Source organism: Mesoplodon densirostris, chromosome X, assembly GCF_025265405.1.
Source record: "Mesoplodon densirostris isolate mMesDen1 chromosome X, mMesDen1 primary haplotype, whole genome shotgun sequence".
NCBI classification, from domain to species: Eukaryota; Metazoa; Chordata; class Mammalia; order Artiodactyla; family Ziphiidae; genus Mesoplodon; species Mesoplodon densirostris.
This window is the reverse complement of record NC_082681.1, coordinates 128,987,883-130,074,215: the sequence shown is the minus strand read 5'-3', so window position 1 is coordinate 130,074,215 and position 1,086,333 is coordinate 128,987,883. Positions and strand designations below refer to the sequence as shown.

Genomic DNA, 1,086,333 nt, shown 5'->3' with positions numbered 1-1,086,333 from the left:
CAATGTGGCATACTACAAGCATGGGTTGCAAGTACGATTTGGAGTCCATTTTTGATGTTAATGTGGCCACAAAACTGGCTGATAGATGTCACGTAAACCAAATGACATCTCTAAGCCCAAGGTTTTTCAGGGGACAGTTGGGCAAATTAGGGACTGAATATTCACGTCCCTCCCCAGATTCATATGTTGAAATCCTAACCCCCAATATGATGGTGTTAGAAGGTGGTATCTTTGGGAGGTGATCAGGTCATGAGGGTGGAGCCCCCATGCATGGGATTAGTACCCTTGTAAAAGAGACCCCAGAGAGCCGTCTTGCCCCTTCTGCTACCTAAGGACACAGAAAGAGGATGGCCGTCTGCAGCAGGAAGTAGGCTTTCACCACACCCAGAATCTGTCAGAACCTTGATCTTGGAACCCCTGGCCTCTAGAACTGTGAGAAATATATTTCTGTTGTTTATAAGCCACCCAGTCTATGGTACTTTGTTACAGCAGCTCAAATGGACTGAGACAAATGAAATCATATCTGGGGAAGTCTTTTGCAACTATTGCTTACTGTATGAATTTGGATGACAGACTCTGGAAAGAAGGGAAGAAATGTGTGGATACAGAAACAGAACAAATAGACAGACCATGAGGAAACTTTAAGGAGAATATATCCTAAAGGGCAGACTTTCAGACAGGACAGGGCTGACTAGTCATCAGGGCTCAATTTTAAATAAATTGAGCTTGACATTTCATCACGTGAAAATTAAGGAGTTAAAACAATCAGGTTACCTTAAATTTTAACTATAACTTACCATTTAATAATTCTATGCTTTTAGAGGTGAAATATTTTGACATTGTTTAGTTTTTGTTGATTAACTATGGCAATCCTTCGTTATTTTCCTCTTAACGATCTGATAAAGGTTTATGCATGAATTTAGCAATGGCTTTTGTGTAATTCCCCTACTGTCAAAAATTCTCTACACTCCCAATTGAACCTTCTGCTTCATGTCAACTTAATAATATCTTACTTCTCAAGAGTAATTCTTCAATTTCTGAATCATCTACTTTTTTTTACTATAATCTTACATTTAAATTTATAAGAGAAAAATTATTATAATAATTTATCTTTTACTTGTCTTATTAACCACTCTTCTAGATTCTGAGGTCATTGAGGCCTTTATCAGTCTGGGTTCTTTAGAGAATCAAAACCAATGGCATATTTAACATATCTATTGAAATGTATTACAAGGACTTGACTTATGTGATTATGAGTACTGGTACGTCTGACATCCACAGGGCAGGTGGATAGGAGCTCATTCTATAGTTATCAGGCAAAATTTCTTCTTCCTCAGGGAAACCTCAGTTTTGCTCTTCAGCTGAATGGACAAACCCACCAACACTATCAAAGATAATCTCCTTTACTTAAAGTCAACCGACTATAGATGTTAACCCCATCTACAGAATACCTTCACAGCAACACCTAGATTGGAGTTTGACTGAATAACTGTACTATAGCCTAGCCAAGGGACTGTTGTATGTCCCTTCTAACAAGTAGCACAGACGATATGATCAATCAGTCAATAAAAAATGTTCAGTGAATTGTTGTGAATAATAGTAATAATAATAATTTAAAAACCTCCACTAGTAGAAGTTTCTCTTCTTTCTAAATAATGAAACTTTGCTAATAGATTTATTATACACTTATCAACTGCAACACTAGAAGGTAGGAGCTATAAAGTTTTGAGATAAAATATGATCTTGGGCTTCCCTGGTGGCGCAGTGGTTGAGAATCCGCCTGCCGATGCGGGGGACAGGGGTTCGTGCCCCGGTCCGGGAAGATCCCACGTGCCGCGGAGCGGCTGGGCCCGTGAGCCATGGCCACTCAGCCTGCGCTTCCCGAGCCTGTGCTCCGCAAAGGGAGAGGCCACAACAGTGAGAGGCCCGCGTACCGCAAAAAAAAAAAAAAAAAAAAAAGATCTCTAACTGATAATTGTATACCAAGTCACACAATTTATCAAATAGCAGGATAAAATGCAATTATTTTCATACAAAGACTCAACATTTTTGCATCCCATGTATTCTTTCATTGGAATCCACTCAAAGGTGTGTTTTAGCAAAAGGAGGGAATTAACCAAGAAAGATAAGACAATGGGAGTCAGAAAACAGAGAAACCAACACAAAGACAAAAAAGTCCAAGAGGATAGATGCAGCAGTCTTAGAAAGGCCCGAGGCTAAATTGTACCAGGAGGATGGAGGCTTCCTGGAGGTGGGTCACCAGGGAACAAAATGATACTGAGAGATCACATTTGAGAATGAACAGATATACATAAATATAAGCAAAAGGTGAGGCCATCATTAACTCCAGGAAAAACAAAAGAATGCACAAAAAAGGAAGCATAGCATAGCATACTACTGTGGCAGAGACTACGGGTGTTTATTTGGGGGCAGAAATGTGTTCAGCTGAAGAACATTTCCCAGCCTCCCTTGCAGGTACGGGTGGTCATGTGAAGCTATTATGACCTATGGAATTTTAATAGAAGCTGCTGTGTAAGGCTTCTGGGAAAGCCCTTTAAAGGAGACACAGACCGTATGCCCTTTGCCCTTCCCAGACTTCCTCACCAGGAATACGATTGCAATGCCTGATGTAGTGGGACAATTCTGTCGCCATGAGGATGCAATACATGGTAAACCTGGAAAACAGGAAAGGTAGAAGGATCTTAGATTGCTGATGACATCTTGGAGTCTCCTAATGAGCCCTTAACTTCACGTTTTGTGAGAAAAAATAAACTGCTAATTTGTTTGAGTTAATGTTTTGGAATTTGTGTTACTAGATGAACACAATTCCTAACCGAAATGATTATATTAAGAGGAAGTGGGGTGGGGATGTGTAAGAGAGGTAATTCCTTTTTGATAGATGCAGGATGTTAAAGATAATGTCTAAAGTTCATAAACCAAGAAATAGTAGTAAAAGCACATTATGGAAAATATGAAAGTACATACCAGAGGAAATTTTACAAGTTGAAAGTGATTACTCCTAGAATGGAGTGGGATGGGGTAGGAATAGCTATTCTTCATTACATGTCTTTAGTATATCTGTACTTTGAACATGTATTACTTTGATAAAAATTAAACTAGGGGCTTCCCTGGTGGCGCATTGGTTGAGAATCCACCTGCCAATGCAGGGGACACGGGTTCGAGCCCTGGTCTGGGAAGATCCCACATGCTGCGGGGCAACTTAGCCCGTGCACCACAACTACTGAGCCTGTGCTCTAGAGCCTGTGAGCCACAACTACTGAGCCTGTGTGCTGCAACTACTGAAGCCCACATGCCTAGAGCCCGCTTTCCGCAACAAGAGAAGCCACAGCAATGAGAAGCCCGTGCACCACAACAAAGAGTAGCCCCCACTCGCCTCAACTAGAGAAAGCCTGCGTGCAGCAACGAAGACCCAACGCAGACAAAAATAAATAAAATAAATTTTTAAAAATTAAACTAATTAAAAAGAAACAAAAAGATATTCGCTGGTTATTAACTCAATTTCCTGTCCTCAAATTCACTTCCTGTAAACTAGCAATATTTTATGATTATCTAGCCCATAGTAGACCAAAGAGTCAGAGTGAAGCTTTAGAGAAGTTACACGCCTGATGGCCCATTCTGAACCCGAAGTGCAATGTCACCGCCTCATGCACATATGATCTGATTGGCATTTCTTCTCTCTCCCACCACAGATTTAACATACTCAGAGTTTATGACTGATTTGCCATGTGTAGTGAGGAACACATATATGAGTCCTGATCCAAACTGTTTTCAACAAACCTCCTTCTAGATCTCCAGGAATGAAGATTCTACAAACCAGATGTCTTAATAATTCATTAGACTAATCAAAACCCCCATTTTCTTCTTACTTCGAATTGGCATCATTCTTGATTTAAATCCTTTTTGGGGGGGCTTAAGTATGGCTAGGAATAGCTGGTTACTGTTCTTCATATTATTACCATTTTACTCTTTATCCTTATTCTTTTATCACTCTGACTTTTCTTATATATGAACATGATTTCTTACTTTTATCATATATGAAGAGGATTAGTCTCTCAAACCTTTAACATTTTAATGCCCGAAGCTGATTTTTAAATTAGACATAAAGATTAAAAAGAAGTAACTTTTGTGAATCAGAGCTCAGTTTGCATATGTTAGAAACAAGCTTATCAGGCTGGTTCATTGATAATTACATGGACAGAAGGTGAACAGAAATTTTAATCAAAAGAAGCTCCGAACAGGACTTGAGTTCCTTGCCTGTAAAAAGACAATACTTTATCCCTTAGATTGGCACTTCTCAGATGCACAGAATGATCGCTGAAATTGCTGTATTTTTTGCTGATTGATGAAAACCCTCTCGCACTTCACATGTAATATCAATACTTGCTTTAAGATGGCTTTAAGATGGTAAAGATAAAAACTACTTAAGGATCATGGTTTACATGTCTCTTTCCTTTGCTAGACACAGATCAGGGGTATGTTTTACTCTTTTTTTTTAAGAGCCAAGGAAATAATATTTGCCCTTATTTCCTTATGACTAGACAGCTCATCATGAGCTTTTCCTCTGCTGGAAACCACTATGAAAAGTCACACGTACTGAGGTAGGCTTTCCTATACTAGTCCCCTGATGCAAGTTAAACGTATAGAGTTGTGGCAAGGAAACAAAAGCAGACGGTGAACACTAGTGCCTTAGCTTTCTCCATATTTATTAAAGAGTCCTAAATGTCTGAGAAACTGCATTCAAACGAGGCTTCATTGTACTTCTCCTTTAACTTACTAATTTACAAAAGGAAGGACTTATATTGCCTATTTTATAAAGTGTCGCTATTTGAAATCATCTTAATGGGAGTGATTCAAATAACATCATACAATGAACAAGATAATTATACTCTTATTCGTAGCATTATCTATGTTGTATCAAAAAGACCTACTGAGGGGCTTCCCTGGTGGAGCCGGGGTGAAGAATCTCCTTGCCGATGCAGGGGACACAGGTTCGAGCCCTGGTCCGGGAAGATCCCACATGCCATGGAGCCACTAAGCCCATGCGCCACAACTCCTGAGCCTGTGCTCTACAGCCCGTGAGCCACAACTACTGAGCCTGTGCACCACAACTACTGAAGTCCACGCACCTAGAGCCCGTGCCTCGCAACAAGAGAAGCCATCGCAATGAGAGGCCTGCGCACGGCAACCAAGAGTGGCCCCCGCTCGCCACAACTAGAGAAAGCCCGTGCGCAGCAACGAAGACCCAACACAGCCAAAAATAAATAAAATAAAAATAATTAAAAAAAAAAAGAAAGACCTCCTGATATTTCTCCTAAACTATATCTATGTGGGGAAAAGATCATCCCGTTACGGTCATCTTTAGAAACCAACCAATTGGTGATACTTACCTTCGACTGGGCAAACTAATCTAACCCAACTAAAGGAACTTAAAACAAGCTGATACACCACACAGTAAGAGGTCTTAGTTAAACCTTAAATTAAAAAGTGGATACCTGCACTAGAGAGACATGCTATTTCATCCAATAAAACCCACCAGGAGGTATTTATGCTGAGTAAAAAGGGAGGAAACGAAAGGATCCCGTATCTATCATGGACCAGTGATGCATCAGGTCCTCTTGAGGATGCAGCCAGTTTATGGTTTGTATATGGGAAATCGGAACACATCTCTCTGACGCCAAAACCAATGCTCCTTCCAGCACGATGCTGCCACCTAGTCCAGATCCACCTCCCAAAGCTTCACACTGCGCCTTCGAGATAAGCTAGGAGTTTACCATCACATTTGAAAACAAACTGAAGCACTTTCATGACTTTTTTTTTTTTTTTTTTTGCGGTACGCGGGCCTCTCACTGCTGTGGCCTCTCCCGTTGCGGAGCACAGGCTCCGGACGCGCAGGCTCAGCGGCCATGGCTCACGGGCCCAGCCGCTCTGCGGCATGTGGGATCTTCCCGGACTGGGGCACGAACCCGCGTCCCCTGCATGGACAGGCGGACTCTCAACCACTGTGCCACCAGGGAAGCCCCACTTTCATGATTTGTATTTACCGTGAATGGTTCTCTAAATTTAGACTGTGTTCACCTGATCATTTGTAGTTAGGTGCTAAAAAAATATACACATCTATTGATAGGAGATTCCTCATTGAAAAAAATGTCGCTGTTTGTGCCATGAAGGGTAGGATGTGGATTTTAGGGCTCTTTCTTTAGGACTGTGAATGAGGTTTCCCTTCTCCATTCAAAATTCCCCAATGGATTTCCCGATGGAATACATTCCTGTGATTCATTTCCCCAGTTAGGAATGCAGTCCATGAAGTGTTTTTTTTTTTCACCTCACTCAAAGCTAATTTGTACATTAATGCTTTAACCATTGATTTCATTAGCAACACATAGTATCTGTAGATCTCTGTGAATTGATTTTCATCACTCTCAGGGCATCCAAAGATCTCAAGTGTAAAGACAAGCGCCTCCTATAAGAAAAAGATAAAGCAGAAACTAACACACCACTGTAAAGCAATTATACTCCAATAAAGATGTTAAAAAAAAAGAAAAGAAAAAGAGGCTGAGGGCTTGTACGCATTAACCTTGTGCTAACAAAACATGCACTGGTACGCCTTCCTTATGCTCGAACGGCCAATCACTCATCCAACAAGCATTTACTGAGTGCCTACTATGTGCCAGGCGGTGTTCCAGGTGGTGGAGGGGCAGGCAGACAGGTGCAGACAGGCTGAAGGCTGCCCTCATGAGCGTGCCTGTCAGTGAAGGGAGACAGAGGTCAGTCAACAAATATATGTAAAGTGGGTCTGATGGTGAAAGAGGTAAAAGGGCAGGGAGTACTGGTGGGGTTGGGAAGTTGATATTTCATAGGGTGACATTTGAGCAAAGTTCTACGGAAGGAAAAAAACCCTTTTCATGAAGATGGCGCCAAAGGCGAAGAAGGAAGTCCCTGCCCCTCCCAAAGCCGAAGCCAAAGCAAAGGCTCTGAAGGCCAAGAAAGCGGTGTTGAAAGGCATACACAGCCACAAAAAAAAGAAAATCCGGACGTCACCCACCTTCCAACGGCCCGAAACACTGCGGCTCAGGAGGCAGCCCACATATCCTCGGAAGAGCGCCCCTAGGAGAAACAAGCTTGACCACTGTGCCATCATCACGTTCCCCTCACCACCGAGTTAGCCATGAAGAAAATAGAAGACAGCAACACACTGGTGTTCATTGTGGATGTCAAGGCCAACAAGCACCAAATTCAACAGGCTGTGAAGAAGCTCTATGACATTGACGTGGCTAAGGTCAACACCCTGATCAGGCCTGATGGAGAGAAGAAGGCATATGTTCGAGTGGCTCCTGACTGATGCTTTGGATGTTGCCAACAAAATTGGGATCATCTACACTGAGTCCAGCTGGCTAATTCTAAATATAAAAGTTTTCACTATAAAAAAAAAAGTTCTAAGGAAGTGAGAGGAAGCAAGACTTTCAGCCTTGACGATGGACGGGGAAGAGTCATCCAGGCAGAGGGAACAGTGACTGCTGAAGCTCTGAGGTCAGGGCAGAGTCAGGGCAATGAGCCATGGTGGATGCAGTGAGTGAGGGTGACGGCAGTGGGAGCTGGGGTCTCAGGAATGTGTCTGACTGTGTGTGTGTGTGTGTGTGTGTGTGTGTGTGTGTGTTTTGGGGGGCAGTGTTTGTAGGTCATGTCGGGTCTAGCAGATCACGGGAAGAGCTTTGGGTTCCCCGTGGAGCAAGACGGGGAGGCGTGGAGGATTTGGAGCCGAGGGGTGACTGTTTAGAGTTCAGTGTGACTGCTGGGAGGACAGCAGCCTGTTAGACAGAAGGAAAGTCGCTGAGGAGGCTCTTGTGGTCACCCAGGTAAGCGATGGTGGTGGAAGGTGTAACAGTGGAGGTGGGGAGACCTGGCTAGACTCTGGATGGTGATTGTGAAGATAGAGCCAGTGTGATCTGCACACAGAGGAATGTATCAGATAAACAGAGGAGACTAGGATGACTTCCAAGTTCTTCGCTGGAACTGCTGGAAGAATGAAGTCCCCACTGACTGAGATGGGAACGCCGTCAGGGGAGCTGTTGGAAGGAGAGGCCACCTCCCTGCCTCCGTCTCCTGTGGGAGGGGGAGTCCGGAGGCCGTGGAAGATGGTCCAGAAAGAAAGCAGGTCCAGGCATATATGAACCGAGCCAAAATGTTTATGCTACACATGGAAAAAACCACTGCCCATAAGTACTTGGTTTATTAATCCCATTCAACACAGTATAGTACACTGGCTACGTGCACTGATTCTGAAAACGGCCTCAGTCCAAATATCAACTCTGACACTTAGTGACTGTGAATATGGCCCATTGCTTATTCTCCCTCAAAGTTATGGTGATTTGAATGAGGCGATTTGTTTACAGTTAATGTTATTTAACTTTTACGGAGTGCTTACTAGATGCCAAGTGCTTGTGAACACGCTGAATTCTCCTTTGCCCCGAGGAGAACAGGCACTCGTATCACTATCCCCACTTTGTGAGAGAAAACTGAGGCACAGACACAAAGTGTCTCCCCAAGGTCCCAAAGCTAAGAGGCCACAGATCCTGGTTTATGTCCTCAGGCTGACTAGCCCCTGAAACCTACTCTAAATCACAGAACTATGAGAATGCAGCACACACTAATTGCCCACAAATCGTGGCTTGTATTACGATGAGGTGACTACCGAAACAATGAAAACACCCAATGGTCAGTTTGTACGAATCCACTTGTAATCATCATGTGGCTCGGTTTCTACCAGGCCTCACTGACTCCAGCTGTATTTTGGGTACACAGCCTGTGTTCTTCTGTCCATGGAATGCACAGATATGCTGAAGGCTTTGCTGAGAAAATCAGAACAAAGCATTCATCATTTGAAAGTTCCCTTTAAAACCCTCCTGCACTGTTGGTGGGAATGTAAGTTGGTGCAGCCACTATGGAGAACAATATGGAGGTTCCTCAAAAACCTAAAAAGAGAGCTACCGTATGATCCAGCAATCCCACCCCTGGTCATATATCCAGAAAAGACAAAAACTGTAATTCAAAAAGATACATGCACCCCAGTGTTCACAGCAGCACTACTTACAATAGTGAAGACATGGAAGCAACCTAAGTGCCCATCAACAGATTAATGGATAAAGAAGATGTGGTACATGTATACAATGGAATACTACTCAGCCATAAAAAAGAATGAAACAATCCCATCTGCAGCAATATGGATGGACCTAGAGATTATCATCCTAAGTGATGTAAGGCAGACAGAGAAAAACAAATATGATATTACTTATATGTGGAATCTAAAAAATAATACAAATGAACCCATATACAAAACAGAAACAGACTCACAGACATAGAAAATGAACTTATGGTTACCTAAGGGGAAAGGGAGGGGAGGGATAAATTAGGAGTATGGGATTAACAGATATACAGTACTATATATAAACTAGATAAGCAACAAGGATTTAGTGTATAACACAGGGAACAGTATTCAATATCTTGTAATAACCTATAATGGAAAAGAATCTGGAAAAATATAGATATCTGAATTACTTTGCTGTGTACCTGAAACTAACACAACGTTGTAAAGCAACTATACTTCAATTTTTAAAAAGTTCCCTTTAAAAACACCCAAGGCACAGGAGTCCTTAAGAGTCAGAAAACCCATCACAAGTGTGCAAATGTTGGTTTCTCGCTGTCATTAATGACATTCAAGACTGTAACTTACTTGTGTGCTCCAGATATGGACTAGGAAACACTCGCTCAGATACACTGGCAAGTAGCTCCAGGGTAGGCAATGACCTTCAGATGCTCTCAGAGTTTTGTCCTCTCTCCGAATCTTGGAGGTCTGGCTTCAGCCCCAAAGTGCTTGCAGATGGGCCTGTCCTGCACCTCTGCACCTTATTTCTTCCAATTATAGTTTCTAAAACCAGTTTTCATTTTATTGAGGGCATGTTTCCAGATGTGTTTTTAAATTAATCAGTGCTACTAACAAAAGACAACATGACCCCTGAAGCTGCTGGCAAATATATTCCATCGCCAAATGTACTATTTTAAGGCTCATGTGTCTTAAAAAGCCTAAATGGACTATGCCATACCTATTTTTTCTTGTTGCGTATCTCGGGCAAGTCAAACTCTCTGAGCTTCAGTGTCCTTACTTGTACAACGAAAGCATGAGTTGTCTTGTCTGCCCACTGAAATCACCTGGAGGAGATTTAAAAGGTACTGGTACTTGTCTTTCTCTTTCTGACTTACTTCACTTAGTATGATAATCTCTATTTGCATCCATGTTGCTGCAAATGGCATTATTTCATTCTTTTTTATGGCTGAGTAATATTCCATTGTATATATATGTACCACCTCTTCTTCATCCACTCATCTGTCGATGGACACTTAGGTTGTTGCCTTGTCTTGGCTATTGTGACTAGTGCTGCTATGAACATACAAGTACCATATGATAACACTTATATGTAGAATCTAAAATACAACACAAATGAACCTATCTAAGAAACAGAAACAGAATCAGGGACATAGAGAACAGACTGGTGGTTGCCAAGGGGGAGGGGGGTGGAGGAGGGACGGAGTGGGAGGTTGGGATTAGCAGATGTGACCTTTTATATAGAGAATGGGTAAACAACAAGGTCCTACTGTATAGCACAAGAACTATATTCAGTATCCTATGATAAACCATAATGGAATGGAAAAGAATATTAAAAAAAGAATGTATATATATGCATATATATGTTTAACTGAATCACTTTGCTGTACAGCAGTAATTAACACAACATTGTAAATCAACTATACTTCAAAAACAAACAAAAAAAGATATTGGTGACTGGGTCCTACCCGCAGAGACTCTGATTTAATGGATCTGGGCTGGGCTTGGGCGGAGAGGTTGTTAAAGAGCTCCCCTAGGGAACTAGAATGAGCAGTGGGGAACCAGAGGTCTAGATCAGTGGTTCTCAAATTCAAAGAGGCATCAGAATCCCCTCGAGGGATTGTTAAAACACAATCACAGGGCCCCGCCTCAGAGTTTCTGATTCAGCAAGTCTGGGGTACGGCCTGGAAATGTGCATTTCTGCCTAGTTCCCAGGTGGGGCCGATGGTGCTGCTTTGGGAACAACTTCTCTAGATCAGCCCCCTTCTCCAAACTCCCGCCCTCAGGCCAAATCCTACCCACCACCTGTTGTTGGATGGTCTACCAGCTGAGGATGGTTTTTAACATTTTCAAATGGTTGAAAAGAAAATCAAAAGAATTCTGTTTCCTGTCATGTGAAAAGTATATGAAATCCATATTCAGGGTCCATATATAAAGTTTTATTGGAAGGCAGCCACAAATCATTAAACCAAGCTCGGGGTCTTGCGTGACTGCACTGCTACGTACAAAGTCAGCCCTGAATGACACTGGCTACTGCAAGCTCCAAGCCTGATGTGTTTACTGCCTGAGGCAGATCACAATATGCCACCCCCAAATATACCACTTTGGCATCAGGATTATTTTGGGCTGAAGGCAACTGAGAACCAAGAGATGTAGGCAGAGTTCTCCGCCCTCCTCTTACCTGTCTAAAATCAGGGCATAAATTTCCCTTTGAGTCAGGTCTCTCCCACCCCACCCCCTTCGCCAGGGAGAGAAGAGTGACTCTTATCATGGAAGACAGAGTGTTAACACCAACATGAGTTTGCAGAAACAGACTGCACGAAAATAGCCCTTATCTTCTAGGAGCCCCTCGATATCTCTCTCCTAGTCACTTCCTCACATTTTATTGTTCCTTGAAGCCCAAACCCTCCTTTCTTTGTGAAAAGGGTCCATAAGCCCTCGAGTCTGACTGCTTCTTTCAGTTTTATTCCTTTTCTGTGAACTCCAGTGCACGTAAATGTTAACACTGTGTGTGCCATTTATCCTGTTAATCTGGCTTTTGCTAGTTTAATTCGCAGGCCCCAGTGAATAAACCTAAGAGAGTACAGGAAAAGTTTTTCCTTCCTGACACTCCTTACCCGAGAAATGGAAAAAGGTGAAGTCTGCAGGCTCTCAGTTTGTCATCAGAGATGATCAAAAGGCCCACTCCTGACTCTTCCTCGCAGCCTATGTCACACAACGCGACCAAATAAAGGCCACTCCATCAGAGAGAACCTCTTGGAAACAGGATGACTTAGGTCAGGTCACCTCACAATAGAAAGACTGTGGACTTTTACATGATCTTGTGTCCTTTCTGGTAACAAATACCCGTGAAATGACCACCAAAGATCCAGATGCAGCAAAAGCCTCAGGCTAATACCCATCGTGTATGCTAAACGAAGGCTCTTTCTAAAAAATGGTAGGCATGCTATGGCCAGGAAGAAGATGGGGTCTGCTATTTCTTCTTAAATATCTGAAACCCGGAGTTATTTCATGGCATTTTCATAAAAAAATCCCATATGTAAGAACCCTTTGGTGATAAAGAAGGCATGAAAACACATTCTACTGGAAATAAGCACATACGTTGTAAAACTTTCTTAAAAGCCTTTCTCCTCCCGAATCATGCCCCTAATTAAATTTAAACCCAAGTAAAATCATCCACAGTTAACTAATATGGTTTTATTTCTCCCTGTTTCTTTGAAAAGATGTGTATCTTTTCAGGTAACTATTCCCTTGACAAAGAGGTTGCTATGGATACATTTTTTTTTTAATTGAGTGCTGGTATTTTAAAGCCTGTGCAATTTAGTGAAGTCTACCTGGCCTGAGGGTTATACTAATTTAAGTGCCTGCTTTAATGTTCACAGTTTTATCTTAATACAGCTGCTCTGTGCCTTTGACATGTGGTGTTCAGGAGGGGCTGGAGGCGGCGTGGGAGTTCCTTAAGGAAAAACCAGTAAGACAAATATCACACGACCCACCTAACTGCAGTTGAATAAGTGGATGTTTCACTTGCCTGGAATTTGTCTGTTCTCGGCACGTTTAATAATGAGTCACGCTATGCATTTGCAAGGCGCCCAGGGCCCAGGGCCACGTGATGACTTTCTGTGCCTAAGTCCCTCGTCTTTGTTCAGACAGGCCGCTAATGCATCCCACAAAGCTGACCTAATGCTACTTCAGTGGGTCTCTTTTTCTTCGGCGGCTCAGCTTAAACGTGATATTTAGGAAGTCGATTGTCAGGCACGCAAATCGAGAGAAAAATATGCCACATTAAATCATGATGGTTTAATAAGGCTTTACTCATCGGCAAAAGACTTCTGGTTCTCTCCTTAGTTGAGGCAAGACAAAAAGCGGAACCTGCCACAGAGAAGGAGTCTAGCACTTTCACTGGCGTTCCACCTTTGTGGAAGCATTTAGTGAAATAGGACCCAATCTGCATATTGTGGCTGTCATTATTCTACCTGAAAATATAAGCGACTAGGTATCCTACTTTAGTCATGAACTTATTAGGTGAGGATCGCTACCATTATGATTCAACTTGAGGGGAAACAGCAAACATTTCTAGGAATATAATGGCACCAAACATTCAGGAATGCTTCCTGGTACCTCAAGAATTTCTTTTCAGAGCAAAAGAAATCTTGAAACTTTCATCTGTTACTAAAAATAGAAATTAATAAAATACATATTCATTTTCCTTCAAATCCAATTGGTTTTCTTCTGTAGTCTATAGAAAAGGAAGCACATGTAAGAAGACATATACTTAAATGACACCCTTTTCAATCAGACATGGAATCGTGCCAAAAAAAAGTCTAGAATTAAAGAATTGCAGTGTTGAAATTCTCCAGATCATCTATACAGTGATGACTTTGCCTGCCACAGAACTATTAATTTGGTATTTGTCAGGGCTGTAAAACTTTATATCGTTATGTAGTAACTTACTCTCATGGAAGTATACTAATTAGGGTGACATGCAACAATAACATACAACCAGTTGCTTTCCATGGGCTGATGGGTGCCTACCACAATCGTGCCTTTGCTTAAGAAGACTGAAAGCAATTTCACATGAAGAAACTGGTTTCATTCTTCAATTAACAATTGAAATCAGTGCTTAGTTGTCCAAGATTAAATACAAAATACATTACAGGCACCGAAAGCATTTTTTTTTTTTTTTTTTTTTTTTGCGGTACGCGGGCCTCTCACTGTTGTGGCCTCTCCCGTTGTGGGGCACAGGCTCCGGACGTGCAGGCTCAGCGGCCATGGCTCACGGGCCCAGCCACTCCACGGCATGTGGGATCTTCCCGGACTGGGGCACGAACCCGTGTCCCCTGCATCGGCAGGCGGACTCTCAACCACTGCGCCACCAGGGAAGCCCAACACCGAAAGCATTTTTAATCCTTTGTCCTTAACTACAGATACTCCTTTGTTTAACTTTTGGTTTGTTTTGTTAGATAAAGAAAAAGACTTAAAGGAGAAAGACAGAGATTTAAAAAATAAAACAGAGGGAACAGCATGAAAGCAACTATACAATGTTGGTAAAATGTGGGAGAATAGAAACCATGTGGAAGTATGTATTGTGGAATAAAGTTTAAAAAAAAAAACTTCAGAAATCTTCTTTGAAAAGACAGTAACAGAGGAAAACACTGATGAAAAATTAGCAAGTGCCTGTAGGAAAGCCTTGCCCAGTTCTTTTTTACTTAAAAGAAAGAGATCAAGATGAAGAGTTTAAAAATAGAGAGAAAAGCAAAACAGTAGAGTTTTTGTCTTCCTCAGTTCCTCCTCTTTACTGTCATTAATCAACTACTCCAGCAGCTGACCACCAGGGAACTGTGCTGAGTGAGGACAATTCAAAGCAATGGAAGCCAAATCTGTCCTTACAGGTGGCCCCATTGGGATTTGGACCCAGAGTGAAATGAGGATAATGATCTCAGAGCAGCCTCTGGTGGCTGAATGTCAAAAGCTCAAGAAGTCAGAGGCCACCTTACTGGTGTTCTTGAGATTTTGTGCAAATGGAAGCTGCTAACTAAACAACTTCAAGGCAGTAACCCAGAATTGACTCGGTGGAAATTGAAATTAATTCACTAGTCTCAAAGACTCTTACAGATGATGGGGAGATTAGATGCTGACAAACTGGGCTATTCTGACAAGAGGTAGAGTTTTCCTTATGTTTGTTTGCTCATCAACTAAATTAGGAGCTTGGCATTTACATACACACACTACTATATGCAAAACAGATAACCAACAAGGACCCACTGTAGAGCACAGGGAAATCTACTCACTATTGTATAATAACCTATATGGTTAAGGAATGTGAAAAAGAATAGATACATGTGTATGTGTAACTGACTCACTTTGCTGTACACCTGAAACTAACACAACATTGTAAATCAACTATACTCCAATAAAATTTAAAAAATAAAGTGTTAAATACAAAATTACCTCCAACTTTCCTAGTATTTCAAATAAAGGATGGACCAGCAGTGACTGACACTCGAAATTTTAATTTTAATTTTAAGCGACGGACGTTTAAGCAATCCAGATATTTTCAATTCTTAAAAAGCTCTGTGTCTGTAGGAGGGAGGGAGGGAGTGAGTGTGTGTGTGCAGAGATCTGTCCATTAGAAGCATTTGGGTGCATTTTCTTGTCACAGCTGGAAAACATCTGCTTAGGACAGAGGCTCATAAATTCCATCTGGTAGGTTCCCATTGAGCTATCTCATCTGGGATGTTTCCAAGGGCCCCTTTTCAAAATCTTGAACCTTACAATGTCACCTGTGTCAACTGTCATGTCCCAAAGAGTGTTGCCATCTGTGGCATCCTGTTTCTGAGCACATCACATTGACACAGCAGGTTAGAAGGTTTTGCTCAAAAAGAGATGTTTTATGTTCTCAAAAAAGGCTTGAAGGTTTCCAACAGAGCTAAGGTGAATATTCAAGCACATATTTTAAAACTGGTTTCAATAGGGGTCAGCTTTACTTACTGTTAGCAATAAACCAGCAGTTTCCCAGCGCTGCTAGAAGCCATGGAATTCTCGTAAGACTACGTCAACCTGACAAAAACCCATGGTAAATTCTGTGCGTACAGTGTTGAAACTATAAAGCCCACTTATTGCTCATTCCCAAATAAGTATCCCAGTTCAAATATCACCCTTTGAATGACCTGGGCTTGCCAAAACCGGGTAAGATGGTTCTTTGGATACAAGTTCACCATCTTTTTAAGTCTGCTGGCTTTCCAAATAAAGTCTCTATTCCTTGCCCCACAACCCCCAAAGAATGATCTGGGCTCCTAATTAGTGCCCCCAAATTAGACAGCATCTGTTTAAAAGTACACGGAATTAACAGTAATGTACCAATGTTAATTTCTTAGTCCCGATTAATGTACCATGGCGATGTAAGATGTTAACATTAGGGGAAGCTAAAGACTTCCTTGGTGGTCCAGTGGTTGACACTCCGTGTTCCCAAAGCAGCGGGCCTGGGTTTGATCCCTGGTTAGGGAACTAGATCCCGCATGCATGTCGCAACTAAGAGCCTGCGTGCTGCAATTAAGAGTCTGCATGCTGCAACCTAAAAAACAAAACAGAAAAGATCCTGCATGCCCCAGTGAAAATCTGCATGTGGCAACAAAGATCCCATGTGCCGCAACTAAGATCCAGCACAGCCTAATAAATAAATAAATATTTTTTTTAAATTAGAGGAATCTGGGTGAAGGGTATGTAGGAACTCTCTACGCTATCTTTGCAACTTTTCTGTAAATTTTAAAATGTTCTGAAATCAAAAGTTTATTCTTTAGAAAGTACAGAAATTAATATGGGCGAATCCACTGAGGGGAAGTGGTAAAGGATGGTCAAAATTCTCTCACAGGAAAAAGGATTACTAATAGGCAATCATTTATTGTTGTCTGTTATGTACCGGGCACTAAACTATATGCCTTAACATTAAGTCGTTAAAATGGGGCCCTTTAAGCACACTGATAAAGGAATACTTTTGCCTACTCTGATTAACAAAAGAACCAGTTCTTAAGGAAAAAATCCCAGACACGCGATGTTTAGCTTTCAGGAGGAGAACCTTCCTTTATCCTTCCTCTCTGTAATCTCCCTGTTTCCTCCTTCCCTGGGGTTTTAGGCCCACTTCAAACCCTATCTTTATTCCTTCCCTCCATGACATTTCTTTGCTATTACTCATATGCTATTACTCAATTGTACGGAATAACTGAACGTCCAATTATTTCAATAGTCAAATGTTTGAATTTAGAGACAATAAAAACCAATACTCAAATATTTAAACCGGGAGATCTCTAATACATATTATTTTCCATATGAGAAAGCAAGGATGTGGTCGACGTGTTAACCCTAGTTAGAGCCAACCTCAGTCTGGTCACGAGGCCCCATTGTGAATTCTCTGGACTTGATGAGTTCCTTTTCAGCATTTGTCGAGTAACCTAATTAGTACCTCAGCTATTCTTAGCTCCAGAACAGGGTCCGAAGTTCCCATGACAGTCACACAGCACAATTTTCAAGCGTGACACAAAAACAATATTCCCTTCCATACTCAGAAAGTGAAAGATGCACAGATGACAAGCATCAACAGTAGATCTCCAAAGCCCAGTTTCCTTTTAGACCTCTCTTGACTTCCTTGTAATTCCACTGAGACTGTCTGTATCACTCTTTTTTTTTTTTTTTTTGCGGCACGCGGGCCTCTCACTGTTGTGGCCTCTCCCGTTGCGGAGCACAGGCTCCGGACGCGCAGGCTCAGCGGCCATGGCTCATGGGCCCAGCCGCTCCACAGCACATGGGATCCTCCCGGACCAGGGCACGAACCCGTGTCCCCTGCTTTGGCAGGCGGACTCTCAACCACTGCGCCACCAGGGAAGCCTTGTATCACTCATTTAACTATTGATTCTATTCTAGCTTGCATTAGCTTCTCTATTATTATCGTTATTGAAGGCAGACATCTCTTTTGAACTTCTTCCCAGACTTTATGGGCACGACTACATGGCACCCTGCTCTCAGGCTTTTTAACCATAGCAAGTACGGAGGTGAGGCAGTGCCATGTGGCTGAAAGCCCCAGGGAACAGGTAGTCAGGAACGCTGTCTCCAATTCTTTCTGCCACCAGCAAGCTTTGGGCATCCCAGGGCAACCTGGTTCACTTCTCAGGGCCTCCAAGTCCTCAGGGGAGCAGCGAGGGGTTGGACTTGACTCAGATAAACCACTAGGGTTTACTGAGCACCGTACTGGACGCCTCTTGGGCACCATGTCATTCCTCTCATGGCCCCCTCTTCCTCCAGCCCCTGCCATGGTGACCATTTCTACATGCGCTTCAACCAGTTTCCCTTGTGTGTAACAGATGGTGTCTTGCCTCTGGGTGTACCAAGGGCCTCTCGATTCCTGCCTGAGGGCTTTTCTGACTGGGCATGGGACTCCTGTATCTCAGCTCTTCTGGATGCACAGATGGAAGGACAGGGAGGCAACTCTCACAGGGCCACACAAGACTGTTGGGGCACAGGAGCCTCTTGTCCCACAGATGAGTTCTGAGACGCACTTGATAAGCTCCTCAAAACACTCCCTGGGATAAATCTCCTTTGCCCATGGGAGAAGCGAACTTGATAATGCCCTTGGCCCAGCCTTCCCGCCATCTCTGTGACTCCCTGGCCGCACAGTGCTGCCCCCTGAGACCACTTCCCATACAGACTTCCTGCAAGTAGACTGTGCTTCAGGATCCGCTCTGGGGGGTATCTAGGCTAAGACAACAGCCTACTCTACATCAGACACTGTCATCCTTTTCTGCTCTAAATTTGGATGGTTCTGCAATTACTTGCTGGAAGATTTCAGTTCTGCCCAGTGGTTCTTATAATGAGAACAGGCTGGGAAGAGGCTGAGTGGCCAGGATAACTGAAAATTACTTCCAGCTTTTTGCCTGACTTCGAGAGGCCACCGGGCATAAGGTTCTGGTACAGTCCCAGGGTGTATTTGGCTACATCACGTGGTGACCTAATATAAGTGGAAAGGAAATATAACAGAGAGTAATTTAAACAGAAATAGGTTAATGAGAAAGACCCAGAAACGGCTCCTCTTTCTTCCAGTCCCTGATGTTAAGCAAAATGTTAAAGGAAGGACATTTCCACCTGCATTTCTGCTCAAAACGGAAGTTTTTAAGTTCAGGAGAAAATTTTCTAAAAAAACACATTTTTGAAGTTGCCAGAAAATTAGACAAGTATGTCATCTCTCCCTTTAGAACAGAACGAATGGACATTAACCCTTGTTGCAAGGGGAGGGAGAGTATTTTTGGTAAATCAAGTTTGGAAAATAAGTTAAGCAGGCTCTCTCTTTTCTAGATGGCACGTTTTCTCTGAACCTTGAAAATAATATATATTGTGATTCTTTGAGAGGGAGACTCAGAAAGCATCACTTCCCCAATTTATTTTTCCACAGGTCATTTTCCAGGACAAGAAGCTGTGGAATAGGCTTAGAGAAATGAAAAGAAGGCTGTCTTTTTTGGCATGACTTGAATGTCTTCATTGGACGATGTAATAGGTAAATACTTGAGGCTTCTTCTCTCACTATGATCTTGATATAATACTACTAGATAAGATGTACAAATGACCTGGGCTTTGTCTGGTGAATTAGGCTTTATACAGCATTGCCTCACCTCACCTGCACCCTTCAATCTAAACAACAATCCGGGAGGTAGGCAAAACAGGGATCCTTACTATTTAGTAGAGGACATCAATGTTCAGCATTTGCCTACGTTTACTTTTTTTTATTATTTTTTAAATTTTTGGCTGCGATGGGTCTTCGTTGCTGTGCGCGGGCTTTCTCTTATTTCAACTTCAAGTGGCGAATTAAACTGTAGAAGTGTTGGCGTAAAAAAGTGCTACTGATTGGAACCATGATGGCGGAGCAGAAGGACATGCTCTCACTCCCTCTTGCGAGAACACCAGAATCACAATTAGCTGCTGGACAATCACTGACAGGAAGACACTGGAACTCACCAGAAAACATACCCCACATCCAAAGAAAAAGGAGAAGCCACAGTGAGACCGTAGGAGGGGTGCAATCACAGTAAAATCAAATCCCATAACTGCTGGGTGGGTGACTCACAGACTGGAGAACACTTAAAACACAGAAGTCCACCCACTGGAGTGAAGGTTCTGAGACCCACGTCAGGATACCCAACCTGGGGGTCCGGCAACAGGAGGAGGAATTCCCAGAGAATCAGACTTTGAAGGCTACTGGGATTTGATTGCAGGACTTTGACAGGACTGGGGGAAACAGAGACTTCACTCTTGGAGGGCACACACAAAGTACTGTGCGCATCGCAACCCAGGGGAAGGAGCAGTGACCCCAGGGGACACTGAACCTGACCTACCTGCTAGTGTTGGAGGGTCTCCTGCAGAGGTAGGGGGAGGCTGTGGCTCACCGTGGGGACAAGGACATGGGCAGCAGAAGTTCTGGGAAGTACTCCTTGGCGTGAGCCCTCCCAGAGTCTGTCATTAGCACCACCAAAGAGCCAGGTAGGCTCCAGTGTTGGGTCACCTCAGGCCAAACAACCAACAGGGAGGGAACTCAGCCCCATCCATCAGCAGTCAAGCAGATTAAAGTTTTACTGAGCTCTGCCCACCACAGCAACAGTCAGCTCTACCCACCACCAGTCCCTCCCATCAGGAAACTTCCATAAGCCTCTAAGATAGCCTCACCACCAGAGGGCAGACAGCAGAAGCAAGAAGAACTACAATCCTGCAGCCTGTGGAACAAAAACCACATTCACAGAAAGACAGACAAGATGAAAAGGCAGAGGGCTATGTACCAGAGGAAGGAACAAGATAAAACCCCAGAAAAACAACTAAATGAAGTGGAGAGTGGCAACCTTCCAGAAAAAGAATTCAGAATAATGATAGTGAAGATGATCCAGGACCCCGAAAAAGAACGGAGGCAAAGATCGAGAAAATGCAAGAAATGTTTAACAAAGACCTAGAAGAATTAAAGAACAAACAAACAGAGATGAACAGTATAATAACTGAAATGAAAACTACACTAGAAGGAATCATTAGCAGAATAACTGAGGCAGAAGAACGGATAAGTGACCTGGAAGACAGAATGGTGGAATTCACTGCTGCAGAACAGAATAAAGAAAAAAGAATGAAAAGAAATGAAGACCGCCTAAGAGACCTCTGGGACAACATTAAACGCAATAACATTCACATTAGAGGGGTCCTACAAGGAGAAGAGAGAGAGAAAGGACCAGAGAAAAATATTTGAAGAGATGAGAGTTGAAAACTTCCCTAACATGGGAAAGGAAGTAGCCACCCAAGTCCAGGAAGCGCAGAGAGTCCCATACAGGATAAACCCAAGGAGAAACACACCGAGACACATAGTAATCAAATTGGCAAAAGTTAAAGACAAAGAAAAATTATTAAAAGCAGCAAGGGAAAAATGACAAATAACATACAAGGGAACTCCCATAAGGTTAGCAGCTGATTTCTCAGCAGAAACTCTACAAGCCAGAAGGGAGTGGCATGATATACTTAAAGTGATGAAAGGGAAGAACCTACAACCAAGATTACTCTACCCGGCAAGGATCTCATTCAGATTCGATGGAGAAATCAAAAGCTTTACAGACAAGCAAAAGCTAAGAGAATTCAGCATCACCAAACCAGCTCTATAACAAATGCTAAAGGAACTTCTCTAAGTGGGTGACACAAGAGAAAAAAAGGACCTACAAAAACAAATGTAAAACAATTTAAGAAAATGGTAACAGGAACATACATATCGATAATTACCCTAAACATGAATGGATTAAATGCTCCAACCAAAAGACACAGGTTTGCTGAATGGATACAGAAACAAGACCCATATATATGCTGTCTACAAGAGACCCACTTCAGACCTAGGGACACATACAGACTGAAAGTGAGAGGATGGAAAAAGATATTCCATGCAAATGGCAATCAAAAGAAAGCTGGAGTAGCAATACTCATATCAGATAAAATAGACTTTAAAATAAAGACTGTTACAAGAGACAAGGAAGGACACTACATAATGATCAAGGGATCAATCCAAGAAGAAGATATAACAATTATAAATATATATGCACCCAACACAGGAGCACCTCGATACATAAGGCAACTGCTAACAGCTATAAAAGAGGAAATCGACAGTAACACAGTAATAGTGGGGGACTATAACAGCTCACTTTCACCAATGGACAGATCATCCAAAGTGAAAATAAATAAGGAAACAGAAGCTTTAAATGACACAATAGACCAGATAGATTTAATTGATATTTATAGGACATTCCATCCAAAAATAGCAGATTATACTTTCTTCTCAAGTGTGCACGGAACATTCTCCAGGATAGATCACATCTTGGGTCACAAATCAAGCCTCAGTAAATTTCAGAAAATCGAAATCATATCAAGCATCTTTTCTGACCACAATGCTATGAGATTAGAAATGAATTACAGGGAGAAAAATGTAAAAAACACAAACACATATAGGCAAAACAATACGTTACTAAATAACCAAGAGATCACTGAAGAAATCAAAGAGGAAATCAAAAAATACCTGGAGACAAATGACAATGAAAACATGACAATCCAAAACCTATGGGAAGCAGCAAAAGCAGTTCTAAGAGGGAAGCTTGTAGTGATACAATCCTACCTCAAGAAACAAGAAAAATCTCAAATAAACAATCTAACGTTACACCTAAAGGAACTAGAGAAAGAAGAACAAACAAAACCCAAAGTTAGCAGAAGGAAAGAAATCATAAAGATCAGAGCAGAAATAAATGAAATAGAAACAAAGAAAACAATAGCAAAGATCAATAAAACTAAAAGCTGGTTCTTTGAGAAGATAAAAATTGATAAACCATTAGCCAGACTCATCAAGAAAAAGAGGGAGAGGACTCAACTCAATAAAATTAGAAATGAAACAGGAGAAGCTACAACAGACACCGCAGAAATACAAAGCATCCTAAGAGACTACTACAAGCAAGTCTATGCCAATAAAATGGACAACCTGGAAGAAATGGACAAATTCTTAGAAAGGTATAAGCTTCCAAGACTGAACCAGGAAAAAACAGAAAATATGAACAGACCAATCACAAGCAATGGAATTGAAACTGTGATTAAAAATCTTCCAACAAACAAAAGTCCAGGACCAATTGGCTTCACAGGTGAATTCTATCAAACATTTAGAGAAGAGCTAACACCCACCTTTCTCAAACTCTTCCAAAAAATTGCAGAGGAAGGAACACTCCCATACTCATTCTATGAGGCCACCATTACCCTGATACCAAAACCAGACAAAGATACTACAAAAAAAGAAAATTACAGACCAATATCACTGATGAATATAGATGAAAAAATCCTCAACAAAATACTAGCAAACAGAATCCAACAACACATTAAAAGGATCATACACCATGATCAAGTGGGATTTATCCCAGGGATGCAAGGATACTTCAATATATGGAAATCAATCAATGTGATACACCATATTAACAAACTGAAGAAGAAAAACCATATGATCATCTCAATAGATGCAGAAAAAGCTTTTGACAAAATTCAACACCCATTTATGATAAAAACTCTCCAGAAAGTGGGCATAGAGGGAACCTTCCTCAACATAATAAAGGCCATATACGACAAACTCACAGCAAACATCATTCTCAATGGTGAAAACTGAAAGCATTTCCTCTAAGATCAGGAACAAGACAAGTCTGTCCACTCTCGCCACTATTATTCAACATAGTTTTGGAAGTCCTAGCCACAGCAATCGGAGAAGAAAAAGAAATAAAAGGAATACAAAACGGAAAAGAAGAAGTAAAACTGTCACTGTTTGCAGATGACATGATACTATACATAGAGAATCCTAAAGATGCCACCAGAAAACTACTAGAGCTACTCAATGAATTTGGTAAAGTTGCAGGATACAAAATTAATGCACAGAAATCTCTTGCATTCCTATACACTAGTGATGAAAAATCTAAAAGAGAAATTAAGGAAACACTCCCATTTACTACTGCAACAAAAAGAATAAAATACCTAGGAATGAACCTACCTAGGGAGACAAAAGACCTGTATGCAGAAAACTATAAGACACTGATGAAAGAAATTAAAGATGATACCAACAGATGGAGAGATATACCATGTTCTTGGATTGGAAGAAGCAATATTGTGAAAATGACTATACTACCCAAAGCAATCTACAGATTCAATGCAATCCCTATCAAATTACCAATGGCACTTTTTACGGAACTAGAACAAAAAATCTTAAAATTTGTATGGCGACACAAAAGACCCCGAATAGCCAAAGCAGTCTAGAGGGAAAAAAACGGAGCTGGAGGAATCAGACTCCCTGACTTCAGACTATACTATAAAGCTACAGTAATCAAGACAATATGGTACTGGCACAAAAACAGAAACATAGATCAATGGAACGAGTTAGAAAGCCCAGATATAAACCCACGCACCTATGGTCAACTAATCTATGACAAAGGAGGCAAGGATATAAAACGGAGAAAAGACAGTCTCTTCAATGAGTGGTTCTGGGAAAACTGGACAACTACATGTAAAAGAATGAAATTAGAACACTCCCTAACACCATACACAAAAATAAACTCAAAATGGATTAGAGACCTAAATGTAAGACTGGACACTATAAAACTCTTAGAGGAAAATATAGGAAGAACAGTCTTTGACATAAATCACAGCAAGATCTTTTTTGATCCACCTCCTAGAGTAATGGAAATAAAACAAAAATAAACAATGGGACCTAATGAAACTTCAGAGCTTTTGTACAGCAAAGGAAACCATAAACAAGACGAAAAGACAACCCTCAGAATGGGAGAAAATATTTGCAAATGAATCAATGGACAAAGGATTAAGCTCCAAAATATATAAACAGCTCATGCAGCTCAATTATTACAAAAACAAACAACCCAATCCAAAAATGGGCAGAAGACCTAAATAGACATTTCTCCAAAGAAGACATACAGATGGCCAAGAAGCACATGAAAAGCTGCTCAACATCACTAATTATTAGAGAAATGCAAATCAAAACTACAATGAGGTATCACCTCACACCAGTTAGACTGGGCATCATCAGAAAATCTACAAACAACAAATGCTGGAGAGGGTGTGGAGAAAAGGGAACCCTCTTGCATTGTTGGTGGGAATGTAAATTGATACAGCCACTATGGAGAACAGTATGGAGGTTCCTTAAAAAACTAAAAATAGAATTACCATATGATCCAGCAATCCCACTACTGGGCATATACCCAGAGAAAACCATAACTCAAAAAGACACATGCATCCCAATGTTCATTGCAGCACTATTTACAATAGCCAGGTCATGGAAGCAACCTAAATGCCCACTGACAGACGAATGGATAAAGAAGATGTGGTACATATATATGATGGAGTATTACTCAGCCATAAAAAGGAACGAAATTGAGTCATTTGTAGAGACATGGATGGATCTAGAGACTGTCATACAGAGTGAAGTAAGTCTGAAAGAGAAAAACAAATATCGTATATTAACACATATAGGTGGAACCTAGAAAAATGGTACAGATGAACCGGTTTGCAGGGAAGAAATTGAAACACAGATGTAGAGAACAAACGTATGGACACCAAGGGGGGAAAGTGGCGGGGGTGTGGGGATGGTGGTGTGATGAATTGGGCGATTGGGATTGACATGGATACACTGATGTGTATAAAATGGATGACTAATAAGAACCTACTGTATAAAAAAATAAATAAATTTAAACAAAAGATAAGTAAGTACTAGGGAGGTAATATACAAACGAGTAATATAATTAACACTGTTGTATGTTATATATGAAAGGTGTTAAGAGAGTAAATCCTAAGAGTTCTCATTACAAGGAAAACATTTTTTCTTTTTTTTTTTTTTACTTTAGATGATGGGATGTTCACTAAAATTACTTTGGCAATAATTCCATGGTGTATGTAAGTCAAGTAATTATGCTGCATAACTTAAACTTAAAACTCGTATGTCAATTATATTTCAATAAATCTAGAAGGAAAAAAATTAAGTGATAACAAAAATTAAAACAAAAAAAGTGCTACTTTTTTTTTAGAAAACCTTAAACCCAAAAGGTAACAGATGATAAACTGGAAATGGATGAATCAAAGGCATTTAGTACCCATGTTACCAAAAAGAAACAGGTTATAACTTGGGGGGGAGGGGTGGTTGTAGGCTTAAGAGGCATCTGATTCCATGTGTCCAAAGCATGTAGTGAACCTCAGCAGAACAATCCTGTCCCTTTGTGTAGGTAACTATGGAAACTACAGTCAGTGCCATTCAAATGTGGTCCTGGATGAAATCACTGAGCAGCAGAATGGTCTTATGTGCAGGTAAAAGAGAAGTGGAATTATCACAAATGACTCAGCCATGTTCTTCATTCCTCATTTTAGGGATCTCCTCCAGTTGTCAAAAGTTACTTTTCCTTTCATCTTGTACACATCATTGTGTGCCTCTCATCTTTCTGAGAAAGTATTGAACAAAATTCCTCAGTAATCTCCAGCCACAGGTTCTAACTATTCCAGTTATGTTTTATTTTTACCTTCACCTCTGGCAGAAAAATATGAGACTCCACTGCCATTAGCATTTCTAAGATTTCATACAGGTACTTATGAGCAGCATAAAAAAAGATTTCTCTGAAGCTTTCCCTCTATTGTATATTTGAGCATATGCTTTTGTAGCTATGCTTTTGTTACAATGCCTCAATGACCATGTAACTTTGGGTAAGTCCCAAAACTGCTTCAGTTTTTTCATGTACCTCTAGGCGTTAAGGTAAGAATTAAATACAACCAATCATTAAGTAGGGTACAAACATGAAGTCTACTATTCTTTTCTTTTTTACGTTAAGTGTAGTTGATTTAAAATATTGTGTTAGTTTCAGGTATTCAGCAAAGTGATTCAGATCTATCTATCTATCTATCTATCTATCTATCTATCTATCTCTATATCTATTCTTTTTCAGATTCTTTTCCCATATAGGTTATTACAAAATATTGAGTAGAGTTCCCTGTGCTATACAGTAGGTCCTTATTGTTTACATATTTTATATATAGTAGTGTGTATATGTTAACCCCAAATTCCTAATTTATCCCTCCCCTCTACTATTCTTGAATATAGGACATTGTGCTACCCACTGGAGATTCAAAGCTCAATAAGAGGCTCTTTTCCCTTGACAAGTTGAAAACCAAAACCCAAAAAACAAGTAAGCAAGTACAATGTATCATAATATTGTGATCAATAGTCTATTGACTATTAAGCAATGATATGTACATTGGCCATATATTAAACTGGCCATCAGAAAATTCACTTTTAGTCCTACCTCTACCCTTATCTAGCTGTGTAAGCTGGAAAAACCAGTTAACCTGTTTGGGACTCAGTTTATCCATCTGTAAAGTAAGGGATGAATTAAATAATTTCCTAAGTCCTTTGATTCAAACCCATGCTCGAGCATTTCTCATTTTATCTCTCATTTCTAATACTTATTAGAGGCAAGACTGTATCAGGAAGACACTTGTGGTTGACCGTCCTATAGCCATTGCCCCTTAATCTTGGCTAACAGCACCCTCCCCCAAGGTTTGTCAGGTCTGGGGCAGCAATATATTCAGGGAGGTGTGCTCTCCTCAACTCCACGTGATGATGTGGAACTGTCAAAGCCACAAAAAGGGGGGATGTGTGAAGAGTAACTCTACTTCCTGCCTTTGGATATGGCGGAGTGAGGAGGTGATGCCTGGAGCTAGGGCAACCATTTTCCAACCACTTGCTGATGTAAGTCTACTCAGTGAGGACGCAGAATGGAAAACTGAGACACATCAGGATTCTTTTTTTTTTTTTTTTTGCGGTACACGGGCCTCTCACTGCTGTGGCCTCTCCGGTTGCGGAGCACAGGCTCAGCGGCCATGGCTCACGGGCCCAGCCGCTCCGTGGCATGTGGGATATTCCCGGACCGGGGCACGAACCCGTGTCCCCTGCATCGGCAGGCGGACTCTCTACCACTGCGCCACCAGGGAAGCCCCATCAGGATTCTTGATGACACTGTCATTCCAAGAAATTAATCAATCCTTGAACTGTGCTTGAATTTGTGTGGGAGAGATTTTTCAAAAAAAGAAGAAGAGGGCTTCCCTGGTGGCGTGGTGGTTGAGAGTCCGCCTGCCGATGCAGGGGACGCGGGTTCGTGCCCCGGTCCGGGAAGATCCCACATGCCGCGGAGCGGCTGGGCCCATAAGCCATGGCCGCTGAGCCTGCGCGCCCGGAGCCTGTGCTCCGCAACGGGAGAGGCCACAACAGTGAGAGGCCTGCGTACCGCAAATAAATAAATAAATAAAAGAAGAAGAAGAAGAAGGAAAAAAAGAAAATCTCTGTTGTTCAAGCCACCCAAAGTGCCCAACTAAAGACATGCAATCTGAAAAGCTGAGTTATGGTACTTTGAAATGTTCACTAACCACAAGCCAAATTTAATACTGTAAGAAAGAGAATTCATTTCAGACCAATAAGAGGATACGATGAGTGATTCAGAGAAAGAAAAGCCCCTTAACAAATCTGATCTTCAATTTCCTCATCTGTAAAATAGAATCTAACGTATGTCTACGTCATTGAGATGGTAAGGGCATAGTAAGAATCCACTAATTATTGTTAACTGTTGTATTATACATGAGAAATCTGGTATGGCAGAGATTGCTATATGGCCACCAAATCGTGTTATATTTTGTTTTTCTTCCTGGACACACAGGAAGACCATTTCCCCCCAGTTTCCCACATGAATAGGTCTCGATCATGTGACTGAATTCTGCGTTGTGGGAAAAAGTGATGCAATCCGCCTGTGGCTGGGCTCCTGTTAATATCCCACGTGATCCTCCTGCTGGCTCTCCCAGTATCATATTACTGTTGAATTTCAAGGCATGAGACCAAGTCTTCATATTGGCCACTAGATGGACGTTGAGTAGTTTTATTTTATTAAAATATCTAACAAGGTTTACTTAAACTTATGATGATCTCCTTTCACTCATGTTTTCTATTTTCCATTTTAAAATGAAAGGCAAGTTAATAGTTAAGAAAGCTAGCTCAAAATCTATATAAAATTAAATATGGGGAAATGGCTTTAAAAATATCAGGTAAAGTTTGCAAAATCCATGGACAAATTCTTCCCAGGGAAACAAAGCAGCTACCCCTCTAAGTAGGTGCATATAAGTGGTATTATTTATACCTAAACATCGACTAGGAAGAATGCCCGTAAAGAAAATGATGTCCTTAGGCACATACATTTTTTTTTCCTTTTCTCAAGCACAGCCTAGACATCTTATCTTCTCCTGCAGCTTGTAGCACACACTCTGCATTTCCACTCTGTCTGGCAGGGCTGGTTTTAAAGGAAGATGTGGGGTTGTGAGAAAATGCCAAAGGAGAAATCCACCTCTCCTTGTAGTTGAATCATATTTACCACGAGATATGAGCAAGTAAATGTGTGTGCCTGCAAATGGCAACATAGTTTTCGTTTTATGAGTTGTATCATGTTTATAGCAACTTCTTCTTTTTGTAAGCAGGCACAAGAACAGAATTACAATTTTTATCCATCTAAGTAAAAAAATGCCATGGAAATAATTTCTATATATGTTACCTAGAAGATAAAGAAGTCTCCAGCATTTCCCAAAGAACTCTAGCTGGCATTACAATTTTTTAACGTGAACCATGTAATGTGGAATACTATTAACATAGGAAATGATTTAAAAATTTTAGTTTAATGAAATGGAATGTACATTCTCATTCGAATTTGGTTTTGCATTTCACTTGAAACAGGGCTTAAATATGAATTTACTGATTTCGATGTAGCTTGACTTTGAAAATGGTAATTTTTGAACACTTAATCCTAAAGGGTCCACCTCACTAGAAGATTGAAAAGAAACAGTCCTCTTCAGCAATAGTATGCACTTCATAACTTTTAAAAATGTATAGTAAAATAAACTGATATATATTAAAATAAATATATATTAAAAGAAACAGAAAAATACAGAGACTGCATACATGTTTAAGATAAGATTATGAAAACAAAAGATGTCAAAGAAAGTTCACTGGAAACTAAACCCACTGTCACTAGGGGGTGAAACCTCTGTGTTGATAGGGATACTTTAGTGGAAAATTTTCAAAAGCACTACACTACTTATCTGCTCAAGTCACTTATCTCCAGCTTGATTTTTGCCTCAAGAGTTTCACATCTAAGTGAGTGTGCTTGAACACATCCAGGGACAGGAAACTCATTCCCTTCCTTGCAATCCCTTCTACAGTTGGGCAGCTCTATAAGTTAGAAGATATACTGTCAGGGTAAGTAAATCTAGCTGTTACAACAAAAGACCCCCAATTCTCCATGGCTGGACACAATAAGAATTTAGTTCACGTTCATATCACAGTCCAACATGGAGTTGCTGTCCCGATTCCTCTCACGCACCCTGGCTCCCAACCACCATCTTCTAGGGTCTCAGAATTTTCCCCTGGGTCTTCTGCGCCTGGCTGGCTGGCAAGCAGGCAGGCAAGGGAACAGAGAGCATGTGGAAGGTCTCAAAGGAGGCTCTAGAGGTCAGGCCTAGAAGTAGCGTACATCAATCTCACCCACGTTTTATTGGCCTGACATAGGCCAGTGGTCCCACCTGACTTACAAGGGGGGCTAGGACATAGAGCGTGTCAGGGTCCCAAGGCTGGAGATGAGCTCACAGACCTCTGAGAGCACTAGCTGTGTCTGTTAAGGAAAGCTATCCTTCCAATGAGCTAAAGTGCTTCTTGCAGTAGCTTCTCCCTACAGAACCCAGCTTAAACTTGAGTCATATTGACTAAGTTTAATTCTGCTTTTGTACAACAGCCCTACAGATATTCAAAGATAGTCGTCATGCTTCTTGGTTCACTTTTGTTTTGGGGCTACTCCTACAATTAGCCAACTTGTTCTCATATGGTCTGTTTTTATGTCCCCACATGATCTTTTGTTTTTCTTAGCTCCAGTTGTTCTATAGCTTGAGTAAAAACTAAATGATACTGCAGTGCTTGCTTCGGCAGCACATATACTAAAAACTGGAATGAGATGGAGAAGATTAGCACGGCCCCTGTGCAAGGATGACAGGGAGATTTGTGAAGTGTTCCATATTTTTTACGTGGATGGACCTAGAGACTGTCATACAGAGTGAAGTACGTCAGAAAGGGAAAAACAAATATCGTATAATATTGCTTATGTGTGGAATCTAGAAAAATGATTCAAATATTTGCAAAGCAGAAATAGAGAAACAGATGTAGAGAATGGACGTATGGATACCAGGGGGAGAAGGGGGGAGTGGGATGGATTGGGAGATTGGTATTGACATATATACACTACGATGTATAAAATAGACAGCTAATGAGAACCAACTGTATAGCACAGGGAACTCTACTTAATGCTCTGTGGTGACCTAAATGGGAAGGAAATCTAAAAAAGAGGGGATATATGTATACGTAGAGCTGATTCACTTTGCTGTACAGCAGAAACTAACGCAATACTGTAAAGCAACTATACTCCAATAAAAATTAATAAAAAAATACTGCAATAGTGATCCCATGGCTGCCAAACTACACTTCTTCATTTTTGCACTTAGTTTAATGATAGAAGGATTGATATTCTATTCATTTCACGTTGTTGGATTTGAATACTGTGACTAGCCTAATCCAAACACATTTGCTCCTATCTGTTCCATCTCTGGCCCTTTAAATATGTGACATCCCTAAAAGCAACAGAGCATTTTAGAGCCAGCCATGAACACAGCCAGATGCTCAGACCAAAATCTTTGTAGTTATCCACGGTTTGTTTCTTTCTCTCAAATCTGACGTCCAATTCATCGGGAAATTCTGTCAGTCTCACCTAGAATCTGATGACCCCTCACCACGTCCCACCGCTCTGGTCCAAGCCACCCCCACCTTCTGACTGCACTCCTGCCGCAGCCTCCTAAGGCGTGCCTGCTCCTACCCTGCATTCGGCCTGCACCCCCTCCCCAGCCTATTGAAAGCGGTCGTTCTACTGAACTCCTCTGCTCAAAACTCTTCAATGGCTCCCATTTGCACACGAGTAAAAGCCAAAGTTCACGCAACACCTACAAGCCTCTAAACGGTCATTGCCTGGCAATCCATGACACACACCTCATGCTCCCGTGTCAGGGCCTTTGCACTTGCTCTCCTCTCTGCCTGGGATTCTCTCCCCCAGGAGGACAGCATGATTTGCACTCCTTTCGGGTCTCTGCTCAACTGTTATCTTTTCCAAGACACTTCATATGACAAGACAACTCCCTCACTCCTCTCCTTCTGCAGCCTTCTTTGTCTTCATAGCATCTCTCACTACCTGACATATCAGACACCCGTTGGTTTATTGTCTGTCTCTCTACATTAGAATATAGCCGAATGAGGACAGGGACTTGTTGAATAGACTTCTGTAGCCTCAGCATTCAGAATAGAGCTGGATATATTGTTGGTGCTCCATAAGGTTTGCTGAGGGAGGCATGAACGCTTTACTGCCCTCAGCTTCCGGCTTCACCCCCCGCCTGCCAGGTCCCTTGGCTTCATGTGTTCTTTTCACAGTGAGGTTACCTCCTGTCCCTTGAATTTGTACTTCAAAGTATGAGCTGTTTCCCCAGCCTTATATATTACCCTTCAAATGTATAAATTAATGAATAAAATGTAAGCTTAATTAAGGCACTAAGTAGTTTCAACTCTAAGTTAACTTAGGCAAGACCAACGCAGTAATTCTTGTGTTTTATTCCTGCCTTGTGACCTAGAAATCAACTCCTGTGCAATAACCAAAATTCTCTCTAAAACATATTTTCAGCACTAGGCATTGGTTTTTGTTTGTTTCTAAATTTATTTATTTTTTATTTTATTTTATTTATTTTTGGCTGCGTTGGGTCTTCGTTGCTGCGTGTGGGCTTTCTCTAGTTGCAGTGAGCCGGGGCTACGCTTCATTGCAGTGCATGGGTTTCTCATTGTGGTGGCTTCTATTCTTGCAGAGCACAGGCTGTAGGCGCGCGGGCTTCAGTAGTTGTGGATCACGGGCTCTAGAGCGCAGGGTCAGGAGTTGTGGCACAGGGGCTTAGTTGCTCCACGGCATGTGGGCTCTTCCCAGACCAGGGCTCGAACTCATGTCCCCTGCACTGGCAGGCGGATTCTTAACCACTGCACCACCAAGGAAGCCCGGCACTAGGCATTGTTAATGCAAAAATCAGCACAGCACAATTCTCAGAAAATATTTGCTCTTAACAATGGAAGACAAGGTCTATACCTGCCTTAACCTTTCTTTTATATCTCCGACCAAAAAGGTAGAAATAGAAACCTACATTTCTTTAAAGAAAAAAAGGAAAACAGGGCTTCCCTGGTGGCACAGGGGTTAAGAATCCGCCTGCCAATGCAGGGGACATGGTTTCGAGCCCTGGTCCGGGAAGATTCCACATGCCGCAGAGCATCTAAGCCCATGCACCACAACTACTGAGCCTGCGCTCTAGAGCCCGTGAGCCACAACTACTGAGCCCACGTGCCACAACTACTGAAGCCCGCGTGCCTAGAACCTATGCTCTGCAACAAGAGAAGCCACCGCAATGAGCAGCCCACGCACCACAACAAAGAGCAGCCCCGGCTCGCCACAACTAGAGAAAGCCCACGTGCAGCAGTGAAGACCCAACACAGCCCAAAATAAATAAATTTAGAAAAAAAAAGGGAAACATTGTTTTTCCAATGAAAAATCCAAGAATTGAAACATGAAAAAGGAAATTATCAGAAAATTCCCCCCCAGTGTGAAAACATAACAAAATTTAATTATTTTGTTGATGGAGGTTAAAAAAGACAGTGATAAGTTTTAAGGCCTTTTGCCAAAATCTATTGTCATTCCTAGCCATACCTTTTAAGGTTTTCCTCCGTGGGAATGCAAAAGAAATTTATCAAAAAATGTCTGTTGTGTAAGTCGTCCCTGCCAAGCATTCTCCTTGAATAACAGAAAATTCTACCAATATTTTAAGAGAACTGTTCTTTAGCTTCAATTAACCACACTCCTTAGTGAAGCATTATAAAGATCTGTGTATCATTTCTACGGTCATTCAGACAATGAATATTTATGGAGAGCATCTTTTATATACAGAGTTTGAGAAGAGAAAAAGATTATTCTCGGGGAGGGTAAGAGGGAGTACTGAGAGGGAGGGGATATAGGTACACGTATAGCTGATTCACTTTGCTGTACAGCAGAAACTAACACAACAATGTAAAGCAATTATAATCTAATGAAGATGGAAAAAAAGATTATTCTCAGCAGAGATAGTTCTAGCAAAGATGGAATTTCTGCTGGGTCAACTGAACCTTTAGTGCACGTAGATAGAGACATTAATATAGTTATAGTTACATGTAGATATAAATATAGCAGCAACCAAAAGGAATTTGGTCTTATTCTACCTAATGAATTTATTCATGTACTTCCTCTACCTTGAAAATATTACCTAAATAGGGAAAACACTTTTGTCATGAGAAGAATTTTCCCTTCCAATAGCATTAGCTACTTTTCCTTTCTTGGGTAAGTCAGTTATTTACTTAAGAACAATTTATGGGGCTCCTACACATGCCAGAGTGGGTAGGGCACTGGAGATATAAAAATGTATAAAATCCCCGAAACCCACAGTAGACATGGGGGTAGAGTCGAAGGACAACAACAGGAGTATGTGCTACAGAAGACTCACTCTGATACATTCATTCATTCAACAAATCTTTATTAAGTGCCTTCTATGTGCCCGGCACTGTTCTAGATGCTTAGGATACATCAGTGAAATAAACTGACAAAATCTCTATCTTTGATGTGCTGCCATAGCATGACAGAAAGATAAGAAACAAGAAAGAAAATAAATTATATAGTATCTTAGAAAATAAGCCCTATCGGGAAACAGAATATGGTAAGGGGCGGTGGGAGTATTGTCAGCAAGATGTGGGGTTTGTAATCTACACAAGAAGTCAGAGAGGACCTCTTAGGAAGGTAATATATGATCCTCTCAACTTAAGTAATGTACATTTGTGGGGTGACACCAGTATGCAGTGGAAAACCTTGACTTTAGAGTCCAGTTGGCTTGGATCAAAATGTGTTCCATGTTATTTAACAATCTGAGTCTGAATTTCCTCCTCAACAAAATGGGAACAATAACACTTCCATCACAAACTGTGGGGAAGATGGAAACAATATTTGCCAAACCTCTTTTTTAAAATATACACCTGAAGTATAGTAAGTACGCAATCACTTTAGACCCTGGACTTGCCCTACGGGCCATGAGACAGCCTGCTCTGTATGGCTTCCGTCTGTGGAAAGAGCCACCCATCTTCATCCCCCAACACGCAGGCCAGGTCAGTCACCTTTATTCTCAGAATTTTCTTAATTGGGCCTAAGAGAAAAGAACACTTTTCTCTCAGGTTATGATGTAGTGAGGATGTGAGCCCAAGAGCTGAAAGTGACCAGAGAGCCTCTGTCTTGTCAAGACAGCTGGCCCAAGAGATTGAAGTGGGTAGAGAATGAATAGAAAAGACAATAAGCAGAGGCTGTATCCTCTCATTGTTCTATTCCTAATTCTGTGGGTCCTCAGCTGCGCTTCTCTAGTAGATTGCAAAATGTGGCCACAAATTCCATCAAAAAGTAGAATCTATCCACTCCTTGAATCTGGGCATGGTTATACAGTTCTTGTAGGTCAAAAGGACACGAGCGAGCGCGAAGCAAGTAGAGGCTTAAAAAGTGTTTGTGCTTTGGGAGCTTCCCTCTCTTGCTGCTGGGTACCTTTCCATTAACCTATGCAATGGTCCAGGCCAGCCATCTAGAAGATGAGAGACATGGAGAGCATAGATCATATAGACCATGTAGAAGCATCATAGCTGATGCTTCCTAGACCAACCGGTCCCCAGACGACCTGCCAGCTGACTACAGACACATGAGTGACCCCAGGTGAGACCAGCAGAAGAATCACCCAGCTGAGTCCAGGTAATTGCTGGCCCACAGAATCATGACCTAATGATTGTTGTCTTAAGCCACTAAGTTTACAGATAGCTTGTTATGCAGCACTGGATAGCTGATACACTCCTCTCGCACACACACCCAACACAAACAAACTTTCCATTTCTTTCCCTAAAATAAAAGATTTTGTCTTTTGCCATTTAAAACCAAAAGACATCCAGACTAAAAAGAAAGGGCTTCCTGCATTCGTGTCAGTGCCTTGATGTTCTGTGCATTCATTCAGTTTATTCTGTGACTCGAACTAGGCCCCTAAATCCCAAGCTTCTCCTCCCAACCCCCACGTTGCCATTACCCACTTACGCCCTGTCCTCACAAGTTGCCAAAGAACCATCTCCTCCCTTCTCTCCATGCCCAACACCTGCAGGTTGGACCCCTCCCCATGGCCTTGGCCAAGGGTCTGTACCTGCCACTTCCTGTTGGCTCTTCCCAATGCCAACTGCTTGATGATGCGACTCTCCATCTGTTACTGATCATCGGACCTACGGCCACCACGCGTCACTTGTCTGTGCAGACCTCCTCCTGCAAAGAGGAGAGCTATCCGCCTGCCAAATACTGACAGCCAGCTTCCTCCTTGGATGTTCTGTTCCATTAGGCCCAGATTCCCATGCTCTTACTCTTCTGGCTTATGCTCTGTCTGAGATACAGCCGGGCCTGGCAAGTTAGGTGAATCTCCATGAGCTCTCATATCCAGATGATAAATTGTAAACAACAGAAGTAGATGGTGATTTGTAAAAACAAGTCCTAAGGAAATACTCTTTCTTTCTGGTGAAAGAATATTGACAAGGCTGTTGCAGGGACCTATGGAGTCTGTGTGCTGCCTTTGGGGTGCATAGACAGTGAAGATGGTTCCGAAAAGTATGAACTGGATAGGTCAACGCTCAACTCATATTCCCTTAAGCCTTTCCATTTCTGTGCCTGGTGGCCTGACAACTTCCAGCCCCTACATCTCTTTGCTAGAGAGCTTTCTCCGGTGCTAGAAGCAACGTTTGCTTGCTCTGGCAAGGTCAGAGGTACTGGAGAATTCAAGTCTCCCACCTCTGGCCCTGTGCAGTCCTCACCTAGTCAATGACCACAGTTGGGGTATAAATACCCCAACTCCCTTGTCACTTGGCTGGGATACCTCTGAGGAGTCTGTTTGACACTGGCTCCCAGAGTTCCCCAGTAGGATTAAGCTTCAGGTGCCCACAGTGATAACTTACTTGAAACACATTCTTTTTTTTTTTTTGAAGATGTTGGGGGTAGGAGTTTTTATTAATTAATTTATTTTTGCTGTGTTGCGTCTTCATTTCTGTGCGAGGGCTTTCTCTAGTTGTGGCAAGCGGGGGCCACTCTTCATCGCGGTGCGCAGGCCTCTCACTATCGCGGCCTCTTGTTGCGGAGCACAGGCTCCAGACGCGCAGGCTCAGTAGTCGTGGCTCACGGGCCTAGTTGCTCCGCGGCATGTGGGATCCTCCCAGACCAGGGCTCGAACCCGTGTCCCCTGCATTAGCAGGCAGATTCTCAACCACTGCGCCACCAGGGAAGCCCCTTGAAACACATTCTTTATTGGTTTCCTTCCCTCCTTTGTCTCTCTCCTCCAAATAAATCACTTGCACTTGAAATTTTGTTTCAAGATCTACATCCAGGAGAACCCAAACAAAGACAATAACCCACCTATTGAATGCCCTGAAGGACAGGAGTTGGATCTATGAAGGTGACGGCAACAGTTTAGGGGGAAAAGAGCCTAACAATGTGATGATGAACAGAACCAGCCACTTGGATGGTAAAGAGGCTAAGAGCTGCCACTGGGCCCCGTTTGCCCTCTGTCCAAGAGTCTGGGTGATTTTCCTGACAGTGGAGTAACTGAAACAGGCTGAATATAAGGGAAAGTTTTGGTTATAACCTGCTTCATCTATAACATGGGCATCAGTCACTCTGCCCAGTATCCACAGGGCAATAAACTTGTGGAATTTAATTTCTTTTCATGTGGAGCTATTCAAGCATTACTCTGCAGATTTTTATGGGAGAACGATACTCTGATATCATTCTTTGTCTAAGAGCAAAGTACAACTGAAACAGATAACCAGGGGTGTTCCAATAACTGTGTTCAAATATTTATGCAACACTGACTTTTTGAGCACACAGTTAAATGGCTTAGTTCTCTTGCCAAATGCCTTCAGACTTCATTGACTTTTTTTGGAATTAGTACAAAAGCAGAGATTATATCCAAAACTTGTACAAGGATTCTGTGTGGTCCAGAAAATGATGAGTCTTTACTGGTACATATGAATTAAATATTGAACATGTTTACTTTTCATCTTTTGGGACAAAGTGAGCAACCAAACTGACTGAGGAAAGGCTGCTACATACATACATCTTGGACCTATTCTTCTACCAAAGAGCAGAAAAGTGCTTAATAGTTCTGAATGAGGAACCGTGTAAGAAAAAAAGTGATTTCGGCATCTGGGAGACAAGGCTGACCATCTGAAGAGGGCTCCCTTTGCTCGCAGCCAGTATTGTTTTCACTGCTTTGTCAAGAATTCTGAGATCCTTCGAGCGTGACAGGGAGGGTAGGAAATCAAATCTCTCTACTTAACAGAGAACGTATTAGAACCGCTTCAGAATGAGCCTTGGCTCGGCTTTAATGAAATTTCCCTATTGTTCAGCAGTGGCCCACCAGATCCACAGCGTTCAAGCGGTAGCCCTTTGCCTGTAAAAAGCCTCGCAAATCAGAGAACGTACAAAATGAAGATGATGATTCCTCTTCCCCGGGTTCACAAAAAGACTCAAACCTGCTCAGCCTTTGGAGCAGGCTAAATATTCGAGGCATCCCGACTCAGGAGGACACGCTTTATCCTCCAATGCACAATTTAACGTGTAAAATGCCTATGATATCGAGCCAGAAATTTCTGCCATGAAACTCACCAGCCCTGCTGTCTTGAGAAATCAGTTTCGAGAATGGCAGAGTAACCAAGAGACGTGAACTGGAGTCACTCGTCTCTGGTGTCGCTGAAGTGTCTCCAGTGGGATTTTACTTGGAAGGTCTTCCCCCTGAGGACTTCTCCCCAGGTCTGGTTAAGTTAATTTGCCTTCACTGGCCTGAGATAAGAGAATTATAATTGCTTCTCCACTCGTCAGCCCTTCCACTCTGCACCCACACACAATCTTTGTGTTTCCAACCCTCCTGAACGTATCACTGCAATATCCACATGACTTTCTAGTTGACACCAACATGTGCATAAAATCTGACCCTCACAGCTCACCTTTTATGAGTGAGTACACACTCACTCTCTGTGTATTCACCTCCCTTTGGCCGAACAACAGTGTGCCCAAACTTACAGTCTTCAGGGCACCAGTCAGTGACGCAACGTCGCAAACAAAGGATCTCTTGATTCAGATTATACCAATGTCAAGTGCTGAGGTGTGTAAATCATTAACTGTGTTTTCACTGGTGAGTCCAGTTTGATCTTTCATTGCCTGGTGACCCCTGGGGTCTGCGGCTCCCCAAGAAGCAGGGACGTTTAGGATTTTTTATTACCAGCTCATAACTAATTTATAGATTACTATGGAGTCAGGTGCACAGATTCAATGCCTCATCTATCACTATAAGTAGCTCCAGTGTTAAGGGCTGGCTACTTCCCAGCAATCAACGAAAAGAACAGAGATGAGGACAAGGAACAAGACCCATATGCCACAGAAGGGATATCTTTCCGAAGGAGCACGAATGTCTCAAGGTAAAGAATTTACTACTTACAAACGACCAAGCTCTCTATCTCCTAAAGGTAAAACCCACTGTACGTCGCATAGTAAAAAAAAAAAAAAAAAAAAAAAAAGATCATTAAAATTATGTTTTTCCTCTCTGATTTGCCTTCTTCAGTGCAGTTTTTACCAGAACAGCTGCATTAGACTCAAACTTGTAGGAAGTAACTATTGCTTTTTAAAAAAGAGAGGGCTCTTTCTTAACTGGAAAATTTTATCATGCCAGGAAATGACCTTGAAAGAAAAGGAAAACATTGAAGCCTAATTACAGCTTTGATAACACATGTGCTATGTCTTTTGCACAACAGCATTGAGCGTAGAGTTTATTTCCTTATGATTTTCTAAAGAGTGTGGTATTATGTGCACATGGTGATATGTGACAGAAAGAATTGAAAAGTGCAAATGCTAAAAGGGCTGTTTACTACATATCTTCAAAGAAACCAGCGACCTAGGGATGTAGAGTACATTCCTGAGTTCTACGTGGTTTCCTCGACAGCATTAAGAGTTTTCCGCGAAGATACTCTGGAATTCCATCTCCATCACAGCCAAGTATATATTCCCACCCTCTAACCCCTCAGTCACGTCCACAACTTTGACACACAAAGCTCGTTCTCCCAGAGCAAAGGAAAGATGGGCTGCGTAAATAAAACCTAAACCCAGTGGCATCTGAAACAAGGACTAGTGGAATAAAGAAATCCCTGAACATATTCATAAGTAGGGTTCCTTTATGGTACTTTTCTCTGTCTCAGGGACAGCACCGAAGCTGTGCCACATTCTGAAACTGTTGCTATGGCAAAAGCGTCTTGTTTTATTGACTATGGAGCACATTGTTGTGTTTAAGTCATGTAAATGATCAGGATACAAAGGAAAGGGCCTCGGCCGCCCCAGCTCAATCACGACAGCGCTGGGGTCTCTCCCCCTTGACACATGCATTTACACAGCCTGGGAAGGCATTTCTTTCAGAAAGCCTCACTTGCTGGGTGTTGCTAACTGGTCTTTGGAGACATTTATGAGATCTCCATATCTTTGAGAATTGATTCTGCAGGGGAAAAAGAATTCACAATGATGAAGCCCTTGCTTTTGTTTTAAGGCCAGGATCTTTCTATAGAAAATTTGCATTCTCTACCTATTAACACATTTTTGTTTCCAGGCTGCTGGTCTTGTCTAATACTTCAACTTTCTATCAATTTCTGTCACTTAGAAGCAAAGTAGGAGAGTTTCTCTTTTGTTCCCCACTTATCTCTCAAATGTGTGTTTTTAATTAAGTATTTTACTACAGCATCAATTCACACTGATTAGACATAATTACAGAAACAAAATATGCAGAATACATTTTAATAATGCCTGCCACCTCTGAAGAAACAATGAGGATCTCATTTAATGATCTAAGTGTTGTTTGAAAGCAATGCAGAGTTAAAAAATAGTAATATATTTTGAAAAGGAGCTTAATAGTAATTTTGGATACAAATGTAATCTAAAATGCACCATTATCTGGGGTTTCAATACATGTAATTAAAAAAAAAACCATTGAGGGCAACATTTGTTTACATGAAGAATCAAATGACACTCTTTTAATAATTAAAAGCTTGATCCAATGAAAACAGTTTCAATTGTGACACTTGAGACAAGCTGTGATAACTTGCAGCCCAATTTCTCAGGGAAATTTTACCACTATGAAAATCGATTTTTGACAGTATTCTGTCAGTGTCGATTTCCAGGGTTTGACACTATATGCACTTATGAAGAATGTTATCATTGGGGGAAGCTGCATGAAGTGTACATATGAATTCTCAGTACTAGTTTTGCAACCTTTTGTGTCTTAAACTATTTCACACTACAAAACAGTTAGAGCAAAACTCCATTTTTTTTTTTTTTTTTTTCCGATACGCGGGCCTCTCACTGCTGTGGCCTCTCCCGTTGCGGAGCACAGGCTCCGGACGCGCAGGCTCAGCAGCCATGGCTCACGGGCCCAGCCTCTCCGCGGCACGTGGGATCCTCCCAGACCGGGGCACGAACCCGTGTCTCCTGCATCGGCAGGCAGACTCTCAACCACTGCGCCACCAGGGAAGCCCCAAAACTCCATTTTTGATGCCGACTAAAAATGTATTTTTCCGACTTGTAGAAAAATGTGCTGTCTTACTAGAGCTTAGATAATTACAATTACAGAGCCATATGCCATATTACTCCCAGCACTTGTGTAGGGGTCTGGAGTCAAAGGAGTTTTGGACAATAAGTTAACTTTCTCAACAAAAATTCTATTTACTCCACATTTTCAATTCACTCAGAAAAGAATTCTGTAAACAATTATAAGTGAGCACTCTATTTACTTTTACTGCTTCAGATGTCCTTCCACAGTAGTTATTAAAACAGTATTTACAATTCCCATAAACCTAGCTGTGTCACTGGATCTCTCACTTTAACTTTGTTGTTCTCTTTTTAAAAACTTGGTAGTTAAAATCCTAGTTTTGCATTCCTCCTCTTCAGGAGTGAACTTCAGAGATCAAAAACAAAGAATATAAAACATAGCACAAACCAAGATTATACCTAATGTAAATGTCTGTTCATATTTCACTTGGGTGTAACCGCGTGTGTCTGTGTATGTGTGCGGAGGTGTGTAATCATACAATGTCAGGATCAAGAGAATCATAGGAATCACCTAATTCAACCTAAATATTAACATATTAAACATACATATATTTGATATTTATAATACATACTGCTGGTTATATAATAAGTCTTTGCCTTTCCATGGCATTCTTTAAGGGGCCATGATAGCACACACCTAATTTTATCCTAATATTATTCTGTGAACTTACTACAGGTCGTTACCATTCTTCTCACTGAGAAAATGGGCAGCTAACTTCTAAAGAGGTCCAACCGCTAGCTTATTCTTGTAAGGCATGCTAAGGTGAGGTTGGGGATTAAAACCCAGACTCCATACTACTCAGCCGTCAACAAGAATGAAATAATGCCGTCTGCAGCAAGAAGGACGGACCTAGTGATTATCATACTAAGTGAAGTAAGTCAGAAAGAGAAAGACAAATACCATACGATATCATTTATATGTGGAATCTAAAATATGACACAAATGAACTTATCTACAAAACAGAAACAGACTCACAGGCATAGAGAACAGACTTGTGGTTGCCAAGGGGGAGGGGGTTGGGGGAGGGATGGACTGGGAGTTTGAGATGAGCAGATGCAAATTATTACATATAGAATGGATAGACAACAAGGTCCTACTGTAGAGCACAGGGAGCTATATTCAATATCCTGTAATAAACCATAATGGAAAAAGAATATGAAAAGGAATGTATATACATGTATAACTAAATCACTTTGCTGTACAGTAGAAATTAACACAACAACTATACTTCAATAAAATAAATGAAAAGAAAAACAAAACCAGATTCCACATCCTTGCTCAAGGTACTTCATTCTGAGCCACAGTCTCTAAAGCCAGGGTCATGATTAAATTATCTTGTTTGGCATCTCCAGTAGTGCCACTTGGTGAAAATATTTAATTAAAACAATAACAGGAGTTAGTTATCTTTTTTTTAAATTTAATTAATTTATTTACTTTTGGCTGCGTGAGGTCTTCGTTGCAGCGCACGGGCTTTCTCTAGTTGTGGCGAGTGGGGGCTACTCTTCGTTGCCGTGCACGGGCTTCTCATCGCAGTGGCTTCTTTTGTTGCGGAGCACGGGCTCTAGGCACGCAGGCTTCAGTAGTTGTGGTGCACAGGCTCAGTAGTTGTGGCACGCAGGATCTAGAGCGCAGGCTCAGTAGTTGTGGCGCGCGGGCTTCGTTGCTCCGTGGCATGTGGGATCTTCCCGGACCAGGGCTTGAACCCATGTCCCCTGCCTTGGCAGGCAGCTTCTTAAACACTGCTCCGCCAGGGAAGTCCCTCTCTTTTTAACTTATAATAAATAAAAGCATTTTGGAACACTGGGCTCTGTATCATAACTCCTTTTCTTTCCCTAACAGCTTCACTGACATACAATTCACATACCATATAGTTTATTCATTTAACGTGCACAAGTCAAGGTTTTATTTGAATATCCACAGAGTTGTAGAACGAGCAGCACAATCTAATTTACAGAACAGGCTCAGCTCCCATAAAAGAAACCTTGTATCCATTAACAATCACTCCCTACTCCCCCCACCTTCCACTCCCAGCCCCTAACAACCACTAATCTACTTTCTGTTTATATGAAGATTTACTTAATCCGGACATTTCATACAAATGGAATCACAGAACATGTGATCCCGCATAACTGGCTTCTTTTACTCAGTGTAATGTAGCATGTACCAGTACTTCATTCCTTTTTATTGCTGCGTAATATTCCATTCTATGGATTTGCTACATATTATTTATTCCTTCATCAGCTGATGGACATTTGGGTTCTTTCCACTTTTTGGCTATTATGAATGATGCTGTTATGGGCATTTATGTACAAGTTATTGCGTGGACATATGTTTTCATTTCTCTTGGGTCTATACCTAGAAGTGAATTGCTGGGTCATAAGTTAACTTCATGCTTAACTTTCTGAGGAACCGCCAGAATATTTCCAAAATGGCTGCACCATTTTACATCCCACCAATAATTCCTTTTTTTAACCTGAGCTAACAAAGTCACTCTGAGGGCTTATGTTTTGACTGTTATTAGTAAACTCCAAAGTCCCTTCTTTCACTGGCCAGTTGAAAGATGGGAGAGTGTATTTGCCTCACCATGATTTCAGAAAAGTGATCAGGAATTAGAATGGGAAGCAAAGAAATTAAGGATGTGTTTATCAATTCTACATCTAGAGTGTGAATTACTTTTCGGCAAGGAAAATTAAAATTTTAGATGACAACAAATACACATCCACACAAAATTCAATTACCCTACAAAAATAAAAAGAAACCAAACCAACCAACCAGTCAAACAGAAACTCCCAATGTGCAGGCATTTGCTTCTTTATCTCCTGAAGAATTAGGAGATATTTGAACTGTTTTTACAGTTTTGTAGTTTTCAATAGCAAGAGATATTTTGGGCTATAAAGATATCCATGCAAAAGCCCTCACACCTGCTTCCTGCCCACAGACACACAACTATGAAAAAAAATCTCCAGAGATGCATGAATAAACCTTTTATAATCTCAAGGATTCTTAAGTTTCTAGACAGGGATCAATACAGACTTTGGCTTTTCAGACAAGCTTGGACACCTTCTGGAATTTAAAACACAGGCTTGGCCCCTGACAAATCAAGTAAGAGTCTGGAGGTGAAGGAGGTTGCTTCTTTTGTGCACAAACCTATCAATGCTCTGACTAGCTCTTTTTGTGTGGCCAGAAAGGTGCGTGCCAGAGAGGGATGCAGAAGTCTCCTGGCTGGCACTGCTAGGCAGCTGGGGCTTAAGTGGCCATTTTTCCTCCTTCTTCTTGATTCTTATAAGATCCATCAGTTGGTGCTTTTGACTTGTTCCTATCTGTGAGCTATGTGGCTGGATTTCAGCGAAGCCAGTGTGTCACTCGCAACCATGATAAGTAAACAAACGTTCTGGCTGGGGAACCATCTCCAGCAGGGAGAGCTGGAAGGTGTTGAGCGAAAATGGAAGAGAAGCAGAGGAAGAAGGGATGAGTAAACAGAAGCAAAGAGGAAAAAGAGAGCGTGAAATAGGGAAAAGTGCGTCCTGGGACAAAGGTCAGAGGAGGGGAAGGGTGGCAGAGAGCAAAAAACCAAGAGCTAGGAGGCATCCTTGGGCTGAGGGTGTTGGCAGGTACTATTCTCCTGGGATCATCCCGGTTCCCACTGAGGTCTTCATGCCCTTGGCTGGTACAATGATTCATTGGTAATGCCCAACTTGAGTTTGCCAATGACTTCAAACCTCAGCAGGAGTTACCAGTGGTTTATAGCTTTGCAAACTGAAATTGAAACTCAACGTGCCTTTGATAAACTGCAATATTACAAAGAACAGAGAAGAAATCCCCTCTAGGTTATAGAACAGCACAAAAAGAGAAAAATCAAATTTTTTTAAATGGGAAAGGAATAAACAAAGCTATCCAGCTACCTAATAGCAAGCGCTGATTGTAGAAGTAAGGTGAATATGGAGATACACTACAGTATTAGCTACCCAGCCTGCAGAAATCTGGCCCTTCAAACTATTTCAAAGGTACTCTGCCTATAGTTCCGAGCGCCACAGTTAAAGAGGGGTGTGGAAAGCTTGGCAAGACTTCGGGGGAAAGCCACAAAGAAGATCAGAGAGTTGAAGAGAAGGGGCCTGAGAGGTAAGAGTCAGGGAGCTGGAAAAATTCAATCTGGAGAAGAGAAGATTAAGGACATAATTGACTTCTGGTCCTCAGCTACTTGAGGAGCTTTCCATAGGCAAGTTGGCCACCTGCCTTCCATCGCCACTACGGGCGGACAGAGAGGCAAGAGGCTTAAATAGGCAACATGGGGGATCTCAGTTAAGTTTAAGGAATTCCCTGACATGAGAAACGGCAAATAATGAAATGGGCTCCTGATCATGGATGGGAATAAGGAATATCCTCTTGTGTCTTAGAAAAGAAGTAAGACTCTCCTAGGTGTGGGATGGCTTACAGACCTTGCTACCTAGAGCTGGCGGTGGGATGATAGAGTGGGTCTATTCTAACATTCTGGAACACAATCTGGTTTGACTTCAGACTCGTGTATTCATCATTTGCCTGACCAAATTTCTCACATTTCTAGGGCTTGACACAAAATACCTTGCTTGGCATACTACTTTGAGATATAACCATTTCATCTGTGAAAAAGGACACTGGAAAAAAATCTTTGAAGAGTGGGAATTTGTTGAGGGAAACAAGTCAGCTAAACAAGACTCACCAGGGTGGGGGTGGGGTACGGCACCTCGGAGTGCATGCTGGGATTAGGGCTAATTAAGATGTTGACTGAATCTATGCTAATCATGTCCCACCAGACTCTGCTGGATTAGTATGTAAATTGGTAAACTCTGTTCTGAAATTGCCCTACCAGCTGAGGTCTAATTACTGACTAGACATAACAAATAATAATGGGATTTGTATTTTAGGATGTTTAATTATGGAAATACACGTCTGGAAAAAATACCAGTTGTACTGCACAGAAAGAGAATTCATAATGCTTTACCCAAAGTTTATGAAATTTTACACCTTTAATAAGAGCACCGCGAACTAGGATGGGTGGGGGACTCCTTTCAGAGATCTAGCATCTGGGAAGGGAGACCAGAATCACAATGATTCATTCGCTGCTTGAGTAATTTCCCCAAAGCTTCTCAAAGACTAATTGTTTCATTGCTGATACACAGCATCTTGTGAGCTTTTAGTTCTATCACCAAAAGAACTGGAACTCATCCATGAAGAATAACCAAGACGCTACAGATTTAACTCAACTACTCCGTAGCGTGCATTCGGATGCAATTAAAAGCAACAGGCCAACAATATTTGTAGGAAATGAAACCCCTGACATAGTTTTTCTTCCCAGAAATTATTCTATGATACTGTAATCATTAAATTTATAAATCAGAAAATCATTAGTCCAATTCTGAAGCAAGAGTGTGTATTTCATGGTTTCAGAGAAAAGCAGCTTAGGTCTAGAATTCACTGAACGGGTACCTCGGGACACAAACTTCTCTGCAACTGTTCACTGCCTCATTCTGTGACCCACCCTTCCCAGAAAATAACTCACATAGGAACAGTTATAAACAGAGTTTTAGACAGAGTTGTGATAGCTCTGTGTGCCCAATGTATTGCTATTTCTCCCATAATTTTAAAGGCACATGGGTGATCATTAAATCTTTATTAGGCTTTACATCATGAAATAAATTATTCATGTTGTGCTAATACATTCTGATATCTTTACGGCCCTTCTGCCCACATTTAGCTAAACAAACCTCATTTGCATAACATTTTTATTTTAATTTAGGACAGTTTTGTTATGAAAATATAAGGCTTAAATGCCTATTATGTCCCAATTACGTGCCAATTTCCCACACTTTTCTTGGGTCCATACGGTGCATGACTAATGAGGGAAAGTTCACGTAATTAACAAAGACGGATGATTTCCTTTCACTCACAAGAAGTTTTAGAATGTTTGCTCTTGCTGTTACGTGGCAAGAGGATGGGTATTATGAAACAGATTCGGTGAGTAAGCTTGTGTTTACAGTAGCTTCAAGCCTCTATATTTTTGAAGTTACACAGGTATATGGAAATTAAATGTGTTGATCACCTTAATCTGAATTAGTGAATATAAAGCGTTAACTTATCTCTGTGGGGCAGAACCACAGGGAAGAATAATACAGCACTACTGTGACCTGAGGATCTCTGAACTCTGAATGGAAATTCATTGAACACAATAATTTTTCATTGAGGGATCAGGCTTTGCAGATCTTACTGGCATGTTGATAACTGTATTTAGTTAGGTTGCAGTTATGGATTTTAGCTTCTCTGTTCGTTAGTTTTAAAAATATAAGACACGCTAGGAGATGTTTGATTAGCTAACGGTGGATGCAAAAAATCTGAACAAACTTTCCCTTTCGATAAGATACTGAGTTCTCACCGTCAAGCAGTGCTAATAAGTATGCATGATGACATCTTCCTGTAGGCAATGTATCACTGAAACATTATTTTAAGTGCTATTTCCCAATGCCCAAAGGCACCTGTCAGCAATTATGTATTATTTACTATTAAAACTAATCGTGACCTACTCTCAGCATTGATCCCAGGGTCAGGTACTCTGGGATGATCATTCTAACTTGGTCCCCTCCTTGTCAGGAGTTTTGGGAGAAGTCAACACGGGGTTAGAACATTTGGAAGGTTCACAGAGAGTGTTTTGCCAACACGTACGTAAGCAGAGTGTAAGCCTGAACAGATGTCATGTTGAATGTAAATCTCTCAGCCACTGGCTAGCAAGCTGTTGGGTAAACCTCCTATTTTTTGGAATTCTCACTTTGAAGCAAATTATACAATTGTAGAGCGTTATCCTTTCAACAAATGGGCTTTGAAATCCTCTTTCAATAAAGCAAGCTGCGGATTATTTTGATAAATAGGAATATTGATCCCCAAATGTGGCTAACATGGGAATAGGACCAAACTCTCCTAGTCTGCTCTTCCAAATGAAGAAACATCATGGGGTCCTTCTCCGGCAGCTCTGAGCGCCCATCTTAGCTCAGTAGCTTGAGAGGCATGAGAGCCAATCTTTCGGGCTAAAGGGCAGAAACCAGGAGTTCAAGTCCGGCTGTGCCATTCTCCAAGACTCTCTTTCCTCCCCTAGAAAGAGGAGCCTTCTGAACAAGAGTTGCAGGGAATAAATGAAAGCAAATGTGTGTCCAACACACAGTAGATACCAAATCATTGTTTGTGAAATAATCATCCAGTAGAAAAGGTTAAACACATCTAAAGAGCTTCCCTGGAGGCGCAGTGGTTAAGAATCCGCCTGCCAGTGCAGCGGACACGGGTTCGAGCCCTGGTCCGGGAAGATCCCACATGCTGCGGAGTGACTAAACCTGTGTGCCATAAGTACTGAGCCTGCACTCTATAGAGTCCATGAGTCACAACTACTGAGCCCACGCGCCGCATCTACTGAAGCCCGCGCACTCTAGAGCCCATGCTCTGCAACAAGAGAAGCCACCGCGATGAGAAGCCCACGCACAACGAAGAGTAGCCCCTGCTCGCCACAACTAGAGAAAGCCCGCACACAGCAACGAAGACCCAACACAGCCAAAAATAAATAAATAAAATAAATAAATTTATAAATAAATAATAAAATTTTTTAAAAATTAAAAAAAATAAAATAAAAAATAAAGACCACCTACAGTGAGCGATACTCAAATCTTCACACACACAAGGCAGCTCTACCCAACAGACTCATCAATGATAACGATACTGAAGAAGAACCATATTACGGACCAGGGCTTTTCAAAAGATCTAAACATTATTTTAGAATTCCTGAGGCATTTAAAAATTGTATTTCAAAGTCTGGTATACTGAACCCAAAGCCTTCAAACACACACTAGCAGAGTGAGAAATGAGACCTTGGGGTCCAAATGTTACTCTGGTACCTCTCTCTGCCTAAATTTCCCCATCTATAAGGCCAGTAGTTTTATAGCATTGTTGTAAGGATTAAATGGAAGAATGTACAGAAAGCGCATAGCACATGGAGGCATTGGCATAACACCCCTGCATCTGACCGTCTCAACCTTCCCATCGCCTTGCTCTTTCCCACTTCCTTTTAGAAGAAGACTGTATCCTCGTGGCAGATTTCTCCAGAGGGCCTTGGGAGCACTTCGTTTTTGATCATGTATTTTTTTTACGATTGCAATATGTTTTTCTCCATGTGGACATAAAGTCTCAAAGAGCAGGGAAATAGGATCTTTCTCTAAGGTTGCCGTTATGCCTAGTTCAGTGATCCATACCAATATTTTATTTGATCACGCATCACATCCTATCCCCGCGGCCTTCCCGTGGAAACGTACGGATGGCTCTCATACCAAACAGCCCGTAAAGTTAAAATTAGTTATTAAGTGAGGCAGTAGAGTGTTATAATTCAAGCCGTGGGCCCTGGAGCCACACCACGTGGCTTCAACTCCCTCCTCTCCCCGTGCGAATTGCTCAAACTTGGGCAAAGTATATAATCTTTCTTTCTCTCAGTTTCTTCATCTGAAAAATGGGCTGATAATGATACTAATATCTACCTAAGAGGGTTGGTATAAAGAGTAAATATAAGGTGCTTGGAGTGAGATAAAGCACTCAATAAATATGAGTTCTTGTTAAGACCATCACTGGTATCTTCATAACTGGGCTTTTTTTTTTTTTTTTTTTGCAGTACGGGCCTCTCACTGCTGTGGCCTCTCCCGTTGCAGAGCACAGGCTCCGCACGCGCAGGCTCAGCGGCCATGGCTCACGGGCCCAGCCGCTCCGCGGCATGTGGGATCTTCCCGGACCGGGGCACGAACCCGCGTCCCCTGCATCGGCAGGCGGACTCTCAACCACTGCGCCACCAGGGAAGCCCCATAACTGGGCTTTGAGCTACACGAGCAAAGAGGTATTTCTGGCCACCACTGTATTCCCAGCACCCAGCCCAGTGTACACACAGCTTCTCAGAGTCAGCCACCCAAGTTATCCAAGTCACAAACCCTGTCCTCTCAGCTGTCCTGCCGACACGCTCTTTTTATCTCCCAAACTCTTCCCCGTCCCCTCTTCTACAACTCTTCTGTCCTGCATCCTAGCTGGCATCTTAGTTGGGCCTCCATTGCCATAGGACTCTCTCTGTAAGCTTCCTAACAAGGAAACCTGATTACTTCACCTTCTCCACTTGAAATGCTTCCGTGGCTCCTCCTTACCTACAAGATCACAGAATAAATAAATATCATGTAGCTATAAAGAAATATTCAAAAGGGTGGGAAAATCAGAATAATGTCTCCCCAGTGATGTCCATGTTCTGATTCCCCAAACCTGTAAATACGTTACATGGCAAAGGAGACTTTGCAGATGTGACTGAGGATGTTGGGATGGGAAGATTTCCTTGGATTAGCCTGGTGGGTCCAATGTAATCACAAAGGTCTTTTTAAGGGAAACAAGGAGACAAGAGAGTCGGTGTCAGAGAAGGAGACGTGACGATAAAAGCAGAGAAGTCGGAAGGGGTGTGAGGCCATGAGCCAAGGAATGCCGGTGGCCTCTAGAAGCTGGAAAAAGCACGACACAGATCCTCCCCCGGAGCCTCCAGAAGGAACGCAGCCCTGCTGCCGTCTTGGCTTTAGACCACTTCAGGCCTCAGACCTCCAGGACTGTAAGAAACTAAACTTGTGTTGTTTTAAGACACTAGATTTGTGGTAATTTGTTACAGCAGTGACAGGAAACAAATACACAAGGCAGTTGGATAGACAGTGCTGACTAAATAAATGTGTTGAGGTCAATCAATGACTATACTATGGGTGCGCCAGACTAAGGCACCAATACACCTAGAAGTCTTTTTTATTCACGACATGCCACTGTTTCCTCTCTCTCAACTCACTGCTTTAGAAGGGGGCTGGGATGTATTTCCCAGGTTTCTACAGCTGTGTCCTTTCCTCAGCTTCCCTGCAGGAGGCAGGAAGTGAGGCCTAGCGGGGTGGGAAACCCACATGTCTATACAGATAGAGGAGGAGACCCACTTGCCTCCCAGCTTGCCGGCTGGGACCCCTGCTAGATATATGGTGAAAACCAGGGTAGGTGGGGCCAAAAACCAAACCAAATTGACTCATTTCCCCTAACCAAGCAAACCTAATATGCTGCCTTCTGCATTTTAATATGCTGTTTCTACTTTGACGTTTCAAAAGCAGTTTTTACACGTAAATACACACAGCACCTGTCGAATCCCTACATACATATGTTGGCTGTCAGCTCATAAAGGAAGCAGGGAACAGGGTGAAACTGTCAAGGGAGATTCTCTGGAAGCATTAAGTGAGCTGTAGGGAATGATCAAGTGATCTGGGATCTGGGAAGAAAGACACGGGTGTTAAGAGAGTGACACAGAAGTGACTAAAAAGTACCTTTGTGGAGCAAGGGACAGATCTGGGTTTGTGACCTCAGTAGCCACGTGACATGATTTCATTCTTAGTTCTCTGGGTCTCAGCGTCCTCATCTTTAAAATGGGCATAATAATACCTATTTTGCAGCACTGTTGAGAAGATTAAATGATAACATGCTTGTGAAGATGCCAGGGCAGTGTCTGCTTACATGGTGGATTCAAGAAAGGTTCCTTTCTTTCCCATGATGCCCTTTTCCGACTGATATTGTTGTAAACAATGTACTTTATTGTAATACATCGCTTAACGAGAAAAACATTTCACAAAAACCATCTAACAGAAAAAAAGCTGATAAGTCAAGATAAAAAATGAGAAGGAACGGTCATTTATAAGCTGTAAAGATTAAGCTTGTGAAAACGTTTTGGTCCATATTTTCCCAACCTGCACCATGACCGGATTAATTCATGAGAAGCCTGACTTTTGAATTCTTGAAATGCCCAGCCGTGAGAATAACACACAGTGGATCTTGTGCAGTGTGAGAGGATTATTGATTAACTCAGCTCCCGGATTCTAAGTAGCCAGTAATATATTTTAAGGCATCAATAATTCAGAAGAAGGAGCATTTTCTGTGGTTGCTGAAACCACATTTGCACTTGAACCAAGCAAACAATTGTCAGAGCAGCAAAAGTTGGTCTCTTCCCTTCCAGCCGTGGCCACCTCTGCAGGGAGCCCCAGCAAAATACAGTTTTTATCTCTAAGAGCAAATGTGGGCCACACGGGTGACACCCAGACACTCAATAAACAGAGGCCAGATGAATGACAGTTGTGTAAGGGCGTAGTGAAAAATGACCAGCAGAAGTATTTTAAAAGATCAACCTGGAAAGAAAATCAATTCTAATAAACTCGACCCTCTCGGCTCAAATATCATGAACCTAAATAGTCTTTGAAACTGCAAAGAGCAAGCAGCAGAGAAGAGTAAATAACATTGATCAAACCTGAAAACCTCCCAGGCATCCTCTGAGTTCACAGATAAATTGATTAGCTGTTATCTCACACCCAGGACCCCCACATTAACTGCCTGCGTTCCGTAAATAATTCCTAGGCAAAGATAAAACTGTTTGGTTAAATTAGCATTTTCAGCTGAAGAAGGATGAAAACAGAAGAAGAATGAAAACCAAAACTGAAAGGGAATTGGCTTTCATTTTTTTAAAGAAAGCGCATATATTTTTCAGGCATTCATATGAATATGCGTGCAAAGAAACTTTATTTCAATGGTTATATACTTAGAAAACCTGATTGCTCTGAATGAAATAAATGCCACACATGTTCAATTTTTGAATACTCTAATAATCGGGTCAGTTTAAGATGGCGCAGAATGAAGGAGACAAAACTCTAGGGGCCTAATCTCAATTGAGGTTAAAGTTGCAGACCTGTGTAATGACTTGCTGCTGAATCATTTTGCTTGAGTATCGTTTTCATGATGTACAGATTCAGCTGGAATGATCGTAAGTGTACTATTTGGTAAATGTTAAGTTTAGAAACTAAACATCTACTTTGCAGAACTTTGCACAGCTTGCGCAATTTTGAGTTTTACTTTAATGAGGAGGGGAAAAGAGGCCGTCCGCTATATCAGGCAGCAGCCCAACTCTGTCAGGGAAAAAGCACCACAGCAAGGATGTCCACCCCTCCTGTGCTGTGGACAGGAGAGGCAACAGCGTTTGCAGGGATTTGGTTCTCAGCTCTGGGGACGGGCTTCTGGGCTTGTCCGTCCCAGAAACAACAGCTGTCTGTCACTTATATCTTCCCCATGCGTACACCAGCTTGGAGGACTTCAGTAGTTTGTTTGAGGGATAAATGGGCTCCAACTGAATTCATATATTTCTAGCTCAAGTTTACCAGGATATATTAAAAGGACATATATATATATATCTCCACACAGATACCAAAATCAATTCTAAAAATAACAGAATGGAATTAGGGAGTAAGACATAACGTTTGCCAAATAAGGCCATGGGAGCGGGCTGATTCCTTGAAAACGCTGAAGGAGCCTTGCCACCTATTCTTTCTGATTCTGGGGCAGCTTTGTCAGTGCTTTCCGATTAGAACACCGGCTGAGTAATGAATAGAGAATGTAAGTTCTTCGTGAGTGACTCAAAATTCCATTTTCCTCATTTTAGTGGGACCACTGTCCCCTTATCTCACACTGTCTAGAACTTACTCTTGGGACTGTTTGCTTGATCAGCAGTGGTTTGGGTCCACCCGGCCCTAGTTACAAAACAGGTGAAGTGGGCGTCCTCAGAAATGGGCGTCCTTCCTTTCTAGAAAGGCCTGATTCTTCTCCCACCTCCGTGCAGTTATATCCTCAAACTAATCCAATTTAGATATAACTGCTTTAAAAATATGATTATCCTATAAAGAGCTGTATTCCGATACGGAGTATAGGGTCTGCGTGTGTTTTGTTTAAATCAGTTGCTCAGAAGTGATGCTAGTCAAATTTGGGAAAAGTCAAATTATGCTCTGGCTACCAGCCCTTTGTGCAGGAAACAGCGCCTTTCTCCTACGTTAGCCAGAGACAATGCAGGCTATCCCCCAGAATCGCTAACCAATTTCCCTTTCTTCCAACACCAGCACTTTAATAAAGCAGTTAGAGTAGCATCCCAAGAGCAGTAGGAAAAAAAAAAAAAGGAGCCTTACCAGTTTCTCCTACGGTAGACGAGAGAAAACCACCCCCAGCTGCTCTAGGCCGGGCAACTGGGTTTCTTAGAGTCACTTGACTGAGGGGACCAAGAAGGCTGAAGTCTTCCTTCGCTCTGTTTGGTTTCTCCCCAGCAAGCCCTCCCAGGATCTTTCTCACAAAGCGCTCTGCTATCCTCTAATCCCCTCACTAGGAAAACCGGCACATACACCAAATGACTTCTGCAGAAGCGCCTCTCCTGGGGAGTGGGAGGGGAGGGGGTGAAACGGGGTGTTTGCTGGCAGTGATTCCTGCGAGGCGGATCCTCAGAGAGGCATGGGACCCGGACAGCAAGTACGGAGCCCGGGACCGGCATGGGTCCCGGGCAAGCGTGGGGATTTGCGTTTCCTCTTTCTCGGTACCCTCGAAACGCTCAGGGATGGGCCAGGCAGCTCGCCTAAAACTTCATCTGACTTCTACACCCCTTTCTACTCCCTCCCAGGACAGAAGAATTTCAAACAAGGTAGGTAGAAATCAGCTAGAAGCTGCCCAAATCTAGCTAGCACTTTCAAAGCCCTTGACAGTGTACAGCAGCTGCTTGTTTCTCATGTATCCCCAAACTGAAAATAAATGGAAAACATCGAGAAAAGGCAGAATAGCAAATAGGAAAGCGTGGATGGACATGCGCTAGCGAGGATCCTGAAAATGACTGTTCTGACCAAAATGCATTTTTTAAAAATCATGTTTTAAAGATAGTAATGAAAAGTCAGTTGCTAAGTTGTAAGGCAAGACCTGTTGTAAGATCTAAAGTTTACCTTGTCTTCCCAAGGACAGGGGTCACCCTGGTATTTCACAAAAATGTTCGCCCCTTACAACTCCAAATCCCCTTCTAACCGAAGACAAATAGCTTGCATATATCTCAGAGATGCTATAATCAATCTGGAATTCCTCCCTTTCCCCTCAAGTTTTGAAAAAGAAGACTTACCTTTCTAGGGTGTCATTTGAAACCCCGAAACGAATAAATCAACGAGCAGACGAGCAGGTGGCACCCTCTACATTTTGCAGTGAGGGCTGTCTGCCTTGGGGTCATTATTTCTAAGGAGACGCTGCTGCGCGGGTGCCTCTGCCCGGCAGCATGCCACTTGGGCCTTTGAAACAAAATGAATCGGCTTCACACCACCAGCTTTACTACATACTAACACTGCAGAATGCCCCAACTGGGGCGGGCCGTCTCTTTCCGTAGTGACCCTGCACAGAATCAGAAGTGACGGTTTGATGGATGAGTTTCCCGAGAGACAATGCAATCTGTGACATCACGGTTCTGTGTGCACCCCCTACCCCAGGCCCCGTCCAGCCTCTCCTCTCTCGATAGAAAACTGCTCCTGCTCGGTGCCAGTGCCATCTCAAAAGCAAAAATGAGCCCGGGGTGCAAAACCAATGCTATAACTTATCTGTCCTTCTCCACTTCAATTTTCTGATTCCCCTTGGCTGGGGAAATGAAAGGAAGACCGAGATATGAATGGTCTGGGGAGAAAATTCAGACAAAACCAAACAAAAGCGCAGAATTCAATATTCTAGAAGTTTATCACCTGACAGCAAAATAGTAACCTTCAAAAGGAACATTTTATTTTTCCTACCACTATTGAACACTTCCACAGTGACACTGATGTCCTTATTACACGTGATTTAAGAGATTTTACAATGAAATTATATACAAACAACTGCAAAGATATTTCAAGTGTCTGTATGAAGACTCAGACTTAACCGCAACTCACTTAATACCACATTTTTCTTGATTATAAAAGATTTTCCTCTTCCTCACTCTCAAGTAATATATAACTCTTGAATTAACCTTGGCTATTCACTCTATTCTGTGTTTTAGTTGTTCTCTGAACCAGTACACATCACCAGTCTTAACGTTTAAAGTAATGCTTAGTGGCTGTATCAATGTACATTCCCACCAACAGTGCAAGAGGATTCCCTTTTCTCCACACCCTCTCCAGCATTTATTGTTTGTAGATTTTTTGATGATGGCCATTGACACAGCCACTATGGAGAACAGTATGGAGGTTTCTTAAAAAACTAAAAATAGAACTACCATACGACCCAGCAATCCCACTACTGAGCATATACCCTGAGAAAACCATAATTCAAAAAGAGTCATGTACCACAGTGTTCACTGCAGCTCTATTTACAATAGCCAGGACATGGAAGCAACCTAAGTGTCCATCGACAGATGAATGGATAAAGAAGATGTGGCACATATATACAATGGAATATTACTCAGCCATAAAATGAAACGAAATTGAGTTATTTGTAGTGAGGTGGATGGACCTAGAGTCTGTCATACAGAGCGAAGTAAGTCAGAAAGAGAAAAATAAATATCGTATGCTAACACATATACATGGAATCTAAAACAAAAGGTTCTGAAGAATCTAGGGGCAGGACAGGAATAAAGACGCAGATGTAGAGAATGGACTTGAGAACACGGGGAGGGGGAAGGGTAAGCTTCCCTTACGAAGAAGTGAGAGAGTGGCATGGATATATATACACTACCAAATGTAAAACAGACAGCTAGTGGGAAGCAGCCGCATAGCACAGGGAGATCAGCTCGGTGCTCTGTGACCACCTAGAGGGGTGGGATAGGGAGGGTGGGAGGGAGACGCAAGAGGGAGGAGATATGGGGATATATGTATACATATAGCTGATTCACTTTGTTGTTATACAGCAGAAACTATCACACCATTGTAAAGCAATTATACTTCAATAAAGATGTTTAAAAAATAAAATAAAAAAATAAAAGCAAAAAAAATTTTTTAAAAAGTAATGCTTAGTAAGTCCATTTGAACTTCTAATACAAACGTAGTTGCAAATAAAAGCTCTAATATCTCTGCCACTCTCATCATTACCTCCATCCTTTTCACCCATTTACATTTCAGATGTGTGGCAAAGGACAATAAAAGCCCCAGCAGATATCTATATCTATATTATGTCTGTCTCATCTATCTCATCTATTTATCTATCAGTCTATCTCATCTATATCTCTATCTGTATCATCTATATCTATACTCTTTTTCTAGCTTATCTATCTATCTACGAATGATCGGTAGATCTAACTATATAAAAATCAAAATCTTTGGCGTGGCATAAAACAGCATAAGCCAAGTCAAAAGAAATGAAGAGCTGGGACAGGGGGCCTCCCTCCTTTATGCTTAACAAGTGGTTAAACTTTGAAAAGAGAAAAACCTACCACCCAAAAGAAAAATGGGCAAAGGTTATGAAACAGAGGTGACATATAATTGGTCCTTAAATGTATGGAAAGATGTTCTTTCTCACTTGCAGTAAGAAATGCAAATGAAAACTACACCAAGATATCATTTGTCACCTAATAGAGTAGACGAAATCCAAAGGTTTGGCCTCATACACCACTGGAGAAACAGGTACTCTCATAGGTTGCTGGTGGGAGTACAAAACACTACTACAAATATGGAGGGGATGTGGCCATAAGTAACAAATTTAGAGATGCATGTACCCTTCCATCCAGCCATACCACTTCTAGGCATCTATTCCACAGAATCACCAGTACAAGCATAAAATGTCATACTTTCAAGCAAAATAATGGAAAGCCCAGCAGTAGATTGATTATTCCATAGTACGGCTACATAGCAAAGTTCTGAACAACTGCAAAAGGAAGGTCAGATCTCTATGTACTAGGATGATGAGCGCCCAGGTCACTGAAACAAAGTGTAGGAGAGGGCATGGGGCTGTGAGAAATAAGGAAGGAGCAGTGGGAGGACTAAAAGTCCTAAAGTAGCGCAGGCTAAATAAACTGTGGTGTCTGGTAGATTAGGTATGTTAAATGCATTTTCTACTAACAATATTTTCAGCTTACATTGGGTTTATCAGGATGTAACCCCACGGCAAGTTGAGGAGGATCTGTAGTTTGCCAATCCCAGACAGAAAAGGCTAAGTAAACACAGAGGAATCTCATGTCCGTTTCTTCCCTTCTCCCCCTCCTCACTTCCTTTCTCTATAAAAACTGATTTTTATTAGATTTTTATTTATCCTTCCAGAGTTACCTTTTTTTTGTAAATACAGGCACAGGCATATAGAGACTTTTAGTCCTACAGTTGGGCAAAATCATCTAACACCAAGTCTATATTATAATAAAGTATTGAATATCTCATGTAATTTATTGAATACTGTCCTGAAAGTGAAAGCCAGAATGGTTGTCTGGGTCCAGAATGGTTATAAGTGTATGGGTTGTTTCCGCTCATGATCGTGGGGCTGAGTGCGGCGGGCCGCTGGCCAGCATCACGAGAGACAATCGGACTGCATATCGCTTGCCCGGGAAACGATCAAAGTTCAAAATTCGAAGTACGGTTTCTACTGAATGTGTATCGCTTCCATACTACCATGAAGTCAAAAAACCATGGGACTTCCCTGGCAGTCAAGTGGTTAGGCCTCCGTGTTTCCACTGCAGGGGGCACAGGTTCGATAGTCGGGGACTATCTGTATAGCCTAAGGACCTCAAAGGCCCTCTGCCTGGTTTTGAAAATAAAGGGTTATTAGAACACAGCCATGCCCATTCATGGCACGTTGTCCACGGCTGCTTTCCTGCTACAGTGACAGAGCTGAGTAGTCACAGTAGCGGACTGAATGGCCCACAAAGACTAAAATGTTTACTATCTGGCCCTTTACAGAAAAAATTTGCTGATCCCCGCTCTGTGTGATGAGATGACTTTTAGCATACTGCAAGGGACAGTCTTAAGAAGATGAGGTAGATATCCCTGGTTTCTACTTTAAAAGATGTTAAATGGAGATCAGAATACGTGTGTTCAAGTCCTGGATGTCTCTGTCTGGTTACTTCACTTCCCTGGACTTGTTTTCACCATGTGCAAAGTGATGACCCCTGGCTTTGTTGTGAAGATTAAATAAAACAATGAAACAGGGCTTCCCTGGTGGTGCAGTGGTTAAGAATCCGCCTGCCAATGCAGGGGACATGGGTTCGAGCCCTGGTCCGGGAAGATCCCACATGCCATGGAGCAACTAAGCTCTTGCGCCACAACTACTGAGCTCATGAGCCACAACTAGTGAGCCTGCACTCCAGAGCCTGTGCTCCGCAACAAGAGAAGCCACGGCAGTGAGAAGCCCGCGCACCGCAACGAAGAGTAGCCCCCGCTCTCTGCAACTAGAGAAAGCCCGCGCACAGCAACGAAGACCCAACGCAGCCAAAAAGAAATAAATGAAATAAATAAATTTTTAAAAAAACCAATGAAACAAATATGAAAGCACCTTGTAAACTCTCAACTACTATACTGACCTAAGATTTATGTTTAATATTATTATATTAGAAGGTGATAGGTAATACACATAACACATAATCAGTATAGACAACTGATATTAGAATAGCCATGACATTTAAAAAATTTGCAGCACTTAACAAGAAAACATTGCCTTTAAACTTTTCTCCACTTAACATTTCTAGGTAATATTATACTTATATCAGCCATGGTCACAGGATAACTCTCAGCTCCCATCTGTTCTCCACAACTAGTCAAGTCATTGCATCTGATCACCTGACAATACTGCCTCACAGGTAAAAGCCTACTCAGGACAAGGTCTTCAGACTGCAGTAGAATTATTTGGTTTTCGGAAAGCTCTCGAAATTTTGAGACTTGAAGATATCTTTAAGTTCTAGTAGTTAAAATTCATCTAACAGAGGTTATCTTACTATGAAGTATGGCATACTAAATGTATTTGGGGTCCATCTGGGGACTATATGTGACAAATATGTACTCAGATTTGAGGAAGAGACCCCCACCCTCAAAATTCATGTTTGCATAATCACTTTTTCTTCTTTGAATGTATTATTTAAAGAAATTTTTAAATTTTTTAATTTATTTATGTTTGGCTGCATTGGGTCTTCATTGCTGCGAGAGGGCTTTCTCTAGTTGCAGTGAGCGGGGGCTACTCTTCGTTGCAGTGCGGGGGCTTCTCATTGCAGTGGCTTCTCTTGTTGCGGAGCACAGGCTCTAGGCATGCAGGCTTCAGTAGTTGTGGCTTGCGGGCTCTAGAGCACAGGCTCAGTAGTTGTGGCGCACGGGCTTAGTTGCTCCGCGGCACGTGGGATCTTCCCAGACCAGGGCTCGAACCCATGTCCCCTGCATCGGCAGGCAGATTCTTAACCACTGCGTCACCAGGAAAGCCCCTGAATGTATTATTTTTAACATAAAAACCAGAACTTCTTTTTGTTAGAACTATCAGTGGTTTTTCCTATACTCAATGATCTCTCCTTTTCAGTTAACGAACTTCTAGTAACTGATTTTGTCAAAGTATTTTAACTATTTCTAAACCATACATATCTGTGAGCCTCTAAAAAGTGAACTGCTCCCAAATTGCATCAAAAGCCCTTAAAATATGCACACCATTTGACCTGCACCTCTACTTTTGGGAAAGAATATTGAGGAAATAAGGCTACACATACCACTGTGTTCAGAGATATACATACAAGTGATGTATAAATTAGCAAAGCAACAACATCAAAATACTAGTAAAAAAAGAAATGTCCCAAAAGAAGAAATCAACTACAAAAGTTGTGGTATGGTCATTCAAAGGAATATTGCTATTCCTGCTATCTACTCCTATATAACAAACCACCTGGAAACCTAGCGGCTTAAAACAAGCCACATGCACCGTGCCCACAAATCTGTGATTTTGGAAGGGTCCAGCGTGGACAACCGCCTCTTCTCTACTTAGCATCAGCTGCTGTGGCTTGAAGGATGGAGGCTGGAGTCATCTAAAGACTTGCTTACCACATGGATAGCAGTTGATAGTGGGTGTTGCCTGAAACCTCAGTGGGGGCTGGTGGCTAGAACACCTACATACAGCCTTTCCTATGTGGCATGGGCTTCCTCAAAATATGATGGCTGAGTTCCAAGGGTGATTGTCTGAAGGGAGGACTAGGCAGGAGTCATATCCCCTTTTATGACCTCTCTTGGAAATCATATGGTGTCACATCTGGTGGATTGAGGCAGTCATAAAACTTCACCCAAGTTCAGGGTAAGGGGACGTAGACTCTACCTCCTGCTGGGGCATGACAGGTCCAGAAAGTGAAGGGGTGATGGAAAGGTTGTTGTCATCATTTGGGAAAGTATAATCTGTCATAATTATGCAGTCATTAAAATGATACAGCAGATCCAATTTACTGACATGGGAAGACATTCAAATGATAGTGGATGCTGAGTTGCTAGAGTAGCCAATATGGTGCCATCCACTAGAAAGAACATTGGCACATAACTGACACTCAACAAACATTGGTTGAAGAAATTGTTGTATACAAATGAATTATGTTTTATGCCTGCGTGTATACTGAAAACGTTCTAAGAGAAGCTACATCAAAATGTGAACATGGGCTATATTTCTGTGATGGGATTACAGTTTCACTTTTTTAAGATAGTGAGCTTATAATATTCTTTTAATGAATGTTCATAGAAAATTAAAAGGTATTTCAAAATGAACCTCAGAGGACAATAATCTGAGTTGATGGTCAGAAAGGTTGCCCTATTTTTTTTTAAAGATAATTGAAAGCTAATTAGAATGCTCCCTGCCAAGCACTTTTTCCTTTTTCCGCTTGTTGGAAGAACTGATTGTTTAGCTATCTGTAAGCATTTAATCGATGTAAAGTATAATATTTAAAGAATTTAAGGGACGTAAAAATAAAACTTTCTCTTTCCTTTGTAACAACAAAAGAGCACCAGGAACATAAAATACAATTATTTTAAAATATAAGATACCTCATTACAGTAATTTGTCTCCAAATTAGTCATTGGTGAGAATAACAGTAATCAATTCACGTTTTCATCACTGAAATAGTAGGCTATAGTTCAGTGGGGACCAGGACATCAAAAAAGAAAAACTGTGGTGTGCATGTAAGGCACCACGTTACACTATCACTACCTTTTTCTTGAACATTAATATTTTTAAAATATATGAAAATAGAACTTATTTTTGGAAGTAAAATTGCTAACTTCTCATATAGCAAATACTTTGAAAGCGCTGCTTAACCAAGATGTTAGAAATGACACATGAACCAATGTGAACGTACAATTTTCTCTTGTGGTGGGAGAGCGAAGTGTCAAATTTGGGCAATGGATGAAGCTGGATGAAACAAACAATCCTGACAGAATGAGAGTCATTTGTGTGACACCAGAAGAATATAGTTTTAGCTGAACTCATAAACTGGTTTAATAGTCATCAGCTTTTAGTAAGCCTTGTCATGTTTGTATCCAATTGTAGTCATTTCCTTTTACTTGACTCCAATTGAAATCTCTAATATTTTATGCTAGAGCTCTAACTTCATCCCTTGAAAGGTCACTCCTCTGAAAGAATGCATGGGTGAACTCAGCTCTGATTCTCTAGAAGCAAAAAAAGTTCCACGATCAACTCTTAATGACGAAATCATTAACATCCTGAATAAACACAGTTCATCTTGTCTCTGGAAGCTAGGATCTCTGAGCCTCCTTTTCGGAATCGGATCATTAATCACTTGAATCACAGGCGCGCACACACCCACACTCACACCCACCCCCTCCCACCTCCAACTCCCACAGGCAAGACATTATTCATCCAAAGAGTCAATCATTTCGTCTTTCCAAAGAGTTTTTGTGTTTTGTTTTTGTTTTTTCAGTTTGTAAGTTAATTGCTTCAAGGAATAAATGCTCAATGTGGAACTGTGGATATTAAAAAAAAATCTAAGAAAAAAAAATCACCTATAAATCAAAACCGAAGTGATAACCACTATTAAAAGTTTGCTATACATATTTATAGATAGATGGATGATAAATGCTAGAGATAACAAATTGAGTTCATACTGGATATATATATATATACATATATACATTTTTACATTGTGTTTTTCAAAAAATGTCATTATTTTTGAATCTTTAACAGCTTTACTGAGGTATAGTTTACGTATCACAAAGTTCACCCATTTTAAATGACTTTTAGAAAAGTTATCAAGTTCTGCAACCATCACCAAAAGTCCTTTTTAGAGTATTTGCATCACTCCAACAAGACCCCTGTGCTTCTTTATAGTTTATCCCCATTCCTACCGCCAGCCCCAGGCAACTACTTCCTATTTCTATAGATTTGTCTGTTCTGGATACGTCCTATAAATGGGGTCATACAATACGTAGGTCTTCTGTGTATGGCTTCTTTTACTAAAAAAATTGTTTTTGAGCATCATCCATGTTGTGACATGTATTATGACTCCATTGGTTTTTATCCCTAAATAGCATTTGTAGCTCTTCATCAAACCTAGCAAAAAGACACTCAGGTCTAACCACTCTTTGGGTCTTCACTTCTTTATAAGGGCTCTCTTGTCATGTAAAACTTTTGTCAAATAAATATGTATGCTTTTCTCTTGTTAATATGTCTTTTGTTACAGAGGCCCCAGTCAAGTACTTAGAAGCGTAGAAGAAAAAGATATTTTTCCTTTTCTCCAAGAGTTGGTTGATTCATTCAACAAATATTGATGAAGTGTCTACTATGTGCCAGTCCACTGTCCTAGATGATGAGTTCACACTAACATACAGGAAACGCAGTTGACCCTGCTTTCCCGGGGGTTAGAGTCTATTTGGGAAGAAAAACACTCAACTTGAGGGGATAATACAGTGAATAAGAACTATAGAACGAGAGGTACAGGTAGCATTACAGCATGGAATAGCAAACACCTAACCTCTTCTATAGTTCTGTGAGCCCGCACTTGGAACGCCAAAGTTGGTATAAAGATTATTTTAAGATGATGACATTTGAGATTCAACAGATACAGAAAGAAGTCTTCTTGGAGTTTCCCTTATTTGACTAAAAGCAGAAACTTAGGAGAAATGAAGACCACCATAAATTCCCTCTTGAGGGTGGCTTCTACTCCCAGGAGACAGACCAAGAGTAAACCCACCATAAATCCCCTCTTGGGGGGAGTTCGTAGTCATGCATAAGCAAACATTATCATAAACTTTAAAAATCTCCCATTTGTTCTTCTAAAAACCCATTTGAGTTTCCAAAAAAGACCTATTTGTTCTTGCCCACATATGTCTTTACTCCCCACTCCATTTCGCCTACTAAATTAGGTATATATGCCCCAGATTTTAACCACTCCTTTGAAATACTCATCACCAAGCACTCCCATGTATGTGCACAGCACATGTATATGAAGTTTGTCTGTTCTCCTGCTAATCTGTCTTTTGTTAGTTTAAATTCTCAGATCCCTCCCAATCACAAACCTAAGAGGGCAGAGGAAAAGTTTTTCCTCCCCAACGGCTTTTTTTTTCCCCCAGAAGAATCAACTTTGGTGACGAATAAGTAGGAATTAGCCAGGTAGGGTAGGAGAGATGATGGAGCGTGCTCCAGGGAGAGACTTGCACAAAGACCAAGAAATAAGAGAGAACAACACGTGGGCCCACAGAAGGAAATTCACCAACACTGGAATGTGAATTTCACAAGGGAGAGTGAAAAAATAGATGGAGTCCAATAGATAGACAGGGGCTAGACTGCGCTGTCCAATAGGACAGCCATCGGCTCCACGTGGCTAACTGATCAACTAAAATGCAGTGAGTCTGGCTGAGATATGCTGAAGATGTAAAAGTACACACCGGCGTTCAGAAATTTAGCATGAAAAAAGAATGTAAAATATCTCGTTAATAATTTTAAAAACACAGATCATATGTTGAAATTATAATACCTTGGCTATATTGGGTTAAATAAAATATATTATTACATTGAGTTTTATTTGTAATGTTGCTACCTGAAAAGTTTTACTTACACATGCAGCTCACATGATATTTCTACTGGACAGCGCTGTTCTAGACCAGGGAGGCCCTGAAAGCCAGATTAGCATTTGTTGGTGTATCGAAAAATAACATCGGTTCTAAGAGGTCGCTAGCAGCAATTTCGCCCAGCTACATCCTGGCTAAATAACTGTGTTGCCTGGAACAAACAGGAGGCTGACCTTTGCCCATAATCAAGCCAAATGTTTTTTTAAAAAACAGTTTTTTGAGAAGTCATTACTAGAACAATTCTCATCGACCTTTACTTTCTTATACATTTGCTACTAACTCCCTCTGTTTCAAGAAGCATAGGGCCTGGGGATACCCCCCAGGTTTCCAGTACCATTTATCCCATTTATAAAAGAACTGGGAGATTGGGAGACTCCATTTATTTCAGAAATCTACCAGGTGGTTTTGCTTTTCAGTTAACAAAAATCTGCTACTTCCTCCAAGAAATAGAAACAATGGATTAACAGGGCTACTCTCAGCGGGTGAAAATGCTGACTTTATTCTACAAAGGGACACCACAGCCAGCTCTTAATGGCCCTTTAATGATCCATCCAAGGATCAACATTCAAAGGACTGGATCCCAGAATGCCTCAGGGGACGTTTCCTAAACTCAAATTACAAGTCCAAACAAAACCCAAAGAAACACTGAAAGAAACCTACAGAAGCTTGGAACAGGGGAATTTGGGGATGAGAATTGTCTCTCAGTATGCAGAAGCTTTCAAAATAAGGCGAGAGAGATGATTTATACGGGACTGCCTGTGATCGCTCATCACTGATGAGGTTTTTTTCCATGAAAAATTCACTTTGAGTCTAATAAAAAAAAGAGAAGCTCAAATATCTTTCCTGATGATTCAGTATGTTTGTTTAAAAACACATAAGACTCTTAAGAATTGATTGAAGGCTTTGGTCTCTTTCTACATATCTGGCATGGTGTCTGCGGGTGTCCTGTGGTGGTGGTTTGTTTTTGGAGCCATGGCTGGGAGCCAGGGGGTGGGTGTGCCCTGACTTGTGCCACATGGTGATAGAAAGCAGGTTTTCTCCATCGTGACACTATTGACATTTGCGGCTAGATCATTCTCTGTCCTGGGGGCCGTCCTGTGCATGACAGGATGTTTAGCAGCATCCTTGGACTCGACTCACCAGATACCAGTAGCTTCCACCACATCCCGCTGCTAACAACCAAAAATGTCTCCAGACTTTGCCACATGTCCCCTGGAGGTCAGAATCGCCTTCCCCCACCTCCTCTTGAGAACCACTGATGTAATCCCTTAAAATACAGTATTTATAGAGACATAGACTTCAAAGCACTGATGTGCATTTTCCCGATTTTTTTTTTTTTTTTTGATGCAGACCTAGACATGTGTGTTTCTAAAATCTTTCTAACAAGTTGGACAGTGTTGGAGAGAACATGTTTTCCACTGAACCCTGACCCTGTCAGGCGAGCTGAGAGTCCAGCCTCAGTCTGCAGGGATCTTTTACTGGGGAGGCTCCGGTCACACGTCGACATTCTGTTGTGGCGAGTCCTGCCCCCATCCTCTGCAATGATCCCAAAGAAACAGAGAAACAAGATAGTCTCATAACCCCAATTTGTGTTCACTCTTAAATGAAATAAAATGGCCCATCTTAGTGTAACACGGAAGAGCCAAATCTGACTACATGTTGGATCTGTTTCTTTTACTTTAACCTTTGCTTCCCGTTGCTTTGGTTCACTGAAAGGATACTGTCTATACATGATGGCCTGCCTCGGGGAACCCCGCCCCTCCGCCTGAATGTTAAACTAAAGTGCCTTTGTTCAGGGGAACATCCAGACCCTGTCCACCTGTGGATGGCTGCAAGAAAGAAGAAATGAACACATCCCCTCCCCGAGGCTGCCCGTTCCAGGGGAAGTTTGCAAATCTTATGGCCTTTTTACTTTACTTTCTCATCTCCTCCCCCTCTCTGCTATAAAAGAAACTGGCATCCAAACCCCGATAAGATGGTTATTTTGAGACTCTAGTCTGCCATCTTCTCGGTCTGCCGGCTTTCCGGAGTCTTCCTTGTCTCAACACCTCACCTCTTTATTGGCCTGTCCGCGAGCTTGGACTCGGTAACATTAGTTTTTCAAAAATGGATCTCATTTAAATGGACAACCAACATCTTGACAAATGCACAATTCTGGTTGAGAGCACACATTTAATAGTAAGGTAGACTGAATTTATATGGGTGTGCTCTTGTGAATGTTGTCCTAAAAGTGATTCAGAAAGGGTAAGAGGGGGTATAGCTCAGTAGTAGATCATTTGACTGCAGAAAGGGTAAGGGGTGCCATTTTGTACTAAGGGGGTCAACATCCTGAGTGTCCCCCCCATTCACTTCTACAATCATACACCCATTGAAAAGGAGCCGAATATGCTATCCCAAAATATGCCACTTGGGCATGATGATGACTTTGAGTCAAAGGCAATTGAGAAACAGCAGAGAGAGAAGAAGCTCTCTACCCTCCCCTATTTGCCTAAAGGCAGGGCATACATTTCCCTCTGTGAAGATGTCTCCCCTCCACGCTCCGGTATCAAGAAGAGGAGACGACTTACCACTGGAGATGGCAGTGAAATCTGCATAAACAAATCTTACTGAAATAATCCTTATCTTCCATTAGTCTCCTCCATGTGTTCCTCACAATTTACCGTCCCTAGAGTCCTGAAACCCTTCTCCATTGTCTTGGCACATCTCCACCAATTTATAGCACTTTGTTAAAATAGTAATATAAGCCTCTAGGTCTGATAGCCTCTTTGGGGTTTTCACTTCATTTCTGTGAGCCCCCCATATGCATATTTAATAAACCTTTTTCTCCAGTTAATCTGTCTTTTGTCAGTTTATTTTGCAGGGTCCCAGTCACTGAACCTAAGAGGGTAGAGGAATAAGCTTTTTTCCCTCCCTGACTCCATGTTGGCACCTGGAAGAGACCTCCCATGTGGACATAACAGGTCAAAACAACAGATCATGCTGCAATTGTGCAAATAAGGGGGACTGATACCTCCTATCTAGAACAAGTTTTACTACCACTTTTATCCCACCAGTGGGCCTTGCCAGTTTTAACCATCACTAAGTAACTAAATCCCTGGACCATCCTCCCCCACCCTCCTACAAAGAGTTGCCCTTTTGAGAAGCAGCCCCATTGCAAACTGGAGTCTGCAGCTTGGGGCTCTACCCCTGTGACTTATGCTCAGAGGCTCCCATTAGACCCATCACTTGTTTCTGTAGTCCTGTTTTGATAGGTGTGGCTGGTCTTTCCCCAGAGCAGTGTCCTGCATTTGCCCCTACCCTCTGAGGAACTGTACTTCCTAGTGGTGCCACACTCAGTCTCTGTGAGGCAAAATAAATTTCTGGACATCACAGAGTCTATAATTTAACTCAAATGACCACAGATATACTCTTTGAATATGTTAAAGAATTGCCTAGATCTTTTCACTTAACAGCATGCAGTTTTTAGATAGACTCTTGGATGCAGACTAGGTAAAGTGACTAGCTCGGTACTTTAGTCAAGTTTTTTTTTTTTTTTGCGGTGCGCGGGCCTCTCTCTGTTGCGGCCTCTCCCGTTGCGGAGCACAGGCTCCGGACGCGCAGGCTCAGCGGCCATGGCTCACGGGCCCAGCTGCTCCGCGGCACGCGGGATCCTCCCGGACTGGGGCACGAACCCGTGTTCCCTGCATCGGCAGGCGTACTCTCAACCACAGCGCCCACCAGGGAAGCCCAGTCAAGTTTTATTGTAATGCAGTTGAAAGGTAAATTTATCCTACGATGTAGCAAAACACCATTATACTTTTCCTCCTTTTTAATATATTGTACATCTCATGGACTGTGTGAAATATGAGTAATAGAAATTGGGGTAAAAAGACATTTTTAGAAAGTTCTTTACATTTAGGAAAGTGGGATTTCAAGTAATGGATTACAGGGCAAAATCTTACATGGTAGCAGAGCAAAGAAAGAGGGAGGTAGCTTTAAGGTATCTTAGGGAAAGAATTAGACTTGCCTTGGATAGATAGAATTAAAGGAGAATCAATATTTTTGACTAAATAATTTAAAAAACCACAACAGGTCACTGTTACTCTATGATGCTGTGAAGCCTACCCATGCAATGGAAATGTTCTTTTCCAACACTGGTGGGAAAGTAAATTTGTAGACTTTAGCAGTTTTTTAATGTCATCTACAAAAAACTTTTTTGAAACTATGGAGACAAAAAAATCATTTTTTTAGACAACTAAAGAGAGGCTTGCAAGCCTGAACACAAACCGTTAAGAATTCAGTGCTGGAAGCTCTGTTTTTTGGGGTTTTTTTTGCTTTTTTTTAATGTAAAATCCAGAACAGGCAGACTATCGAGCTGGAAAAAGAAATTAATATAACCTCACAGGCAAGAAGAAAAGCAAATACTCACTCTAAAGCAGCTGCTGTTCATGCAAGCAAAGGTTAGAGCAACAAGGCTATTTTCTAACAAAGTGTGAATCCCATTAGTGCTGAAGTGTTATCCACTCCTTAATCCTTACATCTTAGCCTGAACAGATTTAGGATTTTACTTCCATCATGATCTCAAGACCGGTAAATAGGACCCACAGAGATGTGCAAAAATGTTGAAACCATTCAAAAGGCATTTTCATCTTAGTGTAAGACTTTGACATACACACAATAGGCAGTGGCCAAAGTCTGCGCAAGTACCTCTTTAGCATGCTTAGGTGGACAAAGTACCGAGCTGCGCCCCCCCCGTTTCCCAGATTCCCTTGCGGCCCCCATTGTCTCTTCCCAAATACACAATGATGCCGTTTCATGATTGGTACGTTAGATGCGGAGCACTTGGAAAAGTTTCTCTGGGGAGCTCAGAATTTAAATTTGTTTCATTTAAAGAAGAAGAAGAAGGAAAGTAGAGGAGTTGCGGCAGCAGCTAAAAAAGTAAAACATCTGGAAATGATCAATGACTTACTTAGTTGTGTGCCCAATACCAAGGTGATATACTAACTTTAATATTGCAGTCCAGTGGACACTGATTGTTTATTACAGCAGTTCATCTGCAAGGATCTGAAATCAAAATGCTTGCATATGACTTTTTTTTTCCTGTATCAAGATCTGTCAAGTATGTCTCCTAAGCCAGACTGTGTCATTGAGCAGAACCAAATAAAATCACAAAATGAAGTTACCTATTCTCGTAAAGAAAAATCCAATGTAAGAAAAGCTCATACCTTGGCAAAGATTTTCAACATGGTTGCAATCAAGTCATTTTCCAATTTTATAAGTAAATAACATTGACCACATGAAATATTCTGCCAGAAGTATACATAGTTGCGATGACTTTTCTTTATTAAAGGTGTAAAGCTAAGTGTTCAAATTTAAAATTATTGGACTTGGGTTTCAGCACTTAAATGTATGCGGTGAATGGGTAGGATAATTATACCACGATGTGTTTAACACAAAGAACATTTCTATCTTGAGGAAAAACTTTCTGATTCCCAACTGCACAAAGCTGTACCAACTTGCCAAGAATGAAGAAATTAAAAAAAGCTTACTGGAAATAACATTTGGTTGTTCACATTAGCACTGAAGACAACTGTGGTTTAGAAATTTCCCCTTTTTTAATTATAGCAAGTAAACTATTTTGCCAACTCTCTTTGGGCAGCTCAATTTTCATCCTAGCTGACTAGCCTGAAAATGAAGCTGTCAAGAGCCCTAGGTTAAAATTGTTTTTCTGAAAAGAATGTGTATTATATAGCATGTCTCCAAAAATTGTGGAGAATCTGTTCAGAAAGATACGTCATCTTCAAACTGAGTCTGATGCATAGTTTTATTGCTTAAGGTGAAGAAGATCCATATGAAAAGTTCTTTTAAATAATTTAAATCATATATACATCAGGACTTATTTTAGGTATCTTACTTATTTGCCTTTAAGTACACACCATTTTCAGAATCCATGACTAAGTTGAATACATGCCATTGTGGTTTTTTTGAAAGCAAACTAGGTTTGCACCAATACAAGTTCTTTCCCAACATTCACTTAATCACCAGGAAAGTTCTTTGGTAGTTATGAAAAATTCTATAGAACAGTTTACTCTTTCCTGCAATTAATGAATGTTAGGAACTGAATGTCTGTGTCTCCCCAAAATTCATATATTGAAACCTTAACTCCTAATTTGACTGTATTTAGAGATGGGATCTTTCTGGAATTAATTAAGGCTAAATGAGGTCATAAGGGTGGGGCACTGACCCAATAGGATTAGTGTCCTTATAAGAAGAGACACCAGAAAGCTTGCTCTGTTTCCACGTGCATGCACTAAGGAAAGGCCATGTGAGGACACAATGAGTAGGCAGCAGTCTGAAAGCCAGCAAGACAGCCTTTACCAGAAACCTAATCAACTGGCACCTTGATCTTGGACTTCCCAGCTTCTAGAACTGTGAGAAATAAATGTCCGTCATTTAAGTCACCCAGTCTGTAGTATTCTGTTATGGCAGCCCGAACTAATACAATGAACAACACAATTTAGTAGCACAAATATATTTTAGTTAGAATCTTGTCATTACAGTAGGATTCCTGGAGCAAGCACAAAGGATACTGGGATTTAAGAAGGAAAAGTAACCGAAAATCACACCATAAGCATCTTTAGCCTCTAAGCATTTTTACTGCTTCACACTCAAAACGGTACAGTTTGCAATATCCACACAATTAAAAGTGATATTTACCTACCAGCTTATACGGTCTCACTAAGCAACAGCAAAACATAAGGAGATAGTCATAAGTTCACTATATCCAGAGTCAGGATTTTTAGCCATTGAAGGCAATGTTTAATACATTCTTTTTGCAACACAAAATAAAGGTGATGGATAATTCACAAAATAAAATAAGACGTGGCCTAAGAATTTTAGAGGTGTTTTGAATCCTCTCTTCCAATATAATTTTCTCATTTTAAAAACGAGAAAGACCAAAAAGTAGAAACAACCTAAATGTCCACCAACTTGTGAATGGATAAATAAAATGTGATCTATCCATGCAATGGAATATAATTCAGTAATAATAAGGAATGAACTATTGATATATACAACAATATGGATGAACGTTGAAACATTATGGTAAGTGAAAGAAGTCAGTTACAAAGGACCACATATTGCATGATTCCACTGATAGGAAATGCCCACAAAAGGCAAATCTCTATATACACAAAAACAATTAGTGGCTGCCTGGGGTGGGAGATGGAAACAAGGAGTGACTCAGTGGGCAAGTGGAATCTTTGTGGGTGATGGAAAATTTCTAAAGCTGGATTGTGATGAAGGTTGCACAACTCTGTACATTTCTTAAACTTATTGAATTGTACATGTAAAATAAGTGAATTTTATGGTCAGCAAATGATATCTCAATAATGCTGTTTTATAAAAAACGAAGAGAGGGGGCTATGAAATGCTGAGAAACACACCCGCGGTCACCCATCTAAATGAAAACCCAGGGCAAAGCCTCAGAAGATTCAGATCTTCATTTAGATCTGTCAAAACTTTAGATGTATTTCGACCTAGTCTATTAACATACATTCTTGATCTCTCTAGTCTTCAACTGGAAACTGAGTTAAGGGAAAACAAATACAATGGGTGGTTCTTCTAACTCTGAGTTTTCATTCAGTAACTCTAGCATATATAACATCAATTTTTTTCCAAATTAGAGTAAATATTATTTGAGATGGTAAAATTGAGATCAGAGTGTTCTACTAAGAAATTACTAATACAGGTAGGTTACCATTTTTTTTAAACAAATAACCAAGTATACATTCTTTTAAGATTCCAAGACTCTGAACAAACTTTGTGGAGGCTTTTCAAATATCCATTAGTACTAGCATGAAAACGGAGGCCACTTTTCTTTCTTTATATTGATATGACACCAAGGTGCTTATACTGCACTCTCACCCCCTTCCAGTGCATGTACACACACACACACACACACACACACACACACACACACATACACACACACACACCTCAGGCTGACTTTTCCCTTCAAACCTTGGCTGGCCCCTCTTCCTTGAAAGCTATAACCATCCCCTTCCCACCTCGCTTTCCTCCTCCGGTCTGGGGAAATCCGCCTTTCAGATTCAGGTCTGATCTTGCCTGCTCTGGAATCCTGCTCCTCTTTCCCATCCACAACCCCACTCTTCTTCCTCGTAGCACGTTAAACACCTGTCCTCGAGGTATCACTCACATTAGACTGTGCTGAGATATGGAACTGTCTCTGCCTCCAGACAGGAAAGCGCAGGGATAATAAGGTCTTAGTCATATATGGATGTTAGGGTCGAGGATAGAAGTTAACACACCGTAGGTATTCAGGAAGTGTCACAAAAGGGAAGGAAGGGAAGGAAGAGAAGGAGGGAAGGAGAGAAAGAAGGATGTGAGGGAGTAACTCGTGTATGGCTGCCTCAAGGATTCTCTCCATTAATGCGCTTATTTGTTTTGTGCACTTATAGCTCAACCCTTCGTCCACAGCCCTGATGAGCCCCAAATCACTTCCTGTCCTGCACCTCAGGACCACTTCTCCTGCCATTGAAGGGAAGAGGCTCATGACTCGGAGGGAGAGAGCGCCCTCTTGGGAATCCCCATCAAATCAGAGGGGATCTGGGGCCCCAACGACTCTGAAAATACTTTAGAATCTTCTCAACCTAGGCAGCTCGGAGGTTTACAAGTGGGCGCAGCAGGGAAAGTGAACTTCGGACGCTGTAGGCACGTCCTGAGTTTAGCCCAATTTCCCGAGATCCTAAGGGACAACCTCAGTGGAGTGGGGGTCCTGATCAGCATCACAATGGTGATAGTGACAGTGACAGGAATATATATATAGTATGGGCTACTGATTACGTAAAGGTTTTACACAGCTTACCTCACGGGACCACCCAGAATAAATACAATTTTGGGTACAATTTGTTCCCATTTTATTGCATTTATTTTTTGTTCCCACTTTCAAGATGAAGACACAGATTCAGGTGGGAGATGTGACCTGCCCAAAGTAATAGACCCAGCAAGTGATACTTGGAACGCTCTTCTCCCAGATGGCTGCTCCCTCTCCCACGTTTCTTTACCTCTTCTCCGCTGTCTCCTTTCTACGAGGCCTCCCGTGATCTCCTTATTTAAAACTGCAGCCTCCCCCAAATCCCTTCCTTGTTTATTTTTCTTCATTGCACTGACCACCTTCTAATCCTTAGGGAGTTTACACATGTACTTTTATAACGTCTATTCACAAATGTTCCCCTACACAAGATATAAATTCTTCAAGGACAGTCATCTTTTTCTGTCTCTGTGTTGAGGGCTCTATCCCTGGCACCTAGACTGGTGGTCCGGCATACAGAACATTCTCCCGTATCTGTTGAATAAATGAATAATTCAACAAGGATTTTGATGCCTTGTTGTGCCTTCTCAATGATTTGCCAAAAGATATTACACCATTTCACATTCAACTTGTTAATTACATTCTGCTTTCGAGCTTTCACCATTTCCAATTGGTAAATTTAAGTGTCCTACAGAGAAGTACACTGAAGACAATACTGGTGCCTTCAGAAGGTTAAATTTGCAGAGAACTTAATAGTGTTAAAATAACTGTTAAAGCTTGACAGAATATTAAATGTTATATATGCAGGTACACTATCAAATCTGGATTTTCCTTTTTCTGAGAGTTAAAAATGTGATATACTTAATCTAATTAACATGAATACTCCTTTATACATGTATTATATATTTTAGGGGCTATCTCCATTGAAAAATGATGTATTTGTTTCTCTCTAATTCTATCTCTCTGCTAGGCACAATGATGACGCACCCTCAGTGTCTGAACTGAATATAAGTTAAGTTCTCTGGGGGTAGAAATAGTTGCACCACCACTTTGCCAAATGCAGCAGCTTCTAAAGTATGCTTCCTTGAGATGCTTCCTATTAAGGATGTCACTAGACCATGAACGTCTGCCACCATAAAGCCTCTGGGAGATCTGTACAAAGACACCTGTATAACTTTGCTCAAGTGTTTCCTCAATTTATGTGACCATGGTACCTACTGTGTGGACATCTGGAATAACTCGCTTTGAGAAAGCTGGTTAAAAGCAGTTACTTAAAATGCCTTTATTACATCCTATACCAAATACCCCAACCATTCTCATCTTTGAGGGAGGGAGAGAGAGGGGGAGGAGCAAGAAGAAAAAGGAGAAGAGGACGGCTTACAGTCAGGTATTTTGTTCATAATGATTTTTTCTGTCCCTTTGGTGGGTTCAGAATTGTTCCTTTTTCTTTTAAAATCGATACGTGGGAACAGATGTATATGTATGACTGATTCACTTTGTTATAAAGCAGAAACTAATAAAAAAAATAGAAAAAAAAATCGATACATAAAGACTCAATGCCAGTTTTATTTCATCTCCAAGTTCTGAAGAATGGAAATGAGATTTATTCTAATATAAATCACTAAAACAAATCTATTGCCAAAACATCTCTTAAGTACATGTTGGAGAGCTTTTATAATACAATCTGTATTGTGAGACCAGTTATTGCCTGTTGTACTAAAACCATACGGTGTTAGTTTCACAGGAAAAGAAGATGTAAAAGAATGCTTTCAAACCAGTGCCTAGTCAAACACTCGGCCCCATCCCCTTTCTTCCCCCAGTGCCTTGTCCAATAGACGCAGTAAGCTTTCTGTCAGTCATCTCACTTTTTGAAGTAGTCACAAAATCTTTCCTAACTGTTTATACTTTAGTTATTCTACATAATTATGACATTTTAAAGACGCATTTAGCTCTAAGCTTCACTTATTATGTCTTTAGCAGGTCAAAGTTTTCCTATGAATTTTATTCTTAAAAAAACGCAGTTCAATGAAAGCCCAGGGACCACTGCATCCCACCACTCCCATCACCAGTAGCTTTGTCTCCAGAACCTTCTAATGGTTGTTGTGATTTGCTTTTGTGAAGGCAGCAAAGCTCTGTCAAGCTGATATAGCATGTGAATATCAGTAAAAGTAACAGAGAATCCAAATGCTATTGTACTGACAAATATTACTGAAAAAGATGAGTTGAGAAATATTAAACTCAAAGAATGAGAGAAAGAAAGGAAGAAAAAAAAAGAAAGGTTATAATCACCTAGCTTCCTTTCCTTTATGATTTTGTTTTGATTCTCAAAACGTTGTTAAATTTAATTTGCTAAATCTTGTTAAGTATTAGATGAATGTTGGATAAGCTTTAATAAGAAATTTGAGGCTTCATTAAATCCCTTTGTTAGCATGAACCCAATGGAAGTTTTATAGCACTCTGGGGTGACTTTCTTGCACCTTAAAAATTGAGACAACTATGAAAACTGTACCTAAGTGAGTAAACGTGATTTCTCCCAGGCAGTACGGCAGTAAGTTTGCTCTGAGAAATCCATACTCAATCCTTGCCAGGAGCATTGGATGAGGTATTACCACAGAAGAAGCAGAATACAGTGCATGATTTTAAGAAGCTTAGAATCCAGTTGATAAAACAGGGAAGGAACAAAGTTACAGTATTTGCAACTTTGATTTACAAGAAATGGTACAATATGGGATCAATGATTTTATAACCTGCTAAATGTGTTGGCCAGAGTTCATTATATGTTAGATGAAAGCTCTGGAAAGTGGGATATTGCCACCTAGCTCAATAAACATTGTCAATACCACATGAGAGAAACTTTGTAAAGCCCAAGGGGATCACTTTCACACCCTTTGATTTTTTTTTTTTTGAGTCTTCGTTGCTGCGCATGGGCTTTCTCTAGTTGCGGCGAGCAGGGGCTACTCTTTGTTGCGGTGCTCTGGCTTCTCACTGTGGTGGCTTCTCTTGTTGCAGAGCACAGGCTCTAGGCACGTGGGCATCAGTAGCTGTGGCACATGGGCTTCTGTAGTTGTGGCATGCAGGCTTCAGTAGTTGTGGCTCGCGGGCTCTAGAGCGCAGGCTCAGTAGTTGTGGCACACGGGCTTAGTTGCTCAGTCTATTAACTCACTGAACAAACTTACTTTATTTATTTATTTATTTATTTATTTATGGCTGCATTGGGTCTTTGTTGCTGCGTGTGGGCTTTCTCTAGTTGCAGTGAGTGGGGGCTACTCTTCGTTGTGGTGTGTGGGCTTCTCTTGTTGTGGAGCACGGGCTCTAGGCGCACGGGCTTCAGTAGTTGTGGCTCGCGGGCTCTAGAGCACAGGATCAGTAGTTGTGGCCCATGGGCTTAGTTGCCCCACGGCATGTGGGACCTTCCGGGACCAGGGCTCGAACCCGTGTCCCCTGCATTGGCAGGCGGATTCTTAACCACTGCACCACCAGGGAAGTCCTGAGCAAACATTACTAAGTACTCACTTTGTTTCAAGCACTTTATCAATGGCTGAAGTTGCAATGATGAAGAAAACAGACATGGCCCTTGCCCTCATGGAGCTCACAACCTAGCCTAGGGTTTCTCTTCTTCAGTGTTGTTGACATTTGGGGCTGGACAATTCTTTGCTATGGAGAGCTGTCCTGTGCATCATAGGATACTGAGCAGCATCCTTGGCCTCCACCCATTAGATAGCAGGTTGTGACAATCAAAAAAGTCTCCAAACATTGCCATATGTCTTCTGGGGAGGAAACTGCCCTGAATAAGAACCACTGCTCTTGTGAATACAATATTAACAGTCTTGTGCTTAAGGAACTAGGAAACTCCTACTGAGCCTGAGGCTCTTTTAAGATATACACTTTGTCTTTAAAAAACAAACAAAAAAACGCCAGACAGAGAGGGTGTGGAGAAAAAGGAACCCTCCTACGTGGTTGGTGGGAATGTAAATTGGTGCAGTCACTATAGAGAACAGTGTGGAGGTTCCTTAAAAAACTAAAAATAGAACTACCATAAGACCCAGCAATTCTACTCCTGGGCATATATCCGGAGAAAACTCTCATGCAGAAAGATACATGCACCCCTATGTTCATAGCAGCACTATTCACAATAGCCAAGACATGGAAACAACCTAAATGTCCGTCGACAGATGAACGGATATAAGAAGATGTGGTACATGGATACAAGGGAATATTACTCAGTCATAAAAAAGAGTGCAATAATGCCATTTGCAGCAACATAGATGGACCGAGAGATGATCATACTAAGTGAAGTAAGCCAGACAGAGAAAGACAAATATCATATGATATCTCTTATATGTGGAACCTAAAAAAAGAAAGATGCAAATGAACTTATTTACAAAACAGAAATAGACTCACAGATATAGAAAACAAACTTATGGTTATCAAAGGGGAAAGGAGGGGAAGAGATAAATTAGGAGTTGGGGATTAGCATATACACACCCCTATATATAAAATAAACAACAAGGACCTACTGTACAGCACAGGGAACAATACTCAATATTTTGTAGTAAACTATAAGGGAAAAGAATCTGAAAAAGAGTAGGTATCTATGACTGAATCACTGAGCTGTACACCTGAAACTAACACAACATTGTAAATCAACTATACTTCAATTAAAAACAAAACAAAACTCAGTCATCTGCCATAATGCAGAGCCTGACATGTAACTACCACCTCACAAAAAAGTTTCACATTCCTCTATTGAAGGCTTTCTTGGTGGAACTATCTCTAGTTTGGAAAAAGAAGTCAATAAGATTTGCTCCATAGGGAATTCCCTGGCAGTCTAGTTGTTAGGACTCTGCGCTCACACTGCTGAGGGCCTGGTTTCAATTCCATCCCTGGTTGGGGAACTAAGATCCCGCAGGCCACAGGGCACAACCAAAAAAAAAAAATTTTGCTCTCTAGAAATATGTTTCATAGTCAACTTACCTGAAACAGAGTATACCATAAATTAATTACTATGTTTCCAAAAACATTGAAAGGGATATACAGACACAGTGACTCATACTACAGTTGGGGCTAATTGTAGTTTTATAATTGGGCAGCTGAGGAAAGCATTGAATTGGGGGGTGCTAGGTTCAACATTGTCAGATTTATCCCAGAATTTTCAGGTTACTGGTGGTGTTAGCCCTGGCAGGTTAACTGTTGCAATCCAAAAATGACACAGTGAAAACTTAGTTCTCTACACCAGCGGTCCCCAACCTTTTTGACACCAGGGACCAGTTTCCTGCAAGACAATTTTTCCACAGACGGGGTGGCGAAGGTGGGGAGGTAGGGGCGGGTGGGGGGATGCTTCAGGCGGTAATGCAGGCGATGGGGAGCGATGGGGAACGGCAGATGAAGCTTCACTGGCCCGCTGCTCACCTCCTGCTGTGCGGCCTGTTAGGAACTGGGCCGGTCCCCTGCTCCACACTGAGACTCAGGAACCCAGGCTTCGATAGTGTGTGGATGGTGATGGGAGGTTTTTACAGACAGTGACTAGAATTCTGATACCGTAAATCCCTTACATATGAATGAGTTCCATTCTGAGAGTGCGTTCGTAAGTCCAATTTGTTCATAAGTCCAACAAAGTTAGCCTAGGTACCCAACTAACACAATCAGCTATACAGTGCTGAACTGTAATAGGTTTATAATACTTTTCACACAAATAATACTCTGGCTTCTGGACATCCTGGGCTTGAAATAAAGATACCGTACTACTGTACTCTATACGGTCCTGAACAAGAAAGTACACAAAAGCACAACCACTTGTAGAGGATGCACGCACGTGACGATATACACCAGACACGTGAATTAACTTATGTGACTGGACATGTGAACGCACGTTCCCATCTTTGAAAATTCGCAACTTGAAGTGTCATATGTAGGGGACTTAGTGTATTCCATTGGTAGGAATTCAGGTACATGACTACTGCTAGATGCAAGGGAGGCTGGGATATGGAGTCCCACTACGTGTCCAGGGCGGAAAGGAGAATTGTTTGGTGAACATCTAGCCATACTTGGCCCATATGGTCAAAATCATTTTCATTGCCCAAGAGCCATACATTGTCTCATTTTCTGATGTATAAAATCAGAATATGATATACTTTATAAAGATTCTGTGAGGACTAATGAAAGATGTGTAAGCTACATTCTTCACAAAGATTTTGTGCTACGTGTATATCTGATATCTAGAGAATAATACGCGATGCTAATTTATAGCCCCATTATGAATACACACATTCTTAATCCCTGGCAGACATCCTGATGTGGTCAATCTGTTATCATTCATTACAGAAAGGAGAATGTGCTATGCCGTACAAGTTCATGTCCCTAAATGATGCTGTAATATTTTCTTTTGCTCTCAATGTGTGAATTATTAAAAATAAGCTAGCTACAATGTCATCATTTTTGATTATATCAAAAAATAAGGCAGAGACAGGACTGCTTCCAATCTGTGAAGTTATTTAGCATTTAATATTCCCTTTGGGAAATCAATATGGTTTGGAGGAGATTATTTATATACCACTAGTCAAGTGTGGTTTAAATAAATGCAGCATATTGCTAGTGCTCTGTGAATGAATCTTTCAATGTCAAGACCTCACTATTGAATAAAGAGATATATCATAAATTAGCTAATGGGGAAATGGTTAGCAGAAGTTATCTGGTCATTTTACTGATATAGATGAATATCTTAGGTTCTATTTTTCTCGGATTTAGTCAAATCATAAAATAATGAATGTCTGGGCATTTCATGCCAAGCTATTAACATGTATTCATTACTTAAAATGTATGTTCTATGAAACTAATTTTATTTTAGGGGAGTGAAATGTAGGCTGCTGGTTCACACATGAATAAATAATCATGCTTTTCTTTTTATCCCACGAGGTAAAAAAAAAAAAAAAGAATTAATTGAATGACAACAAAATAATTCCTAACCTTAAGTAGTCAGGGTGCACTCTGCATGGTTCAGGATACAAATCAGCATCCTGACTTCAAGCTTCATGGAAATTTGGGGCAGAGGAGGATGGTTAGCAGGGCAGAGAGAAAAAGGGCGATGAAGAGAAGTCTCAGGTCTCTGAGCTAAAGCACGTGTTGGTTAATTTCTCCTTAGGCTGCTTGACTCATATTAGGAAACAAAAATTCCTGGGAGAAATTGCAACTAAAAAGAAAGTGCAACTAAAGAGATCGACTTTTCCAAAGCAATCCTGGGGGGTATTTTTGGAGTGAGAACCCACAAACCTCAGTGTGAACAGAGAACCAACACTGGCTTTCCCTTTCCCCATTTACCTGATCTCCATACAATGAGTATGCCCTGCTTTAAGCACACAGAACATGGAACCGGAGGGATAAATTCATTTGTCATTATTAAATTTACAAAGGGATACCACTCTACTGCAACAGTCACTATAAAATGTATTTAACTAGTGACTTTTCCCCGGAGCCCATAAAAAACACTGTGGTTTATAAAAGTTATTTTCACATATTTACGTTGAACAATATGAAATGGTCACTACCCAACCATTCTGACTGGCAAAAACGGCAGTTTCTTAAGGTCCAGCAATCTCAACATTTAGCTTTCTGAGAACATATGCTTTATAAAAAGTAAGCAGTGTCCTGCTGAGAAACCCTACAACACACTGGATGGGGAAATACTTAATGGAGTAAAATAATTCAAAGGGCATTATTTTGAGGTAATTAAAAATCCTCAATATTCTGACCTCCAACACTCTCAAAGTATTGGACCATGACACTTTAAGTGTGGACCAAAACACTCAAGAAGTTCTGAACCTAAAAACTGACAGTGTCAGAAAATCAACACTGTCCAACAATTGACTGATTGCACCGGTTTGCAGGAGGAATAACCAAAAAGACAGATCAGTCACTGGCGTCACAGAAGAAAAGGAAATGGTTGGCTGATGGTATCCTTCCTTTTCCACTGTTATAAGTATCGTGTGTGCAATGCACTGCATGGCTGATATCACAAATCTGAGTCTTTTAATATTGGGGAGAGACAGAACAGCAGGCTGCAGGCGGGTTAGGCGAGTTTTGCCCTTTCTGGCTCATTTGTCTAAGAAAGAATTTGGTGAGTTGACAAGTTTCTGAAAGTAGAGGAAAATGATTTGAGTGAAGGCAGCCAGAGGCAGTTAGCAAATTCTGACCACCATCACAGTTGTCACCCACCGAAATTTAAACTCCAGTCCAAATTTATACAAGTGGATTCACTTACGTGGTACAGAATTCACGTGCTATTTATTAACCATCACTGGGTCCTTTCTTCTGAACCCTGTACATTTTTGGATGGCAGGCCATTTTGGAAGCTGTAATCCCCTTGTGACAAGTTATAAGAGCCAGGTAAAACTTTCGTATTTTGTTCTAACTTAGTAGACTCATCTTTAAGCAATGATGATTGTGATTCCAAAGACGAACTTCATTCAGGAAAGGAAGGGAAAAAGTCAGAAAGTCTGGAGAAGGTGGGAGGAGGGAGTGTGTGTGGGATGTGTGGGGAGAGAGGAAGACAGCAGATTCTTCCCTTTTTTTTAAAAAGTGATTTTTCACTTCTAAATGAGACAGCTCAATTTAACTGCCCCGAATTTATGGGTCTAACCATTGGGAAAGATTATGTGTCTGGAGTCCTCTGGGGAAAGGAGCTACCTGGCGGTCCAGCATTCATGGTCAATTGTTATTACAGGTGTGGGAACTCATTGCTGGCAAAGAGAGAATTTCTAGGGCAGGAAATTTAGGTGGGGTTCCTTGATGGGGCGGTGGGAGGCAGCCAAAGCTGTGTGCCAGTTAAGGGTATAGGTAGCTACTGCAGCTAGGATTTTCTGCTCTGTACTTTAGAATTTGGGGGCGACCCATGATTTCTCTATAGAGATGCACGACCGATTTTATGTGTCCACTGACTTAATTTTGCCCAGAAGTTACACTAAAACAAGAAGCAGCCAAGTTTTTCTCTTTTTAGAGTGATAAGATTATCTTTTATAGTTTTAATTAGTAAGTTACATAAATTAACAAGTACGTTATTGGGCAACAATCATGTCTTTGCGATCAAAACCTGTGTATAGTGAACTGACCTATCTAACAAATGCATGAGTCCCTTAGAATAACTCTGGAAAAAACCTGTCACTATATTAACCAATTAACCAGTGAGTGATCAGGATAAATTGATGAAGTGAACACACACTGAATTATTTTTACAATACTTTTTTTCTCTGAAAATTACTCAAGTAATTCATGGTCACTATAGAATGACTGGGTTGGCCAAAAAAATTCGTTTGGAAAATCCGAACGAACTTTCTGGCCAGTCCAATACTAGAAAATCCAGAGGAGTACATCAAAACCACTTATGAGCTAGCCCACCTTCCAAAGTCAACCACTAGTAGCAATTTATTTGGTAAACTTCTAGAGTTTTTCCCATGTAAATATAATATAATATAAATATTTTTAATGTAAATATTTTTAAGTGGGATTATTCTATATATACCACTCTGCAATCTGCCCTTTTAATAGTATCATTATCATTTTTAACCACTATGTAATATTCCACTGTATGGATATGTATATACCATACATTATTTCAACTAATCCACTTTTGTTGGTCCTTTAGATTGTTTACAGTCTTTTGGCTTGAATATGGATTATTGTTATCAACAACATTTTATATTCACATTAGCAATTTGTCCAATTACTTCCTTAGGATAAATTCCTGGAAGTAGGATTGACTGGTAATAGGATATATTTTTTGGTGGACGTTTTAATAGAGAGGATGAAGTGCTTTCCTTAAAACTTGTATTCACTTGCAATCTCACCAACCGTATGAGAGTTATTAGTATGTTTTAAGAGTTTCCAGCCAGGCCATTCCTGACTTTGGAGGAGAACAGGGCATATTTCCTAATTTCCTACCTTCTTTCCTTCTCTCCTTCTATTCCTCCCCCTGACAAACACTGATCCATCACCTACCACTTTCAGGCAGGGGACACCAAGTCTCCGATCTCATGAGCCAGCATGATCTCATCTTTTGCCCTCTTATGGAATCCACATAAATATCATTGAAAATTCCAACATGTCGACCTCCAATCTCCCTTTCCCAGATGTTTTTCACATCTGCAAGTAACACACATCCTTGATTTTATTCTGGAAATACTGTCCCTGGACCCGTGGGGGACAGAAACCAGCCATGTCCCATCTTCCAGCTGACGGCTCAACACATTAAGTAGCTCTTCCTCCCTTCTCCTCCTCAGTGATGATTCTATGGTGTCTCTTCACCACATCCCCACTCCTCAGGCCCAGCTCCAAAGCAGCGCAGAGACAAGAGTGCACGGGTTAAGCAGAGGCATCTGTCAGTGCCCTTCCTCCCTTATGCCAGACTATTACACTAATGAGCTACTTTCATGATGCTCTAAGAAGCCAGGATGAACAACAGTCTTTTTGCCAAGGAAAGTGACAGTTAATGAGAGTTTTCTGTATCGTTGTAAGTAGAAAGCCCCTAAGTAACTTTTAAATTAGTGAGAGGAACTTCAGAGCTTCCTCTATGCCCAGAGTGCTCTGACAAGTTTCAAATCCTTAACGGACCGCTTTCAAGCCCTTGTGATGTTTGGGCTTTTACAATGACTACTAAAGGCCAACAAACCACTCCAATAATTATAAATTAATAAAACACATTGAGCTGTATGTGACGTGAAACATGATTAAAACACTCCCAACCATACTGATCCCATAGACCGTACCAGGAGCTTAGGAATTCTGGCCAGGCCTCTTTCAAGTGGTCCAAAGTAAAATTACACTGTTTTTTACTGGGGGTTTTCTTCTCTTTTCAACTATTTCCCTTCACATAGAGAAAAAGAGAGAGCAGGGCATTCCCTGGCAGTCCAGTGGTTAGGACTCAGCGCTTCCACTGCAGGGGGCACTGGTTTGATCCCTGGCCGGGGAACTAAGATCTCACATGCCGTGTGACATGGCCAAAAAATTTAAAAATTTTTTAAAGAAGAAAGAACAAATGTTAGGATCATTGAGTTGATGAGGTAAAGGGTTAAGATGCAATAGACAGCATATGAAGATTTGCACTGGCCAAATGTTGAAAGTGAAGCTCAAGTGAGTTACGGTGGCACGTTCTTACGAGAGTACCTTCTAATTCTTTTCAACACTTCAGTGATTTTGTGAATGATTTAACTTAGTGGTTCTCAACCAGGGGTGATTTTACCATGAAGGGGACATCTGACAATATCTGGAACATTTTTGGTTGTCACAACTGGGATAGAGGTCTACTGGCATCTAATGAGTAGACACCAGGGATGCTGCTAAACGATCCTACAAAGCTTAGGACAACCTCTCACACCAGAGAATTACCAGCCCTAAATGTCAATGGTGCCAAGCCTGAGAAACTACGATTTAATGTACTTCAAACTCAGTTTCTTTGATTCAAAGTTGATATGTGAATAATTATTTCAAGCCTTATCAGCTGTGACAACATGTGATCTTAAAATTCAACTCTAGCCAAGATTATAGGTAGAAGCCTTCATTTTCTTTTTTTTTTTTTAATTTTTTTTTGTCCATACCCCATGGCATGTGGGATCTCTGTTCCCCAACCAGGTATTGAACCCACACCCCCTGCACGGGAAGCACGGAGTCTTAACCACTGGACCACCAGGGAAGTCCCAAGCCTTCATTTTCATATCAGGAAACTTCTGTAGAGGGGTAGCTAGTGCCTCATTAACATTTGAGTTCTTCTGAAAGACCATTGTTGGGGAAAGAAAACCATGAAGAGGAACAATGAGAAATGTGCCTTTTCTCTTTAAGAAACTACTGGATACATTTTTAGGTTCTAGAAAAAATCATGTAAAGTTTGGCTACTTTCCTTTGTAAACTCGTTCTAATTGTAAGGTGAGGGGTTAAGGAGGATTCCTATTGAAGGTAATTCCTTCAAATCAGCTGAAATCTTCTGCAAGTCCTGAAAGAACAAGAGACCACTATACGATGAGACTGTAGCTCAGTGGTTCTCAGAGTGTGTTCCCTGGATCTGCAGCAGCCACAGCAGCATCACCTGGGAACTTGTTACAGACGTAAATTCTGAGGCCTCACCCGGACCTACAGAACCTGAAACTGATGGTGGCTCACTGTGATTGACCACGTCTTCCAAGTGATGCTGATAACATGCCCAAGTTCAAAACAACTTTAGCTAAAAAAAAAATGTTGGCAAGATAGAGAAGACAGAGAAACAGAAAATTTCTTAAGGAAGATCTAGGTTTGTGTTACTCAAGAACAAATCAAGATATTCTCTTAACCTCAGCAACTTTTTTTTTTTTTTTTCCTGGCCGCATGCACGGCTTGCAGGATCCTAGCTCCCTGACCAAAGATTGAACCCTGGGCCCACAGCAGTGAAAGCTCATAGTCCTAACCAATGGACCGCCAGGAAATTCCCTTAACCTCGACAACTTAATTTAAAAGTACAAAATCTGAGTTGGGGTTTTCACTTAGAATCTCATTTCCAGGGCAGCCTGTGATGTCATGGATATGTAGACTTAAAGCTCATGAGCTGAAACCTGATAGGTGAAAAATGATTTCTTTATTGTATTAATTTGTATTTCCTTGATCACTAATGAAACTGAACACCTTTTAGGTGTAGGTTATTTACATTTTTTATTTTGTGAGTTGTCTTTCATATCTTGTATGTACTCTTTTAGTGATTTATCTTGTTTATATGAATTCTGTCATATATACATTGTGAATATTTTCTCATTTGATGTTTGTCAGTGTTTACCGATTACAGTCATAGAAATTTAAACATTTTATTTCATCAAAAAAAAAAAAATGCTAACGAGCTGAGATAGTCCACAGATCTTTAGAGCTGAAGTCTTGCCACTTAGTAAGTTTTAGGCCAGGGGGCGATAGGGGACCCTCTCCTGATGACATTCCTGGGCACATTCAGGCTTTTCATGATTAAAGCGGGGGAAGAGTTCATACTTCCTATCACATCTGCACTCATCTCAGTTTCAAGTTTTGAAAAAAATGTCATCATTCATGTTGGCACTTTTGGGCCCTGTGACAACGGGATTCAGGAGGCAGAGAGAAGAAAATGCCCAGTTTCCAGTTACTATTCTAGCACTGGCCTGGTTTAATCATTCTTTCTTCCCAGGTGCACCACTGTACTTAGAACACTTGGAATTTTATGCTCTGGCAGAATTCCCTCTTACAGACTCCATAGCAAGATGTTTTCTCTTTCCATTTTGAAAAGATTACCTTTAGAAGAAAATGCAAATACAATGAAAGGGTGAGGGAAAAGCCTTCTTTTGTGCCAGTCCTTGGGCACCCAAACAACCGGAAACACTCATGATCATGCCAGCATCCCAGCCTAGGGAAGAATCATGCCTTCCTGGAGCACAGCTTAAAGTGGAGCCCAGGTGAAAGTTGAGCAGAAGAGGGCACAGAAGACCCTCAATTCCAAGGGAGCCCTAAGTGAGGTGACTGTGGAACCTGGAAATCTATACAGATCCTGGAGCCTTCATGCCCAAATGAAGAATTCCTCTTCTAAAAGAAGTAGCACAGATTCATCTTTGACACTTGCTGATCTTGTGTAGAATTAGCACAGTCTGTTTATAATTCATGAGCAATCTATCTTTGTTCATCGGATCTGGAACATTCTAACATGGTTTGTGTTTCAATTGTCTTAGTGGCATTGCTGATTTAACTGTAGCTCATGCTTCCAGATAGCCATGGATAAAAGTCAGTCACAGGTAACACACCAATCAGCTTCATTTATAATACTCCAAACATTATGAAAAGAGAATGAAAATGAAACCATGTCTGGTAGGGCTTGAAAAGATTTTATATACAAGAAGCCTGCCAAGGTGTGAACATGAGGGAACAATATCATCAGACCTAAGGGGGGGAAAAACGCTGCTAAAGCAATTAGTGATAATACGTAGAATGCCAAGCTTTCATTAAATAAAATTCTACCGTTAAAATACAACAATTTCGGGAGGGAGACGCAAGAGGGAAGAGACATGGGAACATATGTATATGTATAACTGATTCACTTTGTTATAAAGCAGAAAGTAACACACCATTGTAAAGCAATTATACTCCAATAAAGATGAAAAAAAAAAAACCACGACAATTTCCCAAAGTGCTTATTGTTCTCATTTTATGTAATCAAAATATAATATTCTCTTTTGTATACTGTACATATTGTAATTTTTAAAGAAATAATTTAATCGGCATGCATTAGAAAGTCAGTTTTTTTCTCAAAAATGAAGTTAGATGTTGAGGTTTTCTTGTGTTAAATAGGATATTTTCTCTCTCTCTGTGTATATATATGTGTATATATATATATATATACACACACACACACACATATATGTATATGTATATATATATACACACACGTGAATAGATAGACTTCTCTATAATCAGAACTAAAGGACGGCTTTCTACAGTGTGAATTAAAGAGTAATTAATCCAATGCCATATACACAGGACTGAGTAGTAACAGATGTACAAGGTCTGTATGTTTCAAACTCGGAGACAAATTCATATAAAGTATATTTTTGTGAGTTTCTGGCTTATCAGATCTAAAGATACAGCCCTCTTTGCTAATGTTTCAGTGACATCAATCAATCAACAAATATTTTCCATGGTCATTCTGTGCCCAAAACACAGGATCAAATTTCCCATCACCCAAAGTTCAACTTGAAACATAAGGATTATAGGGGCAAAAAAACTTCCTTAACAAATGATGCTAGCAAAAACTAAGAACTGCTTTCTTCGGCAAAGGAGATTAAATCTAAAAACATTTCTTTCTGAAAATTAAGGCCAAATCAATAGTTTTGCACTTCAAACAGAATACTTTCTTTTATAGGGTACAGGCTTGCTATTTTGGGGATTATGCAAAGAAATATTTTCAAATTGCCACACACACACTTCTTTGGCCATATCTTTACACCGCTGAGTTAGGAAAAACATTTTATCCTACGCCAGGTGCAATTTTAAAAGTAAGCACATGGCTGCATAAAAATCATATCATAGATGATGATTCTTGTCCAGAGTTGGGAGAAAGGGGACACAAATTTCTCAAAAGCCCCTTCTAGTTCTCGTATTTTCTTTTGCCATGTAAAAGGATACACTCTGTTGGCTTATCCCACGGAAGTTCATACTGCTATTATAAATATATAGCAAATTATATAAGCAAATGTGAATTTGGAGTCTCAAAAATTCCTTTAGGAATATATGATATGATCTGGATTTTTAGTAATGCTGGCCACTTATTTATTATTAATCAACTGGAGATGATAAATCTTTAAATAGTCCCCGAGGACACAAATGACCATTCCAATGGGGGGAAAAATATGAGACAAACAGGAATTAGTCAATTGTTCTCTCCCACCAAATGAACCATGAAAGCAGCAAAAACACCTTCCCTGGTTGAGAAACATCCTGTAATTTAAGTTGCAAGCTTAATGAATATCAGCCCTCAAGGGGAAAACTGAAATTTATCTTATCATGCTAGTTTTTTTTTTTATTATTATTTACTTATTTAAGCAGAAAAGGAATTTCTGAGATGACTGGAAATCTAGCTCAGAAAATGCACAGGAACAAAGGGAACCTAGGCAGTCAGAAACGCAGCCCAAATCACGTTTTAGAATTTAGTTTTTCTGAGGAGAAAATCCCTGTAGCAACCTCTGACACTGAGAGCCCCCATTAGAAACGCAGAAGCTGCTGTTTCTGGAAAGTGTAACTGTCCCTTTCTTGTTGGTCACCCCCTCCTGCCAACCTTATCAGAAAGACTGTGTGTCGGAATTGAGGATCTAAAGAACCTCTTCTTCTAGGGGGGTCGCTTAAGTTGAGGTGGTAAAGAATGGATGGAGGTGTAATGGTGCCCTCTGCTGGAGACACTCAGTAATGCTGCCCAGTAAGTTTCTACTGGGGCTGAAGTAATTTTGGGGGCGGGGGGGTGAAGGGCACAAGGTTGTTTCTGGAACAAAAAGTCCTGAGAAGTACTCTGCAAAAAAGTAGTTGCAAAACCCCAAACCACATGAAATTAGCTTGATTCTGAGTTGACAGTAGAATTTGAAACCAGCTGTATTTCATCCTAAAATGTTAGCACTATAAACCCTTCATCAAACCTGGAGACAATTATTTTCTCACTATCTGGACAAGACCACATTTGTAGCGGCTGAATTTTTCCAGGGCAGACTTTGCTTTCCCATTTTCCTTTTGCAGAGCTCCCCTCTCACAGACTTGCATAAACAAGCCTCACTCGAGAATGAAGGATGCTCTGAGGTACAGCCTTGCTCGACCCTCCGTGATTCCCCTACTAAAAATCATCAAAGGAATTAGTTATGAAAGCACACATCACAATGGCCTTCCCAGGCTTCTTAGAAATACAGAGGAAGGCCACAAACTGATTTTAAAAAGTCATTTGAGAAAGTTTAGGAAAACAGTGGTATTTCATTCAAGGAGTAGTTTCTTTACCTCATTTACCAGTTCTGGACGCACAGTTTACATACTTAAACTACCTATCATTTAAAATAGCTAAGAGTAAATAAGGGACAGTAAAAGGGGACTGTCAAAATGCACTGCATGCTGACTGGACTTTCGGTAATATGCATACGGTCGGCTTGACTACCTTCAATGATGTCTGCTAACCTCTGAGATACTAAGGAAACATCATTTAAGTAGAAGTGATGAGTAAAAGAGACAAAATAGAATTGCTTCAAGGAATCACAACACTTTGTCTCCTGGCTAGCGTGGCTTTTTTTTTTTTTCGTGTTGCTGCTGTTTGTTTTAAAACTGAAGCCATGACTAGACACCCGAAAACCACGGCTTCGGTTGGGTAAGCGAATGGCTGATGGATTCATTCACTCAGTTACACACCTGCGAGGTTGGCTTCATGGATGTGCAACCTGTGTAGCCGCACAGGGCCCCGTGCTTTGAAGAACCGTGAGCGTGGCCTAATGCTCTACTGTCACCATCTTGAAATTCTTATAATTTGTAAACCAAGGGCCCCGCGTCCTCATTTTGCACTGGGCTCTGTGAATTGGGTAGCCTGTCCTGTACATGAGCTTATTCAGCAGGTAGTTTTGAGCACTGTCTGAGGCTGACCTTCCTCGAGAACACGGTGATGTCCAAAGTATGATGTTCTTGTCGAAGGAGCTTATAGTCTAAGAAAGGAGATAAGACATGTCCAAGGACCATGAGAGCATGCAGCCGAATATAATAATTCAATAAAAGAGGCCTGGGCGCTCTGTAGTTCAGAGGATGATGGCCAGATCATTTCCAGCTGGGAAAACCCGAAATGCCTCATGAATGGGGTGTCATTTGAGCTGGGCCTTTCGAACTGATTCTTTAGTACTTATTTCTCGGCAGGAAAATAGAAAAACAAATAAAATAAATAGAGGAGCTTTTCCTTTCTGCCATCTGGTCCACTTTGTGGTTTTACTGTTTTTCTTAGTCACCTTAGTTGACTTTGGACTTTTAATCACAGGCTTTCAGTGTTTTTGTACTCATGAAGTGTGGTCTTCCGTAGAGAAAAGAGTTTTAATTTTTAAAAATCGGGGGACGGGGTCAATTTGTGTGCCTCTCAGCAAGCTTCGTTGGAGATGTCAGACGGAACCAATGGGGGGCCTTCATTTTCCATGGAGGTTGCTCCGTTGTTCTAGCCTCATGGCAATGGCTGTGAACTCAAAATGTGTAGTATCGTGTAAGCGATTCAGGGAACACTTCCCCACAGGGGGATAAATCTTATCATCTCGCTACAAAAAAAAAGGAACCCTCTTCTTCCTTCCAGGGATGATGTCACTGTACCACTGATGGTGCCAAGCCTCTATCTAGAAAAGCCAACTACGTCCACTTTAGGGCCCTAAAGAAGCTCAATAAATAAAATCAGGCACCAAAGCTATAATTCGTTGTACCCAAACGTCCAGATCGTCTCTCTCTCAACTTCCACAAGCGCCTTCCCAGCAAACTCTCTGCTTAAGGGAGATTTTTTTTTTTTTTTTTTGTGGTACGTGGGCCTCTCACCGTTGCGGCCTCTCCGGCTGCAGAGCACAGGCTCCGGACGCTCAGGCTCAGCAGCCATGGCTCACGGGCCCAGCTGCTCCGCAGCATGTGGGATCTTCCCGGACCGGGGCACGAACCCGCGTCCCCTGCATCGGCAGGCGGACTCTCAACCACTGCGCCACCAGGGAAGCCCCGGGAGATTTGGTTTTGAGGAGAGCAAAGAGAATACAAGAGTATTCTCTAAGATCTGAGGTAAAAATTATACATGTAGGGATAAAGCTGAATGTAACAATTAAAAAAAATTATTTTTAGGATATACTGGCCACGTTAAATATTAAAAGTGAATTTTAAAAATCTTCGTACATTAGTGGACGTAACCACATGCCATGCTTAGGGTCAACATCCTTAGAAAAAGAAGAATGTACTGCCTAAAAGAAATAATACGGTCAATGAAGTTTGCAGAGTATGCAAATATTTTTTCTTTCCTGCACTGTTTCATAGTTACTCTTAATATGTTCTATAATATATTCCTAGAATTTAGCCTCTTTAATTCTTAATGGAACAAGGTAGAAGTTAAAAAAAATCCACTGCATGTTTTTAAGCCTCTCACTGTGGATAAAGTTATGTAACCAAGGTACGATCCAATACATTATATGTTCTGACATTTTTCTTCTAGCCTTGCCTTATCTAAGCTTCATTTCTCACTAGATATTTACACCAGAGCCAGCAGCAGAGAGTCTCTGTATATCGACGAAGCAGCATTTGTCATTTCTTACAAAAGTGATCATTTTGGCTTGCCCCATATAATACAATTCAGAGAGAGCTCTTAATATTTTAAGAAGCTAATAATCTAATTCCCTAGGAGGGAAAAACAGTAAACATTTAAATGACATTATTTACTTGTACTTTGTGACAAAATCGAGACAGAAAAGTAGGCATTTTTAACACTGTAGGTTTTATGACTCAGGTTAAGATCTAAGGTCAGGGATTTTACGTATTCAGTCTGTAACATAAAATTTAGTTGAGTGTTTCTTTCTCTGAGAAAAGAATACTAAAGATACATTTGACTCAAATTCAACAGCCAAGCCTGCTTGAATGAAACCACTGTCTGGCAGAATTTATGAGAGCAAAAGAAAACCGTGTAAGCAGCAGTTGGCTTTAGAAAGGGGTGGCATAACAGAAGCAAATCCAAGAACAGCAAGGTTTACCTTTGCCCTCATTTTCCATTTTAGGAACTAGCAGCATCACATGTTTCCAACTTGAGCCTTCTGGTCCTTATAACCACTACGCTTTGGCATTCTGGCAACTCGCTGACCCACATTTTTGGTGGCCCCACTGTGGTTCGTGTGGGTCAGGGAGCCAGGAATTGCTGACTAAACGCTTTCTGAAGCTTGTGGCTACGCAGGAACCAGTGGGCAACGGTTGGATTCCTCTTCTGTGCCCGGAGCACATGACATAGTGGGACTGGGAAGGGGTACAATTAGCAGATGTCACAAGACTGCTTTCTGGATCCCCATGGAATGCTCAGAAGAGCTGGAGCAAAGAAACAGGTCTGCAATCAAACCTCCATTTATGTAGTGTCTCTGTCATGTGACCGAATGAAGATTCATGCTGTGTCTATTTCACTGCTATGTCTTTTTCAACTCTGCCTTTTGACTTATGAAGAACAGGCTCATCAGAGCCATGGGTGGATCCAAATGAAATGAAAATTGGTCTTCATTCTGCTCAAGTAGAGGGGATTTTGTGACTTTTTTTAAAGTTTTTTTTTTAAGACTTGAGAGCATCGTTGTTCTGTCGAAAGAAATGGTTCTCAAAGTGTGGTCCCCCGCCAGCAGCAGCAGCGTGGGGAGGGGTTAGATGGATAGAAATGCAGCAGACTCCCAGGCTCCATCTCAGTCCTACTTAATCAGCATTCTGAGGCTGGGTCCCAACAATCTGGGTTTTACCAAGCCTCCCACGTGATTCTACCGCATGCTCAACTTGAGAACCGCTGATCTAAGGAATCAGCGCGGAGGTGACTTCTATGACACTTAAACAGTGTTGCCCTCCCCCTGGGAAATGGGCTGCCTGCTAATGTGTTACCAGGGGCACCTCAACTTTGTATTTTGTCCATGACATCAGACCACTCTAGTTTAGCTGAAGAAAATAAGCCACCTGCTCCGTCAAATACTGTCATTTGGCTGGTTCAAATTCAAATTGCCCAAGGTTTTCCTAAAAGCCCAAAGCACGAAATATCATTTGTATCACTGAATAGTCATTCTTTGGACCATTCTCCATATACTGTTGTTGGTTTCTGTGCAATTAAAACGCTTATTTTCTCTCTGAAATAAATTTTTCACAAGTTATAGGCTCAAAGACTTTTAGAATTGGAACGGATCTTTAGAATTCGTCAGCATATATATATATTTTTAACCCAGGGAGAAACTCAGGCCACAGGATGAGGACTGTGAGAGGTGATGCAGAGGAATCTTCACGGGTCAAATGGGAGTAGGTGGCCAGCAGCTAAGCTATAAATTCCTCTACTAGAATCTGAAATCAAGGACCACATCGTATTCACTTCTTCTCTCCGTTCCATATCGCAGTTCTTGGAACAGCGTTGGCATGGTTCCATCAATGTTTGTTGAAAAACGATATGAAATAAAACGTGTGTTCCTTTTTTCCCTGCTCCTACAGGGATGAGGGAAGATGAAAATTACTTCAGTTTCTATTAAATAATAGGTTACGTCTTTGAAGTTACCAACCTAGGAGGCTGTGATCATATAAAATGGATTCTATTAACAAGAGGCCCAGGACAATGAGCGGGAATTATCAGGACTGAGATCTGTCGGGAAGGCTATTTGGAGACGTTTGCACAGCACAGGCTCATTACTATGTCTGGCTCAGGACACTTTTATTTAGCACCATGAAAACAGACTTAGCTTATGATATTTTAAGCATTTTAAACAAAGCGAGACTTATGCTATGGGGTGTGACTTTGGACCTTCCACTGGACCAGGTTTTCCCCAGATCTGGAGAGGCAAGAAACTGTTTCCAAAGTGGGAAGCCCCCTCCTTCTCCCTTCTTATATCACCAGGAATGAATAGGCAGCGTGTTTCCTATAATTCAGCAATAACTGGGCTATTATTCTTTAATGCCTCAGTTTATTAATGTAACCAGTATCATTCCTACCATGCCCATGTAATTAAATTACCCCACAGACATTTGATATGAAGCTCTCAATCCCCACAGAAGCCCAGGATTTCTATGCCCCTTTGTGAGTCCCTAATGAGTGAGTGGCACAGACACTTCTGTCATCCACGTTCACTCACTGTCCCCTCTGACTGCTCTCCTGTGTCGCACGGCCTGGCTCCTGCAGACAAACTGGGGACCGTTCAAAAGTAGAGGAGGGTCACGTTTCCAACAGCAACAAGCACTAGGCATGCTATCACCTTCCTTTCTGTTTGTCCGGCTAAATCAGAGGCTGACCAAATTAAATTCTGAAACCACTGCCTGGGTGGATCAATGGTACATTCTTTAACATTGGCTCCTGAATGCTAAGCCTTCCTTGGGTCATGAGTATAAAGGGAAAATCAACTGAAAAAAATTTTTTAAAGCAACCATTGTGTCCATCCAAAGGTATGTCACCTTGTGACTTTGTGAAAAGGAAAACAAATAATTTTACTTAATAATTAACTGTTTGATTTTAAAATTTTGCAAATGGAGCTATAATAATGAAGCTTCCTCAGTGCAGATGCTATCCCAATCCAGCTTGTGAAAAGGTACCTGGGATTATTAACAAAATAATGGATTTTTCTTACACCAACTGTTTATTTCAAGCTATTAATTACAAAATACAAATCACGCGAAATGTTGTAGAACTTGGACATGAATTCTTTAAAATAATCAAAAGAGACAGTACAGTAGGAATGCCTTTATTCCTAGAAATGGCACTTTAGAGACTCTAGATGTTTCTAAAGACTTTTTAAAAACTTGTATTTTGCATTTAACAAAATGTAACACGATTATCTTAGTATGTATTTGTTATGAGGAGAGAGGCAGATTTGAATGCACACCTTGACACCTGATTTTTGAATATTTAATTACATACTTTATACATGGCAGCAAGAGTACAAGGAAATGTAAGTGTAGAGGAATAAAAATTGAGATCTGATCTCAAAAACAATTACTTTGCTTTTACATGAAAGAAGCATCAAATCAAAGTATATGATGCCCACATTAAAGAGATTAGAAATGTTTCCAAACAACCAACCAACCAACCAACCAACCAACCTTTTAGATCAGCTATTTGAGAGAAGAAATCACATCTTATTGGAATCTAGAAAATTTAAATGTGGCTAAAATCTGAATAAAAATTACTCTCTTACTTTGACTGTTCTTTAATGTTAAAGTTTGTTTATATATGATCAACATAATTTTAATTTATGTGATGTCTCAACTGCACAGATACACAGAAAAAATACTAAATTTAAATCCTGAAAATATTTGAGGTGAAAAGAATACTTATAGTTATTAGTAACTATTCTGTTAGTCTCAAAAGAACGCAATAAAGGTACAAGAAAACATCTAAAACATACACCTGAAACTAACACAACATTGGAAACCAACTATATTCCAATAAAAATTAAAAAAAGAAAAGAAAACATCTAAAACAGAGGGGACAAATAGAAAACAAACAACCAGGTAGGAAACCTAATCTTAACAATACCAATAATTATATTAAGCATGAAGGGACCAAGCACTCCAATTAAAAGGCATAAAGTGTCAGACTGCACTTATAAATATATATATAATTAATTATATGCTATGTAGAAGAGACACACTTTAAAGATAAAAACACAAAAAGATTAAATGTAAGAAGACAGAAAAAGATATACTATGAAAACACTCAGCATAAAAAATTAGCCGAGCTATAATAATGTCAGATAGGATAGTCAATGAACATTTGTCAGAGACAAATAGGAACATTTCATAATGACAAAAGGGCAAATCGTCAGGATGACATAATGACAATAAATGTGTATATATTTAATAATAGAGCTTCAAATTAAATGAAAAAGTGCCAGAACTAGAGAAGAAAAAGACAAATCCATGCTCCTAGTTGCAGATTTCATACCTCTATTTATTATTTACTTATTTATTTTTAACCATTTTTTTAAACCATTTTTAATTCAAGTATAGTTAATTTACAATTGTGTTAGTTTCAGGCATACAGCAAAGTGATTCAGTTATACATCTATCTATCTATCTATTTTCAGATTCTTTTCCATTATAGGTTATTACAAGATACTGAATATAGTTCCCTGTGCTATACAGTAGGTACTTGTTGTTTATCTATTTTATATATAGTAGTGTGTATATGTTAATTCCAAACTCCTAATTTATCTCTCTCCCTACCTGCCCCTCTGCTAATGCCTTCCTAACCATGTTTGTTTTCTGTCTGTGAGTCAATTTCTGTTTTGTAAATAAGTTCATTTGTATCATTTTTTTAAGATTCCTCATATAAGTGATATCATATAATATATTTTTTTCTTTTTTTTATCATATAATATTTGTCTTTCTCTGACTTAATTCACTTAATATGATAATCTCTAGGTCCATCCATGTTGCCGCAAATGGCATTATTTCATTCTTTTTTTTTAAACTTTTAATTTTATATTGGAGTATAGTTGATTAACAATGTTGTGTTAGTTTCAGGTGTAAGGCAAAGTGATTCAGTTATACATATACATGTATCTATTCTCTTTCAAATTATTTTCCCATTTAGGTTGTTACATAACATTGAGCAGGGTTTCCTGTGCTACACAGTAGGTCCCTGTTGGTTATCCATTTTAAATATAGCAGTGTGGACATGTCAATCCCAAACTCCCTAACTATCTCTTCCCCCCACCCTTCCCCCTGGTAACCATAAGTTCGTTCTCTAAGTCTGTCAGTCTGTTTCTGTTTTGTAAATAAGTTCATTTGTATCATTTCTTTTCAGATTCTGCCTATAAGCAATGTCATACAATATTTCTCTTTCTCTGCCTGACTTACTTCACTCAGTATGACGATCTCTAGGTCCATCCATGTTGCTGCAAATGGCATTATTTCATTTTTTTAATGGCTGAATAATACTCCATTGTGTGTGTGTGTGTGTGTGTGTGTGTATACACACTGTATCTTCTTTATACATTCATCTGTTGATGGACATTTAGGTTGCTTCCATGTCTTGGCTACTGTAAATAGTGCTGCAAAGAACACTGGGGTGCATGCATCTTTTTGAATTAGAGTTTTCTCTGGATATATGCCTAGGAGTGGGATTGCAGGATCATATGGCAACTCTATTTTTAGTTTTTCAAGGAACCTCCATACTGTTCTCCATAGTGGTTGCACCAATTTACATTCCCACTAACAGTGTAGGAGGGCTCCTTTTTCTCCACACCCTCTCCAGCATTTATTATTTGTAGACTTTTTAAAAAAATTGGAATATAGTTGTATTTGTAGAGTTTTTAATGATGGCCATTATGAACAGTGTGAGGTGACACCTCATTGTACTTCTGATTTGCATTTCTCTAAAATTAGCAATATAGATCAACTTTTCACGTGTCTGTTGGCCATCTGTATGTCTTTTTTAAAAATTTATTTTATTTATTTATTTATTTTTGGCTTCATTGGGTCTTCGTTGCAGTGTGCGGGCTTCTCATTGCGGTGGCTTCCTCCGTTGCTGAGCACAGACTCTGGAGCGCAGGCTCAGTAGTTGTGGCACATGGGCTCAGTAGTTGTGGCTCATGGGCTCTAGAGCGCAGACTCAAGTAGTTGTGGCGCACAGGCTTAGTTGCTCCGTGGCATGTGGGATCTTCCCAGACCAGGGCTTGAGCCCGTGCCCCCTGCATTGACAGGAGGATTCCCAACCACTGCGCCACCAGAGGAGCCCCATCTGTATGTCTTCTTTGGAGAAATGTCTATTTAGGGCTTCTGCCCATTTTTTGATTGGGTTGTTTCTTTGATATTAAGCTGTATGTGCTGCTTGTATATTTTGGAAATTAATCCCTTGTTGGTAGCATTGTTTGCAAATATTTTCTCCCAGTCCATAGGTTGTCTTTTCATTTTGTTTATGGTTTCCTTTGCTGTGCAAAAGCTTTTGAGTTTAACTAGGTCCCATTTGTTTATTTTTGTTTTTATTTCCATTACTCTAGGAGATGGATCCAAAAAAATATTGCTGTGATTTATGTCAAAGAGTGTTCTGCCTGTGTTTTCCTCCAGGAATTTTATAGTTCTACAGTATATATGCCTCTATTTAAGTAACAGATACAACAACTAGACAAAAAAAGTCAGGTCTTTAAAAAAAACCCAAATATTTAAAAAGTAAATAACACACTTCTAAATAATCCATGAGTAAAGGAAAAAATCACAAGGAAAATTAGAAAGTACTTTGAACTGAATGAAAAACAAAGCTCAATATATCAAAATTTGTGAGATGCAGCTAAAACATTGCTTAGAGGGAAATTTGTAGAGTTAAATGTCTATAAAAGAAGGAAAGTTTAAAATCAGTGATCTAAGTTTATACCTTAGGTAGCTAAAAAAAAAGAGCAGCAAATTAAATCCAAAGTAGTGGAAGGAAGGAAAAGTAATACATCACAAGCAGGAATATAAGGTTAATTTAACATTCAGAATCAATCAACCAATAAAATTCACCACATTAAGAGGAAAAAGGAGAAAAATCACATGATCATTTCAATAAAGGCAGATAAGGAGTTTTATAAAATTCAACATCCATTCAATGATATAGAAGTCTGGGGGCTTCCCTGGTGGCGCAGTGGTTAAGAATCCACCTGCCAATGCAGGGGACATGGGTTCGAGCCCTGCTCCGGGAAGATCCCACATGCCGCAGAGCAACTAAGCCCGTGTGCCACAACTACTGAGCCTGCGCTCTAGAGCCTGCGAGCCACAACTACTGAAGCCCGTGCTCCGCAATAAGAGAAGCCACCGCAATGAGAGTGGCGCACCACAGCGAAGAGTAGCCCCCGCACACCACAGCTAGACAAAGCCTGCATGCAGCAACGGAGACCCAATGCAGCCAAAAATAAATAAATTAAAAAAAAAACTCTGTAAACTAGGAATTGAAGGCAATTTTATCAACCAAATGAAGAGTACCTATGGAAAAACCTACAGTTCACATCATACTTTATTGTGAAAGATTGAACACTTTCTCCCAAGATCAGGAACAAGACAAAAATGTCTGCTCTAACCACTAATATTCAACAATGTACTGGATACTATAGCCAGGGCAGTAAAACAAGAAAAGTAAATAAAAAGACACAAAAATTTAAAAGGAAGTAAATCTGTTCTTTGGAAAAAAATTGCATGATTGCTTATATAAAAAATTCTGGGGGCCTCCCTGGTGGCGCAAGTGGTTGAGAGTCCGCCTGCCGATGCAGGGGATGCGGGTTCGTGCCCCGGTCTGGGAGGATCCCATATGCCGCGGAGCGGCTGGGCCCGTGAACCATGGCCGCTGAGCCTGCGCGTCCGGAGCCTGCGCGTCCGGAGCCTGTGCTCCGCAACGGGGGAGGCCACAGCGGTGAGAGGCCCGCATACCGCAAAAAAAAAAAAAAAAAAAAAAAAAAAAAAAAAAAAAAAAAAAAAAAATTCTGGGGCTTCCCTGGTGGCGCAGTGGTTAAGAATCTGCCTGCCGATGCAGGCGACATGGGTTCGAGCCCTGGTCCGGGAAGATCCCACATGCTGCGGAGCAATTAAGCCCGTGGGCTACAACTACTGAAGCCCACATGCCTAGCGCCCGTGCTCCACTACAAGAGAAGCCACCTCAATGAGAAGCCCGAGCACCACAACGAAGACGACAGCAACTAGAGAAAAGTCCACGCGCAGCAACGAAGACCCAACGCAGCCAAAAAAAAAAAAAAAATTCTGAGGAACTACAAAAAATTGCTCAAAATAATAAGTACATTTAACAATGTCACAGAATACAAGATTAATATAGAAATCAGTCATATTTTTTATAATTGCAGCAAGATAAAATACAGGGAATTGATTTAAAGATGTGCAAGACCTCGACTGAAAACTATAAACTATTGCTGAGAGAAATTTTAAAAGACAGAAATAAATGGAGAGATATACCATGATTATTACTTGGAAGATTCAATATTGTTAAGATGTCAATTCTGCTCTAATTGATCTATAGATTTAATGCAACTCCCGTTAAAAGCCTCAAGGCTGTTTTGTAGAAACAGACAAGATGATTCCAACATTTACATGAAAATGCAAAGGAACAAGAATGGCCGATCTTTAAAAAAATAACAAAGTTGGAGAACCCACCCTACTTTATTTAAAAACTAATTATAAAGCTACAGTAGTCAACACAGTTTGTTTCTGGCTTAAGGACAGACTGAGACCAATGAAACTAAATAGAATCCAGAAATATATTCACGTATATATGGTCAGTTGATTTTCAACAAAGGGGCCAACGTAATTAAGCGGGGAAAGGAACAGTCTTTTCATAAAATGGTGCTGGAATAACTGGAAAATAATATAAGAAAAAACGAACTTTGACCTCTACCTCACATTACACAGTCATTAAATCAAGATGTAGCATAGATCTAAACTTGAAAGCTAAAATTGTAAAGATTCTAGAAAAAAATCAAAGGCAAACGTCTCATAACCACAAAGTAGAAATACATTTTTCACAGAAGAAACAAAAAATAATAAACATAAGAAATTGAAAATTGTGCTTCATCTAAACTTAAAAGTTCTGTTGGACTTCCCTGGTGGCGCAGTGGTTGAGAATCTGCCTGCCAATGCAGGGGACATGGGTTCAAGCCCTGGTCCGGGAAGATCCCACATGCCACGGAGCAACTAAGCCCGTGCGCCACAACTACTGAGCCTGCGCTCTACAGCCCGTGAGCCACAACTACTGAGCCTTCGTTCCACAACTACTGAAGCCCGCACACCTAGAGCCCATTCTCCGCAACAAGAGAAGCGGCCACCTCAATGAGAAGCCCGCGCACCACAATGAAGAGTAGCCCCCACTCGCCGCAACTAGAGAAAGCCTGCGTGCAGCAACGAAGACCCAATGCAGCCAAATAAATAAATACATAAAATTAAAAAAAAAAGGGCTGTAAAAAAAAAGTTCTGTTCATCAAAGACACTGTTAAGAAAATGAAAAGATAATATATAGACCAGGAAAAATATTTTATCTATCCACCTAGCCATCCATACACACACACACACACACCTGACACAGTAATTGTATCCAGGATATATACTGAGTTGGCCAAAAAGTTTGTTCGCTTAATGAATACGTTGTTCAATAAAGTTCTTGGTGAAAATGAAATATGTCTTTTATTTTTACTTAAAACTGAAGGAACTTTTTGGCCAACCCAATATAATACCCCTCCAATTCAATAATAAAAAGATAACCCAATAAAAATGGGTAAAAAGTGTGAAGAGCAATTTTACAGTGGAAAGCATATGAACAGAATAAGTACAGAAGAAAGGTTTTGAACATCACTGTTTATCATCAGGGAAATGTAAATTAAAACCTCAACAAGATATCATTTCATACCCATGGGAATGGTAAAGATTAAAAAGACATCACCAAATGTTGGTGAGGATGTGAAGCAACCAGAAGAATCTTCATACATTACTGGGGCGAGTGTAAAATGGTACAAGCACTTTGGAAAACTGTTCTGCAGTTTCTAGTACATATACCTATGCTGTTCCCAGCAATTCTGCTCTCAGGTATTTACCTAAGGGAAATGAAAACACATGTCCTCACAAAGACTTACACACAAATGTTTAGAGTAACTTTATTCATAACAGCTCCAAACTGTATATAACCCAAATGTCCATCAGAGGTGAATGGATAAATAAATTGTGGTATGTTCGTGCAGCAAAATACTAGTCAGCTATAAAAAGGAACAAAAGGGCTTCCCTGGTGGCGCAGTGGTTGAGAGTCCGCCTGCCGATGCAGGGGACGCGGGTTCGTGCCCCGGTCCGGGAAGATCCCACATGCTGCGGAGCGGCTGGGCTCGTGAGCCATGGCCGCTGAGCCTGCGCGTCCGGAGCCTGTGCTCCGCAACGGGAGAGGCCACAACAGTGAGAGGCCCGCGTACCGCAAAAAAAAAAAAAAAGGAACAAAAAATTGATGTAGGCAACAACATGGGTGAATCTCAAAGCATTATGCCAAATAAAAGAAGTCAGACAAAGAGTTCACTAGGCATGATTCCATTTATACGGTGGTGAAAGTGAGAACAGCCAATGCCTATGGGAAAGGGCCTGAAGGAACTTTCTTTGGGTGCTAACAGTGCTCTAGTGGTTGGACTTGTGCTTCCTTGGCATATGCGTTAATAAAACTCATTAAATTGTGCCCTTCTGACCTGTGCAGTTCACCTTATGTCAGTTTTTACCTCCATTAACAAGTTTTGGTGGTTCCTATCTTTTTCATAGCAGTGGTTTGTCAGTCACTGCTAGCTTATTTTAAATACAACATAGGAATCTTGGGGGTCAATTGCTAATCAAGGTCACTTCCATTTGGTATCTCTTCCCCTCTCTTTTCCACCAAGAGTCCATCCGACATAGTAGGGATTGAGAAACACAAGCACTAACATCATAGTAGTGGCCTCCAATTACATCCTAGTTTCTCTCTGTCTTTACTGCTCTTGTTGTTTATACTGTATGCCCTTTTTTCCCCTACCCTAAAAGAAAATCTATGATCTGTTCTCTAACAGGGTTAGGCGATTTTTGTCGAATTTTAAGTGTAGGTGAGTCTCAAGCTGAAGTTCTGTTTAAATTTCTTATTCTTCAAACTTCAAAGTATTCTGCCTTTAAAGGCAAGGGATTCCTGCCTATAACTTTATATACTTAGTTATGATTCTTGAGGTACACCGTCAGGGTGTGCTACCTTCGAATATTTTTCTAACCTCTACCATGGAGTACATATTACACCTGAATTAAAATCAGTTGTCAAGGGTTAGCGGTGATATCCTTACTCTAAAATTGTTGATTTTACCCTAGTTATGATTCTCACACTGAGTTTGAAATCACAGGGTTTTTTCTGAGTTGGGTGGGAGGGGGTGTTGTTAAAGCAGCACTTCCTAATGGCTCTATTATTGAGTTTTTCTTTGGAAAGAGCAGAGAACCATTTTGTCCTAAATATTCATAAGCCATGTTTGCTGCTGTTCTTGTTCAAGATTCCAACTCCCTCCCTTCCCCAAAGAGAGCCAAGGATAAGGCTGTTCACAAGTGTTACGGTTTGATGATGGAGGTGGAGTGTTGTTCTCAAGGTCACCAGGCCGTCTTCAGCCCCTGAACATGTGGTGGAAAGCAGAAGACATGTTGGCGTGTGAACTTCGTCCATTTGTGACCAGAACATCAGACTTCTGAATTCCAACGTGCTTTGATTTTGCCAGGGCGACCTCCTTTTCCCTGCTACCAAAGAATTCTTTGAGCTAAGGCTCATTTCCTCTTACACTTATTTGTGAGAGCTACTTAAGATATTTTGGTAAAATGAAAGTGCTTAAACCTAATTTAAACTTCAGCCAAGAAGTGGCATAGTATCTCTACATAAAATCAGAAACCCCTCAATTCCTCATTCTTTCATCCCTAACCATGGTTCGTGATAACATCCTAAACAGTCTTTTTGTATAATCAAGTATTTATATACAACCACAGGCTTTAGAGGATTTGTACATATACGTGTATAGTATAGATTCCCATTCAGATATAGTTTATATATATAAAATATATTTTGAAGAAATACATGTATAGAGTGATTGTATTTACATTGTATATATACGGGTGGGTATATATATATATCCTCTCACACAAATATGTAAGCACACTTTTATTTCAAAATAGTCCCTGCATTTCCCCTCCAGATTTGGGAAATAAAGAGTCTAAGAATATTGCTTTTCATTCTCAACAAAGAAGTGGGGAAGGGCTTATGAAAACCTTATTTTGAACCCTTCAAAAACATGCTTAGGAACAAACGTTAAGCTCCAAGGATGAGAGCGACTTGACAGAATCGCGATTCTCAGAGGGCAATTTTCTCAGAATTCTCGAACAACTGGTTTCTACAAAGCCAAGCAAACACATCAAACACACACACACACACACTGGGGCCCTTGTAAATGAGGCCCTCCCTATCGATGCTCACGGGATGCTAGAAACTACTCTGTCCCTGGTTTCAGTAAATCTGCTCTCTGGATGGATCCTGCAGCCCCAACTTAAGCAGGTTTGGTGTGTAGATTGGGGCCAACCCCTCACAGAAAATGTCGCTGTTCCCAGTGGCAGAGCCTGGAAGGAAAAATATCACAGGAGGTCCCTGCCACAGTCTCAGAAATTCCTCCCCTGTAGAGTGACGCTGATGGCAACGCGTGAGACAGACAGCGGGAAAGAGGGAGAAAGGAAGAAAGGGGGAGAGGGTGGGAGGGAGGGACAAAGGGAGAAGAAGGGCAGGGCGGGCAAGAAAAGAGCAAGAGGCCGGGAGTGATGCGGTGGGCGGGGGGGCGCAGGGTGGAGGGCGGGGGCTGACGGGACCGGAGAGACCAAAACAGAACAAAGGGAGGGCCCGCAGGGACAAAGACACACTTAAAGGAGAAGCAGATAGAAGGATAAAGGGGAGAAGAGGTGCAGATGTGCAGAGACACAGGGAGGGACAGAAAAGGGTCTGAAGGGGCTTCCCTGGTGGCGCAGTGGTTGAGAGTCCGCCTGCCGATGCAGGGGACACGGGTTCGTGCCCCGGTTCGGTGGGCCCGTGAGCCATGGCCGTTGAGCCTGTGCGTCCGCAGCCTGCGCTCCGCAACGGGAGAGGCCAAAGCAGTGAGAGGCCCGCGTACCGCAAAAAAAAAAAAAAAAAAAAAAAAAAATGTGCAAGAGGGGGTGTTGGTCTGTACCCTGCAGGTCTGCAAGCCCTGTACTTGCCCAGCCTTGAGACCAAAGAAAGAGCCTGGAGACAGCAACAGAGACGTCAGTGGTCTACTGGATAGGGATCTTTAACAGGTGAAGCAAGGTCCTGGAGTCTGTGTGCAGCAGACGGCGGGCAGGATAGGCAGCAGGCTTCACTACTCAGGAGAGAAGGAGGCTGGCTGCCCTTTATAGGGGGAACTGACGCCACGTGGGCTCAGCAGTTACCAGGGATGAATGAAGCCCTATAATTAAGAGGGTTGGACAGTCCCATGAGTGAAGCAGGGACTGCTGAGCAGGGGATGTACAGAGAGCAGGAGAACAGCCATCTGGAATGACCTAACCATACGGGAGACCACGCTGGCAGCTAAGCCACCAAACAAGGCTGCAGCTGGGAGCAGCATGGGCACGGCCCAGCTGTGTGGTTGGACACCCCTGTGATCCATCCCTTGGACGACTTCTCTCATGAAATGCAAAATCTCAGAGGGCCGAGTCCAGGGAGCTTCGGGCCACCTCTCCAACCACCAAGCTGTCCTGGTCTCATTGCAAACGTAGATATCACCACTCCGGCCTTCTCAGTGTGTCGATGAGTTACAAGAGGCATTCTCTTTTCCCTCCCCAGTTATGGCTCAGAAGAAGGTCACACACATAACAGGAAATGCTAGAGTAAAGCCGGGGGGGTGCTGGAGGGGGAAGCAGAAGCTGTAACCCCAGGTAGAATCACCCGCAGCAGGTCTCACTGCCTTTCACAAGGTCATGGGCAGATTTTACCAGTCATACCATCTCCAGCTGGTAAACAGAGGGAGGCCCTGCCCAGGAAGGATTAAGACCCAGACCCGAAAAGCAAATGAGAAGGTCTCTGGGATCAGGATACTTTGTCTGGAGCCTTCCTTCTCCAAGAAGTCAGTGGGCATTTCACCCAGAATTACCAGGTTTAGCAAATACACAGACAGATGCCCAGTTCATTCTGAATTTCACATAAACCATAAATAACACTTTAGTAGAAGTAACACCGTTTGAAGATAAATATATCACACACAGAGAGGGAGAGAGAGACACGACACACTGAAAACGGGGGTGAAATGGGAAGGGGGAGGAGAGACAGTGGCAGAGACAAATGCAACATTTGGGACACACTGATACTAAAAAGTTATTTGTTGTTTGTCTGAAGTACAAATTGAACTGGGCATCCTGTAGTTTATCTGACAACCTTGGTATCAGGTCTGTTTTTTTCCCTGTTATTTTCTTAACCTATTTTTACTAATTCTACTGTCTCATCCATCCCTTTTTTTTTTTTTTTTTTTTTTTTGGCGTTACGCAGGCCTCTCACTGTTGTGGCCTCTCCCATTGCGGAGCACAGGCTCCGGACGCACAGGCTCAGTGGCCATGGCTCACGGGGCCAGCCGCTCTGCGGCATGTGGGATCCCCCCGGACCGGGGCACGAACCCGTGTCCCCTGCATCGGCAGGCGGACCCTCAACCACTGTGCCACCAGGGAAGCTCTCTCATCCATCCTTTTTATATCTGTGGTTAATGACATCTATTATGATTTACCCTCACAGTGTAGCAATTTTCTGCTAAATACAAAAAAATTTCCTAAACTTTTGTCCAATGTGCCAGGGTTTTCTTTTGTTTTGGTTTGCTTTTCATTCTAGCATCTTTTTTTTTTTTTACATCTTTATTGGAGTATAATTGCTTTACAATGGTGTGTTAGTTTCTGCTTTATAACAAAGTGAATCAGTTATACGTATACATATGTTCCCATATCCCTTCCCTCTTGCGTCTCCCTCCCTCCCACCCTCCCTATCCCACCCCTCTAGGTGCTCACAGAGCACCGAGCTGATCTCCCTGTGTTAGCATCTCTTTTGATTCGAGCAACATTTTGTCAGGAGAAAAGACAATGTGTTTACTTCTTCCAATAGCAGAAAACCTGGTATGGGATGGGAAGGACGTCAATAGGTTGGATAAGTTGTTGAGTGAAGATCCAGTGAACGGAAATAAGATTGAGGAGACTGAATTGCACAATGAGACATCCTGTTCCTGTGTGTGGGTAGCATGGACTCCCTGTCCAGGAGCTATATTACTGCCTTCCTGTAGGAGTGGTGGGTGGGAAATGAGAATAAATGACCTCTAAGATTCCATCTAACTGGGACTTTTCTGGCATTGATTTAAAAAATGGGCCCATGTGTACTGTTAAGAGTCTTCAATCCATTGAAAAACTCTATCATCGAGCCTCATCATTCTGTGAAACACCTCCTATTTGCCTTGAGAAGAAATGAGCATAGAAAACTTGGGAACCCCCCAAAATGATTAAGCTAAAGTTTTAGCCTTCCCATCAAATATTCTCAGAGAATATCAGGGCGCTGCATGGACTTTGCGATGATCCCAGCATGTCTTGGGGAAGTGCCAGTGGGTGGAGTAGAATGTGGATATTGCAAGCAAAGGATAAATGTATGAAACTGTGGCAGCAGAAGAGTGAAGAATGCAAAAGGAAGATTAGAAACAGTAACTGGGACAAAGGGGACTCTGACCATGGAGAAACAAAAACCCTATTCAACTTGTTACTTGAACATGGAGTGCAGTGTATGCTGCAGCAATACTCTCCCTATCCCCCCGTGTCCTAGAATGTAGATTCTCTTTTCTGAGCATATATAGCCGCAGCATCGGAGAACTCAGGAGAGAATTAGCCAGAGGCTAGGTCTTGGAGGATAGGTTGCATCTGTTCTGAATATGTTCACGGCCCACGTGTGGGCACTGACCTCCTGTCAGAGAGGCCTCTGAAGTGCAACCCAAGAAGATGTGTTGACCCAGAAAATGTTTATACAAAGCTTACATACTTGAAATCTTCTGTGCCTTTGGCACAGCAGTTAAAGATATTCTAGAACTGTACCGCTATCACCTTTTTTTTTTCTTCCTTAGTTTTAGAACTGGGATGCTGTAAGGCCTAAGGGGGAAAGATAAATGGAGAAAATCCAATATATGAACAGATGTTAACTTACATTTATGGGGCACTTCAGACTTTACACAGGGCTTGGGGTTGGCTATATGCTCACATGGGACCCTCCCAACACTGCAATGAGGTAGGAATTATTGATGGCATTTTCAAGATAAGGAAACAGTAACTCAAGAAGTGAAGGTCCAGCCAGGGACCAATATCAGGGCTTTAAATTTTCAAGTTCCATGCTATTCTCGCTAAACCAGAGGTACCTTCCCCAATGCCATATGATTGATATGAGGTAAATTGACCTTTATGATCTTTCTTTGTGTCCAGGCAACTTACAGAGGTTAATGAAAAGAGAAAGAAGGGTAGTATACTGATTAATTACTGAGTCCTGGAATCAAATCTCTGTTCCATCATTTATTAGCTGTACATCCAAGAGCAAGTTTCTTTCCTTTCCCAGCCTTAGTTTTTCTAACAGTAGAATAGGTTGAAAAATAATATTTTCTTCACTGAGTCATTGTGAGGATTAAATAAGTTCATATGTGTAAAGTCTTAGCATAGAAAATGCCCTCACCTGCACTTCCCTGTCAGTCCAGTGGTTAAGACTCCGTGCTTCCATTGCAGGGAGTGAGGGTTCGATTCCACACCGGGGAACTAAGACCCAGTGTGGCCAAACAAAGGAAAATGCCCCCACCTGCACATACTGTTGTTAGAATGATGATTATCTCAAGGTGTGGATTATACTCTACCCTTCAGTGTTGACTTGCCCACCAATCTAGGATGTTGCTTGTGGAGTCTCGTTTTGTGGGCTTGCTCTTAGAGCATCAGGCATTTTGAAAGCAGGGATTAAGAGCTTCACCAAAAAGTAACTTACCGGGGCTTCCCTGGTGGCACAGTGGTTGAGAGTCCACCTGCCGATGCAGGGGACGCGGGTTCATGCCCCGGTCCGGGAAGATCCCACACGCCGCGGAGCGGCTGGGCCCGTGAGCCATGGCCACTGGGCCTGCGCGTCTGGAGCCTGTGCTCCGCAACAGGAGAGGCCACAGCAGTGAGAGGCCCGCATACCGCAAAAAAAAAAAAAAAAAAGTAACTTATCTTAAAGTCCAGTCAGAGCAATCCATAGAAATATTTTCTAATGATTTTTGAGAAATGTGCAAAATCATCAGAAATCAAATGTGAGATGCGGAACAAAGCCTATTAGCAACTGAAGCTGGACTTAGAGGAAATGCACACAAAAGGGGAAAAATTCATTGAGCTCCTGCCAAGGGTATCTGTGTCTTGTCAACATCATTTTTGCTTAAATGCCTCTAAGTTTCTAAAGCCCGGAAGATAACCTTGGGCTTTTAAAGCTAGGATTTTGCTGATAGGATATTAGATGATGAAGCATTTCATGACACTGTTATTTAATTTGGAGAGAAAAGATAAACTTCGGAAATAAATTAAGACTACCAATTTCAACAGTAAGAGCCTTAAAGTATGGAGTTATTCTGAAAATGTTTTGAGATGGTGAGAGACCTGCATGCTAGGGATCTGTGTGCAGACAGGATGTGTAGATCAAGACAGCAGCCTGGGCTTCCCTGGTGGCGCAGTGGTTGAGAGTCCGCCTGCTGATGCAGGGGACACGGGTTCGTGCCCTGGTCCGGGAGGATCCCACATGCCGCGGAGCGGCTGGGCCCGTGAGCCGTGGCTGCTGAGCTTGCGCGTCCGGAGCCTGTGCTCCGCAATGGGAGAGGCCACAACAGTGAGAGGTCCGCGTACCACCAAAAAAAAAAAAAAAAAAGACAGCAGCCTTGGGCTCTCGGCTACACCCTGAATCACTGTACGTGGTAACAAGGTAGGACAAAGACATGCTTTCTTTTCTTTTCTTATTTCTCCCCAATACACTCTTTCTTTCTTAGGTGATTAAGAAGATTTCAGTCTTTGAAAATAATCTTTGGGGCTTCCCTGGTGGCGCAGTGGTTGAGAGTCCGCCTGCCAATGCAGGGGACGAGGGTTCGTGCCCCGATCTGGGAAGATCCCGCATGCCGTGGAGCGGCTGGGCCCGTGAGCCATGGTCGCTGAGCCTGCGCGTCCGGAGCATGTGCTCCGCAACGGGAGAGCCACAGCGGTGAGAGGCCCGCGTACCGCAAAAAAAAAAAAAAAAAAAAAAAAAAAAGAAAAGAATCTTTGTTCTTTTTACAGCTGTTAAGAATCTAGAGGAAGGTAGTTGCTCCAAGCCTGTCCACTGGGGGAAGGAGACAATTGTTCATAATCTGCTGAGCTTGCAGTAGGAACACCATAAAATACAGCCCAATGGAAGACTGATTCCACTGTTGGGAGTGGGGAGACATTCTATTAAAGGAGCTGTTTGTAAAATGAATTGTGTAAAATCATGTCTCAAGAAGAAGGGGGATTTAAGAAGAAAAATAATACCAAGTGACATTTAATTGAGATGCTTTGTCTTTCCAGGAAAATTAGTTGATGAATAAATATACTCAAGGTTACAATTGAGTGGAATGTCTGGAGGAATAAGTGGCTAAAACTAGCTATATTCAAGGGAATGAAAAAAGCATGTTATATTTCTATAAAGCTCTTGGTAAAAAAATAAAAAACTGGAGGAATAAGCAAACCTAGGAAACATATTGAAATAAGATGAATTTGATATTGAGGCCTCAGTCTTTCAACTTAGTTCCCTTTCCCCCTTTTCGGCTCCTGTTGCTACTAAGAGACCTCGCCCCATCTCTCTCTGTGGCCCAGTGCCTTCATTTCTCCCTCCCTCCTGTATTTTTTTTATCAATTCCTGATCTCAGATGAGAGTCTGAAACCCTGGCATTTAAAGTTATAAAAACTGATATGAGATGACCATATTTTACCTCCTCTTTTCCAGAACTGCATTTTAATAGGGATCAAAGATTAATGTTAAAGTAATGATTTTACGTGGCATTCAAGACTGTGGCCAGAAAGTGGGAAGAGGGAATAAGGGAGTTGGAGGAGGAAAGGACCAAAAGAAGGGTTTTCATGAAAACACACTATGTTAAAAATAAGAATCCCCTCTACATATGTGGAGCAAGGACCTGCCAAAGGCATTATGTGCTTACCGTAGAAGGTCGAATTTAGCCCTTCCAACAACCAACCGAACTAAATCTACTTTTCTCAGAAAGCAAAGAAAGGGAATATTGTGCAATACCTTATTATGACTTTTCTTTGGTAGTAACTTAAAAACACTTTAAATGGTAAAGACAAATTGCTTGTGGTTTAAACATCCAGAGGGCAAGATACTTTATCCCTGACTTCTTGATTTCTTCAAATAATTACAAATTATTCTCAGTAGAAAAATTAGACTCATTTTCTTCGCAAGTGTATGAGATTTTCACGTCCCCATCCTAACATAAGTGGCCCTGTGGCATTTCAAATCTCCAGTCATTGGAAAAATTGGTTGACTTTGGCAGTCTCTATGACTAATGCGTTAACTCCAACCCATCAAATGAACTAAAACCGAGTGTGTTTGAATATTTGGTCTACAGATAAGCCTATAGGGGACATTCAAACATATGAGGTGAACTTGACTTTTCTGGTCCTTTCAAGATTATGTTCAGGGGAGAGGTTACCCAACAGTTTAGTAGAGCCAAGCCAAAAACATCCACTTCCAAAGCCTTCCTTTCAACAATCGACTGTCTTTGCATTTTGCTAAATTTTGTTACTTGGAATTAAAAGCTTATTAGAAGCAACTCTTCCCTGCAAGCTGATATATTCAACTACAGTCATCTGTTCTAGAGAACAGACTGCGTCTAGACAGAAGAATACCACTGTGGCTTAGAAGGAACACGATGTGTTACAGAGGCTGAAGTCTAGGGCTGGGTGACCGTTTTTACGATCTGCGCCGGGAACACCGTTTGATAAACTGTTTCACAGCTTCCCAAATGCACGTCGGTACAAAACGACCTGAATGGCTACAGCTGAGAGCAAAAAAAACCCAATGAGATTAAATGACGAAGATTTGGTGGTGATGGGAGAAGAACGCGAAAGCCGAAGAGAAATAGGAAACAGAGCATTAAAAATGAGAAATAAAAGCAAGCAAACAACACCAGATCAATAGAAATGAAAGCCAAGATTCCAAGCTTTGCAAGAGAAAAAAATTCTAGTCTTTGTTGCATGTTCCAGGATCTTCACAACTGTGTTTAGGGCGGGGGTGTGGGATGAGTTATTATTCCCACGTACGTGGAATAAGAACAAGCAGTTGGCTGGCTATAAGAAATTAAACATCTGTCCCGGGAAGCTTCCTCCCAAACAGAACCATACTGAGTGCATACCACAGGCAAAGAAATAGGCTAGGGGAACTGGCTGCTCCTGATAGAAACTTGTAAGAAAGCAGTCTTCATGTTTTGAAATGTTTAGGCTTACATGCATGTCTAGCACTTCAGCAACTTAAAACGCAGTGGACATGTTTGATCTCAGGAAGAATCTCAGTTTAAATCAATTTTCCTAGGATGCGTTTACACGCGCTATAAATCATGCATGCTTTGCAAACCATTGCCGATAGGTAAGAATAGGATTCTGCTCCCCGAGGCACCACCCCTGGCCCGGCCCATGAAATTGATCATCATTTTGAGAGACTGAAAATACAATCATTGTCAGCTTTCTGGTTTCCAGGGCTTAGAAATCTGAGAAGGCAGGGCTTCATTTCTTACTACATTTGCCCCCTAGGTTGGAGAAGGAAGACGCAAATAAAAGGGAGGGCATGACGTACGGGTGGTTGCTAAGAAACATGCAACTGAACACAGGCTGCCACTTGATAATGGCCAGAGGGGGTGTGAGCTGTGATAACATCAGCCGTGATAGCGCTGGCTCTCACCCCAGCAGGGGCCAGTGCGGTGGGGAAAATGAACAGGAAGGCAGTCTTGTTAGGGAAAATGTAAGAAGATCTGGAAAGGGAAATGAAAGTCTGAGGCCCTTCTCATACTGAGATGGTGCTACGGGTGCCTTGTGGGTCAAGGTTAAGCTTTGTGCTCTTTTCTACTAGTAATGAAGGTGGACGGGATTAGGACTGATTCCCACTCTGCTGCTTGCTCACCTGGGAGCCTAGAGCTCTTCTTTGAAAGAACGGGGCCCTGTGAGTTCATTGCTCAGGACCCCAAGAACCAACGCAGATTCCTGACTTGATTAGCCCCATCAAAAGGAAAAGGGGACTCTAGCCCTGAGCGAACTAGCTACCTAGCTCCAAATAGCCATGGGACAGACATACTGTATCATGCAACTGCGATGATCAGCACAGCCCAGTGGTCCAGAGTATAGCCTCTGGAGGTCTGGCTAACCTGGGTTCAAATTCTGATCCTTTCGCCTGGTGACCTGGGGCAGGTTACACAAACTCAACTCTAGGACTACTCACTGTGCTTAGAGGTGCATAATAATATGCCGAGGCTAGTTTTTAGCCCAGCACCACGTGCCCCTTTTCTTCCAGTAACGGACCTCCCCTGCTCTTATTGTGGAGAAATCCCCAGCCATCGTAGGCCCTAGTGGGGTTACAAGCAAGAATACCAACACCTGCCAAACCCACCCCTGTCTCAGCTACAGTAATTGGCACAAGAATTTGGGCAATGACTCAAACCAGGTGGACCAGAATCTTGCCACTGGGATTTTAACTAGATCAGGGGATGGGGTTCACATATGTCCAGGGCAAGATCCTTTCTGTCCAGTGGTGAAGCTGGCAGGGCTACTGGCAATCACTTTTCCCATCACGTGGATAAAGCTGGTCTACGGAGGAAGAGAATGACATTGACAAGCAAAGACATGCACAGATGGGAGAAAGAAGTGCCCCAGGCCATTTGAATACCTGGCTCTAGTTCCTGAGTTCCCTGAGACCATCTTGGCTCCCACCTACCACGGATCTAGGTGACAGTTAGATGAGAAAAAAATCTTCAGCACAGTGCCTGACACAATGTATTCCATAAATGTTTATATGAAGACTCTCTCACGCCCGGGTGAAGAAGTTCATTGAACAGCTGCTTCTCACCCCATTTGTTAACTGAATCCTATGGAGAGTGGCCTGTCCAGGATGGAGGCAGGAGGACACGATGTGACTGATGTGACTGCAGAGTGATGATCTGCTGTGGAGTGGCCCCGCTGACAGCGATCACCCCCACTGTACCCCCCGACTCACTGAACCAAGTTGCTGCAACTGTCCAGATGTTCCAGCTTCCAGATGGACTTATTCTTAGTGGCCAAGAGTTCCTGGTTTTCACCAAGTTAAATGCAAACAGCTAAACGAAAAGGGCTGCACAAAAACATGACAGAGACTAGATCCTGGCCCCGATTCTGCCATGTGTAAGTTTAAGACTAAGCATCGCTTTGGGAAGGGGTGGAAATTAACAAGTATAAGCTCTAGAGAGTCTGAGAACATGTGGAAGAGTTATGAATATTTTCCTAGAGGGCAAGAGAACTGGTATTGTGACTAAGGCCATTTCTACACATGCAAAGGAGGGAGAAGAAGCAAAGATTCAGTCCAGCAATTAACGCACTGAGCATCTTCTGTGTGTCCGCACTGAGGTTAGAGAAATTAACCACAGCTGTTATTCTTATGGTGTTCACAGTCCGACCCCTGAAACAGACCCAGAGACAAGGACTAAGAGAGCTGTGAAATCCCAGAGGAAGACGCAGTGATTTACATCTGGTAGAAGGCCAGGGAAGGAGACACAAAAGAGATAATGTGTGATCTGAGCTGTGACATTCAACAGGCAGAGAAGAGCTGGGAGGTCTTCGTGAGCAGAGACAACGTGGAGTCAGGGTGGCGGGACGGGGCAAGGCATGCTTGGGAAGAGCCGAAGAGGCAAAAAGGACTGTGCTGGAACACAAGGTACATCGGCACTGATCTCCAGCTACGCAGATGAGGGAGCCACTGAAGACTGCAGAGCTTGGGAGGGAGGTGCTCAGTCTGTTAGTGGGCTCAGCGTGGGGACAGGGGAAGGCTGGAAGGGACAGGGAACACTAGAGGAAAGAAGAGCCATCCTAATCGTCGAGAACAGAGTTGACGAGGATTAGCACGACAGTGAGAGTTCACGTAGTGGCAGCTGGGATACGAAGGGTTTTTTGTTTTTTTTTTGGCTGCGTCGGGTCTTACTTGAGGCACGCGGGACCTTTCGTTGTGGCGTGCGGGCTTCTCTCTAGTTGTGGCGCGTGGGCTCCAGGGCACGTGGGCTCAGTAGCTGTGGTGCGTGGGCTTAGCTGCCCTGAGGCATGTGGGATTTTAGTTTTCCGATCAGGGATTCAACCCGCGGCTCCTGCATTGGAGGGTGGATTCTTGACCACTGGACCACCAGGGAAGTCCCTGTTTTTTTTTTTTTTAAAGCAATCTGTGAGTCAGAGGATTCCAAAACATTCACAGTCTGTTTTAAAACTCAAAATATTTGTGAATTTCAAGTGAAAGCAAATCTTCAAAAATTGCAACTTCAAGACCTCACTGACCTGCTATATAAATTTGCCTAATTAAGGCAAGGGCTGCAGATGATAAGACAATAAAAAGATCATTTGTGTGTGTATTAAAAATGTTTTCTCTAGGCTTTAAACTCATTTCTTCATGGAAAGCTTTTTCTCATTACCTTCCCTCTTCTGTGTATTTGGAAGCTACCCATTAAGTAGTAGCTTTGAACCCCAAATATGTGGGATTTATTTTATGAGAAGACGTTTATGCATTTAAGATCTGCACACACCTTTTAAAATTTTTTTTTAAATTTTTTAAAATTTATTTTAATTATTTATCTTTGGCTGTGTTTGGCTCTTCGTTGCTATGCGTGGGCTTTCTCTAGTCGCGGCGAGTGGGGGCTGCTCTTCGTTGCGGTGCGCAGGTTTCTCACGGCAGTGGCTTCTCTTGTTGCGGAGCACGGGCTCTAGGTGCGCGGGCTTCAGTAGTTGTGGCACGCAGGCTCAGTAGTTGTGGCTCACGGGCTCTAGAGAGCAGGCTCAGCAGTTGTGGCACACAGGCCTAGTTGCTCCGCAGCATGTGGGAATCTTCCTGGACCAGGGCTCGAACCCATGTCCCCTGCATTGGCAGGCGGATTGTTAACCACTGCGCCACCAGGGAAGCCCGCGCACGCCTCTTAAAAGTTCCTCACACTCTACCTTTCAAAACCAAAAGCTTCAGACATTAGGCCTGATCTTGCAGGAAAAAAAGGAGGAATTTTTTTTTTTTTAGGTGTACCAATTCTTTAAGCTTCTGGGATCCATTTAGTGAGCTGGAGATAACAATGGTTCATGAGATTCTAGTGGCCCAAATCATGAGGAACTTATACAGTCTTGCTGCCCCCGGGAATGACACTCATATATTTCCGTTGACAACTGGCTCCAGCTTCTCCCACCTGGCTGGCCTCTCCCCTGCTTGCTGTCCACAGGGCCCCTCTTCAAGCAGTCCCATTGTTCTCCGGCCCCCGCCCATCGAGTTGGCTGTCATGATGCTAAGATACAGAGCCAGCAACGGCAGGGCCAGGGCTTCACGGTCCCAAGCCTAGGTTTAATTTATAGCCCTTTCCCATGGGACAGAAAACAACTAAATGTGAAAAACTCACCTTTGATTTATGAGGTGCACTTTGTGAAGTCTGAAATTAAACAGCAAGCAAGTTGAGATCATGCTGGTCAATGTTGCTAGCCTTAAAGATTTATATACTAGCCTGAACAACTCAGAAGGAGGTCTGAGTTACAGAGGAGTGCATATTTATAGGTTATTGATGCCTTTACATTGAGAAAAAACTTCTCTTAATTTATAGGAATTGACTATAATGTTGGGTAGTTATCACCTGAGTAATTTATTGTTATGAATTAACCCACTCCCGAAAGCCAGTAGGAACTATAATAATTACAATGAAGTGAATGAACGGAAAACAAAGTAGGGTTTAGGGAGACGTAAAACCAATTTCAGGCTTATCAATACACACGTTGGTGGTCGTGTAGCACGTATGCCATGTCACCCAGAAGAAAAATGGCTTCATCCACAGTGTACAGTAGATGGTGGGTTATAAGATAAGCAGGGGTCTGACCGCTGGTACTTTCAGCCTCATTAATTCAATGTGCCAGAGAAGCGTGTGACAGGGCATGTCGGTACCATGGGGCTGGGGCTGGGAGGTACACTCTGGTGCTGTCATAAGGCAAGAGGGTCTTTGCTGCTGCTACTGCAAGAGCCCCTCCTTTCTACTGCTCCTCTGCAGTCAGCTCTGGGGTCATGCATATTTTTCACTTCTGCAGAGCAGATTATTTCTGGAAGGTTCTGACCCTATCCTCATGCATGGCCACACTATGTAATGTGGAGTGTTTCTTATACCTTCACTGCCAGAAATGCCTCTGCTAATAGTCCACCATTTCCCCATCCTCTCTTTCAACTTTATCTGAAATTCCCATCATAGGGGCCCTTCCTCAATGTTCGATTAGGCCTGAAAGAGCGCTGTCTCCACAGGGCACTGATCAATTGCAGACAGTACGTGAAGAGGAAGGCACAAAGGGTCCGAGCAGAGACGTCATCACCAGAAAGGGTAGACCAGGACCTCACTACTCCCAGCGCGGTCCATGGACCAGCAGCATTAACATCTCCTGGGAACTTGGTAGAAATGACGAATCCTGGGCCCCGCCTCAGACCTGCTGAGTCAGAGTCTGCGCTTTAACAGGATGATGGGACTGCACATTACGGTTTGCACTGACCTTGAAGAAAGAAGAGCAGTGTTGTTTGGAACAAGGATGGCCAAACCAAGGTGACTAAAGAGATGGTTGAAGACAAACTCCCTATTGTGCAAGGGAGCAATATTCTACCCAGTGATTACCGAAGCAGCGTGAGCATCTGACTATATGCAAATGTACATTTCCAGATCACGTTTCAGAGATTCAGGTTCTATTGATCTGAGGAGGTGCCTAGGAATCTCCATTTTTTAGCAAACACCTGCATGCTTCTCCTGGAGCTGGTTGTTTTTGGATCTCCTATAGATCACTCTGTGTCCCAACTAGCTACTACCTACCACTGCTTCTAAGCCACCATCGTCGTAACTTCATGGGCATCAACGTCAGGATCTGGTCGCTGAGTAACCTGGGACCACTCTCAAGTCCACAGCCATCTTCAGACTTCCTGACCATGAAAACTTGAAATTATAGACCTGCATTTGCTGTTGGCCTGACTAGAGTTATCCAAGACAGCTGATGAAGTGTGAGTCTATATTTAGAAGCGTACTAGTGAGTATACTTTTGTTGAGGGGAAATGCCAGTGATTCCAGATGTGCAGTGGACATAGGCTGTGTCCTCAGTATCACAGTCACGCCTGCTGCTGATACTGTCACTTCAGCAGAAAACGATACAAAGTCAACGCAGGATTTCTCTCAGTAATTTTCTCATTTAAAACAAAGGTCTCTACTTCCTGAAATAAGAAGGGAATTTCAGGCCTGATGCTTGATCAATGGTCAGCGTTTGCCTTCCCTGTCCCCTCCTGAGGCTTCAGAAGAAACACCCGGCTCTCCACACGGGGCCCACTTCTCTCCTGGAGTCATAGGAAGTGCTGGCTTCTCTTGCAAAGGATTTTGCCTCCCAGGGCAGCAGTTTGGAAAGAGTCTTCTTTTCCCTAAAAATGCCAACACAGGGACTTCCCTGGTGGTCCAGTGGTAAAGAATCCACCTTGCAATGCAGGGGATGCGGGTTCGAGCCCTTGTCAGGGAACTAAGATCCACATGTCACGGGGCAAGTAAGCTCGCGTGCCGCAACTGCTGAGCTCGTGCGCCTCAACTAGAGCTCACGTGCTCTGCAACCCGTGCGCCACAACTACAGAGCCCACGCGCCCTGGAGCCTGCACGCCACAACTAGAGAAGACAAAACCCGCACGCCACAACTAGAGAGAAGCCTGCGTGCCACAACGAAAGATCCCGCGTGCCTCAATAAAGATCCCGTGTGCCGCAACTAAGACCCAACGCAGCTAAAAAATAATAATAAAATAAAATAAAAATCTTAAAAAAAAAAGCCAATGTAAGGAGTATGGTGCAGGGACCAGGAGTGTGAATTCTCCGGCCAGTCTGCCTGCTTCAAGTCCTACTAGTCTCTTACAAACGATGAGACCTCGGGCAAGTTCCCCTGTGCCTCAGGTGGGCCCCTAGAAATACCTCTGTCACAGAGCCGCTGAGAGGATTAAATGGGAAAATGTAAGGCGATGGACCTAGTAGATAGCATTGTCAACCTGCTCCCCAAAGCCCCTCCACCTAGAAACGTGCAAGAGCAGATGGTGGCCAACTGCCCAGACCCCTTCCTCCATGGCCTCCTGGGTACCCAGATTTCTCTATCCTCTGCAGGGCAACTGGCACCCAAATGGGGACATTGTTCTCTAGGGCAGCCCATCAGATGAGGACATGTTTTTCTGCCTTTCTCTTGTTCCCCTCACCTTTCAGAGTCTAGAGTCCACTACCGCATTCTTCATTTGTTTCTTCAAAAGAAAAGTCTGCAAGGACTTCACTCTAACGGGCCCAGTGAAAATGCACCTGAACTTCCAAAGGCCCTGCCCCACGCTCTCACCCCCGCCAAGGCCCCTTTCATGTGGCAGTCTCTAATCTAGAACCAGTTAGAATGAACAGACCCTCCTCCTCTGTAAGTCCTGCCCTTTTCGGCAAATGCCTGCTGAATCTGGCCCTTGTTGCCTCTATTTGCTCAAATGGCTTTTGTCGTATTGAGGGGAAATGGGAATAGGACATGTGGTGGGAAGGGGTGGGTGGAAACAGAAATCTTCAAAGACAAAACAAATGAGCGCTGAGCCCCCAGTTCCATGTGCAACATCCGTGGGAGTCACGAGGTTGCCGAAACGGTGGCAGTCGTCCGCTAACTAGGAGGGTGAACGGTATGCGGTGCTGGTTTGGCTAAAAAGATTGTCTTCCCCAGTAAGCAAATTATTGATTATAAACTGTTATGATTCCATCAGAGCCGTTGTGGCCAACTGCATTATTCCATCTGCCTTAAATGTCTGCTGTGTTCCCATGCCAAAACGCTTATGAAATTTCCACTGGAAAAAAAAAATGAGTAGCAAATTTGGGTCTCAGTGCTCATATATAATTTCAGATTTCATTAATGGTTATTAAATATATGCCCTGAGGAACGATAAAGTTCCTCATATGAATGGAAAGAGAACTGAATTTATAAATAAGGTGACTCTGTTTTCAAGGACTGTTCATTAGACATATCCAGGACATACCTTTTAAAAAAAACCTTTCAAATGAAAGGTGTTTAAAATCTCACAGGATAAAAATGTTGGGAAAATGCAGTCTTGCTCAAAAAATTCAAAAAACCCCTAAGTCTGAAATATTGTTCTTTGCCTGGAATTTGAAAATGAATTTGGGGGAAATTTTTTTTTTTTTTTTTTTGTGGTACACGGGCCTCTCACTGCTGTGGCCTCTCCCATGCGGAGCACAGGCTCTGGACGCGCAGGCTCAGCAGCCATGGCTCACGGGCCCAGCCGCTCAAAGGCCTGTGGGATCTTCCCGGACAGGGGCACGAACCCGTGTCCCCTGCATCGGCAGGCGGACTCTCAACCACGGCGCCACCAGGGAAGCCCCATGGGGGAAATTTTTTTTAAAGTTGTAAAAATATTTTCATATTAGGGCCAAAAAATATCCACGTTTAGGAAATATGGATGTATCTATTGGTAGGTGGAAAACTGAATGCTAGATAGAATGTTGAAATTAAAAAAAAACTCCTTTTAAGAACCACAATTATAAAAAGACGAAAAGAGGCTATTTAAGTAATTTTGACTAAGTGAAGCCCTTTGAAGCTTTAGGCTACTAAAGCCACGTAACCTGGACAACATATTCTTAGGAGGAGTTGTCAAATGCCCAAGTAAGAAATTCAAATCCTTTTCAGACCTGTTGCAAATCTCCCTGAAAGCTGTACAAATGGCACAGTTTTAGCTTACAGGAATAAGTAGTCGGAGAATGTTTTTTTAATCTGATGAGTGCAAGTGAAGTATTTGCCTGAGTGCTAAACTCCTAAGGAGAGATACTGTTGAACTCAAGACATTTTTGAACCAGGTGAGTTTTCTGACATCTATTTACACTGAATTGTCTTATTAGCCAAGAAGAGATAAGATCATTTTTTTTGTCATCAGCTGGCCTGCTGCTGCTACATGAAGTATCATTAGAGATAAAATATACAGAAGGTCTTCAAGAGTAGTGAGTTCAAATTTCAGCTCTTCTCACTCAGAAATGAACTTGGTGATATTTTCCAGCCAAAAAAAGAGCTTTTATAAATAACCTTAACACAAATAAACTGTTGATGCAATGAAGACAATTTTTCTATTTGAATTGTATGTCATGAGACCCCCTGAAATGGAATTTTATCTTTGAAAACAAATAATTCCCAGAGAGGGCCTGAGATAAATAAAACCTCCCTCCTGCCCTATCTGTGTTCATTTCTTGAGTGAGGTGCGTGCGCTGTGTGACGGAGCAGATGTGATTAGCCCGACCTGTGGGACCAGAAGGCCATTTTCTATTGACCCTGTAATCTCTACGATCAGTCTCAGATCTAGGGAACATTTCCCTCAGAAAATTCACATCATCGCAAATGAAAAGTCTCATTATTCAAAAACAATAATTATTCAGTTGTAGAATACATCAAACATAATTCTTATTTTTACTGTTTTCTAGGTATCCAAATTCAAAGAAGTTGGCCCCAAACATATGAAAATGTTGAGCTTTATATTATCCTAAAAGTTTTTTTCTTCTAAGTTTGATTCTAAGATACAAGTTCTTTTTTTTTTTTTCCCTAAACCAGGCTGTTTCTCATACCAGAAGTGCAACGCCAGAGAACTTGTAGGAAAGGTTTGAAAAAGCCGTCTTAAAGTGACATTTATATAAGGGGATAAGCACGAAAATGCTAGTGTAAATCCTATCCAGTTGGTTATAAGGTGGACTGTGGTTGACGTTTGTTTGTAAATTGAAGATTTAAACAGAAATGCTTTGGAAAAATAAGCGAGAAGAAACATGAATGCAGATATGCCCTCTATTAGGCTACAGAGCAGTAAAAGGAATTCCTAGAGAAGATTGTAAAAAACAAGAATCAACTTCCCTCCCTGAAACAGTTACAAAAAGTAGAAAGCAGAAAACAATGAAGAATATTGAATCATTTCCACTGTCCAGTGTACAGATTTTTGTTTTTTCATTTTTTTTTTTTTTTCGGTACGCGGGCCTCTCACTGTTGCGGCCTCTCCCACTGCGGAGCACAGGCTCCGGACGCACAGGCCCAGCGGCCATGGCTCACGGGCCCAGCCGCTCCGTGGCATGTGGGATCCTCCCAGACCGGGGCACGAACCCGTATCCCCTGCATCGGCAGGCGGACTCCCAACCACTGCACCACCAGGGAGGCCCCGTGTACAGATTTTTTTCAAGAGTTGCTGATAGGAGATGGTGGCTAATCTGGCAACGGACACAGAAAAAAGAATTTTTTAAACAGACAAAATAAATGTCAAATGGTGCTTTCATGGAGCAAGGGGAGACCTGTCATTTCAGAGGGAGCACGAGAAAAAGAACAGATTTATCTGTTTCTCAGCAAAGCCATTTGGTACAAGGCAGACTAGAGCCTGGCTAAACCAGAATCTCGGCAAGCCCCAAGCCAGGGGTGCTTATCGCCCGCATAAAAACTCAGGTGGCAGCTGCGGAATCTCAGATGAACTAATAAATATGGAGCGAGCGAGCTGAGTTTAGCGGGAAAGAATGTCAGCAATTTACCAGTGGACGCCTAGGAGCGTGTCGTAACCCTCTTGTTACGGTTTTCAGAGAAACGAAGTTCCAGAAATTTCAGAACGGCAGAGAGGGCCCACTGAAGTCAAGAAATTCAAGGACAAAATTGGGGTGGGACAACTGGTGAAAAGGGGACATGGCTTGTTTTCATTCTGTTGCTAAACGCTTTCCCATGCTTGCACCCCCAAACTTACTACGAGAAAGCAGAAAAAGGTATACTTTGTAAACAGTTTCTAATGAATTGAATTCCACTATGGTGTGAATCTGTCACTAATTTTCTTGGTGACGTGACACCACCTTAAGAAATGAACAAGATGTCCAGGAGATAACCCTGTTTCTCTATTTATGCACACACTCAAACATAAAGTCTCAGAGGGAAGCAAAATTAAAAGCATACAGCAAACAACCATTTATAACATAGAAGGTTTCTGTAGTCCGTATAAATAAAGCTTCTTTGGAAGGAAAAAAAAAACCCACGCTATGTATTTATGCAGGTGTTTTCAAACAAGTTTTTCAGATTATTTGATAATTATAATGTTATCATCTACGAACGAGCAGTGAAATTAAAAATCAGGGCATTGCATGTGTGGAGCAAAGCAGAGAAATTTCATGAGGAGCTTTTAATTCTGGTAGGAACATTTTGAATAGAATATTAAGATTGATTGTATCTAATTAAGATGCTAAATCATATAGTGAACAAAGACAAGGGAAAACACTAGGGTCTGCGGACTTGCAGCGAAGGCCTTCAGGAGCCCCAGCTCCCTCCCTTCACAGACGAGGAGCCTGAGTTCCCGGACATTCCTACCGTGTGAAATCACACACACAAGCTCGGGTCAAGGCTATGTATGTCCAGTCGTTTATTCATGTATCAAAAGGGGGAGATATGCACACATTCAAACACATAGAGAAAGAAAGGATGTGAAAACAATGCAGTGCGCGGTTGTGGGAATGTATCATTCCCCCAGGAAGAAAACACACACGCTTTGCAGAGAAAAGGAATTCATCAAAGTCGAGCCTTCCTGTTGTGCGCTGAAAGGTGGGGTGGCAGATAGGGACTCAGATGAAGTGAAAATGACAAGGGGGTCCTTAAACTTGAGCGTGCATCAGCTTCACCTGGAGGGCTTGTCAAGGCAGTTCGTTGGGTTCTACCTCCAGCGTTCCTGACTCAGTCTGGGGGTGGCCTGAGAACCTGCATTTCTAACAATTGTCTCTGTGGTGAAGCTGCTGGTACACAGACCACACGTGGATTTAGTGCCCTGCACTAGCACAACTGAGGTTGGGTGAAACTGGATTACTGAACTGATGGATGAAAATGATGCTCTTTTACTGGATCACATAAAATATGGTGTGTGCATCTATCATCTGCAAATGAAAGCAGTGACAAAGCCTGAGGTTTCTAGCAGTGCCATCAGGAAAATATTGACAAGCAACCATTAAAAAATTTTTCCAAGGAGGGGTTTAAATGATCTCCATATGCAAGATCAATGGGATGGAACTTAAAAACACAGCTGTCTCAGTAATAAAAGCTAAATGAGTAATTACTGTAATTGTGGAGGTGGATGCACGCAGTTCTAAGAAGTGTGGGAAATTTTTATGTCATTTTGGGGTTAAACTAAGTATTTCTGAAACTACTTCATTAGAAAAGAACTTTTTCATTACCGCAACTTTACATCCAAGCTCCTCCTTTCTAAAGAAAAGTATTACGGAGTTTAAGCTGGACAGTCTTATTATTGGATTTTACTTTTCAGCAGAAAATGGAACTCTATCAGAATGAAGAAATTAATGTTCTGTTCAAGCCTGCTATTCAGAACAATGTAGTTATTTATAAGTCAGGTTTTCTATTTTGGCTAACTTAATATGTACAAGAAAGAAAAATAACGATCATTTAAATATAGATTTGGGGGCAACTCAAAAATGTATTAATCATGGTAATGGTGTTAAACCGTATTAATGTACATCAACTGCTCTCATAATTCACTTTAAACTTTGCATTAAAGACCAGTTTATCTATCAAGACAAGATACAAAGCTTCTTTGTTCTAAGTTGGTTTATTTCTTCTCTTGATTAACACTCATCTGAATCTGCAGGCCGTCGACAAAGAGTTTTGTTAGGTCTCCAAATGGCTGTATGTCTTCTTGAAAACAATCTTTTTTTTTTTTTTTTTTTGAGGGGGATTGAACCCGTGCCCCCTGCAGTGGAAGCGCGGAGTCTTAACCACTCGAATGCCAGGGAAGTCCCTGAAAACAATCTTTAATAGTACTTTTTACCATGTCACGCTCCTCCACATGTAATTAAAATAGAAAAGCTGCAAAAATTTAAAGAATGCAAATCACAAACTATATCTGTATAACAAGCAGATGAAGTGAACTATTGAAAATCTGTACGCAGTTAATTAATTTTGCACCGGCCGGCAAATGATTACAGATGTTCCCCACACGTAACCTTTCCCATTTTGCATCCTTCATCCTGTAAAACGCTCATTTCTTTCTCAGAAGCTCCCAGATAGTAAATACTCCATTTTCAAGGGACGTGGACAACATATACATACATCATTCTAGTTGGGCAGTGAAGAAGGTGCCTGAAATCATGTAGTATCTCTAGTCATTTTACCTTTGCAGATGGGTGACAAGACATTCCCATAGAGTCAACCTCTGCAGCACTTCCTCCTAAGCGCTGTTGCCCGGCTTTGGGCCTCAGCCGAATACTAGAGGGAGAGCAAGGGGGTAGGCTCCACTCGCATGTGGTGCCTCTAGGCTGTGGGGCAAGTGGCCTTAATGATTTGCAGAACTTCCTCCTGCAGTGTGAAGGGTTGGAAACACAGATACATCAAATCTGATTTCCCAGGTGATGTGAGGTAAGGAAGACTTCTAGTGAACGATGCCCACGGGCAAGATCACCTTAGTCACTTTCTGCTCGTCTGGGAAGCCACCTTCCTTTACCTGCTGCCTTGGGAGCACCCGTGCAGTCTCCCTGCTGCAGGGAGTACCTTCACCTTGCTTTCCAACACCCCCTCCTGCCCCCCGCCCCCGGTTTCTCCTTAGTCACTTTTGTCACTGACATCACTGTGTCGCCCACTTGATGGGTGCAATTCTCTGCACCCATTCCATCTGCCCAACTTTCCAGGTTTAACTCCTCTCTTCTGGGCCACCTCCGCACTCAGTCCTCTAATAAAAGGAGTATCCGTGTGGTTGGTAAAGTGCAACTTAAAAACCGATATAAAAAGTATTCCAGGGACTTCCCTGGTGGTCCAGTGGTTAAGACTTCACTTTCCAATGCAGGAGGTGTGGGTTCGATCCCTGGTCGGGGAGCTAAGATCCCACATGCCTCGTGGCCAAAAAACCAAAACTTAAAACAGAAGCAATATTGTAACAAATTCAATAAAGACTTTAAAAATAGTCCACATCAAAAAAAAATCTTAAACAAAAAAAAAAGTATTCTAGGCAAGTGAATTCAGCTGCCAGAAATATTAGGCAAGAGTAAGCCTAATGGCACTGTTGGTGGGAATGTAAATTGGTGCAGCCACTATGGAAAATAGTACGGAGGTTCCTTAAAAAACTAAAAATAGAGCTACTATACTATAGATCCAGCAATCCCACTCCTGGGCATGTATCTGGAAAAGAGGAAAACTCCAATTCGAAAAGATACATGTACCCCCATGTTCATCACACCACTATTCACAACAGCCAAGACACAACCTAAGTGTCCATTGACAGATGAATGTATAAAGAAGATGTGGTACATATATCTATAATGGAATACTACTCAGCCATAAAAAAGAATGAAGTAATGCCATTTGCAGCAACATGGATGGACCTAGAGATTATCACACTAAGTGAAGTAAGCCAGACAAAGACAAATCTGAAATGATATTGCTTATATGTGCAATCTAAAAAAATGATACAAATGAACCTATTTACCAAATAGAAATAGACTCACTGACATAGAAAATCAATTTATGGTTACCAAAGGGGAAAGAGGGGAGGAGGGATAAATTAGAAGTTTGGGATTAACAGATACACACTACTGTATATAAAATAGATAAACAACAAGGACCTACTTATAACACAGGAAACTGTGTTCAATATCTTGTAATAACCTATAATGGAAAAGAATCTGAAAAAGAATATATGTGTATGTATAAATGAATCACTGTGCTGTACATCTGAAAAACTGTAAATCAACTACATTTCAATTAAAGAAAAAGAGAAGGCTCAAGGGGAATCTGGGTTGGACGCTCAGCTGACCCACAAGGACACTTCTCCTCTCCAATGTGCTCCCTCACGGTGCTGCTGTGCCTGTTTCCCACAGGACTCCCCTTCCAGGATGCCCAGCCTCAAGGGTACAGTCCGCACACCATCCTGGGAAGCGCTTTTCCAAACCAGTCTGCTTTTCTTTCCTTTTTTTTTTTTTTTAAAACATTTATTTATCTAGGCTGTGCCGGGTCTTAGTTGCAGCATGTGAGATCTCTAATGGCGGCATGCGGGGTCTTTAGTTGCGGCATGTGGGATCTAGTTCCCCAACCAGGGATCCAACCCGGGCACCTTCACTGGGAGCAGGGAGTCCGCTCCACTGGACCACCAGGGAAGTCCCTGAAACCAATCTATTCTTCAAATTGAACACTTTGCATTAAGTCATCCACCAACCACAGCCCTGAAAGATGAAGGTTCAGTGCATGACAGTGATGTGAGCCCTGGATAGTCAAAGGCAGGTGAAGGCTTTCGTTCAGGGGCAATAAAAGCACACACTGTCTTTCATTAATGTACAACTGCTCACTCTCCTCTTCATTCTGCTGACTTACCTAGTTAAGTCCCCCTCCCCCTAAAGATACGAGAAGAATGGAGTATCACTATATACTTCATTCCAAAACTGTAAAATGACTTTTATTTTCTTGAGTATGCCTCAGATAACAAAGAAAATTTTAAAATTTACATTTCCTTTTTATGCTGTCCGCATACACATCTCATGTGCTTTTGTGACTGCATTATGTGCCGGGGGGGGGGGCGGGGGGGGAGAATGTTAATATGAAGTTGTCTTTGTCTTGTCAAAAAATAAAACAAAAACAAAGGGCTTCCCTGGTGGCGCAGTGGTTGAGAATCTGCCTGCTAATGCAGGGGACACGGGTTTGAGCCCTGGTCTGGGAAGATCCCGCATGCCACGGATCAACTAGGCCCGTGAGCCACAACTACTGAGCCTGAGCATCTGGAGCCTGTGCTCCACAACAGGAGAGGCCACGATAGTGAGAAGCCCGCACACCGCGATGAAGAGTGGCCCCCGCTTGCCACAACTAGAGAAAGCCCCTGCACAGAAACGAAGACCCAACACAGCCAAAAATAAAAAATAAATTAATTAATTAAAAGAAGGCTCAACATTAAAAACAACAACAACAACAACAAAACCAAAAATAGACAAAAAAGAAAACTGGACTCATCTTGAAAAAACTGGGTTGCCCTAAACTTTGGGTAATCATTGGGAAAAGTCCAGAATTATTTGCTCTTCCGGCAGAAGAATCTATAGAATATTCACACCAATCAATAATGCCTGCCTGGAAACTAACTGTCTAAGCTTCACGATCACTTTTATTTTCTGTTAATGACTGTGTAAGTACCTGAGAACGAATGGCAGGAAGTTATCACACAGCTGGCATCAACCATCATCTCTTACTCAGAGCAACTAACAGTAAGGAAATCATTCCTTTTACTGAAATACAGACTAGGACTTTCAAGTAAATTGTTACACAAGTCTAATTATGTAGAACCTGCATTCCGTTCTTTCATTCCCCCCCCCTCTAGTGTGCACACACATGCATGCACACACACACACACATACATACTACACTTGTAAATCTTCTATAGATGGAGAAGATGCTGCTTTCCTTAACCGGTAAAGACCTATTTTATTTATTTATTTATTTTTTACAAATTTATTTGTTTACTTATTTTTGGCTGCACTGGGTCTTCATGGCTGTGCACAGGCTTTCTCTAGTTGCAGTGAGCAGGGGCTACTCTTCGTTGTGGTGCCCAGGCTTCTCATTGCAGTGGCTTCTCTTGTTGCAGAACATGGGCTCTAGGCACACGGGCTCAGTAGTTGTGGCTTGTGGGATCTAGAGCTCAGGCTCAGTAGTTGTGGCGCACGGGCTTAGTTGCTCCACGGCATGCGGGATCTTCCCGGACCAGGGCTCGAACCCATGTTCCTTGCATTAGCAGGTGGATTCTTAACCACTGCACCACCAGGGAAGTGCCAAGACCTATTTATTTAATCAATGGTAACGTGCTCCACCAAGCACTGTCAGGGGCTTATTCTCTAACCAAGTACAATGAAGTGCTGGCTACTCTCGGGGCAGAGTTTTGTATAAACTAGGACTAAGGTGGTTGAAAAGGGTCCAAGGAACTCTGTGAGGCTGTGTGTCCAGAATCCTCCATGTGCACCTCAGATGTTCCTGTCGTGAGGTCTTGGTAGAGAACACTAGTTGGCTGCCTCTTTGGTTACAGGGTAATTACAATTGAAAACAAGCATAATTCTGGGCCCGGCTTTCAGATAATTGGAACTTATAACATTTGGAATAAAGTCCTTTTACTTTTCATCAATCTGTGAGTAGAAGATTGGCTCTGATCCTTCACTTCTCCCTGTGTCCCAGCCGTGTCCCTGTGTGTCCCTGTGTCGCCATGGTACACCATGAGCAGGCTGTACTTCTCTGCCTCTTGACTTGGCCACGTGACTTGTTTTAGCCCAAGGAATGGGGTCGAAGTGGCACTGTGCCAGTCCTAAGCCCAGGAGTCAAGAGGCCTTGTGTGTTTCCACTTGCTCTTGCAACTCTGCCATTGCCAGGAGAATGAGATGCCTGGGCTTGCCTACTGGTCCCAGGAGAAGAATGGGAGGCACTTGCAGCAGAGCCCTCCTCAAGCCAAGACCAGAGAAGCCAACCCTCAGCTGGTCAGCAGACTTGGGAAACATCATAAATCATCCCTGTTCTAAGCCACTACACGTGGGGATGGTTTGTTATGCGGTATTAACTAACTGATATATCATGAAATCAGTATCAGGCAGGTTTGGTTTACGGCACCAATTGGTAGTGGTCCATGTGATTATTTTTAAATGTGACATAACAATACAATCATGTTACTCGATATAATCTGGAGAGAATCCTAATAGAAACAGATTAGCTTTTCAGTCGAATGGCTCTATATTCATTCAAAGGGAATGTTCCCTCATTTTTCAGAGCCTCAGTTTGGGCATTTGTAAAGCCAGGATTATCACACTTACCTTGAAGAGCAGGAGTTAATGGGTAAAGTATGTCGTTTACCCAGCATATGGTAGAACAGTAAATGTTAGCTTTGTTTTTTTTTTTTTTTTTTTTGACCATGCTGTGCGGCCTGAGGGATCTTAGTTCCCCGACCGGGGATGGAACCCGTGCCCCCTGCAGTGGAAGTGCGGAGTCCTAACCACTGGACCGCCAGGGAAGTCCCTTAGCTATTATTTTTATTCAGTACAATGTGCAAGAGAAAGTCTATTTTATACTTGAGTCAGTATTTGTATTCCATGATTTTTTTCATCTTTTAATTTTTTGCTCATTTTCTTCTGGTTTCACTTACATAACTCCTCTCTTTTCCTTGCCTTAGGTCTTTTGAAAAATTCAAGTACAAAATCTGCCATTCTTTTTGCCCAGTGCCCAAAAGGGATGATTTATCAAAAGCGGTGAGTCCCACTGAGCTATTTATATTGCTCTGGACACAAGTTTCATGTTATGGACAAATTTTCAAACATTAAGTTCTTTTGAAAGAAAATCAAGCATAGAAGATCATTAAATGTCCTCCTTAAAAAGTGAACATTTTTTTTCTCTCCCCTCTCTTCCATAAACTCCTTCAAATAAGTATTTGATATAATTGAGATGTTTTCTAATTAAACCCATCATCCACTCTGTGTAAAGCAATGACAACAAGAAAATGCTTGCCTTCCTTTCTGTTGTAGCTACAGAAGTTATTTCACTTTGCAAAGGACTGTCAAATGATTTTGCCAGGAGCAAGCAACCTTTTTCTGGAAAGGGCCAGATAGTACATATTTTCAGCTTTGTGAGCCATATGGTCTCTGTTGCAACTATTCAACTCTGCGGCTGTAGCACAAAAGCAGCCATAGACAATATGTAAACGAATATGTATGGCTGTGTGCTAATAAAAGTTTGTATACAAAAGCAGGTGGGCCATAGTTTGCAGACAGCTACTATAAACTATAAGACAAAAGTCATGCTGATATTAATGCAAAATGAGCCACACTAAAGTTCAGATATTTTCTTTACTGTAATATCCATACTATATGTAAATATCTCTTGGGTTTGCTTTTAAATATCAGAACTTTTTAAAGCTTTTGTGTAGGACAATCATAAGGTCGGGTTTTATTCATGGTATCTATCCTCATGGTCCAAAGTTCCCCAACATTTGCAGGACAGAATATTTTAGTTTCAATCCTGCCGGCAGGCTGATTTAATTCAATTTCATTCTAATTATTCTGTATAGGACATTCATTCTGCTATTTCCACAAAGATCAACATTGGGTCTATGTAGCACCAATGTAATAGTATTTCCATCTATTTGCATGTTACTCAGTCCTGTTTTAAATGGTGACCATATTAGACAATACATTTTTTGTTTTCCAAATAAGAGCCAACAGGAATATCAAAGGAAATACATGTCCCCCCCCACCAACCAGCCCAATTTCATGTGGAATCTCCCTCTCGGCTTCCCAAAGCTCATCATTAAGGTGCACTGTAACACCACTTTTATTTAACTCCTTCTCACGTTAACAGGATCTCACACCAACCCAATAATCATTCTGGTTCACCCCCGTGAAGACTGGCTAACTAACATGCTCAGCCCATAAGAAACAAGTTAAAGAAAGGCACGCACGTCCACAGAGTTCACACGAACCCAGCTGCCCTGACACGCTATGGAAGTATTCATGTGCAAGCCGAGTTTGGTGTGCAGATGTTGGTGAACGGTTCATGAAGACGTCCACGAGAACATCAAGCCTGCCGCCCAGCGAACGAGCTAAAGGTGAATTTCTTCCAGGTTTCCATCGTTAAAAACGTTTCATTCACTAAGATGGGTTTCAGCAATCTCACAGTGTGACCTTTATTTTATCGGGTAATTTAATCTGCCCTTAGTTTCAAAGGGTGGTATTCTGAGATAAAGCTAGACTGCGCCGTGTATCCCTTTTGTGAAGCAAGATGCAGGTTCCTCTCATCTTCAAGAAGAAATGATTTATCACATAGCATGTGATAGATCAAGCCATAAGATTCCCTTTCATCTCTGAGCCTGTCTATATTCCCAGTTTTTAAGACTCTGGAGTTTTTTGACTGCCCGGATTTTGATTATTTTTGGTTTCAAACCATTCGAACCAAAAATGTTGCCAAGGTGGGCTTTGAAAAAAAAATTCCAGTTCATCACTGTTAATGTAAAGAAAGATAGAGTCAAGAAATTCATGTGAAACTAGAGTCCTGGTTTGGACAATGAGTATGTGTAGAAACATCAGTGTTTCTAAAAGCTCACTTCCTGATACCGTATGAAAATAAACGGATGTTTTTAATAGAAGAATCTGTGTAACGATTGTTAATACAAAGCTAAAAGCTGACACGGAACCCTTTCATCTACAAAGCATGCTGCCTAATGTTGTGCAGGCTGAAAGACAAAGAAAAAAAAAGCAAAACCCCCCAAAAAACGGTGCTCAATTCCCCAACGCAGAGCTTCCTGCCTTAGGGTCCGAGCAGGGTGCAGACACTCAAAAACCCAAGGGGAGGCAGACAGGGCGCAGACCCGAGGGCACTGATAGGTTATGAGAAAAAGAACGACACAGTCACGGCACAAATGGTCCTATCGCTGTGTGACTGTGTTTGGTGGACAGTCTGTTGCCCTGAGCCAGTGGTTCACAACGTGTGTGTGTGTGGGGGGGGAGGTGATTTTGCTCCCCAGAGGACATCTTGTAATATCTAGAGACACTTTTGGTTGTCACCACTAGAAAGGGGTGCTACTGGCATCTAGCGGATATAGAGGATGCTTAGGAGGCTACTACACATCCTACATGACACAGGGCAGCCCCACACCGAAGAATGGTCTGGTCCAAAATGCAGTAGTGCTGAGACTGAGAAACCCTGTCTGGCCTTGGAGGGTATCTGGGGGGCCTGTAGTGAACTGGTAGCGTACCAGCTCTCTCTAGGGGCAGCAGCTCGAAGGTTCCAGCTGATGTGGGCATGTGGGAACCTTCCATGCAGGAAGAGAACCAAACAAAGGACTGAGATTTATTCAGGATATGATGGAATGACTTCAAATTATCTTTAGAGCCAGATGAGAAGAATTAAAATATCTTAAGACTTGCTGCCAGAAGGATAACACAAAGAAAGCCAACTCCTTTCAACCTAAATCAGATGAAAGAAATAGGTAATGTAAAGGGGAGAGGGGAGGGGGAGGGATGGACTGGGAGTCTGGGGTTGGTAGATGCAAACTATTACCTTTAGAATGGATAAACAACAAGGTCCTACTGTAGAGCACAGGGAACTATACTCAATATCCTGTGATAAACCATAATGGAAAAGAATACAAAAACAGAATGTCTAGATGTGTAGAACTGAGTCACTTTGCTGCACAGCAGAGATTGGCACACATTGTAAATCAACTATACTTCAATTAAAAAAAGAGTGATTAAAGAAAAGAAATGTGTAATGAAATGGATTCAGGGTCACAGGTTGACACAGTGATTCTAAAACAAAGGATATCCATGGAGGCCCAGTGCATACACCCTGGCTGATAGCAGCCTCCCTGTCCTACACCCTGGGTCAAATCTCTAACCCAGAAGCTACCATGTTAACATCCTCAGTCAACCCATGATGGAAACTCAGTTGAGTTAATAAATGAATTTCATAACGTTCTTTTGTTTTAAATTTAGGAACACATTTAGTAACTGTAATGACAATCTGGGTATGTGATTGAAAGCATTTTTAATTTAAAAAAAAATTTTTTTTTTTTTTTGGCAGTACACGGGCCTCTCACTATTGTGGCCTCTGCCGTTGCGGAGCACAGGCCCCAGACACGCAGGCTCAGCGGCCATGGCTCACAGGCCCAGCCACTCCGTGGCATGTGGGATCCTCCCGGACCGGGGCACAAACCTGCATCCCCTGCATCGGCAGGTGGACTCTCAACCACTGCGTCACCAGGGAAGCCCAACATTTTTAATTTTTAAGAGTATTTTGGCATTTTAGAAAATGGACATATTTGCTTAGTCAGTAAATATTTGTCAAATGATTAAATGTATTCGCCTTTTAAAAAAAATGATTTATTTATTTATGGCTGCGTTGGGTCTTCGATGCTGCACGCCAGCTCTCCCTAGCTGTGGCGAGCGGGGGCTACTCTGTGTTGCGGTGCGCAGGCTTCTCATTGTGGTGGCTTCTCTTGTTGTGGAGCGTGTGGCTTCTCTTGTTGCGGAGCACAGACTCTAGGCACCACAGGCTTCAGTAGTTGTGGCACGTGAGCTCAGTAGTTGTGGCTCGTGGGATCTAGAGTGCAGGCTCAGTAGTTGTGGTGCATGGGCTTAGGTGCTCCGCGGCATGTGCGATCTTCCCAGACAAGGGCTCAAACCCATGTCCCTTGCATTGGCAGGCGGATTCTTAACCACTGTGCCACCAGGGAAGTCCCCGTATTAGCCTTTTGATTCAAATTTTAAACGTGAAATTGACTTTAGACTTGTGATTGTAAATTGAAAAGTATAACAGAATTTAACTGTTTGGTAAATAGTATTGGACTCTTAAGGTGAGCTTTCAATTCTCTAAATAAGTATGGATACTCCAGATATTTAACAAACTCAACCACTGAAATGTTTAAATGGTAAAAGTCTAAATATTTTAAAGTTTTAATGGTAGTAAGTTGAAACATTTAAAGTTATAGTGGTAATGAACTTGAATAAATTAATGCATGTATTAGATTTACAAAAGTTGTTTAAGTTTTTAAAAAAGATTTTGCCTATTAGGGTTGTAAGTTTGCCCAGTTAGATAGATACTTGAATGGTTAAACAGAAAACGGAATATATTAACTTTATAAATGTAGATTACAATGTATAAAGAATTTTAGCTAATTAAATTTAGAAATGAGAGCAATTGTTTGAGTTTAGATTGTTTAACTTAAATTAATTCAACACTAATCAAAACCCTCTGTAAAATTATTTGTTCTTATTATATACAAAAATGTTACTTGAATTATAAGCAGAAAAAGAGTATTTGTAAGTTGAACTTAAAGCTTGAGGGATATTTTGATTTTTGTCACTTAAATAAGTTAATTATCAATTTAAAGCCTACAAAACTGTATATAGCCCTTTAGGGTGGGAGGGAGGGAGACGCAAGAGGGAATAGATGCAGGGATATATGTATATGTATAACTGATTCACCTTGTTATAAAGCAGAAACTAACACACCATTGTAAAGCAATTTTACTCCAATAAAAATGTTAAAAAAAAAGAAAAATGCCAGCCTTAGACATTAAAAAAATCATTAATAACAACCCAACTTGTCTTTTAGCAATCAAGAAATAATGTTAAATATTGAGCCAAGGTGATATGTCAGAAAGGTGCACAACTTTCCAGGTTCCAAAGGTACAGGATTTCTGGAGCCAATCCTATGTACCCCATTTGCCTCAAGGAAACTGCAAAGCAGAGTTTGTAGCCCCTGGACAGATAAGGCAATGGTGCTGACTAGAATCCTTTCTGGAGGCTCTGTTACCATTAAACAGAATATAAGAATGTTAGTTCTGAAGGACCCTTAGAGATCCCAGGCCTCACCCTCCTCCTCACTTCTCCCCAGGGCTGAAATGGCCAGGACACCCACTGTAGAGGACGTTTCCAACAGGGTTGCTCATACACCCTCCCCCGTCTGTTTATTTGTTAGCGTTCATTCTACGATACTTTCCAATGTTTATACAGCAGTTTCCACAGACCTCAGTGAGTTCCTTTTCTGCATGGGTAGATGAGCAAAGAGGTGCCATGAAGCGAAGTATATGGCGACAACGCACTTATGAGAACTGTGTGACGGTGCTGGGTAGGGGAGCGCGTTTTTGAGTACAGGAGGGGAAAGTGAAGGCTGGCATCTACTTTTTCCTCGAATTTCCCATCATTTGAAAATGATTCAAGACTGTTCTGCAGTTCCATGATGTGCAGTTATTAAAAGAGGCATATGATTTTCTTTCCTTTTGTTTCCTGCTCTGAATTTAGACAATGTATCAAGATGATCTATGAGGACACCTCATAACAGCTAGAATCGGTATTTAGACAGAACTGATGACAGGATAGTAAGCTGAAAATAAAAGCGAAACCCTTTTAATCTTATTACCTAAAAAAAAAATAAAACAAAACAAAACCCAGGAAGCTCTCATTTAGCGCTAAACCAAACAGCACCATCTGCTGGCTGTTTGCTAATAAGTGTTATCTAATCAGGGCCGCCGAACAAAGGTAATGGATAGGAGAAAAGGGAGAAGCGGACTCCCTCCCCACTCTTAACTTGGTGTCCTGGGACTCCCTGTCACAGGCCCTCTGCAACACAAAGATGACAAGGCTTGCTTCTAAGAGCAAGCGTCCCCATTTCCGCTGGGACCCATTTTTCCCCCTTTCTTTCAATGAAGGACACAAGAACCAAAAATACCTCGGATTCAGCTTGGCCATCAACAAATACATTTCTAAGCAAACAAAGATTATGCTTAACTTCCTCATTTTCTTTTTCCCCTCCTGTTCTTTTCAGTAAAGAGATTAACTACAAGCTCGCCAACCAATCAACGCAAACACACTGAGACTTGGAATCTTTCACGGAAGCTCCAAAAGGAAGGCCTGGGTGGAAGGAGGTGAAGGTAACTGAGGTGCTGCTAACCTAGCACCAAGCAGGCTGTTTCTACCCACTGGCTTCATGTTTCAATTCATGCGGCATCAGGACTAGCTCTCAGCTGAGATGATATTGCTGGGCTTTTTGACTGTCTTGCTATTTCCATAGATGAGCTGGCCTGAACAATATTTATATTTTAATCAAATACAAATCCACATGAAACCGTCTTTTTCAGAGTTTCTTTTCCTGTGTAACGAAGTGAAATGAGGGGAAACACTGACCTGACTAATCAGATTCACCACTCCAAAGAAGCTCAAATGTCATCACTATGGCAACAGAACAGTCAGGGTCCACCCTCTCTCTTCCCTCAGACTGGAAACTGCATAGCGCCCTCACTAATGAAGGAACGTGGTGAACACACTAAAAACAGTGAGTCTGGGGCTATGAGGAAGGGTCTTAAGACTGATCAGCTTCATGAAATATTCTATCCTGTTTTTAGTTTTCTTTCTCCAAATTAAATTAGCCTCTGAGGACCTGCTTTGCATAAAGGATTTGCTCACTTGCTGGCTTACTCTGTGCTTTCAGAAGGATCCCATGTTATTGAGCCCTTTGTTCTGGGAAATGACAGGGATCATTTCTACTCTGGAACCCAAACTGGGCAAATCTCAGGTGAAGTAATGCAGTCCAGTGTACACATCGGGGGGGTAATTTTAACATATTAAGAAGGTATGCAAAAGACCTTCTATTCGTTAGAAGATCATTTATTGAAAATTCTGAATGAGTTTCTGACTAAACTCTTCCAAGGCTGGTGTTTATGTAGGCAATCAATTAGCTTTAGAACTCAGGAGAAATATCCCTTTCATCAATTATGTGCTTGATATTTGAGTTCCTTTTGAGGGAAAATTAACCTACACAGCTAGTCTAAACCCCTTCATTTTATCATAATTAACCATTTCTTTTTATCAATTCTTAAAATTGTAAAAAATGGCTCAAAATCTTCCTTAAGATTCTTTTTACGTCTTAAAAACCTAGCTTTCACACAAGGAGGCCAATTTGCCAAAAGCTAATTTTCCAAGAAGCCAAATACATCAAATCTACCCACTGTAGGTTTAATCACTTTAATCGTTTTGAGTGGAATGTTGGATTTTAGTGATTGATATATATTTTCTGAAATGTAAGTAAATTAAGGGCAGCATAAGAATTCTAAAAATGCTAAAAGTCTGGCAAAAGAGAAATACTGTAAAATTCCCATATGGAAAACTATTTTTAATTTAAAAATTGGCATTTTTTATATATGCCAATATATATACTGTTTCAGCTACTTCTGATTTCAGTCTGTATGTTTTTAAAAGACACTCCCTGTTTTTTTCTAATTTAAACCATTTATCTAGTTTTTAATGGACTATCAGTCTTTCCGTACTACATCTAGCAATTAAAATTTTTTTAAATTGTAAATTAAATTAAATAGAAATTAAACTAAACTTTAATTAAATAAGTACAAGTAAAATTTAAAGTACAAATTAAAAGGCAGATCAGATAAGTCAGCATTTAAAATTAAAAATGAAGTTGAAATTTAATTCAAAGGATTGACATTTAAATCCAAAAGCAAATATTCATAAATTGCCAAAGAATTCTATCATAGGTTTTGATTACACACACACACACACACACACACACACATATATAATTTTCTTTAAACAGTTGAGATTTGACATGGGAGGTAAAATCATGTAAAGAAGTGGAAAGGGGGTATGGTGGTAACCCAGGAAGGACATATGAAGAGTTGAGTGAATGGTACCTCAATTTTGAAATACATTAACTATAAATATGTAATTGGACATGAAGGATTACAAAAATAAACTGGTTAAAACAACTAAAAATGCTGAAAGATGACCGCAAAACCAAAATATTTAATTTAATTTAAACTGAAAAATGACCAATTCTGATATTTTGATTATTGATAATGAAATAATACATTTCTGAACATATTATATTTTATTAATTATTAAGTTATATAGAAAATGTACATCTAACCCATCATCAGATGCTACGGTTGAATAGTTGTGTTAAAGCTGTTTAGATACTCCTTGGAATGCTCTAATGCCATCTTTTAATAAATCAGGACATTTATATATTAGATTTAGGTGAATGGACTGCGAATCACTGTGTGTGTGCATACATAAGTATGTGTGTATTTATGTGTGCAGGTTTTAAATTTAGCTATTTCTTACCTCTCCTCCTTTAATCATTGTGTTCTGACCAGTGCAGAGAATAGCAACTCTAATGATTTTTCCATTTTAGATGCTATGATTCTGCTAATGCAGCCTCAGAGTACATTGTTTAGTCCCAAAGTCACACTGTGCCTCCTATCAGAGCTTTTAGTCAACTGATACCGCCAATTATTTTTTGCTAGAACTGATGTAAATTCAAATCGCCCTGATTCTACTGTTGTGCGGTTGAACTTTCTTGAACTTAAGCACTAGATTTTTTTCCTGGTTACACTGTATCTTGTTTTACACACTACATTGCATTGTTTGTTGTGTATTAGTTAAGTCTGTGATTTCTACCTCCCCTTCAGTCCTTTGCTCCATTTTGGCCTAAGGTAGCCTATGTAACAAATCCGTCACTGAAGAGTGATACATACTTGCTGAACACACTTGTCCTGTCCCCAGAGCAAATACTTCTAATACCTTCCAAGATTCCATTTATCCAACCCTTTGAAATTAATATTTTCATCTCTCCTGCCCTCATTTATTTGAAGTTCAATTATTGAAACATAAGAAAGATGCACTTACAAATGGCATTTTAGTAAAAACTTAATTAATGAACAAATTATGCCAAGTTAATTAAAAACTGAGATGAAAACAATCCGATAAAATCATTAATCTTCCTTAAAGTGTTTAATTAAAGCATAGAGTATATCTTCATTAATATGAATGTCACAAATATATGTTACAGTGATAGCTACACATAATCAACTCTAAGTTTTAGGCAGCTATCTAAAATAACAAAAAGAAAGTTTAAATTATTTGGGTATATTTCAATGGTGCATATATCCAGCATTCTGAGAACTCACGCTCACTCTAAACAAGATAGCAATAAAGAATCAAACCATAAAGAGAAGAAAACTTCAAACCCTCAACAATAAAGAAGAGACAACTTCTCTTCTTCAACTCTTGAAGAAGAGAAGAAATCAAAAGTTTTAAGTGACCTTCCCCATCCCAAACTCAGAATTCTAAAGGGCACTAAGAAATTACGGATTTACTGAGGGAATTCTTCTGAAGTCTCTTGAGTAGCTCTTCCTCATGTTACCAAAATTTTTCTTGGAAATAATTATGGCCTCAATTATAAAACCTGATAAACTTAAGAAAAAGTTTTAGTGGCCAGTGTCACTCATAAACTTCAAAATGAAACATTAAAATAAAGTAACAAATAGAATCTTGTAATGCTTTGAAATAAAAATAATCCCCAATCCTGGATGATCTCTTTCAGAAATATTAGGAAAGCTCAGTTAATGGAAATCCATTGACGTAGCATTGTATATTCTAATGAGAAAGAGATATGTGAACATTTCAAGAGATAACAAAAGATATTTGATAAAAATGAATGCTTACTTCCTTAAAGAATTAAAGAAGAATAGAAATAGTGCCCATTAAGATGTCACTGAAGACCCGTCTTACCCTCAAAGCTAACAGCCACGCCCTAGTGCATCACTGTCTAGAGCTTTCTGTGATGACGGAACTGTTCTCTACCTGTGCTGACCCATATACTAGCCACTAGCCACTTATGGCTACTGAGTACTTGACATGGACATTGTGACTGCAGAACTGAATTTTAATTTCATTTATATCCATTTAAAATTAAAAAGCCACATGTGCTAACGGCCATTATAAAGCACAGTACAGCCCTAGGGGGTGTTTCTTTGTTCCAGGTGGGAGGGAGGGCAATAATGTACAGTGTAACCGTTATTTTTGATAGTTTAGCAGTTGCTGTTATCAATTATTAAGACATTTTAAAAAAATAAATAAAAATTTTTTTAAAAGCTATAATTTTATGTAGATAGTATAATTTTCTATCTAAGCAATTAAAAGGAGTTACCTTTAAAAATATAGCCTTAATTACGATTGGGTAAAAGGGAGAGAGAAAAGGTAAATTTCCAGAAGTCTGTAGCACTGATCTCCAACAGCAATACTGACACGCTGAAAATGGTGGAAAGGGAATGCCATTCACGACAGCAGCCAGAAAAAAGAAAAACCACCCCTATCTATTAGAGAACATGAGAAGAATATAATATGGCTTATCCAGAAAACAAGAGCATAAGTCTATCAAAGAATATCCTACACATATCTTGGGGGGGCGCTTTTCTTCCAGATTTTCAGACTAACACTAACCTTTCAGGCCACAGAAGAAGAAAACTTAACACTGAGTTTTGCTAGATGTTTTCTCTGTCGCTGCTCATTGTAGCAGAACAACTGGATTCAATACTTACTTTGCACCTTATTTTATTTATTTATTTTTGGGGGGCTGTACGCGGGCCTCTCACTGTTGTGGCCTCTCCCGTTGCGGAGCACAGGCTCCGGACGCGCAGGCTCAGCAGCCATGGCTCACGGGCCCAGCCGCTCCGCAGCATGTGGGATCTTCCCGGACCGGGGCACGAACCCGCGTCCCCTGCACCTCATTTTTATGGATAAAGAAACTGAGGCACAAGACACAGAGCTAATAAATGGCCAACCTGGGGCTTAACTCTTTTTCCAAAGCCAGTCTCCACGGCGTGAAAACACATCTATTCACTTTCTCACCTTTTCCCCACAATATCTGTCCTATTTCTTTCAGATATCTGCACATCTGATTTTTTAAATTTTTATTTTATTTTGGAGCATAGTTGATTAACAATGTTGTATTAGTTTCAGGTGTACAGCATAGTGACTCAGTTATATATATACATCCATCTATTCTTTTTCAAATTCTTTTCCCATTTAGGTTATTACAGAATATTGAGCAGAGTTCCCTGTGCTATACAGTAGGCCCTTGTTGACTTTCTGTTGTATGTATAGTAGTGTGAATATGTTAATCCCAAACTCCCAAATTATCCCTCCCCCGCCACCTTTCCCCTTTGGTAACCATAAGTTTGTTTTCTACGTCTATGAGTCTGTTTCCGTTTTGTAAATAAGTTCATTTGTATCTTTTTTTTTAGATTCCGCATATAAGCAATATCATATGATATTTGTCTTTCTCACCTTTTCCCCCAATATCTGTCCTATTTATTTTAGATATCTGCGCATCTGATTTAGAATGCCTCATTTGGGATCACAGAGGGCATGAAGGCATAAAAGCAAAAGAAACTCCTATAACTGTTGCAAACATTAATTGAAAAAAGGAGTTTAGTGTTGATGCAGGGTATAAGCAGGCCCAGTTCACATAAGGGCCAATAGCCGACGCTGAAGCTGGTTTTTTGGAGCAGGGAATCCATGTTCCGTGAAACACCAATTATACTGAAGACACAGAACTCCAAGCGTGATTATTAATGCACGTGCTGGAACCTACATGTCTAAGAGAGTGCTGGTCCTTGGGAAGAGCCATCTTGGAAGTGCAGGTGTAAATTCTAATTAAGCTAAACTCATTCAAGAATTTCTGAATTACTCTTTTAAAAGTTCCACCAGAGCCAGTGTACAAGTAACAATAAAATTAGCCTTATAGATTTTCTGTGAGAAAATAACAAAACCAATATTGTGAAGAAAACAAATAAAATTTATGAGGAATACCTTTAAAAATGACTTTAACTTGAATTCTGGTACTCCCGGAAAAGCAGCTTTGATTAGAAGAGGAAATGGAGGCAGTCAAAGGCTTTCCTCCAATTCGGAAGGAGGCTTCTAGGAGCTTTCATGGGCTTTAGAGATTGGTGGCTTTGGCTCTTGATTACATCTAAGTCCACTTCAAATCTCAACAACTTTTATTTTCTTTGCTAAAGTGGTATAATTCTAACTACTCCTCTATTTGGCGTGGATGGTCTTGAAACTGTCTTCCAGCTCTAGAATGCTTTGAATCTTAGGAAGAAGCAAACTGCAATGGGAGTTTTTGGAGGTCCTGAATGGCAGTGAGCAGTGGGGCAGGGGATGCAGATGGAGCAAGGAGAAAATGAAAGAGAGAGGGAAGTGGTGGGGGGAGGGAGTGAGGGAGGGAGAGGGAGGGGGAGAGGGAGAGGGAGGGGGAGGGAGGGGGAGGGGGGGAGAGAGAGAGAGATGGGGGGAAAGATGACCAGGCAGGAGTTGGGAGTGAGGAAGGATAGAGAATGGGGATTATAGAGCATATGCGTATGAGAAGAGATGATCTATAATTAACTGAGCTGTAGGAAGGGCTAGTTGGGTGGGGAAAGAAGAGCAAGGAGGATTGGAAAGAAAGGAGGAAGAGGGAGAATGTGGGTCAAGAAACCACGCATTAGACATTTCCCAGCACTGGACACCAAAGACTACTCGACTCAGATGTGCTTGACTGCTACGTAGTGTGGGGGAGGGGAGGGGAAGGGAAGCAAGGAGGCAGGGAGTATCCGTGCATTTTTATATACTGGTCAGGTCCAGTACTCATTAAACTGAGTCATGAATGAATGATTTGTTTTGACATATCACACTAAGATCCTCAGGATGGAAGCACAGCATTAAGTGTTATAAAAGAGAATATTTCTGACATTAATGAAGGCCCTGCATCAGACAGAGACACTATAAATTTCCTTCTACCTGTCAGGGGAGTGTCCCATATGAGACCCTGCAAGGGAGCCTTGGCCTCCCTGAAGACCAGCAATCCTCTGGATTCCTTATTGTGGATAATGGGACCCAATAATGCCAGCCTGTATATTCAGGTTGATTCAAAAACAAGTGACCCCAGGGAAAGAGAGATGTCTTCTGCTAATTTAATCAGCAATAGCTTCAAGGGTTCTTAAACCTCAGGCTCCTACACAAACAACTCCTGACAGGTAGACAATGGAGGAAGCCTATTCTCTTTTGAACAGTTGTGAGTTAGAAGGGCCAGATGGAGGGAAGAGATTCAATTCCCACAGTAATTGTCCAGATTATCTAAAGGCATTAAGGCTTGCCCTCTATTCCTTCTCCATCAGCATGAAGAAGGATTTCCAAGAGCCTTAACCCCCAAGACAAAGCAAAACACCAGTTTTTTCCCAAAGCAGAATGCCAACAATAAATTGCACTCATAGAGCGATTTTGCCTTTTTTCAAGATGCCTTTCTACTATCCTGTTTGATCTTGGTAATATCACGAGGTAGGCACAGGCCAAGTTTTCAAAATGAGGACACAGATGTTCTAAAAGGTGAAGTGATTAACCTCAGGCCACACCAAACAAGTTAGTTACAGAATCCAGACAGAGCTCAGAAGGCTTGAGGTCTATTCCAATATTCATGACAGCCAGAATATCCAATGTCAGGCTTCTCACCGGAATTAAACTTTAATTTAACTTTATTTGAATTAAGTTCTTGCAAAGGTGATGAAAAAAGAGCAACCAATTTAACCCCATACAATTACCGAGCACCTAGAATGCTCTAGATGCTATTTTTGTGGTTAGGTTACAATAAACTAGATGTAGTCCCTATCTTTAAAACATACTGTTTAGCCTGGGAGACAAGAAAACAGGGAAATAAACAATTAAATGAGTTAGATTTTTCCAGGTGGAGAAGGTGGCAATGGGAATACCAGTCCATTCACTTATTTTCAATTATATACTCAATAAACTTACATTAAGCGGTCACTATGTGCCGTGCACTGTGCTGCCATGTGCTGAGCACACAGAGGTGGAAAGGTACATGATTCCTTCTCTCCAGAATCTAGGAAATACATATGTAACGGCCAAATGCTGTGCAATGAGGTTATGTCTAGGGCAGAGATGCACATTTGAGAAGCAATGGAATCACAGAGAAAGGAACTGAAAATCTACCTGGGGAGTGTGAGACACTTCTGCTGAGCATGTGTATGAGTAGAGATCATCGATACTGAACTGAGCTGCAAGAAGGGCAAGTTGGGTGGGGCAAGAGCAAGGGAGATTGGTTGGAAAGGATGGGAGAAGAGGGAGAACTTGGAATCTGACTCCGAAACTCCTAACACCCCGTCCTGCCCTTATGGAACTTATCACATAGCCAGAACAGGCCATATAAACAGAGAACCACAGTAAACCGTGGTAAGTGCTGCTGTGTTTGCGAAGTGCTGTGCTAACACATACTCTAGCAACTCCTCCTGCGTGAGCACGTGAGGAAGCATCGCAGTGCTGAGGACTGAGCTGGCCCTTGGAGCACGACCAAGTCTATCAGGGGGAGAAGGCAGAAAGCCATTTCAGGCAGATGAGAACATAGAAACAAAGTCTCCAAAGCATGAACATGCTTGGTAATAGGGACTGGGAAGTTTGGAAACAGGATCTGAGATTCGACTGAATAGAAGAACAGGACAGGAGGCAGGAAAGCAAAAGCTGTAGAACATATGGGACCTGGGAAACTTGCAATGTAAGTGAAGAGAGAGGGGCGGAAGATGGCTCGGAAGTTTCTAGCTTCACTGGCTGAGCGGCTGGAGAAGCATTCATGGAGGTAAGAGACACAGAGAGGAATGGTTTGGGGGTGTGGTCGGCAGAATAATGGCCCCCAAAGGTGTCCATGCCCTCATCCCTAGAAACTATGAGTATGTTAGCTCGTATGGCAGAGGGGGTTTGGCAGATGTGATTAAATTACGAATATTGAGATAAAGAGATTCTTCTGGATTCTGGAGATTATTCAGATGGACCCAGGTGTAATTACAAAGGTCTTTGAGGAGAGAGGTAGGAGAGTCAGAGGTGGGGAAAGAGATATGATGATGGAAGCAGAAGTGAGTGAAGTGGGGGAGAGAGAGAGAGAGAGAGGGAGAGAGATTGATTTGAAGATGCTTTGCTGCTGGCATTGAAGATGGAGGAAGGTGTCATGAGCTAAGGGACCCAGGTGACCACTAGAAGCTAGAAAAGGCAAGGCAACAGGTTCTTCCCCAGATCCTCCAGAAGGAAGGCAGGAATGATGAACCATTTTGGACTTTTTCCATTGTTTTAAGCCACTAAATCTGTGGGAATCTGGTACAGCATCAGCAGGAAACTAATATGGGAACAAATACGAAGATTAAAAATTCAATTTTACGACTGCTGAATTTGCGTACCTGGGGTGCACCTACTTGGAATTCACATGAAAGCTAGAGTAAAACACGTTGAATTGGGAGTCTGCAGTATATAGGTCACAGTGATGCCAAAGGGCTGAAAGGGGTTATCACTAGGAGCGAGAACCAGAAAGTGGCTGGAATTACACCCTGGCAAAGAGCAACCTTGAAGGATTTCACAAAGGAAAAGGCATCAGCTACAGAAATGAGGAGGTGGTGGGAGGGAAACTTCGAGGGCGCTGTGTCACAAAAGCCTGGGTGAGATGGCTAGCAAGGCAACTGTCAGTGAAGTTAAAGTCTATCTGAGGCCAGGTGGGAAGAGCTCAGAGAAGAGGGCGCTGGACTTGACAATATGGCAGGTCTTCGGTGACGGTGGCAAAAGTAGCTGCAGTAAAGCTGTGGGATGGAAGCCAGATCAGGTGGAAGAGTGAATGGGAGATGGGGAAGTAGAGACAATGGCAGTCCATGATTTCTAGGAGGTTCTCCTGAAAGTTGGGTGAACAGCAGGGTGAGAACTGGGTGGGTTGAAAGAGAAGCATTTGAGTACTTGTTTGCTTGCTACTTTTTGAAGTTGGGGGTTATCTGAGCATGTTGTAGACGGAGGGGGAAGATATTAAAGTGGAAGAAAGAAGAGGGAATGATGGATAAAGGCTGAATTCTCTTCTCTGGAAGTCTCCATTTTAAGAGTAACAATTTCAAGAGAGCCCATCTTTATTCATGTGTTTACTGTGAACACACAACATGAGACCAACTCCCAACAGCCTTTCAAATGTCCATTAGCTGAGAAAGTGAGATGTCTTCACAATCCTGTAGTTTTCACAACTTATCTCATGAATTTCTACCCATCACCAGGGCTCTGATGGTGGGAGGGGTGGAGAATTGAAAGTAGGGTTTTTATTTGTATATGTTGCAGGGAGCATTAGAAAGAAGTAAAAAAAAAAAAAAAAACTTAATCCAGGGGCTTCCCTGGCGGCGCAGTGGTTGAGAATCTGCCTGCCAATGCAGGGGACATGGGTTCAAGCCCTGGTCTGGGAAGATCCCACATGCCGCGGAACAACTGGCCCCGTGAGCCACAATTACTGAGCCTGCGCGTCTGGAGCCTGTGCTCCGCAATAAGAGAGGCCGTGATACTGAGAGGCCTGCGCACTGCGATGAGGAGTGGCCCCCGCTTGCCACAACTAGAGAAAGCCCTCGCACAGAAACGAAGAGCCAACACAGCCATAAATAAATAAATAAATAAATAAATAAAATTTAAACCAAAAAAAAGGCAAAATTCCTTAAAAAAAAAAAACTTAATCCAGGCACTTGGTCCTAAATAGAGAGAAATCTTCTACTTTGTTTTGGGAGTTATACTAAACGAATTGTTGAAACATTAATTTCAGCCAGGAGCATATTGTTAAATACAGCTTGGGAGGAGAGAAGCAATGAATCCAATCAGTCTCAAGGAAACACAGATGAAGGAAGTAACAATAAGTTCCCGAGTTCCTTTATACCAAGTTGAGTGTTTATAGTTTAAGCTGAGAACTGAATATTGAAATGGCCTAAATAAGTAAAAAAAAAATAGTTTTTAAAAATATCAAATCTCCTTTAGTTTGTGAACATAGGAGTTTTCAGTGATGTAAAATATAAACAGTACATTTTTCACTTTTTGAAAAATGTAAGGAGTAAGAGTTATATTTGAAAAATGAAATTTCCTTGCCTATCATCACAGAAATTTGCCCTAAACACCCAGGACAGTGATACCCTGTGATGTACAGGTCCATTAAAAATAATACTCTCAAGATGGCTGCACTGCTGTTTGTAGGTTTAAATCTGATGGATGTGTTACGCATCTTGAACAAGAAAGGAAACCATCAAATTCCTTTTAGCAACCTGAGGATATTTCCCAGAGCCTTTCTAGTGCATTATATGACATTCATTTGTTGTTGCTAAAATTCCCCAAGATTCCATAACTCCTGTTAAATTCAAAGGTAAAGTCACCATTTGCTTTTGTGGGCTTAAAAGAGTTTCTATCTACACCTCCATATGTACATGGTATTGAGGATGATCTTTTGCATAATTAGTAATACTTTCCATTAAGTTTGGTCAGTGTTATCCATTTTTCCTGGAAATCTGATTTTGTATATATAAAACAACAATACAGAGGGAGGAACCAAGTTGGTGGAGTAGAAGGACATGCTCTCACTCCCTCTTGTGAGAGCACCAGAATGACAACTAGCTGTTGGACAATCATCGACAGGAAGACACTGGAACTCTCCAAAAAAGATACCCCACATCCAAAGACAAAGAAGCCACAATGAGACGGTAGGAGGGGCGCAATCACAGTAAAATCAAATCCCATAACTGCTGGGTGGGTGACTCACAGACTGGAGAACACTTATACCACAGAAGTCCACCCACTGGAGTGAAGGTTCTGAGCTGCACATCAGGCTTCCCAACCTGGGGGTCTGGCAACAGGAGGAGGAATTCCTAGAGAATCAGACTTTGGAGCCTAGTGGGCTTTGATTGAGGGACTTTGACAGGACTGGGGGAAACAGAGACTCCACGCTTGGAGGGCACACACAAAGTAGTGTGTGCATCGCAACCCAGGGGAAGGAACAGTGACCCGAAGGGAGACTGAACCTGACCTACCTGCTAGTGTTGGAGGGTCTCCTGCAGAGGCGGGGGCTGGCTGTGGCTCACCGTGGGGACAAAGACACTGGCAGCAGAAGTTCTGGGAAGTACTCCTTGGCGTGAGCCCTCCCAGAGTCTGTCATTAGCCCCCACAAAGAGCCCGGGTAGGTTTGCCTCAGGCCAAACAACCAACAGGGAGGGAACCCAGCCCCACCCATCAACAGTTAAGTGGATTAAAGTTTTACTGAGCTCTGCCCACCAGAGCAACAGTCACCTCTACCCACCACCAGTACCTCCCACCAGGAAACTTACACAAGCCCTTAGATAGCCTCATCCGCCAGAGGGCAGACAGCAGAAGCAAGAAGAACTACAATCCTACAGCCTGTGGAACAAAAACAACATTCACAGAAAGATATACAAGATGAAAAGGCAGAGGGCTATGCACCAGATGAAGGAACACGATAAAACCCCAGGAAAACAACTAAATGAAGTGGAGATAGGAAACCTTCCAGAAAATGAATTCAGAAAAATGATAGTGAAGATGATCCAGGGCCTCGGAAAAAGAATGGAGGCAAAGATCGAGAAGATGCAAGAAATGTTTTAAAAAAACCTAGAAGAATTAAAGAACAAACAATCAGAGATGAACAATACAATAACTGAAATGAAAACTACACTAGAAGGAATCAATAACAGAATAACTGAGGCAGAAGAACGGATAAGTGACCTGGAAGACAGAATGGTGGAATTCACTGCTGCAGAACAGAATAAAGAAAAAAGAATGAAAAGAAATGAAGACCGCCTAAGAGACCTCTGGGACAACATTAAACGCAATAACATTCACATTAGAGGGGTCCTACAAGGAGAAGAGAGAGAGAAAGGACCAGAGAAAAATATTTGATTAGAGTTGAAAACTTCCCTAACATGGGAAAGGAAGTAGCCACCCAAGTCCAGGAAGTGCAGCAAGTCCCATACAGGATAAACCCAAGGAGAAATACACCAAGACACATAGTAATCAAACTGGCAAAAGTTAAAGACAAAGAAAAATTATTGAAAGCAGCAAGGGAAAAACAACAAATAACATACAAGGGAACTCCCATGAGGTTAACAGCTGATTTCTCAGAAGAAACTCTACAAGCCAGAAGGGAGTGACATGATATACTTAAAGGATGAAAGGGAAGAACCTACAACCAAGATTTCTCTACCTGGCAAGGATCTCATTCAGATTCCATGGAGAAATCAACAGCTTTACAGACAAGGAAAAGCTAAGAGAATTCAGCACCACCAAACCAGCTCTACAACAAATGCTAAAGGAAATTCTCTAAGTGGGAAACACAAGAGAAGAAAAGGACCTACAAAAACAAATGCAAAACAATTTAAGAAAATGGTAACAGGAACATACATATCGATAATTACCCTAAACATGAATGGATTAAATGCTCCAATCAAAAGACACAGGCTTGTTGAATGGATACAGAAACAAGATCCATATATATGCTGTCTACAAGAGACCCACTTCAGACCTAGGGACACATACAGACTGAAAGTGAGGGGATGGAAAAAGATATTCCATGCAAATGGAAGTCAAAAGAAAGCTGGAGTAGCAATACTCATATCAGATAAAATAGACTTTAAAATAAAGACTGTTACAAAAGACAAGGAAGGACACTACATATGACCAAGGGATCAATCCAAGAAGAAGATATAACAATTATAAATATATATGCCCCCAACACAGGAGCACCTCAATACATAAGGCAACTGCTAACAGCTATAAAAGAGGAAATAGACAGTAACACAGTAAGCGTGGGGGACTTTAACACCTCACTTACACCAATGGACAGATCATCCAAAATGAAAATAAATAAGGAAACAGAAGCTTTAAATGACACAATAGACCAGATAGATTTAATTGATATTTATAGGACATTCTATCCAAAAACAGCAGATTACACTTTCTTCTCAAGTGTGCACAGAACATTCTCCAGGATAGATCACATCTTGGGTCACAAATCAAGCCTCAGTAAATTTAAGAAAATTGAAATCATATCAAGCATCTTTTCTGACCACAAGGCTATGAGATTAGAAATGAATCACAGGGAAAAAAATGTAAAAAACACAAACACATGGAGGCTAAACAATACGTTACTAAATAACCAAGAGATCACTGAAGAAATCAAAGAGGAAATCAAAAAATACCTAGAGAAAAATGACAATGAAAACACGACGATCCAAAACCTATGGGATGCAGAAAAAGCAGTTCTAAGAGGGAAGTTTATAGCTATACAAGCCTACCTCAAGAAACAAGAAAAATCTCAAATAAACAATCTAACGTTACACCTAAAGGAACTAGAGAAAGAAGAACAAACAAAACCCAAAGTTAGCAGAAGGAAAGAAATCATAAAGATCAGAGCAGAAATAAACAAAATAGAAACAAAGAAAACAACAGCAAAGATCAATAAAACTAAAAGCTGGTTGTTTGAGAAGATAAACAAAACTGATAAACCATTAGCCAGACTCATCAAGAAAAAGAGGGAGAGGACTCAAATCAATAAAATTAGAAATGAAAAAGGAGAAGTTACAACAGACACAGCAGAAATACAAAGCATCCTAAGAGACTGCTACAAGCAACTTTGTGCCAATAAAATGGACAACCTGGAAGAAATGGACACATTCTTAGAAAGGTATAACCTTCCAAGACTGAACCAGGAAGAAACAGAAAATGTGAACAGACCAATCACAAGCAATGAAATTGAAACTGTGATTAAAAATCTTCCAACAAACCAAAGTCCAGGACCAGATGGCTTCACAGGTGAATTCTATCAAACATTTAGAGAAGAGCTAACACCCATCCTTCTCAAACTCTTCCAAAAAATTGCAGAGGAAGGAACACTCCCATACTCATTCTATGAGGCCACCATCACCCTGATACCAAAACCAAAGATACTACAAAACAAAGAAAATTACAGAACAATATCACTCATGAATATAGATGCAAAAATCCTCAACAAAATACTAGCAAACAGAATCCAACAACACATTAAAAGGATCATACACCATGATCAAGTGGGATTTATCCCAGGGATGCAAGGATTCTTCAATATACGCAAATCAATCAATGTGATACACCATATTGACAAATTGAAGAAGAAAAACCATATGATCATCTCAATAGATGCAGAAAAAGCTTTTGACAAAATTCAACACCCATTTATGATAAAAACTCTCCAGAAAGTGGGCATAGAGGGAACCTACCTCAACATAATAAAGGCCATATACGACAAACCCACAGCAAACATCATTCTCAATGGTGAAAAACTGAAAGCATTTCCTCTAAGATCAGGAACAAGACAAGGATGTCCACTCTCACCACTCTTATTAAACATAGTTTTGGAAGTCCTAGCCATGGCAATCAGGGAAGAAAAAGAAATAAAAGGAATCCAAATTGGAAAAGAAGAAGTAAAACTGTCACTGTTTGCAGATGACATGATACTATACAGAGAGAATCCTAAAAATACCACCAGAAAACTACTAGAGCTACTCAATGAATTTGGTAAAGTTGCAGGATACAAAATTAATGCACAGAAATCTCTTGCATTCCTATACACTAGTGATGAAAAATCTGAAAGAGAAATTAAGGAAACAATCCCATTTACCACTGCAACAAAAAAAAGAAAATACCTAGGAATGAACCTGCCTAGGGAGACAAAAGACCTGTATGCAGAAAACTGTAAGAGACTGATGAAAGAAATTAAAGATGATATCGACAGATGGAGGGATACACTATGTTCTTGGATTGGAAGAATCAATATTGTGAAAATGACTGTAGTACCCAAAGCAATCTACAGATTCAACGCAATCCCTATCAAATTACCAATGGCATTTTTTACGGAACTAGAATGAAAAATCTTCAAATTTGTATGGAGACACAAAAGACCCCGAATAGCCAACGTAGTCTTGAGGGAAAAAAAAAAGAGCTGGAGGAATCAGACTCCCTGACTTCAGACTATACTACAAAGCTACAGTAATCAAGACAATATGGTACTGGCACAAAAACAGAAACATAGATCAGTGGAACAAGATAGAAAGCCCAGATATAAACCCACGCACCTATGGTCAATTAATCTATGACAAAGGAGGCAAGGATATACAACGGAGAAAAGACAGTCTCTTCAATCAGTGGTGCTTGGAAAACTGGACAGCTACATGTAAAAGAATGAAATTAGAATGCTCCCTAACACCACACACAGAAATAAACTCAAAATGGATTAGAGACCTAACTGCAAGACCAGACACTATAAAATTCTTAGAGGAAAACATAGGAAGAACACTCTTTGACATAAATCACAGCAAGATCTTTTTTGATCCACCTCCTAGAGTTTTTGATCCACCTCCTATGGAAATAAAAACAAAAATAAACAAATGGGGCCTCCCTGGTGGCGCAGTGGTTAAGAGTCCGCCTGCCGATGCAGGGGATACGGGTTCGTGCCCCGGTCTGGGAGGATCCCATATGCCGCGGAGCGGCTGGGCCCGTGAGCCATGGCCGCTGGGCCTGCGCATCCGGAGCCTGTGCTCCGCAACGGGAGAGGCCACAACAGTGAGAGGCCCACATACCGCAAAAAGAAAAAAATAAATAAATAAAAAAAAAATAAACAAATGGGACCTAATGAAACATCAAAGCTTTTGCACAGCAAAGGAAACCATAAACAAGACGAAAAGACAACCCTCAGAATGTGAGAAAATATTCACAAATGAATTAACAGACAAAGGCCTAATCTCTAAAATATATAAACAGCTCATGCTGCTCAATATTTAAGAAACAAACAACCCAATCCAAAAATGGGCAGAAGACCTAAATAGACATTTCTCCAAAGAAGACATACAGATGGTCAACAAGCACATGAAAAGCTGCTCAACATCACTAATTATTAGTGGAATGCAAATCAAAACTACAATGAGGTATCACCTCACACCAGTTAGAATGGGTACCATCAGAAAATCTACAAACAACAAATGCTGCAGAGAGTGTGGAGAAAAGGGAACCCTCTTGCACTGTTGGTGGTAATGTAAATTGACACAGCCACTATGGAGAACAGTATGGAGATTCCTTAAAAAACTAAAAATAGAATTACCATATGATCCAGCAATCCCACTACTGGGCATATACCCTGAGAAAACCATAATTCAAAAAGCCACATGCACCCCAATGTTCATTGCAGCACTATTTACAATAGCCAGGTCATGGAAGCAACCTAAATCCCCATCAACAGACGAATGGATAAAGAAGTTGTGGTACATATATACAATGGAATATTACTCAGCCATAAAAAGGAACAAAATTGAGTCATTTGTTGAGACGTGGATGGATCTAGAGACTGTCATACAGAGTGAAGTAAGTCAGAAAGAGAAAAACAAATATCGTATATTAATGCGTATGTGTGGAACCTAGAAAAATGGTACAGATGAACCAGTTTACAGGGGAGAAGTTGAGACACAGATGTAGAGAACAAACCTATGGACACCAAGGTGGGGAAAGCCATGGTGGGGTGGGGATGGTGGTGTGCTGAATTTGGCGATTGGGATTGACAGGTATACACTGATTTGTATAAAATTGATGACTAATAAGAACCTGCTGAATAAAAAAATGAATAAAATAAAATTCAAAAATTAAAAAAAACAACATAGTGAGATCTCAAAACTTTAAAAACGACAACAATACATTTTTCTAGAACTGGTTATAATTTGACTTCTTGGATTCAGACAGTACTCTGGTATCTTTCACCGCTTCAATGTTGTTGTTATGAGCAATTGTCATTTTTATATATAGTACTTTAGACATACTAGGGTTGTACGGCATTCTCTAGATGTTGCTTTTGTACAAAATAAATTCCCCGTGTCAGCTTGAAAAAAAAAAAGAAAGAGAAGAAGATGTTGTATAAAGTCCTCAAGGTGTTTCAAGAACTCGGAACCATTTAGAATGAACATATACACACTACTATATATAACAGATAATCAACAAGGACCTACTATATAGCACAGGGAACTCTACTCAGTATTCTGTAGTAACCTATATGGGAAAATAATTTGAAAAAGAATGGATATATGTATATGTATAATTGAATCACTTTGCTGTACACCTGAAACTAATGTAACATTGTAAATCAACTATACTCCACTATGAAATAATAATAATAATAATAAAAAAAGAACTCTGAATGACTCCTAAATCTGCGAGCTGCACAGTACTTTTCCTAGGTGCTTTGGATTGTTAGAACATTGTTTATCTGTGCCATTTTAAATGTCCATTTCACAAACACACAGATAATCATCCTATGAGTCGCTCACCCAACAGGATGCTTTTCTGATGTGTGTGTAATAATGACTTATAAAGTACACCTCTGAGACAAGAGTCCACTAATATCATAAAGAAAAAGCACAGAGATGAACGCAGCTTCAATCTGATCTGAGGGATAACAAAAAGGGTTTATATCGGCTTCTCGGTGGAAAGTGATGGGGGCGCCTTTTGTGTTTCCTGGTTTGGTGAGTGCCATTGCCGCTGTTCCAGTTCCTCAGGATCGAAACCACAAAGTCATCATTACACCTCTCCTCTTCCTCACATCCCGCAGCCAATTAGCTGCCCAATCCGGTTGATTCTATGACCTCAACGTGTCTGGCATCTGACCTCTCCTGTCTGCCGCCCACAGTTCCTTCTGCCTGGATTCTGTCATGGCTTTGGTATTGGCAGCGTCCTTTCCCCATCACTCCTCTCTACCGCCACCACATTTCTCTTCCTATGATTTGGATGATATAATTTCCTGGCTTACAAGCCAGGAGGAATCACTATTACAAACAGCATGAAGTGCAGGATCCTCAAGCTGATTCAAACTATATCAGTATGGCCCAGGGACCAGTGTGGTTCACCGTGGGGGGACAGAGACAAACAGGGAGTAATGATTGAGAAACCTCTCGAGACATTCTTTCCTGTTTTCCTATATTTGTTCTGATTCTATTCATTGAAATGTAATTATATATCTGTTCAATCTGCTAATTTAGTTTTCAAGTTTGTAAATTTAAGAAATATTTTAATACCTTTTTTGTAGTAACTCAGTTTTACTCTATTTTTTTTTTTTTTTTTTTTTTTGGCGGTACGCGGGCCTCTCGCTACTGTGGCCTCTCCCGTTGTGGAGCACAGGCTCCAGATGCGCAGGCTCATCGGCCATGACTCACGGGCCCAGCCGCTCTGCGGCATGTGGGATCTTCCCGGACCGGGGCACGAACCCGTGTCCCCTGCATCAGCAGGCAGACTCTCAACCACTGTGCCACCAGAGAAGCCCCTCAGTTTTACTCTTGAAAAACATATGTATCAACAGAACACACACTGACAATTTAAAACTGATTGTGAAGCACTGTTCTACAATGGTGTTACACCAACTGTGGTTCCTGAACTGGCAGCATCCCCATCATCTGGGAGCTGGTTAGAAAAGCAGAATTTCAGGTCCCGCCCCAGACTTACCAACTCAGAATCTCTGGGAGTGGATACCGGAAGCCTGTGTTTTAACAAGCCCTCCAGGTGTTGGCTAACATTTGAGAGGCACTGATTAACAACCTTTCCACTGCTCCTTCAACCCCCTGTAGCACCTGGTGGCTATGAAACACTTCAAATGTGGCTACTACAATTGAGAAACTGAATTTTTAACTTTATTTAGTTTGACTGAAATCTACATAGCCACATGCAGTCACTGGCTGCCATATTGGACAGCACTGGTCTATTCCCTATACTGTATCCTTAAATGGACAGCTGCAGTGCCACCTCTGTGCCGTAGTTTTAAGCTTTTCAGTCCACCGAGGAAGAACTGTTTTCCAACCCCAGCACTCTCATAGTAATCTATTAAATTTCACCCATCTTTCAATATTTTCAACTCTTCCAAGAAGACCTCCAGGATCTTCCTTACTTAACTTCCCTCCTTGTTTCCTTTTTACGGTGTTTTTCTTTTTAATTCTCTTATAGAACTTATTACTCTCTGTTTTGTGCCCAAGTTACTTAGGGACGGGTTTGTCCTCCCCCAGATGGAGAGATGCTGGTTTCATCACCTTTTATCCCACAACAACGCCTACACGGTACTTTTCAAATGGGAGACATTCATCAACCATGTAATTGAATTAAACCTCTATGAAACCAGAAAGAAAAGTCTTCAACACCAACAATGCATCCTAGTGTTCTTAGAAGTCAAGACAGGATGAACTGGGAGACTGGGATTGACATATACAATAATATGTATAAAATAGATAACTAATAAGAACCTGCTGTATAAAAAATAAATAAAATAAGATTCAAAAATAAAAAAACATCAAAACAAAATGTTAACATATACAATTTAGTTTAGAATAGGAAAAATGTTAAAGTCATGGTGAAGCATTTGTCACAGGATCAAAATCCATTGTTATAAAAATAAACACAATGCCTGCCTCATCATTTCTTTAGCAGCAGGAAAGCATTTTCCCTTGGCCTCCATCCTCTACCTGCAACAGAACTGTTCCTTAACTAAATTTGAGATTAGAAACAGACTCGTAGCTTTAAAAAAAAAATGCCACTGCCATATTCTTGGTGATATAAAAGCAGTTTTCCTATCAATTTCATGAAAGACTTTAGACTTCTGAGTGGATCAGCATTTTGCTACAAATAAAAAAGGTAATCTTTATCTTTACAGAAAAGGTGAGGAGAAAACACAATTAATTCTGCTTTATTTCAGAGTTCTATACTTGGTCCTGTTCTTACAAAGCTATAAAATTAAAATACAAGAAATTAACCACACCAAGCCAAACGTTATGGTGGTTAATAATTAAGTATATTCTGCCATCAATGTAATGAACCTCAATAGACTTTTATATGGATTACATACCCACAATGACTCACAAATACAGCACTGCAAAGAACTTACGCTTCACAATGCCCTCACACAAAAGTGAATAGGAAACGCATGTTACTTTCTAGCAATGGGAATTGGCGGCATTCATATTAGATTTGAAAACCTGAATGTCAAATACAATTGACAGTTTTTGGTGTGCCTTTCATTATGGGAACTCACCAACTAACATCAATGCCAACTCCCCTTACAAGTTGTATTTTCAAAATTTTTACACTGTCTGATTGTGCCATGGTAGAAAAGCCCACGAATCAACAAGCTCCAAGTGTCCACACGTGACACATTTGATGCTCTTCTCAACCTGTTCTGAGAAGCCTGGAAGAACGCAGGTTTCTAGGCAATACTTTCTAATTTATTGTGGGCACTAATTTAGATGAAGAATAGGCTGGTGGTCCAAGATAAGATAATATATCACAATAACCCACCATTTATTAGAACATAATGGCAAAAAATATTTTAAGACGTGAATTAATGGGAAAAAAAGATATCACGGTACAAAAAATATATTCCTAGCTATGTAAAAATAAAGTAAATATATGTGAAAATACAGAAAAATAACTCCAAACTGTTAAAACTGGTTTCCCTTGAGTAAGTAATGGTGGTGGGGCAATGAGGAATATATTTTTCATCAATCTACTTTATGTATTTTTGCTAGTTTGAATATTTTGTAACAAGAATGTTTCCGTATACTACGTGTATAACCAAAAGTAAGAATTATTTTAAGAAAATAACAAAAACGTTCTATTTAAAGAAAAGCAAAAGAAATATTTCTTTTCCTGACAGAAGATTTTTTCCTAAAATGTAGTATAACCCAAAGCAAGTTTTTAAAAAATGTTTTGTTAGGAAAACATAATAAAAAATTAAACAGGGCTCCCTAATGAACTGTGATTAACTCTTATTAATGATAATGAATATTTATATAGTGCTTTATAGTTTAGAAATTACACTTTACATTCATTATCACAGTTACTAACTTAATGGTGAGACAGATTTCACCGTCATCATTTTACAGATGAGGAAACTGAAACTCAGGGATGTTAAACTATTTGGCTGTTACCACCCAGGTCATAAGTGGCAGGTCCAGATTTTGATCCAAATTCTGACTCCAAAGCTCAGGTGTCAGCCACCATACTCCCTCAACTCAAGGAGATACAGCTCAGAGAAACTGATTAACTGAACCTGATTAGAGAAGTTAAACAACCGAATCTAGACAATTAATGACTTTGTCGAGTTTAATGGATTTATTTGAAGCAATTCTGTATGAAATAGTAATATTTTATACAGCCTAAACAGTCTGTAATAACTTCCCCCATACTCTTTCTAGCGATCTTTTCTTTAATTAGAAGAACCAGCAGTGGGAGAGAATGACTTAAGTTTCCCTGGATCCCAATCCCATGCTCATGGTTGTATCACATTTTAGGTCCATTCATTGTTCATTCACTTGTTCCACAAATATGTATTGATCTCCCAATGTGTTGCTTATTATGTGTGCAGGAAACGGTGTCGGGGAGAAGAATGAGGCATCATCCCTGCTTTTGGGGAACCCCACATTCCTGGGAAAATAGGTAGAAAATAATAACCCCATGTGAAAGAAAGAAGGGCAATACCAGTGTATGTGCTGATCTGAAGTAGTTCTCAAGAGGGGTGACTGTGCCACCCGGGGGATATTCAAAAATATCTGGACACAGGTTGGTGGTCACACTTGGGGAAGTAGCATGTAGTAGGCAGAAGCCTGAGATGCTGCTAAACATCCTATAAAGCACAGGACAGCCTCCATGGCAAAGAACTATCTGGTCCAAAATGCTAACAGTGCCAAGGTTTAGAAATATTTTGCTATAGCATATTACTCTTACCAGATTTTAAGTGAGGAAACTTACACCAGCTAAACAGAGGAATTTATTCCACAATAATGAGTGCATTAAAAATGTAAGTCATCTATTCTTGAATAAATGCCCTAATCCTATCTTTATCCATCTGTGGGATTAAGACAAAGAATAACTTTTCTAGAGGTGGGCTAATAATACATAAGAGGATTCTCCATTTTTAAGGGAATGAATTCCTATTCTTTTGCCCCACCCTTGGCCAAGCTCCCAATCATCTCTCCTTTCTGAGACTGCTGTGCACCACGATCAGATTGTCTTCTGTTCAGCCCTCTTAACAGATCCCCACTGCACTGGGGATAACATTCAACCTGGCTTCAACACCAACAAGGTGCCTGTGACCTGGACCCTGATGACCTCGCACCGCCACCTTGCTCCCTCTGCTTTAGCCACAATCATCCCAACTCAGAGGCTTCACATATTCTGTTCCCTCTAAAGCTCCTCCCCCACCACTAAATCCTCAAGTTTCACATCACGACTTAAGCAGCATGCCCTCAAAAAGGCTTTCCCTAACTTCCCACTTCCTTTCATCCTCCCTTTCCTTATCCATTCTCCCTGCTTCTCCACCCTACTCTGTGCTCCTTGCCCCTGTGGCTCTGTATAACTCAAGCACCGTTGCTAGCGGGCTCCGGGTTGGATTCAGCCAATGGGAAGCAGCAGTGAGAGATCTGAGGGCTGGAGGAGATGGACATCCAGCTGTTTCAACCTCCTTTCCTACTTAGGTGCCATTCTGGGAGAGCTCCTCCTGCTAGCACCCCGGGTCCTGCTCTCATTAAGCCCTGGTGCCACATCCTGTCCCCTTATCCGCTTTAGCTGATATGAGTTTCTGGTTAAGGTGGCATCGCTCCTGTGTCCCCTTCACCGCCCTCACCTCTGCAAGTGGGCCCTTCATTAACAAATTTTCCTCTGCACCACCTAAAATGAATTTTGTTACTGGCCAGCACTTGGACATTCATACACCTCAATCTAAATCACTACAGATTCTTTGGATTATTTTTCATACAGCTACTTCCACAGCCCCCGGGCATTTCTCCTCTGAGCTTGTATCATATTTTATCAATGTGCTCATGGGTGGTTGTATTTTGATTCTTTGTGTACTATCTGCTGCGTGACCCAACACAATTACGTATGTTCTACAGGGATCATGGCTGCTTGGTTAATGACAGTTGAATGGATGAATTAAATGGCAGGCCATGTGATCACTGAAGACAGACACCTGAAACTGTCAGGAAATAAATCACTATTAAAAAACAATGTTAATATAAGGAATTTATGGATGAATAAAACAACGTATGTGAAGGAAAATGCTTGAAGCTTTAAGTACATTCATGCACGCAGTCAACTGACATTTGTCCAGCAACTTGCAGTGCCACGTTCTTCACTAGGCATTGGGAATAGAGGCATGAAAAGGAAACAGTCTGTTTTCTCAAAGGCTTATAGGCCAATGGGGAAGACAGAAATGTAAAGGTAATGGGGCACCTGAGACACTTGAGCCAGGGGCACAGCAGGGTCAAGAAAGAGACTGCTATCAAAGGGGGGCGATTTACAAGGGAGGCATCTGGAAATAAAAAAAAAATTAAGAGCATGTTTCAATTTTGTTCCGAAAACACGATGGCTCATATGACCGTAAATTCTTTGTTCCTCAAATTCAGGAAGGAAGAGAAGGAAGTAACATCCATGCCAAAAGGTTGCTTTGGGGTAATGTCTCAGCCCAGATAAAAGGGTCCAGTTCACGTTGGCAGGCGAAGATGCAACGACATGAAAATTGCCTGCGTTTTACTACAAGACTCCAAACATGTGGGTTCTGATCATAATGGAAACCCAAATGATGCAATCGTGGAAGCCTCCAGCTAGAGTTCCTGCATTTTCTGAGCTGAGAAAGGTTTACGTAATTTACCCGCTGTCAAGTTTGATACACATGTGTGTGCCACTGGGTGGTATGTATGGGTGTGTGATTACAATATGACATTTATAATCCTCAAGGTAACAGTTATGTTCACTAACATTCTTTCTGTCTTGAAATATTAAGAAATAGTCTAACATCTTTTTTCACTGAAGGAATACTTTTTTTTACCCTCCTGTCTAGAAGAAAACAATTATATCAACAAATGATTTTCTCATCTTCATGACTTTTGTCGATGAGTTGCCCCAGTCCAGAGAGGTCAGGATGAGTCACAAATCATTCTGATTAGAAGCAAATAAACACTTAGGTCCTGTCGTCCGTCAGACGTTAGAACAGGGGTTGGCAAACTTTTGTTATAAAGGTCAGCTAGTAAATACTTTAGGCTTTGTGAGCCATATGGTCTCTTTCAACAATTCAACATGGTCATCATAACGTGAAAACAGCCAGAGACAAGATGTACATGAATGGGCATGGCTGTGTTCCAATCAAACTTTAGTTACAGAAAGAGATGGCAAGCCAGATTTGGCCTCTGGGATACAGTTTGCCAGCCCTGCACCAGAAGGAAAGGAAAGGGAAAAAACGAACTGGGAACAAGGGAGACAGCTGAAAACAAGTGGGAAAAATAGAATCATTGATGGAAACACTGCAGTGGTACCAAGGAGAGAATGCTCTGGTTGTAAGACATACTAAGAGAATGATAATAAATCAATAAACTCTGACTTGCCATGTGAGAAAATAAAACTAATTGGTAGAATTTCCGACCAACTATAACTACTGTGCAAAAAAATCCTATTTTGACAAATATAAATAAATATATAGCTCAGACATAGGAGCTAACTATAACATAGATAAGCCTTGAAAACATGATGCTTGGTGAAAGAAGCCAGACACAAAAGGCCACATATTGTACGATTCCACTTAGATGAAACGTCCAGAAGAGGCAAATCCATAGAGACAGAAAGCAGATTAGTGGTTGCCAGGGCCTGGGGAGGAGGGAACGGGGAGTGACTGCTAGTGGGCACAGGGTTTCTTCTGGGGCTGATGGAAATGTTCTGAATTAGAGAGTTGTAATGGTGGCACAGCTCTGTGAATGTACCAAAAAACCCACTGAACTGGACACTTTAAAGGGTGAACTTTATGGCATATGAGCTATATCTCAATTTTTAAAAAGGGAGCAGGACATTCTCACTGAATGCCTCCATCTTTCCAGAAGGCAACATGAGGCAATATATTGGGCTGGCCAATAAGTTTGTTTGGGTTTTTCCGTAAGATGTTACGGAAAAACCCAAGCTACCCTTTTGGCCAACCCAATATATTAAAAGTCCTACAAATGTGAGAAGCGAAAGAGAAAGAGGAGCTAAGAAGATGTGGAAACGGAAAAGCAGCAATTCAATCAATCAACCATGTCAGCAACTGGGATGGTCCTCTGTATAGCAAGTCGAACACAAAAGGGTGTCCACCACGTCCTGAGAGCAATTAAAAGGTAATACTTTACCCTTCCACCTCCCTGGAAAGTGGCCATGGATGTGTGATCTGTTTACCTGAGTTAACAACAGATTTGCTGGGACATAAGATGATTATCGCTGGGCACTGGGCTGGGAGCTTTTCAGGCTCTGTGGATCCTTCCCCGGGTTCTGCAGGGTATGCGTTCTAAATTCCATTTCGCAGATGAGCAAACGAATTGTCAAAGGCCATGCTCTTTCCCCCATCCCTCCTGATTTCGCAGATCTCACGTGGGTGGTGCCTCTAGCAGGAGGTGGGTATCAGCCTGCCTCTCACTTCCTGAATGTTCCTCAGTTGTGTTCCTTCCCCGAAGTGGGGTGCAGACGAGGCCCTGCAAACCAGTTCACAATATCGCCATCTGGTGCTCAGCAGCGGGCTCGCAGCTGGCCTTCCTGCTCTTTCCCCTGCCCGTAACTGCCACAGGGATCTATTTAAACCTTCAAACAACCCAGTCCAAAAATGGCAGAAGGCCTAAATAGACATTTCTCCAAAGCAGATATACGGATTGGCCCACAAACACATGAAAGAATGCGCAACATCATTAATCATTAGAGAAATGCAAATCAAAACTACAATGAGATATCACCTCACACCAGTCAGAATGGCCATCATCAAAAAATCTAGGAACAATAAATGCTGGAGAGGGTGTGGAGAAAAGGGAACCCTCTTGCACTGTTGGTGGGAATATAAATTGATACAGCCACTATGGAGAACAGTATGGAGGTTCCTTAAAAAACTAAAAATAGAACTACCATACGACCCAGCAATCCCACTACTGGGCATATCCCCTGAGAAAACCGTAACTCAAAAAGAGTCATGTACCACAGTGTTCACTGCAGCTCTATTTACAATAGCCAGGACATGGAAGCAACCCAAGTGTCCACCGACAGATGAATGGATAAAGAAGATGTGGCACATATATACAATGGAATATTACTCAGCCATAAAAGAAAAGAAATTGAGTTATTTGTAGTGAGGTGTATGGACCTAGAGTCTGTCCTACAGAGTGAAGTAAGTCAGAAAGAGAAAAACAAATACCGTGTGCTAACACATATATATGGAATCTAAGGAAAAAAAAAAAGGGTCATGAAGAACATAGGGGTAAGACGGGAATAAAGACGCAGACCTACTAGAGAATGGACTTGAGGACACGGGGAGGGGGAAGGGTAAGCTGGGACGAAGTGAGAGAGTGGCATGGACATATATACACTACCAAACGTAAAATAGATAGCTAGTGGGAAGCAGCCGCATAGCACAGGGAGATCAGCTCGGTGCTTTGTGACCATCTAGAGGGGTGGGATAGGGAGGGTGGGAGGGAGATGCAAGAGGGAGGGGATATGGGGACATATGATTCACTTTGTTATGAAGCAGAAACTGACACACCATTATAAAGCAATTATACTCCAATAAAGACGTTAAAAAAAATCTTAAGTCATCTCATGTCCCTGTCCCCCCACTAACTCCAGCTTAAAAAGTCAAGCTCTTCACCGGGACTTAGAAGGGCCCAGACTCCCTGGTTCCTTGGCTAATAGCACCCATGCCGCATCCTGCCCTTGCCCTTGGTGCATCAGCCTATGGGCCTTCCTTCACGTCAAGCCTCAGAGGCTCTGCCCGGCTGGTCCCTCTGCCTGGAATGCCCTTCCCACACTGCGTCCTCCTTCAGGTCACCTCCCACAGAGACTGTCTTTGTCTACTGTGCCCAAGTAGCAACAACTCTTCAATTCCTTTCTTCTTTCTTGTTTCCTCTTTCCTTTCTTTCCTTCCTCCTTCCATAGAGTGTAAGCTCTATGAGAACGCACATTCTGTGCTGTTCACTGAAGGATCACCTGTCCCAGCCCATTGAAGGCACTCAATTATTTGCTGGAAGAATTAATGCATGAGGATGAAACCTGGCAAAGGTCCTATGTTTAGCTAATGATTAAAGATGGAAATCCCACAGCACATAGCCTTGCCTCTGCGGAGCGCTAACCAATAAATGGGGGTTCTAATGACCACAAAGTTCCATGTCTGAGACAAGTTTCTGCTGGGAGAGAGTTTTTTTTTTACAGACTCATAAAGCCCTGAATCATGTGGTTTACAGGGTAAGTGCTAATGCAGTCATAATTACATTGGTGTGAACACACTGTCATAGAAATGTAGCAAACATAGACACAGGCGTTTAAGAGAAATCAGCTGCTCCCAACACAAGATCAACTGTCACATAGAAACCAGTCAGCAGGCACGCAGCTAAGGAACTTGAACTGAGTGACTGAAGGTGACAAATCCTATAAATCAGCGAGTAAAATGACAGCTGGCACTGACACGTCGGCGTAACCAACTCACTACCCAGAGAGCTATGCATTTGGGGGAAATCTAGAAGTCATGGATACCACGTGCCCCGATACGGTTACTGCCATTCCTTTTTTGTTTAATTAACCCAAACACAAAAGAAGCATAAACATCAGTCTGTGGGTGATTTCTTTCTTTTCTCTTTGGAAGCAGATCAAGAAACAAGAAGGGACATGACTTCATTATACATTCAGCACTTACCTATTTTTTTTTCCCTTTCTAATCTTTGAAATAACCGTTGATCCATTAAGAGACTTGAAGGTGAAAAATGTCAAGCCTTTGACCTTTTCTTAATTCACACACACACTGAGCCAATGAAAACATACCCACACACCCACCCAGTCCATCTGCCCACAATTAGTAATTTCCATGGACTCCCTGACCATTCTAGAGCAAGGTTTCTCACCCGAGGCACTGCGGACATTTTGGATCAGATAATTCTCTGTTGGTGGCAAGGGGATGGGGGAAGGGGAGATGTCTTGTGCATTGTTCAATATTTAGCAGCCTCCCTGGCCTCCACCCACTAAATGCCAGTAGCACCCACCCGTCAGCTGTGACAACCAAAGATGCGTCCGGACATTGCCAAATGTTTCCTGGAGGGCAAAACCAACCCAGGTTGAAAACCGCTGTTCAACCAACAAGGACCTACGGTATAGCACAGGGAACTCTACTCAATATTATGGAACAACCTAAATGGGAACAGAATTTGAAAAAGAATAGATACACATATATGTATAGCTGAATCACTTTGCTCTACACATGAAACTATCACAACATCGTTAATCAACTATACTCCAATATAAAATAAGAAGTTAAAAAAAAGCGACTGTACATAAAAAACTAGAAGAAAAAGATCAGCAAATGTTCTCTAATTATTTTCCTCTTTCAACATACGCTGACACATTTTATCTCTTGGACACTATAAACTTATCAATCCAGAATGTGTACGCGCACTGCCCCTGTATCATTTGTTGCTGAGTCGTGGGCATTGCTCAGCATCTTACTGAAATGCCAGAAGGCCAGGACTGCTCTTGGAGGAAGACTCCCTGAAATTCAATGCAGAATGTTATGCCTTCATCGAGAACTGTATGCCAAGATTACACTTTTTTAAAACAACCAGGGCCTGTAAATGCCTCTAAGACTCGGCAGTATTTGAAATTGGTGGACGGATCTCACAACTGGTTTCAAACCAGACATTTAAAGATCATAATATTTGTACGAAGAGCTCTTTAAAGGGAAAGAAGAGAGCTGGTTTTAGTTTGAAACCAATGTAGAAATAAGTCGTTTGTCTCTGCCTTTTGCTAAAGTAACTAACCTCTCTTAATGACGATGTATTTAGATTAACAACAGAAAGAGCAGAACTAGCCCTGGTATCGGCCTTACAAGATTTTACATTCTGAAAAGGCCATTAATCAGCAAACAATCTCTAAAGACAACCAAAGAAAATGTGTTCCAACTGCCTCATTCCCTTGTCTTGGTTATAATCCAAGGGTAAATCCTCCCAGTCTAAATCTTGCTACCCATAAAACTTCTTATCTGCCTTTACTCAGTAAAGGCCATCAACCAAATCTCTGTACACTGCTTTTCCCATGGAGGAATGAGGCTGTAAGTTTGTTCACTAAAAGGCACTAGGTGGAAAGAAAGACTAAGCAAGAAATCTGCCATAAATCTTCAACAGCCTTCTTGTGTAAAGCTGACATGGATTTAGACAAAGCTTTTCTTCAGGGTTTTCATAAACTTTATTATTTGCCCAGGAATAATTTATCCTAATTGGAAAAATGCATTTTAAAAGCTGTTGACAATCGTACATGGGTTATTTCACAGTACACAGGAAGCTGACCAATGTAACACTTCTGTGGCATCGTCACACTATAGAGGGATTTTGTTTGCTTTCACAATTTTCTTGTATGATATTTTATGGGTTTTGATTTAGCGCCAGATGCACATTTGGTATGAATGGTATAATTTCTTTAAGAGGGTGTTTACAGAGAGATGAAAAGTAGATTAGTAGCATTTTTTAATCTTTATTTCCTGATGGGTTAATGATATGCATGGTGCAAACCCCACATTTTTATTGGGGCTGAAGAGAAATATATTTGACAGAGTCCATCTCAATCTAACTTGTGGTTTTGCTTTAAGCCCTGGATGTATAGCTTGCATCTTGTGATCTATTTAATACCTTGCCTTTCTTATTAACAAAACCGAAACTAGGCCATGTTCAGGGTGGTCAGCTGGAAAGAATGTGGCTCATCAGAGAGGGCGGGTGTGTACCCAGCATTCTTCTTGAGGAACAGCAGGGCTCCCCATAAATGTGGAGCGTGGGAGGTCTGGGCCCCAAGTCTAACTCTGGACTAGGGGCTGTTTGAACTTTTATTAATGACAACTTAAACACCCGTCCTTTCTATAGGTCTCCCATCAACTAATTCAACAGCTGTTTGGGGATCATACTGGCATCACAGATGCAGTTTAAGAGGAGTCTAAATGCTTCCAAGTCACCTTCATGTAATTTCTAGAATAACCGATCATGAATAATGAGCATCTTGTAGTTATAAATCAAGGAAATTAATGATTTGAATACTACCTGAATAAAGTGTGCTATTGTTTTCCCTCTCGTCCCCCCATTCAATGGAGATGCATCTATCCATGTACCTTATCTGCAAAAATGTGGTTGCTAATTTTCAGGTGACCTAACAGAAATTCATCCATGTAAACTACTGCACAGTGAAATGCCTTACGGGCCAGGCATTCACTGTATTCTTTCTATTTTCAGATGTTAAATACTACTTAAAAGCTAACCATTTAAGAAGTCTGAGGACAATCAGAGTTATATTTAGAGTGGGACCCAATAAACCAGGGCAGAGCATTTCTCTTCAGCTTGGCTGTTTGCAGAGTGATTCATGGGGGTTTAACGATCCATTTGTGGATTTCAGTGCCAATATCAGCTCCCTTTATGAAAAAAGCCAAATTGACCAGCACCACCAGAATAGAAACCCTACAAGGAGCACTCCTATTGCATTATTTTATTCAGTTCTCCACTCACTTTACAAGGAAGGTGCAATTTCTCCCATCTTACTGAGAGGTAAAGTGATTCGCCAGAGTCGTGTAGCCAGCAAGGAGCTGAGACAGGCCTTGAAGGCATCTCCACCCAAGCATGTAGTCAGTGCTTTCCCCACCACGGGGAAGAGGAAGTCATCGCCCTGAGGTGGGGAGCCGTTGGCTCCCACTGCGAGGACGTGGTGAATGGAACCACTGGCACTCCCATGCCAAACCAGACACGTGTTTGATAGGACACCAAAGCATTAAGGGCATCAGCAGTCAATACTAGTACCTGTGACTAAGTATCCTTCCTATATGTTACTCCCTCTCTGAGACAAACCAATATGCAAAACCCCATGCTGGATGCATTGCTTAGTCCTTAAAAATCTCACCCGTGCTGTCCAGTCAACCTGTTTTCTTCTCTAGCTGTTCTTTATTCTGCCAGCACTTTAAATGGCCAGAAAGCAGGCACCGAGCAGGGGCCTGGCCTTTGGAAGTGCCTTCGAGTACAGTAACAGAGCTGCACACTGGAGCGGTGGGTTCTGAAACAGCAGTTTTGTTTTGTTTTTAATTTTATACCTTATTTATTTTTAAAAGAATTTTTTTTTGATGTGGACCATTTTTTAAAGTTTTTATTGAATTTGTTACAATATTGCTTCTGTTTTATGTTTTGGGTTTTTGGCCACGAGGCATGTGGGACCTTAGCTCCCCGACCAGGATCGAACCTCCACTCCCTGCACTGGGAGGCAAAGTCTTAACCACTGGACCGCCAGGGAAGTCCTAACAGCAGTTGTTTTATGGTTAGCAGTGCCCGGGCTCCAGAGAGCATGGCAGGTGCTGCATCTGCGGTGGGCTTTGCAGATGGGGCCTTGCCAGCTGTGGCTGGGACCTAGAGAATTAATTCCTTATATTCTCCTATTAGAGTAATTCTTCTCTACGTCTCCCCTCCCCACAGTGTGTCCCCTACAGGGTCCTTCTCGATTTGCTTTGTCACCTTACATTAAAACGTCCTGAATCATCTGTCTTGTCCCCAGGACTTGGAGCCCCTCGAAAGCAGATACGCTGCTCACTGCTGTGGATTGCCTTAGTGTCTAACAACCGTGCCCGGCTCACGTTGATGCTCCCCCCTCCCCCCTCCCCTCTCCTATTTTGGTTTCTGTCTTCTGAAAGTTCTCATCTGAATGCTTTAAACTTCACTGACTCAAGCTTTACAACGGCACTTGACCACTTTGATTCCTCACTGCATTTTGCTTCTACTACTGATTTATTTCCCCTTAGATTTCTAGTGCAAGTCAGAAAGGTGAAGAAGACACATTGCAGACTCTGGAGTCTCTGGCAAGCTATGTGGTGAGAAGTACCTTTAATCATTCTGAGTTTACCATGATCCTCATTCCTATTTCTCAGGAGAGAGTGGAGTCAGGAGAAGGGAGGGAAGGGAAGAAAGGGAAGGAAGGAAAAGAAGTATAGGGAAGGAAGAAAAAAAACAGCAAGGAAGTCCATCGGTATGGTCATTGTAGGAGCTTTAGAGACTGTGTTTTGTAAGCACCTGACATTTAACAACCATTTCTTAGTTGGCAGCCATTTTTGTGTCCCTGAGTCTATCCATGAATACTCCAGGGCCAAAGAGAAGACACAACACATATTGGAGTAAGAGAAGATGTGCCTTGGATTGATTTTTTGTCACCATGATGGTAACTGCGGGTGAATTTTCTTCTTATTGGTGAATATCATTGGAATTTTTATTTATAAGGTGAATTCACATTACATTTAGTTCTTACTGGTGTTGGGATCAGCCTTCTAAAATATCTAATATTAGCAAGCAGCACTGAGATGAGGTCATCGGATCAACATTCACATCAGAGACAACCCCTCTCCAAAGCCCTCTCACCCACCAGGCCACCATTACTAAAATTACTGTGATGTGGCCACCTCCACCCTGCTTTCTGCAGACAGTTCTTTAACACAAAGTTTGTCCTCCTTCCTTTCTCCCCCTCTCAAGCAAATGTCAGTGAGGAATAATAGACAAGTAGACAAGCACTCAAAAAACTGTTTTAAAGAGAAATGTATTGAATTTGGGCAAAATGATCAATTACTGACCACCATGCAGAGTACGATGAGGGGCAACAGATACTGTAATTTGTAGGAAGCTTAGATTTCTAACCATGCATGTAGGCCAGAGCATGAAGGTAGCAGGGAAAATCTTATGAGAGTAAAAAGTCACAATCAAATCCCTTGGGCTATTTTATGAAAATATCGTAAGTGAAAACCATCATTACCAAAAAGCATTCATTTACTGAGTTAATCAGTATATGGTTTGGGTGAGATATAACAAAAATCATGACAACTCAACAGACTTCCAGAACTTCCAGGAAGTTTAGGGTGCGGTTGAGATACCAAACAGACTGATTAAAGTCTCATTTCGAGCCATGAGGGAAGTGAAGAGATAGTGGTATGCCATGAACACTTTCACCCACCGGATGGGAGACCAGCAGGCACTCTTCCCACATCTTCACAACTGTTAGGCAAAGCCAGTATGTTTATCTCCATATTTCTCAAAGGAGAAATTGAGACCTAAAGAAGGCGAGAAACTACCAAAGTCCAGACTTATTGGAAGTAGCTGAGCTGGAATCTAAACTCTTTTCTGGAGCTAGAAGTCTTTTTGATCAGGCACAATAGGGTACCTAATTATACTGTCCTTCAAACCACCAAAAGTACTATGGTAGGCACCTCTAAGATGGTCTCTGATGGTCTGTACCTGCTGGTACTCATGACTTGGTAGCTACCTTCCCTTAAGTAACTTGCCTCTAACTAATAGCATAGGGCAACATCGAGGGAAGTCACTTCCATGACTGGTCAAAAAAAGATTGTGATCTCCATCTTGTTAGCAGACTCTCTCCCTAGTTGGCTTTGATGAAGCAAGCTGGCATGTTGGAGAGGCCCACATGGCAAGAAATGGAGCGTGGCCTCTGGCCAACAGCCACAAAGGAAATAAAGCCCTCAGTCCAACAGCCCTCAATGAACTGAATCCTGCCAACAACTACACGAGTGAGCTTGGAAGCATATTCTTCCCCAGGTGAGCCTCCAGATGAGACGTCAGCCTCAGTGGACACCTTGATCACAGTCTTGTGAGACCCTGAGCAGAGGACTCAGCTAAGGTATGCCTGGACTCCTGACCGGGAAAACCTGTGTGATAATGAATGTGTATTGTTTTAAACCTCTAAGTTCTGGGGCAATTTGTTAGGCAACAATACACTCCTAATAAAAGAGCCTCACAGGAAGGCCAAATAAAACTAATTGGCTTGACACATGTAGCTACCAGTTTGAGACCCACGGAATACAGTGATGCTATTTTTTCAGAGTGACAGATAGCTCAACTCCTCCACTAGGTCATACCCCCAAAATAGGCTAAAAACAGTGCAGTGAACACATTGCCTCCTGGGCCTAATACCTTTGCTTAACTCCTGTGTCAAAAGTATAAAACAGAAAGGGTGCAACCATTAGGCAGAAAAACAATCAACAAATACATAGATGTAATGAATTAATATAAATGAACAAAGAACAAGTACATATACTGAATGATGGAAATTGTAGAAATCACTTTAACCAGGCTGGAGTTACAGAGAATTCCAACCTACACTGAGATTTAAAACCAGGGGATGGCTGAGTCATCACCTAAGGAATCATTTTTGGTAACCTGGCTGGTTAGGCTAGCTCTGTTTGGTTTAGCTTCATCAGCAGGGAGCAGTCCTTTGGATTAGAAAGTTTTCATCTTTTTCGGAGCTTTTATGTTTTAATAAATGAATAATCAAGACTCAAATTCAAAAAATTTCTGGCCTGATTACATTTAGTAATATGAGAAATTAAGTAATTTCCCTTGGCTTTAAAAATTAGTCAAAGCTCATTTGGAATTGTTAAAATTCCTATTTATTTGATTTTGTTATTCTCTTCATCTATAGATTAGACTTTATGTTCAATATCAGCTCCTTTGTGTAACTATTAGAAGTGACAATTTATGTTTGACAAGTTCCATACTAATGGGAAACCACAGCTCTAAACTTCATTATCAGAATGCAGAAATTTATAACTTTCCATTCTGATGTCAATATATATTCATCATACTAAGTTATGCTCCATCAGCACTATTTCTTAGTACTTAGAACAGTCTCAGTTTGAATTCTTGTCAATTCACTTTCTAAACAAGTAGTCTTAACCTCCTAACTCTCAGTTTTATAATCTGTAAATGGGGATGAATATAAAGTCCTTGAGATGGAGATTTCCATATAAATTAAGTGACATAAGTAAAATGCTTATATTATGCTTGGCACATAATAAGCAGCTGTTACTATATTTTAAAGATTTTCTCCTTGTCTTTGGTTTTCTGTGGTTTGAATATGATATGGCTAGGTACAGACTCTTTGGTATTTATCCTAGTTGTGTTTCACGAACTGCCTGGATTTATGGCTTGGTTTCTGTCATTAATTGTGGAAAATTCTCAGTCACTGTTACTTCAGCTATTTTTTCTGCCCCTTTCTTTCTTTCTTCTTCTGATATTCCCATTATGTGGATGTTATACCTTCTGCAATTGTCTCACAGCCCTTGGATACTATCTTCCTTTTATTTTTCCTATTCTTTTTTTCTCTTTGCATTTCAGTTTTGGGAAGTTTCTATTGGCATATCTTTCAGCTCATGATTCTTTCCTTGGCCATGTACAGTTTACTATAAGCTCATCAAAGGCATTCTTCATTTCTGCTACAGTATTTTTGACTTCCAGCATTTCCTTTTGATTCTTTCTTAGAGTTTCCATTTCTCTGCTTATGATACCCATCTATTCTCCCATGTTGTCCACTTTTTCCATTAGAGCCATTAGCATATTAATCACAATTATTTTAAGTTCCTGGTCTGATAATTCCAAAGTCTGTACCATACTTGAGTCTAGTTCTGATGCTTGCTTTGTCTCTTCAGATTGTGGTTTTTCTTGCCTTTCAGAATGGCTTGTAATTTTTTGTTGAAAGTTGGACATGATGTGTTGAGTAATAGGAACTGAGATAGGCTTTATGTTGATCTGCCTAGGAATTAGGCTGTGTTTGTTGTAGCTGTAGGTATCAGAGGCTTCAACTTCCTTGAGTATCCTTGTTCTGTTTTGTGTTGTGTCTTCTCCTGTGGTCTTTGTGTTTCCCTAAAAACTCCTGCTTAGAGTCTGAGCATCATAGTTATTTCGCTTGTAATCTACTGTCATTAGACAGGAGCCCTATTAATGCAGTGGTAGAGTGGGGGGGGGCATTCTATAATCCTATGATTAGTTCTTAATTTTTTACTGTGCCTGTGCCCATGGGATGTGATCCTCACAAGCACTTCTTAGCTTTTGCTGTTCCCCTCAAGCAAGGTAGGAAGGCTAGAGAGGGCTGAAATTGGGTAATTTTCCTTCTCTCAAGTCAGATAAAGCTCTAGTAAATTCTTTTCTCTTGCTGGTGAGGTTTTTGTTGTAAAGAATGCTCTGGGCTTGTTTCAAAATAGTTACTTTTCCCCTGAGCTTATTTCAAAACTGTATTTCAGAACGGGTTCTTTCCCCCTCACTCTGCCCAAGCACAAGAGGATTTTTCTCTGATTTTCACCATGAGAATTTGGTGAGAATCCTAGAGGTGAAACGCGCAAAAGTATGGGGTCCCCACTTACACTGAGCCTCCAGTAGTTTTTAACTCTCAAGCTAGTCGATGCTCAGCCACCAGCAATTCACGGAAGTTCTGGTTTAAGTGTTACTACCAGCTACTGGGTCCAGTGGCTTCCGCTTTAGGTAAACTGATTATAGTCTCTGTATTTGCCTGTCTCTCCAGTTTTGAGGATGGCACTTTGTCTTGTGAGTTCATTCTCTGATGGAGCTCAGTTACTGATTTTCAGTTTGTTCAGCCTTTTTCTTGTTAAGAGGGCAGAAGTGATGGTTTCCAAGCTCTTTACATTCTGGAGTGGAAACCAGATGGTTCTGCTGTTAAAATATTTTAAATTTATGAACGAGTTACACTCTTCTCAACTAGAGAGATCTATAAACCTAAAGATCTAGAAATCCAATTGTCCAAACGTGTTTCTATCACGGCACTCAAGTTCCTCACATTATCAACCATATCTTATTACATGAAACAAATCAGAAACAGGAAAACAATTGCTCCTTTTTCATAAGTACAAACATTACCGCAGTTCATTTTGAAAATATATTTTAAGTAATCTAACTGGCAATTAATGATCTAAAATAGGAAAGAAAAAAATTCTCTCAAATCAAAGGGGGAGGGATGGGGAAGGAATTCCTTTCCTACTTAGAACTGAAAGAAAAATATTTAGTTAGAATGCTCATTAAAAGAATCAGTTCCAGGAACTTATAAAGAAAGACTGTGATAAATGACATATTAGTTTTCTACTGCTGCATAACAAATTACAACAAATTTAGTGAATTAAAACAACACTTTTTATTATTTCACAGTTCTGGAGGTTTGAAATCTGGACAGGCTCTCTTCGGTTCTATGCTCAGGGTCTCACAAGGCTGAAATTAAAGTGTTTGACAGCTAGGACTCTTATCTGAAGGCTCTGGGAAACAATTCACTTTCAAGATCATTTAGATTGTTGACCAAATTTAGTTCCTTGTTGTGGTAGGACTGAGGTCTCCATTTCCTTGCTGGCTGCCAGTGAAGGGTTGCTCAGCTCCTACTGGCTGCTCTTCCATCCGTACACATGGCTCCTTCCATCTTCAAAGCCAGAAATGTTGCATCAAATCTTTCTCATGCTTTGAATCTCTCTGTCTTCCTCTTCTGCCACCAGCCAGAAAGTGTTCTCTGCTTTTAAGGGCTCGTGGGACCAGATCATGCCCACCAGATAATTTCCCTATTTTAATAGGGAATAACATAACGTAGTCATGGGAGTAATATCTCATAACATCACAGGTTCCAGGGATTAGGGCAGGACATCTTTGGGGGGGGCATCCTAAAAATTCTGCCTACCACAAATGGGTATGCAGAGGGCTCTTAGGATGGGAAAAGTCAGAAATATTCAGCACACTGGAAATTTTTCTAAGAACTAGGCCAAGTCAGTCTGCAGAAGACAAGAAATGGGTAACAGGTTCTACATTTTTCAAAGGCCATGTGTAGAAGAGATGGTATATATATAGTCACCCCACAAACAAGAATGGGTAGCTACTGTGTGCCGAAGTATGTGTCAGATGTTGAAAAAGTAAAAATGAATAAGATCCATCTCTGGTCTCATGGAGCTCACAACCTGATGTCCAGAGAGGAGAAGCTGACACGAAAGCTTCTAAGGCGTTCCTGTCTGACAGACTTCTCTAGGATGATCCTATGTTCCTTCTCTCTATGATGAACTTACATATGATAACCATCAAAACTCCTTCCTATGAGAGCCATCTCTGTAATGACCTACCATGATGTCCCTTTTTATGCTGCCGTTATCTGTGATGGACCTCTCTATGATGCAGTCAATCTACGATGCCCTTGTCTATAGAGCCCCTTCTGTGGTATTCCTCTTCATTACGCCTCTCTCCAGGAAGCCATCATCTAAGATGCCTGTTTTTAAGAAGCCCATCTCTGAGAAGCCATTCTCTTTTATAAACTATTTTTTTTACAGTGGTAGAATATTCATAACACAAAATTTCCCATTTAAACCATTTTAAAGTGTACAACTCAATGGCATTAAGTACATTCACAACACTGTATTACCATCACCACTATTGATTTCCATAAGTTTTTCATCCCCCCAAATTGAAACTCTGTACACCTTAAATAACTACTCCTTATTCCGTCCTCTTCCAGCCCCTAGTAACCTCTATTCTCCTTTTTTTCATTTTATTTTAAAAAGTTATTATGCTTCTTTTTGACTTCGCTCCCTCAGCTTTAATGAGGTACACTTGACAAATAAAATTGTATATAAAGTGTACAATATGATGACTTAACATATGTGTACGTTGTGAAATGATTACTGCAATTAATTAACACATCCACCACCTCACATGGTGACCTTTTGTGCATGTGTCTGTGTGTGCATGGTGATAATGCTTAAGAGCTACTCTCTTAGCAAGTTTCAGATATATAATACAGTACTGTTAACTATAGTCACCATGTTGTACATTATATCCTCAGAACTTATTCATCTTAGAACTGAAAGTTTGTACCCTTTGACCAACATCTCCCCACCCCTCAACCCACCCCTCTCCCCAACAACCACCATTCCACTCTGTTTCTATGAGTTTGACTTTTTTTTTTTTAGTTTCCACATACAAGTAATACCATCCAGTATTTGCCTTTGTCTAGCTTATTTGACTTAGAATAATGTCCTCCAGATTCATCCATGTTGTTACAAATAGCAGTATTTCCTTCTTTCTATGGTTGAATACTATTCCATTGTATATGTATATATATACACTATATATATGTGTATGTATATATATACACTACACACACACACACACACACACACACACACTACATCTTCGTTATCTATTCATCTGTAGGTGGACACTTAAGTTTTCTGTATCTTGGTTGTTGTGAATAATGCAGCAGTGAACATGGGAATGCAGATGTCTCTTTGAGATGCTGATTTTACTTCCTTTGGATATATATCCAGAAGTGGAATTACTGGATGATATGGTAGTTCTAGTTTTAATTTTTGAGGACTCTCCATATTGTTTTCCATAATGTCTGTACCAATTTACATTCCCACCAACACTGTACAGAGATTCCCCTTTCTACACATCGTCACTAACATATGTCATCTCTTGTGTAACATAAGGATACAGTTTCATTCTTTTGCACGTGAATGTCCAGTTTTCCCAACACCATTAATTGAAGAGACTATGCCAATTGTGTGTTCTTGGTGCTTTTGTCAAAGATCAGTTGATCATATATGTGTGGGTTTATTTCTGGGCTCCTGACTCTGTCCCATTGGTCTATGTGTCTGTTTTTATGCCAGTATCATACTATTTTGTTTAGTATAGCTTTGTAGTATAGTTTGAAACCAGGAAGTACGATGCCTTCAGCTTTGTTCTTTCTCAAGGTCGCTTTGGCTATTCAGAGTCTTCTGTGGCTCCACACAAATTTTAGGATTGTTTTTTTTCTATTTCTGTAAAAAATGCCACTGAAATTTTATAGGAACTGCATTGAATCTGTACACCACTTTGTGTAGTAGGGACGTTTTAACAATATTAATTCTTCCAGTCCAAGAACATGGGATATCTTTCCATTTGTGCCTTCGTCAATTCATTTAATCAGCGTCTAACGGTTTTTAGCACACAGGTCTTTCACCTCCTTGGTTAAATTTACTCCTAAGTATTCTATTGTTTTTGATGCTATTGTAAATGGGATTGTTTTCTTAATTTCTCTTTCAGATAGCTTGCTGCTAGTGTATAAAATCACAACTGAATTTTGTGTGTGGATTTGGAATCCTGCAACTTTAGTGAATTTATTAGTTCAAACAGTTTTTTGATGGAGTCTTTAGGATTTTCTTTACATACTTTTCCTCTCTCTAGTGTCCTTCTCTATGGCACCCTTATCAGTGGGATAAAATGTCCTTTAGGGGATGATATCCTTTTCTTAGAGGCATTTGAGTAGAGGCAAGATGGCCAGCAGTCATGGATACTATAGAGGAGAATTCTGAGGTCACTTCTGACTAGGATAGGACAGCAAAGTCCATCTCTGCATAGTGGCTTTGAGCTATTATTTCAGCATCTGTGATATATTTTCACTGACTCATCCAGACACCCTCCACATTCATCCTTTCCTACGGCCAGTGGCACACTCCATGAAAAAATGACAGGGCACAGTTTGGTGTGCTGTTTTTGGTGAGGTAAATTTTTTTCTTTTTTTTTAAAACCTGTTTTTGCTTCTATTTAACCATAGCTTTTATAGTGGTTACTCTGAGCCAGGGACTGTTGTAAGCACTTTATAAACATGAACGTATTAAATCCAGTTAATTCTGATTTTACAGATGATGAATTGAGAACAGAGAAGTTGAGAAACGTGTCCAAGTTAACACAGCTGTTAAGTAGAGATGCTGGGATTCAAACCCAGGCAGTCTGGCTAAGAATCTATACTTTCAAGCATTGAGTTGAAAGGTTACTAAATTTATTTTTGAAGATTGACCAGGTACAAAACAAAGAGACAGTTCTTGTGCTTATTAAGGAGTCAAATCAAGTCCAGAGAGGGAGAGAGGCTTCCATTGATGGTGATTTTGTCACAGAGAGTACATGAATGTGAGTGAGGAAAATTTGGGGTGGGAGGGTAGGCAAGGGGCTAGGTCACGAAGAAGAGACTTGTCAAGGCTATTGAAATTTGAAACCATGAAGGATCAGACTAGGACTGATCCACAACGAAGTTTCATATGAAGAGTAGTGGAATGAAGAAAATGTAGGTAATTTAATAATTTGTTCATAAAGCTAAATTTATTTAATATAAATGACTCCTCTTTAAGATTACATCCTGCTTATATTTTTTGATGGTAAAATGTCCATTTTTTGAATATTTTGTGTGTAAGAAGGTTTTTTTTTGTTATTGTTATGTCATTAGTGGCAAAATTTAAAGTCAACAACTCATATTAGTCCCCTGACATTAAAAAAAAAGAATAAAATACCTAGGAATAAACCTACCTGAGGGAGACAAAAGACCTACTCAGAAAACTGTAAGACACTGATGAAAGAAATCAAAGATGACACAAACAGTTGGAAAGATATACCATGTTCTTGGATTGGAAGAACCAATATTGTCAAAATGACTATACTATCCAAGGCAATCTACAGATTCAGTGCAATTCCTATCAAATTACCAGTGGCATTTTTCACAGAACTAGAACAACAAAAAAATTTAAATTCACATGGAAACACAGAAGACCCCAAACAGCCAAAGCAATCTTGAGAAAGAAAAACGGAGCTGGAGGGATCAGGATCCATGACCTCAGACTATATTACAAATCTACGGTAATCAAAACAGTATGTTACTGGCACAGAAAGAGAAATATAGATCAATGGAACAGGATAGAAAGCCCAGAAATAAACCCACGCACCTATGGTCAATTAATCTATGACGAAGGAGGCAGGAATATACAATGGAGAAAAGACAGTCCCTTCAATAAGTGGTGCTGGGACAACTGGACAGCTACATGTAAAAGAATGAAATTAGAACATTCTCTAACACCACACACAAAAATAAACTCAAAATGGATTAAAGTTATAAATGTAAGACTGGATACTATAAATCTCCTAGAGGAAAACATACGCAGAACACGCTTTGACATGAATAGCAGCAATATCTTTTTGGATCGATCTCCTAGAGTAATGAAGATAAAAACAAAAATAAACATATGGAACCTAATTAAACTTAAAAGCTTTTGCACAGCAAAGGAAACCATAAATAAAACAAAAAGACAACCTACATAATAGGAGAAAATATTTGCAAATGATGTGACAGACAAGGGAATAATATCCAAAATATACAAACAGCTCATGAAGCTTAGTATCAAAAAAACCCAAACAACCCAATCAAAAAATGTGCAGAAGAACTAAACAGACATTTCTCCAAAGAAGACATACAGATGGCCAAAAGGCACATGAAAAGATGCTCAACATCAATAATTATTAGGGAAATGCAAATCAAAACTACAATGAGGAATTACCTCACACCAGTCAGAATGGCCATCATTAAAAAGTCTACAAATAATAAATGCTGGAGAGGGTGTGGAGAAAAAGGAACCCTCCTATACTGTTGGTGGCAATGTAAATTGGTGCAGCCACTATGGAGAACAGTATGGAGGCTCCTTAAAAAACTAAAATCAGAGCTACCATATCATCCTGCAATGCCACTCCTGGGCACATATACGGAGAAAACCATAATTCGAAAAGATACATGCACTCCAATGTTCATTGCAGCACTATTTACAATAGAGATTTATACATTATAAATATTTTATAAATTTTTACATTTATAAAATGTATAAATTTATTCATTAATAGGCAAGACATGTAAACAACCTAAATGTCCATCGACAGATGAATGGATAAAGAAGATGTGGTGTATTTATACAGTGGAGTATTACTCAGCCATAAAAAAGAATAAAATAATGCCATTTGCAGCAACATGGATGGACCTCGAGATTATCACACTAAGTGAAGTAAGTGAGACAGAGAAAGACAGAGACAGTTTTGACAGAGGAAAGAGGGGTGGGGGCAGGTTACAGTGGGATAGATAATTCTCATTTATCTTTAGGCAACTAAACTTGAGTGACCACACAGAAAAAATACATTTTGGCTCCTTACATGCATGTAGTTGCATTCTGCTGGTTGTTAGGTTGCCGTCTCTTTTAAGACACATGGGGAAGAGGAGCGACATAAAGAAATTAAGTAATTTAAGCCACAGCTCTGAAGCAAAAATACTGGCAGCTCCAAAATTACTCATTTGTCGCAGTGAAAAAATCAGCCATCAGCTTTTTTACCACCCCCTCTCTTTCAGTTATGCCAAACTAGATAAACATCAGCATCCTAAAAATCTCCTCCCTGAGCATCTGTATGAGGGATCAAAGTAATGACCAGGGATGCATGTCTCCATCAGCAAGTCAAGTCATTCCACTCCTGTTCTGCCTGTTCCAGAGTTGGGAGGACACCTGAGACTGGATTTTATGTCCTTTCCAGAGTGTGTGTGGTAAAGAACACAGGCCTCCCAGCTGCCAGCCTGATCTGCTCTAGGAGAACTCATGTGGGAAGCATGCCCAAGTCCCCCCTGAACCAACGTGGAGAGTTAATCACAAGCCAGGGCACTGTAAATTGAACGTTCACCTGTGATGACCTAGCAAAGCCAGTCTCTCTGCATGCCTCCCTTCAGACTACACGATTTCAGTGAGAAGGTTGTCTTTACAATCTGAAGGCCTGGAAACATTAAAAAATAAAAACCTGAATTGGCCTATTCCTGGAGACTAGTGCTGAGCCTACTGGGATAACATCCATCTGCAGGTTTCCCCCAGCACTGAAGACATATTTCATCCTATAGTTGAAAAACAGACTTGATTTAGATTCTATTGCATCAGAGCTTACACTTGGGTCTCTTAGTGGAGAGGTCTGGGCAATAGGGAGACGGTCTCGTTCTGAAAAAAAGACACTCCATAGACACTTGTGGAGAACACTGCAAAAATGGAGCCTGGGTGATGTTTGAAAAAGGATTCTGAGACCTCTTGGTAGATTCTGGGGTTAGATTGAGGGATGTGAGGCATGGAGAGTCCAGACACGAAACAGAGCAAGTAGTGGCCTCCCATCCTGGAACTAGCATTTGTGGAGTCCCACTGCAGGCTAGGCACTTGACGTATGAGTTCACTGAATCCTCTCCACGTCCCTGAGACTGCTTATCATTACCTCTATTTGAAAGAAGTGTAAAGAAAGTCCAGAGAGAAGGGTAACAGAGCTGGCAAATGACCCAACGATGATTTGAATTGGAACCCAAGTCTGTCTTGCTCCGAGATCATATTGTTTCCTGTGCTCCACAAGAAACCTCGTTCCTGGGCCTCCCTGGTGGCGCAAGTGGTTGAGAGTCCGCCTGCCGATGCAGGGGATACGGGTTCGTGCCCCGGTCTGGGAGGATCCCATATGCCGCGGAGCGGCTGGGCCCGTGAGCCATGGCCGCTGAGCCTGTGCGTCCGGAGCCTGCGCGTCCGGAGCCTGCGCTCCGCAACGGGGGAGGCCACAACAGTGAGAGGCCTGCATACCGCAAAAAAAAAAAAAAAAAAAAAAAAAAAAAAAGAAACCTCGTTCCTTCCCTCTGAGCAGACGCCTACTGTCCTATGGGCTGAGTTTGGAAAGTTATGATGTTTTTGCCAGAAGGACAAAGCAACATAACCCAAGATCACATGCTATCAACTCAGGCATTTTCCTATGGAGTTTATGTTGTGAACTGGTAGCATCCTTTTCCTCATTTTCTCAGGGAATGCCTGGAAATCACATGTCTCTGCTCAGGGTTACTTTAGGAAACCCAAAGGACAATGGGAAGCCCTCAGAGCCTGGCAAATTCTGGGCAATGATCCCTCTCATGCAGAGGTGGATCTGCTTTTCCTGAAAAGGGTTGGTGAGTTGACGTTTTAGGCTTTATGAGTCAGTCTCTGTCGCAACTACTCAACTGTACTGTTGTAGCCCCAAAGCTGCCATGGACGATATACATCAATGAACAAGTGTGGCTATGTGCCAATCAAACTATTCATGAATTTCATATAGCTTTCACTTGTCACATAATATTATTCTTCTTTTGAATTTCTTTTTAATTAAAAAAATGTAAAAACTATTCTTAGCTCGTGGGCTGTACAAAAACAGGTAGAGACCTGGATTTGGCCTGTGGGCCACAGTTTGCCAATATCTGCTGTAGAGGATCATACTTTATTGTTTCATGTATGTTCCATAGTTTACTTCTAGAAAATTTACAAAAGTACAACAGAAGATCTGCTTACAACTAATTAACGAAAACTACTAAGTGTAACTAGGCATTTTAAATCATAGTAACACCGTATATGTATAACAGATTCACTTTGCTGTATACCTGAAACTAACACAACATTGCAAATCAACTATACTCCAATAAAAATTTAAAAAAAATCCTAGTAACACCAATTTTGGGTTTCTAGAGTGGCTCACGGAAAATGAGGTTCTGTATGACTCTTTAAAAAAATTATTTCCTTAGGTTCTTTTAATCCAAAATTGAGGTTTATTATTATTATCTTTTTATTGGAGTACAGTTGATTTACAATGTTGTGTTAGTTTCAGGTGTACAGCAAAGCAATTCAGTTATAAGTACCTCCATTCTTTTTTAGATTCTTTTCCTATATAGGTTATTACAGAATATCGAGTAGAGTTCCCTGTGTGTATGACTTTTTTAAAAGCTATTTTTTACTTGAAATTTTCATTGAGGTAAATATAGATTCACATGCAGCTGTAAGAAACAACACAAAGAAACTCTTTGTACCATTTGCCTAATTTCCTCTTATGGTAATAATTTATAAAATGATAGTATAATATCACAAGGAGGATACTGACATTGATATAATCTATTGATCTTATTCAGATTTCCCCTGTTTTACTTGTATTGGTGTGTGTGTGTGTGTATTTAGTTCTATACAATTTTATCAAATGTACAGATTTGTATATCTGCCACCAGGATCAAGATGCAGAATAGTACCATTGCCGCAAGGATTCCGTGTGTTACCCCTTTGTAACTACATACATCTCCCTCCATCCCTTCCATCCCTAACCCCTGGCAACCACTAATCAGCTCTTCATTTCTGAAATTTTGTCTTTTAAAGAACGTTATATAAATAGAATCATATAGTATATAACCTTTGGGGACTGGCTTTTTTTGACTCAGAATAATTCCCTAGAGATTCATCCAGGTTGTTGAATGTATCAGTAGTTCACTCCTTTTTACTGTTGTGTAGTGTCCCATGGTGTAGATGTACCATAGCTTCTTTAATGCTCTACCTGTTGAAGGACACTTGGGTTCTCTCCAGGTTCAGGCTAACATGAATAAAGTTTCTATGAATGTTTGTGTACAGGTTTTTTTTTTGTGGTACGTGGGCCTCTCACTGTTGTGGCCTCTCCCGTTGTAGAGCACAGGCTCCGGACGCGCAGGCTCAGCGGCCATGGCTCACGGGCCTAGCTGCTCCGCGGCATGTGGGATCCTCCCGGACCAGGGCACGAACCCATGTCCCCTGCATCGGCAGGCGGACTCTCAACCACTGTGCCACCAGGGATGCCCTGTGTACAGGTTTTTAAGTGAACATTTCATTTCTCTGTAATAAATGTCCAAGAGTGCAATTTCTGGGCTATATGGTAATTTCATACTATTACTTTTTAAAACTTCCCTTTGAGGGCTTCCCTGGTGGCACAGTGGTTGAGAGTCCGCCTGCCGATGCAGGGGACACAGGTTTGTGCCCCGGTCCGGGAGGATCCCACATGCCGTGGAGCGGCTGGGCCCGTGAGCCATGGCCGCTGAGCCTGCGCGTCTAGAGCCTGTGCTCAGCAACGGGAGAGGCCACAACAGTGAGAGGCCCGCGTACCGCAAAAAAAAAAAAAAAAGCTTTTTAAACATTATTTCAAAAATACTCAATAACAAATTATGGCATGGTAAAGGCCCTTTAGAAATTTCCTGCCGCCTTGCATTCCCATTTTATAGACCCAGGAACTCCAGACTAGAGGACTAAACTGACCCCAAAAAGTCACAAGTTACAGAATGGTCAGTGCAGGGTAAGCCAGGACAAGAACTCGCTTCTGTCTTGCCATTTAATGCTCTCTTCCTATCACACTGCACCAGTGAAATTACAAATGGAAATGGCCAAAGGTGGGGTGTCTCTCATCACAGAAGAAAGGACATAATTTTCTTGGCCCTTGGGGATGTTGTGAGCTCACATCCAACCATCCGTCCTTGACACGGCCCCACTCAATGGGGTCTTGTGTGGCTTCTCCACTCAAAACTTGAAACTGCCTCAACGGTGTGGGCGAGTGATCAGGGACAGCAAAGTGTGAACATTACAACAATGTTTAATAATTCTCCCGGGTGTGTGTGTAAACTGGAAACTCGAATGCTCTGTGACCACAGCGAACAAACCCTTTTCATCAGGCCCCCAGGGGTTATGCAGCTGCTGATTCTACTGAGTAGAGAAGGTTGAACTAGTTTGGATAAGTTAACAATTCCTCCAACCTAAAGCCTTACCGGACAAGTTCTGAGGTCCTGGACGGTCCAAAGAAGAATTTATTTCATTTCTACATGAGTTGGGACAATTGGTTTTTTCACTCCAATGGCCATGACTAGAACTGCAGATTCCCTACATTTTTCCCTCTCTCCTCAGAATCTAGGAGGCATTGAAACAGTGTGTCCATATCTTAAACTGGTTCTCCTCAAAATACCTTCTTTGGACCAGCAGCATCACCTGCAAACTTGCTAGGAATGCAGACTCTCAGGCCCCGCCCCAAGACCGGTAGAATCAGAATTGCTGCAGGTAAAACCCAGCCATCTGCTTCTTTACTAGAGCTTGCCTGGAGATGCTTAAGCTCACTAAAGCTTGAGCAGTGGTACAACTACTTCAAAACTATATTTCAAGTAGACAACGGAAACGGAAGCCATAGCTTGCAAATAAGTTTTAAAAGAAAACAGCCAACAAAAGTTTCAGTCCTTTTCTGTCAATTACAGAGTCTTTACGAGGTCAATACTGATATAAGCATAAGCCAGAGTTGTTATTTCTGACACTCAACAGATCATAGCTCTCTTCACACGTGCTATATGTACATTGTTTCTAATGAAAATGTGCAGTTTGTGCTTCTACTTAGCACCTATTTAAAATTCTTTATCAAACTGTAATTTCCTTGAGGGCAGGAAACGTGTGTCTCCAGAGCCTAATAAATGGTTGTTGAACAAATGAATGGTTTGTGCTTTCTATTATAGTGGTTTCGTCCTCCACTGAACAGTGCACTTGAAGGTTGTAGAAGATTCTGGAATTGCGAAAACATTCTGACTATCCTTAAGTATCCAGCAGATTTCCCTGAACACAAAGGACTTGCAGAAATTGTTGAATAAACAACCACCACCACCAATGAAATCACATCTTTGGTGTTAGTGCATTGACTCCAAATAATTTTACCGGGGACATTATTTCCATGTGCATGTGGGAAAAACTAATTTCATCGGTGCCATCTGGAATATTGTTTAAAAAATATTATTACCTACAAAATGGAACTTGAGAGCATGTCTGGGGAGGCTTGTGAGTAAACAAAGGTGCCCTGTGACAGAGGTACCTTCTTTCAGAAGGGTCACTCATGGAACAATAAAGCTGGCAGGCCCCAGCTTCTGCTTCTACAATTTTTCTAGTTAAGAAACCAAATTACACAGTCCTACCAGATGATCCAAATTCTGGCATTAAGGTTGGGATGTCTCAAGCTCTTTGTTTGAAGTGGAACCTTTACACTGTTCTGCCTGTTGGTTATTCTGTCAGAGTAACTGACACGACCACAGAAAGGTATTATGACAAATAAGCGCTCTTGAAGGATCAGATATGTGTAAAGGAAAACACATCTATACTTAAGGATCTGAGATCACTTAGCAAGGAAGATTTGCGCTCTTAAATTTTCATACAGCTCATCTGAAGGACGGGAAACTCTAAGTGTTCTCCTCAGTGCTCTTTTTTATGCAACACGACAAGAGCGATACAAATTTTGTAAACTGCCTTTCAGTAAAACAAGCACATAAATCATTCATCTGTGCCTAGGCATTTATTTAAGAGGAGGAAAAAGTGAAATTGCGCGTTTATAAGAAGACTTCAGCAGTGAAGTACTTTGGAAATCTACAATTATTAACAATCGTAGGATGACTTCAACATGGTTTTCTTTCCCATCCAAAGAACATTTCCTTGAGAATGACAGGAAGAGGAAATGGCTACAGATACTCATTTCCTTCGTGCAATATTGCTGCCATCTTTGCCTATTTATAGGAACAGGATTTTGTTGTTGATTAGGGTTTTTGCCCTCTTGAAATGGGTCTTCAGGACATGTAGATGTCTAAAAGGACTAACATGCTGCTGATCCAAGAGGAGATACAAAACCAGTCTGGGTAAAATATCACCTTCCAAACAAATTTTAACTTTGTACTTACTTTGTTCAAGTATTTCACAGAGAATGTGTCACCAAGCAAAACTCTTAAAAACTAGTTTGGGGGCTTCCCTGATGGCGCAGTGGTTGAGAGTCCGCCTGCCGATGCAGGGGACACGGGTTCGTGCCCCGGTCTGGAAAGATCCCACATGCCGTGGAGCGGCTGGGCCCATGAGCCATGGCCGCTGAGCCTGCGCATCTGGAGACTGTGCTCCGCAACGGGAGAGGCCACAGCAGGGAGAGGCCCACGTACCGCAAAAACAAAACAAAACAAAACAAAACAACTAGTTTTGAGCCAACATGTGTTACAAGAGTTGTTGGCAATCCCTGAATATTTTCATAGCGTTAGTTCAAATATACTGAGTAACGTTTGATATACAAAGCTTCAGGCTGATCTAGTCTCAGAAAGATTCTTTAAAGTTATAAAGCTGTCCATTGTGAACTGAATGGACAGGGTGGTAGAAAATGAATGTCCACCTTCAACTCTGGCAGGTCCCTGTCTCAACATGCTATCAAGCCTTTTCATTAGTTATATTAACAAAGAGATCCTAAGTCCCGTCTAAGTCCATGGACCTCTGAAGGAAGTATAAACAATTCTGAGCGATTTGGAGTAAAAGCAGTATTAACCAACAAAGTCAAAAGCTTGTTAGTGGGCACCCTCTCCCCCAGAGAAATTTGTTCTCCTAACCTCTATGCCATTCTGCACTTCCTAACAGGGCATTAACAGCTAGTGATGGTTCTTCAATGTGGGTTCTTCTTTTCTGTATCTTTCCTTAGCTGGGATGGGAAGCGACACTTATGTATTAGTTTTATTTTGGTTTATTTATAGGGGAATAATTTGCATCATGTGCACATCTGTGTGTGTGTGTGTGAGAGAGAGAGAGAGAGAGAGGGAGGGAGGGAGGGAGAGAGGGAGTGAGGGAGTGAGGGAGGGAGGACAGGAATACTCAGAAATATTGAAAAAGTTTGAAGACCACTCAGCTAGTCTTTTCAACTAATTAAATGAAATTAATTTGAACTCTAATTTATCTCCCTTCTCACATCCCTCTATTTGTGACTTACAGAACGTTATATTCTTTTTCTTAAACACTCCATTATAGTTGTTACATTTACTCTATGCAATGGCCTCAAATTTCTCCATCCCATTCTTGTTGTCTCCCCAGGCATGAGGCAGTGGGCGTGTTTTTTCCCACCCCTAACTGCTTCCCTTTGGTACACGCTCATTTCCTCCCTTCCATTTTCACAAATTCAATATTTGGAACCCAGAAAGAATAAGAAACAAATAGAAATCATTACAACCTAACATTTCCACATTTGTTCTGTCTGGTCTCTCAGAGCTCCTAATTAGTCTTGTCTTAATTCTTCGGCAAATTTCAGGAACTTTCACAATCTTCAAATTATCATCTTCCAATATTCTCACTTGGGAATTCCATGGGAACCTCCTGCCTCCATGCAATCCTAGGATTTCATTAAGAGCCATATTTTATGGAATGCCACGAGAGCTCTCACCTATCTGGCCTATTTTGTAACATTCTACAAGTTACAGGACCCGGTATGTACAGACATGTCCTCCCAAGCCTTTCCGATCAGTGGGCTAGGGAGAGCCATTATAGTATTCATTATACCTTCTGCCAGTCTTTTTTCAAATCTGGGATCATAATTGATGGGTTTTATTTATCCCATTGGTAGAGCCTTTGTTTCATGGATCTCATTTTCTTGAGCAGTCCCACTGGCTTCAAACCCTTACTTGCCATAAAAGTAAGATAAAATTGCCCACCAAGAGGCCCTGGAATACAGCCAGCGTGTTGGAATTTAAGTGACAGTCCTTGCTGCCCTGAAGCTTATCTGTGCTGGACACGAGCATAGCCCGGAGGGCAAATAGATTGCCTGGCACACATCAGGGTAACATAAGTATGCAGGGGAGGAACTAGCGAACCCTTGAGGGGCAAACTGAACTGGGCAAATCCACAAAGCCATGGTCGGTGAGCACAAACCAGTAGGTCGGCTGTCCCATATTCAGTAAATGAAAATGTGAGGTTTCTTTTGACCTCATGTGCCGATGTAAACCTACGGTGCACACAACCCCCAAAGACAACGCATTCCACAGCCGGCCAGGGTCCTTGAGTCATAATGTCATCCTTGAGAAAGGTCAGGAAGGTAGAAAATATGATCTTTACAATTTTTGTGTACCTAAAGGGTCCGTGATCTATTAAACAAATGTAAAGAGTGATGTTTTCAGGGAAACACTAAAAGAGTCTTTAAAAATAGTCAGTTGATTCCAGTGATTTACGTCATCAAGAAACAGACCATCTTAAGTAACACACGGGCAATAAAAGCGAGCAGATGTTTGTATTCTAACCAGGGCACTAATGGAGGTGCTATTGCACGGTATCAAAGTAAAGTCTGCCATCTTCAGAACTGCCCACTGGGGTTTTAAATTCAGCTGTGTAACTTTGACTCAACAACCGGTAAGCTTTCCGGGGCCACTCTGAACATCATGCCCCGCTGCAGGTAAGAATGAATAATTCACCGCTAACATGCTATGTCAAACTCATTTCCTGAAATGGACCTTGAAGCGTGTGATTGACTGTAAGATCCGAACGTGCCATAAAGACAATTCCTCGGGTTGCTGAATTACAAACATAAGTTATTATGAGCGAAGCACAGTAAAAATAAACGAGCGAGTCCAAACCCACAGGAGACTGGATCTGGAATTTCACGCGCAGGCTCTCTAAGCCTCGCAGTTAGGGAGTCAAGCATCGGGTACTTGGGTAAAGCTTGATAGTAGAAATGTATTCAGAAAAGACACCCTCTCCCTCCCACTCCCCTTCAGAAATTGAAAGTGTTCAATAAATATTAAGCCAGGTTCTTCTGGCTCAGTAAATGACTCCTGGGAGTATGGAAGGCATTTGGAGGATTAACTCTTTAGGCCACCAGGCTAGAATAATTCTAGGGCCACTGCCCTAGAATAATCATTTATTAAATCAGAAATAGCCAATCAGCTCTGGAGCACCTCAGAGCTAAGGAGCCGGGATTCCTGCTACTCTGGCGTTTTTTGAGTAAGGACATTTAAAAAGCAAATTGTGGGGACTTCCCTGGTGGTCCAGTGGTTAAGAATCCATCTTGCAATGCAGGGGACGCCGGTTCAATCCCTGGTCAGGGAACTAAGATCCCACATGCCGCGGGGCAACTAAGCCCGTGCGCCACAACTAGAGAGCCCGCCTGCCGCAACTACAGAGCCCACGTGCTCTGGACCCTGCGTGCCGCAACTAAGAGCCTGCGCGCCGCAATGAAAGATCCTGCATGCTGCAACTAAGACCCGACACAGCCAATAAATAAATAAATAAAGCAAACTGCATTCACACTACTATTACAGAATATGACTAATTACAAAAACCAGACAAGCCCTGCCATTTCTAGGGGTCAGTTTCACCGGGATGAACCCCGCCAGGACATTATTCCGCAGCCAGTCTCTGGCACCTACCCCTTGGCTGGCTGTCTTGTCATGTGGAATAGTGCCCCTTTCACCTGATTCCTGCTGTCTTCCATCACTTGCCCACTTTCATTTCTGTGCCATCTAATCCTCTTTTTTATCAAGACGCCTAGAGAACAATGTCTTCTCAGCCCCACCGACTCAAGCACAATGACCATTTTTGTCTCGTATCATATTTCTTGATTTTGTAATGTGACCTCCTCATTTCTTACTTCCTTCTGTAGTTGGCTTTTCCTGCCCGTTTGCTTTAACTTTGCAAGCATTTCCCGTGAAGTTTCATTCTCACCCTTTCTTTTGTGTTTTCTTTCTCTCTCTCTCACTCTCTCTCTCTTTTCGGTCCCCAGTATTTTCTAGCAATGTGTGGCTTTTGCCCCTTCTTTTCTTGATCCCTTTGTCTCCCACCTGCTTGTTTGCTAGGCTTTTGTTTATAGATGGAGGGTGGACTTGGCTGGGGAGGGGAGAGCAGATTTTCGTTGCTTTGAGACCTCCTTTCCTCTATCATCTCCTGCTACTCTTTTCTTTTCCTTTCTTTGTTTTACCCCTGACCTCTTTGGACTTCCACATAACTTTTACATCATCATATTTGGTCTTAAAAAAAAGTGACCTTTTCTTTTCTTATGTTTCATTCGACTTAAAAAAAAATATCAGTCAACAATGGCTACAGCTTATCCAAACTTTCAAAGGGAAACATAAATTTGTATACATGTAACATACACAGATACATACACAGACACGTAGAGTGTCGCTATATCATCCATCGTGACTCTAATAGATAAAACAAGAACTGGGTGTACTAACAGTAGTATGTGGAAATATTCTACAGGAACTATGTAAGCCCTGAAAAGGTCTTGGAAGTAGCAATAAAAATTAATTTTATGATAAATATATTTTGGCATATAACAATATTCATGTTTCATTGGAATTACTACTGTTATGTATTGACATCTAAAGTTAACTGTGAAACTCCTGATCAACAGCAATAAGTTATATACAACACACACACACACACACACACACACACACACAACTGTTCTTTTCCCCACAGAAGGCAGGTCATTTAAAAATAAACTTTTGTATAATTTAAAACTCACGTATTGACTTATGCTACCAAAATACAGCCTGGAGTAAGCAGAGAAACAAATAAATCAAATGGACAAGTATATATAAAATAGAGTGCTTCAGAGATAACACGGGACAGATTTTCCTAACTAATTTATGACCTACAATCTGTTGGCAGAGACCTTCCTCCTCCGCAATTTCAGTCTTCCTGAGCAGGATAAACAGATCAGAAGGCCTGATGGTGTGCAAAGCTCACATCTTTATCTTTGCAAGGCCTTTATTTGGGGGCCTGGAAACAGAAGTTCTCACCATTTTTCATTCACTGTAATGTCTGATGTGCTTTCTCTTTGCTGCAACCTTCACTTTGGATCATTCTATCAGGTTCCTTCTTTATCTTTGAACTATTGGCAAATGATTTACTATTGGCAGGTCACTACATGCACAAACAAAGTGAACTCTCTCTGGTTTGACACTGTCTAGCTCCTGCTATTGCACTGTGACTCCTCAAACATCCAGACCTGGAGCAACTACTATTGCACATGTTAATTCGAAGTTTCTACTGAGTGCTCCTGCTTTGAACTCAGCAAAACTAAAGCCAAGTGGGTCTTTATGAAGTGAGAAGGCAGCTCCTCTGGGAGAAACAATTCGGATTTAGAATCGCCTTTTTACATTGCTCTTATACCTTGAAAGGCATTTGCATCAAAATGGACCACACAGAGAAAAAATTATAAAGGCACGGAAGGTAGTTGAAAGAGGAAGGTCTTAAAAGCATGCCTAAGACTTCTAATTCAGATAACACTCCACTTCCTTCTCCACTCCACTTCCTTCTCCACTCCTCCCACACACCCAAATCCCTGCCGGGGTGCATACAGTAAACTCTCAAATATCCAGATGGAGGGGCTTCCCTGGTGGCGTAGTGGTTGAGAGTCCGCCTGCCGATGCAGGGGACGCGGGTTCATGCCCCGGTCCAGGAAGATCCCACACGCCACGGAGCGGCTGGGCCCGTGAGCCATGGCCACTGAGCCTGCGCGTCCGGAGCCTGTGCTCCGCAACGGGAGAGGCCACAACAGTGAGAGGTCCGCGTACCGCCAAAAAAAAAAAAAAAAAAAAATCCAGATGGAGAAGCAAGCACAACTTGGTTATCCGAAAAGTCATACAAATGTGTCACATTCTTCCACCCAAACAAGTGAAATAACTAAATAAAATGCCTCCCACTCTCTCCCACCCGTTTTTCTGTATGAAAATAAGGGTTCCTTGCATGGAAAAATAACTGAATGGAGTCTGGATGGGACACTTAATCTTTCTGATAATTCAGTGAGAGATAAATGTGGCTATAAAGAGACAAAAGTGGGTCAAGAACAGAGGGAAAGAAGTGCAGCCAGGCAACAGGGGGAGACTTTTCGTAGTGACTAGGAGCCTACAACACCAGAACACCTGCAGAGAGGGACGCAAATACCTGGTTTCCACGGGGGGTTTAACCCCTTCTGCCGTTTCACCTGCTCATTGTAGCGTTTTCCTAACCCGATGGCTGCAGCTTTCACTGTCTAATGGCTCCCTTTAATGAGGGAATATTTGGAAGCCAGAATGGAATTAGCTGAGGTCACTCAAGGGCAGCGGAATTACATATGTCGTATAAAATGCTCTCGCTAAACTGATGCTAGAAAAACAGAATGGGAAAGCCTTCACCCAAACCCTACAGGGAGTATGTAGTTAATCGACTGTGATCATCTGTTAGTGCAAACTCTCGGGTTACATTTTCCTAAATCCTATAGTCCTCTTACAAGTGATAAGGGATCTCAGCTGAGAAAAGCAGTGTAGCTTATTCCTGTATGGGATCCCTTAATCCAGGCTGAGAGAGAGGAGGAGAGGGGGTTGGAATGAAATAGAAGGAATTCACTGGCCAACTGAAGCCAATAGCTGCCCTGTACATTATCAACAAGGCGAAACTTCACTAAGGTAAACTTACAGAGTGTTGAGACCTCAGCTGTCAAAACTCTCACACCCCACCCCACCCCCTCGCAAGTTCTTGAAAATAGCCACTCTTCCTCTAGGCTTCATTGCTGGTCCATTTTGGAATAATAATAGTAACTCATGTAGGTAGGACCTTCGATCGTATCTGAAGTTATGGTGATTATCCCAACAACCCTGTGAGGTGGATGTTTACGGCCTCATTTTCTTTTTTTCTTTTTTGGCCATGCTGCATGGCTTGCAGGATCTTAGTTCCCCGACCAAGGATCGAACCTGTGTCCCCTGAAGCGGAAGCAGGGAGTCCTAACCACTGGACCTCCAGGGAATTCCCCTCATTTTAAAGATGGGAGAACTGAGGTTCAGAGAAACTTAGCATCACAAAGCTAGTAAATGGATGAGCGAGGACTTGAACCCACGCCAAGACTTTCGGCCCCAAAGCTTGTGCATCTTCCACTCCATCAGGCTACAAATGATTCCTCTCTCTACTGTCAAACCAGGTCAACTTTCATTGTTCCCTACATCATTAATGACACCACTATTCCTCTAGTTAGGTGGACCAAATTCCTGGGAGTCTGCCTTGATGCTTCCTGGTCCCTCATCATTGCTCATGTCCCATGCATTATTACCCACTGCTGTCTATTTCACCTGTGAAATATAACTGAAATCCACCCACTTCTCTTCCTCTCTACCTCCAGGATATTAGTATAAGTAGACATCATCTTTCCCTGGACTCCTCTTTTAGGCTCACACACCCACATTCACTCTGATGCCCTCCGATCTAGTCTCCAGGATGCTGCCAATGTGGTGTTTCTGAAAGACAAATGTCACCCCTTGTTGAAAACTCCCCAATACAGTCTGGCCGTTTCCTACCCCTCCAAACACTGACTCACATCCCTGCCTACTACCTCTCAGTTGAAGCACCCCTTTCTTGGGGAAGCTTTCTCTGACTTCCCTTGATTATCTAAATCTTCCCAGTACCATCTCATGGCAACATATAACTATAGAGCTTTGATTCTAGGCAGACTTTTACTCTTGTTTGCATGATATGTCATCAACGCTTGTCTCCTACACTAGACTGTTATGTACTTGAGTGCAGGCACCACTTCGGTCTTAGCATGTAGGGTGATGCCTGGTTCAAAGCAGGAATTTGATAAATATTGTTGAATGAATGCTGAGCTTCTCCTTTTTTGCTCTTTTCCTGCTTTCTTTCCGTTCCCATATCCTCATCCCTATCCCATTCCTTGTCCCATGGTCACAGGCTCTTGCTTTCTTACTTCATCTTAACGGGAAAGAAACCCACGCCAAAGCAGTAAATACGGCAACTACAATTGTTGCCCTCTCCAGAGCCATTAGTTTCTACTAAAACACTCTTGACGCCTTAAAAGACAATTAAATCATTCTATAATGCTGAGATTTTAGGCATCCCTGTGGGATGGGGGAGATACACTCTATTTCCTGAGTTCTCAGGGGAAATGCTTTCCAGTTTAACAAGGCTGACATTGGGATGTATCTTACACTTGTTGCTGCCCAGGGAGTAGTCATGATACAATTGTCATTGCCCACCCATGAACCTTCTTGGTAATAGAAGTTCATATTTTTGTCACTTCTATTGAGTTCTAGGCATTATTTGAAACAAGCCCCCCACATTAGGAGAAGAGAAGTCACATGCTTGGCAAAGCCTCTCAAAGAAATGAAAAGGAGGAAGGGTTTCCCCCAGGCCAGAAGGAGATCATCTTAGGGCTCAGGTGGGACTAGAGGAAAGCCGTCTGGACAGGCACCTAGGAGATCAATGGAACCCAGCAAGAGTGCTGGTTCTTAAAACATTTGTGGAAATGTGTCAGAAGGGCTAAAGAATGAGTGCACTGACAAGTGTAGTCTCTTGGTGGATATTCCTGGGGGTATGAAGGGATAACTGCATTCCCAGGTAGAACCATTTGAGGAAGGAACATAGTTCTGCTTGTTACCTTTTGGTAGAGACTCAGAGACAGTAGAGAAGCTCTTTAAAAAGAAATGCTGTGGGGCTTCCCTGGTGGCGCAGTGGTTGAGAGTCCGCCTGCTGATGCAGGGGACACGGGTTCATGCCCCGGTCTGGGAAGATCCCACATGCCGCAGAGTGGCTGGGCCCATGAGCCATGGCCGCTGAGCCTGCACGTCCGGAGGCTGTGCTCCGCAACGGGAGAGGCCACAACAGGGAGAGGCCCGCGTACCGCAAAAAATAAATAAATAAATAAATAAATGCTGTACTTTGGCACAGAACATGATGGCGTCGTGCAGAAAAGCACACACATGACAACTCCAAATGAAAAGTATTTAGCAAAGTTGGAATCTTAAAAAGTTTATCCTGACTATATTTTCCATTTTATGTACGCACAGGAGGAGTACATGATTTTTGTAAAACATTGCTCTAAATAAGCCTAGAAGAATTCTTTCAATAAAAGTAGCATAAAATGTTTCAATGCTAAGAAAACACTGTTAGGGTCTAAATGGAAGAATGTTTTTTCTTTCTTAATGCCGTATCTTACAATAGAGGTTATCTCAAGTTCAATGAAAATAAGTCAGAAATAGAGAGTCACTTGATCTACGTTTTGATAAAGCCACTTCTGTGGACTGAACTGTGCCCCACCACCACCACCAAGTTCATATGTTGAAGCCCGAACCCCCAGTGCGGTGATATTGGAGATGGGGCCTTTGGGAGGTAACTACGGTTAGATGAGGTCATGAAGGCTGGATCGCCATGGTGGGATTAGTGCCTGTATAAGAAGAGGAAGAGAGAGACTGCTCTCTCTCCATCATGTGAGGACACAGTGAGAAGACGGCTATCTACAAGCCTCCAGAACTCTGAGAAATGCATGTCTGGGATTTGACCACCCAGTCTGTGCTGTTTTGTTACAGCAGCCTGAGCTGACTCATACACCTGCCCTGTTTCCCCATCAAACCAACACCGTATGGTCCCCACTTGCCTTAGCCAGGACTGAACTTTTGGCAGGGCACATCAGCCCACAGGACACATCCCGTCCACATCATAGGAGCGACATCAGATTAAATGTTATATTCCACTGGGGTGGGATGTGATGGGTGGGGAGTGGGAGAAAGAGAGTGGGATCTGAGGATAACCTTGGGGGCATAACACCTTAGAGAAATCCATCCTCAAGACCCCTGGAAAACCACTGTTATGAACTGAAGCCAGGGAGATTTCTACTTATTGTTAATAAAACAAGTGGATTTTATCAATGAACTTACTAGCCCAGTCCCTCCCACCACTCCTGTTGGAAAGCTTTCAAGCTGTCAAATTAATGCATACCAAATGAGTATTTTTTGTTTTGCTTATAAAACGTGTTACTTAGGGGAAAACACCTTAAAAGGGGGAAACTTATGTCTGTCTGAGATAACATAGATTGCTACCGAAGCCTTTAGAACAAGGGTCTCAAACACAAAACCTACAGGGGACAAACAGGTAACACAAATTAGAAAAGAGGACCTGGTACAAGACATTAGAAAGTACATCATGCTTCACTGAAAAGCATATTTTAAATCACCGAGTGGGCAAAATGACATATGGGACACCAGTGTTCGTCTTCTACTTCTTCAACCCCTTAATTGCCTTTTTTTTTTTTTTCCGCACGTGGGATCTTTTGTTGCGGCATGCGGGATCTAGTCCCCTGACCAGGGATCGAACCGGGGCCCCCTGCATTGGGAGCTCAGAGTCTTAACCACTGGACCACCAGGGAAGTCCCCACCCCTTAACTGTTTACTCGAGGATGCCTCATCCACCCCGACACATTTCAGATCCAACTAATACTTATTGATTGGCCTCCTGCCCAGCACTGTGCTAGGTGCTTTCAATACTCATAACTGTCCAGTGAATTGTGTATTTATGTCTCCAGTGATAGATGAGGAAATTGAATCCCAGAGAAGTTTAAGATGACTTAGCCAAAGCCACCATCCACTACTTTGGAAGAAACTTGGGAAACACGGCTATTGTTTTGTTTCTTCACTTTAAGCCAAGTATATCAGTTCGAATAAACTTGTTATCTGTTCTCTAGTAGTTTATGTACTGTTTTGTTCCCCAAGGCAATACATGATGACTCTGTCAGTACAGATCGAAATGGCTGCACAATTAGATACTCATGGGGGAGGGGGGAATAATTCTGGTTTAAATAATCAAGGTCTCTGTTGCAGAACAATAGCTATAAATAATGCAGTATTTCCTGGCTCGAGCTCTTTGACCAAAATTCCAATTCTGTCACATGTTAAAACTGAAACTGTCAAATTGAGGAGGTTCTGCTTAATTTCATGTCTGTCTCAAGTTTAGATAAGTGAAGAGCAACTCACAAGAGAGTGTGCAGTTGGACCCAATCTCTATGCAGATCCAGCTATTAAGCACCCAGCATATCTGAGAATGCTATATTCCACAAAGCACTGCTATCCATTTCCATTTTCCTTTATTTATTATTATTTTTTTGTGGTACGCGGGCCTCTCACTGTTGTGGCCTCTCCTGTTGCGGAGCACAGGCTCCGGGACACGCAGGCTCAGTGGCCACGGCTCATGGCCCCAGCCGCTCCGCGGCATGTGGGATCTTCCCGGACCGGGGCACGAACCCGCGTCCCCTGCATCGGCAGGCGGGCTCTCAACCACTGCGCCACCAGGGAAGCCCTCCATTCTCCTTTTAAATAAAAAATAAAATTAACTGAACCCTGGGCAGTAATACATAAAGTAACTCAATTTCTCTGAAAGCTTCACTCACAGAAGATTCCCTTACATGTGACTGCAAGCAATTAATTAAAAAATGGAAATGTACTTTTACATTTAACTAGAAGTCCTAGTCTAGTCGTGTCTATCACCTCGCCAGCCAAGCTTTCTTCAAATATAAATATATTTTAAATTGGTTTTGCCAATGTCCTAGATACTTCGAAAATCCTACTGGCGCAAACCAGTTATTGATTCACAGTCCCTGATTCTAAGCCTCACATCTACAACCCTAGAAGTAACAGCAGGTGCTCTTGCCAGCCTCATAAGAATTGTCACTGGACAATTGGTAATTTCCAGTGGTTAAAAGCCAGTATAAAAGCTCTCGAGTTACCTAGTACTCCGGAAACCTCTCTTCTTAATGCGGTGCCCTGGGAAGCCCTGACGGTCCAAGAAAATGTGGCCTTGAAGAATACATTAGCAAAATATAAATAGGTATCATCCAGCTCCCTGTCAGTTAGAGACGCTCTGCAGGGCATCTACCGGACACGTTCTGACCTGGAAATCATCTGGTCACTGAAAGCATGAACATCTTGACCTGTGTGTAACCTGTTTTCTGCCCACAAGTTGGAAAGCTCTGACTTCAACAGTGCCCCTCAGGACGATCAGCCAAAAAAGTGAGTGGTCGAGTACGTTTGTAGCAAATCATATTTCAAATGCTGCACACCGTGCAGGCAATGAGACTTCTCTTTGCGGAAATGCTATCAGTTGCATGAAGACTTGGTTTAAACTCATCTGTCTCTTGTATACCCGCTTTTCCTCCCGAGTACTTAGCATAGGACTTCAAAAGGCACTCAATAAATATTTGCTGAATGAATGTAACAGGAATTAATAACACAAAATGTTTTTGAAAAGGTAATTGATGTCAAATGGTAGGCAGAGAAAGCCAGAGAAAGTTCACCAGGGATAGGAATGCTGTGTACAAATTTGGTACAGGGTCTAAGGAAAGAATTTACAATTGATAAATAACTTTTGAAACCAGGTTCTTTTATGTCATTGCCTCTGGACTAGGCCACACTGGCGGCAGGAGAATCTCAGCCAAACACACTGTGATAGCAGTTTGAGAAAGGGAAGAACAAATGATAACAAAACGTTAGAAAGGATGCCAGGAGGAAACACTTTGCCATCAGCTTTCCAGGAGATCTTTAAGAATAGAACAATGACAACGACAGCAACACCCGCACAAAGACTTATTTAAATTCTTTATAGAATAAAGGGGGAAAACTGGATGACATACAGAGGACCTTGACATCCCCACCGTAGCATGAAAGATGAAAAAAATGAGGGTATTTTTCATCACATTGAGCCCCAAAGCTTGGGTTAACACAGTGTAGTTGAATTTTGACTGGCTCTATCTGTATTCTGGGCCTGGATTGTCAAAGACAGTTTCCTGGCTTTTACACATCATGACAGATATAGAAATTGACCCTATCTGTACAACATACTGGGGCAAATTGAGGAAGCTATGTGGTCCATGAATAGCCTTCAGGGGGATACGCCCAGCCCAGGCACAGCTAGATGACCCAGATGCCAGGAGGGGTCAAGTCCTGGGCATGTCTGCAAACCACTGATCATCTCTCAGTATTCTGTGGCCCATCTGTTGGGAAGCTTTGCCTTAGAGAATGTTCCTCGGGATGATCGGGCAAAAATGGAGCCATCAGGTAAATCTGCAGCAAACCATACTTCATACGCTGCACTTTTTCGGGGAGCCACAACACACATTAGCAAAGGACCGCACGGATGCTCCGTTACTCTCTTTTTCCGCCCCCAGGACTTTTCATCCTCCTTCACCAGGACACTTACTAACATCTCACAGACCTAAGGAGGCTGCCGAACGGTTCCAGCGTCCACACAAGCACGCAGCGCCAGTGACTCGAAAACAGCTAATGCAACACCACCACATCCTACCTGCCTTTCACTGCAGGATTAGTTCTGACACTGAAATAACTTAAACCTTCAAGAAGGAATCTTCCTGGAAGTCTATTAATGGCAAAGTGTTAAATACAATAATCACTATTACTGCCCCCAAATGAGCTACCGAGCAGCTAAAGGTAAGTAGATTCAGGAGTCAGGGCTCCCAGTCATTGACAGTAATTCATAAGACACTGGCAATGGGGAACTGTAAACAGGAGATTCCCCAAACCCCAAGCTTACCCCCAGCACTCCTCACCCTAGGAGGCTTATCTACCTTTCTGGTTATATATTCCTTTGGCTGTTGATGTAATTACTGTATAATAACTGCGTACATATCAACTCACAGAAAAAATGGCAGACGTGCTAGTTGATTTGGCTTGGGGCCATCTCTTCGGCAGGGTGAGACAACCCGGTGTAAACATCTGTTATTAACCGTGTATTTTAACATAGTGTTTTGTGTCTCCTGGGTTCCTAATTCCCATCAAAAGCAACACAATATCAAGACTCCTGTTTTTCTGAGCAGCACCTAGGAGATAGCAAGCTTTAAAACATTTGCATTAGTCTTCTCAGTTCTGTTGCTTGTGTTATTCATTTTATTTACTAAGACATCTACTGTATTACACACACTGCTTTTCTCGGTTTCATTCCCACTGAGGTGAGCAGGTTTCATTTAAACTGTGTCACCACGAACAGTAAGGCTTTTTCAAGTCGAGAGCGCTAAATAAAACTGGCCATAGCTTTTGTTTTTATGAATAAGCAGTTGCCAATCCCTGTAATAAACCAATAGCCTCACTAGGGAATGGACTATGACTTGCAATTTTTAAAAAAGGGGCCATTCTCTCAAATCTGCTTGTTTGCGCTGATTACTTTTCTTGAAATTAATTAAAAAAATAATTTCTTAATATGAGAAATTGGAAATTGGGTCCTTGTGCCACTTGCCTGCTCCCCAAACCCTTAGGATTAAGTCGCTGCGACAGAAAACGACAATATTTCTCTGCAAGATGAACAGTCAAATCGTTCAAACAAGCTCACTCAATGAATAAAACCACCTTGCCATAAAAAAATAAAAATTTGTACCCAATTCCAAAATCACTTTGGATGGCTATACTATTAAAAAAAAATCGATTTTCTTTTCAAAAGTTTTACCTACGCCCCAGAACTCAGCTGGAATAGCTTTTTCTTCTTTCCCACTCAGTTGCCTCTGATAATTGACCATTCCTGAGTATTACTAAAATTCCCCTGCAAGTCTGTTAAACACTTTCACATTTCCATGTTTAATTACATTCAGATTTCAATTTTTGTCTACATACAGAATAGAGCCAAAATTTAACTCAATCGACTGCAATGTCTTTGACATAAAGACTTTATTCATCATTCTTGTCTTATGTATAAATAGACACACGCTACTTGTCAAAATACAAGAGTGGGCTTCTTTACATTGTCTAGAACAAAGAGCCCCGCTCGGCTTCTTTCTCTCCTCAGTGTCTCAGAAGGTGTCCTTTATTACATGTGCAGGATGCAAGGATTTTGCTGCCGCATGAATGAAAAATGATACCTTCAGACTGCCTTTTTAGTGACAAATTGCACTTCTGCAGACTATCACACTGCCTGTGGTTTTAAGAACCCCACTTAGATTTACTATTACTTCCTTGGGGAACTCAGCCTTCTCGCAAAGCACCCCAGGGCTCATTTCCACTCTTTCAGAGTGCAACAAAGATGAGAAAGTTTGCTCATCGCGGTGGGAGAGAAACTCTTGGCTAGTAAAAAAAAAAAAAAAAAAAACACTCTCTGGAATGTCTACGGAGCGAAAATCACTGCCTCTGTGGATTCTTGGGGTACAAAACAGGCAGGAAAAGTTGTCTGGAGGTATTTGCGAAGCATTGTGTTTGTTCAGGAAGGAGCTGTGGAGTTAGAGGCTGAGCGACGCCTCTCCCTTTGCTTCCTGGGTGAGAGCAATGAGGCGTGCCCCTTAGCAGAAGCAAGCAGACAGAGATCGGTAAGACTCACCGGCTTCCCCATTTTTCCTAGGACGGGGTTTTTGTTCCTCAACTGTGATCTGGAAGAGGCAAACCTGTAGGTCCTCCAAGCAGGCTGCCCGGCTCAGCTGAATGACTGGGGCGATCAGGAAGCTTGCTCTGTCCAGCTCGGAATCACTCCCCCTCTCTCCGGGCTGTGTGCTTCCACGCCTCCCAGTCAGCGCAAAAATCCGCCAAACTCAGGTCAGCCTAACAGGTTTCCTTATATAGGTAAACACGAATTGCATTCCTGGTGAAAGAAGTTAACTAGGAAGCCCGGTAACCTGGTTAACTCTACACACGCCAGAATGGCTCACAGTCAGCCAGCCTCCGTATGGTTTGGTTGCAGTACAAAGGGATTTGTGCGATTTAATTAAAATCATCTTTATCCCGGCAGTCTGTACAATTGGCTCTTCTAGTGTGAGTCAACAGCTAGTATTGTATATCATGAGCTATGACCGACCTTATACTATAAAGGCACTGTAGGGAGAAAAACCGAAGCATAGGATATAACTTGTCTCGAAATTATTTTCAAAGAAGCAAATAGAACATGTGATGGAAAATAACACGAACAAACCTCTGTCAAGTAAGACTCCAATGCCTTATTTGAGCAGAGTAGCTAATAGCTATTCAACTTTCCCAGGCCTTTAGTAGACAATGCAATAAGATCACTCTGAGTTTACTCCTTTTACAATGCAGTAATTGCTACTGTTTTTTTTTTGATGGGCGAAATGACACATAATGACATCTATTTATTCCCCGAAATAACCCTCCTGAGCACACATATTGAAGTGTTATTTGATGGTTTCAGGAAAGAAATCTAAGACTTGTGAATTTGCATAATTACATGGAAAAATGTTAAACAACCTCCTAGACTTCAGAAGATAAGAAAATGTATCTTTAAAAGTACTCTGTGGGGCCTCCCTGGTGGCGCAGTGGTTGAGAGTCCGCCTGCCGATGCAGGGGATGCGGGTTCGTGCCCCGGTCTGGGAGGATCCCATGTGCCGCGGAGCGGCTGGGCCCGTGGGCCATGGCCGCTGAGCCTGCGCGTCCGGAGCCCGTGCTCCGCAACGGGAGAGGCCACAGCAGTGAGAGGCCCGCGTACAGCAAAAAAAAAAAAAAAAAAAAAAAAAAAAAAAAAAAAAAAAGTACTCTGTGGAAGGTCTAACTCTAGGCTCAAAACAGTATTTAAATGTAAGTGTGTAACACATCAATTGTCTAATAATTGGCCCTTCCCCCTACATTTATCTACCATGGAGGAAAGTAATAATTCTTTTCAAGTCTAACCAATTCCACTGAAGTCTCAATATGAAGTACAGACCCAAGATTTAGTACCTGAGTGTTGGAGGTGAAGACTGCCTGCTAAAAAAAACTGATCTTAAAATGAATCACTTGGGCTTCCCTGGTGGCGCAGTGGTTGAGAGTCCGCCTGCCGATGCAGGGGACACGGGTTCGTGCCCCGGTCCGGGAAGATCCCACATGCCGCGGAGCGGCTGGGCCCGTGAGCCATGCATGGCCGCTGAGCCTGTGCGTCCGGAGCCTGTGCTCTGCAATGGGAGAGGCCACAAAAGTGAGAGGCCCGCGTACCGCAAAAAAAAAAAAAAAAAAAAAATGAATCACTTGTTCCTATTTCATCCACTTCTTGACTGCTCCTTGAGGAATGCCAACCTTAGCAAAACTAGCTCCGTGTTGCGTTTTAGGTCTCTGCTTGAGAAAGGGGAGAGAATGAATGTTTACACACTACGGAAGCCAGCACCAACACAAGCCAATGATGAAGGGCTTCTGCTAAGAGCAGGAGAGTGCAAAAACCACGGGGCAGGAAGAGTAACTACTCTTTGATTGCATTTTCCACCGGGTAAAGACTTTTCCATACAATTTCTCTTCATATCGCCACAGGAAGTGTGTGTTATTACTTCCTTTTCACGACAACAAAACTGACTCACAGAGATCAAGTGACTGGTCCAAAATCTCAGGATCCACTTGTGGCAGATCCCAAATCCCAGATCTTCTAGAATTTATTTCCAAGAGAATTTTCAAAAATCAAGTCAACTTGAAGAGAGAGAAGAACATTAAAATGGCAGTTTTCCACGTTCAAATATGATTTTTAGGAATCACATGCCCAGAGAGCTTAAAGGCAATACACAAACTGATTAAAATACTCTTTATAAAGTCATAAATTACTGCTAAAATGACTGCCTTTACATGACTCCAGAATGATCCTAAAATGAGATATTAAGTGTATTTCTATTGAATACAAATTTGGGTTAAAAAATATTATGAAAATATAACTTTGCAAATATTGCACACTTTCTTCTGTTCACAGTACACACGTTTCTATTATATCAAGTTAAGACTCATCTTGACTGCCCAACTGGAAGGAATAATAGTGTTTTCTACTTATTGGGTTTTCACTAATCTTAAATAAAACTCTGTGTGCCCTGCTAGGTAAATGGCTTTCACTAATATAGTCCATTTATGATCCCGCAGCCTTTAAGTTCTCATAATTCCCGCGGAAGCAAGTTCTGTTTGTGCAGGAACTTTAGACTTTATTAACATGTCGATGCAAGACAAAGAATGCATTTTTTTCCAGGGCAGGCTAAACCTTTAAGTGCCTTAAGCTGGCCTCCAAATTTGTTCTTACAATTCTAAGCAAACAATCATTTAGGCTTTAAACATAAAATGTCTTAGGCTATAATTATTGAATTGGAAGGTCAAAACGAAATTTGGATCTGAAAGGAGCCTGTTTCAAAGAGGGAATATAACCCTCTGCTAAATCCATTTTGGATGCCTCAAGAAATGGTTTGGGAAAGACTGGGTCACGGAAGCAGCATGAATTCAACCTAACCATAGAGGACCCCAATGAGAGAGTACTTACAGCTGAATAATTACACCATGCCAAAAAAATAGCACTTATGGGAAACTAAATAAAATACAAGACCGATTTGAAGGGCAGAAAATATCATTGTGGTTTAAAGAAAACATCAGGGGACAGATTTGAGAAATTCCCAATGACATATAACTAATGAGTAGTTGAGCTATAATTCAAATCTCGGTCCATCAGACTCCAGAATGTTCACTCTTTCTACTGAACCCTGAGTGTACCACACTAACCAAGAAAGAGCAAATGCCTTAGAGGCAGAAGATGCTTCCATTCTGGTTCCGTCCCTTGGTTGTGTGACCTTGCATGAGTTACTTATAATGTTTCTGAGCCTCACCTCCAAAATGGAAATAAAAATGGGTGCGTGTCTCACAGATGACGGAAAGTCATCGAATGCGGTTTTTAAAATCCTTCCACATATTTATTGATGCTTCTATGGTCCGGGCATTCTGCTAGGTTCTAGGAATACAACCAGGAGCAAGTGAGGCATGTCCCCCATTCACGAAGCTAACAATCTTGAAGAAAAGCCTGTGCACACCTATATTATGGAAGGTGAAACTCTAATGGTTCCCTAAATTTCGTATAACACAAACACGTTTCATTGAAGTTCCACCTCAGTATAGAAATACTAATAGGCAAATGTCCAAGCTAGTGCTCTCACTATAGTTAGTGCAAGTTACTGTTACTGACCAGAGGCTGGCCTTACCATGATTACACTTGTTAGACCTGGGCTGAGCCAGCATGTTCAACTGAAAAACATCTTGAAGATACTCAGGAAGCTGGATGTACATGGAGTTATTTTATCATTAGTTCTGTGTATATGAGTGGGATGGAAAAGCATAAAAAAGATTCCCTAAATATGTTAGCCAGCTATCTATCTATTAATCTATTATTCATTCACTTCTACGCACTAAACATTTAATTGGTGTGCCCAATGGATAAGGTTCTCTGAGGGATACACACAGAAAAGGATGCATAGAAAAAGAATGGTCCCTAGCTCTAATGGAGATTTCTAGAAAAATGGCACGGTGCTCAAGAGCTGTATCAGGCACAATGGGTGAGGTTATGCTCTGGTAACAAGCAACCCCCAGATCTCAGCAGCTTACAACAACAAAGGCGTGCTTCTCACTCACGCTGCACACTTATGCAGATCACTAGGGAGGGTTCTCCTACCCATAATCACTCAGGAACCCAAGCTGATGAAGGTTCCTTTCAACACGTACTTCCATGGCTGCTGAGACAGGAAACAGGGACTTGGTGAATCATGAAGTGCCTTTCAAAACTTCACTCCATAAAGGACACAAGCTTCCAGTCACCTTTCATGGGCCAGAGCAAGTCCTCTGGCCCTGCTTAACTTCAGAGAAAGACAGAAGAACTAGAATCCATGACAGCTACGGCAAGTCATCCGGCTGGAGGGACGGATCCACTCAGTAGACATATTCATGACCCCTATGGCATGATGACTGGCACTGGAAGTTTGGAAATCACTGACCAGATCCAATTTCTAGAAGAGTGTGGGCTTAAAGGTGGACTCACAGATTAGCAGTGGTTCTGGCTGAACCTTGAGGGAGAGAGTGACATTTGAAAAGGATGTCCTGAGGCAGGCTCTTCTTAATAGTTCTATCAGTTCCTTGAGTGGTGACATAAAAGGCAAGTTGATTTAATTTGCAGATGGTGCCAAATTGGATAGCTAACGCCTCAGAGGACTGTATTATAATTCAAGATGACCTTGAAGAGTTGGGGGAAAATGACGTTAAGAAAGAAGCTTGTGTTCAACAGTGATAAATAGAAGACTGGAATGAAAGGTCTACACAATGGATGGGAGAAAAACCATATTGAGCTAATACTAGCCTATAAGTTGAACGTGTTCTGGCAGCACTTTTACTTGTAAAGCCTTTGGCACGGTGGTATTAGCCATGTAAGCACCGGAAAATAGGTGTTCTCAGAATACTACTTCACTGGGGATCCACATTTTCAGAAAGAAGAAATCAGAGCAAATTCAGAAGCAGAAGCAGAAACTTCCAAAGGACTAACTGCCCTAGGTCAGGAGTGAGCTAAATGTTACTGTGAGCAGAGAGATAGTAAATATTTTTCAACTTCGCCAGCCATAAGCTTCTCTGTTGCAACTACTGGATTCTGCTACTGTGGTCTGAAACAGCCATAGATAATATGTAAATGAATGGGCGTGACTGTGTTCCAGTAAAACTTTCTTTACAAACCTGGGCAGCCAAGCCTGGGCTATACTTTGCAGACCCCTACCCTCTACATGATGAGAACTGTCCCAGAATGGCAAGGTACTCACATTTACTGCAAGTGCCCAGAAGGCAAGAGGGACCCTATTTTGGCCTAGTTCGCTTAATATTGCTTTCCACACAGCTGCTAGTGAATAAATTGGTGAAATAAATAAAATTAAATTAGCCAAAAATGTTACTACACTGGTCTCCTTATTAAATATTCAAAAAGAATTAGACTACGTAATTCTTGAAAATGTCATGGAAATAAAATCCAAAATATAATTTATCTTCTCAATTTGTTAAATATTTATCAATTATATTGTCTTTTAGGTATAAAAATATTACTGGTGAAAAATATGATAAACCTTGAAAAGAAGGATTACAATAATGAAATTAGAGGGAAAAAAACTTGCAAAGCAGAATATACGCATAGAGCCCCTTTAATTTTTTTCCCAAGTTCTTTGTAACTAGCTGAGGTTGATAAAGCAGATGTTGTCTTAATTAGACACAGGTGAAAATGGAGACAAGGAGAGGTTAACTCAGTTGTCTAATGTCACCAAGCTAGTGATGATGGAGAAGAAAATAGGAGCCGGGTTCCCTGGGTTTACAATTCTAGACCATGATAAACACCAAATGCATAGGAACTCGGAAAAGAGAGCCAATATGAAATGCAATGAAAATCCTGCGGCGTGTCTTTCTGGGTGCCTTGAGGAAAGCCCAGCGCTCTAAATATCACCTCTCCTTCCCTCCCCCAGTGCCCTGCACTCCCTCCCTCTCCAATCTAGTCTGCTTTGCAGTCAACCCCACAGCCTATCCCTCCTTTGATAAAGCCCTGAAAGCTAAAGCCTAGTTATGGGTGATTGTGTGTCCAAACGCCCCTGAATCCTGATTCTGACGACTTCTTTCTACCGCCTCTGACCCTTCCAGTTTCTCAGCCTCTGCACTAGAGGGCGGGATCATTCTTAGCAATGGGGGCTGCCCTGGGCATTGCAGGATGCTCGGCAGCATCTCTGGCATCTTCCCAATGGAAGCCAGTGGCACTCTTTCTCCCCTTAACCCCAAGTCGCGACAACCCAAAGTGTCTTCAGACATTGCCAAATGTTCCCTGGGTGCTGGGTTGGGGTGCAAAACTTCCCCTGGTTGAGAACCTCTGAACTAGATCACTGTAGTTGCTTTTTCTTTTAGGGGGATTTTAGTTCCCCGACCAGGGATTGAACCTGGGCCCATGGCGGTGAAAGCGCCGAGTGCTAACCACTGGACCGCCGGGGAATTCCCCATAATTGCTTGTTAATTGTTCTCCCTATTTCTGCCCTTGCCTCTCCACAGTCTATTCTTCACAGAGCATCCCAAACCATCTTGTGAAAATATACATCAGATCACGCCATCCTCTGCTTAAAACCTCTAGCAGAGGACTTCCCTGGCGGTGCAGTGGTCAAGAGTCTGCCTGCCAATGCAGGGGACACGGGTTCCAGCCCTGGTCAGGGAAGATCCCACATGCCGTGAGCAACTAAGCCCGTGCACCACAACTACCGAGCCTGAGCTCTAGAAGCTGAGCACAGATTCTCCCCTAGAGTATCCGGAAGGGACGCAGCCCTGGAGACACCTTCATTTTAGCCCAGTGAGACCTGTGTTGGACTTCTGACCTAAACACCTGTACAAAAATAATTTGGGCTGTTTTAAACCACTAAGCTTATGATCATTTGTTACAGCAGCAATAGAAAACAGACACACCTGGCATCTTCACGGCTAACCCCTAAAGCCTCAGAATTTATGCAAAAGTTTTCTCCAGGAAGAGGCCATCCATGATAAATGACAATCCGAAAGGACATCACCACCCATCCCACATCCAGTGGTTCCATCTCAATTGTCCTATTTTCTCAGCTTCATAGCTCTGATCACTATGGGACATTACCAAAAGGCAAAAAACGATGACAAACTAAAAAAAATAATAATAATAAATGGGGTGGTCTTTTTATCTGCCTTGGAACAGGAATGTTGGAGAAAGAACCAGGTTTGGATTAAGTGAAGAACGTTTATGTTGGATGAAAAGACATTCTTGACGGTAGTTGGAGTAATTGCACAATGAAACAGGCTGCCAAGAAGGGCCACGGAGGACTAGATCGTGGCAACACTTGCAGAAGAGATGAGATAACTCAAGTCGGGAGAGTAGGCGGAGCTCAGCCGAGAGCATTTACTTGATGACCTGCTCGTTCTTCCTCCAGCTTGAAAATGTGTGGAGCACAAAGCAATGAATCACAGGACAACATCTGCATGTAATTGCATTTCTGTTCCAATAATAAATGTTTCAACTGCTATGCTATTTATGAAAGCTGTTTCCTAAAGAGCCAAGTGGGGGAAATTGGAAACACAAACGCTTATCTTAAGAAACCTTTCCCGTGCAATTCAGCGTCCAAGTACCCAAACACCCAATTTGCTCTAGTCTATGAATTGTCCCGGGGAGTTGCTTTTCTGAAATTCGATTTGCAAGTGATTTTTAGGTGTCTAAGTCCCTGTCAAAGCCCTTTCTGTCACCCATGGTTTTCGTAATATTTTTTTGAACCCAAAGAGGAACAAAGGCTAGAAAATGGTTCATTATTTCCCGCACGGACTCATCGTCTGAATTTTGGGCCCAGGGTCGATGGGGGAGAGAAGGTGTTTTGCACTTTCTTTTCAGTCAAGATTGTTTACTCTCAAAACAGAAAACGAGAATGACAGATTCTCCCACCCACCTCACTCCCACAAACCTCCCCACCCTCCAGGATTTGGGGCCTTTGAATAACTCGCGAAATGCCAAGACAGTTTAAAATGATTAACCACCACTACAGAAAGGAACAGGAAATAAGAGAAACTCTGATTTCCTCGGATCAGCCTGGCCCTCACCTCCCCACGGTGGCAGATCATTTTCCCAGAGGCCCTGGTCTAGGACAACCCGGCTCCTTCATTCAACAGTCCCCACGCCACCAGTGCCCCCAGCAAAGGCTAGCAAGCATTGTGGCCTTTTAAACTTAGCTTGGAGGGAAGGCATGGTCCGCAAAATCAAGCAAGCTGAATTTGTAAACAGTTCGCTTTACTTGCAGTTGCGTCTGTCCGTTTGGGTAAAGCATGAAAACTCGGTCAAGCCGCAGAGAAAATAAAGCCAGAGCTCTTAAAAGCCTGCCTCTTTGCATTTTGCTAGGCAGGTGTTTCAGGATGATGTCTTTGACAGTGGCTCTTTTAATGAGATGGCAAAACACCATGCAGGAGGGAAAATCCTCAAAGAGCAATGACCATAAGCAATTGCACAATAATAATTCTAAACTGCCCCCCCCCCATTTCCCAAGGTCTATCTCTTAACTCCTACCTGCTTAGCTCTCACTATAGTAGCACTGTTCACAACACCACAGTTGAATATCAAAATCAAAAGAAAACTTCGCACATCCTTTTAGGAGGACAAAAATGTATCACAGCTTTCCGAAGTTAGTTTTCATTAACTCTTTAAAACCCAAATCGATAAGAGTGGTTGCACTGACTTCCGGGTAAGATGGCGGAAGAGTAAGACGCGGAGATCACCTTCCTCCCCACAGATACACCAGAAATACAGCTACACGTGGAACAACTCCTACAGAACACCTACTGAACGCTGGCAGAAGACCCCAGACCTCCCAAAAGGCAAGAAACTCCCCACATACCTGGGTAGGGCAAAGCAGAGAGATTCCCGCACAGAGGAGCGGTGCCGAGCGGCACTCACCAGCCCGAGAGGCTTGTCTGCTCCCCCGCCGGGGCGGGCGGCGCTGGAGCTGAGGCTCGGGCTTCCGTCAGAGCGCAGGGAGAGGACTGCAGCTGGCGGCGAGAACTCAGTCTGAAGGGGGCTAATGTGCCACAGCTAGCCGGGAGGGAGACCGGGAAAACTCTGGAGCTGCCGAAGAGGCAGGAGACTTTTTCTTCCCTCTTGGTTTCCTGGTGCGCGAGGAGAGGGGATTAAGAGCGCCGCGTAAAGGAGCTCCAGAGACGGGCGCGAGTCGCGGCTGAAAGCGCGGAGCCCAGAGACGGGCGTGGGACGCTGGGGCTGCTGCTACCGCCGCCAAGAAGCCTGTGTGCGAGCGCAGGTCACTGTCCACACCGCCCTTCCGGGAGCCTGTGCAGCCTGCCACTGCCAGGGTCCCGGGATCCAGGGGCGGCTTCCCTGGGAGAACGCACGGCGCGCCTCGGGCTGGTGCAACGTCACGCCGACCTCTGCCGCTGCAGGCTCGCCCCGCACTCCGTGCCCCTCCCTTCCGCCCGGCCTGAGTGAGCCAGAGTCCCCGAAGAGGCTGCTCCTTTAACCCTGTCCTGTCTGAGCGAAGAGCAGACGCCCTCCGGCGACCTACACGCAGAGGCGGGGCCAAATCCAAAGCTGAGACCCAGGAGCTGTGAGAACAAAGAAGAGAAAGGGAAACCTCTCCCAGCAGCCTCAGAAGCAGCGGATTAAAGCTCCACAATCAACTTCATGTACCCTGCATCTGTGGAATACATGAATAGACAACAAATCATCCTAAGTTGAGGAGCCAGGAGTCAGTGCTGTGCCTCTGAGGTGGGAGAGCCAACTTCAGGACACTGGTCCACAAGAGACCTCCCAGCTCCACATAATATCAAACGGCGAAAATCTTCCAGAGATCTCCATCTCAACACCAGCACCCAGCTTCACTCAACGACCAGCAAGCTACAGTGCTGGACACCCTATGCCAAACAACTAGCAAGACAGGAACACAACGCCACCCATTAGCAGAGAGGCTGCCTCAAATCATAAAAAGTCCGCAAACACCCCAAAACACACCACCAGACGTGGACCTGCCCACCAGAAAGACAAGATCCAGCCTCATCCACCAGAACACAGGCAGTAGTCCCCTCCACCAAGAAGCCTACACAACCCACTAAACCAACCTTAGCCACTGGGGACAGACACCAAAAACAACGGGAACTACGAACCTGCAGCCTGCAAAAAGGAGACCCCAAACACAGTAACATAAGCAAAATGAGAAGACAGAAAAACACACAGCAGGAGAAGGAGCAAGATAAAAACCCACCAGACCTAACAAATGAAGAGGTAATAGGCAGTCTATCTGAAAAAGAATTCAGAATAATGATGGTAAAGATGATCCAAAATCTTGGAAATAGAATAGACAAAATGCAAGAAACAGTTAACAAGGACCTAGAAGAACTAAAGACGAATCAAGCATCGATTAAAAACACAATAAATGAAATAAAAATTACTCTAGATGGGATCAATAGCAGAATAACTGAGGCAGAAGAACGGATAAGTGAGGTGGAAGATAAAATAGTGGAAATAACTGCTGCACAGCAAAATAAAGAAAAAAGAATGAAAAGAACAGAGGACAGTCTCAGAGACCTCTGGGACAACATTAAACGCACCAACATTCGAATTATAGGGGTTCCAGAAGAAGAAGAGAAAAAGAAAGGGACTGAGAAAATATTTGAAGAGATTATAGTTGAAAACTTCCCTAATATGGGAAAGGAAATAGTTAATCAAGTCCAGGAGGCACAGAGAGTCCCATACAGAATAAATCCAAGGAGAAATACACCAAGACACATATTAATCAAACTGTCAAAAATTAAACACAAAGAAATCATATTAAAAGCAGCAAGGCAAAAACAACAAATAACACACAAGGGAATCCCCATCAAGATAACAGCTGATCTCTCAGCAGAAACTCTACAAGCCAGAAGGGAGTGGCAGGACATACTTAAAGTGATGAAGGAGAAAAACCTGCAACCAAGATTACTCTACCCAGCAAGGATCTCATTCAGATTTGATGGAGAAATTAAAACCTTTACAGACAAGCAAAAGCTGAGAGAGTTCAGCACCACCAAACCAGCTTTACAACAAATGCTAAAGGAGCTTCTCTAGGCAAGAAACACAACAGAAGGAAAAGAACTACAATAACGAACCCAAAACAATTAAGAAAATGGGAATAGGAACATACATATCGATAATTACCTTAAATGTAAATGGACTAAATGCTCCCACCAAAAGACACAGACTGGCTGAATGGATACAAAAACAAGACCCATATATATGCTGTCTACAAGAGACCCACTTCAGACCTAGAGACACATACAGACTGAAAGTAAGGGGATGGAAAAAGATATTCCATGCAAATGGAAACCAAAAGAAAGCTGGAGTAGCAATTCTCATATCAGACAAAATAGACTTTAAAATAAAGACTACTAGAAGAGACAAAGAAGGACACTACATAATGATCAAGGGATCAATCCAAGAAGAAGATATAACAATTGTAAATATTTATGCACCAAACATAGGAGCACCTCAATACATAAGGGAAATATTAACAGCCATAAAAGGAGAAATCGACAGTAACACAATCATAGTAGGGGACTTTAACACCCCACTTTCACCAATGGACAGGTCATCCAAAATGAAAATAAATAAGGAAACACAAGCTTTAAATGATACATTAAACAAGATGGACTTAATTGATATTTATAGGACATTCCATCCAAAAACAACAGAATACACATTTTTCTCAAGTGCTCATGGAACATTCTCCAGGATAGATCATATCTTGGGTCACAAATCAAGCCTTGGTAAATTTAAGAAAATTGAAATTGTATCAAGTATCTTTTCTGACCACAATGCTATGAGACTAGATATCAATTACAGGAAAAGAGCTGTAAAACATACAAACACATGGAGGCTAAACAATACACTACTTAATAACGAAGTGATCACTGAAGAAATCAAAGAGGAAATTAAAAAATACCTAGAAACAAATGACAATGGAGACACGACGACCCAAAACCTATGGGATGCAGCAAAAGCAGTTCTAAGAGGGAAGTTTATGGCAATACAATCCCACCTTAAGAAACAGGAAATATCTCGAATAAACAACCTAACCTTGCACCTAAAGCAATTAGAGAAAGAAGAACAAAAACATCCCAAAGTTAGCAGAAGGAAAGAAATCATAAAAATCAGATCAGAAATAAATGAAAAAGAAATGAAGGAAACGATAGCAAAGATCAATAAAACTAAAAGCTGGTTCTTTGAGAAGATAAACAAAATTGATAAACCATTAGCCAGACTCATCAAGAAAAAAAGGGAGAAGACTCAAATCAATAGAATTAGAAATGAAAAAGGAGAAGTAACAACTGACACTGCAGAAATACAAAAGATCATGAGAGATTACTATAAGCAACTCTATGCCAATAAAATGGACAACCTGGAAGAAATGGACAAATTCTTAGAAATGCACAACCTGCCAAGACTGAATCAGGAAGAAATAGAAAATATGAACAGACCAATCACAAGCACTGAAATTGAAACTGTGATTAAAAATCTTCCAACAAACAAAAGCCCAGGACCAGATGGCTTCACAGGCGAATTCTATCAAGCATTTAGAGAAGAGCTAACACCTATCCTTCTGAAACTCTTCCAAAATATAGCAGAGGGAGGAACACTCCCAAACTCATTCTACGAGGCCACCATCACCTTGATACCAAAACCAGACAAGGATGTCACAAAGAAAGAAAACTACAGGCCAATATCACTGATGAACATAGATGCAAAAATCCTCAACAAAATACTAGCAAACAGAATCCAACAGCACATTAAAAGGATCATACACCATGATCAAGTGGGGTTTATTCCAGGAATGCAAGGATTCTTCAATATACGCAAATCAATCAATGTGATACACCATATTAACAAACTGAAGGAGAAAAACCATATGATCATCTCAATAGATGCAGAGAAAGCTTTTGACAAAATTCAACATCCATTTATGATAAAAACCCTGCAGAAAGTAGGCATAGAGGGAACTTTCCTCAACATAATAAAGGCCATATATGACAAACCCACAGCCAGCATCGTCCTCAATGGTGAAAAACTGAAACCATTTCCACTAAGATCAGGAACAAGACAAGGTTGCCCACTCTCACCACTCTTATTCAACATAGTTTTGGAAGTTTTAGCCACAGCAATCAGAGAAGAAAAGGAAATAAAAGGAATCCAAATCGGAAAAGAAGAAGTAAAGCTGTCACTGTTTGCAGATGACATGATACTATACATAGAGAATCCTAAAGATGCTACCAGAAAACTACTAGAGCTAATCAATGAATTTGGTAAAGTTGCAGGATACAAAATTAATGCACAGAAATCTCTGGCATACCTATATACTAATGATGAAAAATCTGAAAGTGAAATCAAGGAAACACTCCCATTTACCATTGCAACAAAAAGAATAAAATATCTAGGAATAAACCTACCTAAGGAGACAAAAGACCTGTATGCAGAAAATTATAAGACACTGATGAAAGAAATTAAAGATGATACAAATAGATGGAGAGATGTACCATGTTCTTGGATTGGAAGAATCAACATTGTGAAAATGACTCTACTACCCAAAGCAATCTACAGATTCAATGCAATACCTATCAAACTACCAATGGCATTTTTCACAGAACTAGAACAAAAAATTTCACAATTTGTATGGAAACACAAAAGACCCCGAATAGCCAAAGCAATCTTGAGAACGAAAAACGGAGCTGGAGGAATCAGGCTCCCTGACTTCAGACTATACTACAAAGCTACAGTAATCAAGACAGTATGGTACTGGCACAAAAACAGAAAGATAGATCAATGGAACAGGATAGAAAGCCCAGAGATAAACCCACGGACATATGGTCACCTTATCTTTGATAAAGGAGGCAGGAATGTACAGTGGAGAAAGGACAGTCTCTTCAATAAGTGGTGCTGGGAAAACTGGACAGGGACATGTAAAAGTATGAGATTAGATCACTCCCTAACACCATACACAAAAATTAGCTCAAAATGGATTAAAGACCTAAATGTAAGGCCAGACACTATCAAACTCCTAGAGGAAAACATAGGCAGAACACTCTATGACATAAATCACAGCAAGATTCTTTTTGACCCACCTCCTAGAGAAATGGAAATAAAGACAAAAATAAACACATGGGACCTAATGAAACTTAAAAGCTTTTGCACAGCAAAGGAAACCATAAACAAGACCAAAAGACAACCCTCAGAATGGGAGAAAATATTTGCAAATGAAGCAACTGACAAAGGATTAATCTCCAAAATTTATAAGCAGCTCATGCAGCTCAATAGCAAAAAAACAAACAACCCAATCCAAAAATGGGCAGAAGACCTAAATAGACATTTCTCCACAGAAGATATACAGACAGCCAACAAACACATGAAAGGATGCTCAACATCTTTACTCATTAGAGAAATGCAAATCAAAACTACAATGAGATATCATCTCACACCAGTCAGAATGGCCATCATCAAAAAATCTAGAGACAATAAATGCTGGAGAGGGTGTGGAAAAAAGGGAACACTCTTGCACTGCTGGTGGGAATGTGAATTGGTACAGCCACTATGGAGAACGGTATGGAGGTTCCTTAAAAAACTACAAATAGAACTACCATATGACCCAGCAATCCCACTACTGGGCATATACCCTGAGAAAACCATAATTCAAAAAGAGACATGTACCAAAATGTTCATAGCAGCCCTATTTACAATAGCCCGGAGATGGAAACAACCTAAGTGTCCATCATCGGATGAATGGATAAAGAAGATGTGGCACATATATACAATGGAATATTACTCAGCCATAAAAAGAAATGAAATTGAGCTATTTGTAATGAGGTGGATGGACCTAGAGTCTGTCATACAGAGTGAAGTAAGTCAGAAAGAGAAAGACAAATACTGTATGCTGACACATATATATGGAATTTAAGAAAAAAATGTCATCAAGAACATAGGGGTAAGACAGGAATAAAGACACAGACCTACTAGAGCATGGACTTGAGGATATGGGGAGGGGGAAGGGTAAGCTGTGACAAAGTGTAAGAGCGGTATGGACATATATACACTACCAAACGTAAGGTAGATAGCTAGTGGGAAGCAGCCGCATAGCACAGGGAGATCAGCTCGGTTCTTTCTGACCGCCTGGAGGGGTGGGATAGGGAGGGTGGGAGGGAGACGCAAAAGGGAGGGGATATGGGAACATATGTATATGTATAACTGATTAAATTTGTAAAATAAAAAAAAAAAAAGAAAAAAAAAAAAAAAAAAAAAAAAAAAAGAGTGGTTGCACTATGGAGTGGTTAGTATCTAGGCTGCCTAAGATATCTCTTTTTCCCACCCAGGAACCCTGACCTATGGTATAGATGAGGTTGGAGACAGATATAGAGATTTTCATTCACTTACCAAGTAACACTGATTAAATACTATGTGTCAGACACACATTCATATTTGGGGGTAGACAAGAGCAACCTAACTAAAGGTTGGAAGAGTTTCAAAAGTTACGTTATAGTGAAACATACAAAAGATTGCATTTTCTTGTTTTTACATTAAGAGCAATGTGCATTTAGTGGCATTAGAAATCAACAAGAACACATAACCAGTGATAAGTGATGTGGGTAGCACGTTACGATGTGATGAAAAGGGCACTTCACCTCCTTGGTATCCTTCCCCAAACCATGACCCCAGTCTAATCATGAGAAAACAAGAGATAAACCTAATGTCTTAGTCCATTTGGGCTGCTATAACAGGATACCACAGAGTGGGTGGCTTATAAACAACAGAAGTTTATTTCTCACGGTTCTGTGGGCTTGAAGCCCAAGATTAGGCTGCTGGTCAGGTGAGCACCCTCTTCTGAGCTGCAGACTTCTTGTAGCCTTACCTGGTGGAAGGGGCTAAGGAACTCTGTGGGGCCTCTTTTATAAGGGCACAAATTCCAATCATGAGAATTATACCATCACATTGGAGATTAGGATTTCAACATATGCATTTTGGGGAGACACAAACATTCAGACTGTGGCAGCTAAAGTGAGTGACATTCTATAAAATACCTGACCAGTACTCCTCAAAACTGGGAAGGTTTTGAAAAGGAAAGACAGAGAAACTCACAGCCCAGGGGAGCCTAAAGAGACGTGATGACTAAATACAATGTAGTGCTTTGGATGGGATCCTGGAACAGAAAGAAGACATTTGTGAAAAAACTAGAGAAATCCAAATAAAGCCTGTGGTTTAGTTAATAGTAATATACTGGTGTTGGTTTCTTAGTTTTATCAGAAGTGCCATGGTAATGTAAGATATTAACATTAGGGGAAACCAGCTAAAGAGTATAAAGGATCTCTCTGTACTTATTCTGAAACTTTTTTGTCAACCTAAAATGATTCCCCCCAAAGTTCTTTAAAAACAAAACAAAACAAGAACAACAAAACAACACACCACATTCATTTTACACTGTGGGCAGAGAAGGAAAAACAAGATTGAGAAAGGATCCATCCAAGAAGGACAGAGACCAGAGGCAGGGACGTACAAAGAGCAACAGACAGATACAGAAAGAGACGGGTGGGCTTCGGGAGAGGGTTAGAACTCCACTGCCTTGTTATGCGGCTCTCCGCTATTCTCTTAAGCTACAGGGATCAGAGAAAAGGATCATTCTTTAAAAGAACTGAGAGATTTGACATAGTTTGGAAACATATTAGCATACAGAGAATCTTCGCTGCCTTTTTCTATTTTTAAACGTCAGGTATAGTTTTTTCTATGTGGTTCTGAAGGTTTTGTAGCTGTGTCAATGAATAGCTTTGGTTTACCAAGTTTTTCAGGAACCTCAGAGAGACTGATCACCAAACTCTCAACAATGAAAGCTGTCATTTGCCAAAGAGCTGCTCTCTGAGAATGCCACTCTCTCTAGTGTCCCAATGCCACCAGGGATACATTTAGAATTGGTATTTGACTTAGTCCTAATAAGCACTTCTATTTAGAAATCAATCTAGTTCTTGGTCTACTTGGGAATATAGATGACGGGAAGCAAAGAAAGAAAAAAAGATAGTAAAAAAAAAAAATCCCTAAAGTTAGGTTCTGTTTTAATGGTTGCACATATGAAGTCTTTGGGGTTCTCTTCTTAGAAGAGTTGTCCCAGTATTTCACAGGGGTTTCCCCGATCATATAACCCCACAGTTGATCTGAATTAATGCAGGATAAGAATTTCTGCTGACCAGTGTGCACTCATTTACACTTTCTATGGTATTTGCTAAAAAGGACTTGAAACAGTATTAACATAAGTGAGGATAGTCTTGACCAGGTTAAGTGTGAGATATTAACAGCCAGTCAAAAGTATTTCATTAGTGTGCGCCCTATATCAGTCCAACCACATATTTCGTGGATGGGCTACACACACCTAGGTCTCCAGATCTTTTATTGAGCTTGATCGGAGAATCCACATACATATTACATGGAAGAAATCTCTATCTACAAACTGACTGAGATTTTGGTAATGGTTGCCATGTTGAAAATGGGAGAATAGGGAGATAAGACCTGGGAAGACATCTCAGGGGACTGCATATTTCATCTTGAATTAATTTTATATCATAAATGTGAAGTTCTTGTGAGCTTGGATTTAAACTTTAATTCGGCAAATTACATAAACTCTTCAACAAGAGCCAGAGTTCTAAAGTGCCCGCTTATATTTGTTTTCTTTTTCCCCTTAAACAGCATACCAAATCTGAATCTGATTAAGTCTGCTGAATTTGTTATCAGTGCTAGGAACTATGTATTCTGTACAGAAAATTAACTTCACTTAGAAATGCATGTTTTGGTGGTTTTACTCCTAAAAAAATGCTGATTAGAAAAGCAATAAATCCTGGGAGAGGCCAAACTTCATTTTTCCCAATAATGAAAACAAGGCTGGATTTTGAGGGATGAACACACATAATGACTTTACATTAAATTTGTTGTCAGTAAGGGATGTCCTGGTTACTCTCTGCTGAGCACAGTACATGGCACTTAGTATATATCTAGCTTTCTTCCTATGTATCTATGTATCTACCTATCTATCTGTCTGTCTATCTATCTATCTATCTATCTCAAAGTTTCTCAACCTCAGCACTACTGACATTTTGGATCAGACAATTCTTTGTGTGTGTGTGTATGTGTGTGTGTGGCGAGGGAGCTGTCCTATGCACTGTGACAGCCAAATATGTGTCCAGATATCAGCAGCTATTCTGGGGTGGAGGTGGAGCAGAATCTCTCTTAGGTAAGAACCACTAATTATTTCTATCTCTATGTACCTACACACCTATAAAAAAAAAAAATGAACAAACGGGTTTTAGAGTAAAACATCCAGACTTCAACCTGGCATGACCAACTAAGAAGGTGAGGAAGATTAGTGGGATTTATCTCATATGATAAAATGCATAATATACATCTATTATAAAAATAAACTATAATACTATTGGGTTGGCCAAAAAGTTCACTCGGGTTTTCCCATAAGATGGTGTGGAAAAACCCGAACAAACTTTTTGGCCAACCCAATATGTAATAAATGCAAGACAATATTTTGGGATTCCCGTATGTTTCCCTCCCCTATGCCTTCTATCTACTACTCTTCTGCGTAACAGGTGGCAACACACTTTTTCTGTGCACACTGCTTTCAGATATAGCTTAGAACACATAAGTCAATTGTTTTGCAAAATCAAGTAAGTAAAGTCATAGCAGGTCATAATAATCTGAAAAGCAAAGCTCATTTGATATATAAAAAGTAGGCTTTTGAGGGGAAAAAATGGGATTTTTTTTTAATTTAAAAAGTTTATCTTTAAATATTAAGAGCCAGGGCCCCAGCTGATTCAGACCACAGAAATTAAAAAACAAAACAAAAAAAACCCGACCAAAGAGATTTGATTTCTGAAAGCAAAGACAGTACTATCCTATTTCCCATCTAAAAGATGAGGAAAAGACAACTTTACGGGGTACCCTGCCCACTAACCCAGTGGCTTGCACACGGTAGGTACTCAATCATTATCATCTAAAATAAATTATGGCACATTTTTAAGAATATATAACTGGTATATCAATACTTCATTCTAAACTTTAATCATAAACAAGACCATAATTAGAGAATAACTTGGATCACTTTCTTTGAATCAAAAGCCCAGGGTCTGCATTTTCATAATGCACCAGACTCCTCCATATACCACAGCCGAGTAGAACACAGACATTCAACTAGGAAGTAGACAGATGACCTTGGGTACGCCATTAAAAACTCTTTGAGGCTCTTTGATCCCATCATCTGTAAAAAGGGAGAGAGCACAATTTCTACCTTTTAGGGTTTCTCTGAGGATGAAATGAGATCAATAAGACCAAGTGCCTTATTATAAACATTCAGTCATTTGCTTAACGCCCCTAGAGACTGGCTTCCATGGTCAACAGCTTTGAATGCAGTACCAAAATTAATGTTCCTCCTGTGCTTGAATCAAGAACATATACGTGAAGCCTGCTGAGAAGAGTAAAATACATTTATACATGATATAAATGTAGATACAGTGGCAGCAGTGTATGCCTTACTCTTTCAAGGTAACTCTTCCATCCTATCCCTCCTTAAACTGAAAGAGGATGCATTTAAAAATATATGACTCCTTTTAACCCTGACCATTGTTTAAGGGCCCGCAGGACACATAATCCCAGGAGGTGGACAGAGAGGAGATCAGCTTCAGCTTAAAGTCAAGACTGAACTGTTTGTCCAGAGCTGCCCTGACTGACCCAGCTTACTGACCCTTGTCTTATTTCCAAAACATGGTGGATTTGACTATTCTACTCTGGGTTGGGTGACCACCGTTAACTCGACCCCTGGTGTAAGTGACCTCCATGGCCTCATTCTCTCACTGCCTCATTAATTCACTCGTTCCTTCTCTGATGAACTATATTCAAGTTATAGTTAAACAGTGACACTCAGTGTTGCAGAAGATCAAAGGATGATTCAGGAATTTACTGTGTGAACAATCTGCGCTCATGCATACACATATACACATAATACGGATGTATGTGACATAAGAAGAATCCAACTAATATGTTTCTAAAATCCAATGAGAAAAAGACTACAAATAGAGGCATATGCAAGTCTTCGCTGAAGGGCATCTAATCTGGTCTTTGAGGCGTGGACAGAGTTTGGTCTTAAGGAGAGAGTGACTATATAGGTGTTCATTTTATAAAACTTTGTTCAGCTGAACATATACGCTTAACTTTAAAACATTTTGGCAGACTCTCTAATCATCACGTTTCTAAAGTTTGCACTACATTCTCTGCTCTTTTGACCATTCCAAAATATGGTATCTGAAATCTATATTTTAATTAGGCTAACAAAATTATTTTGTCAAACCACTTCTAACAATAATTGGGGTGTACTGATGAAATGGAAAACCGGGATTGGGATTCATCCATCTAAGTCATCTAAAACCCTGAAATCAAGATAATTTTCCCAAAGAAATAGAATCTATAGTTCTCTTCGCTTTCCTTGACTGAATATTTCCTCTTGTAACATATGGATAAGATTATTGGTCTCCCTGAGGTGTGTGGCTATTAATGGGAGTTACTAGGGCAATTTGTTCAAGTACTTTAATGAGCCCAGTGTATTTGAGATCAGTTCAGGACATCTTTCTTCCATGGGCAGACTGACCAAGGGTTCAGGAACTAGTTCATCCATCACAGCATAAAGGGCCTTAACAGAATCTACGTAATGGGTGGAGGGTGAACTACTTACCCACAGTCCCCTGGGGGAAATTGACAATTAGATTGGTAAGTGGCTTGGAGAGCCAGGGATGGCTGTGGGAAGGACAAAGAAGAAGAGGTGGAGTAAGATATAGGAGAAAGTCCAACTACCGAGTGAGAAAATGTTTCAGTGGCTGGTGGCCTTGGAGGGTAAGAGATTACGAATCAGGGGATCCAGGGGTTAAGCTTAAATATGGGGATTTGTATATTCTAGTTATGTTTCAAAATCAACTTATAATAAATGACACAGACAAAATAGAACTGTTAAGGATAAAAGAGTAAGAACAAAATAATGAACAAAAGGAAGCAGTTGGATTAGAAAGCAAGCCAGCACAGTTATTACAACTGAATACAATTATTAGCTCTAAGACCCTGGTAGCCAAGGAAGAAAGGGAAACGAGACAAATTACACAGTTCATGTGACATACAGAAAGAGACAACCATTTCACCAGCATCAAGACATAGATATTTTATTCAATGGATCTTGTGGTAGACAGAATAATGGCCTCCCAAAGATGTTCATGTCCTAATCCCTAGACCTGTGAATGTTACCTTACATGGTAAAAGGGACTTTGGAGACATTATCAAGTTAAGGGTCTTGAGATGGAGAGGTTCTCTCACATTACTGTTGTGGACCCAATGTAATCACAAGGGTCCTTATATGGGAAAGAAAGAAGTAGGAGGGGCATAGTCAGAGAAGGAGATGTGATGAGAGCAGAAGAGGTCTCAGTGGTGCCACTGCTGGGAAGAGCCCAGGACCCAAAGAATGCAGGCAGACTCTAAAAGCTGGAAAAGGCAAGGAAACAGATTCTTCTCAGAAAACTTCAGAAAGAGCTAGCCCTGCTGAAACCTTGATTTTAGCCTAGTGAGATCTATTTTCAGACTTCTAACCACAAAATTGTAAGATAATAAATTTCTGTTTTTTTCAAACCACTAAACTTATGGTAATTTGTTACAGTGGCAATAGAAAATGAATACAGATTGTTTTTATAATGGATCAAGAGAAAAATCATTAAAATATAACTTTTAGCTCACGTCCGTTGGAAGTAAAAATAATATGGCTGAGTTATATAACTTTCTGATGAGGCTGACTAGGTATAAGAATCAAGACTAGAGACTTTGGAGTGATTTCTAAACCAGGTATACATCAGAATCAGAGATGATGATGAAAAATTCAGATTCCCAAGTCCTCCAGTCTTGCTAAACAGACTTTGTGGCTAGGACCTGGGACTCTGTATTTTTAACAAGCATCTATAGTAGTTGTCATTATTACAAACAAATTACTACACATTTAGCAGATTAAAACAACAGACATTTATATTTCCCAGTTTCCGTGGGTTAGAAATCTAGGCATGCCTTAGCTGGTTCCACTACTTCAGGGTCTCCTAAGGCTGCAGTCGAGTCATCAGCTGGGGATGGGGCCTCATCTGAAAGTTTGACTGGGGAAGGATCCACTTTCAAGCTCACCCAGGTTGTTGGCAAAATTCAGTTATTTAAGGGCTGCTGGACTGAGGGTCTAGGTTTCTTGCTGGCTGTTGGTTGGAGGCTGCCCTCAGTTCCTTTTCAGACAGACCTCTCCAACATGGCAGTTTGCCTTATCAAAGCCAGCAAAAGAGAGAGTCCACTACAAAGGCAGGGATTACAATCTTAGTAATGTTATCATTGAGGTGACATCCCATTACCTTTGCCATATTCTATTGGTTAGAAGCAAGTCACAGGTTCCACACACACTCAAGGGAGGGGGTTACACAATGGTGAGAAAACCAGGAGAAGGGATCACTGTGGGGGTGGGTCTTCTTAAGAGTCTTTCCACCGCAGCATTCTGGATGATGCTTGTGTACAACCAAGTTAGGAAAAGGACTAACCAAGGAGAATAAATGATTAGAAGGAAACAACCACTTCATTTGGGCTTTTGACAGGAAGTGGACATGAAACAATTCAAGACTGTGGGCTCTGGTGATATCTCAGCTGTGTCCTTTACGTAAAAAAAAAAAATGTTATGGGTTAGCTCAGTGTCCGGACCTTGGAGACAGTCATTATCATTACCCCCAGGCCCCTCTCTGCTGCCAGCTCAGCTGCTCACTGTCTCTGAACTGACCTCAACATCTCAGGGTAGCAGCTTAAGTGGGAGGGAGAGAGATGAAGGAACGAAGGGAGATAAACTGACATGTTAACAGTGGGTCTCTGAAATTCATGAGTTTTGATTGTTTTTACTTTCTTGTCAAAAAAATGTAAATTTTGCCCTGTTACAATATAAAGAGAATCCCTTTCACAATTTATGCAGTCGATTTTAAATACTAATCCTATTTCAAGCTCCATCACATTTTCCTCAAATATTGAAATGATAGTCTGGCAGAAACACTGGCATGCGCTTGCCAAGCCCTCCTGGGCACAAAACTAAACAATATTTCCCAGCCCCTTGCAGTGAAGTGAGGCCAAGGAATGGAGTTGGCCTGTGGCAAATGGCCTGCCTCCTCAAGCCTCCTGCTTGGTCCGTGAAACACTCTCTTCACTCACCCCTTGGCCAGATATTGAGAACACAGCCAATGCCTCTGAGGCCCTAGTAGTGACGGAGCCACTAGAATGAAGGAAAATGAATCCCCAGACAACTACACCCTTTCTACTGTCATTGGCCAACTGCGCTGGAGTCAAATATGAGTAATCAACAGTTGTGGGAAGTTACTGTTCATTTCAGCAGCTGACATTACTCACCCTGACTAAAACCATTGTATTATTTTCTTTGTAGGACAAATGTCACATGCTGGGTATAGAGGGACAATGTAACAGAATAGGTCATGAGGGTGGCGATGGGGGCATACACCCTTTGTGTTCTTCCCTTCTAAACTACACATTACCCTGGATCATGCTACACATCAGTTCTCTGTCTGTGGAAAATGAGGTCTTTTCTCAGTGAGTCTGACAGAGTGGGGCCTCCTATTCTGACTCAGACACTGATTCTAAGGGGGCTGACTGCCTGGAATTGACATACTCCCACCCAGCTGACTTGAAATCATGACACTACTAGAAGCCTCTGCTTCCAACCTGTGCCCCCAGACCAGAGAGCTTTTGTGTTAATGCTAGTCTGGCCCAAGCAGAGGTTGGCTACAGCCTTTGCACACCCTTTGTGTAGTGGAAAGTTGGCTTCCGCTTGAGGGTCCAGTGATGGCTCAGGCCCAAATGAGATGGCCCTCATTGCTACATTAACACACAAGCCTGTGCCATTAAGGTACCAGCCTGTCTTGCGTCAAGATCCAAGACTTAACGTGTTTTTTTTTTTAATTTTTTGGCTGCATTGGGTCTTCATTGCTGCACGCAGGCTTTCTCTAGTTGTGGCGAGCAGGGCCTACTCTTCGTTGTGGTATGCGGGCTTCTCATTGCGGTGGCTTCTCTTGCTGTGGAGCACAGGCTCTAGGCACGTGGGCTTCAGTAATTGTGTCACACGGGCTCAGGAGCTGTGGCTCGCGGGCTCTAGAGCGCAGGCTCCGTAGTTGTGGCGCACGGGCTTAGCTGCTCCACAGCATGTGGGATCTTCCTGGACCAGGGCTCGAACCCGTGTCCCCTGCACTGGCCGGTGGACTCTTAACCACTGCGCCATCAGGGAAGCCCAAGACTTACATTTTTAAAAAGAAGAAAAAGACCATTGAAGCCAACTAGTAGCAAAGTTCTCGCTTTGCAATCACGAAGTTCTTGGAGGAAGCAACTGTTGGAAAATACACTGCTTCCCACTGAGTTTTTTAGAACAGTGATAATCATGACCATGGGCATAGCAACTACCAGGATAATAATGCCATTTAATATGTGTGAGGCCTTTGTGCTCAGTATATCATGTTTTGTACAGTTTTATTTAAACTTCTGAGATAAAGTATCAATATTAGTATAATATTGCCGTGTGCTGATAAGAAAAGTGACTTGCAGAGAAGTTGCCACACAGCTAGTAAGTAGGAGGAGCTGGAATTAGGAGGCAAACCTAATTCCAAAGATGACATTATTAACTCTGTGTGTGTGTGTATGTGTATAATGAATAGATTCTATAATGATTAGACTTTATATATACACACACACATACATATATGTGTGTGTACTGAATAATATTTAAACCATATAGATGTATGTGTATATATGTAATGAATAGACTTTAAACCACAGTTATATGTATGTATGTACACATATATGTATTTAATAGAATTTAAACCATATATGTATATACATCTGTGCATCGAATAGACTTTAAACTATGTATTGGGTTGGCCAAAAAGTTCGTTCGGTTTTGTAACATCTTACAAACCCGAACGAACTTTTTGGCCAGCCCAATATTTATATGTATGTGAGTGTGTGTGTAATGAAACAGAGTCCCCAAGGAGGGAATGCTTACTTTGCCAATGCCCCAAAGCTAGTTACCTAGGTAGAAGTCTATCCTGAGCTCCCCCCATCTATAAAAGGGACCTTCCTGAAGTCTAAGTGTTAATCTTAAAGGGTAACTTCTAATAATTTCAGCATATGTTTGAAATGCTTTGCAAAGGGACAGACATATGCATCTCCTGCATCATGCCAATAGAAAAGGCCATGAGATAGTCTAAAACTGGAGTGTCCTATGGATTATAATATTAAAGATTATTTCTAGCATTTATTATAATGTTGTATTTAAAATGCCTGGATTAAAAAATGAACACATGATATCTCATACAACTAATTCAGAACGTGTGGAACTTGTGAATTAATATGTATGCTGATTTTTAAAAGTATAATTCTTAAGGTTTTTTGATATAGAGGGTTTAAAAATGTGTAACACCTTTAACTTTAGCCTGCACATATACAGAGCTTCGGAATATCATCTCCCGTATCAGTTATGAACAATTATTTGGTAAAAATACTTAGGGCTTAGGCAGAAAATTCTCTTAGTTGATATTCAACTAATGCTTGCTTACTTATTTACTGAAGGAATAAATGAACAGATGACTGATATGAGAATCACACTACTGAACCTGATGATAATTAAAGGATATAAAGTATATGCCACAGATTTTCCTGAGTAAAACAAATCAGACAACGCTATTTGTCACACATACAAGACAAATGTCAAGTTACTAAAGGGAATCCTCCTACACTGTTGGTGGGAATGTAAATTGGTACAACCACTATGGAGAACAGTATGGAGGTTCCTTATAAAACGAAATACAGAACTACCATATGATCCAGCAATTCCACTCCTGGGCATATATCTGGAGAAAACCATAATTCAAAAAGATACATGTACCCCAATGTTCACTGCAGCACTGTTTACAACGGCCAAGACATGGAAGCAACCTAAATGTCCACTGACAGAGGAATGGATAAAGAAGATGTAGTACATATATACAATGGAATATTACTCAGCCATGAAAAAGAATGAAATAATGCCATTTGCAGCCACACAGATGGACCTAGAGATTGTCATACTGAGTGAAGTAAGTCAGACAGAGAAAAACAAATATCATGATATCATTTATATGAGGAATCTTAAAAAATGGTACAAATGAACTTATTTACAAAACAGAAATAGAGTCACAGATGTAGAAAACAAACTTATGCTTATGGGGTGGGGGGGAGGGATAAATTGGGAGACTGGGACTGACATATACACACTACTATATATAAAATAGATAACTAATAAGGACCTACTGTCTAGCACAGGGAATTCTACTTAGTACTCTGTAATGACCTATATGGGAAAAGAATCTAAAAAAGAGTGGATATGTATATGTATAACTGAATCACTTTGCCATACAGCAGAAATGAACACAACATTGTAAATCAACTATACTCCAATAAAATTTTTTTTAAATGTTAACTGATGATAAACTTGGCAGTGTGGTTGAAAGTATGAATTAAATTCTGATATGGGTCTCTGCTGCATATTCCTCAATTTGAGGACTGTCTTATGCCAACTCAGGATGCCATAACAAAACACCATAGACTGGGTGACTTAACACAAATTTATTTCCTCACAGTTCTGGAGGCTGGAAGTCCAAGATCAGGGTACCAGCATGGTTGGGTTCTGGTGAGGGCTCTCTTCCTGGTTTGCAGATGGCTGCCTTCTCACTGTGTGCTTACATGGTGGAGAGAGACCAAGTTCTCTGGTGTCTTCTTATTAGGGCACTAACCCCATCAGTTGGGCCCCACCCTCATGACCTCATCAAAATCTAATTACCTCCCAAAGGCCCCTTCTTCAAACATCATCACATTGGGGGTTAGGGCTTCAACATATGAATTTTGAGGGGACACAATTCAGCCCATAGCATAGAGTAATGAGGTCATGATTTAATTTTTATTTTTCTAACAAACAGTTGGTTACATTCTAGAATTCTGTTACACTGACCTCATATCACAAGCACGTCACTATCATGGTTGTGTGACAGTGTTTCTCAACTTCACCACTATTGACAGTAGGGGGTGCTGTCCTAGGCCTTGGAGGATATTTGACAGCATGCTTGGTCTCTACCCACTGGATACCAGTAGCCTTTCCTCTAGTTGTGACAACCAAGATTGTCTCCATTCATTACCACATGTCAACTGGCGCGGTTGGGGGGGCCTCAACTGTTCTGCTTGAGAACCACTAGTGTAGAAGAATGATGATCATGTGTGGGACGCCTTCAACAGGGAGCTGTAACCCCATGACCTGGATTCACTTGCAGGTATCAACATTTATCTGGGTGGGACTCAGGCCATTGACCTTCCTTTTGACCTTAGTCAGCTCCAAGCCTCTTTACAGGTATTCTGAAGTTAACTGGTGACCTAGTCCGATCTCTCCACCCAGTTTAGTTTTTATTGAGATATAATTGACTTATAACATTGCGTAAGTTAGGGTGTACAATGTGTTAATTTGATTCATTTATATATTACAATACAATTACCACTGTAGCATTAGGTAACACCTCTATCACGTCACACAATTATCATTCCTTTTTTTTGTGGTGAGAACAATTACGATCTACTCTTCTAGCAACTTTGACGTTTATAATCCAGTATTGTTGACTATAATCTCTATGCTGTGCATTAGATTTCCAGGACTTATTTATCTACTAGTTGCAGGTTTGTGCCCCTAAACTACATCTCCCCAATTCCCCCACCTCCATCCCCTGGTAATCACCACTCTACTCTATGTTTTCATGACTTTGGCTTTTTAAGATTCCACATATAAGTGACATCATACAATACTTGTCTTTCTCTGTCTGGCTTATCTCACTAAGCATAACGCCCTCAAAGTCCATCTATTTTGTTGAAATTGGTAGGATTTTCTTCTTTCTCATGGCTGAATAGTATTCCATTGTGTGTAGGTGTGTCTACACACACACATACATAACACCGTTTTTATCCATTCATTTGTTGTCAGACACTTAGGTTGCTTTCATATCCTGGTTATTGTGAATAATACTGCAATAAACATGGGAGTATAGATATCTTTTCAAAATCCTGTTTTCATTTCCTTTAGATATATAGCCAGAAGTGGGGTTGCTGGATTGTATGGTAGTTCTATTTTTAATTTTTTGAGGAATCTCCAGATTGTTTTCCATAGTGACTGTACCAATTTACATTCCCATCCATCCAGTTTACATTCTGGCCATATGGATAGAACTTTTTTTTTTCTCGTCAAAATACCTAAAGTTTAAACTTTAATTCTCACCTAACTCTCCTGGGATCTGGCAGAGTTACTTCAAAAAAATGTACTACTATACAGGCTACTTTTAAAATTACTTAGATCAGAACAGATATTAAATATGATACATTTCACTCTCTTGACATTGACAGCTATTAAAAAAAATTTGAGGAGCATAAGTGTTTACATGTATCTTCTTTTTAAACAGAATCTCCAAAGCAAACAATCCCTTTATGGACACTTAGATGAGGTTTTAATAATGTTTCATTAAGACCTCCATAAGACTTGTAGCGACATTTACATTTTGTTTCAGTGCTACAGGAACGAATTGTTTTTCCTCAGGGGAACAAGGCTTCCAAAAATACCTTAAGGGAATGCTTAAGGGAAACAGACACAAATGCTAAAGTTTCCTATTGCACCCCGGAGATAAAGTGAAGAACCTCTCTTATCCAAAGAAGCAAACGGAGTTAACTCTTGAATTTGCTACCAAAAATATATTTTCACTGGTGCTCCCTGTGAGTTAAGTCAATCTCAAGTCCCCCCCACCAAAAGCATTATGTAGTAAGTGGGCAGGTGTAGTTTAAACAAAGAAATACAAACAATTATGCCTCTACACGAAAAGAAAAGTTCTCCAAGTCAGCCTTGGAGGACACTCAAGGGTTTCCTCACTGTGACTCAAGTTTCCTTCAAGTTTCTGGGTCAGACTTGCCAATGCTATTGTTGACAGAGTCCTCTCAAAACCAGAACATAACATTCTATGCTTATTCTCTCTTGGTCATTCTCAAATAAATTTATTTAGAACCAACACATGTTATTCCAAGCTGCAAGGCCCTCAACACAGCAGGAGAAATCTGGGTTTTCTTCCATCTGCCCCTTATATCTTTCCTCTTAATAACAGGCCAGTAATCCGATGTGAGCTTGCATTTTACTCGGGACTCTATCAGGCGGCAGAGAATTCAGTTTGCTCACTTGCTTCCCAAGAACCCAGGCTGAAAAGAAGTCTTGTCATTGTCAAAGCAAACCACGTACTTTGAAGACTTGTAAAAGGCATTGAAAGGGTAAGAAAGAAAAGGAGGTCCTAGTCCTCCAACACGTGATCTCTCAGTTTTTCCTCTTCAGTGGGAAGCAGAAGGTGACTTTGTTTTCACTACGAAGTAGAACTTAAAAAGAAAAACTTCTGTAAATAAGGATTTTTCTCGGTTGCCCCATGGATGATGTTCAAGGGTACAGGAAAAGCATGTGTTACTACCGAGAGGATGTATTCCTGATCGATAGTTGATGCAAAAGCTTCTTTCTTGTCACCCCAACTTGCCCACGTTAAGCCTCACAGCTAAAACCACACGAGAGTGCCAGGATACATTTATCACCCCCATGCACAATTCTTAGCTTATACTGTTGGTTCAGATCATCTCCCTCAAGATATTTTAACCAGAAGAAATATTTCGCTTTAAACCAAGAGTCCCAGGTCTCGGCTTAAAATCTGTAATGTGCTCAGAACATTCTGTGGGGCAGCACTTTGCTACATCTGCCTACCAGCTGCCAGAAACGTAAATACATAGAGCAAATCTCCTATCAGAGATGCAGGTAATTTTGATATCTTAGAGGAGAAAAGGTAACGCAGAGAAAAGCTGTCGAAACAGAGCGGGAACTTCCCCTTCTTACCTCGCCCTAGACACCCCTCAACCCTATCCCATGTTTTTAAAAGTCATCCTACAACTCAGAGCTCGAAGCTCAGACTTCTCATGTTCTTGTTGTGGCTTCTGACCTTTCAGCTGACCCACTGATAACCCAGCATAAGAGAGATTAACTAACCATATGCTGAAAGGTTGGACCATCCCTTAGGGGGTATCGAACTACACGGAGAACGCTATGTCCTGGCAAGAGAAACACAGTCTAACCCAATTTTTTTTTTCACCACTACGTGCATTTCATGGGCCTGGGAAAAATGGATCTTCTTACTTGTTTAACCAAACTCCATCAAAACAAGACTGGGTGTCGCCCAAACAACTAATCAGAGCCTGGATTTTATTGTGGCTCGAGGGGAAAGCAGAAAGATCATTGACATTTTCTTGGCTCTCAAGCTACGTTAGGGGACCTCACAACCCAAACATTCCTCAAGGGATACCAAATGTCACTATAATTGATATGGAAAGGGGTATTAACTCAAGAACCCAGATATCCTCGTTCTTGTTTTGGCAAATTGACTGACAGAGATGAGGGCAGTCATCTAAAGGACATCGTGCTACACTTGCTCTTAGTGCCTTCTTAGAGTTCAGTCCAAAATACTGAGCTAATTCTCAAAACCTCGCCTCTGATGTCAGAAAACTTGCAAGAACTCTATGCATTATTATCAGCAGAGAGCTACCGCTCAATCACAAGGCAAGGCCAGCTAGGTAACCTCCCTTCCAGAGTTAGAGATCACTGTCATCCAACAAAGTAAACCTCCAACACGAGGAAGGCAAAGAGCCATAGTTCCTTTCTTAAAACCTGTAGGTCAAGGTGCCAAATTTTCCAGCCATCTCTCCCAATCATAGGTGGCATTCCCAGTTTCAAGCGCTTATCTGATTTTTATCCCCACCGCCCCTACTTTGGTTCAAGCCATCTTGTCTTCCTTGCATAATCACATCAGACTGTTTTGTTTTGGTTTTGTTTTGGCAAAAGTTATTGAGGTATAATTTACATATTACAAAACTCACTCCCTTTATGTGTACATTTCAATGATTTTTAGTAAGTTCACCAAGTTGGACAACTATCACTGTAACCCAGTTTTAGAACATTGCCATCACCCCCAAAGAGATCCTTCTTTGCTATTTACGGTTAATCCTTGTTCCCACTCAGAGAGTCCTTGGAAGCATTAAATGTATTACAGTGTGTGAAGCCCTTAGGACAGTCCTCACTGAAAGTTAGGGATGACCAACGAATTCTTCATGTTTTGCCTTAGATTTCACTCTCTTTTAGAAGCTGTCTCTGATTCCATATGTATGAGCTTGCTCCTTTAAATCAATGTTTCCATAATACTTTGTTCTTGCTGTATCATGTTATCATTGCCATCATATCGCCATTTACTGGCCTGTCCCCTGGCAGCCTCTGAGTTTTGGAAGGCAAATTAAACCGCTTCGATCACTTCTACCACATCTATCTCCCAGAGCATAACTCATAGTAAGTGCTCATTAAAATATTTGCTGAACTGAAAAACTGTGCTAGATGTTCTCTATATTCCATCTGTTCTCACACCTTTCTTTGTCCAGTTTTCTCTGCCAGAGAGACCTCCATGGACTGTGGTATCCAGACTACTGACCAGCTGCAATTTGGTTGGGTTTGGCCAAAAGGAGGATCTGGCAAGACTGAGCGTGTCATCTGATTCCTGTTGGGACCCTACATGGTACAATGACTGAGCATAGCCATTATTACACAATTCACATTCCTGCTGGGGGGTTCGGGTGGCAGAGGTTGGCGGGTCTTTGCTGTATTTTGTTGGAGAGGTGGTGGTGCGGGAGAAAATTATTTCATTATTAAAATAGCCTGCAATGTTTATAGTTTTTATTTTTACATGTATACATGTCATTTGCCATATGCCAGCATATGTTATTGCCAATGGTTTCCATATGGATTGTTCTTAAAGCATTTTACTGGTGGATCTTGCTACAGTGCACTCTGCAGTGAAGACTGGGTAGTAGCATGTGATTAATGGAAAATCGTAGTCCACCCAGAGTGCTAAGATTCTTTAAGTATCATGATTCTTTCTGGATCCAGCTAACGGTACATTTCCCAGGCAATTACTTCTAGTTCCATTTGAAAAACAATGCTGATATGTGACGCCATAAGTTCCATTACAGCAATAGGCTGTAGACAGCCATGTATCAAACTCTGAAACCAGGGAAGATCTGTAGGTCCAAAGACCACCACCCACACACCTGTGTGTCTTATGTTGATCTGTTAACATCTGTTGACCACACACTCCTTACAGAGCATGGTCTTATTTGCTCAGTTCCATAGAAATAAGAGGCTTGGACTGAACATTAAATAGTTTATCATCTAACTATGGCTTTCTGTCAAGGAGGTGTCTTTTATATGCATGCATATGAATGTAGAGTTATAAACCATCACCCACAAGGACCTGGCATTATTATCCCATTTGCATGATTTAAAATGTTTCTCTAATATGATCAAAGCTCAGATTTCAAAAGCCCTAACTAAACTCTTTTGTTGAAGCCATCAAAATGTGTCACACATTCAATGTGAGAGGCTGCACAGAGGAATTGGTGAATTTATAAAACTGTGTACTCTAAAAAAAAAATAGCTGTGCTACTTTCCTATGGCTGCTGTAACAAATTACCACAAGTTTAGTGACCTAAATCAAAGCCAACTTATTATTTTACAGTTTTGGAGGTCAGAAGTCCAAAATGGGTCTCGCTGGATTAAATTCAAGGTGTCAGTGGGGCTGTGTTCTTTCTTCAGGCTCTGGGGGGGAATCCGTTTCTTTGCCTCTTCCAGCTTCTAGAGGCTGCCTGTGTTCCTTGGCTCGTGGCCCCCTTTTCCATCTTCAAAGCCAGCGATGGCTGGCGAGCCTTTCTCACATCAATCATATCACTCTGATGCTGCTTCGTCCTCACGTCTCCTTCTCTGCCTCTCCTGTCTCCCTCTTTCACTTATAGGACCCTTCTAATTACACTGAACTCACCTGGATAATCCAGGATCCTCTCCCCATTTCAAGATTTTAACTAAATCACATCTGCAAAGTCCCTTTTGCCATGTAAGGTAACATACTCATAAGTTCCAGAAGTTCGGATGTGGACATCTTTGGGAGCCGTTATTCTGCCTACTACAGCACCTATTAAATAATTATTTAACATTTTAGAGACCTTTCCCTTTGCAGTTATAAATAATGAAACGTGGTGGAAATTAAAACTATTTTATGAGTGTTTTAAATTTTTCCCTATAGACACAAAAAAATCCCTAGACACATTCTGTTGCTTTGATGTCTTTACATATTAAATGAGTATAAAAAGAACCACTTCAAAGGGTTTAGATTTTTGAATTTTAAATGAATAATGCAGGTAAAGTTACTGTTATAGAGAAAGTGCTTGAAATAGTCCCCAGTCATTACACACCATTTTAATACATATCATTTTCCCTGAGTTAGGAAACACAAATATTTCAGTAGTAATAATGATAACCGTTTAGGTTTCAGATGTCATTTTGTGATTTGGAAAGCCCCATGAAACGATTTCAGTTTGTATCCTCTCATCTTCAAAATTAATACAGGAGAAACACAATTTTTGAGTCTACATATAATTTTTACTTATATGTAGTTTGGGGTTTGGCTTTCTACAAGATAGGAACTAGAAAAATTTTTTGGTTTCTGTGGTCGAAGCTAGGAATTCTTCCCCCAAAATAACAAGCCAACAATCATATGTGATTATCCATTTGAGCAACTGAGAAGGTAATTGCAAGATTTGAAGGTGGCCAGGTTGGACTTAGCACCATGAAGGTTATCATAGCCGTGTATTGTACTGAAAACAGTGAAGTAAATGGTTATCCAACAAAACTTATATTGATCAAAAGGTTAACTGACACTTAGGTTGCTTCCATGTCCTGGCTATTGTAAATACAGCTGCAATGAACATTGTGGTACATGACTCTTTTTGAATTATGGTTTTCTCAGGGTATGCTAACACATATATATGGAATCTAAGAAAAAAAATGTCATGAAGAACCTAGGGGTAAGACGGGAATAAAGACACAGACCTACTAGAGAATGGACTTGAGGATATGGGGAGGGGGAAGGGTAAGCTGTGACAAGGTGGGAGAGTGGCATGGACATATATACACTACCAAACGTAAAATAGATAGCTAGTGGGAAGCAGCTGCATAGCACAGGGAGATCAGCTTGGTGCTTTGTGACCACCTAAAGAGGTGGGATAGGGAGGGTGGGAGGGAGGGAGATGCAAGAGCGAAGAGATATGGGGACATATGTATATGTATAACTGATTCACTTTGTTATAAAGCAGAAACAAACACACCACTGTAAAGCAATTATACTCCAATAAAGATGTAAAAAAAAAAAAAAAGGTTAACTGATTTCCTGGTTAACGACAAGGGTGGTGTAAACAGAAAGGGCGCCTGCTTTTGTGGTGCCTACATTCTAATGGAGGATAAGAGGGAAATAATATACCAAAAGATAAGTGAGCCAATACAGGAACAATATAATTCCAAGAAGGGTAAATGCTATGGTGACGGTGACAGGATGGGCTGTGTTTGCGGGACAGGGGAGGCTACTCTAAGGGAAGATGTCTCTGGAGAGGGGACATTTGAGCCATCATTTGATGACAAGCAATTCACGCTGTATGTTCTTAAGAGCCTGGATCCCTACGGTCCCTCTCTTCATCTCCAAAGTGAGGTGTGTGTCCTACTGAGAGTGAGCAAATTAATCAGCTGGAGTACACGGGAGAAAGATGAAAACATCTCTTTGTATTTATTTTAAAATAGAAAACAAGATAGAAATTAAACATTGGGATTATTTAAATTTTTACTTTGGCACCCTACACTTGGTCCCTATGACAGAGAGTCACTCTCCCTCTGGAGTATTTCAATGTATTACATTTTATAAGACCCTATTAAGTGAACTTAAAATGGTATTATCTAATTTTAACTAGAATAAACCTCACATAATGGACCAATGGTCTTCAAAGTTTTCTGTAAGGAAACCATGGGTAGAGGTAATACTATTAATGCAATTTCAAGCTAATAAGAAGAAAATGCCAGAAGCAACTCTTTTTCTCCTCCAAGTAGGCCATCGTCAGCCACATTATGACTCTTCATTCAGAGCCAAAAAGAACTCAGCCACAAATATTTAACGTTATCAAGAAATCCATATAAAACATGTACTGACAACCACTTCCATTGTAGACAAACCATACCCAGCCTTCCCGTAGGATGAAGCCATCACAGTGAGCAACACATCTCAAAATATACTGGTTCCTGATTCATGTGTATAACATAAATTAATATACATATATTTAGGTTTTGTGTGCATTTATTTTTACTTCTAGACTTGCATAATCAAACATGCTTTGTGATCACTGTCCCAAACTATTTGATAGTTTATGGCCCTAGTCAGCGACTGTCAGCAGCCATATATGGGACAACCCAGCTTTGAACTCTGAAACGAATTTTCAAGATGGTGTGAAGTTTTGAGCGTAATCAAAGTGCCAAGAATCACATAATCCAGCAGAATCTGGGTGGAGCAGCAATTCCCTAGTGCTTCGGAAGGAACATTCCAGTTCCAGCTAGAAGCTGTAGGGAATCTGAGCCAATCCCTGAGGCAGTGCTCTAATTCCTATGCCTTCGGTTCATACAGGATATTGGCCAAGATTCCTCTGTAGCTCCATTCCTCAAAAATAGAGTTCCGTGAGTCTACACAGGGTCTGATCAGTGACAAGTTTTATGTGAGTGAGTGTGCGGTTGTGTGCATGCACGCACACACGTGTACCAAAGTGAGACCAACCAGGGTTTCCTTTGACTCTTTGTGATTTTGTCAAACACCATTGAGATACTTTGATGCTTGGATGAAGTATTTCATAAAAGAGGTTGTTACTTTCTTTGGTCAGTAGCCAAGAAAATCTAAACTGTAACTATAGGCATGTTGACCTAAAACAAATAGACTGCCAGATATTTCTCTAGCAAAGATGGGTTTATTTGGATCAGCAGAGAATTGCGATTCAGGGTCTGCAACCATGGTGAGCCTCGTGCAAGTCCCCACATGGCAAAGGAAGAAGAATGGTTTCATAGAGGGAAAAGGAAGTTGGGAGGGCTAGAATAAATGAAGAGTCCGTGGCTTTTCATTGGCTCAACCCTCGCCATGAAAGAAGAGGAGTCTTTCTTCTTCCTGCTGGGCTCTGCTATAGTCACAGGGCATGAGAGCGCCCCCTTCTTGTCTCCCAGCTCTATTTAACTGAGGTTTCTGTTTATTACTTTTACAGACACCAGAGAAAACCATACTTTGAAAAGACACATGCACCCCGACGTTCACTGCAGCACTATCTACAACAGCCAAGACATGGAAGCAACCTAAACGTTCCACGACAGAGGAATGGATAAAGAAGATGTGGTACATATATACAATGGGATATTACTCAGCCATAAAAAGGATGAAATAATGCCATTTGCAGCAACATGGATGGACCCAGAGATGATCATACTAAATGAAATAAGCCAGAGAAAGACAAATATCATATGATATTTCTTACATGTGAAATCTAAAAAATGATACAAATAAACTTATTTACAAAATGGAAAATAAATGGTTACCAAAGGGGAAAGGTGGGGGGAGGAATAAATTAGGAGTTTGGAATTAACATATACACACCACTACATATAAAATAATCAACAAGGACCTACTGTAGAGCACAGGGAATGCTACAATCAATATTCTGTAATAACCTATATGAGAAAAGAATCTGACAAAGAACAGATATATGTATATGTCTAACTAAATCACTTTGCTCTACACCTGAAAGTAACACAATATTGTAAATCAAATATACTCCAATATAATAAATTTAAAATTGCATTAAAAGGATATATGGACAATGAAAAAAAGTTAAATGTATTTTTTGCCAGTTTTTATCTTGTTCATTTTTTTTAACATCTTTATTGGAGTATAATTGCTTTACAATGTTGTGTTAGTTTCTGCTGTACAACAAAGTGAATCAGCTATATGTATACATATATCCCCATATCCCCTCCCTCTTGTATCTCCCTCTCACCCTCCCTATCTCACTCCTCTAAGTGGTCATAAAGCACCGAGCTGCTCTCCCTGTGCTATGCGGCTGCTTCCCACTAGCTATGTATTTTACGTTTGGTAGTGTATATATGTCCACGCCTCTCTCTCACTTCATCCCAGCTTACCCTTCCCCCTCCCCATGTCCTCAAGTCCATTCTCTACGTCTGCATCTTTATTCCTGTCCTGCCCCTAGGTTTGTCAGAACCAGAGTTAAATGTATTTTTAAGTTATGTTTCCATTTTACTCTAATGGTATCGATGAAATAATCTAGAGTTTTGTTTGTCCTTAAGTATAGGAACTAAGTACATCATGTAGCTGAGTCCTTTTTCGCCATGGATAAAGAATCAATGTAGCTGACAATGGCCTATGATATAAGGCAACTGCTAATCTTTAAGGATTTCTTCATGATTAGATTGTGGGTGCTTCAACATGAACAACAGAATGCATTCCTGGGAGAAAAAGGACAGTAGAAATTCAAAGGTGCCCCAGACCTACCATGTCCTATACTTCACATTTATCAAATTACTAACTGTCCTGTCATAGGATTTTTCTCTCACTCCCTTTGCCTGTCCCCTTTGTCCCCTCTTCAGTAAGGCAGGTACACCCACTTTTGGAATACAGACTAACTCATCCCATAAATACGAGCAGGGTAGAGTCACCTAAGCCTCAGCTGGTCATGGTGCACTTCATTCTCATTTTTCATCTATATCTCTACCATCCCATGCTCTGAAGTGTAATACTACAGGAAGAACATTAATAAAAGCATCTTGTGCATGTAAATCTATGTGTGAGTGTGTATGTTTTGGTCACGGTGACCACTATCTCTGAGGAGACAGATAACTTCATTTGAGCTTTGATGGTGCTGGTACTGGTGCTAGTGGTGGGTGAGCATGTATGCATGCACAAACACTGGCAGAGGGGAGGGAACAGGCTTTCATAGAAGACCCTTTCCCATACTGTGGGAAAGAAGATAGAGTCGAAGCCTCTTGAATTACTAAACAAATACCACTTGAGGGCCCATCCCAGGCAGAGGAAACTTAGGAAACTGGCTTGAATGATCCATGAAAACTCTATATTTGGACCTGATTATTTGTTCCTTGGAAAATCTCTTCTGTCCCTTTCTTATTATTTTTTTAAATTAACTTATTTTTATTTGTTTATTTTTGGCTGCGTTGGTTCTTCACTGCTGTGCGTGGGCTCTCTCTAGCTGTGGCGCACGGGCTTCTCATTGCGGTGGCTTCTCTTCCTGCAGAGCACGGGCTTCAGCAGTTGTGGCTCTCGGGCTCTAGAGCTCAGGCTCAGCAGTTGTGGCACACGGGCCCAGCTGCTCCATGGCATGTGGGGTCCTCCCGGACCAGGGATCGAACCCGTGCCCCCTGCATTGGCAGGCGGATTCCCAACCACTGCACCACCAAGGAAGCCCCATGTCCCTTTCTTATTTTTACCACATCTACCCTGAAGGTAGATTCTGGACTTTAGGTTCAGGGAATCTATGAGTTCCAGCTCGATTTTAATAAAAATATTTCTAGTTCTAAGCAATTTGGGGGTCAGTGACAAACTAGCCCCTATCTGCGGGAAGTGGCCAGCTCAGAGGGAACCTCACAGATTTGATCACCTTTGAGAAGGAAAGGGGTGGGCCTGGAGTCTCTCAATCACCTTGGCCTGCACTTTCTTCTCCACAGAGATCTACTTAGACACGTTCATCTTTGAATACTGAGGTCATAGTGGATTTCCTCTATAAAGGTCAACGTCCCACGGGGCTTCGAAAGCCCAATGTCCTAAACCAAAAATACAGAAAACCAAACACCCCGCTGCTCTTGTCATCACAATAAACATGTGCCACAATAGGATGGCTTAAATTTTTTTCCATGTGGAAGATTTTATTCAGTTTAAAGTAGACTGGGTACACAGTTCTTTCCTGCAGCTGCAGTTTAGGATGAAGGTAACCCAAAACACATGACCACATGATAGAACAATGTAATGCAGCGCTTCAAGCATTCCGAGTGGACGGAAGGTTGGAAAGCGATCCTCTGTGTAAATGAGAGCTGTGGCCTCACATAACGGTGGATACTTGTAGATTTAAAAGTCCAAAGAAACACACACTTTCCCCAGGATGTCATTCTCAGGATAATAAACACGATTCCAAATGCTTTCACACAAATATTGTCATGTGAAGTGCCTGGATGCCCATCACTCTCCAGTACTATCTATGTGAACAGAATGTCAACCTGGAACTCTCGGGAGGGGCTTTTTTTTTTTTTTTTTTTTTTTTTTTTTTTTTTTTTTGCGGTACGCGGGCCTCTCACTGTTGTGGCCTCTCCCGTTGCGGAGCACAGGCTCCGGATGCGCAGGCCCAGCGGCCATGGCTCACGGGCCCAGCCGCTCCGCGGCATATGGGATCCTCCCAGACCGGGGCACGAACCCGTATCCCCTGCATCGGCAGGCGGACTCTTAACCACTGCGCCACCAGGGAGGCCCAAGGGAGGGGCTTTTTATTTTGATGAAAGTAAATTCAAAAAACATTCCAGCATTTCTCTTTCTTCTTGATCTTGCTGTCAGGTCACCTACCAACTTGCTTCTTTCTGATGTTAGCCCAAGTGAAAGAAACTCCTTAGATGACTTTTGCAGGTTCCTCATTTCCCTGCAACCCATTGCCTCTTTTCCTGGCCAGTGCAGATACATGTCTTCAGACCCTCCACGGAGGTACAGCTTGTAGCACTGCCCCTTCCACTACCACCAGCGACCTGCTGCAGCACTTAGGAAACTTTTGCAGAATGTTCTTTCTTGCTCACAAGTATCATCCTCTCATAATGCATGAAATATTAAGAGATAAAAATAGCATTTTGGAAAACATTTTGGATGACATCGGCAGGAACTGGACTAAGCATGAAATGGTGTGATTTACTGGAGAGAAGACATGCTCTTCAGTTAGTAGCCTTGATTCACGGCACTCACTCTGCCATTCACCAGCTGGGGGAACTTGGCCAAGTCATGTGGCCTCTCGAAGCCTCATGATCCTCCTCAACTTAAAAGGGACCAAGAATATCTCTCTTACCAACCTGCAGGGTGTTTGTAAGTATTGGATTATTTGTGAAGTGCTACAAATAAGTGGGTTACTTACTGGTATTCAATGACTGGTTTCTGTGCTAAAGAGAGTTAGAGGTAAAGCTTATTTGGTAAAACCAGTTCATTTTCTAGATGAGTGATCTGAGGCAGAAAAAAGAGAAGAAACTCAAAGTTTGGCATGGTTACCTAGTAGATGTGTTTTCAAGATACACAAGAATAATACCAACAATTGTGTCGCCCTGTGTACTCACTCACTGTGATAATTTCCACGATATCTATTCAGAACCAATTTAGAGAACATGACAAGAACATTTATTTTCCAGCTACTGCTTTCAAACATTCTCTGTTCCAGCTCCCTTCTCCTTCCTCCAAGATATCCTGGGCAGATCCTTTAGTTGCCTGCCTATTCTGATATTTGAAAATGCCTGGGCCAGTCCAGTTTAAACTTCAATCTCATTTTCAATTTATCATGAACTTTTTCTCTGGGTGCCCAGTACGGGGCCTTGGCCTGAAGGGTTTTGAACAGGGGGAGAGATTTCTGACTTCTTTCATACTGCCCTCTTCTGGGTTCTTTCCTCCTGTTCTGTATCAGAGCCTAGGGAGAAAGAACAGGGGTGGTGGTACCTGGGGCAGACATCCCCGATAGAAGAGGGCTTTTGCAGTCTTCTCTGTTGACTATTCCCGCTCCTCCTCAGGGGCCTCGTGCATGCATGAAACCAAACACTCCCTCTGACCTGAGGCTCATGGATATATTTTTCTAGAAGCACCTTGGGATGGATCCTCCCACCACACAGTTCTCATGCATGAAGCATATACTTCAGCTTGAACCCACTGCAAAAATTGCCCCTGGCCAAAGAGGCAGCCATCATGAGGTGATGACTCAAGACCAAGTACATTTCTTTGTGTCTCTTTGACTCGTGGGAAACCCAAATGTCCAGGTTCACCCAGAGTGAGGGCTCCTTAGTCTCTGTTTTGCTATCTCTCTACACTGATTGCCATGCTCCTTAGTCCCAGAGAAGAAATCAGCAAGTCCGTTACACAGGCAAACAGCCAACTATGGAATTAAATGCCATCCTTCATCTCTAATAATGATGCTCTAGAACCTTCTCCAGCACTTGATCTAAAATTTAGAGATGTTCTCTGATGATTCTCCAGTGTATTCGCAGTCTTCTACCCATACAGGTTGAGGGAAGTGGTGAGGAAATTGCAGCTATTTGGGGCCCCCCAACTCTCATTGAGTTCTATGGACTTTGTGAATTGAAAGTGGGAATATTTGGTGCCTGCTCTTTCCATTCTGGTGTCTTTATTTGCTCAAATCTGTTAAGCCCCTCTAGTAAATCTTTCATTTCAGTTATTATTTGGCTTCTAAAAAATAATTTCCAGCTCTTCATTAATATTCTCTATTTGGTGAGATATTCTCATACTCTTCTTTAGTTCTTTAGACATGGTTTCCTTCAGTTCTTTGAACATATTTAAAATAGCTGATTTAAAGTCATTGTCTAGAGACTTCCCTAGCGGCACAGTGGTTAAGAATCCACCTGCCAATGCAGGGGACCTAGTGTAGACCTAGACCAGGGTTCAAGCCCTGGTCTGGGAAGATCCCACATGCCGCGGAGCAACTAAGCCCATGTGCCACAACTACTGAACCTGTGATCTAGAGCCCGCGAGCCACAACTACTGAGCCCGCGTGCTGCAACTACCGAAGCCCGCATGCCTGGATTCCATGTTCTGCAACAAGAGAAGCCACTGCAATAAGAAGCCCATGCACCACAAGGAAGAGTAGCCCCTGCGCACCGCAACTAGAGAAAGCCTGTGCAGCAACAAAGACCCAATGTACCCCCCCCCCCAAAAAAAACCTAACAACAACAGCAACAACAACAAAAAGCCCTCATTGTCTAGTAAGGCCAAAATCTGACTTTCTCGGGGACAGTTTCTATTGACTGTTTTTTTCCCCTAGTGGATGGTCCATACTTTATTATTCCTTTCTATATCTCATAATTTTTTGTTAAAAATGAGACATTTAAAATAATACTAGGTAGCCACCCTGGAAACCAGATTCTCCCCTTTTCCTAGACTTTGTTGTGATTTTTTTGTTGCTATATTTGGGTTTTGTTTCTTTCTTTCTTTTTTTTTTTTTTGGTGACTTTCCTGAACTAATTAAGTCTGTATTCTTTGTCATTCAAGGCCACTAAACTCTCTGCTCAGTTAGCCAAATAGAGCTGTATTCACTTTTCTCATACTCTGTCAAACCACAAGAGAGATGAGTCATCCAGGGAAAGGAGGGAATTAGACCCAATGATATATGTACATATGTGTATCTATATCCTTTAGGCTGAAGGCTGAGAACGTTCACGGAGTGAGTGACGGCAGTAATTCTGGAGATGTCACACCAGGACCTTGATTCCATTACTGGCCGCTAGGAGCCAGGGACGGCTTTGGGCAGATCCAGAAGAAAACTTGGACTCAGTCTAGACCTATCCTGCAAATGCAAGATGATGCCATTTCCACGAGTGACCAGTTTAATAGAGTGACAAAAAGTACATTTCAAAACTATTACAGTGTTTAGATGAAGTATAAATATGACACTAATTAATGTATTTGCCTCCTAGGTCAACCCGTGGGTCTGGTATGAACGTTCTAGGGATCTCAAAGTTCACCAAGAAGGATTACCGTCTTAATCAAAGACAGTCCAAGATGCAGTTTTTTTTCCTTAGGCCCTGAAGGATGACTCCAAGGTAGAGAAATCACAAGGGCTGTCATTCCATCAGATCCCAGCTCACTGTTCTTCCAGCCTGCCTTTGCTTTCGTTCTGGTGGTAGAGATTTCTCCTGTTCACACATATCTGCGTCTCCTCGCCCCTAGGGCTATGTCCAGTTGTTCAGAGTCATGTGACTAGTAATAGCCAATATGCTGTGGGAAGAAGTGACTTGTGTCATTTCCCAGCTGGGGAATTTTATTGTCATTGTGAGACCCTGCAGCACTCTCTTCCGACTGCTGTCATGACTGGTGATGTCCCGTATGCTGCTAAGTCTATTAGCCTGGGTTCCAGAGGCAGAATGACATAGAGAAGCACCCTTTACAGACAGCTGCTATTTATCACATGTGATTAAAAAAATAAACCTCAGACAAAGCACAAGTACTGAAATTGAAACTGTGATTTAAAAACTCCCAACAAGCAAAAGCCCAGGACCAGATGGCTTCACAGGCAAATTCTATCAAACATTTAGAGAAGAGCTAACACCCATCCTTCTCAAACTATTGCAAAAAACTGCAGAGGAAGGAATACTTCCAAACTCATTCTATGAGGCCACCATCACCCTGATACCAAAACCAGAAAAAGATACCACAGAAAAAAAAAAAAAAAGAAAATTACAGGCCAGTATCACTGATGAATATAGACGCGAAAATCCTCAACAAAATACTAGCAAACAGAATCCAACAGCACATTAAAAGGATCATACACCATGATCAAGTGGGGTTTATCTCAGGGATGCAAGGATTCTTCAATATACGCAAATCAATCAATGTGATACACCGTATTAACAAACTGAAGGATAAAAACCATATTATCATCTCAATAGATGCAGGAAAAGCTTTTGACAAAATTCAACACCCATTTATGATTAAAAATCTCCAGAAAACGGGCATAGAGGGAACCTACCTCAACATAATAAAGGCCGTATATGACAGACCTATAGCAAACATCATACTCAACAGTGAAAAGCTGAAAGCGTTTCCTCTAAGATCAGCAACAAGACAAGGATGTCCACTCTTGCCACTTTTATTCAACATAGTTTTGGAAGTCCTAGCCATGGCATTTGCATTTCTCAGATGATTAGTGATGTTGAGCTTCTTTTCATGTGCCTGTTGGCCATCTGTATGTCTTCTTTGGAAAAAATGTCTATTTATGTCTTCTTCTGCCCATTTTTAATCAGGTTGTTTGTTTTCTTGATATTGAGTTATATGAGCTGTTTGTATATTTTGGATATTAACCCCTTATCATGAAATTCTGCCATTTGAAATAACATGGATGGGCCTAGAAGGTGTTATGCTTAGTGAAATAAGTCACACAGAGAAAGACAAATATTGTATGTTATCACTTATATGTAGAATCTAAAAAATAAAACAAACAAATGAATATAACAAAACATAGACTCACAGATACAGAGATCAAACTGGTGTTTACCAGTGGGGAGAGGGGCAAGATAGGGGTAGGGGACTTAGAAGCACAAACTACTATGTATAAAATAAGTAAGCTACAAGGATATATTGTACAGTACAGGGAAATATAGCCAATAGTTTATAATAACTTTAAATTGAATATAATCTATAAAAATATTGAATCACTATGTTGTACACCTGAAACTAATATTGTAAATCAACTATACTTCAATGAGAAAATGATAAATAAGTACTAGGGATGTAACGTACAACATGATAAATATAATTAACACTGCTGTATATTATATATGTAAGTTATTAAGAGAGTAAATCCTAGTGCTTTCCCAACTGGTATCTTACTTCATTTCGCGATTTTAAGCTTGACCCACCTACAGTCCTCTGGTTTGGCCCTCTGCACTATTTTTACCACATATGTCGTATTCATCAGCTTCCTCATGCTTATTTGAGACAGTGAAGGGAGGAAAAGGGTTCATATTTTTTTTCTTTTCCTCTGAGCCTCCCACTAACATATGAAGTTATGACACAAACCATAACAAACCAGTCTGTTCTATATTTAACTAACATTCTCATTCTCTTTCTCTCTCTCCCCCCCAACTCCTTCCCTCTCCTGCTCTCTCTCTCTGAAAGACAGATTTGACATGGAAGTCAACTGTCTACAATTAACTGATGAGACTACACACATACTCAGAGTTCCAATGCCTCATTATAACTTCAGCAAACCACCATCGTCTTGGGTTTCCTCTTGCTGCTCTGTAAAGCAAGGACAAGAGTGGTATTTCCCAAGGTGGTTATGAGAGTGAGTGTGTGTGGGTGCGGGGGGAGTGTTAGGGGAAATGTGGTGTATTTTGCATAACGTGAGCTATAATTGAAACAGGCACTCCATTCTAAGGGAGTGGTCAAGAGAACTAGTATGGACCTCCAGAGCATGCTGGAATCTGTTTTATATTTTCCCACGTTTGTTTCATGCTAAACTGTTTGGGTCCCCATTCCCCATTGAGATATTTGGCCCCAACGAAACATGGAATTGCTACACTATTTACTAATTTAAGAATAGTAGCCAATCCAATAGGAAGAAGAATCATTCTTGTATCAGTCTGTGGGGTAGGAAAAAATTGTGTTTCTGCAAATTCTAAATGCTTTCATTTTTAACTTTTTCTCATTTTGATTATAAAATAACCGGCCACTTTTCATTAAAAGATTAGTATGCTTATACAATGTTGACATAATAATTAAGCCTTATCAAAGGATATGCAGGGTAAACTACATTTCATTTTTACCCCAGGCATCCAGGTTCCAGTCCTCCCCAGAAGCAACTCTTGTTACTGTTATATATTCTGTGCATACACAAACATAATATATGATATATACAATGTATAAAACCTACCCCTCCCCATATTTATCAACAAAAATGGGAGCAGACTGTGTACACTGTTCTTAACCTTGCTTTTTTTTTTTTAACTTAACAAGGTTATCTTGGCCATTGTTCCTCTTCCATCCACATAGAATGACCCACTTTTTCTAATGGGTAAGTAATATTTCATTGTACATTTAGGACTTGACTTGGTGCAGTTGGCCAAATCGGAGGTCTGTAGGTGGGTCTAATTAAAAAATCATGAGATGCAGTAGAATATGCACTGTGATAGCACAGGTTATGCTGCATTAACAATCCCCAGATGGTGGACATTTATCTTGTTTTCAGACTGACTATTACAGACAATGCCATGAAGATCTTGTTTGACCATTGCATACATGTGCAAATATATATGAAGGATATATTCCTAGAAGTAGGGTTGCTGACGTAAGGGGTGTGTACATTTTCTTTTGTTTTAAATAAACTTTATATACAATCAAATGCATCCTTTTTAAATGTGCAGTTACCACCAACACAATTAAGATATTGAACATTTCTGTTTTAATAAGCTTTATTATCATTGAGGAATGGTAAGGCCAACAGATCAAGAGATGACTGCTCCCTCCCATCTTTTCGCCTTTGCCTCCCATCATTAAGCTAAGACTTTCCCAGTCTTCCTTTCAGTTGTGTGCTCAATATATCACAGTTCTAGCCAGTAGGGTATAAATCAAAGTCTGTTGGGACCTATCTAGGTATGATTTTATTTACCTAATAAAGGGATGGATGTGCCAGCACTGCTCCCTCCCTCTCTCCCTCCTCGCTCCTTACTGACTTGATTGCAGACATGGTTCCTAACGCTATGGTTCGGGGGCTCTGGGTTGCCAGCAGCCACCTGCCTCCAAACTTCAAATTATGTGAGAAAAGTAAACCTGGACTTATTTAAGCCATTGTGCCCCACATATTTTCTTATTTGCAGGAGATCAGACTAACATTCCTCATGTTCTTTATTATTCATCTAAGCAATAGCAAAGGGGATCGCCAGTTGACATACCTAGTGAATGAGAGTGTCTATTTCCCCACATTTCTCCTAACACATGGTGTGGTTTTCACCTTTACTCTTATGTTGTTTTAACAGACACTCACTTAATCATGGCTGAAGTTGGAGCCTCATTTGTTTAAAAGCTATTCATTGTTTTTTCTGTGACTGGCCTGTACATGTCTTTTGGGTATTGATTTGTAAAAACTCTTTATATCTTAATAGCATCGGCTCTTCATCTGTCATATTCGTCTTTTGTCTTTCAATTTTCTGTATGGTAGGTTTTTCACTGGTCAGAAATTTTTACTTTTAATATAATGGTTTTTTTGAAATGAGATGTCCTGCATTCAGCATTAGGTCATCATTCTAAGGGAAATGACAACTGAAGTTTCAGAGAAGCCTGACTTTCCTAAGTGTGTATCCTTCCAACCTTTGTGAAAATGTCACTCCCTGAGGCCTTCCTGTGTAGGTTATATACAGATAAGTGGATCATCTGTCTAAGAGAAGTCCTACTTAAAGCACTGAAAAAAATTGGCTTTCTCTGGTTTATGGAAAGATGTACTCATACTTCCAATCTTTTCTAAAAAACATGGCTCCTCTATGACTTCAGCTGTATGATATGGATAGCTACGTGGTAGGTCCAAGTTGGTCTCCCAAGATCAAATTTTATCTCCCTTTTGATGATCTCTACTAAAATAATTTGTTTTCGTTCATGAAATCTTCCAATGTCATTATCAATCGAGTGCCAAAATATTATCAACAATTTAGATTATTATTATTAACATAAAAAATTGAAGAACCATGGACAATCAGCTTAGTGTGGGCTTTTCTTTCCCTCTATGGCTATATAAGGGTGGGTGTTCGTTTTTTTTAACCTACATGAAATTAGAATTTTACAGTACATGCCAAACAAAATCAGCCTTTTCCTCAATCCCATTTCAGTTTTAGACTGTGATTTTGCTTTGGCTTACATTTTAATAAAGTTGGCATTTTTACCTCTGCTGCATCTGGAAATTCCCAACTGGCTTTGTCACGATGCAAACTGAAATAGTAATTCAGTTGGACTGAATTTGCTTTGAGGAATGAACCACCACTTTTTACATTTTTCTCCCCTATGATTTATTGATTTGAAAGATGTGCTATGAAATATACATATGTGTATATACATATATATATATATATATATATACACACACACACACACATATACACACACACACAGAGACTGAAGTTAAAAAAGAGAAGCAATGCGTGCATGGTTCAGCTTACTGCTAATTTGATTTCTTTGTTTAGGGCAGCTCCAAGGAGTTAGAAGCTGAAAAAAAGTGAACTCAAGAGAGAGGACAAACAATAAATATATATGTAGATTGTTGAAAGTACAATTGTTTCCATCCCTTCACTGCTTTTGGAAAATAAGCAGTATTGTTTTATGTGTTCAGTATTTAAGAAGAATATATTCTGATAAATCAGTAACTACAGGCAAATCCACTAGATACCCTAAACCAGTGTAAGTCTTAAATGTTTGAAATATTGTGACAGCAATCAAAGATGTCTATAGAGTCCTGCTTTTTCACCATCTTTGAAAGTAAACAGGAGTGTAATTTGCCAGCCAAGAATGGCCAGCTGATGATGGCACTTTCTTTTTTGGTTTGAGGTTAAAAGCAGGCGACCAACTGTACCATTTACCCAGATTGGGGCGGTTCCCAAGATATAGGACTTTCAGTGCCTGGGAAAGTCCTGGGAAACTATGACGAGTTGGTCAGCCTAGAGAAGGGAAACCTGTCACGGGTGTTAAAACTGTACCCATCTGGGTTTGATATTGGAATACATCACTGTCCTTCATGCGCCCAGAACTGACATCATCCCTAGGACATGCTCATAGCGTCAAAATGGAAGAAAAAATTCTGAAACCACAGTATTAAATGTTTTATAAGTTTAAAATGAATGATTTTTGTAGTTTATGTCTCCAGAGTAATCAGGATATTGATATAAACGCAATATATTCTAGAACAAATTCAGTTAGAGAAAAACAACCTTCCCTAAGATATACGTCAAGTCTAAGATGTACATCAATTTAGTGTTTCGCTATGAGGGGAAGAGGGACATTTACGGTATGGGTGGAAAGGCAATATTATGTTCAGAAAGCCATTTAGAAAGCAGCTTCTTTTATCGTTATTAACATTGGACTCTCCAAGATAATGGAATGCCCATTTTATGGGGAAGAAGTCACCAGTGGCTGACATTTTGGTGGCAACTTTAAAAAAAAAGCTATACCTGAATCTGCCACTGTCGTCCACATTCAGCTAGGCACAGAATTGGGGACCGTATCTAAATGCATCGGATGTGAAGCAAAGACCTCTGAAAAGGAGCTATTAACACTCCCAGATTATATATTAAGTAGTTTACAAACAACTAGACACCTCTCTTATCTGTCCTTCACAATCGGCCATTTTGTAGGAGGTGTTTTGGTTGAGGACTTTTCCATCTACTTTTGAGTTGATGGCTAGACAAAATGCACAGATGAGGGATGAGACCTGGCTGAACTTTTTTATTCTTTAAGAAGACTCAGGGTGTAACCCAGATGTCAGCCTAGCCACGCTTTCCCTTTTGATTCTCACTAAATCAGGTGTTACCTCCATCCCAACAGCAGTACAGATCTTCCAGGGATTCATGGGGGCAGGTGGGGCTTGGACTTCTCCTAGTTGTTTTTGACTCTATTTCCTTCTTCTGATGAATTAGTGGTGTTTGGACTGCGTCACCCTTTTGAGCTTATCTTTCTGGGTGGTCATGGGGTTGTACCAGTCAGATCTCCCTTCAAGACAATTTGCTGCCAGGAATGTGGTTAGCAGACAGCCGCCAGGGGCTGTACCTACAGATATGCGATGACATTTATGCCATGGCTACACTGCCTCAGGGCCACTCCCAGCCAAAGAATTAGCAGGAAAGGAGACTAGAAAGGAGACTAGATCCAAGTCCCTATGTGACGTGGATTCCCTAATGGGAGAGCTTTGCTCAGGGACTCCCCATCGTCTAAGCCACGATGGTCTCAGAGCTGCACTGCTGGCCAGGAGGCTCCTGACCCAATCTTGCTTCCTTCCTTCTTTCGTGCATCATGGATTCAAGGCTCTCCCTGCCTCCTCCTGATCTACCTCCCCCTTATCTTTCATTGGTATTTTCTCCATCTGTGTATCTGCTTCTCAGACGACCTGAATTGACACATAGTTATTCTTACTGCCTTATGCTAGATGCCACTCAAAGTACCAAGGACACAAGGCTCTGTGTTTAGCAGTTTTTTTACTGAAGGTTGGAGGCAAAGGATGGCATTTACCCTGTAACACACAAAATGATGTAAGACTGCATCTTTAGCATCCTTGTCCTCAAAATCTTTTGTTTACACCCCATCTTAGAATTTCCCATCAACTCTTTTCCCATAGGCTCCAACCTCTTGCCCCATCTTTCACATTCCCAGCCTTGCCTCATTTCTTTGATCTCCACTCTGCACTCAATATTTGCTATGCCCCCTAGATCTTTGTTAACTTCCCCCTTTACAAATTATGTAATTGGGATATCACCTGCCACAGTTCAAGCAGTTTATTATTTCTCTTCCTAAAAGTAACTATGAGGCCAGGACAAAAAAAATAACATTTTTTTCAAACTCCACTATGCATACCATGAATGACTAAGGATAAAGGACCACAATTCTCGTATTTACAGATGAAAAGAGAGATAACTCTACCCAACCGGAAAGAGAGATAACTCTACCCAACCCTATGATGTCATGAGAAATAAATGAAGGGAAAAAAGAGTTAAATTGGGTCAAACCCATGGTATTGTAATAATGTTTTACACATTTGGGATTTACTGTAGAATATTCTTATTTGCCATAAAACCACCTTAATTTCAGTATCCACTGAGAGTCACTAATTCTAATGACACAGAATGTGGAAGAGATGAACTAGCTGTTTGCTAAACCCATTTTCCTCTTTTGTTGGGCAGTTCGGTGTGATCACATGACAGAGTGTGGCCAGTGAAACATGGGCAGGAGTGATGTACACCACACACCACCAGGCCTGGCTCGTAAAACCCCTCATTTGTAGATCCTCCCTGCTCTTTCCCCCTTTTCAACAATTGTGGAAGACAGCAAACCCACATGATGGAAAGGTCCTGGGTCTCTGAAACTAGGTATGGAGAAGAGCATCCTATCTATCAAGAATTTTGCCGAGGGCCTCCCTGGTGGCGCAGTGGTTGAGAGTCCGCCTGCCGATGCAGGGGATACGGGTTCGTGCCCCGATCTGGGAGGATCCCATATGCCGCGGAGCGGCTGGGCCCGTGAGCCATGGCCGCTGGGCCTGCGCGTCCGGAGCCTGTGCTCCGCAACGGGAGAGGCCACAACAGTGAGAGGCCCGCATACCGCAAAAAGAAAAAAAAAAAAAAAGAATTTTGCCGATTGCTGGTGAGAATGTGAATTGGTACAGCCACTATGGAGAACAGTATGGAGGTTCCTTAAAAAACTACAAATAGAACTATCATACGACACAGCAATCCCACTACTGGGCATATACCCTGAGAAAACCACAATTCAAAGAGTCATGTACCACAATGTTCATTGCAGCTCTATGTACAATAGCCAGGACATGGAAGCAACCTAAGTGTCCATCATCAGATGAATGGATAAAGAAGATGTGGCACATATATACAATGGAATATTACTCAGCCATAAAAAGAAACGAAATTGAGTTATTTGTAGTGAGGTGGATGGACTTACAGTCTGATATACAGAGTGAAGTAAGTCAGAAAGAGAAAGACAAATACTGTATGCTGACACATATATATGGAATTTAAGAAAAAAAAATGTCATGAAGAACCTAGGGGTAAGACAGGAATAAAGACATAGACCTACTCGAGAATGGACTTGAGGATATGGGGAGGGGGAAGGGTAAGCTGTGACAAAGCAAAAGAGAGGCCTGGACATATATACACTACCAAACGTAAGGTAGATAGCTAGTGGGAAGCAGCCGCATAGCACAGGGTGATCAGCTCGGTGCTTTGTGACCGCCTGGAGGGGTGGGATAGGGAGGGTGGGAGGGAGGGAGACGCAAGAGGGAAGAGATATGGGAACATATGTATATGTATAACTGATTCACTTTGTTATAAAGCAGAAACTAACACACCATTGTAAAGCAATTATACTCCAATAAAGATGTTAAAAAAAAGAATTTTGCCAATTTTTATTGGGTGGCTCTTTTTTTATTATTAAATTTTGACAGTTGTCTTTATATTCTGGATACAAATCCTTTATCAGATATATGATATGCAAACATTTTATCCCAGTCCGTGCTTGTCTTACGATTCTCTTAACAGTGACTTTAAACAGCAGAGTTTTAAACATTTGATCAAGTTCATATTATCAATGTGTTCTTTTATAGATCATATTTTGGTGTTGTATCTAAGCAGCCCTTGCCTAATCCAAGACAAAACATTTCCCTGCTATTTTCGTACAGAAGTTTTATAGTTTTAGGCATCACATTTTGATCACAGATCAAATATGTTGTGTATGTCATAGGAGATAGAGATCAAAGTTTCATTTTTTTGGTTTATGGATATCCAGTTGTTCCATCACCATTTTGTTTTTGCAAAGATTATCCTTTCTCTACTGAATTGCTCTTGCACCTATGTTAAAATTCAGTTGTCCATATATACGAGCATGTATTAACAGGTTCTCTGTTCTATTCCATTGATATATTTGTCTATCTTTCTATCAATACCACACTGTCTTGATTACAGGAGCTTAATAATAATTCTTGAAACTGGGTAGTGTTATCCCACCTTTTTTCTACTTTTTCAAGCTGTTTTGGTTATTCTAGCTTCTTTGCATTTCCATATGAATTTTAGAATCAGTTCGTCAATATCTATTTAAAAATCCTACTGGGATTTTGACTAGGATTGCACTAAATCTATTGATCAACTTTGGGGGAAGTGACATTTTAACTACATTGAGTCTTTTGCCCTTTGAACAAGGCATATCTGACTTTTTATGTAGGTAATTATTTAATTTATCTCGAGAATGCTTTATAGGTTTACCCGTACATGTCTTTTACATATTTTGTCCAATTTATCCCTAAGCATTTCACTCTTTATGCTATTGTACATGGTATTTTAATTTAATTTCCTACTGTTCCATGCCAGTATATAGGAATAGTTATTTTTGTATATTGATCTTGTATTTTGCAACTTTTCCCAACTTGCTTACTAGCTGCGGCAGCTTTTTAATAGATCCAACGTATTTTCTACATAGGCTATCATGTCATCTTTGAATTTAGACAGTTTTACTTTTTCCTTTCTACTCTTTAGTTCTTTTCCTTAACTAATTTCTCTGGCTAGCCTATCCAGTACAATTTTAAATAGAGGTGATGAAAATGGACATCCTGATCTTGTTTCTTATTTTAGAGAGAATGCTTTCAGTCTTTCACCATAAGTATGACGTTAGTTGTGGGTTTTTCATAGACACCTTTTATCAGATTGATGAAGGTCTCTTCTATTCCTGTTTGCTGAGAGGTTTTGTCAGGAATGGATGTTGGATTTTGACAAATGCTATTTTCTGTGTATATTATCACAGAGTTTTTTTTTCTTTTTTTTAGTTTGTAAATATAGTGAATTAATTGGTTGATTCTCACATTTTATGCCAACCTGCATTCCTGGGATTAACCACACATGGTCATGATGTATTATAATTTTTATATATTGTTGGATTTGATTTGCTAAATTTTTATTTAGAAGTTTTCTGAGAAGCATTGGTCTAGCACATATTAAATATTCAGAAAAGGTTAATGACCCAACTGCTCCAATGTACATACCCCTTCCACAGTTGCTATTTTTCTGGAGTGAGATAAACAAAACTACAAAAAATATACCCAGTAGTACATTTAAGCACCTGGGCAAATTTAATTAACTTGTTAGGAGTTGTCATAGGAATTTAGGTTAAATTACATTTAAACCTAAGTTGAACTTCTATTTCTTAGCTACATGAAAATAATGAGCACATGTCCCTTCCTGTCTGTAACAAAGGGTCTCTGGAGCTGAGGGTTTACTTGCAATCTCAAATTTCTCTCTGGCTTTCTACGTTCCGTTTCAGACTTATACAAGCAGCAGAAAAGCCCGCCATTCAAAATCATGGCTAACAGCGTGTCTTTACACCCACACAGGACAGTAGGGTCAGGCTTCCAGTAGAGAGAACCGGGGAAGCCATCCAAATACATTACGCTCTGTTAAATCTCACACTTCAGATCCATTCACCCCTGAGCACACATTATGTCCAACTCACATTCTATATACACAAGGCTATTATGCAAACTGACTGAATTCCAGTGCTTGTAATCTTCTACCGCATTCTTACACGTCAAGCAAAAGCAAGGACAACCTGATGCAAGAGCACACACCTCGTCTTCAGATCTAGTCCTCTGTGTCATCACCTTCCAACATTTCCTGGGTTAGTGTCATGGGCTGCGCAACACAGCCATTCAAACTGCCCAGACAAAGGAAAAGTAGTCTGTTCTGTTATCACCTATAGACTGTTTACACAACAGCTAGATGTGGACCCCTGTCCCTCAACCCCGGGTAAGCGGCTGAGTGTTAGGAGGCCTTGGAGAAGGGAGATAGCAAAAGAATCAGCAAATGTTTGTGGGTATAGGTGGGGCTGTCTGTTGGGCCATAACATATAATGTAATACAATCTAAAATCTCCACATAGCAAACAACGTTTAAGCTTAGCACATTTGTGTCTAAGAACCTTGAACGTTTACAGTCACATTCCATACTAGGCTGAAGCATTCAGGGTGTGGAAGCAATTTAATCCCAGTGGCCTCAAATACCTGTAAGGCAGGCTTGGTGGGTCTTCCAATTTGTCTTTTGACTATCTTCTGAGTGATCCCATTTGGGGTTCAAAAGTGACTACTATAATTTAATCTAGTATTTTGTAATCAACTTCAGGTATGGTGGAGTGGAAGTATATTTTTTAAATGAATCATAGCCCTACTATTTACCTAATTTTTCCCCTTCTCGTGTTCTCTATTTGCTATTATTATATTCTAGGCAAAGATAGGATGGTAAATTAGTAGAAGTCTTGTTTACTGGGAGATATTGCTAAGAAAGCTCTGAGCTATTTCTCATGAGCACGTATTTCTAAATTTTAAGCATTAAGTGAAAACGAAGCAGTTTTCCCTCAATTTCTTCTGACCAGCTTATTTGGAATGCATATTCTTTCATTCACCTTTTTTGGGAATGCTGTCTGGGTGCCCAGTGCAGTTTCTGATTTTAAAATAGTAAAGCCTTTGTGTGCAAAGATAATCTCTTATATTTATTTGTTAGATACCAGCATATCTAACACAATGCAAGTCACATTATAAAACTTCCATAAATACTTACAAAGAATTTGAAAAACTGTGTATTTAGGGTAACACTTTTTGTTGTTTGGGCATTTGGTCTAGTGGTTTCCTTAACTCTTCCTTGTTTTTCATGATTTTTATCATAGACAAATCCTTCTTTCACTCTAGCAGGAAGTAGATTTTCTTTTTAAAAATACATAAATATAAAAATATATATATTCTGTATTTCTGTATTTCTTTATGTATTGATGTATTTATTTCCTTCTGAAAACATAATTGGCTGTAAGTATGAAAGAAGGATATTGTCAGAGACCACACTGTGTGTGTTGAACAATACTTTGGCAAGACTGTGAGCTACAACCTCCCTGGAAGAAGGAAGCACAGAGTGGCAGATATGCTGAGCTGACACTGCTAATGATGGACATCTTCTTCAGATGGACACCACCAGCAATACCCCCTCCTCGCATCATCACCACCAAGCTGCCATCTCTGTCCTAGCTCTATATTTAGGTTTAAACTCTAGGATTTTCCATGTCTACTGTGTGTTTTGCTAGTCTTTAGGGCAGAATCCCCTCAGGGAATGGTGGTCTATCATATTCTAAAGATGAAATCTGCTACGCATTCCATCCTACTGGTCTACCTAAAATTGTGTAGCCTGTGTTTGTCCTTTCAGTCTCTTGTCTTAATTGGATGTGGGGAGGAGGGAAGCAACAACTCTTCCTTATGGAAGAATTCCAATTAATAAAAGTAGAAAAAATGATGGAAATCAAAAATGGAATTTCTAAATAGAACAGTTGTAAATGAATTTGAAAACCACAGTGATAACTGAAGATCCACCAATGGATGCTTCAATGAGTGGGTAATAGTTTAAGAAGAAACAGGATATTTGCTTCAACAGTATCTCTCCCAACATATTTAGTAATTACAAAGGGAAAAAACAGTAAGTTACAGTGGAGAATCCTGGCAGATACCACCTTAGCCAGGTGATCAAAGTTAACATCACCAGTAATACCTGTGGACACCATGCACCCCCAGATATGGTACCCTGAGAAGTGCTCCTCGCTTCAATAGTATTCTTGCCCCTAATGCATAACCTCAGTCTGATCATGAGAAAACATCAGACAAATCCAAATTGAGGGGCACTCTAACAAAACAAGCAACCACTAGTCTTCAAAAGTGTCAAGATCTGGAAAGAAAGAGAAACTCTCACAGATCAGAAGAGACTAAGGAGAAGTGACAGTTGAATGCAATGTGGAATCCTGGATTGGATCCTGGGACAAAAAAAGGATGTTACTGGGAAAACTAGTGAAATCTGAATAAGTTCTGTACTTTTGCGGGTAGTTTTATGCTGAAGTTAACTTCTTAGGTGTTAAGAATAGGGGGAGCTGGGTGAAGGGTATATGGGAACTCCCTGTACTGTCTTTGAAACTTTTCTGTAAGTCTACAATTATCTCCAAAAGAAAAGATTAACTGTTAAAAAGAAATTACATCTTAGGTTCTAAGGGGTATCTTGTAGCAATCATGTTTAAAAAAATTAGCTCCAGAAGTTCCCTTTTAATCCCTTTTTACTTCCCAATACCTCTACCCTTTTTGCTACTTCTCCAAATAAAAGATTCTCAAGGTTGACCAAATGATTAATTAGTTCCATAACCTGCATTGAGATGGCTTCTTCTCTCTAGTGTGAAGTGTCCAGTGCCCAGTAGTCAGTCATGAGTCTTCTCCTTTTTAGCAAGATTCGCACATTTCCCACTCAGAAAGATGGCCCCTGTAGAGAGTTCATTCTAAACAGACTCAGGCTCCAGGGGGTGGGGGACCAAACAGAAATGGAAATATATTGGGCAACCACATCACCAGTCAGAAAAGTACTTGGTGAAGTTTGGGAAGATAGTTCATGTCTTGGACAGAAAACCTAAGGAGCTATCTTACACTGCAGAAAATACTGGAAGGTGAAGTAGAATGATCGCATCTTCTAGAGAAGAGCCTCTTGATTTAAACCCTGTTGGGGCTTTTAGGACAAATTTCCTGCTCTCACCTCTGACTATTTTCAAAGAAAATTATTTGTTTAGTTTTAGATATTACCGTTAATGTTCCTTCCTTCCTCATTCAGTGGGTATTTGGGCTTCTCCCATGTATAGGGTGGATGCTGATCAGAACCCTGTGGCCAGTATTAAGTGATCCCATGGAAGAAGCCTGGGACCTCATGTTGGAGGAGCTGCCTTGCAGTTCCATCTCTGGCTCTGTTGGTAGATGAACCTGAGGTGTAGAGCTGCAGTTCCCCTTAGAGAACTGGCTCTCCAAATTTCTTAGATGTTTAAAAAATACAGATACCCAGCCCACCTTTGGAAATTCAGATTCAGTAGGGTTTTTGTTAGGATTCTGGTGTTTTCCAAGAAAGAAGAAGATTTCTAATGTGCAGCCAACTTTGAATTTCCCAAAGATGCTTGATCATAAGCCTCACCAGGGAAACATTTCAAAACACATGGGCTGGTAGAACTCAAGAATCACCATTTATTCCAAGTTCCATGGGTGATTATTATCCTAAAGTTTGTGAAACACTGATCAAGAGAATGTAGGCTTAAATAGCTGGAAAGTATGATACACACGTAGATTTTGTTATCTTTCATCGTATCCACGGATGACGTGTTTAGCATGACACAGTTCCAGAACAAGTGATGACCTTGACTGAAAACAGTATTATATTCATTTGGATCTTCTGAGCTTATAGAGGCAGGAAGAGCCTTCCCAACCCGCAAAATTATCACGATCAACCCTAGGGATTAGAGCACTGACATTTGACAGCTACCACTGCCTTCTATGCAGACCATCTGAGTAGAAAAGTAATTGTGTTCTCAGGAGATTATGACCCCACTTTACAGGGTAAAATCAACAGATTTCAGGTATTCCCTCTAAGATAAGGTGTCCCAAAGTACCTATCGTAGAGCATTAGTTCTGTCTAGGGATCACAGTTCTGTGCAAGAGGTAATTCCATGAAAAAGGAGTTGTGTGGACAAGTGGTTGGGGGAAATGTATTTTAGATTAATCTCTTGGAGATTCATAGCACACATTAGCATATTTAAGGCTCTGATAAATCCTACATGCCTGATTAACACTGTTTAATCCAATATTTTAAATTAACTTTAATATAGAATTCTTTTTTTTTAAATAGGGATACCTAGTCACATCTGGCGAATCTGCTCCTTGAAGAAACCTTGAGGAACATTGTTCTAAGGTACTAATATTGTGCTGACACCTAGGAGAATTATTTATGGGATTTAATACTGATGACAAGGAACAGACATTTTCTCTGTTCTCAGAAGATGCAATTAAACAAAAAATTAGGTACAAATGAACAAATGCATTTGTTTAATAACTGATGGAAATAACCACACAGAAAAAAGAAATGTTCTGTTTTATATGTCTGTTTATATTGTGATATTCAGGGAAACAAACAAATTATGGGTTACCTAAATTCGAAATCAAATAACAGGCATGTATTAAATACTACAATGGTTATTCTTTGCTGTTAGTTGCTGTGGACACTACAAAGCGATATGGGACACAGATTTATAATCTCTATTTATAGATTTATAGTAGATTTGTCATATTAATAGTGAATGTTTACTGAGTCTCTAATATATGCTGGGGTCCAGTCTAGTGCTTTACATATATTATCTCACTTAGTCCCCACGATTGCCATATAAGGTAAGTACTGATATTATGCCCATGTTTTTTGAGGTCTGGATCTTTTCTAAGTCACACTGATATTTAGCAGCGAACCTCGTGTCTAAGGCTTGAAGGTTTCACTCTAGAAACTCCAAGCTTGACCACTACATGGCCTCCAAACCATGTGCATGGGTCCTTGCTAGCTAAGCATGTGGAAGAAAGGATTCCTGGGCTTGGAGGCTCATCTTAAAATTCCCCACTTGCTGTGGCCTTACTTTAAAATCTTACCTTTGTTTGATTTAAAATGTTTTAAAATTTACATTTATCTTTTAATTTATTTTAAAACATGTAAGTATATTATATATATATATTATATATATATATATAAAATATATATATATGTATGTATGCAGTGTGTATCCAGTGTGTACTATCAGGTTGAATCAACATACGGTACACACAATCAATATACATCCGGTATATCCCAAACATTTGCTTTAACGTTCAAGAAAGCTCCTATCCCTTGCTCTTGTAGGAACTAGTGTTTTGAAAAAAAAGCTTCACCAAGTTCATTTTTACCATCCTACTTCAGTGGCAGGCCACATGTGAAATTTCAGCCTTGTTTGGGCTCTGCATACGGGCAGATTTCATAGTCTGTCATTATTTCTCAGCGACATGGAATTAAAGGCCTTTCCTTGTGTCTGTTGGCAACTTTTGGTTCCTCGATCATACCGAGGTACTGTAAGCATGAATGACCCTGCTGGGTTACCAGGAGTTTTAGTCTAGCGTACCAGATATGATTTCAGGTCAGCACTACTTGTTCGTTTTCTCTTGGTTGAATTTGGTCTTTTCCTATCCCTTTGGGCTTCTATCTTTGGATATTTATTTATGCTTCTGTTGTTTTAGAATGCAGCTTTCTCGTTCCATGGGATCCTTTCAAAATATTAAGTCAACCACGAAGATGACAAAACACTCTCATTGCATTATCTTTTCTCGTGTCGCCTTATTCCCTGCAGTTTCTTGGTGGGAGGCTAGGGAGAGACTTGCTCCTGACTGGGTGCCAAGCTGTTCACCGTGTCGTGTCTTTTGAATGTGCACATGGCGACAGCTCATGCGCAGGCCCAGAGGCGCCCTTGGATGAGCCCCTTCCCTTCCAAATCCCTTCTAGGATGACTTTCCCACTTCCTGTCCTGCTGATTGCACCCTTGGAAGGGGTTTGCAGTCTGGAGAGGCTTTGATGTTCTCTTCTGTCCGTGCCAAAGCCTCCCCAGGAGACGACAGGCACTCTCAAGCCTGCGCAAATGGGTTTTTAAGTCCGTGTGTCTGCCAAGCTGTTGTGTTTCTTTGCTGTCTCTTTGATGTCTATCTAGCATGGTGCCTCGTATGTCTCACCCAGTGCCTGGCTTGTATTGTAACAAGTCCTCATTACCATTGGCTTGGTGTGGAAACTTGCACGGAAAATATTCCTGGAACTCCCCCCTTACCCATCCCGAGTGTATTTCCTTCTTCCCGTTCCATCTCCTTCCCTCTCCCCTCTACCATACACACGTTTGCCAGATGTGAAGAATTTTCAATACATTAAAGTTAAAAAACCAAAACAAACAAATAAGAAAAACCAAGAAGAGATAAGACTGTGTTCCTTTAAATAACAGACTGCAGGATTGGAATAAATGTGTCACTTGACTCGTACACTGAGAACCTACGGTTTCAAGGCTTCAGATCTTCTGACAAGGCTTTGGACTCATCCAGTTAGCCCAGTTTAAATATATTCCTTTCTTGGTCTTTCTGAGGTGTGAGAAGGGTATTTATGGAGGGGCTGATCCAAAACTGAGGTGTTAACAAATCAGACAATAGCTTTCACCACCTACTGACACATACATGAAAGTCTACTGACAACTTTCACCATGTTCATTTTATTTTATGCTTACTAGTTGCTTTCCAAATGAAATTTTTTACCCTGAAGAAACTAGTGAAATAAAACACAAGGGGTACAACTTTCAAGGATGCTATGTTAAATTTAGAAGTTGGATAAGCCACTGACATCATTAAAAAATATATACATATGCGTATATTTCAGTTCCTAGACTTTCAGTCAGCAGAATGTTCCAGTGTAACTCCCTGGGAGGGAGTACAAAGGAGGACATTGAGACATGGCGAGGTTAAGGGACTTGAGTCCAAGGTCATGCATGGAGTCACGTTTTCTCTCAAGGCTTTCTTGAAGCGTTCTCTTCTCTTTCCTCCTGATGCATTATTCCAGCTGTGCTCCTTCTGGGAATGTCCGACATTTTTCTTCCTTTTCAACTTGAATTGTTCTACCTGGTACATATCATTCTTTTGTATTTGGTGTTTCCGCCCAACAATTCCAGCAGATGCTACTCCTCTTTCCTTTCCACTTCTCTGAGCTTCTGACAAGCGTGCATATCTCTCCTTCAGTCTCTGCTGTCTTGCTCATCTTGGTTAATACCTGAAATGAATGACTTGCCAATTGTAGATTATTAAGACTAGTCTAGTGTTGGCAGACTTCAGCCCTGGGAGTGTTTCCCAGGGGACTGGTCAGGCCAGATAGAGCCATGAGCTTGGCAGCATTGTGTTGCTTCGAATGATAATAAATAATACAAGGAAAGGGGCAGTGTTTAGGTGAATAAGGGCAGAAGTATTACTTCTGTTGGATCTTTATTAACCATGGAATACAGAGGAACAGAGGCACAGATAATCCAGATACCTAAACACGATATTTGTATGTGGCTTCATAGAGCTCCTTTTGCAGTGAAACTTGAATACGAGCTTTTTGACCTTCCAAACATTCACAGTTTAAACACCAGGGGTGTCTGACCACTGGACTGAGGCACCGGGCAATTGGTCCAGATTATTTCTCCTGAAATCCTCCCTGCAAACCTCATTTGCTGAATATGGGCTGCTTCCCATTTTCTGTGCTTCTTGCAGACCAAACTGTTCTGGTTGAAGATACGTGTTTGCACAGTTCAATTTGCCTTCCATATGCAGGAACAAAAGACTTTCTGGGGTTCAGAGAGTATAGGCAGAACAGGTTAAACAGTTTGATGGCAATTGGATGCTTGGTCAAAACACAAGCCATTACCAAGAGAGTTCAGACAAAAGGTGGCAGGGCCAGTGAAGAAATTCTAGAAAGAACATAGGCCAAGATCTCATGAAGATTAGGACTGGGAACTGTGGAATCTGGGTGAAAGCAAGGAAGCCAGGCAAATGTGACATAATGGGAACATAGAAAAGATTAGCTGGTATCGTCAGAACTGTTCTCTGCAAAGGGCCAGAGAGTAAGTATTTTGGGCCTGTAGGCTACGGGCTCTGTCCCACAACTCAATTCTGCAGCAGCTGCAGTGTGGATGCAGCCACAGACAGTACGTAGAGGAATGGGAATGGCAGGATGTGTCTTGCTGTGAGGCAGTTTGGCCTGTGGATCACAGTTTGCCAAGCATGAGGCACACAGAGCCTACAGCACACTTGGAGCCGGAACGTCCTTTGGGTTCCCTACGCGGTACCTCCTGGTTGGTCCTGTCTTCACTTCAAAACCTCCCCAAGAGGCAGAGGACTGAACAAATGACTACAGTCACTTCAAACAAGGCAGAATCATCTGGAGGATTCTTGAGAACGAGGGGTCAGAGTTCCCCTACTTATTGCTCTATATCTAGATAGAGGGGTGAGCATTACCTTGGAATTGAACCCAATTACTTATGTTTATAATACATTCCCCCCAATTAGATACATTATATACTTTGATTTGGAAGTTAAATTTTAGACGTGCTTTATGGTGAGGTTTCTTGAGCTATTTTGAACCAAAATTAAATATAAGCCACTATTATTATTATTAAATGGCCTCTTAACTTGAAATTTTATGATATGAGTAATTTGAACCAAGTTCTTGCCTTAAATTATTTCAGTAAGCTGAAATAAAGGGAACACTAACATTCTCTCCATCCTTTGATTCACCTCTGGCCTAGTGTTTTGTTTAATGTTCTCCTTAAACATTATACCTTTGAAATACAAGCTTTTAGAACTTATTGGTGGCTAAATAGAGGAGGATGAACCAGAGGAGAATTTCAAATCACCTTTTGCTCTAGGAGAGTTAGAATATACAGAAAACATTAAACTAACCCTTTTAGGAGTAAGATATCAATTCTATTTTACTTGTACCCTCTGGGCTTTTCTTGAATCTTTGAAATCCCTTCTCTATAACTGGAATCCCTGTGAAGATATTTCTGTATATTTATTCTCAAGTAGCATTAAAAACACTTTAGAATTCTTTGCTAACTTAATTTTATGGTATTTTATAATTTTATCAGCCTTGTAAGTTATCTGAATGCAAACATAAAGCAAGATAGGCAAAAGGCATAGCTGCTCATCTGCGGGATGGATAAAGAGAGAAAAATACCTTTCAATATTTTCAGTTTCCATAATGTCTTATTAGTTCTCTGGAAATTTAACTTCAAGCCTGTATCATACTTTGCAGATTTGATTTGAAGTAAAAGAGCCAATTTCAATAAAATATCAGGAAGATGTTTTCCCGTTTTAAATTTCATTAGACTGAATAGTGGTGTAAGACACACTTGGATCCATGTCTCAATCTACTACTTTGTAACATGGGAGTTGAAATATTAAGCAAATTGTTTTTCATGTAAGAAACTTGTCAGCAATTTGCTTTTACCTTGTGAAAAAAAATAATAGTCTCACATCCAAAACCAGTAAACAGACTATAGAATCATTTGAGTCTTAGGGCTGTGAATATTCTGATTATTAAATCCATGCATTCCTTTGGGCATAAATTAAGTAGGCCACAGGGCAGTTGGAGGGTGACCACAGCTTGACAAACCTTATGGTTCAGCAGATGTGGTTGTAAGATATGGCTTCACTGAAAAATATTCACCACTAAGCAATTTTAGAACTACACTCTGAGGTTTTGATTTAAAAACCTGGAATTTCCAATAGAAAAGGAGGGGGTTTATATCATATTGGTCGTGGGATACAAAAATACTTAGTTGCCTCAAGTAAGCAGTAATGTGAACCAACAGAGTATTTCAAATTGCAATATTTCTACAAAAGTGTAAGTCATGAGCTGAGAAAGGCTTTCAGCACAAGCAATGACCCTATTTCAGTTTCTTTTTGTTGATTTCCAGATACCCAGGGGCTTTTCGTGGTATATATATTAGAAGCCTTCATGTGGATCATTTGCTTTAAAAGATCAGCTCAGTATTTGAGTAAATTACTTGAACAGTGTATTCTTTGATTTGGAAAATAATATGTGTATTCTCACATAGGTGTAGAATTATTGAAATGTTCCAAGATTTTAGAGGAAATATCACAGCCACAATCATTTCCTTGGCTGTGGAGCTGGAAATATCATTTATAATATACACTATCATTTATAATATACATTGAGAAATTCCATAAAATCATTTATAATATACATTGAGAAATTCCATAAAATCATGAAATGCACAGGAATCGAGTAAGTACCTAGACATGCGGGAGAATAGGAACGAAGAAACTTCAGAAACAACCTAGTGTCAACCTCATGCTTCCAAGGTTTGGGTTAATAAGAACTGAGTCAGACCAGCAGTACTACTTTGATCTAGATCAAAACTTCCCACTCTAATTCCCTGGCTATGAGAGGAAAGTGGATTTCCAGATTTCTCTTTGTAAAGGACAAAAATAAACGTGAAAGATGCTGACATACTTCTTCAATGGTTTTAAAACTTGTGGTTAAATTTATGAAACTCAGTAAGTTACAATCCAACATTTACATAAAACAGGAGGGGGCTGATGAAATTAACATGTCCAAAAGTTACAAAGGAAACCTCTAAGACAGGGCGGGATTGCTGTAAAATTTCCTTAAGGGGTGCTGGTTCCCCACCTGGGGGATAATTCCTACTAGGTGAAATACTTAGTGCACAGAACCTCTTGATTTGTTCCAGTTCCTCGCTTACCTTCCCATGGAATATTCAGAGTATTTACTGGTTTTATTAGTCAGGACTCTTTGCTTTCCCAATCCTAACAATATTTATTTTAAAATATTCCTGTTTATTTGTACTGTCCTTGAAAATGACCATATAAAACTTCACTGCACTAACTCCTACAGATGAATGAAGACCAAGAAAAAGAAAAGTCGTGTTCATTGCCTAAGAAGTTGACAGTGTTTTCTCACTAGACTGTAAGTTCTGTGAGGGTAGGGATATTAAGTAGTTGTCCTTCATGCGCTAGTTATGTGGTTTGTGCATAATAGAGCAAGTCAATCAATATTTCAGTTTGATTGATTACACCTGGTGTTATCAGCCCCTGTGCAAAGTGTTTCCTCTACTTATTACCAATTACACTTCACAACGACTTTTCTAGTTAGGCAATATTATCCTCATTTTATAAAGTCCCAAGATCACAGAGCAGGAAAGCAAAAAGAATTGGGATTAGATCCTAAGTTTCTTATTCTAAGTTTATTACTTCCACATCAGCTGCCTAAAACAGTATTCAGTGGACAGAAGCAGTTGCAAAATCTTTCCTCATCCCAGCAAATAAAGGATAATATTTGATTCTTCTCATTTTTATCTGAATATCTGATATAGGTATCCTTAACCACAGAAAAGGAAGCGTTTTTTTTTTTGTTTTTTTTTTTTTTTTCTTTTTTTTTGCGGTATGTGGGCCTCTCACTGTTCTGGCCTCTCCCGTTGCGGAGCACAGGCTCCGGATGCGCAGGCCCAGCGGCCATGGCTCACGGGCCCAGCCGCTCCGCGGCATATGGGATCCTCCCAGACCGGGGCACGAACCCGTATCCCCTGCATCGGCAGGCGGACTCTTAACCACTGCGCCACCAGGGAGGCCCAGGAAGCGTTTTGAAGTTCATTATTTCTTTCAATCGTGAGGGAACCAAAAAGTCATCAGTTAACTATTCAGAGAAAAACCTTCCCCATCCCAGTATTTTCCTAATCACGTTCCTGGTTGGAACACAGGCACTGAATTTGGAACCTGAAGCCCATTTCCTGTCTAAAATGGTTTTCGTTCATTGAATGTGAACGCTTGTTTTTTATTGCAAAGTTGTTTACAAAGCTTGAGTTGCTGGAATTCGTTTCTTTAATGAACAAAAGAGTGATGGAATATGGAGCTGGAAGGAATTCACAGAGGGCTGCATGCAACTGGCAGCGTTTTAAGAAGTTTTCAGTTCTAATGGAGGCTCCTCAGTCCAAACTGGAGGAACATTCAGGTAAAATTCTTTTAATGAAAGAAATGAATAACTGAGAAAAAGGAAGTTGGTAACCTCTTCAAACTAAACAGAGCTTGTTCTCATCCAAAAGAATCATTCATTCAGTAAATATTAATGAACATAAAATCCTTGCTACATTGGGCTTCCATGGTGGCGCAGTGGTTGAGAGTCCGCCTGCCGATGCAGGGGACACGGGTTCGTGCCCCGATCCCGGAAGATCCCACATGCCGCGGAGCGGCTGGGCCCGCGAGCCATGGCCGCGGAGCCTGTGTGTCCGGAGCCTGTGCTCCGCAACGGGAGAGGCCACAGCAGTGAGAGGCCCGCGTACAGCAAAAAAAAAAAAAAAAAAAAAAAAAATCCTTGCTACATGCCAGGCATCAGGATACAAAGTTCACCAAGACTGATCTGTACTCATAAAAGGTAACCAGTAATTTTATGTTTTTATGAAAAGTGGCAAATGACTGCTATTCTTTTTTTTTTTTTTTTTTTTTTTTTTTTGTGGTATGCGGGCCTCTCACTGTTGTGGCCTCCCCCGTTGCGGAGCACAGGCTCCGGATGCGCAGGCCCAGCGGCCACGGCTCAGCCGCTCCGCGGCATATGGGATCCTCCCAGACCGGGGCACGAACCCGTATCCCCTGCATCGGCAGGCGGACTCTCAACCACTGCGCCACCAGGGAGGCCCATGACTGCTATTCTTAAAGGCAATTCGTTGAACTGAGAGCAAATTATATTCAGAACCCTAACAGGCAGAACAATAAGATCAACACATAAGGCTGAGATCAGCTGGAAATACAAGTCCCCTTCAACACCAAAACTCGATAGATAGTTGACTTATAGAATATATGCATCAAAAGAAAGCATTCTTTTGTTTTTTAATTTTTAAAAAAAATGTAATCAAAACAAAATTAACAATTCCTTAATGTTCTCTAATTTAAATTGAGATACAATTCACATACCATAAAATTCACCATTTCAAAGTGAACAATTCAGTAATTTTTAGTATATTCACAGAGTTGTGCAATCATCACCATTACCTAATTCCAGAACACTTTCATCACTGCAATGAGAAGACCCTGTACCCTTTAAGCAGTCACTCACGCTTCCCTCCTTTTCCCAGCCCTGACAACCACTAATTTACTTTCTGTATCTATGGATTTGCCTATTCTGGACAATTCATGTAAATGGAATCATACAATATGTCATCTTTTGTGATTAACTCCTTTCACTTAACATTATGTTTTTGAGATTCATCCACATTGTAGCATGAATCATTTCATTCTTCTTTATAGTTGAATAATATCCCATGGTATGGATAGACCACATTTTGTCCATCTATTCATCAGTTGATGGGCATTTGGGTTGTTCTCACATTTAGGCTATTATGAATAATTCTGTGATGAACATTCATGTACATGTTTTCGTGTGACCATGTTCCTTTCATGGTCAACTTAGAAACAAAGAAAACCAAGAGTCAGAAAGGTACCCAGCACTGTGCCAATGACAGCAAATGTATCAGTAGTCTGTTCCTTTTGTTGCTGAATAGTATTCCATTGTATGAAGATATTACTATTTATTCATTTACCAGGTGTTAGGATGCTTGGGTTGTTTCTAGTTTGGGGTAATTATGAATAAAGCCAGTATAACACAGGTTTTTGTGTGAATATAAATTTTAATTTCTCTTGGGTAAGAATCTAGGAGTGGATTACTGCATCATATATTCTACACTTAACTTTATAAGAAACTGCTAAAATCTTTTCAAGGAAACCCAACCCTTTTTCATTTCTACCAACAATGTATGACTTCCAGTTGCTCCATATCCTTGCCAACATTTGATATTGTCAGATTTTTATTTGTTTCATTTGTCTTTAACCATTCTAATAAGTGTACAGTAGTATCGCATCAATAGTTTTGATGCTCTGAATCATCCTAGGTGGGTTTTTTAATACTGTTTTTTATTTGGCAAGCATTGGGTTGGCCACAAAGTTCGTTCGGGTTTTTCTGTAAGATATTATGGAAAAACCCAAACAAACGTTTTGGCTGACCCAATAACTTGTTTTGTTGTTACTGTTGTTGTTGTTTTTCTCCCTAGCGTTGAAAAAAACTTGCACAGACGTAGAGAGAACAGTATAATAAATCTGCATAAACTGATTACCCAAGGGTCAATGATTATCAACATTTTGCCAATTAGTTTCATCAAGCACTACTACCATTTTCTGTTTTTTCCTGTAGTTCTTTAAAGCAAATCTCATACTTTATTTCATGTCACTATTAAATATTTCAATATGAATCCCTTGAGTGACTTTAAAAATAAAACAAAATGTAATCAAAACAAAATTAACAATTCCTTAATGTTCTCTAATATACAGTCTATGTTCAAATATCCCCAATTGCCTCAGAAGTGTCTTTTTAAAGGTTATTTTAAATTTAATTTCCTTATGACATTAAGTGGAAGCTAAAAAATCCGAGGTCCTACTATCTCCAAATGATTGAGGTTCCACTGAATTTTCAGAAATAGTTTGAAGTTAGTTCAGATTTTACCCAAGTTATAGTTTAGCTATTCCAAATTATATTTTTATTGCACAGAAGTAGCTGGGGATTATAAGGCAGATATTAAGAATACAGAATTGGTGTATCATTTAACTCACAGATCAAAATACTTAAAAAATGACTGCTACTATTAAACAGTGCAGCCAATTGATTCTGTTGGCAGTGAAAACATGGGTTGGCATTACCAGCCCAGGGTAGGGCAGAAAGGACAAATACAGAGGTGGGGACACAGGAAGGGGTTCTTTATTTGGCCACCAGACAGGAAGACTTGCTTCTCTCACCTGGCACTGTTCCATACAAGGCTTGTTCATAGTAGGCCCTCAAAACAACTGGAGAATTAATTAAACATCCTATCAAGAGGTGTATCAGGGGCTTCAGCCAAATAAAATTTTGGTTTTGTTTTGGAATAAAACCCAAGTAAGAAAATTTTAAGTCATGTCAGTTTTAACTTTCACTTCATTTAATAAGCAGACAATATTTTATTTGGAATTAGTTCCACTTTAGTTCACAGTTGAGTCATACAAAAATCCAGAAATCACTATGTAGATTTGAAGATAAGCAACTTGTTCTGTTCTAATTTTTAAATTAATATCTCAGTTTAAATTCCTGGTGGTAACAAGACTTTTCTTCAGTGCAAACTGTCGTGCTGTGTTATATGGCTCCCTACATCCCCTCAGCTCTTTTTCAGAGTTTGCACAAATGTATTTGCTAGCTCTATTACTGTTTGGTCCAGATAACAAGGCTCAAGTAAATGTAGCCTGACAATAAGAATATAATCGCTGTTTAAAATCAAACTTCAGAGCGGGTCAACATGGCATAATCTGCCTAAGTGATCTGTAATTCACCTCTCTAGAAAGTCATCACGGCCCTGGAGCAGTTTAAAAGGTAGTAGCTGCCAAAAACTGTTTACCATTAAACAAAGGTTTGCTTTTCTTTTATGTGGCAGAAACAAAGCTGCACTTCTAAATCTGTGTCTGAAAAATGTGTAGGTTTCAAAGACTCCTATCCACTCTGTAACTCTTGACTTTGGTATCCAAAACAAACCTTTTAAAGTGTTCTGGGGGTTTGGGTTTGTTTTCTGTTTTTTGTTTTGCCTTGGTTGGGTGATCTGAGCGATGTTATGTGGGTTTTACTTCTGGGGGCAAAGTTGACATAAAGGAAACTTGGAAAACCCAAAAGAGTCCTGAAAGGAGGGTGTATTACACTGAAATGTATTCCAACAATTGCCAGAATATTTAATAACACTGAGTCATCATGATGGGGAATGTCCCCTTCATGAGGACAAAGATGAGTTTTCATCATGGAGAATATACACCTCTCTTATTGAACCATGGTGCAATTTAGCAGTCCATATACTTGCCTTTCATGGTAGCTAAAAAGTAAACATTAGCATTTTTGTTTACTGTACAATTTCATAAAGTTAGCTCACTGTATTGCTTCCATCTTCAAAAACGTCTAGTTTCATTTTCAAGGCAACTCTAGAAGACATGACATTTTAAGCACTAGGGGACTCGACATTCATACATACATAGCCTCTCATGGATTCAATTAGTCACCATTAGAACCTGAAGATCTAAGTTTCTGCTTAAGGCACGTCTCCCCCAGGGCATTGTGCTCTGTCACAGTTACAATTGGTCTCTGCCAAGTTCTCTTTTTGGAACTTAGATTGTCTTTTTAGACCTTTACCAGTGGAAGGACAATGCCAGGCTTTTCATTAGTGTAATGGACCCATTCGCCAAAGCTAATGGAATATGATGTTACTGATTAAATTCCTTAGAGTAAACATGTTGGCAAAGTCATTGCTTGATTCTACCTATTAGAATTGTGGTTTTCTTCCTTTCTTTTTTTTTCTTTTTTTTTTTACTACCAGATGAAAGAGAAAAAGATAGTAATGTTTTATAACCAGAGTTTTTCAACCTCCTTGGCACTATGAAGATCTGGGGCTAGATCATTCTTTGTTGTGGGAGCTGCCCTGTGCATCGTAGGATGTTTAGCAGCAGCCCTGGCCTCTACCCACTAGATGTCAGTACCTGCCCCCACCCCAGTCATGACAATCACAGATATCTCCAGAAACTGCAAAATGTCCCTTGGGGGACAAAATCATCCCCTGTTGAGAACCACCATTTTATAACCAGCAAGACAAGTATCTATCTTCTGTCTTTTGAATTACTTATTCATTGATACATTCCACAGTCAACTACTCTATAAAGAATGGTGCTGGACACTAGGTGGTACTAGACATGATCTTCACATGATGCTTATCTTCACAGAGTTTACAGATTAGCCTAGGAAGTCCACAGTCTACCCTTGTTCCTAACATCCCCCTAGCAAGAGCCCTGAACCACAGTCAATATAGGCTAGGACCCATTCTGTGAACTCACATCTAGCCTTGGCTCATGACCTCCCTATACGCCCCCAAATCCCCAAAGCACAGCACCTGTGTGGCCTCAGTGACCATTCCAAAGGATGATCCCACTCTCTTTTGAGCTGTTTCACGGTACTGGGTTTGTACCATTCATGATCTACTGCCTGGTTTATAGGTGCTATGTACAACTCATCATTTTCTTATAGCACCCCCCTTAGATGGCTGGTTGGTTGCCTGGATGGATGGTTGGGTCAATCACTGTGGAGCACCTTGGTAGCCAAGCTAAAGAGTTTGGAGACAAATTTTTTTCTGAGTATGAGAATGACATGACCAAAACAATTACTTAGAAATACCATCATGTGACACTGTGCTAGAAAGACTGGAGAAGGGAAAACCTGAAGGCATGGGGATAGTAACAAAATTATTTTATATTCTTCCGATGGATCAATAAAGTACATCAGCAGAATAATGGCAATGCAAATGACGAACAAAGGAACAAAAAGGAGAACTATTTTAAATAAAAAATAAATAAGATCTTGAAAGAGGAAGTGATCATTACAAAGGAAATGGAAGCCAAAGGACTCTGAAGTTTGGAGCATGGGGATCTAAAAATATGGCTTCTTCATTGAATACAGATAGAAGTATTGAGATGAGCCAGGGATGTTCTGATGGACTGAGGTCATCATTCTTCATGTAACTTCCCTCCTTTGAAAGTAATATTCTTATGAATATCCTACTCTTAAAGTCAGCAGTAATCTAAGAGCAACCAAATTAGGGAGTCAGATGATTCACTCTGTGAACATCACATGGAAAACACTGATGAGTAAAGCAACACAATATGGATAAAAGAGGACTTACAGGATCCCTCCACTGCTCTGAAGAGAACAGACTATGGTGGGTCTAGGGTAGAAGCAGGGATATCATTTAGAAATCTATTACATTAGACTCCGGTGGCAGGGATGGGGACTATGAGAAGCGGTCAGATTAGAGATACATTATGAAGACTGAGCCAACAGAGCTGTAGATGAATTCAGTATAAGAAGTAACTTAGGGACTCCCCTGGTGGTGCAGTGGTTAAGAATCCGCCTGCCAAGGCAGGGGATATGGGTTCGAGCCCTGCTCCGGGAAGATCCCACATGCCGTGGAGCAACTAAGCCCGTGCGCCACAACTACTTAGCCTGCGCTCTAGAGCCCGCCAGCCACAACTACTGAAGCCCGCGTGCCTAGAGCCCGTGCTCCACAACAAGGGAAGCCACCGCAATGAGAAGCCCGCACACTGCAATGAAGAGTAGCCCCCGCTCGCCGCAACTAGAGAAAGCCTGCGTGCAGCAACGAAGACCCAACGCAGCCAAAAATAAAATTTAAAAAAAAAGAAGTAACTTAAAAAGCAAACAAACCCAAGTTTTATGGCATGAATTACTGAGTTGAGGAATTCAGGGAAGTAGCCAGTTTGGGGGGATATCAAAATTTCATTTTTTGACATGGTAACATTAAGGAACTTGTTAGATATCCAAGGACAGATGTCAAGTAGCCATTTGGAAATATGAATCTAAAGTTAGGTGCTTGGCTGGAAATAAAAACACGGGAATGGTATTGCACAGAGTTCTTAATTGTAGACAACAGAATCCACTCTTGCCAGTTTAAATAGAAAAGGGATGTTACATAGCTCCAAGAATTTTGGGGTGAGATGGAACAACACTTGGATGTTATGCAGCCAGAAACAATGCAGCCAGGGCAAATGTCTAACCACACCAGGGGAAAGTTCTAATGGAAACACCACTGTTGCTACTACCCACTGTGATGTTAGGAACTGGACATTGGAAATCTATCTGACTTGCCTCAGACAAGGCAGACACCTCAGCCATCATGAAAGGTGACCCTGTCTCTCCTAGGCATGACTGCACCCGAATCTAGCACTTCAGTGCATTTGAGTCATAGAAATTTGGTCACGTGTTTCCATTCTAGCTACAAGCAAAACGTACAATTTTAGCTTTACAAGCTCTCCGTTACTGGAAGGCAAGCTAGAGGAGTTTGGAATGAGTGTTGAATAAGTCAATTTGCTATATCTGCTTTAGGGAGTCATTGGTGTATAGGCGGTATTTACAGTTTTGGAAATGGGGGAGGCCACCAGGGGAGAGAAGAGGGACAGTGCCTGGGATGAGTCCTTAGGCACCCCAATACTTAGATGTCCAGGAAGGAGATTGAGAAGGGTCAGGTAGTGAGGAAAAGAAGAACTAGGAAAGTGTGGTATCCTAGAAGCTCAAGGAGTAAGTGATCAACTGAAGTGAATGGTGCTTTGAGATAAATTAAGGACAGAGAACTGCCTACTGGATTTGAAAACACTGACGTCATTTGTGACTTTGACAAGAGGCATTTAAATAGATTGATTAGAATGGGTGCAGAAGAGCTCTGGAGAGGCTGAAGTGAAGACAATGTGTATAAAGGGGCAATGACGTGTTGCTGGGAGTTAGAGGTGAAAATGGGACCAAGTGAAGATCTTCTTCCAAGTGGGAGATGTTTAAAAATTTTAAATGAGACTGGACAACCTTGTCTTGTTCCTGATCTTAGAGGAAATGTTTTCAGTTTTTCACCACTGAGAACGATGTTGGCTGTGGCTTTGTCATATATGGCCTTTATTATGTTGAGGTAAGTTCCCTCTATGTCTACTGTCTGGAGGGTTTTTATCATAAATCGGTGTTGAACTTTGTCGAAAGCTTTTCCTGCATCTATTGAGATGATCATATGGTTTTTCTCCTTCAATTTGTTAATATGGTGTATCACATTGATTGATTTACGTATATTGAAGATTCCTTGCATTCCTGGGATAAACCCCACTTGATCATGGTGTATGATCCTTTTAATGTGCTGTTGGATTCTGTTTGCTAGTATTTTGTTGAGGATTTTTGCATCTATGTTCATCAGTGATATTGGCCTGTAGTTTTCTTTCTTTGTGACATCTTTGTCTGGTTTTGGTATCAGGGTGATGGTGGTCTCGTAGAATGAGTTTGGGAGTGTTGTGATGAGTATCAATAGTTTGTTCCTTTTTATTGCTGAGCAGTATTCTATTTTATGGATGTACTACCACTTCTTTATCCATTCACCAATGATGAACATTTGAGTTGCTTCCAATTTTTAGTGATTATGAACAGAAATGCTAATTACTTTCAGTTTTTTTGTGTCGACAGATGAAGAGATGTCTTCATTTTTACTGGGTAAGTATGGAGTGGGGCTGCTGAATTATAAAATAAGTGTATGGTTATCTTTTTTTCTACACTGGTGTGGTAACCATTTTATATTCCAACCAGCAATTTATCTCATATCCTGAGAACCACCTAAACTCATTTATTAGTTCTAATAGATTTTTTTGTAGATTCTTTGAGATTTTCTACAATCATTTTGCTGAAAAAGACGGTTTTACTTATTCCTTTCTAATAGGTCCCTTTTTTTAAAAACTGCCCTATTTCACTGGCTAGGAATTTATATTGACTAGAAGTAGTGAGAATAAACTTCCTTGCCTTATTCCTAAATCTTGGGGAGAAAATATTCAGTCTTTAACAGTAAAGTATGATGGATGTTTTTGTTGATGCCCTTTATCAGAATGAGGAAGTACTTTTTTTTTTTCATGATGAATAGATGCTGAATTTTGTCAAAGTCCTACTTGGTCATAACTTATTTTTTTCACGCATTTTATTTGCTAACATTTTGTTAAGAATTTTTATGTTTACGCTCATGAGGGATATTGGTCTGTTATTTCCTCTCCTTTAAATGTCTTTGTCTGGTCTTGGTTTCAGGGTAATACTCACCTCATAATTTGAGTAGGAATGTGTTTCATCTTCCTCTATTTTCAGGATGAGTTTATATAAAATTGTGCTATTTCTTCTTTCGATGTTCATAAATTTTGCTGGTGAAGTCATCAGAGCCCAGAGTTTTCTTTGTTCGAAGGTGTTTAAATACAAATTTAATTTCATTATTTAGTATAGGATTATTCACATTACCCATTTCTTCATGGGTGAACTTGAGTGTTATGTTTATGACCTTTGAGCAGTATTTTTCATTGCACTTACGTTATCAAATTTATTAGTACGAAGTTGTTCATAATAGTCCCTTTATTCCCCTTTTGGTGTCCTTAGGACCTTTAATGATGCCTCCTCTTTTATCTGGAATACTGTTAATTTGTGAGTTCTCCCTCTTTTCTTGAACAGTTTGGCTAAAATTTTATCAATTTGATTGGTATTTTTCAAAGAAACATTCTGGGGCAGAATGGAGGTTTTGTGAAGTCAAAGGTAGGAATGCATAACATGCTTTGAAGACAGACAAAGGCCAAGCCAGTGCTGCAGGCAGTCATGACTAGAATTCTTAAGCCCTGTGAGAAATCAAGCTGTGCATAATTCTGTTCTAGTACTGGCTTCTCTTGGTTGCATTAAGTGACCACTTAGAGTGAAAGCAAAGTTTAGCTCCCCATGCTGAGCTGTACACCTGAATGCTCTGGAAACCTGTCCTTATTTTATTCTCCTTCAAAACCCTACAGCCTGCTGACCAGGTGAAAGAACAGAACATATGGTCTCTATTTAATTCCTTCGTGCTTAGCGCCAAGACAAGAGGAGGTTGAAGAGTGAAGATCTCTTGGCTGTCTCCAATGCTTTCCTTTAATCTTACTTTATTTACTAAGAGCTAATAAAAAACCTGAAGTGCTTAACTCTCGAGTGTTGTTTTTCTTCTGGGCATTGGTATTTGATTTGTTGCTTGGCCTGAACCCCCTACTCTTTTTACTGCTGAATGTGCCACTGTGAACCTCCTTTTTAAGGCTCTTTTCATTCTCCTTTCTTTGATGTATTTTTCATCTTCTCAAAGTTTGTCTTTTCCCACTCATTCAAATGATTCTAAGTTATTTAAAAATATGATAATATTGGGCTTATAAAAGTAACAATTTAATTATAAAAGTAATAGTTACATGAACAATTTTGGAAGAGAGGAGAAAATCATTTATAATCTTACTGCCCAACTGCAGTAGCTTTTTATTCTCTTTTAATATATGCATTGCATTCTGCAAACTGACAGAGAGTGTACAGAATTCTTCCCCAAATGTCTTTCATTCCATATTATCCTATCAACACGGTTCTCTGTTTGCTAACTCTCCTTTGTAATTGCTAGGTTGGATATTCAAGTGACATTGCCTCAATTTACTTAGCCATCCTGCTATCAATGGGACATTTAGAATGATAATATCTGTTTTTAAGGCCCTGTTAAAAGTGACAGGAGCTTTGTAAAGCAATCAAACCTGCACAAAATTAACATGTAAGGGCCAATAATGTGTGACATTTTAGATATGAAAATGACAAGTTGTAAAAACTTTGTGACAAATAATCAACAAGAACAATAATTCTTCTTGTTGAATAATAATAATTATTATTGTGACAAATAATTCTTCAGTTATTTTCAAGACATATAGCTGTAGATGGGGGATGTGAGCACAGACATGACTGGAGTATCAGCATCCTTCTTAGAAAAGGCGAGGATGGTTATTAATGTAATCATCCATCCCCACAGAGCCAATTGCCTGCCATATCATTTCTGCAATTTATCCTTGAAAATGTGATCCTTGATACTATATCCAACTCCCAGGTCAAACTAACTTTTACCTTTAATATTTGTACAAGATAAATATTTATTTATCAATTATGTAGTAAGTAGCTTTTTAGTTATCTTCCTGATTCTAAGAGTCACATCTTCTAATATTTTATTTGGAGTCTTTAAAAAACTGAATTGTTCTTCTCAGGGGTTCATATTTCTCTATAGACAATAAAAACTGAGAATAAGAGCTTAAGAAACCTGAATGCATCGTTACTATTAAGCCTGATCACCTTGTTTTCTGAAAACCAGGAAATTGTAAAATAGACAGAAACGTGCTCTTACCCTTTGTAAGTTACTCACTGTTCTACCTCTTTTTAAATATTGTGCTTCTTAGTATATCAACTTTTCTTTTTAAAATTATTTTAACTTGTTAATAAAATACTTAGGATAGGGTATTAAGAGGTACAAACTATTATGTATAAAATAAGCTACAAGGACATTGTACAACACAGGGAATATAGCCAATATTTTATAAATACTGTAAGTGGAGTATCACCTTTAAAAATTGGGAATCACTCTGTTGTACACCTGTAAAAAATTTAAAAAATAAAATACTTAAAATGTACAGAAATCCTTGAGATTCTTGATATGATCAACTCCTAGTCAAACACATTTTACCAATACTAAAACCCTTTAATACTTATTAGATTACTTTTTCCTTACTCATTCCATTTTTAATAACTTTTCCCTTTTTAATACATTTTAAATTCTATTTTGTAATACATTAGTATGCCTGTTTTTGTGTTTGTGTGCACACATATGTGAGATTTGATATTTCCCTGGATGTTCTTTTTTTAATCCCTTTATTTTAAAATATTTTGTATCACTTTGTTTTATGTTTCCCTTGTGAGCAGCATATATTTTATTATTTATCCAATCCGATAATCTTCATGTTTAATAAATATATTAATCTTTTTGCATTTATTCTTACTGACAAGTTAAAATTTATGTCACCTTTTACTTTTTTCTTTATTCTCTGCTACTATTTTTGTTTTCCTTTTTTGACTTCTGTTGGATTAATAACTTTTTCTGTTCTTCTTTTAAAAAGATATCATTTGCATTTATATTACTTCAGCGGCTCTTCATGTTAACGTACATTGCAATTCTACAATTTTCTAACAACTTTAAGGTTATTTGATGGTCCCACTCTTTTCCAGGACAAAGCAAGTACTTTAATGCCTTAAATTCCATAGAAAATTCCACACCCTCTCTTTTTATTATTGTTCATAATTTTACTTTGTTCCCTTTCAAAAAATAAACTTATTTCTTGTCACAGTTATGTCCATTTACATATTTTATTAATTTTATGCTCCCCTTTTTTTCTTGTATCCCACATTTCCTCCTGGGTGTACATTTCTTCGTGCAGAAGCCCCTCACTCCTTGGTACTTTAGTGAGAGTCTCTTGAGGGTAAATTCACTTAGTCTTTGTGAAACTGAAAACGTCTTTATTTTGCTTTTGTTCTTGAATGACAGTTAACTGAGTATAAAACCCTAGGTTGACATTTACCATCAGCACTTTGAGGCTATTAATCTTACATTATCTTCTGGCATCTATTTCCAATTATGAAGAAATGTCCTGGGAGTCTACCTGACAACAGTCCATTCTCTGTCTTTCTCTCTCTGGCAGCTCTTAAGACCTTTTGTATACTACCCTTCATGTTCTGTAGTTTCATTACTATGTGTCTAGATGTAGATTTATTTTCATTTAACCTCCTTAGTATGGGGGGCATTCTTTTAAATTGAGGACTCGTCTTTCTCCAATTTAGATATATTTAAGCTATTGTAACAGTCATTTCCTCTAATCTGACACCACTTCGACCAGTTAGGGGGTTGAGGTACCTCGTCCCAGTCTCGAGAGGGTGGAAGTCTAAGCTCTGCACAAGGGTGGTCATGCGCCTCCAGTCTTCTCTGTGGTGTTTGACTAGAGTGGTTAGTATCTAAAAGTTCTTTATGTTGCTAGTCTGTCCTTTTCCTGGTCCTTTAGCTAGAGAGAGATGGCTTTTCTCAGGTGTTTGGTTTTTTGTTTTTTTTTTTTTTTTTTTTTTTGTCTGTGCCTGTTAGCATTTCCAGGTATCCAGTCTGGGGCATGTGATACACAAAGGAAACCTCAGGTTCCAAGATCCCTAATGGGTCTGCCTTCTTTTCTACACCTTTCTAAGCATTATGTTTGTTTTATGTATTGTGTTCAGAGTTTTTAGTTCTACCTACTTGGAGAAATGGGGAAAAGTATGTCTACTGCATCTTCTTGGAAACAAAACCTATGTATTTTAAAGTCTTTGTCAGATTCCTCTATAAGTTAATTTTAAGTGGGAAGAACAAATAAATATTTAATTATCAATATTTCTGTCTATGTTTCTTGCATTAGATTTGCTCACTTGTTTTTGCATTTTGGTTTGTAAGATCATTTGAAGAGGAAAGTCTTACTTTATTTCTCTTTCTCCCTCTCTTTCAATTATCACCCATCTCTTTCTAGTAATTTTTGTTGTTTCTTTCTCCAGACCTTAGACACCAATTCTAGAACCAGGTTTAAAATGTAATTCAGGGTCTCTGCTCTTTGCACTAAGCAAGAGTTATCACAGACCCGGGTCCCAAGCCATTTGGTGATTTGGTTAAGCTCCTAGTTAACCAACTATGCCTGAGGTTTCCCACAGGCTTGGCCCATAGGAAACTAACTCTGAGCAGGGTCCCGGGCAGTGAGTGGCAGCAGGTTTCTCAGCCTCCTTTCATTCGTGAGGTAAAAGTAAGTCCCACCTGAGCCCCAGCTTTAAGTAATGAGCCTATCCTAGTGCATCTCGAGTGGAGATGGAGAATTAGAGAGTACTTTAGTTGCTCTTACTTTGCAGAAGTCCAACTACCTGCTATCAGACTCAGATTCCAAGAGGTCGCCTGCTTCACCACTGCCTGCCATTTTGCTCTTCTGTTATATTTCTGGACCACAGAACTGTTTAATTACATGCTCTCTAAAAAAATCTTGTTGATATCTCATTGTCATGTGCTGGGCGCACAAACTGTATACCAAAGCGTGAACTTACTGGGTCATCTAGATGGAAAATCTAAACTTCTCTTAAATACGTTTTGGAAACACTTGGAGGAAATAGTTTATATAAGATAACAAGCTCCGAAATCCAAAAACGTCTTTAAGTTTGTTTCATAACAGAACCAGTTTTTTAAAAGAGTGACATCGTCTATTTATTAGCCATTTTGATATGTAATTATGCAGTTCTCTTACATCCCCCCTTCACCTCAACCTACTATGCAAATATGGGGAGATGGTAACTTTCTGCTACATTGTTACTGAACATTATTGGGTAAATATAAGCCAATTGTTTACCATGATTAAATTAACTTTCTTGTACACTTTATTTTCTGGTGCTAATAACTGTCTCATTTTCTTTGCTTCATTGTCTTTTTACTTATGGTTAATTCTTCCAATACTGTAAAATATTATGGCAATGCAGATTTCTACATGATCGAATCTCTCAGTCCCTATACCCTTTTCTCCTTTCTGACTTTCTTCTTATACTCTTCATCTTCTTGTTCCATTAGGACCAGTTACTTTCTTGGACTTCTGACAGTTGTCTTCTTGAAACTTCTCTTTCCCATCAACCTTCTCCTCTTTCCTGTGCTGCATCTCTCATTTTCAAGACTTGAGTTCTTCTTTCTTGGTTTACTATAGTATGGCCCATGCTCCAGGAACTTCCTAAGATGCACTAAAAAAACCTTTAAATATGTCTGTGTTGCTCTCATAAAATGATGAGTTTAGCTAGTACAGCATTCTCGGTTGGAAATTATCTTCCCCCAGAAGTTTTGGAAGTCACTGCTCCTTTTTCTTCCAGTTAACAAAGTTACTAAGTCCAAAATAGTTTTCATTCCTGATCTTTCATATAGGACCTGATTTTTTCCATGGAATATTTTAGGATCTTATTTATATTCTGCAATTTCATAACTGACCATACCGGTAACCCTGATCTTGGACTTCTAGCCTCCAGAGCTGTGAGCAATATATTTCTGCTGTTTATAAATCACCCAGTCTATGGTATTTTTGTTATAGCAACCTGAATGGACTAAGATAGAAAACAGAGTTTTGTTTTTCCCTCTCCAGAGTCCAGCCCCCTCCTTGCATCCAGGTAGGCCAGATGATAAGTTCTCCCCAGTGAAGTGGGAGAAGAAGTGACATGTGTTACTCTGGGCCAGTGTAATGAGGAAGTTGGCAGATTGCTCTATTCTCTTTTCCTCCACTTGCCAGTGAATATGAAGGTGCAAATATCAAGGTGCTGGGATGGTAGAGCCACAAGATAGAAGGCTCATGGGTCCCTTAGTCATCATGGGGAAGAAGCAGGTGGTAACCAGTAACCAGGAATGTTTACCTGTTGTGTGAGTGAGAAATGTCACTTTAGTTTTATTAAGCCACTGATGTTTAGAGCTTATTTGTCATAACACTCAGTGCTCCCTGACTGATACATTTCTCTGAAATATTCTCCCAACTGCTTTCTCTGCTCTCAATTTCTGGAATGTCGATCAGTAAGATATTAGACTTCCCAGATTAATCTTCTAATTTTTAATCTTTTTTTCACTTTGTATCTCTGACTTTTTTCTTTTTCACTTCTAGCGGTATTTATTTGAAAACTTCTTCCAACCGTTCTATTAAAAACATTGGAGGGGAGAGGGAGAGGGAGGGAGCTATCATATTTTTAATTTCCAAGAGTACTTTCCTTTGATTCCTCTTCTTTTACAGTATATAGTTCGTGTTTGATTCAATATTTTCCTTATCTCTGAGGATAAGAATTATAGCTTTTAAAATTATTTTCCTGCTTTTTATATCATTTATTTCCTTTTTGTATGTGTGGATTGAAAGCTATTCCTCAATGTCTTATGATCCAGGGTAGCCCTGTTTCTTTAGATTGAAGCACTAGAAATGTAATTGAAAGTTCTATGTGTGGCAGGGGGGAGCGGTGATGGTCTTGGCAACTAGTGGGCTTCCTGTAGGGCAACTGGATGGCCAATAGCTTCTTCATTGGACCTCCAGTTCTGTGCCTTGGGTTCTCAACTTGGCCCTGATATTCTGAGAGCCATACAGGGTCAGGAGGCTGGGTGGGGGTGTGGAATGAAGTTTCCATAACTTTTTATGCACACTTGCGTTTCACCCTCCCCTCCACCTTAAGATGTGCCACGTGTTCCCCGCCCCGCCCAATCCTCCCGCAGTCTGAAGCCTCTCTAGTTCAGTGTCTCCATGGAATAAGACTCCTGGCCTTATTACAAGGATTAAGGAGAAATAATTACCAGATAAGAAAGCTAAGGCTGGATTGTGGAAGCAGAGCAGGACTGCCCAACTGGGACAGTCCAGAGTTTTACAGGTCAAGTAGCGTATTAATGATTATTTTGGCCAGGATACGGGCAACACAGGAGAGATAGTAAGTGGTGTATGGTTTGGGGTCCTATCTGATTGGCCTTCCTGTAGGATAGAAGGATCCCAGCAATGATAACCTGGATCATCAGGATATCTCACTGTGGGGTTTTCCTAAAAACAGAGCCTGAGATGATGACTTGAGTGAATTTGGCATGTGATATTTGAAATAGAACTGAGGGAACAAGGAGAGTGAGACAGGAAGGGAGAAAAAGCCACAAAAGACTGAGTTACTGATTTAATAGAGTGTGGGAAACTGGGGCTCAAGCCCAATCAAAACCATCTGAAGAACCAGTAAAACAGACCTCAGAAATGTCACATCAAATGAAATGGAAATAAAAGTTATTTGTCTATTGTCTCTCACTGCCCCTCTTATCAGGGTCACCCCTGGGAGCATTAACATCCCCCTCACACTTCAGAGCAGTGGTTGTTTAACACCTAAAGAGTCTCCCCCTGCTTTGGAGAGAGCTCCCGGCATCCAAACAAAGAGATGCTGAGAAGGAGATGCTGCTGCAAGCTGGCAGAATGCACCGAATGTTCATCCCAGCTGCACGGAGATCAGTTAGACTAAGAGTACATAGTGAAAGACACCATGAGGATCTGCTACACATGGGTGGTGGAAGATGATACAAGTGACCAAACAAAAGAGAGAAGCACCTGCCTAGCTCAAGGGAATCAAGGTCAGAGGGTTCAAATAGAGATCCTTCAAGGAGCCCTCAAAAAGGCCCACATGAAAAACAAACAAACAAACAAACAAACAAAACAGCTTGAAACAACTGTCAATCACGGCAAAAGCAAAGCCAGCTCAGAAGGGACCAACGCCATTCGTTCCCTCTTCCCTTTCCGACTCCTCCCTATGTGCAGACGCTTGAGCCATCCGGTCAACAGGCTGGAGGATTGGGGAAGAGGAGGAATCCAAGTCCATGCCTCCTTTCTCCACTGGAGGCTTCAAGCCTGGGGAAGTGATGAAGTGCTGCCTTTAAATCAAGTTCAGAGTTTTCATTACTATCCTGGACTGGACACTGATTTGTGAACCAAGACTGTTTGCAACTCTCTATAACTGTAAGAGCTACATGTTACCTAAGAAAGAGCAGAAAAGTTTCCATCCTGGGGAAGGGGACGTTCAACCCTTCCAAACAAAGTTCTATGGGGGATGTGGGAGATCAGTAAGATTGCATTTTGATTGCAGCATCGGTTGTCCTTATATGATCTAAATGTATCAGGCCATTTTTATAAAATAAAATTCATCTTTGCTTTTATTTCTGAGTGACCATATTTCCCGAAATGAAAAAGGTGATGAAGGATCTGACAGACAGGAAGTTTGCTTGAGGCTGTAAGAATCCAAATCCTTTACCATTGCTGATAAGGCCTGGTGTGGTCCTGAGTCTGCTTAGCCCTCCTACTCGTAATACCCTCTTTTCTCAAATTCTGTATCTACCTGTTTACTTTACAGGGCACTCTCTGCCCTCACCCACTACCACAGTCTCTGTAGGAGGTCGTCTGTCTGGTTCACATCTGCAGCCCCAGAAATTAGCATAGTGTCTGGCATATAGTGGAAACGCTTGTCAAATGAATTAATTTCTATGTGCATGTTCATAAAACATCTGACAAATTAAGCCACAGGTTTTTAAAAAATCAGCTTTGCAGGAAAGAAGAAAGTGACAATATATTGGAACCATCCTGGAGAATTCAGGATTTATGGTGGCTGTATATTATATCCCTTAAGAGGGAGTTTCTCAAAGTGTGGTCCCTGGACCAGCAGCATCACTGGGGAACTTCTTAGAAATGCAAATTCTCGGCACCTCCCCGCAATCAGAAACTCTGGGGGAGGGGTCCAACATGTGTGTTTAACAAGCCCTCCAGGGTACACTCAAGTTTGAGAACCACTGCCCTAAATGCCCCCTCCCCCAAAAAGCACTTAAGTCATAGTTGGAAGGAGGAGATGGTGTCTATTAAACATCCCTGAAAATCGAGACCCATGTGACCTCCTCCTTCTTGATGCCATTCAAGTTAACCATCTAAACTAAAGACCTCCCCACGCAGTCCATTACCCGAGGACTCAGCTGGAAAGGATTACATGTGAACAGCACTGTCAACGTCTACAAACGGGGTCCAGGTGCGTGCATCTGGTACTCCTGGCTAGGAAATCACTGGATTACTTGCTTCATTTAGTTCTACATTTTAACGGTCTGACATTTTAAACTGAATGGCTGAGTTTTTAATCAGATGGGCCTATATCTGTACCTATCTTGGCACGATGACTCACTTTGTGGGAGAGTTGAATTAGCAAGGGCGTTAAGCCTCAGGCTTGGCCAAAGGGAGAGGAAGTGACACTTGAAATGTTTGGCTGATCCATATGTGACCTCGAGATGTGAGATCAAAGCCTCCAGGTGGAGAACAACAGTGAAGAGCCACATAGAAATCAACCAGACCCTGCAGTGAGTATAATATGCTGATTCCTTTACCCAAGAAGGTTGTATATTCTTAAAATCCTATCAAGTTCAGGGAGGGGGGAATTCTTGTACCTTGGATCACATTCTGTTTTATCCATGAGGGCCACCAACAAGACCAATGGGACAGACCTAAGACATAGGAAGGAAAGTAAGTTTTTAAATGGGGTAAAAAAAAAATAAATTTTTAAAAACCAAAACACAAACAAAAAACAAAACTAGGAGAGTGAAGGGAAGGAAGGAAAAAGAGTGAAACTTTTTCAGTTCAGGTTAACAAAAACCAAAGACTAAATAAATAATGTGCCAGACACTATGTAGAGGAGGAAAAAAAGAAGAAAAATGCTCATCATCTTAGCACCAAAGGCGATCTACTTATCCTCTAGAGCATCTCTGTCCATAAGGAAACTGGTAGTCTCATGAAGCTATTTAAATGAAAATCAATTAAAATTAAAGAAAATTTAAAATTCAGTGCCTTAGCCACACAAGCCACATTTCCACTGCTAGTTAGTCATATGTGGCTATCATACTGAACAGCACAGATTAGCACACTCCCATCACCCTAGACGGTTCTACTGGACAATGCTGCTCTAGAACTTAACTCTAAGGTCCAACTTCCAAGGATACCCAAATTCATAGAATATGTAAAATCAAAGGTAGGTGGTCAAGGATGTAAGTAATTTTGCTTTGTTGATGAGTTAGAATTCTCCCTGAAATTCAGTGCAAACGTGGCCTGATTTGTTTAGCTACACATCTCTGAAGCATATACACAATTCAACACAACGAATGTTAACTTGAATGCCTGCTCTGGGCAAGGCACTGCGTTGGGTACCACCTGAAGAGTCAAGATGCACAGAATGTAGTTCAGGTTCTCCGGGGTCATATTCGACAGAAAATGTAAGACCAGGACACAGTTATAAGAAAAATAGGTACATTGGGAGAGGTATAAATTAAGGTGTGGGTCTCCAGCGTTGCTATGCATATAATAATAGTCTTGTTAAAAATACAAATGCTCCAGCCCCATCTGAAGAGAGAGGCTTTCAGCATCAGGAATATACCTCCTTCACAGAAGCAGACACCTGCAGGATGGCTGTTGGGTATAAAGAGAGAGGGCAGTGTAGGAGAATGAGCATTCTCCTATAGGCCAAGAGAAGGAGGATTTATAAACTAGCTTTGGCACAAACCTTTGTGTGTTTTTGACCAAACCACTTCAGCAACTTAACGAGTGACTATTGTCAAAACATCCCATCATGATTTGTTTTTGAATCTTCAAAAGCCAAAAGGACAGTTTGAATCCTTGAGTAGGAAAATGATCTCAGGAATTAGTGAGATCTGAATGGAATTAACAGGGAAACAAAGTCCTGAAGTCACCAGAGCTATTCAAAGGCCTTAAGCCAACCTAGAAGACAATATAGCCTATCATTTGGGGACAGATGAGTCATCTGTTATACTTAACAAGCTATTAATTAATCTAGGGGCATCAGCAATCCTTAAGGGAAGCACACATTTTTTAAAGATAGAATAACTTTGGATTATAGGAAAGCATCCCTGGGGATTGCAATATGTAAAGCTGAGCAAATATTATGCCCCAAGATGCTGGGCTTATCAGATGACAAAAACTCTGAGGTTCTTAGCCAGGGAGTAACTTTGTGAGCCTACGTTATCAATAGCTATCTTCTGGCCCATCCCTCGGCAGTAATGGCTTTAACATCAATGGCTGACTGACTCGGGCCAGTGAGATGTACACCTGCCCTGTGTTTGAACAAAACCAGAGAAATCAGCATTATGTTTGTAGTTGACTTTGAGAGCATCATAACCTAAAATCATGTATTAAAATTTTAACTTTTCCATTCTCATCCTGGTTTCATTTTCGTTCTTCTATTCTGGGATATTGCAAAAACTCATCCCTTCTTTTTTCTCTTTCTTTTCCTTCCTTCCTTCTTGCTCCTTCCCATCTTTCTTCCCTTTTTATTTTTTAAAGATTGGAGATGAAGGGGACTGCTCTTTCTTAACAGGATAAAGCAGGTAAAGAGCAAGAATGTTGATTCACTCAAGGCTGTCTTAACTTTCTTTGTCTGAACATATCCTGTCACCACCACCAGAATGCCTTCTTTAATGACAATTTCCTGTTGTACCAGATTCCAAGACTTTAATCCTTGTGAAGGGCCATGCGAACGTTAGATTTGTAAGTCATGTGCAGTTGTTCCAAGGAATTTTTATTGAGTTACATTGGACATGCAGGTTAAAATGAAATTTCTGGCTTTTATTAAACACTAAAAGTCTATGTTTCAACTAACTCAACAAAGAAAACTGTGGGAGCGATACATAGCACATGGGAAGACCATCAGGTAAGGCTGTACTGGTTGTATATTGCTCAACTCCAGGGAGAGCCATTCACAGCCTCTGAAGTGAACAGTGTCCCTGGGAGTTGTACAGTGTACAACCTGCTCAACTGTTCACAACAGCCTTAACAGGAAGCTTTCTAAATAATTATCATAGATTATTTGTTCACTCAATTAAGTATTTATTGGGTGTTTATCATATGTAGGCTCTGTACTAGACCCTGGTGAGCGAGACTGATTGAGTCTCTCGCTTCATGGAGCTCACACTACACAGGCAGACCTCATTTTACTATGCTTTGCTTTCCTGCGCTTCACAGATACCGCGTTTTTTATAAATTGAAGGTCTGTGGCAACCCTGCATCACGCAAGTCTATAGGCACCATTTTTTCAACAGCATTTGCTCGCTTCATGTCTCTGTGTCACATGTGGTAATTCTTGCAATACTTCAAGCTTTTAAATTATTGTATTTGTTAGCGTGATCTGTGGGTCGTGATGATCTTTGATGCTACTACTACAGAAAGATTACTGCTTACTGAAGGCTCAGATGATGGTTAGCATGTTTTAAGCAATAAGGTATTTTTAAATTAAGGTATGTACATTGTTTTTTAGACATAATGCTATTACACACTTAATAGATTATAGTTTAGTGTAGACACAACTTTCATATGCACAGGGAAAACAAAAAATTCATCATTTGTTTTATTACAATCTTCACTTTATTGTGGTGATCTGAAACTGAACCTCCAATATCTCCAAGGTATACCTTGGTGAGTCAAATAATTAAGGAGAGTCAAATAATTAGGAGAGTCAAATAATTAAGCAAGCACTCATGATTAAAGCTGGGATACAAGACGAAATACATGGTGCTGTGGAGCACAGAGGATGGAGTCCCTTTGGGAAGGGGCCAAGAGAGGTTCTTAAAGGAACTGATGGTGATTTCAAAATACTAGGAATGAATAGAAATTCGGCCAAGTGAGTGGATACGGTTGGCTTGGGGAGGTGGCAGGGGATGCTGAGAAGAGAATGTTCCAGGAAGAACATTATGCATGAAAAGGACAGAGCAATGTGTGTCACACTGAGTCATCAGCCACTTCCTGCTGCCACTTTTGCTGGAGCCAAGTGTACTTGTACTCTCAGTGGCCAGGGCAGAACCGAGCCACGGGTCCTGCTTGGGGAAGCCGTCATCTCTACGCCATCACCTGGACAGCTGTGTTTTGCCCCTACTTAATGACACTTGTCTCTCATCTTATGCTTTGTTTCAAAGTAATCAGAGTATTTTACTCCCCACTTGACTGGGGGAGCCCACTGAGAACAGGGTGTATTAGCTCTCAATGTCCTGTTATTCTATCTTTGCATGTGGTAAGTAGCCAATAAATATTGGGAGAAAATAATTGAACCATCATCTAACTTATGGTAAATCCATGTGAGATAAGGACTTGGAACCTTTGTTTTTCCTTTCCCCAAACTTTCAATTAAGTTAAACCAACATAGATGTCTACCTCAGGCAGTCAGTCTCTGAGCCTGGTTTCTCTGATTTCAATTGTGCCATTAGTCAACACATAAAGTGCAGTTTCCTGATATTGTAATATGACAGAAAAGGACATTTAAACAAGTAATGATATTTGCAGCAAAAGACTCATGATCTCATGTTTTGATTCCAATCTTATAAACACTTGAAAGTAGCTTTATAGGTGTCTTGGGCTAATCCTGAGAGAGCGTATAGTTCTTGTGCAGTCATTGGAAAGAAAACACAGGATCCTGTTCCAATAAAAGTTTCAGACATGGCAGTAAATCAGGCTCTCCTTTCAGAATACAACATTAGGCCATTGGTTTGGGCATAACATTTGGTAATATCATTGAGACACTGAAGGCAGTCGTCACAGCCCACATATATCCCCAGTTCCAAGGGCAGCTTTATACTGAAGCCAGAACATGACGTTGGCATGTGGTTTTTAGCTGGTATGGAGAAGACCACAGAGACAGCCTGAAATCCATTAACAAGATTAATCTTTGCCTTGACACCAGGGGAGTAGCTTTTCTGAAAGCTCATCAAATATTTCTGTGTCTTCACTAATAAGTGTGCAACAACAGTGGGAGAAAGTTCTAATTCATTTCATTCAGCTTAGCACTTTTAAAAACATGTTAGATTGCAAATATGTGCACTGACCTAACTCAGTTGCACCATTCCTTTCCCTTGCTAGTGACAATGTACAGTCACAGTGAAGATAAGTGATCTAAAAAAGTGGGTTTTCATAATGTGGCTTATATTTTCAGCTTGCATTTAAATTAGGAGATTTTACATCTAATTTTCTCCTGGTTTGCGGACTACTTTAATTTCTCACAAGATCTGATTCCAGAAGAGCTGTGCCAAATTTGATCAGCCATGACAGTGGTAAAAGTTAGAGAAATACTGACCTCCAGATTTCTTTGGAGAACAAATGCAGATTTAACGCTGCCAATACTCCATATTTCTTGGGAGAAATATGCTAGAATCTTTGATTTCACCTACAGGGATACTCAATAAAAATGAATAAAGTTACTCATTTAAAAGCCTCCCATCTACTATATGTTCTCATTACTTTAAATTCTGATGATCTTGGATTACACTGGGCTGTTTCAGCACTTAATTTTTCGGTTTCTTGAGACTTTCAAACAAAGCAAATAATTGATACGTTACAGCATAGATATAAACAGCTTTACAACTGAGCATCTTTCCATATTTGCTTTGCACATAGTTGTCCGGTGATTTTTTAAATAAAAGAATGAATAATTCTATCAATATTTCTCCATATCAATCAGCCAAAAGATGTTAAGGCCAGACTGTGACTTGGATAATTTTCGAACAATATACTTCCAATTGCAAAATACAGTGCAAACCGCTCAGCATGTTCAGTGCACTATTGCTCTGGTCCCTAGGTCTATGTTCTCTCACAGGCCAGCCCAGCTCCCAGGAATAGCCAGGAAAGTGACTGTCCCAGAGTCACCTCAGTGGGCGGCCCCATTCTCCAGGCCACATGAATGTTTACCTTGCTCTGTGGGACCCTCAGTAGCTCCATTCTCTCCCAGAGCTGAGGCCTCAGGCTTCCTACAAAAATCCTTCTCATAACTGAAGGTTCAATCCTGTGCTAGTTTCTGGAACCAATCTTTACCTTCTTCGTTGGAAGGATTTCAGGAACTCTTTTTAGTATCTAGAACACCCTTTCATACTCTCTTGGTGCTCTTGTAACTGGAGGTCTTCTTCTTCGTCCCCAGGATAGCTACCTCCCCTGTGGCCTCCCAGCTCACCCCTTGAGTTCAATCTGTATCTTAGGAACTGGAATGAGCTCAGCATCCTTAGGCATGTAGTGTCTTCATCCCTTCTAGGTACCTTGCAGTGGTGGAGGACTGCCTTCTCTTGCTCCCCATCAGCTCGGGGAAGGACACTCCTGCAGTCTCCTGCCTGCCCGGTGCGGGCATTGCTCAACACCCCCTCTGGCTCCCGAATTTTCTGCCAAGGTGTTACTCCCACTTGCCAGACACTCCACAAGATCTTCTAACCCCTGTTTACTGTAGGCATGATGGCTGGGTACTGTGATCCACTTGTGTGTTAGCCCACATCCTCTGAGAAGCAAGTGCTGAGACACGACGAAGTGCTCAAGGATTTCATTAGGGGCAAGCCTGTGTGAAAGGATCTAGGCTGGGGAATGGAGAAGGACGGAAGAGCAATCAGACTGTGACACACAGTGACTTCCAGTGAAGGGGAGAAGGGAAGAAGCTCTTAGTCGGCCCATCAGTCTCAGGAAGGTTCAGAAGAGCTGTCAGGGCATCTCAAGCAAAGTCACCCATCAAAGGGGTACTGTGTCTTCCGGGGACGGGCTTGCCTTGCTATCCCCTCATCATGAAGCCACTGGCAGGGAGCAGCCTGTGGGGGGGGGCGGGGGGTTGGCACACACACCTCATGATGGATTGCACGGGGCAGCAGCTGGGGCCCTTGGTCAGTTCCCTGTCCCATGGTCACAGGCCTGCCAGGTGCACGCTCAGGACCTTCACAACCTGCCAGGCTGGACTTTCTTCCAGCACCTGAAGCTGGGTCTGTACCCTAGGAGCTAGCCCCACCCTGGCAAGCATGCTGTTTTATCTCCAGGACCCAGCCTCTCCCAGCCTGCTCAGGGCTTATCACAGGTAGCCCTTTCATGTGTGAATTCCCTCCTGGCATTTCTCAGGGAATTTATGTGTGTTTCTAAAATCCAAATTCCAAAAAAAGAAAAATTAGTTGAGACATCGAGGAAATAAGAAAAGCTGTTATAATCATTCTCCTCCGAGAATTAAGACTGAACAATGAACATAGAGACATAACTGGTTTGACGAAAGTCACTGACACCAAGTCAAAAGAGCAGGAAACTCTTGACACACAGAGTCAAAGAACAACGTCGGCATTTCCAGAACTGGGACAGGAGCCCAGAAAAGAAGTCATGAGCCAGTCAGTCAGCCTTGCTTGCCCCTGTTGCTATGTTATACATGTGTGTTCATGCAAATAAGATAAATATTAATAAGTTTATATGCACAGTATACTTTATACAAATCATATCACTGGTGTTCAAAAAAAGGCAAGTTTTTGAAGCAAGGTAAGTTCTTCAATTGGCAATTTCCACGTGTAACTCTGGGTAGCTTTGTTAATCTCATAAGGACACCTGAAGGTAAGGTTATTCGGATACCACCCAGTAACACTTGCCAGCATTTTCCAGTCTTTGAGTATTTGTTATAGGTCACAATTCTCTGTAGATAAGGCTAAACCGAAAATTCCTTATTCAACAATTTTTGATATCCATAATTCCTGAAGAGCATGAAGAATGCTGGAAGTATTTTAACAATAATGCATAATAGAGAATAGCTTATGAAATTCCCCAGAATTCTCCTTTCTTGCTCTGAGGGCTGAAGATTGGAAACACTGAGAGAGAAGACTTGGGAATTCTCCAGGAATGAGGAGAGAAATGAAGATGACTAAAATGAGCCTTTGCCAATCAGAATTCAGCGCTCTTAGCCAAGCAGAACTTTAACCTCACTGCTCTGTGAACCTAATTTAACCGCTCCTTCACAATAAGGAAAATAATCATATCATACAGGCTTCAATTGTGAATCTTTCCATTTTAGAAAAAAATAAGAGTTTTCTTGTAAATTATTCATCCTCTATATGGCTTGGCAACCACATAGCGAAGATGGAAAGAGATACTCCAATCTAAGAAAAAGAAAAGCACAGCCTTTCATTTATGATATTGCTGCAGACGGTTTCATACACTGGATCCTTGGTGAACAGCTCTGAAGAGCTGTTCCTGATTCTACTCCAGCATCTTGGTTTGCTTGGAATGCGATGACAAAATACCACAGACTGGGGGTAGGGGTGGGGTTCAACAACAGACGTCTATTTCTCCCAATTTTGGAGGCTGGCAATTCCAACATCAAGGTGTTGGCCAACTTGGTTCCTGGGGAAGGCTCTCTTTCTGGATTGCATTTTGCTGGGTCCTCACATGGCAGAGAGACACAGAGAGACAGCAAGCTCTCTGGTGTCCCGTTTCGAGAGCACTTTTCCCATCAAAAGGACTCACCCCCATGACCTCATCTAACCAGAACGACTTCCCATCTCAAATACCATGACACTGGGGCTTAGGACTGGAACATATAAATTTGCCCAGGGGTGGGGGGAAAAACATTCAATCCATAACATCCAACACGGCTTCCTGACACCAGCACCAGATCATGCAAAAAGGGGTCCAATCCTGGAAGGGTGACTGGGCAGTTCTCAGCCCGTCTCCTTGGTGCTCCTTAATCCCCTGCACGAACCAGTCACTTAGCATCCTCCTCGGGTCCCTCTCTGGGATCTAGGCAGAGAGTGAAGGGGGCACTGCGCTCCCATATATTGAGGGCAGACCATGTGCAGGGGCTCCACAAACATCATCAACTCCCATCCTTCCAACATCCCTAGTGGGAGCCCTCCTCCGTTTTACAGACGAGAGACATTTGGGGTTCAAACAGTTTCAGTAATTCACATGTCCATACCACACAAACAGTAAGGACTAGACCTAGTTTTTAAAAGATATACCATACACTATAAAATTCACCCTTTTAAACTGTACAGTTCAGTGTTTTCTAGCACATTCACAAGGTAGTACAACCATCGCTACTATGAAATGCCAGAACATTTCGCCATCCCCTCAAAACACCCCGTACCTGTTAGCAGTCACCCCTCACTCCTCCCTTCCCCCAGCCCCTAGAAACTGCTGATCTGCTTCGTCTGTATGCAATTGCTTACATCGGACATTTCATATAAACTGAACCATATATGATGTGGTCTTTTGTGCCTGGCTTCTTTCACTCAGCATAATATTTTCAAGGTTCAAACACGTTGCAGCATGAATCATTACCTCACTCTTCTTTAGGGCTGAATAATATTCCATTCTATGGACTGCACACATTTTGTTTATCCATTCATCAGTTGATGGACATTTGGGTTGTTTCTACTTTTTTGGCTATTATGAATAACATTGCTAATAACATTCATGTACAAGTTTTTGTGACAACATATGTTTTCACTTGTCTTGGGCATATACCTAGGAGTTGAACTGCTGGGTCATACGGTAATGCTATCTTTAACTGTTTGAAGAACTGCCAATAGACCTAGTTTGGAACTCTCTAGTTTTGATCTGTCTAGGTTCCTCCCACCACATCAAGCAATTATCACAGTTCCTCTTAATCTTGGCTACACATTCCAAGCACCTGGGGACCTTTAAAATATACTGAAGCCCAGGTATCTTCCTGCAAGAGAGCCTGACTTAATTGGTCTAGGGTGGGGCTTGGATACTGACATTTGTTTAAAGCTCTGAGTGGATTCTAGTAGGAAGCCAGGGCTGGGAACAATCACATTATGCTTTACATATTCAGGTCTGTAGACCTTTCGGCTGAGGTTGGCCTCCCTACCGTTGATAAAGAGAAATAACTGGCTAAAGCAGTCTGTGGAATTGTTGCCTGTCTCTTGACCACATCATGCTTTAAGAGAGTAAAGAGGCACAGGTACCTGACAGAGGATCAGACGTGTCTTGGAAGCACGGTGAGACCACAGTGGCCAGCAGGCCTGCTGGGGCCCAATGTACATCCATGGAAGTCAGGGCACATCCCCTTTCTTGAGCTCCGGAATGACATGGTTGCCTATCAACCTCACAACAGCCCTCTGAGGTGGTAATGGCCGTGATGCCCATTTTATAGACCAAAACTCTGAAGCTTGGAGAGTCAGGAAACATCACCCAAGGTCCCCAGGGGATAGAGCTGAGATTTGAACCGAGGGCATCCGGCTCCAGAGCCCTCAGTCTTAAGTGCTCTGCGATGTTGACTCTGACTCTGTTCTAATAAACAACTTCATCGGTGATGAGAAATATTTCTGTACCTTAATTACTGCACAAGTATCACCAAACACAGTACACTCTATGACCAAAACCCAAACACTCTGTGGTGAGAAATGAACCAAAGAGTATGACATTTGGCCAAAGGCACTAAGAAAATTGATACTGATATCAGAAAACTTCAGATACTCTGGCTTCCAAACTTGTGCACCTGACCCTAGGGCACAAGATCTTTTTCCTCTGTACCCATGATGGAAATATTTCACGTTTCTTTTCTGCTCTGAGGATGCTCTGCTAAGGCACCAGGCCTGATCACATGGCCCTGAATCTGGGCGGGGTTTTGCAACGTTGAGAGGTTTGCTAAGCGTTTATCAGCACAGCGCAGCCTGCGCTTCTGTCTCCTTCTACCAACCAAACCATGTCAATTTCCAAGCTGTCTCTCTCAGTAGCCTCTGGTTTTATTTAATTTACTGCACTTGGAATTTGATAAGTTCCTGGCTAGCTTTCGCATTCTTTCGCATCCTTGTAATTCACGTATTATCTTTCAGTTTTCAGTTTTTCGAATCTTCTAGTTACTCCTGAAGAAAAGCTGCTGTACCGTTTTATCTGGTTAGTGCCTCAAAAACGTAGTCAAACACAGGGATATACCGTTACCCAGAAATGTCACTGTTGTCCAGACACTCCTCAATGTCTGACATTTTGGGAGGTCCAATTTTGTTCACAGGCCCCATTAGGGTTCTACCGATGAAAAAGAATGCTCCCATTCTACAGAAGCTCACACTTTTGTGGGAAGGACAGACAAGAGCCAGTTACAAAATAACAGAAGCATTCTGACCGGTATGTCCGTGGTGCTGCTCATGCCCGTGATTGCAGGAGCCTGCACAGACTGTGGAAGCCAAGGAAGTTCTAAAATTGGAGGCTGTAGAATATGATAAGTAAAGAAGTTCCGGGAGGCTATGAGAGTGCATGTGATTCAAGCACAGATTTGGGGGCAGGGAGCGAAAAGACATAAAAATGGTTAATCCTCATACAGTTTTAATACACACCACGCGTAGTTCTTCAGCTTAATAACTCCCAGTAACCCTCACAGCACTTGAGAGGTAGCTATTACTATTTGCCCATTTTTGAGATGAGGATACTAAGGTAGAGAGCGGACACAGTGCCCAGTAAGGGATGAAACAATGATTTGAACCCAGGTAGCCTGGCGTCAGAGTCCACGGTTTAATTCTAACAGGCTGGTGTGGAGAGTGTGTGTCAAATCCCGAATGACTTGGCCAGTTCATCCCATTCATTTGTTCATTTGTTCATTCATTTGTTCAACACATATTCCCAGAATGCTGCTATATGCCACGCATGACAATAGGCTTGAGGACAAAAGAGACAAGGCCCTTGAATTCTACCCTCAACGCAGTAGTGTAGGCAGGGTAATGGGCAGGCTGCCATTTAATTAAGATGGAACAGAATAATAATACAACACGGCCTCTCTGGGTGCCAGAGTCCAACAGGAGGAAATGCTGTAAAACAGGAAACACTCCAGCAAATAACCTCAGTCAAAATCATGAAAAGAAAATTTAGGCTCAACAGTAGACCTAATAAAGGTAAATCTTATCATGTGTAAGTGGGAAAAGACTAGTAAAGAAAATACTGTTTCACGCAGAAGAGAAGGAATACTGTCCAGAGACAGCTGATGCCAATGGAGAGGGAAGACAGTTTGGTGTAAGGGGGTCACATGGAGCAGAGGGCAGGGCAGGCTTGCTGGGCTGGTACGTAGCACCTGACGCACCATGAACAATGCCTGGGTCTCTATCCAGATCCATCATGGCTTCTCCCAGAACATCCAAGGATACTGCTAGCACATATTAGCATCTGGAGGCAAGCCTTCATAATCTCTCTGGCTGGCCAAGAGGAACGCTCACCTCAAGGAATAGAGTTCTGAATTCTTCCGGAAACACACTCAATTAGAACACTCTGCTCTCAAGCGATAACGACTTCAGCAGACTGGACGCAAAACATAGGATCTCGCCAACTCCCCACCGCCTGACTTGCTCCAAAGTGAGCCTCCCTCACCTCCCCTGCCTCTTCCAGAACTTGAAAGTGACAAGAGGGAGGCAAACTACTGGGCTTAGAAAGTTTTCTTCTGAAACTCCTTCTTGAACTGAAGCAGGGACAACACTTTGGGAAGCTCTTTCCAAAGCAGATTTTTCTGCTTGACCAAAGATATAATTTTTCCTACAGGAAGTTAAGGCACCTCATGCTGGTGTAATTGAGTTTCCCTGGGAAGAAGCTGCTGCCCACTGGGTGGTCACTGCAGCTGAAAAATTAAACGCAGATGTTTGGCGGGTCGCCTCCCCATGCATCCTGCTCTTTGTGTTTTTCCTCTTAGAGAGATGGGAGTGGGTTCAGGATGTCCCTAATGCTGGCCCTACGTACTCATCAACAATATGTCCATGCAGTTGGCTGTTCTACAAACCTCTGAAATTAATCAATCATCCAGTGACTCCAGTCACCTCCCATATTGTTTATCCCTTCTCCCAGCCACTGTCCTAGCAATGGACACAGCAGTTGTATCCCTTTAATTTGAGGAATGATTGTGGGAAAACTCACAAATTTGCGAACTGTGGATTTTTAAAGCTGTGCTCTTATTTTAGAAACTGTCGATGATTTTAACCTTTCCAATGAAGGTAAAAAGGGTAATGGTTGCTTTCCTAACATGGCACTGTTAGGCAAAGGTGATGGATATTGATTTGCTAGTGCATTCACTTATTAATAGTAATTTTTGAGAAATTATGAGTTGGGGAAAAGAAGAGGTTAAACTTTTAAAACTCACTTTTACAAATATCCTACTATTTCTTCTATTACAAAAAACATATTTATTCCAATCCCCCTCCAGTTACTCCGCTCTTTATTTCCTATCATTTATAAAACAACTCCTTTAAAGAATTGTCTGTCCTCCAAGCCTGATGTCTCTTTTCCTACACGTTCCATGTTACTTCAATTTCTTCATCTCACAACAAAACCCATTCACTTGAAAACCTTCCAGATACAAGACAAGTCAGCTCTGCTTTGAGGCTGAATCTCATTTTCTTTCCAATCCTCCACTCTCTCATTTTAGGACCCTGTTCTAATTAGGCTTGTGCATCAGTTCAAGGAGGGCTTCTTTTTAGCTCACGGCTATGCTCTCCAATGGTGGGTCCTTAAATAGGCCAATAAAATCACAGTGAAAACTCTAAGACTTCATTCTACAGCACAAATATTAATGTATTGTCAGCTATATTTGCAGGCAGCAGTATTTTCTAGTATCAACAAGCCTGTCCAAATCTGATACAATGCCCCCAAAAGCATTATGATATACAATGAAAATACTATGTTTCCACTCTTTTTAGTCAGGGCCATTATAAATAGTGTGTGTGTCCACGTGTGTGCTATGTAGCCTAGAAGTACACAAATGCCACTCAGTCATCTTGCACTTCTATCATTGTGCTCATCGAACGTGTTTCTTCCCAAAGTGATAATAGTAGACTAGAGTAATGGATTGGTTTGCAAGTTCATTCACCCTTTAATGGTAAACCCTGACAGCAACTTTTGAGTAATTATCGGGTGGAAAAAGGAGTAAGTCACAGTTTTCAAAACACGCCGTTATTTCTTCCATCACTCAATCCTTCTCCAGATACTGCCCATTTCCCGATTTCCTTTTACAACAGGAGTCCTTCAAAGTGTTGCCTCTACTTCCGGTTTCCAATCTCCTGGTCGCGTGAATTTCCATCTTGTGAACTTCTTCTGATCAAACTTTTGCAGTCAGCACTCACCAATGCTGTTCTGCTGAAAGATCGCTAGTTAATTCCACATTACTAAGTCCAACCTCAATTCTCAGTCCTTTTCATGGGGGGCTCATTAGCAGCACTTTCCAAACTCATCATGTCTGGACATACAACATGTCCAAATCGGAACTTTTCATACTCTCCCTCACCTGCCATGTGCTGCCAATCCTGCTCCTGGTTTTTCAGTCTCAGTTAATAACAACTCTATCTATCTTTATGCTTTGGCCAAAGACCTTAGAGACACCCTTGACTCCCCCCATACTCACATTTGATTCTCCAGCAAATCCTACCATCTCCGCTTATCACCTCTACTCTGACCACCTAGGTCCAAATTACCTGGTCTAATCTCTTCTAGATTATTAAAATGGTCCCCTGGCTGCTGGTCTCTCAGCTTCTGGCAAGACTGGGTTTTTTATATATATATATATATATATATATATTTATATTTATATTTATGTATATGTATATTTATATATATATATATTTATATATATGTACATACACACATATATGTATATATATAAAATACATTTATAAATGTATATTTTATATATATATTATATATAAGAACATCAACTCCTCAAGACTCTCTCTTTTTCGATGTTTTCACAAACTGTTAGTCTGAATCTGATTATAAAACATTTTGGGGGAAAAAAAGAACGAATACAGCAGTCTATATACAATAGTCACGCAAAAAACAAGTTTTGTGGTGGGGGACAAAAGCATTATGACCTTCCAGGAGAAGTTTAAGTCTATCCATTATCATCTGGTGAGAACATTCTCGACTGAAATAAGGACGGAAGAAATGACTTTGATTTATTCATTTTTAAAAGTTCTTGTATTCTGGTTTTATTTTCCCTGCTTCCAACTCTTAAGGAAAAAAAAATCCACATAAATTAAGTTTTTAGATCTACTCCAAGGGAAAGGAACAAGTTCTTCTTTGTGCAATTTTGAGAGTAATCTCCCTCCATCTATTTTAATATATGGACTAACTCCCGATTCCATGCCCAGCTCCTATTCCATGTATATGAATTAGCTCCATGTTGCCTAAGAATTTAAAAGGGCAGTAAATTAACTCTACTGAATCCCATTCACAAATAGAGGATAGCAAAGTAGCACTGAAAGCTTAAAGCAGGGTTCAGTTAGCATCAAACTGTTTTACTTGTCCAATGGATAATCATGCCACTATTATTTAAGAAAATAAAATTTGTGATGTAGTATCACTGTCAACTTATTTCACTATAAAGCTGTGGTTTTCAGCTGGGGGCAATTCCTTCCCCCCTCCCTGGGACACTTGACAATGCGTGGAAACACTGTTGGTTGTTTCAATGGGAAAAGCGGGGGAGCTACTGGAGTCTAGTGTGTAGAGCCCAGGGATGCTTCTAAACATCCTGCAATGCACAAGACAGCGCCCCGCAGCGAAGAAATACCTGGCCCAAATGTCAAGAGTGCCAACTCTGAAACACTGTCATTTGAAGTTAAAACAGGGCTTCCCTGGTGGCGCAGTGGTTGAGAATCTGCCTGCTAATGCAGGGGACACGGGTTCGAGCCCTGGTCTGGGAGGATCCCACATGCCGCAGAGCAACTGGGCCCATGAGCCACAACCACTGAGCCTGTGCATCTGCAGCCTGTGCTCCGCAACGGGAGAGGCCACGATAGTGAGAGGCCCGCGCACCGCGATGAAGAGGGGCCCCCGCTCGCCGCAACTAGAGAAAGCCCATGCACAGCAACGAAGACCCAACGCAGCCATAAACAAACAAACAAACAAATAAATAATAAAAATAAAAAATAATAAAGTTAAAACATTTATCACTCTGTCTGACCATGGGGTATAAATCCAATTAAAACAGATTTAAATTTTATGAGCAGATTTTTGGTTTTCAGATTTTTGGTGCCTTTCATTGAAGACACAGCGTTTACACTTTTATGTAAGTCACCCAGGTGGCACCAAAGTAACTTCTGGAAATACTCTGAGAAGAACTCAGTGGCAACTGATTTCCTGAAGCACTGATCTGGCACCAAACTGACACTCCAGAGATGAATACAAAAGCATGAAGCAAAGTACATTGCACATAGTAGGTGTTGACAGTGTCTAGTGATTTATTGACTCTCATTCAGAATGTGTTTGCAATTCAAGTTTCTGGATGGTTTGTTAGTATCTACATTTATCAACCTGATATGGTATTCAAATACTTTGGGGCCCAGTAGGGTCCCGCAATTTCTATCAACAAAGGTGATGTGAGATGATTTAGGAAGATTTTACTCTAAAATGCTCAAATCAACCTCTATTTCAAGTATAGGCATATGTGTAGGTTTTGATATACCTCTGTAACCACTGGGGACATCTTATATTGGAAATCCCGCAGGTACTATATTCTCCACTTTTAGAGACTAACTGAAACATTATTAGCTTCCAGAATGTGGATACCTGAAGGACTAATAAATATCTAGTGCAACCACACCTCTCTCATTACAAATGAAGAACGAAAAGCTCCCAGAGGTTAGAAGACTTTTCCAAGGCCACAGAGCTGGTTAGTGGCCAATTGTGGACAAAAGCTCTGCTCTTCTGTTGGAGCATTCTGGGATTTTCCCAATAGACTAATCTTTCTTTGCTTGACTTGTTTGGAATCAAACTTTCTAAAACGGCTGTATAAATTTGCATTGTCTAGTTTATTTTGAGTCTATAAACTTGATATAAGTCCCTGAATAAGTTATTTATCATTTTTCTAAAGTTAAAATCTTTCCACTAAGTACACAGCACAATTCTTCTTTAAAGTGAGCTGAGAATTATTATTATACAGACCCAATAAATGCAATATATAATACATAATACTTAATACACAGTAACTGTCATTAATAATTTTTTGGCCATAACGGCTTTTGAAGAGTTGTATCACCTTGGGGACAATTCCTTTTTTCCCAGAACATCAACTTTTTAACCCCCAAACACACTAAATAAACTATAAGAAGCGATATGTCAACGTATTAATGTAGGCAATGACATACCAATTTACCTGACACAACAATTTTTAGTCAGAAAATTCAATAGTATGGAACAAATCTCAGGTACACCGTGTCTGAATAAACCCAAAGAATTTTGTTTGGTCCTTACACCAAGCAAGCGGGATGAACAGGTTGACGGCTGTTGGCCACATGTGCCATTTCTACATTTTTAAGCACAATCATATTTAACCTTAATGTTTCTCCAAAAGTAACTTTCTGTGCTACAACTTCATTTGTAAGTTTGAATATAATGTAACCATAAGCCTTAAAAGGTTAAAAAACTGGTAAGGAAAATAGGTCAGAAAAAGAAATGACAACAAACCTTCAAAACATTATATTTTACATATAAAATCTATTTAAGTATTTACCTATTTAATTTATGTAGTATCTAATTAACAAAAGCTTTTTTAAAATTTAATCGTTTTCAGGAATAAATTAAAGTTAAGCAAAGATAGAGTTGAAAGTGATTTGGGATTTTTATCATAAATCCGAGTAGTCAAGCACCATCCACACTTAAAATTCTACAGGTCGCCTTTCCCTGTTCCCCAGTAGAACGAATTATTAGAATATTTCATTCTAGATCTTCTCTTTGCCTACCTTCTCTTTATATCTTTTCCTGCCAGCTAAATACTGAAGCGTTGTAACAGACACTTCAAAAATGCCTGGAGGGCCTCCCTGGTGGCGCAAGTGGTTGAGAGTCCGCCTGCCGATGCAGGGGACATGGGTTCGTGCCCCGGTCTGGGAGGATCCCATGTGCCGCGGAGCGGCTGGGCCCGTGAGCCATGGCCGCTGAGCCTGCGCGTCCGGAGCCTGTGCTCCGCGGCGGGGGAGGCCACAGCAGTGAGAGGCCCGCATACCGCAAAAAAAAAAAAAAAAAAAAAAAAAAAAAAAAAAAAAATGCCTGGAGTCAGGCATGTGACTTTAATAGGAGGCTCTGGCTAGAGCTTTTTGCAATGAAAACCAATTAATTCTGCATTCAAATGGAAATGGAAATATTTCATCCCGAATTATCTTTACAAGGTGATTCCAGCTTTTACATATGAGAATAACAGTTCAGATTTTTATCTGTGAATTTCTCAGGAGCTCCATTTTCAAACTATGTGGTCTATTTTAAACACACCATATGGATTATGTACTCTAAGAACTACTCTGGGCTAAAAAAAAAAAAAAAAAAAACTGTGCAAACACAAACCACCCAGTTCTAAAGTCCCAGCTGGCACTTCTGTTACCCATAAGTGCTCTTTTCTGTTTATGTCTCTTACACCCACATGTATATATGTTTACAGTTGGAATCCTTCACCCTTGTCTCTTGAAAATTCCTTGAGCAAAAATGCAGCTCAGAATGGGACTTCACTCCATTTCTGCAGGTCAATATTCCCCCCAGCAGTGTGGACAAGGCTCAGGCTGCAGGGGGAAGGCTGCCAGGAGAATGCATGGTCCAGAATCTTCTCCGCCCCCTCTTCCATTCTAATTTGCTTGTCTGCTGTTCCATTCACTTGAGGCTTAAATATCTGCTTTTGCAGATGCCACCCAATCTGATGAACCAGCACTTCCCGAAGTATGAGCCTTCCCAGCTGTTGACAAGACTCCCATGGAAAGAAGCGTCCCACGGCAAAAGTGTGGGGAGTGTCCCAAAACCTTTTATGCCCGGAGCTTTCCATGTTAACGTTCATTGTAAATATTCATTGCGATGGGTCAGCGGAGTACAGGCTATCTTATAGTCTGTTTAAATATGGAACTCTTCCTTCTCTCCTGGGTGTCCTACAGGAAGAATATTCCACAGAACTCATTTTGGGAACTACTACCAATGTTACCAGGTAAAGGGAACTTCTCAAGCTCTAATACTATATCCCAGGGCATGAGTCTCAAATAGGACACGCAGGCCTCCTAGATGGCTGCTGGGAAGCTATTTTTAAATAAGTGGCACTATTGGCACATGTCAGGACCCACCACACAAGTGGTTGACTATTTCAGCTCTGATAATGTACTCCCCTGTGACATAGTCACACTGTCACACATCTAGGAGTGATAGCAATGATTTCAGGGAAGATGAGACACGTGAGGCAAAGCAGAAAAGAGAGAGAAATTGAACTGTGTCATTTAGGGTTTATGAATTACAAGTAGCAGCAATCCCTTTCGTCCTTTCGTCCCCCACTACATGATGATTACCTTGAGAGCAGGGCCAGGCTGTCCTCAGCTGTTGTCCTGGCACATATGTGCACTCAGTGAATATCTGCAGCGTGACTCAGTGATCACCAAATTTGGGCATTCTGCTTGGTTTTCACATTTCTCCCCTCCTCTCTGCAATTTCAATACCCGTTTTTCACAGATGATCATGGGAACCAGTAGACGGGGAATCAGAGACGACCTCCAGGCAGTTGTTTGTCCCCAGTCCAAAGTGACCTGCACTGGGTGAACAATCAGCTCTCTTGTATTTAAAAACTCCAGTAAAAGAGGCTTCAAGGCATCCTTAGTATTCTGCTCCAGAGTTGCAGGACACTCACGGCTAAGAAAATCATCCTCAGTCACACCTTCTGTCTTGTGCAACTGTCTAAAAGGCACTTGAGGGATGGTGGCCATTTCCCTGGAGGTGTCAAGTTCAACCACACTGTTTCCCTCAACACTTTTGCAAAACTACCAGAGAACAAGATTTTTCTTGCTGCATGAGTAGATGAAGAACAGTCTCTGGAATGTTCTCCATTCTCACCTTAAAATATTCTCACACACACACACACACACACACACACAAATATATCTGTATGTATGTGTGCATTCACAGATGTGTGTTTGCATGTACTAATATCATCTGCCTAATCCTGTATGTTCAAAACTTCAGCCATTTTCACGTCTTCTTCCTCCTGTGAACTTTGTTCATTTAGTCAGCCATTGAATTTGATCCATACTGTTCCTGAAAGGACACTCACATTCATTGGATCGTCTCCAAGTTTCTACCATTAGTTCTGGACTTGCTTCCCTTTCACTTACACTGTGCAGTAGGCTCCAAACTAGTAGAGAGATATTTTCAAACTCCCATCCAGTACTGCATTTTTATGGCCCTTTATAACTGCTAAAATGTCTTCCAATATATTACTTAATGCTTGTGACAGCCTATGTGTGCAGATGAGGTCACTGTGGACGGTAAACAATAAGCTCGGGGTCCCACAGCTAGTAATTTATTTGTCAACAAATCACACTTGCCCCAACCTTGCTTTCTCCTCATGGACCTTTAATAGTTTTAAAAACACAATTAAAAAAAATTTTTTTAAATGACTGCCAAATAGGAACTTATTAAGCAGGAAAAGACAGAATTTGTCTTTATGTATCATTAATAAAATTATTAGCCCTTAAAATCATAAAATAAGTAAGTACGGATCAAAATTAAATATATTCTACTTAAAGCTAGTTAATTTACACTATGAAAAAATGACGAGATACTTTTTTTGGTTAATACCTAAGGGCATGTGAAAAGTGGTATGTTACCATGAAAGGGCTCTGATATTCCCTAATTAATTGTTGGGGTTTGTGGATCTTGCCAAGTACAATGTACAGCGTATGGTGGGTGCATACACTGTGTTTGTCTATGCTTTTCTCCCAGCATAGGCTGCCTCTTCCCAGTATCCCCAACCTGCCAAACCCTGCCCAGCCTTCGAGCTCCCGCTCACAGACCACCCTTCCCTCCACTCTGCAAGTCTCCCCTGCTACCCTAGGTTGATGCTTTTAACTCCCGTAACGTAGTCATCAGATCCTAGCCTATACCCTGGTTATCTAGGTACATATCCTCCACCCTTAGAGAATAATTCATTCCCTTACTGATTCAACAAATAAGCCTTCAGCGCTGCTACCATGCCAAGCGCTATTCTGGGCTCTGAAAACAGAGAGTCTTAAGAAATAAATTCTGCCTCAGAGTGCAATCTTGGGCAAGCACCTGCCATCTCTGTTATGTCACATATGTTGATGAATAGCGCTGCTGTGGCTGGTTCAGCATGTCTGATCGCAGACTCCAGTTTACAGAGAACTGTTTACTCTTCCCCTCTCTGGTGTAGCCTGAGACTGTAAATCCAACAGAAAGACATCTTGCATTTCAACCTTGCATTTAGCATCTAATAGCTGACTGCACTTCAAACAGAACGGTGCTTCTATTGAGAAAGAAGTATCCCTTACATGAGCCCGGCATTCCATTAACCAATCAAAGAAAGTGTTGTTTAAACATGCCATTTCCCACTGAATTCTTCTCTTAATTATGTAGCTCAGAGCAGTAACAGGAGTGCAGAAATCTGTCCCAGCCAGGGTTCTTTTCCACTAAGGAGCTAATTAGAACTTCTTTTTTATATTTATATTCATATATCAGAGGGAGTTAATTTTGCAAAGTGTACCGAGTTCAAGAGTGATGAGAAGGGTCCATGGCCTCCCTGAATAATTAGGAACAATCGTTTCAGTGCTTTGGTGCTAATTATAATTGTCAGTTCATCACCTATATAATAAACTCTTCTAAGGACCTCTTTCCACAGCCAGTGTAAACGAATACACTGAGGAAAACAAAGAGAAACTAAGGGAACAAAGGGAAAACAACTTTCAGAAGTTTCGGTAGACCCTAGAAATTACAGACTCCACCATTACTTTATATCTTGGTGAACTCTTTCAAAGCAGAATTTGAGGCAGTTCTTAAGTAAGTACATAAATTCCGAATAAAAATAGGAAGCTGAGGTCATGAAAGGATGTAGAAAGATGTACACTCATACATTTGATGAAAATAACAGGTGTAACTCTGAGCTTCCTGTTGGCCAAGGCAAAAAGAGAATAATGACCAGTAACTAGGCTCTCCTTAGCAGAATGGACCACATATATGTGTTTTCTCTTTGGCTGCACACCGCAATTGAGATCAGATGGTAGCTTATTCATCTCTGCCTCCCAGTTTGTTAAACGGGATCTCCCATCCCAAGTGGAGGTCAGGGCTCCATTAAATTTGACTAAGGTTCCTCTGTAATTGAAGATAGTATTGTATTAAGAGCTTATAACTGGGATGCCTGCCTTCCCTCCTGACTCCCTGTAATCCATTCTTCAGAGAAAAGTTAGAGTGATCCCTCAGGAACGGAAATCAAAGCATGTCTCTCACATGCTTGCCGTCCTCCCAAGGGTTTCCGTTGCGTTTAGCATAAAGTCTAGACTCCTGTACTCTGACACCTACGGCTCTGTAAGATCTCAGCTCGTACCTCCCTTCCTTTCCCTCAACTCGGCTTGAAGCACTGTGGTGGGGGAGGGGGGTCTAAGCTCCTGCCGTTCCCTCTGCCTGGAAAGCTCTTTCCCCTGATTTTCACATGCTTGCCTCTTCATTCATTCAGCTTTCACGCTAAATACTCAGGAAGCATTCTCCTGACCACTGCAGAACCAGTCTGCACGTGACTTCTGAACACATTACTAGGTCTTACTTCCTTCACCTTGCTTACCGTCTGAAGGGATCTTAGTGCCTGTCTTTGTTTTCTTGTTTGTCAGTGTCCTCACACCAGCACATAAACTCCTAAGAGAAGAGGCCTGGGTATCTTGCCTCCCTCTCCATCCCAGGAGCTCAGAGCCACGCATGACACATGGTGGTGATAAACCAAGCAGTCCATGAAAGACAATATACTCTAAACTGATTTTATTATAAAATGTACAAAATGAAAGAGGTATGTAACTATATCATGGTTAACTCCCTTCCCAAACTACGGGGTAAAAGTCCAAATCAGTGTATTCACTTAATGCAGGGATCAGCAAACTTTTCTGTAAAGGGCAAATATTTTAGGCTTTGTGGGATATACCGCCCCTGCCTCAACTACTCAACTCTGTCATCGCAGCACGAAAGCCACCACACACAACACGTAAATAAATAGGTGTGGCTGTGCATCAATAAAACTTTATATGCAAAAATAGGCATCTGTTGGATTTGTCCTGTAGTTTACTAACTACTGATATAATGTATAGATCACAATTAGTATCAGGAAAATAATAGTTAAAAGTAAAAAAACAAACAGAAAAAAAAAATCAATATTAAAAAACATCCAGAAGCAGTAGAGTGAAAATTTGTATGTCTAGAAAAATAATGAAACCAAGTAATAATAAATGAATCTATGATAAGAATAGTAAAAGAAAGACCAAATAGTAGCAATGCCAATGGCCACATCATGGTTTAGGCCACACTCACAGGCTTCACTCTGTGATTGTGAAGAGATAACCCTCCCTCTCGAGAAGATGCTGATGAGATCACACTTGGAAAAATGGAGACAGGTCCAGGCACTTCATTAAAGAGAAAATGGAAAAAAATGTCCAAAAAATTGGAAAGCTTTAACAGTCACTGGCATGCATTCAGAGGCACACACCAAGAAAGAAGGCTCAGGAAGCTAATGGTTGGAGAATAATTAAAAAGACCCCAAGATCTGTAACAAGGTGGGATAAATGAAGACGATAGAGGACACACCAAAGTGCTCATGTAAGAACATTGCAAATACTGTACAAAGAAGAGGTATATGCTGTTCATCTATCTGCAGACTTGAAAACATGAAATAGAATGAAATTCAGATAATACATATTTAAGCCAAATTTTCCTACCAGTGTTCAGAATAAAAAATCTTAATATCTAGATTTTTTTTCAGATTTTTAAAGTCTCTTCCAGTGATCCCAGAAAATGTTTCCAAGAATATGAGTATTTACATTTATTTAACACTTCACAGTTGTCCAGATACATTGGATACTCCATTCCAATTTGATCATTAAGGCAGGCCGGAAAAAACTTATTATCCCCATTTTGTAGATGAAGAGACAGAGGCTCAGAGAAGTCACTCATTAGCTAGTAAGTAGTGGTAAAAAGCCCAAGTTCTGAAGATCTGAATTCAAATTACTCAAAGTCTGATTTGCCCATTTATCAGTTTAAGAAAGAACTTACTCTAAACATGTACATCTTCATGGACTCAAAGAACGTCACACTTGGAGAATTTCTGGCTATACATTAGATTTAATGGAATGATTATTTTTAAGTGTAGCAATCCCTGGGCCCCATCCCAGAGCAATTAAATAAAAATTTCTGGGAGTGGGATTCAGACATGAGTTATTTTTAAATGTTCTAAGGCATTGTCGAAGTTGAGGATCACTGATCAAGTACAGAGGTCGGCAAACGTTTTGTGTCAAGGGCCAGACAGGAAATATTTGAGGCTTTGCTGGCCATATGGTATCTGTCACAACTACTCTGCTGTTGCACAGTGAAAGCAGCCATAGATAATATGTAAACAAGTGGGCATGGCTGTGTTCCAATAAAACTTTATTTACAAGAACAAGTGATAGGCCAGATTTGGACCAAGGGCCATGGTTTGCTAACCCTTGATCTAGAACCTTTCTGTGGAAGAGAGACCTAGAGATGTTAACTATTTTACCCAAGGTCTCATCATTCATCAATAACAAACGCAGGGCTGGGATTCTGCTCTTCTCTCGCTGGCCTACTACGGTTCCAATACTAGCTTGCTCTTGGTCTCTCAAACCACAACTCTGGATATGCTATGCTTCATTTTCCACAAGCTTAAAACATCACTCTCAGAATAACATATCATTTATTGGGAAGAGGGCTGCCTTTGGACATAAAGAGCTGTGGTTTTGAGTTTCTATGTCATATATTCTAAAATATTAGGATGGTCCATAACCAGGAACTGTTGGTTGACTGTACAACATACATTTCCTTACCTCCTTGCTAAGGGATTCCTATTTCATTCAAACATACCTTATTCGAGTGCAATCATATGTTTCATGCTAGGGAGTCTGATCCTATTTTCAGCTCCACTCGTGGATCTGATTGATCTAGGGGTAATAAAGGAGGCTTCCCACCAGTGACTGGACAGAGAATGGGTATGTCACCTTATTCTGGCCAATGAGAGTTGAGAAGTCAGGGAGGGGCTTCTGAAAAAGGTTTACCTAATTCTCCTGAGAGGGCAAGAGGAGAGACTCTCTCTCCTCTTTCCCTAGAAAGTACAGTGTCCACAGGCAATGCCTGGCACCTGAGCTGTCATCTTATCTGTAGTTAAACTAATCATAAAGATGACCCAGGCAAGTGGTGTCCAGAACCTGGATCCTTGTTGATATCATTAAGTCACAGAATCAACCACCCTGAACATGCTCCATCTATGCATGTTTGTTTATGTGAGCTAATACCTCTCCTTATGGTTTAAGTCAGCTTGATTAAGAATATCTTGATTCTGAATGCATGCTACTGAAACCTTTTATCTGATGCTATTTTGTGGATATGTTTCTCTCCCACCTCTTCTAAAACCGCTTTTCAACTTACATTTTCAAAATACAAAAAAGCAGAGAGTGAGAATTGGTTCAAGATGGCGGAGTAGAAGGACATGCGTTCACTCCCTCTTGTGAGAGCACCAGAATCACAACTAACTGCTGAACAATCGTTGACAGGAAGACACTGGGACTCACCAAAAAAGGTACCCCCACATGCAAAGACAAAGGAGAAGCTGCAATGAGACGGTAGGAGGGGTGCAATCACAATAAAATCAAATCCTATAACTTCTGGGTGGGTGACTCACAAGCTGGAGAACACTTATACCACAGAAGTCCACCTACTGGACTGAAGGTTCTGAGCCCCACATCAGGCTTCCCAACCTGGGGGTCCAGCAATGGGAAGAGGAATTCCCAGAGAATCACACTTTGAAGACTAGTGGGATTTGATTGCAGGACTTCAACAGGACTGGGGGAAACAGAGACTCCACTCTTGCAGGGCACACACAAAGTAGTGTGTGCATTGGGACCCAAGGGAAGGAGCAGTGACCCCAGCGGAGACTGAACCAGACCTACCTGCTAGTCTTGGAGGGTCTCCTGCAGAGGTGGGGTGTGGATGTGGCTCACCACGGGGACAAGGACATGGGCAGCAGAAGTTCTGGGAAGTACTCCTTGGCGTGAGCCCTCCCAGAGTCCACCATTAGCCCCATCAAAGAGCCTGTAGGCTCCAGTGCTGGGTTGCCTCAGGCCAAAGAACCAACAGGGAGGGAACTCAGCCCCACCCATCAGCAGACAAGCAGATTAAAGTTTTACTGAGCTCTGCCCACCAGGGCAACACCCTGCTCTACCCACCACCAGTCCCTCCCATCAGGAAGCTTGCACAAGCCTCTTAGATAGCCTCACCCACCAGAAGACAGATAGCAGAAGCAAGAAGAAATACAATCCTGCAGCCTGTGGAATGAAACCCACATTCACAGAAAGACAGACAAAATGAAAAGGCAGAGGACTATGTACCAGATGAAGGAACAAGATAAAACCACAGAAAAACAACCAAATGAAGTGGAGATAGGCAACCTTCCAGAAAAAGAATTGAGAATAATGATAGTGAAGATGATCCAAGACCTTGGAAAAAGAATGGAGGCAAAGATTGAGAAGATGCAAAAAATGTTTAACAAAGACCTAGAAGAATTAAAGAACAAACACGCAGAAGAATTAAAGAACAAACAAACAGAGATGAACAATACAATAACTGAAATGAAAAATACACTAGAAGGAATCAATAGCAGAATAACTGAGGCAGAAATACGGATAAGTGACCTGGAAGACAGAATGGTGGAATTCACTGCCACAGAACAGAATAAAGAAAAAAGAATGAAAAGAAATGAAGACAGCCTAAGAGACCTCTGGGATAACATTAAATGCATGAACATTCACATTATAGGGGTTCCAGAAGGAGAAGAGAGAGAAAGGACCTGAGAAAACACTGAAGAGATTAAAGTTGAAAACTTCCCTAACATGAGAAAGGAAATAGCCACCCAAGTCCAGGAAGTGCAGAGAGTCCGAGGCAGGATAAACCCAAGGAGAAACATGCCGAGACACATAGTAATCAAACTGACATGAATTAAAGACAAAGAAAAATTATTAAAAGCAACAAGGGAAAAATGACAAATAACATACAAGGGAACTCCCATAAGGTTAACAGCTGATTTCTCAGCAGAAACTCTACGAGCCAGAAGGGAGTGGCACAATATGTTTAAAGTGAAAAGGGAAGAACCTACAACCAAGATTACTCTACCTGGCAAGGATCTCATTCAGATTTGATGGAGAAATCAAAAGCTTTACAGAAAAGCAAAAGCTAAGAGAATTCAGCCCCACCAAACCAGCTCCATAACAAATGCTAAAGGAACTTCTCTAAGTGGGAAACACAAGAGAAGAAAACGACTTCCAAACACAAAGCCAAAACACTTAAGAAAATGGTAATAGGAACATACATATTGATAATTACCTTAAATGTGAATGGATTAAATGCTCCAACCAAAAGACACAGGATCACTGAATGGATACAAAAACAAGACCCATATATATGCTGTCTACAAGAGACCCACTTCAGACCTAGGGACAAATACAGACCGAAAGTGAGGGGATGGAAAAAGATATTACATGCAAATGGAAATCACAAGAAAGCTGGAGTAGCAATTCTTATATCAGATAAAGTAGACTTTAAAATAAAGAATGTTACAAGACACAAGGAAAGATACTACATGATGATCAAGGGATCAATCCAAGAAGAAGATATACCAGTTATAAATATATATGCACCCAACATAGGAGCACCTCAATACAAAAGGCAAATGCTAACGGCTATAAAAGAGGAAATCGACAGTAACACAGTAATAGTGGGGGACCTTAACACCACATGCCAATGGATAGATTATCCAGACAGAAAATTAATAAGGAAACACAAGCTTTAAATGACACAATAGACCAGACAGATATGATATTTATAGGTCATTCCATCTGAAAACAGCAGATTACACTTTATTCTCAAGTGCACATGGAACATTCTCCAGGATAGAACACATCTTGGGTCACAAATCAAGTCTCGGTAAATTTAAGAAAATTGAAATCACATCAAGCATCTTTTCCAACCACAATGCTATGAGATTAGAATTACAGGGAAAAAACATAAAAAACACAAACACATGGAAGCTAAATAATACATTACTAAATAACCAAGAGATCACTGAAGAAATCAAAGAGGAAATCAAACAATACCTAGAGACAAATGACAACGAAAACATGATGATCCAAAACCTATGGGATGCAGCAAAAGCAGTTCTAAGAGGGAAGTTTATAGCAATACAATCCTACCTCAAGAAACAAGAAACACCTCAAATAAACAATCTAAACTTACACCTAACGGAACTAGAGAAAGAAGGACAAAACCCAAAGTTAGTAGAAGGAAAGAAATCATAAAGATCAGAGCAGAAATAAATGAAATAGAAACAAAGAAAACAATAGCAAAGATCAATAAGACTAAAAGCTGGTTCTTTGAGGAGATAAACAAAATTGATAAACCTTTAGCCAGACCCATCAAGAAAAAGAGGGAGAGGACTCAAATCAATAAAATTAGAAACGAAAAAGGAGAAGTTACAACAGACACCACAGAAATACAAAGCATCATAAGGGACTACTACAAGCAAGTCTATGCCAATAAAATGGACAACCTGGAAGAAATGGAAAAATTCTTAGAAAGGTATAACCTTCCAAGACTGAACCAGAAAGAAATAGAAAATATGAACAGACCAATCACAAGCACTGAAATTGAAACTGTGATAAAAAATCTTCCAACAAACAGAAGCCCAGGACCAGATGGCTTCACAGATGAATTCTATCAAACTTCTAGAGCAGAGCTAAAACTATCCTTCTCAAACTCTTCCAAAAAACTGCAGAGGAAGGAACACTCCCAAACTCATTCTATGAGGCCACCATCACCCTAATACCAAAACCAGACAAAGATACTACAAAAAAAGAATATTACAGACCAATCTCACTGATGAACACAGATGCAAAAATCCTCAACAAAATACTAGCAAACAGAATCCAACAACACATTAAAAGGATCATACACCATGATCAAGTGGGATTTATCCCAGGGATGCAAGGATTCTTCAATATATGCAAATCAATCAATGTGATACCCCAAATTAACAAGTTAAGGAATAAAAACCATATGATCATCTCGATAGATGCAGAAAAATCTTTTGAAAAAATTCAACACCCATTTATGATAAAAAAACTCTCCAGAAAGTAGGCATAGAGGGAATTTACCTCAACATAATAAAGGCCATATGTGACAAACCCACAGCCAACATCATTCTCAATGGTGAAAAACTGAAACCATTTCCACTAAGATCAGGAACAAGACAAGGGTGCCCACTCTCACCACTATTATTCAACATAGTTATGGAAGTTTTAGCCACAGCAATCAGAGACGAAAAAGAAATAAAAGGAATCCAAATTGGGAAAGAAGAAGTAAAACTGTCACTGTTTGCAGATGATATGAATTTGGTAAAGTAGCAGGATATAAAATTAATGCACAGAAATCTCTTGCATTCTGATACACTAATTATGCAAAATCTGAAAGAGAAATTAAAGAAACACTCCCATTTACCACTGCAACAAAAAGAATAAAATACCTAGGAATAAACCTGCCTAAGGAGGCAAAAGACCTGTATGCAGAAAACTATACGACACTGATGAAAGAAATTAAAGATGATACAAACAGATAGGCAGATATACCATGTTCTTGGATTGGAAGACTCAACACTGTGAAAATAATTATACTACCCAAAGCAATCTACATATTCAATGCAATCCCTATCAAACTACCCATGACATTTTTCACAGAATTAGAACAAAAAATTTCACAATTCGTATGGAAACACAAAAGACCCCGAATAGCCAAAGCAATCTTGAGAAAGAAAAACGGAGCTGGAGGAATCAGGCTCCCTGACTTCAGACTATACTACAAAGCTACAGTAATCAAGACAGTATGGTACTGGCACAAAAACAGAAATAGAGATCAATGGAACAGGATAGAAAGCCCAGAGATAAACCCATGCACATATGGTCACCTTATCTTTGAGAAAGGAGACAAGAATATACAATGGAGGTGCTTACTTACAGGTGCTTACTGCATTTGGTCTCCTTTGGAGGTACATCCACTAAGTCTGACACAGGAAAAAGTTAAAACTGTTCTGAATGAGTAATCCCCCTACCCCACCATCTTTTAACTCTGATTTATTCCTAAGCTGAAAGTATTTGGCACTAGTTGAGCTAAAATAAACTAACTCTTATGACATATCAGTAAATTACTGGCTGAAATAAAATCTAAAATTCCTCCAGAGTACTTCACATAAACGTCAGCAGAACAATTAAGTTGAGGTAAAATATTTTGTTGAAGGGCCCCCCTCCCAAAAAACTTCACCTGAAGGAATTTGTTTCCCTAATCTCTGACAATGTTTAATTTTCTTTTCACGATAATTACAGAAAAAATCTCACTTGTATGTAAAATCTCCTCTTCTCTCAATTCTTCTTTGCCTCCCTTCCTTTTCCATATCTTTCCCAGGAAATGGAAATAAAAACATTAGGAAAATGTTTAAACTCTTAGCTAAATGATAGCCTCTCAAGATCTGGCTAAAAGAAATTATGCATTTACTCAGTATTCACAGCTTCTAGGTTAAAATTCTAGAAAGACAGAGTGTTATATTTCCAGTCTATCTATCTGATTTTCCTTTTAGTTGGCCCAAGAACAGGCTCAATTACTCCAAAGACTCCGTAACCAGGGCACATTTGGGAGAATAGTGATTTCTTAGCCCCCAATTAAATAGCCTTGAGGAACACACACACACACACACACACACACACACACACACACACACACACACACACACACACACACACACACACACACCCCACTCAGTCACTGCACTTTTGCCCATTCAAAAACTTGTAAGAATGACTTCAGCTCCATTTTGCTTGGGAGTTTGTCCTGCCTTTCTGTCACTTGAAATTCCAAAATGATATGGTCATTTTAGAAGCCAGAACTACAGTGTCCACACCACATGGAAAATCTTTAGGCCAACTTTTTCCAGGTTTACCACGAAATGAACAAGTCAACAAAATGTTGGGTGCCTCACAAGGCAATAACTTTTCCCTCTAAGATGTTGTGGTATCATTTTCATATCCTTTTTTTAAAAATAGATATTCATTGGAGTATAATTGCTTCACAGTACTGTGTTAGTTTCTGTTGCACAACAAAGCGAATCAGCCATATGCATACACATGTCCCCATATCCCCTCCCTCTCGAGCCTCCCTCCTATCCTCCCTATCTCACCCCTCTAGGTCATCATAAAGCACCAAACCGATCTCCCTGTGCTATGCTGCTGAATTTTTTTAAGGGAAAAATATCTCTTAACTGCCTCTTCCTTTTGTTGAGAAGCAATTTTGAAATTATCTGGTGGTTTGATAAATTTCCCTTATTTTTCTCAACCTTCCTTCAATTGTGCCAGTATTTTTTAGGCCACTCTCCTTTCTAGATGCAAGAGAAAAAGAAAGATTGCACTTGGATTAGGAAAATCAGGATCAACCCCAACTCTGCGTTTATTAGCCACATGGACCGTGGCTGGTCCTGGAGTCCCTTTGAGCCCAGTGGACTTATCTGTAAAACAATGACATAAATAACTATAGCATGAGTAGAGGATTCAAAGAAATGGGGGTTTGTGAAGAAGGCTTTCTAAGTGCCAAGGTGCTGCACATCGGTATTTTTTTATTCAGACACATCTGTGTGATGAGGAATATTTGGCAGAAGAATGCACTGGCCTCCTTCCTCTAGGAAGAAAGGGCGCTGTCTCATTTATCAGCACTCCGTGCTATAAGGACAAATGTCTTCCCACTCTGATCTCCAGAAAACGCTCCTTCTCAACATTCAGAACCATCCTAGTCCAGTTCCCAGAAGATAGCGCCACTCTTACCATTTTTGGAGCTCCGTCTACTGGTAACATCTCCCTACAACTTCATTTTCTTTCATCTCTCTGCCCCTTGTCTTGTTCTCCTCTGCTTCTTATCATTAAGGCTCCATCTCCTGACCAAAGGAGGATAGGCTGCTCCTTGTCACACCTCCCATGATTTGGGGGTAGGGGTAGAATGACTAGGAGGTGATGAAATACTCTCTACTCTCCTCTGCAGCTTCTAGGCTCCTGCCCCACCAATATGCAATTATACTCTTAGTTTTTAAGTCTTTTTCCATATGCGTATGCCTCTCTCCTTTGCCATTCATTGTTGTTACATCCTGGGACACTTTCCCCGGACCTTTAAGACCCTGAGCATCCAACCCAATCTTCCCTTTCAGTGGCTCATCCTTTAAGGCTCTAACAACCCTATCGAAACCCTTTCTGACACCACACCTCCCAGATCCTTGTCCTTTAGGGCACTAAGAACTCATTTCTTTGGCACTTCCCCTCTAAGGAGGCATCACAATACACTTAGCCATCGATTGCTACCAAAATCTCAAACTGTGAGAGTCCTCGAAGAAGTCACAACCTCCTGACCTTTCAACTCTTCCAAATCCTAACTCCTCCTACAGCTCTTTCCTCATCATGACACCCACTTCTTGACCCCTCCCTGCTTTCCCAGTGGATCACCATCTGTGGTCAAACAATAGGCCGTGAAAGGTGTCCATGGCCTAATCCCTGGAACCTGTGAATATGCTACATTATATGGCAAAAGGGATTTGCAGATGCAATTAAATTAAGGATACTGGGATAGAGAGAGAATCCTGGATTATCCTGGAAGGCCCAATGTAATCATGAAAGTCCTTATAAGAAGTAGATATCAGGAAGCAAGGCCAAACAAGGCGATATGAGGATGGAAGCAGAGACTGGAGTGATGCAGCCACAAGCCAAGTAATGTCAGTGCCCTCTAGAAGCTAGAAGAGGCAAGAAACAGATTCTCCCTTGGAGCCACCGAAGGAACCAGCCCTGACACCATAATTTCAGCCCAGTGAAACTCATTTTGGACTTCTGACCTCCAGAACTGTAAGATAATACATTTTCAATTTAATCCCCTAAACTTATGGTAATTTGCTACAGCACTGATAGGAAACTAATACACCACTCACGCAGCTGAATGCCCTCTTAACCCAGTTCTGAGAGTGCCAATAGTCAATAATTTCAGTTTTGTCCTTATCTTCACCCTAGAATTCCTCTTGTTTGGGGCCTTCCTGGATTCCTGCCCTGCCATTCTCCAACTCTAATTGACTTCTATCCTAATGATGAACTTTTTTATTCCTGCTCATCAGTTTCTAAATGATGTTGGAACAGATCCCGAACTAGTTAACTGGGGTCACTTATAAATCACTGGATTTTAGATTTTTTTTTTTCTTTAAGATTTCTCACTAGTGGCTTAGTAGCAGAAGGTACAAGTATTTCTCCTCTGCCTGGGATCCCAAATCCATCTCCTCCAACTTTACTGTTACATGAACTCATCTTTTCTGAGGTTAAGATCATCTACAGCCTTTCAACTTTGCTTCTATCTTTACTCCTTTTTCTTCTCTCTTGTCTCAAAATCAGTACCTTTTCTCCTTCTCCAATCCACATCCTCTCCATGCCACCTGGATCTCATGCCATCCCACATATTCCTCAACTTCACTCCACCCATTAGCTTCTGTCATTGGAACACACACGGAGGGGTAATTAGCTCCACTCCTCTGTGCAGGAAAGCAACATCTAAGCCATGCAGCATAAATCATTCTCTAGCTTTTTCCAAAAGATCTCCAGAGCTTACCCTTCCCCCTCCCCATATCCTCAGGGTAAGCTGTGACAAAGCGAAAGAGAGGCATGGACATATATACACTACAAAATGTAAGGTAGATAGATAGTGGGAAGCAGCCGCAGAGCACAGGGAGATCAGCTCGGTGCTTTGTGACCGCCTGGAGGGGTGGGATGGGGAGGGTGGAAGGGAGGGAGACGCATGAGGGAAGGGATGTGGGAACAGATGTATATGTATGACTGATTCACTTTGTTATAAAGCAGAAACTAATAAAAAAAAAAAGATCTCCAGAGCTAGAAATCCATATCTTCTTTTACTTCCCCTTCTATTGTTTGCTTGCCTTAAAAATCAAGAAGTTCTTGGGCTTCCCTGGTGGCGCAGTGGCTGGGAGTCCGCCTGCCGGTGCAGGGGACGCAGGTTCGTGCCCCAGTCCGGGAGGGTCCCGCATGACGCGGAGCGGCTGCGCCCATGGGCCATGGCCACTGGGCCTGCGCGTCCGGAGCCTGTGCTCCGCGGCGGAAGAGGCCATAGTGGTGAGAGGCCCGTGTACCGCAAAAAAAAAAAAAGTTCTCAAGTGGGAAAGAATATTCAGTTGTTCAGCCTTTCAGAGACACACAGGAAAAATGGTAAACATAACGACATTAATAGGAATTCTCTGAGATCATGCAGATTGAAAATTTCTATACCAATGTCTTCATAAACATAAAATGATTCTTTGTTTTGTTTTGGAAAATAGAGGCCCTCTTCCCGTGAGTCCTAAAGAACTTTGTGTTTTATGTAATAAGCACTAGCTGTTTATTGAATTAAATGGTCAAAGCAGCTCATTGAAATGGAAATTTTCCATGAGCTGATCATCACGGGCCATAGAACTCTTAGCCCAAATAGCTGGATCTGCCTTCAGGTAAGAATCTCTCCACCTCTGTCTCGGTAAGTTGGTTACAAAATATCATTTTCCTCAATGTATAACCTTTATCATATGGCCTCCCATTGTTGAAAACAGAATTATGTGCTTTCTACCGCTGACACTATTATATTCTTGTTATAGGTTTCAAAAACCTCACGTAATAGTTCAAACAATTTTTTGCTGGCAATTGAAGCCCATGGATGAAGAGAAAGAAGCATACAAGGGAAAAGTTATTTTAGAAAAACAACTGACTTTATGTAGACGTTAAAGATGCCAACATTTTTGGGGAAAAAAATCTTGCTTATTTTAAAATGTCTAACATTATTCTAGCCAAATAAATACAGAACTAAGCTCTTGTAGAAATATAATCCTTGTGGAAAAGATATAGATTTTTTTCATATAGCTATTTACTTTTTCCTTAAATTAATTGCATGTGTATGTAAAGTCCACAGACCTATATTTTAAAAACATATTAAATATATTAACCTTCTCAAATATTGTATTTTCAATGAATTTACATATATGTAAAATATGTAAGCCATTTCAATGAGAGTGTAAGAATATGTTAAAAACCCAATTTATGAAAATATCTTTAAAAATTATGAAGTGTAAAAAAGAGAAGCAATATGGAGTAGCAAAAAGAAAGTACATGTATAAGTCAAGCTGAGCTGGATTTGAATCTTTATTCCTCACTATATAACATTTAACAAGCTCAATCCCATTAATACCCAAAATTGGGTATAATAAATTCAGAAAATATGAATGATAGACATCATTCAGTATGGTTAATATATATATAATAGGTTGATATTAAGAAACATTCCAAATGTACCTCACCCTGGTTATAAATCAAAAAGATAATTGTTCAGGAGATGTACAATTGTCTGGAAAGTAAAGCCCTAATAAAACCCTAACATAACAGAAAAATGAATTGACATGGATAGGTCAATAGTGCTATAGATATAAAATACAGATCATTGATGTGTTTGCCTTAAAATAATTTGGGCTAAAAATGAAGCTGTTTTCATAAAGTGAAGCTTAGGTATATTTTAACATTTGACTCTGTCATCATTATCATATGGTATTTGAAGAGAGAAAAATAGGTATATAATTTTGAAATAAGGAAATGAAAAATTTTTTTAAATGGGGAAAATAATAACGTAATTCTCATCTTCCAAGGCTATTATGGCGCTTAAATGAGTCATAGCTTCTCCGAAAACCTGGGTTTCCCCTCTTCCTTCTGTTAGATAGGAATAATTCTTTCTTCCTCAAGAGTGCCCAACACAATGCTTTGAACAAAGCAGACATTCAATAAATGTTTGCTAAGTAAATCAATGCCTTGAAAATCATTTGACAATGTATAATATCTGCTTTCCTCCACACTGAGAAAGAAACCCCTCAAAATCAATCAGGTTACTCATTTCCCTTCACATAAGAACTGCATCTCAATTTATTTTGGAGAGCCTTACATTTTGAGTTTCTAAGGTTTTCATTCAAATTATTCATCTTATATGGGGCTTCGGAACCATGTGACTAAAATAAAAAAAGAGATATCAAACTTTAAGGAAAAGAAAAGCACATCATCTTATCCATGCTGCATCTGCAGAAGATTGCATACACTTGGTCTTTGATAAACATGTCTCTCCAAAGAGCTATTCCTGATTCTACTCTAGCAAGGCTTTCCCAAGACCAGAACCAGCTCATGAAACAGTCCAATGAGGGAAGGGTGACTGGGCAGTTCTCAGCCCTTCTCCTTGGTGCTCCTTACTCCCCTGCAGGAACCAGTCCCTTAGCGTCCTCCTCGGGCCCCTCTCTGGGATCTGGGCAGGGACTGAAGGGGGCATTTACCTCCCATGTACTGAGGGCAGACCATGTGCAGGGGCTCCACAAGTATCATCAACTTCCATCCTTCCAACATCCCTAGTGGGAGCCCTCCTCCATTTTACAGATGAGACACATTTGGGGTTTAAACAGTTTCAGTAATTCACATGTCCATGCCACACAAACAGTAAGGATGACAACTGCTTTTTTTCCCCCAAAGATATAGTTTATATACCATAAAATTCACCCTTTTAAAGTACAGTTCAGTGGTTTTCAGTGTATTTACAGTGATGTGCAACCATCACCACTATCTAATTCGAGAACATTTTCATCCCTCTAAAGAGAAACCCCATACCCAAAAGTAGTCACTTCTCACCTCTCCCTCCAGCCCTAGGCAGCCACTATTGTACTGTTTGTAGCTTTCCTGTACCTTTCATATAAATGGAAACATACAACATATGGTCTTTTGTGACTGGCTTCCTTCACCTAGGATAACGTTTTCAAGATTCATCCATGTGGTAGCATGCATTTGAACTTTGTTCCTTTTTCTGGCTGAATAATATTCCATGACAGAAAAATATATATTTTAAGCATTACACTGTTAGACAAAAACTGTTTGTGGTCATAAAGTTCAAACACCATGAGGCAGAAAGATATAAAAAAGGAAACACCATTTCTCAACTATCAGATTGGCCAAAAGCTAAAAGTTTTATAATACTCTGTGCTGCCGAGGCTGTAGGAAACCAGCATTCAAGTGTTTCTAGGGCAAGGATGATAAACTGGTTCATTCTTTATGGAGGGCAATTTGGTAATACCTATTAGAATTACAAATTCCCCTTCTGGAAATTCATTCTATAGATACATCAGCACATATGTGAAACAATGCATTTGTTTCAACATCATTTGTTGTAGCAAAAGACAGGAAGCCATCTTACAGTACACTACTACTGAACTGGTTAAATAAACGATGGTATGTCCATACAGTGCAATACTCTAAAGATTGAGAAAGTTCCTTATATACCAATATGGAAAGTTCTCTAAGATACTGTCATACCTGAAAGAAGAAGGTGAAGAACACTACATATAGAAGGTTATTTTTTTTAATAAAGAAAGGGAGTAAAGTCGAATGCATATATTTATACTTTATATGCATGAAGAAACTCTGGAAGAATAACAAGAAGCTAGTTATTGTGCTTACCTGTTTTGAGGAAGAGGTTAGAACATTATGACTGGGGAATAAGTTGGGAAAGACTTTTGGCTGTGCATATGCATGCCGTGGTAGGCAAAATTCTAAAAATGCCCCAAAGCTTCCTGTCTCCTGACTACTTGCTCAAACACTCACCTAGATACTGCTGTGAAAGGACTGTGCAGATGGAATTAAGGTTGTGAGTCAGTTGATCCTAAAGTAGGAAGATTTTCCTGGAATATCTGAGCAGACCCAATGGAACCACATGAGCCCTTAAAGGCAGAGAGGAAGGCAGAGGAGTCAGTTAGAGAGATGACGAAAGGGGGTAAGAGAGACTTGACCCACTGTTTCTGGAGGGGGCCACTGAGAAAGCGAGAGGAAGGATGCAAGCAACTGCTAGTAGCAGAGAGTACTCCAACTGACAGCCAGCAAGGAAACGGGGACCTCAGTACTACAACCACAAGGAATCAAACTGGCCAACATCCTGAATGAGCTTGGAAGCAGATTTTTCCCCACAGCCTCTTCAGGAGAGCCCAGGTAGCTGACAGCTTGCTTTCAATCTTGTGAGCCCCTGAGCAGAGAAACCAGTCAAGCCAACTTGGACTTGTAACCCACAGAGCTCTGAGATGTTGTGGTGTTTTAGGCTGCAATGTTTGTGGTAATACGTTACAGCAGCAATAGGAAACTAATACATATATGGCTGTACTGCTTATCTTTTTATGATAAATAAAGAGTTAAAGTTAAAGAAAATCCAAATAGACCTCACTAAGATAGCTGAAAATAAGGTTACCTTTCCAGGAGCATAACTATCAAGTCAAAAGTTCATGGTACTTTTCTTTGTTTTGTGTGCCTACACTTAAATAATTTCAGTCTGAAATCACAATTTTGATAAAAATCCCCTGGGCAGCAAGTCTGTCTTATAAAACCTGAATGGTAGGTTTGCTTTCCCAAGGCCCTCTGTCTCCTAAATCTAATGTCTTCTTTAAAAACTAAAATGCCAGGATATAAACACAGTTTATTTAATTCTTAGTTAGTTAGAACTGATAAAATTAAATTAATAGACTCTAAAGAGACAGACACTTGGCTTAAGGGAGAATGTTTGCCTTCTCTAATTGAAATGTCTAAAGGTTAAGCCTGCACTTTGTCTAACATTTAACTACACGTTTCTTCCCTTTGGTATTGGGTATGTTCCAGAGTTTTGTTAAAGGAGTTTATTGTTCCTCCATGGAAAAAAAACGGTCAAATAAGTGATCTTTAATACAGAATTAAGATGAAAGCTCCAAGGACACCAGTTCTCTTTATTATCATTTAGCTCTTTATAGCTAAAAACTTTGTATGAAAACAAAAACCTCCCAAAATTAACTACCTTCTGTGAGAAAAAGCAAAAATCCATTTCCTTTCTAATTTGTTAGAAGTTAAATTAATCTCACTGTTGAGAAAAACCTACCAATTAATGTCATTGTTAGGGAAAATCTACTTATTTTCAAAACTGTCTCTCCTCTTCTAAGACCTGCGTCTACTTCTTGCTACCCACTGTTGGTCAACATCTATCACAGTGGTTCTCAACAAGGGGCAATTCTGCTCCATGGGGCACCTTTGGCAATGTCTGGAGATATTTTTGGTTGTCACAACTGGGGGGTGCTACTGGAATCCAGTGGGTAGAGGCCAGGAGTGCTTTTCAACATCCTATAGTACACAAGACAGCCCAACAGAGAATTGTTTGGCTTCCAAATGTCAATAGCGCTGACGTTGAGAAATCCTGGTCTAGATGCATCTAGAAGGACGGCTTGGTAATGAATAAAGATGTGAGGTTCTCCATTTAGGAGAAACAGGGAAAGCCATGTTAGTACAGGATGGTCATAAAAGGGAGAAAGAAAGAAAGAAGGGAAGGAAGTTTTTTCCTTCTAAGTTTCCCCAAAACTGAATTGAGTATCGTTATTAAATTTAAATTTATTAAAAAGAAAGTCAAATTTAAAGTTCAGTGCCTCAGTCACACGAGCCACACTGCAAGCCACATATGACAAGTGACTACCAGGTTGGGAGCATGAGTTCAGACAATATTCCTGGGACATAGTTCTGAGGAAGGCTTAATCAGAAAGGTTGACTGCTATGAAACAAGACTGCTGAGCGATCACTAAGGAAAAGGACATGACTTTCTTACTAGTGTATCATGGGTGACCTCTGAGATACAAGCTTTCAGTGAACAGAACTTTAAGGAAGATTTCAAGGAAGATTGTTTTGAAGGAGTAGGAACAAACGTTCATTTTTATTTACTTATGTTTATTTGTTTGTTTTCTTGCCTTTTTAGGACAAGGAAAAATGGATGGTTATACTAATAAAATGTGATTATACTAATAAAATGACCACCAAGCAGTCTCAAGTCTCTTTGTGCAAAAACTTCTCCTCTGAAATAATTAGAACTTCAAATAATTTCAGAAAATTTTCACAACTCAAGCAATCACATGGGAAGGGGCATTTATCATGTATGACCTTTAAAGTGAGGTATAAACTGTTTCATGAAAGAAGAAATGATCTAGCACAAAAGATATGCTTCTCTCCTTGTTCCTCTTATACCCAGTTGTAAAGTCCAGTTCATGAAATATATAAAAAACAAAAGGTGATTAAATCTAAATAATCAGCCAACTGGGGTGAGGGGAACGCAGAAAGGACAGTGTTTTGGTTACACTGGTGTCTGGCACGAAGAGAATCAATTGGTGAACTGATTCGCTTTCGTTTTTTCACTTTTCAGCAGCTTTTTCTGAATGGTACAGAGAGCTTAAGTCTGATTTCCCCATTTGAAACCAAAATGGATTGGCATGACAACCATTTCTTTGAGTGAACCATAAAAAAATAATCTATTCAACTGCTTGCTTCCTTCATCCTGGACAGTTGATTGCCATCCTGGACTGTGAACTGTCATTCTGGACCTGAGAAGCCCTTCCTTCATGTGGAAGCTGGGCTGCTCCTGTGACGCCACACGGCCCTTGAGGGGCATGTTCTGTGGCTCCTTGGAAGGGATATGCGAGATGGAAGGTCGCTACGGAGCAGCAGACATGAGTCACTCCCTTTTGGAAAGCTCAACTGCTGTAAACAACCATAGACTGCAGATTTCTGGGAGGGAGTCTGCTCATCCAGTCTCTAAAAAGGGAACACTTTTGCCCAGACCCTTGAGAGCATTTGGTTCTAGCATTCTCTTGGCTTTGGGTTAGAGAATCTAGCTGAGTAAGATCTAATCAATATCATCATGCATTCACTCTCTTTAAAGTCACTGACACGCCAGCCTGGGGGCGAGGATTGAAGCCCAATGCCACATGCGCTTCCGCCTCTGTAGGTTGGTTCGCTTTGCCTTATGTCACACCGTCGCATGCTAAATAGGTCTACAAAAGTCACGTGGATAGGTCCGCATGTTCTATGTAACTACCGGAAAATAAATAAGACACCATCTTCCCGATGTGAGACCTACAGCATCTGCCGTGTAAAGGGAGAGCCCTCTATTATTCTTGGTGATAAAAGTAGATATTACATAGAAGATATTCACATAAACAATTCTACTTCCAATTCATTAGTAGCTGAATTCTCCCACCAGGCTATGCTCTCCTGCTGATTTTGCAAGTCAACAGCCCTCAATCTGTCTCTCCAGTCCCCGCCTGCCCCCCACTTCAAGACTTTGACTCGACACAGACTTCTGTCTCTCTAATCCCTGCCCATCCACCACCTTGTCCAACATTTCAGAAGGACACCACAGGGTCTTGGCATTGAGCTTGTGAAAAGTTGCCAGGCCTAACTGTATCAATGCCCCTACTGAATGTTCATACAATGAAATTATAGTTTAGTATGAAAAACCCCATCGCTTTCATAAATGCTGCGATAACACTCATTACACCAATACAGAGCAAGAGAAAGGTGCTGAGACTTAATCCGTTTTAATCTTAGTTATTTCCTAATACAAAAGACTGTGGGACTTTTCACATTCTTTTGGAAGGATTAGTGAAGGCAAACATGAATAACAAATTGACATTTCTGAGTTCTGGAAGAGCCAAAAGCAATACAAAAGGAAGGCAGACAGATCAAATTTCTGAGCAGAATTATTTTTCTAAGCAGAGTTTAACAGTTAACATTAGGAACAAATGTTAAACAGCTCTGCACAGTTATTTTTCTGTACCTGGAACACATTTTGCCAAACAGTTAAAATGACAAGTTTGAAAGACACATCTTGATGTCATAGAGACAAGGAACTTCGTCTATGTGACAGGCATGAGAGAATTTTTTTAAAAGAAGGGTTTCTTGGATAACAATTTTTATATTCCTTCAGTCACTTAGTTGTCTGAGATATTCCAAAGCTAATGGTGTCTATTGTTTTTCTAGTGAAGAATATGTTGATTCCTTTCAAATCACTGAATACTGGCATTAAGAGATTTTGAAATAATCTACTTTGGCCTGTTCATTTCATCGGTGAGGAAAGCAAGATCTACGAAGAGTCTCCAAGCCATCCAATGTCACAAAATCAGAGATCCATGACAGTTTAGGACTAGTACGCCGTTTTTTTTTTTTTTTTTTTTTTTTTTTTTTTTTTTTTGCTGTACGCGGGCCTCTCACTGCTGTGGCCTCTCCCGCTGTGGAGCACAGGCTCCGGACACACAGGCCCCGCGGCCATGGCTCGCGGGCCCAGCCGCTCCGCGGCATGTGGGATCCTCCGGGATCGGGGCACGAACCCGCATCCCCTGCATCGGCAGGCGGACTCTCAACCACTGCGCCACCAGGGAGGCCCAAGTACGCCGTTTTTTGATGATGCATTCCATGATCTTTTCTCATTGTCCCTTTCCTCGAGAACATTCTTTATTGTTATATAGTATTAACTTCCTCCTCCATTATAAACCCATTCCAATTTGCTTCAATGTATCTTGAATCAAAATAGCAAGAACAAACTGGTTCTTGGGGTTTTGCTTGTCTTAATGCCCCCACTGAGGGCACTGAGAAATGCTGTGAGGATGGGTTCCACCCAAGCCCTTTGAAAGCAATTCATGTCTAACTAATAGAATTGTAAAATGAAAAGATCTCTAAGGGACTAGTTCCAAGATGGGATTCTGGGTCTTAACACACTCCACCTTCACCCTTAATCCTAGACGTGGGGTTCAGTCTAAAGCCGGGTTTCTCAACTCTAGCCCTATTGACTTTGGGGGCTGGATGAGTCACTGATCTTGAGTGCTGTCCTGTGCGTTGCTTAGGAGGCTTAGCAGCATCCCTGGCTTCTACCCATTGGATGCTAGTAGCACCCTACCATTGAGTGGTGATAACCAAAAATGTCTTCAGACATTCCAGATGTGCCCTTAGCGGGTGTGTGTGTGTGTGTGTGTGTAAAATCACCCCAGATTGAGAAACACTGGTCTAAATCCTGCAGCCCCTATATAAACCTTGACACAAAATAGGAACAAAAGCCGAGATGAAAAGTGGGATAAAAAGGAACTCACTGGCACCTTTGGCTATGAACCTTCTTTAGCTCTAAAGCCACTTAAATGTTTTGGTGGAAAAAAAGGAAACTTGTTTTAATCAACCCTATGCCTTTCCTCGCTCCCCCTACACTTCTGCCTTCAAAGTATATTTTTGTTGCCATGAAAACAGAGCCTGACTGTTTGTAATTATAATATTACTCTGTAGCAAATTTCAGAAAGAGCCAATTGGTGCACTTCCAACCTTCAATTCACTCTCTCCTCTCCTCCGTTCCTTAGCGGGGAGTTTGGAGAGAGGGGAGGGATGAGAGGAGAACACTTCCGTCCACTCAGCTCTGGGCTCGTTCTGATGTCTACACTCAGTACCAACCTCCCAGGTCTCCAGGACCTGCCCACCAAGCTTCAAGCATCACCTTGGCTCTGCCCCAGATTCATGCCACGACAAGCTTCTCATCTGCTCAGCATTTTCACCCAAGACCACAGAACTTTGGTGAGAGAGGGTCAGGACTCAACCATACGGAACAGGTAGATAACCCATTCCTAATCAAAATGAGTTAGGATATTTTATTTGTAGCTTGGGTTACTTCTTAGAATATACCAATGATAGCCATGCTGCAGAAATTTAATAGACATGTTTACTAGATGTGGTGCTTACATAATTTCTTCTCTGGCTTTTCACAGATTGAGATATAAATAATAAAATGCTCAAATCTGAAGTGTAAAGCTCCATGACTTTTTACATATGTAAACATTCATGTCACCGCCTCCCAGATCAAGACCGCGTTACCCTAGGTTTCCCTGCCTACAGTTAAAACCCACCCGCCACCTCCCAAGGCAAGCAATATTCTGATTTCTATCAATGAAAGTCAGCTCTGCTTTTTTTTAGAATTAAGTTGCACAATATGTACTTTGTAGCTTTATTCCCACCTAACGTTTCTAAAGTTCATGCATATAGTTTTAAGTGTCAGTGGTTTGTTCTTTTTTGTTGCTATGTAGTATTCCATCATGGAAATATACCACAGACCCTGTTAATGGATATCTGTGGGGTTTAAAAAAATTTGGGGGGGACCATTCGTAAAGAAAATGTATGCAAGGCTTCGTTTGGATATATGCATGTGGTTCCCTTGGGTGTATAACTAGGAGTGAAACTGTAATATTAACGAATAGAAAATATCAATCATTAAACTGAAGTTTTTATATCAGTATAAAGACTTAAAGGACACAACGATCATCACTCATTTATTTTGCATAAAGGAAAAATAGATGAACTTTTAAATTATGTATCAAGAAAAATAGATACTAACATAGCTAACAGTAGGGTGAACACAGACTGTGTCTTGAAACTGGGAAACTTTTCAGAGTACAAAGGGCACTGTTAGTATTTGCACTGGGGCCATTTAACCCGGAGTTGCCTGAGAAAACTAAATCTTCTGCTCATTCAAGCTAATTCTGACTGAGAAGACGAAAGCTAGGGCCAGGTATCTAATGCCAACTTCAGAATCAAGTTCCTTTTTCGACCTTGGCCAACTTGGTTAAACCCTTGTCCTTTAACCATGACATTGGTCAGAATCTTTTCCACTGAAATTTTATAAATACTTCATTAAGTGGCAAGTCATAAATCATAAATCTCAAAGCCAGTAGAGCTGTCTAGGAAGGACTGAGGGCTGGAATGCAGACTTCCAGGGTTGACGTATACGCTTTCAAGAGCTTGGCTATACCCGCATCTAAAGTGCCACTCAACTAATTTATGAGGTTCTTGCTTCTCTTTCATTTTCTCTTTCAGTTCTGAAGACATTCTGACTTAAAAATAAGTTTAGTCTAGCCACATATGCTGTATGTTATTTCACTGAAAAGAAGTGAACTGCAAATTACATCAGCGGTTGCTACGCGTTTGGCAGTATCTTTCTTCTTCATGCTTCAGTCACTGGACTTACTGTGTGATGAGAATCCCAGAAGCCCAGTGCGACAGTGCCTGAAGTCTTGACTAAATCAAATACCATGAAATTGTTTCATCAAGCTGATTCTCAACATTGGATGGGAGGGGGTGAGAGTCACCCCATTGAAGCTGATGTTCTTAGGCTCCCATGACAAAACAATGCTTTATTTCTACAGTGTTTAAAAGTGTGAAAGCTACACAAGACAATAACCATAAATTAGCAACGCCTTTTGAATGTGAAGGACTGCCAAGTTTTACAGGCATTTAAAACTACATTTGTTGAAAGATGGAGATAGAAAACGGAAAACTAAAATGGCACCCCTTGAAAGGAAAACAATGTATACTGGCCACATTTAGCATGTCCTCAGATTTGCTGTACCAAAATGATTAGTTGAATAGAAAGAGTAAATTTAAGTGGAATAACGATGATCTGATACTAAGGGAAACTGTGCTTCCTACTGCAGAAAAGCAGCCACTCCAAGTGAATTCACCGGCAGTCGGAGCCTGTTACAAATTTACAGGTTAGAACGAGGACTAGAAACACAGTACAAGATTAGAAAACTGAGATAATACTTGTAAGATGAATTCCTTGTGGAACAAGCCTTATTTTATAAAATCATTATTATCTTAATGTTAAGTTCATCTTTTCTAACATTTTTGGCTGAGTCTGTACCGTTTAAAAATTAACCAATGTGGTCACATTTTTGCATTAAAAAAACCCCCTATCTACAGTAATATGCAACCCAGTAACCATACTCCTGGGCCTCTATCTCCAAGAAATGAAAATTCATGTCCACATAGAAACCTATACACAAATATTCACAGCAGCTTTTCTGGTATTAGTCAAAAACGGGAAGCAAGGGCTTCCCTCGTGGCGCAGTGGTTGAGAGTCCGCCTGCCGATGCAGGGGACACGGGTTCGTGCCCTGGTCCGGGAAGATCCCACATGCCGCGGAGTGGCTGGGCCTGTGCACCATGGTTGCTGAGCCTGCACGTCTGGAGACTGTGCTCCGCAATGGGAGAGGCCACAACGGTGAGAGGCCCGCGTACCGCAAAAAAAAAAAAAAGGGGGGGGGCAACCCAAACGTCCATCAACTGATGAACAGATAAAGTGTTATGTCCATACCATGGAATACCACTTAGCAATAAAAAGGAACAAAATCTTGATACATGCAACAATTTGGATGAGTCTCCAGATAATTATTCTCAGTGGGGGATAAAAGCTAATCTCAAAAGGCCATGTACTGCATAATTCCATTTATATAAAATTATCAAAATAGAAAAATTATAGAGCTGGAGAAGAATCTAGTGGTTGCCAAAGGTTCGAGATGGTAAGCAGGAGTGGGTGTGACCATAAGGGGGTAGAGCATGAAGGAGCCTTGTGGTCATGGAACAGTTGTGTATCTTGACAGTGGTAGTGGCTACACGAATTTACATTATGTGACAGAATGGAACAGGACGATACCCACACATTGCACCAATGTCAATTTCATGACTTTGACACTGTGGTATATAGTGTCAAATATCTATATACATAAGATATAACCACTGGAGGAAATGGGGTATATGGTACATTGGATCTCTATTATTTTTGCAGCTGCCTGTAAATCGAATTATTTCAAAGTAAAATCTTTTGAAAAAGGTACAGCCACATTTATGTCTGAACACACACACACACAGGTCTTGACCCCTACCTTTTGAGTCATTACCTCCTAGAAAAAAATCCTTCCTAAGGTCAATTTTCATAAGTAAGAAATAAAATCACCATTAAGAGCAAAGAGGAAAGTTTTCACGCATTTCTGACACCCAAAAATCAACCGATTTATGCTAAGGCAACACCAAGTCACATTAAATGAACCCAATCATGTCAGTATTGTACCCAAGTTGTTATAACATAACAAGGAAATGGTCTTTTAATTTCTCACTAATAGAGTTGTCTATCCGTACGTGTTTCACTCTTTCCCAGCAGTTATGTAGTGTGCATGTAAGTCTGTAATCTTAATGCCTGCACTTGACACTGACTGTTAAGCCATTGTGCATTTAGTGAAAAAAATAAAAAGAAGAGCAATGACAAAACCATCAGTGATAACAATACAGATGGGGCCTGAGATCATCATTATTTGAAACAAGAGAGCCAGGCATTTTCTTGGAGGAAGAGGTGCAAGATGCCATGTGCCTGTTCCCTTTCTACGGCACACAGCTGCCCGGAAGGCAGGGTGAATCTAGCCCATAAATATAAGTAGGAATATTAGACCAAACTGCCCTGAACAGTCCAATTCTTATAACCTGAATGGCATAAACTGAAAAGAAAGGCTGAAATGGTATATGACTAAATCTTCAAGGCAACTTGCAACTGGATGTTAAAATTATGAGGAAGTTTGTTTCTCATATTTTCTTTTTACACTTTCCACATTCATATTTTACTTCTAAAATCAATTTTTGAAATATACATAACTACTGTATAGCACAGGGAACTATATTCAATATCTTGTAATAAGCTATAATAGAAAAGAATCTGAAAAATAATATTTTCTATATATATACACATATATATGTGTAATGGAACCACTTTGCTGACACCTGAAACTAACACAACACTGTAAATTAACTATACTTCAATTAAAAAATGGTTTAAAGATGTACATATCCACATACACATTGCTATGTATATGTGTACACATATCTGTGCGTACACACCTATAAATGTCAGTGCTCACCAAGGGTCCTTGATCTGAGATGGAATGGTGGCAGACACGTGCTCCCTCCAGATCCCCTGAAGTCCTTTTCACTCCTTCTGGGCTACCTCCCCTGGTTTTGGTACATTTTGGCCTCCAGCGACCGCACGTGGCACTGCCCTTGGACTAGCGGAGCAACTTCAGCTACACCACACCCTGACATACCTGGTAGTTGACCCTCAGCTCATGACTAACAAGAGGGGAGCATGTAAACACACACAACTCCAGGCACCAGAGGACGCAGCAGCCTGGGAGGTGTAAGTTGCTCTTGGAGCTACCCTGCGGCCCAGCAGAAGCAAGATGCGACTTTGCTTGCCATTGCATCCCTGCTTGGCTTCAGCCCTGGCTGCCTGCTCCCCCAATCCCTTCAGCTGCATCACCTGCAAGCGTTTTCTTTATCACTTGCATATAAATCCTCATTTCAGAGTTTCTGGGGACCAAACTGAAAACAAGACTACTTTTCACATTAAAAATTTTCTGGGGCTTCCCTGGTGGCGCAGTGGTTGAGAGTCCGCCTGCCGATGCAGGGGATGCGGGTTTGTGCCCCGGTCCGGGAAGATCCCACATGCCACGGAGCGGCTGGGCCCGTGAGCCATGGCTGCTGAGCCTGCGCGTCTGGAGCCTGTGCTCCGCAACGGGAGAGGCCACAGCAGTGAGAGGCCTGCGTACCGCAAAAGAAAAAAAAAAAAAAATTCCTGAAGCCAAGGCGTATCTTACAACTGAAATGAACATTTAATGCAGCTTTTGTTCTTGAAAATTCTATTATTAAATCGATGTTGCATCCTATAATTGATGGCATCTAAGATTATAAGCTGTGTGAGGGCAAGGTGGGTCGATTTTATTCTCCACTGTGCATCCAATGCCCCAAACATTGCCTCAAACATATTTCACTCATTAAATTTTTGTTGAATTAATGGATCAAAAAATATAGTTTTATAATCTGTCTTGTATTATTATTCAAGTGATGAATTTTCTTGATGGTAGGGCATGAATCATGTCTGTATTTATGCTTTCCATAATACTTGTTTTCCATAATACTAATACTTTCCATAATACTAATGCTTTCCAAAGTCTTGTTCAAATTCAGCACCAACAAATGTTGACTACAATTGGAACACAGATGCAAAAAAATTTTAGAGGGAAAAACATGTATAAACTAGGAAAAAGCAGGAGAGAGAAAAAAAAGAAAGGGAAAGAAGAGTTGGGGACAATAGGAATAAAGAAAGACTAGAGGGGTGAAATCACAAGAAATGACAAGTGGCAGGTCAACTTTCGAGTGACAACAAAGAAGAGATTACAAAAACCATAATGCTGGGAATAAGATGTGAACAGGAGGCATCTGATCTACATCGAATTTAAGCAGGAAGAGTAGACGCTTTTTTTTTTTCAAGACCAGAAAATTAAAATGTGGAATAGATCTCCCAGAGTATGCAAAATTCCCCATCCAGCAACTCTGGACAGGAAGTAAGAAGACGCCCCAACACAGCACCGTAACACAATGGTTTGTAGAGCTCACCACAATGGCAGGGACTTCTAGACACAACCATAATATGAGAAGACTCTGAAAGCCAAGCTGGCAACAGTGGGCCTCCATATTCTTTGGGCCAACCAATGAGCACTCAAGTGCCCTTTCATGTGTCCTTCACCAAGGCCAACCTTCAGGACTGAGTCATCCTTCTCTAGTATTGTTTAAAGACAGCCGAGCAGACATGGGGGTGCTATTTGCAGTTTGGTGAGGACCTGATCAAAGGTAAGGTGACTTTTGAAGCTGTCCTGCATTAAGAGGTGTCTAGATAAGACAGTAGTGTAGAGGAACAAAAATACACTATTTCAGTGGGAGCAAAAGTACCGTTATCTGTGTTTGTGTTAAAGCACACATGTGTCCATGTGTGCTGTGATGTGTCTAATCACAGTTGGCAAGTACTGCTGTGGAATTTGCTGAGTTAAGGGAGTTGGTATCACTGGGAGGGGATGAAGTCAACGTGAAGGATATAATGCTTCCTGTGATACACAAAATTCATCTCATTCTGATGAGTCTCCCCTTTTACCTGGCATGCCCAAACTCTCCAAGAAGGGGCGGAGAGCAGCGTAAAGGTGAAGGAGACAGGAAACACAGGGCAGGGGAGACCCAGCAATCTGAAGCAAAAACTCAAAATCTATTCAGGATGGGAATGGGAGAGGTGCAGGTGTGGGCAAGGCCTCAGCGGCACCTCCACTCCGACTTTCTTGCCCCCTCAAGGAGGGAGGAAGCAAGAAGAACAGCACTGGAGCGTCAGCCTGTCGTCCCCAGAGGCTCCCCCATCCATCCCCACCTGGCTCATCGCTCATCTCACAGGGCCGTCGCTTTCAGCCAGGCTCTGTCTGGAGCACGGGTGGTGGCTCAGCCCAACCTCCTTTACACACAGGCTGCTATATCCTCGTCTGCACGGGGCCACCCATTGGCACGGCAAATGTGGCTACAGCGAGTAACGAGGAAGTGTCACGAGAGGGGAGCAGAGAAGCGGGGTCACCTAACAAGAGGTGCCTTCCAACTGGAACCCCTAAAAATTCGTGCTTCTCAACTGAGGGCAATTTTGCCCCTCCCCCCCCCCCCACCAGGGAGCACTGGGCAACGTCTGGAGATACTTTTTGTTGTCATGACCTGGGGTGGGGATGCTGCTGGTTTCTAGCGAGTAGCAGGCAGGCATCTTGCCAAACATTATATAACGCACAAGACAGCCTCCAACAGCGAAGAATTATGTGACCGCCAAATGTCACTAATGCCATGGTTGAGAAACCCTGGCCTAAAAGAAGCCAATCCCAAAGGTCAGCTTGGTGAGGGAGAAGCAGCCAGATTACACGGCCAAGGACAGAGTTGGAGAGAGCCAGGCAGGGGCCCCACAGTCACAATCCAGAGCCCGCCTCTTCACAGCTGCATGAGCTCAGGCAATTACTACACATTTCTCAGTCTCAGTTTCTTCATCGACAAGACCTGGGTCCTCACAACTGCACAGGTATTTGCAAGGGTTAAAGAACATGTTGGCCATAAAGCACTTCTCAGCGGGCCCTCAACAAGGAGCACTTCCCTTCCCTTTTCTGGCTCCAGATAATTTCTGGAATGAATGCCACAGAGGTAGAGGGAGGAAGGGGACGGTCCAACCCTCTTCCCACAGCCCGACGTTTTCAGGGTTCCTTGATCCTCCTTCACTTCTCCTCTCTTTTCTTTCTCCTCTACCTCCTTTTGAGAATTGAGATTTCCCATCCATCAGTGATCACAGACTCAGGCAGGGGCTTGAGTTACCACAGTTTTCACCTTGTGGCTCAGGAGGATCCAGCTGAGTGAACTTGCCAGCGATCCAGACACAAAAGGAACCAAGAGGCCTCTCGGAAAACTCCTCATCCTAAGAGAGCAAAGGGTCAACAGCAAAAGTGCGTTTCAAAGACAACAGGTGAGCTTTGAAAGAGAGGGCTTATCCTGAGCACAGCATAGGTCCTATAACAGAACTGTTTCCTCGTTCAGTCACTGTGGAGTCACCCTGAGTCTCTGGACAAAGAAACTCTAATAAATAGCTACTAGAAACCGAAACTGTTTCTGCAAAATTTCCGAGGGCTACTGAAAGTGCAAAGGAACAGAAAATCTGTGATCGTGGAGGAGTTGGCACTGGAGAAGGCAGCGATGGCAGTGGCTGCTTCAGTCTCATAACCATATACCAGTGACGTGGCGGCCACCAGACACACCCTTGACAGAGGGCATCGGTTGCAACTGCAGCAGCAAGGCCCTCGAGAGGCATCGGCAGTGGAAGTAGTTTCTTTGGGGTCATTAAAAGCCATCAAATCCCTACCCAGTGGACTTCCCTGATGGTTCAGTGGTTAAGAATCCACCCGCCAAGGCAGGGGACACGGGTTCGAGCCCTGGTCTGGGAAGATCCCACATGCCGTGGAGCAACGAAGCCCATGCGCCACAACTACTGAGCCTGTGCCCTAGAGCCTGGAAGCCACAACTACTGAGCCCACGTGCCACAACTACTGAAGCCCGCGCACCTAGAGCCTGTGCTCTGCAACAAGAGAAGCCACTGCAGTGAGAAGCCCGCGCACCACAACGAAAACTAGCCCCTGCTCGCGGCAACTAGAGAAAGCCAGTGCACAGCAACAAAGACCCAACGCAGCCAATAAATAAACAGCTAGCTAGCTACATAAATTTTTTTTTAAATCCCTCCCCACAGAGACCCAGAGGAGGGGAGGGGAGAGATAGCAGGCACTTCCCACAGCATCGGGAAGGAAGTCACCTTGTGAGTATGGGGGCGCATCCCCTGGAAAGCCCCAGTGCTCCAGAGGGACCACTCAAGCAGTGGAGGCAGACCATCCAGATAAACACTGGTGGCTGTCACTGGCATCTTCTCTTCGTTGTGTCCGAGGAATAAATATACTTTAATAATTTACTGATTACAAAAAGTAACACGCATTTTAGAAAGGTTGGAAACTAACAACAAAAAAGAAACATGGCAATTGTCAATCACGCCACTGCTCAGAGGTGACCTCTTGCTGAGGTTGCAGTGCATTTGCTTTGGCCCTTTTCTTTGCTGCGGGTATCGTTACACAGTTGGGAACATGCTGGATGTCCATTTCCATGGCCATCGCTTTCTTTCCAGCTCACATGGAGACGGTCTAAGAGGTCGAAGCTGTGGGAAGACTTACCAAGGCCCCCACCCACCCAGCTCCATGAGGGGTGGGGAAAGTGAAGTTACTATTCTTATCACTTACCTTATCTCCCAGCAATGCTTATAGGTCGCTGTACCCTCACTTACCCATTTCAATTAAGAAACTATGTTAAGTTCAAATCTTTCCCCTTAGGGTGAGGGAAAGGGAAGCCAAGGTAGCTTGACCTGCCTGGCAGCGCATTAGGAGACAAAGGAATACCCAGGAGCCCTCCCTCACCCAGACAATCACGGCACAGTCTCCCCTGGAATCAGACAGCCTGGAACACATACAGTGTAAATAAAGACCGAAGGAGGAAATAAAAGCCTGGCTCTCTATGATATATTAGAGGAATGCAAAATACTAGACCTAAGTCATTCACATTCAATCTCTTACATTCCATTATTTGTATCCGAAGCTCCTTTCCTTGTTCTTTATGTCATTTTTTTGACAGGATGTTAATCCTCAATCAAGATTGTAAAACTAAACCATTTAAAATATATGCATGCTTAGCAAAAGGATCCCAGGGTTTAAGAATCATTTTTAAAATTAGATTTTTCAATTCCGTTCAATAAACATGTATTGGATGTAAGCCCCAGAGTCTCCAACTCCATTCACTTGTAGGCACGAAAGGCCCCCAAGAGGCGAGCCCACTCTAGTCCAACCCCAATTAATCTGTCCTCCAACCAGTAATACTTTCATCGAGAGCTTCCTATGTGCTGAGGTACTGGGCAAAGAGGTGTTTGAGTTCTGTATCTAATATGTCTAAAACCAACACACATTTCTGTCTTTACTGTAGACAAGAAATATTTCACTTTCCTCTTAACTCTCCTATATGTATATATGTATAAACGTATATAACTCTCCTATACAGTAAGTCCCCTACATACGAACCTTCAAGTTGCGAACTTTCAAAGATGAGAACGTGCCCCTGTACACCAGCTGGCCAGCTGTTGTACTGTGCTACTGTACTTTTCAAGGTACTGTACTGTAAGATTTAAAGTGTTTATTTTTTATGTTTGTTTTTATGTATTATTTGTGTGAAAAGTATTATAAACCTATTACAGTGCAGTACTACATAGCCGACTGTGTTAGTTGGGTACCTAGGCTAACTTTGTTGGATTAAAAACAAACTGGACTTAAGAATACACTCTCAGAACGGAAGTCGTTCGTACGTAGGGGACTTACTGTAGACACATTTTACATATACATGATAATAAATGGCACCAAAGTATGGCTTCAATGTTGGGAGGCAATAGGAAACACTGGGAACTATGGCGACACAGAGTGCTCATTGTCCACCTAAAGAGAACAGTCACGACTGATCCTAGCTGATTGATGCCTGTGGGTTCGTGGGGTCAATGTCAAGTTTTTCAAGAAAACCTCAATATCTCAGTTTTTAAATTAAATCTCCCTTTTCTAAAAGTTCAGGTATTTTATATACTGTGTAGGCCCGAAAGAAAATGACTAAGATGAGGAATGTACTCTCATACATTATGAGAGTGTGCATACATTGGTTCAACCTCTATGGAAGGCAGTTTGGAAATATCTGTCAAAATTAAAGTGCACATTCTTTCTGCATCAGATATCCCAGTCCTAAGTATTTATCCTGCAGAGATACTCTCACATTTGTGAATCACATACATGCCCACCAATGTAAAACGAATTAAGTAGATACAGTACACCCATACAACAGAATTCTGTCGCTATTTAAAAATTGAAGTAGCTTTGTATAGAATGATTTCAGATAGAATGCCAAGTTAAAAAAAAAAGAAACCCACAAAGTGCAGAACACTATATACATATTCTAACATTTGTGTAAAAAAAAGATGTACACATATATAACTGTCTATGCTTCAAGATGGCCAAGGGCCATTGAATCTCCCTCACACTTGCATGAGAGAAAAAATAAAAATCTGTATGACTCTGGATTCACAGCTTTTGGCCACTCTTCCACGGCCTTGAGGCAGTTGCTAGGACCCCCCCCCCCCACTCATCCTCTTCCATAATCCCCAGTCCCTGTTTCCAGATGGGCACTCCAACTTCTCAGGGCAGCTGGAGCCCGGCCCTAGACAGCTAACAGAAGCTGTGATCATCAGACTTTACCATTTCTCGTTCCCTGGGTGGGACACTGCCTCTGGCCTTCCCTGGCCACTCCTTCCCTTGCTGCTGAACAGTACCTGGGATATGGGCAGCGCCCCCAGAATGAGCCCTCCCTTTGCCATGCCTCCACGGGCATCAAGGAATGGACTACCGTCTCTCTCTTTTGAACTGAGTCCTCCTATGGCCTGGGTAGAGCAGCAAGTCCAGGTGTATTCCATGGAGCACAAGAATCTCGTTACTTATATGGTCAAATAAACCTTACAAATGCTGCATACACTTGCATATCCATAAGCACACTAACATGATAATGACTCTGAAGACTGCAGTGTAGAAAAAGAGTTGCCTGTTGCCATCCGACAGTCACCCGAGCTTATGTGATTAATGACTCTTCCCTCTTTTTTGTTGAATGCCTGTGAACATCATGCAAAACTAGTGTTTCCCAAGCATAACACACTTGGGAAAATCTATTCTAATCCAAGTCCAGCTTCCATTCTTTTCTCCAGCTTGTCCTTTATAAAAGAGACTCCAGTGACCTTCCCAAACAAAGCCACAAGGGTTACGGTCAACTACAAAGAAAAGAGAATAAACAGGAGAGGAAAAGAAACCCAATAAGGAGGAAAATTTCAAAATTAAATGTCTAATTCTATGATTTCATGGTTACATTCATTTCAGACAGAAAATGAACCAGATCATGGAAAGTAAATAAATCAGAAACCAGCAGGCAAGCAGGCGGGAGGACAGGAATGTTGAAGGTCACAGCAGGCAATGGGTCATAAATCAGGAGCTAAGAGAACACAAATGCCTAAGAGGAGGTCAAGGTCAGTGGTTCCACTCTGGGCAGCCCATCAGAAACCATTAAAAAGCCACCAGAGTGAAATGGGTAATGGACTCTTCCCCAAAAGAAGGTTCAAAGATGACTACCTTAGGTTTGATTGATCTGAATAGAGGACAACATGATTCCTCACGTTGTATACGTAAAGGAAACCATTAAGATGGCAAACACTGTAGATTTGTATATTTATTGCCATAATTTTATGGTAGACTCCTTCTAGCAAAATGTTTATATTATGACAATCTAGAAATAGATTACATTTCTCCTTCATGTGAAGGTGCCATATGAGCTGCAGCAGCCCTTCCCCAGAGATCTACTCAGTCCAAAGAAGGCCATGGGGCACACGGCAGGATGCCAGCTCTTCAAGTCAAGTGACTTGCCTCCTACACCTGGCTCCACTGGATAGTTTCCTTCACCCCTCTAGGTCTGAATGTCCTCATCAGCTAAATGAAATTTGGTACTAGATGATCTTTCAGTTATGTGAATATACTACGCACTTTCCCACCTCTGATTTTTCACACATCCTGTTGCTTCTACTTGAAATGCTTGGCCTTCACTCACTCATTACCAGGCTGACCCTCCAAATCCTTCAGGTGTCAGCATAAATACCAAATATTCTGGAAGACCTTCACTTCTGCCATGGTTAGGTCCCCTACTGAAAGCTTCTTCTATCATCCACCAACATAATTCACATCAGATTTTACCATAATTATTTATCTTGGTGTTCGTCTTTCCCACTAGACTTTCAACACTGCCAGGAAGGAAAACATCTCTTGTTCAGGGTTATCTCTTCACTACCAAGCACACAGTTAGATGAAGACATGAATGGTCTCATTTTTAAGGATTTTTTTCTAGATCTAGTATACCTCTCCATTTAAATTTAGCAAAATAAGTCAAATTCACTAGTCTCCTGCTTTAGAAAGTCAATTCTTGAATCGTGATTTCTTATCTAGACGTTTGCTTCTAAAAATAAAGTGCTATACAGGTTCAAATACATTCCTGTAAAGTTGTATATGTTTTGAGTATGTGAAAATTGGTTTCTATTTTAATTATACTCAGCAACTTAGAAAAGGCTTAGAAAAATGCCTACCATGCAATATATGTTGGATATGACTTTTATTATCTTTAGCTCTCTATTCACGGGCGGGGACTGGGAGGAAGCTGCTGCTGTAAGGTACAGAGTACATCCGGGTTCTCCAGCGCAGTCCAAGGCAATTGATAAAAACTGAAATGGCAACATTTCTTTGGGTCGGGTAGCCCAAAAGAACCGAGGTCATTTAGAAGTCCCATGAGAATCGCTTGGGATCCTCCAAATTCTCTCACTTCGGTGTGGGCAGTGGCAGCATGGGAGAAGACAGAAGGCAAGATGGAAACACCAGTTAACACAGGGAGGGTGACAGGATGAGAAAACACCAGTACTCAAGAAGCAGAGATTGGAAATGCCAAGAGACAAAGATCATTAACGTCCCTGGTCAAATGTTTGCCAGGCTTTCCTTTTTAGGTGCCTTCAGAAGGACAGGATAGCAAGTGCCTCATGGTAGGAGGCATCCCAAGCCTAAAACCTTTACAATTGTCCTCCAGTTCTTTAACTTAACATGGAAAATCTCACCGGACAACACAGAAGCACTGAGCTGAGAGAAAAAAAAATTAAGTTTCTCCATCAATAAATAATTTGTTAGCCTATTGTTCTCATGTTATACTTTTGTACCATTTCCTGCCATGAAATACCAGAAACTAATTTTCACCTAAAACTGTATAAAGCTTTACATCTGGGCATTTAGAGACTACTGATTCATCACTAAGTTGTCACAAGCAATGTATATATATTGGCCTCTCTCAAGAGGTCATTTACGAGAGGAAGACACTATCATTAACTTCACTTCCAACAGCTGGCCTATTATAATCTGGTTGTTCCTTTCACAAAGCATCTGTGACACTGCTGGAACTTGTCATTAAGTCCCTTGACAGCAGGCTCTACCTCTAGTCTTTGCCGGGCACTGGCTTCTTACTGCCCTGTTTTCTCACCCAGCTCCACATGCTGTAACTGAGGACTGTGGCTGGGCTTGCATGTGTAATTAGAGTTGGGCCTCTTTGCCAGGTGGTTTCTCCCTTCTCTACTAATTAGTCCAGTTTTCCCTTTAAGTCATGTAGGAACTATCAGTTGAGTCAAATGAAAACAATAGGCTGGGTGATGTCAGTTTTTAAAACTGTGGATCATTTTCCATATTATATCATATGGTCATGACGATTACTCTGCACTTATGGGTAAACTATTCAGCTACTCATTAGCTCAGTCCAGACACATCGAGGCTTGTCCTGGTTAACTAACGTTTTAAGCCATGTGACACGGGAAAAACAAATCCTTCTCCAACAGGTGTTAAACGAAATATCGCACTAAGACCTTCCTTTCCTGGTGGCTTTTCTAGTAATTTTTCTCACAACACAACAATTCCAAAGACAAGGATTTGGAACAAAAAGCAATAAAATAATGGTATCTTGAGTATCTCTTAAGAAGCCAGAGTCGTATTTTGCAAATGTATCATTGGTCCATTTTTCCAACGGGGTGACAACAGAATTAGAAACTTCCTGGCCGTAGCATAGGTTGTTCCAACACTTCCAACTCATCGAGTCCATAGGTTACCCTAGCACGAGGACTAGTAGCTTTCAGATGTTAACTGTGGGGCATGTGTTCTATACTCTTACTTCCTTCTCCAGGAGTTCTCAAAAACTGGTCCAGGGACTGGCAACGTCAGCATTACCTTGGGAATTTGTTAGATGGGCAACTTCTTGGGACCCACCCAAGACACGGTGAATCAGAAGCTCTGGGGGTAGAAGACAGCAATCCAAGTCTTAAGGAACTCTCTGGGTGATTCTGGCACATCTCCCTCAGATGGAGCTCCACTGCCAATCATACGGCCAAGCAGATACGGGCAAAGCCAGTCTGTACAGATTTTGGTGGAATCCTTAAAGCTCATCCTGTTACTATGCATCTTAGATCACAGAAAACAGAGTGTTAGGATCATTGTTAGCCCTATGAAGAAAAGGAAGAAGGAAAAAAAGTACCAATTTCCTGGTAAATTTCCCCAATGGTTTTAACAATCTTTACCATATGCAAAGCATAATGTTCTCAAAGATTAAATACCACTCTTGGGACTTAAAGAAAAGAGGAATAGAAGACCATACTTGGGGAAAGAAATTTCTCTCTTTCCTGCTATGAAGAAATATAACACTTATTAGGTCATTCCACAATCTACTGCACTGGTTTCTAAGACAAAGAAAACTTTTAAGACAGAATGGCCAAGATGAGTCAGAATGCCTTCTGTAGTGACTTTTCCAGGGCTGCTGACACACAACTTCTCCGAAGAACTTTTTCCTAAAGAGAGTAACCTAATTACTCAAGTTCTCTTTAGTGCACTGACAAAGGAAGGGGGAGGGGAGTTCAGGTGAAATTGCCTTGAAATCAGAGCCCCAGACTTACGTACATTCTTCACATTTGTGGCATTCTTGAGGCCACTGGACCACCCCTAATGACACAGAAAAGACGACTGACTGGAGGCAACACAAACAGCAATTATTAAAGCCATTTCCAAGTGGGTAACTCGTGAAAACACATTTCTTTATAGCCATTAAGTGGCAGTAAGGGTAAGGGAGGGCGTGCCAGCTAATGTAAGAGTGTGAACTGAGCAAGAGCCTTCCTGAACTTATCAGCAGGAGAAGGCTTTGAGGGGATGGAGATGCCTGCGTGCTGAGGTCATCTCAGCTCTAGCAGCTACCCCACCACTTCCCAGTGCTGTCAAAAACCAACTGTTTATTTGGATTAGCTCTGCCAATTTACAAGAGATGCTTCAAGGAAATCAAAATAATTTATTGTGCTAAGTGAAATTTTAGGACCAGGACTACCCAGGCCATTTAACCTGGAGGCGTAGCCACTTTGCTCATTAGCACTGACCTTGGTCAAGTTATTAAATCCCTCACTGTTCCAGCGACCCCATGAGTCTAGTGGGAATATTACTGTCATCTCGTTACTGGATGACTCCTGAGAGAAATGGATGAAAAGAGCTGGGCATTCTACAATTTTCTAGGTATTCTTATTTTTATTTTGAAGAACCAATTAGAAGTGGTCCATATTCCAAGTCTCTGTCACTGAAATTGAATGGGAAATTACTGAGCCAGTGGCGGTCATACTATTGTGCATGACGACCATTAAAAGGAGATCAAATGTTTAACAGCAGAGCTTTTCTTCACTCAGAGTGAGTGTGTCTGTGTGTGTGCACGTGCACACATGTGCACGTGCACACACACATAAGAAAGAGTAATTTAAGACAACTGAAAGGCTGATTGTCAACAGTGCCTAGGAGTCTGAGAAGTTTGGGATAAGCGACAGGGACATAAATACCATTAAACACTGATTCTTTTGGAATAAATATTCTAGAGCTATCTGGCAATCCAAGCCTTCAAATGAGGAAGTCGCTACACCAGCAGGGTAGATGCCATAGTTTCGGCCTTCAAGGTGGCCCTGCATTCACTATCTGCCTACTAATGGCATTTCTTTGAGCTACCTCTGAACCCCTCCCTAGGTAGCACCAGTCCTTCAGGCTCAGCCAGCTGGGGTTGCTGTGCCATGGCCCAAGGGCAGGACAATTAAAATTCATTATGTCAGATCAAGGGAAGAATTCCAAACACTGGGCCCTTCACCAAGGATGCAGCATCCTGACCCTCCTACTTCAAGCCCTGAGAAGTTTTCAGTAAAAATAACCCTAGCTAATCATAACTCCTGGGGAAGATAAAGATAATCTCCGTGAGGTCACAAGGAGCTAAAAAAAAAAAAAAAAAAGTCTTTAGAGATCAAAGAGTTATTCTAAGAAAGGGTCAGAAAATTCAGGATATAATGATTTATCTTATATCCTCCTGCTCTTTCTGAGCTTCAGATGGGTCTGGGATGCTGGGATGAGGCTACCTGTCCCACAGGTAAAGCCTTATGTTGAATCAATTCCTATTACTTCCACGCTGAAAAGAAACCTCATTTTACCTTTTCAAATAAATGAGTACTATGCAGCTAACTAACGTTCAAAACAGAGTAAGTCATCATTGTGACAGACTTGTAAAAGGCACTTGCAGGAAATTGCACAAAATAAGCAGAATAAATATTACTGAAGTGAACTGGAGGCTTTGTGTAACAACCGCCTGCAACGCCAACTTTCTTTCAAATTTCACTTTTCCTCCTTTCTCTTTTTTGCCAGATGAATGTACTTCCAGCTGGACCAAGGAGAAGCAACGGTGTCAAACAACGACTTGTTAAGAAATACACACCTGTCATAAATGCAAGATTCTCTCAGGGGATATATTGAATTGCGTTCCCTGCTTCCTATGAAAAGGTGCAATGAAAAAATGAATTAACTATCAACTACCAGATGTTTCTAGCATCTCTATTAGTCTGAGAAAGATGAAACAATTGCTGCATTGTACAGATGTATAACTCACATAAACATAAGTATTTAGGATGTGGGAAGAAGGCTCAACTAAATGCGTCTTGAGAATAACTGATCTTTTCTTTTTGGCAATGCTTCATAATAACAGGAAGAAATCTCTTCTCCTTGAATTGACACATCTTCTACCAACACAAAGCATAAATGGGCATTTTTCTAAGGGCACAATCATACAGATAGGCATTTTTAGTTTGACTTTGCTTCACTGCATCAATTATAATTAACGTGAATTTGCTGGTGATTCTCATACATGTACATTTCATGATTTGAAAGCTGTCTAGTTACAGAAAGTTCTAAGTACTATAAATCCCATTCTCTAAATAACAAGAATGGATTCTAGTGAGGAGAGACATTGTGATCAATGGTGTGGGAAGCACAGAGCTGCCTGCTCTGTAAAAATATTTAAGGAGAATATATACAAAATGTATCGGTTCCTTTCGACTTCACCACCATCAGTTCAATGTTCAAGTATGTGGCACAGTCAGTGTGTCATTTAAGGGAAGGGACGGAAGTATATCATGACAACAGCCTCGATGTTTGCCTCTGGCTCCATATTACTGTGTCTCCCAAGTGACTGGGCTTTGGATTCAGTCCCCTGCCATCTCAGTTCCAAAGGAGAACCATAAAATGGAAAGCAGAAGGGGAACACCATTTTGTGTCACATAGTACATGAGTCACAAACAGGAGTCACTCACACTTGGCTCACATGCCAAAGCTGATGGATTTTCCCTAGTGGCTGCAGAGGCCCTTTCTGAAGGATTCTGAGATCATATCTGGGCAGAAAGAGGGTGGGAGTCTCTTAGCAACATCTGACAGTACTCCAGAAAGACAGGGTGTCAGCTCTCGGGCAGGAATTTTCCAGCTTGGAGCCTGGTAGCAGTTAAGGCAGTGGGCTTTCTGATCAGCCAGACCTTGGTTCAAAACCACAGCTCCACTACTTACAAGCTCAGACAGTCTCGGAAATTTACTTCACCTCCCTTAGATTATTATCCCTACTTGAGAAAACAGGAAACAATGAAAACTACCCAAAAGGCCACTGTAAAGATGAAATGCGATAATGTATGTGAAGCTTCACCCATTTCAGGCCATAGAGTAAGAGCTACAAGAGTGACAACTGTGGTTACGACAGTACTGGCTGCCCTGACAGCAGTAACAGTCTAGTAGTAACGGTAAGAGTACGAGTAGCAGTAACATGACTTAGTAGTTTAAAGACTCAAACGTGAAACACTTCTGGTATGGGTCAGAGATGAAAACTATATCAAAGGGGAGAGAGGGAATGGGACGGAAGGAGGGAGGGAGGGAGAGGGGGAGAGGAAGAGAGAGAAAAATTGGGAGAGAGAGAGACTGAGAGACTGAGATTGAAAAAGAGGTGTTCTGACTAGCCAAGTAAACTGGAACCTGAAATCATCTCTGGAGATCATACCGACAGTCATCATCCTTCTATTGAAGTGACCCCCTCAGCCCCAGTGAGGTTTACCCTTCTCTCTTGGATGTTCTCATAGTGTGACATGTGCCATATCTATCGGACTAAAACTGTGTCAGTACCTCTGAGGTGAAGGTTATGTTTTTTTTTTTTTTTTTGCGGTATGCGGGCCTCTCACCATTGTGGCCTCTCCCGTTGCGGAGCACAGGCTCCAGAAGCCAGTCTCAGCGGCCATGGCTCACGGGCCCAGCCGCTCCGCGGCATATGGGATCCTCCCAGACCGGGGCACGAACCCATATCCCCTGCATCGGCAGGCGGACTCTGAACCACTGCGCCACCAGGGAGGCCCGAAGGTTATATTTTGAACTCTCTGAGTAAAGTATCAACCAAGAAAGAAGTGAGGCAATGACTGGTGGTCAGGTGCTACTGAAAATCTTGAAAACATAGAGAAAACAGAAATGGAGAGAAAAGCCACCATCCCTTGAACTAATCCTTCATCCCACTGGTGCCAGTTCTTAGGACTCTGCTTTCTGAGTGGCACTCAAAGGTGAGTTATCAGGTGGCTTGGAGAGTTGAGAGCATCTGTGGATGAGTAAGAAAGAAGGAAACTGGTGAGTAGTTGAATGCTGAGAACACAGGTGGTGAGCATGTGCCCTCTGGATACTGGAGCTACTAACTGTAGCAGGGTGGGTTTGAGAGGATCAAAGATTATCGGTGTTTTACAAAGGCAGCATGTTCCAGTAAATTTGTTAGAGAAATAATGGCCACCCTCCAGACAAATAGTGAAAAAAGGAAAATTCAGAGGGAAGAGTTTAAAAGAATTTTAAAGAGCAGTGTTGGTAGAATAATAAACAAATAGTAGCTATAGATCATAGACTTTTATTCCTGGAATAAGCCTTTGAGATCATTTAATCTAATCCCATTACTTATAAATGAAGAAATATACACCTTATGAATAACAGACCTGTGGAAATAACCTATTAAAACCACGGGTTAGGGACGCTGGTGGAGAACCCTGACACCCAAGGAGACGGGAAGAACCCCCAAGTGAACCGGATCTTGGTTCACGAGCCGGGAATCAGGCCAAAGCTCCTGCGGTGGGAACTCCGAGTCCGAACCACTGGACTAACAGAGAACCTCAGACCCCAGGGAATATTCATTGCAGTGAGGTCTCCCGGAGGTCCTCATCTCAGCACCAAGACCCAGCTCTACCCAGTAGCCTACAAACTCCAGTGTTGGAAGCCTCAGGCCAAACAACCAGTAAAACAGGAACACAATCTGACTTGTAAAAAAAGGAACAAAAAAATGAGATGGTAAAAAAATATGTCCCAAATGAAGGAGCAAGGTAAAAACCTACAAGACCAAATAAATGAAGAGGAAATAGGCAATCTACCTGAAAAAGATTTCAGAGTAATAATAGTAAAGATGATCCAGAATCTTGGGAATAGAATGGAGGCACGCACTGAGAAAATACAAGAAATGTTTAACAAACATCTAGAAGAACTAAAGAACAAACAAACAGAGAGGAACAACACAATAACTGAAATGAAAAATACACTAGAAGGAATTAATAACAGAATAACTGAGGCAGAAGAACGAGTAAGTGAGGTGGAAGACAGAATGGTGGAAATAACTACTGAGGAGCAGAATAAAGAAAAAAGAATGAAAAGAATTGAAGACAATCTCAGAGACCTCTGGGACAACACTAGAGGCACCAACATTTGAATTATAGGGGTCCCAGAAGAGGAAGAGAAAAAGAAAGGGTCGGAGAAAATAGTTGAAGAGATTATAGTGGAAAAGTTCCCTAACATGGGAAAGGAAATAGTCACCCAAGTCCAGGAAGCACAGAGAGTCCCATACAGGATGAACCCTAGGAGAAGCACACAAAGACACATATTAATCAAACTAAGAAAAATTAAATTCAAAGAAAAAAATATTAAAAGCAGCAAGAGAAGAACAAAAAATAACATACAAAGGAATCCCCATAAGGTTATCAGTTGATTTTTCAGCAGAAACTCTACAGGCCAGAGGGAGTGGCGGGATATACTTGAAGTGATGAAAGCGAAAAACCTACAACCAAGATTGCTCTACCCAGCGAGGATCTCATTCAGATTCGAAGGAGAAATCAAAAGCTTTTCAGACAAGCAAAAGCTAAGAGAATTCAGCACCACCAAAGAAACTTCTCTAGGTGGGAAACACAAGAAAAAGACCCACAGAAACCAACCCAAAACAATTACGAAAATGGTAATAGGGAAATACATATTGATAATAACCTTGAATGTAAATGGATTAAATGCCCCAACCAAAAGACACAGACTGGCTGAATGGATACAAAAACAAGACCCATATATATGCTGTCTACAAGAGACCCACTTCAGCTCTAGGGACACATACAGACTGAAAGTGAGGGGATGGAAAAAGACATTCCATGCAAATGGAAATCACAAGAAAGCTGGAGTAGCAATTCTCATAACAGATAAAGTAGACTTTAAAATAAAGAACGTTACAAGACACAAGGAAAGATACTACATGATGATCAAGGGATCAATCCAAGAAGAAGATATAACAACTATAAATGTTTATGCACCCCAAGTAGGAGTACCTCAATACATAAGGCAGATGCTAACAACCATGAAAGGGGAAATCGATAGTAACACAATAAGAGTAGGGGACTTTAACACCCCACTTACATCAACGGACAGATCATCATCATCCAAACAGAAAATAAGGAAACACAAACTTTAAATGACACAAGAAACCAGATAGATTTAATTGATATTTACAGAACATTCCACCTGAAAGTGGCAGAATACACTTTCTTCTCAAGTGCACATGGAACATTCTCCAGGATAGATCACATCTTGGGTCACAAATCAGGTCTCGGAAAATTTAAAAAAATTGAAATCGTATCAAACATCTTTTCTGCCCCCAATGCTATGAGACTGGAAATCAATTACAGGGAAAAAAACAGTAAAAAACACAAAAACATAGAGGCTAAACAGTGCACTACTAAATAACCAAGAGATCACTGAAGAAATCAAAGAAGAAACTAAAAAAATGCATGGAAACAAATGACAACGAAAACAAAATGACCCAAAACCTATGGGACGCAGCAAAAGCAGTTCTAAGAGGGAAGTTTTTAGCAATTCAATCTCACCTCAAGAAACAAGAAAAATCTCAAATAAACAATCTAACCCTATACCTAAAGCAACTAGAGAAAGAACAAAGAAAACCCAAAGTCAGTAGAGGAAAGAAATCATAAAGATCAGAGCAGAAATAAGTGAAATAGAAACAAAGAAAACAATAGCAAAGATCAATAAAACCAAAAGTTGGTTCTCTGAGAAGATGAACAAAATTGATAAACCTTTAGCCAGACTCATCAAGAGGGAGAGGACTCAAATCAATAAAATTAGAAATGAAAAAGGAGAAGTTACAACAGACACCACAGAAATACAAAGGATTATAAGAGACTACTACAAACAACTCTATGGCAGTAAAATGGACAACCACGAAGAAATGGACGAATTCTTGGAAAGGTACAATTTTCCAAGACTGAACCAGGAAGAATTGAAAGTATAAAGAGACCAATCACAAGTAATGAAACTGAAACTGTGATTAAAAATCTTGCAACAAACAAAAGTCCAGAATCAGATGGCTTCACAGGCGAATTCTATCAAATATTTAGAGAAGAGATAACACTGATCCTTCTCAAACTCTCCCAAAAAATTGCAGAGGAAGGAACACTCCCAAATTCATTCTATGAAGCCACCATCACCCTGATATCAAAACCAGAAAAAAATACTACAAAAAGAAAATTATAGACCAATATCACTGATGAACATAGATGCAAAAATCCTCAACAAAATACTAAGAAAACAGAATCCAACAACATATTAAAAGGATCATACACCATGATCAAGTGGGATTTATCCCAGGGATGCAAGGATTCTTCAATATATGCAAATCAATCAATGTGATACACCATAATAACAAATTAAGGAATAAAAACCATATGATCATCTCAATAGATGCAGAAAAAGCTTTTGACAAAATTCAACACCCATTTATGATGAAAACTCTCCAGAACATGGGCATAGAGGGAAGCTACCTCAACATAATAAAGGCCATATATGACAAACCCAGAGCAAACATCATACTCAGTGGTGAAAACTGAAAGCACTTCCACTAAGATCAGTAACAAGACAAGGATGTCCATTCTCGCCCCTATTATTCAACATAGTTTTGGAAGTCCTAGCCACAGCAATCAGAGAAGAAAAATAAAAGGAATATAAATTGGAAAAGAAGAACTAAAACTGTCACTGTTTGCAGATGACATGATACTATACCATAGAAAATCCTAAAGATGCCACCAAAAACTACTAGAACTAATCAATGAATTTGGTAAGGTTGCAGGATACAAAATTAATGCACAGAAATCTCTGGCATTCCTATACAACAAAAAAGAAAAATCAGAAAGAGAAATTAAGGAAACAATCCCACTTACTACTGCAACAAAAAGAATAAAATAACTAGGAATAAACCTGCCTAAGGAGGCGAAAGACTTGTACTCAGAAAACTATAAAACACTGATGAAAGAAATCAAAGATGACATAAATAGATGGAGAAATATACCATGTTCTTGGACTGGAAGAATCAATATTGTGAAACTGACTATACTACCCAAAGCAATCTACAGATTCAATGCAATACCTATCAAAGTACCAATGGCATTCTTCACAGAATTAGAACAAAAAATGTTACAATTCGTATGGAAACACAAAAGACCCCGAATAGCCAAAGTAATCTTGAGAAAGAAAAATGGAGCTGGAGGAATCAGGATCCCTGACTTCAAACTATACTACAAAGCTACAGTAATCAAGACAGTATGGTACTGGCATAAAAACAGAAATATAGAACAATGGTACAAGATAGAATGCCCAGAGATAAACTCATGCATATATGGTCACCTTATTTTTGATTAAGGAGGCAAGAACATACAATGGAGAAAAGACAGCCTCTTCATTAAGTGCTGCTGAGAAACTGGACAGCTATATGTAAAAGAATAAAATTAGAACATTCCATAACACCATACACAAAAATAAACTCTAAGTGGATTAAAGACCTAAATCTAAGGCCAGAAACTATAAAACTCTTAGAGGAAAACATAGGAAAAACACTCTTTGACATAAACCACAGCAAGATCTTTTTTGACCCACCTCCTAGAGTAATGAAAATAAAAACAAAAATAAACAAATGGGACTTAATGAAACTTCAAAGCTTTTGTACAGCAAAGGAAACCATAAACAAGATGAAAAGACAACCCTCAGAATGGGAGAAAATATTTGCAAATGAAACAACGGACAAAGGATTAATCACCAAAATATACAAAGAGCTCATGGAGCTCAGCATCAAAACAACAAACAATTCAATTAAAAAATGGGTGGAAGACCTAAATAGACATTTCACCAAAGAAGACATACAGATGGCCAAGAGGCACATGAAAAGCTGCTCAACATCACTAATCATTAGAGAGATGCAAATCAAAACTACAATGAGGTATCACCTCACACAGGTCAGAATGGCCATTATCAAAAAATCTGGAAACAATAAATGCTGGAAAGGGTGTGGTGAAAAAGGAACCCTCCTGCACTGTTGGTTGGAATGTAAATTGATAGTCACTATGGAGAACAGTATGGATATTCCTTAAAAAACTAAAAATAGAACTACCATACGACCCAGCAATACCACTACTGGGCATATACCCTGAGAAAACCATCATTCAAAAAGAGACATGTACCAAAATGTTCATTGCAGCTCTATTTACAATTGCCAGGACATGGAAGCAACCTAAGTGTCCATCAACAGATGAATGGATAAAGAAGATGTGGCACATATATACAATGGAGTATTACTCAGCCAAAAAAGAAATGAAATTGAGTTATTTGTAGTGAGGCGGATGGACCCAGAGTCTGTCAGAGTGAAGAAAGTCAGAAAAAGAAAAGCAAATACCGTATGCTAACACATATATATGGAATCTGAAACAAACAAACAAAAATGGTACTGATGAAGCTAGTGGCTGGACAGGAATAAAGACGTAGACATAGAGAGTGGACTTGAGGACACGCGGTGGGGAGGGGGAAGCTGGGGCAAAGTGAGAGTAGCATCGACATATATACAGTACTGAATGTAAAACAGATAGCTAGCGGGAAGCAGCAGCAAAGCACAGGGAGATCAGCTCGAGCTTTGCTATGACCTAGAGAGGTGGGATGGGGAGGGCGGGAGGGATGCTCAGGGGGGAGGGGATGTGGAGACGTATGTGTGCATGTGGCTGATTCACTTTGTTGTACGACAGAGACTAACACAGTTCTGTGAAGCAATTACACTCCAATAAAGATCTATTAAAAAAACATGAGTTATTGTATTAGAAAGAGGAAGAGAGTACAGAAATGGAGATGTAGACTTAGGAGTCATCTAGGTACATGCAGTAATTGAAATCATGTATGATGATACAGTTCACCCTAGCAGAGGGAAGAGATGCATTTCAGCTTCCAAGCAAAGCACGTAGAGAGTGCCACACCCATAATGAAATAGCCAAATGGGAAACACGCAAACAAAGAAAACTCTATGGTCCAAACCATGTGACTCAGAGGGAGCTGGACAGTTATAGTTCATAATTTTTTGGCATATCAGTTGAACTTTATTTTTTACTCTTGGGATGATTCTCTGCTTCTCAAAGATTGTTAAGGAAATAAAGGCAGATTCAAACTTCACACAGTGTGATACTGTTTGGCTAACAACTGTAAATATGTAAAGGAAAGAGAATATAAGAAAGACCTTTTGTCTGTTGGTAAGCACTGAAAATATTTAGATCGAAGGTGAATCAAATACATATGATTATAGTACAGAATGCAAAATAATTCATCATTCTTGAAAGCAAATGTATGAATTAAAATAGTTTCAATATTAAATAATATGGCTCTACAATCTCAGACAATTCCAACAAAAATCATGAACTGCATATACACAGGGGAGGGGAGAATAAAAGCAACTAATAACCTCATCTTACATGGAATACAAATAATTATATTTCCTTTGTGAAACTGACAATTAGAGATATACAGGCTGTATTTTTTTAATTTAATGGTAACCATTATAATGAAAATACATTCAGTGTTTCCACAGGAAAACAGCCCAGGAATTAACTAATAATAGTTATATACTATTTACTATATACCAGGTACATTCAAGGTATTTATTCATATGGCTCTCAGAATAACCCTGTGAAATGGGTACTATTTTTATCCCCACTTTACAAATTTTACAAATGAGGACATTTAGGTACAAAGAATTTAACAGCTACTGATTCTTGAAAAGTTGAAATGAGAGCCATGCTCAGGAAGGCATATGCTTGAGCTAATGGTCTTAACTCATATGCTACACATGCATCAAAAGATGGAAACCAATAGGGACAACAGAAAAATATTTTTAAATGTAAACCAAGATGTTAGAAGATCAAATACATTAGCATAAGTATAAACACAAACTTGTTAAACTAATTTTTTAAATATTTAAGTATTTAATATTTAATAAGACTGATTAAAAACCTGACAAAGAAAGATTAAAGAGAAAATTATAGCCTAAATCATTCTTAAATCCATAAGCAAAAATCAACATTGAATAGAAGCAAATCAAGACAGTGAATTAAAACAACTGCTGTGTATTATTAGAATGACACACCTTAGAAACATGGGATTTATCTAAGATTTACTGCTAGGAATTTTATTATTTTGATTGAACACTTAAATATGTCAGAGAAGAAAAACGTTATTTCAAGTACATCTCAGAGGAGTATTTTGTTAAATACAATACTTGCTGCCAATTTCTTAAAATTCTAGAATCCAGAAATATGACTATTTCCATATCATAATAATTAACGTCTCTGCTAGGAAAACAGTATCACAGTTCAATGTCAGCACAAATGCATTCTCACAGAAATCAAGAGCAACTCAGGATGCCCAATATCACCACATTTCCTGAAATTGTCCTAGAAGTTGTAGCCAACGTACTAAGACATGAAAGAAAACATTTATAGCTATTCCCATAGAAAGGGAAAACTCTTACTTTGTGACTGATTTTTATCTATGTAGAAAATTTAAAAAACAAAACAAAGCTAGTATTGGTATAAATAACAGTAAAGTACCTCAACATAAAAATATAGAAATATAAAATATTATTCTATATACCTCTAGTAATAATATAATGACATAAATATTATAGTCACAATATGAGGAAAAAACCCTAGATTTAACCTAGGATTAATAGGGAATGTAAAGAAATTGTTAAATCTATTGTGAGACTTAAGATTCAAAAACTTGAAAAGGCATTCCATTTTCCTGGATGGAAAGACCAATGGGTAAGACATCAACAATTCTTCCCACATAGTAAGATTAACCTAATTCCAACTACAATTCCATCAGTGCATTTGAAGAGTCTTTAAAAAGTTATTCAAAATTATATCAAGAAGATTAAAGGGATATCATGTAAAAATAAAATTTTGAAAGAGAAGAAGATAAAGTGTGAGAAAGCATGATCTACCAAATATTAAATTATATGCATGCAAATTTGATACATGTGAGAATTTATTATATATTATATACTTATATTTATTGTATATTAATAGCTTATTAATGATAAAAGGAAGGCAAATTCATTAAACAGTACTGTGACAAAAGCACAGATTTTATCTTCATGACTATATATATTCCAAAGTAAATTTCAGAAGAATTAAAGATTTAAATATAGGAAACTTCCAGCTACAGTAGCATTGATGTGGTGCTACTACAAATGCATATAAATGCTGGATACAATAAAAAAATTTTAGTATACAGCCGACCTTGAAAGAAGGAAAGGAAAGAAGGCAGAGAGGGAGGGAGGGAAGGAGGGAGGAAGGGGAAAAGAGAATAGAGAGAAGAAAATCCTCTCAAAAAAATAAACAGATAAAAAGGGAAAAAGAAGGACTCTGAAGCCAGAGTAGTAAATGAGTAAACTGACACCAAAGTGTCCCAAGAGGACATGGACCTTATTAAGACTGGGGTCTGTTCTGCTTTGGCATGTGGGTGGTCTGGGAATGAATTTACAGGAGCCTGTATTGTGGAAATACCAGTCCAACAAATTATATGAGCCCCCTTATTGAAAGTCACACAGTAAGTCCTAAGGAGGAGAAAAATAAATCCATAGACAGGGAAACCACACAACACGAAAGACTACTAGAAAAATTTTAAAGCAGCCAGGGAGAAAAGACAGATTCCATATAAAAACATACAAACAAACACAATTAGACTTCTAGCAGACTTCTCAACAGAAGTGGAAGATAATCGCTTAATATCATCAATGTGCTGAGGATAACTGTCAACCTAAAATTCCATACACAGAAAAAATATCATTCAAAGTGGTGGGAAAATAAAGGTATTTTTCAAGCAAGATTGAGAGACTTTCCCATTCTCAGACCTTTAATAAAAGGATTGCCAAAGCTTAGTTATAACTCAGGAAAGAAAACTGACATGAGAGGCAAGAGTGAACAAATGGAAAAACGAGATAATAAATGTAAACCATCACTGCTTGTAACTGATAACAATGAACATTACAATAATGCTGACTAATGGGTATAGTTACAGTAAGTTGGAACTAAAAATCCAGACCACAATAACATCGATAGGGCAAAGAGAATTATCACAGTTAAAGAGTTCTAAGGTCTCATATTGCTTGGAAAGAGGCTGACTGTAGAAAGTGACCGAGACCTTTTGTAGAGTCACAGAGGCACAGTCATGAGCATTATTTGAATGAGAACACAGAAACCCATCTGGGCTGCAGACAGGCAGCAGGCTGGGACTGGGCTCCACATGAAGTACTAAACAGCTGGAACCCGAGAATTCCTATAATCAACTGGCACCCCAAATCTAGATAGAAAACTCAAAGCAGCCTGTGTGTTCACCCTGATTGCTGAGGATGCTTTCCATGCTGCCCTGTAGCAAGGGAGAGGTTCCGTGCTGCCTTGTAGGAAGGGGCACATTCCCACTACCAAACACAGGCACATACTGCAGGCTCAGCAGCACCATGGGCCCAAGACAGCTCTCTGTAGGATGGTGGATTGAAGCGAGACCTCCATCTTCCAGTCTCTTGCTTCTATTTCCCCTATAAAAGCTCCTTCTTTAAAGAGCCCCATAAGCCAGAGTGGACTTTGCTCCAAATCCAGAGGCATAACATGTGGTGACCCAGAAGAAATGCACCTGGCATAAAAGTCATATATGCTTTTTTAATTTTAAGGCTAACATTAAATTAACAGAATGCAATAATTCTAACCAGCAGAGAAATATAGGGAGATAAAAACAACTCAAACAGAAAATTGAGAAAAAATTGGAAAAAAGAAAATGAAAAATAAAAGGGCAGAAATAAATTTATATATCACAATAATCACAAAAATATAAACAAATTAAATCTACTTGTAAAAGGATATTCTCCAATTGAGTAATACAACAAAACTAGTTTTGTGGTGTTTATAAGAGACATAACTCAAAGACAATCCACAGACTTGGAGAAAATCATTGCACATCATTTATATGATAAAGGGCTTGTATCCAGAACACACCAAGAACTTTCAAAACTCAGTAATAAGAAAACAAACAGCCCAACAAGATAAAATTGTGCAGAAGATTTGAATAGACACTTCAAAAGTAAGATATACATATAGAAAAAAAAGAAAAACCACACGCACACGAAAAGATACTCAACATTAGTTATTAAGGAAATACAATTTAAAATCATGAGATACAATAACATGCCTACTAAAATGACTAAAACTTTAAAAATTAACCATACTAGGTGTTGGAAAGAATTCAGAGGAACTGGAACTCTGAGACTGCAGGTGGGAGTATTAATTGGCACAACCACTTTGGAAAACATTTTGGCAATTCCTTAAAAACTTAATTATATACCTCCTGTATACTCCAGACATTCCAATAGAATACATACTCATAACAAATAATTGCACATAAATTATCATACCAATTTGTAATAGTCCAAAACTGGAATCAGCCTAAATGTCCATCAACAGGTGACTAGATTAAGAAAACTGTGGTATATCCATACAATGGAATACTACTGAGCAATCAAAAAGGAATGAGCTACTTATACATGCAACAATGTGGATCAACCCAAAATAATTATGCTGAAAAAAGCAAAACTAATAAAAGTATAATTCAAACTATAGTTCAATTTACATAAAACTCTAGAAAATGCAAACTAACCTATAATGACAGAAAGGAGATTGGTGGTTGTCTGGGGATAGGAGATGGCAAGGGGCTGGAAGGAAAGGTTAAAAAGGGACACAAAGTAACCTTGTGGGGGGGATGATGGATATGTTATCTTGATTTTAATGATGGATTCACATGTGGATACATTTGCCAAAAGTTATGAGATTGTACATTTAAATATGTACAGTTCATTATATGTGAATTATACTTCAATAAAGCTGTTATTATATAATGACATACAAAAGGTTAAAGTAAAAGAATGAAAAAAATATTTAAGAGGCACATTCCAAAAGAAAGCTGGTACACATTAAACAGAATAGATTTGAGAGGAAAAAAAAATCTAAAAAAAAGGTTTTAAGGTGAACAGGATCTTCATAAAATGCTAATTGAAAAAATTCACCAGGAATATGTGAAGATCCTGAACATGTGTGCATCTGACAGTGTAGGCTCAAAATATATAAAGCAAAAAGGGAAAGTAATGTAAGGAGAAATGGTGAAAATGATACTCATAATATTAAACTAAAATAACTCTCTCAGAAATCAAGTATAGGACTTCCCTTGTGGCACAGTGGTTAAGAATCCACCTGCCAATGCAGGGGACAGGGGTTTGAGCCCCAATCTGGGAAGATCCCACATGCCGTGGAGCTACTAAGCCCGTGTGCCACACCTACTGAAGCCTGCGTGCCTAGAGCCCGTGTTCTGCAACAAGATTAGCCACTGAAATGAGAAGTCTGAGCACCGCAAGGAAGAGTAGCCCCCGCTCGCCACAACTAGCTAAAACCTGCGCATGCAACGAAGACCCAACACAGCCAAAAATAAAATAAATTTATAAAACAAACAAAAAAAGAAACCAAGTATATAGCAAGGACAAAGAAGATTTGAATGACACAATTAACAACCCTGAACTAAATGAATTAGAAAATTCCCTGCACTCCACAATATCAGAGAACTGATTTTCACGTATTCATGGGACAGTTATAAAAATGACCATGTAATAGTTCACAAAGAAAATTTCAACACCAAGGAGTATCATACAGCCCATGTTTTCCAAATCGTAGTTATGATACAGCTATAAATTAATCTTTAAATGATAAAAAAAAAATACAATATGAACTAAAAATCACACATCTAACTTCCAATGTCACACATCAACCTGGATATACATGTTTACCTCTACACCCTCCCCAGACTCCACTCAAATTAGTTAGAAAAGGGCCAGGGGCTTCCCTGGTGGTGCAGTGGTTGAGAGTCCGCCTGCCGATGCAGGGGACACGGGTTCATGCCCCGGTCCAGGAAGATCCCACGTGCCGCGGAGCAGCTGGGCCCATGAGCCATGTCTGCTGAGCCTGCGCATCCAGAGCCTGTGCTCCGCAACGGGAGAGGCCACAGCAGTGAGAGGCCTGCATACCTCCAAAAAAAAAAAAAAAAAAAAAAAAAAGGGCCAAAACTCACAAGAATAAAGAAGTGGGGAGAAAGCCTGTACCCAAACATTTGGAATCTGAAACACAGATGGAATTTAAAATGGCAATGAGAAACCCCTAAAGCAAGCCAATTCATACCACAGGACCCCGGGTTCATGCAGGAATTGGAGTCACTGCATACCTTTAAAATTGGGTTACAGGCAATGAAGAAAATAGTACGATTAGTTGCATTTTAAAAAGCAGTTCAAGTCATGTATCTTTTCCCTAACCCAGGTGATCTGGACTACTCTCATTTTCGTAAAAGTTTGCAGATATATTTTTGGGAGGTGATGAGTTGCAGGTGCTTTGGGTTTAGGGATGGTCAGGGGAAAAGATGCCGTAGTGTATACAGGGCAATTAAGTGAAATTCCACTGTCTAATAAGTGATATCCTACTGAGTAGCTTCCAGCCAGCATTAAATCCCCTAGGAAGGAGATGGAGCACTTCCCCCTGGGGAAACTCGTCTCAAAGCAAAGACTCACAGATCCTGAGATTTGGGGAGCCTTCACAAAATAACTCATCCCAATGATTCCACATTGAAGCCCACTGCTCTAAAAGCCCCTCCTTCCTCAATACCCACACAGGAATCCAGAGCGACCAATTAGCTCCTTTTTATAAGCTGGAAGCCAAGGATCCCTAGACCTTCCAGAAAGCTTCCAGCAGGAATGACAGACCAATACCAAAGAGGACCTGAAGAAAAGATAGGTAGTCAGGGAGGACACTTTAAAAAATTATAACATCCAAGAGATAAGAAAAGATATGGCATTCAGAAAGGAAAGACAGCGTGGTATTTTTTAAAAGAAAGAAAGAAATATCAGACTTTAGAAAGTAAAATCATGATAATAGGCATTAAAATGTATGAGAAGGATTAAAAGTTGAAGTTAATAATGCTGCCAAAGAGGTAAAACAAAAAATTGGGGAAACTAGAGAGAAAGATAAAAATACTAGAGGATAAGTTTAGGAGGTCTAAACTCCAGCTTATTAGAAATTTCAGAGACAGCAGAGAATATTGTAGGGAGAAAAGTATGTAAGAAATAATACATAAATTTCCCAGAATTTAAGAAGTTTCCAGATTGAAAATTCCTGTCAAGTGTGTAACACAATGGAGTCCTTCATCAGGCTGAGCACCACTCTGCTTTATTATATGACATGAAGTAGCATACCATGAACTGATTATATTCCCGGGAAAAGTACAAATGCAGTACTGTTGTCACAGAACCACTAACAGTCTAGCATCATGATACATAGCAAAAGCACCCCAGGGAATCTCTGTATCATTTATAAGATCAGCTTTCCTATATCACCATGGAGAATATTGCTAGAAACGTTCTACTATGAAGAAATATATTCACAGGGGCTTTCCTGGTGGTGCAGTGGTTAAGAATCTGCCTGCCGGGCTTCCCTGGTGGCACAGTGGTTGAGAGTCTGTCTGCCGATGCAGGGGACACGGGTTCGTGCTCTGGTCCGGGAGGATCCCACATGCTGCGGAGCGGCTGGGCCCGTGAGCCATGGCCGCTGAGCCTGCGCGTCCGGAGCCTGTGCCCCGCAACGGGAGAGGCCACAACAGTGAGAGGCCCGCGTACCGCAAAAAAAAAAAAAAAAAAAAAAAAAAAAGAATCTGCCTGCCAATGCAGGGGACACGGGTTCAAGCCCTGGTCTGGGAAGATCCCACATGCCGCAGAGCAACTAAGTCTGTGAAACACAACTACTGAGCCTGAGCTCTAGAGCCCGCGAGCCACAACTACTGAAGCCCACGCGCCTAGAGCCCATGTTCCACAATGAGAAGCCACTGCAAGGAGAAGCCCACGCACTGCAAAGAAGAGTAGCTCCCGCTCACCGCAACTAGAGAAAGTCCATGTGCAGCAACAAAGACCCAATGCAGCAAAAAAATAATAAAAATAAATAAATTAATTTAAAAAAAAGAAATATGTTCCCAAGAGTCAAAAGGTGAAAGCAACCAAGTGACCATCAATAGATGAATGGAAAGACAAAATGTAGTCTACCCACACAGTGGAATATTACTTAGCCTTAAAAAGGAAGGACATTCTGACATAAGCTCCAACAGGATGAATCTTGAAGACTTTATGCTAAGTTAAGTAAGCCAGACACAAAGGGACAAATTCTGTATGCTTTCACTCATATGAAGTATGTAAGAGTTGTGAGAGTCATAGAGACAGAAAGCAGAATGGTGGTTGCCAGGGCCTGGAGAAAAAGGGGGAATACAGAGTTATTGTGTAGTGGATACATGGTTTCAGTTTTACAAGACGAAAAAAGTTCTGGAGGTGGATGGAGTGATGGTTGCACAACACTAAGGACGTGCTTAATGCTACTGAACTGTATATTTAAAATGATTTAAATGGTATATTTTGTTACGTATCTTTTACCACAATTAAAATTAAAAAAAATAAGGTATTAAGGAGTTGTGGGAAGTTAAACATTTAAAATTTTACCTTTTCTTTAAAAAGTAAAAGACCTTTGATTCAACATTCCCAGCCACACATGTATGGATGTATACATACATACAAACATGTATGTGTGTATCGCACTTTTCATTTAATATTTAACTTAAAATTTTTTTTTATTGGAGTATAGTTGATTTACTATGTTCTGTTAGTTTCTGCGGTACAGCAAAGTGAGTCAGTTATACATACACATAGATCGACTCTTTTTTAGACTATTCCCATATAGGTCATTACAAAGTACTGAATAGAGTTCCCTGTGTTATTCAGTAGGTTCTTATTAGTTATCTATTCTATATATAATAGTGTGTATATGTCAATCCTGATCTCCCAATTTATCCCCACCTTTCCCTCCTGGTAACCACGAGTTCGTTTTCTACATCTGTGACAACTTCTGTTTTGTTAAGAGGTTCATTTGTACCATTTCTTTAGATTCCACATATAAGCGATATCATATGATATTTATCTTTCTCTGTCTGACTTACTTCACTCAGTATGACAATCTCTAGGTCCATCCATGCTGATGCAAATGGCATTATTTTGTTCTTTTTTATGGCTGAGTAATATTCCACTGTATATACGTGCCACATCTTCTTTATCCATTCCTCTGTCAGTGGACATTTAGCATATTTAACGTTATGTCTATACTCATAACTGATCTAAAGTACACAGATCTTCATGTAGATAATCACATGACTACAGTTAATCAAACTGTAATTTTACTAAAAATCGTTCTGAGTTCATGGTAGTCATAATTATGCTCAACTTAGCATTACTTGCCTTATAATTAAATGGCTTAACATAAAGAACTAATGTGCAGAAATATTTTTTAAAAGGAAAGACACAGAGTGGGTGATCATAGGAGCTTTGCATTCTTTAAAGAGAATGTTCCAGAACATTAAATTTATAATAGTGTACATTCAAATACAGAGGAATGAAAAAGTGTGCCTCCTTCAGTTTTCTGCTGAGAGATATCTCTTCTTATCTTTCTCCTGCCCTCCCATTATCCTCTTATCAGGTTAGAAACGAACTTTAAAATGCTACCTTCTGTATATTAATTTAGTATCGAGCAACTTTACTGAATTCATTGATGAGCTATCTGTTGCTTTTCTATACACTAACAGTGCAATATCAGAAAGAAATTAACCATTTACCATCGCATCAAAAAGAATAAAATACCTAGGAATAAACCTACCTAAGGAGGCAAAAGACCTGTACTCCAAAAACTGTAACATGGTGATGAAAGAAATTAAAGATGACACAAACAGATGGAAAGATATACCATGTTCTTGGGCTGGAAGAATCAATATTGTTAAAATGTCCATAATACTCAAGGCAATCTACAGATTCAATGCAATCGCTATCAAATTACCAATGGCATTTTTCACAGAACTAGAACAAAAAATTTTTAATTTGTATGGAAACACAAAAGACCCCAAAACCATCTTGAGAAAGAAGAACAGAGCTGGAGGAATCACACTCCCTGACTTCAGACTATACTGCAAAGCTACAGTAATCAAAACAATATGATACTGGCATGAAAATAGACACATGGGTCAATAGAACAGGATAGAAAGCCCAGAAATAAACCCATGCACTTACGGTCAATTAATCTTCGACAAAGGAGGCAAGAATGTACAATGGAGAAAAGACAGTCTCTTCAGTAAGTGGTGCTGGGAAAAATGGACAGCTACATGTAAAAGAACGAAACTAGAACATTCTCTAACACCACACACAAAAGTAAACTCAAAATGGATTAAAAACCTAAATGGAAGACTGGATGATATAAAACTCCTAGAGGAAAACATAAGCAGAACACACTTGGCATAAATCACAGCAGTATTTTTTTGTATCTGTCTCCTAGAGTAATGGAAATAAAAACAAAAATAAACAAATGGGACCTAATTAAACTTCAAAGCTTTTGCACAGTAAAAGAAACCACAAACAAAACGAAAAGACAACCTATGGACTGGGAGAAAACATTTGTAAACGATGCTACCAACAAGGGATTAACTTCCAAAATATACCAACAGCTCATACAGCTTAATATCAAAGAAAGAGCACAATTTAAAAATGGGCAGAAAGGGGCTTCCCTGGTGGTGCAGTGGTTAAGAATCCACCTGCCAATGCAGGGAATATGTGTTCAAGCCCTGGTCCAGGAAGATCCCACATGCCGTGGAGCAACTGAGCCCATGTGCCACAACTACTGAAGCCTGCACACCTAGACCCCGTGCTCTATAACAAGAGAAGCCACCACAATCAATGAGAAGCCCGCGCACTGCAACGAAGAGTAGCCCCTGCTCACGGCAACTAGAGAAAGCCCGCGTGCAGCAACAAAGATCCAACACAGCCAAAAGTAAATAAATAAAAATAAATTTATTTTTAAAAAAATGGGCAGAAGACCTAAACAGACATTTTTCCAAAGAAGACATACAGATGGCCAACAGGCACATGAAAAGATACTCAACATTGCTAACTATTAGAGAAATGTAAATCAAAACTACAATGAAGTACCACCTCTCACACCAGTCAGAATGACCATCATTAAAAACTCTACAAATAATAAATGCTGGAGAGGTTGTGGAGAAAAAGGAAGCCTCTTACACTGTTGGTGGAAATGTAAATTGGTGCAGCCACTAGGGAGGGTCCTCAAAAAACTAAAAAGAGAGTTACCATGTGATCCAGCAATCCCACCCCTGGGCATATATCCAGAAGAAACTATAATTCAAAAAAATACATGCACCCCAATGTTTGTAGCAGCACTGTTTACAATAATCAAGACATGGAAGCAATCTAAATGTGCACTGACAGATGAATGGATGTGGTACGTATATACAATGGAATAGTATTCGGACATAAAAAGAATGAAACAATGCTAATTGCAGCAACATGGAAGGACCTAGAAATTATCATACTATGTGAAGTAAGTCAGAGAAAGAGAAATAGGATGTGATATCACTTATATGTGGAATCTAAAAAAATGATACAAATGAACTCATTTACAAAACAGAAACAGACTCACAGACATAGAAAACAAACTTATGGTTACCAAAGGGGATCATGGGGAAGGGGGATAAATTAGGAGTTTGGGATTAACACACTACTATATATAAAATAAATGACAAGGACCTACTATATAGCACAGGGAACTATACTCAGTATCTTGTAATAACCTATAATGGAAAAGAATCTGAAAAAGAATCAGTTTATATATATATATATATATAAATATATGTAATTATACATATATATAATCACTTTGCTATATACCTGAAGCTAACACAACATTGTAAATTAACTATACTTCGATTAAAAGGAATGGTAAAAAAAAAAAAAAAAAAGTTAGCTTCTACTCCATCTCAGTCAGCCTTGAAGGAAAGTCATTGTTCCACCGGCACTTGCTGAGTATGCATCTATTTATGGTCTCTAAGTCAGAGATTTTATGAGCTCCCTGATAACTCAGATCTGTTTTAACTATCTCTTCTCTTAAGTAATCAAAGTTCTTCATTTCTTTCCCGCTTTGCCTTTATTGGAAAAAGACAGTTGAAATCTGTATGTTTTAGATTCAAATCATGTTTTAATGTGGTCACTGAAGAAACATTTTAAAAGTAGATTAAAGCTTTATAACTATAGTCTTATATACTATATGATGCCATTTATGTGAAATCCAAGAAACGGCAAAATTTTAGTGACAGAAAGACCAGTTGTCTGGGGCTAGGGGTGAGGAGAGGGGACTCACGGTGAAAGTCAGGATGGCGATAATCAACTGAATACCACAATTCACTATACTATATACTAAAAATGGGTGAATTTTATCATGTATAAATAATACCTTAATTTTTTAAGTGCTTTTTTAAAAAGGAAAAACAAATCCAGCCTGTAGTCTCACTACTCAACCACAACCACTATTAATCGATGTGTTCTCTAATGTTTATCATACATTTTTTCTTCATTTATACACATAAATGGGCTCATATAGCCTTTCTGCAGCCTGTTGTTTTAACAATTTAATGTATTTTCTATATTACATGGTCTTTGAAATCACCATTTTCACCACCTAATATTCAATCAAGTGACAAGAATTACTTAACTGTGAAAACTATTTAATCACGTGTCTACTGTTACTCATATTGGTTCTTGCCCATTACTTATTTATGCAAACATTACTGAGAAAAATTTTTGTACATAAAGTTTTTTCCTTCAAAATTTAGAAATATTTTTAGACTATATTCCCAGAAGTATAATATTGAGCCAAACAGTATAAGCATGTTTAAGGCTCTTGCCAAACTCTAGATTCTTGCCAAAAGAGCCATACACATTTTTACTGCCTCCAGCAATGCTTAATGCCCTTTTCACCCATCCAGAATCAGTTATTATCATTTTTTACATCTTAAAGACTTCCTAAGGAACCTCTCCCCACAGCCTTTCAGCCATAATGAACTCCTGTAACCTTTTTTGTGTCAAGATTCTCAAAATATCTTTTTCACACCCTGAATAGCCAAAGCAATCTTGAGAAAGAAAAATGGAGCTGGAGGAATCAGGCTCCCTGACTTCAGACTATACTACAAGGCTACAGTAATCAAGACAGTATGGTACTGGTACAAAAACAGAAATAGAGATCATTGAAACAGGACAGAAAGCCCAGAGATAAACTCACGCACGTATGTTCACCTTACCTTTGCTAGAGGAGGCAAGAATATACAATGGAGAAAAGACAGCCTCTTCAATAAGTGGTGCTGGGAAAACTGGACAGCTACATGTAAAAGAATGAAATTAGAACACTCCCTAACACTAAACACAAAGGTAAACTCAAAATGGATTCAAGACCTAAATGTAAGGCCAGACACTATAAAACTCTTAGAGGAAAACATAAGCAGAACACTATGACATAAATCACAGCAAGATCCTTTTTGACCCACCTCCTAGAGAAATGGAAATAAAAACAAAAACAAACAAATGGGACCTAATAAAACTTAAAAGCTTTTGCACAGCAAAGGAAACCATTAACAAGACAAAAGACAACCCTCAGAATGGGAGAAAATATTTTCAAACGAAGCAACTGACAAAGGGTTAATCTCTAAAATATACAAGCAGCTCATGCAGCTCAATATCAAAAAAACAAACAACCCAATCCAAAAATGGGCAGAAGACCTAAAGAGACATTTCTCCAAAGAAGATATACAGATTGCCAACAAACACATGAAAGGATGCTCAACATCAATAATTAGAGAAATGCAAAAATGCAAAACTACAATAAGGTATCACCTCACACCGGTCAAAATGGCCATCATCAAAAAATCTACAAACAAAGGCTGGAGAGGGTGTGGTGAAAAAGGAACCCTCTTGCACTGTTGGTGGGAGTGTAAATTGATACAGCCACTATGGAGAACAGTATGGAGGTTCCTTAAAAAGCTAAAAATAGAACTACGATATGACCCAGCAATCCCACTACTGGGCATATACCCTCAGAAAACCATAACTCAAAAAGAGTCATGTACCAAAATGTTCATTGCAGCTCTATTCACAATAGCCAGGACATGGAAGCAACCTATGTGTCCATCGACAGATGAATGGATAAAGAAGATGTGGCACATATATACAATGGAATATTACTTAGCCATAAAAAGAAATGAAATTGAGTTATTTGTAGTGAGGTGGATGGGCCTAGAGTCTGTCATACAGAGTGAAGTAAGTCAGAAAGAGAAAAACAAATACCGTATGCTAACACATACATATGGAATCTAAAAAAAAAAAAAAAAAACGGTTTTGATGGACCTAGGGGCAGGACAGGAATAAAGATGCAGACGTAGAGAATGGACTTGAGGACACGGAGAGGGGGAAGGGTAAGCTGGGACGAAGTGAGAGAGTGGCATGGACATATATACACTACCAAATGTAAAATAGATAGCTAGTGGGAAGCAGCCGCATAGCACAGGGAGATCAGCTGGGTGCTCTGTGACCACCTACAGGGGTGGGATAGGGAGGGTGGGAGGGAGACGCAAGAGGGAGGGGATATGGAGATATATGTATATGTAGAGCTGATTCACTTTGTTATACGGCAGAAACTAACATTAAAGCAATTATACTCCAATAAAGATGTTTAAAAAACTATCTTTTTCTTTCTGTTCCTGTCTTCATTCCCCATTTTCTTTTCCTTCTTCCCTTCTCTCATCCACTGCATCCCCCCCCATTCCCAACGCAACTGTAATTGATATTTTGCTTCTTTATCAAACAGAACACCCGTTGTAATACAAATCTGAGAAGGTTTCGCCTCGGCCAGAACAGAATCTAAGGCACGGGAATAACAACAGCTCTCCATGTAACCCAGTGCAGAAGATACTCAGAAAAATCAAACGCATTTCAGAGACTGGAGTGTCAGAGGCCAGAGACTGCAGACCTTCTTAGTGATAGCGAGTCTAGGAAAGCAGAGAGTCAAGGAGTCGGGCTTGAAGGCTGTCATCTCCTTTCTTAAATCCTTCCTTAACAAAGCAGAAATCTGGGGACAGAAGAGTCACTGGGACCTGGTGAGAATCAGGCACATAGTCATCAGCTAATGGTTGAATAATAAACCATTGTTATTGATCAGAATCAATAAACTCATCAACTGCCCTTCCCAGTTTGGACTCCAGGGTCAGTCATTCCCTTGGATCTCCTGGGAACCTTCAGTTTGTCCACTATGCGTCCCTGTCTCTCACACACACACACACATGCACATGGTCCTTTTCTTGTAAAGTCTCAGTCTTACTCTGTATTTCTATTCCCTTCCCTTGCCACTCATTGACCAGTGGTGTACCAGAAGGGCGGGGAGGGGAGGTAGTGGTATTTTATCACTGACAGTGTTTACAATCACAGGTGCATGGTAATATTGAAAATAAGACCAACTTTCAGCCAGTTTTATTAGTCTTTTAAAATTATCTGTATACGATATACTTCCTTCTCTCTGGACCCAGGGTGGACTGGCTCCCTGCATACACTGTGGCTGGTATATTCTTTTCCCCCACTTCATTTATCTTTTCATTACCTCATAGTTTCAGCTAACTCATGACTTGTGAATCCTCATAACCACAGCTTCTCTGTTTCACTGCCAAGGTTGCCATACTTGGCCACCCAGGTTCTGTACGGCACAACTGTGGGAGTCCTCATGGCCCTCCCTCTACCTTGCTACTTTTTACCTTAGGCTTTTGATCTTTCCTAAAGAAGAGCTGGAAGGAAAATCCAACCCTTCGTTTTGCACGTCCTAATTTAAATTTCCAAGGGGCAGGAATCTGACTGGCTTGACTCCCCTTTCCATGCGAGGCCACGTGGCAGAATCAACTCCACTGAGTCATGGACACATCTTGGATCCAGTAGACGATCACCCTGCTGCATCCTAGACCAATTCCTGTGGAGCGGAAAGTTGCACTTCGGAAAGGGAAGAATTGGACTTGCAGGCACCGGATAGGCATACCTCATGGAAAAAAAATCCTGCCTTACTTACAGGGTATCAGTAGCTCACACAACGTATTGAGTGGTATTAGGAAATGTACAGAATCTCCACAAAAACCAGGGACCAGTTGGTTTACTCGGAAGCCAAGAACAATACCCAACCACTCTAGTCTCTTCCAAATGAGGCCAACATCACAGCTTTCCCACCCTTGTACAGCTCACACCAAAACTCTACTTGTGTCTTCAGAAGGCAAATCCCATACACTTACATTGCTCATTTCTATATCAATGTCTCCTATGGGTGCCTTTGACTGCTGAAATCTAGGTCATGGGCAAGTGTCTGGCTCCAAACGAGGCTGTGGGAGAGTTTTTTGCCTTCTACTTTGGGAGGCAAGAAGTTTCCCACTTATTACAAGAGTGTTTAAAAGAATCTAGACAACAATCATCCACTATATCCTTCCTTCTTTATGACCAAATTCATATCCTCCTCCTAAGACACATCATCAGATTCCCTCAGGCATTGGGCTCGCAATCTCATGGAGCGTACCTATACTGTGGCACGCTGTACTGGAATTATGCATTTTTGTTTCCCTCACTCATAAACTCCATAAAACCCATGAGTGTCATGGGTGTGCCTTCTTTGCATTATTCTTCTCCCTATTTAACATGTAACCAATGTCTGGCATATGGTAAGCACTTAATAAATGTTCCTCTTGGAAGACTGAGTAAAAACTGAAGAAATCCTAATTCAAATGTTCTTTATCTGCAAATAGTTCAGTGATACACCATTAGCTGAATTCTTCGACTCAATACCCCCAATTCAAGGGAAGATTTTAAATCCTGATGGAATAATATAGCATTGTAATGTACAAAGTGCCTAACCAACACTAAAAACCTTTTAAATCGTTTGTGGTTTTCTAATATGCCCAAGGGAAATTAGAACACTAGCATGAGTCTTCCCAAAATTAGCAACACACAAGCAATTTGAATTCAGGACCCCATGATATTATTAACAAAGATGTGACTTTGAAATGGAGACATAGTAGTGAAGAAGAGTCCAGAGAGGGGACCTCAACTGTAAAAGTCATTTAAAATGAGTTCCGTTTGTTTTGTTAATAACCATGGGATCTGCATCAATGTTACTCTGCCTTTACTTTGACATCATAAAGTGGTCTCCATGGACCTGCTGACAGCTTCATGAGCTGATTGTGACAACAGTCTATGTCCAGTGAGAGGAATAGGCAAATAGGGAGTATATATTTTTATAAATAAACATAAAGGGAACAGTGAATAAGCAAGTTCCCTTTCTATGTTTGAAATGTACATGCTTAAAATTTTGAAAAAGAATTGGTCACTTGGAGTCAATTTAAGGAATTTAACGTCGATCTTTGATAGCCATTTAGTTGAAATTGTTATGAATCAGTTCTGCAAGTAGGACAATTCACCGAGTACCTGAATGGTAGATCCTCACCCCACACCCCCAAATTGTACAATTCCATGGCCCTGGCGCCCTGCAGAGTAGACAGTGTATGCAGGGGATGAGAGTCAGGTAGGCAAAGGGGAGAATTAATGCAACATATACCAAATGTATTAGAAAACACTCAAAAAAGATACATCCTAGAGCTACCCTGATCACTGAGAATAAAGGTAGAAAAACAAAGTCAATTTTAATACTCATTTCCACTCTTCCCTCCACGTTTTTAAAGGTAAAAAAATAAAAAGAAAATGAGAAACTTGATCCTGAGCCTAAGTCATCCATTCTTGCTTAATGAAATTTCTTTGATAGGAAAATCACACGAACTTCCCTGTGCTAAATACATTCACTGTTTTCCTCAATTTTTTGTTAAAGAGGAGAAAGAATCCAGTTACAATTCCTACAGTAGTATGTTTATTATCTCAGGTAGTATACAGGGCTACTTTAAACATATTGAGAGCATTTCAGTACAATATAGATAATTTACTTTCCAATTATGACAGGCCAGGTTCAATTTCACGGTAGACTTGGCTAGCAAGGAAGGATAGACTAGCATTCATCCGTGGTCTCCACATAGTTCTTGGCTTAATTTCAGCAATATACAGTATGAACTATGAGGGACCATTAATTACGGTCCAAAAGACGAAGTGGAAGATGGATGTTTATTCGACGCAACTACTATTTTCTCGGTCTGTTTCTACACTGTGCAAATAAGGATTTTCTCCATCAAATGAAGAAAATAAAACATTTCAGAAATGCATTTCCAAATATTAGGCTGAAATTCAAACGCTTCTAATAAATTTTGACAGTGTTTATACATGTTTTTAATCTAATCATTTATATATTCTTTTTTCTTCTAAAATGATTAATCTGTAAATGCATGTGACTTTGGCAAATAGCAGAATTGTGTTTTTCACTATGGTCTCAGCCGTTATGACTTCTTTTTCCTACAATACTTCACTACTAGATTTCTCTTCCTCACGCTTTCATCCACCATCCCTTTTTTGCTCTATTTTCTTTCTTCTCTTGCCCTTCCCCTCTTCTGTCTTTCTCCATTATGTACTGTAGGAATATAGAACTGTGATATATTTTTATTTGTAAAATATCTTGCACTTTAAATAAAATGGAAATGATGCTAACACTAACTTCATTGGGTTCTTGTGATGATTAAATAAGTTAATGTAAGATTGGGATTAACATACACACACCACTATATATAAGACAGATAACTAATAAGGACCTACTGTATAGCACATATAGAACTCTACTCAATACTCTGTAATGACCTATATGCGAAAAGAATCTACAAAGAGTGGATATAGGAATATGTATAACTGATTCACTTTGCTGTACACCTGAAACTAACACAACATTGTAAATCAATATGCTCCAATAAAAAATAAAAAAATTAAAATACAAAATAAAAGAACTGGAAAAAATAAATAAGTTAAAGTATGCAACATGCTTAGAACATTGCTGGGTACATTTCAGTTAGCAAATGTCATCTTTATTTTTGGTAGCTATTGAATTTTATAATCCTTGTTCTTAATTTCAAAGCAGATGAGTGAAATGTCTAGCATTTCTCTTAAAAAAAGCCATCTGAATAACTTACTCTTTATTTGTTCTTCAGTCTCCTCTCCTGCTTTGAGGAATTCCCAGCATCCCCAACTTTTTAGAACAGTGGTCCTTCATCTTTTGGGGATGGCAAGAGAAGCTCTAGCCTTCACCCCCAGAAAACTGCCCATACACTAACCCAACACTTTGCACACTACTGGGGGTTTCACTGACATCTTTAGTTCATCTACTGGCCGCTTAGTGGTCCATTAACCTTATTGGAGAAACTCTGCTCCACAGAGAAGTTTTCCTACCCTGACTAGTGCCATGTTACATAAATGAAAAACAAAAAGCATGTGCTTATGACAATACCTAAGTGGGCTCGGGGGGAGAAAGAGGGGATGGGGTGCTCTTTGAAAATATTTGGTTACTGCTATTTCCATAGTAACTAAACATAATATTAGCCTTGGGAAAAATGTAAAACCTCATGGGACCTCTTTGCACTTATTTAGGCTTTGGCATTATTTTATTTTGCATCACATTGGAGGAATTCATCTTTGTAGGTGTCGGGACCGTGATCCACACATCTTGCCTCAGGACTAAAAACAGTATGGTCAAGTGAAGAGAGCAGGGATTTTGGAAGTTTATGTCCTGGAGTTTGTGTTCTGGTTCTCTTCTTTCATTTCCTTGCTTTGGATGAGATACTACACTTCTCAGAAGCCTTGTCTCTTAAGGTTTTAAGAAGGTAATACCACCTAGTGCACAGGCTGCTGGAGAGAATATGAGATTGGTGTGTTAAGATTCATAATGCTTGTAGGCCCCCTTTCCTTGGATTTTTAATAGTTAAAAGTTTGCTGAATGAACAAATGATAGTGAAGCCTGTTGTCCTTATTGTTTTAAGAGCAATTTTAGGGCTGTCACACCATGATCTCCATGCCTTACTGATCTTATCTGAGTGACAGATTTTGCTTTTGTTGGTTTTACTGTAAAATTTGAATTTAGAAACATAATTGTGGCATAGTGTTGCTGTTTTGAGGATGGGACATCCTTAAACAACACAGAGAAACTGTCCATGTGCCTATTTTCTTTGACTTTATAAGGGAAGGTATAGAGAAAAAAATGAGGAGATAAGAATGAAATGGTAAAAATGGGTGTGAATTATCTGTATTCCTTTACATATTTTATAATAGAGAACAGTACAATTGGTATTAATCCTCTGATACTTTAAACTTTCCATTTTAAAGACAAATTATTATTCTTTTACCCTTATTCATGTTTTTCTACTTGCTTCATAGTCTAATAGGTGAAGAAATAAAAGATCACACCTGGCAATGGTTTTTCACAGCAATATTCTGTTTGGAGTATAAACTTCTTCATACTATTTGATAAATTAAGAATTGCACACAAATTCCATCTGCTTATGCCATGTGCAGTAATTAATCTATTGTAAGCAAAGCAATTTTTCTTGACTTATAAAAGAATTTCCACTGAGAGGAAAAAGTAATATTTCCTTAATTCTTTCCCATCCACATCTTATGCAAAAAGTACACTTTTTTCTGTACACTTAAGTATTGCTACAGGGACTTCCCTGGTGGCACAGTGGTTAAGAATCTGCCTGCCAATGCAGGGAACCCGGGTTCAAGCCCTGGTCCAGGAAGATCCCACATGTCGCGGAGCAACTAAGCCCATGCACCGCAACTACTGAGCTTGTGCTCTAGAGCCCGCGAACCACAACTACTGAGCCTGCGTGCCACAACTACTGAAGCCTGCATGCCTAGAGCCCGTGCTCCACACGAGAAGCTACCACAATGAGAAGTACGTGCACTGCAATGAAGAGTAGCCCCTGCTCGCTGCAACTACAAAAAGCCCGTGCGCAGCAACGAAGACCCAACGCAGCCATAAAAAAAATATATATATATATATATATATAGTTACAAAATTCACCGATCAAATATCCACTCAGAAAACCTAAACGTTGAGATGGATACCTCTGAAAACAATTGTCCGAATAACTTTTGAATTTCCATGCTACCAGGCATTGGGTAAATGTAAAACATAAGAGGCAGATATTTGGGTAGCACGTGATTTTCCTTTGAGAGACAGAGGCATACATGCAGAGGCTGAATGACACAAATAGACTAGCATTTGGAAAATCATCCCTTTAAATCTATGTATCAGGACTTTTTCTTCCTTTTTCCCTTCCTAACCTTGATGGTTACTGTACTTCTCTTTTCCTATTTCCCCATCCTTCCTTTGATAAAAGCAAAGATGATACTTGCTTTTTAAAAGTTCCATATAGGAAGCACTCTAAAAGAGGCAAGTAAGTTCTCCTCCTTTTTTTTTTTTTTTTTTTGGTTTTCCTTCTTTATTTTTTCTTCCTGTGGTGGAAGGATAGCTATTAAATGATTTTTTTTTTTTTTTTTTTTTTTTTGCGGTACGCGGGCCTCTCACTGTTGTGGCCTCTCCCGTTGCGGAGCACAGGCTCAGCGGCCATGGCTCACGGGCCCAGCTGCTCCGTGGCATGTGGGATCTTCCCGGACTGGGGCACGAACCCGTGTCCCCTGCGTCAGCAGGCAGACTCTCAACCACTGCGCCACCAGGGAAGCCCTAAATGATTTTTTGAGATGCTGAATTTATAGACATGAAATTCACATGAAATACCAACCATTTCCACCAATAAACACTTACTGAGCACCTACTATATGCATCAACATTAGGCACTGAGGACACAAACATGGCTCAGGTATAACTGGGGCCCTTTACACGGGAGCTGCCTATTGGGAGAAACAGATGCTTAAATAGGTAATTATAAAATAGACATACTCTCTAATCAAGTACGTGCCCAGGAGTTTGCTGGCACAGAAGATGACAGGACGACTTGTGCCTAGAAGGAAGGGGTATCAGAGACATAACATCACACAGGAATGATGTAGGCAGGAATTTGAAAGGTGAAGGTTCCAATAATGGTAGAGTAGATCACTGGAAGCACCCCTACCTGAAGGAAAACTGGACGAGATATTTAAAATAGCTCATTTATGGCATTAGACAACAAGGAAGTAAGCCATTTTATTTTATTTTTATTTATTTTTTTAGACATCTTTATTGGCATATTAAAGCCAAGGAACTGGAACCAGAATCACAAAGAGGTAATCCTGCCATTTGGGTGCCCCTTCTCCCTGAGGGAGATTTGTCAAGTCCAAGAGAAGGGAATGAGAAGCGGAGAAGTTGAGTAGAACTTCTGACAGTCTCCTAAGTCTAGGAGAACAGAATTGGGAATCCGGGATCACCGAAGTGAGTGGGAGCCTGCTAACCACGCGAGGCTGTGGAATGGGACCGTGAGGGGCTGGCGTGGAGGAGTCAGGCTGCTGGAAAAACATCATCCCTCATGAGCAACTGCTGACTGACTAAAAGATCAGACCTGTCCATCAAGGGGGTGGTGGCCCCTCTCTTTGCCAGCTGCCCCATCAGAGAGCGTACAGTGGCTTGATGGCTATGTGGCAGAGGCAAGGTGGGGCGGTGTGGCCCAAGCACCAAAAGAATGTGAATCCACAGAATTGAGGTTCTCAAGTAGGAGGATTTAAGGCAAGAAAAAAAAAGAGTGGAAGAGACATGTATCTGGGACCACCATCTCCAGCCAATTATGTCCCATTTGGAACATTAAAATAGAGAGAGTGGGAGAGAGGGACAGGGATGGGGACGAGGAGGTGGGAAAATAAGCCAGTTAAAAAACAGGGGGAAAAAAACCCATTCTATTATATAGTGATCATAGTTTCCTACAACTGCACAGAAGACATATTCCTTAAATCCACCATGATATTAACTAATTATGTTAACATCAATTTCACTTTGCACCATATTGGAACTAGTTTTATTTCAACTGTGGTTTGTGGACAGCTGTGATCTCTCTTCATTCCCAATCCCCTTCTAGATCCCCTGTATTTAATAGTTTGAACCTCCAAATAAAAATTTCTTACCTTGTTGAAATTTTTTTCTAAGTTCTAAAAACCGGGTTTCATGTTGACCACTCAGAAGAAGTAGGAGTTGTTCAAATTTGTGCACACTTCTTGAAACACAGTTGTGAGTGAACAAAGGCAAAGTTTCCATTTTGTAGCTCAGTGATAAATGAGGCAAGTCTAGCATGGCTCTTGTACACAATACAAAATACAATTTGTCTTTCTCTTCCTCTCATTATGCTTAGAAGGACCAGGTGACTGCCCCACAAAGTATTTACTCCAACAGCAAACGTGGTCTTATTGAACTGTTTTCTGTGGACGCCATGTGTTTATAAATCTCCTTATCCTGTTACCTCCTCTTCTCTCAAGCTGATACTCTGTATGGTACACATTAATGCAAAATTGTTTAAAGGGTGAAAAATCAAAACTCAGGAAATTTCTAGTTCAGGATCTTACGAGCAATGAGAACTTGGTCATATTATATATTCTGGGTAAATTATGACACGGTTTTTACCACATGAACAGAACTGCACTGAAGGTATAAGTTTACAAGGGAGAGAGGAATAGAAAAATTACATTCAGGCCACAACACCCACGTAATTGGGCTGTAGAACTTTTGGAATTTCCTGACAACTGTTCTAAAAATTGGACTTTGCACATTGATATTGTGGTAGCAATATTTGTGTTTAGTTTCCATGGGCTTATTAAAGGAAGAAAGCATTCTAGAGAAATCTTCAACTTAGCAGTCCCTAACCCAAAAGTTCTTAATTCTTGTGTCTTCATGGGATTGCAACGGAACAACAATAAATCAGAACAAAAGATTAAAATGTCTTTATGAATTCTTATTCTTTACGTTTGTATTAAGAATCTTTCCTGAGAAATTACCATTCTGCTAAAGTGAACTTTTAACAATTTATCATTCAGAAATATCAAAGCACAGGTATCTGTGCTTTAAAATTTGTTTTTGAGCGAGAAATAAATGGGTAAAAGTGATGGAAAAGCTGAACTGGGGAACTACCATTCATATTCATTTCCTCCCTCCCTCTCTCCCTCTCTCCCTCTTTCCTGACCACAGCCTTAATAACTAAAGAATCAAGTTTTGTGTTTTTTTTTTGTGGTATGTGGGCCTCTCACTGTTGTGGCCTCTCCCGTTGAGGAGCACAGGCTCCGGACGCGCAGGCTCAGTGGCCATGGCTCACGGGCCCAGCCGCTCCGCTGCATGTGGGATCTTCCCGGACCGGGGCACGAACCCGCGTCCCCTGCATCGGCAGGCGGACTCTCAACCACTGCGCCACCAGGGAAGCCCAAGAATCAAGTTTTAACAAGGATAAATCTTTAGCACTTCTTCTTGCTTCATATATGCAAATAGTAACCACAGATAGTAATGTGGTTTTCTAGATAAGATCAATTAATCCTTTGGTATCTGCTAAGAATTAGAAATCAGTGGCTATGTAAATATAATTTCCTTACCAACTTCCTGAAGGGATTGAGGATTTTAAATAAAATTTGTTATTAAATTCTAAGTGTAAAAAGTTACATCTTTCATGAATGTAACATCAAAAGCTCTTTTGAACTGCACAGATTCTAACAGTTGAAAAAAAGAGTATGTGAATTACCATGCTTCCTAAGTTTAATTCAGTTTCAGAAAGAGGGTAGAAATACATCATTTATCTCCTGGAGTGGGTGAGAAAATTCCACAAACAAAATTGAAAAGCCTCTACTGGATTAAAGTTAGAATTTCATTCTTAAATTTATGGAACACGAATATAAACGATTATTACTAACAATTCTGTTCCCAAGTAACCACGATAACAGCAGCTAACACTTGATTTCTCACTTTGTGTGAGTCACTGTGCTAATAAACCCTTCACCCCCTTATCTCATTTAAGCCGCTCAAAAATGCTATACCCAAATATGTATAAAATAGGTAACTAATAAGAACCTGCTGTCTAAAAAAAATAAATAAAATTCAAAAATTCAAAAACAATTCTATATCCGAGATGCTGTTACTATATCCTTCAGATGGAAATGGCAATAGCTGCCTAACAAGGCTTAGGAACTTGCACGGCAAGAGCATGTCTGGCAACAGGTGCACACCGCTGGTGCGCAGCTAGTGAATACTATTCAGTAGAAAGTACAGGAACAACCGCAACACGTGGCCTTCCAGAAGCTGAATCACAGCTTCTGGAGAGTGCAAAGTGAAAAAAAAAATGAATTTACAGTCCTGCTATTCTGAACAAGAAGCTGATTGCTGAAGAAACAGACACTGAAGAAGTGTTCCATCTTTCACCGGGGGTGTTAATATATTACAATTATTTTAACTATTCTCAGGAACAAACCGGTAAACAGAGACAGCCCCCTTAACTCTATGATGTGCTAAAAATTGAGAAGTGGCAGCTCTCGTTTATTTGGTCAGGTTAGCTTCTTGAAGGTCATTTTTCAAGGGCAATGTATGTAATCGGGAGAAAAAGAAATTCTTTTATTTTGTGGCACTTGTTCACACATGGAAGAAGCTAACTGAATTTTACCGTTTATAATCTTGTTCATTTATCAACAGCCCAAAAGGGAGAGGGATTTGAAAATGCAATTAAATGAAAATGTCATCTCAAGAACCAATCTTTAAATTCATCTACTGAACTTTCAATTCTTTGTTTTAGATTCATCTTGATTTTTGTCCCATCTATACAATCACATATTTTAAAGAGTCAAGTACTTCCACAAGGTTTTAACAAGGTCCCTGATCCATTGAAAAGTTACCTGTCCCTCGACTCCAATGTTCCCCATCCCAAAGACACTATGATAGACATATATTGCTACTTCTGCCTGTTTCCATTCTGGTCATTACCTATTACTTCTACTATGGAAGACGAAGGTTTTGCTTCTTGTTCCTCCTCACCCCGACTCCCCACAGACATCTCCCATCTCCAACCCTCCTAAGTACTGACGGGGTTCTGGACGTGCCACCCCCAAATACGGCACCTTGTCGTATTGCATTTTTCCAGCTGAAGGGATCTGAGAAAAGGCAGGTGTGCGAAGGACTTTCTGACCTTCTCCTGAAGCAGGTCAGAAACCCCTCCGTGAGAGGTGCCCTCCCCACACGGGGAGGAAAGGAGCACCCTCATCTCCAAAGTCAAAGGGACAGAGTGAGGAATCTGAATGAACTGGTCTTGCTATGTTTCCCTCACTTCACTCTACTCATTTCACACCCTTTGTCCTATCGTATCTTTCCACGACTTTCTACTCTTCATCAAACCTGGCACAAAAACACTCACGTTCAGCCATTTCTTTGGGTCTTCATTTCCTTATGAAGGCTCCTGTGTCACATAAAACTCGTGTTAAATAAATTTGTATGCTTTTCTCCTGTCAATCTGTTTTTGTCAGTCTGATTTTCAGACCCAGCCAGGGACCCAAAGAGGATCAAGGAAAACTTTTTCCTCCTTTACAGTATTCATCCTGTAATTTTGCTTAGGCTGTCATTTGCTTTTTACATTATTATGACTCTGTAAATCCTATTTATAACTGAGTCATGTTATATACTATGACTGTTTTCCCATGCAACATTTTGTTTTTCTTACAGTTACTAATGATCTTGTGTTTGATTGTTAGTTTTCTATGTACTTATTACCAACACATTTTCCAATTATCCTCAAGTTGTGTACATCTTTCAAGACATTAGGACACATTGACACCTCTGGATAAATCCAGAGTCTTCTGATAAATCTGATACATGAGTCTTCAATCAATCTGGATTAGCCTTTATACCCACATTAGTTATCTACTGATATAAAATTTAGTGGCTTAAAACAATACTCATTCATTATCACATTGTTTCTCTGGGTCAGGGGTCCAGGCACGGCAGAACTGATTCTCTATTCAGAGTCTTACAGGGCTGAAATCAAGATGATGGCCAGGGATGCATTCTCATCTGAGGCACGGAGTCCTCTTCCAAGCTCATGCGGCTCTTGGCAGGATACAATTCTCTGTGGTGACAGAACTGAGGCCCTCAGCTTCTACAGACCACCCACCATTCCCTGCCCTGTGATCCTCTCCATAAAATGGCTGTCGGTTTCTCTAGAGCCAACAGGAGAGAGTATCTGCTGCTTCAAATCTCTCTGACTTCTTCACTCTATGATCTCTGGACCCTCTTAAAGGGCTCACCTGATCAGGTCAGGCCCACCAAAAATAATCTCTGGTTTGATGAACTTAAAATCAACTGGTTAGGGGCTTTAATTACATCTGAAAAATCTCTTCACCTTCACCATATAACTTAACTTAATCATGGGAGTGATATCCCATCATGTTCACAGACCCTGCCCAGAGACAGGGGAGGGGATTATTCACAGCATGTCTATCAGGGATTGGAAATCTTGGGGGCTGTCCTAGAATTCTGCCTACTACTACACCTAATAACTGGAAGTCATCCAGGAATCTTCTTTCATTACTATCATGGGGATTCCCTTAGCCTTTCTCTTGGGTTGGAGTCCCTGTTTCCTGGACCCTATGTCTTCTTTCTTGATTAAGTCCGTAATTTTGTAGAAGCACATCTCAAACAGCTTCCTGAAAAGGGCAGCATGGGAAGCTAAGTTCTGTTTTTAGACACTGAATATGCAATTCTCAGTTTGAAGGGTTTTTTCCTCAGAATTTTCAGTGTGTGCTGCTCCATTCATTTCTAGTTTACACTGTTGCTACCGATAACTCTGATGTCTTCTAATCCTTGATACTGTGTATAAAACTTGCTTTTTTCCCCTCCTTCAGAGTTCGTAGAATCTATTTTCTGTCCCCAGCTTTCTGAAATTCATTGATAACATGCCTTGGAGTGGGTCTACTTTATCCATTGTTCTGGACACTTAGTCATTCCTTTCTATTGGAACATTCATGTTCTTCGATTCTGGGAGATATTTGTTGAATTATTTTATTGATGATTTCCTTTTCTCTGTTATCTCTGTCCTCTATTCATAAAACTTCAATTATACCAGAACATTCTAGATGGGTCTTTTTTTAAAAAAAATCTTGTCTTATTTTCCTCTCTATTTTCTATTCTACTTTCTGGGCAGTTCCCTTAATTTCATCTTCTAACAGTGTGTATTAGCATGCTTTTCATGTCTAAGATTTTGCGTTCACTGAATTTTTTATAGTATCTATTTCTTGTCTCACAGATTCATATCTTCTCTGAAGATATTAATAAAAGTTATTATGCATTTTTTTCTTTCCATTGGTATTTCAAGTTAGTTTTTGAAAAATCAATGTCTGGCAGTCCTTGACTGTCTGGTCATATTTAAGGGTGAGGCACTAAAAAGATGACTGGGAGCTCTTGGGGCAATGCTTGTCAATGGTGCTTTTCTCTCTACGGTGATATTTGGAAGACCTCCAATTCCAGTATCTTCTGCTCACTTCTTTTGGAAGATAGGTTTTCAGAGAAGATACTTCTGACCTCTTGCATTGAAAGTACACGTCGGGCTTCCCTGGTGGCACAGTGGTTGAGAGTCCGCCTGCCGATGCAGGGGACACGGGTTCGTGCCCCGGTCCGGGAAGATCCCACATGCCGCAGAGCGGCTGGGCCCGTGGGCCATGGCCACTGAGCCTGCACGTCTGGAGCCTGTGCTCCGCAACGGGAGAGGCCACAACAGCGAGAGGCCCACGTGCTACAAAAAAAAAAAAAAAAAAAAAAAAAAAATTACATGTCTGGCTGCCAAAATTCTTGGGCCATGGGAGGGGAGAAGGCTGGAGATCTCAAGTCTCATATATAAGGTTTATCTTAATCCCCATGTTTTCTACTCGGTCTCTCTGTTTTAGCTGCGCCTCATATTGTCTCGTTCAAAGATCATCTGTTTATCCTCTTTACAGAGCAAACCTCAAGCCTCTGGCCAGAATAGGGGAGGGCTGTTTGCTCAGCTGCCGAAATTTGGAATGGAGATACGAGGGGCTAAATTCTTAAACAGACTTTCAACCAATTCTTCCACCTGCCAAACTCTGCTCCTTTGGAGGATTCTGCAATGGACATTAGGTCATTTCTCCCCTTTCCCAACTTCCAGCTTAGGATTCAGCTTTCTCATGTCTGTGAAGTCACTTAACTCCCATCTACCTTCACACCAACCTCTAAGATTTTGTCACTGTTGTCTCCTATCTCATTCTTTGTCCTTGTCTATTTATGTCTTCTTTTCACATTCCTTTACTCTCATTTAGTGGGATTTGGGGAAGAAGAGGAGTTCAAGTACTTATATGTTCAACCTGCCATTCTTAACTATTTGCATAGCAGACAATCAATCAAAGTTTTGGGGGGTAATCTCACCAAATGATTTGACAGCCTGCCTGGAAGAAAGGTGAGAAAGCCAATAGACTTCTGGACAAAATGATGATGAGACATTTCTCTACAAGATATTAAAATATAAGTACATCATTACTAAAATGGAGTCATTCGAGTGGTTACAGACAGATACGTTAATGGAGCAAAACACAGCAAAACCAAATACATAAAAATATTTGGTATATGATAATGTACTAACTCAAATGGTGAGAAAAGGATTAACATGCAAATTAGCCAGTCGACAAGTGACATTATAACAAACAACTAACAATTTTCATATACATCATATACATTTCATATACATATACATACAATAAATTCTGAGAGTCCCTACCACCTCCCAGGATCAGAAAAGGGTCCCAGGGGCTGACAAGGACGCCAAGGATGTCTTTCGGTATTTGCTTATATCTCTGCCATTTCTCTTTGCTCTGGCTCTTGTGGGCCATCTGAAGGCAGCGGGCTTTCCTGACACCACCTGCCCACTACACACACATGCACACCCTAAGGGATCATGACAGCCTTTCCCACCACTCCCAAGATCACTGAGCTCAGTACTTGGTCCACAGGCTCCCACACGGCCTGAAGTTCTGCCGCTTCCTTAAGGCCCAGTTGAGAGTGGGACACCTTCTCCACTGCTCTCAGGACCCCCCGCTCTTATCCATGGGGCTTTGGGAAGTTTGCTCCTTAGGGGCTGCGACTGTTGCCTCACTTCCTGAACTCTCTGAGCCCTGCTCGTGTTCTCTCTGGCCTCTGAAAACAAGGGCCCCTTACCTGTCCCCTGAAGCAAAAAACTATACACGCCTCCAGACAGGAAGCCCTGGGGTTCTGCAATTCTGTCATCTTGATTAACAAATCACCCCCCAACTTTGCACCTCAAGCAATAACATGAGGAGACATGTTTTGCTTGAAACGCTGCAACCTGGGGCTGCTCAAAGGCTGAGGACTGCGATATGGAATTATCCGAAAGCTAGTACACTAACATTTCTGGTGGCTGATCGTGGCTGCCAGTGTGGGAAATGGTCTCCGCTACTGCTGCCAAGTCAGGAATGAACACATGGTCTCCTCATGTGGCTGAGGCTTCCTCACAGCATGGTGGGTGGACCTCAAGGATAAGTGTCCCAAAGAGAGAGCGCATCAGGTACAGCCAGAATACTACTTACGACCTGGCCTCGTAAGTCATACAGTGTCACTTCCACTACATTCTATTTGTTGAGCCCATCCCAAAGTTCTACTCAGGCTCAGAGGAGGAGAAATGGATTATACCTCTTGATAGGGTTGTGGCATGGTTCTAGAGGACCATGTGGGACTGGATATGTTGCTGTGGCAGTTTGAGAAAATATAATTTGCCATACCCGCCTTCCTAAGTTAAAGAAGAAGAGGAAGAAAAAAAAGTTTCCTTTACCTGTGTGTGAAAAGCCCACAGGCAAGAAAAAATACAGTTAATTTCTCAGTTAAGTTACCCTGCCCATCTGGTTTCATGGTTGAGATACAAGTGCTAACAAATGCTTCCCTACATCAATTAACTCTGCTTTGCTCCAAGGTCATGGAATAGCTCCTTAACTAGAGCCAGTCATCTTGAAAATAAATGATACTGCTAACAAGCGCAACCAGACAATAAAAAGAATGGCTCAGTGTAACTCCATTTCCACTAGCACATGATATAGTAAAGATATATCAGGAAAAAAAAGATACATCAGGACATCTTCTTTGCCTAAATAAGGGCAGCCTATAAACATTTACAGTGACAGGAATAGGAAATCATCTTCTGTTTTCTTTCCAAGTAAATTACTTGTACATTACTGCTCTATTGAACTCATTTATAGAAGAACAGATCACGTTTTTGTTTTTGTTTCAACTAAGAACAAGCCACGTTATTGCTAAAATGCAACATTACTGTCTTGGCAGCCACACTTAGCTAAATCTCTGTAGAGGTTCTGTCATTTGATTTTCTATCATGACTACACTTTTTGCAAATGTACCCATGAAAAATTAGCAATTGCCTTTTGCAGTGTTTTTTTCTTTTAGGAATTAGGCAATCTGCTTAGAGATTTCTAACATATAGAATAACTGCATTTCCTTTATTATTATATTATAAACAGTTAATAATCTAAACCAAATTCCTGGTTAGTTTCACTAAATGACATGCCAAAAAGTTGCCTGAGGCTAGATTCTAAAATTCATAAGCGATATATTTGCATCTGGAATAGGGCGAGGGAGAAAGTTTGATTTGCTTATATCCTTTCTTGTTTCAAATAAATAAGATTTGAGCTAAGTAAGGAAGCTTTGTCCCATGTACTGAGGGTCTTTCTTAATAAATGAGTCAAAAAATAATTTTCTAATGACCTTAAATCTAATGTGAACCAGAGACATGGCCTATTTAACTCCCAAATCTGACTTTGATCAATGGAATTTCCTGGGAGACTTGTTAGAAATATAGATGCCTAGAACGACCCTTAAGAATTTGCTTACGTCTGGTGTAACACCCCAGAATTTGCATTTTAAACAATGCCCCTATTTGGAGACTGATACAAATGGACCGACTAACCCAGATGATGTTTTATTGTTAGCTTTGACAATGTAATAAGAGAACTCCTACTCTGTGCCAGCCGTGGTTCCAAATGCTTTACAAATATTAACTCATTTCATCCTCATAACAAGCTAATGACGTAGGGGCTACCATCCTCAACTTACAGATGAGCAAACTGAACGACAAAGAGGTCAAGTAACTTGTCTAAGGGCCCACTATTGAACCCAGGCAGCCTGGCTCCAAAGTCTATGCTCACATTCACTATGCTTTGCTGACTTCTGGGAGACTTAATCACAAACACATACAAAGTATTTGTGGCCGTGGACCTATAGGATCAAAGACCAATAGACTGGAAGTCGTCAGCTTCCCTTTATCTCAGCCCATTGTAGCTGGGGTTACCATGGTGGGCTCGACGCCATGGGGTTTCTGTAACAATGTAGACATGGAGTACCAAGTCCTACCGCGAGGAGGAGACAGTGCTACCCAATTGTTGGCCATCCTAATTCCCCTAATTCCCATTATGGCAATCATCTTTATCCTCTGGGTTGTCCACTGGGACGGCCTGGAACTATCCTGCCATCCCTAGCCATTCCCAACTCTTGCCAACTTTGTCCCTTGAGTGACCAACTGATGGGTGCCATTATCCATAAACCCACAGCTACTGCCTGAGGTCCTTCTCTGAGGGACTCATTTACAACCATAAAGTTTGTCCTCCCAGTGACTACCACTCTGACCCAGCAACCAGATCACATTATCCTGGACACATCGGCCATCCAGAACCAAGCCCTCATCTTTCCCTAGGCCTGGTGTCTTCAGCCTCACCCTAGCCCATGCCTCAGAGCATTCAAATCCAGAAATAAAATACACAGCTCCCCAGCATGCTTTATGGGGTATTCCACATCCCCATATCTGGAAATAAGCTGATAGCTCAAAACAATACTTACAACTTGCTATCCCAACTCATTCCTTCCCTAAAAATGAGGGCAATCCAAAAATCACACTTTACAAGTTTTAATTTACATATAAGTAATTTATGATGCCTCTGAATTAGACATTTTCAACTTTTGCCTTAAAAAGATGGGATCTGTCAGATCCCATAATCTGGTTGTAGAAGTTTAACTCTACGAATTGACTCTATATAAAATATTTAAAACATGAGAGATGTGTTAGAGAAGTTCATTATGGTCCTTTTTTTAGCTCATCAAGAGGTACATTAAGATAACTAGGACTAGTTCTTAGCTGCACGTGCAGTATGAATGGGTATAAGGCTCAATTTTTCATTCCTAAGCACTTGGGTCCTACATAATCAATGTGGTATTGTGTGTTTTCTTGGTTTTATCTCTTAACTGTATTTATGTACCACAGGAGGCAGCAGAAGGAAAATGTTAACTATCCATATTCTTAAAATAAAACTTGAAGAGAAAGATGATCTGTCAAGGTAGCATGGTACGGTGGAAATATTATCGACAACGGAGTCAGAGCAATCAGGGCTCAAATTCAACTCTGCAACTTCCAAATTACTTAGCTTTTCAAAGTTAAGTAAAGGTTCACGGCCTTATACCTTGCTAGAAGCCATGCCAGTAGAGAAGCTGACAATGCAACAGGACACAGTGAAGAAAATTAATTGGTTTCTTAAAAATGGACTTTGAACCTTAGAAAGGAAAGGAAGTGGGTAACACATCAACCCCACCGTGGGCCTTTTCCAAATGTCTGAATTATATCATTTTATTAAGTTGTTTCAGGGATCTGGTAAGTTGAATTGGGTGGTTTTGATATTTGAGGTAGTGTTAGGTGAGCAAAAGGGAGAGGGATTATACCATGGACGGTAAATAAAGGGGTTACAGAAGATTAGTTCAACTCCCCTCTCATTTCCTGGCGTTCTCTATCAAGAGGGCACTGGGGAGACGACAAGTTGTCTTGGGTGTGAATTGCCAGTTGAAACAATTAACTCCACTGAAGTATCCTGCCTAATTCACAAAGCTTCAAATGAGGGTCACAGAGGAGCACCAGAATACTAAACTGGTTACACTGAAGGGGTCACCAAAGGAAGACTGCATGCAAATACTTATCCTGCAGGCAGAAATCAACAAAGACAAGGAACCTAATGATGAAGAATCAAGTTCTTGCTGTGACTGAGTATTCAATTCTCTCTTAAGCTCCTGGCTTTTCACTTCATTTAAGTCTACTTAAGCAACTGACCTTTTATCAAAGGTCACCAATGAAACCCTGGCCACCAGGCGCAACAAGTTTGTTTCAATCTTTCCCTTCTTTCGATTCTTCTGGGTTGCCCCTACTGGACACATCTTCTTCCCAAAGTGTTCCCTTGATTCCAGGACAGGTTTTTGTTTGTTTGTTTGTTTGTTTGTTTTTCTGGTGTTCCCACTTCTTCTCTGTCCATTGCTTAATTTTTATTCCTTTTTTTTTTTCCCCTCCTCAGGCTCCTAAATGAAGGCATACGTCACAGCTTAATTTGGGGCCTTCTTTTAGTATTTACTCTTTTGGTTAGTCTGTTCACTCCTTCGGCTCCTATTTTTCTATCTCAAACCCTGATCCACTTCTTAAGCATGGTTCTACATTTCCAAGTTGCTTGTACACATCGTTACCATGTACACATCGCTAACAGATGACCCACCGACCGCCGCAACTTTACATCATGCTTCTCTTCTTACGTTCCCTGCCCCGGCACCCTCCAATTCCCCAAGATACCTCCTCTTTGTACCTTCCTCTCAAGCTACCCAGGCTCACAAACTTGAGGTCACCCGGGACATCCCCTTCTCATCCGCCCTTGTACCTTAACAGATGTTAATTACTACAGATTTTGCCTCCCCAACTCATCCAGGTCTCTGTCACTCCTCTCCTTCCCCACTGACACTGCGTTACACCCCCATTACCTCCTGCCTAGAGTTAATATCAAGAGAAATACAAGGCAAGTGTTCAATTTGTTCAAAGATTATTAAATCTTAAATGGATTATTCACATATCTGTTCCAAATAACACAAGGCAAAAAACACTGAATGACTATCAATCCAGGGATAACCCAAAAGGCTAAAATGAATGCTGTGTCTTTAGATAGAAGCTAACTGGTGTAGAAAGAATTAATATTTACAAGGGGCAGGGCTCCTTTTTAAAGTAGACAAAGCAGACTCCGTGCTCCCAATACAGGGGGCCTGAGCTCAATCCCTGGTCGGGGAACTAGATCCTACATGCCACAACCAAAATAGACAAAGCAAAGGTAAAAATCCATAGTTTCTTCCCTCCTCTAGTCAGTGTATAATACAGAGATGATGGCAACATAAGGATGCATATCAGTCTTTCCAAGTGCTTTTTATAGACCATCTGAATCAGGATCATCTGTTAAAATGCTGTTTCCCAGGCCCCATACTTTACCCTTCTTTTGTCGTGTACGTAGAACATCCTTTTAAAACAAGTTCTCACTATGATTCCTAAGCACATTAGAGTTAGGGAACCGCTAAAATCTAACAAAAAAAAAACTTATAAAACTTAGATAAGAGTATTATAAATTACATTCATTTTCCTTTTTATACTTGTCTCTTTTTCAAATTTTATAGTTATATAAGAAAAGGAATGAGTGATTTTAAAACCAAATTTGTAGACTATCCCTGCATTTTGCCTACATATATCAAGCAATAACTCATAAATAAATTCTTTCAAAATACTAGGAGGATTCTGTAAAAGGAGAAGAGATTTGAGGCAGAACTTTTCCATATATTCTCAAAAGTACAATGAAACTCAAGAGTGACTTAAATAATCTAATGGGATTTTTTTATTCAAAAAATTTTTTTCAAAATTCCAGATGTGTAGGAAAAAGATAATAAAATTATAATACCATTGTTCTTTTTTAAAAACTCAAGTTCTCTTGCTAATAGTTAAGAATACTGATTTATTTAAAACATAACATGTTTCTGCTTCATAACAACATCTGTATTATTTTACATTTTTATTGGCAACTTTCACTGTACCCTGGTGATTTCTAAAAATCCTCATACTTCCCTGCTGGTCAAAGTTTCCAAAAAATAATAAACAAATGATTATTAACTCTGATCTTTTTATTCCATGACCATGTATCCCATAAGAAACACTTGAGAAAGCTGAGCTATTAACTTTGGGGAAAATAAGGTCCATATAACCAGATCTGAACTGTAGAGATTATTTTGAGGTGGGCAGATCATCAAGAGTAGATAGTGAAACACCCACCACAAGTGCATTATTCCCAAGAGAGGGTGTCAGTATCTGGACTTCCATTAGCATTAAACACACTCCTAAGTTTTCCTCCTCCCAAAAGCAATGTCCACTGCTCACAGAGAAGCTGCCATCATGTCAAGTGTTGCCTATTGCTAAATTTTCTAGCCAAGTTGTTCTCGACTGGGAATGCTTTGGACCTCTAGTGGACATTTGGCAATATCTAGATATTTTATTGGTTGTCAGACCTGAGGAGAACGATTGGTATCTAGTGGGTAGAAGCCAGGGATACTGCTAAACATGTATCAAGCACAGGACAGCCCCCATAACAAAGAATTGTGAAGCCCAAAATATCAATAGCACCAAAGTTGAGGAACCCTGGGTTAAACCCACAGTTCCATAAATTAATACCCACTACCATAAAGTCCTAGGCTCTGTCTGTTCCTGCTTCCCAACCTTCCCCCATAACAACCATCATCTGAATCAAGCACCTGGGCTTTGGAGTTCTTTATACCCTCATATTAATGGTTACTAATCTCTTTGAAGCCTTCCTTAATCCATGACCTCGCCCCTAGCCCCTGAACCAACTCTGTCCATCAGAGAGTTTAGATCCTTCTGTATCACCTTAAACTTCTATTAGTACTATTTGCATTGGAACTAAAGGTCTGTCCCTCTTGCTCTCAAGAATCATCTTCTTGAGTGTGAATTCTTACCTAAGTCTCCCTAGCATTCAACACAGTGCCTTAAACATAATAGGTGCATAATAAATATGTGTCAAACTAATGAAATAACTTTAGACTTGCGCTGTACCAAACATGGATGATGATTCACGGAATACAAAACATAACCTTTGCCCTCAACTACTTCCATTTTGGGGTGAAGACACACACAGGAAAGCATAGCTGGCAAGGTAAAACAGTATCTAAAGAGTAGCAGACGTATAACTCAGATAAGAATTACTACAAAAGATTTCTGATGAGTGTGAATTCCCTTAGAATCCAGGTAAGCAGAGAGTGCCTCACGAAAGTGAAAATTTAGGTATACCTCAAAGGATGAGGCTATCTTTTGTGAGTTACTAAAAATGAGGAGGCCATTCCATGCTGGTCGGAGGTGGGTGTGAAAAACGGAACTTGAGCAAAACTTGACTTTGCAAAAGCATTTTGCCAAAGAGAACTATGGCCTTTGAAAGCACATTTTTGGGCTCCTCTTTCACACTCCTTCTCATACAGTATTCCGAGGACGTAGGGGTTTTACAGAAAAGCAGTGGTAGAGGCCTAGGCATTATCATCTCTGAAAGAGAACTTTGCATCTGATTCTACTTCTTAGGGATAGATTTCTCTAGTGTAGTAGATGCTGCAGTGTGCTACTGAGACCCCCAATTGCCGTGCATATTGGATAGGGATGACTCACAGCTGAGTTCCTCTCTAGGAATTTACTCATCGCTTAAGACAGCCACCTCACCCTAGTTTATACCCCCCTCTCTGAGTGCAGCTTGCATCCAATGACTGTTCAATGGAGAGGGATATAAAAGCCTGGGCCCCTTGTCTCAAGGCAGGACAACTCTGAAGATCCATCAAAGCTCTAAATCTTCCTAACCCATGACCATTTCAACTCCTCCCTCTCTCTATCCTACTTCTATCATTCCTCCAAAGGGGTTGAGAGCACTCTCCAATAAATTATTTGCATGAAAATCTCCATCTCAGAGTTTGTTTTCTGGAGAACCCAACTAAGACTACAGGAGAGGAAAAGAACCAACAACACCAGTGGTGGCAATGAGAAAGGATGGGGTCCAGCAGATTTTAACACTGTCCTTCTTGGGCAATCAGCAGTTAGGCCACTGTAAGTAGGTAAGGAATAACTGGTGAACCACCTTGCTCACCCTGCAGTATTTCATTCCTACTACCGAGCTGGTACCCTGGGAATTTTCCCCACCTACCCTCAAACAAGACCTGCTTTCAAAGTCTCACCCACGTGGGAGGTTAAATGACTGACAGTATTTTAAAGTCTCACCTAACAGAAATCAGTGTCTCCATTTAACCTCGATGCAAGCTAAACCAAGGAATCAGCTTGCCGTAGGAGAGTGGTTGGGAGACATCAGGAGCCTTGACGGTACCTTTGAAATCATAGCGGTCAACCTGTATGGTGGCAGAGTCAAGGCCACGAACTCACCAAACTCCATTTTCTTAACCACCTAGGCTCCACGTTACAGATTTCCCAGCCTCCTCTGTGATGCTGCCGGGCCATATGAATGAATCCTGGCCCACATAGTGTGGGTGGAAGTGATGGCTGCCCACTGCGAGGCCAAGTCCTTAACTACCACCATCCCCCCGAAAAAAACCAGACAGTTCTCCATGCATCCTCTCTTCCTTTTTCTACCATTTGGTTGAAAATAATCTAGTCAAATTCTGAGGCCTCAGGGGAGAGTAGAGCCATAAACCGTATGGAACCTGGGTCCCTGAATGGCTGAATGTAATACAGCCTTCCGACGCACCTTATCAACCGTGCTTGGGTTATGCCATGGAGATTTACAGGTCACTTATCACTACAGACAGTTTTGCTTACCTTAACACATTTGAATGCAGTCATAAGAGCTAGGTTTGTGAGAAGGTTCCTCGATATTTGAGGAAACTTGTCTCAGAGAAGCCCCACACATAAAAATATCCTAGAAAATTCAGGAAAAAGCAAAGACTTCTTTGCCATTATAGGCTTAGCTAGTGGAGATAATTTAATCAAAGGCATAACCACTTACACACCAACAAACAACCGGCATCCTGTATTCATCTATGGAAGATATAAGTGGATCATGTAATTGCATTCACCCATACATATTATACACATCACTGATTGTGTGTTAATGTGTTTAAATTTTGTTTCAAAAACAAACTACCCTGTCGGCAAGCTCTGGGTAAACAGACTCTTAGAAAAAATGATGAACAATGTCTGGGAAAAGAGAAGGAAAACTTGAGGAAAATGGACTAAGATTTTCACTTGTAAGAGAAAACTTGGATAAAATATAAGGCTGGTTGGGTAAATATAGAAATTATACAAGCCAGAAATTTAAGAAATGCGTATTTTAAAAGCCAAGATAAACAAAACATGATGAATATTAACTCACTGTTACCCTGCTTTCTAGATTCCTATATTCCATATTTGGAAGAGAAAATAACCAAGTGAAACAGGATGACTTGCTTTTCTCTTTTAAGTGAATTTTCTATGTTGAGGGATTTGGCTATGCTTCAGTTCTCTGGAGGGACTATTTTTTTTAAAAAAACACAGATTGTTATCTTTGAAACCATCTTCACAAAGGGCTCAAATTTGAAGTAGTAAGAAACTTTGGTTTCAAACCTCGAAACGCATCTGATTTCATTTTATTTTAAATTTTATCCTCAAAGAGCACATTACGTATTTACGTACTTTAAGTCACTCTGGAAGGGGGAGTTCAAAAATCTTTCAGTTCACAAGAGTATTCACTAGACTGCAACATTTTCGTCCAGTTACTAATGTCTGAACACCTCTAACACTCATTGCTGGTTCAATCCACGGTATAGGTGTGTGCGCGTGCACGCGTGCACACAGGTCAGTTTGTTGCATCAGAGGCACTTTTAAGTTTCTTTAAATGTGGGATCACACTGCTTCAGGGAAAAATGCATTAGATAAGATACAATGAATGGATATTCAAGCAGCTACACACATTCAACTTGAACAAATTTGAGGAAACTCAAATTTATGCTTCTGGTACTAGAAGTCTGTGCACTGTCAATACAACATTTTGATAAATTATATTTCTCTTGATTTCAATCAAAAATGCAAAAAATGACATATTTATAATTAGGTTTGCAGCACGGAGTGTATTTCTGACTGGATAGGATTTCTAGTTTAGGTATCAACGAGAACTAAATCCAATGCATATAATTTTACACATCTGTTGATTAGCAAAAATGTCCATAGACTGACTTCTGGCTTCATACATTTCAAACTTTATTGTTTTCCCCACTATCTACATACTTTTGTGCCACATCCCAATACAATACATCGTACCCCAATACAATCTGTGGTCCTGTGCTTCAAGTCATAACACACAGTGAGTCAGCAGAGTGGACAGAAGGAGTCTTCATGGAAGCCATTCCTACACCAGAACAACTAGTGGTAATGTACACAGGAGAGACTGATAATAAATATATTCCACCACTAATTATGGGGGTGTCAAAGTACATGTAACAGCTGGGAATTTTATATCTGTAGTTTTCATTCATGAGTAAACATACCAAAAGTTAGCTATGTGTATCCCCAACTCAACTTTCCCTTAGCTAGATTCCCCAAAAGCCCACGGCCTCTCAAACACCCTGAAGAGAGGTATAATGGAGGGGACTTTGAAATGAGAAGAGATAGCAGTTTTAGCCCACTGTAGTTAAATTATATTACTTTTGCAAATTTTACAAAAACACAGAACATTTGAAAACAGGGTCTCCTCCCAGCATTCTAGAAGGGACCCATCCAGTGGCGGGTCCTCAGCTTTAAGCTTTATTAGCTTCAGCATGTTTCTACTTCTACAGATTTCTTTTTTTGCTCTGTAAAAACTCTGCATATGGAAACTTTCAAACATATACAGAAGTCAGGAGAAAATATAATAACTCACCATGTACTCATCACTGAGTTTCAGGAACTATCAGCTCAGGAACCTTTCTTATTTTCCTCCATATACCCTTACCCACTTTTCCCTCTCCTCCTCACCCTGGCTTATTACCATTTCTCCTACAATTATTTCTATATATACATATACGTTTAAGTTTATATTTCTTGTGAGATTTTATGCCAATTTTATCAATGGCTATAATTAAACAAACATTTGTTTTGACTTCTGCAAGGAGAATTACCTCTATTTCTACTATTTTCGTAACACAGACTGAGTCTGTTCAACACTACTCATTTTAACGTTTGCAATAAAGACGAGATGTCATTTGACCTTAAACTTACATGTTATGTGTCGATTATATCTCAATAAAGCTAGGGGAAAAAAAGATTGCATTTGAACTGACAATGACCTTTCCTTAACAATAGAGCTGTGAATGAACTTTGCTCCAAGAACTCCCACATGTTCCATTTTTCTTATCTTTAATAATAGTCATTAATCAATCATCATATATGCATACACACAAATACACACAGGAAGACACATGTAATTTTTCTTCCTCTATCACATTCTTCTAGCCTAAACCAGATTTTTTTTTTGGTCACGGGGAAAATAGCTATAAATAAGGTGTTAAAGAAGTAAGAAAAATACATGAAAAGTCATCTAACATGTTAACACAGTTAAGGAAATCAATGCCACACCCCATTCCACAGATTCCATGGGCAGATTTTCCTATCACATTTTATACCATAGTTATATACAACTTCACATTATCATAAAGCATGCCTAAAATTAAAATACTTTAAAATCTCATTACTAGCATTTTAGTCAGAGTCAAAAGAAGGAATTTAAGTTGGTGCCTTTAGTTCAAGAAAAAATTTGTAAGATTTTACTATTCTCATTATTTAAAATAAAGGCTGTTGGAATACAGCACACCTTGGGGAATTTTCCTTTAGAGCCGTAAATGTACTAGCATGAGAAAAATAGTATATTAGTAGTATATTAGTACATTAAAGAGTGTTGGTACATGCCTTGGCTCTAAACTGGTCTAATATTAAAGAGTTATGATAAATTCCTTCATAATTTGAGAGATTCACCCTGGGCCGGAAGCCAAGGGTTCTGGGATTAACAAGACGAGCACAGTCCCTACCCTCACAGAACTCATGATCTACTGAAAAATACAACTACCCGAGAAGTCACAATCAAGTGTGACACTTGTTATGACAGAGGAATTACAAGGGGCTTCAGGAGGGCAGAGTAAGGGAGCTGAACCCAGGAATGGCCTGGGGAAGTGACGTGTAAGCTGAGACTTGCAGATCCTTCTTGGTGCAGTTTTATTTTATTAAAAGTTTGGATCTATGCAGAGTGGAAAAGAGATTGGAGAAGACAATATGGGGGCAGACAGAACAGGTAGAAGACCACTGACACTGACATGGACAAGAGAAGATGGCATCCTGAACCAGGACAATGGCAAGGACAACAGGCAGAAGCAGACAGATTCATGAGCTATTTCACAGCTAATATCCACGGAGGTTAGTGATGACTTAATATGAGTGGTAAGAAAACAGGGAGAATTGGGAATGTAGCTGAGAATGGAAGGTGATGGTTTTTGTTTTGTGAAGTCGGACAAGTTGAGCTCTTTGGCTTCAAGATTTCTATTTTAGTTGATTCTCCAGAGACAGACGCAAACATCTCAAATTAGAGCTTGGCCTTGTGATTCACGAAATTTTTAAGAATGTGCATGCGTGGTGTAATCACTGCTATAATTGAACGGGGCTGCTTTGTGCCCTAAAGCTGAGAAGCAAGCATACCTTTGTGTGTTCGGAATGTTAATTGAATTACCTCCGACTTTAGTTTATGTTCCTTAAGTACAAGCTCTTAAGTCAGGCAAAAGGGATCACAGTTATGTAGTACCATACTTAACTATCCTTTTTATAAGCAAGGATTTTTATACCGAAAATAAACAGAGGCATACAGACATAAACCCATAAATTATGTGGGCAAGTACTTTAAAGGAACATGTATTTGCACGAGGACCAAGAGAGCTTTCCTAAAAGAGACTAGGTCCTGGGAATTCTCTCTAAAAGTGATTTATTTCTGTCAACATTCTTCTTCAGTTTAAACATATGCATTCACATATATTTAAATTTCTCCAGACATCTGACTTTAAAGCTTTACTTCTGATGTTCTGAATAAATACGTTTAGCAAAGAAGCAATAAAGTTAAGTCAGCTTTTCTTTTTGAATCTACCTTTCTTGTACAGATCTTCCTCTAAACACCTCAAGATTATTTGATAATATTTCTTCAGAGATGGTTCTGTATATATGTATATGTATCATATATACATAATACATATCATACACACGTATGTTACAAACTATTGAAATGTTTTTTATTGCTTTGAATTTTTTTCTTACAGAAGAGTTCTCAGCTTTCTGGCAAGACAGATGTCAAACTTTATAAATGTATTTATATAATCACTTTCAACAAGCATTTATTAAACATCTACTCTGTATAGGTGGATGTGCTGGTGTGTGTCAATGCATATTATCATCATAATAAGTCAACTGTCAAAAAACAACTAATAAGTAATAATGTTAAAAAAAATTCACAGCCACAGGTAAAAACAGACATATGCAGCAATTTTCTACCTTTCTAGTTTATTAAGGGACAAGTGAGAATAAAACAAACTTTTATGAAGCTTGGTCCCTGGTGTACGGTAACAGGAATTGTCCTTTCTCCAGCCTTGATAACCCGTTTGCCATAGAATCCGGACAATCACCTTCAACAGATAGATACTGCACACGGCCAATGGCACAGGTCAAGTTATTTCACATTCTAGGTTATTACTCAGTGCCCAGAAAGGCTTCACATTATTTCTCTTTCCTGTAAAATAATCTTGAGTTCCCAGGAGGAGGTCATTTTGCATTAAATGATGAAACTGCACTTTCGAGTTCTGTATCCTCTTAGCATGTATCATATTAGTACATTATCCGTAATAGAAAAATCTCATCTGTTAGTTTAATGCAAAGCTTTACTTTCCCCTCACTTATAACTTACAGAAAGACATGTTGAACAAGTTAGTTATGTCAATACATGTCTGTTAAGCCCATGAGCTGAATTCCAAAAGGACTGGAGGAATTTTTTTAAATGCTCTGCTTACACTGCTGCTACGTTAACATCGCTGACCCAATTAGAAACATACATGGACAGTTCTGTATCTGTAACATTCTGTATGATTTAAATGACAAGGTACCTTAAAATGGAGCCAAAATGTGTGTTTTGATGTTCCAGAAGAGATTCTCTTTGGCAGAGGGAATGTGACTCTTCAGCTAATTAGAGAGTGATCTCTCTTTAAGTCTGGAGTTGGAGATCCCCGGCATAAGAAAGAGAATGGGCACAAAAGTTACCCAGAACAGAGGGAATTTTTGTATCGTTCCTCAGGCCTTGAGCTACCAGGGAATTTTGCTGGTGTGAAGACGGGTACATCCAAAGAAAAAACGCTCCAAGGAGTTGCTGACTTGCCCTGGGTAGCCCACCACACACCCAACGGCTGCCCCTGAGATGACCATGCCTTGGTTCCCCCTTTGCTATGTAATGAAACATCATGGACAGACTCTCTTCCCCGGTTCCAGGGTTTGTCCCTCAGTTGCTGCTCCATCACTGCCTTTACTCAGCTCCGAACCTTTGGTTCTACTTCCTGCCTCTGCCTGCCAGTCCCATACTTGATCTTTGGACAGATTTGGACACACGGATATTTGGTACCTTGTCTGAATATGGTTTGAACTCACTCTCTGGCACCCATGTCTCTGGCTACCCCTCCATCCGAACTCTGGTGTCCAGCGCATCCACTAGACTCAATCCTGCCCAACGAGAGCAAAGCAAACAGTCTCAATTGTCCTAAGAGCACTGCATCAGTCAATCGGGACAGGCTTAGTGACGCTTATGTAACAAACAGCTCCAAATTCTCCATTGGCCAAAGCAGAGGTTTATGTCTGGCTTATTCTACACATCCATCGTGGCCCAGCTATGATTCCGCTCCAAGATACCTTCGCTCAGAGGCTCCTCTACTTGGAACATGCCCGGTCCCCATGGCTAGGGGAAGAAAGCACGATGCGGTGCAAATGAGCTCTTAAAGACTTATCCAGAAGCAATACATTCCCAGCCACATTTCATTGGCCAGCACAAGTCATGTGGCCCTGCCTCACGTCAAGGGGGCACAAAGGTACAATCCCACCCAAAGGCAGGAGAACCAAAGATATTGCTGACTAATATTGACTCTTACCACAGGCATCAATTTTGAAGCCACAGTTTTCTGATCTCTTTGTTCATGGAAGTGGAATATGGATTCAGTGTTGGTTGGCTCTATCTGTTAACTCTTAGTAATCCCTAGAGAAAGTTTGATTTAAGGTTTAATTAAGATACAAAAGGGATTGGCTGAGAGGAAATAAGTCCTTGATAAAAAAAAAAAAACTTCCAATGCTGTAACTACTAACTGTCATTACTCCCAATGTATTAGTAACAGCTAGGGTTTCCTTTATCAGGCATTTGCTATATGCCTCTAAGCTCGTTACATATATTAATTTGTTTAATCCTCCAGCCACACCATGATGCAAGTACTCTTTTTATTCCCATTTTATAGACGAGGAAACTTGACACAGTGATGTTTAGTAACGTGCTCAGGGTCAACAGCTATCATGGTTTACTGGATGCTATTTTAATCTTTAAAATATTAACACGAAAGTATAATATAGTTTGGCTCTTCTACTGTACTAACTCCAGGGTTTCCACACTGGGTTACTATAAGCCTCCTGGCTCACGATTTCTAAAGCAATGTCACAGTCTTTAGGCTTTAATCCAGAGAACATTTCTGGCACATCACAGCAAAGAATGGAGTAGGGGGGAAAGTGCAGGACTTGTGATTCTGGCTAGAATGTACAAAGTCTTAAGGGAGCATCATTCTTACCCCAACCACCAAAATAAGCCTGATAAGCTACAAAATCAAAGTTTTATAAACTCTATCTAATAGTGGGGTATGCAAAGAGCCCTAAATGAACAAATTTCCAGAAAACAATGAGCCTGTCCTAGGTGAGAAGAGAGCCGTAACCATTCTCACTCAGAGCAGAAAGATGAGTGGAGAAGAAATTCACATGGAAAGGATAAGGAGAAAGAAGCCAAGACTGCAGTGAAAGTTCAATGGTCACATGTGGTCTGGCAGGACAGAGGACAACACCAAGGGTTCAGCCACAGAGCGAGTCTATGCTGACCCATCAAATCATTCCCACGGCTTGTCACCAAGTTCTCAGGGGTATTCTGCCAAAGGCTGGGACAGGACAGAAGACGGATTTCCCCATGAGAAGAATAGGGCCTCTCCCAAGTGCACGGCAGCCATCTCCCATCTCTAAAAGCAGAACGGAGAAAACTGCATCAGTGGCCCTCTGGGCTCTGAGGTACCAGAGGCGTGGGGCTTGTCAGTTGAGAGAAATCCATCTATGACACTCCTACAAGTCAGCAATAAGAAAACAGTAAGAATGGACAAGTTACCAAGGAAATGCAAATTAAACCCAAATTTAAGAGACAGACATCAAATACTGGTGAGGATATGGAGCAACTAGAATTCTCATACATTTCTGGTCAGAGTTGAAAATAGTACAACCACTTTGGAGAACTGTTTGGCAGTTTCTAACAGTTGAACACATATCTGTCCTAAGAACCAGCATTCCACTCCTGGGTAATTATCTAAGATTAATAAAATACACGTCCAAAAGAAGATTTGTTTACCAATGACCAAAGGAGTCTTACTGATGAGCTCAAAACTGGAGACTACCTATGTGTTCATCAACATGTAAGTAGATAAAATTTTGTATGTTCACACAATACAACACTACTCAGCAATCAATCAACAATACGAATTACCAATACAATCAAAAACATAGATGATGCTCAGGAACATTATGCTGAGGGAAAGAAGCCAAGCATGAGAGTACACATGTATGCATCCATTTATATGAAGTTCTAGAATGGGCAAAATAAGGCATGGTGATGAAACCCAAGAGAGTAGCTGAATTAACCAGAAAGGGGCACAAGAGAGCTTCTGGCAGAGTGGAAATGTTCTATTTTTTGGCTTCAGATGGTTAATAGATGCAGTTGTCAAAATTTAATTGAAATGAATTTTTGTGCAATTTACTATAGCTTAATTATACCTCGCTTTTAAAATGTACAAGGTTAAATATCATTCTTTCAGAATACTGTAATGAGTCAGCTCCAAACTGAGTCCATGGTACAAGAATAAAAGCCAGGTCCTCTAGGCCACCCAAGGTCAATATAAAACAATCACAGCACTTCTCTTACTCAGGGCATTTAACAGTCGGGTGCAGACATGACGGAACTTGCTATAAAAAAGGCACAACCCCACACCTCATGAGTGATCCTATTCTTTCATCTGTTTCTATCCAGTGTTATCTCATGCTGATTCACCCAAAACCTGCTGATGTGTCACTGCCATAATCTCTCAGTGTCAGCCTTTAATTGTTCAAGGTCAGCCCTTAAAGCACTGGGGATTCCCACTCTAACCACGCAGAGCTTATCAACGTATGGCTTGCTAGAGCTCTACCATTAACTGCTTGATTATTTTGTTATTGCCATTTCTGATCTTAACTTCTCCACACAAGCCTGTGCCAACACTTTCCTGTGAGCTCCTTCGACACACTCAGAAACAACTACTCCTATAGAGAAGGAAAGTGGTATTAGACAGTAGGGTGACTGTAGGTGAGAAGACACACATCTTGCCTTAATACTTCCTAAAATTGCACTTCTCACACTTGACTGTGCAGAGGAATCACCAAGGAATGTTGTTCAAATGATGATCCTGATTCAGCAGGTCTGCAGTGAAGCTCCACATTCTGCATTGCCCACAAGCTCCCAGGTTACAGGGTGTTGCTGGTCCACGGACCACAGTTTGAGTTGTAAGGACCAAGTTTTCTTTTCTCTAGGGTTAAGTTCTCTGTTTCTTGGAGGTGCCTCTCTCCCCATGTGTGAATTCTCAGTCCAGGCTTCAACATGTGACTGCTTCAGGTTCAAACATGCAAGCTAGGGTCCCAGCAGTGGACCAAGGATAGCTTTTGGAATTCAAAATCGACATTCTGGAAAGGCATTTTAATTTTCATGTATTAACTCAAAATTAATATCAATACATCTCCTCTGATGTATTCCCATCATCCATCTGACAGCCAAGGAGGGAAGGAGGGATGCAGGTCAGTAAGTCCCTCTCTGGAATGGCTCAGAGCCTGCTTCCATAACCAAGCGGGGAAACAGCTTCCTTCCCCAATGACTCTGCTGAGTACAATGTTGCTGCTCAGAGGGACACAAAGGAACACAGATTTTGCCTCAAAGTGACCTTCTGGTAATAGCATTACAAGAGATGGTAAGATTATAATGACAGTATGATACTTGGCATCCAAGTCTTAAATCTTTCAAAGAATATTTAAGATATTATCTCTACACAAGAATTCCAGACCTCCTCTTTTATTTTTTTTAGAAAATTACACTTGGGTCATTGAATCGAAATAATTCAGAATATTCATAAATCCTCCAACCATTTTATTTAAGCATTTGATTTATCATTCAGAACAAAACTTTATATGTAAAACAAGAAATACTAATGCTTAATGTAATATGATATACAAGAGTTATTGCAACTGATCAGGTTTAATTGGATTAGTGGCAGGACTTCCCTGGTGGCACAGTGGTTAAGAATCTGCCTGCCAATGCAGGGGACACAGGTTCGATTCCTGGTCCGGGAAGATCCCACATGCTGGGGAGCAGCTAAGCCCGTGCACCGCAACTCCTGAGCCTACACTCTAGAGCCCGTGAGCCACAACTACTGAGCCCATGTTCCACAACTACTGAAGCCCGTGCGCCTAGAGCCCATGCTCCGCAACAAGAGAAGCCACTGCAGTGAGAAGCCCGCGCACTGCAACGAAGAGTAGCTCCTGCTCGCTGCAGCTAGAGAAAGCCCGCGCACAGCAATGAAGACCCAACACAGCCAAAAATAAAAAATAAATTAATTAATTTAGAAAATTGGATTAGTGGCATTAGTTCTTGAGCACACAAATACTGTGTCAAAGAAACACAAACAACTAAAACATATGTGCACACACAACATGGCAGCAAAAGAAGTCTTCAATCAGCCCATAGTTTTGCTAGTTTAAGAGGATGAGCCCGTCATAATGCGATGAAAGTTTAGGAGTTCTAAATTTTGCATAACGAGCTTAAAAATGTATACATAAACCCTAAAAGGAGGCAGCCAGTTAACTGCTGCCTCTAACGTTCAGGAATCCACCTGTATACAGAAATCTGTGGATTTACTAAGAAACAAACACTGGAGGAGTTCAGCTGGGATTCCTGGTACTCAGCAAGACAACTACATAAGCATATACCAACAGTCAACTATTTTATTTTCATTGCTTGCCTTCCCTTAAAGTCTTCCTCTGCCATCATAGGACATTTTATGACAGTGGTTCAAGGTTGTGGGTGTGTTTATTCCTAAAAAGTAATTCTGCGTAACTCAACATTGCAATACTAAAGCACTCACCTAGCAGTGGCCCAATACTTTGGTAGCAATTATAAAATGGATACTCTCAGTCAAGCCTAGTTTTCCTAACATGGCTTTAGCTGAAGCATCTGGATTTCTCTCCACACTGAAAATGAGGAGTGATAAAATCTGCAGGCGATCCGATATCTGAGGATAATCAGAGGTCAATTGAATTATTACAGAAAAGCCCTGGGTTCTTCTGCAACATAGTATAGTCACCCCACCACCACCACCTGCACTACAATCACCACTGGCACCCTTATCACTATATCATGACAGTTATCATCACCATTACTGCCACCATCATATACTAGTGATGGTACAGAAAACTGTAGAAGCCTTATTGAAAATAATTTTGGCAGTAACTATTAAATCTTAAAAATTCATATCCCACTTGCATCCTATAAAAATACACATGCAAAAAAAGCATAGAAAAACTTATAAAAATGTCAGTTCTCACCAATAAAATTCCAAAGTCCCAACAGGATTATTTTTAGGCAAATTGACAAATGGACTCTAAAATTTACATAGAAACATTGCTTGAAACAAGGAAAAGTTACAAATGCCCTAAGTAATTACAAAGACAAATTTGTTTATCAAGTGGTTATTATGTGCAGGTACTGTTTTACCCAAAGGGATGACTAAATAAAATCTTGGTATGTTCCTATTACAGAACACTGGGTTCATGTAATAAGAATAAAAGACACCTAATCAACTTATGTGGAAAAATCTACAAGACATATTGTGAAGTTAAAAAAAATCATGGCACCATTTATGCAGTATAAGGCTGTTCCCTAAAAATCATCTCGATCTGGGCATGTAAAAATATAACTGCATAGAAAATAATCTAGGAAGATATCTACTAATAGGGCATGGATGATTACTTCTGGAGAGGAAAGTGGGATTGAGTCATGGACAAATTTGGCTTTGTGTAATATTTGAATTCTTAAAAGAAGAATGTGTTTATTACATGGATACCTAAAATCTACCAGGCTACCTGCAAAATACTGATGAAGTATTACTTGTCCCAATCTAGTCTAGAATAAACTATACGTAATAGAATGTTTTCAAATACCCTTGCTGTTGGTCACTTTTCTAGGAATTCAACTTCCGTAGGCTAATAACGGCAGACAAAGTTTATTTTTGTTTAAAGAAAAGGCAGGAAGGCAGATGGTAAGAGAGAGAACATACCAGGATGGTGCTAACCATCAGTTAAACGTAGATTCTAATCCCTATTCTAGTACCTGACAAACACGTATGTTGTCAGAATGTATGCTTTCAATAACAAGTAACATGATATCTAACAAAAAGTGGCTTAAACAATAGGGATTTCTTCACTCACACAACCAGAAATCTAGAAACAGAACAATGCCAAGGAGGACAACTGCAATAGTTCTCCCTTGGCTTTTACCTCATAGTTGCAACATGGCTGCTGCAGCTCCAACAAAACACCACATCCTTACAAGACAGCAGTCCAATGTAAGAAGGAACGAGGTCTTTTAAATATGCAGGTCTCTATTAGGGAGGATAGCTTTTCACAGCAGTCCCCACAATTTCCCCTTACATTTAATTGGCCAGAACCAGGTCACATGGCTACCCTCAAATGAATCACTGGGAAAGAGAATAACATTTGACTTAAGCCCAGACATATTTCATATCCTGAGACTGAGCCCTCCTTCCCTGAGCACATAACTACCCGCTACCTGCAGTAATTCTGGGTTCCTCCGTTAACAAAAGAATAAAAAAGAAATCACCACTGAACAGCCAATGAACTGCTACAATAAGTGATTAAAGATTCAGTTTGGTCACCTGTAAATTGAGCCAAATGACCTATTCTCATAATTGTCTGGTACGCTAAATGCGACAGTATATGGTGAGCACTTGCCTTACACTAGCTGCTTGATAAATGTCACTTTTCTTCCCCAACCCCTTCCCCATCAGTAATTACAGCATTATTTCCACACGGAGCCTTTTAAAAGACAGACATCAACAAAACTAGAAGGTGAAGTATCTAGATATAGTTCTCCATTCCTTGCATTTAGGTAGTTCTATGTACAAAATACATTTATATTCTGCAACCAGAAACGTCACTACCTGTCTGAGGACTGTCACCTAAAATGCCCAATTAGTTTCTGCAAAGAGTCCTGCAGCAGCACAACTAAGTGACAGAAGCCATTAGAGGAGATATACCATCAGGGAAAGACTTTTTCAATATTAATTTCAAGTTTATGTCTTGAAGAAACAAGGGATCCATATAAGTGCTAACTGGACACGATAACCTCATGTGGCGGAAGGGGAGAGGGAGCTAGGTCTCTGGGGTCTCTTTTATAAGGGCGCTAACCCCAGACTCCCATTCCTCTCTTCACAACTCAGGATGACACATCTACTTTCTCATGAAAAACATTTCCCTGCAAACTTCAAAACAGTAACACCCAAAGTCCTTTGCACATGAGGATGATTTAAAATTATTCCACTATGAACAATTTGATGACAAACTTGGCATTTTGATTTTAGCCACAGCAGTAAGGGGAAGAGTAAAAGGGCTCAGAGTTGGGCTCCTCTCCATCCACGTAGACAGATTTACCTTGAGCAGTAGTTCTCAAACTTGAGTGTGTATCTGAATCACCTGGAGGACTAGTTCAATCACAGGTTCTGGGGTCCTGCCTTCAGTAGGTCTAAGGTGGATTCCAAGAATGTATAGTTCTAACAAACTCCCGAGTGATGCAGGAGCCATGAGCATAAGTGATGGCATCAGTCTCTCCCTGAATCCTCACCTGTGAGCTCAGGCTCATCCCCAGACAAACAACAAGGGAGAGAAGAGCTGTGAAATGTATGACATTTTTGAGTAATTTCAAATTATTTCCAGGCTGCAGAACTTGAGACTGGAAGACTTCATTTTTGGGTAGACCCCCTTCAAGTAGGCTTGAAAGGAGAAGAAAAAGGGCACGTATCAAAGTAAGCCAGCTTCTTACTATCTCACCTGCCAACTTTCCAACAAAGAGAGAACAAAGTAACACTCAAATTCTAAATGCTTTCAAGGGTTTGCAAGTATTTCAAGTAAATTATCCTTTCTTTCTTTTAGGCCTCAAGAATTTAGGGCTCTTTGCATCTCTGCCATCACAAAAATCTGAGATTGGCTTGGGCTCCATCACAAAATCCAAGAGCGTGGCCCAGACAAACTGGCTAGATGAGCCTGCTGTCAACTGCTTAGCCAACAAAGGACCAAAGAACTGGATTAGAAAAAATTTTTTCTGTCATTTGAGGCAACAGATTTTTCCAAACAATATTTTCATTTGCATACCACGCCAAATTCCCTCTCGGAGGGGGGATAGAGCGCATTCCATTGTGTAAGATAATACTCATTCCCACACGGTGATGTCAGGGCTCAGCGAGCAATGCTCTTTCTGAGATCCTTTTCCTTGCCATTAAGGTTCCTATTATAAAATTTTAACCACTTCAGAATCGAGCAAGATGTTGCAAATCTTTCTGTTAGCGTTTTGGCAAAAGCGAAAGAGACAAGGCTGTCACCAACTGCCTCATGCACAATTATTTAATGACTTTTCCCTCATGGTATGAATAGGATTTCTGAAATCTATCTTCACCTCCCAGGACTTTCTTCTCATAGGAATACTGATTTGGGTAGTTTATTTTTGCCAGCTTTTGACGTTCAGGGAGCAGTCTGATTGTTTGCTAAAATGATAGGAGGCCTTTCAGGGCTCTAAGACTAAATCCTGGTAGGAATTTTGAGGTTAATGGGAAACACACTGGGCATTTTGCTAGTTAGGGGAATACTAGGGCACAGGGAAGATTAAGGACAAAACGCTCTCTAACACATAAATGAAATAAAATGGCATGAAGAAGTACAGCACAGCAGGCAGATTTTGGCAAGAGCCTGTTCTTATGATTACTTGAAGAAACACCAAGTTAAAAAAAAACCCACAATACTTTATCTACTAACTATGTATCTGTCTTTTCTATCTGCATACATATCCCATAATTTTAAGATTAAAGAAAAAATTGGATTTCCATTTGAACTCCAACCATGTGCTACTTTTTAATTGTGAAAAGCTTAGAAAAAAATATAGAACAGTGAAGAAAATACAGTATCAACCAGCCTGAAATAACGGTCGTTCACTTTTAGTCAATTTAACAAAGCTAATTTTAAAATGAAAAAAACGAGAAGAGGAACAATTGAAATCCCCTTGACTTCTTTCCTCGGCCTCTTTGCCTCTCACTATTGAATCTGTTGGGAGCCCTTCCAGTACATGGGTTTGTACTTTGATTTTATCTACATAAAATAAAAATATATATTCCAAACATATTGGAATTTATTATATATTCCAAAAATATATTCCAAAAATAATAAAAAATATATATATTCCAAAACAACGCTGAATATAGTCTTGTATGTTTTCTATTATCTGCATAAACGCTACCAATACAGTACGTATGATGCTGAAACTTTTTTTTCAGTGTTATACATCTGAGCCTATAGATCGAGGTCATCTTTAACAGCAGCATCACATTCCTTTCTATTAGTACACTACAGTTTGTCTTTTAGCCAGCCAACAAAAGCTTCCACTACTGTTGGAAATGGTGTTGTCCATTTGACAATTACAAACAGTGCTACAAGGAAGAGTCTTCTCCATGTTTCCACAGGCTAGAGTCGAAGAGTTTTTGTTGTGACTCCGTGGAGGACACAGTGTTGGAACATCTGCACGCTTTCAGCCATGTTAGATACCATCAAAATGCTCTCCCAATGGGTGACCGCAATTAGAATTCCAATCAGAAGCACTGACAGTTTCTGTCTTCCCTCATTCCGGCCAAAACCCCAACTAGGCCATTCTTCAGTTATTCCACTCATCCAAGGATCCCTGATCAGCAGGCAAGATGAGTTTTTGGCCCACAGCTGGAAGGAGACGACTGTGGGCACCTCTTACACCTCTACCCAACGGCATCCCGCATTTCTAGAAACAGAGCCTCTCTTTTCTACAGAGAACTGTCCTCCCACCCAGTGGGCTGTTGGTCACAGTCACGAAGGAGCTTCTCCCTAGATATAATGACCCATCCAGGGGTGGAGAACAGAATATGAACAACCAGAATTTCTCTTTAGTGGTTAATAGGGGCTCTGAAAGAAAAATCTCGAGCTTACTTGATATTTTAAAGAGCTTGAGGAGTACAGAATAAACTGTCTTTATCTGCCTAAGGATAAGGGAACAAAAAGGAAAGAGGAATCAAGATTAAACAGATAGAAATTCCACTCCTAGGTATACATCCAAAAGAACTGAAAACAGGGACTCGAACAGGTATTTCTATACCGATGTTTATTTTAGCATTATTCACAACAGCCAAAAGATGGAAATGCATGTCCATCAACAGATGAATGAATAAACAAAATATGGTATATCATACAATGGAATATTACTCAGCCATAAAAAATACAGTACTGATGCCTACTCTCGCATGGATGAACCTTGAAAACCTTATGCTATGTAAAATAAGCCAGACACAAAGGGACAAATACTGTTGATTTCACTTATATGAAATATCTAGAATAGGTAAAGACAGAAAGTAAATTAGAGGTTACCGGGAGCAGGGGGGAGAGGGGAATGGGGAGTTACTGCTTCATGATTACAGGGATTGTTTAGGGTGATAGAAAAGATTTGGAAGCAAATCGTGGTGATCTTTGTACAACATTGTTAAAGTAGTTAACGCCGTTGAATTACACACTTTGAAATAGTTACGATGGCATATTGCATGTTACATATATTTCATCACAAAAAAATTTTAAGAACTACAAGACCTTTGAGAATGAAAAAAAAGATTAGACATATAGACAGACAAAAAGACACACATATATATCTCCCAATGACATCGTTAGGCTCCCTGGACCCTGCCATGCCTGAAATCAGAACTAATTATTTTATCTCTTAGTTACATAAATCAGTATGTTCTATTTTTTTCTTTGTCTAGTTTGAATTGGTTTTCTGTCACTAGGAACTGAAATAATCCTAGATCAGGTATAACAGTGTATGGTCAGAAAGGAACAAAGTATGATCTTCAAATCCACTTAGGTTCTAAACATTTTACTTAAACGTCTGCTGTTTGCAGGCAATCATTCCTCTTATTCTAATTGAGGGTTTGTTTTGTTTTGTTTTTTGCGGGCTATTAGAGGAGCTGGTAATAGCTCGAATAAACATGGCAATTCCATAATTTCACTTCACTGCTTGATACAAGGTCTATCCCAACCCAATTTTTTCCAGATACATTTCTCCTCTGGTTAATGTGCTATGGAGAAATGAATGACATGCTGAAGAGGATACCAAGGAAAAAAAGAGTCCACAACAGTGAGAAGATGGACATTAAAATATGATTCTTTACTGCCAAACAGAAATGATCCAAGATCCTAAAGCAAAAATAATTCTCACATTTTAAGCAATAATATTGACCTGGAAAGTGGGTGCTCCCTTTTCAGAGTCACCACCCCTTCTTGGAGGAAGCAGGAGTTCCCTCCTTTTGTGTAAAGGCAACTAAGGATTCTTGCCTTGATTTCACCTGCTCTTCAGTAAGGAAACTGACCAATCCTCACTGGCAAAGAAGAAGGGGAGGAGGAGAAGGAGAACTGCTTCCCCTTGGTTTATCACTTTGTTTAGTTTGATGTTTCTAGCTTCACAAAAATTTAGCAACAACATAAATATAGCAATATAAAAATAACGGGAGATGCGCAAAACTAGATAGGTAATTTTAGACCTTCATAAATTCATGGGAACAATTATACTTTGAATCCAACAGTTTCCCCTTTCTCAGAAATTACACATACAGCAAACCTGGCTAACTTGACTGTAATCCTGCTCCTACTATGATTTTAAATGAAGCAAAGAGTAAAAGAAATCCATTTGCAAAGAGACAAGCTGTAAGATTAAAAGTATTATTTATTGTAGAATTTCTTAAGGACTTAAACATGTGAGGTGTACAACAAAATTGTCTAAGATTCCAAAATAAGTAACAACTGTGATAAAAATCCTAGAAATACAAGTCTTCCAAACGAACAAGAAAGGGAGAAGAGGTTTGCTTGTGCAGAGTAGGGGAAGGGAAAGCACATCAACAGTAAACTGGCAGACCCTAGAGACTGCAATAGGCAAAATCCAAGTATCAGTAAGAGGGTAGATTGCTTTATAAGTGTTTTCACAGTGGCCAAGCACTAAAAATGCAAATTCAAACAGAAATTAGGCAAGTAAACCTAGTATCTGTTCAACATGAAAAGAAAACCACAAAGATAGGAAAGGAATACTACAGCATATGGAAGTTTTTTCCTCCCATGGTTCTTTTCTTCTTCTTCTTCTTCTTTTTTTTTTTTTTTTTTCCTTTTTTTGGCCCTGAAATAGCTCCATAAGGACTGGAAGGAGGGGAGAGCAAAGGAACCAGGGAAACTCCTTTAGAAAAGCAAACAAGGTTTCCGAACTCCATTTATGCTGCACTTCATCCAGTTTAGTCTGTTTCTTTCTCCTCTAAATGCTGACGTGGGTGCTTTTTCTGCCTGGTATTCATAAGCAAGACATTTTTGAAATATGTAGCTTCATACCAGTAATGGGGTGGGGTGGGACACCACACAAAGGAGCTTGCCTTCCACATATTAGCACAAAGAACTGTTTCTTGAAATATGTAACATTTCCAACTCTGGGAAGGCACTGCTGGCTAAGGAAGCAACACAAAAGGACTACAATGTATAGTCCATATCTCATTATAATACAATCAAAAATATGAGCTGCTATTTCCACTTCTGACTCCATGTGAGTTTTTAGTCTGTTTCTCATTCATGGAGGTTCAGTTGAATGAATAATGCCATAGTTAGAGGGAAAAATTATTTGGCAGAAAGGAGGGGCAAGGAGGGGACAGGAGAAATAATGGACATGGCAAGTCATCCGATATTACCAGCTCAACCCCAGAATTGGGGTTTGGAGGATAATTCCAAACAAAATCCCAGACATTGGTTTGGAAACTGTTTCTCTAATCTGTGTTCTACTTTTGTGGCATTCCAATGAATGATATCCTCAAATTTTGACTGTTTTCTTCAAACCGAATTTCCTGTGAATTGGCAACAATGTAATTGGATTGAAGAAAATACGATTAATGTTGCGAAGGACATATTTTCTGTGAATCTTTTAGAGGAAAATCTATTCTGTTTTGGTCAAAGTACGAACCATAGTTATAAATAATTAATTATACAGTTCTATGATAAATTTGAGGGCTTACTTAAATACTGACATTTTCTTTGTAATATTAGGCTATAATAATTAAATGTATCACAGGGAGTTGGATTCTTCATTAAAAATCCGTTTTACTAGTGGTTACCAGTGGGGGTGAGGGGCAATATAGGTTGAGGGAGTGGGACGTATAAACTACTGAGTGTAAGATAACGCTACAAAGATGTATTGTACAACACAGGCAATATAGCCAATATTTTGTAATGACTGTAAATGGAGTGTAACCTTTAAAACTGTGTAAAAATTAAAAATAAATTAAAAACCCATTTTAATTCAAGGCCAAAGTCTTAATTTCTTTCCTACAGTTTTTTATCTTCTCATTTGTGCACATATTTCCTTGCATCCATTCATTGGCTCACTCTAAAAGCTGAGAGCTGTAAAATTGTTGCATACATGTGTTAATAACTATCCTTTATTAAACAGTAACTGTAGTAACTATATGTTATCTAATTTAATCCTTGAGACAATGTTTTCATCTCCATTTAACAGATGAGAAAGCAAGTCCCTGAGGTGTTGGATAACTTGACCACGGCTGCATTTAAATGCAGACCTAACGCCAAAGCCTGTGCAGTTTTTAGTATGCTATGCTACCTCCAACTGAAAGAAGATGGCAATACCGCCACAAAGGGGGCTATGTTAACATACCAACTAAATGTTTATAGAGAATAAATAGAACAATATATCAGAGAAAGGACCTTTTCCAAAATATTAGTTATAAGAGCTCTAAAAAAATTCTAGAACTACATCCCCTTAATCCCAAATCATTAGTATTACTCCATTATTTACATTTATATTACTGGAAATTTAATGTTTTTTGAAAGATCTTAGTCAACTGCTGAACAGTATTTTCATCACTACAGCATTTACTACTTAATAAAAATTCAAATTATATATACACCAACTCAAATTTCTCAATAAAATACTTCTATTGGGTTTGAAAACTATTTCCTTCAAGAAATTGGCCACAAGGCTTCCCTGGTGGTGCAGTGGTTAAGAATCCGCCTGCCGATGCAGGGGACACGGGTTGGAGCCCTGGTCTGGTAAGATCCCACATGCCGCGGAGCAACTAAGCCCGTGCACCACAACTACTGAGCCTGCGCTCTAGAGCCCACGAGCCACAACTACTGAAGCCCACGCGCCTAGAGCCCATGCCCCGCAACAAGAAGCCACCGCAATGAGAAGCCCACGCACCACAACGAAGAGTAGCCCCCGCTCGCCACAACTAGAGAAAACGTGCCCAGAGCAACAAAGACCCAACTCAGCAAAAAATTAATTAATTAATTAAAAAACTAAAAAGAAATTGGCCACACTCACATCATCCTTGTGCCTATCTTCCTCTGTACTGCAGAGAGACGTGACAATTTATCACCAGACAAAACTAAGACAAAGGAGAAGTGATGCTCAACCAGAGAATAGATTATCACTCTCCCACCACCACTGTCCAGCAGCCCTACTGCCATCCAGAGGGAGCTGCAGGGAGTAGTTTAGTTAAGTTACCTAACGTGGCTACATTGCATCACCAACTCATAAAAGCTGAATTAGTTACCTCACCCTTCTTTCCAGTATTTCACAGAGGTGAAAAGTGAAAATGAGATGGACCACATCTGGGAGAGAAGGGAAGGACTTGTACACCAACTTCCGAATCTAACATCTATTTTTGTTAAATAGGGAGATATGAACATATGTATAAAGTAACATTTTCTTATGTGCTTGAAATATTAACTGTCATTGGAATGCAATGTGGTGTCTTTTTACCAAATAATAACACATTTGAAACAAGGTTTTCCAATGCTGTGGTGACTTACATAAGTCTAAGAATGAAGGTCTGTTATGAGTTCCACCATACATGTTTCCCATCAAACTAGCCCCAAAGACAATTTGTAGCAACATGTAGAGCTGACCATAGATAAAATGGAATAAAGTCTACTTTTTCTATGTAGCCCCGAATCCACTCCTCCGTATTTGTGTGTATGATTTATATTATCTTAAATAGATCTTAAGACTATAAAGTAACATGATTTCCTATAATGATCATATAATACTAAGCTATATATATATAAATAATAATATTCTAACTCTTTCCAAATCTCACTATTTTGTTAACAGTTTGGTATATACCTTTTTACATCTTTCTTAGGCTGACTGTAATGTGTACCTATTGTCTTTTTTTTTTTTAACATCTTTATTGGAGTATAATTGCTTTACAATGGTGTGTTAGTTTCCGCTTTATAACAAAGTGAATCAGCTATACATATACATATATCCCCATATCCCCTCTCTCTTGCGTCTCCCTCCCTCCCACCCTCCCTATCCCACCCCTCTAGGTGGTCACAAAGCACCAAGCTGATCTCCCTGTGCCATGCGGCTGCTTCCCACTAGCAATCTATTTTAAATTTGTTAGTATATATAAGTCCATGTCACTCTCTCACTTCGTCCCAGCTTACCCTTCCCCCTCCCTGTGTCCTCAAGTCCATTCTGTACGTCTGCGTCTTTATTCCTGTCCTGCCCCTAGGTTCTTCAGAACTTTTTTTTTTTAGATTCCATATATATGTTAGCATACGGTATTTTTCTCTTTCTGACTTACTCACTCTGTATGACAGTCTCTAGGTCCATCCACCTCACTACAAGTACCTACTCCCTTTTAATTTTCTTCCAAAAATAGGATTATATTACTCTACAATTTGCTTTTCTCATTTATCAATAATCAGTATTCCTCTGCTTAATATGTGAAAACATACATTCTATTTTAATAGTTGCATAATGCCTCACAGTATGAATATACAATAATTTATTCACCTGTTCCTATTTTTAAAAATTTATTTATTTTGGCCTCGCTCTGAAGCATGTGGGATCTTAGTTCCCCAACCAGGGGTCAAACCCGCGCCCCCTGCATTGGAAGCGCGGAGTCTTAATCACTGGACCACCAGGGAGTTCCAACTGTTCCCATTTTTAAAGTCATTTTGGCTATTTCTAGTCATTTGCTTCTTCGAGTGATGCTACAGTAAACATCCCTCTGCATATGTTTATCTGTTGGTGGTTTTATTTCTCTAGAATCAAGTCTCCAAATCGGGAGTACTGGGTAAAAGGGGATGTTCATTCTAAAATTAAATAGATACTGCCAAAAATCAATAGCTTTTCATGTTTAGCTTAATGTAGGAACAGATATTCACATATAGAAATATTTATTGATATGTCTGTAAATTAAGCTATGTGAATGCACAGATTTCCTTACTCTGTCAACTGAGAGGACCTACTAGCAACAAGCCCACTTCATACCCAGATCTTGGATTTTAATAACATTCTCCAATAAAAGGAACCAGAGAGCCTTGTAGTGATGGCTAAGTCTAGGGCTAGGGCAAGCAATACACAAAATGAGCCTGGAACAATGTGAACAAAAAAATGAATAAAGTAGTTTTGGATTATAACCCTAAACAAAATAATTATCCATGAGTCCATACTGGTAGAAATAAATAATTGAATAAATAAATGGGGGAGACCAGACATATCTTCCATGCAGAAGACTTCCAAATAATCCATGTAGATCATCTGCCCCCAAGGAGGTAGAGGATAATTCCTCATTCCTTAAGTATGATCTGGGTATAGTGACTTGTTTCCTAAGAATGTAGTACAGAAAGGGGTTTAAAAAAACAGTAATTTTACAGTGTAGAAACTTGACAAACACTACCTCAGTCAGGTGATCAAGCTCTGCATCAACAGGGATAAGACATGTTGGCAGTATATACTGTTGATAATGTGATGAGAATGGAACTTTACCTCTGTGGTCTTCCTCTCAAGAACCCACAACCCAGGCTAATTATAAGAAAAACAAATCTCATTAGTGGGGTATCCTACAACATACCAGACCAGGACTCCTCAAAACTGTCAAGGTCATCGAAAACAAGCAAAGTCTGAGAAACTGTCACAGCCAAAAGGATGTTAGCTAAAGAGACATGATGACTATATGTAAATCAATGACTAAAACAGTTTCTTGGATAAGATCCTGGGACAGAATAAAGACATCAGGTAAAAACTAAGGAAATCTGAATCAACAATGAACTTTAGTTAATGATGTTTCAATACTGGTTCATTGGTTTTGACAAATGTACCATACTAATGTAAGATGTTAGTAGGGGAAACCAGGTGTGCAGTATATGGGAACTCTGTACTATCCTTGCAACTTTTCTGTATATGGAAAGATATTCTAAGATAATAGTTTTATTATTTTACAAAAACAATAGCTCTTAAAATACCAATTAAACTGGGGAGTGAAAGAAAATCATAATAGCAAGAAATACAAAATACTTCAAAATACATTTTTAAAAGGTATAGAACCTACATGAAGAAAACTACAAAATTACATCAAAATTATTAAAAGAAGATCTTCTAAATGTAGAGAAGTACCAGGGTCCTTTTCTGGAAGACTTAATAAAAAGGTCAATCTATTGGTTTAATACTATTTCCACAAGAAGCCAAGTGAACTTTATTTGGATTGTTGGACTTTTTTTTGAGGGGGGGTAGGGAGGTGAAGAATCAGATGAAAATGGTAATAAAGTTTTATGAAAATAAGAAATTTTTGAAATGTAATAAAGAAAGATTTTCTCAATGTTTTAAAGCATATAATAAAGTTACTATAATAAAAGGGTATGGCATTAACATGAGAAAAGATGAAGAGAGTCAAATATATAAGAATTCAATGTCTGTTAAAGCAACTGTTTCAATTACAAAGGGAAAAAATATATGATGTATTTGGAAGGGAGAAAAGGAAGGAGGGGAATGGAACACTGAAAGCAAAACTAAAAAGCAGAAACGCATGACATGTTGAAAGGATTCAATGAACTCAAGCAGGAATACAAGGGAGTAGTTGGGGATTAGGGAAAGCAGACAGGAGAAGATTTGGAGAGGGCCAAAATGTCAGGCTGTATTTAGACTTTATCCAACAGTTACAAGACTGCTAAGGAAAAGTTTGAATGAGACAGAAAGTTGGTGGGGCAGGGGAGAAGACTAACATTTATTGAGTACTGACTGTTGTCCAAGGTGTTATTCTCAGAAATTGACATAGATCATTAAATCCGCATTGCAACCTTATGAATTTGGTATTTTTCAATTAGTAGTTTGTCATTCTGGTTCACCCTGTTGTTTTATATTTTGTATTAATATTTATATTGTTATTTTGAATTTTTCCTGTAGTATAAAGCAAACAAGTATACTATTAGTATTACAAAAAGATTTTCCATATAAGAGAACAAAGTCATAATTATAAAATTAAAGCAGAAAACTAGTATCGTTAATTGGAGTTGGAAATATGTATTATTAATATGAACTCATAAGTTTTAAAAATACATACTTTCTGGTTCTGACAAGTAAAATAACCAGTAGAAATGAACGCCCAAGCCCTTAGATTCTGGCCTCTAATTCCATTCCCCTCTGAAAGGTATCAGAGTTTCTTGGAGAAACGGCCAATTCAAGATCTGGTTCAGTGGCAGGGAAGATACAAGATGAACCTGGGACATTTTTGTAGTGCCAGAAATCAAGGAAGATTTTAAAGACAAATAGAATCATTTCCAAAGGACACTGGAACCAGCTTAAAGAGGCTCCTATTAGTCAAATCTATGAAAATCTGAGCATCAAACAGTAATTGCAGTTCAGTATCCGCATTTTACAAGTAGTAACTGTAGCAACTCAGGCTGGGGGAAGTGAAATACTTTGTCCAAGAATATCCAGCCAGTAAGAAGTAGAGTCGATGCTGACTGAATTTTCATGACTCCAAAGCATTGTTTCTACCATACGCCATGCTCCTTAACCAAAGCAATGCTTAACTGAAGAAACAAGTGCAGAAGTGAGGAGCCTAAGAGGAGACAGTTAGGAAGAGGCAAGTAAGGAAACCTGAACTCAGTTTTCATTGGAAAGGATTTTCTACTAACTAGCTCCATCCAACACTACAAAAGGATGACTATAGATACCCAAACAGTGGCTGGATAAGATGGCATATTAGAGAAACCACTCAAGTCCTTCCAATAGTGGAAGAAGTCCTGCCTCATGGTGACACTTCCCTTTCATGTCCCTGTAATAGTGGTCAAATACCCCGCCCACGACACAGGATGTTTTCCAGCCCAGGTATCTCTGATATGGAGATGCCTAAAGACGTGTTGACTATTCCTTCAGTTCACCCTGGTGCCGCTGGGGGCTACAGCCAGTCCTGGAATTCAGCATCTGATGGTCTCCTAGCCTTTTCCAGCAGGCTGCAGTAACTCTTCTCACCACTTTGCCCCCAACAGGGACCCTATTCCTCCTTTAATTTCACAAAGAACTACTAAGACCAGGCCCTAGAATTTAATCAATTTTTGCTGACCACATGAGGCTAACAGGAGAAACCTATAATGCAGAAGAGAACATTTAAAGCTAGATATGAAATAGTACAGCTCCTGATACCCACCATGTTACAGCGTAGAGCCCACCTCCCATTACCTACTCCTCCTGGGAGGGTTTTTGACCTCTATCTCCCCCATACCCAAACTCTCCTGGGACCTAGAGAGAGAAAACACTAGTTTATCCTTGATTACCAGCCTCAGGTTCCCCTCCTGGGAGGGTCCAACTCTGGCCTACTATGAAGAATTATTAGGCACGTGGCTTAGAGTTACAGCTTCCCTTTGACAGAACCAAGAAGTTTACTGTGGGCATTTTTCTTCCCACAACTGAAGAGCAATCATCTTCACAGTAGAATCAAGCATCCATCTCTAGCAACAAAATAAACCACAGAAACTGCAACACTAGGCATGTCTTTTTCTCCCAAGGCTCAAATATCCCGGGACTAATTTCTTCAATTAAGGTCCAGATTAAAATTCTGGGACTTTCTTTCATCTAGATTCAGAAGTCTCAGTGAAAGAAAAGCCGTCTCCAAGCATGTGACCTAGGATGAAAAGAGCACCCTTGATATGGGGGAGGGGGAGATGGGAAGGGAAGAATGCAAATAGGGTACCCATTTCCTTCCCAGAGCAAACACCAAGGAGCATATTACCTCACCTCCTCTCACCCATTTTATGATTCAACTAGACCCAAGAGTTTCACTTCATTCTACATCTCAACTAAGAAGGTGTAGTGATAGACTGTGACCTCGGGGTGCTACAGCGTAGAGACATGCAAGGTGGTCGCAGCTCTCACTTGAAAACCACCTCGCCACCTCTTTCCCCAGCCCTCACCGGCTGCAGTCCAGCTGCCTGATGCTTGGGAAGGGCAGGCAATGCCCCTCCCTCCCTCCCTCCCTCCCTCTCTTCAACGTCTCCACTTCTCCCCTTCCCCCTCTCTTTCTCTGATCTCCTCTGCCTACTGACAGCTGAAGCTTTGGACCCCACACCCAGGGAGAAGAGAAGATCTGCACACTCCACTCTTGGAGCCTGGCTCTGGACCCCTGGGGGCTGACCTCTACGGACTACATGAATCAGCACCCCAGCGGGAAGTCCTAGCATTATATCAGAGAGAGCAAGAAGACTGAGTTTGAAGCAAGAATTCCCCCAGCGCCCTAGCTGCAGGGTCATCTGAACCAGGCTCTGTTTGTTGGCCGAAGGTCACAGCCTAGGCAGCTGGCCTCCTTGACTGAGCTCTCCTTGTCTCTGGGTCCTGGAAACTGTTCTCTCCCCTCCACTCTTCTGGCTGAGGATGTAAACAGCATCAACTCTTACTAGCCCCAGGGTACTGGACCCTCTTGAGGCTTCCACACCTTTGTCACTAGACCTTTAATAAAATCTCTGCAAATGACTCAACATGAATGTGCAGTCAGTTTCCTGCTCATACCATGACTCATCCAAGTGATCAGGAAAGTTGTAACTTAACTCATACCATCGTGAGATGGATTTATGCTCTCTTGAGACGGCTGCTTTTTTGAGGCAGGTACCTACATTCTCAAGAGATCTCTCTGACTGCAATCGCTGTGACACGATATGGCCTTTCCTCTGACTCACTGTTCCCAGTCCCCTCCGAGCTTCTGCCCCCAGCAGCACACACACTTGCCTCGTAATGCTGAGGTACCCCTGCTCGGTATGATGGGCGCTGAGATGTGCTATCCGGATCCCCACTCAAGGAAAGCCTTGTTGCCCCAGCTGCTGAGAATGCCACGGGCCAAAAAACCTTCAGCTGGCAACTTAGCAGCAGAGGGCTGCCAAAGTCAAGGTCAGGTCCTTCCCAGGCTGGCGTACACCCGATGACCACTGGTCAAAGCAAAGGTATAAAATCCCCGACTTTTGGCCTAAAGCAGGACCACTATAATGGGTCATTTTATACCGGAGTTGCCCACAGGAATGGCCAAGGCTACCGAGGCCTGCATGGCAGCTCAACCTCACCCTCTACCCGATCCTGCTTCCTTCCTCTCCATTTCCCAGGTGTCGGCCTCAAGGGCATCCCTATTAGACATGCGCACACCGAACCCCCTCTCATGGTGTGCTCCCTGAAGAAACCAACTCACAGCACTCAGCTGCAATATCCTTGCTCAAACAACGCTCGGCCAATACTCCCACCACAAACTCCGCAGATGGTCTCCAGAATCCATGCAACCTACAGGGAGGGCGCTTTCCTTCCAGACGGAGCCCCCTCCCTCTGCATAAGCCATCTGGGCTTCCTCAGATGAGTCAGACACCAGCCCCAGCCCTCTGGGGTCCTCGGATGCAAAGGACAGACCTCACATGTCTCAGCACAAGTCCCACAGGTGCTCTCCTCACTGCGACGGGGGTTAGGGGTAGAAGTCCCCTGCCCTCATTCTTGGAGGGTGGGGGAAATGGTGGGCCTCTCAGTGCTACTTCCTCCAAGGAGACCCCGTCACAAACACACCCTTCTTCTCTATCCTCCTGACTCATCTTCCATGTCAGTGAGTCCTCTGTTCAGGTTTTCCATGGCCTACTTAAAGTGGCTGTCCTGGTGGTCTCTTGGAACGTGGTGTCCCTTGTTTTCATTCCTGAGCCAAAAATGACCCTGGAAGAGTCCCATTTTAAAAACATGGGACATTATGGAAATGCTTGAATATGGTAAGATTATCTTTTCAAAGAATTCCAGTGGTGGTCTTCCCTGAGGAGGGAAATGGATGGGCAAAGAAGGACAGAACTGAGACATACTTTTCATTCTCTTGTTTTTGGGGATTTTTGTACCATGTACATGCATGTCATACCTATTACATTGAACCTAATGAAACTACCAATGTTTGACAACTTTTGATCTACAATTTTCTTATTACCTTGTTTGTCCTCAGCATAGTCAATTGCAGGAAACCAGAGGTGAATTACTTGATGTTTCCCCCACCATCCAATTATGACAACCGTTAAGTGACCTAAGCTGTCCCTTATCTCTTGCTCTCAAACCTTGACCCCCTCGAAGTTTGCTTCTGGCAGCTGATAGGAGCAGAATGCAACCTTAGGAAGACAGGAACACCCCCACTCTGTCACTACCCTGTGTCCAGTACTGTCCCCAAGGCCCCAGATGAACAACCCTCTTCCAAGACTCTAAGACACCACCTTCTCCCTCTAGTCTTCTACTGAATTTCTTCTCACTGCCTACAGCCCAGTGAAGAGAGACTGGCCATTCCATGGTACTGGCCAAGCCTTTCCAAGGATCTCTCATGGTATCAGCCTCATGTGTAGACATAGTTGTCTCCTTCATTACACTATTCATTTTTTTTAAGAAAAAAAGTTCAAGTCTTTATCCCCCAAATGAGAACAGCACCAGGATCAGAACAGCAGGTACTCAATAAATGATTACCGAGTGAACGAACGACCTCATTACGAAAGCTGGCATGATTTCATAGCATAAATGAACTCAGCAAATACTTTACGCTGTACACTCCTTATTCTGGTTTCAGTGCAGTATTCTGTCTTGATGTGCAATGGGATACAACTGTGAATCATTAGCATATGCAGACTCAATTACTCAATGGTCCGTGTATGATAGATGTCTTGGATACACAGTCCTAGCACACAGAAACACAGTCTTTCTGAAAACATCCCTTGACAAGAAGGGTAGCCAGTAAGACCCTGGCTCCTACAGACGATAATTCTGTTATGCTTCAGAGCCTCCAAATTTCTATCTTGCTTCTAAGTGATGAGGAATTTCAAGTCTCTGAGGAATACAAATAACAGGAGAAAACTTTGTCAGGAAACTACAGGCCCCCAGGGCCAGAGTTTAGAAAACACTCACGCAGGTGAGGCTGCTTTCAAGAAGTTTTGACTATATAAATTCCTCTTTGTCAGACTTAACCATGTATTAGTCTAAGACAGTTATTATATCTTCTTACTATAAGTATGCACTGTGTCCTGCACCTGGAGCTCTTGCCAAATTGTAGATTTATTCCTCTTTCTATACATCTGTGAAAAGAATGTGTGTTCTGTTTCATCAGGGAGTTACTCGAAGTCACAGGTTGCTAATTCCAAATGAATAGAAACAGTGATTAATCTGGGAGATATGAGCTCGCCACTATTCATGTAACAGATGTCCATTATGATGAGTTACACATTTGTTCCGTGTTTACACTAAGATACAAAAGAAGACTCAACTATTTTGTTAAAAAATAAAAAAAGAATGAAAGGGGGATGGGGGAAAGTAGGGAATTAGAACATACTGGAAAATGTTTATTCAGGCGCCAAGTTAGATGCGATCGACGTGCGGTACGCCCGCAGGGTGGCAGGTAGAGAGGCAGAGAGTGAGGGGAGCGAGGGAGAAGCCGGGGTAAATGTTCCTGGCTTCACGTCAGGGTGTGGATATTAACTCAGTTCATCTCACTTGGCTGACAGAAGCACTAATGCCAAACCCGGCAATTTCATCGGCATCAGCTACGCAGAAGATGGGATTTCAGAGGGAGCCATGAGAAAAGGAGACTGATGTATGTAATTTTATTCAAATAATTAAAAACAAAGTTGGCAGTCTATCTTCCTGTCAAGAAGAATAAATATCAGACTCCGGAGTTGGAAGGCCAACTTAACTTTCGTCCAATACAAACTTTAGAGTTGATTCCTCACAAAAAAATCCATTCAAAGTGATCCTTCTATGTGCTTTTGCAGTTACTCTGCGCGCAGAGCTGACGTAGCAAGAGGACAGAAGCCAGGAGTAAGTGCGGAGGAGGCCGCCTGACTGAGCCACGCTAGAGCTGTTAGCCTCACAGCCATGAATACAGGGTTTGTACAACTGAGCTATTTCTCCAAAATCGGATGAGCCCAAGAGAAGTTTCCAGAACTTTCCTTTCTCTCATTATTTGCCTCCTGTCCTCCTAAGCCCAGGAACTAAAGCAAGGCCTGGCACACAGTAGGAACTAAGTATATACATATATACACTTTTTTTTTTGTTTCTAAACAGCCAACCATCATGACTTTTTAAACATCTTTATTGGAGTATAATTGCTTTACAATGGTGTGTTAGTTTCTGCTGTATAACAAAGTGCCTCAGCTATACGTATACATATATCCCCATATCTCCTCCCTCTTGCGTCTCCCTCCCACCCTTCTAGGAGATCATAAAGCACCGGGCTGATCTCCCTGCGCACACGCTTTTTTAAATGAGCTAATTGAGCATGGGCTGGACTTAATGAATGACACGTGCACATGGATATTTATCAACAGATTAATGATCTTACAGATTTGCAGCCTCACTGGATTATAGCACAGGCAGTATCACAACCAAAAGCTAAAGAATCTTCTTTGCATGTCGTAACAGGGCTGTAGCGTGTCAAACTCTCTCTCTCTCTCCAGAGTTTCTCTTTAATAGCAAGACTTTTTAGAGAAGAGGGCAAGCTCCATTTTGTCACTTAATAAAGAGAAGAAATTAGCATGGCCAGCTGGTAAAAATGAGTAATTGCAACAGACTCACTGAGGGTTTTGCTTTTAAAGCATTTTAATAATCACTGTTCCTCTCTCTTTCCAGTAATGTATCCAATGTCTCTTCAGTTCCTCGTCACATGTTGAGTTTTAAGATGTGAAACACTCCACTTTTACATCTAAACCCTTTTTATTATTTGAAGATTATGACAGAGGGGAGCAATCCTCCTCGCATCTGGGACACAATTCCAGTTAGAGAGCAAAGGTAGCCTTCAGAAACGTCCTCGTGCTGATGAGACTTCTGGGAACCATGGAAGGCAGCAAGAGCCCATTCGTTTACCTTAAGCAATGCAGGGAGAGACACACTGCAAAGGTAGCCAGAATGCTTAAGGAGGAACTCAGCTCAATAAAAATGACGTGTTGCAATGCCAAGTTTGAAGTGTTGGTAAGTGGGTACTTGGAGCCAGGTGTAAGATTCTGAAGACATCCTCAATCTCTTTGCCAAAAAAATTTATGTTTTTATTTAGTCCAGTCCCACCAAGTGAGCTAAGTTAATGATGACAGAGGAAAAAAGCTTCCATTTTTGAAGGTAGTAGGAATTAGGCGAATAGTGGGGTCAGCAAACTTCGTGTAAAGGGCCAAACAGCAAACGTTCTTGGCTTTGTGGGCCACAGGATCTCTGCTGCAGATATTCAACTCTGCCATTATGGGGAAAGCAGTCATAGTCAAAAAGTAAAAAAAGAAAAGAAAAGAAAAGGCAGAGCTGTGTTCCAAAAAAACTTTATAAAGGCAGGTGACAAGCTGGATTTAGCTCACAGGCCATTTAGCTCACTTACCCCTAGGATAAAACATACATGTTTCTCCAAAACAGACTGAAGATGCCAATCTTTAGATCCAGTTGAAAATTATAGTGTTTTTTCATTCCCTGTATTTATTTTTATTTTTTTTCCATTCCCTGTATTTGTAAAACATGCCCAGCACTACCTACGATTCTTGGGTGCATCTTCACAGTGTTCCAAGAGCATGTTCCTTAAATCAATCATTGCGATGCACTTCTCAAACTATCTGCGTAAGCTTAGATTCAATCAGGAAAATAAAGGCATTCCAAACATCCCAGGAATAAAGAAGTCAATACACGAATTCGGGCTTATATCAGGGTTGGAATATCTGGGAGAGTGCGATCAAGCAAGTCGATTCCAAAATGGAAAAAACAAAAAAACAATAAAAAAAGAAGGTCACTGCCGAAGAGCAGGGAAGCAGGCACCGAATCCATCAGCCCATCACCATAGTGTGGGTGGTTATCAAAAGCACTACGGGAATTTTTCCACTTTGCAAGAATCTATGAGCAACCTCTCAGCAACTGTGTCAGTCTGCATCACCAAAGCATCTTGGTTCTCCAATCACTCCCTGAAAAGCCACTGTGAGTCTCCGGCCTGCCCAACATCCAGCTGCAATCACCCCTGAACATAATCGCTTCTATTCCTTTCACGTGAAAAAAGGCTTACGTTACTCTCTTTGGCAAACTCTAACTCAGGACCATATAGGGAAGGAGACTGGAAGGGATGTCATGCCCACCTGGCTTCTCAGAGATGTAGAAGAGATCTTAGAAGGGGAGGTAGCGATACCTATTGTACTTGACCATGGCTAAGCCACCACATTCCACCCCTTGGTCAATGTAGCATCCATACAGTCTCCCTTTACCCATTTTTAACTTCCAAATAAACAACATAATGCTTCTGTTCTACTTGATGCAAGGATTCCCTATCCACTGCAAACTCACTCAAGCTTTCCCCCCAAGTGGAGCCACCAAGTCCTGTTTGTTATTTTATCCATAAGTGGTTGATGGTTGTCTTCCAGCTCAGTCGCAATAGCTCTTTCCTACTGTGCAATTTAAAAATTGAAATACAGGTTTAACTCAATCCTTGTATTACATAAGGAAGGGAAGGACACATTTTTATTGATATATACAGATATCCATATCCAAACTGGAAGAAAAATGCCTTAATACAATCCTCATTTCTACAACTGGTCACATGACCATTGCTAGTTCTTATACCTGTCTTCTTTTATTACTCAAGGGGACCACAGAAACCCAGAACACTCGAGTGGGATCATCATGCATTCTCAACACCAAGCTGGGATCTGCCACCCACCAGTCATCGTCAGGTGACCCGTGAGCAGTAGTGCAGCCTAGGTCTCGCCAGCTCCCAGGGCCCCAACAGACCCCAAGGTCTCACCCACTCTAGTGACCCACTTCTTGGCAACTGCCTGGCTCAAGGGAGGCAAATAGATCAGGGTTGGCTGTACCAAGGAAAGGAATGGAGCCCATGTTTTAACCTTTAAATCTGGTTCCTGGTCTTCTCAATGGGTACAAAATTTAACTTCGCCTTCAATTAATATCATCTCCTTCTCTCTTCCTCTCTCTCTAAAATCTAGATTTTTAGAGATAATATCTTCATTCAAATTGCACCTAAAAGGCATGTATTAGCTCTCTGTGATCTAAGCTGGGTAGCTGAGTTGATTATAGACTAGGGTTCATGGATTTCGATTCTGCATGAACATATTTTGCTTTGTACCAAGGAAAAGCCTATTTCAGGACTTCAAAGTCCAACTCCCCTAGCCAGCCAGTTCTCAAATGTGTGCTGGTGGTCAAGGGCAAGGATAATATGCATGATGTTTCAGTGCAAGCCCTACCTCCATCCGTAAGAAGCCAACTGAGAAGCGTTCTCCTTAATGACAGGTGTTTTAATGGGCAAAGGATAATGAGGTTTCTTTTTAAAAAGAGGAAAAAAATGGTCAAAATATTATCATCTGAATAACCTTTGCCAATAAAAGCCCCCAAAATATCCAGTTAGAATACCAGTTTCCAAACCCTCTCTCAGTGGACTTGAGGACATGGGGAGGGGGAAGGGTAAGCTGGGATGAAGTGAGAGAGTGCCATGGACATATATTCACTACCAAATGTAAAATAGATAGCTAGTGGGAAGCAGCCTCATAGCGCAGGGAGATCAGCTCGGTGCTTTGTGACCACCTAGAGGGGTGGGAGGGAGATGCAAGAGGGAGGAGATATGGGGATATATGTATATGTATAGCTGATTCACTTTGTTATAAAGCAGAAACTAACACACCATTGTAAAGCAATTATATTCCTTTTAAAGATGTTAAAAAATAAAAATCTTACTGGGGTACTCACCTGCCTACTGAAGAGTTAATTACCCAGGGAATGTACTAGTGTTTGACTTTCTTTTATTTGATTAGAATTCATATGCTCTGAAGTCACATGTTAATGCATAGATTTTTGTCCAGTGGTAAAGGTAACCTCAAAGGTTGTAGTTTTATTGCCCTGTAGCATGTTAACCAGTTTTGAATCTATCCTAGTAATATTATTCCAACACACTGTTTTTCCCCTCAAAATGTCTACGAATACCAAATTCTTCAAAATGCTCTTGGCATCATCTTAACCCTCTTAGGGTTTCCATTAATTCCATTAATGAGCTGAGTACATTCCTGACATGCATTCATTCTCTATTTGTGTGAGACTCCTGTTTTTAGCTCTTTAAAAATTATACTTTGACAGTACCTACATCATGAAATTATTACGAGAATAAAATAATGCAAATAAAGTAATTAAGGCCGTGACATTTTAAGCAGTTAATGAATATTAGGTATGATTATTAGCTATAATTAAATGCAGTTTGATGCACAGGAAATAAAAAATGTAGCATACTCCTAACTTGACCCAGAGATACCCATGCAGTTAAACAAAAATAAAGAGAATATTCAATATTCAGCTCCACCTTGATTTCCCTTGGGACTTTTGACTCCTCTTGAATCTAGCCCAGTGAATTAAGCTTTTGAATTAATAGCCATTTTCATGGATGATGCCATACCTTATAATTATTGAGATCTGTAACTGTTGGGATCTGTAAGGATATACAGAATAAAGAATCTATCCCATAAAGAAAAAGAACTTCCCCACTTCACATGACCAATAGTAGATAATACAATTAAAATTAGGATTAAAGTAAAAAACCCTGCTTTGAGAGACCCAATTACTATTCCTCATTTTATTTCCTTCAATTTTAATGGGTTATCCTCTGGATTTTTCCCCCGAAGTTTTTAATAGCTACGTTCTTCCTATCTTCCTTTGTCTGAGTTCAGAAAGAAACTAAAGGACAATAAAGGGAGAAGCATGACCAATTCCTCCAATTTCACTATGATTTTCGTTGCTATTTATACTCAGATAGCTTTCTCAGATTATAAATCCTCAAAAAGAGAACTCAATTTTAGTTTTTGTTTTTCGGATTTTTTTTTCTTTTGTTTATCTGTTTTTTTGGAACCTGGCATAGGAGTTAAATCAGCTTTGGCTCAAATAGGCTTTGGCTCAGAGGAACCAACTGAATTGAATAATTAAATACATGTTGAAACAACACTTCAAAAGTAATACATAACCTTTCCATACTGATGTCTAGAAAAGAATAAAAATCATCTGTAGAAATAAATACAAGTACCGAGGCACACAATTTCCACGTACAAGCACAAGGGAAGCAAATGGAACTGGGATTTACTCTGCACTGTACACAAAACCACAGAGAGCCTGGGTCATCAAATACTTTTTAACTAACTTCAAACACTGAAACACAATGCAGAAACCTACTGCACTCATTTAAAAAAGAAAACAAAGGAATACAGGGACTTAAATCAAGATTAAACATTCAGCTGTTGTTCAGTTCCAGTGAACCAAAGAAGATCAAGTTGAACGTGAAAGAAAGTGAAGGAGACAAATAACACATGTAGTACTCAAGTGTTCCTTCTCTTTGCGGAGCTTATTTGTGTGTCTAGACATGATCAGACATTTTATATATATATATATATATATAAATATAAATATATATATATACACACACACATATATATACACACACACCTATGTATATTTCAGATACATAATGTGTATGTATGCCTACCTGTCTGTTTCATATATATTCATACCAACACACATTTCTTAGCCTTTGAAATGAAAGAATACCACTAAGCAAGTGGAGAAATCAGTTGAGGCGGCCCTCATTCAAGATTACTGTAGTCCCTGGCTACTCAAAGTGTGGTCGCAGGATGAGAAGCATCAGCATCACCTGGGAGCTTGTCAGAGATGCAGAGTCTCAGGCTCCACCCCACATCTCCTGAATCAGAACCTAGATTTTAACCACACTGCCTGGTGATTTGTACGTACAAATTCAACTTTGAGAAGCACTGGCCGAGATCCGTGCTACCCACTACAAAAGCTATTAGCCACTCGTCTATTCACCTGACATGTGATTAGTGAGACTGAGAAACTGCTTTTATTTTAATTATTAAAATGTGAATTTAAAAGCTAATACTTGATTCCATTACTGGAATACTTCTAAATATGTTGGGAACAACTCAGATATATGAATCTAAAGACAGATCAAGTATTTCTGATGAAAATTTACTATCTGAATTGAGAAAGTACTCTAAGTGTAAAATACACACCAGATTTCAAAGACTTGGCATGAAAAATGCATGCAACATAACATTGATAATTTTTTAGAATGATTACAGGTTAAAATTTCAGATATGCTGAGTTAAATTTCACACATTCTTAAAGTTCATGTGCTTCTCTTTTACTTTTTAAAAATATGACTACTAGAAAATGACGCCTCACGTATTATTTTTACTGGACAGTACTGCTTTCGAGCCACAGTTCTCCAATTATAAAATTACTGGTGCCTGGGTTCCCATCCCAGAGATTCTGGTGAAGTTGTTCTGGGGTGAACCTGGACATTAGGATTTTTCAACTCTCCTTGGTGATTCTACTGAGCCGCCAAGGTTGAGAGCCACCCCCGCAGGTTAATACAGATTCATTAATCACACCTGATACATAATGACCTCCTAAAGACCTTACATCTTTTAAGAGCTCCCATCATTCCTCAGCTCAAAGGTGGAACTGGAGAAGTAGTGCGTATTCCTTACCTAGAGGGCAAAAGCACCCCACTGATGTTATCAGGGCTGGAGGCTGGGTGATATTATTCTACTTCAACTCCAGGCAAAATCAAACATACCAAAACAGATGTAAATCGAGGTTTTCTCAGTGTCTCCAGAAACCCGTCCCCAGCAACGTCAGCAATTCGTTCCCATATCCGACGCAGTGGACCTCCAACTTCCGTATGTTTAACAAAATGACCCCTTGCACAGTTTGTTTAAAAGCAGATTGCTGGGCCCGAGCAAGTCCCAGGAACGCTGTGGTAGGGTGACAAACCATCCTGGATTGCCTGGACTGTCCCGCTTTGGGTTTCAGCACCACATCCTGGGAACGGGTCAGTTCTGGGCAAACCAGGCCAGGTGGTCATCCTACCCCGGCGAAGTGCGTGTTTAACGAGCAGTCCAGGTGACCATCCTGGGGGCCAGGTGAGCACAGTTTGAGAACCACGCCTAGAAACACAAGTTCTTTAATACTTTCTAGTGACGTTCCTTCTGGATTAACCAAGCGCCCTAACAAAGCAGCCACTGAAGCAACACAAATAGTTCAGCAAATAACTGACTGGAGAAATGTTCGAACCTAATTAAACATACCAGTAAATTGTTTAAAACTGTATGCAACAACAGCTACAAAAAGGATCACCCTGGTAGCCTTGAAGGGCACTATTTCAATGTCAAGAATTCAGCAGATAGGAGCTGGGGAGGCCAAGTAAGTGTGTGGCATGAGGTCATGTCAACCTTGAGTTTGACCACTGCTTCTGTCATTTGCTAGCTGTGTGACTTAGAGAAGTTCCTTGACCTCTCTGTGCCTCAATATTTTCATCTGTAACGACGAAATAATTTATACCAACACTGAAGCTTAGCCATCAGAGTAAAAAATAATGCATTACATCAGAATGATCCCATTTGAGGGATATTTTACAACATACCTGACCAGTCCTCCTCCAAACTGTCAAGGTCTTGAAAAACAAGGAAAGCCTGAGAAACTGTCACAGCCAAGAGAAGCCCAAGGAGACAGGATGATCCGCTGTAATGTGGCCTCCTGGAAGGGATCCTGGAATAGAAAAAGAACATTAGGTAAAAACTAACAAAATTCCAATCAAGAAGGAAAGTTAATATTAATGTATCAAAATTGGTTTATTGCTTGTGCAAATGCACCATGCTCATGTAAGACGTTAGTCATAGGGTAAACGGAGTGTGCAGTGTATGGGAATTCTCTGTATTGCTTTGCAACTTTTCTGTAGATTTCAAACTACTCTAATTTTAAAAGTTTATTACAAAAAATACCTAGCAGAGTAGTGCCCAGGTCAGAAGTACGCAGTTAACAACAGTCACTACTATTATCGTGAACTGTAGACTATGGATGATACCGAAGAAAAGAACAGCATCCTGATTCAACATTTTCATGAGAAACTAGGAGCTTGAAAGCCTTGGAGATGAGGGTTGAGTGAAGAAAAGATGAGAGGGAAGACGAAGAGGCCATAAAGACTGTTTATTTCGTCTACAGCCAGTCCCAGGCCTGTAACTTCTATCACATGACCCTGCTGGTTTTCTCCCTGGCATTGTTCAGAGTCTGTAATTATTTTCTTCATTCAGTTGTTCTCAGTTCTGAGCCCAACCTCCCTTACCTCTCTACCATGGACTAGAACCAGAATCCTTTTATGTTTTCTTCTCCTAGCCTCCTTGTAGCTCCCCTACCTCTCAAAAAATAAAAGCACGCAGGCAAATAAACACAAACACCAGTCCACTGACCAAGTAACCTTGCTTGGTGGGGAAGCCCTCAACATTTGAGTCCAGAGTTGCTAGGTTACATCTGCAAATATAGATGATTGAGCTTAAACAGAAACACTTTAATATTTGCTTGTACCTCATGTTTTTGATTTAATTTAAGCTTCAGAAAAATTTTGTTGGATAAGCAGGGCAGATGTTTTTACCTCCATTCGAGTGATGTAAAAAATTTTAAGGGCTTCCCTGGTGGCGCAGTGGTTGGGAGTCCGCCTGCCGATGCAGGGGACATGGGTTCGTGCCCCGGTCCGGGAGGATCCCACATGCCGCGGAGCGGCTGGGCCCGAGAGCCATGGCCGCTGAGCCTGCGCGTCCGGAGCCTGTGCTCCGCAACGGGAGAGGCCACAGCAGTGAGAGGCCCGCGTACCGCAAAAAAAAAAAAACCCATTTTAAAAAGAAAGGAAGGAAGCAAGGGAGGGAGGGAGGGAAGAAGGAAGGAGAGAGGGAGAGAAGAAAGAAATTTAAAGTGACTACAAGATTCATACAGTTAATGTGTGCATCATTGTTTTAATTTACTGGGGCCGTCCTTACAAACCATCACAGACTGGAGGGCTTAAACAACAGAAATTGATTTTCTTACAGTTGTGGAAGCTGCAAGTCCCAAACCAAGGGGCATCGGGGTTGATTTCTGATAAAAGCTCTCTTCCTGGCGTGCAGATGACTGCCGTGCTGTGTTCTCACAGGGTGGAGAGGGAAGGTTCTCGCGTTTCTTCCTCTTATAAGGACACCAGTCCTATCGGATTAGCAGCCCTCTCACATGAGCTCACTTAACTTTAATTACCTCGTTAAAAAACCCTTCCCCCAAATGCAGTCACACCTGAGGCTAGGGCTTCAACATATGAATTTGGCAGGTGTGGGGGTTGGGGAGGTGGAACCCAATTCAGTCCATAAAAGGAGGAGCTAACACCTAGAAAACAGGGTAGAACTACCAATTAGGCTAGAGGTAGCTAACTGTGGCTACGCCCATTCAGCCACATATTGCCCACAGCTGCAGAGCCGAGAAGTTTCCAGACAGAGACTAGGGCTCACAAAGCCCCCAATACTGACTCTCCCTCCCTTTACAGCAAAAGTGTGCCAACTCCCGGGTTAGGCCGGTATATGATAGTTGGTCCCATCCACAAGATGACTCCGCAGGCTGGTATTCTTGCCACTCCACTGGGAGCAGAAGTGACTTCCAGATTCACAGCCCGCAGGGACGGAGCTCGAGAGCAGAACTCAAACACGGGAATGGAACATTCAGAAGGGTATCCGTTCCAGGCCACCCCACCGCAGGGCCTAGGGCTTTCCTCTTAGACCTTTCAAGTGTGGGTGGATGTCGGCCCTCAGCACAATGGCTTCCGACAACCCTCTCAGCCTTGCACTCTTTGTGTCACTCAGGCCCAAATGCCCCGCTGTCTCCGATCACACCCTATCAGTGTTCGCTGCAAGCTATTCTAGGCGCTCAGTTTCTTGCAACTTTATTTTGTTTCAGTTTATGTTTTGTATGATTAGGATTTACATAGAAAGCAGATCACTTGAATTAAGGGAGCCTTGCAATAATTATGGAGACCTTAAGGGGTTTCCAGGGAGAATTTCAGGACTGTTAATCCCAAATGCAGTTGTTGGTCCTTTTCGTTATTAGACAGTATGTTCCCTTTTCTTTTCATCATCCGATATTGAACTCATGGTGCTTTCCTTATTGTACTGGTTACAACTCAGGTTCCTTTTGATAGAGGCATTTGTCAATAGAAAACAGTTCCTAGATCCTCTTGGAATTAGTAGAGACATTCCCCAACTTACTTACTCAAGAATCCAGAGCCTTTTCATTAGGCCTATGGTAGAATTGAAGGAAGCAAAACTACAATTGGGATTAATTTTACTGTTGGCTAACTGATCCCATTATTATTTGACTTATTGATCTTCCTGTCCACACAAATTATTTGCATGTACATTCCTGCTGCTTTAGTCTGTCCAGCATCAATTCCTCTGAGGAACATCCTCTCTCCCATTTCATGTGGTCCTAGGTGGGCTATCAGTTACAACCCTTGGGGCCCCCGCGAATCATATTACCCTGTTCTACCCCTCAACAGAGTCACTGATCCGAAAGAAAGTATGTGACCTGATAGGAGCTAATTACTCAGGATATTAAAGAAATTGGGAGAGAGACTGTCACACAGATGGACACCGGGCTGAGAGAGGGAGGCAGAGCCCCCAGATCCAGCCCTTCCTGAAGCCTTCCCCACCCCTGGACTTCCTAGGGATGTGAACCAATATATTCCTTTTTCTGCTTGACTAATTCAAGTTGGGCTTCTCACTCAAAACCCCAAATGTCCTCACTGATATAACATGCTTCCAGATAGACTTCTGAGTGTCCTCAGAAACATGCATCAGCAACTTTCAGAGGGCACCAGGCACTGAGCAGTGGGATCCATGGGTCCTCATCTGGGCTGCAATCTTGGAACTCCCAGGCCATCCCTCTGCTAGGTTTGAGGGCTTTAGAAATGGAGAACCTAAGGGACATGGGGTGCAACACAGTCCCTTGGATATATTTATGCCTTCTCTTATGCACAAAAGTGCATTCTGGACTTGCTTTCTTAAGTTCTACTTCTCCCTGTCCTTTGGCCCTTCTTGGAGTGGAAGCAGGACAAAAATCCTTGCGCTGCTGACATTGACGGTATCAATCTTGGGAAAGAAGAGAAAACCAAGTAAGACCAGTGGACCCCCAACAATGATAACGCTGAATGGAGTGGGATGGCCAAAGTCTGGGGCCAGGTTTGGATCCTAGTCCGACCAGTGGTCCCAAGCACCACAGAGGTAACTGGGAAGGAGAAATAAAACCTACAGCCCACCACCAAGTGGCTGCAAAGTTACCCATTCAGTGAAGACACGTTTTTCTCCCTTGTTTTCCAGAAGGTACCTTTCTAAACCCATCTAAACCCTGCCTCACTAGATTCTTTGTCACCTGAAGTGTTAGCTATGACTCAGAGTTTCCTGAGATAAACTCTACGACCTCCCTCCTCCCCCAGGAAAGTTCCTGCCTGAGGCCCACCCACACCAGCCAAAACTCTGATCCCAGTGGCTGGGAGATACCTTATTGCCGTTTAAACTACGCACTTACATGTGTTTGCAGGTCATGATAAATAAGCACCCTCCTTTGTTGTCTCATTTCTTTGCAGTTTAACTTGGCTTCCTCTGTTTCTAACTGATGGGAACTAAAGTCAGTTTTTAAGACGCACAAGGAAGGAAAGCTCTTTGTGTTAAAGGCGGTCCGCCAAGGTGCTAATTCCATCTTTGGTAGGTTTTTCCCAGGACTGTGTTCCTTATCCAGGAATTTCCCTGAGCTTGGTGGTTCGCTAGTCCAAATTCCAGCTTTGAATAAATAAACCAGCTGAAGTGCTCTATTGCCTCAGGGACTAGCAGGGCAGTTTCTGAACTTCCATCGCCCCCCAGTGGCAATTTCCTAAGTCTTTTTGTTAGTTACTCAAAAAGATTTAGTTATGATTCTTCCCTCCAAAGCTGTCTAAAATTTTTTTTAAAAAATTCTCACACTGAAGATTATGAAATGTGTGTGTGGAGGTGTGTTAGTAACTTTGAGTTTATAACGTCTGGGTCACAGGGTTGTAGGTTCATGCAATTGACAAGAATCATGCAACTGACAGATCGCACCAATCAGGATGCCCTTTGGAAAAAATTCCTACCTATCATAGGTGTAGAGTCCAATATTAAAGTGATTACCCCAAATGCGTCTTTGTTTTTCATTTAGAGGATCTAGATCAGGGTTTCCATTTTTCTGGTTCAATTAAATCACTGTCATTAACTATAATTTTTAAACTCATGCTACCCCTTTGTAAACTTTTCCACCATAAAATGTTTTGTAACATTGTCCGAGAAGGTGAGAAACCATTTGAAGCCACAAAATATGAAGGTTTATAAACCATGTATATAAAACTTTGTAAAAGCCAACATCAAACCCACACAAATAACTGGAAATGATCACTGTTAGGTTGTCAAAACCTGCAGCAGATTAATACACAAAGTGGCAGAATCAAATGAACGAAAGTTTGTGATTTCACACTTTAACCAGGTGAAACTCAGAAATAGGTGACAGAGTTGGCCTGAGTCATCAGACAGAGATAGTTTAATGATACTGAAGAGTGTCTATGGTCAGTAGGAACTGATGTGCAACATTTAATTCATGCCCCACCCGTCCGCTCACCTATCATCCCATCCCCTTGTCCATCCTCCCACCCATCCATTGAGACAGGTTTAGGAAGATATCCTGTGGAAAACAAAAGGGAAAAAGGTGTTTCTTCACCGCAACAATAATTTTGCAGCCTGCTGGTAGCGCGCTGTGGGCACCTCCATCCCTCCGGCTGTACATGAGGTACGTGCCAGACGTCGTGTGAGGTACCAAGGAGAGAAGATGGGTGAGATGTACTACCTGCTTTCATGACTCTCAAAGCAAAAGAGACTTTTAAGATTTTCTCAGTATGGTCTCTAATCTAAGGCTTCATTCTCAGAGAAGGTGCAAACAACCAGTACCAAATCACCAAATCCAGAAAAGACTCAGTGGTCAGCATCAAGAGGGCCAGAGACCTAGTTGGCCTTGACTGCATGGGGGTAGGGATGAGACCTCATTCAGCCACAGCCATTGAATGTTTTCTATGAAAAGCAAAATGCAGGCTATGTGGGATTCCAAAAACACAAGCTATTTTCAGGGAGAGGGCAGCTATACATATGAAACAGCCAAGGGACACTTCTAAAACGTAATAAGATCACAGCCTCACGTTATATACTGTCAGTGCTTTTTTGCGGCTGGTGTTATTTCACCTCATTTTTGAGAAAAGGAGGAAGTGGAATTTAGGAAAGCAAGTCCAGACTGAAGAGGCTTATTTTCAACTCAGAAAGGGGAAGGTTCCTGCCTGCCTACCCACGATGGGGTTATTCCTTCAGCTTATTTCTCAGATCCCAGTAAATTCTTTTGGTTCACCACCTGCTAGGCCCTGCCTCCACACTCCGTTTAAATTGGAGGCCAGGCTTATAGCCCTTTAGATAATACTGACCTGGTGCTAACCTCCTACACCCCAAGCATTCCTGCCACTCCTAAACCCAAAGTGGAAATGTGTGTCCTTCAGCTTCCTTTACTCAGATCTTGACTCCTTTCTGGCCAGAACATTCTCTTCCTCTGACCTCCCCTCTCCCCTTACCTTTGGAGGATAAACTTCATCAAATCTCTTTTGCTCAAGTATCCCAAATCCTGGTGGTCTGGGGGCCTCGTTATTAGTGTCAAAGTCTATCTTGTCTCTCTTTTTTCCTGTGTAGCATAATATCCTGCACATAGGAGGTGCTCAATAATTTGTTGAAAGGAAGAGAAGGAGCAGTAGCGGGAGAGAAGGACGGAAGGAAGGGGGAGAGAGAGGGAGAAGAGAGAACAATAAAGAAAGGAAAGAGAGGCAGAGAGAAGAATTCTCTTACAGGGACCTGCTATCTCCCTAATTAACTCCACCCACCAGTTAAATGCTCACTTGTCCTTAATCAATGTCCTCAGCACACTTCTGAAGTTTGTTTTCAGTGATGTGACTTTAAACAAATGTAATCTATTGGAGTTAATAGTTCACAGTGATGGTTTTCAGGGTTTTCCTGTGGTACTTTGGGGTCAGACTGAGCTGTTCTCTGTTAAAATAAAATAATACCCGCCCCCCACACACACACAATTTTCAGGAAACCTTTAAATTAACAGATAGAACATTCTTAAATTTAGCCCTTTTCCCACCACACAATTCTCATCTGTATTGTCAAGTGTTCGCAGAAAGCAAAGCATATGAACACAGAACAACACAAAATCCAAGGAAGTTCCCAGAAGTGGAAATTTCTTTTAAGTATTTAACCACTAGTATAATAGGCAATCAATTGTTTCTAGTTCACATGATACAATAAAATATATATTTCATGCTGTTTCCCACGGAGTAGTAGCCCATTTTCATTCTACCAGTCACTTTCTGGTACTAGAATTTCCAGCACCATAGCAGACTCACCTGAGGATAAATATATCACCTCGTAGGTGACCCTCAAACCGCATCAGTGCCACACAATCCTTTCTCACCTCAGGGGGCTCAGCGCTCAGTGCTACAACCCTACAAAAAGCAATGGAATCAAGTATGAGGCCACTCTGAGCAATTACCAAGGCACTTTAAAAAATAAAGCAAGTATATTATTTTCATTGATAATTATTATTGAAATTATTCAGATAAAGCTAGGGGCTAATTATATTATGATTGTAAATAGTAGAATAGTCACACTCATCTCTTCTATTCCCTAATTATAAAGCTGAATTAATTGGGGTAACTGAAAACTTTAGACAAATGCTCCTGCTTCCACGTGAGAGAAGAAAGATAATCCATTTTCCCTCAAGAGGAGGTACTTTAAAGTAATGCTTCTGGAACTATCCGTAGTGAAGGACTGGTTGTTTTGTTTTGTTAATTTCTAATCAATTGCCCACCGATATTTTCGTAAAAACAAAAACCAAAAAATTACTAATGGAATGAAATAAAAAGCAAACGTTCAAAATGTACACCAAATTTCTTTATTCTCAGATTCATGAGACAGAAAATTACTCTCTTAAACTGCTACAAAAGTTTCTAAATGCTTCCTCTCAACCTCTGTATTTCTTTCTACGGACAACACATAGGGTACTCGGAAGCCTTGTCATCCAAAGTGTGCTCCTTCGACCAGAAGCGCTGGCATCACCTGGGTGCTTGTGAGAAATGCAAAAGCAGATTCTCATGCCCCATCCAGACTAAGCAAATCAGAATCTGCATTTTAACAGGATCCCTGAGGGATATGTACACCCAGTAAAGTATGAGCATTGGTCTAAACTAGAAAATCAAAAGCAATTGTACAGATACACAGACACACACATATAACTTTCAGACCACAGAATGTTTTATTATCAACTCACCACATTTTGTACAATATTTAATAGGTTCACCCTTAAGCAAAGTGTAAGCCTTTGTCAGCTAGGCCTGGCCTTCCTACGGCCTGGGGCTCAAGATCTGATTCACTTGAATCTCCACGTCCTCAGAAGATCACGTTTCCCTAAGTTATATGGTGCTTCTCAGAAATCTATGTTCCCGTGGTCACCTCTGCCTCTGGACTCCTCTTTCTACCTGTGCTGGTTCAGTTCACATTGACTCAGATGAACAAATCAACCCCTCTATCATCTTCTACAGAAGCCCATTCACCAAAGCATTTGTTGATTTTGTTAAAACTCGGAATAAAAAGAGATAGATGGATATTTCTTGAACATGTTAAAAAAAAACTATATGCCAATCTAAAAAGTTAACCCAATGCTTAATGGATAAATAACACTAGACACATTGCCACAAAAATTAGGAATGTCCACAACCACTTCTATTAGTTAATATTTTGCTGCAAAGTCCTAACTTTTTTGCAATTAGCAGAAAAAAGAAATTACAGGCATTAGAGTTAGAAATGAGGAGGTAAAATTATTATTAGTTGAGATTATATGAAAGAATCCCTGGAAAATCAAAGATAAAGAAACAAAAAATAAGACTAACAACAACACATGAAGTAAAAACATTGCAAAACATAAGTCGAATGTAGTCAACAGCTTTCATAAATATACCAATAATAAGTTTGAAGATATAAAAAAGGAAAAGATTTCCCTTACATTGCAAAAACAAAGCTTAAATACCAAGGAATAAACTCAACACTTTAAAATGATTTTAAGAAACACTTTAAAATTGCACTGAGGGACACAAAAGAAGACTTGAACATTTGGGGAGGGCACTGCATATTCATGTATAGGATGACACATTTTTCTAAAGAGTTCTAGTTTTCCTATATATATAAATTTAACATAATCCCAGTAAAATTACCATCCAGATTTAAAAAAAAAATACAAAAATAAAAAACTTGACCAGCCAACTCCAAATTTCATTCAGAAATATAAACAAGCAAAAGTATCAAGAAAAATTCTGAAAAAAGAAGAAGAATGAGAGAAGAATGACTTGCCAGGTGGTCCCAGTACTTTAACGTGGTATTGGTGTGTTGTTCATGGACATAATAATGGCTCGGAGTAAAAAGTCCAAAAATAGATCTGAGTATACATGGGAATTTCGTGTCTTAATAATGAGATGATATCTCAAATCTCTGTATGTGTGTAGGGGGATATGGGGGGATGGTTTATTGAAAAAATAGTCCTGAGACAACTGAGTAACTGAAAAAAACAGAGGGGGAGATTAGAGCTGTACTTTATTCCTTACACCAAAATAAATTTCAAATATATCAAGGGTTTAAAGTAAAAAGGCAAAATTTTTATAAATTTGAAAAATCGTAGAAGAATTCATTTAGGACTTAAATGAAAGTAATTTTAACGACACCCCAACACCCAGAAACCATATGACTGTGAAATTAAGGTGCATAACAATTACTCAAAGCAAAATTCACCACAAACAAAAACAAAAGAAAAATGACTGAGAAGATATTTCTAAGTCATTGTTATGGATCGAATTGTGTGCTCCCCCTCCAAATTTGTATGTTGAGGTTCTAACCCAAATATGACTATATTTGGGGGTAGGGTCTTCAGGGAGGTAACGAAAGTTAAATGAAGTCTTAAGGGCGTGGCCCTAATCTGATAGGACTGGTGTCCTCTCAGGAAGAGATACCAGAGAGCTCCCTCTCTCCACATGCATAGAGAAGAGGCCAAGAAAGCAGCTGTCTACAAGCCAGGAAGCCAGAAACCAACACTGATGGCACCTTGATCTTGAACCTCTAGCCTCGAGAACAAAATTAATTTCTGTTGTTTAAGCCACTCAGTCTGTGTTATTCTGTTATGGCAGCCGAAACAGACTAAAACACTCATACTTTGGAAAAAGAGTTAATTTCCTTACTATGTAAATAGTTCCTACAAAATCGGTAACAAAAAGAGCAATACAATGTACTGATGAAGGTGTGAGGGAATGGGCTCTCTCATACATTCTGAGAGGGACTGGTACAACCACCTACGGAGGGTAATTTGGAAATGCCTACCGAAGATAAAAGCAACTTCCTCTTGAGCCAGTCATTTTGATTCTAGGTGTTTATTCCACAGATCTGCTCGCATGTGAGAAAAAATGTAAGTACAATATTATTCATTGCAGCATTGTTCGTAATGGGAAAGCATTAGAAGCAATTAAATTTTGTTCACTATTAACAGACCAGTTACATAAATTATATTAATCTATACAATGGGACAGTGTACAATTGTTAAATAAAAACAAACTGGGGCCTCCCTGGTGGCGCAAGTGGTTGAGAGTCCGCCTGCCGATGCAGGGGATACGGGTTCGTGCCCCGGTCTGGGAGGATCCCATATGCCGCGGAGCGGCTGGGCCCGTGAGCCATGGCCGCTGAGCCTGTGCGTCCGGAGCCTGCGCGTCCGGAGCCTGTGCTCCGCAACGGGGGAGGCCACAACAGTGAGAGGCCCACATACCGAAAAAAAAACAAAAAAAAACAAAAAAAAACAAACTGAAATGCTTTATGTATCAATATGGAAAAACTCCAAGATATTTTAACTGAAGAAAACAAGGGTGGAAACTCTACGTGAAGTACGCTACCATTTGTGTAAAAAAAAAAAAAGTAGGCAGGGAGAGAACAGGTGTTATACTGCATCTAACAGTGTCTGACACACCGGAATAACCCCCAGTTAGCCTTTAAAGGGCAATTCATGGTGATGTTTGTACAACATTGTCAATGTACTTAATGCCACAAAATTGTACACTTAAAAACAGTTAAAACGGTTTTTTAAAAACTCAGTTCAGAGGTCATCTCCTCCAGAGTAAAGGCCATGGCTAAATACATTTTCTTTATCCTCCCACAGTAAGTTTATAAACTTACGAAATAAATGAAATTATCTGAAGATGTGTCTGTCTCACTACCTAGAGTACTGGTGAGGCAGGAGGGAACACGTCCCACCCATCCCATGGCCTCCGAGACTGGCTCCATATCCAGCACATGGTAGAAGCTCAGGAAATGTTTTCCCTACAGATTTCAGACTCAGGACTGCAATGTCAGCTTATTGCTGAGTTTCCAGCCTGCCGGCCCGCCCTGCAAATTTAATACTTGGCACTGCTCACAGTTGTGTGAACCAATTCCTTAAAATAAATTTCTTGATATGTGGCTAGCTAGCTAGATCTCTTGTTGGTTCTGTTTCTTTGGAGAACCCTGACTGGGGGCAAAAGAGCACTCCTCAGATAACCTCATGCATTAGGCTTCCTACTTACATGGCTGCCTCTGCTTCTGATGTAACATCAAGGAAAGTGCAACTGAAGAGGAGCTTGAGCAAATTAGTAGAGAGCCCCCAGAGCAGGGGGGCAGAGTAACATTTTAGCATTTATGTTAACAATTTATTTCATGATTTATAATTCACAGTATATTTCTTCGGCTATAAAGCCTTATATTGCCATTGCTGGAGAGAGAGACAGACTGACTGAGAGAGAGAGAGAGAGAGAGAGAGAGAGAGAGAGAGAAGAAAAATCCAAACGTTTGCTACACTCTGATTATATCTTTTAAATATTTGTACCAATAACTCTGTATTTAGAGCCTGTATATCTTTGGTTTTTAATGCATAAGGAGACCAAGCAATAAAATAATATCACAAACATCTGTTCCTAGGATTCAAGAGTTAAAAGTATGAATTTTAATATCCCCCAAAGCATATTTCTTGGAAAACTGTGTCTGATGTGGTGGTGGTAGAGAATGGTTTGTCAACTTGTCTTTTGCGGCTTTAATTCTTCAATCCCACTTTAGGGTGAATCCAAACCACTTAAGAGAGCCTCCTCCCTCCTTCCCCTACAGCCACTCATAACTTACCTTCTTGATTTTCCTCCCATTTTTAATTTTCTTCTCTCCAATTTATTAATTCACAATGCTTACAATAACAAACAAAACTGCCGAAGAGGCAGGAATATATTTAGGTGAGCTACTCAAGCATTCCCTTCTGAGTAGGGAAACCCAACTAGTCCGAAGACTCTTTGGTAAGTATGGAATGATAGCAAAGAAGAACAAAAGCCGTGAAGGCTATCACCATTCCTCCTTGTGGTTTTACCATCCAACCATACCAGATGACTTACGTTTCTTTATTTGTAACCAGCTCTCACTTTCCTGAGTTTCAGTTCTGTGCTCTGAACTGCTTCTTGGATTTCACTGTTGATAACCATTCTCATCACAACGGCAGTGTTTCCAACAATGAACTCATCTTGCCCCTAAACCCAGACATTTCTCAAAATCAGCAGCCATTTCTTTTACTCCCTCTCCTCTTGCCTTCTTTATCTTAATTTTCTCTTTACACGGTTAAGTTGGTAGTTTCAGACATAGCCTACCATGTTGTTGTTCCCCTTCAAAAGAAAAATTATTTTGGATGGTCCTTGGCTATAGTTTATGCTTAAAAAGTGAAAGGCAAATCCAATACCTGCAGGAAATTTCATTAACATAACCCTATTATTGCTCCATTTCTCTTTAACTTTGGTAATCGTTAGCAAACCAGATCCATTACCAGTTATTTCCACAGGGGAGAAAGGAAGAAATCTCTCACTCCTCTAGGCAAGACTATCCTGATGTTTCCTGCCTGGGTGGCTGGTAACACGTTGCTCTGCACAGCTTCTCTCCAGAGCAACGTGTATGTCACCCGTTGTGACCAGTGGTACTCCTGTCATTCTCAGTCCATCATGTCAAATCTGCTCACCCATAAAGGCCCACTTGTGGTAACAACTGGCCTAATAAGTTAATTACAATAACATAATAATAACAACAACACTTTACTATTAAACACTAGCTTTTCCCCCCATTTCAGCTTCAGAATAACTGGGGTGAAAATAGATAACCAACAAGGACCTACTGTACAGCACAGGGAACTATACTCAATATCTTGTAATAATCTATAAGGGAAAAAATCTGAAAAAGAATACATAGATAGATGAATCACTTTTCTGTACACCTGAAACTAACACAACACTGTAAATCAACTATACTTCAATAAAAAATTTTTAATTAAAAAAATAGGGTAAAAAGGAGGAGAATTAAGTTAAATTGTCCCACTGTAGTTACTTAGTAACTACACACACACGTACATGTCCATGTATATCTATATTATATGCTGCCCAAGCTGAGGAGGTAGGAACCCATGCTCTAGCTGCCAGGTATCAAGGACAGCAAGTTTCTGGCCTTCGGTTTGCCTAGAACAGGGTCTCTCAACCTTGGCACTATTGACATTTGGGCTGCATAATTCTTTGTTGTGAAAGCTGTCCTGTACATTTCAGGATGGTAAGCAGCATTCCTGTCCTTGATCCACTAGATGACAATAGCAATCCCTACTTCCAGTGTGACAGCCCAAAATGGCTCCAGACATTACTAAATGCCTCCTGGATGGGATGGGAGTAACAAAATCCCCCCCCCCCCCGAGAACCACCGCTCCACAGGGAAGCAAGCCCCCGCCTCCTATGAAACCTCATACATGATGGATTCCCAAACACAGTAAAAGGCTGGGCATCTCCCTGTCAGCATTCACCAGAGGACAAGCTTCAGTTTTCTGAACTGGTCCCACAGCAGGCCTGTCAGTGCCCTCCCAGGCCCACTTGGCACACATCAAGGAGTGTTCAGTCTTAAATAAGTTCAGCTATAAATTAGAGAAACTTCTTCAAACAGTCATGCCCTGTGTACATCTGGAGATGTGGAACTAGGGTTCAGATAAGTTGAAAGTGACCCACAATGAAAGGTAGTTATCTATCATCAGTGAATTAAAATTAATTCATTGTTTTAGAGGTTTATGTTAAGAGACCCTGGTCTCATCAAAAAAATAAATAACACACACACACACACAAGCTTGGAACTTGCAATAATATATTCTCTGAAGTTATTACAATAGTATTAAAAATACTAAACAGAATGATAACCTCCAGTAATTTAATTCTACTGGCAACAAATCCCTTGGAAGAGCAGTGGCATTTACTGTATTTGCAAGAGTGAGACGCAGCCCTGGCCCTTGAGAGAGACACGATAGAGACATGGTCCCCCTGCGTACCGACGTGGCGAGTCCTGGTGAACCCACGCAGACCCCGCGGAGCACTGAGCTATAAGGATGCCCACCGGCTGTGTCTTAGGAACTTGCCTTCGTGCATTCAGGCCTTAGCAAAGACTGTGAGGGTCAAAGGCAGTGCTGGCAGGGGGCCAAGTGAAGGTGTCCAGGCGTAACTGGAGAGCGGTGAAGAGTGAAGTTGAGAAAAGCAAATTCTCCCTGTTGTCAGGTCAGCAACTCTTCTCTTTAAAACCCTCCTATGGCTTCACATCTCACTTAGAAGAAAATGCAACCCCCCCCCCCCGCAAAAAAGCCCAGCGCGCTCCAGTCCCCACATCCTCTCCTACGTTCTGCCTTCACTCACTCCGGGCAGGCCCCGCTGGCCTTCCCCCGTTCATTCCCATCACAGGAAGCTCTCCTTTGCTGTTCCCACTGTCTGGACCACTCTTTGTTCTGATCTTTACACGACTGGGTCCTTCTCATGAGTCAGGTCTCAGCTAAGACGTCCCCCGCTTAGAGAAGTCTTCCTGACGACCACACGTGAGCTTGTATCCAGAGCTCTCAATCTGCACTGGGCACACGGATCTCCTGGGGAGCCTGTTACAATGCAGACTTGGACTCAGTGCCGGGGGGATGGTGTTGAAGCTGTAATTCCCTATTTCTAACAAGCTCCCAGGAGATGCGAATCTGTTGCTTCAGGGACCACGCTTTGAGTAGCAGCATCACCCTTCAATCTCTCTCACACTACTTGTTTTTCCTTCAGGGTGTTTCTCACACTTTGAAATTATTTGTTTGTGTACTGGATTGTTCATTGGTTGCTTGATCTATTTGTTTACTTAGAAGGTAAATTCCCTAAGAGCAAGGGCTTTGTGCAGTGCGTTCACCTGTGTGTTCTCAGCACTTAAGACCTGGCACATCACAGATGCGCCACATGCACTGCTGAATGAGTGATATTGCTCCAGATTCACTGACTCTTCTGCCCTTCCAGTGCCTGCCTACTGACTGCTTCAGTGCCTGACGGTGCCAGCTACTCACATGCCAGCCCAGGGACTGCAGCTTCAGGTCCAAGTACCAAAATGTAAAGCTGCTGTCACTAAGCACAACTTCAGTTGAGATGATGTATGTCTCATGGCAAGATTCTCTTGATGAAGGAAGCAGTGCCTTACTTCCCCTCTGGTCCAAGCTGCTCACCTCATGGCAGACTGATAAGTGTGTGAACTAGACCCACTTGGGTGACACATTTTGAGTAGCACTAACATAAGGGATAGAAAGCTTTAAAAATGTATTTTCTGATTTCAAATAACCATTGGTAGGTAGCATGAATATAATTTTAAATACACAATTACAAAATATTTTTGTCATGTACTGAAATAGAATATTGTCTCAGAGACAAGGAACTGACCCCGTCTTTCCTCCTTAGCTCTGCCCTCCCAGGCCACCTGCACTCCAGCATAACCATGAATTTTCCCACTTCTGCCCTGACAGAGTCATTCCCCTGCCACTTACACCACACTCTTGCATGTCCATGGCCACGCTCCTCCCCACATGGCCACGCCCCTCCTCTGTGCCTGGCCATACAGAGCTCAGCTGGGTCACACTCGTCCTGCCACCCGCATTTTCCTTCTTGGCCACACCTATATCCCATGCTCTCCTGCTGACACCCTACCTTCTGTACCATGTCCTCATTCCCAGGCCACTCTGTCCCCACACTCTGGCCATGCCACTCCTGCATGGGCCAAACCTTCTGTGCTTCCTCCACCCCGGGGCCTGGGCCTGGCAAACCCTGGAGGTGGGCTCCAGGGATCTAAGAAATTTTGACAGAGAACAGAGAATGGCAGGAGAGATGGGAATTAACACAAGAAGAAAAAAAAGAATTATGGGAGAGAAGGGAGAATTCTGTGAGAGAGAGAATTGTGAAAGATGATCAAGTATTGTGAGAATGGAAAATTGTGGGAGAAAATGGGGAACTGGGGAGAAAAAAGAATTGGAAGAGAAACAGGAAATTATTAGAAAGAACAGAAAACTGTGGGTGAGTTGAATAGTGGGAGACAAGGGTAGTTGTGGGAAAGAAGAGACAATTGTGGGAGAGTTAGAGAACTGTGGGAAAAAGCAGAGGCTTGTGAGAGAAAGGGGGAACTCTGGGGAAAAAAAACAGAGAATTGTGGGATAGATTAGGAATTATGAGAAAAACAGGAAATTGTGGGAGAAAATTAGAGAACTGTTGGAAAGAACAGAGAATTGTGCATGAAAGGGGAATTGTCGAAGTGACAAGGAATTGTAGGAGTGATAGGGAAACTGGGGGGTGGGCACTGGGACATTGTGAGAGAAAAAAGAATTGTGAGGAAAAAAATAGACAATTGTGAGCAAGAACAAAAAATTATGGGAGAAGAGAGCATTATGGGAGAAGAAAGAATTGTACACAAGAGAATTGTGAGAGAAACAGAATTGAGAGGGGCAAGGGGAATTGTGAGAGAGAAGAGGATTGAGGAAGAAATGGAGAATTGTGGGAGAGAACAGAGAATTGTGGGAGATGAGGAATTCTGTGAAAGAACAAAGAATTGTAGGAAAACAGAATTATGGGAGACACATGGAATTGTGGGAATGACAAGGAATTGTGGAAGAGAAGAGAAGATTGTGGGAGACCTGTGGAATTATGGGGGAAACCTGAGAATTGTGGGAGATGGGAATTGTAGGATAGAATAGAGAATTGTGGGAAAAACAAGGAATTGTGGAAGAGAATAGAAAATTGTGGGAGACACATGGAACTGTGGGAGTGACAGGGAATTGTGGGAGAGAACAGAGAATTATGGGACGTACATAGATCTGTGGGAGTGACACGGAATTGTGGGAGAGAACAGAGGATTATGGGAGGCACATAGATCTGTGGCAGTGACAGGGAATTGTGGGAGAGAACAGAGAATTATGGGAGGCACATAGATCTGTGGGAGTGACAGGGAATTGTGGGAGAGAACAGACAATTATGGGAGGCACATAGAACTGTGGGACTGACAGGGAATTGTGGGAAATAACAGAGAACTGTGGGAGAAAAAGGGAACTGTGGGAGACAGGCGGAATTCTGGGAGAGATAGAGAATTGTGGGAGTGACAGAGAATTGTGGAAAAGAGAGAACTGAGAGAATATAGAGAATTGTGGGAGTGAACAGAGTATGATGGAGGAGCAAGAACTGTGAGAGATAATGGGGTGCTGCAAAAGAGAATAAAGAATTATGAGAGGGCCTCCCTGGTGGCGCAGTGGTTGAGAGTCCGCCTGCCGATGCAGGGGATGCGGGTTCGTGCCCCGGTCTGGGAGGATCCCATATGCCGCGGAGCGGCTGGGCCCGTGAGCCATGGCCGCTGGGCCTGCGCGTCCGGAGCCTGTGCTCCGCAACGGGAGAGGCCACAGCAGTGAGAGGCCCGCGTACCACAAAAAAAAAAAAAAAAAAAAAGAATTATGACAAAGACAGGAAATTTAGGAAACAGAATTGTGAGAGTGGAGAATTATGGGAAAGAATAGAAAATTGTTGGAGACAGTGGGAATTCTGGGAAAGAACAGAGAATTGTGGGGGACAGGAGGATTCTGGGAGTGACAGGGAATAATGGGAAAGAACAGAGAACTGTAGGAAAAAGAGAGAATTATGGGAGACAAGAACCTGTGGGAAAGAAGGAGAATTATGGGAGACATGTGGAATTGTGTGAGTGACATGGAATTGTGGGAGAGAATAGAGAATTATAGGAGACATGTGGAATTGTGGGAGAGATGGAGAACTCTGGGATAAAACAGAATTGTGGAATACATGTGGAATTGTGGGAATGACACAAAACTGTGGGAAAGAACAGAGAATTGTGTGTGAGACAGGGAATTGTGGGAATCACTTGCATTTCCATAAACTAATAATGAACTAGCAGCAAGAGAAATTAAGAAAACATTCCCATTTACAACTGCAACATAAAGAATAAAACACCTAGGAATAAAGTCACCAGGAAGTTGAAAGACCTGAACACTGAAAACTGGTTGGCCAAAAAGTTCATTCGGATTTTACTGTAAGATGTTACAGAAAAACTGAACAAACTTTTTGGCTAACCCAATATACGATTTTTATTAAAGAAATCAAAGAAAACACAAATAAATGGAAGGATATTCTGTGCTCATGGATTGGAAGGATTAATACTGTTAAAATGATCATACTAACCCAAAGCAATCTACACATTCAATGCAATCCCTATCAAAATTCCAATGGCATTTCGGACTTCCCTGGCGGTCCAGTGGTTAAGACTCCGTGCTTCCACTGCAGGGGGCACAGGTTCGATCCCTGGTAGGGAAAGTTCCGCATGCCACGTGGTGTGGCCAAAAAGAACAGAAAAAAAATCCAATGGCATTTTTTCACAGAAATAGAACAAACAGTCCTAAAATTTGTATGGAACCACAAAAGACCCCAAATAGCCAAAGCAGTCTTGGGAAAAAAGAATAAAGCTGGAGGCACTACAGAGTCTGATTTCAAACTATATTACAAAGCTACCATAATCAAAACACTATGGTATTGGCATAAAAACAGACACGTAGATCAATGGAATGGAATAGAGTCCAGAAATAAATCCATGCATACACGGCCAAATAATTTACAGCAAAGGAGCCAAGAACACACAATGGGGAAAGGACAGTCTCTTCAATAGATGGTGTTGGGAAACTGCACAGCCACATGCAAAAGAATTGAACTGGACCACTATTATACACTATACACAAATATTAACTCAAAATGGATTAAAAACTTAAACGTAAGACCTGAAACCATAAAACTCCTATTAGAAAACTCCTACAAGTTTACAAGGCAGTAAACTCCTTGACATTGGTCTTGGAGATGATTTTTTGGATTTGGCAACAAAAGTAAAAATAAACAAGTAGGACTACATAAAACTAAAAAGCTTCTGCACAGCAAAGGAAACTATCAACAAAATGAAAAGGAAACCTACTGAAGGGGAGAAAATATTTGTAAATCATATATCTGATAAGGCATTAATATCCAAAATATATGAAGAACTCAATAGCAAAAAACAAACAATCCAACTAAAAAATAGGAAGAGAAACTGAGTAGATATTTTTCCAAAGAAGATATATAGATAGCCAACAGGTACATAAAAATGTGCTCAAAATCTCTAATCATCAGGGAAATGCAAATAAACCCAGATGAGATATCACTTCACACCTGTTAGAATGACTACTATCAAAACAACAAGAAATGAGGATGAGCGTGTAGAGACAAGGAAACTCTTGTGCGCTGTTGGTGGAAACGTAGACTGATGTAGGCACTAAAGAAAAAAGCATGAAGTTTCCTCAAAAAGTAAAAATAGAACTACCACATGATCCAGCAATTACACTTCTGGTTATTTATGCAAAGGAAATGAAAACACTAACTTGAAAAGATATACACACCCCCACGTTCAGTAAAACATTATTTACAATAGCCAAGACATGGAAGCAAACTAACTGCCTATCAATGGATGAATGGATAAAGAAGATGTGGTATTTGTATACAATGGAATATTATTCAGCCATAAAAAGAATGGAATCCTGTCATTTGTGACAACATGCAAAGACCTTGAGAGCACTATACTAAGTGAAATAAGTCAGACAGAGAAAGACAAATACCATGTGATTTCACTTATAGTAGAATCTTAAAAAAATGAACTCACAGACACAGAGAACAAATTAGTGGTGCCAGAGGCTGGGGGTTGGGGGTGGGGTGAAATAGGTGAAGGTGGTCAAAAGATACGAACTTCCAGTTATAAAATAAATAAGTCCTCAGCATATCATATACAGCATGGCAACTGTAGTTAATAGTACTGTGTTGTATATTTGAAAGTCACTAATTGAGTAGATCTTAAAAGTTCTCATCACAAGACAAAATTTTGTAACTAAGTGTGTCATGGATCTTAACTAGACTTATTGTGGTGATCATTTCCCAGTATATACATATATCAAATCATTCTGTTGTACACCTGAAACTAATATAACATACATCAACTATATCTCAATTAAGAAAACAATTAAAACAACCCCTCCACCACAAAAACTGTGGGAAAGGAATTATGGGAGCAGAGAATTGTGGGAAAAGACAAAATTGTGAGTGAGACAGGGAATTGAGGGAAAGAATAAAGAATTGTGGAAGGCATGGGGAATTCTGGGAAAGAACACAGAAATGTGGGAGACACAGGGAACTGTGGGAAAAAACCAGAATTGTTGGGGGGAGGGAATTGGGGAAGAAATGGGGGAATTGTGGAAAAGGTCAGAATATTATCAGAGAACAGAGAATTGTGAGAGAGAAAGGAGAACTGTGGAAGAGATGGGGAATTATAGGAGAAATGGAATTATGAGAAAGGAGAATTGTGCAAGGGATGAGGAATTGTGAGGGCTCTGAGAACAAAAGCAACACTGTAAACATAAGTAATTGCAGGTTTGGAAAGGAGACTAATTTTACCAGGACCAGTCATAAATTCTGTTTGTAACTCTAAAAGAGATTCAATTTTTCCTCTCTGCTAAACCCTGGGTCTGACAGCAGCAGTTCATATCACATTACCGTGGACTGGCAAACCCGTATACACTGCCTTGTATATGTGCATGTACACATACACACGCACATACTCACACACATATACAAACACACAAATGCACACATACACATACATAAAAATAAATACACACGTCTTGGAAATTTCATATATGAGCAGAAATAAACCTAATAAAATGGATGGGAAAATTTTTAAATATCCTAAAAAATAAAACAAAATGAAAAACTGATAGAAAATGAGAGAAAATGAGACTGCCAGTCTGGGAATCTGACATATGAGTAAAAGAAGTTACTTAAAAGAGAGAATGGGGCTTCCCTGGTGGCGCAGTGGTTGGGAGTCCGCCTGCCGATGCGGGGGACACGGGTTCATGCCCCAGTCTGGGAAGATCCGGCGTGCCGCGGAGCGGCTGGGCCCGTGAGCCATGGCCGCTGAGCCTGCACGTCTAGAACCTGTGCTCCGCAATGGGAGAGGCCACAACAGTGAGAGGCCCGCGTACCGCAAAAAAAAAAAAAAAAAAAAAGAGAGAATGAAGAAAGAGGAGGGGAGCAAGTTATTAAGAAAATTAATAATATAAGATAATATCCCTAACATGAAGGATATGAGTATCCAGAATGAATGGTCCCTTCAGGTGCCAAGCCAGTGAAAGCAAAGCGGTCTATATCAAAGTGCATCTTTTCAGGCCACTGGAAGAAAAAAAAGAAATGACATCTGATTTCTCAACACCAACAGTGGGAACTAGAAGACAATGAAGCAATCACTTAACAATTCTGAAAGAAATGTCTCTAAACCTAGAATTATATATCCAAGCTAGCAGTCAAGTGGGAGGGTAAAACACAGCCATTTTTTGATTTTCCAGACCTCAAATACTGATGTGCTCCCAAAACAATGCAAAGAAGAATACACGGTATCCAAGAACCAGAGATCCAGCACAGGATAGGCAAAGGCTGACAGCAAGCCCCAGGAAGACAATGGGCAGAAGTCATTTCCAAACAGTCTAGAACTGGGCAGTGGCAGAGGTGAGGTGTTTATTCAAGGGTGAGGACCCAAGGGAAAAAAAAACCAAAAAAGGAAACATATAGAGTAGTTGATATATTTGAATGCATTGAGAGGAGATTTACAATGCTGATGGGTAATCATTTAAAACTAGACAAAGGGGAAAAACAAGGCAAGTATTAAATTCTAGTGGAAAAGTTGTACAAGAAAAAATTTCATCATTGGTCATTACGAAGATTTTTAGTCATAATAACATAAATACTAAACCGTGATTTATCCAAAATTGTTTATAACTATTGGCAGAGGGGAAGGATGTGTTTGTGTGTGCCTGTTTGTGTTAGCGTGTTACCTGGAATGTGGAGGGACAAACAAGAAGAAACAATTCAGAGAGTGGAAATTGGGGTCGAAGGTGTCCTGCCAGCCTTCTCACCCACCTACCACTCTTCCTGTAACACCCGACGGTAGCAGCTCCTTCTCTATAAAGCATTCTTGTCACTTACACTTTCCTTTCCACCCACTTCCTGCACATCATCCTCACAATAGTCACTTCTTCCATTCTGGCCAGGAATAGTCTGCACATACATATATTGAGATGTAAATATTGTTACTTGTTTGCATGCCTGTCTCTTCAATTACCAAAGGTTTTTGCCCTTTTGGTGCCATGTGACCCTTTGGCATCTGAAGTCTGTATCTTCTCAGAATAATATTTTACATGCATAAAATAAAATACAAGAAATTACAAAAGAAACCAATTACAGTCGCTCCTCAGTATCCGAGGGGGCCTGGCTCCAGAACCCACCACGGATCCCCAAATTCGAAGAAGCTCAAGTCCACAGGCAACCCTCCATACCGCGGTTCAACCAATCCCAGATGGTGTAGTACTGTAGTATTTACTGGGGGGGGGGGGGACAACCCTGCATATAAATGGACATGTGCAGTTCAAGCCCGTGTTGTTCAAGGGTCTACTGTATGTTGAAATATAGTTATCAACATATTTTAAAAAACAGGTAAGGCTAGGTTCCCCAGGAAATATACACCAATGTAATATAGTTTTTTTTAATGCTGTCTTGATCCAGTTTTGAGGCCCTAGCTAGAGGCTGGTCAGTTCCCCGATTTCAGCATCTAAGCTCACACACCCCCCAATCACCTCCCTTTCTGGGATCTCACACTCGGGGCCATTATCCACCTGCCCTAATCACCCCAGGGCCAGGTACCAAACAACTGGGGACAGCCCCTATGCTCCAGGGCTGCTGAAATTATTCAAATTAGCCAATTCTAAACCTGTTTGCCCTGCTTTGCCCACCCCTTCTTATGTAAACCATAATAAAGGTTCATGCCCACAGTCCGCTTCGCTCCCCCTGCCTCGTGATCAACCCCAGCGCCTCCACGTGTGCCCCCCCCAGTGTGGTGTGTCCTCCTTTCTTGGGATCTGTGAGTATAATAAACTACCTTTTTAATGGCAGCTGTTTCCCAATCTGTCAGCCTCACCAAACCTAAATAACAATTACACTTATTAAAAAGGCTGAGACTCCACAAGATTTGTGTATACAGATGTTCTCATGGGGCTTCCCTGGTGGCGCAGTGGTTGAGAATCTGCCTGCTAATGCAGGGGACACGGGTTCGAGCCCTGGTCTGGGAGGATCCCACATGCCGCGGAGCAACTAGGCCCGTGAGCCACAACTGAGCCTGCGCGTCTGGAGCCTGTGCTCCGCAACGAGAGAGGCCGCCATAGTGAGAGGCCCGCGAACCGCGATGAAGAGCGGCCCCCGCTCGCCACAACTAGAGAAAGCCCTTGCACAGAAACGAGGACCCAACACAGCTGAAATAAATTAATTAATTAATAAACTCCTACCCCCAACATCTAAAAAAAAATGTTCTCATGAACAGCTTCGAGAGAGTGATAGAAAGACAGGGCAAAGGGAGAACTCGAACTGTGACGCAGTCACAGTGGAAGCCTCAGCTGACCCTAGGAGCAGCTCTGAAGCTGGGATGGCCCTTCTGAGTCGTCCCGCTTGAGGCTAGGGGCCTGGGCTTAGGTACCCTTGCAGAGACGACTCAGAGGCTGCAGCCTGTCCCCAGACAGGGAATTTGATTTTGCTTGAAGCAGTTCTCTTAGGCAGAGGGCGATTCCTGGAAAGAGACTTCACAGACCCACTACGGTGATACAGAAAGACATATGCTTCTTATTAACACTTTAAAAAACAAGATAAACTTACTTTAATTTCAAAGTAGTGATGAATAGTATTTTGAGACAGAAATAACAATCATATGTGACATTATTTCTCTGTGAGGGCTCTCAGTGCCACATATAGCTAACACTACTAGGATTTGTTGCCTGCCTTCCTGAAGGAAAAAAAATGCTAAATTTCTGTTACAGGCAAGTGAAAATACAAACCTTCAAATCCACACACCCAGTTAAGAAGACCTGGGGAGCCGGGACCTTGTTTTGTTCATTTTTAGATCTCCAGAGTCGGCCACACTTCTGCACACCTACAGATGTTTCTTGAGTCATTACTATAATTTAAACTGACGGGATACAATTTAAAAGATAGAAATTTTAAAACGAACTCTTCCAAAGCAACGCCTCCGCAGCCTAAGGCAGCTACAGCAGAGAGCCTCACGCTACGTACGTTAAGTCTCTGGCCCAGGGGAAGCTTCTCTCTGCCCGCTCTGGCCAGGAGGGGCGGGGCTAGGGACGGACCCTCGCACTTATAGGCCGAGGAGGGAGAGGGCGGGGCCTGCTCCCCCGTGATTGACGGAAGCCCTTCCCTTTCAGCCCGCGTGCCCGCCTTCCACGCGCCCGGAAGTTCCGCCTTCGGAAGAGGAAGTAGCGGCGCGCGAGAGAGCCAGCGGTGACCGGGGCAACGAGCGGTGACCGAGCGAGGGGAAGGTGGTGCTGGCGGGTCGCTGCCACTCCGCGCCAGAGTCGGCGGTTAGAGGCGGGGCCGGCAGCCCGGGACCGGAATCAGGTGCGGAGGGGCGGGCTGGCTGAGGCCGTGGGGGTCTGAGATCCTGGGACTCGACGGTAGCACGCGCGGGGACCGTGCGAGGAAGACTCTGGCCGCGCCTTGCCCTCTACTGTCCCTTCCTTCCTTCCTTCCTCTAATCTTTTTTTCTACGCCATACCCTTCCCAGACCCCCAGACCCTCGCTGAGCTCCAGGGCCGGGGGTCTGATCTGGACTCAGTGGGCTTCCTTTCTCCCATCGGATCACCACCTAGCACCCCCTTCCCCCCATCCCCGGGCCTACACCCCCTCGCTGTGACATAACTTCTCAGGGACCTCCTCACGTCACCCTCAAAATCCGCACACCCTTAGAAACGTGTCCCCAAAGGTGGTGTAGATTTCACACTAGTATTTCCCAAAGTGGGTGATATGTTAAAGCTGTCCCTCGAAGTGGAGGGCGAAGTGGCGTCCCTGCCCAGCACATTTCCGTAAGGATGACGAGGAGGAGAAACAAGCGTTGGCCAGGTTAAGAACACTAAGGGAGTAGTTGGAGCCCAGGCATCAGCATTAATCTATCTCTTTGCTCTGGCACCTGTGAATTTAGAATTGCTTGGATTCAACACCGCGATTCCAACCATGGGTTTGTCTGTATCTACCCCTGCTGTTGCAGTTCAGACCTCAGATGCTTCAGATCACCAGACAGCAGCCCCGCCTTCGGGATGCCCAATGCATGAAGGGAAAATGAAAGGTAATCTACCATTTGTCTAGGAAATAAAAACAAAGGAGAATTCTCAAAAGAATCCTCAGGAGGCAGTACAGCGTGCTAGTGAGGCTCCTAGGCGTGGGAGTTAGGCGACCGGGGTTCACTCCTTACGTTGTTACTTACAAGTATGTGACTGTAGACAAGTTACTTCTCTAAGTCTCCACCCATCATCTGTAAGCTGAGGATATAATAATGATGTGTCACGGGGTTAGTGTGACGATGGAGATAGTGCATGAGAGTGTAGGAATTCTTCCATACATCAGCCCCCACCCCCCAAAGTTTGCCGTTGTCTACTTCAGCGGTTCTCCCCGCCTCACCCCGCAGGACACCTGGCAATGCCTGGAGGCATTTTTGCTTGTCATAACTGAGAGGAGAGGGTGCGTCTGATGAGTAGAAACCAGGAGTTCTGCTAAACATCCTACAATGCACAGTGAAGCCCTTAAAACAGAGGCCCCAAACGTCAAGAGTGCCCAGGCTGAGAAACGTTGGTCTAGATCTCGCTGTCTTTCTTTACCGAGACAGCTTTACTCCTCCATCCGTTGGAGTACTCTCTGTGTAAAACTAAGGCATTGCCGGGACTTCCCTGGCAGTCCAGTGGTTAAGACTTCACCTTCCAATGCATGGGGTGCGGGTTCGATCCCTGGTCGGGGAGCTAAGATCCCACATGCCTCACGGCCAAAAAAACCAAAACATAGGGCTTCCCTGGTGGCGCAGTGGTTGAGAGTCCACCTGCCGTTGCAGGGGACACGGGTTCGTGCCCCGGTCCGGGAAGATCCCACATGCCGCAGAGCAGCTGGGCCCGTGAGCCATGGCCGCTGAGCCTGCATGTCCAGAGCCTGTGCTCCGCAACGGGAGAGGCCACAGCAGTGAGAGGCCCGTGTACCGCAAAAAAAAAAAAAAAAAAAAAAAAACCCAAAACATAGAACAGAAGCAATATTGTAACAAATTCAATAAACACTTTAAAAATAGTCCACATCAAAAAAAAAGTCTTAAAAAAAAAGTCATTGCATGATGGACTTGCTGTTCATTTTTTAAGTGCAAAGGGGAGAATGGAAATGCTTTCATTTTTAATCGGTCCACCTTCCACCTTTGTCCATGTAAAAGTATGGCCTGAATTCACCTGACGTGTGACTTCTTGTTTCAAGTTGTGAGGGCAGGAAGCAGTGTTGCATGCTTGCCGAGTGCTGACACTCCCTTGTGTTATATCTGTTCATTCCCTCCGTCAGTCAGCAAGGATCTGCTCCCTGCCCACTCTGTGCCAGGCACCGATGGGTTTTGTGTTTGCTTTTGCACCGAGAGAACAGCAGTGTCCGAAACAGACAAAAATCCTTTGCCTAGTGGAGTTTCCATTCTCATCCTCATAATCCTGCATGGTAGGTTTTCCCTGTTTTATAGTTAAGGAAACTTACAAGTCACACAGCTAGTAAATGGCAAAGCCAGCGAAAATTCTGGGACCTTGAATAAGGACCAGTCCGGTGCTCTTCTGGGGTTTCTTCATACAGGAGAGAATGGAGGCAGACCTGGGCTTACCAGGTGTGTGCCTGCTCTGAGCGTCCCCGGGACATCCCAGAGCCCTGTGCACGGTCTGATCTCTTTGGCTGTGTATCCAGGAGAGCCGTCAGCTGACTTTGCACTAGGGAAGAGTGGGGGTATCTGTAGGAGATCGAAGGGGCTAGTGCTTATATAATATGAAAAACGTAAACAGGATTTTCTCTCCAACACCCAGCTGGGACCAGCGACCCAGAGAAGATGGGCACTTGGAATGGTGGTGAAGAGAGGAGATATAACAAGTCTCCCTCTATCCCTCAGTAGACAGCTGTACAGGGTCCTAGGGAATGAGGGTCTGGGGGGAGAAGCAGAGGAAGGGAACTGAAAGGAAACTCACCTTTTTTCGTGTAGCGCACCCAGCATTCAGTGTATTCCTGGTGCTAACTGCTGCTGCTTAAGATAAGGGTTCCTTTACACAAGCGCTGTCTTCCTGGACCGTAGCTCTCCCAGTGCCTGCCCCCCACCTCCTGAGTCTACACTGCCTTCTGGGTCCGCACACGCGCTTCCAGCAGCACCCAGGATCCTTGGGCACTCACTACCCTGCCTGCCGCTGTTCCTGCAGGTGCAGACCTTTCCTCTTAAGTGGCATCTGGATCCTACATGGATTGTGGAACGTTTTCTTTAATGTGTGCCCTTGCTTGATAAACTTGCTATCTACTGACGGGGACTAGAACCCCGGCCAAGTGGTAATTTTCTGTGCCCTGTTTTAGTCCTGGAGCAAAGCGCAAGCAGAGTGGCATTCTGACTTTTCTCCAGTCGCCTTTCTGAAGGCTTCTCTGCTCATTTTTTATCTCCTGTCCCCAGTCCCTGAAAGAAGGCATCGGTAATGAAAGCCTGGCCTCCTGTGTCCTGGTTGGGGTTGGATCTTGTCTGGAATTTGGGAACAGAAAGTCAGGGAGACCCAGTCACATGTGGCCCCGGCCCCACGGAGGTTCCTCTGTAGCAGCTCACAGCAGCTACCTTCCACCCCTCACTAAAACCCTGGTGTGGGCAGTAGCTTCTCTTGCAAATGCTGAGGCTTTGGGGTTTATTTTGACTAGGGGAATGACACAGTAAGCCAGTGGGTACCCGTTTCTCTTTCAAGGGGAAAGTAAATTTCTCGAACCTTTTGCTGGTCTTTAGGGTGTTAGAATGTTGACTAGCTTAACTCTTGGCAGCTGTGAACAGTAGAAACCTGGCTTTGCCTGTGCTGGTGGGTCACTGGTCAGACATCCAGCTCTTCAGGGCCCAGGATGAGAGAGGCAGATGTCCTGCCTTTGTGGTGGCACTGTTTTTACCCTGCATCTATTTCAGGCTCTGCAGTGAGTGCCGAGCCATCCGACCCAACCTGTGGGAGCAAAACGAGCTCTGTGCCTGCACACCAAGAACGCGCGTACGAGTACGTGCAGTGTCCGGTCACCGGCGCGATGGCTGAGAATAAAGAGAACCTAGATCCTTCTAACCTGGTAATCTGCGCCCGGCCCCTCTTCCTAAAGTTTTTATGCAGAGATGCTTTTACAGACTCCAAGATAAACTGCTAGGATTGATTCTTCTGTCCTTTTAAAACAAAGAAGTCTGATATTCCATCCACAGTGAAAATCTAGAATGTGTCACTTAGTTTCAGAGAGCACCTGAGAAAGCAAAGGGCCATTCCCGAAGCCCCCGAGTGGGCTGACCGGGAATAAGTCAGGCCAGAGGACACTGCCTTTGGGGATAGAGTTGTTAGGAGGGCAGGAAATTCAGTTAGCAGCACAGCTAGAATTCGGAGAGGTGTTTGTGGTCTGGGGAAACCTCGTAGGCAAGCTGCAAGATTGGGGCGCCTCTTAAGGCACACCTGGGTGCCAGCCTGTACGGCAGTGACTAGGGTGGTGCGGTGTCACGTGGCAGCCACCAGTGGAATGCCATCGAGAAAGCAGTGGTATTCTGCTATCTGTCTATCTATAATACACACATACACACACACGTGTATATACATAGCCCCACCTTCTCTTTTCCAGGAATTTGTAGCAGTGCCTGCCCATCATGGTATTAGTGTTTACTTTTTAATCCTTGAGAAGAAAGAGACTAAATTTTTAACTACAGCGTGCAGTTACCATTTATGAGAACTCAAAACAACAAGGAAAAACAGCCAAATGACCTGAGAGGTCTGAAACTTTGATGTCGCTGGTTTAATAGGGAACCTGTGCTGTGTTTGTGATGCCTTGCTTTCTAGGAAGTAGTTAATTATATTGTTTCAACTTTATATCTCTAACCTTTTTTTAAAAAACCCACTTATTTTACTTAGATGCCACCACCTAATCAGACGCCGGCCCCCGATCAGCCGTTTGCGCTATCTACTGTGAGACAGGAGTCCTCTATTCCGAGGGCAGATTCAGATAAAAAGTGGGTTTATCCTTCCGAACAGATGTTCTGGAATGCGATGTTAAGGAAAGGGTGAGTGGAGTGAGCACATTACTGAGGGTGTAAATTTGCTCGTGAATCTAACCCCTTTCACATTTAATTCTTAGATGAATTAAATGTGAAAGAGGTTTTTAATCCCCCAGACGTACAGTAAATGTTTATAATAATCAACTGATTTTTCAGACTCATCAGAATATAAGTACAAGGCCAATGTATTAGGATTCTCCAGAGAAACAGAACTAACAGGATGTGTATGTCTTTCTGTACGTATAGAGAGATTTGTGATAAGGAATTGGCTCACAGTTATGAAGGCTGAGAAGTGCCACAATCTGCTGGGCAGGCTGGAGACGCAGGAGAGCCGATGTTTCGGTTCAAGTCCTAAGGCAGGAAAAGAAACCGATGTCCCTGTTGGAAAGCAGGCAGGCAGAAGGAATTCCCTCTTACTGGCAGAGGCTCAGCCTTTTTGTTCTGTTTCAGCCTTCAGCTATTAGATCTGGGCACTCTCTGCCCATTTAAATGTTAATCTCATCATAAAATTAACCCATCATAGCCAGTAATAGTTTAAAAAAAAAAAGTAACACTTCTATATAAAATACTTGGGAAAGGTAGGGAATCCGTGATGCTAATTGAAAAAGTGTCACCTTAAAAATAGATGGATCCTTGATATTTGGGTAAATCTGATTTTTGGTGACTCAATGAAATGAATACACGGCATTCTCAGTAATATTTGTCAAGTTTTACCAAAATGTTCTTTCCTAGGTGGACATGGAAGGATGAGGATATTAGTCAGAAAGACATGTATAATATCATTAGAATTCACAACCAGAACAACGAGCAGGCCTGGAAGGAAATTTTGAAGTGGGAAGCCCTTCACGCTGCGTAAGTCTGTTTGAAGTCTTAAAAAAAACATCCTTCCAGCATCTTCCTAACGTCATTGCCCCTTGCTATGAAAAGAAACATAGAAGCATTTTATTCAAACGATGTGCTATTCTGATAAAACATTTTAGGTAGTAGGCCTGTTCCAGACCACCCCGCTCAGCCACGTGAAATGGCAACTATTTACTTTTGCTCATGGGTTTGGTGAGTCCCAAGTACAGACAGGACAGAGCAGGGATGGCTCGTCTCTGCTCCCTGATGCATGGGGTCCCGGCCGCCAAGACTCAGCGGTCAGCGGTGGCTTTGACAGCCGTGGACTGCAATCCTGTGGTGGGTGATGCCAGCTGTCGGCCAGGACACTTGCCCATGGCCTCTAAATGTGGCCGCTTTGGCTTCTTCACACCATGGTGGCTGGGTTCCCAGAGCTAGAGTTCCAGAAAGCGGCAGGGAAGCTGCCTCTCCTTTGATGACCGCCTGCCCAGATTCAAGGGGAGGGGCCGTAGACCCCAGCTCTCAACAGGAGTGTTGCAGTCCACTGCAAGCAGAGCATGGGGGTTGGGAGATTCTAAAATGCTCTCTGCCCGAAGGGAGCTGGGAAAAACAGTTTTGTTTGTTCACTCAGCAGCGTTTATTGACTCCCCATTAGGAGCACACATCAAGAGGCATCTCTGCACATGGTCCTTTTTCTCAGGGAGACTAGCCAAATGCAGTTGTGAGTTAGTGGCGACGGGCCATCGGTCTGTTCAGAGCGGCGGTCCTCGTGCTTTAGCTGCATCAGCATCACCTGAGGGTTTGTTAAAATACCGAGCGCTGGGCCTCACCCCTAGGGTTTGTGATTCAGTCAGTCTGGGGTGAGGCCCAAACTTAGCTTTTCCAGAATAATGGCGGTTTGAGGGCTCCCCCTGGAGAAGCGTGGGGCGGGGGGTGGAGTCTCCACGGAGCCAGATTTTATCATGGTCGGTGGCTAATATTTTTAATTCATGGCAAAATGCGAGTGATTCATTTCTTGGGTAAAATCCACTTAATGAGTTTTAATGTGCTCTGTTTTTTCATGCTTGGACTGTGAAGTTCATTAGTCACTCCCTGGGCGTCACTTGGCCACGCTCCCCCTCTCAGTTCCGCGGGACGGGCAGGCGTCATCCTCCTGGCTGGCTCGTGATGAGGGCTCCGAATGTCTGCAGCGATTTGTGCTGAAAGTGTGCTGTCGTTGAAGCCGAGAAGGGAAGGAGCTCGGCTAGTCCTCGCCTGGGGGCCCGTCACACTCGGGGTGCTTTGCTGCCTCCCAGTTCATTAGAGAGACCCGTCCAGGCCGAAGCCTGTCTCAACAATGACAGCAGCTGCCAAGACAGGTGGCCTCCGGGAGTTCCCACTCCCCCCACAGGGGACACTGCTGTGTGCCTCGTGCTAGGCCGACCGTGAGCCTCCCAGTGCCAGGGCGTGGGCCGGTGGGCACCTAGGACGTCCAAGCCCAGGGTCTTCCCAGAGACTGAGTGGATTGTCTAGGCAGGACCTTGCCCTCCGTCAGCTTGTATGCAGTTACTTAAAGAGATGGTCCAACACTGATTACATTAGTTCCTAGGGAATCAGCCAGCATTTTTCTTTCTTCATGAAGGCTGTTTATTGGTTTCAAATGAGAGAAGAGTATAGGATTTTCGGATATTCGTCTGAAAAAACCCCAGCTGCTCTTCGTGAAAGCGAAGCGTGATGCCCGAGGCCTCACGCTTTTCTTCCTGAGCGTATATCCCCGCCCCACGTGGAAAGGCCCTGTTTCCCTACTCCTGCCAAGAGCAGGTCAGATGTATGGAGGGAAAGGGGGGCAGTGAAACGTACTTGGTCCAGAAGTAAAGCACAGAGTTTTTAACGAATAGGGATATTTCTTTGAATTTTTTCGAAGTTACCTTTCTCTGTAAATGTGATACTATGTAAAATGCCTACAGAAAAATGTGTATTATTGAGAAACTGCAACACCCTACTTTTCAAGGGAAAGAAAATATTTTAATAGACTTTTCTTCCTTGGGGGTTTCTAGGGAGTGTCCTTGTGGTCCATCACTGGTCCGGTTTGGAGGGAAAGCGAAGGAGTATTCACCAAGGGCAAGAATTCGTTCCTGGATGGGGTGAGTGTCAGTGCAGAAACGTTCTTTTCTGTTCCTCAGGTCAGGGTCTGCTTTCTCTTGGCACCAGAACCAGATAGTGGAAGAACTGCGGTGCCAACTTCCAAAACGTCCTCAGCGTTCAGCTGTAGCCCTGCGCTCCCTCAAGGCGGCCCCTGGTGGGCAGATTGCTTAGGGTGCCGCGGGTTGCTGCCTGTCTCACTCTTACAGGACTGAACCAGGTCATCTTCTGTGTCCTCGCAGCTGTCCCCTCTCTCCTCCCGCGCTCCATCTCTGTCCACCTGTGCCGTCAGCGCTCCTGTCGTGGTCGGATTCGCCGCTCGCACCCGCATTTCTGCAGGACCTCAGCTGACCTCCCAGGTCTGGGCGTCTTTCCCGCCGTTGATCTTATTCCCTTGTAGCAGATAAGCTGTCCTCTGATCGGGGCTCCTCCAGCTCTCCAGCCCCACCTGCCTTCAGCACTGTGGACTGTTCTGACCTCCGAGTCTCACCTCCCCTTAGACGTGGACTCCGAGAGCAGGCCTCCCCACGCGCAGCCTCACCGCCTTGCTCACCGCCTAAACCCGAGCTGAACACCCCACCAGCGTTTTAACCCCCGCCGGCATGTTTTCATTGCAGGTACGAGCTGCCTTTTGACAGGCACGACTGGATCGTCAACCGCTGCGGGACAGAAGTCAGATACGTCATTGACTACTACGATGGTGGCGAGGTCAACCACGACTACCAGTTCACCATCTTGGACGTCCGGCCGGCTCTGGACTCGCTCTCGGCCGTGTGGGACCGGATGAAGGTCTCTTGGTGGCGCTGGACTTCCTAACCACTGCTTCGTCACGCATGGCAATATATAAACTGCTTGTTTTTCTGAGCAATACATTAAACTACTTTCCCCAAACTGAATTGCACTCCTGATATAATGGCAATGTCAAGGGGGTCATCACACCTTACATGTCACTTAGCAAAGGGCGCTCTGCACGTGCTCTTCTGAGCTCCGTTTCCGCCTTGCAGTTGATTGATAGTGCATCATTTTAAGTTTTCTTCCCATTTAGAGAAGTGGGAAGCACTCCCTTAGTTTTTCCTTTAACTGTAGTATTGCCTGTGTATTTAATCTAGAAAAGTCTGAACAACCTCCGAGAAAGACCTTTGCTTGAAATATGAAGAGAGCTGCTTTTTTCCTTCCTGTTTTCTCTTAAATACTGACACGTAGATCTGAAAGCCCATGGGATGCTCGGGAGCTCTGACCTGGTCCAGTGCTTCAATTAAAAGTGTTCTGGGGCCTCCCTGGTGGCGCAGTGGTTGAGAGTCCGCCTGCCGATGCAGGGGATACGGGTTCGTGCCCCGGTCTGGGAGGATCCCATATGCCGCGGAGCGGCTGGGCCCGTGAGCCATGGCCGCTGGGCCTGCGCATCCGGAGCCTGTGCTCCGCAACGGGAGAGGCCACAACAGTGAGAGGCCCGCATACAGCAAAAAGAAAAAAAAAAAAAAAAAGTGTTCTGTTACGCTTTTTAAAAAGTTACCAACATTTCTAAAGTCCCTGCACTATAGTAGTGACCTGTGAAGGAAATGCAGTCACACACTGGAAATGCACTCGGCTAAACTGAAGTGTGTCTTGGCTCTACAAATTTTTGCTTATGTGAATTTTTCACACTGGACCTTGATCTAGAATAATTCCAGCTCCCCCATGACTTGATGATGCACGTGCATTGGAGTATGTGTTTTAAATTTTTAAATATTTTTGTTTTAATTCCCATTGTTCTGATATGTAACTCTGCCGCCCCCCCTCCCGCCCCCCGCAAGCAGGCCTCATTCTACTGGCATTTGACAGCTTAATCCCACCCTTGAGTCCCATTCCTTCCCCTGCCTGAAGCCTTTCTCTGCTTGGCCTCATCTGAACCATGAAGGTCTGGCTGAAGTCACAGTGCTAGGGACAGTCCCACTCTAAAACACGATTATATTTTGTCCATTGTCAGAATTCACAAGGAGAATATTTTTCCCAGATGTAGAATGGTTGCATCAACTCACTGTCTCCGTCACATCTGTTTTTTAAGGGAGCTCTAAGTTTGCCATTGAAATTCTTTAGACCAGTAATCCATACACTGGTTGTTCAACTTATAGCAGCATGTTACAGATGACTGGGGGTTGTTGTTTTGGGGTTTTTTCTTAAGTGTTAATAATATTAACTCCTTTCATTTGTCCTGAGTACTGTAGTGTTAAATTAGTAGATGGACTTAGCAGTCTGGAGTGATTCATTTGGTATGAATTTCATTTGTTGTGTCTGTTTTGTGTGGAGTTTTAAAAATCCAACAACCCTAAACTCTTCTACATTTCAAAATACTTGTGTATTTGCAAAGAAAATAAAGCTGATAGTTAACAGGTTTTGAAAATCTTTTAAGAGTAACTACACTTATTTCATCGGACAGATGAAATATTTCTAATCTGAGGAAAATAATTACTGTTGGCATGTGTTTAGGTCCTAAGTGTCATTGAGTAAGTATAGGTTAAGGCATTATTATGAGAAACCACGTGTTGTAACTAGAAACTGAAAATTGAGCCGCGGGCAGGGAATCACCCCTTCTATAGGGTTCTAGTATTTCTTGAGAAAAACCACCTCTAAAGTAAACTGTCAGGTGGACCCGATGACAAGATCACGTTTGTACACCATTCCTCCACTCCGAGAGAAGACTAGAACCCTGGATATAAGAGCTGCTTGGTGTCCAAATTATACTTGATTGTATCCAGGGATCAATACTTCTCTGCTCTGATGGGAGATTTCATTTATAACTTGAAATCAGTTTGGATATTCTCCAGGGTTTTAAACTAAGTCTTTAGGCCTAGACTCTTCAGAATCAGAACAAACTACTGCATCTAAGGCTAAGGATTAGCAAACGAGGTGAGGGTTTAAACTGGGGCTGCAGATTAAATTGCAGCAGTATGCCTAGTGGATAAAGAAAACGTGAGGGAGAGAGAGGGAGATGACTGTTATTCTGCCATAATAAGGAATAAAATCTTGCCATTTGCAACAGCATGGCAGGACCTGGAGAGCGCTATGCCACGTGGAATAAGTCAGACCCAGAAAGACAAATACCATATGATCTACCTTACACGCGGAATCCAAAACAGCCACCAGCACCCAAAAACCAGCGCTCGTAGATAAGACGTTGACAATGATGTTGGTGCTTGCCCGAGTGCGGGGCAAACCTCCAGTTATAAAGCAAATAAGTACAAAGTGCAGCGTGGTGACTATAGTTAATAAAACCGTAGTGCATGTTTGCAAGTTGCTAAGAGAGTAGATATTAAAGTCACCACAAGAAAGGAAAAGAAAATTTCTAAGGTGACAGGTGTTAACGCCTTGTGATGATCATTTTACAACGTATACAAATATCGAACCATCATGTTGTACGCCTGAAATTATATGGCAGTATACGGCAATTATACCACAATTTTAGAAAAAGAAAAAAAGAATGAGTGTCCTGAAGGCAGACGGCTGGCTTAGAGCCCTTCACTCATCTCAGTATCTCTGGGCCTCAGCTTTCTTGGCCATAAAAAGAATTAATAGAACTGACTTTTTTGTTTTCGTTTTGCGGTACGCGGGCCCCTCACTGCTGTGGCCTCTCCCGTTGCGGAGCACAGGCTCCGGACGCGCAGGCTCAGCGGCCATGGCTCACGGGCCCAGCCGCTCCGCGGCATGTGGGATCTTCCCGGACCGGGGCACGAGCCCACGTCCCCTGCATGGGCAGGCAGACTCTCAACCACTGCGCCACCAGGGAAGCCCGAACTGACTGTTTTTGTTTGTTCACATGGCTATTACAAATACCATCAGCTGGGTGGCTTATAAACAATAGAAATTCATTTCTTACCGTTCTGGAGGCTGGAAAGTCCAAGATCAAGGCACTGGCAGATTCGGTGTCCGGTAAGGAGGGCCGGCTTCCTGGGTCAGGGACGGCGTCTTCTTGTTTTGTTCACGTGATGGAAGGGCGAGAGAGATGGCTGAAGTCTCCTTTATAGGGCATTAATCCCATTCCTGCGGGCCCCTCCCTCACGACCTAATCACCTCCCAAACCACTTGAAAGCGCTTAGAGCCTGCAGCGGGGAAAGGCTTAATGAATGTCAGCCATCGCCTCATCATCACCAAGGAGGAAAAGGCATGGATAGGAAGAAAAGAAGGACTGAGAAGTAATACCCACCCTCTGACTTCTCCCAGGAAGAATCTGTCTAAAGGGCGGACGGCAGGGCCTCCTCCTGATTTGGAGGATTAGCAGGTACTCAGGTCCTTGCTCTAAGCGAGCTCATGTTATTTAAAATCGCTAAAGGGAAAAGACAGGTAGCAGTCTTTGACCTTCTAAAGAATATAAACACAACAGGGTGACATTTGGTTTACTTAATATGCCAGATCCACTCGACAAAAATAAAGATTATAATTAGGCCCTTGTGCTTCGTAATTTGAAATCTAGCTCATTGTGTCCTCAGGATCACAAAGGTATCCCCTCCATGGAAACAATATGTATCCAGATTCAAAATGGATTTACAGCGTTAGGTTTACTGCAAGTAAAATGTACCAAAGATCATTTCAAAAGCAACGCATTCCTCCTTAAGGTAAAATTTTCAAAATTACCTAATTTCTTAGATATATAGTATATTAAAGCAACGTATCTCAGTTATCCACCCACCACCCCAATAACAGAAATAACACATTTTATTGCTGCAATGGAGGAGAAGCCATAGTATCTTAAATAAAATTCTCTGCCATTTGTATATGTGGAAAACATCTAACTTCATGCTTCTGTACTCTACCTCTTGCTTTGAAGAGAAAGCTGACAGCACTTTCTGCCAGGTTTTTAACACACATCATATGGCAAGCATTCCACTGTTTTGTGAAATCATAGCAGGTACTGGAAATTAAAGTTTCTAAGACAAGTTTCTTCTTGGGGAGCCTATATCTATTTGGGGGATGAGGCTTACATTTATAATTAGCTTTTACTTAATGCTTTAACATATACATTGTCACATGTGACAGGGGCTGCAGAAACTATTCATGTTGAGTGGTATAACCTAGGAATTGTGAGAAGAGAGACCATTTCACAGTAACAGTGGAGTGGAGTCCTGATGGATGATTAAAGGTTATTATTTTGGAGCTCTGTGCAGAATCATCTTTTATACACATTGCTATTCCTTCTACATTTAGGATCAGTTAGTGTGATGAGTTCCTGTGGCTCTTCAGTGGCTGGGTATGGAATGTTATCAGGATGCTTTTGGCTGCAAGGAAGAGAATCTCTGCTGGGACTCACCACCATAAGTGCAAGATTGGGCATGTGCCTGGTCGATTTCATCTCTCCCGATGACTTCCTTGCAAGCTTAATTTCAACCTCATCTCAATTGACTGATTTCTTTCATCATCATCAGATGGCTTCTAGTTGCTGTCTGAGCTTTCCAATCCTTATTTATGGCCAGTGGATATGAGGCGGGGTGGGAGGGGGAAGTCTCCCACAGCCAATGGAAAATAAGTTTTCTCTTTAATCAATGTGGGCCAGTTTGGCATTAGGCCCGTGTCCTCACACCCCTCACCTTTTACATTCCCAGGAGAGTGCCTCGTGCTTAGATTAACCCAGACGAATCATTTGGAGATGACGCCCACTAGAGAATTATATCACTAATGAATTTTAAAATCCCATCCTTAGTTGTCATTTCATTGAAGTATTTTTTCCTTCACTCTCTTAGGTTGGCATTTCAAATCTGGAGATGGTGGCTAGTGGAATGGAAGAAGATGGTATTGGGGGTCTTCATTTCTAGACTGATTCTCTGCATTGGCTAGGGGATTTTTTTTTTTTTTTTTTTTGGTGGTACTCGGGCCTCTCACTGTTGTGGGCTCTCCCGTTGCAGGGCACAGGCTCCGGACGTGCAGGCTCAGCGGCCATGGCTCACAGGCCCAGCCACTCCGCGGCATGTGGGATCTTCCCGGACCAGGGCACGAACCCGTGTCCCCCTGCATCGGCAGGCGGACTCTCAACCACTGCGCCACCAGGGAAGCCCTGTCTTGTTTGAATAACGAAAACCTTTCCTTTGAAAGTTCATCTCACATCGCTTTGGTAGGTGATGATGGGGGCGGGGGAAGGTGACAATGGGGTGAAGACAGTGCCCACCCAACGGGGACACAGAAAACCCCTCTGATACTGGGTACTTCTTCTACGTGAATCGTGGTCTCAAAAGGCAAACGCTTTCCTGGTGGCCGCTCCCCTGAGCTGTAGAGGTGTTCTGGGTTGTCTCTGCTCCTTGAGCTTTGTTCACCATATTCGCTTGCAAGGGCGTAACAAAATGCCACAAACAGAGTGGTTTAAACACCAGCAATGTATTCCCTCCCAGTTCTGGAAGCTACAAGTAAGATCAAAATGTTGACAGAGCTGTGCCCCCTCCGAAGGTGCTAGAAGGTCTGTTCCGGGCCTCTCTCCCAGGTTCTGGCAGTTCTTGGCTTGTGACAGCAGAACTCCAGTCTTCACAAGGCGTTCTCCCTGGGTATGTGTCTGTCTCTGCGTCCAAACTTCCCCCTTTTTATTAGGGCAACAGTCATGCTAGATTAGGGCCCACCCTAATGACCTCATCTTAAGTTGATCGTCTGCAAAGACCCTCTTTCCAAATAAGGTCACTCACAGGTACAGGGGGTTAGGACTTCAATATCTTGGCGGTGGTGGACACAATTCAACCCGTAACATTCATGTTTGCAGAATGGCTGTGAAAAACCTCACCGGGGTCAGGGCAGCTTGTCCCTCCGGCGTCTGAGCTCTGTCACTGCTGAATTGCTTCTTTGTTTGCACATTTTGCTCGGCAGCGACATTGCAAACCAGCACTGCCTTGGTCCCTAGCAAGTCTTTGCCCTCTGCCAAGCTCAGCTGTGCTCACGGCCACAATGGTATCCGCCCTTCCAGATGGGATAAGTGGCTGGTGGCGGCCAGCTCGCCTCCTGCGAAGCAACAGGAAGGAAAGCCAACCAGGCGACTCATCTGCCCTCAGGTGCCCCTCATGACTGAGTTTCCCAAGCAGATTCTGGACCCAGATCCTTGGTCTTTGACCAAGTAAAGTGATTTTACTTTAAGAAGACTCTGACCACTGAGTGGCCATGTTTCTTTCCTGCATGAATAAGCGTGTTTCTAATTCCTTCTCTAATTCATTTTACCCTTGTGGAGGAGACCACTCAGAATCCCAGACTTGGCATAAAGGTGGTTTTAAGCCGAAGACATTTGAGATTCAACAGATGCAGAAAAAAGCCTTCCTGAGCTTCCCTTATCCGACTAAAAGCAACTTCTGGGAAATGAAGCTACCATAAATCCCCTCTCTGGGGGAGTTTTATGGTCCTCATGGAGACAGACTGATCATACCTGTATAGACAACCATTATCAAAAGTCTGCTCTCCTAAAAACCCGTTTGTTTTTCTTAAATAAACCTATTTGTTTTTCCCTTAGAAGCTGTTTCTCCCCACTCCCTTTTCCCTGCTAGGTTAGGTCTGTAAACGTTTAACTATTTAAGGAGCCAGATGATTCTTCTGTTGGTTCCTGTATGCATATGAAATAAACCCTTTGCTCCTGTTAACGTGTCTTTTGTTTAACTGGTGATTCAAAGTAGGCATCTTCTTTGTAAGGAAACAAGAAACAGCTTTGCTCCCCCTAGTGGACAGCGGAAGGGTCGGTCCAAACAGCAGGTCCGCACACTTGGATGGCCCGCCACCAAATCCTGGTTCTGCTACCTTCCAGCTATGCGACCTTGGGCAACCCATTTGAGTCTTTTGTGCCCCCTGGAAAATGAGGATAGTCATGGTTCCCGTCTACCGCTTGTGGGGGATGAAATGAGTTAATATGAGTGAAACTTAGACCAGAGCAGGTGTCGTTAATAAACGTTAGCTCATCATACCTGCATTTCACAGCAGAGGGCCCCAATTTATTTTTTTCTAAAGTGATCTCACATGGGACACCAATTATACTGCCAGTTGTTGAATACGTGTTGTATGGCTGCCGCAACTCTAGGTATTTTCTCACTTAACCCTCAGAACAATCCTGGGAGTTGGGTGTTATTATTCTTCGACTACTCTGAGAAAATGGAGAATTAGCCACTTAAAGTAACTGGTACCCAGCTAATGAATGATAAAGCCGGGAGTCAAGCTGTGTTCTCTCTGACCCTGAAGCCCACACTTTGAAACGTCACTGTTTCTTCAATCATTCAATACTTATTGAGCACCAACCAGGAACCATGGAAATACACATGTGCTTCTCACGTTTACTATTAAAGTTTAAATCATAGGAGTGAAAAGGTGATGCATCACAGGCCGCCCGCCCGCCCTCTTTGTCCCCTGCAGTACAGAGCTGCAGCCATGTGTCTCTGTGGGGCAAAGCTGGTTAGGAGACAGTGTCTCCATCAGCTTCTCCCCAGACTGTCTCCTCCTTTCTTTCTTTTTTTTTTTTTTTTTGCAGTACACGGCCCTCTCACTGCTGTGGCCTCTCCCGTTGCGGAGCACAGGCTCCGGACGCGCAGGCTCAGCGACCATGGCTCACGGGCCCAGCCGCTCCGCGGCTCGTGGGATCCTCCCGGGCCGGGGCCGAACCCGTGTCCCCAGCATCGGCAGGCGGACTCTCAACCACTGCGCCACCAGGGAAGCCCTCCTCCTTTCTTTAAAAACCTCTTTATCTGGAAAATAAAGTCCTACCTTTGTACTTGCCAGAAGGTGGACGGCCTTGTACGTTTTCTCCACTGCGTGGTAAACTGCTCGATCGTATTTATACGCATATACGTTCAGCCAACATTTATCAAACGCCAACTCTATGTCCGGTCTCCGCCCGGGCGTCCCCGGCGTCAGGGTCGGAGTGGGAACGACCTACAGATAAAAATGTACGGCCGTACCCATAATGCACAGCGAGGCTTGTTAACATGGTCACCTGCGCCAAATGCCAGATTAAGCGGCGATTCAGCGTGTTTGCGGGAGGGGAGGAGTCAGGCTGATTTTACAAGAAAATTAGCATTTGACTGAATAGGAAAAACAAGGAAGAGCATTGGAGGCCCCTGGGACAGAGGCAGGAAAGTGTGTCCTGTCCGTGGGAATGGGAGTTTTCTGCACGTGGCCAGAGGATGGGGAGAGACGAGATGCAGACGGCAGATCGAGACCAGATGGTGGAGCGTTTTGACGTCATCATGAAGGATGTGGACCTTGTCCTATAGGCCAGAGGGAAAAGCTGGCCCTGATGTTTTTTAAGCAGGGACGCGCCTACGACAAAATGAGTCAACAAACCTGGGATCCCAGGGAGGCTGCAGGTGAGACTCCCTGGATGGAGAGGTGGGTAGGGGCTGGAGACCACGTGGCTCCACGTGGAAGTCGAGGCTGCAGTTGGTCGTTCAGGGCTGTTGAGGCACCGTGGGGCGTTCGATGTAGATGTCAAGCAGGCTGTTGGGGACCTAGTGGCTAGCAAGGCTGCAGATCAGGGTGGCCACACTTAGCAAATAGATGCTCAGTTCAACTGGAATGTCAGATAAACAGCAAATCCTTTTGCAATATTTGTGTGTCCCATGCAATATCTGGGACAACGAATCTTTTAAAAGTGTTAAGTATATCCCAAATGGTACCTGAGATACACTAAATTAAGATTAGTCATTTACCTGACATTCCAGTTGAACTGGGCTTCCTGTATCTTATCTGGCGCCCCACCTGAGAGGTACCGAGGTGGCGCGCTCTGGATCCTGGCCCCTTTCCCTACCATGCCAGGATGTGGAGCTTTTATTACTAAACCTGGGATGGCCCAGGCAGACTGGGATGAGTCTGAGTTGCTCACTCAAGGCTGAACAGATGTTGGTCAAATTGAATTGAGAGAAGTTTCTGACCCTTCTGAAACCTCTGGGGGCCTTCGGTTGGGGCTGGTGCTCTGTGCACCGTGACGAACCACAGACCACGCCAGGCCAGGGGTCCACACCCCAGAGACCACTGTCTGCAGCTCCACATCTTCACGACGTCATCCGCTGCCTTGACGGTGCCAATGAATTCCAACTTTATTGGAATTTTCCTGTGGTTTGGATTTTTTTCTCGAGAAGAATATTTGCTACTGATTTAGTCCTGTTTTAAAATTCTGTCCGGTCGAGATGTTGTCCTGTTTTCATCTCTGTGTGACTCTTCCTCAGTCATTTCCTTTCTTCTCAGTTCACTTGAGTCCACCTCCTGCAGTTTGCTTATCAGAGCGACATACACCACAGGCCTGGACTCGGTCCTGACATCTCCTTAGATTTAATCCCAATGCTGTTTCTCTGTCAAGCAGATGTGTATTAAAATGTGCATAAGAAAAGAAGCAAGCTGGGCTTATTTAGAAATTTCTTCAATTTGCACAAACTCCATTGGTAGAAGAGATTTTTTTTTCTATGAAAACCCACAACAAACGTATGTTAATAGCTTCTTAGATCAAGACAGGTTCCTGTTTGCCCATTCCTGCCATCATTCTGCCCCATTGGCAGAGACACAAAGACGGTGACCGAGTATCAAAGATGCAGAGACATCTGTGGCACGTTGGAGCTTTTTTCTTTTCTATTTTTTTTTCCGGTACGCGGACCTCTCACCGTTGTGGCCTCTCCCGTTGCAGAGCACAGGCTCCGGACGCGCAGGCCCAGCGGCCATGGCTCACGGGCCCAGCCGCTCCGCGGCATGTCGGGGCACGAACCCGTGTCCCCTGCATCAGCAGGCGGACTCCCAACCACTGTGCCACCAGGGAAGCCCCTGGAGCTTTTTTCTTGATTGTAGGATCTCTTTGCTCCCAGGAATGAGTAACTTCAACAGCCTGTTAAATGGTTTTGTCCAAATTGAAAGAGTTTGCTTTTTTTTTTCTTGTCAGGTATTATAACATTTACAAGGTGTTAGAAATGACTCCAATTTCGACTCAGGTCTTTGGAGCTTGTGTGTGTGCTTCAAAACAGCTTATTTTCAGGCATAGAAAACAAACATATGGACACCAAGGGGGGAAAGGGGGGGTGGGATGAATTGGGAGATTGGGATCAACATATATACACTATTGATACTATGTATAAAATAGATAACTAAGGAGAACCTACTGTACAGCTCAGGGAATTCTACTCAATGCTCTGTGGTGACCTAAATGGGAAGGAAATCCAAAAAAAGAGGGGATATACGTATATGTATAGCTGATTCACTTTGCTGTACAGTAGAAACTAACAACACTGTAAAGCAATTATACTCCAATAAAAACTAATTTAAAGAAACAGCTTGTTTTCAATGTGATAAAGGCATCTGAGAAACAAGCTTTCACTCACTAAGCTAAAGATAGGGCCACTGGGCTTAAACCATCTAAAGAGAAAGGGAGAGTGAATACTGTTCATTACATGTACGTACATGGGCATAAACAGGCACAGCACACACACACACACACCACAATTTAATTATATAAAAAATATTCTGAGCCAAGTTTTCTGGACTATTCTAGATCTATTAATAGATAGACATACTTTACCTTTTGTGACACAGACGTCAACCTCAGGGCCATTTGATCTGGCAGCTTAAAAAATAGGACGATTAGGGCAAGAACCTGGTGGGGGGGGGTCCCATATATCAGGCAGTTGAGTCCAGAAAGGAGACAGAGAACTGGCCAGACTGGTGTCAAATTCAAAGCCAAGAAAACAGAGTCAGCGGGAGGAGAAAGAGAAGAGGTGGCACAGGAAAGCAACCTGTGGCCCACAGTCAGACAGCGTTTGCTCTGGGTCTTGTTGGCAACTTTGGGCTGTGTGTGGGCAGCCAGAGGAACCAGAGGCCGGCAGGCGAACCTGAGAGTGGCAGAAGTGCTGGACCCAATGACAGAGCTTGAAGATACCCTTATCATGCCCCCGATAAGAGGCATCAGACAGCATTTTTAGACTTCATTATTTCAGCCCTGAAGCAAACGGAGCATCTAAGGCCTATAGTGCAGATGTAATTTACAAGCATTGTGTTGGACAACACCTGTCCAGCAGGTGGGAAACCTGAGTTCCCATCCTGGAGCAAACCAGTTCCTCATCGACAACTGAGTTTCAAATGAGTGACAATCAGCCTTCACTTGCTTCAGTGTCACCGGGTTACGTCCCCAAGCCACCTGATAGTTCTTACTAGCTCTTTAGCTGTGTATGTATAGTACTGCCATTATTTATTACACTTGGACTTGGGGATAGGGAAGTGTATGTTTGCAATGGGGTGCGAGTTCATTCACTAGATTTAATGCCAGGCAACGAAGGCTTTGCTTAACTTTTTATTCATTATGGCACAAGTAAGAACTTTAGGAAACACCACTGAAAATGTCATCGCCAATATGAAAATTAAGAGTAGCATGTTTTATAAAAAAAAAACCATCTTTTTCTATAATACACATTCCCTTATGAAGTGAAAAAAATTTTTCATAAAATACTGAAGCGAATTGCCACCTGCTGGTCAAAAATGGTTTTGCAGTTGAAACACTTCAAATGTACTACTGCACTATGGTAGGAACACTTTACACGACACATAAAATTACCGAAGAAAACATTTCCTCAGCCTTTGGCACAATGTAAATACAGGGCTTAATCTTTTTCCAAATACGATTTAGTTTACAAAGCCCTGCATATAGTTTGGTTAATACTGATTATGGGGCAAAAGGAAAAACCATGTTCTGTAATTTGAATACTCTCTTTTGACCCTCAAACACTTTATAGCTGGATTCCAGTTTGCAGTTTTGAAAAATACATAAAAATCGTACATTATAAATATATATTATATATGGTCTATATAAAATTGAATTTGACCTAAAATGGGAAGGACAACTTCTTAATTATTCTTTCTTTGTCAGGCACGGCCTTTCTCTCTGAATTCTTTCTAAAGAGATTCTAAAAATATATTCCATAATGTACCAAATTTAATATTTTCCTTAAAACATATTCAATATGAAAAAGCATTCAGTGACTATATTTTTTTGTATCTCACTACTATAGAAAAATATGGCTTCTCATATTCTGTTTTATTTTGTTTTGTTAGTGTTTTCCTTAGGCATTGAAGGAAGGGCTGTCCGCAGTTAAAAAGCTATGGCCAAAGCACAGAAACCCGCTTGTGCGTATTCTAGAACACTCTATAGAATCTCATTACTTAGAATAAGTGATTTAAAAATGTGTTCCTTCTGTTTTCTGTGAGTATAACATATAGGATTATCATACATAATCTGTTACAGAATATACAAGAGTCAAAACTGAAGACACATAAATACAATTAAGCTATACCAAAGCAAGAGTTTTATCTTATACAGAGCCAATGTGAATAGCTTTTAGATTGGATATTAGCATCCATCTCTGTTTTTCTTTTCTCTGAAGGCTGGCTGTGCAACAGAATCTTATTATAAATGGCCAGGGTCCTGGTGCTCTATGTCTTTAAGTGAACTGACTTTTCTCGTGTTATTTTTTTTTTTAAGTGTAAAAGAAGAAAAACAAGTAAGTGCCCAATTGTCCAACACCCACTTTTTCCCCTACCGAGTGGAAGAAGGCTGTTTGGGACGTGAGGGCTGAGCGTGGAGGGCTCATCTCATACCAGCGTCTCCGGGAGGGCATCGGGGTTGTCGGTGGATAAGAGCTCCCAGATCTGCCACCGTTCCCTCTGCCAGTCGAGCCACTTGGGCTCCCCCAAGGCCTTACTGTTCCGATCGCTGGCGGGACTGGGGTATGCGCTGCTCGCTTTTTGCTGGGCGGCCTGATGATCTCGCTCGGCTCTTTGGCTTCCCTCTTCCAAAGCTGTTCCGGAGCCTCCTTCTGGCCTCTGAGGCCTCCACAGCGGCGGCTCCGCGGGCTGCTGGGCCGATGCTAGGGCCTGCTTCCCTGGACCAGGATACGGAGGAGGAGGCCTCTTGTCGTGCCTGGCACCCTCTGCAGGTCTCTGGTGCAGAGGCTTGGCTCTCCTCTGCAGCCAGGCCGCCTCCGGCTCGCGCTCCGCGAGGTCTTCGGTCCAGCACGGCTCCGGCCTTGGCCTTGGCGCGCGCCTCCCGTCCCCGCCGCCCTTGACGGGGGGCGTGCTGCAGACGCGGGCCACGGGGGCGTGCACCCTGCACTCGGCGATGGTGCTCGTGGTCTGAGTCCTGGCAATGACCTGCGCACTGCTGTCCAGTTCCATGGGGCTCCCCTGCCACCGGGGCCAATTTGGGGACAGGTTCCCTTGAGAAAGAGAACACGGCCCCGGTCGGAGGGAGCTGCTTTCAAAAATGTCTCCGTAGGAACCTGGGAGCCGGAGAGAAGGAGGAGAGATGGAACTGGTTTGTAGAACCCCCGTCGGGATGCCCTGTTATTTCCTTCCTACCGCCAACTTCAAAAACTGAAGAAGTGCGGACACGCTTAGTCGTTGTTGCCTAAAGTAAAAGACTTCCTAGTAAGAGACATGAGCAGTGCTTTTTGGTTACTGGCACAATTCGTGAAGCAGCTCCAAAGACAGATGCCTGGACTCTGACAGGTTAGCTGTCAAATGCAACTGAATAGTCCTTGGCCCTAATTTATGTTGTAGGAAAGCCCCCTTCTGCGTGGTTATGAAAACTTTTCTGAACCTAGAAGGTGAAAGGAACATTCCCTTCCTGTTCAGTGCAACTTGCAATCCAGAGGAGACACAAATAATGTTTCCATGTTTCTATTGTGTCAATTAAAGCTGTAGGAATAAATGAAATGAATCAAAAATGCCTCATTTGGTGCCAGAAGATAATGAAGACAGCAGTCGCTGTGTATATTCCACCACCACCACTGTGGGAGAGACTGGCTCGTTGTTCACCAAATCGTCCCCTTTCCTTACTGGGAGACATTTCCCAGCCTCCCTTGCAGTTAGGAGGGCCACATAAATGAGGTCTGGCTAACACATGTGCAGAGGTGTGATGTGAGCCATTTCTAGGCCTGGTCTAGTAAACAAACAAACAGACAAACAAACAAAACCAAAAAAAAAAACCCAAATGCACTCCTAGTCTTTCCTGCTTGCTTCCTTCCTTTAACTTCTAGCCCAGGATGGAAAAACCATGGAAGACTCCAAAGCCTCTGAGGATGGGGGAGCCACTGGCTAGATGGAACTTGAGCCCCTGAATGACTCTGTGGAACGGAGTACTCCCACCCGTCACCGCCCTGCACAATCCACAGTGGACTAGGCGGCGAGGGAGAAATCAACCTGGGAGAGATTAAGCCACTGACATTTAGGGGGTGTTTCTTACAGCAGTTAGCCTTCCCTAACTGATACAACTTTCCTCAGGAAATTGAAAGGAGAGCAAAACATTGTGCATTTCACAAGCGAATGAGGAGCCTATGTCCTCAGGCTGCCTTTTTCCTATGGATTTGCCCTGTCCTCTCATTTCTTTCTAGTAGGCAGGAAAAGAGAGCAGATCATTTTGGGGAGAGAGGGGCATATGAGCATTTATATAGGGACAGATCAGAGTTGAAACAGCGAAGGAAAACAGAGCAGAATATCGTGGAATAGTTTATCCTTGGGGGGAAAGGCAGTAAAGCACTTCATGGGATACAATGAGATGTAGTTAGATAATGGATCAGTACTCAGGTACTCAAACTGGATTAGAGGCCATTAAATTAAAAACGTACCATGCTTTAAAAATGTAATATGGGAGGTATTACAAAACAATGAGAAAGGGAACATATACAAACATGTACACACACATATACATACATACACACACATTTGGGAGAAACAATAAAACAAAACAATTTACACACTTCATGCAATATATTAACATATATTCCAGATGGATTAAAGAATTAAGGGTTAAAATAATGGAATACTATGAAAGGGAAAAGTGCATAGATGACTGACTCTCCAATGCTTAAGTAAAAGTAGAGATTAATTTTGTGAAATAATTCACAACAAGAGAGAGTGATAGACCTACTTATGTAAAACATTTTAAAAAATTTCAGATATCCAATAAGGGGAAAAAACTGCGAGGGATAATAATATCAGGGGCAAACAAAGTGGACAAAGGGTTAACGTCTTTATGATAGGAAGAGTTTGTAAGAATCAATTTTAAAAACACTAGCATACACAAATAGCCAATGACATAACTGATAATCAGTGGGGGAAATTCAGCTGATTAATAGAAAAATGGAAAACTACTGGTGAGAAAGAAAGGCAAATGCAAATAATACAATTTTGTTCTTTAAAGAAGCCAAAGTGCAAACGCAGTGATTTGCAATACCAATGAGGTTAAAGTGACACAGACAGTACAGTGAAATGGCACTGCCATCTACAGCTTATGGAGTATAAGCCAACGCATCTTCTGTGGAATGTGAAGTGACTGTACCTCTGAATTCTGGAAAACGTTCATCATTTTTGACCCACTTTCCTATTCTGTTCTTTTGTTTGTTTTGTTTTTGTTTTTGCTGCACCACGTGGCTTGCAGGATCTTAGTTCCCCAACCAGGGATTGAACCCAGGCCCTCAGCAGTGGAAGCTTGGAGTCCTAACCACTGGACCACCAGGGAAGTCCCCCACTTTACTATTCTGGATTTGTAACTGGCTTTCTGAAATTTTGTGAATTTTTTAATAACTTAAAATACCAAAAAAAAAAAGTTACATAGAAGAGGTCCCTGACATCATAACTTATTACAACATCAATAAAAAATGGAAACAACTCATTGTCCCAGCATTGGGCTATAAACTACGAATATGCATCTGGAATACTACATGGCTCTTAACAATAATAATGGAAAATAACTGGAGAATGGACGGTAAACGAATCATATAAAGGTACACAGAGAGAATGATTGTAACTATCTTTAAAAACGCTTGCAAACGAAATGAAATAAAGTCAAAGACTGATGTACTTTGGTGGAAAGGATAAGTATAGCTTTATCCCCTTTTTCTGTTTCCAGCATTTTCCAAATAATATTTGACAAGCATGTAATATGATGATAGTAAGGTGAAAATGAAAGGAAATTAACTTAAAAAGTAAATGAAATATCAGTTTAAAAAAATTATCCTTTACCTGTCATTCCTGGGTCTTTGGATCCACTTTTCAATGTTGAATGCCAAGTTCCCCAGATATTGAAAGCCTCCTCTGCCATATCTAGGAAGAAGTGTATAAAAAAGGTATGTAACTCACAATCAAACTGAAGAGCAAAAACTCAATAAACAAATATGTTTATAACATCTCTTTTGCTCAAAGTACTATATTCGAGACTGTGATGGATACAAGACAGACTACAATGCAGACCTGCCTTTTAAGATGCTTATTCCATTTGCGATTTACAAAAAGGCTCTTTCTCTATGATGGCTGTGGTAGACAGAATAAGGACTCCCACAAAGATGTCCGTGGCATGATCCCCAGAACCTGTAAAGATGTTACATTCAAAAGGGACTCTGCAGGTGTGCTTAAGTTATGGATTTTAAGATGAGGAGATGATCCTGGATTATCCGTGCGAGCCCGATGTAATCACAAGGGTCTTTATAAGAGAGAGGCAAGATAGAAGATGCCACGTTTAAAGACGGAGGAAGGGGCCAGGAAGCAAAGAATGCAGGCAGCCTCTGGAAGCTGGAAAAGGCAAGGAAACATTGTTCCCTAGAGTCTCCGGAAGGAACACAGCCCTGTGGACCCATTTTAGATTTCTGATGTCCAGAACTGTATGATAATAAATTTGTGTGTTGTTTTAAACCACTACGTTTGTGGTCTTTTGTTACGGCAGCCATAGGAAACGAGTACAATTGTGATGGGTGGCAACAGCTCTGACCGCATTAACATAGAGACAGAAGAATAGTTATAGTTTCTTTATCTGGCAACAGCAGAGTCAGTCCTGCATGTATTTATTCATACATCCCCTTAGTCCGTCTGTAAATATTTACACCCACCTTAGGTGTTTTCACCATCTCATTTAATCCTCACTACAATCCTGCCACGAGATAATAATGACTATTTCTAGAAGCAAACGTCTACTGGATGCTTCCCTGTGTTCCACAGTTCATATGCATTCTCTCATTTAATCCTGAAGAGATGACTCTGAGTCCATTTTACAGATGAGGCAAGTACTTTCGCATTTTAAAAATAAATTTTATGCCTGATGGGAACATGGGCTACTGTTTTCATTGTAAATTTAAAAAAAAATTTTGACACGAATATTTGTAAAATTAAAAAAAAACTGCTCTGATTAAAAACACCAAAAAACAAAACAAGCCCTTTCAGAGTGGCTCTTCAGATTAAACTATAAATTTGAGATAAAATAGTAAGAATTTGCACTGTGTCTTCCAATTATTACTTTAAAAGTGTCCTGTTGAGTCCTGACCCTGAGGAATTACTCTGTGGAGGGAGAGAACAGAACCAAACATTCGGTGGTCAAATGAATTTGAGAAAAGCTACAACCCATACCCTCGCTCCCATTGTGGACATTCATGGTGCCCCCTAGCAGTTTGAGAACTTGTACAGTAGAGAGACCGTTAGCTTGGTTAACCCAATATTTCCCAAATGTATTTGACCATGGAAACCTTATTCTGCCTTAAAACGTCACCTCCCATGGAGACCTCTTTGGAACATGCCAGCTTGTTATATAGTAAGTTCAGCTTGTTCCCTTTATAAAAGTTAACAGCAATGGTTCGGTGACATCTTAGCCTAACAAATAGGCACCCAAACCCACAGGCCAGGACACATAAAGTTCCTCGGATGCTGGAGCAGAAAAGTCAGCTGGGAACGTCAGGGGCTGTCAGAGCTTGAGACTGCTTCCCAGCTAGCTGGGTCTGCAGGGACTCAGACTCAGAGTCGGTGTTTGGCAGGTCCTCAGTAAATGCTCATTGAATTAGAGAAACGTGAAATGGTGAAGGGATGGAGAGAAGGTCCCAAGCACCCACATCAGGCCACATGCAAATCAAAGTCACTGGTGGAGTTACCTTTCCCAAGCCTTGGTCCAGGAGAACTCTCCCTCGACTTCGAAGATGGCAAGTGGCCCACCCGCACATACTGCTCTGGCCCTTTGTAAAGCTTCTCTGAGCCCCCCGGGGCCACGTCCTCTTGCATAGCCAGCAGGGAGCGCTCGGACAGCACTGGAGAGTTGTTGTCATAAGGGGAGAGGTCTCCGCTGGAGGCCTTGTTGGAATCTGTGGACGAATGCCTTCCTCCCACGGGAAAGGAAACTTCCGACCTCAGCATGTCAGGGCTTCTGGCACAAGGAGATAATGACAGGTGCGTAAGTGTGTTAACAGTGACTGACCAGATTCAAACAATCCGACGGTTTCACACGGGACAGGAGGAGAACGCATGGACACGGGCTGAAACAAAGAGAGCTGCGGAGCGAGGTTCCAAGACTCCTGGGTCAATAAGGTGAAAGCGGTTCTATGAAATGGCCAGCAGATGGCAGTAAAACCCAACAGATGTTACAGGAAACAGCAAGGCGAAGTGGGGCGGGGGAGGGTGAAACACATGGATCCCTGTCTTCTCCAAGGTGCATCACTGAAATGCCTGTCGGATCAATCCCTGTTTCCATTTAAAAATTAAAGTCTGCTGCTCACTATCTGTTAAGTAGGGGAAAACTGTAGATAACTCTTTTACTTTCCTCAATATCCTGAATTAAAAATAATTCAGATAAAACTATGATTAAAACTTTACGCATAATTCATTATGGCTTTACGGACACCTTTTCTCCCCGCGCTCAAATACTTAGTGTGAGTGAATCCATCCTTCCTGAGGACAACAACGATGATGATGATGATGACGATGATGATGCTGGTGGGAATAACTGTTTCATGGTTAAAACGGTGGCTAAAAGGATAAATATATGACCATCACTAGAGTCCATTGTATTTAAATACACCTAAAAAGATTCTACCAGGCACTAGTGCTTTTACACGTTGATATAAAATGTACTAATTAGCATATCCATTAAGGTTGATATGTGCACGAGTTGTCACAGCAACAGAAATAACAGTGAAAACAGTGAGCGGAACAGGAAGATGAGAACATCAGGAACATGACAAGAGTGTTGGAAGTCTTACCTGGGAACATCTGTATTTTCTACCTTCCTCAAAACAGTGGCCCTGACATCTTAAAGGGAAATGATCAGAGATTGATGAAAAGTTCCCAAACCTGCTTCTGTTCCCCCCACGCTCCCCCACTTCACTTCTCTTTACTTGTCTTTGCTTTCTTTTGGTTTAATTTTTCAGAACAAATCCTTTGTGATCTTAAAGAAGGTAAAACCCATGCCTGAGCAAGCCTTTCCTAACCAAAGCGTTCTGTGCATGCAACACGGAGGAAGGACGCTCTCAGGGGGTCTGGCTTCACAGTGGTCTCCAGCAGGGGTTAGTGCCAGGGGGAAGCATCTCAGCAGCTGGGACATGCTTTCCCCGTCACCGTCACCGAGGCAGCCAGAGGCCCAGACACTTTTTGTTGAGGGAATTTCTTACCCACATGGAATAAACAGTCCTTTCCTTGCCTCCGTTTAAACCGATGACTGATAACCTCATGGGAAAGAGCCAGAGGACAACCACGAGGATGGTTTTCCAGAAACTTTAGGCCTCCAGTGAATGAAGGAAAAATAAAAGGAACTTACTACTTCTGCTGGAAAGTGGGGGAAGGAAACGATTTAACCTCCACTATTTAATTAAAGGGGGAAGCCTCCCTAATTCTAGTGGAGGGACCACAAAACAAAACAAACGGACACTTGTCTGTCGTTGTGGGGTTCGACTCTCCTTGAGGATGCTCTACTATGAAAATGAGAAAACACGAACGTGTTGAATTGGTAGCAACACAGAGCTCAGCTCACAATCAGGGTCCTACTTTCTGACCAGGGCTAGATATCAAATTGCTGGGCTACTTTCAGTTGTTTTCCCTGTTTAGTTGACATTTTTCCATTCATTAATGAACATGTCTTATGTCTACTCAGCAAGAATAAGTCACAGTGTTATATCGATAAGAGTGGACACATAAAGCCTTATTTTATGGGCTGTTTTAAAGAGAGTCAAGTCAATTCACTTGCCAAAACAAAATTAACTATCAGGGCTTCGAATGCTTTTTGGCCCCTTTACAATAGGAGGAAAGTTTTGGAAAGGTCGTATTGTAGCTCACGGAGACCACAATAGTTCGGTCTCATAGCTTGCTCTTCTGTCTTACAAAACATACAGAAGAGCATATACTGAGCAAAGTATTATAAGTTGCAGATTCAGCCAACAGTTATGTGCATAAAGAAAAACACCTCATGAAAGAAATTTCTTGAACATCTCAGTACTAGGGACATTTGGGTTTCTCCCAGGCCAGCAGGTTATTTTTACCTACTTGGAGGTAAAAATTATTTTTCCACATAGAACCACGGGTCATGAAATAAAGAACGTATCTCTCTTTGCAATGACCGTTAAAAGGCTCTGAGGAATTGGGGCTCCACTCGAGTTGGCGTATTGGAGCTTGTGTGATATTGGAGCTTGTGTGAAGCCTTTGTGTGTTTCACACCCCAACTTCATCTTTTACCTTATCACTCTTCCACTGCTTTCCTTTCCCTGGTCTTTCAAATTACTTACTATGATACTGTTCCACTTTACATATTTTTGCGAGCTGCTTCAATACATTGGTTTTGGACTGGTGTAAAGACAGGGAAATCAAGTCCATGCTGCTGGGGGTATTAAAAAGGCAGCATGCTTCATGACAGCATTCAGTTTGGTTAAAACAAAACAGAGAATAACAGCAATAACCAAAATAACTGAAGCTGTCGCATTGTTTTTTCCTCCATGATCATGGCTGTGATTGGATCTGATCCAGCAGAGGTGAGAGAGGAGGGGAGGTGGAGAGCCACTGTCCTCTTCCTCTGCCTTTGGGCTGACTCTGCAAAACCTCACTCAGTGGTTCTGATGTGGCCGCATCGCTGTCACCTGGGAAATGCATTACTTGTTGGAAATGCAAATTCTCAAGCTCCATTCTGGACCTCCTGACAAGACTGGCCACCATATGCAGGGCCCAGGGCAAAATGAACATGCGGGGCCCTAAGATTAAAAAAAATGATTAGAATTTCAAGATGGTGACAGCAGATCACTAAGCCAAATGGGTGCTGCTTCTGAGTGCAGGGCTCAGCCCATGAAGCTGGCTTGGCCGATTGAAAGGGAACCTCTGGGGGCAGGGCTTTAAGAGCCCTCCAGGTAATTTTGATGCTTGGGGAAGTTTGAGAACCCCAGATACCAAACCTACCTGCCTTCCCTCAACCCACAGATGTGACTGTGGGCTATGGATCTAGTAAGTGTCAAATCAGGAGGGAAACCACAGACAGTGGCCAAAACTCAGCCCTGGCTGGCAGCGGGGGTAAATGTGGTGGTCCTGACCTTGAGGTGGCTGGCGCCACAACTGAGTAGAGGAGAGGGAGTGTGCCCAATCCAGCCAGCTCCGGTCTGCAGGATCCGGATAACTGAACGTTGTTTGGTGATGGATCAGAACGTGTTAAGGGGAGGGGGGGGCAGGAGGGGCCAACCTGCCTTTCTCTGCTCTTCTGTGTCATTCTCCTAAGTCAAGCCACCAAAGTCACCACAGCTGTGGCCCCAATCAGGGGAGAAACTGAAGGAGGTGGCTAGAGCTAATCCCTGGAGGTAGAGGTGAATGAAGCAGACACAGACCACGAACCTCCTCAGGGTGGCTGGGGTCACAGCCAGGGACACGGGCAGGTGGGGAAACCCCATGACAGGTGACACCTCTTTTCCCAGCCAGCGTACTTGCCCGTGGAAGTGGATACTGATTGAGTGCCCATGGCAAACAGCTTGTGGTATATACACTCATGTGAAGTAACGCCTTGGCCTGAGAGAAGCACAAAAGTTGCTATTTGTATAGAGTCCATTATGTGGCAGAAATTGTACTAAGCTACTGTTAACAACTCGCCTTGTTTCTGATCACAGGTCTAGAGACGAGCCAAAGAAATGAGGAGATATCAAAATTACACGTCTTTCTAGCAGTACCGGCATTAGGGGTTGAGACTCCTTAAACTCATTTCATAAATACTATTCAAAATGATTAAAAATCAGTAGTAAAATGCTTGTTTTATGCTTAGAGTTGGTGGCCCTTTTATATGTTTAAAGTATTTCCTATTTATCATTTTATTTTCTCGGCAGAGGTCAATAAGATGGTGGCCAAATGTACCTAAGAACCCATGCCCAAGAACTGTCTTTCCACACGACAGCCCACCAATTAATAAACAAAATAAACAAAATAAAACTCCTCAGAACTCTCACTATAACACTGGCAGTTCAGAGTTCTAAAAAATTTGAGTGTCATTCCATCGCTTTATCATTAAATCAATTGGAAACAAATCCAGGACCCTCCCTCTGGAAAATGAGACAGGAGCCACCAACGTCTTCTCTAAGATTTGCCTCTAAAATGATTCTACTCTAGGAAGACAATTTGAAGTTCAACGCTCCAAGTAAAGGCAATAAAATATTCATGCATTTATCTAAACTATTTATGCTAGCCCGTGATTCACTAGATGAGAAGTCGTTTAGAAGCACAAAATGTTCCCTCGCTCTATGTCTTGGAATTTCATGGGTTTGAGCGGATACACTGCCAGTTGACATGGGTTTGCTTCCATGAATGGAGAGCTTTCCCATGAGACCTGAAAGCCCCGGGACCATCCACAGCATGCATGGCCAGTCTCAGCCAACCAAACAAGCATGAGATGGACGTGGAGAGCGAATCACTTTCTCACCCTTAGCTGGTCCCTTCAGGTCAGGGTGTAAACACGCTGGCAGGGTACTGTGGGCAGGCCTGTACTGCAGCCGGAAGCACAGAACTTGTTCTGTGGATAAACGGAAAACTCCGGTTCAATCACCGGAAGCGGCCAGCCCAGCCCGTCACTGAGCAACCCCAGTGAGAAACACCTTTGGGGATTTTGAACTTGCATTGGCTTCGTGCTTGGCTTTGCCATGAACGGATAAGCCTCAGTCTGTTGGAACTCAAAGCACATAACCATCTCGGACACCGTTAACGGTACCAGGAAAGGAATCCACTGCCACAGTAGCTCTGGACTTATGGAAGGTTTTCACATTCATCATGCTCAATTCTGCAAAGCATCCCTTATGCAGAATCCTAGGGACAAATGCACCCTGCTCCACAGAGAAGCTGACACGGATCCAAACTCCCACCAGGAGATAAAGCCAGCACCCTGGACATTAGAATTCGCCCAGGTCTTTTAAAATTTTTTGATATTCTGCTCATCAGAGATTTTTGGTGTTAACTTTGATTTTTAAAAAATACTACACTTCAATATTGTTCATTTTGATGACCGTTTTAACACACCCTTAAAATCTGCACCTCACTCCCCTCAGCCTAGCCCCTGCCCTGCCGTGACACTGCACTTCTGTTCTGTTGCAAAAGGAGAACCTAGGGGTAAAACGGGAATAAAGACACAGACCTACTTGAGAATGGACTTGAGGATATGGGGAGGGGGAAGGGTAAGCTGTGACAAAGCGAAAGAGAGGCATGGACAATACACTACCAAACGTAAGGGAGATAGATAGTGGGAAGCAGCCGCAGAGCACAGGGAGATCAGCTCGGTGCTTTGTGACCGCCTGGAGGGGTGGGATGGGGAGGGTGGGAGGGAGGGAGATGCATGAGGGAAGGGATGTGGGAACAGATGTATATGTATGACTGATTCACTTTGTTATAAAGCAGAAACTAATAAAAAAAAATGCCTGCGTTTAACGTACTTTGCCCTCTTTGACTCCATTCTCATCCCCTAGTACTTTACATCCCTAAATCAAGGGGGAGGGTCTATTTTAAGTATCTTTGAAGAAAAGAGCACATAATTCTAATAAATATACCAGACAAGCAATTAAAAAACTGGAAGTCTTTCATTGTTAGTAATATAAATCTCTTCTAATCTCCTCTTGGCATTCCATTTTAGTTGAGGCCAAAAATGTAAGTAGACAAGCACAAGAAGAAATAACGAATCCTCCTCTCACTCCCCCAATTCTCTTGTCGCACATAAAGAAGGGAAAAGATTCAAATCAAAACATTAAATCCCCAAATATCACTAAACGTTTCATCTTTCAAAACAGAAATTTTGAGGAATATGTTCTCATTCTTGGTTTGACACTCTTTTGAAAACTTACTTGTCCACTCCAGATAAAATCTTGTGCAGTTTCCACGTGGGGCACAGGAATCTAAAACCTTATTTAGGTATGTGAACTGATGGCAAAGAACAGAAGCTTCAGGAAAAAAATCAAAGGGTCGGAAGAAAATAATGAGGCAGCTTGTGCATATCACTGCACTTATGATCTTCATTTTAGAAGCTACTGTTGCTTCCCACTCTGTGGTCTTCCTGCGAATCCTTTCCATTCTTACCTTTCATAGCCCTCGTAGCTGAGTTTTCACTAAATAAGCTCTTCGGAACAAGAATTCTGTCCATTCCCATTGCGCCACAGCTTATCCAGGTTCTCGACCTCATGACCTGCAAATGCAATCGCTTCCAGTCCCTTCAGAAATCTACCTGGCCTGGTGCGAGCAGGTCACGTTCCCAACTTCAGTGCATTTCACCCTCACCCCTCTGTCTGTTCCAGAACTACGCCATCATCCTGATGCCAATTAGATCAGGTGAGCTTTGCCTTTCAAGACAGTGCCACAACTTAACGTGGATGGGTTCTCTCACGCCATATTGCCTTCATAGGTTGCTAGCTCATGGACAGCAAGGTAGAATCTAGTGACACCCAAGTTTTTGGTAAGTTTTTGGTAAGTAGCTGTAAATGAACAGAATGGTGAAATTCTAAGTAATGTGGTAATAATCACTAACAAGTACTAAGCATTCATCTAAAAACCAGATTCTGTTCTAATAGCAGAACAACTCCATAAAGTTAGTGTGACTTTTTATCCCTAGCTTACAGATGAGGAAACTGAGACAGAGAGAGATGAATTTATTTACCCCAGACCACACAGCTAATAGCAGTGGAACTGGAATTTGGACTCAGGCAATCTGGCTCTGAATCCAAAGCTCATAGCCAGCACGTTATATCACAGAAGGGTGGTGCTATTGATGGATAATTGACATGTCAGTGTGGCCAGCACTGTCTGGCATTGGGGATACTGTAACTTGTCACCACTGTATTCTGTCACTACCATGATCTATCATCACTGTAATTCTTTGCCGCTGCTTCTTGATTTAAGCACCGCTGCTAAGCTTGCTATTTAAGGGCTTCTGCCCTCTGTGCTGGCCGGCCTCTTTATCGTGTCCCCAGCCAGCTGACATATTTACTTTTATGACCAGGCCCTGATTCAAGCTCCCCAAACATCCAGGCCTATTGACAACCTCTCCAGCCTACAAAGTTCCCTGCAAATCCTTGCTCTTCTCAGAAGATATCGAAACTCCACGTGGATCTATGGTCTGGAGCGCTGGTTCCCTTCTTTGTCAACACAAAGACCCCTTTGGAGTGTAACAAATCACCTACCTCAAGTCCCCGGATGACAGTAAATATGTAGTATCTAACGGGGCAGCTCTCAGCTGGCAGTTCTTAGCCTGGCTGCTTGTGAGAAACACAGGGGAGCTTTAAAAAATCCCAGTGTCCAGACTGCACCCCGGAATAAATGAATCCAAATCTCTAGAGGGGGTGCCCAGACGGAGCTGTTCTTCAATCTCCCCAAGTGATTCGAATGGGAGGCAAGGCTGAGAACCAGGGGCTCAGCACATATCATCTTCACCCTTGTAGGCCTCCTTCAACAAGTCTGCAAGTTCTTAAAGATGTAAGCATTTATACAGAGAACGGATAAACAACAAAGTCCTACTGTAGAGCACAGGGAACTACATTCAGTATCCTGTGATAAACCATAATGGGAAAGAATATCAAAAATGAATGTACATATATATATGTATAAATGAGTCATTGCTGTGTAGCAGAAATTAACAAAACATTGTAAATCAACTATACTTCAATAAAATAAATATTGAAAAAAGAAAAGAATATGCCTTGAGATTTTAAGCTTTTGCTACTCAAAGTTTGCATCGTGGCCCAGCAGCATCACAGCATCATCTGGGGGCTTGTTAGAAATGCAGTTTCTCAGACTCCCTCCCCTAGACCTACTGATTCAGAAAGAACATTTTAACAAGATCTACTGGTAATCTGGATGCATAGTGAAGTTTGAGAAGCACGCCTTTAGAGCACGAAGAGACTACCTACAGCGCGAGGGTTAGGACTTTTCAAGCCTCAAGAGGCCATTAAAAATAAATATTTATTTACTAATGTATGTATTTTCACTTCATGGTAGCATCATCAACCTTCTGGGCTGCTACCTGACGTGTACCTAGAGGAAAAAAACCAATCAATCCCTTCTCCTCCTCACTGCGAAAGTCTTCTCCAAATGTTTTCTGTTCGATAATGCTAGTCTCTGACATCTTCAGTGCTCCTGTGAGCTTACCTTCCTTTTCTTGAAGCCCTGACACTCACCTAAGATCTTGGTGTAGGGTCTAGGCCTTACGATTCTTATTCCTATAGGGACAGGGAACAGGAGAGGCTGCACCATTGTACAGTTTGGGATGGGCTTTAATATGTACGCTTCCTCCTTTTCCTAAGAGTAGAGAAAGAAAGGCTCACTTCTTGGCATTTACATGCAAAGAGCGTATTGAAAACCACATAAAAATAACTTCTAACATCTATTCTTCAAAGTATAATATTCACATATTTTAAAATGTCATATAAAAGCAGAAATTCGATAAGTCAAAAATCAGTGGGTTTTTTAGGTGTGTGTTTTCTACCTTTCCCACAGAGAAGTGTTTTAAAGGCAGCTTAATGCGGGATTCACAAAGAGAAAGGCTGCCATGTCTGTTTTCTTGCACAGGGGAGGGAAATAAGTGAGTTCCTTTAAATTCTGGTAACACAAGATCTCCTATGAAGAAAAGCCCTTTGTTTGTTTAAATTAGAATCTCCACCTTGATGATAGTTAGGAATCTAGGAACATTTTAAGTGAGCCCAATTCTCTGATATGAAAAGCAAGACCATGAAATACCAGCCCATGTATACAATCTGAATACATTTTTATTCCCTCGTGGCTCTCAGGGTTTGAATCCTGGCAGAATGTCTTACTTGAAGCAGAATTTATCTTGATAATGATTGGCACAGAAATGGATTTTTTAAAGTGCTCTTGAAAGGACGATCCACTTAAAAATTCTTCCCTGTTCTACAGAACATGGAACAAAACAATGTGCAACTGCCTTCCACCAAATTTCTCTAAAGAATGTAATTTTTACATACCTGAAATAGTTTTAAATGAAAATTAGTACATCAGGTTCGACATCAGTACAAAAGAACAGTTTAACACGTGTCCACGTTTCTGAGATACCATTGAATAAGACATACCATTACAGTATTTTATGTATGACTAGGAGGGGAAAAATGCTATGAATTAATTTAAGACATGTCGTTGATTATAAGATTAACCTCAGTTTCAGAGATGATAAAACATGGGGGAAAATGTGTCTTAGAACTGTTGAAATTCAGTAGATTAACAAGCACAGCATAAGATGATACTTTCACGAAGGAAACAACGTTTCCTGTCACAAATTTAAGGTTTGGTGTCATGGTGGCAACATCACTCCTGGTTCATGACGCAGTATTACCCCCTTAACTAGCTTTGTTAAAGTTCACCCCCATACACTCTGCCTCTATAGCGAATGGTTAAGATAAATCATAAAATCTGACTAATGGGAAAATTCAGTGCTTCTCCTTTGGGGGAAAAATGGTGGCTAACCGTAGCCTACAGCAAGGCTTCTTATTTTCCTCATTGCAAACACGGGTGCTTGTGTAGACCGGCGTGCATTTTTCTCAAGAGGATGCTAGCTATAAAAAGCGGGAGAGTTAAGAGGGTGAGCATCTCTAATTTCATGGGTACCTAGGCCTTGGCTGAGGCCTGTCTTGTGGTTTGCTAATGCATCTGTCCCGTTGGTAAGTTACACACGTAAGATGCATCCAGGCGCAGCCTTAGGGGCCCCTAAGCACAGTTTTTCGGATTCTAGAAGTGGAATCACTGATGCACATCACTGTCAGTTCCTGAGCTTCCTGCCAGTGTGATTTAGTAGGTTTTTTTTTTCCCAGTAAACACAGTCAAAAGGACCTCAAGGGGCTAGAAAAAGAAAAATGAAACAGAAAAATCCCATAAAGCAGTTTCTAATTTGATAAGTGGATTGGTAAGACAAGCATTTTCTGTTTACGTGGATTGATCAGATTTGCCAGTAAGTCACCAAAATTCCACTCAAGTCACCCTGCGTGGAGTTATGTAAACTTTTCTAATTCTTTGGAAATGAAAATAGAAATCCCCAAGGCGGCTTTAGAAGATGGAAAAACTGGCATACTCACGAAGATTGGGAGGCCTTTCTTCTGAGTAAATAGTCCACCACATCGGGATCGGTCTCTAACAGGCTCATCAGCACTTCATTCTGGAGATCCGGGGGAACCTGCAGGGGCCAAATGTTGAGGCATAAATAAAACCACTCCAGCAAGAGGCGAACTACGGTCATTGGCAACTTGACAATAGTGTATAAAAGGGTGCCTTCAAAGTTGTAAGAAAACAGAGTGATCTGTTGGTTAAAACCAAACCTACACCAACCCATACAGCCAGTTTCATTCTTAGGACAAACTGGCTGATTACCAAATAGTCATAGTCACTAGTCAATTCAATTCAAGTGGGGTGAATTGTCACCCCACTTGCGACTGGAGATACAGCCTAACCATTTGGGTACCTCTGTTGCTCAGACTCGATTTTCTTGGCTTTGAATAAGCAAAATATCACGGTTAAGCGGAATGGTGTTTGTAATTTATTGTCCAAATGGGGACACTTTCTAGAGTTCATATTTAGCACTATGCCAAGACAACAGGCGTAAGTTAGGACCATCTCGGGCAGTTCTGGAACACAGGATCAGTTTATTGAGGACAGGCCCTGGAGCCGGAGACTGCTTGCATTTGAGTCCCAGTTCCACTCGCTGGGTGTGGGAACTCTGGCAAGGCATATGACCTTTCCAGGTCTCAGTGCCCTCATCTGTAAACTAGAGATAATAAGAGTACTCACCACAAAGGGCTGATGTGGTGAGTAAAGGACTTACTACATGTTGAAAACTTAGAAAAGCACCTGGCAAATAGAAAACACTCAAAAAAAATGTTGACTAGTTCATCTGCACATGCCACTTTGTCATTCAGTGCCTGCCTTCACTCCTTTCTTGCCTCCTGGTCTATCATCAATTAAAAGTTTCTAGCTTCATCATTTGATGAGGCATCACATGAGTGTTACAGATGAGCTTCATGTGTTTCTCTAAGCCTAATCCTCAGTGCATTAGAAGATGACCTTACAATCCTAAATCACTCATGTAGAAGTTTTCTCTAGGAGAAAAGATTGAACTTGGCTCCAGTGGTTTCCTACTCTGTAGATGCTGGTAGCTCAACCAAAGGAAATTCAAACTGTTGAGGGAAAATACATTTTCAGTCTGATTCTCTCACATGTGGGCTCGGAAACAAGACTCTTAAATACCGTGGGGACACATCTTCTGAGAACAAGTGTTGGTGGAAGAATTGCCTTCTGCCTCTGGCAGAACTCAATTCTTCTTGAGCTCTAAGAAGCTGGAAACAATTTTATTAACAAAAACAGGGATGAAAAAGCAACAAAATGCTTTCCTCCTTTCATAAATCTATTCTTCCTACTTCATTCTGAATCGTCATTAATGACATTGCCAAAGCCTAGTCAAACAAGCTCAAAATCTGGGTTGGATTCAAGCTTCTGTGTGTCCTTTCCCCTCCATGTTCAGAGCTGGGAGATCCACTTGATTTCATCTCCATGATGCCTGTTACTTCTTCCCTCTCTTTCCCATTCCAACTGCAATCATCCAGGTTTGAGCCTTCATTACCCCTTTGAAGTGGTCGTCTGTTGGCCATTACCAGCCTTCATTTCCCTCTTCTTATAACAGTCATACCCCAAGTTCCCTATGGAGAACTAATTGCTCTCCAACATCCAGCTGGAGGGTGAGGTGTAACCTAGCCTAAGAAAATGATCATTCCACTCCCAGACTACCATGGCTGCCTGAGCAATGAGCATGTGACTTCATTAGAAGCAATGAAAAGCTGTGAGAATTTCCCAGAGACTTCAGAGGGACAGGATACAGGGCCTGAGGATTGTGCTGACAATTGAAGAAACAATTCCAAGAAATGGAGAGAAAGTAAAGGGCTCTCTTGACATCACTTGAGTGCTGGGTAAAGCTATGCCTGAAGCCACATTTGCTCTGGATTGTTCAGCTGTGTGAGCCCCCAAATTCCTTAAGCTAGTTTGAGCTTTTAGTTGAAAAGAAAGATATATCCTTGATGAGGCTTTGATACAACAGCTTGCTAACTTGTGTACTATTTCCTTCAACTTGTACATCAAATTTCTCCTCTATGTGGTTGTCAGAATGCTCTGATCAAGACACTTGATCAAAACCCCTTTTGATCAAAGCCACTTACTTGCTTGCTTGCCTCAATCTGTATTTCTCATCTTCTCCCCCAGCAGTCATCCTCACACACCCACAACCTCAGTACCACTGTGCTTCTCACTCTGACCTTTCCCCACCTCATTCCTTTAATTCGTTACATAAATATTTGGTGAGTGCTTACTGAGCGCCAGGCACTGGATGCTGGGATTCAGCGGCAAACCAAGCAGACAAGAATCCATGTCTCCTTGAAGCTGACAGTGAATATGGGAAGACTGGCATGAAACAAATAAACAGAAAACATAGCATGGATCACATGGAGATATATAAAGCAAAGAAGGGCAATGAAGAATCCTGGGCCGGGGGTGCAATTTAAATAGGATTGTCAGAGAAACTGACAATTTAGCAGATGAAGGAACTGGAGAAAATCATTCCAAGCAGAAGGAAGAAAGAATTAGCAAGATGTTGAATCAGGAGCAGTTTGGAGGCCAGTGAGGTTGGAACAGAGTGAGAGGAAGAAGGCAAGTGGTAGGAAGTAGGTCAGGTAACCAAGGCCAGATGTTGTGGAGTCTTACTCCATGATAATGACTTCTGCTGTCAATCTAAGTGGGTGGGGAGCCACTGGAAGTTTTGAGCAGAGGACTAACATGACTTGTCATCACTCTGGCTGCTGAGTCACTAGGAGATTGTAGGGAAGCAAGGGGTAAAGCCAGGAGTGCAGATGGGGGCTGTCGATACATCCAGAAGAGAGATGATGCAGGGCCGAACCAGCATGGTGAGCGGATGAGAAATATCTGGATCCTGGAGACAGTGAAGGTAGAGACGATAACATTAGCTAATTGACTGGATGGAGAGAGAGAGAAGGAAGAGGGAGAGGGAGTGGGGGAGGAAGAAGAAGAGAGGATGACTTCAATGTTTGGGGCCTAGGCACCGGGAAGGATGGGGGTGCTGTTAACTGATGTAGAGAAGCTGCAGGGCGAGGAGGAGGCTGGGGGTCAAGATTAGGGCTGTGGCTTTGGTATAAGACGGAGAGGCCTGTGAGACATCCAAATGAAGGAAAGATCAAGTAGGTGATCGGGAATAAGGATCTGGGGTTAAAGGGGAGTCCTGGGCTGAACACAGAGATCTGGGGGACACATAGAGATGGTATTTAAAGCTCTGTGACCAAATGCAATGGCCTGGGAATGAGAATGGAAGGAGAAGAGAAGGGGCAGGACTTTTAGGTCCAGGCTGAGAGATTGCTCTCTTACTATATTGAATACATTAAATAAATAAAAAGACTGATAATTTTGACAAACAACATGACCCAACAGATATACTTGATTACATCAGTTTTTCCAAAAGTAATATTCAAAGGGTGCAAATGAGAAGAGAGAGAGAGAACTCATTAAAAAAAAAAGAACAGCGAAGCAAAAAATAATATAGGCCAAAAATGTATATATTGAATTTTTTAAAAAGAATCTTCCATGAGCAAATTAGGAAGACTATTTCTATTTTTGTCCAGTTGGTTTAAAATTTCCTATGCTTAAATGAAGCAACTGACAAAGGATTAATCTCCAAAATTTATAAGCAGCTCATGCAGCTCAATAACAAAACAACAAACAACCCAATCCAAAAATGGGCAGAAGACCTAAATAGACATTTCTCCAAAGGAGGTATACAGATTGCCAACAAACACATGAAAGAATGCTCAACATCATTAATCACTAGAGAAATGCAAGTCAAAACTACAATGAGATATTATCTCACACCAGTCAGAACGGCCATCATCAAAAAATCTAGAAACAATAAATGCTGGAGAGGGTGTGGAGAAAAGGGAACACTCTTGCACTGCTGGTGGGAATGTGAATTGGTACAGCCACTATGGAGAACAGTATGGAGGTTCCTTAGAAAACTACAAACAGAACTACCATATGACCCAGCAATCCCACTACTGGGCACATACCCTGAGAAAACCATAATTCAAAAAGAGTCATGTACCAAAATGTTCACTGCAGCTCTATTTACAATAGCCCAGAGATGGAAACAACCTAAGTGTCCATCATCTGATGAATGGATAAAGAAGATGTGGCACATATATACAATGGAATATTACTCAGCCATAAAAAGAAACGAAATTGAACTATTTGTAATGAGGTGGATAGACTTAGAGTCTGTCACACAGAGTGAAGTAAGTCAGAAAGAGAAAGACAAATACCATATGCTAACACATATATATGGAATTTAAGAAAAAAACATGTCATGAAGAACCTAGGGGTAAAACAGGAATAAAGAGACAGACCTACTTGAGAATGGACTTGAGGATATGGGGAGCGGGAAGGGTAAGCTGTGACAAAGTGAGAGAGAGGCATGGACATATATACACTACCAAACGCAAGGTAGATAGCTAGTGGGAAGCAGCCGCATAGCACAGGGAGATCAGATCAGTGCTTGGTGACTGCCTGGAGGGGTGGGATAGGGAGGGTGGGAGGGAGGGAGACGCAACAGGGAAGAGATATGGGAACATATGTATATGTATAACTGATTCACTTTGTTATAAAGCAGAAACTAACACACCATTGTGAAGCAATTATACTCCAATAAAGTTGTAAAAAAAATTTCCTATGTTTAGACATGTAATAAAAAATTTTGCTCCAAGCACCAATCCATTCCCACTAAGAATAAACAACTGGAGTGCATGGCCTTCAGAGTGGTGCACACATCACAATATTAGTTCTCTGAGAGTATATGGTGTGTCTAATGATAAATTATCAACTCAGATACATTATTAGAATAGGTTACAGGAAGGATCATTATTTGAAAATAACTCGCCATAAAGTTTTGCAGAAATAGCATAATTTCTGCAATTCAGAGTTTTTACTCATTCAGCTAGGCTTTATTCCCAACCAATTATAATTACTGAGGCTTATTTTCTGTAGCATATGTGACCTTTACTTGGTAACAAATGCAAATAGAAAGGGTCAGTGCTATAAACCTATCAACAGTTTCTTTTCAAAAGACTCATGATACCATTTTGGCTTGGAGACACTATTTACAAATAAGTGAAAAAATATAGCTTAAAAATGTGGATCCATGTATTGCAGGAAGAGTAGATAATATTTTCCTATGCATTATGCAAGACTGACTACAGTGTACATAATCCATTATTTTAATTAGCTTATTTATAGCCCATTTTGATTTAAGGCAGCTTCCAAAATTCATATGATGAAACCACATTTGTTTTTGTTTTTTAATAAAGGAATTGTTCAGAAAATTGGAACCAGTGGGAAAATGAAGGTAGAGAATTTGAAACGATGCCTGGAACTGACTTTTAATATTCATACTACAGCATCCAGTGCTGTTTTCCCAATAATTCCTGTCATCTTGGTCCACATTTGCACATTTCACTTCCAATTATTTAATAAAAATTTCAAACTACTGGCTCAGTTCAATTGGATGAGCATTCATTTTCTATTAATTTAGATACTTAATAGAGAAACTAAAGTCGGGGGAATGAGCTGAATAGAAACAGCAGCTTACAGTAAGTAAGAAGAAACATCCACGCAGACTATTCACATATGCATTCCTTTTCAGTAATTAGGATGCTGTCGAAAGAATATCTGACCAAGAATCGATAGTTCCCGAGGTCCCGTTTTGGCTCTGCTGCTTATAATTAATATAAACTTGGACACATCGACCATCTTCTTTAGGATTCTATTCCTGAATCTGAAAATCCGGGCATATCCTATCTGTCCCTTTTGCCTTTATGGAGATGTTATGGGGATCAAAAGGGCTAACAAATTTGAAAGTACCTGACTAGTTGCAAAGAACTTTAGAATAAAAGATTTTATTGGAAATAGACAAAATAATAAGTTAAACACTTAAAAGAAAATAATAAAAGCAGATAACTTGGAGATGGTCAATGTTTGCTCTGAGATTTCTTTCTTGACTAACAGCCATCAATTTCCACCTTTTATCCTGTGAGCTTGCAAAGAAACATCATTCTTCTCTTTTGCCTAACACTTCTGGTGGGTAACTAAGTTATGGGATTTCCTCTCGATATGTCTCCGTTCTTGACCACCCCTTGATTTCTAGAGTTACAGTGTATGATCTCTTGGCACCTCAATTGCAATGGTCTTGAAGCCAGACTCTGTGTAGCTTCTCCATTTTGGCTTTTTCTCCTGTGCCAGACCTCAAGTCTTTGGGCTGGTCACATCATCAGAAGGCAGGGATTATCTGACTTGACCACCTGGAACTGATAGAGGGTCCTAAGGTTGCAGTTCTCTGTCAGCTGGCCTCCTTCACAGCTAGGCCAAGATCATATGAGCCAATCCTGGCCAAGGTACCCTAAGTGGGAGGGTCTTATAGAAGCTTCTGGAAAAGGTTCTCCTCCATATTGACAAGAGATGCAGGAGAGAAAACATCTCTCTTTGTGACTGGATGTGATAATGGCTTCAAGAGGTGCTGGAAGTGACTGTGGTCTCTTGCAGCTAAAGATGGCGGACCAGAGAGAGCATAAGTGTGAGTGAGCCGCTAAAATTGTGCCCTCAGACTTCTTATTATGTGAGATAATAAATCCTGATGTTTGCCACTGCCTATAGTTGATTGTTCTCCACCTTGCAGTTGAAACTCCTACCTGCATATCTACAACCTTTCACCCACTCACTCACTCACTCAATTTTATACTCTTCCAGAACACAGGGTAGGGTGGTGCCTTCTATGCAATGGATGCTGAATAAATGTTGTTGGAATGGCTACAAATAATAATAAAAAATAACCCAGAATTATTGGTCTTCAGGGTGTATACTGGTTATGTTGCGTTTGTCTAGATGCTTCTCTCTACTTATAAGCAGTACCCATCCCAAAGGGCTTCTTCCCTTACAATTTATTGTTTCAAGTCAAAATCTCTACTGTGTTTCATGGCACAGGGAGATCAGCTCGGTGCTTTGTGTCCACCTAGAGGGGTGGGATAGGGAGGGTGGGAGGGAGACACAAGAGGGAAGAGAAATGGGGATATATGTATACGTATAGCTGATTCACTTTGTTATACAGCATAAACTAACACACCATTGTAAAGCAACTGTACTCCAATAAAGATGTTTAAAAAATCTACCGTGTTTTAGGCAACTATTTAGTAACTTCAGATAATTTCTAACGGTACCATTTATGGTTGTTTTTATCTGGAGACTCAACTCCTTAGCTTTTCATATATTCCTTCAAAGGATAATGCTATTTCAAAAATCAAAAGAACTTGGGACTGTCCTGCTTCAGAGAAAAAATGTAAACACTGCACATATGAAGGAATAAAGCTGTCATAATTAAAATCCACCCTATCAAATTAAAGATGAAACCTTGAATGATTGCCTAGGGTATAACGGCTATGATGTATTTTATTCCATAAACCAGAGAGAGTGAAAAATGGTTTGAGTTTTCTCCATTTACTAAGTCACCATAACAAACCACTAAGGGCATCTGAAAGAGCACTTCCCAGGACCCAATCCTACTGTACTGTACTTGTGTAGGTGTTTCACACCAGTCCACCACTTGGCACGGAGCCAAGAAGGATGCTTTGCATTTAAAACTCTAACAGTCCCCAGCAGAAGTAAATGTCATTGGAAGTCATGATGATATATTTTTTTAAGCTAACAAACACGCCGAGAGAAATCACTTTGGCTATTTATGGGAGCAAAAGCTCAAACTTGGACAGGCCCAGCCTAGAACTTCTGTGTAGCTCTGGTGTGGAGGATGCCTTAATATTATATAAGGAGGTCTCAGTGCACTTAAAGGGCCAGAATGTGTTAAGTTCAAGAAATTTTTCTCACGTGCCTGACACATGCCAGGCAGCGTTTTTGGCAGTTGGGGCACATTATTGAACAAATATAGTCGAAGAGCCCAGGACTCATGGAGCTGTGAGGGGGGATGACTCGAGGAAGGTGAAGAGCTTCTGCCCCTCTCCACCTGCGTGTGTCACCAACAGTGCACGCATTCTGTCACTACAGACAGGGACAAGGTGAGCAGGCTTTCACAGCCATCTGCTGGCCTGGACATCAAGTGGGTCGGTGTTATGATCAGTCCAGAGGGATTAATGCTGTTGAAGGTCCCCTTTCTGCCCCATTTTCAAACTGGTTAAAATACTCTCCCCCGTCCACCCCCAGCCAAATGAATTCCATATCTGAGACGTCACGTTAAAGCACCTCGTCTTTTGTGAGGGAAGGCATCACACTGTAGAAATAATTCACTCAGTCGCCGCATCACTTAGGCGAACGATCTTGGCTTGCTCCTGGTGAAATGGTGGTGCAATTGAGAATAAGCTGATGATGTACATAATGACTAACCCGACCCCTGGCACACAAACAGTGGTTATTTTAAAAACAGTGGTTATATAAAAAGGGAAATGGAAATCGTATATAATTATCTGGATGGGGGTGGTCTCTTGTTTGATGCCCTGGATTACTGCTTGACTCCTTTTGACTTGGCATGTGAGAGAAGCTTTAAGAAAATGTAATTTGTGCCGGGAAAGAAGAGAACACAGAGCAAAGCCTGGCTTCTGAACTTGGAACCCTCAACACAGCCTCTGACCCTTGCTCCCAGCACTTCTCATTCGAAATTTCCCACGTGCGCTATGCTGATCCCCAGCTCAGGCTGACCAATCAGCAGGGTGGGAACACGCCGCCGTTCCCACGCCTCCACAGCACCCGGCACTTTCCATCAGCCCACAAGGGTGGTGCCTTCTCCTCTTTCCCTCTCTCCAAAAAAGAAGCCCTAGTAGTATCAGCCCTGAGACTGAGCTGACTGTTTGCTCCACTCTGCTCTGAAGCTCTTAGTAATTCCAAGAGCCACAATGAATTTTCTCTGGCATTTCCGACATCAATTACAGAAGCCACAACTTGCAGAACAATTAATGTGTTCATGATTGAGTCGGTGAATGCTTTCTGCCTCACAGTGATAACACGGACCATTTCTAGATACGCATGATTCTTCTCTTTTATTTCCGGTGCTCCCAGGGAGAGCATCATTTTATGTTTTCCAATTTTTAGATAGTTGTTGATATCAGAAATGGAGGGTTATGATTTAAAGTTTGGGGGAATCTAAGGAGTATGGGCACCAAACCAAAAACAAACAAACAACAAAAGTGCATTTTTCTCTAGCAATGCATTATCGCAGTATGTTTTTTGTAACAAATACTTACCGAGCACCCATTTGGCAGAAAGCACACTTTCTGCCAAATACTTTCCAGGTGCTGTGGATATCAGTGAATAAAACAAACAAAAATCCCTGCCTTCATAAAGTTTGCATTCTATTAGGTTTCAACAAGCATAATAAATAAATATACAGTGAGCTGAAGGTGATAAGTGCTAGAGCTAAAAGAAAGAGAAGAATAAAGACTAGGAGTATATATGTGTGGGAGCAGGTCGCAGCGTTACACGGCGTGGTGAGGGTAGGTTTTACTGCGAAGGCGACACCTGGAGGTGCTTTGATAGGGCAGGCACCTGATCAATTTCTTATAATAATAGCAGTGATCTCTCTCTCTCTCTCTCTCTCTTTTTTTTTTGGAGTCCCTAGTATATGTCAGTTCCTGTCCTAAGTGCCTTAGGATGTCATTTCTAATTCTCAAAATAATCCTGTAAAGCTTCATCTCATTTTTTTTTCAACAGAAAAAATGGAGACTTAGGGAAGGTAAGCATAGGGCCAAGATCACATAGCAAATACATAGCTGAGCAGAGATTTGAATTCTGGGAGCTGATTCCAAAGCTCACGGTCTTCCCACCATCTTGGGAGTTTCCCAAGATGTGGTTAGGAAACTATCAGAATGCCCTGCAGGTATTCATTAGAAAGTACACAATTCTGGGCCCCATCTCAGTGCTACTAAGTTTGATCCTCTAGAGTGCAGCCCAGGAATCTGAATAACTGATGAATTTTTCTTGCAACTGTTGCATGTTCAAGTTGGTGAACCACGGTTATGATCTGCTGCCTTGGTCTCTTGCTAGAGTGATCATGATGGCTGTTATCATGACCTCTTTCCAGCCCTAGGATTTCTAACCCAGTGCCTGAAAAGCAAACAACTGGTAAAAAGACTGTCCTAGCCACACTCTCGAACTGTGTGGCAGCCTCTAAATCTGGTTATCTTTTCTGTATTACGGGACCAAGCCAGGTTCTCTTCTGTCCTTTCCCATTAACTCGGACACTGGCCACTTGGGACAGGCAGTCCAACATGAGGAAATGAAGGACATTATAACACTCAGAACAAGCTTTGGGTCCCTGCCAGGCCTCTGTGGGGTTTTATATCCCTTCCATCAGTTCTTCAACGGCATCGCTGCTTCTAGGATGCGTTCTGCCTTCAAGGACAAACTCACAGCCACCTTTTCTAACAAGTCTTCCTTTCTGATGCCAATGGGAAGCGATGCCTCCCTCTCTGAGCTTGTAAACCCTTCCAAGGACTGTGAAACAGCACAATTGCTAACCACCTTTAACCATCAGGTCCTGTCTAGCTTCATCCTTCCTTGTTGGGAATTACTGTGCTAATTCTGAAAGCTTCTTAATACAAAAAAAAAAAAATGAAACAGCTATCTACATGACTGAATTTTTGTCCATCCACACAGACCTGCTTTGCCAACCAGCCACCAGCTTTGGTATAACAAACTAGATTCTGAAATGCCAAATATGCCAAAAGAATCTACAAAATGATGTGATTGATTAAAAAAAAGAGGTGGGGCTTCCCTGGTGGCGCAGTGGTTGAGAGTCCGCCTGCCGATGCAGGGGACACGGGTTCGTGCCCCGGTCCGGGAGGATCCCACATGTCGCGGAGCGGCTGGGCCCGTGGGCCATGGCCGCTGGGCCTGCGCGCCTGGAGCCTGTGCTCTGCAACGGGAGAGGCCACAGCAGTGAGAGGCCCGCATACCGCAAAAAAAAAAAAAAAAAAAAAGAGGTGAAGCTAGGTCTAGGGCATAGAACCATGCAGATTTTAGAACTAGAAGGGATCTTGGTTATCATTCATTCTAACCTAGTCCTTTGATAACTAAAGAAATGGAAATCTAAGAAGATGAGGTCACACAGCTAATGTATAGTAAAGATAGGACTATAGCAAAGTTTTCTGGTTCCAGAGCCAGTTTTCTTTTTTCTTTTTTTTTTTTGCGGTACGCAGCCCTCTCACTGTTGGGACCTCTCCCGTTGCGGAGCACAGGCTCCGGACGCGCAGGCTCAGCAGCCATGGCTCAGGGGCCCAGCCGCTCCGCGGCATGTGGGATCTTCCCAGACCGGGGCACAAACCCATGTCCCCTGTATCGGCAGGCGGACTCTCAACCACTGCACCACCAGGGAAGCCCCAGTTTTCTTTTTTTTTTTTTTTTTTTTTTTTTGCGGTATGCGGGCCTCTCACTGTTGTGGCCTCCCCCGTTGCGGAGCACAGGCTCCGGACGCGCAGGCTCCGGACGCGCAGTCTCAGCGGCCATGGCTCACGTGCCCAGCCGCTCCACGGCATATGGGATCCTCCCAGACCGGGGCACGAACCCGTATCCCCTGCATCGGCAGGCGGACTCTCAACCACTTGCGCCACCAGGGAGGCCCCCAGTTTTCTTTTTATTGACACAGGCTTGGGATCTTTGTCCTAACTCTCCTCCTACTTCCTTGTCCCTTTCCTCAACACATAATTCTCATAATCTGTCTAAGGAGATCAAGAATGCTTACGTTAATGGTTAACTTACTCTGAGAAAGGTATCCTTAATTCCTCCATGCTCAAACCTTTTGATAAGTATAAGGAGTAAGGATTAGTAATATGGAAGTCATACGTCACACAGCTACCACTGAGTCCTTCATTAATTCAACCAATATTTCTTGTGTTTCTACCATGTACCAGGCATAGGGGTAATGCAGTAAAGAAAGTTAGGTGGGGCTTCCCTGGTGGCGCAGTGGTTGAGAATCCGCCTGCCAATGCAGGGGACACGGGTTTGAGCCCTGGTCTGGGAGGATCCCACATGCCGCGGAGCAACTGGGCCCGGGAGCCACAACTACTGAGCCTGCGCGTCTGGAGCCTGTGCTCCACAACAACAGAGGCCGTGATAGTGAGAGGCCCACGCACCACGATGAAGAGTGGCCCCCGCTCGCCGCAACTAGAGAAAGCCCTCGCACATAAACAAAGACCCAACACAGCCATAAATTAATTAATTAATTAATTTTAAAAAAAAAGAAAGTTAGGTGGAAATGAGCAAAAATTCACCCTGTCAGGGAGCTCGCATTCTAATAGGGAAACACAAACAAAAGAAATTAGTAAAACCCTTATTGGTAATGGTAAGTGCTAAGACGAAAAGGCGGGGAAAGGGAATAGGAAGTGAGGATGTGTGTGTATGGCGGTGGTGTGGTAGGGGGGCTGGATTTTAGACAAGGCGACCAGGGAAGGCCTCGTTGAGAAGTATAGATCACAACTGGGGAACACAAATATGAGCTATTACCCAAGAGAATCTCGGTATCAGGCTCTACAGGGAATGGCAAACTAAGATCAGATTTGGAAAATGTTGGACAAGATGGAGTATTGATGTTCTTCTACTGTTCTTAATAATCCAGGCAGCAGGAAATGGAAGGAGAGGAATGGCACAGCGAAAATGGCAGCAACTGGACTTTCAATGAGGCCAGGAAGAGATTTGTTAGTATCTGACGTGAAAAGAAATGCCTGATGGTTTGGTTTCATATAAAGAACTTTGTTTAGAATACAGAATTGAGAGAATGGAATTAAGATTGACAAGAGGTATTATTTTGTCTTAAAAAAAATCTAGAGAGCATGAAGTATGCCAAGACTACTTGGCAAGATGATACACGACTTAAAACTTGATGAAAATGTTGAAAAATTCAGACATCTGATTCATCCAAATATGTAATTAATTATGAGGATTGTGGCTGAAGGGTGAAATTTATATAGAGTTCATGAAAATTTCCACTTTCTTTTGAGAGCTTACTGCATGCAACACATGGGCAGTGCCTCAAATACTCAAAGAGGAGCAAGACACCATTCTACCTCGTGAATTTTTCACTGTGGAAAAATCCATTTTCACTTCCTCCTGGGCATCCAGCAGGAATACATTTCTCAGCTTCCCTTGCAGTTAAATGTGGCTTGTGGCAGAGTTCTGTCCAATGGGACTGGAGGGGGCATGATGGATGTCCCTTCTAGGTTTGGCCCATAAAGTCCTAGGGGACTGAAGAGTCTCAAGATGCAAGGAGCTGGGGTCCCTAAATCGCCACCTGGAACGCTGTCCGCTAAACATCTGATTAAACCTTATGTGAATAAGGTACTTATGACTGTTGTGCTGAAGTACTACGATTTGAGCCAACTTGTGTTGCCCAACTAATACAATTATTAATTAACATTTGCATAGAATTTTGCAGTTTGCAGAATGCTTTTGCATAGCAAATGATTCTGGGAACCACCCCAGGAAATGGGTCATATTTTAATTTTTTCCCATTTCACAAACGCTGAAATTGATGCTTACTGAATATTGAATTACTTGGTCATGATCACAAAGGTGAGACAGAGAGGGCAAATATTCGAAAGTACTGGCTCTCAAATGCACAAAAAAATAACTGATATAAGACAAGGACAGAAATAAATCTAATGCAAGGCATTTGATAAATATAGACAAAATATTAAGGAAATTCAAAAGAGGGAACTAGCATACTTGGTTGAAGAAGCCCCAAAAGGCTCTAGTGGAATAGGTAAGATTTATGGTGAGCATTTGTAAATTCAAAAGAGAAATGGGAGAAGAATCATGGAGAAAGTTCCTGTACATTCTGACATGCAATACGAGTGGTGAATAGACATGGAAGAGAGTTGGCATTTGTTCTAATGATCCAAGGGAAGTTGGAGCAAGCAATGCAGGTTTTTGAAGGAAAACAGGAACTGGTAATTCAATACAAATCAAAAAAGTATTTACTGAGTGCCTGTCAGATGGAGAGCCTTCCAAAAGTGTACAGAGGACACAGAGAGGAGACAACAAGGGCACAGCCTGTGTTTTAAATGCGTTTGTGATCTACGAGGAGAAATAGTCAAAAATGACTTCAACACAGTGTTCAATGAGGTAAACATCAACAGGAACAGTAATAGGGTTCAAGGGACAGAGAAGTGACATGGCAAAGTGACTCAAGAAGGACAAAGGAAAGATAGGTAAAGCTTCATGCAGGACGCAAAATGTCCAGATTGACCTTGGAGGAGGTGCCATTGCTGAGGATGGTTATAAATACATGAATTCACGAGGGCCACGTATAGCTCCCAAAAGAAGAGTTTTATCAATTTTGGGGGCAAGGACACTGCTATATAAAGAATTAAATGATTCCAAAATGTGACCATTGTTTAGGGGACAACAAAATGAAATTTACAATTTGGATATGTTTGTTTAAACATGGAATCACAAATTTACAGTGACATCATAGGTATGTAAATTTCTATTAACTGCCTGGCTTCCAATGAATTCAGTTAATGACCAGCACTATGGACCAGAAGGTGCTGTGCCTAAGTTTCATTATGCCACCAAGAGGCAATCAATAGGCAGTTGACTGAGATGTCTTGCCAAAGAAGGGCCACTTACCATGAACAGGGCTTCATAATTTTCTATCATTTTCTGCACCACGGCAATGATGGCTGTGCTCTCTTCAGCCCGGGCTGAACTCTGGACCGAGAATTCCTTGTCTGACAACTTCTGCTTGTGCAGCAGGTTGGGTCCAAATATGGTGGCCAAGTTTAGAGACGTCATTTTGTTCCCAGTGACCTATAGAAGCAGAGAATACAAGGACTGTTGTGATTTTTGCTTTTCAAAATGCCAGGTGGTTCAATCATCAGTAGAATATTTTTACTTTCTCTCTTTTTTTTTCTGCAAGGACTACATCATCTCTGTCAGAATCCACGAAGAGCATCGTCATTTTCCTTTTGCTTCATGTCTTGAATCGAAGCTCATAGCTCAGGGGTCATCTCAATAGCATACTGAGTAAAAGTTATAAGTGTTACTTTTGTGAAACTGGTACTATATAAAATTTCTATCCTGTCTGCTCTTTAAAAATATTGATGTCCATCCATCCAACTGACCATCTTATCCATCCCTCTCTCTATCCTTCATCCATCTATCCATCATCTCTCTATTAATCCATCCACTCAGCACCTACCATAGACTAGGCATTTTTCATGGATTCTGATTATTCTAAAGTTTTTCCCACAATGATCACAAACCAGCCCTTATTTTAAAGGGTTCACATTCTAGAGGATAAAGAAAATGATCAATTACAAGCATTGAGTACAAAGTATGAAACTAGCAACTCTGGAGGCCCCCGGGACACTCCAAAGAGGTGGGTGGCAATATTTGCACAAAACCTTGAAGGAGAATAGTTTGCTGGGCTGAAAAGCAGAGGAAATGGCGCAGCAGGCACCTTCACAGTGGTGAGAACACGATATGCAAAGACAGAAACATGTAAAATACGCCAAGGCCCGCCAGGAAACTCAGCATGGCAGAAGGTCCTGCAGGAAAGGCCGGCAAGGGCCAGGTGAAAGTCATTGCTACGTGTCCCCTGTGGGGCAAAACTACTCCTGGTTGAGAGCCACTGGTCTAGACCAATTTTTATTTCTCTTGTTGAAATTAGTTGAAAATCTACGAATGCCCAGAAAAGCATGGGGACTGTGGCTGCTTGGTGAGGATCCTTTGCCTGGGAAGATCTGCACAGCCTTCAAGAGGCAGCTGGATGCACAGCATAAAATTCCTGACTCACAGGTGAGACGAAGCCTCCTGAGTCCCGACCTTGTCCCGTGGAGACCTGAGCTGGTGGCTACCCAGGCCTGCAAGCCCAGCATGGCACATGGGGTGTATTTTTAGAAGGCGAAGCTGTTTTCAGGTTTGCTGCCAAGTGAAATGATTTCATGTGGTAAACACTGGGAATTTTCAAGAAAGTGCCCTTAATGTACAACTGTTCAATTATGTTTTTTCTTTGTTTCATTTCACTGATACAAAACTTGACAAGTTTTCATGTTATTTTTCATTTCTCTTCCTGGAAATTCATGGCTGAGGATAAAATCAAATATGCACCATTTTCAAATTCATCCCTTTAGAACTCAGAGGCGTTTGGAGTATATCAGGGTTTTCTCATTTTTAAAAAAAAAACATGATCAAATGGAAGATTCTGTTTTCTTTGAAAAGAATGTTTAGTACAAGGACAACCCAGAACTCTGTTTCCGCTCTCCTTCTCCTGTTGCTATTCTGGGAATGCAATACAATCCCTCTGTAAAACTGCACAGAGATTCCAGCTGCAGACCACACTGCTGTGGTGTGTTAACACCTTTTTGTTTCATTTTGGTTTTATTTGATTGTTTTTTAATCTGGAAAGGAGACTTGCTCACAGGTGGCTTCTACCCTTACCCCTCAAGTTTCAGCATACCTATCTATCTATCATCTCTCTATCTATCATCTATCTCTATGACTGCCCAAGAGTGCACAATATAATGTGTACTTGGGCTTGGTTCATTATTTAATTGTCAGCCAGTGTTATGTTTCCAAATGTTAACAGGAAAACATTTATCTCTACTAAATAAGCATCCTAGATCATTTCTGATCCAAATATGAAGCGCTCACATTTACTGATATTAAAAGTTTAGCATGTAGGTGGGGGAGGGATAGACTGGGAATTTGAGACTAGCAGATGCAAACTATTATATAGCGAATGGATAAACAACAAAGTCCTACTGTAGAGCACAGGGAACAATATTCAATATCCTGGGATAAACCATAATGGAAAAGAATATGAAAAAGAATATATACATATATATACACATATATAACTGAATCACTTTGCTGTACAGCAGAAATTAACACAACATTGTAAATGAGCTATACTTCAATAAAATAAAACTTTTTTTTAAAGTTTAGCGTGTAGACTCACTGGGCTAGAGGCTTTCCACAGGCTGTTTCAATTCCCTCTCACTATATGCTTCAGGAGCCGCTGCTGCTGTCATCCTTATATTACAGACGAGGGAAGTGGTGCCCAGAGCCGGGCTCCAGGCAGCCCCCCGCCGCGCACTCTTGCTGGCAGAGCTGGCATAGTGGGGATGTGGGAACACTGGCTCCAAAGCCGGGCCGGGACCAGGGTGAGGGGAGCGAGGCACGGGTCCTGCTACAGTTCCAAAGCCAAACTCGCACTTGCTAGAGGCATGCACCTCATCAAAGGTCAGTAATCCCGGCCTTGTGTCGGTGGTTCATAACTTCTTTTTGCCTCATAGACTCTTTGAAGAACTGGAGGCCAGCTATGGACTCTCTCCGAAAAAAGTGTACATTCACACCACATATTCCATGCCATGCTGGGGGGTTCTTAGACAACCTGAAAAACCACTGCTCAAGAGGTTTCAATGATGTCCCTGCAATAGTCTTTCTAGAGGAAATGAAATCTTTCTTACATTTGGGAATTTCTCTTTTCCCCTAAGGAGCAAAGCAAATAGCAAACTAAAAAAAAAAAAAAAAAAGGAATAAAACAAACCAAACACAAGATAGCAAAAATATTCAATAAAATACCACTATTTTCCCCTCCAAAGGCATTCACCGACTAGTCAATTTTTCTCAATGTCTTTCTTTTAGACATCTTTAAGATCTCATTAGTTAGTGATGCATTGAAGTTTAAGCACTTATTAGAAAAGAAATATTACATTCATTTTATAGAGGAGGAAGCTCAGACCTTCCCCTACCCCAACTCTGTTTTCCGTCCTCTTCCTCTATTTTACAAAAACAAGGTCACATAGCAAGGTGCTGGCAGAGCCTGGGTGAGCCTCCAAGCTCCTTGACACTCTGATTCAGTTTTCTTCCTGTTGCAGCCCATAATAACTACCCAACAGATACGTAACACATCTAGCACAAACTAACAAATAGGTAAGAGAGAAACTTGAAAAACTCTTTGTTTCTTGATTATATTTGACAATTGAATTTTTGTCTCACTCCAATCTGCCCACTCTGAATTCTTCACCTGCTCATGCCAGACCAACTTAAAAAATCGTGAGCAAAAAACCTCTCTCTCGTTCCTCTCCCTCCCCTTTTCACTTCTACCAGAAGGGGTTTTCAGCTAATTCCCATCCCTATGCCATGCTTATGCGGTCCACTTACTCAATACCGACACACCCTTTGATATGTAGTTTAAGTTCAATCTCCCGCACAAAGCCATTCCTAACTTTTCTGCTCCACGTTCATCACTTTTCTGAAGTTCTGCAGTGACTCTGCGTTGTGTTCTCTAATTCTATATTTGCCTTGTGTTTTTCCCCCCTCCACCTCCTAGATGCCACAGCATCCTGGGAACGGTAATTAGAAAATTCCTGAACAATGCTCACTTGCTTAGAGGAACAGAGAGTAGGCGCTCAGAACATACGTGGTTCAAATACCAAGGCCATTCTTACACGGAAACATTTATAATGTGAATTGCTGTCTCCCATATTGCTATTCCTACAAAACCTTTCTAACTCACCCTCCTCCTGTCTCTAACCAATCTAAAACACGGATTATATCACCTTAGTTGAATCCTTCCGAAGATTCATGGCTTAAAAGAATCAGCCACCTTCCCCTGACAAAGGCATTCAGTACTCTGGGAACATAGTCCAATTTCCCCTCTGACCTCATCAGTACTTTCCCACACTGCAGCCTTAACTCTAGTCCAAGATGGCTGTGTGAGTTACTTGTTTTCCTGTAACCTCTAACCATTTCACGGAAGCAGTGCTCTCCTCGTATTTCCCCTGTTGCTTTAATTTTTGGTTACTAGTCCTTCGTTTTGATTCAAGGTTTAGGTCAAGGATGTCTAGAAACCTTTGTCATCTCTTGCTTCCCGTACAACTTTGCTGTTACCAGAATATTTTTATATTCCTTGTAATAAACTAGTTTTCTCAATGACTGTGCAGTGCCAGTTGAAGAAATTTTATCTCCAAAGTTCAGAGAAGGAAACCCAGGTTTAGGAAGATTAGTAGATTTGTCCAAGAACACATGATCAGTGAGTTGTAAAGCTAAGTGTTCTCACCCAGGGGTGACTTTGAACTTCCCCTCCTTCCCGGGAAAACCTGGCCATGTTTAGAGACACTTTCAGCTGTCACAACTGGGGCAGCATTATGGGCTGGGGGGAGCTGCTACTGGCATCAAGTGAGTAGAGGCCAGGCATGCTGCTAAGCATCCCACAATGCACAGGGCACCCACACAACACAGAATTACCTGGTCCCAAGGGTCAATCGTATGGAGGCCGGGAAACTGTGAGCTAGACCCCCAGCAGAGTTGTTTCTTCCTACTTGCTATTCTATATTTCTGTTCTCCATAAGTCAGACTGGTTTGGGTTTGAGGCACAGCTGGGACTTTGCTAGTCAAGGGACCGAACCTTCCTCAAGATATTTTACTGCCATCTGCTGGGATATTGTCCTAATATCTCTGCAAATCTGCACTGACTATGGGGGACATGGCACCTCGCCCAGAGTCATGAATGCACAAATGCACAACTTGCACAAGCGTTAAGTGGAGGCTCCCTGGGGAACACTGGGTAAGTTACGTAACCCCTCCAGCCCTCAGTTTCCACCTCGGAAACACAGGGACGACAATCTCTCTCTTGCTCAATGGAGGATTAGCTATAATATATGTATAAAGGCCCAAGCACACGGCTGGCACATGGTAGGAGAGACATAAATGGCAGCTAGTGTTCCGGCATGCTAAGTTCCATTGGTACCTATCCAAGAATATTTTCTCCTCTTTGCCATAGGCAATGCAGTCTTGTTCAGCATTTGGACCAAAAGAATGTCTGCAAATGATTTTTAAAAGGCACGAGTGAGTTCAACTGGACATTTTGCTTTCCTCAATGCCTTCTTAATCACCTAAGACCTGACTTTCTTCTCACATAGTACTTAAGAAACGTCAGAGAGGCAACTGACATACCTAGGAACCCAGACAGGGCTCTGTCTTGACCCAATGATTAGGCAGATGATTCTACAGCTTCTCTTATATCTATAGTCAATAAAGGCTGACACCCAGACGGGTAATATAACTACTTAACAATTATGAGAATTACAGTATATCCTTTGAAGAGCTGTGTCTGCTGAAAGAAGGTGGCAGTGCCATATTGTGAAACCTGAAGCCAGCAGAGGTTTCACTAATAACTGCTATAGAGATAAATGGATAACTCAAGAAAGTTCCATTCTCACATTGGTAGGGAGGATGAGGATAAGAAAGGGAGAACTGCCTTTCTGGAAAAAAATACATATGACCATGGCCTTTGGGAAAGAAATCTGACAAACGCAGAAATGAATCCACAACACAGCTGTGTTCTGCTTAACAGGATTTAAAATAAAAGCTTCTGGGATAAGTAAGCTTGGAATGCCTTTGACTCCTTGTTGATTTACAAGGCATGTTAACATATTAAAGGGTCTGAGATCTCCTGGGGAATCCAAGGTCAGGGAGAAGTAGGACTGCATGGTTTCAAGAAGGGAAACAGATCTCTTGTTAAGGTAAAGATTAAATAGGTTGCTTGCCAATAGGTCACTTAAAATTGTCCAAGGGAGAAACTGGAAAACACCTTGAAGCACAGGAGTATGACCAAAGAGAACCAGAGCCCAGGACCTCAGATGGGGGGCCAGGTCCAACAAGAACATCCCCAAAGGGTCCAGAGGTCTGTGCAGAACCTGTCTTTAGCAGTTGGTACCATGTGGCATTGAGATACATGGCAACAGTCAAGAGATCTGACTTTTCAGTTCTTTCTCCACCTGGTTTTGAAGCAGGATCCACCCTCCATTGCACTGAGCCAGTCCCTATTTTGGGGGGAGGGTTGAAGGAGAGAAAGGACCTCTAAAAAGGAAGATCCTAGACTTCTAGCCATAGGACACATGGGTGCTCCAGAATAAAATGGAAGAATGAAGAGGTGACATCATATCTGGGCTTCAAGTTAAAGAAGCAGATCAAATGAGTTACAAGGACAGCCATCTCCCCCCACCTGCATTACTCCATTTTTCTCATGCTCATAAGCACCTCTGTAGCTCATGTTCGTCTCCTTTACACAAATGGAAATTCAGGGTCTTGAGTAAAGCATCATCATGGAAAATGACAGCCTCATTTGGAAGTGTCCTTGAAACATACAAGGAAGTTAATGGCCAATGCGCTCTTAGGAATGGTCCCTCCAGAGGGGGGAACAAAAAGCCTGCATTAGTTCTCTTCCTACATAGACACATAGGCCAGGAAAGGGAAGCTTCATTTTCTCCAGGTGAGACATCTGACCAAATTGGTAGCTCTGTCTTTTTTTTAAAAAAAAAAAAGTTGAAGTATAGTTGATTTACAATACTGCATTAGTTTCAGGTGTATAGCATAGTGATTCAGTATTTTTACAGATTATATCCCATTATAGGTTATTACAAGACATTACAAGACAGTGGGCATAATTGCCTGTGCTACACGCTATATCCTTGTTGCGCATCTACTTTATGTACAGTCGTTTGTATCTGTTAATCCCACTACCCTAATTCATCCCTCCCCCCATCCGTCTCCCGTTCAGTAACCGCACGTTTGTTTTCTATGTCTGTGAGCCTGTTTCTGTTTTGCACAGACACGCATTTGTATTATTTTTGAGCTCTCCCTTCTAAAACGGGAAAAAGGAAGAATGAGAGCATCTGTCGCGGTGGCGGTGGGGGGCGCACCTCTTGCCCGTCTTTGCTGACGTTGTCCTCAGCATGCCTGGCCACGATGGAGAGAAACTGCAGCAGCCGGTGAAGCGTGTCGCAATTGCAAGGAGGTAGAAGGTAGATGAGGAGCTGCAAGGTGCCCAGCTGTTCCTCAGGCTCCAACACTAAGCAAGGCAAAGAGAGGCGCTCCAAGTGAGTCAAAGGGGGAAGTCATGCCCTTCAGGCTCAATGGCCTTCAGAAAGGGACTAGCAAGGCAAGTCCCATTTCATTCCTTCACCCACTCTCCCATTGCTTTAGCAATTTAACAGTAAGGTTCTATGACGGACAGAAAGATAAATTCGACCTGGGAAAATGTAACATCCAGAGAAATCATTATAATCCAGGTTAGAAAGGTAACTTCATGTCCCTTACTTTCTTCTCCCTCCTTCCCCTGGTATAAATCATCACATACTTTATGGATCACAGTCTTTCATGGTTGTTAACTATTTGCTAACAATGACTGAGAATCTGTGAATGTTCTTAAATTTGAGTTTAGAACACATTTGAGGCCCTTGTCTGTTGAGCAATGTATAAGAGGTAGACTTTTTGTTGGCAATAACCAAGACACGGCCCAATGTCAGTGTCTTCTCTCTCTTTTGTGATCCTATCTTAACTGCAGCATGGATGAAAAATTTCATGGAGGCTGAAACACTTCTGGTTGTTCCTCTTCCCTCTCCCCATCCTTTTCTCCACTGTGGGATCTGTGTCTCTAGCCCTGAAGCAGCCACATTGAAAGTACTGACATTGGGCTATGCCATCCTGCTTTCCCTGGAACGTTTCCTGCCCCCGCTTTCTCACTCTAGGTTCCAGAAATGCAAACTCATTTTTAGGCACAGACTCAATGTGAACTCTCTCTGTTCCTCCAAAGCATCAACTTATAGCAATTTCTACTGTCCTAGAGTCCTTTGAAGGCATCCCAAATTTTTCTTGGCTACTTCCATTTGTTTTATTGCAACCTTCTACTTGCTAATTCTCCCCAGGGTAAATCTCAGAAAATTCCCCAAATAGCCCGCTCATTAGAGACTGATAAATAAGGGCAAAAAAAAAAGCTATTAGAAAACACATGCATAAGGTTCTGATGAATGAGTGGGACATCCCAGTCACCCAGGAACCCATTCCTACAAATGACTGGATTACGCACAGAGGGTATTGATGAAAGCTGTGTACAGCTCCCTGGTGAGAAGGGGGTCCGGCATGTCCCTCAGGAACTCCTTCAACAAGGCAGCCACGTCATGAACGCTGTGCTCTTCCTCCAGGGACACGTCAACACCACGGTCAAATTCCTCACGTAACTGCAAAGACAACGGTTCAAGTGGCAGTCTCAGAATACCATACCTCAATGTTCAGCGCCCAGCAAAAGAAGTGCTATGACATGCAGCATCTGGTATTAAGTTTACCAAGACCCCAAGAAGCAGGAGCAAACAACATGTCGCCTTGATCTACAGAGTCTATGCAAACCCAGCCATGAATATATGTATGTGTGTGTGTGTGTATATATATATATATATATATATATATATATATATATATATATACATATATATATTTGAAATGAATTATTAAATAAAAGTATCTGTGGGTTTACTGTTAATGATGCAAGCAGAAGGGCTTGATAATGACATCCAGAAGGTTGGGAGGAAGAGCTAAGGGGTTAGGTCAATTCTAACTGTGGGAGGGAGGAATTAATCTATTATACAGTGGTTTTGCATGTCAGCAAATTTACCATGTTGGAATTTTGACATTTTCCAGAAATACTCGACAAGAAAGCAAAGAGATATTTCTGCAAACAATGAAATTAAAAACCCTGATAGGGGCTTCCCTGGTGGCGCAGTGGTTGAGAGTCCGCCTGCCGATGCAGGGGACACGGGTTCGTGCCCCTGTCCGGGAGGATCCCACATGCCACGGAGCGGCTGGGCCCGTGAGCCATGGCCGCTGAGCCTGCGTGTCCGGAGCCTGTGCTCCGCAACGTGAGAGGCCACAACGGTGAGAGGCCCGCGTACCACACACACACAAAAAAAACCCCTGATAAACCATTTGTGACTAAGCCTTGAAAGATGACAATAACTAAGTAAAATCTGCCTTAGATTTGCCAAAGTAGCCTTATTAACATTTGCCAAGAAGATTTCCTGCTTTCATCATTATACTCAGTCCTTTAGCGTTTATAACAGTAGGAAAACACAATAGCAAGAAGGGAGTCATAACTCTACACCCTATTTTCATTTCCGACAGCTCAACTTCTCTTAGATATTGCTTGTTCCCTGCTGTTAAAATAATTTTGTGAGTTCATGAATGTACTCTAGGCAATAAACTTCTGTAAGTGTTCATTTGCTATGTCATTCATTCATCCATTCATTCAACAAAGATGTACTGCACACTTAAATACCAGGCCTTGTTACAGTTCCTCAAAGTACGGTGATGAGTAAAGAGGTAAAGCCCTCCCCGACCTCCAGCTCTCAGGCTGACAGACAGGTGATAAATTAGTAATCCCAGCAATGATTAAGTAGCTCTTTATACTGTGACAATTGTTCTTAAGAAAAAGTGTAGGATGCTAAGAAGTAATATAACAAGATCAAATGGTGAGTTAGGGCCTATTTCACAATTGAAATCTAACCACTAATTCTATACATATTTTTGAGAATCCTTCCGTAAATCTCCATGCAAAGGTTTTCCTTTTAGTGGATCCAGATATAACTGAGGAATAATTTCTGTCACTAGCCACCCCGCCACCTGACAAGAATGCCTGTTACTGTCCCGAATCGCACATCAATTCCAGGCAACTCATCCTTAGCGTGCATCGGGCAGCCAGAATGCAGAAGGCTTCCATCAGCACCAATCCTCATTGTGATCATCTAAAGACACCATGTTTTCCTTCTGAGTGCACATGCACGCGCACACACACACACATGCAGAAAGAACGGATTGTGGGAAGAGCTTGGTCTAAACTGTGTGATCTTGAATTAAATTGCTTAATCTCTCTAAGCCTCAGAAGAAGTGGGTGAAAGGAGCTTGTCTCCCAGCCGGTGGGCAGATTCAACGAGATAACGTTGATGAAAATATTCTGCAATTCTGCACAGGTGAGAGGCCTAAGAAATGTTATTACTATGCTAACTTTCTTCCTGCTAATCCTATTGTGAAATGTTAAATGTTCAATAGTATCTTATGCGACTATTACAAATAAAACCAACCAACCAACCAAACAGAAAACACACTTCTTTTGAAAACCCCTTTTGTCTTGACAAAAAAAGAAAGACATTATGAGGAGACATTTATTTCAGTTAGTTTCAATAATATGAACAAATATCGTTTCTTCAGCTTCATCCAACTAAAAATTATTTTCATTTGGCTTCATTTTTGAATTGCTGGGTTCCTTACTTCTTTCTGTTGGCACCAACAGAGGGAAAATAACATTTTAATTTTCTTTTAGCCAACAAATGAATTCTTTTCTCAAAGGATGGTTTGCCTTTTATGAAGCCTGCCTGATCATAGGAGCCTATTCCTGAAGCTCTCATATCAAACTTCGTTTGCAAGAATGCTGCAAAGTGCAGAAGGAAACTGAGGGGTACAGTCCCCACATGGAAAATGAATTGGGGAATCAATGGTACCATGGAAAAGTAATACGAATTATTTATTTTTGAGAAAGTAAAGCTATAAACATAGTATTTTAAAAGAAGAGATATTAATGGCATTACTCATATCGCATTTTAGTAAAAATGGGTGCTGTACAATTGTTTTCTATTTATTATCACTTACTGATCAGGTACTCTCCGAATCTCCTACATTTACAGTGTCAATAAGATGTTTATAAATTAGTTTCATTTGGCTGTACATGCTGTGGGCACGTCCAGATGTTTTGCTTTCAGCTGTATGAACCTAACTCTTTCACAAACTTTCTGAGATTCTGAGTTGTTGCTTTTTACTTCTTGGGACTCAATTATACTCTAATAGGTGGGAGGGTACATAAAAGATATTCAGAAATGAATTTGCATGAGCTTGAACTTTATATGACGTAATTCAACTAAAAGTCAGGTGAAACGTACAATATAATCTTCACTTTTCACTTACTTGTCTCACTCTCTTTTTTGAGCTTCCAACTCGGAATATCCCCACTGTCTGGAGGCCTGCAAATAAGCAAACAAAATCATCAGTCCTGTTTTGTGGCTTGAAACTGGAGGAAATCAAAATAGATATAAAAGGGAATGCCAGCACCACGCTGCAACATGCAGGGCAATATAGTAACTTGACAGCGTGCACTAATGCTTATTTATCCCACGCTAGATTCACCAGGTATCTAGAGGTTAGCCCCAAAAGTACCAGGATCATTGTACGGTAAATGTTTCTGATGAAAAAATGTTCTTGTGTTATTATGTATTTCCACACTTTCTCCATATGAAAAAAATAATGTAACATTTTCTTCATCATTCTAAACATGAATTTTCTATGAATTTCCAGCCCTTTATCAATTTTAAGATAGATATTTCTTGTTTTACTGATCATAATTAAAACAGGTACTTATTAAAGAAAATCTATAAGGTGCAGAAAAATACAAAAAATAATATACTTTAAAAAATACCTGATGCAGAAGTAATGACTTAATATTTTGGTTTATTTCTATCCAGTCTTTTCCCCATGAAAAAAAATATGGGGGGTAGAATGCTGCTGCTTTTACTCAATATTATGCCACAAGAATTTTTTATGCCAGTAAAAATTCTGCATCAAGGTCATTTAAAATGGATGCAAAATACTCTATTGCATGAATGTGCCACAATTCACTTCATATCCTCCTCTGAATGACAATATAGCTCCCCACAACATATATGCACTTGCTTTGATACCATAACTAGCCCGATTAGGAACAACTTTGTACATAGGTCTCAGTTTACATTTCTGATTCTCTTAAGATCATGTTGTAGAAGTGGGATTATGGGGCCAATGCATGAAAAAGAGTTATCCAGCCCCAAATGTCAGTAGTGCCAAGGTTGAGAAACCTTGCTCTAAAAAATTAGGTCTCTTAAACATAATCGATCACAAATTAGAAATTTCAACAATAGTTCCTTAATATCATTAAATATCCAGTCAACATTCACATAAGGTTCACAAACTGTGATAGGCTGGCGTGCCTTGTAGTCTCTTAATGTGTTTGTTTCCCCCTCTCTGTTTATATGATTTCCTCGTAATTGGATTGATGAAGAAATAGCATTGATTTCCCACTGGAGATTTTCCCACTGCCTGGATGTAGACACTCTGTGGTGTCATTTATGGGTCCCTTTCTCCCCTTTATTTCCTCTAAAGACATAGTTAGAGCCAGTGTTTTCTCTGATTCAGGTTTGAATTTGGGGGCAAGAAGACTTCACCAGAGGTATTATGCACTTCCTTAAAGCGGCACAGAGTGTCTGAATGACTCTCCTTTCCTATGCAAGCCATTAATCACTGCCATTGATGATCATCGTCTACATTTAGTGTTTCATTGGTGGCTCATTTTCTCTTCATTTGGGATAATCAGTTACAAGGGTAATGCCAGATTGTAGCTGCTAGTGGTGGCTTGTAGCCACATGAAGAAAGCTGGAGTGGGAGTCAACAGACCATGAAACATAGTCAACACTCCAGCAATCAGACTCATGCTCTCATGGCATCATTTGCATCCTGAATCTACCTGTTCCTGAATCTAGATATAATATTCATACTTCCAGTATGTAAATGGGAATTTGGGGGGCTGCTTTGCTTAATCTGCTTTTATCTGGGTTCTTCTCCCTTGCCACGGAAAGAGTTCTGACTAGTCCAATATTTAATTATATTGGAAAGAATTGAAATCTTTACAACATTATTTCTTTCCATCCAGAAACAAAGTAGATATCTTAATTTATTTCTTAATTTCTTAATATTTCTTGGTAAAGCTTTGCAGTTTTTGTCACAGAAGTTTCTTACTTCTTATTACAGATATTCTAGGTAACTATACGTTTGATATTAATATAAATGAATTATTTTATTGTTATAGTACATAACCTATTATTGCTCTTATATAAGACATGGATATCTTTTTGTATATTTATTTTATGGTCTTGCCACATTGTGTATTGTGTATAAGACTTTTAAAGTTGGTTTTCTAGAATTTTTCAGTTAGAAATGATAATATCCATAAATATCCCATTTATCACTTTTATATCTTATGAGTGTTATCCTGAATTTCCAGAATAACTTGAGAGAATCATGCTGAGAGGCTAGTTATTGCTGACTTGCATAAGTACGTCTTGGTGCTTTGCACTTGGGTGGAATTTTGCTTTGCATCTATTCTCAAAAGACTTGTGTGCCTTCCTTGTTGCTGCCATCAATTCATCTGCCTTATAACTGAGTCCAACCCCCAGCCTAATTTATTGCTTCTACCTCTCTGGGAGCTTGAAAACAGGATAATCAAGGTATTAGAATCAAATACAGAATTATATTTCTTCATCTACAAAATGAGCATAATAACTATCCACCTCAAAAGTTGTTCAGTGATTCAATTAATTAATGTATATTAAAATACTTAGAATTGTATCTGGCATCTACTATTATATATAGAGATATAGGTCCTAACTGAACGAAATGAGGCTTTTTGTGCAAAACAGAAAACTGTAATATAATAGTAGGTCTCAGCAATTTTAATTTTGGCTGCATTTATTTTCTTGTTGGTCCGATGGTTTCCAAATGGTTGAAATTTCTACATAAGTGAGATATCACATAAGGGCACTTTCTTCCCAGGTGGGACTATTCCTTTGCCTGAAGTCCTCCGTTCTGTTCAGAAATGTCCATTTCTGTGTCATTATTTCCTAAATTATAGTATTTTTCCACTCAGTAAAAGTGACTGTGATTTCAAAAATAACTAGCTAGTGGGGCTTCCCTGGTGGCGCAGTGGTTGGGAGTCTGCCTGTCGATGCAGGGGACACGGGTTCATGCCCTGGTCCGGGAAGATGCCACATGCCGCGGAGCGGCTGGGCCCGTGAGCCATGGCCGCTGGGCCTTCGCGCCTGGAGCCTGTGCTCCGCAGCGGGAGAGGCCACAACAGTGAGAGGCCCGCGTACTGCAAAAAAATAAAAATAAAAAAAATAACTAGCTAGTGATTGATTGCTATAATTCCTATGTATCAATGGATTATAACCTGTTTTAAGTTTTTTAAATTAATTAATTAGTTAATTAATTAATTAATTTTAGGTTGAGCCGATGACAGCCTTCAGACAGCCAATGCCATTCTCTGACATAAGCCTTAGAGTCATTTTCCTCAAAGAGAAGATACAATCTAGGCATTCAGCAACCTTGACTTGAGACAGTCACTGATAAAAACAGGTGTCCATCAAAAAAGGCATAGATCTGGCAAAGAAATGTGACTTTGCTGTACCCTGTGCCAGAAATGGATATGATCACCTTTCTCTCCTTTTTGTCAGAAGCTGAAATGGAAAGGAGAACCAGGGCACCTGAATCTCAGGCTTAGGGAATTCAAGTAATGAGGGCAGGCATAATAAGCAGAAGGCCCCACCCTAAAATTAGCCTAAATCCTTTAAGCAGAAGAGAGTTTGACTCTTTGTTATATTGTCTGGTTTTTTGTTGTTGTTGTTGTTGTTTTTGTTTGAAATGTGTGCTTCGGGGAAATTAAGGATGCTTAAGGAATTTTGGCCTAATAGTGGAGAAAGCATTTGGGTGAAGTAAAAGTGAGGAAGGGTGGGGTACACGAATACATAGATGGAGTCAAGATAACTGTCCAAGACCAATTGTTTTTGTTTGTTTCTCTCTCTCTCTCTGTTTTGTTTTGTTTTGTTTTTTTGTGTGTGTGTGTCCAAGACCAATTTGGGAGAGAATGAAAAGGTCTTTGACAAACGTCTATAAAGCTAAAGTGAATCAAACTCTCTGCTACCCATTTCAAACACTGGCAAATAAAGTCTTACAAAAGAATTGTCTTTGAAATTTGCTCTTTTTTCATTGGTTTAAAGGGACCAAGATTAATATCTGTTTGAATGTGGACCTATCTCTTATTTTTCCAGAGCCATTTGGTCTAAACATCATGGAAACTCGGAACAGAATCAGGGCCTTGAAAGATCATGTAGGTTATCTTCTTTCCTTTAGGCCCTAAACTGCATTGTAACTATTTCCCCCACACTCCCCACAAAAAGTGAACTTCCCTGTTTTTTAGTAATCTTAAAGGAAATGCTATTTTACAAATTATAATTCATGAAAATTTGTTTTCAAAAAGAAAATACAAAGACATGCCAAGTTTTCTTTCACAAAAGCAGTTACTCAACCTGGCACTGCATTTTTCCATGGTTAGAGTAGAATTTTCTCATTTAGAATTCTTTAGAGTGCTACAGTTCACTCTACATTCTTTATAGGGAAAAATTATAGTTATAAAAGTATGAGTCGCTTTTCCTACCTCGTAGTAAAGTTTAGGCTGAATTTAAATATTCATGTAAATTCTTTAGGTGTTAAAAGCAACTAAAGAACTCTTTAGTTGCTAAGCTATTTTGAAAAATAATTCTGTTCAAGTAATACTGATTGAAACATTTACATTGTGTTATCATGATACTAAGTATTGGGAATTCAAAATGTCTAAGATTTTTTTTTTTTTTTTTTTTTTTTTTTCTGTACATGGGCCTCTCACTGTTGTGGCCTCTCCCATTGCGGAGCACAGGCTCCGGACGCGCAGGCTCAGTGGCCATGGCTCACAGGCCCAGCCGCTCCGCGGCATGTGGGATCCTCCCGGACCGGGGCACGAACCCGTGTCCCCTGCATCGGCAGGCGGACTCTCAACCACTGCGCCACCAGGGAAGCCCTCTAAGATATTTTTATTGATGTCCAGTTTACTTTCCAAGGAGAAGAGTCAGATAAGAATGTACACTCATACACATAAATATACACATTAAAATTTTGTATAAACAAAGTTTCAATACATATTAATTATATTAAGTCACCCATATGTTATCTAGTGATTTCCATATATAATGAATTGATTAAGAGACCTGGACATATCCTAGTAATTTTTACAAAGTCCCACTTTTATTAGAAAGAAATAGATGAGAATGTTAAGAGTAGTTATGTCTATATGATAGCCTCAGAATTTGCTTTTCTGTTTCTTTTTTTCTCTATTATGATGTGTACATTATTTTTATAGTAAAAAAGCAATTACAGTGATGTATGTCAATTATTTCTCAATAAAACTGGAAAAAAGAAGCAATTATAAACTCTTCTCATGTCCATAAAATGCATGCTAACATTATAGCAAACAAATTCAGATCCTAGACATGGCTGTTTGATGACCCAAAAGTCTAAAGTTCAGCAAAAATTTTAAAGAACTGTACATTGTTTTAAAGTCGGCATATTAAGTGGAACTGAGTTTCCAAAACGGTCGCTATGAAGAAATTTTAAGTGGACAGCTTTCCAGAAAAATGCAAAGAGCAATATAGAAACCTATTGTCCCAAACTATGTATTTTCTATTCACTTAAGGAATGGTTTTCTAATCTTTTTTTTTTCTGTAAGAAGCTGGACTATTATTTTTTAAAGGAAGCCTTGTGTAACCTCAATTTATAAAAAAGATAAAAGTGGCTCTGCTTTGTTTGAAGGGGGTCCTGAGGATAGTCCCAGCCCAACAGACCTTGCCCTCCCCTCAATTCCTTGATGTCCAGGGTCACTTCTGAGGACTATTTAGGGCTGGGGAGTCTGAATACCATCAAGTTGATTCCCGCCACCCCAAATCTTGTGTAGCCCTACTGGGGTTAAGCAAACGCTCATATTTGTAAATTTTCTTTGCAAAGGAAATTTCAGCCTAGAGCCTGATCAAATGAACATAGAATTGGAATCGGGTGCTTGAATGATTGATGCCTGAATACGTGAAAGTCTTTAGTACTTGACTGCTGACAAACAAGTTTGCTTACCATGTTTTTCTAGATGTTGACAGCAGCTGTCCACCAGCCTGGGGACCTGTCTGTAAATGGGATTCAGACTGAGTTTCTTATCTCTGGCTTTTTCTTTTTTATTCTGAGCTTCGGCAGGCAAGGAGAGTTGTAATGCTTCTAGCAGTCGAGACTGATTGTCATCAAGATCGGTGATAGAATCCACTGACATTGCACCCTGCAAATTATACACAGACGTGAACACAGAGTGCAGATGGAGAAAATAAAAACCGCTTCCCCCAATGCCATCCAATAAATCCTTTTGCCCACGACTACTAATCACACTCGAAATAATACTGTTTAATTGTGCAGTTTGTATTTTGAAAGGAAAAAAGGTTAGGAAACCTCCGCAGCATAGGGTAAGGTAATGACAGTTACAATTTCAACAATAGACAACTTTTTCCAAATGGAAGACAAGAGATGGCAAACATACAATTAAAATATTTTGACCCAACCACTTCATTCCTTGAAACAAGAAAAAAATCACATACTTGACAAATGAGGTAAAGTCAGAGAACTCTTGTGAAAAAAAATTAATAATAATTCAAAACTCGAAAGTAGATTTTAAAATAGGAGGATTCCATAAACAGTCTTAGTTTAGTTTTCCCCAAGACGTGACACAATGAACTTTATTAGGGGAATAGTCCCAGGAGACAGCTGTAGGGAAGTAGGGAAATGAGAAAGGGAAGTGAAGGCAGCTAATGAAGGGAGCATCACCAAGCCCGTGACAAGCCTGTGGGCCGCTGGAGCCCAATTGCCATGGGGACCCGGGAGACCATGTAGATCATGCACCTCAGAGCTATTCCTGCTAAGGAGTAAGGGAGTTGGGGGTATTTATACCACGAGTCTCAAGAGTCATTGATTAAAGACAAGTTCTGGTAGGGGTAGGGAGGTGAGATTAATGCTTTGCTACTTGCAGCCTGTCATCTCTATGGGTGGGTGACTCTGGCCATCAGAGAAAGCCCCCAGCCAAGAGATGAGGTAATGACAGGTGGAAGGAGGGCTGGCACGCTAGGAATGGTAAAGGCTGAGGGTAAGGGTGCAGGGCACCACTCATGCCTGTATGGCCACCCACCCTTTGATGAAGCATAGAGGAAGAAGTTGGCTGCTAGCAAGGCCCGGCCAGAGGGGAAGGCATTTGGGAGGCCCATCGCCTGGGCTCTAGATTCTCAGAAAGCTCATATGTGGCATCTTGGTGTCATTGTCATATAGGCTTATATAAACAGTGTGAGAGACTGTGCCAGGATTGGAAGAACAATTCTGTCATGCAAATTCAAATATTCCATAATGCTGTCATTTCTTCAACTTTAAACACAGTGAATCCCTGTAAACAGTGGTGGGTGGTTCAGGTGCCCCTGAGTCTTGGAGAGGTTCTAAAGGTTGGAGGCTGATTGAGAACTGAGGATTTTAACTGGGAAGTGCCTCAGGTTTTTTTTTGTTTTTTTTTTTTTTTTTATTTGCAGTACGCGGGCCTCTCACTTGTGGCCTCTCCCATTGAGGAGCACAGGCTCCGGATGCGCAGGCTCAGTGGCCATGGCTCACCGGTCCAGCTGCTCCGCGGCATGTGGGATCTTCCCGGACCGGGGCACAAACCCGCGTCCCCTGCATCGGCAGGCAGACTCTCAACCACTGCGCCACCAGGGAAGCCCGTGCCTCAGGTTTTAACTAGGGCAATAGTCAATGGCTGGAGGTGACAAAGATTTGGGCCTTCAGGTGAAAGGCAAAGGAGAGATCTCCCAGTGACCTAGGAAGTTTCAGAGATGCTTATCACCTGACTCAGCTAATCACCAACCAATTTGCCTGGAAACTCAGCTTTCCTGGATTGAAATTTGAAATGCCAAATAATAGCACAGTGCCTGGAACTTAGTACTCACTTAATAAATGGTGCCATATTATTACACTATTGATTTGAAAGAGGACATATGTGTGTGTGTGTGTGTGTGTGTGTGTGTGTGTGTTTCTACAGTTATGTTTCAGAAAAAACTCCATGTTCCCGTTGGTAAAAAAAAAAGTCTCAGTGCTTATGAAGACCAGCAGCAAATTCACTGGGCCAGGCATAGTTCTTGGATGAGATGAAGAGATTAACAAAAACACCTGGCCCTGCCCTCAAGCCTCAAAGTCTCATGGGAAATTCTGGTAACATGACAGAAGGTTACACTAGAGTAGGATCAGTGGTGATGTTGTAGAATGTTCTGGATATCACGGGTAAGCAAGGAGAGGCACCCAATATCTTTGAAAGGGGTCAGGGAAAGGCTGTGAGGGGTGTGTCAGGTGCCTCGGGGCCAGTGCAAATTCTCCCTGAATGGGGTTGTTGACAAATACCTGGACACAAACTGCATTTCCAGTTTTCACATGAGCCAAGACTCAGAGAATAACCTTAGAACTCTTCCGTTGTCCTGACATCAGGGTCAGAGGAAACACTGGTCAACTCACCCTCCTCCTGGCCCGAGGAGCTGGCTCCGGGGTACTGGGGGACGTTGACTCATTTGGTGTTTCCGAGGTGGAGCTGAGAGATGAGTTACTGCTTGAGAGTTCTTTGTTTTGCCTTTTATTTCCAAATGGGAGGAGGGAAGCCACAAAATCGGATGCATCCTTCTGCTCGCCCCTCTGTGAGTCCTGCTTGAGTTTATAGGCCCGGTCGTTTGCGATGACTTGGGATAAGGGCATTCCAAACGCCTGTGGGATGAACTCTGGAATCAAAAACCAAACATTCACTTTCAGAAAGACTGCACCAGGGAAGACTCTCAGTCATGTTGCAGATCAAAGGGCAGACAAATTCAAACGACTGTTTTCTGAAGAACTGATTCATCCATCAATATATGGAGATGACTTTTGAGTTGGTCAGAGTGGCTGAAGTTTCTGTCTCAATAAAGAAAGCTAGTATGTATAAAGAGCGTGGGTTTTAAAAATCTAAGCCTCGAGTTTTTCTCGACGTATCTCAAGTATGTTTAAGGGAAATAACTTTATAGAGAAAGGTGACATTTTTTGATAGGATGAACAGAACACTTCATCCTCATGAGTAAACGGTTTTACAAAATGTGTCTTTGATTGATGTCTCAAGAGCCCCCAAAGCTTACAAGGCCTGAGAAGACTCTGTGTGTATACATTCATTCAACTGTCACTTACTAATACCTACTATGTGCCGTGTCAAGGTATGCAGTGGGGAGTACAAAGCTTACAGAAGGTCCAGTCCTTGCTCTTGAAGGGCTCAGAGTGTGGGGTGAGGTGGGGAGTGGAGAATCAGATACGTAAATAACTGTAATTGTGTCTATCATGTGTGTAAGAGAGAGATGCCCAAAATTACTGAAATTCAGGTAAGTGGCTACACTCTGAGGTTCCCAGTCAAAGAGGTTCCAACATGTGAAATGACAACTCAAGGGACAGACAAGCAGCTTGGGAATAAGTTTGTTCTTTTTTACTTTGTGTTCTTTGTCCCCACATGCTTCCTCCAATTGCTGGGTTAGGGCTGTCACGCTCATGATCTATACTCAAGCCACTCTCCTGGCCACATGCAGAAGTGGATTCTCACCACTGAATATCCGGTGAAGAGCCCAGAATATAATGATTAAATCCTCTAGTAAGGACAATTTTGGGGAAGGAGCATAATGCAGAAATCTACGGCTTTACTTGGAGATGTATACACAATTGCATTGTGGATCTCTATAGTAAATCCACTTGTATACACGTACATTGTAAGCACGCTGATCCTTAGGGCCATGCATTTTATTGGTATTATTTTAAATTTCATGCTGAAAAGCATTAATAATTATATTAAATGCATTATTTCTTTGAGACTCAAAATTACATCTCCTAGCAGCAAAAAACTGGAGTCTAGCCTCTCCCTTGTTTTTATAACTCTTATGAATAAAACCAGAATGAGCAAGGGAAAACAATTCTAAGGCTGAAAAAGCTAACATTAAATCAGGTGGGAAGAGGCTCTAAAAGATTTTCCTCTTTGATCCACGGCAACATTTTGAACATCCCTGGGCTAACAGTCAAGTCTGCATTTAAAGCAGAAATGGCACTTGAGGGCTTCCCTGGTGGCGCAGCGGTTGAGAGTCCGCCTGCTGATGCAGGGGACACGGGTTCGTGCCCCAGTCCGGGAAGATCCCACATGCTGCAGATTGGCTGGGCCCGTGAGCCATGGCCGCTGAGCCTGCACGTCCAGAGCCTGTGCTCCGCAACGGGAGAGGCCACAACAGTGAGAGGCCCACATACCGCAAAAAAAAAAAAAAAAAGAAAAAAAAGAAATGGCACTTGAAAAGCCTGAACCTCTTGTTCTATCAAAACATGCAATTCATTTTGAAGTGAAAAATCAAAACTTCAGCATTTCGGGATTTTCCAGAGGATGCTTATCATCCTCTATAAGTTTGTTAACTAGTCGGCATACGTTAATGCAAAAAAACAATTCAGGCATTTGTTTTTAGGGATCAATGTGGACAGTGTAGCAAGATCCAATACTCACTACTGATAAAAGGTCATTTCCACTACTAGCAAAATTAGAAACCAAAGGGGACATCTCAGGATTTATTGTGTAAATCAGTGTTATCTTGTCTATGGGAATAATCAAATAGTCTTCCTTCAAAAAGCTTGGGGAAAATCTAGGAACACACGTATGGCAAGGCTGATAGCTACTCGGAATATATAAAAACTGTTGGTGGGTAATGATAGCAGAAAGGACATTGATAAATGTATCAGGTGACCTGTGTCTGCTCAAGTAGGCATACTCATAGCAGAGATTTAATGTGACATGAGGACTATTGATTCCTCTCCTAGACATTTTTTCCACATAAAGGAAACCAACCAGACTCGGCTAGAGATCTCTAATATCCTTGGAAAAAAGAAGCAAGATGGTTTCCTTTGGTATCTGTCATTCTTAATATCTAAACGTCTGCCGCTCTACTTGTAAATTGGAATAAATGAATAGAAATTAAACAGATGGAATACATGAAGTCATTCTCCCCAGATGACTCTTTTATTTCTCTTTTCTTATTTCTGCTCTTCTCTAATAGGCTTTCTTTCCTGGCTGAGTTTATTTATTCTTTCAGTGGTAGTGTTTTGATCTAGTCTCTTTAGTTTCTCATTGCTTTCTCCAGAGAACTCTCTCACAAGCTTCAGAAAGGAGACAGATCTCGCTATGCTCTAAACTTGTGTCGCAGTGTCTAGTCCCTGGAAAATTCTAGACAGGGTTCCTTGAATGTCATTGCTTCTCAAAATATGGGTATTGTGAAATTGAGGACTCAGCCCAAGGCTGTTGAGCAAAACCTTCCTTTCTGTGTAAATAAAGTGTTGGGCACACATGCTTATCTGTGGGTTCAAAGCTCTTCTGTTGGGAAGGAGAAGGGAACCTACAGACTCTGTGTTGATAGCAGCTAATAAACTTGATAATGGGTGTTTAAAACCATAAAAATATTACCCAAGACTCAGTGTTCTGGGCCCAGGGACTGTGTGTATCATGTTCTAATCTATAGTATGTGTTTACTAAGGAGACTGCGTCCCCTGCTGTCCTCATTGGTAGAGGCTGTCTCCGCTCCCTCCCCATGACCCTCAGGGCCAGGAGGTGGTGTGCTGGTCGCTCAGTTCCGTGCTTCAGCTTCCAGATCGTCCCCCTCCTGCTGTGTGGCAGAAACCTGGTGCCACTGCAAGCTTCCCCTGCCCCCCTGCTCATTGCTATCTTCCATCATCACCGTCAGAACCCCCATCTACCATCATCCCAAGTGACGCGGATGTCTACCCAAATGACCCATCTGATTCTCTGTCCTCACATCTCCTTGACTTTCTCCTCTCCTCTTACTTTTCCCTGCAAGCTATCTTTTTCACCAACTCCCTCGGTCCCATCCTGGACCTATCCTCACCAGAAGTGATTTGGCCCCTGGAATCAGGCTTCCTTCCTCCACCGTGGTCTCACCTCCCCACCCGAAGTTCATGTTTTACACTGCAGTGTGGTAATCCATTTAAAGACACCATTAAGCCACCCCATCCTTAATTCACTTTGATGGCGTCTCAGTGTTCTTAGCATGCAGACCAGAAGCTGTGCTGCGGCCCACCCAGTCCTGAGCGAGGCGGCCCCTCCTATTCTTCCCTGGAATCACACTCCCCCTGTTTCTCTCATCTTCAGTAACAGCACTCAATACATTTTCTTTGAGAATTTCTAAAGAGTGATAACTGATACTTGATGTTTCTACTGTTATTTAACATGACACAAAATAAAGTTGTATCAACTATTCCTATGTAGTGCTACTTCACAACTCACATATATTAACCCATTTAGACAGTGAGGAACAATAAAACATGGCATGATATAATTTCAGCACAAAGAAAGGTGCTAGACCTGAACTATCACCAGAGTTTATGTTGATAAACATTTCATCATCTGAAAATATCCTGTAGAGAGGGGACCTAGCTCTCAGACTTAGGCCACAGTAAAACCTATTTCCCTTGTGCTCTGATTAGGAACCACAATAATTGGCCCAAAGTAGCCATTTTAAAACCTTTCCCCAAGAGTGATTCTTTTTGACACAAGAAAGAATTTTTCTGAAGTTCTGAAAGTTTAAAAAATACTTTTTGGGTGCCAAGTAATTTAACTAAGAGAAATGAAGAACCTGGAACTATTCTGTATGAAAATAAGTTTTCTGAACCAGTATCAATCCTGAATTACTTTCTGTATGGAAATCAAAAGTCATATGGGCACTGCTTAAGTGGCAGGCGGGACACAGAAGTGTCACATGATCTGCTGTATATTATGTGAAGACAATTAAATAAAACAAAGGACAGGCTTCATTCTGATTGAATCAATCAATATAGCAGCATATCAAACATTTAATGAATCGCTTTATTGGGAGAGCAAGTCGATTCTAAAAAGCTGCTCCTATTTATTTTTAGATGACCTAACCCAAGAAGTCATCTAGAATTTCCTGTTTTCCTTCTTTTACTCTTGGATTCAAATGATTGTCATTTTTCACATGTGCAGCTGTTATGAACCCCGATGCTAATATTCAAACGGAAGAAAACAATGTGAACTGATCACAATTATGCGAGAGCTGCACACTGCCTCATCACACCCTGGTTCCCAAGACATCCATGTACTGGATGTGTGGACACACACAGGACTTTATGTTCAGAAAAGGTGCCATGTAATTAAGCTTCACTTAAGCCTAGGACATTATCTTTTTAACTATCAAAGCTATATTTTTAAAAAAAACCCTCTTTTGCCACAAATCCTGATATTTTTCTCCTTAGTTGGATGGGTGATGTGTTTTTTCTTTGGAACCACCAGGACCTGCCTTCCTTTTCCCAGCCAGCACCCCTGTGCAACCTTACAGAACGCTGCCAAGTTTTCACTGAGCCTATATGATACATAAATGTGATTTGGTCTAAACAATGTATAATAGTCCAGTGCACAGTGGTTGACTACTTCCCCTGGCCCTTCCTGCCCTACCCTTACTTCCTGCTGTTTTCTTACATAAGCAAGCACACATACATCTCCCTCTGTTGAGGGAATTCAAACATCTGCAAAAAATGTTCCTTGTGCTTAGTTTAGCCGGAATGGGCACTTCCGAAGAATCACCTCAAGTCTACATCACGAGTGTTCAGATCCTAGTACCATTATCTTCATCCTAGAATAAACAGCTTTAAAGATAACACATTACTAATATCAGTCTGAATGATCCCTTTAATAACTCTATAAACAATGAGAATTCTCACGAATTCTCTAAGCTCACAAGATAAAGATGGTCCATGGCAGGAATAGAATGAGTAAAAACTCTAGTTTAATAAAGCTACGCTGGCTACTAATGTTCCTCTAAAAAATAAGGGTAAGAACACATGAACCCATTAAATACAATACAATTTATCAGACAATGATAGGTAGCTGGACAAGAGTTAATGTCTTTTGCATTCATTACACCAGCAGTAGATTCTCCTGTGGTAGAAGGTGCCCTGGGGAGTATACTGGTTAGTATGGACCAGAGTTCTCATCTTAGAAGGTGCACATTAGTAGTTTATAACATTACTCATGCTTAGTACCCCTACAGACCAACGGGATCAGATTTTCTGGGGTGGGGTTCTGGGCACTGGAATTTTTAAAGGTTTCAATCATTATTCTGCTATGTAGTCAGGGGTAGGGATCACTGACATTTTCATGTCCTTTTCTTCAGTTTGAGGTAAACATTTGAAATGTCTGGAGATATTTTGGTTGGGGGCAGTGCTACTGGCATCTAGTGGTAGACAGCAGGGATGCTATTAAACATCTCAGACAATGTACAGGACAGCCTCCACAAAAAATAATTATCCAGTCTAAAATGTCAATAGTCCCAAGGTTGAGAAATCATGCTCTAAGGGAAGTAAAACATTGGCTTTCCATTCTTTAGAATTCTTTAATCCCTTTTTAGTCCAAGAACCAGATGTCATGACCCTTTAGGCACAGTTCAAGATATGGGTGTAGAGTCTCAGATCAACGGTGTGTCTCGGTCTTGTCTAATACTTATCACAATGCATTTATTTTTATACCTTCAGTTTCATTGCCTTTCATTACTTTTCAAGCAGAAATTCGATCATTAGATAAAAGAACTCCAAGGTGAGATATACGGCTTTCCTGACTCCTACACTCATTCCCTATGTCATATAAAATGGAAATACATTCATATGCCCACACCATTCAGCAGTCATTTCATATGAACCCATAGAAACAAGCCACAAAAAGATGTACTGGGTTAATGAGGCCCAGGTGCCCATTATGCAGGCTCAATGAATATTAGTTAAAAATGACCACAAATACCTCTGAAAGAGTGGCTAAACTATCGGTTTCCTAAATAGATATAGAAGGGGACAGTATGAAGAGAGTCAACAATTCCCAAAACACACAGGGCAAAAAAATAAGCGTGCTGTGATCTAACATTACAATGTTGAGAATGTCCCATCTTCAGTAGCCACGAGGGCGAGACTGTTTCTTTCCAGTAGTCATGGTGGGGGGATCCAAACGCTTTCTCATTCAACTAGCCCTGCCTAACTATCTGGATTTGCCAGACAGCTGGTTAGCGTTAGAGATGCTATCCATGGCTGCTCAACCTGGTTTTCCTTATGCAGTGCTGATTGGCTAGCATCATAATTGGAACCATAAACTTGGCAGAAATCACATTTTGCTCAAACCAGTTGAACTCATCAGTTCAGTACAGGGCCACTCCAACAGCCTTCAATGACATTCCATCGTAGAAATCCAGTTTACATAATAGAGTTGAACCACATAAATCAATGCAATTCAAAAACCCCACCAAATTCAACCATTAGTCTCCATGGGAGATGCATTTGCTTTAGTTCATTCTGTCCTTTACCTCTGTCTTTGTTTTTCTCCTTCCCTAGTGAATCCAGTTTCTTTCTCAAAGATTTCTTTCGCTTTTGTCCATCTGTAAGTATTAAAAGAATGAAAAGTTGTAAAAACAAGCATATAACTGACATTTTACATTATGAATAACTACATTTGAGCAAAAGCATGACTTCTCACTTTACTCAGAATTTGGCATTTTAAACAGAGTAATGGCCCTGAAAATACATGAAAATCCTTGACTTGGATTGCACACAACCAGAATCTTGGTGTATGCCCTTAAATTGTGTTTCAATCATGGGAAGTACAGGAAACTTACCTCCTTCAGAAGTCATTTAGTTTTGACACTCAGATATGTTTGCTTTTTCTATTACATGAGTCTCTTCCTATTCTTCATGTTCACGCAAACCAATGTTATCTCAAATAAAATCTCCATGAGAGGGGAGCCAACAATACATATGGCTTTGACATTCATGAGCTAGCAGGCTGTAACTGGATAAGGAAATAAATTCGGGGTCCATAGAACTCAAACCTAATTATTGCTGCACCATTTACTCATTATGTGACTTTGGACAAGTCTCAGGGTCCTCATCTGTAAAATGGGAATTTTGTGGAGTTGTTGTGAGAATTAAATAAAATGATGCATATAAAGTATTTAATGGGGAGCCTGACACATTCCATAAATTCAGATCTACTTTCTTTTGGGGAGTTTCATAGTATTCCATAGTATGCCTATACCATAATTTAATAAACCATCCCCCCCACTGATGGACACTTGGGTTGTTTCTAATTTTTTACTAGAATAAGTAAGGCATTTATCCTCTTAGCATCTTGCACTGGCAACAAATGTACTTAACTGGTTAACTCACCAAATAATATAGAAACCTCTCATATCAGTAGCCAGCTGCAAATGAATTCCTAGGATATCATAAAATATTGGCAGTCATCATTGCAAGAATGTGTTTTGGAATAATGCAGCTGTCAGCTTAATGTGTGGGAAGTGCAAATCGGGAATCCACACAGCTACCAAGCAGGAGGAATGAAGCCCATGCTGCAAGGAAACTTATGCTTAAAAGGGGGATTAAGAATTGTCTTTTTTCATAAGATATACTTAAAAGTGTAGTAAAGAAAGAGATTCAGCCCGATAAAACTTAAAGGCAAGACTCTGATATCAGGAAAAGACAGACTAAGCATTCTTCAACAGAAATGAGCATTCCTGGGATCCTCATGGGGCTGCAGATATTCCCAACGTCTCCTCTCTGAATTTTTGGAGGCAAAAGACATCACAGCATAATCACCAGGCACACTCAACCCCTCCTTCCTTTCAAAAAGCAAAGAAATTTTTTTTTTTTTTTGTGGTACGCGGACCTCTCACCATTGTGGCCTCTCCCGTTGTGGAGCACAGGCTCCAGACGCACAGGCTCAGCAGCCACGGCTCACGGGCCCAGCCGCTCCGCGGCATGTGGGATCTTCCTGGACTGGGGCACGAACCCGTGTCCCCTGCATCGGCAGGCGGACTCTCAACCACTGTGCCACCAGGGAAGCCCCAAAGAAATATTTTTAAAGTGATTCTCCTCCCATGAAATGGAAATAGTTCATAAGAGTCTTCACTCTTGCAGTCGTGAGATTTGTATAGATGAAAGTTATGTAAATCAGTTGTGATGTGGCAAAGAGCCGTCAATCTCTTCTATCATGTGTATGTTCTTATCTTCAGTGTCTAAACGATAATCTCACCATAGGGCCTTACATGGCTTGTTACATAGAGACAGACATTAAACATACTAACTGCACAAGATTCTAATCTGTTCTTCAGATAGGACTGACAGGTCTTTTACTTTGTAATACTTTGTTCATCACTAGTTCATATAACCAAATATATTTGACTATAGCAAGAGCATATTTCTTTAAAAAATTCTATCATTCCTTCATTTTAATATTTAGTTGACCCAGAAGAATAACTAAACCATATATTAAAGCTTAAGTGGGGGAGGGGAGACCATCAAGACGGTGGAGGAGTAAGACATGGAGATCAGTTTCCCCCCCCACAGATACATCAGAAATACATCTACATGTGGAACAACTCCTACAGAACGGTGACTGAACGCTGGCAGAAGACCTCAGACTTCCCAAAAGGCAAGAAACTCCCCCACGTACCTGGCTGTGTGGCTGACATGGTCTTGGGGCTCCAGCCGGGTGTCAGGCCTGAGCCTCTGAGGTGGGAGAGCCGAATCCAGGACAGGTCTCAGCCACCAGAGACTTCCCGGGTCCACATAATATCAAATGGTGAAAGCTCTCCGAGATCTCCAATTCAACGCTAAGACCCAGCTCCACTCAATGACCAGCAAGCTCCAGTGCTGGACACCCTATGCCAAACAACTAGCAAGACAGGAACACAACCCCACCCATTAGCAGAGAGGCTGCCTAAAATCATAATAAGGTCACAGACACCTCAAAACACACCACCAGACATGGTCCTGCCCACCAGAAACCATAAAACAGGCACTAGTCCCCTGCACCAGGAAGCCTATACAACCAACTGAACCAGCCTTAGCCACTGGGGGGCAGACACCAAAAACAACGGGAACTACGAACCTGCAGTCTGTGAAAAGGAGATCCCAAACACAATAAGTTAAGCAAAATGAGAAGACAGAGAAACACACAGCAGATGAAGGAGCAAGGTAAAAACCCATCAGACCAAACAAATGAAGAGAAAATAGGCAGTCTACCTGAAAAAGAATTCAGAGAAATGATAGTAAAGATGATCCAAAACCTTGGAAATAGAATGGAGAAAATACAAGAAACATTTAACAAGGACCTAGAAGAACTAAAGAGCAAACAAACAATGACGAACAACACAATAAATGAAATTAAAAATTATCTAGAAGGAATCAATAGCAGAATAACTGAAGCAGAAGAACGGATAAGAGACCTGGAAGATAAAACAGTGGAAATAACTACCGCAGACCAGAATAAAGAAGAAAGAATGAAAGGAATTGAGGACAGTCTCAGAGACCTCTGGGACAACATTAAACACACCAACATTCGAATTATAGGGGCCCCAGAAGAAGAAGAGAAAAAGAAAGGGACTGAGAAAATATTTGAAGAGATTATAGTTGAAAACTTCCCTAATATGGAAAAGGAAATAGTCAATCAAGTCCAGGAAGCGCAGAGAGTCGAACACAAGGTAAATCCAAGGAGAAACACGCCAAGACACATATTAATCAAACTATCAGAAACTAAATACAAAGAAAAAAATATCACAATCAGCAAGGGAAAAACAACAAATAACATACAAGGGAATCCCCATAATGTTAACAGCTGATCTTTCAGCAGAAACTCTGCAAGCCAGAAGGGAATGGCAGGACATATTTAAAGCGATGAAAGGGAAAAACCTACAACCAAGACTACTCTACCCAGCAAGGATCTCATTCAGATTTGGTGGAGAAATTAAAACCTTTACAGACAAGCAAAAGCTAAGAGAATTCAGCACCACCAAACCACCTTTACAAGAAATGCTAAAGGAACTTTTCTAGGCAGGAAACAAAAGAGAAGGAAAAGACCTACAATAACAAACCCCAAATAATTAAGAAAATGGTAATAGGAACATACATATCAATAACTACCTTAAATGCAAATGGTTTAAATGCTCCAACCAAAAGACATAGACTGGCTGAATGGATACACGAACAAGACCTGTATATACGCTGTCTATACAAGACCCACTTCAGACCTAGGAACACATACAGACTGAAAGTGAGGGGATGGAAAAAGATATTCCATGCAAATGGAAATCAAAAGAAAGCTGGAGTAGCAATTCTCATAACAGACAAAATTGACTTTAAAATAAAGACTATTACAAGAGACAAAGAAGGACACTACATAATGATCAAGGGATCTATCCAAGAAGAAGATATAACAATTGTAAATATTTATGCACCCGGGCTTCCCTGGTGGCGCAGTGGTTGAGAGTCCGCCTGCCGATGCAGGGGACACGGGTTCGTGCCCCGGTCCGGGAGGATCCCACATGCCGCGGAGCGGCTAGGCCCGTGAGCCATGGCCGCTGAGCCTGCGCGTCCGGCGCAACAGGAGAGGCCACAACAGTGAGAGGCCCGCGTACCGCAAAGAAAAAAAAAATGTATGCACCCAACACAGGAGCACCTCAATACATAAGGCATATACTAACAGCCATAAAAGGGGAAATCAACAGTAACACAATCATAGTACGGGACTTTAACACCCCACTTTCACCAATGGATGGGTCATCCAAAATGAAAATAAGGAAACACAAGCTTTAAATCATACATTAAACAAGATAGGGCTTCCCTGGTGGCGCAGTGGTTGAGAGTCCGCCTGCCGATGCAGGGGACACGGGTTCGTGCCCCGATCCCGGAAGATCCCACATGCCGCGGAGCGGCTGGGCCCGCGAGCCATGGCCGCGGAGCCTGTGTGTCCGGAGCCTGTGCTCCGCAACGGGAGAGGCCACAGCAGTGAGAGGCCCGCGTACAGCAAAAAAAAAAAAAAAAAAAAAAAAAAAAAAAAAAAAAAAACAAGATGAACTTAATTGATATTTATTGGACATTCCATCCCAAAACAACAGAATACACTTTCTTCTCAAGTGAATCATGGAACATTCTCCAGGATAGATCATATCTTGGGTCACAAATCAAGCCTTGGTAAATTCAAGAAAATTGAAATCATATCAAGTATCTTTTCCGACCACAAAGCTATAAGACTAGATATCAATTAGAGGAAAAAAATCTGTAAAAAGTACAAACACATGGAAGCTCAACAATACACTACTAAATAACCAAGAGATCACTGAAGAAATCAAAGAGGAAATCAAAAACTACCTAGAAACAAATGACAATGAAAACATGACGACCCAAAAACCTATGGGATGCAGCAAAAGCAGTTCTAAGAGGGAAGTTTATAGCAATACAGTCCTACGTCATGAAACAAGAAACATCTGAAAAAAACAACCTAACCTTACACCTAAAGCAATTAGAGAAAGAAGAACAAAAAATCCCCAAAGTTAGCAGAAGGAAAGAAATCATAAAGATCAGATCAGAAATAAATGAAAAAGAAATGAAGGAAACAACAGCAAAGATCAATAAAACTAAAAGCTGGTTCTTTGAGAAGATAAACAAAATTGATAAACCATTAGCCAGACTCATCAAGAAAAAAAGGGAGAAGACTCAAATCAATAGAATTAGAAATGAAAAAGGAGAAGTAACAACTGACACTGCAGAAATACAAAGGATCATGAGGGATTACTACAAGCAACTCTATGACAATAAAATAGACAACCTGGAAGAAATGGACAAATGCTTAGAAAAGCACAACCTTCTGAGACTGAACCAGGAAGAAATAGAAAATATAAACAGACCAATCACAAGCACTGAAATTGAAACTGTGATTAAAAATCTTCCAACAAACAAAAGCCCAGGACCAGATGGCTTCACAGACAAATTCTATAAAACATTTAGAGAAGAGCTAACACCTATCCTTCTCAAACTCTTCCAAAATATAGCAGAGGGAGCAACACTCCCAAACTCATTCTACAAGGCCACCATCCCCCTGATACCAAAACCAGACAAAGATGTCACAAAGAAAGAAACTACAGGCCAATATCACTGATGAACATAGATGCAAAAATCCTCAACAAAATACTAGCAAACAGAATCCAACAGCACATTAAAACGATCATACACCATGATCAAGTGGGGTTTATCCCAGGAATGCAAGGATTCTCCAATATATGCGAATCAATCAATGTGATACACCATATTAACAAACTGAAGAAGAAAAACCATATGATCATGTCAATAGATGCAGAAAAAGCTTTGGACAAAATTCAACACCCATTTATGATAAAAACCCTCCAGAAAGTAGGCTCAAAGGGAACTTACCGCAACGTAATAAAGGCCATATATGACGAACCCAACATCGTTCTCAATGGTGAAAAACTGAAACCATTTCCTCTAAGATCAGGAACAAGACAGGTTGCCCACTCTCACCACTGTTATTCAACATAGTTTTGGAAGTTTCAGCCACAGCAATCAGAGAAGAAAAAGAAATAAAAGGAATCCACATCGGAAAAGAAGAAGTAAAACTGTCACTGTTTGCAGATGATATGATACTATACATAGAAAATCCTAAAGATGCTACCAGAAAACTACTAGAGCTAATCAATGAACTTGGTAAAGTAGCAGGATACAAAATTAATGCACAGAAATCTCTTGCATTCCTATAAACTAATGATGAAAAATCTGAAAGAGAAATTAAGGAAACACTCCCATTTACCATTGCAACAAAAAGAATAAAATACCTTGGAAGAAAACTACCTAAGGAGACAAAAGACCTGTATGCAGAAAACTGTAAGACACTGATGAAAGAAATTAAAGTTAATACAAACAGATGGAGAGATATACCATGTCCTTGGATTGGAAGAATCAACATTGTGAAAATGACTCTACTACCCAAAGCAATCTACAGATTCAATGCAATCCCTATTAAACTACCACTGGCATTTTTCACAGAACTAGAACAAAAAATTTCACAATTTGTATGGAAACACAAAAGACCCCGAATAGCCAAGGCAATCTTGAGAAAGAAAAACAGAGCTGGAAGACTCATCCTCCCTGACTTCAGACTATACTACAAAGCTACAGTAATCAAGGCAGTATGGTACTGGCACAAAAACAGAAATAGAGATCAATGGAACAGGAAAGAAAGCCCAGAGAGAAACCCACACACATATGGTCACCTTATCTTTGACAAAGGAGGCAAGAATATACAATGGAGAAAAGACAGCCTCTTCAATAAGTGTTGCTGGGAAAACTGGACAGCTACATGTAAAAGAATGAAATTAGAACACTCCCTAACACCATACACAAAAATAAACTCAAAATGGATTAAAGACCTAAATGTTAACTATAAAACTCTTAGAGAAAAACATAAGCAGAACACTATGACATAAATCACAGCAAGATCCTTTTTGACCCACCTCCTAGAGAAATGGAAATAAAAACAAAAAGAGACAAATGGGACCTAATGAAACTTAAAAGCTTTTGCACAGCAAAGGAAACCATAAACAAGACAAAAAGACAACTCTCAGAATGGGAGAAAATATTTGCAAATGAAGCAACTGACAAAGGATTAATCTCCAAAATTTATAAGCAGCTCATGCAGCTCAATACCAAAAAAACAAACAACCCAATCCCAAAATGGGCAGAAGACCTAAATAGACATTTCTCCAAAGAAGATATACAGATTGCCCACAAACACGTGAAAGGATGCCCAACATCACAAATCATTAGAGAAATGCAAATCAAAACTACAATGAGGCATCACTTCACACCAGTCAGAATGGCCACCATCAAAAAATCTACAAACAATAAATGCTGGAGAGGGTGTGGAGAAAACGGAACCCTCTTGTACTGTTGGTGGGAATGTAAATTGATACAGCCACTATGGAGGTTCCTTAGAAAACTAAAAATAGAATTACCATATGACTCAGCATTCCCACTACTGGGCATATACCCTGAGAAAACCATAATTCAAAAAGACACATGCACCCCAGTGTTCATTGCAGCACTATTTACAATAGCCAGGACATGGAAGCAACCTAAGTGTCCATCGACAGATGAAGGGATAAAGAAGATGTGGCACATATATACAATGGAATATTTCTCAGCCATAAAAAGAAATGAAACTGAGTTATTTGTAGTGAGGTGGATGGACCTAGAGTCTGTCATACAGAGTGAAGTAAGTCAGAAAGAGAAAAACAAATACCGTATGCTAACACATATATATGGAATCTAAAAAGAAAAAAAAAAGGTACTGAAGAACCCAGGGGCAGGACAGGAATAAAGATGGAGATGTAGATAATGTACTGGAGGACACGGGGAGGGGGAAGGGTAAGCTGGGACAAAGTGAGAGAGTGGCATGGACATATAAACACTACCAAACGTAAAATAGATAGCTAGTGGGAAGCAGCCACATAGCACAGGGAGATCAGCTTGGTGCTTCGTGACCACCTAGAATGGTGGGATAGGGAGGGTGGGAGGGAGACGCAAGAGGGAGGAGATATGGTGATATATGTATATGTAGAGCTGATTCACTTTGTTATACAGCAGAAACCAACGCACCATTGTAAAGCACTTATATTCCAATAAAGATGTTAAAAAAAATTTTTAATTAAAAAATAGAAACTGGAAAGAAAAAAAAAGCTTAAGGGATTTATTTTTCATAACCAGTGGACAGATCCTAAATTTCAAACAAGTTGTCAAAGAACCAGAATACATGTAGGATAGGAGACATTTTCTTCTCTTTTCTTTTTTTTTTTGCGGTACGCGGGCCTCTCACTGCTGTGGCCTCTCCCGTTGTGGAGCACAGGCTCCGGACGCACAGGCTCAGTGGCCATGGCTCACGGGCCTAGCCGCTCCGCGGCATGTGGGATCTTCCCGGACCGGGATGCATCGGCAGGTGGACTCTCAACCACTGCGTCACCAGGGAAGCCAGGAGACATTTTCTTTTAAGATACAGTGGAACAATTTTTTTCAACTTTTTTTTTTAACTAGAGGATGTATGATATATGTAGATGTGTATAAATATAAATGTACAGTGTAAGTATTAATGAGGAAGTCAACTCTCACATAACCAACAGCGAAGTTCAGATGTAGACTACAGCTAGTACCCGAGGAGCCCTCTGTATGCCTCCCTTCCTGTCACCCCTGGTAATCTCTGGACTGACTTTTGCAGTATCAATTATCTGCTTTCCTTTATAGTTTTACCATCTATATATGCATTTATAAAGAATATAATTCTGTTTTTATCACTTTCAAATTCATAGAGATGGAATCATACTGTAGGTATTCTTTCTTGCCTCATTTATTTCATTCATTAACACTTCCTAAAATACACCTTGTTGAGGCAGGTAGCTGTAGGTGATTGCTATTCAGTTTTTTCTTGAATGAATATACCATATTTAGTTTTCCCACTGAGCTGTTGATGGAAATTTGAGTTGTTTCTAGCTTGGGACTATTAGGAACAATGTTTTTGTTCACGTCTTCTTATGTACAAAAATCTCTCTGAGAGAGCAGTTCTTAAAGTGTGGTTCTAGCACTAGTAGCATCAGTGTTACTTGGGAACTCGTTAGAGATGGGGATTCTATGGTCCCACCCCAGACCTACTGAATCAGGAACTCTGGGGTTGGGGCCCATTGAGCCCTCCAGGGGATTCTGGTTCACACTAAAGTCTGAGAACCACTGTTCTAGGATATATATGTAGAAGCTGCACATCCAGGTCAGTGTGTATGTAATCCTAGGCTTTTAGGAGGTAACAATGAACTGTTTTCCAAGTAGTTTTCCTAATTTATATTCCCACCAGTATGAGAGTTTCCATAGTTCCACAAGGATACTATGTATTTCAAACTCCAGAACTCTAAACAATATCTTGAAGCTTCCTTATAGGAAAAATACAATCTTCGTGAATATTGGTCTAGCATAAAAAATGCTTAGCTATTTACAACAAATATTATACCTTTCACTTAATTAGACAGAGGTGAAAGTTATTAATAGGCAACTAGACAAAATGATGGATGATGTGCAATAATGTGTAAGGAGGCATTGCTTTAGCCATTTTCTCATTTGAAATCCTCAGGAAAAAAAAAAGAAAATCAATAAAATAAACTCCTCAGGAAGAACGACCAGAGCTGTGCAATACAACTGGCCACTCCTCTTCACCCCTGTGATCGACCAGTGGTTTGTTGAGTGAGTCTCCAGTTTTTGAAGAATGTCTTTTGTTTCCATAGAGCGTAGACAACCTGCTCAAGAGACTGCCGTATTATGTGCTTGCAACCATACAGAACAGTTTATGTTCAGCCAGTTCCTCGGATGCCAGTAAGTGGGTTAAGGGCCATTCCATCTTTTAAAGAAATTCAAGCTTCCTAACTATCCACACTGCACAGCAATGTTTTTATAATGCAAACAGTGATGAGTGTACTTACTAACTGCTCTCAGAGTGGCCACTGTCTTACGGACTACAGAGACCTGGAGAGAAAGCTGGGGTCGCACGTCCTGATCAAAGGCATCTTGGAACAAGCCCTTGAGGATTGCCCTCCACATGCCTGCGGGAGACCACATCCTAGATGGGCAAGCCCACAGACAGACACGACACAATAGCAGACGGCAAGACAGGAAGCCTTCCACATCCGAGTGACCACAAGGCAAAGGAATCATCGTTATGGAGTGTGGTTAATCTAGCCGTCTTGGGGGAGGCCAGTACCAAACAGGGTCTCCAGGAGGGCTGACAACAAGAAAACACGAGCTTGCTGCCCTAGGACAAGTCTTTTCACGGCCTCACTCGCTGTCAGCTAGTGTTCCAGTTTAAGGCTTGTTGGTTTCTCTACCTAGACGAGAAGCTCTCTGAGGGTAGCACCATGTCTCCTAGGCTTTTGTCTCCCTCCAAGTAAAGAGCACGGGGCAAGGCACGCCATGAGGAATTGTCAGCACTGTCCATGGCCAGAAGTCAAATGGAAGTTTGGGGCTGGTTCCAAAGAGAACCCAGGACCACTGAAGTACACAACTCCTAATTTTAATCAGATCAGATCAGATTCAGAGAATACAGGTTATTAAAAAGTATGTTCCATATTAAGTTGATTCTAGAGATAATAATGATAAAAAATATTGTCCAAAGAAAGACTTATTTTTGGTGATAGATGGAAGAGTAAGGGTTACTTTGGGGGCATGGCTCTTGCCTGCAAGGGGGCAAGAAGAAGCCTCCTGGAATACTGGGAATGCTCCCTTTCTTGATATGGTTGTCGGGTACATGGTCCACGCATATTAAAAACCCATTGAGTTGGGGCTTCCCTGGTGGCGCAGCGGTTGAGAGTCCACCTGCCGATGCAGGGGATGCGAGTTCGTGCCTTAGTCCGGGAAGATCTGACATGCCGCGGAGCGGCTGGGCCCGTGAGCCATGGCCGCTGAGCCTGCGCGTCCGGAGCCTGTGCTCCACAACGGGAGAGGCCACAGCAGTGAGAGGCCTGCATACCGCAAAACAAACAAACAAACAAAAAAAAACCCATTGAGTCGTACGTCTGGACATTCACACTTATGTACATTACTATATATATGTTATTCCTCAGTAAAAATAACAAAAGACTTTGTCATTTTTACAGAATGGCACCAACATAAAAGTTGCATTAACTGAATGGGGCTGAAAACTCAGCAAGAAAGTCCTGCAAAAGAAAGTTCTCCCATCTCTAACTTTTCTAAATATCTGAACGCCCATGATCTCATCCAGCTACCACAACTTCCCTGTGACACCGGTATACAGGAACAATGAAGCACTAGTGGTTTTTGAGTATGTATCAATACTAGAAGCTTAGTATCTACGACCTTATTACATCCTCACAGCAGCTCTACAAAGCCCACACTATTGTATTTTGCTATTTTATAGATGAGGTTAGGAGAGGTTAAGTAACTTGTCCAAGTGCAGAAGTTGGTAAGTGGTAAATTTAGAACTTGCACCCAGGACTAGCCAACATCCAACTGGTGCTCTTAACCTCTACCTGTGCTGTAGGGAAGAACATGTGGTGTCTACTTGAGGGAAGTGACATTAAAGACCAGATACAGGGACCAACATGCCCAAGGTAATACAGAGTTAGAGAGGAAAGAGAAACGAACAATATTGAGCTCTAAATTTTCACCAGGATTCGCATGACTCATTTTTGCATATACGATATTATCTAATACACATCAACATACAATCCACCGAGGTAGCCTTTTGATTTATTCATTTTACAGTTGAGAAAAATAAAATCAGAGAACTAAAGCAAATTGTCCCCAAATCACAGGACTGGTAGGTGGTAGAGCTGGAATTCAAACCCAAATTGTGGCTCTTTCCAAAAAGCTTGGCTCTGTCTTGAGAGGGGTAGCTAGGAGGAGAACCCAGATACCTGTGACGAGGAGCTGAAAATCCTTTGTTTAAGGTCACTTTGCCTCTGCATCACGAGAGATGGTTCTGGAGGTGTTTGTAAAACAGTGCATGTTCATTCGTAAGGGTCATTTAGACTCCTCCCTCCCAGAAGCCTGGGCGATGGACAAGAATACGCTAAGCCTGGTTCCTTAGTGAAGCAGTCACAGAGAATGGGTGTAGACAGCTGAAATTCACAGGTGCACTTGGATATGGGACAGGGCATCAACATTTAAGCCCCTTTAAATCCCTTCAGTTGCAGAGTTCTGCAAAGATCATATTACTGGAAAGAAGAAGAAATTGCCTGTGCTGAGACACGAAATGAAGTCAAACAGAACTTACTAAGTGCAACTCTGGGGACAAAACCCTCTTCTGATGCCGCCATAGAGCTAGTCCAGTGGGTACGACATGACCACATCCAGCCCCCCACTGTTCAGGTGGTGTTTAGCCCACACAGTGATTGACTGATTGATTGATTTAACTGAAGTATAGTTGATTTACAATGTTGTGTTAGTTTCAAGTGTACAGCAAAGTCATTCAGTTATACGTATATATGTGTGTGTGTGTGTATATGTATAAATATATTCTTTTTCAGATTCTTTTCTCTTATAGGCTACTACAAAATATTGAGTATAGTTCCTTGTACTATTCAGTAGGACCTTGTTGATTATTTTATATACAGTAGTGTGTGTATGTTAATCCCGAACTCCTAATTTACCTCTCCCCCCACCCCCATTTCCCCTTTGGTAACCATAAGTTTGTTTTCTATGTTCGTGGATCTATTTCTGTTTTGTAAATAAGTTCATTTGTATCAACTTTTAGATTCCACATAGAAGTGATGTCATATGATATTTGTCTTTTTCTGTCTGGCTTATTTCACTTAGTATGATCATCTCTAAGCCACGCAGTGATTTATAAAAACTTGAGCTCTAATGTGAAATCTTGGTAAGTTCACATACATATCTGGATTTCTAACCTCTTGAGAAAGGTGGGAGCCCTGATAGCACTGGCTCCCACATTCCTCACACTCATCCCAGGCCAGCATAGACACCTAACCCTGGGCCACTTGCACACCTGGCAAGCCTTCGAGTCTGCAACTCCATCCTAGCCTAAAAGGAAGGTTCTAGCTTGTTTCCAATCTTCAAAAAAATTCCTGCTGAGAAAAGTTTGAAGGAATGCTTTTTGGCACCACCTGTCCTGCTTTTCCCAACCACAGCTGCCTTGCTATTTACTTGGACCAGAAAAACAGACTCAGAGAATGCAAACCAAAGGAATTCATAGGCGGTGAGGGGAGCTCAGTAACAAAGTGAGGAAAAAAGATATAAAAGAAACACTTGGTGGCAGAATGGGAAGTGGCCCTTTAGAAACTGCATATAACTTATGCCACAGTTTCTCAGCCTTGGCATGAGTGACTCTTCGTTGTGAAGGGCTGTCCTGTGCATGGTGGGGTATTTAGCAGCATCCCTGCCTTGAACTGAATAGATGCCAGAGCACCCTTCCCTGTTGTGACGACCGATAATGCCTCTGGACACTGCCAAATGTCCTGCAGGGACAAAATCACTCTGGTTGGGAACCACTGGTCTGTGCATAACTCTACCTAGAGAACAGCTCTGGGCTCAAACCATGTGACATCTGAACTATAAAACATTCACATTTTCCCACTTGTCACAATACTCAATTTATACCCCATCTCAGTGTTTGTTTTAAAGAGAACAATATAAAAAATGTTTATGAATTGTTGAGCCTTTATATATAATGTTGAATTTTGGACACAGTAACAATTCCCTTCAATTTATAAAGAAATGTGAGTCTGCCTATAGCTATCTTTATACCAAATTCCTAACTACAGGGAGGGGAATATAGCAAGTTCCTTGAGTAAACAGCCTTCTATTTCTTTACATGAGTTCTTTTTCTACTTTGATGGTGGTGATGATGGGGGGCAACACCAGATCGAGTCATCTGGCACCTGATGGTGAACAGCTGTGTGAGTGGAGTGTCTTTAGCATTCAGGGAAGACTCAGTGGACACCGTTTCTTCTTCTTCTTTCTGTTTTTTTACAGAGGACTAAACATGGTGGATGAAGAGACCTACTGGCCAGCCCTCCATTGGCCAGAAAAAGGATTCAGGAGGAATTTGCAGAAAGACAGTTTTGTCAACAAATGGAACTCTTCAGCAATGGAATGAGCTGCCTCACAAAAAAAGCACTGTTCACTGTGGCCTCTATCTTGGATGCTCTCTGTCTTGCACCCCTCACTCTGGTGGAAGCCATGGCATGAGAAGCCCTTTGCCAAGGGCTATGTGGTGAGGAAGTGGAGTCTCCAGCCAGCAGCCACGTGAGTGAGATTGGACACTGATCCTCTGGCCCAGTCATGTTTTCAGATGATTGCAGCCCGGGCTCAGGTTGACGGCAACCTCATGAACCAGAACCTGAACCAGAACAACCAGGATAAGACAGTCCCAGAAACTGTGTGAGATAAGAAATGTTTGTTATTTTTTTTAAAAAAAGAAAAAAAAAAAAAGATGCTCAGCTAAATGCATGTAGTATCCTGGATGGGACCCTGGAACAGAAAAAGGATGTTAGTGGGGAAACTGGTGAAATCTAAACAAAGGCTGTAGTTTGGTTGAGAGTAACATACCAATGTTAGTTTCTTAGGTGTGATAAGTGTACCAAGGTTATAAAAGATATTATCATTAGGGGAAACTGGGTGAGGGGCGTATGGGAACTCTGTATTATTTTGATAACTTTTCTGTAAATCTAAAATGATTCCAAAATACAAAATTTATTTTTAAAAAAGCCCTTTGTCCCGGGCACTGAATGTATTCAAACAAAGGTTGAAGACTCATTTGTCAAGCATGTGAGAAAGTGGAGGCTTGCAATGCTCACTGAAGAACTTCTGAAACACGGATTTGGGAGCTGAAATTTACGGCAAGAAGGTGACTCACATGCCAGAGTTTCTGACCTGGCTGAAACTATTGGAATAATCTTCCTATTCACATCTCCCGGATCTGAAAGAAAACATGTGTCTAGGCCAATATAAAGCATCCATTATATCTGCCATTCTGTGTAGCATGTTTTCTGGAAAGGGAGTGGACAGTTGAGAGGCTTGACCAGATTTGTTTTTGTGGCTCTGGTGATGTTTTCGTATGTGGCTGATTAGATTATCTTCAGATACCTCCTATTTCTTGGGTTCTCTAAATCCCTTTTCTGCTTAAGTTATCCAGACTTTGTACCCATCACTGGCATCCAAGAACACTGCTTAGCACAGAAATCTGTTTATTTTTCATGTTCTGATGCCTATCCTAATAAACCGAAATATAGTTTTTAAATTATATATATGAAAGTACATTAGGTGAGTCACACAATCTGTGGATGTCTTATAAAAGTGTTTACTAAAACTATTTAATTGTTTACCAAGACTAAAATTCATTCTTTAGTCTCATCTATATTCCCCTTTTGATGGCTCTCAAGCCACAGACCTCCCCAAAATAAAGCAAGCAGAAGACTAAACCAGATATTTTATTTCTAGTTTGGAGCAGACTTGTCAAAGAAATAATAATATTATTTATGGCTCCTGGCACTTGAGGGCCATTCACTGGGCCCACACTCCAAGTCTAGTGCTTTCTAATAATTAATCTCATCAATGTAAGTTAACTTGGCCAAATAAATCAACATTGGAAAACACATAGGGACTGATGAGAGCTGGGCAACCAAAACCCCAGTCAAAATCATATCCTAGGGCTTCCCTGGTGTCGCAGTGGTTGAGAGTGCGCCTGCCGATGCAGGGGACACGGGTTTGTGCCCCGGTCCAGGAAGATCCCACATGCCGCGGAGCGGCTGGGCCCGTGAGCCATGGCCGCTGAGCCTGCGCGTTCGGAGCCTGTGCTCCGCAACGGGAGAGGCCACAACAGTGAGAGGCCCTCGTACCGAAAAAAAAAAAAAAAAAAAAAAAAATCACATCCCAGGAAAAGTCGGGCTGGACATTGGAGCCAGTTAATGCCATACCCATGCTCAGTGGAATGAATTCAAGATTGCCTCTGCTACTCTGAGATGCCTGCTCCCTATTCAAAGTGCATCCCAAGAAAAGGAAAGCAGAGCAGCCCTGACAGGAAGGAACAGTAGTTGCCAGGAAAGTGGCTACATTTGCTTCTTGGCAGGAAATGTGGCAACAATCCCAGGATAGGGGAAACCAATAGGACCAGTGCATTACTCTGGCCTACGAGTTAACCTGGGATTAACCCCAGAGATTTAGGACACGAGCCAAAGCAGGGCTCTCTCCTCTACTCTAAAACAAGTAATCTCTATCAAGGGATGATGTGCCACAGCACATAATGAATTCCTTGGCTTCGGAATATTATGTATACTACAATAGTTATCCATTTCAAGTGCATCTTCCCCCTAGAAAGTGGGCTCATCCTCCATAGATCGACCCATCCACGGCTCCATGTATCCCTCCATCCAACATCAAGGATGAGACAGAGCTAGGCGTTAGTTATGAACCCAGATGGACAAGCATTGTCTCTGCTTCTGAGAAACTCAGAGTTTAGCGCTAAAGACAGATACATGGAAACCTCATGAACACAAAATGAAGAAATGCTTCAGTGGAGACGGTTACCAGGTGGTAGATCAGAAGCAAGAAGGCTGTCCTTGACTCTGCTTGAGAAGGCTAATGTTCAAGTTCAGTCTCTTAAAGGATGAAGTTACCCTTCTCAGGGGCCTTTGAATTTTGCTGGGGATTTCTCTCAATAAGTGACATGGTGACTGCTTAGTCTAGGAAATCCTTTCCTATCCTAAGCTCTTAATGTTTTATTCCTAGCAATCCAAACTTTTATCAAGCAAGCATTCTACTTACTGGTGAAAAAAGATGAGAACATCACAAATTCAGGAGTGGATTGATAGTTTCTTTAGTGGGAACTAGGGCTTAAGAGAGTGAAAAATAAGAATCCTGGAAGAAAACAATCTACATGGAAAAAGTGGAAAACAATGTACTCAAGCCCAAAGTGGTCCTGCCTCTCAGCCAACTTTGAATCTCACTATATATCTTCCATGCTCTAGACTGCTGGTTATTTAATGAAATCTATAGGTCAAAATTTCCATTTATATATCACCTCATCCTTAGCAGTTTTTCCATTAACCTTGATTGAAATAGAAACAGGGTGATTGAGTCATTCTTCTTGGTTTAAATCCCAATGAATCAAACACTGTTTCTTCATCCTGCTAGCACCTTGTGGATTAGATTTTTCAAAATCTGTTTCCAAAGTGTCTATGTTTCTTGGGGAAAGAAATATTTATGGTAATCTTAAGCAATGCAGATGCCTCTCCTTAGAGCCGAGGCTCCCCTAACTACTTGAGAAATGTAGTAATCCCCACAGTTTACATGTTGAAGTGGTGGTGAAATTATCAAAGCTGTGGTCAGAAAATAAGAACATTCTGTGAGTCTCTCACTGTTGTAAGAAAGTCAGCTCTTGGAGGTCACCATGCTTCCAGCTAAATTAAACACTAAGAAACCTTCCCCGTTTTCTGTAAATTATTTGGCAAGGTAATTAGTTCTGAAACTTTTTCTCCAGAGGAAAAAAAAAGACCTTGTAGATTCTTGAACCTCTAAACAAGTGTGTTTCTATTACAGAAAATCATTGAGATATTTGATTTGTTGAGCATGTTTCGTTATTCTATCAAAACGTGAGGTAGGGAAGCTGTTTGCATGGCTTGGATGCCATGGGTTTAAAAGCTCAACTATGGTTTTTCCTTAGCCAGGCATTCTTTGTAATCACTGCTTACTGTAATAACTGGTCGTGAAGAAATTATGCCCTAGAAGGATCTTTCCCTTTCTGTCATTTTTTCCACTTTCAAGTGTTAGGAGTTAAAAAAAAAAAAAGCATCTCTTATCGTACATACCCTAAGTTGAAAACAGTATTTTTAACTTAGTCTATGGAGGTCTTGTATTTGCAGAGACAGAAGTTTCCAAATATCAGAGCAAGAAAAATGGCTTTTGGCAAACCACTTCCTTAAGTTATATTTATTTCCTGGAGCGTGAAGGAAAGAAAGCAGGTGGGAGAACAAAAAGACAGAAAGCACTCATCCCAAAGAAATGCCCTGGATTGTTAACTCAGGGAAATTAATTGCAATTTAGAGGAGTTTCATCATTACTCATTTTAAAGCCAAAGCCTGCAGGTCTAGTTGAAAAGGTAGAGTCAGACAAGGGTATTGACACATGGTGTGATTTTTGACCTGCCTAAGGGGCTAATGCTACCTACCTTCTTTTTGACAGATATCGTTTTATAATGAATAAGTAAGAAGGGAATCAATTATCTTTAAGAAATAGACTTTAAGCCTTGGAAACTCCTCAAAATTTCTGCTGGTTGCTGCCATGAAAACAGCTCTCATAGATTCAGTAACTGGACAGATGGTGCAATTGGATGAAAACTGTTAGGCTCCCCATCCTTTCCCATTCTTGTGTTTGGTTATTCTTTGAGCCATTTGAAACAATTCTTTATGATATAGAAATACCATAGAAATAAATGTGCTATGATTGAATTTTTAATCCTTTCCATTCAATTTCTTAACAATTTCCTGAGCAACAAAAGCAAAGCACTCTGTCAGACATTAATGCAAATCAATATACAAACAGTTTCCTCCCCGTTGCTTGTTTGCAATGGCAGAAAAGGACACTGCTATTATGTACACCAATGATTACTAATCTAAATCCATCTTTATTCTACTACACCCCCCCACCCAATTTTTTCTTTCCCTATTTTGTTAGGTGCTCACCCTCCATGTGGTCATGCACCCTGGGATGAGTCCTTACCCCAGGCTCAGGAAAGGAAACTTAAGTCAAGCTAGTTCTTGTGATCTCTTTCTGCTTGCTGTATTGATTTGGGCACTGGCGAGTGTTGCGATTCTAGGGATGGAGAAGGGAGGGAAGTCTGCTAGGAGGCAGCAGTGAAAATCCTTCTCTACTATTAAAAAGATACTTGCTGAAGAGTCACTGCTCTTCTCTGCCTCTTCATGCTGCCATAGAAGCAGTGATGCCGGTGGCTGCTGCAGTCATTTTGTGACAGTGAGGGAAGCCAACCAAAGAACAAAGTGACCCATGATTATGGCAGAGAAAAAAGGTGGAAGGCCACTGAATTTATGAGTCCTGGAACTAGCCTATCTGTGGGCTCCTAGTAAAGTAATATAATCAATTTCTTTGTTATATAAGTCACTTTTGGTTTGGTTTCCATAATTTGCAGCCAAAGCATCTTAACGATGGACAACCCAAAACTCCAGTTGTGGGATGTGATTTTCCTACTTATATTTGCACCAGTCTTGTCATATAATGCTAGATAGCTCTAAGAAAGACATCCCTACAAGATCTGAATTTGTGTGTGTTGGGTGGTATCTAAGATAAGGAAGGAGGGTAAGAGCAGGAAGATCAGATTACGAAGAACTGTAAATCTGTAAATAAGTAAAGTCCTTAAGGAGAAAGACAGTTAAATTCTCAGTTATTAAAGCAGATAGTAATAATAAAGCTAATAATCAACCCATATTGGAGACTGACTTATTATTAAAGTCACCCATCTGATGCATAACTGACATTCCTATAACCTGCATGGTGGCATCAGTTGTTTAAGCAACTCATTAAAGTATTGACATTTCTTTCTTGTTTAGCTTCACCAAGGGAATTTATTGCTCACTTTGAAAAAAATTTTGATTACATATAATATAAACACTAAAACATCTGAGAGTTATGAAAGTGTGATAATTAAAAAACACTCAATTATGGAAGAGTAAAACTAAGATAGTGAAGAAATTGAAATGAATAGGATGGTATAGTTGATCAACCACATGGATAATAACTGTAAATTACTATATCAAATTAATATTAATCTCTTAAATCAGAGGTCAGCAAGCTTTTTCTGTAAAGGTCCAGATAGCAAATATTTTTGGCTTTGTGGGCCATATGGTCTCTGTCAAAACTACTCCACCCTGCTGTTGAAGCACTAAAGTAGCCTTAGACAATACAGAGACAAATACATATGGCTGTGTTCTAATAAAACTTTATTTACAAAAACAGGCAGTGGGCTGGATTTGGCCTTTCGGCTGTAGTTTGCCCTCTCCTATCTTAAGTGAAGACCACCTTAAACTACTTTTCCAGAGCTTTCCACTTATAAAAAACTTTATAAACACCCACTGATTGAATTTTTAAATAATCTTGAGGGCTCAATTTCAAATTATCTAGAAAGCTTGATTGGTTTAAAAAACACTTGGTATTTAATTTCAATTATTACTGTTTGCCTTTGTTTTTGCCCATGGAGAAACAAAGAAAAAAAGCAAAAATGGAAGCTCCTATTCATATTTCAAGGATGGGACATTCTTTGTAATTATCAAGTTTACTTTTGGGCCATGATCCCAACAGAGAGAATAGTGTAGTCTTGAAATCTTTGAAACGTGCCAGAGTATTTCAGAAACTGCAATGACAAAAGTTTTGTTCAAGATGCCAAAGCCTTGTGCAATAATAGCTGCTACTCCAACAAAGATACATCAGTATGTGTAAATGTGATCAGTAGGGACAAGACCTCAGATAGAAAACTATATTGTCTAAGAACATAAAGGAAACCATTTGTGAATATGAAGGAACAAAACATATGGCTTAAATAACCACAGACTATTGTACTGGCTTGCCTGCTTGGCACAGAACAGAATCATACAGCAGCACACACTTGAGAACTTGACATGGTAAAAGCCCTGGGGTACAGAGGAGAGCACCCAAGAAGAAAATTTCAACAAAAACCTGCAGGGAAACCTCTCTGTCATTCCTGGGTTTTATTGGAATAGGTAGATGAGGCAGCTTCTGTCTGTAAGGGTCACCAAAGGTAACTTGGACAGGATGATATCCACTGCTCTGTTTTAATACAATTGATGTGTCTCTGTGCATTCTCTATTGACGGACTAAGAACTCCTTGAGGATGTGGACTGCTTTTGACATGAGAGCAGTGAAGCAGCATGGGAAGTCCCTGGATGGCACGCCAATGTTGGGCTCTAGATAGAGAAGGTACTAGATGCTTAGGCCAAGGGTCTAGCCTAGGTTCCTTTCTGTGGCCCTAGGGAAACAATGCCCCATCCACCTTACCAAGGCCCTAAGAGCCACAGCAGTGAACAAGTGAAAGGTTTCCATGCTGCCATTTTTGTTCTTTTCTTCTTGATCGCCTCTTTTCCATTCCATCTGCCTTTCAAGATTGCTTTATTCAAACTGTGGGTCATAACTTATTAATGAATCATGAAAATTTAGCGTGTCATGACAAGCATATTTTAGAAAATGATATAGAATCAAATAGAAGACAATAGGAGAGAACATTATAGAGAATATCAAAGTGTATAGGAGAGAACATTATAGAGAATATCAAAGTGTATCTCAGATAACAATAAACACCATTTGGTTCATGTGTTTGCTGGGCTGAGATGTAAAATAAAAGATACAACTAGCTCTATAGCTCACACACTAGAGACATTTGTTGAGGGCCTCTGAGCCCAGTGGTCTAACATTATTCTTTGATCACCCTATTTGGTGATGTTTGTTTCCTATCAGCATTTCTACCTACACTGAAGTTTGTGGATTTTACCCCAGGTTTCAACTTCATTTTTACTTACACAAAAAGCTTTGATAAACAGTTCTCACGCTTCACCTCTTCAAATGGAGAATGCCAGCAGGGATAACATAGAAATTGGACAGCTATAGTTTCTGTCTAGGGCTGTTGCATAAACACCCAAGCTCAATTTCCCTGCCCATCAGGTTGCCCTTATTTTTTAAATCAACATTCGAATCACAAACCAAAGACAGCTGCAGTGTTAGCCAACCAAGAATATCATTTTCTTGATTTCATTGAGTTGTTTACTTGGGTTTTATACAGCCTGAGGGACAATGGTGAGGGACCACTTTATATGGAAGCCATATAACAGCAGTTTTGAGGCATCAGAGTACTCTTTTATTAGACTATTGCCCACATTTGCTTAAACCATCAGCTATTCCTCATTCCATGAGATGGTTTTTAAAATACATAAACGAAGCCTTTCTCAATTGTGATATCAGAAATTAAGTGAAGAAAAAAAGAGCACTAAAGAAAACTTGAATATGCATTTCTCTCTTATGAAACCATTCCACTTTAAATACTTAGTTTCCATTATAGTGAGATAAAGGCTACACTAAGCTGCTTTACAGATTGGGCATAAGTCAGTCACTTCCTTTTATTTTACCTTAGACCAGAGGTGAGCCATTTTTTCCTGTAAAGGCCCAGATAGGAAATGTTTGAGACTCCCTGAGGCATATGGACTGCCACGACTATTCAACTCTGCCATCGTTGCTCAAAAGCAGCCATAGATGACACGTAAATGAATAAGCATAGCTGTGTGCCAATAAGATTTTATTTACAAAAACAGATGGTGAGCTGGGTTTGACCAGTGGGCCAGTTCACTAACCCCTGCCTTAGACCATTGGTATTAAAATGCTATCAAAACAATATTAATTGAATCTGATACATAAACAATACTCCGTTGATGTGTTCTGAGTAAATGAAAAGTTCATGAAGGCCATTAGGCGTTCCTTAATTTCTCAACCATGGTCTCCGCATTTGTTTCCTGGGTCTGCCATTAAGGATTGAGCCATTTACAGACTAAAAGTCTGATCCAAGAGCTTATGCAAATGTATAAATGTGCCACATCTTCTTTATCCATTCATCTGTCAGTGGACACTTAGGTTGCTTCCATGTCCTGGCTATTGTAGATAATACTGCAATGAACATTGTGGTACATGACTCTTTTTGAATTATGGTTTTCTCAGGGTATACGCCTGGTAGTGGGATTGCTGGGTCATATGGTAGTTCTATTTTTAGTTTTTTAAGGGGTGGGATAGGGAGGGTGGGAGGGAGGCGCAAGAGGGAGAGGATATGGGGATATATGTTTATGTATTGCTGACCACTTTGTTACACAGCAGACACTAACACACCACTGTAAAGCAATTATACTCCAATAAAGATGTTAAAAAAAACACAAAGAGCGCATGCCAAAAGCAGCCTTTGACAGGTAGAAACATTCCATGGTCACCTCCATGGGGCAAACTCAAGGTCACAGGGAAAACTCTATTGATAGATCTGATCCCTCCCATCGAAAGGCCTCCTGATTTCTACCACTAGGTTTTCTATAGCATCTTCAAAATTCCCTTTTTGAAATATCAAGTTTAGAAGGGGTAACAAATTAAGCTCATCAGTCATCTTAGAAGGTTTATGTAACTCTTATTAGCTTTTATTTTGCTTGTCTCCTGGTTGAATAGATACAGAGGAGGGAGGAGCCACAAGATTGGAGAAACCTAGGTTCCTGCATAACTGTGTGGAACACTCTCCCCTCCCAATCCTCATGGCCAACCTGCAGTGGATGGTGCCTGAGCAAGAAAGAAACTTTTATAGTATTAAGGTACTAAGCGGTTAGCCTATCTCGACTAATACAAGTATATATCTGTGAGATACATTCCCAGAAGTAGTATTATTGGGCCATTTAAGAGTTAGATGTTGCCAAATCGCCTTCTAAGTTGCTGCAACAATTATATTCCTATCAACAGTACATGAGTGTCTGTTTTCCCAGAAAGTATACCATCCAACTTTTGGAGCCATTCCTATCTAAGAGAAAAAAAAATCTCCTTGTCATTGAGCTTGCATTTCTTGAATGAATATGAGGGTGAGAGCATCTTTACAAATATTTATAAATCATTTGAATTTCTTTTTCTGTGAGCTGCCTATAATTTGTCCACATTTTAATAATCTTCTTTCTCATATTAATTTGTAATAAAGCTTTGTATCGTAGAGAAGTTAACCTTTAGTTTGTGAAATGTGTTGTAAATTTCTACTTTATTTATTTACTTATTTATTTGCCACACAGATGATTCTATTTTTTTTTAACATAGTGAAACAGGTCATTCTCTTTAAGATTTCTGGGTAGTGCCTTCCTCCATGTAAAAATATATTAATATCTAGCTATGTTTTGTTTTGGTGCATTTATAGTTTCATTTTTTAAATCTTCAAATCTTCCTTCCACATCAATTTATTTGGAGGTAAGGAGTAAGGTCAGAATCCCGATTTTTCTCCTCAGTGGTTGTCTCACTGTCACAAATACAATACTAAGCCATCATTTCCCCCGACAAGAAATGCAATATTTATGTCATAAGTTCTCATTTATTTTAGCTCAATTCTGAACGCTATTGTCTCCCATTGATCTACCTACTGTGAAGCAGTACAATATTCTTTTAACTGCTTTAGTTTTATGACATTTTAATAAATGGATAAGGATAATTTCCATTTGACCTCTTTTTCAGATTTTCCCCTGCCTACTTACTCTCATATAATTATTCGCCAAGATGATGTTTAGATCAATTTAGTGATATTACAAAAACAAATTCTGTCGGTATGTTTTTTGGAATCACATTCTGTTTATAGATAATTTATGACATAATTGACATCTTCATATTATTGATTCTTTTTATTCAAGAAAAATATGTCTTTTATATTTATTTCTAACTTCTCATTCAACTTAGAGTCCATGGTCTGAGATTATAATAATTCCCTTGGATACTGTATTAGTTTCTTATGGCTGCTGTAACAAATGACCACAAACTTAGCGGCTTAAACAACTCAAATTTATTATCTGACATTTCTGGAGACAAGAAGTCTGAAATGGGTCTCACTGGGCTAAAATCAAGGTGTCAGCAGGGTTGCATTCCTTTCTAGAGACTCTAGGGACAATCTGTTTCCTTGCCTTTTTTAGCTTCTACAGGCCTCCTGCATTCCTTGGCTTATGGCCCCTTCCTCCATCATCAAAGCCAGCAACACTACATCTCTCTGACCATTCCTCCAAAGTCATATCTCTCTCAGATGGGAAAGTTTCTCTGCTTTCTAGTACCCATGTGATTAGTTTGGACCCTCCCAGATAATCCAGGATAATCTTGCTGTCTCAAGGACCTGAGATGATCACATCTGCAAAGTTCATTTTGGCATGTGAGGTAAATATTCAAAGGTTCCAGGCCATCTTTGAGGGGTGCAGTATTCTGCCTACCACAGATGTACTCTCAACTGCCATGTTCCTCTCTACCATTATTGAACTCAACCAGAAAATCCTAACTCTACTGAGAGGAAATTTGGATTAAACAGGGCTGGGAAACTCAAACTACAAAATGGCGTGTTGGCTTTAGCAGTGTTTAGCTGCCCAGATGTTTATTTTGCAATTTAAACTCCCAGCTACTAACCTCAAATAGACCTTTAGGGCTGCTCTGCAATCCTGCAACATTGCTGGTCCATCAGCTTCCCTCTTTTCTATTCCTCTCCTCTTTCCTCAAACCTCCAGGACCTCCTTCCCAGCCCCACTCGTAGCAGATGAAATTGTTTACTATTTTGCTGTGAGTGAAGAGGCAATCTGGAGTGAAATTCCACATGCTCTCCCATCATCTTCTAATCTACCAACATCTGTACCCATATAACCAATATCCACCTACTACTAAAGCTCAGGAGGAGGTCAAACTCTCTATCTGTGCCTTGGATCCCACCACTGGGAATAACCCCAGTAATTTCCCAACCCACCAATCTTCTGTTCTTCCCTCTCTATGGTGAATACCAGCAGCTGATGAATATGTTATATTATCATTCATCTGAGCCCTGGAAACACCAGTCTCATAGAGGAAGAGGGTCCTCCAAACAGATACCCGTAAATAAATTCCTACAGTCATCCTAATGTGTCAAAGAACAAAAATGTGAGCTTGAGTATGTTTCCATTTTCATTGTACTCACTATCTCACTAGGCTTGGTATCATTTCTTTAGGTTCCAGGCCCCAGCAACTATTTATTTTCCTGAGTAAATTATGCATACAGTGAATATGAACCCTGTTTAGAACCTCCACTTAGGGGTTTACATGGAACCAAGTGGCTACCCTTGGACCAAAGCTGCCATCATAGCACTCAGCACCGGCCATGCATTTGAAAGATCTTGGTAAATATTCAATGTCTATAATCATCTGCCCAAAACAATAGTTTCAGAACTCTTTGGTGATGTCTGTTTTTTTCCACCCAGCCACACAGTTCCTTCTCTCCTTCATAAGTAAGAAAGTATTTGTAAACTATTAGCTCCTACTTTGATGGAAAATATCAAAATAACTCCTGTAACCCAAACATCTTTGAATATCTTGATAGAACAAATCTTTCCCTGAATGTACTAGGACCAACATAGTCTCATAAATAAGCAATGGAGACAGAGCTTCCAGCAGATAAGTTTTATAAAATTCTCTGTTTGGTAAAGGTTATTTATTTAGTGGACTCTATAAAAAGCAAGAACAAAGAGAAACATCAAATTAACTGGATTTAAAAACAAAGCTACAAAGAATATTTTTTCCTTGGTATCTCATCTGATGTGCATCCAATCTGATTTTCACATAACTTTTTAGAGTCATCATTCCCTTCACTATAAATTTGGTTTGCCAGAAACATTTCTATTAAAAATTTTTCTTAGGAACTGAAAGAACATCTGTTCTTGTAAAAGGGATACAGGACGATTGGGCCCCACCTGGGCCACCTTGTGAGTTAATGGGGAGGCGAGGGCAGGCCTCATCTCCACCCTAAAACCAAACCAAGACAAGATGAGGCAGAATGAGAAGGTCTTAGGGAGAAGCAGCAACCTGGCCTGATGGTGATTAGCACTCATTTTTCACCCATTGCCAAAGGGATTTTCTTCTCACTTTACCTGAGGATCTCTGTGTTACATTAGTATGAAAAGATATAACAGGGGTAGGAATTTCCTCCTGGAAGGAACTGGCTGTGGTTGTGGTGTCAAGTAGCACATGATGAGAAAGCCAAGGGAGCCAGGCATCCATCAGTGAAATGTGCCTGTCCACCAGCCTCTTGGCCTAACCTACCTCTCCCTTCTCCTGAAGTCTTTCATGACCTCCAGCAGAGTCCGAGATTCCAGCTTAAAGAATGAAAGTGGCCCCTCTAGCCACTTCTATTTAACACAATATTGGAAGTGCTGAACACAGCCATCAGACGAGGAAAAGAAATAAAAGGCATCCACATTGGAAGGGAAGAAGTAAAACTGTCATTATTTGCAGAGGACATGATATTTTATATAGAAAACCCTAGGGACTTCCCTGCTGGCACAGTGGTTAAGAATCCTCCTGCCAATGCAGTGGACACGGGTTCCGGCCCTGGTCTGGGAAGATCCCACATGCCGCGGAGTAACAAAGCCCATGCCCCACAACTACTGAGCCAGTGCTCTAGAGCCCACGAGCCACAACTACTGAGCCCGTGGGCCTGGAGCCTGTGCTCCGCAACAAGAGAAGCCACCACAGTGAGAAGCCCGCACACCGCAATGAAGAGTAGCCCCTGCCCACTGCAACTAGAGGAAGCCCGTGTGCAGCAATGAAGACCCAATACAGCCACAAATAAATAAATAAATAAATAAATAAATAAATATAAAAAAGAAACCCCTAAAGTCTCCACCAACATACTATTAAAACTAATAAATGAATTCAGTAAAGCTGCAAGATACAGTATTAATATACAGAAATCTGTGGCTTTTCTACACAGTAATAACAAACTATCAGAAAGAGAATGTGAAAATCAATCCCATTTAAAATCACATCAAAAAGAACAAAATACTTAGGAATAAACTTAACCAAGGAGATGAAAGACCTTTACTCTGAAAACTGTAAAACACTGGTGAAGAAAATTGAAGATGATACAAAGAAATGGAAAAATAGCCTGTGCTCTTGGATTGGAAGAATTAATATTGTTAAAATGGCCATACAATCCAAAGCAATCTACAGATTTAATGCAATCCCTATCAAAATACCCAAGACATTTTTCACAGAACTAGAACAAATAATCCAAAAATGTATATGGAACCACAAAAGACCTGGAGTTGCCAAAGCAATCTTGAGAAAAAAGAACAAAGTTGGAGGTATCACTCTCGCAGTCTTCAGACTATACTACAAAACTACAGTAATCAAAACAGCGTGGTACTGACACAAAACCAGACACATAGAGAGAGCCAAGAAATAAACGCACACACCTCTGGTCAATTAATCTCTGACAAAGGAGGCAAGAATATACAATGGAGAAAAGACAGTCTCTTCAATAAGTGGTGCTGAGAAAATTTAACAGCTACATGTAAATGAATGAGATTAGAACATTTCCTCACACCATATACAAAAATAAACTCAAAATTCTGTGTGGTCACTGTTTTTGTGCTACTCTTTCTAGTCAACAAAACTGAGCCTCCTACTACAGAGGTAAATTGCCCAAGCTCACATGTGGAGGGGGGAGGGGGTGACCGGACAAGTCCTCATATTCTGGTCTTCAGACTCCCAAGCCAGTGCCCTTTCCATCAGACACAGGTGAGCCCAGAAAATACTGCACCAACACTGCTGTTAACGGAATGCAAGCACATGTGTTCATGTGTATATTAAGGTTGCTCAGCCTCTACACCTGGGCCCTTGGGCCCTGACAATGCTTGCTGTGGGGGACTGTCCAGTGTATTGCAGGATGTCTAACAGCATCCCTGGCTTCCATCCAGTAGATGTCAGCTGCATCCTTCCTCCAAGCTGTGAAAACTGAAAGTGGAGCCAGACGTTGCTAAATTTTACCTGGGGAATGGGGGAAAACCATCCCTGGTTGAGAACTACATATCTATGTGTATGTGTGTATATATGATATGAATGATTTTATGAATATTCATGAAGCATCCCCTCAACTCCCTAAAAAAAGAAAACAAAGGAGAAGTTCTGCAGATACTGAAATCTTCCAAGGCAATCTTCTAGCGTTCAGATGCTTGCTATCGCTCTCCTGCCTCCCTTTAAGTTTTAGGCACAGCAGCCAATGTTGCGTTTTTATGGCAGGTTTACTCTATTTGTATAACATCACAACTTTTCACTTCACCTCAAATTACCTTTCGGCTACACACTAATACACATTAAAAAGTACCTTTATAGAAGATAGTCAACATTCAGAAACAGGCTTTACAGATCAAAGGATTTCAAATACATGCTTCTCATCTTTACCAGAGTCAGGATCTGTGTTTGTAAAAACATCAGACAACCAGGCCTGCCCTGGCTCCAGTGTCATAGTGGTGAACCCCAACAGAGACAGGCCAGGTGAAAGACTGGATAAAAATGAGTTAACATTGGTATAATCACTGATCCTGAGTTTGCATAAGGTCAAATGAGAAGTTTAACGGACTGTTAAAACATTCTTTTCAACTGCTTATTTTGAAATCATATTGAGATAGACATGGTTTTTCTTCTAACCCTTTAAGTTGACCTTTCTGAAACTTCTTTTTAATTGGTTGTGCTGAAGCCACGTAGACCGCTGAGATACACATGGCTTTCCCCTTTAATGCCTCAAGTTGATCTTCCCTTTAAATACACATATTAGTCGACATGTAAACTGCCCCACTTGAACACATCTTTCAAAATGGTTGCCAGTGCCAGCCAGTGACCCAGAAGCTATAGCTTCCTTCCTGTGTTAATAGTGGGGTTGAGAGGACTCTGCAGCTTGGGGCCCTGGCAGAGCAGGTGTTTGACTTCCAGCATCCCCCATGTGATGGCAGACGGGGCCTCACCTTTGGGAATGGTGATCTGACAGCTCAGGTCACAGTCCTGCTGCAGCTGATAAAAAGCCACTTCCTGCAGCCGGGCTCGCTCCAGCTCTGAGAGGCTCTGGATGGGGACTGACCTCAGCCGCACGCTGCGACCCGACATACTGTTCCACGTGAAGTCACCCTGCAGATCAAGGGGAAGAACATCAAGGGTCACACAGGAATCTTGGCACAAGCCTCAGCCTCTCTCTCGATCGGTCATAAAGTCAAGCAAACTTCATTTTTATGTTCCCAAACTGGCTCTCAATCTCTAAAATCGAATCCACTCTTACCTAACTGTGGATTTACTCCATCCATTGCAAACATCAAAATCTGGAGTATCTGCTAGGTCATCTGATCCCATAAAATGATGCAAAGAAAACTATGTGGAAAGCTGCTTCAGGGGTCCTGCCTCCTCTCTTTTATGGGAACACATGGGAACTTTTCGGTTTTTATTTCTCAGTAACAGGAAAAACTACTGCTAATTGCCATTGTGCACACTAGACATAGGAGGGTAAACGTATATTGATAGCCTACCATGTACCAGCAATGTGCCAAGGGCTTTTTAGTTACTTCCTTTATATAATAATACAATCTAGTATATTTATTATATATGACATAATATATTATTATTATATATACTTCATACTTACGATACATTATCGTAATATATACTTAGGATATATTATGTTGATATTATAGCAATGTATAGTATACATAAATATAATATAATATAATATAGAAGAAATTGAGGCTTAGGAAGGTTAAGTAATTTTTGCCAAATTGTAAAACTTACAAGATTTGAAACAAACCAGGACCCGAGCTAAAACATCTTAGGCTTTTAAATTCTATGCTAAATTGTAACCACTGAGTTTCTATTTAGAGCAGTCTAATGAGCTATTTTGATCACAGTAAGTATAGAGATATGATCAATAAAAGCCACACATATTTATAGAGACGTTTCATGCTAAAATACTCCACATCAAAGAATCAAAGCAAAGATTCCCACAATCCTGAGTCTATCTGTGTGCTCACATACACATCTCTGATTTCACACCTATGAGAGTGAATATCTCTACCCTTGATGCAGACAGTGAGAAAACGATGACCTAAGAAACAATACTTCACCATCCTCTGAAGCCCAATGTCCCCTCACTGAGGAGGAATTCCTACGAATCACAGATATCAACTAGTGCACAACAGCTTTGAAGAGGTATCTACTGTTTCCTTAACAATCAAGAAAAATTCTGGGAGAAGGAATAGTGCTGGGCCCTATAGACACTGCCAGGGATTTCTTGTGGATGTGGGGAACATTTAAGGAATCCCAGAAGACTTCACCATCCTCATTATTCACCTTAAAGAAGAGAGACAGAAAGGCTGGCCCCAGAGACTGCTAAGACACCTGTGTTCCCTACTGGTAGCAAATTCCTGCCTAGAAGGTTCATTCCAAAGAGTGAACGGCACTATGTTAATTCTTTGCTATTTTTTTCCTCTTTATCTGGGATTTCATTGATTTATTTATTCATTCATTTAACAAATGGAGATATCATACTCTAGTAGGGGCAGAAAATAAACAAGGGTAAGTAAAGAATGTAGCGTGTTAAGTAATGATAACTGCTAAGGAGGGAACAAAAAGCAGGGAAGGGGCCAGCAGTGTGAGCAGAGGACAGGGATTTACACTATTAGATGGAAGTGCTGGGAAAGACCTCACAGGGAAGTCCAGGATTGAGCAGAGGTTAAAGGAGATGAGGAATTTTTGTTTGTTTGCCTTCACACCTGTGCATCTGCATCCAGTGGGTGAGGAGGACTGCCAGGGACCCAGGAGGGGCACAGGGAACAGGGTGTGGGAATGGGTCAGGGCCGAGGAGTGAGTGCGTAAATCTAGGCAAAGCAGGTAGGCTGCAGTCACATTTGGTGAACTGAAGAACATTCTTCCAGGCCCAGTGTATTTTGGATTTTTTTTCTTTTTTTTTTTTTGGTATAGCTGGACTAACCACAAGTTTAGACAGGAACTGGGGACTTAAGTGTTGGGTGTACCTCTCACTCACACCCTTTAAGCTTAGGGCACCACAGGTACAATATCAGTGAATTGCTTTCCCCTCACCCCAAATGGGAAGTTCCAGATGAGTTGGTGATTTTTAAATATGAAGTTTAGGTATCTAAGGGAGCCCGCTGCTACTTGAAGTGTCAAAATGGTTACATATCTATTCTTAAATGCATTTAAAAATATGCCCTCTGATGGGCTCTAGTATCTGTAGCAGGGGTTGGCTATCTTTCTCTGTAAAAGGCCAGATAGTAAATATTTCAGGACTCGTGGGCCATGTGGTCTCTGTCAAAACTACTCAGATCTGCCTTTGTGGCATAAGAGCAACCATAGACAGTTTATGAATGAATGGGTGTGGCTGTGTGCCAGTCACACTTCATTTACAAAAATAGGTGGAAGGCTGGATTTGGACAGTGGGCTGTAGTTTGCCAACCTTTGAACAATAGCTCATGACTGAAATAAAATAAATCAATCCCTAGAAGACACATTTTATTTTTATTTAGTATGACCTCCTGCATAATTAATTCAAGCAAAATTCAATGAGCACCTATTACATGCTAAAAACAGTACTAGGCTTGGGATTATCAAAATGACAACACAGTCCTTGTTCTTTTTTTTTTTTTGTAACCAACTGACTCACATTGTAGTAAATACAAAGTAAAGCAATGATCTTGGCTTGAGCTGTCTAGTTCAGTGATCGGGCGGAACGTCACACACAAGCTCAGTCACTGCAAACAATGGTTTTCTGGCTGTGACCACCACATAGTGGTCTAACATAGTAGAATCATGTTAGGGGGAATGGAAAAAGTGGGCACCACTTACCATGTTCTCCCTAGTACTGCCAGTCTCCCTCTGCCCCTTTGTTGGATACAGCAGAGATCACCCACCAATCAGCCCAAGGCAGGCCAACAGGGAGGGGCCAATCACTCTGTTCTCCAACTACAGCCAGACTCACCTCCACAGCAGTACCTGTGGCTCTAGCCTGGACTCCTGTACAGGAGTCTGGCTCTGGCAGTGGCAGCTGGAAGAGGGTAATAGGACCTCCTGCTGAATGAAGGAAGTTGGGTGAATGAATAGGTCAGCTGCAGGGGTCACTTGCAGAGGGACTGGAGTGATAAGAAAACAACTCATTCAGGCAGATACTTCTGATATCTCCCAAACCTGCCTGGGGCAGGAGGGGAAGCCATCTCCCATGGGAGAGAAGTCAATGGGGTGGAAGGCCATATTCTCACTACTGAGTCTTTCCAGGAGCCAGCGCTTCAAGGCACAAGGCTCCTGTTTCCTTCTCTCCACCCCCCCCCACTCTTTCCACTCTCACTCCTTGTGTCTCTTCTTTTTCTTCTTCTTTGCTGCCTTGCTCTCTTTTGACGTGTGCCTTGCCCTCTTGCCTGTATCGCTCTCAGAGTCTGAGCTGTCAGAGTCAGATGACTTCCTGTCTCTATGTTTCTTTTTCTTCTTTTCCTTCTTTTTCTAGAAGAATTTCTCGTGGGGTCAGGCTTTTCAAACTCTGCTGACTTTGCCTCTTCCTACTCCTCTTCCTCATCAGGTATCAGAGAGTACTTGGTCCCACCTGGTTGCATGAAACAATCCTTTGCAAAGTGGCCTTTACAGCCACACTTCTTGCAGGTAGTGGTCAGGACAGCCTCGAGGGTGATCTTCTGCCCAGTGTAATCCTGGAAGGACCGCCTCTGCCTCTCTTCTTCTTCAGTGATAACGTTGTTGGGGTCAAGGTCCTTCCCAGCCCCTTGGTTGACAACTTTCATGGAGAGGGATACTTTTATCCTTTCGTTTTTCATCTCTTGTCCAATAAGCTTCACCCACACTTTGTCTCTGACATCTACTATCTCGGAGGGCTTATCCACGCGACAGGATGACATGTGAGTTCGATGGACCAGACCTTGCTTCCGACAGCCTGGGATTTTGATAAAGGCTCCGTAGTCTGTCACCATAGCAACCTCTCCTTGGAAAATAGTGTAGAGAGCAGGCAAGTTCTCCATGGTCTCGGATCTTCCTGAATTCATCCTTATTGTTCTATGGTTCCTCCATTTCTCTTCTGCTAAAGCTAATTCAAGTGTCTCGGTGTCAGCGTCTGGTCTCCACACTGCAGCCAGTCCTTGTTCTTAAGGAGTTAAATTTTGGTAGGAAGAACACACTCGGTCCATGAAATACAGAGATTATGATACTAGGAGTAAGTACCAAATGCAATGGGATGCCTAGGAGAAAAGGCTTTGACATCTATCTGGGGATCAAGGAAAGCTTTATAAGAAGGCAGTGTTTCACAGGAGACCCGTAAGTTGAATAAGAGGGGTAAGGGTTGGCTCTGTAGAAATGCAACACTGTTGGTGCCAAGGCAAATGAATTTGACAGAACGGCCTTGTTTGGGGGAAATTACAAGGCTAGAAGGAAGGAAAGAACAGGAGGCAAAGCCACGCAGAAATCAGGGCCATATCCTGGAGGGCATTCTCAGCAGGCTTTGCAAAGTAGATTGGATTTTATTCAGCAGGTGATGGCTAGTCATTAAGGAACCTTGAGTAAGAGAGGAACATGATCAGATTTGCATATGGGAAAGATGACTGGAAACACATTTCTAAGGGAATTGAGGGAGGGCGCAAGCCAAAGATGCAGAGATCAGAAGAGACACTGGGCTAGGTATGATGCTGATTCAAATTTGAACAGATAGGGAGATACTTAGAACCACAGAGATGCTTGGGGACAAACTGTATGTAGTGGACGGTAGGGAAAGGAGTAATCTAGGATGACTTAAACATTTCAGGCTTGAGCAACTGGGGGGATGGTACACTAAATCACCAAGATGAGGAAGGGCAGAAGGGAGAAGAAAGATGTTCAAATTTGACATTTTGAAAGTGATATTTTATCTCTAAGAAAGAAATAAATAAAACACATTACCAAATCTGGCAAAATAGAATCAGGCCAGTATACATCTTTCTTGAGCCTTCATTTTCTTCTCCCAATGCAATCAAGTAATACATAGTTCTGGAAACTGTTGACAAATGACTACACTTAGCATAATAAAAAAGTGAAGTGTGATGCTTTAAATTTCTCTGATTCTGTTATACATCATAGCCCATGACTCTTAACTTCGTAGACTTTTTAAATTCTTTGGGAAATTTGGAATTATCAGCCAAAAGAGAGAAAAGGCTTGGTCTATTTGTAATGACTTGAATTTATGGAGTTGTTGTCTCCTAAGACTTTAGTTCTTATAGCAGCTGATGGCTCAGGAGAAGGCTACAGCCAAATCCCAGAAAGAGAAAAGAGTGTGGCGCTTTCTTGAAAGCAGGGCAGCTGCATTGATCAGGCTTTGGAAGAGTCACTTCACAAAGGAGGTAATACTGTCCCCAGAGCCAAATGGTTCTTAAACCCATCCTTAGCACATGGCTGAAAAAACAATTTTCTTGGGAGAGAAGGTCATCAAATAATTAACACATAGGGACTTCAAAGATATATCCAAAGCTACCTATTATCAAATGTGTGGCATCTTAAAAAATATCAGTTACATTTTTGATTATGGGTAATGGACCAAGTTGCTTCATAATCCATTTTATACCACAAACTTGAATAACTGAAGCCTGAAGTGTTCATACAAACCTGGAAAAGTCTGTGTGGGCCACTCCAGTTCATCACCCTCCACCCTCCACCATCTCACTGTCTTTTGCCACCTGCCAATCAGCAGTCATGAATACATCAGATAATCTGCATCTTCCCCTATGTCCCAATTTTCTCACCGCTCCCAATCTATACTTCTACCCTTGTGAATTTTAATGATTTTTTTCAGATTAAGCACATGCGATTTCAACATGTTTTTTAAAGTTGGAAATATGTGAGGTCCATTTTTGGGAAATTATAAAATTAACACAATGAACTGACAGGTTAAAACCATATTCCTTCAGAGTATCTTGGGATAAAGTCAGGAGGTATCAGTGACTGCCCTAAATGACATAGAACAGTGTTCTTCATTTTTATTTTTATCCTTAATGCAATATAGACATTTTGAGAATCAAGAGGCCTAATTTCAGAGCCAAGCGCACATACAGTCAAGGAAATATCACAACACAATGGCTGGGAAACTCTGCAAACATGTCTTAAAACTACAGTTGTATTGCTTTTTAAGGCGTGATAATTTAGTGTTGGCTCCCAATAAGTTACTTGGTCGAATGCATCCACATTCCTAATTTCAGTCCACATCATCTTTTAAAATTAATTTGTTTAAAGAGCCCTTTCTCAAAACATTCACCCAAGATTTATCCAAATTATCCCAAGGTTCAAATCAGAGTATTCGCAATGAAGTACCTAGAAGTCTAAAATCTAAAATCAGCCTGTTTCTCTCCCGCCTTCTCACCTCTCCCTTCAGGTTGCCACAGCTGAGGACAGAGTCCCCAGATGCGGCACCCGTGGGAACCACACAGACCAGACTTGTGAGGAGTCATCGAGCAAATCCATGAGGTTTCCACATCTCCTCAGTTGCCTCTTTCTAGAATTCCTAGGGGTCACAGTGTTTCTGTGCGTAAAATATGTTTGCCTTTATATTACGAAAATTGTCAAATATGAGCAAAGAAAGAGATTAGACTAATGACCTCGCAAAGGTTTTGAGGCAGGGGTCTGCTCTGCAGTTGAGCACCCGTTTTTTTTTTTTTTTTTTTTTGGTTTCCTGATTGACTGACCCATGCAGCCAGGATTGAGAACCACTGCACTCAAGGGTTGATCAGATTCAGGTTGGGTTGTAGTAAGTCTGCCGTTCCTAGAAAATTCAAGAAGTTCACCACCAAAGAAAGATGCAATTTTACCACAAGATGTTACTTTTTGAAACAAAATGTGAGCTTTATGACACTCAGGAGTAAGCATGATCTGCTTTCTTTTATTGAACAACAACAACAACAACAAATGACTTGAAGCAGACACTCAGAGTCTAAAGCCTATCCTCTTAGCCACTACAATATCCAGGCTGGCGGATACAAGGCTTGAGAGATGCCCTTCAGCCTGCATGTTGTTCTGCAGAGGTAGAGAGAAGTATAGTGTGGAGATACTGGATAGAAGGTGTGGTAGACGGAACAATAAGATGGCCACGTCTTAATTCCTAGAACCTGTGAATAGGTTACCTTACCTGGCAAAAGGGACTTTGCAGATGGGATTAAGTTAAAGGATCCTGAGATAGGGAGGTTATTCTGGATTATCCAGACGAGTCCAACCTAATTGTAAGAGTCCTTACCAGAGAGAGGCAGAGGTGTGTGTGTGTGTGTGTGTGTGTGTGTGTGTGTGTGTGTGTGTGTGTGGAGAGAGAGAGAGAGAGATTGATTTGAGGATACTAGGCTGACAGCTTTAAAGACGGAGGAAGGAGCCATAAGCCAAGAAATGCAGGCAGCTTCCAAAAGCTGGAAAAAGCAAGGCACACATTCTCCCCCAGAGCCTCCAGAGGAATGCAGCCTTTGATTTTAGCTGAGTGAGACTGACCTCCAGAACTGTAACACATTAAATTTCTGATGTTTTAAGTTTATGGTAATTTGTTACATCAGCAATAGGAAATGTAACAGAGAAGCAGTAGGAGACAGCATTAGAGGAGAAGGTTGGGGAAGGTCAAGGGGACTGAGTTCAGATGAGGATAAGCACCCAGACACTTAAGAAAGTAGGTCTTGACCTCCCATCAGAGTTTTATCTCCCTCTTTCCTCGTGCTACACTACTGCTTCATACTACAGGTACCACCACCAATGGTTTGAACTGGAGAGGTTCCAAGATTGGAATTTTGAAAGCACTTTCACCACTAAATAGAATTTTAGAAAGTTATACATAGTAAATATTTCAGGCTTGTGGTTCACATAGTCTTTGTCACAGCTACCCACTTCTGCCAGTGTAGCACAGAGGCAGCCATAAACCACATGTAAACAAAAGCTCCGATAAAATTTTACTCACAGACACTAAAATTCTAATCTCATCTAATTTTCAAGTCACAAAATATTATTCTTTTTTTTCAACCATTTAAGAATGTAATAACCATTCTAGGCACGTAGGTCATACAAAAACAGGCAGCAGGCTGGATTTGGCCCACTGGCTGCAGTTTGCCGACCCTTGATATAAAGAGATTGGGATCATTTGGGACCCTACACATATTTATTTAGCATCTACTACCATGTGGCAGAGACCCAGTCCCTAGCACTCTGCATCATGAGCTACATACATCAGCTAGATTCATGAGGGCAAGAACCTTGTCTGGTTTACTGACCTGGGTGTCCCCAGTATCCAAGATAGTACCTGGCAATTAATTATCACTGAAGAATAAATAATTCACAAGCAATAAATATTTGTCAGTCTAGGGACTACGTGAATCACGTACATCATGAGTTCAATAAGAAATTGGAAACTAACCAACTCAGGTAATATCGTATCTATGAGGGAAAATGTCTTCTGGATTTGAATAAACTGCTAAGAAACAGTGTTTTGAAACAGAGCCTGCTGATGAGCCCCAAAATGCCAGTATATGAGGGCAGAAAATATGCGTAAAAATATCGGACCTGAGGAATAATGAATCTATCACACTCATATATCAGATCTCTTATGAGCAGGAAGACACAAACACAAAGGTCAATGCTGCCCTGTGACCCACATGGGCCACGAAGTAATAAACAAGCACCCAGAAGCACGCCAAAGCCCACCAGCGCAGCCTAGGATGTGTTTCTGGCTGTTCCTCAATTCTCAAATGCACATTCCAGTCCAGCATTTTTCTTTGCTGACTGTTTATCTCATAAATGGATGACTCATTTTAAGGCTCTCTGGATCCAGTTTTTGAGTGGTTGTCATAGGACTTTTTTTTTTTAGATTGAAAGTGGATGATTTCTAATTTGTTTCAATTTTATAAATGTGAGGTTGAAAGTGGCCCAATGTTTCTGGATAGACAAAAGCCCTTGAGAGTTATAAAAATATCCTTTTTATTTTCGGGTACTATGGGACAGCATTAATATAAAATAATTGCTTTTTTTTTAATTTTTAAAAATTTTTTTGCCTTATAACAAATTTAATCAGTTATACATATACATATGTTTCCATATCCCCTCCCTTTTGCGTCTCCCTCCCACCCTCCCTATCCCACCCCTCCAGGCGGTCACAAAGCACCGAGCTGATCTCCCTGTGCTATGCGGCTGCTTCCCACTAGCTATCTACCTTACGTTTGGTAGTGTATATATGTCCATGCCGCTCTTTCACTTTGTCACAGCTTACCCTTCCCCCTCCCCATATCCTCAAGTCCATTCTCTAGTAGGTCTGTGTCTTTATTCCTGTCTTACCCCTATGTTCTTCATGACATTTTTTTTCTTAAATTCCATATATATGTGTTAGCATACAGTACTTGTCTTTCTCTTTCTGACTTACTTCACTCTGTATGACAGACTCTAGGTCTATCCACCTCATTACAAATAGCTCAATTTCATTTCTTTTTATGGCTGAGTAATATTCCATTGTATATATGTGCCACATCTTCTTTATCCATTCATCGGATGATGGACACTTAGGTTGTTTCCATCTCTGGGCTATTGTAAATAGGGCTGCTATGAACATTTTGGTACATGTCTCTTTTTGAATTATGGTTTTCTCAGGGTATATGCCCAGTAGTGGGATTGCTGGGTCATATGGTAGTTCTATTTGTAGTTTTTTAAGGAACCTCCATACCGTTCTCCATAGCGGCTTGGGACAGCATTAATAAAAGGTAACAATATGATACAAAAGGATATAGCACAGTGGTTCTTGGGGGTGATTTTGCCCTCTCAGGGGACATTGGCAATGTCTGGAAACATTTTTGGCTATCATGACTCTAGGGTGGGGTTTCCTACTGGCAACTAGTGAGTAGACATCAGGGATCTGCTCAACATCCTACAATACATAGGACAGCCCCCTGTGCCTGCAATAAAGAACTACCTGCCTCCAAATGTCCACAATGCAGAGATCGAGAAAACCTGGCATAGCGTAAGTTGGGTCTGCTGTTAGGCCCAAATTACACACAATCTCCTCAAAATGATGGTGTCAGAAGACATTAACACTCATATGAGTTTTGTTTATCATCAAAGGCATGCACCATGCACTATATACTCTTATGCGTGCTATGCATGATTATGTATATTATACATGTATTATTCTGTATATTATGGAAATAAATAAGCAGAATCATAGAAATTATTTAGAACTAGCATTAAGAAGCACAAACAACACAAACCAATTTAAAAGAGGCACACAAAGAGAGCCTCAATACAATAGAATCTTGATTAACTGGAGAACAACTCACCGAAAGCATTAACTAAAGAGATTTCCTTCCCACCAGAAGTATATGTCTCCACATTTAGAAAAAAAAAAGAAGCAAAAGGCAAACTGAAAAGCCAACCATCTAATATCTGTGATTTATTCAGAAAGGTCATTCTTTTGAGCTAAATTACATCTTTACAAACAGACTTGATTTTTCCCATGAAATAAACTTGATTGAAATACTTTTGGCTTTGGTCTACACCACATTGTTTTATTATGTCCTTGAAACTAATCTCTAATTGCAGCATCTCTTTAACCTCATACCACTATAAACTTCCCAAGGTCCAGTGAGCCAACAAGAAGTGATGCAAGGCTGCTCACAATATGGCCTGCAGACAATCGTTGTAAACGTGCAGGTTTCTGGGCTCTAAGGCAGATTTAGGGAACTAGGGTCACAAGGAACGGGGCCCAAGTACCTTCATCATAAACCGGAATCCTCGGGTGATTCTTATCTTTGCACAATAAAGATTGAGGCCCACTGGTATGGTAGTAAAGACTTGGATTCAAATAGCTATGAGCTCTTTGGCAAGATTCAGATTATCTCCAAGCCTCAGTTTTCTCACCAATAAGATGGAGCAAAGAAAAAGACTTAACTCCCAGGTTTGTAGTGGTGGTATGAGACAATGCAAGTGAATTTCTTGCAGGGTGCTTATTAGCTCCCAGCAAGCCCTGAATATGTGGTAAAGTTATAATTAATTTTAATCATCATTCCTCTAAATTTGCGTCCCCTTTTTAAACCTGGCAGTTTTAGTGACACCAAAAACTCTTAAGAAATGTGTGTTGAATTCATGAATAAATGGTTCCACTATGCGTAAGATGCCTGTTCTACGTGTTTACAAGCCATCCAGCTGGATTGTGGTTCCATATAGGTGAGAAGCAGAAGCAAAGACCAGATCAGTAAGTTAAGGTCTGAAAAATGGCATGCCATTTAGATAAACCATGCCAGGGGCTGAATTTCTTTTGTTTTCTACTGTGGCCAGCTGTCATTTATTAATAATTAATAATTGCTGAAGCATGGCATAAGTTTAAATACCAGGCTCACAACCAACATGTCTGAAAAGGGCTGCCTAGTTCTTTGTAATTCCAAGGTAAACACATCTCCAATGACAAGGAACTCCTTTCCTCATAAGCTTCTGGGCAAAGCCGAGGGTATCTGCATAGCTGTCACACCCCTGTTTGGACTCTTAAAAGAGGTTATTCCTTTATGAACTCAACAAAATAACATTTGCTAATTCTTCTCTTGATTCTTCAAGCACTTCTTCTCAACAGATCTTTAGGAAGATTTAATACTTCTATATTGTATATAGTTTTTGTTTTATTTATCTATTCTGGTCCTTTTTTTTAAAAGCAGAAATTTTAGAAAAGTCTGAACGTTTGGTTGGTATAGCAGTCCATTTTAACCTTTTGCCTTAGTATATTTGCTATCGATTGCTACATAAGGGGTACCAAAATATGTTAGAGTAACATGATGGAAAAATGCGCCTCACTCATTCAACAAATATTTAATCGGCACCTTCTACAAGCCAGGCACTATTCTACATACCGTGGATTTATTGGTGAACAAAACAAAGAGCCCTGCCCTCCAGGAGTGTCTAGGCCAGTAGGGGAAACTGATAAGAAACAAACATAATAAATGAGTAAATTACACAGCAAGTTACAAGGTGATAAGGCCTAGAGAAAAAGAGAAGGTAGATGAGTGTGAGGGGAAGCAGGAGTGCTGGGAGGGTTTCCAGGGCAACCTTACTGTGAATGTGATATTTGAAGAAACTCTTATGGAGGTGAGGTAATGAGACAGGCAGATTTCAGGAGATGAGCATCCCAGGCAGGGGTGAGTTGACACGGGGGCAGCTTGGGGCAGTGGCTAAAAGCAAAGGTTGGCAAGCTAGGCTGCCTGGGCTTGAATCCCAGTTCTGCCACTTTCCAGCCATGTGGCTTTTAGCAAGCTTATTTTCTCTCCCCATGCTTTGTTTTCCTAATCTATGAAATGGGGATGATGACAAGCCAGGGCTTGGTAAACTACTGCCTGTGAGCCAAATCCCATCTACTGATTGTTTTTGTAAATAAAGTTTTATTGGCATATTGCCACAACCATTTCTTTAGGTATTGTCTATGACTGCTTTCATGCTACAGTGGAGGAGTTGAGTGGTTGTACCAGAGACTGTCTGGCCTGTAAAGGTGAAAATATTTACTATCTGGCTCTATAGAAAAAGTTTGCTGACCCCTGTACTAGACTAAAAGTAAAGGCACATCTATGATTAGGATTTGTCTTTGGGATCAACGTTTTCCTCCTCTCCTAAGATTTTGTTTCTCTGGGCAACACCCCAAAGAACCTGTAAAGAGATCACATGACACAGTAAGACTTGGGGATATTGTAAAGTATGTAAAAGCTAGGGCAAAATAAAAGTGGTTATCTGCAAATGGCCTATTTATCTGGATTATTGATAAACCAAAGTAGAAATGAACATTGTCAAACCCAGTGCTGTGCTACCACCACTCAAAAAACAAAAAACAACACCAAAAAAACCCAGACATCACTCGTCACACACATCTTGTTTCCAGTGGAAAGAACCTTTCCAGTGGTTGGCATAGACGGGAAAAGAGCCACATATTCAAAGTTCCCAAAGGCAAAAACGTCAGAACAAAAGGCAAATTTCATTTCTGTGTACCCCTAGTTGAACTGTGGACTTGTCTACCAGCCACCAATTTAATTTTGAGTTTTATGCTTCACTTGACTGTTGGATGGGGAAGAGGTAAAAGAGCCTGCACAGATCCCAAGAGTGTGGAAAAGGGAAACACTTACAAGAATTAGAAACTTCTCAATGACAGCTCTAGCAGCTGATAGTTTTGCTTGTCTTTCTATAATTAAACTTAGTTCACTGAAATGAGAACGACAGACCTCCAGAGACAGACTAGACCTTGGAGATAATTGCTAACTACTCTGCTAGCTACTGTTCTAGGTCCTTTATTTATATTAACTCATGTAGTTCTTGCAGCGACTCTAAGGACTATGTTACCATTATTACCCCCATATTTCAGATGAGGAAATCTTAAGTGACTTGTCAAGATCACACACCTAGTAAATGGCAGAATTAGAATTTGAAGCATGGCTGCAGGTTCCAGAATCTAGACGGTAACTATCATAGGTATTTCAACCCTTCTCCTGATAAGTCAATCCAACCCCTACCTTTACAAAGGAGCAAAGCAAAATCCAAAGAAGTTAGGTGACTCTGCAGTAGCAGAGTGGGATCTGGGTGGTAAGGGTCACATCCTGCCTTTTCCACCACCGAGTCTTTTCATTCTGAGACATAACCTTATAATAGGGTAAACCAGATGATTTAAAAATCCAGAAGCTTAAGGTTTTCCTCTTTTTTAAAGCAGAGCACGTTCGGTTTATGATTAGCCTTATCTAATATCTGAGCTGTTCTCCAAAGCCCATATTTATCAGAGCCACGGCAACTAAAATGTTGCCCCGAGTTCAAGAAGTCTAGAGGGGAAGATAAGCCACTTTACCCTTTCAGACCTGAAAAACAGCCTGCATTGAATCTTTGGAGAAATCAGCCCAGTTCCGTTTCATCACGGCATGCTGCTTCCTGGTCCAGGTTGCTCATTTCCAGCTGCTCCAACATTGTCATTCAGTCTAAAAATAACGTTCTCATAAATCTCTATTGGCACAGACAGTACTTAGCTGTCACACATCTCAGACACTGATCAATCCACTTTTCTTCCCACATCACAAGACAAAGGCGGAACAATCACAACATTTTATCACAGTAATCTGGAAAAGAAATAGAAGTATAGATATTTACATTGCTTACCCATGAATTATATTCAGCTGTGTCTTTGCTGTCCTCTCTAATTTCACTGAACTAAGCTTGTAGTAGGAACTTGAGTCTGCTTGAAAAAAATTATTTTTTTTGGTGAAAACTGCATCCTGAAATGGCAGATTGCAACGAGTGTCTGAGAAATGGCCCAGCTGGCATAGCTGTGACTCCCACGATACCTTCTGTTGCCAGAGACCTCCGCTACCATGAGTCTTGGGGCCAAAAAAATGCAATCTTTTCATCGGACCATTGAGAAGTTCCTGTCCCTTCAGAACAGAGGCAGGCTGTGCCGCTGAGTGAGTGAGCATGTGAGTGTGTGTGTGTGTGTGTGTGTGTGTGTGTGTGTGAGAAAGGCAGTGCTAAGGGGGAGGGACAAAAAGAAGGCAGAGAAATTGAAACTGGATTTCCTGCTTTTTATTTTCATAGGACTATATTGAAGAGATATTCTGGAGTTCCAAAAGGATTCCTCTTCAAAAAAAAATCCCCTTTTCCACAGGGATCTACACATGGTAATTGGATTGTAACTGTGTAAACTGTCCTTATTAGGAATCAACCAAAGAAGGACGGAAGTCTTGGGTAAAACCCCTGAGAGCATGATAAAGCACATAGGGTGCTTTCTTTGTTTAGGATAAATTCTCAATTCTTAAAAATTACATTTTAAAAACACCGCCTTCTTCCTTTTTCTAACACTAGAAAAAACCATTAAAAAACAAAACGGTTTCATTCTCCTTTATTCTCAAGTACAGCCCATGCTCTGAATCTTACGCTCTTTGTGGAACAATAGTCCTTGAGAAATTGTTCATTTCCTGAACAGAGGGTATAGAGGTCAGAGTGGGTGTAACCACGTGGCCATGTTTAAGAGGGTGCAGGTTACCGGTGGAGGTGGTGGGGAGATAGTCATGAAGAGCGGAGAGAAAAGGAAAGATTTAAAACATATCCTGACCACTAATTACCTTGATCTCCATGTGTTCCACATGGCGCTGAACCAAAACTAACTCAAAAAGACATCTTTGTTTTCCAGTCAATATGAAGTTATAGTCCTCTTGTGGACTCAAGTGAATTCCAACAAAAGAACCACTGTGATTATAATTGACAGACTGAGAAATGATTTCATGGAAGACCTTACTGACTCAAAATTTAGGGACTCGGTCCATTTTTTTTACTAGGATTCTGTGAGGTGAATCATCTCTTGATGTAAGCCACACATAGCTTCTGTTGCTGCTGGTATTTAGTAAGAGGAAAGAATTTAAAAACAATAAAATACGTCAGATGGTTTTCTTTACTAGAACAATTACACTTAAAGAGAAATTCAGAGTAAAAATTTTCCTGTTACGGCATATACCTTCGCCTCCACTATCCCCAAAACTCAGATGCTGAAAAGAGTCATCATTCCAGCAGATAATCAATATGGTTCATGTAATCTGGATACTCATTTATGGAATTTAAACCCTCAATTAAAGTTATTTAATATAATATTTCACATGAAATTGATAAAAACCTGGAGACAACACCTCTCAGAGCCACATGTGGTACTCCCAGGCATGGACCACACCTCTCAATATTCATGCCCTAGTGTCCCCTGCTCTTCATTCCTGACTGGCTCTGTGATCTGTTTTAGCCAATCAAATCTGGCAGAAACGATGGTGAGGTAATTCTGGACCTAAGACTTAAGAAGGCCTGACAATTTCTGCTTTTCCATTCTTGGGACCCTTGAACCACCGCGTCATAACTGTGGCTACTATACTGGACAGACCACGTGGAGAGGCCACATGAAGAGTGAGAAGAGCTTAGCTGTCCCAGTGTCTCAGCTCCCAGACAACTTCCCAGTGGAGTGAAGCCTTATAAGCGACCACTGTCAAGGCCAGCAGAAGTGTCCAGCTGAGCCCAGGTCAGATTGCAGAACCGTTGGCAAATAAAACGGTGGTTGTTTTAAGCCACCAAGGTTGGGGTGGTTTGTTATGAGGCAGTGAATAACCAAATCAACATCTTCTTGTGTTGAAGGTAGTGGAGCCACAGGATAAAACAGCCTGGGTCCTTGAATCCTGGTTTGGAACACAGCTGTGCCACCAATCGTAGACACTATGAAAATATGAGTGAGTAACAAACTGTATGGTGAGATTTGGGGATGTACATGATATGGCAGTCAACCTCACCTCCCTTAACTTCTTTTGTGCACACAGATCACAGTTCTAAATGGTTTGAATCTGGAGTCCTACCCCTGGGACCTCTCGTGTACTTCTCCCCACTGAATGACATGGCAGGTCATTCCTTCACTTTCTACGTTTTCACGTGGAAAGAGAGTAGCTGCTCAACCAGATGATAAAATAAAAACTATTCTTTATAGGTCATTTTGCAGAACATGTAGAAACTCTTTTATGAACAAGAGGATAAATATATGTTTAATGACATCCTCCAGGTTTTAAATAATATATAGTCAGTATTTAGAAATAGGTGATGCTTTTCTCTTTCAGAATTATGACTTAATCTGATAAAATGGCAGAGTGAAATTTCATCTAGATCACATTTATTACTGATAAAACTTTTGTTGGTCCCATTACCCTCTTTTGACCGGTACCATAGAATTGGCACTTGAGGTGTTGCTATTTTTTCTGATTGTACATAAAAAAAAGTGAAAACTTGTTAAGGACATTTCAATCCTTCTGATACTGTACAGACTGCAGTGAAAATCTGATCTTTTAGTTTAATTATCAGGCTCTACTTTTGTATCGTTCAGAACTTTCAGAGGTGAGGTGACAAGTAAAAGCACAGAAGGACGATTCTGTATTCTCTTCCCGGCTGTCATTTGCTTCCCTAACCATAGCTATCTGTCCTGTCCCCGCCTCCAGCACTTGACTTTGGTCTAAGTTCTAGTATCCTCCTAATACTACTGTAACCCACTTGCAGAGAAAGTAACTTTTAGATCCTTTAGATCTAAATATCTACCATCAAAGCCAAGTATTAGGTAACTGTAAACTGTTTCCAAATGCCATAGGTTTAACCCTTAGGCTGTATCACAGCATGCCAATGACATTTTCTTCAATGAGTCCCTTGGAAGACACGTGTGCAAAGTAAGTAGGACACAGAGCACCCAACAAGAATTGGAAGGCCTCTCTGTAACTGGGAGAAAGCTGGTAAATGCATGGAGGGCAGCTGAGTCCCCAGAGCCTTTACGGAGCAGAGGCACAGAGACGTGCACAAATAGAGGTAGGGAAGCAGGAGGAAACAAACAGAAAGCTGATGGGCAGTCACCTCCGGGAGCAAGGGTCAGGGCACTGGTGTTTGTTTGAAAGAAAGAGAAATAGTCATTTTAGGAAACCTCCCAAGTGTCATACCCTTTACAAGTAGGAATATGCATGCTAAGTTTTTGGGTAGAGGTGTGACACAATGAAAGGGGTGTTTTAGGAAAGATGAATGATGCAGCGTGTTGCAGAACAGATGGGAAGGGGAGCGCAAGAGGACGTAAACGTAGAGGTAGGTCTACAGGGATGCTTTTTTATTTTTTTATTTTTTGCGGTACGCGGGCCTCTCACTGTCGCGGCCTCTCCCGTTGCGGAGCACAGGCTCCGGACGCGCAGGCCCAGCGGCCATGGCTCACGGGCCCAGCCGCTCTGCGGCATGTGGGATCCTCCCGGACCGGGGCACGAACCCGTGTCCCCTGCATCGGCAGACGGACTCCCAACCACCGCGCCACCAGGGAAGCCCTACAGGGATGCTTTCTTTATGAGAGCCCTTCAGTTTGTCCAATAAATCTGGATGCCCAGAGAGTCAGATCCAGTATTATACTTGGAGAAATACCTTCAGGGGTATAGTGAGATGTTCGTATCTCATTTTATGTGTTGGGGAGGGTAGACCTAGAAAAGATCATTTTCTTCTGATTCTCATAGAGATATATGGGTGTGACATCACTGGTTTCAATATGATGCAGAGGATGGCACTTCTTGTGTAGGCTGTTCCTTCTACCCACATTGCCAGGAAAGCTACTATAAGGATGGATACTGCAGGTTTCACCCAAGAAGGACACTCAGATGAGAGGACACTCATTATGGGTAAGATGTCAGGTAAACTCTCTGAAGAGCAGGTAATTTATTCAGATGTGAGCAGATTCACTGCTCATTAAATAAGAAATGGATTTTAGAACAAGATTATCTAAAAGATACAGGGATACTGAAGAAATGTTACCCCAAATTGGAGAACTCAACCCCAAATTAGATATTTACAAATAAGCAGGAAGTAAAGCAAACCTTAAGGAAAGATGAATATCATATTTAGAAGACGGAAAAATCTGTACTGAAAACTCTTAGGCAAAACAAAATAGGCAACAATAACAAAAAACACCAAAGTGAATTCCTTTCCACTTTCTCATTTCAATGCTACGTTTGACAACGTTTTGTTTCATCAATTGCACTTAACAGTTTGCAAAAGTCTCCCCTCATTGAGGTTCCTCTCTAATAGGAAAGGAAAACAACTTCCTAAAACTTACATTAGACTTAATCCACTTATTACCTTAACTATTTAATTTTGACTATCACCAAATGCATAAACATCAGTCACCTCTAATCTATTGCCCAAGATGTGAGATGTTGACAATATAACTTTCAGCTTCAGTTTAAGATAATTTATCTTATTAAACTCCTTCAACAGGTAGTTCAAAATCGGCATGAATTGTTGTAATACTTCAACCTAAGTGGGAAAAGGCAACTTACACATTTTCAATCGAAGGTTGGTAGTTAACTCACCTAAATCTTTACTCCTATAGCAAATGAGCAAGCAAGCTGTTTTAAATAAAAGTATATGCCTCTACATTACTTGACTGCAGAAAAAACGTCTAGTTTTAATAATATCCTTGGAATAGTTGCTTCAAAAGCAAAATCAGTTCAGATGCAGGTGGTGATAAATTTTAGAACAAAGTCTACAAGGACCAGCCGTTCTCTATCCTGGTTGTGCATTAGAATTACTCAGTGCATACCTCAATTAAAAAAAGAAAAGAATTACTTGGTGCGGTTTTAAAAAATTCTCATGCCCGTGACCCCCTCCAGAACAACGAGGTCCAATAGACCTTTCTGCGATTATGGAAATTTTTGTACAGTCCGATATGCTGGCCACCAGCCACCCATGCTAATGAGCACTTGAGATGGGGCTAGCAAAACAGTCACTGAATTTTTAATTTTATTTAATCTTCATTGATTTAAATGTAAGTAGCCACTGTGGCTACTGGCTATTGTACTGGACAGTGCGGATATAGACCAAACCAGTAAGACTCTTCAGGGTTGGGGCTTAGGCATTGGCAGCTTTACAAAGCTCTCCAGGGGATTCTAATATGCAGTCCAGGATAAGAACCACTGTAATGACCTGGAATTAAGGAAATCATCAGGGGTGGCAAATTCCTTGCACTTTTTCCATAAGGCATTACTTTTCTCCAAATTCCACTAAGCATGTGCCATGCACCTTTGCCTCTCTCGCTCCTGTCTCCATTCCTCCCTTCTCACATCCCACCATACTCCCACGTGAAAGGTGCACTGTCTATCTATTCCTCTATTTACTGACCCTGCCAGATTTCTCTGACACCAAGCGTAGATTCTGATCCTTTCCCCTTCTCTTTCAGGAGCAGCAGAAATAAAATCTAATAATTCTACCTATTAAGAATTAAATCCCCTAATTTGTACGTCCATAATTTGAAACTGTTTTTCACTTGCACAGGCTTGATCCAGATGCCACTTTCTATGATTTCTGCCATGGATGTGATGGGGAATATTTCTAACCGTAGCGCAGTTAAATGACCACAGTCTTTGGGATGGTGTGATAAGTGGGTCTCATCTGCTCATTTGCGGCTGTTTCCTTCAAATGGGATGCGGTGTTACAGCACAGTGGTTGCAGGGCAGTTTCTGTGGCCCTACCACCTGGGTTTGAATTCCACCTAAGTCCACAACTAGCCATGTGAGTATCTAACCATTCTAAGCCTCAGTTACCTGCTCTGTAAAGTGGAGATAAAAAGAGTCCTGTGGGGCTTCCCTGGTGGCGCAGTGGTTGGGGGTCCGCCTGCCGATGCGGGGGGCGCGGGTTCGTGCCCCGGTCCGGGAGGGATCCCGCGTGCCGCGGAGCGGCTGGGCCCGTGGGCCACGGCCGCTGGGCCTGCGCGTCCGGAGCCTGTGCTCCGCAGCGGGAGAGGCCGCGGCAGTGGGAGGCCCGCATACCGCAAAAAGAGTCCTGTGGGAGATGTAGAGAACAAACTAGCAGTTACCAGTGGGGAGAGGGAATGGGGGAGGGGCAATACAGGGGTAGGGGAGTAAGAGGTACAAACTATTAGGTATAAAATAAGCTACAAGGCTGTATTATACAACACGAGGAATATAGCCAATATTTTATAATTAACTATAAATGGAGTATAACCTTTAAAATTGTGAACCACTATATTGTACACCTGTAACATATAATATTGTACAGCAACTATACTTTAATTTAAAAAAATAGCCCTGTGGGGAGGATGGAGCGATGCATGTAATATGCATGATGAATGAGACATGTGCTACACACACACTCTCCTAGACCCAGATTTTGACACACACACCCCCACCCCCACAAAACATACACACAATTTTGTGGTGAGTAAAGCATATGGCAGGATAAAACTTTGGCGAGGAAGTCATGGAATTCATAAAAACGTGTTCCAAACAATGATTAATTAATGTGGCAATATGAAGACAATTTGGAAAATGGCTACAAGGAAAAGTAATATGATACTGTGATTTTTTTAAAATATTGAACCTATTTATTCTAATGAGTCTTCATTTTGATTGATTTCCATACCACCAGTTAATATTAATGGGACAAGGAAGTGTGTGCTAATAAACATAGATAAACACTTTATGCATAAAAATGGTTAGACTCAGCATTCCAGGGGATTTAGATAGGTGACTAATAACTAACATTTCTTATGGATGTAAATATGTACCCATCATTATTCCTAGCCCTAATTATGTACTCCCTGCTTTAATCAGTAAACAATTTTATGAGGTAAGGTATCTTAATATGTACCCATTTCACAGATAAAGAAAGAAATTAAGCCCTAGGAGATAACCTGTCCAAGGAAACAGATTGTAAGTGACAGAGCTGGGATTCAAACTCATATGGACCTTAACCCCAGAGTGTGGGGTCTTAACCTTACCTCGATATGAGTACCAAGCCTTTCTCTCAAGGTATGGCAGGGTATGACTCAAAGAGTACATCAGAACGACTGTGTAAGGTGTCTCTAGGCTCATCTCAAATCCTCTCTCATTTAGTTCTCTTACAAAATAAAATTCTGAAGTCTCTAAATTATCCATTATCAATAAGAAATTACTTCTAACATCTATTGAGGCATGACTTGACCTTGAGGTGGCAACTGTTGATCTAGAGCACAGGTGCACAGACTACAGCCCTGGCCATATCCAGCCCCTGCTTGTTTTTGTAAACTAGAGCCCAGCCAAGGCCCATTCATTTCCACCTTGTCTAGGGCTGTGTCCTGATACAATGGCAGAGTTGAGTGGTTGCACTAGAGACGTATGACTCCTAACGCCTATAATATTTACGACCTGGCTCTTCACAGAAAAGGTCTGTTGATCCTGTCCTGGACCCACCGAAAACAAATCACCAGACATGTAGCACAGGAAACGACAGAGTTTCAAAGGAACCACATCTTTTTACGGCTACCATTGCGACATGTACATATGTATGAGCAGATGAGTCTATAGAGATTGCTCAATAGCATATTTTTCCTTTATGTTTCTTTTGAGGCGCCAAATGACCTAGACACTTTAGACATGGAGGGAATAACTTGTGATGTCTCACTATGGAGGGAAGAGGAGGATTGGGACTGTTTAGATGTCAGATATTTTCCCAGAAAACTCTAGCTTCATAGGACCCCTCCCTCCTCTGTTACCGTCACACTCACCACCCCACCCGTCACCTTTCAGCTAGTTTCTTGACTTATTTAATAACATTGGAAATCTATTTGATTCTTTACATTTGCGCCATTTCACTCTCACTAGATTGTACGTAGAGGAAATAGCACTTGTGCTTTTGCATATTTGTTGGTTGAAAGAAAGCTTTTGGGAAAGTACACCTCTGAGTTTATACTGAAAACCATTTGTGTCCATTAGCGTGGAAACAACAAGACCAGCTGGTAATATTTATATTTAGGACATTTGTTCCGAAGTAGCTAAAATCACTTCCAGTAAAAATGAAAAAAAATCTTGCTTCCTGGCTTCTACTATTAAGTGTCAAAACGTGTAAAAGGGGCAACTGAACAGAGAGAAGCTAATTTGCAGGATGACATAAAATGCCAGGTATGACATAAACAAACCATCTTCACTTACTGGCACAGAGCTGATGTTTTAGTTGCCATTTTTCAGACTTTTTGCCCCCAGAAATGTTTTCTCTTCAATATACTATGCTTAAAATGATAAATTAAAAAGTGTTTCACAGACCTGGCTAAATAGTTTTGCTTTGATATAAGGAAAATAATGCTTCCTTTGAGCAATGAAACATACAGAAAATTAAGTTTAAAAAAGTAAATTATAGTAAATTACTCAGGCTTGGAGAGTTATAACTAATGGGTGCATTTTTATTTATTTACTATTTTTGGCTGTGTTGGGTCTTTGTTTCTGTGCGAGGGCTTTCTCTAGTTGTGGCAAGCGGGGGCCACTTTTCATCGTGGTGCGTGGGCCTCTCACCATCGCGGCCTCTCTTGTTGCGGAGCACAGGCTCCAGACGTGCAGGCTCAGTAGCTGTGGCTCATAAGCCCAGCCGCTCCACGGCATGTGGGATCCTCCCAGACCAGGGCTCGAACCCGTGTCCCCCGCACTGGCAGGCAGACTCAACCACTGCGCCACCAGGGAAGCCCATGGGTGCATTTTTAATAGACTTGATTTCTTAGAGCAGTTTCAGTTTCCTAAAAAACTTGAGCAGAAGGTTCAGAGATCTCCCATATACCTCCTGCCCCTACTCATGTATAGCCTCTCCCATTACCAACATCCCCACCAGAGTGGCACATTTGTTACAATGGATAAACCTACACTGACATATGATAACCATCCTAAGCCCATCGTTTACATTAGGATTCACACTTGGCGTTGTATGTTCTACTGGTCTGAACAAATGTGTAATGACATGTATTCACAATTGTAGTATCGTACAGAGTAGTCTCACTGCCCTAAAAATCCTCTGTGCTCGACCTATTCGTGTCTCTCTTCCTCCAGCCCCTGGCAACCACTGATCTTTTCACTGTCTCCATAGTTTTGCCTTTTCCAGAATGTCATCTAGTTGGAATCATGCAGTACCTAGTCTTTCCAGATTGGCTTCTTTTATTATGCATTGAAGTTTCCTTCATGTGTTTTCACAGCTTGATAGTGCATTTCTTTTAGTGCTAATAGTCTGTTATCTGTATGCACCACTGTTTATTTATCCATTCAACGACTGAAGGACATCTTGGTTGCTTCCAAGCTTTGGCAATTATGAATAAACATCCATGTGCAGGTTTTTGTGTGGCTATAAGTTTTCAGCTCCTTTGGGTAAATACCAAGGAGGGTGATTGCTGAATTGTATAGTAAGAGTATACTTAGTTTTGTAGAAACTGCCAAGCTGTCCTCGCCAACAATGTACGAGAGTTCTTGTTGCTCCACATCCTCCTCATCAGCACTTGGTGTTGTCAGTATTCTGGATTTGGGCTACTACAGTAGGTGTGTAGTGGTATCTCTTTGTTGTTTTAACTTCTATTTCCCTGGTCACATATCATGTGGAGCACCTTTTCACGTGCTTATATGCCATCTGTATATCTTCTTTCGTAGAGTGTCTGTTACGGTCTTTGGCTATTTTTTAATAGGGTTGTTTGTTTTCTTATTGTTGACTCTTAAGAGATCTTTGTATATTTTAGACATCAATCTTTTATCAGATGTGTCTTTTGCAAATATTTTCTCCCAGTCTGTGATTTGTTTTCTCATTCTCTTGACATTGTCTTTCACTGAACAGAGTTTTTAATTTTAATGAAGTCCAGCTTATCAGTTATTTATTTCATGGATCATGCCTCTGGTGTTATATCACCATACCCAAGGTCATATGGGTTTTCTCCTGTGTTAACCTTCTAGGAGTTTTATAGTTTTGTATTTTACATTTAGGTCTGTGATCCACCTTGAGTTAATTTTTGTGAAGAGTGTAAGGTCTATGTCTAGAGTCAAATTTTTGTTTGTGGATGTCCACTTGTTCCAGCACCATTTGTTGAAGAGACTCTCTTTGCTCCATTGTATGGCCTTTGCTCTTGTGGCAAAGATCAGTTGCCTGTATTTATGTGGGTCTATTTCTGGGCTCTCTATTCTGTTCCATTGATCTATTTGCCTATTATCTTGCCAATACCACACTCTCTTGATGACTGCCATTTTATACTAAGTCATGAAGTCAGGTAGTGTTAGTCCTCCAACTTTGTTCTTCTCTTTCAATATTGTGTTGGCTATTCTGGGTCTTTTGCCTTCTCACAGAAACCTTAGAATTAGTTTGACAATGTCCACAAAATAACTTGCTGGGATTTTGATTGGGATTCCCCTGAATCTGTAGATCAAGTTGAGAAGAACTGACATCTTCACAATAGTGAGTCTTCCTATCCATGAACATGTGCTATCTCTCCATTTATTTAGTTCTTCCTTGATTTTATTTATCAAAGTTTTGTAGTTTCCCTCACATAAATGGTATACAAATTTGGTTACATTTATACCTAAGTATTTCCTTTTGGGGGGTGCTAATACAAATGGTATTGTGCTATTAATTTCAAATTCTACTTGTGTATTGTTGGTATATAGGAAAGTGATTTTGTATATTAACCTTGTGTCCTACAACCTTGCTATAATTGCTTATTAGTTCCAGGGTTTTTGTCGATTATTTTGTTTATTTATTTATTTTTAATTTTATTTATTCATTTGGCTGCATTGGGTCTTCTGTGGGCTTTCTCTAGTTGTGGTGAGTGGGGGCTACTCTTTGTTGTGGTGTGTGGCCTTCTCATTGCGGTGGCTTCTGTTGTTGTGGAGCACGGGCTCTATGCATGCGGGCTTCAGTAGTTGTGGCACGTGGGCTCAGTAGTTGTGGCTTGCAGGCTCTAGAGCGCAGGCTCAGTAGTTATGGCGCACAGGCTTAGGTGCTCTGCGGCATGTGGGATCTTCCTGGACCAGGGCTCAAACCCGTGTCCCCTGCATTGGCAGGCAGATTCTTAACCACTGCACCACCAAGGAAGCCCTTTTCGATTATTTTAGATCTTCTGCATAGATGATCACAACATCTGTGAACCTGGTAGAGATCCAAGAGGTAAAACTTGCAAAAGTGTGGAGGCCTCCTGATGACTGGGTTTCCCTGGGGATTTTAACTCTCAGAGTGGTCCACGCTGACTCTCTAGCAATTCATCAATTACAGTTCAGGTTTCCCTACCCCAGCACTGGTTCCCTTGGAGACTGCTGCTCCAGTAAGTTGTGATTCTCTGTATTCACCTGTTGGTCTCTCCAATTTTTGGAGGCATCAGTATGCGCTGTGACCTCCCTTCTCTAATGGATCTAAGCAGAGTTTTTTCACTTTGTTCAGACTTGTACTTGTTAGGTGGAGTGGTGTCTTCCAAGCTTCTTACATGTCAGACCAGATACCCAAAGTCCTGATGCAATTTTTTAAAGATAATATTTACATACCATAGAATTTACCATTTTATAGTATATGATTCAGTGTTTTTTAGATATATGCAGATATATGCAACCATTACCATTATCTAATTCCAGAATATTTTAATCACCCCCAGAAGAAACTCTACTAGCAATCACTCTCCATTACCCTCTCACCCCTGGCCTTGACCACCACTAATCTACTCTATGTCTCTATAGATTTGCCTATCTTTGACTTTTAATATAAGTGGAATTATATAAAATGTGGCCTTTTGTTTCTGGTTTCTTTCTCTTAGCATGTTTTCAGGGTTCATCAATATTGTAGCATGCATTAGTACTTCATTCCTTCTTATGGCTGAATAACATTCACTGTATGGATATACCAACTTTTGTTTATCCATTCATCAGTTGATGGATATTTGGGTTGTTTCCACTTTTTGGCCATTCTGAATAAAGCTGCTGTGAATTTTCATGTACAAATTTTCATGTGAACATGTTTTCAATTCTCTTGAGTATATGCCTAGGAGTGGAATGGCTGGATCATACGATAACTCTACAAACAGCCAAACAAAGCCAACAACAAAAACTTAAATAATGTGAGTTTGAACACCAAGATTTTAAAATAATTTCAGTGCAAAACTCATTTTCCACCTCATTCCTTTCATGTGAGATAAAATATCAAGTACAACCAAACCCATACAATGCTTCCACTTCATATAGATTGGCTTTTGGAGCTTTTACCAAGCAGTGAGAAAGAATACAATTCTTCAGGTTCTTTTCTCTTCACAAGCTTATGATCAAGAGTGGCTTGAAAAATTTAAACATTTGGAGGGTTCATTTTTTTAAGAAACTGAGCCAGGTAATGGCTCTACCAAAAAGAGCAAGTAAACTCTCTTAATCCCTTTATGTTCATATTTTAATTCCAATGACTAAGTGTTGATATCTAGCCTGGCAATTTTACATGTTAAAATAAAGTACAGTTCAGATCCCAGTTCCTTTCAAGGAGGTATTCTTGTCTATATAAGGAGAGAAGCTAAAAACAAAATGCTGCACAGAACAGTTCAGTAGCCTTGTTTTAATTACTCTTGTGTTCTTTGATTTTATTGCTCTTCAGGTGAGGAAAAGCCAGAAGAGCTTAATACCTCCTGCAAGATAGTCATTCCATACTGCAATGCTTAATAGGGTCAGAAGCAAATAAACAAGAAAGATCATCACCCTAGCTTCTTTCTGGCTCTACAGAATAGTCCCTCACAGTCTCCACTGTCGAAAAATGGAGAAGGGCTTCCCTGGTGGCACAGTGGTTAAGAATCTGCCTGCCAATGCAGGGGACACGGGTTCAATCCCTGGCCCGGGAAGATCCCACATGCCGCGGAGCAACTAAGCCCGTGTGCCACAACTACTGAGCCTGCGCTCTAGAGCCCTCAAGCCACAACTACTGAGCCCACGTGCCACAACTACTGAATTCCACATGCCTAGAGCCCGTGCTCTGCAACAAGAGAAGCCACCGCAATGAGAAGCCCGTGCACCGCAACGAAGAGTAGCTCCCACTTGCTGCAACTAGAGAAAGTCCGCACACAGCAATGAAGATCCAACACAGAAAAGAAAAAAGAAAAGAAAAATGGAGAAGCCACTGAGACAGATAATGTGGTTGGCAGAATAATGGTACCCCCAAAGACGTTCACACCCTAATCCCTGAAAACTGGAAGTACAGTTGACCCTTGAACAACATGGGTTTGAACTGTGTGGGTCCACTTATGTGCAGTTTTGCCCCCCAGTAGTAAATACTACAGTACTACACATTCTGCGGTTGGTTGAGTTTGCAGATATGGAAGCGTATATGCGGAGGAACACTGTTTACTGAGGGCCACTGTAAGTTACATGCTGAATTTCAACTGTGCGGTTTGTGGGGGGTGTTGGTGCCCCTAACGACACCCCCCCTTGTATTGTTCAAGGTTCAACTGCATGTTGCCTTACATGGCAAAAGGGACTTTGCAGATGTAATTAAATTAATGACTTTGAGATGTGGAGAGTTCCTTGGATTACCCATGTGGGCCTAATATAAATATATGGGCCTTTGAAATAGGAGCACCTTTTTCAGCAAAGTTCAGAGAGGCAAAAATGTCTACGGAAAATTGGTCAGAGAGACGCAATATTTCTGGCTTTGAAGTTGGAGATAGGGTGCCCTGAGCCTAGGAATGTGGGTGGCTCCTAAAAGCTAGAAAAGGTAAAGAAATGGATTCTTCCCTAGAGCCCCCAGAAGGAATTCAGCCCTGCTGACACTTTGATTTTGGTCCAGTGAGACCTGTGTCAGGTTTCTAACCTACAGAGCTGTAAGATAATGTGTGTACTGTTTTAAGCCATTGAGTTTGTGGTAATTTGACACAGCAGCAATAGAAAATGAACACAGAGGGAATCAAAATTTCTATGCCTACAAGGGACTCATAAACTATTTAATGCAGGATTTCCCAAACTGTTCCATGATCAAGTAAGTCTGAGAAAGTTGTTCATGTGAGGCCCATCTTAAAGAATCACAATAACTATAACTAAGGAAAACTTGAGAAGTCCTGCAGAGGGAACACTGTAACTCAGAGTATCTTCTAAATACATTTGCTATAATCTCACCTCCTTTTCTTTTTTTCTTTTCAGAACATGTCTTCATACCCCTCAGATTCCTCAGAACATAGTTGGGAAACGCTGAACTAATCCTACCTGCTCAGTAGAGAACCTGAGACCCAAAGGGAAGAAGTGACTTGCCAAGATGGCACTTTGGCAACACAAAGACACAGCCCTGGCCTCACACTTCTCATCTAGAACCCTGTCCAGAATGCCACTCTGTCCCACTGACAAGAAGACAACATTTCCCGGCACCCAGGTTTATCTAAGTTAGACCTCTGGTGGGAGAAGATGTATGAGGAGAGAATCGCCACAACAAAACTCACAACATAAAATTCTCTACCCAATAATATCAAAAACAATATGGCTATTTTAGCACTGAACTTATTTTATTGTTTAAAATAAAAGCGTTTACCAAACTACTGAAAATTTACTAATTTCATATTAACAAGAAGAACACGATGAAATATATACTTTCCCACGGTGATTGAGCACGTTCCTAAAAACGCCCAATTCTGCTGCCAAAGTCCATTTTCCACAAATTCTGGTTTCCATAAATGCTAATTTGAGAAGGAACAGAGGTACAACCAAATGCTGCTGTTTTCCTTCGTAGCATTTAAATAATGCTTTCTCCACATTTCCCACTACCTGTTCCAAGAACACTGTCCTTTGATGTCTTTCAGATATATATTATCCACATCCTTTTTCAGAAACTAGATACTTTTTTCCACCACCTCGGTTTTTAAATAATAAGGATAGTAATAATAATAAAGATTACAACTAATAAAGCTAACTACTTGGAATACTTATTTTGTACCAAAGACCGTGCTACGTGCTTCACGTGAAGAACCTCATTTAATCTTTAGAACGACGGATTAAGGTAAGTATTACTACTAACATCTCTATTTTACAGATGAGGCAACTGAGGCACAGAGAATTTGGGTACTCTGCCCAAGGTCACACAACAGGAGTGGTGGAGCCAGAATGTGAGCATAATTTGATTTAGAGCCAGGGCCCTCTGTAAGCAGTAGCCCAGTGGTCCTCAACTGGGGGGTGACTCTACCTCCCAGGGGCCATGCGTCAATACTTGGAGACATTTTTGGTTGTCACAACTGAGGGGTGGAATGCTACTGGCATCTAGTGGACAGAGGGTAGGGATGCTGCTCAACATCCTACAGTGCCCAGGACAGCCCCCCAAACAAAGAATGATCCCACTCTAAGTGTCAAGAGCTTCAAGATTAGGAAATAGTGCCCAAGTCGAATGCCTCTCAAGGAGAGGGCATTTTGAATGGGCCAACTGTTGGTAAGATATGTGCTTCTCATTTCCAGGTTAGAATCTCTATCTGGGAAATGAGGTAATCTCAACTGGGGGTGGAGAGCACTTAGAGCCATGGGGTCCGTTTGGTGCGTCTTCTCATAGCATCCATTTACTCAATAGTTTCAGCTGGCATTTTCTCGCTATGCCCTGGCACCCTGGAACTCTAGGTCATTAAAATTTTTGTCCTTCAGTGGACACATGGGAGAGGCGGTAGCCCACTAGGAAGTGTCTGAAAAGGGCCAAAAAGAAGATTTTGGTTTTCATTAGCCTTGCCTCATAGCCCAGAAGACACCACAGCAGTGTCTGTGTCACAGATAATGGCAATAGCAAAGGGACGCAGTCACAGTGGGTTGTTCGGGATGTAGTTAAAATATTTTTGGAGAGCAGGTCTGCATATCTACTCAGAATGTAACTGTGCATACCATCTGACCCAGCAATTCTACTTCTAAGAATGTATTTTATAGAAATACAGAAGGTGCAAGATACATTCACAAAGATATTCACCTCAACACCACCTCTGAGAGCTAAAAAAAAAAAAAATCAACATAAAAACAACAGAAATGCATGCCTATGTTCACCAAAATGTGCCCAAGAATGTTCATAGTGGCACTATTTGCAACAGCCAAAGACTGTAAACTACGCAAACATTCACCAAAGTAGAATGGCTGAATTGCGGTATACCAACACAGTGGAACACTGTGTAGCAATGAGAATGAATAAACAAACTCCGCCCACCTACAACAATATGGATGAATTCCACAGACACGTTGAATGAAAGAAGTTTGACACTAAAGAGAACATACTGTATAAAACCATCAATGCAAAGTGTAAAAATAGGCAAATCTGCACTGTGAAAAGACAGATTAGGAGTTACTGTCGGGGAGAAGTGACTGGATGGACGTTCAAGGGGGGCCCAGGGTGCTGGTCATGTTGTTTCCTCATCTGGCATAGGTGTGTTCACTTTGGGGAAACATTAAGTTGTAAGCTTATGTACGATTGAATGATAGGTGCACTTTTCTACATGTGCATTCTATTCTATATATATATATATATACACACACACACACATACATGCATATATAAACATCAACAACCTAAGTATCTATCGGTGGGTGACTAGCTACATAAACTACGAAATGGGATATCTACTCAATGGAATTCTATGCAGCCAGTAAGAAAAATGAAGTAGCTCTCTCTGTATAAACTTGGAAAGATGTCCACTTATATAAAGGTAAACAAGGAAGTGGCAGAACAGCATGATGTCTACTATAATTTTTACAGGAAATATATGTGAGCCTAAGCACAGAAAGAGCAGAAAAAATATTCTCAAATGGTTAATAGTAATTATTGCTTTACGAGGGGATTCTTAGGGGTTTTAACATTCTGCCTAATGTATTTCAATATTGTTTGAATTTATTTACCAACATGTATTATGCTTGTACTCAGAGAAAAAGGACATAGAGAAAATTAAGATGAACAAAATATGCCTTACATTTGAGATCATTATTATTTCATCCCTGAGGAAGATGAGGGATTTTGCTGGATGAAGGAAATGATAATGGAATAAACCTAGTGCCTCGCCTGCAGGGTTGCTAATTGAACCCAGTGAGGGTGGTCACATTGGTTTGTTGCTAGCAGTCTTAACACTTGATTCAAATTAACACTTGTTTGGGGCTTCCCTGGTGGTGCAGTGGTTGAGAATCTGCCTACCAATGCAGGGGACACGGGTTCAAGCCCTGGTCTGGGAAGATCCCACATGCTGCGGAGCAAATGGGCCCGTGAGCCACAACTACTGAGCCTGCGCGTCTGGAGCCTGTGCTCCGCAGCAAGAGAGGCCGCAATAGTGAGAGGCCTGCGCACCAGAATGAAGAGTGGCCCCCGCTTGCCGCAACTAGAGAAAGCCCTCGCACAGAAATGAAGACCCAACACAGCTAAAAATAAATAAATAAATAAATTTAAATTAACACTTGTTTGTTGGGCTGCCCCACATTCTAATCTAGTTGTGGTGTGACCACCGCAAACAGGATTTTTGGCCACACAAAGAATGTGTCTACAAAACAGCAAAACACCGAGTGCTTTGTGAGCACCTAGAGGGGTGGGATACGGAGGGTGGGAGGGAGGGAGATGCAAGAGGGAAGGGATATGGGAACAGATGTATATGTGTAACTGATTCACTTTGTTATAAAGCAGAAACTAATACACCATTGTGAAGCAATTATACTCCAATAAAGTTGTAAAAAAATACTTTACTGCTAAAAAAGGTTAAAAACAAACAAAGAAACAAAACTCAGTGGGTCCGATACTCCTATTTTATAATCAATTGCAAATGCTACTGTGTTGAGTGTACTTAATTCCACTCATGGCACTAAATGGAACTTCGCTTAAAAGAAAAAAACCCACTGATTTGGGCAAAGTTGATAGAACTACAACTTTTCTTATACAGTAAATGTCTAAGAGACACATATAACAATTCATACAGTGGAAGAGATTGTGTCCCATGGAGTTCAACCGTGGTTGCACATTATATTCAACTGAAACAGAATTTCTAGGGAGCGGTACCTGGCCGTCAATATTTGTAAAAGCTCCCCAGGTATTCAAAAACATTGTGTTCAAAAACACAATGAATTGGAGCCATTGCTCAGACCAATTAAATCAGAAGCTAGATGGAATGGGACCCAGACAGGAGTATTATTTAAAAGCTACCCAAGTGGCTCTAAAGTGTAGTCTGCATTGGGACCAATTTCTTCTAAATTTATATTATAAAAGAAGTCAGAGGTGGCACTTCAAGAAGCATTTTGTAGGGCCTCCCTGGTGGCGCGAGTGGTTGAGAGTCCGCCTGCCGATGCAGGGGGTGCGGGTTCGTGCCCCGGTCTGGGAGTATCCCATGTGCCGCGGGGGGGCTGGGCCCGTGGGCCATGGCCGCTGAGCCTGCGCGTCCGGAGCCTGCGCGTCCGGAGCCTGTGCTCCGCAACGGGGGAGGCCGCGGCGGTGAGAGGCCCGCGTACCGCAAAAAAAAGAAGCATTTTGTAAAGGGACCCAATATTACGTGGTTTCAGCTTGTGCAGTTTTATGAGAAAATTGATCACAAGGTGATATTCTACCATGTTATGGTTTCAGATGTTTCAGCTAATGTGTATATATTAGCTCCCAGTTTCTTAAGTGCTCACTAGGCTTAAACACTACTCCACATACTTCATTGAGATAATTTCATCTAATCCCCATAACAATTCTGTGAAGAACTGAGTGGGAACAGATCTTTCCAGATGAACCACCACACAGGTGTGGTGTGTTTTTTTTTTCCAAAAGTTTTGCTTTTACTCAATTTAATAGCTGATCTGTGAGACCCAGACCCAAGTCGGCATGAGTTTAAGGCATTCTGCAATATCCCTGATATAAACAAGAGTGTTAAAAGCAACATTCTGGAATTGCTATAGTCTATGAGAAATAAGAAAATTCACATTTTATATTCACAGAGAAGCCATTGTACAACAGCAACGTACTCGTAAACACAATTCGAGTTTACTAACTTTAGTCTGACAGCACTGCCATACACAGGGCATCAACTCCTAGGCAGTCAAGGTTAGACAGACTAAGGCAGTATGAGAAAACACTTCCTTAAAATTGAGAGCAGGAAATGGGCCAGTTATTACCTCCATAATTTTAAGGTTCCCACTCTGAGCAGGGCAGATCTTGAGAACAAGAACAAACCACAGACACGATTTCCTTCAGCCCATTCATTTATAAACGCGTTACCAGGGAGGAAGAGGGCCTCCTCCACTCACGCATTTCTGAATAGAAAAGAGGTCACACTTATAAACGGACGTTCTAAAATGTACATATTTCTGAATCCTACATGCTTCCTCTCTTTCTCCCATTCCATAGACTAATTTACATGAGTAGGATATGATAAAACTGCGATTGCCCGCTTGTTTTCATTAGCCACAGCATAAATCAAATCTTATGCTTCTTTTTGCTGCTCAAGGGGTGCTTATAACCTGCAGTATAATTTTTTTTAACATCTTTATTGGAGTATAGTAGCTTAACAATGTTGTGTTAGTTTCTGCTGTATAACGAAGTGAATCAGCTATACGTATACATATATCCCCATATCTCCTCCCTCTTGCGTCTCCCTCCCACCCTCCCTATCCCACCCCTCTAGGTGGTCACGAAGCACCAAGCTGATCTCCCTGTGCTATGCAGCTGCTTCCCACTAGCTATCTATTTTACGTTTGGTAGTGTATATATGTCCACGCCTCTCTTTCGCTTTGTCACAGCTTACCCTTCCCCCTCCCCATATCCTCAAGTCCATTCTCAAGTAGGTCTGTGTCTTTATTCCCGTTTTACCCCTAGGTTCTTCATGACATTTTTTTTTTAATTCCATATATATGTGTTAGCATACGGTATTTGTTTTTCTCTTTCTGACTTACTTCACTCTGTATGACAGACTCTAGGTCCATCCACCTCACTACAAATAACTCAATTTTGTTTCTTTTTATGGCTGAGTAATATTCCATTGTATATATGTGCCACATCTGCTATATCCATTCATCTGTGGATGGACACTTAGGTTGCTTCCATGTCCTGGCTAGTGTAAAATAAACAGAGCTGCAGTGAACATTGTGGTACATGACTCTTGTTGAATTATGGTTTTCTCAGGGTATATACCCAGTAGTGGGATTGCTGGGTCGTATGGTAGTACTATTTGTAGTTTTCTAAGGAGCCTCCATACTATTCTCCATAGTGGCTGTATCAATTTACATTCCCACCAAAAATGCAAGAGGGTTCCCTTTCCTCCACACCATCTCCAGCAGTTATTGTTTGTAGATGTTTTGATGATGGCCATTCTGACTGGTGTGAGGTGTTACCTCATTGTAGTTTTCATATGCATTTCTCTAATGATTAGTGATGTAGAGCATCCTTTCATGTGTTTGTTGACAACCCGTATATCTGCTTTGGAGAAATGCCTATTTAAGTCTTCTGTCCATTTTTGGACTGGGTTGTTTGCTTTTTTGATATTAAGCTGCATGAGCTGCTTGTATATTTTAGAGATTAATCCTTTGACAGTTGCTTCATCTGCAAATACTTTCTCCCATTCTGAGGGTTGTCTTTTCGTCTTGTTTATGGTCTCCATGCTGTGCTAAAGATTTTAAGTTCCATTAGGTCCCATTTGTTTACCTTTGTTTTTATTTCCATTTCTCTAGGAGGTGGGTCAAAAAGGATCTTGCTGTGATTTATGTCATAGAGTGTTCTGCCCATTTTTTCCTCTATGAGTGTGATAGTGTCTGGCCTTAAATTTAGGTCTTTAATCCATTTTGAGCTTATTTTTGTGTATGGTGTTAGGAAGTGTTCTAATTTCATTCTTTTACATGTAGCTGTCCAGTTTTCCCAGCACCACTTACTGAAGGGGCTGTCTTTTCTCCATTGTATAGTCTTGCCTCCTTTTTCAAAGATAAGGTGACCATATGTGTGTGAGTTTCTCTCTGGGCTTTCTACCCTGTTCCAGTGATCTCTATTTCTGTTTTTGTGCCAGTACCATACTGTCTTGATTACTGTAGCTTTGAAGTACAGTCTGAAGTCAGGGAGCCTGATTCCTCCAGCTTTGTTTTTCTTTCTCAAGATTGCATTGGCTACTCAGGGTCTTTGGTGTTTCCATACAAATTGTGAAATTTTTTGTTCTAGTTCTGTGAAAAATGCCATTGGTAGATTGATAGGGATTGCACTGAATCTGTAGATTGCTATGGGTAGTACAGTCATTTTCACAATGTTGATTCTTCTAATCCAAGAACATGGTATATCTCTCCATCTGTTTATATCATCTTTAATTTCTTTCATCAGTGTCTTATAGTTTTCTGTATACAGGTTTTTTGTCTCCTTAGGCAGGTTTATCTCTAGGTATTTTATTCTTTTTGTTGCAGTGGTAAATGGGAGTGTTTCCTTAACTTCTCTTTCAGATTTTTCATCATTAGTGTACAGGAATGCAAGAGATTCTGTTCACTAATTTTGTATTCTGCTACTTTACCAATTCATTGATTAGCTCTAGTAGTTTTCTGGTAGCATCTTTAGGATTCTCTATGTATAGTATCATGTCATCTGCAAACAGTGACAGTTTTACTTCTTCTTAACAATTTGGATTCCTTTTATTTCTTTTTCTTCTCTGATCTGATTGCTGTGGCTAAAACTTCCAAAACTATGTTGAATAATAGTGGTGAGAGTGGACAACCTTGTCTTGTTCCTGATCTTAGAGGAAATGGCTTCAGTTTCTCACCATTGAGGACAATGTTGGCTGTGGTTTGTCATATATGGCCTTTATTAGGTTGAGGCAGGTTCCCTCTATGCCTACTTTCTGGAGGGTTTTTTTTTAATCATAAATGGGTGTTGAATTTTGTCCAAAGCTTTTTCTGCATCTATTGACATGATCATATGGTTTTTCTCCTTCAATTTGTTAATATGGTTTATTACATTGATTGATTTGCATATATTAAAGAATCCTTGCATTCCTGGGATAAATACCATTTGATCAAGGTGTATGAACCTTCTAATGTGCTGTTTGACTCTGTTTGCTAGTATTTTGTTGAGGATTTTTGCATCTATATTCATCAGTGATATTGGCCTGTAGTTTTTTTCCTTTGTGACATCTTTGTCTGGCTTTGGTATCAGGGTGATGGTGGCCTCGCAGAATGAGTTTGGAAGGGTTCCTCCCTCTGCTATATTTTGGAAGAGTTTGAGAAGGATAGGTGTTAGCTCTTCTCTAGATGTTTGATGGAATTCACCTTTGAAGCCATCTGGTCCTGGGCTTTTGTTTGTTGGAAGATTTTTAATCACAGTCTCAATTTCAGTGCTTGTGATTGGTCTGTTTATATTTTCTGTTTCTTCCTGGTTCAGTCTCAGAAGGTTGTGCTTTTCTAAGGATTTGTCCATTTCTTCCAGGTTGTCCATTTTATTGGCATAGAGTTGCTTGTAGTAATCTCTCATGATCCTTTGTATTTCTGCAGTGTCAGTTTTTACTTCTCCTTTTTCATTGCTCATTCTATTGATTTGAGTCTTCTCCCTTTTTTCTTGATGAGTCTGGCTAATGGTTTATCAGTTTTGTTTATCTTCTCAAAGAACCAGCTTTTAGTTTTATTGATCTTTGCTGTTGTTTCCTTCATTTTTTTTCATTTATTTCTGCTCTGATCTTTATGATTTCTTTCCTTCTGCTAACTTTGAGGTTTTTTTGTTCTTCTTTCTCTAATTGCTTTAGGTGTAAGGTTAGGTTGTTTATTTGAGATGTTTCTTGTTTCTTGAGGTAGGACTGTATTGCTAAAAACTTCCCTCTTAGAACTGCTTTTGCTGCATCCCATAGGTTTTGGGTCGTCATGTTTTCATTGTCATTTGTTTCTAGGTAGTTTTTGATTTCCTCTTTGATTTCTTCAGTGATCTCTTGGTTATTTAGTTGTGTACTGTTTAGCTCCCATGTGTTTGTACGTTTTACAATTTTTTTCATGTAACTGATATCTAGTCTCATAGCGTTGTGGTCGGAAAAGTTACTTGATATGATTTCAATTTTCTTGAATTTACCAAGGCTTGATTTGTGAACCAAGATATGATCTATCCTGGAAAATGTTTCATGAGCACTTGAGAAGCAACTGCATTCTTTTGTTTTTGGATGGAACGTCCTATAAATATCAATTAAGTCCATCTTATTTAATGTATCATTTAAAGCTTGTGTTTCCTTATTTATTTTCATTTTGGATGATCTGTCCATTGGTGAAAGTGGGGTGTTAAAGTCCCCTACTATGATTGTGTTACTGTCGATTTCCCCTTTTATGGCTGTTAGCATTTGCCTTATGTATTGAGGTGCTCCTATGTTGGGTGCATAAATATTTACAATTGTTATATCTTCTTCTTGGATTGATCCCTTGATCATTTTGTAGTGTTGTTCTTTGTCTCTTGTAAGAGTCTTTATTTTAAAGTCAATTTTGTCTGATATGAGAATTGCTACTCCAGCTTTCTTTTGATTTCCATTTGCATGGAATATCTTTTTCCATTCCCTCACTTTCAGTCTGTATGTGTCCCTAGGCCTGAAGTGGGTCTCCTGTAGACACCATATATACAGGTCTTGTTTTTGTATCCATTCAGCCAGTTTATGTCTTTTGGTTGGAGCATTTAATCCATTTACATTTAAGGTAGTTATCGATATGTATGTTCCTATTACCATTTTCTTAATTGTTTTGGGTTTGTTATTGTAGGTCTTTTCCTTCTCTTGTGTTTCTAGAACTTCTAGAGAAGTTCCTTTAACATCTGTTGTAAAGCTGGTTTAGTGGTGCTGAATTCTCTTAGCTTTTGCTTGTCTGTAAAGGTTTCAATTTCTCCACCAAATCTGAATGAGATCCTTGCTGGGTAATCTTGGTTGTAGGTTTTTCCCTTTCATCACCTCAAATATATCCTGCCACACCTTCTGGCTTGCAGAGTTTCTGCTGAAAGATCAGCTGTTAACCTTATGGGGATTCCCTTGTATGTTGTTTATTGCTTTTCCCTTGCTGCTTTTAATATTTTTTTTGTATTTAATTTTTGATAGTTTGATTAATATGTGTCTTGGCATGTTTCTCCTTGGATTTATCCTGTATGGGACTCTCTGTGCTTCCTGGACTTGATTGACTATTTCCTTTCCCATGTTAGGGAAGTTTTCAACTATAAACTCTTCAAATATTTTCTCAGGCCCTTTCTTTTTCTCTTCTTCTTCTGGGACCCCCATAATTCAAATGTTGGTGCATTTAATGATGTCCCAGAGGTCTCTGAGACTGTCCTCAATTCTTTTCATTCTTTTTTCTTTATTCTGCTCTGCAGTAGTTATTTCCGCTATTTTGTCTTCCAGGTCACTTATCTGTTCTTCTGCCTCATTTATTCTGCTATTGATTCCTTCTAGAGAACTTTTAATTTCATTTATTGTGTTGTTCATCATTGTTTGTTTTCTCTTTAGTTCTTCTAGGTCCTTGTTAAACATTTCTTATATTTTCTCTATTCTGTTTCCAAGATTTTGGATCATCTTTACTCTCATTACTCTGAATTCTTTTTCAGGTAGACTGCATATTTCCTCTTCACTTGTTTGGTCTGGTGGGTTTTTACCTTGCTCCTTCATCTGCTGCGTATTTCCCTGTCTTCTCATTTTGCTTAACTTACTGTGTTTGGGGTGTCTTTTTCACAGGCTGCATGTTTGTAGTTCCCATTGTTTTTGGTGTCTGCCTCCAGTGGGTGAGGTTGGTTCTGTGGCTTGTGTAGGCTTCCTGGTGGAGGGGACTGGTGCCTGTGTTCTGGTGGGTGGGGCTGGATCTTATCTTTCTGGTTGGCAGTGCCACAGCTGGTAATGTGTTTTGGGGTGTCTGTGAACTTAGTATGCCTTTAGGCAGCCTCTCTGCTAATGGGTGGGGTTGTGCTCCTGTCTTACTAGTTGTTTGGCATGGGGTGTCCAGCACTGGAGCTTGCTGGCCGTTGGGTGGAGCTGGGTGTTAGCGTTGAGATGGAGATCTCTGGGAGAGCTCTCATTGATTTATATTATGTGGGGCTGGGAGGTCTCTGGTTGGTCCAATATCCTGAACTTGGCTCTCCCACCTCAGAGGCTCAGGCCTCACACCAGGCTGGAGCACCAAGACCCTGTCAGCCACACGGCTGCAGTGTAGCACAAACTCTGCTTGAAAGAATAGTTTATCTGGACCATCTCTGCTAAAGATGGAGACCCCAGGCTAACCACGCCTCCTCACTGGGGAAATCTGGTTATAGCATCCAGGCATGCAATATGAAGGATCTACGGTTTGGCTCTCTGCAGTTTCAGTTACCCACGGTCAACCATGGTCTTTTTCTTTTCCTTTGTGCTTAGTCTGGTTTCACTGGCTCACAGGGGCCCGCATACAGAGGCCTCACACCTGGTGCCTGGCACCTCAGACCAGAGTTTCTGGCGCAAAATGCTGCAGTATAATTTTAAAGCTGAGTTAAGCAAAACTCTCTGAGAACCATTAATACACTTTTGTGGCTGCAGCGGAGAACATGCCAAATCCAAACTGATATACTTTTTGAATTATTGGCACCATGGTTCCAATGCTTCATAATGAACGTGAAGACCACTGGCACATACAATTTTATTTTATTTTTTAAATAACAATTTCAATTTTTTTTAATACTCTGAAAAGTGGATGGTTTTTCCCACCAGATATTTTTTGAACATCAATTTAACCTAAATAACTATTGTGCTCCTTTCCCCTATTTTTTTTTTTTTTAGATTTGCCAGCTGCATTTTTCTTTGGTGGGGGGGGCTGTGTTGTATCTTTTTTGCTGCGCGCAGGCTTTCTCTAGTTGTGCCGAGCGCGGGCTACTCTTGGTTGTGGTGTGAGGCCTTCTCACTGCAGTGGCTTCTCTCACTGTAGAGCACGGACTGTAGGTGCACAGGCTTCAGTAGTTGTGGCATGCAGGCTCAGTAGTTGTAGCATGCAGGCTCAGTAGTTGTGGCTCATGGGCTTAGTTGCTCTGCGGCATGTGGGATCTTCCCAGACCAGGGATCAAACCCGTGTCCCCTGCATTGGCAGGCAGATTCTTAACCACTGTACCACCAGGGAAGTCCCTCCTTTCCCCTATTTATCTCTTCACTATTTTCTAAAAGCAATCAGAATTTTAGAACTCAGGGTTCATCATTCAGATCTTCAAGGACCCTGAAACAGTGGTTTTTCCACCACAGATGCTGGGTCCAGGCACCCCCCCCCCACTTCTACACCTCTACACACAGCTCAGTTCTTAGGTAAGTGTAGATCTGTGGTTCTCGACTGGGAGAAATGCTGTTCCCCCTCTTCCACAGGGAACATATGACCATGTCTGGAGACATTTTTCGTTGTCACAACTGGGGGAGGAGGTGTTACTGGCATCCAGAGGGTAGAGGCCAGGGATGCTGCTAACATCCTACAGTGCACAGGACAGTTCCCACAACAAAGAATTATCTGGTCCAAGTGCCAAGAATGCTGACTCTGAGAAACCCTGCTGTAGAGGTTCTCAGAGATTCATTTTCCAACCACATATTGTATGATTCCATTTTTATGAAATGTCCAGAATAGACAAACCCATCGAGTCAGCAAGAAGATTGGTGGGTGTCTAGGGGTTAGGTGAAGAGAAATAGGGAGCAGCTGCTAATGAGTATGGGATTTCTTTTCAGGTGATGAAAATGTTCTGGAACTAGATTGTGGTGATGGTTACAAACTTTGTAAAGATACAAAAAAACATGCTAAAACCCACTCAATAGTACACTCTAAACAGGTGAACTTTATGATATGTAAATGATAGAGCAATAAGGTTATTAAAATTCTTTTTATAGACCTTTCATTAAGTAGTTTTTATTTCTGACTAAGCAAGAGCATTTTTGAATAGCTCTAGGTTTGGCTGGAGAATATTCTGTGGCAACACTTTTTAAATGCAACATTATATTTTATAGGAAAGACATTAAAGACTTTTCCTTTTTTAATTAATCTATTTCTAGATGTTCCCATAATGTTATTATTTGGTCTGGGGCCCTGAGATATATTGCATTCATCTGTGAGCTAAGAGGTCAGGAGGGCCTGGGATAGGGTGGGTACCCAGGGGTCTGGCCTCTGCTCTGGCTCTCATTGTGATGTAAAGATGGCCAAGTCATCTGGCCACTTCCTGCTTCAACTTCCTCATTCCTGACGAACTTTCTTGTTAGAAACCCAAGAAAGCAAGGATGGTGAGAGCAAATGCTCAGTGCTTTACAACCGCCAACTGTACCCAACTCACATTCCTTGCCCTGGTATCCAGGGTCTCTCTCTTCCCATCAGCCACCTGCATCACTACTTTTCGATCTAAAACCTCCACTCCTGCCCAGCTGGTCTCCTTCTGCACACCCAGACACGCTCTGCATTTTTCCATTTCTGTTCTTGCCAGTGACAAAGCCCTATGATGGAATAGCCTCTACATCTATCCAAATCCTTTGCATCCCTAAAGCCCAGACATCATTCTACCTTTTTTCCAAAGCTTCTGGTTCATGGTAAACGATAGCAGTTATTTTAGGTGATGAATTGTACATTTAGTTGCTAAGAGCATGGAAGCACTACAAGATGTCACCTCTGGGACCTCTTCTCGTACTACAGCCTTGACCTCATACCACGACAGCAGCACTGGCTTCCTGCCTCCACGTTGTACACCTCCATGTTGGTGCCTTTGTGCTGGCCCTTTCCCTAGAGATGCTCAGGTTTTGCTTAAAACCAACCACCCTATTGAAACTTGCAACTCAGCACTTCTAATGCCCCTTAGCCAGCTCTATCTTTTCCTTTTCCTTAGCCTTTCTCACCTTTTAAAAAAAATCTCTAACAGTATTTTATTTTATTTTTTATAAACCTTTATTGGAGTATAATTGCTTTACAATGGTGTGTTAGTTTCTGCTTTATAACAAAGTGAATCAGCTATACATATACATATATTCCCATATCTCCTCCCTCTTGAGCCTCCCTCCCACCCTCCCTATCCCACCCCTCTAGGTGGTCACAAAGCACCGAGCTGATCTCCCTGTGCTATGTGGCTGCTTCCCACTAGCTGTCTAGTTTACTTTTGGTAGTGTATATATGTTGATGCTTCTCTCACTTCGCCCCAGCTTGCCCCTCCCCTCCCCGTATCCTCAAGTCCATTCTCTATGTCTGCGTATTTATTCCTGCCCTGCCACTAGGTTTATCAGTACCTTTTTTTTTTTTTAGATCCCACATATCACCTTTAACATATCATTTATTTATCATATCTATTGTTCACAGTTGCTTTCTGTGAGACTGTGAACAGGGATCTCTGGCTTTTACTCACTGATACACTCCATGAACGAAGAACATGCCTGGCATGTGGAAAGTAACCAATAATTATTTAAACATGTAAAATGCTAGACCATCAGATGGCACTTAATAAACTTTAGTTTCATCATCATAATTGTCATCATCATCAACTGTATGATCATGGGGCAACTCTTGTACTATTATTCCACACCACTACACTGTCTTTAACCTTTCCTGTTTCTATATTTTATATAATGTATAAAGCTGGTAAGCTTCTGCAGTTAGAGACCAATGACGTGTATATATTTTTGATATGTCTTTTTTTAGATTGAGATATAACTCACCTGCCATAAAATTCACCATTTTAAAATTTACAAATGAGGGGCTTTTAGTAGAGTCACATGGTTGTGCAACTATCACCACTAATTTAATTCCAGAACGTTTCCATCATCCCCTCCAAAAAAACCCCAAACCCATTAGGAGTCACTCCCTATTTCTCTCTGCCCCACCTCCTGGCAACCATGAATTTAATTTCTGTCTCTGGATTTGCCTATTCTAGGCATTTCTGAAATGGAATCATACAATACATGGTCTTTTGTGTCTGGCTTTTTTCACTTAGCATAATGCTCTCAAGGTTCATCCACATTGTAGGGTGTGCCAGTACTTCACTCCTTCTTATGGCTGAATAATACTGCATTGTATGGATAACATGCCATCTATTTATATGTGTGCTATGCTTTGGATATTACAGATACTCAATAAATATTTTATCCCAGTGATTTAAAAATTTTGGAGATATATGGCATGCTACTGAGAAGAGACTTAGCACATGACTATGATTCTCCTAAGAGCACAATGATGATGAAGATGATGCATTAGGTAATATAAAAAAGAGAGATTTTATGATTCTCAAGCTACTTTAGCATTATACTGGGGAAAATGTCATCTATAATTAGAACAAACTTGCACTCAGTCCGTAGAATTCTGTGACAGGTGACTGCATCTCTTTAATTTCATTTCAAGTAAAAATTCCTATGATAAAATGGATGTGAGTAGAATTGAATTAAATTCTGGTATTCCTGTTAATCTATTTCCTCAGAGTTATATCAACTTCAGATCTAGTTAATACTCCAAACAGACATACCATTCATGATGTGACTTTTTAAATAGAGGTTTGGAAATAATTCTCAACTACTATCACTGAATTTTATATAATTTAGGGATGTGATGAAGAAAATACTAGCTGAAAAGCTGCTCAGGGAGCTGTCCATGTTCAAAGGGCCATGAGCTAAAACAATAACTGGAATGGATAACAGGAATGACAACACAGCCAGAACTGGGGACATTGTCCGTACTTAGGTCTTACCATATATTTCTTGTTCCCTGTAGAATTAGTAGATGATGTTAAAATAGTATTCTGACATTTTACATTCATGTCCCTGTGGGTAATTCCTTAAGAGATGAAGGTGAAAGGTATCCTACTAAACTGTAACAATATAAGAATTTTCTGTCCGAGAACAATAGAAGAAATTCTGCGTATCACATATGTGAGAACGATCATTTCCAACCTTTTGGGTGGTGAACTATTTCCTTTGTTTCTTCAAATTTGCTCTCTTTCCTCCTTGAGCAATTACTAAAACCGTCACTCAATATTGGAAATCATGCTAGGAAGAGTCAAATGTATGCTGAAGACATTACTAGCTTCCCCTTAATGGTGTTTCCCCATTTTCCAGGCAGTAAGGTAAGTGTACAAGAGTCAAGAACATTTGCTCAGGGGTCAATGGCCCAACCACGATTCTGACCTATGCTGTCCTTTGCCAAAGACAAGTTCTCTCCACCATGGCATATTGCTTTTGTTTGAAAACTACCAGTCTGTGTATGTGTACATTGAATCCCATTAGGAAAGTGCAACTTACTTTGGTGTATTATATTTTGCTCAATAAGCAGAAGTAAAAACGCTGGTTCTTACATTACTGTGTTATGTCTGTTAACACAGACGTAACATTTTCACTCCCGACACTTACCAGTTAATTATAACCCAAACAACATACTACCCATCTGCATATAATTTCCCTTATTGAAAATTGCTCCACCAGATACTTAGCAGATGCTTACAGACCTTTCAAATTACAAGCTGTATGAGCTCTCTCTATGAATGCTTATATTATTCAGATATTTTTTTACTAACGATCTAAAAGGGATCCTATCACTTTCTAAAAATCATTTTTTTGTCTTCGATTTTTATGTTCAGCTTTTTCCCCCCTGAGAATGAACATTAAATAAACCTAAGGCCTACAGAAGATCCCGCACTATCACTCATCACTTTCACTGAACATGAAGGAGAAATATTATACCCTAAACTTCTTTTATCTCCCCTGCATTTGTTCCATTCACCAATTATTTAAAAGAAATAAAATCTTGGTTTCCCAGAGGCTTTCAGGAATGAGTCGCTTAGATAACTCTTGTTAATATTTTGGTGAATATCTCCCCAAATGGAGAGAGGGAGGGAGGAAAACAGGAGCGAGAAAGAGGGCAAGGAGAAGGAGATGGAGGAAGAGGACAGGGTGGTGGGGGGGGAGGAGACTCATTTCAGAGCAAGAAGACTGTAAAAATCTATTTTTTCCAACTTAACTATGTATCCCAAACCTCTTTCTATGCCAACAAATACAGATTGATACCCTTTATATGTGCCATAGTTGATTTGAAGCAGTCACCTATTGGTAGACATTTTGCTTTAGATGTAGTTCATAAACACTTCTGTCTACTTTATACTGTCCTTGGAAACAGCAGGCACTGCCTATAAGCTAATCTTTCCCTGATGACTCAGTGTGTACGTATCCTTTAAGGTACAGTCCCTGAAGAAGCAGAAAGTCCAGGACATTAGGCTGAAAGACTGAAGTGGGCCTATATACAATTAATATGCCCCTTCCCAGTCCAGCCAAAGAACTATCGGAATACTCTAGAGGGACCGCCTTTCCCATAGTCCCCACGTCTTTTGGTGTCACTGCTCTCCCTCTCCGCCCTCCTCACCCCTTTCTCCGCCACAAACCCAGACATAGGCAGAGAGTGTGTTAGTCTCCTGAAGTTGAGAAGGAAGATTTGTTCCAACGCCCACCCCCAGCATTCTCCACCCCAACTCCAAGTGGAGCTTTCTTTTAGAATCTGGGAGCAGTTTGAGAATCGGGTCACTGTCATTCATCTTTGTACTCCAGCACCAATCACTGTGCTAGGCACATACTAAGTGCTCGATAATGGCTGTTTAACTTAGATCACAGTTTTGGCCGTTAAGGGATATGTTCAGAGCTTATGACCCTAGGACCACCTCCCTTTACTGCATAGCTGTTTTATTTCCTACTGCTTCAATAATGTTTCCTTTTTTCTTTTCAGAACTCTTGCTGCTTGCTTTGATCACCATCTTGAATACCATCACAATGCATTTCCTCTTCTTATATGTGCCTTTCTTCTTTCTGGTCCCTTACCTCCATTATTGCTTTTCTTACGCTTTTCATTCCAAGTCTACTCACTTATTAAATGTTGTTAGCCAGTAGAAGATTCCTCTTTTTTTCCCATATCTTCAAATGACCAGCCATAAAACATAGTTAATTCCAGCATATTCTGGAATATGTACTGATGGTTTGCAATCAATAAAGTACGTGAATGTGGGTGAGAGGGTTTTTTTTGTTATTATTCTTTTCAAATTACACCTTGGGCTGAAGCCTAAGAAGCTAATAATAATAATACAACTTTATTATATTAAGCAAATAAACTCAGTCCCAAATAAGGAAAAAATCAATCATATCTATCATAGTATATTTGCTTATAATATATTACAATTTGAACTAACAGGTCAGAGCCAAATGTAGTAACGATGTTATGATAATAGATTCTAAACCTTTTACAGCATCTCCCTTTTTAGGTCCTTATCAGAGGCTATTTGTATGAAAGTCCAAAGGAGCAATTGACAGCAATGCTGAGTAATCTGTCTTAGCTGTTTAAAAGGCCCATCTAAATCACTGCAAGATTTCTTTGTCTAGGGAAATTCCACGTAGATCAAGGACATTTTTAATATTTTCATTATGTCATGGATAACTTCTCTATATTTTCATCAATTAATTGGCACATTTATCCAGCACCTACTTTGTAAAAGAGATTTTTCTAGGTACCAAAGAGCTCCCAAGGAAGTATAAGACACAATACCTGACTTCTAAAGGTTGCAAAGGGAAGTCAGTGTGTTTATCGGAATCAATTGGTGATGATGTCCCTGAGTTCAGAAGAGGGTACAATTCCACTCCAGCAAAACAAACAAAACAACTATCTTGGAGAATGATATTTTCTTCTAAGTAAATGTCTACAGAAGAAACATTTAAAAGCTGACTTCGGTTCCAGCTACTTAAGAAAACCTACTCATAAAATTGTTCCAGAATACTAGATAGTCGTAGACCTGCTTTAAAAGAAGATTCAAGAGTTGAGCTCCTATAGATGATAAGAAAGGCTCCTGGAACTCATAACACCTCACTTATTCAAAGATCACCCACATATCTTGACCACTGCTGAAAACCAGGAAGTTGAGCAAAGGGGGAAAAGTCCAAAACAAAACAAAACATCCTCTCAGCATTCGAAAACCAAGGCCACAAGACTGAAAATTTTGAGCTTTTCTCAAAAGTGAGCCTCCCAGGCTACCTCTGCTTAGAGCATCCCTTTACTTACAGTCCACACATACTTCTAACAAGTTTGGGCACATGATTTTCCAGCACACTGTAAATCAGAAGCAGCAGATTAGAAGGGGAGAAGCTGCTAGCATAAGCAATGTGAGAACAGCAAAATGTGATGGGCTGTAAGTCAGGAAAAAGAATAACTACTACCAAAAAAAATGGGCAAAAGAACTTATTAAAAAATTATAAAGCACCACATAAAATTTTTCTATATGTATAAAATTTGTTGTTGTTGAGTGCCTACTCTTTGTCTGAGGCCAGGCATAGCAGGAGGTGAAGACATTTAAAATATGCTTCCTCTCAGAGTTCAAGGGTGCTTTGGCTCTTGACTACCATGGCTTCTCTTTATTAAAAGCAGTTGATTGGGACACAGCAAAGAGGTGTCACAGCAGTAGGTTAGATTCTAGCTGCCTGGAATTAACCCATGCTTTCCTCATCTCTGACCACTGGCAGGCAGGGACCATCTGGTTCCTGATTTGTGCCAAAATCCCAGCCTGAGGTCCTTCCATATGAATTGCATGTTTTGCAGCCCTGCTTGATCCTACAGGAATCAGGAGGGAGTTAGAGCAGCTGTTTCTGGGTCAGAAGATGTCTGAATGTAATATTTTCTTCTTTTTTTTTTTTTTTTTGTGGTACGTGGGCCTCTCACTGTTGTGGCCTCTCCCGTCGCGGAGCACAGGCTCCGGACGCGCAGGCTCAGCGGCCATGGCTCACGGGACCAGCCGCTCCACAGCATGTGGGATCTCCCCGGACCGGGGCATGAACCCGTGTCCCCTGCATAGGCAGGCGGACTCTCAACCACTGCACCACCAGGGAAGCCCTGAATGTAATATTTTTATAACCCTTTCTTGGACCTTCCTTCTTCCCATTAAGCAAGAATGGGAACCTATAATTCATAAGGGCATTTCTTCACTCATCATTTTGGAGAAAAGCTTTTAGAAACAGCAATAAAACCATGCATGTATTTGTCTCCTAAGTAACACAAATGGTCTTAGGTTCATAAGTATTCAACATATGTATTTGAAATGAATGCATAAGTGAATAAAGACACATTCTGGGGTCATTCTGCCACAGATATTCCAGAGATACTGCCATAGAGGAAAATATTTTATTCTTGTGATCCATTTTTAAAATACTGATTAAAAAAAAAAGAAAATATTTGAGATCAAAGAGTAAGAAAAACAATAACACAAATCCTTTGGAAATGTTATAGTCTCTACACAACAAAATAAGTAGTCAATCTAGTAAATTCTGTTTTATGAAGTCAACTTACTCATAAATGAAACAATAGCTTATAGGAAAAAATTTTCAATTGAATTTTTCCCCCTAAAACATTGACTAACTTTTAAATTGTATATGTGGGACCTACATTAGTGGAAGAGATTTCAAGCACAGAGATCCATATTTTAGTACCTTGTGACTCGGGATATGCAGTGGGGGAAAATAAATAGAAAGAACCCCATCATTTCTTTTGTATTTGCCGTCACACTGAACAACTGCCCATAGTGAATTGGCAATGACTCACTATCCAATGGACCGGAGAAATTAATGCCATAACAAAGGATCATTTCATTGATCCTTGAGGCCAAATATATGACTCTCTCTCATTGTCGAAAGGTAAGGCAAAGTAATGAGATGAATTTTGTAAAACCACAACACCACTATTTGTTCACCAATGACTTGTCCTTAATTTTTTCAAGCACTTCAATATATGTAGTTAAATAAAATAGGGCAAAGGATTGCAAAAGCATATAATATGATCTACATTTTCCTTCCTCTCCCTCCTACTCGCCCTTACCTCCTTGCTGTGCACCCCCCAACCTCTTCTCCCTCCACGTAAGCGGATAGCAATTCTCCTAAAATCCATTTTGCAAGTTCATTCAAAAGGAATCCTTCTTGCCTTTGATATACAATAAATATACCCATAAATAAATGCAAACTATGGACACAATTGGATTTTAGGAACATATTCTATGTTCCCTTTCATTCATACACTTTACATATCATAAACTTCCACGTTCTTTTTTGTAATTTCTCTCTTTCTCTCTGATTGAAAGGTCTACCTTACTTTCTTCACGATGGCTATTCATTCCCTACTGATTCATCCTCAGAGATCATCTGAGAATCTTATTTGTTAGCATTTTTTAAACATTAACCGTGTGCCAAGTGATGGAGTTGGGGAAGGTGATAATTTTCCATTCCCCCCAGAGATGTCTCTCATCTAGTTTTCACACTAATCCTTTTAGGTAGGTTCTATAATTACCTTCATTTTACTGATGAGAAAACTGAGGCTCAGATAGGCTTAGTATCTTGTCAATCGTCCCTAAACCCTCGGTGAAGCTGGGTTCAGGACCCACATAATTCTAATCTCCAGCTCTTAATAATACTACATTGCCTTTCATGGATATTTTCTCCTTGAATTTAATTCAGCCAATGTGGAGCATCAATAAAAGAACATATGTACATGAACAAACTTTAAAAGTATTACTTAAATAGTCAAAAAGTTCCGGCTATACTGCCAATAGTACCTGGGTATGTAATGAGTATTTATTCTATTGACCTAATATTGATAGACTACTCATCAGCTACCTCTTATCACTGGTCACAAATTTTGCTTTTTAGTTGATCATATGTTACAATAAAATTTAAAAATCCATATGCTTTACTAAGGTAGAAGTGTCAAAGAATTTAATAGCTAGATCGGAGGTCCTCTCAGAGAGAGCAGGGCTTTGGTTTGTTGTTCAGGCAAAGGAGAGGCTGCTGAGAACATGGGGACAAGACAACAAAAGGGACAGTAAGGAGACTCTGAAAAAGAAAAAGAGAGTAGAATTCGGACTTGCTTATTAGAGAATGTGGGGTTGTGCCTGAAGGATGCAGGCTAAGAAGGGTCATCATACTGACAGAGGCTGAGCTGCTATGTGGGGTTTGGGAGCCAGGGCAATGCTTCCTGTGATACACATTTGTTGTGTGTGTGTGGTGTGGTATGTGATATGTTCCTTGCCTTGTCTTTCAGATCGTGAGTAAAAGTTTGGTTACTGTGATAACCTTGAGTTCATGGGTGCTTGGATGGCAGATGGGTTGCAGGATGGGGCCAAGGAGAAGGGACTTTATCCTCTTTTGGTGGACACCAGAATGGTGATAAAGGAATAATCACAGGGAATGAGAAAATACCTTCAATGCAAGTAGAAAATAGAGCAGTGGTGATCCTGAAATTATAATCTCTCAGAGAATTATTGGCAAGAGCTTTGGGATTTTACCAGAATGGGGATTTGAATCAATTTATCCTGATCTGAGGGCTAGGGAATGCTACACTTTGATTACACTTCAGAAACTCAACCATCTAACATTTTTTTGGTAAAGAACAATGTTATGTTTGTTAGAACCAGGGAACAGACAATGACATAGCCACTTATTAACAGTAAATTTGAATATATCAGCATGTGCAGTCAACTAATTTGCTGACTTAAAGACAGCCTGATGAAATTTTTGCCCGTTAAACCTATTATTGCCTATAATGAAAGACTCTATATGCACTAATCACAACATACAGCCTTACATTTGATCACAGCTTCTAAAAGTCATGATGCAGGGATTTTTAGTTATACTCAACACATTTTTCTTTCAGAAACCTGATTGGCTGTTCTAGATGCCATGAATGGTATATAATGAGCTCTTAGTTGGAAGAAATCTAAAGGATCAAGCAGCATCCCTGAGTTTCAGACAGAAACTTACTCTGAGTACGTGTATTCAAAGGTATGTGGATTTTATTCATAATTTGGTATTCTATCATACTTATTCTTTTTCTGCATTTCATGTTCAAAAGATGCCAATTAGACTCTGATTACTTAAATGAGTTATATTACTTTGTAATGCAACAAAATGTTTGTCTATATTTCTTTAAATTTTAGGTCCAGAATCCCAAAGCACTTTTCAGGGCCAAATTTCACAGCAAAATATTTATTTTAATTACTTATCAATTAAGGTAAAAATAATTTTTCACAGGCTGTGATCCATTTCTTGGAAAAACATTTCATTTAATTCCATCAAATAGAACCATCAACTGAATGATTTTCTTCATTAATTCAAATTTTAAAAAACAGATTTAGGAAGTAAAAATGTCAGTGTACTTCTCATAGCCAGCATTATTACACTTGATATTCACTTCCTGTTCAAAATTTAAGGCCTTTCTTCTGATAGTTCTCAAAGTTAGTCAATAATTTACACCACAAAGCAATGTATTTTAGGATGGCTTATTTTGCTTCATGTTCCAAGGGTCTTATTTGCGGAATAATTACAGTGCAGTGTCAAACAAAAGGAAGATGTCATTAACTAAATATGGAATCTTTCAAGTAAAAGTAATTCAAAATTCATGGAATAATCACAGAATATTAGCACCGTCCTCTCCCTTCCATTCAACCACATCTTTTGCTCCACATCTGGAGCTCAGGGATATGTTACCTGAGGGTCTTGCCTGAAGTCCTATGGGTCAGAACACCTGAAACTAAATTCCACTGCTTCCTTATTCTATTTTCTCAGATGACTGGTCTTTGTGTGGACGATACCAAAAAACATTTCTGTGCCTCCTGGTTCTAAAAGTATCAGATACTGTGCACCTTGGTGATCTCCTCAACTTTTAGAGCCAACTCTATTCTTTTAATCATTAATTATAAGCTACATTTAGCTTCTATGACTCTACAGGCTATGTAGGTATAGGAAAATGGTATGCAAAGTCATGTAATGATAGATTATTTATGTCCCTACAACTTGTTCAGCTCTCAACCTAAATGAAAAGCATCTTTATTACCACTGTAATTCCAGAAACAATAAAATGGGTTCAGAACTGGAAATCATATAGGAATGAAGTAACCTCACAAGGAATGGTCCTATCCTTTTTACTAGTAATAGACTAATATGGGTTATGTGGGTTTTATGAAGCATTAATTATGGCCATATTTGAGAAGAGGTAAGAAAAGTGGGTGTTGACTTATATTTCAGGGCCATCAAGAAATGGGGACCTGGATTTTGTTTGCCTGCCTCCTGGGAGCAGCCTTCTCTATGCCCGTGAGTAAAACACCCCCTTCATAAGTCAATGTCCAATTTCATAAGCTTGGAAATAAAAGTCTGCCCCACAGTTGGTAAACGTTAGGGTTTAAAACAGTACAAGATCAGATATCCTCAAATGTCTCTGTGTTTAAGAAACACTATGAAGAACTTGTAAGAAAAAAAAATGGATTCCCAGATGCCAAAGATTCCGATTCAGTACAGCTGGGGTGGGGACCAGGACTCTGCATTTTCACAAGCACCCCAGGAGATTCTAATGGAACACTCAGCTTGTAAATAACATCACCCATCTCTAGATGGAGGAAACTTTTGGAAGCGACCCTTGAAAGGCCTCCAGAGAAAGTACTTAATCGGCCTAAGGCGAATATTACAAAAATGTCAGTTTTCTCTAAAACCCAATTTCTCACAAGCTCCAAATATTTTCGTGCTCTCTAAACTCCACTGCCGTTGTCCTTCAGAGGGTAAGATTTTGTGTTAGGAATTCCTTTCTTGACCCACCTCTCTGTTCTGAGAGGCCTCATCTTTTTGGGTGCACCTGTTAGGCACATGACTTCCGTGTGGTTGTCTGGAATCCAACCTATGCTCAATACATATGGATCTATTTTACATTCAAATGTACCAAGGACCAGGAAGTCTGACCAATTCTCTCTAAACACAGACACAGAAGAGGTTAGGTCACATGCAGGCAAGGCAGGATCCATCTGCTTTTCGGTGGCCTAAAGAGCAGTTGATACAACCAGAAGCCAGCAAAGCTTGAATATCTACTTCCTCTCTTCCTCTCTCACCCATAAGACCAAGATTCTGTGCTCTGCCTTCCTGAAATCCTACATTGTAGCAATTCCTAGTCCCCGGAGGGCCCCTGCATTACAAATTCAGTCCCTTTTCCACTCCTCAGTTCAACACCCCAATTCTCTGAGGGCTTATATCAAGAAGATAGAGGAAAGGCAGTTAAGTACAACTAAAATAATTCACATTCAGATGAGAGGAATAAATCCTCTTATGAAATATGAGCATTTCAAGAGAATAGAGCCTTAATCAACTCGCTGCCTGCGGGGGGATGATCTGCATGATTCTCTCTCCTCTCCCTCTCCCACACTCCAGGGCCAACCAGAATTCCACAGTGCAGGTATCAATCACTTGGCCTTCACTTGTGAAAAGACAGAGAGTCCTGGTTTAGATAATTATTCAGATTGTTCTTTATTTTGAGCTTTAAAATTTTTCTGCCATAGAAACATTGACAGAATAATAAAAAGAGTGGGCCAAAACTTCATAAATCAACTCTTTCATTTTCCATGGGATTTATAATGTTTCCACTTTACCACACCCATCTTGTTTTCACATTCATCGATAGTTCACACTTAGTTGTTTTGTTGTTGCTGATGTGCTATTTACTTTGCATGCCAATTATGAGTAACCTGTTGGTACTTAAGCACTTATCCACCTCCTGATCTAGAAGGGAAGGTTTGTGAGACAATTCTCTTCTTGCTGGTATTTTGTAATTGTGTAAGAGAAACATATCATTCTTCCCAACATGGAGTGAGTCTTGAGAAATGGAATACTGCCTGCCATATCAGTAAACAAAGGATGTCACAATCCTCAGGGACTGCAGCCACCACCATGGTGAGCTGGTGAGCCCTGAGGGAAGTCAGGAAGGGAAGAATACCTGCCATCTAGCAGCCATCAGACTGCAGCCGCTCCCTGCGGTGAGCCCTGAGCAAACTCAGGATATGAAAACACAGGATACTGGCCCCAGATAGCCGAGGTGCAGATCAAAGGAAGCATTTCAGTGAGCCCAGACTCCTGCATCTTCCCATACATAGAAAAGCGCTAAATTCCTTAACTGGAGGTATCTGGTTTTCGTTAATTAACAATCATCTTTGGACGTTCAGACTACCTGCCCTTTGTTACAAAACTTCTATATATCCTGGCTCCCCCTCGCCTCCTCAGAGCAGTTTTCTCAGGGTGACTTGAGATGCTGTCTCCTGGGCTTGACGTCCTAAACATTTCTGCCGAATACAACAGAACTCTCAACTTTTAGATTGTGAATATATTTTTAGTCGGCAGTTTCATCAAGAAAAGAAATGATGGGTGGGATAGAGTAGGATTAATTGACAACATGGCTGGAGGGGTGTCTGGAGATCACTGGAGGATAAATGTGTGCTGGTTTCTGCTCCCAGGTCATTTAGTTGTTCTGGATCTCTTTAAAATAAGAGGGTTCCTCTCCTACACAGCGTACATGTTCAAACTAAAAGTAGACCTCAAATATATTCTGCACTATATAGATTTTTTTAAAGTAGCTTCAGTCTGTCTTAATGTGAAAATTGCATATTGACTTAATCTCTTCCTCTCTCTCTCTCTCTCTCTCTCTCCTTCTTTCTCTCCCTCTCCCTCATTCTTTTTCTTCTCCTCTCCCCCTCCCTATAAAAGCTACCACCTCATCCTGGGCACCCTGGTTATATCAACTTCAGCTATGAGGTAATTTTTCTCTTTACTACTTTTGACCATTGTTTGAGTTAACGATGCCCTGGGCTCTGTAAAGAACAGTGTGTTGATTCTTCATTCAAGATGTTTCTCAGTCCCACTTTTTCAGTTCTCACTACCAGCTTCCTGGTTTAAGCCCTGATGGGTCACCTCAAGCCTGCATTGCCCCAGAACACTCCTACCTGGCCTCTCTGACTCAGTTTCTCCTCTTATATGGCTATAAAATTTATCCATCATGAACTACCACTCAGGGGGACTGCATAGTAGGGCAGAAATGAACTCTGGCTGAACAGCTTTGTTCTATCCCAGCCTGTAAAACATGGGGAATCAGGTAAGATGTTATTTAAGATCCTTTCCAGCTGGAAAACTCCTGCTTCTAAGATGTTCAACTCTATGCGTCTCCCTCATTTGTCTTTACTGAAATATTAGTGACCAAGCGGTCTGTGAGACATTCTGTAGAGCAATGGAAAGCATATGAGATTTCTGGAAATCGGGTGTGAGGCCCTCCTCAGCCCCATACTAAGCATGTGACCTTGGGCAAATCATTTTCTCTCTCTAGAACTTTAGCTTCCTCATCTGGAAAAGGGAAATGAGAATAATACCCACACTTCAAAATGTTGTTTGGGGAGCAAAATAATTAAGCAGTATAAAAGGTGCTTTGTTAAGTATAACTTGAACAAGGTTAAGAATTGTCCGTTGTATTGATACCAAATGTTTTACACGAAGGAGTCCCCGGGCCTGACGTGAACTGAATACATAATGTTTAGAAAGGAAGGAAACTCTTCCTTCTTTCATAGGTTCAAACGACAATCCACGAGTTTGTTTACTCATACAAACTGAGGAGAAGTGTCAAAAAAAATTCGAGGCAAGATTTTCTGTTAAACCTTAACAGGTTGACATATTTGACCTGAAAACCTGTGTTTCTAGGATGAGGGACAGTGTTTCTGCCTCCTTTATCTTTTTCAGTGTGACATCAAATCAAAAAAGTATATAGTTAATGTTGTAGGACATTAATTTTCCATTTTGTTTTTCTCTTGCAAAGAGCAGCAGGAGCCGGGGAATTAAACAGATTTACTACTTTTGTAACCTCTGTCAAGCTCAGTGAGCCCCTTTAACTCTCCATGACCTTGTCTGTGAAAGTGAGGGTGATGATACTTGCCTCAGAGTATGTGGGAAAACATGAAAAATGTGTGTCATGGATGTAAGGTAGAGCCTCACACATAGGGAGCACCTGACAAATGTTTATCTTATCCTTTATTCGATAGAGCTCATATTTTCAGGTTGTCCGTATTGACGGGACTGCATCAGTGAGTGTATGTTTCATGTAACTAAATTAAAACAAATGTATTCTAATGTCTCTTTCTCCTAAGGTGCTTACCCCTCTGAAGTGGTACCAGAACATAATAAGACACCCGGTATGTAGATTTTTTTTTTGTTCTTCATTCCCTGAAAATATCAAGCATGCATTTCAATTCCCTTTTAAGTGAGGTAACATACTATGCCACATATAGACACTAATGGGAAATCTAGTTTGTACAGGGTCATATCCGTATACACAGTTGGAAGTTCTTGCACAGGAAAAAATGAATAAGCGTTAATATTGTCACAATGGCAAAGAAAACATTGCTACTTCTCCAGCTGGAAGTGTTGACTGAAAAAAAAAAAGCAGAACATGAGTGTTGTGAGTTCATTTTTATTTGGAACAAGGTGAGAACTATAGCCCAGGAGACACATTTCAAATGGCTCTGAGAAACTGCTCCAAAGAGGTAGGGGGAAGGTCAGTATATATGTGATTTTGGTGAAGGAGGAGTACATGCAATCGAGCACATAGTTTTTGCAGAAGGTTGCTGCAAGTCACGACTAGATGTGAGGAGACTGAAGAACTGGGCTCATAAAATTGTCTCCTGAAAATAGCTCACCATCTGAAAACCTGTTCTGCCAGTTTTTCCCAGAGCACAGAGCGGCTCATTGCTGACCTCCGCCCTGAACTTCTTGCAGGGGGTGTTGAAGGTCAGAAGCTGCAGTGGCTCATAATTTACTCCTTGTAGAGGTAGATGGCAAGTGCCCATTTGTAGGTGACCGATGTCAATGGAGCTGATGGTGAACCCGCCTCTCTGTTTCTCTCCAGTACCCGTCCTACGCTTACGAACCCATGGCTGGCTGGCCGCACCACCAAATCATCCCCGTGGTATCCCAGCAGGCTGCTCTGCAGCCTCATCACCACTTCCCCGTGGTGCCAGCCCAGCAGCCCGCGGTCCCCCAGCATACCATGATGCCACTTCCTGGCCAGCACTCCATGACTCCAAGCCAACCCCACCAGCCACACCTCCCTGTGCCCGCCCAGCAGCCCATCCAGCCGCAGCCTCACCCGCCCCTGCTGTCCCAGCCGCCTCTGCCTCCGATGTTCCCCATGCAGCCCCTGCCCCCCATGCTTCCTGACCTGCCTCTGGAGGCTTGGCCCGCAACAGACAAGACCAAGCGGGAGGAAGTGGTGAGTACACTGTGAAGTCTCTGCAACACCCATGAAAATGGGAAAGCGAGACTAGCCCCCAGAGTTCTCAATTCCCACACAATCCAAGGCCTAAAGTTTCAGTAGCAACAGTTCGATGATTCTATGAGTCCAAGACTGTACTGTAAGTTTCTATTATAAATGAGTTTATCTACATGGCTTAGTAATTAAGACCGTAGCTTTCACAGTGGGTTTAAATTCTATAATTACTTTGAATTCCTACCATAATATATATTATTGAAATCTGTTAATTTTAAGGACAACTCTATAAGGGAATATTAGTTCTCTTTATCTTTCAAAGGTTTGACCATCAAGAATAGGCTAGAATTGCACTGAAGATTTTTAAAAAGGGTAATTTTTGACAGTGAGGGCATGCAAATATTTGAACAGGTAGGTGGGAAATCTCTTCAAAAACCTAAAAGAAAATTACTTGTCTAAAGTGGTTTTTAAACCAACCTGGAGGAAGCTAAACTAGACACATTGCTAGATTCCTTTTTCAGTGCTGGGATTCTATAGGTTAAGCTTTTAGCAAGAAGTCTTCACAATTAAGCACAAAATATCCTTTCATTACAGAAAGCTCTTCGAAATAAGTGGGAAATAGTCAATAAAATAAGTGACCCTTATCCGTATATATAAACCCTTACTTCTGTGTATATGAGATTATAAATTCTACTGCATGTATGAATTCAAATGTAATTCCAAGTTATAAATGCTATCGATGATCTTCTACTGAGAAAGTGAGGAGTGAGGTAGAAATGACCTGGATGGGGAGCCAGGATATCTGGGCTCCTGTTCCGGCTTTGCACCCAAAGAGGAGATGGTATTGCACAAGTCACTTCAAATTTATGGGTGTTTTCCCTTCTTTAAAATGAGAGAAAGCAACTAAATCAGATAATTTTCAAGCCTCTGTCTAAGAACAAATACCATAGTTTTCCAATAAAATTATATGTTATATATGGCTTCAAAATTATGGGCATATTTGTGGAGAATACAGAGCATATTTGAAAACTGATTGTATCCCAAATAAGCTGATGCCAATAGTTGATTATTCTACTCTAAGGTACATGTTCCCTCTTTGTCTAGAAAATGCATTTATTTATCTCTTTATTAATAGTTAAGGCCATGAACTTTATAAACCTTGCCACAGCTATTTATGGAAAGGTGACTTTGGGTAGGTAGTTTGAACTCTTTAAAACTCCCATGTGAAATTAGAGTATAACAATAAATGCTGGAGAGGGTGTGGAGAAAAGGGAACCCTCTTGCACTGTTGGTGGGAATGTAAATTGATACAGCCACTATGGAGAACAGCATGGAGGTTCCCTAAAAAGCTAAAAATAGAACTACCATACGACCCAGCAATCCCATTACTGGGCATATTCCCTGAGAAAACCATAATTCAAAAAGAGACATGTACCACAATGTTCATTGCAGCTCTATTTACAATAGCCAGGACATGGAAGCAACCTAAGTGTCCATCGACAGATGAATGGATAAAGAAGATGTGGCACATATATACAATGGAATATTACTCAGCCATAAAAAGAAACGAAACTGAGCTATTTGTAGTGAGGTGGATGGACCTACAGTCTGTCATACAGAGTGAAGTAAGTCAGAAAGAGAAAAACAAATACCGTATGCTAACACATATATATGGAATCTAAAAAAAAAAAAAGGTTCTGAAGAACCTAGGGGTAAGACGGGAATAAAGATGCAGACATAGAGCATGGACTTGAGGATATGGGGAGGGGGAAGGGTAAGCTGTGACAAAGTGAGAGAGAGGCATGGACATATATACACTACTAAATGTAAGGTAGATAGCTAGTGGGAAGCAGCCGCATAGCACAGGGAGATCAGCTGGGTGCTTTGTGACCACCTAGAGGGATGCGATAGGGAGGGTGGGAGGGACACGCAAGAGGGAGGAGATATGGGGATATATGTATATGTATAGCTGATTCACTTTGTTATAAAGCAGAAACTAACACACCATTGTAAAGCAATTATACGCCAATAAAGATGTTAAAAAAATAATAAAATAAAATTAGAATATAAATAGTGATAGCTTCTTAGAGTTGTCTTATGGAAAATAAAATAAAGTGATGAGTTCAGCGCCAGGCATGCAGAAAGTAGTCAACAAAAGGCAGCAATTGTTATTTTATTATTGAATAATAGTTTTAAGTGTTCTGAAGGCAGGGGCCTCCATCCTGGACACCTCTTATCTAAAGACAATGAGATAACAAAGAAAGTTTGAAAATTATAGAGTTCAACTTCAATGGCTGTAATATTGTTGTGGCAAAACTGAAGCCATATGTGTGACTGTACATGATACTCACTAGGAATATTTGTAAATTGTTTTACTTGCTCTTTTTGCTTTTTTTCCCCCCAGGATTAAAAGATCAGAAAATGAGAAGAGAACTGAAGTAGGTATTCCAGTTGCTTTCAGAATGACACAAGAACACAACGATTTGTTCCTACCATCACTTAGCAAATTCTGTAACTGAAAATTACCATTAGCAAACAATAAAATGTTTTAAAAACCATTCATGTCTTTGTGTTGAATTAAACTTAAAATTTCACGTCACTTGAAAGAAGATATAATAAATGGCTCTTCTTGAATAAGATAGGAACTGCTCATTTACACCTACAAATTGACCATTCTGCAGGCAAATGAGGACTATATTTCTTTTTGGAGAAAATTAAAATTACACCATCTCAAATCTTTTAAAAAACAGAAGTTTATACTGTAGTTGTAATAGTTGATAACGTGAAAAATTATGAACACGTATATTCACTGAACCTGAACCAAAAGAAGGGAAGTTTATCCGAAGAATTCTTTACATTAAAAAAGATAAGATTTTGGGCTTCCCTGGTGGCGCAGTGGTTGAGAGTCCGCCTGCCAATGCAGGGGACGCGGGTTCGTGACCCGGTCCGGGAAGATCCCACATGCTGCGGAGCGGCTGGGCCCGTGAGCCGTGGCCACTGAGCCTGCGCGTCCGGAGCCTGTGCTCCGCAACAGGAGAGGCCACAACAGTGAGAGGCCCGTGTACCGCAAAAAAAAAAAAAAAAAAAAAAAAAGAGAAGATTTTGAGAAATATTTCTATTACAAAACAAATTAAAACTTGGAACGCTGGCTTTACACTTCACACCACATTAGTAACCAAACTCTGGTCTTGTGATCTCATTCTACTGGAAGTGATTTTTTGATGAAATTATGTGGTACGAATAATAATGTACTGAATTTTAAATTATTGAGGTAGTTTTCCTAAGAAAACTTCTATGAAATGGAGCTTTAAATAGAGAATCACAGTGATTTTATACACAAGTCATTTCTTTCACTTCATAATCTTCAAGATGATAAATTCTACTGTATAGTCTTCAAAATGTTAACAGATGCATAAAATGGACTCAATACAAGTTTTCTTTCCCACTTATATTTATATTTGAATCCTTTTTTCCTCCTACACCCAAACAGAATTGTAAACAGTCTTTTTAGGGTTTATATTACACAGTACCCACAGTAACTTTATTCCAATACCTTTATGATTAAGACCCCTTAGTCATTTTCTGGAATGAATAAACATAACTTTACTGGGAGGGTGTTGATATTCAAACAAATAACTTGATTTTAAAGAATTTAGAGTCAATAAAAAAGTAGGAAAGCTTTTAATCAATTGGCATAGGCCAATTCTAATCAATTTAGTAAATATTTATTAATCACCTTTTAGGGCAAGGCACTATTCCATGTCCTGATAAAAATGGTAAGTCCCCATCCTTAAGGAATCTAGAATCTACCAAAGAGATAAATAAGCTCACAGATAATGATAAGAGAAGGCATAATAATATTAACACTATGACAGAAGTATCGTCAAAATGCCCTGACAAATGTGGCAGACATCGTTAGCTAGGTGTCCAACAGCTTTCCTCACCACTCCTTCCTTGTTGGCTGTGCTGGAATTAATCCGAGCATCGGGCCTTCCACAAACTCAGGAGAGAGGAGCCCCCTCCCCTGTCCCACAGAACGAATGTTCACTCCTCCAGTTACCATAGCATATCATATCCATACCAAATGTGGCATCTATTTCCCTTGCTAGTGACTGATTTTAGCGATTGGTTGTGGTGGAAATTAAACAATGAATGAGGCCAAAAGGGAAGTCTAGTAGGAGAGGAGGAGCTTCTGGGGAAAAGAATTACCCTCTAATTTAAAATGTATACATACATGCTAGGAAAAAGTGCTGTCCGTCTTTGGATCTATTTGTTTGAGGATGTGATGCCTAGAGTTGTGTCTGCCATCTTGTGACCAGGAGGGGCAAGTGGCAAGGCAGAAAGCCCCTAGGTCACTGGTGGCATCATCGTGTCCCTGAATTAACCAACCTTGGAACCATCTATCTCTAGATGAATGATACACTCTATTTCTATGCTAGTGTCTTTCAATTGTGGGTCACAATTGATTAGTGGGTCATGACATCAATATCAGGACCCCTATCATTTATGATATGCCAGCAAACTTTCTCTTCCAACAATGTAAAGATTCTATGGCCAGGACTAAGGAGAATTATTTTGTCAATGACTTTCCTGAAAAAAACAATCCGATAGGAAGATAGATAGAAATATATATCCTGGTGTATTCTCCAAAATATACGCCTCCATCATACTCTGCCTTCCACAGCTCACGAAAATGTTGCCATTATGTTTACTCCTACTGAGAAACATTTTAAGGGTGTAAGGAATGATGTTACTTGAAGACTATGTGTGATACTGGAAAGAACACAAACTTCGGAGTCAGACTGGAGTTGCTTTCAATTTTTCTGCTCTAAGAGGATTCTCTATTTAGGAAAGCCATGGACAAAATAATTCTCCTTTTATAATATTTCAAATTATATATATGCATATATATATACTCAAATCATTTTTTGAATTACAGGGAAAATGTCAGGTTTTGGACTCTGAAGACTACTCACTGTGGTAGGAGATGTACTGCGTAAGTTAATTTTAAAAGAAACTGAAACCTGTGTATTAAATGCCCAAACACGTGTTTTAACATAATCATCTTCATCGTAGTCTTCTATAATGGACGGGCATATTAATCACAACATAGCATCTGTTTGATGGCCCAGAATGAGACTTATGGACACCCATCAGTGAAGTGTGTTGTCTTGGAAATTCAGAGGTAATAATGCTGTTATGCCTGTTTTAAATTGCCCTATATTGCTTTGTCTTTCTAACCATTCCTTTCTGCTCCTGGCTATCCCTTCTTCTTTTTGTTAATGTATATTTACATCTTCTAATATGTAGCTTACTATGTATATATATTCTTCCTAACAAAATAAAGTATGTTGACCTTTGGATTGTTATTCTGGAAGTTCCACAGTCACTCTGAGACTATTTTATTTCCTGATTGCCTAACTGTGGCAGATGGCTGCAACGGACAAAATACATGTAGATGTATGTGGCTATCACTACATAGTGTAACAAAGCTGATAAAAATTGAATAAAAAGAGCATTTCTAATTAATTAAAACTCACGCTTAGTCAGCCACCCAATGCTGTACGTTTCTGAATCAAATATGGAAGAAAAATCACTAGATACTAAACACCAAGACTCAAAGTACTGGTTGAAATAAATAGCAATACTGATCATAAATGCACTAATAAACCCAAACTTATACATAAAGACTTCTTAAATCCATAAAAAAGCAAAAGTATATTATTTAACAAGCTGTGCTATGACTTTGAAATGAAGCTAAAAGACACAGATGAAGTTGAGTAGAGACCACCTCAAGGAAATCCTCATCTCACCATAACCACTCCCATGTCACTAACACATTTGAAATCTGCTCTGCTATCATTCACTGCTTGCTAGTGAGACTTCAATATGCATAATTTTTTCCAGGGTGCAAATACATGTCTAGGAACTACCCCTAGAGAGTCATCAAAATGCACGGAAAGATATGTTCAAAGATGTTGATTACAGCATTATGTATAACAGGGAGAAACTGGACCTCACATAAATTTTCCTATATGTATCTGAAGGAATTCTGTGATAAAAAGGATGCTCTAGAAGAAAATTTTTTAGTGGAGAAAATGTGATAAAGTAAAATTTAAGACCAAGACTATATCATATGTGACTATTACACATCACCATAACATGTAAATAATTTAAACACACATACATAAATGTGCATAGAAAGAAACTAGGAGGAAGATACATCTGTTTGTATGAAGGTCCAATTTTTCTACAAAAAACATAAATTACTTCTGTAATCAGGAAAAATTTAATTTCTTTAAAGTTTGTTTTCCCTTTCTTCTGCTTTAATCCAGACACACCTCCTTCCTTCAGTTCCCTTTGATGTGAGTTTTGATCTTGGTGGGCCCCCTGAAGGTAAATTCCAAGCGGAAATCAGTTCATATGTACTTGATTTTTTTGGAGGAATATTTGGACCAAAGAAAGGGGAAGGGAAAGGGGCAACTGGCTTTAGCAGGAACAAAAACGAACAATACAGTCAAACAGCAAAGAAGATATGAGCCTTATAAAGTTAAGGAAAAAGAATTAGAAACAACAAAAATAAAATAAAATAGAAATGACCATCAAGTCAGCTCCTGCTGAAATTCTATCAAAGATTAACTGCATTCAAAGAGCAGGCAGGTCAAAGAGAAAACTCAATGTCTAAGCCCTAAACCCTTAAAGAGAGGGGGCTTGTGGTGACTTTCCAAATTAAATGGGTTCTCTTTTGATTCAAATAATACCTGAACTATTGTTGACTTAAAATTAGTTCATTATCTAATTTTACTTTTGGGCTTCAACTAGCTATAATGTACATTTTTCTCTCCTATGCTTAGTTACCTTGGGTCTGAATCATCTGAAGAGCTCAACCTCAATCAATAACAACTCCAATTAACCAGAAAATGCACACAGTTCACTTATTAGAAAAGGCAAAGGAAAATGCAATCTAACAAGCTAATTTCCAGGCTGCATTTTCATAACCACCTATCTTTTTTTTCTTTTAGGTGAAGTTTGGTTTTATTAAATTGAAAACAATTTGAAAGAAAACTCAAGGTTGGAATCCTACTTATTTAAATTAATGAGTAATGCTTATTACTCATTGCCAGATATATGGCTCTCGGATGATGAGCTGTTTGGAAGGCAACAGGCTTTTAACAAGGCTGTGCAGCAGCAAAATTAGAAAAAAAGTGTGAAGTGTTACTATAATATAAAAAATGTACAATTAGCATGCATTGAGGATGGGAATCAAAGGATTACCTGGAGGTAATCTTCACTTAGAGACAGTAATAGTTGTCACATTTTCCAAATCAAAATTTAGGTATGTAGGGTGATAATATAATGGAATATTTAAAATCAGAGACATACACCGACTGGCAATTATGCTCTACACTTGCACCGTTCAGTATGGATCCTCACGCGGCTATTCAAATTTTTAAAAATTAAAATGAAATAAAATTTAAAATTCAGTTCCTCAGTCACACTGGACACATTTTAAGTGCTAAAAGGCCACATGGGGCTAGTGAACAGATACAGAACAGATACAGAACAGATACAGATACAGAACATTTCTGTCACCACCGAGAGTTTTACTAGACAGCACTGCTCTATACACTGCTTCCTGAAGTAGAAAAGCAACTCTCACGAATACCAAGACTTTAAACAAAAGATGAAACAGAACAGATTTGCTGGTTAAAACTGAACATCTCAAGCCACTTTCCAAGCATTCCAGGAATCACGATCTTGTACGGGAATTTTCGAAGAACTGTAGAAGCGCCCTTCTCTTTGTCAGGTCGAATCACACACTCCAAAATGGTTTCCCCTCTAGTTTTCTTTTAAAATAGACAAATCCAGAGTTCCACTAAATTAATTTTTCTGCTTGTAAGAGACACTAATTTAGTTCCAAAGAAATGGTCATTTATTTTCAGACCGCTACCAGCCACGTCCACACTGGCGGTACGAGGCGGGGGCTGCCCTTGACCTAGGGCTTCACTGGAAACAGGCCAAAGTGTAAGCTGATGGAAAGATAAAAGAAAAAACTAACAAACTTTTGTCCATCCCTGAGGGTGGCTGACTGCCTGTAAGCGTTGGAAAATATTTACATTCTTTTCTATTTTGTGGTTCAAACCAACAGCACAACATAGGACAAATGGGTGCATACACATACACACACACACACATACACGCATACATGCCAAGTGAGTTTACCTGCAGTAAAAGGACATATGTGGAGACATATGAAATTTTAAATAAAACTTCTCTCCACTCTAATCATTTAGAGACTGAGAGACTGTATGGCTATTGTATTCGTTATCATCACCAAGGCACATTATACTTCTTTCAATACGAAATTCTATCAAGAGAAAAAGGTCAAGTTGCTCACTTTATTTACAAGCAATGTCAAATTGACCACTTCCTCTCCCAACTCAACACAAAATGAAAACACTGACTTTTCCCCTAAATCTGAAGTGTGCCCCTTAGTAGAAAACGCTTGCGAGAAATACTAATACCGAGTTTAAGGCCAAGACTTTAAAAAGAATACAAAATAGCAAGGAACTGTATTAATTTTTTAAAAAAGAGATCCGACTGTGAATGGCTTAACATGGAAATCACAAGAGAAAAATGATTTCAACCAATTTCCCACATTACCAGAACAGAGTGGCCTCTAGGTGGGTTCCATATTGCTTTAATAAAATAGCCATCCGTCTATGTTTGTTGTGCAATTTTTGTTAATCAGAATTTTTACTTACTGTTTTGTGATTTGGCTTCTAATTCCCTTTGCCCCCATTTGGTCTAGAGCCTTATCAGCAGGGGTCATTGGCTTATTCAAAAACACTTCCCTGCTGGGAAGAATTCATCCTGGCTTCATCTGAAACACCTGACTCTTCTGAGAAGCTAAATAATACTTGAGGAATAAGACAGGGCTGGGGGTGGTGAGGAGAGAAGGGGTTGAGGTGGGAGGAAAGAAACGGTCATTTAGGTCCCAAAATATTTGCCTCGATAAATCACACCTGAATCATCCATCAAAAAAAAATCAAGCTCAGTGAAGCCCCCTTGCAAATGACATGCCCTATGGTCAACAAAAAATAGCCCAGGGTCCAGCATTTATTTTCTTTTCATTAATCAAAAATATTCACAACAATGTTAAATATCTTCCTCAGAACAGCCAAATCTTGTTTTCCTTTCCAAAGAATTTTCCACGCTTCGAATTTGTCTGTGGAATGCGGGGGCTCTGGGGTCAGTGAAGTGTCCACACAAGGGCAAGGATGGCTTCCCAGTGGGGTGGGCAGGCTCAGCAGCCAAGCTGTCTGGGTTCACAGTCATGACCTTTGCCTACCTGCTGTGGAAACTTGGACAAGTCTCTTAGCCTCTCTGTGCCTCAATTTCTTCATCTGTAAGTCATACTAACATCCATCTCTGGATCCTCCAAGTTCACTAAATGTTGGCTACCACTCTTATATTCAGAAAGGGAGCCTTCTCCTGGCTCTGTAGACCCACAAAGGGAACACTACACAGTTGGAAGCAGGGATGATACAGGATTTGGAAATAACATGAAAGTTTTCTACGCCAAAGGCTCCAAAGTCGAACACATCTGTCAGGTATCAATGTGCCTTCTCTGACATATAGCCACCTGAACACCTCCCTTACTGATTGCTACACTGCATGATCCCTGCATTCTCCTATCTGACATCCCCCGAGGCTGTTCTTCGCCACCCCCAAGGTCACTCTAAGGGTAGCAGGAGAGTAAATCCACCAGGAGGGTGGCATGGACTGCACAAGTCTCACTGGAGGCCAAAGCATTAGACCTCCTCTCTCTGAATGTCTTCCTTTCACCTGCTTGGTAAGGCCTGGCCCCCGTGTATACTGACTTCCAACTCTGAACCTTCCCTTGTCACTCTGGCATTGGTCACAGCTCAGCTAATTCCACTTTAGGGATTTCTCTACCAAACTGTTTTTCACTAGAGCAGTGGTTCTCAACCAGGCGGCTGTGCCTTCTAGGGGACATCTGGCGATGTCTGGAGTCATAGTGGGGTTGTGTGTGGATGGGGGTTGAAGTGGTACCATTGGTATCTAGTACGGAGAGACCAGGGATGCTTCTGATCCTCCAATGCACAAGACAGACCCCACAACAAAGAATGATCCAGGCTTGAATGTCAACACTGCTCAAGCTGAGAAACCCTACTCTGGAAACAATGCCAATGTTGAATCATACTGTGTGTTCAGAACTTAACATACAGAAAGAATGAGACTCTGAACAAATGTATGAGTCCGTGTGCATTTTTAAAACGTCATTGAGAAAGAAAAACCAAAAGCTCACATCTTAAAGTTAGTAAACTTGATATAGGATCTCATACAAAGGGCTTTTCACTTCTTGTACGCATTGCATCAGAAAAATCTAAAGAGCTTGGGGAGTGACCAGGCTATTAAAGAAGATTTGCAAGATGAAGAGATGGTCACTCCAGGGTTAAATCAGCTGATGTCTCTAAATCAAAGCCATTCTGCAGAAATTAGAATAGTTACTTGCTTCTTCTGAAGTTACATAATAGTGGTTGCATTACCTGAGTAATAAAGAGGAGAAAAATAACCAAACCGTGAGTCATTAGAGTAACTACTGAATTAGAACGCATTGAGTTTGTCTGGAAAGAGTCCTGTTTCAGGATTTACTTGACTTTGGCAGAGTAATGAGAAATAAGTAGTTGTGTCCATAGAGTGGGCAGGGATTTAAGATGCCTTGATTCTCACGATTTTCAGAACCATCACTCTCCAAATATTTGATGAATATAATAAAGTTTTTGTCACAAAATTATTACCAGAAAACCTCTGACAACCATGGAGAATATAAAGCAGTGTGCTTTAAGTAGAGGAGACCTACTTTGATTGAGGGCAGACCTCGGGCAATCTACAATATTTGATGGACCCAAGACACAGAACATCCTATCTGTTCAAATACCAAAATCGAGACACTTCCAAGTGAGATTAACCCCCTTCCCCTGCCCCTGTACGCGCGAGCTTCAGCTCAATGCCACCTCATCTAGGGACTTTTTCTTGTTGGCCCACACGGGCTGGAGCGCTCAGGCCTCGAGGCTTCCCAGAATATGTTGGGCATGCTGCTACTTCAAGCAACTACTTGTTTCTACTTTGGTCTCCCCACTAGCTGGTAAAGCCCTTGAGGAAGATTTAGAAAAATACCTGGAGACTGGTTGGTGTGGTTAATATTTGCTCAAGGAACCATCATTAGCATTAAAAAGCCACCACACTGTCATGTAAAAGTAAAGATCATATAACATTGAGCATTTACTGAGCTCTTGTTATATTCTAGGCACTGTTCTAAGCACATGACATGTATTAGCTCATTTAATTTTCACAACCTTATAGAGGAAAAGGTGTCTCTGTCCCCAGTTTACAGGATGAGGACTTGTCTAAACTTTAAACTTGAAAAAGAAATGAGGCATTTCTTAAAACACGCACATCCTGTCTCATGTTTGATGAGTGCCATTTAAAAGGTAAACTAATTTGTCATCTGCCTCTAGGATCCTAATTAAAACAACCTGTATCTATTGCTGACAGCAAATATAAATTCAACTTGATCCGAGTCATAAAGCTCGTCTCCTTTTGTCACTTAATTTTTCCTGCCCATTTGACCTCCCAAGGATGTAATAAGGAGCTAAAGGAGCTAAAGAAAGAATTAGAATTTTAGCTAAAATAAGGAGCTAAAGAAAGAATTAGAATTTTATTTTAGCTCCTTCTTTTCTTTGTAAAGAAAGCTAAAGAACTCCTAACCCAGTAACTCCTCTGCAGTTTTGGTCAACCACCACAGATGGGGAGGAAAGCTCTGCAAATATGGACACGTACCACCACACCAGGGCAGCACTGCCATGGCAACCAGGAGAAACCCATCCATTCCAGCTGTGGGTGTGAACCTGAGCATGACCAGCCTTCACTCCTTCCTTGGTTCCAAAAGATGGATTGAAAACAAACAGACACAAGTCCAGTCACTATAGGAACAGCAAGGTGCTGTCTTTCATTGACTCGTTCAGAGACAGCTACAGTGGGAACTAATGACATCTTAGAAAATTCAAGCCTTGACCCTACATTATCTTCCTTCCCAGGAAGAGCACTGAACTCATGTTCAACACATATGGAAAGACCATTTCAAGTGACATTGTGAAGTTCGCCGAGAATGGTCAGAATAGGAAGGCTGCTGATATACTCTTAGCATGACATTGAATCAGAACTGATTGGCTGGCATACTTTCTCTACCCGGCATCTGATGTCCAGATTAAAATATATGAAAAGGTTCAAGTATCTCAATAGCGTCCTGCACTGAAGTGTCCACAAATGCTAGCTATCGAGGTGGCAGTCCAAACTGGCTCCTTCCACCGGGTCCTGACTAGAGAAGGAAACATTTGCGAATTTGCACAGCTGCATGCAGTAAGAAACCTGGGCTTGGAAGATTTACAAAATCCAATTTTCACCCTGCGATGAGGAACTTGGGCTCAACCTGGTTTCCACAAATAATTTGTTCTTAATCTGAAAATAGGCACAAGGGAGCAACTTCAAAATCTTTTTTTAAAAAAAGACAGTGATGGATTTTTAAAAAGTATTTACTGAACGTTGTTTAAATGTGCAATTCCTATCAGCAAGATTTCTGAAGAGAGTTGGAAAATGAAAGGGGATTTACTGCCTTTGTGGCTTATTTTCCCACAGGTAGGAAATAAATGTTCCTGATGAACAGTGATAGGTATCCAGGAACCTGCAATCACTGCAGCCTGAAGCAGATTTCTCTTATAGTTGCTAATAACTATAAATAATCAGAATCGCCGTATTAAGTCTTTGCCCTCTTTCAAAATGGAATCATTCAACAGATTGTAAATGATGGGGATTTAAGAGCAATAAATTTTCTCCAAAAGTAACTTAGTTTTTAACAAATTAAATAATTAATATATATTTAAACTGCTTTATATGGATAGTGGCAATGTGCACACGAGAGAGAGAGAGAGAGAGAGAGAGAGAGAGAGAGAGAGAGAGAGAGAGAGAGAGAGAGGAAGAAATCTGCAAATGAACTGAAGCAGCATGGTCACATAGTTTAAGGTAAGAGATGGCCGACCTGCAGGAAAGCCTGTGATTTCACCTTCTGGGTGTTAAAAACATTCACCAAATAAGCTAATGTTTCTTATGATACCCTCTGTTCCTTTAGGAAGGATTCAAAGAAACCTTTACTTGTAGCTATATAAAACCAGCAAGTATCTAAGCTCTGTGAACACTTTGGTAATATTCTAAATTAATACTAAGAAAAGATGAATCTTGAGGTCTTTCTATGAAATCATAAAAAGCTGGAATCACAAAAAATAAGGTTTGTACGAGAGGTTGCAAGCAGCAAAACCAAGGCTTTCTGATTTTCTCCATCAATCATCTGTCTTTGCTGCGTGGAAGAGTCAGACCACATTCTGTGGTTTCACACCGGTACCCATATTGCTTGTAGATGTCATAGGATCTTGATCCTCCATCATACTGAGGGGAAGGGCAAGATGTGCCCTTGTCCCAAATTTTTGTCATTACATGGTACCCAATGATCCAGACCCAAAGAGAAGCTCAAAAGCAATGATGATTAGTCTCAGTTCTCTCATGGACTAGCCAGGTGACCCTGCCACAATGGGATCCACTCCTACACTCAGTTTCTTTATCTGTCTCAGAAAAATATTGCAGTAGAAGGCCACTAAGACCCATGCGACAGCAACAATATAAGGCAATGTGCATTGCTAAAGTCAAATTGCATCAGTTTTTTAAATACTGAGAAAACAGCCAAAAGGGAAGGTGCAGAAGAAATGGCAGGTCCTTACTGAGATTCACTTTAAGCTTTCAATAAAAATATGAGTGTCTTGGCAATGATATGTAACATTCCAATCAGCCTGGCTCGAAGGCTCTGAACCTTCTCCTAAAGCAACAGGCAGAGACATCTTAAGTGTCATCTGAACCATCTGAACTTTGAAGTTGAAAGAGACTCTGGTGCTGGAACAAGCTGAGTGAACCCCTCCAAAGCAACTGCTCCCTCATTCTTTCCTGCTTGTGTCTACCTTCCCCTGATGCAGCTCCAGGATTACGACCCCATGAGTCGTCCATATCTTATTGGCTTGCGCCCTGCCTTGTTTCAAGCAAAAGGCACAAACACACAGAGACTGAAATGTACACACAGTATCTTCTTACCTCTCCAGGGTCCTTACATCTCAGCAGTAGCAGCAGCTCCAGGCAGAACTGACTTCCCATCCTCCCCACACAGAGTCCCTGGCCAGTGTGGGAACAGAGAAGGAGCCTGGAGACAGGGATACTGCTCAGAGAGCTAGAGGAGCCGGGCAGGGCAGGAAGGCTCCCTGGCTGGAATGTGCAGCTAGAGGCCCTGGGAGGGAGAAGGCCTGGGGTCACTGTGACCCTCTGAGTCAGACACCCTGGGGAACTCTCAGCTCTGAAAGGCCTCCTTTGCAACATGAGGTGGAGAGGCACCGAGAACTTACTAGGGGTAAAATTCTAAAAGTTACAAAACTGAGGTACATGGTTATATGGATGTATACCAGTTTAAAGTAAATGGTAGAGATGCAGTACGAATGCCGGAGGGAATGCATGTAAATTAAATGCTAACTCATATACCTGATAAGGGGCTTGTGCCCAGAATACATAAACAAATCTTACAACTCAATAATAAAAAACCCAAATAACCCAACTTTCAAATGGGCAAAGGCTCTGAATAGACATTTCTCTGAAGGAAATATACAAATGGCCAAGAAGCACATGAAAATATGCTCAGCATCATTAGCTCTCAGGGGAATACAAATCAAAACCACAATGAGACACTACATTACACCCACTAGGATGGATAAAAGGAAGTGCTGGCGGGGAGGTGGAGAAATTGGAACTCTCATACAATGCTGGTTAGAATGTAAATGCTTTGGAAAACAGTTCTTAGTTTCTCAAAATGTTAAACATATAGTTACCATATGACCCAAGAATTCCACTCCTAGTTATATGCCCAAGAGAACTGAAAATATTTGTCCACACAAAAACTTGTATGCAAAATTGTTCACAGCAGCATTACTCATAATAGCCCCAAAGTGGAAACAACCCAAATGTCCATCAATCAATGAATAATGAAACAAAATGTGACATATCCATACAATGGAATTATTCAGCTATAAAAAGGAAGGAAGAACTGATACATGCTACAACGTGGATGAACCTTGAAAACATTGTGCTGAGTGTAAGAAGCCAGACACAAAAGACTACATACTGTATGATTCCATTTCCATGAAATGTCCAGAACAGGCAAATCCATAGAGTGGCAAAAGATTAGTGGTTGTCAGGGGCTGAGGCAGATGGGAGGACTGGGGGCAGTAATGACTAAGGGGCACAAGGTTTCTTTCGGGGGTGATGAAACTTTTAAAATTGACTGTGGTGATGGTTGCACAACTCTGACTATACCGCTAAATTACACCCCTTAAATGAGTGAATTGTATGGTATGTGAATTATACCTCAATAAAGCTGTTCCATTAAAACATGAAATGCTAACTCTTACTGCCTTGCCCCAACCCTTCCCCGATCACACTGGGCTCTTCTGAGATCACGCTCACTCCTGTAAATTCACCTATGTGGCTTGGCGTGGTGAGAGAGGGCTTCACCAAGCACGGAACTGTGACTACTGGCCCCTGGCAAACCGGGACCCTTCTCCTCAGCTTCATTTCTAGGCCACTGTTGACAAGAATTCTGCTCCGGCTTCATGGTTTGGCCCCTCTCCGCCCCGACTCCTTCATTCCCGGGTGGTGACTCCATTCCCAGCACACCCATGGTTCCCATTTGTGAGAGTCCTTTTGAACCTACAGTTGCTCCTGTATCCCATGTAGCTGCCCTCTCCAAATAGATGACATGTGACTTAAGCACAGTGGCCCCTTACAGCTAAGTAACTTTCTCATAGCTGAAATTCAGTAGTACCTTGTTACCCTTCACCTTTTTTTTTTTTTTGAAGGGAAAGGGGCTATTTTTTTGAGCATTTAAAAAATAAGGGTATTGCCTCTAGGCGCTATTGTGCATTTTTACAATTATAAGTAAAAATGAAATTAGCAGGTGATGCCAGTGAAGGAAGCAATTCAATGACGAGACTACCACAGTGGTCATTGGGTTAAAGAAATCCAACATTCTTACATAATTTTATCATTCACGAAGAGAACTACCTTAGAGTTACTGACACATTTTAATTATTGATACTCATTAGTATTATTTCTTTCCATATCCTTTATCTTTCCAAACTCTTCTTGGGCACAATGTACCAATGCCTACGAAAATTGTTTTCTTGATGATAACTAGTTCCATCCTGTCCCATGCTCGAGATTTTGCTTGAGTCAGTGCATTCTGTTAGTAGGACTAGTCTTAAGAGAAAGGTTCACTAGTGGCCCCAATCAGTTACCATGCATAGTGTCTGGAATTTATCACATTTTGGACCAGCATGTAATTTTTGCCTATTCTGGATCTGTCTGAAAGTTTTTCAACCTTTAAAAGTCCTTAAAGTTATTCATTTTTATGCAGATGAAAACTACAATGAGGTGCCACCTCACACTGGTCAGAATGGCCATCATTAAAAAGTCCACAAATAATAAATGCTGGAAAGGATGTGGAGAAAAGGGAACCTCCTACATTACATTGTTACTAGGAGTGTAAATTGGTGCAGCCACTATGGAGAACAGTATGGAGGTTCCTCAAAAAACTAAAAATAGAGTTACCATATGATCCTGCAATCCCACTCCTGGGCATATATCAGGAGAAAAAACAGAATTCAAAAAGATACATGCACCCCAATGTTCACTGCAGTGCTATTTACAATAGCCAAGACATGGAAGCAACCTAAATGCTCATTGATAGACGAATGGATAAAGAAGATGTGGTACATATGTATGATGGAATACTACTCAGCCATAAAAAAGAATGAAATAATGCCATTGGCAGCAACAGGGATGGACCTAGAGATGATCATACTCAGGGAAATAAGTCAGAAAGAGAAAGACAAATATCATATGATATCACTTATATGTGGAATCTAAAATATGACACAAATGAACTTAGTTTTGAAACAGAAGCAGACTCACAGACATAGAGAACAGACTTGTGGTTACCAAGGGGGAGGGACAGATTGGGAGTTTGGGATTAGCAGATGCACACTATTATACATAGGATGGATAAACAACAAGGTCCTACTATATAGCACAGGGAACTATATTCAGTATCATGTGATAAGCCATAATGGAAAAGAATATGAAAAATAATGCATATATATGTATAACTGAATCACTTTGCTGTACAGTAGAAACTAACACACTGTAATCAACTGTACTTCAGTAAAATTAATTTTTTTAAAAATTATTCATTTTTACAAGTTGGTACCATTGCCCCCTGAAGGACGTCGGTGGAAGGAGGAGGCTTTCCCGTCTGAGGGATAAGCAAGGCTGCAAATGAATGCTCCCAACAGACCCCGCCTGTGTTCATTCTGTGCTGGAATGTTCATACAGGCTTTTTCTCAAACACACTTGAGTGCTGTGGGTAATAGATGTCAAATAATAAAACTCAGAGGCACATGCTATGTTACTTTTTAAGGGAAAAATGTGGGGGGAAATCAAAGGGTTTAACAATTTTATTCACTGGCTTATATTCAGCGACTCCGAAAATTTGGCCACTGCTCAGGTTTGTGAATTTCTATGGAAAATGAACTGTGCTTGGCAAGCTTGCCGAAATATGAGGCTGATAAAAAAATGTTTCATGCTTTCTCAAGACCTTATGCCACTAACTGTGTGGGATTGGAAAAACTGTTCAACTGTCAATTTAAACACTGTAAATAAATGATTTTCTATACCCATATGAATTAATATCATTCTGTTGATTTCAGAGCATAACTTGAACTAAAGTTTCCTTGAGTTTTAACTAGGAAATGTTTCATGGAGAATATGGACTTCAGATTAGACAAGTTGAGCTCAGTAGAGTTCTATTCAGAATCAGAAATGTTAATGAAACGCATTATCTTACACTGTGGAGAACTGACTGAAAATTCAATTGACACAAAGGTTGTTAGGAAGCAGGTCCTGAACTCAAAAAAAAGAGTAGGCCAAAAGAAATAAAACATTACTGTAACAGCCCAAATCATTACATAAAAGAACACTGTGGTGAATTCCATTGCAAAGTTCATGGCTTGTGAACATTATCTGCAAACCAGTCATCTCTGAGTTTTATAGAGTCGACTATCCAACTGCCTTCTTGACCCTTCCATCTGGTATCTCAGGGTCATCTCAAACTTCATTTATCCAGTGCTGAACTCTTGACTTTCCTTTCTGGCAAACGTCTTTGTACCTAAGCCTCCTACATCTTAAGAGGTGTTTATAAAGCATTTATCTCAGTGCCTGGCATGCAGACCTGCTCAATAAAGGTTGATGATATTGATGATGATTGATGATGAAGAAGATGATGATTTTTATGCACCCAATTAGTTGAGCCAGAAACCAAATGGTTTTTCTTAATTCTTTTCTTCACTTCATGTCCCACATTTAATCCATTCCCAGGTTCTGTCAAGTCTGCCTCCAAAAAAAATCAGGAATCCTACCTCTCTTCTCCAACTCTGCTTTCACCATCCCACCTCCAGCCTCCATCACATTTCTCCTGAACAAATTTAACAGCCTTCTAACCAACCTAACCATGTCCACTCTTGTCCTTGCCCAACTAACTGTCCAGAGAGGAAACCAGAATGATCTCCTTAAATACACATTATCAAAACATATATGATGCTTATCATGTATTTATTAAATATGTTAAACATCTTTTTGAAGCAGGTACTATTATTACTTCCATTTTACAGGTAAGGGCTTGAGCAAAGAGAGGCTGGAGTATGTCCAAGATCACTCTACCTCTACGGGGCGAAGCCAGAATTCACACTCAAGAAGCCTGAGTCCAGAGCTGAGTGGTCAACTGCTACACAAAATACCATGCCATACCCAAGCTTTAAAAATAACAAACAAGCAGGCAAAGACTGTCAATTCACTTCACTTAAAATAAAGTCCATCTGCACAGGATTTCCCTGTGCAAAAGGGTCTGGGCTGACCTCCTCGGCCTCCCCCATCATGCCTCTCTCTTTCCTCCTGCTCTCCTGACACTCATAAACAAGACAAGCTGGGTGCTGCATAGGTTTCTGCCCGTGCTGTTCCCAGTGCCTGGACTGTTCTTCCCAGGAATTTTCACAGGGCTGGCTCCTCCTTCTTTATTCTGTTTTTGTCCATGTTTTTATTTTATTTATTTTTAACATCTTTATTGGAGCATAATTGCTTGACAATGGTGTGTTAGTTTCTGCTTTATAACAAAGTGAATCAGGTATACATATACATATATCCCCATATCTCCTCCCTCTTGCGTCTCCCTCCCACCCTCCCTATCCCACCCCTCTAGGTGGTCACAAAGAACCAAGCTGATCTCCCTGTGCTATGCGGCTGCTTCCCACTAGCTGTCTATTTTACATTTGGTAGTGTATATAAGTCCATGCCACTCTCTCACTTCGTCCCAGTTTACCCCTCCCCCTCCCGGTGTAATCCCGCTCCCTCAGTAAAGCCTTCCCCCACCTTCCCAATCTGAAATCAATGTTCCCTGGCTTCTCGATCTCAACATTCCATTGTTTTTCTTCTCAGCACTTATCTCAGTTTGTAATTGCTTTCATATGCTTGTCCACTTGTCTATCGACTGTCTCTCCCATTGGTCTGGAGGCTTCACAACAATAATATTGTTTACAACTGTATTTTCACCATCTAGCATGTTGCCTTGCACTTAGTGGGTGATGAGACAACTTGATAACTGTTTGGATGAAGACAAGAATGCTTTGGCGGTATGAAACATCCACTTAGACCTTTGGTTCTCCAAATGTGATTGGAATCACCTGGGGATGCTTTTAATCAAAAGTTGAGTCCCAGGACACTGTTTTTTTAAGCGCTTACTTTTGAGGCCTATCACCTAATTTTGTAAATAATTTTTATAATTTTGATTTTGACATGATTTGGCAATGAGTAACTCACAGCATTCTTGTCTGGCAGTTACTTTTAAGGAATCATGGTGTATTTTCAGGAATACTTGCTAGGAGAGAAAAATGTACATTATAAATCACTTTCATGTGTGATAAGATTGTTAAAAACACTGTCAATGCAATTGACATCCTATGTTTTAAGATATATAGCTAAGAATTTACATAATTACCTTGGGAGCCAATAATTTCCTTTTCAGCTTGTAGACACTTGTGTGGGCTCCTGGAAAGCTGGTGGTTCCCCCGCCCTGTAATCAGATAATGGTGTGTAATGAACAAAATGGACCAGCTGGAGTCCAGCCCCAAATCAACCACAAGAGGACTCCTGCCCAGGAATCTGCATTTCAAGAAACTTTCCAGGAAATTCCTGTGCAAATAAAACTTGAAAGCTATTTTTTTCTCTTTATTTAGACTTACGTGTATTGTTTTAGAAAAATATACAACAGAAATCAGTGTCCACTTTTTAAATTTGTGGTTTAATTCTGAGAAATTCAAGATAATGTTTCACATAAAGGAAGAACATACACTATTAATTGATGTTAAGCTCACTAAGTGTCCAGAAATGCAGTTTATCAGCAATCTTTTCGGTAAAATTAATCATCTTTGTTAAATATCTTTTGTTAGCCTCTATGTACACATGGGATGAAAGGGACAGGCATTTCTCACCTTGGAGAGGAAGGATGAATCATTTGGCCAGATGGAAAGAATAGGAAGGTAAGTGCCTTAGCCCATAACTCAACTATGTTTTAGGCTATAAGTGGATAATGTTAAGAAAATAAAAATCGAAAGCCGGAAGAGGTTTCTTGGCTTGCTCAAGAGATAAAGGCGGCTGTTTTTTCTCTTTTAGGGAAAGATACCTAAATTCCAGAATATGACAGAAGAGCTCAAGTTAAAAACAAAAACAAAACAAGAAGACATCCAGCACTGTTTTCAATGTCAAATAAATAAATGTGGTAATAAACCGTGCCCTTGTCCAAAAAGCAAAGGCAAGCTTTGGTGAGGATCTCACCAGGTCTTGCTTTGTCTCTATCTCACCCACAGGTTTTCCCCAGTCTTCCTTGGCACCTCTAGGGCATTCAGCATTAGTGCTTAACAGATGCTGGAGATGCTTTCCTGCCTGGTCTGCTGTGACATTCCTCTCTTCACGTGGCCCTTCCCTGCTCAAAACCCTTCCACTGTTCTTCAGTCAGTTGAGACCTTTCGGCACAAGACCCCAGGCTTTCCATGACCTGACCCTAATCCATTCCTCCAAATCCTTCTCTTGCCCTTCTTCCCAGCAAACCCTGCACACCCTGCTCAACAGAACTGCTCACTCTCATACTTTTCAGATTCTGTCTTTGCTTTTGTCATTTGCTTTCTCCAGAGTTCCCCTCACCCTCTTATTTCACATTAAATATCCCATCCGTTATTACATCTTGCTTGTATCTTCTGTGCACTAGGTTCCATCCCCTTTTGCCTACTCAAGAGCATCACTCCAGCCATTCTCTTATACATCATTAATTTTCTCTTCTCAATTGGATGAGTCCCATTAAAGTAAAAGTAAACATTAAAACGTACTGATATAACTCCCACCAAACAAAAGTTCTTGGTCACACTTCCCTTTTTAGCCACCTCCTCATTTCTCTCCTTCTTTTTACAGAAAAAAAAAGCCTTCAGAGAAGTGTTCATATACCCTGCCTTCCATTTCCTCTCTTCCCAGTCTTTCTTGAACCCACTCAGTCAGGCTTTTGCCCCCTCCATCCATCAACACTGCTCTTATTGAGGTTACCAGTAACCTTGACACTGCTCAATCCTCTGATCAATCCTCAGCCTTCATTTTACTTGACCCATCAGCAGAAAACCCCACAATGTATCCAAACCAGAGCTCTTTTAGGAGTCCAAGTGGGTGCTATTGACAAGTTTGCTAATTGATAATTGTGCATTACCTAGGATTGTATCTGGCAAACAGACTTACTGTCATCTACTCATCGGAAGCATCACACCTACCTATCACAGCCCATTGTCCCCTCCCTTTAAAACACTTTCTTCTCCTGGCTTTTCAGATGCCACACTCTCCTGGGTGTCCTTCTAGCCCACTAGCCACTGATTTTGTCTCCTATGCTGCCTCCTATTTCCTCCTCGCCTCCCGGAATGTAACGTACTGTTGGCATTTCCCATAGTTCTCTTTGGATCTCCTTTATTTTTCATCTGCAGTTACTCTATTGGTGATTTCAACAAATCTTAAAGCTTTAAATGACATCTATACACTAATCACCCCCTAATTTATATCTCCAACCAGGACCTTTTTGCCTGAATTCCCTGAGTTCTTCAACTTCCTCTCAGCCCACTCCTCTATGGTTTCCCCCATCTAAGTCGATGGCAAGTTCATCCTTTCAGTGACTCAGGCCAGAACCTTGACTCCCTATCAACTCTGACTACACATGGTACTCCACAGCCAGTCCATTAGTGAATCCTACTATTACTGTGTTCAAAACATGCCCGAATCTGACCTTTTCTCATCATTTCCACTGTTCCATTCCGGGCCAAGCTAAAATCATCTCTCACCTCGATTAATAATAAAAATTTCTAAATGAGTCAGCATAGAAAGTGGTTCTGCAAACCCTCCCTAAAATACTCATTTTTCCTCACTGAAGATAATTTTCCTTGAGAAAATCTTCGGATTGTCAGTGAGTCACTTCCAGTCTTATCTTTTTCTAGAAAGGTATTAACGCAGATGACGCAGAAGAAAAGAGAGGTGCAGAAAAGCTCTCCCAAATCCCACAGTGGGGACTTGGATTGCTACAGAGAGTGGTTTATGCTTTGTCAGTTCACAGGATTCTTACTGATGCCTGAATTACCCTTTCTTGCTCAGAACAAAATAGTACCATTCCATGATGTGTGTTTATTCTTCATGTGGACAATGTATAGAGTGGGCATTCTCAGGCATTTTGGGGCTGAATGAGCTGATCTTGGTAGTATCACCCTTCCTGCCCATGACTGATCCTGGAACCCAGACCAAAAGCCATCAGCCTTCCTTACAGCCAGAGGCACGTGATGGAAAGGTGTCTGGAGGCTTCTGCAAAACGTTCCCTTGACTGTAAGCAAGAGACACAGGAAAAAGGAAGCCTTTCCTTCCTCTGTGCCAGGGTTTCTCAACCTCAGCACTATTGACATTTGGGGTCATCTGTTGTGGGGACTGTCCTGTGTATGAAGGATGTTGAGCAGTAACACTGGCCTCTACCCACTAGATGCCAGGAGCATCTCTTCAGTTGTGACAACCAACAATGTCTCCAGACATTGCCAGACATGTCCTGGGAGTGGATTACCCCAAGGTGGGAACCACTGGCCTAAATATTGTCACATTTATCCCCAAACTGCCACAGGTTCTCTCAATACCAGCTTAGAGATGCTTAGAGGAACACAAAGTCAAGAGAATTGCAGGAAAAAGACCAGAGTCACTGGATGAAACCCATTATACCTATAGATTTTTGGTGACACAAGCCTCTACAATTCCTAATCATTTAAGCTGGTTTAAATGGGTTTGGCAATTATTATCAGCCAGGGGCATCAAAGTGATCCAGGGTCCACCATCACAGTTCACAGCACATTGCTTTATTCCAGGGCATCCTATAGCTTGGAGAAATGAGCCAAGTCCCACCTTGGGGCACGATTCTATGGGTTCAGCTTTATGTGTAGGACAGAAATAAAATGGCTCTTTTCCCCATTTGTTAATTGCTGCTTGTCCACACTTGTTCTGGAATTGTATAATTTCAAAGCAGGAAGTGATCTTAGGGAAGGAGAATTAAGCTAAAACCAACGTCTATGTTTATCATCAAAGGAAGGCTTTCCAAAGAGGATTAAGCCATGTGCCTGCAAATATCAGGAAAAGAGCCATTACCCACTTCAGAACACTTCCTGAGAATGACGAGTCACCATACATCTTGTGTAAAAAGAAATGGGAGATGTGTTCTTATGGCTACATACACTTAAATAGTCCCTTCTCCCTAAATAGGAATTCTACGTGGTTTCAATGACTAAATCAATTATCCATCTACAGTGGACTTCCTGTCATTTCTGTGGGCAGATCTGTCATTTAATTTTACCATCTAGCAGTATTTTTTTAATCTGAAAACTGATGAACAAATAGAGGTGGCATAATTGGCAGACTATTAAATTCTGGGTATAGAGGGGAGGGGGAGAAGATCAAAAATTATAATCTACCTCTTATGATTTTTATTTTTCATATACATATTAGTTTGTATTATCTTTCCTTATTATAAAAGCAATGAAAGCTTAAAACTAAAAAAAAGCAGAAATATAGAAATAAGCAAAATGAATAATATTTAAATAATCTATAATCTAAGAATCAATCACTGTTTATATCTTAGTGAATATTCTCCCAAATATTTTTCTTCCATATTGAGATATTTCTTCCCAAATAGTATCATATTATTTTGAAATCTACTATAATGTATTTTAAAAGTTCCTTTTATCAGATGTTCAAGTTGTTCCTAATTCATCCCCATCTGTAAACAGTGCTTCATATGAATAGCTAGCTGAAAACAAGTCACACATGCTCAAAAACAAAAATGTAAGGGCAAAACACAAACGAAAAAAAATTCTGCAAAATTGCCCAAGGCTTAGGATATCATTGGCTTCAGAATTCTGCTACCATTCACTTGTACATCCAGTCACAGAAACCAGCCTCAAAGGGGACAAAGGGGGGACTTCCCTGGTGGCGCAGTGGTTAAGAATCCACCTGCCAATGCAGGGGACATGGGTTTGAGCCCTGGTTCAGGAAGATCCCACATGTCGCGGAGCAACTAAGCCTGTGAGCCACAACTACTGAGCCCGCACTCTGAAGCCTGTGAGCCACAACTATTGAGCCCACGTGCTACAACTACTGAAGCCCGAGCACCTAGAGCCCGTGCTCCACAACAAGAGAAGCCACCACAATGAGAAGCCCATGCACCGCAACAAAGAGTAGCCCCCGCTCGCCGCAACGAAGACCCAGCGCAGCCAAAAATAAATAAATCAATAAATATTTAAAAAATAAATAAAATTCAACTTAAAAAAAGAGAGGACAAAGGGGAGAGAAGAGCAACCAGCTTTGCAACAAAGGAAACTACCCCTGCGACAGACATGATAGGGCAAACACTAAATGAACCTAATGGAGAAACATTCAACAAATGAATCCCAAGCAGAGTTTCTCAGTTTATAAATCATAGAGTCACTGCCTAGAAAAAAACAGGTTTTCCTCAATCACATAATTAATAAAAATAAATAATTTGCTCCTCTACAAAAATCCTGTGATGCCAAGTCCAAATATCTAGATTTACATATATATCCACAAATCTGTATTTATATCTATATTTGTATTAATATCTGTATTGATACCTATACCTATGCCTATATCTATATACATACCTGCAACTATACCCATATATCCATCCATCCGTCCATCTATATATCGGTGGTTCTCAGACTTGAATGTGCATCAGAATCCCCTGGAGGGCTTCTTATTAAAACAGATTCCTCTAACCCATCCCCAGTTTCTGATTCAGGATATCATTGACACAGTCTAAGAATTTGCATTTCTAATAAGTTCCCAGGTGATGCAATGCTGGTGGTGTGAAGTCTACACTTTGAGAAGCGCTGCCTATACTTCTACCTCTATCTTTATCTCTATCTCATTACCAATCTACATTTTAGTAAACATACGGCTATCCCCACGTACGTACTTTAACTTTCATTATCATCAATTGTTAATATAAATCATAGTGTTACATACTATACAAAAGGGATATCATGGTGCTTTCAAATTCTCTCCACTTAATTTAATAAAACATTACATAAAAATTATTACCATGTACCTTCTTCCACCCAGGATAATAGTTAAATCATGGTACATTTCTTGCTTTTACTTGGTTTTCACTGCCTTTCGCTTTTAACTTGATGTATTTACATCTTAGTGATTCAGATTTATTTTCCAAACAGTGAGATGAAACAGGGACAACTCAAAGCCAGCTTCATTTTGAAACTGGCCAAGCTCTTGTAAACAAGCTCTTGATGGAGCAATTTATAATTCTCTAAACAGTTGGGGGGAAAATATCACATGGAAAAGCAGATGTTATTCTCCTAACTATTTTTTTTAGGTCTACAATTATTGTCTACAGTACTGAACCAATCATATTACTTCAGGTAAATTTTGGCTTTGCTGGATGTCAGCCATGTTAGCCATACTGAAGATGTGGTTCAAAGAACAAAGCTTCTCAGAGACACTTCTGTTGCCTGCTTCCTCATGTTAGTTTGACAGCGCTGGATTTAGGGGTTGTGTTGGCTCATGTGTGCTGCATGCAATGGGAGCACAGTTCCCCAGATGCCAACCTTAACCTAAATAAAAGCTAGGCCTGCATCTCTTCAGGGTCAAGTTAAAGAATACGGGCTGTGCTGTCTCAGACCTCAGCGGGTACCAATTACAGACAAGACGTATACACAAGGAAATGTAATCGGTAATTTTAATGGGTAAACAGTTGCAGGACTGAGAAAAAGAAAGTCACTTTGCGTTGGTGCAGTTGGGAAAAACTTCATATTCCATTTGTTCAAATCTTTGAGAAACAAACGTTATTTCTCCAGAAAGCGAAACGCAGACATTGAAAAAGGAGGCAAATTTTTACAGATGAGGTCAAAGCAGAGGCTGTCTGGATAGAGGAGTTAATGTGTGACAAGACAGGGAATAATCCCAAGAATGATGGATTTCACTACTGAAATGATGATAAGTTACAGGCCACCTGCAACCTATCCCGAATGTCCTTTATGGTGGGAGAACAGGAGAGATGGAAGAATGGGAAAAAACGTGTGCCCTAATGGAGAAAAGGAAAATGTGTGTTTTGACCAGTTCAGAGAAAGTCTCTCTTTCCACCTTAGTATATCTGAAGATGGATAGATGCGTGTGCATGTACACACTCACATCCAGACTTTACAGAATAATTCCAATTTAAATATAAGATCCCCTTGTTCCAATTAAGCATTCAAAATGCCCCTAACTGCAAACATTTCAGCAAATAGCCACTGAATAAATGATATAGTAAGCAACACTGAAATAAAATTGCCACTAAAAAAAAAACTATGCCAAAAAAGAAAGAACTCATAGGCTGTAATAATACAAAACTCTGCATTTTAACATCTACAGCTGTATATGTGTTAGGTGTTGGGGGTTTTTGTGTTAAAGATATGTCCAATATAAAAAGATAATTTATTGCAAATTGTGAAGAGAATTTACTGGAAGCATTACAATAGGAGAAATGGTGACTGTAAGAGTTTTCAGATGCAACAATTGGCCTGTAGTTCCAATTTGTTTAAAAATTTGTTCTATTAGGCACAAATTTAGTTGCAAAATGTTATTTTGAAGTAAAAATTAGTATAAAAGATGGGATAAGTGAACATTTTCCAAAATGAACATCTTTTCTAAAGAAATACAATATTATATATAAAGAACAGTGAGATAAATGCCACTCACGAGTAACTTCTCAATAAAATGCATGAACGCATGAATAAAAGAATACATTTTTAGAAATCTGTTGGTTCTCAGATTTTAGCTCCCAGAACTTCAACAGATATCACACACACACACACACACACACACACACACACACACTCTCATTTTCAAATTGAACGTAATCCTATTAAAAACAAAATTGTGCCAAAAGAAGTTACAACTGCCCATCACACCGAAAGATGCACAGTTTAGCTATAGCCATTAAGCAGGTTCCACATTGTTCAAACTCCGATTTTAAAAGCACAATAACACACAAAGCAGTTATCAAGACAAGTTTGCATCAGAAATTCAAGAACATTTGTCACAGGAATAGGGTAAAACTTTTTACTCCCATCATTAATATAAACTGACCATAAATATCAAAGCTGCCGGTACCTTAGCGAGAAATCTTTATGAAGGAATTGCAGTTAAAAATGACAGCTCTGGCACAGGGAGATCAGCTCGGTGCTTTGTGACCACCTGGAGGGGTGGGATAGAGAGGGTGGGAGGGAGGCGCAAGAGGGAAGGGATATGGGAACAGATGTATATGTATAACTGATTCACATTGTTATAAAGCAGAAACTAATAAAAAAAAATGACAGCTCTGGGGCTTCCCTGGTGGCGCAGTGGTTGAGAGTCCGCCTGCCAATGCAGGGGACGCGGGTTCGTGCCCCGGTCCGGGAAGATCCCACATGCCGCGGAGCGGCTGCGCCCGTGAGCCATGGCCGCTGAGCCTGCGCGTCCGGAGCCTGTGCTCCGCAACAGGAGAGGCCACAACAGTGAGAGGCCCGTGTACCGCAAAAAAAAAAAAAAAAAAAAAGTGACAGCTCTGGAAAATGAGATAAGGGACCAACTAAGGGATTATCTTTTCTTTGTACCGTGATGAGATATACATGAGTAAGACTGAAACACTGATGTCAACTTTAGAGTTGCAAAATGTCTCAGGTCTGAGGAACATCTCAAGAAATTGTCGGAGAATAAAGAAAATATTTTAATTAATCATCTATAGTACAGAGCTTCGCAACCTTGGTATTCTTGACATTTGGGGCTGGGTCATTCTTGGTCGTGGGGGGCTGTCCTGTGCATTGAAGGATGTTTAGCAGCATCCCTGGTCTCCACCCCCTAGATGCCAGGAGCAAACCTCCCCCTCCCAACTGTGACGACAAAAATGTCTCCAGACATTGGCAAAAATGTCTTGGGGTTGGGGTGAGGGAATTCTCCCAGTTAAAAGCACTGATAGCACACATTTACGTAAACGTCTTTGATCAATTGTAGTAAATATTATAAAACTGTCCAAAAATTTATATTCATGCAGAACTCATTCTGTGAATTGTGCCAAAGTGTTGTATACAAATTTTCATATTTAATCAGAACACATTGACAAATCTGGAATGACTGCTTCTTAGGCATAAACATTATTAAAATCCACTAAAATACTTCTGATGATCTTATGAAAATTTCCAAGGATTCTCATCCAGAATTTGTGATTTGAGGCTTAAACCAACACATTATCACTGTTTTGCATAACGCTCTCTACAAAATGGAAGCACAGATTGTGTTATCATTGGAAACTGCATGGGAATGATGTTGCTTATGTTATACTTTAGATGAAGGAAAACAATCTGTTTCTCCTGTTTGAACAGAATCTCAGAGTAATATTACTGAGGATGGTACACCCTGAAATTCTAAAGATTTTTACATTAGTTATCACATTTATCTTAGATAAATATTGATAGTTTGCATCAATTACTCAGGAATCAACTGGCAAAAAAACCCTTCCTGGGGAGATTATTTCAGAAATATTCAACTGCAATAAGCATTTAAGTGAGATTTCGCTCTTAAAATTTGTCTTGGTAGAACTTGCTAGTAAAGTGAACAAAGAAAAAGTATATGCAGGTCAAAGGTGGTTGACTCTACTTTCAGTTTTTTATTCTGAGAAATTAATTTTCCAAATAAGCAAAATAGGCACATTTTCTTGGCTAAATTTATTTTAAAATATGTGACTACATCGTTTAATGATAATAAATCCAGAGATTGAAATGCTTATCAACAACTATTAAAATTATGATATATTCACTGACAATGCAGAAGAATTATTCAAATTTGACAAGAAATGTTGGGAAATTTTAAGAATAATTATTGAGCAAGTCAAGCGGAGACAACATGCTTACTTCAATAATAAAAGACAAAATATAAAAGCTATTACTATTTTTCTAAATTGTTTATTTCTCATTTCTTTTTATAATTTTCTGATGAAGATGATTCATTTATCACTAAAGGTAATCATATTATCATATCACCAAAAGACATTTCATATAATTAAATGCATGTAAGAAAAAAATATCTTTGTTAGTCTGTACATATAAATTATTCATTCAGAAAAAATTGTCACTGTTATTCACATTCCCATGCAGACAAACATCTCAAACCTAAATTTTGATTCTGTAATTATTTGACATTTATTATTGAAATTATAAAGATTGAAATTATAAGGATCTAAAATAGATCTCATTTGAAAAAGGAAAACATCGCAGATCAAACTTTTTTTTTTTTAAAAGTAGTTCTTGCTAGATTAATAGCTCTCCACTAGGGTGCCTTTCCAGCTCGTAGGAATTTGGGGATATATGGAGGCATTTTTGGTTGTCACAACTGGGGGAGGGCACTACTGGCACCTTCAAAAAAAATAATCTGGTCCCAAAGTTAATAGTGCTGAGGCTGAGAAACCCTGCTCTAGATAAAAGTATTTTCTGGTTTAACTTGTGCAACAAAGCAAGAAGCACCCAATTCAACTGTGATGAGAATTCCTTTTTGGAGAACATGTGATTACCAAAGACATTTTGTTTCTTCCATGGAAGGCAGAATTTTAACTATCCTTTCTTGCTATTGTTGGCATCTTATGGAGCAGGAAACAAAAGGGAAGACTGAAGGGACAGTAGAAGCAGCCTCAAAGGAGCAGTCCTTGCACTGCTGTTCTCTAACTGGAGATATCTTATTTGAGCAGAAAGTATGTGCTTTGATACCAAGTCAATGCGATGCCCTCACTGCAAAATGGGAATCACTTGACATGATAAGAAAAACACATCATAAAAATTAATACGGGGGCTTCCCTGGTGGCGCAGTGGTTGAGAATCTGCCTGCCAATGCAGAGGACATGGGTTTGAGCCCTGGTCTGGGAAGATCCCACATGCCAGGGAGCAACTAGCCCCGTGAGCCACAAATACTGAGCCTGCGCGTCTGGAGCCTGTGCTCCGCAATGAGAGGCCGCGATAGTGACAGGCCTGCGCACCGCGATGAGGAGTGGCCCCCACTTGCCGCAACTAGAGAAAGCCCTCACACAGAAACGAAGAGCCAACACAGCCATGAATAAATAAATAAAAAATAAAAATAAATAAAAATAAAAATAAAAATAAAAAATTAATACGGCTAAAGCTTAAGCAGTGAGTTTGAATAACTGTCTTTTTCCCCTTCCTGATGTCAGCCATAAGTGATATTCTGTATTGCTTAGGAGTCACTACTAAAATCAAACTTTTAACAGCCCTAAGTAAGCATCTTCATTTTCCAAAGACCTAAGTGATGGCAGAGTAATATGATTGCTTACAGCTGCAAATGCCTCATTGTGAACTAAACACTTGTTAAACTTTGGCTAAAATTTCTCTTCAGTGGCTTATAGTGTCTTTTCCAAATAAAATCATTTTTAAAAACTAGGGCCTCCCTGGTGGCGCAGTGGTTGAGAGTCCGCCTGCCGATGCAGGGGATACGGGTTCGTGCCCCAGTCTGGGAGGATCCCATATGCCGCGGAGCGGCTGGGCCCGTGAGCCGTGGCCGCTGGGCCTGCGCGTCCGGAGCCTGTGCTCCGCAACGGGAGAGGCCACAACAGTGAGAGGCCCGCATACCGCAAAAAGAAAAAAAAAAAAAAAACAAAAAACTAATTCACTAAATAATGCCATGGTAGACCCCTTAATTAAGTCATGAATAGATGATACAAATAATCCATTGATTACACAATAAATGCACATTAAGTTAAAACAAAACAACCTATGTTCCTAAATATAAATTACTTTATAATTTTACATTAGGGACTAGCACTGTGTAAATTACTCACGTTTTACCCCACCCAAAGGAAAGAAAAATAGAAAACTTCATGCTATGAAGGAAAAAAAAATATTTCCTGTGTGTTTACTTTTCCTGGGTGTCTGTGATATTCTTTAGATTATAAGTCATCAACATTTCAGGAGACAGGTGTCAAGATTCTGAACGGGTTAGGAACGAGAAGCTGAGGTAAGGGAAGGGAATCTGGCATTCATTCCTACTAAGAAAGAAACAAAGTCGTGCTCCCACAATCCATTGCAAAGACTTGGGGAAAAAAAGTTCCTCTTGAATTGCAAATAGTTCAGGACAAAACATACAGTCATTTACCCTTCAGTATGAATTACTTTAATCAAATTCTTTTGTTCTAAAGCCAAACTGAGTTCAGCCCTTTTAAGATTTGGAGAGACTTGATCTTGCTGGATGTTCTGCAAAGTACCAAATAATTCTGGAAATGTCAACACCTCTGGGAAGGGCACACCAAGTAAGCACCATAATCCAGAGGTATTATCGCTACTGGTGAGTATAGAGACATTTGGATACCAAAAGAAAAGCAAGAAACATCACTTCACCAAAACAGAGTGACGACTTACCAAGCCCTCTACTAGGTGCCAGGAATGCAGGTGCTGGTGTAAAAAGATAGGATAAACAACCAGGTCCTACTGTACAGCACAGGGAACTATATTCCATATCCTGGGATAAACCATAATGGAAAAGAATATGAAAAAGAATGTATATATGTGTATAACTGGGTCACTTTGTTGTACAGCAGAAATTAACACAACATTGTAAATCAGCTATACTTCAATTTTAAAAAAAAGATAGGAATAGTTGAGACTGAGCCTTAATTCACACTGCTTCCTAGGAATTTTGACTCGAACACAACCTGCTTCTGGGTAATATCTTATGCTAAAAAGGAAAACAGGCTGTGTTTATCAAAACAAAAAGACTTCATTTACAACAGGCTTGGTGACCACAGAAGTTAGCTCAAATCTTTGGTTAATCTACTCCGTTAGAAGGCACTTTACAGGGACGGCAAAAGCATGAAAACAGGCATTGCTGATTTGATCAGCACCTGGCTCGCTTCTGGGGGCATGCATTAACGTGGCACCCATTCAAACATGCAGTGATAGTTTACATTGAAACCCTGACGTTACAAGAAAATCACTTTTGTGTTGTGAATGCTGTTGTTTGGTATTAGATTGGTGATGATGTTCTTATTTTACTGAAGGAAGAATAATAACGTGTCTAAAGTCATTTCTGAACTTTGTACATTCAGCCCCAAACATCTGACTGGTATTGTTCTGTGTGGTAGTATAGCTACGGTACACACCATGTACCCAGTGATTTAGTGGACAAGCATTAATAGACTGGATTGGGTGGGGAGCAGTACAAAATCTTTTTAGTGCAACTTATCTCCAAGTCTAACGTTATTTTGGTGCCCTGAAGTTGCCAAAAGGCACCTGAGGCTTTTGTGTACCAAAATTCCACTGTCAATTTAATTTTCAACCCATTCAATCCAAAGAATATTAACCCACAGCTAGATTGTTCTTCAGACCAAATAACTCAATGTTTTAATCAAATTCTCTCAGGGCTATAAAATAGCTAATTCTGTGAAAGGCAATTGATCTGATAATCATAGAGGCATGATGGGGACTCATTAAAAGAGGCAAGCGTTAGAAAGGAGCTTTTCCTCTAAACGGCAGCTCTAGCATCTTTGTAATTCAACGAATCCCATTACACCTACACAAGAACAGATTTCTCACTTTAAATAATGAACTTCACGAAGGCTGACAAAACTGGGCACTGTTGACGCCAGGGTCATGAGCTCATTATGGGAAGTTCCTGGAGCTGGTGCTCGGAGAGTGATTCATTTGTTCTCTCTGTGATGGTAAAGGTTTTAAGGATCAACACTGGAGTAGTCATTTTTTTTCAACATTTCAATTTAGTAATTCAATAGTCTGACTAGCTAACCCTCATTTCTTTTCGCTATCTCATCTCTTTCCAGCAAGTTCTTCCAGAACTGCATGTGTGTTACTATATATTCTCAGGCAGATTCTGGCCATCGTTTTATAATCACCACCACCACAATGACAACAATAACAACAACAAGAAAAGGTAACAATTATTTAGCACTTACTACAGGCCCGCTGCTGTCTACGCATGGTTCTAAGCCCAGGGTGCTCCACCGTGCCGACTGCAAGTCCGAAGGAAACCCAGCAAATTTCTCAAGGGTTAACAAGATACATGTGTGTCTTAGAGTTCCAGAAAGCGTAGCAACTACCATTTTGGTATCTCTGAACAGGCTGGCCTAATGTTGAAGAACAAATAAGTGTCATCCTTCGTGCATTCCACAAATATTCACGGAGGGCCTCCTGTGTGCCAGGCTCCAGATATGCCCACTCATTCAGGCGTCACCACAACAGCAGTTTCCCCACTGTCCAGGCAGAAAGGTGGACACAGTTGCCCACAGAGCCACAGCTAGTGAGAGGCAGCATCACAGTGAAAAGAACAGATTTGCTGAATCACCCAAGTCACTTGACAAAGGGCGTCACCCTTCATCTCAGCACCCAAGCTAGAATGTTCAGGATTCCCCTTCCTGCTCTCCCTTAGTACCCCACAAAACTGGCCAATTCTCCTGAGTGGCTTCCCTGACCTCTTCCTTATTCCTCTGCATTCCCACATCCTTGCCTTGGCCCTGGCCCATATAGGCTTTTTTTGTTTGTTTTTTATTGAGGCAAAATCCATGCAAAATCAAGTTAGATTTTTTTTTTTTTTTTTTTTTTTTTTTTTTTGCGGTACGCGGGCCTCTCACTGTTGTGGCCTCTCCCGCTGTGGAGCACAGGCTCCGGACACGCAGGCTCAGCGGCCATGGCTCACGGGCCCAGCTGCTCCACGGCATGTGGGATCTTCCCGGACCGGGGCACGAACCCGTGTCCCCTGCATCGGCAGGCGGACTCTCAACCACTGCGCCACCAGGGAAGCCCAATTTTCTGTATAATTTAAATTAAAGCTTGCACAGGTGTTTCAGCCTGCTAAATATTTTAGCCTGGACTATTTTAGTTCTAAATTATCCAAATAATTATCTCAAAAATGTCTATGTAATTTAGCATGCAGAGAATGCCTCTGTGTGAAGTGGCAGTATATTTTTCAATCAGATGTTATTTTTCTGCTAACACTATACCATTTCTACTAGTTCTTAAAGTAACTAGTGATCATAATTATTGGGATTTAGTCTTCTGGCCATTTTCTCCTTCAGAATTTACAGGGAACCTATGAAAGCTCAAACACACTGTATTTTTGGCAAAGGACACTCATACTTTGTCTGCATTTTACTGCTTCCTTTGCACCTGGGAGCAGCTATTTTAAGACTGTCTAGACAATCACCCCCAGCTTTTTCCTTTCTTTTCACATAATCACTGAGCAAGGAGGGTAGTAAATAGATGATGCTGGCACTCTCTCATCAAATATACTATACAAATAGAGTCAGGAAGAAGAATGCCTTTCATCTGGCTCACAAAATTGAGAGGCTTTAATATATGGTCCCAGACTTCTACCAACTGATCAATCTTTAAATCAGCAAGAAGGTCTCCCACCATCCATACCTCTGCATTGTAGTATCAGGATTATACTTTTTGGTTGAACTGTATGAAATGGTTAATTTTTTTACTATTTTGGATCTATAAAAATGGCAATTTCAAATAATTCAACTCAAGAGATTTGGGAAGGAATCTGGGGATGGTCTGGTTTCACTTCCCTTCTCCAGTTCCCAGGAAACGCTCACCCCTGACTCTGGTAACAACCCAGAACGCACAGCTTCTGCAGGAAGCCATTTCTTGCCATTACAGGAAATAAAGGAACCAAGTACGATCCCTGGACATTCTCCACAAGCTTGTTCTACTTAATTCCTCTGAGTCAGTAAGATCCCAGGGAGACAGCACAGAGTAAGTCTACTTCACCTCTTACAGTCCTTTCTTTCAAGAGGCGACAGACAGCTTTCAAGCTCTCCCTCCACAGGAACTCCTAGAGCGCACTGTCCCCAGGCTCTTTAATGGGTCCTGAGAATGCTTCCTGATGGCTGATCCTCCAAGGAATCTTCCTACCAGTAATCTCTGATAATCTGATTGCAGTATTTCTTTTTGGAGGAAAAAACTGTACCAGGATGGAGATAGATAGACAGGCAGATATGGATACAGACACCTAACAATAATCAATTAGTTTTATTTGCTTCCTTATGTTTTATTATTAGTGTACTTATTTTTCAATAAGATACAGACACGTTATTTTTCTGCAAACACTATGCCATTTCTACTGTCACTTTCAAGCGCTTTCTCCACCCTTACCCCTGTTTTCCCCAACTTCCTCCACTGCTGATATGTGTAACCAAATTAGCTTGGGGGGCTGAAGTCAAAAGCATTTCTCCTGAATACAAATTGGAATGTCAGAAACAAGAGCAGCCCAAGAAGGCTGAGCTAAGAGTCTGGGATTTTCACTTTGATGCCACTCACGGTGGAGAACTTTACCTGTGCCAGGCACTGGGGTGAATGCAGTGGTGGTGGTGGGGATACAAAGTCGACAGACTCTCAGTCTCTACTTAAGCAGATTACAGTTCTGGAGAGGAATACAATTATAACACCAAGTGGAGCAAGCACAGCATAGCGCCAGGTCAGAAGACATGGGTTCCGATTCTAGCAGCCGCCACTTACTAGCTGTGTGATTGGGGCAAGTTGCTTGACCTCTCCTACTTCCTCCCTTGAAAATCACTTAATAATAATAAGAATTGTGATCTTATTTTTGCTTTCGCTTAATATTTAGTAAGCAGTTACTTTTAATGAGGATTCATTGCATGCATATACTACCCCATTTCACCCTCAACAATCTCACTCTTAGAATGAATTATTACTTTCCTCCTTTCAGATGGACAGGTTAGGCTAAAAGAAGTAGATTAACCTCACCACTGCCACAGGATTCTTACCTGCAGGACAATAATGAAGTCCCAAGCTGAAGGCATATTTCTCTAGAGTTGTCGGCAATTTTTAACTTTTGAATTGCCAATATCCTCTCACTTTCAACTTTTCACTTCCCAGTCACTCTTTAACACAACTCAAGTCTGTTTTCTACTCCCACTATTCAGAAAAAAATACTGGTCTGGTCAAGATCACCAATGATGTCATGCTGTAAAGTTCAAGGGGGACTGTTCTGCCTTCATTCTACTTGACCCCTCGGCACCATTAGTGGACCACTGACCCGGTCATCTTGAATCCGTTTCCTCTCTCGGCTTTTGCTTATGTACCCCACTTTCCTGACTTCTTCCTTCACTAGCCCCTTGATCACTAGCTTCTTTGCTGCTGCTCTTCCTCCTTTTGAGCTCTAAGTGATGGCATGCCTCATGGCTCTGTTCTAGACTAACATCTCTTAAGTCAAACCTTCTCAAGATGTGCCCAGGATCTGTGAACCTCCTGAATCTGATTCACCAGAAACAAGCGCCACAAAGGAAGGAAACTTTTCACATTAATTACTGAATTCCTAGCACCTGGAAGAGTCCCAGGCATACCTTGGTGCTCAATGAATATTTGTTGAAGAAATGGATTGCCTGAAGGGCTTGTGGAAATGCATGCTCCTGGGATGTACTCTTGGACTCCTAAATTGAAATCACAGTGTATCTGACATCTGAGAACCCAAATCTAAATCGCTGGTCTTCTGTCACATGACCTTTCATCCATGCTCTTTCTTCTACCCAGTACCCTCTCCCCACTCCTCATTCTCCAGTGCTCTGGGAAGCCTTTCCTGAACCCCATCTCTACTCAGACTAAGTCAAATCTCCCTATTATGCCCTCTCACAGGACCCTCTCCTCTGCGGAACTTATTGTCACTCTAATTTTACATGTACATGTGAGACTGCTTAATGAAGTCCTGTCTCTCCTGCCAGCCTACCTCAGTCATGTAGGTTCCTCTTTACCATCATATCCCCTTTTCCTCATCTGAGTCTCACCCACAGTGGGCCCTCAATATATATCAGTGAATAAATTCGTATTTGTTATATGGATTAATACAATATTAATGTTAACATATAAAATCATATTAATAATAAATACATAAATATGTTTAACTTATATATTAACAATATAATAAATAATTAATATTTAAGTGATGACACAAATTTCTCTCTCCAGCTCCAAGCTCTCTGAATTCTAAATATATGTGTGTGTGTGTGTGTGTGTGTGTGTGTGTGTGTGTGTGTGTGTGTGTGTATCCTTCTAGGGGCTTCACATCTCCATGTGGATGTCTAATGGGTTTCTCTATCTCAAACTGTCCCAAACCCAAAGGTTTTATTTTTCTCCCCACAACCTTGTTCCTCTCTCAATATTTTCTTCATGTCAGTAAATGGCATCATCTGCCCAGTTGCTCAAGAAAGAACTTGGAAGCTGAATTTAATTCCTCCTTTTCTTTCACCAGCCCCTTATGCCATATCCAGTGAAACACCTAGTCCCGTTTCTTCTACCTCTAAAATATACTTCAAATCCAACCCTTCTTCATCTCCGCAGCTGCTGCCCAAGCCTAACCCTCCATCAACGGTCAACTGGATGGCTGCCATGGCCCGGTAACCGCCCCGTGTGCATTCTCGCTCTGCAACGACCAACTTTCTACACAGAACTAAAAACGTCAATCAAATCATCCCGAGATACAGACTTATCGCGATGGTGTCCTGCTGCAAGGGAATGAAGTAGACACACCCTAGCTGGGCCCTGCCTGTCTGTCCACAGCACCTGATGCCATTGCTTCCTTCTCTCACTCGACTCCCGACCCTCCGTTTTGCATATAATGTTCCTTCTGTCTGGAATGACTGCCCGTGTGTCCCCACCTCTTGCTCATTTCACATAGCTGGCTCCTTCTTAGCCTTCAGTGCTCAGATTTAATGCCAGCTTCTCAGAGCGACCTTCTCTAATACTCTACCTACAATTAGGTTCCATCTTCTGATACTTGTTATCATAGGAATCTGTTTTCTACACAGCATTTCCCACAATTTGGAATTACTGATTTACTTTGGTTCCTTATCTTGTTTCTGCATGGAAAGCTCCATGTTAGTCTTATTCACCATTTCCTCTTCCAGCACCTCAAACAGAGCCTGGCACATGGTAGACTCTCAGTAAATGGTTGCTGTAATGAACGAATGGAGAAGAAAAAAACAGCCAAAACAGAACAGCTCCAACAGATTTGTGGATGACAGGTCCTGGGGGTACAGGGAGGGGTTGACTACGAAGGCACAGCATGAGGGAATCTGTGGGGTGGGGGAGGTGACAGAACTCTTCTGGGTCCCTATTGTGGCGGTTAGACAACTTCATGTGTTTGTCAAAACTCAGAATTGTACCCCCAAAAGATGAATTTTACTGTATGTACTGAATAAATTAAAAATGAATTAATCAAATTGTATGTTTCTGAAACCTAAGTCAAGCCAGAATAAATCTAAGAATCCAAGCTTCACAGGTTCGGGGCTCTTCTGTGGGGTCCATTAACTGGCAGTGTTCATGGTCAAGTAGTGACTCAAACCATACTTCCCCAATTCTCATTTACCAGTTTAAAGAAAGGAAACCCGGAACAAAATAAAGATGTGGAGGATAAACAATACAAGAAAAGACACTGTGGTAAAATAATATTAAGAATAATCACGTGATAAAATGTCAGCATTTATTTGTGACATTTGGCTCTGTTTGTACTGGCTCACTCCAGTGGTGCCTCCTGTGTATACACCCACGGCTGACCTCTGCTTTGTGCAAGGGATAATGACTAAACTTCACATATTATGCTGGCATAATCTATCCCTTCCCTGGAGGGCTGTTACACACAGGGAATTAGTTTCACAGCCCAACAATGTTTCTTTCGCAAAATATACCATGGTCAACTTTCATTAGAACAAAGTTATGTGGGCTGATACATTGCTGTCTTTTGCCAAATTATTACTCGTCATTGTATATTCACCCAATATAAGCCACCGACAAACCCCATTCAATGGGGGGAAAGCAGGATACAGAGATATTAATAGATTCTTTAGACATGAGTTGCATTCTCTAAAGTAAGCACATGACATACAAATTTCATCTTGTGACCTTCCCCCACCCCACCCCCACTATTGACTCTTATCCATTAGAACATGTTGATGGATATACCATTTCAACATGAAATATTTGGATATCTGACTGATTTAGGGAAAGGGAAATGGTGAGCTAATTTCCTCTTTTATCAAGCTGAATCACTGAGCTCGCTCTGTTGCTACGCACGCATAAGTCAATGTCATAGCAACTTCTTGGTTTGCTCTTAAACACTGCAGCAGAACAATGCTATTGGGTACATTTTTCAATTCTTAGATTTTATTTGTTCTCTTAGAAGTTTAATTTTTATATTTTACAGTACAGGGTTATTTAATTATCCTTTGGAAGTTTTATCATTTTTTTTTTACATCTTTATTGGTCATTGTTGAGTGCCATATATCTCATCAATACCAATACAATAAGAAATGCTTACTTCTTGGAAAATTCTCCCATAGTTTCCCTTTATTTTTCTCAATCTCTAGTTCATAATTAAAAGTTTGTACTTTGGACAGTATAGACTGGATCCTCCTTAGGATCTTCTTTGTGAGGATCCTGAATTTAAATGAGACTGAAATATATGACATGAAATTCATGAAATACAGAAATGCATGAACTTCTCACAAACCCATTTAAGTAAATTCAGTGAAAGCCTAATTATCCCTTGGTATGTACTAGGAAGTGTGCCAGGTTCTAGAAAGAGATAACAAAATCTTCACTATCAAGGGATTCAGAAAACATCTAAGAGGCGGAGATAAGAGCATATTCTAGTTTCTATGAGCTCTTGCTGTAGAAAATAAGGGACGTGTACTCTGCTACTTTGGGGTTTAGGTTTTTCACCTACAAAATATGCTGTAATATCTAACTTAAGGCTAGTTTAAGAAAATCACAAGCCACATCACCTAAATTGCTGCTCTCTTTAAAGTGTCATTGGTTTCACTTCCAGATTTTTCATCATTAGTGTACAGGAATGATGAAAAATCTGAAAGTGAAATTAAGAAAACACTCCCATTTACCACTGCAACACAAAGAATAAAATACCTAGCAATAAACCTACCTAAGGAGACAAAAGACCTGTATGCAGAAAATTATAAGACACTGATGAAAGAAATGAAAGATGATACAAATAGATGGAGAGATATACCATGTTCTCGGATTGGAAGAATCAACATTGTGAAAATGACTATACTACCCAAAGCAATCTACAGATTCAATGCAATCCCTATCAAACTACCACTGGCATTTTTCACAGAACTAGAACAAAAAATTTCACAATTTGGATGGAGACACAAAAGACCCTGAGTAGCTAAAGTAATCTTGAGAAAGAAAAACGGAGCTGGAGGAATCAGGCTCCCTGACTTCAGACTATACTACAAAGCTACAGTAATCAAGACAGTATGGTACTGGCACAAAAACAGAAATAGAGATCAACAGAACAGGATAGAAAGCCCAAAGATAAACCCACACACATATGGTCAACTTATCTTTGATAAAGGAGACAAGAATATACAGTGGAGAAAAGACAGCCTCTTCAATGAGTGGTGCTGGGAAAACTGGACAGCTACATGTAAAAGAATGAAATTAGAACACTCCCTAACACCATACACAAATATAAACTCAAAATGGATTAAAGACCTAAATGTAAGGCCAGATACCATCAAACTCTTAGAGGAAAACATAGGCAAAACACTCTATGACATAAATCACAGCAAGATCCTTTTTGACCCACCTCCTAGAGAAATGGAAATAAAAACAAAAATAAACAAATGGGACCTAATGAAACTTCAAAGCTTTTGCAAAGCAAAGGAAACCATAAACAAGACGAAAAGACAACCCTCAGAATGGGAGAAAATATTTGCAAATGAAGCAACTGACAAAGGATTAATCTCCAAAACATACAAGCAGCTCATGCAGCTCAATATCAAAAAAACAAACAGCCCAATCCAAAAATGGACAGAAGACCTAAATAGACATTTCTCCAAAGAAGATCTACAGATTGCCAACAAACACATGAAAGAATGCTCAACATCATTAATCATTAGAGAAATGCAAATCAAAACTACAATGAGATACCATCTCACACCAGTCAGAATGGCCATCATCAAAAAATCTACAAACAATAAATGCTGGAGAGGGTGTGGAGAAAAGGGAACACTCTTGCACTGTTGGTGGGAATATAAATTGATACAGCCACTATGGAGAACAGTATGGAGGTTCCTTAAAAAACTAAAAATAGAACTACGATATGACCCAGCTATCCCACTACTGGGCATATACCCTGAGAAAACCATAATTCAAAAAGAGACATGTACCAAAATGTTCATTTCAGCTCTATTTACAATAGCCAGGACATGGAAGCAACCTAAGTGTCCATCAACAGATGAATGGATAAAGCAGATGTGGCACATATGTACAATGGAATATTACTCAGCCATAAAAAGAAACGAAACTGAGTTATTTGTAGTGAGGTGGATGGACCTAGAGTCTGTCATACAGAGTGAAGTAAGTCAGAAAGAGAAAAACAAATACCGTATGCTAACACATATGTATGGAATCTAAGAAAAAAAAAGGTCATGAAGAACCTAGGGGCAAGACAGGAATAAAGATGCAGACCTACTAGAGAATGGACTTGAGGATACAGGGAGGAGGAAGGGTAAGCTGGGATGAAGTGAGAGAGTGGCATGGACATATATACACTACTAAATGTAAAATAGATAGCTAGTGGGAAGCAGCCGCATAGCACAGGGAGATTAGCTCGGTGCTTTATGACCACCTAGAGGGGTGGGATAGGGAGGGTGGGAGGGAGATGCAAGAGGGAAGAGATATGGGGACATATGTATATGTATAACTGATTCACTTTGTTATAAAGCAGAAACTGACACACCACTGTAAAGCAATTATACTCTAATAAAGATGTTAATAAATAAATAAATAAATAAATAAATGAATAAATAAAGTGTCATTGGCTGATGAACCGGAAGAATAATTGACTTGTTCCTGAAATACTTGAAATAGGTTTCAGATTCCATATTTAACTCTAAGATTATTTAGCCGCCTATGCCAATATTCCAGTTCGTTAAGGAATTAATATGTGTTATTTTATGGATAGGCAATAAATTTCACTGAAATTTTAGATATCCATCCACCCTTCTACAATCATGTTAATGTGTCCAAAACTAGTAAACTTTTGTTCATCAGTTTTAAGCATCTACTTATCATTTGAAGGATGTGCATCATGTACCTTAGAAAATATCAACGTTCTCTTTGCCCAGATGCTTTTTAAAATGTCTCAGGGAATTTTCATCTTTTCATTTCTGATCAGGTGGAGATCTGTACATTCATAACATTAGACTTGTTCTTGAACCAAGCTTACTGTAGCTAGCTCCTGTTGCTCTTAGAAGTGGGCGCAAAAGGTTTAATTCCATAAGTCTGTCCTGATTGTAATCATAGAACTGGAAGGTCCTTGTACTTATTGATGGATTATACTTTTAAGTTATGTGTATACTATGATAAATAGTGTTTGCATTTTTAGGAATATTAACTTGTTGCTTTAATAGATAGTCCTGAGGTTAACATGCATTTGAAAAGCTATTACAGAAACACACTTTACATCCATAATTCTCAGTGTGTTCCCAGGGCCAGAAGCTTCTGTCTCAGCTGGAAACTTGTTAGAAATTTAGAAATGCAAGTGCTTGAACCCCAGGCTTACGAAATCAGACCCTCTGAGGGTGGGGCCCAGCAGGCTGTGTTTTAACAAGCCCTCCATTGGATTTCAACGCATACTCAATTTTGAGGACCACTGCTTTATATAATTCGTATTTTTCAGGGGGATCATATATATACTTAAGTTGAGAAATAGCCCTGTTCTTCTTTTTGATGTTGTGTCTTTTTTTGTCCATTTGCTTGTTTTGTGTTACTTTTGGTATTCTGAGAAAAGTAGGATTCCTGCCTATCCTACTGCGGTTATGACATAAGATCACCTACCTGCTGAAAAAATTAAAAGTCATTGTAAACATTTCAGCTTCAAAAAGCAATCTACTTAAAAAATGCATTATTAGAGCAAAAATAAGAGGATGACGAATTTGAATAACCTAGCAGCTTGGGGCTGAAGAAAGAACAATGGCTTAGAGTCCGAGGAACTTCAGCCTAACGCTTCCAGGTTAAGCAGGGGTTTATCAACCTCAGCTTGGGGCCGGAGAGTTTTATGTTGGGAGGCGGGCCTGTAGGATGTTCTGGCAGCACCCCTGGTCTCTCTACTCACTAGAAGCCAGTAGCATCTTCAACCAAGTTGTGTCAATCGAAAATGTCTCATTGTCAAATGTCCCCCCAAGGTGGGGGAGGGGATAAATAGCTCCCATTTGAGAACCACAGGGTTAAATAATTTGGACCAGTTCCACTAGTCCAGCAGAAATTCTCAACCTTGGCTGCACAGAAGAATCAATAAAAATACTAATGCCTTTGGTCCATCCCAGCCTGCTTGTATCAGATCTCTGTGGGTAGGCTCAGGGATCCACAGGTACTTTTTCAAAGCTCACCCAGTGGTGTTAAGGGGCAGCCAAGACCTAGAAGCACTGCACTGACATCACTGTGCCTTAATTTCCTTACCTAGGAGATGAGTGCAATACTATTTGTTCTAACCACCACATAGGACGTTCCAAAGATTGAATGAGAGAACGCTTGTGAAAGCACTTGTTCCACAAAGCGTGAACTGTGTTAAGGGCAGCAGAGAAAAATAATGCATTTGAAAAAGTTGCTATGGAAATTAAAAGCTGTATTCAGCCCTTGGTTATGAATTAGGATGATTTATATTCACTGTCTCTTAGACACACATCTCATTTACAGTAGGGAAGAGATATGGGGAATTCACAAAGTCTCTCTTGGAAGTAAACTCGTAGCATTCTTTAGTCCTGGATGGACAGAAAACTGTATCAAATCAGATCAAACTGGTCACACTGTGTACCAATGATAATGTGCACATCTAAGATCAAATCACTAATCTTTCCATCCTCTTGGTTCTCAAGAACTCATTTTAATAAGTAGGAAAAATACAGATCCCTCTGAAAATAAATTGCCTCTTTAAAAACTGTGAGAATGTAGAAAAATCATACACATTAAAAGTCTGGTATAGGAGTCAACTTTGTCCATATGTATTATTTCTTTTAAAAAGAAAGATTAAAATATCTAAAACAAACAATACCAAATGTTAACAGTTATTAAATGTGAGTGACAGATTTTTGTTTAATTTTTTTCTGTACTTTTCTTAATGTTTGAAATATTTGATTAAAACTAAAAGAGGATGCTAAAATCAGTTTGAACAAAGCACTAGAGAATACTCTGAAGGAAAATAAAGGAGAAAACATGTCTTAGTTGCTGTAAGGGGACGAAGAAGACCCCACAAGGATGGTGAAACCAGCTATAGGCAAAGGGGCTCCATCTCACAGTGCCTGGCTCCGTTTACATTGCTGGCATATGTAGGTAGGAGACGTCAGGCCTTTGACATTCAAGATCAGTTTTGAACTTGTCCAACATGTAAGGAAATCTTATTAGTTTACTTTTGTCAAATGTTCTACCAGGGTTTAAGCTAAGCAACCTATTATGAAATATCTGCTACTACCCTCCTGTACTCCTTTCTTATATTTCTAGAAACCAGTATGGCAGCAACTGTGACATCTTACATAAGACAGTGAAAGGACAGCCTTTTAGGCGCATCTTTTAGAAGAACCAATTCATGGGACCTCCCTGGCTGTCCAGTGCTTAGGACTCCACACTTCCACTGCAGGGGGCATGGGTTCCATCCCTGGTCAGGGAACTAAGATCCCACAAGCTGCGTGGCATGGCCAAAACAAAACAAAAAAACAAAAACAAAAACAAAAAAAACCCAATTCATTTGAAGTCCTACTGTACACATGTGTGGGCTTGATCAGATAAGTAAGTAAAACAATTTTTCTCCTGGAGTAGGAATTGGGAAACTGCAGCCCGGGTCCAAATCCAGTTTGCTATCTGTTTCTATAAATACGGTATTAATTTGATACAGCCTGGTCTGTTCCTTTACATATAGTCTCTAGATGCTTTCAGTTATAATTTCAGAGTTGAGTAGTTGCAACAAAACCTGTGTGGCCTCAAAGTCTAACGTATTTACCATCTGACCCTTTGCAAAAAACTTTCATACCTCCTGTCTTAGAGTGTAAACATATAAAATTTTCCTAGAGATAAAAATAAGTAATTGGAGAGGGCAGACAGCACAAGCAAGAAGAACTACAATCCTGCAGCCTGTGGAAAAAAACCACATTCACAGAAAGAGAGACAAGATGAAAAGGCAGAGGCCTATGTACCAGATGAAGGAAGAAGATAAAATCCCAGAAAAACAACTAAATGAAGTGGAGATAGGCAACCTTCCAGAAAAAGAATTCAGAATAATGAGAGTGACGATGATCCAGGACCTCAGAAAAACAATGGAGGCAAAGATTGAGAAGATGCAAGAAATGTTTAACAAAGACCTAGAAGAATTAAAGAACAAACAAACAGAGATGAACAATACAATAACTGAAATGAAAACTACACTATAAGGAATCAATAGCAGAATAACTGAGGCAGAAGAACAGATAAGTGACCTGGAAGATAGAATGGTGGAATTCACTGCTGTGGAACAGAATAAAGAAAAAAGAATGAAAAGCAATGAAGACAGCCTAAGAGACCTCTGGGACAACATTAAATATAACAACATTCACATTCTAGGGCTCCCAGAAGGAGAAGAGAGAGAGAAAGGACCCGAGAAAATATTCCAAGAGATTATAGTTGAAAACTTCCCTAACATGGGAAAGGAAGTAGCCACCCAAGTCCAGGAAGCACAGAGAGTCCCATACAGGATAAACCCAAGGAGAAATACGCAGAGACACACAGTAATCAAACTGGCAAAAATTAAAGACAAAGAAAAATTATTGAAAGCAGCAAGGGAAAACCGACAAATAACATACAGGGAACTCCCATAAGGTTAACAGCTAATTTCTCAGCAGAAACTCTACAAGACAGAAGGGAGTGGCATGACATATTTAAAGTGATGAAAGGGAAGAACCTACAACCAAGATTACTCTACCTGGCAAGGATCTCTTTCAGATTTGATGGAGAAATCAAAAGCTTTACAGACAAGCAAAAGCTAAGAGAATTCAGCACCACCAAACCATCTCTACAACAACTTCTAAAGGAACTTCTCTAAGTGGGAAACACAAGAGAAGAAAAGGACCTACAAAAACAAACCCCAAACAATTAAGAAAATGGTAACAGGAACATACATATCGATAATTATCTTAAAAATGAATGGAATTAATGCTCCAACCAAAAGACACAGGCTCGATGAATGGATAAAAAAACAAGACCCATATATATGCTGTCTACAAGAGACCCACTTCAGACCTAGGGACACATTCAGACTGAAAGTGAGGGGATGGAAAAAGATATTCCATGCAAATGGAAATCAAAAGAAAGCTGGAGTAGCAATTCTCATATCAGACAAAATGGACTTTAAAATAAAGACTATACCAGACACAAAGAAGGACACTACATAATGATCAATGGATCAATCCAAGAAGAAAATATAACAATTATAAATATATATGCACCCAACATAGGAGCACCTCAATACATAAGGCAAATGTTAACAGCCATAAAAGGGGAAATCGACAGTAACACAATCATAGTAGGGGACTTTAACACCCCACTTACACCAATGGACAGATCATCCAAACAGAAAGTTACTGAAGAAACACAAGCTTTAAATGACACAACAGACCAGATAGATTTAATTGATATTTATAGGACACTCCAACCAAAAACAGCAGATTACACTTTCTTCTCAAGTGTGCATGGAACATTCTCCAGGATAGATCACATCTTGGGTCACAAATCAAGCCTCAGTAAATTTAAGAAAATTGAAATCATATCAAGCATCTTTCCTGACCACAATGCTATGAGATTAGAAATCAATTACAGGGAAAAAAATACAAACACATGGAGGCTAAACAATACATTACTAAATAACCAAGAGATCACTGAAGAACTCAAAGAGGAAATCAGAAAATACCTAGAGACAAATGACAATGAAAACACGACAGTCCAAAACCTATGGGATGCAGAAAAAGCAGTTCTAAGAGGGAAGTTTATAGCAATACAGTCCTACGTCATGAAATAAGAAAAATCTCAAATACACAATCTAACCTTACACCTAAAGAAACTAGAGAAAGAAAAACAAACAAAACCCAAAGTTAGTAGAAGGAAAGAAATCATAAAGATCAGAGCAGAAATAAATGAAATAGAAACAAAGAAAACAATAGCAAAGATCAATAAAACTAAAAGCTGGTTCTTTGAGAAGATAAACAAAATTGATAAACCATTAGCCAGACATATCAAGAAAAAGAGGGAGAGGACTCAAATCAATAAATTTAGAAATGAAAAAGGAGAAGTTACAACAGACACCGCAGAAATACAAAGCATCCTAAGAGACTACTACAAGCAATTCTATGCCAATAAAATGGACAACCTGGAAGAAATGGACACATTCTTAGAAAGGTATAAGCTTCCAAGACTGAACCAGGAAGAAACAGAAAATATGAACAGACCAATCACAAGTAATGAAATTGAAACTGTGATTAAAAATCTTCCAACAAACAAAAGTCCAGGACCAATTGGCTTCACAGGTGAATTCTATCAAACATTTAGAGAAGAGCTAACCCCCATCCTTCTCAAACTCTTCCAAAAAATTGCGGAGGAAGGAACACTCCCAAACTCATTCTATGAGGCCGCCATCACCCTGATACCAAAACCAGACAAAGATACTACAAAAAAAGAAAATTACAGACCAATATCAATGATGAATATAGATGCAAAAATCCTCAACAAAATACTAGCAAACAGAATCCAACAACACATTAAAAGGAACATACACCATGATCAAGTGGGATTTATCCCAGGGATGCAAGGATTCTTCAATATACGCAAATCAATCAATGTGATACACCATATTAACAAATTAAAGAATGAAAACCATATAATCATCTCAATAGATGCAGAAAAAGCTTTTGACAAAATTCAACACCCATTTATGATAAAAACTCTCCAGAAAGTGGGCATAGAGGGAACCTACCTCAACATAATAAAGGCCATATACGACAAACCCACAGCAAACATCATTCTCAATGGTGAAAAACTAAAAGCATTTCCTCTAAGATCAGGAACAAGACAAGGATGTCCACTCTCACCACTCTTATTCAACATAGTTTTGGAAGTCCTAGCCACGGCAATCAGAGAAGAAAAAGAAATAAAAGGAATACAAAATGGAAAAGAAGAAGTAAAACTGTCACTGTATGCAGATGACATGATACTATATATAGAGAATCCTAAAGATGCCACCAGAAAACTACTAGAGCTAATCAATGAATTTGGTAAAGTTGCAGGACACAAAGTTAATGCACAGAAATCTCCTGCATTCCTATACACTAATGATGAAAAATCTGAAAGAGAAATTAAGGAAACACTCCCATTTACCACTTGCAACAAAAAGAATAAAATACCTAGGAATAAACCTACCCAGGGAGACAAAAGACCTGTATGCAGAAAACTATAAGACACTGCTGAAAGAAATTAAAGATGATACCAAGAGATGGAGAGATATACCATGTTCTTGGGTTGGAAGAATCAATATTGTGAAAATGACTATACTACCCAAAGCAATCTACAGATTCAATGCAATCCCTATCAAATTACCAATGGCATTTTTTACAGAACTAGAAGAAAAAATCTTAAAATATGTATGGAGACACAAAAGACCCCGAATAGCCAAAGCAGTCTTGAGGGAAGAAAACGGAGCTGGAGGAATCAGACTCCCTGACTTCAGACTATACTACAAAGCTACAGTAATCAAGACAATATGGTACTGGCACAAAAACAGAGATATAGATCAATGGAACAGGATAGAAAGCCCAGAGATAAACCCATGCACCTACGGTTAACTAATGTATGACAAAGGAGGTAACGATATACAATGGAGAAAAGACAGTCTCTTCAATAAGTGGTGCTGGGAAAACTGGACAGCGACATGTAAAAGAATGAAATTAGAACACTCCCTAACACCACACACAAAAATAAACTCAAAATGGATTAGAGACCTAAATGTAAGACTGGACACTATAAAACTCTTAGAGGAAAACATAGGAAGAACACTCTTTGACATAAATCACAGCAAGATCTTTTTTGATCCACCTCCTAGAGTAATGGAAATAAAAACAACAACAAACAAATGGGACCTACTGAAAGTTAAATGCTTTTGCAAAGCAAACTACAAACAAGACGAAAAGACAACCCTCAGAATGGGAGAAAATATTTGCAAACGAATCAATGGAAAAAGGATTAATCTCCAAAATATATAAACAGCTCATGCAGCTCAATATTAAAGAAACAAACAACCCAATCCAAAAATGGGCAGAAGACCTAAATAGACATTTCTCCGAAGAAGACATACAGATGGCCAAGTGGCACATGAAAAGGTGCCCAACATCACTAATTATTAGAGAAATGCAAATCAAAACTACAATGAGGTATCACCTCACACCAGTTAGAATGGGCATCATCAGAAAATCTACAAACAACAAATGCTGGAGAGGGTGTGGAGAAAAGGGAACCCTCTTGCACTGTTGGTGGGAATGTAAATTGATACAGCCACTATGGAGAACAGTATGGAGGTTCCTTAAACAACTAAAAATAGAATTACCATATGACCCAGCAATCCCACTACTGGGCATATACCCAGAGAAAACCATAATTCAAAAAGACACATGCACCCCAATGTTCATTGCAGTACTCTTTACAATAGTCAGGTCCTGGAAGCAACCTAAATGCCCATCGATAGACGAACGGATAAAGATGCGGTACATATATACAATGGACTATTACTCAGTCATAAAAAGGAATGAAATTGGGTCATTTGTAGAGACGTGGATGAATCTAGAGACTGTCATACAGAGTGAAGTAAGTCAGAAAGAGGAAAACAAATATCGTATATTAACGCACATTGTGGAACCTAGAAAAATGGTACAGATGAACCGGTTTGCAGGGCAGAAATTGAGACACAGATGTAGAGAACAAACGCATGGGCACCAAGGGGGAAAACAGGTGGAGGGTGGTGGTGGTGCTGTGATGCATTGGGCGATTGAGATTGACATATATACACTAATATGTATAAAATGGATAACTAATAAGAACCTGCTGTATAAAGAAATAAATAAAATAAAATTAAAAAAAATAAAAGATAACTTTTAATGGTTAAAAAATGTTATTGGACAAAATAAAATGTTTTACAATGATTTTTTATATGGTAGTCATGTGATAATGTATATTTATACTATATTTTTAATACCAATAAACCAATAAACCAATTATAAAGATTAAAGTATTAATTACCAAGTTTTCTCTTTCAAAAAACTGATGTGGTCTACCAAAAAACTTAACAGAGGATGTGTTGATTATTAATTATTAACGTGTTGTTAAAATATCACTGTTTGACCATCTCTCAAACTGGCCCTTTCCCAGAGTAAATTATTTTTCTTATATAGCTATTTTCAGCTTAATAACTGCATTATTGGTAAAAACACTTATGGAAATTTATTGACCAAGAATCTTCCCTTTTGAAAGAAACAAAAAAGTCATATTTGTATGCTAAAGAGAAATATAAAGTAACAATTTCTTTCAGTCCTTTAAAAATAATTACCTTAATGGTGAGTAAAGATGACATTTATGTGTCAACATAAGTAATAGCCTATTTTTAGTTTATTTCACATGCCTGGACTTTCCAATGTTCAGGGAAATTTTAAGAAAAGGGGATACTTTTGTACTTACATAAAATTGTATCATTCCCAGAAGCCTCATAAACTGAAAATGAAACCTTAATGATATCCTCAAAATGACCTCAAAATAGGAAAATGGTAAGTAATAAAACAGAGTGCAGAACTATGGTTGTCAAGGCAACCATAATCGTAATTCCTTTGAACTTTAGTGAAGCATCCACTGCAGTTAAATATAAGATCGTGTTTCCTTAGGAAGCTTATATAAATTCAAAGTCATTATTATCTACAGCAGTATCATTCTAATCAAGCAGGTGATGACAGGGATGTAGAACAGGAACTGAAACGCCCATGGCATTCACATTATGGAAGAAAGATGGGAAAACTGCACTTGCTAGCCTATGCAATGGCCAAGAGAACATTTCTTTCCATTCAACACACACTTGTGGTACTATGCTAGCTACTGCCATGTATGGAAATGTGAGTCCCATACGTAGATAATGGAATAAACACAGATTAAATGAGCTACAATCCCCTTGTAGATCCCCATAGCCTTAGAGAGCTATGACAAACTACAGAATGGCTGGTATGCACAATCCACAGATTACGATTTGAAGAGCTTTTCCCTAAAGGTGAATATTTATGACCATCAGTTTGCCTTCATAGTGAAGAGAAGAAAATCTTTTCCATACAATTTTGAGGAAGCTATTACTACTCATTGTATCTCATTTGATGCTGTCTTTAGGACTGAAGAGGATGTTGTTTATCCAAGGAGATGGTCAATATCTGGGAGGCTGGGCAGCCAGAGGTTGCCTCGATGGACCCTAAACAATCTCTGCTCATATTTTCCAACTCAGACACTCCCCAGTCTGAAAGTTTGTAAAGATGGCTGGATGTTTAAAGTCTAAATGCATTTTCCCATGGAAACAACGATATATGTAGTTGTTTTGGTTCCCAGGTCAGCTGATATGGTCTCATTTAACCCATAACACACTAGAAATGCAGAGTGGGAAATATTAATATAAATGGGAACACCGGGCCTCCCTGGTGGCGCAGTGGTTGAGAGTCCGCCTGCCGATGCAGGGGACACGGGTTCGTGCCCCGATCCTGGAGGATCCCACATGCCGCGGAGCGGCTGGGCCCGCGAGCCATGGCCGCAGAGCCTGTGTGTCCGGAGCCTGTGCTCCGCAACGGGAGAGGCCACAGCAGTGAGAGGCCCGCGTACAGCAAAAAAAAAAAAAAAAAAAAATGGGAACACCATTCTTCTCAGACCCTGGAAAAGAGAGAAGATTGTCCATCATGGTACACAGGAATGAACACTGGGTTGGGGACAGAGGTCCCGGTATGTGCCTCTAGGTCAGAAACCGTGTCCGGTGAGTACTGCGGATTCTCCTGGATCCATCTCAGTAGCCTGACCCACCAGAAAAACTCCATCCATAACTTGTTGGATAAATGAAATAATGAGCACCTTGCCATGTGATTCTGGGCTAGTCATTTCAGCATTTCTGAGATTTGGTTTCCTTCCCTATAAACTAGATGTTTGGGAAGGGTAGCCCAGGGACTATGCTTGTCTTGTTCTCTATTCATATCCCCCTAAGATTCATGGGCAACTCATTTTAACCCTGTTTTTTTTTTGTGTGTGGGGGGGTACTATAGGGATAACAATGGTTTCCACAAGGGGCAGATGGGAAGATGTATCACAAGGATGGAGACAGAGTTAGGATAAGCATTTTACCACAGGTGGAGCTTAGAGTATCATGGTTTTGGAAAGGAAACTGCTGAAAAAATAGACACCTACCAGCATTTTTTACTGAACCAATAATGCAATAACAAACACTCCCCAAATACACCCTCGCAGCAAAGTCCTTTTTGAATAACTCCCACCCATCTTTTGGGTGTCTCCTTTCCTTGATTTTTTTCTTTATTTCTTTATTTTTTGTTTCTAGGACATTTATCACCATCTCACTTACTTTATTTTCTGCTATTTATTGGCTGTCTCCTGACACAGTAGGATGAAAGTAACAGCAGGGCAGGGATGCATCTGTTTTGCTCAGAGCAGTATCTCCAAAACCTAGAATAGTGTCTGCTCGTAGTAGACATTCACTACGTAGTTATTGAATGAATAAATGAATAAATGGATGAATCACTGAATGAGAAAGGACTGTACTCTTCTTTAAATCTAAATAAAGGAGTTAGACATTTCAAAGTAAGTATTTTCCAAAGAAGAAAGGGAGGTATTAATTGAAGATAAATTTTGGAATATTATTGAATCTAGTAGGAGAGGAATAATCATTTTTGCCAGAAAAACGAAGATAAGGAGACCCAGTACCCCAGACTACTACCCATTAAATTCAGCAACCAGAGTGGTTGCTTAGATAAAGATGCTCTTGACATAACACCTATACAGGGATACCTCAGAGACATGGTGGATGTGGTTCCAGACCACCGCAATGGAACAAATATTGCAATAAAGTGAGTCACACGAATTTTTTGGTTTCCCAGTACATATAAATGTTATATTTACACTATATAATGCAGTCTATTAAGTGAGCAATAGCATTATGTCTAAAAATGTACCTATCTTTATTAAAATATTGCTAAAAAGTGCTAACCATCACTTGAGCCTTCAGCAGGTCATAGTAGTTAACATCAAAGATCACCGATCACAGACCACCATCACAAATATAATAATAATGAAAACATCTGAAACATTGCGAGAATTACTGAAATGTGACACAGAGACACAAAGTGAGTCAATGGTTTTGGAAAAATGGTGCAGACAGACTTGCTTGACGCAGGGTTGCCACAACTTCAGTTTGTAAAAAATGCATTATCTGTGAAGTGTGCTAAAATGAAGCACAATAAGATGAGCTACGCCTGTAAACATGTATCACAAAGGAATGCTGCTTGGATTTTAGGCTATACTGAGGCCTGGGAGCCAACCTGGTACAGTGGAAAACAGCTCAAGACAGGAGACGCCAGACCTTCAGAATCAGAGGGGGTGCATTTGAATTCTTGCTCCGCCTGCTAATGCCTATTGACTTTGCGCAGTTAGAGAACCTCCCACGTTTCAGTTTTGTCATTTTAAAAACTGGAATATGATCCATGTCTTGCAAAATTGTTGTGAGGGTGAAATGAAAAGATGTAAGTAAACCCAGGAAATGGAGGGCCTTTAACAGGTGACAGACACTCTCACTGTTGCTTGCCATCACACTCCTAGCTCTGCCCTCACTAGCAGCAGCCTTATTCAAGTCCCTAAATCCCTCTGGTCTCCAGTTCCCTTTCCTACAAAATGAACAATTGGGTTAGAATGATTCCAAATAGATCTGCCACTCTGAAAACTCTGTACACTCAATTTGACTTCCCCAAGTATGTAATTATGGGGCTGGGTGAAATAGACATTTTAGAGATAATCTAGATCGATCTAGAGAGGCTTATTAAGTATTATGAGTTGTCTGTGTTGTAATTCTATACTCATAACCTTAAAGTATAATTTTTCCTTAAAAAACCCTCTGGAAGAAAAGTTTTCCTTGTCTCAGCAATTCCAACTCCAGATAGTTTTCCAATGTTTGGGAGGGGCTGAAGGGGCCCAAAATTATAAAAATGTACTTGGGTGCTGAAATCTTCCTTTTGCATTTATGACTGTGTCTTGAAACAGAATCCTAGAAAAGAGAAGTGTGGTTCAGAAACACCAAGAGACCTCCTAAGAATCCAGCAGGATTTCATACACATTTCAGTTGATTTACACCGTAAATTTGTTACTCATTTGCAAGTTCCCACATTTATAATGCCCCAAACAGGATGAATCTGACAACCTGTGAATCATAAAAAAGGAAGAAAATCAAGTTACTAAACAAATTACTTTCCCTTTGGGTCATATGCACCTCATAAGATAACTTTGATGAAGCACCTACATCACAGAGATATTTACTTAGGATGAGCAGAAAATAATTTACTTGCTGCCATCTAGCCTTTAAAAATCCGTAAAAACTTTTTATATATTCAAAGAGCTCCCAGGGGAGAAAAATCTTTTAGGTCTATAACTTCTGCTTTAAAAAATGGCCTGAAATATTTCCAAATACACTAGTGAAAAAGAACTCTCTTGAGTACAAACACAATTTTGGATATCTTAAAGTATATATTGGTTTGAACAACACACCTCTGGGTCATATTCAAATTACATAACTTTGGTCAAATTCAAATCACACACACACACACACACACACACACACACACACACACACTCGCCACACGCCACACTGCCCCACCTACTTCTGTCATTTCCTCCTAATAACAACCAGAAAACGGAATGTTTTACCGCAACCATACACACCCTTTCCATTTGCATAAAAATAATGCCTTTAACCCATTAAAGAAGCACAAGAACATAATCAGGGCTGAAATTAGTCAAAATGAATACAAAGTTTTTAAAGTAAAAATAAACCTTAAATTCTAATGTAATTTTACCTGGATAAACAGCTACTATGTTCAAATAAACATCTGTATCACACAATTAAATACAGGTGACCTAGAAACGCCCAACTTACAAATATCCTGTACATGGGAACAGCCGAGCCAAGCGAGCGGACGAGGACCAGGGCAGGCTCTCCCCAGCTTGAAGGTGGGAGAAGAATTCCCTTAGGATTCACCTTAGTCTCTTCCTGCTGGACACCGACGGTGGTGGTGATCAAAGAAGGGGGAAATGGGTAGCCGTGATTCTCATGCCACCACAGTACTCCCTTCCCACCGTGCTCACCAAGGAATCCATTTCCTATAAATGTTACAAAGAGTGCCTCGGTTCCCAGGCCGGTCCATCAGAAGTCCACTGGACCCAAAGTGCAGCTGGAACTGTGCTATTAATACTAGGCTGACTTCCCATTTGGAAACCAACTCCGGCTCTGACAGTGCTCGTCAGCTCCGTTATGGTTAAATGGATTTGTAGGCGGTCCTGGGAGCCTGCCAGTTAGAACATCCTTTCTGTGGGAAAATTCCTGCCGAGGCCCAAACAACTCACTGACAAACACAGTTGTAGACCACACGTTGGGAGACCCTTAGGCACTGACAAATCACTCCTCACCTTCTCCTTCTGGAAATGCTTGGGTGATCATTATAGTAAACCCCTGCACATATAAACATGTGGCAGGTCCAACACTCAGCACATGACCTGCTCCACGGTAACTAATGGGTATTTTTGCTGTCATCATTCATATGACAACAGATCTACCCCTTCCCTGACACACACACACACACACACACACACACACACACATATACGTCCATATAGACACATTACATACATGCACACATACGCACACTCCACCATACAATGCTCCATACAAATATGTTTTCATCTATACAGAAATGTCTTTGTCTTTTCTTGGGGAAAAGATGAACCATAATCAAGGCTTGAGCTCTGTACTCTAAATGTTGTTCTTTTGCTCTGGGGATCGATTTGTACTTGTTCAGCCATATTCTCAACCGGCTCTCCCAGGCCCAAAAGATAACTGTGAGACAAACAGTCAAAGTATGGAGATGCTCAGCCATGGGACAGGAAGTGAAAGAATCGTAATCAAGATTAGACCTGGGACCTAAGTAATATCATGCTCAAATCAACTGAGAAACTCACTATTGCATAGTAGTCCTCTTAAATGAGTGAAACTTACTCGTGCAAAGGATACTGCTCTCACCAATGGCAAAGAGAATTTGGTACAAGTTGATGAATTACAATTTCAAATAGTTCCCCCACACACACACTGAGCTAACAAGACAACAGATGAGATGTTGGATGATTACACTAGCAGACTGTAATCTGCTAGGAAATGAAGGATATTCACAGCCTACCGTGCCTTAGAAACACACACGGTTAACCAGTCCAAATGAAGCAATGGTTATGCTGAAGCAGGTACATCCTGTATACCCTCAGTTTATGGAGCAAAGGAAGCCAAGGCCTTTATTATTTACTTAAAGACAGCACAGGAACCACTGGAGACCAGAGTAGTATATGAAAGAGCAGAGGGTCTTGCAAATCTGATATCTTCTTAAGTCACTTGATCAGAGTCGTTAATTAAAGGGCAAGGGCAGACAAGGACCAAGCTCACTATAGTGACTTGTCTTCCAGGGAGGGGACCAGAAGAGAGATTTCAGCACACCTGAATAAGCTCCCTTAATTCTCCAGTAGAGAGCCATAAATGACACTTCAGCTTTGGCGTTATATCTTTCTTACTTAACCATCCAAAGGATACAATATTCTAGCACCCATGGAGAATCTGAAACGAAGTAAAAGCAGATTTAGGTTTATTTCTTAAAATAAATGCCTGAGAATTGGCATATAAAATTTCAAGTTGGCATATAAAATATCAACATATCAATACATATGTAGGGACTTCCCTGGTGGTGCAGTGGTTAAGAATCTGCCTGCCAATGCAGGGGACACAGGTTCGATCCCTGGTCCGGGAAGATCCCACATGCCGCAGAGCAACTAAGCCCGTGCCCCACAACTAGAGAAAGCCCACACACAGCAACAAAGACCTAACGCAGCCATAAATAAATAAATAAATAAATAAATAAATAAATAAGTTCATTTAAAAAATACACATGTATACTTCATACTACGTATACATACTATGTTTACCCAGATTGATGTATATATACTGTGTATATGTATATGTATACAGACTATTTTTTTTTCATACAATGTGGATCTTAACCCACTTGAAAAATGCCTTCAAAGTGTATTAATGAGTTCAAGCATACTCAGTTCCACATCCACCTGTGGGTAGCTAATTATTGATAGAAATTACTGCCTCACTAACATGTTTCCAAACTGAAGGTAAGTTACAAGTATGCACATCTGCTTTGGTTGTGAAAAGCATGATCCTTTGCACCACTGCACAGATTTCAACAAAAATATGCCCTCCAGGGTAGCCACAGCTCCTTGGGCTATTCAGTCTGATCAATACACAGAGGTAAGCCCCCCCAAAAAAGCGTTCTCTTAAGGCACTTGGAAAGACGTCAAGAAAGAATTTCCCCATCCAAGTTAGGTTAACCTGCACGGTGTAGTGGAGACAGAAAAAGGTATTAATTCCACACAGTGCTTTCTCCCAGGCAAAAGTATTTTAAAATAAAAACAATGGGGAAAAAAGTTCTAATTTCAAGTCACTCTGAGAACTAAACTCCTTCTTTTCAGGGAATTTACCCATCTTGACCAGTGCTTAGAAGTCTTTAGTGCTGATGTATTTGCTGGGGTGTCCTCGTTTGACCAGAAGCAATCTGTCTCAGGCAACAGTAATGCTTACACTATACTAAAAAAAAAAAAAATGGATGGCAGATATGTCAACCTGGGCTAAGTTGTCCCAAGGGCCACACCTATTTCTTGATAGTTGATCATACCCAGTGTAGGATGAGTTTGAATATGTGGCAAGTGGCCCCCTCACCCCACATTTCCATCCCCTCTTCCCTAATTGTTCCACTTCCTTTCAGCACTTTCTGGTCACCCTCCTTGACCTCATCATCGAGGAGGGTGTGCCCATAAAGCGGCACACCCTCTCCAATGAAGTGCCTAGGATTTCTAATGAGACAATCATCTTTTGTGGCTGCATCAGGTAAACTTTTCATGCAAAGAGATGCTCAGAATACCTGAAAGGACAGAGCACCTACCGTTTTTGTTGTTGTTGTCAAGGTAACAAAACATGTTGGATCTGTGGTGCCAACCGGCTAATACATGGTTATATGTATGGGAGAATTTGGTCTTTCATAAAAGCTGATAGTGATAATGCTGGAGCGGTAGGTAACCTTTACCGTCTCACACTTCTTTAGTGGTTTCCGTTATCTACCAAAGAGAATCTAATAGTGGTGAAATGTCCATACTGGTTAGGGTCAGTGTACAACACCTAGCCCACAAGATTGTTGTGATGATTAAATAAGATAATAACTGTAAAGTGTTTAAGATAGAGCCTGGCATCTAGAAAGAGCCACCACTACCTCCACCATCACCATCATCATCATCATCATCATCATCACTATCATTATAACCATCATCACCATCATTATCACCACCACCACTACCATCACTATCATCATGACCTCCACCACCACCACCATCATCATCGTTTCTTGTGAAATGATGACTATTAATTACAGAATTTTCGTTAAGAAAGGAATGTGCTCTATGGTAGAGTAAACTCAAAGGTAAACACAGTAATATATAGTCCTTTTATATACAGGGATGCCCCAGTACTGTATCAGCCTCAATATGTTTTCCCCATAGACCATCAACACACTTTTCTCCCATTACCATGGAGCCTGACCCCAAAAGGTTTAGGTAAATGACCAATTTCAGTGAAGTAATGGACAAATTTTTCTGGAAACTTACCAGATATAAAATGTAGCAGAAATGGTTATACGTTCACATAGACTTAAGAACTATGAATATCAGGTACTAATTAACAAAGAGGGCAAAGCTACAATGGCAGGCACCTGGTCCCACCTGTCTCAACATCTTCATCAAAAACTTACATAAAGGTATAAGTCATGCTTATCAAACTTGAGGGTGACACTAAGCTAGGAAGAATAGACAATAGGAGAGAGAATTAGAGTTTTAAAATATAGTTTAAACTTACATATAATAATTTAATTAGATCAAAAGTTTAGAATGAGACTAAATAAAAAGATTCAAAAAATTAGAGAGGTTTGCTTTTAAATTGTAACAAAATTAATGTGAGATAGAGAAGCAACGTGAGGAAGAGGTAGAGCTCTTAGACTGTCCACTAAGCTCCAATGAAGTCTGACCAAAGTGCTAAACGAGGTAATGGAAACTTGGGCGGCATGAAAAGAACTTTAGAATCCAACTTGATAAAAATGATAACGCAGTGGACTCCACCCAGGTCAAAGCACCCCTGGAGTATCAAACTCTGTTCTGGAGGCCACACCTTTGAAAGATATTGACCCATCCAGCAAGCCCTGAAGGGAGCAGTGTGGATGGGGAAGGGAAGGTTCTGGATATCCATCATTTAATAAACCTTTGAAGTCCACAAGAGGAATCGAGGCTGTTTAGTCTGGAGTGGCAGAGACTGTGGGGTATGAGAAATGCTGACTTAAAATATCTGAGTGGCCACCAGGTGGATTCGGTAGTAGATCTGGCCTATCTTTCAACAGAGCAGATTTGAAATGACTGAATGGGAATTCCAGGGAGTAGGCCTGGGCCTTTCCCAAGGAGACTCTTTCTAAAGAAAACATTTACCCAAGGATAAGTGACTTAGGGGGAAGAGGACTCATTAACACTCAGAGGTTCATGCAGATAACCATTTGGTCATCCATTCCCAATAGGGAGAAAAAGGACTCCTGCTTTGGGTGAGAGACCAAATACATGACCTCTGAGGTCCCACCACTGTGATTCAATTCTCCTACATTGTTTCAGTGAAATATATGAAGAAGAAGCAGGGGTTCATTAAGGGATAAGGGGAGGCTTAGAAATGAGAGAGAAGTTTATTGATGGCTTTGGGTGGCTGAGGTGTGTAGCAGGGTGGTGTAGTCTCCATGATAAAAGGATTCATGTTAATTAATAAAGGCCTGAACCAAACTTTAGAATTTTGTTTAAGGCTGGTCCTGTGCTGAAGACAACTGAGTGGAAGGCAGTTTTGCCAGCACCCTATGGGCTAATCCATGCCCTCTGAAGAATAGAACGATCCCTTATGTTTTTTCACGTTCCCTACAACACTTTAGGTACTAGGTACATGGCAGGTGCTCACCAACCACTTGCCGCTTGGTTAACTTTCCACTTTTTCTCCAAGGGATTCAGGTTAAAGAATGAGGAATAATTAGCTAACAGTGGAAACTCTAGTTTGGCAAAGCAGCTGTTTGCTTGACTGCTTTCACTAGGGTACATGGCTCTAACCTGATTGGAAGTATTTTGACGTCAGAATGATAAAAATGGTTTTGGCTGTTTTGTGGCAAAATAACACAGGGTCAATATGGGGTTTTTTTCTTAAATACTTTCATCACTGATGAGTTTTTTGTCTTTTGAAAAACATTGTTATACTTTTCTATGTCTGGTGGGACATTAATGAATTTTGCTAGACTGTGTTTCAATACTGTAATGATTTAATATAATTATTTGATATAATATTCTGATATATAGCATATATATTTTAATATGTGCACATTTTAATATCTAATAAAACTTTCCAGAAGATTTACATCCATCTAATCACTATATAGTTAAATTATACCAAAACAAATTGAGAATTTATCACATAATTAAATAACATAAAATATTCACGTTGCCTTGACCCAGAAATGAGGAAAATGATGCTACAGCATTAAACAAGTTTAAAACATTATTGCAGGGGAGTATATCTTCAAATATCCCCAGTGCATCTTTGTTGCTATGTTGGTAATGCACTTAGTACTGAGACTGTGCCTCTAATGAATTCGTTTTCACCTTTTTTTGCTGGGGAATTTCATCACAGCTATATTACCTGCCAGTAGATGATAGTTCAGGTCAACTGAGAATGTCACCACTTGCCCTCCTTCTGTCTCTGAGTATTTCACTGTGGATTTTAACTTCAATGGTGTTGTGCTTATGACCCACCCCCAGACTGCACTGAATTGGGAAGCCATTTTCTTTTAGTCACCTTTTATAATTAATATCAAAATGACAAATACATACACAATGCATCATTCTTTACAGACATTAGTTCACCATTGGACGTAATCACTCCCAGAGCACTGGGGATGGATGAAATCCAAGGGGCTCTGATTCACAGGATTCCTGGCTTTTCTCCCATTCCGTCGGTGGGAAATTCTCTTTTCAAGTTAGATGAGGGATAGAGTTAAAGAAATCTGCACCCTACACTCTCAGGATTTGGCTCATGTCTTTATGGTTTCCAAATCTGATGTGTCTTTTGGTTAGTTGATCAGACTTCTAATTCTATCCATTGCATTCAAATAGCTGTAGTATTTTTTCTCCTTTCTTCCCCCAAAGTTGTAGCATTTTCAGGTGTGGGGTCTCTCTGGCTAGCTGCACAGGACTGCCTGAATGACACACAGCATCTCTCCACTGTGCTAAGAAGTCACTTAAAGCCCAGGGATTACACTGGGCATCCTACAAGTCATGACCAGCAGTGACCTAGGGGACACAGTGATTTTCTTAATAAATATCTGCTATGTGGACAGAACAGCTAGAAATACCAACCAGGTCTGCTTTTTCTCAAACTTGGGTCTTTACTATGACTTTTTGAAAAATTGAGATAGTTCACATACCATAACATTCACCAAAGTGTGCAATCTAATGGGTTTTAGTATATTTGTAGACTTGTGCAACCATCACCACAATCAATTTTAGAATATTTTCATCACCCCAAAAAGAAACCCATACCCAGTAACACTTACTCCCCATTCCAATCTCCCCCAGTCCCTGGCAACCATGAATTTGCTTTCTTTCTCTATGGATTTGCCTATTCTAGGTATTTCATATAAATGCAATCATACAGTACGGGGCTTTTGTGTCTGGGTTCTATGCTTAGCATAATGTTTTCAAGTTTCATCCATGTTGTAGCATTTATCATTCCTTTTTGTGGCTGAATAATATTCTATTATATGCATATATCACATTCGCTTATCCATTCATCAGTTGATGGACATTTGGATTCTTTCCTCTTTTTGGCTATTATAAATAATGCTGCTATGAACATTCATATACGTGTTTCTGTATGGATATAGGTTTTTATTTCTCTTAGGAAGACATCCAGGAGTGGAATTCCTAAGTCATTTGATAACTCTATTCTTAACTATATCTTAATTGTTTTCCTCAGATAGCCATGAATGATCTCAATTCTTCTGTAAATTCTCCTACAATTTAGTAACTCTATTGCCTTTTTATAAGAGAAAAATCAGTTTTGGATATTTCATTCTATTTTATCATCATAAAGGTCACCCATTCATGTCTAGCAACAGTTTAATGCAAAGTCCTGCAGAAAGTCAAAATTAAATCCTAGGTATTTATCTTCCTAAAAATAAATTCATCTTAATTTAGAAAAATTCTGTATCTAACAGAATGGGTAAATTCTCCATTGATTAATACTACAAATGGACCAATCTGAATTAGTGATGTGAGAAAAAACTTTTTATATGCAACCTTGCTTTAAAATATTCAGGAACACATAAGCACTCAGAATAAAAGAAGAAGAAACAAGTAGAAAGTAAGAGGGACTTTTCATAATTAACAAATTAATTCTGTAAATGTCTCTTAAAGGAAGGTTAAAGGTAACCAAACGGTCTTGCTCATAAGTATTGTCAACATAACCTCCAAATCTCATTTAACCTTTATTAATAAAAGGCTTGTTCAAAATGTGTATCAGTACCAAACCTCCTATCACCATATTTCAGTGCATTCAAAATTCCTAACCACCTTAGCATAAGCAGTATTAAACACTGTAAGTGTGCCCTGTATTGCTTCACACTTTAAAACAATATTCCTTCCCCTGTCTTCTGAGAAGATGCTCTCCAAGGATATTATAGACTTCAGACTTGCCTTCTTTCTCCTGCCTCCTTCAGCATCGGTGAAATCATTTTGTAAAATGGGATCGAAGAGCATTAGCAGTTTATCAATCAGTCACACAGACAAAATTTGCCTTTGAATCTTACACAAATACCATCCACAAACACAAAATGTTTTTTCCACCTTTTTAGTTGACTAAGAGAAATATACAAATACATTGCCTCTGATACTTCACTTTGAAGGCCCTCTTAAAGCAAGAGGAAAAAACCATATAAAATAAAGTTGAGGTACAAGATTTTCGAGCAGTGTCATTCCTCCTGGCTTTGATGTTTTGAGATGGCGACTGAGTTCCCCAAATTGCTTACGAGGCTATCGCCCTTACAACCCAAGTGCTACGCCTTATCCCCACGTGGCTGTTAAGTATGTTAAGGGAAGTGAAACTTCTAGCGTCAGCAGCAGGATGGTGTTGACAAGGAAAGCCACATGCATGGTGCAATGTGGGTTATTTTTCAAACTGGCTCCAAACTTTGAAAAGCTCACAAACACACATTAGGGTTGCCTTCCTTCCACCACTCAAAACAATCCCAGTTCGCCCCCTCCTCACTCTGCTCAGTTCCCGTGCTTGGAATACATGCTATTTCAATATTCACCTCAGGCAAACAACATTAGCAAGGCAAATTTTTCTCACATTACTGCTTGGCCAAGTACAGAACTCTGAGGTGGTCCGCTCTGCCTGCCATTTTTCCATGTGCATGTAACATTTACATACATGTATATAATTCGCACCAATGCAGAGGTAACTGTTAACCATCTGTATCTTAGTAAGAGGAATTAATAAAGTAATAGATGTTGTATGAACTTCCTTTATAATATCAGTGACATACAAATTCCAGATATGTATGAATCTCCTTTATAATATCAGTGACAAATTGTGAACTTAACTCAGCTGCTAAAGATAAGTCCACTGAACTTGCTTTTAGACAACCCGAGTTGGAATTTTTCTTCTACCAATAACTAGCCATGACCTTGGGAAAGTTACTTAACTTGGTTAGCAGCCTCTGTTAGTTGCCGACCCAACAGTCATTTCCCCCTCCCTCCCTCCTGCTTCCTAACAGAGGTCTGATGTTGTTTGGCTATTCGACCCTCCCCCTTGTGACAAAGGGTAGATGACCTATCCCTGGTTCCAATGACAGATCCTCATTACATATTTTTAGTCAGTTGCGGTTATACTATTCCATTTGCCAGGACTGTTTTAAGAAGGGAAATGGATATCAGATTAAGTTCCATTGCATAACAATTAGAAAAAGAGCAAGAAATAAAAATAACAGTGGCTTTAAATAAGACGCAAGTCTAATTCCCTCTGGGGGAAGAGAAGTCAGGTGTTAGGCAGCCTGGGGCCCTGCAACGGCATCAGGGCCGAGGCTCCCATGAGCTCACCTGACTGTCTTTTCGCTGTGCTACCTCAGGTCCCACATGGCTGCTTGGGCTCTGGACAGGACATCTGAACTTCAGCCAACAGGAAGCCCTCATTGGCGGGGACTTAGTCACATGGTCACAATTAGAGAGAAGGGGCAGCAACTGGCAGTCATTGCCACAGCATGTGACCCAATTTCAGCCAATGAGATATGCAGAAGCTTCTAGGAAAGTCTCCTGCTAAGAAGGAGACAAGGAAGAGGGGGCCTGTACTTCTTCCTGCGGTTCACTGTTGTATCTAAATATGAGGTTAGGAACTGATGCAGCAATCTTGCTACTAGCCTAAGAGTAAAGCTAACACACAAAGCAGGACAGAGCCTGCAGGGAGAAAGACCTACCACTCTAATGCTCTATACAAGGATCCCACGCCACTCTGGATTTCTTATCATGTTAGGTTGCAATTTCATGGCTGTTTCATTCTGTTGGAGAGGGAGCATTCTGTTACTTGCAGCTGAATCCCTTCTAATTCATACAACCTGTCCAATAGGCTTTCCAAATTTGAAGATAGTTATTTCTCCCTCTTGGTCTATATTTTCACAAGCTAAAAATTCTAGACATATAAAAGACCAACCAATATAAAATAAAAGGCCAAAGTAACAGTGATTGTTTCAATCACCATTTCCAAAATACACTTTGGTTACTGCTAGTTTTATTTAAAAATGAATGCAGAAAACCATATTGCATTCATTTACTCAGGTATTCAAATGTTTCCTAAAAAAAGTAACAGTTTTGAAATCTTGGCTTCACCATTTCTGGCACGGTGATCCAGAGCCAGTGATTTAGTCTCTGAGAGTCCCAGTTTCCTTATATGTTTTTTATAAAGGAGAAAATATCATCGCTTTTTAGGAGCACGTGAAGGTCAGACATATACATAAATGACATAATGTCAGATATACAGTAGGTGCTCAATAACTGGCAACTATTATATATCACGGCAGCCACTGAGGACACAAAGATAAAATGAGTACGTCTGGTTCAAAGTTGCATTCCTCCCTTCTTTCCTTCTTTCATTCATTTATACACATGTACATACATATATATTCCACCTAGTTCCAGAAGGCACTGAAAGCAGCCAGAAGGCAAATATAAAAATTACAGCAATGTTTTAATTTATAGAATAATGTGTATACACCAAGGAACTATGAGTAGTCAAGAGCAGAAAGCAGGAGGCAGCAGATGACACAAATGAGCAGAAACCATGAGGGAAAGAGAAGAGTCAAGATATTAGAGCCTAGAGAGAAGAAATGGATAAAAAAGAGAGAGAGGATTGAGGGAGGGAGAGAAAGAGAGAGATGGAAATAGTGAGTGAGTGGGTGAAGTTGAGTCTACAGCCTGGTAAATGTCCACCATCACTAAAGGCTCAAATTTTGCACAGTGATGAGTTCCTTCTGTGTCCTGCCTGGGGTGGTGTTCCAGTTCTCCCAAGGGCTAAGATGTTTTTCTCCTCTTACATTCCTTCTCTTGTAACTTTACAATGAATTTTTGCTATCTGAAGTAACCAAGCATGCATCTGTTCTCTGCAACAGAAGAGATCCTGAAACAATGTAAATGGTAGCAGAATCCATGGAATTAACAACAGCGTGTACTGTATAGCACAGGGAACTCTACTCAATGCTCTGTAACGACCTATATGGGAATAGAATCTAAAAATGAGTGGATATAAGTATATGTATAACTGATTCACTTTGCTGTACACCTGAAACTAACACAACACTTTAAATCAACTATACCCCAATAAAAATTAATTTAAAAAAAACAGGGTGAAGGGAATGTGTGTACAGTGATAAGTGAAGAGGGCTGAGATGGAAAGGTGTTTAAGAACAGATTAAGGAAAAGATGCCTGCAAAGGAGATCAAGATGTACTGCCCCGGGAGGTAGGAGGAGAAATAAAGGAGTTGCAGAAAATGGAGGAAAAGAGGCTGTCACGGAGAAACAGAGCTGGATTCAAACAGAGCCACAGAGCTTAAACGCAATTAGGACTCATCTTCCTGAATTGGTAATGAGGTCGTCTGTAACCTTGGAAAAAGGAGATTCAGGAGAGTGATGGGGTGAAAGCCAGCTGGCAGAGGGTTGAGGAGTGAATAGAGATGAGTATGTGAGGTAGCTTTGAGTATAAACTACCTTTTTGCAAGGTTTAGCTATAAAAAACAGAAGAGGTGGTTTTCAGGAGAGGTTTCATCAAGGAAAGGTTTCGATATGAGCAGATAATTAAGTGTGTAGAGGAGAAGCTGAAGCTAGAGGAGAGTGAGATGACACTATTTGGAGTGGACCCTGAGGAAGCATGATTGCATGGGATTTGGATAGGAAGACATATATCTTTACCTCTGAAATGGGGCCTGTGCTGCTTATTCGAATCTCGTTTGTGATAGATCTTTTACCACAGGACAATTTGACCCAGTACTTTCAAATGGAACTATCTGTAACAAAGGGATATTTCAAGCTTTAAATTAGCTTGTTTTAAGCGTATGAAGTATTATGTATAAACAATATGGCTGTCTATAATTTGCCAATTATTGTTACTTGTTCTGGATCATAAGCCCATTTCATAAGAGCACTGATGGGGCTGGGTTTCTGGAAGTGATAAATCTTATAGTTGTGGCTGGCCAATGATTCACCCAGGAAGTCTGAGAGACCAGGATGTTGTTACCTCCAGATCTTGAAGCTTTCAGGCTTCCATCCTATCAGGCAGGCACATCTGCTTCTCCAAATGAAGGAAACAAAACAAGAATAGAAGAGACAGTTGGCAAAGCCACAAGGTCAATCTTTGCCCTCTCCTTCCTGGTTTCCTGTACTGATCTGGGACTATCTACGTGAGCTGCCTTGGAGCAATTCTGCACTCTGAGAAAAAAACTAAAATAGGAACGATGAATACTGCTTTCCTCTTTCAGCATCTCTGAAATGCCATTTGATTCATTTACTCATCCCGCAAATTTTAACTGACTTCCTACTATGTGCTGGAATTAGTTCTAGGTGCTGGAAAAGCATGGTGGTCATAAAACAAATTTCCTATGCAGTATACATGTCCATGGGTCTTGCATAAGGACTGATTATTAATAAGGATTCTTGTATAGCACAGGGAACTATTCTCAATATCCTGCAATAACCTATAATGGAAAAGTCTGAAAAAGGAGATATATAGATAGAAAGATAGATCTTAATCACTTTGCTGTACACTTGAAACTAACATGACATTGTAAATTAGCCAGACTTCAAAAAAAATAAGTAGAAAAAAAGTGGTGCTTCTGGAGAAGAAAAAAAAGGATTCTTATGGTTTATCTAAACGGATGCATCTGTAAATCTCACTAAGCATATTACATTACTGTTTACAAAAGATGAGGTTGCTGTTTATTTTTCAGCACGAAAGATGCACACGTTGTACTTTTCATTTATGAGGTACAGGTCAGGGTAGACAAACTCTTAGGATAAATACTCCATTCTGAAACCCACAAAAGATAATGAATTCCAAAGCTTACATGTGTACAAATTGTCAGCATGGCCCATTTGGCCCACGGTTCCATATGTGCCAGAAGATCCAGGTGATACGTTAGAGAGGGCAAGTTCATTTTCTTACCATCTAAAACAGCATTCTTACCCCTCCTCCAACACTAACTTCCGGACTTGCCTTAATTATCACATTTGGACTCACCTTCCATTAATTTGTTTAAAATTGTTTTAAAATTCCTAAGTTAAAAAAATGTTAGACTATATCACTTCTTAAGATACAGGATTGAAAAAGAACAAAGACGCTTTCAATTTATGACCCCCAAAGGTTAGCTCTTATTCTAACATCATGTTTCCTGATATTGCTGTCGTCAAGCTGAAAGGGTACAGTATTACCTATTCTGTTAAGTTCTATGTTATCATGTCCACCTCCGGAGCCCCATAGGCTATAAAAGTACCTGACAGGAGCCCGAGGAGGAGCCGCCCGGGCCCGGCCGGGCCCCGCCGCCGGGCTTAGCCCCGCGTCCCCGCCGCCGCCGCCGCACGGAGACGGCCAGGGCCGAGCGGCGCCACCGGGAGCGGCTGCGCGTGCAGAGCCCGAGCTGCCCGCGCCCGAGCGGCCCGTGTCCCCGGCGGAGCGGCGCGCGCCGTGGACGGCGGCCGGGATGGAGTCTCCGGAGCGGGACGCCCTCCGCGCGCACATGGTCCTCGGCGAGTCTCAGGAGGGCCGAAGCCAGCGGGGCCCCTGGAGCTCCTGCCCGCGGCGCCCTCGCCCGCGCCCACCCCGTCACCCAGCCCCCTGGAAGACCTCGGCCTCCAGACCCGCACCTCCCCGGGACGCTTGTCCCCAGATTTAGCTGAGGAGCCGAGGTCCTTGGAACCATCTCCGAGCCCTGGTCTGCCAGAGGAGCATGGAGAGGTGGCCATGGTGCTTCTGGGCAGGCCTTGTCCGGGCGCCGTGGGCCCCGAGGAGTTGGCCCTGCGCAGCAGCCGCCGCGCCGGGCGGCCGGGGCGCAGGGGCCTGGCCCCTGGGCCCTCCTAGAGGGTCGGGCTGCCTCCCCCGACTTGGGGTGGGAGCCCTGCCACCTCCAACACCACCCTTGCCTCGAGTCCTTTAACCCGGCCATTAGCATTTTAAAGAGGTCCCCTCAGGAGTTCTGGCCGCTAACTGCCCCCTCCCCAGCCGGGACCTCCTGGTGAGACTGTAGTGATGTTTGTACAACCGAAGGCTCTGTTTTGTGGTTTAAGGAGAATAACATTGACTACGTTTAAAAAAAAATGACAAAGGAGGAAAGGGTTTAATAAATATTTGTGGAATAAAATAATTTACTAAACAAGTAATTGTCACCCTTTTAAAATCTGTAGCCTTGAAACTTCCCATCTCTCTACTTTCACTTTTTTACAGAATAGAGAATCCTAATATTTTCATGGATTCTTACCATAAAGACTTAGGTGCTATAATTGAGGTGACCATATGTCCCAGTTTGCTTAGGGCTGTTCCAGTTTATGTCCAATATCCCAGGGTCATTATTGCTAGTGACCCTTTCCCTTTCCTAAGTGTCCTGGTTTGAATGAAACTGTATCCACTATTCCCCTGGGCTCCCTTGAGCCGCTCTGTAATATTCTACATGTGGATTTCAGGAGCAGGTGAAACCTTTCGTGTACATTGCAGTTGTTTCCGTTTGTTTTCTTTCTCAGTCCCCTTCCTGATGATAAAGTATTTCTATGTGTCTTCAGACTATTCAGTAGGGATTGTCTAGGAAAGTCTAAGCCAGCACTTTTCAAATTTTAAAGTGCAATGTATCCCCCGGGGCTGTTCTGAAAATTTGGATTCTATTCAGCAAGTCTGGGATGGGAACAGAAATTTTGCATTTTTAACTGGCTCCCAGGTGATAACTGATACTGTTGGTCTGATTGGCCACACATTGAGTGGCGAGGGTCTGCAAGTATTCCTAATTAACCACAACGTAGAGACCAGCCATTATGATACAATGTCACTTCGTGCTTATGAGCATGCACTTTGGAAGCCACAGCACTGGAGTCAAATCCTGCCTCTGTCACTTACTACCTGTGTGATCTTGATCTCTCTAAGCCTCAATTTTCTTATATGTAAGATAGAAAGAATAATATCTATCTCAGGGGAATGGTGTGAGGATGAAATGAGATAATAAATGTAAAACAATCCTGTCCTCACCCATTGTAAATGTTAAAAAATGGTGGTAGTTGAAACTGTTGTCATCATAATCATCACAGTGCGGTTCGACTTCTTCCCCTTTCCACTCTATCCAGCACTTCCCTGCCATTTCCTCCATTTTATTCAAAGCTTAACAATAGAAGGTACTCGTTAAGATAAACATCAGAGGATAATGAGTACAGTCATACTGTGAATGGTTCCTTAAAAATGGACCTTTGGGTATGCTAAATTATCAAGTTGTCAGTACACGCAGGAGTTACAATCAGAGTTTGGACAGATCCACAGGAAAGCAGGAGCAAACATTTAGCTGAAAATTGGGGATAAACTCCAGTTCATGGGTGTTCAGCTGGCACTGGGTAGATTCCCCTAGTTGGCATGTGTCAACAGTGGCAGCCATGAGCACTCTGACTGTAATACTATTCTAAAACCCAGTATTACCAGCGGAAGAAACAGTGAATATTAGAAAAATAGGGAGGTTGAACAAACAGACTCTTCAAACTAGGTCTTGGTTTAAACTTTGTCTCCTCTTTTTCCTAATTGTGTATCAGGAGGCAAAATTCCAAGTATTTCAGTTTCACTTTCTTTCCTTTAGCCTTTCAAAAGTCACAGAACCGGAATCTTTGTTTTAACTATTATAAAGTGATAGGATTGAAATAGCATTTTGTAAACAATAACTTGCTATTTAAATCGATGGGGGTCACAATCATTGTTGTACTCATCAAAATCATTATCCTCTTCCTCATCTTTAAGGTCGTCTCCAGCTATAAACATTTCCCTTTCCTCTGATGTCAGTCCTAATGTAGGACCAATGTTCTCTCTTTGGGTAAAGTCAACAATGGAAGGGGAAAAGTGAGATCAGAAACTTGGATAATTCTCTCACTAGAAAATTTATCTCTGACTATTTGGTCATTGTAAAACTGGATGTTGAGTTTGAAGTCACAATGTGCTGTATTTTTACCTCCTGCAATTCAAAGCTCACTGTAGACTATACTTTTCTACCGATTCATTCATTGACTTATTTAACACCTGACGAGCACAGTACCTATGGCATGAAGAACATAAGAAAAGGGCTCTCCCACTGAGCGCTCACAGAACTACCTGGGCATGTTTCCTGAGGCCCATCACTATCTACAGGCTAATCATGCTCCATCCTGAGATAGAGGAGCACCTTGGCACCTTGAGGACAGGTCATTTTCAAAGGAAATCTACAATAGAAAATATGCTCGTAATAAAGACTGGCCCAACTATCAGAATGACTGAAAAAGGGGGCATATTTATTAAGATAAGTAGAGTTAACATATTTTTTCCACCAGGGTTTCACTTGGCACTGACATCTTATTTGGTGCATAAATCTCAAAAATTCCTTAAGAAGGTCTCCATGTAGACAGAGAGAAATCTCCAGCACATTTCCATTACCTTATTGGAGGGATGGCTGTTTCCTAAAGAATGGGCAGCAGGGACATGGGCAGCACCAAACTTTCTGTGTTCACTCAGGTGTTCCTCTCAACAAAGTCATTCTACAGGCACACGGCTGTTTATCCTCTAAACTAGCAGCTGGCAAACCAGGACCCATCAACCAAATCCAGCCCATTCATTGCTTGTTATTGTAAATAAAGTTTTATTGGAACCAGACATACACATTCATTTATGTATTTTCTAGGGCTGTTTTTGTGCTAAAATGGCAGAGTTGTAACAGAGGCCATAAGCCCAGAAAAACCTAAAATATTTACTATTTGGCCCTAACTAATTAAAATATTATGTACTTTACAAAAAAAAATTAAACTTGCCCTGACAAATAACTGATTTAATTTGAAGAATTCATAAACGACTTTAATAATTTGAAATAATTATAATCCTTAATAGAGGCATTAAAAGCTAGTACAAAGAAGTTTTTGCTAAATTTTTCTCTACTGATATCCCTTTGGTATATAGTTAATCACTAACAAATGAATCAAATATTATTTATGAAAAAGACAATGCCTAGTTTTACATATTGGAATTCAAGTGGGAAAAGACAGGTAGTAACATAGATATTCAATATCTTTGATTTCTGCAAGTATATCATAAAGTAAATACTAGGACTTGAGGTTATGCTCATATCCTAAGTATCTACATAATAATTTGGAATAGACGAATTCATCCAGAAGACTCCTCTGTAACATAGGAAATGCCCCTGTATCATCTTAATTTAGATTTAATGTACCTCATTATATATTTTTAAACAATGCAAACGTATAATTACTTGAAGACCTAGAGCCAATAAGGAAAAATTGTATTTAAATGGAGAAAAGAGTTATCTTTGTGTCCTGCTTTTAATTTTAAGACATGAATACTTACATCTGATTAAACAGAAAGGGAAACAAGACCATCTGCCATAAGTAATTTGCAACTTACATCCAAGCTACTTTTGAAATGTCGCTTCTCTCTCCTTCCAAAGGCTCTCAAGTATCTGCTATAGCTTTATTTTCAATATCTAGATGCGTCATTTAAATCAGATGGGAAATTCAACAAAAGTATATTTTTCTAGGTAAATGAAGTACATAAATCAGAAAGTATTTTAATATCTGTATTTATTACCACTTTTACTACCTCTTTCCAATATGTACAACTAGACATTATTTTTCTTACTACAAATACTTTCTGATTAATGAATCAGTGATTAACTATACACTACATATAACTATATAAGTGGGTAGTGATAAAGAATTTCATTTTTTAAAATCTCCATGTTTAGAGTATTAATCTCATATACCTCATTTCATGTGCATCTTAAATAATAGTTAGGAAATTATTAATAACTTAATTAGAGCAATGATTTACAATTCTAATTGTACTGAAAAGCTAAGGAAAGACTTTGGAAATTCAAAAGCCAAGACAGCTCATGTTGCTTTATTCCTTTCTTCCTTATCAGGTGCAAAAAGATTACTCAAGAAATGCTTACCATGTGGAGATACTAAAAAAAACTATTCATACTAATTCCTAAACGTGAAACTAAAGGTTCTAATGTTCTGAATTTTTATATGAATGTTTTCTAATTTTTTTGCTTCCATTTATTTTTTATAATTAGAATGCTAAATCTCTGCCCATCAGTATTGACCTTTTAAAGAGCTGTGGTAGCCAATCCTCAATCCCAGGATACTAGAATGTTAGTAGGTGAGAAACCAGCCCAACAAATTCCTGCTTGATAAGTAAAATAAAAAGTAAAATGTAAAACAAGAGATCATGTTTTCTCCACTTTGGGGGGAAAAACCCCACATCAGTAGCCCTCTCTTGAGTTTATAATAAAGACAGTGTTGAAAAAAAAAAAAAGAAAGAAAAGGAAAGAATAAAGCGAGAAAGAAAAGAAAATGGTGGCAACGTTTACCCAGATTTCTAAAACACAAGGGTTAGCATTTGACCAGAGAACTTTAATTTTGAAAATTAAATCCTTGTCTCTGGATTTGGAAAACAGAAAGCCTATATTTCAAGCATATAAATAACATAAAGGAATTGTGCTTTTACAATGAAAAGCTACCTACCAAAAAAAAAAAAAAAGTGACATTCTGAAGGGCATACTTTGAGGATGTTGGTGAGGTAAATTTGATTTGTGATTTATTTCCTTTGCAGTGGGACTCTGAATGATGACAAATAAAACACAGTGTTTGTAACCAAACTTTTCTTTTCTCTAGGAAGGGCAACCAGGATTAAGTTGACCGGCATTCGACAGAAATAGCAGCACCCGCCCTTCTGATTAATGTTCCAATGACCAAGCAATTTCTTGTTATTAATTGAGACCAAGCAATTATCTGCCTTTCAGCTATATAACATAAAGTACCAGAATCAAGGCCAATAACCCATGGAAATTATCCAAAGATACAAACACAAGCCTGAGGAGACATCTCTACGGCTTGGCCTGCTGAAGCAAAGGACTGGGGTTTCAAGAGAAGCCCTTCTTCACAGAGTCACCCCCTTCGTGGTACCAGGCATGGAGTGAGCCCAAGACAGAGCAGCTGTAAAATCCAAAACTGGATCCAGGAGGACTGCAGCTTACTTGGCCAGGATCTTGGGAGCCACCATTTAGATCTTAAGAAAGTCTGTCTCTAGGGTAAAGATTCGGTCTTTCCGGCCCTTGGGGGGTTTCAAACAATAGGGGCTTGGTGGCTATAAAGGAAAACCTCTAAGGAAGATTATTCACCAGGACAGAGAAAACATAAAACACTTCCAGCATCACAAACATTGCTACTGGACAATGCCGTATATCTAGATGCTGTAAAAAATTTAAGGTGTCAGATTTTTAAAATTTCCTTTTCAAACTTTATCTGCAATGATTTCTTCTGTCAATTCCCCAGAATTGGGCAATCTAATACCATCTTTGGAGCTACGGTTTCAATGGCTAATCATATGTTTGCTTAGTCAAATTGGAAAACCAAATAACTTAGAAAGAGTATGTCTTCCCCGAATGTGCTAATTTCTAGTTACTCATGGCTATGTGTAAGAAATTAAATTAAAACCTGCTCTTCACATTAACAGACAAAAAGGGCTTTGTCTAACTGTCTAAACTGACTTGCCACACAGGAATCTAAGTGATAGCCAGATGTTACAACGGTTGACTCATCCTTTAAATATCAGCTCCTCCATTATGTCATATCTCTGATGAAATATCACCTCTGAGGAAGCTTCCCCTACCATCCTACCAACTCCGCTCCATCATTCTGTCCTCTTACTTGTTACCATCTGGCACATTACACATTTATTGATTTGTTGTCAATCTCCCCGTTCTGTGTAATCTCTAAAAAGGACGTATTGAACTATTTTATTCACTGATGTATCCATCATGTCTAGAACAGTACTTCTGTTTTGTTCATTTTGTATATGCTCAGTAAATACTTGTAGAATGAATTTATGAATGGAATCTCCTGAAAATGGATATAGAATTTTGTGCATGAGCATTTCTATGGAGAGAAAATGTATAACTTAGATATTATTCTGTATGGATTAGGTCTGTGGTCTAAAAAGACTAAGAACCTCAGTTATACATGTATAATGCCATTTCATTATCAGTAACATTATTATCGGCAATATCCATAAATGAAAGTTCTGCAGCTGATCGAATGCTCACTTTACTAGAATTATACAAAATAAACAAACATAAATTGAGAAAACAATGATGTAGACTGTTTATATTTTAAAAGCTTGTCATTGTTGTCGTAAAAATAGTAAAATCTACACCAAAAATAATTTAATCCATACTAAATAATTCAGATCACTCCAAATTCTATTCTGACCCTTCTTATCGAACACGTGGATATATTTACATATGTATAATCAATAACTATGTACTTTTTGTCTGTCAAGGTCTCCCTAAGAGATTTCAGCAGGAGCTCCAGAGGGTCAAGTTTGGACGCATAACTTGGGGCCTTCTAAGGCAGACCTATACAAGCCTAGGTTGTAATTCTCAGCACCAATGGCTTCTGCGTGTTATGTCTGCTTCCCCACCTATCCTGTCTGCTAAGCATAAACTGCACAGTCAGGGCTGAAGGAGCCACAAAAGTGAAACAATGTGTGTGCATGGAGATAAGAATTCTGGATGAGAGCAAGGGTTAGGAGGGGAAGTTGAAGAAGGACAGAAAAAGATTGGGTCAATGATGTACAAAAATAGAGACCAAAAGGGCTTAAAGGAAAGTGATAAGAAAATTAAATTACAGAGAAAAGAACAGGAAGATAAAACAAGTTCAAAATAGCCAAATGGATAAGAAATACAAACAAAATGTTAAAGAGAAGGGGAAAAGAATTATAATAATAAAGGAAAAAAATACACAGCAAAGGGAAAAGAGAACATAAAAAAGGGATAAATAGTGATATGTCATGAAAAGAGAGAACAAAAGTATATATATATATAAATATAGAAGGAAGAAAATAAAGAGATGGTCCTGTGCACATACTCACAAACCTGGTGGAGGGTAGTGGGAGGGCAGTACCAGAAACTCATCTGTTGACTAATATGATGTAGTAGGCAAAGTAACAGCCCTCCAAAGAGGTCCACACAGTAACCCCTGGAACCTGGTAGAAGGGACTTCACAGGTGTGATTAAGTGTACAGACTTTGAGATGGAGACATTACCCTGGATTATCCAGGTGGCCCTAATCTAATCCCAAAAGGGTCTTTAAAAGCCAGAATCGATGGAAGGAAGGCACAAAGAGATGCAACATTGCTACTTTGCTGACTGTGAATCCCCAATTCACATTATCTTCTCCCACTCCCTGCCTTGCCTTCAACCTTGATCCTTGCTTCATATGAGGCTCCAACCCCCAGCGCTAAAATCACATTATGACCGTCTTCATTTATGAGTGAAAAGAAGGAAATAAGTATTACAAATATCAGAAATCTTAAGAAAAAAAAAGACACAGAGAGGTGATCAGAGAATTAAAAGTATGTTGGAGCATGCCTTTTGTTTTTAATTTCCTGAAAGTGAGCATTAAAAGGAATCAAAGGCCTTCCTTCTTACCTCAGTTTTGTCACTTACTAGATGGGGTGATCTTGGTAAATCCTTGAATCTCTCTCTTCTGTAAACGGATGCTAATAATGCTTGCTTGCTCTCCTTACCCCACAAGGCAGGAATAGTTTCTACGACTGACTCTACAGCCCTGTACAAAAGTAAAATTAGCTGCTAGTCATTGGTTCTAGATCATTCATTCACTGTCCTTTTGCCTTAAATTATAATATTCAGAGACACTGTACCTTTACTATAGATCGATAAGCATGAAGAACATTTTAGCATTCCTTTTTCCTGCCTTCCAAACTCTACACAGATGAGCTGCTGAACTCTAGTGACTTACTTGAGGATTGAGGGGAAAATGTGTCCTTGAAAAAAAGTGAGTGACTCCTTTTAGTAAAACAACAAAACATCCATCTATCTTTCTCATAAATTTTCCACGGATTAACTCTCTTAAAACATGTCCCACCTGCGTACAAGTGGCCTCTGACCCAGGGTTCATGGTAAGTTCCATGTCATGTGTTGTAGAGCCTTTGAATGCATAAGATACTGAAAAGCTCGTGGGGAAGTCCTGTTTCATTGCCATGATACCCCTGACCCAATGCACTGTTTTTACACTGGAGTGATGACCTAAACAGACAAGAGCTCTTAAGAATATTCCTTGTTTTTCTTACTCTGTCACTTGGGTTCCCCAGCATTGTCTCCTAGTCACTGCTAAGTATGGCATAGGAAAAGATAAAGTATCCCAGACTCTGGAGTCTACAAGAATTCTTCAAAAATGACAAGGAGGAATCTGCAAACAAATGAGGTTCTTGAAGAATTCACAATTCTGTGAATTCTCACCAAAAATAAAAATATGTGCCATGCGACTTAACAAATAAAATCCTTTAACAACAAATAGCAATATTTATTCCTTCGGGCGCTTGAAAAAACTATGACTGAAATGTCTCCACATATTTGTTTGTCTGTCATGTAGGAGCTTGAACTATCCAGAAGAGAATCTCAACTCCAGAAGTAAACCCAAAGCTTTCCAATGAACTTTCCTCTCAAGATAGGGAAGCTCTGAGACTCCCTCTGGCCAGAGGTGACGAGCTTCCTAGCGTGTTTCTAACTAAGGTTACTTAACGAGCACGGTTCTCTGGTTTCCTGTGGCAGCCTTAACTCTGCCCTCAGAGCGAAGCAGAGGAGTCTGTGAGATGGGCTGGAGGACCGCGAGGGATGAGGGCAAAGAGGAAAACCGGTTAGAGTAGCTGGACTGTCCAGAGCCATCTGGGACTCTGCAGACATTCCTACACACCTCGAGACTCTCTGAAGACCTCCCAATTACAGCAGAATTTGCTCAGTACAGCCACAGTGGAGAAGCAGATGCCTAGGGAATAGAGACACATCTTCAGAGGCCTCCGTGTTCAGAACGGCAGAGCAAACTCTACCCCTCAGTCTGCTACTCTGTGACGAGGGGCTCACACAGCACTCTCATGCCCCGAACACGGGCCTCTCGAAGGCCGGTCGTGGGTGGCTTAGTCATGGCTCTGCCCAGCTCTGGCTGGAGGGTAGATGCGCAGTGCTACTTCTCAAAACGACACTTCACACACTTTTAGGTTTCTACACTAACAATTTTGAGGAAAACGGAAGTCAATACGTACAGGGTAAAACTTCATTTATCTGGAAAACTTTTGCATCTATTTCCCAGCCTTCCTTAGCAGTGCCTGATCAACGATCATTCTAGATTAAATTCATCAGTGATGCTGCTATCCCCAAATCCTCAGGCTGCGACATGGTCTGGCCTTTTTTTTTTCCCCCCACTTAGCAAATCACAGCGACCTTGCACAGAGATGATACAAGTGACTTAGTGAATTAATTGTTTTATCCTTTATTCACTTGTTAAATCCTTTATTCAATAAGGATTTATCTTTATTGAACTTCTACATATATGTTAGCCTGTGGGTTCAATGATTTATACTTTTGATTCACTTTGTTATGCAACAGAAACTAACATAACAGTGTAAAGCAATTATACTGCAATAAAGATGTTAAAAAAAATATGTGGTTTCTGAGCATCCCAGATACTCAATCTAGATCCCAGTAGAAGAGGATCAGGGAATTCATCTACCACCCTGGATGATTTCAATGCAGCCAACCTTTACAAAATACTTTAGGAGAATACTCATTTTTTTCTAACCGTAATATAGATGGCGAAGAAAAAAATAGACAAGTTAGAAAATCTTCTCTAGGTTTTACAAAAATTTTAACCTTCTGAGATCAAAGGAGTCAATCAATATAATGACTCAATTAAGGGATATTGTTTTTTTCAAATTTTAAGTAAACGTTATTTTTTTAGGTTACAGCAGTGCTGTTTAAGGAATGAGGCAGAGAATGGTGTGGCACAAACTACCTGAACATGTACGTTTTCTCTGACATTTTTATTCTTTACAATACATTCTTGCCTGTAATGTATTCTCAACAAAAATCACATAAAATACCAAGTAATGAGCAATTTTTTGAAGAGACACCCAGATCAAAATAATTATTCCACTGGCTCTCAGAAAAACAACTCATGATTCAAAAAACGCACATACAAGAGTAGAAGATCTGTTTGGGGGCTGTCAGTAAATCAGAAACTCAAAGTAATTTGCAATTTAACACTTTGTGGCTCTTATCCTCTTCAGAAGGGTTTTACTAAATTCAATTATAAGTCTAATTTTAGATAATCAAACCCCAAACCAAACTAGTGCCTAGGCTGACATTTTTTTTTAACCTGGACTGAGTCTCCAAGACTTCCCTCCTTAGGCTGAGAAAACAGGAAAAAAAGAGCCCCCTAGACTTTCAGCTGGGCATGGTTCCTGGGTTTGTAACTGTGCTGATTTCCCCATGAGTCACACTTGTTCCTAGTAAATGCCAGGCTTTCCCCTTTTGGATGCCTGAAGAGAAACTTCTATTTGACAATGGAACACTGGAAAGTGATGAGGAAACCATACCATTGTGTCCAGCTCAACGCGACACAGAATGGCCTGGTGTTTTAGAGCACAGCTTGTCCCACTTGAGTGTGCCAGAAGGATCTAGAAGGCTTCTTAAAACACATATTCCTGGGCCCTACCTCCAGAGTTTCCTGTTCACTAGTTCTGGGATGGGGCCCGTGATTCTGCATTTCTAACAAGCTTCAAAGTGATGCAGATGGTGCTGGTCCATGGACCACATTTTCAGTAGCACTAGTTTAAGGCAAGTTTCCTCTGCCTCAGCACTATCGACTTTTGAAGCCAGGTAACGCTGTGTTGCCAGGCCGTTGTGTGCCCTGTAAGATGCTTAGCAGCATCCCTGGTCTCTATCCACCAGATGCCAGTAGCTGCTCCCCAGGTGTGACAACCAAAATTGTCTCCAGACACTGCCCCGTGGCCTCAGGATGAACCAGGATGTATGTGATCGTGTAGCATGGGGCCTGGCTCCCAAGCTGGGTTCGATAAGGGGTAGTGAGCACGCTTTTTAAAAAGACGGTCTTTGTATGAGCCAACATCCTCCAAACTCTGTTTATCACAGAAGGGTAAACATCTGTCTACTGAGTTAGAGAAATTAGTGTTCAGAGGCAATAACAACAAAATAAGCCCAACATCTATTTCTATAGTCACGAGGCTTAAAATCTAGTTCTGTGACTAATATGCTGAACATATTGCTGTGATCCTGAAATCATCTTGACTTAAGACATACTTGTGCTTCTCAAGTTGTCTCTAAAGCAAAATGTTATGCCTGTTTGTCAAATCTCTTTCATCCCAATGACCTTAGAAAATACAACTCACTTGTTGTCCGAAGAGCAAACACAACCTGAGGGGTTGAGACAAAAATTTCACGAGAAACTGGCTAAAAGGGTAAGGCAACATTTATGTATCTCGTAACCTATCAACACTCTCCTACAAGGAAGTCTATTGTTAGTTTTTCTCTTTTGCCACCAGGAGGAGTACAGAACTTTCTCACAATCACAAGCATTTGTCAGATATGCATTACAGAGGCTGGCGGAGTTGAATAATGCTTTTAGTTACTTCCTAACAGGATAAAAATATCTCCTGGCATGAATTCAGCAGAGAAGCCTGTACGAACCACTTCTGTATATAAGGTTCTTTTAAGCTTTTCTATTCCAAACTCTGCAGCAACAGTTATTTTTAATCCTGGGAGGCAAGAGATGACAAAGTTAACTGTCTCCTGGTGCTCTTTATTTCTTTATGTTTAAGATGAAGAATTAGGAATAAGACAAGTAAAAAATAATGTTACATAAGAGAAAGTTCTGCAATTTAGAGATTAAGTGTATGGCCAGTGACCAATAACTTATTATGGGGAAGAGGGTAGAAAGAGGTGCACTGAAAGAAAGTAGACAGAAATGGCCACATGGCTCCCTTTAGCATCCCTGAACCAAGTATTAAGACGACGCCATTCACATCCCTACCCAGTTCTTTCCATTTTTATCTATTCCACCAGCAAGTAGTGGACACATGTTATCAGTATCTTGGTAATGCTGTGAGCAAAATTTCTTAAGGCTTTTATTTTTATAGTGTGATTTACCATCCTGTTATAATCATTGGTATGGCTTTTCAATGAATATTGAAGTTCTCCAAGACAGAACAACAAACGTTTAAGCAGAGGAACCACAAAGGTTTTCAGATAATCCCTATGTTCATAGAATCATTTGAAATGGCTTTGAATGTCTCTGCCTGCAGAAGGTAAAATAGTAAGACTTATGATGGTGATGACGATGGTGGTGATCGTGTTGGTTGTGGTAGCGACGGTGGTAATAATGAAGAAGATGATGATGGTGGTGAAGGTGATGGAGATTTTAGCTACATTTCATGAAAGCCTACCACCAGAGGAAAGATAATGGGCTAAGCAATTAACATCAGTAGCTAATTAAAACTTCTCCCAACCGGAGGAGGAAAGAACGGAGCTGTCTTCATTTACTTGTTTTAAAGCTGGGACATGCAGATCATCCTCAAAAACCTTTCAGTGCCCCCAAACACAAAGATAAATAAGCAAACAGATAGACATAAAGGTTTTTGTTAACTAAATACTAAATTAATGATTATTATATAGAGAATGCTTTTATGTTCAGACAAAATTCCATAGAGCTGTACTTGTGAAGGCTGGCTCTTCACTGGTGAGTTACTGGTGCATTTTCACTGATGTCCATATACAATAAGGCAGGAATACACATATCATATGGATCCTGCACAGAATTTTTTCTTACTACAATGCAGTCTTTTTAATTTTTTCTACCGTTGTGACATTTTTACAATGAGCATGTGTTATATGTACAACCAAAGCCAACACAGCTTTGTCATCTTAGAACAAACAAAAGATGTAGCTTCCAAGGATATTCTCAGAATAATCACTTGTGTTTATGAATCTGAAACATGGATGTGCATAGTTATTAAACTGTTTCCTAAGTCACTAAAGAGTCACCGAGTTTTTACCAAAACAAATCAAAGTACAAATGAAACTAACCAAAAATACTAATGAAAACACACCTGTAATAAAAGTCAAAAATAGTAACTCCAAAGAAGCTTATACTTATATCAAATTTAACTTGGATCTATCTGTTAGGAATTTACCTAAATGAAGAGGTGGGTGTGGCATGTGTAGTCATATTATTAGCAACAGTAATTATTATTTTGTGTCTGGATATGTAAACTCTACATTATTTATTAGATTTTCTATTTCCTCTTGGCTAAAATCACTTTGGGGCTTGAGCCAAAGCCACCCCTAAGTAAAAGACATGAGTCAGATTAGCATTTACCAGAACATTCCAAAATCAATAAAGCATGTATTTTTAAGAGGTTTTTTTTGCAGGCTATCTTTAGGTCAGCAAAGGAAGGAGTTCTAAAAAACCAGGACTGGGAGTTCCACAAATAAACAGCCTACTTCATGGTTCCTTGTGGAGAAAAATCTGGAAACTCTCAAGGGGATTTTATTGCTGATCTAAAGTGACTTGACAAAACTCAGGATCTCAAATGAGGGAAATCCTCTGGATAGTGATGGTTTGCCTACTGTCTTCTCAGAGTGAATTCTAAAATCAAGACTTATTCTAGATTTACTGTATAGCACAGGGAATTATGTTCAATATCTTGTAATAAACTATAATGGAAAAGAACCAAAAAAAGAATATATATATACATATATATATGTACAAGTGAATCACTTTGCTGTACACCTGAAACTAACACAAGATTACAAATCAACTATACTTCAATTTAAAAAAAAGACTTATTCTAAGATCAAGTTAAGAAGACTGCAAAAGGGCTTTCCTGGATATTACCTCTTTCTTCCTGCACCATCTCTACAAAACAATCCAGGGTGAGTATGAAACTCACTGAAAATAACGTTTATGTGGTTCTACTATTGATTCTTGTTTGTGGTCCTTGCATTAGTGGCTGTGCTGTTCTGATCCCAAGTTTCTGAGCCATATCCTGAATCTGTAACTTCAGACACAAATGATCAGCCAGTATGATGACTGAAAGGGTAGTTCTGCTCATTGAACTCCACCTCTCTTAAAATGGTAACAAAATAGTTACTTCCTCTCATTTCAGAGGAAGGTCCACTTTCCACTTTGTGTATAAAATTCAGTTGGCTATGGCTTATGAAGAAATAGGCTGAGGAGGGACAAAACTTGAGAAAATATGAGGACTCGAGAAGAGAGACATTATCAAACTATAAAAGGAAATAGAGTTTGGGCCTGGAAAAGAGAACAGGGTGTTTCCCCTTGCCTCTGAGCATAAATTAGAAAATACACGAAGCCTACTCACATATTTTCCTGATTCAAACAGAGATGAAATTTGGAAAGATAGTAAATAAAGGAGCAAAGGAATTTTAATGCTTGAAAAAAGTGCAAGGAATGTTGTAACATCAGTTTGTAGGAAAAAAAGATAAAGATAAAAAAAATTATAAGATGGCCAATGAGATACGCAAAAACCATGAGAGAACTAAGGATTTCAATCGCAGAGATGGTCATGAGTCCAAGATCTAGCTGCTATCAGTACTTCCGTAAAACAACCTGATGTGCACTCCTATAGCCAAGATTTTGTCTTGAAAACTCTTCCCACTCCAAAGAACCAGGGATCCTCGGAGAGTAACTGAATCCATGGCATGAAGCAGGAAAAAATCAGGATGGATCTCCTATACTTTGCTGTCACTGGGAAACATGAATGCTTTCAAGGATGGTGCTAAATGGGCAAATGAGGCAGCTTAAAGGAGTTCTTACTGACGAAGGTATGACAGTTTAAGTATCAAAACAAAAAAATAATAATTTTGTGAAAAGCCATGAGAACACATGAATACTCAAAAACAACAAATAACATGATATGCTCAAGAAAGCTGTACATTATTTCCTCCTGGAATATTTACTGGAAATGCTATACATTGATGAACCCACACACATGCTTATCAAATTCAAGATTTGCTGAATTCCATTAGGTCAAAGTGAGCAGTGAGATGTTGCACAAGGTGTTTCCAACTGGGTAGAGACTGCAGAACAGTGGTTCTCAACCCTGGCTATGTGTGACAATCACTTGGAGAGATTTAGAAATCAGAAGAGGGAAAAGGACAGAGCAGGCACAATGAATCCATCCTTAAGTGAATGAAAAGGGCAAAGGGGGCCCATACATTTATTGTGTTGTGGGAGCCTCCACTGCAAAATCACTGGGATGAATCCAAGGGGCCTTTTTTGCTGTGATTCAGATACTAGAATTAAGAGCATTTGGCATAAGTTTTAGCAACGAGGCAATTTATGAATTATTTTGGAAGAACTATCTGAAGAAACAAGATGAAAGCTGCTGGTGGGGTTTGGCAGAAATGCTTTCAAGCAAGTCAAGGATAAAGACTGTTTAGATTTTATTTAAAAGTGCTATAGAGACAACCAGGGATAGGCAGAGGCTGGCTCCTGGGTTATAAGGCAGGTGAACTTGTCTTGCGGGAAGGGGAGAGGTGAATCCAGACGTGACGAGATGCCTGAGGCCTGGGTTCGTTTCTCTGGCCCAGAGCCACCAGCCATAATAGGAACCTGGGAGCCCTGCAGACATGAGGTGTCACATTTAAATGCTCAGGTGGGGTAAACAGGGACATAAGAGCATACATTTTAAATAACTAATGCACAAACAAAACACACGGGTCTCAAGTTAAAAATAACAGGCAGGTGAGGATGCAAAATGCAAAGGGATCAGCGTCAAGTGAAACATACTCTCCCAGCGTCTTGAAACACACTAAAGAATTGCCAAAATGTGAGCATGTCGTTTTAAGGATGGAAACATGAATAAGAGGGAACACAAAGAAAAGAAAGAAAATTAAGCTGTAAGGAGAAAAACTAGAGGCAAGTAATAATGGGAAACATAAATGGGAATTAGGGATAATGATCTGCTGGCCAGAGAAGAAATACCCGTTTTAAAACAATAAAGGTTTTTCAGGTGGAATGAGGTTAACAGTTGAAACGAAGGCAGCAGTCAGAAGAAGGTCATGGATTAAGTGGACCAGATTGAGCCAGCCGTTTCCTTGCAAGTCCAGGTCTGAGCAAAGGAAAAACACCGGGGAAAAAAATCATTTGGTTAAAAAAATAAGAAGAAAGGATAGGCAGAAGAGTTTGGCCAGCACTTTGCAGATAGGAAGAAAACAGGCCACAGGTAAATATGGGGAAGTGATGGATGAAGGCTAAAGGCAGCAAAGCTGTATCTTCTTACATCAGCGGGTGTCAACCCTGGCTGCGCTCTGGAATCACCGGGGCAGCTTGAAAAAACACCTATGCCCCACGCTTGACAAGTGAGTTGGCATCTCTGGGGGCTGGGGCCCAAGCATGACATTTCTACAGCTCCCTTGTGACTCCAGTGAGCAGCCAGGGTGGAGACCCACTGCTTTGCACGTCCAGAGTGAAAGCCTGAGGTCCTCTGTCTTGAGATTAGCATGACAAAACAGCCACTTGCACCTGAAGCACTCCAATAATTGTGGCCAAAGTTATTTCCTTATTTGAAATTGGCAGATAAGTGACTTGATTTTCCACTTGACTTAAAGAGCTTTAAAATTCAGAAAGAGGAAAGTTTTCTCACCTAATTATTGTAAGTATTTGTAACCATCTCTAAATAGAAATCCAATGTACCAATGCTCTTCACACTGCTAACAATTCACCCAGCCACAAAATAGAAACTAGCAACACTGAGAAATAAAGTGTCTTATTTAGATCATAAAATATCTATAGATTCTTTTTTTTTTAAATGAAGTATAGTTGATTTACAATGTTGTGTTAGCTTCTGGTATACAGCAAAGTGATTCAGTTTTACATATATGTACATATTCTTTTCCATTACGGTTTATTACATAATGTTGAATATAGTTCCCTGTACTGTACAATAGGACCTTGTTGTTTAGCTATTTTATATACAGTAGTGGGTTTCTGCTAATCCCAAACTCCTAATTTATCCCTCGCCCCTGTCTGTCCCCTTTGGTAACCATAAGTTTGTTTTCTATGTCTGAGTGTGTTTCATAAATAAGTTCATTTGTGTCACATTTTACATTCCACATATAAGTGACATCATGTGGTATCTGTCTTTCTCTTTCTGACCTACTTCACTTAGTGTGATAATCCCTAGGTCCATCCACATTGCTGTAAATGGCATTATTTCATTCTTTTTTTGTGGCTGAGTAATATTCCACTGTATATATGTACCACATCTTCTTTATCCATTCCTCTGTCGCCAGACATTTAGGTTGCTTCCATGTCTTGGCTATTGTAAATAGTGCTGCAATGAATGCTGGGGGGCATGTATCTTTTCGAATTAGGGTTTTCTCTGGATATATGCCCAGGAGCGGGATTTCTGGATCATATGGCAACTCTATTTTTAGTTTTTTAAGAAACTTAGATTCTTTTTCTTTCATCTCTGCCCTACATCAGTGGTTCTCAACTAGGGGCAATTTTGTCCCCTCAGGGGACATTTGGCAATGTGTCAGACATTTTTTGATTTTTATAACTGGGGACATGCTACTGGCGTCTAGTGAGTAGAGTCCAGGGATGCTGCTAAACAGCCTAAAATGCACAGGAGAGCGCCAACAGCAACAAAGAACGATCTGGCCCAAAACATCAATGGTGCCAAGGCTGAGAAACCCTGTTCTAAACAATAAAGTTAATGTTTCCACAAATAATAACTAATATTCGCTGCCTTCCAATGTCAACACAAATAATAACTAATATTCGCTGCCTTCCAATGTCAACACAAATAAAACAAGTTTCAACATGCACAAATTATATGCCAACTTAAAGAAAAATAAAAAAGCCTCCCACAGAAAAGTAAAACACTAATAACATTATTTTGTGGGTTTACCACAAGGAGAGATGGAAGACTGGAGAATCAGTATGCCGAAATGAAAACTGGGTTTCAAACTGAATTTGATTTTTGGAGTTGAGTTTACGTTCAGACAAACTGAAAGTCCTTTAAATGAAGACATCTAAAGAGCACGCTTTATCATCAATATTTAACAAATGGTGCCTGAAATAATATATCCATGTTGAATATTACATTTTAAACTCCCCACATCATATATCTGTAGAAAAAATAAAGTTTTTTGTTTGTTTGTTTGTTTGTTTTGCGGTACGCGGGCCTCTCACTGGTGTGGCCTCTCCCCTTGCGGAGCACAGGCTCCAGACGCGCAGGCTCAGCAGCCATGGCTCACGGGCCCTGCTGCTCCACGAAATGTGGGATCTTCCCGAACTGGGGCACGAACCCGTGTCCCCTGCATCGGCAGGCGGACTCTCAACCACTGCACCACCAGGGAAGCCCAATTTACTCACTTTATAGAAATCAAAACAAATGTGAGACGGTAAGATGATTTTCAGGACTGCAAAGCAAGTAGACAGTGAGAAATAATATGACTCCAAACATGGAAAGTGGGTGTATTAGAGCTGGAGAAAGAGTCTTACCTGGCTTAAAGGCAACAAAAACTAATCAGTCGTGTCCAGTCCCTGATCTGTGATAACAGTAATTTTAAAATGAAAACTAGAAGACTATTTTAGAGGAAGATTTATAAATTATTAAGATTATTTGTAATATGTGAGAAAACATTGAAACATGACTGGGAGTTCTAAAACAGGCAATTTAAATAATTGATGAAACCAAGTACTTGATAGTTATCGGTTATTAAGGGCCTATGAGTGGGAAAGACCGAGCCATTGGTTGTCAAACTTGGCTGTACGGTCTACTCTGATCAATTGAAGATTGGGGGTGCTTTTTTTTTTAATGATGCCCAGGCTCCTCCTTAGACCAAATGAGTCAGAATCTCCAGGAGTGGAGATTCTCCTGGCCTTTGGTATGGCATTGTACAGTACATCCCAAACTTCAATGTGTATGTAGATTATCTAAGGATCTTACTAAAATGTAGATTCTGATTGAGTGAGTCTGGATGTGCCTGGGGTTTTGCATTTCTTGATACCAACAGTGCTGGTCTAAGGGCCACACTTCGGAAAGGGAAGTGCCAAAAGCTTCCTGGATGATGCTAATTTGTAGCCAGCATTGAGAACCATCGATGGCTGAGCTCCTAGCTTTGGGTTGGGTGCTATGTGGGCATAGAAATGAAATAGAAAGTAAAAAGCAGCATTCCTCAAATAAGGAATTATTGTATCCTAAATCAGAGCTCTCACTGTCATGCAAGCCACATATCTTTATCTTAGCTTCCAGTGTGGACCAAAACAATCCTGGTTACTCCTTTGGAAGGGCACCCCATTCCACGTTGATCTTAATTCTTCCACAGACTTAGCACTTGCTGTTCCCCCTTTTGGAATGCTCTGATTTCAGCAGAGGTCTGCATGGCAGGCTCCTTCTCATCATTCACGTCTTCTCCCAAGGTATTACTCTCAACACCACCCCCATCACTCTCATTTCCTTATCCTGGTTTTTTTCTTCAGGTATTGATTATTGATTAACTAATCAACAACAATAAGTGATTAGTGAGCTCAAAGAAACCCACAGCCATTCCAAGCCCTGCTGAAACATGAAGGCATCCTGACTATTCATCAGTAGAGGAGTGTTTGGGGAGAGAAATCCTAAAGGGATAAAAAGTAATAAATGACTTTAGAAATCATACTGGCTCATATTTGGGGCGAGTCTTTACATTTATATAATAATCTTTCATCAATTATCTCATTCAATGCTTAAGAAAAACTTAGGAAGTAGGGTGGGGATTACTCCTATTCTCAAGGTGGGAAAACTGAGTTTTTGAGATGCCACGGAACACAAAAGTAACAGAGATAGGAATAAAGACAGGTCCAAGGGTAAGGTCCCTCAGCTTCACCTAGATGCCTTCTTTATTTTTTCAACATGGTCTTAAGAACCAAGAACTTAAGACTATACATACATTTGAAATCAATATTCAGAGAGTAAATTGAGCCCACTACCATCTAGAATGGGAAAGTAAGGGCCAAAAGCCCAGTCTCACTGGTGTGTTCATCTCAACCCTTCACCTTACTTTCCCCCTGTGATTGCTGATGGGGGCCTTTCCCATTGCCTGAGCGGAAAGCACTAAGAATTTTCTGAAGAAGACACTGACAAATTCAGGAACTATTCAGTTCCCTTGTATTATCCATGATTTATAAAGCAACCACTGATCTTTTTATCTAAAGGAAATGGAATTTTTAATTTTTTTTATTCCAAAGTTTATAGAATTTGAGTAACAGCAATCTAAGAGATCATATAATGATTACAAATTTATCAGAGAACAATTTATGTTTTTGAAATCTTGACTTTTTCCTACTTAAAAAATAATAATGTTTCTTTTAAAAAATAAAGCAGCAAAGAAAAGCAAAAACCAAAAAACACCAGAAATTTACTGTGGAAAGAGGAAATCAACTATAGTTCCACCCCCTAAAGAAAGTCATTGTAAATAATAATGATATAAATAATGATATAGCTTTATAAGATAAATAAATTACGAGGCCCTAATGTACAACATGGTGATTACAGTTAACAATACTGTATTGTATCCCTGAAAGTTGCCAAGAGAGCAACTCTTAAACCCTGTTGTGGTGATCATTTCACAATATATATGTGCATCAAATCATCATGTTGCACACCTTAAACTTACACAATATTATATGTCAAATATACCTCAATAAAGCTGGAAAAAAATAAAAACACATGTAAAAAATAATACAGCTAATATTTATTGAGTGTATAATATAGGTCATATAATGTGTTACTGATTCTTTTTTATTTTCAATGTATATACTAAAACATATGCATATACATTATAGCTTATTTATAAAACTTTGATCATATTATATGACCTATTCTATTTTGTTGTGATACCCTACCAAATGGTGGTAGATGACAGATAGAATCATCACCCTCATCATCATGGCAGCCAGCATTTAGTAAGTGTTCTGACAACAATTCTATGAGGTAGGGTCTAATATTATTTCATGGTCTAGTTTAGAAAATTGAATCCTGGAGAGATTGAGTAGCTTATTTAAGGTCACAGCTCTGAGTAGCAGAAGTAGGACTTCAGCTGAGGGCTGTCGGAGTCCGGAGTCTGAATTCTAATTCATGGTATTTTTACTTTGTCTTTGAGCTAAGAAAAATGTATTTTTAATGTTGATGAACATTAACTCAAAAAAGCTTCCTTATAACTGCCAGAACTTTACAATTGAGTGATAATTCCAGAAAGTGTACTTGGTAATAATTGAACTCAAATATCAAGCTCATGTAGACCTTCAGAAATAGTGTATAAACTTTCTTAGGAGGTGGAGTGAATGGTGGATCTGGAGGTGCCAAATGGTATGTGGGTAGATGCTGAAAATGGGGATCCTTTACAATGCAATTGGGGTTACCTTTCCATTCTAAATGGAAATTTGAGGTAAAATGAATGTGTACTCACAGATAAGTAAGTATAGTAGGTGAGTATTATTTCTCCTGCACAAACCTCACACATCTTATGAATCTTTGCCTAAAAGTGTACATTTACGTGCCATGTCATGGATGAGCCTCAAAAACATGAAACTGAGTGAATGAAGTGAGTCACAAAAGGTCACATATTGTATGAGTCCATTTATTTGAAATGTCCATAAAAGGCAAATCTATTGAGATAGAAAGTAGGTTAGCGGTTGCCAGGGGCTGGGGGTGGGAAGAGGGAGTGAATGCAAATGGTCAGGAACAATCACGTTGGGGTGATGGAAATGTTTTGAAGCAGATTGCAGGGATATCTGCACAACTGTGTACATTTGTTAAAAGTCAGTGAATTGTATGCTTAAACTGGGTGAATTTTGTGATATGTAACTAATATGTCAATAAAATTATTTTAAAGAATGCTTTAAGAGAATCAAAAAGTACTTACTTGCAAAGGAGGAAGTGAAATCAATCTTATACACTCAAACTTAAATTATTTAACATTGTATCTTTTCTTAGAAAAATCAAAATGTAATAAATGAGAACACCACCATTTTTTTTACTACTTACTCAGGATTCACAGTGATCTGACCAAGCACTCATCTGTGGTTAATATAGAAACATCCCACTGATCTAGACACCAGACTTCTAAGAAATTCAACTTTCTAAAATCAGAAGCAGAAGAGACATCTGCACAACTATCAGGACTGCCTACATAATTTATGGAGCCCTGAGCAAAATGAAAATGCAGGATCTCTTGCTCAAAAAGTATTCAGAATTTCAAGATGGTGACTGCAGAGCATTTAACCATGCATGAGGCCCTTCTGAGCATGGGTCCCTGAGTGACTGCACAGATCTGATGCCCATAAAGCCAGTCCTGGCAACCAAACTAGTTGTCATAAAAGCTCTGGGTCAAGGCTATGCACTTTATTCAAGAACTTTATTCTGTTATAGAACTCCACAAACTCTCACTGTTTTTCTTCTATATACATACCTAGTGGACTTGGTTCTCTAAGTCATGGGCTGTGGGCAAACAGAGTCAACAAACGAGGAGTGAAGGCTTTCTGAAGGAAGAAGCCTCCTTCCGATGGGAAACACGAAGAAAGCAACACTAAAAAGCAGACGCAGGTATATGAATTATTATAATGAGACCAAGAAAGAGTAACTTTTTCCATCACACCCTCTGTTTGTAAAAAGGTTGACATATAATACATTTTAGAGAATATTTATCCAAAAAAAAGTGAGGACTGAATGGGGCAGTAGTGTGCTGGTGAAACGCTTAATAATTGACTCCGGGGGCGGGGGGAAGCCCTGATTTGCAGCCTTCGTCAACTTCCACGGTGTAAATACTCCCATTGTGGCAGACTTCAAGGTACTAAGGTGGGGAAACAGAAAATGGAGCTGGAAAGAGGTGCACACAACTGGTTTTCCATCCAGTGCAAGCCAAGTGCAGCACACTGCTGAAATGGGGGAAACATCAGGTGCTACAGAAAGTGAAACTATAAGACAGGCCCAAGGCTCAAGAGGAGAAATAAAATTCAGCTCTGTTTCCTAATAAAACATTTTGCTCTAAGGGTTAGCAAAGACAGAAGGTAACTGTTGCTATTTGCTAAAATGGGACTTTAATTCCAGTGGCAAAATCATCATGGATAATCAAAAATTGACTACATAATTATTTCTTTGTCATTTTTCTTCCCAAAATAATTGTCTCTGAATGTTTTCAGTTAAAGATTGTATGCTTAAAGACAATCAACTGTGAAAAGAGCTGAAAACTATGGCAGTGATATGGTTTTTTAAAAAAAATAGTAATATTTGTTTTTAAAAAATAGGGCATAGCCAAGTAAAAATACTTCCTCTTTTCTATTCTAATGGTTTAACCTATGAATCACCTTGTAGGAGTATTATCATACCAGAGACATGGAACTCCTACTCTTTATAGCAAAAGCATAAGACTTCACTATCAGTTTGTGTTAGTTTAATTTTAGCTTCCAATAGAAAAGAGGGTAAATGGGATGTTGAAATGTAAACATTTCAAATCACAATAGGCTATGTTGAGAATCACTAACCCACACTACTGCTTCCACCTTAGGAGAACTTTAGAACCTCTTAAAAGTCAAGGAACCAACCAAATTCTGGCTATGGGCATGACATCACACAAGACACTTCCCAGATGGTATCTAAGGTGGCAGCCGTCTTGCTCACCCAGCATGCCCCTCATTTCTCCAACCCCTTCTCAGTTGGCCTTCTTTTACTTAGAGGCATCAAGGAGAGGTCTGGGGGTGATTGCCCCTCTTATAGTAGCTGCTCCCTTCTTCAAAGTGAGCAGGGGTTAAAGTTATCTGATAAAACTGTAGCCAGTCCACTTATTTTTTCAAAAGCATATATTGAGTGCTTATTATAACTGGGCACTGTTCTGGGACTCATAATTTTGTCATTCTTGGTAGGTACTGGTCCAAATTCAGAGACAGTTCTTGGAAGGCAAGTTAATATACTGTGTACCTAGCAGCCTGTTTAAAAATAAGTTCTGGAATGAATGCCAAGATGAGGAACAGTGACATATTAAAGAAGCCTATACAACTATGATTATACTCATTATATCTATTTAACATAAGCTCTATTTAAAAAAAAATCTGAGAGCCTGTATGGAAATTATTAGTTTTAATCCAGTGTCTTTTCTGCCTTTATAACTTACTGTTATGAGCACATGTGATGTCCTACTTAATTTGACATCCTTTAGGCATGGAAGATTTGATAATACTCATTATTTGGGCCCACTAACACACACACACACACACACACACACACACACACCCTAAATGATTAGATGAGGGGGAGCTACTGCCAGTAAGAGCTGCCCATAAATGGGGCCCATCTTTGGGAAGCCACTGCCCAGTAGATAAGTACAGGTTTGTCATTCTTGGGAGTAGCTGATATTACAAGCCACTGTCATGAGATGTCCCCTGCATGTAAGAAGCATGACAAGAAAAGCTGCCTCCGGAGCAGAAAAGTTAGTGTCAGGTTGCCCAACTGTAGACATGTCCGAGGTCTTTGGACCTCTCTTCCATGATCCAACCTTGGTGTCTGGAGAAAGATGGACATTGTTGATCTTTCAATACACTCCTCACCGAGAAGAAAGAATAATAACTCCCAAGAATACTAGTAACATTGCAGTTACTGAAAGTTTGAGAAGGGAGGGACAGGGATGGAGAGCCCACATCATTATCTAGGCCATGGAGGCACATGGGAAAGGATAGTCTGCAAGGGGTTAAGCATGTATGTGTGTGTAGAATATATACATATACATGCATATGTGTATAACACACAATATTAATAAATGTAATAAGAAAAAGGTAACATATGAGATCTATAATGTAATACGTTACAATGTGTAATATATTTTCTCTCACATACTTAATTTCATTGCTGTCCTAGGCTGTATGAAAAAACCTGCAGCCAGTTGCCTTCTGAAACCTGGAATAATGTCAGGCCCAAATGAATCCCCACCTTTATTCAACTCAATGATCGTGTTCTTTGAGAGACAGACTAGAGTAAGCATTCTAGTGACAAACTGCACAGAATTACACTACTTATTTGGGTGACATCAGGCAAGTTACTGAAACTCTCAGTTTTCTCATCTATAAAATGGGGACAGTAACTGTGTTCTCTAGGGTTTTATCAAGATTAAAGAGGTTAGTATTTGTGAAAACCCTAAACCAGTGCTTGGTAAATAGTAAGTGCTTTGTAAGTGCTTACAAAATCTCTAACCCATGGGAGAATCTTATTTTTCTCATGTGTTCACAGAGTCAATAGGAATTTCACTCATTTATATCTAATATGAACACACAAGTTGCTCTTAGTTTCTTAGTTTTCCTTTAGCATAAAAAAACCTCTTTTCAGAGTCGAAACAAATCACAGAAGAATTAAGTCACTTTTAAAATTGACGTGATTTACAAACTGGAATAAAAGTGCCATTCTCTTGCCTTGAATGCATCAGGTGATCAATATCTTCTTCCCAAATGCAAGCAAGTTCCTTATGTACCTGTTTTGTCATTGCTGATGTTGACATTTTTATGTTACGTAATTAAGAAATCAAACGAAAACAGTTCGATACTACTGTTAAATCACTAAAAGGCACACTATAAGATGTAGTTTAATGATCATATTCTTAATTTGGATAATTGTACTTTCATATGGCATAACAAGTCTTTCACTTCAACAGTCCGTCGTTTGATTCTTTTCATTTTTCTTGACTTGGTTTAGAGATTCCAAATATCTTAATTTCACTTGACCACTGACCGGTAGTTGAAGAAAGACAAACATGAAACCAGACTGACTGCTGGGGAAAGCAACATATGGACAATTTAGTTTTGAGTCCATAGGAATTAAACTTTTAGAAGGTTCCTTTTCTCTCTTTAGCCTAGAGTCTCAATCAGCTTTTATACTTGCAAGTCAACAGATTAACGTTCTCGATGATTCACTGTTTCAAAATAACACACACTGTACTTCCAAAGTTACTGCTTGAAATATTGCTGGCATTTATTTTCTTAAGCATATTTGCTAAGTGGTACTGAAACACAAAAGCCCAAGAGAAAAATCAGACCTTCTACATTTGGACAAAAGGAGGACACACACAGAGATCTGTTCTTTCTCGAAACTATGATGGATTAAAGAGTAGGCTTGAGTGGTGTTTGTAAGTATGACATTGTGGGAGGGAGACAATCAGTATGAATTCTGAAAAGCAATGGCTGTTTCTTGAATAGGTGGTCATTGCCGCACCTGTCACTCAGAAATGGGCTGTTGTTTGTGACCCCCCTAGAGGGGTGGGATAGGGAGGGTGGGAGGGAGACGCAAGAGGGAGGGGATATGGGGATGTACGTATACGTATAGCTGATTCAGTTTGTCATATGGCAGAAACTAACACAACAGTGTAAAGCAATTATACTCCAATAAAGATGTAAAAAAATAAAAAATAAAAGAAAGAAATGTGCTATTGTGATTGTATGTGCCTCCTCCACTAAACAGAGCTTTTTCATATTCATAGCCTTGGCACTTAGTAGTTCCTGGCACACAGTAGGAAATTAAGAAACATTTGCTAGGATAAAGACTGAACAAATGGGTCACTGTCTTAAGAAGCTTGTAGTCGAATTTGGGAAGTGAGACTAACTAACATGTGACGTAATTCATCCTGAAGACAAATAATGATATCAACAGACTTATGCAGCTCAAAATGTCAAAGCGGATGTGGAGAAATCAGAACCCTTATATGCTGCTGGTGGCAATGTAAAATGGTACAACCACTTTGGAAAACAGTCTGGCAGTTTCTTAAAGGGAGAAGCATAGAGTTACTGTATGACCCAGCAATTCCACTCCTAGGTATATTCCATCTCAAGAGAATTGAAAACATAGGTCTATACAAAACCTTGCACACAAATGCTTGTAGCAGCATTATACATAATAGCCAAAGAGTGGAAAAACCCAAATGTCCATCAACTGACCAATGGATAAACAAAATGTGGTATATCCATACAACGGAAGGTTATTCAGCCATAAATAGAAATGAAGTTCTGGTACATGATACAACGTGGATAAACCTTGAAAACATTATGCTAAGAGAAAAAAAGGTAAACATGTTATATGTTGCCATTTACATGAAATATCTAGAAAAGGCAAATCTATAGAGGCAGAAAGTGGGTTAGTGGTTGTCAGGGGTGGGGGTGGGAGTGTTGAAGGGAAATGGCAGGGAGTTGACTGCAAATGGATGCAGCAGTTCTTTCTGAGGTGAGGAGAAAATGTTCTCAAACACGTGGTGATAGATGTACAACTCTGTGAGTGTACTAAAACCCGCTGAATTGTACACTTTAAGATGGTGAATTTAATGGTATGTGAATTCTATCTCTATTTTTTTTAAAGATGCCAAAGAGACATGGGTACAGGAATTCAGTAGAGAGAGAAATACTAATAACGTTTAGAAGACCTTCAGAGACTTCCAGGAGAACGTGAGAGCTGAGCTAGATCTTCAGGAATGCATTGGATTTAGGTGGGAGGAGGGAAGGCATTTTGGATGAAAGGAAGAAGACAAAGTGAGGCTAGTCATTGTTCCAACCATGAAAAGAAAGGCCAACATATGTTGCAATAGGATTGTCAGTGAGCTTGTGCTTTCCCCTGCTAAAAAGTATATCTGCCTCTGCTTCAGGTGAAATTCACAGCTAAAGAACAGGCGGCCAAAATGCAAACCATATAAGCCTCTATTTTCACTCCTGTGGCTTACTATTTTCCCTTTAAGACACTAACTTTTAGATTTCTACATTAGACTCAATGTTTAACACTAGCCTAGCTTGACCTTTCACTGTATAATGATACTTGTCCTATGACTGTGCAGTATTCTATTTCTTTCCCAATATCTGAGGGTCTGAACTTCAAGAAGGGGGATGTCTATGTATCTAGGGGGACAGCAATGGCAGCTCCTAGTCAACTGAGTGGATTTGGAAACCCCCTGCACTGTTTGTTTTGATAAGTTTTCAATAGTTTACTATTCAACATTAGAGGTCATGCCTCCACTTGGGATTAGCTCCATTCAGGAGACTGTATCATGGTGTTGCATAGCAGAATGCTATTTTAAAATAACATTCTCAGCACATTCATCAACATTCCAAAAATACTCCGCTTGGCTCTGATGGCAGGATCTGAGAATGGGCTGGTCATGATGACCACAAACTTTGCGGGGGATTCTTCCTGAAACACAGCTGGGTGGGGGCAAAAGAGAGAAAGCATCGGATTCTTGGGATCAGAAGGACATCTAAGGGAAGCTAATCCAGCCTCCCACCCATTACACAAATTCCCTCTGACAACCCTTATAGGGAGGTATCACCTTGACCTTAACACTCACAGTTTTATGTCCAGCTAGCTCGTGACTGGACAGTTTTTACCTAGATGATCCTAATAGCCTAGCCAAAACCTTGAATGAAGAGAGACTATATAAACTCTAGGAAAATACATAATGCTTAGAGTAGGTTCTTCAGTCTCACACTATTGCCATTGAGGGCTGGATAACTCTTTGTGGTGGAAGCTGTCCTGCGCATTGTAGGTATTTAGCAGCATCACTGGTCTTGATCCATTGCACACCAGCAGCACACCACCCCAACTGCACCAATGAAAACCAAAAATGTTTCCAGACATTTCCAAGTGTCCCCTGGGGGGCAAAACTGCTCAGGTGAGAACCAGTGGTCTAGGGTGTAAATGACATGGGGGGAGCAGATTAGGCATGTATTATTAATACTCAACAAATTATTCTGACACTCTACATTTTTTAAGTGGTTTTTCAGGGTATTTCTCTATAAGCTGGCATACTATGCAATGCTGATGCCCTCTCAGACCACAACCAGCAACTGTTTCTATAAGAAAACTGCCCTGGCTGCAAAAAGGCAAAGTAATCAACATTTACCTGCACGTGGTGGAATTATCATGGGTTTTGTGTCATCCGTACACATGAACGTTGACACTATGGGTAGTCATTATGAATAAGATAACAATAAACAGGCAACCCTGTCTATTTCAAAATTTCAAAAAATTTTTCAATCAGTTCTTGAGAAACTTCCATAAACAGTTTCTCTTAAAACTTTATGGTAAAAGATTACCATCCATTTTGATTCCAACTTCTCTGAATGTTTTCCAAACATTAAAGACTGTGAGTCATGCTTCGAGCCCATGTCTAATTTAAGCAAAGCTTTATATAGCAGATGAATTAACAAAACAGAAGAGTTCTCCCTCCATTTTACATGAGGAAACGCATCATACAACTTGGGCTTTATCACACAGGAGTCGCCTCTCTTTTAGAATGACATTGTCTATGATTTTGCTGTATCAAGAGGTCTAACAAGCACTGGCTCTCTCTGTGAGCATCAGCTCCAAGATGCTGCCCTGGCAACCAAGCCACACTCGCAATGTAACAAACCCTGAAACTGGAAGCAAAAAGAGTCTTGCATCCAAACGCTGGATCTAAATGTTTCACATGTGAGCGATGTTTGAACTATCCCACTTTTGCCTGCCACTTCCCTTCTTCCCAGGACCCTATTACATAAAGGTTTAGGTGTTCTGGGGAATAATTGGGCGTCAATGGTGGCAGCGTGTGGGAGGATGCCTAGGTTACCTCCAGTATTACATACTCTACTTAGGAGGTGGGCAATTCCTATTTATATAATCCCTGATGAAGATACACCCCAGCAATTTGGGAGGGGGACTGCCAAAACAAGTAGGTAATTTCACTTGAACACCGTGTACTAAGTGCAAATCTGATTTACCTCCTTCATCTTCTTAGAAAGGAACAGGTATCATTGCAAACAATAGTTTGCGTGGGCTGCTCAGTGTGGGAAAGCCGGTGGGTGGGGGGGCTGAAATTCAAAGCCAAGTGAAACACCAGCAGAGAAGAGCAGCTGGATTTTACCACGCAGCAAGAAAACATGGCTCCGCCCCCATCCTACCTATCGAGATGCTAGATCCTGACTACTTCAGGGGGAGAACAGAAATGCAGTCCTGGGGTGCCCAGAGCTGAGCTACAGGCATGGCAGAGAGTGAAGAATCTCACTATTTGATATGAAAACTTGCGCAGCAGAGAACTGAATCGAATCTGTTGTCTTTTGGCTTCGAATTCAGTCCTCGAAAGCCTTGTGTCAAACACAGTAGCCTTTGTGGCTATTGAGTGTTTGAAATGTGGCCAGTTGGAATTAAAATGTGGTGTATGTGCAAAATATGTGCCACATTCCAAAGACTTGAAATGAAATATATATATATATATACACATATCTCCAATAATTTTTTTATTGACTGCATATCAAAATGGTAATATTTCAGATGTATTAGGTAAAACAGAATATATTACTGTTTCTTTCTACCTTTTTTAGAAAACTTATTTAAACATGAAAATTTTAAACTACCTATGTGGTTTGAATTACATTTCTATTTGACAGTGCTGGTCCAAAAGCTGAATGTTACTTTGAGGCATGATTTATATTGAGCTCAGAGACGCTTATGTAGGCAAGTGTTGCTTGACTGAGCTTGTCTATCTATTGCAAAATGTTAACTTCAAACATCCTTGAAAACTAAAATTTCATTCACTGCCTTCTTGGCAAAATCTGTTGGATAAACAAATCTGCTGTTTTGAGACATGAAGGCGATGGTTAACAATGTAAGTAAATTTTCTTCCTTTACAGACATACTTAAACCATGTTAAAGCAGAGATGAAACAGGCTCTAACATCGAAGCAGACCCATAATTAGGTGCTAATGCTGAATATCCTGCAATGTTTCAAAAAGACACATAGATGGAAAAAGGCCAGACCTGCACAAGGCAGGAGAGAAGAAAATGTTGAATATATAAATGCAAATATGTTACAGAGATCTGAGTCCCACTACTCTGTGCTCTCCAGGTACTACTTGCTTTTCAGCATCTCCTCTCCATTTTCACCACCACCACCTGGCTGATTCACGGGGTCAGAGGCAAAGCCACCTTCTTCATCTCTCTGATGAGCCTCTCCACTCTATGCATCTCCCACTGCTCAGCTGTCTTGCATCCCACCGATGGAAACCATCCTAACATTTGGCTCCAGAACCTGCCATAGTCACAAGGGGAATTCAGGTTGGAAACAAGGTCAGCCTTGCATCAAAGCCTTAAAATTTAACTCCACATAACCCACCCGAGCAAGAGTCCAAAGATGAATGTTAGACTCCTTAAGAGTCAAGACTTCCAATCTATTCAAGTCAATCTTCAGTCCTTTTAATGCAACATATAAAGTAAAATATAAAAATAATCCTTTTCCTTTGCATTTGTTCAATTTGTCTAAAAACTATTCCATGTAGTTAGAACTCAATGAAAGTAACAGTGCCTGCCAACAGGAACTGAATTTTCAGTTCATGAGTTTTATGCCCCTGAAAGCCTCTTCTTAAGAAATTTTGTATTTGTGGGTGGTTATAGGTTTTTTCTAATCTAGAGCTCAAAGAAAATCTGGTCAAAGGATACTGCTGTGGGTAACCTCAGGAAGGAAAAATGGCTCCAAAAATATTTTTAAAAAAGAGAAGGTCGCAGCTCTGAAGGCTCAGTATAGCAAATCCTCAGCGACCCTGGATCATCTGGGAATGAGTCATTCTAGATAAGCATACATCCTGGATAGCCCACAGTTTATGCTCTAACCATCTTATTGTAAGAGCTTTTATTTTTCTAATGGAGTCATTTCCTTATCTTTTTAAACCATTGAACCAGTTAGTCTTATAGGCATAATTATAGGTGAAAATGCAGATCAAATACAGAGCTGAATGAGTCTGTCACAGTATAACCACACAAAGTGAACGTGTCTCCAGCCATCCACAGTGACAATTACTGTGACTGATGTCTTTTCAATGTGGTGATCAATGTCCTTAGGCCAGGTGGGAGGGGCTGCTGGCTGCCTCTCCTGTGAATGTTAGAGTGGTTCTTGGTTCTACCTTTTCATTGCCTTCTCTCTTTTCCACTGTCAGCAGTATGGGAAAATTCCTATCCCACTGTTGATATTCACCTGTACCACCAAGAGGCGTGGAGGCTCACCCCAGAGTCCCAGGTGACCAGAATGTTGCCACCACGCAATCTCTACCACCCTTCTCCTCTTTGCTTCCCCTTCTTTGTCTAAAATTGCTTTTTCACACTTAAGAGCTCTCAAGACGAGCTTCTTATGCACCTATTACTAATGGGTTAGCATGTCTCTTTCCTTCTATAAGACACAATCCAGGAAGGATGACACCTGGGTAAAAGCACGTGCTCTCTGGATCCTAACTCTACTTCTCAGGAGAACTTCTTTTCCTCTTCTCCCTTTCTCTCTCTCTCTTTCCTTCTTTCTTTTTCTCTCTCTCTTTCTTTCTTTCATTCTTTATCATTAGTCATTTTTGCAGGCTGGTATCCTAAAAACTAAGGGTTTACTGTACAATTTTGTATAATCACAGGGAAAAAACCCAACTAATTTTAGAATTTGAATGGATATGGTCTGGCAAAGATATTGGAGATCCTTGGTTGCTACACTAAATACTGAATTGCTATAAAATCAATTTCTAGTCAAATAATCAATTTCTGCTTCAGTTTTATTAATGGTTATAATTAAGTCAGTAGCAAAAGAGTAAAGGGTATCATTTCCCCTTGGAAAGATGAAAAACAGCTTAAGATGAAGGAGTCTGAATATGAACTTTGGAATCAGTTAACATAAGTTCAAAACCTAGCTCCACCATTTAATACCTTTGTGACTTTGGGAAAGTTACTTAGCCTCTGCAAACCTCAATTTCCTCATCTATAAAATAGGATAAATAAGCCCCACTAGAGAGTTGTTCTTAGGATTAGAAAGTACACATATAAGGCATAGAGTAAAATGTTTGATATAGAGTAAGTACTGCGGGGAAACATCTTTTTCCCATTTTGATCTTCTGGCAACAGGAGACTAAACCCGGCCTCAGCAGGGGAGAGCAATCCTTGAACAATTGAGAGCAAGCAAGAATGCGTTTTCCAAGATATTGATCTTCCTTCCTTTTTAGAGGTTCAGGGCACTGTTTGGCCTTAGGGCATTCTGACTGAGCTTACTGTAAACACACACACACAATGTAAACACACACAAACCCCCCCCCACACACACACACCCCATCACCACAACTACCACACCAGTTAAACAGATTATGCTACATTTGCCTACAAATGTCCACATAAAATGCATCTTACTTTCCTGTGGTTGGCAGTCGTGATTGCTCCCAGCATGTTGGCCCTGATTAATGTGTGGGATATGTGGGTTTGGGGCATTAAAATACACCCGAGTCTTCAGTGAAAGGCCAGACTATGCTCACGTAAACAGTCCTTGCTCATTCTGTTTCTGTTTCCCATGACATAAAATAAACTAGCTGTCACATATATATTGTAAGTAAACTGAGAAGTTTCTTAAGTACATATATGGCAAACCAACTCATAAATAGATAACCGAGGAGCTTTTGTTTCATAAGTCAATGTGCTTAGACAATTACCTTACAGTGGAATACACCATTCAAGTCTAGCATTGGTTGACTTTATTTTTTTATAACTACCTTATTAAGATGAAATTCACATACTATATAATTCACGCATTTAAAATGTTTAATTCAATAGTTCTTAGTATATTCATGGAGTTTTGTAACCATCACTACAACCAATTTTAGAACATTTTTATCACCTTGAAAAGAAACCTCATAACTATTAGCAGCCACTCCCCACTGTCCTCTACACAGTCCTAGGGAGCCACCAATCTACCTTCTGTCTCTATGGATTTGCCTACTCTGGACATTTCAAAATACATGGAATCATACAACATGTGACTTTTTGAGTCTGGCTTCTTTCACTTAGCATAATGTTTTCCAGGTTCATCCATGCTATAGCATGTATCAGTATTTCACTCTTTTTATTGCTGACTAATATTCCATTATATGGGTATACCACCTTTTATTTACTCATACATTGGTTAATGGACATTTGGGTTGTTTCTACTTTTTGGCCATTATGAATAATGTTGCTATGAACATTCATATACAAGTTTGTATGTGGACACACATTTCATTTCTCTTGCATATATATCTAGAAGTGGAATTGCTGAGTCATATGATAATTCTATATTTAACTTTTTGAGGAACTACCAGACTCTTTTCCAAAGTGGCTGCACCATTTTACATTCCCACCAGCAGTGTATGAGGGTTCCAATTTTCCCATCTTCTTACCAACACTTGTTACTATCTGTCATTTTGACTATTACCATCCAAGACGGTGTAAGGTGGTACATCCCTGTGGTTTTGATTTGCATTTCTCTGATGGCTAATGATTTAGAACATGTTGTCATGTCCTTATTGGCCAACTGTATGTATGTTACATATGTTTATTGGCCATTTGGAGGTAAATGTGGTGGAGGTATATGATGGAATTCAACAGAATTGTGAAGGAATCCCACAGTTCTTTTCTTTTAATTTCTGCTAACACAATGAATGTCCTAAGGAATTTGTGAGTAACTTTAATCTTGAGACTGGAATTTGTGAGCTAACCATAAATCACTTAACCAAAACATGATGAAATGCTTTTCAACAAAACGCTAGAGGAAGCAGTAAGATTAATAACTAAAGAAAACAAATGACTTCAATAACAGAACTTTAAAAAACTATGAAAATAGAGCTATAAGTCATCCATCCATTGGTCAAAGGTATTATCACTGGTTCTTGTGTCAAAGATTAAGACCCCAAACCGGTAACCTGTCAAGCAGAGTCTACTTAAGTGATGTGTGTACGTGTGTGGGTGTGGGAGGAATGGGATGATTAATAGCAAAACTAGCAACCAACTTCTCAATGCACACTATCTGACAAGCACTGCTGTTAACAGTGAGGCAAGCATTGTATAAGTTTCACCTACAATATCTGTTATCCTCGCCACAACTCTGCAAGATTTTGTTGTTGTTGTTGCTCTTGGCAGTGGTTTGCTTATTTGCTACTGAGAAGGGCAACAAAATTCTTTCCATGCCCACATTCACCTCTTGCTGAGGTTAACAGCCACTGGGGGCTCCTTGAGCATAAAATTCCATCCAGGTACTATAAACCCACCCTTACCCGTAGCTGATTGGCCCAGGGCTGGTGACTGATCCGACAGTCACCCAATCAGTAGGGGCCTATGAGGAGGCATGCTGAGATAGTTCTCCCAGCATGGATGCCACTACCCAAACTGAACTAATGGGATTCTCTCTGTTGCTAGTTATCTGAGAGATGTAGTAATTGCTGTTCAGTGGGTGCTGGAGCAGAGGAGCCAGGAACAGTCAGAAGCAGATTTTAAAGTAGTAGAATCCCACCGCAGTCATCCATGAATTCTTCCTATGAGGGTTGACAAGATATCCAGGGCTGGAGACCCTATGGGTATCCTGGCAATAAAGGACCTCTTATCTTGAGTAACCAAAAGGCTGTAACACAATTTCATCATGTCTTTTTTTATGGATGAGGAAATTGATCACAACACACACACAGACACGCCCCATCACACTGTTTAAAATTTTTCAATAGCTTCTTCTTGCTCCTAGGCTACAATCCAATATACTTGCTGTGTGGCTTTCAAGACCCTGTCATTCTTCTGCCCACCCCACCCATTTCTCCAAATGTTTCTTATGCCCTCTCCCCCTCACTCACTCTGAACTTTCTTCATTAGGTTATTGGAACCTGCTGTTCTTTTTTTTTTTTTTTTTTGCGGTATGCAGGCCTCTCACTGTTGTGGCCTCTCCCGTTGTGGAGCATAGGCTCCAGACGCGCAGGCTCAGCGGCCATGGCTCACGGGCCCAGCCGCTCCGCGGCATGTGGGATCTTCCCGGACCGGGGCACGAACCCGTGTCCCCTGCATCGGCAGGCAGACTCCCAACCACTGAGCCACCAGGGAAGCCCGAACCTGCTGTTCTTTGTTCCCCAGGGACTTTGCACAAACTATTCCTTCTTTCTGGAGCGCTTTCTCCCTTTCTTCACCAACCTAATGCCTCTTCAACCTGGGTACCTTGCCATAAACATTACTTCTGTAGGCATAAAAGATGCAACGAGTGCCACAGCCTGGTAGATCTGATTCCACAGCCCTCAGGAAAGGGGAAGGGGGGTGTCTCTGAATTGCACCCCATGATTCATTGGATATCTATGTCAAGTGTTCACCCAGGAGCACACGCGGGGACGTGTAGCCACACACCCTCTGGACTTCTCAGAGTGTTACTGTCAAGTGGCAGGGCTGAGAGCTGTTGAGCTGGAGGACCCCTGCCACATCCTCCCAGGAGGACTGCAAAGGTAGCGCTGGGCCTGCATACTCACAGAGACACACAGTCCTAGGCAAGGAGAGGAGGAGGGACCCTTTGGTGTGCACTGTGCTTTTTGTAATGGATACTGCTGGAATGTGCAGACTGCAGCGGAGTTCTTTTTTAAACGATACTGTGGTTTTTTGGTTTGGGGGTTTTTTGTTTGTTTGTTTTTCTTTCATATTGGAGTAGAGTTGATTAACAATGATGTGTTAGTTACAGGTGTACAGCAAAGTGATTCAGTTATACCCCATACAAGTATCCTCTTTTTCAAATTCTTTTCCCATTTAGGTTATTACAGAATATTGAGCCAAGTTCCCTGTGCTATACAGTAGGTCTAAAGGATACTGTTTTAAATACATAGGTGATTTTGTGAGTTTAAAAAGAGCACTACAGAAAATAGTGTTGTAAAGCAAATAATCACCTTCTAATGTGCCTTTCTTTAAAACCGAAATTATAGCAAAACTGAGATGGCGCTTTACTTAGAAAGTTGAATTTCTTAGAAGTCTGGTGTCTAGTTTGGTGGGATGTTTCTGTGCTAACCACAAATGAACACTTGGTCAGATTTCTGTGAACCCTGAATAAGTAGTAAAAAATCGTGTTTTGTCTCATTTATTACATTTTGATTTTTCCAGGTGGGTGGTCGAGAAGGAAAAGAAATATACGATAATTTTACTAATGTATTTCAAGTTTGGTTGTGTAAGATTGATTTCAATCCTTCATTTGCAAATAAATACTTCTGGATTCTCTTATTAAGGCCTACTCTTTAAAACGACTTTATTGAGATACGCTTTGCATATCATAAAATTCACCTAGAAATTTACCAAACTGTGCAACCATCACCACAATCCAGTTTTAGCACATTTCAATCACCCTAATAACATCCCTGGTGCCCATTAGCAGTCATTCCCCTTTCCCACTCCCAGCCCCAGGCAACCACTAATCGACTTTCTGTCTCTAGAGATCTGTGGAAGTCATTATATCTTCACACATACATATGAAATATAAATCAAAAATACATCTCTCCTTTAACAAAATCCTACTTCTACAGCAAGATTTTGGTGTCTGTGATGTTTAATAATTTTAAGGAACAAATAAATTAAATGTTGCAAAGAAACCTCTGAAAAACAGTCCTACAAACAACATTTTTTCCACTGTAAAATACTATTTTAAAGCTTATGACAACCAACCAACAGACAGCATTTTTCCATCGTGCAGTATTTTCCTCATTAAAGTCAAAAGTGTCCATTTTACTCTCTTCCAGTACTACCCCTACCCGCCCCCCAAATCAAACTCTTAACAGGTTAAAAGAGTTATAGCACATATTCTCAACTTTATTTGCAGACAAAACCCTGGAGAGGTTTAGTCTCCTCCAAATTTGGATCACGAGCTGAAGCAAGCAAATGAAACTTCCCCAAATGACATCCTGTTCCATAGCTTTTTAAGGGTTATGATAAAGTTTCTAGACTCTCTTTAAAGATATTCTGGAAATTCATCAGACTAGTCAAAAAGCCACTAACTTCCTTAGCAACCCAGTAATACTGTGAGCGCTCCCCAGTTAATTATAGATCTGTTCTTTTAAGGAACAATCATTAATTGAGGTCTCTTAATTTAATTAACAAGGGGATATTATATAGCTTCTACAAAATAACCCTTTGCTCCTTAACAACCAATGGAAAAAATTCTTATCACGGTAAGTTAGAAGTTGCCTCCGCCATATATACATATACCATAGTTCTCAAGAAAATATTCTTCCCAAATTGCCTTTCTCTATTAAAGAATTGACCATTGGTCAACATGACAAATGTATGAAATTGAGTCATTTCCGCATAACCCTCCAGCCCAGCACGACTGTGAAAGTAGATAAATCATGTTTCATTTGGGTTGGTACCACCCAATTTACTGCACTAAAACACAACACCCTTGTTCAGGCCAATTCACGGACTTCTGATAGCAGCCCTCACAGGCTCCAGGTTGCCGGTTTCTGACTCTAGTACGCTGCCTCGCACAAGGGTGCTGGCCCGGTTTCTATTTTCAATTGGAATTTCCTCCTCTGGGGTGGTACGATCCCCACCCTCAGGGGCATTTGCCTGGTTCTCTGTTCAGCGCCTCGCGTTGCCCCTTGCTCTGGAACTGAAGGGAATTCCAGGCTCACCTCCTGCAGAGTCCAGTGAGAAGAAGACTCACAGACATTACGCTTCACATATGGTGGGAACCAGGTCTTGTGAACCTCCCAAGCTCCTCTTAGGAGACACCAAGGTGATATTTACTCAGGAAGTTGCTGAGATCTAAGACAAGACCTGCAGGAAATGATAGCGGGAGGCCAGGTTGTAGGGCTAAAGCTGTAAAGACATCTCCATTCAAAGGGTCACAAGAATGCGGAAGAGTCAGCCAAAAGAAACATCACAGAGTGTAAGATGGGGCCACGTCCCTTGGCAAAACACGGGCTGCACTGCCAGGACCAACGGCTCTCTCACGGCCCAGCTCTTGTGGCTGAGCGCTCAGCAAGCTATAGAGAGTTTAAAGAAAAGGGCAGTGATGTTTTTAGGGTCAGCCCTTGGAGGCCCTTTACATTCTTTCCTCTGAGGGAGTTCTGGACAACTAATGTAAAAATCTCAAATGCAAAACAAGAACCAGCACTTTAAACCAATGAGTAAATGATGTTTTTCAGAGTTCAACTCTCCACTTTGAACTGGTAAGAATAGCAATGCTCACGAAAATTATTCCGCCTAGAATATTTACAAAATAAGCTCTGAAAAAAATACAAATTTTAACTTAAAAATTGCCAAGGATTTGTTTTCTGGTGACTTAGAGAAGGAGACAAGGAGGATAGGTTTCAGACACTCTAAGCCATATGTGGATGCATCTTACTTTTTATTCAAGAGGAAGCCTGAGAGTAGAAACTAGATATTATTCTTTTTTGAAATTTTCCTTTAGCACTGGACACACACCCAGTTCTCCACACATACTGGTGAATAAATGAATGTTCAATGATATTTTGCCCTTATCTGAACATACTCAACTTTCTTCTCCATGCTAACCATGTATATCCCCTTTCTTTTGCCCTCATTCTTATATAACAGTAGATCTATCTACAGCATCTGTGGTCATCTGGACATAGCTTTAGACCAGAAATCCACAAATCTTTTGGGTAAAGAACCAGCTAGTAAATATTTTAGAGTTTGCATGCCATATAGTCTGTCACAACTACTCAACTCTGCTGTTGTAACATGAAAGCAGCCATAATTGATATGTAAATGAATGGACACAGCTATTTCCATGGACACTAAAATCTCTATTGCATATAATGTTCACATGTTGTGAACCAGTCTTCTTTTGACTTTTTCCACTGTTTAACAATGTAATATTTATCTATTCTTAGCTTGCAGGCTGTAAAAAAAAGAAGCAGGCAGTGGTCCAGATTTGGTCCATGGGCCATAGTTTGCTGACCCCTGATATAGACAATTGAGTGACTGCGATATGGTAGGTGCTCTATTAGGAATGAGCACCTACAGAACAAACTGAAAAACAAAACCGGATTTGGCAACTGTCCAATCAGTTGATTCGATAGAGGAAGACAGGGCAAAGGTTTCAAACTTCAGAGAGGAGATTTTTGCATGTGTGCATTATTTTTAATTTAGCTTATCCATTTACATGTCAAAATTGATCAAACTCATCAGCTAATTTCCAAATGTTGGCTCTGATTTGTTTGAACTAAAGGATTAATATATTTTTCTGGGGCTTCCCTGGTGGCGCAGTGGTTGAGAGTCCGCCTGTCGATGCAGGGGACACGGGTTCGTGCCCCGGTCTGGGAAGATCCCACATGCCGCAGAGCTGCTGGACCCATGAGCCATGGCCGCTGGGCGCTGGGCCTGCGCGTCGGGAGCCTGCGCTCCGCAATGGGAGAGGCCACAACAGTGAGAGGCCCGCGTACCAAAAAAAAAAAAAGAATGCTATATGGGCTTCCCTGGTGGTGCAGTGGTCGAGAGTCTGCCTGCTGATGCAGGGGACACGGGTTCGTGCCCCGGTCCGGGAAGATCCCACATGCCGCGGAGCGGCTGGGCCCGTGAGCCGTGGCCGCTGAGCCTGCGCGTCCAGAGCCTGTGCTCCATGTCGGGATAGGCCACAACAGTGAGAGGCCCGCATACCACAAGAAAAAAAATATATATATATATATATTTTTTTCTTCTGATTATAAATGACCTCGTCCACAATTTCAGAAGATGGTTTTAAAACAGGAGCTAAATTTATAAATCTTTCTAAAGTAGCACTAGTAAATTAAAGCTAATTAAAGAATGTCCTGGGAGGTGATTTTGAATGTTTTCCTCTTGATATATTGAGGAACCAGAGCTGCTAAGCCCAAGGAAACAGGAGAAGACTGTGATGATTCTGTTTAACTGTTAATATATTCAGTCTATTTCTATAATATTTCCTTGATATCTATTCAGTTATATCCAATCAATGAGGATTTGTGGGTACTGGTATCAGCGGGATGGCCCCATCATCCTGCCTTTGTTGTTTAATTAGGTCATAAGGAAATATGTATTGATATCCATGACAGGAAGAACTCACTGACCAAATAGGGAAAAAATTGAGATAGGTTTGTGCCTTCTTTAAAATGTCAGTATTTTCCGAATTTGCTCACATACTGTGGTAAAGTGAACGATTTGCCCTATTTCTTCACCCCTTACTGCACTCACACCCTTGCCATGGCCCCATCATGGAGGAAGTGTACTTCCCTACCCAATGACATTAGGCTTGGACGTGACTTGCCTTGGCCAATGGCAGGTAGGTGGAGATGAGAGTGTGCCAGAGTCCAGCCTATGCATTAAGTATTCGTAGTCGATTCCACTTGTCATATCGTGCCTCTGCACTTCTCCAGATAAATGCTGCCCCACCAACCTAGGCCCTAGAATAAACACATGTAGGATGGAAATGACCAAGGAGCCAAGCCCTGTAGGACTGGCAGCTTGACCTCGGGTCAAACAGCTGAGCTCTGCCCGATAAGCCAACCCCAGCTGACCCACAGATCCACGAGAATAAATGATGGTCGTTTTAAGCCACTGAATTTCAAAGTAGTTTTTTATGCGGCATTCGTGTGGCAACAGCTGACTGACAGAAACACCATTCTACATTTTAGACAACACAGCTATAAAGCACCATTTTGTGTGTCTGTGTGCACATGTGTACACATGCCAAGTGTTCTATATTTCATTCTTTTTAATGATATCCAAAATTTAAAAGTGTCCCCCAGGGCAGAATTCTCATGGAAGGCCCCATGGTTCTTTACACCCGGGTTCTCCCTAGACACCCTACAATGGGTGATATGAAGTACCTACATGGTAATGATGGTATTCCTTGCCTACCTAATTAAAAGCAATAGGTGGTCTAAGAATGTCTAGGTGTTAAAAAACATCCTCCCTTTCTAATAAAGATCAAGGCAAATCATATAGTAAAACTGAGTACTAATTTAAGTATCCAATAAGAGTGTGCCTATGTTTGCAGCATCAGACAGCATCAGCTCTTTTTACACCTTTTTTTAAACAGTGGGAACCAAATAAATGCAGGAAGTCTTTATAACTGTGTCCCGATGATAAGGTTTCACTCCGCAGCCATCCTGAATAAAAACAGCTATTACGGGCTTTTTGAACCAGCTAATCTTGATAAGGTTCAAACATTTCCCCAAGAGAGGTCTATGAACTGCCACTCCCTTCAAAATGAATGAATAAAAATGCATGTGTACCATCAACGCCAGGGTTTACATAACCCTTGCGCTGCCCAGAGCACGACTGGGTCGTGGCTACTGCAAATACATGTGGGACTTGTGTTTATCCTTGTTCATAAATACTTTTGGACGGCAGAGTGCCAGCTCTCATGTACCTTTTCCAGGCGGCTACAAGTTCAACCATGCGGCCGTCATTCCTGAAATGGATGTTCCATTAGAACAGCCATGCAAAGAGGGAGCATGGAGCATTCGCGCAGGAGCTAAATTCTGTGCTGTTTCAATTAAAAGCACTTTGCTAGAGAAAACACAAGAGTTGGAATTACAAAACTACCACAACGCTCAGCTAAAAACTACCAAACAGGACGTCTTTATTTGTGGTTGTGTATGTTACTAACGACAAGAACACCAAAATCCTCTCTGATCTCATTGTCGATTCACCTTAATTTTCTCCTGTTAGGTCTCTGGACGTTTTTGACATAAATGATCAATGGAGACAGGAATGTTCCCATTGTGCCGGAAGGACAGAGGAAGCAATTTAAAAGGTGTCATTTTACGCAGAACAGGTCAGTGGTTGCCCGGATTAGAGTAGGCGCCAGAGGTAGGATGTAGTGTGGGTGTGACTACAAAGTGGTAGCCTGAGGGAGCTTTTTGGTGGTGATGGAACACTCCTGTATCTTGAATGTGGTGGCAGATATGCCAATCTAGACACATGATAAAATTGCCTGGATCTCTCTCTGTGTCTGTCTCTCTCTCTCCATCTCTCGGTCCTTCCCTCCCTCGCTCACACATACACAAAGGAATGCATGTAAAAAACCGGTGAAACATGAACAAGGTGTGTACTCAAGTTAACAGTATTATACCGATGTCAATTTCCTGGTTTTGATATTGTTCTGTAATTATGTGAGATGCTATCATTGAAGGAGGCTGGATAAAGGGTACGTGGAATCTCTTGGTTCCACTTTGGCAACTTCCTGTGAGTCTAGAATATTTACAAAATGAAAAGCTTTTAAGAGTGTCATCTCAAAGGTAACATCTCAAGCCAATGCCATTTTAACAGTCAGCCACTGTGCAGTGGTTCAAGCACTGAGAACTGGCAGTCAAACCGACAAGGATTTGAATCCCAATTCTACTACTTACTAGCTGTGTGACCTTGAAACAGATCTAAACTCAGTGCCTTGGTTTCCTCATCTTGTAAATGGGGATGATAGTAGGGCCTAGCTCACAGGGTTCTTGTAAGGATTAAATGAGATAATATATGTAATATGTCCAGGGCTCATGGAAAGCATTCAATAAATATTGGCTATTATTATTATTAAGACTGCAGGTCAGCCTAAATATTTCTAAGAGCTCTAAGTTATTAATTTTGCTGACATTCAAGCACATGCTGTCAGGCACATGCTCCATGTGACCAGGGATATGGCGTCTAGACATGGGCCCTGGTTCTGGCCTCCGCCCCTTTGGATTTTTCAGTTCTGTAATGAATATGGTCTTTAGAGGTGCAATTACATGCAAGATGGATGTTATGAAAGTGGATGCACAGGGGCCTCGAGGAGGAACTAACTTAAGAATGAGAGTCACTTTCTGCAGTCAAGGTTGAAAAGGGAGTTTTTCTCTCTGCTAAGCTCACTGGAGTACAGGGTGGGTCAACTGCAGTCCTCAGCTGCAACTCCTTTATCAACAGATATAAATGAGAATAAAGCACAGGTTAACCCATCGGCGCTGATGTATAACTTTCAGCGTCAAAACTCTTTACCCACCAACCAGAAAAAGAGGTAAACTGATTCTTCCTTTATCATTGTTTGGAAAATAAATTACATTAGACGATCCTATGGGGCTTAGGGGGGGAAAATGTATTACAGTTTGAATTTACATTAATACATTTAGACCAAACCATTTCTGAATTAAGCATGGAACTTCTCGATATTAAATTAATTACAATATCTATGTAAATATATACTGTATAATACGTGAAGAGTAAGTACTTTAATAGGCTTGTGATGTGAATATTCTTAAAGACATGCACATCATATGTAGATGGAGTTGGTCTGACACATTACTAGTTTAAATGTGGTAATTAAGATAACCCACAGGGGAGAGGAAAGAGACATTCTAAGCAGTTTGGGAGTCCTCTATATTCTCAGGAATTTAGGGTCTTTCGTAAAGTAATTAAATCCCAAACAAGACTGAACGTGCATATGATGAGTTTTCTGTTTGCCAACTCTCCCCCACTTCTGCCAAAACAAGACAAAAATTCCTGCCCTTCTCTGTGTTGGTCTGTGCCCTCTGAGACTGACCTCAGTGGAGTTGCTGGGTTTGGTACTAGAAGGAGATGAATGAGCTGGAAGACCAAGAGGTCAGGGTATTTACCTATCATCCCACGCCATCCCTGCTTCTTTATATTTTGCCCTTGCTGCAATCCTCGCTGGGTACATTTCCAGGGTCCCTTCTAGCGAGGTTGGCAGTCATCAGGTTCTGGTAACACTGGGCCCTCTCTGTGCCCACGTGGTAACAGCGTCCCCGCTGCTAATTGCTGTGTGCCTCACCACCCCTTATTGATTCTTGTAAACCTGTTGACACATCCATAATCGTCCGTTCCTTAAGTTAGGCCCTTTTGAGTGTCCCATCTGTTTCCTGCCACATCCTGATGGATACAATGCCCTTGCCCGTGAGTCAGCAGCTAAGGTGGGAGAATACCTCATCTTTTGAGACCCAAGTTAAGACTGTGTTTTACATTTTGCTTAGACAATCAAAATGACATCATAATGGCACTGTTACAGGTCATGTGCATAAAGACTTACAAAAATAATACTATGTGTGACCATTTTCAAATTCCCCCAGCAAACCTGACATTCCATTTTCTTGCTAAACGATTATTACTCTGTGGATCGAGTTAAAATGGCACCACCAAGTACAGAATCCAGAACGATGTCCGAGAGAACTGTCCACGATGGGCGGCACCCACCTGGCACAGGGGAGCTCAGCAAATACACAGCTGAGGCACTCCACACACCGGTGACATGCTTCTAGTCTCTTCATTTCACTTGGATGGACACCTTTCTTTACCAGAGATTTCAGTCAGCTACAGAAAGGGGTCATTCAAAAAATATTTTTAAAGTTGATTCATCTGAACATCTTTTGCTGTTTCCATGGCAACTTTTCCCCAAAGCCGTAACTCCAAATTCTTCTGAAAACTTCATCTCAGAAATCTAATGGATTTGGCACTCCTAACACTCAAATTTTACTATAAAAATTTAACTTAGAAGAGTTCTAAGAATGTGTCAAGCAACCAAAGAAATGGGGAGAAAATCCTGACTGGTTTTCATTTCAAAGGGTTATGACATCTTTCAAGGAAAGAGCCTTTAGTAACACTGATCATATTTGAGTGAATAAAGTAGTCTTATACGTTGTGTATAACTTATCCAAACAGAGATGTATCTCATAGCCACAGCCAAGCAGTCACCATAAAGACAGAGAAAGCAGTACCATATAAAGATGGGTGGCAGTCCTTATTGTTTCATGTGATCGATCGTTAAGTTTTTAAGTATTCAGAAAGTATTTAAGAATAAAATATATCAGAATAGTTGATCTTTTGAAAATAAGGTTAGAACCAGAAAATCTGAGAAGGTACATTATACTAAATTAACTGTATTCGTTTGTCAATGTTGGTGATCTTAGTCCAAAATTTTGCAAGCAACTAAGACCTTTAAATCTATTTACTCCCCATCATTTTGGAGCTTACAACCTAAAACAGGCCGTGCTAATGAACATTCACTGATGTGGCCAGGACTTGAGAAAGGGCTCCACAATCCTTGTCAGTGGCAGATAGGCCACTAACACAACTGCCACCCTGGGCTGATCGGGAAGTTGTTTTCGGTTTTTTTTTTTTTTTTTTTTTTTTGCAATTGACATTTGTTCATTTATTTACCCTTCATCGTGCAAACCCCACTCCTGTTTCAAGGCAATATATCATTATATAGAATTATTGGCCCATAGTTCACGTCTCCCACTATGAACTCCCTAATGGGAGATCTTCCCTCTCCCCGTTAAAACTAACATGAAATCATGTGACCTGTTCCAGCCAATCAGATGCTCCCATATAAGACTTTGCCACTCTAAGAAGTAATACAGAGATGCAAGGATAGTTAGAAACCATTTAAGTCTGAGTACAAATGATAAGACGATGAAGATCATAGCAAATTTCTCTAATCTTTAAAATTTGAAAGCGAATGAAGCACTTATTCTTTTAAATCCAATGCCTTCGAATCCAGTTTGCCTCCTTAGCAATAGCAGTGGGCGATGACTCAAACCTGACTGATCTTATCCCTCTGTCCTCCTGGGTGGGCGAGGGGCCCACATTGGACCAATAAGGTGTGTCTTGACTGGGAGATCTTTAACCAGGATGGAATTGAGAGAGAAGAGCTGGGAGAAGCTAACTTCCTCCTCCTTCTTTTTGTTTTTCTTTCAGTGCTTTTGCATTTCCCCCAGAGCAGGTCAGTCCACATCACATCCTCAAGGACTGACTGCTGGACAGAAGCGGGCCCTAGCTCCTTACTCACATACAGCCACAGGTCCAACATCCAAGCACGCGGGCTTTCTGAGAATCCCTCACATCCTAGCTGGGAGATTATGATTCCTGATATTAGAGCCAGGACTATCAGATTTAAGAAACTGGTATTCCAGCTACATCAGAATAGAGGCAGTGAATTGAGATAAGACCATTAGACATTAATAAATCAAGAAGTCAGCTAAAGTCTGACACAAGAGAGAAGATAGGAAGCGTTTAAAAAACAAGATCCAAGATTACAAAGGGCATCAGAGTTGAGGAGTGAAGAAGTAAAAAGTCCAAGGCAATGAGGCTTCTGGAAGGGCCACCATCACCCTTCTCAGAGTAATCTCCCTCTCCCCTGCAGTGTGAAACATCATGTTCATAACCATGACTCACATCTGGAACAGGTAACTCACATTTTGTCCAACTCTTAAATAGCAGGAAAATATGTATAATTCATTTTAGAGAGCACTATACAAAATGAATCTCAAAAAGAGTAAAGATTTTGATGTCTATAGAGATCTAGCTAAGGCAAGGTTTCTTAATCTCAGCACTATTGACATTTGGGCTGGACAATTCTTTGTTAGGTTGTGCTGTGCATTGATTAGGGTATTGAGCAGCATCTCTGGTCTCTACCTACTAGATGCCAGTAGCACCCCTGGCCAGTTGTGACAACCAACAATGCCTCCAGACATTTCCCAGTGTCCCCTGGTTGAGAATCACTGGCTTAGATTACCTAGAAAATGGATGCTGAGGGACGTATTGCCAGACCATGCTATGTAAAGGAAGCATTATGCCTATGCCTCTTGTATCCTTAGTGGGTTCAGCTGAAATGAATACTAGGTTACAAAACAAAAGACCTCTCTCAAAACTTGTACTCCATTACCTCAGGGTCACCTCAGATGAAGCACTGGATTGAACTCTCTGGATCACTTTGCCGCCAAATCCCAGGCTTTGTAGAGGCTTCTTGAACAGTAAGTGGTCCACCATGTAAATTAATTGGTGGTTTCCAAACGTGGCTGATATCAGAATCATTGATTCCAAGTCTAGGCCTTGGAGATTCTCATTGAGTGGAAATTGGGTGAAACCCTGAAGCCAATATGTTTTGCAATCATCAGATGATGATGAGTGAAGTTTTGAACCCACTGGTATAATCTGTTATAGGTAAAAACACCGAGGCAGCCAGATTCATTTCCTCATAGATATTTATTTTGTGCCTATCCTGTACCAGGACCCATTCTAGGCAGTAGGGATATCGTGGGAAAAGAATGATTAGGTCCCTGCCCTGAATAAGCTTACACACCAGTAGGGAGAGTCAAACAATGTATAATGTACCAAGTAGTGGAGCAAACAATGAAGGCAGCATCTAGTGTGATATGATCCATGGTAACTGATGGGGTCAGAAGCACTTTGGAGAGAGCGGTCGGGGAAGGTGACTTTCTTTCCTGCAACTTGTAGGATATAAAAAACAGCCACGCAAAGAACATCTGAGGCGGAAGAAACAGTAGGAACAAAGGTCTGGGGCAGGAAAGAGCTGGTCACATTTGAGGAACAGAAAGTACACTAATGTGGCTGGGCAGTGGTAAGCTGAGGGAGGGTGTTAGGAAGCAGGGAGAACTATGTAGGATGACTTGGAAGGCCAAGGTCAGGGATGAAGGTATTAGTCTAAGTGTAATGGAAACCAACCAGAGAGCTTTAAGCACTGAAATGTCACAACTTCATTTTCTTTTTAAAAGGTCTCAACTGGTCCCAGGACTGGAATACAGGGTTACCATGTTGTCTTAGTGAGGACAATGGATGCTGCGGGTTTGGATTTAGGTAACAGCAGTGCAGATGGAAGGAAGAGGATGAATTTGGGGAGTGCTGTGAAACAGACCTGGCAGGGCTGGCTCAGAGATTCAATGTCAGGGGGTGCAGGAAAGGGAGGACTCCAGGATGACCCCTACGTGTCTGGCTCGGGCAGCTCGCCAAGTCGCCAACCATTTACTGTGATGGAAAAGACCAAGAGTGATACAGGTGAGGGACAAGTGAGGAATCAAAAACCCAGTGAAGAGTGCATATGACTGGACAATAATATCACAGTCAAGTTGGGACTCAGGTGTATTTGGTCCAGGGTTATCACAATGCGGGGAAAAGGAAAAGGAAATAATAGAAGTTTATGATCAGAAAGGACCAGGCAAAGGGTAGCATTTGTTTTCTTATTATTGATAGATATTTCTTCCATGCACCATCCAAGAGGAATCCGATTGTTTATCAACTAGCAGTGGTGCTTAAGAAGTGCTTGGAAGGATGGGATAGGTAGCTTCCTAAGGTGGTGAGAGTTCCAGACCAAAGAGGCCACATACAGAAAAAACTGAGTGCAGCAGAAAAGAATGCACATTGGAAGGTGGGGGCAGGTGGTGGGAAAGGTACCCATGATTAGCAGAGGTGCTGATTAAGGTGATTCAATAATCTCCCACTTATCTGTAACTTGCAAAATTTTGGCTTTCGTGAGGAGACAAATGACTAGCAAACAGTGTTATAAAAGTGAATTCTGAGCTAGGCAGCAGGTCAGTACAAGTTCCGCTGAACTTCCTAAGATGTCTACACTGGCAGAGCTGATGGATGATAATGGATTCATATCATCTCAGCCCTGCAACAGTGCCCAGTTCTGGGTGTCTTCAGAATTACCAAAGAATATCCTGTAATCAACACCACTGAATTATTAAGTGGACTTAATGACTTTATAAAGTCTTTCAAAATCGAATGTTCATAGAAAGCAAACTTAGAAACTATCATATTAAGGTCTCAACTGACTTGGGTGAAGAAAGTCTCCCTGGCAGGGTAAGCAGCTTAGCCCTTCCAGTGGGTTCCTTAGGGAGGAGGAAACTTAAGCAGAGCAAGGAAACAGTTAGCATTTAATGATGAGGCTGTGGTCAAGAGCACAGATAGTGGGGCAACTGCACCAAACAGGAAGTGATGTCAGCAACAGAGAAGCTCAGAAGTAGACCGGTCCAAGGGACGAAAATGGCTGCATCCTGACATCCAGACTCCACGGGGAGATATCCCAAGTCAGAGTCTAGGCCCCCTGCTTTTTGTCACACCTCCATGCACAGAACACATCACCCATCCATAGATTTATCTTAGCCAGCGGCAACAGGAAATCTTCTTGTTTCCCTTTCAAAAACGGGGGTGAAAATAAGTGTGTGCCTCCAGGGAGATGCTGGGGATAATAGTATTCATAAACAGTTCCAAAATGCCTCTGAAGAGAAAAACAAATACCATATGCTAACACATATATATGGAATCTAAAAAAAAAAAAAAAGGTTCAGAAGAACCTAGAGCCAGGACAGGAATAAAGACGCAAATATAGAGAATGGACTTGAGGACACGGGGAGGGGGAAGGGTAAGCTGGGACGAAGTGAGAGAGTGGCATGGACATATATACACTACAAATATAAAATAGATAGCTAGTGGGAAGCAGCCGCATAGCACAGGGAGATCAGCTGGGTGCTCTGTGACCACCTAGAGGGGTGGGATAGGGAGGGTGGGAGGGAGATGCAAGAGGGAGGGGATATGGGGATATAGGTATACGTATAGCTGATTCACTCTGTGATACAGCAGAAACTAACACACCATTGTAAAGCAATTATATTCCAGTAAAGATGTTAAGAAAATTAAAAATTAAAAAATGAATAAATTAAAATAAAATAAAAGATAAAAAAAGATGCCCGATAATTTGTTCTAAAACTAACACTCATTTGGGACTTCTCTGGTGGTCCAGCGGTTAAGACTCTGTGCTTCCAATGCAGGGGGCGTGGGTTCGATCCCTGGTTGGGGAACTAAGATACCACATGCCATGTGGCGTGGCCAAAACATAAAAAAATTTTTTTTAATTAAAACTAATACTCAGCGCAGTAATTCACCTGAAGAAGTCGCCATACTTAATTGCACGGCTTGTCATGAAATTAGACTTTTGTCACCTGATCTTGGTAGACAATCAAGGTTTGTAATATTTTGTTTGTGGTTAATGGAAGAAGGTATACGAGGACTGTTGGGAAAGGTAGGCTACGGTAATCTTTAACCCAGGCCAAGTGACCTGACATTTGGGGGTCAACAAAAGTGGGAGAACATTGTTAAAGCCGTGATCATTGAAACTGGGGTGACTCATTATTCTACGCCCAGCACTTGCGCTGTGTTTGAGACTCTCTCTGAACCTCTGTGTTGGTCTCTTTCTAAAGTTTTGCATGTTCATTGTATAGCATATATATATATATATATATATATATATATATATATATAATACTCAGAACATTTACTGTGTCTTCTCTTTCTCGATCTTATTACACAGTAAATGTCACATCTTCTTAGAAACATACATGAAAATCAGATAGACCAGGGGGTCTCAGGCGGGAGCAACTTTGCCCCCCAAGGGCCATACGGCACTGTCTGGAGATACATTTGGTTATCATAACTGGGGGTGGCGTGGGGCTATGGTACTGGCATCTAGTAGGCAGAGATCAAGGATGCTGCTCAACATCCTACGGTGCACAGGACAGCCACACAACAAAGAACTATCCCGCTCAAAATGTGCATTTTGCTGAGGCTGAGAAACCCTGAGAAAGACAAAGTTATGGCATTGAACTTAATGGATATTTAAATTTTGCATTTTGTCTATACCAGTCCAATTAAAGAGCTAGCTGGTCGTGTAATTCAACAACATGGATGGTTACGTTAAGTCACTGAAGGTACGATATTTGGTTGTTGGTTTATTATGGTGACAAAAGAGGAAGGGGCGAGGATAATGTGCCTCATCTATCTCAGTTCTCTAAATGAGTCAGATGAGGTCTGTGGGATCACGGCACCTGGATAAAATTCCCCGTTCTGTCACCAACTGCACCTGTGCCACCTTGAACTCCACTGCTCTAAGCTTGGATTTCTTTAGCCACAAAATAGAAAACCTGTCTAAGCCACCAGCCGGATTTGAGGCTGAAAATGACACAGACTGTGTCCGAACACTTTGCAACTTGTAGAAGACAATAATAATGAGAAACTGCAGTTTCTCTAGAAGTGCTGCCAGGCAATCATTGATCTGTGCATGTCACCCTTGACCCTCATCCTCTAGCACCTCTGCAGCCCATCCAAATGCAGGCTGGCTGGTTCAGCGTCCTAAACATCTCTCAACTATGCTGACTGCTCTCAACCTCCAGACGAGCTCGAGTGTAGGTCACCTCCTCTCATCTCTCCCTGGCCCAAGTGCCAGGATGCACTCTACCTTCTCCCCACCCTCAACTCCTTCCAGGGACCAGAGCAGGATTTTCAAAATACAAATCGCAGGATTTTCAAAATACAAATCTGACCAAGTCACCAAAAGGCGTCAAGGGCGACACCCAGCTGGGAGGACGGAGTCACCATAAACTCCACGTGGGAAAACCGGGGGAGGAAAGGTTGGGAGGAAAACATTAGCTGCATTTTTGTTATGATGATAAAACAAGACAGTTGTGCTATACTTTGGGAAAGTGTTAAGTGATTTTATAAATGCAGGATGCTCTTATCTACTTAAGTGTTTTATTTCTCTCTTTGTGACCATTAGGACCATTTAAAAAGATGAGTGAAGAGTTCGTAACAACTCTTAACATTTTCACTATGACTGCTGCTGAATGCTGCTGCTTTATCATTCTAAAGTATGCATAGGAAACTTCAGAGGACACAGGTGACTTCTTCCAACTTGAGAACCAACATATTCCCTCTGGAATCTTCCTTTTAAGAGTCTTAAATCAGAAAATATGTATGTGGTGATCTGTGCTAGGATAAAGGGCTATTTCATCAGCATATCTTCAGAGTGCAAGAGGAGACATTAACATCAGTTTGACTCTCAGTTTATGCTTTTAGGAGAATGAGACAGCTGATTGAAAATAATTTTTAAATTGTTTTGTGATGCATTGGATGTATTTGCATAATTGAGGCAATAATCATTCATAGAATGAATAGACTTTTTTTTTTTAAGGAGCCACGTCTCACCTTTCCTCCCTCACCTTGTAAATGACATTGACACCTCAGATTGCAAATTAAAGGGCACCAGCACACAGTTCAAAATCTGAAAAAGGTAGTGCAGTGAAATGCTGATTAGACATAATGAGCACAGACTCTAGATCCTTCAGTGCAAAGAGACCTCTGCCGAAAACGGGTTGTCCTGAATACCGCTTTAAAAGGCAAATCGCTGAGCCATTTGTGTCAAAAAAAAAAAAAAAAAAAAAAAAAAAAACCCACATACAAGTATTAGTAACTTACTAGTGTCTCACTGGGCGTTTCAAGGCAAGTAACCCTGGCAAAACTAGAGAACGAGCCATCATACGTTCCTAGAACGTGTGCCTGAGAAGGAACCTTAACGATTTTCTAACTCAGGCCCTCTTTTTTTCCAGCGCAGCAAAGTGAAACCGCAGAAGTTCGCAGCAAGCACAACGGCCCACCCCCGGCTGATGCCGGACCTCACTCTGCGCCCCGGGAACCAGTTGGGGCAGATCGGGGACCTCTGCACCTACCACCCCAGTCCACCTCGACTCCTTCCGTGTAAACTTTCCTTTTTTTAATGTGGCGAGTGCATTTTGGAGGACACGAATTCCAGACAGATAACTGTCTCTGCCTTATTATCAATGTTCATAATTGAACATTCATATTATCAATGTTCATAATTCTTGTCTCAAGTTTCTGCCTGCTTCCCAGTTTTGAAAGTTGGCACCCAGCATGTCCAATCTCAGTAGTGAAAATCATGTCAAGGAAAACTCAGTAAAGTAGCAGATGCCAGAACAACTACAAGGCTCCGCGTCAAAACGACACATCTTAGAAATGTTCAAAGACTGGAGTAAACTAACAAGGACGCCTGCCGGCTTCCTGGAGGCAGCGCTCAGAATCTTCAGAAGTAGTACTCATTCCTCAGAAACATCTTTATTTTCATTCTACTTTTTTTTCTTAAGTCTTTTCTCTTTCTCAAAAATAGACTCCATCTCGAATCTGGATTTGGTCAGTCGGTCGTTAACCTTGAAATCTTGACTCCTCCTTTAAAGGAGGCAAATCCCACGAGCTTTTTGTCCGGTGTGTCCTGTGGTCCCCAGCGGCTCGTAGTGCCTGGCATACAGTAGGCCCCCAATAAATGTGGAATATTTGAGTCAACAGGGAGAAGAGAGGCCACCGACACAAGACCCCCTGCCATCTTCTTATATTAATCAGAAAATGTGCAACACTGTGTCCCGCTACAAACTCCCTGCGAGTTTGCTCCCTTTCCAAGGAGCAAACCCGCGGCATCCCGACCCGCCCTGCAGCATTTCTCCGGAGGGTCCACTGGCCACACGCTGCCATCACCAAGCGGCCCCTGCCTCCCGTCCAGTTCTGTGTCGGTTCTTGCAGGGTATGTGACCAAAGGTTGAGTGGGCAAACCTGGGCCCAGCCCTGGGAGCTCCATTTCTTAGCCCTGGCCAGCGAGGCGGCGGCAGGGTACGGCCCCCGGCCCCAAACGCAGTGACCACTGTGCGGGGCAACGGACCACGGGCTCCGGGGATGGGGGCTCCCCTTCTAAGGGGCACCTGAGTCTCTGAGCAGACGACACGCGGGGCGACGCACGCGGCACTCTTCACCCACCCACCCGCCATACACACCGAGGACCTCTGGGGAGCCACGGATCCTTCCAACCCCGCGCTGTCGCCTCCCAGGCCGGCCAAGTGGCGCCCCCTGTCGCCTCTGAGCGCGCCGGGACACTCACCGCGTAGTGCAGCTGCGGTTTCTCGCGGTACACCGGGTCCCCCATGTCGCCACCGGGGAGGAGTGGCGGGCTCCCGGGCGCAGCCTGGGGTCGTGACGCCTCTCCGGGGTCCCCTTATTTTACCGCCATCCTGGGGCAGCCCCCGGACTCGAGCCCTGCTGCCTGTGCCCGGAGCGCGGTGCAAAGCGTCCCGGGCACCAGCGTCGCGCCGCGGAGCCGGCGGGGACAGGCAGGAGGCGACTGCGAAGGGGAAGGAGGAGGAGGGGGAGGAGGGGGAGGAGGGGGAGGCCGAGTCAGATTCGATGGGCGGGCATTTAATTCCTTCCGCTCCTGGCTGGCCCCAGTCGCGCCCGCCGCCGCCAGCTGTTGGGGGCTACAGCGACCGAGCGCGCCCACGACAGGTGTCAGGGCGGCCGGCGCTCCTAACTCCTGCCACCCCGCCCCTGCCCAGGTCCGTGGGACCCGGGATGCCAGGGCTGGGGCTGCTAAAGCCTTCAACACCAGCGAGAGGGCGAGCTTGGGTTTCCAAGAAAGAGAGACTTTGACTAGCTTTGAAGGAGGTGTGGGTCTGATGCCGAAAGACGATTCGGAACCGGCCTGGCGAGGATGCAGTTTCAGTCTTTGGTCTTCGGAAAGCCTTGCTCTGGGAGAGTCTCAGGGGCGGGAACCGTAGGAGGGGGCAAGCGGAGAGGGACCAAGTAATGCTGCTCAAGGGAACTGCTGAGGAGGGGCGGCAGGGCTGGAGGCTTGCGGGGCCGGGCCACTTTGGGCAAACTGAGTCTCAGAGGGCTTGCAGGACCTGGGCGTGTCTAGGGAGCCGGGCTGGAAGGGGGAGCCCTGGAAAATCTGCCCGAACTCTGCTGGAACTGAGGACTAGGGGTGCCAGGCTGGACCTGAGTGGGAGGCGGGGTGCTCAGAGCCCTCCTTTCTATGTCTTAGCAAATCGGGAAACAACACAGCAAGGTTTTGGAAATAGAAGAAACGTCCACTATTTGCAAATTCTGCCAGATAAACCAAATCATTCTAGCACACGCTGGAGATTCACAACACCACCGAAAACTGGCCTCTGCTCCACAATCCCCTCGTGGAAGCCTACACTTTAAAACATCGTGAAGAGTGCCAAGGTCCCTCCCCAGGCCTGATATTCTGTGATTTACCTGCAGCCTCTCACAAGCTGCATCCAGACAAAGGTAGGGTCTGGGGCCGGAAGTAGAGACTCCAGACCCTGTGAAATCAATCAATCCAAGCCCAAGAGGGGTGGCGAGCAAGTGGAAGATGGATTTGTGGGTGGCTTGTGTCAATTCTTCAGGGTCCCACTATACTGGACTCCCTGGGTGGCCCTCCACCTGCTGGGGGAAGGGCTAGGAAAATAGGCTGCAGCCCCTGTGTTTGAGTCCTTACAAGTTGGTTGGGCAAACCACCCACTGGCATAGAAGACTTTAAAACAGTTGGCAGCATAGTTGCAAACAGCAGTGAGAATGTGAAGCCAGGGGTGCAGGTATCCTAAAGAATCTACTACTAGATATCATGACAGTTCATCTGCCTGGAAAACTGTAATATTATATCTACTAAAGCTGATCATACGCCTACCCTCTGACCCAGCAATTCCACTCCTAGATATATAGAGAAATGGGTGCCAATGGCCTTCTCATGTACAAGAATGTTCAAAATATCTTTAAGCAGAATGGCCAAAATGGAAACAATCCAAATGTCCATCAACTGGTGCGTGAAGGGAATACATACTGCTTAGTGGTGAGAGGAAAATGCTACTGATAGACAAAAAAACATGGAGTATTCTCACAAATGCTGTGTCCAGAGAAAGAAATCAGACTCAAAAGAGGACGTACTGTAAGATTCCATTTATTTATTATGGAGTTGAAATTCACATGTTGAACTGAAATAGGCAAGTGTGAGCTATGGTGATAGAAGCCAGAATCATGATTACCAAGATGGGGAAGTGGTGCTGACTGGGAAGGGGATACAAGGGAACCTTTTAGGGTTCTGGAAATGTTCTGAATCCTGATCTGTATGACAGCTACCCAAGTACACCCATATGTAAAAGTTCACTGAGTGGTACAGTTCAGATTTGTGTAATTTACACCCTTCACTATGTGTATTTTACGCTGCAATAACATAAAAATAAATTTAAACTCAACCCTCTGCCAAAACCAGGAACTTCCAGCCAGAGTGCTACCTGTCTTAAGAGAAAGTCAATTTCACCATTTGCCCAAGTCTCCTCCCTGCAGCCTGCCTTGCGCAGATCACCTTTTCCTCTGCGAAGTGGGAGCGAACCCCTTCACCTCGCAGGCCCTCCCTGCTCCCCGACACGTCCAGGCAGAGCTGGAAAAACAACACACTAAAGTCCGCTCTTCACTTTCACTCTGCTCTGCTGCCGAAAGCAACCTTTAGAGCTATGTCCTCAAAGACCCTCAGAATGAGGCACAGAACCAGCACAAGCTTCGCCACACAGCATCCTTAAGAGAATGCAGCTGGAGCAGCCAGAGGAGGGCATGCACACACAAATGCCCCCATTTGGGGACCTCTGCTTCCTGCTGCTCTATTTAGAAAGAGGAAGTCTCCAGCCTTAGGAGAGTTCCTCTGTCACACCTGCCATTAAGCCCTCAAAGCTAAAAATCCCTTTTCCTACAAAAACTATTTCATTATTAATACATATACACAATACAAGGCGGGTCCGTGGATTTTAAAAAAACCTTATATATAATCCTTTGATCATTACCCTTGAGTATGTCACCTCCATGTTAAAATTGGGTCATCTTAGATTTTGGTTTGTTTGTATTCTGCCTTTGAAAATTTTATGAAGTCACTAAACGGCATTATTGTAAGCCAAAAATAATCCATCACTCCCAAACTGTGTACTTATACTTTGGGAATGACTACTGCCTGCTAGCAGATTTCTTGCTAAATTGCCATTGCTAAGTTGGAGTTAAATTTTCCAGGGCGATAGGGTTGCGTTTTTCTGTGTTTGAAAGGTTTGAGGAGATAGGACAAAGCATTTAAGAGAAGAAGTCATCAGTTCATGCTGCAAGACTCTTCAGTTCACCTCCGAGTGAGTCACACACCTCTTCAGTTCTCAGTCCATTTGTTCAAGACTTGATAAGGGATCTAGAAGACTGTGCAGAACTCTAACAGGTCTGTTACATCTTAAACAATTTAGTCATATGATAGCGCTTGTATGTGGAGTCTTAAAATAATGATACAAATGAACTTATTTACAAAATAGAAATAGAGTCACAGACATAGAAGACAAACTTATGGTTACCAAAGGAGAAAGGGGGTGTAAATGAGGAATTGGGGATTGACAGATACACGCTACTAAATAGAAAAGAGATAAACAACAAGGTCCTACTGTATAGCACAGGGAACTATATTTAGTATCTTGTAATAACCTATAATATAAAAGAATCTGAAAAAGAATACGTATGTGTGTATATATATGTGTGTGTATAACTGAATCACTTTGCTTACCCCTGAAACATTGTAAATCAACTATACTTCAATAAAAAAATCTTAAACAATTTAAATTCCGCACATTATTTTTATCTGAATCTATTTCAGGGTATATTTTATTTATTTATTTATTTATTTATTTTTAAATTTTTTTTGTGTGGTACGTGGGCCTCTCACTGCTGTGGCCTCTCCCATTGCAGAGCACAGGCTCTGGACGCACAGGCTCAGCGGCCATGGCTCACGGGCCCAACCGCTCCGTGGCATGTGGGATCTTCCCGGACCGGGGCATGAACCCGTGTCCCCTGCATCGGCAGGCAGACTCTCAACCACTGCACCACCAGGGAAGACCCCAGTATATTGTATATTTTAAGCACCACTCTAATAACAATTTCTTTTTTGTACATCTCTGCTTCCAAGTATCCTTCCCATGTTAACTATTCACTAGGTTACTTATTCAATAAATATTTTTAAGTGCATACAGTTTGCAGGTATTGTTCTAGGTCATTTAGACTATGCATTAAATGGCAGGTGGTTTTGCAATTCAGGTGTGATCTTTTGGGGTGATGGAGGGAGATAAAGAGAGCACATAAAACCTCACTTCAGAAAAGGTTGAAGTTCACATCATTTACTGGTTAGGTTAAGAGCCTGCTTGGCTAATGTTCTCTTTTGGTCATTTTTTTAAAAATAAATTTCTCTGATGTTTATAATTTCCCCCAGAGAGGATTCAAAAATAATCTCTAGGAGTTCCTCTACTAGCATCACTTTTAAGAGAAAATATGTCACGCTAACAGTGGCATTTCCATGACTTCCTGTCCCCAAATATTACAGCACTTCCAGTACTGAAGGCTGCCCTTGCTGCCAGGGCATTTAAATTAAAATCCCTGTTTGTATTTACTCTGCCTGCCTATAAGCTGAGTTAATATTTTCCACATTTCGTGACAACCCAAGGGTGATGACTTTTTTTAAGGAAAACTTTACCTAAATCCATGGAAGCAAATTCAACTTCAGGGGGTAGCAGGAGCTGAAGGCCCATGTGAGAACTAAAACGCACTGAGATCAGAACACGAGGCCCTTCTTGCACACCCAGCCCTGTCACTGTTGACAGAGTGGCTATGGGACCCTCTTGGATGGGGAACCTCTTCCCTCAAACCCACCTCCTATACTCTTCCATCCTATTACCTTGTCAACCCACCTCCAAGAGTATTTTTAAATTTTTGAAACAGGAAATTTGATAACATACAATGTGCAGCTAAATGAATTACTGCAAAACATACACCCATACACCCATGTAACCATCACCAAGGTCAAGGACTAGAGTATTGCTAGTGTGCCTCAGCTGCATTATAACACCCTCCCCCGCGACCCCAACCCAGGGGCAGACACTGCCCTGTCTTTATAGACTTCACTTATTTGCTTCCCTTTTATAACAGGGTTTCTCCATCTCAGCACTACTTATACTTGGGGACAGATCATTCTTCTCCCCACGCCCCCAGCTTTACTGAGCTATAACTGACATACAGCATTGTAAAAGTTTAAGGTGTACAGTGTGATAATTTGATACACATACATATTGTGAAATGAGTATTGTAATAAGATTAGTTAATACCTCCACCACTTCACATAGTGAACATTTTTGTGTGTGTGATGAGAACATTTAAGATCTACCCTCTTAGCAACTATCAAGTGTACAATACTGTAATGTTAACTATACTCACCATGCTGCACATGAGACCTCTCGGAATTTGTTTATTTCATAACTGGAAGTTTTTACCCTTTGACAAACATCTCATTACCCCACTGCCAGGCCCTGGTAACTACCAATCTATTCTCTATTTCTGGGTTCAGCTTCTTTAGATTCCACAAGTAAGTGAGATCATACAGTATTTGTCTTTCTCTGTCTGACTTATTTCACGTAGCATAATTCCTTCAAGGTCTATTAATGTTGTCTCAGATGGTAGGAGTATTTATGGCTGAATAACGTTCCACTGTACATATATACACCACATCTTCTTTATCCATTCATCCATAGATGGACACTTAGGTTGTTTCCATATCTTGGCTATTGTGAATAATGCTGCACTGAACATGGGAATGCAGACGTCTCTTGGGGATCCTGATTTCAGTTCTTTTGGATACATACCAAGACATGATCATGTCTGGATCATGTGGTAGTTCTATTTTTAATTCTAAATTTTTGAGGAACCTCCATAATGCTTTCTATAATGGCTGCACCAATTTACATTCTCACCAACAGTGTATAAGTGTTCCCTTTTCTCCACATTCTTGCCAATACTTGTTATCTCTTGCCTTTTTGATAATAGCTATCCTAACAGGTGTAAGGGGATATCTCATTATGGTTCTTATTTGCATTTCCCTGATGATTAGTGATGCTGAGCACCTTTTCAAATACCCGTTGGCCATTTGTATGTCTTCTCTGGAAAAATGTCTATTCAGGCCCTTTGCCCGTTTTTTATTTTTTAAACATATTTACTGGAATGTAATTGCTTTACAATGGTGTGTTAGTTTCTGCTGTATAACAAAGTGAATCAGTTATACATATACATATGTTCCCATATCTCCTCCCTCTTGCGTCTCCCTCCCTCCCTCCCTATCCCACCCCTCTAGATGGTCACAAAGCACTGAGCTGATCTCCCTGTGCTATGTGGCTGCTTCCCACTAGCTATCTATTTTACATTTGGTAGTGTATATATGTCCATGCCACTCTCTCACTTCGTCCCAGCTTACCCTTCCCTCTCCCTGTGTCCTCAAGTCCATTCTCTGCATCTGCGTCTTTATTCCTGTCCTGCCCCTAGGTTCTTCATGACTTTTTTTTTTTTAGATTCCATATATATGTGTTAGCATACGGTATTTGTTTTCTCCTTCTGACTTACTTCACTCTGTATGACAGACTCTAGGTCCATCCACCTCACTACAAATAACTCAATTTCGTTTCTTTTTATGGCTGAGTAACATTCCATTGTATACATGTGCCACATCTTCTTTATCCATTCATCTGTTGATGGACACTTAGGTTGCTTCCATGTCCTGGCTATTGTAAATAGAGCTGCAATGAACATTGTGGTACGTGACTCTTTTTGAATTATGGTTTTCTCAGGGTATACCCCCAGTAATGGGATTGCTGGGTCATATGGTAGTTCTATTTTTAGTTTTTTAAGGAACCTCCATACTGTTCTCCATAGTGGCTGTATCAATTTACATTCCCACCAACAGTCTTTGCCCAATTTTTAATCAGATAATTTGGTTTTTTGCTATTGAGTTGTATGAGTTCCTTATATATTTTGGATATTAACCCCTTATCAGATACATGGTTTGCAAATATTTTCTCCCATCCTTTAGATTTCCTTTTCATTTTGTTGACTGTTTCTTTTGCTGTGCAGAAGCTTTTTCGCTTTATGAAGTCCCGATAGTTTATTTTTACTTTTGTTGCTTGTGATTTTGGTGTCATACCAATAATTCTTTGTTGTGGAGGCAGTTTCCTATGCATCATAGGATGTTTAGCAGCATCCCTGGCATCTACCCACTAGATGTAAGTATTATCTCCTTCCCCCAATTGTGACAACCAAAAGTATCTCTAGACATTGACAAATGTCCCCTGGGGGTGGGGAGGCAAGATCACCCCTGTTTGAGAACCACTGCTTTTTAGGAAGTTATGTATCCACAAATCTTACAGCTTAGTGTTGCCTGCTTTCTAACTTCATATAAATGGATTCATAAGTATGTTTTTATTACATCTGGCTTCTTTACTCAACTTGTGTTTCTAAGGTTCTTCCATGTTATCATATGTAGCTGTAGTTTGTTCATTCCCATTGCTGTCTATTATTCCATTGTATGTGTTTACCAATATTTATCCTTTCAACTGCTGATGGACATTTGCATCCTTTCCAGTTTTGGACTACTGAAAACCACACTGCTTGAACATCATTATACATATCTCCTTGTACACATGTGCTTGCATTTGTATAGGGTGCAAACCTAGAAACAGAATTGCTGGGTCATAGGCATGCATATCTTCAACTTTACTGGACAATGCCCAACCGTTTTCCAAACTGATTGTACCAATTAGAATCTTTATTTACACTATGGTATAAATAGACTGAACATAGTTTATATAAAGGCTGAACATAGTTTAGAATTGTCTCTCTTCTAGGTTTTTTCATGGGGCTACAAAGATAAAATTCAGGAAATCAAACTGCAGGATCAGGAAGGAGAGATGGGGAAGAAGTTTAAGGTCCTCCTTGTCCAAAATCATGTCTCTTATAAGTGAAGAAAGACCTACCAGCCCTGCTAGGGTCATAGCACTGGGAACACCAGTGCTGAGTCCGTCCACACGTATGGGTAAGAGCAATGGATACATCAGTTATGCTTCTGAGGGAGGACATATTTTTAGGCAGAAGTCCAGCGTATAGTGTTGGGGGGGGTGAATCTCAGCAAACTGTAAACATAAGTGCCCCTTAAGGAATTACCATTTTGCTCTACAGCCATAGTGCACTCCCCCCTTCCTTTTAACCTTAACAGGGATATGGGGATGGGATGGATCCAAGGAAGAATGAAGCGTCCCATTCCTTTCTCCAGGTATATTAGAGAGAGAGAACCCCCAAGCTGAAGACACCCCTGGTCCAATGACCAGTGACTGAGGCATTCTTATGGGTCCCAAGAATGGTGCCCGGTGCTCTGGTGACAAAGGACAGAGAAGAGAGTGTCACCTAGAACTCCTGCCCTCAGCCTTGACCCCTACTGTAAAGAATATCAAGAAGGTAGACATCAACAACTACAACTAAGAATCTGATGATCTATGGATGCAGGGAAAGAAGGGGAGGGAGACAGGGTGAGAATAAAGTGACCATTACAATAGGTTCAGTTTAGCATCACTGGTTTGTCCTTTTCTTGCCATTTTGATATCTTCACTGGAGAACTGCTACTCAGTGCCTTGGAGCCAAGGAGAGTGCCCTACAAAAGTATCCACAGAGAGATGTTTCTAAAATAAATTTTCTATTTCAGGCTCATTAGGCAAAAAAGCAGAGACTGTATTCCCTCTAGTTATGATTTCCCAAGAAACAGTTGGAGAATCAAGAAGCTACTTTTCACCGTCTCCATAATCTAATGTTAGGCTGTTGCCTCTACCCCACCACTTACAACCTCCTTTCTTCTGCATGGTGTTGCGAGCGTGTAAAGCCTGCGGAACACTTGTGACACCACCAATGCTGCAGGTGCTGAAATGATTATCTGGAATGATAACGATTCCACTAATCACTGAGCACCTATGTCACTGGCCCTTTGTCCAACTAGATGCTTTGCAAACAGCAAATCTGGATCCTCGGAATAATTGTGGGAAGAAACTATGATTATCTCCATTTTATTCATGAGGGTAATTCACTTGTTTTGCACAGCCGGTAAATGGTGAAGTTGAAGTGTAAATGAAGTTGGGTCCAAATCTCTTTGCAGGCCATTCCAGTATGTTTCAAAGTAGAGACTCTTTCATTAGATCGCTGTGGTGCCTTCTTATGAAAGAGGTAGGCAGACACTGCCAGTGCCCCACCCATATCTCCTAGGCCAGTGGTTCTCAACGGGCACAATTTTCCCCCAAGAGGACACCTGGCAATGTCTGGAGATATTTTTTACTGTCACCACTGTGTGTGGGGGTGCCACTTGTATCTAGTGGGTAGAAGCAAGGGCTGCTGCTAAACACACTACAGCGCACAGGACAGCTTCCCACAACAAAGAACTATCCTGCCTAACACGTCAAGAGTACAGACGTTGAGAAACAAACCCTTCGTAGACATAAGAAATTCACCTTCAATAATTTCCATTTAGGAGTACAACTCACATCAGCAACACATTTTCCTTTAGTGGAGAGGGTCTTGCGCCAAGGAAAGAAACAAGGAGAAATTCCCCCAGGGCAGAATGGTAGGGTCGAGCTTTGGAACCTACATGCAAGTGGGTTTGCACCCAACATAGCATGTCAAGAGGCTAGCAGAGAGTGCGAAAACTGGCCACTGGTGTGATCAACACTAGTTGCTACGGAGTCATTTGGAGCACTTGACTAGTCACCCAAGGAAACCACTGTTACGTCCTCAAAAACCTCTGGTTTTGGAGGCTCAGCGGTGTTTGAATGATGACACCTGACATTACTCTAGTGCCTGGAGCATTCCAAGCAATTTCACATGTAACAGTTCTCCCCTCCCCAAATTAATCTATTTTGTGATTATGATTTCCATTTTTATAGGGAGCAGAACATATAAGACAAACGTTAAGAATTTGTTGTCAGGGGTGTAATAAAATGAGAATGAAACAGAGTGTCCTTTGTTTGCCAAGTCACTTAACCTATCTGTATCCCATTAATCCACCAAATAGAAAGCATGGGCCAGAGAGTTCCAGATCCCCAAGGAATGCTTGGCATATAAAGGTAAACATGAACAGTTCAGCAGGGCCTTCTTTGCCTTGCAGTGCAATGGAACCAAGCCTGATTTCTTGACTCTTTTTCTCTGGGACCATGCTGTATGAAAGTGGTTCTCAACCAGGGGTAACGTTGTCTGCCAGAGGACATCTGGCAGTGTCTGCAGACACACTAGGGGCTGTGCTATTTGTGTTTTGTAGGTAGTGGCTACGGATGCTGCTAAACATTCCGCAGTGAACAAGCCAACCCCTATCCCCCCAACACACACACATACGTAACAAAGAATGATCTGGCCCCAAATGTCAAGAGTGCCAAGGTTGAGAAACCCTATTTTATGGAAAAAATTGTTCTTCTAGTCAAAATAATCCTAACATATAAGCATCACACGAGGACTTTTGTCTGTTTCAACTTTGGTTGCCATCATGCTTCACGTGCATACACACCACATATTATATGATTCCATTTATACAAAATGTCCAGAATAGGAAAATCCACAGAGACCAAAAGTAGATCCATGGTTGTGTAGGGCTGGGGAGATGAGGGGCTGGGGAGTTGAGGAGGTGATAGCTAAAGGGTATATAAGGTTTCTTTTTGGGGTGATGACAGTGTTCTAAAATTAATTGTGGGGAAGGCTGCACGACTCCGAGTCTACGAAAACCCACTGAATTATTCACTTTAAATGGGTGAATTGCATGAAATGTGAATTCTACCTCCATAAAAGCTGCAAACCAGAGAGACAAAGAGAGAGAGTAAGGAGGGAGGGAGGGAAGGAAGGAAGGACAGAAGGAAGGTCTTTATGATAAACTGAGTAGTGCAAGCGAAGGAGGCAGCTATGCTGGGGAGTGCTGATGTCTTCTTCCTGGCAGTTGTTAGGATGATCATCAGCTAGAGAGGCGGCACTATATAAGCAGTTTCACTAAAGGACCTGTAACTCTAAAATGTCATAGCTAATGTTTTATCTCTTTCCTGTTTCCCTGACTACAACATGTGTGGTTCAAGGCTAAAGACTGGCTTCTACTAACGCATTCAGCCCATTCTTTCATTCATTCTTTCAATGCCAACTGAAGGCCTTGTGCTATTTCTCTCTCTGAATAATACAGTTGCTTCTTGCCTTAGGTAGCGTTCCTCAGAAACAGAGACTAAGATAAGGATTCATGGGCAAGTGATGTATTAAGGACATGTTCCCAGGAGTGACTGGTAAGGAGTAAGCGTAACAGGGTAGGAAAGGGGAGGAAGCCAAGTAATGGTGTGATTTCTGGCAGAGTCTCAGTCTCAGCCTGATGCTGAGAGGATCTCTGGAGTTGCCCCACCTCGAGCCAAAGGAGTTGACCTTAAACATTCTCACAGCCACCAGTCATGGGCTACGGGAGGCCCCAGGGTGATGTAAATTCCCAGGCACTTCTCGTTCTTTGCGGGTGCAGGGAAACTGCTCAAGAACCCCAAGGGAAATCCTCTGAAGATGTTCACAGATGTTGGTCATTAGAAGCAAACCACACAGAAGCTGGGGAATGGAACTGACACACAGAACTGGTCAAGATCTGAGATATTCTGGGCAGAGTACCAACAGCAAGTGTCCACTACACTTTTTGCTTGAAAACTTATTAAGCTCTAAAGGCTGTTTATGACTGTTTCTGTGTCCAGATATCCTGAGCAGGGTAGAAGCTTGCAGCCCCCAGATGTGTTTCCAGCAAGGTGAGGTATGAATTGATCTTCCAAGACTCTACACTACAGCTTATCCCCTTCCTTGCTGATAAATGCTTTATCTGGCATCTTTGCCCACAGTAGACCTATTTCATTTCATATGCTGAAAATCTTCTGAAGTGGTTAATCTGCCCACAAGCACTAGGGGGAATTTCTCAGCAGCTTTAGCATCTCCAGTGGTCATTTAGCCACGGACTTTAAGTTTGGGTAGATTCCAAAAGCTGCAAACCCGTGGAACCATCCACAACTAGGTTACTTTACTTACTGGGTTTACTTCCTTCCCCTGGATTATCATAAACAGGTCTAACATGGAAACAACCTAAATGTCCATCAACAGATGAATGGATAAAGTATACACACACACACACACACACACACACACACACACACACACACACACTGGAATATTACTTAACCATAAAAAAGAATGAAATAATGCCATTTGCAGCAACATGGATGGACTGAAAGATTATCATACTAAGTGAAGTAAGCCAGACAGAGAACAATAAATACCATATGATATCACTTATATGTGGAATCTAAAATATGACACAAATCAACCTAACTACAAAACAGAAACAGACTCACAGACATAAAGAACAGACTTGTGGTGGCCAAGGGGAATGGAGGTTGGGGGAGGGATGGAGTGGGAGGTTGGGGTTAGCAGATGTGAGCTATTATGTAGAGAATGGGTAAACAACAAGGTCCTACTGTAGAGGACAGGGAACTATATTCAGTATCCTGTAATAAACCATAATGGAAAAGAATATGAAAAAGAATGTGTGTGTGTGTATATATATATATATGAATCACTTTGCTGCACAGCAGAAATTAACACAATGTTGTAAATCAACTATACTTCAACTAAAAAAAATAAGTCTAAGATGTTGATCCCCAAACACACAGTTAAATTTTTCTCTGCTTCATCAATCATTTTATGACATCACTTGTTGATTACCATCTTTTTTCTGGGGATTAAATTAGTATGCAAATGTGTGTGTGTGTGTGTGTGTAGCAGTTAGAACCTTACTGGGCATATATAAGCTCTATATCAATTTTTGCTATTATCACACAGGTACAGAACTCTCAGGTTGCATGATGAGGTCTTTGTCCTCAAAATTATTCTTCCTGTCAAGGGACTTGCAACAATTTTTCTGGCCTACTTGGATTTTGAAAAATTGTTTCTATCTTGCCTTCCTTTCTGCTACTTCCTTTTTTTTTCAATGTATTTATTTATTTATTTGGCTGCACTGGGTCTTAGTTGCTGTGCACAGGCTTTCTCTCCTTGCAGTGAGTGGGGGCTACTCTTTGATGTGGTGTGAGGGCTTCTCATTGTGGTGGCTTCTCTTGTTGTGGAACCCGGGCTCTAGGCGTGAGGACTTCAGTAGTTGTGGCACACAGGCTCAGTAGTTGTGGCTCGTGGGCTCTAGAGTACAGGCTCAGTAGTTGTGGTGCACGGGCTTAGTTGCTCTGCAGCATGTAGGATCTTCCCGGACCAGGGCTCGAACATGTGTCCCCTGCATTGGCAGGAGGGTTCTGAACCACTGCACCACCAAGGAAGTCTTCTGCTACTTCTTACTAGCATTTTCTCCTTCATTTCCTCTGAGGTTATCATACAAGATGGGGTTAATGGCACAACTCCTCAGCACCAAACAGAAGTACTGTAAATATTAGATAAACTGAAAAACAAGGGGGGAAAAAAAGCAGAAACGGAGAGCTCCCAGAACCTCTTAATGCATGTTTTGATGGTGAAGAGAAAGCCAGAGGGCTTTACTCCAGAGTATGGTTTTGTTTGTATCTATGAAACTGTACAAGTTGAAATTCCATAAATGAGGAGCTTCTATACCACTTTCTATTGCTAATATTTTCTTTTCCCCTGAAGTCTGTCCCCAGGATTTCAGTTCATGATGAGCACTTAATATACGCATGATAACTGATGTTAGAAAGTGCTACAGGGGCCCAAAGCATTCTAGCAGGGGCATAAAGCATTCGAGAAAAATCCAGGAAAATACCAAAGGTGAAAAACCATCACTCAAATAATTTACAAAAAAACCTGAAAAAGAAAGCATGTTGTACTTCAACTTTGTTTTGTTTTGTTTGTTCTAAAAGAACAAATGAGGAGAGATGTTTGTCTCAGATCTGGCATAGGAGTAAGAATGGCTTTTACATTTCTAAATGGTTGAAAGAAAAATCAACAGAATAATATTTCATGACATGCAAATTATGTGAAATTCACATTTCAGCATCCATACATAAAGTCTTACTGGAGCACAGTCACATCCATTCATTTATGTATCTGTCTATGGCTGCTTTCAACAGCCTAAAATATCTGGTCTCTTGCAGAAAATGTTCGCTGACCCCTGATTTAGAAAACTAACATAGCACTTTATTTCAGTTGATTTTTTTTTCTACTTTTGGTTTTCATCTTCTCCCTCCTGTAGGAGTTCTATAAGTCCAAAGGAAAAAAATATATCTTCCATATATTCGTTTCTATTAACATCTCAATTATTTTGTTTCATTTATAGACCTGAAACAGACAGACAACTGGCCTAAGATAAAGCAGCCTGTTTAGGGCAGGCAGACTTCCGAACTGGATTCTGTTTTTCCACATATCTAAGCTTTTAGAGACATACCTATGTTATTTCTAGAAGTCTCAGGTAAACGTATGTGGGATTCATTTGGGCTGTAGAAGGCAGCCCCACCCCCATTTCTTCTAGAGCAATATAAATCATAACCAAAAGCCAACATTCCCTTGTTGTGTTTGTATGCACTAGTCTCAAATCATTTGTCAAAGTATTTCTTTCTCATTGATTGGTGTTTTCTAAGTCTCATCGAAAGGAAAGCTTTCCCTGTGCCCTCGGCTTGCAAGTGTAAACCTGCTTTTGGACACATGCTGTTCCTTGGTATCCATCACTCCAAATCTAAATGGAGTTTGTATACATCTACACTGGATTCAATTACACAGCATGCCATGTGCTCTGAGACCAGAAAAGCAGAAGATTCTAGAACATCCATGTCTATATTTGGCCCTTAGAGTCTGACGATTTTGTCCTGTCTTAAAAAACTTATGTCATTCAGAGGGAGCAAACTTGAATTGTTATTTATTTTTATGGCATCAACTTTTCAACAGGCTGTGACTTCTAAGTCATGCCATACTGTAGAGACAAATGTGTATATATAAAATTTCCAGACTGGTTGAGATTCTGGAAGGTATTCAGAAATTCAGCCCATTTTCTACAACTAGCATGATGCACAGAGCATCCTCTTCACATTCTGAACATCCCAAATGTGGCCATCCTCCTTCCTGCCTCCTTGCTGGGGGAGATGCCCTTTGAAATTCTAAGTCACATACTGAATATGAGTCCTTTGTTTTCAAGGGGTAAACTCCCTCCACCTGTAACACACTTCTTTCTCCATCACATCCACCAGTTCCCTCCCCCCACACCTTCCATTTCTCCTTGGCCTGTATAACTCCCACAAGCCTCTCTAGATTTCCTGGACCTTACAGACCCACCTCACCACCCTGAAATAGGAGGCTCTGCTAGCCTTCTGGTCATACCTCTATCACAGCGACCATCTTTTCTGTTTCCTCTTGAAACACTGCTCTCATCGAAGATAGGGACTGTCATAGTCATATTTTTACCCCCAGAGCCTAGTCCCATGCCTACTACACAGCAACCACTGGAGAAATATTTGTTGAATACTGTTATTAAATATGATTCCAGAAGATGAGAACAATCAGCATCTGGTAGTTATAGCACCAGCAAGTCTAGAATCACTACAATGGCAGCGATTGCTGCTTGGAGTAACTTGGTGATTTATCCAACAGAATCACTTCCTTGGACCAGTCTTGACTCCCATGCCCAGATGTTGAATGCTGCAAATGGCTCGCACTTATCATCAAGACACTATGATGTGGTATTGAAAAGTAAAACCTTTTAAAATCATAATTCTGGCCCTTAGGAAAGAAGAAACCACTTCTCCAGAAAAGGAAACTCCACAGGAAATCACAGGGATGCTGTCCAATCTCAGGGCTGCCATTTTAGGTTATAGAATAAATATATTCAAGGGCTTCTCTCAAGGGAGTTCAACATGACCAAGAGGTGAACGTGGCTCACAGAACAGGGGAGCTTCCCCAAAGCATAGCAGTTTATGTAGGATCTAGGAGGTCAGGCTCTTTACTTTGGTTTCTCAGGAAACAAGCAGAATCCACTCAAAATCCCACGAAAAGGCTGAGTTTTGACAAGTCTGAGCCCCATCTTTGCACATTCACCCTTGTTCAAATCTGTTATCAGACACTGAGACTTAGTTCCTTCCTGGTTCAACACTGAGGGACCGCCAAGGGGCAGCATAATTTACTTCTCCTAAGATGAGGCTCTCCAAATGCTTTGGCCCACAGAGCAAGGCGCCCACTTAACTTCTGATCACAAGAGTTTGGCAACGGCACCCTTGTTCCAACAGCCCAGCCCCCTAACTCCACTCTCCTCCTAGGACTGCTAAGAAGAAAAGGGAAGGAACATGGAAGTTATTTCCTTAAAGAGAAACCCCCTTGGAAGCAGCAGTAACCCAAATATTGGGACCAAAGCAGTTGGGTGGGTGACTCTTTCCCTTGTAACGGCCAGATCTTAATTTCCACAAAAATGCAAGTTATGCAATTTCTCTGGGGTTTCTGCTAAACTGATAATTGGATTTTTTTCCAAAAAAATTATTCTTTGAGGTGCTACACCAGACCTGGGAAGCGGCATCAAGATAATCTAAATCTTCAGAAAGTCTCACAAGCAGTTGGCTCCAGTTCTTTCTCATCAATTGCCAGTTGTTTTTTTCTTTCCTTTGGGGGATGGTAATTTTTTAAATGTCATGAATATCTACACATATGTATTCAAATATATATACACACATATATGTGATTATATATATTTATACACACATACATAGTCTCAAGTCTCTGTAAGGTACATAAAATGATGTCTTTTTAAATTAAATATTTTGGATAATTATGAGATATGAAAAGAAGTACATCTTTGTACAAAGAATGTACACGTACATTATGTACGTGCCAGAACTTTTAGATTGAATATCTAGATTTATTTACAACTATTCAATTAGTTAAATAATTTATATATAGGGCTTCCCTGGTGGCGCAGTGGTTAAGAATCCACCTGCCAGTGCAGGGGACTCGGGTTTGAGCCCTGGTCCGAGAAGATCCCACGTGCCACGTGGAGCAACAAAGGCCATGTGCCACAATTACTGAGCCTGCGCTCTAGAGCCCGCGAGCCATAACTACTGAGCCCGGGTGCCACAACTACTGAAGCCTACACACCTAGAGCCCGTGCTCCACAACAAGAGAAGCCACCGCAATGAGAAGCCGGCGCACCGCAACAAAGAGTAGCCCCCGCTTGTCGCAACTAGAGAAAGCCCGCGCACAGCAACAAAGACCCAATGCAACCAAAAATAAATAAATAATTAATTAATTTAAAAATAATGATTTATATACAAATATTCAATTCTTTAAATAGTTTATAGCAGTGCCTTTTTAAAAAAAAGTATGGCTATCAATTAGTCTAATGCTTCGATTATTACATCCCTTTTATTCATTTTTAGCATTTAATATTCTCCTTTGTTTTATAGTTTCTCACTTGCATCCATGGGAGGGAACAAATTTAACTCAATGTATCAGCGAAAAGTTTGGGTAATTCTTTAAAAAGACCTGGCTATTTCTTCCGAACTTCTCTTTTAAAAGCTGCCTCAATTCCTGGCTTTGGAGGAATAATACTTTAATCCTTTTTAAAATCTAAAATTGATGTTTTGGAGAAGTGCACACATCTTAAGCAACTTCCCACACAAGACTGGGCAGCCCGCCAAAATTCAAGAGTGCAATTGAGGCAGACAACACAGCATACAAACAGCTCCCTCAGTCTCCAGCGCCTCCTTACAACTTCACAACGTTAAGACTAAACAGAAATGGGGGGGAAACCCTCCTTCCAAAATGCCTTCTTAGGATCCATAAATTCCATATTCAGCTGACCTTGCAGCCTTCACTTTCTCCTTTGGCCAGAAAGCCCAGTGGTAGGGGTCTGCTCAGTGGGTTAATCCACTGCAGCTTAGATACAACCATCTTATCCTCGTCAGGGGCTGCTTGGAGCTGAGACCACCTAGGTGGCCACACTGTCAGCGGGGATGGAGTTTAAAGCAGAAAGCCGGAAACAGAAAATGTGTTCCATTTGTTACTGAGACTAGAATGCAAACATAGTCTCAAACAAAGGGCCAGGCCTGTTGTGTAGCCTTCTGTGGTTGTATTAGGAAGAACACATCATCAGAGGCAACATTTTTAAGAAAACTGGCTGAGAGCACCACTGCAAGGTTTCCAACATTAAAGAGATATGGATTCTTTTTCTTTTTCTGGGGGAGGGGAGCTCCTCATTGAAGTACAATTTAATACATATACAAGCTGAACAGTACTGAATTCATAAGTGTACAATTCAGTTCATTTTGCCTAAGTGAACATCCCTGTATAATGACTACCCAGAACAAGAAAAACCCTCTCCCAACTTTACCTGGTAAAAGTAACCACTTTTCTGACCACCACCATCATAGATTTTGTTTGCCTTTTTCTGAACTTTGGATCAACAGAATACTGCAGTGGACCGTGTGTTTTTCATCTGGTGTCTTTCATCACTACTGCACGTTATAGCATGCAATACTTCATCTTCACTGCTGAGAAGTATTCCATTGTATGAATAAAACATGATTGTTTTCCTTTTCCACTGTCGAGAGACATTTTACCAGCCTGGGGTTATTAATAAATAGTGCCAATATGAACATTCTAGAACATGGTTTTTGGTGAACATAGGTAGGCATTTCTGTTGGGTATATACCTGGGAGTAGAATACTCCATTGTAGGGAGTACATATATTCTGCTTTAGTGGATACTGCCCAATAGTTTCCCAAAGTACTTGTACCAACGTACACTGCCAAAAGCAATGTATGAGAATTCCAGTTGTCTCATATTAATGCAATACATGATATTGTCAGTTCTCTCTCTCTTCCCTAATTAGAGCCATTCTGATGGGCATTCAGTGGTACTGCACTGTGGTTTTAATTAACATCTCCCTGATGAGTAATGAGTTGGAGCACTTTTCATATGAAAAGTATTGGTCTTTGGAGATCTCTTTTGTAAAGTGTGTGTTCCAGTCTTTTGCCCATTTTTCCATTCAGTTATCTGTCTAGAATTGGGGTTGGCAATGTTTTCATGTAAAGGGACAGATGGAAAATACTTTTGGCTTTTTAGGCCAGACAGTCTATGTCACAACTCCTCAACTCTGCGGTGACAGTGCAAAAGCAATCATAGACCACACATAACTGAATGGGTGTGGCTGAGCCCCAATAAAACTTTCTTTACCAAAATAGTCAGTGGGCTGAATTTAGCCCACGGGCCATGGTTTGTTCACCTCTGGCTTAGAAGAACTATGTGGTTTTGATATTTAAATATTAGCAAAAGTTGACTTGTATACCAAAGCTTACTAATTGTCTATCCAACATCCACTCTTCTATTATTTACTGGTACCATAACGATGGAGGAGGTGCCATAATACCTGGCTGAAAAAGTTAAAGATATCAGAGACCAAGTGTCGGGTGGAAGGCTTCTAGAAAATTGTTAAAGGGAAGCTGTCTCAGCAAGGATGACACTCTGAGTTCCCCTCTTCCTTATTCTTTCTGTCCAAGACATGGGCATGATGGCTGGATATGTAGCAGCCATTTTGTGATCATGAGACAATCTAGAATAGGAAAGCAGGCACTGAGAATGGCAAAACAGAGAGAACTCGAGACACTAATGACATTGTTGAACTGCTATACTAGCCCAATCCTTTCATTTGTTTTATGTGTGAGAAAACTTACCACCTACCTTGTCTAAGACACTCTTATTTCAGTTCTGTTTCTGACAGCCAAGTGGAATTCTTAATGGATAAAAGAAAACTCCCATCTTGTTTGATTATATTTTTATTCCTACTAACTCCTTACTGAAATTTTAACCTTCAGCTTTATTGTTTAGCTATTTCATCCATTGTCACTGAACACTTAGCACATGCTCTTTTATCTTTTTGTGCTTTCCCTCTCACTGTTTCTGTCCTGTTTCCTCCCCTTGGTCATGTACTTGTTCATCGAGAAGAAATACCCATATTTCTCTGTGCCCACAATACTTCAGAGTAAGTTCATCATGTGTAGTCAGTGCTCCAAAAAATAGTTCTTTGTGATGAGAATGTTTATGCTAAAGATGATGAAGAACATACTTCATTAGGCAAAATGATAGCATATTTTTGGTCAGAAAGACAGTTAAAGAAAGGTGACTTTGGGGTCTGTAGGCAAAGGGCAGGGCTGGGTAGCCTCTTAATAGGCATAGAGTCCTATAAGACTAATGCTCTAAATTTAGGCAACTCAAAGTTACACTATGTGGGGCATTGTTTAGTCTTCTGGCACACTAATGTGAGATTGATTTCTTATATTCTGAGTGCATTTACGTTGAGGTTCAGGTGAATCTCTTCTCATAAACGATGCTCTCTTACAAGGCAGAGTAGAGGGGCTCACATTTCCTGGTTGCTGTCCCTTGCAGTTCTATAGAGCCAAGGTCACACCCTCCTAAAAGACTATATCCTAAGACAGTATTCTATATAACTTGGAATTATGAAATAGACTTTCCAAAGCATAACCTAATTCAATGATTTAAAACAGCCATTTCTATCATATTCTCTAGAGTCAGTTTCCCTTAGTTTACAAGCGGCTATTTATTTTAAGCTAAAGACCAGTTTTAGAGGTGATCGTTTCAATGGAAGGCTACTGGACTGAGAACCACAGGGAAATACAGCACAGTTGCCAACTCAAATTTCACAGCCAAGAGGGAAGAGCAACAAGACCCAGGAAATACCTGAAAAATCTACTGAAATCCATTGGAGAGAAAGACACAACCTTCAGTGTTAGAGACAACAGCCATTACAATTTTGATGCCAGGTGTACCCAGGGAGAAAAAAACATCACAATGTGAAGTCAAGGAGATTGGGACAAGGAATTGTCAGTAGGTGAAGCCAACTGGCCTCATTTTATTTTTCCAGTCAGGGATCTGTAACTTTGGCCCTCCAGACCCAGAGGGTTTTGTCTGGGCTAAAGAGAAGATAAAGGCTCTAGGAGGATGACAAAAGAAGAAAAGTATGGGGAAGAAGGGAGATTATATGTCCAACATCTCACATAGATTCCATGAATCTGTATTACTTTAAAAATCAAATCTCAGTTGGCATTGAGTTACAGATAACCAAATTAATGCTGACCTTTGGAATGGAGTGTTCTCACATAATTATCTTGCCTTCACTATGGGTTGAAAATCTTGTCATATTTTCAGGTGGGAGCCCGATTCTGATTACAGGTTAGAGTGCATATTACTACCTGGAGATTTTCTGTGCGCTTCTTTTTAGCAAAGGTACATGCCAGGAACCACACAATCCAAACGTCCACTCAAGGCTTTCACAAGCAGTCTGTTCTACATGTGACAGGATTTATTGAGGAATTAAAAAAAAAATGTTTTTCCTTATTCTTAAGACCAAAGGAATGACTGCTTTTCAAACTAGCTCTGATTTCTTCACCTCCCTTCTATTGTAGCCCAGTCTGTTCTAAACTCACTGTCTTCTGTCTGAAGTATTGCAAAGCACTTTTCCAAACAGGAAGCCTGACCCCAGTAATAGTGTGATTGTAAAAGCCAGTATAAAAGCCATTATAAAATCAGTAGCAAGTCTTTCTTTACTTAGAACTTTAAACTGTCTCTACTGAGAAAAGAAAATTCTTTTTTTTTTTTTTTTTTGCGGTACGCGGGCCTCTCACCGTTGCGGCCCCTCCCGTTTTGGAGCACAGGCTCCGGACGCGCAGGCTCAGCGGCCATAGCTCACGGGCCAGCCGCTCCGCGGCATGTGGGATCTTCCTGACCGGGGCAGGAACCTGCGTCCCCTGCATCGGCAGGTGGACTCTCAACCACTGCGCCACCAGGGAAGCCCAGAAAATTCTTTTAAAAGCACTGTTCTTTTCCCTATTGTCTGAGCTCACTTTGCCTAGCTGGTCAAAAACTGAAGTCATTAGGAGTTAAGGCTCAAGACTTGAGTATGTAGTCCATACGGGCATGAAATGGTTAAACTTCCAGGCTCCAAAACAGGACAGGAAGGAGTCAAAGACTTCTGTAGAGGAAGAGAGCCTCTTGAGATTGTAGGAGCCCTTAAAACTCATACCCATTCTCCAAAGCCAAAGTGCCCCGAATTTCAAGGGAGCTGGATAATTTTCACCCCTATTCAGACACTCTTTAGGGTGATGTTACTTAATAATCACATCCGGGCAACAGACAAAAACCCAGTTATCCCGGACAAATCTAGATGTGTGGACACCCTACACATTTAGCCCCTTCCTTCCACCACTCAATTCAAAGCAGGGATCAAATATGCAGAAAGAAGCCTATGCTTGTGGCCAATGCTTTTTAGAACATCAGTCAAACGATACCAAACCAAGGGCTGTGCGATATCAAATTAGAGCAGTGTTATTCAACCAGGGCCATTCTGCCTCCCAGGAGACACTGGGCAATGTCTGGAGACATTTGGGTTGCAATAACGGGGAGGGGGTAGTGTGGGAGAAATGGAGGGGCGCTCCTGGCATCTAGTGGGTGGAGGCCAGGGATGCTGCTAAACATCCTACAGGGCCCAGGACGGCCCTCACAACAAAGAATCATCTGGCCCCACATATCAAAGGTTGCTGAGGTTAAGAAACCCTTACTTAGAGTTGAGCGGAAGCTAGAGAAATACCTAGGATGGGTCATGCCCATCCCAAAGCACAATGGCATGAGATTTAAAACACATGCACTACCTGCTATGCTCAGTGAATGTGTGGAAGGGAGATCCTGTCACAAATTGGGCAGAATTAACTTTTCATCACAGCCTGTTAAGGGTTCACCAGTTGCTTCATGCAGAGGGATTAATAAATTGAGTGTCAGCCTCTCATGATTGTATATGTTCAAGTAACATGTCGAAATAAACTGTAAATCTAATTTATTCCATCCAGAAGCTAATCATTCTTAATGAATTCTTTTGTTTTTACTCTACAATCTGGGATAAAAGGATCCTTTCAGATATTATTCCCTGAAGTTGCCCCAACTGACCATTCTGATGAGAACTCCCATATTCAGAGTAAGAAAAGCAGATCATGCTTTCTGCTATCTTCTTTCACAATGAGTCCTGAATAAGGCTCATTCCATCTGGGCATGTTCCAAATGAACAATTCAAAAATTCAGTTTTGCTTTAAAAAGAAAAAAGCAGTAACCAAAAATGCTACTTGGTACCCATTTTCCAGTGGGAATAGGGTGAACATGGATGTAAGCAGGTTTTTTTCTTCTTAATTGCTTTTCACTTCTTTTTTGATGCCTTCCTAAGATAAATTCTCCATGTGACTCACACTGAAAAGAAAAAATTTTCTTTCAGCCAAAAGAGTCGTTGGCAGAAAGTTGACATTCCATTCCTTTCCTGTCCTACCAATGTACACACATTTAACTCCAAGGAATGCCTGATCAAAAACAGCCCTTCAGGGCCCTGATTGAAACATCAAACCACCTCAGAGAGTGACAACCTCAGTAGTAAATATTTAATAAGCCTTAATACTAAGTATTTAAGTATATTCATGGGACAATGAAACAACAAAACTCTGATTGACATTTTAAGGAATATCTGTTTGCGGAGAAGTATTCTCCTACTTCACTATGTCTGCTAAATCACAAGAGGAACATTAAGTCTTGACATCTTGTCAGAGATATTTTTGGTCAAGCTACATTTTACTATCAAAAAAAGGTGCTTATTAATAAAGAGTCTCTAAAACCTGGGAACAGATTTTCAGTCCAAGACGCCAAATTTCCATGAGAAAATATTTTAGAATACAGGCATCTGTACAGCAAACACTGAATTACACCATTTGGCTTGTGCCTATGGATTACATGGTTGAAGGGAATGGCACTGCAGTGCCAGATACTTACATTTCTTCAAGACCAGGGAGGACATGCTTGAGTGTTCAAGGAAGCAAGTTAAGATGACAAATCTGATGACTGTCTACAGCAGACTATCATGACCTATTAGGTTTCCATAAACCCATCCATAGTTAGCACCTTCCATGTGTCATCATCATTTACAAGTTATTTCCCTTCTATAGAGTCATAACAAACTATGGCATAAAAGTTAAAGTCAACATTGAAAAGTCAAACCAAGGACTTCCCTGGTGGCACAGTGGTTAAGAATCCACCTACCAATGCAGGGGACACAGGGTTGAGCCCTGGTCTGGGAAGATCCCACGTGCCGTGGAGCAACTAAGCCTGTGCACCACAACTACTGAGCCTGCGCTCTAGAGCCCATGAACCATGACTACTGAGCCCATGAGCCACAACTACTGAAGCCTGCGTGCCTAGAGCCCATGCTCCGCAACAAGAGAAGCCACCACAATGAGAAGCCCGCGCACCGCAATGAAGAGTAGCCCCCGCTCACCACAACTAGAGAAAGCCCGTGCGCAGCAACAAAGACCCAACGCAGCCAAATTAATTAATTAATTAATTAATTTAAAAAATAAAGCCTTCATACGAAAAAAGTAAAACCAATTAAAATCTGTACTTGAGGAGACTTTCTCACAAAATTACACAACCTACTGGAGTCTTTTACTATCTTAGATCAGGGGTTAGCAAACTACAGCCTGTGGGCCAAATTCAGTCCATTGCTTGTTTTTGTAAATAAAGTTTTATTGCAATGCAGCCACAATTCGTTCATATATTGTCTATGTCTGCTTCTGGCCTAAAAAGGCAAGGTCAAGTTTTTGTGACAGAGACCTTCTGGCCTGAAAAGCCAATAATAGTTATTCTCTGGTCCCTTACAGAAACAGTTTGCTAACTTCTGCCTTAGATCTCTGGCCTCTTTCAAGTGGACACTTTCACAGAGGGTATTTGTATATATAATTAATAATCTTCAAGAAAGAATGTTATCTACAGACTTAGCAAAAAAAAAACATGCAAACAATCACAAGTCAAAAATACATTGTTCTACCAAGAAAGATGTTTCTAAAGGATGCTAACTCTGCAAAGCATTCGATTGAAGCGATGCAATTTACATAAATGATTTGTAATTGACATAAAGAGTTTGGCTGATATGTACATTTCCCAATGCAAGAGTGAGGGTTTTTAATTTGCTGTGGTGAGTGCTTTTAAATAATGGAGATATATCTACTCTATAGAACATAACTGTGCTAAAATGTTTCAAGGTCACTGTGAGATAGCTCTTATGTTAAGGAAACTGGCAATAACCAAGACAAACTTCAGAAGAAAGGAGTACAAGAGGAGTGAACACGTATTTCTCCACACATATGCTTACCACCTTAACTGCAATGGTTTTCACTTCCAAGCAAATCCAGCCACCCTCTCTCATGCCTCCACCCTAATTGTACTATTTTGGAATCTTAAACTCAAATATTCCAGTCTTGGAGCACCCCCTCCTTCCTCCTCTCTTGATTTTCTTCCAGATAATCAGCCCGCTCTCAGCTTCAGATAAGGACTCGCCTTCCTCACCTAACCTGGATACCGAGGTCGGCTGCAGAAATTCTTCTTGCCCTCCCTTTGTCTTCTTGCTGTGTGATTCAGCAAAGTCCACTCCTCATCAAACAGACCACACCCCCTCCTTCAAGTTGGATATTAAGTACACTGGGAAAAAATAACACTAATGTGCAGACTTCATTATGTTAAGTGAGACAGAGAAAGACCAGTACCATATGATCTCACCTATACGTGGAATCTAAAAAACAAAAACAAAAACCAAGCTGATACAGAGAACAGATTGGTGGTTGCCAGAGGTAAGTGGTAGGGGTGGAAGTGGGGGGAATGGGTGAAGGCCGTCAAATGATACAAACTTTCAGTTATAAAAATACAGGCACATCTCATTTTATTGAGCTTCACAGATATTGCGCTTTTTTACAAATTGAAGGCTTGTGGCAGCACTACAACGGGCAAGTCTACAGACACCATTTTTCCAATAGCATTTGCTCACTTTGTGTCACTGTCTCACATTTTAGTAATTCTCACAGTTACCTTTTCATTATTTTTATATTTTTGTTGGTCGTCTGTGGTCGGTGATCTTTGATGTTACTACTATGATTTGCTGAAGGCTCAGAGGCTGGTTAGCATTTTTCTAGCAATAAAGTATTTTTTAATTCAGGCATTTACATGTTTTTATAGACATAATGCTATTGTACACTTAATAGACTACAGTATAGTGTAAACATAACTTTTATATGCACTGGGAAACTAAAAGATTTGCACGACTCACTCTATTGTGATATTCGCTTTATTGCAGTCGTCTGGAACCAAACCCGCCATATCTCTGAGGTATGCCTGTAAATAAGTTGTGGGGATGTAATGTACAGCATGGTGACTATAGTTAATAATATTATTTTTGCATATTTGCAATTGCATATTTATATTACATTTTTGAAAGTTGTTAAGAGAGTGAATCTGAAGAATGCTCTCAAGAAAAAAAATGTAACTATGTATGGTGATGGATAACTAGACTTGTGGTGATCCTTTCAAAATACATTCATTGCAGCTCTATTTACAATAGCCTGGAGATGGAAACAACCTAAGTGTCCATCATCCGATGAATGGATAAAGAAGATGTGGCACATATATACAATGGAATATTACTCAGCCATAAAAAGAAACGAAATTGAGCTATTTGTAATGAGGTGGATAGACCTAGAGTCTGTCATACAGAGTGAAGTAAGTCAGAAAGAGAAAGACAAATACCGTATGCTAACACATATATATGGAATTTAAGAAAAAAAATGTCATGAAGAACCTATGGGTAAGACAGGAATAAAGACACAGACCTACTAGAGCATGGACTTGAGGATATGGGGAGGGGGAAGGGTAAGCTGTGACAAAGTGAGAGAGAGGCATGGAGATATATACACTACCAAACGTAAGGTAGATAGCTAGTGGGAAGCAGCCGCATAGCACAGGGAGATCAGATCAGTGCTTTGTGACTGCCTGGAGGGGTGGGATAGGGAGGGTGGGAGGGAGGGAGACGCAAGAGGGAAGGGATATGGGAACAGATGTATATGTATAACTGATTCACTTTGTTATAAAGCAGAAACTAATTAATAATAATAATAATAATAAAATACATACAAATGTTGAATCATTATGTTGCACACCTGAAACTAATATAATGTTGTATGACAAATATAGCTCAATAAAAAACAATGTGCAGGCTGGACAAAAATCCACGGTTTTTAGCTGAGAGGGGCCCAGAGCACTGCGTGGCCATCAGTCTACTGTGTTCCTCTCTTCTCCAGTCCCTTCAGCTCTTAGCCTACAGTCCACTTCCCTTCTCAAGCCCTCACCCAAACTTGCACCACTTGAAGTTTCCTCTTCTCTCACTGAGAAACCAGCATGATTACTGAGAACTCTTCTTCCCTTAAAAGATACAGATGTCTGGGTCTCATATAATTGGTCTCGGGGCCAGCCTGGGCATCAGGTTTCTTAAAGGCTCCCCAGGTGATACAGTCATGGCTGGGAACCATGACCTAGACTGGAATTCCTCCACAATGAACGTGTTCATCCTGGCCCTCTCTCCTGAGCTCCAGGTGATCTACCAAAAAGTTCCCTAGACATCCCCTCAGGATATTCCTCAGGTATCTCATATTTACCATGTGAAATACCAAACATTATCCACGCACCTCTCCCACCACAAAGTGTCTGTTTCACTGAGAAGCCTCACCGTTACTCACTTTTCCAAGCCAGGGGCCAGTGATGCCTCCAGAATTGTATACACAGCACTTTGGTTTAGGGTGGGAGACTGGGAGCAAGCTATTTTGACTTGGTTTCTATGCTTATCTGGGGTGGTTGGGAACAGGATGCTTTTGAAGATTATGAGAAGCCAGATGTTCCACTAGACTAGTCCACTTCCAGAACTATCTTTCTAAACTGCTGGATAGACCCGTCACATCCCATTAGCAATGGGATCCAAACATCTGGGCAGCCACTGTGCATTGATTGTGAGCTTTTGGAAGACACCACACTGTTCTGTTTCCACGTCTGCATCTCACTCTTCTCTCTACCGAGGTACATTGTCACTGGGCTTTTACAGTGAGCTCCAAAGTCAGACCTCCTCTGGGACTCACAGGTCCACGTACCCCTCCCTCCCCGGGCTGGTCTTGCCCCCGTCCATGCTTTGTCTCGGATGGAAATTCATCACTTATTCTCCACACGCGCTTTCCTATCCTGACCGGGTTCTCCTGAAAGCAGAGATCGCAACTTCCTGATTTCTAGATCTGCATCCTGGAGCCCAGGCTCTGGCACACCACAGGAGATGTGGTCATAAAGGCTTAGTGAATTGATACGAGAAAGTCCAAGGATTCAGAAGGATTCCAGGACGATTTGTATGTGACTGACATCAGTGACCGCAAATGCCGTGGGCAGATCTGCGAGTAGAAGCTCATGGACGGACTTGTCTGGAAAGCCTTGTCTCAGAGAAAGACAGGCTGTAAACTCGCACAGTGCCGCTGGGAAACACTTGAAGATGCTTACACAGGTGTGATATCATTTCCCTGTGACAGGAGAGGTATTCACTCTGACAGCAATGGCTGATGGGTGAGCACATTCCAGAGCTGTGTACACTCAGCTGTCATCAGAACGGTCCCCAGATACCAACAGCAAGGAAGTTTGTTCTTGCCCCTTTAAGTGAGGTTTTCCATAGTATTAAGAAGTAGGCTGACGTGTAGTTGATATTTACACAGAGCCTGATAAGTCATTTATACTCGAAATCTCCTTTCTAGAACAAAGAACAAGTTTTTGTGTGTGTACATGTGTGTGCATGTTTGGGTGTGTATGTGTTTTTTTTTATTGAGGTATAGTTGCTGTACCAGATTATATAAGTTTCAGGTGTACAACATAGTGATTCTCAATTTTTAAAGGTTATACTCCATTTATAAATATTATAAAATATTGGCTATATTTCCCGTGCCGTACAATAGATCCATGCAGCTTATTTTATACCTAATGGTTTGTACCTCTTAATCCCCTACCCCTATCCTGCTCCTCCCCCCTTCCCTCTCCCCACTGAGAACCACTAGGTTGTTCTCTATATCTGAGTCTATTTCTGTTTTGTCATATTCACTAACTGTGTTTTCTTTTGCTATCTCCTGTGTGTTTGATCCCAGGTTGATGAGAAGGTGATAAATGAAATTCTCTGGAAAAGAGCTTGCTGCTCTTGCAGCCATTTCAACACATGGTGTTGAAACAAAGTACAACAAACGTGTCATTTCCATGTGCTCTGCTACCTACATGAAATTCTAAACAAGTAGTACAGTGTGAGGCAAAGGGAATTTATTTCTGGAATTGAGCACCTAAGCCTCTCAGGCTTCTGAGTCATGCAAGCTTTGAGATGAACTCTTCACTGTGAGGCTCTCAAGAGGCCGCCGTTAGTAACATACATTCTTCCAGGGTGGAGCGGCTCTGACCATCCCCTGAAGAGTCCAGAAAATTCACCCTGAAGAAATCCATTTCAGGGCATCATATTCATACACTGACTATTCTTGCATCCTGAATGCTAGCCATTCCAAAACCATGAAATTCATGATCTAAAGTAGGGTTTCCCAGCCTTGGCACTATGGACACTTGTGGCTGGACAAGTCTATGGGGTGGGGGCCTGTCCTGTGTACTGCAGGATGTTTAACGGGATCTCTGGCTTCTACCCACTAAATGCCATTAGCACAACACCTCCTCCAGTGTGACAACCAAAAATGTCTCTAGTCATTGCCAAATGTCTCCTGGGGGGCAAAATCACCTGCCACCCCCCCCACTGAGAACCACCAAAGGACGGCAACTGGCTGGGGAATCATCAAGGAGGCTGTTGGTAGAGACCCCAGGTGAGAGACTCAAGCATCCCCACTCATGGACCCAGCCGTGCAGCACAGCTCACCCAGCAATGATCAGCCCTCCTGCACCCTATATGCATGTCCAAAGTTTTCCTAAGGCCAGTGTCACGCAGAGTCTCAGGGAAGATTTATCAACAATAGTTGCCCCTTCCAAAAGTCCATTCCGATATCATTAGTAGATTAGTAGAGTCTCAGGGAAGATTTATCAACAATAGTTGCCCCTTCCAAAAGTCCATTCCGATATCATTAGTAGATGCAGGGATATAATTTAGCTGTTAAATGCAAGGACAAAAACCAAGATACTGCCTTTATTGCTTTCTCAATTTTTTTTTCTTAATCACCCCAAGAGGAAATGATATCACTATGGCCTATGCTGGAACCAAAAAGCAGGCTCACCACTTGTTGCCATAGCAGCAGAGCCAAGGCGCATTTCCTGTAACCCACTGAGTTCACAGTGCAGGCTTCCAGGGCTATCTGACTTGATTTTCTAATTGCTTTAATAGAGGAATCAGTACACTCATGCATTGCAATTCAAGAAATAGAACTTCATTTAAAAGTGATGATGAGCATTCGAATATGTGGCTCCTTGCCCTCGTACATTGCTGGTGGGAATGTAAGTTAGTGCAGCCACTGTGGAGAACAGTATGGAGGTTCCTGAAAAAACTAACAATAGAGCTACCATATGATCCGGCAATCCCACTCCTGGGCATATACCTGGAAAACAAAAATGCTAATTCGAAAAGATACACACACCCCAATGTTCATAGCAGCACTATTTACAATAGCCAAGACATGGAAGCAACCTAAATGTCCATCAACAGATGACTGGATTAAGAAGATGTGATACATATATATGAATATTACACAGCCATATAAAAGAATGAAATAATGCCTTTTGCAGCAATGTGGACAGGCCTAGAGAACACTATGCTTAGTGAAATAAGTTAGAGAAAGACAAATATTATAAGTTATCACTTATATGTGAAATCTGAAAAATAATGCAAATGCATGTCTATGCAAAACAGACTCACAGACATAGAAAACAAACTTGTGGTTACCAATGGGGAGAGGGGAGGGGGAGGGAGAAATTAGGAGTATGGGATTCACAGGTACAAACTACTACACATGAAACAGGTAAGCAACAAGGACATAGTGTATAGCACAAGGAATTATACCTATTATCTTGTAATAATCTATAATGAAATATAATCTGCAAAAATAATGAGTCACTGTGCTGTACATCTAAAACTAACACAATACTGTAAACTAATGACAGTTCAATAAAAAGACATGTGGTTCCTGTAGCTGAAAGGGGGCTCTTTCCAAGAATCTGGCATTTGAATTCATTGGAGTATTTCCTACAGTAAGCTTCCATATGAAAGGGGGAGATCAGCTCAAGGGGAAGCACCAACTCTGGAGGCTCTTTGTAGATTTATGACTTCAATTCTGAATGAAGGCAGAATCTAGGAACCCCAGTAAATGTTCTGAAGAGCAAAATCCTGGCGACTCACAGCCCCACTAGTTTGTCCTCTCAGCTCAGCTTTCACACTGGAGACCTCCTTCATCCTGTACAGGGGTCACCTCCCTGAGTCCCCAGGCTAACACGATGCCGCTTCTCCCTGACCCCATAGCACCTGTTCAGAATCTGCCCCATTGCAGGGACATTCTTTAACATGCCTGAATTCACTGCTAGATGGGCAACTCCTAGAAGGCAGAGATGATATCTTCCCTGGCATTTAATAAAGGTTTAATAAATGGCTATTGAAGTGAGGGGACTCTTTTGTTTGACACTTAAGAAAAGATGAAAATCAAAGGATAACAAAAGAAACTCATACAAGGATTTAGAAAAACAAGAAAAAGAACAATTATGAACCTTCCCCCCCCCCCTCAACTCAGACTTCTGGCAGGAGATTTTGGTTAGTAGAGATGTAATCTGAAATTCTAAATTTTCCTTTGACTGGGTTTAGAGTACCTACCTATTCATTCAGCCATCCGTTCATTCAAGGAATATCAACTGAACGCCTACAATGTCCTAGGCACCCAGCAGGTGCGAATAATAATGTTTTATACTTACATAAGGTTTTATAGTGTATGTAACAGTTTCATCCACATAATCTAATCACAGGAATATCCAGAAACTCCTTGAATGACTGTGTTTCCTAAGATAATACAAAGTGAGAGACCCGCCTCTCCTGACTAAGGCTATGCTTAGTGTTCTTTCTATAGCTATTTACATTCAGAATAACACCTCTGAAGAAGTTTATGCTTGTCAATAAGCAAATAAATAAAATTCCCAATCTTCAAACTTTCAACATTCAGTTCACACAAGAATCATGCTAGTTAATCAGAGTTCTACTCTAAGGAGATTTGTCGCAGGAGCAGCAATTTGCACACAAGAATCTCTTGTCCCCTGGGCTTTGTCCTAAAGCAGGAAGCTCACTTAGTTATTAAGATAAATAGCAAAGGGAAGCTAAGAAGAAGCTAAATGAATTCTACATTTTTTCTTAGCCTTGCAAAGTTGTCAAAGCCAAGTTTTCCGAAACTATTCCTCACCACTATGCTCTGAAAGGTTGACCCAGGGGCACCTTTACATGGGCGTTTATAAAAGCCCCTATCCAAAATAAGGTAATGTTAGTGTGGGTTTTGAAAATCCAGAAATAATTAGATACACTTGGGTCACTCAGAACCTAGAAATGGGCAAGCTACAATTTCATTTGAGATGTATTAAATTTATTTGCTGCAATTTTATGAATATGTGGGATAGGCTAAGTATTTTTTTTACAAAGTTTTAAGAGTGTTCTTAGATATTACCTTCCCCAGCATGCTAAAGATCTTGTGGCTTGTCCAGCTTCAGTATGCACCTGCCCTGGCTTCTGAGGGGAATTCAGTCTCACAAAAATGGTTATTGAGCATCTGAGCACTTGAAAGTGGCATGAATCTGGTTATGGTGCTTGAGGATGGTGGATGGGGAAGGAAAAAGACACTAAGCAGTATTTCTGGATATTGAATATTTATTTCCAAGAAGTTCAAGTAAATTACTTGAGTTATCTCAAAATTACTTCTGGTTGTACCAACAGCATTCTTTTTACTCTTCCAAAACTGAGCCTCATATGAGTTACATGACATATCCCCAGCCCTCTGATGGTATGTTATTGCTCAGCAAGGCTCATAAAAGCCTGTCAATCCACATTTTTACTTTAGTATTTCCAAAAGAAGAGTAAGCAAAGTAGCAATGTAAAGCGTATGTGTCAACTCTCATTTTTGATAATTGTTTCATTTTAATGTGCTTTAATTATATATTAATATCTTCCTGAGCCATCCCTGTGATTTTGCACTTCAGGTGTGGTTCACTGTCTTTCCTTGGTTTTGTCTCATGCTGTCCCAGAATCTAGAAAAAAGGTCAGTCTCGGAGGTGAGCTCTTTCTTGAAGGTTCAAGAAATGAGTGGGCTTTCATGGAACCTTCCATGATGAACGTCCTTTTTTTATAAAAATCACACTTCTGAAATATAAGCTTTAAAATACTTTCCTTGAAGCATTCAGAGTACAGAAAAAGAGAAAGGATGCCTAATTTGCATCCCCTGAATTAAAACTAAGGGGATCTTTTTTTAAAGGAAGTAACTGCCTGAGTAAGAGGGATGTATTTTTCTTAAGGAGGCTTTCCAACAATCTGGCATTTGAATTCTTTGGAGTATTTCCTACAGTAAGTTTCCATATGGGGCTGCACTGGCAAGAATCAAGAAGTGTGGTTTTCAGGTCTTGGAGCTGATTAGGTTTATGCTGTGCTCTGTTTACCGACTGTACAGCCGATCTAGTCCTGCCTTATTGTGAGTCACAGCGGCAAGTCCTGCTTACAAATTCTCAATTTCCACTACCATGTGAAACAGATGGTTCAACTGGGGAACGTAAGAAGTCCTTTGTCCACACTGGGCACTCTATTTTTATTATTATTATTATTATTTTTGCAGTACACAGGCCTCTCACTGTTGTGGCCTCTCCCGTTGCGGAGCACAGGCTCCGGACGCGCAGGCTCAGAGGCCATGGCTCACGGGCGCAGCCGCTCCGCGGCATGTGGGATCCTCCCGGACCGGGGCACGAACCCGTGTCCCCTGCATCGGCAGGCAGACTCTCAACTACTGCGCCACCAGGGAAGCCCCACACTGGGCACTTTAGATAGCATTTGGTGTGGGAGGGACTTCATGATACAGGCCACATATTATGCAAAATATTTTTTATTCAGTACATACACCTCAATCCAGTTTGGCCTCATGATTGGAACTATTGCAGACTATAGACCAATATTGTACTACCTTGGAATAGGAGCTCTCAATATTTGGTTTTATAACAAATCACAGTTTTTTCAAGCACAACTTGGGGAGATGCCAGATCTTTATTGTAAACATGGAAACCAACACTTAATTTTTCATGAGTTTTCCTGAACTCTATTTCCTCATTATTCAATGGGCAGATTCTAATATATCTTCTTGACATTGGAGAAGAAACATATTCTCCAAGGCAGTGGAAGAAATTCTTATATTTACCAAATGGAAATTCCTCCATTTGCTTTCCAGGCCTCTTTTGAAAATAACCACAGGAAGAAATGGGATATACTCTTTCAGAATCCAGACTCTAAAGTACTTTTGCAGATTCTGAAGAGTGAAGACAAAAGAAGAAATTGTGACCTTCCACCTGGAATAATGGTTAGGATGATATAAGCATGGCTAGACTCTCTGGTGACATCTTGGTCATTCTCCAAAGCATTATGAGAGGCAGAACAGTTAATGATACCAGTCCCTACCACTTATGAAGTGACCCTCTGAAACTGGAGCAGCCCGATGTTGCCATGGTTGTGTAAATGCAGCCAAGGACTTCATTAGCCCACTAGCACTGGGACAAAAGTGAAATGTTACAGTTTTAAACTAAACATAGCAATGATATTAAACCTGGCAAACTGGGGGGGAAAAAAGAGCTTGTAGGTCCCTATGGTCAATACATCAAGACTTGGCCAATTCATTATATTTTGATGTTCACATGGTAACTGAAATTATTTTCCTCTTTTTCATCTACCTTCACTATCTGTGACTTCTCTCTGATTGTAATTTTCATCTCCTTTTCATGGTGAGTGATTTCAGGAGGCATCATATTACATTAAAATAAGAGGACAGGAGATTAGATCATTCGACTTCGGTTACTTGATATCTATGGCAGATCACTTAAAACCTTTGGATATATTTCTTCATTTCTAAGATGGGGATAATAAATATTTGTGCTGGGAGAATCAGATGGCATAATATATGTGAACGTGTTTGAAAACTCTAGCTTGCTGCGTAATCTGCAGATGATATAACCACCTAGATAGGTAACTCAAGAGACTCCACAGATAAATTATTAAAATTAACAGGTGGCTGCAATAATTTCAACATTCAATATGTAAAAACAAATCACATTTTGATAAACTTGCAGACGGCAGTTATAAACTGTAATATTAAAAACTGTGCCATTTATAATTGCAAAATAATATATAATGTACTCAAGAAAAAAACTATCAGAATATGCAAGACCTTTATGTGGAAAATTATACATGCTAATTTTTGAAAGCCGCTAAAGAAGTCCAAAGTAAATGGAGAGAAATACCATAAAAAGACAAAATATGAGTAAATATGTCAATTTTCCCCAAATTTTAAAATAGGTTTCAAGTAATTCGAAGCAGAATCCCAACTGACTATTTTTTTATGGAAGTTGATAAGAAAAGCCTCAAGAATGGCTGAGATTTTCTTTAAGGGAAAAAAAGAACAGGTAGAGTGACCTGCCCTATGAAATGTCACGGAGAGGATGTGGCAAGGGTGAGAGAACAGACAAAGAAAACTTTGAAACAGAACAGAATTCAGCTACAGACTCACATATTCACGGAATTTTGATATATGGCAGATGTGGTGTCTTGGGATAGAGAATTTCAACTACCCTGTCAATATGACAAGAGGCAGGGGCTGGACGTGGGGTAAGCCCATTGATGTCCCCTGGGACCCAGCCAAAGATGAACCTTCTTTGCATACCACAGAACATGAAAGCACTCCTTGAAAACGGGAACAACATAAAACCTTCATTACGAAAGACAATCTTGGTAATAATATGTTCAACATAATTCAGAAAAAAGAATAACTATGATGTTCACGAATTAGTGAATCTATTCTATACAAAACTAGAAGAGGCATCTCACCTTGAAAAAATGAAATATGTAATCAGTATTCAATAGGCAACATGTTTTTACCTGTTCAGAGGTTCCCCCAATATTATTTTTGTTGTTGTTATCCTTAAAAAGGGACTAGTACTACTTAGGAACACAGTGCTTAGCTCTGAGGCTCAGTCAAACATACAGAACAAAACAGAGATTTAGTACTACCAGGTTAATACCACTATCAATACAGAGAAGTGCAGCACGCAGTAGTCACAGTCGGAACCCTGTCCATATCCCCGAGAACCACCTTGGAGATCTTCAAGAACTGAGAGAGGTCTGAGATTTTACCCTACTTGCAAGCTAACAAGTCTTTCTGCCGCAGTTGCACGGATGCTGGCAGAAGACCTGAGACGTGAGTCAGAGACTCACAGCGTGGAGATGTCATGGATAGTTTATTCCTCACAGCAATAGTAGTAGCCAGAGTATTGGCACTGGCCCCAGTTCCTCTTCGCACCAAGTCCCACAAGGACTAGAGAGATTCAGCTGACACCTGCACACGTAATGGGCTGAATTGCAGGAGAGGAACCCTGAGCTTAAGGAACATACATTTTTATAACGGGCGGTAAGCCTGCCTGACCTTTGTCCCAGGAGGAGACCTTACCTTTATGACGCTGGACCACAAAGAGGCCTGCCCACCACTCTAGAGCGAGACGTGGCCTTCATCTCTCAAGTATGTTCACTATACAAATATTTTTGAAAAGAATTCCAAAAGAAAGGTGTTTTGCCCCTACTCACAAGATGTATGAAATATGAGAGACACAAAGAGATTAGTCTTTCAACAGTGGTCACCTGCATACAGTTTCCTACATTCAGACGGCCTCCTTTGTCTGCCTGGAGTGTGCTGGATCACTTGCACGGGCAGACGGGAAGTTCAGAGTGGCTAACGGCCCAGAAAAGGTTACTGAGGACGGTATACATACCCGCAGCTTCATCAGGCCCCACTGGGACATTTCTGAGGTGTGTTCTATAGTGTCTCAGCAGAATTGAGTGCCAAGTTCCCACACTAGTGATCAGTTCATTAACGTATTATTTATTGGCTTTTCCCCTTTCCCTGTATCACGTCCCTACTCCCTCACTGTGCTCTTGGCATCATCTCCCAAATAAACTACCTGCACTCAATTCCTGGTCTCACTGTCTGGTTTTGGAAAACCCATACCAAGACAAATAGAGCAAAGACATAAACGCATGCTGGATTTTCAGTGTCCAGAAGTGACATCTTTACTTTGTGATGTGTAGACTTTACACATCTCAGTATGAAAACAAATTCTTTCCCCTAATAGCATGGTCCCTGATTCACAGCATTACTATGATGACTCAAATCTTGATTCTCCTGAGGTCCCAGTTGTAGTAAAGCAAGATAATCCTAAACTTGATGCAGTCCAACCTTCTGCAATAGATTTACTGAAGACTTTGGCAAGGCTGCAGGCCAGGGAATGAGCTCATCCTTCAGAAAAAATGCCTCTGCCTCTTGCCACTCTGGTATTTTGAAATGTGGCAGGGCAGGGATAAGGAATTGGCTTGGCACAAGAGAGTGTATCTAAAACCCAATGTGTGTAAACATACAAATTGCTTGTGGATTCCTAGAGCTGGGCAGTAATTCCTGACTCATCACATCTGCCCTAAGGCTCCTCCATATGGCACACTACGGCTAAAAGAGTATATTTTGGAGTTGTACCAACTAAATTGTGTATCTTTTGGCAAGCTACTACACCTCTCTAGTATTTGCTTTCTTCATTTATTAAATGGTGGTGATAGCATCTACATCTCATGGTTTTACTGTGAGAATTATATGTGATAATATATATAAAGCTCATACTACAGGTATCCATTTCTTTCATTCAGCAAGTATTTACTGAATGTTGTTTATGTGCTAAGCATTGTTCTAAGAGGCTGGGATACATCGGCAAACAAAGTAGACAAAGATTCCTGTCCTGGTGGAGCTTATATTCTAGCAAAGAGAGATAGACAATAAATAAGAAATATAATACACAATTATTTAGAATATTACATGGTGGTAAATGCTAGGGAAAAATTAAAAGTTCAACAGGGCATGGAGAGGGTGTGGAGAAAAAGGAAACGTCCTACACTGTTGGTGGGAATGTAAATTGGTACAACCACTATGGAGAACAGTACGGAGGTTCCATTAAAAACTAAAAATAGAACTACCATATGATCCAGCAATCCCACTCCTGGGCACATGTCCAGAGAAAACTCTAATTCAAAAACAGGGACTTCCGTGGTGGCGCAGTAGTTAAGAATCTGCCTGCCAATGCAGGGGACACAGGTTCGATCCCTGGTCTGGAAAGATCCCACATGCCATGGAGTGACTAAGCCCCATGTGCCACAACTACTGAGCCTGCACTCTAGAGCCCGAGAGCCACAACTACTGAGCCTGTGTGCCACAACTACTGAAGCCCGCGTGCCTAGAGCCTGAGCTCCGCAACAAGAGAAGCCACTGCAGAAGCCCGCACACCACAACCAAGAGTAGCCCCCGCTTGCCGCAAGTAAAGAAAGCTCGTACACAGCAACGAAGACCCAACGCAACCAAAAACAAATTAATTAATTAAAAAACTAAAAAAAGGATACATGCGCCTCAATGTTCATAGCAGCACTATTTACAATAGCCAAGACATGGAAGCACCCTAAATGTCCATCGACAGAAGAATGGATAAAGAAGATGTGGTGTATGTTTGTGTGTGTGTGCGTGTGTGTGTGTATATATGTATATTTATATATTCATATTTCTATATACACACACACAGTGAAATACTACTCAGCCATAAAAAAGAAGGAAATAATGCCATTTACAGCAGCATGGATGGACCTAGAAATTATCATACTAAGTGAAGTAAGTCAGAAAGAGAAAGACAAATATTATGTGATATCACTTACATGTGGAATCTAAAAAATGATACAAATGAACTTATTTACAAAACAGAAACAGACTCACAGACATAGAAAACAAACTTATGGTTACCAAAGGGGAAAGGGGGGGAGGGATGAATTAGGAGTTTGGGGTTAGCAAATATAAACTAGTATATATAAAATAGATAAATAACAAGGTCCTACTGTAGAGCACAGGGAACCATATCCAATATCTTGTAATAACCTATAATGAAAAAGAACATGAAAAAGAAAAAATATATATATATGCATGTATAACTGAATCACTTTGCTGTACACCTGAAACTAACACAACAGTACAAATCAACTATACTTCAATTTTAAAAAAGTACAGCAGGATAGGGAGTCATCAGGAGGGAAGAAGTAAGGGGGAGCAGTTTGCAGTATCAGATAAGGTGGTCAGGGTTCTCAACAAGAGGTTGAGATTAGAGAAAATAGCAGGAGGAGAGGAGGAAGTTAGAACATTGATATCTGGGGAAAGAGTGCTCTAGGCAGAGGCATAAATATACTTTAATGTACATTAAATATCTTCCATTAGCCATATTTATAAGTGGCTCTTTAATTAAAGTTAGCAGCACTGACAATAACAATAAAAGGAACACGGTAAACATTTATTTATTACTCACTGTGTGCCAAGCACTATTTATGCTTCTAATATATTAACTGAGTTGGTTCTCACTGCAACTCTTTGCTATAGCGACTATCTTTGAGAGAGGTACTGTACCATTTTGAGATAATAAAACTGAGGCAGAGGGAAATTAGTAAATTGTTCAAGGTCACAGCACGTAAGTGGTCTGGGGAGGAATCAAAGTATTCTGACTCAACTATTGAGCACTCAACCGCTACCCCATACTGCCCTTATTTAATGAATAGTTAAAGGGGTGCTGCACAGGTTTCCTGGGGTAGGAATTGGGGGTGTGGAGAGAAGTCCAGATGGCAAAGACGTATGAGGGGTGTTTTGGGGGTAATGGAAATGTTTTGCTATTTTTTTGTGTGATGGCTGTTTCACAACCATCATCAAAGCTTATCAAAATGTACTCCTGAAACAGATGCAGTTTATTATACATAAATTATTTCTCAATGAAATTGATTTAAATATTAGTTTTGCATATCTTGAAACCACCAATTCCATTCACCCCTGTTACCCTACAGAACATTTCTCTTTATTTAACCATGTTTCTAATGCGTGGGCTGAGTGATTTATGTATTTTCTCTTAACTCCCTTATTTTTCCTTGAGGTAAAACCTGTATAGACTATTAAATTTGAGTTTCTCCACATTAGCCAATGAATCTGACTGACCAAAAAAGTGTATAACAGTTTCTCTTTGTTTACTGCTTGTGGTAGGCAGAATTCTAAAATGGCCTGCGAGATTCCCACCACCTGGTATATATACCCCGTATAACTCCCTCCCCTTGAGTATGGGCAGGACCTGGAAATATGATGGGGAATACAAGGTAACCCTTGATAAGTTACCTTATATGGCAAAGATGATGTTACTCCCATGATTACATGATATTATATAAGACTCCATAGTAGCAGATGAGAACTTCTGTCCCTTGCTGGTCTTGAAGAAGTGAGCTGCCATGTTAGCCAAGGGCCTGTGAGAAGGCCATGTGGCAAGGGACTTCTGGGGGCTTCTAGGAGCTGCGAGCATCCCTGGCTGACAGTCAGTAAGAGGGACCTTAGTTCTGCTATGACAAGGAACTAGATTCTTCCAACATGAGTATGGAAGAGGATTCAGAGCACAGGATGATACCTTCTTTGAAGCCTTATATGATCCTAAGTAGAGGATCCAGTTAGGTGTATCTGGACTCCTGACCCACAGAAACTATGAAATAATCAATGGGTGATATTTTAAGCCACTACATTTGTGGTACTTTGTTACCCAGCCATAGAAACGGAACACACTGCTCCTTAAAAAGATTCACTCGTTCATTTAATATTTTTTGAGCCCCTGCTGTGTGTCCTGCCCCAGAACAGCTCCCTCAGGCTGGACATTTCCACCATTCTTCTCTTGCTTTAACCTACTAGTTATATTTAAGTGCATCCTTCTGTGCTCCTTGTGCAGCTTATCATGGGGGTTAGAGCACCGTCCTAGGAGCCAAACTGCCTGGGTTCAAATCTCAGTTCGGCCCACTAGCTCTGTGACCTTAGGTAAATTATTACCTTTTGTACCTCAGTTTCCTTGTAATAGTTTCTACTCCATTCAAATGGGCCATATGAGTCAGAGTAGGTTGGGGCAACAGATTAACCATGGAACCTAGTGGCTTAATACAATGAAAGCATATTTTTTACTCATCCTAGGTGTTCAACTTGGGTTTTCCGGGGGCTCTGCTTCTCATAGTTACTCATGGAGTCCAACTGATGGCAGGTCCTCCAAATTGCGTCGCAACCATCTTAGCATATGGCCTAGAGAGAGCTGGAGGGTCATTTACCACCTTGGGCATGAGGTAACACACGTTACTTCCGCTCACAGCCCGTGCTTTAAAACCAGTCACCTAGCCCCACCTAACTCCAGTTGGTCAGGAAGAGACTTGAACACAGAAGTAGCCCGCCATGTGGAAATCCTCCCAGGTAGAGAGAAGAGACAGTATAGAGGCTCTGAGGAAGGAAGGAATGATACAGTCAAGGAGGAATAAGAAGCCCACTGTGACAGCTGTGTGGTGACTCAAGCTGAGAAACACTGGAGACGCAGGGGTCAGGGAGGGCTGAGATCACACAGGGTCTCACCATGATTCACAGGGCAGCAGCTCATTCTTCAGAAACAAATCTCCATCTCTGAGAGTTTCTGTTGACTGTCTTATCTAAAATAGCACCCCCCTTTCTCTAGCCACCCTCCATTCCTTAGCCTGCTTTAATTGCCTTCACTGTACTTACATGTAATTATATCATGTATTTCTTACTGCTTCCCTACAGTCTCCCCCTACTAGACAGTAAAATAAGGCAGAGATTCTTGCCTTGTTCACTCTGTTCCCAACATTTAGTACAGTACCTGTACCTAATAGACTTAAAAAATGCTCACTGAATGACTAAATGAACGAATGAATGAATGAATGAATGTGTACTTTGATTTTGCTTCAGTTAAGGAACACAGTGTCTGCCTCAAAGGCATTCCAAGATAATTTTTCCACTTAGACCCTGTAGGAGTCAATTATTGGGGAAAATGCTAGTTCCTCATTAGAGCTGACGGCAGGAAACACATCTGCAACCTACTTCTGAAAACCACGGTGATTCCAGCCCAGATAAAGGAACAGGCCTGCACAGGAGTGAGTGTCACTTGGCTCTTTCAGTGGTAGCCAATCATACCGAGTAGGGAGGGTTTGTGAGGACACGGGCAGCTCTGGAAGCCACATCCATCCTCAGGCAGGCCCGCCCTCAACAAAATGTAGATCCAACTCCCGTGAGTATTTGGAAATCCAAACTTTCTTCCCTTAGAGTCTTTCAAACAGAGTTGCCCAAATAAAGCCAGGCTGCCTACAATCGGCTTAGTTTAAATTAACTTTCCTAGAGTAACATGTATGTATTTTTTGTCATTAAATATCTTTCAGAATAACTTCTGAAAGCCTTATGTACTTTATTTTTTCAAGTAAGTTTTATTTTTATATTTTTTATTGAGACATAATTGATATACAACACTATATATATTAGTTTCAGGTACACATCATAATGTTTCAATATTTGTATATATTGCCAAATGATCACCATGGTAAGTCTAGTTAACGTGCATCACCACACAGAGTTACACATTTTTTTTCTTGTGGGGAGAACTTCTAAACTCTACTCTCTTGGCAACTTTCAAATATGTAATACAGTATTATTAACTATAGTCACCATACTTACACGACATCCTCAAATGTCATGTATGGGCCAGGCAATCAACAAATGATTTACATTTGCTCTCATGATAATATTGACTATAGGTATTACCATCACCATGTTATAGATAAGGAAACAGATCAAGAGAGGTAAAGCCATTTGCCCCAAGTTCATCCAATCACTAAGGAGAGAACAAGAATTTGAACATGTATGTTCAGATTAGTGCTCATCCTATATTCTATGACTAGAGGTAATAAATTGTGTTACAGAGTCCTGATTGAATCTTCCTGCCCTTAAATCACTCACTTTGTTATAAATACTTGTTTAAATATCTGTATCTCACCTAGCAATTTCACTTCTAGGTATTTCTATGATAAATGAAAACGTATGTCCTCCCAAATATTGGTACATAAATGTTCACAGCAGCATTATTCACAACAGCCAAAAAACCGGAAACAATCCAAACGTCCATCAACTAGTTACTGGATAAACAAAATGTGGCATGTTCATACAACAGAATTCTACTCAGCAATAAAAAGGAATGAAGTACTGATACATGCTACAACATAACAAACCTCAAAGCTTATGGGAAGTGGGAGAAGCCAGACAAAGCGTATCATGTGATGCATGATTCCATTTATATAAAATGTCCAGAACAGACAAATCTTTAGAGACAAAGTAGATTAGTGGTTGCCAGGGGCTGGGACGAGGAAAGGGGAGAGACAGGTAATGAGTGTGGGGGGATGTTACTGGTGTGACAGAAATGTTCCACGATTGAATTATAGTGATAGCTACACAATTCTGTAAATTTACTAAAAATAATTGAATTGTAAATTTATGAGTGAATTTTACAGTATAGATGTTATACCCTAATAAAGCTGTTTTTAAAGAGAGAGAGAGAGAGAGAGAGAGAATATGTCTGTGTTGCCTCTTAGACTGTTAACTATGAATGCAGCAGGCATCTGTATTTTTCACTTCTATACCCCAAGTGCCTAGCACGTTTGCTGGGCACAGAAAGGAAACTCAAAGAAGCTTTGCTTACTGAATGACTAAATGAATGAGGTGTTGGTGTTGACAGATGTGCCTCACTGAACTTTCTTCCCCAGATCTCTCCAAGGTACAGATTTCTTTGTAACGATCACAACCAGGCTTTGGAAACATATCTCAGGGATGATGAAACAAACAAATTTTCTTGCGTGCAGGACAGCTCAGCAGAATGTTATCAAGGGAACCACATGCCTATCTTGGAGGCTAAGGATGGAGCTGAAAGATGTGACTGGAGTTTAGACTTCCTGCAGGCAGAAAATCTTCCCTGCTGCAAGCTCTAGTGGCTAAGAACCAGGGGCCAATGTCAAGGAGAAAAAGATCAGACCTGACCAGAAACTGTTCAGATAGGATGCCCTGCAGACTGCCCACATCCCAGAGCTAAGAGGAAGGCTGGAGGAGGGACAATAGCATCTCTGGAAGTAAAAATATTTTCTTTTACCCAGTTGCCAACTTGCAGGGAAGGAAGTTAAAGCAAAGCTGCTTTCCCAATTTAGGGCAAGGATATTTTCCATATCTTCGTGGAAATATTTTATTTATGAGACACAAAATGAACCAGGGGCAAACAGAAAGCAACAGTATGGCCTTTTAGCACATGGTGGGCTTCACATTTCCTTCTTGTGCTTTTTAAAGCAGTTTAAAAAAAGAAAGTCCAACTTGTAAAATCACACACATCTAATTCACTCTGAGACTTAAGGCCAAGAGATGTGACCTGAGCTGAGTCACAGCTGAGTCAAAGGGAACTGTCTCATCTCTGCTCCACCCACAGCAGTGTCCTCTCCATAAAAAAATATCAAACTGTGTTTGTCCCAGAGTAAGATTAAGCCTTGAGATGATGTGGGAAAATGACCTTTTGCTTTATTTGTATGGCGTCCTTGTGTTTCCTCCTTCCCAACCCTCTGAAAACACTTTCCGACCTTACTTTAGCCCTGGTCAAGGAAGAACACAGTAAGAATATAGCAATTTTGCCCTTTTAATGACTCAATCAAGAAAGAAAACATTACCACCATGCTGTGTTTTAAAATTCACTCCAAACTGATTCATTGAATTTTTATGAGATTTAGGATGACATTCTGATCTCCCAAATCTTAGAAAGCAACCATTTCTTCCCTGAAATCAACCATAACAGCTGTGCCAGGATGGGATTCAAATTTACAGTTTTGTGTGGCAAAGACTCCACATTATATTTTCTCCCGACTTTCTAACTAAAATCCTATGGTGACATAACAGAAGATAAAACACACAACACCAGCAAGTGTTGGACCCAGGCCGGTGCCTTGCTGAACTTGCACAGGTAATTCTACTAGCTGCATGGCTGATTGAAATGGCTTCTTTAACGTGATGGTGAGGCCCTTGGAAGGATGCGGGAACATGCTTCCCTCTCTCCCCTCCTGTCTGCTCAGTGGTTGAGAAATTCATGTCCTGTCCCAGCCTGCAATCTGGGCAGATGTGTCTCTCGTCAGTGGCGTGGGTAGATTTCTCTCTTCCTGAGAGATCTCTTTCTTCTCTCTTCAGAGAAGGTTCAGTTGAGCTAGTGACAGAAGGTGAATGAGCACTAACCAGTTGAAGCAGGGGGGACACTCCCAGCAGGACGAGTGGCATATCTAATGGCCTTTGGTGCACTTCAGGGAGTTCAATGTTTTCAGTGGGTCCTTAATGCTTCAGCCCCCAAGATCAGCATAGAATCAGAAGCTTTGCAACTGAAAGATTCTCTGAAGGAATATACTTTTGGAACAAATGTTCAACTTCAATTAATGAATAATAGAAGAGGATAGAGATTCAACCCTTTTTAAAAATCATCTACTCATGTTGCTACACATATATCCAGCCGGGCACTTCTAACTGCTGCATCGTGTTTCCTATTGTGCGCCTAGGACATTTAACTTGCCCGTTCCCCCAGCGATAAACACTGATTGCCTGCAACTCCCCACTGCCACGAAATGCTGCGATGAACGTCTCTTGTGTTGCCCTTTATGGACCTGTGTAAGAATTTCTCTGGGATATATATATACTCAGGAGCAGAAGTGCTGAGTCACAGGGTAAGGTACTTGAATTGGACAAAGGATTACAAGATTGGCTTCCAGAATAGCTGCACCAGGCTATACCCTGACAGTGCCTGAGAGTCCCAGATCCACATGTCCTCACCAACACTTGGCATTTTTCAGCTTTCTAACTTTTGCCAATATGTTGAATTTAAAATGATGTTTCATTGTTGTTTCAATTTGCATTTCTCTAACAACAAATGAGCTTGAGGATCCCGTCATGTACTTAATAATAATAATCTCCCTTCCATTCCCTTCCCTTCCTTTCCCTTCCTTCCCTCCCTTCCTTCCCTCCCTTCCCTTCCCTTCCTTCCCTCCCTTCCTTCCCTACCCTTCCCTTCCTTCCCTTCCCTTCCTTCCCTTCCCCTCCCTTCCCTTCCCTCCCTTCCCTTCCCTTCCCTCCCTTCCCTACCCTTCCTTCCCTTCCTTTCCTTCCCTTCCCTTCCCTCCCTTCCCTTCCTTTCCTTCTGTTCCCTTCCTTCCCTTCCCTTCCTTCCCTACCCTTCCTTCCCTTCCTTTCCTTCCCTTCCCTTCCTTGCCTTCCCTTCCTTCCCTTCCTTTCCTTGCCTTCCCTTCCTTCCCTTCCCTTCCCTTCCCTTCCTTTCCCTTCCTCTCCACCTCCCCCCCATCTCCCTGTCTCTTCTTGTTTGTTTGTTTGTTTGTTTCTTCCTCCAGGAACTGACAATTCATATCCTTGCCTGATTCTTCTGTTGGTCTTCCTGACCCTAGCATTGCTGCTGAAACCCAAGTTGAGGCAAAGCGATTCTAGAGACTGTTAGCCACCTGGGAATCAGCATAGGGAAGTGCGGGGTAATACAGCAGAATGATAAGGACATGGACTTTGTAGCCAGACTGTTGCCCTGATTCAATTCCTACTTCTACTCCTTATAGGTGACTGACCCTGGACAAGTTACTTAACCCCACAGTGCCTCAGTTTTCCTATATGTAACCTAACTCATAGGGTTCTTGTGAAGATCAAATGCATGTGTACACATAAAATGTTTAAACCAGTGCCTGGCATGTAGGAACTATATACAAATGTTAGCTATTATTATTAAACTACTGTCTACCTCCTACTTAGCCGTGATCTGTACCCCTAAAAAATATATGCTTGTACCAGCAGGCAGTAGAAACAAAGGAGAGAGAAAACATCTCTCAGCCTAGGATCAGAGTTCTCTATTCGTACTCGCATGTGTAAATCCTGCCATGGTCTTGGGCTCTGGACCTGGCTTCTCCTACGTGGCTAGCCTGTTTAAAGAACCTTCCCAGAAATCTACCAATACTGCCACTTCCCACCCTGCCTGTGACGTGTCCCCATAATGCAGCCACAGTAGCCGTAGCAGTCATCTTAGACCATGAAGTGCCTTTAAAGAGAAAGACAGGTGCTGGGAAGACAGAGGAGGGAGACTGAAGGAACATGGGGCCCAGGCAAATGTAAATCCACCATCTCAGCCTCCTTTAAATAATAAAAAAAGAACCTCCTATCTTTATGAGCTATTGTTATCTTGAGTTTTTTTGATATATTCAGCTAAATCTCGTATTTATTTATCCACTGTTTAAATGTAAAATTAATTCCACCTTGAGATATAAAAAGCATGCCCTCTTTGTGGCCAAAGACAGTGGGAGTTCACAGTGGAGCTTTCACCCAAAGAGGAATATTTACAAAGTTATTGTTTTACCTCCAGGTAAGCATGAGTGATTTACTTTTCTTTATTTTGAAAGAAATCACTGTGCATTCAATTCAAATATTTCTTGTTGAGCTTTTTGTGTTTAGCATTTTAAGACCATGTGATTAATTTTACTGATGTCTAAAGCACATAGACATGAAAACTGAAACTAAATCACAGATGAACAAGGAATACACATAACAATATATTAAAAGGCAAAGAGACAGATGTCCTAACACCCAAACAATTATTCATAAATTATAATTAGAGGGGAAAAGGCACAGGATGTTCCTACCTGTTTATAAAAATTAACACATCTCACCCAAATCCTCCTTCTTTTCCTTGTCTCCAGTAATTGTCAAGCAAGTACAACTGCAAAGCTAAAGAATTTGCCAATCCTTTCTTTCACAAGTTTACTCCTCTCTGTATACACTGTTCATTTTCTTCAATATTTCATCAGAAGACCTACCTTTAGAGAAATTGCTTCTTTCTATTTAACCACAACGGATCTCACATACAAAGCAAAGCTAATATTTACGAACAATATACCTTCCACTTTCTTCCATCTAATTAAGCAACTGGCCCCAAAGGAGTGCTTCATTCTGTAGATGCTAAAAAGAGGCATGGCAGGTGAGCTCGTTCTCCCACCCTTGCCCTGTCTGGTCATGGCAAAGTCCAAAATGCCTTCCAAGCCTAGAACAACCATCCAGTTCCACCACGTTCATGGCTCACCTACCATCTTCTCTCAGCTTTCTCAATCCTATTTGCCGATTCACCATGCAGTACTCTCTATTACTCACTGGTCCGTCTAACAACCCAAGCCACTACATCTTTTATAAAGTCAGGCAGTCTTATTGTTTCCCCCTTTTCTGCAGAACTTGGCTCTCTTCCTATTCATCTCTTTAAATAGAAGAATAATGACACCCAGTTAGTAAGCCAGTTGTTACTCTGTTTACATGGGCTTTGCATTCAAATCTAATTTTGCCCTCTCAATACTTCTACGAGGTAAGAACCATAGGAGTTAAGGAAACTTAAGCCCAGAGAAGTTAACTTGCTAAAGTTCTCAAGACATTCCCACTTTATGCTCCAACCTTCCTCTGTCCAATAGAAATACGATGCAAGAGACATATGTAACTTTAAATGTTTCAGTAGCCAGATTTAAAAAGTAAAAATAGACAGGTGAAATTGATTATAATGATATATTTTATCTGACCCAAATATCCCAAATAGTATCATTTCAACATGCGATCAATGTAGAAATAATTATTAAGATATTTTACATTGTTAGAGCATATCTCAATTTGGACAGTAAATTTTCATTAGAAATACTTGATGTCAATTTAGATTTCATAAAATATACAGTTGAAAGAGTCGACTCACATACCCAAGTTGTACCAAACATATTTAAAAGTTTTACGAACACTGAACATAGCATCAATTCTTTTTAGTAAAGTTCAAATTTAACTTCATTATAATTACATTAAATTAAAATCAGTTTGTCAGTCGCCCTACCCACATATCAATTGCTCAACAGCCACAGGGGGTCAGTGGCAGCCATGTTGGACAGCACAGCTCTAATCTAGGAATATGTGCTTACAGACAACTCACCTATATGCTCCCATCTGAGTTCATGCAGTAACTATGTCTCCTCTTTCTCCAAAAGAAAACCTCATCACTGCCCACCCTCCAAGGCTCAGCTCAGATCCTCCTCCTACACGGCGACTTGCCTGACCCACTCAAAAGGGATCCAAAAATCCACTCCTCCTCCAAACTTGCGGAGCACTTTCTCCGGGCCTCCTGAATGGCAACCATCATATTTCTCTTTGCATAATCGATGTTTCCTTTTATTCCTATCTCTTTTACTACCATCTTTGGTCTAACTCAAAATTGTGTAAAAAACAGCTCCTCAAAAATATTTTTTGCCTGAATCACCCAAAATGATTTGTGGAGGAAGTATTAAAAAGAAACAAGTCTAAACCTTTGAAATGAACATATTTATCCTCACAAACAAAACCAGAAGAAGAAGAAAATGATTTCAACAAAAAATTATAATCTCTTTGGTGTCCTTACATAAGTTGAGAAAGAAGATGGATAAAAGGAATATTAGTGTACCTCATTTTTTGTAAGCTTTAGAACAGACACATTGGTCTTGAAAACCAAGGGGCATTTTAGACATACATATTTATATATGTTTCTTACAGTAAAGCAGAATAAATATCCAACCTTCCACGGAAAACATCTAGGAACGCTGGATAACATATTTAAAATCTGTTAAAGATATTCATGAGTAGACAAGAAAATAAGAAACACCTAGGTCTCAAAATAACCAGAGAGGACATTGTAGCTCTACAGCTACTGTTTGCCTGGAAGGCATTTGTTGAACCTGGTGAACCTAAATTCTAGTGTTCCTGGCCTCACTGATTCAGGGGATGAAATGCAAATTCCAGGGTCTGCCCAGGGTGGCGATTTGAATAGGACATTCCTTCCCCTAAAGCTGGAACTCCAACAGTATATATTCTTGTGGCAAGGGGAAACACCCCTCTCTCCAATCATAAAGCAGGAGAATTTCCTACCTCAAACCTGGCCAGTGGAAACAGCTCCAGTGTACATCATCAGGAGAATAGGTACACTGTGGTATACACGTAGAAGGAAGTGTGACAGAGCAACAAGAAACAATAAACTACAGATGGATGCAACACCGTGGATGAACTCACAAATATAATGATAAGCAAGAGAACCAGACACAAAAGGATACATACAGTATGATTCCACTTAAATAAAGTACAAAAATGGGGAAAGTTAATCAATGGTTATAGAGGTTAGAATATAAGTTACCCTTGGAGAGGGTGGGTTAGAGACCATGATTAGTTATCAACTTTCAGCAGCATTGTATTTTGAAGCTTGAGGGCATGATGTCTGCTTGTAGTATTTACTCACAGATGTGTATGTATTTATATATATAATATATATTAATTATAAATATATACCATTTATGTTTTAAATGTATTTATATAGTTATATATAATATATATTATATACATTTAGTTATATATAATTATATATTTTAGTTATATATAATTACATATTACATATATTTAGTTATATAAAATTATATATATTTAGTTATAAATAATTATATATATATTTAATTTACTCTTATATCCTCTCCATAGAAAGCTGATATAGCCTCCTAAACAGTCTCTTGCAGACTTCTAGCAATTCCAGTCCACTAAAACACAGCCCGAAACTCTGAGTGAGTGACCTCTTTACACCCCAGGACCTAGGGTCCAAGGGTGGCAGGATGTAAGGTATGAGGTCTGCACACCAGGTGCACACAGAGCATACACACAGAGAAGGGAATGATGGCAGAACAAAAGGCTCTCTGGTGTGATGCTCAGCAGTCACGTGCCCATTTGCTCTCAGTGGAAATCAGTTCTCAGAAGCCAGTGGAACACCACCTGTGCATCAAAAGAGAGGGGAGAGAGAGATGGGTGCATCTCTCCTAATCGATGGCATTCTGTTTCATAGAGGAGCCAGCGCCTGTGCTGTAGAAACAGGAAAGCAGTACCAGATCCGGGATGCCTTCTCTGATGTGATGACTAGGACATCAGTGTGCCTGACTGGAGGTATATAGCTCACACTGTGGATCAATCCGGGTGTGCAGCTACCTGGCTAGTTCAGCTAAGCAAATACTACAAGTGAGCATCAGGCCCTCAAATTTCAAAATACAATGCTGCTGAAGGTCGATAAATAAATGATGGAGCTAAACCAATTTCCAGCTGTGTACTTCCCAGATGCTTTCAAAATCCCAGCTTCCCAAGAGCTTTCATAGTTCATTTCCTCATAGGTATTTTTGTGATTTCATCAGAAATGACTGGCTGATAGGTTCCCTTGTGAAAGTGCCCCATTTGGACAAGTTAAATGAGTAAACCTGGTTAAAAAAATATATTCACCAAGGTACAATTTCCAAGAGCCCAAGCATTCTTGGCTACTTGCAAGTATTATTGGAAGGCACTCAAAACAAACACTCCATTTGCCTGATCTTCAGCAAAGAAAATATCAGCCTGTGTGAGCTAATGTGGATGTTATTTTAGAATTAGCTTCACTGCCATTTCAGGGTAGCTAATACAATTGTCCTCACCTCAAAGTCTTTTGAACAGAGATTTAGAAGGTGGGCAAGCTACAAAGCTTATGACTTTGAGTGTGTTTCTAGAAAAACCCACATATGAGTAGATTTGGCCTGGTCATGTAGAAAATTTTCCTTAACCTACTAGGTATTGGGACCATGAAGGAAGTTGAAATATTGGTAGGAACAGCAAGGGCTGGCTTCATAGGTGTGCAACCTGGGCAGTCACCAGGGTTTTGCACTGCAAAGGGCCCCACAATTCGTTTAATACTCTGCTGCTGCCATCTTGAAATTCCTAATAAGTCTTGAACAAGGGGCTAAGCATTTTTATTTTGCATTGGGCTTCCCAAATTATGTGACAATCCTGGAAACAGCAGTGCAGCTTTACTTCCACCCCCTTCCTAGACATCTTTCTTTCTTGTCATTTGCATATACAATATTCTCTATTCACACTAAATTAAAAATTTACTTTTAAGCGGTTGGGTCTCTTTGAAGGGTATGTCTCACCAGAAGGATGAAAAAGAGGATCAAAGAACAGTAATGTGAAAAGATAACATCAGTGGGAATGGAAACTGGTTTGGGACATACGGGAATTCTCTGCACAATTTTTGCAACTTTTCTATAAATCTAAACTTATTCCAAAATGAAAACACCAGCTCATCATAAATTTACAAGGTAAAATAAGTAGTTTTAAAAAGACAATTGTAAAATCATAAAAAAATAAAAATAAAAATTTTTATACCTGAAATTTTCATACCTGAAAATTAAAATAAAAAAGAAAGAACAACATTATTCTAAAAAATTACTGGAGTGGGAGCGCTTTCCAAGGACTCAGCCTTGAGGACACAACAGTAGTTGGGACCATCTGGATGGTTACATGTGACTGAACCTCGTTAAGGCCTCTCTATAAACTCTGGAGATCGGGGCTGGCATGTTTGGAGATTTACTTGTCTCGTGACTGCTCAAGACAAGCCTCCGAGGAAGTCATATCACTTCTGCTCATCTGACATGTTGAGGACTCCGTTGTGAGGTCCGCATCAGCTACGAGAAGGGCTGACAAATGCAGCTTGGTGGTTGCAAAGAATCAGATTGAATTAGAATGGCTACCATAACCGGCTACAGGTAATGAAACCAAAAAGATCATGTCTGAAGTACGAGGAACGGTTGAGTTTTCTATAGAGCTACATAAATTTTAAAATGTGGATCTCTTTCAGAGCGGGTATTTTCAGATTCGAGTGACCTTGAAGGTGTCCTCAAGGATCCCCCACAGACTGAGTGCCTCCATCGTTGGGCAGACAGCCGTGTGGCTGACAGGGTCTTGGGGCTCCAGCCAGGGGTCAGGCCTGTGCCTCTGAAGTGGGAGAGCTGAGTTCAGGATATTGGTCCACCAGAGACCTCCCGGCTCCATGAAAGATCAAATGACAAAATCTCTCCCAGAGATCTCAATTTCAACTCTAAGACCCAGCTCCACTCAACGACCAGCAAACTCCACTGCTGGACACCCCATGCCAAACAACTAGCAAGACAGGAACACAACCCCACCCATTAACAGAGAGGCTGCCTAAAAACATAATAAGGTCACAGACACCCCAAAACACACCACCGGACGCAGTCCTGCCCAGCAGAAAGACAAGATCCAGCCTCATCCACCAGAACACAAGCACAAGTCCCCTCCACCAGGAAGCCTACACAACCCACTGAACCAAACTTAGCCACTGGGGGCAGACACCAAAAACAACGGGAACTACAAACCTGCAGCCTGTGGAAAGGGGACCCCAAACACAGTAAGTGAAGCAAAATGAGAAGACAGAGAAACACACAGAAGATGAAGGAGCAAGGTAAAAACCCATCAGACCAAACAAATGAAGAGGAAACAGGCAGTCTACCTGAAAAAGAATTCAGAGTAATGATAGTAAAGATGATCCAAAACCTTGGAAATAGAATGGAGAAAATACAAGAAATGTTTAACAAGGACCTAGAAGAACTAAAGAGCAAACAAACAATGATGAACAACACAATAAACGAAATTAAAAGTTCTCTAGAAGGAATCAATAGCAGAATAACTGAGGTAAAAGAACAGATAAGTGACCTGGAAGATAAAATAGTGGAAATAACTACCACAGAGCAGAATAAAGCAAAAAGAATGAAAAGAATTACAGACAATCTCAGAGACTTCTGGGACAAAATTAAATGCACCAACATTCGAATTATAGGGGTCCCAGAAGAAGAAGAGAAAAAGAAAGGGTCTGAGAAAATATTTGAAGAGATAATAGTTGAAAACTTCCCTAATATGGGAAAGGAAATAGTCAATCAAGTCCAGGAAGCACAGAGAGTCCCATACAGGATAAATCCAAGGAGAAACATGCCAAGACACATATTAATCAAACTATCAGAAGTTAAATACAAAGAAAAAATATTAAAAGCAGCAAATGAAAAGCAACAAATAACATACAATGGAATCCCCATAAGGTTAACAGCTGATCTTTCAGCAGAAACTCTGCAAGCCAGAAGGGAATAACAGGACATATTTCAAGTGATGAAAGGGAAAAAACCTACAACCAAGACTACTCTACCCAGCAAGGATCTCATTCAGATTTGGTGGAGAAATTAAAACCTTTACAGAGAAGCAAAAGCTAAGAGAATTCAGCACCACCAAACCAGCTTTACAACAAATGCTAAAGGAACTTCTCTAGGCAAGAAACACAACAGAAGGAAAAGACCTACAATAACAAACCCAAAACAATTAAGAAAATGGTAATAGGAACATACATATCGATAACTACCTTAAATGTAAATGGATTAAATGCTCCAACCAAAAGACATAGACTGGCTGAATGGATACAAAAACAAGACCCATATATATGCTGTCTACAAGAGACCCACTTCAGACCTAGGGACACATACAGACTGAAAGTGAGGGTATGGAAAAGATATTCCATGCAAATGGAAATCAAAAGAAAGCTGGAGGGCTTCCCTGGTGGCGCAGTGGTTGAGAGTCCACCTGCCGATGCAGGGGACATGGGATCATGCCCCGGTCCAGGAAGATCCCACATGCCGTGGAGCGGCCAGGCCTGTGAGCCATGGCCATTGAGGCTGTGTGTCCCGAGCCTGTGCTCTGCAATGGGAGAGGCCACAATGGTGAGAGGCCCACGTACCGCAAAAAAAAAAAAAAAAAAAAAAAAGAAAGCTGGAGTAGCAATTCTCATATCAGACAAAACAGACTTTAAAATAAAGATTATTACAAGAGACAAAGAAGGACACTACGTAATGATCAAGGGATCAATCCAAGAAGAAGATATAACAATTGTAAATATTTATGCACCCAACATAGGAGCACCTCAATACATAAGGCAAATGCTAACAGCCATAAAAGGGGAAATCAACAGTAACATAATCATAGTAGGGGAGTTTAACACCCCACTTTCACCAATGGACAGATCATCCAAAATGAAAATAAATAAGGAAACACAAGCTTTAAATGATACATTAAATAAGATGGACTCAACTGATACTTATAGGACATTCCATCCAAAAACAACAGAATACACTTTCTTCTCAAGTGCTCATGGAATATTCTCCAGGATAGATCACACCTTGGGTCACAAATCAAGCCTTGGTAAATTCAAGAAAATTGAAATCGTATCAAGTATATTTTCTGACCACAATGCTATGAGACTAGATATCAATTACAGGAAAAAAATCTGTAAAAAATACAAACACATGGAGGCTAAACAATACACTACTAAATAACCAAGAGATCACTGAAGAAATCAAAGAGGAAATCAAAAACTGCCTAGAAACAAATGACAATGAAAACACGACGACCCAAAACCTATGGGATGCAGCAAAAGCAGTTCTAAGAGGGAAGTTTATAGCAATACAATCCTACCTCAAGAAACAAGAAACATCTTAAATAAACAACCTAACCTTACACCTAAAGCAATTAGAGAAAGAAGAAACAAAAAACCCCAAAGTTAGCGGAAGGAAAGAAATCATAAGGATCAGATTCATTGGAGCTCTATTTACAATAGCCAGGACATGGAAGCAACCTACGTGTCCATCGACAGATGAAGGGATAAAGAAGATGTGGCACATATATACAATGGAATATTTCTCAGCCATAAAAAGAAATGGAGTTATTTGTAGTGAGGTGGATGGACCTAGAGTCTGTCATACAGAGTGAAGTAAGTCAGAAAGAGAAAAACAATACCGTATGCTAACACATATATATGGAATCTAAAAAAAAAAAAAAAAAGGTTCTGAAGAACCCAGGGGCAGGACAGGAATAAAGATGCAGATGTAGAGAATGGACTTGAGGACACAGGGAAGGGGAAGGGTAAGCTTGGACAAAGTGAGAGAGTGGCATGGACATATATACACTACCAAATGTAAAATAGATAGCTAGTGGGAAGCAGCCGCATAGCACAGGGAGATCAGCTCGGTACTTTGTGACCACCTAGATAGGGAGGGTGGGAGGGAGACGCAAGAGGGAGGAGATATGGGCATATATGTATATATATAGCTGATTCACTTTGTTATAAAGCAGAAACTAACACACCATTGTAAAGCAATTATACTCCTATAAAGATGTTTAAAAAAAGCATAATGGAAAAGAATATATATATATATGTATAACTGAAGTCACTTTGCTGTACAGCAGAAATTAACATTGTAAATCAACTACACCTCAATAAAATATTTTTAAAATGCTAAAAAAAAAAGATGTTAAAAAAATTACTGTATCAGGGCTTCCCTGGTGGCGCAGTGGTTGAGAGTCAGCCTGCCGATGCTGGGGACACGGGTTCATGCCCCGGTCCAGGAAGATCCCACATACCGCGGAGCGGCTGGGCCCGTGAGCCATGGCCGCTGAGCCTGCACGTCCGGAGCCTGTGCTCCGCAACAGGAGAGGCCATAACAGTGAGAGGCCCACGTACTGCAAAAAAAAAAAAAAAAAAAAAAAAAAAAATTACTGTATCAAAGAAAAATTTTTAATGGAAATTATAAACGTGACAATATAATAGTAATGTTATTTTTAGAACTGTTAAAAGATTTAATTAAAATGTTTAGATATAGCAAAACTATGTTTAAATATCAATAGTTTATTAAACTAGCAACAATAGCAAAAATGAAAATCCCTTTTGCAGTTGCCACAAAAACTATGAAAGAGCTATGACTCAATTTTGTAAGAAATTTTCATTGACAATTACATGTGTGTGAATGGACAATAAAATTTCATGAAAAGATACTAAAGACGACCTGAATAAATGAAGAACCATACACTATTTCTGGATGGAAAGATTTAATTTTGTAAAAACTCAGTCTTCCCCAAATTAATACATAAAAATAAATTCTCTAAGTAACTGGGGAAAAAAAGAACACAGAGAAAACTCTCTCTACCCCCTTAAGGGGTGAGGGTGAAGGAAAGGATCCTCGGGGGAAGGGCAAGGCCACAGTCTAAACCCTGAGCCCAGGGACACAGAGCTTGCCTAAGACTGGAGCTGAACTAGGTCAACGGTGGTCTAATACACTTAGAAACGCATTTAGTTGAGTGCTTCTTGTGTGAGCGTGCTCTAAGAAAGGTGTTACGGTTTGCAGTAGGAGGAATATTCCCTGTCCTTGTCTCTAAGAAGTGTGCACTTGAGCAGGAGAGAGAACTTGATCATGGCTACAGAGCTAAGGCAAAGGGAGAGGGCAGAGCTGAGATGGCAACCTCAGGCCAAGGTGAGCAGGAGAAGAACTTTTTCTTTTGTAAGCATGGGAAAGGAAAAAGGACATGGAAGCCAAAGTTTAGGGCAAGGGGCACGTGGCAACAATAAGAGCTCCTGTGAACTGAGGGCTTGCTACTTACCAAGTGTGCTGTTCGGTGTCTTAGAAGCATTTTTCTCATTCAGTCAGTACAATAACTCTAATAAATTAGTCACCTTTATGATCTTTATTTTACAAATTTATTTTACAAATGAGGCAATTGAAGCTTGGAGCAGTGAAGCAATGTTCCCAGGCTCAAAGAGCTAGTAAAGGCCAGATGCACAGCTTGAAGCTACTCATTCTTTTAACAATCAATGATTTTTTGAGCTCCAGTCATGGCCTGGGCATTGTTCTGGGGACCAGAGATAGAGGAGTGAATAAAACACAATCCAGAACAGGTCTTTGCTGTCTTGGGATGTACATTTAAAGAGGAGGTCAAACGTAGAGAATAGAAAAGCAACAAATATATCAGAGTTTCTCAACCTTGGCACTACCTTGGCACTATTGACATTGGGGTCAGATAAATCTTCACTGGGGGCTGTTCTATGCATTGTAGGATGTTTAGCAGCAGCCCTGGCCTCTGTTCCCCAGGTGTGGTAGCATCCTGCCCCCACTCCCAAGTAATGACAACCCAAAACATCTCCAGACACGGCCAAATGTGCCTGTGGGCAAAATTGGTCCAGGTTGAGAACCACTGAAATAGATGACCTTAATAATTTCAGATTGTGATAAGAGACAAACGAAATAAAATTGGATTGTGGATGGAGAGTGATGTGGAGGCACCACTTTAGACTGAAAGATTACAGAAGGTAACTCCAGGGAGTAGAGGCCGAGAAGCAGACATCAACATGTCAGGGAGAGTTCTACGCAGTGGAGAGTTGCAGAGAACCAGAGAGTTCCAGGTGCAAAGGTTGTGAGGTTGCTAAAAGAATGTAAAGAAAGTAGAGTGGCTGAAGTGTAATGACATGGGATGGGTGGGCAGGGATCAGATCATACAGCGACTTGTGGTTTATGTTTTAAAAAGATAACTTAGTTGCTCTGTGGAGAGCAGTTTGGATGGCAGGAGAAGAAGAGGGAATTGGTTATCTTGGAGAGAGATGGTGGGGGCTGGAATAAGACTTCAGTGGAGGAAATGGGCAGATACTGGACGTATCTGGCACATGGAGCTGTAGAGCTGAGAGGCTGGGCCTATAGACTGGGTGTGAACAACAAATTCCCTTCCCTTCTGGGTGTCTGCCAAGGTGGGCCCCATTTTCCATATTCCTGGAAATCTACCCCTGCTTCCAACTAGGGCAAACTTGCTGCATTTCTGTTCGCTTGGACTCAATCTCTTGAGTTCCTCGTCCCTCTCTGTACCTTCGTCTTCCACCAGGTTGCCCCTGGACCCGCGCCTAGGTCAGCTCCATGTCCAGGGGCCTCATCTTCCCTTAGCGTCCCTGCCCTTCCCTCAGATCCATTTTCCCTCCAAACATTGCCAGAATTCTAACTCTCTTGGGAGCTAAAGCTGAACATTCTGTTTCTATGAATATAGAAATGCACAAACTATCTCCATTACAAATTCCAGAGAAGGGCCTAGGGGGTTTCTCAAAGTCATCTTATGAGCTAAAGATATAGGAGATGTAGGGGGGTCAGAAATGCAATAAAGAGGAATGACTTTCAGCTTAATGGTACAACGTAGCAGCCAAGGAGCGATATTTAAAGTGATTTTTCTACTGCATATGCTTGTAGTGGATTGAATTATATTCCCCCAAAAGATATGTTCAAGTCCTAACCCCCAGTACCTGTGAATGGGAACTTCTTTGGAAATAGGGTCTTTGTAGATGGAATTAGCTAAGATAATCACTTTGGATTAGGGTGGGCCCTAAATCTAGTGACTGGTATCCTTATAAAAAGAGGAGAGGACACACACAGACACAGACACACACAGGGAAGAAGGCCACGTGACAATGAAAGCAGAGATTAGAGTGATGCAGCTACAAGCCAAGGAACACCAAGGAAGCTGGGCGCCACCAGAAGCGAGGAAGAGGCAAAGAAGGATTCTCCTCTAGAGCCTTCCGTGGGAATGTAGCTCTGCTGACACCCTGATTTTGGGCTTCTACGTCCAAAACGGAGAAGAATGAATTTCTGTTGTTTTAAACCACCCTGGTTGCAGTCATTTGTTTTGGCAGCCCTAGGAAACAAGTACAACACTCCAAATTCTCATTTGGACAATTTGGGTTAAAAGGTACGTTTTATCTACGTGTGAATTATCTGCTGAAAAGCTGTAACACAGAGTATTTGAAAGATGAAGATCAATATGATGGAGAATTCCAGCATTTGACCTGAGTTCGGGTGGTAGTTTACACATGTGACCTGATTAAACTGCCTTCATGATACTCCCTTTAGCTGTACAACTGCTCCACTAGACACAGGCCTCTGGGGTCCAGGTCTCTCCTGCTGGGTTCTTTGTACAATGAAGTTCAACGCATACCCTCAGAGCCCTGAAACTGCAGTAGTGTGGGTGAAGGTGCCTCGGTAAAGGTTGACCAAGACTTTGCACATTCTGATTACTCTTTCCACAAGCCATTAAGCTTGATATAGGCCCGCATGACTCCAAAAAGACCTGGGCAGAGTCTTCTAAAATTGTCACCCTCGCACCATACCTGAGTCAGCCTTGGCAAAATGCCAAGGAGTACACCCTGGTTTCATCCCCAAGTCCATCTACAGCCTTGCCTATTGGTGCTCCTTTGCTTTGGATCTGCATACCTCCTTCCCTAGATCAGGTGTTTCTTATTGACATCTACTTCCATTTCCATCCAAAGGGAATTTAAATGGAGATATAAATCTCCCCAAATTATAAATGACCCAAGGCATTGTAGCTCCAGTGACAGAGTACTAGGCAGTAAGAGAAATGTTTTGGATGGTAGCACTTCTCTGTCGTGCTTTCAATTCATAGGCAGGGGACTAGCTGCCCCTTTTCTTAGTCATACAGAAGGATAAAGACATGAAAATCAAAGGAACAAATTAAAAGTACAAAAGCAGCAAACAGATGGCAATTTAAAACATTTTATAGCATGATACAAAAGTTCTCATTGTAACACATTCACTCCCAGTTATCATTTACCTCAGTGCTTCTCCTGCCCTCACACTCTCTGTTCTTCTAAAGTCAAATTTTTAAATATATAAAAATTTCCTGGAATACATCTGCAACGTAAGAACTTTAGAAACACAAGTAAGCACAAAATCCTAGGGTAAGAATGTAGGCATTTATGTGTGTGCACACAGATGAAAAGGTAATCAGCCTATAAGCTCAGTTTTATAATTTGTCTTTCATTCAAAAATGTATACAAATATCATCCATGGCATTGAATATTCTACAGCACCATCTTCAATGGTTAAACAGTGTTCCATAATAGTGGTATGTGATACTTTAAACAAATCACTATTATAGACTGTTTCCATTCTCCCTTGGCCCTTATTTTTTTTTTTAAAAAAAAAAAAGGCTGTGATAATACATGCTTGAAGCTAAATTTTGACACACATCTAGGATTATTTCCACAGAATAAATTTCTGGATCTGAAACTGAAGTCTCAGGAATTAACATTTTTAAGACTTTTGATTCCTAATGCAGAACTGCCCCCCTTCACACACCGAAGGACTGCATGCATTTGCAACTCCAGCAGCATAACTGAGTGCTTCTTTCCCTACCCAATCACCAACATTATGTATTATACATTTTTTATCTTTTTCAAATTTACCCACTGAAAAATGGTGAAAAGTCATTTGAATGTTATGTAAATTAAAAATGCATATATATAGCTTTTTCAAAATAAAGAATCATAGATCTAATTGTAAAAGGCAAAACTTAAAAGCTTCTAGAAGAATAGACGAATAGAAGCTTCTAGAATATCTTTCTGATTTTGGAATAGGCAGACAATTCCTAGGACAGAAAATCTGATAAATTTGACCTCATCAAATTGAAAAAAAAAACAAACAACTTTTGCTCATGAATAGACACCATTGTTGAAGTGAAAGGGACACAACACAGACTAGGAAAAATGTTTACAAAACATATATCTAACAAAAGACTTGTATTCAGATATATTTTTTAAAAGCTCCTGCAAGTAAATAATGAAAAGAAACAATCCAATAATGAGTGTAAAAAATATATAAACAGGAAACTCTCAAAATAAAATACTCAAATGGTCAATAAATATATGAAAAGGCATTAAACAAGGAAATTAATAGTAAAACCATAGTGAGATTCAAGAGGTCCTAGATAGTGCTACAAGACAAGCAAAAGAAACATGTTGGAAACAAAGAAGAAAGACTAAGTTTATTCCCAGAAAACATAATCATGTATTAACTACATAGGAAGAAAATCTAGAAATCTACCCCAAAAAGCTACTAGAACTATAAGTGGATTTACCAAAATCTCAGGATGCAACGTCAATATACAAAAACAGCTGTATTTCTATTTGCTGAATGAAGAATTGGAAAATGAAATTAGGAAAACAACATCCCTTAGAATTTAATCAAAATTATATCCAAAATGCACAAAGCACTCAGGGATAAATGTAACAAAATATATGCACAACCTAAAAACTCAAAATTAAAAAATATTGCTGAGAAAAGAAATAAGGCATAAATAAATAGTTTAGTTCAATGCAATCCCAATCAAAATTCTAGCATCAGTTTTTGCAGAAATTGACAAACTTACTAGAAAATTTTATAGAAATGCAAAGAGCCAAGATTAACTAGTACATTTGAACAGAACAAAGTTAGAGGGCTTATATTACCTGATTTAAAGATTTACTATAAAGCTACAGTAATCAAGATAGGGTGATACTGTATAAAGAAAGATATAAAGAACAAAAGATCAGAATAGAGAATCCTCAAACACAAACACACATAATGCAGTCAATTGATTTTCAACAAACTGTCAAAAAGTAATTCAATGGTCAAGAATAGAATTTCAATAGATGATGCTGGAAAAATGTTTTTTAAAAAATGAAACTGGGGCTTCCCTGGTGGCACAGTAGTTGAGAATCTGCCTGCCAATGCAGGGGAAACGGGTCCGAGCCCTGGTCTGGGAAGATCCCACGTGCCGTGGAGCAACTAGGCCCGTGAGCCACAACTACTGAGCCTGCGTGTCTGGAGCTTGTGCTCCGCAACAAGAGAGGCCGCGACAGTGAGAGGCCCGCGCACCACGATGAAGAGTGGTCCCTGCTCGCCACAACTAGAGAAAGCTCACGCACAGAAACGAAGACCCAACACAGCCAAAAATAAATAAATAAATAAAATGTAAAAACATTAAAAAAAATGAAACTGGCCCACTTCATGTTATATATCTATATATCTATACATATATATGTATAGATATATAGAACACAGACCTAAATGTAAATGTTAAAACTATAAAACATTTTAAAGGAAATACAGAAGAAAATCTGCAATCTTGTGGTAGGCAGATTTCTTAGGATACAAAAAGCAACGAGCATAGATGAAAATATTAAAAATTGGATTCCATCAAAATTAAATACCCCTGCTCCTTGAAAGATATTACCAAGAAATAAAAGGGCAAGATACAGACTAGGAGAAAATATCCACAATACTTATATCTGACAAACAACTTGCTCCCAGAATATACAAAGAGTTCTTACAACTTAAAAATAAGATGACAAACTATCTAATTTTTAAAAATTGGCAAAAACTTTACAAAAGAAGATATATGAATGACTGATAAGCACATGATAAGATATTTATCTTCATTAGTCATCAGGGAAATGCAAATTAAACCACAATGAGGGTATCACTATAAGCCTACTAGAATTGAAACATATTGTATGATTACAGTATTGAACAACAAATGTTGGCAAGAATGCAGTACAGCTGGAACTCTCATACCTTGCTGATGGGAGTGTAAAATGTGACAGCCCTTTAGAGAACTGTATGGTAACTTCTTACAAAATTAAACATACACTAACCATATGTCATTTTACTTCTTGATATTTACTTAAGAGAAAGGAAAACATGTGTCCCCCCCACCCCAAAATTGTAACAGTGTTTAAAGTAGCTATATTCATAATTGCCAAAAACTGAAAACAACTCAATTGTTCATCAACAGATGCATAGGTATAACATATTATGATACGTTCATATAATGGAATATAACTCAATAATAAAAAGAAACTACCGATATACACAAGAATATGCATGAGTCTCAAAAACATGCTGAGCAAAAGAAGCTAGGTTAAAAAGTGCACATACCATATGATTCAATTGTAAGAAATTCTAGAACAAGCAAAATTAATCTATAGGGTCAGAAAGTAGATCAGTGATTGCCTAGTATGAGGGGAGAAGGCACTGACTAGGAAGGGCCATGAAGGGACTATGTGGTGATGGAAATATTTGATATCTTGATTGGTGGGGTGGTTACATGGAGATATATATGTCATTAAAGTTGATTTAAAAAAACATAATGAGATACAATTACATACTCCTCAGTATGACTAAAATTACAAAGACTGACGAGATCAAGTGTTGACAAGGATATGAAGCAATTGGAACTCTTGTACCTTGCTGGAAAACTTTTTTTGCAGTTGAAGTTAAATAAACAGCTTTTCTATGAGCTAGCAATACTACTCTTAGACTTATACCCAAGAGAAATTATTACATATGTCCACAAAAAGATATGTACAAGAATGTGTGTAAAAGCTTTATTTGCAACAGCCAAAAACTGGAAACTACCCAAATATCCATTGACAGGAGAAGAGATAAACAAATCATTGTATGCTCATACAATGGGAAACTACTCAGCAATAAAGGAACAAACTAACGATGCCCACAACAACATGAACAAACTCAAAATAACACGTGTTAAATGAAAGACACATATGAGTACATACAAAAAAAAAGAGTACATACAGTATGATTTCATTTACATACATTGCAAAAACAGGCAAAGGTAATCTATTTGGATATAAATCAGAATGGTGATTGCCTCTGGGCAGGGGAACTAACTGGAAGAGAACAGAAGGAAACTTTCTGGGGTGATGGTGATGTTTTATATTTCAGTCTGGGCAATGGTTGTGTACGTTGCTTAGAATTCATCAAGCTGTATACTCGAACATTGGTGTATTTTACTGCTATAAATTACACCTTGGCAAAGTATAAAAAAAAATAAAATAAAATCCAAAGCTAGGAAGATTTGGGGGGTGGAGAATTCTTCAGAACTTCTGTTCACTTGTACATATTTTCTCATTTTCTTAGAGATTCCATTATCAAGAATATCCTTCACAAACAACAAATTCCTCTTACGGCAAAGTGACACACAGCTCTAGTCCTCTGAGGTCCCAAAGAAACAAAAACAGGAGCCTGTTGAGATGTGGAAGCCCCAAATCTTTGAACTCACAAAAGAAGGAATTCTAAGTTGGGAACCCAAACATTTTGTTTCCTAGCAAAAACCCTCATGCATGCAAAAGCTTCAAGCAGGCAACAAGGCTATTGAAACATCGATCTGGTCGTCACGATATCTTAAAAGGCTTTCAGAATCAACTTCAGTGCCCACTTTAAACAAATGCAGCTTTCTCCCAGAGTTACTCATAACAACGCGCGCACTCTGCGGTCACAGTTAATCTGACTCGCAGGGTCCTGAGCTTGAGGGTCATGTGTGTCGGAAGATTCCTCATATGCTTTTGGACAGGCAGAGCTTGTGCGTGACTGGACAAACAGCAAAGGCCTTCCCAAACAAGGGCAACATCACAGTCCAGCTCTTTGCACCACAGCTCCAAAGATTCAGCCAAAGAGATTTACTACTGGAGACACCTCGTTGCACACTCATTTCAGACGGTAGCAGCCCTCAGATCAACAGGTCATGGTGTAAGTTCAGTTGCTCAGGAAGCATCTGAAGATGTGTAATTCTGATTTTAGGGTGGTACCATATGACAAATGTAATCTACAAATTCTCAAACTTAGAAGAACTCTATTCAGGGCCAGCTTCACGGGAGTAAAACCTGTACACAGGGCTCCACGCTCAGAAGGGCTCTGAACATGGGTGAATGCTCAGCTGCTGCCATCTTGAGATTCTAATAATTTTTCAAAAGCAGCCTCGCATTTTTATTTTGTATTTGGCCTACTGCAATTTAACTCCAAAATAGATCACAGACCTAAATGTAAGAGCTAAAACTAGAATTCTTAGAAGAAAACAAAGGAGTAAATTTTCATAACCTTGGATTAGGCAAAGCCTTCTTAGATATGACACCAGAAGCACAAGGAACAAAAGAAAAAATAGATAAAATGAACTTCAACAAAATTTAAAACCCTTGTTCTCAAAAGACATCAAGAAAATGAAAAGATAACCCAAAGAATGGGATAAAAATATTTGTACATCATATATCTGATAAAGAATTTGTGTCCAAAATATAAGGAATTCTTGCAATGCTATAATAAAAAGACAAATAACCCAATTTCAAAATGTGGAAAGGATATAATAGACATTTGTCTAAAGAAGATATACAAATGGTCAATAGCATGTGTAAAGATTCTCAGTATCATTAGCCATCAGGTGAACACAAATCAAAACCACAATGAGCTACCACATCACCCCTACTAGGAGTGCTGTAATCAAAAAGACAGATAATAACAAGTGTTGGCAAGAAGGCAGGCAAATTGGAACCCTCATACACTGCTAGTGGGAATGTAAAATGATGTAGTCGCTTTGGAAAATGGTTTGGTAGTTCCTCAAAATGTTAAACATAGAGTTATCATATGATTCAGCAATATCACTCCTAGGTATCTATCCAAGAGAAGTGAAAACATATATCCACACAAAAACTTGTACATGAATGTCCACAGCAGGATTATTCGTAATAGCTGAAAAGTGAAAACAACACAAAGGTCCATCAACTGATAAATGGATAAGTAAATTGTGGTATACATAACAGAATATTATTTGACAATAAAAAGAATAAAGTACTGATGCATGGTGCTACATGGATGAACCTTGAAAACATGATGCTAAATGAAAGAATCCAAAACCAAAACAATCATGCACTGTATGATTCCACTGATACAAAACGTCCAGAATAAACAAGTCCATAGAGACAGAAGTAGATTAGTAGTTGCCCAGGACTAGAGGTAGAGGTGGCGGAAATGGGGAGCAACAGCTAATGGGTATGGGGTTTCTTTTGGTGTGATAAAAATGTTCTAATGATTGTGGTAAAGGTTGCATAATTCTGTGAATATACTGAAAACCACTTAACTGTATACTTTAAATGGGTGAATTTTATGGTGTGTGAATTAAGCCTCAATAACGCTGTTTCTTTTTAAGTAATGTTTAAGTAGTCATTAAAGTTTTAGCACATTAGCTGCTTTTTTCCCTCCAGTCTTTTTTAGTTGAATGAACCAAGATACCCAGAAAGAACACAGCAATACGTACACTCTAACCCCAGCCCAAATTCCCCTGGGCCACTAAAGGAACAGACATGATTTATGTGAATCACTTGGATGGCACGGGATTCCCATGACGCTGTCTCCTGCATCGTTGCCCTCAGCTGTAGTTCCCTTAGCCACCAAAAGCTCACCACTGTCCTTTCTAACACAGGGTTAGCAAGTCTAACGGAGAGGACAAGCAAAAATTTTTTTTATTTTTTGATTTGCTTTATTCAAACGACTCAAAATTCAGCTGCTTCTTTAGGCCATGATAGTATTAACAACCAAAATCTTTTAGAAAATCATCCGAAGTATGTGCAACATATCAGAGGTTAACTGCATCTGGTCTTTAAAAATACAAACTACGAGGATGGGCTCCGGAGGGTTATTATTTACAGACGACTTTTTCCTCTATTATTTTTGTGAGTATACAGACTGGAGGCTTTCAGAAGAGGGGCTAGTGTGGAATTCTAGAGAATTCCTTCCCCAGGATCCTCCATGACTGTATTACTCAATTATTCCATTCCCATGAGCTCCTCTTAGGGACAGTAGTTATTTTCTTCTCACACACATGCACATCCACACACAAGCGCATCAGGCCTTAAAAACCCAAGACCAGGGCTTCCCTGGTGGCGCAGTGGTTGAGAGTCCGCCTGCCGATGCAGGGGACACGGGTTCGTGCCCCGGTCCAGGAAGATCCCACATGCCGTGGAGTGGCTGGGCCCGTGAGCCAGGGCCGCTGGGCCTGCACGTCCAGAGCCTGTGCTCCGCAACGGGAGAGGCCACAACAGTGAGAGGCCCACGCCCTGAAAAAAACAAACAAACAAACAAACAAACAAACAAACAACCCAAGACCATTATGATGAGTTGGAGGAAGGTCACAAAAGCTGAAGAAGGAAAGGACAGGCGACTGTGGGAAGTAGCAGCAATGATTAAAGTGTTGTGATGGAAACAGTCTAAGTGGCGAGGTCGCAGTAAGTAGAATAGAAACTAATTAGGCATCAGAGCCGGGATCCCATGGTAAAAGGATAAGCCGAGTGCACCAGAAGTCAGTAACGGCGGGCATTTTTGTGGTGGGGGTCCCTGCAGGAAGAATGTATCCAAGTACAATTGTCAGATAAAATACAAGACACCTAGTTAAATTTGTATTTCAGGTAAAGAACACATACTTTTATACTATAAATATATCCCCAACATTGCACAGGATAGATTTATACTAAAAAATTATTTGTTGTTTTCTGAAATTCAAATATGTTTGCTAAATCTGGCAATTCTAATTGCAAGGGAAGAAAGCCTCAGCTCAGGCAATGCCAGGTAAGTGTGAGTGGGGAGAGGAGATTCTGACTATAGCCAGAGCACTCTTCCCTTAGCACAGGACAGACGAGACACAAATACAAAATTAACTCACTAAACAATAAAGAATAAAAGAGTTGTGGCACTGGGACTTCCCTGGTGGCGCAGTGGTTAAGAATCCGCCTGCTAATGCAGGGGACACAGGTTCGAGCCTTGGTCCAGGAAGATCCCATGTGCTGTGGAGCAACTAAGCCCGTGCGCCACAACTACTGAGCCCGTGAGCCACAACTACTGAAGCCCACGTGCCTAGAGCCCGCGCTCTGCAACAAGAGAAGCCACCGTGATGAGAAGCCCGCGCACTGCAACAAAGAGCAGCCCCCACTCGCCGCAACTAGAGAAAGCCCGCATGCAGCAACTAAGACCCAACGCAGCTAAAAAATAAATTAATAAATAATAAATAAATAATTTTTTTAAAAAAAGAAAGAAAGTTTGAGTTGTGGCACTAAATCTGACAAATTCACACGAAGTTCATAGAGTTCCACCTCTTGGAGGACATTCTCCCCAGGATAACAGGTGAAAATCTGGAAGCCAGAGTTCCAGGGGGCCAGTGTTTTAAGCCAGTAGTTCTCAATTGAAGGCAATTTTGACAAGGTCTGGGGGACATCTGTCACACGATGGGGGGAAGGGTGATGGTAGAGGCCAGCAATGCTGCTAAAATGTCTAGAGTTCACAGGACAGCCCCCCGCAATGAAGTATGATCCAGCCCCAAATATCAATAGTTCTTGGGGTTGAGAAACCCCACTCTTAACTAAAGAGAGTCAGAAGAACCTAAATCAGGAAGAGAGGAGCTGCAGTAGAAGGCATCCCTGACAGCTCGGGTACCCGCAGCAGCAGGGTTGAAAGATGAGACTCGGGCTGACCCCACAGTACCTGCAGAGCCAACATCTCTGTTCACGTGTAAGACCCCTGGAGGTGCCTCATGAGTTGGGGGAATGTGCAGAGAGCTGACGGGGGGTGTGTCCTGAGATGCTGACCTCTCAGCACTCGTCTTTCTGTTGGAGCCACCCTCTCATGCCCAGATTGTTCTAGTTCACTTGGCAACAACCGAGCAATGCCCACCCACTATCCGGCCCTGGGGTGCAGACTTGGTGCAGGTCTGGACTCTCATGGACCCTGTGGCAGATGCCCTCAGGGCTCTGCTCACACCCCCTCCAACCTCTTCCCCACTGTTGTGCTGGGTAGCTCTGGAATGCTGTTATTCCAAACAGCCAGTCTTGTGTCTCCTAGTTGGAGGACCACGCTCGAGTTTCCGCAGCCATCTTTGCCTGCACACGTGGAGAGCACAAGGTGCCTGGAAATTATATTCCCTCCCCACAGGGTTGGGGGGCACAACCCTGAGGGGACAGCAGTGCTGAGTGATATCTGCACTGTTCCCAGTGCTCCTCTGAGGGGTTGAGCTAAAGTTACTCTCTGAAGGGGACTTTATGGAAACTTGAACCCTTGTGGAGACTCCTTCCATTCTTTATCCCACTTCCCTTACTGTTTTTTCCTGAGAGTATTTTCTGATCAATCCCTTTCACATTAGTTTCAGAGTCCACATGTGGGGAACACACCAAAGGCAGAACTCATTCACTGTCCTCAACAGATCTGAGGGATGGACATGAGACCAAAACAGGCTGTGGCTGATGTTGGCCATCACCTTTCCAACAACCATCTGCACACACTCCCTCCTGCCCTGCCCAAGGAACCTGCAATGTGTTCAGGTCGAAGGCCAGAAACCACTGATATCAGGGAAGACTGTGCCTTCCCTTAGCCTCAGAGGCTGAGTCATGACTGCTTCAAGCTACCCATGGTAACCCCATCATTCCGTGCCACTGGCTGGTCTCAGATGGACATATGACCCACTTTTGGCCAATGAGATATAAAGAGAAGTCTCCAGACATTTTAGAGAGTAGAGATTTACTCCCCAAAATAAGAGTGTTGTAGAAAGAAGGACCCCTTGACTATGCTTCCTTCCTCCCTGTGACTCTGACATGCAGAAGTGATGCTTGGAGCAGCAACAATCATCTGCAACTATGAGCTTAAACTCAAAAGATTCACAATACACTGTCCAGCTCCTGATTTAACTAAGTTACCGAATCAACCAAAGAGCACCCTGCCTTCAGACTTCTAGATCTGTGAAATAATCAAATATTTTCTGTTTGCCTAAACCACTGCTGATTGCTTGCCAGTGATAGTCTTCCCATGAAATTGGTCCAGAAACTGGATGCCGTAATACAGAGGGTTCCACTTTCTTTGGGGCCATGAGCCATAAGGATGGATGTTTCTGTTGGCCAGTGATCATCTTCCATGATTACAGGGAGAAAGACATCTGTAGTAGGAGAAAACAAACCCTCAGGAAAGGAAAAAGAACTGAGACACTGCACCTACAATAAAGTTAAATCTTATAGTGACACAGGCTCCAACTCCCTTATCTGTAAACTGGGAAAAATAATCCCTACAATGCAGAGAATAATTTGAACTAATAATTTGAATTAATAATTATATGAGAGTAATTTCAGAATAATTTGAGAATAATTTGAACTAATGAGAATAATTTGAACTAATGATTATAAAATGAGAATAATTTGAACTAGTAATTATAAAATGCCTGGTTCCACTTCCTTTAAATTTAAAAACCTTGGATAATGAGGTATTCCAGCCTTATCTGCAAAGAAGCTTAATGCTGTTATTTGACAGTGTTTGAGGTGCATCCTAGAAGTCGGGTGTGCCTGAGCTTGAAAACTGGCTTCCCTTGAAAAAGACTTTGGCACCTGATCCAACTTTGCCTTGGTTTGTGCAGCAGCTGTGCTCAGAGATGGCAAAAGTGGGGGTGGGGTAAGGAGGGAGGGAAAGAGAGAGATGGTGGCAGGGGGAGAAAAGGAAGAAGATGGAAGGAGGCAAGGGAGGGGAGAGGGAGAGAGGGGAAAGAAAAAAGGAAAAACGTTTTATAACAGATTGGAATTCCAAAAAGCTTCATGGAGTTTCATTCATCAAGGATCTGTTGAGCCCCATCCCATTAAAAAAAAAAAAAAAGCTAAAATTTTACTGACTGCTTCCTGTCATAGAAACCCTCTTTAGCATTTGATTTTCAACATTACATTTAACACTCAAAAAGAAAAAGCTATTAAATAGGGGCTTTTATTATTCCTATATTACATTTGAGAAAACAGCAGGTCAAAAAGGTCGTATAAATTGCCCAAAGTCACACAGCTAAGTGGCTCAGGAATTCAGCCCAGGTGTGCCTAAGTCCACAATTCTGCTCTTAGCCATTCTTCTACTAAAGGCCAGTTACTAAAAATGAAAAGACACATAACACATCACTCAGAGTGTCATGAGCTAGCCAGTGTGATTACCTCAATTCCGTACCCTTGAGACCATTAACATAAATACAATAAAACAAAATGAAATGCAACATCTCTCCGTCTGGAAGTTCACAGCCCATGGTGGAGACAGAATGTAAATACATAATTTCATCGCATGATAATTGTTCTAAACTCACTGGAGAGCTGTCGGAAGTTTCATAGAGAAAATATTCTTCATTACAGGATGAGTGAGGATTTATCAGGGAAAAGTCTTAGAAGAAAAAGGGGGAGGAAAGAAACAAAGCTTTCAAAGGGCATGCAAGGCACAAGGTGTTTTGAGAGAGGTGAGCAGTTGAATGCATTCGAAGTAAAATTGTAGAAAATGCCATTTAAATTCCAAAAATATTCTGAGCCTACATAACATTAGTCTCCCTTCTCAGTCCTTGAAGCAGTTCTTAGTTAAAATACAGGTGGGGCTTCCCTGGTGGCGCAGTGGTTGAGAGTCCGCCTGCCGATGCAGGGGACACGGGTTCGTGCCCTGGTCCGGGAAGATCCCACATGCCGTGGAGCGGCTGGGCCCGTGAGCCATGCCCGCTGGGCCTGCGCGTCCGGAGCCTGTGCTCCGCAATGGGAGAGGCCACAACAGTGAGAGGCCCGCGCACCGAAAAAAAAAAAAGATATAGGCATTATTTTTAAAGGCCCATCCACCTTTTCTCTCTTCCACACACATAAGTAAAATAAACTTTGAAATTACACGGTATTTTGTAATATTTTAATGCAATTGTTAGGGAATTTGTTATAATGCTAAATGAAAATATACTTTTTAAATTGCAATTCACACACATTGCTTATTTTCCTTGTGATGACTTGGGATGGGGGTAGTGAGCATAGCTGTTACATCTCCCCAGTTGGCAGGTTCAAGAGGAAGGGATTTTTCCACAAGAATTTACCTAGCTGGTGAAAGGATGAGAATGCGCCTCCTGACCCCTGGGTGCATCTGGATGCCTTATTGCCCCCTCTCTCCAACTCATTATTCATACCATTCACAGAAGTGGTCCTCAATTCTTTCTCTTCATGTGTAGAAGCAGCTTTACTGAGCAGATGTCTTATTTGATAACATTTTGATTCTGAGACAGAAGCAGCAGTTGATTTTGATTGATTCTGATCTCTGTATATCGAAATGGCCATTAGGCATACTATGAAGCCTGCACATGGGATGGAAGCAGGAGAAGCTTGGGAGGCATGAAATATGAGCCCAACACAAACACACGAGCCACCTCCTAATAAGGAAAAATGATGTTTTAGCTATTCTCTTGCAAGGAAAAAAAGGCTGGGTTGTAGTGACCTGAAAATAAACTTGCCCAAACATCATGCTAGGTCAAGTAGGAAACCCAAAACAATCACTGGGTTACCATGGATGAATTCTACAAGATTCAAATGAGTTCAAGTGATAAAAGAAAAGAAATTTTTAAGGGTGTTAGGATTTATTTTCAAGGGGTGAACAAGCTTAAGTTTCCATGTATTCATTGCTCACTCATTCACTCACTTATTCATTCAATGTATGTTTGAGTGCCTATTTCAGGGCAGGCACTGTTCTAGGTCTTGGTAACATACCAGTGGATGAAGCAGATTAGAGGGGAAAACAAAGAGAAAGTAAATCAATTATAATTTCACATGATGAGAACCTGAAACACTTCCTTCCCTCTTTCCTTCCTTTCTTTCTAAATATTCCAATCTAAGAGCCATGAGGTGGGCCATGCAGAATAGGTATCTGCACAGGGTAAGGTAGGGATGGCGACCCAGCAAAGTGTATCAGCCCAAGTAAGTTAAGCAGGGCATTTGCTCAAGGTGGCCTGCTGCCAGAGGTTAGAGCTCAAGTGGCATGAGGAAGGCATCCACACAGGGAGGTAACAGTGCTGGCCTGGTATGGGTTTCTGGAGCCAGAAAGGGATGAATAGGGTGTTCATGTGCCACACGGCAGAAGTGGCAGTGGAAGCAGCTTGCAATTGGGGTTTTGGAGACAAAGGCAGCAAGAGACAGGCCAGTGTGGGCTGTCAGAGGCCAAGAGAAGTGAGAAAGGCATCCATGTAGAGGTACAGGGGTTGGTGGTGACAATGGGAGATTGAATACGTATTGGGGAGATTGATCCATTACGTTTATATTGATGTTGGGAGGACCAAATTCCTCACTGTCAGAGAAGTGGAACAACGGAGAGAACTAGAATTATCCATGTGGTACTGGATTGCAATTGGGGACACAGGTGTGAACTCATGGTTTTCAATATATAAAAATAGATATAGAGGGGACTTCCCTGGTGGCACAGTGGTTAAGAATCTGCCTGCCAGTGCAGGGGACACAGGTTCAATCCCCAGTCCGGGAAGATCCCACATGCCATGAAGCAACTAAGCCCCTGTGCCACAACTACTGAGCCTGTGCTCTAGAGCCGTGAGCCACAACTACTGAGCCCGTGTGCCACAACTACTGAGGCCCGCACGCTCTAGAGCCCACGTGCCACAACTACTGAGCCAGCGTGCTGCAACTACTGAAGCCCATGCGCCTAGACCCCATGCTCCACAACAAGAGAATCCACCACAATGAGAAGCCCACGCACCACAGTGGAGAGTAGCCCCCGCTCCCTGCAACTAGAGAAAGCTCACACATAGCAACAAAGACCCAACACAGCCAAAAATTTTTTTTTAATTTTATTTAAAAAAATATAGAAATTAATACATATGTAGATATAAGTAGATATACGTATACATATATGTATATGTATATATAGATACATGCATATATTCCCCTAGATCTCTCCACTGAAGAGGTCTAGGAATTATGACACTCAATAGCAATGAGCACACTTTGTGTCAAGATCTTGGTTTCTAAGTACCATTTTATACTAAACAGAACCAGTGGTTGATGCAAGTGTTAGAGCAGGAAAGTACAAGGTGATCCTGGAATATCTTGTTAGGTCAGAAAGCAAGGAAATGACAAAAGAATGACAGGGATATGATGGAAAGACAAAGAAAGCACCTTGAAGGGGCTCCCACTTTAGGTTTGCCAGATTCAGCAAATAAAAAATGAGAATGCCCAGTTAAACTTGAATTTCAGATAAACAGTGAATAATTTAAGTATGTCCATACAATATTAAGTATGTCTAGGCAATATTTCAGACATACTGAAAAATTATTCATTGTTTATCTGAAATTCAAACTTAGCTGAGTGTCCTGTATCTTATCTGGCAACTCTATCCCACTGGTAAATGTGTGACTCTTTGAGCATTAAAATAACTGAGAGTAATGGATTATAACCCACTGAATAAAACAGGAATCCATCAGTCCATGGTGATATAAATAAGCAAATAGGAAGAGTAGAAAGCTTTTCCTTATGGTGGAATGCCAAATAATATTTGTAGAAGGAGTGATGGAGACAGAAAGTTATCATGTGGCAATTATCACAGTAATAATTTAGCCAAGAAACATCAATGGATGCTGAAACTAGTGGGTAAAAGTTTGATGAGGAATGAGATATTTACACCTCCTCAAATGTGATGTTTCTGACAAAAACCAATAACCTGAACCTAATCATGAGGAACCATCAGACAAACACAAATTTAGAGATATTCTACAAAACAACTGGCCTATACCCTTCAAAAGTATCAAGGTCCTGGAAGTCAGAAAAGACTGAGGAATTGTTCCAGATTGAAAGAGACTAAAAGACATGACAACTAAATCCAACTCATGATCTTGGACTGGATCTTTTTAATACAAAGGAGATTATTGGGACAGTTGGTAAAATTTGCACAGGGTAATCCTACCACTTAGAAGTAACTGCTATTAATTTACATGTTGATATTTAGCCTCCTAGTCTTTGTTGTGTATTTACATAATGTTATTATAAAAATGAAACCATCCTGTGTTTATTGTTTAGTAACAACTTTACCAATAAACATACACAGGCAACATGCTTGCATTGTTAAATATTCTTCTAAAACACATAGGTAATTTTTTTTGGTTGAAATATGGTTGATTTACAGTGTTGTGTTCGTTTCGGGTGTGCAGTGATTCAGCTATATATACTTTTTCAGATTCTTTTCCATTATAGGTTATTACAAGATATTGAGTATAGTTCCCTGTGCTATACAGTAGGTCCTTGTTGTTTATCTATTTTATATGTTGTAGTGCGTAACTTTTAATCAAGCGCTGTAAAATATTGGACACTGAACGTAAGTGAAACTGCACTAAGTTTGAGAAGAGATGAGAACAAAACAATAAATTGATTTTTGTCTTGAAAAAAAAACGTGCATGGGGCCCAGGGAATAAATGGAAGTAACGTATCAATGTTAATTCCCTGATTTTGATTATTGTGGTCATTTCTTAGAGGAATTACACACTAAAGTACTAGGAATGAAAGGGCACCACGTCGGCAACTTACTCTCAAATGGTTTAGGGAAAAGTTTTTTGTACTATACATCATTGCAACCATTTTTGTATGTTTGTATTTATTTAAAGTAAAATTTTAAAAAATATCACCACCATTAGAAATAACATAAAATGGAGCAAAGCTTTATTTTTTTTAAATAGTAAGGCAGTTTGTCACACAGACCTACCAACAGTTTTTATTTCCTACACCTCCTTTCCAGCTCAGTCTGATGCTAAGCATTTTACCAGATGCAAAGCATATGACACACTTCTTTTGTGCAATGAGCTTACAATCTACAGAGGAAGGCTTATATAGGGTAAGAGAAAACTATTAAATCTGTACAATTTATGAGAAGTGCTAAATGAATCACCCCTAACACAGGTAAAACTGGGTAAAGTCTCTGAGCTAGTGTTTTCCGTCAGCCTGCCTGGGGAAGATGGGTTTCTATTAAAGAGCATAGGTAAAGAGAGAGAAAAAAGAATTTGAAACCAGATAGGGAACAGCCTCTGATGCCCAAAAAATAGCAGTCCAACAAAGGCTCCAAAGGGGAAGAGACCTAACTAGCTTCTGGGTCCCAATTAGGAGATGACTCTGTCAATCCAGGTATATGATAACAAGAGAGTCAACTAGGGTGAGTACTGGCCAGAGTAATGGGTTGGAAAGAATGGGGGTTACTGGAATTTTAAATGACAAAGAAACAAACTTGGTCCTCTTTATTCTAGAGCACAGGTGGGCAAATGTTTTCTATAAAGAGTCAGATAGCAAGTATTTCCAGCTAGTAAATATTTTCAGCTTGGTAGGTCAGTCTCTGTAGCAACTACCCAACTCTGCCATTGTAGTGCACAAGCAACCATAGACAGTACTTAAATAGGCATGACTGTGCCCCAGTAAACCTTTAGGTATAACAACAGGCATGTGGATCAGATGTGGCCCACAGGTCACAGTTTGCTGACCCCTGGTTGAGAGAAGTCCAGGATAACTTTCTGGTTTTCTCTTCAGGTGACCTGAAGAATGATCACACCACTGAGATGAGTAGAAGCGTTAGAAGGAGGAGGTATTCAACATAACAGCATCAGTTTGATTTTACCCATGTTGTGTTTGAACACTAAAAGGAGGACTAAATAGAACACTAAAAGGAACACTAAATGGGGTCAAGGGATCAGTGACCTGACCACAGAGAAGAGAAGATCATGGAGACAGGCAGAGGGATGCATTTTATGGAGGTGTTGGAAATTCAGGGTAAAAGGTAATCAGGAAGCAGGTGAGAACTCAGATACTGTGTGGACCAGACAGGTGGAGGTTTGAAACCAGGCACCTGACAGGCATCAGAGGAGCACTGGAGATTAAATGGAAAGAAGGCAGTGAGTTAAACCACAAAAGCAATGTGGCAGACACAGCCTCAGATGACCCCTGATGAGTCACACCCTTGTATAATCCATTCCCCTTGTGTGTGGGCAGAACCTGGGACTTACTTTGAACCAACTGAATATGACAAAGGTGATGGGATGCTACTCCCATGATCATGTTCCACTATATAGAACTCCACCTTAGCAGACTGGAGCAGCAGACTCTCCCTTGCTGGCTTTGAAGAAGTAAGCTGCCATGTTAGGAGGCCTGTGAGAGAGTTTGTGAAAGAGCCATGTGGCTGCACTCCAGAAGCTGAGCATAGTCCCTTGCAAACCACCAGCAAGAAAACCGGGAACTTGGTCCTACAACCACAAGGATCTAAATTCTGCCATGTGAGTTGGAAGAGGACTCTGAGCCCCAGAAAGAAATGCAGCTCAGCGACACCTTGACTGCAGCCTTGTGAGACCCTGAGCAGAGGACCCAGTTAGGCCATGCCTGGACTTCTGACCCAGGGAGACTGAACTAATAACTGTGTGCTGCTTTAAGCCTCTAAATTTGTGGTAATTTGTTATGCTACAATAGGAAACTAATACAGACGATTTGGAACAAGTTGTCCCAGATGGTGGCAGTGTTTCAGATAGCAATTGATGTCCAGGTCTGCTTCTGTTTGACAGTTTATGACTATTCACAGCCTTTGGAAGACCCAAACCTAGAAATGCCTATTACAAACTTTTTACCTTTTCTTCTTTCTTTTAAAATGATTGGTAGAGGTGGAAAGAAACCATACTAAAATTGTTTTGCTTAAGCATGAATTCGACTTGTCAAAATTCATACACAGAATATCAACATTGAGATCAAATTTTCAAAAAAGAATATTTAACGTTAAAATTGTAATGCCAAAGAAGAACAGTGAAGGGCGAGGATGAAGCAGTCAAGGTCAGAATTGAAATGGGCATTATGTTATTCTTCAGCCATCCTCGCCTCTTCTAAGGTATGTCAACAGTGTAGAAGCAAACCAGCAACAGACATCACAGGAATTTAGACTTGTCTCCAGTTCTTGGAAAATAGAATACAATGTGCTATGTATCATCTTAATTACCCTTGTTACTTAACAGTGCAATAATAAACAGAACAAATGAACAATTCTTTAATATGTGATTTTGGAGAATTACAAAGCAAACATTCTATATCAGAATGCAAATTTCTATACCAGAAAAGAATGACTGAAGAAAAGAAAACCTAACCAGTCACTCAAAAAGCACCAATATATGTTGGCCAAGTCCTATATGTGCTGAGCATTCAATCAACAGTCAGACTAAAGGGCTCAAAAGAGCCCCTCCAGGGGGAAAAAATTACACACTTGCCTCATGAGAATCAAAAATACACAATCCGTGCATTCAAGTTACTATAGTTCTTTTAAAAAGAGGCATCTTGGGGCCTCCCTGGTGGCGCAAGTGGTTGAGAGTCCGCCTGCCGATGCAGGGGATACGGGTTCGTGCCCCGGTCTGGGAGGATCCCATATGCCGCGGAGCGGCTGGGCCCGTGAGCCATGGCCGCTGAGCCTGCGCGTCCGGAGCCTGCGCGTCCGGAGCCTGTGCTCCGCGACGGGGGAGGCCACAACAGTGAGAGGCCCGCATACCGCAAAAAAAAAAAAAAAAAAAAAAAAAAAAAAAAAAAAAAGAGGCATCTTTATATGTATTAGCATGGACAATGTTCAAGGTATAGTACAGTTTTTACATAATGTGGTCCTATTTATGTTGAGAGAGAGACAGAGAGAAACAAAGTGCCCAACTACACTTCGATTCCTGGCTCCCTTTGCAGTTAGGTATGGCCACGCAACTAGGTTCTTGCCCAAGCCTGTCCTTTAAGTTAGGTCGTGTGCCTTCTTCATGCTGCATTTCACTCTTTCTCAGTAGGTGGAATGGTGACTACCAGAGTGACCTGGAGGACCACGTGTTGAAGATGGCAAAGACACAGTCATCCTGGGTCCCCAAATGACTGTCTAGAGCAGAGCTGCCCACCAACCTGGACTACACATATCAGGCCTTGACATGAAGGAAAAATAAATCTCATTATTCTTTAAGCCACTGAATTATGGGAGTATCATTACAGCTTAGCCAACCCTAACTGACATGTGCATTATAATATAAAAAGTATATCACACAATAAATGTCTGTACATGCATTGAAAATGTTTGCAAAAATAGTCAACAAACTGTTAACAGTAGTTATTTCTGGGGAATCGACATGGTGATGAGGGATGGGAATTATTGGGTGGATTAAGGATATGAATCCCCTGGTCTTAGAGCCCATCCCAAAAGCTCAGACTCAGTCATGGGAACCAGGCTTAGCCAATCAGATGATCCTGACCAGCACTCTGAATCTGTAGAAAGTGACAGAGGATCACAGGGCAATGAGGGATTATTCATGGGGTCAAAAGCAGCACTGAGTCCAGCAGGATTGGTGGCAAGTGTCCACAGACGCAGCTTTCTTACCTGACTACTCCTTGGTGTGACCTGTCTGTGCTCTCAACTACCACTGGTTTGGGTTATGGAGAGGAGAGTCAGAATCCTGAGGGTGTTGGCAGGGAGTTCAGCTATGGGGTCCAGATGTAATAGCAAGAATTGCTCAAGAGAGAAATGAGACAAAGATGTGGGAAGCTGTCAAGACGTGGGCTCTACATTTAAACACAAAAAATATTTAATAGAAATTCATATCAAATTGACCAAATAAGGCCGTATAAAATTTCCCATACAAAACTAGATGCCATTTCTTAAATTAAATCAAGATTTCTCAACCTCGGCAGTATGGACCTTTGGGGTTGACTCATTTTTTGTTGCAGGGGTGGTGGCATCCTGTGTCCTGTAGAGTATTTATCAGCATCCCTGGGACCTATCCACTAGATGCCAGCAGCACAACCTCCCTCCCCATTCTAACAACCAAAAATGTCTCCAGACATTGCCAACTGTCGTCTGGGGGGCAAATTCTCCCCTCCCACCAGGTTGAGAACCACTGCATTAAGTGAACTAATAAAAATCACTGCTTTCCCTCTAGCGTGTTTTCCTTTAAAATCCCACAAAATGGTCAGACCATTTGGGACATAACTGAGCACTGGCTCAGTCAAATAATATGCCTGGACATGCTTTAAAAGCCTGTGGCTGACACAACGCTGAGCAATACAGTAATTAAGGGAGATTACAGAAGCAGGATTCAGAAGGTCATCGCAAATGGGCCTAATAGATATGACTCCATTCGAAAAGGACAAATAGAGCTTAGTCAGAGTCCAGACCACCAACAGCAAATTATAGGGTGGAAAGAGACATGATTTAGCTTCTGCAAGTGTGAAAGGAAGTTCTGCAAGAACAAACTGCAGTGTGACTACCAAAGGGAGTGGTACTACAAAAGGAGTGCAGTCAAGCTCCTGGGGGTCAGCTAGGTTGGCTGGTCAAGTTGGCTGGTCATATGTTCACCTGTGGGAGGTGGTCACCAGGATTTGAGGGACTTGCAAGGAGGTCTGGAAGGTGTTGATGGTCACAGGCTCCAGCTCTCATTACAGAGGAGATTTTTTGGTAACGAACACACCTTTCGTGCACTTATCTGGAGGCTTTGGCTGAAGAGGTAGGAGCTGAGGGTAGAGCAAAGGCTCATACTACCATCTGTACTTTTCTTTTAATGATTATCTTTGCATGTCTAAATAAATGACTTAGATGATTGGAAGTTAATGGTCCATCAAAGAACCATTTTTGTGTGAAATGACAAAAAAACAGACAAACATTTACAGATAAGAAATCTGAGAAGAAGAATTTTATAGCTAGCTTAATAATTTATTTAAGAAACACTGGGTTAAAAACAATCATAATGATAGGGAACTTTGGGCAGCTTCAGAACCTATGTTTGCATTTGTTTTACAATAATATTTGAGCCAACTAAAACTACTATGACATCACAGCACGCTATATGAATAAATGTCTCAAGCAAGGAGACCAGAGAAAAGAGGCAGAGAATTCAGCCATTATGTGAAACGGGACTACTGACACATGTCCCTGAAAAAGCCTGTCCCTTAGTAACTGGTGCCTATGGTAGACATTTACTGCCTCCTCAACAGCAAGTCCCCAACATCTGTCCTCCACATGCCTTCCTTGCTGGCAGAGACTTGTCTCTGCTAAGGGCAAAAATGCCACATACTCACACTTAATTTCCCAGACTCTTCTGCAATATAAATATGGGCACATGACCCAGCACTGACAAATGAGACCTGAGGGGAAGTCTCCTAGGAAAGCCTGACTTTCTAATAAAGGATTCCTGTCAAAATAGTAAAGGTTTAAATGTCCTCTTTCATTCACTGAGTGTTCCGAGGTGCCAAATAAGCGAGGATGGCCTCTGGTCAGCTGCCAGTGAGAAACTGAGGCCCTCAGTCAAACATCCCTTGAGGAACTAAATTCTGCCAACAACCAGAGTGAGCTTATAAATGGATCCTTCTCCAGTTGAGCCTTCAGGTAAGACCCCAGCTCAGGGTGCCACCTTGACTGCAGCCTTGTAAAAGATCCTGAAGTAGAGGATTCAGCTAAGCTGTGTCTGGACTCCTGACCCACAGAAACTGTGAGATAATGAATACATATTGTTTTAAGCCACTAAGTTAGTGGTAATTTGCTATATAGTAATAGATAACTAATACAGTGCCTAGGTGAGATTAAAAATGTCCTTACTGTTTAAGCAACTTTCCGTCATATATTCTGTTACGTGCAGCCAAAAGCAGCCTGGATGATACACAGGGAGATTTCTTATGCAGATCCTGTCTTTTTGTACTTATAATATTTCATTATCATAGTAACAAGTTCTGCTTATTATAAGATTTATTATGTTATATCTGCTATTATAAGATTCGTAAGAAAGCTACTGTGCTAACTTTATATTCCGACAAATGAGTGAGATTCACAGAATCACCATGTGCTTTTCATTAGCATTGACATTTGAGAATGATTCATTCTGGTTAAATGCATTGTGATTATCTTGAACTAGCAAAAATTATTATACGTATTAATACCATTTTTACAGCATTCTTACATGAACAGACATCTACACTTGTGTTACTGAAACCAAAGCACATAAATGGACCCAAGTCCAGTGGGGATGTCAAGGTAAAAACACCGTGAGACCCAATTTAAGACCTGTCTGTACTCTCCCTGCCCCAAGACCGTAGACTACTCATTTCACTCCTTGGAACGCTATTTCATCATAACCATAGCGCAGTAACACTCACCCCACAGAGTAAACAATAAAAAGTAAACCAAAGTTTGATTATATTGAAGCATTTGTGGGGGGAGGATAAATTTTTTAAAGGTAATATATTGTCCCAGCTCTCAAGGAATATTTGGTTTTGTTGAAATAAAAGTAGACATACATAGAAAAAGCGACCCCAATTATTTCTGGCCATGTTTAGTAGCCATTTGGTAAAACAGCACTTTCTGGAAGCATTTTAAAATGAATATACCTAGCTGCATTTGGTCAGGGCCTCTAGCAACTTCTGGTAAACATTTTAAGATTTAAAGATTTTACCCATCAACTGAGCTATATGTAGGAATGCACTTGTCCCTATCCCTGTCCCAGTAACTAAAATAACATCTTGGAACGAGATATTTCTGTTGTCGTAATATATTCTGTCTGTGTCTACAGGTTGGCAAAACAAGTGGAAACTAAAACATTCAGGCAAAGCAGGTACTTGGCACTTTAAGAATTGGTTGTTTTATTGACTTAATCTTTTCTCCCCCTAATGCATTGAGTCAGGCCGACTTTTGTGTGTAGACATAACCTTAGTGTTTATAGTCGAATTCGGGATCATTCATCTTTAGTCAGTCATGCATTTGATCTGAAGATATTTGCGAAGTTTATATTTATGAAAATGTTTCCTTAAGTTCATCAAGCAGAGTTTTTCTTCCTTCTAAACATATCATAGGATTCTTTTTCTATTAATTCATTTATCTTCAAAATAGTAGTCCTGTGCTTCTACACTACTTTCCTTTCTTAAACAAAATGGCGTGTCCTCATTCTCCTTCTCAATGTCCCTTCCGGGGGCCTCCAAGATTCAGAGATCCTCTGACATTTTTTCCCCAGTAATTCCTCTCTTGAGAGCAAAGGTTCCTCTTTTAGGTGTTTATAAAATGACCCATTTTCTCACATCTCCTTGCTACCCTGGGCTCCAGGATCCCCGACCTCTGGTTCCCAGGGTTAATGGTCTTGTTTTTCCTCCATCTCATTCTTACTGCCTGAAGGGACTCTGATCCCAGCCTCTCCCAGGCACTGCTGGATGCAAACGGGAAGGGGAAGGAGCCGCATGGAGGTCTGCCCCTGGACAAAGGCCATCTTTACATTCTGAGGCATCTGGCTTTGCCAAGCATGACTTCAGCTGGAAACAATCTTGAAGCAGGAAGATTTACTGAGCTATATTCTGAAGTTCATGTGTGCGAGCACCAGCTTTCTCCTCAAAGACTGATTCAGACCTAGGTTGTTGTGGTTTGTTTTGTTTTTCTGCTTATAATTTTCTCATTAGAAGAGCAACAGTATCTCCCAACAAAGTCTTTAGCATAGGAGGATATCTGAAGAAGGGAGAAAATCGCCTTATCAACTGTAAAAACTTCCCTGTAGGTGATTTTACAAAATGAGACAACTTGAAAGGGCATTAAGAGTCACCTGGTCCACCTTGTCTTCTTTTTATTCAGATAATAAATATTTATTGGGCCCTTTCTTTCTTTGAAAGACACTTCCAAGACTCTCCGTCATCACTGCCGTGGTCCACCTGCCTCATCTATGGGGGCTCCCTCTCTGTGTCTGTGTCCCCACTATCACCTGACTAGCCTACTATGCTGTACCCCCCTGAGAATAAAAATATCTTTTTCCTAAGAACATTTAAAAAACTTTTTATTAAACCCCCCCCAACTTAAGATTTGGAAGCAAAAATAAGCATTTTTTTCAAAATATATATGTATACGAAGCCTCAGCAATTCCATTTCTAGGTATATACACATGGGAGTATATAAATGTGTTCACTAAAAAACACGTACAAGAATACACATAAAAGCACAACTTATAATAGTCAAAAACTAGAAATAAGTTAAATGTTCATCCATAGTAGGATGGATAAATAAATTGTGGTATATTCATACAATGGAATACTACACAGAAATGAAAATGAGTGACTTACAACTACAGATGAAAACCTGGATGAATCTCACGAAAATAATGTTAAAGCCAGACACAAAATAACATGTAACATGTGATTACATTTATATAAAGTGCAAAACTAATCTATATGGTTAGAAGTTGGGACAGCGGTTAATTTTGGGGGCAGATAATTACTGGAAGAGAGGGTGTGAGGGGTTTCTGGGGTTCTATTTCTGGTGATGCTCTATTTCTTGATCAAGTGCTGGTTACATGCGTGGGTCCACCTTGTGAAAATAGAGCCAGGGATGCATTATGATTTATACACTTTTCTGCATGTATTTTATATATCAATAAAATGTTTATAAGTAAACTCTGTGAAGACTTCTTCAGTAACCCACACAGTTCAAATCTCACTTCCTCACTGAACCTTCCCCTACATCCCTGGGACAGAACTCATCACCTGCTCCTCTGACTTATGGCACACTGCACATCCCTCTACTATGTGTATTAATTCATGATTATTTATAGATCTTCTTGCCAGGGAAGAAGTCTAGACTCTTTGCTGCTTGAGGACAGGGAGCACATTTTAATCACCTTTGTGTGCCCAAACACTAACATACTGCATGATCCAAAGTAGACCAAAAATAAATGCTACGGAATAAGCTCAAGCAAGCACTTTGGGTGCTCATCAGACAATTCCATCATGAACTGATTACTCTTTAGCCCTTACCAAAAACTCATTGAAGTCACTTGATAACCCAGAGAGAGAGTCCCAGAGTCTGATGGAAATGTCAGCCATCTCTCTCTCGGATCTTCAGAGACTCTACCCCTGATTTGTTAGATCACAAGCAAAGACAATACCCAAATGATATTTGGGTTCAGTTGCTCAAAGAAATGCCTTTAATTTCACAAGACTAATGTGAGCTGAGACCAGAAATATCCATTTGTGCATGCACACACACACACACACACACACACACAATCCGTGTCTTTGGTAAAATCACGGTTGAAAATATGTCTGTTATTACACAATGTCCCATACATAAAACCCTACAAGATATATTTCTCTTTGAATTCGGGGGCGAGGAGGTGGTCTTTGCTGACTAACTTTTATATTAAAGATTGCTTTTGGAAACCCAAGAACTCTGTTTCTGCCCCCCGCCTTTTTTTTCATTTGTCACGAAATTCCAAACTCAATCAAATGTTTAGCCCAAATGACTAAGTCACTTCAGGACCATGGTGACATCTATGTTTCTGCTCCTTTTGTTTCAGTTATACTTTTATTTGTAATTGCTTTTTGTCTATTATGTTTACTTTGTTAAGCCTCCTTGGGAATCAGGTATACATCTTAAATCAGGATTTCTCAATCTCAGTACTATTTACATTTGGGGATAGATAATTCATTGCTGTGGGGTTGTCCTGTGCATTGTAATATGTTAAGCAGCATTCCTGACTTCTACCCACCAGATGACAGTAGTACCCCACTCCGAGTCGGGACAACCAAAAACGTCTCCTCCAGTTAAGAACCACTGTCTTAAATATATAATTAAATATTCTAGAGCTCTTTTAAGTCCTTGTATCTAAACTTGCTTATCAAGTAGCTATTAACAAGATGCAATCCAAAGTATTGATTAAAACCCAACTACATCCTTCACAAGATGTAGTTAAGTGCTGTACAAGTAAGTCTTTAGCCAAATGAGGAAAACACATACACGTTCATTGCTTACTTAGCCAGGAGACATAAGGCTGAAGAGAGATTCAGTAAAGGCCAGTGAATGGGGGATAGTGGTTTCATGCCTTTCCTGGAGGTAAACATATAGTGAAAAAAATGAATGGAAGTGGTTAACAGCCACAGACAAAGTTAAAGAGATATTTCAGATGCCACACTGGGAAAGCCCTAATGGGAAGAGTAAACCCCAAAGTTAGTGGGTGCTCTTTTTCATACTTCTCCCTAGTCCTAGTAAATGAAGACATCTGGAAGAAGGTTGGATTTATTTTTTTCAAAGTAGAAAATGACTGATAGGTCTGGATGGCTTTTATTCAACAAACATGGAAGCTTCCCTGAAATCTTCCCCCTAAAAAGCAACACATGAGGGAAGGACTAATGGAGGTGACCAGCCACTCAATAAGAACTCTACCCACCACTGTAGTGCATTCTACCTACGAGCTCTCGTTTCACTGTAGGAGGTAACCCGGACAAGTTAGAGTGCATTACCCTCAATTTATACTTGGGTAAGTCAAACATATAAATGGAACAGAGTCATGAACTTGAGAATACAGAATAACCTGAGTGGGGATTACATTAATTCTATGCAACCTAGAAAACCCCAATCCATGCCTCTTCCTCCCACAATTCTCCCCGGATTACCCACAGCCCTCAGTTGGAAGTATCATTTCTTCTCTTTAGCCTGTGTCTTTCGCTCTTTTATTAGCATTGTCTATGTGTAAGCTTTTTCTCCCTACCCTAGCAGAATGTGTCTTTAATCATCTTTGTTTTCACCACTGTTTTTACCAAGCACAGAGCCTTGTAGGACTCAAAAATACTTGTTTAATTGAGCCTCATCTATTAATATACTCCTGAATCCCTACCGGTTATTCAGTGGTGAAAGTTGAGTATAAAAAGCCTCATCTTAAAGGGGAGAGGAGTTCCTGAGAAATGTCTGGCAGTCTATGACTCAGTGTTCTACTACAAAGGAACATGAATGTTTATGATCAGGGAGGGGGAGCTGACAACTGCTCTTTACAGGGTGAATTCTTCGCCTACACTCTACATCCCATGTGACCTTAGGGTGGCACATGGGATGTAGAAGGCAGCACAGCTTTTAAGCAGTTACTAGAGGGTACACTCAAGCGTGAAAGATTCTACATCTTACTGTACACATCTTTAAAACCAGGGATATCTGTCCAGTTGACAGGGATATTTATGTCTTGGGCCTCTACTATTCCTATGGTATGGAAATTTGCATTTGTGTCTTTAAAAAGCACAGCATAATTATGTCTAATATGCATTTTCACTTACATGAATTCTCAGTCCTTCAGAGTGCCCACAAGTTAGTGATTTTAACCCCCATTTTTGTAGGTGAGAAACTGAGGCTCACAAAGGTTGAGGACCTTCCTAAAGTCACTCAGATACTTAATGACACAGCAGGCCATCTGATTCTCAGTCTAGGGCAGTGGGTCTCAACCAGGAACGACTGTGCCCTTCAGAGGACATGTGACAATATCTGGAGACAGTTTTGGTTGCCTCCAGACACAACTGGTGTGTGTGTGTGTGTGTCAGGGGTGGGTGCTTCTGGCATCTAGCTGGTAGAGGGCAGGGATGCTGTGAAATATCCTACGGTGCACAAGGCAGCCCTACATCAAGGTCTTATCTGCCTCTGAGCGTCAATAGCATTGATGTTGAGCAAGCTTGGTCTAGATCAATTGACCCCCCACACACACACACACTTATAATCTGGGTGCAGCATTGACATCTGTACCATTTAAGCCACCTGGACGCAACGCATTATACCACTGCAACCACACCCTGTAGAGTCACCTGGAAGACCCATAAATCCAGAGTAAGTCTTGAGGCTGCATGGTCCCCCATCCAACAATGGTCACCGTATGGAGCAGGGAGTATGGAATAAACAGGGATATCAACCAATAAGTCTCTTAAAGGTCCTCAGGTCAAATTCTTTCACCCTATGATAGTGGCCACCATTTTCCCAGTCTTCAAATCTTTGAATATGTAGAGTCAGGTTAGGAATATTTTTCTACCAAGAGCGGCTATAAAGGTGTCATTAGACAAATTTCAATGATTTAAAAATTATTCCCCCACCCCTGTGCCCAATGCTCACAACTGAAACGATCTTGGCATAATACTTCAAGCTTCTGGGTACCAATATCTCTCTATATTTTCTCTCATTTTTCATTTTTCTTACCTCTTAAAATATTTAGGATCATTTATCCTTTGCCTCCCACTTAAGCAAAACCTTTTATTTTAAACCATAACCAATGAGACCTAACAGCATTGTCCAATGGGCTTTTAGGATCACAAAAGATCTTTTCTAGTCTTGGAGTAAGCCACTACACAGATCTAGTCCAACTATTTCTAGACAGATGAAGAAGCAGGCCCCAGGAAGGGGAGGTGACTTGATGGCTCAAGGGCAGCCAGTGGCAAAGTTACAGCTGACACCCAGACACCTAGGCTACCCACTCTCTACCCCTCCCTTGCCTCTATCATGGTCTCACCATTCCTGTCTTTGTGGGAGAAATAGGCAGGTTTTCACAGAATCCCCCAATCCCATATAGGAGTTACCACATAAACTCCAAATGCCTCCCCCACACTTTTTCTCTAGTTTTGTTTGTATGGATGAATACATTTCACAGCTCTCTATGCTTAATTTTATTCTATTTATCAAGCACTGAGATCATGCACATTGTGTGTAATATACCATTCTAGATATTTTACAAATATTAATTCATTTAATCTGCATAGCAACCTTATGAAGTAGATGTAATTATTTCCCCCTTTTTACAGACCAAGCATAGAGAATTTGGGCAACTTGCCAACTCACACAACTAGTGGGAAGGAGAGCAAGGATCTAACTACCCTACGCTCTGGCTCCAGGGTTTCCCCTCTCAACCACCATGCTGCTTTCTTGAAGGTTTAACTACTAAATATATCACAAGAAGTCTTGCCATAGTTGTAGCTGTATATATTATCTAGATCAAAAGGGAAAGTATACTTTCTTTTGGATTTCTTCTCCATGACATACCCAGTATCATGTAATTAACTATGAAAATGTAAAGTTAGGGGAATGTCCCCTGTCCTCTGTGTGTGCACACAGAGAGAATGAGAGAGAGCAAGCTCGCTGATGTTTCTTTTTATAAGGACACTAATCCTATCGGATCAGCCCCACCCTTATGACCTCATTTAACCTTAATTACCTCCTTACTCCAAATACAGTCACACTGAGAGAACTTCAACATATGAATTTGGGGGAGACATACATTTGTCCATGAGAAGCTCATCAAAGACTCATGTCACCTTACCAGCTAAAGAAAATAAAATTTGAGATTTTGGTACCTAGGACCAGGAAGGGTTGGCAGTAGAAAAGAAGGGAAGAGCCTGGGGGATCAAGAAATAATGTTTTTTGGTCCAATATATGGCCTATATCCAGATGATAAAAATAATTTCTTGGAATTTTTATCTCAAATGCTATATAGAATTTCAGTTTTGTACTTTTTGTGGCACCTCAGAATCACATAATTTCCAAGTTGGGAGTGACTTTTATTTTCAGATGCAAACACTGAGGTCCTGCAAAGCTAAGTGACCCTCCCAGCCTGGCAGGTTGACTGTTCACATTCTTAGTCCTCCTTAATGTTTTGCTGCAGGGAGATGATTGTTCATTGATTTATTATTTTTAAAATTCAGGGTGCATGCTAAAAAAAAAGTGGTGCTGTTTTGAGAAATGTTCTATTCAGGAATTTAAAGTCATATGTCTAAAATCCAGAAGATTATCAGAAAAGAAATCCAGAAAGTAAGAAAGGTTAGAAAAATATAAGACACATTGTCCTGTGTTAAAAGTTGCATCAACAAATGGTGAAGTGGAAGGAATGTGGCTAAAGGCAAAAAAAAAAAAGCTGTGTGAAACAGCCCTCGGCTAATGACGTGGGTACAGCCATTGCAGGAAAAGGTCCAGTGGTTTCATAGACCCCACTTCCAGGAATAAACTCCTCTCACCTCCGGCGTGCAGAACAAGAGGACCTCTGGGGTAACGGGGAATCTTAAGATGCTAAACAAAGGCTATTCACAGACAGCAGTTGATGGTTTGAAATCCTCTCACAGAAAACATTTGGTTGACCTTTAGTGTATCAGATTAGGCCATGGAATGCCCAGTCAAAACTGTGTAATGTGTACTTTCCAGTAAAAGTGATATCAAATGAAGGCAAAATTATAAATGGCATTTTCCTGCAAATGATTAAGAGTAGTAGTCACAGGAAGCTATTCTCTCTGGAAAGGATCTAAGATGGATTATTTATTCCTTTTTTTTAATGTAACAACTTTATTGAGATACTATGCACATACCATACAATTCACCCATTTAAGTATAAAATTCAATCTTTTTTTAAAGATATTTATTGGAGTATTATGGCTTTACAATGGTGTGTTAGTTTCTGCTTTATAACAAAGTGAATCAGCTATACATATACATATATCCCCATATCTCCTCCCTCTTGCGTCTCCCTCCCACCCTCCCTATTCCACCCCTCTAGGTGGTCACAAAGCACTGAGCTGATCTCCTTGTGCTATGCCTCTGCTTCCCACTAGCTATTTGACATTTGGTAGTGTATATATGTCTATGCCACTCTCTCACTTCATCCCAACTTACCCTTCCCCCTCCCCGTGTCCTCAAGTCCATTCTCTACATCTGCATCTTTATTCCTGTCCTGCCCCTAGGTTCTTCAGAACCATTCTTTTTATTAAGATTCCATATATATGTGTTAGCACACAGTATTTATTTTTCTCTTTCTGACTTACTTCACTCTGTATGACAGACTCTAGGTCCATCCACCTCACTACAAATAACTCAATTTCGTTTCTTTTTATGGCTGAGTAATATTCCATTGTATATATGTGCCATATCTTCTTTATCCATTCATCTGTTGATGGACACTTAGGTTGCTTCCATGTCCTGGCTACTGTAAATAGAGCTGCAATGAACACTGGGGTGCATGTGTCTTTTTGAATTATGGTTTTCTCAGGGTTTATGCCCAGTAGTGGGATTGCTGGGTAGTATGGTAGTTCTATTTTTAGTTTTTTATATTCCTTTCTTTTCTGTCTTGAATAAAGTTGGAGGAAAAATAAGGTGGAGATCATTACACCTTTCAGTAAAGAAAAGGAATGTAGATCACATTAATAGCCCCATTTCTTCACAGTTTCCTGAATTCACAATGTATGGAGTCGCTCTCATTAAAGAATGTATTTTCCTGCCTGTTGATTTCAAATTCCACCACGTGACTTGTTCTGACCAGTGGAATGTTAGCCTGAATGAGGCAACTAACACGCCTGGGTGACTAGGCTTGCTCTCTTGTGCCATGGCCATGGCCATGAAAAGAGCCTCACTCAGGAGCTTTTGCCACTAAGCCTGAGCCCCAAAATGAACACACAAATGAGAACATTATCCTTCACCTGGTGAGAAGCCAAGACTGGCTGGATCCAGAGCCTGAAGCAAAGTCACTGGGCACAAGCTTACATCAGCCCACCACACCCCTACCCACGCTATACCATGCACAAACCTGAAGACTAAAAAGTGGTAATGATGGTCCTTTTAGGCCAGGAGGCCATGAAGTATGGCCTGCAGACCAAAATCCAGCTGCCACCTAACTCATCCACCAGCCAGCTATTTATGGATTTTAGATTTTTAAAGGGCAGGAAAAAAAACACCATAGGAAGATTTTGTGACACATAAAAATTATATGAAATTCAAATCACAGTGTCCATAAATAGTTTGATTGGAACACAGCCACTCCCATTCATTTATGTATTTCCTAGGGCTGCTTTAGCACTACAATGGCAGAGGTGGATAGTTGTGATAGAGATCATATGGCCCACAAAGCTGAAAATACTACCTGACCCTTTCCAGAAAGTTTTTTGACCTTGCTTGGAGCCACTGAGTTTTCTGGGGGTTTTTTTGTTTGTTTTTTGAACTTTTGAATTTTATTTTACTTATTTATTTTTTTATACAGCAGGTTCTTATTAGTTATCTATTTTATACATATTAGTGTATACATGTCAATCCCAATCTCCCGATTCATCCCACCACCACCACCCCTGCCGCTTTCCCCCCTTGGTGTCCATACGTTTGTTCTCTACATCTGTCTCTGTTTCTGCCTTGCAAACCGGTTCATCTGTACCATTTTTCTAGGTTCCACAATATGCGTTAATATACGATATTTGTTTTTCTCTTTCTGACTTACTTCACTCTGTATGACAGTCTCTATGTCCATCCATGTCTCTACAAATGACCCAATTTCATTCCTTTTTATGTGGAACTACTGAGTTCTAAAGTGGCTTACTATGTAGTAATATGTAAGTGATTCCCCTCTCCCAACAATAAACTAGTAAATAATTAGTAGTAATTTTATCACAGGGAATGAACATATTTAAAATAATGCAGAACTAGCAGAACCAGAGGATCTCCTGCATTGGGCTATACAAGCCTCATATTGCCTTATCTTGTCAGGGATTCTTAAGTAAACTGATTATTTTTCCTGTGCTTCTGTGGATTAACTTGTGTTGAAATTCAGTTACTAAAGCAGAGGAGGAAGACTATGCAAAGCTTGCAACTCCGGAAGAGATTGGCACTTGCCTCCTTGCCTTGCATTAGACTTGACACTGGGCCAGAAAAGAGACCAAAGTAGGTGGATGAGAGTTCCTTCCCTAACCCCAGGGAGGATAAGGACCAGGCCTTATACGTCCTCTATATCACCCTCAGTGCCTTGCACATTTCAAGACAAACAGTGGGCACTTGATAAACATGTGTTGACTGGAGACATATCTTTAAAGACAACATGGTTTTATGGAAAGTGCATGGGATTGAGAATCAATAGGCCTGTCTTCTATGCTCGATCCTGCAAATAAGTGGTGAGAGTCACTGGACTCATTATTATTTCGGTCCACTACAGAACATCCTAACCAGCCCACCCTGCTGCTGGGTTATAGATGTGTAGAGGTGGGAGGACTTCAGTCCAGCCAGGTGGGACCTGGGGTAGCCAGAGCCCCCAAGGCTAGTGCCCCCAACCACAAGCAGCCTTGTCCTTTTACTCCAATGTGCCACAAAATTACAATTATTTTCTCTACATATCATGACATGAAAATGGTTAGGATACACCCGCGGCAAGGTGAGCCAGGATTTAACATATAAGGAGATTAGCTTAGTCTGAAAGATATTTATTTTTAAAGTGCAGGGAATACACTAGAATTTTAATTAATTCTTTACAAATCAAATAATAAAAATGGTTTTGAAATTATTCTAAGAATCTCATCTATTATCCTGGAGATCAGGATGCTCAAAAGTGAACAAATCAAGGTTAGTGTTCCCTCTTTCCATACTATGTAGTAACCTCCTTCCACACTGATTGATTTTATTTGATGGTGCTAATTAATAGACTCTCCATATCCACACACTTTGAAATGTGACTTTGCAACTACTGCCATCAAGAGTTGGGTCTATTTCCCCACCCTTGAATATGAGTTGGTCTTGTACGTTGTTTTGGCTAGTAGGCAGTGGCAGAAGTGATGAGACCAGTTTTAAGCCTACACCTTAACAGGTCTTGAATGCATCTACTCTCTCTCATGGATCCTTGCCCATACCATGAGAAAAGCTCAGGAGAGTCTGATGGAAACCATACATAAAGGAACCCAGTTTTCTCACCATGACCACCCTAGCGCAGCCAACTTCTAAACATAGGAGAGAGGTAGCCAAGATCAGCAGGGCCACCTCCAGGACCCACAGCTGACTGCATATGCACGAGACAGCCCAGGCAAGACCAGAAGGACTGCTCAGCTGACTCGTAGGTATGTGACCAATGGTCAGTGTTTATTTTTGGAAACCACTGAGGTTTGGGGTGGTTTAATATGCATCAATAGCTAACTGATACACAGATATATTAGCATCAGGTTTCTTTCCATTGTAATAAAAGGGAAAGTTATTCTTTTCCTCATTTCTAATATTGAAACATACATTGACCCATGCATTCAACAAAATATTATTAATCATCTATTCTGTGCCAGGTTCTGAACTGGGCTCCAGGGATATAGCAGTGAAATTTGCTCAACTGATAACTGTTGCCAAAACTACATCTCCAATGCTGTACTCTTATCTAATATTTTAGGGTCTGGTTCTATTAGAACATATTACCATTACTGAAAACTCATCATGTTCTACATCTTAAATCACCATTCTCTCCTCCAGGAGACCCCAGTAAGAAACAAACCAACAACAATAACAACAACAACAAAGGCTTTATTCTCACCTTCTTTATTTCTACACATCCATTCATTCATGCATGAAACATGGACAGTGAACTATGCCCAAGTGAGTTGAGACTTCAAAGAGGAATAAGACTCGAGACCACCTTCAAGGAGACCCAGTTCTTCTTCTTGGGCACAGAGCTAAACCATACTTCTTAGCCATCTTGCATTTAGGTGGGGCCATATGACTAGTTCTTACCAAAGGGATGTGAGTGGAAATGATGGGTCACTTCTGGTCCTAGGTACGTAACAACAAGTGTGACTTCTCTACAAACACAATCTCCTACCCCTTCCATGACTCCCTTGGTGCCTACATATAAAAGACAATGGCTTTACGCAAAGTTAGGTGCCTGGATCCCTGAGTGTCTACTTGAATGAGAACTCCCAGGATTGCCACCTGACCTAAACCACTTGCTTTGGTCTTTTCATGAGCATGATAGATATTTGCTGAGTTAAGTCGCTAAGATGTGGGGTTATTTCTTACAGCAGTTAGCCTATATCAGGGTTACCAACCTCAGCACCACTGACATTTTGGGCTGGAAAGTTCATTGTTGTGGAGAACTGTGCACAGCATCATAGGATGTTTAGCGGCATCCCTGGCCTCCACCACTGGACACCAGTAGAACCACCCCCTCCACTAGTTGTGACAACCAACAGTGTCTCCAGACATTACAAATGTCCCCTGGGGGACCGAATTGCCTCCATGTGACACCCACTGTCTTATACTGCCGAATATACCCCTTTTCTCATCTCTTTGGTGTGCACAGGCTTCTCTCTTCTAGTGTATCATTTCTCCATCCTTATCACCAGAAACCTAAAGTCCTCTGTGTGATTTTTGGTATCTTCTTAATTTGATCTACTCTTATTTTCCAAAGTTCTTTTTTTTCTAGATTCCATTCATGCATGATGGATACTTAGGTTGTCTCCATACCTTGGCTATTGTAAACAATTTGGCAATGGACATGGGAGTACAGGTATCTCTTGGAGATATCTGTTTCATTTCCTTTGGATATATTCCCAGAAGTGGGAATTGCTGGATATGGTAGTGCTATTTTTAATTTCTTGAGGAAGCTCCATGTTTTCCACCAAAGTTCTTGATAATTACCACCCAATTCATCAACTGAATCTCTGTAATAGTGCCCTCTTATCCTTTGTGTATGTATTGCACACATTCACCACACACATTTCCACCTCTGTGTATCCTACTATCCACTCCCACAAGACTTTCAATCCCACCCTGACCGCTTTCTCCCTCTGTAAATTTCCATAGCCACACAGGTATCTAACATGGGGTGAACAATGGGTTTCATCTCACTGGAAAACTATAACTAATTGACAGTGGCTGCTTGGAGCATGGCACTGAGAAGGCAAGGGTATTACACAGGCTCAGCAGCAGGACGTTGTGATCAATTAGTAATATCTACCATGGACCTGAAATAGAATGGTGCTATCCATGCCATCCTAGATATTGTCTCACATTGCTCTCTGTTGGCTTTTCTTAGTCCTATTAGAATTTCCTAAAAGGCGGGACCAATGTTTCACACAAGAGGAAAAACCCTCTCAGGTCCTCAGACAATAAAATATTAGTTCATAGGTCAGTAAGGGCACAGAGAACTTCTTGAAATCATCCCTAAGCCTTTTACTAATGCATTCATCAAGAAGAAAAGGGGCGTTCTGATGCAGTGATCCCCTAGGCTCTGTGTTTATCACACTGTCAGGTTAGAGAGTTGTATTTTAAAGTCTTCAAGTTGTCAGTTTGAGTAGCAGCTATATAATATATACTTATTGGGGCGTAAAAATATACCTCCTCCTTTTTTGATAACCAAAGCTCTCTCTCAATAGTCTTGGCCAAATTTCTGAAATAAGGTAAAAAAAAAAAACTTTAGGCCGTGGAAATTTATACCTCCTAAAATATTTTTTGGACATCTGCTTGCTAAATGTTTCACTTTTATTTTTCTTTTAAAGTATATTTTGTATTAAAAGAACAAAACAAAATCATCTTCTTGTTTATTAAAAAGTGATTCATACAAATTAGTAACGGAAGAAATCTGTCCCCTTCCAGGAGCAGTAAACAATTTATTTGCCCCAAACATCCTCTAAAATTTATTTGAGCTAACTCAAAACTTCATATGATTCATGAAATTTTACTGGTATTTCTAAAACAACAAATGAAAACTAAATGATTGAGATGGAGTCAAAAGTCCCCATGCGCCTCTTCATTGCCAGACCACCCCCAAATATGAAATCCCTAATGGAAACTAATATTTTTCCTGTTAAAGTTGATTATCTATGAGTAGACACAGACCATCCAGGTTACCCGTAAATCTTATGTGGCTATTTCTAACCCTACTGCTGGGGAACTCTGAACTCTCTCTGCACTCACATCTTCACTTACAAAAACAGCTCTTGAGCACTTACTATGTCTCAGATCTAATACTCACTGGTTGAGCTGCTATCCTGTGGATGCTACATCTCTTATATCCGCCTGCTCCTTTCCCATTCTCACTGCCATCAACCTGGCCCGGCATCTCTTGACTTCTACGCATACTTCTACTTCCCTGGGTTAGAAAGTCTAAATAAGCTTCGCCTATTTCTCCCCAATGACAAAAGTATGACCAGCAGATCGTGGGGCGGGGCTTACAGAAAGGCAGGTTCTGGTTCAACAGAAGAAATAATAACCAGAAAGGAGAAAACGAGAATGGCAGTAGAATGAGTAGAGTTCAGATTGTAACATCACACAGCCTGGGTTCACAACTGGGCTCTGACACTTAATAGTTGAATACTTCGGAGAGATTATTTAACCTCTCATGACTCAGTTTTCTGAAATGTAAAATGCAGATAACAACAAGATGTACCCCATTAGGCAGCTGGGAGAATTAAATAAGTAAATGCCCAAAAGGCATACAAATTCAGAAAACATATGAGTATTCAACGACTAAGGACATTATTATCAGTCTCATTTTTATGATGAAGGAAGTGGTGTGGTTACCCATTAGGGCACAGAGTGCTAACTAGACAGCGATACACTTTCCTCTTCTTTCTGGGTAAGTAATTAGTCCATACCTCTCAACCTGCCTTGCAGTTAGGAGTAGCCATTGACTGATTTCTAGCCAATGGAATATAAGAGGAAGACCTGTGTGTTGTTGTCAGATTTGGCCCATATAAACCTCCCACATGCACTTCCATACCATTTCCCTGTTCCAGCCAGCTGGAATGGAGGGACCCTGGTGTGGTCTTGAAAACAATATGCTGAAAATGAGAAGAGCATCATCAGAAGGTATCTTACATGCAGAAGAACTGGGTCCATCCCCTCTGACTCCCTCAACTCCATCCTAGTCTAATTTGAAGCACCGTAAACTGATATGGAAGCAAAAATAAATAAATCTCTATTGTTTTGAGCCATTGGATGCTTTTGTCTATGTGTTAGCTTATTCTGGCCCAGGACTTCTCAGCCTCGGCATTGATGACATTCGGGGTCTGATAATTCTTTGATATGGGGGCCATCCTGTGCACTGTAGGATGTTTAGAAGCATCCCTAACTGCTAGGTACCACTAGCACTCCTCCTCCGCACTTGAAGCAAGCAAACATGTCTCCAAATATTGCAAAAAGTCCCCTGGGGAGCAAAAAATCACCCTAAGAACCACTCTTCCAGCCTATCCTAACCATATACCTATCTTCAGAGGTATTCAAGATACTGCAAGCATGACCTCTTTCCAGGGCTGGTTGAGCAGGAAGGCTTGAGATGTTGAAGCCTGCCCATGATCTAGCATCCTTTCAATTCTGCAGTTTATACTGGGACTTTTATTGGTGCAAGAGATCATACACATTTACTGGTGGATGAATTCTTAGAGATTATTCAGTCCCGAAGGGAAATAGGACCTGGAGATGTTACAGGACTTCCCAAGGTCATGCAGAAATCAGGGCTGCCAACTCCCAGTTTAATTTCACTTTTACTACCCCACACTGCCTGGCATGGGACTGAATGCATACATTGTTCTGTTTTATTATTACACCATGTTTTCACCAAATAAAAGCATCGAATTTTTCTTTCATAGTTTAAGTTCAAGGAAAATGCCCAAAAAAGATGCCAGGAGGGAGGCACTGAAGGACACCAGTTATCTACTATGCACTACATTTTAAAAATCTGTCAATTCTTTATTTACAATGACCAAAATTTATAGAGGAAAAAAATCTACACAAGAATAATTGGCGTCAGGCTCTATTTGCATATGTTGTTAGTAACTACATGGGCCCCTCTGTCCAGAATTGATATTAACCAGGCTCACCAACCTCCTAACTCTCAAAAGGCTAGACTCGTTCTCAAGGCACTGAGTATCAGAAACAGAACTGAAGCTAATCTTTTCTAGTATTGGTACCTATGGCAGACTTTGAAAATATAAAAAAAAAAACTTTCTAATCCATACCTTAACCTTGGATTCTCCCAGAAGCAGATAGTGAGATCAGAATGGATGCAAGTACTTTAATTGCGAGGTGGTCCCAAGAAGCATTTAGAGGGGAGGAGAGAAGTGAGACAGGAAAGGCAAGGTGGCCGGTTCCGAGTGCATTAATGAGCAGGGGACTACTGTGGGCAGCTGGGGCTCAGCCCTGCTGGCCCGGGGGACACTGTGGAAGGTCTGACTCTCAATCTTCCCATCCAAGAGGCAAGGAAGGTCATGTTAAGGGTTTCTTCGTGGCTGGAACTTCCTGCCATTTCCAGACTCGCTTGCTATTAGCTGAACACAAGAAGTAGGGAGGGGCGGCAGAAAAAGCCTTCTAGTAAAGAGTTTCATGTGTTTGCAGTCTAAAGCCTCCAGGTGGGTGTGGGCAGGGCACCAGAAGCACCTGCGATGGTCCAGAATCAAATCATGGCCCTTGCATTCCCCCGCGCCTCGCATTTCTCCCCAACTCTAGTAGTTTCTTTTCCACTGAGCTCCTCTCTGCATTCAGGGAAAGGAAGCTCATTCATTCTGGGTCTATCTCTAAGATTTAATTGCTGTAGTTTAAAGATTCCCAACAAGTGGGACATAGACACTTGGAGGTAAGAGTGAGGAGAGCCTCAAATTATATAAAGTAACCCTCAAAACTCTTTTCTCACCAAACACCATTTGTAGAATAGATAAGTGATCTCAAGATACATATATTTTTTTTACTGTTTTTCATATGTTGTTTGCTGCTACTGTGAAAATCATATGTGAATCCATTTTAAAGCACAGCTTACTTTGCTAATTTCTGTCATTATGTGGGGTTTTTTAGACAACAAAAATTAAACTACCACAATTACTCCTTTGAACCATGAGAAATTAAAATGAGGGAGGGGGATCCTCCATAATTGAAAAGTTTGGAAACCACTGATTTCATGGTTGGAGAATACTAAAGAAGAATTACTCCCGATGATGCTTTGCTGATGTGAAGGGTGTGTGCGCGCGCGTGTGTGTGTGTGTGTGTGTGTGTGTGTTTCTTTTAGTCCATCTGCTTCCAAAGTATTATTAAATGCCACTTGGACTACACTGAAGTATTTGAGTCCAGGGCAAAGTTAAATGTGAGCTTGAATACTAGCTCTATGACTCAGTAGCTGTTTGACCTTAGACAAGTGACTTAACTTCTCCAAGCCTGAGTTTCCACATCTGTAAAATAAGTTTTTTAATGCTATGTCTTTCTTCTATGAGTGTTATGAAATTTAAATGAGCTATATGTATAAAACTCTCAATTCAGAACCTGGTAGATAATAAGTACTCAATGCCTGATCGTTATCTTAGCTTAACCACTCTCTTCTGATGCATCTTTTTATCTGTTCCCACATCTTTCTATCGATAACACTAGGTACATTTGAATTTCAGAAAATCAAGGAATATTTTTTATTATAAGTATGTCCAAAATATTGCATGGTTCTAGATGGGCTGGGGGCAATATTCTTTTTAGAAGCCCTGGAATTCACAACTGTCCACCGTGGTCTTTTCAAAGCATTGCCTGAGGCATACTTATACTAGATACCAAATATTGCGTGGGATATAGTTATACTAAAAAATAGTCACTGTTTTACTGAAATTCAAGTTGAACTGGGTGTCCTAGATTTTCATTTGCTAAACCTGGCAATGCTACGTTACATGAATATGCCTGATCACAGAGGCATTAAAAGCCTTAAGGATTTGTGGATACGAGTTTCAGTTCAGTTTTACAATTTCTATTAAAAATTTTGAGAAGCATGGCTGGATTTCTCTCAGGAGCCTTAGTCTAAAGATTCATATACTCATATGAGTAATCACTGCACAACCAGGGCCCTGAATTCTGAATCCCTGTTTGAGAAGAGATGGCCTCTTGGGCTATTTATTCTAGTAAGACAGTGTTTATGTTTCCTTTCTATGACATATTTATATAAAATATTCGCTAACCCTTCAGCACAGAGTGAGATGAGACACTGCTAGTGAAATCTAGCTTATCTAGGACACATCTTCCCATTCCATTCAGGCATACATCTGAGTTAGTGCAGGCATGACGTAAGCTCTACAGCTTCTCACGTTTCACTGCCTGCGTTTTACTATCAGGGTTGCCCAGAATGGTCCACAGAGCTTCCAAATACAGGAAACTACATAAGAGGTTGCCTGTCCTTTTAATCTATAGAATGTTATCAATGCACATTCTTCAGATGCTTTGAAAAGACCACAATGGACAATGAGGTTGTGAATTCTAGGGCTTCTAAACAACATACTGGCCCAGCCCACCTAGAACTGAACCAGCTACAGCAATATCTTCATGCAACAAGACCCAGATCCTGGTCACTAATGCCTTTGTCCCAGGGTCAAGTACATCAGGTTTCCTGAAGCAAGAGGTTTTATTAATCTTTTGAGTTCTCACCAGGTCTCCAAGGCATATTTAAACAAACAAGCAAACAAAGTAACCTGGAACTCTTAGCCTTTCCTGTACCCACGTATGAGTTTAATGGTTTAAATTCTCAAAACGTTACTAAAACCAACACAGTATTGAGAGAGAGAGAATGTTCAAATCAGCATAACTATCAGTGGAGTGGTTGGCATTCTAGACTTTCTATAGGAAAATATTATCCCTAAACGAAGTCTGACTGGAGCAGACCAAGAAACACCTGAGATTTTCATGGCACCTCCTCTCCCCACCATACTTTTACTACTTTTACTTTTTGGATCCCTTACTCTAAAGAATATCTTTCAAGTTTTTAGCATAATGTCTAGAACATAGTAAGTGCCTGATAAAAATCAGCTCTCAGCACTACTAGCAAGTACTGCCACCTGCCTGAAGCTTGAGGCTAGGGGACTCTAAGCTAAATCTTCAGTGTCTCTGATAGTTCAGACTTTGTGGGACTAAAGACAGTCCACAAATCACACTGTAGAGCAATGTTCCTCACATTACCTGTACTGAAAGACCAGGATTTGGTTTATTTTGTTTTTTCAATCCATTGCAGACTCATACTTTTGGAAAATGTAATAAAAATAAAATAAATTACATATAAAATTATGCTGTCAAATTTCTATGAAAGTTTCTAAATGTGTGTCCTCTCACTTGATTTGCTTATCTCACTGCAGACCTGCAAGGACTGTGCAAGGACCAGCACTGGTCCAGGGACCACACTTTAAACAGCACAGATCTAATCGTCATTGCATACACACTTCACTACTTTAAAAAAAAAAAAAAAAAAAAAAAAGAGACTCTCGCACTGGAAGAATATTATTGTTTTAATCAATGAGTTGACCTGTGGTTTTTTTACTAATAAGAAAAGAATAACTCTGATAAGCCAAGATAACATGTTGGGTTTGAAATTTTATCTAATAATATTTTTGGTGGTAGATTAAATTTCAATTATATATAGCATTTAGGCTAATGTTAAAATCTGTATTTTCCTGTGCACACAGACCGTCAACAGGTGGAGGTCTGCTCAGGGAATATGACTTATTTTGTTACAAATATATTGTGAGTAATACAATATACATACAGTGTATAATACTACTCAAAGGAGAAAAAACCCTAGAAAAGCTAAAAAGAGTGTGGATTTATTACTTCAGAAAGCCACTATTTTACCTGGATATGGCACACTTAAGTTTACAAGCCCTTTTCACCAAGCCCTGCTGTGTTACTGTTTGGAATACCTTTCCCACTCCCATCTACCAAGCAAAATTCTGCTTATCTTAGTCGATCCAGATCAAGAGTTGCCTCTCCAGTGCTTTCTGAGCATTCATTCATTCATTGGTCATCCATTCATTCATTCATCCAACAAAGGCACATTGCCAGGCACTGGTCTAGGTGCTGGAGATACAGCAATGAACAAGCCATTGTTCCTATCTTCTTGGAGCTTGTGTTTTAGTGAGGAAAAAGGAGAAAAAAACAAATGAACAAATATATTCACAATACAGTCTCTGGTAAGTGAAGTTTTATGAAGAAACTCAACCACAGACTCAACTTCCTTTCCTCATCAGAGCACAGAAAGTGATTTGTGAGACTCAAATTTTCTCAATTTTTCTAAAGATGATGCATAACTATTATCATTCTAGTCACATAGGAGACAAGTTAATTCATTACACACAATGGATGCCTTAGGGAATGAGGTCTTAATTCTCAGACTGAGAGAGAGTGAAATAGAGAGTAAGTGAGATGCTATTTTAAATAATGTGCACAGCGGACCCTCTCTAAGGCTTGTACAGGTGAGAAGAGATCTAAAAATCAACCCCTAACAGTGAGTCATGTCGGTGCTTTGTGACCACCTAGAGGGGTGGGAAAGGGAGGGTGGGAGGGAGACGCAAGAGGGAGGAGATATGGGGATATATGTATACATATAGCTGATTCACTTCGTTATACAGCAGAAACTAACACACCATTGTAAAGCAATTATACTCCAATAAAGATGTTAAAAAAAAAAAGAGTGAGTCATGTGGATAACTAAGGGAAGAGTACTCCAGGCAAGGAATAGGACATACAAGTCCCCAAAGAAGTAGGGAACTTGTTGAGTCAAACAGCTGGGAGACCTGTATGATTGGAATGGAGTGAGTGAAGGGCAGAGCAGTGGGAGGTGAGGACAGCAGGGCGGGGCTATAAAGCAGACAGGTGCCTCAGGAGCCTATTGCTTTGTTTGCAGCCCCGTCATAGCACCACTGTCCTATCTCTATTCAGTTAGCAAAGCATTGTTTGAAGGCGGAGTCCGTGTGATACTCATCTTCAGATTTTGGCATCCAGAACTGCAACATATTAAGCCTTAAATGCACTGACTGAATAAGTGAAGAGATGAATGAATAAATGAACACAGGGCTTTCACGAACATCACTCCATTCATTATTTGCCACACTTTGAGGAGGCGGTTCTGGTATTATTATATCTATTTTGCAGACAAAGAAATCTTCTAGATGTTCATCAACTTGCCTGCAGACACAGAATTGCTGAGATCTAGGGCAAAGATGTTCCAAATTCAGATTTGTTTGTTCGACTCCTGGTTTAGTGCTCTTTGTATGCCTCAAGCTTCCAATTATGGTCATTAGAATGGACAGCTGGTGTAAGCTTTAAAAAAAAAACCTCGTGTATTACACTTTCCGAAAATGGTAGATGCAGACTTGAAATTTCATTTGTTAGGTGGTTTTCAGTGTGGGGACTGGCTGCCCTCTCCTGGCAAGGTAAAAAATAACATGAAATAAAAATCAGCATTCTCACGCTTCCGTGGTGGCGCAGTGGTTGAGAGTCCACTTGCCGATGCAGGGGACACGGGTTCGTGCCCCGGTCCGGGAAGATCCCACATGCCGCGGAGCGGCTGGGCCCATGAGCCATGGCCTCTGAGCCTGCGCGTCCGGAGCCTGTGCTCCGCGACGGGAGAGGCCACAGCAGTGAGAGGCCCGCGTACCGCAAAAAAAAAAAAAAAAAAAAAAAAAAAATCAGCATTCTCTAGTTAGGACAAGACATCCCATCCTACCCTGCACCACTCTCGTATCACTCAGTTTCCCTTCTTTCCTGGATATACTTTTTATTCATATTTGTCAAGTGCACTTAATGACAGGGGCTACTTTTTTGTGTTATGAGATTTATTTTAAAACCTGAACTGCGTCAGATATTTAATTCCCATTTGTCATTTTTGCTTTAAAATTTGTTAGAATCCAAAATTACCTGAATATTTTAGGAAAGTCTCATGCTTTCATTTCCCTCTATCTTTAGATGGAACACATCTTATACTAATTTCCCTTCAGTTATGTCTGCAATGTACAAAGACCTTCTCATATGCATATAAAAGTTGTTTCCCCTATGACCATGTGTCTTCATTAATTTCATGTGTTGAAAGTAGAACATCTGCTATGATATTATGGCTTTTGGTTAGAAATTATTTTTAATATCCATGAACATTATTAGGCATTGGTAAATATACCTAGATGAACATCAAGAGCAAATCATTCTCCACAAATATATCACAAACTCTGGATATTGTTAGGATTTTGACAATCTATTAGGTTTTCTAGCGCTTCTGAAGATGCCTATATTTCATCTAAAAACATCCTAAGTATTCCCCCAAATACTGAGTTAATTATAGAAATAAGAAAGGGACAGTGATACAGTAAAATTCATTCTTGAAAAAGATCTAACTACTAGAGATTATGGTAACCAATGAAAATGTACAAATATGAGAAGTATTTAATATGCTCATTCTGTGGGATAATAATGCTACAATATACAATAATTCTTGCTTTTCAAATGTCCCAAAGTAGACATCATCAGGAAAAAGCAGAGCATTTCATTAATTCTGTCTGATCATTTCAGTGATATTAAGTTGGGCTGGGCTTTTAAAACTCTGTAAGGCAGCATGAAGAAGGCTAAAGAAAAGACTGGTTTTTCTCTGGCAAAAAACACAATAGTAACTATCCCAAGTTTTGAGCTTCAGTTCACAATCCCTTTTTATCCCCATTTTGTCCAAAATCCAGAAAGCTGCATAGGGTCCCAGACATTAAAGCCAAATGTATATAAGATTACTGAGATGAAAAAAATCTAGTCTTATGAGCACAGCACTCTAACTCTTACTACTCAAAGTGTGGTCCCCAGACCAGCAACAATACCAACACTGATATTAAAGATGCAGAAGCTCAGGCCTCCTGCAGTGCTGGTAAGATACCCCAGGTGATTGTATGTACATTTACGTTTGACAAACACTCCTCCTACTAGATGCTGTGAAAGCACTGACCTGCCTTGAGCTGACATGCGGAGGTGAGTAGGCGTTAGAAAAGGATTTGGTGAACACCTACTGGTGTAGCCACAATCTCTGTTAGAGTTCACACTGCTTCTTTAAGAATACAATTTCATTCATTCATTCATTCATTCATTTTTATTGTTTGATGCCATTTCTTAGCCATTATAAATATTTGGTATTTATAATATAAGTGTGTTCCTGAACATATTCACTTTAAGACCTTTAGTCTTTAAACCCAATACATATAAAGGGATTACGAAGAACATGGCTAAGAAATGGCATCAACTAGTAAAGAAAGAAAGAAAGAAAGAGAGAGAGAGAGAGAGAAAGAAAGAAAGAAAGAAAGAAAGAAAGGAAGGAAGGAAGAAAAAGAAAGGAAGAAAGAAAGAAAGAAAGAGAAAGAAAGAAATTGTATCTTTAAAGTAACAGGGTGAACTGTATTAGAATTTGTGGCTACACTGTTATCTGTTCACCAGAACCTACTCCCTCTCCACCCTGGCTGTGGTCATATGACTGGGTTCTGGCCAATGATGGAAGCAGAAGGGATGGTGCACAACTTCCAGGCTAGCCCAGGAAAATCTCCCATTTAAGACCCTTCTCCAACCTCTGACTGGAAGTAAAGGATTCCTCAGCCCCTGGGCAGGGGTCAGCAAACTACAGCAGCCCAATGGTTCTGTACTGCCCATGAGCTAGGAATGGTTTTTATATCTTTCTGGTTGAAAAAAATTAAAAAGGAAGAATATTTCATAAAAAGTAGATGAAATTCAAATCTCAGTGTCCATAAATAAAGTGTTATTGGCACACAGCCATGCTCATTCATTTACATATGGTCTACTGCTGCTTTCACACTCCAACAATGGAGTTGAGCTATTGCGACAGAGACACTACAGTTCACAAAGCTTAAAATACCATCACAAGGAAAGTTTTCTGATCGCCACCCTCCTAGGGCTGAGCTACCAGATGGGAGGAGCCCGGGTCCCTGAGGCACCGCAAGGAAGGCTGCTCACCAAATATCCTCATTGGACGGTGACATAAGAGAGAAAGAAACTTGCATATTGTTACTTCACTCAGATTTCAGAGTTCATCCTTTTCAGGACATACGCTCACTCCAACTAATACAAAGGTTTTTTTTTTGATGCCTAGGGCAGGGGGCGGGGGCGGGGGCAAACATATGAACGAGACTACATCAGGTAAACTAAAGAAGATGTAAGAATGCAAATTTTTAAGGAGATACCATTTTGTGCTTTATATTCACAGGCCTTAAGTCATGCTGGGGCTACCGAGGTGAAGAGAACAAATTTTCAGTACAGGTATTTTAAAATATATATTGTATATTGCCTCATCCCCACTAGGTGGCGCTTAGGAGCCTTTATACTTTAGAAACTAATCTATTTCAGGATCATCACAACGGTTTCAACTTAATTGATAGCTTGTATCTAGCAAAGCCTACAGTGTATCACTGTTATTGCTGGAGATACAGAAAAAGATATAAATCAGAGCTCCTTCCTCCAAGTATTGATCATTTGTAGATTTCAAGTTAAAAATGTTTAAAGTAAAACATAAGTCGTCCTAACCCCGAAGTTGGAGTCTTCTCATTTCAACACACTTGTTGCTGGTTTGATAATTATTTAAACCTTGTAAACGTGCTTTTACCCAAATGGTTATGGGTCTCACTCTACATGAGCAAAATACTGCCCCCAAAAGCTTTGTTTACAGGAGAGAGAGCTGTCATTAACCCCTTCCGAGATACATTTCTATTAGTGACAGTCACATAATACTGTGAAGCGAGTTTTTGGTTCTTACCACACTTAGCCTCAAATCCACTGTGCAGCCTTAAGAAAAATTCACTGAATCTAAATCATAGTTTCTAGCCCATGACAAAGAATATGGACTGTATCCTAAGGGTAATTAAAGAAATATTGAAAGGTTTGGGGTTTGGGGAAAGGTCACTGTGGCCTGAAGAGAACTGGAGAACTGAAGTGGTCAGTACTATTAGAAATCAGTTAGGTGGCCTCGACTAGGGTAGTGGGCCTCCTGGAGGGCGGAAGGAAATGGGGTCTGGAGACCTGAACTTTATCTAAGCGCTTACAGTCCTCGTCTCTATGGTGGATAAAGCGCATGCAGTCTGACTCCCCCCTTCCTAAATGCAACAGCTCAGCCAAGTTCCTTGAGTCCTATGAATCGCAGGCAATTCGATCAGTAAAACGGAGGCACTGTCCACATCATTAGTGCTCTCATGGGGGTTAAATAAAAGAACACCAACAGAAGGTGCTCAGTGTACTGCCCGGCAATTCACAGATGTGCAGCAAAGGATGTTATTATGGGTCCCACTGTCTCCACTCTAGAAAAAATCCTTACACCCTCACACCTATGTTGAAACTGTTGCCCGCTGTTGGGTCTCCCAGCACCCTATAGTGATGGCATAGGGCAGGGTTTCCCAGCCTCAACACTAATGACATTTGAGGTTGGATCATTCTTTGTTGTAGGAGGCCGTCCAGAATCTTGGGAGTTCTTAGGATTTAGTAAGATAATTGAAGCAAAATACTTTTGCATCGTCTAAGCTAGGGTGTCTCAAACTCGGCACTGTTGACATTCAGAAGTGGGTCCTTCTCTGTGGTGAGGCTGCCTCTGACTGTAGGGCGTTGAGCAGCACCCCGGCCTCTATCCACGAGATGCCAGTGACACCTCTTCCCTCCGGCTGTGGCGACCCACGTGTCTCCAGACATTGCCACATGTCCCGTGGAGGGCAAGAATCGCCCCCGCTTGAGAGCCACAAGGTAGAGGACATGGTCTAGAACAGCCCTGTTCCATAGAAATATAATGCAAACCACAACTGAGAGCCACTATGTAATTTAAAATGTTCTAGTAGCCAGATTTAAAAAGTAAAAAGAAACAGATGAAATTAAGCTTAAATTACATTCGTCTTAACCCAATATAGCCAAGATACTACCATTTCAACACATAATAAAAAAAAAACACATGATCTACATAGAAATTATCAATGATATATTTTATATATTTTTTCGTATTAGTCTTTGAAATCCAGTGCACCTACTTAACCCTTACAGCACATCTCCATTTGAACTCACCACTTTTTAACTGCTCGATAGCTATACGTGGTTAGGGGCTACTGTACTGGACAGTACAGGTACAGGATCTTACAGTGTGCACTTCTATGTACTTATATCCTGTTATTCCCTTCCCCCCATTTCCCCTTCATGTCCTTCAATCTTATTAGTTTTATATTTTTAACCACATACTGGAGATGTTCCCACAAGTGTCCCATGGCTCCTTCTCTACTTCAATGAAGCATGGTAGAAATCAACTCTAAATAAGTGGCCCCTCTCCTTAGTTCCTCCATCACCGGCCACTGCTACCCTCTCGTGTGCTGCCTCCCGCCCCCACCCTCCAGCACCCACTGAAGTCCTTATCTCTTCGTCATGGCCCTCTGCTCACCGACCAACGCTTGCTTTCTATTGATAGAATCATTCCCACTTACATGAGGCTCAAAGTAGCCATACTGTCTTCTCTAGTAAATTGTTTAAATCTTCTGAGGAACAGGTCAGCAGGCTTTAATGTGATGTTCTGCAAATAGTGTGGACTCAACAAGTATCTGACAGTGAGCACTGGGTCTTTACATGAGGCTATTTGGTTTACTTATGCTCAAAATAATAAGCATTCTTTTTTTATTATTGATTCAGTCTGCTTTTATTATTTTGCTTTCTTTTCTTTTACTTTATTTCAACTCTGTCTTTATTAATATATCCCTTCCACTTTCTTTAGCTTTCTTGGTCTTCTCCTTAACTTTTAAAGTTTCTTGCTTATACATATATTTTCCTTTTTAAAATTAATACAAAATGTTAACAGAATAATATAAGCACAAAGATTATAAAATCAATTATTACTAAAAAGTTGAGAACCAAGAAAAAAAACAAGGAACAGTTACCTGCCCCACTCCTTCCCACATTCCACTTCTCCTTTTTGTTTTTTAACATCTTTATTAGAGTATAATTGCTTTACAATGGTGTGTTAAGTTTCTGCTTTATAACAAAGTGAATCAGTTATACATATACATATGTTCCCATATCTCTTCCCTCTTGCGTCTCCCTCCCTCCCACCCTCCCTATCCCACCCCTCTAGGTGGTCACAAAGCACCGAGCTGATCTCCCTGAAACCAGCAGGCCACAATGGTCCACCTTGGGCCTTTTCTCTTCACTGGCCAACAGCTTTGATACACTATAAAAGGAAGCTTTTAGGGCATGCGTCCTTCTTCAGGTCACCATATTGTTTCTCCACATTCCAGAAACACCCACCTTCTCTCATCTCCATGCCCATCTGTGTTGAAGCAGACACTGACTCTGAGGCTGCATTCCAGACACTCATTAACAGAGGTCTGGCTTACATCTGACAGTAAGTATGGTGCAAAGATGTCCCTGATTAATGTCCTAGAGGGGATGGATCTGTGATATGTTCAAGTCAAACAACAGCAAAAACATTCAACTTCCCACTGCTGTTCTGCAGATCTCCTTTGGGCTGGAATTTTTAACTCTCTTGCTATGGTTCTTGCAAACTAGCTTCGTATTTTTGTTAAATTATGTGTCTTCGTGACCATCAAGTTGATGAAATTTGTTCATTTATTCATTACGCAAGTATTTTGTCGGCATCCTTCTGAGGTCCTGTTTCAGCTGGTTTTCCTTTGCTTAGCCAACCTCAATAATCCCACAACATAACATACAACAAGGCTGGTGGGCCAGAGCCTGGTGAGTGAGCAGAGCCAACTAACCAGCTTACAGGGTGGAGCAGACGCAGTCAGTGCCCCCCCCACACACATGCTCTAAGCATTGACTGTTTCAGTACATATCAATGGCATCCTACTGCACGCATATGCAGCCGTTTGCCTAAGGGCTATCTCTTAGCCAGAGAACATAGGGCAGGCCAGAAATGCTGGGCAGCTCATGTCCCTGGATGTAGCCCTGAGCCAATGGTATATGGGAGTTGGAGGATAAATATCCCAGCTTCTTTGCCCTTGGGTGGGATAACTCTGATACATGTTCTACACTGGCTCCCAGGTTCCCTAATGGGACTGTAGTCCACTGGCTAAAGTGGAATTTGTTTGATAGTACACTATTTATTGGATTTCTTCCTTCTCTGTCTCATCTGCTTCTTCTCTACTCCTCTAGTCATATTCCTCAAATAACCCCCTTGAACTTGAATCCTAGACTCAGATCCAGCTTCTGGAGAACCTCACCCAAATCATGCTAACTTTCATTCAGACAGAGATTTTGGTTCTTGTGAACAACGACCATTAAGAGAGAAGATAAAATCTTAATGAAAGTTGAAAAATAATTTAGCTTATGGTGTGAAAATATGCACAAGAAAACATATTTCTGGACCAAAATGTGACTAGGAGAAAGCAAAGAGCCTGTACAATTATTTTCATATTTGTTTCTGATATTTGAATTTTATCTACCAAGGATAAATAGTGTGTTTTAATTCTCCCAAATAATAGCATAACAGGATTTTTGTACAAAAGAAAATGACCAGTTAGAAATGTTTCTAAGGAAGAGCCTCCAAATTTCTAGCCCTAAGTACTCCAGTAAAATCCAATGACTTGTTTTGCCTTAAGGTGATAGAATGTGCTATCACAATCACAAATATTTCAGACATGAATTCTCTCTTCATACATGATGGAGACTTGGAGCTGTCCCCCAATATTTGTTCTCTTCTGACACAGTCATAGAGGATTCAGTGTAAGCTGGCATGTACCCAACTAGAATAAATATCATGTTACCCAGCCTCCCTTACAGTTAGGAACGGCCACGTAACTAAATTCTGGAAAATGGGATGTAAGCAGAAATGTCCTGTTGCAACAACAGAAAATTGCCTTAAGAGACAGTCCTTCTCAACTGTGGTAATTTGCTACCCAGGGCACATTTGGAAATGTCTTGAGACATTTTTGATTGTTACAGCTGGAGGTGCTACTGGCATCAAATGGGCAGAGACCAGGGCTGCTGCTGAACACCCTACAATGCACAGGGCCGCCCTCACAGTGAGGAATGATCCTGCCCCAAAATGTCAACAGTGCCGAGGTGCTGAAACTCTGAATTAGACGCTGGATTTGAAACAAGAACTCAGAAACAACTGCTTCTGGTTTCCTCAAGCTCTGCACAGAATCCAAGTGCCTTTTGCTTCCCTGATATCTACAGAGCAATAAGAGATGATGCTGGCTCATGCTATGAGCCATGGTATTTGAAATATTCTGAGTCCTGAATTTTTGTTTAACCTGATTCATGTTCTCTGTCATTCACTAAAGCAGTGGTTCTCATAACTTTCTGGTCTCGGGACCCCTTTAAGCTCCTACAAAGTACTGAGGGCTCCGAATGCCTGCATTTATGTGGTTTTTATGTACTGCTATTTGCTGAATTAGTAATTCAAATTGAAAACGTTTTAGAACATAAGCACACATTCCACTAGCAGACAGCATAATGACATCATCAATCATCACACACCACGTGATCTTGGGAAAATTCTACCACAGACTCCTGAGAGAATGAGAGTTAAAAGCAGACAAATAATGTCTTCACATTATAATGAAAATAATTTTGACCTCAAGGAACTCCTGAGACTCAGAAACCCTCAAACGTTCCTCAGACCATACTTTGAGAACCATAGGACTAAAGAACCCACTTTAAAGACATAGATAAAAATAAATATTCTAGTATCCTTTGTGACAAAATGGGGACTTTCTCCTTGTAAATATATGCTCATCATTTCCAAAAGGTACAGAGTTCTTTCTCATAGCTCTCTAAAGCCCGAAGTATATACAAATAAAAGAGACAAAACATTAATTTTAGCATGATAACAGTGACTTTTGACATTTTTAATATTAAATACATACGTTGAACTGGCTCACTGGTCTTGCAGATCACTTGAGAAAATGAATCAGTCATTTTAAATTTCTGCTAATGCGAGATTTCTGGAACTATCAGAAGATCGTGGTTTCATGTTTAAAGAGTCCAAACCCAATTAAATCTGGTAGTGAAAAGGGACTTTGAGATCTTGAATTATATTTCTCTTTGCTTTTCCTAGCCCTTTGCAGTTGAGCACCTCCCAATAAAATTTATCTCTAGGAGAAGAGCAACACAATCTATTCCTCCCCAAAAATCAACTGCCCAGAGAGGAGACCCAGAATGGCTTTTTAAAAGAAGATTGTGAGAGAACTCAATATTTTTGTAACTTTTTTTTCTCTACTTGTTAAGAGTTAACTCCTCAAGCGTGTACAATAGTAACCAATGACTGAATTTCTTATAGACAGAGCTATGTATATAATCTCAGTGGTAAGACATCAGTAATTAAAAACCAGTTGGCTTTTCAAAAAATGTTCCTAATTTTTAAAATATTAAAGTAATTAATTTTTAAACAATCATTTTCTCCATGTCTTAATATTCTGGACACTCGATTTTTAGCATAGATTCCTGGAAACGAGTCTTCTACATTTGCTTGTTCTGTGTAAATAAAGATCATGATTTCTCAGACTTGGCACTATTGATATTTGAAGCCAGGTAACTCTTTGCTGTATACACTGCGAGATATTTAGTACGATCCTTGGCCTCCACCCACCAGATGCCAGCAGCACTCCCCGAGTTGTGACAACCAAAAATGTCTCCAAATATTGCAAAATCATCCTCGGTGGAGGACCACTGATTCAGGTCCACCAATTTACCATTCAACTGCATGAGAAGTGAGTCACTGAGACAATTAACTTACGCAGAACAAGCATAGAAGACTTGGGAATATTACTCTGTGCTTTCTTAGCAAGATCCATGTAAGAGCTTTGTTTCATTTCTATGAATTCAACTTAAAACTATTCCATTGATTCCAAGAAAGTTAATTGATCTGTGATTGTGCAGAGCTGCTACCCTACTGAACAGATGACCCCTTAGCCACCCACATGGACATAAACTCAGACATTTGGGGGTAAACATTTTCTTCCCATCCTCTCAGGAAATGTTTCCCAGAGACCCAGACCACAACTCCCACTTCTGAACTAGCGTAGGCAATCTGACATCGGGAAACACCCGCATTCAATTAACTTTAGCAGAGTGCCTAATCACTGACTGTTTAGGTGCTGAGGATACGAAAAGGAATGTGACTTTATCCCCACTCTGGAGAAAAACACAGACCTATAATCACAGTGTACATATCTTCACGCTTCCCCCACACTCTGTTCCCAGCCACCAGCCCTTAATTTTGTCTATAAGATGATCTTTTAAACTTGTGTAAGATGAAAATCAATAAGCCTAAGGGAGTTGACTAGCCAGGGTAGATCAGTTAGCTCTAAGCTTATTGGGTATCTAGGGACAAAAAAATCAACAGTCCAATATTTAAAAGAATTAATTTAGAAAATTTACCATGAGAATCAATATTATAGTTTTAGAGAAAAGCTAGTAGAAAGAGGAAGAGGCTCTCTGCTACGAGAAACCTTAAATTTCCTTCTACTCTTTCACCCAGTTCTAGAATCTTCTTTCCAATAATCATGGTAAATGGTCCCCTTTTAGCATGTTGGGGGAGTTCCACAAGCTAAATTACCCATTTGACAGATCACTGTCTTTCCTCAGCCAAATGACTAGTCCAGCTCAAGAGCGTCTTAGATCCCACTCAGAGGTCTCTAAACGTGACCAGCCCCCACCCAGCGGCCACCAGTGGCTTTCATTGTTGGAAATGGCTAATTGACACCAAGATGGCCCTGAGAGAATGCACATAAAGTTCAATAAAAACCGTTTCTTGGGCTTCGCTGGTGGCGCAGTGGTTGAGAGTCCACCTGCCGATGCAGGGGACATGGGTTCGTTCCCCAATCCGGGAAGATCCCACATGCCGCGGAGTGGCTGGGCTCATGAGCCATGGCCGCTGAGCCTGCGCGTCCCGCAGCCTGTGCTCCGCAGTGGGAGGGGCCGCGACAGTGGGAGGCCCTCGTTCCGCAAAAAAAAAAAAACGTTTCTTTAAGCGAGGCACAGTGCTCCTTCACATAAGGAAAGGACAAAGCAATCACATGGTGTTGGAAGCAGTTCATAAGCGGTACTGTGTAAGCAAATTGATGGTTCTATGGACTGCAATTTATGAACAGTATGCAAGTCGTCTGTTACACTCACACAAACCAGGCCAGCGGGGAGCCAAATGGCTGCTGTGGACCGGCCATGGCATAAGAACACGTATTGCCATTGAAAAAATAGCTTGTTACTCACAGTTCCCAAGAGTAGGAGGCACGCCATGTCACACAGGGCCACATGGGGAAACACTAGGGTCGGTCAGGAGGCAGAAGAGGAAGCGGGAAACATGGGCAAGAGGCTTTATTGTGGTTTCCAAGGGAAGGAATAGGCGAGGCAGTGTAAGCAGGCTTAGAATTGGCTAGTGTGAACAGGCTCAGGGATGCAGGGGCTGTCTCTAGTGTTTGGTGCCTGCCCTGGGGTGATTAGGGCAGGGGGGTACTGACCTGGAGCACCTCTAAAGGAGGTGGTTGGGATATGAGCTCTGGATTGGCTAGCTTGCATATGAAAGGCATGCTTGCAGGTGAGCTGTTTACTATGACCAGGAACTGACTAGCCCTGGGAGGGGCATTTCCCTCCAGAGTCAGCAAGGCTCCAGAGGTCAAACCACCAGAAGTACAGAAAATAAAAAGGCATGACTAACAGCACTTCACCACTCCATCACAGACTTAACAATTTAGAGGTCTCCCCATGAAGCTACAGGCTTCTTACTTATCTTTGTTATACAGGACTTGTCACATCTGGTAGCTGCTCAATAAATATGACTCCTGGGGCCACCATTTACTAGCTTCATGACCTTTGGCAAGTTACTTAACCTCTCTGTGCCTGAGTTTCCTTATGAGTGAAATGAGGATAATAAATAATAATAATACAAACCCCATATAATTCATATGAGGATTGAACTGATTAATATTTATTAAATGTCTATAAACACCATATAAGTGTTTGGTTTTCAAAATGTCGATTGAACGGAACTGAAGGCATACCAATGGGAATGATGAGCTGTTTGTGAATGATGTCTATCTTCTAGGGTTGTGAGGCTTTTCCCCCACTTAGATTTCAATTGCATTTGTTTTGGGAGCTGTAAATAATGGTTGGGCAGATCACTACTTTTTCCCCCAAAGGGAGAAGACAGCTCTGCTCAAATAAATTCTATTCCTGTCAGCTCATTCCCCAGAATCTGGTCCTCATGCCAATGGAATCAGAGGAGGGAGAATGGGGGAGAGAGGAGGGGAGAGGTGGGAAAAAACCTTCTGTGGTTTATGGACAGATCATTCCCATACCCTCACCCCCAATTTCCCAGTTCAAGCAATCTACCCAACTTCAAGTCTCAGTTTAGGGCTTGACCTTCAGAAAAGTGTGATGGAAAGGGATGAGAGCTGACTTCATTTTCTGAAAATGGGTTTGATTTCTCCCCTCCCTTCTCATTTCCACCCCAAGAATACACTATCTGTCACATCTCGGACCTGCAGTTAAGGCTGACATGGAAAGGCTCTCTTTGAGGTTGAAGAGTCTTTGAGTCTAAGATGCAAAGTTAGAAAATCCTCTAGGCTTGCTGGAGGGCAAACTCAAGGATCAACTAGTACACATTAATCTTTTTAGCAGCCACCTTATTTACCGTAAGTCAACACATAGACACAATAGGATATGGGGGTAGAAAGGGTCTCTTCCAGGTAGGAAAGAAAGTTATGTATGGGGGGGGTAATAAAAAGGAATAGCTTTGGGGCTTCCCTGGTGGTGCAGTGGTTGAGATTCCGCCTGCCGATGCAGGGGACACGGGTTCGTGCCCCGGTCTGGGAAGATCCCACATGCCGCGGAGTGGCTGGGCCCGTGAGCCATGGCCACTGAGCCTGTGAGTCCGGAGCCTGTGCTCCGCAACGGGAGAGGCCACAGCAGTGAGAGGCCCGCGTACCGCAAAAAAAAAAAAAAAGGAATAGCTTTTACTACCTGGGGTTTCAAATGAGAGATGAAGCAATGACTTGAAAAATGGAGCTGGTAGTGTTTACACAGGGATGATTCATTTGAGATACTAAAAGAATTTCAGGAGGGAAGGAAATGTAGACAGAAGACCCTCAGGGCTCTTAAAGGGGCTTGTGAATGCCCCTCCCCGATGCAGCTTCTCAGCTCCAATGTCCTTAGTGGCTTGATTCATTTCAAGTTTCCTTCTCTTCAGAGTCTTCGAATGGCTAAAAATTAATTTGCTTTACCAAAAAGGGCAGTATTTTGTATATTTCTAGAACAACAGCTCTCAACCTGTGGCAATTTTGCTCCACAGAGGAGATCTGGCAGTGTCTTGAGACATTTTTGATAGTCACAACTAGAGGTGAAGGTGGGGGGCAGGCGCTCCCGGCATCTGGTGGGTGGAGGCCAGGGATGCCGCTCAGCATCCTACAGTGCCCAGGACGGCCCCCACGACAAAGGCTAATCCAGCTCCAAATGTCACTAGTGCCAAATTTAAGAGATCCTAGTTTAGAAGATGCAAAAGTATTTTGCTCAAATTATCTCATTAAATCCTAACAACTCTAAGAGGTAAGTATTATCCTCCCCTCCTTTGCTGCTCATATGAGGATGGGAGCCTGCCAATGTCAGGAGTGGGTGACAGAGTTGAGTCTAACCCAAGACTGCCTAACTCCAAAGACAGTACCCCTGAACAGTATGCTAGATGCATGGTCCAGAAACCCTATAAATAATTGTGTGTGTGTGTGTGTGTGTGTGTGTGTGTGTGTGTGGAGAAAGGGGAAGGGGAAAGTTTACATTCTAGTGCTAATTTTTAAATTTGCTTAATTTTAAAAATCTTTGTTGAAGTCAAGATTCCCTAAGGAACAGAGCAATGCAGTCAAGGCCATATACTCATAGATGGATTACCAATTTTCAAAGAATAAGAATACAGGGAAATTGCCTTAATGCTAAAACCATATTCAGTGTAATTCAATCTTTGATGATTTAGAAGGTTCCTTCAGTCTTAGGGCTCCCAACAACCCTTTCCTTGTATCTAGGCTGGTTTAAATAGTTTTAGGCATTTGGCTTTATTATGAAGCATACAAAGTGACACATAAAGCATGTGAAAGGTACACTTTCCATGCAATGGATAATGCTCAGGAAGAAGGGAAGAGAAAGAATAAGTTAAATGATAAAAAGTGAATATATGACTACAGGATATACATCAACAGCAGGTGTCTATAAGTCTAATTCATGTTTATTTAGGAGAACAGAAAATGTTTGAATGCTTAAAATCCATGTACGGGGGAAGTTCCACTGGCCAAACTTTAGTCAGAAGTCAGGGATTTACTGTATGTGGGACAAAATGGAAAATGTTTAAAGCATGCCAAAACCCTGAGTGGCCTTAAGAATATGACCAGGAACTTCCCTGGTGGTCCAGTGGTAAGGAATCCACCTTACAATGCAGGGGACGCGGGTTCCATGCCTGGTCAGGGAACTAAGACCCCACATGCAGCGGGGCAACTAAGCTCACGTGCCACAACTACTGATCTCGTGCGCCTCAACTAGAGCCTGCATGCTGCAAACTACAGAGCCCAAGCGCTCTGGAACCCGTGCACCACAACCAGAGAAGAGAAAACCCACCCACCACAACTAGAGAGAAGCCCGCGCACCACAATGAAGAGCCCGCACGCCACAACTAAGACCTGGAGCAGCCAAAAATAAATTAAATAAATAATAAATCTTAAAAAAAAAAAAAAAAAGAATATGACCAAAGTGCTAACCAGCCCTAGAGGCTGGGTTATGCCTGTCATTTTGAAATTGGCTTCATGACCACGTATTTTGAGGCTGAAAAATCTGGCACCCAGAACAAGTGTCTTTTCAAGTTTTCATTATATTTGTTGGTAACCTGTTTGGAATGGGGTTCACTCCGCCATCCATCTTGTTTATTTGTTTCAAGCAAGGGTCAATATCATATTGTCAGTTCTCTGGTGGAAATTAATTTCACTCTGACGTCTTGGTCATTTGAATAGGGTGATTTTTGTCTTGTGAATAAACTGATTCTCTATCAGTCTTTCTGAACCCAGCCTGTTCTTATGCAGTGGTAGGATCAAACAATTCAGCAAATAGAAGAAACGATAAATATTTCATGCTAGACTTACATAAGGCAAGTTTTCCAATAGGGCTGAAGCTATTTGGCAGAAATTAAAACATTATCTTAAACAAATAAACAAGCAAAATCTTTGAAGAAATGATCTCATCACCCTGAAACTTCCTACCAAAAAATATGTAAATAGCTCATGATTACATTTACTGTTCAGCTGGAGATCGATCCATCATAGTATGGAATACACAACCTCTCAGGCATAACTCATCTCACACGCTAGCAAGCTGTGTGACCTGGAGCAAATGCTTTTCCTTCTCTGATTTTCTCATCTATAAAATGAAGGAGGAGGGGAGTACTCTACATGATACAGGAAGTTATTCTTGACAACTACAAATGGCCCATGAGTCTATTATATAATTCTCAGGAATAAGAAAAATCCTATTTGGCAAACTAAAGTTTAATTCTCCAAACTCTAACACCTTTCAACAATGTTGACTTCAAGTAGATATTGTGCTTCTTATTTGTAAATATCAAATTGAATAATAGTCCTGTTAGTTTCAACAACCCTTAAATTTAAAATACAAAAATTCAAGTAGCTATATAGTTTATTTCCTTCAAACTTCTGTGCAGTAGGAGCTAATTCTCTCAGATAAAACTATCAGACTTTTTAAAAACAGATTTGGGTTTCAAAATGGCCCATCAACTATGACTTCCAGATTAGAAAACAGTGTACAAGCCAACATTTAGAAACTTAAGCATGGGAGTCAAATGGACACCCTGACTCTATCCTTCATTTTTAGCTGAGATCTGTTGAAAATTATACCTTAAACCTTAGTCTCAACATCTCTCAAATAGCAATAAAAGTTGCTCTGAACACTACATGAGCTGATGTTGGCTCAAGGTAACACCTTGAATTGCAGTTTTTAATAATTTTATTATTCAAAGAGTATCTTACCATCAACAGCATATTTCCTTCCAGCTTAAAAAAGTGAAGTGGACTGACATATATACACTAATATGTATAAGATGGATAACTAATAAGAACCTGCTGTATAAAAAATACATAAATAAAATTTAAAAATAAATTAAATAAACGCATAACACAGGGAGCTCAGCTCCGTGCTTTGTGACCACCTAGAGGGGTGGGATAGGGATGGTGGGAGGGAAGGAGACGCAAGAGGGAAGAGATATGGGGATATATGTATACGTATAGCTGATTCACTTTGTTATAAAGCAGAAACTAACACACCATTGTAAAGCAATTATACTCCAATAAAGATGTTTAAAAAAAGAACTAAAAATATAAAAAAGTGAAGTGGAACAAAGTAATAATGGATCACGTTTTTGTGAAAAGATGTAAGAATTCCCAATTTAGGAAGGTAAACATGGGTGACACCCATCTGGATATGCAAGAATGGGGCCACTAGGGCTTCCCTGGTGGCGCAGTGGTTGAGAGTCCGCCTGCCGATGCAGGGGACACGGGTTCGTGCCCCGGTCCGGGAAGATCCCACATGCCGCGGAGCGGCTGGGCCTGTGAGCCATGGCCGCTGGGCCTGCGCGTCCGGAGCCTGTGCGTCCCGAGCCTGTGCTCCGCGGTGGGAGGGGCTCCAGCAGTGAGAGGCCCGCGTACCGCAAAAAACAAAAGTGCAAGCGGAACGAACTGGCGCCCGGCGTACGCTCCACTACCCGCAAGTGAGAGTAAACAGCAAAGAGGGTACGCCGCTAATCAAAGGTAAGTTATCTACTCAGTATTCCCTCCCGCAGCATTTCAAACCTAGCTCCACCCCCACCCCCCCCCAACCTCTCAATTCACGGACAAAATCCAGGAACTTCACTGGCTTTTCATCACTGCCTTGGGAACTGATTCTCGAACAAACATTAAACGTACTGTTCAAGAACAACTAACTGATAGACTTCTCGAGACACTGTATGTTCAGACATATTTATACAAACACAACTTACTCGGCTCTTATCTCTTACAGAAAAAGCCTGAGAGAAAAATCAAAATCTGAATTACCATGCTTTCTCTGGTAACAGGAGAACATACAGGTGTCAACTCTTTCTCCTGAGGTATAAATTATTCTTTCCTCCCTAAAATGCCGAATTCCTTACCTTATTTTGTCCTCGTCTTCAGAAGTCCTCCTTCCGCGTCTCTTCAGACGACCGCTAACTAAACTAACGGTCGAGAGCAAGCGCTTTACTTATAGAAAGAGGCTAAGGAACCAGATGTAGCGGTGGGTGGGGGAAGGGATGAGCCGCAGGGGAGGTAGGGAAGATGGAAGATGTAGAGGTGGGGGAGGGGTGAACAGAGAAACTCGCGAGAGAAACTCGCGGGAGAAACTCGCGAGAGAAACTCGCGGGAGAAACTCGCGGGAGAAACTCGCGAGAGAAACTCGCGAGAGAAACTCGCGAGAGAAACTTGCGGGAGAACTCGAGGGAGAAACTCTAAAGAAAACTGCAACAGCAGAATGTGTTCTCTACTTTTTTACTGCATACTTTTCCCAGTTGCTTTAATTTAATCAATATAAAGGAGAAGGGCTTCCCTGGTGGCGCAGTGGTTGAGGGTCCGCTTGCCGATGAAGGGGACGCGGGTTCGTGCCCCGGTCTGGGAGGATCCCACGTGCCGCGGAGCGGCTGGGCCCGTGAGCCATGGCCGCTGAGCCTGCGCGTCCGGAGCCTGTGCTCCACAGCAGGAGCAGGCACAACAGTGAGAGGCCCGCGTACAGCAAAAAAAAAAAAAAAAAAAAAAAAAAAAAAAGAATGGGGCCACTGTGATTTGCCCTGCAGCCAACCTTCTGTTTTTATTTCTTTTGAAGTCCTGCCTTCAAAATAATAAAGAAAAATATGAAACATGAGCCTTCTCCTAGTGGGAGAATTCAGAAATGAACAATGATTTAAGGACTATTTTGTTGTCTTCTGTGGGACTCCTGATTTATATATTGTTTTTGCTTTTTATGCTGGGACATTATCTTATTTATATTTATATCCCTAATGCCCAGCATTTATTTGGTTTACCATAAAAGATTACTAATTGTACTTAAATGTCTTTCTCCATCCAGTAAGCCCTTTAAAATGATCATGGTGGGAAGAATTTAATTATGGTAGCAAGAATCTTTCAAATATGTATCTTTAAAACGCTAGAAAATATAACAGCACGAGGATTAAGAAACTATTAAACCTAAACTCACATCTGTTTTTTCCCAAGTTCCATCAGAGTGTTGTTTAGTGTTCAGAGGGTTACAAAGCAAGGGGTAATGATGCACATTTGGAAACCACTTTCGACATTCTATTAGACTTAAGTAATTTTCTTCTCCCATGGCCTTTTTCTTTTCTTTGATGGACCATGTGTTGCTGGCTGTTTTTTTACACTTGCTGTTCCAGTCTCCATGGACTGGCTCAGGTGGCTGCCTGTTTATTTGTTAATCACTTCCTGGCAGCTTCCAAACTCCTCTAACAGAAATTGAGGAAACTTGAACCTCCACCACCCCCTCTTTGTTCCAGGTCTACATCCAGTATTCTTTCCCATCTCAAACCCCACGAAAAATGTGAGATAGAGATGATGACCATCCATAAAATGTTATGCATATAGAATCCATTTCTGGTTCTATTTCTCTGATAAAACAGTGCCAGGAAACATGACATGTTTTTGTAAATGAAGAGGCGGGGAAAGCACAGCTTATGAAGTGGGACATAGTAATACACGGGTTTCTTAATAAAGCGGGGCTGAACTCAAGCATAAACACCCAAGACATTTTTTTAAAACATCTTTATTGGAGTATAATTGCTTTACAATAGTGTGTTAGTTTCTGCCTTATAAGAAAGTAAATCAGCTATACATATACATATATCCCCATATCTCTTCCCTCTTACGTCTCCCTCCCTCCCACCCACCTTATCCCACCCTCCCTATCCCACCCCTCTAGGTGGTCACAAAGCACCGAGCTGATCTCCCTGTGCTATGCGGCTGCTTCCCCCTAGCTGTCTATTTTACTTTGGGTAGTGTATATATGTCCATGCCACTCTCTCACTTTGTCCCAGCTTACCCTTCCCCCTCCCCGTGTCCTCAAGTCCATTCTCTAGTAGGTCTGTGTCTTTATTCCCGTCCCCAAGACATTTTTTGAAAAGCCGGGGTTACAAGAAAATCTAAAACATATCAGCCTCATGCTTTTTGAAGTCATTTGGGTAGTAGAATCTTTGGCCTGTCCACAAAACCTAAAAATAGCTGTGGCTCGACATGATGGCATCTAGGTAGCGACCTTCCAATAGAACATGTCACAACAGTTACACTGCAGTGTGAAAATGGATGTTTGAATTCTCACATGAAGAATGTGCCTAGAGTCTTGGTGGTCTTCCCTCTGTGGCAAGCCCATCTTCCATGGCAGCAGAAGGAACAGGGGCATTATGAAGCTGTTCCAGAAAGAAAACTCGGTCTCTTACAGACCACCACTTCTCAAACTTCAGTGTGTACAGGAATCACATGGGTATCTTGCTGATTCTGCAGGTCCAGGTCGGGGCCTGAGATTCTGCATTTCTGATGATCTCTTAGATGGAGCCGATGCTGCTGGTCCATGGCCCAGACTTGGAAGAAGATAATGGAGTATTTCTAAGTGGGGTTGATTTTCCAGTCCCTCCTCTTTGTTTAACCAATTGGTCCACTGAGCAATTTGAGCTTACAAGAGTAGAAACTGAGACACTAAAATGTTCAGGTGAGTGGGCACCAGAGTGGACCTCTAATAGGCTTTCTCCTTGTGCTTCTCTTTTTATCAGGGAGAGGGCTCCTCAGCACCATGCCCTTACATCTTATTGGCCAGAACTGGGTCACAGGGCCATTTTTAAGTCACAAGGGAGGCTGGAAAAGACAGTATCTGGTGTTTCCAGACACTTTCCTGGGGGGCAGAGTCTGCCATTAGGAAGAAGAAGGAAAGGGATGGCTGCTGGTCTCCACTCCAGTTAAATGTGTGCGGTGTGCTCCAGTGCACACTCCCGGGATCCACTCCCGTTAAAAAGACACAGCCTTTGAAACTACATTTTAAAGATGAACCTGTTCAATTTCACAAACTGTTATGCAAAGCGAGGTGGAGAACCACTGACCCAAGCAGTCCTCTTAAAACTGCCCACCACACAATACCCTGTATTTGGCCCTGAGTTTCCTAAGATAAGGGAAGGAAGTGATAAATGGGTCTCTGGGAACCTGAGCTGATTTGAGGGTTAAAGCAATGGGTTAACCACTTTCCAGGGCCTCGGAGGTTCTGGACTCACTCAGCACTAGTTCTCACCAGGTGTTTCTCAGAGTCACCTGGGGACCTTTAAAAAAATACCGATGCTTGGGTGCTAACCCCAGAGGTTTTAGTCTAATTTGTCTGGGATACGGCTTGGGCAGTGAAATTTTTTAAAGTTCCCAGATAAATCTAATATGCAGCCAAGGTTGAGAGCCACTGCACTGGAACTGTGCTTCTCGATCTGTAATGTGCACCAAAATCACCTGGGATATAGTTAAAATGCAGATTCTGACTCAGCAGGCCTGGGCTTCAGCCCAAGTTTCTGCATTTCTCAGAAGCTGCTGGGGACGCTGATGCAGCTGGTCTGCAGACCCCACTTTGTCTGGCAAGGTGCTAGAGCGGAGGTACTCAAAGCGGGATCCATGCACCACTGCACTCTGAAAACTACTCACCGCCATTCCATGAGAAGTGGAGAGCTTGCGAACACTCAGTTAGAAACTTTTATTCAACATTGCAGAGACACCAAAGAGCCTAATTTTGTATTTCCAAAGGTAAAACAGACCGGAAAATACCTGGTCCTTGCACTGAAAATCTATAAACTGCCAGCCTAGAGCACAATCCCCTCCACCAACATATAAACTTAAGGGTGGGAATGCCATCTTATTAACCATTGAATGCCCAGTACCTGGCCATAAAGGGTACTTGGTGAACGTTGGTCAAACGAATGAATGACTGAATGAATAAAATGCTGGCCTTCTGGTTGTGGTTATGGGTATTTTCCAAAAGGAGGTAGGCCTAAGTTTACGTGGACTTCAATGTGCAGAGAAAAAGGCTGGAAAGTTGTGGGTAGCTCAAAATTTAATTTGGTTTTTAAACATTTGCTGAGAGCCTCTACAGTACATTTTGGAGACACAAAGATGGGCAAAACGTAGTCCTGGATCTCAGAAAGCTCAATGTATCACCCTGCTACTCAAAGTGTAGACCAGTAGCATCACTGGTTGTTAGAAATGCAGAACAACAGCTGGCTCCAGACCTGCTGAATCAGAGTCTGCTTTTGAACAAGGCAATTACTGTATACATTAAAACTGGAGACGTGGGCTTCCCTGGTGGTGCAGTGGTTGGGAGTCCGCCTGCCAATGCAGGGGACACAGGTTCGTGCCCCGGTCCGGGAGGATCCCACGTGCCGCGGAGCGGCTGGGCCCGTGAGCCATGGCCGCTGAGCCTGCGCGTCCGGAGCCTGTGCTCCGCAACGGGAGAGGCCACAGCGGTGAGAGGCCCGTGTACCGCAAAACAAAAACAAAAACAAAAACAAAAAACTGGAGATGTGTTGCTCTAAATAGGTGATTCTCAACCTTGGCTGAACATCAGAATCACTTAGGGAGTTTTTTAAAATTTTGATGCACCCCAGACTACTTATATCAGAACCTCTGGGAGTGAGATCCAGACATCAGTAGATTGTAAATTTCCCCCAAGTGGTTTCAATGTGCAACTAGGGCTGAGAACCACTGGTTTGGAGCTTTAGCAGGTAGATGAAGGTGAAATGTCAGGCTGAGGAATTTGCACTCATTGAATGAGCAATGGAGGGAGGGACCTTGATGAATTTTGAGCAGTGAGTTGAATTTCCAGAATTATACATTAGAAAAATGATTCAAATAATTGAAGCTTAATCAAATCAGACAAGGCTGAGACTAGCCATGGAAAAGGTTGTCTAGAAGACTATCACAATACTTAACTCGAGATGACAATATATTCTCTTGTCAAATTCCCCACTTTGTAGAGAAACTAAGGGAGCCTATTCTGTGTGTTGGTGGGTGGACTTGTTGGCAGTGGTGACATATCAAAGGGCTGACTAGGATGGCCCATCCAACAACTTGATTTGAATCAGGGAGAGCCAGTAGAGCATATCTAAGACAAATTCTTTAGGGGAGGGTGAGTGGAGAAATTCAGAGAACAGATACAAATGGCCAAAAGCAGGAGAGGGATGCATGATTCAGGAGCTGGAGGAGCGGTTAGAACAAAAGTCACGGATAATGTCAGGGTATCTTGGTTTTGCATTATGGGCAGGTGGCTTTGTGAAATGGAATGTGGGCCTGAATGCAGAGTTCGAGGTCAGAACGGAAACTATAAACTAAACTGAAAGTCTGTCGATACTCAAAATGTCAATTATGTATACTCTAATGGAGGAATCAGAGCTGGCATCTCACAATGTCACTTACAGGCTAATTCTCAGTAAATTAGGAAATTCCATCTGTTACAGCCTTTCATCCTAATCAGGTGAAGTTTTACGGTATCTAGAGAGTGAATGTTAAAGATCTGATAAAGAAGAAAATGGGTTCCTTTTACTAAACCCAGAGTTTCAGTTTTCAGAAGATGAGTGTTAATGGGTTGTACTAAGATGTGTTGGAGTTCTTACCCCCAGGACCTCAGAATGTGACCTTATTTAGAAATAGGGTCTTTACAGAGGTAATCCAGTTAAAATAAGGTAATTAGGGTGGGTCCTAATCCAATATGACTGATGTCCTTGTAAAATGGGGAGATTTGGACACAGAGACAAATTTGCATAGAGAGAACACCATGTGAAGATGAAGGCAGAGATAAGGCTGATGTACATGCATGCCAAGAGATACCGAAGATTGCCAGCAAACCACCAGAAACTAGGAGAGACACACGGACCAGATTTTCCTTCACAGTCCTCAGAAAAAACCAACACTGTTAACACCTTGATCTCAGACTTATAGCCTCCAGAACTGTGGGACAATAAATTTCTGTTCTTTTGTCCTATTTTGTTACAGCAGCCAGAGCAAACTAATACAATGAGCTAAAAGAGAAGATAATATAAATAGAAGCAAAACCTGGGGAAGTTTATTTGATGTAAAATTAAGACAGTGCTACTAATGAAAATGACAACTATTTGTTGAGAATATGTTTTGTGAGGAAGGATGTGAGAAAGTATGTTTTCAAAGCTTTATTTGTGAAAAATCAGGCTTCAGCGAGTAGAAAAATCCAATCTTGAACAAACAAACAAAATACTTGCTGAGAACTTTTTAAAAGAAGAGAGCTATGATAGAACAAGATTCTCAAGAAATTTGGAAAACAGTCCTTTCTGATTAGAAATGCAGAGTATTTTTATCCTTGAGGCAATTTACCACTAGGTTTACTAAAGCAGATCATAGATTACAAAAAGCCAACGGGGGAGGGAATAGAGGGAGTCGAGAAAGGAGGAAGGAGCCAAATGGATGAATAAGGGAAGGAAGAAGCACAGAGAATATCAACATGTATTGCACAACCAGTTCTTGAAAAATGTGTCAGCAAATACCAGGCCAGCTGCAGCTGGCAAGTAAGTGGCCAAGCTCCTTTGGGTAAGGGAGGTAGTGATAGCAAGTTCAGCATGAATATCAACATGGGTCGAACTATTTCAGAAAGACATTTCTAGGGCGCTGAGTTTGTGAAAATGTACTATATTCAAAAGCTACTCAAAATGTTAAAAACCATGGCAAAAATCTAAATATAACGGCCTAAATGTAATCAGTCAGAAGTTCCTTTTAAGAATCATCCTATTCCATTTTTTGTAGTTAGGAATTAGGGGTTTTTTGAAAAAAGAGAACCTGAATTTCCAAAAATAGAAAAAATACTCTCTGACTTTTATAACCTTCTTGGTAGTTGGTCTTTGGTGAGGTGGTATGAATAATACAAAATTAAGCCCGAGTCCACCACATTTATTTGAGAGTAGAGGTACAAATGCTTTTGTATAATCTCCCTCTCCCATAGATAGCTACAATGAAAACATGTCCAATGACATGTCAAAAACACAGGAAGGAAAACAAGGAGACTGGAAAGTGTGATGAAGCAGAGCAAGGGCGAAGGGCAATCCTCGTAAGCAGGGCCTTTTAGGCAACCTATCGATGAATAAGAATTTACTGAACAACTACTCTGCGAGTGATTCTGCCCTGGGCGCCACTGGGGACAACAGACGTTTCTGATGGGATCTGTGTCCTGACAACGGAGAGGGTGGTAAGAAGGACAAACCTAGAAAGGTATCTAGAAATACAAGCCTGTTTGTGAAACATGCCTTCTGATGGTAATGAACAATTCATTAATTCATTTCAAATTCACTTACGAATATTTACAGACCCATGCCTATGTACCATGCACTGCTCTGGGTTCTGGGGAAATAACTCTAAAGAAACAAAGCAGTTGCCCTCATGTAGTTTATATTCAGTGGAGACACGGTGGGAGAGAAAAGGCAGGCAATAAATAAAATACATAAATAATGCATAATATGTAAGTGTTACAAAGAAAAATAAATCCAGGTATCTCAGTCAGTTTGGGCTGCTATACAAATACCATAGACTGGGTGGCTTAAACAATAAACATTCATTTCTCACAGTTCCTGAGGCTAAGAAGTCAAGATCAATGCCAACAGATTCAGTGTCTGGTGAGAGCCCTCTTCCTGATTTATGGACAGCTGTCTTCTTGCTGTATCCCCATATCCACATATTGGAGAGAGAGATCATCTCTCTCATGTCTTTTCTTATAAAAGTCCTATCCTACTCATGAGGGCTCCACCCCCATGACCTAATCACCTCCCAAAGGCCCCACCTCCAAATATCATCACACTGGGACTTGGGGCTTCAACAGATGAATTTGAGGGGGACACATTCGGCCCACAGCTCCAGATAAAGGGGCGTGGGAAGGAGGCAGGGGTGATGCTTTTTTATACATGATGGTCCGGGGAAACCTCTCTGAGAAGGCGACATTCGAGCAGAAGGTTGAGGAAGTAAAGGAGTGAGCCACATTGATATTTGGGGGAAAAGCATTCCAGGCAGATGGGAGAGTATGTGCAGAGACCCTAAGATGGGAACATATATGGATATTTGAAGAAAAGCAAAGAAGCCAATGTGTCTAGGAGTGCTAAGAGTACAGTTCAGAGTGATATGAGAGGAGTGTCAGAAGGCATAGACCAAGGCAAGAAGTGTGGGTGGCAACGCTGATGAAATGGGAGTCTGTTGGAGGGTGTTGAACATGAAGGGTAGCATGCCCTGTGTTACCTTTTAAGAGAGAAACTGCCTGTTCATTCCATCCTTCAACAAATTTTTTGAAATTACTACTCTGTGCCAAATGGTAGGCATGTAAGAATAAGTAAGGAACAGTCCCCACCCCATTAGTATTGTTATCCCACATCCTAATCATCAACATCACGAGCAGCAGGGGCACTACCAACACTATTGTCAGTATCATCTCCATCATCACCATCATCATTATCAAGATCGCTATCATCACCACCCTCCCACTCTTCCTCCTCCTCTCCTCCTCCTCCAAATGCTGTTACTAGATAATAGGTGCTCAGTACACTTGCCTGAGTAATGGGTTAAGATCCAACACCTTTCTTTCCAGGAGAGGAAGGTGCATGGAGTCAGTTACATCTGACCTCCATGTAGCTCCCAGGGCTCACAAAGTGATTTGAGTTGCGAGAAAGACCCAAGAGGCTAGGCCACATGCCAGTGCAAATTGGCCAACCTGCGCCATACCACAGCAAGGCTGCTATCTAACTGGCCAACACTCAGTTGGGCAACTTCCTGCAACAGACCCATTCTTTGTAGATAACAGAGTTTCCAAAAAAAGTCCCACACCACCCCCGGAAACATACCGTTTCTTATTTCGGTTTTCCCACGAAGGTAGGGCTTTTTGAGGACTAAAGCAAAGGAGTTTCTCCGGAACAGGACATCAGTTACTATTAGGATAACAAACTATATCTAATTGTGCTATGGTATAATTCTAAGGTTGCCCTTATTTTCATGAATTTAATTTTAGAACCTGAATTTCTTCTCCAAGAAATGGCTCTATTTTCAGAGTCTTTAGTGCTTCCAGAATATCCTGCTTATTGCTCCCTATATTATACTATATTTATATGACTGTCACCCTACTAGGTCCTAAAATTCCCAAAGACAGAGGCCATGTCTTATCCACATCTGTGCCCCAATAACTTGCTCAGGGTCTGGCACATAGTAGGTGCTCATCAAATCTTCATCAAAATAAGTTGCTTTTCTTGCTTCTCCCCCTACAACAACAATCACACTTTCTACACTAGGACATTGTTACTGAAAAGAACAAAGACACTGTGATTAAAAGGAAACATGAAGTTCTTGCAAACCAAGCTTTGCTAATAGAAAAGGAGGAGGAGGAGATGGTGCTTGATGTTTTGCTCCTTCCAAGAAGTTAATACCTGTTATTCGGTTGACAGTTTCCTCTATAAATCCTATCACCCATGTAAAAGTCCTTTCTGGAAGCAGATCAAAAGTTTTGAAATTATGCTGTCAGAGGTAGTATGACAGCTATGAATAGAATGTAGCATGAAAGCTAGATTACTTATGATGAGAAAGATAGCAGCCCCAATCCTGCAACAGAAGTAAAACACTAAGAGCTTGCAGGGGTCACAAATGGTACCAACAGACTGCAAGTTTTACCCCCCATAGCCACAACAATCTCTTGAATTTTAGCAGTTTCTTCTTTATTTTTACTGAAATACAAAAAGTATACAGAAAAAGACACACAAAAAAATTCCATGAAAAGAAATGAATAGAGATATTACAGGAGCCAAAGCATGAACAACATCCTTTCAGGAATAATCCTTTAAAAATGGGAAGGAGACTGACTTTTTTCAAAGATGAGCCTTGTGATTCAACCCAGGGTTAATTGTCATGGAAAAACCCGTAAGCACAAGGAACTTCACCCCAAATCCATCCCCATGGTAGGTAACATCACGTCATCCTTAATTAGAAAAATGTCATGGGTACCACAATATAAACTGGGAATTTGGGATCAAATCACAAGAAAGGAGGTTTCTAACCTCCGACCTGTTAATCAAATCCAGGCTTGCTTTTGAGCAAATCTTAACTCGCAACTTATACTCAAGGCTAACTTGGTCTCCAATGACTTGCATGGATGAGAAATAACCCAGACTGGGAGCAGACTCACTAAATCACTCTAGACAGAAATGGCTTGTTGACCCACCACAATGCACACTCATGTCACCAAGTTAAAGAAAGCTGTAATGGGACCATCACCAGGAATTACTGGGATGGAGCTACCATTCCCAAGCCTGTGTGCTCCATGTTATTTGCTGCCAAAATTTTAAAAACCCAAGCAATCTGCCTGGGGAATAATGAAGCCTGACTATCAGGACACTTTAGAGGGGGCCGCAGCCTGACCTCGAGGCATTATTTATTATTGGTGTTTGCTTATTTTCCCCCCAAAGGCTGTGGTTTATCCACAACATCTGGGCTTCATCGTTGATTGGAAAGCTTATGAGGGCCCTCGTGCCGAGTGAGGCAATGGAAACAGAAAATGATGTCGGAGGATTGTCAACAGGCCTTTGGACATTGCCAAATGGCATGTTCTTTTCCAAGGAACATTCAGGATGCAAATAAAAATCAAATAACACTTCTTCTTGGCAAAAGAATGGGCTTAATTTGCTTTTGTTTTCTTCTCTCTTGTTTTTAACTTGAACTGGGCTGCAGAGGGTTAGGCAGACTTTATCAACTCTACTTGCTCTCCTAAGATAAAGAGCTTTAGCTACAGTTTGAAAAGGAGACCAGTTACTTCCAAGAAGATGCCCCCCTCGACCATGCAGAATTCTAGAGTAAAATCATGCAAACTCCCTCAACCTCCAGGTTAACTACTTTGGGGATGTACTGGGACCTGTCATTTTGCCTCTGGCCACTTGTCTGCTCTGGCTATACCTACTTTTCAGCTGAAGAAACAAATCCTTATCCTCCCTTCCTTTGAAGAGTTCAGCCATGGCAACAGCTCCTCCAGAACATCAGAGTCCTTCACGTTCCAGCAATTTCAAGGTCACAATCCCCTGATGGCTAGTGGTAGTATGGAAGAGGAGGCAATACTTTCACCTCACTCTTGCATCACCCATGCCCTTGGTCCTTTTCCTTCTCTGCCATCTCTTCTCTCATGACTTCAGGCTCTTTAGAGTGGCTTAAGGCCTCAGCACCTTTGCGCATGCTAAGTGTACACTCTGCCTACCTGGAATGCCTTCCTCTTCCTTCTTTGACCTACTCCAACTCATCCAGCAAAACTTAGCTCAAGCTTCACCTTCCTACATTGGGAAGACTTCACTGTCTTCCAGGATAATGCAATGTCTCTTCCCATAGCAGTCCCTTCACACTTCTGTCACTTAATATAACCACTGATTTATGTATCCGTGTCAACCATCAGGTGCCAAGCTTTTTGGAACAGGAAATCAATCTTATTTACCTTTGTATTTCCAGGCTTGAACATAACAGGTGTTCAAAACTGTCTACTCAATAAACGAGTAGTTCACTGTGTTGAAAAGACAAATCAACCAAACAACCATGCTTGTTCTTTAAAAGCTAAGAAACAAGCCTATTTCAAGGTCTCAGTCCTAAAAAAACAGAAGTAGTCCCCCACAACTTTACGGCAGCAAGTGCCAAATTCTCAGGTGAGAATAGTACAATGTAAAAGAGGGTTTTCACAATGAGGTATCACCTCACAGCGGTCAGAATGGCCATCATCAAAAAATCTAGAAACAATAAATGCTGGAGAGGATGTGGAGAAAAGGGAACCCTCTTGCACTGTTGGTGGGAATGTAGATTGATACAGCCACTATGGAGAACAGTATGGAGGTTGCTTAAAAAACCAAAAATAGAACTACTATATGACCTAGCAATCCCACTACTGGGCATATACCCCGAGAAAACCATAATTCAAAAAGACACATACACCCCAATGTTCATTGCAGCACTATTTACAATAGCCAGGACATGGAAGCAACCTAAGTGTCCATCGACAGATGAATGGATAAAGAAGATGTGGCAGATATATACAATGGAATATTACGCAGCCAAAAAAGGAATGAAATTGCGTTATTTGTAATGAGGTGGATGGACCTAGAGTCTGTCATACAGAGTGAAGTAAGTCAGAAAGAGAAAAACAAATACCGTGTGCTAACGCACAAACTGGTCATCAGTTGTCTCTGGGTAAGTAAAATGTTAGACTCAGGATTGAGATGGGAGGGAGACCTTTAAAAGGCACATACTATTTTGGACCATCTCAATTATTTTAACCATATATACATATGAGCTGTTCAACATTACTAAGTATATAAAAATGAAATAATATTTTTTAAAGTTGATATGTTAAGTAAAATCAAGGCTGGCTACTCTAAGGGAAATAAAGTTATATTTGGCCAACCCAAATTTCCTACCAGCTCCGAAAAAAATGAAGCGAAATCTCTTCTTTTCTTGCCACTCCGATACCAACGGCGACCTTCCCTCTGGCTTCCACCTTTGAAATGCAGTGTCACTCAAGGTTCACTGACTATTTTGAGTATAAGCAAACCTAATTACTCAAGACTTTTGCAAACTCACGCCACCCAGAAAATGTTAATGCCTTTATGTTAATTTGATTCACTTTCTATTTTTGGAACTTTATTACTTTGAACACATGCCAACTGTCATAATTCTAATTTAATTGCTTAATTGTGAAATTTCTATGCCATGTGTATTGGACTGACTAATTTCTGCTTTGGGGAGAAAACCCACATCAAGTAAAAGTTACTTAAAAAAATGTAATGACCATTGAGCACCTGGGATAAATGCATCTTTATGGCCACATAATAAGATTATTTTTAAAAGGGATTGAGCTAAAAAGAGAGAAGGAAGAGAGAAGAAAGTGCTCTTTTATTAGAAAACTCGTAAGAAAACAAAAAAGATATGAAATGAACATATTATTTTAAATAAGTAATTTCACTACTAAAATTCCTTGAAGAAATTAATTACCAACTGTAATTAAATGAGCCAAGAGTTGGAATATCCTCTTATTTTAAAAATCACAAGAGAACCCAGTTTAATAATAATAAAGATGTTCAGGTATATAAATAACATGGGTCATAGAGCAGGCATTATGGAAATGTGCCTTGAAGAAAACTGAGCGTTATTCTTCTTCTCAGCTAATTTTCAGTTTTATGAAATCCCACAAGATGTATATAATCAGAAGCACATTAACAAAGAAGAGTGAGTATTTCTCTCTTTCTTACATGCATGCACACACAGATAAGTACACACCCACTGATTAATCAGAAAGATACTCCCATGAGCCAGAACAATAATGCATTTATACAAAGACTGGAAACATACTTTGCACATATTTCTCATTTGTAATAGTTAGGAACTTGATTAGTTACCAGTTCCTAATTTCATGTCACAACTTAAGTCTAAAAGGAACTGGCATAAATTCACTTTTATGTTTATACATTAAATCAAGGTGAAGTTAAATTCTGGAACAAATACTGATATTCTTGGCTTCTCCTACAACTGAAAAATAATACCCTTTGATAAGTCATTGTTGATTAGCTTAGAATGATTTCCTGTGGGCCTTAGTTTCTGTAATACGTCTCTTAGCATTCTTATTTGTGACTAGTCTAAAGGTCTAAAACATCATTTTTTAAAGGTCATAAAGAGTCAGATGCAGCCCCCAAACCTACTCTCTTATAAAAAATTTTGCTTACATGTTATCTTATCATTGTCAACAGAAAAATCATATGAAGCCAAAGATGTTTTTACTTAAAGAAAAAATATAAGATGATAGATAGCAAGAAAAGACAATAAACCAGTGTTCAGTGCAACTAAGGGACACATCTCCAATATAGAGAGAGAAGAAAAAAATACAGCTTCCAATTAATTAACTGTATCTATTTTGGAAAACAGTCTTAAATTTTAATACTTTCATTATTGTTGTTATGCCTTTCTTTTTTCTTTGCTAATCGTTATCAAAGAAACAAAATTTCAATATTATATATATATATACATATATATATATCTGTGAAGTACTTTGCAATCAGAATTTTTTTAAATCTTCAGAATAAGATTTATTATAATTCTAATACAAATTTTCTATAAGAAATAGAGTAGAAGTATTAGATATCAAGGTATTCAGAATATTTGAAGTTAATGTTTAGTTGGATTAAATCAGGATGCTTTAAATTAAATTAGATGCTTAGGTAGAGTACCTTTTATTTGGCTTATACAAAAGAACAATTTATTTTTACAGAGTTCTGGTTTTATAATGTGCTCTCAAGAAAAAAAAATATCATAGTTGATGTTTATTATTAATTCATCTAAATAGAGTAAAATTCCTTCACAAAACCTAACCATGAATGTACAAAGACTATTATACATTGTGATGAATAGAAAACTGACTACTAGCATTCTATGAGGAATAAATCAGACTGTATCAGTTGTAACATGCAGTAACATTTTTAAACAGCATTAGGTCAATTTCATGGATGCTTCAGCCTTCCAGTCTTGTACCCAGGCCAAAAGCACAGCTTCTGGAAGCAAATGTTGTGAATCAGATGACAAGTAGAATATACCACTAAAAACATCCCCAACAATGGTTCTACTGGCCAGGTCCCATACCCTGTAGGACTGGTTGGATGGAACAGGGGTCCGGGGATGACCCTCTGGCCAATTCTCATTGCCTCTTGGAGACTTTTTCCAAGGCCTGTCCCTGGATGAGCAGACTTATCCAAGATTCTGACCTCAGCACACAGGAGTAGAATAGACACCCAGCCAGGTGATTAAAGTGCACAACATATTTTACCAGAAAGTAAGGAAATCTCAGAGTACAACTATACTATGCATAGTAAGGACATGGGTACAAAGTTGCCCAATTTTCCTGGTAGCTCTGCTTGAAGCATAAGTCCCAGTATATTCCTATTTCACATCAACAACTATTACAGAATCTTAATTTTGAGGGCCACCATGTCTCTAGTTGATTTCTCCCTTTTTTCTATTGGTCTGTCCCAGATCATAAATATTTTCCTTAGCGCCTTCAATTTTGGAGAAATAACATTCTTTGAATGCCCCAGGCTAACAAATCAGCTTCAGGAAATTTCTAGAGACAGGATATGGCCTGAATTATCAGTAAGCTACTCAGTAACATGTTCTTTCTTTTATGCTGTTCCTTGTATCCCAGGGGCTAGAAGTCTGGGAGCTACAATTTCTAGACTCCCTGACATCACAGTTCAGAGTGAGGTCACACAAATGAGACACACTCACAAGGCAGAAAAGAAGCCAAAGCCCAGTACCTCCGTGAGCATTATACAAAGCCCTGCACTAAACAAAGGAAGTGGCAAGCAGGTGTGTAGGCTTTGGCAGATGCCAACTGGAGGTGTTGCCAGGTGCTTCCAGGTACAGCGGGTAGCTGAGATTGTCAGTGGTGCTTTCTTATAGGTACTATCTTCCTAATTTCTAGAATGCTACTTGCAGTCCTTTTCAATTCTTTAGTAAGCATCTAACTCTTGTATTAAGTCACTTTCTTTTTGAAATATCTAAGGGTTTTCTGTTTTCCCACCTGAATCCTGGTTAGTGCAGAATGGCTTAGTCATAACTGGGGTTCCTTGTTGGGGGAAGGGCGAAGCGAGTTAACTGAGTTCCATAGGGGCAACTTGGGTACCCATAGTGAGCAACAGCCAAAGGTTCAAGAAATCCAACTGAGCTCAACATCAGGGATGGCAACTGTCCGTGGGGACTCAGACTCAGAGCTGGATATCAGTGGCGAGATTCAAATCACTGAAAGGAACAGAGTCTCCTAGCTTCGGACCTGACCTCAAGATCCAATGTTGATATTTTAAATAGCGATGCCCTTCCTCTTCACCCCAGGTACAAATTTAATGCAAGCAAGACAGTGTGCGAACCAACACAGTGGTGCCTACGGTCTCCTGGCTGGTAATGCAGAAAAGATGGACTACAGCTTTAATGATGCTGAGAAGCCACTGGAGACTGAAGGCAATAATGAAGGAGATTTCCGGGAGGTGAGAAACGCACGTGGGAAAATGCTGCTTTAGTCTCTGACTCACTAGCGTTCATTTTATCAAAGCGGGCTAGCACAGAGTGCTTGCTTCTCTCCCCTCCAGGAGAATATGGCCAATTAAAAAACTGAAAGGAGACAAGATCTAGGGCCATGGCTGAGGTCTATATCCTTTCACCCCCAAGCTCCCCACATCCTACAGCTTTGCTAATATACATCATGCTTCCCTTGGAGATTACATTCTCCTGCTTTGCGTCTTTGCAGAATGCAGATTACATTAATGAAAGTTTTATTTTAATTCGGGACTAGATAAAGTACTAAACAGAAACTCCCTTGAACTCTCTGGAACCTGGTTTCCTCTTTCATTAAACTGTGACGATAATCCTATTATTCAGGGTATGTGTGAGGATTAAATGAAACATTATATGTATAAGAGCTTTAGAATGCAAATTATTACCAGTAAAAATTCATTGCAATCATATCCATACAAAAATGTCTATGAAATATCTCCATGAGCATTATGAAGAGCACTAAACAAAGTTTGTTAAGGCCTTTAGGGCAGAAAAAGATTGCAAAGCATAACAAAAGCCAAAATTAAAAACAAAACAAAACTGTTTTTGTTTCTTTAAAAATAATATCACCAGCCAAACTGTTTGACTCTCAGAGTCATGGCTTAGAGCACGCTCAAGCAATTTCTAAAATGTGGAAACATTTGTGGAACTTGTGGGAAAACACAGTTCCCAAAAGCTTTACTCAGAACAAACCCACGAGAAATAACCATGTCCACATCATCAGAGACATACACATCGGTGCACAGCCGTCCCCAGTGCAGCCTGGCCCACCCAGAACGTAGGCCTTGGAGCGCTTGGTGACAACACTGATCAACAGCGTTTCATGGGCAAATCTCTGCGAATTAGCTCAAGATTTCTCTAAACATATTGAATTGCCATGTTTGGAACACAGAGTCTCGGTTTGGGTTCCCCTACAAGTGGACCCCGAGACAAGGATTTGAGTGTAAATAGTTTATTTGGGAGGTGAGTCAGAGAAGGGAAAGAAATCAATAAGAGGTGCGTTATCAAACCAGGTACTCCTGTGGGCACTGGAGCTCAATCCCACTGGGCAATGCTGGGAGACAGTGTAAAACATTCCTCAGAGTTGTTCCAGTTGAGGAACTAGGACGCTGGAGCAACCATCCACAAACTCCCCATCCATCACTGGGTGACGGGTGCCTTCATAGCCACTAACTCCCCAGAACTTCCCATTGTCAGAAAAAAAAAGCCCTCAGGTGCAGAGTTTCAGGTGTTCCCAATAAGCAGCCTTCAGGTGTAGAGTGAATGCTGAGCGGGCAACAAAGAATTACCTGGACCCCAATGTCAACAGCGTCACAGCTGAGAAACCCTGTTTTAGACGATGAGAATAGTAAAAGGTTAACTTGTAAGGCAAAAGAGGCATGCTACTTTGTAAAGGAGGTCCCAGATGGCTAGTTTAGGTGTTGAAAGAAGGTGGCAAGGCTAGAAGGATTTCAAAAGGTTTCGTTAATTAGAAATTCCTGTCCTCTTACATTTTAATGACACATGGAAGCCTCGTAAGGTGATCAAAGTCAAAGCGCTGACTCTGGCACCAATTGTAACACTGTTGTACCACTGAGCATGTCTACTGCTGACTTCCACAGAAGTTGGAATGGATGGATGTCTGCACCATGGTGGCCTCTCCCAACCACATCCTCCATCCTAATTGAGGTCTGGGTAGCCCCACATTTTCTTTAGCCTATGTTGCTTATAAACAGTCTTGGGGGTTCCTCCCGGTATCTCTGTCCTTCGTAGTCCTTCATTCAAATGTCTGCTTAAACCATCCAGGGGTCTCAAGCTCCCTCCCACAGAGGACTCAACAGGCACTTCTGTTGGCTGCCACAAGTCTTCATTCCATGACATTTATTTCTCTCACATTTAAAAAGTTGGCTTAACAGAAGCTTAGGAATGTGGTGGAAATGCAGAAAAGAAAAGCTCTGAATAAAATGCAGAGCAAAAAACTAAAAATGAATTTCTTGTTTACAGCAAGCTCGAGTCTGGAGTAAAAGTAAAATGAAACATATGTTAGAGACCTTCCAATAGTGGGTCTTGCATCAAGAGGGAAAAGGAGAAGGGCAAGGTGAGAGGAGGGCTCTGAAAGTGACAATACGTCTCATGAGTTTTGACATGAAATTTATATCCATTTAAATTATTGGCAGAATCAGAACCAAGTGGACAAACTCTAAATTACAGGAAGAGCAGAAAAAACATATCCTCCTCTTTTATTTCTGAGTCTCTGACAGACCAAAAAATTACCATCTTACATTTACTAATCTGCAACTGAGATTTCAGAAGCAAATGCAAGCTAAAAATGAGATCATAGGCATAATAACTTTTTCTGCTCATTTGATAAAATGAACATGATTTATTTTATATGTTATTGATATGAAACTGTAAATACTGGATAATATGTTTAATACATAGTTGCCATCTGGGCTGAAGGTTGGTGATGGCAACACCATGACGATGATGATGATGATGATGGTGACGGTTAGCAACTGAGTGTTTACAGTGCCTCAGGAACTATGATAAACATTATGTAAGTGTCACTGTTTCAGTTCTCAATGTGATTGTAAGATACTATTATTATCCCCATTTTACAGTGCAGAAACTGAGGCTTAGGGTTTCTGAGTGAGTAAGTGGTAGCTCTCGGAATTTATCCAGATCTATGTAGCCCACACTCGTACCATCTCTCTGGTGGTGGCATTTTGGAAAGAGCCAGTATTACTTTGACACACAGTTTTAAAACATTGAAGCTACAATTTTAAATGTAAGAATCATTTAAATTATATGCCTCTAGGTTAGGAATTGGGCTTGAGCTTTCCTTCTAGGACATTCTCTTTGGGTATTTCCCACGACTCATTTCTGGAGAGGGGCAATCTGCTAGATGGAAAAGGCATAGACTTTAATGCTAGATGGATTGAGTTCCAAGTCCTTGCCTCCCAACTCTCTAGCTGGGAGAACTCAGGCAACATAGTTACCGTGGCAGGCAAATCCTAAAGATGGCTCCCCAAGATTCCCAACCCATGGGTAATCTAGATACTACTAAGAAGGGATTTTGTAGATGTAAATTAAAGTCCCAAGTCAACCTCAAGATATGGAGATTATCTGGATGGGCCCACTCTGATCACATGAGTCCTTTAAAAGGCAGAAGAAGTCAGAGAGACTGGACACATGAGAAGGGTTTGACTTGTAACTTCCGGCTTTGAAGATGGAAGGACCACAAGCCAAGAAATGCTGATGACCTCTCAAAGCTAAGAAAGACCCCCAGGCCACAGCAAGCAAGACAACAGAGACCTCGGTCTTATAACCACAAGAAACTGAGTTCTGCCCACAACCTGAATGAGCTCAGAAGTGATCCTCTCCCAAGAGCCTCTAGTACAGAATACAACCACAAGTTTGCAGTAATTTGTCACACAGCAATATAAAACTAATATAGTTACCCTCTCTGCGTTTGTTTTCTCAATAATCAAATAGAGGTAACCACGCATACCTTGTAGAGTTATCAGGAGGATTAAAATGAGAATGTACTTAACATGCCTAGAGTGTACCTGACATAGAGTACGCAGTCAGTAAATGTCACTAATGACCCTGGAAGTCAAGGTTGAGGGACAATCACACTTTAACACAGACAGGACATGAAATTACATAAAACCACATGTACAAATTTGAATTAAACTATGATACAGGAGAAATTAAATCAAAATGAACACGCACTCTACAAAGCTTACAGAGAAAGCTACTACCTTATGAAGTAAGTTCCAAGAGCTGATTTTAGGCCAGTGGTTTGGAACTGGGTAGACATTCTTCCATAAGAACAGGGTTAATACCTGATGATTAGGGCTCAGGTCCATTAAACCCCATTAACTTATTAGGTACCTAACTGTCTTCAGGAGAACCCAACCATAATGGGTAACAAGGTTTCTCTGAAGAAAACAATCCTTCTCATTTATGCCACACTTCGTACTCTAAAAGGAACTTCTATCTATTTTGCACTTTAACCCACACAGCAACATTTTGAGGAAAGCACTTGGAGGCAGAGATGGCAAGCTGATGACTAAGAATCTGTGCTCAGCCAGGGGTCCACATCTCCCGAACCCACCCCCACCTGGCAGCTAAGATGGGGCCACATGACCGAGTTCTGGTCAGTGGAATGGAGGCAGGGCTGATGCGTGTCACTGCCAGGTCAGGCTCATTGGGATTTGCCACTCTCTCATGCCACTCCATGGAGCACACAGGTTGAACATGGAGGTACCACCAGGTGAAAGAAACCTGAGTCCTCGAACGCCTGCATGGAAGTCTGCCCTTCAAGTGCCCGAATCAGTTCCAATGCCAACCAAAAACATAAACTTTTGTTGTGTTAAGCCACAGAGATGTTCAGGTTGTTTGTCCTAGCAGGTAGCTTTTTGTTACAGCAATTACCCAGCCTAGTAGAGATATATGGACTTTACCGTGAGGGGCTGCCATAACCGAGACCTGATACTATAGTGTGTAGAATTGGCTTAGCCAGCAGGTAACAGGCGGAGAGCTAAAAAATATCAGTGGTTGGAAAAACAAGCGACATGTTATGCATCAGTGAAACATTTACTAAAGTTTACACCTGTGATGACCTGGAAGGCAGACCATACACCTTTAGAATCAAAGTGTTAGCACATGTTGGATACTTTTGACTGCTTCTTTTTTTTTTTGCAAGAAAGGGGAAGGGGGGCTGGGACAGAATGTCAGTTATGCCCGTGGAAACGAAAGGAACAGGATTCCAGAATTTGAGCCTAAAAGCTTGGAGAAGCTTACTCTTCTAAATGACCAACTGTATGAAACACAGAAAGGCCTGGAACATTAGTATTTGCTGGCCTCCACAGGCCAACTAGCTTTGGAGGCTCCCATCACTATCCTCATTTCACAGATGCAGTTCAGAGCAGTTACATTTTTGCCCGAGGTCACATGACTTTATGAAGTGACAGATCCAGAATTTGAACTCATATCTGTGCATCCGACTTCAACTTTCAATACGTTTCACAGCCAAAATGCTGCAGTGGATTATAATTTCTTAAATGTGTTGGTGGTTCAGGAGCTAAATAACAGTGAATTTTCTTGGGAACAAAATAAACTTTCCATGCTTTTTATGGGAACTAGAAGGTGAAATCAGTGCTTCAGTTTCCCTAAAACGGGATCCCTGCATTGTTTTCACTTAGAACTCCTTGTTCTACTTTTTTTTGCCTACTGACAAAATGAGATTGGCCTCTTTTAGGGGGATACTGTCATTTTATTGAAAATTAGATTTGAGAATTTGCTTTTTTGTTGGCAGCGACTATGGCATATATGTATATATGCTATTGCTCTGATCAATGTTCATAGTGAATGCTTAATAAATACTTATGCTTATGAAAAGAAATACTTATGGTTATGTGACTATTGAGAGAGAAAGCACTAAATAGGCACATGCTAGAATTATTTGTAGCTTATTTCCACCATTAGATTGTAAGCTCCTTGCAGGGAAGAGCTGAGTTCATTTCATCTTTATGACTAATCTTAGAGCAACATCAAGCAGAGAGAAGTACACAATAACTACATGCCCACTGAACAACTGAAAAGCACTGACATTTTAAGTGAAATGAAGTAAGCATACAATGTGAGATTGGGAAGTGTCTTAATTTGAGTTACCCCAGAAGTAGAGGCTGAAGCAAAGATTCATGGGCAAATAGTTTACTTAGGAGAGTTATCAGTTTCCTATTGCTACTGTGACCAATTACCACAAATTTAGTGAGTCAAAACATTACACAGGTATTACTTACAATTCTGGAGGTCATAGTACAAAATGGATCTCACTGGGCTAAAATCAAGGTGTTGGCAGAGCTGTATTCCTTCTGGAGGCTCTAACAGAGAATCCATTTCCTTGCCTTTTCCAGCTTCTAGCAGGTCACCTGCATCTCTCGGTCTGTGGCCCCTTTCTCTGTCTTCGAAGCCAGCAGCACAGCATCTTCAACACTCTACTTCTGTCACCTCTCATCTTCTGATTCTGAATGCGCTGCCTCCCTTTTTCCCCCATAAGGACCCTAGTGACTATATTGGGTTCACCTGGATAATTCAGGCCACTCTCAGCTCAAGATCCTTAATTTAATCCACATGTGCAAAGTCCCTTTGCCGTGCAAGGTAGCATATTCACAGGTTTCGGGATCAGGACACAGACATCTCTTAGGGGCCATTATTCTGCTAGTGCAGGAGGTAATACCAGAAAACACTGGTAGGGGAGAGAAGAAGTGGGACAGGGAAGGGAAAGAAGCCAATAAAATGTGAGTTCACAAGGCAGACACCACCAAGGACAAGCGAGGCTCAGTCCTGCGGGGAGACTCTACGATACAGGGCAGATATGCTTCAGACTTATCTCAGAAGACAGGTGACTGCCTACCAACTGGCCATCCATCACCATCTGAGGGCAGCTCCCGTAGTCACTGACACCTCTGGCTCGCCCTGTGATGGCAGTGTGCTCCCATGACCAGAAAGAGAGCACTAGGAAGAGAACTGCAGGTGTTCTCAGGCACTTGCTGTGAGGAGGAACTGACTTCTGGAATCATCTTATTCGACCATATCCCTTTTCAGAAAAGCAGAGGCCCAGAATGGTGGAGACATTACCCAAGGTCACATGACTAAAGAAGAGCACTGATGGTGGCTTCCATATAGTTAGCATCTCAGGCTACTATGTGGCAGGTGCTGTATCCAGGGCCTGACATGTGCTTCCACATGTAATCTTCATAGTAACCCTTTGACATGAGTATTAATATCATCCTAACAACCTTGGCCAAGATCACACACCTAGAAGTAGCCTTAGATGTAATGAGTGGCTGTTTGGTGGAATGGAAGTCTATGGAGCATGGGTTGGCAAACTACAGGCCACAGGCCAAATCTAGCCTTCCCCCTGTTTTTGTACAGCTCATGAGCTAAGAACTAAATGCATTATTCTAATTGTAGTCTTAACCAGCCTAAAATACAGCAGGACTATCACCTCCTTAATTCTAGACGCTATACTTCTGTTAATGTAATCCAAGAAAATTTTTATTCTTTCGGAAATTGCCTCAACAAGTTAGCTTCTACTGCCAACTTATTCTCAGTTGAAACACATAAACATACTTATATTTTAACTTGTATGCCCTCTATCCAGGTGGTTTTTCTGCATTTACCTTTAAGAATTTTTATTTATCCTTGTTATAGTTCATTTTGTTAGATTCAGCCTATTGATCAAGGCAACCCAAATCTTTCTCTAGCTCTCAATCTCTCTTTTCAGCTTTACAGCAACCTATGAGGCACCTTGTTTTTATTTTTTTTAACATCTTTATTGGAGTATAATTGCTTTACATTGTTGTGTTAGTTTCTTCTGTATAACAAAGTGAATCAGCTATACGTATACATATATCCCTATATCTCTTCCCTCTTGCGTCTCCCTCCCACCCTCCCTATCCCATCCCTCTAGGTGGACACAAAGCACCAAGCTGATCTCCCTGTGCTATGCGGCTGCTTCCCACTAGCTGTCTATTTTACATTTGGTACTGTATATATGTCAATGCCATTCTCTCACTTCGTCCCAGCTTACCCTTCCCCCTCCCCGTGTCCTTAAGTCCATTCTCTACGTCTGCGTCTTTATTCCCGTCCTGCCCCTGGGTTCTTCAGAACCTTTTTTTTTTTTAGGTTCCATATATATGTGTTAGCATACGGTATTTGTTTTTCTCTTTCTGACTTACTTCACTCTGTATGGCAGACTCTAGGTCCATCCACCTCACTACAAATAACGCAACTTCATTCCTTTTTATGGCTGAGTAATATTCCATTGTATATATGGAGGCACCTTGTTTTGAATGGCTCCCCGGATCTTAAAAATCAATGCAGCCAAAATAGAACTCATCATCTTTCTGCCCACACCTGCATTTCCTCCTTTATGGTCTACAGCTTAATGAGCATCTCGAGGACCACATCATGATCACCGTCTCAAGGGAACACTATGTTCTAATGTCTGGCATGTTCTCTAGCATGTATGAGTGTACTCACTAAAATGTGAAGGAAAAACAGAAAGAAAGGAAGGAGAGGAGGGAGCAGAAGGAAGGGAAGGAGGACAGGGCATTTTTACATTTTTAAAGGAAGGAGTGGAGGTTCAGTATGAAAAAGATATAAAGGTAGCACTGCTGTGCTCAGGACAGAGGAGGTCCTAGGGTCTCAGCAGCCAGGCATGGGCGTTGCTGCCTCTATCTCCAATCTCCTAAGGCCAGCTGGAGAATAAGAATGTGGAGATTCCACCATCTAAATAAGGAGATAGTACTTCACAAATGGAGGGTTATCACTTCAGTGCTGACTGTGCATATGGAAGATCTCTTTTGCTTTCATGATTGAAGATGCCGCCTCTATTCGAGGGGACTTTCCTTAGAGAAACATTTGGACAATCATGGGCCCACTTGGAAAAAGTAAACAATTTCAAGGACTGATTACGGAGCATCTGTACTTGCCTTCTAAACTAAGAAATAAAGACAAGGTTACAAATCCTTAGCCTCACAGTATTATCTGTATAGTAATACTATACTGTTACCATAGTATAACATTATAAATGAAAACTTTATTATTTAAGCTAAATTTAAAAATTATAGTCATATTACTTCAGAGTAAATATTTTCCAATTTCATCAATGCGTGTACAATAAATGTTAATTATTAAAACGTCCCAGAAATAAGATCTTGATTAAGGAACTCTATAAATGAACTCACCTTCCACAGTCCCTCTCACCTAAGGACACGGCAAATTCCCAAAGGCCTAACGCCCCTAAACCTACAATCCAGAAAATTCCCAGTGCTTCCAGCTGCCTAAAAGGTATCTCTAGATAAATTATTATGATTCTTCGCAGCTTACGGGTTTAGCTGTATTTTCAGAGAGAAATCTCAAATTCCGAAGAAGATTACTTCATCTGGGCAAATATTTTACTGTAAAAGGTACGAGACTCAGCACTTGTGAAAGCCTCTTTCAAAACTGTGTCAGGAGACAAAAGCTCCCCCGAGGAGGGGCAGAGAAGAAGATGCTGACAGGTCTATTATGAGCTCTAACCATGTATGTGCATTCCCAGAGAAACCATTCCTGGCCTCATTTTTTCCATTTTAATGTCTCAACAGCAGAATAGAAAGCGCCTCCAAATTATACCACCAGCCGCTGCAACTAGCCTTAACTGCTGCTACGACACATTACACGCCAGAAACATCCCCTCGGAAGTGAAACAATATGTCCTGTAGGGTAAGTGAGGAATCTATAAGGGTGGTGGCTACCAAAAAAAAGCAACTCATTTGAACAAACCCCTAGTGTTCACAATTAACCTCATTAAATAGCATTTTCTTCATTTCCAGCTTCCTTTCCGAACTTGTGTTTCCTACAGCTCTTTCACGCTGTGGAGGAAATTAAGCCCCTGGAAATAATATCTTTGTTTTATACTCAAGTGGGCTCCATGGACAGCAAAACTAACCACCTAGGAGCTAATGGGAAATATAGACTCTCAGGTCCCACACGCGACCTAGTGAAGCAGAATCTGCACATTAACCAGGGCCCCAGGGGACCTATGTACGCAGATGTGTGAGCAGCAGTGATCTATCAGAGGGTATGAGCTCAATAAAACTGATCAGTTGTTGCAACTCAGTAATTGAAAAGAACTCAATTTAAAAAAGAACGGAATCTGAATGGACATTTCCCCAAGGAAGATATATAAATTGCCAATAAGCACATGAAAAGATGTTTGACATCATTAATCATTAGGGAAGTACAAGTAAAAGCCACAATGAGATACTACTTCACACCCACTAGCATGGCTATAACAAAAAAGATAATAATAAGTGTTGGTGAGGATGTGGAGAAATTGGAACCTTCATACACTGCTGGGGGGAAATGTAAAATGGTGCAGCCACTGTGGAAAATAGTCTGACAGTTCCTAACATGGAATATGAAGCAACAACTTCACTCTTAGGTACATACCCAGGAGAACTGAAAACATACGTCCACAAAAACACTTGTACACAAACATTCACTGCAGTGTTATTCCTAATAGCCAAAATGTAGAAACAACCCAAATGTCCATTAATCGGTGAACTGATAAAATGTGTTACACACACACAGTGGCATATTATCCAGCCATAAAAAAGAACGAAGCACTGATACTTGCTACAATATGGATGAATCATGAAAATATTAAAGTACATGAAAGTAGCCAGTCACAAAATGCCAAATATTATATGATTCAATTTATATGAAATGTCCAGAATAGGCAAAACTATAGAGACAGAAAGTTGATTAGTGGTTACCTAGGGCTAATTAGGTGGATGGGATGTGTGTGGAGGGAGGTTGAAAGCTAAAATGTATGAGGTTTCTTTTTGAAGTGATCAAAGTGTTCTAAAATTGATTGTGGTGATGGTTGCATGTATCTGTGAATACTGTGAATATACTAAAAACCATTGAATTGTTTTGAAAAAAAAAAAAAGAACAGTGAATTCCACGGCTGCCAAACTTCCATATATAACATGAGCCTAGCTGGAGATATGATGACCCCCTGAGTAGAACAAAGAGAACTGATAACAAATGCTTTTGTGTTAAATGACACATCACGGATTGAGCACTTCCTGTGTGCAGGGTCCTATGTTGGTCCTGAACAGGAATTTTCCCTTGAAATTCTCCCCACAGCCCTGAGAGTTAACTACTATAATCATCACCATTTTACAGATAAGAAAACTGAGGTGTTGGAAACATACTCAAGGTCAACTTGCTGGTGAGCAGTGGTGAAGCTCAGATCTGAACCCAGGAAGTCAGTCTGGGAACAGAGCCTGCACACAGTCTCAATCTCTTAATCTCTCTCTCTCTCTCTTTCTTTCTCTCTCTCTCTCTCATCACCCAAAAGATACTTTGGCTAAGTGTTACCTATCCTAGTCCACACATAGGTGGTAGAAGAGCCTTCCTGGGAGCAGTGAGAGGTGAGGTTATCCCTTGTCACTCAGTACTCATCTTCTCCAAGCCCCCTTGCTTGTTGATTATAGGTTGCCAGTATTTAATGATTTTTCTCTTTGTATCAGTAGATAGATTGGCTTATTCTGATAATCAGCTTCAACCTCATCTTTCTGAATTTTCCAAAATGTAAAGTATTTTGGAAAAATCAGCCAGCCCTTTTTTATTGGAAAAACACTTAGTCAAACAAAACTGCCTATTTTCAGAAATGCCTTGAATGAGTAAAGGACTAGTCAAATTCCACATGCAATATGTTTCTATGAGTCATATATAAGAAAAAAATTTCTCATGTGTGATCATAAGATACTGGTATCTGTAGCAAAACTCCTGCCAAATTAACAAGTCTGATTTGATTATTTAAAATCACAGCTAACACATATATTACTCACCATGCTCTGAGTACTATTTTAAGTGTTTTATATTTACTCATTTAATATTCACAATAAGCCATAAGGTGTTTTAAAATGTCCCATTTTTAAAATGATGAAACGAAGAATTAAGGTTTTCACAGCAAGTTAATGGCAGAGCTTGGGTGTGAAACCAGACAGTTGATATTCTGAACTACAACACCTTCCTAACTACTCTTGGCGAGTAATCGAAGAAAAAGCTATAGCTTCTGCATTTGGAGATTACTGGGCAAAGATTAATGCGACACATTTAAATCAAGTAAATTTCATGGTTATAATCATTTCTACAAGCTCAGAAGAGAGTTTTGTCAGTAAGTGATGCTTGTCGCAACTTAGGTGAGCTTGAACAGGTTGTTTAAACATACAAAATAAGCCATACAGGCCACTCAATGTTAGACATCCAATGAATTACCAGGAAAAACATGGTCTACAAAGCCAAGAAATCATTCCTCTTTTACAATCTCATTCTACTGCTCATGTCTGCATGGAATGTAATTATTCAGAAGAAAAGTGAACTAGCAAACTAGTCTATTTGTATTTCCTGCTAATAATTTCAAACAACTTCATGGTTCATTAGAAATTTTTGTATACTCAGCCAATAAGTATTTTTTAATGGAGAATGATTACAAAGCTAAGTAAATAAAAAACTCCATAATAATAAATCATGATCAAGGAGGCTTTATCCCAGGAATTCAAGGAGGTTCAACATTAGGACAGCTATTAATGGAATTCTCTATGTATTTATATTAAAGGACAAGGAAAATAACATTGTCATCTCAACAGATGCTAAAATATATTTTACAAAATTTCAAAGACTTCCCAGATTAAAAGAAAAATATAACTATTAATAAATCAAGATAGAAGGAAACTGCTTTATATTGGTCAAGGGTATCTACCAAAACTTGCTAGAAATCATCCTAGTTTAACAGTAGAAAGTTAGAAGTGGTCCCATTATTCCCAGGAGCAAGGCAAAGATGCCCATATTCAACACTGTACCAAAAGTCTTCATCAATACATAAGACAAGAAGACAAAAAGGAGCCTTAAATATGGAAAAGGACTGCCGAACTGCTATTATTGGCAAGAAATGCTTTCCTACCTACAAGTACAACCCTGTGAATTTAAAGTTTATTAGAATTGATACCAAAAAAGCAATAGGGTTACTGGATATAAGAACAACATACAAATTAATAGATGTCCTGTATGCCATCAATAACCAAATTGAAAACATGATGGAAAAGTAGATTTCATCTAGATAAGGAAAACAACAAAGAAACAAACAAAAATAAATTTATAAAGTACTGAGGAATAAAATTAATAAGAAATGTTCCAGGTACTTCCCTGGTGACGCAGTGGTTAAGAATCTGCTGCCAATGCAGGGGACACGGGTTCAAGCCCTGGTCCGGGAAGATCCCACATGCTGCAGAGCAACTAAGCCCGTGCACCACAACTACTGAGCCTGCGCTCTACAGACTGCAAGCCACAACTTCTGAAGCCCGTGTGCCCAGAGCCGTGCTCCGCAACAAAGAGAAGCCACCGCACTGAGAAGCCCGCGCACCACAACAGAGCAGCCCCCGCGCACAGCAACGAAGACCTAATGCAGACAAATAAATAAACAAACAAACAAACAAACAAATAATTAGAAAAATATTAGCTGTTTAAAAAAATGTGCCAGATCCATATAAGAATTTTACAAAAATGAAAGTCTCTTAATTGTGGTGATTATTTTGATGAATAATCATTGAATGCGAGCATGTCAGCCACTAAAACCCCAAAAAAGAGAGATGCTGAATTACTCACTTTGGCTATTCAGGTCTAGTTTGCCAAATAATTGATATTTTGCCAATGTGACCAGCTTCAGAGGCAAAAACAGATTCCATCCCTTGGGCATTTATCCTCATCCTCTGGAGTGTTTATCAGCTCCTTAGAGAGTAGCAGGCCCCAGTGATGCCTTCCTGGCCAGCATACTGTCATACCCCATACAGTACCCCAAAGAGGAGGGTGTGTCCACATGCTGCTGTGTGAGGGAGTGTTGTGAATTGCCTTACTGTTTCAAGGAATATAAACAACTTCATTTATCAAGCAAGAGCCCACCTGGGTCTCTTATACATTCAGACCATTTTGCTGTCAAAACTGCTTTGTGGTGCTGATCCTTTGTGTGTACAGCTCCAAAATGTTATGATTATAATGACTGCAGATGTAATATAAAGGCATAAAATTACATAAATTTTAAATCAGTGTGTTTGGTAACCCACATGAAGAATACATGCGTGTCAAAGAGAAAAGAATTCTAGATAAGAATTTGTGCTGGAGAGGGTGTGGAGAAAAAAAAACCCTCCTACACTGTCGGTGGGAATGTAAATTGGTGCAGCCACCATGGAGAACAACATGGAGGTTCTCAAAAAACTAAAAATAGAGTTGCCATATGATCCGGCAATCCCACTCCTGGGCGTACATCTGGAGAAAACCATAATTCGAAAAGACACATGCACCCCAACGTTCACTGCAGTGCTATTTACAATAGCCAAGACATGGAAGCAACCAAAATGTCCATTGACAGATGAATGCATAAATAAGATGTGGTACATATATACAATGGGATATTACTCAGCCATAAAAAAGAATGAAATAATGCCATTTGCAGCAACATGGATGGACCGAGAGATGATCATATGAAGCAAAGTAGGTCAGAAAGAGAAAGATAAATACCATATATCACTTATATGTGGAATTTAAATAAATGATACAAAGGAACTTATTTACAAAACAGAAATAGACTCACAGACATAGAAAACAAACTTATGGTTACCAAAATGGATAGCGGGGGCGGGGGGGGAGATAAATTAGGAGTTTGGGATTAACATATACAAACTACTATATATAAAATAGGTAAACAACAAGGATCTACTATAGAGCACAGGGAACTATACTCAAAATCTTGTAATAACATATAATGGAAAAGAATCTGAAAAAGAATGAATATATATACATATATGTATAACTGAATCACTTTGCTGTATACTTGAAACTAACACAAAATTATTAATTATACTTCAATTTTTTTAAATAAAGGGAAAAAAGGAATTTGTAAGATAATTATAGGCCTAGAGGGTAACCTGAAAGAAGACCCCACATCAAGAATGATTAAAGGGTTCCAAGAACTACAGCCAGGGATAAAGAATACTGAGATTGGCATAGAAGGATGGGAGACAGGAATGTAGTTATAAGCATAAGTAATTGCACGGTTCTGAGCCATCAGTTCCCAACGATTTAAAACAGGAAACAAATCTGGGATGTTTGCTTCAAGAACAGATTCCCATAGGGTCAGTCCTGAGAAGAGATCTGCAAGGAATAACTGCAGAAGGGCATGTATGCTGTTGAGGGGCTAGAAAAGTGAGTCTTTCAGCAGAAATGAACTTCCTGAAAACACTAACCCCTTAATATGGAGAACACTGTAAAAATCTATGGGCCACAGGATTCTTCACCCCCATCAAAAGAGCAAACGAAGAACAGTTAACTATATTTAACAGAACAAATCCTTATAGTACCATGATTTCAATGGCATGGTGTTTTCTATATATTTAACCCGTCTCCCTGATTTCCAAAGTGATATGTGTTCACTGTATAAAGAATTAACCTTTTTTGTTCTTAAAAACAGAAGTGTGATTTTTACAGGTGTGTTCTTCCATTTATGGAACTGCCCTTGAGATGTTCAGAGTCTGAGGTAGACACACCCATTACCCCAGGTAACGGACATTCTTAAGGAGTGCTGGACATTCTTAAAGGAATCTGAGAGGGCTTCATTTCTGGGATGATCTAACATTTTGAAGATTATAGGATTGGTTTATTAGCTTATTAGGCAAATTTTTTTAAGCTCTCTGGGTCACCATTTCCTTATCTACAAATGTAGGTAATCATCACTATCCATGATTATTGTGAGTTTAAGAGGGTGCAGGAACTTTGCAAAAATGGTTTGCCAGTTAGTTCCTAAAAAACTTAAACACAGAGTTACCATACAACCCAGCAATTCCACTTCTAGATATATACCCAAGAGAAGTGAAAGCAAATGTCCACACAAAAACTTATACACTAATGTTCACAGCAGCATTGTTCTTAATGGCCAAAAAAAGTGGAAACAACCCAACCATCTGCCAAATGATGAATCAATCAACAAAATGTGGTAGATCCATACAATGGAAGAGTATTCAGCATCGAAAGGAAATGAAGTACTGGCACATGCTACAACATGGCTGAATCTTGAAAACATTAGGCTAAATGAAAGAAGTCTGTCACAAAAGACCACCTATTATATGATTCCATTTATATGAAATGTCCAGAATAGGCAAATCCATAGAGACAAAGTAGGTTAGTGGTTTTCCAGGGCTGGGGAGGACAGGAGGAATGAGGAGTAACTGCCAAAGGACACAGTGGTTCTTTTTGGGGTGATGCAAATGTTTCAAAATTAGATAGTTATGACAGTTACACAAATCTGTGAATGTACTAAAACCCCCTGATTTGTACACCTTAAAAGGGTGAATTTTTGGTATGTTAATGACATCTCAATAAAGCTGTTATTAAAAAATAATCCTGTATTCTGTTGTTTATCTGTAATCTTATTGTCAATATCTGTATGTAGGATAATAAGATATATTCATCTGCTGCACTGAAATTTATATTGGTTTGTTTTACCATACTTTTAAGTAATGAAGAACTTTTATAACCATTTTTGCAGCTTCTCATGCACAGATATCAGGCAGAAGACTGCATAGAAAGGGACACACTACGTTTCTAGGACTTTGTGAATAGATTAAAATACCAACAAAAGCCTGGGCAAATACACTCACTTGGAAAGCCTGCCTCTGAGAAGTATTTCAGCAAGCTCTCCTTGTTTTCTATAAAAACAGGGAGCTTTTCTGACTGAAGGAAAGAAGGTATTTAGTTACTATCTGCTGAAATGCTGAGTCTGAACAAAATTATCTAATGAGGAACCTGATAGGCTGGTTTGGAGGGGAAAGGTTGATACATGAGAGTGACAAAATCCAGACCGGCCCAATCATGTGGTGATGTCTCATTAAGAGACTGCAGAAGAAAATTTACCTCATTGCAAAAACTTTTGCCCTCACTTCCCAAGTCCCCCTTGATCTGTGTGAACTGTTAACTTATCTCTAGCTTATGAGAACCCAGTACATCAGCCTGAAACCCAGCGATGAGACACACTCAAAACGCTCCAATGAAAATCTAAAAAAGTAATTGGCTGCTGTTGAGAAGGAAAAAAAATACAAGACTAATCAGGCATGCTTTTAAGAATCAGCCTTATTTTGGAAGAAATAGCGGGGCTGATAGAGAAAAGAGAATCAGAGGGAGGGTGAAGACAAAATAAGAGAAAACACAGATTATACTGGCTTTCTGTGTTCTGAGGTTTCTAAGGCCCTGGATGGGGATCTGATATTTTAAAAATACAATGCAATGATAATAAGGAGCTTTAAAAATCCATTCAGACTTTAGAAAAATTTAGATCACACTTCTACAAAGACAGAGTCCCTCAGAGGTCAATTAATATATTATAAATCTTTGCAAGGATGTGGAGAAACTAGAACCCTCATACACTGATGGATTGTAAAATAGTCCAGTTGCTTTATAAAACATTTGGGCAGCTCCTCAAAAACTTAAACACAGAGTTACCATATGACGCAGAACTCCTAGGTATATACCCAAAAGAATTGATAACATATGGCCAAAGACTCGTAGCTGAATTTCATAACAGCCTTATTCATAACAGTCCAAAAAGTGGAAACTAGAATGTCCACCAATGGATGAATGGATAAACAAAAGGTGGTATATCCATACAATGAAATATTATCTGGCAATAAAGAGGAATGAAGAACTGATACATGCTACAACATGGCTGAACCCCAGAACCATTATGCTAAATTAAGGCAGACACAAGCGACCACATATTTTATGACACCATTTATATGAAATATCCATAATGGGCAAATCCATAGAGACTGAAAATAGAATGGTGGTTGCCAAGGGCTGGGGTGGAGGAAAATGAGGATTAATGTCATTTAAATGGGTATGACAGGTCTTCTTGGGGTAATGAAAATGTTCTAATACTAATTTGTGGTGATGGACAGACAACTTAGCAAATTTACTAAAAGCTCATTGAAGTACATACTTGAAAGGGTGAACTATATGAGATGCAATATATGCCCCAATAAAAATATTTTTATTCATAGAAAAAGGCTGACAGTGAGTGTCTTGGGATGGGAGAATGGTGTGTGATTTCTTTTTTTTTTTTTTGAATTTATTTTTTATACAGCAGGTTCTTATTACTTACCTATTTTATACATATTAGTGTATGTATGTCAATCCCAATCTCCCAATTCACCCCCTTACCACCCCCAGCCCCCGCTTTCCCCCCTTGGTGTCCATACGTTTGTTCTCTATATCTGTGTCTCTATTTCTGCCTTGCAAACCAGTTCATCTGTACCATTTTTCTAGATTCCACATATATGCATTAATATACGATATTTGTTTTTCTCTTTCTGACTTACTTCACTCTGTATGACAGTCCCTAGGTCCATCCATGTCTCTACAAATGACCCAATTTCTTTCCTTTTTATGGCTGAGTAATATTCCATTGTATATATGTACCACATCTTCTTCATCCATTCATCTGTCAATGGGCATTTAGGTTGCTTCCATGACCTGGCTATTGTAAATAGTGCTGCAGTGAACATTGGGGTGCATGTATCTTTTTGAATTATGGTTTTCTCAGGGTATATGCCCAGTAGTGGGACTGCTGGGTCGTATGGTAATTCTAATTTTAGTTTTTTGAGGAACCTCCATACTGTTCTCCAGAGTGGCTGTATCAATTTACATTCCCAGCAACAGTGTAGGAGGGTTCCCTTTTCTCCACGCCCTCTCCAGCATTTGTTGTTTGTAGATTTTCTGATAATGCCCATTCTAACTGGTGTGAGGTGATACCTCATTGTAGTTTTGATTTGCATTTCTCTAATAATCAGTGATGTTGAGCAGCTCTTCATGTGCCACTTGGCCATCTGTATGTCTTCTTTGGAGAAATGTCTATTTAGGTCTTCCGCTCATTTTGGGATTGGGTTGTTTGGTTTTTTAATATTGAGCTGCATGAGCTGTTTATATGTTTTGGAGATTAATCCTTTGTCCGTTAAATCATTTGCAAAGATTTTCTCCCATCCTGAGTGTTGTCTTTTCCTCTTGCTTATAGTTTCCTTTGCTGTGCAAAAGCTTTGAAGTTTCATTAGGTCCCATTTGTTTATTTTTGTTTTTATTTCCATTACTCTAGGAGGTGGGTCAAAAAAGATCTTGCTGTGATTTATGTCAAAGAGTGTTCTTCCTATGTTTTCCTCTAAGAGTTTTATACTGTCTGATCTTACATTTAGGACTTTAATCCATTTTGAGTTTATTTTTGTGTATGGTGTTAGGGAGTGTTCTAATTTCAATCTTTTACATGTAGCTGTCCAGTTTTCCCAGCACCACTTATCGAAGAGGCTGTCTTTTCTCCATTGTATATCCTTGCCTCCTTTGTCATAGATTAGTTGACCGTAGGTGTGTGGGTTTATCTCTGGGCTTTGTATCCTGTTCCATTGGTCTATATTTCTGTTTTTGTGACAGTACCATATTGTCTTGATTACTGTAGCTCTGTCATATAGTCTGAAATCAGGGAGTCTGATTCCTCCAGCTCCAGCTCCCAAGACAGTGAGAGTCTTGGGATGGGAGAATGGTGTGTGATTTCTTTCTTGTTCTTTTTTTTTACACCTTCAATGATTTGCAAATTTTTTACATGAGCAAATTCTTATACTAGGTTCCCCAAAGTAGACCTGAAAGGAAGAACTGTGTGAAAGTGATTCATAAGTAGTATTCCCAGGATGAATGAAAAGCAAAGTAGGAAAGTGAGACTAGGGAAGTAAACATGCCTAGGAAATATGTGGTACCAGGTCAAGATCCTGGGAAGGTTAAGTGTGGCTCAGTCCATAGTAGTGGGGGAAGTTGGGGAGATAGTGTGGGTCCCACATGACTCATCTGACCAGGAAGCTGGAATATTTATAACAACACACACACACACACACACATATGTATAGCACCACAATGCCAATCAGTCACTGGCTGTCCCCACCACGCCCCACCCACCTGCCACAAGGAGTAAATTCCCAGGAGCTTGCGGTTCTTTGTGTGCCAGCTAAGTAGTGGGACCCAGAGCCTAGGGCTAGTCCTCCAAAAAAGAGACACATGTACTGGCTGTTGAGTATGGAAGCCCCCAGGAGCCGGTGTGCACATTAATTGGAACAAGGATGCCAAAGAATATGGATGAAATCCTGGCAACATGCAACAAGCATGTTTTAATTGTACAGGGAGAAAAAACACTCAGAACTATTCACAGTATATAATATACACAGAAATATAGTATATGAATGATATAATCCACATGCACATAATAATAAAGGCTTGACAGTATTTCTGACACATTCTATAAAATTTATAGAAAAGCCAAAAAAGACGTGGTTGCTGCTTTCTTTGAAGAAGAGAGAATTAAGGTCCAAAATGGCACAGAAAGCAAGGAGTCATTAGCTTAAGTCATTAGCTTAATGACTCCTTAAGTCATTAGCTTAAGGAGTCATTAGCTGTCAGTGGAGGGGGATGCACTTTGGGAGAAGCATGACTTGAAGAGCCTCTGGTAAATTTGTGGTTAGGTAGAAGATGGTCCTCAATGGCAACAAGCATCCTGTTAGAACATATTTGCACCTTTAATCTTTGTCAGACCCCAGAAGTGATGTCACTAAGTACAAATGTTTAGCATGCACAATAATTTTACTGTCTAGGATCTAAGGAGTTATATTTAATATATATCTTTGGTGAGTAGTTTTCTAGAAGTTTAGTTCCTTAGGATCAGCAATGAATGACTAGTTGGTTGATAAGATCTGGCAACTCTGTAGATACCGTGAACTAATCTGGAAACACAAAACTGCCTAAAGAAAACTTCAGGATAAAAATTCCCACCTCCATCCATGCTTTCTTCACATTATTGCCCAGGAATATCATGCCACTGGAGTGTTTATTTATCCTCTAACCCTCTAAAGTTGATTGCTCCTGAAAAACTTCCTGTTCCCATAGTTATTCCATAAGGAGTAGAAACGCGACCTTTGGCACTTATAGAGAGTGGCGTGTAGAATTATCCAAGCTGGACAGGGAAAAAAAATTAGTGAGAAAAAGCCAACTGAAAAGGCTACATACTATAAGTTTCCAATTCTACGACATTCTGGAAAAGGCAAAACTATGGGGACAGTAAAAGGATCAGTTGTTGCCAGGGTTTAAGGAGGGTGGGGAGGAAGGGATGAACAGGCAAAGCACAGAGGATCCTTAGGGCAGTGAAACCACGCTGTATAATACTATAATGGTGGATACATGTCATTATACGTTTGTCAAACCTATAGAATATACAAAAGCAAGGGTGAACTCTGATGTAAACTATAGACGTTGGGTGGCGATATGCGTGTGAAGATACTGTAACAAATGTGCCAGTTTGGTACAGGACGTTGATAGTGCGGGAGGATGTAGGCAGGGCAGGGGGTCTGTGGGGAATCTCTGTACCTTCTCCTCAGTTTTGTTGTGAACCTAAAACTGCCCTTATAAACAGTCTATTTTTTTTTAAAGCAATGAACAGAAAAAAAAGGTCCTCTCAGCTCTCAGTAGCCATGAATTCACTATGCTCCATTTACCTGGAGCCTTGGCCAGGGCCAGTTAGGTAATTGGCAGGGCCCAGAAATGAAAATACAGGGCCCCTTGTTCAAAAATTATTAAGAATTCCAAGATGGCGACAACAGAGCCTTAAACCAAGTGTGGACCCCTCTGAACACTGGGTCCTCTGTTACTGCACAGGTCACATGCCAATGAACTGGCTCTGGCCTTAGCTTACGGTTGCCGTTCTCCTGCTTAAAACACTTAAGAGTCCCCTGTAAACAATGAGGAAGATGTCCAAAGTCCTTAACCAGTTCTACATGCCCTTCAGGATTGTACCACCCCTCTTAAGCTTCATTTCTCACAGCCCCACCTTACTTTATGTTCTAGTCACCTAGAACTTCCTTTAATTTCTTGAATGTTTCACACTCTCTTAGCCTCAGGGTCTTTGGCTGTATTTCCCTTACCTGGACTTTAATTCCCCGATTTTTCATCACTGTAACTGCTATTGATCCTGCAGGTCTCAGTTAAGCAGAGAAGTGATAGCTAAGTAGATCAGTGTTCATATTATACATCAAATAATATTTTTTAAATTTAAAACTATTTAAAGTGCTGTTTTAAACACTATTTAATTTAGGAAAGAAATATATCTTTTAATACAAGAAATAACCTTTGAATTTTTTGTATATGTAAACCTGTATTTTCACAAAGCAGTTTTACATAAAATAAGGCAGCCTGGTAGTTTTCCATATAGCTTATCATATTGCCAATTGTTGAAGAAGCGCAAGTTTCTGAATACTTGCTTTTGTTTACAAAATAGAAAACAAAGCCTGCAATGATGTTGTTTTCTGGATGAATACAATTTCCTGCCGATTCCTCCATTCTCTTAGAAATGAAAGGTCAAAACAAAGCTTAGACTATTCCTCCAAAAACATCACTTTTATTATATGGTCATTTGGGTCAAACTTGTCCAAAATTATCTAAACTAGCCAAAATTAGCACCCAAGCACTTAGCGAATAAGGTCTGGCCCCTCCAGGTTTGGAATTTGGAGCGTGTTCAAATTGGCCTCTTAATTTTCTGGTCTCCCGACCTACACCTATCTTCAAGCCCAGGTAATCTAGTTCTAGAGACACTCTTTAAGGTTTCACACCACGTTGACTTTGATCATGTTATTTTCCTGGCTTGTGAGTGTCTTGATATCTCTTCTCTGCCCACATGATCCAAGCATTTAATAAATCATTTTTTTCTCAAAACTAACTGTGTGGTATTTTCCATAAAATGGAGTCACTGTGAACCCATATTCTGATATGTAGCTAGGTGATCAACCCATCCTGGTTTGCATGGGACTTTCTGAATTTATCACTGAAAAATTATACATCTCAGAGTCCTCCCCTTCATCCCCCAAGACTGGGCAAATAGGGATGATTGGTCATCCTGTAAACTCTGATGTAGATTATGAGCTTATCTTGCTTTTCACAGACTTAACACAGGGCTTCAAGTATAATGTTTACTCAGAAATATTTCTGATTAATTTCAATTGCATGCATTTGTGTCCCTGTTTTTTAAGCAGCCATTTTCACAAGTGATTTTCTGTAAATTCATCATAAGGTCCAAGTACTGTTATAATTAGACAAAATGGTCTGTCAGTTTCTGGCAACCTAGACATGAAGAGAAAAAGAGAAGTTTGGAGCCAAAATGTTAACAGCTTTTGAAAATATGGTAGAGCTAGGAAAATCCATGTTAACTTAGTCTACAGCTCGCCTGTGACCACTAAGAAATACCTGAGTAGGATTGAAGTTTATGGCCAATTAATATAGCTGATTAACATCTGTTCTACCACCTTTAATCTTGGTGGTAATGGTAGGGTATTGAATCTGCCTTTTTTTTGTTTTCAAACATATTACATTAAACATTACTTTGAATCCCCCTGGGGGAAGCAAGTATCATTCTGTAAGCTGTAAGGAATTATGGAGTTTATCACTGTTAATATAAAAAGCAAAGCCAAAGTCAACATTTTTAATCAAAAACTGACATCGGGTCAGGGCTTGAACTTGGCTCTTGAGAAAAGCAAGCAATCAAGACTAAGCAATAATGTTCCAGGCAGAGGGAAGAACGTGTGTAAAGACTTAAAAGTGAGAGACCTCAAAGGGTATTTAAGGAGCTGAAGAGTTTATTCTGTTTGAGACAGAATTTGAGAAGAGGATAGATAGTGATAGACTAGTGATGAAGAAGTAGAGAGGTGGATTCAGATCCCCAAGGGTCTTACAAACAAGGTCATGGAGTTTGGACTTGATTCAAAGAGCAATGGAGAGACATCAAAGCATTTCAATAGGGAAGTGGATGTCCGATTTTCATTTTCTGACAAACCACTCAAATAACAAAAGGAGAGAGTGCACTGTTGATGGGTCAAGTTGGAGGCAAAGAGTCCAGTCCTGAGGTTGCCACAAGCCGTGGTGTGATTGAATATAGGGCAGTGAGGGTGGAGAGAGGGAGACTGAAGAGACATTTAAGAAGTAGAAGACACGTCACTTGGCAACTGATTGGATGTGGGATGGGCACAAGGTAGAGAAAATGGCTGAAACTGACATTCAGGAGTCTGGAATCAGCAACCAGTGGGCCTGGTGCTCTTCACAGGTACGGGAACCCTGGAAGAGGGTTGGGTGGGGGTAGGGGAGACGATGAATTCAGCTGCTTTATACGCTGATTCCTCAACTGACAAAAACTTAAAGGGAACACCAACTTATAGTGCCATGTTTAGCATCCAAATAGATATGTCCATTTAAGAAACACAGCCCCACAATCGAATACAGTTTCAAAACAAATGTTTCCATTGTGAAAAATAAAGAATGCAGCAAGTAAATGGAATAGAGGTGTCAATTTGTAATAAGTCTAGGCTTTTAGTGATAAAATGTCCTGTGGCCTAGCACAGCTTTTTGTTCTGTAAACTTTCTCGTAGGTAGATCGCCAAGATACCATGCAGCACTCTCAAAAGCCATTTGACGAACACAGGCCAGGGTGCTGCCCATGCATGAGTTCATGAGAATCCAAGGAAAGTCAAAGGAAAATAGTATCCAGAAGGAGAGTTGTAACTTTTTTTTTTTTTTGGAGAGTTGTAACTTTGACTAGATAATCCCAGAGCATATCTGGAAGATAACGTACCAGCTCAATGAGTTTGTCAAAGAACTAGATGTTCTCAGTATTTAATGCATTCTACTTCAAGACTCTAGGCCCAGAAGCAAACAGTAAAACCCCTGTGTTGCAGCAATATAACAAAATCTTGTACAAAATTTAAACCTGTAGAGCAGATATTGGGGTTTTTTTAACATCTTTATTGGATTATAATTGCTTTACAATGGTGTGTTAGTATCTGCTTTATAACAAAGTGAATTGGCTATACATATACATATATCCCCATATCTCTTCCATCTTGCATCTCCCTCCCTCCCACCCTCCCTATCCCACCCCTCTAGGTGGTCACAAAGTACCAAGCCGATCTCCCTGTGCTATGTGGCTGCTTCCCACTAGCTAGCTATTTTACGTTTGGTAGTGTATATATGTCCATGCCACTCTCTCACTTCGTCCCAGCTTACCCTTGCTTCACCCTTGACCTTGACCTTCAACTCTGCCTGTGGAAGGCTGCCTACCAGGAACACCTGTAAATCTCTGCCTAAGGGCTTTTTTTCTGGCTGAAGGAGCAAGACTTCCTCGATCAGGGCAAGCTGGAAATACCAGAAAGTTAATGCCCCTGGAAGCACCCCTTACTGATGACAAATGAGGTGTTGGGGGGCAAAAACATCAATCTCCTGGGCCCCCAGTTGGGATAACTCTGAGGGGTGTTCTACAGTCTCCAAAGTCTTCTGGCAGGATTGAGCCCAGTTATGGGTAGTGGGCAAGCATCTGAGTGCATGTAGTTTATTTTGGAGGTGTTCCCAGGAAACTAGTAGAGGAGTTTGAAGTGAGATAGGAAAGGGAAGGTATGCAGTAGTGCAGATTAGCAATGTGGGCAACTTGGGTTTGATCCCGCTGGGGACATCTGGGAGACAGTGTAGAATATGCCTCAGAGTTATTCCAACAACACTACGGAAGTTGGTGTGTGTATGTACTAATGCCCATTGGTCATTAGGCTAAGGGTTGCTCCTGGCAGATGTGGACTGCTTGGCACTTCCAGTCTGCACCATGCAGAGGCCAAGCAGACTGCAGTGTCCAAAGAGGCAGAGAGCATGTGTTGGTAGATGGAAGGCAACAGGTCACAGTGAACAGGAATGGCAAATGTTCAGGGGCGCTCACCGCATCTGCTACAGAGAAGCACAAACCTCGTAGACTGTGCGGGACTGATGGAGGTAAGTTCTAAAGGGCAAGTAGGAGCTACTAGGGTTCAGGAAAGGGCTGTGGGACTGACAAGGCAGTAGGTGGGAGGAGGGTCTGTCTGAAGGAGTCCCATTAGGTGGGAGGCTGTTGGACCTATGCAAAAGAGAATTGGTGCAGACTTGATGCCAGGAAGAGAAAGTAGAGCCGGAGAGAGATGGAGTCAAGAGGACGTGATGACTGATGTGAGGGTTAAGAATCCTGAAAAGAAGGTCATTCTTAGACATCTGCCTCAAGAGACCAGATGTCTGTACTATTCATTATGCCAGAGACACAGAAGGACAGATCATTTATGCTCTGGAGTAAGCATCATAATTTAATTTTTTTTTAACATGTTGAGTTTGAGACCTCTGAAGAATCCAAGTAGAGATACACTGTGAATGTTACTGGTCAGGAACTCAGAAGCAATCCGTGCTGAAGGTAGAGACTTGATATCATCAGAATATATGAAACAAAATTAATTCCACAAAGATTTTTTAAGATATCTACTTTGTGCTAGGTACTGTGTTAGTCTCTAAAGATATGTAGAGGCGAATATGAAGGAAGAAGTCCCTTCCCTTTCGGAGCTTTCAGTACAGTGCAGTTTTCACCAACCATAGATGTTGGCAGAAACCACGGTGGCTGATAAGATGTCCAGGGAGAGTGTCAACATTGAGAACAGAAGAACTCTGAACAAATCTGAGGAACAACCACAGAATGAAAGCATTTGAAAGAAACCAAGTACATATGTCCAGTGGAGTAGAAAAAAATATGAAGATGATCAATACTGAAAAGAATCTACAATAACCATGTGGTTTTGCTGGTCATAGTCATGCTTGTGTATTGGGTTGGTTGTGGTTGGGGGAGGCTGCTGAGCAAAGATGTAAAGGTAGTGAGTTCAAAAAGTTATTAAATATTTAAAAAGAACTGGAGCTATTTATATCATGAATGTGTACATCGTTAAGTATTCCCTATTACTAGATATTTTGCTATAACATTAAAATGTAATTGATACTCTAAAAAAGTCTAATCTTGGATCCTTCACAAATATTTCTAACTTGTTCCTTAGATAATGACATATCGCAATAAGAAAAGCAATACCTCACATTAGTACGGTGCTTTAAAGTTTATCAAACAAAATGTATGTCTCGGTATCTGCCAGGATTCTTGGTTGCAAGCAACAGAAATCTGACTCTAACTTTTAAAAAAAGGAATATGTTGCAATATATTGGAAGAATATCAGTGTTTTCTGGGGAGTCAAGCTTGAAAAATGCACAGGACTGAAGGGAGGCTATGTACCAAAAGTGTCTATCCTGGATCCCTGACAATGCCACAGTGCCTGTGCAATGCCACTGCCATGGGACCCAGTGCCCCTCCAGCCTGCCACTCATCTCCAGGCCTCTTTGTCTCTGCATCATTCACTAAGGGGAACAGCTCAGGCAGAAGAATCTGATTAGTTGAGTCTAGGTAACATACCTTTGCTATGCCTACCTGGGGGTGGGAGAGGAAATGTCTGTCCCTTCAGGCTCCCACAGAGGAAAGTGCGAATCTGCTTTACATCACAACTCACATAATGGGTATCACCCAAATCTAGGGAAGGGATGCTCATGTGGCATCACCTACTGTCTACAATCTTTTGGTTTGCTTATCTGTCAGCTCCACGTTCAATCCTGACACTCATCATCTTCTTTCAGCTTTACTAAACTTCTATGTGGTGAATTATCATTGTCCCCATTTAACACTGGAGGAGACTGAGAATCAGAGCAGTGATGTGCAAGCATTTGCACCAAGATTCAAATCCAAGTCCTCTAGATCTAAGTAGACATTTCTCCAAAGAAAACATACAGATGGCCAAGAGGCACATGAAAAGCTACTCAACATCACTAATTATTAGAGAAATGCAAATCGAAACTACAGTGAGGTATCACCTCACACCAGTCAGAATGGCCATCATCAAAAAGTACACAAACAGGGCTTCCCTGGTGGCGCAGTGGTTAAGAGTCCGCCTGCCGATGCAGGGGACATGGGTTCGTGCCCCGGTCCAGGAAGATCCCACATGCCACGGAGTGGCTGGGCCCATGAGCCATGGCCGCGGAGCCTGCGTGTCCGGAGCCTGTGCTCCGCAACGGGAGAGGCCACAACAGTGAGAGGCCCGCGTACAGCAAAAAAAAAAAAAAAGTACACAAACAATAAATGCTGGAGAGGGTGTGGAGGAAAGGGAACCCTCCTTCACTGTTGGTGGGAACGTAAATTGGTACAACCACTACAAAGAACAGTATGGAGGTTGCTCAAAAAACTAAAAATAGAACTACCATATGATCCACCAATCCCACTCCTGGCTGTATATCCAGAAAAAACAAAAACTGTTTAAAAAAGATAAATGCACCCCAATGTTCATTGCAGCACTATTCATAATAGCCAAGACATGGAAGCAACCTAAATGTCCATCGGCAGAGGAATGGATAAAGATGTGGTACATATGTACAATGGAATATGACTCAGCCATAAAAAAGAATGAAATAATGCCATTTGCGGCAACATGGATGGACCTAGACATAATCATGCTAAGTGAAGTAAGTCAGACAGAGAAAGACAAAAATCATATGATATCACTTATATGTGGAATCTAAAAACTGATACAAATGAACTTATTTGTGCAACAGAAACAGACTCACAGACTTCAAAAAATAAACATGGTTACCAAAGGGGAAAGGTGGGGGAGGGGGATAAATTAGGAGTTTGGCATTAACATATACACACTACTATATATAAAATAGATAAACAACAGGGACCTACTCTATAGCACAGGGAACTCTACTCAATGTTCTGTAATAACCTACATGGGAAAAGAATCTGAAAAAGAATGGATATATGTATATGTATATCTGAATCACTCTGCTGTATACCTGAAACTAACACAACATTGTAAATCAACTACACTCCAATATAAAATAAAAATTAAATTAAAAAAAATCTGAGTCTTATAACATCGAGTTGCAAAAATTCCCACTGATTAGGGTTAGCTCAATTCACCTGAGTATTTATGGACTCATACTTTGCCCAGAAAATCAGGATGCATGTAAGAACAAAGAGCAATGTGTATAAAGATTCCCAATGACTGAGAGCCACTGAACTGGCCCACCTGACTTTATAATTCTTCCCGGGTCATAGAGATTGCCATTATGCACGTTCATTGTAGACTTGATTGGGGCTGTGTGCTCAAGAAATGACCAAGAATATGGTCTTGGATCGGAAATATGGAGTGGAGTTCCTGCCCCGGAACTTAACACCAAATTTGTCCAGTCCATGCCACTGGTAGTGGCTCTCAAGCAGTATTTAAACCCTGAGCAGAAACTGTGAAATTCCTAGATCAGTTCTCAGGTAACTTAATCCCCTAAGAGTAAAATTTTTATACTGGGAAATAGCAAATGCTATTCAGATGAAGAGGATCTATAGATGTGAACATTCCAGTCCTGTTTTTTTAATTGGCCAAACTTCGATATGAAAGTCTTTTTGTATCTCATATAAAACAAGGTACAAAGAATGCTCTGGAATGTGTCTTATCCTCAGCCAATTACTGCTTTGGCTTACAAATACATGGGGGGCGGGTTGCGATGTTTATACACCTTGTTTGTGTATATGTGTGTGTGTTGGGGGGATACTTCAAATACATCAGACTTGAAAAATCAAAGGGCCAGTGGTTTCTGCAACTCTAATATTAGATGTTGTTTGATTTATTAACAGGACTTTTTTTTTGCCTTATTCACAGAGTGGGGAAAGAGGATTACACATCTGAATATAGTTTACCAAGAAAAATAATGTGATTTATACTTAAAGAAGAAAACAGAATTGTGAGTAGAGAACTTAGGTTTATGCATAAAGAATAAAATCATCTTAAAGGTATACTTTCTAGTCTGTATACATACTGTCTTACTCCATTCAGGCTGCTATAACAAAACTACCATAAATTGGGTGGCTTATAAAGAACAAACATCTTCTCACAGTTCTGGAGACTAAGAAGCCCAAAGTCAAAGGGCCAGCAGATCTGGTGTCTTGTGAAGGCTTGCTTCCTGATTCATAGATGGCTGTCTTTTTGCTATAACCAGGGATCTTTCTGCGGTCTCTTTTATAAGGGCACGAATCCTATTCATCTGACCTCACAACCTAATCACCTCCCAAAGGCTACACCTCCCAATATGACCACCTTGGAGGTTAGGATTTCAACACATGAATTTGCGGGGGAGGGGGGACAAACAGTTTATGCTTTATCATATTCCTCTGATTTAACAAGTTGAAAGAATATGATAAATCAAAATGGAAATGAAAAATATTCACAATTTGTAATGGATGAAGCCATTAAAAATAATAACCTAAATCACTGAGTTGCAGCTATATATTCAGCAGTGACCAGCCTTATCCAATCCCTATAGTGATGTTAATGAGATGGGCTCCTATCCTGGAAAGTAGCACTGAGGTTGTCTAGCCCATCTCATTGGTAGTGGCTCTCAAGTGGCCTTTAAGCCCTGAGCAGAAGTTGTGAAATTCCAAAATCAGTTCTCAAGCAATTTAAGCCATTGATTTAAAAAAAAAAATTGTTTTTTGTCCTGGGAAATAGCAAATGCAATTCAGATTAAGAGGATCTATGCCAATGAACATTTGATGTGAATATTGTCCTCTTTTGACTAATACTCATAGGTGGAGGAGACTTGCTTAAGAGTACAGTGTTCAGGGCCTCCCTGGTGGCGCAAGTGGTTGAGAGTCCGCCTGCCGATGCAGGGGATACGGGTTCGTGCCCCGGTCTGGGAGGATCCCATATGCCGCGGAGCGGCTGGGCCCGTGAGCCATGGCCGCTGAGCCTGCGCGTCCGGAGCCTGCGCGTCCGGAGCCTGTGCTCCGCGACGGGGGAGGCCACAACAGTGAGAGGCCCGCATACCGCAAAAGGAAAAAAAAAAAAAAAAGAGTACAGTGTTCATTTCCTTTGTTGTGTAATATCTCCCTATTCCCCAGTATGAGATGAAAATCAAGAAAAAATGTTTTCCTTGAATGTTTTTTCACCTTTTAACTTTGGATCAACTACTCCAGCTGTCAACCAAAGTTCTTTTATGTTAAAAGAACTCTAACCAAGTGGTATTAGTGTAATCATTTCCTAAACTGCACAGAATGACAGCAGGAGTGAGAAGCACAGGGGTTGGCAGCTACCACTCGACACCTGAAAGCCCCACCCAGCACCCCCTCCACACAAATGGACAATGGAGGACCCTGCTATCAAGTAAGGACCCTTAAATCCCGGGGTACTCTTCAGCCCCTATGTGGAGTTGACAGGCCTATAGAGCTCTGGGGGTGAGCAAGGATGCTGAAGTAGCTCTCACACCAACAGCTGCCATGGACACGAAGCTCAAGCTCCAGAAACCTCTGCATTATCAACCTTTTGAGACTAACACTAACATTTTAATTCAAAGTCTAAGATAGCGTCTTGGCCCTTCAAGTGAATGACTCCTGTCTACAACCCCTGCTCAGGCACATAGCTTAACCAGGCTACTTCCTGACCAATAACACTCAGGTCCTGGTGACCCATCCTGGTCAGGCTTCAGATTGTGAATCCCCAAGCATTTACCACTAACTTCTCCACCTTTCACTCATGCCAGTATCTTTCTGTGTCACTTTGTGACTAATGGCTGCCTCCGAGACTAAGCTGTAAACTCCATGGTAACAGGGATCCTGACTGATTTGTTTATCACTGTATTCCTCAGAGCCTAGCACACAGTAGGGGCTGATTCAATGTTTCTTAATGAATCACAGGACCTGAAACATTCTTCCTCTTCCCTGACTTACTCAGGTATCACTTCCTGCATAAAGCTTTCTCAGCCTGCGCCAACCCAAATGACTTTCTCCTTTATCCCTTTTTTATGCCACATGAAGCACCATCAAAATACATGGAAGTACAACAGGGAAAAACAGGGCTTTGGGGGCTCAGAGGCACTCAGAGTATGAACCAAGGAAAAACATAAAGTTCAGAAGAGGAAAAGGATGAAACAGGAGAAAGATGGTAACCTTGGATAAGATGAATTAAGCCAAAGAATGTGAAACCATGGGTCAAAAAATAATGATATTTATTAGTCAGCTGTAGCTGCAATAATATTACATAACAAACAACCCCAAAACTCTGTAGCTCACAAAAATAAGCATTTTCTTGCTCACATATCTTAGGTGGCTCTGTTATAGGCTAGAGTCAGCTGGGTTTGGCTCTAGGCTTCAGGTCAGATCTAGATCTGTTCTATGAAGCCCAGGGTAATGGCTACCTGGGGAATATTCTAATCACCGCAATGTTAAAAGACCAGAGGCCAAGCTTAACCATGCAATCATACATAAGAGTTGTACTTGCATCACATCTGCTAACCTTCCATTGGCTAAAGCAAGTCATATGGCTCAACAACAATAGGGTGTGAAATATACTCTACCTACTCTAGTACACTGCAAGATCACACTGCATCAAGGAAATGGAGAATTGAGAACACAAGCTATCACATTGTACAAAGAGCCCATCACTATGACCCAAAAGAACAAAAACACTCAAGCATTCAAAACACATTCTGATGAGGAATAATCGTGGAGAAGGCAGAAATGAATGACCTATTCACTGAGTTCACCAACAGTGGGAAACTTCTGCTAAATCACAAAGCAGCTCCAAGTTTCATGTGTGAGTTAGAAGGCTATGTTCTACAGACATCTAGAAATTTCCAGTGTTCACATGAAATCTACACAATCCATGCAAGATACAGCTGTTATTTATTGTGTGACTAGGCTCAAACCTAGCTTATTTGGAGCCTCCCGCCCCCCAGGTCTCCATCTTCAACAAATAGCACCATTTGTGGTAGTCTTAGGATTATGTTCCCTAGAAAAAGACTCTGAGCCAGGGAGCTGCATGCAGAAGGTTTATCAGAGAATCCTCCAGAGAGATGAACCTATGAGGAAGTGAGGAGGGAAGGATCAGACAGAGGGAGGGGTGGACCCGCAATGCAGGTAACCAGACAAGGAGCTTGAGCTGGGGTGGCCCTTCAGAGGCAAGGGGGCCAGGCTTTTGTATCCCCAGATCAGCCAGTCAGTGGCTGTGGACTGCCCTCTCAGAGGGAGTGTAACATTGGGAGAGTCAGTTCTATGGGGCAGAGGACAATTCCAGTGAAGGGCACAGCTGTCAGCCTTCAGCAGGCACCATTCCCAGCAGCTTGGGTTGAGTGAGTTGTCCCTGAAGAGGACAGAGCCTGGACAGAGCACCATAGTAACCACTACAACTGGTGTCCATCAATCTGCTTAGGAATCTATGCTAAGTAACTGGGGGGAGGAGAGAAGAGTTAGTGATTGTACGCGAGGGAGAGGAGAAGGGACGAGGAGAATGGGGGGGAATAGTCTCCATTTGGGCCCTGGGATTGAGTTTGAGTTCTGTGGTTAGAGCCCTTAAATTACCACGAGAGACTCCACGTCCGAGTGTCAAGTCAAAATGACAAATGTTGACCCAGAGGTAGGGAGCTGTCCATTTTTCCCCACTCTGCCATGGAAACCAAGAGCGTGCTTGGAGAGTACAAGGTCTGGCCTTTGTTTGTGTTGATCTAGATAATGGAAGGAAAGGTGACGTGAATGAAGTCCAGAGAAGACAGAATGATCTACATGACACCCAAGAGCAACCCCAGCCCAGGGAGAAAAGAACAGAATCAGAAAGGAGTTGGGGGTGTGAGGGTGGCCGTGCTGAGAGAGACAAGATCCTGCGTAGGCTGAGTAGGAAGAGGAAAAGGAAGAGAAGGGAGTGAAAAGACGAAAGTGAGGAGAGACAGAAATTAGGCTGTGATGAACGGGATTTAGGGATGCTTAGGTCACTGAAGATCTTCTGTGTGCCATGGAATTTCATTTCACTTTAATTCTTTAAAGAATAACAAATTCTTTAAAGTGAAACTTAATTCTTTGAATGCAACAAAGATTTAAGTTGCTTTTCCACTTTTGGAGGTTGCTGCACTTGTGTTTATTTGAATGTGACACGCAGCTGGACTGGATAGGAAGTGGATATATAAACGAAGTCAGGGAACTAATCAAAGTGTGCAAGAATGGAGGTGCAACACTTAGTGGATGTCCTTGTGATGGTTTGCAAAGAGTTGCTTTGCATTCCATGAAGCTCCTTGCTGTGTTATTGACTTCTGAGAACCCCAAGAAGGGGCTGCAGCTTCCACTTATTCGTACTGTGTGCGTGCTTTAGGATCTCTTTGAGGGCAAGGGTTGTCCATGTAGATCCAAGGTGATTTGCAGACCTTGGAGAGCACAGGATCAGTGAATGAAATCCGACAGGATGAGTGGATGGATCCCAATGGGGTCACATCATCAGCTAAAGTGAAAATGAAAACAATTACCAGGATCTCCAGTAGGCAGCCCAGGAACACTAGGCGGAAGTACAGTGGGAGCACCTTTTCAGTGTGAAAGATACCACCAATTTCTCAAATTGCTTTTAGACCTCTGAGCCTCGGTTTTACTTTTTAAAATCTTAAAATCTCCATCTGAGCCCAAGTAAGTTTAGTCGTTCTTTAATTTAGGTGTCACTTTCACTTTCGAATGAAACCTGTCTATCAGTAGTAATTTAATAGCTTAAATATGTTAGAAAGACACTTAGCAAAACCTAAATGTTGCTCAAAATACAGTGATTAAAAACGCCAAATTGTGAAATCACCTCATTCAATGCTTCATTCTCTCCAATCTGTTTCTTATTTCCTTTGTTCTTCTATTTCCCATAATAAGATGCTCAAATACTCCTCCCTCAGTAAGTATTAATTTGATTAAGTGGGATTTTGTTCTTAGCGTTGCTAATTCATGAAGTATATTCATAATTCCTATAATTTTTGTGTATTACATTTAGAACATTGGAGGCATCTTCATTATGATCTTTAAACACTTGTAGCTGTCACTTAAAGACAGCTGATATTATAATCTGTATAAATGTGTTCCTGGCAGACTATGGTTTTTGGGGGGGGGTTTTTTGCCCCTTTACATTTTGACAAGGTACAATCCTTACCTCTTCCTGCATTCAGTGCTGCTTTCTAAAAAACCTTATTTCTATTATCATAGTTTCCAGCACCTTAAGTGATAATATCAACAGAAGTCTAAAGAGACGGCAGACAGTGAATATGCACAATTTACAGAGGTCACTTATAGGCAGCATTTTCTGACCAGAGTTCCCTGAAAAAGTCAGATCTGGAAATGAGTGGATATAAAAGGAGGATCACTGGTGGTGATTACAGCACAATAGATGGTTCCACACTCTGTTTAAATAAAAGCAAGCAGGATATTCCCACCGGTATTTAGTGTTCAGAGACAGGTCAGGTGATGTTTGAGTTGCCCAGAGGAAAAATTCATGAAGCTAACAAAATTAGAATTAAAGGCAAAGTAACTGACAATTTGAGGTTATGTTCAGGGTTCTAAAATCTCCATTTTCCTTTGTAAATATATATTTTAAAAATAGCTATGAAGGAATGTAATCTAGTTCTTATTGCTGGCTGCTTGGTTACTGTTAAATGAGGTATGAAAGTATACTTGTCACAATGACCTTATAGTCTACCTTAAATTTATGTTTAATCGTAGCCCCGAAGCTGGGCTAATAAATAACTTCTAATCTTCTGGCTTCTTTCAACTAAGTTTTGAGTGAACCAGTACAAAAGCTTAACAGCACAACCGACACTACTGGCTACAATGAAAAATAAGGGAAAATAATCACATTTTGGTTCTTCTTAGGGTATTTACTTCAAAAACACTAATTCAATAATTAAATCTGCAAGCTGTATGAAATCATATTTTGTGTATAAAACAGACTATTATTTAGAGATATTTTGTCCTCCTCACTGGAAAAAGATAGATAAGCCTGGTTTTCATTAATCTCCCATTTACTACCATTTCATAAATAAATTTCAGTTTTATGAAGTGATATTTCACAGCTAAAACTCTAGAGAAAGTAATGGACTATCAAGCAAAAGTGGGAGGACTGTGTGAGCAGAATGACTGAAGTGATACTCTTCCTGCAATATAAATAAATGTAAGTACCAGAACAATAATATAAATGAGAAAGTGATGCTTCTGGTACATTTCAGTGTTCAGAATATAAAGAGAAGTTCTTTTTCTTTTCTATGAAATTGAATTGTGAAATGTATTAAATACGAGAACATGGCTATGGTACACTGGACACTGATGCGCTAGTAGACCATGACCATCAAAGCTGCCGCCACCATCATCAACATGATCACCATCATAAACACCCAGGAGAAGCATGGGGTCCTAGGAGAAGGGACCCAGTCTTCAGAGCTAGACAAGTCTGTCTGTGAGACATCATGATTTCCCGTGCTTTCATCTATGTGGTTTTTGCTCATCTAGGTCACAGCTGGATATCGATGCGGCATCATGAATGGCAGATTCCATAATAATTAAGAAGGAAACTCCTGGTCTTTAACAGTAGTCGTGGTAATGGCTGGAAGACAGAATGCCCTGTGACCAGGCAGACCTGGGCTGCAAACCTATCTTCACTATTTATAGCCAATGGGCCTAGGGCAACTTCCCCCATTTCTCCCAAACCTTAGTTTTTGCATTTACAAACTTGTTATCTTAATTTGAGTTCCACCAAAAGAAGACTCTGGAGAAAAATGGGGATGCAGATAGTATATATGGGAGGTGACCTCAAGAAGCCCTAGGGAGGAAGTGGGGAGAGTAAGGTAGAAAAGGCAGAAAAGCCAATGAAAGGTGCATCAACAAGTGGGTCCCTGTTACAGACTGATGGGGCTCAATCTTGTCGGAGACACTCTGAAAACCCACAAGGAACACATCTGAGAATCACCTCCTACAAAGGGGAAGACTGTAGCATTTTTCTACTTACTTCTATACACCACTGACTGAGGGATGCCCTGTGGAGTGTCAGTTCCCCCTTGGCACGTCCAGGTTGCATCCACATGCAACAAAACAAGCTCGAGGGATGCTAAAGGAAGCCCCCCAGCAGATTTCAAGGAGGAGGAAAAAGAGAGGAGGAGACAACAAAGATGATAGTGGCAGGCCCTTGCAGTGAGAACCTATCAGCATGCAAACTGCACAAGCTACAAACTGCGGGTAACACCAGATGGCTACAGAGGACATGGGGAAGGGCACGACTGCACCTACTGTACTCAGGACAACGCAAGTTATCTTTCCAGGACATCGTGAGGATCGGCGACAGGAATGCAAAGTGCTTGGTTCATAACAGGGACTCAGGAAATGGGAGCGACAGTGGCAAAGATGCCCTACAATAGGAGGATGGGCATTACCAAACTGAAAAACCTGCCAGTAACCTTGTCTGGCCAATCCAGAGCTCCTCCTCACCTCTAGGTGTGTGCAGGTGAGCTGCTCTGCATAGGCTGCCTACACTGTTGATAAATTGTTGGTGCCGTTTTAGAGGAAGGTTTTGTTGAGTTTTCAGAGCAATAATATAGACCCGGCCTGTGTCTCTGAGTTGCCACATTCAAGTGCACACAATGCCTTGCACGGGCCCCTTCCTCCACAAAAAAAATATATAACACATATTTTATGACCACACTGGTATAAAATGAGTATACTAATATTATACATTAAGACATTTTCGGGCTTCTCTCGTGGCGCAGTGGTTAAGAATCCGCCTGCCAAGGCAGGGGACACGGGTTCCAGCTCTGGTCCGGGACAATCCCACATGCCGCAGAGTAACTAAGCCCATGCATCACAACTACCGAGCCCTCGTGCCACAACTACTGAAGCCCACGTGCCTAGAGGCCGTGCTCCACAACAAGAGAAGCCACCACAATGAGAAGCCCGTGCACCGCAATGAAGAGTAGCCCCCGCTCACTGCAGCTAGGGAAAGCTCACATGCAGCAACGAAGACCCAGCACAGCCAAAAATAAATTAATTAATTAATTAATAATTTTTTAAAAAGACATTTTCCTGGACCTAAAAGTACATTTTTTTTCTTTTGAGCAAAAGAAATTAAAACATTCTGTGGGCCCCTGAAGTACTGCAGGCCCCAGGCACTGTGCCTGCTGTACCTAATGGATCAGTTGACTTTCACATATTATTTCATTTAATTCTTACAAAACCCATGCAAAGATGATTTCTTATACCCATTTTTCAGATGAGGAACTGAGACTAAGAAAGGTGAAATGACCCATCCAAATTCACACAACCAATGGCAGAGCCCAGGATTCTTACACACATTCTGAATTCCTCCAGCAGTCATATGGAATAAAGGCTCACTATAATGATTCTTGCTGCTTTTGCCAATATCAGAAAGGTCTCAAATACATGTAAATATATGCACACAGAAACATATAGATAGACACCCACAGAAATATGCTTTTAATTTTTTAACAGCTTTATTGAGGTATAACTCACATATGATATAATTCACCCATTTAAAGTATACAATTCAGTGGTTTTTAGTATAGTCACAGAGTCATGCCACCATCACCACACTCAATTTAAGAACATTTCATCAACCCAGAAAGAACCCCCATACCCATTAGCGGTTACACCCATTCTCCCATGCACCTCTCCCCAGCCCCTGGCAATCACTAATCTACTTTCCATCTCTACGGATTTGCCTATTCTGGACATTTCATAGAAATGCAATCACACAATACGTCATCTTTTGTGTCTGGCTTCCCTCACTTAGCATCATGTTTTCAAGGTTCATCCATGTCATAGCATCCATCAGTACTTCATTGGTTTTTATTGCCCTATAATATTCCATTTCACGGATGTATCACATTTTATTTATCCATTTAGCAGTCAATGGATATTTGATTCCCAGAAGTTATTAATCTTATAAGTAGAAATTTGTACACTTAGACCAACATCTCCCCATTTCCCCCACCCCCAGCTCCTGGTAACCACCACTCAACTCTGCTTCTAATCCTTCTGCATTCTCACTCATTCCCCTTTGGATCCACAGGAGGTATGTATAAGAATTCTGGTTTAAGAATTAAGAATGAAGTCTGCAACCAAAACTTAAACTCAAATCAAGTTATTATTCCTTGGTTACGTACCAACCAACTAAGCCTACCAGCTGTAGGCTTAAAACAAGGAAAGAACATTGTGTAAATACTAAAGTTTTCATTATTCAAAATGCCCATAATTTCCTGAAATTGAATGGTTTATCCCAGGTGAAAATATCAGTGATCACTCCCTATAAGCAGACACCTTCGGGAGCCAACAATCTGTTATTTTCTCTGGGACTTACCAACTGCTTGCCTGTGCACCTCCCTCCCACTTCAGGAGTTGGCCTCCTGCAGCCATATTTGTTTGGTTACAGCTGACCAAATTGGAGCATTCACTCCACCTAAGCAAGGCCAATCATATTCCTGCATCTGGGAATAGGAACTGCAAGGCTAAAGGGCTATTATCAGGTTCTGTGGGGCAGCTGGGCCCATCTGACATAACCTCTGACAGTAGGTTACCTTTTGGCCACCATCAGTACCAATAATCTGAGAAGGATGGTGAACAGAGAAAAATGAATGAAGCAGATGTCAGAGGTGAGAGTATCCAGAATAATACATGTATAATTCTAATTTTAGGTTCCACCCTTTTCCTGAGACCTGGCTATATCCCTGCTCTTGGGATCCAAAGGTACCCCTATATACTTTTACGAAATGTCCTTTAGCTAGTTCAGTCAGCTTAGGTTAAAAGCAACCAAAATCCTAACTAACACATAAAGTTATTAGAAGCCCTAACAGATCTTCTTATAGTGGATAATAAAGGATAAATTTGAGGGTTCCCTACACTTCTTAATTGGCATTTCACTATCTATAATTAAACTAAAAGGCTTTTGAGCATCAGTCCCATCATATCAATACTTCTGGCACTATAGTTTGTGGCCAGGGTGCCATTCTTTGGAAAAGAGGAAACAGAATAACACTTTTAGGAAGAATCTATGGTTGCTGGTGTATGATAGCTCTGGGCTAAATCCTGCCTGCCATCCACCTCCATCCCCCACTCCCAGGTTTCGGAGAGAGCTCCAGGCATGAAGAAAAATAGCAGAAGAGAAAATAAGATGGTACTTTTTATTTTTAGTTGGAACTGTTTCTAATACCCCAGATGAGGCCAAGAGTACTTGGCAAGAAACCAGAAGGGTTTTGGTCGCAAGGACAGCATGGCCCCTCACCCATGGCTCATGTACCACAGGCACACATGGTCCATTTGAGCGCAGGAAACTTTGCTGGCAGCACCCACTTCCCTATATGTCAAATTCGGCAGGCAGAACCTTCTACATGGCCCACATAGCCAACTCCACTCCAACCCCTACCTCAAGGACCTGTTGGGCAGACACAAGGCATACAAGCAGAATCACAGTGCCTGTACTTCTCAGACTCTCCAGTTCCATTTTTTTCCCTCAAGGGCTGATAAAGGGATTGTTTTCAGGGCAGCCCCTGAAACACAACATTGTTGCTAAGGCCTTTATGAATCAGGGGAACCAAGAAGAAGAACACAGTTCATAAGTGATGGGTTTAGTGCATGCATTCTCAGTGGGGCAACATCGTCACCAAGGGGGTAAAAATTGATTTTGGAGGGAGAAGAAAACTTACTCTTTGTTATGTATAAAGTGAAGATATACATATACTACATAAATAAATAAACAGCATATCTGTACTACTGAAATTTCTTGGGGGGGTCAATTAGGGAAAAATGTCTAAAAAAGGCCCTACTGAATCACTATGCTATACACCTGAAATTAATATGATACTGTAAATCAATTATACTTCAATAAAAAATTTTTTTTTATTATTTTAAAGCCTCCTTAGAAAAAATGGCTGAGAGACATCGGAGCCTATAGCAGATGCTGTGGTACCACTTCCAGGCTCCTTCGCCCTGGTCAACCCATTCTCAGCTCTGTGTGCATTGACTGCTAAAAACTCCCTGTTGACTCCTCCTGAGAACTGCCCTTTCCAGAAGGGGACCCACCTTTCCCAGGGAGACTATGCTCCCACCTTCTCCTTTTCTATTTCTTTCCTCCATACTATGCTCCCTTTCTGTGAATGTTGATCTGGTCCATGCATTTTTTTCATTCTGCACCCTTCTCAGACCTTCCTGCAACTCACTGTTTGTTTTGCAAACTCAACCTTCTCTTTATATTCCCCTGACTCTTTTCTAAGCACTTCTGAGTACTCTTCAATAGTGTCAATGCCTTTTCTTCTACTCCTCTTGTAAGTACTCTGAGGGATATAACCTTGCCTCATTCTCCTTTCTACTCCCAGGACCTAGCACTGTTCCTAGCAGGAACAGATGTTGAATAACTGCCAGACTGGTCAACGTAATTTACAGAACATCTTTGCAAGTTCTTTGGGTAGGTTGCACCCTGCAAGTACTAAGAAGGCCACAAAGCAACTTCTAGTTATTTCAGAGATGGTCCTCCACTAAAAAGACCCAGTTCCACTTATTTTTGCATTCCTACAAGCACCAATAGCCAAGAAAAAAAATACCTAAGACATCCTTTTCAAGCTATAAGCCAAGTGTCATAAATAGAACATTTTTAAAATAAGTCAAATATGATGAGACAGTGTATCAGTACTGAAATAGCTATACTTAAGTTCAAGTGCTAAATATAAATAAAATATAAACAATGCTGACTTCTCCTTGCAGAATATCTATAGTTTACAGACTTGTTTTATCTATACTGTCTCTTTTGAGGCTCAAGCAGCCTAAATAACATTTTACTCATTTTAAAAAGGATGAAAATATTTTAGCAGGTTCAAGAGGTGCCCTCAAGGTTGCAGAGTAATGTATGGAGAACGGAATTCAAACCCAAGCCTTTGATGCCTACCTAGTTCAGTGGTTCTTAAGGAGGGACAGGGAAGTTTTGCCCCCGAGGGGACTTCTGGCAATATCTGGAGACATTTTCTGGTTGTCACAACTGGGGTAGAGGTACTACTGGTATCTAGCAGGAGAGACCAGGAATGCTGCTAAACATCCTACTATTTAGAGGACAGCCCTCCATAACCAAGAATGAAATACCTGGGCCAGAATGTCAGTAGTGCTGAGGTTGAGAAACTCTGGTCTGGTCTAACGTGTTAGCCATAATAATACATTCCTTTGAGTGGACAACGTGGCTCTTAAATGGGTAGGGAGCTATAAAGGCTTTGGCCACAGAGCTGCCGACACCTTAGTTTTAGCCCATTGATCCCCATTTCAGATATCTGACCTCCAGAACTGTAAGATAATAACGGTCTTAAGCCACTAAGTCTGTGGTAATTTGTTATAGCACCATAGGAAACTAATACAGCATTACGCACACACATAAATGGATTATGTTGCACACCAGCTTTCCTTCAAAATTGGAGATTCTACCAAAGCATATGACTCCATCTTTATAAGTAGAAATCTACACAATTATGACTAAGCACACTCACTGATAGCTGAAATATTCTGGGGGTTTATACCATCTCCACATTTATAATATCATGTATTCTCTAAAACACTTTACCCAATGAATTATTGTGTATTGTAGTGGGCCCATGCATGGTTAATTGATATGCACAGCATACATGGTGCCACCAGTAGAAATCACTAAAGAGAAAGAGAAGAGGAAGCAAAGAAATATAAAATGATTGTCCTATATAACATACTTTCTTCATACACAATATTATGTCCCATGGATAAATAAATAGATGGCCATTACGCAACCCATGTTATTGAAATTCCAACATAAAAGCAAATTGCTATGAGTGAACTGCCATTACATATACAAAGAAGAAGACATTTCATCTACACACCTAAGTGGAAGTACAAGCATTGTCATTGTAAGCCCCTCTACTTCTCTATAATAAACTCATGTGATTACCAGGCAAACAAAGATTTTCAAAATGCAGACCATCCCTATTCACAATCCTCTGTGTTTGAGTGCATAGCTGGAGGGTTAATCCTTTGGATAATATCACTTTTCAAGGAAGGTGGGCTTTAGTAAAGAATTTTTTTAAATAGGAGGGATTAATAATACACTAATCTCCTTAGTAACTGAAGCTAATTTATGAGAACTATAAACTTTAATCTATTTCCAACTTTAAAAGCAGAGAACATAAGTCAACCAGAAAAGTATTTATGGCTAGTGACCAAAATTAAAATTGCTTCTCTTTTGGGCAGAAGTAGCAAGAGCTCTGGATTAGGGGGAATACAAAGGATCTAGTCCCTGTTCCGGAACCAAGATACTATGCAGCTTTAAGAAAGTTCCTTGGGCTCTCAAATCTTGGTTTTCTCCTCTACAATATCGAAATGTTGGATCAGTTATGTGTCTCTAAGGCTCTTTACAGCTCAAAAACAATCTATGCTTTAACAGCAATGCAAGATTGTCTTATTAACTTCCTTTTGTTAACATATAAAAGCATAATTTATAAAGACATTTAAACCTTAGGTTGTATCCATGACAATGTATGTCTGGTGACTCAATGAAAAAGAGCAGCATGATTTGTCCTATAGTTTATTCAGTCTTTACGGATTTGATGTCTTCACTTGGCTTGTAGTGAAAATGTTGACATGGATTACTGCCCTCTAGTAAAAATAATTTTCATTATGTTTGGCTAGAAATCTGTGTGCGATGAAGGGTAGGGTCCAAACAACAGATCAGCATATCAGCTTCGGCAGCTTTGCCTCCCCACTTCCTCCTAGAAGTCCCCCCCCAACCCTCCTATTCCTGTCCAACATCAAAACCAAGGCTTAACTATAAATAGGTGCTGGAATTGACTTAACTAACTTTAACATAGAGGGACAGCGCCTGAGTAGGTTCCAACTTGGCTACATTTTGCTTCATTCCTGAAGATTTTCCAGCAAGGTCTAAATCTCCCGCTGCCCTCTTCTCCCTCACAGTCTTCAATGTCCTTCTGCATTATAACTACAGGCAGCACTTTCCTTTACTCTACTCCTTACTTTGTAGGACAATCTCCTCATTTTCTTGATTTGCAACATGCAATGCCTATGCTCGGTCCCAAAGAGATAACACATAAAGTCATAGAGGGATGTCGTACAAGTCATTAAAAAAATGTCTAGAGGTTTCAGTTAGTCTGAGCAATACTCCAAATATAGGATTTGGCTAAAAATAAAGCAGGTTTATAGTGGCTTTTGTTGTAAACACCAAAAAAAAAAAAGGACAAAATAAAATCATTGCTGAGGCAGGAAGGCAATTTTAAAAAAGCATCTAAAGGAATTAAACTAGCAAGAAAAAAACCTCAAACTCAATGAAAAAAATCTCAAACATTTTTTGTAAAACCTTCTTCTGTGACTTCTGGATAAGAAAGAGTTTTAAGTTTATGCTGTAATGTGTCCCCTCTGGTCCATATATGTAGTTATGATAAGTGAAATATAAAAGAAAAACACCAAAAGACAACAGCAAAATACAAACTAAGATGTACATCCTCAGGAACCAGTAGCAGTGAGTGTGAAGTCACAGCCTACTGGATGCTGGGCCATTAAGCACTGAACCTGGGTTCTAGGTGTAAAGCTGGACAGGATTTGGAACACTCTGATTTTTAAAGGAAGTTAAATCAATTATTGCCAATTGATTCCAGGATTTACAGGTTATACCACTGGTTATCAAGGAGGAGGATATTACTTTGTTCCCCAAAGAACATCTGTCAATGTCTGGAAACATTTCTGGTTGTCCTAACTAGAGAGAAAGAAGTGCTTCTAATGAGTATCTAGTGGGTAGAGGCCAAGGATGCTGGTAAACATCCTACAATGCACAAGACAGTCCCTCACAACAAAGAAGCATCTGGACCAAAATGTCAAAAGTTTTCCTGTTGAGAAATCCTTGGTTATATCAAGCTGAAGACCAGTGGAAGCAGATGGCATCAACACAGTCTGCCTAGACCAAGATCTGAACCAAGCTGCTACTGGCTTGGAGACTGGCTCTGCATTATTTCTAATTTCATTACGGGACAGGAGTTTCAAACCATCATACTAAATGTGGTTCTGTTCTGGGGGACCAGGTAGAAGTCAACTGAAAAATGCCAGACACAAAGAGATGCCCATAAAAAACAGAGAGAGACGGAGTAAAGAGAATGAAAGTACAAGAACAAATGAGCAAGAGAGAGTCAGAAAAACACAAACAAAAAATTCCACTCCAAATTAGCCTATGAACCAAAATTATGAAACATGTGAAGAAATATAACACTGAAAAAGACAGCCAATAATATAAATATTCAGAATATGAATTCACTTGGATGAAATTAATTTTATAAAATAGTTTGACAAATACTTTAAAAGAAGTAAGTTTTAAATGTTCAGGAAAATAATAGATGAAATCACATCTGCAAAAATAGAAGAAATTATGACATATAATCAGGCAGAAGGGAGGAAGAACAGGTAAATATAAAAAGAAATCAACTAAAAATTTGAAAAATATATAGTTTTTGAAATTAAAAATTCAAAGGATGGGATAATCTTTAGACCTGAAATAGCTGAAAAGTAAATTAGTAAATTATATTTTGGTAGCAAGTAATTTGCCCAGAAGCCAGAAGAAGGAGAAAAAAAATTAAAACTTGTGAAAGACCATTTAAGAATCAGGGCAGATGGTTTGAGAGTCTCCAACTTCCGAGGCTTATTAGAGATTTAGAACCTTTTATTAGAGATTCCAAAAAGAAGGCTGGATCAAATAAAGAGCAGCATTTGTACATAAATATACAAAAGTTTTCTTTCCATTATCAAAGAAAAATGAAAATCCTCAGCTGAAAGTGCTCTGTGAGTATTCAGCAGCATATATACAAATAAATCCCACACCTGGACATATTTTAGTAAAACTGAAAAATATGACTTTCAAAAGCCAGTAGAGACAAATGGTAGCTTAACCTAAAAATAAGTGACTATCAGACTCAGAGCAGATTTCTTATCAACAACAAAAGTTAGTAGAAGACCCTGGAACAACACCTTTAAAGTGATGAGGAAAGATAATTATTAATATAGAATTTTATTCCCAGATAAACTACCATGCCAAAATATTGAAGCCAAAATAACTATATTATAAAACATAAAACTTTTGGAGTGTTTAACACTCACAGGCAGTCACTAATAAGAATTAATAAAGGATTTCTTCCAGCAAGAAGAAATGTGAATTCAGAGGAAAGGCATGGGGCAAAGGAAACAAAGCATTTGTGTTTCTTGTCAATGAAAAACAAGTAACATTGCTGTGGTGGTTAAGCCGTACCACTTTCAAAAATGCCAAATGCCCTTGAGTTCAGTAATCTTAATATTTCATCTCACACTCTCTACTTTAATATACCGCTTTTAATTTCACTAAAGGAGAAAATTCTATTCTCAAGTACAGAGACCAAAAAAGTTTTTGGCAATAACATGCTTATAGAAATTTTAAATGACCAGAATAAATCAATTATATAGAGACACAACGTACCAGAGAAACAAAAACACTCTTCAAAAACATAGTTACCAAACATCAGGGTTGGGAGGAGAAGGTAAAGGAAATAGAACCATTAAAAAATTGGGAATGGGGAGAACTGCTGTATCCTGGACGCTGCTCTGTCACAAAACCAAGAGCACTTCAACTTCTTAATCTACAAAATAAGGGATTGAGGGACATCAACATCCTTGTCCCTTGACCAAGGGAGTTGTTAATCTAAAAGATCATTAAGGTATCTTTTTGCTCTATTATTTACCAAAAATTATATAGCAGCCACAAGTGTAAAACCTTAGCCTTGTAATATATTATGAATTAAAGTTTTAACTGTTCCAAGAAAATATTTGACATTTTCTCCATGGCTCTCTGCCAAGTTTTTCAAAGTAGTTATTCAATATAGACAATGGAACCAAAACATAGAATTTATCAAAAGTCCAGATAAAATCTTAATATTTATAAGCCACAGAAACATATTCTATGCTACCTTTGACATTTGTTGACAAAATTGCAGAGGAGTCATTAAACCTGGAACTACACAATTTCCAATAACTCCTAAAGTTTTGTACTAATTGTATGCCAGATATATCAATGGTGTCTGACCCATGATATATTCTCAATACACTTTCAAGAATAAATAAAAGAAAATTACAGGAAAAAATAGACTATAAGAGAAAAGTAGAAATTGATGAAATAGAAAACAAGATATAATTAAAGATATGTAAAACCAAAAGTTCGTTTTTTACTAAAAAACAAACAAATAAAATGGAAAATCTTAAGTGAGATATACCAAGAGAAAATACACATATATACAATATTAATAATACAAATGTTAATAATTAATAATATAATAAAATTAATAATACAAACAATAATTAAATACAGTAAAGCTTTTAAATCATGAAAGAATAATATAAACATCATGAAAGAAATGTTAAAATGTGGGTAAAATGGATAATTTTAAAGAAATGTATAAATTATGAAAATTGCTCAAGAAGAAACAAGAATCAGAACAAATAAATAACTGTTAAAAAAATTTACTTGGCAATTAGAAGTGTGCCCTTGAAAATGACAATCAGGCCCAGATGGTTTTGTAGTTTGTTCAAACAACTTCAGAAAATCGGAAAAATTACCCAATTCTCTGAATGAAGCTAGAATATTTTTTATACCAATTTGATAGGGACTGTATGAAAAATCAAAATTGTAGACCTACCTGACAATGAACATAGATGCCAAAGTCTGAAAGAAAATATAGCAGAATTTAAAAAATCTGGCATGTATATCCATAATGCAAGGATGGTTCAAAATTTTTGAAAAGCTAAAAATATAATATACGATATTAATATATTAAAGATGATATATTAATACAATGAGATGCAGATATATTAAATATCTGCATCTCACTGTATTCAGGAAAAAATCCATAAAATTCATCACTCGTCCATTATTTTAAAAACTCTTAGCAAACAAGAATTAAAAGACACCTTCTTACTCTGGTAAGCATTAAAAAAACAAAACCTAGGACAAAATGTCAGATCACCACTGTCACTCCAACCATTTAGAACAAAGCTACTATTTCCACAAAGTTCAAATTCTAAAGATTACTTTTCCAGTCAACTCACTGTCTTTTGTTTCTATTTTTAGACCCATAGGTAAACTTTCATTAACAACGTGATATAAAAGTGTACTGAATGTCACTGTAAATTTGAGGAAAAAAATGAAACAAAGTTGAGCCATTTTCTCTGCAATAAATCACTTCGCTATCCAATTGTTAATTAAGCCACAACTTTTGAAAAGGACTGGCTCGTGTAATATTTGAGATTTTAGAGGAAAACAAAATGTACTAGATGGATCTGACTGTCACCTAAAATGTTTGACATAGGGGAAAATATTATGATTTTGCTGTCTTGGCTAAGCTTCTGAAATAGAAATCACAAAATTATTTCACAGACAGTTATTTGAAATCTAGAGCAAAAGTTATACTACTGTTACAATGGAAAAGCAACTGTCCCCTAACATCATCTTCTGATTTAGTAAAGATATAAGTAAATCTGTAAAAATGGAATTGCATTATTGTCTACTATTGAGGATTTAAAGGATTTCTTATTGAAAGCCTTACGAGTTTCTTTTTACAAAAGCTTCCTTTTAAAATAGCGATATTCTTTGTATATTCCGCATCTGTGCAAACAGCAGCAAGGCTATTACTCTGCAGCAAGCTGATTATGAGAGCATAAAGAAATTCTAACCATACGCAAGTTTAGGTACCACTGTGAACTGCAATAATGATAACCATTTCCTCCAAAACTCCCCTGAAAATGTGAACAAAAATATGCTACATCAAAGCAAGCAGGCAATGAACAGATGAACTCCTCTTCCCTAATATGGAGGCTTTTTAACAAAATGGATATAAAGATAGTTTGGTAAAACTAGAACTGTTTTTTCCCTGTTTAAATACTTCAGATGTGTATAAATATTTTCTGTTTTCCTATCAGCAGAAAATAATTATGTGTACTAATCATTCCATAGCTCCCAACCATGGCTAATTTTGGTCATTTGCCTACAATGAGTGTTTAACTATTATTATTGTCATGTGATCATTTCAGATGTTTCAGACACTACAGTATGTGTGTACAAGTTGGAGAGCAGGTCTTGCAGGTCTTATATTTTTACACATCTATACAAAATTAGTCGATTCAGCCCAAGAGAGCTAGGAAAGGAGGGAACTTGCCTACTTTCCTCTATCTCCACCTCCCTCTTCTCTGCCATTACCTTTAATGATTTCAGCATCGGTGCAGCCCATAACCTCATAGTTCCTCAATTTCCTCTGGTCCAGAAAACTCTGTATTTACTCCAAGGTCACCTCACCTTGGGTATTTGTCATCTTTTGGGAGCGCTTAACCTACAAATGTTCTCTGACTACAAACTTCTGTTCTTCCAGTTAGCATATGTCCTTAGTCTTTCTAAACCTTCTCTTTATTGTCATTTTTAATTCATTCATTCAACAAATATTTATTATTTATGCCAAGCACTGAACTTGGAGCTGGGGGTACAATAATGAATAAGACCAACATGGTCACTGAACTAATAAGGCATTTATGAATATATATATATATATATATATATGTGTGTGTGTGTGTGTGTGTGTGTGTGTGTGTGTATGTATATATATATATATATATATATATATATATATATATATATATATATATATATATATCTCCTCTTTAGGACATTGAATTCTGGGAAAAAATTGCTACAAGTCACTCCTAACTCCCAAAGGCAGCATTTCATTATTAAAGCACATACTCCCACAAATTGGAAGGCAAAGTCATTCTTTCTGTGCCCAGGAATAAGCTACTCCCCAAGGTACCAAGTGGCAGCAGGATGCTGGGTTGAGGTTCCCCTTCACACACCCTTAAGTGTTCCCTGCCAAATCTGACCTCATGTTTCAACCACAAACACACAGCTAATAATAGCTTCTGCTCTTAACTTACAAAATACAATTCTTAAAGGCAGTTTTTGAGAACCAGCCAAACGTCTGAAAGGAAAATTTACAGAGCCTAACCAGTAACTACTACCAAAACAAAACTTCTCCCAGCAGCCACCCAGCATTTCCAAGTTTTACCAGCAAAGTTCTTTGAAAAGAATCTGAGGCTCCCACAACCAGTGTGTATGTCTGTTCAGCCTAGAGGTCAAGTCTTTTAATTACCCCCTGCGAGTTTCCGTTCTCTCAAAACAAGTAACAGGTGAACATATTTTGGGATAGGCTCAAGAAAAATGGATAAGCAAATATATATGTGGTGGGTAGTAGAATTTGGCACGTGTCTGGTAGCTCTGAGGGAAATATTTATGTAAGGTGTTACTCTTAGTTTTTTAAAAACTGATGTCTGGTATATTTTTCATCCTCTAATTAAAAATTAAATTATAACATCTTCATTCCACTATTCAGACTATTTGTAAAAGCAAAATATCCAAGAAGTCCAATTCAAGTGACTTCTGAAAGGGCAGGTGGTGAACTATGCACACATCAAACTCCACATGTGATGGGGATGCCTGGGCCCTAGAGATCTGTGGGCAAATAAAACTCATCCTCCATGTGGTTCTGTAGGTAAGAAAGGACTGTAACCTCTATGAGGACAGGGACCATGTCTCTTCTGTTCACAACTGTATGCCTAATGCCTCGTGCAGTTAGTATGATGACTGGCATGGACTAGGTACTCAATAAACATTTGGTGTTTGAATTAATGGTGAATGAGAAGATGGATGGATGGATGGATGGATGGAAAGATGGATGAATGCATAGATATTGTTCTCTATTTGGATGGGTGGAGGAAGAGTTAGGGGTAGAAAAAATGAGTTGGGGAAAGATTTCTGACCCATATTAATGACATTCTTCCTTTGGCAATAAGACAAAATACTCTGGGCAAAGCTTTGATATTAGGTGAATTAAGGTGTAGATCCTGGAGTGACCTCTGATTAGCTATGCAATCTTAAACAAATAACATCACCTTTTGGGGCCCATTTCCTCATCACTAAAATTGATAAGAAAAAGTTATTTGGGTTGTTGAGAGGATTAAATGAAATAACAATGAAAGAGCTCATTGAACTACCTGGTACTGTGTTTTTTAAATGCTGGAAACAGATAAATTGAAGAGAGCTGATGACGACCTCTGTGCTAAAGGACATGTTACTCACATACAGGGAACAGAGATAACACTTCAGATAATTCTGGCCCCTGGAAATCTATGATCACTTTAAAGATGCATAGATAAAAGATCTTATGCTGTGTCTGTGTTGTAGCATTATGTCTCTAAGTAAAATGCTCATCAAGATAAACTGTAATCATCTCTTCCCTAAAAAGGTAAAATGAATTAATGAATTTTACTTTCACATTGCATGATGTCCCGTGTTGTGTGTGTTCTAGTGCTGTTTTAAAGGATCACAAAATATGGACAAAGGGAGGCACAAAAGTCTAGAGCAGGAGTCAGCAAACATTTTCTGTAAATGATCAAATAGTAACTATTTTAGGCTTTCAGGGCCGTATGGTCTCTGTCACAACTACTCGATTCTGGTGTTATAGCACAAAAGCACCCAGAGACAATGCATAAATAAATGGGTGTGTCTGTTCCAATAAAACTTTATTTATGGACACTGAAATTTGAATTTCATGTAATTTTCATGTGTCACAAAATATTCTTCTGGGTTGTGAAAAAAAATTGCGTGAAAGGCTGAATCTGGCCCATGGACCATTGTTTACTGACTACTGGTCTAGAGCAAGCAGTTACTTTAATACCTGACTGGAGTCCTCTAATGAATCAGGAGTATTTACTTTAAATATGAGGTTGATAGTCTCCTGATGATCCAATGTTAAAGGTTAAAAAATTAATATTTAACTAGAGATGAAGCACTATTTTCAAGCTACTCAATTAGTGAAGTTTGGGAATACTTAAAATATGCAGACATTTGCTGCTGGACACATTAGCTAACATCTATGTTTTCTAGCAAAGACAACAAGTTAAGAAAATAAAAGTAAGAGAAAACAATTTTCTTCTGGTTTTGCTTAGTTGATTGTTGAAGTGTGTTTTAGGGTGATAACAATTGGAAACGCATATTTCATTTCCTAATATAATACATAGTGATTTTCTATCCTGCTGTTAGAAAACCTTTGCGATTATTATTTCTGTGACTTATTAAAACCTGCCTTTGGGGGCAGAGAATTGAAATGCCCCAATCACAGGTTAACTATTATCATTTGCAAAGCTCCGATTTGATTTGAACAATAACCCTCTAAGTTACAGACTTGGAATTATTTATCTTCTTCTTTATTTTCCCTTGGAAAATTGTGTTTTTAGTTGACCTAAATCTAACTCCCACAGATTCTGCATAAATGATCACAGTGTAAAGAATTAAATACAATTTCTCCACTTCTGTTTGGTACATTAAGACTCAGCAGGAACTGCAGCTCAACTATCAAATTAAAAACTCTGCCAGTCTTCACAAATACATGGAAGCAGTATTTACGTGGATACAATTCATTCCCTTGATATATTGTTGCTATGGACTGAATGTTTGTGTCCTCCGCAAAAAATTCATATGGTGAAGCCATAACGCCCAGTGTGATGGTATTTATAAGTGGGGCCTTAGGGAGGTAATTAGGTTTAGATGAGGTGACGAGGGTGGGGCCCCCATAATGGTAATAGTATCCTTAGAAAACAGGAAAAGACCAGAGCTTTCTTTCTCCACCACATGAAGACATAGGGAGAAGGCAGCCAACTGCAAGCCAAGAAGAGAGTTCTCACCAGTAACCAAATCTACCTGCACCTTGATCTCGGACTTCCCGGCCTCCAGAACTGTGAGAACTAAGTGTCTGTTGTTCAGCTACCTAGTCTATGGTATTCTGTTGAGTAGCCCAAGCTAAGACAATTGCATTGCTAGGCATAGTTTAAAACATGCTTTCTCTAGCTGTGCTGCCCTCAGCAAGTTGCTCATTGCCTATTTTCAATAACATGAGGATTATAGTGGTACCTGACTTGGAGTTGTCATGAGGATCAAATAAGTTAATATTCATAAAGCATACAAGGAACACTTTATAAATGTACACTTACAAACTTCCTCATATTTATATATGTATTTGTACATCTGGTGGCTTAAGCTATATACGCAGCCAATTATTTTTATTTAAATGTTGAGTAAGCTTTAACCAACTAATAGTCGTGTGAAAATATAATGAGATAAATAAAAATTAAAATAACAAAGTGATACTATTTCTCAGGTTGGTAATTTTTTAAAACTATTTGGTATTGCCAAGTGAAATACTCAGAGGCATGTTTAATGGCCTAACCTTTCCTTAACGTTATTCACACCCTTTGAATCATGGATTCCTCTTTTAGCAATGCTTCTTAGTGAAATAATAAGATGTGGAGCCGAAGATGGATATATGAGGATATTTACCATAGCGTAATTTACAGTCAACTACTCAACAAGAATTTCCTCTCCCCTCACTTTGGGCACTGCAATGTCATCAGTGCTTCAAGGAGACACAGTCTTTGTGCTCAAGAAGGTTACATTCTAAATGGTAAGAGAGCAAATACACATGAAATAACAGCATGTAATTCTTTTCTTGAGGTACATAAAACACTCTAATTTCTGACATGCTTGCACCACTGATGTCTCAATAATTCAGATAAAGGAAGGCCAAAGTACTACAAAGATCCTTCTTGGAAGAGAGTTGATCTGGGCCTTCCAAAGTGGGTAGTACTTGAATGCACATGGAAGGGAGAACAAGACATTCCAGGTGAGGTTTGACCAGTACAATTTTATGTTATGCTTGTTACTCTGGTGTAATTATTAACAGTGCCCCTTTTCACATTCCAAAGTGTCCCAATTTTTACGATAAATTATATGAACACCCTAAGCAAAAATACCCTAAGTAGAGGGCATTCATGTTCACTAAATTGAGTCAATCAGCTCAACAGATAATAATTTTTACCAGCACCAGCAAGAGAATATTTGTTCATTCCGATTATTTGTTCATTTATTCAATGTGAATTTATAAAAGGGTAATTTGCTTTAACTTTTTTCTGTCAGTGCCAAATGAGAGCCAATTATAGGAATGGACTGTAAATGAGAGTGCCTTTTTTTACTTTTTTTTTTTGCATATTTTTCCCCCCTTTTTTTTTTGTCCTTCTGTACAGCTATCAGGATACTAGAGGAGATATCAGAAAAATTCCTAAAGCTTCATGGTAACAGGCATATCTAGAATTTGTAGAGTGAACAAAGGTCCCCAGTGGCTTAGGGAAGAAGATTATGTAGATTTTCCAGGATTCTCCAGGACAGGGATTGAGATAAGGATTTTTTCCCCAGGTTTCTCCTTAGAACTAGAGTTTAAGGCTCACAGAATTAAATGACTTGCTGGTCTGAAATCAACTGAGATTTGGGGAAGGGGCTGCCATCTACATACTCGTCAAACCAAACCCCAGTTGGGCATCATCATTTCTCCACACAATGTGAAATTGGAAGTACTAAATCATATGAATGGCTGGCACCAGATAAAAGCCACAATCATTCAGTATTCTTGCACCATCATAAGAAAATCACAGTTTGTTACAGAGAGTTCACTAGTAACCATGGAATATGAAATCCAAATTTTAGACCAAATTTAACAATAACTTTCGTCAGCCAAATATGTTACAGAACATTTTAAGCCATGATCAATTTGATAAAAATATCTGCATAGGGCTTCCCTGGTGGCGCAGTGGTTGTGAGTCCGCCTGCTGATGCAGGGGACACGGGTTTGTGCCCCAGTCCGGGAGGATCCCACATGCCGCGGAGCGGCTGGGCCCGTGAGCCATGGCCGCTGAGCCTGTGCTCCGCAACGGGAGAGGCCACAACAGTGAGAGGCCCATGTACCGCAAAAAAAAAAAATATATATATATATATATATATATATCTGCATAATTTCCCTTTATGCAAAGTGAAATTAAAAGGCTCTATAATACCAAAATTGAACTGCTTTCTAACAAAAAATGTGGCTTCAAGGTAGTGCCTTATTAATAAACTTATAAGCTGTAAATTTAAGCAGAAAAATTTGACCAAAGGGAAAAAAATAATCAATTAACAAATATGCAATCAACAGTTAGCAAGATAGAGATTTTTCTGAAGAAGAAAAGTCACTTTTAAAAAGTCCTTATTGCATAGCATTCATTACTCAGTACATCATGGGTTTTATCATGGTCTGATTGTGCTGGCAGCACACCTCAAATGTAAGAGTTGAAATAGTCAACTTAATGTTTAGGGCAGGCAGTTCCATTAAAATATGACAAAAAGCAACAATGATAATTTTTTTTTTTTTTTTTTTTTTTTTGCGGTACACGGGCCTCTCACTGTTGTGGCCTCTCCCGTTGCGGAGCACAGGCTCCGGACGCGCAGGCCCAGCGGCCATGGCGCACGGGCCCAGCCGCTCCGTGGCATGTGGCATCTTCCCGGACCAGGGCACGAACTCGTGTGTCCCCTGCATCGGCAGGCGGACTCTCAACCACTGCGCCACCAGGGAAGCCCGACAATAATATTTGATGCAAAATCCTGCCATCATCCAAGATTCTGCTGGGGTCACAAAACTTAATTTTAACAATTCTGACCTTTAAAAAGATTATTCTAAATTTTGCTTTCACTTTCATTCCATCTGGATTTTTCCTCTAATAATGTATGGAAGCAAAAATCATTAGGCTAATTATTTGAACTCCTATTCAACAGAAAATCCTATTACACTAATAGAGAAAAAAGACAAAACTAACTCTTGATAATAAGCAGACTTTTAACTCAAATGTCTCAGTGTGAAAGGCTCAAAAAGTCACTTCACTGAGTTTAAATATGTTTGTTTCCCAAGTTCTTCCCAAACCTAATTAAATTTTTCTGTAATTGCTTTTACCCTTTCCTATGAAGTATTAGCTATAATAAATGTCAATTTTGATAATGCTTTTATTGGCATTTTTTAATCTTCCTTGTCACCAGCACTGGGTGGCTTAAATTAAAATGATTCTTTTGAGACTATCTGAAGTTAGTTTTTGAGTAGTTTCATCAATGTTCAGGTAATAAATAGTGATTAATTTCTCCTTACAGAGAAAGGAACATGACAATGTTCAATAATACAAATAAGGTTGTTTTCCTGTCAAAACAATATGGCCAGAGCTATAAGAGCAACAATTTTCAACGAAATCAGGAAAAACCTATTCTTAATTCCCATAAGGAAGCACACCAGAGGATTAGGCAGATAGGGACAGTTATTAGCACCAAGTTTTTCAGCTATTGAAAGCAAAATACAAATAAGTACAATGAGAAAAAACAAAAAGTGGGAAGGAGAGCCTGTTTTAGGCAATTGGTATCTAAGACTATCTACTCCAACACAAAATAAATCCTGAATAGTGTTTACAGTTGGATTAAAGAATATGGTAAACTCAAAAAAGCGCAAGCATAACACTGAAAAATACAGACAGAAGCAATGCAAATTAAGTGGTCTGAGGCAAATCTGCCAGAACTAAATCTTTGAAAGTTGTTGGCAAGTTGGCTTACATTAAAAACTGAAGCTTGACATAATGTTCTGGCTCTGTGTGCAAATAACCAAATTTCAGGCATTAAATGAGCTATCTACATGACCACACAACTAATTTGACTGAACTGTTTAGATATTTTTAGTGATTATTGTCATCTAAAATTCATTCTGTACCCTCCATTAAAATCTCCACTTGTTTTCAGTTGTAACAGTAACTCTTCCTGGTTATCTGTCCAGTGAACGAGTCAGCTGGCAGACAGAGAAAACAGGGCCAAATTACTACTCGCCTGATATTAAATTCAAGTTTCAATTCCCAACCCAAAAGAAGAAAATGTTCATTTTCAACAGATGAAAGAAAAATCATATGTAGCCCCAGACTAACTAAAAGACTTACATTTTAAAATTGAAAATGTTATTAGCTAGTAAGAAAGAAAGGTTAAAGCACTAATTTGGTATACTAGAATGAATACGATCTAATGGATAACAAACACTATTTTTAGACAAACGTTAGGCTGCAGAGGAATGCCACACTTGTAAATGGGAAAGTTGATAATTTAGCTATTCTGAAAATTAGAGGTTTCAGAAAGCATGAATTGAAAGTCTCATCTGAAGGGATTTCTGACTGCCAAAAATCAGGAAGGGAACCCAGAGTCTAAGAAATGTGAAAGGGTAAAAGACTGACAAGGCAGCAGGAGTGGAAGGGAACAGAAACATAAGACTGAAACAAAAAAAGGGACATTGGTACAGATTATAAAAATGATATAAATTATTTTTTAAGATACTCCTTCTGAATTAGACAACTGTATGATACTGTGGCTTAGAAATAAATTTTCACAGGATTTTATTTTTGTCATATATTTTAGAGTGTGTGTGTGTAAGAGCGAGAGCAAGAGAGAGAAAAGGGAGGGGGGAGATACTGAGAGAGATCACCACCAACCTGCTGCACCACCAACTCCCAAATACCATTGAGATTTAAAAGTAGATGTGAAGCATAATTAACTTTTTTTTTTTTTTTTGAAGTACGCAGGCCTCTCACTGTTGTGGCCTCTCCCGTTGCGGAGCACAGGCTCCGGACGCGCAGGCTCAGCGGCTATGGCTCACGGGCCCAGCCGCTCCGCGGCATGTGGGATCTTCCTGGACCGGGGCACGAATCTGTGTCCCCCCCATATCGGCAGGCGGACTCCCAACCACTGCACCACCAGGGAAGCCCCATAATTAACATTTTTAAAACCTCCTTTTAAGTTTAAGCCAATTTACATTAAAATTTAAGTGATTTTTTATAAGCAAGAAGGTCATCCCTACAGCTACGATTTTATGCTAGAAAAAAATACACGTTTGGATGACTGCTGATATTAACAGAGGAATGAATCCTGTCGCCACTATTTTATTCAGTGTGTTCTCTTACAGTAATATTTTTGATAAGCTTCTGAACCCATAATTTTAAAATCCAATAAAATGTAAAGGAGACCAGAGCATGCCCTGGGAAAGCGAACGTCCATATTCCACTCTAATCCATCCTCACTGCTCTCTCATCAGGCTAGAGCTGTTGATTCCACATCCATTGCTCAAGAGAACATAAACCTGTCATCTGCATTATCTTCTAAGTTTGTGTCTACATTTTGCTTCCCATCTGAACATAACAAAAACCTAAAAAGACTAATCTTTTCATTGAATCGAAGAAGGAAGCTTCTTCTACGCTGGAATTGGGTGTTTATCCCAACTCTGCTTTTGTTTGCTTCATGGTGTTTTTAAAATTGAACACATAAATGCAAACATGGTGAAGAACAGTGCTGTCCTTGCCTTAAAGGACTTTCTATTATAAAGCATGTGATGGGGCAAACAAGGAAACATCAAGAAAATAAAAGGTTTGCTCGGGTGCTTAACAACTAGCTTTCTTTCCTGCTTTATCCTATAACTGAGACTCCAATCATAATCTCACACATGCACTGACTGCTTCTTCCTTGAAGCTGTTGTTTAGACTGCTTCTCTCTCTCTCTCTGAGCTATTCATATTTCTTCCCCAACCTCAGATGCCTGGAAGAATCTCTACACCACGTATTGACAGTCTATGTTCTTCTAGAGCCAGTTCAAGGTGCCCGACCCCCAGCCCCCAGTGTCCTATCCAACTAGAACAGTAAGCTGCATGAAGGCTGAGGCAGTTTTTTTTACATCACAGGATTTTGGACAGCGCCAGAGGCATGGATGTTTGACAAATATTTGCTGGTAGATGGACTGATGGATCAGTTCTTTTCTTGGCTGGTAAGTGGAAGAAAGTACATGGAAAAGACCTGCCCTTGGGATGAGCAGTCCCCTAATTATCTGACTTCACAAAGGATTAAGGCATAACAATCACATTATGCCTAGGAAAGGATAGGCCAAAAGGGGCCCCTTGTTTTCACATTTACCACATGCTTCAAATTGGCAGCGCCCCTGAATTAACAGCCACGGCAGGGACTTGCTGAAACTATACTCACAGGCAGTATAGGGAGAGGGGAGAGTAAAACCTATTCCCGTGCATGGAAGAAGGGGGCATTTGTGGCTCCGAGAAGATTGCCCAGATGGGAGAAAACTTCCAAAGCCGTTTATCTTATTCTTTGGCAACAGCAGCGCATAGCCTGGGATTTGACACACCGACAATTGCGGCAAGTAGCTCAAAGCCTCGGCATTTAAGAAGGAGGAGAACCTTCTAGTTGTGATATGCTGAATGGTCGCTTTCAGCCTGAGGAAGGTCACACCACATGTGACATTTTAGTAAAGTAGCGGATGATGCAATAAATTTGGTCTTACAGACATTGAAAAACTTCAGACAGAAACAAAAATGACAAAAGCACGCATTTAAATTATGTGAATAAACTAATGTGTACAATATAAATATTTCCATGACCTGTCTTCGGAGCATTTCAGCAAAACATGCATTCTGCATGCTTGAATAGACTCCATAGTCAGAACAGGGCAATATTCTCCTTGTTCAAATAAATGCTCTTAGGCTGAAGAATTTTAACAGCCCACAGGGAGAAAGCCTAGAAACTGCTGAAGCAGATTCTAAGCATGCCCACGTGGTTTCTGCTCAGCTGCAGGTAATTATCAATCATATCATTCTGGCAAAAGCTTGACAACATCACTTGCTTTCTCATCTTTTTTTTTTCATTATGCTTTTCTCCCTATAGAAAACTACCATTAAAAAAAAATCCAAATCTTTCCTACATTTCTTGACAGGCCAATGGATAGTTTATAACTTTACCCTTTCTTTTACTCATTTTCAGTCCATGGGCACAGAGCCATTTCATCTTTTCTAATTCATCATGTATGCATGATAATAACAAGTATATGCAATATACCATACATTCGATATTAAATATAAGATTTCCTTTCTTATATATGTAGTACATCTTAGAAACAAGTGGCAGGATTCGCACAATCGCTTCAGATATTCACCTAAAGATGATGAGCACCTATTCCAACTTTGGTCCTGTTGCTCAAAAGCATCTGTAGAGTTGCTTTTTGGAAACTCTCCTCAGATGTTTACACATAACATGCCGTAGAGTCACACCTTGGTTAGGCAAAAAAATTACATTTCCAGCAATATCCACTGTCATATTTTCCAACTGAGCCTAAGCAGTGAATTTTTTAAAACCTTAGTGTACCCAGAAATGCCACTTCTAGATATATCCACACACAAAGACTTGTAAAGAGAATCCACTGCAGCATTATTCATAATAGCCAAAATGTGGAAACAACTCAAATGTCCATCAACTGATGAAAGGATAAACAAAATGTGCTCTATCCGTACCATGGAACATTATTCAGCAACAAAACGAAATGAAGTCCTGATACATGCTACAACATGGGTGAACCTTGAAAAAATTATGCTAAGTATTGAATAAAGGAAGCCAGAGATGAAATGCCACATATTGTATGATTGTATTTATATGAAATGCCCAGAATAGGTAAATCCAAAGAGACAGAAAGAGAAAACAGATTAGTGGTTGCCAGGGGCTTGGGGTAACCACTCATGGGAAGTGACTGCTTAATGGATACAGAATTTCTTCTTGGGGTGATGAAAATGTTCTAAAATTGATGGTTGCACAATTCTGTGCCTGTACTAGAAACCATTGAATTCTACACTTTAAATGGGTGAACTGCATCGTGTGTGAATTAAATCTCAATAAAGCTCTTTCAAAAAAAATTAAAGGGAATAATGGCTATAACTGAAATCTCCTTAATAAAGGGGTTCTCCTGTTGTACTCCCCTACTTTTGTTTTTGTGAAGAACACATTTGAGATTTTCCAGAAAGCACTGAGAAAGAAAATCGGTTTTCTTAGCTATTGCCTTAACCACGGACCCACCATCCAGCCATCCATCAACAAGAGTCAAACAGAACAGTCCACAGCACAGAGTTCCTTCTACCACATGAGTCCAGTCTCCCAAACTTAAGAACTAAGAGGAAAATGTCTTCCCTTCTACATTCTTACTTCTTGACAGCTATTGTGAAAAATAAGTACAAAAACTCTTAAGGTTTGGTTTAAAAGCAGAGGTTCCCATACAAAAATAGTGCATTTAACATTTTACACCAAAAAATTCTGAACAAGTTTACCCTCCAGAGGGCTATTATTTACAGTTCTTGCTATTTGGGAAGAAATGTTAGTACCTTCTTCAGAGACAGAAGTAACCACTCTGTCTTTTATGCTCCTAACACACTTTTAAAACAGGTACATACTACTATATTTAAAATAGATAAAAAACAAGGATCTACTGTATAGCACAGGGAACTATATTCAATGTCTTATAATAACCTATAATGGACAAGAAACTGAAAAAGAATACATATGTGTGTGTGTGTGTGTGTATAACTGAATCACTTTGCTGTACACCTGAAACTAACACATTATAAATCAACTATACTCCAATAAAAAATTTTTACAACTATTGTTTAACTTATACAAGTAATACCTGTTTATTTGAGAAGAACTGAAAATACAAAAATGCAAAAAGAGGATTTCAATTCATCTGGAGAGATTATAATTTAATATTTTGATATATTTCCTTCTGAATTCTCTTTTTATACACACTTACTTCAAAATTCCAAATCACTTATATATAAAGTACATTGATTACTGAATTGGGCCCTTACAATGTGGCAGAAATATCCATTAATAGGTGGAGTCAATGCCCCCATTCTTTGAATCTGGGCTGGCCTTGTGGCTTGAACAATAGTAGACAGCATAAGTGATGGTATACAGTTTCCAGACTATGCTTCAAGAGGGTCTGGAGCATCTTCTCCATCTCTTACAACCCTGCATCTACCATGAGTACAAGCCTGGGCTAGCCTGCTAGAGAATGAGAGACTACATGGACCCGAGATGAATTATCTTTTGCCAATATGCTACATGACCACATATGCATGAGCAGCCCAGTAGAGATCAGCCAAGTTCCGCCCACATCAACTGTACTCCACCAACCTACAGAAGCATGTCCAAAAATAATAATTCATTGTTGTACAAAGCCAAGTTTTGTGGTTGTTTGTTACACACTTTTATTCTAGCCATAGATAACTGATAACAGTATATAATTCTTGTCTAAGTTCTTAGAAGCTGACTCCAGCTAAGTAGAAAGGGAGTTGAGAGGATACTTCTAAGTTCTTAGAAGCTGACTCCAGCTAAGCAGAAAGGGAGTTGGGCAGTTAAGGATCATGGAGAGGCTCAGAACAAAGTTTCCAGAACAATTTCCAAGACCACATCGTAGAGCTGACCTAATAATTAAACTGCATTTGACCCTTCTCAAACTCCAGATGCTATCATTTATGTTGCCTCCAAAATCTCAACTTTGCTACAACCGCACTATCATCAGACAGACGTCACTCTCACCAGAAGCTCAACCCTTCTGACACTGCTGCCACCAAAAGCTAGAAGCTTCTGGTTCCACTGTTGCTAGAAAATGGATGCTTTCATTATGCTCTTACCTAGAGAAACCTAGGAGCATTTTCTCCTATAAAAATTATATCTAGCTGATTAAAAAAATAGTCAAAGGACTTGAACAGACACTTCACCAAAGTGGATATAAAGAGGGCCAAGAAGCATGTGAAAAGATGTTAAACATTATTAGCTGTTAGGGAAATGCAAATCAAAACCATGATGAGATACCACACCACCCCTATTAGAATGGATAAAAATGGAAACCACCACCAATACCAAGTACTGACAAGGATGCGGAAAAACTGGAACTCTCACACATTGCTGGTAGGAATGCGAAATGGTACAACCACTCTGGTGGATAGTTTAACAGTTTCTCATAAAGTTAAACATATATTCACCATGTGATCCAGAAATCCCCCTTCTGGAATTTATCCTGGAGAAATGAAAACTCATGTTCACATAGAAACCTTTACACAGATGTTTATAGTAGCTCTAGTCATAATCACCCAAAACTGGAAATCACCCAAATACCATTTAACAGGTCAACAGATAAACTATGGTACATCTATACCATGAAATTGACTCCTCAGCAATAAAGAGGAACAAAGTATTGATAATGAGTGATGACTACAGGTAGAGTCTATATGACATGATATTTTGTCTTGATGGTAACAGGGACTGCAAACAGGAAATTAAATGATGATATTAGTGCTTAAGGAAGAAGAAAGTATGAATTAAAATGAGAAAAATCTGTCATTCAGGAAACTAGTTAGAAGGCCCAGCATGAGAGATGAGGGTCAGTGCCAGGATGGACAGAGAGAAAAAGATAAATATGATGACTGTGTAGAAAGAGGGATAAGTCTTCCCTCATACGGGGCCATATATATACAGAATATAAAAAAGAAGGAACAGTCAAAATACTGTCAAGGTTCTGAGGCTGCAAAAAATGGTTATCATGAAAGAAAACAGGAAAGTTTAGAGAAAAAGCTGGTTGTGATATGCTTATTCATTTATTTTCCTTTCAGGGAGAAAAGATCATTAATTATTTTGAACATTTAGAGTTTGAAGTGAGATGGAACCTACAAGGAGAATGAACCATCCTGTAGGCAAATGGAAATATGGGACTAGGATTCAGCTGAGGAGGGAAATAACAGTTTGCATCTCTAAAGGATAGAAGTGATAGCTGAAACGAACACACAGTATTAGCCAAGGGAACAAAATGGTGAGAAAACGCATTTCTTCCATTTGACTAAAATTATATTTGACAAACATGAATATCCAATTTAATCTACAAATTTCTATCATGAAAGCACATTACAAACATCTGTTTTAGTACTGTTCAGTTTTAAAAGAAACCTTACATTAGATTTACCATCTAAAAGATAGTCAATATCATAGGAAATAATGACATCAACTTTTAACCAAGAGAAATATTTTAAGTGAAAATCAAGCTCAAACCTAACAAGATCAGTATATTCAAGGAATGCAGTATAAATCAGGCTTATTCTGCTTTTCTTTGCAAAGCACCTCCCAGATCCATACTTCGCTCTCTGGAGATATTAACGTAATTGCTGAGGATGCTGGCCAATGGTAATTTTTCCAATGGTATTTATTATAAAACAATCTTGGCAAGTGAAAGAAAACAGCACACACTGCTAATATTTTGGTAGAATTATGTGTTTATTCTAGCACGGTTAACAAGAGAGAAGTAAGCACTGAACAAGTACAGAGGAATGCTGCTGATGTAAATGAATATTTATTCAAAGCTCAGCTCTTCCAACCCCCTCTGATAGGGGGATGACAAAGAGCATTTTGATCTTGGATTTCTCCCAGCCTCGCACGCCAACAAATGCAGCACCCAAAGAAATGCTTGTTGATTGCCCAGGGTGGCAATAAAGGCAGACAAAACAGTACCGTATGAGAGAGTTTCTTATGTGATGGAGAAGAAGGGTGGGAAAATCCAAATTACAGAGAGAGAATCTGGCTGAAGGGCCAATCAAGTCAGTTGGTTGCTAGTGCCATCACTGTGATGAAGTGGCCTTCTTCAGTGCCTTAGCCACAGTCTATACCCTCAGTATTGCTTCTGCTCAACAAGCACATGACCATGCTACTACACAGGCAGGACAGGAGGATGTGGCTGACTGGGTGAAAAGTATCACCATTAATGGACACATATTTTACTAATGTAGATAAACAGTGACACTTGGTGTTCAAATGATGTTGCATGTATTCTTCCCATCACCCCATTCTAATCATGAGAAAACATGAGACAAACCAAACTGAGGAACATTCTACAAAATACCTAGCTGGTACTCTTCAAATGTGGAAAGGTCACAAAAGACTGCTTGGAAGAAACTAAGAAGCCATGCTAACTAAATGCCATGTGGGATCCTGGATGGGATCTTGGAATTGGAACTGAAAAAGAACATTCATGTAAAATATGGTGAAATCCACACTACTATATATAAAACAACAAGAACCTACTGTATATCACAGGGAACTCTACTCAATATTCTGTAATAACCTATATGGGAAAAAGAATCTGAAAAAGAATGAATATATATATATATATATGTATAACTGAATCACTATGCTGTACACCTGAAACTAACACAACACTGTAGATCAACTATACTCCAATAAAATTTTTTTTAAAAAATAAAAAAAAATTTTAAGTACATACATTGATAATATTTTAGTAGGTATTGCCAAATTACTCTATGAAGTTTGATACCAAATTATAAGGTGTTTATTTTTCTGCCAACTTGCTAACTTTGAGAACTGATCATTTTTGTCTTTGCCACTTTTATTGGGGAAAAATATGAACCCACTAGATTGACATATATACACTACTATATATGAAAGATGACTAGTAAGAACCTACTGTATAGCACAGGGAACTCTATTCGGTGCTCTGTAATGACCTATATGGGAATGGAGTCTGAAAGAGAGTGGATATATGTTTATGTATAGCTGATTCACTTTGTTATACAGCAGAAACTAACACACCATTGTAAAGCAATTACAATCTGTTAAAAAAACAAGAATTGAAAATCATTTGGTACATAACCAGCTTGGTTATTTTTTTTAAACATTTTTATTGGAGTATAATTGCTTTACAATGATGTGTTAGTTTCTGCTTTATAACAAAGTGAATCAGCTATATGCATACATATATACTGATATCCCCTCCCTCTTGCGTCTCCCTCCCACCCTCCCCATCCCACCCCTCTAATGGTCACAAAGCACCGAACTGATCTCCATGTGCTACGCAGCTGCTTCCCACTAGCTGTCTATCTTACCTTTGGTAGTGCATATATGTCCATGCCACTCCCTCACTTCGTCCCACTTTCCCTCCCCCCTCCTCGTGTCCTTAAGTCCATTCTGTACGTCTGCGTCTTTATTCCTGTCCTGCCCCTGGGTTCTTCATAACCATTTTTTTTAGATTCCATATATATGTGTTAGCATACGGTATGTGTTTTTCTCTTTCTGACTTACTTCACTCTGTATGACAGGCTCTAAGTCCATCCACCTCACTACAAATAACTCAATTTCGTTTCTTTTTATGGCTGAGTAATATTCCATTGTATATATGTGCCACACCTTCTTTATCCATTTATCTGTCGATGGACACTTAGGTTGCTTCCATGTCCTGGCTATTGTAAATAGAGCAGCAGTGAACATTGTGGTACATGACTCTTTTTGAATTATGGTTTTCTCAGGGTATATGCCCAGTAGTGGGATTGTTGGGTCGTATGGTAGTTCTATTTTTAGTTTTTTAAGGAACCTCCATACTGTTCTCCATAGTGGCTGTATCAATTTACATTCCCACCAACAGTGCAAGAGGGTTCCCTTTTCTCCACACCCTCTCCAGCATTTATTGTTTGTAGATTTTTTGATGATGGCCATTCAGAATGGTCATCATCAAAAAATCTACAAACAATAAATGCTTGGTTATGTTAATCGCTTGATGTTTGGGTTCCACGTAAGTTAAGCGAAAAAAGCCTTGACCATAATTCCAAATGAGATTCTCTAGTGAAACGTAACAAAAACGTTCTGTTTTTAAAACAAATTGTGACGAGAGATGAAAAGTGGATACTGTACAACAATGTGGAATGGAAGAGATCGTGGGGTAAGTGAAATGAACCACCACCAACCAAACCAAAGGCCGGTCTTCATCCAAAGAAGGTGATGTTGTGTATATGGTGGGATTGGAAGCGAGTCCTCTATTATGAGCTCCTTCCGGAAAACCAAACGATTAATTCCAACAAGTACTGTTCCCAATTAAACCAACTGAAAGCAGCACTTGACGAAAAGTGTCCAGAATTAGTCAACAGAAAATGCATAATCTTCCATCAGGATAACGCAAGACCGCATGTTTCTTTGATGGCCAGGCAAAAAACTGTTACAGCTCGGCTGGGAAGGTCTGATTCATCTGCCGTATTCACCAGACATTGCACCTTCGGATTTCCATTTATTTCGTCTTTACAAAATTCTCTTAATGGAAAAAAGTTCAATTACCTGGAAGGCCGTAAAAGGCACCTGGAACAGTTCTTTGCTCAAAAAGATAAAAAGCTTTGGGAAGGTGGAATTATGAAGTTGTCTGGAAAGTGGCAGAGGTAGTGGAACAAAATGGTGAATACGTTGCTGAATAAAGTTCTTGGTGAAAATGAAAAATGTGTCTTTTATTTTTACTTTAAAACTGAAGGAACTTTTTGGCCAACCTAATAATAACAACTCATGGAGTTGATATGAGAACTAAATGAAGTCATGCAAATAAAGTAATTCTAAGAGAGTTTGACTCAAGTAAGTAGTCAATAACTGTTAGCCATTATTATGGTTATTACGTGTCCCCCTAGATTGAGGACCTTCAGAACAAGGACCACATGTTATTTTCTTTTCTGGGTGGAATTCTCAGAGCTGGATTTATTTATTTATTTATTTTACATCTTTATTGGAGTATAATTGCTTTACAATGGTGTGTTAGTTTCTGCTGTATAACAAAGTGAATCAGCTACACATATACATATATCCCCATATCCCCTCCCTCTTGAGCCTCTGTCCCACCCTCCCTATCCCACCCCTCTAGGTGGTCACAGAGCACCGAGCTGATCTCCCTGTGCTATGCAGCAGCTTCCCACTAACCATCCATTTTACATCTGGTCGTGTATATATGTCAGTGCTACTCTCTCACTTCGTCCCAGCTTCCCCTTCCCTCCCTGTGTCCTCAAGTCCGTTCTCTACGTCTGTGTCTTTATTCCTGCCCTGCCACTAGGTTTATCAGTGCCATTTTTTTAGATTCCATATATGTGTGTTAGCATATGGTATTTGTCTTTCTCTTTCTGACTTACTTCACTCTGTATGACAGACTCTAGGTCCATCCACCTCATTACAAATAACTCAATTTCATTCCTTTGTATGGCTGAGTAATATTCCATTGTATATATGTGCCACATCTTCTTTACCCATTCATCTGTTGATGGATGCTTAGGTTGCTTCCATGTCCTGGCTACTGTAAACAGTGCTGCAGTGAACACTGTGGTACATGCATCTTTTTGAATTATGGTTTTCTCAGAGTTGGATTTAAATCCTACCTTTGCCATTTATTGGCTTTGGACTTCCCTGGATTATTTTGAGGATTTAGTGATCCATTGCTTTTTAAAGCATGTAGTAGGAATGCCAGCTCAAGGCAAGCATTCAAAAATATTAATTGTTATAATTATCAGCTTGCTAAACCCAGAGTTTGACACTTAAGATATGCTGAATTGTTTGATGAATGAATGAGTGAAGTAACTGGTGAGAATGATCGACACTACTCCAGCAGCTGATATCAATTATCATTATCAACTAGTGATATCAAAAATTAAATTTCTTCATTTGCCACCCCATGCCTCTAAGCTTTAGAAAGCCAGTTCTAACCCAAGATACTTGTTTGTGTTGCTCTGTTTTATTAACATCCAGTCATTTGGAAGGATCTCCACGGAATAGACTGAAAAGTTCTAAGAACAAGTTGTTTTGCACAATGATACTTCAATAGCCAGTGGGGGTTATGAGCTGCAGTTATTGCCAACTGAAGAATATGTGGAAATTCCCTAAAGGCGGCAGATAAATCAATGTAATAACTCTTACCTAATGAACAACTGCTATAGGATTGAATGTATAGTCAACTTCTGTGCCCCAACTCTGCATAAAAAAGGGCTTATTTTGCCATTTACTCATGGGTGTATGCATGTGAAATTTGACAGGAAACAAACAGCACTGTTTGATACAATTTAAACTATTGTACACAAATCTTAAAACCTAAAGTGTAGAGGAAAAACTTCACTGTATCAGTTTCCTCGAGTACTGCATATTTTCCTTAGAGTTTAAAAAGCCTAAAACTGTGTCTTAAACAATAGTTATTTATATTTACCATAGTATTGTTGCCTTTTTTCCTCTGAAAGCATTATAAAATCTATGTTCATCTGCCTATGACAGCATTTTAGAATGAAGCAGATGGAGTACTAAATAGACACCTCTGCATGACACCTCATAGCCCATGGGTCCTAAGTGCATTCACCAATTGATTTCACAACCTCCTACAAAGTGAATACAATTATATTCCCTTTAAAGGTGAAGAAACTGAAATTCACACCTTATAAGTAGTGGCTCTGGGATTTGACCCCGGGCTAATACACCTCCAAAATCTATGATTATACCATCTTTCAGTTATGCTTTCGGTTAGCTAAGATTGTGGGTGACTGATCCTAAATGCTGCCCCCCATGAGCCTGTGCTAAAATTTTTGAATTCAGCTAGAAGTGTGCTGGAAAGTTCTGTTCAAGCTCACACCGACCTTTGTGCGGCTAGTGATCCATCTCTGGTGAACGCTTGGTCGTGTGAAAGAGGTTACAAGGTAGTTAAAAAGCCTGGAAGGAATTTCAACCAATGGAGGATGGAAACCAATGGAGACATTCTCCAGCTCCCCATATTTTAGCTTGTGACAGATCAAAGAAGGCCACAAATAACTTTTGCTTCTCCCATCAACAGGTGGAATCTATTTCCCTTGCCCTTGAATCTGGGCTGGCCCTGTGACTCATGCTGACCAAATACCATGAGATTACCATGCAGTGAGGAAACCCACGCCATCCTCTTAGAGAGAGGGGCCACATGGAGGATCACCAATGCACCAGACATATAAGTGAAGACATCCTGAACTTTCCAGGCCTCCCAGACACCAGCTAAAAGCATCCAAATGAGTGAATCCAGTTGATGCCATGTGGAGCAGAACTGCCCAGCTGAGCCCTGATCTAATTCCTGACTGACAGAATCATGCCACTAAGTTTGGGGGTTGTTTGCTATATAGCAGTAGATAATGGAAACATGGGTAGAAGATCCTCAGAGGCATTCTATGTGTTTCCCAGTGGTCCTGGTGGAAACTTGGTCATTCCTTTGTCCACAGATGTGAATTTTATGACACAAATTTATAATGGCGTTTCGTTCTTCTTCATTCCTGCTTCCCGGATCACCTCCCAAATAAACTGCACTCACCCAGGCCCCTCCTTTGGAGGAGGAAGTGTCCTCAAACTAAGACACAGAGCTTGTGCCCTTCCTACAAGTTTTTCATGAAATTTTAAAAGCTTTTATTTTCATAAACATAATTTATCCATACCGTTCCAATTATATATGATAACATCCAACCAATCATTTTTATTTCTAAAGCAAGATGTTATCATGAATTTAAAAGTTTATGAATAGACATACAGTCAGAAAAATTACACTAATAGATTGTGGTCTAAAACTGCAGAAGTCATTCCGAATAAAAGAAAAAAATTAATCTTTCTGCACTGTAAAAATATTGCATAGAAACAATTAATGACTCAAAGGGAATCTTTGTAGGTATGCTAAGTTAATTTTCTTCTTGACCATTCAACTTTCTTATTCAGTGAACTTTTAAAAAAATAATTTTACTTTTTAAGAATGGTTTTAGATTCAAATCAACATTTACATAAGCTATGTCTTCCATATCTTTATATAAGTTAGAAATGATACCTTATGGGGACAGTAAAATACATAGCATAATTTTAGACATTTCCTATAAAAGGGATATTTCTAGATGAGGAAAGGCAAATTAGACAATTGTGACCCATTGACTCTTCTGCATCTAGCTCCCATCCCTCTCCCCCAGGGAGAACCAGAACTCCGAATAATACTGCAAAGAGAGATAAACTATTTCACTTTCTAAAAAAACTTGTAACTCTGAATAACCCATTTCAATTAAAAGAACCCCGAACAAGAACCTAAATATCTGATCGTTTGCATAACACTTTACTGATCTTTAACAGTGCACTTTCAGTTATACAGGAAAAAGTAATTTATTTCCAATTTAATCATAAATTAAAAGATTAAAATATTGCCATTGCAGCAGAACGGCAATATATTTGCTGAGTTCATGACTCAGAGCTTCTGAAGCTGGTCTGAGACTCATATCACACTCCTTGACCTTCAAGCCTGCTTACCATCTCCATATCGCCTTTCACGGTTATTTTCTTGGCATTTTGACAAACACGTTCTGACAACACCGTTTTTTGACAATATATTACCGTGAGAAGCCAGATTCAACGTGCCTCTTTGGGGGCTTGCAGAAAGACCCAGAGCCATCCTCTGTGATACGATATGAAAACTGCACCTGTCTTTGAGCTCTCTTATAAATCATCAGAGGAAGAAACCTGACTCATTGGGTCAGCGGCAAGAACCTAGAGACAGAAAGCTCTAATCCTGGATTTCTCTAAGTAGTTTGCAAGATAACTTCGGGTCCATAGTTGAAATTTCGTTTAAACTGTTCCTCAATTCTGGTTTAATATATTCATAATTTTTCTCTGCCAAAGAGAAAATATGACCAAACTTTGTGTGGACGCTCAGAATGAAAGCTAAGCTAACCCATACTTCCTTACTGACAATAATAATGCAATATTGGTAATTATCTGTATGACAGGAGAGGCAGAATTCGTTTGTAGCATGATAAAAGTCCCAGGGAGGCTTGTTTTGAACACAATTCCAGGAAGAATTTCCATGTCCATTATTATCTAAAGGCAGAAATGTGAAGGTCTCCATTGCGGGGCGGGGGGCAGTGCTGGGCATAAACTGGGGATGTCGTAGGTAGGATTTAAGTATCGCAGGGATGTCTGGACTAGAGAGAAGACCTTTAAGGACTTTTCCATCCCAATATTCTGTTTTGTTCATAGAATGCTGAAGTCAGACTAGAAGTGAAATGGGAGTTATGGTTAGATTTTGAGCAAAAAAAAAGCATCTGAGTGTAGATGGCATTGTTTCAATTTAGTGATGCTGCCTTGTTACCCTGAAAAGATGTTGATGAGATTAGCCGTGAACAACAGTCAGCTTGATCTCACAAGACAGTGGTAGTATAAGGAAGTGAGAAGAAAACCCGGCTTGAAGTGAGAAACCGCACTGCCATTTGCCAGCTAGAGAACCAGGGCTGGACTGGGAGCTATCCAGTTCCCAACAGGCTAAGGATTCTCCAAACAAAAAGTGTCTGATGCAATGAAGTTACTGTGACGAGTGTGTGGGAATGAAGGTTACCCCCTGGCTTGTTGGCATGTCTTGTGTTACACCAAATCCACAATGCAAGTCTGGTAAATTCCTGTGTTCCAAGTCACTAGTCCAAATGCCTGGGGTGACAGCCTGCTGTTGCTCCAATGCCTACCATGAAAAGTATACCTTACTTAACAGCTTGCAAAATAAATTTTCAATTGCCTTCTGCTGTTGTCCAAATCAGCCAGGTCTATTCATTCACTTGATCACCTAAGCCCTCTTTGAGTGCCTCGGTGGAAAGACCAAGGTTCCTGGCACACAGAGTAGGTGCAGAATAAATATTTTTGACTAATACTTTAATCCAAGTCCTACTTTTGTAGCTTCCTAGCTGTATGACCTGGACACATCTTCCATTTTATTTAACTTTTACTCTGCTTAGTATCTTTTATTACGTCCTATGTGCTGGGCACTTTCCAAGTAATCAGGTCATGAGGTCCTCACAAAACTCTTTAAGGTAAGGACTTTAATTATCCCCATTTGACAGATGAGGAAACTGAGGCAGAAAGATGCTTTGTAATCTGTTCAAGGTCACAGAGCAGAGCCTGGATTTGAATCTGGATCAGAGTCCAGCTCTAACTCATTCACTTCATTTCTTCTCCAACTAAGTCTGGCTGCCTCTTAATCAGAGTCTCAGTGTCCTTACCTGCAAAATGAAGGATGATACTATCACCCCGCAGAGTTGTTGTAATAACAAAAAACTGCTGAGCATTCTACAAATACTAATTGTTATTTCGCTTATCATTATTATCATCACCTATCAACTGAAATAAGTGGGCAAGGAATCAATCGGAAGTTCCAATATAAGCAGAATGCTACTTTGTTCAAAAGCCAGAAAACCTGGTGGCCCAGTTCAGGATTTCCATGGACCAAATTATTAACTAGAGTAGAGGCCTTGTTATAATAAACCCCAATGCAACATGCCTACTGTCACCTAAGGTTTATCTTTCCCCTTCCCCATCCACTTTTGGGTCTCAGTACCAGCTTGCCTAACTGTTTCTCAACCCCTGAGAGATGAGGTTATTGGCAATGCAAGCTGAGAATTGAACTGATGCTTATTCACACTTCAGATCCTAAAGGTAGTATTAATTCACCTGTTTCCATGAGTGTCCAGGTATACAGAAGCAAAAACACATTATTTTCCTTGATCCATGGGTCATCCACCTCAATTCATTTCCAATTTCTTCAAAGACATTCTAAGCTCAGCCTTCTCCTCTTGGGTCTATCAGCACATGACTTGATGGGTAGTTTCTCAAGTTGCTTTTAGTTCTCATGGCTCCTGAAAATCTTTGGCTATTTAATAGCTCTGGTGTGATATGGCCAGGCAATTTTTCAAGATTGTAAGTACTTTTTAAAGTCTCTGCCTATTCTGAAAAACAATCTCTTTAATAGCTTCTCTGCACTTGCTTCCAAAGCACAATAATCAGGACACAGAATATCCACGGTAACCAGTCTCAGAAAATCCCAGGCTGGCTGTTCTCTCCTCCATTGAATCTGCCAGAGTCACTACTACCTCCTTGTTGCATCTTCAAGGACAGCATTTAATATACATTAGGCCTGGGCCTACAACATAGCTCTGCTCATCTACATTTATGTTTATGTTTTACTGAAAAGATGATGTAGCAACAATATTGACATATTTTCTAAAAGTCATAAACAGTGTTCTTTTTAAATTGATATTAAAATTCACATACCAGGCTTCCCTGGTGGCACAGTGGTTAAGAATCTTCCTGCCAATGCAGGGAACACGGGTTCAAGCCCTGGTCCGGGAAGATCCCACATGCCGTGGAGCAACTAAGCCCATGCGCCACAACTACTGAGCCTGTGCTCTAGGGCCCGCAAGCCACAACTTCTGAAGCCCACGTGCTGAGAGCCCATGCTCCGCAACAAGAGAAGCCATCGCAATGAGAAGCCCACACACTCCAGCGAAGAGTAACCCCCGCTCGCCACAATTAGAGAAACCCTGTGCGCAGCAACGAAGACCCAATGCAGCCAAAAATAAACTAATTAATTAATTAATTTTAAAAAATTCACATACCATAAAATTTGCCCTTTTAAAGTGTACACGTGAGAGGTTTTTAGTATATTCCCCAGGCTATGCAACCATCACAGCTACCTAGTTCCAGAACATTTTCATCCCCCCAAAAAGAAACCAGGTATCCATTAGCAGTCACTTGTCATCACTCTCTACTGCCATCCTCTGGCAACCACTAATCTATTCTCTGTCTCTATAGATTTGCCTAATCTGGACATGTCATATGAATAGAATCATACAATATATGGCCCTGTGTAACAAGCTTCTTTCACTTAGCATAATGTTTTCAAGGTTTATCCATGTTGCAGCATGGATTAGTACTCCAGTCCTTCTTATTGCTGAATAATCTTGCATTGCATAGGTATACCACATTTTGTTTACCCATTCATCTGTTGATAGACATTTGGTTGTTTCCACCATTTTGGCCATTATGAATAATGCTATGAACATTCACTTACAAGTCTTCGTGTACACATGTATTTTCAGTTCTCTTGGGTAGATACCTAAAGGTGGAATTGCTGGGTAATATGGTCAATGTTTAACTTTTTGAGAAACTGCCAAACTATTTTTCAAAACTGCTGCACCATTTTACATTCTCACCAGCAGTGTATAAGAGTTTCAATTTCTCCACATCCTTGGCAACACTTGTTATTATCTGTCTTTTTTATTATAGCCATATATATGCTATGGTATAGCCATATGAAGTGGTATCTCATTGTGGTTTTGATTTGTATTTCCCTGGTAGCTAATGACAACATCATTATTTACTAGGTAACACAATAACTAATTCTATTTTTTCACACATTACATTCCATTTTTTGCCATGTTGTAACATAGTTGCAATTACAGTCTCAGTCTCTCGATCATAAGCAATGGCCCAGAGAGGATGCAGTAAAACTTAGACCAAGACATCATGCCCCTTACAGAAAGGGGAGCAAAGGTAAGAATGACTTTTGTCTTCCTGTCTGCAAAAATTAAAAATAAAACATCTGAAACAATCAGGGCATTGTTGCATAAATTCCTGTTCGTCCCCTAATGCAGATTTTAATAAAACAGAACTAATTTAATCTACGTGTGTTAACCTGCTCTGTGAATGTAGAAAGTTACAGAAAATTGTAACCTTCTTTTGACAAACTAAAAGAATACCTACTCAGGAAAAAAATTTTAAAAGACATCATGCCCCAAAGGTGTAGCCCCAGGATTTGGAAAACCACTGTCAGAACACAGATTCCCTCAGTCATCGAATGGAGTCTGATATAAAACACTTTCCCTTATGCAGACACCAGATTAGAAAAATCAGAATCTAGCTATGGAAAGCTGAGCTCACATTTGCGTAAATCATGAATATGTCATGACATGTATGATAGTCAAAACATTTCTTTGAATGTGATATCTGGTTGAGCCATAAAGTATGGTGGAGTTTTCTCAGATAGATACGGGACCAGGTGATCAAAAGCAGAATGAGAAGAGAAAAAAATCCCTGCAGAGAACCTTTATGTTACATCATAAAATCCTGAGCTGTATCATGAAGCCCAAGGCCCAGTCACACTTATTCTTTGCCATCGTCCTGCTCCTATAGGTGTTTCCAGTTGGATTTCTCTAAGTTCTTGAAGCATACTACGCCCCTCTTAACTACAGGCCATTCTTCCTACCACCTCCCTTCTTTTTGTTTGGCAAAGGTCTCCTTACCCACTGGCTTCAGCTGAGACATCCCAGACCTCCTTAGTCCTTGTATCAGCTTCCTATGGCAGCTGTGACGAGCTATCACAAACATCATGGCCTAAAACAACACTCACTTATCCTGTTACAGTCCTGGAGATCAGAAGTCTCACTGGGCTACGATCAAGATGTCGACAGAGCTGCTGTCCTTCTGTAGATTCTAGGGGGGAATCTGTTGCCTTGCCTTTGCTAGCTTCTAGAGGCTGCCCTAATCCTTGGGTCGCGGCTCCTTCCTCCATTTTCAAAGCCAACAGTGTAGCATCTTCAAAATCAATCTCTGTGCGTGTGGTTCTGTCTCTCTCTGTCTCTCTCTCTCTGTCTCCCTCTGTCTGTCTCTCTCTCTCTCTCTCCATCTGTCTGTCTGTCTCTCTCTCTGGCTGATTCTGTCCTCATATCTTCTCTAACTCTGAACTTCCTGCCTCTTTCTTATAAGGATCCTTGTGATTACATTAGACTCACCCAGATAATCCAGGATCATCTCCCCATCTCAAGATCCTGAACTTAATCATATCTGCAAAGTCTCTTTTGCCATATAAGGTAACATATCCGTGGGTTCTGGGAATCAGGACAAGGACATCCTTGGGGGGGGGCCATTATTCTGTACCACAGTCCTCCTGTCATAGTGCCACAGCATTCTGAGGAAGTGCAGGAATTTATTTACTGGAAAGTGTTGCTTTCACAAACGGGTAAGCACCTTGTGGGGCCGTGCCTGTTTACTCTGCATACATTCCCCAGTGTCTACTGCATAGCCAGCATTTGATAAATATTTGATGACAACCTGGCTGAGTGGCCAGTTTGGTTCTGTTGGACGAGAATTCCTACGGAAAGGGGAGGAGGTCAGCTAAGATTATAGCGTGAAAGGCTTTGAAATGACTGGCTAAGCAGTTTGGATTTCATTCTGTACACACTGAGTCCCAGCAAAGGTTTTTACTCAGGGAGTTAACATGATCACAATTGTGTCTTTGGAGTAGAAAGCCCATAAGCCAGATGGGAAGAGGGGAAACTGAAGGCAGGGTGACCAAGCAGAAGGCCACAGCAAATGAGGACCCAAACTAGGCAGTGGCAACGAGAAGGAACAGCTGGAGAGAGATGTAAGAACTTGGACACATTCCTCTTCAAATCCTTTCTAGAACGGAGCGAATGAGAAGTAAACACAACAGGATTTGATAACTTATTGGAGACGACAGGAGAAAAAAAAAAAAAGAGGGGGAAAAGTGAAGACATTCTGGCCTGGTAAAACTAAGCCGGCCTAAGAATGGTGACACCAACCAGAAATAAGGAATACGGAAAATGGAATGTGCTCAGAGGAAAGGGGCACTGATTCGTTCTGCCTCAGTCGTGTAGACTAGGAGGAGCCCAGTGTGCATCGTGAGCAGATGTCTTGCAAGAAATCAGAAATAGATGTTAGGAGCTCCAGCACACAGAGTTACGAGTGTCCCCAAGAGGGATGACAGCTGAAGTCGCAAAAGGGAACCAGATCATCAAGGGAGAATTATCTGAAGGAAAAGCACAGAACTGTAGCGATGCATGGACGACAAGCACAGAAACAGAAGAGCAGGAAGAGACATTACAGACTGAGAAGCAGGCAACGGGGAGGGAGCTGACACTGTTCTGTGAGTGCTGGGGAAAGGGGTGGGGACGGTGCAGAACAGTGCTGTCGGTTCCACCCTGAAGTCCAGCCAAAGGGGGTCTAAGAAAGCCCTGGGATTTGGGCAGCTTTGAGAAAATTGTTTCGGTAAGTAATGGGGATGGAAAAAAGATTGCCAAGGTTCTAGATGTTCATGGTCGCTTACTTTTGCCAGAGGTTTTGCAGTTAATATTGAGAGTCAAGGAGGATTTCAGGGTTGGTTCTGCCCTCATCTTGTTGTCTGAGTTTGGACTTAACCCTTTCAGTCCCTGTCTTTAACTGTAAAGTAAGGAGGTTGCAACTAGATGCTACCTGAGGTCCTTTAAGAGTCTAAATTTGCTCATGCCAACCCTCAAATCCCAAAATCCTGGTGGAAGCTCAATTCAGTCTGACAAGAAGTTGTCTTCATAGTATTCTCTATTTAAGCTAAAAATTACCTTAGAGATTAATCTCCAAAATTTACAAGCAGCCCATGCAGCTCAATATCAAAAAAACAAACAACCCAATCCAAAAATGGGCAGAAGACCTAAATAGACATTTCTCCAAAGAAGATATACGGATTGCCAACAAACACATGAAAGAATGCTCAACATCATTAATCATTAGAGAAATGCAAATCAAAACTACAATGATATATCACCTCACACCCGTCAGAATGGCCATCATCAAAAGATCTAGAAACAATAAATGCTGGAGAGGGTGTGGAGAAAACGGAACCCTCTTGCACTGCTGGTGGGAATGTAAATTGATACAGCCACTATGGAGAACAGTATGGAGGTTCCTTAAAAAACTACAAACAGAACTCCCATACGACCCAGCAATCCCACTACTGAGCATATACCCTGAGAAAACCATAATTCAAAAAGACTCATGTGGGCCTCCCTGGTGGCGCAGTGGTTGAGAGTCCGCCTGCCGATGCAGGGGATACGGGTTCGTGCCCCGGTCTGGGAGGATCCCATATGCCGCGGAGCGGCTGGGCCCGTGAGCCATGGCCGCTGGGCCTGCGCATCCGGAGCCTGTGCTCCGCAACGGGAGAGGCCCCAACAGTGAGAGGCCCACATACCGGAAAAAAAAAAAAAAAAAAAAAAGACTCATGCACCACAATGTTCATTGCAGCTCTATTTACAATTGCCAGGACATGGAAGCAACCTAAGTGTCCATCGACAGATGAATGGATAAAGAAGATGTGGCACATATATACAATGGAATATTACTCAGCCATAAAAAGAAATGAAATTGAGCTATTTGTAATGAGGTGGATAGACCTAGAGTCTGACATACAGAGTGAGGTAAGTCAGAAAGAGAAAAACAAGTACTGTATGCTAACACATATATATGGAATCTAAAAAAAAAAAGGTTCTGAAGAACCCAGGGGCAGGACGGGAATAAAGATGCAGACCTACTAGAGAACGGACTTGAGGATATGGGGAGGGGGAAGGGTAAGCTGGGACAAAGTGAGAGAGTGGCATGGACATATATATATACACTACCAAACGTAAAATAGATAGCTAGTGGGAAGCAGCCACACAGCACAGGGAGATCAGCTCAGTGCTTTGTGACCACCTAGAGGGGTGGGATAGGGAGGGTGGGAGGGAGGGAGATGCAAGAGGGAAGAGATATGGGGATATATGTATATGTATAGCTGATTCACTTTGTTATAAAGCAGAAACTAACACACCATTGTAAAGCAATTATACTCCAATAAAGATGCTTAAAAAAAGTTTTTTAGTAAAAATAAAAATTACCTTAGAAATGAAATGAAGTGTAGCAGAGAAATACTCCAAGAGAAAGCATATGAAAACTGAATAACTATTTTCCTAAGTTATAAATTCTTAGGCCATTATACTGATTACAGACATAATTCCTTGTAAAATGTCCTTTGTCAATTTCCTGTTTGAAGCCATCTTACTCTAATTACTTCCTCTTTGGTGACATGGGTGAGCTTCTATTTTTAATCACAATATTCCTCTCTGTCCATGTTTTAAATTTTAATTCCAGTTTCTGTCATTACATATTTACAATTCAATTCTTTCTTACACATATATTGAGACACCCCATACTTTTTTCCTATCCTCAATACCTTTCAAAAAGGTATTTTTTCCAATTCAAAGTCTTGGTTGACATATACCAGGAAAAAAGAAAAAACGACAGAGTAAAGCCAGAAACATGAGAGCAAATGGTACCAGAAAGCAAAACCTAGAATTCAGTTTCTTGTATAAAGTAAGAAATTATATAGCGTTTCTCAACCTCGGTGCTGTTGAAAATCTGAGCAGGATAATTATTTGTTGTGGCGGCCTGTCCCGTGCACTGCAGAACGATTAGCAGTATCCCTGGCCTCTATCCATCAGATGCTGGTAGCACACACCCCCTGCCTCAACTCTGGCAATCGTAAACACCAACAGGTATTGCCAAATGTGTCCAGGCTGCAAACTCACCCCTTGGTTGAAAACCAGTGGTCTATAGACACCAACCTATTCGAAGTAGTTCAACAGTGCAAGAAAACAATTTGCTAAAGTGGAAAAGTAAGAAATACAGAAGTATTATGTTTCTATGGCAACTCCCATTTGTTTGCAGGATGCTTGGCATGGTTTCCCCATGCCTACCTCCTCTGAGTATCTGTCCTCCTGCTTGTTTCACGTTACTGATGCATGGCCCCCACAGACACTAGAGTGATGTCTCTAAAACACATATCCAATCTTGTTACACACTCAGGCTTAAAAATCACCAATTTACCCCATTCTCCACCGCAGGGTTTCTCAGCCTGGGCACTATTGACATTGAGGGCCAGATAATTCTTTGTTGTGGGCGCTGTCCTGTGCCTAGTAGAGTGTTTAGCAGCATCCCTGGATTCTCCCCCACTAGATGCCACTAGCACCTCCCCTGTTAGTAGGCAGAATAATGTCCCACCAAAGATATCCACGTCCTAATCTCTGGAACCTGTGAATATGTTAGCTTACACGGCAAGGGGGAATTAAGGCTGCAGGTAGAATTAAAGGTTGCTAATCAACTGACCTTAAAAGAATGAGATTGCACAGGGAGATCAGCTCGCTGCTTTGTGACCACCTAGAGGGGTGGGATAGGGAGGGTGGGAGGGAGGGAGACGCAAGAGGGAGGAGATATGGGGACATACGTATATGTATAACTGATTCACTTTGTTATACAGCAGAAACTAACACGCCGTTGTCGAGCAATTATACTCCAATAAAGATGTTTTTAGAAAATGAGATTATCCAGGTGAGTTCTATGTAATCACAAGCACCCTTAAGAGAGTCTGAGAAAGAAATGACTGGAAGAAGAGTCAAAGAGATGCAACATGGCTGGCGTTGAAGATGGAGGAAGGGGGACACTGGAAAAGCAAAGGAAACAGACGCTAGCGCCTTCAGAAGGAACACAGCTCCGCCAACACCTTGACTTCAGCCCAAGGAGACCTATTTCAGACTTCTGACCTCCACAAGTATAAGACAATAAATTTGTGTTGCTCAAACCCATATGTTTGGGGTAATTTGTTACAGCTGCAAAATGAAGGTAATACATCACCACTCCCAGTTGTGACAACCAAAACTGTCTTTGGACATTGCTAAATGTCCCCTGGGAACAAAACTGTCTCCAGGTTGAGAACCACTGCTCTACAAAACGGGGTCCAAACTCCTGAGACATGCACAGTGGGGCTCTTCATAATGAATGCTACCCAGCCTGTTGAATACTATTATCCAACACACAGTGAGATGCAGCCGATGCTCCATGGCACACCAAACTTCTAACTTCAAAAACACTCTATCAATATATCCTTTCACTTCCCTGCAGATTTGATGCCAAGAGGTGCTTTGGTCCTCCTGCCATTTTTACCTGAGCCTATAGTTACTTATTATTCCACAAACAGGTGTCTAATTTCTGGTTTCATTAGGTTGTTATATAAAAAGCCATGTGGTTGCTACATACGTTAAACTGCAGATATCTTAACCTCCTCCTCCAAACAAATGATTGCACTTAAGCCCCTCTAAGTCCTCTTTGTTGGAAACTCTAGCGTCACCAACACCTCTGTGCCTTTGCAGGTCCACTCCTTTCTATTTCATCAAGGAATCACTTCCCTTCTTCTTCTTATAAGTGGCAGTCACCCTTGAGGATCAAGTTCAAGTGTTCTCTGCACAGTGAAGCCTTTCAAGACTCCCCAAAGCACGGAGAATCACATCCCCCAGTCCCTCACTGCGCTGACCCTCTGGACTGCAGCTATTGGTTGACTCATCCATCCTTCTCCTTAGACTCTTTAAGGGGTGACACCATATTTTAGCCTCTCTGCATTCCTGGTACATAGAGAAATGCTTGTGCTCAAGAAGTTCTTGGGGTGTAAATGAAGAAAAGAAGTCATGAAGAGAGAAATAATTTTAGTTATGGGTTTTCGAGGCTGGCAAACTCTATGTCAGCTATGACCATAATCTCAGCTCTGATCCAAAAGAATTAGGAGAACCCCGGAGTTAGAATGAGACCTTACTCCCTTGTTTGTGATCCGAGTCAAGGACAGAGCCTGGCTGCTAAGAACAAAGTTGAAAAGTATATACCAATTGTGTTACCATCTACCATTTATCCCTTTGTCTTCTCCCTTTTTCTACTCAATAGATATTCTACCCAGCATGTCCATGAATCAGATTTTGTTAAAGCAATCCTAAAACACGTAGTAAGGAAATATTGAGTTGTAGCTGATAGTTGCAGCTGTAGCTGTAGTTGTAGCTTTGTCTAACACCTCCCGGTTTTAGGCCATAAAAATGCCATTTGTGAGCTTTGAGTGAGCACACCGCATAGAGCTACAGGCATTTATGCGAGTCTTGGAAGCAGGTGCCCTTGTACGAACAATTTAGTTTAAAACCAGAGAATCTGCTGAAAGAACTAAGTAGAAGTGAATGTGATCCATTACTGGCTACACCTGAATGAAGGTGAATTCTCAGGTTTGCCTATGGATTCAATGGAAGAGAAACTGAAAAGTTGAATAAACCATAGGAGATCCGTGGAATCTGCAGGCAACACTCAAGAGGGATCCACATGCTTTTGGAATGGGAAGACGTCCCCAGGGAAACTTTCTGCCAGCTGAAAGCACTCTGTGGGCTGTCAAGACGGCCATAATGGGGGGGCTACATTCAACTCACTGGTGTAGTAGTTCTCAGCTGGGGCAGTTTTGACCCTCAGAGGACATCCAGTAGTGCCTGCAGACACTTTTCATTGTCACACTGGTGGAGAGGCTGCTATTCGCACCTAGTGGGCAGAGGCCCAGGACGCTGCTGAACTTCCTACAATGCACAGGACAGCGCCCAAAGCAAAGAATCGTTCAGCCACAACTGGCAACAGCGCAGAGGCAGAGAAACCCTGAACCAGAGCAACCAGGAAAAGCATAAGAACCAAGTCTGTACGATCCAAATCTCCCCTCCAGGGCCCATAAGTAACCTTGCAAGGTGTTCATTTGCTGGACTCTTGGCATCACTAGTAAAGATTCTCTTTTAGGACAAAGGACCTAGCTTGCTTTCAAACGAGAAGGACAAGCACTGCTCAATAGGATGAATTTCCTTGGGTTTTGAGAGGGTTCCAGGGCATGAAACCTTTGAAAGGTAATCCAGGCCATTACATTCCAGACCCTGGGGTTATGTTAGGATATCCGGGACTCTATTACACAAAACCAGCCTTGGACCTTCATGCCAGGATTCCATCCAGTCATTCCATGTGTGCCTCAAGAATAAAGGAATTACACACACACACACACACGAACATTTTATGAGAAAATTTTGTTCTTTTGCTAGATGGCTATGTACTTAGTTTTAACCACTGCAAATGAGGTGAAAGTCACGGTAGGTGAGCTTGCAGACTGCCCCTATACTGCACAGAACAGTTTGAAGCCACCCAGTGTTGATGAAGTTCAGGTACTTATCCATTAATTATGAAATTTTAATGGATAAGAAGAAAATTTCTAACCAGTTGTGATCATCTACAGTAGACTGCCTTTCGGTCATAAGAGCAACAAACAGCATCTATATACTATATTCCAAGTATGTACAGTTGCTAAGGAAAGCAGAGATGTTCTTAGCGATGTAATTGGTTTAAACATGAATGTCAGTGGCTATCCAGTCCAAAAACTTGGCTTGCTTTTGCATTTCTCTCAACTCCTACAGATTGATCGGATAACGTGTGCTTCTGACATAGAGTAGGAATCCAGGCCCTTCTAAAGACCAACAGAAATTCAACATTTATTCTTGACCCTCTTTCTAATGCTAAGTTCCCTGGTTTGGAGAGAATCTCTTGCTTCCTACTTGACTTTTCTCTCTACTGCCTATCTTCCTCAAGAAAATGGGCAGAACAGTCAGCAGTGTTTGTTAGTTGTTGTAATCCATGCTCCCCACCCAACAGCAGCAGTTACTTTGACACAGTAACTAATATTTTACTAATATGTGATGCGAGTATTTCTGATAAATACTGCTGATTTTTCTAAGGCAGTCTAATAAAAGCCAAAATTTCACAATCATCTCATGTTAACAGAGCAAGGTATGATGTTGGATACTATTTTCTAGCTGTTTTTCTTGGTTGTGTTTCCTTTATTTCATCTAAATCTCCAGCAATTACACGGTATTTCATTTCATTTCTGTAATTCTAACTGTACTTTAAAACATTTAATTACAATGGATGGAATCTCTCCTTATGGAAAGAGATCCAAGGCAAATCTATAGAGTTTGTGGACTGAAAGAGATTAGGAGTTGTTCATTTTTAAAACAACTAGTATTTATTCTCTCAAAGCATGCATCTTTCCAAGTACCCATCAACCACAGGTTCCCATTAGCTCTGTTCTCCACGCTTCTAAACCAGAGAGCAAACGTTTTGAAAGGTACCAAATACCTCCCTCGGAGTTCCCTATTTACTAATGATTCCTGATTCATGTACATTTCACTACTAGTAGCCCTTAGTGGAATCTGGGCATATTTCCATGATCTTTCATAGCCTTAAGCAGAGATTTTTTTTTTTCTCCAGGATTAAACTAGTACTCAGTACCATAGATCTCCTAAATCAGACCTTTAGGGAGAAGAAACTATCAAAACTAGAGAATTCTAGTAGTTACTCCCCCAAACACACAGACCTACACACACACATATCAACAACACCCTCAAGAACAATGTTCCTGAATTCTCTGTAAAACAAGCAGATGGCAGAAACATTTCAAAACATATTTCCTTCAATCCTGACAAACAGCTTGGAAATAGATCATTTGAGTTCCAAAAAAATATCAACATTGGGTGAAGGGATAAGATGACCCTTGGAAATCACCTGCAGCACAAAAAGGAAAGCACCTCTTCCTCTAGCTCCTACCACTGCTCCAAAGTGGAGCCAAGAAGTCCTAACAAGACACGTGTGGGTGGCCACTGGGGACGTCCCATTTGCAGACACCATTTAACCAGCCAAAGAGGAACAGCCACACCAGGAAAACCCCTCAGTGGGTCCCTGGCTCTGTAAATGAGAAGGAATTAAAGAACTGCCCAGGTGTCCAGCCTTGGGCCATGAGGACACGAGGCACCGGACCCTACCTCGGACTTCCACACGACATAGGGTTGGCCGTGGCTTTCGGGTGAGGACTGGAACTTTCTTTGCTGGAGCCACCTCCTGGGAGAAGCGAAGATGCCGTTGGGGCCTCCCCCGGAGGAGCAGAGGATGGTGCTGCGGCCGCTGCCCGGCCCGGCTAGGACTGAAGGCAGGTCCCATACCATGCTCTTCTTGAGGCCGCTGCGACCAAGGGGGACCTCATAGTCAAAGTGGAAGCTGCCAGAAGGTGACTTCTCCAGCGGGGTGCTGGGTGTGGAGAAGGACGAGCAGAGGGGTCTAGGGGACGGGAGTCGGTTGGCCCGGGGAGGCGGGCCCCGCGGAGAGGACGCCAAGCGAGAGCCGAGACCCTCGGCCAGGGACAGCGGGGAGCAGACGCGGCCCCCGGTGGCCCCCCGCGAGCCGCCCTCTGAGCCCGCCTCGCCCCCGCAGCCGCCGATCAGAGCCGGGTCCAGGCTGCGGGTCTGGCGAAGCTTCCTCTTGGAGAAGCCCTTGGCCGAGGCCGCGCTGCCCGAGGCCGGCGAGGAGCAGGAGAAGACACTGTGGAGTAGGCTCTGCGCGGACATCTCGGCGGGGCTGTGCCTGAGGGCCACCCTCTTCCAGCTCTCGGAACTGCTAGCGCTTTGGGGCGCAGAAAGCAAGGGGGCTCAGGCGAGGCTGCCAGGCGGGGTCGGGCCAAGGCTCGCCGAGGCCGGTGGAGGGCAGTTCCCGGCTCACGCGCCAGCAGCGCGCTCCAAGTGCCCCGCCAGGGGCAGAAGCAGGAGATCCATCACCAGCCTTCTAGGAAAAGGGGTGAGGAGGGAGGGCTCCTTCGGTCGCCAGAACCTTCTCCCAGAGCCTAAGTCACGAAAAGGATAAGGAAGAGGAGGAGGAAGGTCAGGCGCTCGCTGGGTGCCCAGCTCCGGCGGCCAGCGCCACTCCCCCTTCCCAGCTGAGGCAGGAGATGCCGCGCTCCCGCTCCCAGGCTCTGGACAGCCTCGAAGTCTCCAGCAAGCTCCTCCTCGCGCCCTAAGGACGGTCCCGAGGGCTGGGGAGGAGGCCTCCTGGGCGTGCGCCCAGGGCGCGTCCCTCGCGCTCTCGGCGCAGTGAGAGGGACTTCCTCCCGCGCTGGAGCTGGGCACCCGGGCTGCGCCCCCGTGCACCGTCGCCGTATCCGGGCCTCTGAAGCTACGCGTCTGGCCGCCACTTGGCTGCTGCGCCCACTCCTCTGACTGGCTAGACGCAAGAATGTCTCCAAGCTCCAGGTTCCCCCGAGGTGCCAGTCTCGCTACAAAGCGGGGACACGGAGCGCGCAGCGCCCAGGGCCTTCCAAGGGCTGAGCGGCTAGGGTGGGAGAGAATTCCCAGCTGCGCTCAGGGAGCTAAGGGGACAACCACAGGGTCGGCTGTCCACGACCCGCCGGAGAGGGGCTCTTGATATTCTCAGCCCAGCCTTGGGCCCAGGGTAGGCGCGGAGATGTCCCCGCACGCTCGCGCTAGACGCGGCGGGAAGGGGGCGGCCCGGACGGGTAGGGCGGGAGGGAAGCCAGGTCTGGAGCTGGGGCGGAGCCAGGAGCAGGAGAAAGCAGAACGTGGAGTTCTCCAGGCACCAAACCTGGGAGCGGCGCAGCGAGAGCACCGCTCACCACCGGTACCGGGTCTCCTGGGGAGAAAGCCCCGAGGACGGAAGTGCGGACCTTCTCCCCCGTCTCCCCTCCCCCAAATCGAAGGGGGCGCCAGCTCCACTCACGTTTCTGGAAAGGAAGGGAAGTGTCAGATTGCACCCCACCCACTGGTGTCAGATGGATAGCCCAAGACGGCTGCTCTGAAGTTGGAGATAAATCTCCTGCCTTCCTTTTCTCCGCCCTGCTGTTTTTGTTTTTAAAAAGGAAGGATAGAGATTCAGTTCAAATGTAGTGGCTGCCGATGAATGGGCTGGAGATGGGGACCTACTAAGAAAAGGAGGGGAGGGGGAGGGGTCCTCGCCATGTAAGGGTCGTGCAGTAACTGTACTCGAGGAGGAGGGGTGAGTGAGGCCGAGCAGGGGGCAGGCGCCCGGCGCAGCGTCAGCCCAAAGGCTGCGGAGATTGGCGCTCACAAAGCGATCGGTCTCCGGGTTCTGCTGTGGGACGCCTTTGGGCGCAGCGCGCAGCGGCCACATTCCTGGGAAGCTGGAAAACGCTGGCGATGTCAATGTTCCCTGCTTGAAAACAAGTCTGGGAGCACCTTCCCCCGCTACTGTCCCACCCCTAGAATCTATAAAGCGCGAAGCCTCGCCCGCTTCTCGGAGGGCTTTTTGACGTAACATGTAAGTTTTGCGACGCATCTCACAACCATGTCAGCAGCGGAGCAGAGAGAATGTTGGAAATGCCTGCGTACTTTATTGAACTGTGTTCGTGTGTCCTCTTTTACCACTTCTGGGTGAAGAGAACTTTATACAAATGTAAAGGTGACTTTCTTTTACCATTACTTTTATTAAAGAAAAAACAAAACTTACAGGGAACTTATAAATAAGTGTTTGACACAAAACATTCGCCGTGCTGTGTATAACATCAGAATTGTCCAACTTTGATTTTGGAAGGCTTGTTTCATTCCCTATAAAGTTTTCAGGGGGAAATTTAATGTCTTTCTCGTCTTACAAAACGTGTTCGACGGTCCTAGGTATTTGACTGTCTAGGAGGGGTCACGTCATGAAATCTAATTAACAGAAGAATTCGATACCTCCATAAAGGGCTTCATTCGGACCCCAGGATCTCTGACCTACCCGTTTTTGTAAACGCAGCGGGACCCACTGCGCGCAGGGAGCTCCCTCCTGTAACTTTATGACCTATCTGCTGCCACAAGACAAAAATGAGATGCAAATTTCCCATCACCCTCAATGCCGCCCATCTCTTCTCACCCTGAAACATAAGCACTCTTTCTAGTGGCTGACGATTAGATGTGCTGTGGAGAGACACAGCCTTTAAAATCGCTTATTTTCCTGCATGACTACACACACCAAATTACATTTGGGGGATTGATGTCATTTGCTTTCTTCCCTCCTCAAACGAGTCACAGTAGAAGTAAAAGAGGGCGGGTCTTGCCTGCCCTTTCCTTAGTTAACAATATCATGTAACTTGTCACTAGTAAACACTTAATGTCTCTACCATTTGGATACCAGTGCATGGAACTGGTTATGCTTCACTGGATTTTGGCATTTGGAGTAGATGGTTAGCAAAGTCACACGTCACAGGACCACTTACAACTCAGGTGGTTAAGCCAATGTAATTTATAATTTATATATGTGCTATTTCTCTAAGCCCAAAAGATGACCATGGGGTTGAAAATGCAACCCTGCCACAATGATATGGGGCTAATAAGAATACCCTCCAGGCAGGAAGTCATACATGCTTGGTCATGGATGTTGGGAAGCCAGTGAGCAGAGGGACTGTTCTGTTGGCACTTCAGGCTTAGAGCAAACGCATCCAGTTCATTCATCATCTTATTTCCAACAGCTCCTGACTCTCCATTAGCCTGGAGCCTGCCTCAGCATAGGGAACAATGAATAAATTGTTTTGAATATCCGTAAGTTAAGCTCTGGCTCCTTTTTAAAAACCCGCTGTAAGTATATATGCTTTTAAAACATACGGGGAAAATGTAATGGCACTTCTGGAAAGAAAGATTTTATAAGAAAATTATTTGGATTTTTTAAAATGATATTTTAAAAACGATTGTGATTTCCAATCCGACTGCTATTAGGCTTATTTTGCAGTCATTTTGGTGTATGGCTTATTCATTCATTCCTATTTAGGGCATCCTATTTTACTGTTGTTTGTTATATAATCCCTTTGCTTATACAGACCCAACTCACATTGGCCTTTCTGACTGACTGCCATTTTATGCCAGACTTGATTAAGGAAGATCTGGGTTTCATTTACCAATTTCAAAAATGACTGGTTTTGTTATGTTGATCCCCAGAATCTTTCTTACAATTCATCAGCCTGCTTCAGAGGCAATATAACTGGTAGTCTAGAAATAAATGGTTTTGAATGCATATACTTTAAAAATCAGGTGTCTAAGACTTTGCTCCTTTATTAGGGCATTTGATGTTGAAAAGTAGTGTCCATATTTGGTTTTGTTTTTGTTTTTTTCCTCAGAGCCGAAGTTAATCAAAGCCTAAGGATATCTTTTATTAAAGGGCAGAACAGTGTGTTCACTGTTCATTCCCTGTTGTAATTATCCTAGAGATTCAGGATAAAAAATATATCTATTCCATCTGGTCATGGCACAAGAATATTCTAATGACAGTTCTAGAGACCTTGGTCTGACATCAAGGTATCCTCTTATCAAGGATCCTCGAAAATTCATCATTGTTCTTTCTATTCCCTTAAGACACTGTTCTACAAACACATACATCTTATTACCAAAGAATATATTCTGCTAAAACTAAATTTCCCTTTTCTTAACTTTATCCCTTGAAATTTTTCTTATCTCCAGCCAAAATTCCTCTTTCCCCTTGGTGTCTAGACCCTCAAGCTATCTGTAGATTTCTATCATGCCCCTTGGGTCTGATACACTATAAAGTTACACTATAAAGTTCATATTTTGCTTTAAAACCATCATTGTAGATGATCTCCTCTGGACTACCTCCAGTTGCTTATTTCTTTCTAGTCCTGAGGTCCAATATTCCAGGTTAGGGCATCCTATTTTACCCTTGTTTGTTATATAATCCCATTGCTTATATAGTCCCAAATCACATTGAACTTCCTGATTGACTGCCATATAATATTTCAGACTTCTATCTGATTGGCTCCCAAGTCAGGCAACATCACTGATTTTTGTTTCATCCTGCCCATGTCTCTCAAACTGATTGTGATCCCTCTGATATCATTTCTACATTCTTAGTGGTATCTGGGGTAAACAATGCACAGCATCTCACTCTCCCATAGAAGAAGTCAAAGGTTCTGCCTCCAAGCTACTGAAACATGAAAAGGAGGACATGATTTTAATCTGTGTGATGTGGAATATATGAGAAACGGGTGGACAACTTTTACAGGACTTAAGAATTCTAATTACATTAAATAGCAATAGTGTCCCATGCCTAAACTACTTCTTGATTATAAGCTAGGAATTTTTTGCAGCTGAACCAAGAGTGTTTCTCTCAATTCCTATTCTAGGATCTCCCTGAACGAATATAATAGCCAAGAACTTAAATTACAAATGACGGATAACAGTGGAGGTAAATTTCAAGTCGCAGGATAATCCTGTATGAGTAAGATTAGCAAAAACTCACTTTGTTAAACACCAACCCAGCACTGAGGAACACTGATCACTTTCCAAAGACGGAAATGGTGTCATAGTTATTCTCTACATAGTGAATATAATGATTTGCAAGATAAAAGGGTATTTGAGAGATTGAGTCCTAACTGGTACTGTGATGTGAAAAGACTAAGATATAAGTTCAACTCTCTACCTTAGAGAACAATTTAATATTATAATACCTAAAGAAATATCCAGAAAAAAATATTTATGCCGACACTAAAGAGAAAAAGCACCGAACATGTCCACACCATTTGGTAACTCGAATTTAGTGTTGTCATCAAGATTATCTACTCAAACAGCTTGGTCCTAACCCTTCAATCAATTGTTAATATGACAATATAAGAATAACTAACACTTGTTGGAACTTCCTATATGGCAGGCACTGGGCTGAAAATATGCATGCACCATCCAAATCAACAGATACACACACACACACACACACACACACACACACACACACACACACACACTGGTCGACGCAGTAAATAGTCTAGCTAGGATTTTCACCACCCTCCCCAAGTTTTAGAGGTGTTGTCAATACCAACTAAATAATACCAATACGTTCTTTCAAGGCAGGGCACTTTTTTGGGTCAAGTGAAAGACAGTTTGGGATTCTCTATATTCAGAGCAGGGTGTAGAAAACTTTTTGCCCTCTGTTACGTTTATATACCAACAGGTCAGTTTTTTGACTAAATATTTTGGATCAGTTTCACATTGCCCAGAATTGGAACCATGAATTCTCTCTTTAAAGCAGGCACCAAGTTGAGGTTTTCATACTCATCTAGTTAACCTCAAGATCTGTGACAATTTCTTCTGGCACTATATTCAGAAACCTAAATGACAATTCTTATTCATATTTCTCACTTTCCCCCTATTTTGTGTGTCTAATTCCACCATCCCTTACCAATTATGAACTTAAAAAAAAGCAAAACCAATGGAGAGAAAAAAAGTCCTGTTTCTGTGTTAGCACCTACAATGAACACACAAAAAGCCACTTGCAACACCATTCATTCTCTCATTTTCTGTGCAAATATTAGCAATGTCTTCTATGTTTTCTAGTGTTTCATCTCTATCTTCTCAACTTTAAAAAGCAGTTTTGCATACACACATTGTTCTACCCTATTACTTGTTTATTTTTCCAGCTGGTATGAGTACAGTATTTCTAAATATCAACTCTTCTGTCTTCAGGATACTCATTAGTGAGGCAGGTAAAAAGCAAGGTTGTATAAAAATCTTAAGCCAAGTTGCAGTTTCGATGTGCACAGCAGAGTTTCAGGGACCAAAGCATGAAACAAACAATTGTTGTTTACCTGCAGGCAGCATTTGAAAGAGTCTTCCAACACTAAATCCGAAATATGTGACCATCATCACTTTTGTTTTTGGCTTTGAAACTTGATCTCAAGAGACTTTTAATAATAATACAAGTTGGCTGACAACCAAATTTAATCTCGGTTTATAAACATTTTTGAACATGCATCTTGTGCCAGTGGCATTCCTTCTTTGTTAGTTTTACTTTCTTCTGTCTTTGTGGGTGAAGATGCACTTGGAGTCTCAAAGTAAGTTAATTTTTTCTGAACCTGGTACACGGTTCAGCTATACTTAGTTACTTGAAGTAGTTTTTAAAACCTTCCCATAGCGTATGTTTTAGAACTACTTTTTTTTTAAAATTATTTATTTATTTTATTTTTGGCTGTGTTGGGCCTTCGTTGTTGTGTGTGGGCTTTCTCTAGTTGCAGTGAGCGGGGGCTACTCTTCGTTGCGGTGCACGGGCTTCTCATTGCAGTGGCTTCTCTTGTTGTGGAGCACAGGCTCTAGGTGCACGGGTTTCAGTAGTTGTGGCTCGTGGGCTCCAGGGCACAGGCTCAGTAGTTGTGGTGCACAGGCTTAGTTGCTCTGCAGCATGTGGGATCTTCCCGGATCAGGGCTCGAACCCGTGTCCCCTGCATCGGCAGGCGGACTCTCAACCACTGCGCCACCAGGAAAGCCCTAGAACTACTTTTGAGGATGAAGAATTATATAATAATGTAAACAAGCTTTAATATTTTGTTATTACTCTAAAATTTTCACAGTCTAAACATTTTTCAATATTTCCGATTTTTAAAGTAACTAAATAATACAGATTTTTTCCTCTGAAAATTTTATTTTTTCCCCCAGAATCTTCAGTTCTCTATATTGAATGGAAATGGGAGAACCTATTTGCCCAGTATGTTTTTCTAATGACAAGATGAGATGGTATATAGAAGGGAGAGGAGAAAAGAAAAACAATTGGTACTGTGATTGGGGTATGCATTTTTTTATCATCTACTTTATTGAGGAATAATTTACATACAATAAACTGTACCCGTGAGCTTTGATAGCTGTGTGTACCTATGAAACCACCACCACAATCAAGATACAGAACATTCCCATCGCATCCTGGGTATATTTTATTAACGTTCCGTGAACATTAACCACTAGATTTTGCACTGTATAATGGTTGAAATGCGCATTCAGTCAGTATAGAAAGGGAAGGAGAATTAAATAGAGAGCAGGGCTTTTTACCTCTCATACTGAGTTGAATTGTATTCCTCCCAAAAGATATGTCCAAGTCCTAACTGCTGTAACCAATGAATGTGACCTTATTTGGAAATAGGGTCCTTGAAGATGTAATGAGGTTAAGATTAGGTTAGACTGGATTAGGGTGAGTCTTAAATTCAATGACTGGTGTCTTTATAAGAGAAAGGAGAGAGCAATTTGAATACACACACACACACACACACACACACACACACACACACACACGAAAAGGCCATGTGAAAATGGAGGCAGAGGTTGGAGTGATGTGTCTACAAATCAAGGAACACCAAGGACTGCCAGCAACCACAGGAAGCTAGGAGAGAGGCATGAAACAGATTCTCCCTTACAGCCCCAGAAGGAAGCAATCCTCTTGACACCTTGATTTCAGACTTCTGGCCTCCTTAACTGTGAGAGAATAAATTTCTGTTGTTTTAGTTTATTTTTTTTCTTTCTTTTTTTTTTTATTTCTGTTGTTTTAAACCACCCAGTTTGTAGAACTTTGTTACACTTCTTAAGCATAATATGTCACAGTTTGGTTCTCATTCTTTCTAACATTTTAATAAAACCCAGAGCCAAGAATTCATTGAGCAAAAAGCAATCCCAAAGATTTTAAAAACAGGGCAAGAGAATGGCTAATGAATGCTTTTCAGTGTTTCATTGTAAAAGAAAGGAGAAGAACGGTCAGTGGCACAGCCTGCCTAGGTGCTAAGCATGCTGACATCATCATCATAAGCAGCAGCTGAGCTGCAGCTGGGTCCCCCACATGGTTCCAGCCCTCCTTCAAGATGAACTTCACTTTGCCTCCTCAGGAAACTTCTGCCCTTCTGTGCATTTGTTTCATGAAAGGTACTTGGGGCTTGGTTTTGTAATTGATCAGCAACACAGAGAAGTGTATCACGGGCTCAAGCTAGAGAGAGACACTAAACTCCAGAGGGCTGTGATGCTTTAGGGTACCTTTTTTGGTGTTTAATTCACTCTGCATTAAAGGGGCTGAGCACACACCTGAGGCGCAAATGCTAGAATGGACCTAAGAGAAATGCCTTTAAAAGGACAGATGGGGGGCTTCCCTGGTGGCACAGTGGTTGAGAATCTGCCTGCTAATGCAGGGGACACGGGTTTGAGCCCTGGTCTGGGAGGATCCCACATGCCGTGGAGCGACTAGGCCCGTGAGCCACAACTACTGAGCCTGCGCGTCTGGAGCCTGTGCTCCGCAACAAGAGAGGCCGCCATAGTGAGAGGCCCGCGTACCGCAATGAAGAGTGGCCCCCACTTGCCACAACTAGAGAAGGCCCTCGCACAGAAACGAAGACCCAACACAGCAAAAATAAATAAATTAATTAATAAAGTCCTACCCCCAACATCTTCTTTAAAAAAAAAAAAAAAAAAAAAAGGACAGATGGGAGCTGATCAAACTCCTCAACAGGCATGGAGAACCAAAGCCTGGTAAGGTTTGCTCTAGAGAGAACCTCCAGGGATGTAGCTGAAAAAAGAGAGCTGCTCAGGTTCATAGCTGGATGCCCTTCGTTTGCCTCCTGTACGATTTATTGGGAATTCCTTGGGTATTTTTCACAGTTCACTGCTTTGTGGCATGACAAAGATTAGAGACATACCAAAGAACTCCCACCCCCCTTTAAAGATATAGGAATGGAAATAAGACACTCAAAGATTGTAATAAGCAGGCTGTGAATCAGGGAGCCAAATTTAAGGGATTTCCTCCTTTTTTAAATAGAAATGGTTTTAATAAAGCAATGTCATGGAGTTGGCAAATGCAAACTGTCCGAAGTTGTTGAAGATTTACAGTGCAGTGAGGGAAACAGAGAAATTAGAATCATAGATCTCATTTTTAATTCAGGCTTGGCTACTAACTAGCCCAGTCAACTAACCCTGAGCAAAATAAATCCCTCTTCAACTTCCAGGTGTCAGCTCAGACTGAGACCTGGAAGCTGAGAAGCTCTCCCTGACTTCTCCTTCCTGGGCTAAATTAGGTAGATGTTATATGCTTTCTTACTCTCAGACCTTTTCTTCATCATAGCACTTATATATGGTATTTATTAATGCAATTATATATGTTTAAGCTCTGACATCGCCAAGATTTTAAGTTTCATGAAGCAAGAGCCATCACTGATTGGTTTCCTCTTGTATTCCCAGTGCTGAAACAGTTCATATCACATAAGAATAAGGGCTCAATCAATAATCTTAAATCCACCTCCCAGCCCCAGTCTCCTCATCTGGAATTTGGCTTTTCAGGTCCCTGCTGGCTCTTCCTTCTGTGTCTCAGAAAACTTGGAATTATCCTGAGGCACCAGAGGAAGGTATCTTTGTTGATTTGACTTGCTGTGGAAGAACTAAAAAAACAATAATGATATAAGCATCTGCTTATCAAAACTGTTGCTATTTCATTAAATGCATGGTCTTTGAGTTAGACATCAAGTTTGAGTCCTAGGTGTGTGTGTGTGTGTGAGAGAGAGAGAGAGAGAGAGAGACAGAGACAGAGACAGAGACAGAGACAGACAGAGAGACAGAGACAGAAAGAGAAAGGGTGGGAGGGAGACCAACCAACCTTGGGTAAAGTTATTTAATTCTTCAGAGACTCATTACTTTCTCTGATACATGGACTTAATAGCTATGAGGTATAAAGCATTTAGTACATTTTCTGACATATAACAAACACATAATAACTGTTATCTATTATTAATAAAATTTATTAGCATGAAATATAGGAATAAGGCACATAGTATGGTTTGTCTATGGTCCTCACAACTTGATGAGGTAGCTATTATCGTCATTGTCCAAATGAGGAAACTAAGTCACTAACAGGTTAAAAACTTGCCTAAGTGATCTAGTAAATGGTAGACCCAGGACTTATACAAGTTCGCTTGTCAATGACGGAGCCAGTAAGCTAATCCCAACAGACAATACTAACTGGGTTTTTAAAATATGTTTTCTATGGAAGATGCCTGACAAACAAAAAAGAAACGCTAATCTCCTCATTCACACTATCTAGACCACGAAGCCAAGACTGGGGGTATCTGGGTGTGGGGGTCAGGTGTGGAAGAAGGGAGAAAGGAGGGCTTAACATTTCAAAAGCACCTATTCCATGTCAAGAAGTTTATGCAGATAATTTCTACACAATATTGCTGTGATGTCAAAACCCATCTACTTCCCACTACACTTCATGAATATTCAATCTGGCTAAGAAGGACAAAAGATCACTGTCATCATAAAACATGAACAGGAATGTCATACATTTGATTTGAACTTGCCCCTCATACTTTCTGAATGCAGATGGGAATTAGGCAGCCAGAGCTGTGTTTCTTGTGTATATATTAACTTATTAAAAGAGTTCTAGCCTTTTTTCTTCCAGGATAAATCTTTAAATTTTTTCCCCAACATCACTATCTAGTGCTTTAAACATGTGCTCTTGGGCACTTTCCACCCGCTGCATATTCCTCTTAACTTGTAAAGCCTGAAACTGGACACATCACTCTTATTAGAGACATAAACAAGCTGTGTTTAGTTTGATTCATGTGTACTGAATAAGAAATTGAGTAGAAGGCCTTTATTCGCTTTCTATGATTTGCCTGATGTCCCTAGGGTGGTGGTAAGCTCATCAAATTCTTGTTATTTATAAAGTGAGGGAGGCCAATTCTAACAAACTGGGTTTTAAGGTTATGAGAAGTTACTATTACTAAATTCCCTTTTATTATTCAGAAGGGCTCCTTTTGCCCAGATGAGTTCTCATCAATGGAAAGTCAGTGTACTTGAGCCAGATGATGCTTGAGGCATTTCCAATTGATGCTGGAGCAAATGGTGTCTTTCTAAATGGAGATTGATTTGATAAAGGAGGGAGGGCCAAGAAAGAATCTATTTGGCTCAAACGTGACAAAATGTGGATCATTAAGAAAATAGAAAAAAATATGTTTAAACTACTCGAGAGCTTGATTGAGGAAATAATCAACTATCACTTGATTGCAAAAACCTTTTATTCAAAAAGTCCTGAATTCTTTAAAAAGCATAACATCCTTTATTGACAATAAACACTTAACAGCTCAGCAATGCCAAGGCAATCTTTTATGCATTCAGTACGTCCTCAAATCTGTGCCTTTGACCTAGTTGTTAGTATCTCCACCAGCAATGAGACTCATACAAGTAGGAAAAGCACAGTATCTAGTCCATTTACTTAAGAAATGGAGAAATCCATGGCACAAAAATGACAAGTGACATGCCTATGATAAGAGATACTGCATTCTATTCATTTCTTATCCTCAGAATATTCTACAATGCCTGATACAAGATAAGCACTAATTAAAATGAAAAAAAAAAGAATGAATTTGAGTGAATGAATGAGAGATTACTGGGGCTAGAATTCTTGCCACCTGACACACCGAGGTCATCCTCTATAACGTTGTTCTGAATTGCATCTGTGACATTAATTAGCTCAGTTCATTTTTTAAAACATCTTTATTGAGATATGAGTCACATACCATAAGAGTCACCATTTTCAGCTCAGTTCATTAACTCAGCTTAGCCAAATAGTGCTGAGTTATATATACGTATTTAAAGTCTGCTTCAAGATTTTTTTGAGAGACGGGGTGAATATACACAGCTAAAACTAGTTTTGGAATCCATCTCTTGATTTATTTGTTAATGTATGCCTTGAGACCACCAACTGAAAAATGAGTATATTTTCCAAAATATATACTGGCTATAACTAAAAGAGGGGTGTTTTTGGGGGGGTACATTTTTAACTTGAGAAATCATTACAATGATGAGGAGATTGCTTTTTTTGAGTCAGAATCTTGCTAGAAAAAAAGAGCTTCCAAAAGAGAGTCATGGGATTTTCAGATGATTGACCAGATCCAGAGGCTAAGACTTTGAAGGAGAAGCCAGATAGATTTACTACTACTGATTTCCAGCAAGATAAAGTATTTGTTTTCATAGATTGCTTCAGTGTCCTGGTTTGACATTTACTCTTGTATTAAAAGGCAAATTAAAAACACTGGAGATGAAAGGGCCAGATAAAACATAATCCCAAACTACCCTGGAGGGACAGAGTAATTGATGATGATGACTTAGAGCCCCCTTTTGCAGCCCTGGACAGCTAGCGTTCCCGAGCACTGTTTGGTTGGTGCCTCTCTTTATTTGAAAAGATTTAATCCATGGTCAACAAGCTTCTTTCTCTTCTAGAGCTCAAACTATTAGTCTAATGCAGAACATTATCAACTTTTTAAAGGTAGACATTGAACTCAATGACACTTTCATTTGATAAGATTGAAAGACAAATGAAAGTGACCTGCTGGTGAGAAAGACCTTTTCTCCTCCTCTTTTTTTCTTTTGTCAGCTTTTTTGTTCTATTGCTAACAGAAATGAAACTTCTTCCAAAATGTAGCCCCTTTTGTGTGGCGATCACAGGACACCTTGGAAATACTGATTTTCACACATGATCTTTCTAGAGAAAGAAACTTCGGCACAGATCTCTTGACTGACCTGTCTCAAATTAGTCAAATAGTTTTCAAACTCAAATAGTTTTCAGTAGGTGGGTTTGAACCTTCAACTTCTAGTCAAAGCAGCTCTTGAGATATTTCACCCCAAAATGGGTGATCATGGCTTCATACCCATATTCAAACAGTCAACAAATATTTATTGAGCAACCACTTATGCACCAGGAATTCTCCTCTGTGCTGGATATACAGCAGTAAACAGAAAAGAGCTTACCAAATTGTAAAGGGAGGCACATGGCAAATACATAAACAAGTTAATGTATTGATAAAATTTCAAGCCATGTGCTATAAAGAGTAGAAAACAGAGGGAATGGTGGGCTGCTTTAGCTACAGTGGTGAAAAAAGACCTTTCTGAGGAGGTGGTAGCCGATTTGATATCTATTTGCCTGTTAGAGAACTCAGACTAAGACAATAATCCAAAAGGCAAATGGTGGTGACCTTAAATACTCTGAGCAACCAAGGCAAATATTAATAGACCTGAAGCTTTCCCAAAGGCTCACTTCACTGTCCTTATAAGAAAAACAAAGTCTCGCTTCTCTTAAGGGACCTGTTAGAGGCTTTAAATAATCAATTGCCTTGATTGGCAATGGCATTTACCTTCAGGGGGCCAGGCATTCCAGTTCAACCCACAGATCTATAATCTCTCTGAAAAGACAGTACTTCTGTGATTTAAAAAATGTCTTTGTAAAAGTACTTCACTTACACTCAAATTATAGTTTCCAAAACTAAATATAATTTTGGCACATATGCCATTGGCTGACTTCCCTGCATTGCATTTGCCTTTAAGGGCATGTTCACTTTCTAGTTCTCATGCTTTCAGACACTGCTGTCAGTTGGGTTCACAGCCCTGCAGGGGCAGTGTTTCAATGACCTCCCATGTTTTCATTAATTCTTAAAAAACCTTACACAAACATTTCTCTTCATATTAGGTTTTTCAAACCTTTGCCCTTGTGCCTTTTTTTCTTTCATAAAACCCTAAATTTGGTGCTTAGACTAATTTGCCCTCAAAATATATCATCTTTTAAATAAACACAAGACTTGACAAGAGCCAGAAACTGGTGCTGAAATGGAAGTCAGGATCCTCTCCAGTTTTCTGAGGCCAGGTCAACAGAGCTACAATTATCCCAATAGCTCAACAGGGAAATAAAACACTCTATTTGGGATAAGGAAAACAAACAAACATTCAAGGGAGTATCTATTTTGGGGGGGGGATTCATTATAGAGATCTCGATGAGTGTTACCTGAATTCTTCATCTGCCCAAATCTTCTGAGGTATTTTCTAGAGCCTATTTCACCTTGGCCTATGAAGATCAGCCCCAATGTCACAATTTCTTGGTCAGAAACATCCAAGAGAACTCAAACGATCAGCAGTAGATGCACTAATAAAACAGGACTCCAAGATTCAAGGACCTGCTCCGGACTCCAACTATGCTACCTTGGTCAAATCTCTAAACAATTGCAGTCCTTTAGCTTGCTAGTCTGATGATGTGGATGGTGATAAAAATCCACTAATGTGTCAGGCATCTTTTCTCACTCACTCATCCACAATGAGTGAGTGCTATATAAGTATAAAATGACAATGCCATAGTAGTAAAATCAGTTTTTAAAAGAAAATAAACATGTGTCTTACAAAGCAAAGCTCAAATATGTAACTTTCATGACTTGCTAGGCTTTGAAGGAAATTTTGTAGAACACAATTTCCAAGCCGGTTGCCTCATTATTTCCACAGAAACCACAAGGGGAATTAACTAGGAGAGCTGAGCAGTTATACAAATAACTCACATGGAAAAATAGCAGCTTTTTAATGAATTTCCTGAGTATTGCAGCACTGTAGAGATGATAGAAGAATTCTTTTAAAAAGTGGGGCTGAACCAAGCAAGATTAATTAAGATACTAGCTCTTGGAACATATAAAATTTATGCATATCAGTGGATACTTCCTGGGACCAGGTTCTTTAGCCCGATTATGTATGAGACTCAAAGATAAATTCATCATTCCTGGAAAGATAATAGTTTAGAATCAAGACTGAGAGCTGAGGGGGTGGCAGGGGGGAGAAATTCCATCAACCCAGATTGTTTCCTCTCTGACCAGCTGGGTTTTTAGGAATAGAAACAGGGGAAGGGAGGGAAATAAAAAGGGTGGTGGGTCAGAAATTGCAGACTGACAGGTTGCGAAGGGATTTGCAGCCTTTCAGGAGGGGTATGGAGGGATGCAGGGAGAGATGACAAATAAGAAAGCTCTTTCAGCTCCCCTGTTACAAGCACTGCTGGCTATCGAATACTGCAGTGCTAGGGAGATTGCATTGTTTTCTTCTTCATAGGCTACCATCTAGCAACTCATGCAAATAGCAAAGGCATATCCAAGAGGCAAAAGAGCAAAGGGTGAAGAGCACAGATGCTAGAATCAGGGCTGGGTTTATTTTCCGGTTCTGCTTCTTATCAGCTCTGTGCCTCCATTTCCTCCACTGAAAAATGGGACAATAGTCATCTTGGTTTCTGGGCTGTTATGAGAATTCAATGAGTTAATATGTGTAAAATGCTTAGGATTGTGCCTGACACATTGTGAACACTCAATGAGTGTTTTTTAAATTAATAAGTACAGTTGCACCTAACACTTTTTATTCTGTGTTTTGGCAGGTGTATCAGCTGACAGAAAACAGGAAGTATTTTGATTGCTCATAATTTATACTTCTATTTCTTTCTTTCCAAGTGTTTCTATTTATAAAGAAGAGCTCGTTGTATTTCCATTTATTTTTTTCAATTTTTTAATTCTGGAAAAGTTCTCTAATAGAAATTCCCACACCCCCCAAATTTTTTTTCTGAAATGGAACTGGTCTTCAGAAAGTTGATTAATCCATCATGGCCAACCAACATTTTTTCCTTCATAACATGTACACACAATGCATTATAGGGACTGAAAACTTTTCCTCCTCTGTGAACTGCCTTGACTTTTTTTCACACTGGGGCTTTCAAAGAACCCGTTTGTGATTTTTTTTCTTTTTCTTTTTTTTGGCTGCATAGAGTCTTAGTTGTGGCATGCAGGATCTTTCATTGCGGCATGCGGGCTCTTCATTGCGATGCATGGGCTTTCCTCTAGTTGTGGCACGCGGGCTTCTCTCTAGTTGTGGCATGCGGGCTTCTCTCTAGTTGTGGCACGTGGGCTCCAGAGCGTGTGGGCTCATTAGTTGCAGCACTCAGCCTCTCTAGTTGTGGCGTGTGGGTTCCAGGGCACTTGGGCTCTGTAGTTTGCGGCAGGCGGGCTCTCTAGTTGAGGCACACGGGCTCTCTAGTTGTGGCGCGCAGGCTCAGTAGTTGTGGTGCGCAGGCTTAGTTGTCCCACAGCATGTGGGATCTCAGTTTCCCAGCCAGGGATCGAACCAGTGTCCCCTGAATTGCAAGAAGGATTGTTAACCACTGGACCACCAGGGAAGTCTCCTATTTGTGATTTTACAGAAAGTTTTCTAATGAATAGTGCTGTCTTGAAGTTGAATACATTCATTCCGTGGAAAATGTAAGTAACACGGCATGGAGAAGAGCAGGAAAATTTTGAGAGTAAACCAAAATATTTATATATTTGTCCATAAAAGATGTGCACCAGTGATCTTAGAATATATAGGAAAATGAGCTTTGCCCTCGATGCTAAGACCTACCTCCATTTGCAACAACCTAACGGATGCCGTAAGCTTTCCTTTGTTACTGGGTCACCACAAAAATGTGAGCTGAGTGAACTGAGTGTGTTCTTAGCACTAACTTTAGCATCAAGTCTGGTGGTCTTTCTTGGAGCCAGACTTCTCTTGTTAACTCAAAATTGTTTTGGCAAAATGTAAAATAGCTCCTTTATTATTCTTTATGTTTTGGAAAATATAGTTTCAACTTAATACTACTCTTTGAAATTATCCTGTTTCTTACACTACCTCACCTTTATCTAGTTGCGCAGCATGCTTGCACCTTCAGTTTGAATATTCTGTTAATGATTTACATTTGATGAATTTTATTTCCTCACACATACTTTAATGCCAATTTTTCCCCCAAAGAAAGTACTTTGAATGGAATTGTACTAAATTTCAGCAAAGGAAGTGAACAAAATAATTGTCTCGCTACAATAATTGTTTACAGATTAATTTAAAGGAATTTAATTTACAGGTTAAAGAAAAAAATAATATATTTCTCTTCTAAATAATAATCTATAATGTGTCCCAATTATTTTTATGAACATCCATCAGTGCATATAGCAACAGTTGCGTTCTAGGAAATATAACTACTAATGGGAATTACAGATGTTAAATAAAAGTATGTTTTCTTTCTACCACTGGCTAGAAAAGTACCAGCAAATACTTTTCCTCTATAGCTATTTTTTTTAATTTTAGAAAATAAAAGTAGTACATATTTTGCCCATCTCACTTTTGGCACAATGAGAAGAGACATGAGCTTCACGATAAAAGTTATTTTGAGAGCAATCTCAAGTCCGCAATTAGGAATAAAAAGCAGTAGCCCCAAAGGACTGGAGGAAAAGTAAGTGGTCAGCCTAGAGAAGGTGCAAAGGAATTCCAAGATTGTCATAGGGGAGCACAATCCATTTAAAATGGAACCGAATGGGGAGGTATGTTCTTTATTCTAGAACTTACAAGGCCCTGGTCAGCACAGGGAGACATGCCTCTCATGGCAAAAGGAGGACTAAATCCCCTCTAGCTATGAAGTTGACAATTTAAGTCATTCTGAGGTTTTCAAAATGCAGTATTTCCTTCTCTGTGGTTGCATAAAAAATTTCAATTGATTGAAGATTTGGGGTGTTAATGTACATTCCCCCATTTAAGGGAAACAAGGTATCCCTGGATACCTCTCCAAGCCATCCCCTCCTCCACAGCACTGCTGCCATTGCTGTGAACCGGGCCCTCACCATCTCACCCTTGACTCTGACCACTGCCTCCTAAATTTGTCTCCCTGACACCAGCTTCTTCCTCTTTCAGTTGCATTTACCTGGCCCAAAGTTTTATTCCAAAAATTCAGAATTTATCAGGACCCTCTCCCAGTTAAGCACCACATGACCATCACCAGCTCTCGGAAGCATGTGGTCTTAACCAGTCACAATCTAGCCCTGACTTGGCATTTCATCCTCACACCCTCCCCTTCTCCTAATGGCACCGCCTGGCTGCTATTAAAACACACCTCTTGTCACATGTTGGTATCTTAAAGAGGCCTTTTCCTCTTTTTGGAAGGTGACCTCTAACTTCCTTAAAAATGTCTAACACTTACACCTGCTTCAAGAATCGAGGGCCAGGGCCTCCCTGGTGGCGCAAGTGGTTGAGAGTCCGCCTGCCGGTGCAGGGGATACGGGTTCGTGCCCCGGTCTGGGAGAATCCCATATGCCGCGGAGCGGCTGGGCCCGTGAGCCATGGCCGCTGAGCCTGCGCGTCCGGAGCCTGCGCGTCCGGAGCCTGTGCTCCGCAACGGGGGAGGCCACAACAGTGAGAGGCCCGCATACCGCAAAAAAAAAAAAAAAAAAAAAAAAAAAGAATCGAGGGCCAGCTTGAACTTCACTTCTATGAAGTCTCCTTCATGGTTCTCACAGCCTTCAGTACATGCCTTCATTACTGCATTTTCCACATTATGTTGTTAGTGTGGAAGTGTCTCCCCTACTAGACTCTAAAGTAACAAGGAACACTGGCTTCAATTCATCTCGCTTTCCTAGTACTCAGCATGATATTTAGCTCTGAGTAGGTGTTTGAGAAATATTCATTTAATTGAATTGAATACTTAGCTTTAGTTAGCCATATGAAGAAATAAAGCAAGATATTTAAGCATTTTAAATTAATTTCAACTTAAATTTCTTTAAAATAAGGGAAGAAAGAGGAGCCTGATTCATTGCATTCCAAACCAATGACAATATGTTTCAAAAACTGGCTCTATTTATGAAGAAAAATAACTCGGACCACTATCTCAAACCATTGTGTAAAAGTGGCCTCAAAATGAATGAAAAACCCCATAATGAAAGTTGCCCATGGAAAACAAAGCAGTGTTTAGAAGCAGTGAACTGATAGTACACAAAAATAGATAGATCTTAAACATATAGAGTTAAGTAAAATCATAAGAAACAGAATCAGATCTTGCATGCAACAGCATTTATATAAGTTAAAATCTTAAATATAAAAATGCAAAATAACAATGAATATTTTCCCAGAACACATTCTTCTTCAGAGACATATATTAACCACGTTGGGGTGTATGCACGCCTAAGGCAGGGTTGGGAATGAAGAAGAAAACTGACAAAATAAAACAGGAAAGAGACATCACTTGGGCTGATGATAACAGTGGACTATGACAGAGGATTTTTCAAGGGTATATGTCTATGTAAAGACATCTACTGAACCTGTCAGGGTAGTGTAGTGTGAGAGGAAAATAAAGGGAAAGAATAAATTTTTTAAGTGGGTAATGAAGAGGATCACGTATTATGCACTGAGGAATATAAGTAACTCATTTGTGGATTTAAGGTCTAAATAATGAAATTAAAAGCTTAAAAAATGCAAAAGAGCGTTCAAAGTTTGGTCTCATAAAACAATGGATGTGTAGGGCAACAGAGCATCTGTCTTCATGGTGTGATATCACATTGCTGGTTCCTTTCTGAAGGCAGTGATGTAGAGCAGGCCAGGGGTGGACAAAGATTCTAGTTCCTGGTCTGTCTGGGACTTGCTGTGTGATCCCAACAGGCCAGTCCACTCCTCTGAGCCTTATCAGAACGTCATAGATAATGATACCACAGAGGGCTGTGAGAGAGCAAGCAGAAGGGACTCCATCTTACAAATAACTCGTTTCCCTCCAGATATTAACTACAATAAAGAAACAGAAGGGGTGCCAGCTCCCAGGTGGAAAGAGGTGCCTGCTACTCATTGTCAGAAGCCCGCAGCCACTGTGTTGGATTTAGGGAGGGAGGGAGAGTGATAGGGAAGAGAAATGGCCAACCCATTGAGCCCACGTAACTGTTGTCTTTGGATCTGTTGAAGCTCACTTAGCCATCTGTGTGTCTTTGGGGGATCTTCTGGATCCTGCATATTTATGGTTAATATAACCTGGACCTTCTCAATTACTGGACACCCTTGGTCCCCATTTCATCTCTGGAGAGTGGGGTTGGATGGTGGTCATGTGATAACGGCCTGAGACCTACATTTCAAAGGCCTGAGGACAAGATGGTCCCCATGCAGGAGGGTTGCCCTCAAAATTCCCTTCCTGTTTTGATTGAAGAGAAATTGTTAACTGCTTTTGTGGGACCAAATGGAAGGGTCACCTGTTTCGCTCATCTGCCAACATAAACAAGGAAAATCTTCATTCTTTTATGTGAAACAGCACATCTGGACTTATTAAATATTATTGCTATTTTGACACAATTTATAGTTAGCATGTCCTACAATTTAGGCTGAAGGCAAATATTTATAAAATGTGGAAAATTGATTGTTTTTAGACTCCAAAATTACTTGTATTCAAAGAGAACAATACGTTTTTTAACCATTAATAGCTTGACCTGCTGTGTTAAAAACATGAACTCTTCCAGACGTACACTGAAGAAGACTGACACCGCAGTCTTTTCATGAGCTATTACTGATGATGCCTCATTCATTAGCTTTCTTCCTGGAAATCTGGCACCGGTTTCACACCGTATTTTTTGTGGGGGCTGGTGAGTGACCGGTGGAAAAAGTCTTGAAAGAAAGAGAACATCAAATGTTGAAATTACTTACAGGACACATTTCAAGAGTCGGGCCTAGAACTCAAGCCTCTGACTTGAACTTAGAAACCTGGGTTGAACTTGTTGCTTCACGATACCAATTATTCTGTCTATGTAGGAACAAAAAAAGGTTGATGCAAAAATTCCCGACGGGGCTAAACATGTACTCTCTTGGCTTGTTGCTCTTTTGTCTTTGAGTGTGTGTGTGTGTGTGTGTGTGTGTGTGTGTGTTGTGATGCAGTTCAACAGCGTTCACAGGAAGATAAAGCAAGGAGGAGGGGGCTAGCAAGAGAAGAGAAGTAACTTTATCTTTGACCTATTGAGTGGCTTTTTGAAACCTGAGTCATCAGTTTGGTGTTGTCCCGTGGGAAAGGGCCAGGAAGCAATAAACAAAATAAATGATGGAATCCAAATGGAAAAGCACTGCTCTGTAAGCTATTGGCTGCATAAAAAGGAAGATGGGATGCAAATGCTTATTCTACCAACGTGCATATGGTACCCCAACATATCAGTTTCTAGACTGAATATACAATCTTGTGATGCTCTGTTCACTCTTTCTGTGCACAAGCCTCATAATGCCATAAACTTAAACTGATTAACAGACCTGCTATTTTCCACTCAATTTACACAGTCACATTTTGACGGCAGAAAAACATTTTTGTACTATAAAGCATCAGGAAAAGAACAGTAGTGACATAAATTGAACTAGATAAATCTAGGGCTCTAGTATGACTAATGTTATTCCTTGCTTACCATCAGTATGAGGCACACTAAACCCCCAATTCCCAGTTGAATTTAATTTAACTCACTGACAAGATGTTACCCAATTCTGGGAAGACAACACAGGAAAAGCTCATAATAAAGAACAGTGGGATCAATCATCTAACTGAACTTAGAGAATCTTTTGATTATTATAGGTGTGTACAAGCCTTTAAATATCACTCAGATACTAAATCTTAAATAGTTACTAAAGATAACAATGTATACCCCAGTCTATTGCTATTTTTGTTTAATGGATCATTGAGAAATATACTCTTCAGAGTAGGAACCATATGCTCTCTTTAACATATAATATGTATTATAGTAAAGATATTAAACATTGATAAGTAAATGGGTTTATTAACCTGTTTCCTCAATCTAAAAAACATTAAACGAGTAATTATCCTGAGTGAAGTAATTCGATTTTCTTTTTAGAAACCTGCCAGCTGAGTGAGTTCTCCAACATAACCACCCACAGAGGTGGTGCACATTATGTTGTTATTGCTTAGAATATGTGAAAATCCTTTATACAAAGGGTGTCTAATGCTATTTAAGAAGCAAATAGCACGTGTTTCTGTAAAGTTACATATTATTTTAGTTCAAAATATATGTTTTTCACCTTGACCCATCTTTCTTATCATGGTTGATCCAAGTGGCTTTAACCCAAGTCAAAAAATTAAATACGTTCTCAAAGCACTCAGCACGATGGTGCTAAGCATGAGAGGGGTTGCCCAAATGCTCTGGGCAAAGGCTGCATCACTGCTAAGTTTAATGCCTCCAAAGTCTTTGTCAAAGGGGATACTTGTACTTCTTTTCAGAGGAGTAAATTCTGGTGAAGATGTATAAAAAAGATCACTCACAGTGATTTGCAGGATAGTTAGGGAGCTATAAATTCCCTATCTGCCTTCCTCATTCTCACTGAGGTCCTTGTTTCTTATTTCACTGAGAAAACCAGCAGACTTCCTCTTTTCTGCCTCAGCACTAAATCTATTCCATGTACTCTTCTTTCCAACCTCTCTTGAAGAAGAGCTGTCCACACTCTAATCCAGGGCGTCTCATTAGCTTTTAAATCTCTGTGGCATCTGTAGTTAGTCCTTTTTATATTCCTAATAGTGTTTTGTGGGGTTTTGGGTTTTTGACTTCTCTATTTAATGAGTTTTGTAAGTTGTATGTCACTACTGTTAATCTTTTAAAATAAAAGATTATTTGGCTTTTAAAATAAAAAACTACTTGGCTTTTATTTTAAACTACTCTATTATATCTTTCTTTCAATTTATGTTATCTTTATTATTCTCATCCTTCTACATTCTCTGAGCTTATTCTGTGTTTCTCTCTAGCTTTCTAATTTGGAGGTTTCACTTATTTTTAGTCTTCTAATATAAGCATCTGAGTCTATAAACTTCCTATTAAATACCACATTAGCCTCATACCCCAATTTTTTTTTTTTTTTCGGTATGTGGACCTCTCACTGTTGTGGCCTCTCCCATTGCAGAGCACAGGCTCCGGACGTGCAGGCTCAGCAGCCATGGCTCACGGGCCCAGCCGCTCCGCGGCATGTGGGATCTTCCCAGACCGGGGCACGAACCCATGTCCCCTGCATCAGCAGGCAGACTCTCAACCACTGCGCCACCAGGGAAGCCCTCATACCCCAAATTTTATATGTAGTATTTTTAATATCTTTAAGTTACAAGTATTTTCAAATTTCCAATGTGATTTCTCCTATGAATTGTATATATATTTTGATTTTTCTTAAATTCCAAAAGTGTGGGGTACGTTTTTGTTTTCTATTATTTTGTTTGTTCTTGATTTCTAATGTAGTTGTGATCAGAAAAGATGAGATATATGATAATGTTTTTTCGACATTTGTTGAGATTCTTTTATGTTCCAGTATATATTCAAATTTTATAAGGTTCCACATGTGCTTGAAAAGAATATATATTGTACAGTTGTTTTGTATAATCAATCTTTCCCTCTCTCTCTCTTTATATATATGTATATACATATATACATGTATTCAGGTTTGCTTATGACATCTTCTATATCATTGTTTTTCTTCATCTATGAATTACTGAGAAGGAAAAGTGAAAATGATTCCTCTGATTGTAAGTTTGCTATTTCTCCCTATAATTTATCAATATGTTTTACAGATTTTGAAGCTATGCTATACAACTTTTAAACTGTCAAAATTTTTTACTCATTAAACCTTTTATTAATATTTAATGATCCTCTTAGTAATATATTTTGCCCCAAAGTCTATTTTAAATGATGTTACCATGGATATACCAACTTTATTTGGATTAATATTTATCTGATATAATCTTTCTAATTATTTTACTTCCAACACTTCTGTGCTCTTTCATTGTAGATGTTTCTTATAAACAATATAACTTAGAAAAACTTTTTTTTTTAATTCCAGCTGCTGATCATTGCTTCTTCTTTTTTTAAAAATAAATTTATTTATTTATTTATTTATTTATTTATTTTTGGCTGCTTTGGGTCTTTGTTGCTGCATGTGGGCTCTCTCTCATAGTGGCGAGCGGGGGCTGCTCTTCGTTGTGGTGCACGGGCTTCTCACTGTGGTGGCTTCTCTTGTTGTGGAGCATGGGCTCTAGGCCTGCAGGCTTCAGTAGTTGTGGCACGTAGGCTCAGTAATTGTGGCTCCCAGGCTCTAGAGCACAGGCTCAGTAGTTGTGGCACACGGGCTTAGATCCACGTGGCATGTGGACCTTCCCGGACCAGGGCTCAAACCCGTGTCCCCTGCATTGGCAGGCGGATTCCTAACCACTGTTCCACCACGGAAGTCCCTGATCATTGCTTTTACACTAGAGAGTTAGTTACAATTATTATGATTATAAACTATTTGGGTTCATTTTTCCATCTTATTGTATGCTCTTCCTTTGTCCCAATTTTTCTTTTCTCTTTTTCCCTTTTCTCTATTCCTGCTGTCCTTTGGATTAAGTTTCTTCTCTATTTTATTTTTCCCCTCTCCTAGAGTCTAGTGTCCGGTCCTTCCAGATTGCTGTGCATTGCCCTAGAGACCTGCACACTGGCCACAGCTTCTGTTTCCTTCAGTTTTCCCCCAATAAACAGTGCTTCAGCAGGACTGGGGTATGTCTGTTTGGACAGTGCTCATGTTTGCATAACAGTAATTCTAGGTAGTTGGATTATTAGTTCTCTGAGGTAAGGACCGTGTTCCATTCACCTTCACATTCCCAAAACATAGCACACTGCCTGGCACATAGTAGGCTCAATAAACGCTGACTGAACTCATAAATGAATGAGGAGTAACGAGAAGGAGCGTCACTGCAGTGAAGGACTATCTAGAAGGGCAATGGGATAGGGCAATGTTGACGCTGGGAGGACAAAGCCTTAGTCTGACAGGTGTAGAGAATTGTGTCAGTTAGAAGTAAATTATGACACTTCATAAAAACCAAGCCTAGAATTTTATATTTGAAAAGTCTTAAAACATGGAATCAGTAAGGACAGAGGAAAAGAAAGGGTGATGAGAGAGGATTTTAAAGATGAATTTTTCATTCAAGCATAAGACTTAGAGATTTCTTCTGCCAATAACTGCCACAACTGCATATCGAATATTAATCATATCACTGAGTTACAGGATTTCTATAAGATGGGTGCTCACCAACTCATACTTTTTTATGTACAATCAAGTCTTTACCATGAGGGCTGGTCTAAACATGCTCCCTTACTTTTGGAGTCCCCATTCTACACTATATAAAACATACTAAAACAGGACTTCCATGGTGGCACAGTGGTTAAGAATCCACCTGCCAATGCAGGGGACACAGGTTCGAGCCCTGGTCCGGGAGGATCCTACATGCTGCGGAGCAACTAAGCCCATGCGCCACAACTACTGAGCCTGTACTCTAGAGCCCACGAGCCACAACTACTGAGCCCATGTGCCACAACTACTGAAGCCCACATGCCTAGAGCCAGTGCTCCGCAACAAGAGAAGCCACCACAATGAGAAGCATGTGCACCGCAACAAAGAGCAGCCCCTGCTCGCTGCTACTAGAGAAAGCCCAGACGCAGCCACTAAGACCCGATGCAGTCAAAAATAAATTAATTAAATAAAATAAATAAATTTATTTTTAAAAAATACTAAAACAAACCCACATCCCAAAGGAAGACTAATTCATTGCTGCAAAAAATTTAAGGATTTTATAATTATGTTTTACGATATTTGGCTACAAGTAACTTCTGATTTATGAACTGGTTATAATTTCTCAGCAGTCCTCATGCATACACACCAACTCTCAAAAAGTGAGAAAATATAACTTACCGATGGTTTTCAAATGTAATGAAATGTTTATAGATACTAAATTTATTAATTATTGAAGTTGACATAATTTTAGGCTTTGTGGACATTTAATTAAATATGTATTCATTTCTATTTTACAGTTTTCACTTTATATTCTTGAGCCCATAAATTTTATTTCATGTCTTGAATATTTTTTACATCTCTGAAAAGCCCCAAAGCCTTAGTCACATGCTCATAGGACATAATGAATAAATTGGCCCTACCTCTATCCCTTGCCTGCTTTAATGCTGCATCAAAAATATGATCAATCATTTTTATGACTTTAGAATTAATGGGAAACCATGATCACTGTATCACAGAAAAATAAACCAGCCTCTGTGATATTGCTATAATAGTGAATGTGTCAGCTTTGCTCCAAAACATCAAGTAGGAAATTGCTTCTCATTTCCGCAGTATTGGTACACCCATTTTCTTTGGACATGATCCTTGCTGTCCAAATTCTCTCTGCTATAAGACTTCTTAAGTTCAGACACTAATTGACATGGATTTTTAAAAATATGTTACTCAACGAAGTATGAAGCAAAACCAGCTGCCCTTGAGCCTAATCAAGTCTATGGAATTCAACAGCTCTTAAGTATCTGCACTATGGCAAAGTTTGCTAAAGGTTGAGACTTTCAAAGGATCAAAGAGTGAAGAATTATAAAATCATTTACATTTGCTTTTGGGTGTTATTTTAGTCTTTATTTCAGATGTCCTGGGGACTTATAATACTTTAAAATAATGGAGTCACCCTGTTAGGCTCTCATGGTGTTGCCTACTATGCTTTCCCTCAAAGCACCTTTCTGATAGTCTAATATCAGAAAACCAAGCAACAACAGAAAGCAGAGTGCATGTTCTCTGAAAGGTACAGAGAAGGAGAGAAGAAAATGTGAGGGCCTGCTGCATGCTTGACACCTTACCTACATCCCCTCATTTCACTTTCAGAACAATCCTATGTGGTCAACGCTGGCAATAGGGTGTGGAAATAGTCTGGGGCAGACAGCTGAAGAGGTGGCAGATGCATGTTTTAAACCCAAATCTGTATCTAAAATCAAAGTCATGTCTTTGCACATCATCTCTGGAAATGGATTTTTTTTTTTGATTCATGCCATCCTAGGACACAGAGGTAATTACGCTGACTTAAAATTTTAGTTTACAGTCTCTAATAGACTAAAGATCTCATGTATATGGACTGACTGATTCATTAAAGAAAGTTGGTGAAAATGTCAAATAGTCTTGAATAATTGAAATCTGATTTTACTGTTGACATTTAATACTAATTAAAATTAATTTAATATTATTATTAATTTTGTTTCTCTCATTTCCAGAGTTTGCTCAATTTTCTTACAAAGTAAATCTGCTTGTCTTTTCATATTAAGAATTATTTTTCATGCAATTTTATTAGACATCCACTAATTTATTTGCCACTAAATACATTACTATAATATGCATAATTTCTTAAAATAGAAGCTAGAGTTATTTTTGCTAAAATAATTCCTCCTTAGAAGCCTCATTTGTAAAAGTCTATTTCAGACATGCCTTTTGAACTTAATTTTGATCTGTGTTTACAGTATATCACTAGTCTTCTATTTATAGTCAAGAGATTAACATTCCCATGTTCCCTTTGACCTATTATTCCTAGCATCTAATTCCTTCACTGAGACCTAATTAAATGTAACTTAAAGTATTTAAGAGTCCAAATTACTTAAGTGATGTGGTCTATGTTCAGTAAGAATCTGAACATTTTCTTAAAGAATTGAAAGCTGACTTTTTTTACTCACAATTATATCTTGTTTAATAGTGAAGATCATATTAGATCATATTAGTTATAAGAGCTATAAAAAAACTGACCAATTGGAGCAGCTAGGTAAATCTTCAAAGAGTTACTGTCTTAGTGCTTTAGGGCTACTATAACAGAACGTCTTAGACTGAGTGGCTTACAAACAACGGAATTTATTTCTCACAGTTCCGGAGTCTGGGAAGTCGAAGATCAAGATACCAGCAGATTCAGTGTCTGGTGAGGGCCAGCTTCCTGGCTCATAAATGGCCATCGTCCTGTTGTGTCCTTACACAGTGGAAGGAACAAGCGGGCTCTCTGTGGTCTCTTTTATAGGGGCACTAACCCCTTCCATAAGGGCTCCACCCTCATTACTTAGTCACCTCCCAAAGGCCCCATCTCCAAATGCCATTACATTGGGTATTAGGTTTTAACTTATGAATTTCAGGGGAACACACACATTCAGTCTATAGCAGTTAGTATATGTTAAGTACATATTAAGAGGTTAGGTGTCAGAGAAGAGCTATATAGAAGTTATTTAACAAAGGTAGGATGAACATAGATAGAGCAGACTCTGCTAGTTGCCCACTCAATACCCACTCTCTCCTTCTTCCCAGAAGACTCATTTTCCCAGTCTGTCTTGGAGCAAGTGTTGGCCATGTGACACCAAGATGATACTTGTAACATAAGCCAAAATTTTCGGAGAGTTCTGAAAAGGTTTCTGCCCTCATGACTAAAGAAAACACCTTGGCACGGGGCTTCTCCCTTATTAGTGCCTTGAATGTGAATATGAAGTGTGAAATAGCAGCATCCATTTTGTAGCCATTCACGAATAAACATGAGGGGAAATCAAGATACCATGGAACCACAAAACTAATGCTAGCAGCAATCTGCCACCTCTAGATTTCTTGGTGTGTGAGAACAAATCTTGGTAAGACATTCTTAGCTGTTGTATTACATGCAGCTGAATGCAGTCCTAACACCATTCTTGTCAACTTTCCTGCTAAGAGTTTGCCCCTCAAAGTGTGGTCCATGAACCAGCAGCCTCAGTGTCACCTAGGATTTGTAAGAAATTCAACATCTCAGGCCCACCTCAGACTCTCTGAAGCAGAATCTGCATTTTAACAAGATTCCCAAGTGATTTGTATGCATACTAAAGTTTAAAAATCACAGTTCTAAGAAATTATGGAAACAGGGAGAGAAAAAATATCCTGTATACACATATAGAATAACAGTAATTTTTCCAAACAAGGAATTATAGGGGGAATGGGGGGAATGGGAGGATTAGTTTCAAACATTTGTCTGTATATCATCTTCTAAGTACAAGGCATTCATTCATTTATTCATTCATCCACTCATTTATACACACACACACATGTACACACATATATTATACGTACTGCAGTTTATATTCATTATATTATTTAAACTTCAGATATGGTAATCATTTAGTCAGTGATCCAAATGGAAGAGGAAATGAGGCTTAAAAAAGTGAAATGGGGCTTCCCTGGTGGCACAGTGGTTAAGAATCCGCCTGCCAATGCAGGGGACATGGGTTCAAGCCCTAGTCCGGGAAGATCCCACATGCCGCAGAGCAACTAAGCCCGTGTGCCACAACTACTGAAGCTCGCACACCTAGAGCCCGTGCTCTGCAACAAGAGAAGCCACCGCAATGAGAAGCCCGTGCACCGCAACGAAGAGTAGCCCCGGCTCACCACAACTAGAGAAAGCCTGTGCTTAGCAACGAAGACCCAACTCAGCCATAAATAAATAAATAAATAAATAAATAAATAAATAAATAAATAAATTTTTAAAAAGTGAAATGATCTCCAGAGCCATCCAGACAGAACTGTCTTATGAACCTAAGTTTTCCAGACTTCAAAGTCTACCTCTTTCTGCTATACTACACTGACTTACTGGCTACAAGTTGAAAGGAGGTGGAAAATGAATAAAACTTTTGAAGGAAAAGAAGATGTGCTTTAATGGTTAGGGACCGATAGAACAAACTGCTGGAATCTGCATCTTCAAGCAGAATTTAGGAGATTAGGGAGATCAAAGGCTCCTGGAGGAAAAGAAAACAAGATGGGGAAATATGGGGAGAAGGGAGTTTACATTGTGAATGGCAGTTTACAGGCAAGGATAAAACAGCAACCAACATTATGAAATTGACTTGCTTTAGAAATCCACAGCCAGAATTCTCAACTCACGCAGTTGTTTTCTGGCACAATGTCCAGGAGATCGTTTCTTATCTGAAACACTCATTTATGTTCATATTCATAGGCAGTTTTGCTGACTATGCTGTTGGCTTAGCATTACACATCTGGTCGCAGGGCAGGGGGCTCATCTGGGCAAATCTGAACTGCCTAAAATGGTGTTGATTCACATAACCTGTGCAAACACAGACGGAAATCAACAAGCATTAGGAATATTTATTTTTCCTTAAGAATGATCATGTTCAGTGGAAATGACCATAAGGGAACATGGACAGTAACTGACGCTGTATGGATCAAGGGAAGGCCCCTTTTCCGAAGAGCGCTGGCCCCTTCAGCAACATCAACGTTAACCAAAACCCCAAAAGAAACTTCCTGTTGACCTAATTTGGGAAGGTGACAATTTGCCTTGAACTCACTATTCTTGGATCAAAATCTCTATCATTAGAGATCTTCTTAATTAACTTAGAAAACCAAGTTGAAGAACAGTCCCCAGAAAAGCTCCACTCAGTAAATGTTTTATAAAACTCAGAAGAGGAGAGGAGGCCAGGAAACTCCTCTTTCCCACTGGTGTTTGCATGTTTATCAAGCCAAGATAAACGGAACTTCCTAAGACATTATTTTGATAGTGTTACTTCCCTGCTTTAAAAAATATATATTATCCAAATGTGTCCCCAGCCCTCAGTCATCATCTTTCTCATCATCCTGTTTCATTATTTTCACCATGATTTTAGTAGCTAAAATGATCTTGTTAATTTGCTTTCTGGTTTATCTTCTATCTTCCCCTTCTACAACGAAGGCTCTGGGGCAGCAAGCGTTAGGAGCATCTTAGTCATTGCTTCATGATCAGCTCCTTGGGACTATGCCCGGCACTCCATAAACACTTGGTACATGAATAAATGGTGTCCAGCATAGAGAAAATAAACTGCAAACTCGTCCCTATTTTCAAACTCAAGACCTTTCATAGGCTGACTCCAATTTCAGTTTCCCAGGCTTGCTATTTCCCTCCTTGCACATTTGACCCGTCACACTTGCTCTGTCATTGGCCCCCAAACAGAAGGACTTCCTCCTCACCAAGGTTTCTTACTGAGTATCCCCATGCCTGCTGACCTGCTCACCCAAATTCTGTCCATGGCCTATTGCTGTCTTTCCTTCTTTGCGAAGCCACCCAAACTACTCCCACCCATACACACCTTCACACTTTGCTCTTCTCTGAACCCCGCATGGTACCTGTTCACTCCGTGTACTGGGCAATCATATATATTCTGCCTGCATTCTCCTTCTCCTCTTATATTGGTACACTTTGTATTATCCATTTAATATGTTATTATATAAATTTTCATGTGTTTCTATTTTGTTTTATTACATATATACTAAGCAACCATACTTGCTTCACTTTGCTTCTCAAACAGAAAGTTGCACAGGGCTTTTCACAAAACAGACTTTTAGAGAAGATATAAATTGAATAATAGATTGAGTTAACTAATGAACATTTAGAAGGTACAGTTATAAGGGTCTGAGGAAGAATTTCCTTGTGATATGAGGAATGTTACAAAAGCAATAAAAGAGGAACTTTTGACTGGTGTTGCTCTATAGACCAGGGAAAAAATAAATTTCCTTTCAAAGGCCACATTGAGAAACAATTCTCAAAAACAACTTCTCATGTCATTTTGCTAAAAGTAGAAAAATCAATTGCATTTAAAAATCAAGCTAGAAAAAATTAAGTTAAATTTAAAAAATAAAAAAAATAAAAATCAAGCTAGATTTTAAATGAGATTATTCTGGTGACTATCAGAAATATTTAAAAAGTCCTACATGCCATGCTTGGCCCCCAAGACTTGCCAATGTGATACTACATGGAAAACAACTAACAGACACTCAATTAAATTGTAAAAGATCCACTTATGATCATCTCACCCGCTAGCTCATTGGAAATGTATTTTATTATAGATAATAGTTACTCAAAAACTCATATTAGCATGATCAAATCATTCATGCTACTTAACAAATATCTGAACGGATTGTTCCTTCCAGCACATCATCTAATTTATTGATTGCTCCCCACATTTCATTATTTTCTACACAACAGGATATAATTTCCAAATGTATAAATGATATAAAGTCAGTGCTTTTTATCAAGATGAATAGGAAAAGAATCTCATATGCTGACTTATAATCTCTTGGCTTTTTGTCAAAGGTTGACATCTATATCTCAGCTTTGCTACAATGTATGAATGCATGCAAAACTGTTCACTTGGCTTTTAAAATTGTGGATTTTTTAAATCTAGGATTCCTTCGAATAAGACCTCAAAATTAAATATACTATCAGAAAAGGCTTTTGACTTTTTCCTATTAAATGTGAAAGTAAAAAACTATCTCCTTTTGCATGATTTGAACTTTAAGCTGATGTTGAATATTTCTACCTTGCTGCAATCTATGAAAACATGTTGCCTGTGTTTTCAACTTTTGACAGAAACCAAGTATAACTCTGAATAAAACTTCAAAAAATAAATTTTCTATCACAAAATGCTTTTAGTTGTTTTACTGTTAAATGTATGGAAAGAAGGTAATTTATCCCCCCAGAGCTATTCCATATAATTAATAAATTTTCCATACAATTCTGTACAATTAATGAAGCTAATACTAACAGTCATAAATAGTTTACTCAAAAGCATGTCTCTATTCACTGATGGTGTTAAAATAGTTTCTGTCCAAGGAGATTTGGTCTCTCCCTCTTTGTTTTCCTCCTCCCCCGGCTTTTGTACTGCATAATACATGCTCAATGTGGAAAATTTATAAAATAACCAAAATAGAGAAGAAACATCTCAAAAAGCAGACAACATTTTAGTGTATTTCATTCACTATAGCATTTTTTTTCTCCCCACTATTTTTGTCAATGCATTCATTTATCAGAAAAGCATAGCTATTAATTGGGATCATACTTTTATAGCTGAAATTTTTATTGAACATTATATCACACACATTTTCTCAAAGGGATAAATATTCCTCAAAAAGATAAAGTATTCTGAACTTGTTCATGTTGGAGTAATATTATGCTTACTTGTGTTTATGGGATTTTTTTCTAAAAGCATTAGCACCATGGAACTAAGCTTCTTTGATGATTTATTCAGTGTTTCTATGATTTTCAAATTAAGTTCTAAATTTATTGTAAAAAAAAGTCTTGAATTTTCTATTTCCTATATTCTCACCTCTATTTTCTACATGAAAAGCAAAGCTTACAGTTTCCCTGGTGGTGTAGTGGTTAAGAATCTGCCTGCCATTGCAGGGGACATGGGTTCAACCCCTAGTCCGGGAAGATCCCACATGCCGTGGAGCAGCTAAGCCCGTGCGCCACAACTACTGAGCCCACGTGCCACAACTACTGAAGCCCGTGTGCCTAGAGCCCGTGCTCCACAACAAGAGAAGCCACCACAGTGAGAAGCCTGCGCACCACAACGAAGAATAGCCCCTGCTCACCACAGCTAGAGAAAGCCTGTGCGCAGCAGTGAAGACACAACGCAGCCAAAAATAAATAAAATAAGTAAATTTTTTTAAAAAGATTTGAGCACTTCACTATGCATAAATTATATCTCCGTTAAAAATTTTAAAAAAAAGCAAAGCTTAGATCTGGGAATTTGTAAGTCACTCCTTGCTATGTATCTGTGATATAAAACACTCCTGCTTATATAAAGTGATTATCACGGTACTTGGCACATGGTCAGATTTCACGGAAAGTTAGTCAGTGTTATTCTCAGAATTCTCAAGATTATTCTATTTGAAACTTCAGCTTTGAACATGAAGCAAATGCCATAAAAGGAGGACCTAAATATGAATTATTTTTACATGCGTTACCCTAGGTCAGGGTTTCTCAACCTCAGCATGACTGAAATTTGGAACTGGGTAACTTCTGCTGGCGGATTGGCCTGTACATTGTAGCACTTTTAGCAACATGCCTGGTTTCTACCTACTAAATGTCAGTGGCCCTCCTCCCACAGCTGTCACAACCACATCTGTCCCTGGACACTGTCAACCTCCCCTGGGGAAGGCAGTGCAAAATCACCCCAGGTAGAGAAATTCTGCTCCAGGTAAGCTGTCTGAACCAAAAAATATATACATATATATTCCTTTATAAAGACCTTCTGTCATCACCAAGCCTTTGGGCATGAGTGTTTTATTCTAAAATCTCCATACAGGGGCGAGATTGCCTTTTCTTTTGAGCAGTCTCTTAAGCTTCCTCATGTTCTTGAGATCCTAAAATGCAGATGGTGCCAAAACTAGTCACCAGAGATGTCTGAGCCAACAGGATTGAACAAAGGGGCATGTAATAAAGATATCTGAAAGGCTGAAAGGCTGTGCATTTGGAAGTTAAGACATCCTTCCGTTCGCATCCAAAAACCAGGACAGAACCATGTGATGTTGGAATGTTGAATGAGAAGAAAACACCCATGAAGAACACACGCCTCCTCCATCTCCGTCATCGTCTCCTTATTTGTTCAGTATAATGACCGTGAGTTACTTCACTATTAACAGCAGTATAAAAGTGATCAAAAATTAGTTTTAAATTTAAATTACTTAAATAACGAATATATGTGGAACACATACAGACTTTTCACTTTGGGGGAAACTAATTATATCCGCAATGACTATTTCTAAAGGTTATGTTCTGAGGTACTAGGTGTTAGAACTTCATCATATCTTTTGGGGGGGACACGTCTCAACCCACAGCAATTACTAAGTCTTTTCTTTTTCCAAACTGCTTTGAGTTAAAGACATTTATTCGTTATGGCAGGATGCTAGCTATCCACCAACAATTGTGCTCCCTTTACAGCATGAGGTGTGACCACTTCAAGGCAGCTGCCCCACCTGGCACTATGTTTTCCGGCTGCCCTTGCTTCAGATGTGGCTACGCCATGAGTTCTCACCAATGATATGTGGATCGAACTGAGTGTGTCAGTTCAAAGTAGGTTTTCCTTTCACTACATTCTCATGGAAGTTGACATTCTGGTAAATGTACCTTTAAATTCCAGACTGATTTTAAGCTAATAATGGAAGGAAAGCAGTATATGTGTTATCTCAACTTTGGACAAGCTATAGGGATAGATACTATATACTATGGAAATAAAGACGCAGGAATTATTAACCAAGAAGTGAGCAGTGAAGTAACGCAAACCTCTCTATTCCCTATGCTCTTGAAGGAAATGATGTGAAAAGAAAGATCAAGGAGACAAGAAAAATATTGGATTTTTTTCCTTTTAAAATAGAACTTTATTCTTTATTTTAATGGCCATTTGTTGAGTACCTATATCAGTTCCTCACAGTGGTTATAAGATAGAAAATCTAGGATCCTGCTAACAAAAATCATTTTGAAATGTCTCAGACCAGGTGGTTAAAGGGTTTGTCCTTGTTTTGGAAGCTGCTTTGAATATTAGATTTGGAAAAGAAAGAAGGCACTTTGGTGGACCAATATATGTGCAGTATACAAATTTGTGCGTTTACTCTTCGCTTTATAACAAGAGGTTACATAGATTTTGGAGTTGATGTATTGTTTTAAATCAGTAAAGTGAGAGAACAGAGAGAGAAAAGATCCATTAGAGTATCCCAAGTGGAAAAACAAACCTACCAGGAAGTTTTGTTCCTGCATCTCTCATCTTAAAGAGTTAAAGGAACTTCAAGATTCAGGCTGCTAGCTCTGCCCCGCCCACCCCTACCTAGGCCAGTCTTAACTCAGTCTGTCACCACATGGGCCTAGGATGGCCCTTGCTGCCTCTTCATGCCGAGGTCCTCAGTCTCTCTAGCATCTCCCCAAGTTATGCCCCATCCACAGTTCCCCTCTGAGAGTGCTGCCTGAGGACCATTCCATTTGGATGGGGCCTTGACAATCCTTTCAGTCCCTCTCCCTGGGCACTGAAACTTGAGAGGAATCTTTCTCCACTCCTGCCCCCAAAGTTGGCCCCGAGGTCCTTGTTCCCCATTGGATCTTATAATTTGGATAATCATCCATCCTTCTAGTCGGGCATAAAAACAAGAAATCTCCCAAAATCACCATTTAAATCTGTGGTCCTCAGACAACCCACATCAGAATCAAATATAGCACTGGTAAAAAAACGCAGGGTCTTCAAACTGCTGACGCAGACTTGCTAACAGTGTGGCCTGGGGATAAAAATACTTTTTAGCAAGTATTCTAGATGATTCTTCGTACATTATAGTTTGTGACCACTGCCTTAGATCAAACATAGATTACTTACTCCTGGGGTGCTCCCACCTCCCCCAAAAGCTAAGACTTGGACCTAAGCCTGTTTCCCCACAGAGGCTATACTGAGTTTGGTATGATTTAGCTCATATCTAAATTCAGGCTGTTCACAAAGTGTTCTTTATAAGTAGTACATAAGGTATCTTATAAGAAATGCATAATAATAAAAAAAAATTAAATTAAATTAAATTAAAAAAAAAAAAAAGAAAAAAAAAAGAAATGCAGATAAACCTTTGAAGCATCATTGGAGTCGCCATCTGGTGGTCACAGTAAGGAATGGCATGTTTTCCTAAGGAAATGATAGTTTGTAAAAGTGGGAGGGTTTTAAGTATTTCCTTGGTATCTTAAGGTATTGGCAATCACAGTCTTTCTTTTTTTTTTTTAAGTTTTTATTTATTTATCTATTTATTTATTTATTTTTGGCTGTGTTGGGTCTTCGTTTCTGTGCGAGGGCTTTCTCTAGTTGCGGCAAGTGGGGGCCACTCCTCATCGCGGTGCGCGGGCCTCTCACTATCGCGGCCTCCCGTTGCGGAGCACAGGCTCCAGACGCGCAGGCTCAGTATTTGTGGCTCACGGGGCTAGTTGCTCCGCGGCATGTGGGATCCTCCCAGACCAGGGCTCGAACCCCTGTCCCCTGCATTGGCAGGCAGACTCCCAACCACTGCGCCACCAGGGAAGCCCCACAGTCTTTCTTTTTTATCTTGTGTGCTCTGAGTTTTTCTTTACATAAGCAGAGAATTTTGACATACACCTGTGGAGTGTACTTTCACTTTCAAACAGGGATGATCTAGCCCGGCAAACGTTTTCTATAAAGGGCCACGTGGTCTCTGTTGCAATTTCTATTTATTATCTATAAATACTTTAGGTTTTGTGGGCCACGTGGTCTCTGTTGCAATTACTCAACTCTGCCATTGTAGCTTGAGCGCAGCCACAGACAATATGTATACAAATGGGCATAGTGTGTTCCAATAAATCTTTGTTTGTGGAAACCGAAATTTGAATTTCATGTCATTTTCACGTCATAAAATATTATGCATTTTTCAACCACTTTAAAATGCCACAACCATTCTTAGCTCATGCAACTTGCAAAAACAGACAGCAGGGAGAATTTGGTCCATGGGTCACAGTTTGCCAACTCCCAGTCTAGCCTACAAACCACTTTCATAGTCTCCCTTCAGGATGATTATGAAGGATACCTACTGCATACTTGCCCTGGGTGTTTCTTGTTCATGTCTCCACGTACTAAAGAAATGTAGGGCTGTGAGACTAACGTTCCATCTGGACCAGAAATTGTGCACCCTGTAGAGCCCTGACAAAGACAGCCACGAAAGGCAAATAATAGGCTGATAAAGGACCCCTATAGAAGATCATTTCTTCTAAAAATGAGCTCACAGATAAAACTTACAAAGCATGTGAGGAAACCAAATTCCATGAGAAATAACAAGGATAGATAATAGATGAATCTGATTTGATGATTAAAATAAAAGATTCAGTAAATAAGTTGAACAGTAGGGTGGATACAGCTGAAGAGACAATTGTGAATTAGAAGAGAGAGCTAAAGAGCAGATCAGAGAGCAGAAGGATAAAGATTTGCAAATTTCTCAAGAGGAGCCAAGAAACCAGACAGACGAAATGGTGAGCCCCGACGTACAATTAATAGGAGTTACAGCTGGAAAGATGGAGAGAAGGGGAGAGAGGCAATAATGGAAGGGATAATGGCTGAGATTTTTCCAGGAAATATTCTTGCAGCCATGTGTGAATTTAACCTCAGTCTATTTGGGGGTTTGAAAACATGGGCTTTGGAAACAGAAAGATTTCGGTTTGATAGTGATTCCATATTTGAAACCTGAGGTCGTGGGCAAATAGCTTAAGCCTTTTTCTCATCTATCAATCTACGTTCCACAGGAAGATAAGGTAGGAGGGACTTATCAGAGGGCCTGGCTCTTGTTAGCCAACACTATGACTGTAACTGGGAAGCACAGGAAAGATCTCAGCTAGGGTGTGGAACTGGTTTAGGAACTAAGGTGGCACCTTGGATTTTTCCACTTCAGTTCTTGAAGTGCTGTTCTTCTCCTCTACAATGCTCCTGCGTAAATCATTTTTATTTGTCTTCATTTCTCTCTCTCTCTCTCTCTCTCTCTCTCTTCTTTCGGAGGGGGTGTTTTGTTTGCTTTTTATTTTCCCTGCCATCTCACACTGAGTTCCCATCATGGCCAGGTTCCCTCGTGAGAACTGTCACTCTATCATAATTGAGGTGTTCATTTGGATCCTCCAATGCCACTTGGATATCTGGCATCTCACATGTACAGAGTTCTTTTCTTTGTTACCCTCTGGTCTTGAAGTTAGAGCCCCCTGGGACCTTTAAGAAATAAGAAGTCCATGTCACTTAGCCATCCCTAGGACAGCAATTAAAAATAAAAATAGATTTCTTTGAACACCAAGTGGTTTCTCACTCTTAAATGACTTTCCTATTTTATCTTCTTTTTATGGTGCTTGGGGTAATACTACTCTATCTTGTTCTCACAGATTTCAGCAGGAAAGGATGCCTGGCTCACACGGAGGAACTGGCTGTCCTATGTCATGGTCCCTGGATTAGCACCTCTACTTTGATCCTTCATGTTCACTGCCACCCCATCCCAAGGTCTTCTATAAATCAAGATTATTGTTTTGCAAAAAAAATCAACTAAAGTTTTGTAGACTGATAATTAGGAAAAAAATCTGTGCCATAACAGTCCAATTCTAGCTGATAATGCTGACATCAGTTTGGGTAAAACTGACACCAGTAAAAACCTTTGCTCATTACTGAGAATCAAACCAGCAATTAATGGCTTTGGTAGACTTGGGCCACAATTCTCCTTGGCTTCACTTCTTTGGCACTTCACTGCATATGGAGCTGAAGCTGGAGAAATCCTGAAAATCATACCTTCTTCGTTCCTTGCTTTGCAAACCAGCCAGTAGAGGCCCAGAGAGAGAAACTGAGCATCGCCTCCCATCTCTTCCCCTCTGCACTTTGGCTGCTTTTCCTCTGCTCCTGTCTTCTTCTCTGAAGACAGCATATTTAGATATTTAATTAGTTAAGAGTATGATTTGTCAGTATTTAACAAAATAGTGATTTAGTCTCACCTCCCCACTTTGACAGCTGTGGACTTTGGGGTCCAGTGAAATGAGGTGGATCCTTATAGCAAGTGCATTAGCTTCCTATGGCTGCTGTAACAAATTACTGCAAACTCAGTGGCTTAAGACAACACAAATTTATTATCTTACAGTTGTAGAGGTGACAAATCCAAAGTGGGCCAGTAGGACTGCTTCCTCCTGGAGAGTCTAGGAGAGAATTTGTTTCTTTGCTTCTTCCAGATTCTAGAGGTCACCTGAGTTCCTTGGTTCAGGGCCCTGCCTTACTCTGATCCACTTCACTCCTCACATCTCCTTCTCTGCTTCTGACCCTCCTGCCTCCATCTTAGAAAGTTCCTGTGATACCACTAGGCCCACCCAGATAATCCAAGATGATCTCTCCATCTCAATAGCCTTAACTCAATCATACCTGCCAAGTGTGGTTTGTCATGCAGGGTACCCTATTCACGGGTTCCAGGGATGAGGATGCAGACATCTTTGGGGGAGGAGGGGGGTGCATTTTTCTGCCTAGTACGGAAGTATTGGCTGTACTTGTCACCAATGACATGTCTTGGTGTATAAGAAAAATATTCTTATTGCCGTCTAACTTTTTCAAGTATGTCTTCTTGCCACCATCACTAATGGAGTTTCCTTGAGCGTAGGCTCTTTCTTAGGCATCTTTTGCCCCCTTCCAAGGTCAGGACTTCATACATGATAGTTGCCTGGTAATACTGATGCATGCAATGTGATTTTGTCTATGAGTACACTGCATTAGAGGATGATCCAGGTGTAGGCCCCTGATATTTTCTTCCATAGAACATATGCATCAACTTCAAAAATATGTATAATGGATAGTGCCAACAGAACACTTATAAAATGATTACTGCAGATAAAGAACAAGGCACAAAATAAATATTTAATCCTCCTTATTAAGCTGCTTGAAATCTGTAACTCTCCCTTCTTCATTCTTGCGTGTTTCCTCAATATTCTTCTGCATTTCTTCTGACTGGCTGACTCTAAGTCATGAATAAATCCCTCACACGGGGGAAAGTTAACTGTCATCTTCACATACTGAAACTTAAGTGCTGCTTTATGGGGATGATGATGTATGACTGAAATACAATATGACAATCGACATGTGCCAACTGAGTAGCTTCCATTTGTGAAGTTTCCACATTATCAATGTTACTCATGACCCCCTTTAGTGTTCTGAAATAAATGGGAGAAAACGGAGTCTTAGAGGTGATTGAAAATGGCCCCAAAGCTTGCACATATGCAAAATGGATTCCTGAACAACCGCCAGTATTTGGAGAGCCAGTGAGGAACTGTCTTTATACTCAGGACACCCCAATATCTCACTTCTACCACTTTGATAAAACTACATGCAGCATTTGCCAGACAGACTAGCACCTAGATAGATTCTTGGCTGCTTAGCATTGGGGCTGGTAGAAACTCACGCTGACCATCTGTCTCCTTTGAGAACCATTTTGGTATATTAAATATATATAAGATATCCTCCCCTTTGTGTACGGAGATGCATTTACCCCTGTCACCAACACATCAGTTGAGGATAAGTGGTGGCACAGATTCACGATTGTCTTCTTGCTCCTTCCCATTTGTTAACAAAGATACGGGTTTTTCAATGATAAGCTGGGATCCACAGGTAAGGAATAAAGGGAAGTATACCTGGCCCTACTTGATATCAAATACAGACCTTTAAATTCACCAATACCTTAATAAAATGTAAAATAGAATATGAACAAAGGGATGAAAATAATGTTCAAATTCATCTGTTAGGGTATATAGTGTGTGTGTGTGTGTGTGTGTTCGCATGCATACACGCATCTCACAGACCAACTCAAAAACCAAATTGATTAATTTACAGGGTTCTATCTATTAATCTTTGTAGATAATACAACCAAGAAAGATGACAATGATGCTGATTCCATCTGTATGAATATCTGTGCATATTAATGGGCTTAGTTACAGAGTTCTCCTCAAGTTGCTTCAAGTGTCCTTAGCTCTGGCATGATATTACTCAACATAATTCACCCCTTTCCTGATGAATCCTTTTATTTTAGGATACCAGATCGAGTTCCTGGGCTGTATATTATAATCTCCTAAGAAGAATTAGCCAGAGGTCAATAAGCACCATTTTGATAGCCAAGTACCTGACACAGGTATGTTTTGCTTTCCACTGAATTAAATAAGAGGGAATTTTGAATAATTCAGGGCCCTTCCTTCTTACAAATAAGTCTGAATTTTGAGGAAAATGCAAATTAAGGCAGTTTTTTCTGCTATCTATTTTCAGCCAGATTTCTTTTCTCCCACTTCTCTTCAACTCCCGAGCTGTGTTCCATTCTATTCTGGTTCATCTTCCATGTTAACTAATAGAGTTAGCTGAATAAGTTACTTAAGGAGGAACCTTGAATAGAATGTTTGTGTCATAATAGGAGGCAAAACTTCTGAAGAAGGTGGCCATTATGGTGAAATGACAAGAGTTAGGGTGGACAACAGGGCCTGGAGTCCCCCCAGGACCCCTGAAACCACACCATGTACACCACCTGGTAGTTGCCTCTTCCACTGGTCCTAGAATATGGTTATCGAAAGCTGGACTGTTTTTATTTTTAATGTACCTCTAGGAACATCCAGTTAGAAGAATTACTTTCTTCTCTGACTTATATTTTTAAAAATAAAGGAAAATGGGCAGTTTTATACATTTTTTAAAACTTTCAGAATTCTTTCTTTGTTCCAACTACCTTCCTCATTCCCTCATTGGACCTACATTTTTCTCTAAAAGAGAATGATGTCTGTAAGACAGACTGGTTGCCATATATAGACTCAAACATCTGGATGCCAGAATGGAACAGACTTTTCTTATGGATCCTGTTCTGTAGCAAACTCCAGACCAATTCATTTGAAGTAAATTGAGCAGAAGACCCAAGAGGAACACCAGTTGAGGGGCACATGAAAGTTCACAGCAGAGGTTAAATGTCTTCGTTTGCTGTTCTTGCCTATTCTCTCCTTCTCCTTATATTTCTGTTGTTCTTCTGTCTCTCCTCCTTCTCCTGTTCTAGTTTTAGATCACCTTTATTATAGTGATAATGAAATACTTTATTCTACAAATGATTTTTTCAGACAAATGCTTTGTACAGAACATTCTTCTCTTATGGATTTTTCCCTCTTGTGCACTTCAGAGTACGATTTAGAACAGGGTTTCTCACCTTGGCACTGTTGACATTTGGGCTGCAAAACTGTGTTAGGAAGCTATGCTGTGAACTGTAGGTTGTTTAGTGGCATCCCTGGCCTTGTCCCATTAGATTCCAGCTGCACCTCCTCCCCAGACGTGACGAACAAGAATGTCCAGATATCTCCAAATGGCCCCTGGGGGGTGGGAAGGAGCAAAATTGTCCCCAGTTGAGAACCACTGATTTTAAGGAATAAGTTTTTATTTCTCCAGGGTTAAAATAATTAAAAATATAAAATTTCTACTAAAGGTCTTGTGCTGTAGCTGGCTATTTTTATTCTTAATCAGAAGGGGTTTCATATTATTTCAAGTGTCCTTAACAGTCTTTCTAGTTTAATATGTAGGCCTTATAATGTTAAGAGATTGTCATATAAAGTTCACGTCACCATCAAGCTTGATGCTCTTGTACAGTGAAGCCATAGTCTTAATCACTGTTTCTCCTGTAGCTCGTACTTGCACACCAATCTATGTCACAGTCACAATGGCAACATCTGGACTTCTTCCCCTGCTCTTTGAATGTAACCCCATCTTCTATCTATTTTCCATTCTGTCTTATTCTAAACTTTTTGTTTTGTTCTCTAGCCAGTTTTTCCTTTTCCCATGGTTCTATCAAGAATCCCTGCTGTCTTGGGTTTAAGCAGCCCATTAGATGGAACGTTATCAAAGGCTTTCTGAAAATTGAGATTATCCATGTTGCATGCATTACCGTTCTCCGATGTGTCTGTAAGCTGCTCCAAAGTATACAAAAGAGCCAGTGAAGTTAGATAGATAACATCTTTCTACATAAAATCCCCTCGCTCTGTCTTCTTGAGGCCAAAACACCCATCTGAAGGGGAGAAAAATGCTTGTCGAATATGTTTTGAATGCAGTCCAAATATTTGGATGCTTGGCATCATATCGACAGCCATCTGGCAGGCTGATAAAATTTTTCTTCTAGATACTTTGGTGGTGTGTAGCCAGAACTTCTGAGTCTTCTTGGAATACTAGCGATTGTAGCTGGTTCAGAGTTAACTAACATTTATTGAGCCCTTACTATAAATATCACACATAAAAAACTATTTGATCCTCATGAGCATTGCATAAAGTATGTGTTTCTGTTCCTATATGACAAATAAGAAAAATTGGCCTTAAAGACTGAGGTCACAAAATAAGTGGCAGACTCAAACTTGAATTTGGGTGTCCTGATTCCTACTCTAGTCTCTCTCCTCTACAACATAGAGGAAGAGCACAGAGTCCTGTGCCCAACAGATGAGTTTTGATTCTCATTAAGTAACTTTCCATTATCATTGCTCAAAATGCAATCCTTGGATCTGCAATGTCAGCAACATCTATGAGTTTGCTAGAAATGCAGAATCAGGGGGTCTAGTGCAGACCTACAGAATCAGAATCTGCATTTGAACAAGGTCTCTAGCTGATTCCTTTGTACATTAAATTTTGAGAAGTGATGCTCTTCGGCTCTGTGAATATGATAAGGCAATCACCTAGTTGGATACTATGCTGTGTCCCTTTGCAATACCAGGATGACCAGCTACTCAGCCTCTTCCTGTTGCCCCTGCCTACGTTCCTTGGATATGGTACCCTTACATCCTCCTGGACATGGCAAGCGGCTTCAAGTCCTTTGTCAACACCAATGAATATGCAGTGGTTTCCTAGAACTTTGCGTTGAGAAGGATTCTGAGGCTCTATCAGGCTTAAACTGGTAAGAGTCTGATGTTGGCCATAGGTGTGGGAAGTGAAAGAGGAGAACACACATGACTTAGATTTGTCATTCTTATTCTACACATTCCTTTCCTTGTTCTCACTATTGATACTTATGCATTTATTACCTCATTGTTGCAACACAATTCTAAGTAACTGCATAGAAAATCTGATGAGACAATTACAGCTAAAAGTTGATCAGTGATAATGAATTATTTATAATTCTCAAGTAACTGTGCATTTTCATAGGGCCCTTTAATTATTTGAAACAAAAGCATAATGAATGGCAGGGTTAGGACTCATTAGGCCTTTGATCATTTTTCAGTTCAATAAACTTAGGATCACAATATGCTGGTGGGCACCTCAGCTTCCCCATCTTCTTGTAAATTGGCAGCATTGATGAGGAAGGACACATTGTAAGAGAATATAAAGGACCAGTTCACGTCCATCTACACCACCAAGGAGAAAGAAGTAAGACCTGCTTAAGGGGAACAGAATGAAAGGCTGTGTGGGACAACTGACCCAGCTTCAGAAACTGGACCCACCACGAGCAGTTCAGGAACTCACACTCAGCCACGAAGTACACTAGCAAGTCACATGAGACTGAATACCATAATTACAGATCACATTTGCACAAAGGGCTACCATGTCCAAAATACTTTCCCATTTTCTCTACTGATTGATCCTCTCAGTTCTTTTTTTAAACCTTACTTTGTAATCGATATTTTTTTTCATAAGTGTGTTATTAGGGTTAGAGTCGGTATAACTGAATGTGATTCTTTTAAGGTGTGTTTTTATGAAATAAATAAAAGGATTCATTGAGAACCTGATTCAATTCTAAGAAGTGAATGAATAAATGGTATGGGAATAGTTAATAGACACACAGGGGCCACAACAACTATAAAAGCACAAGTAGTATTTATACATCCCTTCTGTATTGGTCAGGGTTTTCCTGAGAAACAGAACCAATAGGGGAAATGGATATGGAGATATATATGTAAAATTTATAATAAATCTCATTCTAGATATCTATCTATCTCTATTGAGAGAGAGAAACAGCGATCTAGAATGAGATTTATTATAAGGCTCACGTGATTATGGAGACTGAGAAGTCCCATGATTTGCTGTTTGCAAGCTGGAGACCCAGAAATCTAATGGTGTAAATTCCAATCTGAGTCCGAAAACCTGGGAAACAAGAGTACCTATGGTGTAAGTCCCAGTCCATGGGCAGGAGAAGACTGATGTCTCAGCTCAAGCAGTTGGGCAGAGAGAGAGAATTCAACCTTCCTGTACCTTTTTGTTCTCTTCAGACTCTCAACTGGTTGGATGATGCCCACCCACATCAGAGAGGGCAATCTGCTTTACTCAGTCCACCAATTCAAATACTAATCTCTTCCAGAAACACTCTGACATACACACTCAGAAATAATGTTTAACCAGATATCTAGGTATCCTGTGTCCCGGTCAAGTTGACGTATGAGATTGCCCATCACAAGTCCATGTCTTGTCAGCTTGACACTGATATGCATCTCCTTAAACCACATTTAATCTCCAAATACAATAACAAAGTCATAATTCCACCTAACATGATACATCTATCCTGTGTACAACCAAAAACATACTAACTCCTTCCCCAGAAGAGGAGGTAAGCCCTTAAGTGATGTTTACTCTTTCCCTTGAGATCCCATAGCTTAAATACTATGATGCAGAGTCACTATATCATAGGTTACATGATAACAGAATAAGAGAGAAAACAGATCTACTGTGTGTGTGTACATGAGGGCATGCACAATTACAAGGAACTGTTCTAGGACCAGAGCCCTGACTCTGCTCCAGATTCTTCTTCTTTCATCATCTTAATGTCTAATGTTTCTCTTCCCCTTGATAATCCATATCCAGGCTGATATGCAGGTCCATGTAAAGACATTTGCTTCCTTTTATCTGGGTTGATTTGAGCGCTCAGTTTTGTTGTTGTTGTTATTGAGTTGTTTTGGTCTTTAGTTCCTCAAAATTCAGCTTCTCAAGTACAGACATTTTCTTTACAATTTTATTTTTAATTATGTGATGACTACATGAACACGTTTTCACTTGTAAGGTGATCAACCATACAGCTCCAATCAAAGTCACCTTTGGTATTCTCAAAAATGCTTTCCTTGACTACAGTTAGAGAATGATACAATTCTCTGGCTTAAAGGACCAAGGGACTGGGGGTAAGGGGAGATATCTTCAGAAGCAACTGTTGCCTGAAGGTTCTCCTTTCCTATAGCCTTTGGAGGAGATGGGGCTAAGCTATACCAGGTGCCCAGTCTCAAGAGCTGGGAGGTATCTTAATCTGTTCAGGCTATTATAACAAAATACCACAGACCAGGCATCTTATAAACAACAGAAATTTACTTCTCACTGTTCTGGGGGACTGCGAGCTCAAGATCAGGGTGCCAGCATGGTCAGGTTCTGGAGAGAGCCCTCTCCTGGACTGCAGACTACCAACTTCTCCCTGTGTCCTTACATGGTGGAAGGTATGATGGAGCTCTCTGGAGCCTCTTTTATAATGGCACTAACCCCACTCATGTGAGCTCTGCCTTCATTACCTAGTCACCTCCCAAAGTCCTCACCTCCTAATAACATCACTTTGGGCATTAGGCTTGTAAAACATGAATTTTGAGGGGGCACAAACATTCAGACCACAGCACATGCTAGATTCAAACCTGCCTTGGCCAATGTTTCTCCCCCTTTTTTCCTCCAGCCCCAAGTTAAACTCAGTTCCAGTTCCCTAATGCCAATGTTTCCTTACCTTTGGGCATGCCTCGCTGCCATTTTCCCTTTTGCCTGAGAACCTTTGCTTACATTTTTCCCTATTTGAGAAACAGGACATAACAAGAAATTTCACAGAAGGACGTTTTTTTTTTTTTTTTTTTTTTTTTCTTTTTGCGGTATGCGGGCCTCTCACTGTTGTGGCCTCTCCCGTTGCGGAGCACAGGCTCCGGATGCGCAGGCCCAGCGGCCATGGCTCACGGGCCCAGCCGCTCCGCGGCATATGGGATCCTCCCAGACCGGGGCACGAACCCGTATCCCCTGCATCGGCAGGCGGACTCTTAACCACTGCGCCACCAGGGAGGCCCCAGAAGGACGTTTTATACCAAAAGATACTGAGAATCTAAAAGACAAAGAAGGTAAGAGTGCTAGATGGGAACAAAGAGTCAAGGTTGTACTGGCAGGCTTGTTCCTTCCATCTCTTTCAGTAATGCCCCAGTCGTTTTCAATTTTAAGGTAATAGGAGAGGGCTGGTCTGCAAGTACATTGTGTTTTTCTTTCTTTTTACTCTAAAAAACTTTATATAAATGTATCCTATTAAGATGGGCTTGGATATTATATCATTTTTTTCTTTTTTTTCATTTAACTTTATAAAACTTTATATAAATGTATCCTATTAGGTTGGGCTTGGATACTGTATCATCTGGGCCCATGATAGCAGCAGTTATGAGACTAGCAAATTTGTTAAATTCCTGGAGCTACTTTATTGCTGCCTTCCCAGTGGTATACCATATATTAGCTTCCTATTGCTACTATAACAAATTACCAAAAACTTAGTGGCTTAAAATAAGACAAACAGTTCTGGAGGTCAAAGTCCTACATGAGTCTTAAGGAGCTAAAATCAAAGTTCCTTTCGCAAGGCTGATTCCTTCTGTATGCTCCAGGGGAGAATCCACTTCCTTGCTTTTTCTAGCTTCTAGAGGCCATCTGTATTCCTTGGCTCCTGGCCCCTTCCTCCATCTTCAAAGTGCATCATTCCAACCTCTACTTCTGTCATTCCATCTCGTTCTTCTTTGACCTTCTTGTCTCTCTTATAAGGACCCCAATGATTACACTGGGCCCTATCCACTTTGGTACGCCCATGTCTGTAGGTAAAGAGAAGGATCTGACTAGACACTTGGGAGTAATGAAGATACAGGAAGTAACTGAAACCATATCAGGTGATGGGACATTGCATAGAGCAATGGTTCTTAATCTTTTTTTTAGAATCTAAAGGACCCTACAGATCTTTGTTTCAGAAAAATGAAAAATCATACACAACTCTACATGCAATTTCAGGGCTTTAAGTGCTCTCTACACATGCATGAACGCCAGGTTAAGAACTCTTGATGTATAGTCATCTATACTAAATATCCAGTTGGGTCCTTACTTCATACTTCTCACCAAAATACATTCTGATAGACCAAAGATTTGATTCTCACAAAAGAAAACATGGGGGGGAGGAATAAATTGGGAGATTGGGATTGACATATACACACTACTATATATAAAATAGATAACTAGTAAGAACCCACTGTATAGCACAGGAAACTCTACTCAATATTCTGTAGTGACCTATATGGGAAAAGAATATTAAAAGGAGTGGATATAGGTATATGTATAACTGATTCACTTTGCTGTACACCTGAAACTAACACAACACTGTAAATCAACTATACCCCAATAAAAATTAATTTGAAAAAAGAAAACATGAGTTTTTAAAATAACCTCAAGGTGATAAAAGCTTTTCTAAAAATAAGACAGTAATCTCCAACCCATGACACAAAAGATTAACAAAATCAGCCAGATAAAACTACGTGTGTGCGTGTGTATGTGTGTGTGGAAATTAATCCATAAACAAAAAGGCAAATGACAAAATGGGAGAAACATCTGCAAAGATAAAGGGTTAATTTTCTTCATGTTAAAGGCATTCTTAAGTTGTTAAGACCAGTAATTCAATAGATGTATAACGTCAGTTCAAAGAAATTGATATAAAATCATTTTATTTAATTTGAGAAGATATTCAGTTTCATTCGTAATAAAAGAAATGCTATTTTCAAATGTTAAGTTGAAAAATATTAAGAAGACTGAGCACAGTCTTAGTGAAGGTACTGGGAGAATGCCATACATATATTGCCACTGGGAATTCAATACGTACAACCCCTATTCCGGGGCTTATCAAACTGAAAAGTGTACACAAATCACTTGGGAATCTTGTGAAAATGCAGATTCTGGTTCAATACGTTGGAGGTGAGGCCTGAGATGTTTCATTTCTAACCAGCTCCCAGGTGACGCCAACACTTCTGAACCACAGGCCACACTCTGTGTGACTGGCAATGCTTAATAAAAAATTTCAATGCACGTATCTCTTAAACCAATAATACAGTTCCTAGGAATTTATCCTACTTATATTACTGCACATGTGGGACATGGTGTGTGTGCACAAAATACTCCTTGTAAGACTGGGTGTAATAATGAAAGACAGTAAGCCACATAAATGTCTGTCATGATAAGTGTGCTAGCACAGAACTTTCTCATGCCCTTCTTTGTTCCTATATTGTATTCATGGGGGGTTACAGGACTGAAAACTATATTTACCAGACTCTCAGACAGCTAGGATTTGTGACATGATTTAGATGTCATCAGTAAGGTGTATGTGTATGAAATTTAAAACAAAAAGAGATATCTTCCTGATGCTCTAAAGTCTGCAAATTGAGGTGGACATGAGCATTTGCAGTAGCTATACACCCCACACCCAGGGTCTGCTCAGGAGCTCCATGAGTAAGGGGCTCAGTTATGGCGGCAGCAGTGACAGTAGCAGCTTCCTGACTTATTAATCATAGCGATTATGGTGTGACCTTTAAACCATTAGCCCACTAGTTACCCCCTGAATTTAGCTTCTGACTTGCTTCCAATGAGTTTTCAAGCACCTAATTTTCTGTAGCAAATCCCTTTCCACTTGCAACATCTAGAGTGTTTTCTGCATGTAACTCTGACTAAAATAGTATTTCACACCAAGATGGAGAACTGGGATAAGATATCTAACCTGTTTGGTTTTCATGGCCGTGATAACTTCATCACCAAACTGGCTTATATCATCCCACCATATACATAATCCCAACCAGCTGAAATACTATTCAAAGGCAAAAGGAACATGGAATGCTAAATGAAGAAAGACATTTGTAAACACCAAATATAACATCATGATTAGTTGTCAAATTGAGGAATATAATAGCTACAGATATTTTTTTCCTTGTTATTTTATGTATATACCTTTATAAATTAACCAAATTCCTTTTTCTCTCTCCTCTTCCTACTATTATTTTTTAAATAAATTTATTTTATTTATTTATTTATTTTTGGCTGCCTTGGGTCTTCGTGCTGCGCACGGGCTTTCTCTAGTTGTGGTGAGCAGGGGCTACTCTTTGTTGCGGTGTGCGGGCTTCTCATTGCGGTGGCTTCTCTTGTTGTGGATCATGGGCTGTAGGCACATGGGCTTCAGTAGTTGTGGCACGTGGGCTCAGTAGTTGTGGCGCACAGGCTTAGTTGCTCTGCAGCATGTGGGATCTTCCCGGACCAGGGCTCGAACCCATGTCCCCTGCAATGGCAGGTGGATTCATAACCACTGTGCCACCAGGGAAGCCCTCTACCACTATATTATACCAAGATGTATAAATCGTGGTTGTTTTTATCATTTAGTCCTTGGGTTACATGATATAAAAGTTCAATTATGGGCTTCCCTGGTGGCACAGTAGTTAAGAATCCGCCTGCCAAGGCAGGGGACACGAGTTCAAGACCTGGTCCAGGAAGATCTCACCTGCCACGGAGCAACTAGGCCGATGTGCCACAACTACTGAGCCTGCACTCTATAGCCCACGAGCCACAACTACTGAAGCCCACATGCCTGGAGCCCGTGCTCCGCAACAAGAGAAGCCACTGCAACGAGAAGCCCGCGCACCCCAACGAAGACCCAAGGTAGCCAAAAATAAATAAATAAAAATAAATAAATTTATTTTAAAGAAAGTTCAATTGTGACTAATTTTAAAAGACCTTGTACGAGCTGCAAAAAGTTAGACAGACAGGCATGAGTCCGTGTGGCTGCTGGCCTCCGTCTCCTAGGATCTACTCTCCAGCTTCACATGTATGAATCAGCAGTGACACTTGCGGCTATGGCAACCAAAACTTCTGCAACTCCAGATAATGTCTATGGTTGTGTAACTCTCAAATTAGTAGTACAGAGAAACTGCATGACTTTCACTCCTCCATCCTTTTCAATTATTTCAGTTGTCACCTAAATCCCTTTATTAAACCTCTTTAGGCCAGAAATAGGGTCTCTCAAGATTCGAACCATTTTGGAGCCCCATACATACTGCTAATACATATATACTAATAAACTGCTGTGATTAAAATACCTATATACTGCTTGCTAAATGAAATTAAGTCACTTAGGCAGGGCAGTCATATTCAGTGAAATTTAGAACATACCTAACATAGCTTCCTAGGAACTAGCTTGCTTATCCAGTAGGATCCTAAATGTCCATTGACAGATGAATGGATAAAGAAGATGTGACACATATATACAATGGAATATTACTCAGCCATAAAAAGGAATGAAATTGAGTTATTTGTAGTGAGGTGGATGGACCTAGAGTGCGTCATACAGAGTGAAGTAAGTCAGAAAGAGAAAAACAAATACCGTATGCTAACATATATATATGGAATCTAGAAAAATGGTACTTAAGGACCTAGTGGCAGAGCAGGAATAAAGACGCAGACATAGAAAACAGACTGAAGGACACAGGGCGGGAAGGGGAGGCTGGGACGTTTTGAGAGAGTAGAACTGACGTATATACACTACCAAACGTTTTTCAGATAGCTAGTGGGAAGCTGTTGCGAAGCACAGGGAGATCGGCTCGGTGCTTTGTGACAACCTAGATGGGTGGAATAGGGAGGGTGGGAGGGAGGTCCAAGAGAGAGGGGACATATGTATACATATAGCTGATTCACTTTGTTGTACAGCAGAAACTAAAACAACATTTTAAAGCAATTATTCTCCAATAAAGATGTATAAAAAAAAGTTGCGTGGAAAATGTTATTAAACTAATAAAAGTGAATTAATATTTAGGTCTAGTTGAAATGACACAGTTTAAACAATGAGTAAAGAATGCATGACTTGTCCCAAGTGCTATTTTACAACATCAGTTTATTATAATCCTAAAAATTGTTTTTTAAACATTGCTGGATGAAAATTTTTAAAGATTTCCAAAAAAGGGAAATTTGATAGCACAAATCTGTTTGGTCAGAGACACTGTCTTTACAGGGAATCCAGGAGCTTTCTGTTTATAAAATGAATCCAGTATTATTTGTATTTTTTTCCTTTGGGATATAAACAATGAAAAACTGCTAGAAAAGATTCAATACAGTAAACTATAAAATTATCATGTTTAATCTATCAATCTCAGTGAGAAGACCCAAAGATGTTCATAAGATAAGTGCCTTAGATCCGCCACAATTCAATATAAGCATTTAGGAAACACGGCAAGCTGATGTGATGTACTTGACCACACTTTTTCATTGTCAACTGTGGTCAAAAAGGCCATGCTGGGCATCAAGCAACCCCTGAAGTGCTCTCTGATGTCCAGACTTCAAGCAAAGTAGGCTCTGGTCACATCTTCCAAATCTTTGCACGTGCTTTTCCGTTTAGCTCCACAACCAATGTTTCCTCTCCAATTCCTTCTCTTTCAGCACACAGTCTCCTTTAGAAGGCCCTTCTGTGACCTTCAGACATGAAATTGCTCCGCTGGCCCTCTGTATTTCCTTTATTGCTACATTTCTTTCCATTGAGTTTGTAAACTCATCTCTCTGTCCGACTTTTCTGTAGTTTCATGAGGCCAGGAACGTACTTCTGTGCTCTCATCTCCTTAGTCTCTCCTCTAGTATCTGGTGCCTACTCAATTCTTCTTAGATGAATTAGTGATTAACAACTGCGTTGCGTAATCTCCCCTTTCCTACTCTCGTTGTCTCTCCGTGGCTGCGTTTCTCCTAGGATGCACATCTCTTTCAAAATGCAGAATTTACACTACAAATTCACTGTGTAAAAGTACTGGGGGTAGAAAAGGTGAAGGTCTCTTTAGGACTCTCAAGCTCTGAACTGTGTGCCCTCTCCTAAACTTTTATGTGTTCATCTCAGTATTAAATCAGGAAAGTGTACAGGTGCCTTGTTTCACACATCTTTTGTGAGTCTGCCAGCCCATACAGTCTTGCAGAAAAGGAAAGTCTTGAAAATAGGTTCATGTCTATTTGCAGGGGGGATTACATTTGACAAAGCTCATAAGCAGAATACAGGCTCCACCTCCATGTGCCTCTCAGAACAGAACCCGGCGTACTGAGCCTTTCCAAGGCGCTGACCATGCTGTGTTTCTGGATCTCAGTTTTGGTTACCTAAGTGTTCGTTTCACAACAATTTGTTAAGCTGTATGTTTAGGTTTAATGAAGTTTTTGTATAAATGTAATATTTTACAATTTTAAAAGGCTGAAAAAGGAAGGGTAGAAAGATGGGAGAGAGGGGGAGAAAAAAGAACGACGAGGAGGGAGCAGGAAAGGAAGAGCCTGACAAAGTAAGCATTGTGTAACTGTCAGCTATTATTGTCTGAAAACAATTCTCCATGCTTTTGGCTGTATTTTTGAATGTAGGCACAAGATATTGACCAATGATATATCAAGTCAAGTGTCATCAGCACAGATGCATAACCAGCTCTTTTTTTTCAGAGAGGCTTACTTTTGTGGAAAACGGCCTAGTGTTTCACCTCTTATTAGTTAAAACTTCATTATGAAATATCTCAGATACACAGAAAGTTAGAGAAAATAATATAACAAATACCTGCACACTTACCACACAGTTTTATCAATTCTTTATATTGTATCCTATTTGTTTCACTTATTTTAAGTAAAAAAATAATTAGTTATACATTTATGCAACTGGAAACACCCCTCCCTTATATGTGCTCCTTCCCTCATCCTGTTTCTCTCCTTTCTTGGAGAAAGAACCATCATTATGAGTTTATTGTTTCTCTTTCCATGCATTTGTATACAAATATCATATACAATATTGTTTTACATGTTTTTTAAACTATATTTCACTAGTTATTATGGTTTTGATGCAATGGCTCTATGTTATTTATTTTATTTGTTGTGTAGTATTCTATCGTATGAACATATGCTATATATTTTACCCACTCTCCATTTATCATGTATTTAAATAATTTTCATAAGTTTTGCAATAACAAGCAATTCTATTAAGAAAATTCTTATACTTGTCTCTGCTATATAAAGTTAAGAATTTTTCTAGATATCTTCCTAAAAATGGAATTGGTGAATCAAAGATAGTGTATCTTCAACTTTACCATCTATGGTCAAATTGTTCTCCAAAGTGGTTTTTCCCATTTGTACTCCTACCAGCAGCATTTAAGAATTCTCATCTCTTAGTATCTTTACCAGAACTTTGTATTATCTAGACTTTACATTTTTGCCAACTTGAGAATGTGAAATTTAAAATTGTTGTTTGAAGATACACTTCCCTAAACACTAATGAGGTTATACATATTTTCAAATGCCAAGACATGGAAACAACCCAAGTGCCCATCAACAGGTGATTGGTTTAAGAAGATGTGGTGTGTATATATACAATGGAATGTTACTCAGCCATAAAAAAGAATAAAATATTGCTATGTGCAGCAACATGGATGAACCTAGAGATTATCATACTAAGTGAAGTAAGTCAGAGAAAGAAAGACAAATATTATACGATATCACTTATATGTGGAATCTAAAGAATAATACAAATGAATCTATATACAAAACAGAAACAAACTCACAGGCATAGAAAATGAACTTATGGTTACAGAAGGGGAAAGGAAGGGAGGGAAAAATTAGGAGCGTGAGATTAACAGATACAAACTACCATATGTGAAATAGATAAGCAACAAGAATTTACTGTATTCAATATCATGTAATAACCTACAGTGGAAAATAATCTGAAAAAAATCTATATATATACATACACATAACTGAATCACTTTGCTGTAGACCTGAAACTAACACAATATTGTAAATCAACTCTACTTCAATTTTTTAAAGTAGAAAAAAAAATCACACCCTTGAGAGATTCATCTATGTTGTTTGTTCTCTGTGATACACTGTATTCTATGGTATTAATATATTACAATTTATGTATCCACTCTACAGTTGAATATTTGTATAGCTGACAGTCTAGGTGCTACCACAAAGAGTGCTACTATGAACATTCTCATACACGTCTTTTGGTAAACTTAGGTATGCATTTCTGCAGAGCATATAACCAGGAATACAATAGCTGGGCCATAGGCTATTACATGTTAAACTTTACTAAAGCCTTCCAAACAATTTGAAAAAGTAGTTGTTTCAATTTATTCTCCCACCAGTTGCTCCACAGCCTTGCCAAAACTTGGTATTATCTGTCTTTTCCATTTAAGGCACTCCAGGACATATAATGAAATCTTGGTAATTTGCATCTCCCTGAATTTACATCTTTGCTGAAGTCAATCACTTTACACATATCCTCTCCCACACTGTGACTTGGTTTTTCACTATTTTTATGCTGCTCTTTGATGAACAGGAGTTCTTAATTTCAACGTAGTACACTTTTTTTCTTCTTTTTTTTGTGGTACTCGGGCCTCTCACTGCTGTGGTCTCTCCCGTTTTGGAGCACAGGTTCCGGACGCGCAGGCCCAGCGGCCATGGCTCACGGGCCCAGCCGCTCCGCGGCACGTGGGATCCTCCCCGACCGGGGCACGAACCCGTATCCCCTGCATCGGCAGGCAGACCCCCAACCACTGCACCACCAGGGAAGCCCTTCTTCTTTTTAATTAGTGCTTTTTGTGTTAAAAAGTATTTTGCTAACTCCAAGGTCATGAAGAGATTTTCCTAAGATTTCTTCCAAATAGTTTATTGTTTTTACCTTTCACATATATGTCTACAATCCACCTCAGATTGGTTTTGCATACGGTTGAGTTAGGGGGTCAAGATACCTATTTCATACAGACATGCAGTTGACTCAACATCATTTATTACAAGGACTATCCTCGCCCCACCACAGTGGAGCAGCCCATTTCACATAATTCAACTGACATGTGTGGGTCTCTTACTGGACTCTCTATTCAAGTCTATTTGTCTACTTGTCTATTCTTACATAAATACCACAGCATCTTAAATACTGTAGCTTTATAATAAGGCGTGATATCCAATATCTTCTAATTAAAAGATGCAAAATAAGATTTATTCTAGGGGCTTCCCTAGTGACACAGTGGTTGAGAGTCCGCCTGCCGATGCAGGGGACGCGAGTTCGAGCCGCAGTCCGGGAAGATCCCACATGCCGTGGAGCGGCTAGGCCCCTGAGCCATGGCCGATGAGCCTGCGCGTCCAGAGCCTGTGCTCCGCAACGGGAGAGGCCACAACAGTGAGAGGCTGGAGTACCGCAAAAAAAAAAAAAAAAAAAAAAAAAAAAAAAGATTTATTCTAAGTATTTGACTTTTCAAATAAATTTATTTATTTATTTATTTAGGTTGTGTTGGGTCTTTGTTGCTGCGCACGAGCTTCCTCTAGTTGCAGCGAGTGGGGGCTACTCTTCGTTGCACTGCACGGGCTTCTCATTGCGGTGGCTTCTCCTGTCGAGGAGCACGGATTCTAGCTGTGCGGGCTTCAGTAGTTGCGGCTCACGGGCTTAGTTGCTCTCCGGCATGTGGGATCTTCCCGGACCAGGGCTCGAACCCGTGTCCCCTGCATTGGCAGGCGGATTCTTAATCACTGCGTCACCAGGGAAGTCCCAATTTGACATTTTTGGTGCTATTGTAAATGGTATTTTAAATTTCATTTTCACTTGCTTATTGCCGGCATATAGAAATAGAACTGACTTTGTATGCAGCAACCTTACTAAATGTATTTATTAATTCTTATAGCTTGACTACAGATAGAGCTTTAGATTTCTTTTTATATAGACAATGGTGTCATTTGAAAATAATGATAGTTTTATTTCTTACTTTTCAAACTTTTGCTTTATTTTCACTTCTTTACTTGCCTTATTGCTCTAGCTAGGACTTCAGTATTGAATAGGATTGAGGAATAGTGAACATCCTTGTCTCATTCCCCATCTCAGGGGAAAAGTTTTCCATAATTCACTGATAAGTGCAATGTTCTACAATTGGTTTTTTTCTGCAATGATTGTTTTTATCCTTATATCTTTAATATTCATTACCTGGGTAGTTTGCTTCATTTAAGACTCGATCTCTCTTATTTTTATAAAAGGTAACCTTGGATTTTTTTTTTCTAAAGAACAGTCACTACTTGATAAATTTCTGGCATGTGATTTCCATTCTGAGTATCAATGTAACTTTTACTAAAATCTGTCTATCTCTGTTTTCTTGCTTGGGCCTTCCCTTTTTATTGCATTTTGAGAAATAAAAGGAAAATAAAAACACATAGATTTGGGTTTGTATCAAAGCTATTCAGGTCACTTGTCCACATTTTTAAAAAATTGTTAAAGTATAGTTCATTTACAACATTGTATTAGTCTCAGGTATATAGCACAGTAATTCAATATTTTTACAGATTATACTCTATTTGAAGTTATTATAAAATATCAGTTATATTCCCTGTGCTGTACTGTATATCCTTGTATCTTACTTATCTTATACATAGTAGCTTAAACCTCTTAATCCCCTACCCTTATCTTGTCCCTCTCCCCACTGGTAACCACTAGTTTTTTTCCTATATCTATGAGTCTATTTCTGTTTTGTTATATTCATTTGTTTGTTGTATTTTTTAGATCCCACATAGAAGTGATAACTTGTACTTGGCTTTCTCTAACTTACTTCACTAAGCATAATACCCTTTAAGTCCATCCATGTTGATGCAAATGGCAAATTTTCATCCTTTTTATGGCTGAGTAGTATTCCATTACACATTTTCAATTTAAACTAAACTGAGATCAAGATGACTTTTGAAGGCTAAAGATCCTTTTTTTCTTTCATTTAACAAGCAATTCTGGAGCAACTGTGCTGTACCAAGAACGATGCTAGGCTCTGAGAACTTTGAAGGCTGAATATTCACTAATTAATTAACTGACTGATTAGTTCACTTAACAAGCGTTTTTGGAGAAATTATGGTGTACCTGGAACTGTGCAAGGCCCTGGAGATACAGAGGGGTTCTCAAGGAGGTCCCACTGCACAGGAAGAGATGACAGTGGCTCAGACAAGGTGCCAGCAGCTCAGATGGAATAAAAGATAAATGCATTGGACAGCTACTTAGGTGCTAGGACTTGGTGCAGGATTACTGAGAGGGCTGAGGGAAAGGGGGGTGTCAAGAATGACTCCAAATTTGAAGTTACTTAGGAAGTAGAATTGGCTGAATGATCGGGTGAGAAAGAAAAGTTAATAGGTGGTATTAAGATATATGATTTGAGTAAGAGGGTGGATGATGAATTAGCCACTGGGATTCACTGAGACACAGCAGAAGTTTAGGAAGAAAGGTGATGAGTTCCACTTGAACTTGTTGCATTTGAGACACTTTGGGTACTCCACAGATACGGGGCAAGCAGGCAGTTTAGAGACAGGAGTCTGACACTTGGGAGTAGAGTGTCTGGAGTTAGGATTCTGCAGGTCGCAGTCGGCCCCATCAGTGGGACTGAGGTGGCCCTCTGGGGATATACCACCATTAAGAACTAGGGTTGCAGGTCTGACCATCTATTGCATTAATTAGAGTCCAACCTCTTTTCAGTCACATGTTTACATAGCCACAAAATAATTCATATCTTGTCTGTGCAACTTCCCCAGGTGTGGTTACAGCCCTTCCTGGGTGGGTGCATAGTGACTGAGAATCAGATTCACTAGTTACTGTTTTTCTGCGATGGAAACCAAGTACTGAGTAAAGAAAAGCAGAAGAATTATTTTCACATTTTAGCTCCTTTTGCATCTTTCTGTTCCTACATGAGAACCTGTCTTTCACCATCCTTTCCAGCCTCCTACTGCAACATACCAACAATTACGTAACAGTACACAAGTCACAAATGTGTGTAACCACACTCAGAAAACCATTTGCAAACCAAGGACGGATTAGAATACTCATTACAGCTAATATTTATTTTTCATTATTAAAACCTTAATTGGATGCCAATAAAATGAAAAATTAAATTTAGTGCAAGGCTTGTGGAATAACCCCTTTATATTATTTCAAACCCTGTTAAAAAAGTGTCTTAAATAACTTGGCTCACTTTCCCGCCTTTGCCACATACAAAATAGTGGTCACATCAGCAAGTACTCAGTATGTTGACAGTTATATTCATTAGGACCCATGGTTGCAAGTAAAGGAAACCTATCTGAAAACAACTCAAAGAAAAAAGAATTTCTTGCCTTAGATTCAGTGAGCTACACAGCTATCATAGAAAAAAACTGCAGAATCTGAGAATTCAGAAAAATCACCATAAGGACATTATTATTATTGCATGTATTTAAAATAATATAGATCTTGCTTTAAAAACTAAAAATAGAACTACCATACAACCCAGCAATCCCACTACTGGGCATATACCCTGAGAAAACCATAACTCAAAAAGAGATATGCACCACAATGTTCATTGCAGCTCTATTTACAATAGCCAGGACATGGAGGCAACCTAAGTGTCCATCAACAGATGAATGGATAAAGAAGATGTGGCACATATATAACATGGAATATTACTCAGCCATAAAAAGAAACAAAATTGAGATATTTCTAGTGAGGTGGATGGACCTAGAGTCTGTCATACAGAGTGAAGTAAGTCAGAAAGAGAAAAATAAATACCACATGCTAACACATATATATGGCATCTAAGAAAAAAAATAAAAGGTCCTGAAGAACCTAGGGGTAAGATGGGAATAAAGACACAGACCTACTACAGAATGGACTTGAGGATATGGGGAGGGGGAAGGGTAAGCTGTGACAAAGTGAGAGAGTGGCATGGACATATGTACACTACCAAATGTAAAATAGATAGCTAGTGGGAAGCAGCTGCATAGCACAGGGAGATCAGCTCGGTGGTTTGTGACCACCTAGAGGGGTGGGATAGGGAGGGTGGGAGGGAGGGAGATCCTAGAGGGAAGAGATATGGGAACATATGTATATGTATAACTGATTCACTTTGTTATAAAGCAGAAACTAACACACCACTGTGAAGCAATTATACTCCAATAAAGATGTTAAAAAAAATCCCAGCAAGTTATTTTATGGATATTGGCAAACTGATTCTAAAGTCCATATGAAGAGGCAAGAGACCCAGAATAGCTGTCACCTCACTGAAGAAGGACAAAGTCGAAGGAATAACACTACCCAGCTCGGAGAGTTATTATGAAGGTGCAGTAATGAAGACAGGGTGGTATTGGTGAAAGAACAAATAGACCAATGGAACAAAATAAAGAGCCCCAAAATAGACCCACATAAATACAGTCAACTGATCTTTGGCAAAAGAACAAAGGCAATGCAATGGAGCAAAGATAGTCTTTTCATCGAATAGTGCTGAAACAACTGGATGTCCAGAGTAAAAAAAATAAAAATCTAGACACAGACTTTATATCCTTCATAAAAATTAACTCAAAATGAACCACACACCTAAATGTAACACACAAAACTGTAACACTCCCAGAAGATAACATAGGAGAGAACCTAGATGACCTTGGGTATGGCAATGACTTTTAAAATATAACACCAAAGGCACAATCCATGAAAGAAAGAATTGATAAGCTAGACTTCATTAAAATAGAAAATTTCTGCTCTGTGAAAATCACTACCAAGATAATGAAAAGAAAAGCCACAGAGTGGGAGAAAACATTTGGAAAAGACGCATCTTGTTAGGGTAAAGTGGCAACTTGCAAGCTTCTTACATGTGCAACTGGTGTCATTTATTTTGGTATGTAGTGTGAGGTACAAACTTCAGTTTTAAATGGGTGTGTAGGTTTCTAGGCATCAATTTTAAAGATTATAACTTGACTTTATCACAATCAAACTTCCCAGACATACTTAGAACTATTTGTGGATATTCTTTGCTGTTTAATTTGTATATGTGTTCATTCATGTAGTAATGCTACAGTGTTTGAATTGTAGTGGCTTTATAGTTAAGTTATATAGCTGCCTGCTAATTAACAGATACTCAACTTCTAATAAAATTTATTACTTGTACCTGAAAAAAAACAATGTCTTAAATAACTTGGCTCACTTTCCCGCCTTTGCCACATACAAAATAGTGGTCACATCAGCAAGTACTCAGTATGTTGACAGTTATAGTCATTAGGACCCATGGTTGCAAGTAAAGGAAACCTATCTGAAAACAACTCAAAGAAAAAAGAATTTCTTGCCTTAGATTCAGTGAGCTACACAGCTATCATAGAAAAAAACTGCAGAATCTGAGAATTCAGGAAACATCACCATAAGGACATTATTATTATTGCATGTATTTAAAATAATATAGATCTTGCTTAAAAAACTAAAAATAGAACTACCATACGACCCAGCAATCTCACTACTGGGCATATACCCTGAGAAAACCATAATTCAAAAAGAGTCATTGGGCCTCCCTGGTGGCGCAAGTGGTTGAGAGTCCGCCTGCCGATGCAGGGGATACGGGTTCGTGCCCCGGTCTGGGAGGATCCCATATGCCGCGGAGCGGCTGGGCCCGTGAGCCATGGCCGCTGAGCCTGCGCGTCCGGAGCCTGCGCGTCCGGAGCCTGTGCTCCGCAACGGGGGAGGCCACAACAGTGAGAGGCCCGCATACCGCAAAAAAAAAAAAAAAAAAAAAAAAAAAAGAGTCATGCACCACAATGTTCACTGCAGCTCTATTTACAATAGCCAGGACATGGAAGCAACCTAAGTGTCCATCAACAGATGAATGGATAAAGAAGATGTGGCACATATATACAATGGAATATTACTCAGCCATAAAAAGAAACGAAATTGAGATATTTCTAGTGAGGTGGATGGACCTAGAGTCTGTCATACAGAGTGAAGTAAGTCAGAAAGAGAAAATCAAATACCATATGTTAACACATATATATGGAATCTAAGGGGAAAAAATGGTCATGAAGAACCTAGGGGTAAGACGGGAATAAAGATACAGACCTACTAGAGAATGGACTTGAGGATATGGGGAGGGGGAAGGGTGAGCCGTGACAAGGTGGGAGAGTGGCATGGACATATATACACTACCAAACGTGAAACGGATAGCTAGTGGGAAGCAGCGGCATGGCACAGGGAGATCAGCTCTGTGGTATGTGACCACCTGGGGGGCTGGGATGGGGAGGGTGGGAGGGAGGGAGGCGCGGGAGGGAGGAGATGTGGGGGCGTGCATTATGTGTGTAGCTGATTCACTTTGTTGTAGAGGGGAAACTAACGCACCATTGTAAAGCAATTATACTCCAATAAAAATGTTAAAAAGAAATAATAATAATAATATAGATCTTGGACTACCCTGGTGGCGCAGTGGTTAAGAATCTGCCTGCCAATGCAGGGGACATGGGTTCGAGCCCTGGTCCGGGAAGATCCCACATGCCACAGAGCAACTAAGCCCGTGCGCCACTACTACTGAGCCTGTGCTCTAGAGCCCGCAAGCCACAACTACCGAGCCCACGCACCACAACTACTGAAGCCCACGCGCCTAGAGCCCGTGCTCCACAACAAGAGAAGCCACCATAATGAGAAGACCGCGCACCGCAGTGAAGAGTGGCCCCCGCGAGGGGGAAGGTAAGCTGGGACGAAGTGACCGCATAGCACAGGGAGATCAGCTCGGTGCTTTGTGACCGGCTAGAGGGGTGGGATAGGGAGGGTGGGAGGAAGGGAGATACAAGAGGGAAGAGATATGGGGATATATGTATATGTATAGCTGATTCATTTTGTTATAAAGCAGAAACTAGCGCACCATTGTAAAGCAATTATACTCCAGTAAAGATGTTAAAAAAAAAAAAAAAGCATTGCAACTTTGTAAAAGATTAACTACATGTAAAAGAGTAACTACAACTTTGTATCAGAATATTCCTTAACCACCTTCCTTAACCACAAAACACATTGTTAGAATGTAGGTCTGTATATCACCCAAGACAAAAATAACAAAAAAGTATCTAGTTGCAAGGTCAAAATTAGGTCATAGGCTGTCACAATTCATAAATGGGCTGTTCCAGAAATTCATTCAAAGTTTTTTTGTAACATAAAAGAGCGATTCCAGTTGAAACTGTATCATATATGGTCATTAGGTTTACCCTTCATTCACAAAGCCTAATTAACCCTGAATACCTGTGAAGCGCTTCTTGAAATTCACCGGCACTTACGCCTTTACGTCCAGGTTAAAAAAGAAAATGCATTCTCAGTGGGAGGGCCATTGCACCGATAACACCAAAATGAGCAGTAAAGATCATGCTACGTGCCAGTAACTTAACTCTCTACAACTGCAGAAGAGGTGTGATCAGGGCAGTTTGGGCGGCACCAGGATTTATTATACCGCATAACAGGAAGCCTGGAGTTCGGCAGCACGGTTGGTTAATTTCAGTGAGCCAGGGACGCACCAACGTATCAAAGACCCAGGCAAGCGTTCCCGCCGTAGCATTTTACACTCATCCTCAGAGCACCGAGGATGGCTGGCTGCAGCACTTAACCGACATTCCCACGCAGACAATAAAGACCGGTAAGAAAGAGGAGCGCTCGTATCACATCCACCCCTTTCTGGGCGGAGAGAGGGGAATCTTTCCTTCCAGACGCGCTCGCCCCCGCTCTTTCCCCTCACCATGAAAGCTTCTCTCAGTGGCCGGGACTATATCACATGTCCATGCCTGAAACCAATCACAGCAAGAGGAACGGTTCTCCGGCCTAGCTGCAGATTGGAATCACCCGGGAGCTTTGGAGACAATGTTAACGCTAGGCAACAGTAGCTTTTAAAAGTTCCCCAGCTATTCCACATGTATACTCAGAAGCCACGCCTACGATCTCTTGTGGGAGGTCTACTCTGAGGATTTGGGAAGGCAAACACCTGTACAAAACTGGGGTTCTGCTAGCAGCCACGGACCTGGAACAGCCAAAGCCCACATGTGAACAACTAATAAGTTTGCCACATGGACATACCTTGCTATAGCCAAGAGAAGGGATCTCTGCAGGTCAGTCACCCACTAGAGGACCTATTACGAGAAATAAAAACAGATTTCTGTTATAAGAGATTCGATAGCTATCTTAATCTGCTAATCCCCTGCAAAAAAAAAAAAAAAGTGGAGGAGGAAAATACCTTATAAACTTCAGCTCGAGTGTTGAATTAATTAAACAAGGAGGTCATTAGATGGAGGTGGCTCTAATGCCTTGGAGGCCTATATAAGCAAACCAAAATCAAAATCTAATCCTGTAGGGCTTCCCTGGTGGCGCAGTGGTTGAGAGTCCGCCTGCCGATGCAGGGGACACGGGTTCGTGCCCCTATCCCGGAGGATCCCACGTGCCGCGGAGCGGCTGGGCCCGCGAGCCATGGCCGCGGAGCCTGTGTGTCCGGAGCCTGTGCTCCGCAACGGGAGAGGCCACAGCAGTGAGAGGCCCGCGTACAGCAAAAAAAAATAAAAATAAAATCTAATCCTGTAAATGCCTCAAGGTTACCAAATTGAAACCTAAGGACGACCAATCCCAAACAGCCAACTACGCTTGAAGCTACATCCCATCAATAATTTCCTTACCTTGGTTATGCCTTTTCTCTATAAAACTTCCCCCCCCACCCAGTTCCCGTCAGCAGCCCACTCCTAACCACTTCCGGTTTGGTGCTGCCCAATTCTGATTTTTGTTCGAACTCTTAAGAATTTTTAATATGCCTCAGTTTATGTTTTAACAGTTCTGCTGCCAGAACAGGGAACCAAAGGAGCCCTCTGAGAGCCCCCAGGAGCACTGAGCAAACAAGCAGAGGTACCTGTGAAGCCCCTTGACCGGCTGCCTGCTCTCTGCCTCTGGAGGTGGGCGAGTCCCGCTCGGAGTCTGGATTCCAGCTCCGGCTTTTGCGTTATGAGCTTTCAGACTTCGAGCCTTTCTTTCTCCGGACTGGGTCCAGAAACCGGCCAGAATCAGACTTTCTCCGACTTAGAAACCGAACCGAGTCCAGGGACAAACTGTGTCCGATTTAAAAACTACCAGGACAGACCGGGTCCAAATGAGGTCCGATGACGAACTGAGTCCGACTTTGAAACTGGACCCGGTGCAGAACAAAGTGGTTCCGACTTGGAAACCGAAATGGGTCTGTGGACGGACTGGGTCCAACTTAGAAACCAGACCCGGTCCAGGACCTAGAAACCGGACTGGGTCCAGTATGAGGCCTCAGGTGAATAAAATTTTGTTTTAAGGTTAACCTTACCAAAGATAATATTGAATTACAGGGGCCACAGTGGAGAACTTTTAACCACCTGAGATAACCTTATCCCCTTACGAGGTGCCCTAGAGAAAAGGGGTCTCAGCCAGGCACTCACTATGAAGGGCAGAGGGAAAGTTATTCTTCCTCCTCTACAGTTTCTAGTGACCAGGATGGGACCCACTGGGACACCCCACTCACTCCGAATCCTGCAGACGGCATCCTGGGAAAACAGGCAGAAGCCTGGCAAAAGGGTAAGAATTCTTACCAAGGTCAGCTCTCCAAAATCTGTGGAGCCTGGTGGAGAGAGGAAGGGAAAATTTCAAGGTGTCCCTTCCTTTGCAAATTTACACTGGCTGGAAAATACATTGGTTATCGATCCTTCCCTCCCAGGGAGAGCTGTGAGATATAAATGTTTTACCTGGTCTTCCCTAGGATGCCCAGAGGCATCTCATGAAATACAAATTCCAGGGAAGTCATTCTTATCAGGAAAAAAAGAAGTGGTAGCAGCAGCTATTTGGAAATTGAGTGAATGAAAAATCTTAACACTTTTTTCCACTAGTATTAGTAAAATCTTTAACCATCTGAGCAGGTAAACTTAACTCATTCTCTCTGCCAGAAACACAATTTGAACCCAACCATTCTTTTATAAACTAGTGAATTTTGCATTATTGTATGTATCTCATGGCTCAAAATTTTAAACAAAAGCTATAAGACCTCTGCATCTGTCTGTATGTTTATGTATGTAGGTGATAAATATGTGATATTCTTCTACCTTTGGATGGTATAGCCAAAATTAATTTTCAAAGAGCTCTATTTAATAGGCTGCAAAAACAAACATTTATATAAATCAAGCGTATGCTAAGAAATGTAGAAACCAACCCAAGTGTTTTTCAAGTTCACGTGATCTAGCATAATCTTTGGTGAATGAAACCTAGTTTAAGTCTGTTGGTTTAATTGAAACAGGCATGTCTTTAGAGTGATCAGTATTAAGTAGAATATTTTTATTCTACCAAGGTTAACTAAAGTCAAATATGCTTTTGCAATCTCTGTTACATAATTTGTCAGCAAGAACGGTAACTTAAGATGCTGGCTGGCTGTTCAATGTCTCATGAAATTTTCATGAGTAATCTAAACAATTGTTAAGCACAAGTAAATTAAGGAGATGTAAGATAAAAATTTATAAATGAACTTCTCAACAATAATCATGCCTTATGGTATATTTGCTTAAGAATAGTTTCCAAACTCTTTTTGGTAACTTAAAACCTTAAAGTTGGGTGAGATAAGTTAAATGAAGGCTAGTCAGTGAGCATCTGGATCATTTCCAAGTAAGATAAGATACTGCAACATTAATTACTGAACATAGATTTATCCACGTTTGGCTTTCTTTGGCAGAGGAACTAAAGATATTTGGTTCTATCCGTAAGCATATTTCGTGCCACATTGAAAAATTACTAAGAGGAAGAATATACTTCTAGAAACTGTGGAAAGTATTTATAAATTTGCCAATCCACAGAATGCTAGTGTAACAAACAGTCCACACTGATTACTTCTTAGTTTTCACTAGGAATAAAGGATTCTAAAAGGTCAAGAATTCTAATAAATATACGTAATTAAAGCCAGTTAGAAATAATAAAGGTGAGAGGAAAGAACTGTGTATCTGTAAACTGAACTGGATCCTGAGTTCTTCTAGTTTCCTCAAATACCTGGCTACAACTCTCCAAATTAATGTTTCCAATTTTCTCCCACTCTTCTGATTTCGAATCACTGAGAATATGACTGCCCTTGAACCTCCTTGGAAGGGACAATACCAGGTCCTTCTCACTACCCAGATCACAGACAAATTTCAGGGAACTGAACCTGGGTACACATCCCCCAATTAAAAAGGGCTTCTCCAGAATCTTTGAACTGCACGCCAGCTGGAGATGTAAAATTGAAAGTAACTGGGGCGGGGGGGCTTCCCTGGTGGCGCAGTGGTTGAGAGTCCGCCTGCCAATGCAGGGGACACAGGCTCGTGCCCGGGTCCGGGAAGATCCCACATGCCCGTGGAGCGGCTGGGCCCGTGAGCCATGGCCGCTGAGCCTGCGCATCCGGAGCCTGTGCTCCGCAATGGGAGAGGTCACAACAGTGAGAGGCCCGCGTACCGCAAAAAAAAAAAAAAAAAAAAAAAAAAAAAATTAACTAGGGAGGTTTCTCCCCAGATGCATTTGGCATCTTGAAGTAAACAACTCTGCCAAGATCACAGATCAAGATCTTCATCCCCAATATGAAATCTTTATTCCTTTTGCCTTCTTGCTACTTGTGTTTTGTCTCTGTTAACGCATGGAAAGACAATGCTCCTTAACTCTGACCACTATCGCTGCATCTGCTGCTAAGGCCATAGCTACTCACCAGAAGTCCTGAGACTTTCTTGCTAAGGTGGTTTAGATAATACAGTTGCTTTAAAGTACTTGTTGGCTGAACAAGGAGGAGTCTGTGCCACAGCAAATACCTCCTGCTGTACCCAGATCAATATCTCTGGTACTAGAGCAAGTACAAGAAATTAGCAAATAAGCCACTTGGCTAAAACAGGTTGATGTCCCTTCAGGTACATTCTTTGATTTATTTGATACCAATTGGTTTGATTCATGGGGCCCTGGTTAAGGAGTATACTTCAGTCTCTTGGTATTATCTTCCTAATAGTCATCACTGTAGAGCCCCTGGTGTGCTCTGTTCTCTCAAAGGTCTTAAATGCATGGTCACAGCCATCAGCAGTACATCAGATGGTCTCACTGCACTTAGAGAAACAGAAACAAGATGAAAAACGAGATAAACAGCAAGAACAATTCTTCCACGGATCTGACATCAAAACCTATGTGAGTTTCACAATGAGACAAGAACAATTTTACTCTGTTGGTGACCGAGAGTGGCGCTAATACCAAAGTTTTGTTCAATCTCTCCCATATGAGAGGATGACCAAAAGGGGAGAATAGTCTAATTAATTAAACAAAGAGGCCATTAGACCGAGGTGGCTCTAATGCCTTGGCAGCCTAGGTAAGCAAACCAAAATCTAAGTTCCTCAAGGTTATGAAATCAAAATGCTAAGGACAACCAATCAGAAACAGCCAACTGGTCTTTATGCTGTAGCCAATCAACACTTGCCTTACGTCTGCCTTTTCTCTGTGAAAGCCTCTCCCTGAGCTGCTCACAGTGTGGCACTCCTAAGCACATCTGGTTGGGTGCTGCCGGATTCCAATAGATTTCTGCTCAAATAAACTCTTAAAATGTTTAATATCTTCAGTTTATTGTTTAACAAGAGCACTTCCACTCTGGAGCTTTTTCTGACACTCTCCCTCCTCCTAGGGAGATGTAAGCACTTGTGTCTGTTCTCTTCCGGGCCAGCTTCATCAGAGCACTCATGAGGCTTGCACTTGCTTGCATACTCTGCCCCTCCTGAAATGTGTCCTCTTTGAGGCCAGGGGTAATATCTGTATCCTACTTTATGTGTCTAGCATCCAGCACACAGGAGGCTCAATAAATATTTGTTGAATGAATCGGGGACAAGGAGAAATGGTCAAGAAACGCCTAATGTTAATAGCAAGCCCTTACCCACCACTTATGCCAAGTACTCCACAAAGGCATATACACTGAATAGACTGATTTATTCCTAAAACAACACTGAGGTAGAAGCCACTATTATCTTCACTTTAAATGTAAGAAAACTGCATCACAGAGAGACTGATCACTTGTCCAAGGTTACACATGAACTAGGAAGTGACAAGTGTGGGACTGGATCCCAGAGCCCACCATGTTCTTTACCTTTACCCGCAAGAGGCAAAGATGCTCCACCCACATTAGACATGGAGACCTCTCTGGTGGGTCCTAATCTGGATGAGGGCTGCAAGGGGTGTTCCCATTGGTGGGATTCGTAGCTTTTAGGATACTGAAGGCTTTTGCATTCTTGGACTTTTCAGGGGGACGGGGAAAAAGACATTGCTCAAGGACATAAGGGGTAGAAATGGAGAAAAACAAAAGAAAGCAGCCAACGTTTTGCTGTGAAAGCCGAGAATCTGGAGGGGAAATCTCCATTCACCAGCAAGAAAAATAAAAACATTAATACTTGAGTTATGGCTTAACCATGACATGCAATTGCTTGTGCCCCAGAGCTCCCCCTGCCATTTACGGGGAACACCATCGTCAAAATCTCGTCCCTGATAAACCACAACCTGAAGAGGAATCATGACTCCAGTTCTGGCTTCTCCACTGTATTATCCCAGACACAGGTCTTCCGTGGCTTCTCCCAACCTGTCCCTCCTCTGATAGCCCTTATTCTGGCCAATGGACCTAGCACTCACCCAACTCGTTATGCCAGAAAATCTGGAAGTCTTCCAAGATTCCTCCTTCACTTTCCACCTTCACATTCAATTGATCTCTGAGTTTTGTGGATTCTATTTCATAAATCCATAATCTATCCAATCAATCAATCAATCTTCACTGTGTGCTAAGAGTGTGCAATGATGAACTGGATGAGATTCCCTCCAGCCTTGCCTTCCCAAGCTTCAAGGAGCTGAGCATCTTAAAGAGGGCATTTTGCAAATGAACAGCCCTCCTACTGCAGAGTAGTAAATGCAAGAAATGGATAAATAGAGGGCTGGGGGTGGGGCGCGGAATCCCGGAGGGGTGTATCTTCATCTAGGGAAGCCTGAGGGGTTTTCTCTTGGCTGTGTCCAAAGTGAAGTCTGAAGGATGTATGTGTACCAGGAACCCAGTGAAGGCGGAGGCAAGTGCAAATTTCTGGAGTCAAGAACAGAGCCCAGAGTGTGGAGGACAGGCAACTCACCACCACCCCAGAGCCTCAGAGCTGGTCTCCAGTTGGGTCTTAATTCAGCAACTACACTGCCTAAAGACTTTCCATTCCTCAAAAGAAAACAAACCCAGCACCATCTTTCCTGTCTGTAGAGGTTTGCCCTTCAAGAAGCATCTCCCGGCATTTGTCATTCGTCCTGAGCATCCCCTCAGGTACCTGCTAGTACAACACCTCTCACCTGTAGGGAGTTTTCGGTGTACAGTATTGGAGAAGATAGACCTTGAGGGAGCATCTCTGCGAGTTCTGGGGGTTGGAAAACCATGGAACGACCTGGGAAGGACCCATCAGCCTCCCCGCCCACGGCTCACCCGCTGTCACTGGGAGCCTCCAGGCCCGCCACCTGCTTGTCCTGGCCCCGATATGTCCCAGTGCTTTATTCACTCTTCCACGACCCTTCGCCCCCCGCCCAAGGCCACTGCCCATCTAGACCCGACCCCAGCCCGACGTCCGCCGCGCGTGGCCACCGCGCTCTGCTAAGGTGCAGGATGCGGCGCGGCCAGGGAGCTCCCGGAAGGCAGCCGCCGGCCGGCTTCCCCACAGCCAGTGCCCACCCCAGACGGGCTCTCTCCTAGCGTCTCCCGTCCCCGGACCGGAGATCGGGTGTCCGGCGCGAAGACCCCGTGGGCCCCGCTTCGGCCGCCTTTCCCAGGAGGGCGCGAGGGGCCACTCTGCGGGTAGATCTCGGCCGCGGGCCCCCCACTCGCAGCCCGGCGGGGAGTCGCAGGGGCGCGCTCGGTCGGGAGCGCGCGCGCCCGGCTGCTCCGAGGTCCAGCAGTGGCGCGAGGCGGGCAGAGGCGGAGCCGAGGGCGGGCCGGTCGCAGCCTCCGCCAGTCCCCGCTCCTTCCCCAGCACCCTAGCAGAGGCGCGCCACCTCCCCGCCCCCACTCCCCTCCCCCACCGCGCGCGCTCCGCCCGTCCCGGAGCCTCGCCCTCCGCCACGATGAGCAAATGAGCGCGAGCGAGGGCATGAAATTTAAATTCCACTCAGGGGAGAAAGTGCTGTGCTTCGAGCCTGACCCCACCAAGGCGCGAGTGCTGTACGATGCCAAGGTGCCGCCGCGGAGGGACAGGGAGGAGGCGCGGGCCGGGGACCCCGGGACGGGAGGCGAATGCGGATGCGGGTGTGGACGGCGCCGCGGAGCTGGGGAAGTGGCGGGGCCCGGGTGCTCCCTGCTCGCGGCTCCTCGGCCTGCGCGGCACCACACGGGCTACAGGGGGCGCTCGCGGGGCACCGCGATGGGGAGTCGGGACCCGGGCTCTTCCGCTTCCGCCCGGTGCCTGGGGTGCACTGGCGCCCTCGGAGCCTGGTGTGCCAAGTCGTTAGGCCCGGGAGCTGGCAGCGGGGGCCGCATACCCAGGAGGCACACAGCTTCGGCCTGACGGTTAAACCGCCCCTCATCCTGTGCGATCTAGTGCCGCGTGGGCTCCCGCGCCTCGCCCTGATCGACCCGGGCCAGATCCTAATCCATAGCGCCGCAGTACTGGCCGTGGACTGGCGATGTCGTTGCCCTGGGGCCCCAGTCGTGTCTAGGCTCGCCCCCTTCCGTAGGCCGCGACCCGCACCCCGAGGGCAAGGTTGCCCGGCTGTCATAGTCCTTCAGGGCCTTGCAACATTTAGATTTTCAATCTCCGTGTCGCGCCCCGTGCCTGTCCGCCTAAGTCTCCGGGGCTCGGGGGACGTTGAGCCACATCTGCAGCAGCTAAGGTCTGAACGGCCAGAGGGAGTTGGCTTCGCACTCCGGGAGTTGGGGGCTAGTCCCGGGCCCCAGGTGTGTCTGGGAGGTGCTGCCCTTTGGGGGATTGCCCAAGCCTTCCGGGCTCTACATTTTACTTTCGGACTTTACCCCCGCTGACCCCGTCTCAGTTTTCTGTTTGCTGTGCTTCCTCCCTCCCCGCCTGAGTCTCCCCAAGGGTGACACGCCCCATCATTTGCCCCAGACGTTTCCCATGGGACACCGCTGGGAGGGATGGCGTAAGCTGCGAGCCGAACTGGACCCGGACGCAGCGGAGCCCAGGAGACTACAACTCCCAAAGGTCTCTCGGCTGCAGCTCGCTTGTCTAGCCTGGACCCTTTTTAGTTAGTGACAGTTCGGCCGGCCAGTGGTTTCGGAAGCTGCACCCGTTCTCACACTCAGAGACCAATCGGGGTGGTTGGAGGGATGCTTCCTATTTTGAGGCATCCACTCAGGAAAAAAAATGGAATTGAAAGGAAAAATGTTTCAGTCCAGCTCTCTGTCTAAAAAAGGAGAGAATGCTTTCTTTTCTTTTACGAAAAGGTGTATGATCTAGTTTTCCTGATCCAGCTTCTAATATTCTCTATGCTCTATCGTTTGTGGACGATATTTCCTGGTTTCAGATTGTCGATGTTATTGTTGGGAAAGACGAAAAAGGCAGAAAGATCCCAGAATATCTGATCCATTTTAATGGTTGGAATAGAAGGTGAGTGTACTTGTTAAACCGGAATGAAAATTGATCACCTCTGCACAGGAACATTGCAAACTTCTTTGTTAAGTTCTAGAAACACTCCCAGGAAAGTTTCATTTCCTGTTTTTGCTTTTTTAAAAAAATCAAACCTTGCCTACTCTGAAGAATGATTATTTCTAAGTCGATTATATTTGGATTCTCTATGGGTAATTTTGGAAACCCCAGTTGCTTCTGTGTCTGAATGAGTTCCGGTTTCAGTTTACATCTTTTTTGTGATTTTAAAATATTTAAATAGTTTTCTAAAATGTAAGTAATTCTGAGACACATCTGTTCCTGTGAGGTGCTTTTAACATTGGTTTCATATCAAGCTAAAATAATGAATTTTACATTCTTTTCCTTTTTTGTTTGATTAGCTGGGATAGATGGGCAGCTGAAGATCATGTCCTTCGTGACACCGATGAAAATCGGAGATTACAGCGTAAATTGGCAAGGAAAGCTGTAGCTCGCCTGTAAGAATACAAAAAGCATATAAATGTTACTCAGTGTGTTTTCTTTTAGTGTTTAGAATTTTTATGTTATGAAAGTTTTAAAATCTGGTAAACATGGTTTCTTAAGTAATTTTACATTTTTAAAGTGTGTTAGCGCATAGTGTTTCTATTGTATTCGAAATAACTGCTGTGCTTTCAGAGAGGTTATTGTGTAGCATTCTGAAGTGGAGATTACCAGTTATGTTTTAAAGTTTAATTACATCTTAGGTACTTAAGAAGTACTGTTATTGTGTTTGGTTTTTTTCCTCAAGACCAATATCAGTCATCGTCAGCATTTCAGTTGTGTTTGTTTCAGGAGAAGCACAGGAAGAAAGAAGAAGCGCTGCAGGTTGCCTGGTGTGGATTCTGTCTTAAAAAGCCTCCCTGCTGAAGAAAAAGATGAAAATGTTGAAAACTGTGAGTGGCTTGACTCATTTTCTCTGGTTAAAAGGAGTTTTACCTAGTTCTTTTTTTTTTTTTTGCGGTACACGGGCTTCTCATCGTTGTGGCCTCTCCCGTTGCGGAGCACAGGCTCCGGACGCGCAGGCTCAGCGGCCATGGCTCACGGGCCCAAGCCGCTTCGCGGCACGTGGGATCTTCCCGGACCGGGGCACGAACCCATGTCCCCTGCATCAGCAGGCGGACTCTCAACCACTGCGCCACCAGGGAAGCCCTACCTAGTTCTTTTATACCGCAGGATGGAGGGGGAAGATTCATTCGAATTACAGACAGGGAAACATTTTAAGCTCATTACATAAAACGTTTGCCCCTTTTGTTTTGTGTTTTTTTTTTTTTTAGATGTTGGGGGTAGGAGTTTATTAATTTATTTATTTTTGCTGTGTTGAGTCTTCGTTTCTGTGCGAGGGCTTTCTCTAGCTGTGGCAAGCGGGGGCCACTCTTCATCGCAGTGCGCGGGCCTTTCACTATCGCGGCCTCTCGTTGCGGAGCACAGGCTCCAGACGCGCAGGCTCAGTAGTTGTGGCTCACGGGCCTAGTTGCTCCGCGGCATGTGGGATCCTCCCAGCCCAGGGCTCGAACCCGTGTCCCCTGCATTAGCAGGCAGACTCTCAACCACTGCGCCACCAGGGAAGCCCCGCCCCTTTTGTTTTTAAAAATTAAAGTAGCAGTCAATAAGATTCTAATTAGACCTCATCAGCCTTGCACATGACCACTGCCTTCTCAGCCAGTGTCTTTATACGGACCCCTCAGAGGTGCATTCTCATGTTTTCTTCTTGGTACCTTGCTCCACTTACGAATGCGGCAGGGAACCATAAGATCCTAGGTGACTAAACACTTGCAGATCATTTACCTGTGTGGTTTTTGCATCCCTTGAAATTGGTGTTACATTTTTTCAAAATAAATTTCTATTCTGAAAGGTACAGTCATTGTGTTCAGCGTTTAAAATTTATGCAGGATAGTAGTTTATTATTACCAGCAGTAGGACATGCATGCCGCCTTAAAGAATTGTAAACATAAGCGTTAGGGAAGTGTATAATGCAGGTTTGCCTGGTATTTTGTGTTTTACCTATAGCAATAAGCAGTTCTTCTGATGACAGTAGTGAAGAAAAGGATGAAGAAATAAGTGAAGAAAGTGATATTGAAGAAAAGACTGAAGTGGTATAAAGTTTTTATTGTAAAAACTCTTTGTCTTTGGCATATATTTTAGTGGTAAATTTCTAGTTGTGAAATGTTTTCTTTAACCAAACATTGTAAAATTGTACTTCATATATAAGGGGAAATAACCCTTAACCCTTACTTATAGTTACTGTAAGAACCTGTCCTTGGCTCTTCGTACCCATAAAGTGTTTTCACAAATCGTAGCTACCTCTTTCTTTCCAGTGAAAGTGTGAACTTTTTATAATGCCGATTAAGTATCAGAGTTTGGCATCTTCTGTTTGCCTGTCTACAAAGTTAACATGAATCCCACCGGTAAAGTTAAGTTGGGAAGAAGCAAAATAATCATTTGCAATGTGGTTAGTGGCCTAAAACAAGTTAACTTTTGGCTTTTAATATACTTTTCATTAGAACACTTGGCGTCATTACTGGTGTAAATGTCGAAGATTAACTGGGTTTGTTTCATTGTAGGCTGTCCTTATGTTAGTCCGTCTTTGGATATAGACTCTCTGTCTTAAGTAGCTAAAACTGAAATTGTGATGTTGCAGAAGGAGGAACCAGAGCTGCATGCAAAAAAGGAAATGGAAGAAAGAACAATAACTATAGAAATCCCTGAAGTTCTGAAGAAGAAGCTTGAGGACGATTGTTACTATATCAACAGGAGGAAACGGGTACACAGGGATAACATATAAAACATGCATCTGTAATAGAGCTTTCATTTAGCTGTATTTTGCAATCTTAAAAAGTTGAGAACCTTGGAGGAATGCAATTCATATTTTAAGTTTTGTACTGAGTCGGGTTTTAAACTTCTCTGACAGTACTGTTCTGCTGATGAAAGTGTGCAGTCTTTTCCAGCCCTGGCTGCCCATTAGAATCTTCTAGGGAGCTTCGCAAAGTCCTGATGCCTGGGCTTCAACCAAGAGGTCAAGGTGAAATTGATTCTTGGTGTTGGGGGTGGCAGCTGTGGATATCTTAGAGGCTCCGCAGGTGGTTCTAATGGATCACTAAGCTGAGAATCACTGCTTGCATTTATTTTTTAAATTATTACTGTAATCTACATGGGGATATGGTCAGTAGAAGAAAAAAGTCAAAGAGCTTCAAAGCACATTTGCTTAAAAAATTATCTTCAAACACAGTTGGCTTTATTTTTGAGCTTCAAAAATGATGTAGACAAGACCACTGTTTCTTGGAATATATGGTTTATACAATGGGATGTATACATCAGATGTTTATATTTTTGTTAACAGTTAGTGAAACTTCCGTGCCAGACCAACATCATAACTATTTTGGAATCATACGTGAAGCATTTTGCTATCAATGCAGCCTTTTCAGCCAATGAGAGGCCTCGTCACCATCACGCTATGCCACATGCCAACATGAATGTGCATTATATCCCAGCAGAAAAGAAGTAAGTAGGGGAGGGATGGTTGGCGTTTCATGGTTCGTTTTGGGTATTAGAGAAGTGACTTCCATTTAGAACAAGTAACATGTCTCTGTTTCAGTTATTATGAATTCATTTACTATAGCACTTGATGATTCACGTAATAACCAGTTTAATTTCAAAATATTGTCCCTTTTTCGGAATGTTCAGTAACTCCTTAGGTATGTGGTGTGGATCCATTGAGTATATGCACTGCCTCAACACCTGGAGTTTTTTTCAATGATGTAATTTAGGGAGATAACTGTTTTTTTTCCTTGAGAAGTACCTGAATGGGGGATGAGAATTTTATCGAGGCTTGTTCACAAACAGGTCTTTTTCCTAGTCTGAGTAATTGTCCTCATAGCTTGCCTTGCGCACATGAGCCAGCAGGAGTAGAATCAGACACGTAGATTGTTCAAGTTTAAACAGGTGTGTTAGTTCGTCAGGACCGCCCCCTTCAGCTCCCGGTGATTGGGGTCTGTCCACCTTCTGCAGCACAGACTGCTTGGGCTCCTTGTGTGGCACTGGGCATATTCATTTGTGTTCAGTGTGGTAAGGTAAAATTACTTATTGCACTTTATATTATAGATCTGTGTTCCCATTTAATTCTTTATTATTAGCATCTACAGGCTAACTTTAGTTTTTACACACATAGGTGTAGTATATAGCATTTAAAACTCTTCCTTCTTAAAATGTGCAATTTCATTGTGACATTTTGGAAAGTTCTATTATTTTACTGCATCTCTAATCTCTTTAATCCTTCCAGCGTTGACCTTTGTAAGGAGATGGTGGATGGATTAAGAATAACCTTTGATTACACTCTCCCATTGGTTTTGCTCTATCCATATGAACAAGTTCAGTATAAAAAGGTGACTTCGTCCAAATTTTTTCTTCCGATTAAGGAAAGTACCACAAACACTAATAGGTAAGTTAACTTGCAGTTCAACCGTCAGATATCAGCAATGAAATAGCTAAATCTGTTTTTGAAGATTTCTATTGGATGCTATGGGGCCAACGTGTTTGGAGGAGGGAGTAAATTGCAAAGCGCCCATACTGGTCGCTTTCTTTTTTCCTGGGTAAGCTAAGTCATCATTCACTTGCAAGTGTCTCTAAAAGGTTTTACCAAGTGAAGATTTCAGTGTAGAGAAGTTGGCTCTTGTGTAGCCATCCCGTGCTTTCCAAAGACAGTGGGGTGAAGAGAGCACAGCCTGAGAAAGGTAGATGTGGGTTTGAATTTGGCTCCCCCACATATAGGTTGTGAGACTTGGGGAGGTGTCTTTTGAGCCTCTTGCTTTTGCCTCTGTACGATGGAGAGAACATTTGCTTCTGTAGGTAGTTATTAAATGAGGAAGTTCATGAAGGGCTGGCCACCTCTGCCCTTCAGGTAAGGTTAGTTTCCTTCCCGGTCTGCTGTGTCCCCACTTTCTTCCCTCAATGACCAAGCATTTCCAAATATCTATTCTTTGGGGGGGTTGAAAGTCCCCCACCCTGAGTCTATGCCTACATCTGTGTAAGCTACTTCCCTCTCTCCCCGAGGCCCGTCTTCCTGAGAGTGGTCTGTTCTCATGATTTCCACTCATCCATCTCTTCTTGCCTGTTTACCATCTGCCTTTGCACTTGCTGTGCCATGTGTCGGCCACCTTTCCCCCCACCCCGGGTCCTGTCTCCTGGTTGTCTGCCTCATGACCGTCTCTTCTCAGCCTGCCTTCCTTCCCCGTTGGTTCCACCCCATTTGAGAGGCCTGTGTGACTCACTGGGGACCTGTGTTGATGTCCCCATGCCCTCCTCCAAACCTCGAGGTTCCCAGGGTCTGGGGTGGACCGCGTGTTGCCACAAAATTTGGCCGATGTTTGTGGTGTTTCTAGTCTTACCAGTAGTGACACTGTGATGAGATAATGTGGTGTTCTTATTCTCTCCACCAGGGTTTCTCAGCCTTGGCTCTACTGATGTTTTGAAGTGTATCATCTTTTGTGGTGGCACCGTCCTGTGCATTGTAGGGTGTTGGGCAGCCTCCCTGGGCTCCACCCATTAGAGCCCAATGGCCCTTTCCCCGTTGTGACAATCAAAACTGTCTCCAGAAGGTGTCAGTGTCCACTGGCAGAGTAGAATCACTCCCAGTTGAGAACCACTGACCTAAGACAAGTATAAAAGGGCGTCACAATCTTTAATGCCAGTGTGCCTTGAGGAATTATTTAAAGGGTTAAAATGATTTAATATGTTTAGTTACTTTTTTTTTTTTTTTTTTTTGCGGTATGCGGGCCTCTCACTGTTGTGGCCTGTCCCGCTGCGGAGCACAGGCTCCGGACGCGCAGGCTCAGCGGCCATGGCTCACGGGCGCAGCCGCCCCGCGGCATGTGGGATCCTCCCGGACCGGGGCACGAACCCGTGTCCCCTGCATCGGCAGGCGGACTCTCAACCACTGCGCCACCAGGGAAGCCCTATTTAGTTACTTTTTAAGAAAATATTTCGGCACATCTGGAAGTGAAAGTTTCTAAGCCTCCTGCAGTGGAGTGGAGGGTGTGTTTACTGTGTGAAAGAAGCCATTGAAGAACCCCTCCAGGTTTTACAGAGATTCTGTGGGCCAGACACGTGTGGCGTTGTCCCGTCTTCCGTAGGAACCCAGAGGAGCTCTCTCCAAGCCCACCTTTGTTGAATCCATCCACACCACAGTCCACAGAGAGTCAGCCCACCACAGGCGAGCCAGCCACCCCCAAAAGGCGCAAAGCCGAGCCGGAAGCCTTGCAGTCTCTGCGGCGGTCCACACGCCACTCGGCCAATTGTGACCGGCTGTCGGAGAGCAGCGCCTCGCCCCAGCCCAAGCGCCGGCAGCAGGACGCGTCTGCCAGCATGCCCAAGCTGTTCCTGCACCTGGAAAAGAGTAGGTCCACCCCTCGGGCAGGAAGGCTGCGCCGGGGAGAGCCGATGCGCCACTTCGCGCCCCTGAAACGCGTCCAGCCGGCAGGAGGGGCTGGGGGAGAACAGGACGAGCACAGGCTCACATCCAGATTCGCCTGCTCGGCTCTGGGGATTTGACTCAGGAGTTCGGCCCGCCTGAGGCTCACGAGGCATTGTCTCTAACCTACCATCAGCTATAGCTAAGAGAAGGGAGCCCCCCACGCCTTCAGCTCTGCAGCGTGGATCCTCGGCGCTGACCGATTAGAGCTGGCCGACAAGTCTGGTAGCAGTCCCTCCCCTCAGCCCTAATCTGCCGTACTGGGCACCCACTAGTCACTTCCCGTCCCTATGGATTTGCCTCTTCTGGGCGTGTATTCATATCAGTAGAATCATACTATATGTGGCCTTCCGTCTGTGGCTTCTTTCACTTAACAATGTTTTCAAGGTTCATCACGTAGCGTATCTCAGTACTTGATTCCCTTGCTTTGCTTTTTTCCACCAAATAATATTCCAGGTATTGTCTTTAATAGGGAAGTCTTATTGTTAAAAATTAATAACATCTCTGCTGCTTGTAAAGGTCTTCCAGCAATCTTTAATTCCGTAGCTCTGTGATTTACAAGTGAATAATGAACATCTTTTCCTTTTGAAGAGACACCCGTTCATAGCAGATCATCCTCACCCGTTCCTCTGACCCCTAGCAAGGAAGGGAGTGCGGTGTTTGCTGGCTTTGAAGGCAGAAGAACTAATGAAATAAATGAGGTAAAGAGTTACTGCCTGCTGTTCATCCCCAGTGAGTCCTTCCTTTTGTGGTTTCTTAAATCCTGCAGGAGAAAGTTGGGTTTTCTTAGAAGACACATTATGTTACTGTTGCTGCGAATGGTAACAGAATGGTTCATATGATTGCAACATTGTATTTGTGGTTTCTAAAATGAGACAATGGTTAGGATTCCAGCCCTACACTTAACATTCATCTTTTATTTCAAATAAGTACAAGTATTGAAGTGTGATTATTTTCATTTTATGGAATGGTTATCAGCACATTTTTTCTGCAAAAGGCCAGAGAGTAAATATTTTAAACCTTGCAGGCCACACAGTTGCTGTTGAGACTCCCCAACTCCAAAGCAACCATAGGCACTCTGTAAATGAATGAGTGTGCTGTGGTCCAAGGAAACTTTATTTATGGATGCTGAAATTTGAATATCAGATAATTTTTCTATGTTATGAAATATTCCACTTTTGGCATTTTCTCAATCATTTAAAAATATGAAACCCATCCTCGGGACTTCCCTGGTGGCGCAGTGGTTAAGAATCCGCCTGCCAATGCAGGGGACATGGGTTCGAGCCCTGGTCTGGGAAGATCCCACATGCCGCAGAGCCACTAAGCCTGTGCGCCACAACTACTGAGCCTGCGCTCTAGAGCCCATGAGCCACAACTACTGAGCCTGCGTGCTGCAACTACTGAAGCCTGCGTGCCTAGAGCCCATGCTCTGCAACAAGAGAAGCCACAATGAGAAGCCCGAGCACCGCAACAGAAGAGCAGCCCCCGCTCGCCGCAACTAGAGAAAGCCCGTGCGCAGCAACGAAGACCCAACACAGCCCAAAATAAATAAATAAATAAATAAATATTTTTAAAAAACCATCCTCAACAGTAGTGCATTGTGCCAGGCGCTTGACCTAAATTACCTCAAGTTCTCGAGAACAGCCTCACCACCAGAGTTCCACTTTATGGATGGGAGAACTTCAATTTAAAACTATTTTTAAGGCCAGTTAACTGAGGTAGGTAGTGAGTGTTTCAGGAGTTCAGGAGATGTCTTAGTCCACTGGGATATTCTGTGAATCTCACCTAGGAAGTGGGATTTTTCTTGTTTCTGTGCATAGGGAAGGATGGCTTTACTAGAAAGAATATTTGATGACAGGGGTCAGCAAACTTTTCTTATAAAGGGTCAGATTGTAAATATCTTCAGGGCTGTGCACCAGCGTGAAAGCGGTATGGATAGTTCACAAATGAATGAGTGTGCAGTGTGCCTCCAAAATTCATTCACGCACGCTAGTAATTGAATTTCATATGACTTTCATATGTCGTGAAGTATTATTCATTTGATTTCTAAAAAACCATTAAAAACATAACCGTTCTTCGCACAAGGGGGTTGGATTTGGCCCAAGGGCTGTAAGTTGGCTGACCCCTGCTAGAAAACTCAATTTGTGTTACAGTGATATTGAGGGGAGATTTAGGAAATTCCTAGTGCAAGCAGTCCCTGATTTTCCATTTTTCAGACAAGAGGGCCCTGCAAGTGTTATTTAAGGGGAATCATGTTTCTTCTAGAAGACATCTGAATATTGAGGCACGGCCATTCCCAATCTGGTCACTGGTGCAAGGCCACCATCTAGTGGTTTTAGGTAGAGCTGCAAGCTCTAGTGAAAAAGTAGGATTTCTAGTCAGTGGTTGGAGTTGGGCAGACTCTCAATGATTCGTGAGACCTTAGTGCATTCCCCCTCCATAAGTGCCTATATTGCAGTATGTTTTCCCCAGGGCTCTGCATCCTGACCACCTGAGACTCACTCTCCCCATGACGTTCGCTGCCCCACCACATGGGGAGGGTCTGGACTCACATTCCTGCTTGAGATCACAGGTGGTTCCCGTGCACACCTCAGTTAAGAATCCTCCACTAGAAACTTGTTATTTACCCCCATAATGCCTCTTTGACAAATAGGAGATGAGTCACTGCACTGAGATGCAAAATTGAGTGAGGTAGACTGGCTTGCTAACTAACCAGATGAGCTGCTTTTGCACACGTGCACTTCGTGCCTTCAGTGGTCTCAGACTCCCGTGTTCACTTTTTTTTTTTTTTTTTTTTTTTTGCGGTACGCGGACCTCTCACCGCTGCGGCCTCTCCCGCCGCGGAGCACAGGCTCCGGACGCGCAGGCTCAGCGGCCACGGCTCACGGGCCCAGCCGCCCCGCAGCACGTGGGATCCTCCCGGACCGGGGCATGAACCCGCGTCCCCCGCATCGGCAGGCGGACTCCCAGCCACTGCGCCACCAGGGAAGCCCCGCCTATGTTCACTTTGAGTATCATTGTTGAAAACAGTTCCCGAGCTTCAGCTGTGTGCACCACTGGGTTAGGTGCTGGGGAGAGTGTAAAGGTGCTGAAACTTACTCCTACCCTGAGCCTGGTACAGCACAGAAGGGTGGGGTCGGTGAGGCAAGGGCTGAAGCCCAGACATTCTGCATGGAGTTATATGGAACCATGGTGGTACTTGTTAACTTCTACAATTTCATTTGATCAAATTGACTACATCAGCCTTTCTCGGGTCGTTTTGGCATCCTTCTGCTTTGTCTTGTAGAGGGTTTCCTTTGACGCTATTTCCAGATTAAACTTGACAGATCTCAAAAAGCAAAACAGTAACTCAGGAGAAGCGTTCTATGATTTGCTGAAGTATTTCTATGGAAATTCAACTCTTACTTTAACAAAAGCCGCAAATCCACCCACAGTTCTGAAATTCAAAGTGAAGGAAAAGAAATCAGTTACTAGGGTTGAAGTCTATTTTCACTTGATTCAATGGATGAAATTAGGTTCCAAAGTGAATCTAACATAGCAGAAAATTAGAGAACCTTGAAACAATGGTAACATTACTCAAAACATCTTTGGATCACTTTTTATTGCTTCACTGTCTAATACAGCAGAATTTTCAGTAAAGGAAAAGGGGCAAAATGACCAAAACGGTTACAGCTAATTTATAGGTAGTAGCTATTGAAAATTAGAAAATCAAATATTTCCCTAATCTAATTTTAAGTCTTCCTTTCTCATTTTATTTATTTTTATAAGTTTGTGTTATTTGATATAGTGGCATATTTTTTAAATTTTATTTTATTTATTTTTGGCTGCATTGGGTCTTCGTTGCTGCACGTGGGCTTTCTCTAGTTGCAGCGAGTGGGGGCTACTCTTCGTTGCGGTGCATGGGCTTCTCATAGTGGTGGCTTTCTTGTTGCAGAGCATGGACTCTAGGTGCGCGGGCTTCAGTAGTTGTGGCACGTGGGCTCAGTAGTTGTGGCTCGTGGGCTCTAGAGTGCAGGCTCAGTAGTTGTGGCACACGGGCTTAGTTGCTCCGTGGCATGTGGGATCTTCCCAGACCAGGGCTCGAACCTGTGTCCCCTGCATTGGCAGGCGGATTCTTCACCACTGCGCCACCAGGGAAGCCCGAGTGGCATATTTTTTTCATCGTCATGCAATTTGTCATAATTTTTAGGTGATTAGAAGTGTCTCCATGTTGCCAAGGAAGGTGGGATGGCTTTAGAACCTCCACATTGGTTTCTTGTCATTGTTTTGTTCCACATTTGGTTTCCTCCCATTTTCTGGTCCAGCTGTGAGGCAGCTCCAGAGGTGCCAGAGGGATGGGAAGCTTGGGTGTAGAAATGTGACACTTGATGGGTGATGTCTTTCTGCTGGCCTGAGAATGTCATTGTGTATGTGTTTGCCGGGATTCCAAATGTTCAGATCTGTTGGTAATGGAGTGTTAAGATATAACAACAAAGCATTCAATCTGCATTTCCCAGGTCCTCTCCTGGAAACTTGTACCCGACAGTTACCCCCCAGGTGACCAGCCACCTCCACCCTCTTACATTTATGGGGCGCAACACTTGCTGCGATTGTTCGGTAAGAAATCCTGGTCCCTGCTTTCTTCTTTCCCTTTTTATTTTCTTTTTTGATTTTAACACTTATAAGCTTATGTACATCTTGTGGTAATTTTGGGGTCTAAGAAAAATCATTAAATGTTGATCTCAAAAAAAAAAACACCAAATGGATCTTATATTTCATAAAAATTGTGTTTGTAATGTTTGTACTACTACTCTGTTTTTGCGTTCAGTAGGAGTTTTGGTGTTGTTTGGCAACATAGATGTTAATTTTAATTCAAATAAAGACACATGGGGAGCCAGAGGATCCCTGAGTGTGTCCTACTCATCGCCAGATTCTGCCGATTGATTGTAAATGGTTTTGCTTTTATTTTTAATGCAGTGAAACTTCCAGAAATCCTTGGAAAGATGTCCTTTTCTGAGAAGAATCTGAAGGCTTTACTGAAGCACTTTGATCTCTTTCTGAGGTATTGTTATTAGTTTGTCAAAACTTACTCCGCCACCTTATGTATGACTTTTCTGAACTTGTCTTCACCAGATGTGGAAGCTAGCTCTGTGGGTAGCAGTATTACCCAAGTATGGTTGGTTCTAACAGTAATTGTAACATGGGGGTTTTGGGCTATTTTTTTCATAGTTTATCTGGTTTCTAAGTGAAGGGTATTCATTGTACGGAGGTAAAATTTTTTGGTGTCACTAGAAGAATCCAGTTGGATTCCATGTGAATAGAAAATTAATTTTCCATGTGAATAGAAAATTAATTTTCTAAAGAAGTGAGTGAGATTGATAATAATGTAATTCTATGTATTTTATTCAGGAGTACCCTAAGTATGTGACTTTTCTTTGTTGCATGTATATAAACTAACTTAAATTTACAGGTCTGCTTTTGGTGTCTGTTTTGGAGTTAAGATAAATGTGCTGATAGTTTGTGAGTTCGGAGAAAGGTATTGTTTCCTTCACCTGACAGAGCCAGTCATTTTATTAGTGTCAGATCATTTGCCCCGAGGCTCTCTCCCCTCCCCCGCATCTGGGGCTGTGGACCCCAGCCTCCGTTATGGCTGTGGCCCAACTCTCCCACCCAGATGTCTATTGACCAGTTCCTCTTGGAGTTCAAGGCTGGTTGTCACTCTGCCTCACCCAACTTGTCATATCTCCCTGACCTGTTTCTTGATTCTCTTTAAGGGGGTACCTTTTCCTTGTATTTAGTCCCTAACCTGCAAGAGCTAATCAAGTAGGATTTACCAGAGTGGAGACCACTCCAGCCAGAGAAATGGGTCTTGGAGTTTTTGTTGTTTTTTTTTTTTTTTTTTGCGGTACGCGGGCCTCCTACCGCTGCGGCCTCTACTGTTTTGGAGCACAGGCTCCGGACGCGCAGGCTCAGCGGCCATGGCCCACGGGCCCAGCCGCTCCGTGGCACATGGGATCCTCCCGGACCAGGGCACGAACCTGTGTCCCCTGCATCGGCAGGCGGGCTCTCAACCACTGTGCCACCAGGGAAGCCCTGGGTCTTGAACTTTTTAAAAGATATTTGTGTGGGTATTTTGAACAAAGTATCCAATTAGTGGAATTAGACTTTATAACATTTTATTAGAAACAAGTTTCAAAAACACTCTCTTCCCCTCCAGCCTCCCCCTCAAAAAAACCCCACAACTCTGTTTGGCATCAACATTTCATTAAGCTGAAATCAAATAATGCCAAAATAAGACAGCCGCAAGTTAGCATAGGAGATACTGCTAATTTTGAGGTATGCCCAATACGAAATAGAAATTAGGGTTTTAGGAGGTAACTTAGAAAGATTTACAAATAAATATAGTATGGTTGACCCTTGAACAACACGGGTTTGAACTGCACAGATCGACTTGTATGTGGATTCTTAAAAATAGTAAATACTATAGTACTACATGATCCATGTGGTTGGTTGAGTCTAGGAATGTGGAAGAACAGTGGATATGGAGGGCCCAACTGTAAGTTATACAGGGATTTTCAACTGTGTAGAGGGTCGGTGCCCCTAACCCACACATTGTTCAAGGGTCAGCTGTAATGAAAATGTTTCGAAAATGTATCCAAAGACGTCAACTAGAGAATCAATGGATAAGTAATTGCTGTAGGAAGCGTACACTCAAAGAAGAAAGAGTTATCTCTCAAATGAATTTTGATTTGGTTTTTACTGAAGAAGGTATTGCAGCGGTTTATCCTTATCTTTTTAGGAATTTGGACAGGTGGGAAGAGGCAGGGGAAACAAATAAGGGGCTAATTACTTAGCTTACTAGCTAATGTGGCCCATGTGAGAATGTTTTAGCCATTCATGGGGAAATATTTGATACTTCAGAGTCAACGTAGTATCTCTGTGTTGCAGATTCTTGAGTGGCTACATTTTAACATCCATCCATAGTCAGGCATAAGTCAGTCTTGCTTACCTATTTTGGTGGAACTGCAGCACCTTTGGCATGGCAAATTGGGACACAAAATGCTCTTCACTTATTAAACCATTCAGTTTTGATTTAACTTAGGCCATGTAAGTACTGTGAATTTCTCAGGTGACATTTATTGAGTTTATAATTTATTTTTTATAGTTTTTTTTTTTTTTTTTTTTTTTTTTTTTTTTGCGGTACGCGGGCCTCTCACTGCTGTGGCCTCTCCCATTGTGGAGCACAGGCTCTGGACGCACAGACCCAGCGGCCATGGCTCACGGGCCCAGCCGCTCTGCGGCATGTGGGATCTTCCCAGACCGGGGCACGAACCCGTGTCCCCTGCATCGGCAGGCGGACTCTCAACCACTGCGCCACCAGGGAAGCCCCTATAGTTTGTTTTTAAAAGAGGAAAATGTGGGACTTCCGTGGTCAAGTGGCTAAGACTCCATGCTCCCAATGCCGGGGGCCCGGGTTCGATCCCTGGTCAGGGAACCGCATGCCACAACTAAAGATCCTGCGAGCCTCCACTAAGACCTGGTGCAGCCAAATATAAATAAGTAAATAAAGAGATGAGGAAAATGTAGAAATAGTCACGAGGCCTTTTTGCACAGAAGTGATTATATAATCAAGACTGCCACCTAGTGGAGTTTAGGTTCTATTTCTATTTGTACACTTGATAGTGAAAGGATTCCAATGAAATAGTCATTAACGTCGAAGCCGGATATGTGCAATGAAAGTAATCAGTATATAGACATCAAGATTATATTCATTATTTTTTTTCTGTCTCATACAGAAAAGAGTGAAATGTTAGAGTGGTTGGAAGTTAAAATTTTGCTTCTTGGTATTTGGCCTTTATTGTAGTGATCATAGGGGCTATTTGTTTTCTTTTTTCCAGGTTTTTAGCAGAATACCATGATGACTTTTTCCCAGAGTCTGCCTATGTTGCTGCCTGTGAGGCGCACTACAGCACGAAGAACCCCAGGGCGATTTATTAAGGTTTTGATGGTTCTGGAAGAACAGCTTCTCTATCTAGCTTTGCACTCTCGGTTCCCGATAAAGAACTAGGGAGTTGGTGGGCCTTCCTTAGAGCGAATGCGACACCCGCCTTGGGGGGGTGTGGCAGAGGCGGGCCCATTTGTTTGAGTTGCTTACCTACCGTAGTTATTTCTGTTAAGGATTACTTCCTAGGTACCTGAACGGCCTCCAACATGTGACCCTTGCCACGGTACATGTCATCTGTGACGGCGGGAAAAGAGCAGCTGTGTTCACAGTGAAATGTTCACGAAAGTGTGCGTAGGTTGGGCTGTTTCAGTAGACGGAGTTACTTTTTAGCAATAACCACATTTTTTAACTATTTGTTAGCATTAAACAAAATTGTTTTGCAAACCGTTTTCATTCTTGTGATGAGGCTGAGCAACAAAACATTAGTTTTGCTTGGAAACCGAAAAGTAGTCCCAGAATATTTTAGAGGGGGTTGATATTGATGGCAAAAAGAAAATTTGCAGCTATACATTTGCTTGTTACAGTTCCTTTTCTATAAAACCTTATTTTTGGTGATCTAAATAAAGCATTGCCTGAATGTTTGAGATTTTATAGCTACACTTGGTTGTGTAATGTTATAGTTCCCTTTCTGTAGGATGTTATTTTGGGTGATCTCAAATAAATCATTGCCCATCTTGTTGGAAAGAACCAAGAGAGAGTTTTCACTCTGGTCTTGTCCTCTTTCTTCATTGTAGAAAAACAGCAAGGTAACTTTGATTCATAACTTTTTTGTGTTTTATTTTGTTTTCCCTTTGTGACTTTTTTTTTTTTTTTTTTTTTTTTTTGCTGTACGCGGGCCTCTCACTGCTGTGGCCTCTCCCGTTGCGGAGCACAGGCTCCGGACACACAGGCTCCGCGGCCATGGCTCGCGGGCCCAGCCGCTCCGCGGCATGTGGGATCTTCCGGGATCGGGGCACGAACCCGTGTCCCCTGCATCGGCAGGCGGACTCTCAACCACTGCGCCACCAGGGAAGCCCCCTTTGTGACTTTTTTATTAAGGACTTTTGTTTTCCTTTCCTTCTTTGATTTTGCCTGACTAGAAGGTGGTTACTGGAAGTTGGGACAGCTCCTTGCTGGTTTGGGGCCGACATATTTAGCCTCTTCCAGCATTACCAGCTGATGGTCTCTGAAGTCATCCTTCTAATCCTCACCTAAGTCTCTCACATGCCTGCCCTTTTCCTCAGGATATTTTAGAAAGTTCCAGCTCTGTTTGAGGGATGCCAGTACCATACAAGCCTTGAACGTAGCATCTGCATTTTCTCGTAGCTCAGTTTAGTTGACCTTAATTTCCAAAGATCACTGGACATGAACCACAAGAGCCACAGGGAGTTTCAAAAGCTCTCTAAATGGTTCCATCAAAGAGACTTCTGTATACACTGACCCGTGAGAATCAGAACCTCGAAGTCGAGTAATGTCCTCTTAGTGCACATAGTTGCTAAGCAAACGTCAGGTTTTGGCTTCTAACCTGGAGTAGCATTTGGGTTCATGCTAGGTTTCATCTCCATTTGGTTTATGCAATGCTTGTTTAAATCTGGTGCACCTGCAGTATGCTCTGAATTGTTGAAAAAGTTAAATCAGTAATTATTCATGGCCTGGAAAAGAAAAAATTTTTCTTTTATAAGAATCTACTTGTTAAATGTCCCCAATGAAATGAACACAGACTGTCTCTTGGAACATTTACATAGTTATATACCTTGAGTTTACAATTAATGCATTTTCTAATAATGAACAATTATTTTCTTCCCCTAAAGGCATTTTTGTGTGTGTGTGTGTGGCCATGTGCATGTGGGATATTAGTTCCCCGGCCAGGGATCAAACGTGTGCCCCCTGCAGTGGAAGTGCAGAGTCCTAACCACTGGACTGCCAGGTTCTTAATCACAACTTCCCTTAAGCTGATTATTTGTACCTTAGGTTGATTTAAATAACTGTTCAAAGTTTTATCCCTTTATTGTATATTGCTAATAATTTTTCAAATAATTCATCAGTTAAAAAAATGATTTAAATGTCTAGACTGGACTTCCCTGGTGGCACAGTGGTTAAGAATCCACCTGCCAATGCAGGGGACACGGATTCAAGCCCTGTTCCGGGAAGATCCCACATGCCGCGGAGCAACTAGGCCCATGCACCACAACTACTGAGCCCGCATGCCACAACTACTGAAGCCCACTTGCCTAGAGCCCGTGCTCCGCAACAAGAGAAGCCACTGCAACGAGAAGCCCGTGCACCGCAACGAAGAGCAGCCCCCGCTCGCCGCAACTAGAGAAGGCCTGCGCACAGCAACGAAGACCCAACGCAGCCAAAAATGAATAAATTTTTAAAAATTAAAATAAATTTTTAAAAATTAAATGAATTTAAATGTCTAGACCATCCTTATAAAAATTATGCATTATTGTTTTTTGGTCAATTTTTATATTGTTACTTTCCTAAACTGCCAAATCTTGCAGTTAAGTATCACATCATTGGATTAATGTCTTCCTTTTAAGTTGTTTAAAGATGTATTGAAAATATTTCTATAACTTGTGTGTCATATCGGTGTACTAGGACTTTGAAAAAAACATGTGAGGGGGAAAAACAACATTTCCAAACAAGTAGATTGTAAAGCATTTCATAGTACAGTGTATACAAAAAAAGAAAAATTTACCATTTTACAAAAGTTGACGTCTGTCATTAGATTATTTTATCAACTCTATAAACATTTGAGCAAGTGCAATTACCCTGTTTTGCCATTATTTTCTTAATAACTCAGTGGCCCCTGCCCTTTAACATTTAGCCAAAGGTAAGTTTATCTGAACGTTTATTGACAACCACCTAACTGGTACCAAAAACTGCTAGGTATTGAAAGATGAGGATGAGTAAGGCATTGGTGGGGGGATATAGTTAAGAAAATCTATACAACCATACCACTGTTATTTTTACTAACCAAGTTAAGTTAGGAAGTGTGTTACTTTAACCAGTTCTTAATTTTAAAAAGTTTAATGTAACCATAAATGGCAACATTTCCCCAAATTAAGCTCATCCAAGAAAGAATGGGTAACTCTTTTAACTGGTGTGTGGATGTCAGTTTAGGTGGGTTTGATTACTTAAAGTTTTCACTAGTTATAAAGTCTGGCAAGATGCTGTTAAGGGACTTGGTATCCATTGGGAAAAGAAGTTTCAACAGATTAAAATTAAAAGCAGGAACGGGGAAATTGTGTTTATACCCCAATGAGATAAGACTCCCCAGTACACCAGTTAAATCTTTTTTTTTTTCTTCTTTAGGAATTGGAGAGACACTTTTTTCTAGCTTCTGCTTGTCTTATGCTTGAGCCAGATTCTTCCAGATGTTCATTTGGGACAAACCCTTAGATAGTGTATTTTTAAGCTGATTGAATTATGTTGGTTTTACCTAGTTTCAGTAAAAACAGGATGCTATTCTCTGTGTCTCTTTCTTGGAATACATCTTATAAACTCAAAGTGAATTTGTAAACGGCCATTTCTTTGCTTCAACTTTCCCTCTGATTGGTGTAAATAGCGGGACCAATAAGCAGAATATAAGTCCCCAGTGAATGTTTTCAAGGCCTGGGATGATGTGCTTACCCAGCTCCACTCCCTCTGTACATTGACTGGTGCATCAAATAGGAGGCCGGCCCAGATCATCTTGCTGACATTATACATGTTGCCAATGTACCTCTGGCATCGAAAGCATACATATTACATCTGTCCTCAGCAAGGAATACAATTACTATAAATGAGTGAATAAGCAAGAGTTCATGTGTTATTGAACAGTCGGGTTGTGGACTCAAGGGGATGGTGGGGATTTCTGGGGACAAAAGGAAAAGCAATGAAGGATCTGCTTCAGAAAAAGGATTGGGGCATGTTTGCTGGGTGACTTGCGGTGTAAGCCTTCCCTTCATCTCTGTAGGAGACCGCGGCCAAAATATCAACCATTCACTTCATGCCTGAGGAGATGGATTTGTGCTTTTGACCTTCTGTGGAGATGGATTGCCAGGCTGAGACTTGCCTCCAGTCAGGAGGGGAGAGAGCAAGGATATCCCAAGAGCCGGTAACATCAGCTTCCTGTGTTCTTTCACTCACCAAAAGGGGTCCAGGAGGAGACACACACAAATGGCCACATATTGTATGATTCCATTTATGTGAAGTGTCCAGAAGAGGCAAACTATAGGAACAGAGAGTAGATCAGTGGTGTCAGAGGATGGGGAGAGGAGGGAATTGGAACTGACTGCTAATAGGTCTGAGGAAATTTCTGGAATTAGTTGTGATCATTCTCCCACTCTATGAATTTACTAAAAAACACTGAATTTTATACTTTTAAAAGGTGAATGTTATGGCATGTGAATTATATCTCAGTTAAAACAGGGAGATCTAGGGATTGGCTATGCCTAAAACTCAAGAAAAATACACCACGGAAATCCATTTTTGAGAGCTGAGAGGCTGCTTGATCTAATACTCCGGCATGCCTTCTTTCATGCCTCATTGCCCAAGGCAGGCAAGGCTCCTTTTCTCACTCCACTGACTTCACACTTCACCTGAAGGTCAGAAGATCCAGGGCTGTGCCTTCATACAATGTCCTTCTTAGGCAAATAGGGAGTTGGCAGATTTCAAACTTCTTTGACTCCCAAATTCTTCTGCATGCCAGGGCATGAGGAATAACTATATACTGATATTCTGATATAAGCCAAAAAAGGTTAACAAACAGGGAGGTTAGCGACAGCAAAAGTCATGTGAATTAAGAATAATGCAAACCATAGCCAGTTCTTCTTTACAAGTCTTCCTGTTTTGGAGTTTCTTTGCAACATCAATCTTCATCCTTCCAGAAGGTGATAAAAGAATCATAGGAGGTAAAGTGCTCAACTGTGTTTTTCTATTGATTTGTACTTTTCTCATTCAGATTTACAACTTTCAGTGGAACGATTTAATAAGTCATTTAGGAGATCTGCTTTGGCACAAGGTAAATTACACCAGCCTGCAAGTTCTATTTACTGTTCAATCTTCACTATTGTAAAGGTGACTTTTGAGACAATTTCAGGTCATCAGCCTCTATTAGTTGCCCATTATTATCCAGAAAATAATTCTGGGTGAGATTTGTGAGCTGTATAGAAACACACCTATTACAGTCAGAGGATGAAGGCTGTTTAAATGTGTTTGGGTAGTACATAAAACGTAGTCTGAAAACCAAAACGCACTATTAGAGGGAAAGCCTAGTAAGATTTTCTTTTGATATATGATAATCCATCTTATCTTTTATATTCTTTAGCACATAAAACTTAACCAGTCATAGCATTAAAACCTTTTTTTTAATTTGGTGGTCCATAAGAAGCCATGGTGTGGTAGACAGATTGAAAAATTTCTAAACCTTTACACACACACCATCTCCCTGTCCCTAACCCCTGAAATGTAAATTTGCAGTTTCTCTTTATCAAGAGGTAGGATCTAACATATAATATTGTAACTCAACTCTACTTCAATTTTCAAAAAGATTTTCCTTCCCCCTTGAATTTGGTCTGGGCCGTGTGTGTGTGTATAAGACTGACTTTCAGTAGATCTCAGCAAGAGAGCTGCTTTGCTACATACAAAACCCCAACTAGTTTGGCTTTAGGACTTGCTTTGGCCAAGAAAATGTGCCAGGATTGATTCACTTCCCTTCTCTTCCTTAGAACCTTGCTGAGATGTGGACAAGCCCGGGCTAAACTGCTGGATGATAAGAGACATGTTGCCTAGTTATTCTCATCACCCAGCCGACAGCCAGCCAACTGCCCAACATGTCAGTGAAACCATTTTAGACCGATGAACCCCCAGCCTACCTACCAGCCCACCACAGATGCATAAACAAGCCAGCCAAAATCTGCCAAGCCTATCCTAGGTTAGCAGAATCATCCAGTTGATCCATATATTATTTATTGAAAATAAATGCTAATTATTTTAAGCCACTGTTTGGGGGTGGTTTGTTATGCAGCAATAGCTAACGTCACGATGTGCCTTTGTGGTGTATATGTTTTGCACACTATCTATGGAACAGCTCAAACTTCATTGCCTTGGGTGAAATTGCTGAAACTCAGGTACCAAGGGAGAGAATGGAAAGAGGCAGCAACCCATCTTTGGGATCTTGTAGCTAGCATGACCTGGGTTTTATTTTGTAAGAAATAAAAGTTTGCAGAAAACTAGAAAGGAGAATATAAAATATGTTTTTGCCATAAAATTAATAACTGTTTTTATTTTGTAAGATTTGTTTCCAGCCACTGTTTGAAAAAGAAGTAAAACATTTTGGATTTGGCTAAAGTTCTTTTTACCGTTACGTGGATCTCAATCCTTTGCCCTTCTCCCAGTGGCAGTACTATCCTGAGTTTGGGGTAGTGTGGACAAATATTGTGCACATGAAACTTCTTGCTCTTATACTCTTCATCATATTTTAACACATATAGATGCATATTTACATATACTTACATATACATATATACATACATGTATAAATATACATATGTACATAATGTATAAATATACATGTGTACATATACAAAACGACATCAACTTGTGTTTTCACATAGGCACACATTTAGTTCTAAGTGCTGTATAAAAGTCTATCACGTGGATATACTACCCTGTATTAATTCCTTTACCATTGTTGGACATACAGATTGTTTCCAAGTCCCCCTTTTACTAACAGTGCTGCAAAGAACTAGCACTTGTACATAGTTCCTTGTATTCAAATGCCAGTCTTTCTCTAGGTCATACACCCAGAATTGTTGGATGGTCAGACATGTGGGGTTTTTTTCCCCACATTTTCTAGAGTCTAAAGTTACCCCATTAGAAATGGCTTTACAAGAGTTCCCGGGTGTTAAGTTTCAGGGCAGTTGTATTGCAAGACATTTGTAATACAGGGAGCTAAAAGAAGAGAAAAACTGGATGAAAACTTGAAATCGCTTTGAAACTTTCTCCACATTACCTCAACTCACATCGACCCTTCCCTAGCAAGAGTGTTTTTAGGCAGTATTGCAGATTGTTCTTTGATGGGCTCATAGAAATTAGAAATAAAAACAACTTCACAGTGGTAAAAAAGCAGGGTAGGAGGTGATGGTCTGCTACTTTGCTGACTAATTGGTTTCCAGGGCAACTATAAATGACATTATGGAAAGGAGTTGAATGGTCACCCAAGGAATATTTCAAATATTGTATTGAATGGGGCAAACGCAACCCATTAGATAATTTCTGAGGGGTCATGGGTTCATTAGTCCATAAGGCAAACCAGTTCCTTTGGTTTTCTCAACTGAGAGCTCACATTTAAAAACCTGCATTTTGGGATTCCCTGGTGGCGCGGTGGTTGGGAGTCCGCCTGCCGGTGCGGGGGACGCGGGTTCGTGCCCCGGTCCGGGAGGATCCCACATGCTGCGGAGCGGCTGGGCCCGTGAGCCATGGCCGCTGAGCCTGCGCGTCCAGAGCCTGTGCTCCGCGACGGGAGAGGCCACAGCAGTGAGAGGCCCGCGTACCGCAAGGGGAAAAAAAAAAAAAACACCTGCATTTTACCATGCCAAGACGTGATATGGTAAACATACTATGGTACAATCAAGGTTAGGTCAAACAACATTCTCTCTGTAAACAGGAGAAAATCACTCTTGTTGCTTAAGGAGTAAGTAGCTGAATGTTCTTAGATTTTACACATCCTGTGTCAAAAGTGAATGAGCCTATCTTCCCCATAAATGTTCTTCTCAACAAATTGCGTGTACCCTTTGTCCTTTGGGTTTAGTCCAGACTGGTAGATCATGACAGGATGATGTCAACATAACTGTATTGCTTTCAATGTGCAACCATATCTGAGAGCCACCTGAGGTTTTTTGATTTATGTCAGGTTACATTATAGATGCTCCGTAATGCAGCTGCTCTTAGTATAAAATTGCTGATTTGTAGAAGTAATACTCTATCATGCATTTCATACAGAAAAACAAGGAGAAATAAAACTATTGGAAAACTACATCTTTGTCTTCAAAACTTCCAAGCCAGACCGATCACAGAATCATGATTAAAATAATATCGATGAAGTGAACTCCTGCTTGCTCCCAGAAATCACTCTAAAGGGAACACCTGATGCTGGGTTTTTTTGCTCTGCCCTCGCTGTTTGGAATCAAGGCTTTGGTTTTGGAAATATCCAGCATATTTTGTACCCTTAAGGGAAATTTTATAAAGAGGTTTCAGGTGTTGCCACTTTTTCAGTGATTATCTGGCAGTTCCAAATCCACCGGTCTCTGCTCTGCTATGTTTTGCGGGAAATGGGGCTCTGCATACCACCTTTTTTCCTGTGCTGGCTTGCTTCCCGTTTCTGCCAGTAGAGGGCACTGGAGAGGGAAGACGGAGGCAGGGAGGCGGGGTTTCAGCCTGACGGGCTCGCTTTTCCGGTCCCGGAGGCGAGGGCACCTAGCCCTGGCGGCCGCAGCTGGTTGTAGCTTGCTCCTTCTTTCAGCACTTCCAGAAGCAGCCTACTGGGAGGCCCCCCCTTCCTCAGGAGCCCCTTCTCTAAACCCCTGGTCCCAGCGGCAGCGGGGTAGCAGCGCTCGCTCCTCCACAGGTATCAACACGTTTTACACATTTGGAAAGTTCCTGATACATTTACCAAATTGCTTTCCAGACGAATTATTGTGATTTACACTCTCACTGGTTATGTGTGAAAATGCTTCTAGAAGGCCCACTCCCATGCATTGGTTGTTCTTAATTAACTCATTATTGTCTTCTACCCGCAAAGCCTAAAATATGTATTATCTGGTGCTTTATAGATAAAGTTTGCCAAACCTGATCCAGGTTTTCAAATATATTACAATTGTGGGGCTTCCCTGGTGGCACAGTGGTTGAGAGTCCGCCTGCCGATGCAGGGGACGCGGGCTCGTGCCCCGTTCCGGGAAGATCCCACATGCCTCGGAGCGGCCGGGCCGTGAGCCATGGCCGCTAAGCCTGCGCGTCCGGAGCCTGTGCTCCGCGGCGGGAGAGGCCGCGGCAGTGAGAGGCCCGCGTAACGCAAAAAAAAAAAAAAAAAAAAAAAAAAAAAAATATATATATATATATATATATTACAGTTGTGCCTGCCTATTTTTTATATTTTCAGAGTTATTTTTCAGTAGCTGTTGTTAGGCCCATTTGAACCCTCATTACTGAGGCATTTTCCTCCTTTTTAATTGATTTTATTTGTCAAAGTGACCACTTTTATGGTTTTTTTCCTCAAGAAATTTGCAGTTGGATTTATCAATAAGGTATGTTGTTGTTTTCTAATATATTTCTTTTTATGCTTTAATTATTTTCTTCATTCTGCTTAATCTTAAAAAATCATTTTCTGAAAATGTTAAGGTATTATTTTTATTATTATTAAACCAACCAACCCCCATTTCTTTTAAAAAATCACCATACGAACATTTTCAGCCTCCCCAAAGCTTTCCAAGTTAAAACGAAAAGGCACAGACACATCGAAGCACAACTAAAAAGAAGGGGGAAAAAATCATCCATCCTCCCACCACCATAGCAGGTGCCATAATCATTTGGAGTTTTTTCTTATCTTCTCTTTGAGGCACGTGTGTTTCAAAGGTTAGTTGAAGTCCTTCTGTTCTCTGATATTTAAATTAAATTTGCCTAAGTGCCCTTTTCCACACTCTCTGGGAAATCTAATCCCCTGGTCCACGTTTCTGTGACTCCAATGGGACTTTTCTGACGTCTGTATCAGTTTCTTCTCCATAGCCTTCCTCTCCTCAACCATTTTCTCTCTCTTTTTTAAAAAATTAATTTAGTTTTGGCTGCATTGAGTCTTCGCTGCTGCGCCCCAGCTTTCTCTAGTTGTGGCGAGCGGGGGCTACTCTTCGTGTGGTGTGCGGGCTTCTTATTGTGGTGGCTTCTCTTGTTGCGGAGCACGGGCTCTAGGTGCGCGGGCTTCAGTAGTTGTGGCACGTGGGCTCAGTAGTTGTGGCTCGCGGGCTCTAGAGCGCAGGCTCAGTAGTTGTGGCACACGGGCTTAGTTGCTCCACAGCATGTGGGATCTTCCCGGACCAGGGCTCGAACCCATGTCCCCCGCATTGGCAGGTGGATTCTTAACCACTGTGCGGCAAAGGAAGTCCCTCTTTTTTTTTTCGTTTTCCTGGGAGGAGTTATCAACTTTGATCCTTTTATCACTAGTCAATTACAAGTTGCTTCTCATCAGCAGACTTAAATTCAACAACTATAGTTTTTGGTTTCCAAGAAGTCTTTGTTTCTCCTGACCTGTTTTCTGTTTAATAAGACAAGTATTGATAGAATTGGGAAAAAATGCTTTCTTCAAAGATGGGATTCTGAAACCCCTGACACTGAAACCGTGGATTAAAAAAAAAAAATCTTTCCAGAGGTTAGAATATGATTATATTTTGTGGCTTACTTCCGTTGCCAGATGATTTCACTCTTTCTTAGATGATTCTCCATGTCTTACTTGTAGTTCAGGAGAGGCATTTTTCATCCACCCTGCTCACACTGCCACCTGAACAGAATGAGGTTTTTTGCTTTGAAGCTATAAAAGAAGATGATGGAGTTGGCTTGTTTTAAAATTCTTTTAAAGTATCTTAAAGTTTTGAAATACTAAATGGGACATCAGAACCTTAAGTTGAGTGCATTTATTGCTGCGTAATGACAAAGCTTGGTGGTTTAAAACGACAGTATTCCTTTTCACTGCCCTGTCAGTTACCTAGACTGTCACGTAGTTCCCCACAGTGTTGGCTGTGGCCACTCCTGCGACTGTATTGAGCTGAGAGCTCAGCTGGGGCTGAAACGTCCCAGATGGCTTCACTCAAGACTGGCACCGCACCTGGGGTGCCTGCTATGTCTGGGGACTGGTGGGGACTGTCCAGCAGGGGACACAGACTTCCACATGGTGACTCATGGTGCCAAAAGCAAAGCAGAAGCCACCAGGCATCTTCCACCATATTCTGCTGTCAAAGCAAGTCACAGGGCCACTCCAGATTCAGAGGGAGAGAAAATAAACTCCATGCCTTGACGGAGAGAGCAGAATGCACCACAGCCAGGGGAGAACTCCTTGGCAGCCATATTTGCAGACAAAACTTAATGTAGGGCCTTCCCTGGTGGCACAGTGGTTAAGAATCCGCCTGCCAACACAGGGGACATGGGTTCTAGCCCTGGTCCGGGAAGATCCCACATGCCACAGAACAACCAAGCCCGTGCACCACAGCTACTGAGCCTGCACTCTAGAGCCCGTGAGCCACAGCTACTGAAGCCCGTGCACCTAGAGCCCATGCTCTGCAACAAGAGAAGCCACTGCAATGAGAAGCCTGTGCACCGCAACGAAGAGTAGCCCCCGCTCGCTGCAACTAGAGAAAAGCCCGTGCACGGCAACGAAACCCAACGCAGCCAAAAATAAATACAAAAATAAATAATTAAAAAAAAACTTGAATGTAAATCCCATGAATTACATTCAGGAAAATAATCCCCTAGATGCTGAAAATTTACATATCTGGTATTCATTGTGCCATGGGACAGTGTGGATAAATAATTAAATGTCTAGTGCATCGGTCAGTAAAGGGCCAGGTAGTAAATCATTTAGACATTCTGGGCCATACAGTTTGCACTGCAACCACTCAACCTCTGCCATTAGAGTGCGAAAGCACCACAGAAAATATAGACATAAATAGATAGGGCTGGGTTCCAGTACAACTGTTTTTACTAAAAGCAGGTGGTGGTCAGGATTTGTCCTGCAGACTGTGTTTTGCCACCCCTGGTCTAGAGAAATCCTGTAGTGCTTTTCCTGCTTTCTAAAGGGATTTAAAATTACCTAGGGAGGAGATTTCAGATTCTAATAATACCCACATAAACTGTCTGAAACTAACTAAAGTTAATATAATAATGAACAAGTAGTGAGCTCGTACTTGTTATTTTTGTACCGTTAGCATCACCCCATGCTAATAGCATCAAGCAGCATTTGTAGAGTCTGTTTATGACTTGAGAGTGGTGCATGGTGGTACATCCTTTTTCCTTACTTGATTACCATTGCCTTTTAGATTCTATAAAATCACTTAATGTCCTCAGAGAAAGGATATTTGATAATGTGAAATCCTATTTGGTAAGCAGAAGGCAAACAGTGGGATAGTTGCTATTTTCAAAATACATTTACTAGCTTTATGTTCCCGTGACTCCAAATATTTGAGTTCTTGGGCTCTTAATAATGAAGCTAAAGCAAAGTCATGACTTCAAAACCCTCTTGACCACTTTTTGGTAGTAAATGATTTTTTTTGACCTCTGCACTTTTCTGTAAACTCTCAACATCTCATATTTCATTCGTGAAACATTAGTACTGATAAATGGAATATTTCCTGCCGCATCAGCAAACAAAGGATGTCACAGTCATCAGTGATTGCAGCCAGGTGAGCTGGTGAGCCCTGAGGGAAGTCAGGAAGGGAAGAATACCTGCCATCTAGCAGCCATCAGGCTGCAGCCACTCCCCGCGGTGAGCCCTGAGGAAACTCAGGATGTGAGAACACAGGATACTGGCCCCAGACTGCTGAGGTGCAGATCAAAGGAAGCATTTCAGTGAGCCCAGACTCCTGCATCTTCCCATACATAGAAAAGCGCTACATTCCTTAACTTGACATATCTGGTTTTCGTTAATTAACAATAATCTTCTGATGTTCAGACTACCTGCCCTTTGTTACAAAACTTCTATATAACCTGGCTCCCCCCTCACCTCCTCGGAGCAGTTGCTCAGAGCTGTCTGAAACACTGTCTCCTGGGATGCAGTCCTCATTGTGCCCCAAATAAAACTTAACTCACAACTCTCACATTGTGCATTTTTTTAAAAGTCAGCAGTGCTTTATGAGATCGTAGTTGGGTTTTTTTCACATCCACACATGCCCATATGTGGGTGGAAATTGTGGAGAGTTTTTTATTAGTATGCACACCATTTTTTTGTTTGCTTGTTTTGTTTGTTTTGCACAGCATTTAAAAGTATAAGATATCCCAGGGAAATTAATATCCATCCTCAGCACGAAGGGTACTTCTTTTCATCTAGATATTTTTGTGTGTGAGCATTAGATAATTCAGGTATGGCATTCTTCTCAGTGCTACAATATGACTTACATTAAATCCAAAGAGAGTATTTCCTTTTGAAATTAAAATAGGGACACGAAACGATATGTAATCTATGAAAAAGTAAATGTTTTTCAAACTTATAGTCATAGTATTGACCTTTACAACTCTCAGATATTACTCTGCTATTTCATTCCTAGTTACCATAGTTTATTTTCTACCTGCGAGTGAGACACCAGAACAGAAAAGCTCGTGCTGCCCTCTGGGCTTCGTTTTCTAGTCTGTAAGAGCTCAGGTGGAAACGTTGCTTTTTGTTGTCCTGTCCTCATGTTTTCCAGCTCGCCACCTGGGCTGTCACACCCCCAGCCCCAGAGGTGTGTGCCTATTGTATGCACGGAGGGGCTTGAGAAAACCCTCACCTCCCTGGAGAGTGGCTTTGACTAAGTGTCTGTTTTGTAAATGTGAAGGGATTCCTTTTGCTTCTCCCATGGATCCCTTGTCTGTATTGCTCGCGGACCTAGACTCTGTCATACAGAGTGCAGTAAGTCAGAAAGAGAAAGACAAATACCGTATGCTAACATATATATATGGAATCTAAGAAAAGAAATGTCATGAAGAACCTAGGGGTAAGACGGGAATAAAGATGCAGATCGGGCCTCCCTGGTGGCACAGTGGTTGAGAGTCTGCCTGCTGATGCAGGGGACACGGGTTCGTGCCCCGGTCCGGGAAGATCCCACATGCTGCAGAGCGGCTGGGCCCGTGAGCCATGGCCGCTGAGCCTGCGCGTCCGGAGCCTGTGCTCCGCAACGGGAGAGGCCACAAAAGTGAGAGGCCCGCATACTGCAAAAAAAAAAAAAAAAAAAAAGATGCAGACCTACTAGAGCATGGACTTGAGGATACAGGGAGGGGGAAGGGTAAGCTGTGACGAAGTGAGAGAGTGGCATGGACATATATACACAACCAAATGTAAAATAGACAGCTAGTGGGAAGCAGCCGCATAGCACGGGGAGATCAGCTCGGTGCTTTGTGACCACCTAGAGGGGTGGGATAGGGAGGTTGGGAGGGAGGGAGATGCAAGAGGGAGGAGATATGGGGATATATGTATATGTATAACCGATTCACTTTGTTATAAAGCAGAAACTGACACACCATTGTAAAGCAATTATACTGCAATAAAGATGTTAAAAAAAATAGCATTGGGCATTCGGTGGCTTCATGCAGACAACACATTTTAGGTTGAAATTTTCAACATCACTAGAATAGCAGTTGTTGCCTGAGCTCCTCCTCCTCCTGCCACAGAAAGTTCCTTCTCAGCTCCTGCACCCACCATGAATCTCTCCAGGAACTGTCTCAGAAATGAAATAAAAATAAATAGAATCCGGGCTTCCCTAGTGGCGCAGTGGTTAAGAATCCGCCTGCCAATGCAGGGAACATGGGTTCGAGCCGTGGTCCGGGAAGATCCCACGTGCTGCAGAGCAACTAAGCCTGTGTGCCACAACTACTGAGCCTGCACTCTAGAGCCCACGAGGCACAACTACTGAGCCCGCGTGCCACAACTACTTGAAGCGCACGTGCCTAGAGCCCGTGCTCCGCAACAAGAGAAGCCACCGCAATGAGAAGCCCACGCACCGCAACGAATAGTAGCCCCCGCTCACCGCAACTAGAGAAAGCCCGCACGCGGCAACGAAGACCCAACGCAGCCAAAAATAAATAAATAAAGTAAATAAATAAATAGAATCCATTCCTCACACCTTTGTTTGGAAGTGGCTTTTGCCTTCTTCTTTGGCCCTTTCAGAATGATGCTTCTTCCTTTGTACTACCTTTTCATTTCATGATTTTTTTTCCTTCAACTCCAGAGCACTCAGCCTGAAGACTGGCTCCACCCCTCCTACTGGATGAGATCAGGCTTCTAGAACCCGGCACAGAGCCTGGATCTCTGGGAGGGGCTGTTTCTCTTTTCTGCTTCCTTGAGGAAAATCAGTGCACGGTGATGCACAGACCTTATTCTATTTCATCCACCAGCCAGCTGACTGGCACTTTTTTTAGACATATGAAGTTACCGTGCATTGGGTTAGCCTCTCTAAGCTTCCTTTCGAACCCATCTCCTTTGATTCTTGTCCTATTTCCTTTTCAACCATCTGTTGAAGTATCTTCTTTAGAGGTACTGAAATTCAGACATGAAATACGCTTGTGAGGTGATTCAGGGCTTGAGAGGGGAATCAAGGATCCACTATGAAACAGAAAAGCCCTTTTCCTATATTTTCTAAAAGGCACAGAATAGTTTGAAAGTGCAAGTAATGAATTTTTTGAAGACTTAGAAATGACAGTTATTTCATTTCAATTTCCTCGATTACTGTGGAAATTGCCACCTCCTAAGGATGTGGGCCTTGGCAGGTGGAAAATGAACACTTTAATTTTCAGCCTAATTGCCTGCATAGAAACATCTGGATGCATTCCGTGGATACCTCACAGTATGTATTGTTGAGAAATTATTCTTCCAATAGACTGTTCAATACTACCAAACTGATTATTTTATCTTTAATGTCTCATTGTAAACAATAATCTTAAGTAGGATATTCTTTTACCAAGGATAGTATCCTATTTCCCACATTTCCTATATCTAAATGTACCAAATCTAATCTTTTGCAGGAACACACCACAAAATTAGCTCGCTATCAGGATGTGCAAAAAGAGTGATATAATGCAAATTGTTTTCAGTGTTGATGACTGAATTGTATATTTCAATCAAGTCAGCCAAAGAGCATCTGAGCATATTTTAGTCACCTTAAAATATGGAGTTATTTATTTATTTATTTATTTATTTATTTATTTATTTATTGCAGTACGTGGGCCTCTCACTGTTGTGGCCTCTCCCGTTGCGGAGCACAGGCTCCGGACGCGCAGGCCCAGCGGCCACGGCTCACGGGCCCAGCCACTCCGCGGCATGTGGGATCTTCCCGGACCTGGGCACGAACCCGTGTCCCCTGCATCGGCAGGCGGGCTCTCAACCACTGCACCACCAGGTAAGCCCTTATATTCTTATTTTTAAATTAAAACAGCAAATACTCACCTCGAAGTTTAGAAGTTTTCGTGTGTTTCTGAAAGGCGCACCTTTCCAGGGACAGATCTTTCATGTCAATCAAGCCATACATTCTGTTCATTTCTATTTCTGTTGTCAGGTCTGGCTACTTCTCAGCTCTGGGGGATAAAAATGAGAAAGGGTGAGGTCCAGGCCGTGGCTCCTGCTTTTACATCAGCTTATTTCTGTCAAAACTGGGATTTTTTCCACGGAGAAGCAGGGGGTAATTCTAAGACCATTCTATGATTTCTGTTTAATCCCTCACAGAGAGAACAAAGCAGGGCTGAATTATCTGGCAGGAGATTTTAGAAATTTAGAGGCGAGGTCAAGGAGCGAATCTTGGCTAAGTGCTTCCTGAAACGTGTGCCTGTGTGATCTGGCTGGAGGCTTGTGCCAAGAGGATGCGTGAGGAGGAGGACGGGCGCGGATGTAACTCCTGCGCACGTCCTCACTTAAGGCGCGGGTGTAGCTCCTGCGGGCCAGAGCTTCCCGCACGTCCTCACATACGCCTCCCAACAACAACTCAGGGGGATCTGGGTCCCCGTTGAGCTGACAAAAGCCTGAGACACACGGATAAATAACAGGCAGCCAAGAAGGGAAAGGCAGGGATCTGAACCCAGATCTGCCTCCCAGAGGTCATGTATCTCCCACTGCCAGGGCCCGTGATGCCTTCGTGGGCCCCATCTTCCACCAAAAAGTATTAAAAATTATCTTTTAATACTATTTATTACTACTACTATTTACTACTGTTTTGGTGTAAAGACAAATCTAATCCAGGCTGGAGTCATTTTTATATGTACATTATTATTATACTCTTTTTTTCTTCTGATTTTTTTTTAAAAATATTTATTTATTTATTTATTTGGTTGCACTGGGTCTTAGTTGCAGCTCAAGGGCTCCTTAGTTGTGGCTCACCGGCTCCTTAGTTGCAGCATGGGGGCTCCTTAGTTGTGACATGCAGGCTCCTTAGTTGTGGCACACGGGCTCCTTAGTTGTGGCATGTGAACTCTTAGTTGCAGCAGGCATGTAGGATCTAGTTCCCTGACCAGGGATCGAATCTGGGCCCCCTTGCATTGGGAGTGCAGAGTCTTATCCACTGTGCCAACAGGGAAGTCCCCTCTTGTGATTTTAAAAGAAATGAAAATGCAAATAATTTGTGTGGGCCTCTAGACATACTGTGGGCCCTGGATTCCAGGCTTCTTGTGTCTAGTGGAGAATGTTGCCTGGCCCCTCTAACACGATTCTTCCTTCAGTTTCTTTGTTTTCTAGGAGAAGGGGAAGTTAAGGGAAGCCAAAGCTTTGGGGTCAAGAGGAGGGGGATTTGTTATAGAAGCAGAGAGTATCTGGCACTGAGCAGAGTTTGAAAGTTACTGTGATCAGTCGTTTTTCAAAACCTTTTATTAGTGCTGGAACCCTTTGTGGTAAAAAGATGCGTTATTATATTCACTGTCAGTACAGCTGGCCCTCCACATCCTTGGTTCTGCGTCAGCGAATTCAACCAACCATGGGTTGAAGATATTTGGAAAAATAATGTCCAAAAAGTTCCCAAGAGGAAAACTTGAGTTTGCCACACAATGACAGCTATTTACATTACATTGTATTTATACCTATTTACATAGCATTTACATTGCGTTAGGTATTATAAGTAATCTAGAGCTGATTTTAAGTAGGTATACAAGAGTATGTGTGTAGGTTATAGGCAGATACCATACCATTTTATATAAGGGACTTGAGCATCCTCGGATTTTGGTATCCAAGGAGGGTCTTGGAAACAATCCCCTGTGGATACCGAGGGACGACTGTATATAAAATTGGTTGAAGTGGGCGAGTGCTGGAGCTCTCATTCCCAAACACTCTGCCATTCCGAAGGGCTCTTGACGGACCCTCGCTGACCCTGAAGGTGCATTGGAACAAAATCTCAAACCTCACCTCTTTCCCAGGGCAGGTCAGTGAGGCTCAGAAAAGCTGAGCTGCTCACAATTGCTCAGTGGTTCAATAACACTTGGACCCAGGCCTGGGAATCTGGATCCCGAGCCTGGCCTGTTTCACTAGCCTCCTCGTCCTTTCATTATGCCTACCTGGTCCAAAGAGTCACAGCCAAATCCAGTTTTGACTTCTCGAAACATGATTCAACTGGAAGATAAGTGGAAATGATGATTGATTAATATTGAAAATGAATGAAAGAATGAATGGGGAAGACATTGCAACACCAGGAGAGGTTTGGGGTTTTTTTTTGCAAGGTGTCCTTTGGCTTGAAACTCAGGCCATCAGGTCCTCCTCATCCTCCCTGTGATGGGCTCAGTTGTCCCTGTGAGGTTTGCTCCTGAAGATCCTGGGAATAAAGGGCTGGAGAGGAAGATACCTCATCTGGGGAAGGGTAGAAGATTCTAGAGTATTTTGTGAGTACAGACTCATGCTTGTCCTTCCATGTCACCCTTCTGTCAGTGCTGCTTCTGCTCTGGACTTCATTCTCTTCTACATCTGGGGGCTTCTAAGGAGAAAGTAAGGTGTGAGCTTCAGAAAATAGAGGTTCGAATCCTAGCTCTGCTGAGTAACCTTGGGCAATTTATGTAATCCCTGGACATTTCTGTTGTTCCTTCTCTACAGTAGAAAACAATGATGCCTGTTAGCTCACAGCATTGCTTTGAAGACCATTTGTGATAATATCTGAAATAGCACTGAGTAGCCTCCCTCTTGGATATATATCTCAGAGAAATTCTCACACAGATACAGAAGGAACATTTATGAAGGTGTTCATCATGACATTTATAGTGGTGGGAGTGTGGGAGGTTATTAGTCAACTGTGGTGAAAGCATACTCTGGAATATCTCTTAGCAATGAGAAGGAACGTACATACTGGATTTGCACACAGCAACGTGGGTAGATCTTGAAAACAGTGCTGTGTGAAAAAAAAGTCAGAACGAGAATGCTGTGGGTTTAGAGCCCAATGCCATGCATGTAACATCAAATACATGTACACAAACACACCCCTAAATGCTATACAAGGTCATATACAAATAAAAGATACACATCAAATACACTAGAGTGGTAGAGTGGGGGAATGGGGATAGAGAATAAACAAAAGAAAATCAGGCCTTGTAGAGTCCAATGATGAAAATGTGCCACAAACCAGGGAGTTCGATTAATTTAACCTTCTGCATCTGAAACCCTAAACTAAAATTGCTTAGCAGTGAGCCAGTCACATAGTAGGCCTGGTTATATCTAACTCTGGACCAGGATTTTTCAGTCTCAGCATGAGTAACATTTTGGATTGGATCACTTTGTCATGGGGGTGCTGGCTTATGCATTGTAGGACATTTAGCAGCATTCCTGGCCTGCAACAACTGGTTGCCAGTAGCATCCCTTCCCCAGTTGTGTCAATCCAAAATATGTCCAGACATTGCCCAAGACCCTAGGGGTGCAGAGTCACCCCTGGTGGAGAACCACTGACTTAGAGAGTAGTGATAGAGAAACTGAGGATGCACGACCAGAATAGTCTCACTACTATGTGCTGGGTGAAGTTAGAGGTAAAAAAAATCTGTATTTGGTATGAGAAAGTTACATTCAGGCAGAGAAGCAAAGAAAGAAAGAAACAGGGAGAACAAAGTATCAACAACAATCGGACCTCCGTACCACTAATAGAATTCCCTTTGGAAAACACTCGCCATCAGAAGGCACAAGCGTATTTCAGTTGTAATGAAGTTAAGGAGAAGCACTTCATCATTATGATGTTTGTGTATGAGTATATATATACATATGTACACACTCACATGGTTGATTCTTTCTTCATTTAGTCGTAAGACGATAGTATCCTGAATATTATTGCTTCTTCCCCTGTCGGTTCTGAGTACGATGAATTATTGTACTTTTCTTTTTGAGTCATCTTCTAAACAGATAGTCCATACTTTGACAGAGTGAAAGATTATTCATTCTTCAGGAGAAATTTGGGGACTTCCTATCATATAGTGAGTGTTCAATAAATACCGACTGGACAATATCTGCTTTCATTTTGTCTGCTCTGTGGTATACATTTTAATGCATCCTTGTGTACCTTGTATTCTGTCACTTGTAATTTATGTCCTCTTGGAAAGGTAGATCTTCAGTTTAAATATATTATTAGCATCCCTTGAAAACATCTGTTTTGTAAGCATCCCATCAATTCTGTTTCCACAACATGGTGATGATCATATTGGAAGATGTTAGAAGAGGTAAAGAAAAAGGGGAATGAGGATGTTATAGCTTTCTAAAACTCTGGCTGGTGTTAACTGAAAATGAGGGCACTTTTATTCCCCTTGTCATTTTGATGTATCTCCAAATTTTTGTAAACGGATTTTCTTTTAAGCTTCAAAGATTACAAGCTATGCAATATTCCACCTCAGCTGCTGTAATTGATTAGCTGCATCTTCCATTTTAACAGTGTGGTGGCCAGGGTAAAAAATAATAGATGATAGTTCCAGCCTTCTAAGTTGAACTTCAGTCTGTTGCATTTCAGCCTAGGACAAAAGAGTTTCCTTAGAGGGTCTAAGTTTCTCTTTGACCTCAGTGTTTTCAAGTGTGATGCATACTTAATTTTGCAGAAACTCTTCATTTCCGTCTATAAAGATGTGCTACTTGGGTTTTGCTATAAACTAAAGTTAGTTCCTACACTCAGATAGCTGGGAGGAAGACCAAAACAAAGCCTCTTTTAGACAGTAAGTTCACTCAGGGTCAATACATGGATCTGAAAGAAAATACTTTTCTCAGATAACAGAAAAACTCGTCATTTTCTCAATCCAGTCCTTTATGTATGAAAATGTATTAGTATCCCATAAATTTGGAAATGTGTATGCATCACTACAGCATTTTAAAGAAAATTCCCATTCAGATGTATACCTCAAAACACTAAACTGAGAAAAAGGTTTCAATATATCAAAATTCCAATTTGAACTGCTTGCCCAAAGTTTTACATAAGGTAGGAATTTTTTCAACTACATTTACAAAATAGGGAAAACTGACTGGTAAATTTGGGATAATGTAAACCTGCTAATCTTTGAGTTCTTTAAACTGTTCTCACATAGAAGCTTCCTCATCAACAGATTACCACTTGCAACCATTTCTCAACCTCCATTCAGAGTGACCAGTGATAGTGAAGTGATGGCCCCGTACCTGGATCTATGGTTGGCCCTGTACCTGGACCAGGATTTGGAATCTGCAGGAATATGGGTTGCTGAGAGCCAGGTGACCAGTGATAGTGAAGTGATGGCCCCGTACCTGGATCTATGGTTGGCCCTGTACCTGGACCAGGATTTGGAATCTGCAGGAATATGGGTTGCTGAGAGCCAGGTGGTCTATTAAGGTCCAAGCCAATAGGGAGGCAGCTGAGAGTCAGACTACTTGAAGTTCCCCTCAAACAGCAGGGCCAAAGGCTTAGAGGGGAACTAGGCAGAGGTCATGACTTCACAGTTCAGAGCCCAGTGGGGATAAAATCAGAGGTTTGGGGCAAGGCAGAATGGAGAAACCATTGTCAAAATAGCCCCTTGCACGCTCTCGAATTGTCCTCCGGTCCCATTTCATAGACATACGCCATAGTTGCAAGGAGAGGGGACTGAAAATATGAGTCTTTCTTAAGTGATGGGGAGCACCCATGTGCTGCTGGAAGATTAGAAGGCTTGCTCAGATTGCCTGAGGGGGTCACTGAGGAGGCCTAGGTGGCCACCGGGCCAGTAACATTTTCAGAGGGGACCACGGCTGCCTGGACACAGAGCCCCACGGCGGACTCCTGAGAGCCACACAGCTGTCACAACAGAGCATAGACATAAGATACCATGACGTACGGAGCCAGTGGCACATTGATGAGGACAGGTGAGCTGCAAAGGAGGGATGCATTTGCTCTTCCTTATGTGACCTCGTGCCTGCATACTGTCCGTGATGTTATGGCCCACAGAAGCATAGAGCAAAGGATTCAATTATTATCATTTCATTCTGCCTCTTTTATAGAATCTAAACGTTAGTAAAAAACCATGTTAGAATAATTGCTGTCATTTCTTAGGCTATTGCTCTATTTGGAGCTTTTGAAAACAATCTAACTTACTTTCTAAAATCTTGACTGTCCTGTAGAGATCTGGAAAATTTCTTATGAATGGGGAAAGCAGGGAAACAGCAATGTATATTACCCATGAAGAAGAAAATTCTGTTGAGGCATAACGTATAGGCAGTAAAATGCAAAGATCTTAAGTGCACAGTTCAGGGAGTTTTAACAGAGGAATACATCCATGTACCCATCGCCTCAGTCAAGATATGGAAGGTTTCTGTCTCCCCAGAAAGTTCCCTCATGTCCCTTTCCAGTCAAAACTCCCTCTACCTCTTCCACTCCCAACCCCAAGCCGCTACTATTTGAATTTTTCACTATAGATGTTTTGATTGTTCTAGAAATGGATATAAATAGAACCATGCAATATGTACTTTCTCCATCTGACTTCATTCGCTCAACATACTATTTTGAGAGTCATTCATGTTGTTGCATGTATCAGTACTTCCTTTTTATTGCTGAGTACTATAACATCACAATTCGATTATCCACTCACTTGTTGATGGAAATTTGGGTGTTTCCAGTTCTTGCCTACTATGAATCAAGTTCCTATGAACATTTACATACAAGTCTTTCTGTAGACATATGTTTTCATTTCCCCTGGGTAACTACCTAGGAGTCTAATGCCAGGATTAAGAATATGGAAACTATATAAGAAAGTGTCATACTCTTTTCAAGCTATATCATACCATTTTATACCCCCGCCAACAATGTCTGAAAATTCCTGTTGCTCCATACCCTAGCTACCACTTGTTCATGCTTATCTTTTCATTTAAACTATCTTACTAGGTTCATAGTATGTATCGTAGTATCTCATTGTGGTTTTACTTTGCATTTCCTGATGACTGGTGATGCTGAGTATCTTTTCAGGTGCTTATTGGTCATCTATAATCTTCTTTTGCAAAGTGTATTTTCAAGTCCCGTTTAAAAATTTTAGTTGTCTTTCTATTATTGATTTGTAGCAGTTCTTTTTAGCATCTGAATTTGTGTACTTTGTCATGGATTATTGCAAATCTGATCATAGTCTGTGGGTTTTCTTGATGGTGTATTTTGGTGAGCAGAAATTTTTAATTTTGATGAAGTGTGGTTTATCACTTTTTATTTTATGGTTAGTGCCTTTTGGGTCCTGTTTAAAGACATCTTTGCTTACTTCAAGGTCAAGAAGATATTTTCCTGTGATTTCCTCAAGAAATATTAGGGGTTTTGCCTTTACGTTTAGGCCTATGATCCTATGAAGGTATTTATATCATTTTCTACTTATATACAAATCTGTCAGGGATATGAAAAACAACTTATATGACAAAACATCTCTTTGTGAAAATAATGGCATGCAAAGCATATGTCCTAAAAATAAGTCATTCATAGCGGCCGATTAAATTGCAATCATGTATTAGTAAGCAAGTGATTTAGAAAATCAGCTGCCTTTCATTCTATTGGGAGAGCTTACTAATTAATGTAAAACTCGCTTTGTAATAATATGGGAAAGATTATCTAGCTGAATTCAGTTTTGCTAACAAAAGAATGTGCAGGTTTTTCCATACTTTTCTTTTACACAGATGCATTTCACAATTTGAAATAATTTCTTATCAATGCCATATTGTCTCTAGAAATCTCTTTCCTCAGCTTCTATGCAGAACAACTCATCATCCCCTTTCTTTTATGAGTGGCACATGGTGAGCCCTCCAAGAGGTGCTGAGGATGGTCTTTACCAGCAGCAAGGCCAGCTGGTACAACCTTCATCTCTATTTCCAAGCAGAAACTCCAGAACAGTTCAGTTTGCAAATGGAAATTCCTCCCTCCCTTTCTCCTTCTTCCATTCATCAAAAGTTTGAAACACCTCTGATTTACCTGGCACGAAGTGAGAGAGTGGCATGGACATATATACACTACCAAACGTAAAATAGACAGCTAGTGGGAAGCAGCCACACAGCACAGGGAGATCAGCTCAGTGCTTTGTGACCACCTAGAGGGGTGGGATAGGGAGGGCGGGAGGGAGGGAGACACAAGAGGGAGACGATATGGGGATATATGTATACATATAGCTGATTCACTTTGTTATATAGCGGAAACTAACACAACATCGTAAAGCAATTATATCCAAAAAAGATGTTAAAAAAAAATTTAAATGCTGTTTAACATACTAAAGAGAGTCTAATCAACTGCATTGGCGATGGGAGCAAGCATTAATTAATGATCCCCCCAAGAGTGATTATTAAAACTTGGTAGATTTATAAATACAATAATATGATTAGTAAATTGAATGTAAAAGCTAAGAGGAACTAGTTTTTGAATTGGCAAATGTAATTATTTTTAAATATCTAAGGTAATTTAAAATACTTTTTGTATGTAAATCTGATATAAGAAAAAGCAAAACACGTTTATTGACATTTAATAATTAACCTTCCTACTGTTAAGTAGTCAGGAGTTACCCAAGGATTGTGGGTCGGCTCTTAACATATGTATGTGAACAAGAAGTTTCACTTAAATGGTCCCTCACACAGCAGGGTTGGTTGGAAGGACAAATAACTGTAGCAATTGAGGATGCAGATTTCTAGAAGTTTGGTTACTGCTTCTAATCAGCAAATGTTCAGAAATATTGAGACTGAGTCTTGGGGTGTCTTGCCATACTACGAAGAAGTGTTTTTTCTAACGGTGAGAAAATAATAACTTGTTTAACTCACCCACTAACCTTCAAAATAGGCACTGTTATTCTCCTCATTGTTCAAATGAGGAAGGAGAGGTGCAGGATGTTTACGTGATTTGCTGAACAACACAGCAAGCAAAGAATGGAACTGAGATTCACTCTCAGAGCTCCAGAGAATGAGATCTTAACTGTCTGCCTTAAGACTTCTCGTTGTATAGAGTGTGAAGCAAAATTACAGAAGTAGCTGATCAATTACTGAACAACTGGAAGCATTACCTGGGCAAAGTTGTGGGGTCATTGAAGTCCAGTCCTCCTTGCTCTCATCCTAACCCTTTTCTGTCCTGTCAACCTAAATAAACTTAAGAGGCAATAATCAACCAAAAAATGTTTATTTGGATCAAAGAATGCGATTTGGGGCACACAGATTTGGGTAGCTTCCCAAACAGTGTCCTGCTAGGGAGTAAAAGTCAGGGGCTTTTAAAGGCAAAGAAGAGAGGTTTGCATTACAAAGAATTTTGTAATTTTTAAGTTGGAGGCAGAAGCTAGTCTTGGCTAAACAAGGTTGAATACTAAGGCTGTTACTAGAGGGAGGTAAAAGTTCGTTTATGTGACAAGTTGCAGGTGTTCTTGTAGAGTCCTTGGAGTATTTGTGGTTTGGCCCAGTTCAGAAGTTCATGGTTCCTGCTGGTGAGGACGTGCATAAGGGTCACCTCCTTAATGGCCTCCCAGCTCCATTTTAAAACCCTTTGACATAGGTGACTCCATTTTATTTCACGTTTTACAGTCCTTTCTCCTAATTCTCTTGGAATCTGTCATCTTCCCCCTACGTGGCAAGGTTAAGTCTGTGATCTGAGACTCCCCACCAACTGGTTAGCAAACATTTCCATCTTGAGCTGTGTTGGTGTTTATTTCAATTGTCATTTTCGTTGTTGTCTCTTCTCTCCAAATGTGGCTTTTGCCTCAATATTAAAACAATTCCAGCCTTCAGGAAACAGGTGGATAGATATTTGTAGAGTGAAAGTGTTCCTAAAAATCTCAGATAATCCCTCGTTTCCTGCCAGAGGCTGCTCTAGCCCGTTCTAAAGGGTTATAGCTGGACCTCTTGGCAGTTGTCAAAAGGGAAATAGTTTGTATTGCTTGTCATCAGCTTTATTCAGAAAATGAAGTTTGTCTTAGGTCTACCAGCAAGCCTGCTCTGGTCTTTGTCTATTCTCTCTTGCCTTATGTGATGTTTTAAAATATGTCCACAAATTCTTTGACTCGTTCTTCAGAAAGTAGAGCCTAATTCCTCTCCCCTCAAGTGTGGCATTGACTAAATGTCTTGCTTCTAATAAATCATGTAAGGTGGAAGTGATAATATATGACTTCTGAGACCACATCATAAAAGGCATTGTGGCTTTCCCCTTGCTCACACTTGGATCACTCATTGTGGAGAAAGCCAACTGTCATGTCATAAGGGCATCCAAGCAACCTATGAACAGGTCTAGTAGCAAGGAACTGAGGCCTCCTGCCAATAGCCAGCATCAACCTGTCCACCATATGAGCCATTTTGGAAGCAGATCCTTCAGCCCCAGTCAAGCTTTCAGATGATTGTAGCCCAGCCAATACCATGACTGCAGTCTCATGAGAGACTCTGAACCAGAACCAGTCCCCTAAGTTGCTCGCAAGGTTTTTACCCACAGAAACTGCAAGGTAATAAATGTTTGTTGTCTTAAACTGCTAATTTTTAGGGTAATTTGTTACGTAGCAGTAGATACCTAATACATTTTCCTTGGTTGAACCCCTATCTGGGCATCTTCACATCTTCACTTACTCCTAAATAACTCCTGCTCACACTGACTCACTCAAGGCTCCTAAGAACATATCTGGTTTTTTCCATCACCTTTGAATACCTTATATTTAAAGTACTATTTGTATCACAAACTCCCTTATGTCATGCCTTGGATTGAATTTTATATGATCAATGTTATGTTTTCTTCAAGTATTGAAGCTTTAAACAGTGAAGCATGTTGTTGGAAATCTTTATCATTCTTCACAGAAAACTTCCTGTAATTTTTGGATAGTTTAAATATATTATGTCTATTCTACATTCTCCTTCTAGGCATTAAGAGCTTATAGTCATGACTTCATTCTGATAAAGCCCCTTAGACATGCAGGGGTCTCATCCTCCTACTTTGTGGTCTGTGGTTAAGGAAGATGAGCAGATATGTTGTATGCTATATGCTCAAATTTTAGATCAGTAGTGCTCAACCTTGACTACATGGTAGAATCACCTGGAGCACTTCATAAAGATTTAAATCAGTATCTCTGTTGGGGTGAGGACAGGAGTCTATATATTTTAAAAGACTTCGATGTCTCTATTAGGCAGCCAAGTTTGGGGACCACTCCTTAGGTTATACCCAGCATAGAATTCAGTCTATCATTGACAGCTCTAGGGAAAACACACTGCTGGTGGTTCTGCTACTATTTAGCCATGTAATCTTAGGAAAGTCACTTTACCTCTCTGGACATCCATTTTCCATTACAGGATAGAGCAGTGGTTCTAACCCTTGGCTCTGGTGCTGGGGAGCTTCCTGATTCCTGAGTCTCATCCCCAGAGATTCTCATACAACTGTTTTGGGGTGTGCTCTGGGCATAAGGATTTTAAGAAGTCCCCACCATGGTGATTCTAAATATGCAGTCAAGATTGAGCACTAGTAAACAGATTACTGCTAAGATCCTTTCCAGCTCTGTTTTTATTTTCGGTGCCTGCGATTTGGGTTGACATGATCCATAATATTAAAATATTTTACACTCTTGGGGAGAAGGAATTCTCAAGCTACATAGTTGACTCTTGACATATATGGAGCATTATTCATGAGTTATTTGAAGTTATTCAATAAATAAAAGGTTTGGAACTGGAAAGGGTTAACCTTTGAACACTTTCAGAGGAGTTGAGTTCTTAGTAAAGTTTGGGAAGTCAGGGAGGACTATGGAACAACTAAGAGGAGTAGCTCTTCTGACACCAATGTTCATGGATGGTCCATGAACAAAACGCCAACTTACTCAATTTTTCCAAAACTAGACATTGACAGTGACTTTTTTATGGTTGTCCCCCTAACAACCTTATTGTCTTGATACTGCACCATGGCAACAAATAAAGTACACACCATCTTTTATTTTTATTCCTTAAATAGTGTGATGGAGGAAATGTTGTTGTGCTTTCATTTCTAGAAGCAGGAATAGAAACAATTCTGTGGTTGCTTCACAAAATTCCTTGTGCTGGTTTGAAATCAGTGATTTCAGTAAGGGCTACTTGTGGGAGGTGATCTCTAAGATAGCCCCAGTGATTCCAGTATTCATGCCCTTGTGGAATCTCATCTTGAGTGCAGGCTGGACCTGGTCATATGCTTCTAATCAATAGATACAGCAAAGGTAATTGGATGTCTCTTCTGGTTTTAAAAGACAAAATATTCACACACTCTCTCTGACTCATCTCATAGGCTGGCTTTTTAAAAATTTTATTGTATTGAAGTATAGTTGATTTACAATGTTTTGTTAATTTCTGCTGTACAACAAAGTGATTCAGTTATACATATGTATATACATTCTTTTTCATATTCTTTTCCATTATGGTTTATCACAGGATGTTGAGTATAGTTCCCTGTGCTCTACAGTAGGACCTTGTTGTCTATCCATCCTATATATAATAGTTTGCATCTGCTAACCCCAAACTCCCAATCCATCCCTCTCCCATCCCCCTCCCCCTCGGCAACCACAAGTCTGTTCTCTATGTCTGTGAGTCTGTTTCATAGATAGGTTCATTTGTGTCATATTTTAGATTCCACATATAAGTGATATCACATGGTATTTGTTTTTCTCTGTCTGACTTACTTCACTTAGTATGATAATCTCTAGGTCCATCCATGTTGCTGCAAATGGCATTATTTCATTCTTTTTGTGGCTGAGTAGTATTCCATTGTGTATATATACCACATCTTCTTTATTCATTCATCTGTCGATGGACATTTAGGTTGTCTCCATGTCTTGGCTATTGTGAATAGTGCTGCTATGAACATAGGGTTGCAGGTATTTTTTTGAATTATAGTTTTGTCCAGATATATGCCCAGGAGTGGGATTGCTGGATCATGTGGTAGTTCTATTTTTAATTTTTAAAGCAACCTCCATGCTGTTTCCCATAGTAGCTGCACCAATTTACATTCTCAACAGTGTAAGAGGATTCCCTTTTCCCCACACTCATGGGCTGGCTTTGATGAAGCAAACTGGAGAGGCCAGCATGGTAAGGAACTGAGGATAGTCTGTAGTCAACTGCCTGTGAGGACCTGAGGCTCTTAGTCTAACAACGCTTGAGGAGGTGAATCTTGCCAACAACCACCTGAGTGAGCTTGGAAGTGGATTCTTCCTCATCAGTCCTTCAGATGAGACTTAACACCTTGATCACAGCCCTGTGAGAGACCCTGAAGCAGAGGACTCAGTTAAGCTGTGCCCAGATCCCTCACCAACAGAAACCATGGGATAATGAACGTGTGGTGTTTCAAGACACTAAGTTTTAGGGTAATTTGTTAGAGAGCAATAGATGACTAATACAGTGCTGATGGTGAACATGGCTGGAGAAAGGTTCAGGCCATGCTCGTTTTTGAGACTTGGAGCTCAGTGAAGGCAATGGTAACAGCTGAGTTCAAGCAGGATTCAGCCCTACAGAGGCTGACTTCAAGAATGTCTGTGCTCTGATCTTCCATAGGGTGTCTGCAGTGTTTGTCCTCCAGCAGTCAGGCTTCATGCCTCCTGGCACGAATGCTCATTTTGATGAGTCTGTAACTAGGGGAATGAATCTGCTGGTCAAGGACGAAGGGAAAGAAGGAAATGGAATACATGCTTGCTGAATGTAAGCATGTGCTCAGCACTTGACCCAAACATTTAGTCATAAGTGCAAGGTCAGTGTGGTTCTCCCATTTCACCCAGGGTGGCACAGGCTCATGGCAGTTATGTCATTCATTTGGACCCCAACCTAAACTTTCCTAGATACGGTTTTTTTCCATTACACCAAGCTGTGTTTATAATTAATCATTGGGATCTGAATGGGTTATTCTCACATAATTACTGCTACACAAATATGAAAAGTGACCTCCCTAACGCACACCAGTTTTTGCTGAGTTGTAATCATCATCCTCATTGTCATCATCGTGTCTGTCATTTCCGTGGAGAGAGCAAGAAGCAATGCAGCATGTTTTTTGGGTTTTTTTTTTTTTTGACTCTTAATTCCAACTTCAGTTGGAAATAGGTTTCATTTCCTTTGCTAGTGCCAATGGATTGGTAGTGATTGCTGGAATTCAGTGTAAAGAAGAATCCTGGGGCCAAGTTTAGGCTCAGTTAGAAAAGTTGTGATCAATTAGAGATTAGTTAGGAGTAGAGTAGACAAGGATTTCCATTGGTTTTTCTTTTTTCTTTTTTTTTCTTTTTGGCCGCACCGTGCGGCATGCGGGCATCTTAGTTCCCTGACCAGGGATCAAACCCCTGCTCGCTGCAGTGGAAGCGTGGAGTCTTAACCACTGGACCGCCAGGGGAGTCCCTCCGTTGTTTTTTTCTAATAAATGTCAGTCCTGACATAAGCTTCTAAATAGGATGACCAGTTCATCCTGGTTTGTGTAGCGCTTTCCTGGTTTTAGCCCTGAAAGTCCTGCATCCTGGCAACCCCCTCAATCCCAAGCAAAACAGAACTGTTAGTCACCTTATACCAAGGTATCTTTCTGGACGCCAGGTAGACTGGAAATTGGAGGTTTCGTAGTGCCTTGCTGCTCACGTGTGATCCAGGGACCAGCAGGATCAGTATCACCTGGGAGCGTATTTGCAACGCAGACTCTCAGGCGCCACTCCAGACCTGCTGAAGCGGAATCTGCACTTCGACAAGGTCCCCCAGGATTCCTGCACATTGAAGTGTGAGCAGCTGCCCTGGGGCATTAGGCCCTGCTGGAGGACCACTGCTTATCAATCAATGGCTCCAAGCCCTTTTCAGCGAAAACACCCAAGATTGATTGCTTCACGCAAGTGACACAGTGTCATGAACACGCCCCATGCTCTGCAGAAGTGCGTGGGCACCGGCACCACCCTCTCCCACTTGAGCTCTCTTGCAACTGCTGTAACCGACACTGCAGTGACACAGCAGTGTGTGTGCGTGCTTTAGAGGGTAGCTGCTGCCTGAAACTGCTGCTCCGACCTGCAAGTGACTCTCAGAAGGAGAGGAAGAGGTCCATTTGTCCCCTCTTGCTCTGTGCTCACACTTTGGTCGTGTGACCTAGTGGTCTGTCCTAGGATCCTTTTCTAGATGCTGTGGGAATGGGGGTTGGGGTGAGATTTTTAGAGAAACCTTGAGGTCTTGGGTACCAGTGATTCTCCAACTTGACTCACCTGGAGGGCTTGTAAAAGAGCAGATTGGTGGTCTCACCCCCAGAATTCCTGATTCTGTAGGTCAGAGATGGGACATGAATATTTGTATTCCTTGCAAGTTCCCGGATGACTCTACAAGCCAGCAGTATCAGCATCGCCTGGGAGTTTGCTAAAAATGCAGACTCTTGTAGATTCTCAGGCCCATTGCAGACCTCCTATCTCAGAGTCTGCATTTTAATATGATGCCAGGTGATAAGTGCACAGTGGGTCTGCAGACCATGAACTGTGAGTAGCAAGGGTCAGACGGCCACGAGAAGTTGTTTTTCCTGTTCCAGACTTGTTGGAGGTGACGGCAGCCTTTAGATCTGTCTCTATCCCCTTTGACTGTCTGGTTGATTCAGCATCATGCCTGTCATCCCCGACCTGCACTCCCGTGCCTCAATGAGCTGTCTTCCTTTGAATAGTCCCCTCTATACCCCTGAAGGGAAATACTACTTGACTCTGCTCTGGAATATTAGTTTTCAAAAACGTAAAGAGGGTGAATGCTTAAATATCTGCCCACTTTCCCACTTCTCTCAAGGCGGTGGTGACCCACTCACTCCCCTCAATTCCCTTCCTGGGCTAGTCTGACCTCTCTGCGTGGCACTGTTACAGGAAGACTTCAGAATTGTATTTTAATACCCAGAAAAATGATGGTGGTGATGTGCACGTGCTGTGTAGGGTTTTGTCTGCAAAAGATTGTAGAAGTAATATAACAATGCAAAACGTTTGGAAAACAGCATAGAAAATATTCGCTTACTATCCCGATGGCCTAATACATAGTTATATTTTTATATATTTTCTCCATCTGTTGAAAACCATATGTGATAGACAGAATAATGGCCCCTCAAAGATGTCCATGTCCTAATCCCCTGAACCTGGTACTTTGTTAGGTTACATGAAAACTTGGAAATTAACATTGCAGGTGGAACAAATGTTGCTTATTGCTGATCTTAAATAGGGAGAATATCCTGGATTATCTGGGTGGGCCCAACGTAATCACAAGGGTCCTTAAAAGTGGAAGAGAGAGGCAGAAGACAGAGGGAAATGTGACTCTGGAAGGAAGTCAGAGTGTGGTGA

At 40.9% G+C, this 1,086,333-nt stretch overlaps 4 protein-coding genes, 1 long non-coding RNA gene, 1 other non-coding gene and 2 pseudogenes across 13 annotated transcripts; 5 read left to right on the top strand and 3 right to left on the bottom strand.

The window, feature by feature from the left end:
- Positions 1-6,929: 6,929 nt before the first annotated feature.
- Positions 6,930-7,416, top strand: LOC132482319 (large ribosomal subunit protein uL23-like; annotated as a pseudogene).
- Positions 7,417-30,967: 23,551 nt separating this feature from the next.
- Positions 30,968-31,075, top strand: LOC132482856 (U6 spliceosomal RNA). The gene has a single exon (XR_009531015.1). It is a non-coding gene; the product is annotated as a U6 spliceosomal RNA (small nuclear RNA).
- A 400,975-nt stretch (positions 31,076-432,050) lies between these two features.
- Positions 432,051-456,085, bottom strand: LOC132482320 (uncharacterized). The gene is made up of 3 exons (XR_009530894.1): positions 455,900-456,085; positions 438,915-439,013; positions 432,051-432,169 (listed from the first exon to the last, which is right to left on the bottom strand). It is a non-coding gene; the product is annotated as an uncharacterized LOC132482320 (long non-coding RNA).
- A 253-nt stretch (positions 456,086-456,338) lies between these two features.
- Positions 456,339-465,023, top strand: LOC132482619 (holocytochrome c-type synthase). 3 transcript variants are annotated; one of them, XM_060087933.1, is made up of 8 exons: positions 456,339-456,473; positions 457,054-457,197; positions 460,054-460,205; positions 461,024-461,172; positions 461,899-462,018; positions 464,043-464,129; positions 464,370-464,486; positions 464,745-464,832. In XM_060087933.1, the coding sequence occupies exons 2-7, from the start codon at positions 457,086-457,088 to the stop codon at positions 464,476-464,478; spliced, it is 729 nt and encodes a 242-aa protein (XP_059943916.1). In that variant the 5' UTR covers positions 456,339-456,473; positions 457,054-457,085; the 3' UTR covers positions 464,479-464,486; positions 464,745-464,832. The 3 variants fall into 3 exon arrangements, with proteins under 3 accessions (XP_059943916.1, XP_059943915.1, XP_059943914.1); XM_060087932.1 differs by lacking the exon at positions 464,370-464,486 and having other exon boundaries at positions 457,120-457,197; positions 464,745-465,023; XM_060087931.1 differs by lacking the exon at positions 464,370-464,486 and having other exon boundaries at positions 464,745-465,023.
- Positions 465,024-476,428: 11,405 nt separating this feature from the next.
- ARHGAP6 (Rho GTPase activating protein 6) lies at positions 476,429-967,145 on the bottom strand. Of its 4 annotated transcripts, none has more exons than XM_060086692.1 (14): positions 745,681-745,750; positions 641,548-641,622; positions 563,970-564,129; positions 534,381-534,452; positions 527,485-527,741; positions 525,034-525,229; positions 519,202-519,257; positions 516,281-516,431; positions 515,115-515,263; positions 508,033-508,212; positions 493,392-493,489; positions 482,985-483,253; positions 481,096-481,176; positions 476,429-478,352 (listed from the first exon to the last, which is right to left on the bottom strand). In XM_060086692.1, the coding sequence occupies exons 1-14, from the start codon at positions 745,723-745,725 to the stop codon at positions 477,667-477,669; spliced, it is 2,475 nt and encodes an 824-aa protein (XP_059942675.1). In that variant the 5' UTR covers positions 745,726-745,750; the 3' UTR covers positions 476,429-477,666. The 4 variants fall into 4 exon arrangements, with proteins under 4 accessions (XP_059942675.1, XP_059942677.1, XP_059942674.1 ...); XM_060086694.1 differs by lacking the exons at positions 641,548-641,622; positions 745,681-745,750 and adding exons at positions 578,143-578,218; positions 578,328-578,415; XM_060086691.1 differs by lacking the exons at positions 641,548-641,622; positions 745,681-745,750 and adding an exon at positions 966,567-967,145.
- On the bottom strand, positions 567,343-568,108 carry LOC132482594 (zinc finger CCHC domain-containing protein 17-like; annotated as a pseudogene).
- AMELX (amelogenin X-linked) lies at positions 616,250-623,682 on the top strand. Its single transcript, XM_060087905.1, has 6 exons — positions 616,250-616,303; positions 618,731-618,778; positions 620,050-620,091; positions 620,155-620,199; positions 620,913-621,275; positions 623,677-623,682. The coding sequence occupies exons 1-6, from the start codon at positions 616,250-616,252 to the stop codon at positions 623,680-623,682; spliced, it is 558 nt and encodes a 185-aa protein (XP_059943888.1).
- A 70,831-nt stretch (positions 967,146-1,037,976) lies between the features above and the next one.
- MSL3 (MSL complex subunit 3) lies at positions 1,037,977-1,056,370 on the top strand. Of its 3 annotated transcripts, none has more exons than XM_060087414.1 (14): positions 1,037,977-1,038,100; positions 1,039,407-1,039,489; positions 1,039,888-1,039,983; positions 1,040,318-1,040,418; positions 1,041,533-1,041,618; positions 1,042,164-1,042,286; positions 1,042,863-1,043,023; positions 1,043,802-1,043,960; positions 1,045,651-1,045,913; positions 1,046,580-1,046,689; positions 1,050,485-1,050,584; positions 1,050,945-1,051,029; positions 1,053,866-1,053,966; positions 1,055,763-1,056,370. In XM_060087414.1, exons 1-13 carry the CDS (start codon positions 1,037,999-1,038,001, stop codon positions 1,053,963-1,053,965), a joined length of 1,569 nt encoding a protein of 522 aa, XP_059943397.1. In that variant the 5' UTR covers positions 1,037,977-1,037,998; the 3' UTR covers position 1,053,966; positions 1,055,763-1,056,370. The 3 variants fall into 3 exon arrangements, with proteins under 3 accessions (XP_059943397.1, XP_059943396.1, XP_059943398.1); XM_060087413.1 differs by lacking the exon at positions 1,055,763-1,056,370 and adding an exon at positions 1,054,146-1,054,765; XM_060087415.1 differs by lacking the exons at positions 1,039,888-1,039,983; positions 1,055,763-1,056,370 and having other exon boundaries at positions 1,053,866-1,054,765.
- The last annotated feature ends 29,963 nt before the right edge of the window (positions 1,056,371-1,086,333 follow it).

Excerpts from the sequence above, each read along its gene's own strand:
- LOC132482619 (XM_060087931.1), top strand. The coding sequence starts at position 457,086 with ATGGGTTTGTCTGTATCTACCCCTGCTGTTGCAGTTCAGACCTCAGAT. Across the intron at positions 460,206-461,023 it reads ACCTAGATCCTTCTAACCTG|ATGCCACCACCTAATCAGAC; the intron begins GTAATCTGCGCC and ends TATTTTACTTAG. Across the intron at positions 462,019-464,042 it reads TGGGAAGCCCTTCACGCTGC|GGAGTGTCCTTGTGGTCCAT; the intron begins GTAAGTCTGTTT and ends GGGGGTTTCTAG.
- AMELX (XM_060087905.1), top strand. The coding sequence starts at position 616,250 with ATGGGGACCTGGATTTTGTTTGCCTGCCTCCTGGGAGCAGCCTTCTCT. Across the intron at positions 616,304-618,730 it reads GAGCAGCCTTCTCTATGCCC|CTACCACCTCATCCTGGGCA; the intron begins GTGAGTAAAACA and ends TCCCTATAAAAG. Across the intron at positions 620,092-620,154 it reads GTATTGACGGGACTGCATCA|GTGCTTACCCCTCTGAAGTG; the intron begins GTGAGTGTATGT and ends CTTTCTCCTAAG.
- MSL3 (XM_060087414.1), top strand. The coding sequence starts at position 1,037,999 with ATGAGCGCGAGCGAGGGCATGAAATTTAAATTCCACTCAGGGGAGAAA. Across the intron at positions 1,041,619-1,042,163 it reads TTGAAGAAAAGACTGAAGTG|AAGGAGGAACCAGAGCTGCA; the intron begins GTATAAAGTTTT and ends GTGATGTTGCAG. Across the intron at positions 1,042,287-1,042,862 it reads ATATCAACAGGAGGAAACGG|TTAGTGAAACTTCCGTGCCA; the intron begins GTACACAGGGAT and ends TTTTGTTAACAG.
- ARHGAP6 (XM_060086691.1), bottom strand. The coding sequence starts at position 967,145 with ATGTCCGCGCAGAGCCTACTCCACAGTGTCTTCTCCTGCTCCTCGCCG. Across the intron at positions 508,213-515,114 it reads TCAGCAAAGACGGGCAAGAG|GTCACTGGGAACAAAATGAC; the intron begins GTGCGCCCCCCA and ends CTGCTTCTATAG. Across the intron at positions 478,353-481,095 it reads CAAAGACCCAGGAATGACAG|GTTCCTACGGAGACATTTTT; the intron begins GTAAAGGATAAT and ends TCCGGCTCCCAG.